Source organism: Bos indicus, chromosome 9, assembly GCF_029378745.1.
Source record: "Bos indicus isolate NIAB-ARS_2022 breed Sahiwal x Tharparkar chromosome 9, NIAB-ARS_B.indTharparkar_mat_pri_1.0, whole genome shotgun sequence".
In the NCBI taxonomy this organism is placed as follows: domain Eukaryota; kingdom Metazoa; phylum Chordata; class Mammalia; order Artiodactyla; family Bovidae; genus Bos; species Bos indicus.
Window position 1 is genome coordinate 8,733,496 of NC_091768.1, and position 1,111,058 is coordinate 9,844,553.

The 1,111,058-nt window shown below is 39.9% G+C and overlaps 5 protein-coding genes across 9 annotated transcripts; 3 read left to right on the forward strand and 2 right to left on the reverse strand.

Annotated features, from left to right (window-relative positions):
* Window positions 1–32,727: 32,727 nt before the first annotated feature.
* LMBRD1 (LMBR1 domain containing 1) lies at window positions 32,728–165,384 on the reverse strand. The gene is made up of 16 exons (XM_019967016.2): window positions 165,134–165,384; window positions 155,597–155,773; window positions 139,057–139,117; window positions 117,979–118,076; window positions 115,676–115,743; window positions 101,089–101,177; window positions 97,167–97,240; window positions 86,227–86,352; window positions 77,728–77,880; window positions 64,379–64,443; window positions 63,928–64,030; window positions 63,277–63,381; window positions 61,051–61,200; window positions 59,686–59,764; window positions 33,324–33,415; window positions 32,728–33,192 (listed from the first exon to the last, which is right to left on the reverse strand). Exons 1-16 carry the CDS (start codon window positions 165,206–165,208, stop codon window positions 33,076–33,078), a joined length of 1,632 nt encoding a protein of 543 aa, XP_019822575.2. The 5' UTR covers window positions 165,209–165,384; the 3' UTR covers window positions 32,728–33,075.
* A 111,149-nt stretch (window positions 165,385–276,533) lies between these two features.
* On the forward strand, window positions 276,534–728,838 carry COL19A1 (collagen type XIX alpha 1 chain). 2 transcript variants are annotated; one of them, XM_070795673.1, is made up of 51 exons: window positions 276,535–276,652; window positions 291,972–292,098; window positions 305,304–305,378; window positions 306,353–306,452; window positions 355,718–355,841; window positions 357,832–358,107; window positions 363,604–363,684; window positions 369,695–369,820; window positions 371,046–371,081; window positions 404,423–404,467; window positions 407,193–407,237; window positions 478,195–478,248; window positions 490,399–490,452; window positions 492,648–492,683; window positions 541,482–541,535; window positions 590,752–590,805; window positions 616,115–616,168; window positions 635,308–635,352; window positions 641,563–641,625; window positions 646,619–646,654; window positions 647,649–647,684; window positions 647,774–647,827; window positions 648,664–648,717; window positions 654,545–654,598; window positions 655,248–655,337; window positions 656,073–656,117; window positions 656,223–656,300; window positions 657,851–657,886; window positions 657,994–658,047; window positions 658,148–658,201; window positions 659,545–659,586; window positions 662,582–662,686; window positions 662,775–662,828; window positions 663,061–663,114; window positions 668,057–668,110; window positions 669,476–669,529; window positions 671,666–671,710; window positions 673,994–674,044; window positions 674,130–674,174; window positions 674,594–674,620; window positions 679,899–679,952; window positions 683,778–683,822; window positions 690,781–690,825; window positions 690,928–690,990; window positions 695,925–695,960; window positions 696,096–696,140; window positions 698,948–699,118; window positions 700,866–700,932; window positions 709,899–710,027; window positions 722,277–722,354; window positions 722,531–728,838. In XM_070795673.1, the coding sequence occupies exons 2-51, from the start codon at window positions 292,008–292,010 to the stop codon at window positions 722,656–722,658; spliced, it is 3,396 nt and encodes a 1,131-aa protein (XP_070651774.1). In that variant the 5' UTR covers window positions 276,535–276,652; window positions 291,972–292,007; the 3' UTR covers window positions 722,659–728,838. The 2 variants fall into 2 exon arrangements, with proteins under 2 accessions (XP_070651775.1, XP_070651774.1); XM_070795674.1 differs by lacking the exon at window positions 478,195–478,248 and having other exon boundaries at window positions 276,534–276,652.
* Window positions 728,839–732,192: 3,354 nt separating this feature from the next.
* COL9A1 (collagen type IX alpha 1 chain) lies at window positions 732,193–822,277 on the reverse strand. The gene is given in 37 exon segments (XM_070795675.1): window positions 732,193–733,084; window positions 741,179–741,256; window positions 747,857–748,045; window positions 749,886–749,940; window positions 750,214–750,360; window positions 754,148–754,180; window positions 755,592–755,636; window positions 756,502–756,537; window positions 757,033–757,104; window positions 757,683–757,736; window positions 767,132–767,185; window positions 767,288–767,341; window positions 768,375–768,419; window positions 769,485–769,538; window positions 770,330–770,383; window positions 770,518–770,571; window positions 770,686–770,739; window positions 772,122–772,175; window positions 775,042–775,095; window positions 776,401–776,454; window positions 781,145–781,198; window positions 783,131–783,187; window positions 783,907–783,939; window positions 784,576–784,629; window positions 785,986–786,039; window positions 786,411–786,434; window positions 789,089–789,124; window positions 789,392–789,445; window positions 795,406–795,468; window positions 795,604–795,639; window positions 795,912–795,991; window positions 797,963–798,062; window positions 813,679–814,075; window positions 820,172–820,304; window positions 820,438–820,515; window positions 821,657–821,730; window positions 822,231–822,277. Coding segments are annotated over 37 exon segments (2,769 nt in total). The 5' UTR covers window positions 822,245–822,277; the 3' UTR covers window positions 732,193–732,896.
* Window positions 822,278–916,334: 94,057 nt separating this feature from the next.
* LOC109563452 (histone H2B type 1-L-like) lies at window positions 916,335–916,740 on the forward strand. Its single transcript, XM_019966870.2, has one exon. It carries the CDS (start codon window positions 916,360–916,362, stop codon window positions 916,738–916,740), a length of 381 nt encoding a protein of 126 aa, XP_019822429.2. The 5' UTR covers window positions 916,335–916,359.
* A 31,514-nt stretch (window positions 916,741–948,254) lies between these two features.
* On the forward strand, window positions 948,255–1,105,010 carry FAM135A (family with sequence similarity 135 member A). Of its 4 annotated transcripts, none has more exons than XM_070795676.1 (22): window positions 948,256–948,506; window positions 970,334–970,423; window positions 971,881–971,996; window positions 990,978–991,057; window positions 1,026,661–1,026,800; window positions 1,026,913–1,026,983; window positions 1,028,496–1,028,669; window positions 1,031,730–1,031,856; window positions 1,032,542–1,032,695; window positions 1,036,500–1,036,577; window positions 1,039,806–1,039,855; window positions 1,048,973–1,049,128; window positions 1,069,711–1,069,784; window positions 1,071,119–1,071,273; window positions 1,071,491–1,073,849; window positions 1,076,727–1,076,893; window positions 1,079,239–1,079,330; window positions 1,079,817–1,079,914; window positions 1,082,777–1,082,928; window positions 1,084,746–1,084,856; window positions 1,095,290–1,095,403; window positions 1,103,008–1,105,010. In XM_070795676.1, exons 3-22 carry the CDS (start codon window positions 971,920–971,922, stop codon window positions 1,103,211–1,103,213), a joined length of 4,635 nt encoding a protein of 1,544 aa, XP_070651777.1. In that variant the 5' UTR covers window positions 948,256–948,506; window positions 970,334–970,423; window positions 971,881–971,919; the 3' UTR covers window positions 1,103,214–1,105,010. The 4 variants fall into 4 exon arrangements, with proteins under 4 accessions (XP_070651778.1, XP_070651777.1, XP_070651780.1 ...); XM_070795679.1 differs by having other exon boundaries at window positions 948,257–948,506; window positions 1,072,079–1,073,849; XM_070795677.1 differs by lacking the exon at window positions 1,036,500–1,036,577 and having other exon boundaries at window positions 948,255–948,506.
* Window positions 1,105,011–1,111,058: the final 6,048 nt, after the last annotated feature.

The window sequence follows — 1,111,058 nt, forward strand, 5'->3', positions numbered from 1 at the left end:
TATTAATATAATATATGCATATATTTATACATATTTATTTCAATATATATATAAAATAGTTCACACAAAGGTCATTTTCTGCAGAAACACAAAGCCACATAGGTGAAGGTAGGGTGAGTAAACAGAACAAAAATAATCTGGATCACTGAAAAGCTTTTACAGCACTAAAGTAGAATAAAACTGTGAGAGCTCAGAGATAAACATAACCCCAAAATAGATTTGCTACAAGAAGCTTTTAGAAAAGGGATAAAATCTATTCTCAAAGAGATAAAAAGGGACAGGACATCTATTAAGGAAGAATAATCCAGAATAAAATAAAAAACAAAATGAAATCTGCAATAGACCAAATAAAATCACCGTTGGAAGCATCCAAGAGTTGGTTATTATGAGAGGCTGTTGGGTGATGGAGTGGATAGAATGTGAGAGTCCGAGGATCTGGGATTCAAACTTGTTTGGTTATTTATTCACCATGAGACCAGGAAAAAAATCCCTCACTGTCTCCGAACAGGTCTCTTCATATGTAAATTGAGGTTAATGGTACATCCTAGGCTAGTCAGAAACATCCCATTGTACAACCCAGGGGAATATAACATAAATGGTGCCCCTGGAGCTATATAACATCATGCTAAAGGTCTACTATAAAATAATGTTATTGCATCTATTTCTAGTCCATGGTAAGCAGTTCAAACATGTTAATTTTACTGAAAAGCATAACAAAGCAGGCCTCATGACAAAATGCTGAATCAACAAAGTAGACGATGAAAGTGATAACCATATCCTGGTCACCAAAGGAATAAATGTAGATATTAAAAAATCAGCAAAAAATATGACAACCAGGGATAATAAATCTACAAATGACAGCATTTTCCAAAGAATAACACAGGATGAATGCATGTTGGCATTGGTAATTTGAAAATGTAAATTAAAAAATTGCAAATATAAATAAAATAGTAATTAAGCTTAGAAATAGGCATCACCCATGTCTCAGGTTTTAAAAAACAATTGGCTGCAAGTAAAAATAATTTTGCAAACATACAATTTGAAAACATTGTTATATTAAGGAATAGAAAAAATAAAAAGTCAGAGAAACATTTTCCCCTATGGATGAACTGAGGCCAGAAAGTGAAGAAATCTCACTTATAAACAGGTGAATGAATCAAGGTGTTGCTTATGTGGAAAATCACCAAAATGACATTCCCAGGTATGCAAATATATTAACTTTTTTAGAGTCAGGTGAAGACCTATTCCAGAACCCTAGATACAAAGACAAAATTTTGAATGGAGGTGACCAGTTAAAAAAATGTAAAATTAGTGCTGATATACATTACATTTAATGGGAAAATGGGACATATGAAGAATATTCAAAAGGATTAAAAAATATCCAGGACCCTGGGGATTCCAGGAAGATGATGACCTCCTTTCCTAGCACCAGTTTCAATCATTCTGGCCCACTTGAGTCAAATGGCTACTGGTGGCAACAGGCAACCAGAGCCAAGGAAAGCTGTGGGCTCCTGAAAGACGTGAGGTGAGGCTCTGCCCAGGGCTGGGTCAGCACCCGGACACCAGCACTGGGAAACCCAGGTGGACAACCACAGCCACAGTGCTATCAGCCTCAGGTGGAAAGGCGTGACCATGTGCCTGCCCCTGAGGAAATCAAGAAGGATCTGGAATAATGGGCGAGTGCTCCTTGGCCTGGGAGCGTGGGAGAGATGAAAGAGACCAGAACGCATGGAAGCTTCTTCCAGGTGTCCTGGTCAGGAGACTGACAGCCTGCCTGTTTCTGCATTTGGACCAGTGGAGGAGACACACATATGCCCCACTGCAGGAGTAATTCCCAATAAGCTGGCAAAGAAAAATAACCTCACATCAGGCCCAGCACCTAGATAGAGAAAGCATCAGTCAAGGCAGAATGCGCAAAAGTAAAGGAGGCACATGACAAAACGAATAACACAATAATTGGACTGCAAGCAGATCCAAGCAGTCCATTCTGAAGGAGATCAGCCCTGGGATTTCCTTGGAAGGAATGAAGCTAAAGCTGAAACTCCAGTACTTTGGCCACCTCATGCGAAGAGTTGACTCATTGGAAAAGACTCTGATGCTGGGAGGGATTGGGGGCAGGAGGAGAAGGGGACGACAGAGGATGAGATGGCTGGAGGGCATCACTGACTCAATGGACGTGCGTCTGAGTGAACTCCGGGAGTTGGTGATGGACAGGGAGGCCTGGCGTGCTGTGATTCATGGGGTCGCAAAGAGTCGGACACGACTGAGTGACTGAACTGAACTGAATTGAACTGAAGGTGCCCTTGAAGAGACTCAAGAGTGCACAGAAAAGTTGCTGAAGCTACCAAAACACACTTTTTTTTTTAACTAAATATTTTAGTAGAAGAACTGAAAGAGAGGCTAATACTTGTGATACTTGAATTAGAGGCATGGACAGTCAATACAAGAAATATCTCAAACCACAATTTAAAGTATAAGAAGATGGTGAATTGATTTCCTACCACTGCTGTTACAAAGTACCACATACCCAATCACTCAGAACAACACAGATTCATCATCTTGCAGTTCTAGAGGTCACAAGCCTAAAGTAGGTCACTGGGGTTGCTTTTCTTCAGGAGGCTCTGGGGGGATGTGTTTCCTCACCTTTCCAGCTTCTAGACTCACATGCACTCTTTGGCTCATGGTCCCTTCCTCTGCCTTCAAGGTCAGCAGCACAGCACCCTCTTTCCTCTCTGACATGCCTTCATGTAAAAAGGAAATCCCTATAAAAACACCTTTATGATTACCTTGGCCCACCAGGATCATCTAGGATAATTTCTGCATGTCAAGATCCTTAACTGTATCTGCAAGCTAACATATTTATGGGTCCAGGGATTAGAACATGGACATCTCTGAAGGGAGGATTGTTTGGCCTACACCAGGCAGAATGATGAAAAAAGAGGAGTTGGGTGATACAGGATAGGTAACATAAAGGTACTACATATGCAATGTTACTACATACTACATATAATGTTACTACGTACATTAACATTGTAGTCATTTCCGGTAAGAGATAAAGGGACACGTGGAACAAAGGCAATTGTTTAAACCAGGAAATGAATTACCTAAACAGAAGAAATCTTGAACCTGCAGATGTAAATGACTTGATGAGTTCAGGCAGGGTTAATGCGAAAAGAGAAATCTAGGCATTTTCTAATCTAATTCTCAAGTTCTTAGGACAAAAGGATAAACTTTTAAACAGAAGAGCGGGTTATTTAGATAAAAGAAGACATGTTAATGTTGGGCTTCTCGTATATAAACTGGTAGTGGAATAACACAGTGGAATAAGTCAAGGCTCTGAGGGTCCACATCTTTTCTGCCACCAGTGTTGCTTATGAAAATCTGATAATAAACTCAGACTTATTTTTCCCAAATAAAGTATGGAAGACAAGTGGGAGAAAAGTATTGCAATCCAAGAATTCTATACCCAGCCCAAAATTATTCACCAGCAAGTCAAAAACATGCAAGATTTAGAGAAATACTCTAGAAAGGACTTTATTTAAACTAAAAAAAAAAGCAGAAAAAATTTTTAAATGGAGCAAAACAGAGCCCTCAAAATGGGTGTCTATGAGGAAGAGAGAAATAATGGAGAACATGGATGAGTCTGAATGGATTTATCTTAGATTTTCTGAGAAAATGCTTTTACTATATGATGTTAGTATAATAGATAATATATATTGCATATATGACATTATATCATAGGATATTATTTTAATGCTAATATTATTTAATTGTAAAATAAGCACCCTAAAGCAAAATCATTTCTAAAAAGGAAATGCAACGAACATTCTGATCTAGAACTAAAATATTAAATTAACTTAACAAAACCAAAGAATTGATATGGAGGAAAGGATACAGGAAAGTAAAAATTTTCCATATGTCTCATGTAGTTGAGAGTGAAGTAGACAAACAAGAGAGGAGGAAAGTTAAGATGCTGTAAAGGTCCCATCTAATAAGAGGTGGGAGCAGGGAGAGGTCAAAAAATGGGTGGAAAACAGAGCATTTAAAAAAAAATTTTTTATTAAAGTGTTTTTGATTTATAATGTTTCAATTGTTCAGCGAAGTGATTCATATATACATATAATGTATATTTATATATTCTTTTTCAGATTCTTTTACATTATAGATTATTACAAGATATTGATACAGTTCCGTGCTATACAGTAGATCTGTTCAGTTCAGTTCTGTTCAGTCACTCAGTCGTGTTCGACTCTTTGCGATCCCATGGACTGCAGCATGCCAGGCTGCCCTGTCCATCACCAACTCCCAGAGTCCACCCAAACCCATGCCCATTGAGTCGGTGATGCCATCCAGCCATCTCATCCTCTGTCGTCCCCTTCTCCTCTTGCCTTCAATCTTTCCAAGCATCTGGGTCTTTTCAAATGAGTCAGTTCTTCACATCAGGTTGCCAAAATATTGGAGTTTCAGTTTCAACATCAGTCCTTCCAATGAACACCAAAGACTGATCTCCTTTAGGATGGACTGGTTGGATCTCCTTGCAGTCCAAGGGACTCTCAAGAGTCTTCTCCAACACCACAGTTCAAAAGTGCTCAGCTTTCTTTAAAGTCCAACTCTCACATCCATACATGACTACTGGAAATACCATAGCCTTAACTAGATGGACCTTCGTTGGCAAAGTAATGTCTTTGCTTTTTAATATGCTGTCTAGTTTGGTCATAACTTTCCTTCCAAAGAATAAGTGTCTTTTAATTTCATGGCTGCAATCACCATCTGCAGTGATTTTGGAGTCCCAGAAAATAATCTGCAACTGTTTTCACTGATCCCCCATCTATGTGTCATGAAGTGATGGGACCAGATACCATGATCTTAGTTTTCTGATTACTGAGCTTTAAGCCAACTTTTTCAGTCTCCTTTTTCACTTTCATCAAGAGGCTCTTTAGTTCTTCATTTTCTGCCATAAGGGTGGTGTCATCTGCATATCTGTGGTTATTGATATTTCTCCTGACAATCTTGATTGCAGCTTGTGCTTCATCCAGTCCAGCATTTTTCATGATGTACTCTGCATATAAGTTAAATAAGCAGGGTGACAATATACAGCCTTGATGTACTCCTTTTCCTATTTGGAACCAGTCTGTTGTTCCATGTCCAGTTCTAACTGTTGCTTCCTGACCTGCATACAGATTTCTCAGGAGGGAGGTCAGGTGGTCTGGTATTGCCGTCTCTTGAAGAATTTTCCACAGTTTAATTCTGAGCCACACAGTCAAAGGCTTTGGCATAGTCAATAAAGCAGAAATAGCTGTTTTTCTGGAACTCTCTTGCTTTTTCCATGATCTAGCAGATGTTGGCAATTTGATCTATGGTTCCTCTGCTTTTTCTAAAACCAGCTTGAACATCTGGAAGTTCACAGCTCACATATTGTTGAAGCCTGGCTTGGAGAATTTTGAGCATTACTTTACTAGCGTGTGAGATGAGTGCAATTGTGCGGTAGTTTGAGCATTCTTTGGCATTGCCTTTCTTTGGGATTGGAATGAAAACTGACCTTTTCCAGTCCTGTGGCCACTGCTGGGTTTTCCAAATTTGCTGGCATACTGAGTGCAGCACTTTCACAGCATCATCTTTCAGGATTTGAAATAGCTCAACTGGAATTCCATCACCTCCACTAGCTTTGTTCGTAGTGATGCTTTGTAAGGCCCACTTGACCTCACATTCCAGGATGTCTGGCTCTAGGTGAGTGATGACACCATCGTGAATATCTGGGTCATGAAAATCTTTCTTGTACAGTAGATGTATGCTGTTTATCTATTTTATATACAGTAATGTGTATCTGCTAATCCCAAAGTCCTAATTTAATCCCCCATCCTTCCCTCTTTGGTAACCATAAAGTTGCTTTCAATGTCTATGAGGCTCTTTTTTGCTTTGTAAATGTGTTCATTTGTATCTTTTTTTTTTTTTTTTTTTAGATTCCACATTTAAGGAATATCATATGATTTATTTATTCTTCTCTGTCTAAATTACTTCACTTAGTCTGATAACCCCTAGTTCCTACTTAGTCTGATAACCTCTAGTTCCAAACATGTTGCTGCAAATGGCATGATTTCATTCTTTTTATTTCATTCTTTTGTGTTTACTTCTTTAGTTGGCTGCAAAGGGTCTTAGTTGCAGTATGTGGCATCTAGCTCCCTGGCCAGAGACTAAATCAGGCCCCCTGCACTGGAAGCACACAGACTTAGCTCCTGGACCACCAGGGGAGTTCCTCCTTTCTCTTTTCAAAGAACCAGCTTTTAGTTTCATTTGTCTTTTATTTGTCTCTATTTCATTTTTTTCTGTTCTGATCTACATGATTTCTTTCCTTCCACTAGCTTTGGGTTTTTTTTTCCTTCTTCTTTGTCTAGTTAGTTGCTTTACGTATAAGGTTCAGCTGTTTGAGACTTTTCTTGTTTCCTGAGGTAAGGTTGCGTCACTGTAAATTCCCCTTTTACTGCATCCCATAGGTTTTCGGCTGTCGTGTTTGCATTCTCGATAGTCTCTAGGTAGCTTTTGATCTTCTCTTGATCCATTGGTTGTTTAATAGCATATTGTTTAGCTTCCACGTGTTTATTTTTGCAGTTTTTTTTCTTTATTGTCAATTCTTAATCTTATAGCATTGTGGTCTGTCTTTTGCTTGGAGTATTTAGTCCAACTACATTGAAGGTAATTATCAACATATGTGTTCTTTCTGCCATAATGTTAATTGGCCTGGTCACAAGGCAGCTGGTTGCAGAATCCTGCTGCTGCTGCTAAGTCACTTCAGTTGTGTCCGACTCTGTGTGACCCCATAGACGGCAACCCACCAGGCACCCCCATCCCTGGGATTCTCCAGGCAAGAACAATGGAGTGGGTTGCCATTTTCTTCTCCAATGCATGAAAGTGAAAAGTGAAAGTGAAAGTTGCTCAGTCGTATCTGACTCTTAGCAACTCCATGGACTGTAGCCCACCAGGCTCCTCCATCCATGACATTTTCCAGGCAAGAGTACTAGAGTGGGGTGCCATTGCCTTCTCCGTGCAGAATCCTATTGGGTCCCTTTTGTTCCTGCTGGTTCACTAGTGGGCAGAGTCAGGGCCCCAAAGACTCTGGGACAGTTGCCCACCTCTGACACGTGCAGCTAGATCTTGGGGTTCGTGCTGACTGCAGTCAGACAGAGCTGGTTCCTGAGTGTACACACAAAACCAAAGCACTTTGCCATACACTTGAAACTAACACAACATTGTAAATCATCTATGCTGCTAAGTCGCTTCAGTCGTGTCCGACTCTGTGCGACCCCACAGACGGCAGCCCACCAGGCTCCCCCGTCCCTGGGATTCTCCAGGCAAGAACACTGGAGTGGGTTGCCATTTTCTTCTCCAATGCATGAAAGTGAAAAGTGAAAGTGAAGTCGCTCAGTCGTGTCCAACTCTTAGCAACCCCATGGACTGCAGCCTACCAGGCTCCTCCGTCCATGGGATTTTCCAGGCAAGAGTACTGGAGTGGGGTGCCATTACTGTACTTCAATTTAAAAAGGCTAAAATAAAGAATATCAAAGAAAAAAGTGGGTAAAGAAAAATTATAAACATGGATAAATCTAAATACAAACTAGTACAAAACAATAAATAATTAATACATAATAATATAATGTTCACTTTGTATAATTTTTTTAAAAGGATACAGATATATGGTCTGGAAGCATTTGAATGTAAGCTACAAACCCATGGGGTGGCCAGAGATGAAGCATTCTACTTAGTACTTGAAGTATATGAAAGGTTTATGAGCTACATCCTTTGGCTGAACCTCATTTGCCTCATATATATATTTTAAGAGAAATTTATTCTCCCAATTTTGGAGGCTAGAAATCCAAAGTCAAGGAGTTTACAGGACCCCATTTATAGGGGAGAATTCTTTCTTGTTTCTTTTCAGATTCTGATAATTGCTGGCAGCTCTTGGGGCTCCTTGCTGTGCAGATGCATCACTCCAATTTTCGCCTCGCTCTTCATGTGGTCATCTTCTGTCTATGTACCAACTTGTGCCCTCTTGGCCTTCTCAGAAGGGCACTAACCATCAGATTTTAGGATCCATTCTAGTCCAGTATGACTTCATCTTGATTATGTTTGCAAAGCCTTTATTGCCAAATAAAGTCATATTCACAGATACTGGGATTAGGACTTCATCATATCCTCTTGTGGGACAAAGTTCAACTCACAACAGTCTGTGGCTTGATATTCTACTCTCTCAGCCTGTGGAATTAGAGAAGGCCCCACACTCTGGACCTTTGGAGACAACTCAGCATCAATTTTTATAAATGCAGTTTTCTTGGAGGACTACTACATCTGTTTCTCTATGTAGTCACTATGGTTGCTTTCATGTTACAATGGCAGAGTTGCAGTTGCAAAAAAACCCAAAGGTTAAAATATTTACTCTCTGGTTTTTACTTTTTTTAAAGTTTACATATCCTTGGTTTAAGGGAAGCATAAGGATACTGACTATATTTAGAATTTAAATTTCCAGAATATGAACTAAAATAATAGAAGCAGAGATTTTTATTCCCAATGCAATACAGACTGCTTGTCAAAGCAAGGAGAGAAAGAATGAAGGCATAGAGGAAGAAAAAAGAAATAACAACAACAAATCAGGATAAATAAAAAGCTCAATAAATATGCAGGAAAAATCCACATTATGAATAATAACATATATTTAAGTGAGCCAAAATTTTAATTAAAAGAGACATATTGTCAGAAATGTTAAGAAATTAACTAAAAATACAGCTATATGCAGATTGTATAGGATAGAGAAAGTATGAAATAAATGAATAAAAAATACTAAAACATTTTTTAAAATATAGCTTATAAATTCAAATTAATGTTAGATGAAATAAAAAGCAAAACATAAAGGTCTGTTTTAACAATGCTAATATATGCTATTTTCATGCTAATTAAACTTTATATGTCATAAGCTCATCAGCTAAAGCTGGATACCATTATAGATAAATATTAAAAAATCAGTAACTTTATAAAATTTCTAGACATAAGTATCTATAAATAGAAACAGTAAAAATTTAAATATATCAAACTATAAATCTACTGTAATATTGCAATATAAAATGAGAAGAGGTAGTCTAAAACTGGGTTCCAGAAATATATCTGAGTGTATAAGATAATTTTATATTATAACCTAGTGGGATAAGGATGAATTAGTTAATAAATGGCTATGATATTAATTGAGAATTCATTTGGGATAAAATTAAAATTTGATTTAAATTAAAATTTGGTTTCTCTTATACAATAATCCAAAACTAAATTTCAAATATATTAAAAATTTCAATGTCCAGAGAATTAAGTATTATCAGAAAATATAAAATATGTACAAACTAGTATTTAGGGAATACTTAAAAACCAAGGTCTAGAAGTTTTTAATGACATTGTACATTAGTCAGAATCCTGTTACAAAATAAAGGAGTACACTAATTATTTCAGGAGAGGGAATTTAGTATAAAATTTTAGTATAAAAACTGGGTTGTTGGAGGGCTTAGCGGGCAAGAAGACACTGAGAAAACCCAGAGATATTAACTGCAGAAGCAGTTGTGAACACACACACACTCATACACACACACTCAAACACACTCACACACACACTCACACTCTTACACACACACACTCACACACACACACCCCTACTCCAGGGTGGGAAGAGCAGAGAGAAGAGGTTGGTGTTATCAAAGCCCAGGAGCTCAGGTTCAAAATTGGGAAAGAAGAGCATCAAGGCTGTATATACTCACCCTGCTTATTAAATTATATGCAGAGTAAATCGTGCAAATTCTGGGTTGAATGGATCACAAGCTGGAATCAAGATTGCTGGGAGAAATCTCAACAATCTCAGATAAGCAGATGGTAGAAAGAGAAGAGGAACTAAAGCGGCTCTTGATGAGGGTAAAAGAGGAGAGTGAGAAAACTGGCTTAAAACTCAGCATTCAAAAAAGGAAGAGCGTGGCATCCAGTCCCATCACTTCACGGCAAATAGATGGGGAAAAATGAAAACAGTGCCAGAATTTATTTTCTTGGGCTCCATAATCACTGTGGATAGTGACTGCAGCCATAAAATTAAAAGACACTTACGCCTTGGAAGAAAAGCTAGGACAAACCTGGACAGTGTAATAAAAAGCAGACACATCACTTCGCCGAAAAAGATCCGTCTAGTCAAAGCTATGGTTTTTCCAGTAGTCATGTATGAATGTGAGAGTTGGACCATAAAGAAGGCTGACTGCCAAAGAATTGATGCTTTCAAACTGTGGTGTTGGATTTGAGAGTCCTTTGGACTGCAAGGAGATCAAACCAATCCATCCTAAGGAAATCAACCCTGAATATTCACTGGAAGGACTGATGCTAAAGCTGGAGCTCCAGTACTTTGGTCATCTGATGCAAAGTGCCAACCCATTGGAAAAGACCCTGATGCTGGGAAAATTGAAGGCAGCAGGAGAAAGGGGCAACAGAGGATGAGATGATTGTATGGCATCACCGACTCTGTGGACATGAGTTTAAGCAAACTCCAAGAGACAGCAAAGGACAGGGAAGCCTGGCATACTGCAGTCCAAGGGGTCGCAAAGAGTCAGACACAACTGAGCCATTGAACAACAACAGGAGCTCAGGACCCTGCAAGCTTGGGCCACAGACCCTACATGAGGCTGGCTTCAAGGAGAAAAGCGATCTAAAGATGTCTCAGCTCTGACATTTGGAATGATTTTGGACTTTGGGACTTAAAAACAAAATGTTTAATAACTGGCCCAGATAGATTTAATTGACTACATTAAGTGTTTTGTATGGCAAAGAGATTTTAAACATAGTCAATAGGCAAACAACAGAATCGGAATCGGACAAAGCCATAATATTCTTGGTGATCTATCCAACTTAAAAAAAAATCATAACAAAATGGATTTTTTTACAAGAGTGTATTTATTATTATATTCATTATTTGTACTGCCAGAGGGAAAGAGAGAGAGAAAAAAAAACATTCCCATCAGTTTGAGAATAATTGAATAAATATATTTACACACCATGGACTGTCATGCAGGTTTTGTTTTGAAGATTCAGGTTTTGTTAATAGTGGATTAACAGGTACAGAGTCTGCCCTGGTGGCTCAGTGGTAAAGAATCCACCTGCTAATGTAGGAGACACAGGTTCAATCCTTGGGTTGGGATGATCCCCTGGAGAAGGAAATGGCAACCCACTCCAGTATTCTTGCCTGTGAAATCTCATGGATAGAGGAGTCTGGTGGGCTAGACAGTCCATGGGGTCCCAAAGAGTCAGACACAACTTCGCAACTAAACAACAAACAGGTATATGAGTAGCCCTCTGTCAAGGGCTGAGGGCAGTCAGATTTTAACTCTCTTGAAGCGAGCAAGTTAAGTCTGTCACAGTTTTCGTAGATGCTGGCACAATAAACCAGACTGGCAGGTCAAAAATGAAGGACTTTTCTTCTCATGGCATAACAGCTCCTGTTTCTATATTCCAAAGTTTTTTTCTGTTCAAAAATCAGTATAAAGATTACCTGGGAGAAAAGCTGCCATGAAATGTGTAGAAACATGCCCTTCAACACCCTCCTGCATACAAAATTATAAGTTCTGAACAAAATATAAATATTTTAAAAAACTATTTAAAAACCATGGAGAGTGACCAAAAGCAGGCAAACATTGGAAGGAAATCGATCCTTGGAAGAGTGGACGTGCACAGAGATCCATTTTCAGGCCGTTTTTCCCTGAGGCCCTCTTCAGCCCACATGAGCAGAGATACCAGACCTAAGGCAGAAAATGTCTTACTGACTTGAGGCGTCAAAGGATAGAATTTGGGGCCATCAGAATGGCCGGAAGTTGAGAGGGAAAACCCTGAAAAGGAGGGAGTCATTCATTGGAAGAAGCTCCAAAATCTATGAAAACAGCAAAAAGCAAAACTTCTTTTAAATCATTGCCTGACCTCTAAATTGTATTTGCACACTGGAGATGCCAAAGGCAATAAAAAGACATTAAAGGCTTTCATATTGGAAGGGAAGAAATAAAACTGTCTTTGCAGATGGAAGCTACAAAAAATATCTTGGAACAATTAAGTCATTTAAATAAGGTTGAAGAATTGAAGGTCAATATAAAACATCAGTTGTTATAGCAATGAAATGGCTAGAAACTGAAATTAAACAATACCATTTACAATTGCATTACACTATGAAATACTTAGGGATAAGTGAGTCTGGAGATGTATAAGACTTGTACTCTGAAATCTACAAAACATTACTGAGAAAAATTAAAGACTTATATAAATGGAAAGACAGTACTGTGTCTATGGATTAGAAGACCCAATATTGTTAAGATAGCAATTGACTTCAAATTAATCTGTAGATTATAGTAAAAGCTCATCAAAATCCCAGTAGATATTTTTGTGAAAATTGACAAGCCAGTTGTAAAATATTTATAAAACACAAAGGGCCAAAAAAATTTTTAAAGAGGATCAAAGTGGAGAGCTTACAATACCTTACTTCAAGACTATTATAAAGTAATTGAGATAGGGTAGTATTGGCATAAAGATGAACAAATAACTCAGTAGAAATGAATAGAGATTATAGAAATACATCCAAGCATTGAAAGACAACTGATCCTTTGCAAAGGTGCAAAGTGTGCAGATCCTATATCTGGGTTGGGAAGATTCCCTGGAGAAGGAAACAGCACCCCACTCCAGTATTCTTGCCTGGGAAATTCCACAGTCAGAGAAGCTTGGCAGGCTACAGTCCATGGGGTCTCAAAAGAGCTGGACACATCTTAACAACGAAACAACAACCACAGTAAAATATTTTAAATTTTATTTATGGCTTCAGAATTGGATCTAAATCTGCTAAATTATATCTTAAGCTTTTCTGACTCTTAACCTAAATATGATGCTTACCTAGAAATACAATGAAATGTCTCCATTTTCTTTCTAGTGTAACAACCAGGTTAAATTGGATCACAGCTTGAGTTTGAGATAGGTTGTATAGAACCAATAGCCACACTTGTTTTTTTTTAATTGAAATATGGTTGATTTACAATGTTGTGTTAATTACTGCTGTACAGCAAAGTGAATGTGTGTTTGTGTGTGTTTTTAAATATTCTTGTCCATTATAGTTTGTCACAGTATCTTGAATATAGTTCTCTGTGCTATACAATAAGACCTTGTTGATACATCCTATATATAAAAGGTTACATCTGCTAAATCCAAACTCCCACTCCGTCCCTCCCCAACCCCTTCTGCCTCAGCAGCCACCAGTCTGTTCTCTACGCCCATGATTCTGTTTCTGTCTCATTAATTTCTGTCATATTTTAGACTCCACATATAAACCCATAGTTGTTTTGGAAAAATAATAAAAGTAAAATCTCAGCCTTCGTTCATAAAAAAGGAATAAAGATATCACACGTATATTACTTCTGCATATATAGGAAATATAAAATAATCTATTAGAACTACTAGCATTAGTAAATATATACATAATGGGTTTTAGATTCTTTTCCATTACAGTTGAAAGATATTGAGTATAGTTCCATGTGTGGTACTATAGGACCTTGATGTGTATCTATTTTATATACAGTTATTTGTACCTGCTAATTCCAGACTTCTAATTTATCTTTCTCTCCCTCTCCATTTGTTTTCTACGTCGGCGAGTCTGTTTCTGTTTTGTACTTAAATCCATTTTTGTCATTCATATTCCGCATGTAAATGATATCATACGGTATTTGTCTTTCTCTGACTTACTTCACATAGTATAATTTTTAGGTCCATCCATGTTTCTGCAAGTGACATTATTTCACCTTTTATGGCTGCATAATATTTCATTGTGTATATATACCATATCCTTTTATCCATTCATCTATCGATGGACATTTAGACTGCTTCCAAGTCTTGACTATTGTAAATAGTGCTGTACTGCAATAGTCCTGCACCCATAGGGATGAATGTATCTTTTTCAACTAAAGGTTGTCTCTTTTTCAGATATATGCCCAGGAACAGTATTACTGGATCATATAATAACTCTATTTGTAGTTTTTTAAGAAACCTCCTAGTGTTCTCCATAGCGACTACATCGATTAACATTCCCACCAACAGTGCAGCAGCGTTTCCTTTTCTCCACACCCTCTCCAGCATTTGCTGTTTGTAGACTTTTTGATGATGGCCAGGCAGACAGTGACTGCAGCCATGAAATTAAAATATTCTTTCTCCTTGGCAGAAAAATCATGACAAAACTAGACAGTATATTAAAAAGCAGACACATTACTTTGCCAACAAAGGTCCATATAGTCAAAGCTATGTTTTTTTCCAGTAGTCAAGTATGGATGTGAGAATTAGACAGTAAAGAAGGCTGAGAGCAGAAAAACTGGTGCTTTCGAACTGTGGTGCTGGAGAAGATTCATAAGAGTCTCTTGGAGCAAGGGTATAAAACTTCTCAATCCTAAAGGAAATCACCCCTGCATATTCATTGGAAGGATTGATGCTGAAGCTGACGCTCTAATACTTAGGCCACCTGATGTGAAGAGCTGACTCATTGGAAAAGACCCTGATGCTGGGAAAGATTGAAGACAGGGGGATAATAGGGCGACAGAGGATGAGATGGTTGGATGGCATCACCAACTCAATGGATATGAGTTTGGGTAAACTCCGGGAGTTGGTGAAGGACAGGGAAGCCTGGTGTGCTGAAGTCCATGGGGTCACAAAGTGTTGGACACAATTTAGCGACTGAACAACAACAAATTCTGATGGGAATGAGGTGATAACTCGTAGTTTTGATTCATGTTCTAATTCTAATAAGGAATTGTCATCTTGATGTCTAAGACATCTGATGTATCAGAGTTGGTTTCAGGCCTTGTCTCCCTGTTACAAAGTCAAAACTTGGGCTCCACTAGCTTGTATGCAGTAAAACCAGTCTACTGACACTGGGTGGTGGTGAAGGAAAGTGCAGCATTTCCTGCAGGATTGTGGGAACCAGACGAGGAGTCCAGGCAGCTTAATCCTCAAAAAGCCTGAACTCTGATGGGTTTCAGGGAAGCAGTTTTAAAGGCCAGGTGAGGGAGGGGCATCCCAGGGTGTGTGATCAGCTTGTGCACAATTCTCTGGCTGGTTGAGGTGAGGTCACAGGGTTGTGTCATAGGGGTTAAAATCATCAACCCTCAGATTCTAGGAGGTCTGGGGGCTAGATGCTCATGGTCACCAAGTAGTTAATTTCTATTGTTTAAAACTAACTGTGAAACAGCTGAGAAATGTGCATCAGACACTATTATTTAGGTACTTCGTGCGGGGCGGGGAGGGGAAGCAGTGGATGTGGGACAGGGGTCAGTCCAGAAGGCCCTGTAGGGTCCTGCTGGGTTCATTCCCCCAGGACTCAGGCGGTCGGAGTGCCTGTGGTTCTCAGGGCGAGTGTGGGGCTGAATCTGCTGGCTTGCCACCTCTGTCTTTATGAGGACTCGCTGTCTCCTAATCGCCCAGACACTCCCTGCCGACAAGGATGGAGCATCCAAAACAGGGAACGTACCATGAGCAAGCAAGCAAAGCAAAGTCGGAATACACTTAAGAGGATGTGAAACTCGAAAAAAAGTGGAACAAAACATTCCCTTTGAAGAAGTGAAGACACACAAAATTAAATATAAATCTTAAAGAGATGACATTATAGTGAAAAAATAGAGCTTATGGAGAAAAGGGTGTACATTGTCCAATTAAATGATTGTATTTAATAATTTGCCATGTGACATTTAATTAAAATCATGTAATTATATAAACACACAATAATGTATATCATAGAGTTGTATATACTACTAATTCCATTAATTAATGTAATTATATAATATAATCATGGAATTATATAATAAGTAGTTAAAATGTTAATGGAGAAACTAAAAGAGAAGATGGTCACAGCTGAGAACAGGGTTACTAGTCTGGAAAATAAAAAATAATCCACAATATGAAGGAGAAGCACAGAGTGCTGGAGGGAACAAAGGGGAAGACGGCTCTGGGTGCCAGTGGATATGCCACTGCACCCGAGCTCCCTTCTCTGCCTCTTCTCCTGAGATGTTGCTTCTGTTCTGGGAGCTGAACCTGGAGGAGCACGAAGTTGGAGGGGTCATGTCCCAAACAGCTGCCACAAAGCTGCTCTTCTGCCTTGCAAACGTTAAATCCGTTTTTAATAACAGAAACTCCACAAAAGGACCCATATGTAAACCTTTAAATATATTTAAATATATATTAAATTTAATATATATATATTTTATATATTATATTATATATATAATATATATATTTAAATATAAATTAAATATAAAAAAGTAAACCTTTAAATATATTTAAATCGAGTAAAATTATAGGAATAACTTATTTCTCCACGCCAACCAAACTTCACATTTTTCCAAAAGGAAGAGCAGGGTACAGGAAATTTGACCTAAAAGATTGTTATTTAAGCTGGCGAGATTCTTTCTGTCACTTGTTCAGTCAAACACACAATCTAATGCTGATGTGTCTACCAGGCATATCTCCCTAAACAGTTTAAATCCATCAGCAGATGAATGGATAAGAAAGCTATGGCACATATACACAATGGAGTATTACTCAGCCATTAAAAAGAATACATTTGAATCAGTTCTAATGAAGTGGATGAAACTGGAGCCTATTATACAGAGTGAAGTAAGCCAGAAGGAAAAACACCAATACAGTATACTAACACATATATATGGAATTTAGAAAGATGGTAACAATAACCCAGTGTATGAGACAGCAAAAGAGACACTGATGTATAGAACAGTCTTATGGACTCTGTGGGAGAGGGAGAGGGTGGGAAGATTTGGGAGAATGGCATTGAAACACGTAAAATATCATATAAGAAACGAGTTGCCAGTCCAGGTTCGATGCACGATACTGGATGCTTGGGGCTAGTGCACTGGGATGACCCAGAGGGATGGTATGGGGAGGGAGGAGGGAGGAGGGTTCAGGATGGGGAACACATGTATACTTGTGGAGGATTCATTTTGATATTTGGCAAAACTAATACAATTATGTAAAGTTTAAAAATAAAATAAATTAAAATAAACATGCAGAGTAGTGTGTTTCTGAAAACTAAGGTATATTTTCCCCACTGACCTTTTTCACTTTTAAATGGAGATGCTTTCCTTTCAAAAATGTTTCCAAGTCTTAATAAGAATGAAAATATAATATTGAACACTTAGGCAAAAAGTATATTTTTGGAAAGTGGATCTGAGTAACACTTTGAGCATTGTTTACAATAAAGTACAAATCACCCTGAACCCAATTCACAAAGCCTTGGGGCTGGAGGAGCAAGAGAGAAAGAGAAACGGAGGTCCCAGCACTGTTTGCATTTTCTACAGGTAAAGGATGGGGCAGCTGCTCCTCTCTGGTATGAAACAATTCATTTGCTGTCTGTAAATATTTATTTTCAAAATCCTAACATCATAAGTCAAAGCCCAGTGTTAATATTTCTTAATCCTTCACTTTTGACATGGTGTTTACCTAGAGTTTTTGAACTTCAAGGGAGCCTCACATCTTCAATTTATTTGTAAAACTCCTGCCTTCTTCCCTGATTCATTATCAATAAAGTGCAATAAACAGCTACAGTGGATATTTTGGCCAGAAAATAAACATGGTGAGGAGTGCTGACTGCCAGCTTGCTGGGCACAGTTAGGAGTGTAAACAGAGGTGTGCACGCGTGCTTCCCAAGGTGGGTTCTAGAGTGCCTGTTGATTGACAGAAAATGCCATCGAGTGATTCACAATCACATACAGAAATTTTGGCGAGCAAAACTCATAAATTATTTACGGAGCAGATGCTGAGGAATGTTGGAGACGATGTACACAGCCACCAACCCGAGGCGGGCAGGAGCCTGGGCGATGAGGGCCATGATGTTATTGGCCTCACATGCTCTGTCAGTGAGAATCGTGCAATCTGCTTTCCTGAAAGTTCTGGAGCAAGCCTGCTTATAACATGAGACTTCCTCAAGGTGTGAAAGGATTCTGTGTTGAAGGCTGTATTTGTCTTTGTAATCTCAGCATCTCCTGGAATCTAGCACACGGTAAACATTCACAATATGTTTCTGATTGAAAGTGCATTGCATTTGTTAAGTCACCATGACTCCTTATAGTAATGTGTGCACTTAGGCAAATAATGTCAAAGAATGCTGCTGTAAATGTGAAGAGAGATGTATCTTGAAATGCTTAAATAGCCACAACTAGATTACTTCCTTGGTACATGTTAATTGCAGGTTGAACAAGACACTGCCTAAGTGAAGGCCTTATACTCTTAAAAACATAACTCTGAAGACAGTTGCAAACGTTTCTTTTCACAGAAGATACTGCTGTGCCATAATGCTTGGACCTTCCCAACAGTGATGATTTTTATCCAGGAAGGTGGGGGGACATGGATGGATGAAATCAAGTAGCCATTTCCAGCTACTAAGACAGAGAGATGGTTGGATAGACGGAGTTCTGTTGGCGGGAACGTCAGCGTATGAAGTAGTGGCAACTACCTTTCACGGAATGTCTACAAAAGCCAGGTGTCACCTTAGGAATGTTAGGGTTGTTGTGTAAATGGCCATGCAGACTGGAAAGCCCTTGTGTTAGGGAGATGTTCTGAGGCTACATCCAGGGCAAGCCCTTGACCCCAGCTCTTTCTTTTATGGGGTCTTCTGGAAATTTCTACAGACTCTAACTTATTTTTCTTTTCTTTAGTGTTAGTGTTAGTCGCTCAGTCGTGCCCGACTCTTTGCGACCCCATGAACTGCAGTCCACCAGGCTCCTCTGTCCATGAGATTTTCCAGGCAAGGATACTGGAGTGGGTTGCCATTTCCTTCTCCAGTTGCCATTTCTTTAATGATTCTAAAAGTGCTTAATCTTATAAGTATATGATATGTATATCTATTTCAAAAGGACACTCAGGACAAGACTGTAACCTTGAAGTTCCCATGATTTTTATGTAGTGAGAGTGAAACCTGGTTTTGTTTGGCTTTTGTTTACTTCATTTTAAAATGTATGATAGTAGGACACATTCACGTCTAGGTCCAAAATGCATTAAATTGTTGAAATGTGTGTTTCAACATTGTTTTAATATAGTTGGAGAGAAAGTCTGGTTCTTTTATATATGAACAACTTGGATCAGGGAAAAAAGCTGCAGTAGTTACAAAAAAAATTCAAGAGGAGAGGATTGACTGTAACTTGGAAAAAGTGAGAAATTGCTTTTACTGAGTAGAAAAGTGGAGTCATGCTGGGAAATGTGGAGCCTCCGTGGTTGAAATTTCTTCTTTTTCTGTCAAACCAAAGGGAAGAGAAAGACAGTTTTGAAAGAGCAAAGCACACAATTCTGTGAGGAAATTACTTCCACCGCTAAACAGGGCGACACTGAGATAACACACCCCTGCCAGGTCCAGGAGTGGTCCTGGGGGTCGTTGCCTTTGAGAGTGTGAAACTGCATTCTGACACTGAAAACTGGCGCCTGAAGTAGCACAGATGAAGAATTAGAGCTTTCATTTTTGAAACTTTAGGAGAAAGAGATTAGAATTAAGGCTGAGAAGAGTTAAAGCTAAAACAGAAAATTAATTCTTTATATTCTGGTATTTGTGTGCATTTAAATCTTGCCACACATATTTGATCATAATATATTATGCAATTTTAATCCCAGCTGTTACACAGTCATTGAATGGAAAAGTTCCTTGGATAGGAGTGTCAGAAGGGGGGAATTTCCCCTCTACCTCTCTTGAGCTTTTGTGGCTAGAATAAGAATAAAATTGACACAAGACAGATTAAAAGGAGAAAAATCAATTTAATATTGTGTGCACAGGAGATTATAAAATGATGCTCAGAGACTGACCAAAAGCAGGTAGCTTTTTATACTCTTTAGAAAAAGGAACAATAAATTTATGATGAATTGATAGGACAAAGAAACTCAGGCTTTGTGGGCTTAATTGGTGAAGAACTGACACAGAGTGTGGGTTTGGTGAACAAAATTGAAGCAGCGCAGTTTGGTTGCTTTGCACAGGCTTCTCAGTCCAGATTCCCTGACTACGGGTGAGGGTCCCTCTCCCTCCAGATGCAGGTAGATTCCCTTTCACAGGCGAGATTTATTTCCTGCTTTCATGGAGACAAATTGGAGAGTCAGCGTCTGCTTTGCTTTGGCCGTTTCTTAGGTAACTTTAATTCAGAATTATCAACTGCCATTGAGGCACATGTTAGAGCAGGCTGCCCGAGAGGTGCATGCCTTATACGTCTTTGTCAGTCTCCACTTCTGCTCGTCAGCCCACAAGAGTGGTTGTAAAACGGATGGGGAGAGAAACCTGCGCTGTTGGTTTGCTCCTTTGGGAAGCCTGTCCATCTGAACTTGGGACAGAATCCACAGCGAAACTCAGAAGGCTTCTTGAAGCCTGCTTTTGCAAATGTGTGATGCTGTTGGGTTAGTAGTATGGCCGCGTGGAGAATAAACACCCCACCCAAAGCACTCACATCCGTTTCGGTTTGAAACCCTGTGCCTTCCTATGTCTTCCTAAGGCTTATAGATTGGTCTTTGGTGATCATTGGCTGAGTGCCTACTATGTTCAGTGCTTTGATAACAGCATAGGCAGTGCAAGCCCATTTTACAGATGAAGAAATAGGCTTATACAAGTAAAATAACTTGCCTAAATTCACCCAGATACTAAGCATCTCAGGTCAGATTTTGACCCAGGTCAGTCTTTCTACTCTTCTCACACTGTTGACAGAAGCAAGTCTGCCGGAGATGTGAGTATGAAGAAACAGAAGCTTAGGTAATAAACTGCAAGTCCTAGCCATTAAAGTGACGGATGTTTCATTTAATTTCACTTTGTTTTTGAACTCCACAGGGATGTGTACAATGTTTATTCACTCTGAAAGAGAAAAAGGCTCTACAAGTGTAATTTTTTGAATTCACAATGTTCCCAAGAGAAACTGAAGAGAAATTCTCCACTCCGTACACTTAGGCAAACAGAAACACAAAAATCTAGAAGACAAAGACTGTACTGTGGTCTTTTCATGGAGACCCAGCGAGGGAGCTGGGCGGGGAAGGGAGCATACAATGCTGGGCTTGGTAATCAGTGCCCTGAGAGGGACTCACTGCTCCTGTGTCTGAAGGAACTGGGATGCTTTATTCTTGCGTTTCATTGTTTGGCATTTTGAAATACAATTTGAGAAAATAAGATTTCTAAACAGAAAGAAACAGGCCTCAATAGCGATCATTCATATGACAAAAGTTTAAGTCTCTAGGCTATTTCCTCTCTAGGGTTTCTCCCACTCTGGGCTTTCATAACACAATTAAATGTTTTTGAATCTACTAGGTACTTAAACTAGAGGTGAGGGTACAGGAATATTTCTTGAATATAAAATGGAGTCCTGATTATTAAAAAGCATTATTAAAAACAGGAAAGCATCTTAGAAATAACAGTAAAAGCTAATACATATTGAGAATTCATCACCTAACAGGCATTATACTAAGCATCTTATACTAACTGTGTGCCTGCAATAATCCCATGAAGAGAATAACATCCTTATCCCAATTTTACAAATGAGGAAACTGTGACACAGAGAGAAAAGTCACTAGTGGGGCTACCCTTTCCCATCACAGGGTCTTACACCCACAGATTCAACCAACCAGGGGTCAAAAATGTTCAGAAAGAAAACATGCCAGAAAGTTCCAAAAAACCAAAACTTGAATTTCCTGTATGCTAGCAACTTTTTACATAGCATTTACATTGTGTTAGGTATTATAAGTAATCCAAAGATGACTTAAAGGATACGGGTGCATATGCAGTAGGTTATATGCAAACACTCTGCCATTTTACATGTGGGACTTGCAAATCCACCAACTTTGGTATCCACTGGAGGTGTCTGGGAAGCAATTCCTGCAGATACCGGAGGGCAACTGTACTCACAACTTTCAATCCTGGTGTCACGTTTATAATTCTCTTTGATCAAAAGAGAGACATAGGACACAAATATTGGAAGCAGAACATAGATCGGACATAATTCTGTCCATTATTTCTCCCATTGGGCTCCATATGAGAAGATTCAGGACAAACAAATACTTGATCAAGTAAGTTCAGAGATCACTGTGTATTCTATTTATTATTATTTCTCTAGGTCAGTTATAACCTGTGAGTTGTCTGAATTCTTTTACAAGTTCATATCACCTTTAAACTCAAAGTTATGTTTAATCATGAAAAAAATATGAAACAGCATGCTACTAAGCATTTGAAGAAAATTATCTTTCACATAAGTTACCAGTGCCCCTTCTGTATTTTTATTATTATGTCATTAGCCAACTTTTTTGGTTTACTAAAACTACCTTTAGCAAAATGATTTTTTTTTATTGAAGTATAGTTGATTTAAAAAGCTGTGTTAGTTTCAGGTGTACTGCAAAGTAATTAAACATATATACAGTTTTTTCAGATTCTTTTCCATTATAGGTTATTGTAAGATATTGATACAGTAGGTCTTTGTTGTTTATCCATTTTATACATACGACTGTGTGTCTGTTAATCCCAAACTTCTAATTTATCCCTCCCTACCTCTCTCCCCTTTGATGACCCTAAGTTTGTTTTCTATTTCTGTTGGTTTATTTCCATTTTGTAAATAAATTCATTTGTATCATTGCTTTAGATTCCACATAGAAGTGATAGCATATGATATTTGTCTTTGTATGAGTTACCTTACTTAATATGATAATCTCTAAATTCATCCGTATTGCTGGAATGGCGTGGCTTCCTTCTTTTTCTGTGGCTGATTAACGTTCTATTGCATATAGGTACCACATCTTCTTTGTTCACTCATCTGTCGACGGACACTTAGGTAGCTTCCATGTCCTGGCTATTGCAAATAGTGCTGCTATGAACAGTGAGGTGCACGTATCTTTTCAAATTAGACTTTTCACCAGAATATGCCCAAGTGTGGGAGTGCTGGATCATACGGTAGCTGTATTTTTAGTTTTCTAAGGAACTTCCATACTGTTCTCCATAGTGGCTGCGCCAGTTTACATTCCCACCAACAGTTCCTTTTTCTTCACATCCTCTCTGGCATTTGTTATTTCTATATTTTTTAATGATGGCCATTCTGACTAGGGTGAGGTGATACTGCATTGTAGTTTTGATTTGTACTTCTCTAGTAATAAGTGATATTGAGCATCTTTTCACATGCCTGTTGGCCATCAATAATCTTTCTTTGGATAAGTGTCTGTTTAGAACTTCTGCCCACTTTTTAATTGGCTTGTTTGCTTTTTGATATTAAGTTATATGAGCTATTTTTATATTTTGAAAATTAATCCCTTTTGGTAGTATCATTTGCAAACATTTTCTCCCATTGTATGAGTTCTCTTTTCATTTTGTTTATGGTTTCCTTTGCTGTGCAAAAAGCTTTTAAGTTAAGGTCCTGTTTCTTTATTTTTGCTTTTATTTTCATTACTCTAGAAGACAGATCCAAAACAAATATTGTTGTGATTTATGTCAAACAATGTTCTACAGTATTGTCTTACAAATGTAATGTCTTTAATCCATGTTGTGTTTATTTTTGTACACAGTGTTAGAGAACACTGTTAATTTCATGTTTTTACATGTAGCTGGCAGGCTTTCCCAGCACGACTTATTGAAGAGACAGTCTTTTCTCCAGTTCTTGCCCCCTTTGTCATAGATTAATTGACCGTACATGTGTTGCTTTGTTTCTGGGGTTTCTATCCTATTCCATTATCTATGTGTCTGTTGGGCGCTAATACCACACTGAATTTTGATGACTGCAGGTTTATACTGTAGTTTGAAGCCAGCAAGCTTCATTTATCCAGCTCTGTTCTTCTTTTTCAAGATTGTTTTGGTGACTTGGGTTCTTTTGTGCTTCCAAATGATAATTTGTTTTGTTCTAGTTCTGTGAAAAATGCCATTAGTAATTTGATAGGGATTGCATTAAATCTGTAGATTGTCTTAGGTATTATAGTCATTTTAACAATATTGATTCTTGCAGTTCAAGAACACAGTATATCATTCCATCTGCTTGTGTCATCTTCAGTTAGTTTCATCAGCACCTTATAGTTTTCAGAAACAGGTCTTTTGCCTCATTAAGTAGGTTTATTCCTATTTATTTTCTTCTTTTTCATGCAATGGTAAATGGGATTTTTCCCTTATTTTCTCTGACATTTCATTGGCAGTTTATACGGATGCCACAGATTTCTGTAATTTTCTATCCAATATCTTTAACAGGTTCATTGATGTGCTCTAGTATTTATCTGAGCTATTTAAAATCCTAAAAGATGATGCTATTAATGTGCTGCACCCAGCAAATTTGGAAGACTCAGCAGTGGTCACAGGAATGGAAAAGGTCAGTTTTCATTCCAATTCCAAATAAGGGCAATGCCAAAAAATGTTCAAACCACCGTACAATTGTGCTCATTTTGCATACTAGTAAGGCTATGCTCAAAATCTGTCAAGATAGGCTTCCGTAGTACATGAAACAAGAACTTCCAGATATACAAGCTGGATTTAGAAAAGATCAAATAATATTCATTGGATCATAGAGAAAGAAAAGGAATTCTAGGAATACTTCTGCTTCATTGACTACACTAAAGCCTTTAACTGTGTGGATCACAACAAACTGGAAAATTCTTAAGGAGAAGGAAATACCAGAATGCCTTACCTTTTTCTTGAGAAATCTGTATGTGGATAAGTAAGGAAGCAACAGTTAGAAACTTAAAGGGAAAAACTGACTGGTTCAGAATTGGAAAAGGAATAAGACAAAGCTATATATTGTGACTCTGTTTATTTAACTTATATGCAAAATGACTGAAAGTCAAAGTGTTAGTCACTCAACCATGTCCAACTCTTTGCAACCCCGTGGACTGTAGCCTGCTAGGCTCCTCTATCCATGGAATTCTCCTGGTAAGAATACTGGAGTGGGTTGCCTTCTCCAGGGGATCTACCTGACCCAGGGATCGAACCCAGGTCTCCTGAATCATGTGAAATGCTGGGCTGGATGAATCGCAAGCTGCATTCAAGATTGCCAGGAGGAATAGCAACAACCTCAGATATGCAGATGATACCACTCCAATGGTAGAAAGTGAAGATGAACAAAAGAGCCTCTTGAGGGAGACAAAAAAGAGTGAAAAAGCTGGCTTAAAACTCAACATTTAAAAAACTAAGATCATGGCATTCAGTCACATCACTTCATGAGAAATAAAAGGGGAAAAAATAGAAAAAGTGTTAGTCGTTCCAACTCTTTTGCAACCCCGTAACAGCAGCCTGTGAGGCTCCTCTGTCCATGGAATTCTCCAAGCAAGAATGTTGGAATGGGTAGCCATTTCTGGTTCCAGGGGAATCTTCCCAACCCTGGGATAAAACCCAGGTCTCCTGAACTGTAGGCAGATTCTTCATCGTCTGAGCCATGTGACAGATTTTATTTTCTTTGGATCTGAAAATCACTGCTGACTGTGACTGCAGTCATGAAATTAAAAGATACTTGCTCCTTGGAAGGCAGACTATGACAAACCAAGAGCATGTATTAAAAAGCAGAGACATCACTTTGCCAACATAGGTGTGTCTAGTCAAAGCTAAGGTTTTTCCTGTATTCATGTACGGACGTGAGAGTTGGACCATAAACAAGACTGAGCGCCGAAGAATTGATGCCTTTGAACTGTGGTGTTGGAAACTCTTGAGAGTCCCTTGGTCAGCAAGGAGATGAAACCAGTTAATCCTAAAGGAAACCAATCCTGAATATTTATTGGAAGGACTGTTGCTGAAACTGAAGCTGTAATACTTTGGCTACCTGATGTGAAGAGCCAACTCATTGGAAAAGACCGTGATGCTGGGAAAGACTGAAGAAGGAGGAAAAGGAGGCAACAGAGGATGAGATGGTTGGATGGCATCATCAATACAACGGATGTGAGTCTGAGCAAACTCTGAGACAGTGAAGGACAGGGAAGCCTGGCGAACTGCAGTCCATGGGGTCGCAAACAGTCGGAAATTACTGAGCCACTGAACTGAACTGATGTGGTCAATTAGAGAATGTTCCATGAACACTTGAAAAGAATGTGTGTACTGTTTCTGGGGGATGTAATGTGTGAAATTATCAGGCCCAGATTTTTATTAGATCATTTAGGATCTATGTTTCTTCACTGATTTTCTGTATAGAAGATCTGTCCATTGATGTGAGTGGAATGTTAAAGTCTCCTATTATTACTGTATTCATGTCAATTTCTCCCTTTATGTCTCTTAGTATTTGTTTTATGTATTTGGGTCCTTCTATAAGTCAGTTCAGTTCAGTCGCTCAGTCATGTCCGACTCTTTGCGACCCCATGAATCGCAGCACGCCAGGCCTCCCTGTCCATTACCAACTCCCGGAGCTTACTCAAACTCATATCCATTGAGTCAGTGATGCCATCCAACCATCTCATCCTGTCGTCTCCTTCTCCTCCTGTCTTCAACCTTTCCCAGCATCAGGATCTTTTCTGAGTCAGCTCTTTGCATCAGGTGGCCAAAGTATTGGAGTTTCAGCTTCAACATCAGTCTCCAATGAACACCCAGGACTGATCTCCTTTAGGATGGACTGGTTGGATCTCCTTGCAGTCCAAGGGACTCTCAAGAGTCTTCTCCAACACCACAGTTCAAAAGCATCAATTCTTCGGCACTAAGCTTTCCTTATGGTCCAAATCTCACATATCTCACATCCATACATGACTACTGGAAAAACCATATCCTTGACTAGACAGACCTTTGTTGGCAAAGTAATGTCTTTGCTTTTGAATATGCTATCTAGGTTGGTCATAACTTTTTTTCCAAGGAGTAAGCATCTTTTAATTTCATGGCTGCAATCATCATCTGCAGTGATTTTGGAGCCCCCCAAAAATAAAGTCTGACACTGTTTCCACTGTTCCCCCATCTATTTGCCATGAAGTGATGGGACCCGATACCATGATCTTTGTTTTCTGAATGTTGAGTTTTAAGCCGACTTTTTCACTCTCCTCTTTCACTTTCATCAAGAGGCTCTTTAGTTCCTCTTCACTTTCTGCCATAAGGGTGGTGTCATCTGCATATCTGAGGTGATTGATATTTCTCCCGGCAATCTTGATTCCAGCTTGTGCTTCCTCCAGCCCAGCGTTTCTCATGATGTACTCTGCATAGAAGTCATATAAGCAGGGGGACAATATACAGCCTTGACGTACTCCTTTTCCTATTTGGAACCAATCTGTTGTCCCATGTCCAGTTCTAACTGTTGCTTCCTGACCTGCATACAGATTTCTTTTTTTTTTTTTTTTTTTTTTTCTTTTTATTTTATTTTTAAACTTTACATAATTGTATTAGTTTTGCCAAATAAGAGGCAGGTCATGTGGTCTGGTATTCCCATCTCTTTCAGAATTTTCCAGTTTATTGTGATCCACATAGTCAAAGGCTTTGGCATAGACAATAAAGCAGAAATAGATGTTTTTCTGGAACCCTCCTGCTTTTTCGATGATCCAGTGGATGTTGGCAATTTGATCTCTGGTTCCTCTGCCTTTTCTAAAACCAGCTTGAACATCTTGAAGTTCATGGTTCACATATTGCTGAAGCCTGGTGTGGAGAATTTTGAGCACTGCTTTACTAGAATGTGAGATGAGTGCAATTGTGGGGTAGTTGAGCATTATTTGGCATTGCCTTTTTTTGGGACTGGAATGAAAACTGACCTTTTCCAGTCCTGTGGCTACTGCTGAGTTTTCAAAATTTGCTGGCATATTGAGTGCAGCACTTTCACAGCATAATCTTTTAGGATTTGAAAGAGCTCAACTGGAATTCCATCACCTCCACTAGCTTTGTTCATTGTGACGGCTAAGCGGTGCTGGAGAATTGAGTGGCCAGGAGGAGATACCCCACGTCCAAGGTCAGAGAAACCCTAGTTAGACAGTGGTGCTGAGAGAGGGCATCAGAGGGCAGACAGACTGAAACCACAATCACAGAAAACTAACCATTCTAATCACATGGACCACAGCCTTGTCTAACTCAATGGGTCCCCCTATATGGGTGCATATATATTAGCAAGTATAATATCCTCTTCTTCTATTGATCCTGTTATCATTATATAGTATCCTTTTTTAATCTTTATGGCCTTTGTTTCAAAGTCTGTTTTATCTGATGTGAGTATTGCAACTCTGCTTCCTTGATATTTCCATTGGCATGAAGTATCTTTTTCTATTCTGATACTTTCCATCTATTTGGGCCCTTTGCCCTAAAGTGGGTCACATGTAGGCAGCACATTGTAAGCTCTTGTTTTTTATATCCAATCTGCCACTCTCTGACTTTTTATTGTAACATTTAGGCCATTGACATTAAGGTAATTATTGATACATAACCTCTTTTATTTTTTGCCATTTTACATTGTTTGCCATTTGATTTGTATTTCTTCTTGGTTTTTGTTGTTTTTATTGTGATCTGATAATTTTCTTTTGTATTATGCTTCTGTTTTCTTCGTTTTGATTTTTGTGACTGTACTGTTTGATTTTGTAGTTACCCTGTTCTTCAAATGTGTTAACCCCTTCCTATAGTTACTTGCTTTAGACTGTTAGTCATATAGGCTCAAACATATTTAAAAAAAAAAAATCAACATTTGCTTACTTTCCTCCCTGACGTGTTTTGATTTAGATATCCTCTTACATCTTCGTGTTTATTCTTTTGCAATTTATTGTGGTTATCATCACTTTCACAAATACTTTGTTTAAAAAATCTGTTTACTGGCTTAAGTGATTTACTTTGCAATTGTGATTTTCTCTTTCCTATAGATTCCTCTTTATTTAGAGAAGGCCTTTCAAAAAAATTTTAAGGTTGGTTTAGAATTGCTATATTCTCTTAAGTTTTTGCTTGTCTGAGAAACTCTTTGTCTCTTCTTCTAAATGACAGTCTTGCTGGGTAGAGTATCCTAGATTGCATATTTTTCCCGTTTAGGTCTCTGAATATATCATGCCACTCCTTTTTGGCCTGCAAAATTTCTGTAGAGAAATCAGCTCATAGCTTTATGAGGGTTCCTTTGTAATTAACTTTTTGCTTTTCTTTTGCTGCCTTTAGAATCCTTTCAGTTCAATTCAGTCGCTCAGTTGTGTCCGACTCTTTGCAACCCCATGAATCGCAGCACACCAGGCCTCCCTGTCCATCACCAACTCTGGGAGTTCACTCAGACTCTCATCCATCGGGTCAGTGATGCCATGCAGCCATCTCATCCTCTGTCGTCCCCTTCTCCTTCTGCCCCAATCCCTCCCAGCATCAGAGTCTTTTCCAATTAATCAGCTCTTCGCATGAGGTGGCCAAAGTACTGGAGTTTCAGCTTCAGCATCATTCCCTCCAAAAAACACCCAGGGCTGATCTCCTTCAGAATGGACTGGTTGGATCTCCTTGCAGTCCAAGGGACTCTCAAGAGTCTTCTCCAACACCACAGTTCAAAAGCATTGTCTTAGTGTTTGGGTTCATCTTGTTTGGGACCCTTTGTGTGTCTTGTACGTGGATATGTTTCCTTCTTTAGGTCTGTGAAAATTTCAGCCATAATTTCTTCAAATACACTTTCAAACCCTTTTGTCTTTCTTCTAGGATTACTATTATGTGCATATGGTTCACTTTATATTATCAGATAGGTCTCCTATATTGCTTTCATTTTTTTTTCCATTTGTCTTTCTGCTGTTCTAATTGAGTGATTTCCATTATTCTATATTTCAGATCACTTATTTGTTCTTCTGCATTATTCAATCTACTTCTAAGGGCTTCCCTGTTAGTTCAGCTGGTAAAGAATCTGCCTGCCATGCAGGGGACCCTGGTTCAATTCCCAGGTTGGGAAGATCCCCTGGAGAAGGGAACAGCAACCCATTCCAGTACTCTGGCCTGGAGAATTCCATGAACTGTACAGTCCATGGGGTCACAAAGAGTTGGACACTACTAAGTGACTTTCACTTTCATTCACTGTCTTTTGCTCAGCTTTTGTCTCAGCAAATGAGTTTTATAATTTTTCTCAGCTTCTCTTTACAGTTTCTGGTTCCTGTTTACAGTAATCAGCATTTTCTTAAAGCTTTTTATTTGGTATCAGGGTATAGCTGATTAATGTTGTAATAATTTCAGGTGAACAGTGAAGGGACTCAGCCACACACGTATCCATTCTCCCTCAAGCTCCCCTCCCATCCACACTGGCATAAAAAGTTGCATTTCTATTGATAGCCTTTCTTCCTCTCCTCCCTTCCCCTGAAGTTCAGCATGTCCTGAATGGCTTGATGCCCAGCTGATCAGACAGCCTCTGCTTCCTCCCTCCCTCCCTCCCTTTTCTTTTCTGGCTTGCAGGATCTTATGGTCCATGGAGTCACAAAGAGTTGGACATGACTGAGCAACTTCACTTCACTCATGAGTTCAGAAGGAACAGTTATCTCCTGTGTTCTTGAAGGGCTGATTAATGTGGGAGCGTCCCTGTGGAGATGGCACGGTGTTAGGATTTGGGGTTTGAGGGCTGACTGTGTGTGGATGCCATGTCTTTCCTCAGCGTGCTGGCTGTTTCTGCCTTGACAGAGGGTACGACGAGTGTGGTGGTGACGAGAGCCTGCACTAGACAGGGAGCAAGCAGGGCCTCCCCTCTGCTCGGTGGCTGTCGGCACCCTGTTGTGGAGCGGCGTCTGCTTGCTAGTTGTTGAAGTACAATACCCCAAACCACTTCTGAGCTGTGGGGTGAATAAGTGAGTTTGGGGCTCTCCCACTGAGGCAGGAGCCCTGAGCATTTCTTTGCTGGAATATCCACTGGGGAGTGCTCTCTGTGGCTCACAAAGGACACTGTTTTGGGCACTGCCATCAGCCCTGCTCCAATTGTGGGAATGCCAGCAACCATCTTTGTCCTTCAGGGGCTTTGTTCACAAGGCCACCAGTGCAAAACCACTGAAGTCAGGTACCAGGACCACAGCAGTCGTATACGTGGGCCCACCAAGGGAATCACAGAGGCAGATCAGACCCCAGCCTGCTTTCATGAGCACGTGCCCAAGCTTCCAGGGCCAGACCTGTCCCAGCTGCGGTGCACCTACAGTCCACTTGGATGTCTCGTAGGTGCCAAGTTTACAAAACTGGTGACAGATTGCCCAGCTGTGTGTGTGGGGGGCTCAGATTCACCCCTACTTCCTAAGCCGCATGACCCCTGGGGGTCAGCTCTGATCTCAGCCCCACCTTGCATGTGGGCAACCTGTAGTGCTTGTGCACTGGCAGAGCCTGTGGAGGTGGCACTAGGTCAGATGTAGACAATGGGGACTCAGGGGCAGACCACAACCGCTGTGAGCCCACAGGGTGAGGCCACCCTGGCCCCACCCGTCCCACTGAGCTCACGTCACATCTGTGCTCACCTCTATGGCAGACCTGGGCTTCTTCTGCATACACCCCTGGTTGCAGCCACAGTACACTCCATCCCCTTCAAGCTGTCTCTGTGCAGCCAACAACAGCCCTTTCCTGTCTGTCCCCTGAAATCTTAGTTTTAGCACCCAACCGCTCCAGTGCAACATGGCTGTAGATGGAAAGCGAGGGTATATGAAATCGTCCAGAAAGAAAATGTAAAATAAGGACAGAAGGAAATAGAATCTTGGTGAAGAACATTAAGGGTCACCAAAGGAAGGGTGTGAAGGTTTATCCAGAAAGACAAAGAATCAGAGCAAGGTGGCACAAAAATTAATAGAGAGAAGAACTGAGTGAGAGATGGTTGCTAACTCCTACATCTTTTTCAGAAGCTTAATGGTATTTTGGACTGTGAAGAAAGCTGAGCGCCGAAAAATTAATGCTTTTGAACTGTGGTGTTGGAGAAGACTCTTGAGAGTCCCTTGGACTGCAAGGAGATCCAACCAGTCCATTCTGAAGGAGATCAGCCCTGGGTGTTCTTTGGAAGGAATGATGCTAAAGCTGAAACTCCAGTACTTTGGCCACCTCATGCAAAGAGTTGACTCATTGGAAAAGACTGATGCTGGGAGGGATTGGGGGCAGAAGGAGAAGGGGATGAGAGGATGAGATGGCTGGATGGCATCACTGACTCGATGGACGTGAGTCTGAGTGAACTCTGGAAGTTGGTGATGGACAGGGAGGCCTGGTGTGCTGGGATTCACGGGGTCACAAAGAGTTGGACACGACTGAGCAACTGAACTGAACTGAGTGGTATTTTATTTCAAGAATCAAACTATGTGCCTTTTATGAGTTCTAATTTGCCTATGTTCGTAAACTAGAATATAACTTGTGATGAATTCTCACTATCCAGAATGTGTTCAAAATGCCCTATCAATACTATACAGCTTTCCCTGTATCTTTTGCAAATTCTAAATCTTTAGAATGAAAAACTATCTTTAATGCCAAAATATTGTCATATGTTTTAAACTGATCAGTTCACTCATTTTTCAGGATTACTTATTCTTGACAATACTCCCATTTACGCTGGAATACAAATTTTGAGGTTACTTATTTACAACAATGTATGTGCCTTAAATATTGAGAGGTGACAATATACCTAATGGATTACTATATGAACAATATATCTGAGACACCAAGTAGCCTGAAATGTGCTCATGAAATCTATTTCAGTGGCACTAGTAATTTAATCTAGAGACTAGAAGACAAGCTGCATAAAGGAGTAATATTTAGTATTCAGCTATACTGTGAATATTATTTTTTGACAATCAGATATAGACACTTGAAAATTCCACAGTACTCTAGAGACCAAAAGGCACAGGTACAAGTGATTTATTATGTTTTTAAAAAATGATCAAGGGAATATTAACTCTGGAGGGTTTTTAATCAATTCAACACTATTATACACTAGAGGCAAAAAAATCTCCACAAACATTCCCTCACAAAGCCGGTAGTTTTGTGTTTACATAGTTATTATTATAGCAATTTTAAATGTTAATCTATGATACAATAATGTCACTTCAGAAAACATAAAAAATATAGTTTTTTAATAGCCATGCTCCCATTTTTGATGAAAGCTAGTCAGTTCATCCTAATGTTAGTTTGACACTTTGAAATGCACATGAGATGCAGTCCGCTCTGTAAACGCTGCAGGCCAGAGGCCCTCAAACGGAGTAGAGAGAGGGCTCGTCATCACTCAGGTCTGAGTCATCCTCATCTACCCTTTCAAGGACCGACTTCTTCCCTTTACAGCAGGACACGATGAACCCAACGATGAACACCTGCAGAGGTAAACAGGCCGTATGTTATTTCTCAAACTTGAAATCTCCCAGAAAGCACTGACTTTAAAATCCAAACCCATCCATAAATGGGCCACTAATGGTCATGGCATTCCTGGGATGCCTGTACTTACCCCAAGAAAGGCCCAGTTCCCAAAGTAGTAGGCAGCACTGAAGAACCAGAACTTGTGAAGGAACAGGTAGGTCCGGGTGACAGTACACTGATCTATAAAAGCAATAAAGGACCAAGGTGGAGTAGTTTCTCTCTTGAAATAGACTATTAATACTTTACCTAAAAGGTTGTATTAAACAAAACTAAATCAGCTTTAGAGACAGGATGGAAATCTAGATCTATCTCCAAAGCGCACTCTTTCAATCACCTTAATGTAACATGACATTTTTAAAAGCGAGCACAACCAATATTAATTCCTGCTGTTAGGTATAAAAAAGTTGTATTGGCTAGTTCAATGTATTTAAACTAGAAAAAGCATTTTGACCTGGAATGCCAGACATGTCCTAAAACAAAACAGTTTTCCTGATGAAGAATGAAAAAAAGAAATGAACAAAGTAAGCAGATGTGGTTAGCATTAGGCTGCGCTTTTCTAAGAATCCAATTAAGAGATTTTGGGGGGAACTTCCCCGGTGGTCCAGTGGTTAAGGATTTGCATGACAATGCAGGAGACACGGGTTTGATCTCTGGTCTCTGGTTGGGGAATTAAGATCCCACACACCGCAGAGCAACTAAACCCACAAGCCACACGACCGAAGCCCATGGGCTCCAGAGCCCAGGCTCCACCAGACAAGCCCATGCACTGCAGTGAAGGTCCAGCACAGCCACAATATATAGGTAAGCTTTACCTGAATAATTAAAACAATAAAGTGATGACACCTTTAAAAGGAGATCTTTTTGAGCTTAAGAATGCTATTGAAAAGATGGCTGACTTGCGTACTCCCTGAACTTTCAGTTCAGTTCAGTTGCTCAGTCGTGTCCGACTCTTTGTGACCCCATGAATTGCAGCACAGCAGGCCTCCCTGTCCATCACCATCTGCCGGAGTTCACTCAGACTCATGTCCATCGAGTCAGTGATGCCATCCAGCCATCTCATCCTCTGTCGTCCCCTTCTCCTCCTGCCCCTAATCCCTCCCAGCATCAGAGTCTTTTCCAATGAGTCAACTCTTCGCATGAGGTGGCCAAAGTACTGGAGTTTCAGCTTTAGCATCATTCCTTCCAAAGAACACCCAGGGCTGATCTCCTTCAGAATGGACTGGTTGGATCTCCTTGCAGTCCAAGGGACTCTCAAGAGTCTTCCCCAACACCGCAGTTCAAAAGCATCAATTCTTCGGCACTCAGCTTTCTTCACAATTCAACTCTCACATCCATACATGACCACTGGAAAAACTATAGCCTTGACTAGATGGACCTTTGTTGGCAAAATAATGTCTCTGCTTTAGATAATATTTATTATAACTTGAATCTAAAAACAATCATTTATTTTTTTCCTTCAAAAAAAACCAGAACGTAATTCTTAAGGAGAAAGCAGCAGACTGGTTATTTGATATCTTTTTGAGACTCCATATTATCTAAATTATCTGTTTCCATTAGCTTACAAAGTCCTTTAGGTATCTAATACATGACATCTAAGCAAATACTTGTTTATTAAAACCGTCTGTGGCATGGATCTCTGAAAAGCAGCATTTGGTCCTACTTTATCCCAGTCTCCTCCTCCCTTCCCATGAAGCTCAGCATGTCCTTCTGAATGGCTCAAGGCCCAGCTGGACAGACAGCCTCTGCTTCCTACAGGAAAACACGCAGTGTGGCAGGGACGTGCCTTCTCTTCACGGGCAGGGCAGCCAGTCTAATGCCAATCACTGAACCCCGAGGGCCCCCTGCACATTCCTCATTGTCTTTCTCAACAGAAAAGTCTAGAAGGAATAGCCGAAGCTTCCTAAGGAACACCAAGAAGGACTCAAGCAGCAGTGTGGAACCAATGTTTCTCTCCCCTCAGTTCTGCAGTCCCTGGCCCCCAAGGTGACATCTTCACACCAGGCCGTGCAGCTCAGGCAGCAGCAGAGCCTCCTGGGCGGGAAAGCCGCTGGTCAGTCACTCTGCCCACCCCCTGCCCCTGCCCCAGGACGACAGAACGGGCTTCACAGGAAGGTAACTTAGGAAATTTGTCACTTTTCCCACTAGGTTGGCCTCAGTATTCCAGAGTATCCCTCGGAGTACCTGGCACTCATATTTAATATGACTGATGAAGTAAACTAAATTGTTCAAAAGGGAGGTATTTTACTTAAAAATCATACTGATAACTAATGCATTTTCTAATTTCTTTTGACTAAAATCTGAGAAGATTCCAAGGATGTCAAAACAAGATACTTGAATCCATGTTGAAAATGAAAGCATAACTGAAATGTCCAACACGGGAAAAGAGGTGCAGACCCTGGTTTCACAGATTTGGTGTCGGCTCTCGTTCGGCCACTTCTCTGCCACGTGAACAGGCACATCTGACTACTGACACTCGTGCGTGTCACCACCTTTCCTTACGGGCTCATCCTGAAGACCAGATGAAGTCTGCAGAGTGGCAGTTCATATTAATTTTCTTCTTTTTTCTTCTTTAAGATATAACCAAGCCCATGATAAAGAATATAGCTTTCAAGAGCTGTTCAAATGGTGCCAATAAAAACTGATCTTAAGATTTTAGAAGGTGACTAGTGTTCCTTAGCACTAAGGAAAATACTTGTTTAGCTATTAGCATCATGACAACTCTGGACATGTGCATTATTGTTCTGTCTCTACAGTCAAAACAGATACAGATGGATTTGGTTTAATTTCAGTTTAGTTCAGTTCAGTCGCTTAGTCATGTCTGACTCTTTGCAACTCCACGAACTGCAGGATGTCAGGCCTCCCTGTCCATCACCAACTCCCAGAGTCCACCCAAACCCATGCCCATTGAGTCGGTGATGCCATCCAACCATCTCATCCTCTGTCATCCCCTTCTCCTCCTGCCTTCAGTCTTTCCCAGAATCAGGGTCTTTTCAAATGAGTCAGCTCTTTGCATCAGGTGGCCAAAGTACTGGAGTTTCAGCTTCAAAATCAGTCCTACCAATGAGCACCCAGGACTGATCTCCTTTAGGATGGACTGGTTGGATCTCCTTGATGTCCAAGGGCTCCCAAGAGTCTTCTCCAACACCACAGTTCAAAAGCATCCATTCTGCGGTGCTCAGCTTTCTGAGCTCAGCGCTCAGTCCAACTCTCACATCCATACATGACCACTGGAAAAACCATAGCCTTGACTAGACAGACCTTTGTTGACAAAGTAATGTCTCTGCTTTTTAATATGCTATCTAGGTTTAATTTAAATGTGTATAATTCAGTAAAAGGATACTTGCTAAACAGTAACATACCTTTAAATAAAAACCAACTTGTAATGAAGAGACGAGCAGACTGTTTAAAAAAAAAAATGCCTGTTCACAATTAATTTGAAAACATCAACGGTATCTTTCATGGGTTAAGTACTACGTAAGCTCTGCTGTTCAAGCACAAACCTGTTTTTAAAAAAGTTATTCAACCCTCTCAACACTGCTAATGCTCTAAATTTAAAAAATAAGAGTTCTGTTACTTATTCCCACAGCTAAGGGTATCTGGGGGGCTCAGAACTAAAGTGAACTGGAAGCTTCAGGGCCAGAACAGGAACAAGACAGTGGCTGAACTGGCAGAAGCAGGTGAAATCAAATGACTTTTCCCAGGACTCTATAACCCACTCAATGACACTTTAAATTGGCTACACCCGCTGATACTTTCTCCTCCACAAAGAGTGTATCTTACTTTTCCTATCACATTATTTCACATGTTTACCACTTCCATTGTTTAAAGATTTGACACAAGCCTTCTAAAATAAGAGAGAGAGAAAAAAAAGTATGACCATTGTATTCTGCTTTGTTGTTGAAAAGTATCTAACAGCTTTTATCTTTATATGTATTTATCAGTATATTTATATGCACATAAAGGGGCAGATGTCCACAGAGGAATTCTGGTTAATAATCCTCATGCAAATATTTTATGTTCAAGTTACAACTCCACACTGAGTAAATACATGGAGGGGCTTCTCTCCACTCCCCTATCTGCCCTCTCCTAGCTGATCGTCTGCGTCACAGGTATCTAGGAAATCTAGAGAAGTCTTTCTACTGTTATCTGAAACACTAGAATAAGTATTTTGAACTTGGTTTAACCTTCAAAATAAATGTGAATTGCTCAATTTAAGAACTGCATTCTAAAATCACAGGTGTTCAAGAGACTCTGGCTGTTATTCCTCAAAGGGACACATAAACTTCCAGCTAAACCAAAGAGTGGATGTTAACAATTAAAAACTAAAAATAAGGGTTCAGACAATAGCTTTTTTTTTTTTTTCAGACAAGGTGGCCATATGAAAAAGACCAAAATTAAAAGAGCCAAGAAAGGGCATGGAAGTTATCTGAAAAAAACAATCAAGACTTGACTCCTGCTTCTTTCACTTTCCTCCATCTATTCTCACTTATCAAACTAGATGAATAACCAACAGAAAGTACAATTAAGCCTCTGTCTGTCATATAACAACAGCTTTTACAAATGTACCCCTAAGTTTTATATACTTATTTCCTTTTAGACTGCTGGTTATGTCACTGTTAGTGTGTGCTGACTGCCACTAAGATAACTTTGGTTATTAACTGTAATAAACAGCACCTTCTACTTTAAATATATTTTGAAAAACAACATTTAATGCTGACTTAAGCCAATATTAGGTCATCATCATGTTACACCTTCACTTGAAATCAGCTTAGAATTAAGTCTATATTTGTGCTTTATTTATAAAATGAATCCTTATCTACGTATGTTGTAGAGGGAGGGTATCTGGGGAAATTTATGTGCCACAGAGAATTTTAAAGCAATTTCTTTAACTAGTGACAAAAGAACTGGGAGAAGACTGGATTCCTTAGAATAACGCTTCCTTTCTCATGGTTGCGTGTGACTATGCTAACTTTAGGTCTTGCTACTGTTGGATATTTATAATAGACATACAAATCTTAAATGTAAACAGGCTAAGCACCTCGGGCTTTACCGTGATATGATTAGGAATCATTTATCAAATGGTTCTGAGAAAGGGGAAAGCATGCTATTGGGATAGAAGGAGGGAATCTGAGGAGTTAAAGCCCCAGTTATTCATCACTGTCAAATGGATTTATAGCATATGAAATACACACACAGAGAAAGATTTGAGAAACCAGCAACATATATCCAGTAAGAAGAGGGAGGGCAGAATAAATTTTTTTAAATTTAAATATTTGCATAAAAACCAAAATTGTAGGTTTATCTTGAAATTCAACAAATGGCATATAGTTAAATCATGTTTTGTTAAATCTCACTGCAGGAACTGGGTAAAAGGGAAAGAAAGAGATGGTGAACATCAAAAGTCATAGAAATTCTAAAGGGAATAGATTATATTTTATGAATATATTAACTGTACCAGGTTAACAAAGCTAGTACTTGGCCACATGCTTTGCACTGAAAAATAAAGTCTCATAGTGACTGTGTTAAGAACCAGTATAATTTGTGTTGAGCTTTGATTACATTTAAGTTCAATGTACTTCAAAAGTGCTAAAATATGTATTGCTCCTTTAAGAAAGAACGTACCTAATTTCATTTGTCCTGACCATATAAAATATAATTGGCCATACATAGCTTATAAAAGATAGTGCCAAAGGTAAGCATTAGCATATAAATGTAGGAACAATCTCAAACTGTATTAGTGAACTCTAAATTAATGAGATTTTCTATTACTCTTAATTGTCCAAGATGGTAAAATATAAAGCAACTGCTTTCTATTACCTTAACTTTTTCATAAAATGACAACAATTTAAGAGGTATGTTAGAAAATATTAGAGACAGAAAATTGAGATTTGGTTCTTGAGTTCGCTGATTACATTTACTGTGAGATTCTGGATGGAGTCATTTAACGTCTAAGTCAGTTTCTTTCTAAGTGTCATCGATATAATATCTGCTCATGATGGATTGTGATAAGATAAACTGACCTTCTGAGAATTAAATTTAGAGAGTACTCTAAATATGATTTTTAAAAAAGGTTGATGTTTTATGAGTTAGAATCCTTAAACAAGGATCTGTAGAAAGTAGCTGAGAAGTTTCACAAGATCACCTGGGCTGCTTTAGCGTGGACTCCAGAAAACTGAGAAACCTTATACCTAGTTAACTTCACTGTACTGTCCCTGCTGAACTTCATCAACACAATCAAAATGTCACCTGGAAAAAGAACTTCAACAATAAAGAGACTTTCTGTATCTCAAGCAAAATCCAAGAGAAATATGCTTTGATCAATACTTAATTTTTTGGTCTACATGGCTTCCCCAGTGGCTCAGTGGTAAGACTCGTCTGCCAATGCAGGAGACACGAGAGACACGGGTTCAATCCCTGGGTCAGGAAGATCCCCTGGAGGAGGAAATGGCAATCCACTCCAGTACTCTTGCCTGGGAAATTCCCTGGACAGAGGAGCCTGGTGGGCTACAGTCCACAGGGTCGCAAAGAGTTGGACACGACTGAGTGCGCACACACACAGCAACCTCACCTGACTGCAGGCACACTACATCTGGCCCTCTCAGCTGGATGATACCAGCCAACATCAGTGAGACCCTCTCCTGACTCCAGGCCCACCCAGAAACTACGTGACTGTAAAATCAGCTTTCCATACAGATTCCTTCTCTCTGGTGAGAATTCACTAACCGTGAGCCTCTAGCTTCTTTAATGTAATACTTCCTATGGTAAATTAATAAATTGCCATCTGGCTAATACTTTAGTTTACTCTCTCTTTACTTATCTGGAGTCAAATACAGATGCTGGATATCAGGGTACGACAGGATTCTTAAATAATAATTCTGTCTCATCACTCTAACTTCAATACTGCTCTGCCCCTTTGATGGGGAGAATTAAATCAAATGAGACTATTGACACAAAGTTATTATTCAGTTCAGTTCAGTTGCTCAGTCGTGTCCGACTCTTTGCGACCCCATGAATCGCAGCACACCAGGCCTCCCTGTCCATCACCATCTCCTGGAGTTCACTCAAACTCATGTCCATTGAGTCGGTGATGCCATCCAGCCATCTGATCCTCCGTTGTCACCTTCTCCTCCTGCCCCCAATCCCTCCCAGCATCAGAGTCTTTTCCAACAAGTCAACTTTTAAGCTTATAGCACTTAACCATGAAGAACTATTTTAATTTGTTGAACACAAGAGGTTTACGAGAACAGTCATTTGCTTCCTGTCCAGTTTCCCAGGACCTCATTAAAGTTACAGAACATGAATAAAGCCAGGAGCAACTGTTAACAGCAAACAGAAAGGGAGGAAGGCCACTCGGTGACAGGAGACCTCAGCAATATTCTGTAAGATGGAAAGCCACATTTAGAAGATCTCCAGTAAAACAGCTGGTTTCCCTTTCATTTATTTAAAAATACAACTTAAGGATCAAGAAACCCCAATCAGAGGCCCCCGTGATGAGGCTTCCTAGTTCCTGATACTTAAACACAAGTTAACATAAATATGAATAAATCATCAGCTATATACAGGAGACTATCAGCATGAAGGGAAAGAACGAGATAAACAGAACTCCAAGATGAACAGCACTGTAATTCTACTTAAATGCAATCATTAAGAAAAATGTTTAGTATCTTCATATACTGACAAGGATATTACATCATAAAACAAAGATACTTGGAAAAAAATCAGAAACATAAAGCACCCCAAGGAAAATACAAATGTGTTATATGAAATAAAAAATTCAGGGTATAGTTTGAAGATAAAACTGAGTACATACCCAAGAATCTAGAGCAAAATGGTAGGCAGAAAATATGAAATATGAGAGGAGACAGATGATCAATCGAAGGCATCCAGGAACTAATGAACAAGAGCTCCCCAAAGGGAAAATGGAGAAAAGAGAAACGATCAAGTTAACTTCAAAAGAAGAAATAGATGCACTGGATTTCTCACCCATCAGAAATGAAACATAGATGGTACTGTACTTTTAAAGTTCTAAAAAAAATGGTTTTTTGCATAGCACAAACTGCCCATCATATCATCAACTGTGAGGATGTTGATATCCAAGGACTTTTCAGATATATATTTTGTACAAAGCATTTCTTTTCTTTCTCTTTTTAAACCCTTGGAAAACTAGCTTTGGGAAGGAAATCCAGAAAGAAGATACGGTTTCTAATGCATCAGAAGTCCAATAAGCAGAAATTGTAACATTAGAGCTAAACAGCACAATTAGAAAGCAATTGATCCAAGTAAGAAAAGGGGTCAGTAGGTACCGAGCAGGAAGTGAATACAATGGATTTCATTCAATAGATAAAGTGGGCAAGAAGAGACAAGATATTAGGTGATGTTAATCTTATGTTACTACAAGAACATTTTTTAACAAGATAAAAAAGGAACAAATTTTAAAAACTGATTCAATTCTACAAACGCTGGTTGAACAAGACAGAAAAATATACTTCATATATATATATTAATATGTTTTCTTAATTCAAGGAGCTGACATTCCTACAAAAGAGTAGGGTAGACATAAGATACATAAATGACTATAGATTAAGACAGAGTAAAGGTCACACCATAAGAAGTAAAACTGCTATGGGAATTCAAGTGGAAAAAAAAAAAGAAAAACTGTACACATGTTTGGAGATTCAAAAAAGAGGGTCAGGTTGGAAAGAAACCTTGTAAGATGACCAGGAATCTGACTGATGAAGATGGGAGGAGTTGGGCAGAATCTGGCTGTGACATTTCCAGAACAAACAGTTGCAGAGCAATGATGGAAAAGGAGACCAAGTTCAGGAAAAAGACTAGAAACATGCAGGATGGGTTACAAAGTGGAATCCTTCAATCCCTGGTGGTACAGTGGTATAGGTGGTACAGGGGACGGTTAAGGTTCCCACTGGAGGAATGGCACTGGCAAATCACACTGGCTCTATCTCCAAAATCTACCCAGAATCTAACCACTTCCTGCAATTCTACCACCACAAGCTCTGCCTTGGATTCCTGCAAAAGTCCTATCAATTCGCCTTTGCCCTTGGTTTATTAGAGTCTATCTCAGGGGCTAGTACACTATACCCCAGGAGGATTCACTCGGTCCATCACTCATTTTTTAAGTTATGCTGAAACATGACATGCTGTCCACAGCAACCTCTGTGTTTCAGTGGCACAGCTGAGCAGTGTGGACACTACTCCAGGCCCCACAGAGCCTAAAATATTTATTAACTGGTCTCTTACAGAAAAACAGTTCCCATACCCTGGTCTACATGCAATACAGTAGTCAGAGTAACCCCCTGAGGATGTAAGGCCCATCAGGTCATCTGCTCACAGCCTTCTAGACTTCCCGTCTGAGCTTAAAAGCTGAATGAAGTCCTTCTCTTTGATGACTGGCCCGCCCTTCCTCCTCCGTTCCTGGGCCCCCCTGCCCCAAAACCTCTGCACCTGCTGTCACCATGGCCTGCATGGCTTCTCTGCAGGTATCTGCCTTCCTTCCAGGTATCTGATCTCACTTCCCTCAGACCATTTTGCCCAGATGTCAGCTTCTCGGTAAGGATTTCCTTTCTGCCCTACTCAGCATTTCAAACCATCCCTCCTTCCAGGCACCATTACTGTCCTCTGGTACTTTTTCTCCATAATGATTACTGCCTGATATACTTATTTGTCTCCTTCTAAATAAGCCCTGTGGGGACAGCACATCTGAGCTTTGTTCACTACCTGTGTATCAGTAGTATTTAGAATAGTGCCTACCACATAATAGATACCAATTTAAAAAGTTAACTGAAAAAGCAAGGAAATGAGATGAAAATAATAGATGAGAAAAACAGATGAGAAAATAGATGAGAACAATTAGTCATTTACTTTTCCTTCAACGACTACACCAAAGCCTTTGACTGGATCACAACAAACTGGAAAATTCTTAAAGAGATGGGAATATCAGACCACATTACCTGCCTCCTGAGAAACCTGTATGCAGGTCAAGAATCAACAGTTAGAATACGGAACAATGCGCTGGTTCAAGATAGGAAAAGGAGTAGATCAAGGCTGTATATTATCACCCTGCTTATTTAACTTCTATGCAGAGTACACCACGCAAAATGCTGGGCTGGATGAAGCTCAACTGGAATCAAGATTACAGGGAGAAATATCAATAACTTGAAGATATGCAGATGACACCACCCTAATGGCAGAAAGTGAAGAGGAAATAAAGAGCCTCTTAATGAAGATGAAGGAGGAAAGTGAAAAAGTTGACTTAAAACTGAACATTCAAAACCACTAAGATTATGGCATCCAGCTACATCCCTTCACAGCAGATAGATGGGGAAAAAATGGCAACAGTTGACAGACTATTTTCTTGGGCTCCAACATCACTGCAGATGGTGACTGCAACCATGAAATTAAAGGACACTTGCTCCTTGGAAAAAAAGCTATGGCAAACTTAGACATCATATTAAAAAGCAGAGACATCACTTTGCTGACAAAGGCCTGTATAGTCAAAGCCATGGTTTTTCCAGTAGTCATGTATGGATGTGAAAGCGGGACCACAAAGAAGGCTGAGCACTGAAGAAATGATGCTTTTAAACTGTGGTGCTGGAGAAGACTCTCTAGAGTCCCTTGGACAGCATGGAAATCAAACCAGTCAATTCTAAAGGAAATCAACCCTGAATATTCACTGGAAGCACTGATGCTGAAGCTCCAATACTTTGGCTGCTTGATGCAAAGAGGTTATTCATTGGAAAAGACCCTGATGCTGGGAAAGATGGAGGGCAGGAGGAGAAGGAGTCAAAAGAGGATGAGATGGTTGGATGGCATCACTGATTCAATGGACTTGAGTTTGAACAAACTCCGGGAGATAGTGAAGGACAGGGAAGCCTGGTATGCTGCAGTCCATGGGGTCGCAAAGAACTGGACACAACTGACCAACTGTACAACAACAGCAAATAGAATCTTGGAAACTTAGACATTTATAAATCTTACATGAATTTCAAGACACACAGGACTGTGATTCTCACTATTATGAAAACTGATATATCAATATCTTCCAAATGTGTTTAAATTGCAAAGGCTGTTATCAATTTTGTATTCCTTAAATAAATAGGATAGCATTCTAAATAAGCCTATCAAAACTATTATAATTCTAGGTGACCTCATTTATCCTCATCTTTAGACTAAATCTAACTGTTCTAAACTATCTTGTCCCCTCCCTCCAAATGTGCAGAGTATAAGACAGAAAGACCATGTAGTATTTTTAAAGGCCACTGCTCCATGTACTTGAGTCAGAGGGAAAGAATGACTTAGATTCTCTCAAATTGGATCTTCTTGTTACAAATCTCCAGAGAGCTAAAATTAATTAGCTTCACTTAATATGAAGTAGGTAGGAGGTATTAAATCTGAAGTCCATATTCAAACCTGTCTTTTAAATCCACAAAGGAAGAGTTTGGTACCATTTTCATTTCAAACTATGTTTATAGATCACCCACTTGGGCACTCAGCACCACAAGAGACATTAACAAATACTGTCATCACAGAGCATCAGTGTCCATTCTTAACCTCAGGCCATATGGCTAAGGTTCTAATGAAACTCCTTGACCAGCTTCATTTCAGCCTGTCAAAACTAGCTTTCCTTAAAATGAACTTTTTATTTAAAACTATACATCAAACATCAAGTGTAAACTAGTATAGTAACTCCTCTAATGAAATTGGTTTTAAACAGAAATAAGTCTTTCCTGCAAAACACATTTTTCTCTTTTTTTGCTTAGAGGTAAAGTATAGATGGAAAAACAAAAAATCACCTGAATCCATTGTTAGTGATAATGTATATTGCTTAGTCACCTGGACTTCTAAACAAAATTTCCTGGAACCAAGTATAAGTAGAAAGAAACATTTCATATTCCAGGAAAAAAATGATACTAAGATTTTGAGAATTACATTTTTTCCAAGTCTCAGAAACTACCCTCTCCACTGCCACTTTTCAACAAACTGGAAGGAAAAAGGTCTTCTCTACAACCAATAGTTACTGGGCAGATAGATGCATGCCACTATCTGGACTGTCATTGTTTTCATTCTTAAAAAGGCTTATTGTTTTTTTTCTTTAATTATATAATAAAAGCCACTTATTAACAACAACAAAAAACAATGAATACTTATTTCTTGTCCTTATTCCACATTTTGTTCTCTGAGGTACAGCCTGACTTTTATATGCTGTTTGTGTGTACATATGTATATATGTATATATTTATGATGTAGAGCTGATTTACATTGCTAATTTCTGCTGTACAGTGAAGTGACTCAGTTATACATATATATATATATACACATTCTTTTTATATTCTTTTCCATTTTATCATAAGATATTGAATAGAGTTCCCTGTGCTATACAGAAGCTGAAGTTACACTACTTTGGCCACCTGACATGAAATGCCAACTCAGTGGAAAAGACCCTGATGCTGGGAAAGACTGAGGGCAGGAAGAGGGCAACCAAGGATGAGATGTTTGGATGGCATCACCGACTCAATGAACATGAATCTGAGCAAACTCTAGGAGACAGTGAAGGACAGGGAAGCCTAGTATGCTACAGTCCATGGAGTTGCAAAGAGTAAGACAAAATTTAGCAACTGAACAATAACAAAATACAGCAGAACCTTGTTGTTTATTATTCTGTATATAATAGCTTACATCTGCTAATCCCAACCTCTCAATTCATCCCTCCCCAAACTTCCCCAGCCCATGGTAACCATGTCTCTGAGTCTGTTTCCGTTTTGTAGACAAGTTCACCTGTGTTATATTTTATACACCAAATCTAAATGATATCATATAGTATTTGCCGTCTTCTTTCTTATTTCACTTAGTATGATAATCTCTAGTTTGCATCAGTGTTGCTGCAAATGGCAGTATTTCATTATTTTTATGGCTAGCAGTATTCCACTGTACACGGGCACCACATCTTCTTTATCCATTCCTCTGCTGACGGACATTTAGGTTGTTCCCATGTCCTGGCTGTTGTGAATAGTGCTGCTATGAACATAGAAGTCCATGTATCTTTTTGAATTATAGTTTCATCTGGATATATCCCCATGACTAGGATTGCTGGATCATATGCTAACTCTAATTTTAGTTTTCTGAGGAACTTACTTACTCTCCTCCATAGCATCTTTACCAACAGTGCAAGAGGGTTCTCTTTTATCCACACTCTCTCCAGCATTTGCTATTTGTAAAATTTTCAATGATGGACATTCTGATAGTTGTGAGGTGATACCTTATTTGTAGTTCTGATTTGCATTTCTCTAATAATTAGCGATGCTGAACATCTTTTCATGTGCATTGGCCATCTGCATGTCTTCTTTGGAGAGATGTGTATTCAGGTCTTCTGCTCACTTTTTAATTGGTTTGTTTTGTTGTTGTTGAACTGTATGAGCTGTTTGTGTATACTGGAAATTAATGCCTTATTGGTCACATTATTTGCAAATATTTTCTCCTATTCTATAGGTTGTCTTTTCATTTTGTTTATAGTTTCCTTTGCTGTGCAAAAGCTTGGAAGTCTGACGAGGTCCCATTTGTCTATTTTTGTTCTTATTTTGATTGCTTGGGAGACTGACCTAAGAAGACACTGGTATGATTTATGTCAGAGAATGTTTTGCTGATGTTTTCTTTTAGGAGTTTTTTGTTGTTATGTCTTATGCTTAAGTCTTTAACTCATTTTGAGTTTATTTTTGTGTATGGTGTGAGGCTGTGTCTAACTTTATTGATTTATATGCAGCTAAACTTAGTGACTGAGCACACATGCACGCCCAACTTTCCCAGCACCGCTTGCTAAAGAGACCATCGTTTCTCCATTGTAGATCCTTGTCTGTTCTGTCAAAGACTGACTGACTGTAGGTGTGTGGGCTTATTTCTGGGCTCTCTGCTCTGATTCATTGATCCACATGCCTGCTTTTGTGCCAGTACCAAGCTATTTGGATTACTGTAGCTTTGTAGTATTTGAAGTCTGGACAGGTTATGCCTCCTGCTTTCTTCTTTTTCTTCTGGATTGCTCTGGAAATTCTGGGTCTTCTATGTTTCCATATAAATTTTAGGATTATTTGTTCTAGCTCTGTGAAAAAAATCCAGGGTAATTTGATAGGGATTGCATTAAATCTGTAGATTGCTCTGGGTAGTATGGTCATTTTAACAATATTAATTCTTCCAAGCCAAAAGCATGGGATATCTTTCCAAACTCTGAATCATCTTCAATTTCCTTTATTAACATTTTTATAGTTCTTGGCATATGTCTTTCACCTTCTTGGTCAGGTTTAACTCTAAGTATTTTATTTCTGAGGATGTGATATTAAAAGGTAATATTTTTCTACATTCCTTTTCTGTTATTTCATTATTAGTGTAAAGAAATGCAACCAACTTCTTTATATTAATCTTGTATCCTGCTACCTTGCTGAATTCATTTATCAGTTCAAGTAGTTTCTGTGTGGAGACTTGAGGGTTTTTTATACATAGTATCATGCCATATGCATATAATGACAATCTTGCCTCTTCCTTTCCATTCTGGATCCCTTTTTTCTTTCTTTCTCTTGTCTGACTGCTGTTAGGATTTCCTAGGATACTATGGATACTATTCAACATAGGATACTATGTTGAATAGAAGAAGTGAGAGTGACTATCCTTGTCTTGCACCAGATTTTAGCACAAAGGCTTTCAGCTTTACCACTGAGTATTGTGTTGGTTGTAAACAGCTTTCATTATGCTGAGATATGTTCCCTCTATATCCATTATGCTAAGAATTTTCATCATAAATGGATGCTGAATTTTGTCAAAGGCTTTTTCTGTGCCTACTGAGATGCTCGTGTGATTTCGGTCTTTCCTTCATGTGCTGTGTATCGTATTCATTGATCTGCATATACTGGACCATCCCTGTCAAGTTGCAGCTTGACTTTTACACTACTTATGCACAAAACATAAAACATGAGATAATATATACACTCTTGCACTATCATCATGTGGTGAACATTTTTCTGTGGAAACATACAAAGCTGTTTTATTACACTGTATGTAATGTATTTCAAGTTTCCTCACTGATGGGTATAGTTTGCTATTTCTCATCTAATCTTGGTGGAATGTAGAAAATGGTTAGTACTGGAAAAGTAACAAAATGCAAAAAAGATTTCAAGATTTCTGAGTAAATAAATAGTTGAGGGCACACAAAAGGCACAAGACAACTTTTCCTACCCTATGACATGAGGGTAACATGTGGAAAAGCTAAATGGAAGAAAGAAGGAGAGGAGCTCAGCCTTGGAACTGAGGTTTGAGAGGTTGGCAGGACACGCATTTCGTTATATGTAAACCAGATGGTAGTTAGAAAGGAGAAACAGAAACCTAAGATTCTTAATTTACTGATTAAATTATTAAATCCCCCTTAAATTATCCAGCATCACTAGGCTTATTTATTGTCAACTGTCAACACCCCAAAACACAACTTAGAAAACCTCACATTTAGTAAAACTATATTTATTAGACTAAATACTGTGAGGGAGAATAAGAAGGGGAAAGGCAAAGAGTATCTACAAGGTTTAAGGGCCTGGGCTGGGCCACTTTAATCGAGGTCGTAAAAGGTGGAGAACTACATTTGGGCTACGCTTATGACACAAGTTTTACGTTGGTGGATGCAGTGAAATGACAAGTCTCAAAGCAAGCCTTCTGAGGCTACCTGTCTTGGTAAGGAGGCTACTGGAGCTGTTTCAGTCAGGACCGTCTGCCACTTGGTCTGTCCTCAGTGGTGTTTAACCCGAGGGCAGAGGCACGTGTCTGTGTGTCTGCTGAGCATTAGCAACGTGATATTGGTGTCAGTTCCTCACATTTTATGGGATTCAAAAGCTTTTAAAACTTATTGAGCAACATTTGGGAACCATTAAGACTTTAGATGGTCTACTACGAATTGTTACAATAGAATGCTCTGGAATAGATAAAATGTTGGAGTTAGAGTACATATGGAAAATATCCAGAAAGAAAGTGCTAGGTTTCTGACACTATCATAAGAAACAATTTTGATTAAAATATCCTGTTTTAGCTCATAGTTTTCAAGCAAATGCTTCGCATAAGAAAGTGTGGAAGTTGCTCTATCTTTAAAAATAAGTGAGAACTTTATAAGAATATCTTGAATTGTTTAAGTTGAACTGTATCACCAAATACAGAATATCATCTTTATATTTAAATTGGTGGGTTATTTAAAATATGAAAAAATTCAACAAGCTTTAAAGTACTATGCACTTTTAGAGGTTTAATTTCTGAAGAGTTTTTAATATGTTCTTTGTGGATTTAAACTATCCTTTTACAGAACCTCAAACGGAATACATTCTATAAACCAAGTCAAAGAATGACTCATTTTCTACAACTGAATATGTCTATAATTAAATCAAGGTTTATTTGATGCTAACAATTTATATCAGAAATGACAGGAAAATGTGAGAGATGAATGATTTTTAGCAGATTCAAAATTGAAATTACACACAAAAGATCAACTCACTTTCACAAGAAGATATACCTTTTAGTCTAAATTGCTAGGAAGTTACCACATAGCATACATTATATTCACTAATTCTTATGTTCAAAATATGTTCCTGTCATTTTGTGGGACAAAATACATCATGCTGAAACACTCACTGTGCATATAAATTTAAATTTTTGGAATTTAAGAAAAATAACATATATTAATAGAAGTGTAAATTTTTAAAAGGATGTATGCATGAAGTCACTTCAGTCCTGTCTGACTCTATATGACCCTATGGACTGTAGCCAGACAGGCTCACCTGTTCAATGGATTTTCCAAACAAGAATACTGCAGAGGGTTGCCATTTCCTTTTCCATAAAAGGATGTAATTAACGTATAATTATATAAATAATATAATTATAATTCTACTAAAAAGGTAATTAGAAGTGGTTATCTTCAGTAATTCCATATCCTGGCCTGCATTTGGTACTGTCAGCTTTTAGAATACTGAAAGGCAAAGGAGAAAACGAAAGCTATACCCCTCTGAAGGCAGAGTTCCAAAGAATATCAAGGAGAGATAAGAAAGCCTTCCTAAGTGAACAATGCAAAGACATAGAGGAAAACAAAAGAACGGGAAAGACTAGAGATCTCTTCAAGAAAATTAGATACCAAGGGAACATTTTATGTGAATATGAGCATAATTAAAGACAGAAACCATATGGACTTAACAGAAGAAGATATTAAGAAGAGGTGGCAAGAATACATAGAAAAACTATACAAAAAAGATCTTAATGACCCAGATAACCACAATGGTGTGATCACTCACCTAGAGCCAGACATCTTAGAGTGCAAACTCAAGTGGGCTTTAGGAAGCATCCTTATGAACAAAGCTAGTGGAGGTGATGGAATTCCAGTTGAGCTACTTCAAGTCCTAAAAGATGATGCTGTGAAAGTGCCACACTCAATATGCCAGCAAATTTGGAAAACTCAGCAATGGCCACAGAATGGAAAAGGTCAGTTTTCATTCCAATCCCAAAGGCAATGCCAAAGAATGCTCAAACTACTGCACAATTGCACTCTTCTCACACGTTAGCAGAGCAATTCTCAATATTCTCTAAGCTAGGCTTCATTACATGAACCGTGAAGTTCCAGATGTTGAAGTTGGATTTAGAAAAGGCAGAGGAACTAGAGATCAAACCGCCAACATATGCTGGATCACAGAAAAAGCAACAGAGTTCCAGAAAAACATGTATTTCTACTTAATTGATTAACTACACCAAAGCCTTTGACTGTGTGGGTCACAAAAACTGTGGAAAATTCTTAAACAGATGGGAATACCAGACCACCTGACCTGCCTCCTGAGAAATCTGTATGCAGGTCAAGAAGCAACCATTAGAACCAGACATGGAAAAACAGACTGGTTCCAAATTGGGAAAGGAGTATGTCAAGGCTGTATATTATTACCTTGCTTATTAAACTTACATGCAGAGTACATTATGCAAAATGCTGGGCTGGATGAAGCACAAGCTGGAATCAAGATTGCCGGGAGAAATATCAATAACCTCGGACACGCAGATGATACCACCCTTACAGCACAAAGCAAAGAGGAACTAAAGAGCCTCTTGATGAAAGTGAAAGAGGAGAGTGAAAAAGCTGGCTTAAAATTCAACATTCAGAAAACAAAGATCATGGCATCTGGTCCCATCACTTCATGGCAAATAGACAGGGAAACAACGGAAACAGTGAGAGACTTTATCTTCTTGGGCTCCAAAAATCACTGCAGATGGTGACTGCAGCCATGAAATTAAAAGCATTAAATTCTGCTCGGGAAGAAAAGCTATTAAACCTAGACAGCATATTAAAAAGTAGAGACACTACTTTGGTGACACAGGTCTGTCTAGTCAAAGCTGTGCTTTTTCCAGTACTCATGTATGGATGTGAGAGTTGGACTATAAAGAGCGCCAAAGAATTAATGCTTTTGAACTGTGGCATTGGAGAAGACTCTTCAGAGTCCCTTGGACTGCAAGGAGATCAAACTAGTTAATTCCAAAGGAAATCAACCCTGAATATTCATTAGAAGGACTGATGCTGAAGCTGATGCTCCATTACTTTGGCCACCTAAGGGGCCATTAGAAAAGACCCTGGTGCTGGGAAAGATTGAAGGCAGGAGGAGAAGGGGACAAAAGAGGATGAGATGGTTAGATGGCACCACCAACCCAATGGACATGAGTCTGAACAACCCCCCAGAGATGGTGAAGGACAGGGAAGCCTGGCATGATGCAGTCCTTGGGGCTGCAAGTAGCACATGACATATCGACTGAGCAGTAACAACAGCCATCTGATGGTATACAGTGGGCCTCATTTTTTTTCCCTCTCTTTTATCTTTTTCTCAACATATTTACTTCTGTTTTCTGAACCATACATTATTCAATTTAGCCACTTAACACAGCATTTTTTACAAGATGGACCTTCTCTTACCTAACCAGAGAAGAGCTATTAAATTCAAGACTTTTAATACTGATATTATATTTTTAAAAATTGGCCCTACGGTCCATACTGCAACATGTCATTTATCTGAGTGTATTCTTCCTAGAACATTCATCCCTTAAGGGCAGGACCAAATCCAGGACCACATATCACATTCACTTGAGATGTCTCTTTACTTCCCTGAACCTGTGAGCCCCTCAGCCTCTGGTCTCTGATGACACTGATGGATCTAAAGCACCGCTTTTACATCATGGCTGTCAGCCATCAGGCTGGGTCTGGGTTCTGTTTCCTCATGATCTGAGCCCCGTTCTCTGATCGTCCCAGGTGGTCATGCCCGGAGGTACAGGCCGTGCTGGATGGTGTCCATCTATTTACCTGGCGGGGCTTGTGCCCATTTTCCTCTGAGATGAGCTACCTCAGCTACCCCTCCTCCTCCCATAGTTAATGAACGGTAAGTGGAGATGCCTCGTTGTGGTTTTACTCTTGTAGTTTGCTACACTGAGTTTAATTTCAATTACTGTATGTTCATTTTCAAACACTGCATTTCGTCATTTATAAATTTGCTAGGGTTTCATTCATTCTTTCTTTAATACTTTGCTGTCGTCTGCGGTATGTTGATCTGGTCTTATTTCTTTCATCATAGTTAACTGTTCCATAATCTGTGTTGATAGTTCCAGGATCAGAGCTTGGCAGGTCTTTCTCTGCTGTCTGCTACTTCTGTTCGCTCTCTTATACGCGGTGCTTTGTCTTCTTGTGTGCTTGAATATTTGACTCTGACATCTTCACTTGCGCTCCTTTGTGGGAATTCTGTGAAGCCAAGAATTAAGGTATGTCCTCTCGTGACGACTGTACTTACTTGCACCATTTACTGCACTGCCAGTCTGAAACTGCAGTGAAACAAATTCACTCTGCTGACGTGCATTTGGCCTGCATAGCTGCAAAGTGCTAGTCTGCAACTACAATTTCTTAGGAATCTGGTTCTTTCTCCTTGTTCTTGACACTAAGGTCAACTTTGCTTTTCACTTTTTGCAAGTAATGTATTTAACTTTACTTCACGTGATGATGCCATCTTCAGGAGAGGGAGGGGCTCCACGTTGCAAGAAGCTCTGTTTCCTATGAGATGCCAACCAACCATCCAGGCTCTAGACTGTGCTGTCCAACATAACACCCACTGGAAACATGCGACTTTTCAGCACTTGACATATGACTACTGAGACTAGGGAATGAATTTCTAATATTACATACTTTTAATTAGTTTAAACTAAAAACTGAAGCAGTACTTTAGTAGAACTGTATTTCACCTTTAACTTACTTAAATGGTCACATTAACCTACTTAATGAAAATTTAGTGGTTGAATTAAAATGTTCCTTAAGTATAAAATACACACCAGGTATCGAAGGCTTAGTATGAAGAAGGATACAACCTATGATATAGAGAAGGCTCTAGGACACCCCCTTGTTTACCTACAACACAGCCAGACACAAGCCCCTAACATTCTCAGCCTTCGCTTCACAGAAGATTAGCTGAGCTATTTGTCCACACTGATCAATCAGAACAGGTGGCTTGCTGATCTGACTTAAGTAACCCTTAGCTAGATTACCCTCTTTCGCCAGGTCCCCAAGGTCTGCCCTCTTCTCAGCCGGCCAGCAGACAGCCCTTCCTGATCCCTGGCTGACCTCAGGGAAAACATGCCATGATCATCCCGCTCTCACAGCTGGTTCTTTACAGCCACAAACTGACATGGTATCTTAGATGATGTAGTATCTCAGAGAAAAGTCTGCAGAAGGATAGGTACCTGAAATTCTGAGAAAACAGGTCTACTTGCTTTTATTAATGACAAAAGCAAAACAGCATAGTAAATACATTTTATTTATATAGAATGTATTTTTTTTTTTTTATAGAATGTATTTTGAGGCTCTCCCTGATAATGGGCTTGTTTACTCCAAAACTTAGCATTCAACTCCTCTCTAAAGTAAGTATTTAGAGTAAAAGTATGCATGTTTTACTTTATTATTTTTCCTCTAACATTATCTTTAGTTATTCAATATCATCTTACTTTTCCCTTTGTAGTTAGTATATGTAATTATAACTCTGTTTTAGCTCTTTCATTTTAAATCTGTTCAACTTTTTGTAATTCATGTAGTTTAGTTTAACACATCAGTTTTTATTTTAGCATCGTCAGTTAACTTAAGTCATCTTAACCATTTGTCCTAGTGAAATTATATCCTAATGCTAAAATCTAAAACCACAGATTAATGATTTTTAAGGCTGGCTATATACATTAACAAATATACTTAACCAGAACATCCCACAAAAATCAAGCTTGATTTATACAGATCATCACATTTCTAGGTGTTTTACTGTCCAAATAAGACAAGTTCACGTCAAGGAAAGGTAAAATAATTAAACAGGATGGCAGAAATTAAACTTGTGGTTCACAGATTTTTTAAAAATGGTCATTTGGAAAGATACAATCTTGCTTCATCCCTCTCTGTATTTCCCAAACATTCAATGCTCCTGCCACAACATACTTTTTCCATATCAGGCCAAATAAATTTGTCTTTATGCTTTATTAACACAGGTTCCTTCTCCGCTTGGTACAGCCTCCACTGTTTTGTTTGTTCATTTAGATTCACTTGCGCTTTGAGGCCCAGTTAAAATGTTACACTGTAGGGAAAACCATTACCTCCTTTGCCTTCCCACAGCATTCTGCCTGTAGTTTCATTACAGCATGCCATTTACTTTTCTATTACTAGTATTTATTTTCATATCCAAATCCATTAGGCTGTTTGCTTTCCAAAGGCATGGGCTGTGTATATGTCTCTGATGCTGTCTCTCTCTCTGAGAACCTACCCAGTACTCTCTTCTGCCAGACCACAAAGACACACTGATCACTCATCCTCCTATCCAGACTCAAATATTTCTGCATGTTTGTATTATTTTTCATAATTCTGTGTTTATTTTACTCACACTAGCATGTAAATTGGGCATGTATTAATATCTATTAGATTAAGTAGCAATTAACAAACATAAAACTAAGAATGTAAAAGTCCTTTTGTCATAATTGCATATAAAATCTAAAAATGGATTTCTAATTTGCTCAGGTGGCTCACTTAGAATTTATAAACAATGTATTATGTGAAAGGATAAATTTAAAAAATTGTTGCTTTAAGAGAACTTTGTAAACATGGTATGATAGGCATTGTTTATAACTCTGCTAAATTATTCTTTCAGAGATCATTTTAAACACAAAAAACCTTAACTATTTTTAGATGACTCTTTTAATTCTCAAACATTATAACATTTGAAAAATGCCAGACAACCTCATATATGAATGCAATATTACTTAAGAAAAAAAGTCTCTAAAATGTACTCAGTATTAGTAAGAGATCAATATATGTGTGTTTTAGAAAAATCACTGCTTTAACATCTTGCTAGGAAGATTATCTTTCAGTTCAGTTTAGCAGCTCATTCGTGTCTGACTCTTTGCGACGCCATGAATCGCAGCACGCCAGGCCTTCCTGTCCATCACCAACTCCCGGAGTTCACTCAGACGCAAGTCCATCGAGTCAGTGACGCCATCCAGCCATCTCATCCTCTGTCGTCCCCTTCTCCTCCTGCCCCCAATCCCTCCCAGCATCAGAGTCTTTTCCAATGAGTCAACTCTTTGCATGAGGTGGCCAAAGTACTGGAGTTTCAGCTTTAGCATCATTCCTTCCAAAGAACACCCAGGACTGATCTCCTTTAGGATGGACTGGTTGGATCTCCTTGCAGTCCAAGAGAAATAATTTTAAGTACAACACAATAAATTATAACTTTTTTGTTTCTAAATTGAAAAACTGTTCTCCAAAACTATTACTTGCAACAGGTGCGTAACAAAGGTGCCACCAAGTGCCTTGTGGGGTATTTTTATTACAGTATCATCTACCTTAGTCAAAGTGCCCACCAAAATGTCACAAGTGACACAGTGCTGATTTTCTTCTTGCAAGCTGAGATTTCCTAGTCCACGGTGAATGGACACCGCGCGATCAGTCTTTCACCACACACTTTACCCTAGCCCTACCCCACGTGTCAAATCTCATGTGAACTGCTCATTCTTCTCCATTATTACAATTTTTAATGTATAAAACAATGATTTTCATTTGCTTATATGTGAATTAGTAGGGTTAATATCTCCTTTATGAGTGGCAGTACCCAGAGCATGCTTAATTTTGAATCTGGCAGGGAGAGCTCTCCTAACAGTCCATCATTGTTTTTTCTTACTCTCTTAAGAAAACTACCCTGCATCCCAAATATAACAATTGTATTTCTGCCATCCTCTTCCCAGCATGCACAGGCAATTTGACATTTAGAGATTTGGTAGAGAACAAAGACAAAATATTGGGAGAGATAAATCCATAAATCTAAAGGGTATGTTTTATACTGCAAAGTAACATTTCAAAGCATAAATCAACTAAAATGTTTTAGAAAAATATTTAACAATTCAAAGGAGGTCACTTAAACCACTATAAACTAGACTGAAAAAGAAAAATACCAAATGGGATGCATATAAAAGTTATGGCCAAGTGTATCATTTAACTAAAGCTTACTGATCTATAACACACAAATTCATTCAGTTCAGCAATACAGGGGCATTTTAAAGCCCCTTTTACCAGTGCAACTTGATTTTGAAAGTTTGACCTGTTTTTCTGCTAAGGTTTCAATAACGTAAGAATCTAAGAAACAGAACTTATTTAGATCTTCAAGGTCAGAGCCCTCTCAAAAAATTACAAATCAACCCAACAGTAACTTTTCATTCTGTTCTCACTTAGCAAAAAATGACAACCCAAAGCATTTCACGTATCAACCCTACTTGTGATGTGTGTGTGGGGTGGGGGTGGGGCTGTGTGCATTTCAAAGTTAAAAATCTGGGACTAAAGTGTCTTTGTTGTTAGCTACCAAAGCAGACCTGGAAAATTAAGTCAATTAATTTATAACAGAAACATTTCACTATTACTTCTTCACGTTTGCTTTCCCTTGATTTTGGTTTTGACTCATCTCTTGACCTTGTTCTTTCCTCCCAGTTTTGGTCTCTTCCCGTCTTTGCCCTGCACCCTGGACTCTGCGCTTGGTCTCTTCCATTTCTGACTCTCAGCCTGTTCTGTCTCTAACTCTCATCCTCCTCCAGTCCTTCAAATCATCTCCCCAGATAGCCTAGGCTCTGATGGAGAAGGGCACCAGCTGTGCAGACATATCCAGCAAAAATACAGAGAGAGAATTTCATCTCCACCCCTTGGCATATATTCATTTACCACTAACTTATCTCCAGTCAGACGTTCTGTTCACCTAGCAAAACTTGTGCCCCTTTCTTTAGTTTTGTGCCCAGTGGCCCACGTGATTCTCAGCAAATAACTGAAATTACACCTCAAAGCAAGATGAGACAATCACAGAGAACTTCCTGCTCACCCTCACTAAGAAATTACTATCTGAGTTCACACTGTTGACTCCTTCCTTGCAATCTAGAGCAAGAAGGATCCTTCCTTCCACCTAAAGCATTCTTCAATGTTCTAACTACTGTCTCCTCCAGAACAGGGTGACATTGGCTCATCATTCATTCTTTCTCATATTTTTCTTCAATTTTTCCCGCTCCATGAATTCATCCCATCATCCCTAAAGTCTCTCCTCATTCAAAAAGAAAAGAAAAAAAAAGATTCTCTGCTGATGCTGCATACCTTCTCTAGTTTCCATCCAATCCCTCTCAAGCTCCATGAAGAATTTCAGTGCTTTACATTCCCTTTTATTCACTGCACGTAGTTTTTGCCTCCAGCATCCACATCTCTCCTTCTTCTTTCTGCTCACTCCCCCATAGTTCTGTCATCCGCCTGCCTGGGTCTCCAGGCTCCTCACACTCTGCCTTCTGAGTTCATTCTGTAAATATCCAACTGCCCGTGAGATCTCCATCTCAAGTCAGCTAAGCAGTATCTATACTTTTTTCTTTAATCTTAGTATCTATTTTTACCTCACCTTGGTGATACCAACATTTACCATATTACTCAGAAACTGGAGGCCATTCCAAAATATTCTGCCTCCCCTGCCACTCTTCAGATCCAAGCAAGGAGGTCTTCTCTCAATTCTGTGTTCATTTCACTCTTAAGACCACTGTTTGCTTCAGGCTTTCACCATCTCTCCTGGATTACTGTAAACTGTTCCTCCTGGCACCCTCTCCCAAATGGTTTCTATGCTCTGGTCTCAGTTTCTCAAATCCATTCTCTCTCTTCTGTAATTTAAGTTACTGAAAACAAGCCAGACCACAGTTCCCACTTTCTTGTGTAAAACCATCCATTGGCTCTTTTCCAGACCTTTCTGATTTGACTTCTAACTTGGCAACCCCATTTCCTCTTTCCTCCAACCCCTTACACCTCCACAATTAAAAACAAAACAACAATAATGGTTTTAAACTGTCTGAACACAAAACTGTACGGTCGAAGGGAACTTGATGTGTACGCTGTGTTCCTCCGCCTGGAGCAGCCTTCCCTGGATTCCCCTCTCACCTGGAGAGGCGGCCCTGCCATCCCCTGTCTGAAGCCCTTCTTTCTGACGAGCCCACAGTGACCTCCAGGTAGAGCTCACTGCTGCCTCACCGGGCCATCCAGCATTCTGTACCTATTCCCGTTACTCCACAACAGTCTAGAGCTGACTCTGCTAAAGCACTCCAAATTTATCTTTTTCATAATGGAACCCCTCAATGACTTATCAAGAAATATATCTAACACATTACTTTACTTTGGAATAAAAGCATTTTGAAGGCAAAAGTAGAAAAAAGTTTTTGCATATCTTGAAAGAATAAATCTGGAATCCTTAATCAGGAAAGAATGCTATAATAGTAACAGGAAAAAAAATCATCTTAGCAAACAGAAGACAGAAAAAAAAAAAAAAAAAAAAGACCCTCTCAAAATTCACAGAGATGAAGAGCACAGGATCTCAGAGCTTTTGTCAGAATACACAGGAAAAACTTATAATGTCTGGCTCACAATTACACATTCTTAAACATTAACTGCTGTCATCATTAACTTTATCATTATTTTATTAACTAAAGTGACCAGAGCTGGATGGGTTAAAAGCTGTTCTAGGTCATAGGCACTTTTGTTCTCAGTCCTAAAAGTGACAGATTCTACCAAAAGTCTCTTGAATTTTTTAAAACAACAACAAAAAAGGCATTTAAGAATGATTTCTTATTATACCATTAAGTATGGTAAATAATAACCACATTTTGTTCTTCAAGGGTAACTAATTTATAATGATCCTCTCCCTAATGGAAATCATTATATCACCAAGAAGTTCTATTGAAGAGACCAATTTCTTCTTAACAAAGTTCCTTTTGTCACCACATATGAAAACAAAGGTATCAGATGCTTAAGACACCATAATTCAAAACAAATCTTTTCTTACACAGTTATAAATTCTAAGAAAGGTTGAAACAAGCTGCTTTACCTTCAGGGGCATCTGCATCACATCTCTTTGGCACAGAAAGGGATGAATTGCCTCTATGGTCACTGTAAGTCATATTGCTCTAAAAAATGAAGATACAGTTAAAATATAAATAGTATATTAACATATATATTTTGATTAAAAAGTGACACATTATGAACTTTATACCCTGTTTTCTATTAAACCACATTTGGCTAATATTCTAAAATGTAAATTTTATGTAAAATTTCAATTAGAATAAAAAGATTCATGGTAAACTTGACATTAAGGCTTTCCTGCAACAATGTTTAGGCCCTGTGTTAATCAATGGAGCTTCTGCCCAGAGAAAACAGCCCTTGGTTTTCCACTGTGGAACAAGAAGAGAATACCATTTATCCATGCAAAAGCATGATCTTATTTCATCCATTCATAGAAGAATGTTTCATAACATGAGCCCAAGAACTAGGTGCAGGGGATAAGGCAAGAAGATAATAAAAGGTATAAGAAACGAGAAGAATGACTAAGGTGATCTTTTAGCAGTGTGTTTCCCAAACTTGGGTCACCTGTGTATCTGCTGTGATGTGTGTCCCATCTCTGGTCCACTGACACTACTGATATTTCTCAATGAACTAACTACTAATTACATGTTAAAGAAAGAATGAAGGATGAAAAAGGGATGATCTGGGCAGAATGGGTTAATAATGAAAGATTCCATTAAAGTAAGGCTTGAACTGGGCCCTAAAACACCGATTTGATTCGAACTATTAGAAAGCAGAGCAAGAGATATTTTAGGAAAAGGAAACTAAATAAAGGCCAAATTAGATATCATCAAAATATTTTAAACTTTCAAAATATTCAAACTATCTCTCCAGATACAACTAAGAATCACAGGTGGCTTTTGAAAGATAACACCAAGGAATCAGTGTAACAGGTAAGAGGATCCCCATCAGGATATGAGAAAGCGTAATTACCCACAAATAAAACATTTAAGTCTCTTCTATGGGATTCATGGTACCAACGAGCAGACGTTTTTTGCTCTATGCTCACCAAAACGTTTTGGGGCGCCATCTTAATAAACTTACTTAAAATATTACTTTAAAGTAAATATTATGAGTTCTAGTAAAGTGCTAAGATAAAGCTCAGCAGTTTGGCAGCATGGGATCCATTTAAGGAACAACTATTATGAAATTCAGTGTTATTTTTAAAAAGAATTTGTATGAAACAAATGTAAATATGCCCAACAATGGAATGTAAAACTAGTTTTAGCAGTATTAAATTTAATTTGATGAGCTAATATTTTATGCTAGCTTTCACAAATTAGAATTTGGTTCTAGATATTACTATGTTTAAAATGTCAAAATAATGACTTTTTTTAATGTTTGTACTTACCTCTATTAAGTAGTTTTGGCTTCCATACATAACATACTGGGGAGCAAGACTATAAATCATGTAGCTAGTGTGAAGGACAATAAGCAGAAGTATCATGCAGAGAAATAAGAGCGCCTGGGGCCTGGTCCTACCTCTTCTGATTTTGTACAACTGGAAGGAGAAACACAGTGACGCTATTTCAGCAATACGTTTTACGTGAAGGCACTGGGTCTTGCTCATTTGTTAGGGGCAATGCATGCAGTTCAACCCACCAATTCTTTTTCCAAAATAAATACTAAGATTTCTTAATCTTTCCAGATAACTATAAGAATAACAAAGACAATTCTTTCCCTGTAAAGCTTTTAGATTCAGATTCATGTTTATTTTAAAAACTCAAGACCTAGAGAAATAAATTAGTATTTTCATGGTTTGTTTCAAAGAATCTTCTAAACTTATTATGTAACAGCATCTGTTAGAAATTCATAGAGCTAAGAATGGTGAACTATGTCTAATTCTATCTACAGGTTAAAAGAGTGAGTTTAAACTCTAAGTATTTTCTATATATTATTGCACAAGGACAGACATATCATGTTTTAAATACTCATTTCTACGAAATACTCATGATAGCCTCATATTGTGTGTGTGTGCATGCGTGTGCATGCGCACATGCACCCACACGCCTGCTGAGTTGTGTCTGCCAGGCTCCTCTGTCCATGGGATGTCCCAGGCAAGAATACTGCAGTGGACTGCCATTTCCTCCTCCAGGGTACCTTCTTGACCCAGGGATCGAACCTGTGTCTCTTGTGTCTCCTGCATTGGTAGGTGGATTCTTTATCAACTGCACCATCTGGGAAACCCATCCTCATGCTATACTCAACTGTAACACTGTCATCTAGTTTATGGTAATTTATGACCATCTGACTATAGCTATTTCCATGTGCATCCTGTATGCATGGACGGAAACTGAAACGTGGGAGCAGATACAAGAAGCTTGGTGACAGGCCTCTCATTTCAATGACAGAGCACACTTTAGCGACCGAGACAGCACCTCCCTGCTTTATTACTCGACTGAATATAATAGTACAATATAGAATAACAGGACTCTAATCCTGGATGGGACACGATCACCTAAAAATGCACACTTCCTGCTTCCCTATGCCCAGTAGTGGCTGGTAGTGATAAAACATTACGCATCAGAAAGAAAGCAGTCTGTGGGAGACTTCTGGGAAAGCCACATCTTCTGTCACCCCTTCTCCTAGCTGCCTCTTCCTCACAGAACACAGACGGGGTAAAGAGGGCTGAAGAAGCCATATCTCAACCATGAGGGAGAAGCCAAGAGGAATATTAGACTTGATGTTTTTGAGTTACTGAAGCAATGTTAGATTTAAAAAATTTTCCACAGCAGGAAGTCTTTCATTAGTTCAAGCCTCTAGTTAATTGCATTTTACACACAGCTGGAAGTATGAAGTGATATATCTCATTTTAATATCAAAATGAGAATAAGAAGAAAATAACCCTTTCTCCAATAGCACAGGAATCTTTCACTGCCAGTCACAGGGCCATATTTCGAACTATAGTGTATCCAGTTGTGCTGCAATGCGGTTGGGCTACAGCCAAACACTAAGGAAACTAACAGAACTTCTAAACCACGGCTTTCAGCCTCAGCACTGCTGACATTTTGGGCTGGATAAGCAAGTCTTTGTTGCGGGGCTGCCTGTGCAACACAGGACGCTGCCCCGATTCCCTGCTCTGCACCCACCAGATGCCAGTAGTGCTTCCTAGTTATAACAACTGAAAACATCTCCAGACTTTGCCAAGTATACCAGGAGGGCAAAACTGCCCCCGTTTAAGAACTGCAGCTTTAGACAAAGGGGCTTCCCAGGTGACCCAGCAGTAAAGAATTCATCTGCCAACGCAGGAGACGCAGGTTCGATCCTTGGGTCAGGAAGATCCCCTGAAAGAGGAAATGGCAACCCACTCCAGTATTCATGGTGGGATAATCCCATGGACCGAGAAGACTTGCGGGCTACAGTACATGAAGTTACAAAGAGCTGAACACAACTGAGCATGCACTCTCTGGACAAAGAGCACTTTTATGTTAACATAAAGTGAAAAGGCCAGCACTTCCATCATTTTGGTATTAAGATATTTATAACTCCTGTATTATAAATCTAAGATAATTTGCAATAATGGAGGATATATACAAAATGATGGAAAAAATAAAAAAATATTATAACATATACTCACTCTAATCCAAAAGAACCATATGCCAATATTTCGAATCCCCGCCATTGAAGTAAAAATAAAGTACATAATAATAATTGTTATAAGAATATAATCCAGAGGGAACACCTGAAAAAGAGAAAATTAAACTTAATACACAAACAATAAGGGCTCCAGGAGTCATGCATTGAATACAATTAAGTCAAACTTCATTATTCATATTTGGCAATGTTTAAAATATCACCCTAACCAGGCTACTATGATAATACAAAAAAAAAAAAAAAACCAACTCCAAGAAGCAAACTACCAAACTATTACCTAATTGTTCAATATTATCATCCTAACAAAAATCCTACAATAAATTAAACTAAAAATTATATTTATATATGGAATAAAAGACGTCATTAAAAGGCAAAATCAGGAAATGCTTGGAAAAGTTCACCCTAAGTTTAAATATATATCCAATTCAAATAATACATAACTTAAAGAGTTCAGTAATATGTCAATACAATAATTTTTAGGATAACATATCAATGCAGAAATTATACGTAAATAAGAAGCCAAATTAACAGAGAGCACAAGCATACATTGCCAAGCATTAACAGGTTTGTCAACATAATAATTTGACAATGTTTGCTAAAGTATAAAATGACTGATTTTTTTTTTTTTACTTACAGTTTGTAGTAAAGGCAAAAGCATATTCAGTGGGTTACTCAGGTTAGCTCCAAAAATTATGAAACCAGAATCTATTCCAGCTGAATGAAGAGCTTTATCCAAGCTATAACAAAGTATATAGTGAATTTACACATTATACCATCACATTTTCAGTTAGTTTAGAAAGAATAACATCATAACTTGAGCACGTACATTCAACTGAGTCCAAGAAAACCACGAATAACAAATCAAACATCATTTAAATATCTTACAGATATTGTTCAATTGATACAGACCAAAGAAATACTATTATTGGATCTTTTTAGTCATTCTTTGAGTTAATGCTGTAGAACACTTTAAGTAAAATAGCTACTTAAGATGAATAGGCTACATTAATGGAATTCAGCACAGAAAATGTATAATATCACAGGAGATTTGTCAGTGCTTTAGAAAATGTGTCTACTGTACTTACTTTGACAGGAAGAGAGAAATTACAAACAGCAATGCAACAAAGATGAAAAATATTCCCCAAATGATCTAAAAGCAAAAAAAAAAAAAAAACAAAAAAATCATTAAAAATATACTTCTAAAAGTTGATATTAAAAGTACAAAACCATTATGCTCAATAAGAGTCGGTACCATGTGAAAATGATCTAAAAAACGACCTAAAAATACATTTTAACTTAATCTATAATCCTAGGCATATGTCACTAAATTTTCATTATGAGACTATCTGAGAAAAAAAACACAGAAGAGAAAAAATATTTAAAGTCTTCATTGGTAAGTAAACAAATGAGACTCTTTGCTAGGTCAAATAAAAGTTCATATTGACTTATATTCAAATACAAGAAGTTAACTGAAAACTATATTAAGACTAATACACATACACAGAAAATCAAAACCAAGAAACTCATCAGGTTATATTAACCTGTTGTTAAAATAGAGAACTTGTAACATTTTCTCACAGAAGTAATGAGATACACAGTTGACTCTTGGACAACCCTCTGGATAGTCAAAAATCTGTCTAGAGCTCACTGTCAGCCCTCTGCACACGCAGTTCCTCCATATCCACATAGTCCTCCAACTGTGGGTGCAGAGTGATGTATCACGGGCTACAGAAAAGTATCCCTGTGTATGTGGACCTGAGCAATTCAAATCACATTGTTCATGGGTCAACAGCTTATATCTTATAAATAAATTATATCACATCTTTAGAAAAGTCTATATTGCTGGTATTATTTTTGAAATAGAGTACCAACAGCACTGAAGAAAATGTCACATAAAACTAACTCTGTGGAAAAATGTGCTAAGTACTGTAATCGATGGGATATACTTACTTATACTCTAAGTATGAACTTGACAGTGTGAAAGGATATGTATGAGACATGAAGGATATGTATGAGCTGTATTCAGGAAAACAATGATTGGAACTGTGTCCCTAAGGAATAAAATTTCAGAGTAAAAATGATGAAATCTATGTTTGGGACTCTCAAGAGTCCCTTGGACTGAAAGGAGATCCAACCAGTCCATCCTAAAGGAAATCAGTCCTGAATATTCATTGGAAAGACTGATACTGAAGCTGAAACTCCAATACTTTTGCCACGTGATGGGAAGAACTGACTCAACGGAAAAGACCCTGATGCTGGGAAAGATTGAGGGCAGGAGGAGAAGGGGATGACAGAGGATGAGATGGCTGGATGGCATCACCGACTCAATGGACATGAGTTTGAGTAATTCCGGGAGTTGGTGATGGACAGGGAGGCCTGGCATGCTGCAATCCATGGGGTCACAAAGAGGCGGACACGACTGAGCTACTGAACTTAACTATTTTGGTTTCTCCTTTGCCTGGAGTTAACAGAAATAGATGGAAAACATTATGAATGCGAGGGAGATTTTTCATCTTATTTCACATGATCATTGAATATTTTAGAATTCTGATATGATAAAAGAAAAGTAGACTAACAACACATTATCTGACCCAGCACGAAAGATAGATCTGGAAATAAATCTTAAAGTTGTGTTCTAGGGAATTCTTTGGTTCTGAAGGAGTACCTTTATTATATCACTCAAAATATACTGCATATATCCATTTTACACACTGGGATTTCACATGAGCATTTACTCTAAAATGTTTCATTGCTAAGTAAGTTGAAGTGACTACTTTATAGTAACAGAAGATTATTAGTAGCAGGTATAAAGGAGCATACACAGTCTTCTTCTACCAGGTTTGAGCACGGTATTTGATACCCAGGAGAACTGAAGCCAATATCCATACACTGAGGAAACATATTATTTCTCAGCAGCATGCTGACAGCAAATAGCTTGTAGCAGGAGATAGTGCCAGCACCAACTGCCAGCGAGCAGTAAAGGAGCACGGCACAGAGAGCGGGAGAAATCAGCACTGCCCTGCCTGGATGCCCGCTGGAGAAGGAAAGAAGAGAAAATCCTTAACTATACCCCAATCTGCTGAGATGAACGAACCAGAGTTATGACGGTTTAACCACAGCTACTTAACAAAACAAAGAAAAAGATTAAAAAGATAAATGTTTTATAAAGACCAAGAAAACTATATATATTTAAATATGAGAACTTAAGTTAGTAGTACTTACAGAATCAAGTCAGGGGTGACCACCTTGGATTGACCTAAATGTTACATATTCCACACCAGCTATTATATCCATTTGGAAAAAATAATTAAGCCAAAGAGATGACACCAGTAAAAGTAACAAAGTAGAAATCTCTGAAAATCCTTTCCCCTTAAAAGCAATTTAACAACCAGCATAAATTGTCAGAACAAATTTTTTCAACATTGAAAATGAACCAGAAGCATGCCAATCCAGGAGCATTTAAGGAAAAGGGCTGGCTCTCAGTAACAGCACAGAACACTGTGGCATTCTGATTTGCTCTAGTACCAGCCCTTCCTCTCTGTAAGCTGGGCAGCCACCTGAGAAACAGAAGGGGCTGGGGCTCTTTCAGTCTTCTTCCCAGAGGACTGCCATTATCTGACCTGCCTGGACGGTACATGGAAGATCCCACTTGCAAGACTGTGTCTGGCTTGAAATGGAGCTCATACAGTGCAAAAATTCCTTTTTCCCAGGAACCAGTGAATTTCATGGCCATGAGAGCTAGTCAATATCAGGCAAAAAATAAACTAACCAAAAAGATTAAAATGGAAACGCGAGGAATGCGATGCCCACAGGGGCTCTGAAAAATTTCTATATATTCCCGGGAATGAAGAAGGCCCTGTGCATGCTCATGAATATAGGAGAGGCCTAACTGTGCATTCTGGTCGACCCTGAGGTTCTGTCTTGCACGAGCAGGATGTGTGGGCTAAGAGTGGTATAAATGCATCCTGAGTGCTGAAGTCACGTCTCCACTCACAGATGGCCCCTCAGCAAGACTGGGAGACTTACAGATTCTAGGTGTTTAAGAAAATCTGTGTCCAATAATTAACTAAACCAACCAAGCAGAAACTTCAGTGACTGCAACAACAAAGAAAACAGACTTCATAGCATGCACACAAGTCACTAAACAAACAACGAAAAGTAATAACAGAAAATCCAGGGGAGAATCTCATCTCCCGAGTTACTGCATTATGCTATTTAAAATTTCTCATGTTTTAACTTAGAAAAAAAAAAAAAGAGAGAGAGACATGCAAAGCAGCAAGAAAGTACAGCTAATACAGAGAAAAAAAACAAAATCAATAGGCACTGTACTTGAGGAAGTCCTTGAGGACATTGAACTTATAAGACAAAAACGTTAAAGCTACTACTTTAAATATGTAGCTCAGAACATGAACGCCTTATTGCCAAATTCAGACTTAAATTGAAGAAAGTAGGGAAAACCACTAGACCATTCAGGTATGACCTAAATCAAATCCCTAATGATTATACAGTAAAAGTGACAAATAGATTTAAGGGACTAGATCTGATAGAGTGCCTGATGAACTATGGGCAGAGGTTCATGACATTGTACAGGAGACAGGGAGCAAGACCATCCCTAAGAAAAAGAAATGCAAAAAAGCAAAATGGCTGTCTGAAGAGGCCTTACAAATAGCTGTGAAAAGAAGAGAAGCATAAAGCAAAGGAGAAAAGGAAAGATATACCCATTTGAATGCAGAGTTCCAAAGAATAATAAGGAGAGATAAGAAAGCCTTCCTCAGCGATCAGTACAAAGAAATAGAGAAAAACAACAGAATGGGAAAGACTAGAGATTTCTTCAAGAAAATCAGAGATACCAAGGGAACATTTCATGCAAAAGTGGGCTCAACAAAGGACAGAAATGGTAGGGACCTAACAGAAGCAGAAGATATTAAGAAGGGGTGGCAAGAATACACAGAAGAACTGTACAAAAAAGATCTTCACAACCGAGATAATCGTGATGGTTTGATCACTCACCTAGAGCCAGATATCCTGCAATGTGAAGTCAAGTGAGACTTAGAAAACATCACTACGAACAAAGCTAGTGGAGGTGATGGAATTCCAGTGGAGCTATTTCAAATCCTAAAAGATGATGCTGTGAAAGTGCTGCACTCAATATGCCAGCAAATTTGGAAAACTCAGCAGTGGCCACAGGACTGGAAAAGGTCAGTTTTCATTCCAATCCCAAAGAAATGCAATGTCAAAGAATGCTCAAACTATCGCACAATTGCACTCATCTCACACGCTAGTAAAGCAATGCTCAAAATTCTCCAAGCCAGGCTTCAACAATACATGAACCGTGAACTTCCAGATGTTCCAGCTGGATTTAGAAAAGGCAGAGGAACCAGAGATCAAATTGCCAACATCCACTGGATTACTGAAAAAGCAAGAGAATTCCAGAAAAACCTCTATTTCTGCTTTATTGACTACGCCAAAGCCTTAGACTGTGTAAGTAACAATAAACTGTGGAAAATTCTGAAAAAGACGGGAATACTAGACCTGCCTCTTAAGAAGTCTCTTTGCAGGTCAGGAAGCAACAGTTAAAACTGGACATGGAACAACAGACAGGTTCCAAATAGGAAAAGGAGTATGTCAAGGCTGTATATTGTCACCCTGCTTATTTAACTTATATGCAGAGTACATCATGAGAAATGCTGGGCTAGATGAAGCACAAGATGGAATCAAGATTCCCGGGAGAAATATCAATAACGTCAGATATGCAGATGACATCACCCTTATGGCAGAAAGTGAAGAAGAACTGAAGAGCCTCGTGATGAAAGTGAAAGAAGAGAGTGAAAAAGTTGGCTTAAAACTCAACATTCAGAAAACGAAGATCATGGCATCCAGTCCCATCACTTCATGGCAAACAGATGGGGAAACAATGGAAACAGTGGCAGATTTTATTTTGGGGGGCTCCAAAATCACTGCAGATGGTGACTGCAGCCATGAAATTAAAAGATACTTACTCCTTGGAGAAAAGTTATGACCAACCTAAACAGCATATTAAAAAGCAGAGACATTACTTTGCCAACAAAGGTCCATCTAGTCAAGGCTATGGTTTTTCCAGTAGTCATGTATGGATGTGAGAGTTGGACTATAAAGAAAGCTGAGCACCGGAGAATTGATGCTTTTGAACTGTAGTATTGGAGAATACTCTTTGAGAATCCCTTGGACTGCAAGGAGATCCAACCAGTCCATCCTAAAGGAAATCAGTCCTGAATATTCATTGGAAGGACTGATGTTGCAGATGAAACTGAAAAACTTTGGCCACCTGATAAGAAGATTGGACTTATTTGAAAAGACCCCGATGATGGGAAAGATCGAAGGTAGGAGAAGAGGATGACAGAGGATGAGATGGTTGAATGGCATCACCAACTTAATGGACATGAGTTTGAGTAAACTCTGGGAATTGGTGATAGACAAGGAGGCCTGGTGTGCTGCAGTCCATGGGGTCACAAAAAGTCAGACACAACTGAGTGACTGAACTGAACTGAAAGAACTAAAGAAAAACGTTTCTTAAGAACCAAAACAAATTGAAAACAATGTCTCCCTGAATACAGAATATCAACAAAGAGACAGAATTTCTCAAGATGGAAAATGCAGTAATTGAAACAAATAGCTCACTAGAAAACAAAATGAAAAGTTCAGCAGATTTAACCGGTCGGGAGATAAGAATCATTAAACTTGAAGATGAATCAACTGAGATGATCAAGTCTGAGGAACAGAATCAAGCTCCTTGAGGGTAAGGGCTGAGACCTTCACCTCTTTGCTGGCTATCGGCTGGGAGCCTCTCAGTCCCCGAGGCTGTGTGCATCCCTCTTCACATTCCCTCCATCGTCAAATTAGTAAGAGCAGCTCAGTTCTGAGTGCTTCTCTCACACTTGACCACGTCTTTCTGACTCTTGCCATGGAGGCTCTCTGTCTTTATTCATCTAGCTGTGCTGGGTCTTCGTTGCAGCACTCGGATCTTTGATCCTGGGTGCGGCATGTGAAGTCTTCAGCTGTGGTATGTGGGAGCTAGTTCCCTGACTAGTTATCAGACCTGTGCCGCCCGCACTGGGAACACAATCTTAACCACTGGACCAGAGGGAAGTCCCATTCACATTTATTGATATGACTAACACGAAATTAGAAGACGTTACTCCTTGGAAGGAAAGTTATGACCAACCTAGATAGCATATTCAAAAGCAGAGACATTACTTTGCCAACAAAGGTCCAGCTAGTCAAGGCTATGGTTTTTCCTGTGGTCATGTATGGATGTGAGAGCTGGACTGTGAAGAAGGCTGAGCACAGAAGAATTGATGCTTTTGAACTGTGGTGTTGGAGAAGACTCTTGAGAGTCCCTTGGACTGCAAGGAGATCCAACCAGTCCATTCTGAAGGAGATCAGCCCTGGAATTTCTTTGGAAGGAATGATACTAAAGCTGAAACTCCAGTACTTTGGCCACCTCATGCAAAGAGTTGACTCATTGGAAAAGACTCTGATGCTGGGAGGGACTGGGGGCAGGAGGAGAAGGGGACAACAGAGGATGAAATGGCTGGATGGCATCACCGACTCGATGGACATGAGTTTGAGTAAACTCCGGGAGTTGGTGATGGACAGGGAGGCCTGGCATGCGGTGATTCATGGGGTCGCAAAGAGTCGGACACGACTGAGCGACTGAACTGAACTGAACTGAACACATTTAGTTTAGAAAATATCTCGTTTGATAACTATGTATGTATTTCCTGTGTTTCTTTCTCCAGCTAATATGAATTCCTTGCTCCTGGATTTTTAGTCCTTTTGTGTTAAGAAAGTTTGTATTTTTGTTTGTGTACTTGAATTTTCCAGTGCTCCTAGCCCCCATGTTCTTATTCACTCCTTTACTAAACACTGTATTGGTTCTTATGTGTTCAACTCCTACCTACTGCCTACACAGTAATCTATGAGAAATTCTATTTTCTTTCTCTCTCTTCTTAATTATCTATTCCTCAGCACATATATTTGTGCTTCACTCTCTGCCCCAGCCCACACTTTTTCTTCATACGATACTAAATGCTCACCATAGTCCTTTTGCTGATGTTCACCTTCACACCTATTAATAGGCCAGAACTTGGCAACCGGGGATTTCTCAACAAGAGCTCATCAGTACAGAATCCCCTGAGTTCTTAAATGTTTAAAAACTGTTTTTCTAAAGGATATTTTGGCTAAATACAAATTCCTTGGTTCTGCCAACTAAAACTGGGCACTTGCCATCAGTCTCTGCAAGGACTAAGTCACAAACCGCTGCTGCTGCCTACCTTCGACACCCCCTGAGAAGGCTTCAGGGTGGAGACCAGGAGTGAGGCACTCTGTGATCCAGGAAAATGGGCAGAATAGGCCCTCAGGGAGTTAGGCATTTTCAGAAGACAACTGTATGAGCCTGATTCTTGCATCTCTTCAGATCTAGCACTAAAATCATTAATGCCGACTTCTGCTCCTCATGACTGGCCAATAACCTTCTGCCAACATGTGTGCCTGACTGCATGCACCCCTTCACTAAAATCATATACAATACTGACTTTCCCTCACCTCTTCCGAGCAGCTCCTCAGAGCTACCTGAGGAGCTGTCTCCCGGGCTAGTCTTCATTTTGCCCCCAGTAAAACAACTCACAACTCTCACATTGTGCATTGGTTTTTTTTTTCAGTAGTTCATACCTTTTCATTGAGATTTTATTTTTTTAATGTTCTTCCATTCCTTCCTAGCTTTGTATGTTTCTTGAGAAGTCTAAGTCTAATAATGTTGCCCTTGTGAGCTGATCCTTTTGCTTGGAAATCTTGAGGATTTTCTTTAAATCTGAAGTCGGTTTTACCAGGAAACTGCACATAAATTTTCCCAGGTACAAAGTGGCTATTTCCTGTCTATTCATGATATAGAATATTCATGACATGTGGATTCATGTCTATTTACTTTAGGATTTTTTTTGGGGGGGTATTATACCTTTAAATATTCTGCTAATTTGTTTTGTTTTGCCACTGCATGGAAACCTACACATATGTAGTTTTTCTTTCTTTTCCATTTCAACACTCGTTTTTGGATTTTTTTTTTACTTCATCTTATTTTCCTTCTCTTGGTTATCCTTCTGCCTTTCTTCAAACGCCCCCTCTTACTAAATTTTATTTGATCCTTTTCTCTTTTGGACACACTGTAAATTTGTTTTCATTTCCAAAATTAAGTGTATTTTCCTCCCATTTTCCCCTGAGTTCAACTCTATTTCTATCTGATTTTTTGTCATTTTCTGTTTTCTTGCTTCTTAAATAGTGGTAAAATACAAATAACATAAAATTTACCATCTCAAACATTTTTAAATGTACAGTTTAGTTGTGTTAAATTAACTCACACTGTTCTGCAAACTAATCTCTTTTCATTTTGCAAAACTGGAACTCTGTACCCATTAAAGAACTCCCTAGACTTCCTGCCCCCCGACCCTTGGAGAATCACCAGGGTTCTCCAGGTACCTCTTAAAAGTTGAATTATACAGTATTTGTCTTTTGGTGATTGGCTTATTTCACCTAAGATTGGGGGTTTAAGATCAATCACAGGCTTATCTCCAAATTTCGTCTTCTCTCTACCAAAATTTTCCCAGATTGTCTTTGTTTAATACAAAGTTTTGTAGTAAGAGCTGGCAAGAAAACTTGCTGGATTTGTGAGGTCTTTTGTTGTTGTTTTTCTTATAAGTAGTTGATTCTCATTTGCAGATTCTGCATTTACAAACCTACTGCTCGCTAAAATTTATTTATGGCCTTAAAATCAACACACATGGCTCTTAGTGGTCTTTTGAAGATACACTGTGCATATGTGTTCAGTCTCTCAGTTATGTCTGACTCTTTGTGACCCCACAGATTGTAGCCCAACAGACTACTTCTATCCATTGAATTTTTCAGGCGAGAATGCTGGAGTGACTTGCCATTTCTTATTCCAGGGGATCTTCCTGACAGAGGGCTCGAACCTGCATCTTCTGCATTAGCAGGCAGATTCTTTACTACTCCACCGCCTGGGAAGTCCTCGCAGATACATGCAAAGAGGTAAAAATTCTAAGTTCCTGATGCTCACATTCCGAGCTAAGCATGAACTAGGCAATACTCTGCTTTCTTGTTTCAGCTCTCTTACCATAGACAAGTATCCTGTAAGTGCACTATTTACTGCTATATTCTTTGCATTTTGTACTTTCTGTCAGCAATTTTCTTGTTTAAAATAGCCCCCAAGCATACTGCTGAAGTGCTGTCTAGTTCCTAAGACTAAGAAGTCATTCAGTTCTCCTGGGTCTCTCCAGTGTATACATGTTATCAAATATTTGTTTGAAATTCCCCTGTTGACCTGTCTCATGTCAATTTAATTCTTAGACTAGAGAGAAGAATTGAGAAAGGTAGAAAAACATTTCTTTCTTCCCCACAACAAAACATTGCTGAGAGAAATGTAATGAGACATAAACAAATGTAAAGTCGGCCCATATTTATGGTGTAATATGACTTAATACATTAAAAATGACAATACTACTGAAAGTGTTCTACAGATACAATGCAATCCCTACCAAAATCATAATGACCTTTTTTTTTTTTTGGCAGGAACAGAAAAAGCCATTCTAAAATTCATATGAATTTCAAGGAAGCCCAAACAGTAAAAACAATCTTGAAAAAGAACAACAAAGTTACAGGACTCACGCTTCTCTATTTCAAAATTTACTACAAAGCCACAGCAACCAAAACAGTATGGTACTGGCATAAAGACAGACACATAGCCAATGGAAAAGACTCCAGAAATGAATGCTCACACATACGCTCAAATGATCTTTGACAAGGGGGCCAAGGTCACTGAAAGGGGAAAGAACAGTCTTTTCAAAGCATGATGCTGGGAAGAAGAAATCTTCATGCAAAAAAATGAAATTAGACTGTTATCCTTCACCATATACAAATACCTCAAAATAGATCAAAGATCTAAACGTAAGAGCTAAAACTATTAAACTCTAAGGGAAAAAAACCTTCATGGCACTGGATCTGGTAATTATTTTTTGGATATGACACAAAACACAGGTAACAAAAGAAAAAAAAATGCATCAGACATCATTAAAATTAAAAATCTGTGTATCAAAAGACACTATCAACAGAGTGAAAACACAAGCCAAGAATAGGAGAATATTTACAAATCATGCATCTGATAAGGAGTAACATTCAGAATATTAAAAATGAAACTTGAATAAGCATTTCTCCAAAGTAAACATATAAAGCCAACAGTCTAATGAAAAGATGCTCAGTGTCACTAATCAAATGAAATGCAAGTGAAAACCATAATGAGATATCACTTCACAAGCATAACGTTGGTTATTATCAAAACAAAGGAAAATAAGTGTTGACAATGATATGGATAAATTAGAACCCTTGTGCATTGCTCGTGGGCATGTAAAATGGTGCAGTCACTGTGGAAAACAGTAGGTTCTTCAAAAGTTATACCAGAACTGATCAAGATCTAACAACTGCATTTCAAGATATATACTCAAAAGAACTGAAAGCAGGGACTCAAACAGGTACTTGTACACCAATTACCTTGAAAGCACTATTCACAATAACCAGAAGTTGGAAAAAACTCAATGTCCACCAACTGATGGATGGATAAACAAAATGATGGATGGAAAAACAAAATTAATATTATTCAACCTTAAAAAGAAATGAAATTTCTATACATCAAAAACATGAATGAACTTTGAAGAAATTATGTGTCAAATAAACCAGACATAAAAGGATATATAATTCACTTACATAAGGTACCTACAATAGGAAATTCAGAGAGACAGAAAGCAGGATAGAGGTCATTAGGGGATGTGAGCTGGGCAGGTGAATCAGGAAGGAAGGAGTACAACCTTTAAAGGGTACCATCTTTAAAGGAAGTCAGTGTTGGATACGACATAACCTGGGCAGACCCAACTAGGTCTGAGAAGGCAGAAGATTCGACTTCCAGTGGACCTTAAGCCTCATTATATGCTCATTGTAATACATCAGCTAAACGACACCCCACAAGTGCCATGACAATTCCATAAAAGGTCAACAAGTGAACTCCTGGAAATCCCCGCACCTTCCAAGATGGTTAGAATAATCCTCCCACTCATTAACCTATGAAATTACTCAGCCCATAAAAACCACCCACTCCATATTTCAGGGCCTCTCACCTTCTGAGACACCCCACACTGTCTGAGGAGTATATTTCTCCCAGAACCGTTCTCAGCTTTTAAGACAGACCGAATTCTGTCTATGGAATGTTTATCTCTCTAAATAAATTCACTTCTTATCTATCACTTTGTCTCTCACTCAATTTTTTCTGCTATGAGACATCAAGAACCTGAATTTCATTAAGTCCTCAGACCAGGTGTGTGATCTCAGTTAAAAGACAGTGGGTTCAAGCCCCAATCTGAGCTGTATGGTTTCAGGGGGATGGGGGTGGGGTGGAGGTGAGGAATGGAGAATTAGTTACTGTTGAGTGTTCTGTTAGAGATGATGAAGGTTCTGGAAACGGGCAGTGGTGAGCATTGCACAACACTGTGAATGTATGTCATGCCACATCGACAAATAGTTTAAATGGTGTATTATATGCTATATATGTTTTACCATAAAAAAGTCTGAAAAGATAAGTGATATAACTATGGATATGAATTTATTACTTTCTATATGAATATAAGAGGTCTAAGTATAACAAGAGGTGCATCAGGAGCTTCAGGTTATCTAGGCCAATTAGTTGTATACACTAGAAAAATGTGCATCTGTCAGAGAGCAAGTTTAATCAAGTGAGTAATGTAGACTGCATGCTTAGAAATGTGCTCAGTATTGTATATAAACACTATTTTAAGGACCCATTAACTTATTCTAATTAAACGCTTATTTCTGTAAGACTCTTCAACTCAAAACTAATTTTCTTCCTTGAGTTCCATGGCTAATTTGTGTCTTTGTAGGCAGGAACAAACACAACATCGTAAAGCAATTTCCCCCAGGTAAAAATCGATTTTTAAAAAAACTGGAAAAAATGAGGTACAAACAAAAAGAAAAATAAGTCCCTTCGCTGTTGACCTGAAACCATCACAACACTGTTAATCTGCTAACCCCCAATATAAAATAAAAGATTCAAAAGAACAAAATGAAAAATGAAGGAATGTATAAATGTCTACATAAAGATTTGTACACAAATGTTCATATCAGCATATAATCATAACAGCCTCAAACTGGAAACAACTTGAATCCCCATTAGCAGGTGAATGGATAAACAAGCTGTGATACAGACACAGAAGAATGATACTCAGCAAGAAAACAGAATGAACTGCTGAAAAGAAATGCGGTGACACGGGTGAACCTCAAAAGCACTGAGCTGAGCCAAGGCCAGACAAAAGTCTGTACCTTCCACGATTCCATAGAACGTGTGAAAGTTAACCTCAGTGACAGAAGGACGTCAGCGACTGTTTGGGGCCCGATGCAATGGGCCTGGGAGGACGCCCAGCTTTATGCAGCGATGTGGATCTTCTCTAACCACAGCCTACATTTGGTGAAATCATTCTACACACTTTATAAAGCTGTGAAAGTCCCTCTAAACACAGGTACAGTGAAATGGCACAAAGCATTTAAAACAAGGCAGCTGTTAGTGACCAGATTATAAATATCTATAAAGAAGCTAATATATAAACAATTTAAAATTAAGTTAAGGGTGGGCACAGTTTCTTTATACCTTTGGTGGTATGAAAACAATCACCTTGGGAAAACAGACTAGGGTAAGTCTTTAAAAAGAAACTGATTCTAACCGACAGTTTTAAAATGATATACAGTAGATCTAACTGATTATGTTTTTGAAGAACTCTTTTAGAAAAGAAGCTTTTTAGGGTAAGCAGTCAGGTAATTTCCCCATTTCCTTTTGAATTATGAGAGGAAGACCCGAGTCTGAAGAATTTAAGGCTAGCAAATGATGGTTTAAAAAAAAGGGAAATTAATGGTTTTTCATCTTAATACCTTGTACGTATTTTCAGAAACATGCCACCACACAATGAAGCAAATTCTGTTGAAATTTTTAATTTGAATACTGAAATCTATCTGATTGAAAAAGTTCTAATACGGGTCCCAGATCTCCTATAGAAAAGTACAAAGTTGTAAAACTAGAAGCATACTACATTACTTACCTATATTTTAAGTTTCTTCAACCCTCTAGCACTTACATTACACATGAGTAAATAAAGCTCAGAGAGGTTATGCACCTTACCCAAACTGCCAGGCATCGGAGCTGCAATTTAAAACCAGATGATTTTAACTCTAAAACCCATGCTCCAGGCGCCACACTGCAATGCTTCCACAAGAATCAATCTCTCTGAGGGGTGCTACATAGAGAGAGAGCATAATTCTGTAAAACTCCATTTACCTTCAGGGGACGTAGAGCACCACAGAATTTTGTCCACCAGCTATTTTCAATGAATTCTAAGCGCCTCTCTCTTTTCCGAAGTGTTCGTAACCTTTCTTCAAATTGTTTTAAGGCGCGTCTATCCCTTGCCGGCAAAGGTCGACCATCTTTGCTCTGCAAATAACAGATCAAAATAAAACAGTTTTTTACCATTAAGGTCTTAATAGAGTACACATCAGATTTAGCAGATTCAGACAACAAAAACTTTTTAGGTTGGACTTGACTCCTGAGGCAAATTTACAATCTGAAGGAAAAAAGCAAAACCCAATAACTTCTATGTGAGAATACACATCTCTGAACCAAGGTCAGTGTCAAAATGTGATGAGAACACGTGCACATTTAATGCTAAACTTTTCTTGATCCCTATTTTCCAAATACTCAATATGGTGAAGTTATGTAGAGACATAATATCTTTTTAAACACCCCTTTTATGAGGCACTTTATGTTCTCTGTTTGATCACTCTCCTTCACCTCCAAATTCCTCACCCCATCCCTTCACATACCCAGCCCTATGTTCCTCCTCCCCTTGGTCAGGAGATTGTGTTCCAGCGTTTACCTGGGCTGATGTTCCTCAGTCCCTGACTCAAACACCAGCAGGGTGATGTAGGATTAGGATGTGCTGAGCATAAGATTTTTTTTTCTTTTTAAAAGGCTAATTACTTTACAATATTGTATTGGTTTTGCCATACATCAACATGAATCCGCCACGGGTGTACACGTGTTCCCAATCCTGAACCCCCCTCCCACCTCCCTCCTCATACCATCCCTCTGGGTCATCCCAGTGCACCAGCCCCAAGCTTCCTGTATCCTGCATCGAACCTGGACTGGCAATTCGTTTCTCATGTGATTTTATAACAATTGCTAAGAACTGGCATTTTCTTACCCTCCAAGTACATTTGCAAAGGAGTCAGGTTTCCTTGGGCTGACCTCTCCGGAAGATAATTCTCCTGTACTTTCATATGATATTGACTGTAACCGTGAGCAGTACCCTTCTGTGGTGTCTCAGGGACACGTTCCCTCGTGAACTCCCCCTGCCCCAAAGTGCCTTCAACCAGGTACAGTAATAAACCACAATAATCAGACAACTGCTAAATACTAAGAAGGTGAAATATACATTTGCTTTTACTGGAAGGACCAAGAAAATGTTTACAAGGGACATTTTTATTACTTTTAAATTTGGGGTGGCACCATATGGCGTGTGGGGTCTTAGTTTCCTGACCAGGGATGGAACCCTTGTCCTCAGCAGTGAAAGTGCAGAGTCCTAACCACTGGACTGCCAGGAAATTCTCAGCACCATTTTAAAATGTAAAAACATTAGATAATTAGAATGTTAAAGTCCTTTCAAGGTTCAAACAGGATGCTGGGAGAGACAGCACACGGTGGTCTATAACACAGCATGGAGCGCTGTCATGTGAAATAACAGACACATGCAGACAGTGCCCGGATAGCCCTTCATCAAGGGGTGCGCATGGTCACAGTGATCTCCACAGATGCACTGCCACGCTCTTCTGGAACCAGCCGTCTCTTCCTTACTATGCTGTTCCCCAAACTTCAACACACCTAACAATCAACAGGACATTTCATTAAGCACAGGTTTCTAGACCCCACACCAAGAGAATATGACTCAGTCAGGCCTTGGGTGAGGCCTATACTTTGCTTTTCTACCAAATTCCCAGGAGGTCCTGATGCTACTGGTCCAGAAACCATACTCTGCATGGAAAGTGGAAAGTATTAGTCGCTCAGTCCTGTCTGGCTCTTTGCAACCCATGGACTGTAGCCCATCAGGCTCCTCTGTCCATGGGATTCTCCAGGCAAGAAGAGTGGAATGGGTTGTCATTCCCTCCTCCAGGGGAGCTTCCTGACCCAGGGATCACATCCAGGTTTCTTGCATTACAGGCAGATTCTTTACTGGCTAAGCCACCAGGGAATTACATGGAATTACAGGGAATTCCATGGGACTATATTTAACTATCTTTACTGCTTTAAGTCAAGTACACTGCTTACTATCAGAGTGCATCCTTAAAGGAACCTTACACAAGACTGTTTTATGAAGACTAGAGGAATGAAACACTTCCCTCCACAGACAGATCCAGACCACGCTTCAGTCATGTGGTACTTCACAATTTTTCTCACAACTGTCATTCTAATATCAAAAGGACACCAACAAGGTAGATTTACTTCACTGCTGGCTTTTGCTGCTGCTGCTGCTAAATCGCTTCAGTCGTGTCCGACTCTGTGCGACCCCGTAGACGGCAGCCCACCAGGCTCCTGCGTCCATGGGATTCTCTAGGCAAGAGTACTGGAGTGGGTTGCCATTGGCTTTCGCTAGTTCAGGGAAAACATATTTTTTAGTAAACTAATGTAGCGATCCACTGAAAAACAAGCTCAACTTATCTGCCTATTTGAGTGAGGGATGGAGCCCGCTCTGTTGTGCCAACAGCAAAAATCACTGTGGGAAGAAATGTGCTCAAACACACACCAGGAAAGGCACCCAGCAGTCAACCAATTATTTCCTTTGGGGAAAAAATGTAGTTACATTGTATATAGGCAAAAAAGCTTCCCTTTCATGGTCCACCAGTGACCACTCCCTCTTTTGAGGTTACCACTGTCACAGAAACTAACAGAGATCAACATCGGACACAAAATTCTGTGTATATACACGTCCCCCTATGCAAACATACTGATGTTTTACATAATAGCTAACATTTCCTATGCCTAAAGTGATCTGTTCTTTTATGGTTATTCTCCTCAAATCTTCAGAAAACTTTGGGCTGGTAATAGTAATTCTATTCATTTATTCAGTCAGTTCAGTCACTCAGTTATATCTGACCGACTCTTTACGACCCTGTGGACTGCAGCACTCCAGGCTTCCCTGTCCATCACCAACTCTCAGAGCTTGCTCAAACTCATGTCCATCAAGTCGGTGATGCCACCCAACCATCTCATCCTCTGTCGTCCCCTTCTACCCCTGCCTTTAATCTTTCCCAGCATCAAGGTCTTTTCTAAGGAGTCAGTTCTTCGCATTAGGTGTCCAAAGTATTGGAGTTTCAGCTTTAGCATCAGTGCTTCCAATGAATATTCAGGACTGATTGTTCCTTTGTGCTCCACCATCTCCCAGGGTTTGCTCAAATTCATGTCCATTGAGTCAGTGATGCTCTCTAACCATCTATTCTCTGCTGCCCCCTTCTCCTGTTGCCTTCAATCTTTCCCAGCATCAGACTTTTTCCCCAATGAGTCAGATCTTTGCATCAGGTGGCCAAAGTATTGGAGCTTCAGCTTTAGCATCAGTCCTTCCAGTGAATATTCAGGACTGATCTTTAGGATTGACTGGTTCATCTCCTTGCAGTCCAAGGGACTCTCAAAAGTCTTCTCCAGTACCACAGATTGAAAGCATCAGTTCTTCAGCGTTCAGCCTTCTTATGGTCCAACTCTCAAATGCATACATAACTACTGGTAAATCATAGTTTTGACTATATGGACCTCTGTTGGCAAAGTGATGTCTCTGCTTCTTAAGTATGCTTTCTAGGTTTGTCATAGCTTTCCTTCCAAGGAGCAAGCCTCTTAATTTCATGGCTGTAGTCACCATCTGCAGTGATTTCAGAGCCTGAGAAAATAAAATCTATCACTGCTTCCACATTTTCCCTTCTATTTCCCATGAAGTGATGGGACCAGGTACCAGGATCTTAATTTTTTTAGTTTCAAGCCAACTTTTTCACTCTCCTCTTTCATCTTCATCAACAGGCTCTTTAGTTCCTCTTCACTTTCTGCCATGAGTGGTATTATCTATATATCTGAGGTTGTTCATATTTCTTCCAGCAATCTTGATTCTGGCTTGTGATTCATCCAGCCTGGTATCTTGCATAATGTACTCTGCATATAAGTTAAATAAGCAGGGTGACAATATACAGCCTTGATGGATTCCTTTTCCAATGTTGAACCAGTCAGTTCCATGTCCAGTTCTGTTTTTTTTGTTTGTTTGTTTTTGTTTTTGAGCTACATACTAGCTTCTCAGAGAGCAGTTTGTAACATGGTCTGGTATTTCCATCTCTTTAAGAATTTTCCAGGTTTGTTGTGATCCACACAGTCAAAGGCTTTAGTGTAGACAATGAAGCAGAAGTAGATGTGTTTCTGGAATTCCTTTGCTTTCTCTGTGATCCAATTAATGTTGGCAATTAGATCTCTGGTTCCTCTGCCTTTTCTAAAACCAATAGTATATCTGGAAGTTATGGACTTCATGTACTGTGGAAACCTAGCTTAAAGGATTTTGAGCATTACTTTGCTAGCATGTGAAATGAGACCAACTGTGTGATAGTCTGAACATACTTTGGCTTTGGCCTTCTTTGGGACTGGAATGAAAATTGACCTTTTCCAGCTCTTTGGCCACTGCTGAGTCTTCCAAATTTGCTGGCATATTGAGTGCAGCAATTTCACAGCATCATCTTTTAGGATTTGAAATAGCTCAGTTGGGATTCCATCACCACCACTAGCTTTGTTCACAGTTATGCTCCCTAAGACCCACTTGACTTCACACTCCAGGATGTCTGATGTTAGGTGAGTGACCACACCACTGTGGTTATCTGGGTCATTAAGACCATTTTAGTACAATTCTGTGTATTCTTGCCACCGCTTCTTAATCTCTTCTGCCTCTGTTAGGCCCTTACTGTTTATGTCCTTTATCGTGCCCATCCTTGCATGAAGTGTTCCCTGACATCGTCAATTTTCCTGAAAGCATCTGCAGTCTTTCCCATTTTGTTGTTTTCCTCTCTCATTTTTCACTGTTCGTTTAAGAAGACCTCTTTACCTCTCCTTGCTGCTCTCTGGAACTCTGCATTCAGCTGGGTTTACCTTTCCCTTTCTCCTTTTGCTTCTCTTCTTTTCTCAGCTATTTGTAGGGCTTCCTCAGACAACCACTTTGTCTCCTTGAATTTCTTTTTCTTTGGGATAGTTTTGCTCCCTTCCTCCTGTGCAATGTTATGAATCTCTGTCCATAGTTCTTCAGGTACTCTGTCTACCAGATCTAATCCCTTGAATCCAATCATTTCCTCCACTGTTTAATCATAAGGGATTTGACTGAGGTCATATTTGAATGGCCTAGTGGTCTTCCCTAATTTCTTCAACTTAAGCCTGAATTTTGCATAAGGAGCTCATGATCTGAGCCACAGTTAGCTCCATGTCTTGTTTCTGCTGACTGTATAGAGCTTCTAGCCATCTTTGGCTTCAAAGAATATAATCAGTCTAATTTCAGTGTTGACCTTCTGGTGAGGTTCATGTGTAGAGTCATCTCTTCAGTTGTTGGAAAACCATGTTTGCTATGACTGGCATGTTCTCTTGACAAAACTCTGTTGGCCTTTGCCCTGCTTCATTTTGTACTCCAAGGCCAGATTTGCCTGTTATTCCAGGTATCTCTTAATTTTCTACTTTTGCATTCCAGTTCCCAAAGATGAAAATTATATCTTCCTTAGGTGTTAGTTCTAGAAGGTGTTGTAGGTCTTCATAAAAATCAGTCAACTTCAGCTTCTTTAGCTTCAAGGGGGTGGGGCATTGACTTGGATAACTGTGGTATCGAATGGTTTGCCTTGGAAAAGAACTGAGATCATTCTGTTGCTTCTGAGATTTCACCCAAGTACTGCATTTTGGACTGTTTTGTTGACTATGAAGGCTACTCCATTTCTTCTAAGGGATTCTTGCCCACAGTAGTAGATACACAATGGTCATCTGAATTAAATTCACCCATTCTAGTCCATTTTAGTTCGCTGATTCCTAAGATGTCCATGTTCAATCTTGCCATCTTTTGCTTCACCACATCCAATTTACCTTGATTCACGGACCTAACATTCCAGGTTTCTATGCAATATTGTTCTTTATAGCATCAGACTTTACTTTCAACACCAGACACATCCACAACTAAGCATCATTTCCGCTTTGGCCCATCCACTTTATTCTTTCTGGAGCTATTCATAGTTGCTCTCCACTCTTCCCCAATAACATACTGGACATCTTCCAATCTGAGGGGCTCATCTTCCAGTATCTTTCCACCTTTTTATACTGTCCATGGGATTCTCCAGGCAAGAATACAGGAATGGTTTGCCACTTCTTCCTTCAGTGGACCACACTTTGTCAGAACTCTACACTGTGACATGTCCATCTTGGGTGGCCCTACACATGCAAGTCCCTTCACTACAACAATGCTGTGATCCACAAACTGGTGCAAACTGTTATGTGAAACTTTAATTATTAAAAGGTACATGTTATGTGTTTGGGCACATGTGACAACATTCAATTTTCTTTAGAAATCTGTGTATTTTATATTCCCACAAACAGTATGCCTATCCCCATATTCTCACATGACAAAGGTAAACTTTTTAAGATTTTCAAAGGATTAAAAAAAAAAATACTGAGTTACTTTAATTTCCAGCCATCCTGGACTTTCATTTTAGCACTGGAAGTTCCATGTTCTAGAAAACTCCTCACAACCCATGCAAAGGGGGATCTTAGTGAACTTCATTACTAATGAGCTGAAAGATCATTTCATATTTTCACTGAGCAGGTTAATTTCTCCTTCAGTATACTGTCTATTGATTTAGGTCTTTTATACATTATTTCTATGTATTGCTTGTCCCTTCTTCTTCTTGACTTACAGATGCTCAGTATATATCACCTATATTGCAGATTATTTCCTCTCAAAATACTGTTAGTTCTTTAAATTCCTTTTGGTGCCACTTTTTTGGGTACATAAATTTAAAAACATAAAAATTTTAAATTCAACAATTTCTTAATTTGCACTTGAGTTCTCAGTCTTGTTTAGAAAATTCCTCTGCACAACAAATTACAATTTTACTTTTATTTTCTCCTAATATTTTCTAAATGAATTCGATTTAAATTCTGAATCTGTTTTATTACATAGTAGGAGGTTTGTGACAGAGAAAGCAATGGCACCCCACTCCAGTACTCTTGCCTGGAAAATCCCATGGATGGAGGAGCCGGTAGGCTGAAGTCCATGAGGTCGCTAAGAGTCAGACATGACTGAGCGACTTCACTTTCACTTTTCACTTTCGTGCATTGGAGAAGGAAATGGCAACCCAGTCCAGTGTTCTTGCCTGAAGAATCCCAGGGACGGGGGAGCCTGGTGGGCTGCCGTCTATGGGGTCACACAGAGTCGGACATGATTGAAGTGACTTAGCAGTAACAGGAGGTTTATGAAAATTTCATTTTTTTATCTTTTATACATGATACTGAATTTCCACCTAAACTTATGAGAAACTCTCATCTCTACATTACTGAATCTTCCCAATTAGGAACTGATGAAGTTCTTCATTTATTTCAGTCTTCTATTACATTATTTCAATAAATTTTATAATTTTCACTAAGAAGACTCTGACATTTCTTATTATTTTATAGTTCACAGTTACTGTGAATGAGATCATTTTCTATTACATCCTCCACCTGGTTAATGATTTGTACACATGAACGGGCACCTTGATGAACTTTTATTAGTTCTATTAGTTTGTCAGTTCATTCTTTTAGATTTTTTTGGTAGATAAGATCTTCAAATAACCCAAGTTACTTCCCTTTTCTTCCCTCTTCCTCCCACATTTCTTATCTGACCAAGACCTCCAGGAAGAGGACAGACACTACTGCCTATATGTGCCTTTAACAAAAATATTCCTTTCCTCATTAGGCACCAAGCTCACAGAGGCTTCCGTTGCCAAATAGTTTCTTCTCTTCCAATTTGGTAAGACTCTTCTCTAAACGTAGTAACTACAAATTGACTCTAAATAAGGATTCATTGGCATCTATTAAGACGTTTATATTTCTCACTTATTCTCAATATATTAAACTACTTTTATTTTCTAACATATCATCTTTGCATTCCTGGGATAAACCTAGTCTGACAATTATGAAATATTTCCTTACTACAGCATCATTTTTGAATTGCTAATATTTTTACTTATATTGAATTATTTGCCTCTACTTTCATAAGAGAGACCAGTCATATAAACAGTTTTCTTTTTTTGTGTGTCATATTACCATCTGGTTTCTGTATCAGGATTATCATAGTTTAACACAATTATTTAGAAAACTTTCCATTTTTTCCTATGTTCTATAAATAAGATTTACATATTAGTTGAAGGTGATAGAGGAAGAAAAACTAGTACATAAAACCTGAACGTAAGTGATACAGTGCACTCCGATATTGCATATGGCATCAGCACACCTGGGAACTAGCAAAGTAATGGCCATATGTAAGTAGAACTTCTGTGTTTCAGTTGTTACACACAGATAAAAATTCTCAAACTGTCAGCGTCCTACATTTTATAGAAGGTAGTTTTTTAAAGACATGCTGCACAAAAATTCAAACAGTATCAAAATATAGGCTCACCAATGTCTAAGTCACAACAGAAAGCAGCTCAAAGACAAAGTACTTTTATGACCCTCAACGGCAATAAAATACCAACTCACCTTTGATTTAATTGTTTGGATGTGCTGCTCTACTTCTTCAATGTCTTCAGTGTTTTCCAGACGCTCATAAGCAGCGTTTCGCGTGCCTTTAATCAGATTTAAAGGTAACGCCGACATGCCATAGGCCTGAAAGAAACAAAAGCAAGACTAGTGTTAGCAATACTATTTTAAATATATTAATACATAATTTTCAGGTACAATAAATGTCCTTTGAAGTAATAACAAAGAGTAAGCAGTTGTGAGGGGCACAGTCACTGAAGAACAGAGTAAATGGGAGTGAACCGTGACTATGCGGTCTCATGATTCTCCTGTTTATTACATATTTAGTTACACAGAGTTATACTATGTACATTATACTGTATTACTAACTACTCCTAGAATAGATAATATCTACTTCTCAAAGGACAAGTTACCAAATTAATGTAAATATAATACTTTGTTAAAGTAATAAATCATGACTGCAAGCTAATCAGGGGTTAAGATAAGTCTAAATCAGTAAAAACAATTTACAAAATTATTTTCTGTGGAAAAAAACAATTTTATCCAAGTACATGTAGTAAACTCTTAGTAAAATATATTTTAACATACATTTTATTTGATTAGCATACAAATGATCTGTATGTAGTTTATTTGTAAGTTCTAAATACTTATAATCTTTTTGCTAAGTATTTTAATTCCTATAAGAAATTTCAAAATTTTAATCAGCATTAAGAATAAACATTATTTTATACTATCCAATTCTCTACTAGCCAGTCCCAAATATGAAGTTTTATTGTAACTATTAGAAACACTTAATAGCAAATGCCATGTGACCATTATTCAAAATCATTATTGACCTTAAATCCTTAGAAAAAAAACTGACAACCATCATCTCTTTGCTGCGATGATGATCATTCACTCATTGCAGCAACAGGCTCTAAAGTCGATATAAAATTATGCATTTAAATCTTTTACATTTTCTACCTGAGATACTACCAAACTACTTTAGCCAGCAGGGTCATGTTAGGCAGGGTCATGAGACTGAGTTTAAATAATGAATGTGGACAGAAGTGATCAATGCTCTACTTCTTAGGCTTAACCCCAAACTCTAAAATGTTCTGAGTGATCCTGCAGATTTTCTCTCATGCTCTGCTACCTGGTTTTCAACTCCCAGGATGATCTCAAATATGTTTAGTGTCATTCTGAATCATTTTGATATTCTCACTGGGTCTCCTTTAGACATTGATTAAATATTGATTAAATCACAATTCATATATGAAATCATAAATTCTGACATTTCAGGGTTCTTTTTTAATTAAGAGAGAATGCAAACAAAGAATATGATTAAAAGGAATTCAGAAATCACCAGTTCTATCAAGTAAGAGTAACTCTATAGCTTATTGTATTTAGATAAGTAACCAGCTGAAATTATTACCCAATACGCAAATCCTTGCATTTTCTAAAGGAGAAATACTTAAAACCTTGCATTTTAAATATTGTTAAAATATAAGTTAATGTTCTCACGATTTCCAAATCAGCCAAAAACAAGAAAAACAAAAAGGAGAGGTTGGGGAAAGGTTCTGTTTGTATTTGAAAAAATACATAATTTGGACAGAGTAGAATAATTTTCTTCTAATTAAATTCTTGTCAAGTTTATACTCCTAACGACCTTGGTAAAATATAAAAAGGAAATACATAATAAGGTTTAAATTATTTTTAACAGTAAATTTTATATCCTCAAAACACTGAAAGTGTAAAGAAAAAAGTCTATGGAAAACAAGGTGCCCAGAGATTGCTGTTGTTGTTGTATAGTCACCCAGTCATGTCCGATTTTCTGCAACCCCACGGACTGCAGCATGCCAGGCCTCCCTGTCCTTCACCGTCTCCCAGAGCTTGCTCAAACTCATGTCCATTGAGTCAGAGATGCCATCCAACCATCTCATCCTCTGTCATTCCCGTCTCCTCCTGCCTTCAAATCTTTCCCAGCACCAGGGTCTTTTCCAATGAGTCATCAGGTGGCCAAAGTATTGGAGCTTCAGCATCAGTCCTTCCACTGAACATTCAGAATTGATTTCCTTTAGGATTGACTGGTTTGATCTCCTTGAGTGTAGTCCACAGAGATTGTTACCATTCCCCTACAGGACTGTCCTATTCCTGTTCTTCTAGTAGCTCCACATTTTTTACACATTATTGAAAAAAGTAAATACTTTAAGACTTCGATGAGTATTACATGATAACCATTCAGTCATTCTCCAGTCTCACATACCATTTTATCACAAGTCCATATTGCTATTTATAACCAACTGCCAAGGCAAAAAAAACCCAGTTTATGCCCAGGTATATTTCTGTCTTGCCCAACCAGTTTCAAACGAAGCTTATTTTATCCCAATGCTTGCTATTCTGTTTGATGGATCTGGATCTCTAAATATACTAACCTCAGAACTCAAGGAATCTGTACCCTACTCAGTATTAAAATGTGACACCTACTTAGAGTTTACTGTCAAACACAAAGTAATCTAAATTTTCCTAACCAGTTTGCTGGGTCTCCCTCACTACAAATCCATCTTCCAGACTGTTTCTGAAGCAATCTCTCACACTCAAGTTAGATCATGGCATTCCCCTAGCTAACATCCACTGAGACTCTCCAGGACCCATAAAGGTATTTGCACCGGTGGGAGTCCCTGGGATTCTGGGTTGGGGCCATCAGAATCAACAGAGCAGGTCAGAGGGCAGGGAGACGAGGGGTAGGCTGCCACTCCAGCCAGAGTGATGCTACTCCGTTCACCTATTTTTATATGTATCAGAATTTCACGAGTGACTGTTTGACAAAGCAGTGTGCACTTTTTTCCAGTGCGAGGATGATCAGCGTCTAATCCTGGCCTGCAAAAGCTCTTCATGACCCAGCCCTCCCACCCCATCCTCATGCCTCTTGCTCACAGCTCCTCCTCGCTGCAGCTTCGGCCTTCAGCTCTGCCCCGGGCCACATGCAGAATCTGCAGTGCCTTAGCAAAACGCCTCCCTGCTCACCTCACTTCACTAGCCAAGTCCAATGCCCTTCAGGTCTCAGCTTAATCACACCACATCTGAGAAACGTTCCTTGATTTGTAAATGTGCCTTGCTTATAATTCAATTATAGTGCAGAACACTGGACATGAACATTATTGCTCTGCACATCTGTTTTATCACTAAGTCTGCCAAACTTGTAACTTATCAGAATCACGCAGCAAGTTCGTGACAAGACGGATTTCTCAGCCAAATGAGTAACAACTGCAGTAAACTGTTTGATATGTAAGGACTAGGTCTGTTTTTCTTTTTCCTACCTTTATTCCAAGAGTGAACATAAAATAACTTCTCTAAGAAAACAATACTTAACCAAAAAAATGTTTTAAAGAGTTCTTTATTCACACGAACTCTCTTCCTTACATGGAACTTACACATTTTTTAGAAGAATTATTGAATTACTATAGCTTACATGGGAGAAGGCAATGGCAACCCACTCCAGTACTCTTGCCTGGAAAATCCCATGGATGGAGGAGCCTGGTGGGCTGCAGTCCATGGGGTCGCTAAGAGTCAGACACGACTGAGTGACTTCACTTTCACTTTCCACTTTCATGCACTGGAGTAATGCAAAAATTTGGGGGGAAAAATGTATGTCCTTCACAACACCCTGTGGTAACATGAGGCCAGAATACAACATCTTTTTGGGAATTACTGTCTGAAGAGAACAAGTAAAAGAGAGCAATTACTATTTTGGTTACCTAGCTTGTTTCTGGATTACATGCTTAAGTTTCAGTGACTAACAGGAAATTTAACTATAATATTTAGATTATGATAAATGACATAACACATTATACAAAGTATTTATTCATTACAACTTTAAGATCCTTAAACAATAATCTTTTGATTTTAACCTCAGATTTCTTTGAAAAACTTGTATGAAGACTATCATTTTTCAGAAGCACAAAACTTTCATTGCTTACTACTGCCCTCTAGTGAAATGCCAGAAAATCAACAAGGCTAAAGAGATTCTATCACTTAAAATGCTTCCAGGTCAGCCATACTTGCCTCTAATATCATTTGTTTCAATTTCCAAAAATAAACCACCATCTGCATTTTAAAACTCAAATGTTTTGAAAGAACATATACAAAATAAAACATTTCTAATATGCTCTTGCCCCATGAAAACACATTTTCCCTGCCATCTCTCTCTACCTTTTGTAGACAATGCTAAGCACTGCCTATAAACTGAACACATGTCCTGAATATACTTATAAAACCTATTATTCAAGGACACGGATGCCGAAACTAGTGAAACAACTCAACATTTATTCAGTAAATATTTCCAGTCTAAGTGTTCACTGATTCTAAAATACATGTATGTGTGTGTGTGTGTGTGTATATGTAGTTGGTAGTTCAGTTGCTAAGTCGTGTCCAACTCCTGCGACCCCACGGACTGTAGTGCACCAGGCTCCTCTCCATGGGACTTCCCAGGTAAGCATACTGGAGTGGGTTGCCCCTGCCTTCTCCAGGGGACATTTCCAACCCAGGGACCAAAACAGGGGCTCCTGCACTGGCGGTGGTCTCTTGCATTACAGGCAGATTCTTTACCAGCTGAGCCACCAGGGAAGCTGTGTGTGTATTTTTTTTCTCATATTTAACACCAGCAAAATTTGAATGCATCTTATGAACATAGGCAAGGCAGAAGTCATGGCACAGCGGTCATCATCCAGATATTCACAAATTTGGTCATAGCTGGTTAGATTACACTTACTTCTCTGGTAGAGTTACATGCATTTGTGGTACAACTAGTGAGTTAAACTGCCACTTACAACGTCTTATAAGATAGTACTCTGATTTGACATTAAAGGCAAAAGTTAATGTGTAAGGAAACACAGAGCAAAAGAGCAAGCAGTGAAGCAAAACTTTACTGGAACAATTATGATTCCACATTTCCTAGCAATGCAATAGTCAGAGGCTTTATAAGCTTAAGAAAGAAAGGTACCCAAAGCAGAAGACATTTTTGTATTTTGCTACTCAGGTTACAAGGGAAGAAACAATAACACAACAAAAACAAAAACAGCTTAAATTTACACAGTGGGTGTGTCGGCAGCTTCAAAGACATTCCAAGAGACAAGTTGAGCACTCAAGAAAAGCTGTCTCATCAATTCTTTTGACAGCATAAAAGACACTCTATAGTGAAACATGGACATGAACAGTCAATCCAAAAAAGTGACTGACAAGAGATGTTCCAAATGTGAAGTTTTAGGAATACCTTTACAACTTATTTCACGTATATTTGCCTTATTTTGCATGAAGAAGATTGATCTGATTTTTTAAGCATGTAACACTTGTCACTGATATAAAACAAAGATTATAAATGATAAGACAGCATGGCAGGGACCCTTCCCTTACAGTGGTACCAACTGAGCCATCAGGGAGGCACACAAGGAGAGGCGCATCTTACAATCAGGTCAGAGACTCAGGCAAGCACGCTGCCACAGGCAAGGCTGAATGACTGAGCATGTAAAGCAGAGTTCTGTCTTCAAAGGTTATTCAGAACCACCGCTTTAGTTCTATGTTAAAATCCTTAATTTATCACTCTAATTTTCTCCAGTATTCTGGCCTGGAAAATCACATGGACAGAGGAGCCTGGAGGGCTAATAGTCCATGGTGTCAGAAAAATAGTCAGACATGACTTAGCGACTAAACAACACAATTTTCTTTAATCCATTAGTTTCATTTATAGTAAATTTATACAGGTGGCGCTAGTGGTAAAGAACCCACCTGCCAACGCATGAGACATAAGAGACACAAGTTCGATCCCTGAATCAGGAAGATCCCCTGGAGGAGGAAATGGCAACTCACTCCAGTATTCTTGCCTAGAGAATCCCATGGACAGAGGAGCCTGGTAGATGACAGTCCACAGGGTCACAAAAGAGTCGGACACGACTGAGCAACTAAGCATAGCACATTTAGCATAAATATATATATATATATATATATACACACATACACACACATATGTATATACATAATTCATAAACTCCTGGAAGACATGTTCATTTTTTTTTTTTACTGGTAAGTGTACATAATTAAAAGCGTTTTCTAGGTGGCACAAGATTTCCCTGTAGCTCAAATGGTAAAGAGTCCGTCTGTGAGGCAGGAGACCAGGGTTCAATCCCCGGGTTGGGAAGTTTCTCTGGAGGAGGGAATGGCAGTCCACTCCAGTGTTCTTGCCTGGAGAATTCCATGGACAGAGAAGCCTCGCAGGCTACAGTCTGTGGGGTCACAAAGAGTCGGACACGACTGAGTGACTAACACACACACAGTCTAGGTGGCACAGTGGTAAAGAGCCTGCCTACCAATGCAGGAGATGGAAGAGACGCAGGTTCGATCCCTGGGTCAGGAAGATCCCCTGGGGGTGGGGGGCATGGCAACTCACTCCAGTATTCTTTCCTGAAGAATCCCATGGACACAGGAGCCTATGGTGGGCTACATATTATAGGGTCACAAAGAGTCAGACACAACTTAAAGGACTTAGCATGCATGTACATCATAAAAAGTTCAGTAGTCTCTGTACTTATAGCCATTTCAGTGGTCCATATGATTCATTTTATATGAAAACAGCATTATTCAACATTTCCCCACTTGGTGGCACCAAAAAATTAAAATGTCTGCATAAGTAATTGTGCCTAGAAGTTCGGTTTTTTATTTTTTTTTAATTTAAAAAGTAGCGGATTCTCTTTCAATTTAAGTTGAAAACACTATGTAAGATAACGTGTCATTTGACATTCTTCTAAAATTCGGTTCCCAATTATTTGGCTATTCCTTTAGATGCGGTACAGTGGATATTATCGATAAAATTTAAATAATCAACTAGTTTCTGAACTAAACAACAGTGTGTACCTAAGAAATTCACACTCAACTGACATATAAACTACAAAAGCTTCTGTAGTTTCAATACTAATAACTACAAATTCTAGAACAGACATGATTTTACCTTTAATAATTAATTTCTTGTACTCAGAGTCAAGGGCTTCCCTAGAGGCTCAGCAGTCAAGAACTGCCCTGCAATGCAGGAGACACGAATCAATCTATGGGTCAAGAAGATCCCCTGGAGAAGGAAATGGTAACCCACTTCCAGTGTTCGAAAACCCCATGGACAGAGGAGCCTGGCACGCTCTAGTCCACGGGGTTGCAAGGAGTCGGATATGAATGAAATGACTCAGTACACACGCACAAGGGTATCTTAACCAAGCCAGTGTGATCATTATACTTGATTTGATGGCATACATAATTTTCAGTATCCATTTCAATATAAAATATATGAGTCTGAAATATTTACCTTAACAATAATATTGTTCCTGTAGGGAAGCTCTCTTTCAAAGAGTTCTAATCATTTCCCATATTTTCCCCATTCCCATTCATCAGCTCCACAGCTTAATTCAGACCCATGGAAGCAATACTGTTACAATGTTCAGTTCAGTTCAGTCACTCAGCACTCAGTCCTGTTAACTCTTTGCGACCCCATGAATCACAGCACACCAGGCCTCCCTGTCCATCACCAACTCCCGGAGTTTACTCAAACTCACGCCCATCGAGTCAGTGACATCATCCAGCCATCTCATTCTCTGTTGTCTCCTTCTCCTCCTGACCCCAATCCCTCCCAGCATCAGGTCTTTTCCAATGAGTCAACTCTTCGCATGAGGTGGCCAAAGTATTGGAGTTTCAGCTTTAGTGTCAGTCCTTCCAATGACCATCCAGGACTGATCTCTTTAGAATGGAATGGTTGGATCTCCTTGCAGTCCAAGGGACTCTCAAGAGTCTCCTCCAACACCACAGTTCAAAAGCATCAATTCTTTGGTGCTCAGCTTTCTTCACAGTCCAACTCTCACATCCATACATGACCACTGGAAAAACCATACCCGAGTAGATGGATCTTTGTTGGCAAAGTAATGTCTCTGCTTTTGAATATGCTATCTAGGTTGGTCATAACTTTCCTTCTAAGGAGTAAGCCTCTTTTATTTCATGGCTGCAATCACCATCTGCAGTGATTTTGGAGCCCCAAAAAATAAAGTCTGCCACTGTTTCCACTGTTTCCCCATCTATTTCCCATAAAGTGATGGGACCAGATACCATGATCTTAGTTTTCCAAATGTTGAGCTTTAGGCCAACTTTTTCACTCTCCTCTTTCACTTTCATAAAGAGGTTCTTTTGTTCCTCTTCACTTTCTGCCATAAGGTGGTGTCATCTGCATATCTGAGGTTATTGATATTTCTCCTGGCAATCTTGATTCCAGCTTGTGCTTTATCCAGCCCAGCGTTTCTCATGATGTACTCTGCATAGAAGTTAAATAAGCAGGGGGACAATATACAGCCTTGACGTACTCCTTTTCCTATTTGGAACCAGTCTGTTGTTCCATGTCCAGTTCTAAGTGTTGCTTCCTTACCTGCATATAGGTTTCTCAAGAGGCAGGTCAGGTGGTCTGGTATTCCCATCTCTTTCAGAATTTTCCACAATGTTAGTCAGAATGTATTACTTGTCATAACATTTAGAAACTTCCAGTGGCTTCTCATCTCAGTCGGAATAAAATCCAAAATCCTAGGCACAGCCCACAGGGCATGCAGAGCTGCCCTCTGGCCATCTCTCTGGGCATTCACTGCCTCCCCCCGACTGCACTTGCTCGGCTGGCCGCACCGCACCCCACCCCCCCACCCACCCCCGTCTGAGCACAGTGTGGTGCCCTCCCCAGGAGCCTGCATTGCCCTCCCTGCACGGCTCTGTGCGTCCACCTCAATCCAATCTCTGCTCAGATCAGAGAAGCTACTTCCGGCCCTCACTGCCGTCTGCGTGCTGTATCTTCACAGCATCCGCCTCTTGACTGTCGGAAGACAATTCTCCATGGGTCTCTCACTTCTGTACATCTTGCAAGCCAGGCACTCGCTGCCCTTTTTTTTCCTGCACAATCTTTTCAAGAATGTTTTTGCAGCAAAGAGCCTGGGAGACAAAGACAGTATCTTCCTCTGAAGCAAAGACAGGCATGTCTCCAGGACATTGGAAAGATTCAGCCGCCCTGTACCCTGAGGCCCCAGCTCTCTGACAGTCCCACTGGGTGCTCTTCATGTGTCCCTGTGAGGGTCAGGACTCAGGAAACTGGCGCAGGACAATGTGGTCCCATGGCTGCGGCTCCTGATCGGAAACAAAAAGTTCTTCATCCCCGACAAGCAGTCCTGCCTCTCTGACCAGCACTCATGGAACTGGAGCAGTCAGGGAAAGTCGCAGAGCCTTCTTGGTTTCTGACCAAGATCCTGCTTGTTGGTTTCCTCTTTTTCTGATCATTTCTCTTGACTCATCTTTCACTGACTGCTGCATCCTCATTTCCCTACAGTTTTCAAAGCATTTTACAAAAAAGTATCATTTGACGTAGACCTTCAAAAATCCTTAAGAGGTTATTTTTTATTCTCATCTAATAGCGAAGACATTGACCCACAAAGGGTAAAAGGCAAACCCATGATCAGCGTAACAGATCAGTCACAGATCAGCAAATAGAGTCCAAGTCTAACCCTATTATGTTATTAACTTGTGAATGTTTTCTAAAAGACAATTCTCCTGCTGTACATATATTGTGTCAGATAGGAGGTTAATTACCCACTGATATCTTCCTTGTATAGTAAACATGAAAAAAGCAAAAATGGCAATGAATAAGAAAACTGAGTACTCAAATAAGCACCTGAAAGATACTAAAATGCACGTATTTCAGACTTCTTTTATTACACATTATGACACTTGAATGATTATCTAACAAAACTAGATTCTGCTATCTAATAGCCCATTTATGTTTCAAGGAAGACATTGGAACAAGCCCCAAAATATTTTCTTTATAACCAGTATTTTCCATCTTTGCAACTTCATTAATCTGAAAAAGGTTCTATACAGTTTAAAGCTTCCTGAACAGCTTTCTTTTGGGAGGCAGGCAAGAAGCATTTTTACCAGATTTTCCTCTATAATTTGAGCAAAAAACCGAAAAAGCCGTCTGTACACAAGTTAGTCAGGCTATTATAATTCATGTCATACCATTCCCAGAGAGACTGGAAAAAAAAAAAGTTTTTGACAGTATAAGTTTAGATTCTTTATACTAAAGAAATACCAAGTTATGAAAAATACCTGACTTTAAAAGCTCTATATCCCCAAATGGGCTTTCCCAGTGGCTCAGCAGTGAAAGAAACCTGCCTGCAATGCAGGAGACGTGGGTTAGATCCCAAAGTTGGGAAGATCCCCCGGAGGAGGAAACGACAACCCACTCCAGTATTCTTTCCACGAAAAACCAATGGACAAAGGAGCCTGGTGGTCTACAGTCCGTCCATAGGTCTGCAAAGAGTCGGACACACTGAGCAAGTGAGCACACACACAAGTGACATGCATGCTAAGTCACTTCAGTTGAGTCCGACTCTGCGACCCCATGGACTGCAGCCTGCCACACTCCTCTGTCCATGGGCTTCTCCAGGAAAAAATACTGCCATGTGGGTTGTGCCAGAGTGGGTTGCCATGCCCTCTTCCAGGGGTTCTTCCCTACCCAGGGATTGAACCCCCATCTCTTACGTCTCCTGCATTGGCAGGTGGGTTCTTTACTGCTAGCACCATCCCCAAATAAGATAAATCTACTCGATTCATAGCAGATACTGATCTATGGTTCACAGTTCTATTATGCTTATAAATCACTGAATCTATTATTACATCGTATATAACCACTTAAAGGTTCACAACTTATAAAATTTATTTCTGAACACTAAATTTCACAAATACAGGTAAGTAATTAAAAATGTATCCTCTTCTCAAGAAAAATGAAGAAAGTACTAAATATTAAAGAGGAAAACAGAGCTAAACTGAATATATTAATAAGGCAAAAATTGCTTCATAAAGTGATTCTTTAATTTTAACTCAATTATCACCATTACACTTACTGTGTAGATTATAGCTGCCAACATTCCAACCAAGGTCAGAGAACTAATGGAAAATGACAAGGCAGCTAAACCATCTGCAAAGGAAGAAAAACAATGTTAAAAATATATAGCTATTCAAATGTTTATATTCAACAAATCAATATAAATATAAAAATTGGGTTTCTCACACATTCCAAAGGAATAAACCCCATATGCATTATCCCATTCTTGAAGTGCTAACTTCAAATGGAAAAGTTTTAAAATAGCTCTTCATAAATGGAATTCTTAAAGATCTTTCAGAGTAAGACTTTTTTCCCCTCACACCTCTTAAAATTAAAGGAAATCACTGCCTAATTATTGAGACTAAAAAGAAATCAGCAGAATATCAGATGCTCAAAAGTTGGCCAAAAAATTCCCTGGCCTTTCTCAATGGCAGACGTTGAGAAATAACATGATAGGAATGTCACTGTCCTTGACCCTTTCTTCCCCTTCTGCTCGATCTCAAACTCCTAGTTTCTTTGTTCTTAACTTTCAAGTAAGTTTGAAAAATACAGCTTATACCTAAAATCGTAAAGAGTTTATTTCCCTCTTTAACTTGAAAGGAGCTAGCATTCTCCCTTAGGGAAAAAAAACGCAAATAAATAGAAAATTGTTTCAAAGATAATACAAAAGCAGAAATACTGTGCTGCTGCCGCTGCTGCTAAGTCATTTCAGTCGTGTCCAACTCTGTGCAACCCCATGGACTGCAGCCTATCAGGCTCCCCCATCCCTGGGATTCTCCAGGCAAGAACACTGGAGTGGGTTGCCATTTCCTTCTCCAATGCATGAAAGTGAAGTGTGAAAGTGAAGTCACTCAGTCGTGTCCAACTCTTACCGACCCCATGGACTGCAGCCTACCAAGCTCCTCCATCCATGGGATTTTCCAGGCAAGAGTACTGGAGTGGGGTGCCATTGCCTTCTCTGGAAATACTATGCTACCAAGTTATATTTAAGAAACCTCTTAAAGGAAGAGGCTTCCCTGGTGGCTCAGACTGTGAAGAGTCTGCCCACAATGTAGGAGACCCTGGTTCAATCCCTGGGTCAGGAAGATCACCTGGAAAAGGAAATGGCAACCCACTCCAGTCTTCTTGCCTGGAAAATCCCATGGGTGGATAAGCCTGGTGGGCTACAGTCTATGGAGTCACACAGAATCAGAGACAATTGAGAACTAACACTTTCACTTTCACTTTAACGGAAGACCAAAGAGTGGGTTGTGAGAGTGACACTTTCAAATAAACATGCCAGATAAGGCAATGAAGTACTATGCAAATTTGAATATTCTTAAATATTAAGAATATTAATATGTATATATCCTTAAATATTCTAATATTAAATATTAGTCTAATATTCAAATTAGAATAATACTAATTGTTCTACTTTTAATACAGGTTTTACTAGACCAGTATTGACCTAGGTTAAATGCAGGTCCTGTGGAACCAAATATAATTATTAAATTAATTCATTTTATCAATATCAAATGATAATAAAAATTAGAATGATCTACCTTATTAAAACTAATATCTTAGTTTTAAAATATAATACTTAGGGAGAACATATTACTGACAAGCTCAGAAACTGTGCGAGGCAGATTTTTAAGCCTCAGTTTTTGAAACTGTAATACTACATTTTACCAAATCAAAGACACTGATGCCATTACTTTTTTGATCTTACTAGAAGTATCAACAGGAGAAGGCAGTGGCACCCCACTCCAGTCCTCTTGCCTGGAAAATCCCATGGATGGAGGAGCCTGGTGGGCTGCAGTCCATGGGGTTGCTAAGAGTCGGACACGACTGAGAGACATCACTTTCACTTTTCACTTTCATGCATTGGAGAAGGAAATGGCACCCCACTCCAGTATTCTTGCCTGGAGAATCCCAGGGACGGAGGAGCCTGGTGGGCTGCCGCCTATGGGGTTGCTAAGAGTCGGACACGACTGCATGACTAAGTGACTTCACTTTCACTTTTCACTTTCATGCATTGGAGAAGGAAATGGCAACCCACTCCAGTATTCTTGCCTGGAGAATCCCAGGGACGGAGGAGCCTGGTGGGCTGCCGTCTCTGGTGTTGCACAGAGTCGGACACGACTGAAGCGACTTAGCAGCAGCAGCAGCAGCAGAAGTATCAACAAAAAGTATTCATACAACTAGGAGAGGCCAGGCATTTGGCTAATAGCAACTTTAAGGTATTTTCACTTATAAAATGCATCACAAAATCAGAGATATGAAAACATGTAAAAATATGCACCTTAGAATTGATAAAGAGGAGTGTTCTGCTAAGATACCTGGCCAATCAAAAAAATTAATATTACTAACAGTGATAAACAAAATGTACTCTAAAATACAGTGTTTAAGATTTGAGGTTTTTTAAATGTTAATTAAGACTAAAGAGATTACAGCAAGTAATTATATAGGTAGCATTACAACAGTAATGCTGCCTGTAGAACAATAATGCTACCTATACAACTGCCGATTCAAGTTATGTGTGTGTTATGCATTGGTCACTCACTCGGGTCCGACTCTTTGCGACCCCATTGACTGTACCCTGCTGGGCTTCTCTGTCCATGGAATTCTCTAGGCAAGAATATTGGGAAGGCCATTCCCTTCTCCAGGGGATCTTCCCAACCAGGGATCGAACCTGGGTCTCCTGCATCGCAGGCAGATTCTTTACTGTCTGAGCCACCAGGGATTCAAGTTATACTAGCGCTCAAAGACCAGCAAAACTTAGAGAGAAAAGTGTTCAGGGCAAAAGGGTAGTTACTCAAGAGACCTGAAGGAGTTAACTGCAGGAAAAGAAGCGATTTCTTTCTCAGCAACAGGCTCAGATGCATAAACCCTGACATGCAGTATCATTAGATGCCAGGCCTGCTACCGTCTTCTTGCTGGTATCAGCAAGATGTTAATGGACCACAATTTACAAGACGAAATCTTAAGTGGAAAGCAAGAAAATTAAGAAGTTGTACAGCAAAGATTTTAAGACTTAGTTTAATCATCACTTAATACTGTATCTAGGTAAAGAGAAAGAAGTACTGATCAAAGAATGTGCAGTACCGTAAAAAGAATAAATATAAAAAGCAGTAAGAATTTTCCACGTTTATAAATTTTCTAGGTTTCTTTGAAAATAGTTGCTATGTTCAAATGTACATGAAATTTTGAATAACAAAATGCCCATTCTTATTTGATAGCAGTTTCTAAAATACTAATTTTTTAATGATAAAAAACTTTCTTAAACTGACTTCCTAAACCTGCTTTCTTTCCCCCTCTAAAAATGTAGGCTATGCTGATTAAGGCAAGAAAAACTTTTGGAAAAGGAACTTCAAAATGTTTTGGTGAGGTAAATTTATAATAAAGTATCATTTCATCCACATAAAACCTCTGTAATTGGGGAATTCTCTGGTGGTCCAGCAGCTAGGACTGGGTGCTTCCATTGCAGGGGACACAGGTTTGATCCCTAGTTGGGAAACTAAGATCCTCAAGTGGCAAATGGCAAAAAGGGCACTAAAAAAACCCAAAAAACTCTCCAATTTATATTCCACAAAAAATTACCTAATCAGGATCAAAGAGCAATATAAAGTTCTTTCAGTTTAAAGATAAAAACCAGTATCTAGCATATTTAACATATTACTCTATATATCCTAAGTGAATTAAAGACCACACAGAAATTATAAAACCTTTACTGCTAAAATACTTTGAAGATCACCTTTTCTTTTCAACATGGTACTTTCATAAAGAAGTCAAGAGAGTACAACAGCTAGATGGATTCCTCATCTACCTAGCATCCTTTAAACCATGAGTTAAAAGAATTATGAAGGTAAATTCTTAGCAGTGTAAAACAGACACCTTTCAAAGAAAGTGACAAGTATCGTGAAATATGAATTACTATGGACTTTTTTTTAAAGAATACTTACGACTACTTCCAAGTTCTTCAAACAGGAACTTCACCTTTTCCCACTCTGTAGAATTTTTGTTATCAGGAAGATTCAATGGAACGAAAGCACTACAAAGGAGAAAGTAACTCTGCTTAATGGTTTTAAAGACAAAAGGTTGAATGAAAGGAAATGACCTGAAACTCCATTTCTAGTAGTTTTTTTAAGGCAAGGTCAACTTTCCCCCTCAAAGAATTAGCAAATCCAATCTGCACCATGTACAGAGGGGTGTGAGAAGTTTCTCATTCATGCGTTTAATATATCACACATTTGTTTTCATGATTTAGTTTCTATATTCAGTATAACTAGTTTCCTTTGTAATCCTATGTATTTTATTTTTTGCATTTAAAGCTATTTTGTCCACAGCACAAAAAGGTTAAGAATCTCTTGTTAAATCAGAATAGAAGTCATGCTTTCAGTATATTTAAATGCATAGAAAAGAATGGAAAATACACTAGAATTAACAGTAAATATCTCATTGTAGAACTAGAGGTGATTTTTATTTTTCTGGGTATTTCAAGATTCTATCTAGTATATATAATGAAGTAGTTCCATTTATTTTTCAATCTACAACTGAAAAAAAGAGACAAAGAAAGAAAAGCACTTCATTATCTAGCTCAGAAACAAAACGAGACTGAAAGGCTGAGCACCCCCTTTAGACTGTGCCTGTGAACCCCACCTCCTAATACTACCTCCTATCCAACATAATCTTAATTGTGAGCAAAGTGGTAAGATCTATCTTTTTGTAAAGGGGTAATACTGAATGAGTTCAACAATATATTAAGATGGTCATTCTGATAATGTATGCAAGTAAAACAAAGAAATCACTCTAATTAAAAAAAATTTTTAGACCGCTGCTTGCAGGCGGATTCTTTACCAGCTGAGCCACAAGGGAAGCCCAAGAATACTGGAGTGGGTAGCCTATCCCTTCTCCGGTGGATCTTCCCGACCCAGGAATCGAACTGGGGTCTCCTGCAGTGCAGGTGGATTCCTTACCAACTGAACTATCAGGGAAGCCCTTACTTGGTAAAACCGATACTTTTTATCCTTATAAAAAGATGAATCAGCAGACACAGCAGGAGGTTATCTAAATTTCTATTTGCACTAACATCAATTTACTATACTCATCTCAATCTTTGAGACTTATTTCTCACTACTTTTACAGAGAAAAGTGATTATCCACACGGAAAGAGAAATACATGTAAAAAATTCATTGTTTGTTTCCCTGGTTATAAAACCAAAAACAATTAAATACAACCATTAAGATGGAATCAAAAAATAAAGAACAGCTCATGCATAATATACTTCTATAATGACATTAACTTATGTATTAGCACTTGAATAAAAATATAAATCAAACCAGAAAATCTATGTAACATTCTTTTATTTTATTTGAATGCAGTTTTTTCAGATATATATATATGGAAAAAATTGTACATGTATATTTTTGAAAAGTATACTTTGAACTTGTTAGTTGGAATACAGGGAAAAATTCTATATTGCACAAAATATCATGTCCAGTACTATTAAGACAGAAATATGTATTACAATATCTAAAAACAGCATTCCTACTTAGAATATTCAGTATCTATATCAGTTTGATGTAACCAAAGGTTCTGTCCAGTGGGAGAAGAAAGTAATTAACTCTTGCTCTTGACACTTTCATGTTAAAGCTGCTGAATAGGGCTCTTGGAGAAGGCAATGGCATCCCACTCCAGTACTCTTGCCTGGAAAATCCCATGGGCGGAGGAGCCTGGTAGGCTGCAGTCCATGGGGTCGCTAGGAGTCCGACACAACTGAGCGACTTCACTTTCACTTTTCACTTTCATGCACTGGAGAAGGAAATGGCAACCCACTCCAGCGTTCTTGCCTGGAAAATCCCAGGGACAGGGGAGCCTGGTGAGCTGCCGTCTCTGGGGTCGCACAGAGTCGGACATGACTGAAGCAACTTAGCAGCAGGGCTCTTAAACAATTCAAATATTTAGAGAAACTTGAAGTGCTCAAAAACAAAAATCTTAAATGGCCCAAACTATTGTCAGAATGACTTCAGGAAGACACTTACTCTGAGGCAACCAGCAGAGCACTAACATTCCAGCACTATTATCTTAGGTAGAACTAGAGCGAGCAGCTAAAGCATAAACCCTAAACAGGTTCATCAGCCGCCTTGCCACCAGGACCATGTAATCCAAAAAGATGTAAAATATCTTCTCATAAACTAAGAGCAACATCCATAAGCAGAATCCAAGAGTTATAACTAAATATGTCTATATGTCATGGGCGATAATATTCAAAACATTTAACAATGATTCTCAAGCTTCCCTGGTGGCTCAGAAGGTAAAGAATCTGCCTGCAATGCAGGAGACCCAGGTTTGATCCCTGGGTTGGAAGGTCCCCTGGAAAAGGCTTTGGCTACCCACTCCAGAATTCCATAGACAGAGAAGCCTGGAGGGCTACAGTCTGTGGGATGGCAAAGAGTACGATATGACTAAGAGACTTTCACTCACTTCCCATGGCAAAGGTATTCACATGGCAACATATGCTGTCCTTGGTTCTGAAGACCTTGCTGAACTGGGATTTACCCTCTGACTGGGCCAAGGGTGGGGTAACTCAGGAGTAGCTGATGACCTACATGGAAGCATTTCAACCTTTTAACAACCAGAAGGGGTCAAGCAATGTTCACCAGTCAAATACCAGCCCCGCAGACAAAGACCTAGACAGAGACCTGCCGTGCAAGCGCCTCCTGACAGATGCAGAGGCCACTTCAGTAAGAAGAGCCCAAAACATAGACACGTTCACTCTGATGGGGAGGCACTTACTGACATAGTCATATGACTATCAGGCATTTACTGAATGGTGATGATACTAAAGAAACCAAAAGTGTAGTAAGATTTGTGTGGTTGAAAGCTACAGATATTTTCTTAACCTCAGTCTATCTCTCTCACAAAAAAAAAAAAAAAAAAATGGATGCAGCAAAATGTTTATAGCTATTCTTTAATCAAGCTCTTTTCCCATTTAGGTTATTATGGAATGTTGAGCCAAGTTCGCTGTGCTTTACAGTAGGTCCTTGTTGGTTATCTATTTTAAATATAGTAGTGTATACACTAGTTGAATCACTTTGCTGCAAACCTATAACTAACACATCATTGTTAATCAACTATACCCCAACGTAAAGAAATGAATACAGAGAACCTCAACTTTCAAAGACACACAATACAACATCAAGCTAAGAACTGAAATCCTCATAAGATTATAAATTTCCTTTCTGCTCTTAACAACAGAAAAACTGCTTAGAAAAAACCTTCAACACCCAATCTGAGTGAATTAGCTTAATACAGATTATCTCTTCAGGAAGGGACAAAGGAAAGGCTAATGAATTTCAGTAGATATGAAATTGAAATCAGGAATTTAGCAAAATTGAAAATAAGATTTTTACCTCCTACACTCAATCACCAAGTCACATTTATCTTCCACATTGCCTACCTGTTTGTTCCTCTCCGCTCTCCGTAACTACTCCAGTTCAGACTCTCACCTCCCACCTGAACGACGACAGTGGTAGCTAACTGACTGACTTTCCTACCCACCGTTTGTGTCTCACTGACCAACTCCCAAATGCCCCTTTCCATGCATCCTTCAGTGTTGCAAAAAATTCATATATATTTGCTTTCATGGGTGCAAACACCAGTATATCCACACCTGCACTGCCTTTCAATCGCTCAGCAGGATAAAACTCAATGTCTTAAACACTGTATGTAAGATCCGGAGCCCACCTACGTGGCTAAGCTCATGGTCTGTCACTTGCCAACACAAACACTTGAAATGCCATCTTACAATTTTTTTTTTCTTTTGTACTGAAGGATCAAGAAGAGATGGAAGGAATACATGGAAGAACTGTACAAAAAAGATCTTAATGAACTGGATAACTATGATGGTGTGGTCAGTCAGCCAGAGCCAGACATTCTGGAAGCATGAAGTCAAGCGGGCCTTAGGAAACTCTGCTGTTAATAAACCTAGTGGATGCAATGTAATTCCAATAGAACTATTCAAAACCCTAAAGGATGAAATTGCTTTTGAAAAGTGCTGCACTCAGTAAGTCAGCAAATCTGGAAGACCCAGTGGTGGTCACAGGACTGAAAATGGTCAATCCTCATCCCAATTCCCAAGAAGGGTAGTACCAAAGAATGTTCTAACCATCGGACAATTGTACTCATCTCCCATGCTAGTAAGGTCATGCTTAAAATCTTGCATACCAGGCTTCAGCATTACATGAACCAAGAACTCCCAGACATCCAAGCTGGGTTTAGAAAAGGCAGAGGAACCAGAGATTAAAATTGCCAACATTTGCTGGATCATAAAGAAAGCAGGAGAATTCCAGAACAACGTCTACCTCTGTTTCATTGACTACGCTAAAGTCTTTAACTGTGTGGATCATAACAAAATGTGGATAGCTCTTACAGATGGGAATACCAAACCATCTTACCTGTCTCCTGAGAAATCTGTATGCAGGTCAAGAAGCATCAGTTTGAACCCTGAATGGAAAAACTGATTGGTTCAGGACTGAGAAAGGAGTACCACACGGCTGTCACCCTGTTTATTTAACCTAGATGCTGAGCACATCACAAGAGATGCCAGGCTGGATGAGTCATAAGTGGGAATCAAGATAGGCAGGAGAACATCAACAACCTCAGATATGTGGATGATACCACTCTAATGGCAGAAAGCAAAGAGGAACTAAAGAACATCTTGATGAGGGTGAAGGAGGAGAGTGAAAGAGCCAGCTTAAAAACTAAATATTAAAAAAAACTAAGATCATGGCATCTGGCCCCATTACTTCATGACAAATAGAAGGGGAAAAGGTTGAAGTAGTGACAGATTTCCTCTTCTTGGGCTTGAAAATCAGTGGATGGTGACTGCAGCCATGAAATCAGAAAATGATTGCTTCTTGGCAGGAAAGCTATGATAAACGTAGACAGTGTGTTGAAAAGCAGAGACATTATTTTGCCAATAAAGGTCCGTATAGTCAAGGCTATGGTCTTCCCAGTGGTCATGTATAGATGTGAGAGTTGGACCATAAAGAAGGCAGAACACCAAAGAATTGATGCCTTTTAACTGTGGAGCTGGAGAAGACTCCTGAGAGTACCTTGGACAGCAAGGAGATCAAACCAGTCAACCTCAAGGGAAACTAACCCTGAATACTCATTGGAAGGACTGATGCTGAAGCTGAAGCTCCAGTATTTTGGTCACCTTATGGAACAGCCAATTCATTGGAAAAGGCCCTGATGCTGAGAAAAATTTGAGGGCAGAAGGAGAAGAGGGCATCAGAGGATGAGATGGCTGGATGGCATCATGCAATGGACATGAACTTGGGCAAACTTCAGGAAATGGTGAGGGACGGGGAGGCCTGGCGTGCTACGGGGTCGGAGTCAGACACGACTGGAGACTGGACAACAACAACAACTGGGGGAGGGAGGATTTAAATTCACATTCCACTTTTTATATCATTCTTTAACTATTCCATGCTAACTTCAGTTTCTCAGTCATCATATGGAATAGACTCAAGTGTGTCCCCTCCGCCTCAAATTACTATGTTGAGGTGCTAAGTCCCCATGTGAATGGTACCTGGATACAGGGTCCCAAGGGTGACTCTCTGACCTGATGGGACTGACTTTTAGGGAGAGGAACAGACACCAGAGCTCACTGGTGGCCAGCAGAGAGGAAAAGCCGTAGGAAGACACAGTGAGAAGGCGGCCATCTGCAAGCCAAGGAGAGAGCTCCCACCAGACACCAAACCTGCTGACACTTTAATTTTAGACTCTCAGCCTCCAGAACTGTAAGAAGTAAGTGTCCACTGTGGAAGCTAGCAAGCCTGTGGTATTCTGTTAAGACAGCTCAAGTAGGTGGCTAAGTGGTAAACAATCCACCTGCTAAAGCAGGAGATGTAGAAGACATGGGTTCAGACTCTGGGTCAGGAAAATCCCCTGGAGAAGGACATGGCAGCCCACTTCAGTATTCTTGGCTGGAAAATTCCATGGACAGAGGAGCCTGGTGGGCTATATAGTCCATGGGATTGAAAAGAGTTGGACACAACTGAGCACGTATTTACATTATTCCTAGCCCAAGTAGACTAATACAGATTTTGGCACTGTGAAGCAGGTTTCTACTTTGTAACAAATACCTGAACATGTACATGTGACTTTGGAGCTCAGTGACAGGGAAAGACCTAAAGACATGGGAGGTTGCATGCCAGAGAAAGTCCAAACTGCCTTGAACAGACTACTGATAAAAATGTGGATGTTAAAGGCAATTCTGGTGAGAACTCAGGAAGAAAAGAGTGTTTTAGAGAAAGCCTCTATCATCTTAGAGAAGACATACAAGCTGTGAGAATGCTGTTAGAAATATGGACACAAAAGGTCATTCTGAGGAAATCTCAGCTAGAAATGAAGAATATGTTAATGGAAACTGAAAGAAAGGAGATCACTATTAGAAAGTGACGAAGAGCTTGACTGAATAGTTTTATAGTGCTTTATGGAAGGCAGAACTACTCGTAAGAGATAAGACTGGATATTTAGCTGAGGAAAATTCTAAGCAAAGTGCTGGAAGGAGCAAGTTGGTTTCTCCATACCATTTATAGTAAAATGCAAGAGAGAGAGATAAGCAAAAAGGAACCAGCCTTTTGAAAACAGTGAGCACGCACGTTCTAAGAGCTTGGCTGAACAATCACTTGTCAAGGAGATTAGTATGGGTGGAAACCATCGATTTAATCAGCTGTGTCACAGAAGACAGGAAGAGACAGGGTGACACCAGCAGAGACACAGTCAACCTGAACTAAGGTAAGGGAGCACAGATGAGACACAATAAGGGAAGGCACTGAGACTCGAGATTTGTCAGGATGGGGTCACAGAGTTATTTAGCAGAGAATGTGCTTTCATCCTTCAAGAAAGACCCCAAAGGCACTTCAGTTATCATCAGGGCTGCCGCTCCTACTAGACAAGAGGGCAAAGCTGCTTCCTCCTCAATTTCAGAAGACAGGGTCCTCTGCTCAGTTTAGCTGCCAGGGAGCTGATGCAGAGTCAAGGGGGCAGGACCAACACCCAGAATCAGGGGGTGGCGCAGGGCAGGGCTGCGGAGGGCCAGGGCAGTGACCCACCCCTCGGTGGGCCTGGAGGGCAAAGCCCCCATCAAAGAAGATGATTATTCCTGAGCCTTAAGATCTAAGGGACTCTGCCTTGCTCTGAACTGGTTTGGCACATTCACATTTCCTGTCTGATGTCTCTCTTTAGGATGGAAGTACCTGTCCTGTGCCTGTCCCACCACTGTGTCTGGAAGCACATGACCTGTCCTGTTGCACAGGTTCACTGCTGGGCAAGGGTTCCGACCAGGAGGAGTCTTCAGATCTCACCCACACCTGATCTAGATGACATTCAGAAAGACCCAAGACTCAGATTCCATGCTGGGTTAAGACTTTTGGGCCTTGCTGGGATGAGGTAAGTGCATTTTGCATATGAGAAGAACATGGATTTTGGGGGAGGCAAAGAACAGAGTGCTATAGACTGAATTTGTCCCCACAAAATCGATGTTGAAGCCTCAGTCGCCAACAGGATGGTATGTGGATACAGGGCCTGTGGGGACGTTCGGTCAGTTCAGTTGAGAGGTTGTCCTGTCTGACTCTTTGCGACCCCAAGGACTGCAGCACACCATGCTTCGCTGTCTAGCTCCAACACCCAGAGCTTGCTCAAACTCAAGTCCATCGAGTCGGTGATGCCATCCTACCACCTCATCCACTGTCTCCACTGTCGTTCCCTCCTCCTCCTGCCCTCAATCTTTCCTAGCATCAGGGTCTTTTTCAATGAAGACAGTTCTTTGCAGCAGGTGGCCCAAGTACCGGAGATTCAGCTTCAGCATCAGTCCTTCCAATGAATATTCAGGGTTGACTTCCCTTAGGACTGACTGGTTTGATCTCCTTGCAGTCCAAGGGACTCTCAAGAGTCTTCTCCAACACCACAGTTCAAAAGCATCAGTTCTTTGGCTATCAGTTTTCTTTACGGTCCAACTCTTACATTCATACGTGACTACTGGAAAAACCACAGCTTTGACTAGATGGACCTTTGTTGGGAAAGCAATGTCTCTGGTTTTTAATATGCTGTCTAGGTTGGTCATAGCTTTTCTTTTAAGAAGCAAGAGTCTTTTAATGTCATGACTGTAGTCACCATCTTCAGTGATAGTGGAAAAACAAAGTCAGCCACTGTTTCCACTGTTTCCCCATCTATTTGCCATGAAGTGATGGGACCAGATGCCATGATCTTAGTTTTCTGAATGTTGAGTTTTAAGCCAGCTTTTTCACTCTCCTCTTTGACTTTCATCAAGAGGCTCTTCAGTTCCTCTTCACTTTCTGCCATAAGGATGGTGTCATCTGCACATGTGAGGTTATTGATACTTCTCTGTGCAATCTTAATTTCAGCTTGTGCTTCATCCAGTCTGGCATTTCACATGACATACTCTGCATATAAGTTAAATAACCATGATGACAATATACAGCCTTGATGTGCTCCTTTTCCTAACTGGAATCAGTTCCATGTCCGGTTCCAACTGTTGCTTCTTGACCTGAATACAGATTTCTCAAGAGTCAGGTAAGGTGGTCTGGTAGTCCCATCTCTTTCAGAATTTTCCATAGTTTGTTGTGATTCGCACAGTCAAAGGCTTTAGCGTAGTCAATAAAGCAGTAGATGTTTTTCTGGAATTCTCTTGTGTTTTCAATGATCCAACAGATGTTGGCAATTTGATCTCGGTTCCTCTGCCTTTTCTAAATCTAAGCTTGAACATCTGGAAGTTCTTGGTTCACATACTGTTGAAGCCTTGCTTGGAGAATTTTGAGCATTACTTTACTAGCATGTGAGATGAGTGCAACTGTGTGGTAGTTTGAACATTCTTTGGCATTGCCTTTCTTTGGGATAGGAATGAAAACTGACCTTTTCCAGGCCTGTGGCCACTGCTGAGTTTTCCAAATTTGTTGGCATGTTGAGTGCAGCATTTTCACAGCATCATCATTCAGGATTTGAAATAGCTCAACTGGAATTCCATCACCTCCACTAGCTTTGTTCCTAGTGATGCTTTCTAAGGCCCACTTGACTTCACATTCCAGGATGTCAGGCTCTAGGTGAGTGATCACACCATTATGATTATCTTGGTCATGAAGATCTTTTTTGTATAGTACTCTGTATTCCCGCCACCTCTTCTTAATATCTTCTGCTTCTGTTAGGTCCATACTGTTTCTGTCCTTTATTGAGCTCATCTTTGCATGAAATGTTCCCTTGGTATCTCTAACTTTCTTGAAGAAATCTCTGGTCTTTCCCATTCTGTTGTTTTCCTCTATTTCTTTGCACTGATCGCTGAGGAAGGCTTTCTTATCTCTCTTTACTATTCTTTGGAACTCTGCATTGAGATGTGTATATCTTTCCTTTTCTCCTTTGCTTTTTGCTTCTCCTCTTTTCACAGCTATTTGTAAGGCCTCCCCAGACCACCATTTTGCCTTTTTGCATTTCTTTTTCTTGGGGATGGTCTTGATCACCGTCTCCTGTACAGTGTCACGAACCTCCATCCATAGTTCTTCAGGAACTCTGTTTATCAGATCTAATCCCTTGAATCTATTTGTCACTTCCACTATATAATCATAAGGGATTTGATTCAGGTCATGCTTAAATGGTCTAGTAGATCTGCCTGTGGAGGACAGAGTCGCCCTTCCCGTGGAGTAAAGAACCTGGCCTTACCCAAGCGAAGTCTGAATTTTGCCCATGATTCTGGCATGTCATCCAGGTCATATCTGATTGGGCATCTGTTTTCAGGACAGGGGCTGGCCATACCCAGCCTCACGTGATAGGCCAGAAAGACCATCCTGCAATTCAGCATGGAGGTGAGATGGCCATGCAGGCAATTACAGGCCATCAGTCCCGCAGACGTGCTGCAACAGAAACGCCACGTGAGCTTCCCTTGTGGGAAATACAAGTAGCCCCCCAGCATTTTGAAAGTTCACTTTATGCCATTTCATTTTTCTGAAAGAATTATATTAGTACCTATTTTCACTAGGTGAAAGAAATCTGAAAAGAAAACGGTCACTTTTATGAAGAAAGGCAAAAGGCAAAGACAATATCAGAGTTGGTTTTGGAGTCAGTTTACAGAGGCAGTGCGCACCCTGAGCAGAGCGTGACACCATCCAGTTCTTCCCTGGGAACCACACTCAGCGTCTCAGCATCCAGCCACCACCACCCTGACCTGGGTCTGTGCGCATCTGTGCTCTATCTGGTTTATTTTGTGCCTCTGTGAGCAAGGTGGGTCCTCAGGAAATTGTTCCTTCCCTTTAGGCCATTTCAGTTTAGGAAAGGTTTCCAGGCAACCCTCTAGTTTGGGATGGCAGGGAATCTGTACTCCACACGTGTTGTCACACATGGAAGCCAGAGGGTAATGTATCCAGAGGACAACAGTCACCTCACATCTGGAATCTTCCCAGACTCTGTCCTATGCATCTCTCAAGAGGCTGATTTTAATCTGTCTTCTTTACCTGTAATAAATGGTAAGTGAAGTGAAGTCACTCAGTCGTGTCTGACTCTTTGTGACCCCATGGACTGTAGCCTACCAGGCTCCTCCATACATGGGATTTCCCAGGTAAGATTACTGGAGTGGGGTGTCATTTCCTTCTCCAGGGGATCTTCCCAACCCACGGAGCGAATCTGGGTCTCCTGCATTGCAGGGAGTCACTTCACATTCTGAGCCACCAGGGGAGCCCTTGGTAGCCATGGATTATAATTGCTTTCAGTGAGTTCTGTGAATCCTTCTAGAGAATTACCAAAGCTGAGGGTGGTTTTAGGAACCCTGAAACAGCTTGCGATTGATTTCAGAGGTGAGAGGAGTGCTCCTTGAAGTCTGCAGTTGGGCTAAGTCCAGGCGCATCTATCTTCCTTTCCTTCTCGTCTCATACCCTCTGCGCCTGCCTTGTGAGAAACCCCTGCCAGCTCTTTCTCCAAACCACAGGCAGGATCTCCTCACTGCTGTGACCATACTGTCTGGTCTGGGTGACTGCAAGAGCTCCTAACAGACCTCAAGTTTCTAGCCTGACCACCACAAAGTCAACTCTCAATACACCATCCAGGAATCTCTGTGAAATGTCAGATCACGTCACTCCATGAGCAAATGCCCTCAACAACTCCCCGCTCCCTGAGGATCAATGTCAGAATGCTGCCAATGCCCCCAGGCCCTACTCAGGCAGCTCCAAGCACCCCCTCTTCCTGCACCGTGGCTGGGTCCAGCCCCTCCACTCCAGCCCCCCCCCCCCCCCCCCCCCCGGTGCCCTCGCTTGGTCCTGAAGGCACCAGAGGCACTCCCACCCCAGGCTCACCAACCTTTCCTCTGGGTGGAGAACACTGCACTGCCCTCCCCTCACACACGCACACAGCTGGGCTCCCTACCTCCTCCAAGGGTCTCCTCATCCTGCCTTCTCACAGGGTCACACCCCCAACACGGCCTAGTCTTTCCTTTCTTTCTCTGCTCTGCTCTCCTAACCCCCTGCAAAGAACCAATAAATTGCAGAAGAAACTTCAGAATCTGTTTTGTGCAGGAAAGATATCCTGGCTACCATGAAGATTTGATTTCACTGACGGTTCTCAGTCATGTTCGAAATAAGGAGCTAGCCAACTACTGAGGGCTCATGTGTGTAAATACAGTTTCACTGGCACTCAGTCATGCCCTTTGGTTTATGCACTGTCTGTGACTTACTGTAGAGCTACAGGAGGAGAACTGAGTACTGCTACATGGACTACTTGGTCCACTAACCTGAAATACTATCTACTCTTTAAGAAAAGTTTGCTGATCTCTATTCTAGGTAATTTAGATTTACAGATAAGGGACCCCCCACACTGACAAAGCAAATTCACTTAACTAGATCTGGCTTGATTTAAAAAGCCAAAAACAACTTTAAAAATATATTTAAGAGCTAAAATAAATAACAATACCACCAGAACACATCCTCTCAACAACTGGAAAATACAGGGCCTCCCCCAGCTGACATGGAAAAGGTCACATCTCTTCCAACAGTGACAATAACTCAGGAACAAGTTGGTAAGGGCTCAGTGTCCAGTATGCAGAGAGGATTACACAGGTGACCAGGAAATCCAACAGTTGCCCGGAAACCACTACTTTGACAGCAGTTATATTGTGTTGTGGTTAGAACTGCATGATGCACGACCTGTATGTAGGAAGAGCTTAAATGGTGAGGACTCTACTCAGCAAATAGAGTTCTGGGGCTTCTGCAAACAACAGATTTAGCAGTGACAGACAGCTACATGACTTTCTGTAGACGGACTCTGTGAAACTAAAGACCACCTCTGAGCCAGAGCTATGGTAGACTTCTTATCACAGCTGTTAATTGTATCACAGCTGGATTTAAGAATCACTTAAGAAAGCCCAACCCATAATATTAATTCATTAAGTGTTTTTCTTCTCTAAATTTAAAGTTAGTATCTACAGATGGAATTGTATCTACAACCCAGTGCCTCTTATTCCTGAATTCAGAGTGATAATTTTGCAAGTGTGAAACTTGTTTTTGTGGGTTTCCCCTGCCAGAATGGAACTGGTTCCTTCAAGTCTACCTAGGGTCCTGCTACCTGTCATGTGACCCTGTGACGGACGTTTTCACCTCTTTCTCTGACCTCCACCCTGTCATCCGTGTAGCTTATAGTAAACACAGTGGAGCCAGAGCCCTAAAGTCCTACTGATATAAAGTCCTTCTGTTCTAATTGTACAAAAGCATCTACCTTGGCCACATCAGCCATGGAGTGAGGTCACATTAATTCAGGAATCTGAGACCAATGATTTTGATTTTTGTTAAATCTTTAGAGAGCAAACCAAAGCAAAATTACAGTGGGAAGGAGAATGTGGCTTCTCATGGTACTCTTTGGTTTTCTTTCATTTTTTTAAAGACTACTTCACAAGATACAGCTTCTGCAGAAACCAACATGACAAATGACACGTCTTAGGAGTCTTAAGTTGGTAGGAATCTGATTCTTGTTCCTTTTTGGGTATGAGTTGGGCAGCACACAGGCACAAAAAGACAGAAGTTTGAAATCTTCGGTTCTAAGGATTTTTAAATTGACTCCTAACTCACTGTTTATCCTGGGGATCTTAAAATAATTTCCCTCACAGAAATTATTTCATTACTGCTTCTACAGCAAATGCATGCTTTTTATAATTCATTGGTCTTCAGGAACTGAGGTCCTATGCTGTCTCACTTTAATTTTTAAAGCCCATTTATCATCTCTGAAACCTTTCTGTTTGCTTGGTTCTGGCTGTACTTGGAATCATGCTGATCATTGTGATCACGCCCACAACTTGACCTGGAGAGGTAGGCCTTCTTTTTTAGCCTAATAGTGTTCCATGTACATGCACATGTTCTTTGGCACACCTAGGTGTTTGTGTGTATGTGTTAGTCGCTCAGTCATGTCCAACTCTTTGCAACCCCATATACTGTAGCCCACCAGTCTCCTCTGTTCATGGGATTCTCCAGGCAAGGATACTGGAGTGGGTTGCCATTCCCTTCTCCACAGGATCTTCCCAACCCAGGATTCGAACCAGGGTCTCCCACATTGCAGGGAGATTCTTCACCGTCTGAGCCACCAGGAAAGACTGTTAAGTGTTTAAAGTTGAATAAATGAAGAAGCTTAAGAATGCTGCTGGGAAAAAAAAAAATCAGGATCTATTTTAACAATGATAAATGTCTTCTATTAACAGGGACAAATGTTTTCCAAAATGAAATTTTTTAATGTATTAATAAATACACAAAAACTTACTGTTATAAGTTTATAAAAACGTATGGAAAAAGAATTAAGAACAAATTCATTAGAAATTCCCCAGTGGTCCAATGACTAGTATTCCATGCTCTCACTGCTGAGGGCCTGGGTTCGATCCCTGATCAAGGTACTAAAATGCCACAAGCTGCCCAGCACAGCCAAAAAAGGGAGGGAAAGAGAGACTGAAGGAGGGAAGCAGGAAGAATAAAAGAAGAGAGACAGAGAAAGAAAAAACTTGTTGACAAAGATTAATTCAAAGTTTTAAAGACTGATGCATCAAATCTGAAAAGAGGTACAGACAAGGATTTTTCATCAGTGTTGTTTACAAAAACAGAAAAACCACAAACATCATAAATGTCCAAGTAGCCATCACAAGACCAGCCAAATAAATTGTTACAACCTAAGAAGGGAATGCAATACACACAATGATGCATCTATCCTGAAGAGATGCCTGCAATGTATCAACCAGTGATTATCAAAAATCACATAAAAAGTAATCACATCTGTGTAAAATTACAACACGGAGGGTATATGGGAGAAGGGGCTTTCTGCATATATTTGAACACATTAAAAATATCTAGATAGAACAATGTAGTGGTTATTGATTGTTGGTAGTCTGTTCTTTTAAAATTTTCTTGATTTTCTCTCTTGGGTTTTTATTAATGAGCCCTTATTACTATTATCATTATCATTAAAATAATGCTGTTTCCATTTTCAGGAAAAGAAAAATCGAAACTTACCCAACTAAAAGAAGAAGTGCACAAATCACAACAAATCCCAAAGTATACTTGAGTGCCATTTTAACTTGCTAGATGTCAAAGGAGAAAAAACATTCCATTTAGTAAAACTTTTAAAATATAAAGTATTCTTGCTACAGTGTAACAGTACTTTCATGTTCGATATACCAACTGTGCAAAGTTCCTCTTTATTGAAAAACAATGTATATAACATATCTTAAGTATCTTTCATACTATACTAGATTTTTAAAATCTTTTCAATGATTAGATCTCATGAAAAGGCAGTACACCTAAAATACAATGAATTCTTTGTGGGAGACGTAACAGTAATTAGTTTACTTTAATAAATACCAGAATATTTTTATAATATTCCTCAAAATAGGGAGCAATCTAAATCTACAATGCCCATACCTCAATTTATCAAAATGGGTTAAGTAATAATTAAACAACAATTATAATATTTAAATTATATATGTTTGGATATATATAATATATAAAACATATACTTATAAAAATTTATTTTATAAATATGCATACACACATATAAAGCACATACCATGCCAGGACTGTTTCTAAGAACTTTACATATATTAAACTCATTTCAAACTTACAACACCCCTGAGATAGGCATTCCATCCCTGCTTCAGAGATAAGGAAACTGTGGCCCAGAGGTTAATTAATTTACCATATGTCATATAGGTGCCAGGGGATTAAACAAGGACCTGAAACCAAGAACTCAGTTCTTTAAAGCCTGTGCTTTCCTTGGTACGCATAATGTAAGACAAAGTTTAACAAAAACACAAACTAGACACTCTAAATACATGGAAAGAAAAGTTAATCTCAAAGGAAAAGCTACATCAGTGAGAAAACAAAACATGACTTGTCTCTCGCCCTAATGAAATCTTTAAAATAATCACCTTTTAAAATATAACTTTATGTTTCATATGATAAATTCTTGTTCACAAAGGAGTTGAGACAGTCTTTAGGAAAACACCTAAGGTAAAGTTAAGGAGGGTCAACCATAGGGGATGGGGAAGATGCACTTGAGAAGCAGTGAAGATAGGAAGCACCTGCTCATCCCATTTTCAACAGCAACTCTGTGACTAGCCATTCTACCTTACACACCCTGGGTTTTCAAATACAGAATCACACAGTATCCGCAGATAATAGTTCAACTTTCTTTATGTATATTTAAACACTTTTCCCTCTAACAAACTGCACTGACTACCACTCTGGAATCATTTAAAATATTGCTGATGTACTTTGCTAATGATCTTAATGCAGATGCTGTAAAGTTTTAATAAGCACAGCTATGCCTAATGCTGGCTTTTGAGTGAATATATGTATATATATATATATGTGCATATGTATTTAAATGTTACAAACCAAAAACATGTTATAAAACAAATTCCTGTAACTCAATAAAAAAACAAAATAAATTTATTCTTTTTATGCTGTTTTTCTCTTAAATTAGAAATAAAGTATTCAATTTTGGCAAATACCTTTCAACATACAATTTCTTCTAGGACCTATTAAATTACCATATATTAATAGAAGTGCTGGTTCTAAACCACCAATGCATTCCAGAGACTGGCCCAACTCAGTTATATACTATATTAACGTGCTTCTAAGATACTCCTGAATTCTACCTGCTAATGTTTCAGTGAAGAGTTTTATACCAAGACTTCAGTGACCTTGGTCTGCAGGTCTGGACACGCATATGTGCTCTACTGACCAGGTTTCCGTATCCGTATTACTACGGGAATTAGTAAGGACAACCTGAGAGTCCCCCTTTCCGTCCCAGAACAGGGGTCAGCAAACTGCATCCTGTGGGCCACAAACAGCCCCTCCTACCTCACATCATGCTCACTGTATACTGGCCTTACACAGAAATAAGTTTGCTGACCCAGCTGCCGAACTCGAGAACAACAGTCACAAGTACCCTGTGACTCCTGGGTGCTGGAATATAGTTAGTTTGAGCTGGGGTATGCTGCAGGTGTAAAATGCACTCTAACTTGCACAGAATGTGAAAAAAAGTAATGTCTCATTAATAACGTTTTTGACTATCTGAAATAATATTTCGAACATATAATATTAAATACAATGTGTCATGAAAAATAATTTTAATTGTTCTTTCTACTTATTTTATTATGACTACTAGAAAATTTTAAATTCACATGTGGATTACATTATATTTCTATTAAACAACACTGCTCAAGAATAAAATCAAAAGTCACATTATTTGAAAACAGGAAGAAATAATCCCTTCTCCCCTAAATTGAGACCTCTAAAATAAAGCTACTTACAGTGCATTTACCAGTATCATCATCATCCTTTTCTTCATAGTAGAAGTAGACAAAAGGGATCCAGAAGAACACACAGAATAATATAACAGAATATAAGGCTGCAGAAAGAATGAGATGAGAGATAATAAAAACACACCAACTTAACAAACGTTTAAAACATATAGGTACACACACCCCAAATTCACTCCCCTATCTGATTCCTAGACCTGCAACTTGATATGTATGTGTAATATCCAAATCAACCTTTTCTGAACCCTGTTTCAAGAAGTCAACACCATTATTATCACATAGCAAATCATAATTCAAGTTAACTTTGAGGCAATTTTTAGCAACAATTATGATACTAAATGTTTCAATAAACTGTGCCCTCTAACATCTTAGGTCTTACTATAGTACTAAAAACTTTCTGTGAACGATCTTATGTAAATAAACTTTAACTTTTATATTCTTTACAACTTAATACTGAGTACAGCTGACACATTTGCCAGTCACTCAAGTTAAAGAAACAGCTGTAACTGATACGATCCTTGTTACAAATAATTTCCCCAATCTATGTCTAAAAGGAGAATAGAGGGGCACAGGAGGAGATGGTTATATGGTACCATCCATTCAATGAGCACGAATCTGAGCAAACTCCAGATGACAAAGAACAGGGAAGCCTGGCATGCTGCAGTCCATGGTGTCACGACGAGTCAGACATGACCCAGAGACTGAGCAACAGAGTTTAAAACATACAATGCTATGAAACTGATCTTATAAAAAAAAGTCAGGATACAGAAAATGTAAGAAACAGTAAAATCAGATTCAAAGTTAACTGATATGAATTTCTATTTATCTGCTTTAAAATAACATTAGATTTGAGATACTTTCAACCAGTAGTCAAAGTATTGTTTTTAATTCAACATAGAACTTGACATTTCAACAGCTATTTTTATTTAAAATAAAAATAACATAAACAATTTTTCAGACTCAAGAAACCTAAGAAATCTGTGTATTTACATTTATTTTCATACACTATATCAAGGGAAATAGTGACTATGCAATTATATAAAGGAACCACAAGATGAGAATCATTATACTCCTTTATCCAAAAAAGTATTATTAAAGGTTATTAATATATAATACTTAAATTACTAACAAATTAAAATAGCTACTTTTAATTACTAACAAATTAAAAGTATTGTTAATAATGTATAATAAAGCTAAATTACTCATTCTCTTGGGAAGAATGCATAAATTACAGAATTTTTAAACATGATCTAAATACTAGCTAGCACTGTTTCATTTTTCTGGAAGTCACTTATGAAACAGCCCCCACTAAATGCAACATAGTTAAGAAAAAAAAACTCAGAACAAACCAGACTCTAAATAACTGATAAAAAGGTCAGAGTTAATTTATACTGCCCAATCACAACATGACTGTCAGCATACTGAATTTTGGCACTACAGATACTTTGTAAAATCTATGCAGCCTATCAATATTGTAAGAAATTAAAAATAACAATAAATATTTAAGGGTAATGAATACTGATGTTTCTACTATAAACCAGAGAGTAGCCAGAATTTACATTTTTATTCCAAATCTAAGAGCCAGTGGAAATAAACAAGTATTCAAAAGAGTACCAAAATACTGGTTGGACCATAAAGAAGGCTGAGCTCTGAAGAACTGATACTTTTGAACTGTGGTGTTGGAGAAGACTCTTGAGAGTCCGGCGGACTGCAAGGAGATCAAACCAGTCAATCCTAAAGGAAATCAGTTCTGAATATTCACTGGAAGGACTGATGTTGAAGCTCCAATATTTGATCACCTGATGCAAAGAGCCAACTCACTGGAAAAGATCCTGATGCTAGGAAAAGACTGCAGGAGGAGAAGGGGACAACAGAGGATGAGACGGTTAGATGGCATCACCAACTCAATGGACATGAGTTTGAGTAAGCTCCTGGAGATGGTGAAGGACAGGGAAGCCTGGCGTGCTGCTGTCCACAGGGTGGCAAAGAGTCAGACAGAACTGACCAACTGAACAACAAAAAGCTTCAAAAAATTAAACATAAAAGGGAAAGTACTATAAATCACCCTAAGCACTATACCAGTATTAGGACTGAAATAATCAAATAATTTGTTAAGACTAGAAAAAAGCCTAAATTATAACAGCATTTATTGGGCTGAGAGCCATATGCCACGCTTGATAAACTGACAGATGCAGTAAGGTCTGGCTTCAGCCTCAGCATATCCATGTGTCTACTGCTTGGTGGCCTTGGCCTTAACAGCCACAGAGCCCAGTGACTATTTCATGAGCATTCCCAATAAGCATGATTATCAAGGTGCTCATCATTATTCCCTGGTGGCTCAGATGGTAAAGCTTCTGTCTACAATGCGGGAGACCTGGGTTCAATCCCTGGGTCAGGAAGATCTCCTGGAGAAGGCAATGGCAACCCACTCCAGTATTCTTGCCTGGAAAATCCCATCGATGGAGGAGCCTAGTGGGCTACAGTCCATGGGGTCACAAAGAGTCAGACACGACTGAGCAACTTCACTTTCTTTACTTTCATAATTACTAGTCATTAGGAAGATGCAAACTAAGCCCATGAGAGGCTACAGACCCCAGAATGGCTAAAATTAAGCCATCAGTACCAAGTATTGACAGGAATGCAGAATAACATACTTTCCCATGCTTTTCAAGAGGGACTATAACCAGCACAACCCTGTGGAGAACTGTCTAGCAGTCTCTCACCAAGTTCACACCTACCTACCATATAACCAGACGGTCCCACTCCACCAGCAATGAAGTGCAGTGACACATGCAAAGTCTTTCCGTCCAGACAAGCCTACCTGAGGGGCAGAGTCCAGGGTTCTTATCGGTGATTTATAATGCAGGCACAACTGCCTGAGTGACCAGTTAAGATTACCAAAAGTACAGACTCCAAAAAGGACAGCAGCTGTACCACAAGTCACATGCACAAACAATCTAAACAAGCTGGACTGCACGATTCTGTATTCAGTGGTACATATCCACTAATCAATTAGTACTATCAGGTGACAGCCAAAGGCCAGGTTTCCAGGTATTGGTCAAGGGTCAGCCACATAAGCAGGTCCCCCTGAAGATATGTGAGAGGGAAACTATCGAGTCTGATTCACAACGAGAAAGTTGACAGCAATATTATTAACAGTGATCAAAACCTGGAAATGACCTAAATGTCCATCCGCAGGTGAACAGATAAGCTGAGTGGTACAGTCATACAAATGGCAATAAAAAAGAAAAAACTATGAATACCTGTGAGAAGGATGGACCTCACAGACCTTAGGCTGAATAAAAGCACAGACACTGGAAGATGTACACCTTCTGAAAGCCACGCAGTTGCGTCCAACTCTGTGACCCCATGGATATAGTCCATGGAATTCTCCAGGCCAGAATACTGGAGTAGGTAGCCTTTCCCTTCTCCAGGGGATCTTCCCAACCCAGGGATTAAACCCAGGTCTCCCACATTGCAGGCGGATTCTTTACCAGCTGAGCCACAGGGAAGCCTACACCTTCTAGTACCTTCTAGTATATCTTAAGGAGAAGGCAATGGCACCCCACTCCAGTACTTTTGCCTGGAGAATCCCATGGACGGAGGAGCCTGGAAGGCTGCAGTCCATGGGGTCGCTAAGAGTCGGGCACAACTGAGCGACTTCACTTTCACTTTTCACTTTCATGCATTGGAGAAGGAAATGGCAACCCACTCCAGTGTTCTTGCCCCGGGGAATCCCAGGGACGGAGGTGCCTGGTGGGCTGCCGTCTATGGGGTCGCACAGAGTCGGACACGACTGAAGCGACTTAGCAGCAGCAGCAGCAGTACATCTTAAAGAAGTTCCAGAACTAGCAAAACTGGCTTATTATGACCCAAGTCAAAAAAGTATTTGGGGGCAATTACTGACTATAAAGAGACATGAGGATGTACAGCAACCAAAAATCTCATATGTTGCTGGTAAGAATATCCAGAAAAAGTTTCTAGGAACTGACACCTGAGGAAGAAAGTAGGGAAGAAACACAGTTCTGAAGAGACTCTGGGATACTGGTCTGTGCAAGGCTGCCCTGACACCACATCCTCAGCCATTTGCTTGTAATCAGACTGCTCTTTTTCAGTGTCCTTCAAAAAGATTTCTTCCTTCAGCATGTAAATGTTAAACTGTAAAGAAGGAAACTAAAAATACATTAACATTTTCATGTGTTTCAGATCAGTTCTAATGCCAAGTTGGTACTATATATCTGTAAATGAAAAAAATGCTATCATGAAACAGAGTAACTGATTCTTTTAATTAAGTTATACTTCAAACTGATAGCTATTTTCAAAGGAAAATTATTCTTAACTCCAACAGGAATGACACTCTCAAATCCTGATATCTTTATAAAATACATTTTACTTGTAACAGTTTTTGTTAAAAGATTGCTACTAACAAGTAAAAGATAAACAGACTTTTTGGTTTAATAGTCCCACTAAAATTAAAAAAAAAAAAACACACTAAAAAAGAAATTTTAAACCTCACATCTACAGAAATTGGCAGAAATTAAACTCATAAAACAAGTTATTTTTTTTAAAACAAAACTAGCAAGAACAAGTGAACAGAAAGCCATCAACTCTTAAAAAGCCAGACAAAAATTGTGGCAAAAAATACATGATAATTCTTATGATTTTTTAAATACACACAAAGCCAACAATGTATCTTTTGAAAACTGCATTTCTAAACTATAACTCACATAAGAATTAACTTGGACAAATCAGGCTTCGGAACTTCTAGACATTCTTTATTCCTCCTAACTACCAATGAGAAATCTGAAACACAGAATAGCTCAGTCAATATTGTAATAGTATAATTGATCATTACAAAGCTTTTTATTTTAGAGGGTCAAAGTATTAAGATATTCTGGGAACTCTAAAAGCCTTCTAAAATTATCCCACTGGCCCAGCTGAAGCAATCTGGGGTCAAGACTGCCAGCTGCACACACAACACCCATTTTCCTTTCAGCTCACTCTCCTTTTTGTCTCTCTCTCTTCCTTCGACATTCTGCCTGAATTGTACACATGACAGCTTAGACTCCAGCCACGTCTCTGGACTCTGTGGTAGCCTTAAGGTGGAAAACAGGTACTAAGGACGGAGAGCAGAGGGAAGTGAGCGGAGGCCTTGCATAATGCTGCTACACCAGCCCGGGTACCTGCCTCCAGTCTTATTTTAAGTGAGACTGAAAAACCATTCCAGCCATTTATTTCCAACCTGTTCACAGCAGCATAGAATGTTGCAGGAGAAATGGGGTAACCCAAACATTCACCCCTGAGCCATCACGTCCGTGGTGGTCCTGAGAGTGGTCAGTAGATGAAGCTCAATTAGTCTGTGCCCCTGAACACGGGAGCATCGTGATGGGCAGCCTAGTCCAGGTTCTAAACATATTTCCCCTGATAGTCAGCAGTCCTCTAATAAACACCAGGCCCTCCAGCTAAAATGGGAGGTATTGTTGCCTGATCACTCAATGGAATAAAGAGACCAAAATCTGTTATTGTTGTTCAGTAACAGTGGTGTGCAAATCTTTGCAACCCCAAGGACTGCCGCACGCCAGGGCGCCCTGTCCTTCACCATTTCTTGGAGTTCCTCAAACTCATGTCCATTGAGTCAGTGATGCCATCCAATCTCATCCTCTATCGTCCCCTTTTCCTCCTGCTTTCTGTCTTTCCCAGCATCAGGGTCTTTTCCAATGAATCAGTTCTTCACATCAGGTGACCAAAGTATTGGAGCTCCAGCTTCAGCATCAGTCCCTCCAATGAATTTTCAGGACTAATCTCCTTTAGGATTGACTGATTTGATCCCCTTGCAGTCCAAGCGACTCTGAACACCACAATTGTTGGGAGTTTTTTCCAATACTACAGTTCAAAAGTGTCAATTCTTCAGCGCTCAGCCTTCTTTATGGTCCAGTTCTCACACTCATACATGACTACTGGAAAAACCATAGCTTTGACTAAATAGACCTTTGCTGGCAAAGTAATGTCTCTGCTTTTTAATATGCGATCTAGGTTGGTCATAGCTGTTCTTCCAAGGAGCAAGAGTTTTTTAATTTCATGGTTGCAGTCACCATCCACAGTGATTTGGAAGCCCAAGAAAATAAAGTCTCTCGCTGTTTCCATTGTTTCCCCATCTATTTGCCATGAAGTGATGGGACTGGATGCCATGATCTTAGTTTTCTGAACACTGAGTTTTAAGCCAGCTTTTTCACCCTCCTCTTTCACCTTCATCAAGAGGCTCTTTAATTCCTCTTTGCTTTCTGCCATAAGGGTGGTGTCATCTGCTTATCTAAGGCTATTGATATTTCTCCCAGCAATCTTAACTCCAGCTTGAGCTTCATTAAGCCTGGCATTTTGCATGATGTACTCTGCATAGAAGTTAAATATGCAGGGTGACAATACACAGCCTTAACGTACTCCTTTCCCAATTTTGAACCAATCTGTTGTTCCATGTCCAGTTCTAACTGTTCCTTCTTGGTCTGCATGTAGATTTCTCATGAGGCAGGTTAGGTGGTCTGGTATTCCCATCTCTTGAAGAATTTTCCACACTTTATTGCGATCCACACAGTCAAAGGCTTTGGTATAGTCAATGTAGCAGAATTAGTTTTTCTGGAATTCTGTTGTTTTTTCTATGATCCAACAGATGTTGGCAATTTAACTCTGGTTTCTCTGCCTTTTCTAAATCCAGCTTGAACATCTGGAAGTTCTCAGTTCACATAGTGCTGAAGCCTCGCTTGGAGAAGTTTGAGCATAACTTTGTTAGCATATAACATGAGTGCAATTGTGCGGTAGTTTGAACATTCTTTAGCACTGCCTTTCTTTGGTATTGGAATGAAAACTGACCTTTTCCAGTCCTAAGGTCACTGCTGAGTTTCTAAATTTGCTGACATATTGAGTGCAACACTTTAACAACATCATCTTCTAGGATCTGAAATAGCTCACCTGGAATTCCATCACTTTCACTAGCTTTGTTTGTAGTGATGCTTCCTAAGGCCGTCTTGACTTTGCATTTGTAGGATGTTTGGCCCTAGGTGAGTGATCACACCATAATGGTTATCTGGATCACTGAGATCTCTTCTGTAAAGTTCTTCTGTGTATTCTTGCCACCTCTTCTTAATATCTTCTGCTTCTGTTAGGTCCATACCATTTGTGTCCTTTATTGTGCCCATCTGTGCATGAAATGTTCCCTTGGTATCTCTAATTTTCTTGAGGAGATCTCTAGCCTTGCCCATTCTACTGTTTTCGTGTATTTCTTTGCACTGTCTACTGAGGAAGGCTTTCTGATCTCTCCTTATTATTCTTTGGAACTCTGCATTCAGATGGATACATCTTTCCTTTTCTCCTTTGCCTTTCACTTCTCTTTTCTCAGCTATTTGTAAGGCCTCCTCAGACAACCATTTTGCCTTTTTTGCATCTCTTTTTCTTGGGGATGGTCTTGATCCCTGCCTCCTGCACAATGTCACGAACCTCTGTCCATGGTCCTTCAGGCACTCTGTCTATCAGTTCTAATCCCTTGCATCTGTCATTTCCAATGTATAACCGTTAGAGATTTGATTTAGGTCATACCTGAATGGCCTAGTGGTTTTCCCCAATTTCAGTCTGAATTTGGCAATAAGGAGTTCATGATCTGAGCCACAGTCAGCTCCTGGTCTTGTTTTTGCTGCCTATATAGAGCTTCTCCGTCTTCAGCTGCAGAGAATATAATCAATCTGATTTTGGTGTTGACCATCTAGTGATGTCCACGTGTAGAGTCATGCCTTGTGTTATTGGAAGAGGGTGTTTGCTATGAGGGTGTGTGCCACTGCATTCTCACGGCAAACTGTTGGCCTTAGCCCTGCTTCATTTTGTACTCCAAGGCCAAACTTGCCTGTTATTGTCAGATATAAATCACGCCTCCTAATTTGATGAAAGGGCTTCTATGGTAGCTCAGTGATAAACAACCTGTGTGCCAACGCAGAAGCAGCAGCTTCAATCCAAAGGTCAGGAAGATCCTCTGGAGAAAAATGGCAAGCCGCTGGAGTATTCTTGCCTGGGAAATCCCATGGGCAGAAAGAGTTTGGCAGGCTACGGTCCATGAGGTCTAGAAAGAGTTGGACACAACTTACCGGCTTAGTGATTAACAACATCAATTAACAACAATTCGATGAAACCACTGTTTTCATCCTTGCTGGAAGTATTCCCATATGGCTATAAAGAATTCTAAAAACAGCTGCGTTCAGCTGCAGGGTTTGAAGAGTAACAGTTTTGTGAAAGGGTCACAAGGAATACTAGTACAAACCGCCATGCTCACATCCATTCCCTGGTGACCAGTAACACGTAAACAGATCACGGCAGGAAAGAACCACATGGTAGTGCTAGGGGGTTCACGGCACTCTCTAAACACGGAGGGGCACCTCTCGATTCATTTTAGGAAACTAGCAGAGGCTTCATGTTTAAACCTGATGAGAAAACGATAAAGGAAAATCACAGGCCACTTTCACCTCTAAATCAAGCTTTAAAAGAATCCTAAACAAGATGGCAGCAAATGAAATCTAGCAAAAAAATTAAAAACAAACCCAAAAAGCCACCACCATGACCAATCTAGATTATCCAAGGAATGCAAAGATGGTTTAAGAACAATCTATATTCATGTGACACATCACTTAGAAGAATGGAAATATGAAACAAACTTCACATGATTATCTCCCCCTAACAAATGCATTCAATTCAACAAACATCTACGGAGTATGTTCCAGGCATCATTCTGGGGTCATGGACCAGAGCTCACTTCTTCCCTCCTCTCACATGGCTTACTTCTAGTGGGGAAAAGAAAATATTTAGAATCATTGAATTAAACTACTCAGAGTACATTAACAAAAATCTTAAATCAGTAACAAAAACACATCCCAACTGCCAAAAGGCAGTTGAATCAGAAAGCTAAAAAAGCCAATAAACGTTAAAAGATATGCAACTTCATTTCCAAATACGAGAAATGCAGATTAGTGAATGATCACCTCACATTTGCCAAACTGGAAAAACTACAAATACATGGAGATATCAAAGTTCTGGGTCCAGAACAACTAAAAAGAGTACAGCCTCCTAAAAGGACTTAAACTGGTACATTTAGAAAAATGATGGCGCACTATTTAGGGTGTTGAAGCTGCACATGACTTATGAAGCACTGATTCCACTGTATGTATGTATTTTTACACACACACAACAGGAAACATGTACAAACACGTTCACTGTTTGTCCAAATGTCCAGAATGATCACCATGTAGCACACAGTCACACACAATGATAATAAAGTGCACCTTATGCAGTAACATGTGTGAATCCTAGGGACACATGACTTGAATGAAAACAAGCAAATAATTCCATATACAGTTCAAAAAATGTATAACTAAGGATATAGCATGGTAATACTGTAAGGCAAGTAAGGAATTAACATAGACAGATCACAATAAACTGTAGAAAATTCTGAAAGAGATGGGAATACCAGACCACCTGACCTGCCTCTTGAGAAATCTGTATGCAGGTCAGGAAGCAACAGTTAGAACTGGACATGGAACAAAAGACTGGTTCCAAATAGGAAAAGGAGTACGTCAAGGCTGTATATTGTCACCCTGCTTATTTAACTTATATGCAGAGTACATCATGAGAAACGCTGGGCTGGAAGAAACACAAGCTGGAATCAAGATTGCCAGGAGAAATATCAATAACCTCAGATATGCAGATGACACTACCCTTATGGCAGAAAGTGAAGAAGAACTAAAAAGCCTCTTGATGACAGTGAAAGAGGAGAGTGAAAAAGTTGGCTTAAAGCTCAACATTCAGAAAACTAAGATCCTGGCATCCGGTCCCATCACTTCATGGGAACTAGATGGGGAAACAGTGGAAACAGTGTCAGACTTTATTTTTTGGGGCTCCAAAATCACTGCAGATGGTGACTGCAGCCATGAAATTAAAAGATGCATACTCCTTGGAAGGATAGTTATGACCAACCTAGATAGCATATTCAAAAGCAGAGACATTCCTTTGCCAACAAAGGTCCATCTAGTCAAGGCTACAGTTTTTCCTGTGGTCATGTATGGATGTGAGAGTTGGACTGTGAAGAAGGCTGAGCACTGAAGAATTGAAGCTTTTGAACTGTGGCGTTGGAGAAGACTCTTGAGAGTCCCTTGGACTAAAAGGAGATCCAACCATTCCATCCTGAAGGAGACCAGCCCTGGGATTTCTTTGGAAAGAATGATGCTAAAGCTGAAATTCCAGTACTTTGGCCACCTCATGCAAAGAGTTGACTCATTGGAAAAGACTCTGATGCTGGGAGGGATTGGGGGCAGGAGGAGAAGGGAACGACAGAGGATGAGATGGCTGGATGGCATCACTGAGTCGATGGACGTGAGTCTGAGTGAACTCTGGGAGTTGGTGATGGACAGGAAGGCCTGGAGTGCTGCGATTCATGGGGTCGCAAAGAGTTGGACATGACTGAGCGACTGAACTGAACTGAACTGAATTTAAACAGTGTTTATTTCTAAGGGGTTGGGGAGGAGATGGCATTGGGTAAAGGCACATAGGGGACTGCAAAACGCTGGCTTCAAACCTCATACCTTATCTGCTTAGTAAATACTCTGCAAGTATAAAAGTATTACATGTTGAGTAAATACCACAGCTGTCAATATTTGCAAAACAGCTGTGGTGGGCAGCCTCTAAAGTGGCTAACATCTCTGATACTCATGCCCTGCTTCTGGGTGTGGGCTGGACTAGACTCACTGCTGATAACAGAGTATGACCAAAGAGGGGGACGAGTGACTAAAAATCTCTGGCTTCTTGCTCCCATGTTATGAGCTGCCCTATGGGAAGTGCATGCGGCAAAAGCTGACTTTGCTGAACACAGACAGCCCAGGCCTGAGGCCGCCTCTGCCCACACCCCGGGATACCACTGTCCCTGCTGACGGCTGCATCTGGACCCCTGACCCACAGGGACGTGAGATAACGTCTGTCTGCAGTGTTAAACTGAGAAGTTTGGGGGCAATTTGTTACACGACAAGAAATCATTTGCACCATTGCTGGTAACACAGCAAAGTGATTAAAACATTCCGATGCATGATCTGACAGTATAGAACTTTCCAAATAAAATCGTTTATAGATTCTGACTTAGAATACATCATCTAACGTAGCCTGAAGAACAATCGTTTCTCTTAAGGACTATTTTGGTTGGTTCTTTCCTCTCTCTTTCAAATTAATTCCAAGGTTTATGCTGCAATGCTATTTTTATAACAAGAAACTGTTAAAACGTTAAATTACAGAGTCAGGGAAAAGGCTAAGCAATTTACAATGTAATGCACAATCGTGTAGAAACTAATGATAACTAGACTGTTGACGCCAAAGCTACTTAGAAACATTAGCTGAAATACCAGCACATAAAATACACATAAACGGTACATAAATGGACATAATGCAGATTAGCGTTACTAACTGACAATTCTTGGAAGCCATGTTGTGTGATACACAAAGAACCACATTCCAGTTTATAAACCTTGGTAATTCATAACTTTTCAGCCTCATTTTTCACATAAGATTCTAACTTTAGAAAATAGAAATCATAAAAATGCAAGTCCCCTCAAGTTTTAGGTCATAATAATAGCAGCTATCCTGGACTGACAGCCTGTCATATACCCAGCACTGTCCTATACTCTTCACTTATATCTGCTTATTAAATATTTCCCCAACAACTTTGAAATAAAACTGACATATCACAAAATGCACAAATTTTAAGTTCACAATCCAATGATTTTTAGTAAATGTATACACTTGAGTAACTAGCACCGTGATCCATTTTTAGAGCATTTCCATTATCTCAAACAAACTGCTTTGTGCCATTCGCAATTAACCCCACTCCAACTCCTAGTTTGAGGCAAGGACTGATCTGCTTTCTGTCTCCAGAGACTTGCCTTTTCTGGACATTTCATACCGAAGTAATTAAACAAGATGTAGTCTTTTGCATCTGGCTTCTTTTACTAAGCATGGGGCTAAGAGAGTTTTTTTCTGTGAAGAGCCAGATATTATCTCAGAAAGTGGCCACAGAAAACAGGAATGCCAGTTTGCTGACCCCTGACTTAGACTGCACAAACAGAACACATTTCACTTAAACACTCACTGGTTGCTGGACATGTGGATTCTTTCCAGTTCTGTGCTACTATGAAAAAAACTGCTGTGGAATTTGCATATATATCTTCGTGTGGACATTATATCCATTTCTCTTGAGCACAGTCCTTGAAGTGTAACTGCTGGATCACATAGTTTATAAACTAAAAAATTTAACATTTTCAGTTCAGTTCAATTCAGTTCTGTCTGACTATTTGTGACCTCATGGTCACAAAGCCTGCAGGACGCCAGGCCTCCCTGTCCATCACCAACTCCCGGAGCTTGCTCAAACTCATGTCCATCGAGTTGGGGATGCCATCCAACCATCTCATCCTCTGTCATCTGCTTCTCCTGCCTTCAATCTTTCCCAGCATCAGGGTCTTTTTCAATGAGTCAGCTCTTCTCATCTGGTGGCCAAAGTATTGGAGTTTCAGCTTCAACATCAGTCCTTCCAATGAATATTCAGGATTGGTTTCCTTTAGGATGGACTTGTTTGATCTCCCTGCAGTCCAAGGAACTCTCAAGAGTCTTCTCCAACACTGCAGTTCAAAAGCATCAATTCTTTAGCACTCAGCTTTCTTATGATCCAGCTCTCACATCCAAACGTGACCACTAGAAAAATCACAGTTTTCACTATATGGACCGTTGTCAGCAAAGTAATGTCTGCCTTTTAATATGCTGTCTAGGTTGGTCATAGCTTTTCTTCCAAGGAGCGTCTTTTAATTTCATGGCTGCAGTCACCATCTGCAATGATTTTGGAACCCAAGAAAATAAAGTCTGTGACTGTTTCCCCATCTATTTGCCTTGAAGTGATGGGACCTGATGCCATGATCTTACTTCTCTGAATGTTGAGTTTTAAGCCAGCTTTTTCACTCTCCTCTTTCACTTTCATCAAGAGGCTCCTTAGTTCCTCTTCATTTTCTGCCGTAAGGGTGGTGCCATCTGCATATCTGAGGTTATTGATATTTCTCCCTGCAATCTTGATTCCAGCTCAACTTTTTAGGAAAGTTGAAAACTGCTTTTCAACCCAACACACCATCTGACATTTCCAACAGCAGTGTTTGAACTTTCTAGTTTCTCTGGATCTGTCAATACTTGGATAGTATCTGGTTTTTATTACAGCCATTATGAACTGAATGTAGGTCTGCCCCAAAATGCACAGGTTGAAGCCCTAACCTCCAATGTGATGGTATCTGGAGGTGGGACCTTTGGCAAGCAATCAGAATTAGATCAAGTCCTGAGTAGGACTCCATGGCATGATCTGAGTGTTTAGGGTAAAAGGAAGAGAGGGCCGGTCTGTCTTACTCTTGTTCCCCTGGTCCCCACGTGAGGACACAGCAAGAAGGTAGCCCTCTGCAAGTCAAGAGAGGAACCAAATCTGTTGGCACCATGATCTTACGCTTCCTAGCCTCTACAACAGTGAGAAATACATGTTTAAGTCACCCAGTCTGCAGTATTTTGTTACAGAGCCTGAGTTGAGATAATCATTCTAGTGGGTGTGCAGCAGTATCTCACTGGAGATTTAATCTGCATTTCCATAATCATTAACAATGTTGAACATCCTTTTATGTGCTTACAAGCAATTTAGAAATCGTTATTAATGAAAGTATGCTCAAATACTTTGCTCATTTTTAACTGTTTGTCTAATTAGTGATTGGTAAAAATTGTTATTATATTCTGTATACAAGCCTTATACGACATACAGTTTGCAAATATTGTGTCTGTGACTTCATTTTTTTAAACGGTCTTTTGAAAAGTCACATTTTTAATTTTGATAAAGTAGAATTTATCAAGTTTTCTCTTACTTGCACCTCGTAAATTTTGATATGCAGTATTTTTATTCTCATTCAGTTCAAGCTGAGGAGGGAAGAAGTGGTTAGAAGGAAGGCAACAGACCTAGTCTAAAATATTATACACTAACCACTGTCCTTAGCAGTCTGCAAGCATAAACCAGTCCATCCTAAAGTAGATCAGTCCTGGGTGTTCACTGGAAGGACTGATGCTGAAGCTGAAACGCCAATACTCTGGCCACCTGATGCAAAGAGCTGACTCATTTGAAAAGACCCTGAGGCTGGAAAAGATTGAAGGCAGGAAGAAAAGGGGACAACAGAAGATGAGATGGCTGGATGGCATCACCAACTCAATGGACATGAGTCTGAGTAAACTCTGGGAGTTGGTGATGGACAGGGAGGCCTGGCGTGCTACAGTCCATGGGGTCTCAGAGTCAGACATGACTGAGCAACTGAATTGATTGAACTCAGTTGCTATTCACTGACCACCAGGAAATTTATCATATATTAACAGCTTGAGGATCAGGTGCTCTAGAAATGTTAATTTTGAGATGTGAACTTTTTGGTAGAAACTGTGAAGTGGACCACTGGACACAGATATGAAGTTCAAGAGAGGTCTGCAGGGCAGTGACACCTGCTCAGCACTCACACGTCTCATACTCCTAGCATGGTGCAAAGGCACCGCTCCAGCCCCATCACACATGCAGAGAAGTCAGAAAGAAGTGAAGGGACCTCAAGGTACCATGGCATGATTCACAGATTAGATAGCATGTTCAGAGTAACTGTATAAACTCCAGCTACAAGTGTTCAGCAACTAACCAACCGGGAGAGAGGTGAAATGTCCTAAAAACTCTCTTGTGTGGTGTGCTAAGTCACTTGAGTCATATCCAACTCTTTGCAATCCTGTGGACTGTAGCCTGCCAGGCTCCTCTGACCATGGGACTCTCCAGGCAAGAATACTGGAGTGGGTTGCCATGCCCTCCTGCAGGGGATCTTCCTGACCCAGGGATCGAACCCATGTCTCTTACGTCTGCTGCACTGGCAGGCAGGGTCTTTACCACTAGTGCCACGTGGGAAACTCTCTTAGGTGCTCCAGAATGCCTGCCACAAGAACAGTTTTGAAACAGGATGGAAGGGGGTAGGGTACAACCTTTAAAAGAATGGCATGGCCTGAGAATACAACATAAAATGATTAGAACTAAACAGGTCAAGATGACAGATGAGTCCACTTCCACTACACCTTGAGTCTCAGTGTATGCTCACTGTAAGCCATCAGCAGACTAAGCGACACACCCACAGGCACCGTGACGGTTCTAAGGCTGACCATAGCACTAAAAAATTGGGTGGTGCCTCAGTCCTGGAAATCTCTGGCCCTTCCCCAAATAGTTAGACTACCCGTCCCACTACTCATTATCCTAGGAAGTTACCCACCCCTATAAAACACCATCCCATGCCCTGGGGCTGCCCTCACCGGCTGAGAGGGCACACACACTGTCTGTGGAGTGTGTTTCTCTCGAAATAAATCCACTTCTTACCTGTCACTGTGGCTCTCACTGAGTTCTTTCCATGACGAGACACCAAGACCTTGAGTTTCGTTAAGCCCTGAGACCAGGAATATCATGATCTCAACTAGAAGATCATGGGTACAAGCCCCAGGCTGGGTCTTGGTTGGGTTCGAGCCTGGATGTGTGGGTTCAAGGTCAAATCTGAGGTGCACAGTTTCAGTTTGAAACCTTCTTGGTCAATCTTATTCGTCCCAGTTCTATAATTTAACTCACCTAAATACACATACACTTGGCAAACTCTATTTCCACTACAGAATTCCTTAACAGCAAAAAGTGAAAATTTATTATATAATCTATGTGGGGTTGTTTGAAAAAGAACATCCATAAAATGGAAAACAATGCAGTATACATACACCCACGCCCCACACATATATACACAAGAGCCTCCCAGCAGCACTGGGAATGGCCAAATGCTAAACAAGCCAGCTGATCACCAGTAGGAGCGTGGATAAAACTCGATACACGGTTACAGTGAAGCATTATACAGCAGTGGGAATCAACAAGGCACTGTTACCTGCAACAATATGGATGATTTTCAAATGTAATGCTGAGCACTAAAGAGGCCAAATAAGAAACGACACACAGGATATGATTCAGTTTTTATGTACACAAAAGAGAGAGCCCAAAAATCAGCGTCAAGAGGAGACAGCGTCACCAGAAGTGACAGGACAACCACAGACAAGCCAGCACAACAGCCCTGAACACCCCGGCTCTTGGTTTGGGCTTTCCCTGTGTCTAAACCACCCTGCACTCACAGCAAAATCAAAACACACATAAAGACAAATGATTAAGTAAAAGGAAAATTCGCTTAAAAGAAGCTAAAGGGAAGTAGATGGTCAAAGAATTAAAACTAAAAATTTCAACAACAGTCAGAGAAGAGAGAAAAACATTTACAATAAATTATAATAAATAAAAAGAAAGAATTTAAAGATAAAAATTAATCTGATGCCAAACAGAACTCAGATAAAAGGCTAAACATATACAGAGGAGTTAATAAGAGGCTCAAATGTGAAACTAAAACAGAACCGAGAGCCAAAGACTCAGGCAAGAGAAGCTTTAAAAGAAAATATCAAAGAAATTTGAAGGCAAAGATGAATAAACAAAAATACTCAAAAGGAAAAGAAAAATGAGTCAATGTTTCTGGGGTGGGCACAACATCCTCTGACGAGACAGTCTTCTTCTGAGTACAGGGTCACCACGAGTACAGGTTAAAGGGGCAGAAGTAGGCAATTCACCAGCTTCCCGGGTGGCACTAGTGATAAATAACCTGCCTGACAATCAGGAGACATAAGAAACGCAGGATCTTCCCTGGGTCAGGAAGATCCCCTGGAGGAGGGCATGGAAACCCACTCCAGTATCCTTGCCTGGAGAATTCCATGGACAGGGGAGCCTGGCGGGCTACAGTCTACAGGGTTGCAAAGCGTCGGACATGACTCAAGTGACTAAGCATGCATGCATGCACACACACGCGTGCGTGCACACACACACATGCACACAAGCTATTCTACCCTCTCAGCCTTCTGTGAGCTCCAGGAAGCTATGTCTTTGTAGGCAGCTTCAGTTAACACAGCCTGGTAATAACCAATCAGCAGCTGAAGTATCTGCAGCAGGATTCACTTCCACAAAGTTTCCAGAAAAAAAACACCCAAAGTTCTATTAATACAACAGAAGTTTCTTTAAAAATGTGGTTTCAGGACCTCAAGATCAGCACAGATCAGCAGGGTATCTGCACATGAAATCATCTTCATGACAGTGTAAGATGCTATTTCCCTTTCCCCTAGCAGTTACTACATTCTTCACCCACTAGCACTCACCAGCGTGGGGCACTTGTAATCAGGAAAGTACCCTTAAGCAGAAATACTTCTGAGATGTCCACCCATGAGTGCTCATCTGTTCCAAGTTCTGTTTAAGCAAGTACACTTTCAGCATTCTTGTGAGAACCACTAGTGCTATTTCAGCTGTGAGCTACACAAATAGCTCACAAATAGTATAATTTTCGCTTGAAAGAACAAAGGACAGAAAAGCAATAGTAATCCAGATTGGAGTACTAGGCGACTCTCTCAGAAATGAACAAAGTGAACCTGTACTTCAAAGAAAGTAAGTGACAGTATTTGTTACTAGTGATAAAACTTGAGATCTCAAGAGAGAATCAGAAATTTTGGGGAAACTTGAATCCAGCACCTCCAGTCTTCCATCCTTCCCATACATAAGTGCTTCTCTGATAAGAAGAGTGGTGATGTTAACAGAATGCCAACGTAAATCAGAGTCTCTCTGGATGTAATCTAGTATTCCGTATTATTTAAAAGGCCTCTAGGTGATGTTTGAAGCTGCCCCAGAGGTTCCATGCTAAGCATTCCCATAGGTAACAAACATCCCCAGAAGAATTTATTAAAAGACAGCTCACTTAACAGTAAGCAGCTCCAGCTTAGGAAACATTATAATAATACTATAATAATGCCCATTCTGGACTAATCATTCACTAACAAGGTGATCTGTAACATCCTGAGGTATCAATTTCTTCACCAGTAAAATGTAGAAAATACCTCCACAAAATGACATTCCTGAAGATCAACAAAAACGTTGAATGTGAAAGCCTTGCACAATACCTGGCAAGGTCAGGCAATGAGAATGTGTTGGTATGTTAGGAGAGATTAGATGAAATACAGAATCTCACAGCAGGGAACGGATAAAATAGAGCTTTGGATTCTCTGGAGTCTGTGTGGCACTCAGGGTGCAGGAGGAGAGAAGTAATGGGCAGTTAGGTACTATCGAGCATTTATAGGAAACAGCTGGGCTTGAGGACAGTTACCATCTCAGAAGCTATGATTCTTAGTTATAGGTCATCATCCGAGTCAAAGACCTACCAATCATAGCTAAAATGAATTAAGTAACATAATGACAACAACCATTAATATTATTAAATTAAATCCTCTTGCTTCGATTCCACAGTCATCAGGAAATCTTTTTTCTTTCATAATTTGGCTTCTCATGCAAAATTCTTTCCTAGATCAATGACTCTCCTATCCCAAAGTAGTCTCTCACTACAATCCAAATTATACAGAGAATCAAACCCTAAATCCCTAAGTCATCTTGTTTATAAAGATTAATTTTTCCCCATGCATTTAAAACAGCACTAGAGACACATTATCCTTAGGAGGATTAAGAAAAATTATCACAAATCATTTTCTGCAGACTTAATTCTCTCTATAAAACAAACTGGAAAGATTGCCGAATTAACACTCCAGTGTAGAAGTCTTTGTACCCTTGACTATGATGGATCAACACAGTAGCCTCTAGGTTCAATGATAAGATAGGGTTCATAAACCTGGACTACACTTAGATAAAATCAGGCTGATCTTGTCACATTTTGCAGCACAAATGCACTTCAGTGTTACAAAGAGACAGGCCCCACCCACAGAACTGTTTTGATGAGGGGATTTATATCCTGTCAAACTAGAATCAAGATTGCCAGGAGAAATCTCAACAACCTCTGATATTCAGATGACTGGCAACCCACTCCAGTATTCTTGCCTAGAGAATCCCAGGGATAGAGGAGTCCGGTGGGCTGCCGTCTATGAGGTCGCACAGAGTTGGACACGACTGAAGCGACTTACCAGCAGCAGCACCCTTATGACAGAAAGCAAAGAGGAACTAAAAAGCCTCTTGATGAAGGTGAAAGAGGAGAGTGAAAAAAGCTGGCTTAAAACTCAATATTCAGAAAACTAGGATCATGTCATCCAGTCCCATTACTTCCTGGCAAACAGATGGGGAAACAATGGAAACAGTGGCTGACTTTATTTTCTTGGGCTCCAAAATCACTGCAGATGGTGACTGCAGCCATGAAATTAAAAGATGCTTGCTCCTTGAAAGAAAAGCCATGACAAATCTAGACTATGTATTAAAAAACAGAGATATTACTTTGCTGACAAAGGTCCATATAGTCAAAGTTTTTCCAGTAGTCATGTACGGACATGAGAGTTGGACCATAAAGAAGACTGAAAGCCGAAAAATCGATGCTTTAGAATTGCGGTGCTATAGAAGACTCTTGAGAGTCCCTTGGACTTAGAGGAGATCAAACCAGTCCATCCTAAAGGAAATCAACCCTGAATATTCACTAGAAGGACTGATGCTGGAGCTGAAACTCCAATAATACTTTGGGGACCTGATGAGAAGAACTGACTCACTGAAAAAGACCCTGATGCTGGGAAAGATTGAAGGCAGGAGGAGAAGGGGACGACAGAGGATGACATGGTTAGATGGCATCACCAACTCAATGGACATGAGTTTGAATAACTCTGGGAGATGGTGAAGGACAGGGAAACCTGGCATGCTGCAGTCCATGGGGTTGCAAAGAGTCAGACACAACTGAATGACTGAACATGCACGCAGTAAATTTGTAAGGAAAAGCAATAGTCTGCTTAATATACCAGCATTTCAAAAGTGTTCACTTACTAGGTCAAATATGAATTTTATGATACACATTTAATGTATTCATAAGAAATAATGAATTCTTTATTAAAACACCACAAAAATATTTCTAAAATCTATACCAAAGAAATAGAATTTCATAGGTCCTGCAGATTTTAGATAGGTAAAGGACAAAGTTAGAGCCAAGGCAGCTAAATTAAGATCCAATGACATCCTTGAAAAACTCATCCTATCAACAGAAACTTCCACAGATGTTTTTTCAGTATTCTATAAAAATTTTTTTCAACCTCTTGACTCACTGCTGACCGAAAAAAAAAGATATCCCTTTTCTAATTCAGCACTTAAACATTTTTAAAAAGCACATTTATATGCTTTCAGCACATTTATATGTTTTCAAAGAAAAAACTTGGGAAACATTTAAGTGGTTATTACAAATAGGTTCCCTAATCCAACACTACGGAAGGAAGAGAGGAAGCAAAGGAGGAAGGGCCCAGGTCACCATGCTGTGCTGTGCTTAGTCACTCAGTCGCATGGGACTCTTTGAGACCCCATGGACTGCAGCCCGCCAGGCTCCTCTGTCCATGGGGATCCTCCAGTCAAGAATACTGGAGTGGGTAGCCGAAATCCCTTCTCCAGGGGATCTTCCTGACCAAGAAATCGGACTGGGGTCCCCTTCATCGAAGGTGGATTCTTAACCAGCTGAGCTACTAGGGAAGCCCCCAAGCCCCCATGACTCCCAGATTAATAGGCTCTGTAGAGTATAGAAAAGGTGATGTTGCAAACTCCCAGACAGTATATTCTACTACTGCAATACGTAGAAGAAATTTCTGGAACACAGATACTCAAAATCCACACTTCAAGTGGGAAAGTGGTAAGGAAGGTGAGCAAACAATGGTATCAGAGGCAGAGAGCTGAGACTTAACATGACTAAACGTCTACAGAGAAGGGCAGCAGGTGAATCTTAATGAAGCAAAGTATCTTACAGAAGCTTCAAGATGACAAGGTGAATTCTATACTACTTATTTCTGGTGCTGAAACACTCATCTCAAGTGCAATCTCAAAATTTAAAGTTTATATGTAGCTTTATTCTACACTTTAGTGACCAGCCCAGACAGGAAATGAAATGGAAATTTACTCACTATAGTAACCATACAGTACAGTGTCCTCGATCTGTCTGCTGACATTCGCGTTGGCCCAGTCCTAGGACAAAAAGGAAACAACAGAAACATTAATGAAACATCTAATTGCTTAACAGTTATACTTAAGTCTTAATATGATCGAGTATCACTTTAAAATGTATTATTGACACCGACAGGTATGGTCTGTGCCTTCAAGAAGTCAGCGACAGATGAGTAAAAAGACAACTGCATTAGCAGGTAAATGTGAGCAAGCGTGAGCAGGTGGTTCTGAGGAAGTTCATGGGATGGAAGTCGACTGACTGTCAGAGGTGGCTTCCCAGGGCAACTAAACAGGGTCTGAAAAACACAACGGGAAGGAGGGAAGACGGTGAAGGCACATACATGGAGAGTCTGAAAAGCCTGCAAAGAAGCAAAATACAGACTCACTAGAGCTTCTGGAAAGGGAAGGGAAAACAGGTGAGCGAGGGAGAGGAGGGGCAGGTGTGAGGGCTTCTGAGTCACTTTAAGTATGCTAGCCTCTGTCGGAGGGCAAGGGGAAGCAGAGGCACACTGCTATACAAGAGTGACAGGTGGGAAGTGTAACTTAGAAACAAGATATTCAGCATAACATACATTTTTAAAAATACCTAAAAGAAGAGTAAACTAAACTCCTTTGCATTCAACCCAATTATTTTTTAATTAGTAATTTTAGAAAATTAATTCAAATTAATCTCAAATTTTTTAAAAACTACATTAATTAATTAGAACTGAGATAAATAGCAAGTCTTTTTGAATATCCTAATTTTATGCATATAAAAAATTAAACCTGGAGAGTCTATGTGACTTGCTATTAAGTAACAAGGTTCATTTTAGTATTCAGGTCAATTCTGTTCCATCAATACTTTAAGAATCCCACTTACAAGTCTTTTAAGGCAGAGTGGTAACATTCAATTATCCTAAAATAATTTAGGTTTTTCTTTTTTTTCCCTTTTTCACTTATAAACACCTACAACAAGGATCTATGAATTTCTAATTGAAAAATGGCTAAAAGAACGAAAGTGTGGAAAACTCAAATTTAGCACTACAGACACAAACCTTGGCATACAGTGCACAATAAAAATACTATTTCTCCAATAGCAATGAAGACTGTGAAAAACTTAAGAATAGGCTAAACTTTAAAATTATGTTACCTGAATAAAGAAACAAGTAACTACAGAATATGAAAAAAATCCAAATGAAAAGTCAGTGTTTCCACATGAAAAGGCTGTAAATACCAAACCCATGAAACCATACACTGCCAATCAAAACCCCAACAGCAGGGACAGTGCTCTGACGTGGTGGTTCTGAAAGTCATCTGAAAACATACAGTCAAAGAGCTAAGAAAGTTTTTGTAAAAGACCAACAAGGAGGAATTTAGCCAATTACTAAACCTTATTAATAAGCCATGAAAATCTATTATTAATATCATAGTGACCTTCCATTTACCTAAATGGCAAGATTTAAAACATTAAAAATATCCAGGAATGGCAAACGTGGAGGAAAAGCCATCTACACACAGTAATTAGTAAGAAACAGTCCATGATATAGATCATTTTTGCTGGAATCTGTCCTAAAAAGATTCACACAAATCAGGACAGATATGATGCACAGGGATGTTTTGAAACAAGTAGTCCTGCCCACTTAACAACCTCAAGACCTCCGGAGGGATGCCTGGCAGCTTGCAAGCCCAGGCCCCACACTGCCCACCACCCCACCCCCCTACCCACAGCAGGTGGGCTGTCCTCCCCTCAGTCACTCAGGGGACCAAGGGGCCCAGGGGCACGGGGTGCCCAGCCCCTGCGGTGTCCCGGGCCCGCAGACAGCGGGTATTCCAGCTCGTGTTGGGGGGACCCACATCCACGGTGTTGATCTACCTGAGGCTAATCTTCCGCCTGCCCCGCAGGCAGAGGTGCCTCTGCTGAAGCACCCACACTATGGGAAAGCTCACCACTTCACAGAATGGGAAGCACATAAGAGCGTGTGGACCTGTTGACCCTTAGTCCCATAAATTACAGCCTCCACCAATCAATGGTGATTGATCTTTCTTCACCCAACAATATTCAGGGTGGTCCAATGGTTAAGAATCTGCTTTGCCATGCAGGGGACAAGGGTTCAATCCCTGATCAGGGAACTAAGATCCGACATGCCTCCACGCAAGTTAGGCCATGCGCCACAACTAGAAAGTCTGTGCACCCCAACAAAAAGATCAATAAACAATAGGATAATGTTGTTTAAAATGCTAAAACACAATAAGAAACCACAAAAAATGAGAGAATCTAATCACCTGGGGAGAAACAATAAAATGTATTATTGTACCTTTATAATGTGGAATACCATATGGACATTAAAATCTCTAAAATGTATATAAACTGGTATATATGGATATCCATGAACTATTTCTGAATGGGGCTAAACAGAACAAGTTGCAATCAATAAGACTCACAATCTTCGACTAAAAAATGTAATCAAAGAAACACCAAATATATACTACAGAAAAATAAAAATAAACTTAAGCAGTGCTCACTGCACAAGACTGGAAAAAGCACTGTGGTAAATTCTAACCAATGACGAGAAATTTTTTCTTCAGGTATCCAAATGAATGAACACAACCAAAACTTCAGCTCCCAAAAGCTGTGTTTCTTAAGTGATTATTTATATATCAAAACAAATTTTTAAAGATTTTTGAAGCTTGACGATTTTTTGAAACAGAGGATAATTACAGCTATTCCTCTGCAAGATTCCAACCAAGTTAAACTTAAAAACTGAAGAAGACAATAACCTCAGAAGAAGACATAAGTAGAAAGACTGGAGGTAATTTAAAATCAATGGGCTTCCCTGGTAAAGAATCTGCCTGCTAATGCAGGAGATGCAGGCTGGATCCTTGGGTTGGGAAGATCCCCTGAAGAAGGAAATGGCAACCACTCCAGTATTCTTACCTGGAAATCCCATGGATGGAGGGGCCTGGTGGGCTACAGTCCATGGGGTGGTAAGAGTCAGACACAACCTAGCACTAAACAACGATTTAAACTCAAAGGTTCACTGACATTTAGTGTCTTTTACCCTCAAGGGTTCTTTCCTTTAACCAAATCTTGCAGCAGTTAGAGAATATTACTGTTACTATTTTAAAGCAAAAATATGTGTAAAATATACAACATCACTCAAGTATTATTTGTATATTTGGCTTTTATATACAATCTTGCCTCCAAGGTATCCGATTCACTGTCAAAAGAGCTCCATTTATGAAACTTCTACATTTTGAAAATTGCTTAGTTATGCCCTTGATACATTTTACAAACTTCTGCCTCCCAAAGTAGAGACCACAAAAAAAAAACTTCAGAAGACCCAAAGGAATGTGAGAGAAAACAAGAACTAATACTAAGTAGAGAATATACAAGAACATTTTAGAGAAAAAAGGAAAAAGCGATACAGTCCATGAAACGGAAAGGTATTGATTTGTATACATAAAGCTCCTTTTCCATCCTTCCAGGAGACCTTTTAAAATGCTCAGTCCAACCCAAAGCTACACTTAAGTACCCTTAACTTTACCAGATAACCTCCCTTTAGACCTGTGGCTCTCACTCATGGATGACTCCCCAAGAGGACATCTGGCAGTGTCTTGGAGACAGTGGGGCTGGGGAGGGGGCTGGGGAAGGGACAGCATGCTACTGGCATCTGAAGGTGGAGGTTAGGCTCTGCTAAATGGCTGCAACACACAGGACCGCCCCTTACAGGAACGAAGCACTCGGCACAGAAGCCGATGCTTAAGAAACCCAGACTTGAAGTTCTCTAAAATAATCTGAGGACCAAAAACAAGAGCTACTCAGTTCAGTCCCAAATGGAGACCCCGTTCCACCTGTACTCAGATGCTAGTGCTTCCTTCTGCTGAGTGCCCATGCTATTTACAGCCAAGCCTTTCACGCAGAGGCCCGCAACCCTCTGCTTCTGCAAGGACACAACACCGGGCCTGCAACGATACTCTCCCCTGACAAACATCTCTCCCACTCTACTGAATCCTACAGTGTATGCACTCCAGTAGTTTCCATCAAATACCACAGTCACCACAAATAAAAACACCCCTCCCTCAACCCACCTCCTACTCCCCTGGAGGACGGAGCTTCCTGAAAAGCTGCCAGCATCCCGTCACTACTCCCCCACCTTCCTGCCCACACTTAGCTCACTCCCACCTGACCACCCACTGCTCTGCAGAGATTACTCTTCACCAAAAGCGAGGGGTCACTCCCCTGCCACTCTCCCTCCACTTCTCAGCATTGCTCTTGAAGCACATCTGCTGAGAAGCGCCCCTCTTCCATTTTCCTTCCCCCTACCAGGCTGCAGCCCCGCCCCGTGAGTGGCCTCCACATAATAATACAGCTCTGCCATCCCTGGCCCGGCCCTGGTGTCAAGCCTTCTCTGACCACTCGCTCTCCCCAGCTACGGGTCTGTCCACAGCTCTAAATACCATCCACAGGCTGATGACTTCCAGACACCACGAAGGTTTCCCTGGAGCTTAACTCGCCACTTGACTGCACCACCTAAATATATATGACAGGCACTTGGAAGGTAACCTGTCCAGAATGCAGCTCTTTTTCTAACATCCCCTCAGCAGAGACATTACTTTGCCAACGAAGGTCTGTCTAGGCAAGGCTATGGTTTTTCCAGTAGTCGTGTATGGATGTGAGAGTTGGACCATAAAGAAAGCTGGGCACCAAAGAATTGATGCTTTTGAACTGTGGTGTTGGAGAAGACTCTTGAGAATCGCTTGGACAGCAAGGAGATCCAACCAGTCCATCCCAAAGGAAATCAGTCCTGACTATTCATTGGAAGGACTGATGCTGAAGCTGAAAAACTCCAATACTTTGGCCACCTGATGCAAAGAACTGACTCATTAGAAAAGACCCTGATGCTGGGAAAGATTGAAGGCAGGAGGAGTAGGGGACGGCAGAGGATGAGATGGTTGGATGGCATCACTGACTCGATGGACAAGAGTTTGAGCAAGCTCCAGGATTTGTTGATGGACAGGAAGGCCTGGTATATTGCTGTCCTTGGTACTGCAAGGAGTTGGACACGACCGAGCAACTGAACTGAACTCACTTGCCCACGTGCACACACAGGACTTATTATTCCCCAGGCATCCCTATTGCTCTAAAGTGTCCTAGGCATCACTGCTTCAGTTTTCTTTTTCCTTCAACCCCATATCTAATCCATCAGCAAGGCCACGCAGTCTACCTCCAAAATACATGCCAACTTTAATCACTTTTCTTCACCAACACCACTCTAATCCCAAGTCAACTTTATTTTTTAAAACCTTAACTTCCCACTGCACTGAGAAGAAAATCTAAACCCATAGACATGACCTAAAGGGAAAAACACTGGGTCCCCACCTTCCTCTTGACCTCAGCTGGTACCACAGCACAACCCGACGCCACCCTGCAGTCCAGCAGACCAGATGCACGTCTCCCCGAGGGCCGCTGTCCTGCTGCGGCGTCTCTGTGAAGGCTGCTTCACTCGGGTCTCACCTTAAGGACCCTCTGCAGCAGTCTGGCCTTCCCCCTCCCACCTCAACACCCACTGCTGAGCGGACGCTCACATTGGTCTGCTCTGCGTCCTCACAGAACTGAGCACTAGGAAGCGAGCTGGTCTGGCCTCAGAGAACGTAGGCAGCCTGAGAGCGGTGGACTCACTGGTTTTCAGCATCTGTCTCTAGCACCTACAACTGTCAGGTCTGTATTACATACTTAGCAAATACTAAGTGCATGAATACATTTAAGGTGTAGTAAGAACACAAAGTTCTAAGGTCCAATTATCTGCATCTGAGAGGAGGAATGAGGCAATAGGAGAGCGTTCAACCCAAACACCTGATAATCTCAGGCCATAAAGAGATTAATCACTGATGGACGGAAGGAAGAAATGAATATTTTAGGTACCAAAACAAATATTTTTATATTAACTAATTTTAATTAGTTAATATAATTAGTTAACACATCTTAACTAATTTTATACACTGTATAAAATAAAGAATATTTGTTCATGTTAATGGCTATTTCTGATTTTTTTTTTTTATTAGTACACTTTAGCTCAGTGGTAAAGAATCTGCCTGCAATGCAGGAAACACAGGAGATGTGGGTTTGATCCCTGGGTCAGGAAGGAAGAGGAGGAAATGGCAACCCACTCCAGTATTCTTGCCTGGAGAAGTCCATGCACAGAGGAACCTGGAGGGCCAAGTCCATGAGGTCACAGAGAGTCGGACGTGACTGAGCATGCACAATTTGTATGTTTCATGAGCCAAAGTTATTGGCCAACTACACAAGGCACTGTAATAGAACACTTTCAGCCATTCTTTACAGTTTTTGTTTTTTTTTTTTTAATCTGTGAAGTTAATTATTACACATAAAAACTAGAAACAATGAAATTATCTGGCGAAAAACACTCATAGTGCCAGGAGCTGAAAAAGAGGTCAATGGAAATATTTCAGACCTTATCACAATATACCCTTGACCAAAGGAAGGCAGAAATAAGTAGGAAGGTAAAGTAGACAAAACAGAGAACGTATAGTTGACTGCCTGCCTGGTGTCCTCAGCTCCTAAGCCCAATGTCAGCAGGCCTTGAAATCTCGAGTTTCCAAACAACTGTACCTAATAAGCAGGTTCCTAATCAGTTTAGAGGCGTCAACATCCGAGGTGGAAACTGAGAAACTCAGATGACAGACATATTCATTTAGGAATAAGCAATGCACTTTGTAAAACTTAGGCCACAACATAATTCATCATGGAAAACAACAACCTGCACATTTTAATAAGGACGAAGAGATTAAAAATGCCATGGCACACTTCTACCCTGAGACACCTAAATTCACAGCTCCGGCATGAAGTCTGAAACTAGTTCTTAAATACTAATGTTTAAATACTCTTGTCTTTTACTAAGCATCTCAAGAGAATTCATTAATAATTTTCTGGAGAAAATACTCTTTACAGTTTACCAGACATAGTTCTTTGAAAGTCTCTTCAGTTCTCGTTTAACTATTAGCACAGGCCAGCTTCAAATGACAACTCTTAGGAAATTCACTAGTCCCCCAGCCAGTGCTCCAAAACAAAGAAAAGACAAAAAGGGAAACAAAGAATATTTTAAAACATCAATAGATATACATCAAAGTATTGGGGAAAAACTGGTATTTTATCTAAGCTTTTGCCTGGCTAAAAATAAACATAACTAGACAGAGACAACTGCTGCTGCTGCTGCTGCTGCTAAGTCGCTTCAGTCGTGTCCGACTCTGTGCGACCCCATAGACCCCATAGACGGCAGCCCACCAGGCTCCCCCCGTCCCTGGGATTCTCCAGGCAAGAACACTGGAGTGAGTTGCCATTTCCTTCTCCAATGCATGAAAGTGAAAAGTGAAAGTGAAGTCGCTCAGTCCTGTCCGACCCTCAGCGACTTCGGGGAGCTGCCCGTGAGAACGGGGTCCTTTGTCTGAAGGACACAGCTCTGGGAGCTGCCTCAGTCCTTGAGGGTTTGCTTGCAAACATAGCTCTCTGTCCCGCCACCCCAGAGATTAGGCGCTTATTTACTGCAGGCACCTGGAGTTCTGTGCAAACTTCTCACGCACAGAGAAATGTTATCTGGTGTAAGAAATAATAACAGGGAGCCATTCCCATGCTCTCAAGATTTCTTGTGACTGTTTGTAAGATGTATAGGCCAACCAAGAAAAAATGTCAACTGTCTTGTCTTTCTCACGCTTTTCTGTATAAATATGAGATGTTGAATAAAGTCGGTGTCAGACAGCGTCCCTTCGTGGTGACGTGTCTGAACCTCTCGACCCCATCTTTGTAGTCTCTTGCTTTAGTTTCTTTCTTAGCCCCGCCGTGCACGTTCTCGGGACCTGATTGACTTTGCCGGCTGGCTCCGGCAAGCGACCCCATGGACTGCAGCCCACCAGGCTCCTCCATCCATGGGATTTTCCAGGCAAGAGTACTGGAGTGGGGTGCCATTGCCTTCTCCGGACAGAGACAACTATTAATAAGTAAATGAAAAGTAGAAACAAATGAGTCAATTCCTAGGCAGGTTGATAAGAAGTCTGGGGTCCCTGAGGAGGAAAAAGGGGTCTAGGGCTCTCAAAGTGGAAATAGGGGTCTGGAATTCTCAAGGAGGAAGAAAGGACAAACATCTTTTTTTCCCTCTACGTTTCTTAGTCTTAGTCACATAAAACATTTTTTTTCTTTAAGCCCAGAACTGATGATTACACAACAAACAACTCAGTTTAAACTCTGTACTAAGGATTATAGAACAACAATGTATCCTGCTTAAGGACAGTTTCTCCTTCCTAAAAACCTTCTGACTAATCCTGTTATCTTAAAATGTAAATTGTGGGAGTGGGTCTAGTAAGATCTTTACAACCTTGGACATTCTTTTGATTTACTGTAATAACCAATTAAAAACATATAGCTCCCTTGCTAACACTAGCGAGGGGGGCACTCTCATCCCCCTTCTGAGGTCTGTGTCAGAACCTTTCTCTGTCCCTTTTCATACCTTAATAAAACTCTGCTACACAAAAGCTCTTGAGTCATCAAGCCTGGTCCCTGGTCCCGAAGCTAATTCTTCTTCTTCATAGATCATGAATCCTACACTGTTCACCATAAGCCATCACCTTGGGGGCTGGTCCAGGATCTTCAGGCCAAAGTAAGAACACTGAGAGCTGTCTCTGCTTTCTCAGTAAACAGGTTTTCTGCTTTACTAACTCTACGGTGTGCTTGTATGAATGGATGATACGCCCTGCATGAAGCAAGCATTGAGCCCTGCTCTGCAGTTTCACGGTTTCTCGTAATGACTGAAGGCAGCCCCCCAAAGGGGAATCTTATCAGGGGTTTATATTTATACTGACCTGCCAATGCCAAGAGACACCCAACGTCCTTGCAAGGGGAGCAGCCAGAAATGGGCAAAGCATGTGGACAAAACTTTCCCTTCAGAGTCACCTTTTCCTGGTCTCTTTGACCATTTCCTAAGTGTGTAGGGAATCAGAGCTACTAACAATCTGTCTGATCATAGACTTTCAAGGGACTTGTGATCCATGCTGTTACTATGTACTTTTACTTAGACCCCAAGTATGGAAGCGCCTAGCCTTGCTAGGAGCCAAAAGTTCCAAGAACACGTTTGGGAGCAAGGTGGAGCTGCAGCTCCAGAAACGTCTCGGTCTAGAGGGCACTCTCTTGGCTGCCGGCCTCAGGAGCCAGCGACCTGAAAGTGAGTCTCTGTCATGGCTGTGTCTCCTATCTACATGGAGAGAAGCCCTGCTGGTGGCCATGAGGCTTTCGAGGACACAGATCGGGAATTGCAAAATGTGGTTAGATTAGAATTACAATGGGCTTCTTTTGGTAGTGTCAGCTCTTAGCAGACCAGTGAAGGCTCTCTGATGACTTTTGTCTCAACTCCCTAGATACTCCTTTTGTGGAATCTGTGGACATGAACTGGAAGGATTAGCCCTAGTGGCTTGAGGACAAAAACCACTTTTTTCTCCCTGGCTGACCCTTTTGCTATCACATATGCTGGCGTGGTGACACTCAGGAGGGACATCTTGGTTGCTGTTTGTCCCTTTATGACTCACCGCTTCTACTGCGGTCAGCACTGTACTCAGGAATGTGCCCGGGCACACACAAGACGGAGGCTTCCCCTGGTAGTACTAGCTTGGGAAACATTCCGGGAACTACTCTGGCGAGTCAAACAAATGTCTTGGTGGTAAGAAACTGGAAATCAGTCTGGGATGCTATCAGGCCTACCTCTGGGGCACCTCCACCCCTCCTCGGTGGTACAACCAGGAGGGATAAGTAAGATGCCCGCGTTGGTAAGAGATGGACTTAAGTCCAACCAGGGAAGGAAAATTTTGGTGGAGAGTCTGTCTACACCCTCATCTAGAGCAGGAAGAGACACTTCTGATGGGAAGAAGCCACAGCTGTGGATGCCATTTTTTTCTCTCTCACAGATGGGAGCTAAAGGTTCCAGAACCACGCCTTTAACAATGTATTTTAAAAAACTGGGACAAGTTTGATACCCAGAGTTTAAAGAGACATGCCTGATCTGTGATACTGAATGGCAACAGTATCCTTTAGAAGATGGGGAAACGCTGGCCTGTTAAAAGGTCTCTCAATTACAATACTGTTTTACAACTAGACCAGTTCCGTAGAAAACAAGAGTAACAGGCAGCAGTGCCCTATGTGTTGCTCTTTGACTCTCTCGAGACATGCCAGACTTATGTCCTAACAGTGCAGACTTGGGTGTGAAACCTTCAGCTCCCTCCTGTCCTCTTATTTTGCCCCTGTATCTGGGGCTCCCGACTGAACTACACTCAAGTCTCAAGGCTGAGAATCAGGGCACCCTTCCAGGAGGGGCTGCCTCAGTCTAGGCAGAATTTCAAACAGCCCCAGTGCGGTCGAGACTATTTAGAGGGTATGTCTTAGGACTGACGCTGACTCCTGACTTGAGAGCTCAAGTTCTGGGGGAAGCTACTGCTTTTGGAGATAAATGGCTTGAACATGAGACAAGGGGGAAAAGCGAACATGAAATAGCCGTCCTCCCTACTGGCAGTCAAGCAGTTCCCATAACTCTGCCAGACTGAGGCTATAACATGGATAAAGGAAGGTAGGATCAGAGTCCTTGCAAGAAGTAACCTTCAAGGACTCAAGCGAGCACACACTAAGGCTTTAAACTATGCAAAGTTGGCTGATATAGAACAGGGAAAGAAGGAAACTCCTAGTAATTCCTAGATAGAGTATGGGAGGCTCTCCACAAGTTTACTGACATTGATCCTGAAAGTGCAGAGGGAGGAATGATCTTAAAAGATTTATCACTCATTCAGCTCCAGATATCCACCATAAGTTACAAAAACAGGCATTTGGACCAAATCAGTCTTTAAAAATTTTAAACTGTTGCAGCTGGCTCAGATGGTATATTATGGTAGAGAATATGAGGAAAATACGAGCAAAAAAAAGACCAGGGAAAGACCAAAGCCCCAGCACGACTGTTAGACCTGCTCTCAAACAGCCTGAGAAGAATGCCCAGAGGGATCCAGGTGAAAAGGGATGGGCTTGCTATTACTAGGGAAAGGAGGGGCACCTCAAGCAGGACTGCCCTCAGGCCTCTAAGCCACCCCAGCTCCATGTCCGGTCTGTCTGCAAGGGACCACACTGGAGGCGAGACTGCCCCAGAGGCATAGGTTTCAGGGGTCGGACTCTCAAGATAATCAGGACTGAAGGTGCCCGGGGGTCCCCACACAAGCTCCCGTCCTAATTACACCTGAGGAACCCCAGGTATTAATAACTGTGGGGGCCAACCCATCGATCTCTTTTGGACACTGGGGCAACTTTCTGCTCACTAAAGCCCCTGGTCCACTTTCCTCCTGATCCACTACCATAATGGGGCTGTCTGGACAAGCCAAACGCTATTATTTCAGTCATCCTTTAAGCTGCAGCTGGGGCTCTGCTATTTTCTCACACGTTTCTGACCGTGCCAGAGCTCCTCCCACCCCTTCTGGGGAGGGATATACTAAACAAGGTCCAGGCCTCTGTTTTCATGAATATGGAGCCTGCTCTTATAACTGAAGAAAATGTAAATGCTAAAGTGTGGGCTGATGTAAAAACTGTAGGTCAAGCACAAAATGCTATTCCTGTTGCTATCAAACTCAAAGACCCTCACCTACTTCCACATCATAAGCAGTATCCATTAAAACCTGAGGTTAAGGAAGGGTTAAAACCCATCACTGAAAATTTAGAGGAACAAGGACTATTAATCCCCTGTAACAGTCCATGCAGCACTCCTATTTTGGGTGTAAAAGGAAGTCAAACGATAACTGGAGACTTGTTCAAGATATACAAATAGTAAGTGCCTAATTCTGATACTTCATTGTCTGAAATTTCTGACTGAACCAAATATTTTTCAGTCATTGATTTGAAGTTTGCTTTCTAGAATTGAATCTATACTAAATCATCCTCTACCATGACTTTAAGATGATTGAGAGGATTCTTGGGCATTATAGGCTATTGCCTCATCTGGATTCTGGGTTATGGGGAACTTGCCCAGCCTTTATATACACTTACAACTGAGACTCAGCAGACCCAAACCAACAAGCTGGTTTGGTCCCCAGAGACTCAAAGGGCTTTTAAGGCTCTTCAAACTGCTCTCTCGCAGGCTCCCGCTTTGAGTTTGCCCACAGAATCTGAGTTTAGTTTGTTTGTTACTGAAAAAAGGCTATGGCCACATTGCTTAAGGGTAATTGCTACTACTGTTTTGCTAATGCCTAAAGCTCCTAAGTTTATTAATGGGCGAAATCTTAATGTACTGACTTCTCATGATGTAAGTGGGATCTTAGACTCTAAAGTTCAGAGCAACAATGGCTCCATCTTTAAAGCTGCTGTAACTCAAGGAGTGTCGAAAGCTCTAGGAATAGAGCATCACTTACACTGTTCCTGGAGACCCCAATCTTAAGGAAAGGTTGAAAAGACTAATGACGTTATTAAGAGGCATCTTGGTAAGCTAACTCAGGAAACACAAGATAGTTGGTTTAGTTTTACCCATACCTTTAATAATGAGGGTATGAACTGCCCCCCAAAAATGGGATTACCTCAATGACAGACTGGTTTTGCACACAGATATTGTCATAGATACTAAAGCCTTAGAACTAACTATGTGACTCAGCTTTCAGCCTTTTCAACAGACATTACTGGGAGGTTAACTCCTGACCCAGCCTTTGAGTCAAACAAGCCGGTGTTTGAGCCAAGAACGGACATGAGTCTGAGAATCGACGTGGGCTTGCTTTTGCTGACTCCAGAAGTCCTGAGTCTGCCATTTGACCCTTAAGACAACGCCTTCCTGTCCTGGGCTCGTTCCTACACTGCATTCCATAATACTGGAATCAAAACTGCTGGGTCTGTGGAGCGTTCCCCCTTCTCATCAATTAAAGACTTCCCAGAGTAGGTTTCTCCACTTCAAGGAAAAGACTTTCTTCAACTCTGTGATGACATCCAGCAATCCTAAGATGGACTGGTATAACATATTGTACCTTAACTATGGACATAATGTAACTTTTAATTTTGATTATGTTTTAACTTGGTTTAATGACTATTTTGCCTTACATCTGTAACTGTAAAATGTGGTTTGTTTCTAACCGCCTGAAAACTTTTAAGTTACAAATGGTTGACCAGGCTCCTATGAGTGCCACAGCTTCCTCCAACTATTACTTGAGGCCCGGTCATATGAGGGTTTAGCAGATCAGAGACCCTTCATATGAGGGTTTAGCAGAATACGTTGCTTCAACAATTTAGGGACTATGCCCCTCAACAGCAGGAAGTAGTTATGCAATGAAAACAACGCCCCTTTCCCTTGGCACCATAATTCTCCTAAAAGAAAAGGAGGGAATGAAAGGACAGAATTCCTAGGCAGGCTGATAAGAAGTCTGGGATCCCCAAGGAGGAGAAAGGAGTCTAGAGATCTCAAAGTGGAAACAGGGGTCTGGAATTCTCAAGAAGGAGGAAAGGACAAACATCTTTTTTTGTCTACACTCCTCAGTCACATAAAACATTTTTTTCTTTAAGCCCAGAACTGATAATTACATAACAAACAACTCACTTTAAACTCTGTACCAAGGATTATGAAACAACAACGTATCCTGCTTGAAGACAGTTTCTCTTCCTGAAAACCTGGCTAACCTGTTATCTTAAAATGTAAGTTATAGGAGTGGGTCTAGTAAGATCTTTACCACCTTGAAACATTCTTTTTATTGTAATAACCAATTAAAAAAGTATATAACTCCCTTGCTAACACTAGCGAGGGGAGCACTCTCATCCCCCTTCTGAGGTCTGTGTCAGAAGCTTTCTCTGTCCCTTTTTATACTTTAATAAAACTCTGCTACACAAAAGCTCTTGAGTGATCAAGCCTGGTTCCTGGTCCCCAAGCTAAATCTTTGGAGATCACGAATCTAACACCGTTCACCGTAAGCTATCACAAAGGCCATACAATTGCTGAATGAATCCCTCGATAATGAAAAAGTTTTTAAAGAAGAGAGGAAAAACCTTAACATGGAATTTTTCCCTTCTAAATATTGGTGCCACATTTAGATTTTTGTTGTCGTTTAGTCACTAAGTCCTGTCTGACTCTTTATGACTCCATGAACTGCAGCACTGGCTTCCCTGTTCTTCACTCTCTCCCAGAGTTTGCTCAAACTCATGCCCACTGAGGTCAGTGATGCTGTCTAACCATCTCATCCTCTGTCACCCCCTTCTTTTGCCTTCAATCTTTTCCAGTATCAGGGTCTTTTCCAATGAGTCGACTCTTCACATCAAGTGGCCCAAGTACTGGAGCTTCAATATCAGCATCATCAGTCCTACTGAATGAAGATTCAGGGTTGATTTTCTTTAGGATTGACTAGTTTGATCTTGCTGTCCAAAGGACTCTCAAGAGTCTTCTCCAGCACCACAATTTGAAACTATCACTTATTTAGTGCTCAGATTTCTTCATGGTCCAACTCTCACATCTGCACATAACTACTGGAAAAACCATAGCTTTGACTACAGACCTTTGTCAATAGTGATATCTCTGCGTTTTAATATGCTGTCTAGCTTTGTCCTTCCAAGGAGCAAGTGTCTTTTAATTTTATGGCTGCATTCACTGTCCAAATTGATTTTGGAGCCCAAGAAAATAAAATCTGTCACTATTTTCACTTTTTCCCCATCTATTTGCCAAGAAGTGATGGGACTGGATGCCATGATCTTAGTTTTTTGAATGTTGGGTTTTAAGCCATTTTGTTCACTTTCTTCTTTCACCCTCATAAGAGGCTCTTTAGTTCCTCTTCACTTTCTGCCATTAGAGTGTTATCATCTGCATTATCTGAGGTTGTTGATATTTCTCCTGGCCATCTTTATTCCACCTTGTGGTTCATCCAGCCCAGCATTTCACATAATGTATTCTGCATAGACATTAAATAAGCAGGGTGACAATATACGTACAGCCTTGTCATACTGCTTTCCCAATTCTGAACCAGTCCATTGTTCCATGTCTGTTCTTAACTGTTGTTTCTTGACCTGCATGCAGGTTTCTCAGGAGACAAGTCGATTTAACAAACATAAAATAAGCACACTAACTACAGCCATACATTTTCTTCTCTAATGAAGCATTTAATAGAATAAATGTCATAAGTCTTAATGGGAAATACTTTCGTTTCTTTAGGCAGGTGAATTCCTAAAGTCTTATTTAAACAAGTATAATGTAATCTCACAAATTAAAAATAAATAAATAAAACAAAAAACTAGTATCCAAAAACTGATTACTAAACTTAGTATGGTCCCAGAACAACTACATGATCTAAGGGAAAGCTCATAATTTCATTAAAATACTTTAGAAATTTCCAGATGAAAATGTAATTCCACAAAATCTAAACAAACCAAATATTCTAAATTTAAAAATTAAAAAAACTCTCTGCTCAAACAGTAATTATACACTGCATATAGGAAATCCCAGTAACAGCATATTCAAACCCCAGACCTGAGATGGGTTATGTCACCTCTCTGAACCTTGGCTTCCTGCCCATCTCTATGAAAACAGAGATAACACTATCTACCTCATTGAGTTGTTGGGACATTAAGATATGTAAACCATTTAGGAGAGTGTCTGACACACACTAAGTACTCTATGGACACTAGTTTCTATCTCTCTACAGCATTCAGCACATACTAAGACCTCAGTTAATACTTGCTAAATGAATGACTAACCTATAGAAAAGAAATGCAGTTTTCACAGCAACTGGAATCTAGCCAAACCTAACTCAAAAAAATTACGAAATTATTTAAGTCCAGTTGGCCCAATTCAGGAAGTTATTTTGGAACCATGCATTACTGAGATAACTAAAATAACATTTCATTCAAATATTTAAGTACCTACCAAGTGTCAGACACTGACCACCTAGAAACAAACAAGATACACTTTCTATCTCAGAGTTTACACTAAATAAGAAATGTAAAAGTAATCTGAATAATTGAAAAGGAACTCAGAAGCCTTCCAATCTAACACCATGCATTTTAAATATAAGGACCATGAAGTCCAAAAAGTTCAGTTTGGCCAAAGACACAAACTAGGTAGTGAGGAGCCAAGACTAGAACTCAGGTCTGATTGTCTGCAGCCTGCATCGCAGTGACTCAGGGTCTTCAACACGACATAAGAGATGAAGACCATAATCTGCCACTAACAAAGGTCCTTCTAAATTATCTTAATTAGATAATAGAAATCTAGTCAGACTTCAAGAGAGCTACTACAGGCACAAAAATAAAACCTATTGTGATCAATTGGCAAATTTTTTGATTAACAAAAGGACTTAGATGGTTGTAAAACAGTGAAAAGTCTCTTCCACATTAGTTGTCACATCTTCAGCCTCTGTGTGCATTTCCATTCTCACTTACTCCCAGAGACAACAATAAAACACAGCACACACTGCACTGCTACACATTTAATTAAATACTTAATTGCCAAGAATATGAAAGAACAAAATAATTACCTTAAATGTACCATTTTGATTTTTCATGTAAGAAACCAAAAATATATCCACTGGAAGAAGTGCTGATGTGATCAGTGCAATGGCCAGAGAAAAAATGGCGGTTATGGTGGAGACAACTTCACTTTCCCGCTGACTCTGATATTTGCGAACATATATCCAGCAGAACGCCAAAATAGCCTGAAACAGACAGAAAGAAATGTTTTGTTACTGCCCTATCTATGCTCTAATACTGATTTTAGAATGTGTTTTAAAGTTCCTGGTGGGAAACTTTATGCCAAGTAAAGATGCTTTCGGATGTGCATGGAGAAGTCCCCTACCCCTTATAAACTTAGTCAGGATTTATCATTTTCAAAGCCAAGTTCATTAAAGCAGTACATCATCACTGGGGTGCCAAGACACCAAAAAAACAAGCAAAGGTTGTTGATAACAGTGCTCAGTTACATATTTGCTCGCAAACACAGTATGACCATTAACGGTTGACACATTACAGTTATAACTAGCTCTGAATACTTTTCCCTATACATTTTCCCAAGCTAAAGGAGATGTAACTGAAAGTTGTTTCCCATTGTTCATTGCAGCACTATTTACAATAGCCGGAACATGGAAGCAACCTAGATGTCCATCAACTGATGAATGGAGAAAGAAGTTGTTGTCCATATACACAATGGAATATTACTCAGCCATAAAAAGGAATGCCTTTGAGTCAGTTCTAATGAAGTGGATGAACTTAGAACCTATTATACAGAGTGAAGTAAGTCAGAAAGAGAAAGATAAATATCATATTCTAACACATATACAAGGAATCTAGAAAAATGGTACTGAAGAATTTACTTACAGGGCCGCAATGGAGAAACAGACATACAGAATAGATTTGTGGACATAAGGAGAGGGGAGGAGAGGGTGAGATGTATGGAAAGAGTAACATGGAAACTTATATTACAATACAGATTGCCAATGGGAATTTTCTATATGGCTAAGAAACTCAAACAGGGGTTCTGTATCAACCTAGCAGGGTGGGATGGGGAGGGAGATGGGAGAGAGGTTCAAAAGGGAGAAGATATATGTATACCTATGGCTGATTCATGTTGAGGTTTGACAGAAAACAACAAAATCTGTAAAGCAAGTATCCTTCAATTAAAAAAAAAAAATTGATTAAAAAAAAAGTTGTTCTATCCTGTTCTTACTACAGAAGCATCATAAAACACCACCCAAACTGAAATTAACTTCTGTCCCTTTGTGACAGTTCAAGAATATCATTCAGCTAAAGGTTAACTGTCAACAATCACCATGCAATCAACATATTATACTGTAATTCACATTTTAAAGGGTATTAAACAAAGAAGACAGAGAAGGCAATGGCATCTCACTCCAGTACTCTTGCCTGGAAAATCCCATGGACGGAGAAGCCTGGTGGGCTGCAGTCCATGGGGCTGCAAAGAGTTGGACACAACTGAGCGACTTCACTTTCTTTCTTTCTATAGTTCCTGCTGGAGAAGGAAATGGCAAGCCACTCCAGTGTTCTTGCCTGGAGAATCCCATGGACGCAGGGGCCTGGTGGGCTGCAGTCTATGGGGTTGCCAAGAGTCAGACACAACTAAGCAACTAACACACACAAACAAAGAAGATTGAACACTGAAAATGGATGCATGTGCATTTCAAGGAACTTTCCAGGGGAAAAAGTACACTCAGAGGTACTGAGGTTGACATCCGTAATCCATCAGGTCTTCTTAATGGACCAACATCTTTCTAGAAATTAACACAGAGTAAAGGACTTTAGCATCAGAATTCAAATTCTGGCATCAGAATTCTCTGAAGGGCCACTATAGCAGTTTCAAATTCAATAGGTCTGAAGAGGGTCCAGAAAACCTGTATTTGTAACAAGTTCCCAGAAAGGCTGATGCTGGTCCAGAGACTACACTTCGAGAATCTCTGCTTTACTCAATCATATGGGATGGCAGCCAGATCCTAAATGGGTGATTCTCAACCTTGGCTGTGTTAGAATCCCCCTGGTAAAAACTTAAAATTTCTTTATGCACCCCCCCTCCCCCAAATCACTTTCATCAGAGACTGAGGCTTCTCTAGGCATCGGCACTGAGGATCCCAATCTGAGGCAAACTTGAGAACCAAGGTTTTACGTAAGCTCTATAAAAGCTCTGGGACACAAGCTTTGTTCTGTCCTTTCATGCTTTTCAAGATTTAACTTTTGGTGCAGACAAGGTACGGGTTCCCTAGAGAAAGAGATCCAGGCATGGCTTTCTTGACATATGAGAAGCCATTTTTGGCGTAAGCTACTTGGTGATCTAAGCCTGGCCACAATGCTTGCCCTTGTACAGATCTCAGTAATTAAAGATCTAGAGGGAACAAAATGATGCAGAAACAAACGACTCTATCAAGCAAGAGAAGTAACTACAGCAAAGATAGTACATCAGTTGTAAAAACTTCCAGGTCTGTTTTAAAGATTGTGCTGAAGTGTTCAACTACGAGATCAACTGGAACCTGAGGGATGATGCTGATCTTTTCTGACCCTCCTTGGATTCTGTCTACCACCCAAGCCCCATCATGAATATGTATGACCCTTAGCTTTAAACTCCCCCAATCCTGCTGATGAGGACTGGCTTAGGAAAGACCCCCAGTGATCTCCCTTCTCCTGATCTTTGGTTTGGTTGTGTCTGCTGACTCAACACTCATCAATAGGCAAACCTAATTTTTCATGTAACATTATTTCCCTTTCGGGTATCATACTTCAGGAGCCAGAAATGAACTAAGAACACCACCTAACTAGTTATAGTTTCTAAATTCTCCTGACACAATCAACAGAAAAGAACAGTTCCATCACTGCAGAAAAACCTCCTTTGCCCCTCCATAATTAACCCCTCTCTCCACTTCCCTGGTGGCTCAGTTGGTAACGAATCTGCCTGCAAAACAGAAGACCTGGGTTCGATCCCTGGGTTGGGAAGATCCCCTGAAGGAGGTCATGGCAACCCACTCCAGTATTCTTGCTTGGAGAACCTCCTTGGACAGAGGAGCCTGGTAGGCTATAGTCCATGGGGTCACAAAGAGTCAGCCATGATGGAGTGACTAAGCACACCACTCCTTAGCCCTTGAGAACCACTATCTATTATCTGTGCCCACAGCTTCTGCTTCTTCTAGAATGTCAGTGTACTTACATAGTATGTCTTTTGAGTCTGGCTTCTTTTACTTAACTTAATGAATTTGAAATCCATCCAAGTTGTTGCATGTAATTTCTTTACATTATTAACATTTCAGTTGGTGTCAGAACAGCAGAAAAAAATAAAGTGAAAAGAAAAATGTGCACTTCAGAACATGGATGTTGGAAAGAAAGAAATAAAAGAAAACGTAGGGAGGCAAGGAGGAAAAAAGGTCGGAAAAAGACCTTTATTCAAATTCTTAACAATTTACTAATTTCATTTTGTTTTGGAAAATATTCTTTTATAAAATGTTACTTATAATAATATTTCATGTGTTTGTTTCTAAATTGACAAATACACCTTTCCCCAAATTATTTTGGAAGTCATTGGAAGATGAGCCTTTCTATCCTTAGCAACAGCTGAAACAAAACGCAGAATAAACTTTTTGCTGGACTTGAAGAAGATCTGCACTTATACAAAGTTTGAAGCAGCGGGTATTATTGCAGAGGAAGAAGCTTGCCAATAACAGGCAGTCGAGCAGGAAAAGGGCAACCTGGGCAAACAGTTCAGCCAGAGGATCCCAAACTTTTAGGGGTTTGGGGAAACTTTATTAAAACAGACCCCAAAGAGCTTTTTGTTTTCAGGTTAAATCTATCAATAGTTATTACATTATAAAATAAACCAACTGTCCTCATCTGTAAGATAAGAATTTTTGTTTCATAGCAGGTTATAGGAACTGAATGTAAAGAGTTTAGCACCATGCCTGGGCTAGTAATTGCTCAACAAAGAGCAGCAATTATTATTAAATGTCATATGAAATAACATTTTAGAGAATTTCATGAAAGAAACTAATATATAATTCTGCTAACAGTCATAAGGAAAGATTCAGAGCAGTCCCCAACCCCTCCCAAGTGATTCTGACTTAACTGGTTTGGGCATTAGGGCTTTTAATACTCCCCAGGTGTCTGTAATAAGCAGTCAAGGTGGAGAAGTACCTGGGCAGAGGCAGGAGTGAGAATCAAGGAACACATGCCACTTGAGATCTTGTCAAACTGCAGATTCTGATTCTGCAAGGCTGGGGCCCCATATTTGTATTTCTAACAAGTTCCCAGATGATCCCCTCACTTGGAGTAACAAAAGTAAACTTGCTTTAAAGAAACGGAGACTCAACCTTATACAGTTACAGGAAATGCAATTTGAGAGATGGTGTAAGCCAAATTATTGACAATCCTGTGGAGGTGGGGACTAGAGTAAAGGGCTCAGATTTGATATAGTAAATGTGGACAGTTAAATTATAGGCTTGGAGCAGCCAAGTCCAACCTTTCCTTATGTGACAGAAGAAAATGAAGCCCATCCTGTTTGCCCAAGATTATAAAAGCTGTCAATTTCAGTGTTCTGAATCTTTAACAGGTGATTAGCAGCAGTTCTCAAAGTGTTAAGTCCCCAGACCCCGGGCAGTCCCACAACTCTTTCTGGGGAACTGCAAATTGAAAACTGTTCTCACAATACTACTACACTGATATTTCCACATTGATATTTGCACTCGTGGTACATAAGTTATGGTGGTAAAAGTCACTCCGTCCTGTCAGACTCTTTGCCACCCCATGGACTATATATAGTCCATGGAATTCTCCAGGCCAGAATACTGGAGTGGGCAGCCGTTCTCTTCTCCAGGGGATTTTCCCAACAGGGATGGAACCGAGGTCTCCCACATTGCAGGTGGATTCTTTACCAGCAGAGCCACCAGGGAAACCCAATGGTGGGGAAAACTGCTGGCCAATTAAGCACAAATCAAAACAATGGAATCAAACATGCCAGTAGTGACTATTTTTTTAACCACCACACACTCACAGAAGGAAAAAAAGACTATTTAACTTAAAACTACAATCGACAAAGCAGTAAATGTCAACTTCATTAAACTTTAACCCATGCCTTTTTTAATAATCCATGGAGGAAAATGTGAATGTGCTCAAGTAGAGATGGCTGTCTCCAGGAAAAGTATCCTATGTTAAGAGCTGAAAGCCAAAGGAGGCACTATTTCCAAGAAACAGCATTTTCCCTTGAAAGCGCAAATGACTATGTATCCAAGACTGTGAGCTTGGCAATTTCTCAATACTTATTTCTGAGACATTTCTTCTGACAAGTACAGTGGTGGTACTAATGGATGTGATATTTGATTTATGTAATGAAATATATCCGTATTTCGAAGATCTGCTTAGCTCGGTGAACCAGTTATTTTCTAAATGACCAAATGCATCATGATATAAAACCACCTATAGGGGAAAGAACAAAAGTTCACTGATAGGGTTTCAAAGCCCATATTTCATACTAAGAAGCTGCTACTTACTGAGTTTTGATGTAATATTATAAAAAACAATGTCACAATGACCTAAAAGATACTCTGCTTCCAACTACGTATCACTAAAATCTCATGGTAACCTCTCTAAAGGTTGGATGCAGAAGCACACATGAGAATCCAGTTCTCATCTAATAATCCACAAATTAAAAGAGATTTGCAGAAAATTAAACAATGGCCCTCACTGCTAATTTAGTCCTATTCTAACATCTAATTTCAAACCGTTAATTCTATTTTCATTTTATTTTGTTCCTGCTGTAATATCCGGAGAAGGCAATGGCACCCCACTCCAGTACTCCTGCCTGGAAAATCCCATGGACGGAGGATCCTGGTAGGCTGCAGTCCATGGGGTCGTGAAGAGTCAGACACGACTGAGGGACTTCACTTTCACTTTTCACTTTCATGCATTGGAGAAGGAAATGGCAACCCACTCCAGTGTTCTTGCCTGGAGAATCCCAGGGACGGGGGAGCCTGGTGGGCTGCCGTCTATGGGGTCGCACAGAGTCGGACATGACTGAATCGACTTAGCAGCAGCAGCAGCTGTAATTTCACCAACTTAAAAGCTTTCCCTTCCTTTTCTATCCAAACTTTGCCTCTATTCCACTTTCTCCCAAAATTGTTCTTTATTCTCTCAAGTCCTATTTAATTTATAAAATCATGCTTTGGTTTTCAGTACTTAATAGACCTGTTTCAAGAATTCTTATTTTCCCACCTATCTTCAGGCCCTCTTAAAGGTCACATTTTATTTGCATCCTCCAACAAGTTATAGCATAACTGCTGTATCTGAAATGTTTATTTGTTGATAATTGCCAAGTTATTCTCCCTGAACTCTGATACAGGTTATGTGCTCCTTTGTTTTCCTCTAAACTGTCAGGAAGAAAGAAATTTCCTTTTCCTTTTTCTTTTGCCTGGTCTAACAATTAAATTGACATGAGCTAGATCAACAGGAGAAAATCAAATATTTAATAACATGTATCCCATACTCTTGCCTGGAAAATCCCATGGACGGAGGAACCTGGTAGGCTGCAGTCCATGGGGTCGCTAGGAGTCGGACACGACTGAGGGACTTCACTTTTACTTTTCACTTTCATGCATTGGAGAAGGAAATGCCAACCCACTCCAGTGTTCTTGCCTGGAGAATCCCAGGGACGGGGAGCCTGGTGGGCTGCTGTCTATGGGGTCCAACAGAGTCGGACACGACTGAAGCGACGTAGCACCAGCAGCAGCATACTGTACAGGCCAGGCTTCAGCAATACGTGAACCGTGCACTTCCAGATGTTCAAGCTGGTTTTAGGAAAGGCAGAGGAACCAGATATCAAATTGCCAACATCCGCTGGATCATGGAAAAAGCAAGACAGTTCCAGAAAAACACTGACTTCTGCTTTATTAACTATGCCAAAGCCTTTGAAAGTGTGGATCATAATAAACTGTGGAAATTCTTCAAGAGATGGGAATACCAGACCACCTGACCTGCCTCTTGAGAAACCGATATGCAGGTCAGGAAGCAACAGTTAGAACTGGACACGGAACAACAGACTGGTTCCAAGTAAGAAAAGGAGTACGTCAAGGCTGTATATGGTCACCCTGCTTATTTAACTTATATGCAGAGTACATCATGAGAAACTCTGGGCTGTTAAGAAGCACAAGCTGGAATCAAGATTGCCAGGAGAAATAATAACCACAGATATGCAGATGACACCACCCTTACGGCAGAAAGTGAAGAGGAACTAAAAAGCCTCTTGATGAAAGTGAAAGAGCAGAGTGAAAAAGTTGGCTTAAAGCTCAACCTTCTTAAAACTAAGATCATGGCATCTGGTCCCATCACTTCATGGGAAATAGATGGGGAAACAGTGGAAACAGTGGCTGACTATTTTGGGGGGCTCGAAAATCACTGCAGATCATGATTGCAGCCATGAAATTAAAAGACGCTTACTCCTTGGAAGGAAAGTTATGACCAACCTAGATAGCATATTCAAAAGCAGAGACATTACTTTGCCAACAAAGGTCAGTCTAGTCAAGGCTACGGTTTTTCCCGTGGTCATATATGGATGTGAGAGTTGGACTGTGAAGAAAGCTGAGCGCAGAAGAATTGATGCTTTTGAACTGTGGTGTTGGAGAAGACTCTTTAGAGTCCCTTGGACTGCAAGGAGATCCAACCAGTCCATCCTAAAGGACACCAGTCCTGGGTGTTCATTGGAAGGACTGATTCTGAGGCTGAAACTCCAATACTTTGGCCACCTCATGCAAAGAGTTGACTCATTGGAAAAGACCCTGATGCTGGGAGGGATTGGGGGCAGGAGGAGAAGGGGACAACAGAGTCTGACATGGCTGGATGGCATCACCGACTCAATGCACATGAGTTTGGTTGAACTCCGGGAGTTGGTGATGGACAGGGAGGCCTGGCGTGCTGCGATTCATAGGGTTGCAAAGAGTCGGACACGACTGACCGACTAGACTGAACTGAACTGAACTGAACTGAACTGATACTGTAAAGGGGAGATACCCAAGAAAACTTAACAAAATGGCCAAAGCCCTCACTCTAAATACCACCTTCAGCTATAGACAGAGGATGCTGGAAGTGATGGCTTGGGACCTGAACTGGGAAGACGGCACTTCACATGCAAGTAGAAAGCTAAAGTTTAGTAAACAAACTTTTTACTTTTGCTGGGCCAGGCAGGGACAAAAGGACACAGAGGTACTCTCTGAGCTCTAGGCCCACCAAACCCAGCCCACATTCTTTGCAGGTATCTCTGGTGATAAATCTTATTTTGGAGACAGGGCCCTGATCCAAATTCTTCCAGTGGCTAAGGCAGATGTAAAAAGAAATATTTCTTGAGTCTTCCATTTCTTACAAATAACCAGTCTAAACTAATCCCCATGCCAGAGAGACATTTTGGGGTGCCAAATTTTGTTCCCCTACAAAGTCAAGTGAATACAATAGTCAAAGCCCAAGTACAGGCTGTGGAAACCAAAGCCAACCTTCAGGTCTTTCCCTTTCTCCAAACAGAAAAAACCATGTTCCAAGGTAAGGGCATTATTACTTTCTGGGCATGTGGTAAAGGCTACAAAAGAAGCCTTTTCAAGATTTCACACACTGCAGGAAAGAGGCAGTTTCTGTTGCAACACCTACAAGAAAAAAACATACTATACAGATTGCAGACACGGTAACAGAATCTAGAAAGTAAAGTAAAATGAGGCAAAATTTGATTTCAACAAGTAAACTGGATTTTTTTGTTTGTTTGATTGATTTTGTTGTTTTCCTACTGCCAAGTGGCATTAATACTTCGGGACACTGAAGAAACAACAGGTTGGGCTGAAGACTACCAGGAAGAGTGAGACTGGGGATGGGAACGAAGAGAAATAAACTGAACTCCCAATTAAAAGGGTTTTAACATGGGTTACGGAAATAAAAGCTAGGCCACCTGGCCCATGTTTTGCTGCCTGGATAAGCAGGAGTCAGGCGGCTGGGATGGAGGCACCCCGAGGTCAGACAGGTGGGCACACAGACCCTGACCCTGCAAGTAACCAGGGCCCCAACTCCGCAGCACAGGTGTCTCAGCCATCAAAAACCAGGAAGGAAGGCGAAAGCCACCGTCAGAACGCACGTCACCAAGGCAGTACCGTACAATGGGGGAGAGAAGGCTGCGGACCCCACGGCCCTAAAAGCGGGGACACTGTGGAGCCGCTCCGAGCGCAGAGCCGGCTCGTGGGCAGACGACGCGGCGCCCGCGGGACGCGCGCAGGCGGGAGCTGCCTGCCTCCGGGGCCTGTCCTCTAGGCGCCCCGCTCCCCCGTGCGCAGGGGGCCTCTGTTCGGGCCCAGGTCTGGGGCACTGGCTGCGCCACGGGGACCACCCCGCGCCCGCAGTCCGCAGCCGGCGCGCCCCTCCCGCGGCCCGCCCCCACCCGGCGCCTCCGCGGCGGGCGCCGGAGCCGGAGGGGCGGGACGAGGAAGTCGGGGCCCCGGCGGCCAGCGGCGGGGCCGCCCCCGTCCCCCGGCCAGACCCCGGGTCATGCCAAGCGCCTCCCCTACCAGGAGGAGGAGGCCGAAGATGCACCAGCCGATCACCAGCTCGGCGGACGCCGCGCCCGCCGCCGCCGCCGCCATCTTCGCTTCCGGCCGGGACAGCCCCGGTGAAAGGGGGACAAGAGAGGGGAGGGAGGGAGGAACCGGCGCAGGACGCGGCGCGCGCGCACCCTAAAGGTTAAAGGGGCGGAGGGGCGGAGCGCTGGTTGCCTAGGAGACCCGCTGGGAGCAGCCCCTGGCGACAGCGGCCGGGGGCGGGGCGCGTCCGGGCGCCGTGACGTCACGTACGGCCGGCAGCAGGGCGGTGCTGGGTTCTGAAGGGCGTGGTCTCCCGGCGACGTCACGTAACTGGCTGCTGACCGGAAACGCCCAGGCGCCCATGGGCTTAGCAGCAGATGTGTCAACGGAGGCAAGTCGCCTCAGGGGCTTCCACTGCCATCGTAAGGGAAGCTCTCTAGTCTCCTTTGAGCCACCAGGGAAGTCCCTTCCTTGGCCAAAGAGCCGCTCAATTAGCAGAAGGCCTCCCCAGGTTGTAGGAATGGCGGACTTTCCCAGCTGCCCAAATGACTTTCTGATTTGCTGGCACCTGGGCCCAGCCTGAGTAGCTGCTGAGGTGGACGCTGCCTTATCATGGGATGTTATGGTCTTTGTATGGTGGCTCAGACGGTAAAGAATCTGTCTGCAATTTGGGAGACCTGGGTTCCATCCCTGGGTTGGGAAGATCCCCTGGAGGAGGGCATAGCAACACACTCCAGTGTTCTTACCTGGAGAATCCAATTCACAGAGAAACCTGGCAGGCTATACAGTCCATGGGGTCGCAAAGAGTCGGATGACTTAGTGACTAAGCACACTTAAATCTCTACATGCCTGTGAATTTCCGTGATAACTTCATACCCTAATGGAACTTGACTTTCTGAACGTATTATATGAAATCACAGCTTCTAGTGATGCTTGTCAGAGAAAGCAATGGCACCCCACTCCAGTACTTTTGCCTGGAAAATCCCATGGACGGAGGAGCCTGGTAGGCTGCAGTCCATGGGGTCGCTAAGAGTCCAACACGACTGAGGGACTTCACTTTCACGCTTTGGAGAAGGAAATAGCAACCCACTCCAGTGTTCTTGCCTTGAGAATCCCAGGAATGGGGGAGCCTGGTGGGCTGGCGTCTATGGGGTTGGACAGAGTCGGACACGACTCAATCGATTTAGCACAGTGATGATTGTAAGTGAATGAGATAATCCACACAGACCCAAAGTGAAGCACGGGGAATGGTCCTGAGATGGCCTGCCTGGGTCCACTGGAGTGTAGGTACATTGTTAACCAGTGAAATGAGCAAAACATACTTGTAATTTAACCACAACTCTATGTATGAATCTCACATCTCTTTACAATGTATTATGTGGTGATGTTATCCCCTACTCAAGATCTGTTTTGGGCTGGAATCCTGCTGAATGGAAGGAATGCAGTGTCTCCCTTCCTGGATGATACGAGGGAAGAAGAAAACACAGAAGATAGTTTTACTGTGACATGTAACATCAAAGGTGGCTTCCTGCTCTCTGAACTTGCCCATGTTTGAATGCGACTCTCCTGCGGGCCATTCACTTTTCCAGAGATCGCCCTCGTGGTTTCCTAAAAGTGAATTGTAGAGACATCTCTACTCTAGGAGGCCACTTGGAAATCCCCCCACCAGCTGCAGGAAACACTATGGTCACTTAAAATCTGCCTCTCCCTGCTAAGCTCGCCTATTATTCTACTAAAGGCCCACTAGCTTGGAGGAGAGACTTAAGACAATGCGAGGCCAGATCTCGTCAAGAAATTAGAGATACCAAGGGAATATTTCATGCAAAGATGGGCACAAAAAAGGACAGGAATAGTATGGACCTAACAGAAGCAGGAGCCTAGTAGGCTGCAGTCCATGGGGTCGCTAAGAGTCAGACACGACTGAGCGACTTCACTTTCACTTTTCATTTTCATGCATTGAAGAAGGAAATGGCAACCCACTCCAGTGTTCTTGCCTGGAGAATCCCAGGGACGGGGGAGCCTGGTGGGCTGCCGTCTATGGGGTCTCGCAGAGTCGGACATGACTGAAGTGACTTAGCAGCAGCAGCAACAGAAGCAGAAGATATTAAGAAGAGGTGGCAACAATACACAGAAGAACTATGCAGAAAAAGATCTTCATGACCCAGATAACCACGATGGTGTGATCACTCACCTAGAACCAGACATCCTGGAGTGTGAAGTCAAGTGGACCTTAGGAAATATCATTACAAACAAAGCTATTGGAAGTGATGGAATTCCAGTTGAGCTCTTTCAAATTATAAAAGATGATGCTATAAAGTGCTGCATTCAATATGCTAGCAAATATGGAAAACTTAGCAGTGGCCACAGAACTGAAAAAGGTCAGTTTTCATTCCAATCCCAAAGAAAGACCAAAGAATGTTCAAACTACCACACAATTGCACTCATTTCACACACTAGCAAAATAATGCTCAAAATTTTCCAAGCCAGGTATCAACAGTATGTGAACTGTGAACTTCCAGATGTTCAAGCTGGATTTAGAAAAGGCAGAGATATCAGAGATCAAATTGCCAACATCCGTTGGGTCATCAAAAAAGAAGAGTGTTTCAGAAAAACATCTACTTCTGCTTTAATTGACTATGCCAAAGCCTTTGTTTGGCTGTGTGCATCGTAATAAACTGTGGAAAATTCTTCAAGAGGTGAGAATACCAGACCACCTTACGTGCCTCCTGAGAAATCTGTATGCCGGTCAAGAAGCTATGGTTAGAACTGGACATGGAACAACAGACTGGTTCCAAACTGGGAAAGGAGTACATCAAGGCTGTATATTTTCACCCTGCTATTTAACTTATATGCGGAGTACATCATGAGAAATGCATTTAAAAATGAGTTTTTTAGGGAAGTTCCACACTGTTCTCCACAGTGGCTGTGCAATTTACGTTCCCACCAACAGTTTAGGAAGGTTCCCTTCTCTCCATACCCTCTCCAACATTTAAAGTTTGTAAATTTTTTGATGATGGCTATTCTGACTGGTGTGAAGTGATAGCTCATTATAGTTTTGATTTGCTACAATTATTTTTCTAATAATTAGTGATGTTGATCATCTTTTCATGTGTCCATTTCAGCATTATTTAAAATAGCCAAGGCATACCTAAATGTCCATTGACAGAGAAATGGATAAAGAAGATGTAGTACATATATACAATGGAATATTACTCAGCCATTAAAAACAATGAAACAATGCCCATTGCAGCAACATGGATGGACTTTGTCATACTGAATGAAGTAAGGCAGAGAAAGACAAATATCATTCTGGCATCGCTTACATGTGGAATCTTACATGTGACAAATGGAGAGAGTAGCATCGATGTATATACACTGTGTGTTCAGTCGTGTCCAACTCTTTTACCATGCATAAAATAGACAGCTGGTGGGAAGCTGCTGCATAGCACAGGGAGTTCAGCTCAATGCTCTATGATGACCTAGAGAGCTGGGATGGAAGGATGGGACATGGGATGGAGTTTCAAGAGGGAGATGTATGATATGTATAGCTGATTCCTAGGCGGTGCTAGTGGTAAAGAACCTGCCTTGCCAATGCAGGAAGCATAAGAGATGAGAGTTCTGTCACTGGGTGAGGAAGATCCCCTGGAGGAGGGCATGGCAACCCACTCCAGTTTTCTTGCCTGGAGAATCCCATGGATAGAGGAGCCTGGTGGACTCTAGTCCATGGGGTCACAAAGAGTTGGACACGACTGAAGCATCTGAGCTCTGAACACTGTAAGTTATGGTTGCTCAAGAAAGTAGGTTTGCTTAGCAACAAAATCATGCAACAAAAGCCTGAGATAAGCCCCCAAACAAACAAACAAACAAACAAAAAAATCAGTGGTAACATGAAACCTATATCTTGCTCAGTGAGTTAATGATCAGTAACTTAATGATCCTTAGGACATGCTAAAAAAAAAAAAAAAAAAAAAAGGACATGCTGTCTGCACACATTAAAAAAATGTAGTTTGTGGACCTACCTTGACCATGTAGGGGCAAGAAAATTCCCCTGCCCAACTTGGAGGAGGAGCTGATGATGGAAGCATGACATCTACTGAAGAGAGACCAAAATATTCTTCTCCTCTCCCTACTTTTCCTTTGATTGTAACACTGTAGGCCAGTAAGTTTTGGGGGCATGGCATTTCTCACCCACCTGTGTGTAAGCCTCACAAGCATCCTGTTGAATCATTTCTTATCTATCAGTTTGCCTCTTACTGAATTCTTTTCTGCACTGAGACATAAAGCATTGTGGTACCAGAGCTCTTTTGGAGCCCTTGAGACTACACCAAATGGTTTCACCACAGAGCCCACATCCCCTCTACACATGACTTGCACCAATAGCCTTTGAGAACTCAAGCCATTCCCAGTGTAGCTGCATTGTCCTAGTTCTACTACTAAAACAATCAGCCCTTCTTGGATATCCTGGAGGGAGTCAGAGTACACTTGAGAGTCCACTGAAGTTTCCCCGTGCCTGAGTTAGGTACCAGTTCGCTTTTAGATGCAAGGACCATACTTCAGATTTTCCAAGTAGGTTTGCTGAGGCCTCCCCTACAAGGCTAGGGACTAGATGGCAACATCTCACTCTTAAATTTTCATGCACACACACACATCATTTCTTGGTGTTAGAGGTGGGAACTCATAGCACCAATTCTCACAGAAGAATTCTCTTCAATTTCTCTTCTCCTACTCCAGTCTATTTGTCAATATTTTATTTGGCTGAAAGGCCCAAGAATTTAGAATAAATTCTTATTATATCCCTTTTTAATTCTACATGTAAAGCAGAATTTATGGTTGGGAGGGAATCAAAGAATTGAAGATCATAATCTCCCCAACACTTTATGTGAAATTGTTGATTTTTTTCAATTCTGGAATGAATCTTTTTTAATAGCTGATGTACCTTAAGATTGAATGAAGCTTATTTAATGAACTGGGTTCACTCTTTTGCTGACTCTGAACGTCTAGGTATTGGAGTTGTATTGGGAAGTTGTTTGATTTTCAAATTAGAAAAGCCTTATGGACTTGTGATGCTGATGAGAGAGTGATTCGGTACAAGGATAGTAGTGGTTTGAATCAGGAAGATTGGGAGAGAGGAAAAAGAGAAGGTGACACACGAGCAGGTAGAAATATGCACATCAACCCATCTCTACATTCATCCACCTGGTGGGGATGTACTATTAATTCATACGACTAGACCATTAAGGACTGAAAACAGTCTCCTGAATGATGTTCTTAAATCTAGGAAGCCTTTCATTACAAATCAGAGTTCTTTAAAAATAATAATCATCTTTATTGATTACTGAAAATTATAGAAGGAATAGGGCTTCCCAGGTAGCACTAGTGATAAAGAACCCACCTGCAGATGCAGGAGATGTAAGAGACTTAGGTTGGATCCCTGGATCGGGAAGACCCCCTGGAGAAGGGCACAACAACCCACTCCGGTATTCTTGCCTGGAGAATCCCTTGGACAGAGGAGCCTGGCAGGCTACAGTCCACAGGGTCACAAAGAGCTGGACACGACTGAAGCGACTTAGCATGCAGGCACATAGAAGGAATACATGCTCATTAATAAATTTCCACACATGAATAACTTAGAAACTGAAAATCTCCTCATAAATGAACGCAATCTTCATCACCCCAAGATTCTTGTCTTTAAGAGTTTAAAGGCTTTTTGTGTGCTCATTCTAACATATTCCATGAGGATGTAAAAACCCAATAGACAATCCTTTACTGAGGCTATAGAATGAGTATTTGATGTGTGTTCCCAATTCCATATATTAAATTCTAAAGCCCAAGGTGATGGCATTTGGAAGTAGGGCTTGTGAGAGGTGCTCCGGTGATAAGGGCTGAGACCTCAAGATGGTTAATGCCTGATGCCAGAGAGCTCTTAATCCCCGTCTGCTGCATGCAGTTCAATGAGAACATATCCATGAGTGTCTACTCAGACGTTGGGTCTGTCAGCTCTTTGATCTTGGACTTTCCAGCCTCCGGTACTGTGAGAAAAAAATTCTGCTGTCTCTAAACCACCTGTTGTATGGTATTTTTGTTAAAGCAGGCCAAACAGACTAAGACACCTGGAGTTACCATAGAAGTCCTTGACTTACCTGCAAGTCATGAGAAGGAACCAGGATTTCAGTGGACTCTGTTCCATTTTGAGGTCAACAAAATGGCCATGTACAGACCACGCCCAGGGGGTCTAATAAGAGGAGTTGTTGCAGAAAGCTGTAGGCCTATCCAAACCTGGATCTTCTTGACTAAATGAAGAGAGGCAGAGGCCGTTGGAGGAAGGCAGTTTGTATAAGGGAGCAACTCTCTTCCCCCCATTCCTCTGTCTCTCAGCTTTTGAGTATTCTTACCCTAAAGCCAATGGGAGGAGGTTACACAAGAGAGTCACCCATCAGGTTGGACGGTGTGACCTAAACTTGGGGAAAGGCCCAGCACGGCTGCAGGTGTGGAGGGTGGCTGATTCACAGAGGACCTGGTGCTGAGCTGGCATAAAGGCTTGCTAAGGACTATCTCAGTGCAGAAAGGGCATGGTTTAGTGCCTCCCCGCCGCCCCCCACCCCACACTAGTTCATTAAACTCACCCTGCAGGTTTTATTGGATGCCCTTGAGATCTACCCCTTCCATGTGCTTATTCCTGTGAAAGGGTGAAGAGAGATGCAATAACCTCCCTTGGAGGAAGCCTTCCAGAGGATTCTCTTGGCTGGACCAGGAACATGTGGACAGTGGGAATTTGGGGTGTGATCCAAGTGAGAAACCAGACTGGCAGTGATGACCTATAGAAAGGTTATCTTGACAGCAAAACCAAACAAAGACAGAAGGAAAGAAGAAAAGTACAGGGAATATAGATACCAAAACTCTCAGCAAAAGAGTTCAAGAAGCAAAGACTATCACTCCTCTCTGCCAATCCCAAGGGCACTCAAGAGGCTCCCCTCCAGGAGCTGGCAGTGGTGGGGGAGGGGAGGTTTCTGAAAAGGGGGACATGAGAATGGTTTCTCATTCATTCCCCTTGTGAAGTCCTTTCAGAAAACCAAAGGTAGGATTAGGGTCAGGTGACAAGTACTGTGAAGGTCCTACTGTACAGCACAGGAAATGATAGTCAATGTTGTATAGTAAACCATAACAAAAGAATCTGAATATAAATATATATATATGTACATACAAATGAGTCACTTTGCTGTACACCAGAAACTAAGCATTGTAAATCAACTATATTAAAATTAGAGAAAATTTTAATGGTAAAAACAAAACAAAAACAAGCCCTTCCAAATAAGGCACTTTATGCATGCTCAGTTGCTCAGTCGCGTCCTACTCTTTGTGACCCTTTGGACTGTAGTCCACCAGGCTGCTCTGTCCATGGAATTTTCCAGACAAGACTGGAGTGGGTTGCCATTTTCTTCCCCAGGGATCCCCTCAGGGATCAAACCTACATCTCTGTGTCTTCTGCATTAGCAGGTGGATTCTTTACCAGTAGAATCACCTGGGAAACCCATATTTCAATTAAAAAAAAAAATTAATGGTAAAAAAACCAAAAACAAGTACTGTGATGTAAAATTTACAAAAATAGTCTTACATAGGAACTGGTGGAAAGGAAAAAGAAAATTGAAAGTTTTGTTTAAAAGGAAAGAACAAGCTAGAAGAAAATTTTATGTCAATGATACATAACAAAAGAAGTAGGATATAGAGGTTTAAGTGGACCTAGAACTGGAGAGCAGAAGGTGGATGAGTCAGAAACACGTGAGGGTCAGGGCCATGGAGGGGTCAGACATCTAAAAGAGCCCCATAGCAATAACTTCTGAAATGAGGCCCAGAAAACAGTCAATCGACCTGTAAAATGGTAACTGCACAGGTTGCTATGGCTTACACCCTGAAATTACATTTAGATAATAGCAAAATCAATTATTGATCCAGATTAACTATGTATTATACCACTGGATTTTAGCATGTAATGTTTCAGAAATAGCTGACTTTTATACATCACTTAATTTTTTTTTTTAACCTTGACAGAAATTTAAAATATCAGATTGCCCTTCCAAATAAGGCCCTTTCTATGTATTCAGTTGTGTCTGACTCTTTGCGACCTTTTGGAATGTAGCCCTCCAGGCTGCTTTGTCCATGGAATTTTCCAGGCAAGAAAACCAGAGTGGATTAACCATTTCCTATTACAGGGGCTCTTCCCAACCCAGGGATCAAACCTGTGTCTCTTGCATCTCCTGTATTGGCAGGCAGATTCATTACCACTGGGCCACCTGGGAAGCCCCAAAATAAGACACTTGAAAAGCCTCAAAATTTGTCTTTCTGTCATTTTGTTTGTGCTTCCCTCACTAACAGATAACCTGCCTTCAGATTTACAAATGCTTCTTTAGCAATTTTTATACCTTCAGTCAGGTTGCAGTTAAGCCTTGTTGGCCTCTGATCCTAGGGTCTGTCCTGCTCCATTATGTGTTAATTTAGAATTTCTCTGTCTGTTGTGCTCTGTGTTCTGCTTACACTTAATCTTCTGTCCAAAGGATTTAACAGTGATCCATGGTGAACATTACCCTGTGCCTGAGGAAGTTTGAGCAAGCCTTTTCTTCTGAAATCTACATCATCACCCCTGCCCCCACCCCCGACTTCCGCCCCCCACACAGGCACCAATCCTTCCACTGTCAACCAACTTAATGGGTCTTCACAACCCTAAGAAGTTCTTCTTCTCTTTGTGGAAGAGCTTACAATGTATTTATAAGGTAATTGGCACATGTGGTTGAGAGCCCATTTGGTTCTGCTAGCACGTTTGCTCATTTGTATTTAACTCAGTGGAGAGGCCAGAAGTTTTTACACAAGAGCCAATCCATGAAAAACTAAATGTCTGAGCACTCCGTTTTTTCATTTAAAATCAAAATAGCTTTTATCTGAGTCCCAAAATAGAAGTTATATTAAAAAATGTAGTTCACCTATTTTGTTGTGTAGAAAACTGACAATAAAATGACACTGAAATGTTAATATCTGAGTGTTTTTGACTTGCAGACACAGAAGCAACTTTCCAATTTCTCATCCTAAAATTAAACTGTACACAGTATCATCATGTGAATTGTAAAATTTGCATTTCCATATTCTTGCAATTATCAACTCTTAATGGATACTGTTTATATAATTCTCCTAATGGAACAAATTTCCCACATGAGCTAGTGACATAAGTTAGTTTTCTTCTTAAGCTTTTTCTTCTGGCTATGCCAGAAATGATTTATTCATAGTCTAGACATGTTAAATTATCATTTAAAACCTTCAAGTGTTTTTCATTGTATCAGTTCCTAAATCTGGTGTTTATGTACTTCAATGTATAAAAAATAAATGTGATTATACAACTTAAACATAAAGTAATGTTGAAATCACTTTATGAGTAGAAATTACAATAAAAACTGATTTTTAAATGTATGATATTTAAAAATGATCCAGAACACTCTCAAGAAAGGAAGCTTTTTTTTTTTTTTTTTCATTTGTAACATATGTATTTCTCTTTTTGCTAACAATAGGGCTCCTTTCCTGACTCCAATAGCTATTCTTTTTCATCATTGGAGTCCGTTTGCTTCATTTCTGGGCAGAGGTTCTCAGATTATATTTGAAACCAAAGTATAACTGTTAGTGTTTAATTCCCACATATTAATGATTTATTGGTTATAAGATTTTGCAAGGCCAATTGGTCCTCGTAGTGTTTATGGGGCTAAAGTAGCCTGGATCTACCGTAGACCTAGATCATAAAGTAGATCTAGATCTAACCACACCTGAAGTCTGCATGTGTGTTCAGTTCCTTCCGCTGTGTCCAACTCTTTGTGACTTTATAGATGTAACCCACTAGACTCCTCTATTCATGGAATTCTCCAGGCAAGAATACTGGAGTGGGTTGTAGTGCCCTCCTCCAGGGGATCTTTCTGGCAGGGATTGAACCCACATCTCCTGCATTTCAGGCAAATTATGAAATTTTTGAGCCCACATCTCCTGCATTTCAGGCTCAGCTTATGGCTGAGCCATCTGGAAAGGTCAGTTGAAATATAATGTGAAACAATTTAAAATTGATCTTTAAGTTTTTAAATAATTAATAGACTAAAGAGATTTATCTTTATATTTTCATTTGTTTCCAGATATATATTATATTTTTTCTATTGTCTTTTTAATGATATAGAGAATTTCAACCCTTATAATAAAATTCTCCTTTTAAAAATATTGTGATTAAAATTAAGAAAGGGGAACAAGATGGTGGAGGAATAGGTGGAAGTGGAGTACATCTCTCTCCACAGATACATGAGGTATAAACTTTCAGACACAGAAGTAGGAGTACCTGGAGACACAGAGTGGACAGGAGTACCTGACCACCAGAAAAAGAATATACAGAACCAGACAAAACTCTGTAGGACAAAGGAACTAGGGGGGAAAACAAGAGTGTTAGTAGGAGTGGACCTGAGCTCGCTGGGTGGGGGAACTGAAGCACAGGGGTCCGATTGCCACATTGGGACAATTGTCTGGGTCAGAGGAGAAACATTTGAGGCTGAAAGTGAAGCAGCTGACCTTTGACAGACTAAATGGAATGAAAATCAGACAGTTCTTGCTGCAGCCATACATACCCTAGACAGGGATGCAGGTCCCCTAAAAGACACAGCAGCTGGGAGCTGGAGTGTAGGGTTTGCGGAGCAATCCCAGGATGAGGGCTGCTGTTGACCGAGTCTGAGGGCAGAGAGATGGACCGAGGGGACAGGAGGAGGAGATTGTGGTGGGAAATGCCTGTGGAAAATGCCAGGCAGCCACGGAAGCAAGACGATACTGCTGAGTCATGTGTAGGGGGTGGAGCCATCACCATAGCCTCTCTTTCCCCACAAGCCAGCATTGGCAGCTGAACAATAGAAAGGCTGGCCCATCGAAGCACCTGATGCTTAGAACAGCAGAGTAGGACCCTACCTAGGGTGCCCCTATAAGTACCTGACGCACTGAAAAACAGAGTAGGACCCCAGCCAGAGGAGCACCTTTATGTGCCTGATATGCCCAAAAAACAGAGAAGGCCCCTGGCCAAGGGAGCCCTCTGAATGCCTGACCAGGTAGAATAACAGAGAAAGACAAGCCAAAGAGGCCTTCTGATCACCAGCTGCCAGAGGCTCAAAAAAAGACTCTGATAGGGCCATAACTCCTGTGGCAGAGGCAGTCCATGTCCCTGTGACCCAAGCAGCTGCACCACCTTCACTCTCAACCCTCAGTGGGGCAGAGCTGCCACAGGCAATAAAAAGGTCTTGTATCTATGCATGCGGGATTGCTTATTTGCGACCCTGCAGACTGTGGCCTGTCAGGCTTCTCTGTCAGTGGTGTTTTCCAGGCAAGAATACTGGTAGTGGACTGCTATACCCTTCTAGAGCACCATATTTCCTGCTGCCCTAGCTGCCGACTCCCCTGAGTACCTGGTGCTGCCAGGGCCCCTGCAACCCAAGCAGCTGTACCACCTCTACACCTTCACTGGGGCAGACTCAAGTCCTCCAGGGCAGCCTCAGGAGCAAACCCCAGTGGATGATCCACATGCAGAGGTGGAGCTAAAACCACAATTGAAATCCAGGGGCAGTGTGGCTAAGGAAAAAGACCCCAAACCTTCCCACCAGTCATACAAGCTGCAGCTTAAATCCACATGATCAACTAGTCAGACTGTGTCTATGGAATATCTAAAAGGTCATTGAGAGCTTCCACAAAAGAAAACGCACTGGTTCTGACATCTGTGGACAATGGAGGCAAAAACACACAGGAACAGGACCGGATTAGAGTCTGAGCTGCCCCCACAGCAGGTCCAGAGACCCATACAGGGTTGGAGGGCATTCTACGGAGGCGAAGTGGACTGTGATTCCCAGTGAGGGAAAGGACACTGACAGCAGAGTCTCAAGAAAAAACATTTATTACTCTTATGTTTTGACTTGTTCTGCAGTTTCTTTTGGATATTTTTAGTTTTTCTTTTTCTCTTTTTTTCTCCCCTCTGTTGCAGTAATCTATTTTATTAGCACTACGAAATCAATTTAAACTTTTGAGTTTTTTTTCTCAAACACACATTATTATGGCTATTATAAACCTCTGCCTCTATATTGGCCTTTTGCAGGTCTGTAGAGTTTTCCTTTGTTTCTCCTTTCTTTTTTAATTTTAGTTTTTAAATTTTTTAAACTTACTATTACTTTTACTACATTTATTCCTTTGTTTCCTTTCCTACTTTTCTTTCCCCCTTGCAGTTAAATCTCTATTATATATAAATCTTTGTCTACCTCTATTTAAGTTTGCAAGTCCATTCTTTCTTTTCTTTCTTTCCTTCCTTTTTCTCACAATATTTGTTAGTTTTGTTTTCCTTGCTTTATTCCCCAGTTGGCACCTTGCTTTACTTTTTTTTTTCCACTTTGTGCTTTTGTTATTTTTGTTCTTAACTGGTGGATATCGTTTTTTGTTTCCTTTGTTTGCCAGGTCAATCTATTGTACTTTATTTTTGTTGGACTATTTTGATTATGCTTATGGGTGTACATGTGTATATTCCATTATTTTAATTATTATTTGCCTGATTTTGTCTGCCATTTGTCTTAGCTTTGTCTTTGGTTTCTCATTTGTGGGTATTTGTTTTAACCCCATTTAATGCCATAACAAACCATCTATGGAATCTCTTTCCTGGCCAGAGATCAAGCCCTGGGCCTTTGAAGTATGAGTGCTGACTCCAAGACCCTAGACTATCAGAGGACTCCTAACCCCTGTGAGTATCCAAATAGTGAGAACTCCCACAAAGGCAAACACTAGAACTCAAGACACAATATCACCCAACCACCAGTACAACCTGTGCAGGATGCCTCATCCAAACAACAAAAAGACAAAAGTACAAATTCAGTCATTACAAATTCAGTAAGCAAACAGGCTTACTACCTCACTCAGCCTTGCCCATCAGAGGGGAAAAAAAACTTCAACTCCTCCCACTAGAGCACAACCACAAATCTCACCCTACATGAAGATTACACAAAGCCCTAGACCAACATTACAAGGGCAGGAACCAAAAGGAACAGGGGTCCCAGAAGAAGAAGAGAAAAAGAAAGAGTATGAGAAAATTTTTGAAGAGATTATAGTTGAAAGTTTCCCCAATATGGAAAAGGAAATGATCAATCAAGTCCAAGAGGCACAAAGAGTTCCATACAGGATAAACCCAAGGAGAAACACACCAAGACACAGACTAATCAAACTAACAAAGATTAAACACAAAGACTATTAAAAGCAGCAAGGGAAAAGAAATAAGTAACATACAAGGGAAACCCCACACGTTTAATAGCTATCTTTTAGCAGAAACTCTGTAGGCCAGAAGGGAATGGCAAGATATATTTAAAGTACTGAAAAGGAAAAATCTACAACCAAGATTACATTACACAGCAAGGATCTTATTCAAAATTGATGTAAAGATCGAAAGCTTTACAGACAAGCAAAAGCTAAGAGAATTCAGTACCACCAAACCAGCTTTACAACAAATGTTAAAGTGAATTATACAGTCAGGAAATACAACAGAAGAAAAAGATCTATAAAAATAAACCCAAACAATTAAGAAAATGGAAATAGGAATATATATATATATATATATATATATATATATATGGATATATATGGATATATATGGATATATATATATATCAATAATTACTTTAAATGTAAATGGATTAATTGCTCCAACCAAAAGACACAGACTGGCTGAATGGATACAAAAACAAGACCCATATGTATGCTGTCTACAAGAAACCCACTTCGTATGTAAAGATACACATAGACTGAAAGTCAGAGGGTGGAAAAATATATTACATGCAAATGGAAAGCACAAGAAAGCTGGAGTATCAATCCTCATATCAGACAAAATAGACCTTAAAATAAAGAACATTGCAAGAGTTAAGGAAAGACACTACATAATGATTAAGGGATCAATCCAAGAGGAAGACAGAACAATTGTAAATATCTATGTACCCAACATGGGAGCACCTCAATACATAAGACAGACACTAACAGACATAAAAGGAGAGATTGACAGTAACACAATAATAGTAGGAGATATAATAATAGTAGGAGTTAAACACCCTACTCACACCAATGGACAGATCATCAAAACAGAAATTTCATAAGGAAGCATGAGTCTTAAATGATACATTAGATGAGATGGACCTCATTGATGTCCAAGACATTCCATGAAATGCAGAAGAATACAGCTTCTTCTCAAGTGCACATGCAACATTCTCCAGGATAGGCCGCAGGTTCGGTCACAAATCAAACCTAAGTAAATTTAAGAAAATCAAAATCATATCAAGCATCTTTTCTGACCACAATGCTATGAGACTACATATCAATTACAAGGAAAAAAAACTGTGAAGAACATAAACACATGGAGATTAAACACTACATTTCTAAATTACTAACAGGTTACTGAAGAAATAAAAAAATTCCTAGAAACAAATGACAATGAAAACACAACAACTCAAAACCTATGGAATGCAGCAAAAGCAGTTCTAAGAGAAACGGAAATACAAGAGGGTAGTTTATAGCAATACAATCCTACCTTGAGAGACAAGAAGAACATCAAATAGACAATGTAAATTTACACCTAAAACAAATGGAAAAAGAATAACAACAACAACAAAAAACAAACCCTAAAATTAGCAGAAGGAAATAAATCATATACATTAGAGCAGAAATAAATGAAAAAGAAATGAAAGAAATAATAGTTAAGATAAATAAAACTAAACGCTGGTTCTTTGAGAAGATAAACAAAATTGACAAGCCTTTAGCCAGACTCATCAAATTAAAAAAGGGGAGGAGGGATCAAGTAAACAAAATTAGAAATGAAAAAAATCCTCAACAAAATTCTAATAACAGAATTCAACAACACATTAAAAAGTTCATACACCGTGATCAACTTGGTTTATTCCAGGGATGCAAGGATTCTTCAATATATGCAAATCAATCAATGTGATACACCAGATTAACAAATTGAATGACAAAGCCATATGATAATCCCAATAGATGAAGAAAAAGTCTTTGACAAAATTCAGCACTCACTGATGATCAAAACTCTTCAAAAAACGGGCATAGAAAGAACCTAATTCAACATTTAAAAGGCCATATATAATAAGAACAAAACAAGCATTATTCTCAATGGTAAAAACTGAAAGCATTCCCCCCCCAAGATCAGGAACAAGTATATAATAAGAACAAAACAAACATTATTCTCAATGGTGAAAAACTGAAAGCATTCCCCCTAAGATCAGGAACAAGACAAGGGTGTCCACTCTTACTTCTATTATTCAACATAGTTTTGGAAGTACTAGCTATGGCAGTTGGAGAAGGCAATGGCAACCCACTCCAGTACTCTTGCCTGGAAGGTCCCATGGGTGGAGGAGCATGGTGGGCTGCAGTCCACGGGGTCACAGAGTCAGACACAACTGAGCAACTTCACTTTCACTTTTCACTTTCATGCATTGGAGAAGGAAATGGCAACCCACTCCAGTGTTCTTGCCTGGAGAATCCTAGGGACGGGGGAGCCTGGTGGGCTGCCATCTATGTCGCACCGAGTCGGACACAACTTAAGCAACTTAGCAGCAGCAGCAGCAGCTATGGCAATTAGAGAATAAAAAGATATAAAAGGAATTCAGATGGGAAAATAAGATGTAAAGCTCTCAATTTCTGCAGATGACGTGTTACTATACACAGAATATCCTAAAGATACTCTGAGAAGTCTACTAGTGTTAATAAGTGAATTTAGCAAAGTCGCAGGATATAAAATCAACACACAGAAACCACTTGCATTCCTATATAATAACAATGAAAAATCAGAAGGAGAAATTAAGGAATCAATCCAATTCACCATTGCAATAAAAAGAATAAAATATCTAGGAATAAACCTACCTAAGGAGACAAAAAAGAACTATATACAGAAAATTATAGGACACTGATGAAAGAAATCAAAGGTGATTTAAACAGATGGAGAAATATTCCATGTTCCTGGGTAGGAAGAATCAATATTGTGAAAATGACTATACTACCAAATGAAATCTACAGATTCAATCCAATACCTTTCAAATTACCAACGGCATTTTTCACAGAATTAGAACAACAAATTTCACAATTTATATGGAAACAAAAAGACCCCGAATAGCCAAAGCAGTCTTGAGAAAGAAGAATGGAGCTGGAGGAATCAACCTTCTTGACTTCAGATTATACTACAAAGCTACAGTCCTCAAGACAGTATGGAGCTGGCACATAAACAGAAATATAGACTAATGGAACAAAACAGACAACCTAGAGATAAATCCACACACCTATGAGTACCTTATTTTTGACAAAGGAGGCAAGAACATACAATGGGGCAAAGAAATCCTCTTTGATAAGTGGTGCTGGGAAAACTGGACAGTTACATGTAAAAAAATGAAATTAGAACACTTCCTAACAAAATACATGAAGATAAACTCCAAATGGATTAACGACCTAAATAAAAGTCCAGAAACTATAAAGCTCATAGAGGAAAACATAGGCAGAACACTTAGTGACATCAATCAAAGCAAGATCCTTTATGGCCCATCTCCTGGAGTAATGAAAATAAAAGCAAAAGTAAACAAGTGGGACCTTAAAAGCTTTTGCACAGCAATGGAAACTATAAGCAAGGTGAAAAGACAACCCTCAGAATGAGAGGAAATAATAGCAAAGGAAACAACTGACAAAAGATTAACTTCCAAAATATACAAGCAGTTCATACAACTCAACCACAAAAACAATAAACCAAATCAAAAAGTAGGAAAAAGACCTAAACAGACACATGAAAAGATGATCAACATTACTCATTATTCAGTTCAGTTCAGTTCAGTTCAGTCACTCAGTCGTGTCCGACTCTTTGCGACCCCATGAATTGCAGCACGCCAGCCCTCCCTGTCCATCACCAGCTCCCGGAGTTCACTCAAACTCATGTCCATCGAGTCAGTGATGCCATCCAGCCATCTCATCCTCTCTTGTCCCCTTCTCCTCCTGCCCCTGAAAATAAAAACTACAATGAGATATCACCTCACACCAGTCAGAATGTGTTACATGTGTGTTAGTCTCTCAGTTATGTCCGGCTCTTTGCGACCCCACAGACTGTAGCCCACCAGACTTCTCTGTCCATGAAATTCTCCAGGCAAGAATACTGAAGTGGATTGCCATTCCCTTCTCCAGAGGAACTTCCAAACCCAGGGATTGAGCCCTGGTCTCCTACATTGCAGGCAGATTCTTTATCTTTTGAGCTACAGGGAAGTCTGTACTAGTCAGAATGGCCATCATCAAAGTGTCTACAAAGAATAAATGCTGCAGAGGGTGTGGAGAAAAGGGAATGCTCTTGCACTGTTGTGGGAATGCAAATTGATACAGCCACTATGGAAGATGGTACAGAGCTCCATATAAAACTAGGAATAAAACCACTGTTTTATTTATTTATTTTATTTATGACCTAGCAATCCCACTCCTAGGCATATGCCCTGAGCAAACAAAATTGAAAAAGACACATGTACTCCATTGTTCATTGCAGAAATATTTACAATAGCTAGAACATGGAAGCAACTCCATGTCCACTGACAGATGAATGGATAAAGAAGCTGTGGTACATGTATACAGTGGAGTACTACTCAGCCATAAAAAGGAATGCATTTGAGTCTGTTCTAATGAGGTGGATGAACCTAGAGCCTATTATATAGAGTGAAGTAAGTCAGAAGGAGAAAGATAAATATCATATACTAATGCATAAATAAGGAATCTAGAAAAATGGTACTGAAGAATTTATTTGCAGGTCAGCAATGGAGAAACAGACATAGAGAAATGAATTATGGACATGAGGAGAGGGGAGGAGAGGGTGAACTGTATGGAGTGAGTAACACGGAAACTTACAGTACCATATGTAAAATAGATAGCCAATGGGAATTTGCTATGTCTCATGGAACTCAAAGAGGTGCTCTGTATCAACCTAGAGGGGTGGGATTGGGAGAGAGATGGGAGGGAGTTTCAAGATGCAGGGGACATATGTATGTCTATGGCTGATTCACATTTAGGTTTCACTGAAAACAACAGAATTCTATAAAGCAATTGCCCTTCAATTAAAAAATAAATAATTTTTTTAAAAAAGAAAAGTATTCATTTGAGGTTTGGTAAGGATTCCAGAAGGTGGTGATGTTGGGCTAGTATTTTTTTAATTAATTAATTTTTTAATTGAAGGATAATTTTGCCCCATTGTATATTCTTGCCTCCTTTGTCAAAAATAAGGTGCCTATAGGTGCGTGGATTTATTTCTGGGCTTTCTATCTTGTTCCATTAATCTACATTTCTGTTTTTGTGCCAGTACCATACTGTCCTGAGGACTGTAGCTTTGTAATATAATCTGAAGTCAAGAAGGTTGATTCCTCCAGTTCCATTCTTCTTTCTCAAGACTGCTTTGGCTATTCAGGGTCTTTTGTGTTTCCATATGAACTGTGAAATTTGTTGTTCTAGTTCCGTGAAAATTACCATTGGTAATTTAATAGGGATCACATTGAATCTGTAGATTTCATTTGGTAGTATAGTCATTTTCACAATATTGATTCTTTCTACTTTTATAAGTCCCTTCGCATTTGTTGTAAAGCTGGTTTGATGGTACTGAATTCTCTTAACTTTTGCTTGTCTGTAAAGCTTTTGATCTCTCCATCAGTTTTGAATGAGATCCTTGCTGGGTAGAGTATCTCGGTTGTAGATTTTTCCCTTTTAGTACTTTAAATATATCCTGCCATTCCATTCTGGCCTGCAGAGTTTCTGCTGAAAGATCAGCTATTAAATATATGGGGTTTCCCTTGTATGTTACTTGTTTCTTTTCCCTTGCTGCTTTTAATATTTTTTTCTCTGTGTTTAATCTTTGTTAGTTTGATTAGTCTGTGTCTTGGTATGTTTTTCCTTGGGTTTATACTGTATGGAACTCTTTGTGCCTCTTGGACTTGATTGACCATTTCCTTTTCCATATTGGGGAAATTTTCAACTATAATCTCTTCAAAAATTTTCTCATATCCTTTCTTTTTCTCTTCTTCTGGGACCCCTATAATTCGAATGTTGTTGCATTCAGTATTGTCCCAGAGGCCTCTGAGATTATCCTCAGTTCTTTTCATTCTTTTTAATTTATTCTGCTCTTCAGCAGTTATTTCCACCATTTTATCTTCCAGCTCACTGATTCATTCTTCTGCTTCAGATATTCTGCTATTGATTCCTTCTAGAGTATTTTTAATTTCAGTAATTGTGTTGTTTATCTCTGTATGTTTATTCTTTAATTTTTCTAGGTCTTTGTTAACTGATTCTTGCATTTTCCATTCTGTTTTCAAGATTTTTGGTCATCTTTACTATTATTTTTCTCAATTCTTTTTCAGGTAGTTTGTCTATTTTCTCTTCATTTATTCTGACTTCTGTGTTTCCAGTTTGTTCCTTCATTTGTGCAGTATTTCTCTGCTTTTCATTATTACTTTTTAACTTATTATGTTTTAAGATCTCCTTTTCCCAGGCTTCAAGGTTGTATTCTTTCTTCTTTTTGGTTTCTGCCCTCCTAAGTTTGGTGCAGTGGTTTGTGTAAGCTTTGTATAGGGTGAGATTTATGCTGAGCTTTTTGTTTGTTTTTCCTCTGATGGGCAAGGCTGAGTTGTTAATCCTGTCTGCTGATGATTGGGTTTGTATTTTTGTTTTGTTTGATGTTTGGATGAGGCTTCCTGTACAGGGTGCTACTGGAGGTTGGGTAATGTCAGGTCTTGTATTCAAGTGGTTTCTTATGTGGGAGTTCTCACTATCAGATACTCCCTAGGGTTAGTTCTCTGGTAGTCTAAGGTCATGGAGTCAGTGCTCCCACTCCAAAGACTCGGAGTTTGACCTCGAGTTTTGTGTGATTCTATATATTCTTTTCTGTTGTTCAGGTACTCCTGTCTGCTCTCAGCTGGTGTTCTTGAATGAGGAAACAGACAGAACAGGCTCCATCTTGAAAGCAGGACTCCATCTTGTGCCAGACTGTGAACTTTGAGCTATATGCCCAGTATCTATGGAAATGATATACCAACTGGAAAACCAGGCCCCCTGAATGGAAGAGCCCCAGGGCTCATACCTAGACTCTCTGTTGCCTAAAAGAATACCCTAATTATCTGTGCAACTGAATAGAATCATAAATTCTATTATGCTTATTGGGGTATGACCACAGGCCTATTGATAATTGTCCAGTGTTAACTACCTAGGCTTAAGGCATATGAATCATGGGTTAACTTTGATTGTATCTTTCTTTTCCTTTGTTCAGACTAGTTTCAGGGAATTTGGGGAGGTGGGTTTGGGCACGTACACTTAGGGTATATAAGGTTTTCAGAAAAACTGGTCAGGGTCCTTGGCTAAGAGGAGACTCTGCCTTGGGCCCGCCGGTGTAATAAACTGCACTCCACTATCTGCATTGTCCTTTTGAGTGAGTTTTTCTCCCCAGAATGTGTGGCAACAACATTTGGTGCATTGGCCGGGAAACTCCTCACTTTGAGGAGACAAGTCCCATTTGGGACTACTCCGAGGCCTTGTGGCTCAAATCTTCTAGAGGGGTGAAGGCGCCTTGCTTTTCTGGAAGGATTCTGCTTCTCAATGCCCAGACCTTTCATGTTAGCAGTTAGTGGACGGCAGCTGGGGAATTGAGAGCTCAGGTGAGGAGGAACCCACCCGGTAGGGTGGAAGAGGGGGCCTGATCACTCCCCTGGGAGGGATTAGAAGGAGCACAGACCCACAGGAGCCTGGAATAGGCAGGTGGCAACGATTGCTTGGTACACAGGTTGACAAGCGTGTTAGGGCTTAGGAAGGAAATTTGTGAAGGTCATTTAGGAGGTGGTGTCCATGCTGTCTTGGGGAAAATTATTACCAAGCAATTGCCAGGGGATTTTTAGGAGAAGAAACTTGGTTTCCCATCTGCTATGAAATTCTTGACCCCCTCGGAATTGTCAGGCTAGAAGGAGGGGGATACATAAGTGAGTATGAATTGGCTTTTCTGGAGATGGTCTGGGATGTGGGATTTTAACCCCTCTGTATTTTCATCTGCAGCTGATCAAGCCCACCAAGGCAGAATGGACTTTGAAAGTTAAGGGAGAAATAGTCTTGGATCGCGTGGTGTTCTGGTTCAGCTGTGCTGACCAGCAAGTGAAGACATACTGATCCCCATTCTCCCTCTGGGATCTGGCAGGTAAGGCTCTTCTCACCCCATTTAGGAAGGAGACAAAATGGCAATTTAAGTGTCATTGAGTGGAAATATCAGAAGTACATAGGGTACTGAGAACTTCGTAGACAGAACAAAAAGGAAAAGTAGAAGGTCCAATAAGGTAAGCAGATGGGGGGAAGTGAATCTAAGGCAACTGTATTGGAGGGCATGATTAAAAATTTAAAGAAGAGATTTGGAGACAATGGCCTCTTGAGAAATCTGTATGCAGGTCAGGAAGCAACAGTTAGAACTGGACATGGAACAATAGACTGGTTCCAAATAGGAAAAGGAGTACATCAAGGCTGTATATTGTCACCCTGCTTATTTAACTTATATGCAGAGTACGTCATGAGAAACGCTGGACTGGGAAGAAACACAAGCTGGAATCAAGATTTCCGGGAGAAATATCAATAACCTCAGATATGCAGATGACACCACCCTTATGGCAGAAAGTGAAGAGGAACTAAAAAGCCTCTTAATGAAAGTGAAAGTGGAGAGTGAAAAAGTTGGCTTAAAGCTCAACATTCAGAAAACAAAGATCCTGGCATCTGGTCCCATCACTTCATGAGAAATAGATGGGGAAACAGTGGAAACAGTGTCAGACTTTATTTTTTTGGGCTTCAAAATCACTACAGATGGTGACTGCAGCCATGAAATTAAAAGACGCTTTCTCCTTGGAAGGAAAGTTATGACCAAACTAGATAGCATATTGAAAAGCAGAGACTTTACTTTGCCAACAAAGGTCCGTCTAGTCAAGGCTATGGTTTTTCCAGTGGTCATGTATGGATGTGAGCGTTGGACTGTGAAGAAGGCTGAGTGCTGAAGAACTGATGCTTTTGAACTGTGGTGTTGGAGAAGACTCTTGAGAGTCCCTTGGACCGCAAGGAGATCCAACCAGCCCTGGGATTTCTTTGGAAGGAATGATGCTAAAGCTGAAACTCCAGTACTTTGGCCACCTCATGCAAAGAGTTGACTCATTGGAAAAGACCCTGATGCTGGGAGGGATTGGGGGCAGGAGGAAAAGGGGACAACAGAGGATGAGATGGCTGGATGGCAGCACTGACTCGATGGACGTGAGTCTGAGTGAACTCTGGGAGCTGGTGATGGACAGGGAGGCCTGGCATGCTGCGATTCATGGGGTCGCAAAGAGTCGGACACGACTGAGCAACTGAACTGAACTGAACTGAACTGATGGGGTGAAGATGAATCCAAATCGCCTCCACATACTCTGTGAGGTCCAATGGCCCCCTGTGGGAGTAGGATGGCCACCAGAGAACACCATGAACTTAAAAATAGTGGAAACAACCTATACAGTAGTCACAGGAGAGCCAGGACACCTGGATCAATATCCATATATTGACTCATGGCCAGGAGAAGGCGATGGCACCCCACTCCAGTACTCTTACCTGGAAAATCCCACAGACAGAGGAGCCTGGTGGGCAGCAGTCCATGGGGTCATGAAGAGTCGGACACGACTGAGCAACTTCACTTTAGCTTTTCACTTTCATGCATTGGAGAAGGAAATGGCAACCCACTCCAGTGTTCTTGCCTGGAGAATCCCAGGGACGGGGGAGCCTGGTGGGCTGCAGTCTATGGGGTCGCACAGAGTCGGACACGACTGAAGCGACTTAGCAGCAGCAGCAGCAGCAGCAGGGTTAACTCAAGACCCTCCTACTTGGACAAAGTTCTGTATCCAGAAGGGAAAGGGGAAAATATTAAGAGCACAAAAATTGACAGATGATAAAAAAGGAAATACTACAGGATTTGGACGGGGATGACCTGACCCTTCCCCCATATTGGATAATGACGTGCCTGCCTCCTGGTGCTCCACCAGGACCAGAGGCCGCCTTAATGCCCAATACAAGGCCAGGTGAAGTTCCTGCAGCAGCTATTGCTCTTCCACCAACTCTCCCAGAATTCATAAAGCCGTGGTTTTGGCAGGCTCCAATCCCAGCAATGGAGACCTCTGGTCAATGTCCCCAGAATCCCACCTCAGCTGGACCTCCTAGATTGTATCCACGAGTACTGATGGGAAGGGGGAAGAAAACACAGCAATTAGACAGAGGCTGCGTTCCGCCAAGGAACAAGTAGAAAGAACCCCACTACAGATGCCCCTCAGAGAGCTACAATAGCCTCCAGTTCAGGATGAATGGGACAATACCATCAGCCCCTTGTAGCCTGTTATTACCAGCCATTTTCCTCTACGGATATATTAAACTGGCAGAGACATGTTCCACCGTACTTGGCGGAGCCACAAGCCATGATTAGGCTAATGGAGACTATTTTTCAAACCCACCGCCCTACATAGGATGACATAATCCAACTTCTAGTCTCCCTCTTCAGCACTGAGGACAGACACAGGATCCTAACTGAGGCCAGAAAATGGTTAAGAGTAATGGCAACTGAGGGTACTGCAAACCCACAGCGGTGGGCAGAACTAGCCACCTCAGATGAGAGGCCCAATTGGGACTGTAACACAGAGGAAGGGAGGGGCCACCTGGAGAGATATTGGGCAGCTATTTTACAAGGTCTCAAAAGTGGGGCTGGAAAAAGCTATGAGTATCACAAAACCCTCAGAAGTGATTCAAAGGGAAAGTGAATCACCCTCTGAGTTCTGCAAAAGATTGTGTGAGGCCTATAGACTTTATACACCAATAGACCGAGCGAGAGGCTGCTGGGTCTTAGATGGCGATAAATGCAGCCTTTGTGTCTCTAGCCTACCCTGAAAATGTCAGATGGGGGGACACCAAGTGACTCATGAATTTTTATACATCCCTGAATGCCCAGTACCTTTGTTAGGAAGAGACTTGCTGTCTAAATTTGGGGCACAAGTGACCTTTCCCCCCACGAAAGACCCACTGTTCTAGTGGGCTCAACCACCTATTTACCCTTCCTCTCAGTAACCCCTCAAGATGAATGGAGGTTGCACAATCTCCCCGAAAGGAAACCAGACAGGCTAAACAGTCAAGAGAGAGAGTTAACTCAATTCCCATGAGGTCTGGGTGGAAGACACCCCCCCCACCCCCCCCCACCCTCAGGCTTGCAAAACAAGTCCCACTGGTAATAGAACTCAAACCGGGTACAATTACGTCAGCACCCGCCTTGGGCCTGCCAGACCTTGCTAAGCCGTTTACTCTTTACGTGACTGAAAAGGACAAGGTAGCTATGGGAGTGTTGTCCCAGATTATGGGGACATGGGACAGACCAGTGACTTATGTCTAATCAGCTGGACAATGTTGCCACTGGGTGGCTGGGATGCTTATGGGCAGTTGCTGCAGTTGCCTTACTGGTCTGGGAGGCAACCAAGCTGACTTTGGGCCAAGATTTGTTCGTAAAAGTCCCGCATGAGGTCAACACTCTCCTGCGAGGGGACCCCCATAAATGGCTGTCAACATCCCGGATTACTCAGTACCAGGGACTGTTATGTGAGAACCCCCATGTTACTACTGAGCCTTGTCAGGCCCTGAATCTGGCCACTCTCTTTCTTGTGGGAGAAGGTGGGCCCTCACATGATTGCAATATGCCAGCAGACCTGACTTGAAAGACCAGCCAATCCCGCACCCAGATTTGGTCCTGTATGCCAAAGGCACCAGACTGGTGAAACAAGGACAATGACTGTCGGGATATGCAGTCGTCATGGGAGAAAACATCGCTGAGGCTAGCTCTCTGCCATCACACTGGTCTGCTCAACAGGCTGAACTATATGCTCTAATCTAGGCCCTCCAGCTGTCAAAAGGTAAGAAGACAAACATTTGCACAGACTCCAGGTATGCTTTTGCTACACTACAGGGCTCTGTATAAGGAGAGAGGCCTTTGACAGCTAGTGAAAAAGATATTAAAAATAAGGAAGAAATTAAGACCCTATTAGATGCTGCCTGGGAACCAGAAAGAGTTGCAGTCATACACAGCTGAGGACGTCAAAAAGAGGATACCCCCCGGGCTCAGGGAACAGACTGGCAGATAAGATCGCTAAACAAGCAGCCGAGGGCTTGGGGGTGACAAGTGAAGCCCCTATTAAAGCTCTCATATTGGCGGAGCTACCTGAGCTAATGCTGCTACTGCTAAGTCGCTTCAGTCATGTCCGACTCTGTGCGACCCCATAGACGGCAGCCCAACAGGCTCCCCCGTCCCTGGGATTCTCCAGGCAAGAACACTGGAATGGGTTGCCATTTCCTTCTCCAGTGCATGAAAGTGAAAAGTGAAAGTGAAGTCCCTCAGTCGTGTCCGACTCTTCGCGACCCCGTGGACTACAGCCTACCAGCTTCTCCGTCCATGGGATTTTCCAGGCAAGAGTACTGGAGTGGGTTGCCATTGCCTTCTCCGGAGCTAATGCTAGACTCTCCAAAATACACTGAAGCCTAAAATCAACTAGCCAAAGCAGAAGGGGCCATCAAGCCTGAAAAGGGATGGTGGAAATTGCCAAGTGGCAAATTATTGGTACCAGAGGAGCTGGCACCCACTCTGGTAAGCCAAACGCACCAAGCAACCCATCTAGGCCATGATAAACTGGAAAAGCTAATTTGAAAATATTTCTTGGTTCCCCGCTTCTCTTCCCTATGCGGGACAAAATCTCAGAACTGCACTGCCTGTTCACAGGTCAATGCTGCCTCTTGGCACAGACAGAAACCTTCAGGGATTCAGGTAAAAGGCACGCTGCCCTTTGAACACCTGGAAGTGGACTTCACTGAAATGAAACCTCACTGACACTACTGTTACCTGCTGGACATGGTATGTACATTCTCGGAATGGGTAGAAGCTTTTCCTACCCAGACTGAAAGAGCATCAAAAGTAGCCCAGTGCCTGCTTAGGGAGATAGTTCCCAGATTTGGATTTCCTACCAGCATTGGATTGGACAATGGCCCGGCTTTTATAGCTGATTTAGTATAACAAGTAAGCAAAACTTTAACCATCGAGTGGAAATTACATACAGCATATTGGCCCCAGAGTTCTGGGATGGTGGAAGGAACCAACCGGACACTTAAAGAGACACTCTCCAAGTGGATCTTAGAGACTGACTGTTCCTGGGTGGACTTGTTTCTGACGGCTTTGCTCAGACTCAGGATGACCCCACAGTCCCATGGCTCTTCTTCGTAAAAATTGTGTACGGGAGGCCCCCTCCCATAATACAACAGGTGTCAACAAATTTTCCTCAGGTAAGGGGGGTAGGATTTCACAGCAGATGGAACAACTGGGTAAGGTAATAAATCAGGTAACAAAGTTTGTACAAGAAAGGGTGCCATTCCCCCTTGGGGAACAGATTCACAAATTTGTGCCCAGGGATCAAGTGTGGTCAAGGACTGGAAACATGACTCCTTGGACCCACATTGGAAGGGTCCATATACTGTTGTTCTAACCAGCCCTAGTGCAGTTAAAGCTGCAGGTATCACTCCGTGGATCCATCACATGAGGGTAAAGAGAGCATACCACGCAGACCTGGAGGACGCCAAGGGCACCACACAAAAGGACCCCACTGATCCCTGTGAAACCAAGATCATCTTAAAGAATAAAAAGAGGTGAAGCTCTACAATCCACTGCTGCTACAAGGACTTGCTGGTATCATCTTGAGACTAACCATAGTTTCACTACAAAGAGGGACCTGTGCTATAATTAAAGTTGAACCTTGTGTATATATTCCTGATTTATCTGGCTATATATCAGCCACCCTAGATGACATGAAAGGTCAGGTAAACGTTATATCTGGTGATAATCTTCCTTTTTGGACTTTGGTCCTATCTTGGGTGAAGGGTGATTGGTGGAAAACTATATTTACCATTGTTATAGTTGCCTTGTGTTGTTGGAAGAGGGTATTTGCTATGACCAGTGCGTTCTCTTGGCAAAACTCTATTAGTCTTTGCCCTGCTTCATTCCGTATTCCAAGGCCAAATTTGCCTGTTACTCCAGGTGTTTCTTGACTTCCTACTTTTGCATTCCAGTCCCCTATAATGAATAGGACATCTTTTTTGGGTGTTAGTTCTAAAAGGTCTTGTAGGTCTTCACAGAACCATTCAACTTCAGCTTCTTCAGTGTTACTGGTTGGGGCATAGGCTTGGATCACCGTAATACTGAATGGTTTGCCTTGGAAACGAACAGAGATCATTCTGTCATTTTTGAGATTGCATCCAAGTACTGCATTTCGGACTCTTGTAGACCATGATGGCTACTCCATTTCTTCTAAGGGATTCCTGCCCACAGTAGTAGATATAATGGTCATCTGAGTTAAATTCACCCATTCCAGTCCATTTTAGTTCACTGATTCCTAGAATGTCAATGTTTGCTCTTGCCATCTCCCATTTGACCACTTCCAATTTGCCTTGATTCATGGACATAACGTTCCAGGCTCCTATGCAATATTGCTCTTTACAGCAACAACACAAGAGAAGACTCTACACATGGACATCAGCAGATGGTCAACACCGAAATCAGATTGATTATATTATTTGCAGAATATAAAAAAAGGAGAAGCTCTATACAGTTAGCAAAAACAAGACCGGGAACTGACTGTGGTTCAGATCATGAACTCCTTATTGTCAAATTCAGACTTAAATTGAAGAAAGTAGGGAAAACCATTAGACCATTCAGGTATGACCTAAATCAAATCCCTTATGATTATACAGTGGAAGTGAGAAATATATTTAAGGGACTAGATCTGATAGAGTGCCTGATTAACTATGGACTGAGGTTAGTGACATTGTACAGGAGACAGGGATCAAGACCATCCCCATGGAAAAGAAATGCAAAAAAGCAAAATGGCTGTCTGGGGAGGCCTTACAAATAGCTGTGAAAAGAAGAGAAGTGAAAAGCAAAGGAGAAAATGAAAGATATACACACCTGAATGTAGAGTTCCAAAGAATAGCAAAGAGAGATAAGAAAGTCTTCCTCAGCAATCAATGCAAAGAAATAGAGGAAAACAAGAGAATGGGAAAGACTAGAGATCTCTTCAAGAAAATTAGAGATACCAAGGGAACATTTCATGCAAAGATGGGCTCGATAAAGGCCAGAAATGATATGGAAAATGATATGGACCTAACAGAAGCAGAAGATATTAAGAAGAGGTGGCAAGAATACACAGAAGAAATGTACAGAAAAGATCTTCACAACCCAGATAATCATGATGATGTGATCATTCACCTAAGCCAGACATCCTGGAATGTGAAGTCAAGTACACCTTAGAAAGCATCACTATGAACAAAGCTAGTGGAGGTGATGGAATATCAGTTGAGCTATATCAAATCCTAAAAGATGATGCTGTGAAAGTGATGCACTCAATATGCCAGCACATTTGGAAAACTCGGCAGTGGCCACAGGACTGGAAAAGGTCAGTTTTCATTCCAATCCCAAACAAAGGTAATGCCAAAGAATGCTCATACTACTGTACAATTGCACTCATCTTACACACTAGTAAAGTAATGCTCAAAATTCTCCAAGCCAGGCTTCAGCAATACATGAACCATGAACTTCCAGATGTTCAAGCTGGTTTTAGAAAAGGCAGAGGAACCAGAGATCAAATGGCCAACATCCACTGGATCATCGAAAAAGCAAGAGAGTTCCAGAAAAACATCTGCTGCTGCTGCTGCTAAGACACGTCAGTCGTGTCCAACTCTGTGCGACCCCATAGACGGAAGCCCAACAGGCTCCTCTGTCCCTGGGATTCTCCAGGCAAGAATACTGGAGTGGGTTGCCATTTCCTTCTCCAGTGCATGAAAGTAAAAAGTGAAAGTGAAGTCGCTCAGTCGCGTCCGACTCTTAGCGACCCCATGGACTATAGCCTACCAGGCTTCTCCGTCCATGGGATTCTCCAGGCAAGAGTACTGGAGTGGGGTGCCATTGCCTTCTCCTGGAAAAACATCTACTTCTGCTTTATTGACTATGCCAAAGTCTTTGACTGTGTGGATCACAATAAACTGTGGAAAATTCTTCAAGAGATGGGAATACCAGAGCACCTGACCTGCCTCTTGAGAAATCTGTATGCAGGTCAGGAAGCAACAGTTAGAACTCGACACGGAACAACAGACTGGTTCCAAGTAGAAAAAGGAGTACATCAAGGCTGTATATTGTCACCCTGCTTATTTAACTTATATGCAGAGTACATCATGAGAAATGCTGGGCTGGAAGAAGCACAAGCTGGAATCAAGATTGCGGGGAGAAATATCTATAACCTCAGATATGCAGATGACACCACCCTTATGGCAGAAAGTAAAAAGGAACTAAAAAGCCTCTTGTTGAAAGTGAAGGAGGAGAGTGAAAAAGTTGGCTTAAAGCTCAACATTCAGAAAACTAAGATCATGGCATCTGGTCCCATCACTTCATGGGAAATAGATGGGGAAACAGTGGAAACAGTGTCAGACTTTATTCTTTTGGGCTCCAAAATCACTGCAGATGGTGATTGCATCCATAAAATTAAAAGACACTTACTCCTTGGAAGGAAAGTTATGACCAACCTAGATAGCATACTGAAAAGCAGAGTCATTCCTTTGCCAACAAAGGTCCATCTAGTCAAGGCTATGGTTTTTCCAGTGATCATGTATGGATGTGAGAGTTGGACTATGAAGAAAGCTGAGCACAGAAGAATTGATGCTTTTGAACTGTGGTGTTGGAGAAGACTCTTGAGAGTCCCTTGGACTGCAAGGAGATCCAACCAGTCCATTCTAAAGGAGATCAGTCCTGGATGTTCATTGGAATGACTGATGCTAAAGCTGAAACTCCAATACTTTGGCCACCTCATGCGAAGAGTTGACTCATTGGAAAAGACTCTGATGCTGGGAGGGATTGGGGGTAGAAGGAGAAGGAGATGACAGGGGATAAGATGGCTGGATGGCATCATCGACTTGATGGACATGAGTTTTAGTGAACTCCGGGAGTTGGTGATGAACAGGGAGGCCTGGTGTCCTGCGATTCATGGGGTCGCAAAGAGTCAGACACGACTGAGCAACTGAACTGAACTGATAGTTGCCTTGATAGTTCTGCTTTGAGGACCCATTATTTTACTATTATGAACTTTGTAACCCAAAGGTTGATGTCATTCTCCCAAATTGGAGGTCGGAGAGTCAAGGTGCAATATATCCCTATGAATGATGCTCATACTATGAGTTAAGAGCCCAAGGGGTTGGGTGGGGGGATGAAGGAGGAAACAGACAGAACAGGCTCCATTTTGAAAGCAAGACTCCATCTTGAGCCGGACTGTGGACTTTGAGCTATATGCCCAGTATCTATGGAAATGACATAACAACTGGAAAACCAGGCCCCCTGAATGGAAGAGCCCCAGGGCTCGTACCTAGACTCTCTGTTGCCTAAAAGAATACCCTAATTATCTGTGCAACCGAATAGAATCATAAATTCTATTATGCTTATTGGGGTATGACCACAGGCCTATTGATAATTGTCCAGTGTTAACTACCTAGGCTTAAGACATATGAATCACGGGTTAACTTTGATTGTATCTTTCTTTTCCTTTGTTCAGACTAGTTTCAGGGAATTTGGGGAGGTGGGTTTGGGCACATACACTTAGGGTATATAAGGTTTTCAGAAAAACTGGTCAGGGTCCTTGGCTAGGAGGAGACTCTGCCTTGGGCCCGCCGGTGTAATAAACTGCACTCCACTATCTGCATTGTCCTTCTGAGTGAGTTTGTTTCCCAGAACACGTGGCTACAACATTCTGGCTGGATTTCTGTGTCAGAAGGTGTATTCCTGATGTATCCGTGGAGAGAGGTGCACTTCACATCCACCTACTCCTCTGCCATCTTGTTTTCCAGGCTAGGATTTAAAGAATGAAAAAGAATTTTTTAAACAGCCTACAAGAAGAGTGAGCAAACATTCCATCAAGGGGACAAAATGCATAAAGGTGAGAGCATGAGATACCCTGTTCAGGTTGCTTAAGCAATGGGGAGGGGAGTGAGGAGAATTAGCTTATTTAGAGACTAGGTCTTGAATGGATATATGTTTCCTACTGGGAAGCTTGGGCTTCATCCTGTTCCTGGTGAGAACAGTGAAGTATTATAAGCAGAAAAGAAATAGAATAAATCTTGCATTTTAAAAAGTTCCCTTTAGGACAATCTGAATGCTTGGGTTGGAGGGGGAAACCTTGAAGCAGAGATTTATTTCAGTTAAGATGCTATTGCTACACCTCAAAGCAAGAGATGATGAAAGCTAACTAAGGCTGTCAACTTGAAAGGAGGAATTAAATTTATGAGTAAAGATTCATTTTCAAATGTGGTGTCAAAGTGTAGAGTGAGCAGGAAAGGGGAAGATTTATTGCAAGACAGTGGTTTATGCAATTGTGAGAGCTGGCCAGGCAAGTCTGAAATGCCATAAAGCAGGCTTCAGAAGGCAGATTGGAAACTCTCAGACAGGAACTGACATTGACAATCTACAGAGAGAATTTCTTCTTTCTCAGGGAAACCTCAATTCTGCTCTTAGTGTTACCCAAAAACTGGCTTCACCTGTTGTTGGGTTCTGAGCTAATAGACGCAATCAAGCCAATGATCAGGAGAAGGAAAGATTTATTACTTGGACCAAGTAAGGAGAACACTGAGGATCTTTCCCAAAGCAATGTCTCCCTGAACTGCAAAATTGGGGGTGTTTTAAGTGAAGGGTACATACATATTCATAAAGGGGCTTAGGCAAAAAGAGAATTCAGCATAGGATTGTGGCAAAGATTGACAGAGTCCAAGCTTGACTTGACTGAAGTCAGGAGGGTCAATATCATCCTCCCATCCTCCACCTGGATAGGAGTCTTAGTTCCTGCAGAAGTCAAAGATATATTATTATGTACTAAATTCCTTGAGGAGGAACTAGGACTCTGCTTTATGACTGTACTCTTGTTTGGCTTCCTTTTCTCTGTTCCTGTATTCCTCTGTCATTCCTATATTCCCGAAGGTCATTAAACGAATGAGACCTGTTCAAAGGGGAACATTGTCCCTGGCTTAGATCACAAAATGGTTTAGGCCAAAATGATTTCTCTTTGTCAAGAAAATCATTCCTGATTCTCCTTCTCCAGGGATCCCCCAGTTTATATGCTTACATTAGGGCCTTTCAGCTGACTAGATCAGACCTACCCAGATTATAGAAAATAATATCCTCTACTTAGTCAACTGATTTTAGATATTAGTCACAAATACAAAATGCCTCCTCAGCAACATCTAGTTAGTATTTGATTGAATAATTAAGGACTCTAGCCTAGATAAGTTGACTCATAAAACTGACCATTATATATCTTTTTTTTTTTTTTTTTAATTCTGAGTTATAAGATGTGGAGGGTGGCTGTGACACTAATTGAGATACAGAACACATAAGGAAGAGCCCATTAGAAATAACAATGATAGGAAAATTGACAGTGTTTCATAGATTCTAAGATGCACTTTTTCTTCTTTTCATTTTAATGTTTCTGAAATTAGGATACGTTTCATAATGATGAAGTTTTACCACTATAATTGACTTTTTTCTTATAATTTATAATATGATGGTGTGTTCTATAGTTGATAGCTTACAGTTGATAGCTAGTTTTAGCAAGTGAGCTATATACTTTTTTAATTGGTTGTTACAATAAATCAAAAGAATGTTGAGGTGTGACAGAAAAAAAAAAGCAATTATTCTTCAATAAAAATAGATTAATTTAAAAAAAAGAATGTCTCAAAGTTGTAAAGATATTACTAGACTCACTCCCACAATTTACATTTTAAGATAACAGGATTAGAACTAACAATAGAAAAATCTTACCAGGCCCACTCCCATAATATACATTTTAAGATAGCTGGATTAGTCAGAAGGTTTTCCAGAAGGAGAAACTGTTCTCAAGCAGGATACATTATTGTTCTATAATCCTTAGTACAGAGTTTAAAGTCACCTATATTCAACTGAATGTTGAAGCAATGGAAATGGATAAAATCCTTAGGGAAAGCAGGTGGAGCGAGAATAGTCGGTGGAACAGTCAATCCTAAAGAACACCCAACCTTAAGGGAGGAACAAAGGGAAGGAAATTAGAGAAAAAGGAAAGGAAAGTCACAGAAGCAGAGGGAGCAGACAACTTTAACTACAGGGCAAAGATGACCAATGTCAAATGTAATGAGAGGACCAGGAAGTACCCACTGAGTAACTAATGACTTCCAGTATGACTTCAGTGGGGTGGGAAGAAGGAAGTCAGGTGCACTGGATTGAGGAATCAGAGAGAAGTAGGATGGCAGGGGTCACAGACGCTGCTGCTGATCAAGATGCTATAGCAACAGTTGCTAATCAGGAAATGGAGAGGATTCAGAGACAAGGAAGGAGCAGCCGAGAAACAGTAAAGCAGCACTGGGGATACAATAGTGCCTCAAGGGATGCACACAGCAATATCTTTGAGCTGTTTTATAGAAATAAAATCCCAAACAAATGGAAGGTGTTAGCATTCTTCATTTCAAAGAAGGTCACTTTGATAATGCCAAGAAACTCATCATTCTTTAAGGAAACTTAGCTAAGGAGGAATGGACTGATAAAAGAAGCTAAATGGAGGGGACAAGGTCAAAGGTGGTTTCCTTGGAAGTGACTCAGACTTTAACCTGTTTCTAGGATCAATAGTAAGGATGTGGCCCTTGGCTAACACATCAAGGTAAGTTTGGTTATCAGATCATTTGATTGACAGCTTGAACTCTAACAAAGTGTGCTCAGAGGTGAGAGGGAGGAAGCCAGTCAATTAGGCAGAGCTCACCCAAGAGAGGTGATTCAACACTTTAATGACTAGACTATTTACAAAGATGTGAGCAGAATACAGGGAAACTAAATATAAGGTTGGCAGAAGCAGTGACTCCTCAAAGAACAAGGACAAGAAGTTACTGGAATCTGGAAAGACTGGTAAACTTTGGAGAGAGATGCCACAGTTCCCTAGGGAGAGAGCTGTGGGTGTGAACTCTCTGACCTCCCCTCCTTCTGCCCTCTTACCTCTCACAGGGCCTCCTTTTGAATGAATTTAGCAGGAAGACAAGGGATGGTCTATTTGATGAAAAGCTTAGTAATCAGCCTCCTGGAGCACAGAGCAGAGTGAAGAAGGGTGATGAGTGGATTTCATGGAGCAAATGGAAGGTACTCAGCAGAAGAGAGCTGTTTCTCTTCTCTGTTTGAGAAGAGCTCTTCTCTGAGCTGTTTCTCAATGTTACTCCCCATGAAGACAAAGAGATTCTGTGATGTATTCTAGCAGTAGTGACGAAAAAGTGCTATTCTAATTTTTGCCTAGTTAATGAGAAACTGATATTTGTATCAGCCCCAATATTCTGGTCTTAATTCAATTCTGTTGCTCATGTGGTATTGTACATAATGAAAATAACCAATAGCATATGGTTTTGAAAAGATTCTAATTCTCTGCTGCAGAAATAAATTACTGACATAATGTTTTATTTTTATATTAAAATACAGCTTTCGATTGAGAGGATGCTTTTCCTTTCAAAAATCTGAACAAATTTTTGTTTTAAAAAAATTACTGAAACTGGTTAGATTTAGCCCTGAAAAAACAATTCAGTGTTAAAACTTCCTGTAGGTCTTGCAGACCAAGTGACTTCAATAATGTTTATTTCATACCTATTTCATTTTTATTATCATTATAGACAACTTTAGCTAGCAGACAATTTAAGGATTTTATCAGATCAGTTCAGTTCAGCTGCTCAGTTGTGTCCGACTCTTTGCAACCCCATGAACCACAGCATGCCAGGCCTCCCTGTCCATCACCAACTCCCGGAGTTTACCCAAACTGCTGTCCACTGAGTCGGTGACGCAATCCAACCATCTCATCCTCTGTCGTCCCCTTCTCCTCCTGCCTTCAATCTTTCTCAACATCAGGGTCTTTTCAAATGAGTCAGCTCTTTGCATCAGGTGGCCAAAATATTGGAGTTTCAGCTTCAACATCAGTCCTTCCAGTGAATACCCAGGACTGATTTCATTAAGGACGGACTGGTTGGATCTCCTTGCAGTCCAAGGGACTCTCAAGAGTCTTCTCCAACACCACAGTTCAAAAGCATCAATACTTCTGTGCTCAGCTTTCTTTATAGTCCAACTCTCACATCCATACATAACTACTGGAAAAACAATAGCCATGACTAGACAGACCTTTGTTGACAAAGTAATGTCTCTGCTTTTTAATATGATGTCTAGGTTGGTCATAACTTTCCTTCCAAGGAGTAAGCGTCTTTTAATTTCATGGCTGCAATCACCAGTCTTTCTAATGAGGCCTCATGGGTGAGGCCTTTCTAATGAGGCCTCAAACACAACTTTTAGAAATGGAAAGATGATGACCTGCACAATACTTTGTAAACAGTGACAGAGATGGAGAGAGGAGCTGAAGGATGGGAGGAAAAAGCAGTGGGAAGTGTGTGTCAAGGAACCCCTTTCATAACTTGCCAGAAAATCTGCTAAATACCTGACCTGTGCCCATAATTTCCATTGGCCTGATCCTTGGCACAAAGGAGGTTAAGGACAGAACCCTCACCCACTTGGTCAACAGCTACTAAGGCCCAGCACCCATGAGCATTTGGAAAACTCAGCAGTGGCCACAGGACTGGAAAAGGTCAGTTTTCATTCCAGTCCCTAAGAAAGGCAATGCCAAAAAATATTTAAACTACTGCATAATTGCACTCATCTCACACGCTAGCAAAGTAATGTTCAAAATTCTCCAAGCCAGGCTTCAACAGTACATGAACTGTGAACTTCCAGATGTTCAAGCTGGACTGAGGAAAGGCAGAGGAACCAGGGATCAAATTGCCAATATCCGTTGGATCATCGAAAAAGCAAGAGAGTTCCAGAAAAACATCAATTCTGCTTTATTGACTATGCCAAAGCTTTTGACTGTGTTGATGATAACAAACTGTGGAAAATTCTTCAAGAGATGGGAATACCAGACCAACTTACCTGCCTCCTCAGAAATCTGTATGCAGTTCAAGAAGCAGCAGTTAGAACTGAACATGGAACAAAAGACTAGTTCCAAATCGGGAAAGGAGTATGTCAAGGCTGAATATTGTCACCCTGCTTATTTAACTCATATGCAGAGTACATCATGAGAAATGCTGGGCTGGATAAAGCACAAGCTGGAATCAAGATTGCTGGGAGAAATATCAATAACCTCAGATATGCAGATGATACCACCCTTATGGCAGAAAGTGAAGAAGAACTAAAGAGCCTCTTGATGAAAGTGAAAGAAGAGAGTGAAAAAGTTGGCTCAAACAACATTCAGAAAACTAAGATTATGGCATCTGGTCTCATCACTTCATGGCAAATAGATGGGGAAACAATGGAAACAGTGAGAGACTTTATTTTGGGGGGGCTCCAAAATCACTGCAGATGTAACTGCAGCCATGAAATTAAAAGACGCTTACTCCTTGGAAGAAAAGCTATGACCAACATAGACAGCACATTAAAAAGCAGAGACATTACTTTACCAACAGAGGTCCATCTAATCAAAGCTATGGTTTTTCCAGTAGCCATGTATGGATATGACTTGGACTAAAAATAAAGCTGAGTATTGAAGTATTGATGCTTTTGGACTGTGGTGTTGGAGAAGACTCTTGAGCGTCCCTTGGACAGCAAGGTGATCCAACCAGTCCATCCTAAAGGAAATCAGTCCTGACTATTCATTGGAAGGACTGATGCTGAAGCTGAAACTACAATACTTTGGCCAGCTGATGGGAAGAACTGACTCATTAGAAAAGACCCTGATGCTGAGGAAGATTGAAGATGAGAGGTGAAGGGGACAACAGAGGATGAGATGGTTGGATGGTTGGATGGCATCACCGACTCAATGCACATGAGTTTGAGTAAGCGCCAGGAGTTGGTGATGGACAGGGAGGCCTGGCGTGCTGCAATTCATGGGGTCGCAAAGAGTCAGACACGACTGAGTGACTGAACTGAACTGAACTGAATCTCCATGCATTGTGTTTTTTTCAGTTCTTTTCCTGTAGGTGATATCTGGTCTTATAGCATTGTGGTCAGAGAAGATCCTTGATATGATTTCAGTTTTCTTAAACGTATTCAGTCTTGATTTGTGACGCAAGATGTGGTCTATCCTGAAGAGTGTTCCACATGCACTCGAGAAGAGAGTGCATTCTTCTGTATTTGGATGGAAGGTCCTGAAGATATCAATTGGGTCCGTTTGGTCTAACGTTTCATTTAATGTTTGTGTTTCCTTATTGATTCTCTGAGTTGATGATCTGTCTATTGGTGTAAGTGGAGTTAAAGTCCCCTACAGTTATTATGTTACTATATATTTCCACTCTTATTCCTGTTAGTGTCTGTCTTATGTATCCTATGCTGGGTGCATAAATATTTACGATTGTTATATTTCCTTCTTAAATTGATCCCTTGATCATTATATAGTGTCCTTCTTTGTCTCTTTTAATATTCTTTATTTTCAAGTCTATGGTGTCTGAAATAAGGCTTGCCACTCTGGCTTTCTTTTGGTTTCCATTTGCATGGAATATCTTTTTCCATCCTTTTACCTTCAGTCTGTATGGGTCTCTAGGTCTGAAGTGGGTATCTTTTAGGCAGCATATATATGGGCCTTGTTTTTGTATCCATTCAGTCAGTCTGTGTCAGTCTGTATCTTTTGGTTGGTGCATTTAATTCTTTTACATTTAAGGTAATTATTAAGATATTTGTTTTTATTGGAATTTTCTTAATTGTTTTGGGTTTGTTTTTGCAGGTCTTTCATTTCTCTTGAGTTTATTGGTTATGTAAGTCCATTTACTGTTTGTTGTAAGGCTGGTTCAGTGGTTCTAAATTCCCTTAACTTTTTCTTGTCTGTAAAGTTTTTGATTTCTCCATCAATTTTGAATATAATCTTTTCAGAGTATACTAATCTTAGTTGTAGATTTTTCTCTTTCAGTACTTTAAATATATCCTGCCATTCCCTTCTGACCTACAGAGTTTCAGCTGAAAGATCTGCTGTTAATTGTATGGGTTTTTCCCTTATATGTTACTTGTTGCTTTTCCTTGCTGCTTTTAATATTCTTTCTTTGTGCTTAATCTCTGTTAACTTGCTTAATATACATCTTGATGTGATTCTCCTTGGGTTTATCCTGTAAGGGACTCTCTGTGCTTCTTGGACTTGATTGACTGTTTCCTTTCACATGTTGGGGAAGCTTCCAACTGTATTTTCTTCAAAAATTTTGTCTGTGCCTTTCTTTTTTCCTTCTTCCTCTCAGACCCCTATAATGCAAATGTTGGTGCATTTAATATTGTCCCAAAGGTCTCTGAGGCTACCCTCAATTCTTTTCATTCATTTCCCTTTATTCTGCTCTTCAGCAGTTATTTCCACCATTCTTTCTTCCAGCTCACCTATCCATTCTTCTGCCTCCATTATTCTGCTATTGGTTCCTTCTAGATTATTTTTAATTTTTAATTTAAGTAATTGTGTTATTCATGTCTGTTTAGTGTAGCAGTGTTAGTCACTCAGTTGTGTCCAACTCTTTGTGACCCCATGGACTGTAGCCTGCCAGGCTCCTCTGTCCATGAAATTCTCCAGGCAAGAATACTGGAGTGGGTTGCCATTTCCTGCTCCATCATCTCTGTTTACTTATTCTTTACTATGTCCTATGTCCTTGGTGATTGTATTAACTGTGTTAGATGTTTCTTGCATTTTCTCCATTCTATTTTCAAGTCTTTGGAGCATCTTTACTATCATTATTCTGAATTCTCTTTCAGGTAGATTACTTATTTCCTCTTGGTTTATTTAGTCTTGTGAGTTTCAACCTTCTTCTTTCATTTGTGCTGTAGTTCTCTGTCTTTTCATTTGCTCCACTTGAAGTCTCCTTTTCCCAGATTTTAGGGTTGTATTCTTTCTTCATTTTGATTTTTGCCCTTGGAGGGAAAGGTTAGTTGAGTGGTCTGTGTTGACGTCCTGTTAAGGGTGACTTGTGCGTGTGTTCTAGTGGGAGGAGATCAAGCAGATAATTACAGAAATAATGGGAGATATTCACACACTTCCACACCCACCGTTATAACCAAAGTATTGTAAAGAAAAGAATACAAAAATTTATTTGGGAACAAGGGATATCATAAGTGATAATGACCACTTAAAAGCAGATCTAGCTAATGCTCAGTCTGGAAAACTGAAAAAAAGGGAGAAGAAAAAAGACTAAAAAATAAAGAGGAGAAGGGAGGGAAAAGAGAAAAGGAAGGAGTGGAAAAGAGGATAAAAAAGTGAGAGAGAGAAAAGAAAAAATAGAAAAGCAAAGATAAATAGATTACATGAAAAAACATATCTATTCAGGAATAGATATAACTAGTCAAGAATTACAAGAAAAGCAGTTGAATATGCCAAAAAAAAAATTAGAAAAATCATCCCCAAAAAGGGTGAAACAAATGAAGAAAAATCTTAAAATGAATTTTTTTTTTATAAGAAAAACAAAGAGGAAAACTGTATAGCACCACACAAGGCTAATGTGAAAGTAGAAATATATAGGGGGAGTAAACAGTGTGATTTATAAGAAGGAGAAGAAGAAAAGGTTCTCAAGGTCATAGTTCTTGGTTGTAGAGTCTGCCCCTATGGATGGGGTTGGCTTGGCGTCCTGTGATGTTTTCCTGGTTGAGGGAGCTTGTGCCTGTGTTCTGGTTGATGGAGCTGGATCTCATCTGTCTGAAGGGCAGTGGCGTGTCCAGTAGTAGGTCTTGGGGTGTCTGTGGGTTTCGTGTGTTTTTGGGCAGTCCTTCTGGCTTTGGCAATGTTAGACACGTCTATTTCTTCAGTCACTTCAAAGTGGACCTCTCGGCATATTTTCACTGCCACCAGCCCCCTACCTGTCCCTGGAATCATTGCTGGTGCTTCTGTTCCCCAGTTCCACCCTACATTGAAGGCCAAAGCCTTCATTGAAGGCTAGGTAGGGGCTTTCGTGGATCTTTTCTTGGCTCCCCAACCCTGCCTTCTGTGTCACGGAGACTTGTGTGGACTTCCCTTAGCCCGCTGAGTTCACTCTCTGCCTCACAGGGCTTGTGTGCACTTGCCTCGGCTCCCTGAACCCTCCCTCTGCGTCAAGGGGCTCATGTGTTCTTTTTCTGGCTCCCCAGCTCCTCTGTACCCAGTGTTTTGTGTGCTCTGGAAAGGCTTCTATGCCCCCCTTCTCTTGGCTCCCCAGGCCTGATCTCTGTGCCACAGGGCTATGTGCTCTGGAGAAGTTTGTATGCCACCCCTCTCTTGACACTTCAGGCCCACCCTCTGAGCTGCAGGGCTTCTTTGGGCTTCTTTCTGTTTCCCGAGCCCACTGTCTGGTCAGAGTCACAGACCATGGCTGAGAAGTGCAGCTTTGTCTGTTTTCTGCCCTCTGAGTCCCTGCTTTGCCCTGCTTTCTGAGATTCTGCAGCTCCTCTTTGGGCCCCACTGTGAGGGAACTTCTCTGTGCATGGGGAACTCCTGTTTCAGGACTCCCTCCCTCCCTTGGGGCATAAGCTCCTGTCCAGAAGTTCTACATCTTTTCCCTTTTTATGTTTCCATCCTCTCTCCCACCTCATTTCAAGGAGCTTAGCCTGTCCCCCTGGAGGCCTGGGGTCTTCTGTTGTTGCCTAGAGGTTTGCTTTGTAGCAGTTGTTCCATATCTTGATGAGTTTTTGATGTATTTGTGGGCAGGCTGGTGATCTTTCCATCTTACTCCTCCACCGTCTTCTTCTACTCCTCCTATCATCAAATTCTTATTCCAACCAATGAACCACGTTAATACATTCAGTTTCATGTGTCATTGGAGCTTCACTGGGTACAAACGGGGCAGTAAACATAAACTGCAAAGCAGCACTTAGTTATCAGGGGCTTCAAGTGGTTTGGATTGTTAGGTACCTAGTCTGAAATGAGTGGGTACCACCCCATCCTGAATGGTTTGTCTTTCCCTCTCCTACTTCAGTGCAGGAGACCTGGGATCGATCCCTGGGAAGATCCCAGGGAAGATCCCCTGGAACAAAGAATGGCCACCCACTCCAATATTCTTGCCTGGAGAATTCCATGGACAGAGGAGCCTGGTGGGCTGCAGTCGATGGGGTCACAAAGAGTCCCGCACGACTGAGTGACTAACACTTTCAACAACGACACCTACCTGGATACTGGTGACCAAAACATGCCCGGAGAGCCTCCTTCTTGTGGTCAAGAACCACTACTAGGTTTCCAGCCACATTAGGACCAAACAAGATAAAACCGCCAAAACAGGTGGGCGTAGGTCCACCAAGACCTAAAAGGTGACTCAAAGCAAAGTCCACTCTGCTGCATTTGCAATAAATCAGCATTTGGATTTTTGGCCCCTAATGGTTTCGCTTGGGTGCTTGTGAGTAAGCACCTGCACACAAAGAGAAAAGTTTTGTAACCTAAAGCTGTCAGTCAACTTGTTAAATGATTCAGGCTGCAGGGGGGCACTTTCCACCAGTGTAAAAACCGAATCCTACCCCACTGTGGGGCTGTTTCTGGTTTCCATCCTTTTTCAGGAGTGTGCTTTTATTTTGCTAAATAAAACTCTGGCTACTTTAAGCTGCTCTATGCCTCTTGTCTGAATTCTTTCCCTTGAGAAGAGCAAGAACTGAGGAAATCGCCAATCTGCTGGTGACAGGATGGTCCAGCAGATACTCAAATTGCTTTTGTAAGATTTCATGAAAATATAAGCACAGAATGAAAATAATGGACCTACAGAGGTCTCAGCCTGTAGTTGTTATTTTGTTTTACTAATAAAATAATTATTAAAATATTTTAAAGGTTTATTACTAAAATTATGACTCAGTTTAGTCTGTTATGACAGTTACACTTAACTATCTTATAAGCTCCCAGACAATTATTTATATATTTATGAGCGTGTGATCTGTACATAAAACCATAAGGCAGATGAGAGTGCTGGATCAACCAAAAAGTATAAGTCTGGAATCACACAGAAATCTGTGGCTTCAAGTCAAGATCTTGGAATCTGCAACATAGAAGTCTCAAAGCTTTTTTAGGCATTACTTTCTAAGGGTATCTTGACACCCTTGTAAAAATTATATTTCCACAGGATTTTGTGATTGGCAATTTGAATGTTGTATAAGTAGTTCATAAATTCTTATAAATATTGAAATTGATCTGTTAGCATCTGTGCCATGTGCCGTGTGATTCTGGTTCTGTGGTCAGTTGATGATACTGGGGAAGAGGGAGGCAGCCTGTAAACTGTCTGTAAACTGGAGAGAAGAAAATGAGAGAGGTGGGCTAGGTAAATGCCCAAGAAAGACAGTGGGATACAGTGAATGTAAACTTAGAAAGTTTTGAAATCAGAGAGCTGGCCAGTTAGCAGAGAGCAGGAGGAGAAAGGCACGTGGAAAGAAGGCAGGAGCCTTTACCTGACAATATAAGTTACAAGACAGAAGAAACGAATTACCAAAACTCAGGAGAAGGTAGAAACACAGCCTTTATCTCAGAAACGAGATAAGAGAAAATTTATTATCAGCAGTGACAAGTAAGGTAAAGGATCAAAAACTTCCATAGCAGGGGAACTAATGCTAGGAACTGGCTAGATACTGAATAATTATCTATACTCCTGAAGGCCATGAAATCCAGCCCCACCAAGGAAGATTTCAGTTCTTCCTGTGAGGCCTGGTTTGGAGCACTTCCTGGATTCCCAGGAGATCAGGACACGTGGTGGAGATTTCTCTATTTCTTTTCTCCACATGGAGCCTTTTAATAAATTCCACATGACATAAGACATTCTGAGGAAACTTCTGTCTTTGCAACAACAAAGACGCCTAATGAATGCAACCTTTTTATAATTGCACAACACTGTACTCTTCAGTCACATATGCACTTACTTACTTAAAACGATCTATTTATTTATCAGTTTCCCCTACTTGAGTCTCTAGGCCTGGGGCCTTTTTATCAACATGCTCAGTGTTGGCACATAGGAAGTCATCCACAAATTCTTACCAAATGAGTGAATGAAACAGCCATTCTCAATAATGACAAACACATAAATTAGTCTTTAATCACCTCTATGTATTGTCTATTTTATTTGTGCAAAATACGGTGGCTGGTATGGCAGCTACATGACACATGCATATAAACAGACACACATTTTAGTAAGAGGAGTAATGCAGCTTCCGGCAACTTCAGAAAGTCAGGACAGAAAGCAGATGTTTGTCCCACGAGAGTCACTGAGGACAGAGTCACTGAGCCTCTCCCTCACGTATACAACGGGGATGACACACTCACTAAGTGAAGGGCCATGGGAAAGGTGCCCTGGAAATGTATATCATTTCTTCAGTATTGCCCGTCTCTGAAGTCTTGGTTACTGGGGAAAAGAACCCAAAGCCTTCTAGAAGGCAAGCAAATCAGCCGCACACTTACCTGCTGAGACATGATGCTGGGAAACTCAACTGTGGTTCCCATTAGATCTGGGGGTTCCAGGAACAGCAAGAAACTTTTGAAGTAAAATCATTTTGGGAAAATTTGGCCCCTGAAATAACATAACCTAAGTAGGTCCCCAAACTATATGTGAGGATTTACGTTGACTAGATGGGAAAGGTATCTCCTGACTGCCACAGTGGGTGGCCTTTGGAGAATAAGGGCTGATCAAGGGAAAGTTAATGAAAAGAAGCAGCCACCGTGGTTCCCCATATGAGCATCATTGTGGCCCTATGCACAAACTTGGACCAGAAAAGCATCCTTGAGGCATCTGGCAGGACTCAGGAGCCAGTTCCCACTGCAGGACCCTACTTCAGTCACACGCCCATCTGCTCCGTTTTGCCTTTTCTGGGAATACTCCAGCTGCCAATTTTTTTTTTTTTTTTAATTCTCTGAGACATATGCTTGGAGTCATAACTTTCAGGCACATTTTCCTGACTTCCATGTTTTTATCCAGTGGCCCTAAGGAACAGGTTGGGAGCATCCAGATGCCAAACTCCAAGGCATTCCAATCATTGCCTTTTATTTGGATATTTTATCAAATCATTCTACTTTTGAGCACGGCACAAGTGATGTGTGCTTCCAAACATGTCCACAAGCAACTGCTTCACATCAAATATTCAGGTTTTCCTTAATAATATGCAATAACAGTCTCCAGTGCTGTGTGATTTTTGCCACAGGAGAGATTTACTATTACCAAGTAACCTTAACATTGGATTTAACACTACATTTCAGAGATCAGTTAGATAGTAATTAAAAATATTATTTTGTAGTTCAATAGCATTTTTTATGAATTAAAGACACTTCCTGCTTCATGACAGCATGATCTCTTCAACAACTGTTTCCATCGAAATACCATTGACATACAGTATTACATGAGTTTCATGTGTATTACACGGTAATTTGATTTTTAAAACCTTTTTATTTTGTACTGGAGTAAAGTTGATGAACAATGTTGTGTTAGTTTCAAGTGTACAACAAAGTGATTCAGTTATACATATACATGTACCTACTTTTTTTTCAAATTCTTTCCCCATTTAGGTTGTTACATAATATTGAGCAGAGTTCCTATGGTATATCGTGAGTCTCTGTTGGTTATCCATCTTAAATACAGCAGTGTGAACAAGTCAATCCAAAACTCCCTAACTATTCCTCCTCCTAATCCTTCCCCCCTAGAAACAATAAGTTAGTCCTCTAAGTCTATGAGTCTATAAGTCTATGAGTAAATAAGCTCATTTGTGTCATTAAAAATTTTTATTGGAATATAATTGTTTCTTACAGCTTTGTGTTAGTTTCCGCTGTGCCTGCCTGCATAGAGTGGCTCAGTTGTGTCGGACTCTGTGCAACCCTATGGACTGTAGCACCCCCACCCCCGCCAGGCTCCTCTGTCCATGGGATCTTCCAGGCAAGAATACTGGAGTGGGTTGCCATGCCCTCCAGGGGATCGACCCGACCCAGGGATCAAACCTCGTCTCTTACATCTCCTGCACTGGCAGGTGGATTCCTTACCACTGGCACCACTTGGGAAGTCCAAAAAAGTGTCAGTTGCTCGGTCGTGTTAGTTGCTTTGTCATGTCCGATTCTTTGAGACCCCATGGAGTGTAGCCCACCAGGCCCCTCTGTCCATGGAATTCTCCAGCCAAGAATACTGGAGTGGGTAACCATTCCCTTTTCCAAAACAAGCACATGCATGCATGCTAAGTCACTTCAGTCAAGTTGGACTCTTTGCAACCAGATGGACCATAGCCCACCAGGCCTCGCTCCATGGGATTCTCCAGGCAAGAAAACTGGAGTGGGTTGCCATGCCTTCTTCCAGGGGATCTTCCTGACCCAGTGATAGAACTCTCATCTCTTATGTTTCCTGCATTGTCAGGCAAGTTCTTTACCACTAGCGCTGCCTAGGAATCAGCTGTACATATCATACATCTCCCCTTGAAACTCCATCCCGTGTCCCACCCTTCCATTCCAGCTCTCTAGGTCATCGTAGAGCACCAAGCTGAACTCCCTGTGCTAAGCAGCAGCTTCCCCCCAGCTGTCTATTTTATGCATGGTAAAAGAGTTGGACACGACTGAACACACACTGTATATACGTCGATGCTACTCTCTCAATTTATCGCACGTAAGATTCCACATGTAAGCGATGCCAGAATGATATTTGTCTTTCTCTAACTTACCTCACTCAGTATGACAAGGTCCATCCATGTTGCTGAAACATTGGCATTGTTTTATTGTTTTTAATGACTGAGTAATATTCCATTGAATATATATGCTACGTCTTGTTTATCCATTTCTCTGTCAATGGGGATTTAGGTATGCCTTGGCTATTTTAAATAGTGCTGAAATGAACATTGGGGTGCATGAAAAGATGATCAACATCGCTAATTATTAGAAAAACACAAATCAAAACTACAATGAGCTATCACCTCACACCAGTCACAATGGCTATCATCAACAAATTCACAAACTGTAGCTGTTGGAGAGGGTATGGAGAGAAGGGAACCCTCCTAGACTGTTGGTGGGAACGTAAATTGGACAGCCACTGTGGAGAATGGTATGTAGCTTCCTTAAAAAACTAAAAAGGGAATTCCCAGGTGGCTCAGTGGTTAAGACTCCTCACTTCCAATGCAGGGACGCAGATTTGATCCCTGGTCAGGGAGCTAAAATCCTGACCAAAAAGTCATGGGGCCAAAAAGTTTAAAAAATTATTTATTTTAAAATTGGAAGTTCGTACCTCTTAATCTGCCCTCACACAATGCTCACTGCCTTACCCTCTGGAAAGCACCCACTTGTTTTGTGTGTTTATGAGTCTGTTTTTATTTTGTTTTGTTCATTTTGGTTTTTAGATTCCACATATAAGTGAGATATATGGTACTTGTCTTACTCTGTCAAACTAATGTCACTTAGAAAAATACCCTCTGGATTCATTCATGTTGTTGCAAATTACAAGATTTCATTTTTTATGACTGAGTAATGTTCTACGTATCTATATCTATCTATCAATCTATAGACCACATTTCTGTATCCATTCATCTTATAGTGGACACTTAGGATGTTACACATTTTGGCTATTCTAAATGATGCTGCTATGATTATATCTTCTCAAATTAGTATTTTTCTTTTCTTCAGGTAAATATCCAGAAGTGGAATCATTGAATCATATAGCAGTTTTATTTTTCATTTCTTGAGGAACCTCCATATTGTATTACCTACTGGCTGCACCAAGTTACAGCACCAGGACTCACAGTGCACGTGGGCTCCCTTTTCTCCACATAATTGCCAACACCTGATTTTTCTTGTCTTTTTTACAATAGTCATTCTGATGGATGTGAGGTAGTTTATCATTGTGGCTTTGTTTTGCATTTCCCTGATGATTAGTGATGTTGAGCATCTTTTGATGTGTCTACTGACCATCTGTATGTCTACTTTGGGAAAATGTCTGTTTGGGTTCTTTGACCATTTTTTATTTTTTATTTTTTTAATATATATTTTTTTAATTTTATTTTTAAACTTTACAATATTGTATTGGTTTTGCCAAATATTGAAATGAATCTGCCACAGGTATACATGTGTTAATTGGGTTGTTTGGGGGTTTTGGGTCATATTTTAGAGATTAACTCCTTTTGGATATATTATTTGCAGATATCTTCTTCCATTCACTAGGTTGCCTTTTCATTTTGTTGTTAGTTTATTTCACTGTGCAAAAGATTTTTTACTTTAAAGTAGTTTGTTTCCCTTGCCTGAGGAGACATATCCAAAAAAAATTTTGCTAGGACACACGTCGAATCATATTGCTGATGTTTTTTTTCTAAGAGTTTCAGGTTTCTAAACTTTTTACAAGTTTATTTTTGTAAATAGTGTATGAACGTAGTCCAGTTTGATTTTTTTCATAATAACTGTGCAGTTTTCCCAGCGCCATTGTTTGAAGAGGCTCTCTTTTCTGCATTGTACATTCTTGCTTCTTTTGTCATAGATTTATTAACCATGTGAAGGTGGGTTTAGTTCTGGGCTCTCTATTTTGTTTCACTGATTTATTTGTCTGTTTTTTTTGCCAATATAATAATACTGTTTTGTTTACTATAATTTTGTAATACAGTTCGAAATCAGGGAGTATGATTCCTTCAGCTGTCTTCTTCTCTATCAAGATTGCTTTGGTTATTTAGGATCTTTTGTGTTTCCATATGAATTGCAGAATTATTTTTGCTAGCTCTTTGGAAAATGTCATAGGTATTTTGATAGGAATTGCATTGAATGGACATTGCCTTGGGTAGTATGATCAATTTAATGGTATTAATTCTTCCAATCCATGAGCACAGTATATCTTTCCATTTATTTGAAGTGAAAGTGGCTCAGTCATGACCGACACTTTGTGACACTATGGACTGTAGCCCACCAGGCTCTCTGTCCATGGAATTCTTCAGGCAAGAATACTGAAGTGGTAGCCATTTCCTTCTCCAGCAGATCTTCCTGACCCATGGATCAAACCCAGGTCTCCTGCATTGCAGGCATATTCTTTACTTTCTGAGCCACCAGGGAAACCCCCATTTATTTGGGTCGTATTCAGTTTCTTTCATCAATGTCTTATAGTTTTCAGAGTACAAGTCTTTTACCTCCTTGGATAGATTTATTCTGAGGTATTTTAGTCTTTTTGATGAAATTATAAATGGGATTATTTCCTTAATTTCTCTTTCAGAGAGTTATTAGTGTATAGAAATGCAACAGATTTCAGTATACTAATTTACCATCCTACAACTTTACTGAATTCATTTACTAGTTCTAATAGTTTTTTGGTGGCATATTTAAGATTTTCTATGTATAGAGTCCTGTCATCTGTAAACACTAACAATTTTAGTTCTTTCTTTATGATTTGGATTCCTTTTATTTCTTTTTCTTCTCTGATCACTGTAGCTAGAACTTCCAAAATTATGTTGAATGAAAGTGATGAGAGTGGGCCTCCTTGTCTTGTTCCTGATCTTAGAGGAAATGTTCTCAGCTTTCACCATTGAATATGATGTGACTATGGGTTTATCATATATGGCTTTTATTATGTTGAGGTTTTTTTTATCACAGGCACTTTGATGAGAGTTTTTAAAATGTGAATGTTGAGTTTTTAATCACTTTTTCCTGTATCTGTTGAGATAATCATATGCTCTTCATTCTTTAATTTATTAATGTGGTATATTATACTGATTTGCAGATATTTAACAATCCCTGCATCCTTGGATAAATGCTACTTGATTATGGAGTATGGTTCTTTTAATGTATTGTAGAATTTGATTTGCTAATATTTTGCAGAAGATATTTGTATCTAAGGTCACCAGTGATATTGATCTATATATATTTTTTGTTTCTTTCTTCTTTTGCTTTCTTTGCTTGTAATTGAGTGACTATTTTTAATGATAGGTTTGGGTTCTTCTTTTTGTGTGTGTATCTATTATAGGTTTTTGGTTTGAAACTATCATGATATTCTTATATGACAACCTATCAACAGTTGACCCTTGAACAACATTGGTTTGAACTGCACAGGTCCACATATACATAGATTTTTTTTTTTTTAAACAATAAACATACAGTCTACATTCTGTATTTGCAGATGCAGAACCTGTGGATACTGAGGACCAATTGTAAATAACTTGATTATCTGTGAATCTTGGTAATACAGTGGGTCCTGGAACCTATACCCTCATGGTACCTAGGGACAGATATATGCATGTGATTATTTTAAGTTGATGATCTCTTAAGTTTGAAAGCATTCTAGCAATTCTTCACTTTAATCCTTCTTCAAAGTTTAATGTTTTGGCTATCACATTTTACACATTTTTGTTTTGTGTAGCCTTAATTCTTTATTGTGGTTATAGATGATTTAAGTATTTCTGTCTTTCAACCTTTTTATTAGCTTTATACATATTTCGTTAACCTTTACTGGATGTTTTCCCTTACCAGTGAGATTTTTTTTTTTTGTCTCATGATTTTTATGGCCTTTTCTTTTTTGCTTAGAGAAGTCCCTTTAACATTTTGTGTAAAACTTGTTTAGTGGTATTGAATTCTTTTAGCTTTTGCTTTTTTGTAAAACTCTCTTTGCTTAAAATATTTTAATAAATAAATATTCTTAGTTGTAGCTGTTTTCCTTTTATCACTTGGAATATATCACTCCCTTCTGTACTGAAAAATTTCTGCTGAAAATCATCCACTAGTTTTGTGGGAATTCCCTTATACATAACTAGATCCTTTTCTCTTCCTACTTTTAAGAGTTTCTTTAATTTTTTCCATTAGTTATGATGTGTCTTACTGTGGGCCTCTTTGAGTTCATCTTTTTTGAAACTCTCTGTGCTTCCTAGATGTAATCTTTTTCTCCTTTCCCAGGTTCAGTCAGTTCAGTTCAGTCACTCAGTCATGTCCGACTCTTTGTGATCCCATGGACTGCAGCACGCCAGGCTTCCCTGTCCATCACCAACTCCCAGAGCTTGCTCAAATTCATGTCCATCAAGTCAGTGATGCCATCCAGCTATCTCATCCTCTATCATCCCCTTCTCCTCCCATCTTCAATCTTTCCCAGCATCAGGGTCTTTTCCAGTGAGTCGGTTCTTCACATCAGGTAGCCAAAGTATTGGAGCTTCAGCTTCAGCATCAATTTTTCCAATGAATATTCAGGACTGATTTCCTTTAGGATGGACTGGCTGGATCTCCTTGCTGTCCAAGGGACTCTAAGAGTGTTCTCCAACACTACACTTCAAAAGCATCAATTCCTCGGTGCTCAGCTTTCTTTATAGCCCAAATCTCACATCCATACATGACTACTGGAAAAACCACAGCTTTGACTAGATTGACCTTTGTTGTTAATGTCTCTGCTTTTTAATATGCTGTCTAGGTTGGTCATAGCTTTTCTTCCAAGGAGTAAGCATCTTTTAATTTCATGGCTGCAGTCACCATCTGCAGTGATTTTGGACCCACCCCCCAAAAAAGAAAGTGATTTGTAAGTTATACTAATTTCCTTTTTTTTTTTTCTTTTTTTCTGCTCAGGTTGGGTGCTTTCCACTACTCTGTCTTCTGGTTCATTGATCAGTTCCTCTGTTATTATCTAATCTACTCTCAGTTCCTCATTGTGCACTTTTTATTTTAGTTATCATGTTTTTCAGCTCTGTTTGGCTCTTAATATTTTCTCTTTGTTGAAATTCTCACTATGTTCATTCATTCTTCTCACATGTTTGCTGATCATTTTTAAGATCATGACTTTTTTTTGCCTATGCCACAAAGCTTGTGGGACTTAGTTTCCTGACCAGGGTTTGAACCCAGAACCCTGGCAATTAACGTGCCAAGTCTTAACCACTGGACTGTGAGGGGACTCCCAGTGGTCATTACCTTGAACTCTGTATCAGGTAGATTGCTTATCTCTACTTTGTTTGTTTTCTGAGGTTTTTTTCTTGCTCCTTCATTTGGAACATATTCATCTGTCTTCTCATTTTGTCTAATTCTCTGTGTTTATTTTTATGTACTAGGTAAGATCTGCTACTTTTCCCATCTTGGAGAAATGGGCCTTATGTAGGAGAGGTCCCATGGGGCCCAGTCAGCACACTCCCTTCTGGTCACCATCTGTATAAGTTCTAGGGGTTCCCCACATGGGCTGTGTCTCCTCTTATGTTGTGGCAGTGCTGACTACTGTAGATGGCAGGTGGCAGGTGGGGCTGGCCTCTGGCTTGGTTACCTACAAGGATATGCCACATTCCATGACCTTGGGCTTGCTAGAGTGTGGGACTCAATCCCAGCATGGCTGTTTGCATGGGCTGTGGGTCCATAGGGCTCTTGCCTGCCTTTAAGTGGTTGGGACCGGGTCTCCATGTGGCTTCCTCAATGGACTGGTGCTGTCCCAGTAGTGGGGAGGGTAAGCCCTGGTGCTTTTAGTTTAGAGTGAGAATTCCAAAATAATGCTTGCCAGAGCTGCTATTATTGTGGTAGAATGAGCTCCCAACAGTGGTCGCTGCCAGTGTCTCTGTCCCCAGAGGGAGTTCCAGCTGTCTCATGACTCTTCAGGAGGCTCTCTGAGCAAGTGGATCTGACCTAGGCTCGTTTCAAACTACTGGGTCTGCACTGGGATTGAAGCTTGTGAGATTTTGCATGAGCCCTGTAAGAGTGGAATCTCTGTTTCCCACAGTCCTCTGACTCTCCTGAACACAAGCTCTGGTTTTCAAAGCCAGATGTTCAAGCGGTTCGTCTCACAGTCAGGACCTTGGACTGAGGAGAGTGATATGGGGCTCGGACCTCTCCCTCCTTGAGGAGAACCTCTGCATTTGTGATATTCCTCCTATTTATGGTTCCCCAACCCAGGGGTGAGGCCTTACCAGGTGGCTCAGTGGTAAACAATCCACCTGCCAATGCAGGACATGCAAGAGACATGGGTTTGATCCCTGGGTTGGGAAGATTCCCTGTAGGAAATGGCAACCCACTTCAGTATTCTTGCCTGGAAAATTCTGTGGGTAGAGGAGCCTGGCAGCTACAGTCCATGGGGTAGCAGAATCGGTCAAGACTGAACACAGATGCACACGCAACTCGGAGTGTGGGTCCTGACTAGATCAAGTCATTGCTCCATTTCATCTTTTACATTTTTAGTTGTGAAAAGTGTTTTCTGCTCATCTTCAAATCATTCTCATAAAGAATTATTCTGTAGTAGCTGTAATTTCCATGTGCCTGTGGAGGGAGGTGAGCTCAGAATCTTCCTGCTCTACCATATTGACCACATCCCTTCAACTCCTAATTAATGATATCAGTTTTAACACATATATTAAGTGTATATTTCAATCATTTCGGAGGGAGTAAGTTCCTTATTACCATTATACTTTGGACTGGTTGCATAATTTTCAGGACCCAGGGAAAAATGAAAAGAAAGGATTCCTTGTTCTAAAAGCAGGATAAAAAGTATAGTTAAAGATACCGAAATATGAAGATTTTTATATTTCTTCCACTTCTCTCCTCTCCTAATTCATATGCTTTCATTTCCCCATTGGATGTTACTTTAAAAATTCAAAAATACAATTTTTGAGTTGAACTTCAAACAAATTGAAAGTATTGTGAATAATTTCAAAATAATGACAATAGATCTTGAAACCAAGCATGAGTTCATCCATATGATTACATTCCCATGAAGCTGACCCTGATTATATACTTTAGTAGGAGAAGGCAATGGCAACCCACTCCAGTACTCTCGCCTGGTAAATCCCATGGACAGAGGAGCCTGGTAGGCTGCAGTCCATGGGGTTGCTAGGAGTCGGACACGACTGAGTGACACTTTCACTTTTCACTTTCATGCATTGGAGAAGGAAATTGCAACCCACTCCAGTGTTCTTGCCCGGAGAATCCCAGGGACGGCGAAGCCTGATGGGCTGCCGTCTATGGGGTCACACAGAGTCGGACACGACTGAAGCAACTTAGCAGTAGCAGCAGCAGCAGCATTTTGCTTGCCCATTTATCTGCCTGGCAGAAATTACAAGTCTGTCTATATCAAAGATGATTAACAGATAAAATATATTGTAGTTCTCTGGGATCCTGTCCATCCAAACAGAAGTTCAAGGGCAAGTACTTGTCCATGATGGTTTCCCTGTGCCAGCAGTACTTGGGAATCATCCCACTTTCTGCCAGTTATGGTCTGAAGAGCTGTGTCTCTGCACTGTGCACATATTGAAATCTTAATGCCCGCTGTGATAGTGTTAGGAGGAGGCTGCCTTTGGGAGGTGATTAAGTCCTGATGATGGAGCCCTCAAGAATGGAATACGTGATCTTATGAGAGTGATCCCACAGAAAGAAGCCCTGTGCACTATTGGTGGGATTATAAATTGGTGCAGCCACTAAGGGATATAGTGCAGAGGGTCCTCAGAAAATGATCCTCAGTACCATATAACCCAGCAGTTCCACTTTTGGGAATATATTAAAAGGAAAGAATACCAGCTCAAAGAGTCATCTGCACCCTCATGTTCATAGCAGCCTTATTCACAGTAGCTAAGACATGGAAGGGAATTCCTGGTGGCTAAGATGGGAAAGAATCCACCTGCCAGTGCAGGAGACCTGTGTCCAGTCCTTCAGTCAGGAAGATTCCCTGGACAAGGGAATGGCAACCCACTCTAGTATTCTTGCCTGGAGAATTCCATAGACAGGTGGGCTACAGTCCATGAGGTTTCCAAAAGTCAAACACGACTGAGCAACTAACACACACAAGACATGGAGACAATCTAAGTGTCCATTGATAGATGAATGGATAAAGAAGTTGTGAGATTATACACACACTGACACACATGGAAAAATGGAATAGTATTCAGCCATAAAATGAGGAAATTCTATAATTTGTGACAACATGGATGGCCCTTGAAGGCATCATACAAAGTGAAATAAGACAGAAAAAGACAAATATGGTTTTATTTCACTTATATGTGGAATCTTGAAGAAATAAACTAATAGAAGAAGAAATCAGACGCATTACCAGAAGCAGAGGGTGAGAGAGGAAGAGCTGAAGGGAGGTTGTAAAAAGGCACAAATTTCCAGTTATAAGACAATTAAGAGCTAAGATTGTAATGTATAGTATGATGACTGTAGTTAATGGTGCTATATAATCTATAGGTAATTTAAGAGACTAAATCCTAGGAGTTCTCACCATAGGGAAAACATTTTTATTCTTTTTTCTTTTCTCCTTTCTTTTCTTCTTCTTGTATCTATATGAGATGATGGATATCAGCTGAACCTATTGCAATTATCATTTTGCAATATATATATAAGTCAAACCATCATGTTGTATGCCTTAAACTTATAGTGATGTATGTCAACTATTTCTCTATAAAAGTAGAAAAATCAAAAGATTTAACTGAGCAACTAATGCTTTCCAGAAACAAAAAGCAGAGATGGCACAGGTGTCTTTCCTGTGTGAGCAACAAGCCGCTGGCTCTCCAGCAGCTTCACTGGTAACATTTCCAACCATATCTCATCTATTTTGCTGCGTAGCGACACAGAGAAGCAATGTGTGCATTCCTCCATGTGTGTGCATGAATGTACACAAAGAAACTGTCTCCATTTTCAGGGCTTCCCCCCCTACTGACGTATAGCAGTCCTGGGTAAAAATTTGAATATAACACAGCATAAACTACACCAGTTTTAGAATCAAATAGCATATAGCCCACTTACAGTGGGCCCTTGCCTATAAAACTAACATCTTCAGAGGCTCAGTTTATTATTTGTGGTCTTGTGTAGTGTTGCCTTTGTTAGGCAGGAATTACATCTTCTAGTATCAGCAACCCACTCCAGTATTCTTGCCTGGAGAATCCCAGGGACAGAGGAGCTTGGTGGGCTGCCATTTATGGGGTCACACAGAGTCGGACACGACTGAAGTGACTTAGCAGCAGCAGCAGTATCCCATAACTTTCAGAGTTATGCATCAGGCACATAAGACAGTTTGCATGAGATTTGGAGGGCAGAAGTGCAATAGCAACTATTCTTGTCATACTCTAAAATTCAGTGCAGGGCACCAAGCTCTGTGGCAACTGGCACCAATCTTAGGAGATTACATGATGTTCCAGAAATATACTGTGGGTATTCTGTCTGGAGTATCTCCATCTCAAGATTGCATATTTGAATATGAATTCATAATTTTCTCTCAGAATCTGCTGCTTAATCTATTGAGTTACTATTCATTCATTCACAAAAAAATTCTATGGTGAATAACCTTGTGCATACTCTGGTATAATTTTGTAGGAGTTAATTTTGCAGTAAATTCTCCAAATAGGAATTTTGGGGTAAAAAAACCCATATTCTGTTTTCCTTAAATAATACAAGTTTCCCTCCAGAGGGAATGTATCACCCATTAGCAATGAATGAGTGCTTTCTGAACAGAATGTGTTCAAGCTTTTTTGAATACAGATTTTTTTTTTTTTGAATACAGATTGAGAAAAGAAAAGGTAAGAACTAATTCAACTACATAAAATTTTGTAAAATTTACTTGGCCTCAAGTTAAAACAATACAGAAAGAACGCATCCTGCTGACACCCTGAGTTTGGACTTCCAGCCTCCAGAACTGAGACAGTGCATTTCTATTTTGTGAGCCACCCGTTTTGTGCTACTTTTTTACAGCAGTTTTAGCAAACGAATTCAGCCCCCACTGCCCTCCTTCTGCAGGATTATTCTAGATATTCTTGAATATTTAACTTTCTGTATAAACTTAAAAATCGAGAACCTAAAATTGACTTCAGAAAATAAAACTTGTTGGTAATTATAGAGAAATATGATGCTTCTGTGTGTTTAAGTTTCAAATCTACTCGATATTCCAGGAATGTTTAAATTTTCTTATACAGAGTTTTGTCTATTTCTTGTTGAGTTTACTTCTAAGTATTTTTTATCCTTTTTGTCTTGATTGAAATTTGGGTTTTCTCTTACCTTGTATATTCTAACTGACTACTGTGTATGCATTTTAAGGCTACTTGTTAATATTATACCTGTTTCATATAAATAATTTGAAAGTTTTCTCTATATTTTCTAAGTTCTAAAATAAGTATCCATCAATTATTAATTTCAAAGATTTTATAAAATTTTCTTTTTAAAAAAAAAACTATATTTTTTGTGGTAGACTTTTTTTTTTTTTTTTTTTTACAAAAACTTGATTTCAAGGTACATGCATGTCTAGCTAGTAGAGACTCCTAAAACAACCTTTCTAAGCCATGGAAAATAGCATGTTAAAGTTTTCTGTATAAACTACTTTCAATGCTGGTCATTTTCATTTCCTAGAAAATTAAATAAATTTAAGTAATTCATACTTCAAAAATTGTTTGGCTTCTGGTTCAAGATGGTGGAATAGAAGGACATGTGCTCATCTCCTGTGAGAGCACGAAAATTGCAACTAGCTGGTGAACAACTATCGACAGGAGGATGCTGGAACACAGCAAAAAGTGATACCCCACTTCAAAAGGCAAAGTGAGACAGTAGGAAGGGTGCAATCATGATAAAATCAAATCCCACACCCACTGAGTGGATGACCCACAAACTGGAAAACAATAACACCAAAGAAGTTCTCCCACTGTTGTGAAGGTTCTGGACCCCCATCAGGCCTCCCAGCCCAGGGACCTGACAAAGGGACTGGGGATCCTCAGGGAATCTGGCCTTGAAGGCCAGCAGGATTTGATTATAGGACTTCCACAGGACTGGAGAAAACAAAGACTCCAATCCTAGAGGGCACAAACAAAATCTTGCATGCACCAAGACCCAGGGGAAAGCAGTGGTGACCCCACAGGAGACTGAACCAAAACAACTAAATGAAGTGGACACAGGCAGCCTTTCAGAAAAAGAATTCAGAATAATGATAATGAAGACACTCCATGATCTCGGGAAAACAACAAAGAAGATGCAAGAAATGTTTGCCAAAGACCTAGAAAAACTGAAGAACAAACAGAGATGACTAATACACTGGAAGGAATCAATAGCAAAAAAACTGAAGCAGAAGAAAGGGTAAATGACCCAGAGGACAGAATAGTGGAAATCACTGCCGCAGAACAGAATGTAGAAAAAAGAATGAAAGAAATGAATACGGCCTAAGAGACCTCTGCGACAACATTAAATGCACCAATATTTGCATTATTGGGGTCCCAGGAGAAGAGAGAGAGAAAGGACCTGAAAAATTATTTATATATATGGCAAAGCCAATACAATATTGTAAAGTTAAAAAATAAAATAAAATAAAGAGATAATATCTGAAAACTTCCTGAACATGGGAAAGGAAATAGTCAACCAAGTGCAGGAAGCACAGAGCGTTCCAGGCAGGATAAACCCAAGGAGGAACGCACAGAGACACAAAATCAAGCTGACACATAATCAAACTGACTAAAAGTAAAGACAAAGGTAAAATATTAAAAACAACAAGGGGGGAATGACAAATAACATACAAGGAAACTCCCATCAGACTATCTCAGCTATTTCTCAACAGAAACTCTACAAGCCAAAAGGGAATGGCACTATATATTCAAAGTGATGAAAAGAAAGAACCTGCAACCAAGAATACTTTACCCAGCAAGACTGTCCTTCAGATTTGATGGAGAAATCAAAAGCTTTCCAGACAAGCAAAAATTGAGAGAATTCAGCAGCAACAAAGCAGCTTTACAACAAATGCTAAAGGAATTTCTCTAGGCAGGAAACGCAAGCGAAGGAAAAAATCTACAAAAAATAAACCCCAAACAATCAAGAAAATGGTAATAGGATCATACATACTACCTTAAATGTAAGTGGATTAAATGAACCAACCAAAAGACATAGTCTGTCTTTGACACATCATTCTACCACATCAAATTGTGTTTAATTACTTATATTGTTAAATTAATCATGCTCCCATTATGGCTTGCAATTGTAATTACCTTTTGCTTTTTGTCTGGCTATTGATTATGAGAACTGACATACATCTTTTACTTCTGTGAGAAAAAGTTGTTTGCCAAAATTTAGTGTAAATTAGTCTAATTTTAAAAAATAGCCTTTCTTTCAGTGGTTAATGTCTCCTGGTTATTTTTATTTTGTGTTCTTGATATTTGTGTATTTTGTTCAGTTTTGAACCAATATTTTGATTTATTTGTTTTTCCATTTCATGAATTTCAGCTTTTGTATTTTGATTTTTCTACAATATGTATGAAGATTATAATTTTTGCCTCAAATTGCTGTTTCGATTATACCTTAAAATTATTTTATATAGTATTTTTTATTGTTGTTTTAGGAATTCTGTAATTATATGTACATTTCACCTTTCATTGGAGAGTTTTTTATTTTTATTGTTATCATCCATAATCAGATCAGATCAGTCACTCAGTCGTGTCTGACTCTTTGCGACCCCATGAATCGCAGCACGCCAGGCCTCCCTGTCCAACACCACCTCCCGGAGTTCACTGAGACTCACGTCCATCGAGTCAGTGATGCCATCCAGCCATCTCATCCTCTGTCGTCCCCTTCTCCTCCTGCCCTCAATCCCTCCCAGCATCAGAGTCTTTTCCAATGAGTCAACTCTTCCCATGAGGTGGCCAAAGTACTGAAGTTTCAGCTGTAGCATCATTCCTTCCAAAGAAATCCCAGGGCTGATCTCCTTCAGAATGGACTGGTTGGATCTCCTTGCAGTCCAAGAGACTCTCAAGAGTCTTCTCCAACACCACAGTTCAAAAGCATCAGTTCTTCAGTGCTCAGCCTTCTTTACAGTCCAACTCTCACATCCATACGTGACCACAGGAAAAACCATAGCCTTGACTAGATGGACCTTTGTTGGCAAAGTAATGTCTCTGCTTTTGAATATGCTATCTGGGTTGGTCATAACTTTCTTTCCAAGGAGTAAACGTCTTTTAATTTCATGGCTGCAGTCACCATCTGCAGTGATTTGGGAGCCCAGAAAAATAAAGTCTGACACTGTTTCCACTGTTTCCCCATCTATTTCCCATGAAGTGATGGGACCGGATGCCATGATCTTCGTTTTCTGAATGTTGAGCTTTAAGCCAACTTTTTCACTCTCCACTTTCACTTTCATCAAGAGGCTTTATAGTTCCTCTTCACTTTCTGCCATAAGGGTGGTGTCATCTGCATGTCTGAGGTTATTGATATTTCTCCCAGCAATCTTGATTCCAGCTTGTGTTTCCTCCAGTCCAGCGTTTCTCATGATGTACTCTGCATATAAGTTAAATAAGCAGGGTGACAATATACAGCCTTGACGTACTCCTTTTCCTATTTGGAACCAGTCTGTTGTTCCATGTCCAGTTCTAACTGTTGCTTCCTGACCTGCATACAAAGTTCTCAAGAGGCAGATCAGGTGGTCTGGTATTCCCATCTCTTGAAGAATTTTCCACAGTTTATTATGATCCACATAGTCAAAGGCTTTGGCATAGTCAGTAAAGCAGAAATAGATATTTTTCTGGGACTCTCTTGCTTTTTCCATGATCCAGTGGATGTTGGCAATTTGATCTCTGGTTCCTCTGCCTTTTCTAAAACCAGCTTGAACATCAGGAAGTTCACAGTTCACATATTGCTGAAGATTATAATTTTTGCCTCAAATTGCTGTTTTGATTAAACCTTAATAATTATTTTATATAGTATTTTTTATTGTTGTTTTAGGAATTCTGTAATTATATGTACATTTCACCTTTCATTGGAGAGTTTTTTATTTTTATTGCTATCATCTATAATACAGTGCCCAAACTTTAAGTTCTTATGTTGATAATTTTTCACTTGACTACTCCTTGTAACCATCACCCAAATTAGGCTGTAGAACATATATGTTACCTCAAAAAGCTTCCTACAGCCTCTGCCAATCAACAACCATTCATTTCCACATCACTATGGTAATTATTAATCTGGCTTCTGTCACCACAGATTAATCTTGATATTTTTGACCTTAATATATAAAGACCCACATAGTATATATGGCCAATAACATATGAAAGGATGCTCTCAATCTTTAGTAATGATGCAAATACAAATTAACCAATAATTGAGAAACAACTCACACCACCCAATGGGAAGACATTTTAAAGGTTGAAAAATTCAGTGCAACAAGAATGTGAGGCAACTGTTCTAGAGGTATCTTGGGAAACATGACCATTTTGGAAAATAATGCTATTATTATGTAAAGTTGCATGCTTACAAAGTCACTTCAGTCATGGCCCACTCTTTGGGACCCTATGGACTAGACTGCCAGGCTCCTCTGTCCATGGGATTTTCCAGGCAAGAATGCTGGAGTGAGTCGCCATGCCCTCCTCCAGGGGATCTTCCCAACCCAGGGCTTGACCCTGTGTCTCTTATGTTTCCTGCATTGGCAGGCAAGTTCTTTACCACTAGCACCCCCTGGGAAGCTCCATGTAAAGTTAAACCCACACATATCATACAACTGATATTTTAACTTTTAGTTTATACCTAAAAGAAATCCCTGCATGTGTTCACCAGAAGGCACATATCAGAATGTTGTAGCAGCACTATTTAATAATAAAAAAAATGATGGAAACAACCCATATGTTTCTTCCCTCTAATAGATAAATAGTAGAGCATTTGAAATGATGAAATAATACAGTTGGTGATTAAAATAAACTACTATTACACATTACTTTGATAAGATCTCAGAAATTAATGTTGAGCAAAAAAGCAATCAGAAAATACAGGTTAATTCTCTTAATATAATAATTTAAAATGAATAAAATTATGCAATATATATATTTCAAGGTTACAAACATAGTAAAGCTACCAAGAAAGCTGAAGATTGGTAAATACAGCTTTATTTACCAATTATTTATTTATTTACCAATTTATTTATTTATTTATTAGGTAAATGGTTTCCTCTGTTGTGGAAAAACAAAAGTGTTGTGGGTGGATAGCACAAGATTTTAAAGCTCTGTTTCATGGTCTCAGTGATGTATGAGTGCTCATTTTGTTATCACTCTTTAAAATGTACTCAGGCATTACACATACTCACCTATGTCTGATGTATTTCATAAATATAAGATAGTTAAAAAAATACACAGTGTCTATTGAAGTAATGCAAACAACAACCTGAACTGTAAGTGACATTACCAGTTATGTTAGAGGAAATGTCATTTGTCAGATAAATGTAATTAAAGTGTCATAAATCTTGGTACTATTTGTGAAGAGAATTAGAAATATTCTTGTAACACTTAGAGAAGTAATATATAATTGTAATATCTAGTAGAATCGTGAAAAGGCAAAAACAGTATACAATTTTCAAACTAGCAGTAAGGAAAAAAAGAAATGCTAAAAATAATTGAAAATAACAAGAGAAAAGAAACACAGAACAGAAAGCAAAAAAAAAAAAGCAGAAAATAAGACGGAAGACTAAAGCCCAACTATTCTTTTTGGTGCATAGGCCAAATGCTTCAGTGAAAGATAAATATTGTAGGGTTGGATTTTTTTTTTTTTTTGTATGCTCTGTGTGATTTGAAGGTTTTTAGTTCCCTGACCATGGATTGATCCTAGGACCACACCAATGAAGGTGCTGCATCCTAACCACCAGGGAATTCCCAGATTGAATTTTAAAAATTCTAGTTAAATTCTCCTTACAACAGATATACATAAAAACTAAAATTACAGAAAGGTTTAAAGTGAAAAATGAAGGAAAAAATCCATCAACAGACACATTTTTAAAGGAAAGATAGGTTATATCTTTAATATGCAAAATATATATTTATATATAATATATTTAGTATAATTGATATTGTATATTAATATAAAATACTAATTCTAAATTATTTACTAAGGAAAGGAGACTAACTTCATAGTGATAAATGTTTACTTTATAAACATGACATCAAATATTAAATGTGTGAGTGTATGTGTGTGCTTAGTTGCTCATTTATGTCCAGTTCTTTGCAACCCTACGGACTGTAGTTTGTCAGGCTCCTCTGTTCATGGGATTCTCCAGGCAAGAATACTAGAGTGGGTTGCCATTCCCTTCTCTAGGGGATCTTCCTGACAGGGATTGAACCTGCGTCTCCTGCACTGCAGACAAATTCTTTACCATCTGATCCAATTAAATGGGTATCTACTTAGTAGAATTTAAAATTTATAAGAATTTGTAGATTCACAAGAAGCTATAAACTGTAAAATCATCAGATCTCTCTAAGCAATTGTTATAAAATGCAAACAAAAAAATTAACCAGGATACAGAATTTTCAAGAATATAGCAAACACAGTTGACCAAATGGACACAAACAGAACATGATGAACAACAAACACAAAATATGTGTTTTTCTAAACACATAGGAAACACATTCACAAAATTGTGTCTTCTGGAACTTCTAGGTTTCCATTCATCTCAAGATATATTCAGTTTTACCTCACTGAAGGGGGTTATAAATGCTACCGTAAAGTTTTGCATGATAATTCCAACATTTAGAGCATCTTGGAGTTTCCATCTGTCAACTGTCTTTTCCCTTGTGGCTCAGAGGGTAAAGAATCTGCCTGCAACGTGAAAGACCTGGGTTTGATCCCCAGGTCACGAAGATTCCCTGGAGAATGAAATGGCAACTCACTCCAGTATTTCTTAGCCGGAGAATTCCATGGACAGAGGAGCCTGACGGGCTACAGTCCATGGGTCACAAAGAGTCAGGTATGACTGAGTGAATACCACTTGGGGCATCAGGACTTTCCCTTGAAAAGGCATCATATTTTTGGTATGTCAAGTAATTTTGCACTTTATCCTGAACATTTTGAACATTATGTATGAAACTCTGGATCCTGTTACAAATCTCTGAAGAATGTTGATTTTGTTTGTTGTTTTCACAGGTGATCGGTTTTGGCTCATCTTCTGTGTTATTTCTGGAGGACACTGAAGGGTGCGTTCTGTGGTTGACTCTTGAGTTGGGCCCAGGTGATCAGAGGCTCCTCACCTTTCCCGGGTCCTTAGACTGTGTGTTCCACTCACCATTCCATATTAGACGTCAGTTTAAGGATGCAGGCTTGGGATAGAAATGCGGTATTGAGACTCCCTGTGTGGTATAAATTAAGGACTCTATATAAACTTCTATAATGCTGGCAGGCAGGTGCAGAAATCTACTGGTCTTGCAGTGTCCAGGAGAAGCCTTGGAAGTAAGTTTCTTTGCTCAGTAAACCTACTACCTACCCATCTGGGTTGCTCTACCTGTTTCCTTTGGTCTCTCTTTGCCCTCTGTGTACAGGGGTCAGTTTCAGATGTCACCAGGAAGCTCCCAAGTTTGTGAACCAACACGAATGCGATGTTGGTCCAGTTGCAAAGTTCTGGCCCCATGTCTGAGTCACTCAGAGGCTACTCTGGGACGTGAGTGGTGGCTTAGCTTCTAATTGAGCTCTCCAAGCTCTTGCTGCTCTGGCTGTGTTCTGTCATGCTCAGTTTGGGAGGGAGCCTGCAAATGACATCAGCTCCCTACTTTTTGGAATTTGTCCCTTGTTCTCTGGCTCACAGGGATACCTGTTTTTTCTGGCCAAAAAATTTGGATTCTCTCAGAGTTTTAGTCCCCCATGCTGTTGTGCAATCTGTGTGTAGCCTTGGTGCGAGGTTTCAAGAGAACAGAGACAAAAAAATAACCAAGATGTCCACCCTCTATTCTTTGTACAACAGGCACCCTTCCTGCCCTTCTCCCAGACCCTTTATCCAGATTCTCAGGATGTGGGTGCCCGCTGTCACCACAGGTGTGAACTGCACAGTGACAGGAAGTTCTTCATGGTCACAGATTCCTAGTAACGGCAATTCAGTTCTGCAACAAGGGTGGTCTCAGAAGGGCGGGAGGTAAAGAAGAGAGGGGGAAATAAATAGACTTTTCCCCCATCCTCTGGGCTCACCAGTTTGCTGGCCCTGTGGGTGGAAGGACAGTTTCTCTTAAAGTTTTTGGTTTGGCTTCCACTTGATTCTGCCCATTCCTAGATCAAAAACCAGGAGATAAAAGAGGAAAGAAAGAAAGGGCAAAAGAAAGAAGGAAGGAAGGAAAAGAAGAAGGAAAGAAAGGAAGGAAGAGAGGAAAAAGAAAACAGAAAACTTGTCCACTGCTCCAACGACTCTTCTCTTTTACCTGTCTTCTCCAAGCTGCTTGCTGTTCAGTAATCAGGTAGCTTCTTTAATTAATTTTGTCCAGCGTCTGGCTCTCATCCACGAGAGTGAGCGTGGTGGCTCCATCTGGGAGGCAGTCACCTGCCGCAGACTCTGCAATGACACCTGTCCTACAGACTGTGCTGAAGAACCCACACTCCCAAGGCCATTGTGCAACCACACCCAGCACCTTTGGGAGCAGAGGCGGGGGGTGCAGGTATAATGACACCCAAGAGCCAGGGCAGTGGCTGAGGAGGAGCCACCCTGACTGGCCCTGGGGGCTGATCACCTCCCCCTTAAATGACTTATCAGCCAGCAAGGAGAGTTAGTGCAGCTGATGCCAAGGCCTGGATTCCAAGGTGACCTTGTTCTGCCAAGGCCACTTGCTCAGACAGGAGCCTCCGCTCTTACATTCTCATGGAAAGGTCCCCTGCCCCTCTGCCCTACAGCTCTGTACAACAGCAGAGAGGAGAGTCTCCTCTGGACTGGTAGGCCTGGTGCCTGCAGGCTGCACTGCCACAATCCTGGGATAAGGAGCTCAGTGGTCTGGGCCCTCCACTATTTCTTGATCACATTTCCCCCTAACAAGCCCAGTTTTATGTCTGGGCACATGGTTTGGGCGGTGTATGTTTGTGATCCCTTTTCATAAACCATATTGAAAAGACAGCAATTTTTCCATCTTCTGTGAGGAACCTATACACTTTCTTTCTCCAATTTTGGTGCTCAGACTTTGTAAATTAGACTTCAGAATGCTCCAAGTTCCTCCTCACATCTGCCCATTGTTCTTTCTGCTGCAGTTTATTTAATTGTTTCCTGAATTACTCCAGTGGAAATCTTCACTCATTATCAGAGAATACATCTGCATCTTTCCAGAAATAGTCAAATCCCTTGATAGCTTTCTATCTGCAGGCTAAATTTCAGACACATTTCCCAAAATACTTTAATATAAAATATGAATTTCTTTTGGCATCTTTGCACTTCAGAACTCAATGTAATTAACTTATATGTGTAAATTTCTTTCAAATAAAGCTTTTTCTTTTCTAACATTGCATTGCTGTTGATCATTATGTATATTAAGGAACCACTAGGATCATAAACACATTGAACTATCAAAACACTTCTGAAGAGAACTTAAAAATGTCGTTTCTTCTAATGGAATATTGATTTCCATGTCTCACACTTCACAGTCTTTTATGTTAGTACCACAATGAAGGCCATTAACACTGCAATGTTCAATAAATACTAAATAATTTCAGATTTATTTTTAATATAAATCAAGTATATATGCCCAAATTATTATAGTCAAGGCAGGAAAGCCCAGGATACAAAAGCAAAGCAAAAGTTTAAATATCTATTTACCTCCTTGAAATGCAATGCAATGAATTTGTGACTTTTTGAATGTCACCTATGTGGAAGGATATTGCAAAGCAGCGCAGGGCATAGATAGGAACAGATGTAGGTTTTATTCTTCAGACCCTTAGAGTATAAAGGTGAAAAGACAAGTATATAAATAATGTTAGACACATTGCAACAAGCATCAATAGAAGTATAAAAATAAGAATCATCATTTAGATGGTTAGCATTACTTTCAGGGTCATTTTCTTCTTGCCTTTGAAGAATTGTGACTTGAGAAGTTGAGGAACTTGCCAAGAAAGAAAGTCATGTATTTGTTGACCTCTAGTAAGTGTATCCATCGATCTACTCCCCTATCCTGAACCTGGCATGCGGTATGTGTGCTTCTCAAAGAATGGGTAGGATTAGCAGGAAGAGTTTGGAAGGAAGAGGGCATTCAGAGAGGGCGAGGAGCACAGATAGAGGGGAAGAGGCACAGATGCTCTGTCAGTGCGAACAGTCCATTTAGTCTGAATTTTGGACAACAGTACTAAAACTTTAGAATATATAATAAGATTTTTAAACCTGAAGGCTCCAAGCCTGTAATCCTTGAGATTTACGTTCAGTAAATAGACTGGGCCCCAGAAATACAAATTTTGACAAAACATCCAGAGATTTGGTTGGGCACAAATACTGCAGGGACACCCTCATTAATCTTTGGACTGAATGGTGGAGGATGAGGTCAAGAGGCAAGAAGAGGGGGGTCCCCAAAAAACAAAGCATTAATTTGAAAAGATATGTGCACCCCAGTGTTCACTGTAGCACTGTTTACAATAGCCAAGACATGGAAGCAACCTAAGTGTCCACTGAAAGGAACGGATAAAGAAAGCATGGTGTATACACAATGGTATATTCCGCAGCCATAAAAAAATCATGAAATTTTGCTATTTGCAGCAACATGGATAGACTTGGAGGATATTATGTTAAGTGAAATAAGTCAGACAGAGAAATACAAATATTGTATGATCTCACTTATATGTGGAATCGAAGAAAACTACAAAAACAAGTGATTGTAATAAAAAGAAACAGACTTACAGATATAGAGAACAAGCTAGTGTTTGTTCTTCCACCAGTGGGGATGGGTTAGGGGTAAAATAGGTACAGGGGATAAGAGGCACAAACTAGTCAGTGCTACAAGGATATATTGTACATGGGGAATGTAGCAAATATTTTATAAACACTGTAAATGGAAAGAACTTTTAAAACTTGTATAAAAAAATTAAAAAAAATTTAAATGGTAGGCCAAACAGGGCTGTCAAGATGTCAGACAAGATTTTATACTGAATTTGTAAACTGAGAAGACATTCAGAGTTATCGGTAGGAAAGCGACTTGATTAACCCTATGATTTAAGAATCTGTGTTGTAACAATATGTACCATGCCTTCTAGGTGGGAACCTGGTGGAAAACTATTGTAACAGTCTAAGCAAAATGGGTCTGAACTACAGAGTAGCTTTAGAATGAGGAATACGTGTGTGTGTGTGTGTGTGTGTGTGTGTATATATATATATATATATATATATATATGCTATGCTATGCTATGCTAAGTCACTTCAGTCGTGTCCGACTCTGTGTGACCCCATAGACGGCAGCCCACCAGGCTCCCCCATCCCTGGGATTCTCCAGGCAAGAACACTGGAGTGGGCTGCCATTTCCTTCTCCAATGCACGGAAGTGAAAAGTGAAAGTGAAGTTGCTCAGTCGTGTCCGACCCTCAGCGACCCCATGGACTGCAGCCTACCAGGCTTCTCCATCCATGGGATTTTCCAGGCAAGAGTACTGGAGTGGGGTGCCATTGCCTTCTCTGATATACATATATATATAGATAGATATAGATATAGATAGATATAGATATATACATACACATAATTTTTAAAGTAAAATGTATTATTGTAGGCAACATAGGAATAAGGAAGTAAAGAAAAAGAGCTGAGCTTTCATGATTAATGAATTGGAATATAGTATTAGTGATGGTACTTCTAACATTTCTTTTTTTAACTGTGAAAGCAAAATTTCTTTCCTTTTTATTTCTGAGAAGTGAGAGCATGGGAGTAAAGAATGATTTTTGGAAGTGTTAAGTTGGATGTTCTGTAAAGCTGACCAGGCAATTCAAACTGTAAATTTGGAGATTAGAAGAGGTCAGGGCTAGAAAAGGGAGATGAGATTCACTCTCACAGAGGAGATGGTGGGAGACATGAGATTAGACAAACTTATCAAAGCAAAGGATTGGCCAGTAGGAAAAATGAGAGTAAAGTGCAGTTTCCTGGGGCAGGCCCACCTTTCAGGAGATTGGAAAGCAAGAGTAACAAAAATTTAGGAAAGCCCCACGCACCAAAAGTTTTGCATCCCAGATGTACCTCTCAAGATGAATGCCCAGACATCAAAGCAAGAGGAGAAGCTGGGTCACAAACCATCTGCAGACACAGAGAAGGTGCCATCAAAGTTCATTCTTATCAGAACCTGTAAAAAGAGAAAGCAGATATCCCCAGGTGGTCCTGTTTTCGGAAGAGGAATTTCAGGGTCTTGGAAAAAGTGTTATCCATTATGTCACATCTAAGAAGAAGAACACGGGGTGCCATGAAATGCAGGCCAAGGCAAGATAAAAATCTCAACTGTATTTGATTCTCCCCCATCAAAGCCTATTGACAGAACTAACTGTGATGAAGAAGTAAAAATGATGAAATGGAAAAATATGAAGCTATTTGATGATCATATATACTTTAAAATTCAGAGCATTAACTCCATCTTAGGCCACCTGATCTAAGTTATATTTCCATTACAATTTTTAAAAATTAGTATCCTTAATATTTAAGGACACTTTATAAACAGAAAAAAGTTTCGTATTCAATGTGTAACCTCTTTCCAAACAAGTCATGCTGTTAATATCTACACTTTTATGTCAATTATCATTTCATTATTTTTTCTGAAGGGCCTATCAAGAAAGGCTTGAATCAAACACTTTGGCTCAATTCCACATTCACTATACATTTGGTTTTAAATCTATCTGCCACCAGCCTAGATACTATTTTTTTCCTGAAGAAAATGTATTATCTTGGCATGTCTTGTCTAACTGACTCACTAACTCATTTAGTATTTACTACACAACTTACCCAAAGTTCATAATTCCTCTATCTAATGAACATTTTTTCCCCTGGCAGCAAGGTCTACCTCTATTTTCTTCCAAGATTTACTTTAAATATCTTTCTTATTACAACTTGTTTTTTTGAGCAGTTCAACAGCAAAATTGAGGAGAAAGTGTAGAGATTTCTCATAAACTGTCCTTCCCATCATGGATAGCCTCTCCCATTATCAACATCTACCATCAGGTGATTCATTTTTACAATTTTAGAGTGAAGAATATATATTGATACATTATTATCACTCAAAGTCCACAGTTCACATTTGAGTTCACGCTTGATGTTTTATATCCTATAGATTTGGACAAAGCTGCATTGGCATGTACCCATTACTATGGTATCATGCAGAGAATTTCCACTGCCCTAAAAGTCCTCTGTGTTTTCCTATTCTTCTCTCCCCCAACTCCCCAATTCATGATCTTTTTACTATCTCTATAGTTTTGTCTTTTCCAAAATACCAGATAATTGGAATCGTACAGCTTTTAGCTTTCTGAGATTGGTTTCTGTCACTTAGTCATATGTATTTAAGGTTCCTCCATGTCTGCTCATGACTTGATGCTCATTTCCTTTGAGCTGATACTATTCCATTATCTTGATGTACCACAGTTTACCCATTCACCTTCTGAGGGACATCTTGTTTGATAAAGCAGGTTTTTGTGTGGATAAAATTTTCAACTGCTTTGGGCAAATACAAGGAGGCATAATTTCTGGGTAGTGTATGGTAAGAGTATATTTGTAAGGTTTGTAAGACATTGCCAAAATGTCTTCCTAAGTGATTGTAACATTTGCATTCCTACCAGCAATGAGTAAGAGTTTCTGTTGCCCAACGTCCTTGTCAGCATTTGGTGTTGTTAATATTCTGAGATTTAGTATATTCTAAAGATTGGATGCAGGAGGAGAAGGGGACGACAGAGGATGAGATGGTTGGATGGCATCACTGACTCAATGGACATGAGTTTGAATAAACTCTGAGAGTTGGTGATGGATAAGGAGGCCTGGTGTGCTGCAGTCCATGGGGTTGCAGAGAGTCGGACACGACTGAGCGACTGAACTGAACTTATTCTGATCTATGTATAGTGGTATGCATGGTTGTTAGAATTTTTATTTCTTTGATGACATATGATGTGAAGCATATTTCCATATGCTTATTTGCCTTCTGTATATCTTCTTTGGTGAGATATCTGTTGAGGACTTTGGCCATTTTAAATTGAGTTTGTTTGTTTTTTTTTCCTGTTGTGTGAGCTTTAAGAGCTCTTTCTGTATTTTGAATAACGATTCTTTATGAGATATGTCTTTTACAAATATTTTTCTCCCAGTATGTGGCCTGTCTTTCCATTCTCCTGATACCTCTGTTTTAAAATCTACTTTAAAAAATTTAAGTGACTTATCTATTTTTTTTTTTTGGAAATTGAGACTGTATTTACTCATCTCAGTTTCTTCTCTTCTCTAAAATATGATGATGAACTCTCCAAGCTTTATCTCTGAGGTAGTTTTTTCAAAGCATGTTCTGTTTTCTTTTCTGCAGTCATCTTAATACTACCCAGTTTTAAAAATCAGTATTGATCTATATCCTGAAGAATTAGTTTTTACCTCTGAGGCAGTGACTTTTGTCATTTGGGAGTGTGAAGAGAGCCTTGTTTTCTTTATTAAGTATCTGATTGCACTGCCGTAACTCCTGTGCTATTCCGTGACTGTGCCATCAGTTACCTGTGGTAATATTAAATCTTTATATTCCCTGCTCAGCTTCTGTACAGGTCTAGATTACCAGGCTGGGTCCCAGTCTTCTTTTCTTGTATATTAACCCTTAATTATTTTAGTTCTCTTGTTTTTTTTAAATAATACAGTCTCTTGAGACATCAGCTTGAACACAGCTAATTACTGTTAAGTCCTCCTACCCTAAGTAACACCACGGGGTGGGATTCTGCTCACTTCTGAATTGGACAAATATGAATATTCAGACTCCTGGCTACTTAACCCTGCGTCTGAAGTTAAATTGTCTGGTGTCTTGCTGGCTGGAGTCTTGCTGGTGCCAATTCTGAACACTTATTCCTCTCACTGGCCTTATCTTGGTTGTTAGATTGGCTTCCTCCAGTGTTCAAATTCTGAATACTCAAATTCAGCTTTCTACTCACTGCTTGCTCCTAACTGCTCTGTCCCTCCCTGCATTTTCAGGGACTGAAACCTGCCTAACAAATGACTTAATTCACCTGTCTGGGCCTGGATATATAAACACCATAAAGTTTACATGAACTCTTACTTCTTCACCTATGCTTAATTGAATTATCATTTAAAGGTATCATTTAACTTTTCAATGTAAGGAGAAAATAATGCAAAATTCAAGTTAAAGGTTTTGTGAAAGGAGTTGACTTAGATGAATATTAACTTTGTCCATTAACCTTTATCCCACATCCCACTGTGAATTTCCTTGAGAGAAATACATGTCCAGGGGACTAAGTCAGACAAACGCATAAACTTGCTCCATAAATGTGGAGCAGAGTTATCCTTGGCTATCTGCTTTGACCTTGTCATTCTCTTTATGTAAAAACTTTATGGTGCCGTTAGAAATAACTGTCCCTTCCCAGAGTCCTTTAATTCTTTAAGCCCTTCATTCCGCTCCAGGAGATTGACCACTTAATTTCCCAAAGCCTTGTCTTTGGTGGGTATTTTATCACAATAACCTAGTAAATAATTTGATGCTCTGAGTTCCTGAAATTCCATCAATTAATCTAAGCTAGATTTTCACTGCTCTCAACTCCCCCCTCCTAGATTGTGTTCTGCAAACATGCCTCCTCATTCACTCAGTCAATCATTCAGCAAAGGAAACTAACTCAGCTTGATGGAAGCAGAAAATTCCCTTATTAAATAGGTACTGGGTAACTCACCCAGCTTCCTCAAGGCTTTACAACAAGAAATAATGACTATATCACACCACAAAAATAGTCTGGTAAAAATACCCTTATTGTGCACTTAACTGGGAGAGACTAGCTCATATTTTCAGCTTTCACAGTGGGAAGAGGCTTTAGCCTCCTATCGTGGGAATTCCCCAAACATGGAAAAGGAATTCATGTGTTAGATGGCCAAAGAGAATAAAAATGTCCAGTACACTATCTTCAGCTTGTACTGTGGCAGATAAAAGAAACTGTAACTGGGCTAAATTCTTCAAAAGTATACATTCATGCACATATTAATTTTGAATGACATATCCGATTCAGTAATTAATGGGAAGCTCTATCTGTTGTATACATTTATAACAGAACAAAATGAGAAACTGTGGTCTCTAGTTTTTAAATGATAGAGGAATGGATCAAAAATACCATAGAGACAATGTGGCAATTAGCTTGATCTCTTTGCCATTGTTGTTGCTAAGTCGCTTCAGTCCTGTCCGACTCTGTGCAACCCCATAGACAGCAGCTCACCAGGCTCCCCTATCCCTGGGATTCTCCAGGCAAGAACACTGGAGTTGGTTGCCATTTCCTTCTCCAATGCATGAAAGTGAAAAGTGAAAGTGAAGTCGCTCAGTCATGTCCGACTCTTCTCGACCCAATAGACTGCAGCCTACCAGGGTTTTTCCATGGGATTTTCCAGGCAAGAGTACTGGAGTGGGGTGCCACTGCCTTTGTTAGGTCAGCCTAAATTCTGGAACCACTGAGCATTCTAATAGTTGCAAGAGGAATATAAACCAACGAAGGATTATATTTCACTTGATAGATTTGACTTTGTCCATTAACCTCAGTGTTTTGGGATTATTTTTTATGCTTGATTGAACTGATTTTCATGACAAATATCATAGGGAAAATGTTTGATCAAATACTACAGCTCTATTCTTTCCCAGTGTCTCAGCAGTAAAGAATCCACCTGCAGTGCAGGAAATGCAGGTTCAATCCCTGGGTTGGGAAAATCCCCTGAGAAGAAAATGGCAACCTGCTGCAATATTTTTGCCTGGAAAATCCCACGAACAGAGGAGCCTGGCAGGCTACAGTCCATAGTGTTGCAAAAGAGTCGCACACAACTGAGTGACTAAACAACAATTCTAGGTAAAGAGAAAAAAATAAAGCCAGTAGGAAACTAATACTACAACTACCGGGTTGTTGTACTTCTCAGGAGAGGTGAGCCACATCCTGCAGAGCCAGCCCTTTACCCATTCTGTCAGCTCTGTCCTGTTGCTCAGGTTGGCCACTGCATCACATACAATTCTATGTTAGCTATTTCTTTCTTCCCAATTTTACCTCTTCCTCTTCTCACTATCTGGTCACCTTCTGATATCAAATCAACACTAAATGACAAGATTCCATATAATTAAAGACTTGATTGGTGATATCATCATAAAATTCACACACTTATTATGGAACACCCTTAGTTTCATGGTATCATTAGCAATTAATTGAGGTTAAAGCATCTACCTACAATGCGGGAGACCTGGGTTTGATCTCTGGGTCGGGAAGATCCCCTGGAGAAGGAAATGGCAACCCACTCCAGTATTCTTGCCTGGAGAATCCCATGGAAGGAGGAGCCTTGTGGACTACAGTCTACAGGGTCGCAAAGAGTCGGACATGACTGAGCGACTTCACTTTCACTTTTCACTTTCACTAACAGATTATTGCTATCCCAGGAGAAATTTTGAATTAGAGAAAGACTCCTTACAGCAATAACCAGGGACATGATCCAACTTACAAAATACAAAGCAAAAGGAAGTTCCCAAAACATAAACCTTGGTTCAGGATTCTTTTTGGTCAGATGATATAAGCTTATGCATCATGGTCTAAGAGAAACAGTCTTAGGAAACTAACCAAAATCTGTGCCTTTGTGCATTTGGTTCGATTGATGGATCATTACTGTCTTATTACCAACTGCTGTAGTCCTTCCATAAAGGTGAGAATTTTTTTCCAAATTTCTTATATAAGACTTTTTTAAAAAATCATATTTCTGCAGATTCTGAGAAACATACCCCTTTGGAGCACTCATTACGCAGATATACTATAGTGTAGTCCATGTATTATTTTTGAAATTTCTATCTATATGAATAAAATTTTTAATTAATAATTTTTAGGCAGCTAGATGTTCAATGACAGTTCCTGAACTGCAGAAAAACATAAGATGAGAGCAATTCTATTTTGGAGAAAAAATATTTGCAAATTAAATGTTATTTTCAAAAATTGGTTAATTCTTTGCAAAGTAAGCTATATGTCTGTGGTAGCATTAATAAGTGGTTAAAAATACTTTTCAGTTCAGTTCAGTCACTCAGTCGTGTCCGACTCTTTGCGATCCCATGAATCGCAGCATACCAGGCCTCCCTGTCCATCACCAACTCCCGGAGTTCACCCAGACTCACGTCCATTGAGTCAGTGATGCCATCCAGCCATCTCATCCTCTGTCATCCCCTTCTCCTCCTGCCCCCAATCCCTCCCAGCATCAGAGTCTTTTCCAATGAGTCAACTCTTTGCATGAGGTGGCCAAAGTACTGGAGTTTCAGCTTTAGCATCATTCCTTCCAAAGACATCCCAGGGCTGATCTCCTTCAGAATGGACTGGTTGGATCTCCTTGCAGTCCAAGGGACTCTCAAGAGGCTTCTCCAACACCACAGTTCAAAAGCATCAATTCTTTGGCGCTCAGCCTTCTTCACAGTCCAACTCCTTTAGTCCTTGACATTTCAAATATTTGTGCTGAGTATCAAAAGCAAATTTGAAAATAAAAATGTAACTATCTGCAAACTTCATTCAGAGGTCCGAAACATTCTGGTTTTATTTTGACAAACTTGATGACTCCACATTTTGTCCCTTAATAAACGAGTTTTTGTCTTATTAAGAAAGCCAGTGATTTGGCCATTTTCTTCTTACTTCCCCCCATGAATTTACTGCCTGCTCATCTGATAAGTATAATTTTTTTTTACCCCAAACTGTCTCAGTAATATTTGCTTTGGAAGCCCAGCAATATTTGGGAGAAAATTGGAAATATTTTTTTCCATGGAAACTAAAAATATGATATGATCTTGAAGGGTTGACACTTAATTAAAGGTGATTATTTAAGAAAAACTGACCGAGTGTTGTATCCTCTTTAGAGCAAAGCACAGTTGGCTCAGGAGGCATGAATCCAATTCATTGATGCTGGAGAAGCTACTTACCTCTCATCAGAACCAGTTTCAGCTTCTGAGAAGCTTCAAAATTGCATAGCTTGAATACTGGGGCTCCATTTCTCCCAATATCCACTGAATACTAGTGTCAGATAGCTATATACTTTCCTGGTGAAACAAACATGCTTTTAACTACAATAACAAAAACTGATGTCTAGAGTTTTATTAATTATAGATAGAATAACTGAAGAATAGAAAAGATAAAGTTTAAAGTGGTCTCTCATGTAAAATAAATTGTTTTGTCAGAAAATCATCCTTTTTCTTTGATGAGTGATTTATTAAACATTGCTTTAAGATACCACAATGCTATATGAATTCAAAATATTATGATTTCGAAGCACTGATTGCTACATTTTTCTTATTTCAATCTTTGTTTTTGAAAGATTTTTGTCAGATTGCAAATGATTATCCTCATTGTAGCTAATGAATAGTTTTAAAGCTTATGTAGAAGTATAGCATGGATATTATGGTGAGTTGTCAACACGAAGGGCATATTTTTATAAATGGAATTCATCTTCACCAATCAATCTGTGTTCTCCTTTAAAAAAAGAGTCTTTCTTTATAAAAATGTCATTGCATTTCTTTAAATTATTTCCAACTATTTACATTTGCACAATAAACCTAACTGGAGGAGTATTTAAGTTGACCTTAAAGGGTAGTATATATTATTAGCTGAAATGAATAATGTAATTTCTAAGCCACAGAAAAATGAAGACACAGCATTCTCTGGTTTAAAATGTTTTCAGAGGGACTCAACTTAATTTTCCATTCAAGATTAAAACAAACTTTTGAAATCAAAACTGTTCAGTGAAATCTTTTTCTTTTAATAAAATGTTGATTTTATTAAAAACTTGATTTTTTTATAAAATATGCTTGAGTTCATTATAAATTACACTCACTGTAAATTAAAGCAACTGACCCATTAGCTCTGGAAAAAAAGCAGTTCATACTGGAAGCACTGGCGTTGTCTAAAACATATGTCAATCTTTAATATTATGATCTGTTTTGTATCATATTTACCTATGGATCATTTAGTTTTTTGTTAGAAATCATTTATTTTTTAATACATCAATGAAGAGCTACTGCAAGACATGTTTATTCTTCTGAGGCAATAGGGAATTGAAGGCTGTAATTTAGAATTTTAATAATTAAAAGTCAAAACACCAATATGTAAGTTTCTTTGTCCCCACCCCCCAGAGAGAAGACTGTTGAGAGTCCCTTGGACAGCAAGGAGACCAAATTAGTCAATCCTAAATAAAATCAACCCTGAATATTCATTGGAAGGACTGATGCTGAAGCTGAAACTCTAATACTTTGGCCACCTGATGCGAAGAGCCTACTCACTGGAAAAAACCCTGATGTTGGGAAAGATTGAGGACAGGAGGAGAAGCGGCTCAATGGACATGAAGTTGAGCAAACCCAGGTGTAGTGAAAAACAGGGAAGCCTGCCATTCTGCAGTTCATGGGGTCGCAGTCAGGCATGACTGAGCCACTGCACAACAACCCACCAGAGAATTTATTTCACACAGCCTTAGGGAATTTGAAAATTCCGTTGCAGTTCTAGTAGCCAATACTAGATGGCGCTCTACAATTATCAGTGCTTCAGATCAATCTCCAGCTGTTTACTGTCATTGGAATCAAGAGTTTCAGGATGAGTTTCAGATTTGACTCTCTCCTTTCCTTCTTCTGGGATTTTTTAAACTTTAATTTTTTTAATCGAAGTGTTGCTGATTTATGATGTGTTATTTTCGGGTGTTCAGCAAAGTGATTCAGTTATGCATATATATCTTTGTTTTCAGATTCTTTCCTCTTATTGGTTGTACAAAATATTGAGTATAGTTCCCTCTGTACTCAGTCTTACTTAGGGAATAAGAGGCATACTTTACTCCCAGTTATTGACTTAGTTATTCTTTGCCCCACTTCTGAGTCTTAACACCTGTAAAATTATCAGATGTATTAGTATTGATAAAGAAATTAAGCCCTGCAGTAATATTTCAGGGAAAAATTCACATTGCACAGCTAGCCAAACTCTTGGCTAGAATTAACGTTCTTGTCTTTGTCCTCTCAAGACTAGCCACTTCCCTGACAAGCACTGAATTCGTTTATGGGAAGAAGTTAGGCAAGCCCAGATGAGATCCATGGTTGCTGTTCCTGCGTCATCATGGTGGTTTTGGCTCCTTTCTCTGAATAACGTCAGGGTCTCCTGTCCTCCTGAGGATCTGTTGGAGAAGGAGCGGAGGAAGAGCAGGAGGAAACGACTAGAAATAACTCCCGTTTTCTGTGTGCCAGGCAAAAGCTGAGCACTTGACGTGTGTTTCCTTACTTATTTTTTGAAGTAATCAAAGGAGATATGGATGAGTGATCTCTCAGAAATCTGGCACTCGGGTGAACAACTCCCCAAGGTCAACAAATGGCTTGCCAAGGATTATCAATGGGATTTTCTACCACTGTAAATAAGGCATCGAGAAGACTGACCATTGTCTCTTTCCTAGAGTCTGTCTAAAGTCAGTATGCCATAATTCCAGGTCAATACTGTATACTGTACAATCCTATTAGATAATTCAATATAATAGTCAAGTCTATTGGGCTATGAATAGAAAGTGAAATGTCAAAGCTCAGATTGTCAGTCAGTGGTAATGCCAGGTAAGAATACAAGTCCCTTAAAAATTAATTTCTGTATTAAGATCAAATTAAAGCACATGAAAATGATCAACTCATATGTCTTTGCTGTTTGCCTTATTTATTACAATTGCTTCAAAAACTATCTTGTTTCACAGTTTTACCAATGAGCAATTGGTAATCTTTTATGACCATAAAATAATTTCTTAGGCACACAAATAGGACTCTTCATTAATCTTTTTCTTTTTTTATTGAAGTATAGTTGATTTCACTTCAGTTCAGTTCAGTCACTCAGTCGTGTCTGACTCTTTGGGACCCCGTGGACTGCAGCACACCAAGCCTCCTTGTCCATCACCAACTCCCAGAGTTTACTGAAACTCATGTCCATTGCGTCAGTGATGCCATCCAAGCATCTCATCCTCTGTCATCCCCTTCTCCTGCCTTCAATCTTTCCCAGCATCAGGGTATTTTCAAATGAGTCAGCTCTTCACATCAGGTGGCCAAAGTATTGGAGTTTATTTACAATTTTGTATTAATTTCAAGTGTATAGCACAGTGAGTCACTTACACACATACACACATACATATATTCTTATTCAGATTCCTTTTCCTTATAAGTTATTACAAAAGTATTATATATTACTGATACCATACTATCAGTAATATATTATATATGTCATCAGTAATGAGTATAGTTCCCTGTGCTATACAGTAGGTCCTTGTTGATCTTCAAACTTTAACAGTTTTTTACAATTATGTTTATTATGCCATATACACTATTGTTGTTCAGTCACTCAGTTTTGTTCCACTCTTTGTGACCCCATGGACTGTAGCACACCAGGCATCCCTGTCCTTCACTATCTCCCAGAGTTTGCTCAAACTCACGTCCATTGAGTTGATGATGCCATCCAACCACCTCATCTCTTGTCGTCCCCTTCTCCTCCCACCTTCAATCTTTCCCAGCATCAGGGTCTTTTCAAATGAGTCAGTTCTTCGCATCAGGTGCCAAAGATTAGAGCTTCAGTTTTAGCATCAGTCCTTCCAATGAATAATCAGGGTTGATTTCCTTCAGGACTGACTGGTTATGCACTATAAAAGGTATAAAGAAATAGAAGACATGAATTCTTCCTGTATGTTCTTTAAATTACTGGGTAAAGCATATATAAAGATTTATTCATTACACATTTATTTACTGATGGCTACATCCAAGATGGTCAGAGTCCTTGACAATGAAGACTGTAGGACAGGACCCTTGGACAGGTACCACCACATCCAACCATGGAGGCATTTCTCTGAACACAGTCCTGGGGAAGTCACTTTCCAGGGGGGACAAATGCCACTGGCCTTGGGTAAGACTTTCACTTCCTACCTGGCTTAGAAGAAACCCATATTTGGAAAGGGGCAATTTTAAGGGTCCCTTTAAATTGCCCCTTTCCAGATGTCAAGCTGTGTTTTCCTTCTTTCCTCAATCTATCAGCCATGTCTGCATGGCATGTCATGATTGCGATGTATTTGGAGACTTGAAGAAAGTGTTTATCATCTAAGTGTAGACTTTCGTTGTTTATGTTACATAATTGAAAGTATTTACTTTCTCCAGTGATTTATGAATACTCTTCACTTTCTGATTACTCAGAAGTTTAGCAGCTAACCTCCATGTCACCTCAGCTATGCCCAGTGAGACCTTTCTCATGGTTAATTATTGGACGAACTTACTTCCAAACAACTTTCCTTTCTTACTTGTCAAATTTGAGTCACTAAAATTAATTTTACAGTTGACCTTTTGCAGTATTCCACTAGCTTTTCTCAACATTTGATTATCGTCTTATCACACAAGTGGGAATGATGCTCATACTGAAATGAAAAGCTATGGTTATTGTGTAAGACATGAAATGTTTACTATTTTGATTGTGGGTTAACAAAGGTGCAGCTTTGTTAACCTGATGGATTTGGATCGGTTTTACATTCGTGTGTTACTGGGCTCATCTGGACTCTACTCCCAGAGCCACAGTGGGTGAGCAAGCTGTCTAGGTCGGTCAGCATCGCGTGTGGACATTTGATTTCTGACACCAAAACTCCTCAACTATCCTGGTCAGTTTTTACTCTTACAGATGATGCATTTTATCCCCCCAAAAACTTCAGGACGCCTCTGTGAGACTTTTTTTTTCAATCAAAATTCTGTAAAGCAATTATCCTTCTGTGAGATTTTATTTTATTTTTTTAACCTCCAAATAACACATGAGGAAACCAAAAATCAAATGGATGAATGGACTTTTCCCAGGGCACATGGCCAGTAGGTCCCATGGATCTGGTATTCAGAATTATCCCTGACTCTAAATTGAGTACAAAGAGCTCATATTTCTTATCACATACTATGCCAGGCAGGACTCTAAGTACTTTACATGTATTAACTAACTTGAACCTTGCAACAACCCTTTGAGGTAGGTACTATCTTTTTCCCCATTTCACAGATCAGTAAACTGAGGCACAGAGAGGGTAAGTGACTTCTCAAATTCCCACAGTCACTAAGTGGTGGGACCTGGCTGCAAATGTGTGCTGAGCTCTTCTCTGCTGACTGTCTGCGTAGAACACCGTAGGTTTGATGACCACTTTGACATCTCACAGAGGTGTTAGGATTTAATAGAATAAACTATCTCACGGCTGTTGGTAAGAAATCGGGGTCAGGAAGGAAGTGTGCTTCTGTTACATGGGTGAAGCACATTCCAGCCAGGTAAAGCTGCGTGTAATGTGGTTGTGTGTTCAAAAGAGTCAGAATATGTGTGTCAGTAGCTTTCCCTTGTTTTACCACCTTCATATTTGGAATTTCCTCTGAGTGGTTAAGAAATCAAGATCAAAAAGTTAAGGTCAAGAAACATAACCTGGTTGTAGATCATAAGTCTACTTCATATTATTATCAGTTTATTCTGCCCCTGGCTTTGTTTTTGAATTATCACCTTCTTATCAAGACTGGCTTTATAAATGGCCTACTTGGAAATTTGAGAGGCTTATAGTGAAACTTAAAAAAATTTTTCCACTCAGATTCCACAAAATTTTACCAAGAGATTCATTTTTCTCTTCGTGTTAAATGTTTTTGGCATCATCTCCACTTGGGTGTCACAACGACTTTGGACAGTACTTTTACATCAAGTTTTTTAAGATATTTAATTATGATTAACTCCATTCTCAGTTCCCAGGTGGGTCCCCCAATGGAAAACTCACTTTTCTTTGCCCTGGGTGAACAGCTTCTGTGCATTTATAACTCAAAGCTGCCTGGGTAACTGGGTGATTACCCAGTGAATCTGGTCAATATAAACAACCAAAGGAGATAAGAAAGGCTGAAGTAACTTTTAAAAATTAAAATTTTATTGCTCAGTCTTTCCAGATCCTTGTCTGGAGTTCTCTATTGATGGAGCTTCATGGCTTTTAATAAATGACCTCAGAGAAAGTGGGCTTCCCTGGTGGCTCAGCTGGTAAAGAATCGGCCTGCAATGTGGGAGACCTGGGTTCCATCCCTGGGTTGGGAAGGTCCCCTGGAGAAGGGAAAGGCTACCCACTCCAGTATTCTGGACTGGAGAATCCCATGGACTGTATAGTCCATGGGGTTGCAAAGAGTCAGACATGACTGAGCGACTTTCACTTTCTTCAGAGAAAGTGTCCCGCTTTCTCACTGTATTCTTGAAATACTGCTGTGCTGCCTACATATATAACCTGCCGACACAGATATTGCTTGGCTATCGTGTTTAGGAACACTTCACGAACCCACCAAGTCTCACCAGGCTGGTGAAACCCTCCAGCCCCAAATCATAGCTGACCACATTTTCTTGCACCTCCTGATGCTATTTGCCCTGAAATACTTAGGGCTGTATCTTGACAATAGGCTTTTAATAGGCTTTAGTTGTTACCGAGACACTGACCATGTATCATGCTTATATGGTGTATTTCCACCATAGAATTTATCCTCCAAATGCTGTAGGAAGGTTGGGCAAACTAGATACAAGGAGTAAAAAGAAAAGACCCTTGGAAATCTAGGACTATTAAAAAGTATAAATCCTAAGTAGATTTTCTTCCTCATTCGAGGAGTGTACCCTAAAGGATACAGATTTACAGTCTTTGTAACTTTATCTACAGTCCTTGTAACTGTAACTGCTATTTCTATTCTTAGCTATACAACTGTATTACCATTTTTTCAGTCTCACAAGACGATTTGCTCCAGTATCTTCTAGCTAATAAATTCCACATGTGTCTTGAGATGTAAAAGGCAGGAGAGTTTTTTAAAGTTGGTTTATTTTGCTGACTTTTAGAGTTTTTTCTCTATCAAGGTCCTTTAATATTTCTTTTTGTTTATCTTCATTATGGATTTATTTTGAACATTTTCTTATCCCCAGCACAAATCTCAAGCTCCCTTTGGCACGCTAAGTAACTTAGCTGAGAACTTAAAAAGAACTTAGCTGAGAGCTGAAAAGAACTTAACTGAGAGCTTAAAAAGAACATACATGATCAAAAGTATATTCACATTTGAAAAAAATTGCCCTATCTCCCAGGGAAGGTGATATGTAAATATACTTGACACAACCCCCAGGTTGCAGGGTGTCTGTCTCCTCACTGGACAAAAGGTGGATTCTCAAATGGTTCTCAAATCATTAAGTTCTGCCTACTCCAATTATCGGAGAAGGCAATGGCACCTCACTCCAGTACTCTTGCCTGGAAAATCCCATGGACAGAGGAGCCTGGAAGGCTGCAGTCCATGGGGTCACCAAGAGTCAGACACGACTGAGCGACTTCACTTTCGCTTTTCACTTTCATGCATTGGAGAAGGAAATGGCAACCCACTCCAGTGTTCTTGCCTGGAGAATCCCAGGGACGGGGAAGCCTGGTGGGCTGCTGTCTATGGGGTCGCACAGAGTCGGACACGACTGAAGCGACTTAGCATTAGCAGCAGCAACTCCAATTATGCTGGGTTACATAAACTTTTGCAGTGAAGGGGCAGGGATTGTCTCTCTGAGTACCTCTAGAGACTGCTTACAAGTTAGAGCAAAACCTTAGCTCTCAGTGGTTTTCAAATGCTAGTGTGTATCAGAGTCACCCAAAGAGTTTGTTAAACCACCTAGTGTTGAACCCACACCCCAGAGCATTTGACTCAGTAAGTCTGAGGTGGGACAAGAGAATTTGCATCTCTAACGAGGCCCAGATGGTATTATCACTGCTGCCTTGGGGAACACACTTCAAGAACCACTGCTTTCATACATGCAAAGAAGGCTATTTATTTACCTGTTTGCCCTTGATCAAAATATATATATACATATATATATCTAAATTACATATATATATGAATTATAAATATATGTTATATATGTTCTTGATTTTTTTGCTTTTCTTGATGAGAAATCATGTTAAAAATGATAAAAAAACAATTAATAGTGATATCTCATTGTGGTTTTTATTTGCATTTTCCCAATGATTAGTGATACTGACCATCTTTTCATGTATTAGTTGGCCATTTAGACCTGCGGTCCTTTTTCTTTGGAAAGATGTGTGTACAGTTCCCCTCTCCATTTTTTAAAATGTTTGTTTGCTTGTTTGTCTTTGTTATTGAGTTGCATGAGTTCTTTGCCGACAGAGGTCTGTCTAGTCAAAGCTATGGTTTTTCCAGTAGTCATGTATGGATGTGAGAGTTGGGCTATAAAGAAAGCTGAGTGCCAAAGAATTGATGCTTTTGAACTATGGTGTTAGAGAAGACTCTTGAGAATCCCTTGGACTACAAGGAGATCAAACAAGTCAATCTTAAAGGAAATCAGTCCTGAATACTCACTGGGAGGACTGATGCTGAAGCTGAAACTGCAGTACTTTAGCCACCTGATGCGAAGAACTGACTCCTTGGAAAAGACCTTGATGCTGGGAAAAATTGAAGGCAGGAGGAGAAGGGGATGACAGAGGATGAGATGGCTGGATGGCATCAGCAAATTGATGGACATGAGTTTGAACAAGCTTTAGGAGTTGGTGATGGACATGGAAGCCTGGCGTGCTGCAGTCCATGGCGTAGCAAAGAATCGGACACCACTGAGCGACTAAACTCATTGGGTATATGGTTTGCAAATATTTCCTCCCATTCTACTGGTTACCTTTTAATTTTGTTATTTCTTTTGCTATAGCTTTTCAGTTTGATGTAGCCTAACTTATTGATTTCTGCTTTTGTTGCTTGTATGTTTGGTTCCATATCTAAAAAATTATTGCCAGGACCAATATCAAGGAACTTCTTTAGATTTTCTTCTAGAAGTTTTGCAGTAACACATCTTAAGTTTTTAGTTGATTTCAAGTTAATTTTTGTGAATGATACAAGACAGAGGTCCAATTTCATTTTTATGCATGTGGTTAATCAGTGTTCCCAATACCACTTGTTGGAGAGAACTTTTCCCCACTGAGTATCCTTGGCTTACTTGTCAAATGTTTGTTGACCATATATGTATGGGCCTTTATTTATTATTTATTAATAAAGTAAATTTATTTATAATAAATAAAATTATATATTATTTAATTATTATTTTTTCTTTATTATTTATTATTTCTGGGCCTTTTATTCTGCTCCATGATCTAAATGTCTATTTTTATGCCAGTATTTTACTGCTTTAATTGCTATAATGCTGTACTTTGAAATCAGGAAATGTGACGCCTCTGACTTTATTCTTCTTCTCAGAATTACTTTGGCTAATCAAAGTCTTCTGTGATTCCATATACATTTTAGGATTTTTCCTATTTCTGTGAAAAACACCATTTGGATTTTGACAGGAATTGCACTGAATCTAGAAATGGCTTTGGGCAGATGAACGTTTTAACAATATTATTTCTTCCAATTCATAAACGGGATATCTTTCCATTTGTATATGTCTTCTTTTATTTCTTTCACTAATGTCTTCTGGTTTTCATTGTACAAATCTTTCAGTTCCTTAGTTAAACTTGTCCCTAAGTATTTTATTATTTTTGAAGCTTTTGTGAATGAGATTTTTTTAAAAATTCATTTTATATTTCATTGTTGGTGTGTAGAAACACAACTTCTACGTTGATTTTAAATCATTCAACTTTACTGGATTTATTGATTAGTCCCAGTGAGTTTTTTCACTTGCACATGATCCTCATTATTCCTTTTCTCTTTCATAATCATTGTGATGGTCACTGTCTTTTCTTTCATGCAGCCTATGGGTGTGGAATGATTGCCATGCACATGTATTTCATAGGTGAAGAAACTGAGGCACAGAAGGATTCAGTAACGCACCCAATTCCTACAGCTAGTAAGTGACAGATATGAGATGTGAACCCAAGTGTCTAACCCTGGTGTTTGTCCTTAAACAATGTACTCTATTACCATCCAATTTTCAAATGGCCTAACAATTAACAAATGGCCTTTGAAATAGCTAGAGATACACATTTAACTGTTGAAATCGCCAATTTTGAAAAATATTTCTGAGATTAATGGTTAGATAAGATTACAGATTATTTGCAAAAAATTTGTAGTTGCAATCAGTTGCCAAAAGAATAAAACATGACAGTTCTTGCAAGGCCCAACCTCTGACAACTTTCCAGACTCATCTGCACTACAATCCACACTCCAGTTGAAGTCAGTCTGCTCATGAGCCCATGGAAAAATTATGTACTTTGTTCCTTCTCAGCGTTTGCTTATGCTGTATTTTAAGGCAGTTTAATACATTTTTCCTAATGCTCTCCAATGGGATAATTAAGCATTTCTTTTTCTTTTCTTTTTTTTTTTTTTTTTTTTGAGCATTTCTTTTTTGAAGACTCACAGTGTGTTAGTCAACATATCTTTCTGTTCTGAACCAGAAAACCCTTGTCACATTTGTCTATTCCTCTAGAACCTGGCAACCCATTCCAGTATTTTTGCCTGGGAAATTCCATAGATAGAGGAGCCTGGCGGGCTACAGTCCACAGGGACGTAAGAGTCAGACATGACTTAGCAGCTAAACCACCACCGCTAGAAGCTGAGGGCAAAGTCGGAACTCACTCATACCATGCTCCTCCCCGTCTTGGTTGTGCCTGGCTCAGAACTGAATCAATGCAAGCTGAAGTGTATATCACTGAATGATCCTCAACAATAAATAACTTGCCCATTGACTTAGCACTCATGCATGCACATGGTCACTCAGCTATTTCAGTTTGGGGCTGAGACTTCAAAACCAGGCCCTCTGAATTCACATGAGACCTAGGATCTTTCCAACAAGGTCATTTTGGTGACACCGTGCTCTAAAACTCTCTACTGAGTTTCCACCTATTTTTACTAGGATGAATTCTTTCCTGTTTCTTCTGTTTGTTTGTTCTATTTCCGTAATATAAGCAGGCTGCCACATTCAATCCGTCGTCTTCTCTCTCTCCCTTTTGCACCAGCCAAGCTCTGAATTACTTACATTCAACCTGCTATTCACAGAACTACCTCATCTCCAACCTCAGTTTTTAAATATGTTGAAAACATTCTTATCCTTGCGCATCCCTGACTTTGAGGTCATGTACTTTGAACTTCTCCACATACCCTGAAAGTTCCTATTTCTCAGTCTTCTCACCACTCTTTTCTCAATTAGTCAGTAGCTCCATTAACAGGACATCCTCATAAGTTTTTTTTCCCTCATTTTAATTAAGAACCAGTGTTTAGAGATATTTCAAAATCACTGGCTACTAGTTAACCCAAAATATTTTAACATCTTCTGATTTCTTTGATACATAAAAAATATATTAAAAAATGAGATAAGGCAATTATTTCCAATAGAAATATTTGCTTAGATTTCTAAGGTTGGGCCTTAGAAATATTTTTTATATTCTTTCTCAGAGAGTCAATTTTTTTCTGTAGTATGTTTCTCTCTTTACTATATGTGTCTTTTTATGTCTTTCAATCTTAAAAGAAAATGGACAATGTTGTATTAATTCTCTCACTTGAATTTCTTCTCACTTTTTTTTCTTGATTTCCTCACTCATTTATAATCATTTTCTATATTGTCATCTGTGAGTAGCAGATGTGTGTAGGCTTAGCTATGCTAAAGCAAGAATTAGGTACCAAAATAGATTATTCATCCTATGTTGTTATATTTGATTTAGGCAAGTAGATAATGATTATTTTCAAGGCTCACAAGTCAGTATTTATCTGCATTTAAATTTAAAAATTTTGTATTACTGATAGATATATGGATTCAGTGTGTAGGATCTGTGAATAGTTGGAATTAGCAATATCAAAGGAAAAAGGAAAAATTAAAAAGGCTAAAAAATTATAAAATAAGCAAGAGAAAAGGTTAAAGTTGATCATTCTTTAATAACTTAGGCGTTGAATCCATATCTCCCACAATCACTGTGCATGCATGCTAAGTCACTTCATTTTAGCTCTTAGGGACCTCATGGACTGTAGCCTGCCAGGCTCCTCTGTCCATGGGATTCTTCAGGCAAGAATCACTGGAGTGTCCTCCAGGGGATCTTCCCTACCCAGGAATTGAACCCAAGTCTCTTACATCTCCTGCATTGGCAGGTGAGTTCTTTACCACTAGTGCAACCAGGGAAGCCCATCTGCAATCAGTAGGGAAGATATAAAAACCTGAATGAGATCTGCCTTCCCAGAGCTCATTTTTGTTGTTTAATCATAAGTTAAGTCTGACTCTTTGTGACTCCATGGACTGTAGTCTGCCAGGCCCCTCTGCCCATGGAATTTTCCAGGCAAGAATACTGGAGATGCATACCATTTCCTTATCAAGGGGACCTTCCTGACCCAAGGATTGAACTCACATGTTTTGCCTTGCAGGCAGATTCTTTACCACTGAGACACCTGGGAAGCCCATTCCCAGAGCTCACATCATATTAAATTTATTTATTATTGGCATCAGATAGATTTGGAAAACAGATACAGATAAACAGGATAGAAAAGATATTACGTTCAGAAGGTTTTATCCTCATACAGCTATGAGACATTAGAATAGGGTATGCATTTAGGGTTGTTTGCCCCCAAAAATGTTTAGAATGTAGCTCTCTTGGGGAGTCATAGACCTTTAGGTCAGGAAAAGTTCAGATATTATCTAGTTCAACTCCCTATCACTTTACCATTTAGGAAACTGAGACCCAGGGAGCTGAGATGCCCTATCCAATGTTGGTGACGTGTAAGTAACAGAGGCAAGAATGGAAACTGGGACTCTACATTTTTTGTTTACCTTTCTATGTACCTATTCATTCCTTTGACAAATATTAAAATAAACTTGAGAATATAAAATATTGGGAACACAAAGTAAATAAATTATTTTTGTTCTCAAATTAGTTTGTGTGCAATAAACTAAAAAGGATGGGATAGAGCTGAAGGTAGAACTAGCCAACTGAGAAATAAGTGGTGGAAGGCCGCTCAGAGGCAGTTGGTAAGGCCAAACTTGGTGCCTCTGAGGCTCACAGATCTGGACATTAACAGGCAAGTTCTGTCTCTAGTCTGTATCATGCGTCTGCACAGTCAGTTCAACTTGAAAGCATATACTGAATTATGAAATCAAGACAATCTGGAGAGGAGATAAGATGGCAGAGAAGAAGAACTTGAGCTCCCCTTCTTTCATGAAAACACCAAAATCACAACTGTGAATGCTGTTGTTCAGTCACTAAATCATGTCTGATTTCTTTGTGACTCATAGACTACAGAAAGCTAGGCTTCCCTGTCCTTCATTATCTCTTGGAGTTTTCTCAAAATAATGTCCATTGAGTCAGTGATGCCATGCCACCATCTCATCCTCTGTCGTCCCCTTCTCCTTCTGCCTTCGATCTTTCCCAACATCAGGGTCTTTTCCAATGAGTCAACTCTTCACATCAGGTGGCCGAAGTATTGGAACTTCAGCTTCAGCCTCAGTCCTTCCAAAGAATATTGAGGGTTGATCTTCTTTAGGATTGACTGGTTTGATCTCCTTGCTGTCCAAGGGACTCTCAAGAGTCTTCTCCAGCACCACAATTTGAAAGCATAAATTATTCAGTGCTCAGCCTTTTTTATGGTCCAACTCTCACATCTGTACTTTGTCTATACTGAATAGAAAAACCATAGTTTTATCTATATTGAATAACCATCGACAAAAAGAAAAAAAAAAAATACGAACCTACCAAAAGGATATTCTACATACATACTAAGAAGTCACAGTGAGCGGGTAGGGGGGAATGCATTTGTAATATAATCATATTTCATATCCCCTGGGTGGGAAATCCACTAATTATATTGCAAACATTCTCCCAGAGGAGTGAGAGTTCTGTGTTTCACATCAGGCTCCCCAATCTGGGGGTGCTGGCATGGGGAGAGGAGCTCCCAGAGAATTTGGCTTTGAAGACTAGTGGGTTTCATCACAGGAGCTCCACAATAGTTGGGAAACAAATACTCCACTCTTGGATGGCACACACAGGGTTTCACATGCATTGGGCCACAGGGCAAAGCAGTGGTTCCATAGGAGTCTGGGCCATAGACACCTGCAGGTCTTGGAAAGTCTCCTGAGAAGATGGGGGTGAGTTTTGGCTTACTGTGGGAGCAAGGACACTGGTGGTGAAAATATCTGCATGAGCTCTCCTGAGTGTCCTCATTTTCACACCTAATTTTCACACATTGCCCCACCTAATAGCCGGCAGGCTCTAGTGCTGGAACACCTCAGGCTAAACCACCATGAACAGGGTGGGAACACAGCCCCACTTATTAGCACATATGCTGCATAAAGTCATGTTGAGTGTGCAGCTGCCTCTAAACACACCCTTGACATGGCCCTGCCTATCAGAGGGATGAGAACCATTCCCACACACAAGTGGGCAGGCATCAGTCCCCCCAAGCAGGAAGCCTGCACAAGCTCCTGGAACAACTTCATCTACCAGAGGGCAGACACCAGAAGCAAGAGAAACTACAAATCTGCAGCCTGAGAAACAGTGACCACACAGAAAGTTAGACAAAGTGAGATGACAGAGAAACATGTTCTAAATGAAGAAATAAGATAAAACTCCAGAACAACTAAGTGAGGTGGAGATAGGCAATCTGCCTGAAAAAATTCGGAGTAATGATCATAAAGATGATCCAAGAACTTGGAAAAAGAATGGAGACACAAACCGAGATGAAGCAAACATTGCTTATTGAAGAACTAGAAGATTTAAAGAACAAAGAGATGAACAATTAGCAGAAGAATGAATAAGTGAGCTGGAAGAGAGATTGCTGGAAATAACTGCTGCAGAACAGAATAAAGAATAATGATCTACCCAGAATGGCTCTCATTCAGCTTTGGTGGAAAAGTCAAAAGCTTTAGAGACAAGCAAATGCTAAAAGAACTCATCATCACCAAACTTTTTTTTAATAATAAATGCTAAAGGAACTTCTCTAGACAGAAAAGAGAAGGTCACAACTAGAAACAAGAAAATTAAAAATAGGAAAGCTCAGTAGTCAATGCACACATACAGGAAAGGTGAGAAAAGGAGGGTACAAATGAAGAACACTGGAAATGCATTTGAAATTAAAAGACTAGCAATTTAAAACAATCTTATATATAAATATAGACTGCTAAGCCAAAGCTTCATGGTAACTGCAAGTCAAAAATCTATTAATGAAATAGATATATACACACACACAATGAAAAAGCAATCCAAACACTACTCTAAAGATAGTTATCAAATCACAAGAGAGCAAGAGGAAGGGAAGAAAAAAGACCTACAAAAACATATCATAAACAATTAAAAAATGTCAATAAGAACATACATATTTATAATTACTTCAAATGTAAATGGATTAAATGCTACAACCAAAAGACACAGACTGACTGAATGGATACAAATACAAGACCTATATATATGCTGTCTGCATGAGTCTCACGTCAGACCTAGGGACATATACAGACTGAAAGAGAGGTGATGGGAAAAGGTACTCAATGAAAATGAAAATCAAAAGAAAGTTGAAGGAGCAATACTTATATCAGACGAAATAGACTTTAAATAAAGACTGTTATAAGAGACAAAAAAGGATATTACATAATAATCAAGGAGATCGATCCAAGGAAAGGTATAACAATGATAATTACAAATATGTATATACCCAAAATAGGGGCAACCTCAATATATAAGACAAATGATAAGAGCAATAAAAAAGAAATAGACAGTAAAACAATAGTGGGAGACTTTAACACCACACTTACATTAATGGACAGACTATCCAGATAGAAAATCAATAATGGAAGACAGGCCCTAGATGACACACTAAAGCAGATGTACTTAATTGACACTTGTAGCTCATATGGTAAAGAATCTGCCCACAATGCAGGAGGCCAAGGTTCGATCCTTGGGTCAGGAAGGTCCTCTGGAGACGAGAATGGCAACATACTTCAGTATTCTTGCCTGGAAAATCCCATGGTCAGAGGAGTCTGGTGGGCTACAGTTCATGGGATGACAAAGAGTCAGACGTGACTGAGCAACTAACACTACTATAGAACATTCCATCTGAAAGCAGCAGAATACACATTCTTCTCAAGTGCATATGCAACATTCTTCAGGCTAGATTACAAGCTTTGCTCCAAAGCAAATCTCAATAAATTTAAGAAAATTAAAATCATATCAAGCATCTTTTGACAACACTATGAAATTAGAAATCAAGTGAAATTAGAAATATAGGGGGAAAATCTATAAAAAAACACAAACATGTGGAGGCTAAAAAATATGCTACAACCCAACCAATGGATCACTGAGGAAAGAAAAAAGAAAAAATATATATCTATAGACAAATGAAAATGAAAACACAATAATCCAAAAACCTTTGGGATGCAGCAAGCTATTCTCAGAAGGAAGTTTATAACAATACAATATTACCTCAAAAAATAAGAGAAATATCAAATAAACAATCTAACCTTATACAAAAAGCAACTAAGAAATAACAGACAAAATCCGTAGTTGGTAAAGGGGAAAGAGCTCATACCAATGAAATTAGAAATGAAAAAGAAGAAATTATATGCCAATATGATTGACAACCTAGAAGAAATGGACAAATTCTTAGAAAGCTACTATCTTCTAAGAACCAGGAAGAAATAGAAACTATGAACTGACAAATCACACATACTGAAATTGAAACTTTAATTAACAAAATTCCAACAAACAAAAGCCCAGGACCAGATGGTTTCACAGGTGAATTTTATTGAACATTTAGAAAAGAGTTAACACCTATCCTCCTGCTGCTGCTGCTGCTAAGTTGCTTCAGTCGTGTCCGACCCGTGTGACTCCATAGACGGCAGCCCACCTGGCTCCTCTGTCCCTGAGATTCTCCAGGCAAGAACACTGAAGTGGGTTGCCATTTCCTTCTCCAATGCATGAGAATGAAAAGTGAAAGTGAAGTCTCTCAGTCATGTCCGACTCTTCGAGACCCCATGGACTGTAGCCTACCAGGCTCCTCTGTTCATGGGATTTTCCAGGTAAGAGTACTGCAGTGCATTGCCATTTCCTTCTCCAACTATCCTTCTGAACCTATACCAAAAAACTGCAGAGGAAGGAACACTCTCAAAACTCATCCTATGAAGCCACCATCACCTTGATACCTCACCCAGACAAAGATACATCAAAAAGACAACATTACAGGCCAATATCACTGATGAACATAGATGTAAAAATCCTCAAGAAAATATTAGAAAACCAAATCCAACAATACACTAAATTGATCATATACCATGATCAAATGGGATTTATCTCCGGGATGCAAGAATTTTTCAGTATCTGCAAATCAGTCAATGTGATATACCACATTAACAGATTGAAGTTAAAAACCATATGATCATCTCAATAGATGCATAAAAACCTTTTGACAAAATTCAACACTAATTTATGATAAAAACTCTCCAGGAAGTGGACACAGAGAGAATATACCTCAACATAAGGCCATATGTGACAAACTCACAACTAATACCATAGTCAACTGTGAAAAACTGAAAGCATTTCCTCTAAGATTGGGAACAGGACAAGGATGACCACATAAATCAGAGAAGAAAAAGAAGTAGGGATGTAAATTGGATAAGGATGAGTAAAAATGTTATTGTTTGTGGATGATATAATACAAGTCATAGAAAACCCTGAAGATGCTACCTGAAAACTACTAGAGCTCACTGATGAATTTGATAAGGCTGCAGAATACAAAATAAATACACAGAAATCCATTGCATTTCTATATACTAACTGTGAAAGATCAGAAGAAAAAAATCTGGAAAACAATCCCATTTACCATTGCAACAAAAACAATAAAACACCTAGGATTAAACCTACTTACCTAAAGATGTAAAAGACCTGTACTCTGAAACCTGTAAGATGGTGATGAAAGAAAAATAATATTACAAAAAGATGGACAGATATACCATGTTCTTAGACTGGAAGAATCAATACTGTCAAAATGATTACACTGTCCAAGGCAATCAACAGATTAAATGAAACCCTTATCAAATTGCTAGTGGCATTCTTCACAGAACTAGAACAAAAAAAATTTTTTTTTTATTTTGAGACACAAAAGACCCTGAATTGCCAAAGCAATCTTGAGAAAGAAAAGTGGATCTTGAGGAAACAGGCTCCCTGTCTTCAAATTAAACTACAAAGCTACAATAAATAGAAAAACATGGTACTGGCACAAAAATGGAAATACAGATCAATAGAACAGTATAGAAACCTAAAGATAAACCCATCAACCTATGGTCAAATAATCTATGACAAAGGAGCCAAGAATACACAATGTAGAAAAGACACTCTCTTCAATACATGGCACTGAGAAAATTGGACAGCTACAGGAAAAGAAGGAGATTAGAACATTCTCTAACATGATACACAAAAATAAATTTAAAATGGATTAAAGATCTAAATTTAAGACTAGATACTCTAACACTCTAGAGAAAACATAGGCAGAACACTCTCAGACATAAATTGCAGCAATATCTTTTTGGATCCATCTCCTAGAGTAATGGAAATAAAAACAAAAACAAACCAATGGGACCTAATTAAACTTAGAATCTTTTGCACAGCAAAGTAAACCATAAATAAAATGAAAAGACAACACACAGAATGGGAGAAAATATTTGCAAACAAAGCAACTGACAAAGGATTAGTCTCCAAAATATACAAACTGCTCATGCAGCTTAATATTAAAAACAGAAACAACCCATTTTAAAAGTGGGCAGAAGATCTAAATTGACATATCTCCAAAGAAGATATATAGATGGCCAAGAAACACATGAAAATATGTTTAACATTGTTAATTATTAGTGAAATGCAAATCAAAACTATAAGATATTACCTCACACTGGTCAGGATGACCATAAAAAAAAAATCTACAAATAATAAATGCTGGAGAGGATGTGTATAAAATGGAACCTTCCTATACTGTTGATGGGAATATAAATTGCTACATCCATCATGGAGAACAGTATGGAGGTTCCTTTAAAAACTAAAAATAGGGCTAGCATCTGATCCAGCAATCGCAGTCTTGAGCCTATATCTGGAGAAAAACATGGTACAATAGGACACATGTGCCCCAATATTCATTGTAACACTGTGTACAATAGCTAAGACATGGAAGCAACCTAAATGTCCATCAACAGATGACTGGATAAAGATCTGGTATGTATATACAATCGAATATTACTCAACCATAAAAAAGAATGAAATAGTGTCATTTTCAGCAATATTGATGAACCTGGAGATTATCATACCAATTGAAGTAAGTCAGACAGAGAAAGTTAAATATCTGATGATATAACCTGTAAGTAGAATCTAAAAAGATGATACAAATGGACTTGTTTATAAAGCAGAGAAGACTCACAGACTTTGAAAACAAACTGATGGTTCAGATCAGATCAGATCAGTCGCTCAGTTGTGTCAGACTCTTTGCGATCCCATGAATCGCAGCACGCCACCCTGTCCATCACCAGCTCCCGGAGTTCACTGAGACTCACATCCATCGAGTCAGTGATGCCATCCAGCCATCTCATCCTCCGTCGTCCCCTTCTCCTCTTGCCCCCAATCCCTCCCAGCATCAGAGTCTTTTCCAATGAGTCAACTCTTCACATGAGGTGGCCAAAGTACTGGAGTTTCAGCTTTAGCATCATTCCTTCTAAAGAAATCCCAGGGCTGATCTCCTTCAGAATGGACTGGTTGGATCTCCTTGCAGTCCAAGGGACTCTCAAGAGTCTTCTCCAACACCACAGTTCAAAAGCATCAATTCTTCAGCACTCAGCCTTCTTCACAGTCCAACTCTCACATTCATATATGACCACTGGAAAAACCATAGCCTTGACTAGATGGACCTTTGTTGGCAAAGTAATGTCTCTGCTTTTGAATATGCTGTCTAAGTTGGTCATAACTTTCCTTCCAAGGAGTAAGTATCTTTTAATTTCGTGGCTGCAATCACCATATTCAGTGAACTTGGAGCCCAGAAAAATAAAGTCTGACACTGTTTCCACTGTTTTCCCATCTATTTGCCATGATGGGATGGGACCGGATGCCATGATCTTAGTTTTCTGAATGTTGAGCTTCAAGACAACTTTTTCACTCTCCTCTTTCACTTTCATCAAGAGGCTCTTTAGTTCTTCTTCACTTTCTGCCATAAGGATGGTGTCGTCTGCATATCTGAGGTTATTGATATTTCTCCTGGCAATCTTGATTCCAGCTTGTGCTTCCTCCAGCCCAGCGTTTCTCATGATTATTTATGAAAAGAAAATTCCACGTTTGACAGTTAATTTTTATTAAAGAAAGATATGAAGCTATTTATTGTTGATCACACTTTGCCGATTGAATTGCATGGAGTAAAAAGAAAGCAGTATCTTTCTTTCTTAATGAATTCTGACATTCAATGTTTAGTCCAGATTTTTTTTTCTCCTAATTTATTTATTTATTATTTTAATTGGAGGCTAATTACTTTACAATATTGTGGTGGTTTTTGCCATACATTCACATGAATCAGCCATGCGTGTACAGGTGTCCCCCATCCTGACCCTCCCTCCCACCTCCCTCCCCATCCCATCCCTCAGGGTCGTCCCAGTGCACCAACCCTGAGCACCCTGCCTCATGCCTCAAATATTTCTTGAAATAATAAAAGGCTGAGTTTCAAACTTGGTTTATTTTTATAATTTTACTAGGTTTCTCATATTTAAATTTTGATGATAGCATACTAGTCTCTATTTTATTAACATTTTAACTTATTTTGTTATCTTTTGAGAATATAAATAGCAATAAAGAGCTATGAAAATTTTTCTCTTTGTTCCTAATGAGACTACTCAGAACTGTTTTGCACAAAGCAGACTTTGTAAGGTCAAGCATATCTAATTTTCAAAACAGAGTGGACATGGTTTAATATATTATGTACCTTTTACAATTACATGGTGAATGTGAAAAAAATTCGTAATGATATACTATATCCCTACCCTACTCTCCACCCCCAAAAGCAATCCCCAAAGGTAGGGAACATGGTCTGTTTTTAAAATAGGTATAATTATTTCTGAACCCTAACATTTTGCTGGTAGTTACATCTATGATCTTGATGTCCCACATGTCTTTATGATGGCTTATTGAAATGAAAATCTTGACTTTTACAGAATTTATGGAAACTCTAATCTAGACAAAGGTCATTTTTAAAATAATGGTTAAATGTTGTTGCTTCTGTTAAAAGTTAATAAGCTGGCCCATAATATTCTAGGAATATATAAAAATTCTCTAGAATAATATTTAAAATAATTTGCAAGCAAATATTACTTGAAATAAGACTTTCAAGTCATCTGTCATATTTTAAACGTAACTTACATTTTACCATCATATTTGAAATATTGTAGTAAACTATTCCTGTTAATGTTGTAATTTCTATCCCTAGACTTTCATTTACATTTGAGGTAGCAAAAATATTGACTTTTGGCACTTGAAATGACATGACTGGCAGAGGTTAATTTGTAATTTCTGGTGAAATTGTTGTTGCTTGCTTTTTGTTTGTAATAGTTATACATGCACAATTTGCAAGGCACTATTTTCCACAAAATTACGAGAGTATTTCTTGAGAGATAGTAAACAGGGACTCTATTTTTCTTACATGGATCAATGCATATAAGGTATTTCCTCATAAGTATAAACCCCAAAGCTTTTAACCATTGGACATAAAAAGCATGAGGAAAGAAAAATGTATTTTTATAGGTAATTAAAAATCTACAAACCTAATTATATACATAAAGATAGACAGATAGATGAAGATATACATTAACATATATAAATCAGAATTATTCCTTGCTTCTGGAGGTTTTACTTTTTTCCTCTTTGGTACTTTTACTAACACTGTGAGAAAGTATTCAGTATCTTCCCCACCAGTCCATAACCCACCTGCCAATGAGTAATGAGTGTTTAAAGATTTTATGCAATTTGAAATGGGGCTAGGTTCTTCATGTACTATGAACAGATTTTAAAATACAATTGTACATATTACACATACACAGTTACACATACAGAAGACAGGCCAGAACATCTTTTATTTGTCTAGTAACTTAACATATGGTTTCCAGAATTGGAATAAATGTTCTTGCTTTATTTTTCATAAATTATTTTTTGAATGACAGTTCAGGGAGTGGATGTTGTATTTGCCTTAAAAAAAAAACCCCGCAGGAAAGCAAAGTTATTTCAGAAATCTCATTTTACAGCCATAGCCTGAAGCTGACATATTTTTATCGCAAGGATGAGAAAGGAAAAGCCCAGAAAGAATTTAATAGGATAAACAAACTAAAAGAGAGTCGAGCAGTCTCTTCTAAATTATCCGCTCTTCTTCAGATGAGTGACTTTTTATTGCCAGTGTATCTTTCCCACATGACCATATCCAGCAATTAAAGGCGGTCCAACTCTCAGCACTGTTCTCTCACCCCACTTCCCATCATCTGGACCATCATCAGCACTTGTGGTTTCCTTGAATACATTAAATATGTTCCAAACTCAAGACTTTTGCTCAAACTTTCCCTTCTGCCTCAATATCTCCAGTTTACCGCTGCATCTCCACGATTCACTCCAGCCTTCTTTCAGGTTTCTGTTCAAATGTTACCTTTCCAGTGAGCCCTCTGACCCCTCTTTTTAAAATGTAACTCCTTCCTTGCCTTATTTTCCTCCATCACATATATCACCATTTGACTTTCCATTCATTAGTCATAAATTTCTGAAGTAACTATCCATCACTTCCTTAGGCATAGAAGTTGTATGAAAGAAGAAAAATCATTTTGTTCATTTTTGTGTCTCGATAGTGCCTAGGACATGGTAGCACTCTGTAAATATTTGTTGAATCGATGAATGTTGAATACACAATAAGGAAGCATATTCAAAGGCTTTCAGTTTTTTTAAACCATTAGGAGATAATAATTCTCAGACATTAAATTCAGTTTTCCAGTTGGAACATAGCATTGGCACATGAAAAACTGTTATGTGTTCATCTCACCTAGAAGAATCGTTAAACACATCTGCAGCTGTTAAACCAGGAGTACTGATGGAAATATTTGGAGCTGTCTCCATCTCAATTAACTTTCCCATCACAATTCATCTTACCTGCCCTGTTAGTGGTTGTTTCCCAAGAGGTAAAAACAGTGGGAGGAACTTAATAAATATTTACTGTATTAAAACATATATTTATTAGAATATATATGTGTGCATGAATCCATACACATACATATTATGTATTACCCTACTGTATACAAAGCTTTTGGTCTTTAGAACCTCTTGATTCTTCATGAAGAAATACTCTCTCTTTCATCTTCAACTAGAACACAAAGCCAAATGCTCCAACCTTGTAAATTACCAAAGTATTAACCAAAGCCAGCTGCAATTTACAAACACCCCTTTTTGCACAGAGTCGGACAGGACTGAAGCAACTTAGCAGCAGCAGCAGCTTTTTATAAGAAGTCAGTTTGAGTATGTGTTCTCCATAAGTGTTGCATTGCACTTGATCTCTCTAGGTCATGCATCCATTTTTTATAGTTCACAATCTAACTTAATGAGGACTCCTATGGTTCAGTAATGCTTTCAACATTCTCTGAAGCTTGCACACACACACACACACACACACACACGTATATTCATTTTAAAAATCCATTATGCTTACACAGCATGAGGTGACATAAAATAGGATTGAAGTTTTTTATTTTATTTATAAAAAAATTACCTGTGATACTAATTAATTCCTTTAAATGGGTGTCAGTATAAAACCATGAAGAAATGGGACAACACAAACATGGTACGATAGGAGACTCTGGTTTTTATTTTTTTTAATTGGGGTATGGTTGCTTTATAATGCTGTGTTAGCCTCTGCTATACAATGAAGGGCATCAGCTATATGTGTAACTATATCCCTCCCTCTTGGACCTTCCTCCCACCTACCCCCATCCCACCCATCTAAGTCATCAGAGAGCTGAGCTCCCTGTGCTCTATGGTAGGTTCCCACTAGCTATCTATTCTAAAGACTCAACTTTGCTTAGAACACAACACAAGTCACTCTCTGGTGAAAGGCACTTAGAGAAGCACATTAACTTCTGCAAGCATCCCAAGAGTTATTTTAGAACGGGAATATACACAGCTCAGGCCCTGGATATAAGCTGGCCAATTAACGTGGCTCTTAGGAAAGCTTACAGTGCTGGAGCAGCAATCAGGGGCCTTCACTGGGCCATAGTTACTTAGGTCCTGGTCTGATTCTTAGAAATCAACCCTAAATATAAATATCTATATATAAAGGCCTGTCCCTCTGTTGATATTTTGTTTTGTGTATTGAGCACATACCAAATCTGCGGCTGTCTCACAGGCATTTATACCCACTGTCCTGTTGTAATAGTCACAGAACCTCCTTTCACTCTTGAAAGTGTGCCTGCTTGGAAAGAAATGATCTGGTCCTCTTATTCAAACCCATCTGCGTCAAGTGAAAAGATTCCTTGTCTCTGGCAGTATCTATTCAGAGCCCCTTTGTAGACCACACCCTCAAGGAGATTCACTAAGAGGAAAGGCAGAGAAAGGCCTACAAACTGATTTATTTTTGATCACCTAAAGAGTACATCTTGCTGTTTGTAAACAATTTCAAAATTATGGTTTCATGTGTGTATATAAATGATTTTAAAATGTGAATAATTTTACCTTAAATTAGACCCTGCTTATATGAACCGAATGTGACTTCAATACTAAAAAAAAAAAAAAAAAATTACATGAATACCAGTTTTTTAAACCAGGGTTATTTTTTCCTTCTCTTTTCCCAAAATAAATCCACAGCCTCCAAAATACTGAAGGATTATTAAACAAAGGAGGAAATATCAGGAAATCGAGACCTGCTGTTTTTTTTCCCACTGACCTCAGCGTGCCACGGGAGGGACCACGTCCTTCTAAGATCACTGAGGCTGCTGCTCTGAGCCGTGGCCCAGGCTCGTCCAGTCACACACACAACTTCTCTGCTTTATCAGGTTGCTGTCTGAGTGCATGTGGGTGTTTACACAGCTTAAAAAGAGAGGCCCAAGGCTTAAATCACTGGATTATTAAAATAATGTGTTGCCAAGTCTTGCGTTAGGAAACCTAAACGCTAGCTCAACACAGAATTTTAAAGTTTGATTTATTTCACCACGCCCATAAAATGCATAAAATAGTGTTTAATTTTCCCTTGCACTCTTTATATCTACAAGCATCTCTGCTGTGTGATGATAATTAGGGTCCATGAAATGAAAGCAGTCTGTTTCTGGGGCTATCTCTCTCTCCAGCACACCCTCCTCCTTCTCCCCTTATTCCCTCAGTTTCTCCAAAGAAATTGGACAGGAATCATCCAGGTCGATAGCAACTCCCATCCAGGTTCAAGGAACAAAATGGCTACGAACGTTGCACCTTCTGTGGGAGAAATCTGGTTTCAAGGGCAGAATCTGCTGCTCCCATCTGTTGAATCTTAGAGATGACCACGTGATTCTGGGTCATCCCTTCCCTCTCCTGACCCCCTCTCCCCTGTGACGTGAAGGGGGCTCACTTTGGAGGACTCGTATCTCTGGCACTCAAACACAAACTGCCACGCACGGGGCTCATCTGTCATTTACCAGGAAGTTCTCCCTTCCCTCCTTTTCCTTAAAGAAAACAAGCCAACTTTGTATTTAGTTTGTATGGACTAAAATGAATATCAAGACATGGTTGGCCCAAGCTATGTTTAAAGTCTCTTGTGTTCACCTCTAAAATGTGCCTTGAATTCCTTTAATTCTTTCCTTCTAAAACTAGCCCCACCATCACAGCCACCATCCTCCTTTGCCTGGATACAACAGCTTGAGAACTGGTCTCCTCATTTTTACTCTCACCTTGCCGCACTCCCATTCTCCATGGGTAAGCCAGATACCAACAATCAGGTGACGCTAGTGGTAAAGAATCTGCCTGCCAATGCAGGAGATGCAAGAGACTCAAGTTCAATTCCTGGGTCAGGAAGACCCCTGGAGAAGGAAATGGCAATCTGCTCCAGTATTCTGGCATGGAAAAATTCCACGGACAGAGGAGCCTGGCCAGTTACAGTTCCTGAGGTCTCAGAGAGTCAGACATGACTGAGCGCTTGTCATTGGTCACCAGGGCCTAAAAGGTCCTGAAGGACTTGACCCTAGACCCCGACATTTCTAACCACTCCCTCCTTAGCTCACCCCTTCCAGGCAAGATGCACTGCAGAAGGGATAGGCTACCCACTCCAGTATTCTTGGGCTTCCCTTGTGGCTCAGCTGGTAAAGAATCTGCCTGCAATGCAGGAGACCTGGGTTCGATCCCTGGGTTGGAAGATCCCCTGAAGAAGGGAAAGGCTATCCACTCCAGTATTCTGGCCCGGAGAATTCCATGGACTGTATAGTCCGTTGGGTTGCAAAGAGGACTGAGCGAGTTTCACTTTCACTGTATAGTCCATGGGGTCACAAAGAGTCCAACACAACTGAGTGACTTTTCACTTTCTAGGCAAGGAGGCCTTTTTAAGCTCATGAACCAACCCCAGCTCAGCCTGCCCAGAGTCTCTGCAGCAGCTGCTCCTGCCGCTGATCTTTGCAGAGTTGACATTCAGGTCTCAGCTCTAATATCACCCTTTAGGGATGCTTCCAAAGATCATTGTACCTAGAGTTGTCCTTTGTACTCTCCCACAGTAACTTCTTTTTTTTTTTTAATCACATTACCTCCATATTATTATCGAGAGAGTGGAAGTTTTAAAAATATGCCAAATTCCCAAGGCCAGGTGCAAAAGGAGAAAGGCCATGGTCCTTAGCTTCCTGAGTCCTTCTCAGTTTGAAGAAGGCTCAGTTGACTTGACAGCTTGTCACCAGCAAAGTCGTGGGAGCTACAGAAGAAAGAGGGTTTCTTCTGGAAGAGGGGGAACAAAGGGCTGACAGACTGTCCTCCTCACTCTGTTGGGGGGCTTGGTCTGTCTCCCTGGAGGAGTAATCAGACTTTTTGGAGATGATCCCAAGGGAGAGAGGCTGGCCCTTGGGTTGGACAGGGCCTCCTGCAGAGCTGCACGGGCAGCTGGTTAGGGGCACTTCTAGGGGAACAGGGACCCACGGGAGGATGAGGGATGTCTCACTGTGTGCTGAGTGAAGACGCCCTTTGTGCGTCCTCCTAACTATGAAAGATCACCAGTGGCCCCAGGGCTTTACCCTCTTATATTGGTGCTCCTGGAAATGTGACTTGGAAGCTTCTCCCATCAAGGGATGGAAGCTTGACCCTAACTCATTTTGGCCAATAGAATGTGGTTGAAGTGATGAAGGCCAATTCTGGGCTTAAGCTCAAGAGACCCTGTAGTTTCCACTTGGTCCTGAATTCCTGTGACCTCCTGGATCAGCTAGCTCATTGGGGGATGAGAAGGCATGTAGAGAAGAGATGACTTGTGCCAGCTGAATCACCAACTACCAGCAAATCTTCTTCAGATCTGCCTGATAATACCATTTGTGTCAGCTACCATGTGACTGTCATTTTAACAGAAACCACTTGTCATGGTCTTCGTAGACCAGAACCTGGGGACTGGAGTCGATGAGAAGAGGGACACAGGGGACCCAAGTCTTGAGTGAAACAAGGGTACTTTATTTGCATAAATGCATGCTTATATATCTTCAATAAAATGATGACTCAGCCATTAAAAAGAATGAAATTTCACCAGTTGCAACAAAATGGATAGTCCTTTAAGTACAAGGTACCTGAAGAGAGTCACTGAAGGGACTCACTGAAGGGAATCCAAACAGGTGCCCTTTCCCATGATCTCAGTCCTGAGAACTCGTGCAGCTCTGCTCGTTCCTGTTTTCCAGGACCTGATAAGGAACAGAGAGTCCTTGAGAAACAGCACACAAAGGAAGAAAACATATTGGATCCCTTAAAGTTGAACGTCCCCGGACAACCATTGACATGAAACTGACATTGATGGAGAAAACAGACCCTTCCTCTACTTCAGATGGCACCTGCCTCCTGGTGAACCAACATCTCCAGGGTTGGGGTCAAAATGCAGAACCATCTGAGCCGTGACCTCAGCTAGGGACAAGATTAGAACAAGCACATCTATCTGGCAGCCCATGCAAGCAAGTCTTTAGATAAAAGAGAGTAGGTTTTAATGGCTATCAAAACACTAAAATTTATTGTGAGGACTTTATAAAAATGAAGAATGGTTCTGCACAGGAGAAGAAAAAAATATTCTGTAGAGTTTAACACCTGAAGTTCTTAAAAATAAGTATGGATTTATGAACTATCATTATTTCCTTCACTAGCTATGTTTTATGACTTCTCATAATTACTTGAAAGGGACTTTATAAACATAGAAGTTTATATTTAAGATGGATAAAAGTGGGTTTATGGTAAAATAATTTGACAGCAAGAATGTTCTTGAGTATCAGAAAAGTAGGTAAATCTGTCACCTTTGATAGAGAACAGAGTCTAGTCAAATTTATCTTACCTTGCCTTAGTTCACTAGTACTTTGCCTAGTTCAGTATCTTGGAATTTCTTTTTCAAGTCAACAGAGATGAAAGTGTGTTGCAACACAGCATCTGAATGCATAAAATAATTTTAGGACCGACTGTTTCGTTCATGGTTTTATCTTAATTGCAATTGATTCCAGTCTTAAAACAGAGACATGTAGGTTTACTTCAAGTCATCTTGTAAGGGGATTATGTTGTCGCCATGTACCTTTGTGGCCCCTGCCTGGTCTTGCATTCCCTGTTAGCCATCTGTTAGGTAGCTCTTTAAGTTTTATAAACAGTTTGGAAAACTAAAATCATGGCATCCGGTCCCATCACTTCATGGCAGGTAGACAGGGAAACAATGGAAACAGTGAGACACTTAGTTTTTTTAGGCTCCAAAATCACTGCAGATGGTGACTGCAGCCATGAAATTAAAAGACACTTGCTCCTTGGAAGAAAAGTTATGACCAACCTAGACAGTATATTAAAAAGAAAAGACATTACTTTGCTGACAAAGGTCTGTCTGGTCAAGGCTATGGTTTTTCCAGTGGTCATGTAGGGATGTGAAAGTTGGACTGTGAAGAAAGCTGAGCACCGAATAATTGATGCTTTTGAACTGTGGTGTTGGAGAAGACTCCTGAGAGTCCCTTGGACTGCAAGGAGATCCAACCAATCCATCCTAAAGGAAATCAGTCCTAAATATTCATTGGAAGGACTGATGCTGAAGCTGAAACTCCAGTACTTTGGCCACCTGATGTGAAGAACTGACTCATTGGAAAGGACCCTGATGCTGGGAAAAATTGAAGGCAGGAGGAGAAGGGGATGACAGTGGATGAGATGGTTGGATGACATTACTGACTCAATGGACATGAGTTTGAGCAGGCTCTGGGAGTTGGTGATGGACAGGGAAACCTGGTGTGCTGCAGTCGATGAGGTCACAAAGAGTCAGGCATGACTGAGCAACCGAACTGGCTGAACTAAACAGGCATTTTCAGAAAAAAAGTTGCCAGAGCACAGAGGCTGAGAGCTTGGGCTGTGGATTGAGACAGACTTAGGTACAAATCCTGGCTCTGTCGGGGCTTGGTTCAGAGTCAGTCCTAAGCTGTAAAAACTGGGCAACAGGATTTTCAAAGGATTTAAAAAAAATAAAATATGTGAATCACTTCCTAGTACATGGTGATATTTTAAGTGATTCCATGCGAATCATAAAATGAGCTAAATAAATTGAGTTGAAAATAAATGTTCTAGAAAGAGGTTACAGTGAAAATAATCACAATTTTATAGATATTAACTTGACATAATGTTCTAGCTAACTAATAATTTTATGATGTACCAAGTTTGATTTTTTTTCAGATGTTGTATATAGGATTGGCTATTTTAAAGCATTCAGGAGTTAGAACAAAGTTTAATTAGAGGTCATTTGCATGTTTTAAGAATAATAATGAGTGTTCTCATTTTCAATAATGAAAATTTCCCTGAGGTGTCGAAAAGGAGTGAAGAGGACATAGGATGAAGACATTTTCAACTAATAAGAACCTGTTGGGTTGATATGTTGCTGTACTCAGAGTCTCTGTGCTTGGAGTCTTTACACATGAAAACAAGTTATTCTGTAATTATTGCTATTTTTTAAGACATCCATTTTTTAAAAAAATTATTCATTTTTTTAGTTGTTCTGGGTCTTTGTTGCTGCACACGGGCTTTCACTCATTGCGGGAAGTGGAGGATACTCTTTACTGAAGTTCGTGGGCTTCTTATTGTAGTGGCTTCTCTCGTGCGAAGCATGGGCTCCAGGTGCACAGGCTCAGCAGTTGCTTCAGTGCACATGAAATCTTCCCAGACCAGGGACTGAACCCATGTCCCCTGCATTGGCAGGCAGCCTCCCAACCACTGTACCACCTGGGAAGTCCCTCCTACAATTATTTGTCAATGTGGTAATTTAATTCTCTTAGACATAAGTACCAAATGAATCACCATTTTCCCATACCAACTTGGAGAGTCAGCCTATATCAATTTTCATTAAAAAATTGTATGCAGATGACACCACCCTTATGGCAGAAAGTGAAGAGGAACTAATAAGCCTCTTGATGAAAGTGAAAGACAAGAGTGAAAAAGTTGCCTTAAAGCTCAACATTCAGAAAACTAAGATCATGGCATCTGGTCCCATCACTTCATGGGAAATAGATGGGAAAACAGTGGAAACAGTGTCAGAATTTATTTTGGGGGGCTCCAAAATCACTGCAGATGGTTATTGCAGCCATGAAATTAAAAGACACTTACTCCTTGGAAGGAAAGTTATGACCAACCTAGATAGCATATTCAAAAGCAGAGACACTACTTTGCCAACAAAGGTCCATCTAGTCAAGGCTATGGTTTTTCCAGTGGTCATGTATGGATGTGAGAGTTGGACTGTGAAGAAAGCTGAGCACCGAAGAATTGATGCTTTTGAACTGTGGTGTTGGAGAAGACTCTTGAGAGTCCCTTGGACTGCAAGGAGATCCAACCAGTCCATCCTAAAGGAGATCAGTCCTGGGTGTTCATTGGAAGGACTGATGCTAAAGCTGAAACTCCAATACTTTGGCCACCTCACGTGAAGAGTTGACTCAATGGAAAAGACCCTGATGCTGGGAGGGATCAGGGGAAGGAGGAGAAGGGAATGACAGAGGATGAGATGGCTGGATGGCATCACCGACTCGATGGACATGAGTCTGAGTGAACTCCGGGAGTTGGTGATGGACAGGGAGGCCTGGCGTGCTGTGATTCATGGGGTCGCAAAGAGTCGGATATGACTGAGCAACTGAACTGAACTGAACTGACGCTTTCAGTTACTTAACCTCCACAGGCCCCATTTCGACAAATAATTGAAGATTATATGAAGGAAAAATAATTTATTGTATTAAATGCTGTGGGTATTAGTAAAAAGAAGACACAGTCCCAGCCCTCAAGGAATTTACAATTAAGTCGGGACCAAATACAGAAAAGTGTGTGAAACGAGGTGTCAAGTAGAGTGTAATTGTGTGTGTGTGTGTGTGTGTTCAGTTTTTCAGTTGTGTCTGACTCTTTGTGAACCTGTAGCCCACCAGGTTCCTCTGTTGATGGGATTTCTCAGGCAAGAATACCAGAGCAGGTTGCTGTTTCCTCCTCCAGGAGATCTTTCTGACCCAGGGATTGATCCCACAGCTCTTCAGTCTCCTGTGCTGGCAGGCAGATTCTTTACCACTGTGCCACCTAGGAAGCCAGGGTGTCTTAAAAAGTGCAAATTGTACTCTGCTGTATAGGGGTAGGGGAGGGTCTGTTTGGTGGGGAGAGGTTAGGGAAGGAACTATATTATAGAACAACCTCAAATAAGCAGGATTCCAACAGCCCCCTGGCGTTTTGGTAGGCTGCCGAAACTAGAGACAGTGAGAAAGCATTGGCTATTCATTCTGTGGTCACATGTGATCAGGTTGGGCATCATGTGCATTTAAGGGAACTGAGGTAAGAAGGTGGAGGTTACACTGTCGATGGCCTTGAATTTCAGGGAAAGTTCAGTAGGAAACAAGACAATTCACGTCCTTCATCTGAAAAGGAGAGAAATGAGCTTGTTCTCTGTTGGTTCTTTCTACAAATCTTTATTACAGAAATAGTTACATCCTTTCACATATAATTATTTATTACATCCTTTCACATATAATTATTTACTGACAATGCCTCTTCCAGCACTGGGATGCTGGGATGACTCGCCAGTATATTTACTGCGAAGGACAAAAAATGGATGTACAGTTGACCCTTGAACCACGTGTGTGGGGGTGGAGTGTGGGAGGGTTACGGGTGCTGAACCTCCTTTCTGCAGAAAATCTGCATATAACTCTACAGTCAGTCTGCCAAATCTCTGGTTCTGTGACCACAAATTCAACCAACTATGGGATTCTGTAGTACTGTAGTATGTATTTGGTGAAAAAAATCCATGTGTAAGTAGACCCATGCAGTTAAAAAACCCCATTGTTCAAGGGTCAACTGTATTTTGTTCACTGAAATCTTTTGACTCTGATGCTTCCACATGTGGCCACAGTTTCCCCTTCCTTTAAACTCCCCCACATTTTAGATCTACTTTGCTCATTACATGCTATATTTTTATTTCATATTGTCACTATGTACATATACATCTTCCCTTTCTTACCCAATGTTCAACCCCAGGAAGTGGGGCTCATATCCAACCTATCTTTGTATATTCTACAGTGCTTAGCTTAAGAGGGGTTCAAACATACATGTTGAATGGAGACATGGTTTAATTAATATTTGCTTCCTAGTCAAATCACTAGGCTAAGTGTAAGAAAATTTCTCAGTTCTCTTAACCCCATCACTTTGTTAATTTGTCGGCGATATATAAAACACCACTTTGTTTGTGTTTGTTGTATTTTTTATTACAACAGTAATACAGGTTCACTGTAGAAAATTACAGATAAGCAAAAGGAAGAAATCAGAATCTCCCATAATCCTAACCTAGAAGTAACCACAGCTACTATTTCAGAGGAGTTTGTGAGGCAGAGTTGATGCACAATTTTTAAAGCATTTAATACAAGTGGCTAATTTGCCCTTTTGAAAGGGCAACTATATTGTGTCCCCACTTTTGGTGTTGAGAATACTAATCCTGTCAAAATGCTGCTGCTAAGTCACTTCAGTTGTGTCCGACTCTGTGTGACCCCATAGACGGCAGCCCACCAGGCTCCCCTGTCCCTGGGATTCTCCAGGCAAGAACACTGGAGTGGGTTGCCATTTCCTTCTCCAATGCATGAAAGTGAAAAGTGAAAGTGAAGTCGCTCAGTTGTGTCTGACTCTTAGCGACCCCATGGACTGCAGCCTACCAGGCTCCTCCGTCCATGGGATTTTCCAAGCAAGAGTACTGGAGTGGGGTGCCATTGCCTTCTCCGTGTCAAAATGAGGGGAGCAAAAATCACTCCTGTATTGATGTACATTTCTTTTGCATAGTAATTCAGTTGAATAATTTTTCATGTGTTCACTGACCATTTGTATTTCCTTTGTGAATTGTCTCTTCATAATTTTTTTTTTTTTTTTTTGCCTATTTTTTTATTGGGATTCCCTCTCTCTCTCTCTTTAAAAAAATTTTATTTTGAGAGCCGGGTGTGTATTAATAAACATTTTCTCCAGTCAGGCGTTTGTCTTTTAACATATTTCCTTTCAGCGTCACCGATCCCTAGGAAGAGGGTCTAATAAACCAAGTGAAAGTCAGACCCGTGATCACCTCTTCCTCTCATTTCTAAGTTGAGTCAATGTCAGGAGCTAAACATCTTCCAGGAACGGAAGCAAACATAGCAACCACCAGTGGAATATTATTTTCTCTATGAGGACATTTTCTGAAACAATGATAAAAATAGCATTGAAAAAATTTTAAATGCCCTATATTTTGCTGTTTACTAAAAATTTTGAACTAATCCGACTACTTTCTTTTCACCCTTATTTGTATGATATTAATATCATATATAGTACTGGCTTTAGAAGGAATAGAAAGGGAAGTACAGACTCTCGGTGACAAGTTAGAGTTGGTAATTACAGCTGACAGTGACGTCTGTCCCTCCTCTACGGACGCATTGAAGAATTCCATGGGGTCGGTAGAGGAGTCATGTATGGCTGGGGCACTCCATTCAATAGAAAATGAACACCCTTATGGTGTGGTAACTAAGAAGTTAGCTGGGGCAATACTGAAATTCTTCTTAGAAAATGGAAACCATAAAAGGGGAGAAAAGCGAAAGAAATTACAAAAGGGAAAAAGCAAAGCAACATGGCTGGGAGTATAGAAGTACACAGAAACGAAGAAAAGGAAAAAGAAATAGCCATGAGAAAACAGAAGTGATTGATAAGCAAGGCTTAGAAAACACATAATCTTTACATTTATTATGGGGCAATCATCAAAATGTAGTTCAGTGTTAAATTGTTTAATTTACGTAGGTGGGGAATTAAAAATATGGAGCTTTAAAAAATGCATTTCAAATGAATTTAGCTCTCTTAAGGCATAAAAATACTGGTTTAAACGTGTCTCCCATGGGCCATAAATGTTGAAAACAGTTTGTTTTTGAAATCTTTAAAAAAGTTTTTGTCACACATGCATACAGCTAAACTGGGGGTTAGAAATCCTGCAAGCTGTTTGCAGGAATTCAAAGTGCTGTCAGATTCTCCTATTATTTTCAGATGTTCCTTCGCCAGCGGTAGCTTCAGAACCAAATGGGAAAACTGATAGTTTATAACTGTATTGGGGTTAGATAAATAAAAGATGCCTGGTTAAGGGATCTTTTGACTTGAAGTCACTTTAAAATTCAGTGAAAAGAATTGGATAAAAGACCTAAACCTAGGGATATAATAGTGTGTGATCACAAAATACAGCCCAGAGTCAAACACTTGCCTGAAAAAAAAAAAAAAAAAAAAAACCTAGGAGGATTTATTGACCTGGGGATGCTGGCATATCTAGGGACAAAGGAAGCAACAGATAATCATTTTTAATTGTATTTATTTTTCACTTTTTTCAAAACTCTTACTTAGTTCAATACTTTGAGTAGGAAAATGAGAAATTCGAGATAGAAGCAAAAATGTAAGTTTGGCTAGTTTTAAAACCTCTTAAAGGTTATTAAATTATTAAAATATTTATGAAAATAATGCTAACATGAAGCTGATTTACTTGTATTAAAGAACAACTTAGAGGCAAATTTTCAAGCTTCCTGTTAAGTAGACTTAAAGCCTTATTTAAAAAATAGTACTAATTAAATGTAAATGTAAAGTTAATAGTCTATGGGAGAAGTAAAACCTGGATGCTTTTATTTCAATTAAAAAGTAAAGTACAATTGCTTTGGGAGAAAAAAATAGTCAAAGAGGGGTAATACTATTTAAAAACTTAAGAGACAGGTCACCACAAGTCTAAGGCAGGTCTGGGACTCCTGCGTTTTCGGGTGGCCATCTGAGTAGTGACTCATGCAGCAGCCTCCCTCCTTGGCCTCTTTCCACAGTGAACCAGAAGCCAGTGATGAAAATCACAGGAAAGCAAAACATCAGGAGCTTTCAAGTTCTGACATAGGAACATGGTTTGCATCATTAGGGATGCCAGACTAAAACTTGCAGCAGGGGTTTTGGTCAGGATGAGAGACAGGTTTAAAAACTACTAGCTGACTCTTCATAGTTGCACTTCAATGAAATGGAAAGGAGCTATCTTCTAAAATTTTTTTTAACATTTAATTTTTTTTCCCCAGCCTGATTTAATTTCCTGACCTGTGAACCCAGACATTTACAAAACCTATTGCTATGGTTTTAAAATAACTTTTAACTTTAATGATTTTCACCATTATGGATCAATACTACAATTTATTCTATTTTGTCAACTGCGGCAATACTGAACATTAAACCAATTTATCTGTTTTCTAATGCCTGACTTTTCTGAATTCGATAGTGGTTTAACTTTTCTTTCAAATACACATATATGTACATACAATACATATGTATACCTACTATATATATATATATATTCTCTCTCTCTATATATATATATACACACACTCTACATACATGCCCCTACACTGAATATGCTAAAAAGTGTAACCTTCACATGTTATAAGGGGCCCCAAAGAGTTCAGGATTTGTAGCGCCGATCTATAGAAAGATACAATATTTAAAATCACAAAATACTTCTGTGGAGTCTGAGACAAAAGCACACAACTCTGTACATCCAAGCATGATCGGAACAGCCTCTCTTGATTAACTTTATCTAAACTGATATAACAGCACAAAATGAAACAGAAATGATGTCCCTTCACAGTCCATCTGTTAAAAAGCCAGTTATCTACCTTCGAATGTCCGCCGCATACCATACTTGGATGACACTTCAGCAAGTGAGAAACTCGAAGCCTTTGCAACCAGCCTTCTCTATGTGATGGGAAACAGCGGATAAAGCGGAAACCTGCAAGGCTCTGGGGCGACGTAGCTGTAATTAAGGAAAACCCGGGCCCGAGTTGGCGGAGTCCCGTCTTGCGGAGTCCTCGTCCTCGACGAGTGGGAGGGTCACCCGGGGAGAGACTAATAAGGGCAGCGACGCGCGCCCCGGCCCCACTCGCAGGGCGCTCTGTGCCGCGGTGCTCAGCCTCGCGCTCGCTCGCCCGCCGGCCGGCGAGCCCCGCACGCGGCCAAGGTAAGTGCGCGGCGCCGCGACCCCGCGCCCGCCCGCTCCCCCGCGCGCACGCTCCCTCGCGGTTCTGCGTCTCCGCCGCACCCGTTTCCCCAGAAAATCTGAAAGCCGGGCTCCGCTCGTCGGTGGGTCAGGGTGCTTACGGAACGCACACCTGCCATTTCGCATTCCCGTAGGTAGCTGTAGCCCGGGAGGCCGCCCTGTGGGCACGACTGGGCCGCCTGAGCGCGCTGCGTAGATGCTGGTGGGTCGTGTTCGTGTGTGCCCACCCTGCAGGCTGCGGGCTTTATACTTTAGTTCTAGGTGCTTCTGCCGGATCTGTTTGTCTGTGGAGCAGAACTGAGAGCCCTGCTGATGCGGTCAAGACACCGAATACAGAAGGGGAAAAAAAAAAAAAAATCTCCAGGGAGAAACGCAGAAAACAAATCCACTCAAAAGAAACCCGTGCCGTTAGAGCTTTTTTTGTTTGTTTGTTTGATCTCTGTCTAGAGACGTCCCCCGCCTAGAAAGCGAGGAGACAGTGAAGGGGCGTACACTGTGGGGCGCGGGGCTGCGGCGCCGGCTCCCCGCGCGGTTACCGGTTCTGCCCTGCGGCTGCTTCTCCGAGCGCGGCTCTCAAGGCTGCGGCGCGGCCGGGGGGAGTGGAGGGGGGGCGGTCCCGGGGCTGGGCTCCCCGGGCCCGCTCGTCCCGGAGCGCTGGCCCGGCGCCCCGATGGTCGCGCAGCCCGCGGCTCCGGCCGGCCGCCCGCGCGCTGCGGAGTCGGAGAGAAGTTTGTTGGCTCGGAACCCAGCCGGCCGCGGCCGCGAGCAGCCCAGCTCATCCGGAGCGCTCGGCTTGGAAGCGAAAGCTGCCCCGAGAGGGTTACGGCGAAGGCGACTCGGTGGGCCGACCGGCGCGGGGACGGGCCGGGATGCGGCAGCCCAGGAGGCACCGAGACGCGGGAGGATGCGAGGAGCCGGGTTCCGGAACCCAGCCGCAGGGGACGCGGGCTGCGGGAGACCCCGTATCCTGCAGATGCCTGGAGTGTTAAGGGCGCCATCCCGGGATTGCACCGGCGAGTCCTCTGGGACTGCGAACTGGGAGCTTAAAGGAATACATTGCGGTGCCTCCATTCCCGCTCACACCCCCCCGCCTTCCCCCGCCACCCCCATCCCAAGACTACCTGATTCCCTCTTTGGCCTGAAGGAGAAGGCTGCGGAGCAACCAGATGTGAGGATGGTTCGTACGCGGAAAAGGATTTTAAATCTGCCCAATAATAGAGATAGACCCTCTTCATCAGCCCCCTTCCCACCCATCCTTACAAACGCACACACACACACACACACACACACACACACACACACACACACACACACAGGGACCGACCAAAGTTGCTTCTTCTGCCCAAAACGAGCGCCGCTGTTGTTCTTTAAGGGATTTAAATAACCTCTTAACTAAGTGAGTCTTTCAGCATCTCCTTCTGGTCCATAGAGAGACAACGGGACCCTCCCGAAGTAGAGATCTTTGATACGAGCATCCAGAGCTGGAAGGGAGATGTTTAGGTCCTCAGATGCTGTGAAACACCCCTAAAAGTCCCTTCCTCAGGAATATCTCTCTTCTGAGTGGGAAAGAAGACAGTGATCCTCAGGGGTGGAAAGTTCATTCTCTCCCTGGGGAGATAGAAAATGGAGAAAGTTAACAGGTAGGTGCTTCTGTGAGAAGTGGCCAGGAATGTAAGTGGGGTTTCCTGAGAAAGGAGGGAGAAGGTGGACCATGGAGCAGGGGAGAGAGCCTGAACCTGGTAAGAAAAGGTCAGAGAAAGAGCAAAAAGGTAACAGAAAACCCAATGTGATTACTCTCACAGTTGGGACATTATCTCTGTGCCTGAATCATCATCATGGAAGGAAACCACCTAAGACAGATGGAAGCCCCTGCTAGTCTCTAGAAATGAAAAATTCCCATCTACTTTCAGGTCCTTCAGTTTAATTTTTTCCTGCTGCAATTTTAGTTCATTTATTTCCCCAGCAGACAGAAAGGCCTGAGGGGTACACAGAATGGACGTCTTAAAGGCAGGAGAAGATAAAGAGATAGAAACCATGGTTGTATGGCCAGTTGGGATCATAAGTACAAATTCAAGTGAAGAATGAAAAATTAGCAGGAGTAGAAACTAAATAGAGCTAGCAAGATGCTCATATAGAACCTGAAGAGGATGCTGGAAAAAAATATTTGGGGTGGGCCACCTTGAGGAGTATATGTTAAAGCAGCAGAGAATACGGAGGCTTAGCAGAATAGAGCAGAGGACATTCCAGTCAGAAGGAAAGGCATGCATGGAGGCTTAGAGGTGGGGGCCAGCCGTCATCTGCCTGGTAAGATGGAGAGTCCAAGCTGGAGCGAAACCTGAGATGAGGACAGCAGAGAGCCCCTGCCCAGGAGAGACTAAAGGGAGGCCGGAGAGGCCAGAGGCACACAAGGTGTGGCTCTGCAGGCCGTGAGTGAGACAACCAGGTGAGGAAGCCGCACACTGCATTTGGAAATGGTACAAAGACGGCAGATGCAACGGTGATACTGAAAAAAAGAACAGAGCGGAACCCCAGGCCTGTCTTATCCTCGCAGGCCTCGGGGCCCAGGCTCCTCTGATCTCTCTCTGGGAGAAATCAAAGATGATCTTGAGAGGCGAGAGTAGTTGATCAGAATGTTGGTAGAGGCTCCCAAATGGAAACATCAAGAAAAGTTGATGGATTAGGCAAAGTTGTGCTCAGCTGCTAGTCACGTCTGACTCTTTGCGACCTATGGATTGTAGTCCCCCAGGCTCTCGTTTCTGTGGAACTCTCCAGACAAGAATACTGGAGTGGGTTCCAGTTTCCTACTCCAGGGGATCTTCCTCAATCAGGGATCCAACCTGCATTTCTGGCATCTCCTGCATTGACAGGTGGATTCTTCACCACTGTACCACCTGGAAAGTCCCCCCCAAACATTAATATATTTATTTAAAATTTGAAGTGGCATTGAGTCACTGATATATAAATACCTGTTTCAGGCAGAGCTAGAGAATTAAAATCTGACAAAATCTAGATTGGTCATGACAGTCAAATTGAGAATAGTATCTAGAAAGTTGATGGCAACAACTGTCGTTCAGAGAAGTGAATTAATAAAAGAAACAGTTATTGAGGGTGGAGAGAGTTGCTTAAACCTGCTGAAGGGTAACCTAGGCCTGGAGATCCCCTGGAAAGTTGGCACTAGTTTTGAAGTGACAGGAGAAATCACAGAACTTTGAAAAAATGTGATAGAGTTGATCAGCTTTAAGAAATATAAACATTAGGAACCAGGGGCTATGTTTTCAGTAAAGGAAGACAAGTTTAAAGTATTTTTTTGTTTGTTTCACTGAAATTGTAAAATATCACTGGTTAATAACTGAAATTATGTTCACTGAGCCTTCTTTTTAGTAGTTTTTTCTTTACTTCTCTGTAACTCTTCACTTTATCCATATATTGCTGTAATTGTTAAATCTCTATATGGATATATTTATTACTTGGTTTCAACCTTTCATTTGTTTAGTTTTAGCCCACATGTATTGCCTTAGACTATATTCATCCTACAAACTGATCAAATAAGGATCCATAAAATGCCAAGTTGAAACAAAATGCAGATATCAGATGCAGTCTACTTTCTTCAAGGTATTCAGTACAGAGAGGAGATAGAATGTCCACAAGTTACCACAAAGGAGTGTAGCCCAAGCTGAATCAGGGCTGGGTCCTAAGTTCTGGTTGATTGCAAGGTGATGAGCTCCAGGATGGGACTTGCAGACTTCAGAGAGGACGTAGAGTGTGAAATACATGTGGAAGGCAGAGTAGATGGAGAAAAACTTGGAAGAACATTCCAGCATGTTCAGAAGCCTGGAACGTTTTGGGAACTGGGAATAGTTTGATGGAATAGAGTGCGTTGGAAGGAAGCAGCAGGACATGAGCCTGGTCGGATGACCTGAGGCCCAGCTGTAACACAGCCCTGGGTGCCTGCCTCCCTGAGAAGTAGGCGTGGAAAGGACTAGGAGACTTTCAGATGGCAGAGCACAAAAGCCAGGTCTTTGCTTTAGAAATAGAAGTCTTGAGCAGTAGGGTGATGGGGCTCCAGGGAAAAGGCCTGGAAGAGAGGAGATTACTGAAGCCTATCATACTTTTCCAGGATCAAAATGGTGAGGATGTGAACTAAAGCAGCTGTTGGGAGGATGGGGAAGTTTGGTATGCATTCAAAAAATGTCTTGAAAGTAGACTTTATAGACTTTGATAGAGATCTGATACAAGGGATGAAGAATTAATTCAAGATGATTTTGAAATTTCTTACTTGAATTCCTAGGTTAAAGATGATGCTTGTAATTAAAAATGTCAAGAGGTTTCCCTCAAATGTAAGAAGGGCAGAAATTTTACCAGGGCTGCAAAAGACCTCTGCAAACTCATTTCAACTTCATGACTACACTCTGCAAACTCACTTCAATTTCATGAGTACATTCTGCAAACTCACTTCAATTTCATGACTACAGTTGACGGCAAAATTATGAAATAAGCTAGAATGAGTCCTAAGCTCTTAAGGATTTTTTGTGTGTATGTATGTGTGCTATTGTGAAATTGGAACTTTAACTGTATTGGCATGACTTGCCAGCCAATTTTGTACAGTAGGTTATAGACTCTACTATAGCTTCACTAAAGATAGAGTCTAAAGATTGGTAAAAGAACAAATGTGTAACACCTGTTGCTTTTGCTTATTTACAAGATGTGTCTCTTCATAACAGTATGGCCAGATTTCCTTGGTGGAGTTATGTATAGGCACACTGGAGGATAGTCAGGAAGGTTTGATTTAAAAATCAACCCACTCCCCACTCACATGGCATTTCTTTTTGTAATGAATGCTTTGAAAACAGGGGTTCTCACAGTCATTTCACAAATCCAGCCATGGTTTCTTTTTCTTTTTTTGGCTGCTCTACAAGTATGGGCAGAAGGCAGAAATTGAACTCAAGCCTCCTGCAGGAAGTTCCCTTAACCAGTGGACTGCCAGGCAAGTCCAAAGCCTGCTTTTTTATGTCAGAATATTGTGTTGCTCATTTAGCAGCCTATGTAAAATGAATCAGTGTTCCCTTTCTATTTTCTCCTCTGTTTTTTTTTTTTGTTTGTTTCTTTTCTTTCACTTGTCTTTGCTGTATTATTTTCTATTTTGGTGTTAGATCTAATGCTTTAAACCTTTAGCAAAAGCCAAATTTCAGAGATGTAAAACAAGTATCGTTAACTGTTAGATGTAAAAGCATCTAAAATTGGAATTGTGGTGCTGTGGAAGACTCTTGAGAGTCCCTTGAGCTGCAAGGAGAACAAATCAATCAATCCTGAAGGAAATCAACCCTGAATATTCACTGGAAGGACTAATGCTGAAGCTCCAATACTTTGGCTGCCATGTGTGAAGGGCTGACTCATTGGAAAAGGCCCTGATGCTGGGAAAGACTAAAGGCAAAAGGAGAAGGGGGCAGCAGAGGATGAGATGGTTAAGATAGCATCACCAACTCAGTGGACATGAGTTTGAGCAAACTCTGGGAGATGGTGAAGGACAGGAGAGCCTGCTGTGCTGCAGTCCATGGGGTCACAAAGAGTCAGACACATCTCAGTGACTGAACAATGACAACAACAGTAAAATTTTCATGTTCCATTGTAGGAAGTTTGGCTTTGGTTTCCTGTGAAGCGGTCCTTCACCATCTTATCCAGCAAGGTTCCTTCCGTCACTTTGTCTACTTATTCTGTGTTCCTTTGCTTCCTACTGTCTGTTTCTCAAAGAGGACTTAAGAGTTTGTTTACTTGCAATCTCCCTGATCAGAGTGACCCAGGGACTGTTTGGCTCACTGCTGTATCCCCACAGGCACATAGTATAGGGCCTCATCCTGTTGATGGGATGAAGGATTCAGATATCCCAGTGTTCCTCCTATCTTCTTTGTGCTCTCTGTACACAAATATGGATTAATAAGGAAGTTAAAAAAATCTATGTCCTAGTTCAAATGTTCTTGGTTTCAATAGTTGCTTTCTAGGATTTCAAGACCTGGATTAAGGAAGTTTAAAGGATAGTGGCTTTTTAAAGTTCCCTAAACCCAACCAGTCTCTGCAAATGTTTCTGGTTGGCAAAGGAGAGTGAGAACAAGGGATGTGGGTGGAGGTCACAGTCCAGCCTTCAGGCAGCCACCATCTCTCTGCTGTTAAGGCAGTGAGAAATCCACTGCAGGCAGGGCTGTCTGGATGATGTGCGAGGGCTCCTGGTCTCCAAGAGTGTTGTCTGCCCAAGACGCCCTGTGCTAAGCACATGTACAGTGGTGACGTTGGTACTCTGCAGTGCTGGGAAGAAACTGAAGGGTCTGGCTAGAATCTTGATGGAGATGAGCTAAAATCTGAGAAGGAAGCATATAGGGATGTGATAGGTCTGCCTCATATCCTGATAGTAATCATCATGGTATATCAGCAGAGGGTTTTCAGTTAAGCAAACCTAGGCTTGGACTCAGGGAGCCTCACTATGACATTTAAAGTTTCATGTCTGTGCCAGGCAAGAAAATTCCTTCTCTGGACCCTACATTTTAGAAGGCTCTGACATGGCCTTGCTCTGTCTGTGCACCTGCTCTCAGGGGAAAGAGTCCACAGAGATCAGGGACCCCGCCCTTACCCAAAGCCAGAGCTTTTAGACCAGGCTCTAGGTGCCTAAGATCCTGGCATCCCCTGACCAACTGGCCTTCAGTCCTCTTGCAGAATCTTGCAACCTCCTCCTCGGGTTCCCCTTCCCAGAGACAGACTAAGCACTGGTATGAACACTCGTAGGCCAGAGGGGCAGTCAAGGAGAGGCGTCTGCAGGCGCCGTAGACAAAGCTCAGCTTTCTGGTGAGTTCTCACACGTGTGAGTGAAGCCCCTCGTGGTGCAGATGGAGCCAGGTTGTCATTAGTCGCTAACTCTTTGTGACCCCATGGACTGCAGCACGCCTGGCTTTCCTCCTTCACTCTCTCCCAGAGCTTGCTCAAACTCATGTCCATTGAGTCAGTGATGCCATTGAACCATCTCATCCTCTGTCATCCCCTTCTCCTCCTGCCCTTAATCTTTCCCAGCATTAGGGTCTCTTCCAGTGAGTCAGCTCTTCTCATCAGGTGGCCAAAGTATTGGAGCTTTAACTTCAGCACCAGTCCTTGCAATGAATATTCAGTATTGATTTCCTGTAGGATGGACTGGTTTCATCTCCTTGCAGTTCAAGGGGCTCTCAAGAGTCTTCTCCAGTACCAGAGCCCAGCTTTTCTTATAGACCAACCCTCAACATCCGTACACGACTACTGGAAAAACCATAGCTTTGACCATACAGACCTTTGTCGGCAAAGTGATGTCTCTCTTTTTTAATACACTGTGTAGTTTCGTCGTAGCTTTACTTCCAAGGAGCAAGCGTCTTTTACTTTCGTGGCTGCAGTCACCGTCTGCAGTGATTTTGGAGCCCAAGACAAGGAAATCTGACCCTGTTTCCTCATTTTCCCCATCTATTTGCCATGAAGTGAATGGCGTGGAGGCAGGAACAGGGAACAAAGCAGCGGGAGCTTTGGTCCAGGCCAGAGGCCAGTGCATCCTTGCAGCATGCTTTGTTCAGTTCTAAACGTGGCCTTGACTTTTAGTCTTCATGAAATATGTGCTAAGAGGAAAGGAGGAAACACACATTTCTTATCAGTTTTATTAGCTTTAGTTTTGACTTTTAAACATTTAGACATATGGAATATAGATTTCTTGCCTTATACCCGCTAATGTTAAGAGCCAGCATGCATGGCTCTCAACTAATTATGAGTATTAAATAAAATAACATATATAAAAGAAATTCTAAAAAAAAAAAAAAATTCTGCTTCAGAAAACAAGACCATGTATCTGACCAGTAATCTCCATATCTTTCTTAAAATGCATCAAAAGCCATCTTTGTACAAGTTTGAAAAAAAGTGATTTGGGGAAATCACTCGATCACTAAAACATTATATTGAAAATTAAAGTTTAAATCTTACCTGGGAAGAGTAACACATTCAACTATGATAACATTGGCCTAAATGCATTTGTGAAACTATCTTGATAGTCAGCAGGCTGGGGTCTGGGGGGACAGCAGAGAAAATAGGCAAGTTTCAATGAGGAAGGCGACCTTTGGATGGCGGCACAGCCCAGAATTGAGAGATCCAGGAAAGGCCCCACAGGTGGGTGGAGGACAGCAAAGAACAGTCTGAGGAGTGGGGAGGAACTGGGGGAGAGGGCCAGGAAAACCTCAGAGGGGGCTGTGCCCTTGAGAACTGTATTGGAGTCGACCTTGGAATTGCCTGCAGCAAAGGGTTAGGATCTAGGAAAGGTGTGTGTGTGTGTCTAAGTGTACAAGGATTCATTTTGAGACCTTGATAAAAAGTTTCTTCAAATCTTCCTGGCTGAGTGGAGTACATCTCTAATCAAGACTGGAATAACAGAAACCCCCAACAGCAAACACATTAAAAGCATACAAAAAGGAATGATGCACAGTATAATAACCCTTGAAATAGCGTAAGATTCTGAAATGCCTTAATAATTATAAAATATTCAGTTATTGTTAATAGAGATTAAAATGTTAAGTGTAATTCACTGTGTCTCAAGATTTGCAAGTTGGCAGTTTCCAGTACTTTTGAACTCAAAGAATATCTATTGAGGCTCCGCTTTTCCAGGTACTATGCTCGGCACCAAGATATAGTGATGGACAAGACACTTAGTCCCTGCCCTGAAGGAGTTTAGAGTAGAGTGAGGGCAATAAACTTGGGTACAGACAGAAGAGTCTGAGCTCGAGAATAGCAGGGCCAGAGCATCTATTGGTCAGGAAAGGGCTCTTCCGCATAGTAATATTTAAACTGAAAGATGCAGGATGAACAGGACCCAACACATTCCTGCATGAGGAAATAGCACGTGCAAAGGCCCTGAAGTTAGAAAAAGTCAAGGAATTTGAGGTACAGGACATCAGCTGGAGAGGTGGTTAATCGGGGCTTCCTTCTAGGCCATAGGAAGGCTTCTGGATTACATTCCAAGTTTGACCACTATTATTTACTTGCTAAGCCATGTCTGACTCTTTTGAGACCCCGTGAGCTGTCCATGGAATTCTCCAGGCAAGAATACTAGAGTGGGTTGCCATTTCCTTCTCCAGGGGATCTTCCCCATCCATGGATCAAGCCCACAGCTCCTGCTACATCTCCTGCATGGATTCTTCACTCCCGAGCCACCAGGGAAGCCCTCCAAATTTGATGGGAAACCGTGAAAGGGCTTGAGATGGGCAGTGACGTGATCTGACTTTGATGTTAAGGAACGCTCTCCAGCGCTGTGTAGAGAGCAAACCTGCTCAGGAGCCTGTAGTGGAGGGGAATAGTGAGGAGGCTGGGGAGGAGTCTTCATCAGGGCAGTCTGAGCCAGGCAAGCGGCAGAGGCGCAGACAGCAGTGTGTGGCTCTCAGAGGTGTTTGGAGTAGCACTGATGCCCCTTGTTGGATGGGGGTGCGTGAGACGGCAGTAGGGAAGGCAGAAGAATGCTTAGGATTCTCACTGGAGCGTCTTGATGAGGGTGAATTATGGAGGCGAGGAAGAGCATAGTCAAGAAGCAAGCATTTAGTTTGGTGTTAGATATATATAGATGCTTGTGTGATGTCTGAGAGAGACTACTGAGTGGGTGGCTGGATGCACAATCCAAAGTTCAGAGAAGAAGGCTAGACTGGAGCCGTGAATTTTAGATTCATTATCTGACAGATACTGCTTAAAGCAGAGAGAATCGGTAAGATGACCTAAGGAGACATTATAAAGAGAGAGGAGAACAAGATACCACCATTCAGATACCCTCAGACTCCCACAGATACCATCATTAAGAAATCAGGTAGAAAAAAAAATCTGAGAAGGGGATTTAGATGGAATACCAGCAAAGGCGAGGGAGGGAGGCTGATGAGAAGGGAGGGTTTCAAGGAGGGAGGGGTCAGCTGGTGGAGTTAAGACACCGGGAGAAAAGGATTCTTCTTTCAAGTTTTTGGTGAACTTGGCCAGAAACATTTCAATAGAGTGGTGGAACGGCAATTCTTTAGTAACTAGAACATTTAGCCAACTAAATATAACGTCTATTCTTCAAACATTTTGAATAAGTGAGATTGAAATTAAGTACTGTTATCCTCCAAGTGACTCGAATATTTTGGGAAACCCCAAGATTGAACTCATATGCTTACGCCTATAGCTCTCTGCTTCTTTGTTCCTGAAACAGGGACCAAAGCTTCAATGAACATAGATTTTTAGGATGCTTTGGCACTTCTCCATTCTTCAGTTATTGCTATCAATCTCAGGCTGAATAGATAAATATAATCATAAAATTTCACTTGTTATTTATGCATATGTGGAGTAAAACAATTATAATAGCAGAAACTTTGTTGAACACTTACTGTGTTCAGTGCCCTGTGATATGCTTTCTCCATGTGTTAAGTGATATAGTTGTAGAATTATTCTCAGTTTTCAGATGAATAAATGAAGTCTTGATGAAATTACATAGTGTCCATAACCAGGCAGAGCCTAGGCATGAAGTTTTAAACACTGTACTACACTGCTAATTTATCAACTCATAAAAATCACTTTGGTTAAAAATGCAAACAATCAAGCATATCTCTGAAGTTGAGATCAATATTTGTGAGCTCATTTACTTGAAATAAAACTGTTTTAACAGCTACCAACTGACTTGAAATAATAGCTGGGATAAGTTTGTAAAGTCATATGAGGATTATGACTGTAGATGGATGAAAGAGTTCAAAAGAAATAAGCATAAAACCAGCTGTTTGATTTTTAGAACCACACATGTGGTTTTCATATTGAAATTACTGCTTCTAGCTATTCATGCAGAAATATCTAAATCTTGAATTAATTTTAAAATGCTAATCTAGGTATTTGGCACAGGCAGAATATCAAAGATGGTGGCTTTAGTTTTTTTTTTTTTTCCTAGAGAGTGTCTATTGACAACATCTAGCCTTTAGTGTCATGCATTCTTTTCTATTTGACTTGAATAAACTTTGAATTTGGAGAAGGCAATGGCACCCTACTCCAGTACTCTTGCCTGGAAAACCCACGGATGGAGGAGCCTGGTAGGCTGCAGTCCACGGGGTCAAAAAGAGTCGGACACGCCTGAGCGACTTCACTTTCACTTTTCACTTTCCTGCATTGGAGAAAGAAATGGCAACCCACTCCAGTGTTCTTGCCTGGAGAATCCCAGGGACGGCGGAGCCTGGTGGGCTGCCGTCTATGGGGTCACACAGAGTCGGACACGACTAAAGTGACTTAGCAGCAGCAGCAGCAGCAGCAAACTTTGAATTATGGCAAAAATGGTATAATATGATTTGTATACTTAAAACTCTTACGATAGCTATTCTAATAATACTGCAATTAAATATACTGAGAGGACCATTATATTTTTACTTGCAGTCTGTTTCCATGTTTTTGTTGTTGTTCAGTCACTCTGTCGAGTCTGACTCTTTGAGACCCCTTGGACTAAAGCATGCCAGGATTCCCTGTCCTTCACTATCTCCCAGAGTTTGCTTAAACCCAAGTCCATTGAGTCGGTGATGCCATCCAACCATCTCATCCTCTGTCGTCCCCTTCTCCTGCCTTCAATCTTTCCCAGCATCAGGATCTTTTCCAATGAGTTGGCTCTTCCATCAAGTGGCCAAAGCAGGAGCTTCAGCTTCAGCATCAGTCCTTCCAATGATATTCAGGGTTGATTTCCTTTAGGACTGACTGGTTTGATCTCCTTGCTGTCAAGAGTCTTCTCTAGCACCACAGTTCGAAGGCATCAGTTCTTCGGCGCTCAGCCTTTTTTATTGTCCAGCTCTCACATACCTACATGACTACTAGAAAAACCATAGCTTTGCTTATATGGACCTTTGTAAGCAAAGTAAGAAGAAGGCAATGGCAACCCACTCCAGTGTTCTTGCCTGGAGAATCCAATGGACAGAGGAGCCTGGTGGGCTACAGTCTATGGGGTTTCGAGAGTCAGACACAACTGGGTGACTAGACAATGATGACAAAGCAAAGTGATGTCTCTGCTTTTTAATACGCTGTCTAGGTTTGTCATTGCTTTTCTTCCAGGGAGCAAGTGTATTTTAATTTCATGGCTGCAGTCACCGTCTGCAGTGATTTTGGAGCACAAGAAAATAACGTCTGTCACTGTTTCCATTGTTTCCCCTATGCATGAAGGGATGGGATGGGATGCTATGATCTTCATTTTTTGAATGATGAGTTTTAAGTCAGCTTTTTCACTCTCCTCTTTCACTTTCATCAAGAGGCTCTTTATTTCCTCTTCGCTTTCTGCCATGAGAGTGGTGTCATCTGCACATCTGAGGTTATTGATATTTCTCTCTGCAATCTTGATTGCAGCCCGGCATTTCACATGGTGTGCTCTGCATAGAAGTTAAAGAAGAGTGATAATAAGAGGCCCTGATGTACCCCTTTCCCAATTTTGAGCCAGTCTGTTGTTCCATGTCCGGTTCATGTTTCCATGTTAGTTACTTCAATATAAAAAAATAGCTTAAGTAACGTTTATGTTTTTCATTACAGGGATTTGTTTTATTAAAATTTTTATTGTGGTATGTACAAAGTAGTAACCTACATCAGAAAGACAAACAATTTTGAGAGGTAACAACTAAAGTTAAAAATGATGCCAAGTCAGGCTCAGATGAGATAGGCATTACATATATCCTTTGTTTTTCTTTAAATAGAAGGAAAGATTACTATTCAGAAGAGAAAAAAAATTGTGAAAAATATAATTCTACTTTTAAAATATAAATCATATGACCAAAAGGACAGGCCGAGTGAAAATCACTCAGTTATGTCCAACTCTTTGCAACCCCATCGACTGTAGAGTCTGTGGAATTCTCCAGGCCGGAATACTGGAGTGAGTGGCCTTTCCCTTCTCCGGGGGATCTTCCCATCCCAGGGATTGAACCCAGGTCTCCTGCATTGCAGGCAGATTCTTTTCCAGTTGAGCCACAAAGGAAGCCCTAAAGGACAGGCAAGAAAAGAAAAAGAAAAAAAAAAAAAAAAACAGATAAATTAAACTACATGAAAAAAAAACCAAAACAACCTTCTCTGTAGCAAAGGACGCAATTAACAGAGTGAAAAGATAATCTACAACATGGAAGAAAATGTTTGAAAATCATTATGACTGATAAGGGGGCTTCTCTGGTGGCAATGCAGGAAATGTGAGTTCAATCCCTCTGTCAGGAAGATCCCCTAGAAAAGGGCATAGCAACCCACTCCAGTATTCTTGCTGGAAAAATCCCATGAGCTGAGGAGCCTGGCTGGCTACAGTCTATGGGGTCACAAAGAGTCGAACATGACTGAAGTGACTGAGCAAACACGCATGTCTGATAAGGGATTAATTTCCAAAATATACAAAGAATTTCTACAATGCAACAAAAACAAAAAACAAGAAATACAGATTAAAAAATGGGCAAAGGATTTAGGTAGACATTTATCTAAAGAAGATATACAAATATCAGATAAAAGATGTTCAAATCACTAATCCTTAGGAAAATGAAAATGAAAACCACAATGAGATACCATTTTACACCCATTAGGATGACTGCTATTTAAAAAAATAAAAAAAAAGAAAAGAAACAAAGCAAAAAACCAGAAACTAATACTGTTAGCAAGGACTGGAGAAATTAGACCATGGTTCCCTGTTGGTGGAAATGTAAAATGTTGCAGCTGCTAAGGAAGACAGTATGGGAGTTCCTCAGAAAATTAGAATGATCATATGACCCTTTCTGAGTATGTACCCAAATCGAAAGCAGGGACTTGAACAGATTTTTGCACATTCATGTTCATTGCGGGATTATTCACAATAGCTAAAAGATGGGAGCACCCAGTGTCTCTCAGTGGAGGAATGGATAAACAAACTGTGGTATGTACATAGAGTGGAATGTTATTCAGCCTTAAAAAGGAAGAAAATACTGACACATGCTATGACATGATTGAAATTTGAGGACATTACTCCAGGTGAAATAAAGTCACAAAAAGATAAGTACAGCATGATTCCCCATATATGTGATTTAGGGCAGTCAGATTAGTAGAGACAGAAAACAGAATGGCGGTTGCCAGGGGCTGGGGGTGGGAGAAATGATGAGCTATTGTTTCATAGATACAGAGTTTCAGTTTTGCAAGATGAAAAGTTATAGATGGTGGCGGTGAATATACAATGTGAAGTACTTAATGGCATTGAACTATACTTTTAAAAATGGTTACAATGGTAAATTTCAATATTTGTGTTTTACTAGGATTAAAGGCTCCGCTGTCCTGGAATTCTCCAGGCAAGAATATTGGCATGGGTAGCCGTTTCCTTCTCCAGGAGATCTTCCTGACAGAGGGATCAAACCCAGGTCTCCTGCAATGCAGTCAGATTCTTTATCATCTGAGCTGCCAGGGAAGCTCCCCTGCCACCACCCCCAATAAAGATATATATATACAAATCATTGTATACGTGGTGTGGTTTTAAAAAGATTTCAAAGAAGAGAAATAAGAGGGTGTATGGACATTAATAAATAGGAACTAATCTGAAAATATTTTCAGAGCTTTCTCATGCATAATAAAGTCTACATTAATATATAGTGTCTAATTATAAGAAAAACTATGACAAATGTAGACAGCATATTAAAAAGCAGAGACATTACTTTTCCAACAAAGTTCTATCTAGTCAAAGCTAAGGCCTTTTCAGTATCATGTATGGATGTGAGAGCTGGACCTTAAAGAAGGCTGAGCACCGAAGAATTGATGCTTTTGAACTGTGGTGTTGGAGAAGCCTATTGAGAGTCCCTTGGACTGTAGGGAGATCAAACCAGTCAATCTTAAAGGAAATTAACCCTGAATATTCATTGGAAGGACTGATACTGAAGCTGAAGCTTCAATACTTTGGCCACCTGATGCGAAGGGCTGATTCATTAGAAAAGACCCTGATTCTGGGAAAGATTGAAGGCAGGAGGAGAAGGGGACCACAGAGGATGAGATGGTTGGATGGCATCACTGACTCAATGGACATGAGTTTGAACAAGTTCCAGGAGATGGTGGTGAACAGGGAAGCCTGGCATGCTGCAGTCCATGAGGTCTCAAAGAGTCTGACGTGCCTGAGTGACTGAACAGCAACAGCAAATTATATATAATCAGATATCCAATTACATAATTATATATAATGTGAAAATCTCTTGTGTTCTCCTTGGTGCTGAGGATTTTCTGGGGATGATAATGAAAGGAACTGCGTACACTAGCTCAATTCAGACATTCTGTTCTGTTGCAGATCTGTGGCCACTGGTTCCCATGGTTCAGAGGCGCCATGAGGCTCGCTGGCTCTTGGAGGCTTTGGCTCTGGGCAGCAGCGTTCCTGCTTCCTGCTTCCGCTTCCGTGATGAGCAGAGACAAGCCAGGTATCCAGGTCATCTTTGTGTCCAGTCTTCAAATGTTATTTGTAGTCTTTATTTTTAAAAAATTATGAAAATAAATCTTACAGTTAAAGAGGACATAGATTAAATCTACAAGTAAAAAATAGATAAGAATTTATTGTTTTCCCCATTGACCTTCAAGTCACACATTGAGAATGCCTAAATTTACATTTTTCAATGTATGTATTAGTCTAAATAGCTTTTGTTTATCTCATTGATATTTATAAATATAAGTATGCATTTTGCATCCATGTGTCTATTTCTCCCTTTCACCTTTAAATGATGTTACTTAAATTATTCATATTATAATATGGAAACTCATTCCCAGTTAGTATTAAGGGATGTATCTAATGTTCATTAGGGAAAAGTGAAAACAGACTAAAATAGAAAAAGAAATGTAGCTTAATTATATGTCAGTTTTGTAGTGTCTGAGATGAAGTGAACAGGAAAATAACAGTCTTGAAAGCACTTTTTGACCTAAATAGATAATTGTTGTTATTTAGTGGCTGCATTGTGTCCGATTCTTTTGCAACCACATGGACTGTAGTCCGCCAGGCTCCGCTTCCATGGGATTTCCCAGGCAAGAATACTGGAATGGGTTGCCATTTCCTTCTCCAGGGGATCTTCCTAACCGAGGAATCGAACCCACGACTCCTGCCTTGACAGGTTAATTCTTTACCACTGAGCCATCAGGGAAGCCCTAATATTTACATGCAATTGTTAAATTATCAACCTCATAAATATTTCCAAAGGACTTGAAGGCAATTTGAAACATTTATTTCCATCTCTGATTTTTAAACATGATCAAGTGGCTAATTTGGAAAACTTTTCTTGAACATTGAGTATGTGTAAGTTACTGAACTACATGCATTCTATATTATAAAGTTTAACTAGACCCACTGAAAGGCCATTTGTTAAACAAAAAGAAGCTTTGACTTGCCTTCTGTGCAAATGACCACACATGATGAATTCTGACAATAGTCACATATGATGATATGTCCTGAGAGTGTGAGTTGCCTTGTGCTTATTCTTTTGAATATTTCTTTCAGAATTTTGGCTAACAAGGTATATACAGGTTTATAACACACCCCAGTAGAGACTTTTGAGACTTTATAACAATCTCTTATAAAGATATAACACATCTGAGTCTCTTGAACATTTTGTAAGTCTTTATGATTTTTCACTAATTTGGCAGGAGGTACATTTCATAAAATAATCTACATGGGAGTTTGAATATCCTGTGGCTAACACCATACCAAAGATATCCTGTGGCTCTCATACGTTTTTGGGGTGGGGGAAACACTTTCTTTTATCAGAAAAATCAGGAATGACTCATGGCAAAAAATAGTACATAGGGCAGGGAGTTTATTCTGATAATGTTGCGACTTTCCTGAATTTTTTTAATGTCTCTTCATTTTAAGAGACATAGCAGGTAATGCAAGTAATTACTTAATCAGAGGGGATAGGACTTTTTTGGCTAGAAAGGAGAGTGCATCAGTTTCCAGGCACATGCTAGTGTGTAATAAGTGTTCCTGATGATGATCTGAAGGCTCTACCCAAATGGTTTTCCAGTTTTAGTGTGAATAAGGATCATCTGGAGTATCGATTCCCCGGTCCCACTCCAGAGACACCTATGATGCAAGGCAGCCTGGGGCGGAATTCAGTAATTGACATTTTTAACCAGCTTCCCAGGTGAATCTAATGCCCCGTGTTTTAGGGAAATAAAGAAACACTCGCCTTTTTGATAATTGTCTCTTTTTTCCTCAGCTGGTTATCTTGTACCAGGTTCCTTTTATTTTTTATTTGTTTACTTGTTAATTTACACTTCAATAACTCTTTTTGGAGGGGTAAGAACATTTAACATGAGCTCTACCCTGATAAGACATTTCTTTATTTTTATAGCTGATCTGACCTTCCATTTATTTATTTTTAAAATGTATTATTACTTATTGATTTTTGACTCTGCTGGGTTTTCGTTGCTACAAAGGGTTTTTCCTAGTTGTGGCTAGTGGGAACCGTGCCGCAGTTGCAGTGCACGAGCCCCTCATTGCAGAGGTTTCTCTTGCTGCGGAGCTCAGGCTCCAGGGTGCACGGGCTTCAGTACTTGTGGCACGTGGGCTCAGTAGCTGCAGCTCATGGGCTCCAGAGCACAAACTCAGTAGTTGTAGTGCACGGAGCTCTTGCTCCGAGGCATGTGGGATCTTCCTGGATCAGGGGTCGAACCCGTGTCTCCTGCATTGGCAGGCAGATTCTTTACCACTGAACCACCAGGGAGCCCCACACTTCTATGTGTATAATAGAGTACTGTTCGCTGTGGATCTCCGGAAGGTAATCATCTTGCAGAACTGAAGCTCCGCCACCTTGGGATTTCCCTGAATGTGATGCTCCTGTACTTTGCTATCCCAATTCTTTAATCAGGTTTACTGTATATGGGGAAATTGGAATGCATATGTTCTGGCTCAATTTACTCTACCACATTAATCTTTCTGAAAGAGTTTCCTGGATGTGAATTCCAAGTTAATCAAAAGTCTAGTAAGCTTTATGTAACTTGAAGCATGGAGGGAAATGACTAAAGATGAAGAGTTGATTTTATTAGATTGTCTGGTAGGAGGTGCTCGTGAAACAACTCACCCTAAACCTGCCGTCGAAGTTACTTGATTGAAAGTATCATTTGCATTAATTGAAAACATCAGCACAGCCTGTCATGAGGATTACTGGAGAGGATGACATTCCGAGCCTGGCCTGACAGGGGCTCTTCTCGTGTCTTGTGTGTCTGATTCACATGCAAGATTCCCTTTTTAGTTTCCTCATGTGCAGACCTGTGTGTGTGGTCACTAACCATTTACCGGAGGGAAGTGATTACAGCTAAAAATAAAATATAACAAATCTGAGGGAGAGGCTAGGATTTCAACTCTGGAGTCTGTGAAGTTGTCAACAGTCTGCTGTTAAACTTAAATATACGAAGGATAATTCGAGTCTTTTAATTGCTTTACTGAACTCAGTGGAGTACTTAAAGGTTACTTGCAATATTGGCCCAGTTGAGATAGAATCAAGAATAATACAGAGAGATTCAATAACACCTTGAAAATTAAAATCCTGAAGCTATTCAGAATTAGTGGTTTCATATACTTTGGTCAGTGTTACCATTATGTTGAGATTATAAGGCATACTTGAGTGTTTTCACACAGCAGATAAACAATTTGAATGTGGCCGTTTCAGCTCAGTTGTCAAAAAACGGTGGGGAAGAAACTTGTATTAACAAATATATATTGCATGCATTAGCTCCAGACTGCCTTTAATCACTTTCTTAAAAATTTCCTCTATGATAGAAGCTTATGTATCATATGGTTCCTCTTTATCTTCCACTCTCCTTAATCTAGGAGCTTCTCAGTTGGCTCTGTGATGTGCTGTGCTAAGTGGCCTCATCCGTGTCCAACTCCTTGCAACCTTATGGACTGTAGCCTGCCAGGCTCCTCTGCCCATGGAATTCTCCAGGCAAGGATACTGGAATGGGTAGCTTTTCCCTTCTCCAGGGGATCTTCCCAACCCCAGGATCAAACTTGGGTCTCCCACACTGCAGGCGGATTCTTTACCCTCTGAGCCACCAGGCGCTAGTAGTAAAGAACCCACCCGCCAGTGCAGGAGAAGTAGCAGACACTGGTTCTGTCCCGGGTCAGGAAGATCCCCTGGAGGAGGAAATAGCAACCCACTCCAGTCTTCTTGCCTGGAGAGTCCCAGGGACAGAGGAGCCTAGTGGGCTGCTGTCTATGGGGTGACACAGTTGGACACGACTGAAGCAACTTAGCAGCAGTAGCAGCAAAGTATAGTGTACAGGGGTCCTAAGGACAACTAGTAACAATCAAAAGAAAGGCCTCTGTCAATAGGGAGTCTGTCAGCCTTAAAAAAAAAAGAAAAGCACCTGAAAGTTCTTATTTTGATACATTTTACCCACTTCAGTGTTCTTGCCTGAAGAATCCCAGGGATGGGGGAGCCTGGTGGGCTGCCGTCTATGGGGTCACACAGAGTCGGACACAACTGAAGCGACTTAGCAGCAGCAGGAGCAGGATGAAAAGAATACAAGCTAGTTCTAAGTCTGTGGTAAACTGCTGTTCACCTTCTCAACTGTAATCCTGAGACAAATGTTGTGTTGTGAGTTTTGTCAGTAAAGGTAAAGAGAACAATTTTCCTCAACACATGTTAGAAAACAAGAGTAAGGCCTGTCAGAATGGCTGCCCCCAAAGAGACCACAGTTGACGAACACTGGCGAGGGTGTGGGGAAAAGGCACCCTTTGTACACTGTTGGTGGGAATGTAACTTGTTGCAGTTGTTGTGCAAAACTGTGTGGAGGTTCCTCAAAAACCTAAAAACAGAGCTACCGCATGACCCAACAATTCCACACCTGGGTATATATGTGAAAGAAACCTCACTAATTTGAAAAGATACATGCACCTCAATATTCATAGCAGCATTGTTTACAGTAGCCAAGATTTGGAAGTAGCCTAAGTGTCCATCAATGGATAAAGAATAAAGGATAAAGCAGGTACACACACACAAGCACACACACAGTGGAACACTCAGCCATAAAAAGGAATGAAATTTTGCCATTTGCAGCAACATGGGTGGACTTGGAGGGTATTATGCTAAATGATATGCCCCATGGACTGTAGCCTGCCAGGCCCCTCTGTCCATGGGATTCTCCAGGCAGTAATACTGGAGCCGGTTTCCATTTCCTTCTCTGGGGAATCTTCCTGACTCAGGGATCAAACCTGCATCTTCTGCATTGGCAGGCAGATTCTTTACCACTGCGCCACCTGGGAAGCCAGACAGAGAAAGACGGAATCTAGAAAGCAAAATGAACTACTGAATGTAACAAAAAAGAAACGGACCCACAGATGTAGAGAACCAGCTAGCAGTTACCAGTGGAAGAGAGAGGGGGTAATATAGGGGTAGGAGATTAAAAGGTACAAGCTATTATGTATAAAATATGCTACAAGTATAAGCATTGGCACTTGGAATATAGCCAATATTTTATAATAACTATAAATGGAGTATAAGCTTTTAAAATTATACAACTGTGTTGTACACTTGAAACATATAACGTACATCAACTATACCTCAATAAAAAAGAAGAGTGGTAAACAGAACGCCTGTGAAACTAGACAGACTTAACTGTGATTATAGAGGTAGTAATTCCATAATACTGGAGAAGGAAATGGCAACCCACTCCAGTTCTCTTGCCTGGAAAATTCCACGGATGGAGGAGCCTGACAGGCTACAATCCATGGGGTCACAAAGAGTCGGACACGCCTGAGCAACTTCACTTTCTTTCTTTCTATAGTTCCTTTTGGAGAAGGAGGTGGCAACCCACTCCAGTGTTCTTGCCTGGAGAATCCCATGGACAGAGGGGCCTGGTTGGGCTGCGGTCTATGGGGTTGCAAAGAGTCAGGCACGACTAAGCAACTAACACACACAATTCCATAACACAGTATGTGTACTCCTGAGGATATGAAGAAATAGAAAAAATAAAGCAGTCAAAACAGACAAGAGAGAGACCTGTTGCAGTTTCTCAGGAGGCAGCTGATGCCCTCCTTCCCTTCTCTCGTCGCACACGTTGCTCCCATGTAATCCCTTCCTTCCCTGTGCTATTTGAGAGGAGAAAGAAGGAATACAAACTGCCTTTCATGAATACCAAACCGACGACTTTTACATATAAGTGGGCGTGGAAAGACCAGAGCAGTGATAGGAAAAATATGTTTCGAAAGGCATGTGATCTAGTTTCTGGACTAGAACGCTTACCAGTTGAATAGGAGGCCAAGTCAGCAGGTGAGAACAAGGAGAAGGATTTAGAGATTAAGGCAACAAGTGATTTTTTTCAAGCACATGTTTCAAACTGAGAGCAAGGACAAAATACATTTCTACTAAATAAAGAGAATATAATAGGTACTGTTTGTTTGGAATGTGATTTTGAGAAGCATGTACAATACAGGGGGAAAAGCAGGACTATGGGAAATGAGTTTTATTTCATCACTGCCATCAAGTCACTGTGTAATCTGGGGGGAAGTCACATAACTTCTCTTAAATGACTTGTTCTCGGGCCCTCAGGTTTCTAATTTTTAGAGGAAGAGAAGGATAAAAATCTTTTTAAAATATATGTAATTTTTGTAGATAGTCTCGATGAAATCAGATAATCTTTCCCAAATCTGACCTAGCCTTCCTGTCTGGTGCTTTATCCCCTTGCGGTATCCTTCCAACCCTATGAACTGCCCGGGTCCTTCAAGCTAAGTCAGGCGGAAAGGGGGTCTGACAGTCACCGACAGCATCTTAAATCTGACAAGACTTCTGCGTTAATATTTGGAAAGGTCTGTTGATTAAGGGCCCCCAAGTAGTGCATCTTTGTGGTGAATTTTTAGTAATTACTTTTGAAAGGTTACCACGAGCCTTGGAAATGCTGCTGCTGCTGCTGCTGCTGCTAAGTCGCTTCAGTTGTGTCTGACTCTGTGCGACCCCATAGACTGTAGCCCACCAGGCTCCCCCGTCCCTGGGATTCTCCAGGCAAGAACACTGGAGTGGGTTGCCATTTCTTTCTCCAATGCATAAAAGTGAAAAGTGAAAGTGAAGTCGCTCAGTCGTGTCAGACTCCTAGCGACCCCATGGACTGCAGCCTACCAGGTTCCTCCATCCATGGGATTTTCCAGGCAAGAGTACTGGAGTGGGTTGCCATTGCCTTCATTTGAAATGCTACCCCTGCCTAAATTCTCCTATCTGACAGGATGCTTGGATATGTGGGTCTTATAAGTAGTTCTTCAAGATACATGCACATTTACCCCAAAAGTATGATTTACTTTGTATTAAAATGTATCATTGCTTAAAGAAATTAACATATCCAATTTTTTATATCTACTTATATTGTATTGCCTTTTTTATGCAATGAACAATGAGACCCATGCATTCAGCTTATTGTACCTTGAGTCTTACACCCAAGGAATTAACATTTAGTTGTTTTATTTTCAACAGAAATATAGTTGACTTACAATATTGTGTTAGTTTCAGGTGTACAGAAAATACATATATATATATATATATATATAAACATATATATATATATATATTCTTTTTCAGATTCTTTTCCATTATAGGTTATTATAAGGTACCGAGTATAGTTCTCTGTGCTATATAGTAGGTCTTTGTTGTTTTTCCATTTTATATATAGTAGTGTGTGTATCCCCACTCCAGTACTCTTGCCTGGAAAATCCCATGGACGGAGGAGCCTGGTGGGCTGCAGTACATGGGGTCGCTAAGAGTCGGACACGACTGAGCGACTTCACTTTCACTTTTCCCTTTCATGCATTGGAGAAGGAAATGGCAACCCACTCCAGTGTTCTTGCCTGGAGAATCCCAGGGACGGGGGAGCCTGGTGGGCTGCAGTCTATGGGGCTGCACAGAGTCGCACACGACTGAAGCAACTTAGCAGCAGCAGCAGTGTGTATATATGAATCCGAAACTTCTAATTTATCTTTCCCCAACTTTCCCTGTTGGTAACTGTAGAAGTTTGTTTTCTATGTTTGTGGGTCAATTCTGTTTTGTAAATATGCTCCTTTGTATCATATTTTTAGATTCCACATATGAAGTGATATCATGATATATGTCTTTGTCTGACTTACTTCACTTAAATTAACATTTAGTTTTCATTTTTTTTGTTTAGCTTTTCATAACAGAGCACATATACTAGAGATATAAAGCTGTATTTGAATTTTATAAACTGAAGACTTTAGTGAAAAGCATTTTCATAAATATTATTGGAAATGTTCAATTTTATTTACTTCAAAGTGACAGGGGTATTATCTTGGCATCATCATATATTCATTAAGTCCGCAGAAGAATTTAAATAAGATATATACTGTTTCCAACTTGGCAATAAGCTGACATACCTTCCAGTCATTACCAATGCATCATAGTAGGAAGTTCCTTCCATACTCTGGATGTGTGCTTGCCAATCATCTGTTGGAGTCTCCCTATATACATTGTGAAGAATTTAAAGTTAACCTCATTTACAACAGTCATACAGTCATTCAAAGTCATTGTAAAAAATTTGATCACAATTTTGGTGTTTTGTTTTATAAAAATTATTTTAGCTTACAGTGCCTTCTCAAAGACAAGCTGTTTTCCTCACTCTGTTGAGGTATTACTCACACAAAGGCCCACAAATCTTAGGTGCACAGTGCAGTGAATTTTTGCATAATGTATTTACACACCTGTGAAACTGCCTCTCAGATCCTATTATAGAACTTTCCAGAACCCCAGAAGACTTTCCTGGATCCCATCCCAGCTGACACCCTACCAAGGTAACCAGTACTCTGATATGGATAAGTCATACAATCTCTTTAACTTCATATAAATGGAATTCTAAAGTTTATATGACCAACCTAGATAGCATACTCAAAAGCAGAGACATTACTTTGCCAACAAAGGTCCGTCTAGTCAAGGCTATGGTTTTTCCAGTGGTCATGTATGGATGTGAAAGTTGGACTGTGAAGAAAGCTGAGCACTGAAGAATTGATGCTTTTAAACTGTGGTGTTGGAGAAGACTCTTGAGAGTCCCTTGGACTGCAAGGAGATCCAACCAGTCCATTGGGAAGGAGATCAGTCATGGGTGTTCTTTGGAAGGAATGATGCTAAAGCTGAAACTCCAGTACTTTGGCCACCTCATGAGAAGAGTTGACTCATTGGAAAAGACTCAGATACTGGGAGGGATTGGGGGCAGGAGGAGAAGGGGATGACAGAGAATGAGATGGCTGGATGGCATCACGGACTCAATGGATATGAGTTTGGGTGAACTCTGGGAGTTGGTGATGGACAGGGAGGCCTGGCATGCTGCAATTCATGGGGTCACAAAGAGTTGGACACGACTGAGCAACTGAACTGAACTGAAAGTTTGTATTCTTTGGAGGACGGCATTTTTTTCCACTTATTATATCTATGAAATTCATCCAGGTCATTGCATAGAGCAGTGGTTCATTCCTTTTTATTGCTACACTTTTTCATTGTATATACCACAATTTGTTTATTTATTCTTGTCAATGAACATTTGGTGGTTTCCAGTTTTAGATGCTTATGAGTAATGCTGCGAGGAATATTCCCTTCTAAAAGAGCCTTTTACACCATTTCTGTACTCCTTTTTCTTGGGTTATTGATGTTCCAGGTTTTGAGTTCATGATTATTTAGCTTTAAGAAATGCTATGAATTTTCTTAAGTGGTTGTACTGACTTCCACTCCCATGAGCAGCAACATAGGGAATCTCTCCTGCTCCACATCCTCATTAGCACCTGTGCCGTTCTTTAATTTTTAGGCGTTTAGTGGTCTCACTGTGATTTTGCTTTGCATTTCCCTGATTACTAATGGCGTTGAGCACCTTTTCATGGGCAGGTTGGCAATATGAATATTCTCTTTTGTGAACTGCTTAGTTTTTTTTTTTTCACATTATCATGATAGGGTTTTCAAACTTTTCCCAGTCAAGTTGTGAAAATTCTTTTTATGTTCTGGATATGATCCTTTGTTGGATATACATATTGTAATAGTCCCTGGATAGCCTTTTCACTCTTTTAACATTGTCTTTTGATTATTAAGATTTCAATGAAGGCCAATTTGTCAACCTTTTGTGCTTTCTGTGTCCCTATCAGTGAATATTTTCTACCCTCAGTTCATTAAGATTTTACATGTTTCTGTAGTCCTTTATTGCTTTACCTTTCACATTTATGTCTAAGAGAATCTCTAGTTAATTTCTGTGCATGGTGTGAGGTAAGGGTTCAGTTTTGTTCTACACTGATGTTCCATTGGTCCAGAATCACTGATTGAAAAGACCATCCCTTTCCCATTGGAACTGCACTGGTCCTTTTGTGGTAAATCAGGAGATCACGTGTGCACAGGTCTGTGTCTGGACTCTCTGTTCTACTGATTTGTTATGTGCAGCAGCACTACATTATAAAAGTCGCTGGTGTACAATGTTGTAGATCCTCTGGCTTCTTCTTCAGTTTTGTCTTAGCTGTTCTAGTTTTTCTGCAGTTCCACTTAAATTTGAGAATCAGCTTGTCAGTTTTCACATACACACTCACATAGGAATACACACACAACCTGCTGGGATTTTAATTGGTACTGAACTACACCTAGAGATAAAATTGAGAATTGACATCTTAACAATATTTAGTCTTCCAGTCTAAATACTTGGTTAGTCCATTAGGTTATTTAGGATTTTAATTTCTCTCTGCAACACCGTCTAGTTTTCAGTCCAGAGATCTTGATGCGATATTTAGTTTTTATAAAAATGATGATGAACTCAGATAAAAATGGATATGACTTCAATTTTCTTTAAAAAAAAATGGGCAGCATTTACAAAATACCCAGTTTTGTTATCATGTTAAGATGTCTGAGATAAGAGTTTCCAAAGTAGCTAAATATTCTTTAAAATTATTCAGTACTACATGTTTTAATTGTGTGTGTCACATCTTATATGTCTGATTAAGTGGTAGTACTATTTATAACTTGATTTACCCTTCTTGGTAGGTATATTAAGCTGAGGCCGTGTCACCACCCTTGAAGTCTACGATGCATTTGTTAAGTGAAGGATTGAGAGGCTGAGCAGTTGACCAGGAGAATCAGTAGTTTCCACTTTCCATGGAGCAGGACACAGTTTGATTTTCAGCAGTTCATCTCTGTGTCATAAAATCTTTGAGGTCATTAAACCCAAACCTGAATTTCAGAAAACATGAATTTTTGGAAAAATAAGGTTGTGATTGTAAGATGGCAAAATATTTCATCAATTTAGGTTAAGAATTGTCTAGTTGTACAGTTGGCATATTATAAAAACTGGCTGAAATTATGCCTGAAATGGCTATTAATTTCCTAGAATCTTGTTGTTCAGTTACTAAGTCATGTCTGATTAGAACTGCAGCACACCAAGCATTCCTGTCCTTCACTGTCTCCCAGAGTTTGCTCAGACTCATGTTCATTGTCTTGATGTTGCCATCCAACCGTCTCATCCTCCGTCATCCCCTTCTCCTCCTGCCTTCAATCTTTCCCAGCATCAGGGTCTTTTCCTATGAGTCTGCTCTTCACATCATATGGACAAAGTACTGGAGCTTCAGCTTCAGCATCAGTCCTAATGAGTATTCAGGGTTGATTTCCTTTAGAACTGACTGGTTTGATCTCCTTGCTGCCCAAGGGACTCTCAAGAGTCTTCTCTAGCACCACAGTTCGAAAGCATCAGTTCTTCGGTGCTTACCCTTCTTTACAGTCCAACTCTCACATCCATACGTGACTACTGGAAAAACCATAGCTTTGACTATATAGACCTCTGTGGACAAAGTGATGTCTCTGCCTATTACTAAACTGTCTATGTTTCTCATAACTTTTCTTCCAAGGAGCAAGCGTCTTTTAATATTGTGACTGCAGTTGCTGTCAGTCAGTTCAGTCACTCAGTTGTGTCTGACTCTTTGCGATCTCATGGACCATAGACTGCAGCAGGCCAGGCCTCCCTCCCCATCACCAACTCCCGGAGCTTACTCAAGCTCATGTCCATTGAGTCAGTGATGCCATCCAACCATCTCATCCTCTGTCGTCCCCGTCTCCTCCTGCCCTCAATCTTTCTCAGCATCAGGGTCTTTTCCAGTGAGTCAGTTCTTCACATCAGGTGGCCAAAATACTGGGTTTTCAGCTTCGGCATCAGTCCTTCCAGTGAATATTCAGGAATGATTTCCTTTGGGATTGACTAGTTTGATCAACTTGCAGTCCAAGAGTTTTCTCCAACACCATAGTTCAAAAGCATCAATTCTTCGGCAATCAGCTTTCTTTACAGTCACTTTTGCAGTCATCGTAGTCTGAATTAAATTTAAATATACCCCAGATAATAAGAAATTAGTGTATACATGTATAGTATTATATTAGTATATTGGGATGCAATGAATATGTAAATCCACTGTGAGTGTAAGCAAACTTGATCATTTCTTTGAACATCATTAACTGCCTCAACACATAATTAGTATTTTCTCAATGATTTTTTGGAGAAGGCAGTGGCAACCCACTCCAGTTCTCTTGCCTGGAAAATCCCATGGACAGAGGAGCTTGGTAGGCTGCAATCCATGGGGTGACGAAGAGCCGGACACGACTGAGTGACTTCACTTTCACTTTTCACTTTCATGCATTGGAGAAGGAAATGGCAACCCACTCCAGTGTTCTTGCCTGGAGAATCCCAGGGACAGAGGAGGCTGGTGAGCTGCCGTCTATGGGGTCGCACAGAGTCGGACACGACTGAAGCGACTTAGTGGCAGCAGCAGCAGCAATGATTTTTATCTCGTTTATTTTTCACTATAGACCACTTTAGTATAGCAGAAGTCTGCTTTTGCTATTTAGTTTTATTTTAATAACTTATTTCAGGCTGCTCTAACAAAAATACCATAGTGTTTGGAACTTAACCTACAGACATTTATTTATCACAGTTCTGGAGACTAAGTCTGAGATCAGTGTGACAACCTGGCTAAGTTCTTGTGAGAACCCTCTTCCTGAATTCCTCACAAGGTGGAAAGAACTCCTATTTCTCCAGTTTTTGTAAAGGATATGAATCCCATCATGAGCACTGCACCCCTATGACCTCATCCAAACTTAATCAAGTCCTAAAGGCCCCACTTCCAAATACCGTCACACTGGGGATTAAGACCTCAGCAAAGGAATTTGGGGAGGGACGCATTTAGTCCATTGCAGTCTCCTTCTGCTCTAAAGTTTAATATCACTAATACCAAAACCTGAATACAAGTTATGTTAAAATAGTAGTAGTTCGCTTGTTCTAATATTAGAATATACTTTGAATATGAAAATTTAACAATATTAAAGCTAGCTAATTTCCTACTGTCAAGTATATTGTAGCAATTAGAATATTAGAGCAATAAAATTGTAACAATAGCTAAGACTAACAAGCATTGTCTGTATTCCAGACACTTCATGTATATAACCACATGTAATTCTCATGAACACACAATTAAGTGGGTAATACTCTTATCCTCGTTTAAAAGAAATTTAATAAAAGAATTTAATTTCTTTCCATTTTATCTTACATTTCTGATTGTGTTACATGATTCACATTTATTCAAAGAAAAATAATAGACCCTATACTGAAAATTCTCAATATTTTTTTTTTTTAATAGAAAACCAGTGTCCTATACTGAGAACAGAGGGACGCTGGTTTAGACAAGACAACAGAGATAAACTTGAAGTTTCAGGTAAGCATGATAATCTTTCACAAGGAAGCATTTTTGTGTAAAATTATAACCAAACATGTTGTGTATTGTAGGTGACTCCTTGACATTGTAATTTAAGATGATAAGACCAATATCAATAAAATTAAGAGCAAAGCAGGCAGATGATATACAAAAATTTCTGAGAGCAGAGTTCTACATTGTTTAACCTGACGACCAACAATTCAACCTCTTGGAGAACAAAAGTTATTTGAAATTATAAAAGTCATATCTATTGTAGAAAATGTGAAATAAAGAAAGTGTATGAGAAGGAAGATCTCAATACCCCAGTATGGTGACGGCGCTCATTTTGGAACATACCTACCCTTCTTTCTCTTTTTCCCTTTAATCCTCCATTTTCTCTCTCCACCCTCCCTCCACTCTGACTCATGCACGCATAATCATAATCCATACACTGCATTTGAAATCCACGCATTTCTCCACACCAACATATATTTTTCTAAAGCATGATATTTTTAAAAAGGCTGCTTAGATTTCAGTTGGATGGGTATGCTGCTGCTGCTGCTGCTAAGTCGCTTCAGTCGTGTCCGACTCTGTGCGACCGCATAGACGGCAGCCCACCAGGCCCCGCCGTAATAGTGCTTTTTATTTAACTAGTTTTCTGTCTTTAGCTATCAGAGCTGGTACAATAAGCGACTCTGATTATTTATTTAGAATCATTCCTATATCAAAGAAAATTAATATTTGAATCTCTTGAAATATATTTTGTCCTCTTACAGATTCATGTTGATGTATGGCAAAACCAATACAATATTGTAAAGTAATTAACCTCCAATTAAAATAAATAAATTTATATTAAAAAATAATTTTACAATTTAACCTGAAATAATGAATCTGCAGATAATGACTACAAAAAATCCTATTTAAAAATCAGTATCTCTGTGAGTTTACTATATTTAATAAAACTGCTGGATTAAATCATTTGTTACACTTCACAGGTTTTGACCTAGCAGAGCGATTTTCTCTGAAACATGTGTTTTGTGAAGGTGATAAAACCTGTTTCAAATTGGGAAGTTCACTTCTTATTAGAGACACCATGTAAGTAAAATAATAATTTTTCTTTATGTTTTTGAATACTATATAAACTACTTTCTAAAGAGATTCCAAATAACTTGTTTAAAAATAAAAAGTTATCTTGACAGTATCACAATCATTTGAATGCTGCAGTAAATGTGATGTTTTTATACTGTGGTTTTTAATAATCTGCAAACTGATCTTGTTCTGTGGTGTTAATTTACATGTATAGATAGAGGCATGATTATTATAAAATAGTAATTAAATCTATTTTTGAAGAAATATTATTTATGTTTAAACAAACTAATCAAAATTAGATTTTAAAATGTGAATTTGAAACATAAGACCAGTGTAGACTTAGAGACAAAAGACTGATATTTATTATATTTATTTCCACATGCTTCATGCATAGGGATAAGCTCTATGATAAATTAAAAGAATTTACCCCTTATTTATTGTATATATTGTATAGAGTAAACAGTAGGATAAAAAAACTTTTTCTTTTTTTTTTGATCTTGATATTTATTTCAAAATGGATTTACCTAAGGCTTTTTTATTGTTTGTTATCTTTATTATACTTCTGATAAATGAGACTAAAAAGAATCACTTTCCACTTGAATATTTCCAGTTGATCAGCAATTATACAAAGCAAGCATTCACTGTATGGCTGACTATAGGTAACTGGAGGATGGATCAACAGTAAATCAGAAAGCCTGAGTCATCAAGAAGGCAGATAGAACATATATGGTTCTGATATTCAGCCTTTGAGTCCAAGGTGAACATTCCAGTGTATGACTACACTGCAATGAATAAAGCATAAAATTCTGCTTGGTTTAATATGCAACACAGATGTTTTTGTGTGAAAACACGCATGGATGTTTCCACTTCCTGATGGGTATTCTAATATTTGAGTTACCAGGTAGAGTTGTTGAGAATCTCAGCTTTGAAATTCTCAAAGAGAAATAGCATTAATTATCTCGTTGCCCATCCTCAGAGGTATCATGTAAACCAGGTTCCTAACTCCTTGAGAAAATTTTCTTTTAAATTTTCTATTTTGTGATCCTTTAGATACTTTTAGTTTAATGATATGGTTCCTTAAAAGTAAACTGCTCGTTAATTGGTAAGAAATCAGAGGGCTAAGGAAGAGGGTAATTTGATATCAGGGGATGTAACTGTGATTGTCTGCTGGAGAACTTCAGCAGATGTCACTGTACAGACCTGTGCTATCGTGGGTGTCTTAAGCCTGAAAGTGGCTTCACACGCACACATTAAACCCTCAGGGCTTGACAGCTCCCTGTTTGGGTATTCATATGCAGTAAAGAAGAGTCCATTTGTGTCTCATATATTTCATATATATTGCTTTAGATGTTTCTTAAACATAAATTTAATTAATGAATTTAAGAAAGGCAATAAATCCTTTTCCAAAAATTAAAATGCATGTTCTCTCTCACCTTCTCCTGATGATTTAAACCCCTCTAATTCTGGCCAGGTGGCCAAAGTATAGGACTGACAATTTTAAGTAGCTACATTGGAAAACTTGTTGCTACATTTAGACAGTGCCATTCTTTTTTGAGTATGCATGGTAATAAATACTGTGTATGACTTGAAATTTATTTTTTGATTTTGGGCTCTAAATCACTGTGCTACTGCTGGGCAATCAATATAAGTTAATTCTCCAGCTCTGCACAGGAGAACTCTGGTCCCTCCACTTCAGGAAACTGGAGGGGATCTGGTTAAGCTGACTAGTGAGTGTCAAGTAGCTTGGCTCATCTCCACTTACATTTTGCTCTGTGAGCCAAAGATGCTAGGATGCTTCTCTCACATGATGCCATCTTGATTTTTCAATGAGACTGGAGTAAAGTTGCAGCTATTTATATATTTGTAAATGAGCTGCCTTGCAGAATCAGCATGTGAAAAGGCAGATGCTAATTCACATGGAAATTGGGACTTTTTCTATGCCTGAGCTTGTTTTGTTTTTTTTTTTTTGTTTGTTTTTTTTACTGTTCTGGCATCTTCCAGGTTTAGGAGGGGAGATATCTTATGAACTGTTGGTCTCTACCCAATGGACACTTTGTGCCTTTAGCCTGGCTTAACCTGGGGACCCAAAAGCAGCTCTTGCAAGGGTCCTTCAGGAAAACATTGTTGTCCCCAGAAAGGTCGCACGGGTACAGGAACATGTGACGAACTATGTTTGGTTTTCTTTTCAATTCATGTCCATCTTCAGTATTCCTTCGGATAGGAAATAATAAGTATTTGGGGCTTGCTACTTAGTTTTCTAGAATCATCTTTCTGGAGGAAATTCCCTTAGCATTTTTTTATCTACAAGTTACATATCTGGTTATGTAGAAGAAATAGTGATTTCTATACACATTGAGAGCAATATTCCAGATGATCATGCTCTGATTATCTTTAAATTGTGTTTCAGCAATTATCAGGGAAAGTGGTGAAGTTCTGAGAGAAAATTTCATAAAACATGCATATGGTATGAAGCACCTTATTTATTTGGTTTAATATAATTCTTTCATTAGTTGCTTGTATATAAGCATGTTTTTAAATAAAAATGTCTTAGTAGTTGAATAAATAAATTTAAAATGTAACAGAAAAAGTGAATTTCCTGATTTATTATTGAATTCAAGGATGGTTAAGAGCCTTATCTCTCGGGTTTTGTGTCCACAGAATAATGTGTTGAGAAGGATTCTGAGGTCCTATTGAGTTCAGTATGTTGGAGTGTTATGGCCCATTAGCAAAAAGAGGGGGGAAGGGAGGGTTCACATATGTCTCAAGTCTGTAGCTTCCCTAATTTAGGATGATACATGTGAGACGGTGGCTTTTGCTACTGAAACAGTTCCCAAAAGTGGGGGAAAATGAGGCTATGTGTGAAAAAATAATCAGCACGGATTAGTAAGATTTTATGAACTTGGATAGTGTAGCTAGAAACAGTTGGAATAATTGACTGATACAGTCCTCTTTGCTTTTATTATAAACAAATACATCTCCAGTGAAGAGGAGTTGTCTCTCTGTCTCTTTCATTAAACTGGTGGTTACATTCTGGAAGCAAAGGTCTATTTAATTTCACAGCTTTACATGGAAAATATGAGCTGGAGGAAGGTCTTCAAATTTGTGTTTTGTAATACATAATAATCCTCAGCAACTAGGAAACCCCACACTATATACATAGAAAATGTACTGAGTTTTTAAGAAGATTTTCAGTTTTTTTTTTTTTTTTTTTTTATTGTTCTGGCATCTTAAGCCTTAACAGTTCCCTTGGAAATATTCCTAAATATGGGAAAACTGTTATGTGTATTGCAGAGCATCATCAGCCCCCAGTCTTTGCTACTATTGAATGGTTTACACTATGGGCATATCTTTTCTACACAAACCTTCACATTATGCTCAGACTTTTATTACTGTATTATATTAAATAACACTACAATGTACCAGAAGGTTGCTTCCTCTGTTTTTCTAACTATAAGAGGCCAGTTAAGACACACCACTTACTCATCCATTGCCTCTTTGTTTATTCTTCACATATCCATTCATTCAGTAGATGTTTATTGAGCCAAAAAAATCCATAAGATTGATGTTTCGAGTAGAAATCCAAGCTTGTTTTTAGAGATCTTGCTCTATACTTATAATTATGTTCCATCATTTTTTACCCATCTGTTTGCATTTGATATGCAGATATCACCCAATTTCTTCAGTGGCATTAGATTTTTTTGTTATTAAGTTCTGTGTTTTAACTCAAAACTTGTAACAATTATAAATAAAAGTTGTAGCTTACTGTAAAAAGTATTTTAGGGGTTCCTGAAATTTTCTTTTTTGCTAAGGGTTGAATAAGAGGGAGCATTCAATAAGTCACTGAAATGAATCCAGTCTAGTCCAGAGCTCATCCTTTCATTTAACATTTACTAGGCACACCACTCCAGTACTCTTGCCTGGAAAATCCCATGGACGGAGGAGCCTGGAAGGCTGCAGTCCATGAGGTCAATGACGGTCAGACACGATTGAGCGACTTCACTTTCACCTTTCACTTTCATGCATTGGAGAAGGAAATGGCAACCCACTCCAGTGTTCTTGCCTGGAGAATCCCAGGGACGGGGGAGTCTGGTGGGCTGCTGTCTATGGGGTCGCACAGAGTCGGACACGACTGAAGCGACTTAGCAGCAGCAGCTTCCAGTGGCCTGAGCACTTCCTTAGGCTCTGGGACTGCACTGGGGTAGGATGCAGGAGTACTCTTGCCCAGAGCCTGCTGGAAAGACACACAATGCAAAGAAAAGCTGCACTCTGTTCTTGCCTCGACCTGAGAAGAAACTGGGCTGTGTTCTCTCATTTGAGCATAGGCTGCCGGACTCAAAGCCCACAACTCCTCTCGTAAAAGCTACACTTCCTTAAGCATCACACACAGGGTGATTTTCAGTATCTTCATTCCTTCCCTCATAAGAGCCAGTTTTCCAACCATGTTTAATTTTTATTACTCTTTGGGACCTCTCCAAGTTCTCAAAACCAGTTAAATTCTAAATCTCAAAATTACGTTCAAAACTCTGATACTGAAGCTTCTCATTGCTGAAAATTTTGGGAGGATTACTTCATCATTTCATTAAACTATAGAAAATGAATATTTATGCATTCCTTGGATTTCATTTGGGGCATTCTATATAGGAAGTTTCCCATGTAATGAAATGTGACTTAGTAAAAAGCTGTCCAGCTGTTTACGAGATTGACTGACACCTGCACATAAGTCTGTTAACTAGTCCAAGCTCGTACTGCTCGCTGCACCGCAAACCAATGAGGCGAGAGAAGATGGTGGACTAGTGTCCCAAAGAACCATCTTACCTGAGGTGGAATTCAAGCTTCTTTTCTACTGAAAGGGGAGGGAGTGTTGCTGGTTGTTGCAAACATCTTGGTGTTGGAATCCTTTGTTCTTGCAGCATCCATAGGTCTGGTTTCATAGTGTTCCTATAAACCCTCAACAAGACAAATGCTATTCTCTGTTCTGCAACTTTTTATCTCTGTATGAATGGAAAGACACTGTTCCTTTAGAGTCAAGAAAATGGGCTATCGTGTATATTTCAGGCTATAGGTAACATTTTTTTTAATAGATTCAGTTCAGTTCAGTTCAGTTCAGTCGCTCAGTCGTGTCCGACTCTTTGCGACCCCATGAATTGCAGCACGCCAGGCCTCCCTGTCCATAACCAACTCCCAGAGTCCACCCAAACCCATGTCCATTTAGTCGGTGATGCCATCCAGCCACCTCATCCTCTGTCATCCCCTTCTCCTCCTGCCCCCAATCCCTCCCAGCATCAGAGTCTTTTCCAATGAGTCAACTCTTCGCATGAGGTAGCCAAAGCACTGGAGTTTCAGCTTTAGCATCATTCCTTCCAAAGAACACCCAGGACTTATCTCCTTTAGGATGGACTGGTCAGATCTCCTTGTAGTCCAAGGGACTCTCAAGAGTCTTCTCCAACACCACAGTTCAAAAGCATCAATTCTTCGGTGCTCAGCTTTCTTCACAGTCCAACTCTCACATCCATACATGACCACCGGAAAGACCATAGCCTTGACTAGACGGACCTTTTTGTTGGCAAAGTTATATCTCTGCTTTTGAATATGCTATCTAGGTTGGTCTTAACTTTCCTTCCAAGGAGTAGGCGTTTTTTAATTTCATGGCTGCAGTCACCATCTGCAGTGATTTTGAAGCCCAAAAAAATAAAGTCTGACACTGTTTCCACTGTTTCCCCATCTATTTCCCATGAAGTGATGGGACCAGATGCCATGATCTTCGTTTTCTGAATGTTGAGCTTTAAGCCAACTTTTTCACTCTCCACTTTCACTTTCATCAAGAGGCTTTTGAGTTCCTCTTCACTTTCTGCCATAAGGGTGATGTCATCTGCATATCTGAGGTTATTGATATTTCTCCCAGCAATCTTGATTCCAGCTTGTGCTTCTTCCAGTCCAGCATTTCTCATGATGTACTCTGCATAGAAGTTAAATAAGCAGAGTGACAATATACAGCCTTGACATACTCCTTTTCCTATTTGGAACCAGTCTGTTGTTCCATGTCCAGTTCTAACTGTTGCTTCCTGACCTGCATACAAATTTCTCAAGAGGCAGATTAGGTGGTCTAATATTTCCATCTCTTTCAGAATTTTCCACAGTTTATTGTGATCCACACAGTCAAAGGCTTTGGCATAGTCAATAAAGCAGAAATAGATGTTTTTTCTGGAATTCTCTTGCTTTTTCCATGATCCAGCGGATGTTGGCAATTTGATCTCTGGTTCCTCTGCCTTTTCTAAAACCAGCTTGAACATCAGGAAGTTCACGGTTCACATATTGCTGAAGCCTGGCTTGGAGAATTTTGAGCATTACTTTACTAGGGTGTGAGATGAGTGCAATTGTGCAGTAGTTTGAGCATTCTTTGGCATTGTCTTTCTTTGGGACTGGAATGAAAACTGACCTTTTCCAGTCCTGTGGCCACTGCTGAGTTTTCCAAATTTGCTGGCATATTGAGTGCAGCACTTTCACAACATCATCTTTCAGGATTTGAAATAGCTCAACTGGAATTCCATCACCTCCACTAGCTTTGTTTGTAGTGATACTTTCTAAGGCCCACTTGACTTCACATTCCAGGATGTCTGGCTCTAGGTCAGTGATCACACCATCGTGATTATCTGGGTCATGAAGATCTTTTTTGTTCAGTTCTTCTGTGTATTCTTGCCACCTCTTCTTAATATCTTCTGCTTCTGTCAGGTCCATACCATTTCTGTCCTTTATCGAGCCCATCTTTGCATGAAATGTTCCCTTGGTATCTCTAATTTTCTTGAAGAGATCTCTCGTCTTTTCCATTCTGTTGTTTTCCTCTATTTCTTTGCATTGATCGCTGAAGAAGGCTTTCTTATCTCTTCTTGCTATTCTTTGGAACTCTGCATTCAGATGCTTATATCTTTCCTTTTCTCCTTTGCTTTTTGCTTCTCTTCTTTTCACAGCTATTTGTAAGGCCTCCCCAGACAACCATTTTGCTTTTTTGCATTTCTTTTCCATGGCGATGGTCTTGATCCCTGTCTCCTGTACAATGTCACGAACCTCATTCCATAATTCATTAGGCACTCTATCTATCAGATCTAGTCCCTTAAATCTATTTTTCATTTCCACTGTATAATCATAAGGGATTTGATTTAGGTCATACCTGAATGGTCTAGTGGTTTTCCCTACTTTCTTCTATTTAAGTCTGAATAGATTAACTTATAGAAAAAGCATTAGAACCTTTAACAAAGGTTAAAATAAAAGAAACAGATCCAATATAGAGTCAGATTTGTTCTCTGTTATAATTTTTCTGTCACTGTATTTCCTAAACTATAGTTTGGCATACCAGAAATGTGCAGTGAGTCCTTAAATCATACATTCTTAAGACAAAGGAAAAAGCTGATCGGTTCACAATTAATAAATTTTTAAAAATCATACAACTTACCCAAATTTTATTTTATTTTTTATAATTTCTTTTATTGAAGTATAGTTGATTTACAATATTGGGTTAGTTTGTGCTATAAAACAAAATGATTCAGTAATACATATATATTAATAAATTATTTTTCACATTGTTTTCCTTTATGAGTTGTCACAGGATATTAAATGTAGTTTCCTGTGCTATCTAGCAGGACTTTACTGCTTATCCATTCAATATACTATAGTTTATATCTGTTAATCCCAAACGCCCAGTACATCCCTCCCCCTACTTCTTCTCCCCCTCTGCAACCACAAGTCTGTTCTCTGTGTCTGTGAGCCTGTTTTTCTGTTCATAGATAAGTTCATTTGTGTCATCTTTTAGATTCTACATATAAGTGATATTGTATGGTATTTGTCTTTCTCTGACTTGCTTCATTGTAGTGTGATAATCGCTAGGTCCATTCACGTTACTGTAAATGGCATTATTTCATTCTTTTTAATGCAATTTAGGCAAATTTTATATATTAGATAGAAAATAATTTTAAGAGTATTATACATATTTTAAGAATGCATGGAAATATTTACTTCTCTATCACAAAAGCTCTTATCTTTTTCTAGAAAATTAAGGGGTATTCAGTTCAGTTCAGTTCAGTCGCTCAGTTGTGTCTGACTCTTTGCGACCCCATGAATTGCAGCATGCCAGGCCTCGCTGTCCATTACCAACTCCCAGAGTCCACCCAAACCCATGTCCATTTAGTCAGTGATGCCATCCAGCCACCTCATCCTCTGTCATCCTCTTCTCCTCCTGCCCCTAATCCCTCCCAGCATCAAAGTCTTTTCCAATGAGTCAACTCTTCGCATGAGGCCAAAGTATTGGAGTTTCAGCTTTAGCATCAGTCCTTCCAAAGAACACCCAGGGCTGATCTCCTTTAGAATGGACTGGTCGGATCTCCTTGCAATCCAAGGGACTCTCAAGAGTCTTCTCCAACACCACAGTTCAAAAGCATCAATTCTTCGGTGCTCAGCTTTCTTCACAGTCCAACTCTCACATCCATACATGACCACTGGAAAGACCATAGCCTTGACTAGACGGACCTTTGTTGGCAAAGTAATATCTTTGCTTTTCAATATGCTATCTAGGTTGGTCATAACTTTCCTTCCAAGGAGTAAGTGTCTTTTAATTTCATGGCTGCAGTCACCATCTGCAGTGATTTTGGAGCCCCGAAAAATAAAGTCTGACACTGTTCCCACTGTTTCCCCATCTATTTCCCATGAAGTGATGGGACCAGATGCCATGATCTTAGTTTTCTGAATGTTGAGCTTTAAGCCAACTTTTTCACTCTCCACTTTCACTTTCATCAAGAGGCTTTTTAGTTCCTCTTCACTTTCTGCCATAAGGGTGGTGTCATCTGTAAGGGGTATTAGTACATTCCATTAACAGCTTATGTTGAGATGGTTCCTTATTGGTTCACAACCACAGAAATTCCCCAGATGGGTAGTTGGCAGGTTTACAGAGCAAGGCAACTTACATGTGAGGCTTTTCTTGCAGGCCAGAAGAGCAGTAGATCTCTACAGCTACGGGCCAGAATCACAGTTTATATAGAGCCTTCATGGGGCTCAGTCATGTACACTGTCAAGATGGTCTCAGCTATAGATTACTCTCTCAAGGCTGCACCCTTGAAAGAACTTCTACCACGGAAACGGCAGGCAGAAAAGTACATTCCAAGGACAGGGGAGAGGGTTGCCTCTGGCGGTCCCTCTGGTTGCCCAGGACCAGCTCACAGGTCATCTGGTGGGCAAATCCTGTCAATGACCTCTTCCAACACTTCTAAAATATAACATAATATGAAATATCAGCTTTGTATGTCCATTTAACAGAAACATTTAATATTATCATCAATTTAAGTAAGGATTTTCCTCCTTCAGATTTTATGTAATTATATAATTGAATTTTATATAATTTTATATAATTAAATATTTGAGGGTAAAATGAAAAAGTGTCAGTAATTGATCATATCTATATAGTTTCTACCTGGGTTGGGAAGGGTAACCTTTCCATGAAGGAGAGCATGGAAACCCACTCCAGTATTCTTGCCTGGAGACTCCCAAGGACAGAGGAGTCTGGCAAGCACATATAGATTCTACAGCATTCATATCTAATTTATTTTGTTTTATTTTATTTTGGAAACATCATTTACCATATCTACCATCTTGAAAGAAGTGAAAGAAAGTGTTGTTAGTGACTCAGTCATGTCTAGCTCTTTACAACCCCATGGACTGTAGCCCACCAGGCTCCTCTGTGGAATTCTCCAGGCAAGAACGCTGGAGTGGGTAGCCATTCCCTTCTCCAGGGGGTCTTCTCTACCCAGGGACTGAACCCAGGTCTCCTGCATTGCAGATGGATTCTTTACCATCTGGGCCACCAGGGACCCATCTACTGTATTAATGAATGTTTAAGTGGGACGACGGAGCCTGGTGGGCTGCCGTCTATGGGGTCCCACAGAGTCGGACACGACTGAAGCGACTTAGCATAGCATAGCATAGCATGTCATTGCTGACTAGAGGTGTAATGTTGTACAGCAGATCTCTAGAGTTTATGTTTTCAATTATAGTTAATTACATGTAAATTATCTTAAATATCCTTATGCCACTTATCTTGAGAATAGTGAAGTACCAGTTAAATCTACTACTTAGGAGTCATAATAATGCAGAAATTAGCATACAGTAATAAAATTAAGATGTCCTATTTTGGTAATTACTTGGGCCACTTTGACAGTCATTAATTAAATGTACTTGTATGGTTGGATTATATATTCCATTTTTTACTTCACCTGTCTTTTTATCTTACGAATCAAATCTTATAAGGGAGAACAGCAAAGAGACTTTGCTTGGGTGCAGGTTGTATATATGTATCTGTGGAATGTGCACTGCAGGTTTCCAGAATACACAAAGGAAAGAAAGCATGGAGGCACATCCTTGAGTCATCTTCAATCTTATTTGCCCCATAAAAATGCTATGACGATTAATCCGCTATTAATCTTTAGTGGTGGCAAATATACTGCTTTTACAATGGCAATAAACCCAAAATTAAGCATGACCTTAAATTTATGAGTTACCCAGAACACTGATTGTAGTAATATATGATGTTTTGTTATACTAGTGCTTGAGAATAGCTTTCGATTTTTTTTATTGACAGGACTTCCTATTTCATGAAATAGCACTGGATAGTCTAATCCTCATTCTCAGACACAGAATCAGATAGGAAGATACAATTATGATTTCAGTGAGAAATTTTGAAATCTATGTCAATTCAAGAAAAATAATTTTGTCAACTAATAAGTCATTAATTTATTATCACTTCAGTTCTTTCAACTTAACCATAAAAGCTAATCAGAAAATAAGCATGGAAGTCATAAAGCTTCTCGTGTAATTTTATGTGACTCACACCAGTACGGTAATACCTTGTCTATGCCTTGGTTTAATTAGCACTTACATTTCCTAAAATACATTTTCCAGATTAGGTTAAAGTCTTTATCATTTTAAATGGAAAAGAAATATATTCAAATAATTGACTTTAATAATTTCTCTCACACTGGCTGTGTAATTTAGAAGCAATCACAGGTTCAGTGAAATCTTAAACTTATGTGGACACACGTGATCATGCCATGCAGAATTAACATCTGGTTGGTTGACTATGAGACTGAATTGACCAGATGTTGGGTCAACAATTATTTCTCTTAATTGAACCATCTCAATTTGGGCTTTCCACCTTGGAATTTCTATGCTTCAGCTGTCCTCTTCCAAGGGGAACCTCCGGTTTCCAAGGTTAACCCCCTTCAATTGTGCTCCTAATCTTCTCTTTGTCAACCTCCTTTGAGACCTTGATCCACACATGATCCCCTTTGCTCTTGTTTTTGATACCCTCTTCACAGGATCCTGTCCCCTTAATCTACAAATACATATTTAATTCTTCCTTGTTCTAGAAACATGTTCCCTTGACAGCCCCTTTTCCTCCCAAACTGCCCAAAGGAAGAATGTAACTGACCACTTTCACTTCCTCACACACCCTGTAACCCATTCAGATATGACTAGGACTCCTGAATACTGTGGAAATGTCTCTTTCCGAGTCAGTGGTGACCACTGTCCTGCACCCAATGCCAGTGACCTCAGTGTGGCTCAGACCTGCCTTTGTGGACTCATTTCTCTCTGTCACAGTTGTACACCATTTCTACACAGTGGAATCCTGCACATTCTAGACAGTTGAGCTTCTACACTGCCCTCACTGATGTTCTCAAGCAAGTCTCCTTAATGCTGAGCTCTCACTCTGGCTCAGATAATCTAAATATTCCCAGGACTCATTACTGTGTGGGTTCAAATCATGTCAGAGTAAGATCAGTGCCTACATTGTTAGGAGTCCTACTTTTTACCCACACAACTGCAGAACCTCAGCTCCCTCTTAAAGGCTGTGCTTATTATTTCTGAGAGCCTCTTGAGTGTTGCACATACGCTCATGTTCAGAAGGAAGTGTGTCTCTGTTCTTTGTATATGTGTGTGATTTATTGCTTTCTTATAACATCACAGTTAAAATTTTAACCATTTTTCAGTGTACGGTTCAGTGGCATTAAGTAACTTCATGTTATGCAGGCATCACCACCGCCACTCCCAGAATTTTTTCACCTTCCCAAACTGAAACCGTACCCATAAAACAATAACTCCTCATCATTCTTCCCCTAGCCCCTGACAACCATCATTCTACTTTCTGTCTCTTGACTCCTCTAGGGTTGTGGAATCCTACAGCACTGGTCCTTCGGGGTCTGGCTTATATCACTTAGTGTGCTTCTGTTCCTGTGTCCTAATCTCCTTCTAAGTGCTTGTCACCTCTGCCTTTGCTCTGGTCCCCTCCATGAGAAGGCTTCTCCCTAGGACCCAGTCAACCTCCACTCATGACTGCTTATTATCAGCCTTCAAAGCCAAAGCTGCTCTGCAGTCTGTGGCTAAATGGGGCTTGTGTGTGCTTTGGAGGACGGTGGAATGGGCTCTGTGACCCTTAGCTGTCCTGTGGATCCTAAGGCAGTGATGCTTGCATACAGAGCCTCACAGTGAAATTTTGTTCGGCTGGGTGGTGAGGCTTGTGGGATCTTAGTTCCTGGACTAGGGACTGAACTCAGGCCACAGCAGTGAAAGCGCTGATTTATAACCACTGGACCCCAGGGAATTCCCTCTCACAGTGTATTTAACAAATATAATTCACCAACTCTTGGCAACCAACTCTGTGGAGCTCAGAAGCCCATTGATACGGATACTAGGCAATCCTCTCTAATATTTTCATAGACAATAGCTCTCTTCCCATTTATCCATTATAAGAATATGAAATTCCCTTTGCTTAAGAGAGCTGTGTAGGCAAAAGTATTCCATGATATGGTCCCCATTATTTCCAAGTTCATATTTGATGCCAATGAAAGAAGAAATTCTAATGAAGTATTTCACTCAATTCCCAAATAATACTGAATACTCAGTATATGCCAAGCACCAAGGATTTAAGAATAAAAGTCCTGGTTATTTCTGTCTGGGAATTACAGAATTGCAACAGTCTTTAGATATTAAGTATAGAGGATGCTGGAAGAACCAGAGAAGCCTTCTGGAAAGCTTCACAGGGGATATGAAAAGTAGAAGCTTGAGGATAAGCACAAATTTACCAAGTGGTAGTTGGAGGAGGTGTTGTAGTGGTTTTAAAGGTCAACATAATTTGCATACTGGTGAGAAATCCCACATGGTTAGTAAACACAGCGGGGGTGAAGGAGGCTGAAGGGTGCCTGAGATGCTGTTCTGAAAGGCCTTCTGGGTCAGGCTAAGGGATTTGAACTTTACTCATATGAAAAAAGGTAAGGAAAGGTGAAAGATGTCTGGACTCTGAAGAGAAATCAATTATACCTCAACAAAGACATTTTTTCAAAACAACGAAAGGGAAATAATAGTGTTCTATTCTAGAAAAAGCTAAGTATACACCACTGGGAAAATCACAGCTTCGATAATGTCCTGGGGCTCCCAGGCTGATTTGAAAGCAGAACCCAAACCTCCAGACTCAGAAGCACACTTCACAATTCAGAGGATCTTTTGAGGGGGTTGTTGGATTTGACACGGGATTTGTTCTCTATTTTGAGGAGTGGGAGACCCTTAAAAAACACTTTCTGAAAGGTAGGTTCTCTGGTCCATCCTCAGTTTTTGTTATCTGCTGCTGCTACTGCTAAGTCACTTCAGTCGTGTCTGACTCTGTGCGACCCCATAGACGGCAGCCCAGCAGGCTCCCCCGTCCCTGGGATTCTCCAGGCAAGAACACTGGAGTGAATTGCCATTTCCTTCTCCAATGCATGAAAGTGAAAGGTGAAAGTGAAGTCGCTCAGTTGTGTCCGACCCTCAGCGACCCCATGGACTTGCGGCCCACCAGGCTCCTCCATCCATGGGATTTTCCAGGCAGGAGTACTGAAGTGGGGTGCCATTGCCTTCTCCGTTATCTTTGTTATCTGAATGTCATCTAAAAGGAGGGCTTGTTTTCAAGGGGAAGTCATTTACAATGTCACAGTGAACAAGTGCTAACTGTAACAGCCGTAATATTAGAGAGCCATCCAAGCTTTGTTTTCCCATTAACAACCTATCTGCCTGAATCCCCTCGGCAAACACAAAAAGGCTAAGATTTCAGAGTCTCTGTGGCTCTGGAACTCAAGCATCATCCCCCAGCTTGGAGAGAAGGCATTTCAGACAAACCCTCAGCCTCATGAGCCAAATTGCTTGTGACGTGACAGGTGATGGTGGATGTCAGCTGGACAAGAAATGACTTACTATAAACTCCAAGCATCTCTCACTTCACTCTCAGGAAATGTAACTTGTATCAGATTTCTCTTCCTGGAAGATATTCAGCAAGTCAAAGGCTCCACTGATACTTGTAAATACGGAAGTTCTTCATAAACCCTGCCTCACGCCTATTTAGAATGGAAGAATTAATTTGGAAGCCAGTTCTTGATATTTAAAAATAGACTTTTTTCCATTTAGCCATTTCATTTTTAAAGCAAAAAAAAAAAAAAAAAAAAAGTTGGTCCTACTAAATATGATCTGGAAAACTAACTTCAGCTCTACCAAAATAGACTTTTTAAAAAAGGGCTTTGCTTCGAGGCTTGTGCTATGAGCTAGTGGAATTGCCCCTGGAATCATTGCCTAACACTCCTTGTTATTTAGTTAGGTGAAAGAGCAAAAAAGAAACCGGTAGTCATGGGTTTTTCTTTCTCATCTTCTCTTATTCTGTAGTTTGCTTTTGTCCTTTATTTTCCTGTACATGAAATAGAGATATTACTTGCCACATGACAAACTGAGATTCATTTAGGAATACTGAACAAATATATCAAATTGAACTTGTACAATGAAATTGCCAGTTACTTAATATTCTAATACATAAAGAAATTTGTAAGTTTCATTATGGTCTTTATTCTTCTTGACAGAAACCACCAGGGTATACTGAGAAAAAATAAGATCTACTCCCTAGTTCCATCTGTCTGTAAAACAACTTTATCAATAAATACTTACATGTACTTTACAATGGTGCATTATTTAGTATTTTTAAAGATTTTTTTTGATGTGGACCATTTTTACAATCTTTATTGAATCTGTTACAATATTTCTTCCTCTTTTTTTTTTTTTGTTTTTTTTTTTTGGCCATGAGGCATGTGGATCTTAGCTCCCTAACCAGGGATCAAACCCACACCCCCTGCACTGGAAGGTGACCTCTTACCCACTGGACCACCAGGGAACTCCCTAGAATGCATTATTTTTTTAATTTAATGATTTTACTTGGCTTTTGCATGCTTGCAGTGCTCTCCATCTGGAAGGGAGTATGGAAAAGCACTTTATCCTCATAAAACAGTGCTTATTGGTATCTCATGAACTGGACTTCCAGGACCACCCATTACTTGTTCAGTTGACATCCTCCTGTCCCTGGGAGACCAGATGCCTTTCCTTCCCTACAGTAACTTTATGTACAGCTCTGTTAGTCATGGATTCCACAGCTCAAGGGATGAATAGAACGGAAGCTTCCCCTGACTCTTGGGCCAGGGAAGCATTAATGGAGGGTCAGTGCTCAGGGTTCTCTTTCTTTCCATAATCTCTTGAAATAGTCACATTAAGGATCATTAATTTTACATCTCAGGGAATTCCATGTCTTTTTAGTTTGGTAACCATTCCAGTGATCTTCTCCCTAAGGTATTAAAATCCCAACATACTGCTTCTCACCAGTAGGATAAACAATGGAGGCAGCTTTTATCAAAATACTTCATGCTTTTCTTCACATTACATGGTTTTTAATATATACACTGTTCTCACATTTTTCAGTCTTTCCTCCAAATTGTACTCATTTTAAAGAAAATGCTTGGTGAAAAATCTTATATTTTTCTAATAAACGATCTCTAAGGAATACATTCTTGCCTGGAGAATCCCAGGGACGTGGGAGCCTGGTGGGCTGCCGTCTATGGGGTCGCACAGAGTTGGACACGACTGAAGTGACTTAGCAGCAGTAGCAGCAGCAGCAAGGAATACAGAGAGAATATTCCTGATTGGTTATCGTCTTCTGTAACATGCATGTCTTGCTAAAACCCAACAGACACTATCCCTATTTTAAAGATATTACTGTGTGGTTTATGATACTTCCTGATATGTGCTCAAAATATCATTAGAAGAAGGAGCTGTAATAATCTACCCCTCAGGACTACTGGTCACCTAGGATCTGCAACTGTCATGATGAATCCTTGCTCAGAGCCCAAAATATGATTTATTGTTGTTATTAATATTATAGTATGATGGTAAACATTTTAATTACTTACTCATTTCTTGACATTAATATTTTACATTTACACTGACCCTGCCCCCACCCGATACTCAGAAAAATAATTTTTTCTCCCTTATAGTCCTCAAACATTACTTTTAAGTCAGGTCAGTAACGATGAGGGAAACTTTATCTTTAGCCTAGAGGATGCAAGCAACTTGATATACTGGAAAAATCTGACCTTGGAATTAGGAGTCCCGAGTTCAAGTCCCATCCTGACCTCTGTTATTTAACAGAGGTCGTTATTTCCCTTCTGTGGCTTTAATTTCTCATTTGTTGAGTGAGATGGTTGCTCTAAGTCACTGTTCAGGTCCCTTTCAGCTTTACAAGTGGAGGACTACAGGAAACTGTCATTGTGATTTCTTTTTTAAAAAAACAATTTAAAATAATCGTGTTTACTTATTTTGGGCAGTGCTGGGTCTTGGTTGCTGCATGGGCTTTTCCCTCATTGCAGCGAGGGAGTGGGGGCTACTCTCTAGTTGGTGCACAGGCTTCTCATCGTGGAGGCTTCGCTTGTGGGGCTTGGGCTCTGGGTGCGCAGGCTTCAGTAATTGCAGCATGGCAAATGGGCTCAGTAATTGCGGTTTCCAAGCTCTGAAGTGCAGGCACAATAGTTGTGGTGCGTGGGCTTAGTTTCTCTGTGGCCTGTGGGATCTTGCTGGATTAGGGATTGAACCCGTGTCTCCTGGATTAGGGACTGAGCCACCAGGGAAGCCCTCATGTGTGGTTTCTTATTGTGTTTTTTCCGGGAATTGTTTTGTGTCAAATGTTTTTATTAACCTGCTTTAGGATTGCTTAAGGTTTGTTTCTTCTTGCAGTCTTTTTCATGCTGAATGTGACACAGCCCAGTCTTATAAGGCCTTGACTTTTAAGGCATGGTGCAGAGTAACACAGACTTCATACTGAATAAAATGTTTGACACCTGCCAAGACTGGTCATAGGCATCACCATGGATTTTCCATGAATGGAAATGGACACATTTTTATGAATGCTTCCTATATGCTAGGGGCTGGTCTAGATTCTTGATTTAGAGCAACAAGTCTGGCAGAGCCCCAGTTGTCATGAAAATCACATTCTAGTGGGTGGAGACAGGCAATACATATGTAAACTAATACTTAAAAAAAAAAGTTGGATTGTTATAAGCCTATGAAGAAAATAGAACAAAAGTAAGTCTTATATTATATAGACCTTTCAGAGAAGGGACATTAGAGCTGAGACCTGAATAGTGAGGAGAAGCATCTTTGGGATGACTCCTGGGAACAACCATCCTAGGAAGGAATCAGGAAGTACAAAGGCCCAAGACCTCGATGAAAATGATGCGTTCAGGAACAAAATTCAGATCGCTGTCACTGGAGTGCAGGTGCCACCCAGACACTGGACTAGGAGGCAATGTGTCAGAGGAAGGCTAGGGTCAGAGCATTAGGCTTTGTGAGCTATGATCAGTGATGTGCATTTTATTCTAGGAACCATGGGGCCCTGCAGGGAGGTGATAAGGAAGGAAGGGACCTGGTCTGATTTCACTTTAAAAGCTCATTCTAGCTACTGTGTGCTGGCTGTACATCACAGGAGGAAAAAGAGGGAGAGCAATCAAGACATGTAGCAGGAGTCCAGGGGGAGAGGTGGCAGCTTGCAGTGGGGAGTGAAGGTGGAGCTGGAGAGAAGTGGACAGAGTCAGGATCCACTACATGGTGGAAGCACTTGCTAGTGACGTGCATGGGGTGGGGGGCATAAGGGAAAGGCAAAAATCAGGTATTTTTAGGTGTTTGCCTAGAGCCCCTGGGTGCATGGTCATGTGTTTTACTGAGATGGGCAACCCTCATAAAGGGATGTGTTTGGTAGAAAGCAAAGAGTTCATTTCAGTTATTTAATTAGAGATTCTTTTAATATCCAAGTAGAGATGATGTGTAGGAGTTTGGGTGTGTGAGTTCACAGTACAGGTAAGGGGAATAGTCAGGGTTTATCTTGGTCGCATCTACTCTTAGGCTTCACTCCTCTCTTTGGAACTTTCCTCCTAAACTCCTTTCACAGGACACTTTTGCTGCCCAGGGCATCTCATCTGGGTCTGGCTAACTTAGGGCATTTCCTGTTCTGGGATTTATTCCTCCTGCCTTGTGCCTGCCTTATTTAAACTTCTGTGCTTTATAACAATTCCTGTGGATCCTGGATCCATGCTTTCCAAGGAGAGAATTAATTATTAGATGGTTTGTTATTAATAGTAAAGTGTCTGGTTTCTGGGGACTGTTTTAATGATAACAGAGCTTCTGTTTATAAAATGCATTTTCCAGAGAGAAAGAAAGCTCCCTCATAGTAGAGTATTAAGTGTTTTGGCTTCTCAGTGAAAGAACTTCACAGTTAGGGAGAATGTCAGTGTCTCTGAGTTCATACCATGTATACAAAAGATAGGGTTTCCCAGGTGGTGCTAGTGGTAAAGAACCTGCCTTCCAATGCAAGAGACAAAAGAAATGAGTGTTTGATCCCTGTGTTGGGAAGATCCCCTGGAGGAGGGCATGGCAATCCACTCCAGTATTCTTACCTGGAGAATCCCCATGGACAGAGGAGCCTAGAAGGCAAGAGTCCATAGGATTGCAAAGAATCTGACATGACTAAAGCTACTTATCACAGCACATACAAAAGACAGTGAGTGAAGAATTCCATTGCATATATAATAACAAATACACACACACAGGGACTTCCCAGATGACTCAGTGGTAAAGAATTTGCCTGCCAGTACAGGAGATGTGGGTTGGATCCTTGTCCAGGGAGATCCCGTGAAGAAGGAAATGGCAACCCACTCCACCTTTCTTGCTTGGAGAACTTCATGGACAGAGGAGCTTGGTGAGCTGCAGTCCAGGGGTCACAAATAGTTGGACACAACTTAGTTACTAAACAACAATATACACACAGAGTAATTAAATGCTTCATCCTGTGCCAGTATTGTTCCTGTAATACAAATGCCTTATATATCATCATTTGATTTGTATTTTCTAATGATTTTAAACAACAAACATAGACAGCGTATTAAAAAGCAGAGACATTACTTTGCCGACAAAGGTCTGTCTAGTCAAAGCTGTGGTTCTTCCAGTAGTCATGTATGGATGTGAGAGTTGGACCTTATATAAAAAAAACTGAGCACTGAAGAATTGATGCTTTTGAACTGTGGTGTTGGAGAAGACTCTTGAGAGTCTCTTGGACTGCAAGGAAATCAAACTAGTCAATCCTAAAGGAAATCATTCCTGAATATTCATTGGAAGGGGACTGATGCTGAAGCTGAAGCTCCAATTCTTTGACCACCTGATGCAAAGAGCTGACTCACTGGAAAAGACCCTGATGCTGGGAAAGATTGAAGGCAGGAGGAGAAGGGGCCAACAGAGGATGAGAAGGCTGGATGGCATCACTGACTTGATGGACATGAGTTTGAGTAAGCTCTGGGAGTTGGTGATGGACAAGGAAGCCTGGCGCACTGTAGTCCGTGGGGTCATAAAGAGTCGGACATGACTGAGTGACTAAACTGAATGATTTTAAATAAATTCTGAGCAAGAGAGGATTTTTCATTAGTCAAGTGGGAAGGAAGATCTAGAGAATGTAGTGTATGTGTGCTCAGCTGCTCAGTCATGTCCAGTTCTTTGTGACCCTATGGACTGTAGCCTTCCAGGCTCCTCTGTCCATGGGATGTTCCAGGCAAGAAAACTGGAGTGGGAAGAAAACATTTCTTCCTCCAAGGGATCTTCCTGACCCAGGGACTGAAGCCCCATCTCCTCTGTCTCCTGCTTTGCAGGCAGATTCTTTACCACTAAACTTCCTGGGAAGCTCCCTAGAGAATGTAGCTATCATGCTATTTATTTATTTTTTTTTAATTTTTAAAATTTTATTTTATTTTTAAACTTTACATAATTGTATTAGTTTTGCCAAATATCAAAATGAATCTGCCACAGGTATATATGTGTTCCCCATCCTGAACCCTCCTCCCTCCTCCCTCCCCATACCATCCCTCTGGGTCGTCCCAGTGCTCTAGCCCCAAGCATCCAGTATCGTGCATCGAACCTGGACTGGCATCTCATTTCATACATGATATTTTACATGTTTCAATGCCATTCTCCCAAATCTTTCCACCCTCTCCCTCTCCCACAGAGTCCATAAGACTGTTTTATACATCAGTGTCTCTTTTGCTGTCTCATACACAGGGTTATTGTTACCATCTTTCTAAATTCCATATATATGCGTTAGTATACTGTATTGGTGTTTTTCCTTCTGGCTTACTTCACTCTGTATAATGGGCTCCAGTTTCATCCACCTCATTAGAACTGATTCAAATGTATTCTTTTTAATGGCTGAGTAATACTCCATTGTGTACATGTACCATAGCTTTCTTATCCATTCATATGCCTAATTAACCTTAAAAGCTTCTGCACATCAAAGGAAACTATTAGCAAAGTGAAAAGACAGCCTTCAGAATGGGAGAAAATAATAGCAAATGAAGCAACTGACAAACAACTAATTGCAAAAATATACAAGCAACACCTACAGCTCAATTCCAGAAAAATAAATGACCCAATCAAAAAATGGGCCAAAGAACTAAATAAACATTTCTCCAAAGAAGACATACAGATGGCTAACAAACACATGAAAAGATGCTCAACATCACTTATTATCAGAGAAATGCAAATCAAAACCACTATGAGGTACCATTTCACACCAGTCAGAATGGCTGCGATCCAAAAGTCTACAAATAATAAATGCTGGAGAGGGTGTGGAGAAAAGGGAACCTTCTTACACTGTTGGTGGGAATGCAAACTAGTACAGCCACTATGGAGAACAGTGTGGAGATTCCTTAAAAAACTGGAAATAGAACTGCCTTATGATCCAGCAATCCCACTGCTGGGCATACACACTGAGGAAACCAGAAGGGAAAGAGACACGTGTACCCCAATGTTTATCATGCTATTTAGACAAATATTATCCATTTTTAAAGTCCTATAAGTCCCTTATGATTAATAAGATGATAATTTTTTAATCTAACACCACAAATATGTTACTAGTTCTTTGTAATTAAATATAAAACATATGGAGAAAGTCTTGGAAAAGGTGTATTTTTATTTGCAGTTTCTCACCTTTTATTAATACCTCAGTGACTTACTTATCATGAAAGCTATGAATTAGGATTTGTAGATTTTATGACTCATATTTTACCTCCCATAGTAGCAAAAATAAGGTTTATTAGTGTTAATTCTTCCTCATCTCTATCTTTGAAGAATATAAGGTGAATTTATAGGTCATTTAAGGTTAGGATTATTTTTTCCTAAACTGAAAATAGTAGTATTTTGAAAAACAATGGTCACTCATATAATTCATGCTCATTGCAAAAATTGAGAAAGTAGAGAAGATACAAAGAAGAATAAAAATCTCTTAATTTTAATACCAAGGGAAGCATTTTAGTGTAAATATCTTCATGAAATCAATTTTGAGGTCAAAGTCTCAGATCTGGACATTGCCTTCTGCCATAGCTGGTCATTATAAGGAGTCCCACTTCTGACCTTCCACCACTTCCCCTACAGTTTTATAGCATTTCCTCCAACATTATGATTGAACTGAAGGCTGCTATGCATAGAGAATATCAGAAAGCAGATGAAAACTAAATTTTAGAGTTTTTTTTAACAATCTAATAAATTGTAAGTTCAAAAGAGTCTAAAATATGCAAAATACAAAGGGTTTCAGAGGCACTCCAGATTATATCTAGAACTCTCAGGAGCCGGTGTAAAAAGGACTTCAGAGGCAGTAAGTTTCTTGGGCATCTTTGGGTAATTTGAAATGCCTTTATTTTGGGTCTCTATGACTTTTACTTACTCATATTTTTAAAAAATTGATTTCAGATTGAACATTTTGTTAATTTGGTATACTTCTGCACCTGTCTATGAATATTTAAGTGACTTTCATTTATGTGAATAAAAGTAGAAAAAAAAAGTAGAAAAGTAAAAATAAAAGATTAACTATATTTAAATTTCACTAAATTTTGGCTCTTTAAAAATAGACCAATATTAATTTCTGTGGATGAATTATTCATTTACAACTTTAAACTAGATCCAATGTGTATAAAATGGAGGGAAGGTAGAAAATATTCCATTGAGAATTTCTAGCCTAATATACTTATGAATGACTTTGGCAAGCAAGGCTCAACAATATTTTTCTTAATGGGCGTATCACTGAATAAGCAATGGATAGGATTTCTTATAGGAAATTACACTCCATTCAAAAATATTCAAGCATGGATATCTTAGACATTGCAAACTGTCATTATATCTCTTTGGTAACAGCCCAGTAATCCAATATGGCCTCATTTATAACAGAAACTTTGGCAAGATGCAGCAGAATTATTCTGTGTCACATTAAGTGTTTGTGCATGTGTGATATAAACAAAAAGCATTGCTTGTAGTCTTTAAGAGTTGCTACATTTTGTAACTTATTATTTTTTAAATGCAAAAATTTTTCTTCAAAAATTACAGTCTTGGCAAGCAAAATCATACTTGGCCTTGAAAGCCAGAAAGGTAAATATAGTAATTATAAAGATTTTCATCCATTATAAACTTAGGCTAAGAAAAAATAAATTTTTCTCTAAACATAACTAAATTTATTTCAATGTATTATTTTAAAACTATATTTACTATAAACATTATTGATACTATTAATATTATTTTGTTTTATTATTTTTGTCAGAGAAGAAATCTTTCATAAAATATAAAACATTTCTAATTTTTGAGTTATATTTTAATTTTTTGAAATAATTATATTTAGTTTTATTTATGAAGTATTAAAGAATCATATCAAAATAGCTGCTTCATTTGCTGGATTGCTCACACCACTTATTTAACAAATGGTTATAGAGTGCCCTGTTGGTATTGTACTTAAGCTTTGTGGGTGATATAAAGATAGATTAAATGCTGTGTTTGCCTTCAAAGAATTGTAATCTCATGATGAAATGTGACAGGTACCTCTGTGACTATAATCCTGAGTAGAAAATGAGGGAAAGGTGTTTTCATTATTTTTCCTTTGTCACAAGCCACTGCAAAACTAAGTGGCTTAAAAGAACAATTTATTATTTCTCGTGGTTTTGTGAGTTAGAAAAGGCCCGGGATTTATCTACGTGGTTCTGCCTCCTGAGCTGTTCACTCAGGTCACTGAGCACCATTAAGCTTGCTGTTGGTCTGCACTGGAAGTGCAAGAAGATTACTGATGATGTCAGCAGGAATGGTAAAGTAAGAAAAGCTTAGAAAATGTACTTATTCATAAAAACAATGAGGACATAGTATAAATGGTCAAAATCAATATTTCAGAACTCTGGAAATTAACCAAGGGCTTGCAACAATTAATGGGTTTTATTTAAGAAAGACACTGACTGTTAATAGAATAGCTTTGTGGCATTTTAAACGTGTCCTGTTCACATGGCTCTCCAACACAATAGTAGGCTTGAAAACCAACAGCTCTATAATCACGAGTGCAACCTAGCAGTTATTGAAGGGAGGAGAATGAGTTTAGAGGTCAATAAAACCCTATTTCTAGAGAGTTGTTATTATTTTACCTGACTAGTTGTTTCTTGGAAACCCCTACTCACAGTGTTTGTCTTTATTTGACCTTACTCAGCTTACACAGCAAGAATAGCCCTTTCCTCCTGACATTTGTTGAAAATAATCAATAGCAACTGTTTAACATTGCAGCTTCCCAAGACAGCAATTACAATTGGGGCAAATGAGAAGATGATCAAAACATTTAAAAGGAAAAGTTGGGGGAAGAGATATCCATAGAAAGCGTTTGAAAGCTTCAGTGTATTTTTTCAAATCTATACCTATGTGTGTGCAGAGGGATTTGTGGAAACCCAGGAAACATCTGAAAAGGCCCTATGTTCATTGCCCTGACCAAGTCTGAAACTCTGCACATGCAAATAAAGAAGGCTGAAGAGGCTTCCATATTAAGGTATGGAAGCAACCTAGGTGTCCATCAGTAGATGAATGGGTAAGCTGCCTGCCTGAGCATTGAAGGCATTCTTCAACATGCACACACAGCACCTCAACAGAGGCTTGAATGCTTATAGATCAAAGTCACTTAATTGTTTGATCATTAGCTCCACTAAACTAACTGAGCAGACTCCAGTGGTCACACATCACGAAGAACGCACAATTTACAAAATTAGTTCAGGAAAGTGACTAAGCAAACAAACAACCACAACCACCACTATGATAAAAATAACAAGTAGCAACAATAGCATAATATGGATGGATGGAGAATAATTTGATTCCCAGAGTTGCCACACTATATTATTTAATATTTCTACTATTCAATAAAAGATATGCAAAGAAAAAAATATGGTCTACACACAGAGAAAAGAGCAGTTAATAGAAACTGTTCCTAAGGAAACCTAGTAATTAGACTTATTAAGTAAAGACTTTAAATCAGCTATTTAAATATATTCAAATAACAAAAGGAAACTGTCTAATGAACTAAAGGAAATTATAAAAATGGAGTCTCATCAAAAGGAGCAAAAGACATACAATGGAGAAAGAATAATCTCTTCAATAATTAATACTGGGAAAACTGGACAGCCACACGCAAAAGACACACAAAAATCAATTCAAAGTGATTTAAAGACTTGAATATAAGACCTGAAACCATAAAATTCCTGGAAGAAAACATAGGCAGTATGCTCTTTGGCATCAGTATTAGCAATAAGTTTCTGGATGCGTTTCCTCAGGCAAGGGGAACAAAAACAAAAATAAGCAAGTGGGATGACATCAAACAAAACAAACAAAAAAAGACAAGCTACCAAATTGAAGAAAGTATTTGCAAATCATATATCCAATGAGGGGTTGATATTCAAAAAATATAAAGAATTCATATAATTCAAGAACAAAAAACACAATTTGATTTAAAAATTTGTCAGAGAAGATGAATAGACACATTTCCAATAGCATACAGATGGCCCACAGGCACATGAAAAGATGTTCAACATCACTAATTATTTGGAAAATGCAAATCAAAACCACAGTGAGATGTCACCTTATGCCTGTTAGAATGGCTATTATCAAAAAAGATAAAAAATAATAAGTATTGGTGAGGATGTGGAGAAAAGGGAACCCTTACACACTGTTGGTAGGGATGTAACTTAGCACAGCCACTGTGGAAAACAGTAAGGAGATAGCTAAAAGAGTTGATTTATCGTATGATCCAGCTAGTCCACTTTTGAGTATTTATCTAAAGAAAAAAGAACACTAATTTGAAAAGCTATATGCACTCCTATGCTTATTTTGGAGCATTATTTATGGTAGCCAAGATATGGAAGTAACCTAAGTGCTCATCAATGGATAAAGATGTGGCACATACTTATATATACAATGGAATATTACTCAACCACAAAAAGATGAAATCTGCCATCTGCAACAACATGGATGGATCTAGAGGATATTATGTGAAGAAGTGAAATAAGTAAGATAAAGACAAATACTGTATGATTTCATTCATATGTGTACTATAAAAAACAAACAAAAATAAAATGAACATGCCAAACAAACAAAAAAAAACATGTAAATACAGAAAACAGAATAGTGGTTACTAAAGGGGAAGGGGCAGGGGGTGAGTGAAGCAAGTGAGTGAAGAAGGGCAACTGTATGGTAATGGATGAAAACTAAATCTTCATAAATGAAGATGAAGCTAAGATTTTCTAGACGAAAACCTGAGAGAATTCATCATCTGAAAATCTGCCGTACGAGAAATAGTAAAGGAATTACTTCAGACTGAATGAAGGGAAACTAGACAGGAACTCAAATTCACACAAAAAAATAAAGTTAACTGCATCAGATCAGATCAGTCGCTCAGTCATGTCCGACTCTTTGCAACCCCATGAATCGCAGCACGCCAGGCCTCCCTGTCCAGCACCAACTCCCAGAGTTCACTCAGTCTCACGTCCATCGAGTCAGTGATGCCATCCAGCCATCTCATCCTCTGTCGTCCCTTCTCCTCCTGCCCCCAGTCCCTCCCAGCATCAGAGTCTTTTCCAATGAGTCAACTCTTCACATGAGGTGGCCATGGAGTTTCAGCCTTAGCATCATTCCTTCCAAAGAAATCCCAGGGCTGATCTCCTTCAGAATGGACTGATCTCCTTGCAGTCCAAGGGACTCTCAAGAGTCTTCTCCAACACCACAGTTCAAAACCATCAATTCTTCGGCGCTCAGCCTTCTTCACAGTCCAACTCTCACATCCATACATAACCACAGGAAAAACCATAGCTTTGACTAGACGAACCTTTGTTGGCAAAGTAATGTCTCTGCTTTTGAATATGCTATCTAGGTTGGTCATAACTTTCCTTCCAAGGAGTAAGCGTCTTTTAATTTCATGGCTAGATAGACTTAAAAAACAGTATGCATTTTGTATACAAAACAAAATGTATTTTATTTGTTAACTTTTTCATTCCCAGCAGATTTAAAGTATAGTTGTATAAAAAACAAAAAATAAATAAAACAGTAATTATAAATCTAAGTTGATGGGCATATAAAGTCTAAAGATACAGTTTGTATGACAATAATAGCACAAAAGAAGGAAGAGGAAACCAAATATTAGGGGCAATATTTCTGTATACTATTGAAATTAAGTTAGTTTTCATCTGAACAAGATGGTTGTAAATTTTAAATGTCAGTTGTAATTCTCAGGGCAACCACTGGAGAAATAACTGAAAAAATATATATAGTAAACAATACAAAGGAATAAAAATGGCACAGTGGAAAGTAATCTACACAAAAGAATGCAGTAGTAGAAAAACAAACTAAAAAAAGGCATTAAAGATGTAGAAAACAAATAGGAAAATAACAAACACAAATCCAAGAGTAGGGTACTAGATGGTTGGGTTCTGGTAAAGACTCACTTGATAGCTGCCTTCTCTCTGTGTCTTCATGTGTCACAGAAAGAGAGAGAGAGAGAGGCTGAGGGAGAGCTCTCTAGGTTCTTCTTATGAGGGCAGTAATCCCATCATTAGGACTCCACCTTCATGATCTCTATGAACCTAATTACTTTCCCAAGGCCCCATCTCCAAATATAATTTCATCGAGGGTTAGGGCTTCAACATTGTAATTTAGGGGAGACATAATACACTCCATAGCACTAATATCAGACAAAATGAATTTAAGGAGAAAATATTAAAGAGACAAGGAAAGGTGTTTTAATAATGATGAGATGTCACCTCACACCTGTCAGAATGGCCAACCTCAAAAAAAACAACAACCCACAAATAAAAAATATTGGCAAGGACATGGAAAAAGTGAACTCCTGTACACTGTTGGTGGAAATGTAAATTGGTACAGCCCTTGTGGAAAACAGTCTGGAGGCTTCTCAAAAAACTATGATCCAGCAATTCTACTCCTGGGTATATAGCCAAAGAAACCAAACCACTAATTCAAAAAGATATATGCACCCCAGTGTTCACAGTAACATTATTTACAGTTATTAAGGTATGGAAGCAACCTAGGCATCCATCAATAGATGAATGGGTAAAGAATATGTGATGTATATATAAAAAGGAATACTACTTAGACATAAAAAGAATGAAATAATGCTATTTGCAACAAAATGGATGGATTTGGAGGGTATTCTGCTAAATTAAATAAGTCAGAGAAAGACAAGTACTGTGTGATATCACTCATGCATTGAATTTAAGTAATACAACAAACTAGTGAATAAAACAAAAAAAGAAGCAGACTCACTGATATAGAGAACAAACTAGCAGTTACCTGTGGAAGAGGGAAGGGGGAAGAGCAACTTTGGGGTGGGGGGTTAAGAGGTACAAACTACTATATATAAAATAAGTTAGCCCACAAAAAGGTTGAAAGCTGACACAACAGAGCACACTCACCGCTCTAGCAGAGGTATACTCAGTGGCTCCTCTCATTGTGGGAGCACTCCAGTCATGCATACTCAGTACTGCAGATCAGAAATGCAGCTCAGAAACGCATCTGGGAGCTTCTAGTCCTACAACCAAGGAGCAGACCCTGCCCCTGACAGGGCAGTGATAACCACAGAGCAAAAAGGAGGTCCTGCTCAATATCCAGGGCAGGCTCTGCTCACCGTAATGTAAGTCACCCTTCCTATCAAGGATATAATGGTCAGCATACACTGAGGAAAGAGGTGTCAGGCATCCATACTGAAAACAGCTCTCACATCAAAAAATATTAAACTCAGGCAGGCTACACAGGGGTGTTCCCATGTAAAAAAAGATTACAAGATGAATCCCTCCAAGATTACAGTAGATAATTGTTTCTCCTAAGTTAATAGATAAGAGAAATATAAGTTAAATGAACCACTCTCAATTAAAGATCAAGAACAATGAAACAGACCTTCTCAGTTAATAATCACTGAGTTCAAAACGGAGATAATGAAAATGCTGAAAGAATTAAGAAAGGTTATCAATACAAGTGCAGATGACTGTAAAAAGGCAATAGAAAGTATAAGGAGAAGCCCAGAAAAATTAAAGAATTCATTTGAAGAGACAAAAACTGAACTAAAGACTACAAATAATATAACAAATAATACAGAAGGATGAATAAGTGATCTAGAATAATCTTCTAGATCAAGAAGACATAACAATGGAAATCAGCCAATTAGAACAGCAGACAGAAAACCAAACCCCAAAAATTGAAAGCAATATCAGAGACTTATGAGATAATACAGAGCATGCCAATCTATACATAATAAGGATCCAAGAAAGAGAATAAAGAAAAAAGGAACTTGAAAATGTATTTGAAAAAATTGTGGTTGAAAACTTCCCAGACCTAAAGAAGGAAACAGATATCCAGAAACAAGAAGTACAGCGGGTCTTGAACACCATAAATCCAAACAGACCTACATCAAGACATATTACAATAAAAATGGCAAAAGTTAAAGAGAGGATTGTAAAGTCAGCAAGAGGAAAAACCAAGAGTCAATTATAAGGGACCCCCCCAAATAAGGCTGTCAGCTGATTTCTCTACAGAAATGCTGCAGACCAGAAGGAAGTGACAAGATATAGTCAAAGTCCTGAAAGGGAAAAATGTGCAATCTAAGATACTCTACTGAGCAAGATTAACATTTAGAATAGAAGGAGAAAAAAAGAATTTCTCAGACAAGCAAAAACTAAAAGAATACAGCAATACTAAATCTACCCTAAAGGAAATATTGAAAAAAGTCTTCTATAAGTAGAAATGAAGTAAGAATACATAGGGAAGAGAAAATCACAACTATGAACTAAATCACTTAAGGCAGTATACAGATTTAAAAAACAACAAACAGAAACCAAAATAATTCTGGGAAAGTGATGATAACAAGAGTAAACAGTAAAAAGATGAACATGAGGATGCAAAAGAGGACTTCAAAATTATAAAATGTGTGGGAGGAGAGTAAGAAAACATAGATATTTTTTCTAGAACATGTTTGGGCTTATATGACTACCAATCTAAAAGCAAGCAGATGTAAGAAGGGGTTAACATACTTGAAAAACAGGATAGCCGCAAAAAAAAAAAAAAAAATGCAATAGATTCACAAAAGACAAAAAGAAGAGAACAAAGCATAATACCAAAGGAAAATCATCAAATCACAAAAGGAAAAAGAGAATAGAAATATAAAGTCAATGGGAAAACAAGGTTTAAAATGGAAATAAATACACCGTTGTTGTTTAGTCACTAAGTCATGTCTGACTCTTTTGTGACCCCATGGATTGTAGTCCCCCAAGCACCTCTGTCCGCAGGATCCTCTCAGGCAAGAATACTAGAGTGGGTTGCCATTTCCTTCTCCAGAAGATTTTCCTGACCCAGGGAGCAGACTTGCATTTCTTGCCTTGCAGGCAGTTGTTTACTGCTGAGGCACATCTATCAATAATTACCTTAAACATCAATGGACTAAATGCTCCATTCAAAAGACATGGAGTGGCAAATCAAATTTAAAAAAAAAAAAAAAGGAAGAAAAAGAGCTTACAACATACTGCCTTACAAGAGACACACGTTATGGAAAAGGACACACATAGATTAAAAGTGAGGGGATGGAAAAAGATATTTCATGCAAACAGGAATAACAAGAAATAGGGGTCACCATACTCATATAGATAAAATATATTACATCTAAAAAATGCAGAACACACATGCTCTTTTCAAGTGCTCATGAAAGATTCTCTAGGATTGACCACATACTAGGGCACAAACAAGCCTGAACAGATTTAAGAGTATAGAAATTATTTCAAGTATCTTTTCTGACCACAATTATATGAAACTGGAAATCAATCATGGAAAAAGAAACAAACAAAAAAACCCAATTACATGTAGATTAAACCACATGCTCTTAAAAAACCAATGAGTCAATGATAAAGATCAGAGAAGAAATTTAAAAATACCTTGAGGCAAATGACATTGCAAACACAACTATACAAATTCTATGGGATGCAGTAAAAGCAGTTCTAGAGGGAAGCTCATAAGGATACAGCTCTTCTTTAGGAAACAAGAAAAATCTCAAACAACCTAATCTACCACTTAAAAGAATGAGAAAAAGAAGAACAAGGAAAACATAACATTTGCAGAAAGAAGGAGATAATAAAGATCAGAGAGGAATTAAAGTAGAGATTTAAAAAATAGAAAGTCAATAAAACCAAGAACTGGTTCTTTGAAAGGGCAAAAAACATTGACAAACCTCTGGCCATTATCACCAAGAAGAAAAGAGAGAAGACCCAAATAAGAAATGGAAGAGGATAAATCACAACTGATACCTCAGAAATACTAAAAATACCTTAAGAGAATACTATGAACAATTCTATGCCAAAAGATGACAACCCAGAAGAAATGGGCAACTTTCTAAAAACACAGAGGCCACCAAAGCTGAATCAAAAAGAAATGGATAATTTGAACAAACAAACCAATCAATAGAAATGAAATAGTAACTGTAATAAGCATGGAAATATATACATTACCATATGTCAAATAGAAAGCCAGTAGGAATTTGCTGTATGACTCAGGGAACTCAAACTGGTGCTGTGTGACAACCTAGAGAGATGGGGTGGGTTGGGAGATGAGAAGAAGGTTCAAGAGGGAGGGGACATATGTATACTTATAGCTGAGTCATGCTGATGTATGGAAGAAACCAACCCAATGTTGTAAAGCAATTATTCTTCAATTAAAAATAAATTTTAAAAAAGCTCCTGACAAACAAAATTCCAGGACCAGAGGACTTCACTGTGGAATTCTACTAAATATACAAACAATAGCTTATACTGATTATTCTCAAAATGTTCCAAAAAACTGAAGAGGAAGAACACTCCCAAAGACATTCTATGAAGTCACCATCACCCTGATACCAAAACCAGATAAAGACACTACCAAAAAAAAAAAGAAAATTATAGACTAATATCTTTGATGAATATAGATGCAAAAATTATTAAGAAAATATTAGCAAACTGAATCCAACAAAAAAGGTCATATACCAAGGCCAAGTTGGATTCATCTGAGTCACAAGGATGGTTCAATATATGCAAATCAATCAATGTGATACACCAATCAATGAGAGAAAGGACAAAAACCGCATGATCAAGATGCAGAAGAAGCATTCAATAAAATCCAACACCTATTCATGATAAAACACTTATTAAAGTGGTTATAGAAGTAATGTATTTCAACATAATAAAAGTTATTTATGACAAACCCATAGTCAATATATTACCCAATGGTGAGAATCTGAATGCCTCCCTGCTAAAATCTGAAAGAAGACCAGGATGCCTACTCTCATGACATCTCTTCAACATAGTATTGGAATTCTTAGCCACAGCAATTAGACAAGAAAAAGAAAAGGTATTGGAATTGGTAGGGAAGAGGTAAAATTGTCATTATATACAGTTGACATGATAATATATATAGAAAACCCTAAAGATTCCAAATAAAAGCTGTTAGAACTGATAAATGAATTTAGCAAGGTAGCAAGATACAAGATTAACAGGATTAACAGGATTTGGTTGCATTTCTTTACACTAACAATGAAATATCAGAAAGTGAATGTAAAAAAATAATGCCTTTTAAATCATACCCCTCCCCCAAAATAAAATACTTAGGAATAAACCTCACCAAGGAGGTGAAGAACTTATATGCTGAGAACTACAAAACATTAGTAAAGGAAATTAAAGATGATTTAAAGAAATGAAGACTTCCCTGGTGGCTCAAACGGTAAAGCATCTGTCTACAATGTGGGAGACCCAGGTTTGATCCCTGGGTTGGGAAGATCCGCTGGAGAAGGAAAAGGCAATCCACTCCAGTACTATTGCCTGGAAAGTCCCATGGACAGAGGAGCCTGGTAGGCTACAGTCTATGGGGTCGCAAAGAGTCGGACATGACTGAGCAACTTCACTTAAAGAAATGAAAAGATATCCCATGCTTTTAGATTGGAAGAATTGATATTGTTTAAATGACTATATTACACAAAGCAATCTACAGATTTAATGTGATCTCTATTAAATTACACATGATATTTTCACAGAAATAGATCAAGTAATTCCAAAATTTACATAGAATCATAAAAGACCAGAATTACCAAAGGAATCCTGAGGAAAAAGAACAAAGCAAGATGCATAACTCTCACAGACTTCAGACTATACTATAAGGTGATGGTAATCAAATAGTATGGTACTGACACAGAAACCAATGTACCTATCAGTGGAACAGAATAGACAGCAAAGAAATAAACCCATACACTTAGAGTCAGTTGATCTTCAACAAAAGAGGCAAGAATATACAATGGTGAAAAGACAGTCTCTCCAGCAAGTGGTTTTGGGAAAGCTGGACAGCCACATGCAAATCAATAATGTTAGAACACCCCCTCACACCATTCACAAAAACTCAAAATGGATTAAAGACCTACATATAAGACAAGACACCATAAAACTCATAAATTGTACCAGTGTTTTTTTTTAGTTCAATCTCCCAAGGCAAAGGAAATAAAAGCAAAAATAAACAAATGAGATCTAATAAAATGTATAAGCTTTTACACAGCAAAGGAAAGCCCAAAAGGAAACCATAAGCAAAGTCAAAAAGACAACTTACAGACTGGCAGAAAATATTTGCTAATGATGTGACCAACCAGTGATTAATTTACAGTATATATAAACAACTCATACAACTCAACAACAAAAAAACAGACCCAATCAAAAAATGAGCAGAAGACCTAAATAGATATTTCTCCAAAGACATACAGATGGCCAACAGACACAAGAAAAATGCTCAACATGCTAATTATTAGAGAAATGCAAATCAAACCTACAATGAAGTGTCACCCAACACTGGTCAGAATGGACATCATGAAAAGTCTACAAACAACAAATTCTGGAGGGGATGTGGTGAGAATGTAAATTGGTGCAGTCACTATGGAAAACAGTATGGAGGTTCCTTAAAAAACTAAAATAGAGTTGCCATAGGATCCCACAATCCCACACCTGGACATACATCCATACAAATCTATAATTCAAAAGTACAGGCACTCCTATGTTCAAAGCATCGTTAATTACATTAGCCATGTAATTAGAAAGACAAGACATGGAAACATGGACAAGACAACCATGGAAAGACAAGACATGGAAACAACCTAAGTGTCCAAATACAGGTGAATGGATTTCGAAGATGTATCTTCTTTATCCATTCACACACACACACACACACACACACACACACTGGAATACTTCTCAGCCATCAGTCCAATTCAGTCGCTCCATCGTGTCCAACTCTTTGCAACCCCATGAACCACAGCACACCAGGCCTCCCTATCCATCACCAACTCCCAGAGTCCACCCAAATCCATGTCGAGTCAGTGATGCCATCCAATCATCTCATCCTCTGTCATCTCCTTCTCCTCCTGCCCTCAATATTTACCAGCATCAGGGTCTTTTCCAATGAGTCATTTCTTTGCATCAGGTGGCCAAAGTACTGGAGCTTCAGCTTCAACAGCAGTCCTTCCAATGAACACCCAGGATTGATCTCCTTTAGGATGAACTGGTTAGATCTCCTTGCAGTCCAAGGGACTCTCAAGAGTCTTCTCCAACACCACAGTTCAAAAGCATCAATTCTTCGGCACTTAGCTTTCTTCACAGTCCAACTCTCACATCCATACATGACCACTGGAAAAACCATAGCCTTGACTAGACGGACCTTTGTTGGCAAAGTAATGTCTCTGCTTTTTAATATGCTGTCTAAGTTGGTCATAACTTTCCTTCCAAGGAGTAAGCACCTTTTAATTTCATGACTGCAATCACCATCTGCAGTGGTTTTGGAGCCCAGAAAAATAAAGTCTGACACTGTTTCCACTGTTTCTCCATCTATTTGCCATGAAATGATGGGACCGGATGCCATGATCTTAGTTTTCTGAATGTTGTGCTTTAAGCCAACTTTTTCACTCTCCTCTTTCACTTTCATCAAGAGGCTCTTTAGTTCTTCTTCACTTTCTGCCATAAGGGTGATGTCATCTGGATATCTGAGGTTATTGATATTTCTCCCGGCAATCTTGATTCCAGCTTGTGCTTCCTCCAGCTCAGTGTTTCTCATAATGTACTCTGCATATAAGTTAAATAAACAGGGTGACAGTATACAGCCTTGACATATTCCTTTTCCTATTTGGAACCAGTCTCTTGTTCCATGTCCAGTTCTAACTGTTGTTTCCTGACCTGCATACAGGTTTCTCAAGAGGCAGGTCAGGTGGTCTGGTATTCCCATCTCTTTCAGAACTTTCCACAGTTTATTGTGATCCACACAGTCAAAGCCTTTGGTATAGTCAATAAAGCAGAAATAGATGTTTTTCTGGAACTCTCTTTCTTTTTTGATGATCCAACAGATGTTGGCAATTTGATCTCTGGTTCCTCGGCCTTTTCTAAAACCAGCTTGAACCAGCTTGAAGTTCATGGTTCATGTATTGCTGAAGCCTGGCTTGGATAATTTTGAGCATTACTTTACTAGCGTGTGAGATAAGTGCAATTGTGCAGTAGTTTGAGCATTCTTTGGCATTGTCTTTCTTTGGGATTGAATTGAAAACTGACCTTTTCCAGTCCTGTGGCCACTGCTAAGTTTTCCAAATTTGCTTACATATTGAGTGCAGCACTTTCACAGCATTATCTTTCAGGATTTGAAATATTTCAACTGGAATTCCATCACCTCCACTAACTTTGTTTGTAGTGATGCTTCCTAAGGCCCACTTGACTTCACATTCCAGGATGTCTGGCTCTAGGTGAGTGTGAGTGATCACACCATCGTGATTATCTGGGTCATGAAGATCTTTTTTGTACAGTTCTTCTGTGTATTCTTGCCACCTCTTCTTAATATCTTCTGCTTCTATTAGGTCCATACCATTTCTGTCCTTTATCGAGCCCATCTTTGCATGAAATGTTCCCTTGGTATCTCGAATTTACTTGAAGAGATCTCTAGTCTTTCCCATTCTCTTGTTTTCCTCTATTTCTTTGCATTGATCGCTGAGGAAGGCTTTCTTATGTCTCCTTGCTATTCTTTGGAACTCTGCATTCAAATGGGTATATCTTCCCTTTCCTCCTTTGCTTTTTGCTTCCCTTCTTTTCACAGCTATTTGTAAGGCCTCCTCAGACAGTCATTTTGCTTTTTTGCATTTCTTTTTCTTGGGGATGGTCTTGGTTCCTGTCTCCTGTACAATGTCATGAACCTCCGTCCATAGTTCATCAGGCACTCTGTCTATCAGATCTAATTCCTTAAATCTATTTCTCACTTCCACTGTATAGTCATAAGGGATTTGATTTAGACCTGACTGGTCTAGTGGTTTTCTCCATTTTCTTCAATTTAAGTCTGAATTTGGCAATAAAGAGTTCATGATCTGAGCCACAGTCTGCTCCCGGTCTTGTTTTTGCTGACTGTATAGAGCTTCTCCATCTTTGGCTGCAGAGAATATAATCAATCTGATTTTGGTGTTGACCATCTGGTGATGTCCATGTGTAGAGTTGTCTCTTGTGTTGTTGGAAGAGGGTGTTTGCTATCACCAGTGCGTTCTCTTGGCAGAACTCTATTAGCCTTTGCCCTGCTTCTTTCTGTACTCCAAGGCCAAATTTGCCTGTTACTCCAGGTGTTTCTTGACTTCCTACTTTTGCATTCCTGTCCCCTATAATGAAAAGAACATCTTTTTGGGATATTAGTTCTAGAAGGTCTTGTAGGTCTTCATAGAACTGTTCAACTTCAGCTTCTTCGGCATTACTGGTTGGGGCATAGACTTGGATTACCGTGATATTGAATGGTTTGCCTTGGAAACGAACTGAGATCATTCTGTCGTTTTTGAGGTTGCATCCAAGTACTGCATCTTGGACTCTTTTGTTGACTATGATGGCTACTCCATTTCTTCTAAGAGATTCCTGCCCACAGTAGTAGATATAATGGTCATCTGAGTTAAATTCACCCATTCCAGTCCATCTTAGTTCACTGATTCCTAGAATGTCTACATTCACTCTTGTCATCTCCTGTTTGACCGCTTGCAATCTGCCTTGATTCATGGACCTAACATTCCAGGTTCCTATGCAATATTGCTCTTTACAGCATCGAACTCTGCTTCCATCACCAGTCCCATTTACAACTGGGTGTTGTTTTTGCTTTGGCAGCAACATGGATGGACCTATATAGATTATCACACTAAGTGAAGTAAATCATACTAATTGAGCAAACTCATAAGGTGGGAAAGTAGAAGGACGTGTGCTAATTCTTCATGAAAACTCCAAAATGCAACCAACCACTGAACAACCATCAGCAGGAGAATGTTGGATTCCACCCAAAAAAGATACTCCACATCCCAGGGCAAAGGATAAACCCCTAACAAGATGTTAGAGGCGGCAAAATCACATTTAGAATCAAACCTCGTACCCGCCAGAGACTCTTGGAGGGTTCAAGCAAAACCTTGTGTGCACCAGGACCCAGGGACACCACAGAAGACTGACCCTGACCTGCCTTTGAGTGTTTGAGTGTCTCCTGCGGAGGAACAGGTCAGTAGTGGTCTGCTGCGGGAACAGGAGCTCTGGCTGAGGCAGACTTGAGAGGGGCGGTATGTGAGCCCCACCATAGAGCCACTGAGCAGACAACCCACAAACTAGAAAACAATTATATCAAAGAAGTTCTCGCACTGTTGCAAAAGTTCTAGGGCCCACAACAGAATTCACAACCTGGTGATCCTGCAAAGGGACAGAGAACCCCCAAGGAATTTGACTTTGAAGGCCAGTGCGATTTGATTACAGAACTTCTACAGGACTAAGGAAACAGACTCTTGGAGGGCACAAACAAAACCTTGTGCACACCAGGACCCAGAAGAAAGGAGCAGTGACCCCTCATGAGACTGAGCCAGACTTGCTTGTGAGTGGCCAGGAGTCTCTGGCAGAGATGTGGGTCAACAGTGGTCTGCTGTGGGATCAGGGCACTTAATACAATAGTCCTGGCATAAATCCTTTGGAAGGAGTTATGACTCCATAGTCCTTTTGACTCCATTACCCCCACCATAGTTTGGCCTCAGGCCAAACTACAGGGAGGAAACACAGCCCCACCCATCAATAGAAAATTGGATTAAAGATTTACTGAGCATGGACCCACCCATCAGAGCAAGACCCATATTCCCCCACAGCCAGTCCCTCCCATCAGGAAGCTTCCACAAGCCTCTTACTTTATCCATCAGAGGGCGGACAGAATGGAAACCACAGTTACAGAAAACTAACCAAGCTGATCACATGGACACAGTCTTGTCTAACTCAATGAAACTATGAGCCATGCCATATAGGGCCACCCAGGACGAATGAGTCATGGTGGAGAGTTCTGGCAAAACGTGGTCCACTGGAAAAGGGAATGGCAAACCACTTCGGTACTCTTGCTTGAGAACCCATGAACAGTATGAAAAGGCAAAAAGATAGGACACAGAAAGATGAAATCCTCAGGTTGGTAGGTACTCAATAAGCTACAGTGGAGAAATACTTCCAGAAAGAATGAAAAGGCTGAGCCAAAATGAAAACAGCACCCAGTTGTGGATGTGACTGGTGAATGAAGTAAAGTCCAACGCTGTAAGAACAATACTGCATAGGACCCTGGAATGTTAGATTCATGAGTTAAGGTAAATTGGAAGTGGTCAACAGGAGATAGCAAGAGTGAACATCAACATTTTAGGAATCGGCAAACTAAAATGGACGAGAATGGGCAAATTTAATTCAGATGACCATTGTATCTACTACTGGGGGCAAGAACCCCTAACGAGAAATGGAGTAACCCTCAAAGTCAACAAAAGAGTCCAAAATGCAGTACCTGGGTGCAGTCTCAAAAACAACAGAATGATCTCTGTTCGTTTTCAAGGCAAACCACTCAGTATCATGGTAATGCAAGTCTATGCCCCAACTACTAATGCTGAAGAAGCTGAAGTTGAACAGTTCTATGAAGACCTACAAGACCTTCTAGAACTAACACCAAAAAAGATGTCAGTCTCATCATCAGGGACTGGAATGCAAAAGTAGGAGGTCAAGAGGTACATGGATTAACAGGCAAGTTTGGTCTTGGAGCACAAAATGAAGCAGGGCAAAGGCTAACAAAGTTTTGCCAAGAGAATGCACTGGTTATAGCAAACACCCTCTTCCAACAACACAAGAGACAACTCTACACATGGACATCACCAGATGGTCAATACTGAAATCAGATTGATTATATTCTTTGCAGCCAAAGATGGAGAAGCTCTATACAGTCAGCAAAAACAAGACCAGGAGCTGACTGTGGCTCAGATCATGAACTCCTTATTGCCAAATTCAGACTCAAATTGAAGAAAGTGGGGAAAACCACTAGATCATTCAGCTATGACCTAAATCAAATTCCTTATGATTATGTAGTGGAAGTGGAAAATAGATTCAAGGGATTAGAACTGATACACTGGTAGACATAGTGCCTGAAGAACTATGGATGGAGGTTCATAACATTGTACAGAAGGCAGTGATCAAAATCATCCCCATGAAAAAGAAATGCGAAAAGGGAAATGGTTGTCTGAGGAGGGTTACAAAGTGTTGAGAAAAGAAGAGAAGCAAAAGGCAAAGGAGAAATTGAAAGATATGAATGCAGAGTTCTGAAGACTATTCAGGAGAGATTAAAAAAAATTTTTTTAAAGGCCTTCCTAAGTGATCAGTACAAGGAAATAGGGGAAAATGATAGAAAGAGAAAGACTAGGGATCTCTTCAAGAAAATTAGAGATACCAAGGGAATAGTTCATGCAAAGATGGGCACAATAATGGACAGAAATGGTATGGACCTAAAAGAAGCATAAGATATTAAGAAGAGTTGGCAAGAATACATAGAAGAACTATACAAAAAGATCTTTATGACCCAGATAATGACAATGGTGTGATTACTCACCTAGAGCCAGACATCCTGGAGTGTGAAGTCAAGTGGGCCTTAGGAAGCATTACTACAAACAAAACTAATGGAGGTGATGGAATTCCAGTTGAGCTCTTTCAAATCCTAAAAGATGATGCTGTGAAAGTGCTGCAGTCAATATGGCCGCAAATTTGGAAAACTCACCTGTGGCCACGAGATTGGAAAAGCTCAGTTTTCATTTCAATCCCAAAGAAAGGCAATGCCAAAGAATATTCTAACTACCACATAATTGCACTCATCTCACACGCTAGCAAAGTAGTGCTCAAAATTGTCCAAACTAGGCTTCAGCGGTACATGAACTGAGAAGTTATAGATGGTCCAGCTAGATTTAGAAAAGGTAGAAGAACCAGAGATCAAATTGCCAACATCTGCTGGATCACAGAAAAAGCAAGAGCATTCCGGAAAAGCATCTACTTCTGCTTCATTGACTACGTTAAAATCCTTTGACTTTGTGGATCACAACAAACTGTGGAACATTCTTAAAGAGAATTCTGTATGTAGGTAAAGAAGCTACAGTTTGAACCAAACATGGAACAAGACTGGTTCAAAATTGGGGAAGAAATACATCAAGGCTGTATATTGTTACCCTGCTTATTTAACTTATATGCAGAGTACATCATGAGAAATGCTGAGCTGGAGGAAGCACAAGCTGGAATCAAGATTGTCGGGAGAAATCAATAACCTCAGATATGCAGATGACACCACCCTTATGGCAGAAAGCTAAGAGGAACTAAAGAGCCTATTGATGAAAATGAAAGAGGAGACTGAAAAAGCTGGCTTAAAACTCATTCAAAAACGAGGATCATGGCATCTGGTCCCATTACCTATGGCAGATAGATGGGGAACAATAGAAGCAGTGACAGACTTAATTTTTTGGGGCTTCAAAATTCACTGCAGATGGTGACTGCTGCCATGAAATTAAAATACACTTGCTCCTTGGAAGAAAAGCTATGACCAACCTAGACAGTATATTAAAAAGCAGAGTCATTACTTTACCAGCAAAGGTCCGTCTAGTCAAAGCTATGGTTTTTCCAGTAGTCATGAATGGATGTGAGAGTTGGACTGTAAAGAAGGTTGACCATCGAAAATCTGATGCTTTTAAACTGTGGTGTTGGAGAAGACTCTTGAGAGTCCCTTTTCTGCAAGAAGATCAAACCAGTCAATCCTAAAGGAAGTCAGTCCTGGGTGTTTATTGAAAGGACTGATGCTGAAGCTGAAGCTTCAACTCTTTGGCCACCTGATGTGAAGAACTGACTCATTGGAAAAGACCCTTATGCTGGAAAACATTGAAGGCAGGAGGAAAAGAGGATGATAGAGGATGAGGTGGTTGGATGGCATCATTGACTCGAGGGACATGAGTCTGAGCAAGCTCTGGAAGTTGGTGATGCACAGGGCAGTATGGCGTGCTGCAGTCCATGGTGTTGCAAAGAGTCAGACACGACTGAGTGACTGAACTAAACTGAACTGAAGGGTAGTAATTTAGAAAGAGAACCACAAATACCTTATGATGTCACTTACATGTAGAATCTAAAATATGACACAAATCAGTATATCTATGAAATAAAAACATAGGCACAGATACAGAGAACAGACTTGTAGTGCCAAGGCAGATGAGCGGTAGGGGAGAGAAAGGTTGGGAGTTTTGGACTAGCAGATGCAACCTATTATATATAGGATGGATAAACAACAAGGTCCTAATGCATACCACAGGAAACTCTATTCAGTATCTCATGACAAACCATAACAGAAAAGAATGTGAAAAAGAATAAATATATGTATAATACACACACATATTGTATCACACACACACACATATATATGTAAGTGTGTCACTTTGCCGTACAGAAGATATTAACACCATATGGTAAATCAAGAATACTTCAATAAAATAAAAAATAAAGATGGCAATGGAAAAAGTAAGCTATTATATAAGAATAAGTATAACACAGAGAATATAACTAATGTTTTATAATAGTAACCATAATAAGATTATAACTTATAAAAATTGGAAATCCCCATATTGCACACCTGTAAGATATACTGTACATCAACTATATAACTTATACTGTACACCAAGTCAACTCACAGAACTGAAGGGAGAAATAAACAATTCAACAGTAGTAGTTGGAGACTTTAATACCCCATTTTAAAAATCAATAGAACATTAGACAGGAGATTAGTAAGGAAATAGAAGCCTTGAGCAAATATACAAGCCAATTACACCTAACAGACTGTAGAACATTCCACCCAACAACAGAACAATACACATTTTTCTCAACTGCACATGGAACTTTCTCCAGAGTAGGCCATATATTATGTATAAAAAGCAAGGCTCAGTGATTTAAAAGGACTGAATCCTTCCCACTGTTATAGGATTTTAAAAGCAATCCCATTCCTAATAATACTTTTTCCATTCATAACCTTGAGTTCTAATTTTGTCCAGGCACTGTATTTACCTACTGTCTTCCAATTTATATCATTTCCTTTTATTTTCTGTGAATGTTTTTCCTCTACTGATTTTAAAAACCAATTTGGGCAGGAAATTCCCTTTTACCATCTTTATAAGCCTCCGTGGGTATTCAAGAAACATTTGTGCATATCCAAACTTTGCTAACTAGCAGTCGTTGATTTGGTTTTGCACGATGTTGGTCTGGACAGTGTTTATGAAAAATCCGAAATAAGTGCCCAAATTAAAACTCTAAGCTTTTCAGAAAAAAATCTGGGTTTTTGGCTTAAAAAATTGGGCTGAACTGGTAACACTGGACCTGCTTCCCTATATGGTAAGAGGTGGGGAAGCTAATTAGCAGCTGTTCCTGTGACTGGGCTGGGCTCTACATTTCCCTTAGTCTACATGCATGTCCTCTACATGAGGACAGCTACCAATGCTGTTAGCAACTCACTTGCTCTATTAGCTTTTCCTATAGAATTCTTATGAAAAAAGTGAAAATTTCTTATATGGACACTTTTATTCATGATAGAAAATCTAAAGCTAGACTTAGAAGGGGCCATGTGTTATTTTTCATTTTGTTTTTGTTTTCAGATATTTAAACCTGAATTACATTCATAAACTGATTCCTTTAATAATATTTATTGAGTGCCACCTTGCTTACTATTCTAGATGCTGGTGGATAGGATAAACAAAGAACCTCGGGAAGCTTACATTCTAGTTTCCTGGCTGGGCTCTAAAGCCATGTGGTTGTGACTCTTGGTTTATATTATTGAGGGAAGGATGTCTTCAGTGTTAAAACCTTCAGAAGGATGGAGGGTAGTGAGGATTGAGAAGAGACCAGTGGGTTAGGTGATTGGGAATGATTTAGTTCATAGGTGGGGGGTGAAGAGGTGTGGTTGACTGATTTTATTAGTTTTACTCAAAGGACATTAAAGACAGATCAGCACAGAGACATCTGCCATCGTGCTGATCAGAAGCTAGTAATAGAAACAAACACTTTCGAAGTCAACATTTTGGGTTCTCAAACATGGTGCCAGGTCTCTCCTTCTGTCCTCCTCACTCTGGTGAGATCTTTCGGTTGGGCAGCCATGCTGACCAGAGCTGACCCTATAGAGTGCCCCCTTTTATTCTTCCCACTGTCTTGCAGTCTCTTCAGCAATCTTACTGGCTTACTAGCGACAGCCCTGCAGTCTGTGTTGGCATAGGTGATGTGCAGGGAGCTAAAGGTCCCAGCCGCCCTCGGACACCCGTCAGTCACTATGTGGCGAAGGTGACTGGCACCATTAGTTAGATGTGAACAAGGCTACCTGGGAGCAGCAGCGCACCAGTGACCCGCAGAACCACCAGCACATGGCCATGTACACAGAGATTGCATGCTCCTAATGACTTTCCATATCGGAAAGAACTCTGCATGAGAAGTCGCAGGAAATGGCCTGCGGCCCCACTCCCTCGCCACTAGCCATCTGGGTGACAGTGTCCCTGGGTGAAGAGTGAGGAGCAGAACTCCAGGTCGTCTGGACTCCAGCAGCGGGGGAGTACTCACCGTGGGTCTGCATGGAGGTGGGAGTGGCGGGGGCTGCAGTCCTGCCATGTGGGAGCTTGGGTAGGGAAGGAGGAGCTCAAGGACCACGCCCTGGGACACACTTCTCTGGGGCTGGACTCGGGACAGTGGCTCAGGACACTGTCCTCTGGGGCCAGACCCCACGTCCCAAGCATGCCGGGTCTAGAGTGTGGAGGAAGGAGACAAGCCCCAGGATTGGGTTGCAGGGGCATCCCGCAGAACCACCCTGTGCCCTGTCCCTCAGAACCACTGTGGGCCCTGTCTCTCGGACAGTATGTAGCTCCATTCTGGCCAGTCCTCCCCGAGTGTGGTCTCAGCCCCAGGCAGCTTGGGAAAGACACTGCTCTTCCACTCCCTTGATCAGTGCTCCCTCCTCGGTCTGCATCGAGCGTAAAAGGGACTTCTCAGGATATGTCAGCCAGGCCTTCCACCTGGCCTTCAGCTGCCATGGCACCTCCAGCCTCTTCTGTGACGCCAGTGACATCTTCCTGCAGAATTCAGTTCACTGCAGCCACTGTGCTGGCTGGTGGGTCACTTGACCTCTCCTCCATCCAGGTAATGGTGACCATGGCCTCGCCCACAGCATTTTCAACTCGCCTTCTTTAAGTTACCCAAAGAACCCTTCCCAAGGCCAAGATTTGGCCTAAAATCTTTGTCAGATCCCACCTGAAAGCTGTTCCTCAAGTGGCTCAAAGGTGCTCGGGACTTGGGTGTGCAAACAGAGTGCCCAGGGTTGTCAGTTTTCTCATTGGAGGAGATTTAGGCACAGGAATGGTGGAAACTGAAAGAGAAGGAGGTCATCTTTTTAGTGCGATATGGAGTGACAGATGGTGCTTCAATATTCCACACGCTCCAAAATGACCAGCTTGCCAATGTCTGGGTGAGGAGGAGTTAATAAAGTTTAAAAGGGGGTTATCGTCTCATTATTTCATTATTTTCCAACATCCCAATTAAAAGCAGAGACAGAAAATAAAAACAAAACAAAACAACACAAAAAAATCTGGCAAGCTTTCACAGCAGGGATATTCTAGAACTTCAAAGGAGACATTTCTGATGGGTTCTGTGAACAGTACAAATCCCAAAGTTACTCATTATGGATGGAAAATCCATTTGGAGATAAGTGCATCTGGTTCTTATATTAACTTCTTTTTAAAATTAGTTAATTTATTTTAATTGGAGGCTAATTACTTTACAAAATTGCGGTGGTTTCTGCCATACATTGACATGAATCAGCCATGGGTATACACGTGTCCCCCATCCTGAACCCCCCTCCCACCTCCCTCCCCATCCCGTCCCTCAGGGTCATCCCAGAGCACCGGCCCTGAGCACTCTGTCTCATGCATTGAACCTGGACTGGCGATCTACTTCACATTTCAATGCTATTCTCCCAAATCATCCTACCCTTGCACTCTCCCACAGAGTCCGAAAGTCCGTTCTTTACATCTGTGTCTCTCTTGCTCTCTCGCATATAGGGTCATCATTACCATCTTTATGAATTCCATATATATGTGTTAATGTATTGGTGTTTTTCTTTCTGACTTTCACTCTGTATAATCGGCTCCAGTTTCATCCACCTCATTAGAACTGATTCAAATGCATTCTTTTTAATAGCTGAGTAATACTCCATTGTGTATATGTATCACAGCTTTCTTATCCATTTGTCTGCTGATGGACATCTAGGTTGCTTCCATGTCCTGGCTATTGTAAACAGTGCTATGATGAACACTGGAGTACATGTGTGTCTTTCAGTTCTGGTTTCCTCGGTGTGTATGCCCGGCAGTGGGATCGCTGGGTCGTATGGCAGTTGAATGAACAGGCTGCTCTATCTTTGCCATTGGTGGCTGCAGCAGCTCCCAGCTCGTCTGGAGCTCGCCTCAGGAGGTCGCTGCCACTCACTGGTCCACTGAGGAGAGTTCTTTGATTTGGCTGGAAAAACAGCAACCTGCTGATTGGGTGAGGCTGTATCACGTGATGGTTGTCACGGAAGGAGTGTGCCGAGCATCCTCGTGAGAGCAGAAAGCGATGCTTCCAGATTGCAGGACAGCTGACCACTGAGGCCTATGACAGTGTAGGTGTTCCCAGTACTCGTTTAAGAGGTTTGATGGATATATACAGGTAATATTAATATACTGTTATAGTGAGGATGGAGAGAGCTTTGTCTATTTTACAGCAGGAAGAGGATGAAGATATGCGTATATTTATAAACCAAGGTAAGAGGGGTATTGGTGAGGGAGAGGTGGGAGACATAAATGGAGTTTGAACATATGAAGTACAAAAATGGTTGTAGAATGGGAGATGAAGCAACAGAGAAAGAGATGATACATTCTTGGAAGACAGGAAGCAGTGGAGTCACAAGCACAGAGGAAACTGCTAGGTGGGCGCCGTTGGCACATGGGCCAGGATACTTCCCCAGGCACCAGGAGAGGCTCAACCCAGGAGGAATCAGAGAGCGTCTGTGGAGGCTGGAAAGGATGTGTGTGTGTGTGTGTGTGTGTGTGTGTGTGTGTGTGTGTGTGTGTGTGTGCATGTGTGCATGCATGTGATGAAAATGAGATCCTGGGTTACTTCCTCATTCATCATCCAGCCAGACAAGAGAGCCAGATAGTCTCCGGGCTGGGCGTGAGCAGATTAGTGAAGAAGGTAAAACCAGAGTTTATATCTGTATCTGTGTATATACAGACCAACCTCCTTTTATTGTGTTTCACTTTCCTGCGCTTCACAGATATTGGTGATTTTTCTTTTTTTCCATATTGAAGGTTTGTGACATATGTGTGTTGTCAAATGATGGCTAGCATTTTTTCTTAGCAATAACATTTTATGTACATTTATAGATATAATAGAGTACAGTATTGTGTAAATACAACTTTTACATACACTAGGCAACCAGAAAACTTGTGTGACTCACTTTACTGCGATATTCACTTCATTCCAGTAATCTGGAACTAAGCCTGCAGTATTCCTGAGGTATGTTGTGTACATGTATGAACATATACATAGATGCATAATATGTGTGTGCATGTATTTAACCAAGTAAGAACTTTAGGCCAGCATAGCTTTTTCATATTTTTTCCTGATTTCCTTACTACACGTGACTTTGTCTCTAACACAAAGTGTAAAGCCAAAGCTCCAGAATTCCCCATGAGTTTGGTTGTCAGTTTCAGTGGAGCTTGGTGTGATATTCCCAGTGTCTGACTCTTTGCAACCCCATGGACCGTAGCCCGCCAGGATCGTCTGTCCATGGAATTCTTCAGGCAAGAATACTGGAGTGGGTTGACATTACCTTCTCCAGGGGATTTTCCTGACTCAGGGATCGAACCCAGGTCTCCTGCACTGAAGGCACATTCTTTACCGTCTGAGCCACCAGGGAAGTCCCAGTTAGTAGTTACTATCTCAATATATGATATTTTATGTATATAAACAACCTCTGGCTGTGTAAGCCTCAAGAGAATTTGTGTCTGCTACACATGATTGTTTAAAAGAAAAGCAAGATTCCTGCCTTGCCGAGTGTTTATATACAATGTGGTTAAGTTTATATTTTTGAGATTAGCTGTTTGTCAGTTGCTTCATTTACTATTATTTTCTCCCATTCTGAAGGCTGTCTTTTCACCTTGCTTATAGTTTCTTTTGTTGTGCAGAAGCTTTTAATTTTAATTAGATCCCATTTGTTTATTTTTGCTTTTATTTCCAATATTCTGGGAGGTGGGTCATAGAGGATCCTGCTGTGATTTGCAGCTCAATTCCAGAAAAATAAACGACCCAATCAAAAAATGGGCCAAAGAACTAAATAGACATTTCTCCAAAGAAAGACATACAGATGGCTCACAAACACATGAAAAGATGCTCAACATCACTCATTATCAGAGAAATGCGAATCAAAACCACTATGAGGTACCATTTCATGCCAGTCAGAATGGCTGTGATCCAAATGTCTACAAGCAATAAATGCTAGAGAAGATGTGGAGAAAAGGGAACCCTCTTACACTGTTGGTGGGAATGCAAACTAGTACAGCCACTATGGAGAACAGTGTGGAGATTCCTTAAAAAACTGGAAATAGAACTGCCATACAACCCAGCAATCCCACTGCTGGGCATACACACCGAGGAAATCAGAACTGAAAGAGACACATGTACCCCAATGTTCATTGCAGCGCTGTTTATAATAGCCAGGACATGGAAGCAACCTAGATGTCCATCAGCAGATGAATGGATAAGAAAGCTGTGGAACATATACACAATGGAGTATTACTCAGCTGTTAAAAAGAATACATTTGAATCAGTTCTAATGAAGTGGATGAAACTAGAGCTGATTATACAGAGTGAAGTAAGCCCGAAAGAAAAACACCAATACAGTATACTAATGCATATATATGGAATTTAGAAAGATGATAACGATAACCCTGTATGCGAGACAGCAGGAGACACAGATGTAAAGAACAGTCTTTTGGACTCTGTGGGAGAGCGAGGAGGGGGATGATTTGGGAGAATGGCATTGAAACATGTATAATATCATATAAGAAATGAATCGCCAGTCTAGGTTCGATACAGGATACAGGATACTTGGGGCTGGTGCACTGAGATGACCCAGAGGGATGGTATGGGGAGGGAGGTGGGAGGGGGGTTCAGGATTTGGAACACGTGTACACCCATGGCGGATTCATGTTGATGTATGGCAAAACCAATACAATATTGTAAAGTAATTAGCCTCCAATTAAAAAAATAAAAATAAATAAAAAAATAAAATCCTGACTTTGTAGAGGAAAAAAAACAACAATGTGGTTAAGTTTAAAAGTCAACATGAAGGAATGTGTTTCTCCATGCTTTCCAAGGAAAATCTAAATATAATGTGTGTTCACTGTGAATTTTTTCCCCAAAGTTTCTTCATGGATCCAGTGAGACCAGTATTTTGAAACAAGATTTAGGCAAAAGTATACTTGGACTGTCTTTAGGCTTCTCTCTGCTACCTAGGAAGAATTTGAGTATTTTTATTTCCTGTAAGAATGAAAAAATCAGCTAAAATGCCTTTATGATATTTAGTTTCAGTCTTAAATTGATACCTAGGAAATCAGAATTAGGAATTTATTTTGCAAGAGTTTAATGTGGTAAAACTTCTTTGGAATAATATACATGTAATTGTTAATAGTTCTCTTTAAAATCCCCTGTACTTCTCTCTACTAATAAAACCAGGAGATAGTATCTATTTTCTTTATAATTGTCTGCTGTTTGCAAGACTGCAGTGAATTCTGAGATTCTATGGGAATATCTTGTTGAGTAAAGGAATATCACCCCACAGTACAATAGTCTGAAAGTTGCTCACTTTTACATACCTCAAGCTTTAGCAACACTTTATCAGGAAATTTATAAAAAGGGAAAGAACAGGATAAAAATTCCATAGGTAACTGTAGGTGTGACTGCTTCTGTATTCATTAGGTAGATAACTAATGAGTTATAAATTCATTGAGAAAATACAGCTGAGATACTGAGTTGTAGAAACCTTCATACTGAGATACTCTGTCCTTGCCTCCTTCAGTTTCCACACAATGGTTCTTTGTTTTCCTCCCACAGTAAGATATTTCCCAAAGGCCTTCCTGAGGAGTTCGCCATAGCTGCCATGTTTCGGGTGCGAAGGAGCGCAAAGAAGGAACGGTGGTTCCTGTGGCAGGTTTTAAACCAGCGCAACATGCCACAGGTAAGGACGGAACCAGAGAGGTATGCTGATGAGTGTTCTCTCTTGAAACTGTGGGCATAAATTTGGGAGCAGACCTCATATAGGAGTATTCTTTTAGAGGAATCATCCACAGGAAATGCAAGTATTCTTAGCGTTCGGGGTGCGGGGTGGTGTCTCACTGAGATACATAATTGGAGAGCCTGGTGGGTGAGACAAGATTAGAGTTTTGTTTTGTCTTGTTTTTTTTCTGGATTCCTGTTTTGTCTGAAGGCACTCAAACTGACTGCCCTTTCTGTACAACTGCTTCATTGACGCCAAGTGCATCTCACTAACAACTTCTTCATCTCCTATCATTTCTGATATCTCCTATTATATATTTAAAAGCTGTTAATTGTTTCATCTGACATCCCTAATGAATTAGGGAATGAGATATAAATATTGATTCCATCAATAGAAAATAATTGGACACATGCTAGATGCTAGTTAGTGACAAAATAAGACATTGGCAAAGCATGATTCCTGTTCTCAGGGAGCCTAAGGTCTGGGGATGCCACACCGGAGCACGATCGCAGGGTAGCGGTGGCCGAAGACAGTTTGGAGTTGGGTGAGAACTGTGGGAGTGTGGAAGAGACAACTCCCCAAGATGGCCCATGAAGGGAGCGGGGATCTAGGAACACTTGTGAGAGAGGTTGGTCAGAAAGGAAGGGAGCAGGTACTCCAGGGAGTGAAGGTAAACATCACGGTTACTGATGGGCATCATCTATCTGTGTTTATTTCTGTACATATCCATCAAAATGTTTTTATTACCATACGTGAAATAGATTGCCACTCCAGGTTCGATGCATGATACAGGATGCTCACAGCTGGTGCACTGGGATGACCCAGAGGGATGGGATGGGGAGGGAGGAGGGAGGGGGGTTCAGGATGGGGAACACATGTACACCCATGGCTGACTCGTGTCAATGTATGGCAAAACCCACTACAATATTGTAAAGTAATTAGTGTCCAATTAAAATTAATTAATTTTTAAAAAATTTTAAAAAGTGTTTTTCATTTTACTGATCTTTTATATCTGTTATCATAGTCAGAATTTTATGATGGAAATATGACTTGAACAGGAAGAATATGCACTCTGTGAAAATGTATTTTCTCTGCACCATGCAAATCATCAAAGGTTAAAGAGGTTGATCTCAGTTTCCATGCTAAGGGAAGTGATCATCTCTTATTTTTATTATTATTATTATTATTTTTTACTTTACAATATTGTATTGGTTTTGCCGTACATCAACATGCATCCGCTATGGGCGTACACGTGTTCCCATCCTGAACCCCCTCCCACCTCCCTCCCCATACCATCCCTCTGGGTCATCCCAGTGCACCAACCCCAAGCTTCCTGTATCCTGCATCGAACCTGGACTGGCGATTCATATCTTATATGATATTATACATGTTTCAATGCCATTCTCCCAAATCATCCCCCCCTCCTTCTCCCACAGAGTCCAAAAGACTGTTCTATACATCTGAGTCTCTTTTGCTGTCTCGCATACTGGGTTGTCATTACCATCTCTCTAAATTCTATATATATGTGTTAGTATACTGTATTGGTGTTTTTCTTTCTGGCTTACTTCACTCTGTATAATAGGCTCCAGTTTCATCTACCTCATTAGAACTGATTCAAATGTATTCATCTCTTATTCTTTTTACATTAGTAACATTTAATTCTTGAATTACTTATACAGAGTTTTTTTATACACACACACACATATACTCCTAGATGTCCTCTCACAAAAGGAGCATACTGCACTCACCAAATACCACATATTTAAATCATTTTTGTAGCTGGATGTTTACTGTTCTTTTATGTTAAGAAATCTGATGGACACAAATGTCATTTAGAACATTTTACTGAGTGCCCCAGTTTTACTAACATGAAACTTGAGTTTTTATTTGTATCTTTAATAATTTTTAAAACTGAATTTCAAACATTTAAAGATAATTTGCATTTTTGCAGGTTTCTGTAATAGTTGATGGTGGAAGGAAGGTGGTGGAATTGATGTTCCAAGCTGCCGAGGGAGATGTGTTGAACTACATTTTTAAAAATCAAGAACTCCGTTCTTTGTTTGATCGTCAGTGGCATAAACTGGGCTTTGGTATACAATCCCAGGCCATTGCACTCTATGTGGACTGTAACTTAGTTGCAAGCCGACACACTGACAGAAACGGCACAGTGGACTTCCGTGGGAGGACTGTTATTGCTGCCCGAGCTTCAGATGGCAAACCTGTGGATGTGAGTTGTGGACTAGTAACTTTTATAACTTTAAAGAAAATGTCTTATTAAAACCTTTTTGCCTTTAATAGCTATATATTTCTTTCTCAACACTGCTTAATTTGCTATCGGATGTGTGAAGCATAGCTATATATTTCCAGTCATATTTTCACATATATTATTTTCTATCTGTTTTCACTTATTTTTCTCTAGCCTGTGAATTTGAAAGAACTAGGTAATGCCTTAAAAATAAAGTTATTAAAATTAAATTTTAGTAAAAATTGAAAATATTATACAAAACTAAGCTTGATCTAGGCTTCCCAGGTACTTCAGATGGTAAAGAATCTGCCTGCCATGCAGGAGACCTGGGCTCGATCCCTGGGTTGGGAAGATCCCCTGAAGAAGGGAATGGCAATACTCTCCAGTATTCTTGCCTGGAGAATTCCATGGACAGAGGAGCCTGGTAGGCTACAGTCCATGGGGTCGCAAAGAGTCAAACATGACTGAGCGCCTAACACATACGTACACGTAAGTTTGATCTAAGTTCATATGCTTTGAATAGAAAGTCTGGAAAAAGATGAAGTTAAATGGTTCCAGATTATCTGAAGTTTACATTCAAGAACAATAGGCTCTTTATTCATCCTCAGATTCACAAGTGTTTGTATTGCAAACTATTTTTCATTAATCCATAACGGTTTTTCAGAGTTTTGTTGGATAAAAGGGGAGGGGAAGTATATCTAAATTTGATGACTTCATGTGTTCTTATGGGTGGAATGATGGAAAAACCCATACAAATAATCTGAGTGCAGACCACCAACAGGAATTGTTAACACAAAGCACTTCACAGTTAGGTTTTATTTCAAAAGTATGATTCTGTGCAAGTACATGTTTGGCTAGCATATTATTTTTAAAAGTTTCTGTGGAAGACATCAGAGATAGATGACAGATAGATATATAGACAGATATTACACAATAGAATGGGACAGACTAGAGATCTCTTCAAGAAAATTAGACATACCAAGGGAACATTTCATGCAAAGATAGGCTCAATAAAGGACAGAAATGGTATGGACCTAATAGAAGCAGAAGATATTAAGAAGAGGTGGCAAGAATACACAGAAGAACTGTACAAAAAAGACCTTCATGACCCAGATAATCACAATGGTGTGATCACTGACCTAGAGCCAGACATCCTGGAATGTGAAGTCAAGTGGGCCTTAGGAAGCATCACTACAAACAAAGCTAGTGGAGGTGATGGAATTCCAGTTGAAATATTTCAAATCCTAAAAGATAATGCTGTGAAAGTGCTGCACTCAATATGTCAGCAAATTTGGAAAACTCAGCAGTGGCCACAGGACTGGAAAAGGTCAGTTTTCATTCCAATCCCAAAGAAAGGCAATGCCAAAGAATGCTTAAACTACCCCACAATTGCACTCATCTCACACACTAGTAAAGTAATGCTCAAAATTCTCCAAGCCAGGCTTCAGCAATACGTGAACCATGAACTTCCAGATATTCAAGCTGGTTTTAGAAAAGGCATAGGAACCAGAGATCAAATTGCCAACATCTGCTGGATCATGGAAAAAGCAAGAGAGTCCTAGAAAAACATCTATTTCTGCTGTATTGACTATGCCAAAGCCTTTGACTTGTGTATCACAATAAACTGTGCAAAATTTTAAAAGTGATGGGAATACCAGACCACCTGACCTGCCTCCTGAGAAATCTGTATGCACGTCAGGAAGCAACAGTTAGACCTGGACATGGAACAACAGACTGGTTCCAAATAGGAAAAGGAGTATGTCAAGGCTGTATATTGTCACCCTGCTTATTTAACTTATATGTAGAGTACATCATGAGAAATGCTGGGCTGGAGGAAGCACAAGCTGGAATCAAGATTGCCGGGAGAAATATCAATAACCTCAGATATGCAGAGGACACCACCTTTATGGCAGAAAGTGAAGAAGAACTAAAGAGCTTCTTGATGAAAGTGAAAGAGGAGAGTGAAAAAGTTGGCTTAAAACTCAACATTCAGAAAACTAAGATCATGGTATTTAGTCCCATCACTTCATGGCAAATAGATGGGGAAACTGGCTGTTTATATTTTTATTTTATATTTTATATAGTGGCTGACTATATTTTTCTGGGCTCTAAAATCACTGCAGATGGTGATTGAAGCCATGAAATTAAAAGACACTTACTCCTTGGAAGGAAAGTTATGACTAACCTAGACAGCATATTAAAAAGCAGAGACATTACTTTGCCAACAAAGGTCCGTCTAGTCAAGGCTATGATTTTTCCAGTGGTCATGTATGGATGTGAGAGTTGGACCATAAAGAAACCTGAGCGCTGAAGAATTGATGCTTTTGAACTGTGGTGTTGGAGAAGACTCTTGAGAGTCCCTTGGACTACAAGGAGATCCAACCAGTCCATCCTAAAGGAGATCAGTCCTGGGTGTTCATTGGAAGGACTGATGTTGAAGCTGAAACTCCAACACTTTGGCCACCTGATGCGAAGAGCTGACTCATTTGAAAAGACCCTGATGCTGGGAAAGATTGAAGGCAGGAGGAGAAGGGGACAATAGAGGATGAGATGGTTGGATGGCATCACCGACTCAATAGACATGGGTTTGGGTAAACTCTGGGAGTTGGTGATGCACAGGGAGGCCTGGCATGCTGTGGGACTTGGGGTTTCAAAGAGTCTGACACGACTGAGCAACTGAACTGAACTGAACTGAACTGAATGACAACAGTCCTAGGCAAACCTTTCAGAAACGTCTCTCCAAAGTCAGAGGAGGAATTGGGTCTTAGCAGCTAAACCTGAGATGTGACTTCCAGCAGTGGGAGCAAATAGGAAATGATCCTCAGGGAATTCCGAGGACAATAGTAGGGAGTGATGGTTGCTCTTGCTGGAAACACTGCTGTTGAGTGGAATCTGCATGGCTGCTGCTGCTGCTGCTAAGTCGCTTCAGTCGTGTCCAACTCTGTGCGACCTCATAGACGGCAGCCCACCAGGCTCCCCCGTCCCTGGGATTCTCCAGGCAAGAACACTGGAGTGGGTTGCCATTTCCTTCCCCAATGCATGAAAGTGAAAAGCGAAAGTGAAGTCGCTCAGTCGTTTCCGACTCTGAGCGACCCCATAGACTGAAGCCTACCAGGATCCTCCATCCATGGGATTTTCCAGGCAAGAGTACTGGAGTGGGGTGCCATTGCCTTCTCCGCCTGCATGGCTAGTGAGGGCAAAGTGGGGAACTGCGGGAACCAAAGAGCTTTAGGATTAGGAGGCTGCAATGAGAGAAGAACAAGTTATTGCAAGAGTGGGTTCTGGCTGAGACCTCTGCTCTGGAGATTGAGTATTGTGTCCTGTGTTTCATTAACTTATTACTCAAGGAAACAATCTGAGACTAAAGAATATCTGTGTGTCCTGATAAAAACACACAGTGTGAACATTGTCGCTTTACAATGGTTTTATGGTTTAATGTGGAATCTTAGTTCACTTAAGAATAATATTAAACCATTATCACAATGATGGAGCTTTTAAAAGAGATATTCACTATTTAAGTTGGACAAGTAAAATACATTTTATTTTTCAAAGATTGTTAATCCTACTAAAACTCTAAGTAGACTAATTATTTTTATCATCTCCATAAAAACTCTGTGATTTATAAGATCTGTTGTAATGTGAAAGTGTTTTGTTTATTCAGAATGTAATTTATTGATAAAAAACTTCTAGTGATTGCATTTTATTGCACGTGTACTACCCATGTGCTTTTGTGTAGAGAAATAGGTGACATAACTGATAAAAGTGTGTTTTAAAATTCCTTGTGACAGAGTCAGTGTATTTGTATTCTAAAGCACTGCACTGTGTCAATGAAAGATTCTAATGTAACTAATGAATTAAAAAAGCATAATTAAACTAGTCTGATTGTAGTTTCAGTGTCATAGGTACTTTATTAGGTTCTAATCCATGAAAAATTGGTCATCTATCTTCAGTTAAGTAAAATAATTCATATGAAGGTCCTAAAACAGTGGATGATACATAATAGAATTTCAGTATTTATTGACTATTCAGGTAACAGTGTTGATGATAAATTAGTTTTAGTTAAGGAAAATATTAATGGGAGTCTCCTCATTCTTCATCCTATATAATGGGTATGTTGCTGCCTGATGTTTCATTAGACTGTGTAAGACAGTGTATTTAAACTTTATAAATAAAAGCTTACTTCAGTAACCTTGGGAAAAGTTATAGAGAAGAAATCATTACGTTTCATTTTTCATTTCATCTCAGAATTTTGCATTGACTGCAAATCTTAAGCTGCTCATGAATCCAAAAGGCGTCTGGCATTCTTAATGCTTTCTATGAGCTGAAATGATTCTGTTCATTTCAGTGTAGAGAATAATTACGGCTTTTTTCCTCCTTTCTTGCTTTTTTGGTGTTGGGGTAGAGATTCAGAGCTAACCACAGATATTTGCTTTCTGTTATCATAGAATTAACTGTTATGTTATTACAGTTGGGTCTCACTGTAGAAAATAATGATCTCAAAGAAATACATAATCTACCTCTGTTACATTAGGATACAGAGAAAGAGGGGGAAGAGGAGAGAGAGAAAGAGAAAGATGGGGAGGAGGAAGAGAAGGCAAGGGGGAAGATGTTGTTTATGGGCTATATTGTATGTCAAATCATCATATGATTAATTATTAATAAATTATTAAATTTGAAACCACAGACTAATTTAAAACAGTGCCTCTGCCCATCTATTATGTTGAAATTTTGTCAATAGTCTGTACCATTTGCTTTCTCTGATGTGGTTATTTGGCCTTGCCTTTACAGGAATGACTGTACTTCCTGAAACTACTTTTAATTTCATATCCAAATGCCAACAAATGTGAATTTGCTGAGCAAAGAGAAGAATCAATTATTTATTTATTTATTTTTTAGAATCAATTTTTTTTGTAAAAAGATTATGCGTCTTGGTCAGGTGTATGCCATATAACATAAAATCCATAGGTATTAAACAGAATCCATGAAAAATAGATAAAACTAAATACCATTTTTTTCCCCACTTTGGGAAGTGAGCATCTGTTTTAGTCTCTCAAGTTGGAGGCCTGGAACTACAGATAAAAGCTTTTCCATCATAAGCTCATACCTTTTACTTTACTTTTTCTCCAGAATTTTTTTACTTTGAAATATTCCTCATTTTGTGAGCATACTTTATTGTAGTGCATTATCTCTAATTAAATACTTCTTTTTTCATGGTTTGAAACAAGGAGCAAAGATTTGCAATTGCTCTTATTATGTGATTTTCTTTACATAGAGATCTGTCTCAAAAACTGGCTCCATTACTGTTTCTCAAATGGTCCATAAAATCATGAATCCTAAATGAAATAAAACCCCAAATATCTGCCAGTGCTTTATTTGTATTAACTTATTTTTTTCTTTCCAGTTAACATCATTCTCAAATGCCCGAATGTGACTTTCAAACAACATTAATGATATGTCTTATTACTAATTTTTTAATAGATTGAACTTCACCAACTTCAGATCTACTGTAACTGGAACTTCATAGCCCAAGAAACATGTTGTGAGATATCAGACATTAAGGTAAGTTCATTTTCTCGTGTGTGAAGACCACAGAAGGCCAGTTGCCTGGGCTGTAGAGTCATATGTAGAGCAGCCCAGAATGTGTGCTGTTGAAACCAGTTGAGCAAATAGTTCTGAGCCAGAGACCCCTCTCAAGGCCTTCCCACCATTTCTTGCCACCATTTTAATCCCAGTGTTTTATCCTGAACTTCAGGAATGATATGGCCTTACTGTGGACTCAACATGAGTAAAAGAGAATCCATCCATGCCTTTATTCCTAAACTATGTTCTGACATGTTCTGATGGAAGGATCATTATTCTCCAGTTATAGGGATTTTACATCTGTGATCATGTTATTCTTATTCACTTCTCTCTTCTAGCCTGCCACCCATTCTGGGCAGTTTTCCTTTGTGAGAGACTTTTTCCCACTGCATCTTCCCCTGCTCCTGTTTCTGCCTTTACTTCGTGCCTAGACTGTTGCATTGTCATGCCATCAGCCTTTCCCATCCTCAGCACAACCAGAATAAGTCTCCAAATCACTGCTTTGTAGATTCATTTACATTCTTCCACTGAACATCTGTTATTCGAAAGCATTGATCTTTTGGGCATTGTGCTAAGGAACAAGGCTAGCTAACATGAATAAGGCGCATTCCCTGCCCTCTACTCATCCCTCTGTTCAAGCCTTTGGTCACTCTCTGTTCACAACAAGTAATACATTCAGTTTCTTAGCCTCTAATTCTTAATATCCTCCACCCAATTCTACAACTATTGCTTTCTTGTGGTAACTTTTCATTCAAATAGTACTCAATTCAGTGCTTTAGGTATCTCTCATTGCAATGGCCATGTGGGCACCTTATATCATTAGATATAGTTGTATTTGTTTTTAATTTATTCAGCTACCTTTTAAATTCATTGACGGGATTATACTTTTGTAAGCTTCTTTTATGATTCCTAGTGCTTTGTTTGTAAAAGGGGTCAAAACATTGTTTCTTGACTCTAGTTTGAAAGGGATTAATTCTAAGAAGTCTTTAACAGAAAGAACATATAAAAAGTAAAAGCAAAATGTGAAAATATTATTCTTTGTGTCAGATTTCCCAGAAGTTCCACACTTAAACCATTGAAAATAAAATTTTATTAATAATTTCATAATTAAAAACATTTTAAACTTTTATCACTCACTTTGGGTAGTAGAATAATAATGTGACCAACTGACTCAAAGCATAGCTAAATCTCTAAAAATTGTATATTTTGCTTATGTAACTTGGTTTAATAAACCGTATCTCCAACGTAGTTCATGGATCTCATTTCAGTGAAAGCCAGCCAAATATCTTTCTATAAATATCTGAAAAGATAATTGAGAATGCCAATATACAGACTTGAAATACCTAGACTTCCTGGAGCCACACATTTAAATCTTAAAGATGTGAATTCTCCAAAAGTTTTTCTTTCATTAATTACGCTTCTTTTATGTGAGAGCTCTTTAAACTAATAATTTTCCTTGATTGAAAAGTAATATAATGATTTTTTAAATTATTGCTTCATTTTCTTTTTAAAAAAATTTTTAATTGAAGGATAATTGCTTTACAGAATTTTGTGGTTTTATGTCATACATCAACAAGAATCAGCCATAGGTATAGCCATGTCCCCTCCCTCCTGGACTGCCCTCCTATCTCCCTCACCATCCCACCCTTCAGCCTGTTGCAGAGCCCCACTTGAGTTCTCTGAGTCACACAGCCAATTCCCATTGGCTATTCATTTTACATATGGTATTGTAAATTTCTATGTTACTGTCTCTATACATCTCCCCTTCCCACCATGTCCATAGATCTGTTCTGTGCCTGTTTCTCCATTGCTGCCCTGAAAATAAATTCATCAGTGCCATCTCTTCAGATTCCATTTATACATGTCAGTATCAGCTCAGTTCAGTCATTCAGTCCTGTCCGACTCTTTGCGACCCCATGAGCCGCAGCACACCAGGCCTCCCTGTCCATCACCAACTCGCAGAGTCCACCCAAACCCATGTCCATTGAGTCAGTGATGCCATCCAGCCATCTCATCCTCTGTCATCCCCTTCTCTTCCTGCCCCCAATCTTTCCCCGCTTCAGGGTCTTTTCAAATGAGTCAGCTCTTTGCATCAGGTGGCCAGAGTATTGGAGTTTCAGCTTTAGCATCACTCCTTCCAATGAACACCCAGGACAGATCTCCTTTAGGATGGACTGGCTGGATCTCCTTGCAGTCCAAGGGACTCTCAAGAGTCTTCTCCAACACACAGTTCAAAAGCATCAGTATACAATATTTATATTTCTCTTTCTGACTTACTTCACTCTGTTTCGTCCACCTCATTAGAACAGGCTCTAGTTTCGTCCACCTCATTAGAACAGATTCAAATGTGTTCCGTTTTATGACTGAGTAGTATTCCATTGAATATATGTACCACAGTTTCTTTATCCATTCATCTGTCAATGGACATCTGGGTTGCTTCCATGTTCTAGCTATTGTAAGTAGCACTGCAGTGAACACTGGGGTACATGTGTCTTTTTCAGTTTTTATTTCCTCAGGGTATATGCCTAGGAGTGGGATTGCTGGGTCATATGGTGGTTTTATTCCTAGTTTTGTAAGGAGTCTCCGTACCATCTTTCATAGTGGCTGTATCAATTTACATTCCCACCAGCAATGCAAGAGTGTTCCCTTTTCTCCACACCCTCTCCAGCATTTATTGTTTGTAGACTTTTTGATGATGGACATTCTGACTGGTGTGAAGTCTCATTGTACTTTTGATTTGCATTTCTCTGATAATGAGTGATGTTGAACATATTTTCATATGTTAGCCATCTGTATGTCTTCTTTGGAGAAATGTCTCTTGAGGTCCCTTTCCCACTCTTTGATTGGGTTGTTTGCTTTTCTGGTATTGAGTTGTATGAGCTGCATGTATATTTTGGAAATTAATTCTTTATCAGTTGTTTCATTTGCTATTATTTTCTACCATTCTGTGGATTGTCTTTTCACTTTGCATGTAGTTTCCTTTGCTGTGCAAAAGATTTTAAGTTTAATTAGGTCCCACTTGTTTTTATTTTCATTACTCTAGGAGGTAGGTCATAGAAGATCTTGCTTTGATTTTATGTCATCGAGTGTTCTGCCTATGTTATCCTCTATGAGTTTAATAGTTTATTTTCTTATATTTAGGTCTTCTAATCCATTTTGAGTTTATCTTTGTATATGGTGTTAAGTGGTGTTCTAATTTCATTCTTTTGTATGTAGCTGTCCAGTTTTCCCAGCACCGCTTATTAAAGAGGCTGTCTTTGCCCCATTGTATATTCCTGCCTCCTTTGTCAAAAATAAGGTACCCATAGGTGCATGGGTTTATCTCTGGGTTGTCTATCTTGTTTCATTGGTCTATATTTCTGTTTTCGTGCCAGTACCATACTGTCTTGATGACTGTAGCTTTGTAGTATAACCTGAAGTCAGGAAGGTTGATTCCTCCAGCTCCATTCTTCTTTCTCAAGACTGCTTTGGCTATTTGGGGTCTTTTGTGTTTCCACATGAATTGTGAATTGTTTTGTTCTAGTTCTATGAAAAATACCAGTGGTAATTTGATAGGTATTGCATTGAATCTGTATATTGCATTTGGTAGTATAATCGTTTTCACAATATTGAGTCTTCCTACCCAGGAACATGGAACATCTCTCTATCTGTTTATGTCGTATTTGATTTCTTTCATCAGAGTCTTATAGTTTTCTGTATACAAGTCTTTTGTTTCCTTCAGTAGGTTTATTCCTAGATATTTTATTCTTTTAGTTGCAATGGTGAATGGTATTGATTCCTTAATTTCTCTTTCTGATTTTTCATGTAATGATGTTTTGATGTACCTAAATATTATATTCTTGACCAATAGTCACTCCAACTTGAATTATAAGAAAATTGTTTAAGGAAATAGGCAATACATTCAATGGTATGATTTGATAATTAAAAGCAGTGACATGACCCCACACATGAAAAAAATCATGTTTTAAAAAGATTTAGTTTTAAAGAGTAGAAAATAAGGTAGGAATTCATCTCCAAGCTTGGAAAAAATAATACAAGACCTCTTCTTTTCCTGCTCACAAGTATTTATGGGCAACATTACCATTATGTTCATGTTAAACAGGAAATAGAACATTCTACATTTACATTTAATGGAAATGTATGTTTTAGAAAGCTAATTCAGTACATCTGCTATAATTCTGGCATCAACTGTATGTTTTTTTTTATATTTGAACTTAGGAAATTTTAATGTACTTGCTTAAAAATCTAATTTTGTCCTGTAATTTCAACTCAGACATCCTTTCTGTTATTAATATTTTAAAGCATATTTCAAAAGTGAGATTTATTCAGGATAATCTATAAATATATTTCCTTGCTGCTATTAATTAGATTTTCTAAAGCAGTCAGGTTTCATGACTACAGACCTAGACAGAGAGAATGAAGAATAAATAAGGAGAGAAAGAGAAAATCAGCAACATTTGTTGAAAATAAATGAGAGAGATTAGTAAAATGTTGAGGGCTAATTAACTGAAATCAAAACCAGAGGTTTTATGAAGAAAGGGGACCTTACTTGTATGTCTTATGTTCTATGTTGGCACTTTTTGAAATGTGTGGGCAGCTTTATAATGAAGCCTGAGACATGTTTTTAAAGTCATTTAAATCCCCAATGTAAAATAGTGAATCAGTTATCCACAGCAAAATTGTGAGCTTTGACTGCATCGCGATTACCTTAACTGAACCCATGGGACACAGGGCAGGACCTGGCTGGAAAACTGTATCAAATCATATAAGATAAATGGACTGTTTTAGTGATAATCCTGTGTATTTAATTCTAATGTAATTTTTAGACTATAGACTTGGAAATTTAATGTCAATAACTAAATAGATAATCATTAAATCTGCAGATAGTAAATTTGATAGAACTAGTGATAAAGACAGGAAACTATTTGTAGTTTTTCTGGGAGCTATTTTTCTTATAGTGTTTACTGTGTTCAAAAGCATTAGAATGCTACCCATTTTTCAAATTTTTTTTTGTTTGAAAAGCAATGTATGTTTACTATATAAAATTTGGAAAATATAGCCACATTCAAGGAAGAAAGTAAATATCAACTGTGATCTCACAGCGATAAATAACCACGGACAATATTTTAACTTTGTATCCTGACAATACTTTCCCAGGCATATATAACTTGTAGTATATAAAGTAATGTGTGAAGCCTTCCCCCTAAACTGCGAATTCAGAGATATGAAATTGTAAATTCATGAAATTGCAGATTCAGAGTTACAAACCATGGTAAGGACTCTTGTAAATGATGTTGAGGGGAAAGGAAACATTTATCTTCTTCAGATGCTCCATCTGGGTTTATTTTTTGATAGAAAAAAAGTTCATTGCTTTGAAACCAAATTTTACTTCCTGTGGCCCCACATGTTATAAACCCAGTGGGGAAGTGATGAAAATCATCACTTTGTTACAGGGAAGATTTTAATAACTTTATAGAACAATGGAATGGAATAAGATATATGTATTTTGAGTAAATATATACCACCTTAGAGCGTAAAAGAGTTTATATTTTACTTTTACATGTCTTTATCATCATCCTGTTGAAGTAAATGTTTTAAAAGTTCGAATTACATTCTTTTTTCCTAAATTTGTTTCCAGAACACACATATCAATGTTATTTGTGTAAAGCATTTTACTGTAACAATTCAGTTCTTATAAATGTTTGATGTTGCTGTACTTGTCATAAATTCACATATAATAGCTTTAGAATTTCTCACCAAACCTGGCATTTTAATGCACTTCTAGTGTGTTGTCATTGTAATAGATACTAGGAGGCTAGTGAAAGGGTAAAGTTGTTATGGACTTTCACATGCTGGGTGAGCCTTTGGTTGTTAGAAGGAAGTTCTTGCAGGTAAACCCAACCATGCCTAGTTTGGTGGGAGTCAGTGCTGGGAATGTCACGGTGTTTGGAATTGACTCTGTATCCTAAAGCCTCTTTTTGGATTTCAGTGCCCAGAGCAGCCTGGCTTTGGAGGTACTGCAGCATCACCAGCACCTGCTCATGCCAGCAGAATGTCTGCATTTTTGCCAGCAAAGCAGGAACTCACAGACCAGTGCCAGTGCATGCCACACAAGGTATGCTCGTCTTCACCTGTGCCCAGGGGAAAGGCACTCCACACTGTGAGCCAGGCCTATGTGTGGTCCTGGTGCACAGAACGCAGCTTGCTCTCTAGTGCAAGTTAAATCAGGCGCCTGGGCCCCTCAGTCCCTGGGTGAGTTAAAGAGAAACGCTTGGGTTAGGATTCCCTGGATTTCAATCTAGATAGTTTCGAGGCCATCTGACCTTCTTTCCTGAGTGGGAAGTAGAATGAAAGGAAAATAAAGGGTACAACAAGTACCCTGTACGACAAGTTATGTGTGAGGATGAAACACATGCGAGGAATAGGCTTAAGTCATGGAAATTCTGGAGAAGAAAATGGCAACCACTCCAGTACTCTTGCCTGGAAAATCCTATGGACGGAGGAGCCTGGTAGGCTACAGTCTATGGGGTCGCAAACAGTCAGATACAACTGAGCAGTTCACTTTCACTTATGGGAATTCACAAGTTATGGGAAACACAGAGCCTGTCCTTCAACACATACCCAAAGGTATTCCACATACTGTGTTTCTGTCGTGTGGAGACTGTATCTGTCCACTACTTCAAATACCCACTCAGATTTCCCCTCTGCTGTGAGTTGTATAGGGAATGCAGAAGGGCTGTTATTGCCCAAAGAATTTGTTTCGCTTGCCCTTCCCTGGCCAGGAAGCCTGAGTCCATTGAGGGACATGAATGTCTTTTGTGGATGTTAATGGCATTGTGGGACCTGTCCTTGAAGTAGGCTGAGTGACCTCTGGACAGCTTCCCTCTATACCAGTACCCAAGGGTAGGAAAACTTGTCCTAACTCCTAGAGGTCCAAAGTGCTGTGACTTCTTGCATGCTCAGGCTCAGGGCTTCCTGTCCTGGCTGGAGGAGTGGGGAGGAGTGTAAGTTAGAAATTTAGAGGAACCTTGCATTTCCTCTACCAACCAGTACTACAGTGTGAGCTCTGTGAGAAAGGCTATACGAGGTACAGGGGGCATGGAGGAGAGTGCGTATCCCAGCCCATGACAGGTCTCCAGGAGGAGATGATGCTGGCAGGTGTTTGGAAGAGGTGGGTAGTGAGCCTTTGATGAGGGCAGAAGAGACTCCCTGCAGAGGGGTCTGCATCAACTCCCAGGAGAGCACAGCTTTGTCTTACTATTGTCAGCTGATTTATAAACTGTATGTATTTAGTTCAGTGTGACCGAATATGTGTTAACACACAATTCATTTCTGCTCAGGGAGAAGCAGGCTCACCTGGACAGAAAGGAGAGCAGGTAAGACCCCACCGAATGCTGTCAGGATGAAAGAGGATATGCTCAAAGTTGACTTCAAACTTGTTTCCATCTGATTTTTTCTGTGTCCCACACAAATGTGCATTTCTGTAAAAAGCTATTGAATATATTTAAGTGCTGATTATTGAAATACGGAAGACTGTATCAGCATGTAAATCTGTTTTTGCGTTCCTAATTAGGCTGGTCTATTCTCCTGCTATGCAGGAGATCTGGGTTCGATCTCTGGGTTGGGAAGATCCCCTGGAGAAGGAAATGGCAACCCACACCAGTACTCTTGCCTGGAAAATCCCATAGATGGAGGAGCCTGGTAGGCTACAGTCCATGTGGTTGCCAAGAGTCGGGGTGATTTCACTTTCAAAATGTACCTGTAAACCACAAGCAAAATTGTGAAGCAAGAAAGTCTGTTTCTTAGCTGGTGTTTACCCTTGTTTAGCATTTTCTTCTTCAAATACTTGACAAACTCCTGTTTGCTGACAGGTCTCCACTGGAGATTTTTCATCACTTAATTCAAACAGCTTACCTTTGTTGAACACCTTCTCTGCATGAGGCCTAGTACTAGATGTTATAGGGAATAGAAAGAATAGGATATGTTCCCTGTTGGCGAGGATTTTTACATCTGCAAGGAGATAGAAGACCTTACAAGGCCACACATAATAGGTCCTGTAGAGGATTACAGGGACCCTAAGGGAACAGGCATTGGGAAGATCCCCTGGAGAAGTAAATGGCAGCCCACTCCAGCATTCTTGCCTGGAAAATCCCATGGATGGCGGAGCCTGGTCGCAAAGAGTCAGACACGACTGAGCAAAGGGAAGAAGAAGGGAACAGTCTGGGGACTGGAGAGAGAGTGTGCTGGAGGAGATGGTGACAGCCAGATGGGTGTGGATCTGATTCTAGCCAGGATTCATGCTTAGAGACTTACCTTCCCTTCTCCCCATCCTTCTCAGAATGCAACTGTCCTCTTCCCCACTCTCTGAGTCATGTCTTTTTTTAGCTAACTACTAGATATATTAATTCCTGCTAAGGTTAGATATTGATTATGTTCTTACTGTTTTCCAAGGTAAAACAGGTTTAAGTTCTTTTCATGTCTTAACTGGAAAGTCCATGGTTTTAAATTATTTACATAATCTACATGGACTTCTTATTTTAAAAGATAAGAGACTGAAGTCTGCTAAATGACTGATCCATCAAAGTTGCACAGGAAACTTCAACCAAACTATCCTCACCAGCACCTGTTATATATTGTCTTTTTGATAATAGCCTTTCTAGCAGTTGTGAGATGTTATCTCATTGTGGTTTTGATTTGCATTTTCCTGATGATTAGTGATGTTGGCCTTCTGTATATCTTCTTTGGAAAAATGTCTATACAGATTTTCTGCCCACTTTGAATAGGATTGTGCGCTTTTTTTCCTGTTAAGTTGTATGTCCTCTTTATGCATTTTGGGTATAAAATTATATATGCCTTACCAGATGTCTGATTTGCAAATAGTATTTCCATTCAGATTTCATGTATAAGCAATATCGTATCATATTTGTCTTTCACTGTCTGGCTTACTTCACTTAGCATGGACCTAATCTCTTGGTCCATCCCTGTTGCTGCAAATGTCATAATTGCATTCTTTTTTATGACTGAGTAATATTCCACATCTTTTTTTTTAACTTATTTTATATTGGAGTATAACTGATTAGCAATATTGTTGTAGTTTCAAGTGGACAGCAACGGGATTCAGCCATACATATACATTTATCCATTCTCCCCGAAACTTTCCATCCACCCAGAGTGCTACATAACATTGAGCAGATTTCCCTGTGCTATACAGTAAGACTTTCTTCTTTATCCATTCTTCTGTCAATGGACAAATTAGGTTGTTTCCATGTCTTAGCTGTTGTAAGTAGCCAACACTATATATTGAAGAGACTGTCCTTTCCTCAGTGTATATTCTTGACTTCTTTGTCATAAATTAATTAACCATACATGTGTGGGTTTGTTTTTGGGTTCGCTGTTCTGTTCCATGGGCTTCCCTGGTGGCTCAGTGGTGAAGAATCTGCCTGCTAATGCAGGACATACAGGTGTGATCCCCGGGTTTGAAAGATCCCTTGGAGAAGGAAATGGCAGTCACTCCAGTATTCTTGCTTGGGAAATCCCATGGACAGAGGAATCTGGCAGGCTGTAGTCCATGTGTTCACAAAAGAGGTAGACATGACTTAGCAACTAAACAATAACAACATTCTGTTCCATTGATCTATATGTCTATTTTGTGGGAATACCGTACTGTTTTAATTACTATAGCTTTATAATATGGTTTGAGAACAAGATCCACCTAAATACTACCTACAGTTCACTCACTTTAGATATAAATACACACACAAACGGAAAGTGAAGGGATGGAAAAAGGTATTCCATGCAAATAGAAATCAAAAGGTAGCTGAGGTAGCTATGCTAATCTGACAAAATAGTCCTTAAAGAATGTCAAAAGAGACAAAGATGACTTTTATATAATGATAAAGTGATCATTCCAACAAGAGGATGTAACATATGTAAATATTTATGCACCTAATATATATAAAGCTAAATATATTAAGAAAATATTAACATATATAAAGGGAGAAATAATAAGTAATACAATAATAGTAGGGAATTTTAATGCCCCACTACATCAATGGATAGCTCATCCAGACAGAAAATCAATAAGGAAACATTAGCCTTAAATGATAGATGAGCCAGATGAATTTAAGAGATATATATAGAATATTCCCTCTTAAAGCAATAGAGTATATTTTTCTCAAGTGTAAATGGAACATTTTCTAGAATAGATTGTATTTTAGGCCATGAAACAAGTCTTAATGAATTAAAAGGATTGAAATTATATCAAGCATATTTTTCTCACCACAGTGGTATGAAACTTGAAATTAATTACACAAAGAAAACTGGAAAATTCATAGATGTTGAGATTAAACAGTATGCTACTGAGTAATCAATGAATGAAAGAAAAAATAAAAAAGAAATTAAAAAGTACCTTGAGACAAATAAAACTGGAACTATAACATACCAAAACTTGTGGGATGCAGCAAAAGCAGTTCCAGGAAGGGAGTTCATAGTCATAGATGCTTGCCTCAAGAAACAAAAAGAGGCTTAAATAAATAACCTGACTTTCTACCTTAACAAGCCAGAAAAAGAAAAACGAATGAAGTTGAAGTTAGTATAAGGGAGCAAATAAAAATTAGAACAGAAATAAATAGAGAATAAAAATACAATTGAGAAAATCAATGAAGCTAAGAGCTGATTTTCTGAAGAGATAAAAAATTGACCTGCCTATTAGCTAGATTCACAAAAGAAAAAGAGAGGACTCAAATAAAATAAAAAACGAAAGAGATCATGTCACAACTGATATCACAGAAATACAAATGATAATTATTAGCAGGTTTATTAAATGCCAAGCCTATAAAATATACAAAACTGTATGAGTTATAATGTATTAAATAATTTTCCACTTATGATACATTTAAAAAATACTAACATTTGTTTTAACTTCCAGACTGCCCAAAAGTCATAATGACAAGAGATTTTTGTGGCAAGGCAAAAACAACTGGGATAAAATATATTGATAATCTAGAGAACAAGGCAAATAATTAAATGATATACTTACTTTATTGTTTCAGTACATGCACCAGCATTTAATTAAGCCAGCGTAACCCTTGCTGTGCAAATATGAACTCAGATGACCATAGCATGAATGTTATCAGCTTTCTTTGCACTTGTAATAAACATAGGTGTATTGTTTTCTTTTGAGGATTTGATTATGAGTAAATTTCTGTTCTTGTTGTACTTTCTGATTCTGCAGCTTTAATATACAGTAAATAAAGATGGCTTTCCATCTGTGTTTGAGTCTTGTGTATAATTTTCATTATTAAAGTAGATGCTCAAATTAGTGCCTGCACAGTTTGAAGATCAGAAGTCATTTTTGCTCTTAGGCATTTTGAATAGTCAATTTTGTGAAATGATCAGAAGTAGAGTGTTACTGAGGCAACCAGATAGTATTCTCAAAGTTTTCCTTTTGGTCTGCTAAGACCAAGAAAGGATATTGAGGTTGGCGGGGCAGTGTATTAGCAGGAATACCACTTTGGAGCCTGAATCATTTGGGATTCAATCCTGTCTATCTCTTACTTGCTTTGAAACTGATGTTTTATAATGCTGAGTCAGCAGCTTATTATGAAGAGTAAATACTTAGTGCTAGGAGAAGGCAATGGCAACCCACTCCAGTACCTGGAAAATCCCATGGACGGAGAAGCCTGGTGGGCTGAAGTGCGTGGGGTCACGAAGAGTCTGACACGACTGAGCAACTTCACTTTCACTTTTCACTTTCATGCATTGGAGAAGGAAATGGCAACCCACTCCAGCGTTCTTGCCTGGAGAATCCCAGGGATGGTGGAGCCTGGTGGGCTGCCGTCTATGGGGTCGTGCGACGGACACGACTGAAGCGACTTAGCAGCAGTAGCAGCAGCAGGAACTGGCACAGAGTAGATACTTAATAAATGTATGTTTTCTCTGCTTTCCTATCTACAGTGTAATTGCTTACATGTTGAAAGAGAGGTGGAGATAATCCTTTTACATTGAGTTTAGTTTCTTTTACGGCTTGATCCAGAGCAAACAAATCTTTGTGAAAGAGTCCCTTAGAATTTTCAGTTGATTAAATGTTTTAGGTTATAAAAATTTTGAGCTGTTATTATATGGCTACTTATAATAAATACTAATAATTTAATGATAGTTATTTCTTCAAAAGATCAATGATTTAAGTCATTCATTCAAATCTGTGTTTATTTTGTTCCCAATATTATTTGACAAGACTTTTCTTAAATATAGCGTGCTAGTTTTTCAAGAGATTCCTTACATTGTTATGCTTAGATGATGCTGGTTAGGAACCATCCAGAGGTAGCTGTAATTTAACTTTTTTCATTAACTATAAGGTATATATTACTAGTCTTTTGGTGCACTGTACTTTTGGCCCAAGGAGATAAAATGGAACAGGTTTTGAGAACACGGTTTCCAAATCTCTTTTCAAATTATGTACTACTCATTACAATGTTCCTAAAGGTGTTAAGTTTTGAGAATCCTTACTGTAATCTGTGTCTGCTTCATAAAGAGCAAATTTTACTTTTATTTATGCCAGTTCACTATGAGTTAGACTGTTCTGAATAGTCCTGTAATTAAATCCTGTTTCACGTGGATCAAAACCCACCAGTGGCTTCCTGTTTCCCTCAAGGTAGTACTGAAGCTCTTTCCAGGGGCCACAGTGTTCCCCACAATGAGTCAAGCCCATCCTAACTGGACTAACCGTCTCTCCTGCACTCCCCCGGTTCATGTCTGTTTCAGGGTCAATGTACCAGGCTACCTATACCTGGAATTTTCTTCTGGATTTTCACTTGGCTCTTTCCATCACATCATTTAGGCTCTGTCTCATAAATCACTTTGAAATAGAAAGGTCTTTATGACATTGCTATGTAAAAAGCATCCTTTCATTCTACCTCTATGTTCTTTATCTTCATAGCACTTTTATTGTTACTTGCCATGTTATTATTATGCCTCTGTTTATTTCCCCACTAGAATATGAGTTCCGCAAGCACCATACACAGAACAGCACATAATAGGAGCTAAAAATATGCTGAATGAATGAATGAACGTTATACCACAAAGAAAGTCTAAGTCATCAACTCAGCTGTTTCTAGAACCTGTGAATTCTGTGCCCCGTTGCCCAGGGGCCCTTGCCAGGCAAGGCGAAGAGTCAGGTTGTAGAGAAAGAACTAGGCAAGCTAAATCATAAAGAACTGTTATATTATTCACTAATGTTCTATTATACTTTTTCCTTTAAAAACCAAAAGCTTTAGAAAAAACTTTTACATAGCCTTAGCTTGATATTGCCAACTAGATAGTGAAGAATCAGAAATATTTGGAAAAAATGCCCCAAGTTTTGGCTTGACTTAATGTTTATCTGTACTGCCTATTTTCTCCTCCACACTGTGAAGCTTCATTAGTCTGATTTACGGCTGCTTTTTTCTTCATAAAGCTGATGACCCGCTCTCATGGAGAAAGGTGATTTGAGATTCAACCACTGCTCATAAGACACGCAGCTGTGGTGAGCATTCTGTGTCAGGTCACCTAATCAAACCATTCTAACCATGCCCTCTCTCCAAGACTAAACTCTGGATGACATTACATGAAATAATAATTAATGGTTTTCTTTCATTTAGACTCAATTATTGTAATTTTATGAAATCTTTTAATTCCCTTTTCTTAGCAAGTATAGTTAGCAACCTAATTACTTAGCAACCGCTTTACTTTCTCAGTTTTTTAAGACCCTTGTTAATACCTTCACCCACTTCAGAGTTGATATGCCCTCCGTTTTATCAAAGAGCAGCTCACTTTCAATGTTCCTGAACCTAAGGGGAAGTATGATCTGAGGTCTATTTGGGGAATAATTTTCCAGTTTATTTTTGTATTATTATCTTCCCTATAAAGTTCATTTCACCCAAAGTATAGGCTTTTTGAAATAATTGCTTTGCTGGTATAGTTTCAGAGAAAATCAAAATAATTTAAGCTGAAATAAGTTAACTTACTTGACTCTATAATGAAAAACTTTAGTACTGATTTTTTTCTACTACCCCTACCCTCTAATCTCAGTCTATGGAAGTTTCCACTCTGACTTCTCTAGTCTGTTGACCCAGAGATTACTAGTGAATTTCCCTTTATTTCCGATCCAGCATTACTTATATGCCCCTTCCAAAGGACACACCACACCAATAATAAATAATTGAATCAAAATATGTTCATAACATTTAAACAAGGAATATTTCCCCTTGTTTAACCTCAGAGAAGTAGAATTTAACATTTATGGTTTTGACTTTTGGTCTATGTCATTATGGAAGTAAAGAATATTTTTTCATCCTTTCTAATCCAATATTGAATGTATTAGATTAATTGACAAGTTCTTTTTTTTTTTTTGGCAACTTTACTGCATCTGATATAATCTCATCTAATCTGTAGGAACTCGAAGGTGACATTTTTTTGTGTACCTTAAATAAACATGTAATATCAGTGTAATAATGGTATTATATACTCATAAAATTCTGATGTATTTATTAATCTCTACTAAGCATTAGTGATAGAGAAATTCAAAGAGTTTACATTAGTTTCCACTGTCTCAAGAATAAGTTTATTAGACTGAATTTGTGAAAGAGCCATCAAAGCAATTAAAGGTAGCTCATCAGCTTCACTGAGCAAATTTTTCCAGGCAGGTGGAAGGCCAGGAAGCAGATAAATGGAGTAACCCAGCTTCAGGGATTTTCCTGGAGGATGCAATGGAAGGTCAGGCACACTAAATATAAAAATATAGGTGTCTTGGAGTCTGAAATTTCATAACTTACTTGATTTGAAAGCACCAGGTACTAGTTGAAGGAACAGGAAAGAGTCATTCCCTATCTTTGATAAATGTAAAAGAAATAACAAGCTAAATTGTTTATGTCTGTGTGGAGAATGTTTGAGTTTTGATTAGCACTTTGATAATTATTGCTAACTCTCTATTGGTTTATTGTCAGCAGTGTAATTTAATAATTTGTGAATAATATGAAGAAAGAACTTAAGGTATATTCTTTGGTGCAAGCAAAAGCAACTCATACTCTTTGGTGCACGCAGAAGCAGCTCATCTATGACAACCTGAGCAGTTAGTACACATTTGAAAAACTCCGAATGACTATTCCTATATTTCAGTGTGCAGTTGGTCTTAAAGGTGAATTGGGTACTCCTGGAATTCCTGGGGAAAAGCTATGCTGATTTGCTACTTGATTAAACTTTGTGGCTATTTTACTCAGTTGTATCACATAGGAAGGGAAAGTGCCCAGAAAAGTCTGGTATTTGGGAGGAGGTGGAAGTGAGTCAGCAAACTGTGGCCCTGCGGGAGGGCTGCCAAAAAATGCCTGCTGTGCAGTTTTGTAAATCAGGTTCTACTGGAACATAGTCATGCTCATGTGTCTTCATAGAGGCTAAGGCTGCTTTTGTGGTACACAACAGCATTTGGTGATTGTAGCAGAGATTCTAAAATGTTTGCTGTCTGGTCCTTTGCAAATAAACAGTTGCTCCAGAACATTGGCCATTATTCTAAGAGACCCAAGGCTTCTTAACTTCACTATTTTATGTTTGGTATAATATCTTTTCTATGATTGTGGTTTTCATTCTGTCTGCCCTCTGATGGATGAGGATAAGAGGTTGATGGAAACTTCCTGATGGGAGAGACTGACTGAGAGGGAAACTGGGTCTTGTTCTGATGGGCGGGGCCAGGCTCAGTTGATTTTCTGTTGGTGGGCGGGACTGTGTTCCCTCCCTGTTTTTTGACCCATGGTGAAGGTATTGAAGATAATGGCCACCTCCTTCAAAAGGTCCCATGCACACACTGCTGCATGCACTGGCCCAGGCCCTGCAACAGGCCACCACTGACCTACACCTCTGCCAGAGACTCCTGGATACTCCTGGGCAAGTCTGAGTCAGTCTCCTGTGGGGTCACTGCTCCTTTTTCCTGGGTCCTGGTGTGCACAAGGTTCTGTTTGTGCCCTCCAAGACTCTGTTTCCCCAGTCCTGTGTAAGTTCTGGTGGCTCTATGGCTGGGTTAATGGCGACCTCCTCCAAGAGGGCTTATGCCATACCTGGATCTGCTGCACCCAGAGCCCCTGCCCCTGCAGCAGGCCATTGCTGACCCGGACCTCCACAGGAGACACTCAGACACTCAAAGGCAGGTCTGGCTCAGTGTCTGTGGAGTCTCCTGGTGCACAAAAGATTCTGTTGAGCACTCCGAGTGTCTCTGGCGGGTATGGGGTTTGATTCTAAATTCAATTTTGTCCCTCTTACCGTCTTGCTGTGGCTTTTCCTTTGCCCCTGTTTATGGGGTATATTTTTTTGGTGGGATCCAACATTCTCCTGTAGATGGTTGTTCAGCAGCGAGGTGTAATTTTGGAGTTCTCGCAGGAGAAGAGCACATGTCCTTTTACTCCACAATGTGCATGGGGAGAGCTCTCTGATGAGATGTAAAACCCTCAGGCCAACTGTGAACTCAAGTGTGTTTCCCAGGTTTCCTGGTCCTGGTTTGGCATCAGCGGCTCCAAGCCCTCAGCCATCCCCGAGCCATGGCCTCTGGTTACACCCTGTCACAGCCACCTGTCAGTCTCTCTGGCCCCTCTGGGTACACGGGGAAGGAGAAGGAGAAGTAGGGAGGGAAGGGGGGAGAAGGAGAGAGGAAGAAAGTGGGGAAAACCTTTAGACCATTCAGCTATGACCTAAATCAAATCCCTTATGATTACACAGTGGAAGTGAGAATTAGATCCAAAGGACTAGATCTCATAGACAGAGTGCCTGATGAACTATGGACAGAGGTTCGTGACACTGTACAGGAGGCAGTGATCAAGACCATCCCAAAGAAAAAGAAATGCAAAAAGGCAAAATGGCTGCCTTGAGGAGGCCTTACAAATAGCTGAGAGAAGAGAAGCTAAAGGCAAAGGAGAAAAGGAAAGACATACCCGTTTGAATGCAGAGTTCCAAAGAATAACAAGGAGAGATAAGAAACCTTCTCCAGTGATCAATGCAAAGAAATAGAGGAAAACGGTATTATGAGAAAGATCTCTTCAAAAACATCAGAGATACCAAGGGAACACTTCATGCAAAGATGGGCACAATAAAGGACAGAAATGGTATGGACCTAAAAGAAGCAAAAGATATTAAGAAGATGTGGCAAGAACACACAAAAGAACTGTACAAAAAAGATCTTCATGACCCAGATAACCATGATGTTGGGATCAGTCACCTAGAGCCAGACATCCTGGAAGACGAAGTCAAGTGGGCCTTAGGAAGCATCACTACAAACAAAGCTAGTGGAGGTGATGGAATTCCAGTTGAGCTATTTCAAATCCTAAAAGATGATGCTGTGAAAGTGAGGCACTCAATATGCCAGCAAATTTGAAAAACTCAGCAGTGGTCACAGAACTGGAAAAGGTCAGTTTTCATTCCAATCCCAAAGAAAGGCAATGCCAAAGAATGCTCAAACTACAGCACAATTGCACTCATCTAACACTAGCAATGGCACCCCACTCTAGTACACTTGCCTGGAAAATCCCATGGACGGAGGAGCTTGGTAGGCTGCAGTCCATGGGGTCTCGAAGAGTCGGACACAACTGAGCGACTTTGCTTTCACTTTTTACTTTCATGCGTGGAGAAGGAAATGGCAACCCACTCCAGTGTTCTTGCCTGGAGAATCCCAGGGACGGTGGAGCCTGGTGGGCTGCTGTCTATGGGGTCGCACAGAGTCGGACACGACTGAAGTGACTTAGCAGCAACACTAGCAAAGTTGCCGCAGTTCTGCTTATGGGGCAAGAAATTACAAATTTAAAGATTAAGTTGTCTTCAAGGTGCCATGCTGAATTTAAATGGATGTGCGTTACCCCTCTACAAGTGAATGAGTCCATGCACTCTTGGGAACGCATTAGGAATCATATTTTAGGCGTCTGGAATCATTCAGATTTTAGTATTGATATTTCTAAGTTACATCAGGATATTCAGAATATGAAGCAGGTGGAGTCTGACTTTTTCTCTCAATGGCTTTCTAATTCCCTCTTTGAAAATCTGGAGGGGTATCTTTCCCATGGATCCTTTTCTACAATAATGATTAATATGGCCATGTGCTTATGCCTTTAGTTCTAATTTGTGTAATGGCCCCGTGCCTTTTCAGAATACTCAGCTGAAGTGTTTCTGCTCTGTCTACTGAGTTTCATACCTATGTTCTAAAAAATAAAAAAGGGGGAGATGTCAGGAGCCACGTTAGGCATTACTGACAAAATGGAGGCACGGCCCCAGCCCCCTCCCTTCATTCCGCAGGCACGGACATGGGATGAAGGAGTCAGGCCTTGTAATTTTGACTTGTTTTTTCCTCTCCTCAGCTGAGTTGACTGAAAAGGAATATTAAGGTGCTTATTGTTCTTGAGAGGAGCATGAGAAGGCACAAAGCCTTCTGCAACTGTGCTCAGAATAATTCATAAAGTTAATCATTGACATTTGTTTAAGGACTTTTACAAAAGAGTGTTCCAGGATGAGCACAGAGGCCGCAGCTTGAGGCCATGGGAGGGATTGCTATCTGAAGCCTATTTGTGAGGAAAATGTTTATGGCAAAGGAGTTTACTGAATTTAGGGCTTAGAAATAATTAAAATAGTTAGAAGTTAAGGATTTAAGGAATGTTGTAAAGTTAGCGTATTTTACTACAGCTTATAGAGGTTAGGAATTTTAGAGATACTACAGCTGCTGCTGCTGCTGCTAAGTCCTAGGGGCAAACAGGATTTAGAAAGATACGAAATAAACTGAGGAATGTAGCATGAGTTACAATGTAATCACAAGTTAACTATAGGACACATAAGAGAAAGTAGATAGTAAAGCTGATTCAGAGAGAATCGCTGAAGCAAGAACTCTGTTTGGAGAGCAACAATGATTTATGGAGATAATAAATCTGGGTGAGGGGGAACTGAAAATGTCAAACCTCTGACCTAATGTTTTTGTAAAAGTATAAAAGAGAATCTTAAACTTGAAATAAACAGGCCGTCCAAAAAACTGAGAGGCTGTCTCGTTCACCGACACCGTTCATCTCTTCAGGTTAAATCCCTGGCTGCTGAACTGGACTCTGGCACAAAGTAATGCTCAAAATCTTCCAAGTCAGGCTTCAACAATATGTGAACTGTGAACTTCTAGATGTTCAAGCTGGATTTAAAAAAAGGCATAGGAACCAGAGATCAAATTGCCAACATCTGATGGATCATCAAAAAAAGCAAGAGAATTCCAGAAAAAAAACCCATCTACTTCTGTTTTACTGACTATGCCAAAGCCTTTGACTGTGTGGATCACAACAAACTGGAAAATTCTTAAAGAGATGGGAATACCAGACCATCTGACCTGCCTCCTAAGACATCTGTATGCAGGTCAAGAAGCAACAGTTAGAACTGGACATGGAACAACAGACTGGTTCCAAATTGGGAAAGGAATACGTCAAGGCTGTATATTGTCACCCTGCTTACTTAACTTATATGTAGAGTACATCATGAGAAATGCTGGGCTGGAGGAAGCACAAGCTGGAATCAAGATTGCTGGGAGAAATATCAATAACCTCAGATATGCAGATGACACCACCCTATGGCAGAAAGCAAAGAACTAAAGAGCCTCTTGATGAAAGTGAAAGCGGAGAGTGAAAAAGCTGGCTTAAAACTCAACATTCAGAAAACTAAGATCATCGCATCTGGTCCCATCACTTCATGGCAAATGGATGGAGTAACCATGAAAACAGTGAGAGACTTTACTTTCTTGGGCTCCAAAATCACTGCTGATGGTGACTGCAGCCATGAAGTTAAAAGACGCTTGCTCCTTGGAAGAAAAGCTATGACCAACCTAGACAGCATATTAAAAAGGAGAGACAACTTTTGCCAACAGAGATCCGTCTAGTCAAAGCTATGGTTTTTCAAGTGGTCATGTATGGATGTGAGAGTTGGACTATAAAGAAAGCTGAACACCAAAGAATTGATGTTTTTGAACTGTTGTGTTGGAGAAGACTCTTGAGAGTCCCTTGGACAGCAAGGATATCCAGCCAGTCAATCTTAAAGGAAATCAGTCCTGAATATTAATCGGAAGGACTGATGCTAAAGCTGAAACTCCAATACTTTGGCCACCTGATGCGAAGAATTGACTTATTGGAAAAGACCCTGATGCTGGGAAAGATTGAAGAAGGAGAAGGGGGCGACATGGAATGAAATGGTCGTATGGCATCACCGACTCAATGGACATGAATTTGAGTAGGCTCCGGCGGTTAGTGATGGACAGGGGAGCCTGGCGTGCTGCAGCGCATGGGGTCACAAAGAGTCAGACATGACTAAGGGACTTCACTTTCTTTCTTTTTCTTTGATTTACAAGGTTATGTTAGTTTCAGGTGTGTAGCAAAATGATTCTGTTACACTGATATGTATCTATATCTATATAGATATATCTGTTTATATAGATAGATATTAATAAAATAAATCTACACTTTTCCAGCTTCTTTTCTCCTACAGGTTATTACAAGATATTGAATATAGCTCCCTCTGCTATATGTGGGCCCTTGTTTATCTGTTTTATGTCTAGTAGTATGTATATGTTAATCCCCAACTTCTTATTTATCCCTCCCCTGCTTTCCTCTTTGGAAACCATAAGTCTGTTTTCTATATCTGTGACTCTATTTCTGTTTTGGAAATAAGTTAATTTATATCCATTTTTTTTTAGAATCCTCAAATAAGCAACCATATGATATAGTATCTTTTAATATGCATTTCACCACAGACATAAACTAAACATTTAAAAATATAGTACCATATGAGACATGATAAACAACAGTACAAGAAATCTATTTCAATCCATGAGTAAAATGGCTTTTACATTGTCTTCCCTGATACTGTAAAGATGATTCTAAATGATGAATCTACTCACAAGAAGTTAGCATGCTTATTCAGCAAACTTGAAAAAAAAATGCTATATTTGTAAATTAAACTGCAATTACCTTGTCTTGTTTTTCACTTAAGTTGTTAAATTATTAGAGTTCGCATGTCTGATGCTAAGAAAATTCTCTTCTTCAGTAAAATAAGTTTAACATAGATCTCCATAGCTGTTCTAGCTGCACTAATTACTGCCTCATTATCTAGATGGTTGTGACCCTGTGGTTATTAACCTAACATTGTCACTAGAGTGAAGCTGAAGTACTAGGAGGTTCTGAAGGTACCTTCTGAGTCCTTCTTAAGCATGTTTCAGATGTCTGAATGCTTCTTTGTTGCTGCGTTGTTTTTCTTAGGAATCATTCAGTCTAATATCCAAATTATTTACTCTTGTAAATGTCAAAATCTGTAAAACCGAACAAACTTTGTCAAACAGTGATATCTTGCTGCAAGGTATTTGGGCTTATTTGTGCTGCTGTCATTAAACAAAGGCTCTTCAATGAGTAAAAGTTCCTTCAGACACCTGTTTAAAGGTCTAATTCCTGCAAAATGCAGTATCCTCCAGAGAACACTATGAAATTTCCTAACTCTTAAAAGAGATTGCTCCATCCACATTTGCTTTGTACATTCATTTCACCAGTCTCTTCCTAAAATAACAATCAGATTGTTAAGATTTCAGATCATTGGGGTTTGAAAAATTACTTGAATATGCAAACTTTTTTTTTTAAGCCAAGTAAAGAATCACTGGAGGACTTGGACTATGAAATAGACTATTAGACTTCTTCATTTTGGGGTGTAAAGTAAGATTTATATGTGTTTACATGATGAATGATGGGAAAGCAGATAAAATTCGCCTGTTGTACTCTAAAACATAATTTACTAAGATTGGTATTGAACACTGTTAATTGAATTCTGTGCACCAAGATGACATTTCTTGGATCCTATTTGCAGAAACTCCAAAACATATAAAACTAGGTATAAGGTTGTCTGTGAAGGAAGCTCTCAACTCCCGAGAAGTTGCTCTCAGCAGACGGGGCTCAGTACAAGAGCTTCAGAGGCTCAACCCTGGCAGAAGTTGATCAGATCCATCTTCATCAAGGGCCATGAGAGCAAGAAAGCAGCAGGCAAGGAAGTGAATAACGCAAGTCAAGAAACTCTCCAGAAAAATACAGGGTTTCTTAAAAAAGAGAGGGCATTTTAGGCTGAGTGAAGGAACTGGAGCAAAATGTGGTGTTACAGAGACAAACACGACTCAGAATTCAATATGCTGCTGCTTTTTTTAGAAGCCCAAATTTGTAGAGAACATTTCATGTGGTGATTCATCCTACACTCTACCTATAGTAAGAGTTCAATAGATACAAGAGAACATTCCAGCTGGAGATGATTCATTTGGACTTGGTATTTCTGGGAACAGGAATATTCAGCCCCAGGGGCCCATTTGGTCAAAAAGATGACAGAAGTGAGTCTCACAAGATCTGAGTGAAGACACCATCTCCGGGAAACTTAAAAGCTAGCGTGGTAGAGGAGTCGTGGCCGTGCTGCAGTTGTCCTGGCAAACCCGGTTTCATGTTTCCCACAGCAGTTTGCTTGGCTCGAACTTACTTGAGTTGCTCTCAAAGAGCCTCACAGATAAGCAGAGAACCTGTGAAGCCTCCTGTGGGGCTAAACATGGTATCGGGCTGTGCTCAGCTCTTGGGTCCCGGTTTCCCGCATCTTCTGGGACCTGCAATTTGCAGTGTCTGTAGAATCATCAAGTTGTTGACCATAGCCTTTCTTCAAGGTCCCACTGATGGGGCTAGGTCTGCTTCTAACATGTCATTCATTTAGCTGTTAGAGGGCTATAACATTCATCAGTGAAGAAATGTCACCTCAAGAGTGTTTTTCTCATTTCTGTAATCCACAGGTTACCATTTATTTAAAATATCTCTAATAAATATATGCAAAATGAAAAGAGCAATAAAGCTGCTATGTTATCTGATAGCATTCGTAAGTTTTCAATATTTGACTCCAATGAAGATATATCAATTTTTTTATTTTAGACTTTCAGAAATTTTAAATTATATTGTAAAGATGGGTACTTATGTCTGGGGTAAAATATTTCCATTGTTTTATAACGAAAATAACTTGATTCTAAGTTTCCATAGAAAAATCCTTCCTAAAGTATCATGTAGCCTCAAAGGTGTGCTCCCACAGTCTTAACCCATCACCTGAAGTGACCACACAGCATCTCCAAGCTCATCTTGGACTCTGCTTCTCCGCGTTTGTGACTCTCTGGGGTTCTTGTTTTAGAAGTGCTTAAGAGTTCTGTTACAAGGCAAAATAAAACAAGGTGAATTGGTTCACTCGGAACAAGAACATATGCAAAGTGTCATAGAACATATATCTCAGGTATCATATTCTCAAAGTGAAGTTTATTTTAAGGTTTAATATTTAAACTAGACTTCCCTGGTGGCTCAGATGGTAAAGCGTCTGTCTACAATGCGGGAGACCTGGGTTCCATCCCTGGGTTGGGAAGATCCCCTGGAGAAGGAAATGGCAATCCACTCCAGCTACTGTTGCCTGGAAAATCCCATGGACAGAGGAGCTTGGTAGGCTACAGTCCATGGGGTCGCAAAGAGTCAGACACGATTGAGCGACTTCACTTTCCTTTCACTTTAGTCATATTAATGAAGGGAAGCCTACCCTCAGCAGCACAGAGTAGAATTTGTATAATAACTGCACTTTACACTTATGTACAATGTGATACATGTATTAAATTCAATGATTTGCATGTAAATCCCATTATCCTAAAATAAACCTATACTTTGAAGTTTGATAGCAGTAAATATTTTTAAATCAAGGCCCTGAACAAAGTATTAGTTTCTTAAGGCGGCATTTTTCTTCTGGGGCCCAGGAGAAAAATAGTATAGTGAACACTATATTATGAAATCAGTAGATGGATTATGGAATCATGAGGACTTTAAAGATAAGAACTATAATATTGTAAAGTAAATAATAATAATTAAAATTTAAATTAAAAAAAAGAACTATAATATTTAATTATGCTTTTTTGTAATTATAATATGTATCACCTTGCACAGATTTGCATAGATTTTCTAACCTGATAATATATGTGACCTTACTGCCAACACATGGCAAGAAAATAACTGTTCCCTTTACAATTATTCAGCTTAGCTAGGGTTTTTATAAGAGATTTGGTTAGCTTCCCATTCTGGGTTCATATAAGAAAATATACTCTATGTAGCAAATGTTCTTAGATGTTAGTCACTAAGGACTTCTGGTAAGCTTACTTGGACAGAAACCGCTGTGAGTCAAAACGAGGACTTTGGATGGTCCAGTTTCCAGGAACAGTGAGTGGTTTAATAAGATCACACAAGTGCGTACATACATATATACAGCATGCACACACACATACGTGTACTCACGACTCACATCCTCATGATGTGCAGTGGGAAAATGAGATGTGGACACTGGGAGCAAATCCTGCCCTCTGTGTTACCTCCAGACTTCTCACTCAGAGCGTGCTTGCCTTCATTACTTGCCTTCATTACTTCATTACTGCAGATAAAAAACTGCTTCACTCCCTATTTCATGTATCAGATATGCTTTTTAAGGATAGTTTTTTAAAATATGAATAATTATAATCTTCATCCTAATAATGTGATAGTAAAAAATTGAATAAATATAGAGCCTAATTTATGCTAAAACCAATTTTTTAATCTTCTGAATTATTTGGAATTTGTCTTAAAATGTTTATTTTCGAGGGAAAACTTTTAGAATGTTAATTTTACTTTTCATGGAGCAAGTGTGCAGTAAGTGATAGCCATCATTGTTCTACCATTCAGTTATTAAATACCCAGAGTTAGAAACATCTGGGATTTGAATCCCAGCTCAAAGCCTTGCTCTGTGTAATTTAGGGCACATCACTTATGTTTCTAAGTTCTCTTTTTATGAAATAAAAATTATATTGTATCAATTTCCAGTTTTGCCTTAAAGATGAGCTGAAATAATTCATGAGAGTCCCAGCTCAGAACCTGATATATAAATATTTGGTAAACAATAGAAATAATTTTTAAAAAAAGCAGTTTGATTATTTTGTTATTCTAAACTCTAGCTTACTAAAAGACTAAATAAACTAGAACTCATTTGAGTGAATATGTATTATTTATTCAAAATATATCAAGTGGAAAATTTAAAATAAAAGTTGCATATCTTAGATAACTTTGACTTCTTAAAACAAACTGGATATTAGGACTCTAATGAATTTTCAACCTAACTGAAAATTTCATGAGTACAAACTTTTACAATAATAATAGCAGCCATTTACTAAATGATTATTATGTGTTAAATGTTTATTATGTGTCAAGAGACTTCTTTACATAATTTCATTAATTCCCCACTATATCTCTATGAGGTATGATTTATTGTTATTGTTTCATAGATGGAGAAACTTCCCCCAATTTTCACCACTAACTCCGGGACTTGGTGATGGACAGGGAGGCCTGGCATGCTGTAGTCCATGGGGTCGCAAAGAGTCAGACACGACTGAGTGACTGAACTGAACTGAATAAATAGTGGAATCAGAATCTGAATCTCTACCCACATGAATCCATGGTTTTTGCACCTTTACCATGTTTTCTTCTCTGAAGTGCCCCTGAGCTGCTCACATTTTTTTTTTTTTTTTTGCAGACAGTTCCAAATTAGGTCTTAAATTTGTTTGCCTGCAGCCTAGAGAGGGAACTGCACGGGGGCTTTCCTCCTTCCTGTTCCAGGGAGAGCAGTGTCCCTTGTCTTGAAGTCTACGGGTTCCTTTTTTTTTAATTCTTTCTTTTTTAAATTATGAAAGTATGATAGCACATTTACAGGAGACTTGGAAAATACAGAACAAAGTTATGTATAGTTCAACTGTATATTGCAATTACTTTTTAAGTAGATAAATTAAGATTTTAATTGGACAATATCAAACTCTCAAAAATTTATAGAATGGACAGAAAAGTAGGAGGATATAGTAGACCTGAAATGCACTATGAGCCAATTCAACATAATTAAGATTTATACAATTTTCATACAACAGTAAGATACAAATTCTAAGTTCCCATAGACTAAGAGACACTGGAATATATTCAGGGAGACAAAGCAAGGTGCAAAAACTTCATGGTCTAAAGGTATTGAAATCACATAGAGTCTGTTCTCTTATTACCGTGGAATTGTTATTATAGAAATTCAATATCAAAAGATATTTGAAAATAGCCCACATAATTTAAGGTGCAATGTGACATTTACCAAGAGAGATCTTTGACTTAGCCATTGAAAGCCTCAGTAAAGTTAAAAGACTGACGAAACACAGAGGGTGATTGCAAAGAAAAAAACATTTAAATGAAAAATTAACATCAAAATGAAAAATTAATATCAAGTATACTTTAGAAACCCCATGTATTTGGAAATTAAATGTGAAATCTATAGACCCTTATTTTAGGCTCAATATTTTGATTTAGTAGGAAAAAATGAAATTTAGTTTGCTTATTTAAAATACATTTGAACCAATAGTACATAAGTGTTCCTTTCTCTGCATCTTTGGCAACAGTTGTTATCTTTTGTCTTTTTTTATAAAAGTCATTCTAACATGTTAAATGGTATTTCCTTGTGGTTTTGATTTGCATTTCTTTAAGTTAATGATCCTGAACACCTTTTCATGTACATGTTGGTCATTTGTACGACTTCTTTTGAGAAATGTCAATAATCTGCCTGTCCTTAGAGATAACCCTCCCAACCTCAGAAAATTATGTCCACCTCTTGAAAATCATCAGCATGTTTTTCACCAAATGAAAGGATTTTGTGTAGCTTTACCTTCTGAAATAAGTACTATGAAAACAATACAGTTTATTTTGTTTGGTTTCCAAATTCAAAATTATATTTGAAATATTCTTTCGAGTTTGCCACACCTGACTCTCTGGAGATCTTGTCTGTCCTGCACATCCACCTCCAGGCAGGCCAGTCACGGGAACACTCTCCAGATTAACCTAACCTCAACATCTAACCAAAAAATTCTCTTTATGCTCTCCACCAAATATGCGTTTGATATCTAAATATGTATATTTTTTATTCACTTAACCAAAAAGATTTAGATAATCATTTGATCAAAAATACAAGTGCTTCACTTAGTGTTGTGACTTTATTAAAAAAAAAAAAAAAATCAAACTTCTAGAGGTAAAAAGTCACATGCACTAAGGCGCCAGAGTAGTGTATCTGATAACGTGGAGAGAGTTGCCAAGTTGCACTTAAAAATAGCCAGACTAACTATCCTCATTGTGATCTGTTTTGTGTGACAGGTCTTTTCACCATAAACTCTGAAGCCCCCAGTATTTGTAGCAGGATGAGACTAAACCAGGCAAATCCATTGTTCCCTAACTGTCTTTGTATTTCTTTTCTGTTGGAAAACGAAATGACTCTGATCTTTGCATCTCAATTTTCCCTTAAAAAGACATTTTATGAGAAGACTGCAGCTTCAGGAAAAAAAGGCAGATGCTGTTACAATTTATAAAAGCACAGACAAGGGTGGTAGCTGTTGTGAATTATAATGAACTCTGCAGCAGCCCTGGTCCAGATGTAGCATTAATGTCTGAGAAACTCTGAAACTTACAGGAGTGTTTTGAGAAAACTACAGAATTTTTGTCATTTGGCTTTCTCCCTGTATTATCTGGTTTCACCCAGCTTGCCAGTGAAATTAAGAATTAAGACTAATTTCAGAGTTCTTCCCAAGTTAAAAAAGTTAAAATATCTATTTATATGTGACAACTTATTGTCTGAATTGCAAACTAAATAAGGAGAAAAAAAAGTGCAACACAGCTTTATTCTAAAAATGGGATATTTCCGTTCTGTGAATTGTCAAGATTTATAAAACTGGTACGGGCTCTATGTTAGAGAAAATACCTCTTAACAGAGAATCACATGTATACTCTTGTATTTCAGAGAATTCTGCAGTAAATGAAGGGATAGTTAAATCTGGACATAGGATTGAACTTCTTACCATAAGCAATGTCTATTTATGGAAAAAAAATGATCACAAAAGAGTTTTGTCACACTACTTGTTGGCTTCACTTACTAAAGTTACAAGAATGATACTTGAATTATCAGTGAAAAACGACTGCCTTTACCTAGGGTGAGTCTCATTTAATTGTCTTATCTGCGGGCAGTCTATTGATACAGCTAGCACCAAAATAAACAGAAACCTGAGAAGGACAGAGGTAATAGAAGAACAGGAAAAAGAAAAAGAAACTTGCTCACTCTGCAGTTGATTTTATTTCTTAATGGTTTCTTATTCCCTCCTAATGCCTTCCACTCACACCCCAAGTGGAGCAGTTGGCAGAGAACACAACAGATGGATGACAGGCTCGACACATGCAGTCTCTCTGGCACCCAGGCACTCGACTTTTATTTGCTAAACAGTTAGCCAGATTTTAAGACGCTAGTCTGCTCATGTTCCTGTTTGGTTTAATGCACCGTGAGAATCTAGCACACAAATATTAAAACATTGCCATAAAAAAAGATCACATAGTCTCTGTTTCTCTGCGTAGTTTAGTGGCTAATTGTTTTATTTCTTTTTTAGAATTTATTTTATTGAAGTATAGTTGATTTGCAATGTTGGGCTAATTGCTGCAAATTGATTCAGTTATACATGTAATATACATATATATACACATACATACATATATACATACATATACATCGTCTTTCATATTCTTCCACATTATGCTTTATCACAGGTACTGAATTCGGTTCCCTGTGCTGTACAGCAGGACCTGGTTGTGTGGCCCTCCTATATAAGAGCTTGCATCTGCTGTCCCAGCCTTCCACCCCACCCCACCCCCTGCCCTCCTGCACCCACGTCTGTTCTCTACGTCTGTGAGTCTGTTTCTGTTTTGTAGAGATATTCCCGTGTGTCATTCTTTTAGATCGCACATAAAAGTGACATCACATGATACTTGTCTTCCTCTGTCTGACTTATTTCAATAGTATGATCATCTCTATATTCACCTATGTTGCTGCAAATGACATTATTTCATATTTCAATTTATTTTATAACTGAGGCTTCCCTGGTGCCTCAGTGGTAAAGAATCTGCTTGCCAATTCTTTGAGACTACAAGAGATGTGGGTTCGATTCCTGGGTCAGACAGATCCCCTGGAGAAGGAAGTGGCAACCCACTTCAATATTCTTGCCTGGGAAATCTCATGGACAGAGGAGCTTTGTGGGCTACAGTCCAAGGGGTTGCAGAAGAGTCGGATAAATCTTAGAGACTAAACAACAACAAACACCAAAATACTCGATTCTATATGGGCGCCACATCTTTATCCATTCACCTGTCAGTGGCCATTTAGCTTGTCTCCATGTCTTGGCTATTGTGGCTAGTGCTGCTTGAACACAGGGATGCATGTGTCTTTTCTAATTGCAGTTTATCCTCATTATTTATTCCTGGTGTAGATTACTGAGATATGCAGTAGTGGGTTTAGAGATGCACTTGGTATTTTCTATAGATGTCTACAAGCCCAGATATTAGGATTTTCTTAATGTGGATGGGTCTACATGAGATTTTAGCAGCTTGGTCAGGGATGTCATAGCGCATGGAAGGTCCTTCCTGAGCCTGCTGGGTAAGAGAAGAAAGTTCTAGAGGATAACCACAGACAGTCAGTATGTTTCTTTCCTCCCACCATCACTGCATTTTCACAGATTACTGAATTCAAAACACAAGAAAAATTGCATCTTTTCCATGACGGCTTCTTGGCCACGAGGCAGAATTAGCAGCCCTGGACTCTGCTCACTAGCACTTTATTTATATTACCCACATAGTCTGTGTTCCAGTCCCCCGTGTGAGCTCCTGGAGAACAAGGGCTAGGGGTGCCCCTCATGCCTGTCACCCTATCACCCAGCCAGCACGTGGCATCTGCTTGGTTCTGCCTAATGCTTGTTGAGTTGTTCAGAACTCAGGGGGACTTAGCTCCAGGACAATAGATAAGAGAAACACAGGGTGATTGTCAGACAATCATTCTGAGGAGGATTGGAAAGGCCCTCAGATGCTGAAAGGCTTCAGTGAAAGTCTCTTTCACTGTCTGTGGAAGTGGGGTTTGGGGAAGCAGAAACAGAGGGGAGAGTGTGCAGCCCCAGAACTGGCTTCCCATCTCCCCAGGAGCAAGCAGGCTGTCCTTTTTCTCTCAAGCAGAAGTCTCCAGGTGATCTTGCTGTCTTGTCCTCTGTGTTAGGTTTGGAAATCTCCTGACTTTCTTACAACATTGCAAAGGTGTGTTCTTCCTCCAGACTTTCACAACCATTTCCCTCAGGACTAAAGATAAGTAGCTGGTGCCTTCAGCACCTTCAGTGTGTTGAAGTAACTGATATGGAGTAGAACTATAAATTACCCAACCCGAGCACTATGGACTGCAAGTAGTTTGCAGTTCCGGGTGTCTCACTGTCCCCAAAAGGAGCTTACTGATGACACTGTCCCCCTTGTTATGTCTTCAGTTGTCCTCCATGTGTTAGAGTACTTGATTCAGATGTCCGCTCCTCCTCTCCAGATACTTCAGTGGATGATTCGCTTTGGTTGTCTTCTGTTTCCTGGTACTTTTGTGATGCTTCAACATCACCTCAAGACTGCCTTCCAGCTGCTCTCACAAGAAAATGAACTATCCGCACACTCATTGTTAACAGATCCACTGTAAGAAAGCCATTCCGATGACATAAATCTGGAGCCCAGATTTTGTAATGAGGTCAGCAACATTGGCCAAAACTCAAATCCCTAACTTGGCTATAAATGGAAAGAGATGTTTACTTCCCCAAACTATTTCAAAATTTTTTGTTTTTTATTTGAATAATGTGGCTTAGATGGTACAGAGTCCGGCTGCAGTGCAGGAGACTTGGGATCCCTTGGTCAGGAAGATTCCCTGGAGAAGGGAATAGCTGGCTACCCACTCCAGTATTCTTGCCAGGAGAGTGCCATGGACAGAGAAACCTGGCAGCCTACAGTTCATGGGGTCACAAACAGTTGAATATGACGGAGTGACTTTCACTTTCTTTCTTTCTTTTTTTCCAGTGTAATTTGCACTCCAGTAATTTGAAAAAGGATTGTAAAAATATCCTCTTTGAAAGGAGAACTTAGCAGTTTTAGTTGACCACACATTTACTGTATATACAAGCAATTTAACCTTGAAAAAGCAAGTTATAGTAATGCAAGTATTGTCTAATATCCAGAACAAGATTGTGTGTGTGTGTGTGTGTGAGTGAGTCCTAATCTCTACTCTGTGCACTTGAGATTATGTGTGGAATAAATAATGTGCTGAGTTCTCAGTGTCACATTTTAAAGGAGTGTGTGTGCCCAGGGGACAGTTACTATGACATTAAAGGACTCCAAACACTCATTTGAAAAATGATTGGCTTGCTGAATAAGCTTCATGCTGACAGAAAGGGATGTCGTGTGTAAGACCCATATGATATTTGTCCTGTGTGAAATAAGACCAGTGGGCAGAAATTTGGGGCTCAGAAGACACTGTTTCAGTATCCACACATCAAACTGTGTTGTTTTGTGCTCCACAATACGAATTAAAAGCAAACATGCCTGACTTTAAAGAGCTTTCAGTAGGGTCAGTACGTTAATATTCTTTGGTGAAACTGGTGGACACAAATGTATCAATTTACCCCTGACCCTGTGTTTAAGAATACTTCCCCTGCTTGTTTTCTCCTGTGTTCCTCTGCATATACTGTGCACACACATAGACTCAGGTTAAAAGTTTCTACTAACAGTAGATGTTGAGTTCACCTGTTACTAACTCCCCACGGTTATATTACTGTGATTAAGACATGTATTGACCATGTATTACCTTTGGTGGGCTGGCTTTCTCTTCTTTGAAAGATTCACAAAAATAAGTAATAATAGGATCTCATTCATTTTTTTATTAAGAATATTTTAAATTTGCCTTATTCTGAACATTCATGTGAATATATCCCCATGTGTTAGCTGCATAAAGGATCCAACAAATACAAGAATTAAAAAAGTTTGAAGTTTTCAATCCTATGCAGTATATAGCTTTTTTAATTTAACAATTTAGCTTTTGAAATGAAGTCTTCACACATAGGAGGAAAAAATACTCCTCCCTGAAATAAAAGGACTCTGATTGGATGAAATATCTGAAAAAAACATAGGAGGTGTATGTTTTATTTCCTAAAATATTTAGTTGAGTGGCAGGAATGTAAGAACCATATAAAAATTCAATCATGAAAGATTATGGTCTAAGTACAGCAGGACTGTTGTCAGAAAGGCAGAGGTCAGGCTGCTCCTGCTGCTGCTGCTAAGTCGCTTTAGTCGTGTCCGATTCTGTGAGACCCCATAATCGCCAACCCACCAGGCTCCCCCGTCCATGGGATTCTCCAGGCAAGAACACTGGAGTGGGTTGCCATTTCCTTCTCCAACGCATGAAAGTGAAAAATGAAAATGAAGAAGCTCAGTCGTGTCTGACCCTCAGCGACCCCATGGACTGCAGCCTACCAGGCTCCTCCATCCATGGGATTCTCCAGGCAAGAGTACTGGAGTGGGTTGCCATTGCCTTCTCCAGAGGTCAGGTTAGTGATACATAAAATCAAAATCAGATTTACTTCTGGCTTCCTCCTTTATTGGTTTTCATGTTAGGATTCTGGCATTTCACTTCAGATATTTATTTCAGCTATTTCACTCAGCACTCAATTTAAGTAAATTTTCTATTAATGAATATGAATTAATTAGTGGGAAAAGGTGATGGGATTCCAGTTGAGCTATTTCAAATCCTAAAAGATGATGCTGTGAAAGTGCTGCACTCGATATGTCTAGTGCTGAAATTTGGAAAACTCAGCAGTGGCCACAGGACTGGAAAAGGTCAGTTTTCATTCCAGTCACAAATAAAGGTAATGCCAAAGAATGCTCAAGCTACCACACAATTGCACTCATCTCACACACTAGTAAAGTAATGCTCAAAATCATCCAAGACAGGCTTCAGCAATATGTGAACTGTGAACTTCCAGATATTCAAGCTGGTTTTAGAAAAGGCAGAGGAACAAGAGATCAAATTGCCAACATCCTCTAGATCATCAAAAAAGAAAGAGAGTTTCATAAAAACATCTATTTCTGCTTTATTGACTATGCCAAAGCCTTTGACTGTGTGGATCATAATAAACTGTGGAAAATTCTTCAAGAGATGGGAATACCACACCATCTGACCTGCCTCTTGAGAAACCTGTATGCAGGTCAGGAAACAACAGTTAGAACTGGACATGGAACAACAGACTGGTTCCAAATAGGAAAAGGAGTACATCAAGGCTGTATATTGTCACCAAGCTTATTTAACTTATAGGCAGAGTACATCATGAGAAATGCTGGGCTGGAAAAAGCACAAGCTGGAATCAAGATTGCTGGGAGAAATATCAATAACCTCAGATATGCAGATGACACCACCCTTATGGCAGAAAGCAAAGAAGAACTAAAGAGCCTCTTGATGAAAGTGAAAGAGGAGAGTGAAAAAGTTGGCTTAAAGCTCAACATTCAGAAAACGAAGATCACGGCATCCAGTCCCATCACTTCATGGCAAATAGATGGGGAAACAGTGGAAACAGTGGCTGACTTTATTTTTCTGGGCTCCAAAATACTGCAGATGGTGATTCAGATCAGATCAGATCAGTCGCTCAGTCGTGTCCGACTCTTTGCAACCCCATGAATCCCAGCACGCCAGGCCTCCTTGTCCAACACCAACTCCCGGAGTTCACCCAGACTCACGTCCATCGAGTCAGTGATGCCATCCAGCCATCTCATCCTCTGTCATCCCCTTCTCCTCCTGCCCCCAATCCCTCCCAGCATCAGAGTCTTTTCCAATGAGTCAAATCTTCGCATGAGGTGGCCAAAGTACTGAAGTTTCAGCTTTAGCATCATTCCTTCCAAAGAAATCCCAGGGCTGATCTCCTTCAGAATGGACTGGTTGGATCTCCTTGCAGCCCAAGGGAGTCCCAAGAGTCTTCTCCAACACCACAGTTCAAAAGCATCAATTCTTTGGTGCTCAGTCTTCTTCACAGTCTAACTCTCACATCCATACATGACCACAGGAAAAACCATAGCCTTGACTAGACGGACCTTTGTTGGCAAAGTAATGTCTCTGCTTTTTAATATGCTACCTAGGTTGGTCATAACTTTCCTTCCAAGGAGTAAGCGTCTTTTAATTTCATGGCTGCAGTCACCATCTGCAGTGATTTTGGAGCCCAGAAAAATAAAGTCTGACACTGTTTCCACTGTTTCCCCATCTATTTCCCATGAAGTGATGGGACCAGATGCCATGATCTTAGTTTTCTGAATGTGAGCTTTAAGCCAACTTTTTCACTCTCCACTTTCACTTTCATCAAGAGGCTTTTCAGTTCCTCTTCACTTTCTGCTGTAAGAGTGGTGTCATCTGCATATCTGAGGTTATTGATATTTCTCCCGGCAATCTTGATTCCAGCTTGTGTTTCTTCCAGTCCAGCATTTTTCATGATGTACTCTGCATATAAGTTAAATAAACAGGGTGACAATATACAGCCTTGATGTACTCCTTTTCCTATTTGGAACCAGTCTGTTGTTCCATGTCCAGTTCTAACTGTTTCTTCCTGACCTACATACAAATTTCTCAAAGGCAGGTCAGATGGTCTGGTATTCCCATCTCTTGCAGAATTTTCCACAGTTTATTATGATCCACACAGTCAAAGGCTTTGGCATAGTCAGTAAAGCAGAAATAGATGTTTTTCTGGAACTCTCTTGCTTTTTCCATGATCCAGCAGATGTTTGCAATTTGATATCTGGTTCCTCTGCCTTTTCTAAAACCAACTTGACGTCAGGAGGTTCATGGTTCACATATTGCTGAAGCCTGGCTTGCAGAATTTTGAGCATTACTTTACTAGCATGTGAGATGAGTGCAATTGTGCGGTAGTTTGAGCATTCTTTGGCATTGCTTTTCTTTGGGATTGGAATGAAAACTGACCTTTTCCAGTCCTGTGGCCACTGCTGAGTTTTCCAAATTTGCTGACATATTGAGTGCAGCACTTTCACAGCATCCTCTTTCAGAATTTGGAATAGCTCAACTGGAATTCTGTCACCTCCACTAGCTTTGTTCATAGTGATACTTTCTAAGGCCCACTTGACTTCGCATTCCAGGATGTCTGGCTCTAGATCAGTGATGATTGCAGATAGTGATTGCAGCCATGAAATTAAAAGGTGCTTACTCCTTGGAAGGAAAGTTATGACCAACCTAGACAGCATATTAAAAAGCAAAGACATTACTTTACCAACAAAGGTTCGTCTAGTCAAGGCTATGGTTTTTCCAATATTCATGTATGGATGTGAGAGTTGGACTATAAAGAAAGCTGAGCACCGAAGAATTGATACTTTTGAACTGTGGTGTTGGAGAAGACTGTTGAGAGTCCCTTGGACTGCAAGGAGATCCAACCAATCCATCCTAAAGGAGATCAGTCCTGAATATTCACTGAAAGGACTGATGCTGAAGCTGAAACTCCAATACTTTGGCCACCTGATGCAAAGAACTAACTCATTGGAAAAGACCCTGATGCTGGGAGGGATTCAAGGCGGGAGGAGAAGGGGACGACAGAGGATGAGATGGCTGGATGGCATCACCGCCTCAATGGACATGAGTCTGGGTGAACTCTGAGAGTTGGTGATGGACAGGGAGGCCTGGCGTGCTGCAGTCCATGAGGTTGCAAAGAGTCGGACATGACCGAGCGACTGAGCTGACCTGAGCTGTGAAGTTGAAGACTTGCTATGTATTGCAGCAATAACATAGTGACAAGGCTCTCAGCAGCAATGTTAGATTTTTTTCCCCTGCTTTTTATTACTCATATTCATCTGTGGCCCATTTGGACCTTGAATTCCTAATAAGAAAGGAGCACAGGCCCTTTGATGGATAAACCTGAGAGAAGCTACATGCCACAGAAACAAGCTTTGAACATTATAGTAGAGACAAGAAGCATTGATTGTAATTTTCTTTCAATAATGGGCTAAAATACTGATGGGAAGCCAAAGAAACTTCTTAATTCTTCCTGTACTGAGACTAGGAACACCGAGGGACAGCAAGAGTTTAGAAAAAACAGCTAATGTCAGCTCCACCAGTAATTTCAGGCAGGCATTTATTGAATAGAATTCAATTTGATCCCAAGCTGCATGGGCACAAGAGTTTTGAAACTGTGATTCAGAGTTGGGAAGGCTCATTCTCTTGACACAACTTAGGTTTTAGATAAAACCTTGACAGGAGAAACATAGTCTGTTAATCTCTTAAACAAAATTTTGCTCTTTAAGACTATTATTTCCTTCAGCTGTTATGCTATGCTGTGCTTAGTTGCTCAGTTGTGGCTGACTCTTTGCGACCCCATGGACTGTAGCCCGCCAGGCACCTCTGTCCGTGGGGACTCTCCAGGCAGGAATACTGGAGTGGGTTCCCATGTGCCATGCAATCCTCCAGGAGATCTTCTCAACCCAGGGATCAAACCAAGGTCTCCCACATTACAGGCGGATTCTTTACTTTCTGAGCCATCAGGGAAGCCCAAGAACAGTGGAGCGGGCAGCTTATCCCTCCTCCAGGGAAATCTTCCTGACCCAGGAATCACATGAGGTCTCCTGCACTGCAGGTGGATTCTTTACCAGCTGGGCCACCAGGGAAGGCCAGTTGTTATGCTACTTAATAATATTTTGGGATAGAGTTGAAAACAGATATGCTAACTTGTCCCTCAGGGACTGGAAAAATGCCAAATGGTTTTAAATGATTATAAGTTTCTATGACAGACCTCTGTGGTAACTTTAAGAAAATCTGTGAGAAGAAAATAAATATGTTTCTGAATACCAGAGTTGCACAGTTTAAGCATCAAAAGTTTCCTGATATCTCAAAATCTTCCACATGTTATTGTGTCCTGTGAAGCCAACTCATTTCCTGGGAGAATGATCAGTGCTGTCGATTGGGGTATCATGGAGTTTATTTTATTTTTTTTTAATTTTTAAAGTAGTTTTATTTATATTACCACTTTAATTATTCTGTAATTTGTTTTGTGTATAGTGTTCTAATTAACCTAAATTTAAAGGGCTAATCATACTTAAAAAAAATTTTTTTTATTATTTTTATTTTTTAACTTTACAATATTGTATTGGTTTTGCCATATATCAACATGTATCTGCCACAGGTATACACGTGTTCCCCATCCTGAATCCACCTCCCTCCTCCCTCCCTGTACCATCCCTCTGGGTCATCACAGTGCACCAGCCCCAAGCATCCAGTATTGTGCATTGAACCTGGACTGGCGACTCATTTCATATATGATATTAAACATGTTTCAATGCCATTCTCCCAAATCATCCCACCCTCTCCCTCTCCCACAGAGTCCAAAAGACTGTTCTATACATCAGTGTCTCTTTTGCTGTATCGTATACAGGGTTATTGTTACCGTTTTTCTAAATTCCATATATCATGGAGTTTAGAATTATGTTTACAAAACAAATTTTTGGTCAGGAAAGATCAGAGATCAGTTAACACTGGCCATAGGAAAACATTTTCATTATAACAGTCATAAGACCAACGTCCATCAAAAAGAGAAGCTTTCTTCCTCTTAAGGACTTTTGGTACCCAGTTGCCAGATCATCCAGGTGTGACCCTAACCTGACATAACCCCAGAGGCGGGTCTTTAGGTGCCAGTTCTCACAGCACATGGTATAGAAGAGTGAGCCGTGAGCAAAGACAGCAGGGAGCTACTGGTACTCCTCTCCTTTTTCCAAAAAGTATTTTTGGCAATGTGCACTGTGTCAGCGTGCTTTACTGGATTACATACCATATCTTGTTATCATGTGTAACTTGTAAAATGATATAAAACGTTATATTGAACCAACCCATGAAAATAATTGTGTTCCTCATGGACAAATGGACATAGTTCTGTGATGAGTAACAGAAGCTGTTTCCACAGAATGCACCCTGGGGTCAAATCTGAATGTGCTTTGACTATCACTTTATTAAACAAAATGGGAAGTTTCTAATGTAATTGTGGGATGCCTGAGGTCTAAAACTATATACCTTTTTAAGTAATCTGAATATATTTATTACATAGATAAGAACATAGTATTTTATTGCTGCTTCAACACTTCTTAAACTTAGCCACAAAGTTTTGCCTTTGGTGTCCAGTATATTCTGTGATAAAAGCAGTTTTACTGTGCAACACAGATAATTTAACTGAAGAAAAGCCTTCATCTTTAAAATTATGTGCACGTATATCGCAGTATGGGGCATCCCAAGTGGTTCAGTGAGGAAAGAATCTGCCTGCCAATGCAGGAGACGCAGGACATGTGAGTTTGGCCCCGAGTCAGGAAGAGCCCCTGGAGGAGGAAATGGCGACCCACTCCATTATTCTTGCCTGGAAAATCCCGTGGACAGAGGAGCCTGTCTGGCTACAGTCCATGGGGTCACAAGGTATTGGACACGAATTAGCAACTGAGCACACACATAGAGCAGTCCGCTGCGGCTAAAAATGATGGAACCTTTCCAGAAATGTACTAACTGATGAAATGATAAAGATCTTTCTAGGCTTAAACAGAATATATTATTGCTATTTTAAAATTTGAAGACATGATTTTTTTCTTCATATATTTGAATTTTATTTTAAAAATTCTAAGAAGTGATATCTAACTTCATTCTAGGTAATACTTTAAAAAAACTATTGTCTTAAAAATGTTTGCCGGAAATAAAGTGGTCAATAGAATTGCTAGTTTGTTTTGAGCTTTCTAAACCTGGAAACTCGGGAGCCCAAGTCACTTCCTTGGAGCAGCTGAATTCCTGAGGCTCCACTGGGAATGTGCACATCCTCCCTGGGTATCTCATTCTAGCTCATGTGCTGTTTGCAAAGCAGGCTTGTCAAAGAGATGGCCCGTGAATTCCAGTAATGGAAACTGATAGGCCTCTGCTGAAAACCTTCAGACCCAGCAAAGGAACCAGATGGACTGGGAAGAACTGAAAATTCTCCCAAGTAACTGTTTCAAGTAAAACAGCATCAGCATGTCTTTAAAACTGATTTAAAGACAATTGACAGGAATGAGCAAGAAAGTATATGCTCTTTATATGTGTGTGTGTGCGCACGTGTGTGTATACACATATGCATATATATGTATATATATGTATACGTATATCAGTTCAGTTCAGTTCAGTCGCTTAGTCATGTCCGACTCTTTGCGACCCCATGAACTGCAGCACGCCAGGCCTCCCTGTCCATCACCAACTCCCGGAGTCCACCCAAACCCATGTCCATTGAGTCGGTGATGCCATCCAACCATCTCATACTATGTCGTCCCCTTCTCCTCCAACCTTCAATCTTTCCCAGCATCAGGGTCTTTTCAAATGAGTCACCTGTCTGCATCAGGTGGCCAAGTATTGGAGTTTCAGCTTCCACATCAGTCCTTCCAATGAACACCCAGGACTGATCTCCTTTAGGATGGACTGGTTGGATTTCCTTGCAGTCCAAAGGTCTCTCAAGAGTCTTCTCCAACACCACAGTTCAAAAGCATCAATTCTTTGGTGCTCAGCTTTCTTTATAGTCCAACTCTCACATCCATACATGACCACTGGAAAAACTATAGCCTTGACTAGATGGACCTTTGTTGGCAAAGTAATGTCTCTGCTTTTGAATATGCTATCTAGGTTGGTCATAACTTTCCTTCCAAGGAGCAAGCATCTTTTAATTTCATGGCTGCAATCACCATCTGCAGTGATTTTGGAGCCCAGAAAAATAAAGTCAGCCACTGTTTCCACTGTTTCCCCATCTATTTCCCATGAAGTGATGGGACCAGGTGTCATGATCTTAGTTTTCTGAATGTTGCACTTTAAGCCAACTTTTTCACTCTCCTCTTTCACTTTCATCAAGAGGCTCTTTAGTTCTTCTTCACTTTCTGCCATAAGGGTGGTGTCATCTGCATATCTGAGGTTATACACATACGTATATGTGTGTGTGTGTATATATATATAGTTGTTGCTGTTGTTAAGTCACTAAGTTGTATCTGACTCTTTGTGACCCCATGGACTGTAGCACACCAGGCTCCTCTGTCCTCTGCTATCTCTCTGAGTTTGCTCAAATTCATGTCCTTGAGTCGGTGGTGCTATATATATATATATATATATATATACACAAACATATATATATATATATACACACACACACACACACACACATAGATACACACACATAAGTTTTTAGATAAGAGGTCACCAGAACAAAATCTTTTCCATGAGACAATGAAGAGGGGCGGTTAGATGCACAGAAGTGAATTATGTGAACTCTAATTCCAGTTCTATCTCCTGATTGTATAATCATCTGTAAGAAGATGGTCATAACTGTGTTGTCAGAACAGTACTTGGCCCATAGAGAACCTGTGTCAGACTAGAACAGTATGCCCAGAGATTTGAAAGAGAAAATAAAACGGAAGACACTAAGTAGCAAATGGGAATGCATGGGCTGTGGAATCAGAGAGACCTACCTTCAAATCTTAGGTGATGCTCCTAGTTAGGTGAAACCTGTCAGAGCCTCCGCGTTCTTATTTTCTGAATGAAAGCGCTAGTCCTGGCGCTGGCAGCTGAGGGGTGGATGCAAAGCCCCTGTACTCACTGAACATTCAGCATTAGGCTGCCTTGCCCCACAACTCTAGAACTGATGGTTAGCAATGCAGAATTTCTTCATTCGTTTGTGTTTTGTGACAATGAAATTTATTCTGTGTATTTCTTTTAGGGTGAAAATGGTTTACGTGGCACTCCAGGCTTACCTGGTCAAAAGGTAAACTTTTTTTTTTAATGTTTCATGTTAGTTAAGAACTTTTAACATCTCAAAAGTTGAAGTTGCACATGATATAGTGAAGATTCAGGAAATTTGGTGAGACTGAATTAGTCCCCTGACTTGACCACCACTTGATCTTTCTTCTCAAAGAGAACCCATGGTAGCAATCCCTTCTCAGAGGAGCTGCTCTAGGGCAGAGCTTTATGAGAGGGGCTTGGCCACATGCTTCTCTGGAGAATGGGTAGTGGTGCTTTCTGGGGCCTGGGAGTGTGACAGCTGCTCTGGGAATGTTTTCACCAAGAGTCTAAATTTTGGTGGTGTTTAGTCACTCAGTCGTGTCTGACTCTTTGGTGACCCCATGGACTGTAGCCTGCCAAGCTCCTTTGTTCATGGGATTTCCCAGGCAAGAATACTGGAGTGGGTTGCCATTTCCTTCTCCAGGGGATCTTCCTGACCCAGGGGTCAAACCCAGGTCTCCTGCATTGGCAGGTAGATTCTTAACTGCTGAGCCCCCAGGGAAGCTAAATGAAGTCTAGAACAGGACTGACTGCTTTTGACTATTTGTGGTTACTTTTTTTCCTTTTTTGTTATTTCCCAGATTGAGCTAAATGTAATAGTTACAATGGCATAAAATAGTAAATATTGCAAAGATGTTGCAAGTGATCTCCTCAAAAAATGTTTCAGAATGATAAACTTGTACATAATAAGGATTTTTGCATTGGCCAGATTCTTTGAGCCTAGAATCTTTCTTTTCACCAAGCTGAACTTCATTTCATCCTTTACTGTCCAAAGGCTGATTTCTTCCCCTGAGGAGAAATATGATTGGATGTGACCAGCATTATTGGAAACACAGAGACTGGCTTATTCCAGTTTTCTGAAGAGATGAGGGGCCACTTTGGGTGGGGCCAGCTGTCATGATACCACCCAGATAACCCACCACAGGGGAGAGCATTATTGATGCAATATTAAATGCCCACCAGTCATGTCATTTCTATGCTCTGAAGATGTTTCACAGACTTTAGCAACCAGAAGTCAGAAGTTACTATAGCATCTAGGTTTTGCTCTGTAGCTAAAAAACTACCTTAAAAAGATAGGCAGTTATCTATAGTTATAGCTTTTGAAGAAATCTTCCTTTACTTGCTTGATGAAAACACCAAGATTGATTTGGCAGAGAAGAAATAGCAAGCCTCTGCATTTCTTCCCAGCAGTTCTAGACAAAACCCAGTAATACAGCATGTGCCACATCTGTGAGTCGAGTTGCCAGCCAAGGGATGTGTAGATTTATCTGCTGGGAAATAGTTTTGGACTTTCCAAAAGTTGTTTGTGGTGGCTGCTTCATGCTGGCGTTGTGGCTGGGGTACTGGGCCATTTAGCAGCTTCATGTCAGCTTGAATCAACAGATCAAGTTAAAGTCTGTATTTTAGGAAAAATGGAAGAAAAAGATAGACCACACATTCAGTGGCAAATGTACACAAATCTAACTTGCTTTCTTTCCTGGTACATTTTTTGAGGATAGATGAAGCAGAAAGTGAAAGTGTTAATGGCTAAGTCATGTCTGACACTTTGTGATCCCATGGACTGTAGCCCACCAGGCTCCTTTGTCCATGGAATTCTCCAGGCAGGAATACTGGAGTAGGTAGCCATTCCTTCTCCAGGGGACCTTCCCTACCCAGGGCTCGAACCTAGGTCTCCTGCATTGCAGGCAGATTCTTTACCATCTGGGACACCAGATGTAATTATTTAATCATGTATATATGTGTCCATATACACACATACATATGATTTTATATATATAGTATACACAGACTATATATACACATAGGAAAGAGCTGCATTTTGTTTCAACGTATAATGTAAATTGTATTGTGTCACTTTGAAGAATTGCAGGAAAAAAAACTGGAGATAAAAAACCCTTCATCCCCTTGTCTTGGTGCACTCAGGAAATGTTTACTGAGCACTTCTTGTAAGTGAAGGGGTGTGTATGACCCTCCCCAACATTTCCTTGCTGGCTATATTGTCATGAGGGCCTGACATACATTTGGCATTCAATGAATAGTTACTGATTTTATGAATGAAACATCAGTGCTCTAAATATCTGTACAGAGTTAAGTGGGAAAATAAGCTTGTCAGATGAGAGAGGTTTAGTTGAAGAATAGGGGGCTTCTACCTCTCAGAGTCAATATGGTGCATGAGAGCCCACCGTGTTCTGTGCTGGAGAGGCAGGCCATCTGGGTGGGAAGGAGCCTGGCGCTGGCCTCAGAGCTGGAGCCAGAACTCTCGGCTCGTTCATCACACACCTCTCCCTGGAACAGTCTTCATGGAAGTCAGCTTGAGAAGGACGTTCCTACTGCGTCTAGTGGAATCAACAGTGAGAGTAGTAATAGCAATAGTGACTGACAGTCTTTGCCAGGCACAGTATTTGATGCATTCAATTGTCAAAAAACCTATGAGAAAGGTCTTATGGATGGAGAAATTCAGGCTTGTGAGTATCAAATTGCATTGGAAGTAGTGAAACTAGAGCTTGTACCCTGGAAAATCATTCCTTCAGTGAGTAATTAAAATTTTGTGTAACTTTAATATTGGTTTTCAGCTTATATTTTAGAAACACTTTAATATATACAGTTATTGATTTTTCAAATTTAGAAACTATTACTTTTATTGTAATAATTACATGTGTTAAAAGTAGCATACCTATTATTATACATGTCGTATTCCTCTTCTACAGGGAGAGCAAGGTTTTGAAGGCAGCAAAGGAGAAACTGGCGAAAAGGTAAAGATCACTTTTCATACTTAACTGTGAGAACAAGCTGTGTTCTTGAAAATATTCTGGACTAGAATATCTAATTTGATTTTGTGCTTTCCATAAAATCAGTTCAGTGATTTTATAGAAATTCTATAAAATGTTTGTCTCACTCAGAGTAGACTTAGCAAATCAGTGACTGTCAGACATCTTTCTAAACTTGTTTAAGTGGTAGTTATTTCTACACATTTCTAGTGAAATCATTCCACTGATATAGAAATGATTCAAATATTTACGGTGTTTTTGTGCCACAACAGCACTGATGGATGATGACGTGTCCAAGTCTAAATAAATGCTTTATTTATATGCCATCAGCAGAATTTTCCCTGAGGAAATAAATAGGTAGAACTAAATAAATTGCAATAGACAGGATCCAACAGAAAATGGGTGGCACATTCAAAATAAAACAGTGTGAAAGAGTTGAATAAAGGGAATATTTAAAAGGCAGAGGCAATGTTTTGGAACATCAAGACTGTGTGATACCACAGATCGGACATAGGGAACTCCTGAAATCCCCTCAGACTGCTGGTTATCAGACTCAGAGGTAAAGAGAACTCACATGGAAAGGGCTGCAGATTAGAGCCGAGGCAAGTTGTTAACCCCTCTGTTCAAGCAATCATTCTGAATCAATTCAAGCTGAAATCATTTGAATTTCAGTTCAAAGCAATTGGCTTTGAATTGAAAGCATGGAAGATAGAAGTGTCTTATTGTTGTTTAGTTGCCAAGTAGTGTCTGACTCTTTTGTAACTCTATGGACTGTAGCCCACCAGGCTCCTCTGTCCATGGAATTTTCTTTTTTTTTTTAATATAAATTTATTTTAATTGGAGGCTAATTACTTTACAATATGGTATTGGTTTTGCCATACATTGACATGAATCTGCCACGGGTGTACATGTGTTCCCCATCCTGAACCCCCCTCCCACCTCCCTCCCCATCCCATCCCTCTGGGTCATCCCAGTGCACCAGCCCCAAGCACCCTGTATCATGCATCAAACCTGGACTGGTGATCTGTTTCACATATGATAATATACATGTTTCAATGCCATTCTCCCAAATCATCCCACCCTCACCCTCTCCCACAGAGTCCAAAAGACTGTTCTATACATCTGTGTCTCTTTTGCTATCTCTCATACAGGGTTATCCTTACCATCTTTCTAAATTCCATATATATGCGTTAGTATACTGTATTGGTGTTTTTCTTTCTGGCTTATATAATAGGCTCCAGTTTCACCCACCTCATTAGAACTGATTCAAATGGATTCTTTTTAATGGCTGAGTAATACTCCATTGTGTATATGTACCACAGCTTTCTTATCCATTCATCTGCTGATGGACATCTAGGTTGCTTCCATGTCCTGGCTATTATAAACAGTGCTGCGATGAACATTGGGGTACACGTGTCTCTTTCAATTCTGGTTTCCTTGGTGTGTATGCCCAGCAGTGGAATTGCTAGGTCATACGGCAGTTCTATTTCCAGTTTTTTAAGGAATCTCCACACTGTTCTGCACAGTGGCTGTACTAGTTAGCATTCCCACCAACAGTGTAAGAGGGGAATTTTCTAGGCAAGAACACTGGAGTGGGTTGTCATTTCCTACTCCAGGGGATCTTCCTGACGCAGGGATTGAAGCTGCATCTCTTGCATTGGCAGGTGGCTTCTTTACCACTGAGCCACTGTATAGGATAGAAGTGTCTTAGTTATCCAGAATTTCCCTTCACACAATCATTTGCATTCTTCTGCATTTCATATGTCTAGCTTTATCTTCAAATAGAACAAAAACAGCACCATTCTTTTGTTTCATAAAATGCCATGTAATTGGACAGCCAGAACGGAGGCTAGAAGGGGAAAAAGATCATCTCAAATTAGACTGGATGGCCTGTGTTGAGTTTTCTGGGCAGTGGTCAGTAACTTGCTTCTTCATTAGGTATTTATAGAGAGAATGAGCATCTATTATAAGATAAATTATGCATGTTATAAGCTATTTGGTAATTACGTTTCCTCACAGAACAGTGAGAGGGAGTCAGGACAGCCATACAATAAACCTGTAACTGAGTCCACTGAGTGATGATTATTTTTTAAAAGAATCTTCCTTCTTAGAAGTCTCTTGAATATTTTTGCTTTAGAATAATGGTCATTGCAAGACCATGGCATTAAATGAATGCTTTATTTACATACATTCCTATTTTATTAATGGGACCTTACCTGTAGGAATAAATGAGAATGAGCAAGAAAAACAGATATATTCTCTGTAATTTAAAGTCACCATCTCACTAAAATCTTGGTGGCTATTTTAATATTTTACATATAGAGTTGGTATTGCTCAGTAATAAATAGTTTCTCACAGGTTATGAGTTACAGAAAAACATTCAATACATTTGTCTTCAAAGATTTTCCTTCTAAATTCTTTATGTCTGTTAACTGTTGCCTTCAGATAGTCCATCTCACCAAGAGTGAAAATACTTATGGAGAATATGGTTGAGATATCAGAAAGAAAGCAAGCACCAAAGAGAAAAGACAATATCTTGAATGATAAGCACAATTCAAGTGGTTAATGGTCAAATGTAAGATTTACATAACAATCTTTACGTTAGAAAATGTGTTCTGTTTTGATTATTATTTACCATTTGTGGGACGTTTTAGTTTTTTCAGTGTTAATGCTGTTTGATTATGATACATGACCACACATATTTTTCCATAAGATAAATGATTGATATCAAGCCTTCATTTCTAGATTAGTAACTTTTTGTTTCTGGATTAAACAGGAAAATTATGTGAGGCACTCATTTCAGTGTGAAGCCAGAATGAGATTTTTGGACTGCTTATGTCCCAATTTGTTTTCTGAACAAAGACAATCTCATTTGAATTTCAGTTCTTTGTGGAAAACTGAGTATGCAGGGAAAATAAGACTCACCTTTATTCCTTAGTTACGTTAATGTGGCCTTTACTGTGTTTATTTTTTTTTCTATTTTATTTTATTTTTTTATTTTTTAACTTTACAATATTGTATTGGTTTTGCCATATATCAACATGAATCCGCCACAGGTATACACGTGTTCCCCATCCTGAACCCTTCTCCCTCCTCCCTCCTCCCTCCCTGTACCATCCCTCTGGGTCATCCCAGTGCACCAGCCCCAAGCATCCAGTATTGTGCATCGAATCTAGACTGGTGAATCGTTTCATATATGATATTTAAAATTAGACTGTTATAAATGACATAATTCATTAGTTGCAAAGTGAAATAATTCAGGAAGTTATTGTTAGAGATATCGTATCTATCACAGCCACGTGGCTACTGACCAAAAAAGAAAAGTTTATCAACTAAAAGAAAATGCCACATAAAGGTTTTCAGGTGATATTTCTATAACCCAATATAATAAACCAAGTAGAGAAATCTGCTGCTTTTCTTTATGGCTAGAAAAGGAGCTTTCAGGGTGGCTTAATCCAAACCTGTCACATGGTTCCTCAACGTATTGAAGATGCTGCACTCAGTTCAGACACACACACACACGCACACACACACACACACACACACACACACACAGTGAAACTTGAACAAGTATAGAGGACCTCATTTGAAAGCATATTCCTGAGTCTATTGCAGTTTATAACATGAGAGAAACATAAATAATTCATTACCTGGACATGGACCAGACAAGTCAGTCCTGAAGTGAAAATTACTTGAGAGAATCATTCTTCCCCTCAAAGGTTAGTTTATGGTACTGGTAGGACTCTCCCAGAAGACAGCCCTCTTCAGATTCACCATGTTTTGGTTTATCTTAGGAGTGACCTTGACTCACCACCCTGTTCCTGGTTAGAGCATCATCCAGGGATCCCTGGATCTCTGACAGCATGGCCCAGGAGTCAGGAAGGGAGAGGTCTATATTCTGGCTGAGGAACTGACCCCCAGCTGAGGTCCATGTTGGAATTTCTCTGTTTCTGTCAGAGTGGTCATAACCATACCTTCTTTGAGAGATTTTCCTTAGGTTCCTTCAGTATTACCATAGATGTTATGTGGCTACTGCTAGCAATAAACAAAGAGAAGAGTTCACTCTTATTTTTTAAATTCATATTATTAAAGGATAGTTGATTCCCAATGTTGTGTTAATTTCTGCTGTACGGAAAAATGACTCAGATATATATATATATATATATATATATATATATATATATATATATATTCTGTTTCATATGCTTTTCCATCATGGAAAATTCCACAGGACACTGTCGTTCCCTGTGCTATGTGGTAGGGTCTTACTCTTTATTCATCTGTATGTAAAAGCTTGCATCTGCTGATCCCAACTGTTAATCCACCCCTCCCGCAGCCCCTGCCCTTGGTAGCAACAAGTCTGTTCTCTGTCGGTGACTGTGTCTGTTTTGTAGACGGGTTCATTTCTGTCACATTTTACACTCCACGTGCCTTTGTCTTACTCTTACTTAGTTTCCTCTTAGATTTGCTTCACTCCGTATGATAATCTCCGGGTGCATCCATGCTGCTGCAAATGTCATTACTTCATTCTTTTTTATGGCTGAATAATATTCCATTGTATATATGAACCATATCTTCCTTATCCATTCCTCTGTTGATGGAAATTTAGGTGACTTTCAGGCTTCTTGGCTTTTGTAAATAGTGCTGTGGTGAACATAGGGGTGCATATATCTTTTTTGAATTATATGAATAGTCTTCTCTGGATACATGCCCAGGAGCAAGATTGCTTTGGACTTCCCTCATAGCTCAGTCAGTAAAGCATCTGCCTGCAATGCAGGAAACCTGGGTTCGATTCCTGGGTTGGGAAGATCCCCTGGAGAAGGAAATGGCAACCCACTCCAGTATTCTTGTCTGGAGAATCCCATGGACAGAGGAGCCTGGTGGGCTACAGTCCACGGGGTTGCAAAGAGTCGGACATGACTGAGGGACTAAACTACCACCATGGTGGTTCTAGTTGTAATTTTTCGAGGAACCTCTATTCTGTGGTCCCTAGTGGCTGACCAATGTACATTGCCACCAACAGTGCAGGAGGATTCACTTTTCTCCATACCCTCCCTAGCATTTTTTGTTTGTAGGTTTTTTTAATGATGAGCTTTCTAACTGGTATGAGGTAGTGAAGAGTCTGCCAACTCTTTTGATGTAGCCAAATCATTTCTTGTTATATGGCCAGAAATAAAGGCAATAATTAGACTATGAATATTACTTTAGAAAAAGACCATTTGGCAGAGGTTCAGTGAGGTGATATTTATTCCTAAACTTGATCCCAGTGTTTACTTTAGATCTTTGTGAAAATAGGAATATTACTTGGCTGCATTTATGAAAGGAAAGAGTAAATAGAAAAGCAAATGTAAACATCTGCTTTAAAACAGAATTCAATATTTGTAAACAGTTGTTTCAGATCATGTAATTTAGTTTGCTTTTAAAATTATCATTTTTATATTGTCAATCAAGCCTTACTGCTGCTGCTGCTGCTAAGTCACTTCAGTCGTGTCCGACTCTGTGCAACCCCATAGATGGCAGCCCACCAGGCTCCTCTGTCCATGGGATTCTCCAGGCAAGAACACTGGAGTGGGTTGCCATTTCCTCCTCCAATGCATGAAAGTGAAAAGTCAAAGTGAAGTCTCTCAGTCGTGTCCGACTCTTAGCGACCCCATGGACTGCAGCCTACCAGGCTCCTCTGTCCATGGGATTTTCCAGGCAAGAGTACTGGAATGGGGAGCCATTGCCTTAAGTTTAAAAACTAATTTCTTCAGCATTAAACTTGATTCTGCTCTACGTTATTGTTAAATATCATTTAATCGTGAAAAACATGCTGTAGCAACTGTTACTCATGTCACAGTGTTTCTGATATTTTCTAGCTAAAATATTGCCCATTTTTGGTTTATTCAACAGTGACATTTAAGATAACATGGGTACATGTGTGCGTGCTAAATCACTTCAGTCATGTCCAACTCTTTGCAACCCTGTGGACTATATAGCCTTCTGGGCTCCTCGGTTCATGGGATTCTTTAGGCAAGATTACTGAAGTGGTTAGCCATGCTCTCCTCCAGAAAATCTTCCCGACCCAGGAGTCAAACCCACATCTTTTATGTCCCCTGCATTGGCAGGCGTGTTGCTGGGGTCCAGCCCCGGCTGATCCAGGGTATTCGAAGCGGGGACGGCGTCGGCGAGGGTCAGGATACAATAGCTTCAATTAGATATTAATTAAAGATATAAAGAGTAATAGAATAAGGATAGCTCAGTAGGAAAATTCAGTGGAGAAAACAGGCTGAGTGGCTTGGTTTACGCGGGAGACCAATAAAACTTCAAGACAAGAAGTTTGCACCACTTACGTAGGCCACAGGCGTCCTTCCGTTCTCCCCAAGGAGAGGAGACACTGAGGCCTCCCCGTTCGGATCTTAGAAGCCCAGGCATAATTAGTAAGCATGGTGGGTTCCGCGCTCCAGATGGAGACTCAGCCAGAGTGAAAGAGAGAGAGACATGGGGAGACCAGTATTTCGAGAAACTGATCCCAATTCTTTATTTTCCAGAGTCTGTTTTTATACACTGAGATGTTATGCAAAAATCACGCGGGGTCAGCAGTCCTGACTTTTATCAAAGTCAGGTGCTTCACACAAATGTATACAGAGGTCTTAGGGGTGTTACATCATCTTCTGGCCAGGGGGGCCTGCTGACAATTTACGACACTCTCCTTGTGACAGTGGTCAGTCAACCAGAACACTTTTTTCTCCAAGGGTGATTATTCTTAAAACAGATGCCACCCAAATAAAGTTACATTCCTATAGGGTGAGGGTGTAGTGGGTTTTAGTTAAGGAAAGAATTTACTTAGCCTAAGGTCTAATGTGATTAATATCAAAGGTTAATACTTATTCCTTCTATATAATCATTAATGTGTATAAGGGCAGGGGATGTGGAGACTTAGCAACAAACATTGGCTCAACAAATGAAAAACCCTTCACCAATACAATTTCTAATCAGCCCATTATACTTATACTAATAGTTTTCTAACTTTTCTAAGGAACCTGTTTTTAGAAGGTTTAAAGCATCTCGTGCCTCTCACAGTTGGGAGGCTGTGAGTGATCACATGTGGCCAGACAAGCCTGTCAGGCAGGCCAGAGAACCTTCAGAGGAGTTTGTAGGTTAAAACACTCTTGTCACGCCCAGGAGTTTTTATTAACTGGAGCTCTAAGTTAACTCCTTCTCCGAAAGAGGTGGTGGGGGACAGCCCCCCGTAAAGTCAGAGGTGTAGGTGGGGGCACAAAGTAATAAAGTAGGCAGGCTCTGGTTATGGGGGTAGATGCTCGAGGATTTCCAGGGGGAGTCCTGAGGCTCAATCCCGCCTTTGCGTATGTCAAGCCTCCTTCCTTATGACCTTTGTCACGGGCGGAGTACCTCAGTCTGGCCCCCAACAGCGTGTTCTTTAGCACTAGCAGCCCTGGGAAGCCCATCATGCGCACACATGGCAGCAGATTCTTACAAGGATCTCAGATGCTTCCGCAAGTGTGAGACTTTCCATTAGATATTAAACTTATTTGATCTCCTCAAGATCTTGTAAGTTTAGTGAAAAGGAAAAGAACCACCAAATTACTTTTGTCCACAGCTCCAGGAGATGTGACAGTGTACAACAGTTGACATATTCTGAAGCCCACATTGTTTGTGATGCAGCAGGTTCTAACTCATTTTAAAAATTACAGGCAGCATCTTGATCAATGATCTTTTCTCTTACTCTGAGTTAAACTAATAACAATAACTGCAAAACTAACAAAAGCATATGATTCCTGCTTTAATTCATCTCTTAAAACTTTGGAAAACAGGTTGCTGTAAATTTCCAGTGACTTACTTGTGATTTGCCTTTTCTTTTTTTTTTATTTGACATGCAATTTATTTATGATAAATAAAACAAACACAATTTTAGGTTTGTAAAAGTGATACAGAAAATAGAATGTGACCTCTTTTCAGATTAAGACTTCATTGAAAACGTGGTGCTTCAGAACACAGTCTGATGTTTATCCTTAAAGTGAATATACATCAATTCCCTACAGAAAGCAATTTCATCCTTCTTATCCTGAGAAAGCATTGCTTTTCCTTTAGCAGTATTTTTAGTTCCATCATCACATCTCATTAAATATTAAAGGAGATTACTTCATAGAAGGCTACCTAAGTATCACAGAAAAATGGCCACAAAGCCAAACGTATTTCAAGTTCAAAGAAAGGTAAACAGTTTATACATCAGCACTTCAGTGTCACTCAGTCGTGGCCAACTCTTTGCAACCCCATGGACTACAGCATGCCAGGCTTTCTTGTCCATCACCAATTCCAGGAGCTTACTCAAACTCATGTCCATTGAGTCGGAGATTACAAGAATGTTGTCTAGGTCCTAAAGTACCTTAAAATATATTTGTTTAAACTAGAAAATCACATTTAAATATTTATTACTCTGGTTTTATAGCTGTTGCAAATATTTTATCTGACAGAAATTCACTGGAAAAAGTCTCACTGTTGCCTGTTTTTAGTGAATTTATTTAACACATATTGTTGTATTATATTACCGTCATATAAGTAATATAATCTGTAATATTCTTTTGTAGAAAATGTGATATTCAAATAAATAAAATTATTAAAATACCTATTGTAATGTACAGTTAAGTATGCTTTATTAATCCAGAATTTTCTGCATCCAATCATTTGTATTTCTTAATTTTCAGATGACATAGCTCAAATTTTCGTAGGCCAGCCTAGAATAAAATATGCATTTAGACATAGTGTTGATTCTATGTATGATGTTCAGCCTTTTGCCTTTGATGGGTGCTTCTAAAGATGTGCTAGGAGAAATGGAAAATGCTTACTAGAAAATATCCTTCCTATCTATTTTATAACTCATGAACTCTTGGTTTCCACTCAAGTGAATATTGAAGAGCAACAGCACTGAGTCCATTTCCTGTTATTCTGATGCTTTTTATTTTTAATATCAAAAATATATCCATGATACATCATATATTGTCTCGATATATAAATGCTAGGCTAATGAGAAAGATCCAACCAGTCAATCCTAAAGGAAATCAGTTGTGAATATACATTGGAAGGACTGATGCTGAAGTTGAATCTCCAATACTTTGGGCACCTGATGCGAAGAACTGACTCATTGGAAAAGACCCTGATTCTGGGAAAGATTGAAGGCAGGAGAAGGGGACAACAGAGGATGAGATGGTTGGATGGCATCACGGATGCAATTGACATTAATGTGAGCAATCTCTGGGAGTTGGTGATGGACAGGTGGGCCTGGCGTGCTGCAGTCCATGGGGTCGCAGAGTCGAACATGACTGAGCGACTGAACTGAACTGAATGAGAATGACTGAGGGAAGGAGGAGAAGGGAGAGACAGAGGATGAGATGGTTGGATGGCATCATTGATTCAATGGACATGAGTTTGAGCAAACTTCGGGAGATAGTGAAGGACAGGGAAGCCTAGCATGCTGCAGTGCATGGGGTCGCAAAGTGTCAGACGCAACTGAGTGATTGAACACCAACAATGAGAATGATGGGCATTTCTTTAGTAGTATTTCATTGATTTATTTCTCATAGATTGATTTAAATTTTTTATTTAATGGATAACAAAAGTTAGAAGTTAACTATTTTTATATTCAGTTCAGTTCAGTCACTCAGTCGTGTCCAATTCTTTGTGACCCCATGAATTGCAGCACACCAGGCCTCCCTGTCCATCACCAACTCAAGGAGTCCACTCAAACTCATGTGCATTGAGTCAGTGATGCCATCCAGCCATCTCATCCTCTGTCGTCCCCTTCTCCCTCTGTGCCCAATCTCTCCCAGCATCAGGGTCTTTTCCAATGAGTCAACTCTTTGCATGAGGTGGCCAAAGTATTGGAGTTTCAACCTCAGCATCAGTCCTTCCAATGAACACCCAGGATTGATCTCCTTTAAGATGGACTGGTTGGATCTCCTTGCAGTCCAATGGACTATCAAGAGTCTTCTCCAACACCACAGTTCAAAAGCATCAATTCTTCGGCACTCAGCTTTCTTCACAGTCCAACTCTCATATCCATACATGACCACTGGAAAAACCATGGCCTTGACTAGACGGACCTTTGTTGGCAAAGTAATGTCTCTGCTTTTGAATATGCTATCTAGGTTGGTCATAACTCTCCTTCCAAGGAGTAAGTGTCTTTTAATTTCGCGGCTGCAATCACCATCTGCAGTGATTTTGGAGCCCAAAAAAATAAAGTCTGAAACTGTTTCCCCATCTATTTCCCATGAAGTGATGGGACCAAATGCCATGATCTTAGTTTTTTGAATGTTGCATTTTAAGCCAACTTTTTCACTCTCCTCTTTCACTTTCATCAAGAGGCTTTTTAGTTCCTCTTCACTTTCTGCCATAAGGTTGGTGTCATCTGCATATCTGAGGTTATTGATATTTCTCCCTGTAATCTTGATTCCAGCTTGTGCTTCTTCTAGCCCAGTGTTTCTCATGGTGTACTCTGCATATAAGTTAAATAAGTAGGGTGACAATATACAGCCTTGAGGTACTACTTTTCCTATTTGGAACCAGTCTGTTGTTCCATGTCTTCTAACTGTGGCTTCCTGACCTGCATATAGGTTTCTCAGGAGGCAGGTCAGGTGGTCTGGTATTCCCATCTCTTTTAGAATTTTCCACAGTTTATTGTGATCCACACAGTCAAAGGCTTTGGCATACTCAATAAGGCAGAAATAGATGTTTTTCTGGAACTCTCTTGCTTTTTCCATGATCCAGCAGATGTTGGCAAGTTGATCTCTGGTTCCAATGCCTTTTCTAAAACCATCTTAAACATTTTTATATTAGTACCACAAATAATTGATTTTGCCTGCCTATCAGTTCAGTTCAGTTCAGTCTCTCAGTCATGTCCAACTCTCTGTGACCCCATGGACTGTAGCACGCCAGGCCTTCCTGTCCAACACCAACTCCCGGAGTTTACTCTAACTCATGACCATTGAGTTGGTGATGCCATCCAACCATCTCATCCTCTGTTGTCCCCTTCTTATCCTGCCTTCAATCTTTCCCAGCATCAGGGTCTTTTCCAATGAGTCAGTTCTTCACATCACGTGGACAAAGTATTGGAGTTTCAGCTTCAGCATCAGTCCTTCCAATGAATATTCAGCACTGATTTCCTTTAGGATGGACTGATTGGATCTTCTTGCAGTCCAAGGGACTCTCAAGAGTCTTCTCCAACACCACAGTTCAAAAGCATCATTTTTTCAGTGTTCAGCTTTCTTTATAGTCCAACTCTTACATCCATACATGACTGCCTATAAATAACTAAAATATTGACTTCTGGCATTGAATATCATCTGGTTATAGTCAGTAAGTCAATCAATAGTAATCATTTACTACTAGAAACAATAATTATGTCTTCAACTAAGTCAAGATCTTTTATACTGGAAGATATTTTCACTTACATTAGTCAATTTTCCATCCAGTTTTTGTTATCATAATTTCACATAGAACTTGAGAATATGAAGGCATAGCTGTAATATTTTTCCCATTTAAAAACTGAGTATGAAAAAGAGTGGAGTATGGAGTATGAAAAAAAAGCCTGAATGAGTAAGCCTATACAATATGCATAAATTAGTCTCCAGAACCTTCCAGGATAGCATCTAGGTCATTTGACAGGGAACAAGCATTTCTAGTGTTCATTGTGGAACTGAAAGTGATCTGTGGTGGCATAAATGGATTCACATTCCTGTGTCCCATGTTCTAGCCCAGCTTTGCCCTGCCAGCTGTGTGAATATGGACATGTCCCTTGCTGTCTTTACCTTAGTCTCCCTTTCTAGAAAATACAGTTCCTATCTTACAAGATTATTGTGGGAGTAAAGTAAGTAAATAAAAGGTGTTCAAGAAATACTTATATCCCCAATAGCCAAAAATGTGGGGAAAATGTCAATATTGATATTTGAGAAAAATAGATTTGATATAATTATGGTCTAATTTTTTATTTGCCTAGTACTATTTCCTATTCTAAGTAAGTAAACAAAAGACAAGAGGATATATTAGCTACCTAATATCCGTGTGTAACAAATCACTGCAAACTTTAGTAGCTTAACATGACATTCATTTGTTTAGCTCATGCTCCTTTGGTTTAGCAGTTTAGACTGGCTTAGTTCAGTGAGTTTGTTCCCAGCTGGTCTTGTAGAGGTTTGCTCGTGAGCTCTGCTTGGCTGGCAGGTTGGCTGAGGATGGCTGGTGTAGGTTGGGCTTTGATGGACAACATGAAACTCCAGATGGTCTCTCATCCTCCAGCAGTTATCCTGGTCTTGTTCTCAAGGTTAAGGTGGACCAAAGAGAGCAGGCAGGAGCAGATAAGGCCTCCTGAGGCACCTGGCTCAGAGACAGCATGCCGTCACCTTTGCCACACTGTGTGGGCCAAAGCAAGTCCCAAAGCCATCCCTGATTCAAGGGGTGGGAAACAGACGCCACCCCTTGACAGCTGAAAAATCTCATGCAAAGGGTATGGATACTTAGAGTGATGAAAAATGGGGTCATTTTTGTAAGAAATTGAACACAAATAAAACAAAGGTTCCTTGTCTGAGGATAACAGTTGAACTCTACCTCAGTGCAAAATGGGTGAATAGATATTTCCTGACTTCATTCACCCTCTCATTCTCCCCTGACTTGCAGTAGAATTCTTAAGTTATGTTTAGACAGTGGGACTTGGAGACTGTGTCAAAAGATATTTCCATATTTGAAATTGTACAGATGCTTTATGTATAATAGGAAAATATTATAGAAAATGAATTCATAATTAGAATGGAAATAGAGAGTTACAATGTATCAGATAACTAAGTCAAGGGATAACTTAGTTCAGATCAGTTCAGTTCAGTCGCTCACTTATGTCTGACTCTTGGCGACACCGTGGACTGTGGCACACCAGGCTTCCCTGTCCATTACCAACTCCCAGAGTTTACTCAAACTCATGTCCATTGAGTCGGTGATGCCATCCAGCCATCTCATCCTCTGTCGTCCCATTGTCCTCCCACCTTCAATCTTTCCCAGCATCAGGGTCTTTTCCAATGAGTCTGTTGTTCCCATCAGGTGGCCAGAGTATTGGAGTTTCAGCTTCAGCATCAGTCCTTCCAATGAATATTCAGGAATGATTCCTTTAGGATGGACTGGTTGGATCTCCTTGCAGTCCAAGGGACTCTCAAGAGTCTTCTCCAACACCACAGTTCAAAAGCATCAATTCTTCGGTGCTCAGCTTTCTATATAGTCCAACTCTCACATCCATACATGACTGTTGGAAAAGCCGTAGCCTTGACTAGATGGACCTTTGTCGGCAAAGTAATGTCTCTGCTTTTTAATATGCTGTCTAGGTTGGTCATCACTTTTCTTTCAAGGAGAAAGCATCTTTCAATGCAGTCACCATCTGCAGTGATTTTGGAGCCCCCCAAAATAAAGTTTGTCACTGTTTCCATTGTTTTGCCATCTATTTGCCATGAAGTGATGGGACCAGATGCCATGATCTTAATTTTCTGGATGTTGAGTTTTAAGCCAACTTTTTCACTCTCCTCTTTCATGTTCATCAGAGGCTCTTTAGTTCTTCTTCGCTTTCTGCCATATCTGAGGTTATTGATATTTCTCCCGACAATCTTGATTCCAGCTTGTGCTTCATCCAATCCAGCATTTCTCATGATATGCTCTGCATATAAGTTAAATAAGCAGGGTGACAATATACAGCCTTGACGTACTCCTTTCCCAATTTGGAACCAGTCCATTGTTCCATAGCCAGTTCTGTTGCTTCCTGACCTGCATGCAGGTTTCTCAGGAGGCAGGTCAGGTGGTCTGGTATTCCCATCTCTTTAAGAATTTTCATTCTCTCTAAAAATGACTTAGTACTTTTTTACATAGTCTCATGTGGTTATCAATTTTAGCTAAATACTGAAACCAGAACAACTGGAAAAAGCAGATCAGAGTTGAAATGTATTTGTAACATTTCACCATTAAAGCTTTCTTGGCAATTATGCCTAGTATTCAAACTAGTGCAAGAATGTAAAATACTGTTATTAATAAGTATAGTACTTGCTTATCATCACTTTAAACAACTGTCAACGTGTCTTCTCATTTCCTATGAATTTTTTCTTGGTTCCCATTGTAGAATCTAATGAACATGTTGGATGTTGGACAATGGTTTCATTTACCTTGGTAACATGTAACATTTCTGCAACTTTTAGGAAGGGCTTACTTGTTTAATTTGACAGCTGACTTGAAAAATGAGCAGAACAGATGGAGCAGAGTAAAACTATGATTTCAAAATACACAGCAATTTATCTGTGGCCAATGCCAATTGGTATGAGAGCAACCATGCCAATTTTCAATTAGCCGTGGCAGCAGGCAGTGGGGAAGTGTAATGATAATCCCACAGCCAAGCTGGAGGCTTAACATTAGTCTCCACCGATTGTGTATCATTTTCTTCATTCTTTACAGGGCCAGTGAATAACTCTAGATTATGTCAAATATGTTGCTGTATATTTTAATAGCAGTTATAGAAAAAGTATAATATCAAAAAAGCAAGATATGAAAAAGAGAAGAATAACCATCTGGGGCTTTCTATTTCATGGCTATTAGTCTTTCAAAACTTTATTTTTATTAAGTGCTTAATATTTCACTGTTTGGATATATAATATTTTATTTGACCAATGCCTTGTTGGAAATATATTCTTCCTGTTTGTATTTTTTTAGATTGCTTCAGCTAGTACATGTAATGCAGAATCAGCATACTTTGACAGGCATCTTTAAGTATATCTCTTGTTCTTTCTTTAAATTGGATTTCTGGAATGGGAATTACTGAGTTGATGAATATGCAGAATTTTAAGATTCTTGGTACATGTACTCAAATAACTTTCGCCAGAGTTTTATTCAATCCGTTTACAAACTAGCTTTAAGTATTACATTTTTCAATTTTTAATCAACAAACATTATTTCCCTTTAAATTTTTATTTCTTTAATGACATCAAATTAAGCATTTACACATACAACAATTCTACATCATATATATTATGAATATTGTTTTCATCGTAAGGTTTGCCTTTAGTATTTACTGTTAATTGATATACAGAAATTCTAATTTTTTTGGTTGATGGTGTTTCTTTTCTAATTCTTTAATTCCTTATATGTTTTGATATCCCATGCTTTCAAGAAATCGATTAAATACTCACATTTCCTTCTAGTTTTCCTTTTACACACTGTAACTCTTTCTTCTACCTAAAATGCATTTTGGTGACTTTACTGAGATGAAGATGAAACAAATTTTCCTTCAAAACCCGTCTGATAGTAATTTCCTTACACATTTGTTCATGATGCCTTCTTTTCCATATACTAATTCTCATATACTAAGATCATGTTAGGGATATCTATCTGTTAACTGCTATATTTCTGCCACATTATTTTAACTTTTATGGTGCATTTTAACACTGCAAACAAAGGAGCTTCCCATGTAGCCCAAGTGGTAAAGAATCTGCCTGCAGTGCAGGAGACGTGGGTTTGATCCCTGGGTCAGGAAGATCCCCTGGAATAGCGCATAGCAACCCAGTCCAGTATTCTTGCCTGGAGAATCCCCATGGACAGAGGAGCCTGGGCGGCTACAGTCCATGGAGTCATAGAGAGTCAGACACGACTGTGCAACGAACACACACACTGCAAACAGAGTTTCATTACTCTTCTTTTAAAATATTTTCTTGTATATTTTCCCCCATTTATAGTGCTACTTGCTACATGTCTAAATTTGGGTGGTTACCCACTCTTTGATTTCCTCATCCTTGAACACAGAATGATAATGATACTTATTTTATTGGTGTCAAACTTAAATGATGTTATCATCAAAGGGTCCTAATCAGTGCCTGGCATAGAGTAAGATGTTGAAAAACTGTTTACTTTTATTTTTGTCTTCTTTATGAATTTAATTTTGTTCTCCTAGTTCCAAAATATATCTATTGGTAACTTTATTGGTTTTATTGTAACTATACACATTGCTTTGGGATAGAGCAGAGTGTGCTGAGCCTCAGGGGATTTGGTTGGAGTCAGGAACTAAAGAGCCATTAAGAACCAGGACACTTCTGCTTCCTCCACTTTTTTCTCTGGCTCCACAATCTCTCCTTTTGTGTGAAATTGCTCTGTTCTCCTGCTTGTCTTACAGCCTGACTCTGCTTGCTCGTTGGTACACCTACTATTAGATGGGAGAGTGGCAGCCTTGTTCCCCAGCTTGCACGCCTACATTAGCCCATGCTAATCACGCACTGCCGTCACTGGGTCTCATGCCCATATTCTGAGTATGGAGACTCTAGGTGATGCACCTCTGGTTCCGTCATTTGAGTCTGGAAAGCCCTGCAGCCAACTTAGCCAACTTACAGAGAGCGCACAGAATTTTCAAGAATGAGTGTGAGGTGAGAAGAGGGTAATACGCAGTCATAGGACTGAGTATTGCTGGCCTTGGGGAAAGCTCTTCATTTTTGTATCTTTATTTACTCTCTAGTCACTTTACTCAATTCTCTTATTGATTCTAGTTGATAATTTTATCAACTGTATTAATTTTTCCACTGAAAGCAATGGGCTGTATGTGACAGTGTCATAGAGAATATGTATTTTGGCCTCTTTATTCCAATTGTTTTAATTCCCTTCAAGTTTCATGTCTTTGCCTAGATTGGTGAAAAGGGCAGGATGCAAAGAGTACATGTAGGGTGAATACTTAGGAGATTCTGCAGTAGCCAAGCAAGAGTTAATTGCAGCTTGTAATTTTTCCAGAGGTGGAGAGAAGTAGACTGATTTCAAGTATAACTTGGAGAGAGCTCCAGCTGATTTTGGTGACATGGGAATGAGAGAGAAGGTGGTGGTGGTAAGAGATTATTGTCACGTTCTGGCCATTGTATGTTGGAAAATGAACAGATTTGGGTGGTGGTTTGTACCATGAGTTTGAGGTGTGTGATGCATCTAATCAAATCTTAGCCTGGCGTTCAGAAAAAAAAAAAAATCTGTACTCCCGTTGAAAATGGGGGGTGATAGGCTGTAGAAATGGGATTGCATAAGGAAAGGAGTTAGAAGTAGAAATCCTATGCTTGTGAACCGAGAAGCTTAAACATCCAGAAGTTGAGTGGAGGGAGAAAAGCATAGGGAAGATTCATCTGGGGAAGTACACGGAAAATCAGTAAACTGTGTTACCACATAGAAAAAAAGTGTTTAGATGTTCAAAATGTTGCCTAGCAGTTATATCGGATCACAATACAGCAAGTTCCCGACATACGAACCTTCAAGTTGTACACATTCAAAGATGTGAACATGCATCCCGTCAGATGTGCGTGAAATTGCAGCTTACCCTCGGTCTCCCATTGCTGAGGGCCCCTCAGCTCTACCCTCATCACATTCTCTCCACCCTCCAGTCAGTATCTCTTCTTACCTGTCACTCAGTGCCAGCCCTGTATGCCAGCCACTGGGCTGTACTACCATACTTTTCAAGGCACTGTACTGTAAGATTAAAGATGTTTTTTGTGTCTTTTGTTTTTTACATATTATTTGTGTAAAGAGTCTTATAAATCAACTACAGTACAGTACTATATAGCCACTTGTGTTAGTTGGATACCTAGAATAACTTTGTTGGACTTACAAATGTATTGGACTTATGATCGTGCCCTCAGAATGGAACTCATTCATACATAGGGGACTGTACTGTATCTATAGCTAATATTTATTAAACACTTACTGTACATGGGCATTTTTCTTCCATGAGCTTCATAAGACTTATTGCCTCATTTAATCCTCCCAGCAGCTCTCTACTGTTATTATCCCCATTCTGCAGATGAGAAAACAGAGGCAGAAAGTAGAGGAAACACCAGAGCTCTAACTCACTGCTTCCCTAGATGAGTGTGTGAAATCGTCCCTATAGGGCCCTGGTGACTTTGGGGGAAAAATAAGGACGGACTTCAAGCACAGTTTGTTGAAGAATAAGTCACAGGTGGAAAAGTGAAGAGAACATGCAGATAACCCTCTTGAGAATGGTCTGTGAAGGGGGCACAGCAGTAGCTGAGGGGTGTGGATTATGGAAGAAGAAACTTTAATGCACCAGGATCCAAAGAAAGCATGAGAACTTGAGAGGAAAATATGCTTGATGAAGATGGAACGCAAAAGAATAGTACGGACCAAGCTCACTCATACTGACAGCTGTAAATGTCTTACATTTCATGAGGAATCGCAGACTTATGCCAATAATAATAAAATATCTAAGAAATTCCCGTAAAAATCAAGAAGAAAAAGGTAACACCACTATTATGTAACAGTGTTCTGAAATCTTCAGCAAATGTCAGTTTCCCTTCCAAATTATAGTTCTTCTCTGTCCATTTCTCTCCATAGCCCCCGATCCCAACAAGCTGTGATCATTTTTTATCAGCCCCTGACTAATCTTCTCTTTTCACTCTGGCTCTCCTCTCATCCATCCTCTGATTACAGAGTCAGATCTTACAAGGCTACTCAAGGGCCCTTTGTGCTTGAAATATTTAGTTGCTTCTCATTAAGTTAAAAATCCCAAATTCCTGTGGTTGCCTCTCATCGCCCATTCACTCCTCTTTTCTCCTTCTGCTCCAGCCACTGACCTGGTTTCAGTTCTTTGAACTCGCCAACCTTCCTTCTGCCTCAGAACTGTCCAACACTCTTTTACTTACCACATGTTAAAGTCGTTTTTCTCAGGGGAGGCTGTCTTGATGTTCCAGTGAAAACCAACTCCTCTTGTTTAATTTTTCATTATACCTTGGATATTACACTTCACCCTTTACACTTATACCACATAAATTTACTCACGTTGGTTTGGTTTTTTTTTCCTTTCTATTTTCCCCAGTAGAACAGTAGCTTCATAAGAGAAAGACCATGTCTGGTTACATCTTTATCTCAGATAACCAACATAATGCTGAGTATATAGAAGAATTCAGCTGGTTAAGTCAGTGCTGGAGGAGATTAGCGTAGATAAGGCTTAGTGTTTCCTTTCAACCTTCTGAAGTATTTAATAATGGTTATTTTGATTTATTCAGCTCAGTATCAAACCTTACCTCTTCAGATTTCTATTGAATTTGTGAGGTGGATATAAAAATTAGTTTCATATGTATGAAACTTAAAATTCTTTTTTTATGGTATTTGTCTTTCAAAGATGTCACATACGTGGAGTCTGAAGTATGACACAGATGAACATATTGATGACATTGAAACAGGCTCACAGATGTAGAGAACAGGCTTGTGCTGGCCAAAGCGGTGGGTAGGGGAAGGCTTAGCTAGGAGATGAGGATTAGGCAGCTGCAAACTGTTGTGTGTCGAATGGATAAACAACAAGGTCCTACTGTATAGGACAAATAACTATTTTCTGTGATGAACCATAATGGAAAAGAATATGAAAAAGGGTATGTGACATATATATATGACTGAATCAGTTTGCTATACCCCAGAAACTAACAAAACATTGTAAATCAACTATACTTCAATAAAATAAATTAGAAAAAGAAATTGTGTTTCAAAAAAGACAGTATATAAAACATGGCTATATTTCAGTTCAGTTCAGTTCAGTCGGTCAGTCATGTCCGACTCTTTGGGACCCCATGAATTGCAGCACGCCAGGCCTCCCTGTCCATCACCAACTCCCGGAGTTCACTCAGACTCACGTCCATCGAGTCAGTGATGCCATCCAGCCATCTCATCCTCTGTCGTCCCCTTCTCCTCCTGCCCCCAATCCCTCCCAGCATCAGAGTCTTTTCCAATGAGTCAGCTCTTCGCATGAGGTGGCCAAAGTACTGGAGTTTCAGCTTCAGCATCATTCCTTCCAAAGAAATCCCAGGGCTGATCTTCAGAATGGACTGGTTGGATCTCCTTGCAGTCCAAGGGACTCTCAAGAGTCTTCTCCAACACCACAGTTCAAAAGCATCAATTCTTCAGTGCTCAGCCTTCTTCACAGTCCAACTCTCACATCCATACATAACCACAGGAAAAACCATAGCCTTGACTAGACGGACCTTTGTTGGCAAAGTAATGTCTCTGCTTTTGAATATGCTATCTAGGTTGGTCATAACTTTGCTTCCAAGGAGTAGGCGTCTTTTAATTTCATGGCTGCAATCACCATCTGCAGTGATTTTGGAGCCCCAAAAAATAAAGTCTGACACTGTTTCCCCATCTATTTCCCATGAAGTGATGGGACCGGATGCCATGATCTTCGTTTTCTGAATGTTGAGCTTTAAGCCAACTTTTTCACTCTCCACTTTCACTTTCCTCAAGAGGCTCTTTAGTTCTTCTTCACTTTCTGCCATAAGGGTGGTGTCATCTGCATATCTGAGGTTATTGATATTTCTCCCAGCAATCTTGATTCCAGCTTGTGCTTCTTCCAGCCCAGCATTTCTCATGGTGTACTCTGCATAGAAGTTAAATAAGCAGGGTGACAATATACAACCTTGACAAACTCCTTTTCCTATTTGGAACCAGTCTGTTGTTCCATGTCCACTTCTAACTGTTGCTTCCTGACCTGCATACAGATTTCTCAAGAGGCATATCAGGTGGTCTGGTATTCCCATCTATATTTAGTAGTATACTAAAATGTGCAGAGAAGGAATCAGTTAACATAGGTCCATTTTTCACTCCTTGCCTTTGGCAGCCACTGTTTAGCTCCTTATTCTAAAATGACAAAATAATACAGTTCTTTTAATACCAGTGTCTTTTTAACTTCATTGTGGTGTTAATGGTGGTCTGTTGAGTCTGGTGTCATAATTTTTATTTGCAATTACAGTGGAATTCTGGAACTGTTAATAACAGTGACCTTAGGTTGGTTTTGCAAGGGAATTTATTCAATAACTATTTTGTGTAATTTAAGGACAAAGATATATGGAAATTTGGGGCACATAATGAAAGATAAGTAGACAAGGCACAATCCTCATTTATATGATGATTAAGACAACTTGACTTTGGGTAGTTTTTCGCATTAGGAGGAGCTGAGTATTCTGAAGGGGTGGTTTACTGTTTGAAGTTTGCTTTTGTTTTGACCTTTATTCCAGTTATCCTGTTTCTTCACTCCCAGCTCCGGTGCTGGCTCAGGCGTCCATTCCTCTGCTGTAGCCTTCCCCCTCCCTTGCTCAGGGTCACCCTCTGCATAGCTTAAGTCTCCTCCACTCTCCCGGGCTCCTTTTCCCACAACATCTCCGTAATCTTGCCGACTCTCGGGCTTTCTTTCCCACCTCTTCTGCTTTCATTTCATCCAAGCCTGAGTCTCTTTTCCAATTCCTTTCTTTCCATTTTTATTTCAGGTAGCTCTGAGAAGGGAAGATAAATTTTAATATAAACATATAAATTCATGAACTGGTGACTTGAGTATTTTGTGGATTCAGTAACAAGGAAAAGATCTGCCATGTAGCTCTCCTCTCATATGAGAGCATTCCTTAATCAAACTAGGTGTTAAATTAAGAGGAAGGTAAAGGTAACAGAGATTTTAGTATATAAGAAAGATGTGGTTTTTACAAATTAGAAAAATAAATGGACTTAAAAATTAATCTGGCAATTGCTTCTGCTTAATACAATCATCAAATATTCAAAATGTCTCACTGTTTGCACTGAATCTCAGTTAATAAATATACCTCATTAATTACATCTCTTTGTTGGAGGTGATTCCAGATGGTAGGGAAATAATTAATTCAATGTCACCAAATATTAGATGACAGGTGCATCATTTTTATTTAGAACCCAGTGGCATCTGAGCTTCTCTCACAGTCAATGTAAAAGCAATTTGCTGTATAGTCTTCACTGAACAAGTGTCCTGCCAGCCTGACGTAGCAGAATTCCACTGCGCAGAAAGCAGAGGTTTCAAGCAGCTGCTGTCTTAGTGGACATTGTACAAACAACTGCCTATGTGACAAATTATTGCCTGGGCTTATGATCATCTATTGCTTCTGAGTTTAATATCTTGAAGAATTTAGTTTTGGTTTTTATTTTGCTTGCCAATCCTCACAGTCTTTTTGTAAGACATAAAAGTAACTCCCATCACCTGTTCTAATAACAATAGAGGATGAATGAAAGAAGCTACAGAAAGCAATCAACACTGGCTTTGTCTTTTCTGCCTTCTTCCTTGATGTTCTTCATGTTCTGCTGAAAATCATACCGTGAGATAAAAAATAATGACAAAACGGTATAAAGCATGAATGCTTTGGGCAAGCATTTTGTGGAATGCTGTTTTAAGTCCCGCACTTGCCCCATCCTGGGGTGGACTCTGGCAATGCAGATGGCGTCACCCGCTGGCTGGGTTCCAGGGCTCACGGGCAGTGGTCCTTCCTCCTATTTAAGGTTTCCTTGTGTGTATTCATGGAGCTGGGTCCTGGTGAAAACTGAGGGCCAAGTCCCCAAATAGCACTTAGTGGACAGAGGTCAAACCAAGGTCTCTTCCTTCTAGGGGAAACTCAGTAGGTCATCTCCTCTGACCCTCATTCTTTGTTTGGATTTTGACAGCTTCCAGGCTCTGCTCACTAATGGTAATAACAGACAATTCTAAGTTCTTTAAGTCAAAGGTATTCCCTGGTATTTTAATCAGTTTATCCCAGTTTGACCAATTTATGCCCTTAGCATTCTCAGATTGTTCTTCAAGAGACTGACAGGCGTTCGAAGAGTTGACAATGGTGTATGCCTCCTCCTGAACGCTCTATGTCAGGATTTCAAGTTTTTCTTTCGTACCTCATGGTTCCATAAGCCCTCACAGCCTTCCCCTTGTGTTGCTGTGGCTTATCAGGGTACTGTTGCTGTTATGCTTACAAGTTGACAAGATCTTCCAATGTGTGTGTGGAGTGGGTAATACAGGCTGTAAAACAGAGTGAAGGAACCTGGGTTTAGTGTGGGTGAGTCCTAACCCTGGCTCCAGCTCTAGGTGATTGCATGGCTGTTCCAGAATCTCAACTGCTAAAGAAGAGGAGGAGGCAAGATTACCTCTAAGAACCACAAATGTATAGAGCTAGAATGAACCTCAAAATATAAAAGATCTGTACTATTGTCAGGCAATAGGAATTGTGATACTGTACTATTGCTTGTACCAAAGTGTAAGCATTTATATGTGCTTTTATTTGGGGGTTCCCCCCTGATTTTCCTACTTTTAAATTTTAACTCTTGATTCTGACATCTATTTCAATAGTCACTTTTCAACTTTGTAATTTTGTAATTTCAGCCATTAATTTTGCATATATAAATTCTGAGTTTTTGAGTAACTGATATAAATATCGAATAAGACGAGGCCTCGTGCACAGCTTGGTACAACTCTCTTGGAGTGCTCTTTCTATGACAACTAAACGTAAATGGATATAAAATTAGTTTATTTAAACACTTACCTCACTGCAGTTTAACCCACATTTATCTGACATCCCAAGAAATTTTGTTAAATGTCTTACTGAATGAAATAAACTAATCTTTTTTTTTTTAATTTAAATTTATTTATTTTAATTTGAGACTAATTACTTTACAATATGGTATTGGTTTTGCCATACATCAACATGAATCTGCCATGGGTGTACACATGTTCCTCATCCTGAACCCCCCTCCCACCTCCCTCCACATCCCATCCCTCTGGGTCTTCCCAGTGCACCAGCCCCAAGCTTCCTGTATCCTGCATCGAACCTGGACTGGCGATTCATTTCACATATGATATTATACATGTTTCAATGCCATTCTCCCAAATCATCCCACGCGTGCCGTGAGTGGGGGCCGGCCCAGGGTGGCTTAAGTCCAAATCCTGAAATAAACCAATCTTTTAACATTGAATAATTTTTGTTTCTCAGTTCAGTTCAATTGCTCAGTCATGTCTAACTCTTTGTGACTCCATGAACTGCTGCATGCCAGTCTTCCCTATGCTAAGTCACTTCAGTCGTGTCCGACTCTGTGCGACCCCATAGACGGCAGCCCACCAGGCTCCCCCATCCCTGGGATTCTCCAGGCAAGAACACTGGAGTGGGTTGCCATTTCCTTCTCCAATGCATGAAAGTGAAAAGTGAAAGTGAAGTCACTCAGTTGTGTCTGACTCTTAGCGACCCCATGGACTGCAGCCTACCAGGCTCCTCCGTCCATGGGATTTTCCAAGCAAGAGTACTGGAGTGGGGTGCCATTGCCTTCTCTGCCAGTCTTCCCTGTCCATCACCAACTCCTGGAGTTTATCCAAACTCACGCCCGTTGAGTTGGTGGTGCCATCCAGCCATCTCATCCTCTGTCATCCCCTTCTCCTCCTGCCCCCAATCCTTCCCAGCATCAGGGTCTTTTCCAATGAGTCAGCTCTTCCTATCAGGTGGCCAAAGTATTAGAATTTCAGCTTCAGCATCAGTTCTTCCAGTGAATGTTCAGAACTTTAGGATGGACTGGTTGGATCTCCTTGCAGTCCAAGGGACTCTCAACAGTCTTCTCCAGCACCATAGTTCAAAAGCATCAATTTTTTGGTGCTCAGCTTTCTTTAAAGTCCAACTCTCACATCCATACATGACTACCGGAAAGACCATAGCTTTGACTAGACGGACCTTTGTTGGCAAAGTAATGTCTCTGCTTTTTAATATGCTATCTAGGTTGGTCATAGCTTTTCTTCCAGGAAGCAAGCATCTTTTAATTTCATGGCTGCAGTAACCATCTGTAGTGATTTTGGAGCACCCCCCACCCCCCAAAAAAAAAGTCTGTCACTGTTTCCATTGTTTCGCCATCTATTTGCCATGAAGTGATGGGACCAGATGCCATGATCTTAGTTTTCTGAATATTGAGTTTTAAGCCAACTTTTTCACTCTCCTCTTTCACTCTCATCAAGAGTCTCTTTAGTTCTTATTCACTTTCTGCCATAAGGGTGCATCATCTGCATATATGAGGTTGTTGATATTTCTCCCAGCAGTCTTGATTCCAGCTTGTGCTTCATCCACCGGCATTTCACATGATGTGCTCTGCATAGAAGTTAAATGAGCAGGGTGCCAATATACAACCTTGACATACTCCTTTCCCAATTTGGAACCGGTCTGTTGTTCCATGTCCAGTTCTAACTGTTGCTTCTTGACCCGCATACAGATTTCTCAGGAGGCAGATCAGGTGGTCTGTTATTCCCATCTCTTGAAGAATTTTCCACAGTTTGTTGTGATCCACACAGTGAAAGGCTTTGGTGTAGTCAATAAAGCAGAAATAGATGTTTTTCTGGAACTCTCTTGCTTTTTTAGTGATTCAGCAGATGTTGGCAATTGATCTTTGGTTCCTCTGCCTTTTCTAAATCCAGCTTGAACATCTGGAAGTTCATGGTTCATGGTTTTTGTTTCTAGATACAATGTATCTTTGGATAATCATCTTATTCTTTACTAAGAGCATAAAACCAATTTTGTTAATAACTAATTCTAGAATTTTTCCAAGAATCAATATTCATCTTACTCATTATTCATGGATATTTTTAAAATGAGGAAATACTGTTAGATCTAGATTTATTCTTTCTTTTTCCCAGATTCTCAGAAATTCATGTCAGTGGCTAATTTCCATGAGCTGTTAGTTCTCTGTCCTTAATCTGTCTTTTTGTTCCTTAATGTCTGTCTTGATCTCAAGGGTAGTTGTCTAGAATCAATGAATTAAAAAGCCTTCAATTTATTTTCAAAGTAATTTGATGGCAACTGGAATCCAATTTGATACTGGTTTCCTTCAAAACACGTGCTAGATTTTAGAACATATTTGTTTGTTCAGTTGTCCATTTACTTGATTGTATATTATCTACTGTATTCTGGACACTGTGTTCAGCACTAGTACAGCAGATAAAAGAGAACACATATTCAGAGAGCATATGTGAAGTGTTGGATGGTCTGTATAGGACGCTGTGGAAGGAAGAGAAAGGAGAGAAAACTCTACCTGGCAGACGGATGTGAGCTGGGGAAGGCTCATTAATGAGTCTTGATGCATAGGTAGGAGTTCTCCAGAACAAGGGAGAGGAAAATGGACTAGTCCACTTATAAAGAATAAGAGTACATCATGAGAAATGCTGGGCTGGAGGAAGCACAAGCTGGAATCAAGATTGCCGGGAGAAATATCAATAACCTCAGATATGCAGATGACACCACCCTTATGGCAGAAAGTGAAGAGGAACTCAAAAGCCTCTTGATGAAAGTGAAAGAGGAGAGTAAAAAAGTTGGCTTAAAGCTCATAAAATGAAGATCATGGCATCTGGTTCCATCACTTCATGGGAAATAGATGGGGAAACAGTGGAAACAGTGTCAGACTTTATTTTTGAGGCTCCAAAATCACTGCAGATGGTGACTGCAGCCATGAAATTAAAAGACGCTTACTCCTTGGAAGGAAAGTTATGACCAACCTAGACAGCATATTCAAAAGCAGAGACATTACTTTGCCAACAAAGGTCTGTCTAGTCAAGGCTATGGTTTTTCCAGTGGTCATGTATGGATGTGAGAATTGGACTATAAAGAAAGCTGAGTACTGAAGAATTGATGCTTTTGAACTGTGGTGTTGGAGAAGACTCTTGCGAGTCCCTTGGACTGCAAGGAGATCCAACCAGTCCATCCTAAAGGAGATCAGTTCTGGGTATTCATTGGAAGGACTGATGTTGAAGCTGAAACTCCAATACTTCGCCCACCTGATGTGAAGAGCTGACTCATTGGAAAAGACCTTGATACTGGGAAAGATTGAGGGCAGGAGGAGAATGGTACAACAGAGGATAAGATGACTGGATGGCATCACAGACTCGATGGACATGGGTTTGGGTAGACTCCGGGAGTTGGTAATGGACAGGGAGGCCTGGAGTGCTGCGGTTCATGGGGTTGCAAAGAGTTGGACACAACTGAGCAACTGAACTGAACTGAACTGAACTGAAGTGAACTGAAAGGGTAAGAGTGGGGCAAATAATATCAGTTGAATGGGGAACCAGACAAAGTGTATTGTTCCAAAAAAAAAAAAAAGAGAGAGAGAGAGAGAAGAAAAGCAAGAACCTCCAGTAGGAAAAATAAATAAATAAAAGAGAAGAACTTAAGAAAAAAGAAAAACTGACCAAAGCACAGCTTTAGGCAGAGCACTCAAGCAGGAGAATTATCAGCAGAAACTAGCAAGAGACTCCCTCTGAGCGGCCAGTTCAGCTCGCTGTCACCTGGTGGGAGCACTGTCTGATCCCAACGCAGGCAGTCAGTACAGTGGGGAGCCTTGCTGTTATGAGAGAACCCTTGCTCCAGAACACCCGTCTGAAGGCCAGCGTCCCTATGAAAGACTCAGGCTGGATTTATTAAGACTAGTTCAGCCTTTTGCTTGGCATGTCCCAAGGATTTCTGAAGCTCTCTAATGTCTTTATTCTTGCCATTTATAGAAACTGGCAGTTTTAGCCTAAGAGGAACAATGGATTTGACCTGTAGTCTAGGTTTATTCTGCTGTTTGTGGTTTTGAAGCTATTTAATCTAATTTAAGTTAGCTTATCCTTTATTCAATTAAAGAAAGAAAAGGTCATGAAATATAGCCACTTCTTTCATGAATCAAATGAGTTTTTAGCCTTAGAACATAAAGTCTAAGGGGTGAATTCCCATGCTAACAAATAGCCATGGTCATACTTATAGACAAACCCAATTACTGATCTAAATTTCAGTAATTACTAAGCAGATGTCGAGACTTTTCTTATAATCTCCCTCCTAAAATTGTCACTAGACCCCTCAGGAATTCTCTGTGTGTCACCTCTGATCACTGTGTGAGTCAGCAGTAGGTCTTGCTGCTGCCTTTACCTCTTTTGGTTCTTGAGAAGAAGAGGAAGAAATTTCAGGTCTAATGTGAGCTGGCTCCTGCAGGTTTCTCTGTGTTTCTGTTCCCTTAGACTGATTGCTGGGAGTGAAAGAGCCAGAGAGACAAAGGGGGAGAGTCAGTTATCCAATAGATGATCATTTTGTATGTTCATAGAAAGTTTAGTAAAAATTATGATTCCTTGGGAGAAAAATAAGTTTAAAAGGCAGACATTTTGAAAGATACATTCCTGGATATAAACAATAATGAATTAGGAGATGAAGAAAAACACTCCTAAATATAACCCTTGAGCCAAAGAGTTAGTAAAAAAGATAATTCATAGAAATTAATGAACAAGAAAATACTTTATATCAAAATTATGGAGCATGAAAAAGCTATACTATGGGTGAAAATATACAGTGCAAAACATGTTTAAGTATAAAGGAGAAAATAAAGAGAATAAACTTTTATACAATAATGAGAGCAACAAATCAAAATAAAAGAGCAGAAGAGATTAATAAGTATAATTATTAAAATTGATAAAAAAATTTTCATTGACATATAGCTGATTTAAAATGTTATATTAGTTTCAGGTGTACAGTATAGTGGTTCAGTATTTTTATACATTATATACCAGTAAAAAGTTATTAAAAGATAATAATTCCTTGTGCTATACAGTATATCGCTGTTGCTTGTCTAATTTATACATAGTAATTTGTGTCTGTTGATCCCATACCCCTAACTTGTCCCTCTCCCTGCCCCCTCCCTGCTGGTAACAGCCAGCTTGTTTTCTATATCTGTGTCTTGTGTTTTGCCATATATATTCATTTATATTATTATTTTTTTAGATTCCATGTGTAAGTGATATAAAGTATAAGATGCAAATACTTATATCTCTGGCAACTTATTTCACTAAGTATAATGTCTTCTAGGACTGTCCACACTGCTGCAAATGGCAGGATTTAATCCCAACAGGATTTTTTTAAAAATTGCTAAAAGGAAAAATAAATCCAAAATCTGGTTTAATAAAATGACCGATAAAGTAAATAAATAAAATTAAGTTAGGAAATAGAAAACTTAAAAAAAGAAATGAGACAAATTGGAAATAAAAAAGAAAATTCATAAATATAAATTTGACAGTAGATACCATGTGGACTAAAAAAATTCTGAGAGACTACTATATGTAATTCTAAAGAGGATTTTTATGACCTGGAAAAATGGATGATTTTCTCCCCAAAATACAAAAAATATATCAAAATAGTTGGAAATTATGACTTCACTAATTATGTAGAAGAAATTGAAGAGATGATTTAAGATCTACCATTGAAATAAGGACAAGGACTAATTTACTTCTTTAGCAGGGTTTATTTAGCTCATGTTATTTAAACTATTTTAAACCAAAGAAAAAGTGGACAGAACTTAAGACGTCAGCACAATTTTAATAACCAGCCTAATAAAAAATATATAACTGGATATTATTTATGAATATACTATAGATACATATTTTAAAAATAAAATGCTAGAAAATAGAATTCAACAATTCAGTAAAAGAAAGCTCAATACTAGAAAGTCAAGGGTGATTCAATTTAAGGGATTTTATCAACATACTACATGATATCAACCACAAAAAGTGTAAAAATTATGTGATCATATAGATAGATAAAGAATCTTTGGATAATACATAATAATGCAATAATCATTTATAATCAAATCTCCAAGTTAAATAGGAATTGATGGAATATTTTTACTAAACTCCAACAGCAAATATTATTCTTTAAAATGGGGGAAACTATATTAGAAATTAAACAAGCAAAGTTAAGATCAAAGGAGTTAAATTGTCATCACCATTGTATCACAAGAAAATAAAATAACTTGTATGCTTTGGAAGGACTCTCCTGGTGGCTCAGATAATAAAAAATCCGCCTGCAATGCAGGAGGCCTTGGTTTGATCCCTAGGTTGGAAAGATTCCCACTCCAGTATTCTTGCCTGGAGAATCCCCATGGACAGAGGAGCTTGGTGGGCTAGAGTCCATGGTGTCGAAAGAGTTGGACATAACTACTAAGCACAGCACAGCACACACGCTTTGGAAAAAAGAGATGAACCTCTACCTTTTTTGCTAAAGTCTGGATTGCATATGTAGAAAGCCCAAGAGACTTTCGTGGGAAAAAAATTTTCGATTTCTTAGAGATTTGGGTAATTGGTTAGATATCAGAGATATATTGAAAAAGCAATAGATTTTCTTTATCTTAGCCACAAACATTCACAAGGGTAAATAGGAAATATTCTATTAATAAAAGTTGTAAAAGCAGTAAGACTTGGGGAATTTTGATTAAGAAAGGAATATGGTGTATACAAAGAAAATCAAAGCATATGAAAAAGATCTAATTTCCTTAAAAGGTTAAATATTAAAAGTCCAGTAATTCAAAGTCAATATGTAAACTTGATGCAATACAAATAAAAATGCTGAGATGTTTTAAAGTTGGATTTGTTTTGAAATTGGATAAGATTGCTTAAAATTTATAGGGCCAAATAAATACCTAGAAATAGTAAAAAAGAAAAAAATATTAAGAACAATAGTAAGGGTAGAGTCGCTCTGCCAGACATAGTAACATTCTATAAAGTTACCATAATAAAATAAATGTGGTAGGTAACAGGTAGTAAAATATAGGTGGAACAAAACTGAGCATTTGGAAATTAACCTCTGATTTTATGAGAATTTAATAAATACTGTATTTCAGTTCAGTAGAAATGGATGGGTTGTTCCACAGATGTGCTGGTACCACTAACTCTACACGTGAAAAATATCTTATACCCCATACAAAAATAAATTCCAAATGGACCAAACTCCAGATGGAACATTTTTATGGAAAAATCAAAACAAAAGAGTAAATATTTTGCATTTGTACAATCTAAGGACAAGGATATATTTACCATGATTTTGAAGCCAAAAACTGTAAAGTAAATGACAAATATATTAGATAAAAATTAATTCAATGGTGAAGGACTGTAGTCAAAATTAATTAGAAAATAATTGTTCTGGTAATATTACAATGTAATTAAAAGGCAACCTGTTAACACATGTAATTTTTCAGAAAGTTTTTAAAAATGGATGAGAATGGATGAACAATTTCATTTTCAAAAGTGAAGAAAATATATTAACAGGTTGTTGAGTAAAGAGAAAACTCAAAATATTAACAAACATATAAAAGGCTCAGATTCACTAGTAGTCAGTATGTAATTTAAAGCAATTTTTAGTTATGACTTTACACGACAGCCTGGCACCTGTTGCTGGATGTGATTCAAAGACAAAGGCATTCCCATACATTGCTAGTGGTATGTTTAGAGCTGCAGACTCTTTTGGAAAGCAATTTGGCAACATCTATTTTAAAAGACATTTAATGCTTAATCTTAAGACTCTGATCTAGGTAAAGTATACTGTATGTATTATGTTTATTGCAGTGTAATTCGTTGTGATAGAAAGGTGGAAACAGAGAATAATCATTAACAAGAAAACACTTGAACAAATTATGGTACATCTGTATCAGAGAATATCATGGAACTATTGAAGAGAATATATTAGGACTATACTGGGTAATCTAAATTGATTTATAGAAAGCAATGTTGGGGGAAAAAATAAGATGCAGAAAATGTGTATATTATAACCAATTTTAAGGCAAAAAGAGATATGACATTCATAGTGGGTGTGTAATCCCGTGTGTGTGTGTGTGTGTGTGTGTGTGTGTGTGTGTGTACCCAGCAATGATTATATAAGTTTGGATGGAAAGTTTGGAAGGTTACCTACAAAGTTGATAGTAAAGATCTAGCATTCAGAGAAGGAATAAAAACAAAAAAGTGTGGGAAAAGGAATGTTATTTAGTGTTATACTTCATTATTTACATTATATATGTATACTTTATATTTTAAAATATTTTATATCTGAAACATTTTGTATTTATAAATTTAATATATCATACTTATAAATTTTATACTCATAAAACATATGTATAAATATTTACTTATTATATAAATATACAGATACATATATTTTTGAGAATATGTCAAATATTTTATACAACAACATTTTTAAATCTAAAATATATTTTATGAGATCATGTTTAGGAATTTATGTAAAATTTCCATATGTTTTAGGTTATTTTTAAATTTCTTAAATTTTATTTATTTTTTAATTGAAGATAATTGCTTTAGAGAATTTTGTTGTTTTCTGTCAAGCCTCAACATGAATCAACCATAGGTATACATATGACCCCTCCCTCTTGAACCTCCCTCCCATCTCCCTTCCCATCCCATACCCCTATGTTGATACACAGCCCTTTTGAATTCCCTGAAACATACAGCAAATTCCCATTGGCTATCTATTTTACATATGGTAATGTAAGTTTTCATGTTACTCTCTCCATACATGTCACCCTCTCCTCCCCTCTCCCTGTGTCCATAAGTCTGTTTTCTATGTCTGTTTCTCTATTGCTGCCCTGAAAATAAATTATTCAGTACCATCTTTCTAGATTCCATATATATGCATTAGCATATGATGTTTTTCTTTCTCTTTCTGACTTATTTCACTCTGTATGATAGGCTCTAGGTTCATTACCTCATTAGAACTGACTTGAATGTGTTTCTTTTTATGGCTGAGTAATACTCCATTGTGTATATGTACCACAACTTCTTTATCCATTCATCTGTCAATGGACATCTAAGTGGCTTCCATGTTCTAGCTATTGTAAATAGTGCTGCATGAACATTAGGGTACATGTATGTTTTTCCATTTTTATTTCCTCAGGGTATATGACTAGGAGTGAGTTTGCTGGGTCATATGGTGATTTTATTCCTAGTTTTTTAAGGAATCTCCATAAGTTCAGTTCAGTTCAGTCACTCAGTCGTGTCCGACTGTTTGCAACCCCATGAATCGCAGCATGCCAGGCCTCCCTGTCCATCACCAACTCCCGGAGTTCACTCAGACTCACGTCCATCGAGTCAGTGATCCCATCCAGCCATCTCATCCTCTGTCATCCCCTTCTTCTCCTGCCCCCAATCCCTCCCAGCATCAAAGTCTTTTCCAATGAGTCAACTCTTCTCATGAGGTGGCCAAAGTACTGGAGTTTCAGCTTTAGCATCATTCCTTCCAAAGAAATCCCAGGGCTGATCTCCTTCAGAATGGACTGGTTGGATCTCCTTGCAGTCCAAGGGACTCTCAAGAGTCTTCTCCAACACCACAGTTCAAAAGTATCAATTCTTCGGCACTCAGCCTTCTTCACAGTCCACCTCTCACATCCATACATGACCACAGGAAAAACCATAGCCTTGACTAGACGGATCTTTGTTGGCAAAGTGATGTCTCTGCTTTTGAATATGCTATCTAGGTTGGCCATAACTTTCCTTCCAAGGAGTAGGCGTCTTTTAATTTCATGGCTGCAGTCACCATCTACAGTGATTTTGGAGCCCAAAAAAATAAAGTCTGACACCATCTTCCATAGTGGCTGTATCAATTTACATTCCTACCAACAGTGTAAGAGCATTCCCTTTTCTCCAAACCCTCTTCAGCATTTATTGTTTGTAGACTGTTTGATGATGGCCATTCTGACTAGGGTCTTCCCTGATAGCTCAGTTGGTAAAGAACCTGCCTGCAATGCAGGAGACCCCAGTTCAATTCCTATGTTGGGAAGATGCCCTGGAAAAGGGAAAGGCTACCCACTCCAGTATTCTGGCCTGGAGAGTTCCAGGAACTATACAGTCCATGGGGTTGCAAAGAGTCAGACATGATTGAGCCACTTTCACTTTGACTTTGACTTGATTCTGACTAGTGTGAAGTGATAATCTTATTGTAGTTTTGATTTGCATTTTTCTAATAATGAGTGATGTTGAGCATCTTTTCATGTGTCTGCTCACCATCTGTATGTCTTCCTCAGAGAAATGTCTGTTTAGGTGTTTTTCCCACTCTTTGATTGGGTTGTTTGTTCTTCTGGTATTGAGTTGTATGAGCTGCTTGTGTAGATTGGAAATTAATCCTTTGTCAATTGTTTCATTTGCTATTATTTTCTCCCATTCTGAGGGTTGTCTTTTCACCTTGCTTATAGTTTCCTGTGCTGTGCAAAAGCTTTTAAGTTTAATTAGGTCCCACTTGTTTACTTTTGTTTTTATTTCCATTACTCTAGGAGGTGGGTCATAGAGGATCTTGCTTTGGTTTATGTCATTGAGTGTTCTGCCTATGTTTTCCTCTAAGAGTTTTATAGTTTCTGGTCCTACATTTAGGTCTTAATCCATTTTGTGTTTACCCTTGTGTATGGTGTTAGGAAGTGTTCTAATTTCATTCTTTTACATGTAGCTGTCCAGTTTTTCCAGCACCACTTATTGAAATGGATGTCTTTGCCCCACTGTATAGTCTTGCTTTCTTTGTCAAAATTAAAGTACCCATAGGTGTGTGGATTTATTTCTGGACTTCCTATCTTGTTCCACTGGTCTGTATTTCTGTTTTTGTGCCAGTACCATACTGTCTTGATGACCTTAGCTTTGTAGTATAATCTGAAGTCAGGAAGGTTGATTCCTCCAGCTCCATTCTTCTTTCTCAAGACTGCTTTGGCTATTTGGGGTCTTTTATGTTTCCATATGGAAAAGGCAATGGCACTCCACTCCAGTACTCTTGCCTGGAAAATCCCATGGACGGAGGAGCCTGGTAGGCTGCAGTCCATGGGGTCACTAAGAGTCGGACACGACTGAGCGACATCACTTTCACTTTTCACTTTCATGCATTGGAGGAGGAAATGGCAACCCACTCCAGTGTTCTTGCCTGGAGAATCCCAGGGATGGCGGGGCTTGGTGGGCTGCTGTCTATGGGGTTGCACAGAGTCAGACACGACTGAAGCGACTTAGCAGCAGCAGCAGCAGCAGCATGTTTCCATATGAACTGTGAATTTTTTGTTTCACTTCTATGAAAAATGCCATTGGTAATTTGATAGGGATCGCATTGAATCTGTTGATTGCATTTGGTAGTATAATCATTTTCACAATATTGATTCTTCCTGCCCAGGAACATGGAACATCTCTCCATCTGTTTATGTCATCTTTGATGTCTTTCATCGGTGTCTTATACTTTTCTGTATACAGTTCTTTTGTGTCCTTAGGTAGGTTTATTCCTAGATATTTTATTCTTTTTGTTGCAACGGTGAATGGGATTGATTCCTTTGTTTCTTTCTCTGATTTTTCATTGTTAGTATATAGGAATGCAAGTGATTTCTGTGTATTGATTTTATATTCTGAGACTTTGCTAAATTCACTGATTATCTCTAGTAATTTTCTGATACTATCTTTATGGTTTTCTGTGCATAGTGTCATGCCATCTGCAAACAGTGCAAAAATGCTGCTGCGATATTATGAGACCACCCTAAAACCTTTTCATAAGACATTGATAATTTTCTTCACTTTAAAGAAGGAGTTATTGCAAATACAATAACCAAATTAAGAGCTTCATTTAAGAGCTGGTTGCACTTGAGGGCAATTGATTGTTTTTTAGACTTAATTTGGACAAGTATCAGTACAAAAAGTCTCTCTACCTGAGGAGCTGGGTCAAAATATAAAATATACATCAAACATGCCTTTTAGGGAAGAGATTTTTTTCCCCTGGGCATTTTAATACTTGAAAAAGAGTTTATCACTATTGAAATTCTGACAGTACAAGGTTAAAACTTACATTTAACCTGAGTTTTATTGTATAGGATGGTCTTGGATTCTTTAGCTTACCGATTCCATTTGTAACAGGTTCTAACTTTCAGCAGAAGAGACTCCAGGTGAATCAGTGGAGAAGGACTAATGCCAAACATGGAGGCATTACAATCACTTCTTTACTGTTTCCACTGAGAAGAAACACCCATCTGGACATCCAGTTCCATGGTCCAGTGTGAGTTCAGCGCTGTTAGAAAAGATGAGGATGAGAGGAGACACAGAGACTTTGAAGTTAGGTCTGTTGGAGAGAGAGCTTAATCCAAAAAAGCCAGGACCACTGGAAAGTGAGTGAAGACGATGGGAAGTGGAAAGCCACAGGGACCCTGGGACCTGTGTTCCTTTACCATCACTGAGCGTATTCAAAAGTTCCTGAAACATTTCTTTGTCCTCAGAATTATAATAATTTACCTTATTTCAAAAATTTCACTTAAAAAATATCTTCTGGGAGTCTTTGAAAGTTCAGGTCATTTAAAATGCATATTATTAATTTTACTGAGTTAATAGCCATTATGGTCTAGCAGTATGTATAGTATATATCAGAGGACATCTTAAACGCATATTATCATAAAATGTATATTTAAGGGCTTTCCACCTACATAAATTGAATTTAATAAATTGTAACAACTACAGTGGGACTATTAGGATCTTTGTAAAAACACAGTTCAGGGTCTTGTTAAAACATATTTTCTCTTGGTGTCATATTCTACTTAGGGAATTTGTTCTAGTAACCAAGAGCTTGAATGTGTTTGTCTTGCTGAGTTAAAAAAAAAATTGAAAAGTAAGATTTTTTTTTTCAGTGATACAGTCTAAGTCAAGAAGAAAGCAAATTTTGCAAGCAACTGTATTGTTTTTAGTTTCAAATCGTGTACAGAGAAAAGGGTCAATTGAAAATAATAGCTGTCAGTAAAAGTTTTATTATTATGTATTAAAAAAGTCTTCCTTCTGTGTGTCAGAAGTGTGAAGGTATCTGTTTCAGTTAATCTGAGATTATTAATTGTTACTTATCATTGGGTATATTTAATGAAATCACTGAGTGTTTTTCAGAATGTGATCCTCAGACCACCTATATCAGGGCCTCCTGGGTACTTAAATGCCTGCTTCTGAGTCCCAAGCTAGTCTACTGGATCAAAAGTCTAGGCATATGCCTTGCAATTTACATTTTAATCAGTTCCCTCACAGATTCCTGCACATTAAGAAAAATTTAAGAGCAGCAGTTATTTTAATCTACAAACCTATAATGTAGTCCAATCCTGGAGTCTTATCTGGACTGAACCCTGCTACCTGCACATGCACTCGGACCTCAGAGTATATTCTATCATGCCTTAAACATTCTTCACAGCATACATATCATGTTGATTCTTAAAAATCAAAAGACACCACTCCAGAGGTACCCACTCAAGCCCTAAGGATGTTCAGCGACGGCACTGACTCTCACCTACAGCATACCACTGTAGGTGTCTGACCCACCAGCATCAGACACAACGAGCAAAACCTCTGCTGTGTTGTCTCACTCTGTCATCTGCCTCAGAAATCAAATTATATTAATAACAAATAACCCTATCTCTATATTTTTTCACTATTTTCTCTTATTTTAGAAGTACAAGCAATAGCCTCTCACCAGTGAAAACTGCATTTATCTGTGGCCCAGCTACAGGGCTACATTGAAGGAAAATTCCTCATTTGCTACTGAGACGCATCAACTCTGATGGCTGAAATAAATTCAAAACAAATTTCACACTAATGGTTAAAGTCCTTAAAAGGATGCCCTGGTTACTGGTTTCACTCACAGTAAAGTGGTTGTAACACAGAAAATCATCTAGAGGTACTTATGTGCTTGAGAAGCTTTCTAAAAGCTAGAGTCATAAGCACCACCATCGGTATCAAAGCTCTTCAGTTCATAGGCTTCTAGGACCAGGACCAAACAAAATGCCTCCCGACTGTGCTTAACTGCCTTGGAGGGGAGGTGATGGTTCTTGATTGTGGAGAAGGATTCCCACCTGTGCTTACTTAGGAGCCCTCTGAATAATACTCTTCCTTCCCCTGTGGAGAACCCCTGTCAGAGTTGTTAACACCATAAAATTGCCCCATAAAATCTCGTGAAGTCATGGGCTTTCATAACCCACGGTTGCAATAAATGGAAATGTGAAAAGTTTGAAGTTAAGTATGAACATCAAGTTCTGACATGGGAGGAATAAACCAACTTCAAAAAATATATTATTTGGATCCCTTAAAGCTTTAAACTAAGTATCTGACATATAAATTCTGGGAAACATTCAAAAGTGATTTGCTGTTGGCCTTGCTGTTAGAAACAGGCCTTTAATTTAGTTTTTAAAGATTTTAAACTTAAATTAGCCATTATTTAAATGTGCAAAAGCATGGAGTTCTTACAGTTTTCTCTCCTCATTCCTGTAGTTTCATTCTTGGCTAACTGCAGCCTTATTTGTCAGTGGTTTGTTGTGTTAGAGACAGGTGAAAACTTGTATCATTTCCTCTACTTTTCCTACTGGCTAGACTTGACCAGTGGAGAAGGCGATGGCACCCCACTCCAGTATTCTTGCCTGGAAAATCCCATGGACGGAGGAGCCTGGTGGGCTGCAGTCCATGGGGTCGCCAAGAGTCGGACATGACTGGGTGACTTCACTTTCACTTTTCACTTTCATGCATTGGAGAAGGAAATGGCAACCCACTCCAGTGTTCTTGCCTGGAGAATCCCAGGGACGGGGGAGGCTGGTGGGCTGCCGTCTATGGGGTCGCACAGAGTCGGACATGACTGAAGCGACTTAGCAGCAGCAGCAGCAGCAGTCTTGATGAGTATTCTTGCCTGGAGAATCCCATAGACAGAGGAACCTGGCAGACCATGGGTCGCAAAGAATTGGACACGACTGAGCAACTACTTGATGATGTGTGAGACTTCACCAACAATTCAGTAGTGAATCCTGACATGATCACTTTTTGAGGAGTAAAGGCCAGAAGATAAAGATGACTCCGTATAGAGTTGTATATCTGAATGATCTGGAAAGGGTTCTTTGTCCTGCACTACAGGTTTGGTTTGGGGATTGGCCTTTTCCTATTAGTTGGTTCCCAGATGAAACAGTAAGGGAAAACAAACAAACAAACAAACACCCTCGCTATTGATAAATAAATGCTGTACTGGCATCATTTGGGAGATTAGAACTCTGCTTAGGAAAAGACTCCTAGCACCTCTCATATCTCCTTATGAATCAAACAAGAGAGTTTGCTGAGTCCTATGCTAGATGATTCGGGAGAGTTTTAAAAAATATATGTTATGGAAACCATCTACGTGTCCATCAACAGATGAATGGATAAAGATGTAGTATATATATTACACATATATACCATACACACACACACACAACAGAATACTCTTCAGCCATAAAAAACAATGAAGTTTTGCCATTTGCAGCAAGATGGATGGACTTGGAGAGTATTGTGCTTAGTGAAAAAGTCAGACAGAGGAAAGCACTATGTGATTTCACTTATATGTGGATTCTAAAAAAATCAACAAATTAGTGAATAAAAAGGAAGCAGGCACTGATATAGAGAGCAAACTAAGGGTTACCAGTAGGGAGAGGGGAAAGAACCAAAATTCAGGGGTAGGAAAAAATTGTTATGAAATTATATGAAATCATGTGTGTAAAACTTTTGAAAATTGTAAAACGGTGTCGAATTTAAACAGTCTTTCTTTCCATAAAAATTATTGAAGGAAAAACTCTGTGTGTTAGGAAACTCATAACAGTGTTGGAAATTCAAACCAAACTACTTCCCTGCTTCCCTTTGGTAGACTCAGTTTGTCATATCAGTTTAGCCGTCACCTCTCAGGAGGATGGTTCCTAAATCTATGCCCTGCACCTGAGTTCTCTCCTGGAGTTTGGTCCACTTTCCAAACAGACCTGTCCTCCTGGGTATCAGTGCCCCAGACAAAACCCTTCCACATCCCTCTCTGTCTGCTTCTTTTCCTGCACGTGCTCTTCTGTGCTTGCGGTAATGACCTCACCGTTCTCCTAAGCTTTGTGCAGGCCCAAACCTCTAGTTTTTGTTAACACTTTTCTCTTTATTCAGTGGCATCTCATTTCTCACAGCTGCCCGGCTTTCCCATTCCTGCACCGTTGCAGGAATGTGTCCTACAGGCCTCTCTCATTTCATCTCCATAAAATACAGTGTCCATCTTCTGCTCAGAAAGTCATTGCCTCCACCATGGCTACCCAAGGACATCCTCACTCCCTAACTTACCTTTGCAACTTAATCCTCCCTGTCTTCTGACTTCATTTCATAGCACTGATCTTGTGCAGAATCCTGTGCTTCACCCAAACCTAGGAACCTACTAGTCTTCAGATCTCTGCCTTACTCTTACTTTGGCCTTGTTTTGAAAGAGCCTTCCCTCTTTTATTGTGATCTGGACCATGCCTAAAACATGCAAACTTTCCCAGAGATTAAGTACAGAGTTGAATATAGACTAAAATTGAAGAGCCTTAGCCCTAGAATGGAATTGCTAGAGTTCAAACCCTAGTTCTCCAAGATATTTTATCTTACTCTACTTCAGTTTCCTTACCTAGAATATGGGGAAAACAATAGTACTTACTGCTCTGGTGAAGATTAGTTACTCGAAGTAAAATCTCTGAGAATAGTGTCTCATGCATATAAGATCTATAAATTCTAGACACCATTTGTGAATGGGTAGCTGTTATCTTCATTTGTAGAACTTTACCTTCTAAGAAAATTCTCATACAGGTATCAGAAAGTTTAATTATGAATATGTATGAGTATATAACTTATCTCTATAGTTGTCCAGTCAGCAATTCGTGTCAAAGTCCCCATTACCCCATGGACTACCACACGCCAGGCCTCCCTGTCCATCACCATCTCCCAGAGTTCGCCCAAACTCATGTCCACTGAGTCAGTGATGCCATCCAACCATCTCATCCTCTGTCATCGCCTTCTCCTCCCACCTTCAATCTTTCCCAGCATCAGGGTCTTTTCCAGTGCGTCAGTTCTTCATATCAGGTGACCAAGTTTGGAGTTTCAGCTTCAGCATCAGTCCTTCCAATGAATATTCAGGGTTGATTTTCTTAGAATTGACTAGTTTGATCTCCTTGCTTCTCCAGCACCACAATTCAAAAGCATCAATTCTTTGGCACTCAGCCTTCATTAGGTCCCAACTCTCACATGTGTACATGACTGCTGGAGAAACCATAGCTTTGACTGTACAGATCTTTGTCGGCAAAGTGTTATCTCTTCTTTTTAATACACTGTCTAGGTTTGTCATAGCTTTTCTTCTAAGGGGCAAGCATCTTTTAATTTTGTGGCGGCAGTCACTGTTTGTAAGTGTGAAAAAATACACTTTACATATCTTTATGTAAAATATAGAACCAGTACTCAGGCATGTTAAAGACATTATTAAGGACCATTTCAAACAATCACAAAAGTCAATAGCAGAGGATTATGAATCCCTCTATGTACGTAGATGGCTTTGACTCCTGGCTGATCTTGTCTCAGCTCTTTGTTATTGTGGGACGATCCCTATATTTCATCTATTAACAGTTCAGTAAGTGTCTTCAAATGAGAGCTTTTAAAAAACATAACCACTATACTACTTTCACACTTAAAATTTTTTTTTCAAATTTTATTTTATTTTTAAACTTTACAATATTGTATTAGTTTTGCCAAATATCGAAATGAATCCGCCACAGGTATACCTGTGTTCCCCATCCTGAACCCTCCTCCCTCCTCCCTCCCCATACCCTCCCTCAATTTCTCAGCATCATTAGGTCATCATTTGTTGTTCAGATCTCCAAGGATGGAATAAAAGTCATAAGGTTTTTAAAAACAGTTTTCTTGCATCGAACCTGGACTGGCGATTCGTTTCTTATATGATATTATACATGGTTCAAAACCAATACAATATTGTAAAATAATTAGCCTCCAATTAAAATAAATAAACTTAAAGTTAAAAAAAATTAAAAATTAAAAAAAAATAAAAACAGTTTTCTTTAGTCAGGATCTAGATGAAGACTCACACATTCCAGTTGGTTACCATGCTTTAAGGTGTCTATTAATCTGTCATTTCCTCTCTCTGTGTCATTTTGTTTTCATTATATTATTTGTTACAGAAGCAGAGCTGTTTATACTGAAAAGTTTTCCAATGGGGATTTGGTTACATCTCCGTGGTGTAATTTAATATGTTCCTCTCTCCTGTGTGTCTCCTTTAAATGGAGACTTAGGTCAGCCTTAGGCATGCTGTTTGGGGCAAGACGAATTCAGAAGTGGTGTGGCATTCTCCTATCAGAAGGGACCTAATCTCTGGAAATCCCTCTTTTTGTGGGGATAGCAGCCACTGATCATCAATACCTATGCCATTAATTCATTTAGGGTTGCACGATGGTAATAGTTTAATTTCCTCATCCCCTCCACATTTATTGGCTGGAATATTTCTATAGGGAGGAACTTCCCCTCATCTGCTCTCTGACTTCTCAGGGGTGTGGCTCACACAGGAAAGTCCTGCTAAATGCTTGATTCTTTCCATTCCTATACCATTTTTCAAAATAATGAACTGATTCTCTAGTATCTTCCCATGTTTACCACTTATTTTTTGTTTTGCTTTTCAGTTTTGTGAGCCTGTTTTTCTCTATTGTAGTCATCATGGAATCAGTTTGATTGCTTCATTTTCTCTAGTTACATAGACTTAAAATACATAAGCCTTCAAGAATTTAATGGAAATAATCTTGCTTATTATAGAGTTTGAGAATCTTAAGGATTGGTAGTTTAAGACATCCTGATCTTGTGTGTACAATCTTTCTTCAGTCAAGATTCAATGAGTAAAATTAAATGACAGACTTTCTAAAAATAATATCAGCAAAAGTTATAAACAAAATGTATTACAGAAAACACTGATATATTCTTTACCTCATATGGTAGATCATTTGTATTCTTCTCTCTTAATGTCTCTCTCCCTCCCTCTTCATATCTATCAAATACACATATAATATATACATCTATAAAATGCATGTAACATATTTAATATAATATATTACATAATAATATACATAATATATTACATGTGAAATAGATATAAGATTATGTTTTATAATGTAAATATAATTCTAATATAAAATATTAATATATAAAACATGTTTGTGTATTATACATATTTATGTTATATAATCATGTTTACATATAGTTTTTTCCAAATGATTTGAAAATAAGTTATTTAAATCATGGCCTCTTAGCCCTGAATACTTGATTGTGTATTTTCTAAGAATAGACCTATTCTCTTGTATAACCACAGTACAATTATCAGCTTCATAAGTTTACATTAATTTATTACACGTTTTGATATTTAATGAAAAAGTAACATTTGTGGGCAGGTTGTAAGCACCTTTCACAGGCAGCAGCTCAAGATCAAGCCAAGAGATAGAAGGTATTAGACTAAGTCTGTTCTGATCCCTGATTCTCTTCATTCAATCTACTGCCATAACTATCTAACTTTCCTAATGTCAGGCACCCTCTTCCACTAGTCTCACTCAGTCTTTCATCTCCTTAGGTGTCCTAACACATCTTAGGCCTTCCCAGGTGGCGCTACTGGTAAAGAACCCGCCTGCCAGTGCAGGAGACACAAGAGATGAGGGTTCGATCCCTGAGTCGGGAAGATCCCCTGGAGGAGGGCATGGCAACCCGCTCCAATATTCTTGTCTGGCGCATCCCCATGGACAGAGGAGCCTGGTGGGCTACAGTCCATGGGGTTGCACAGAGTCAAACATGACTTAAGTGGCTTAGCACATATGCGCATTTATAAGGAAACAAGCCTACAAAGGCTGTGATTTTACTGAGGTTAAGTTCTTGGCTCTTTACATCTTGCTAACTCTAATTAAAGTGAGACTTCATAGAAAAGTTTATAGAAGGTTTATTTTCAAAACAAGCAAGGAAGAGTTTCATCCTAGTCAGGCCAAGAGCTGGCAGCCGTGGGAAGAGTGAGTCATCGGGCTGGTTGAGATTTGCCCTTGATGACTGTGGAGAGTTTCCTTGTAGATCTGTCATCCTCCCTGGGTTCTCAGGAAGCAGCTGCGGTGGACTGAGCTGTCTCTCCCATTTGAATATAAGGTTTCAGCTCTTTTCCTCATCAGCAAAATGAAATGAAATGGAGAATTTGCACAGGCCTGAAATATTATTACAGACATTGCTGTGATGTGAACATTTTCACACGAATCCACAGATGATTTGGTAGTTTTGAGAATTCGTTCTACATGTACTCCAAATCAGCCTTCGAGACTGTCATTTAAAACGCCTTTATTTTACTCAGAATTCTTGCTGATGATACTTCATACAGGGGACATTTGGGAAGGCCTACTGTGTGCCTCTGCCTGCAGGCACCTGAGATGAGGCAGACAAACCCAAGCTGCTGAGAGATGAGCACATCTCACATCCTGCCCAACCTCATGCCCTGCCCAGGCTCGGTCAACCTGCGCACACATCACCTTAGGCCTGGTTTCCACAAAGACTCAGGATTATTACTGCTGTTGTGGCTCCCTCCTTTTTAAAGTCTGGTTCATTCATATTCTTTCTCCCTTTCTCTCCCCTCGGTCAGTATAAAAATAACCTGTGTCTTTTTATTTGTCATTCCTAATGTAGTCACCACAATTTTAGGCAAAGGAAGAGGGTGGGCTGTGACATGCCAGCTTGTCAGCCTGGTACACTGGGACCATCTCTGCAGATGCATCAGTTTACTGTCATATATTAGTTTCTGTAGAAGTTGCAGCATCAGTTCTTTGAATGTTTCCTTTGTCCCTGTACTGTAGAATCACTTTCTAAAAAGCCTGGAAATTCAGAGGCTACATTAGCAAACATAAAACACCACTGCCTAATAGTAGATTTTCCAAAGGCTTAGCTTTCTAGAAGAGAATCTTGACCTCATGCAAATATCAGTTGGGTGTCTTTCTTTTCATAGCAATTAGCCAGCTAACTGGTCAGCCACAGCTAAGGAAGCTTGATAATGGTTGACTTAAGCTTATGTAAAACTATATGTTATGTTTGTTTAACCAGAATTATGCCACTGTTTAGTGAGTAAATCAAAGCATAGACCACTTCTTCCTAATTTGAACTCCAAGGACTATCTAAGTTCTTTAAGTATCCTTACATTTTATGTTTAAAGTTATTTGACAATCCAGTAATGGACTGCCAACTAGACCAGGGGAAATCATTAGTGATACATCAGTAAAAGTGTTTCTTGAAAGGATTTGCTCTTCTTATATGATATATGCAACAAATTAAGTTTACAATCTATAATTATCAATAGATCTGCATTTTTAGTTGTTAAAGAAATTTGATATAAAGTGATTTTTTAAAAGTTATTGTGTTACATTAAGTTCTTTATCCTTCTTGGAGAGATAACATAATTAAGTTTATGTGACAAATGCAATTAGGTGAGCAATCTTGGCTCCTATCCATTTAGATAAAAGAATTTCAAACAATTTGTGACATAACAAATAAGTTTATCAAGACAAACTCTCTTTGAGACTTCAAAGAGCAGGGGTATTTGTCTCTGAATACAAAGTTGTCTCAGGATTTATCTCTATTCATTCTTTGAGTCTTAGGAAGTCATTATTTTAAAAGAACCTTGGGAATGTAACTCATAATGTAGCACTTTACATATAAATTCTTTTGTAAGATCATTGCAAGAACACTGTTCAGGAAGATTGAGAAGTTATTTGCTTCTCTTAGTTAAAGTTGATGCTTTTGAACTGTGGTGTTGGAGAAGACTCTAGAGAGTCCCTTGAACTGCAAAGAGGACTGTCCAAAGAAGGGCAGTGCCAAAGGATGCTCAAACTACCATACAACTGAGTTCATTTCACATGCTAGAAAAGTTATGCTCAAAATCTTTGAAGCTAGGCTTCAGCAGTATGTGAACTGAGAACTTTCAGATGTATAAGCTAGATTTAGAAAAGGCCAAAGAACCAGAGGTCAAATTGCCAACATTCACTATATTGGAAAGCAAGGGGATTCCAGAAAAACATCTATTTTTACTTCATTGACTATGCTAAAGTCTTTGACTGTATGTATCACAACAAGCTGTGGAAAATTCTTAAAGAGATGAGAATACCAGACCACCTTACCTGTCTCTGAGAAACTTTTATGCAGGTCAAGAAACAACATTTAGAACTGAACATGGAACAACAGATTGGTTAAAAATTGGGAAAGGAGTATGTCAAGGCTGTATATTGTCACCCTGCTTATATAACTTGTATAAATATTACACCATACAAAATGCCAGGCTCGATGAATCACTAGCTGGAATCAAGATTGAGGGGAGAAATATGGAGGGAGAAAACAACCTCAGATATGCAGATGATACCACTCTCATGGCAGAAAGCAAAGAAGAACTAAAGAGCCTCTTGGTGAAGGTGAAAGAGGAGAATTCTGGCTTGAGGTCCCATCACTCCATGGCAAATAAAAGGGGAAAAAGTGAAAGCAGTGATAGATTTTATTTTCTTGGGCTCCAAAATCACTGCTGATGGTGACTGTAGCCATGAAATTAAAAGACGCTTGCTCCTTGGAAGGAAAGCTATGGCAAATCTAGAAAGAATATTAAAAAGCAGACGTCACTTTATTGACAAAGGTCTGTATAGTCAAAGCTATGGTTTTTCCAGCAGTATGTACATATGTGAGAGTTAGACCATAAAGAAGCCTCAGTGCTTAGGAATTGATGCTTTTGAATTGTGATGCCGGATAAGACTCTTGAGAGTCCCTTGGACAGCAAAGATATCAAACCAGTCAATCCTAAAGGAAATTCACCCAAATATTCATTGGAGGGGCTGATGTTGATGCTGAATCTCCAATACTTTGGCCACCTGATGCAAACAGCCAACTCGTTAGAAAAGACCCTGATGTTGGGAAAGGTTGAAGGCAAAAAGAGAAGTGGGGGGCAGAGGATGAGATGGTTAGATCACATCACTGACACACTGGACATGAATCTGAGCTGACTCCAGGAGATAGTGAAGGACAGGGAAGCCTAGAATGCTGCAGTTCATGGGGAGGCAAAGAGGAAGACACAACTCAGCAACTAACGACAACAAGGAGACCCTCGTGATTCGATTCAGGCCTTTGACTTCCTAGCACCAAACTCACTTCACTAGATAACACCTGAAACTTTAAACTCTGGCTCAGCTGTTTTTGTGAATCTATCATGTTTCTAGCTGGAGACATAATTCAGTTCAGTCAGTTCAGTCACTTAGTCATGTCCGACTCTTTGTGACCCCATGGACTGCAGCACGCCAGGCCTCCCTGTCCATCACCAACTCCCAGAGTTTACCCAAATGCAAGTCCACTGAGAGAGTGATGCCATCCAACCATCTCATCCTCTGTCATCCCCTTCTCCTGCCCTCAATCTTTCCCAGCATCAGGGTCTTTTCAAAGGAGTCAGCTCTTCAGGTGGCCAAAGTACTGGAGTTTCAACCTTAACATCAGTCCTTCCAGTGAACACCCAGGACTGATTTCCTTTAGGATGGACTGGTTGGCTCTCCTTGCATTCCAAGGGACTCTCAAGAGTCTTCTCCAACACCACAGTTCAAAAGCACCAATTCTTCAGCACTCAGCTTTCTTTACAGTCCAACTGTCACATCCATACATGACCACTGGAAAAACCATAGCCTTGACTAGACGGACCTTTGTTGGCAAAGTAATGTCTCTGCTTTTTAATATGCTGTTGAGACATAATTAGTCACATCTTTATCATCATCATTATCCCTAATAACAAATGACAAAACTGGTACCAATTACAAGCTATATTAAGATGCTAAGTCACAGATATTTTAAGTTAGAAACAAAGTTCTTATTTGGAAAATTAAAGTTCTATTTTGTAACTGATTTTCATTAACTAATCTATGCATATGTGGGTTAGTAACGCAGTTACCTTTAAATTGTGCAGGTTCACTTACATGAGTTTTTTCAACAGTAAATACTACAGTATTCCACCATCTTTGGTTGGTTGAATCCATGGAGGTGGAAACTTGAATGTGGAGGATCAGCAGATATGGAGAGCCAACTATAAGTTATATGTGTATTTTCCATTGCTGAGAGGATCAGTGCCCCTGATTCCCTTACTGTTCAATAGTCAACTGTATACTACAGATGTATTCTTTTAGCTTTCAAATTTGAAACATTTAGGCAAAAGAGTTTTGCTTAAAATGGTATTTCTTAACTTACTGATTCTTAATGGTGAATGGAAAACAATATATTTTAATGGTTTAAATTACTTATGGAAAATTTAATTATGTTTCAAACTTATTTGAAAGCTTTAAACCTTAACAAGAAAGGTTGTTAAGGTTTCTTCACAAAAGAAATGTGTTTTAATTGTTTCTGATCTCCTATATTGAGTAGATTTATCTTCATTCCAATAGGCCAGATAATAATGAATCAGATAGCTCCCATATTAAGTTTATTTTGTTAAAGGTTTAGACTGATGCACACACAGAGTGACCTTTGAATGACTCTAGGTATTAGGGGTGCTGTCTGTGCAGCTGAAAATTCTGGTATAACTTTATAGTCAGTCTTCTGTATATGCAGTTCCTTGGTTACAGATTCAGCCAATCACAGATTTGTAGTACTATATATATTTACCATTGAAAAAAAATTGTCTTTAAGTGGACCCCTGCAGTTCAAACCTTTGCTGTTCAAGGTTATGTTATATGAAACATAAAATTCATATATAGGGTGGAAGGATGGTTGGTAAACTCTATGCATATGTAGGAGAAATCCAAATAAGCCCAATAAAATCCAAAGATGACTTGAAAAAGGACTGCAGCTTTGAACGCATTCTCCAAACCATCTATCAGAAAAGGATGAGAGCCTCATGGGCTTGAGGTGCTAGAATACAATTCTTTTCAGACCACTCAATGATGACTGAGCTATTTGGACAGTGGAGTGATCTCAGTGAGACAAGCCAGTTATGTAAGGAGAATCCCAGAAGGAAGAGAGATGGATAAACAAGCCAGAAGCAAGAGTCAAAAACTTCCCAAGTTTGATGGAAAATATGAAGGTACAGACCCAAGAAGCTCAGTAAATCCAAAGTAGGATAAATACAAAAAGAACCACATCTGGACACATCATAGTCAAACTTTTGAAAAACAAAGATAAGCAGTAAGTCTTGAAAGCACCAAGAAAGAACTCATGTATATGGAACCACAATAAAAACAATGGCTAATACCTCTTCAGAAAAAGTGTAGACCAGAAGGCAATAAAATGACATATTCAAAAATAAAATATCAACCAAGAATTCTATATCCAGTGAAACTATATTTTAAATATGAAAGCAAAAGTAAAGATAACAAATAACAAAAATTACTTATTTGCTAGCAAACATGACTAGAAGAGTTGCTGAAAAAGTCTTTCAAGTTTAAAATAAATGGTATCAGGACTTCCCTGGTGGCACAGTGGATGAGAATCCACCTGCCAGTACAGGGGACGTGGGTTTGATCCCTGGTCCAGGAAGATTTCACATGCTTCAGAGCAACTAGGCCCACAAGCTGCGATGGCTGAGCCTGTGTGCCCCAGCTACTGCAGCCTGCATGCCCAGAGCCTGTGCTCTGCAACAAGAGAAGCCTCTGCGGCGAGAATCCCGCACACGACAACAAAGCCCACTTGCTGCAACTAGAGAAGCCTGTGCAAAGCAACAAAGACCCAGCACAGCCGAAAATAAATGAATAAACATTTCTTGAAAAATAAAATAAGTGATACCAGATACCTGTGGACGTAAGTCCATAGAAGGAATGAAAAGGGTTAGAGTTTTAAAATAATTTTAGCAACTGTCTGAGATGCTTTACATCTAAGAAGGTGCATACTGAATCATACTATTCATTTGCTTTAAAGTTTCAGAAGATTTCAAACTTTCAGGAAAAATTGGAATGTCCCTTACCTTTTCTTTCTCAGAATGTTGGGTAAATTCTGCTTTTACAGTTCAGCAGTCTACTGCAGGGCTTGCTTTCAGGTTCTTTAATAAGAAAGCTGGATTTTCATTCAGCTGCCATGTTGCTTCAACTGAAAATTATAAATATATGGGTAAATATAAAAGATTTTGTGTATAGCTATTTCTACCTATCTGTTTATATACTTTTCTATTAATTTTTAAAAGCATATTTTAAAGCAAAACTATAATACTGCACTGTTAGGTTTATAACATATGGATATAACATATATGACAATAATGGTACACAGAAAGGGGGAGGAAAACGAGCAAATGTGCTATAGTTCACTGAAATTAAGTCAAGATTAGCTAGAATAAATTGTGATAATTTAAATTTGCATATTGGAGAAGGCAATGGCAACCCACTCCAGTACTCTTGCCTGGAAAATCCCACAGACAGAGGAGTCTGGTGGGCTGCAGTCCATGGGGTCGCAAAGAGTCAGACACGGCTGAGCAACTTCACTTTCACTTTTCACTTTCATGCATTGGAGAAGGAAATGGCAACCCACTCCAGTGTTCTTGCCTGGAGAATCCCAGGGACGGAGGAGCCTGGTAGGCTGCCACCTATGGGGCCGCACAGAGTCGGACACGACTGAAGCGACTTAGCAGCAGCAGCAGCAGCAGCAAATTTGCATATTATGTGTTAGAACTTAATTGCTTTACAGAATTTTGCTGTTTTCTGTCAAACCTCAACATGAATCAGCCATAGGTATACATATATCCCCTCCCTTTTGGAACTCCCTCCCATCTCCCTCCCTGTGGTATGTATATAGAATGGAATATTACTCAGCCATAAAAAGGAACACATTTGAGTCAGTTCTAATGAGGTGGATGAACATAGAACCTATCATACAGAGTGAAGTGAGTCAGAAAGAGAAAGATAAACACAATATTCTAACACATATATATGGAATCTAGATAAATGGTGCTGAAGACTTTATTTACAAGGCAGCAATGGAGAAACAGACATAGAGAATAGACTTATGGACATGGGGAGAGGGGAGGAGAGGGTGAGATGTATGGAAAGAATAACATGGAGACTCACATTACCATATGTAAAATAGAACAATGACTTTTTTAAAAAATCTCAAAAAAACTAAGTACTCATAAAACTAAAATATTATGTTAAAAATGCTTTTTGAGCGAGTTGAGGCAGTAAAGAAAGAACAAAGGAGTGAATAAATGAAATATTGAAGTCAAACACAAAACAGAGTCATTTTCCTAGCCCAGTATCACAAAAGATTTCTTCTATATTTTATTCTAGAAATTTTATAGTTTTAGATTTTACATTTGAGTCTAAAATCCATTTGAGTTAATTCTCAGTAGGGCATAATATTATGGATCGAAGTTCATTTCTTGCACATGGGTATTCACCGTACTAATAATTACATTAAACATGATGTAAAAGTCATACAGAAATACAAGTGACCTGGTATACAAACAACTTGGGGGGGGGTAGGTGATACAAAACTAAGTGCCTACAACTCTCTGGTTTCAGCATTTATGATAAAGTAATCAAGAAAGGGTAACGTGAGTGTAATAGCAGGCAAACAGACAAATGCAAAAGTATAGAATCCAGAAACGACCGCAATGTATACATACAACTTATTTTCAACAGAATTACAAAAGCAACTCAGTCAATGGATAGTTTTTTCAACAAGACTATTGGAACAATTAGACATTCATGTCAAAAAGGAAGAATTTTAATCCACATCTTCCACATTATGTATTACACTTATCCATTTATTTATAAATAAGTTTGTTTATAAATTCTTAGACAGGACACTAAAAGGACAATCCATTAGAGATAAAGTTGCTTGACCTTATCAAAATTAAAACTGTCTTTGGTTAGACTTTGCCAAGAAAATGAAAAAACAAACCACACACTGGATAAAATCTTTGCAAAGCACAGATAAGGTGAAGAGCATTTATCCAAAATATGTGAATTATGCTAAACAATCCAGTTTTAAAATGAATAAATAATTTGAGTAGACCACTCAAAAAATGGAGATCACAAATAAACATGTGGAAAAATGCTCAACATAGTCACTATGGAAAATGCAAAAATAACAGATTTTAAAAGACCATACAAATGGGTGTTATTTTAATTGTTTTGATGGTTTCATTGTTCTGTACATATGTCAAAACATCAAATTGCATATATTTATTATGTGCAGTTTGTCAGTTTTATCTCAGTGAATATGTTAAATTTTTTTAAAGTTTAAAAAATGCCGTTACAAAAATAAAAAACCAAACCACATTCTGGGAGCAAATATTGACTAATCATATCTGGTAAATGACATGCATATGTAATAGTATGTTATTCGCTCAGTTGTGTCCAACACTTTGAGACTCCATGTACTATAGCCCACCAAACTTTTCTGTCCATGGAATTCTCCAGGCAAGAATACTGGAGTGGGTAACCATTCCCTTCTCTAGGGGATCTTCCCAATCCAGAGATTGAACCTGGGTCTCCTGCAATGCAGGCAGATTCTTTACTATCTGAGCCAACAAAATGACCTGGATAACCAAGATGGTGTGGTCACTTTCCTAGAGTCAGACATCTTGGAGTATGAAGCCAAGTAAAGCTAGTGGAGGTGATGGAATTCCAGTTGGGCTATTTAAAATTATAAAACTTGATGCTGTTAAGGTGGTGCACTCAAAATGTTAGCAAATTTGGAAAACTCAGCAGTGGCCACAGGACTAGAAAAGGCCAGTTTTCATTCCAATCCCAAAGAAAGGAAATGCCAAAGAATGTTCAAACTACCATACAATTGCATTCATTTCACATGCTGGCAAAGTTATGTTCAAAATTTTTGAAGCTAGGCTTCAGCAGTATGCAAACTGAGAACTTTCAGATGTACAAGCTAGATTTCTTAGAAAAGGCCGAAGAACCCGAAGTCAAATTGTCAGCATTCATTATATCATAGAGAAAGCAAGGAAATTCCAGACAAACATCTATTTCGGCTTCATTGACTACACTAAAGCCTTTGACTGTGTGGATTACAACAAACTGTGGAAAACTCTTATAGAGATGGGAATACCAGACCAAGTAGCCTGTCTCCTGAGAAACCTTTATGCAGGTCAAGAAGCAGCAGCTAGAACCAGACATGAAACAATGGACTGGTTCAGAACTGGGAAAGGAGTAAGTCAAGGCTGTGTATTATCACCCTGCATATTTAACTTATATGAAGATTACAACATGCAAAATGCCAGGATAGATGAATCACAAGCTGGAATCAAGATTGAGGGGAAAAATATCAACAACCTCAGATATGCAGGTGATACAGCTCTCATGGCAGAAAGCCAAGAGGAATTAAAGAGGGTGAAATGGATAAGGGTGAAAAAGGAGATTGCAAAAAGCTGACTTAAAACTCAACATTAGATCATTGCATCTGATCCCATCACTTCATGACAAACGGATGGGGGAAAATGTGGAAGCAATGACAGATTTTATTTTCTTGGGCTCCAAAATCACTGCGGATGGTGACTGCAGCCACAAAAGTAAAAGATGCCTGCTCCTTGGAAGAAAAGCTATGACAAACCTAGACAGCATATTAAAAAGCAGAGACATCACTTTGCCAACAAAGGTGCATACAGTCAAAGTTGTGGTTTCCAATAGTCATGTACAGATGTGAGAGTTGGGCAATAAAGAAACCTGAGCATTGAAGAATTGATGCCTTTGAATTGTGATGCTGGAGTAGACCCTTGAGAGTCCCTTGGACTGCAAGGAGATAAAGCCAGTCAATCCTAAAGGAAATTCACCCTGAATATTCATTGGAAAGACTGATGCTAAAGCTGAAGGTCCAATACTTCTGCCTCTTGATGCAAAGAGACAACTCATTGGAAAACACCCTGATGCTGGGAAAGATTGACAGCTGGAAGAAAAGGGGACAACAGAGGGTGAGATGGTTGGATGGCATCACCAATTCAATGGGCATGAGTCTGAGTAAACTCCAGGAGGTGGTGAAGGACAGGAAAGCCTGCATGCTGCAGTCCATGGGGTTGCAAAGAGTCGACAAAACTTAGCAACTGAACAACAGATGTAATATTCAAAAAAGTTTTAAAGCTCAATAATAAGAGAAACATTAAAAGCAGGCAAAATATTTGAATGGACACTTCACTGAAAAAGATAATGTGAATGGGTAATAAGCACATGAAAAATCATTAATTATTGAGAAAATGCAATTGAAAACCAGTGAGATACCTCCATGCACTCACTAGAATGACTATAATTAAAAAGACTGAAAATACCAACTACTGGTGAGAAGCAGTAGTAATTTGACACCTTTACATTGATGAATGATACAGGCACTTTGGAAATTGGTTTGGAAATTTCCCAAAAGTTATATGTACACTTATAATGTGACCTGGCTATTACACACCTAGGCATTTTCCCAAGAGAAGTAAATCCATGTCCATACAAAGATTTTTATGCCATTGTACATAGGAGAATTTTTTTTTTAGAATTACTGAAAAATGGGAAACTAGTGAGTGGATAAACTAATGTGATATATGCATACAAAGAACACTACTCAGAAGTAAGAAATGAACTACTTACCCATGTAGCAACAGAATTATACTGCATCAAAGAAGCCAGACTGAAAAAAAAAGACTCCTTGGTGTGTTGTCTATTATATGAAATTTCTAGGAAGCAGGCAAAACTGTAGACTAAAATCAAATCGGTGGTTGCCTCAGCTGCAGCTGTTAGGGGCAACTGACTACAAATGGGGACAAGAGAATTTTTTTACATGAGGGCATTTTAATTCTGAATTGTGGTGAACTATATAAATTGCAGAAATATATAAATTTACAAAAACTCAACCAACTGTACCTATAAAGCATGTCAATATTGTGGTATATAAATTATACCTTAGTAAAACTATTAAAAAGATGTTTAGCCTGTAAGTAGAAATTTGAGGCTCATCAGCATCTAGATGACTCTAGCTATAAAAGTAGAGATGACACAGGAAAGTCTGCTGAAAAGGGAAGCCGAAGAAACTGTTTTCTACAGATCCCTGTAGAATAGCAGTATTTAGACGATGCAGCAAAAAAAGAAAATGTGGCTACAGACATAGAATAACAATGAAAGGAATGTAGTGTCTCACAAGCAAATAAGCTGGTTAAAAATATATCAAATGCTACTGATGGATCAAAGGAGGAAAAAGACTGAGAAGTATTCAGTGGTCAGACAAAACCTTAGCATGAGTGGTTTGTGAGCGGCAGGGAGGTTCCAAATCAGCTTGAGTGGCCTGCAAAGTGAGCGAGAGGTAACAGAATGAAGACAGGAAGTATGGGAGCCTGTTTCCAAGAGTTTATCTGGAAACGGAAGGAGCAGATGAAGCAGAAACTGACAGGAGAGAGGGAATTGAGAGATTTTTGTTTTAACAGAAGATTCAATAGCGTATTTCAATGGAACCAAGAGGATGGAACAGAGGGTGAAAGAATTCTTCCATGCTTTAGAATAGAGGAAAGGACAGTATAGATGTAAGTGAATTCATAGATTTCAAGGCATTAAGGGGACGCTTGGGTGGCAGCCTCTGTAGGAAGCATGGTCATGGAAGAGAAAAAGCAGGAGTCTTCATACCAAGAGTTTGAAGGAAGCAATAGTTTAAGGACCTAAAATGAGGTTAGTGATCATGGCTTTATGGTGATACTTAACCTGCCCAGTTGTGTGACTCTCTCTAGGATTAGTCAGCAGCCAAAGAACAAGAGCGAAAGTGGATAGTTGGACTCACTGAGGATGGCTCTGGCAGAGGGACAAGAACAAGTGTGTTCAGAGTGGTGGTAACAGCAATTGAAGTGAGAGATCACGGATGTGGGCAAAAATGAAGACATTGTGGGCTAATAGATATTTTTCTCACTTGACTTCTTAGAAGCAGGTAGTTTATTTAAGAGGGATCTCAAGAAACAGGAGTAAGGAGATGGGGAGAATAAGTCAGGAAACAAGAAATAGATAATAAAAAAGGCACAACTGGGGCTGAGTCTTGCTGGGGACCCCTGAGAAGTTGACACATTAATATACTGACTCCTATTATGCTTTGGTAGAGGATTACTTCAAAGGGGTCTTAAATTCTCCCACCCCCTAAATGTTGACAGCATCTAGAAGTCCTTAGGAACTGAAGTCAGCTTCAGCTGAGAGCTGAGCCTAGGGCATGTGGTACAAGGTAAATTATAGCGAGTGAATGAAATCCCCATGAAGTTAAAGTAACTAAGCAAATAACTTGGAATGATAGGAGGAGCTCTTCGGCTGTGTGAAAGTTACATTTGTCCTGTTAGCTGTTGATTTGTCATTAGTAAAAGGTGATGAGAACGTGCAACTTGCAGAGTTACTTCTAGAATTAACATGAGCCCTTTCTATGTAAAGTGCTTGGCACAGAGCCTGGCAAATAGTAAAGCACATAGAATGGAAGCTAGTGTAATATTGCTACTATCTATTAAAATATCAGTAACATTAATAACTATCTGCATTGTGGATAATAATAGATTAATTCAAACTCTAAAAGAGCTTCACTACTTACCTGAATGCAATATTTTGGCATTGCACTGCAATTTTGTTTCAAAGTACATTAAGTTTTGGTATAGTTTTTTTAAATTTTTTAATTGAGTTATAATTAATTTACAATATTGTGTTAGTTTCAGATATATAGCAAAGTGATTCAGTTATGGGTGAGTGTGTGTGTGTGTGTGTGTGTGTGTGTGTATTGAAGTAAAAGTTGCTCAGTTGTGTCCGACTCTTTGCTACCCCCTGATCTATACAGTCCATGGAATTCTCCAGGCCAGAAGCCTTTCCCTTCTCCAGGGGATCTTGCCAACCCAGGGATCGAAACCAGGTCTCCCGCATTGCAGGAGGATTCTTTATCAGCTGAGCCACCAGGAAAGCCCAGTGTGTGTGTTTGTGTGTGTGTGTGTGTGTATGTGTGTGTGTGTGTATACACGTGTGTGTGTGTGTGTGTGGGCGGCGGGGGGGCGGGGGTGTATCTGGAAGCCCTTTGTGTGTGCGTGTATTTGGGTGCCGAAAATGTTCCTTCAGATTTTAAATGAAAATAAAAGACCCATTTTTCATTTTCACCAAGAACTTTATTGATCAGTGTAGTCACTGCTTTGCTCCACTGCCTTCTTCCATTTTTCAGGCAACTTCATAATTCCATCTTCCCAAAACGTTTTATCTTTTTGAGCAGAAATCTGTTATAGATGTTTTACAGAAGCCTTTCCAGGGAATTGAATATTTTCCATAAGAGAATTTTGTAAAGACTGAAATAAATGAACATTCAAAGGTGCAGTGTCTGTTGAATACAGTGGATGAGTCAGAACTTCCGCCAAGCTGTAACCATTTTTACTGCGCATCAAAGAGACATGAGGTCTTGCATAATCCAGATGGAAGATTATGCATTTTCTGTTGACTAATTCTGGACGCTTTTTGTCAAGTGCTGCTTTTGGTTGGTTTAATTGGGAGCAGTAATTCTTGGAATTAAGCTTTTAGTTTTCTGGAGGGAACCCATAATAGAGAACTCCCTTCTAATCCCATCTTATACACAACATCACCTTTTTTGGATAAAGACCAGCCTTTAGTGTGGTTGGTAGTGATTTATTTCACTTGCCCCGTAATCTCTTCTGTTCCACGTTATTGTACAGTATCCAGTTTTCATTGCCCATCACAGTTTGTTTTAAAAGTGGAATATTTTCTTTATGTTTCAGCAGAGAACCAAATGGAGAAATATGATCAAGAATGTTTCTTTTCCCCCTTTACTTATGTGGAACCCAAAATGAACAACATAACCAAGCTGGTGTAAATTACTTTCAGCATTTTATTTGGATATCTTGAGTATGCCAACTGTCTCCCACATATGTGTGCATTGATTGTTCTCAAGTCTTAATATGTTCACTATCAGCTGCAATTGGTCTGCCTGACCATGGAGCATCGTCCAGTGGGAAATTGCCAACATGAAACTTCACAAACCACTTTTGACACATTTGTTCAGTCACAGCACCACCTCCATACTGCACAATTTTTTTTTTTTTGCATTTCAGTTGCATTCTTACCTTTCTTGAAATAATAAAACACAGTATGCCAGAATGTTGCTTTTTTCCTTCCATCATCAGTATTAAAATGACTACACAAATATTCACCAATTTTGGTAAGTTATTAAGGCACACTTATATGACAACCGTCACAATACAATCTAACAAAATTGTTTTGAATTAAGTTAAAGACAATTAAGTGCTACTTAGTTCAGTTCCTCAAACGTGTCTGACTCTTTGCCACCCCATGGACTGCAGCATGCCAGGCTTCCCTGTCTTATCACCAACTCACAGAGCTTGCTCAAACTCATGTCCATTGAGTCGGTGATGCCATCCAACCATCTCATCCTCTGTTGTCCACTTCTCATGCCTTCAATCTTTCCCAGCACCAGAGTCTTTTCCAATGAATCAGTTCTTCCCATCAGGTGGCCAAAGTATTGGAGTTTCAGCTTCAGCATCAGTCCTTCCAATGAATATTCAGGACTGATTTCCTTTAGGATGTTGAATCTCCTTGCAGTCCAAGGGACTCTCAAGAGTCTTCTCCAGCACCACAGTTCAAAAGCATCAATTCTTCAACATTCAGCCTTCTTTATAGTCCAGCTCTCACATCCATACATGACTACTGGAAAAACCACAGCTTTGACTAGACAGACCTTTGCTGGGAAAGTAATATCTCTGCTTTTTAATATGCTGTCTAGGCTCAGTTGATAAAGAATCCACCTGCAATTCAGGAGACCCTGATTCGATTCCTGGGTTGGGAACATCTGCTGGAGAAGGGATAGGCTACCCACTCCAGTATTCTTGGGCTTCCCTTGTGGCTCAGCTGGTAAAGAATCCATCTGCAACACGGGAGACCTGGGTTTGATCCCTGGGTTGGGAAGATCCCCTGGAGAAGGGAAAGGCTACCCACTCCAGTATTCTGGCCTGGACAATTCCATGGACTATACAGTCCATGGAGTCACAAAGAGTCAGACATGACTGAGCAACTTTCACTTCACTTCACTTTGCTTTCTTCCAAGGAGCAAGTATCTTTTAATTTCATGGCTGCAGTCACCATCTGCAGTGATTTTGGAGCCTAAGAAAATAAAATCTGTCACTGTTTCCATTGTTTCCCCATCTATTTGCAATGAAGTGATGAGACTAGATGCCATGATCTTAGTTTTCTGAATGTTGAGTTTTAAGCCAGCTTTTTCACTCTCCTCTTTCACTTTCATCAAGAGGCTCTTTACTTCCTCTTCACTTTCTGCCATAAGGGTTGTGTTATCTGCATATCTGAGGTTATTGATATTTCTCCTGGAAATCTTGATTCCAGCTTGTGCTTCATCCAGCCCAGCATTTCTTATGATGTACTCTGCATGTAAGTTAAATAAGCAGGGTGACAATATAAAGTCTTATCGTACTCCTTTCCCAATTTGGAGCCAGTCCGTTGTTCCATGTCTGATTCTAACTGTTGCTTCTTGACCTGCATACAGATTTCTCAGGAGGCATGTCAGATGGTCTGATATTTCCACCTTTTGAAGAATTTTCCACAGTTTGTTTTCATATACACAGTCAAAGGCTTTGGTGTAATCAATAAAGCAGAAGTAGATTTTTTTTTTCTGGAATTCTGTTGCTTTTTTGATGATCCAACGGATGTTGGAAATTTGATCTCTGGTTCCTCTGCCTTTTCTAAATCCAGTTTGTACCTCTGCAAGTTCACGGTTCACATATTGTTGAAGCCTGGCTTGGAGAATTTTGAGTATTACTTTGCTAGCATGTGAGATGAGTGCAGTTGTGCAGTAGTTTGAACATTATTTGGCATTGCATCTTATGGAAAAACCAAATGAAATCTTTGGCCAACCCAATTTCATTTGGTTATATATATATATATTACATATTATATATATATTGTATTAGGTGGGCAAAAAGATATATACATATATATGTATGTGTGTGTGTATATATATATATATATCCTTTTGCAGTCTTTTCCAAGTTTTTACAAGGTATTGAATATCGTTTTCTCTTCTATACAGTAGGTCCTTGCTGTTTGTCTTTTTATATGTAGTGAGTTTGTACATGTTAATCCCAAAGTCCTAATTCATCCCTCCCTGTCCTTTTCATACGTTTATTTTCTATAATAGTGAGTCTATTTCTGTTTTGTACATAAGTTCATTTGCATCATTTTTAAAGATTCCACATGTAGGTGATATATGATATTTGTCTTTGACTTAATTCACTTAATATGATAATCTCTAGGTCCATCCATGTTGTTGCAAAAGGTATTAGTTCATAAATTTTGGTATAGTTTTGAAAATAGTTTCATCAAAGAGTGGGTATTGGAAAAATTTTCATGAAATCTAATTTTCACTTACCTTGTTTCCTTTGGTTAGGATCACATTTATGATTTGTCAGACTAGAATGATTTATTGTATTTTCAAAGAAATCTCCTGAAATGTTCTGTTGGTTTTGTTCTTTAATCTTTTCTGCTTTTGAACGTATCTAAGCACTGAGAAAAAACATAAATGGAACTACTGTCTAACAACCTCTGGTGTCAAATAAATTTTCTTTAATTCTAGCTTATTAAAGCCATAATTTTGTTTTCACTCATTTTCTTCTCAATGGAGGAAAAAAGGAACGGCTGGTTACTATTGTCAACTTTCTTTTGTTTGGGATTTATTAAGTATGCAATTCTTGAGTATCTTTTTTTTTTTTTCTGTCTGGATATAGAACTCCCACTGCTTTCAAAGAATGATAAAATTTACAATAAAGAGCTCTAAATTTACAATAGTGAGCTCTACAGCTCACTTAGTACCTGTTAAAATAGTCACAATTGTCATTTAGCATTTCTTTTGTATTCCTTGTGGGTAGTTGCCTGATGTGTCCTTTGCACAACTTCCGGGTGGTATATCATTGTTTTTCTTATGAATGATAAAGCCTCTGTGTACTAATGATGTTAAACTTTAAACCATCATATGATGCTTTTCCCATTTTATCATTTACCCTTTAGTTTATAATATTTTTGCCTTACAAGGTTATAATGAATATTTTGTAAAATATATTATTTTTTATTATGAATGTCTTCTTTTGTCTCTACATTTAGACACCTTACTCACCATGAGCTCTGAGCTATGTTTCACTTATATTTCCTTCTGATCATTTAATATTTTTATTTTTAAGTGGGTTCTCTAACCCATGCAGAATTAACTTTAAAGCAAAATTGCACAGTTACTCCTAATCAAGTCCATGGTGCTTATGATAGCATATTGTTTCAGTCTGCTGTAACATTTCATATCATGAATCTGTATTATATATACATATATATTCATAATACATATCAATAGCTCTGAGGTGGAAACAGTTTCACCATCCATGCGAAATTTGGCAATATCTGGAGACATTTTGTTTGTCAAGACTGAGAACAGAGAGCGTGTAGAAGAGACTGGCTACTGGCTAATAGCGAATAGATGCCAGAATGATGCTAAACATCCTGTCACGTACAGGACAGCCGTCACAAGGAAGAATTGTCAACAATGCCAAGATTAAGAGCTTGATACGAGAGAGGAGAGGAGAGAGACCTTTGCCAGTTACAAGCTCAGTAGTGATGTTACCTGGCTGATGCCTGTGGGAGGCATTATCAGAGACTTTGCCTCCTGCTTTGCCGAAATCCCGATTTCTACACTGCATTTTCAGTTTTCCCTGGTCTGTTTTAAAACTAATGGGCTTAATAGTTTTAAGAGCGCAGGCTGTGGAGCCTGGGCTAAATTGGCATCCTACCCCTTTTAAGTTATATGACCTTGGGCAAGTTACTTAACCTCTCTGTTTTCAGTTCCTTTATCTGTAAAACGAGGGTAATAATTGTATCTTTACTCTAGATCCTCATAGAATTGCAGGATGCTTAAAGCAGTGCTTGGCACATAGTAAACATTATAGAAACATTGGTAGCAATGATAATAGTCAAGTAAATGACTTTTTTATGAACCTTATTTGATCACAGTGGCCCCCTATGTATAACTATATATTTAGTTTTTACATTAAAAATAATACTTTAAAAATTCATTGCCAATTTTTGCCACTGATTAATCTGAAGCAGCACATTTCTTCTTTAACTGTCTGCCGTATCTCTTGTCCTCTTCCCATGCAATGTAAACCCCATCAGAATATCAACTCTGTTCTCTATGTTATTGTTCATATTATTATTATTATTTAACTTTTATTACTGTCAAGTTGAAGGTTTTCTCGTAGACACTTACCTCTTTAGTATATAGAGTTGCTTATGTTTTCTATCAGAGCCTTTAATTTTGAATAAAGACTATATTTATTTTTAGTTGCATCTGTAAGTTGATGATTATATCTATGGAATTATATTTGTCTTCTAGTATTAAAAATTTCACTTTATTAACTTGTACTGAACACATTTTATATCAATATGTAAACATGTGTTGTTTTGGATCCTCTTACTAAATATTTTCTTCTGGGTATTTCTGAAGTTCTTAATTCCTATTTTGTTTTCTGTCATACATGCCACTCTCTGGATTAGCATAGTCCAGTGAAATTTTCAATGGTGATGTAAATATTTTAACCTGCACAGTCCAATATACCCGGCACTACTGAGCACTTGAAATGTGGCTAGGGTAACGGAAAATCTGAATTTTAAATTTTATTAAATAGCCATGTGTGGCCAGTGGCTACCATCCTGGAGAAACCACTCTACAGGCATCTCTTTACCCTCCATTTGCAGTTCAACATCTTCAGTTTCATTCTAACTTAACCCTATTTCACTGAATGACTAAATGTGTTCATGTGGCCTTTTGTTTGCCCTGTATATAATATGGATTTCTTATATTCCAAGTATAACCGAATTATTTTTTGCTTCATTTCCTGCATTTTTCAATAGGGTAATAATGCATAGTCTTAGATGATTGTTCAGTGGTCGAACATTTTTCCCTTCTTCCCTTCTTGGTCTTTGGCCTAATAATTAAATCAACAAAAGACAGATGAACAGGAGAAAAAGTTTTCATTCAAGAGCCCTATAAAAACATGACACCTAAAGGTAAGCTGAGGTTTATCTGCCCTGGGAGCTGAGTACGATGGGCCAGGCTTCAGAGAGAAGACAATTCACAGGCAGATGAGAAGGGCACGTGTGTGTTAATCAGATGTTTGCCTGCCATGCAGTTAAGTCTTTGGATAAAAGGTGAGCTCTGGTAGTAGCTCCGTTTCTGGGCCAAGCCCCCTAGTAAATTCTTTGAGGCAATGAAGGGAGAGAACAAAGCTGTTCCTGAGAGTTATGGTGGCTTAATTGCCTCTAGAGCGAAACAGTCCACTTACCGCATACGAGCGGCACATTTTGGGGTGGCGTGTGCTGTTGCTGCTTGTTTGGAACTGCACCTGTGTATTTCTACTTGTAGACTATTTAAAATATTCTCTCTTAAAATCAAGTGCTTGCTCTTTTAATTGAAGTATAATTGATGTTTAGTATTACATTAGCTTCAGGTGTACAACATAGTGATTCAGGATTTTTGTAGAGTATACGCCATTTAAGGTTACTACCAAATAACGGCTATGTATTTCTTGCTGTATAATATACAGTTGTAATGTATTTATTCTGTGTATAGTAGTTTGTACCTCTTCATCTCATATCTCTATCGTGCCCTTTTCCCGCTCCACTGATAACCATCAGTTTGCTGTCTGTCTTTATGAGCCTGTTTCTACTGGGTTATGTTCATTTGATTCATGTTTTAGAATCCACAGGTGAGTGACAACATAGAGTGTTTGTCTTGTGTCTGACATACTTCACTAAGCATAGTGCCCTCCACATCTCCACATACTGTTGCAAATGGCAAAATGTCATTCTTTTTATGGCTGAGTAGTATTCCATTGTGTGTGTGGTCTCTGTGTGTGTGTACATCACATCCTCTTTATCTATTCGTCTGTTCATGGACACAGATTGCTTCCATATCTTGGCTACTGTAAATAATAATGTGAACATTTGGGTGCATGATATATTCTCAAATTAGTATTCTTGTTTTCTTTGGATATATGCCCAGTAGTGGAATTTCTGGGTCATATGGTAGTTTTATTTTTAGTTTTTTTAAGAACCTCTATACTGTTTTTCACAGTGACTACACAAATTTGCATTCTCCCCAACAATGTAAAAGGGCTCCTTTTTCTACAAATCCTCGCCAACATTTATCATTCAGGGTCTGTTAGATGATAACAATTCTCACAGGTATGAGGTGATGTCTTATTGTATTTTTGACTGGCATTTTTCTGAAGATTACAGTATTAAGCATTTTTTTCCTTGACTGATGTATATCTGTTTGTCTTCTTTGGAAAAACGTTCAGTCTTCTTTCCATTTTCAATTGAATTTTTTTTTTTTTTTGCTATTGAGTTATATGAACTGTTTATGTATTTTGGATATTAACCCATTATCAGTCATATCATTTGCTAAAATATTTTCCCCATTCATTATGGTGTCTTTTTGTTTTTGTTGCTGTGCAAAACTTTATGTTTAATGAGTACCAATTAGTTCTTTCTCTGCTTTTGTTTCCTTTGCCTTAGGAGACAGATCTGTGCAAACTTTGCTATTATTTATGTCAGTGTTCTATGTTTTCTTCTAGGTATTTCATGGTTTCCAGACTTACATTTAGGCTTTTAACCCATTTTTCTTTTCTTTTTTTTCCTTTTTATTTTATTTTTATTTTCTTTACTTTACAATATTGTATTGGTTTTGCCATACATCAACATGAATCTGCCACAGGTGTACACGTGTTCCCCATCCTGAACCCCCCTCCCACCTCCCTCCCCATACCATCCCTCTGGGTCATCCCAGTGCACCAGCCCCAAACATCCTGTATCATGCATCAAACTTGGACTGGCGATTTGTTTCTTATATGATATTATACATGTTTCGATGCCATTCTCCCAAATCATCCCACCCTCTCCCTCTCCCACAGAGTCCAAAAGACTGTTCTATACATCTGTGTCTCTTTTGCGTCTCACATACAGGGTTATCATTACAATCTTTCTAAATTCCATATATATGCATTAGTATACTGTATTGGTGTTTTTCTTTCTGGCTTACTTCACTCTGTATAATAGGCTCCAGTTTCATCCACCTCATTAGAACTAATTCAAATGTATTCTTTTTAATGGCTGAGTAAATACTCCACTGTGTATATGTACCACAGCTTTCTTATCCATTCATCTGCTGATGGACATCTAGGTTGCTTCCATGTCCTGGCTATTATAAACAGTGCTGCGATGAACATTGGGGTACATGTGTCTCTTTCAGTTCTGGTTTCCTCGGTATGTATTAACCCATTTTTCTGATAGTTCATTAGTGTATAGAAATGAAGCAGATTTCTGTATATTAATTTTGTATCCTGCAATTTTACTGAATTTATTGTGAGCTCTAGTAGATTTTTAGTGGTGTTTTTAGGATTTTCTTTCTAGAGTATTTTTTTTTAATTTAAATTTATTTATTTTAATTAGAGGCTAATTACTTTACAATATTGTATTGATTTTGCCATACATCAGCATGAATCTGCCACGGGTGTACACGTGTTCCCCATCCTGAACCCCCCTCCCACCTCCCTCCCCATACCATCCCCCTGGGTCATCCCAGTGCACCAGCCCCAAACATCCTATATCCTGCATTGAACCTGGACTGGCAATTCGTTTCTTATATGATATTATACATGTTTCGATGCCATTTTCCCAAATCATCCCACCCTCTCCCTCTCCCACAGAGTCCAAAAGATTCTTCTATACATCTGTCTCTTTTGCTGTCTCGCATACAGGGTTATCATTACCATCTTTCTAAATTCCATATATATGCGTTAGTATACTGTATTGGTGTTTTTCTTTCTGGCTTACTTCACTGTGTATAATAAGCTCCAGTTTCATCCACCTCATTAGAACTGATTCAAATGTGTTCTTTTTAATGGCTGAGTAAATACTCCATTGTGTATATGTACCACCGCTTTCTTATCCATTCATCTGCTGATGGACATCTAGGTTGCTTCCATGTCCTGGCTATTATAAACAGTGCTGCGATGAACATTGGGGTATTTTACTTTGTATAGTGTAGTATTGTACTATACTATACAAAATACTTTGTATAGTATTTTGAGTTTATATAATATGAGAAAATGTCCTAACTTTATCCTTTTACATATCCAGTTTACTGAGCACCACTTATTGAAGAGACTGTCTTTTCTCCATTATATATTCCTGCCTCCGTTATCAGAGATTAATTGAGCATAGGTTTATGGATTTATTTCTGGGCTTTCTTTCCTGTTTCATTTCTCTATATGTCTGTTTTTTGTGCCAGTGCCATGCTGTTTTGATTATTGTAGATTTGTAGAATAGTCTGAAGTCAGGGAATGTGATACCTATAGCTTTGTTTTGTTTTCAAGATTTCTTTGGCAGTTTGGGGTCATTTCAGATTCTATATAGATTTGAGGGTTAGGTCTTCTAGTCTGGAAAATTTGGTCTTCTATTCATAGGTATTAGTATATAGAAATGTAGCAGATTTCTGTATATTAATTGTGTATCCTTCGATTTTACTGAATTCATTGATGAGATCTAGTAGATTTTTGGTGGTGTCTTTAGGGTTTTCTATGTATAGTGTCATATCATGTGCAAAAGGGACAGTTTTACTTCTTACTAATTTGGATGATTTTATTTATTTTTCTGTCTGATTGCTATGGGTAGGACTTCTAATACTATTTGACCTTAAGTGCTGATAAAAGACATCCTTGGCATGTTTCTGATCTTGGAGGAAATGTTTCTGGCTTTTCCCTACTGATTATGATGTGAGCTATGGGCCTATTATATATGGCTTTCATTATGTTGAAGTATGTTCCCTCACTACCCACTTTGTGGAGAGTTTTTGTCATAAATGCATGTTGAATTTTGAAAAATCTTTTCTGTATCTATTGTGATGATTATACGACTTCTATTTTTCACTTTGTTAATGTGGTGTATCATACTGACTTACAAATATTGAACTATTCTTGTGTCCCTGGAGTAAATTCCACTTGATCATGATATATGATCCTTTTGATCTATTTTTGGATGCAGTTTGCTATTTTATTAATGATTTTAGCATCAGGGATATTAGTATATAGTTTTTTCTTTTTTGTGATATTTTTGTCTAGTGATGTTAGATTTGTAGAATGAGTTTGGAAGCTTTCATTCCTCTAATTTTTTTGGAATAGTTTGAGAAGGATAGATATTAACTCTCCTCAAAATGGTTGGTAGAATTCACCTGTGAAGCTACTTGGTCCTAGAGTTGAGTTTTGTTACTGATTCAGTTTTATTGCTGGCAGTTAGTCTGTTCATATTTAGTATTTCTTCCTGGTTGAGAGAGTATACATTTCTCAGAATTTGTCCATTTCTTCTAGCTTTTCCATCTTACTGGCATGTAGTTGTTCAGAGAAATCTTTTATTGTCCTTCGTATTTCAGTGGTGTTGATTGTAACCTCTCCTTTTCCATTTCTGATTTTATTGATTCAGACTCCCCTTCCCCGTTTTGTGATGAGTATGGCCAAAGGTTTATCAATTTTGTTTATCTTTTCAAAGAACCAGCTGTGATTTCATTGATATTTTCCATTATTTTGTATTGTTTGTCTTTATTTCATTTATTTGTCCTCTGATCTTTATGTTTTGTTTTGTTTTTTTTCTACTGATTTTGGATTCTGGTCGTTTTTCTTTCTCTAGTTCCTTTAGATATAAGGTTAGATTGGTTATTTGAGATTTTTCTGGTTTCCTGAGGTAGTCTTGCATATCACTATAAACTTCCCTCTTAGAACTGCTTTTGCTTCATCCCATAGGTTTTTGAATTATTGTGTTTTCATTTTTTTTATTTATTTTTTCATTTATTCTCAGATTTATTCAGGGATTCATTGGTTGTTTAGTAGCATATTGTTTAGCCTCCATGTGTTTGTGGGGATTTTTTGAATTTTTTTCTTGTAGTTGATTTCTAATCTTAGACTACTCTGATCAGAAAAGATGACTGATATAATTTCAATCTTCTTAAAAATGAGACTTGTTTTGTGGCCTAGAATGTGATTTATCCTGGAGAATGTTCCATGTGCACTTGAAAATAATGTACATTCCTTTGTTTTTTACTGAAATGTTTATATATTTAACTCAACTGATCTAATATGTCACTTAAAGCCTCATTGATTTTCTGTGTGAATGACCTGCCCATTGATGTATGTAGGATGGTAATATCCCCCTACTATTATTGTGTTGGTTACAATTCTTCATTGTCTGTTAACATTTGTTTTATGTATAGAAGTGTTACTGTGTTGAGTTCATATATATTTACAATTGTTATATCTTTTTAGATTGAGCCCTTGGTCATTCTTTGTCTCTTGTTTACAGTTTTAAAATCTATTGTGTCTGAAAAATTATTGCTACTCCATTCCTTTTTGTTAATTTAAGTGTAGTTGACTTACAATATTTCATTAGTTTCAGGTATATAATATAGGGATTCATTATTTTTACAGGTGATATTCTCTTTAAAGCTGTCACAAAATAATGGCTGTATTTCCCCATACTGTACACTACATTCATGTTGCTTTTCCATTTTACCCATAGTGATTTGTATCTCTTGCAACTGGCTGGCAGGGCCAGGTCCTGGGGTCTCTAGTGAAGAGCCCAGGGGTTCCAGAGCTGCTTTGGGACCACTAGTAGAAGAGCCTGATTCCTGACATAGCTAGCTGCAAAGTCTGTGGTGTTCTGAAGCTTGTTTCAGCCTGGTGATGAGTGGTGTCAGGTCCCAGGGCAGCTGGCTGAGTGGCCCAAGGTGTCTCAAAGCTGATGTTGGCCATCTGGTGAGTGGAGCTGAATCCCAGGGTGTCCTGTAACTGGCACCTGCCTACTGGTAGGTGAGGCTGGCACTGAGTCTAGAGTAGGCTGGATGGTAGGCCCAGGCCATAGGTCTCTGGCTACAGGGCCCTGGACATCCCAGGTCGAGTGTGTGCACACTAGTGTGTGAACTGGATCCTCAGTCCACTGGTAGGCAGTGATGTATCCAGGGGCATCTGTGGGCTCCAGTTAAGACTGGGGAGTCTTATTTTCCTTCTTCATAACCTGTCCCTCTCTACTCTGCCTTTTGACTTTAGTTCCTCACTGCTTCTCTCTTTGGTTCTATAAAAGAACCTGGCATTCAGACCCCAACAGATGGTTATTGTGTGACATTAGTCTGCTGTCTTCTCAGACATTTTTCTGAATCAGGTCTTATTCCTTGCCTTGACAACAACAACAAAATCTAGGGATTCTTAAGGCATCCTGCTTTCTGATGAGCTCTGTCCTCACCCAGTTAGTTCGTTGTTCTAAGACATCCAGCGCTGGCACCTACACATCGTTGAGTTAGTGCAGGTCTGGGCTCTAGGGCTAATAAGCTAGAGAAGATTCCAAAGTTGTACTCGCCAGCACCAGCGTCCACGTGGTAGAATGAGCTCCCCATAATTGCTGCTGCTGGTGTCTGTGTCGCCAGGATGAGGTCTGCCTGCCTCCTTATTCTCTGAGAGACTCCCCAAGATCAGCATGTGGGTCTGCTCCAGGCTTCTTTCAAATTACTGCTTCTGTCCTGGGTACTAAATCATGTGAGTCTTTGTGTGTGCCCTTTAAGTGCAGAGCCTCTATTTTCCACAGCTCTCTGGCTCTCCTGAAGGTGATCCCCACTAGCCTTCAAAGCCAAATATTTTAGGGGCTCATATTTCCAGGGCAGGATCCCAGAGCTGGGGATCTCAGTGTGGGGCTTGGATCCCTTGCCTCTTGGGAGAACTTCTGCAGTTGTAACTATTCTCCCCTTTGTGGGTTGCCCACCTTGGAGTATAAGATTTGACTGTACCTCGTCTCCATTCTCCATTCCACCTACCTGTCATTGTGGTTCCTTCTTTATATCTTTAGTTATAGAAGAGCCCTTCTGTTAGTTTTCATTGGTAGATGTTGTATAAATAGTTGTGATTCTGGTGTATCTAGGAAAGCAGGTAAGTTCAGGGTCTTCCTACTTCACCATCTTGGCCCAGGAAGTGCTTGCTTTTCTTTTCTTGCAGATAAAAATAATAATGCTTATTGTCTTAAAAAGCAAAGAGCAAAAGAATATATAAAGAAGAGAATAAAAATCACCCTGGTGGCACAAAGCAGAGATAACTATTAATACTACTGCTGCTACTACTATTACTACTTTACACACAGAGAGTAATGTGCAATGCACTTAGGGCGGAATGAGTTCTTTATACACACAGCATATTCTCTTATTTTTAAACACTTTACAAATTATACACATAATACATGTTTATTTAAAAATTGAAAAACATTGAAGAATATACTGAAGAAAATAAAATTTCCCATAGTCATAGAATGCATAGATTATTTACTTTTATTTTTCTGATTTGTTTGCTTTCATTAGTTCTTCTGAGACTCATAGGTAGATTTAGACACAGGTAGATAGGTGGATGGTTAGGTAGACAGACTTTAAAAAAATTTTTTTTAATTATACCACAGATATGCAGCATGCATACTCAAGCACTCAGTTGCATCTGACTCTTTGTGGCCCTCTGGACTGTACCCTGCCAGGCTCCTCTGTCCATGGAATTTTCCAGGCAAAAACACTGGAGTGGGTTGCTATTTCCTCCAACAGGCAATTTCCCAACCCAGAGATTGAACCCACATTTCTTGCATCTGCTGCATTGGCAGGCGATTCCTTAACCACTGTGCCACCTGGAAAGCCCACCATAGATATGCAGGGCATACCAATAAAAGCATATACCTTTCAGATAGTAATCAAACAAAAATACCGGCAACTATGAGATGTGTCATCAACAATGTTATTAGTGGCCATTATGAACACTTGTAGCTTTACAGTAATAAAAACAGGTATTCATTAACATTTATTCACTAAATTTGTTAAATAATTGTATCTTTTTATATCATAAGAGCTTTCCTATAGTATAAACTAAAATTCATAAACATGATTGTAATGGTTGGAGCATATACCATTGTATCTCTATGCTGTAATGTACCCAGTTCCCTAGTACTGGACATTTAGAATGTTTCTCTTCTTACTACTATGAATAGCACTGCGCTCTACATCTTAGTGCGTAAAACTTTTCATCTCTGTTTATTTTCTTGGGATTCATTCTTAGCAGTAAAATCACTGGTCCCAATGAAATGAACATATTTAAGACCCTTGTTATATATTAACAAATTGCCCTCCTGAAAGTTCTTTGTTGCTTATAGAAAAAAAAATAATCTTTGTTCTATTTATACACTTTAATCATTTTTATGCAGCTTTTCTTTGAACCTTTAAACTTCTTTTTGGTTTTAGGACTCAGAATTGTTTTTTAATAAATGTTTCTTTCAAGGGATTAGCAAAGTAATCATGTTGTTATAAATACCCAAACAATGTAACTCTTTTATTTTCTCTTAGTAAAGATCTTCAGATTTAACATTTTTCACTGTATAAATTGTTTCTTTCTAGGGTGAACCAGGAGAGAAAGGAGATCCAGGTTTGTCAGGCGTTAATGGACAAGATGTAAGCCTAACTTTCTTTTTTCTTACACAGTGTTTACATTTGGCCACTGAAATATGCTTATTGTCTAATGCTACTAAGACTTGACTATCCTTAGAAGAACTAGCTACAATTATTCAATTATTGCAAAGTAAGAATCAAGGTAGTTTGTGTGTGTGTGTATGTGTGTGTGTGTGGCTCAGTAGAGGCCCAGTTTTTCTTTTTTTTTTTTTTTTTTGTTTTGAAGGCCACAGACTTTATTGATTTAAAAAGCTTTACAAGGACAGTGACTGTTCTGCCAAAAAGAGGGAAAATAGCATAAAACAGACCAGGGAATGGGGGTGAGGGCTGCATGATCGTTGGTCAATTTCTGGTGCTAAAGAAAATTGAAAACCTTTTCCAGGAATGACTGAAGGACACATGCGGTGCCAATGCCAAGCAGGCCCAATATGTTTACTGTCGAAACTACCAGGTAGTTCCCTGGTTTTATATACCTCTTATTATACTCATTCTTCACGGTCCTTTCTTCCTTGATAGTCTGGCTTCCATTTCTTCTCTCTTCCTTTCTCTGTCTTTTTTCTTTTTACATATATGCTGCTGTGACCTGTGTTATGACCCAGGCTACACTTTGCATCTTACCCCCAGTCTTTGTCTGCTGAGGGGTCTATTGAGGTCATATCTCAGGGATGAAAAGAAAAAAAGGAGGGGACCCTGTGTATCCATGTCACTCCCCCTCCATTGCACCTGTTCCCCAATCTCAGGGCTCCTGTCCTAGGTGTCAAGTCCTCCCACCTGCCCCCTCACCCCAAGGCAGTTGTCCCCCCAGAACTTCACTTGTATTCTCATGATGGATTTAGAGGGTAGATAAAATCTTGATTTTCCTCTAAATGTAGACTACTCTCCTTTCAGACCATAAGATTCACCATTTACTGTAGATATACTCCTTATTAAGGCAAGTATCCACAATGAGAATTATTTCTTTTCCCATGGTTTCCCTTCTTCACTTCATAAAAATGTTTTAAGAAAGTTCTGAAGGGCCATACTACTTACTTTTTGGACAGAGGAATAGAGAATAAGCTAGATCGGGTTCCCTAATGCCCAGATGTTGTAAAATCCATCTGGTCTGCAGCACAGAGGGAGGGAGGCTGAACACTGTAATCCTGGGGCCTATGAACAAAATAAGACCTGGAGGGTTTGTTGTTGTTGTTCAGTTCCCACTTCGTGTCTGTTCTTTGTGACCCGATGGCCTGCAGCAGGCCAGGCTTCCCTGTCCTTCACTGTCTCCCAGAGTTCGCTCAAGTTCGTGTCTATTGAGTCAGTGATGCCATCCAACCATCTCATCCTCTGTTATCTCCTTCTCCTTTTGCCTTCAGTCTTTCCCAGCATCAGGGTCTTTTCCAATGAGTTGACTCTTCATATAAGATGACCCCAATTGGAACTTCAGCTTCAGCATCAGTCCTTCCAATGAATATTCAAGGTTGATTTCCTTTAAGATTGATTGGTTTAATCTCCCACTGTCCAAGGGACTCTCAAAGAGTCTTCTCCAGCACCACAATTCAAAAGCATCATTTCTTCAGTGTTCAATCTTCTTTATGGTCCAACTCTCACATCCATACATGACTCCTGGAAAAACCATACCTTTGACTAGACAGACCTTTGTCAGCAAAGTGAAGTCTCTGCTTTTTAATCTTCTGTCTAGACTTGTCATAGTTTTCCTTCCCCTGGATGGGGAGGGGTCCAAAGAGAACTATCCCAGAAGCTAACCCGACTAATTGACCCAAGCTTGAGGCTCTGGCCCCCACAGTTTTCTTCTCTTACTTCCTAAGAAGCCCTATTTGCACCTTTAATATGACATGATTCTTGTTCCTATCTTCTTAAAAGGATTTTTCTCCACCAGAGAGAGGGAGTTAGCACCAGTGTCTTGGAGCTAGGGGAGTCTGCCTCTCTCTGCCTCGTTACAGCACACTAGGGTGCTGGATGGCCATTGGCCATTGGCCCCTGCAGGTAATAGAGCTACTAATTCCCCACTGCCCTGTCACTGGAGATACCTGGTGTAGTGGTCAGAGTTCTACGGTGGGAAGCAGAGCTGAATGTGTGTCCCAGTTCTGTCACCTGTGGAGAAAATCACTTCTCAGAGCCTGTTGGGTTCTGAAGCCCCCATCACTGCAATGTCCTCTCATCTAATACAAAGAGATCATTAAGACTGGTTAGGATTAGAGTCTTGAGAAGTACAATGGAATTTGAAGCCTTCATTCGGGCTTTTGGGACTCCAGTTGCATGTAGGGAAAACACAGTGAGAGTCCATCCAGCTGGAGCCGGGCATGGACAGTGCTCTGTGTGTGGAGGTTTGCCCTCCCTCCTCTGAAGGGGGGCATGTGGATCATGCTGTGTTCACATGAAGATTCCTTTTGCAGTGTGTTCTACAAAATGGACAGAACTGAAGCTTTTGCCTGTGGCTCTGTTCTTTCTATCATGTTCTTTATGAGAACAAAGACCATTTCTTGGAATTGCTCAGTTCAGTTCAGTCACTCAGTCTTATCCGACTCTTTGTGACCCCATGAATCGCAGCACACCAGGCCTCCCTGTCCATCACCAGCTCCCGGAGTTCACTCAGACTCACGTCCATCGAGTCAGTGATGCCATCCAGACATCTCATCCTCTGTCATCCCCTTCTCCTGCTGTTAGTACTTAGTAAATGTTTGGAGTGAAAAAGGAGTAGTTGTTTGCTAAATTTTCATACTAAAAATTAAGATATTATTATAATAGCCTAAAATACAAGTGATTAGAACCTAAACCAGGGAAACAGATGGAAGAGAGGGCACAGTGATATTGCAGAGGTTGAATATATGCAATTTGGTGCTTGGCTGCAGCAAAAAATAGCCCAAGGTTTTGACCATTCATTACGGAAGGATGTTATCTTCTCATAAACATAGGAGTGTTGAGAGAGATTAACTCCACTTGCAAAAGGTAACCAAGCTACATGTATGGCGGCTCCCTGGAATACAGGAGCAAAACAAAGATTTCTAGACGTTTGTTAAGATAGCATTAGAGTAGAAACAGAGAAAGAATTTATCCAAACACTCAAAACTGAGAGGAGGTTTGAGCGAATGGAGCCTGAAATATATTCATGTTAACTTAAGAGATTTGGAAATTTTTTCTATGGGATCTGAAAGTAAAGTGATTTGACTTTTCAGAATTAATCAGTTGTACACACATATTTGCATGCTTTCTACTTGCTCAGATCTAAAACTGTCTTGCTGAGAGAGCTCCCAGCCTCATGGGCAGTGTGACCTTTCCTCTTTGACAATGATCTGGGAAGAGTCCTTCACATACCCTGACCCACAAGTGCGTTATTCCTTCAGCACTATCACTGCCTCTTATAGGTCATTAGGTACATTATAAAGCACAACAAAGCATATTTGCTCACTTGGTTACTTAATTAACACATAGTTGATATCATTTCTTTTCCTTAATTTTGCAAAAGGTATTCAGGAGTCATGACTAAGGATGAATAAGAAAAAGTAATGACAGTTCTCTTTTTCCCTTCTATTACAAAAGCACTCTGCTGTTGTTCAATTACTCAGACATGTCCAGCTCTTTGCGATCCCATGGCAAAGAGATCCCATGGCAAAGCACCAGGCTTCCTGTCCTTCACTATCTCCCAGAGTTTGCTTAAACTCATGTCCACGGAGTTGGTGATGCCATCCAACCATCTCATTCTCTGTAACCCCCTTCTCTTCCTGCCCTCAATCTTTCCCAGCATCAGGGTCTTTTCCAATGTATTGGCCCTTTGCATTAAGTGGCCAAAATATTGAAGCTTCAGCTTCAATACCAGTCTTTCCAATGAATACTCAGGGTTGATTTCCTTTAGGATTGACTGGTTTAATCTCTTTGATATCCAAGAGACACTCAAGAGCCTTTTCCAACTCCACAGTTCAAAAGAACCAATTATTCAGTGCTCAGCTTTATAGTCCAACTCTCACATCCATACATGACTACTGGAAAAAGCATAGCTTTGACTATACAGACCTTTGTCAGCAAAGTGGTATCTCTGATATTTAATGTACTATCTAGCTGTGCCATAGCTTTTCTTCCAAGGAGCAAGTGTCCTTTAATTCCATAGCTGCAGTCACCATCCACAGTGATTTTGGAGCCAAAGAAAATAAATTCTGTCACTGTTTCCACTATTTGCCCATCTATTTGCCATGAAGTGGTAGAACTGGTTGCCATGTTTTTAGTTTTTTGAATGTTGAGTAGGGGTAAAGAATCATATGCTGTTATTTATTCCATTGGTGGTGGTGGTGGTGGTTTTAAATATTGTGCCATACTTCAAAAACTGGTTTCATGAGGAATTTGAAATTCAATCCCTACCTCAATTTTATGGCTACAAAGTGCAGGAGGTAAGAGTATCCCTATTTTTAGAGTAAAGAAATAGAGCTTAGGAAAGTAAGAAATTTTCTTTTAGAAAATGGTAAAGTGAGTCTTTACCCCTGTTTGACTGAAAAGTCTATTTCCCCACTAAGTCACACCACATTTCTCATTGTCTATTTTTCAATGCTAAAATAAACTGACTCCACAAACCAAAATCACTCAGCATTTATGACAGTTCACTCTGCCTTTCAATAAGTGTAGGTACACATTCTTAGGGAATGAAAGGCAGTATAAGAGCTATCTCAGTCTGTACTGAAGTCAAGCCATGATGGATATCATAATTTCAGGAATATCCTGTTGGAACACAGACTGAATAACCTCAATACGTCAGCTCACTGCAGCTACTTAATACCTCAGAGAAAATTAAAAGAATTTAACATTCCCGTGAAATGAATTCAGAGCCTTTTTATGGTCTTTATTCTTATATATTAAGCATATATTGATGTAAATGTACCTTTTGGTAATAATTTCTTCTGTGCCAGCTTTCCCACATAGTGGACAAGCTCACTTTGGAAAATGTAAACCTCCTTTAAAGGGAAGCATGCAGCAGTTCAGCTTTCTTAATGGGACACTCTTGCATGTTGGTCAAGATGGTACTCTGCCTCATGGGACTGTCTTGCAAAAGCAGAATGTATAGAATCCTTCATGCTCAGCAGTAACAACTCTTAGGCATTAGGGCAAAAAAATTGCTTTGATATCTTTCTCAGTGCATTCTTGACTGTGTGTGTGTGAGAGAGAGAGAGAAAAATTTGATTGATCCTCATGGTACTGGGATATTGGGCTCATATTTACCTTATAGTTTAAATAATGCATATCAAACATATTGAAATTGTCAAAATTTTGAGTTGCTAGAATTTAGCCTTCAAAATATAAGACCTTGACTTTTCACACATTCTAGTTTATAATTAAATGATTTGACTGTGACCTACCATGAGATATGTTCAACATTGGCATCTGAGAACGCACTTGAGGGAGCATCTCATAAAGTTAATGTGATCCTTGAAACCAACAATCTGGGCTCGAATTCCAGCTCTGCCACTGCCCACCTGGTGTACTAATTAGCACATTCTTCATTCTCTATGTGCCTATTCCTTCATTTGCACAATGGAATAATAATATTAAGAGCACTTAACTCAGTCTTTTTTTTTAGGATTAAAGGGGTCATCAAACATAAAGCATTTAAGTCAGAGTCTTGCATACAGAAGAGCTATATAAACATTTGCTATTATTAGAAACTGGGTTAGAAAACACATTTTATCTAATAGATATAGAGATAGATAGATCTTTTCATTTATTTTTTGTGGAGTTATATAATCTTGGAAAAGTGAATTTCATTCATTCAGTTTAGTCTCTTCCTCTGCAACTTTATTATTGTCTTTCAAACAACTCTTATCAGAATTATAGCATCTGATGTTTCTAAAATTGTCACGTTAATCTCCTTACACCAATGCAATCTGTGTACTGAATACAAAAATGTTGGAATCACAAAGCTGCAATATTGGCTGCTGACAGCTGGTGCCATTGCTAGGGAAAAAGCAGCAGTCAATAGAGGATGAGGAAAATGATGAATAGATGGGTAAATGTTTTTAACAAACACCATTACTTTGTATCAAATGATCTTTAAAGATGCTACATACTGTTAGTAAGCAGCTCTTGCAATGAAAATTAATTCATAGTCTACCTGCTTTTATAACTCTAGCTGTGATACTGTCCTTCAGCTTTCATTGTGCATTTAAAATTTTTATTGAAATATGGTTGATTTACAATGCTGTCTCAGTTTTAGGTATCCAGTAAAGTGATTCAGATATATATTATTTTTTAGATTCATTTCCACTATAGGTTATCACAAGATACTGAGTGGAGTTCCCCGTGCTATACAGTAGGCCCTTGTTGGTTATCTATTTCATATATTTTAATCCCAAACTTTTAATTCATCCCTCTACCCCTTCTCCTTTAGTAACCATGTTTGTTTTCTATGTCTGTGAGTCTCTGAATCTGTCTCTGTTTTGTAAGTAAGTTCATCTTGCATTTGGATAAGAGTACCTGCCTCTCATAACATATGGAGTCCACTACTGTGCTTTTGAGTATCTTTATTTACAAACATTTTATAGGTAACAGTGGTAATAGATGCCTGTCTTATTCATTATTAAATGTGGACTCTGTTTCATTTGATTCTGTATGCTTTATGGTGAGTGCTATGTCTTTTTTTCTCCAATATTGAATAGCCATTGATAGCAACTCTAGTGTCACATGAGGAGAAAAATTACACTTGAGGAAAGCATGACTGATCTGTTCTTAGAGCCTGTCATGATGCCATGACCTTAACAACATGCTGCGTGAGCTCCATGGACACACTTCAGTGGCCAACGACAAAAGTAGAGGCTTGATGAGGGCTGCTGCTGCTGCTGCTGAGTCACTGCAGTCATGTCCGACTCTGCGACCCCATAGACGGCAGCCCACCAGGCTCCCCCATCCCTGGGATTCTCCAGGCAAGAACACTGGAGTGGGTTGCCACTTCCTTCTATGTGAGTTAAAGGACAGTTGTTACATGTCCATCAAACTGACTACAAAACTGGACAGAACAATTAAGTATCCCTTGGGATTCAGCTTGAAAAGCACAAGCAACATTTATCAAGTACCTTAGATGTGCCAAGTAGTTTTAAACAAATGAGTGTCAGAACAAATTTTCAAGACAGATATTATCTTTTATTGAAGAATAGTTGATTCACAATGTTCTGTTAATTACTGCTGTACAAAGTGATTCAGTTATATGCATACATACATTCTTTTATATATATATTCTTTTCCCTTATGGTTTATCATAGAAATATAGTTCTCTGTATATATAGTAAAACCTTGTTTTTTATCCATTCTCTATATAAAAAGCTTATATCTGCTAACCCCCCCTCTTCCAGCCGCCTCTCCATTGGCCACCACCAGTCTGTCCTCTATGTCTGTGATTCTGTTTCATGGGTAGGTTTATTTGTGTCATGTTTTAGGTTTCACATATCAGTGACATCATACGGTAGTGGGCTTTCTGTTTTGGACTTAACTACACTCAGTGTGACAATCTCTATGTCCATCCATATTGCTGCACATGGCCTTATTTCATTCTTTTTTATGACTGAGAACTCTTCTACTATATATATGTACCACATCTTATCCATTCATCTGTCGATGGACATTTAGATTGTTTCCATAAAGACAACTATTACTTATACCTATTTTATGGGGCTTCCGTGGTGGCTCAGACGGTAAACCGTCTCCCTGCAGTGCAGAAGACCCAGGTTTTATAGGGAAACTTAAATAACTTACTTGAGAAAAATGCATGAATCCTTTATTGACTCTTCTGAACTCCACATGTCTGAAGTCATGAGCATCTCCAGGAGAGTTAGGCATCTCCAGGACCTGCCCCCTTCACGCGGGCTGGCACATGTATCGTAGCCCTCAGTGTTTATGTCTCCTGTGGCTGGTTGCTTTATTACCACACCTTGTCCCTGACCATAGACAGCATATTCAAAAGCAAAGACATTACTTTGCCAACAAAGGTCCGTCTAGTCAAGGCTATGGTTTTTCCAGTGGTCATGTATGGATGTGAGAGTTGGACTATAAAGAAAGCTGAGCACCGAAGAATTGATGCTTTTGAACTGTGGTGTTGGAGAAGACTCTTGAGAGTCCCTTGGACTGCAAGGAGATCCAACCAGTCCATTCTGAAGGAGATCAGTCCTGAATATTGATTGGAAGGACTGATGTTGAAGCTGAAGCTCCAATACTTTGGCCACCTGATGCAAAGAACTGACTCATTTGAAAAGACCCTGATGCTGGGAGGGATTGAGGGCAGGAGGAGAAGGGGACAACAGAGGATGAGATGGTTGGGCGGCATCACCGACTCAATGGACATGGGTTTGGGTGGACTCCGGGAGTTGGTGATGGACGGGGAGGCCTGACGTACTGTGGTTCATGGGGTCGTAACTGAACTGTCCCTGACCATAGACGATTGAACCAGAGATAGTTCAAGTACTTGCTTGATGCATCGGCAAGTAAGTCCCTTCTCCAGAAGGTACAATTACAGTTGGTCTGTCAGGTAGGAATGTTGAAAATTTTTAATGTATTAGTTTATACTTCAAATAGTATTTTTGTAACGTGTAACATATATGATGATTATGAATTGTAGAATGTACTCAGAAATCAACATAATGCCATGCCCACTCCAGAGTTAATCATTTTCCTGAATATTGTGTTTCATATTCCTTCCCATTATTAAAAATAATTTCTTCCTACTCATCTGTTCATGGTAATACAGGGTTCTGTCTTGCATGTGTATAGATGTTCCATAATATTTGTTGCAGAAATGAATATTCACTGTCTTTCTCAGCTATTTCTTTCTTCATGTTCCCCCCCTCCACCCCGATGATGTTCTACCAGCAGGAAAAGACCCCTCTTTAGTACACTTCTCAGCTTAGTAAACAGCCCAGACTCCTAGCCAGTCCTGAAGCCAAGTACAAACCAGCCTTAGTCCCTCCTTTCCCAGGGCCCACCTCCAGCATTTCTGCAACTCCATTCCCACTTCTGGCCATCTTGTTCTCTTGCCTGCAAAGCTGTGAGAGCCCCTTTCTGCTTTTGCTCTTGCTGCCTGCAGTCTATTTTCATGTTGTAGCCAAAACTCTCTTTTTTGGGAAACACCATCAAACCCTAAATGGCTTCCCCTTGCTCCTAGATCAAAACCCTGCCTTCTCTGCACAGCCTACAGTTCTCTATGTGCCATGACCCCTGACTACCCTTGAGTTCACGTCCCACTCCTCGCCTCCTCACTTGCTCATGACACTCCTTCCATCCGGGGGCTGTTGTGCTTGCTGGTCCCTTACCCCTCCCCCAACACTGTTTCCCAGGATCGGTGCAAGGCTGGATCCTATACAACAACAAACACTCCCTCCACACAAAGCCCATTTCCAGCTGCTACCCTCACTGCCCTGCACTCAGCACATTCAGCCTGTGGACCTGGTCACTGCCAGTCACCCTCCTCGACACCACGAATTCCGCTGCAGCAGGAAATCTGACTTTGCTAAGGGAAAAATTATTCTGACACTTGCTAAAATGGTGAAAAAATAGTGAAAGTGTTAGTCGCTCACTTGTATCTGACTCTTTACAACCCCATGGACTGTAGCCCGCCAGGCTCCTCTGTCCATGGAATTCCCTAAGCAAGAATATTGGAGTAGGTTGCCATTTCCTTTTGCAGGGGATCTTCCCAACCCAAGGATCGAACCTGGGTCTCCTGCATTGCAGGTAGATTGTTTACTCTCGGAGCCACCAGAGAAGCCCTAAAATGGTAAAGAAGAGTTTTTAGTCAAGGTTATCACAGTACGAGTATTACAATAGGGAAGAGAGATTGGCCTCAATTCTGAATACAGCAAGGATGAGTGGGGATTTATAGCCAAGGAATAGAGAGAGGTGGTCATTGAATGGAATATTGCCAAGAACAGACATCAAGGCTGGGGGATTTTCTTTAAACTAAGTTAACGAGATTCTTGCTAAAACTGGGCCAGACAGGCCATTGATGGACAGAGGCCAGGGTTGAGGCCTAGTCAAGGAGAGGACTCAGAGGAACCCGACTCAGATTTGCTTAATGAGAGTCTTTTTGAACTTCTTGTTCTTTTTTTATGTCTCTAAATAACACTATCTAATTTAAATAAAATATATAGAATATAATATTATGTGTATACAATAGATTTTAAATATAATTTCAAGACAAATATAAATATGCTATACTTTCTCATAGCCACATTTTAGAAAGTAAAAAGAAGCACGTGAAAAGAATTTTAATAATAGATCTTATTTAATCTCATATGCACATTATCTTTTCAATACACAAAAGTGAAAGTGAAATCACTCAGTCGTGTCTGACTCTTTGCGACCGCATGGGCTGTAGCCTACCAGGCTACTCCGTCCACGGGATTCTCCGGGCAAGAGTACTGGAGTGGGTTGCCATTTCCTTCTCTAGGGGATCTTCCTGACCCAGGGATTGAACCGAGGTCTCCTTCCTTGCAGGCAGACGCTTTACCCTCTGAGCCACCAGGGAAGCCTTTTCAATACATAACCAACATCAAAATTACTAATGAGCTACTGTACATTCATTTCTTGGTACCAAATGCTGAAAACCCAATGGTATTTTACACTCATGGCATATCTCCCTTCAGACCAGTCACATTTCAAGGATGAAAAGCTACATGTGGCCCTGGGCTACATATTGGGCGGTGGAGAGCTGATGATTGTAGTGGTGACTGTACAAAGAGTATCCAATAAATGTCCGCTGAATAAATGGATGACTGAACTTAGAATAAACTTGATTCACAGAAATGGCCATTTTCTTTCTGCAAGTGTTCAGAATATGTTGGTGCCAAGTTTTACTCAAGGCATGTATAAACAGAGTATGTGTTGCTTGATATGGGGAGGAATGGATATTTCAAATAATAAGAGAATATCACATTTCAATTATAATTTAATTCTTCACTCATCTTTGTTTTATAAATACCCAGAGGTAATAAAGGAAGAAAGCATAGCTATGAATTTTATCCATGAAGGAGTTTATGCAACCACAAAGGTGTTTTGATTTTTTCTTTTTTAACCAATTAGGTATTTTCATCTATTAAATTTTTTTCTTAACGTATAAGATTGCAGTTTTCACAAGATAACAAATTTTAATAAGATTATTTTAAATATCTGGTTTTCTTTTGTTCCTTTAAATTCATCATCAGCTTCTATATTGGGTAGCTACAAGTGATAGCATTTGGCATTGTTTATTCACTGTAAAATGTCAGAGCAGTAAGAGCTGGATTCCTCAACTGGGAACAGTAAGATGCCTGGATTTACTGTGCATTGTGTGGCTTCAGAATATTTTTCTGTTACTGTTCTTCCCTCATCCAGTGTGTTAAGAAAAAGAATTTTCCTATTTACCACATAGGACATGTCTGTCTTTTCTTCCTGTTTACACTGAAAACATTCAGCTGTAGCACTGATCTCCAGTGAAATCTATTGTGGTGTTCCTGACAGCTGTCAAATTCTGAATCAGATCAACCATATACCCACTAAAACACCCAACAGTCCAGAAGACTCATGAATATGTTTATCAGATATGCTATGTCTTATATAGTTTTACTGCTGTCTTTATAAATCCAGGTTAAAAAATGAAATAAGAATTAGAGAAACAAACCAGGCTTTAAGACAGGAGAGAGACTGCATTTTAGCTCCAACTTTATGAGGGATGGGAAAACAATATATTCTTCATCCCTTTTCCCCTCCAATTAGATTTCTCCATAGAGACAAAAAAAAAAAAAAGTTTTTTTATTTAAACCTTGAATTTTAGGGGCAAGCTTTAAAAAAGCCAAATCAATGCTAAATCAGAGGTATTTACAAGATCGACAAATTTAAGCCAAAGTGGATACTTAAAAGCTCATATAGATCTTTAGATGATGCTCTCCCAGATGGTGAATTAATGTAATTTTAGCAGGAAGCAAAGTTGCGCTAATACGCAGTACTGCGGCCTCGCACTGACTTAATGTATCTGTACCCACCACAGCACAGATGTTGTATATCATTTTACTGCCAGTTTTTCTATACCACACACTGAAGAATGGGATATGGGAGTACAGCAAATTATGATTTTAAATTTTGACTAGTGACTTGTTAGAAATTGAAGCTTTCTGTGAACTATGTATAGAAATCACATCGGGTGTGTTCTTTGTACAGGGTGTGAAAGGCGACTCGGGTCCTCGTGGTCCACCTGGCCCAAAAGGAGACAAGGTACAGTATTTACCCAGTCTTTTCTCAAGAAAACCCTGAGAACCTATGCAGTGACTTTTCACTGATCTGTTTAACAGACAAAATGTAATTTTGTTAAAATTAACCAAAGGCTATTATGTTTAAAAAAAAAAACTGAACAAGAAAAGCCTTTTGGTTCATTCAATTAGTTTGAAGAGACTAAATGCACAATTGCTAGTCAACAGAAATTTGTGATTATAAGGTTTCCCTTTTCTCTCCCTCGCTCAGCACCATTAGGTGTTCATTCCATCACACATTCGCAGCTATGTGCTGCGCTGGGGACTTTGCCAGTAGCGCTGAGATGCTACTGTGGTGAAGCAGGTGGTCTTTGTGGGGAAAGAGGGTAATTGTGCGTCTCAGTCTTAATCTGAATGCCCCTCTTCCTGCCACAAGTTCTCATGTCATTTTATAGTGGCCTATCAGCAGGGACCTTGAAAAGAAAAGTACGAGGTAGTAAAAGCAAGAGTTGTTTTGAGAAGGTCATTGGGTGATCCTAGTTTGATGACAGTATATATAATACATATGGGCATTTTGCACTGTATTTTGTTCTTCATTCTCAACATATTTAGAAATCTATATCTGTCTCCAGTATTTACCTTTGCAATAAAGTTGGCTGTAAATTGCTCCCTAATGACTGACTTAAACTTCATCAATGTTCTTTAACAACTATTGGTTATTTTTATTCAGTTGTTCCCAATATAATGATTACACAAGGCTAAGTCTTCACTTTTCAGGTGATTTTGTTAAATGAGAAAAGAGAATGTTGTAGAGATCCTCCCACATGAGAATACAGTATCCAGTGCCCCCTGCCATACAGTGTTGGTTCCATAATGTCCACTTGAAGAGGGGTTATGGCAGCGATACTTGATTTTTTTTTTCTTTATGCAATAACTTTATTTAATTCACCATCAGCACTCTGGGGTTCAATATATTTATCTACAAAATGAGGGGATTTGATGAGATGGAGGGTCTCTAATTGTCAATTTTAACATTTTAAGACTTACCTTTTAAAAATGTATTCACTTTTTATTGAAAAAGTGAAAATGTTAGTTGCTACCCCATGGACTGTAGCCCATGAGACTCCTCTGTCCATGGGATTCTCCAGGCAAGAATACTTAAGTGGGTTGCCATTGCCTTCTTCAGGGGATCTTCCCAACCCAGAGATTGAACCAGGGTTTCCTGCATTGCAGGCGGATCCTTTACCTTCTGAGCCACCGGGAAAGCCCCTCCTTTTTTTTATTGAAGTATAGTTTAATTTGCAATATTTTATTAGTTTCATATATACTAATCAGCATGGTGATTCAAAAATTTTATAGCTTATATTCCATTTAAATCTATTATAAGATATTGGCTATCTTCCCTGTGTTGTACAATATATCCCTGTAGCTTATTTACTTTGTGCATAGTGGTTTGCACCTCTTAATTCCCTACCCCTGTCTTGCCTTTCTCTGTGATGCTTGATCTTAATGACCAAGAGTTCCCATGAAATAAACACATACGGTGACACAATAAAGCATATAGGTGACATATTTATAAATTGAAAAATAATAAACATTTAGATTAACCATATTCTTTAGATTTTGAATAGTTTTTCAATATATCTACCTGGTAATTTGTATTCATGTAATGGTCAGCAAAGCAACGTTAGTATTTAAAATTTCATGACTATAGGCAAAGCCTCTTACAAGTGTTTGCAAGTGCAAGGCCAGTTCCGCAAAGCTTTAAAAGAGGCAATGGGGCTGCTGGAGGTGTGAAATGGGGAGACCCACTTATTATTTTTGCTGACCCACTTATTATTACTGTGCTAACTTTGTCAGAAATATAATCTGTCATTGTGACATTTCCCAGCTGCTCCATTGGCAAGTAACCATATTTGAAGAGATACTCTTTCTAATTTTGGATTAGTAGACAGAACAATAGAAATTAGATTATTTTAGCTTTTCAAAACAAGTTCTGCTGCTGCAGAAAGCATGGGGATGCACAAGGTGATTTTTATATCATGATAGCTAAAAGCATGTAATAAATTTTTCATTGTGAAGACACTTTCATCAAGATAAAATTCTAGTTTTCTTTCCATCCAGATTTATCTAGATATTGCTTTGATCCATTCTTAAAATTTGTAAATATGTGGGCAAGAAGGGACTATTGGTAATTGCAGCTTTTCTTTCATCCTTTAGGGAGATATGGGACCGCCGGGACCACCAACCCTAACTGTAAGTATTTTTGAAGTCAAAATTCATAACTGAAATATGTTACCCTGTTTACTGCTCACAGTACATCATGACTATACCAGAATTTAAGCCATTGGATATTTTGAGAACTGAAAGTGACTTTAAAGTAGATCTAAGCAAACCTCCAGATTTTAAAGATGGAGCTTCTACCCACAGCAGTGAAGGGCTTAACCTGAGGTCATGCAGGTAGTCACTGGAAAAGTCTGGAAGCAGTACTTAACCTAAGCAATTTATCCACCCTCCATATGGTTCATAATTTTTCCCCTTCAGGGTTTGATTATACATTCTTAACATGACATTTAAAGTTAATGGAAGCAGAGACAGTTCTTCTTATTCTAAAAACTATAAAAGAATAAACTATAATCACCCAATGTGTAAAAATAGCTACCTGTTTAAACTGATTGTTACATTCTCCAAAACCCATTCAAGCCCATTGCTTTTTCCTATGTGAGTTGCTTCTAAGATTTGAAAATGATAAAATAGAGATATTTCAGCGACAGATTTATGAGAAAAGTTTATAATGTCCACATAATGGCATTGCTCTCAATTAAATGGTTCATCATTTATTAAACATTTAGTCATAAATACGTAATGCTTTCATATTTGGATACGATTTGCTGTTATAGATTTTCCTCATAGGCCATTAAAGTTTCTCATTTAAGTTAAAGATTTGGTCTGAGAATGACACTAAGCTTAATGGAAAAGAAGAAAGATGTTTAACTAAGATCATGTGTAGCCTGAGGCCTCTCAAATTTTATGTTGATATTAGTTAATGACATAAATTAAGAATTTAAATCATCAGTTTCCTGAGACCTATGCTGATCATAGGAGACCAAGTTTAAAGAAATCTTCTAGCATCTGGATGAGGATCCTCCCATTTGGGCAGCACAGGACTTGCAAAGGCTATGTGGCTTTGATAACATTTATATTTATCTTTGTACTTGAAAATATCATTCTGAACACTATATTAATACTGTCTTATACAAATAATCTTTGCAGTGCTCACTTAGAATGCAAATATTTCTTCATAAATGGAAAATCTAAGGAAACAAACAAATGACTTTCTTAGGAATAGCCAAATTCAATTTAGTGTGGAATCCTGTGCTTGAAGCTTTGATTTTCAAGATAGGAATAAAAACTATTTGAAAGGAAGTTTTAACTGCATACTATTCAATTTTTTATAATTTGTGGAGTTTATTTCTTAAATTATTTGGCAGTGATTTACTTCCCTTTCACTTTTTACTTTCATGCATGGGAGAAGGAAATGGCATCCCACTCCAGTGTTCTTGCCTGGAGAATCCCAGGGACAGGGGAGCCTGGTGGGCTTCCATCTATGGGGTCGCACAGAGTCGGACATGACTGAAGCGACTTAGCAGCAGCAGCAGCAGCAGCATTTTATTTAAATCACGTTTATTTTTCTTCAACTAAGTTATGTGCTCAATCATTCCATGTAGTTATCTGATTACACAGTCATTTGCAACTTGTGTTTGAAGACTAAAATGCAATCTGTCTGTATCATTTCGCCTGATAAGCAAAATTGGCCCCTCAGCCAGAATATTATATTGGACTATGTCAATGTCAAGTGACAACTGACATCTTTCTGCCAAGTAACACCCTTTAGATGTCTCTCTGCACTATTCAGTGGCCAGACACTAAAGGAGTACAAGCTGATTTTCATACTTATCTAAAGATATGAGAGAGACTCCAAAGTGGGAGGTTAAGAGAGTGAATTAGAAGGATGTGGAGCTTACCATCTTCCAAAACACATCAAAAAGACATCTACATGTGGTCAAATTGTCATTGAAAACTAGCAGAAGACCTCTTACACAGCCAAAGCTGCAAGAAAGATCCCCACATAACTGGTAGGATAACAAAAAGACATTGGAACAGGACCAGTGCCCCTGGGAAGGAGCTGTGAAAGAAGAAAAGTCCATACAGATGACCCCTCCCCCTGGGAAAAACCCTTCATTGGCTGGGAGGTCCATTTGGCCAGATAGAGGATCTGGAGGGGCGTGGACTCTGCCCATGAGGAGTCTGCATGTGCTGGCTGGTTAGCTGTCGGGACAGAGAGAGACTGGCTCTGATGGCTGCCACCTCAATGCACTTTCCAACCTTATATGTCCTTCAGGTGGAGCTGCTAGTACATTGAGTGGACAGCTGCTGAAACTTGGGCTTCTGTGGATGGACCCTGGGAATGGACTCAGTCTAGATGTGCAGAAGCAGCCCAGAGGGCAGGAGTGTAGTCCAGGCCTCACCTCCAGGCCAGGCTTACATTAGGTCAGGGACAAGCACAACAGAGAAAGGGATGTGACTTGAACTGCTCCTGAGCAGAACCGTGGATGCCTGCATAAATGGTGCATAGGTTCACAGCGACCACGTGGGTCTCTATTGCTTCGGCACTCACCTCCTTGGGACGGAGCACAAACTTAAGGGCCTTCTCAAATGCAACCTTCAGGGCTTCTACTGCAACAACTTGGGAGCAGAGCCTGTTGTTGGCACACACACGGCAGGGTGTGGATTTACCATTAGAAAGCCCACTGTTAGTCTGCTCGTGGCAGGGCACAGCTCCACTGGCAGGCTTTGTGAGTACACACACCATGGGGAAGAGGCTGATATCTGAGCCCATAATCAGTGCTGTCAAAGCAGTGACATGTGGGATCAGGGGGTCCTGCAGCAGCAGACTTTGTTGGCATGCACATCAGGTGAGAGACATAATCCACAGAATCACATGTCTCCAGTGGACGGGCCCTAGGGAGAAGCTTGCAATGGTTCCTTTCTCAGCAGAAGTGCTCCAGTTCCACCCAGCTCATACAAAGCCTGAAGCTAGAATCTAGGGGGACAGGCCCTGGGAAAGCCCTACCACAGAGGCAGCTCAGGTCTCAGGTGGCAGCTCAACCACTTCAATTTCTGCAGCCACAATGCCCTGACCCACAGGGCCAGCCTTACACTAGGTCAGGGACAAACACAACAGAGAAAGGAATGCAGCATGGGCTGCTTCTAAGCAGAACCTTGGATGCCTGCGAGGTGGTGCATACATTGCTGTGACCACATGAGCTTCTCTCGCTTCAGCACTCATCTCCTTGCTACAGAGCACAAACTCAAGAGCAGCAGAGCCTTCTCACACACAAACTTCAGGGCTTCTGCTACACCAACTGGGAAGTAGACCCAATCCCCAACAAGGCTGTGACAGTCACAGAGAGAAGAGGAGGCGCTGCCCAACATCCAGAGCAGGATCTCAACACAAAAGCAGTCATAACCTCTATCAAGGGGATAATGGCCAGCACACTCTGGGTGAAGATGTGACAGGCATCCCTAACAGAGACAGCTCTCAAGACAAAGATATTAGACTCACATACTCTATATAGGGATGCTCCCACATAAAAACAGCCCTCAAGACCACAGTAGTAACTATTTCTCCTAAATTTGTAGAGTCACAGAAGTGTAAGTAAAATGAAGAAGCAAAGGAACTACTCTCAACAAACAGAACAAGCAAAATCCCCTAAAAATAATCAATGAAACAGACCTCTTCAGTATACTAGATCCTGAGTTGAAAAAAGTAATAAAAATGTTAAAGGAATCAAGAAAGATTTTCAATAAAAATGCAGGTCACTGTAACGAGGAACTGGAAACTATAAAGAGGAAACAATCAAAATTAGACAACTCAATTGCTGAGAGAAAAACAGAACTGAAAGCAGACTAAATAATGCAGAAGAACAAATAAGTGATCTGGAAGATAGAATAATAGAAATAACACCATCAGAACAACAGATAGAAAGGGGGCTAGTGCACTGGGACGACCCAGAGGGATGGTATGGGGAGGGAGGAGGGAGGAGGGTTCAGGATGGGGAACACATGTATACCTGTGGTGGATTCATTTTGATATTTGGCAAAACTAATACAATTTTGTAAAGTTTAAAAAAAAAATCTATATGTGATAAATGTATTTTCATGTGAAAAAAAAAAAGACAAAAGGAAGCAAAAAATGAAAGCAGCATATGAGATTCTGTGGAATCATTTCAAGCATGCCAACCTACACACAATAGGGATCCCAGAAGGGAAAAAAAGAAGAAGATCAAAAATGTATTTGAAGACATTATGGCTGAACACTTTCCAAACCTAAAGAAAGAAACAGATATCCAGGTATAGGAAGTAGAGAGAGTCTTGAACAAGATGAACCCGGTAGACCCACACCAAAATATACCATAATTAAAATGACAAAAGTTAAAGAGGATTCAAAAGTAAGGAAAAGAAAAGCAAAGAGTCAGTTACAAGGGAACCCCCGCAGGTTGATTTCTCTACAGAAAATTTGCAAACCAGAATATACTTTTTGCAATATATATTCAGAGTTCTGAAAGGCGAAAACTTGCAACCTAGGATACTCCCCCCATTAAGATTATCACTTAGAATAGAATGAGAAAGAAAGAATTTCTCAGACAAGCAAAAACTACAAGAATACAGCATGAAGTCTATCCTAAAAAATAATGAAAGATCTTCTCTAAACAGAAAAGAAGCAAGAATACGTAAGAAAGGCTAAAACCACAATAGGATAGGCCAATTAAAAAAAAAAAGGATTAAACATCTTTTGAAGAAACTAGTACATAGATTTAAAACAATAAATATTTTATTAAAGCAACTAAGACTACAGTTAACAGCAAAAAAGAAAAACATCATGTTGTAAAATAGGATATAAAAATCACAAAATGCAGAAGAAGTAAAGACTGTAGATTTTTTTTTTTTTTTTTTTTTTAGAATATGCCTGAACTTATACAACTATCAGTCTAATGCAAGCAGATATAATTCTGGGTTAACGTACTTGAAAGCCAGACTGACCACAAATCAAAAACATTCAACAGATTCACAAAACTCCAAAAGGAAAGAAACTCAAGTTAATTCAAGAGAAAACCATCAAACCACAAAAGGAAAGAAACAAAGAGAGCTGCAAAATCAACTAGAAAATAAGGTTTAAAATGACAATAAATACAGCTTATAAGTAATCGCTTTAACTGTGAATGGACTAAATGCTCCAGTCAAAAGACATTGACTCAAAGGTTATATTAAAAAAAAACGAGTATCTACAATATGTTGCTACAGGAGACTCACTTGAGGGTTAAAGATGCTATACTGATAAATGAGGGGGTGGGAAAAGATATCTCATGAAAATGAAAGCAACAAAAAGCCAAAGATAGCAATACTCATATCAGACAAAATAGACTTGAAATCAAAGTGAATAACAAGGACAAAGAATGACATTAGATACTGATAAAGGGATCCATACAAGAAGATATTAGACTCATTAACATATTTGCCAACAAAGGTCTGTCTAGTCAAAGCTATGGTTTTTCCAGTAGTCATGTATGGATGTGAGAGTTGGACTATAAAGAAAGCTGAGCACCAAAGAATTGGTGCTTTTGAATTGTAGTTTTGGAGAAGACTCTTGAGAGTCCCTTGGACTGCAAGGAGATCCAACCAGTCCAGCCTAAAGGAGATCAGCCTTGAATATTCATTGGAAGGACAAATGCTGAAGCTGAAACTCCAATACTTTGGCCACCTGATGCAAAGAACTGAGTCTTTGGAAAAGGCACTGATGCTGGGAAAGACTGAAGGCAGGAGGAGAAGGGAACAAAAGAGGATGAGATGGTTGGATGGCACCACCAACTCAATGGACTTGAGTTTGAGTAAGCCTGGGAGTTGGTGATGGACAGAGAGGCCTGGCGTGCTGCAGTCCATGGGGTCACAAAGAGTCAGACACAACTGAGTGACTGAACTGAACATATATGCCAATGTAGGAGCACCTAAATGTAAATAATGTAATATAAAGCAAATAATGTAATGTAAAGCAAATAATAACAGACATAAAAGGAAAAGGTAACAGGAATGCAATGATAGTGGGATACTTAAACACTGCACTGACCTCAGAGACCTGTCTTCTAGACAGAAAATCAGCTAGGCAACAGAGCTCCTAAATGACACATAGAACAGCTGGACTTAATTGATATCTACAGGAAACGACATCCAAAAAACCCAGAATACACATTCTTTCCAAGTGTAGGTGGGACATTCTCTAGAACAGACCACATACTAAGACATAAAGCAAGGTTCAACAAATTTAAAAGGGTAGAAGTTATTTCAAACATCTTTTCTGACCACAGTGGTAGGAAACTAGAAATGAACCACAGAAAGAAAAGAAGAAGAAAAAAAAAAAACAGTATGGAGATTAAAAAACACACAATGAAAAAACCAATGGATCAACGATAAAATGAAACAGGAAATCAGTCAAGACAAACAACAGTGAAACCATAGTCTTACAAAATCTAGCGGATGTAGCAAAGCCTGTACTAAAGGGGAAATTCGTAGTGATACAGGCTGTCTTCAAGAAACAAGAAAACCTCAAATAAACAACCTAAACTGTCACCTGAAAGAATTATAAACAGAAGAACAAAAAAAGTCAATAGTAGCAAGGAAATAATAAATATCAGAAGAATAAATAAATAAAATTGAGATAAAAATAATAGAAAACATCAATAAAACTAAGAGCTGGGTGTTTGTTTTAAACAAAATCAACAAATCTCTAGCCACGTTCACCATCAAGAAGAGAGATGGGACCCAAATAATCAAAAAAAGAAATGAAAGAGGAAAAATAACTACAAATACCACAGAAAAACAAACAAAAATAACATTATGCTGTGAACAGTTATATGCCAACAAATTGGACAACCTATAAGAAATAAACAAGTATCTAGAAACATACAACCTTCCAAAACTGTGTTGCTGCTGCTGCTAAGTCACTTCAGTCGTGTCCGACTCTGTGTGACCCCATAGAAGGCAGCCCACCAGGCTCCCCTGTCCCTGGGATTCTCCAGGCAAGAACACTGGAGTGGGTTGCCATTTCCTTCTCCAATGCATGAAAGTGAAAAGTGAAAGTGAAGTCGCTCATTCGTGTCTGACTGTTCGCGACCCCATGGACTACAGCCTACCAGGCTTCTCCGTCCATGGGATTTTCCAGGCAAGAGTACTGGAGTGGGGTGCCATTGCCTTCTCCAAAACTGTGTTAAGAAGAAACAAATCTTTGAAAAAGATTGACCACTAGAAATGAAATAGAATTTGTAATGGAAAAAAAAAAAGAACTTCCTACAAACAAAAGTCCAGGACCAGATGGGTCTCTGGGGAATTCCACCAAATATACAAATAATAATTTATACACATCCTTCTTAAACTATTGCAAAAAATTAAAGACGAGGGAACACTCTTGTAGTCATTCTATGAAGCCACCATCACTCTGATACCAAAATCAGAGAAAGACACTACAAAAAAAGAAAATTATAGGGGAATACCTTTGATGAAGATAGATGCAAAAATCCTCAACAAAATATTAACAAATTGAATCCAACAACACTTGAAAAGAATTATACACCATGATCAAGTTGGACAAATACCAGAGTCGTAAGAGTGTTTCAGCATGCTCAAATCAACCAATGTGATACATCACATTAGAAAAGGAAGAGATGAAAACCACGTGATCATCTCAATAGACACAGAAAATCATCTGATAAAATTCAGCATTGACTTTTGATAAAATCCTCTCACCATAGTGGGTATAAAGGGAACATATCTCAACATAATAAGAGCCGTTTATGACAAACCCACAGCCAACACTGTACTTACCAGTGAAAAGAGGAAGCTCTTCCTGTTACATTCTAAAACAAGCAAGAGAGCCCCCTCTCACTACTTACAGTCACCATTGTTTTGGATGACTCGGTCACAGCAATCAGACGAGAAAAAGAATAAAGCGTATGCAAATTGGAAGGGAAGAGGTTAAATAGTCATTATGCAGATGACATGATACTCTATATGCTGCTGCTGCTTCTGCTACTAAGTCGCTTCAGTCGTGTCCGACTCTGCGACCCCATAGACGGCAGCCCACCAAAGAGTAGCAAGGACAGATAAGAAAGCCTTCCTCAGTGATCAGTGCAGAGAAATAGAGGAAAACAATAAAATGGGAAAGACTAGAGATCTCTTCAAGAAAATTAGAGATACCAAGGGAACATTTCATGCAAAGATGGGCACAATAAAGGATAGAAATGGTATGAAACTAACCGAAGCAGAAGACTTTAAGAAGAGGTGGCAATAATACACAGAACTATGTAAAAAATATCATAATGACCTAGATTATTATGATGGTGTAATCACTAACCTAGAGCCAGATATGTTCGAGTGCAAAGTCAAGTGGGTCTTAGGAAGCATCACTACGAACAAGCTAGTGGATGTGATGGAATTCCAGCTGAACTATTTCAAATCCTAAAAGATGATGCTGTGAAAGTGCTGCACTCAATATGCCAGCAAATTTGGTAAACTCAGCAGTGGCCACAGGACTGGAAAAGGTCAATTTTCTTTCCATTCCTAAAGAAACGCAATGCCAAATAATGTTCACACTACCACACAATTGCACTCATTTCAGCTGCTGGCAAAGTAATGCTGAAAATCCTCCAAGCCAGGCTTCAACAATACATGAATGAGAAATTCCAGATGTTCAAGCTGGATTTAGAAAAGGCAGAGGAAGTAGAGATCAAATTGCCAACATCTGTTGGATTATAGAAAAACCAAGAGAATTCCAGAAGAACGTCTATTTCTGCTTCATTGACTAGACTACAGCCTTTGACTGTGTGGATCACAACAAGCTGTGGAAAATTCTTCAAGAGATGGGAATATCAGAGCACCCTACCTGCCTCTGAGAAACTTGTATGAAGGTCAAGAAGCAATAGTTAGAACTGGATATGGAACAAACTTCCAAATTGGGCAAGGAGTATGTCAAGGCTGTGTATTGTCACCCTGCTTATTTAACTTCTATGCGGAGTACATCATGAGAAATGCTGGATTGGATTAAGCACAAGCTGGAATCAAGATTTTCAGGAGAAATATCAATAAACTCAGATATGCAGATGACTCCACCCTTATGGCAGAAAGTGAAGAGGAACTAAAGAGCCTCTTGATCAAAACTAATGAGGAGAGTGAAAAAGCTGGCTTAAAACTCCAGATTCAAAAAACTAAGATCATGGCCTCCAGTCCCATCGCTTCATGGCAAATAGATGGGGAAACTGTGGAACAGTAGACAGACTTTATTTTCCTGCAGATGGTGACTTCAGTCATGAAATTAAAAGATGCTTACTCCTTGGAAGAAAAGCCATGACCAACCTAGATAGCATATTAAAAAGCAGAGAAATTTCTTTATTGACAAAGGTCCATCTAGTCAAAGCTTTGGTTTTCCCAGTAGTCATGTATGGATGTGAGAGTTGGACCATAAAGATGGCTGAGTGCCAAAGAATTGATGCTTTTAAGCTATGGTGTTGGGAAAGACTCTTGCGATTCCCTTGGACTGCAAGCAGATCAATTCAGTCAATCCTAGAAGAAATCAATCCTGAATATTCATTAGACAGATTAATGCTGAAGCTGAAGCTGCAATACTTTGGCCACCTGATGTAAAGACCCAACTCATTAGAAAAGACCCTGATGCTAGGAAAGATTGAAGGCAGAAGGAGAAGTGGAGGACAGAGGATGAGATGGTTGAATGGCATCACTGACTTGAATGATATGAGTTTGAGCAAACTCCAGTAGTTGGTGAAGGACAGGTAAGTCTGGGGTTCTGCAGTCCATGCGTTCAGAAAGAGTCAGACTTGACTGAGTGACTGAACAACAGCAATAGGAATAAGAGCAATGTGCCTGCTCTTCCCATTTCTATTCAACATAGTACTGGAAGTCTTAGCATGAGAAATTAAGGAAGAAGAATAAATAAAATACATCTAAATTAGAAAGGAAAAATGTAAAACTTTATTTGCAGATTTTATGATCTTTTATATAGAAAATAAAAAAAAAAAAACAGTTAGAACTGGACATGGAACAACAGACTGGTTCCAAATAGGAAAAGGAATATGTCAAGGCTGTATATTGTCACCCTGTTTATTTAACTTCTATGCGGAGTACATCATGAGAAATGCTGGACTGGAAGAAACACAAGCTGGAATCAAGATTGCCGGGAGAAATATCAATAACCTCAGATATGCAGATGACACCACCCTTATGGCAGAAAGTAAAGAGGAACTCAAAAGCCTCTTGATGAAGGTGAAAGAGGAGAGTGAAAAAGTTGGCTTAAAGCTCAACATTCAGAAAACGAAGATCATGGCATCCAGTCCCATCACTTCATGCCAAATAGATGGGGGAACAGTGGAAACAGTGTCAGACTTTATTTTGGGGGGCTCCAAAATCACTGCAGATGGTGACTGCAGCCATGAAATTAAAAGACGCTTACTCCTTGGAAAGAAAGTTATGACCAACCTAGATAGCATATTGAAAAACAGAGACATTACTTTGCCAACAAAGGTTCGTCTAGTCAAGGCTATGGTTTTTCCTGTGGTTGTGTATGGATGTGAGAGTTGGACTGTGAAGAAGGCTGAGCACCGAAGAATTGATGCTTTTGAACTGTGGTTTTGGAGAAGACTCTTGAGAATCCCTTGGACTGCAAGGAGATCCAACCAGTCCATTCTGAAGGAGATCAGCCCTGGGATTTCTTTGGAAGGAATGATGCTAAAGCTGAAACTCCAGTACTTTGGCCACCTCATGTGAAGAATTCACTCACTGGAAAAGACTCTGATGCTGGGAGGGATTGGGGGCAAGAGGAGAAGGGGACAACAGAGGATGAGATGGCTGGATGGCATCACTGACTCAATGGATGTGAGTCTGAGTGAACTCCAGGAGTTGGTGACGGACAGGGAGGCCTGGCGTGCTGCGATTCATGGGGTCGCAAAGAGTCGGACACGACTGAGCGACTGATCTGATCTGATCTGATATAGAAAATTTCAAAGCCTCTAACAACAAACTCTTAGAACTAATAAACACATTCCGGAAAGCTGAAGGATATAACAGTTTCATTTTTGTACACTAACAAAATACTGAAAAAGAAATAAAGCAATCTTGTTAACAATAGCATCAATAACATTCTAGGAATAAATATAAACAAGGAAATAGTAAGATCTGTGTGTTGAAAACTACAGGACTTTGGTAAAAGACATTGAAGAAAACACAAATAAATAAATATATATGCTCTCTTCATGAATTGGAAGAAATAATATTGTTAAAATATTCATACTCCCCAAAGCTATCTATGGATCCAGTGCAATCCCTTTCTGAATTTTAATGGCATTTTTCACAGAAATAGAAAAAAAAAACTCCTAGAACTCTTATGGAATCCTGAAATACCCTGAAGAGCCAAAGCAATCCTTATAAAGAAAAACAAGGCTGGAGGCATCACACTTCTTGACTTCTAACTGTATTACAAAGTTGTATTAATCAGAACAGTATGTTAACTGTTGTAAAAAGAGGCACATACACCACTGGAACTTAACTGGGAGCCCAGAAACAAATCCATGCATATACAGTCAACTCATACTCGATAAGGGAGCCAACAATACTCACTGGAGAAAACACAGTCTCTTCAACAGATGGTTTGGGGAAAAACTGGATAATCACATGCCGAAGATTGAATTGGTCCCTATCTTACACCACTCACAAAAATTAGCTTGAAATGATTTAAAGACTTACATATAAGAGCTGAAACTATGAAACTCCTAAAAGAAAACATAAGGAAAATCTACTTGACATTGGTCTTAGCAATAAATTTTGGCTATGATTCCATAAGTACCAGTAGCAAAAGCAAAAGTAAAAATGTGGGACTACATCAAACTGAAAAGTTTCTGTACTGCAAAAGAAACAATCAACAAAATAAAAAGCCAACTATGGACTGGCAGAAATATTTCAAACCGTATATCTGACAAAGGCTTAATATACAAAATACATAAGAAACTCAAATAGCAAAATCCCAGATAGTCACATTTTAAAATGAGCAAAGGACCTGAATAGATATTTTTTGCAAAGAAGACATTCAACTGACCAACAAGTACGTGAAAGACGTTTTAGCATCACCAGTCATCAGGGAAATGCAGATCTAAACCGCAATGAAGTATCCCCTCACACTTGTCAGAAGCACTGTTATCACAAAGGCTAGAGATAACAAGTGTTGGCAAGGACATGGAGAAAAGGAAACCCTCGTGCACTGCTGGTGGGAATGCACATCAGTGCAGACAGCATGAAAAACAGTATGGAGGTTCTTTTAAAAAATTAAAAATAAGACTATCATATGATTTAGCAGTCTGATTTCTGAGGATGCATGCAAAAGAAAAGCAGTCAGTACAGTTGACCCTTGAACAACACAGATTTGAGTTGCACAGCCCCAGTTATATGCAGATTTACTACATGATCCATGGTTGGTGAAATCCAAGGATGTGGAACCGTGGATACTGAGGATTGGCTGTAAAGTTGTACGCAGGTTTTTTACTGTACTCCTAACCCATGTGTTGTTAAAGGGTCAACTGTACTTCAGGGGAATATCTACATATCCATACTTATTGCAGTGTTCTTGATAATAGCCAGGGCATGCAAACAACCTAACAGTGACTAGTGGACAAAGAACAGGGAGATACACACACATACCTACACACACACACACACACACACACACCCCAATTTTTAGCCCTAAAAAGAAGGAAATCCTGCCACTTGTGACAGTATGGATGAGCCATTGGGCTGTTGTACTAAATGAAATAGGTCAGAAACACAAATGCTATACATTCCTACTGGTATGCAGAAGGTGAAAAAGCTGAATTCATAGAAACAGATAGTAGAAGAGTGGTTGGGAGGAATGGAGAGTGGGGGAAATAGGGAAATGGTCAAAATGCACAAACTTCTAATTTCATGATGAATAAGTTCTGGAAATCCACTTTACAACATGGTGGCTCTAGTTAATAGTGCTGTGTTATATACCCAAAAGTCACTAAAAGACTGGGTCTAAACGTTATCACCACACATATAAAAGAAAGGTATCTACGTGAGGTGATGGAGGTGTTAAGTTGTTGTAATCATTTCACTATACATATATGTATCTCGAATCATCAAGTTGTTCACATTAAACTTACATAGTCTTATGTATCAATTATATCCCAATAAATCCAGGAAAAACATGAGTTACTGATAAATTTGCAATGTCTCTTCTGTTGATATTTTAACTTACAAAGAAGATATTTATTTCTGTAAGCTAAAACTAAAATTCAATAAGGAAAACATTGATAATAACATCCAAATTTGTTTGATCAAAGTACAGTTTATTCTGAGATCATAATTTGAATTTATATTTTAAAAGATTCTTAATAATTTTTTCTGGAATCATGAAGATTTTGACCTAATAATCTTTTATTAAAGGTAGATATTTTATGGTTTATTTACATTAGTTGAATTATGGTATTTTACACTAGATTTTTATGTTTAAATATTAAATAGAAATGCTTTACATTTAAATATTCAGATATGATAAGTAAATTTTCTTTATTCTTTGTCATTTGTTGTTAAAGTCTTAACTTTGTGTAAATGTAGTGTATCTTCATATATATGACTTTTTAAAACTGTTGTGTATGTTTTATTTATTTATTTTTTTTGTGGTAAATCATCTCAGGTTTCTTTTCTTTTTTTTTTTTATCTTTACTATGAGATTCTCCTCAGCCAGATAATATACTACTCTTTTTCCTTAAAGCCTGGCTAAAATCCCCAACAGGAGCTTTAGAAGCAGGGCAGCGACTGTTCTGCAATGAGGCAGTCAGCTGACACCCCTCACCCTCCTGCTTTCTTCCTCTGGCCTTTACACCTGTGTCAGGAGTGACAGGCGAAGGAAGGTGGGACAATGCCCTCTCATATACTATATCCACAAATTTCAGTTCCCAGGAAAGTGCCTGTGTGGCTCCGGCCTTGTCCCTTTGGGGAGTTACTAAATTCTCACCCAGATGGCAACAAATGTTGACACAGAAGCCAGAGGTTACGTTAATCAACAGCAGAAATGTCTCAGGCATGCACACTAAATGGCACTTTAAATGCAGTCCTGGAGTCAGATAAATCCAGCTTGTGTGAGTTTTGGTCACAGAGGGGACACAGACTTCACCCTATAACCACCTTAAATACCAAAAGTGACTGAGAGAGGATCTCAGCTGGTCTTTTGTAAATCAAATGACACAAATTAACAGATGGCCCTAGTGCACTAGAGATCATATCGTGTTCACCTAATGAGAGCCTTGAAATAACGCTTTTTTCTACACTAGTGTGCTGCGTTATTTTGCGTGTGTGCTCAGTCATGTCTGATTCTTTGCAACCCCATAGACTGTAGTCCACCAGACTCCTCTGTCCCTGGAGTGGGTTGCCATTTCCTCCTCCATGGGATCTTCCCGACCCAGAGATCAAGCTTGCATCTCCTGTGTCTCCTGCATTGCAGGCAGATTTTTAACCACTGAGCCACCAGGGACCCCCAAAGTAGTGTGTACGAGATACAAATCAGTTTAGGAGGTGATATGGTCCCTTTTCCTCTCCTCCCTCCCTTTTACCTACTTCTACTTATTCGAAGGCTTATCGAATGCTAACTATGTATCAGTTACTATGCTAAATCTTGGGGACACAGAGATAAACATTCACTGTCACTGCCTTCACAGGACCTGTATAGTTTAAGAAAAAGCTACCAGTTAGTTAAAGCTGATCATTTTATAAACTGGTCATTTGCAATTAGAATACAAATAGTGTACAAATATCAGTACAACTATTTTTTCAAAAGAAATTTTTACTAGAATTTTTATGCTCTAATTTAAAAGTATTTACTTTGAATACATTTAAATCACAGCCTCAACAACTAAATGATGCTTTCTTATTAACATTCCTAAAGAATTATAGCTATCTCTTTTTAGGTAAATGAAGTAAAAGTTCTTGTTAAATGTCCATAAAGCGTATTTTCTCTTTCTGCTTTTATGAGAATAAATATATGCTCTATAGCATTTTACATATTTATGTATACCTAAGAAATATGTCCTATAGCATAGTAATTGACAGGCAATTAAATTTCAGATTACTTTGAATTCTTTACATATCAAAATCCTTTATACAGTCTTTCTATGAATTGCCTGAATTTGAATTAATACTATTAGTCTAATAAAGTTATATAACTCGTATTTAATTCTTATTAACTAGCTGATATTGAGATTATTGAGATTTTTAGGGTACTGGTATGTCAGTAGAAAGAAAGCAGTTGAAATATATTTTAAAAATTAATCCTTTTTAAAATTTGTGGGCAAAAGACTTATGTAAATGAATTAGTTAATTAAAATAGAGGATGTTTCCATATTATATAACTATTTTTATTGACACTATACAGAAATATAGGGGAGTTGCTGCTTAAGGCCCTAGAAAGATTTATGCTTAGCCTCAGAGAAGATTTATGTTTTACAAAAACTTACCATCAGCTCATTTGATAAGGAGGTGATTTATATATTTTTCATTAGGTGAATGATTTGAGAATAGCTCCTCTGCCCTTTGTTTATAATTTGCTTCTACTTCAAGCAACATTTCAAATTGTTTCCATCAACATTCTAAATTATGCCTCTTAAGATTCAGTAGTAAAACTTTCTTTCCTAAAAGTGCTATTCATTGGCAACTTAAGACTTTTATGAAAAAAAGCAATTTTATTTCAGGTTGAGATACTCAGCAACCTAGAAAAATGCATTAAAATGTATCACAAATATCATTAGAAAATTATAAAATGGAGATATCTTTTGAAAAATTATGTGCAGAAAACATGTACTTAAGTCACAAACCTGAACAGAAATAGTTAAATTCCATTCTGTTTAAGCATTAGAAAAATTTTCAGTAGAAACTTTATATTGATCTATAAAGTAGAACCTTAAAATGGTCATTCTCTAAAAGGATTCTAATTATATTCATTCCAGTTACCCATTCCGTTGGTTTTAGCAAACCAAAAATTCAGGTGTTATAGCTTAGGAGTTACACAGACCCTTGATCCAGACTGATAGGTAGTGGCTTTGAACCTGGCCATGTTGCCTGACTTTTCTATGCCCACATTTGATCATATAAAAATGGGATTATATTTCTTAATGCATAGTGTTGTAGTGATGATTAAATTAATTAGTACATGTAAAATCTTTTGAATAATGACTGGCTCCTAGTGAGCGTAAGTATTGTTCAACTTTTAGCAAGTGTTCTTACCATCATTACATTGCTATTCGGAGGCAAAAATATCAATAAGAATGAGGCCTTTATGAAGGAACCACCAGGAAACGTTTAAAGAGAACTTTTGTATAATCATCCTTGTGGTTAGCATTCTTTTATCTGAGAAAACTAATAAAGTGAATTGAACTATTTTAATTTTTACCTCTAGTATAATCTCCATGAGGGCAGAACCTTGTCTATTTTATATGCAACTATAGCCCCAGAGACCAAAAATACTTGGTGCAGTGTATAGATCCAATAAATATTTCTTATTCATAGGAAAAGGAAACAAATATTTTTCACTGATGAACATACTATGAAAACAGTTCAGTTCAGTTTAGACACTCAATTGTGTCCGACCCATTGTGACCCCATGGACTGCAGCATGCCAGGCCTCCCTGTCCATCACCAACTCCCAGAGTCCACCCAAACCCATGTCCATTGAGTCCGTGATGCCATCCAACCATCTCATCCTCCATTGCCCCCTTCTCGTCTCACCTTCAATCTTCCCCAAAATCAGGGTCTTTCAAATGAGTCAGCTCTTCACATTAGGTAGCCAAAGTATTGGAGTTTTAGCTTCAACATCAGTCCTTCTAACGAACACTCAGGAATGATCTCCTTTAGGATGGACTGGTTGGATCTCCTTACAATCCAAGGAACTCTCAAAAGTCTTATTCAACCCCACAGTTCAAAAGCATCAATTCTTCGGCACTCAGGTTTCTTCACAATCCAACTCTCACATCCATACATGACCACTGGAAAAACGATAGCCTTGACTAGACAGACGTTTGTTGGCAAAGTAATGTCTCTGCTTTTGAATATGCTATCTAGGTTGGTCATAACTTTTCTTCCAAGGAGTAAGCGTCTTTTAATTTCATGGCTGCAGTCACCATCTGCAGTGATTTTGGAGCCCCCAAAAATAAAGTCTGACACTGTTTCCACTGTTTCCCCATCTATTTCCCATGAAGTGATGGGACCAGATGCCATGATCTTCGTTTTCTGAATGTTGAGCTTTAAGCCAACTTTTTCACTCTCCTCTTTCACCTTCATCAAGAGGCTTTTTAGTTCTTCTTCACTTTCTGCCGTAAGGGTGGTGTCATCTGCATATCTGAGGTTATTGATATTTCTCCTGGCAATCTTGATTCCAGCTTGTGCTTCATCCAGCCCAGCATTTCTCATGATGTACTCTGCATATAAGTTAACTAAGCAGGGTGACAATATACAGCCTTGATGTACTCCTTTTCCTGATTTGGAACTAGTCTGTTGTTCCATGTCCAGTTCTAACTGTTGCTTCCTGATGTGCATACAGGTTTCTCAAGAGGCAGGTCAGATGGTCTGGTATTCCCATCTCTTTCAGAATTTTCCACAGTTTATTGTGATCCACACAGTCAAAGGCTTTGGCATAGTCAATAAAGCAGAAATAGAAGTTCTTCTGGAACGCTTGCTTTTTTGATGATCCAATGGATGTTGGCAATTTGATCTCTGGTTCCTCTGCTTTTTCTAAATCCAGCTTGAACATCTGGAATTTCATGGTTCATGTACTGTTGAAGCCTGGATTGGAGAATTTTGAGCATTATTTTGCTAGCGTGTGAGGTGAGTGCAATTGTGCAGTGGTTTGAGCATTCTTTGGCATTGCCTTTCTTAGGAACTGGAATGAAAACTGACCTTTTCCGGTCCTGTGGCCACTGCTGAATTATCTAAATTTTCTGGCATATTGAGTGCATCATGTTCACAGCATCATCTTTCAGGATTTGAAATAGCTTAACTGGAATTCCATCACCTCTAATAACTTTGTTCGTAGTGATGCTTCCTAAGGCCCACTTGACTTCACACTCCAGGATGTCTGGCTCTAGGTGAGTGATCACCTCATCGTGATTATCTGGGTCACGAAGACCTTTTTTGTACAGTGCTTCCATGTTCTTGCCACCTCTTCTTAATATCTTCTGCTTCTGTTAGGTCCATACCATTTCTGTCCTTTATTGAACCCATCTTTACAAGAAATGTTCCCTTGGTATCTCTCATTTTCTTGATGAGATCTCTAGTCTTTCCCATTCTGTTGTTTTCCTCTATTTCTTTGCACTGGTCACTGAGGAAAGCTTTCTTTATCTCTCCTTGCTATTCTTTGGAACTCTGTATTCAAATGGATATATATTTCCTTTTCTCCTTTGTTTTTTTGCTTCTCTTCATTTCATAGCTATTTGTAGGGCCTCCTCAGACAGCCATTTTGCTTTTTGGCATTTCTTTTTCTTGGGGATGGTCTTGCTCCCTGTCTCCTGTATAATGTCAGGAACCCCCGTCCATTGTTCATCTGACACTCTATCAGATCTAGTCCCTTAAATCTATTTCCCACTTCCACTGTATAATAATAAGGGATTTGATTTAATTTTCTACCTGAATGGTCTAGTAGTTTTCCCTACTTTCTTCAATTTAAGTCTGAATTTGGCAATAAGGAGTTCATGATCTGAGCCACAGTTAGCTCCTGGTCTTGGTTTTGCTAACTGTAGAGAGTTTCTCCATCTTTGGCTGCAAAGAATATAATCAATCTGATTTCAGCATTGACCATCTGTTGATGTCCATGTGTAGAGTCTTCTCTTGTGTTGTTGGAAGAGTGTGTTTGCTCTGACCAGTGCATTCTCTTGGCAAAACTCTACTAGCCTTTGCCCTGCTTCATTTTGTATTCCAAGGCCAAATTTACCTGTTACTGCAGGTGTATCTTGGCTTCCTACTTTTGCATTCCGATCCCCTATAATGAAAAGGACATCTTTTTTGGGTGTTAGTTCCAAAAGGTCTTGTAGGTCTTCATAGAACCGTTCAGCTTCTTCAGCATTACTGGTTGGGATATAGACTTGGATTACTATGATATTGAATGGTTTACCTTGGAAACGAACAGAGATCATTCTGTCATTTTTGAGATTGCACCCAAGTACTGCATTTCGGCCTCTTTTGTTGACTATAATGGCTACTCCATTTCTTCTAAGGGATTCTTGCCTACAGTAATAGATATAATGGTCATCTGAGTTAAATTCACCCATTCCAGTCCATTTTAGTTCACTGATTCCTAGAATGTAGATGTTCACTCTTGCCATCTCCTATTTGACCACTTGCAATTTGCCTTGATTCATGGACCTAACATTCCAGTGAAGTCATTCAGTCATGTCCAACTCTTTGAGACCCCATGGACTGTAGCCTACCAGGCTCCTCCCTCTATGGGATTCTCCAGGCAAGAGTACTGGAGTGGGTTGCCATTTTCTTCTCCAGGGGATCTTCCCAACCCAGGGATCAAATCCAGGTCTCCCACATTCCAGGCAGATGCTTTAACCTCTGAGCCACCAGGGAAGCTCAACATTCCAGGTTCCTTTGCAATATTGTTCTGTACAGCATCAGACCTTGCCTCCATCACCAGTCCCATCCACAGCTGGGTGTTGTTTTTGCTTTGGCTCCATCTCTTCACTATTTCTGGAGTTATTTCTCCACTGATCTCCAGTAGCATATTGGGCACCTACTGATCTGGGAAGTTCCTCTTTCAGTGTCCTATCTTTTTACCTTTTCACACTGTTCATGGGGTTCTCAAGGCAAGAAAACTGAAGTGGTTTGCCATTCCCTCTCCAGTGGACCACATTTTGCCACAACTCTCCACCATGATCCATGTGTCTTGGGTGGTCCCACAGGGCATGGCTCATAGTTTCTTTCTTTTAGGCGAGGCTGTGGTTTCTGTCTGTCTGCCCTCTGATGCCCTCTCTCAGTGCCTACTGTCTTACTGGGGTTTCTCTGACCTTGGCTGTGGGTATCTCCTCATGGCTGGCCCAGCAAAGCACAGCTGGCACCCCTGATCTTGGATGTGGGGTATCTCCTCACAGCCCCCACTTCTGACCTTGGACGTGGGGTATCTCTTTTCAGCTGCTCGCCACTCCAGTGCTGTACAGCTGAAATGTTATGAAAACAAAATATCACCAAATCCTACAGTTAAAATGTCAATGACGTGCTGTGCTTAGTCGCATCTGACACTTTGCAACCCCATGGGCTGTAGCCCACCAGGCTCCTTTGTCCATGGGAATTCTCCAGGCAAGAATACTGGAGTGGGTTGCCATGCCGTCCTCCAGGGGATCTTCCCAACCCAGGGTTTGAACCCAGGTTTCACACATTGAAGGCAGATTCTTTACCATCTGAGCCACTAGAGAAGCCCAAGAATACAGGAGTGTGTAGCCTATTGAACTGGGATCTCCTGCATTGCAGGCAGATTCTTTACCAGCTGAGCTACCAGAGAAGTCCTAAAATGTCAATAGGAGAAATTAAAATCACTGAACTTGAGCATCATAATGAAAAGTAGATGCTCTCCAGCTGAAGCTAATTAACTTGGGGCAGGGATTCTCTTTCTCCCACTTTGAAATTTTTCAACAATGGCAGTCCTGATGTCACTTATTGTCCCTGATTTGTTAAAAATCAGTTTGAGAATCATGTTGTTTGTGGGAAACTGGGATTATCTTCTCAGTTGAAGAATCCTACCTTTTGTTTACTATATTGTAGTCATAAACAGAAGCTTTATATTTTCTAATCCGTTATTAAAGGCAGCTTTTGAGAAATAAAGAAACACTGGATATGGAGACTAGAAACCTAATCTATCCTGAAAGGTGGAACTATTTTTATTTATTTGTTTGTTTGTTTATTTTACGTTGGACATGTCACCTACAATATTAGGGGTTTTAAATTTTCCCCACTCTAAAATTCTGTTATTTCCTCTTTTGCATTTCCTAAGGGATGCTAATTTGTCTAGCTACACATGATCTAACATCTATCCCTATGATAATGTTTTTTCTTTGAACTCTATTTTGTCACATTATGTTAAAAGTATAAAGACTAAATATAAATAATACAGTGAGGTATATCACAAGTGTGGAGAAAGGATTTGACTTACCAGTCTCAAGAACTGTGAAGGGTACGAAATTTTACAATTTATCCTGCCATATTTTCATGGGTCCTGGAAGAGGACATGAGACTCCTGGGTCAGAAACAAAGTTATTGTTCATAGACTCAGGCAGCACAAGCGTCACGTTTCTGTGGGTTTCCCCTGCAGCCAAGCCTCAGGAGTAGATGCTAAACATCCTTAAAGAGATAGTTTAGAACTAAAAGGCAATTTGTACTTCCCTCACGAGATACACAGGATATATACAAGAGCCATGGAAAGACCCACTATCTCCCAACAACACCCCCCTCTCCTATCTCTGCTGTCTGAACTTTAAAAGGGAAATTTACCCACGAGTGTACCACTCATTCAACCTCTCGAATTAGCCTCACCAAAAGAGGCTGGAACCAAACTTTCAACTTTTCTCATCTAGCATTTAACAAGGGCCACTGTTAACGGGATGCCAAGCAACCTGAGGCGAACCATTAATATTGACCTCACCATTTCCCAGAATCCCACACCCAACCTGCTGAGCAAACCACCTGAAACATCCAACTCTGTTTTAGAAAACCAGATGATTTTATCAAGTTTCTGAATTGACCTTTCCCCTTGACTTGAAACATTAAACCAGGAACATCAGTAAGGACATACAAATTTTTAAGACAACTTACAGAGACCCATCCTGTCTCTCACTTTAGCCAGGTGGGCTGCTATAAGGGTGCTGAGTGAGCCATGTTATAAACCAAATGGCCATTGTCTTTTTGATCTAGGACCACATTCAGCCAACGAGAGCATCCAGGTGACTGAGCTAGAATTAAATCCGAATTCTCTAGGTCGCCTTCTGGTTAGGCTGCCACCTGCAGGGTAAAAAGATAGTTCAGAACATAGAGCAGTTAGTGCTTACTCACAACACAGGCAGAAATGCAAAAGGTTTGTGGAGAATTGTCTCTAAAACAAATCCTAGCAAACAGTTGCTTTTTTGTTTACCACACTACTGCTAACTGCACTGCTGCCTCATTCAGCTTCTAACCAGTTCTAATACTCAAATGTCAGCTTTGCTGTTCTTAACTTCCCTTGAGTCTATGCTATTGGCTTTTAGTTCCATTTTTTAAAATAGAATGTCATCCTGTTTCACAACCACTGTTAGTTTCCCAGTATAATATATTCTGGAAATTTTAATATCTTAATATATCAATAATGGGAGAAGGCAATGGCACCCCACTCCAGTACTGTTGCCTGGAAAATCCCATGGATGGAGGAGCCTGGTAGGCTGCAGTCCATGGGGTCGCTAAGAGTCAGACACCACTGAGCGACTTCACTTTCACTTTTCACTTTCATGCATTGGAGAAGGAAATGGCAACCCACTCCAGTGTTCTTGCCTGGAGAATCCCAGGGACGGAGAAGCCTGGTAGGCTGCAGTCTATGGGGTCGCACAGAGTTGGACACGACTGAAGCGACTTAGCAGCAGCAGCAGCATATCAATAATGTTGAGGATCTTAAATACAAGATTGACCTGAAATGCAATCCATGGTTTAAGACTATGCATATTGAAATAAATCATATGTTCCAAATAATTCTTTGGAAGTGGAAGTAGAATATTATCAAGGTAGAATAGGGCTTGGGGGTCAGACACACTTGAGTTTAGACCTTAGGTCCCTCACTTATTTTCGGTATTATCTTCAGGAAGTTTGTTTTCTCATCTATTAAAAGGGAAAATTATATTTCTTAAAGTTATTAGAATTAAATAAAATCATGTAAGGTGGTTAGGAGGATTCCTGACATGATAGCAGGTACTCAATAGTGTCAGTTCCTATCTTGCTCCTGTTTTGGATTGTGAGTGTGTGAACATCATCAAAGGGTTTGTTGAAATGATGATGAACCGTTGGATTAGAGCAGCAGTCCCCAAGTTTTTTGGCACCAGGGACATTCCCTGGAAGACATTATTTTTCCCATGGACCAGGGTGAAGAGGATGGTTTCAGAATGATTCAAACCCATTACATATATTGTGTACTTTATTATTATTACATCCGCTCCACCTCAGGTCTTCGGGTATTAGATCCCAGAGGTTGAGGACTTTTGCACTAGATCATCTGCCTTTTGGTTCTGTGCTGATAGGAGAGTCTTTTTCTTCCCTGTTCACATTGGTTTTTACTCACTGTTGTTTGGTTGCTTGTCACAGCTTCTGTTAGTACACTGACTCAAATTATCCTGATTTGTTCACTTGATCCACTAGTTATTGTTTTTCAGAAGCTTGAAAAGAACTTTCTGAATGCTCCATTTCATTGAAATATTAAGAAAACATCAATTATATTTTACTTTCATGCCAACTTTCTAGTGTTTTATTGGTAGCTTGAAAAGGTTTGTTCCTGGCTATCATAGATAACATTTACATAAATAACATTCTGGTTATTTGGAAGATACATCATTTTACCAACCCAGCAGATTGAAAAGTGACACAGGAACAGCATCCTGGAGGGTGTATGTGACACACTGAAACTAATCTTATGGATTTTATGTGCACTGAAGTGGAGGTACACAGACATGGCATTAATTCATTCACTCTATAAAATAAATGTGAGTATGTAGGGTAAGGTTTGACCCCATTTATAAAAGATTGTGTTTAAAACAATACTTACATATAGACTAATTTGTCCATTGAACTTCAATATAATTTCCACAGAAATTGAGTTAAGCTCTCAAATGTATTTAATGAAGTCTCAGGATTCTAATATTTATCCAAGGATTAGTCTTTTTGGTCAATATAAAAAACCATTAGCATGCGTTTTCTCATTTAACATTCACAAAAAATCAATAAACAGATAAGGCAACTACTTTACCCATTAGTGCATAAAACACCAAAATGCACCATATAGTTCATTCTTAATTCACAGAGAGTTCTCACTGATTTTGTGAATTAAGAATTATCTGTTCAATATTTAAGCAGCCACCTTGGCATTCTTCAAGTGTTCTACAGAGTTAACTAGGCTTGTGTAATCTATAAAGGCCATTTCTTTTATTCTGCCATCAGTAAGTACAAGGTAATGGCAAACCACTTCAGTATTCTTGCCTTGAGAACCCCATGAACAGTATGAAAAAACAAAAAGATATGACCCTGAAAGATGAACTCCTGAGATTGGTAGGTGCCCAATATGCCACCAGAGAAAAGTGGAGAAATTATTCCAGAGAGAATGAAGAGACAGAGCCAAAGCAAAAACACCCCCCAGTTGTGGAAGTGACTGGTGATGGAAGTAAAGTCTGATGGTGTAGAGAGCAATATTGCATAGGAACCTGGAATGTTAGGTCCACGAGTCAAGGTAAATTGGAAGTGATCAAACAGAAGATGGCAAGAGTGAACATTAACATTTTAGGGATCAGTGGACTAAAGTGGGCTGGAATGGGTGAATTTAATTCAGATGACCATTATATCTACTACTGTGGGCAAGAATCCCTTAGAAGAAATGGAGTAGCCATCATAGTCAACAAAAGAATCTGAAATGCAGTACTTGGGCGCAGTCTCAAAAATGACAGAATGATCTCTCTTCCTTTCCAAGGCAAACCATTCAGTATCACAGTAATCCAAGTCTATGCCCCAATCACTAATGCCAAAGAAGCTGACATTGAGTGGTTCTATGAGGACCTACAAGACCTTCTAGAACTAACCAAAAAAAGATGTCCTTTTCATCATAAGGGACTGGAATACAAAACTAGCCAGTCAAGAGATACCTGGAGTAACGAGCAAGTTTGACCTTGAAATACAGAATGAAACAGGGCAAAAGCTAACAGTTTTGCCAAGAGAACACACTGGTCATAGCAAACACCCTCTTCCAGCAGCACAAAGGATGACTCTACACATGGAGACCACCAGATGGTCAACACCAAAATCCGATTGATTATATTCTTTGCAGTCAAAGATGGAGAAGCTCTCTATAGTCAGCAAAAACAAGACCGGGAGCTGACTGTGGCTCAGATCATGAACTCCCTGTTGCAAAATTCAGACTTAAATTTAAAAAAGTAGGGAAAACCACTAGACCATTCAGCTATTACCTAAATCAAATTGCTTAAATATATAGTGCAAGTGACAAATAGATTCAAGGGTTTAGACCTGATAGAGTGCCTGAAGAACTGTGAACAGAAGTTTGTGACACTGTAAAAGGAGGCAGTGATCAAGACCATTCCAAGAAAAAGAAATGCAAAAAGGCAAAATGGGTGTTTGAGGAGGCCTTACTGAGAAAAGAAGAGAAGCTAAAGGCAAAGGAGAAAATGGAAGATATACCCATCAGAATGCACAGTTCCAAAGAATAGGAAGGAGAGATAAGAAAGTCTTCCTCCGTGATCAATACAAAGAAATAGAGGAAAACAATAGAATGGGAAAGACTAGAGATTTATTCAAGAAAATAGAGATACCAAGGGAACATTTCATGCAAAAATGGGCACAATAAAGGACAGAAATTGTATGGCCCTAGAAGGAGCAGAAGATATCAAGAAAAGGTGGCAAAAATACACCAAGGAATTATACAAAAAAAGATCTTAATGACCCAGATAACAACGACGGTGTGATCACTCACCTACAGACAGACATCTTGGAATGCGAAGTTAAGTGGACTTTAGGAAGCATCACTTCGAACAAAGCTGGTAGAGATGATGGAATTCCAGTTGAGCTCTTTCAAATCCTAAAAGATGATGCTATGAAAGTGCTGCACTCAGTATGCCAGCAAATGTGGAAAACTCAGAAGTGGCCACAGGACTGGAAAAGGTCCGTTTTCATTCCAGTCCCAAAGAATGCTCAAAATACCGCACAATTGCACTCATCTCACATGCTAGCAAAGTAATGCTCAAAATTCTACAAGCCAGGCTTCATCAGTACATAAACCGAGAATGTCCAGATGTTCAAGCTGGATTTAGAAATGGCAGAGAAATCAGAGATCAAATCGCCAACATCTGTTGGATCATCAAAAAAGCAAGAGAGTTCCAGAAAAATTTCTACTTCTGCTTTATTGACTATGCCAAAGCCTTTGACTGTGTGGATCACAACAAATTGTGAAAAATTCTGAAAGAGATGGGAATACCAGACCACCTGACTTGCCTCCTGAGAAATCTGTATGCAAGTCAGGAAGCAGCAGTTAGAACTGGACATGGAACAGCAAACTGGTTCCAATTTGGGAAAAGGAGTACATCAAGGCTATTTATCATCACCCTACTTATTTAACTTTTGTACAGAGTACATCATGTGAAACGCTGGGCTGGATGAAGCACAAGCTGAATAAAGATCGCCGAGAGAAATATCAATAAGCTCAGATATGTCAATGACACCACCCTTATGTCAGTGTGTGAAGAGGAACTGAAGAGCCTCTTGATGAAAGTGAAAGAGGAGAGTGGAAAAAGCAGGTTTAAAACTCAGTATTCAAAAAGCGAAGATTATAGCATCCTGTCTCATCACTTCATGGCAAATAGATGGGGAAACAACGGAAACAGTGACACACTTTATTTTCTTCGGCTCCAAAATCACTGCAGATGGTGACTTCAGTCATGAAATTAAAAGACACTTGCTCCTTGGAAGAAAAGCTAACAGCATATTAAAAAACAGAGACATTACTTTGCCAACAAAGGTCCATCTAGTCAAAGCTATGGTTTTTCCAGTAGTCATGTATGGATGTGAGAGTTGCACCATAAAGACAGCTGAGTGGTGAAGAATTAATGCTTTTGAAGTGCGGTGTTGGAGAATGACTGTTGATAGTTGGACTGCAAGGAGATCTAACCAGTCCATCCTAAAGAAAATCAGTCCTGAATATTCATTGGAAGGACTGATGTTGATGCTGAAACTCTAATACTTTGGCCACCTGATGCGAAAAACTGACTCATTGGAAAAGACCCTGATGATGGGAAAGATTGAAGGCAGGATGAGAAAGGGAAGACAGTGGATGAGATGGTGGGATGGCATCACTGTCTTGAAGGACATGCTGCTGCTGCTAAGTCTCTTCAGTCATGTCCGACTCTGTGTGACCCCATAGACAGCAGCTAACCAGGCTCCTCTGTCCCTGGGATTCTCCAGGCAACAATACTGGAGTGGGTTGCCATTTCCTTCTCCAATGTATGCCTGCATGCTAAGTCTCTTCAGTCATGTCTGACTCTGTGTGACCCCATAGACAGCAGCCCACCAGGCTCCTCTGTCCACGGGATTCTCTAGGCAAGAATACTGGAGTGGGTTGCCATTTCCTTCTCCGAACAAAGGACATGAGTTTGAGCAATCTCCAGGAGCTGTGATGGACAGGGAAGCCTGGCATGCTGCAGTCCATGGGATCAAAAAGAGTCAGACATGAGTGAGTGACTGAATTGAAGTGAATTGAAGTACAAACCTGAATCCTAAGACAAAGTGATGATTTTAAAAAGTGTGTTAACAGATTTCCTAGAAAAGGAAGAATAAGGTCACTCTTCAACATATTAAAAACATCTTAATTCACTTATAGTAGATCAATGTAAACTAAAATGACTCTGAAATACTAGTTTTCACCTGCAAATTTGGCACTTCTCTCAATTCCTTTGGATATATACTCAGAAGTAGGGTTTCTGATTATATAGTAATTCTATTTTTAGTTTTTCTAGTAACCTTTATACTGTTTTTCATAGCAGCTGTACCATTTTACCTTCCCACCAACAGTGTACAAGTGTTGCAATTTTCCACATTTTGTTAACATTTTTTTTCAGCAGTAGTCATTCCAGCAGGTGTGAGATGGTATCTCACTGTGGTTTTGGCTTGCATTTCCCTAATGATTAGTAGTGTTGAAGATCTTTTTCTATGTCTGTGCCAAGATATGGAAATAACCTAAATGTCCATGGATGGATAAATGGATAAAAATGTGATGCATATGTGGTGCTGGTGGTTTTAGTCACTAACTCATGTCCAAGTATTTGTGACCATATGAACTGTAGCCTGCCAGGTTCCTCTGTCCATGGGATTTCCCAGGCAAGAATACTGGAGTGGGTTACCATTTCCTTCTCCAGGGGATCCTCCTTATCCGGGGATCAATCCCATGTCTCCTGCTTGGCAGGTGGCACTGAGCCACCTGGGAAGCCCGGTGTATATGTACAGTGGAATATTATTCAGCCTTAAAAAAAGAAGGAAACCCTGCCCTATTCTAAAACATGAATGAACCTGAAAGACATTAACTGAGATAAGCCACTCAACAGAAGGACAAAGACTGTCTGATTCCACTTGTATCTGAAATAGTCAAATTCATAGAAACAGAGAGTAAAATGATGCTTGCCAGGAGATGGGAGGAGAGGAGATTAGGGAGCTGCTGTAAAAAACAGAAAGTAAATGTTCAGTTCAGTTCAGTTCAGTCACTCAGTCGTGTCCGACTCTTGCGACCCCATGAATCGCAGCACGCCAGGCCTCCCTGTCCATCACCAACTCCCAGAGTTCACTCAGACTCACGTCCATCGAGTCAGTGATGCCATCCAGCCATCTCATCCTCTGTCATCCCCTTCTCCTCCTGCCCCCAATCCCTCCCAGCATCAGAGTCTTTTCCAATGAGTTAGCTCTTCACATGAGGTGGCCAAAGTACTGGAGTTTCAGCTTTAGCATCATTCCTTCCAAAGAACACCCAGGGCTGATCTCCTTCAGAATGGACTGGTTGGATCTCCTTGTAGTCCAAGGGAGTTTCAAGAGTCTTCTCCAACACCACAGTTCAAAAACATCAATTCCTCGGCGCTCAGCTTTCTTCACAGTCCAACTCTCACATCCATACATGACCACAGGGAAAACCATAGCCTTGACTAGACAGACCTTTGTTGGCAAAGACCATCCCCATGGAAAAGAAATGCAAAAAAAGCAAAATGGGTGTCTGAGGAGGCCTTACAAATACCTGTGAAAAGAAGAGAAGTGAAAAGCAAAAGAGAAAAGGAAAGATATAAGCATCTGAACGCAGAGTTCCAAAGAATAGCAAGAAGAGATAAGAAAGCCTTCCTCAGTGATCAATGCAAAGAAATAGAGAAAAACAACAGAATGGGAAAGACTAGAGATCACTTCAAGAAAATTAGATACCAAGGGAACATTTCATGCAAAGATGGGCTCGATAAAGGACAGAAATGGTATGGACCTAACAGAAGCAAAGATATTAAGAAGAGGTGGCAGGAATACACAGAAGAACTGTACAGAAAAGATCTTCACAACCAAGATAATCATGATGGTGTGATCACTGACCTAGAGCCAGAAATCCTGGAATGTGAAGTCAAGTGGGCCTTAGAAAGCATCACTACAAACAAAGCTAGTGGAGGTGATGGAATTCCAGTTGAGCTCTTTCAAATCCTGAAAGATGATGCTGTGAAAGTGCTGCACTCAATATGCCAGCAAATTTGGAAGACTCAGCAGTGGCCACAGGCCTGGAGAAGGTCAGTTTTCATTCCAATCCCAAAGAAAGGCAATGCCAAAGTGCATGTAATATAGGATTAATAAGCTCTAGAGATCTGCTGTATGCCTTTGTGCTCAAAGTTAGCAATACTCTGTTGTGCACTTAGAATTTTATTAAGAGGGTAGATCTCATAATAAAAATTCTTACCATAATAAAAAAATTGATCAGTAAAAGTCTAAGAGTTTAATAGTACAGTATATGTACACAAATATAAAGAAACACACTCATATATTCTGAGATAAGAATGCCAGCATGCAGTCTCTGTGGATGAAGATTTGATTCTGCCTACCATCATTTCAAATTTTCTCTGAACCAGAAAATATAGCTACAGATAGTCTCCCTCATTTATGAAATTAAGCACATACAAGGGTAAAATTTCAGCAGTGTTTGAAATAGTAAAAGAATGGAAACAATCTAGATGCCCACCACAGGAGAAGGGTTAAAGGAGTCATAGTATTATTCTTATTGTAAAAATATAAAATGTTCACATTTTTATGATTGCATGAGTATTTGCAGAGCCAAGTATGTACTTTCCTTTCTTGAATTGTTTTATTGTTGTTTTCTGGTGTTTCTAGTTATCTGTTTCCCCTGCATTTATCTTCCATACTTTGCAAATGCTCTCACCTGAGGGAGTCCCTTTCAGACCTCTTACTTATCCTTAGCTACAAGCTTTCTAGGCCAACTATGAAATTCTCATTCTGTGATTCCCTTTATTTTTTTTCCTGGGTTGATTCCAATGTTTCTTTGCCTTGTCATCTCCTATCTTCATTTTATTCTTTCATTTATGTGAACACATCCTTGAGAAAATTATTAAGAAAATGTAAAAAGGAGGTAATTTTTCTGAGTTTTTACACGTCTAAAAATGTTTCTATTCTACTCACATTCTTGGTTGATAATTTGTCTTGGTATATAATTCAAGATTGAGAATTATTTCCATCAAAATTACAAAAGTTTTGCTCCATTGTCTTTTAGCATCAGTGATGTTGCTGATAAATCTGATGTTTTATGAATTCTTTTTTCTTCCTAGTTTTCTAAGAAGAGAAAAAGCAAGAATTCTATTTTCTGATTACCTCACCATTCTTCTCCTGAAACTCTTCACTCAGGGAAACAGAGGGGAAACACACTCTTTTCCATTCCCTTTCCAAATGGATAGAAGTACCCTTGTATCTGCTCCTTCCTCTGTGCCATGTGACTTATGGTTAAACTTTATGATCTATGGGAACATCTCCCAGTAGATGGTGATGACATTTAGAAACACTCTTCTGCTGATAGAGTCTAATTTTCAGCCCCCATCTATATCTATGTTGACTCTTCCATTGTTTTTACATTTATACTATTATTATCTTAGTCTTCCTGAGTAAAATTAATGCCTTTAGCAGAAAGGAGGGAGGTCAAAAGAAGTTAAAAAGTGGAAAGTCTTCAATGTATATTTTAATATTTAGAATTTTTTCTTTGTTATAGTATAGAACATGTTCCCCATTGGAAGTTTCATTTCACCCTCTTACTCAATTGCAGCTTACTTAACCTCATGTTGTATAAACCATCTTCAGTTATCTGATTAAACTCCTAGATCTTTTATATAGTGTATGGATATCTCTGTATACTTATTTCTGTTTTAATCCTAAATTTACTATCTTATTTCCTTCAGGCTAGTCATTTATGTATGCAATGCAGCCCAAATGCAATGCAATGTATGCAATGCAGCCCAAATGCAATGCAATGTATGCAATGCAGCCCAAATGCAAACATTATTGATACTATTACATTTAGAATTGTATTTCTATTATGATATCTATTCTTCAGAAGACATTGGAAGATATATGAAAATAGCCTATGTACAGACTCTCCCTCTTTCTGCAGTAGAACTATGTCTTCCTGTGGTCACTGAGCTATGCAACGCCAGCCCAAGGTACAGATTGTTATGAGAATCAAACTAATCATTAAAACTAATCAATCACATTCTCCCTCACACAAATCATTAAAGCAGATAATACAAGTGGATTTTGTACTTGTAATTTTTTACTTGTAAACAGAGCCTTGAGTTTAACTGAAATCAAGCTGTTTCATGTAAGATTTTCACAGCCAAGAATAATTACAAATATGAAATTACTAAAATATGAAATTGCTTATGACTAATCAATAAAAGTGAGTCAAGAATAATTGCCAAATAGGAAACTACATTATTTTAGATGATAATAAGCATTTAAAGTAACTCAATTGGATCTACTGCTTTGTAATCAATGGTTTATATGGATACTTTAATCTCTGCAGTTCCTGTTGTATTTTCAAAAAGTAAATACTTAATCCTCATCAGTGTGAGATAAATTAAAGAAAGAAGCTTATATTTCTTCTTCCGATGAAGGGCAAACTCCTCCAAATAGAAGTGTAGCATCTACTTTGCAGTACTACCACATAAGAATTTTAAATAACTTGGATTATTTTGGTACCAAGTGGGATTTGAGGATGAATAATATAGGTTTCTAAATTGGAATTTCTGTAGCTATGACAATTAATGTCCTCAGTAGAGCAGAAGTACCAGGAGAAGTGCAAAGAATCAGAATCTTAGCAGTCATTCATCCATTCAACACCTTCTAAATACAGTCCATATTGCTAGATAATATGCAGAGGGAAATGGAACTGAGGATATCTATATCTATATCTATCTCTCTCTATATATATAAAACACTTTTGAAATGTAGTGCTTCATCATAGAGGGAAAAGTCACTGTTAGAGAAAAATCTGTGGGACATACAGATTCCCCACAGCATTCCAGAGTCAGAGACTAGGTTCTATTATTTAATTTAGAATATTTCTAGTTTTTATTGATTGAAACAATAGTGACTGAAGAAATGCTATTTCAGAATCTATATAATAATAAGAAATGTGATTTCTGAGTTCAGAAAACATAGAAAAAGATTAGTGTTAAAATTTACCCTGCAATCACAAGGAACAATAATTCATTATGGTTCATGTCTAAACTGCTGCCAAAGCTTTCGAATGAAATAGTTAAGTTTTGAAAGCACAGCGAATGACCTCCATTTTTTAAATTGTTGAAGGTAAGATAAAATTGTCCATCCAATTATGGAACCTGTTTACTGTGACTGAGAATGATTGAAACATTCCTGTTCACACAAATCTGTCATAAAGTTTTCTTTCTGGTGACAGCTCTTATCCTTCTGTTGTCAGTGTTACTGAAAAGGTTTGCAAGGGCTTTTTCAGTATATAGAAAAGGTTCTACTGTTTTTCTTTCAAAAGCATCTGTTTCTTAGTGTGTGACAACTGCTTATGATAAAATGATAGGCTCTTTATGTGTAATATAGAATTCCCTTGCTGAATACTTACACACCCTAAGGGAAATTCTTTCTTGTGTTAGTCCTGATAATTCTGTAAAATAGTGTAAAACTGGCTACTCCTTTCTCATCATAAACATTCTTAAATGCCGCTTCTCAGAACTTGTATGAAAATCACTTCCCATGACTGTGGACTTTATTATACTTTTACTTACTTGTTTTTGTGTTTTGTTCTGATACCTCCAATTTATGAAATTTTTTCCGATTATTCTCATATTAAAGGCATGAAATTTTCTATAACGACAGATAACTTTGTTTTCCATCTTAATTTTGTACACACTCTTAGAAAGACAGAAAATGCCCTGGTGGTAGCCAAAGAATTTATATAGATTCTGCTTAATTTTGTGTCTCAAGCCTATGAAGCATATTCTAAAGTAATAATCATAACACTTAAAATACACCTACTGGCATAACATTTTTGTTGAAGTGGGTTTTAGGGATCCTATGTTCTGCAACATTTCTGGCAAGAGAGTACAAAGAATATTTTTAAATGAAACTTCCATTTTTTACTTTAGCTCCTTTTTTTTGATTGAGAAGTTATGAATATATTTTGCCCTCATTTCACAAATGAAAATGTGTTAAAATGCAATTAATCTACCACATTAACTCTAGGAAACATTGTCTGTATTTGTTAAACACTTCAAAATTCTGCTGTGAACCAGTTAATTCTAAGTAATTTCTCAGTTAAATATTTACATGGGCTTTCATGTTGATAAGCTCTCGCCTGTCTTAAATAATCAGCAGATTGTCCAGTGTAGCACACCGTAAAAGCAACTCACTAGGACTTAAAATGGTTTAGCTGGTTGGGACTATTTTTTGCATAGTTTTATCCTAGCTAAAAGAGGTAACAGCTTTAGGAATTCCTTTCCTTGTCTACATTTCTAATGTTCAGAATTCTGTTTTATTTTATTTTATTTTATTTATTTTATGTCATGTTTTATTTATTTTTTTTTAACTTTTTTTTTTTTTCCTCTAATTTTATTTTTAAACTTTACATAATTGTATTAGTTTTGCCAAATATCAAAATGAATCCGCCACAGGTATACATGTGTTCCCCATCCCAAACCCTCCTCCCTCCTCCCTCCCCATACCATCCCTCTGGGCCGTCCCAGTGCACCAGCCCCAAGCATCCAGCATCATGCATCGAACCTGGACTGGCAACTCGTTTCCTACATGATATTTTACATGTTTCAATGCCATTCTCCCAAATCTTCCCACCCTCTCCCTCTCCCACAGAGTCCATAAGACTGTTCTATACATCAGTGTCTCTTTTGCTGTCTCGTACACCAGGTTATTGTTACCATCTTTCTAAATTCCATATATATGCGCTAGTATACTGTATTTATGTTTTTCCTTCTGGCTTACTTCACTCTGTATAATAGGCTCCAGTTTCATCCACCTCATTAGAACTGATTCAAATGTATTCTTTTTAATGGCTGAGTAATACTCCATTGTGTATATGTACCATAGCTTTCTTATCCATTCATCTGCTGATGGACATCTAGGTTGCTTCCATGTCTTGGCTATTATAAACAGTGCTGCGATGAACATTGGGGTACACGTGTCTCTTTCCCTTCTGGTTTCCTCGGTGTGTATGCCCAGCAGTGGGATTGCTGGATCATAAGGCAGTTCTATTTCCAGTTTTTTAAGGAATCTCCACACTGTTCTCCATAGTGGCTGTACTAGTTTGCATTCCCACCAACAGTGTAAGAGGGTTCCCTTTTCTCCACACCCTCTCCAGCATTTATTATTTGTAGACTTTTGGATCGCAGCCATTCTGACTGGTGTGAAATGGTACCTCATAGTGGTTTTGATTTGCATTTCTCTGATAATGAGTGATGTTGAGCATCTTTTCATGTGCTTGTTAGCCATCTGTATGTCTTTTTTGGAGAAATGTCTATTTAGTTCTTTGGCCCATTTTTTGATTGGGTCGTTTATTTTTCTGGAGTTGAGCTGTAGGAGTTGCTTGTATATTTTTGAGATTAGTTGTTTGTCGGTTGCTTCATTTGCTATTATTTTCTCCCATTCTGAAGGCTGTCTTTTCACCTTGCTAATAGTTTCCTTTGATGTGCAGAAGCTTTTAAGGTTAATTAGGTCCCATTTGTTTATTTTTGCTTTTATTTCCAATATTCTGGGAGGTGGGTCATAGAGGATCCTGCTGTGATGTATGTCGGAGAGTGTTTTGCCTATGTTCTCCTCTAGGATTTTTATAGTTTCTGGTCTTACGTTTAGATCTTTAATCCATTTTGAGTTTATTTTTGTGTATGGTGTTAGAAAGTGGTCCAGTTTCATTCTTTTACAAGTGGTTGACCAGATTTCCCAGCACCACTTGTTAAAGAGATTGTCTTTAATCCATTGTATATTCTTGCCTCCTTTGTCGAAGATAAGGTGTCCATATGTGCGTGGATTTATCTCTGGGCTTTCTATTTTATTCCATTGATCAATATTTCTGTCTTTGTGCCAGTACCATACTGTCTTGATGACTGTGGCTTTGTAGTAGAGCCTGAAGTCAGGTAGGTTGATTCCTCCAGTTCCATTCTTCTTTCTCAAGATCGCTTTGGCTATTCGAGGTTTTTTGTATTTCCATACAAATTGTGAAATTATTTGTTCTAGCTCTGTGAAGAATACTGTTGGTAGCTTGATAGGGATTGCGTTGAATCTATAAATTGCTTTGGGTAGTATACTCATTTTCACTATATTGATTCTTCCAATCCATGAACATGGTATATTTCTCCATCTATTAGTGTCCTCTTTGATTTCTTTCACCAGTGTTTTATAGTTTTCTATATATAGGTCTTTAGTTTCTTTAGGTAGATATATTCCTAAGTATTTTATTCTTTCCGTTGCAATGGTGAATGGAATTGTTTCCTTAATTTCTCTTTCTGTTTTCTCATTATTAGTGTATAGGAATGCAAGGGATTTCTGTGTGTTGATTTTATATCCTGCAACTTTACTGTAGTCATTGATTATTTCTAGTAATTTTCTGGTGGACTCTTTAGGGTTTTCTATGTAGAGGATCATGTCATCTGCAAATAGTGAGAGTTTTACTTCTTCTTTTCCAATTTGGATTCCTTTTATTTCTTTTTCTGCTCTGATTGCTGTGGCCAAAACTTCCAAAACTATGTTGAATAGTAATGGTGAAAGTGGGCACCCTTGTCTTGTTCCTGACTTTAGAGGAAATGCTTTCAATTTTTCACCATTGAGGATAATGTTTGCTGTGGGTTTGTCATATATAGCTTTTATTATGTTGAGGTATGTTCCTTCTATTCCTGCTTTCTGGAGAGTTTTTATCATAAATGGATGTTGGATTTTGTCAAAGGCTTTCTCTGCATCTATTGAGATAATCATATGGTTTTTATTTTTCAATTTGTTAATGTGGTGTATTACATTGATTGATTTGCGGATATTGAAGAATCCTTGCATCCCTGGGATAAAGCCCACTTGATCATGGTGTATGATCTTTTTAATGTGTTGTTGGATTCTGATTGCTAGAATTTTGTTAAGGATTTTTGCATCTATGTTCATCAGTGATATTGGCCTGTAGTTTTCTTTTTTTGTGGGATCTTTGTCAGGTTTTGGTATTAGGGTGATGGTGGCCTCATAGAATGAGTTTGGAAGTTTACCTTCCTCTGCAATTTTATGGAAGAGTTTGAGCAGGATAGGTGTTAGCTCTTCTCTAAATTTTTGGTAGAATTCAGCTGTGAAGCCGTCTGGGCCGGGGCTTTTGTTTGCTGGAAGATTTTTGATTACAGTTTCAATTTCCATGCTTGTGATGGGTCTGTTAAGATTTTCTATTTCTTCCTGGTCCAGTTTTGGAAAGTTGTACTTTTCTAAGAATTTGTCCATTTCTTCCACGTTGTCCATTTTCTTGGCATATAATTGTTGATAGTAGTCTCTTATGATCCTTTGTATTTCTGTGTTGTCTGTTGTGATCTCTCCATTTTCGTTTCTAATTTTGTTGATTTGATTTTTCTCCCTTTGTTTCTTGATGAGTCTGGCTAATGGTTTGTCAATTTTATTTATCCTTTCAAAGAACCAGCTTTTGGTTTTGTTGATTTTTGCTATGGTCTCTTTTGTTTCTTTTGCATTTATTTCTGCTCTAATTTTTAAGATTTCTTTCCTTCTACTAACCCTGGGGTTCTTCATTTCTTCCTTTTCTAGTTGCTTTAGGTGTAGAGTTAGGTTATTTATTTGACTTTTTTCTTGTTTCTTGAGGTGTGCCTGTATTGCTATGAACTTTCCCCTTAGGACTGCTTTTACCGTGTCCCACAGGTTTTGGGTTGTTGTGTTTTCATTTTCATTCGTTTCTATGAAAATTTTGATTTCTTTTTTGATTTCTTCTGTGATTTGTTGGTTATTCAGCAGCGTGTTGTTCAGCCTCCACATGTTGGAATTTTTAATAGTTTTTCTCCTGTAATTGAGATCTAATCTTACTGCATTGTGGTCAGAAAAAATGCTTGGAATGATTTCTATTTTTTTGAATTTACCAAGGCTAGCTTTATGGCCCAGGATGTGATCTATCCTGGAGAAGGTTCCATGTGCGCTTGAGAAATAGGTGAAATTCATTGTTTTGGGATGAAATGACCTATAGATATCAATTAGGTCTAACTGGTCTATTGTATCGTTTAAAGTTTGTGTTTCCTTGTTAATTTTCTGTTTAGTTGATCTATCCATAGGTGTAAGTGGGGTATTAAAGTCTCCCACTATTATTGTGTTATTGTTAATTTCTCCTTTCATACTTGTTAGCATTTGTCTTACGTACTGTGGTGCTCCCGTGTTGGGTGCATATATATTTATAATTGTTATATCTTCTTCTTGGATTGATCCTTTGATCATTATGTAGTGACCTTCTTTGTCTCTTTTCACAGCCTTTGTTTTAAAGTCTATTTTATCTGATATGAGTATTGCTACTCCTGCTTTCTTTTGGTCCCTATTTGCATGGAAAATCTTTTTCCAGCCCTTCACTTTCAGTCTGTATGTGTCCCCTGTTTTGAGGTGGGTCTCTTGTAGACAACATATGTAGGGGTCTTGTTTTTGTATCCATTCAGCCAGTCTTTGTCTTTTGGTTGGGGCATTCAACCCATTTACATTTAAGGTAATTACTGATAAGTATGTTCCCGTTGCCATTTACTTTATTGTTTTGGGTTCGAGTTTATACACCGTTTTTGTGTTTCCTGTCTAGAGAATATCCTTTAGTATTTGTTGGAGAGCTGGTTTGGTGGTGCAGAATTCTCTCAGCTTTTGCTTGTCTGAAAAGCTTTTGATTTCTCCTTCATACTTGAATGAGATCCTTGCTGGGTACAATAATCTGGGCTGTAGGTTATTTTCTTTCATCATTTTAAGTATGTCTTGCCATTCCCTCCTGGCTTGAAGAGTTTCTATTGAAAGATCAGCTGTTATCCTTATGGGAATTCCCTTGTGTGTTATTTGTTGTTTTTCCCTTGCTGCTTTTAATATTTGTTCTTTGTGTTTGATCTTTGTTAATTTGATTAATATGTGTCTTGGTGTGTTTCGCCTTGGGTTTATCCTGTTTGGTACTCTCTGGGTTTCTTGGACTTGGGTGATTATTTCCTTCCCCATTTTAGGGAAGTTTTCCACTATTATCTCCTCAAGTATTTTCTCATGGTCTTTCTTTTTGTCTTCTTCTTCTGGAACCCCTATGATTCGAATGTTGTAGCGTTTAATATTGTCCTGGAGGTCTCTGAGATTGTCCTCATTTCTTTTAATTCGTTTTTCTTTTATCCTCTCTGATTCATTTATTTCTACCATTCTATCTTCTAATTCACTAATCCTGTCTTCTGCCTCTGTTATTCTACTATTTGTTGCCTCCAGAGTGTTTTTAATTTCACTTATTGCATTATTCATTATATATTGACTCTTTTTTATTTCTTCTAGGTCCTTGTTAAACCTTTCTTGCATCTTCTCAATCCTTGTCTCCAGGCTATTTATCTGTGATTCCATTTTAGTTTCAAGATTTTGGATCAATTTCACTATCATTATTCGGAATTCTTTATCAGGTAGATTCCCTATCTCTTCCTCTTTTGTTTGGTTTGGTGGGCATTTATCCTGTTCCTTTATCTGCTGAGTATTCCTCTGTCTCTTCATCTTGTTTAAATTGCTGAGTTTGGGGTGTCCTTTCTGTATTCTGGCAGTTTGTGGAGTTCTCTTTATTGTGGCGTTTCCTCACTGTGTGTGGGTTTGTACAGGTGGCTTGTCAAGGTTTCCTGGTTAGGGAAGCTTGTGTCGGTGTTCTGGTGGGTGGAGCTGTATTTCTTCTCTCTCCTTTCGAAGAGTTGGGTTGCTTTTCTGGGTGCCTGATGTCCTCTGCCGGCATTCAGAAGTTGTTTTGTGGAATTTACTCGACGTTTAAATGCTCTTTTGATGAATTTGTGGGGGAGAAAGTGTTCTCCCCGTCCTACTCCTCCGCCATCTTGGCTCCTCCTCAGAATTCTGTTTTAAAATGAATGCTTGTATGGGGATGTTTACATCATGAATATCCTAAATACAGTCTTAAGTTTCTCTTTCAGAAAGGCAATAAATCTTTATGATTTTAAAATTTTAGGAATAACTAAGTTTAAAGTTATTTTCATAAAGCCTAAGTAGATGGAAAAAGTAAAACAAAAAAAAAGGATAGAAATTATTCTTCACCAAGTTAAACTGAAGAAGAAAATAATGCATAGATTATGCAAAGATTCTATATGCACAAAGATACTTAAGACATGATTCTCCAAATAGGAAAATGGTATAAACATGTAAAACATCAATAGTAGTCAAAGATTTAATAATCATAATAGAGATGATGTCACAAATAGTAGATGATTAATTCTTTTTTTTAATTTGAGCTTTCACAGACTTCAGAGTTTTTTTTTTTGTTTGTTTCTTGAAGTATAACATATATACAGAAGAGTATATATAACAAGTTGTAGTTCAAAATATTTTTTAATATATCCACAATTGAATATATCCACATTACCAACATACAGATCAAGAATAAGAGCAGTTGGACATACCCATGATACCAAAATCCAGATCAAGAATCAGAGCTAACGCTAATGGTTTTTTGATTCTATTACAATAAGAGTGGATGATTAATTCTTAGATGAACTGTAAGGCAGTTTTACTGTTAGACATCAGAGAGTGGAATGATCACTTCAGGTGAGAAATAGAGACAAGACTGAAAGTCCTCCAATGTCGTATTTAAGTCCAAGGCAAAGTTTCGAAAATAAATATAATTATATGCAGACCAGGAATCTGTATCCTACCACTGATGCTCAGTATTATTCTATCTCTGTTTAGTTCCTTATGATCTAGTTTTGTAAGTACTTACTAATTCTCTTCTGTAAGTATGATAAAAGATAGAAAAAAGTGATTTTTTGCCCTCCAAAACTCATAGTCAACTAAGATGATGAGTAAAACATACGTATAATGGCATTTACAATGTTAGAGTAAGAAGGAATTATTGAAGGGTTCTGAGGCAAATGCTGAGCTCGGCCCAAGTTTAATTTGAGGAGCTTCAGCCTTGGTATAAGTTTTTCTAAGTGATAGGTTAATCCATTGTTTGACTTTACTAAATACAAAGAATAGTTAGATGGAGAATTGCAAATAATGTTCAGTTCAGTTCAGTTCAGTTGCTCAGTCCTGTCTGACTCTTTGCGACCCCGTGAACCGCAGCATGCCAGGCCTCCCTGTCCATCAGCAAGTTCCGGAGTTCATCCAAACTCATGTCCATTGAGTCAGTGCTGGCATCCAACCATCTCGTCCTCTGTCGTCCCCTTCTCCTCCTGCCCTTAATCTTTCCCAGCATCAGGGTCTTTTCCAATGAGTCAGCTCTTGGCATCAGGTGGCCAAAGTATTGGAGTTTCAGCTTCAGCATCAGTCCTTCCAATAAACACCCAGGACTTATCTCCTTTAAGATGGACTGGTTGGATCATCCTCAAATTTGAATTTCCTAATTCTGGAAAAAATATGATTTTTCCATACTTCGTTGACCTATGTTTTACTAATGATAATATTGATTTTCTTTGTAAATCAACTAATAATATTTAATAAAGTCAGATCAAAAATATTCTGAATATTAATGTAATAGAGCTAGGATTAAAATTTGGTCATGGATAATCCAAATAGAGAATTGGATTAAAAATAGCATTGGAGATGAAAAATAATTCCCCTTTTTCATCAAATTCCTTGCTGAGTCCTAGAGTTAGCAAAGGTCAGGAGTGGGGGAATACTTAGAATCATGACTGTCTGGGAGGCATGTTAGTGGGTTTATCTGTGAGTATACCATAAATTTTTTTAATCCGTTGAATACATTCCAAGTCAAGTTTAATGTTTTCATCTTATTTAGGCTTTTGCTTTGTAATTTTTCTTAACTAGTAAAGGGAATGGAAATTTTATTACATGTGGCTCAGAATTAACTGTACTATCTTGATGAATGTTCAGTATGTGTATGTTTTAGTAGCTCACATTTAAAAACACTGAAAGACCTGTCAACATTTGGATGTATATCAAAAATGTTATGTGTAAGTTTGACTATTCATGAAATTATAATAGTTTCCAAGGGTAAAGGGGAAGAGTTTTATCTGAAGCCAAGATTGTGTCAATCTCAAAAAAATGACACAAGCCCTTGTGATTATCTTGTAATTAATCTTTGGTATATTTTGATTTGAAAATTTGGTTTTCTTATCATGTCAGAAATTTACCATCCTAAAGTTGACCTAATTAGGCAGTTTTCTTTCGTTATCTATCATTTGGCAGGTGTTTGTGGTTAAACAAACAAACAAAAAAAGAACTGATCACATTTTTCACTCCCTGATTTTTCAGTTCAGTTCAGTTCAGTCATTCAGTCGTGTCCGACTCTTTGCAACCCCATGAATTTCAGCACACCTCCCTGTCCATCAACAACTCCCAGAGTTCACCCAAACTCATGTCCATCGAGGCGGTGATGCCATCTAGCTATCTCATCCTCTGTCATCCCCTTTTCCTCCTGCCCTCAACCCCTCCCAGCATCAGAGTCTTTTCCAGTGAGTCAACTCTTCGCATGAGGTGGCCAAAGTATTGAAGTTTCAGCTTTAGCATCAGTTCTTCCAAAGAACACCCAGGACTGATCTCCTTTAGAATGGACTGGTTTTATCTCCTTGCAGTCCAAAGACACACTGGTTTTTATTCCTGCCTAAATCAATAAATACCGACCCCAGGTTGGTAGGTGCTCAGTATACTACTGGTGATCAGTGCAGAAATAACTCCAGAAAAAATGAAGGGATTCAGCCAAAGCTAAAACAACACCCAGTTGTGGATGCGACTGGTGATAGAAGCAAGGTTCAATGCTGTAAAGAGCAATATTACATAGGAACATGGAATGTTAGGTCCATGAATCAGGCAAATTGCAAGTGGTCAAACAGGAGATGGCAAGAATGAACATCGACATTCTAGGAATTTGTGAACTAAGATGGATTGGAATAGGTGAATTTAACTCAGATGATCATTATATCTACTACTGTGGGCAGAAATCCCTTAGAAGAAATGGAGTACCATCATAGTCACAAAAGAGTCCGAAATGCAGGACAAGGATGCAATCTCAAAAATGACAGAATGATCTCTGTTCATTTCCAAGGCAAACCATTCAATATCATAGTAATCCAAGTCTATGCCCCAACCAATAACACTGAAGAAGCTGAAATTGAACACTTCTATGAAGATCTACAAGACCTTCTAGAACTAACACCCCAAAAAGTGTCCTTTTCATCATAGGGGACTGGAATGCAAAAGTAGGAAGTCAAAAAACACCTGGGGTAACAAGCAAATTTGGCCTTGGAGTACAGAATGAAGCAGGGCAAAGGCTAATAGAGTTCTGCCAAGAGAACGCACTGGTCATAGCAAACACTCTCTTCCAATAACACAAGAGAAGACTCTACGCATGGATATCACCAGATGGTTGACACTGAAATCAGATTGATTATATTGTTTGTAGTCAAAGATAGAGAAGCTCTATACAGTCAGCATAAACAAGACTGGGAGCTGACTGTGGCTCAGATCATGAACTCCTTATTGCCAAATTCAGACTGAAATTGAAGAAAATGGAGAAAACCACTAGACCATTCAGGTCTGACCTAAATCAAATCCCTTATGACTATACAGTGGAAGTGAGAAATAGATTTAAGGGACTAGATCTGACAGACAGAGTGCCTAATGAACTATGGATGGAGGTTCGTGACATTGAACAGGAGACAGGAATCAAAACAATCCTCCCAAAAAAAATAAATGCAAAAAAGAAAAATGGCTGTCTGAGGAGGCCTTACAAATAGCTGTGAAAACAAGGGAAGTGACAAGCAAAGGAGAAAAGGAAAGATAGACCCATTTGAATACAGAGTTCCAAAGAATAGCAAGGAGAGATAAGAAAGCCTTCCTCAGTGATCAGTGCAAAGAAATAGAGGAAAACAACAGAACGGGAAAGACTAGAGATCTCTTCAAGAAAATTAGAGATGCCAAGGGAACATTTCATGCAAGGATGGGCTCAATAAAGACAGAAATGGTATGGACCTGACAAAAGCAGAAGATATTAAGAAGAGGTGGCAAGAATACACAGAAGAACTGTATAAAAAAGAGCTTCATGACCCAGATAATCATGATGGTGTGATCACTCACCTAGAGCCAGACACCCTGGAATGTGAAGTCAAGTGGACCTTAGGAAGCATCACTATGAACAAAGCTAGTGGAGGTGATGGAATTCCAGTTGAGCTATTCCAAAGCCTGAAAGATGATGCTGTGAAAGTGCTGCACTCAATATGCCAGCAAATTTGGAAAACTCAGCAGTGGCCACAGGACTGGAAAAGGTCAGTTTTCATTCCAATCCCAAAGAAAGGCAATGCCAAAGAATGCTCAAATAACCGCACAATTGCACTCATCTCACACGCTAGTAAAGTCATGCTCAAAATTCTCCAAGCCAGGCTTCAGCAATACATGAACCGTGAACTTCCAGATGTTCAAGCTGGTTTTAGAAAAGGCAGAGGAACCAGAGATCAAATTGCCAACATCTGCTGGATCATAGAAAAAGCAAGAGAGTTCCAGAAAAACATCTATTTCTGCTTTATTGACTATGCCAAAGCCTTTGACCGTGTGGATCACAATAAACTATGGAAAATTCTGAAAGAGATGGAAATACCAGACCACCTGACCTGCTTCTTGAGAAACCTATATGCAGGTCAGGAAGCAACAGTTAGAACTGGACATGGAACAACAGACTGGTTCCAAATAGGAAAAGGAGTACGTCAAGTCTGTATATTGTCACCCTGCTCATTTAACTTCTATGCAGAGTACATCATGAGAAATGCTGGGCTGGAAGAAGCACAAGCTGGAATCAAGATTGCTGGGAGAAATATCAATAACCTCAGATATGCAGATGATACCACCCTTATGGCAGAAAGTGAAGAAGAACTAAAAAGCCTCTTGATGAAAGTGAAAGAGGAGAGTGAAAAAGTTGGCCTAAAGCTCAAAATTTAGAAAACTAAAATCATGGCATCCGGTCACTTCATGCCAAATAGATGGGGAAAGAGTGGAAACAGTGGCTGACTTTATTTTTCTGGGCTCCAAAATCACTGTAGATGGTGATTGCAGCCATGAAATTAAAAGACACTTACTCCTTGGATGGAAGGTTATGACCAACCTAGACAGCATATTAAAAAGGAGAGACATTACTTTGTCAACAAAGGTCCGTCTAACCAGTGGTCATGTATGGATGTGAGAGTTGGACTATAAAAAAAGCTGAGCACCGAAGAATTGATTCTTTTGAACTGTAGTGTTGGAGAAGACTCTTGAGAGTCCCTTGGACTGCAAGGACATCCAACCAGTCCATCCTAAAGGAGATCAGCCCTGGGTGTTCATTGGAAGGACTGATGCTGAGGCTGAAACTCCAGTACTTTGGCCACGTCATGCAAAGAGCTGACACATTGGAAAAGACCTTGATGCTGGGAAAGATTGAAGACAGGAGAAGAAGGGGACGACAGAGGATGAAATGGTTGGATGGCGTCATCGACTCAATAGACATGGGTTTGGGTGGACTCCGGGAGTTGATGATGGACAGGGATGCCTGGCATGCTGTGGTTCATGGGGTCGCAAAGAGTTGGACACAACTGAGAGACTGAACTGAACTGAAATCAATAAAACATAGGCTCTACGTACCCCTGTAACATTAATTTTTCCAAAAATAGGTAAAAGAATAAATACGTACATTTTATGAATGCTTGCTCAGTTGTTCGGTCGCATCCAGCTCTTTGAGACCCCATGGATGGTAGCCTACCAGATTCCTTTGTTCATGGGAATTTTCCAGGCAAGAATACTGGAGTAGATTGCCATTTCCTTCTCCACATTTTATGAATACTGTGTGGAGGAAGACTCAGGAAGATTTGGGGAACACTGAGCATTGTTGATGGCTTGCCACGTGGATCAACAGTAAAGAATTCACCTGCAGTGCAGGAGGCACAGGAGACATGGATTTGAGCACTGAGTCAGGAAGATCCCATGGAGGAAGATAGCAACCCATTCCAGTATTCTTGCCAGGCAAATCCCATGGACAGAGGAGCCTGGCGGGCTACAATCCATAGGGTCACAAAGAATAGAACTTGACTCAGTGATTGATCACACATGCACAAGCATTGGTGATACATGTAGAATTTTTTGTATAAATGCTTTTTCAAAATTAGTTACAGGAATTTATACTAAATTCTGACAGTTTTAATCAAAGAAAAGCTATGAGTGAAAAATTAAAATATATTTGTGATATTTTTATTCTAAATAAAATTGGATGGTATGAAGATTTAAATTCTATGAAAAACCAAAAAATGTATATATAATAATACATAATAAACACATCCTCACAAGCACACCTGATGTTTTATTTTAAATGTAGTTATGACTTTTAAAGAAAATGGTTACATTATAAAAATGAATCTTAATTTTTAAAAATTAGATAATAATGCTTCTCCTAAAGGGATGAAGATGAATTCTTATGTTCAAGTGTGTCTTTACTGGAGTTCTCATATTCCAAAGAGTTTAAGGCATTTAATATATAATAGATTAACCATTCAGTTCAGTTCAGTTCAGTCACTCAGTCATGTCTGACTCTTGCGACCCCATGAATCACAGCATGCCAGGCCTCCCTGTCCATCACCAAATCCCTGAGTTCACTCACACTCACGTCCATCGAGTTGGTGATGCCATCCAGCCATCTCATCCTCTGTCATCCCCTTCTCCTCCTGCCCCCAATCCCTCCCAGCATCAAAGTCTTTTCCAATGAGTCAACTCTTCACATGAGGTGGCCAAAGTACTGGACTTTCAGCTTTAGCATCATTCCTTCCAAAGAAATCCCAGGGCTGATCTCCTTCAGAGTGGACTGGTTGGATCTCCTTGCAGTCCAAGGGACTCTCAAGAGTCTTCTCCAACACCACAGTTCAAAAGCATCAATTCTTTGGCACCCAGCCTTCTTCACAATTCAACTCGCACATCCATACATGACCACTGGAAAAACCATAGCCTTGACTAGACAGACCTTTGTTGGCAAAGTAATGTCTCTGCTTTTGAATATGCTATCTAGGTTGGTCATAACTTTCCTTCCAAGGAGTAAGCGTCTTTTAATTTCATGGCTGCAGTCACCATCTGCAGTGATTTTGGAGCCCAGAAAAATAAAGTCTGACACTGTTTCCACTGTTTCCCCATTATTTCCCATGAAGTGATGGGACCAGATGCCATGATCTTTTTTTCTGAATGTTGAGCTTTAAGCCAATTTTTTCACTCTCCTCTTTCACTTTCATCAAGAGGCTTTTGAGTTCCTCTTCACTTTCTGCCATAAGGGTGGTGTCATCTGCATATCTGAGGTTATTGATATTTCTTCTGGCAATCCTGATTCCAGCTTGTGCTTCTTCCAGCCCAGTGTTTCTCATGATGTACTCTGCATAGAAGTTAAATAAGCAGGGTGACAATATACAGACTTGACGTACTCCTTTTCCTATTTGGAACCAGTCTGTTGTTCCATGTCCAGTTCTAACTGTTGCTTCCTGACCTGCATACAGGTTTCTCAAGAGGCAGGTCAGGTGATCTGGTATTCCCATCTCTTTCAGAATTTTCCACAGTTTATTGTGATCCACACAGTCAAAGGCTTTGGCATAGTCAATAAAGCAGAAATAGATGTTTTTCTGGGACTCTCTTGCTTTTTCAATGATCCAGTGGATGTTGGCAATTTGATCTCTGGTTCCTCTGCCTTTTCTAAAACTAGCTTGAACATCTGGAAGTTCATGATTCACTTACTGCTGAAAAGCCTGGCTTGGAGAATTTTGAGCATGACTTTACTAGCGTGTGAGATGAGTGCAATTGTGTGGTAGTTTGAGCATTCTTTGGCATTGCCTTTCTTTGGGATTGGAATGATGATTAATCATACATATTCTAAAAACCCTTTGAAAATGCTGGCTCTACCCAAAAGCTTTTTTTTTTTTAAACAGTGGATTGATTTCTCATTATGATTTTTTTTTTCAATCATTAACAGGTGCCTGGTATTGAATAAGACAGTGATTCTACCATTGTCCTTACAGCCTGGTGAATCATTTCCTAAATAATTACTTAAATGGAATTATGATAAATAATTTAAAGAACAAGTACAGGCACCTTAAGACTGGTGCAATAAGGCATTCATCTCTTTATGTGGACAATCCAGGGAGGTCAGGCTGGCTTTTCTTGAGGTCAGTTTGTGCTCTGGAGGATGGAGGGGTCTGTGTCTAGTATCACCTGGAAAGCTCTTACAGGTGAGCAAGCAAGCAGGTGGTGGAGCAGAAGGATGGAGGAGAGTAATGGATGGATCAAATCCACCTATTTGGAGCTACATCAGTTGGACTTGGGGACTGGATGTGAAAGAGAAGTGAGAGAGGCAAGTATGGAAGGCGAGTTCTAGGTTCTCAACAAGAGCTCTAGCAGGATGGTGCGTGGGTCTACAGAGTTGGGGTGCTGGAAAAGGCCCCAGTTTTGGTGGGAGGGCCCTAAATGTGCTGTTGCTGTGCTAAATTCACATGCTGGGGAGAGCAGAGTGGGTGTACCAGGCAGGCATTTGGATGTGTGGACCTACAAGCTCAAATATAAATTGAATAAAACTTTTGGCATCATTGGCCTGGAGAATCTAAAGTCCATGGTATAATATGAGATCATGGCAGGAGAACGGGGAGAAAATGGGCCTAAACCCTCGCATTGAAAGGCGTTATAGGGAAGGAGGAAGCAGCCAGAGAGACTGAGAAGCCTCCAGAGGGGTAACAACTAACCATCAATCCCAAAGACTTTAAACAGCAACGGTATCAACATTCTGGTTTTTGTGTTGAGAATTTCTGTGTAATAGTAATTATCTGTGAGAATCGGGAGATTCAGATTAGTGCATCTGGGACTTCCTGCACATTTTGTAGAAGTGAAGAAAAAAAAGGTTATTTTTTCTACCACTTGAAAGAATACTTTTCATGAGAAAGAAATAATGTCTATGAGGCTAAAAATTAAGTGGTATGAATAGATAAATGTTGAAGCTGATGTCATAACCGGGTGTTTTTTCAGAGGAAAACTACAGAGCCACTCTCAACCAAAAATGCTGTTGCATTTATAGAGTTTAAATACATGAAGAGGCATTTTTTTCTGCCTGTAAATATTGTTACCATTTATTGATGGCAGGTTGATTTAAAAAAAAAAAAAAAGACATGGTTCCAACCAAATGAGAGTCATCCCTGGGAGTGATCACTGTTTAAGAGTCTTTCTTTTCTTTTGTCTTGTTAACTCTGAAGATAAACCAGTCAAAGAAGGACAGTTCACCATTATTAATGTATTATATAGTCTAAGCTTGGAAGAGCTCAGATCACTTTAAAAGTTTTTGTATAATCAATAAAATTAGTATTAATTTTCACAACATTCTTTGTAAGGCAGGCATGCTTGAAGCAATCTACTAATATGTGTCCCCCCTTTTTTTTGTAGGGTTCCCTGGGGATACAAGGCCCCCAAGGTCCACCTGGAAAAGAGGGTCAGAGGGTAAGTAAACTCAGAACAGCTAGCAGGCATTCTAACTCAGAGGTTACTTATTTCTGAACACTTATAAAAATAAATTGGAATACATCAGGCAAATGGGCAGTGGGAGAATATCAACTATCTGAAAGCTGAAATTTGAGATTTTGACAGAGCTTTTACAATCCAGAAAATTCTATATATTTTCCAGATTGGCAGCACAAGTGCGGAGATACTGTTTGGGTGAAATGAATTAACTGTTATTCGATCTGGAACACGTGATCCTATTTTGGGGGTTTTGAGTTAAGCTCATCTTTGCTGATTTAAGTTTAATGAGTTATCTTTGCAGAGTTTTAGCCTGTTCATGAATTCTGGAAAGACTGTGGATATTAAGTGCATTCTTTAGCCAAATTAAATTATTGACATTAGTGACTCTTTGTAGTTAACTTTTCCTACCTTTGAGATATGTATGTCTCACATGAACACATCGTACTTGCAGAGGGAGTATAGCAGTCACCTTCCAGTTCAGTTAGGCTTACTGGCTCCAGTAAAAGGAATTCCGCCCTGCGGTGAGACTTGGTCAGCCCTCCATGAACACTCTCTGCAGTGGGGTAGCCCATTCCTGTGGCTAACTGTTATTAACTATTTTCAAATCATGCTAAAGATTCCAAACATTTTGTATGTGCTTTCTTATATGAGTAGTATTTTTAACTTTTGTTACCTTATAGATGAGAATTGTGTGACTCATGGAGTGTAGATGCCTTGCCTAAAGTTATAGAAGTAATGAAAAATCAAGCCAGGACTTGAATTTGGGCTTTCTGACTTTGGATTTCATGTTCTCTTTTACTGTCTCAGCATGTTAACCCCAGAACTCTTTCTTAGTCATTTAAATTTATTATTCCCTGTTCTGCCCCCTGGCAAATAAGTCTGTTGCCTCAGATATATGAGTCCTTCAAATATTTGAAGACCTATGGTATTTTTACCAAGGTTTGCCTTTTGCCAGATTGATAATAAAATCCACATTCTCTAAGCTCTTCCTCTTGTCTTGATTACTGACTACCTAACATGCCAGTGGTCTTTCCCAGAAAACACTCATGAACCTTCTGAAGGTGTCAGTAATGGAACTGGATGTATATATGGTATTTAGGGCAGAGTTAAGTGTGGCAAATATGCCCTGTGCCTATGACCACAGGCTTCTATTGCAACCTAAGATGAGCCAATGCTCCTGTGAATGGCATCACACTTTGTTTTTCCTAACTCCTTCTACTACAGCAGCTCTCTTTTTCACAATTTGTTTTCCAGAGTTACAATTAAAAGTTTATTAGGAAAAAAAATGAACTAGATGACATTGAAGTTTGTTCAGTTAAAAAATTCTGTGTTCAGTTCTTTTTCCCAGTGGCTATTTCAGTGAACATAATAGGGCTTAATAAGTTTGGATGATGAAAAAAACAGAAGGAAAATTTTGTGAATAATAGCTAACATTTATGGGCTACCTATTTCTTTTTTTCTTTTTTCTTTTTTTTTTAAATCTTCCAATTTTATTTTATTTTTAAACTTTACATAATTGTATTAGTTTTGCCAAATATCAAAATGAATCCGCCACAGGTATACATGTGTTCCCCATCCCGAACCCTCCTCCCTCCTCCCTCCCCATACCATCCCTCTGGGCCGTCCCAGTGCACCAGCCCCAAGCATCCAGCATCATGCATCGAACCTGGACTGGCAACTCGTTTCCTACATGATATTTTACATGTTTCATTGCCATTCTCCCAAATCTTCCCACCCTCTCCCTCTCCCACAGAGTCCATAAGACTGTTCTATACATCAGTGTCTCTTTTGTTGTCTCGTACACTGGGTTATTGTTACTATCTTTCTAAATTCCATATATATGCGTTAGAATACTGTATTTATGTTTTTCCTTCTGGCTTACTTCACTCTGTATAATAGGCTCCAGTTTCATCCACCTCATTAGAACTGATTCAAAAGTATTCTTTTTAATGGCTGAGTAATACTCCATTGTGTATATGTACCACAGCTTTCTTATCCATTCATCTGCTGATGGACATCTAGGTTGCTTCCATGTCTTGGCTATTATAAACAGTGCTGCGATGAACATTGGGGTACACGTGTCTCTTTCCCTTCTGGTTACCTATTTCTAATTTCATTTGTTTCTCACAATAGCTCTGTGAGATAGATTCTACTACAGTGCTCACAGGGAATCGGAGTTTGTTCAGGAGCCTGAATAGAACACATTGCTATTAAGTGGATTATATGGATATTTTAAAACTATTTACAAAGTAGTCACATTTGGGTTCTACTCTCAACACCTATGTGTATAATTATAGTTTCCTCTTTTTAGCTCTCCAGCTCATTATCCAAGAGTTCATTACTCTACCTGATCAAAGTTTTAAGTAGTCTAGAGAAAAAATTGAAGATTACTTCCCTAGATCTGTGCTTTTGAGGCTGTTTTAAGCATTTTACCCACTGGAGGCAGAGGACTAGATGAAATGACCTTGTGTAGTTAATGCCTAAGCTTCTTATTTTCTCACAGTCGTGGCCAAGATGATTGTTCCATCTAGGAACATATTTCTTAATTAACTTCTGTCTTCAGCATCCAGGGTACATTTTGCTCATAGTAACTACCCCTTCATGGAAACTGAGTGATCAGTTATACCCCCTAGTTAATATATAAGGAACAAAATAATTAAGGAACACATATCAAAATATAAGGAACACATGCAACTCAGTAGCAAAACATGCAATAACCCAGTTTTCAACCGGACAAAGGACCTGAATAGACATTTCTCAGAAGACGACATACAAATGACCAATGACTGTATGAAAAAGTGCTCAATGTAGCTAATCATTAAGGAAAACTAATCAAAACCACAGTGAATATCACCCCACATTTGCTAGAATGGCCAGTATCAGAAAGACAAGAGATAAGCATTGACAAAGTTATGAAGAAGAGGGAACCCAGGCTCCCTGCTGGTGGAATGTAAATTGGTGTAGCCACCATGGAGAACAGTATGAAGGTTCCTCCAGAAAGTAGAACTACTTTATGAGCCACCAGTCTCACTAGTGGGTACATGTCTAAAGGAATGAAACCAGTATTTTGAAGAAATATACATACTCCCATGATTTGGAAGCAACCTAAATATCTATTGACAGGTGAATGAATAAAGAAAATACAGTTAAACACACACATACAGTGGAATATTATTTCAGCCTCAATAAAGAAGGAAATCTTGCCATTTGTAACAAAATGGATGAACCTGGAGGACATTATGCTAAATGAAATAAGCCAGTCATGGAAAGACAGATGCTCACTTATATGTGAAATCTGAAAATGTAAAAATCCATAGAAACAGAGAGTAGAGTGGTGATTACTATAGGATGGGGGAGAGGGGAGATGTGGATCACAGGGTACAAAGTTTTAGATATACAAAATGAATAAGTTCTGGGGACCTAATGCACAGCAATGAGAGTGTAATTAATACTGTGTTGTATACTTGAAATTTGATGAAAGAGTAGGTCTTAGGGGTTTCCACCACAAAGAGGTAACTATTTGTGAGCAGGTGGATCCGTTAATAAGCTTGATTATTGTAACTATTTCACGATGTGTTAAGTATATCAGATCAAATTGTATACCTTCAATATGCGCAGTTTTAATTTTCAACAATGACTCAATAAAGTAGAATGATAATAAAACTAAGAAACACAGTTTTAATTTCAACTCCAGAAAGTAGCTTATAGTCCCTGGGTGGTTTGAGATGGAAATTATGGAGCTAAGTGGGTGAAGGTAGGCAGAGTGTCTGACTTCCTCCCTCGGTAGCGGCAGTTGTTTTTTTTTAAATTTGTGTGGTAAGAACATTTAACCATGAGGTCTACTGTCTTAACAAATTTCAATATACAATGAAATTGTACTTCTTTTTAAAAATAAAGTATAGTTGATTTGCAATGTCAGGTTAATTATTGCTGTACAGCAAAGTGACTCAGTTATATAGGCATTCCTTTTTAATATTCTTTTCCATTATGGCTTATCATAGAATATTAAATACAGTTCCCTGTGCTATAGCGTAGGAGCTTGTGGTTTATCCATTCTATATATAAGAGCTTGCATCTGCTAATCCCAACCTACCTCTCTATAGCTCCCCCAACCCCCTCCCCCTTGCAACCACAAGCCTGTTCTCTATATCCCTGAGTGTGCTTCTGTCTGCAGTGAAACTGCACTTCCAACTTGGGCTGACATGTGGTCATTTCAGGGCACCGCCTCCTTTATTTTAATGAAAACTTCTTCCCAGTCAGATCTTTGCCTGTCCTACAACTGTGCAGTGGCCTTTCTGAATCGCAGAGTAAGAACTGATCCTTGTCGTCATTAAATTTCACCTTCTGGGTTTTAGTTTCTAACACCATTCTGTTAGGTGTTTCTCAGTGAAATAGCTCTGCTGCTGCTGCTGCTAAGTCGCTTCAGTCGTGTCCGACTCTGTGTGACCCCGTAGACGGCAGCCCACCAGGCTCCCCCGTCCCTGGGATTCTCCAGGCAAGAACACTGGAGTGGGTTGCCATTTCCTTCTCCAGTGCATGAAAGTGAAAAGTGAGAGTGAAGTCGCTCAGTCGTGTCTGACTCTTAGCGACCCCATGGACTGCAGCCCACCAGGCTCCTCCGTCCATGGGATTTTCCAGGCAAGAGTACTGGAGTGGGGTGCCATCGCCTTCTCCAATAGCTCTACACCACCTTAAATTTTGATAAGCCTACCCTCTGAGTCTTCATTCACATCACTAATGAATCCTGAGCAGGACAGGCCTGACTCTGTGTAACACCCTGTCTACCATTGATGTTCGTGTGGCGTGATACAAATCATGTACAAATACATTTGACCTCTCCTTCCTTCCCACTCACATTTCTTAATCTGTCTTGTAAGATAATTATGAGAGTCTTTGTCAGACTAGCTGAAATGAAAAATATTCAAATGAGGTTCTTTAAAAATAATGATGCTTCAAATTGAAATTGTACCCTAGCAAAGCTTACATTTCAGAAGAAGGTGAGTTAACCAGTAATTCAAACTTATGTATTCTTCATGATAATTATGAAGGAACATATTCAAATTATAAAGTTCAACCACTATATTATGCAAATTTACTCCATTTATAAATATGTATAGTCCAGGTAATTTTATATTACTTTTTATTCTATCTTATCAAGAGTAACAGTGTCAGAAACTAAAGAATGTAGTAGAATTTTACAGATAATGTTAGACAAGCTTTATTATTATTACTATTGCTTTTTTACAAATGCCGTATAGTTAAAGGAAGACATTTAGGTCAGGTATTACTGATGTTATTCACATTTACAAATGATTATTTCCTAATGTGCTCAATGATTCATTCTGCTTTTCAGTTACTTGAAGGGGACCCACATTAAAGAAATAAGTATTCTTAAATATTTTCATTTAGGCCCAACTTACTGCCACTATTTCTTCTCTGCTCAAGAGTTAAGCAGCACACAGCTCTTTTGGACACACAAATGTACATGTCTGTGTATGAGTATGTGTGTGTACATACGCACAAACAGATGCACACACTGAAAGCTAAGACCAATAATATTTCATTTCTCTGAAATTTGCAATAGAAAACAACAGAAAAATCTAGGAATTTAACATTCTTTTCTATTAACCTATTCTCAAGCAAATCCATATTTTTTACAGGTGTTTGAGCAGGAAGGAGTTGACTATCACTAAGTTTATTGAAATGAAATATATAATATGTGCAAGTTTATATACCTTACTCCTAGGTATAATGTCTTTAAGGAAAGTAGAAGAAATCATTGATTTGTTAGTTTTTCTCAATGATTAAAAAGAGAGTATCTTCTATTCTACAATATCAAACATGAGTGTCAAATGTAAACATACCTTAAAAAAATTATGTTTCTATAAAGCATCATAGAAAAATGTTAGTAATACTACTGTTATTTCTATTAAGGCATAAGGACTCTGATTGATAAATTCCTTTTATTTTTCTGTTTAACCCTTTATGTAGTTTTCTATATGCACAGTAAGAACATTATTTTTTCACAAGTACCAGACCAAAAATTCTGTTTAAATTTTCATTCATTGACTTTATCTTCTTCACTGTCTTAGAAGCTACTAAATTTCAGATTATGTGTTCATTTAATAAAACATAGTAGCAGTGTACTTCTTGTACTTAAAAGCTGCTGTTAACCTTAACAATGTTTGGTGGTGATGTATATCTGAGATTTGTGGTTTTATGTTTTTGTTTAACCTCCTTATTTCTTCTTTGAATCTTTTATAGGCCATTATTTTTTCCCTCTGTTATCTTTTTGAAGTCCTATAAGTAAAACATTTGACTGACACCTGTTTCGGTCTAACATCTTTTATAGATTAACACGGTTTTTAAAATTCAACTAATGTTGAATATTAACCCTAAGCCTCAGATGAGGGTTTATCAGGGAGTAGTAGAGAAGGGCATGCTGGGGACACTTGTCTGGAGACCAAGGAGATGTCCAGCCATGATGACAGAGAAAGCCTAGGAGGGCGACCAGGACACTGAAGGGCCAAGAAGTAAGCAGAAGAGAGTTTACGGTGCCTAGAGGGTTCAGCAGCATTAAAATGTGGAGCAAAGTTGGGGGAGAGATACTGGTTAAAAGAAGAGGTGACTGGAAGTGGTGCCAACTGAGAGAGAAGGTTTGGTTGAAAACATGGGAGAGCATTGGAAACAAAACTTGCGAGAAAAGATATGAGGGAATTAGGAGGTACACTGTAAGGAAGGAGAGGCAGCGATGGGGAATCTGGGGTGGCGGGGGGAGAAAAGGATGGGAACTGCATGGGAGCCCAAGGAGATGTCTTAGTGAAAAGGGGAATATTTCAGACGGCTGAGCACATCTGTGAAAGTTTACAGGAAACACCTCAAAAGAACTGGCATTTGTACAAATTCCCTCTATAGATTCCTTATGCTTCCCTGGTGGCTTAGCTGGTAAAGAATCCGCCTGCAATGCGGGAGCCCTGGGTTCGATCCCTGGTTGGGAAGATCCCCTGGAGAAGGGAATGGCTACCCACTCCAGTATTCTGGCCTGGAGAATTCCATGGACTGGATAGTCCAAGGGGTCACAAAGAGTGAGACGTGACTGAGAAACTTTTATTTTTCTTAATAACATTTCCAAAAACATAAAAAATAATTATCATTTTATGTGTCCTTGGATTTCTCCTTACAGTCACATTAAGTGCATATCTGAACAACCTCTTGGTTTGAAACAGCCAGGGCCTGTTGTTAGTTAGTTGCTCTAGGTCTCTGAAAGAACATTTATTGGTGAATCAGTTAGGGACTGCCCCAAACACGAGATTGTTTGGAATCTGGATTGCGGGACCTAGGTGACACCACACCCTTACTTTCTCTGCTGCTGGATCCTAATTTCAATCCTGAATAGAGAATTTACATTTTAAATGCCATATAAGTCACCTTCTTGGAGAAGGAAATGCCAACCCACTCCAATATTCTTGCCTGGAGAATCCCATGGACAGAGGAGCCTGGTGGGCTACAGTCCATGGGGTCACAAAGAGTTGGACACCACTAAGGAGTACGTCAAGGCTGTATCTTGTTACCCTATTATTTAACTTACACACAGAGTACATCATGAAAAACCCTGGGCTGGATGAAGCACAAGCTGGAATCAAGATTGCCGGGAGAAATATCAATAACCTCAGATATGCAGATGACACCACCCTTATGGCAGAAAGTGAAGAACTAAAGAGCCTCTTGATCAAAGTAAAAGAGGAGAGTGAAAAAGTTTGCTATGCTTCTTTCCCCTAAAAGCTTCTGTGAATGCGCAAACTAACATGAGGCACAGAGGGTGGAATCCATCAAATCTCCACACGTCCCAGCACTCCTGTTTGCAGGGCTCCATAGACGACTTTGGGGAACTGTTACTGTTGTTCCAGTACCTAATATTGCCAACTTTGCCTTTATTTGACTTTCTCTCCAGAAACTCACCTTCCTGGAGAAGGAAATGGCAACCCACTCCAGTGTTCTTGCCTACAGAATCCCAGGGACAGAGGAGTCTGGTCGGCTGCTGTCTATGGGGTTGCACAGAGTTGGACACAACTGAAGCACATTAGCAGCAGCAGCAGTTATCCACAGTTTACCTACAAGACTATCAAAATTAACGCTTATAAAAGGTCAACAAATTGAGAAAACATTTATTGAGTTAAATTAATATTGGTGAGAAAATATACTGTGATATGAATTCCACAATATAATAAATCATATGTTGGTTTATTTTGTCTTTTAATTGAAATGTAGTTGGTATTATATCAGTTCCAATTATACAGTGTGGTGATTTGACATTTTAGTAGCTCATACTCCATATAAGTTACTACAGAATAAAGGCTGTATTCCCCTATACTGTACAATATATCCTTATTGCTTATTATTTTATTTATTATAGCTTGTATCCCTTAATCCTATATCCCAGTCTTGTGATTCCTCCCATCCTTCTCCTCACTGGTAACCACTAGTTTTTTTCTCTGTACCTGTGAGTCTGTTTCTGTTTTGTTATATTCATTTGTTTCTTTTATATTTTAGATTCTGCATATAAGTGATAACACACAATATTTGGCTTTCTCTGTACTATTTATTTCACTAGGCATGATACTCTTCATCCACATTGCTGCAAATGGCAGAATTAAATTCATTTTATGGTTATAAATTCCAATTTATGTGTGTAATATATATCACATCTTCTTTATCTATTCATCTGTTGAGGGACACTTAGGTTGCTTCCATATCTTAGCCACTGTAAATAATCCCGCTATGAACATTGCAGTGCCTGTATCTTTTCAAATTAGCGTTTTCATCTTCTTTAACTATATATCCAGGAGTGAAATTGTGAGATCATATGGTAGTTCTGTTTTTAGTATTTTGAGGAGCCTCAATACTGTTTTCCACAGTGACTGAACCAGTTTACCTACCCGCCATCAGTAGATAAGGCTTCCATTTTCTCTGCATTTTGCCAGCATTTGTTATTTTTTGTCTTTTTGATGATAGCTCTTCCAACAGGTGTGAGGTGATATCTCTTTGATTTTGTCTTTCTGTGATGATTACATCTTTGCATGTGCCTATTTGCCAACTCTATGTCTTCTTTAGAAAAATATCTATTCAGGTCTTCTGCCCATTTTTAAATTGGATTTTGGTGGGTTTTTTTTACATTTAGTTGCATGAGCTGTGTACTTATTTTGGATAGTAACCCGTTATCAGTCATATTATTTGCAAATATTTTCTCCATTCAGTAGGTTGCACTTTTGTTTTGTCAATGGTTTTCTCTGATGTGCAAAAGCTTCTAAGTTTAATTAGGTCACATTTATTTTAGTATTTGTTTCCTTTCCTTAGGAGACAGATCAAAAAATGTATATTGCTATATTATGTCAAAGAGTATTCTACTGTTCTCTTCTAGAAGTTTTATGGTCTTCAGGCCTGAAGACTTACAGTTAGATCTTTAATACATTTTGATTTTATTTTTGTGTACTGTATAAGAATATGTTCTGTGTCATTTTTTACATGTAGATGTTCAGTTTTCCCATCAACACTTACTGAAAAGACAGTCTTTTCTCCATTGCATACTCTTGCCTCCTTTGTCATTGATTAATTGACCACGAGGGTGTGGGTTTATTTCTGGGCTGTCTATTCTGTTCTATTGATCTGTGTGTTTGTTTTTGTACCAATACCATGCTGTTTTGATGACTGAAGCTTTGCAGTATAGTGTGAAGTCAGGGAGCTTAGTAATTTGGGTTTGTACTTTTTTCTCAAAAGTGCTATAACAATTAAGGGTCTTTTGTGGGTCCATGTAAATTTTAGGGTTATCTATTCTACTTCTGTGAAAAATATAATGGATATTTTGATAGGTATTATATTAAATCTGTAGATTTTGTAATTTTAACAATATTAACTCTTTCAATTAAAGAACATGAAATATCTTTCCATTTCTTAGTATCATTTTATGCATCTATTGAGAGGATCATGTGATTTTATTCTTCAGTTTGTTAATATAGTGTGTCACATTGACTGATTTGTGAGTATTGAGCTATCATTGACTCATTGAAATAAATCACACTTGAGCATGGTGTATGATTCTTTTTTATATTTTGTGGAATTGATTTGCCAATGTTTTATTGAGAATTTTTTACATTTATAGTCATCACAGATATTGGCATGTGATTTTTTTTGTAGTGTCTTTGTCTGGTTTTGATATCAGAGTAATGCTGGGCTCATAGAATGAATCTGGGAGTGTTCCCTCCTCTTCAGTTTTCACAATGGTGGAAGGAGATGGCTGTTGCCTCCTCTTTATATGTTTGGTAGAATGCCCCTGTGAAGCCATCCAGTCCTGGACTTTTGTTTGCTGGGAGTTTCTTTTTTATTACAAATTCAGCTTTACTACTAATAATCAGTCTGTGCAGGAGACCCGGGTTTGATCATTGAGTCGGGAAGATCCCCTGGAGGAGGGCATGGCAACTCACTCCAGTATTCTTGCCTAGAGAATCCCATGGACAGAGGAGCCTGGGGTCCATAGGGTCTCAAAGAGTCGGACATGACTGAAGTGACTTAGCACTCAGTGATCAGTCTATTCATGTTGTCTATTTCTTTCTTATTCAGTCTTTGAAGATTGTATTTTTCTAGAAATTTGTCCATTTCCTCTAAGTTGTCCAATTTGCTGGTACATAACTGTTTACAGTATTCTCAAGACTTTTTGTATCTCTATGATATCAGCTGTTTTTCTCTTCTTTTATTTCATTTGAATCTTTTCTTTTTAATGAACCTGGTTAAAGTTTTATCAATTTTGCTTATCTTTAAAAAAAAAAAAAAACAGTTCTTGGCTTCATAGATCTTTTCTATTGACTGTTGGTCTCTATTTTATTTATTTCCTCTTTGATCTTTGTTCTTTCCAGCTTTCTTCTGACTATGGGTTTTGATTGTTCTTCTTCTAATTCCTTTAGATAGTGGATTAGATTATTTGAGACTTTTCCTATTTATTGAAGTAGGCTTGTATTGCATCCCATAGATTTTGGAGTCTTGTGTTTCCGTTTTCATTTCCCTTGAGGTATTTTCCTATTTTCTCTTTTATTTCTTCATTGACACATCGGTTTTTAACTAGCATGTTGTTTGTTCTGTACTTGTTTGTATTCCTCCCTTTTTTCTTCCTGTAATTGATTTCTAGGTTCATACCACTGTGGTTGCAAAATTATGCTCGTTGTAATTTCTATGCTTTCAGTTTATTTAGATTTGTTTTGTAGCCTTGCATGTGATCCATCCTAGAGAAGTCTCATGTGCTCTTGAGAAGAATGTTTGCTCATCTGCTTTTGGATAAAATGTCCTCTAGATATCTATAAATCCATTTGGGCTATTGTGGACCAGGGCTGCCATGTTGATTTTCTGTCTGGATGAGCTGCCTATTGATGTAAGCAGGCTATTAAAGTCCTCCACTATTATTGTGTTTTTGTCAGTTTCTTCCTTTATGTCTGTTAACATTTGCTTTATATATTTAGTGCCCCTATTTTGGTTGCTTATATATTGACAAGTGATATCCTCTTCTTGTATTGATCCCTTTATCATTATACAGTGTCCTTGTTGTCTTTCATTATAGACTTTGCTCTAAAGTCTATTTTATCTGACATGAATATTGATATCCTTGCTTTCTTGTCATTTCTAATTGCATGAAATATCTTCTCCCATCTCCTCATTTTCAGTCTATATATTTTTAGCTCTGAAGTAAGTCTCTTGTAAGCACCATATAGATGGGTCTTGTTTCCAATCTAACCAGCCACCCTGTGTCTTTATTGGAGTATTTAGTGCATTGACATTTAAAGTGTCTATAATAGGTATGTACTTATTGCCATTCTGTTATTTGTTTTCTCATTTTTTTTGTCATTTTCTCTGTTCTTCCTCTAGTTTCTTCTCTTCCGGTTTGATAATTGCCTTTAGTGGTATGCCTGTGTTCCAAGTTTTTGTATGTCTATTGTATGTTCCTTTTGTTTGTCTGTTTCATGGAGTTTCTAACCCTTGGTCTCACCCTAGAGGGAAAGGACAGGTAGAGACGATCCTTCCCAAGCTTCACTTACTGTGGGCAGTGTCCTTCAGTGTTTTCCCCGGAGATTCCTCACCTTATGCCTTCCCTGGGGCACTGGAGGGCAAGGAGGCCAGAGATGATGCTCCCTAAACTTAGCTAGCTGTGGACAGCTCCTTCCAGCTGGTTTCACAAAATGTCTCACCCAGGTTAGAGATGATGAACAGCCCCTTAGTCCACACCTCTTGGGCTTCCCTTGCACCTTCCTTCCCATCCCAGTTCTCAGTAGGACCTGAGAGTGAGATGGCAGGCATGCCAGGGCACTGCAATTTGCCTCCCTGGAACTACAGCAGGTACAGACAGAGACAGTGGTGGAGGACTCAGGCCTGACATGGATTTTGGGGTGCAGGCCATGGGGTTCAGGGTGCAGGTATATTATAGGTTCTTGATTTGTGGTCACTGAGGTTTACATATGTTGACCTATAACTGTATCTATGCATTTTTAAATGATAATCATTTAAGTTTAAACATATTCTAAAAGACATTTTTTAATTCTCCTTTCTCATTTTTTACTTCCCTTTCCCATGTTTGTGTTAGTTACAGTTGACTTTAAGTTTTTGTCTTTTAATGCTCATCAGATCAGATCAGATCAGTCGCTCAGTCGTGTCCAACTCTTTGCGACCCCATGAATCGTAGCACGCCAGGCCTCCCTGTCCATCACCAACTCCTGGAGTTCACTCAGATTCACATCCATTGAGTCAGTGATGCCATCCAGCCATCTCATCCTCTGTCGTTCCCTTTTCCTCCTGCCACCAATCCCTCCCAACATCAGAGTCTTTTCCAATGAGTCAACTCTTCGCATGAGGTGGCCAAAGTACTGGAGTTTCAGCTTTAGCATCATTCCTTCCAAAGAAATCCCAGGGCTGATCTTCAGAATGGACTGGTTGGATCTCCTTGCAGTCCAAGGGACTCTCAAGAGTCTTTTCCAACACCACAGTTCAAAAGCATCAATTCTTCAGCGCTTAGCCTTCTTCACAGTCCAACTCTCACATCCATACATGACCACAGGAAAAACCATAGCCTTGACTAGACGAACCTTTGTTGGCAAAGTAATGTCTCTGCTTTTGAATATGCTATCTAGGTTGGACATAACTTTCATTCCAAGGAGTAAGCATCTTTTAATTTCATGGCTGCAGTCACCATCTGTAGTGATTTTGGAGCCCAGAAAAATAAAGTTAGCCACTGTTTCCACTGTTTTCCATTCTATTTCCCATGAAGTGGTGGGACCGGATGCCATGATCTTCGTTTTCTGAATGTTGAGCTTTAAGCCAACTTTTTCACTCTCCTCTTTCACTTTCATCAAGAGGCTTTTGAGTTCCTCTTCATTTTCTGCCATAAGGGTGGTGTCATCTGCATATCTGAGGTTATTGATATTTCTCCCCGCAATCTTGATTCCAGCTTGTGTTTCATCCAGTCCAGCGTTTTTCATGATGTACTCTGCATATAAGTTAAATAAACAGAGTGACAATATACAGCCTTGATGAACTCCTTTTCCTATTTGGAACCAGTCTGTTGTTCCATGTCCAGTTCTAACTGTTGCTTCCTGACCTGCATACAAATTTCTCAAGAGGCAGATCAGGTGGTCTGGTATTCCCATCTCTTTCAGAATTTTCCACAGTTTCTTGTGATCCACACAGTCAAAGGCTTTGGCATAGTCAATAAAGCAGAAGTCAATGTTTTTCTGGAACTCTCTTGCTTTTTCCATAATCCAGCAGATGTTGGCAATTTGATCTCTGGTTCCTCTGCCTTTTCTAAAACCAGCTTGAACATCTGGAAGTTCACGGTTCATGTATTGCTGAAGCCTGGCTTGGAGAATTTTGAGCATGACTTTACTAGCGTGTGAGATGAGTGCAATTGTGTGGTAGTTTGAGCATTCTTTGGCATTGCCTTTCTTTGGGATTGGAATGAAAACTGACCTTTTCCAGTCCTGTGGCCACTGCTGAGTTTTCCAAATTTGCTGGCATATTGAGTGCAGCACTTTCACAGCATCATCTTTCAGGATTTGGAATAGCTCAACTGGAATTCCATCACGTCCACTAGCTTTGTTCGTAGTGATGCTTTCTAAGGCCCACTTGACTTCACATTCCAGGATGTCTGGCTCTAGGTCAGTGATCACACCATCGTGATTATCTGGGTTGTGAAGATCTTTTTTGTACAGTTCTTCTGTGTATTCTTGCCATCTCTTCTTAATATCTTCTGCTTCTGTTAGGTCCATACCATTTCTGTCCTTTATCAAGCTCATCTTTGCATGAAATGTTCCTTTGGTATCTCTAATTTTCTTGAAGAGATCCCTAGTCTTTCCCATTCTCTTGTTTTCCTCTATTTCTTTGCAGTGATCACTGAAGAAGGCTTTCTTATCTCTTCTTGCTATTCTTTGGAACTCTGCATTCAGGTGTTTATATCTTTCCTTTTCTCCTTTGCTTTTCACTTCTCTTCTTTTCACAGCTATTTGTAAGGCCTCCTCGGACAGCCGTTTTCCTTTTTTGCATTTCTTTTCTATGGGAATGGTCTTGATCCCTGTCTCCTGTACAATGTCACGAACCTCATTCCACAGTTCATCAGGCACTCTATCTATCATATCTAGGCCCTTATATCTATTTCTCACTTCCAGTGGTCATACTTGCCTACTTAAGTGCTGATCCATGTGTGCTCTGCTCCTTCAGTCATATCTGACCCTTTGTAACCCCATGGACTGTAGCCCACCAGGTTCCTTTGTCCATGGAATTCTCCAGGCAAGAGTGCTGGTATGGGTTGCCCTTTCCTTCTCTAGGGGACCTTCCTGACCCAGGGATCGAACCTGGGTCTCCCACATTGCAGGCAGATTGTTTACCATCTGAGCCACCAGGGAAGCCGTAGCATTTACCATATATTTACTAGTGGGATTTTCCTCTCTTCTAAATTCTTACTTCTTGTTGTAGTCTTTTCCACTTAGAGAAGACCTTTTAATGTTTCTTGTAGAGTCGGTTTAGTTTTGACGAATTTTTTTTAGTGTTTTGCTCATCTTAGAAGTTTATCTCTCCTTTAATTCTGAATTTTCCTTTAATTCAGTCCATGGGGTTTCAAAGAGTCAGAAACGACTGAGCGATTGATCAAAAACAACAAAATTCTGAATGATAACCTTGCTGGGTAGGGTGTTTTAGATTGTAGATTTTTCCCTTTCAAATCTTCAAATATATCATGCCACTCCCTTCTGGTTGGAAAGTTTCTGAAGAAAAATCAGCTGATAGTCTTAAGATTGCTCCCCATGACTCTTTGTCTCTTTCTTGTTGCCTTTAAAATTCTATTTCTCTGTAACTTTTACCATTTTAATTGCATAGATTGTTGTGAGTCTCTGGCTTCATCTTGTTTGTGCCTCTCTGTGCTTCCCATGTCTAAAAACTCTCTTTCCTTCTTCATCTTTGGAAAGTTTTTAGTCATCATGTCAGCAAATATATTTTTGACCCTTTTTTCTCTCCCTCCTTTCCTTCTGGGACCCCTATAATGTGAATGTTAGTGTGCTTGATGTTGTTACATAGATCTCTTAAACTGTGCTTTTTAAAACGTATGTCTCTTTTTGCTCTTCTATTTGAGTGATCTTCATTATTCTGTCTTCCAGATGAGTTCTGTGATCTTCCTTATCACCTAATCTGTTATTCATTCCTTCTAGTGTGTTTTTCATTCAGTTATTGAATTATTTACTTCTGTCTGATTATTTATTATATTTTCTAGTTCCTTGTTAGAATTCTTACTGTGTTCAATTATTATTTCCTTTAATTTAGTTAGCATTTTTATTGCTAATGCTTTGATTTCTTTATCTGGTAAGTTTTTATTTCTGTTTCATTACATATATGTACATATATGTGTGTGTATATATATATATATAATATATATATACATATATATATTAGGGGTTTTATCTTCCTCTCTCAATTGAGACAAATCCCTGTAGCTTCTCATTTTGTCTCTCTCTATGAAATTAGGTGAAACAACTACCTATGATGGTCTTGGGGAGATGTCCTTATGTGGGAGTGTCCCTGTGTAGTCTGCAAGTACCCTGTGACTTTGGTGGGATTGCTGGATTGATGTGAACAAAAGCTGTGTCTTGCCTCAGGGTATGATGACAGTCATTAGCTTGATAGGCGGAGGGGCTTTGGATGGTGGGGCTGGAGTCAGAACCAGGTTTGAACCTGTGTGTCCCCTCTGCTCAGTGATCTTCATTACCCTATCAGGGGTGGAGTCAGGTCTCAAGCTGCTAGAGCAGGAGCCTTGAGGTTTAGGTCCCTTCCAGGGTGTGCTGTCTCCACTCCCAAGAACCAACAGCCTCACCCTAGAGGGAGCTGTGCTGGAAAAAGAGGAGGGGTGGGTACTCAGCATGGGTCAGGGTGGCCCCCCATGGTCAGAGACGCACTTGATTTCACCATCAACTGGTTCACATAATAAGATATGATTAAATATTTGTGAGATTTCTTAATAGTATTTTGGAGTTCTTGTCAGTTAGATGTCCTTCAAGATATAGAATAAGGATTTTAGAGAACTTTGAAAAAGACTGTAAGGAATGACATTGGTAAAATTTGTACTTCACAATTTTCTCCTAGTATCCTGTCACCCAGATGTTCCTGCTCACTATAGCTTGATTTCCCCCAAAACTGCCTCAAATATAGTTGCTGCAGCAATGGAGTAAGGCAGGAAGAAGAATAAGAGGCTAATATATGTTAATGTCAAACAAATGTCTCCAAGGGAATAGTTGTGTGACCAGGAAAAGAATCCTCCACTTTTGCTCATACTTGGACTAGAATGAAAGAGAAATTGAAGGAACAAAATGTTGCGAGACAATGTCTAGCTCAGTCTAATTAGAATCAGGTGGAAAAGAGAGACACAGTAGAGATGTAACCCTGACTTTGTGAGACCAGGCAACCCCTTAGATAAAGTTAAAGATCACATTTGTTAATGACGGTGAGCCTGTGGTCCACTGTGGTGAACTTCACTCTAATTAGGGAGTCTCTGCAGTGCCCTTGAAGCACAAGACCCAAAGTGCCCTAGAAAGGCTGCAACAAGAATGAGATTGTAATCAGTGGTTTTGTTCCAATGATTCTTGTGTAGATCATTAAACAACCAGCTTAAGTTCTTATTTATTTAACTTAAGGGTCAGATGACACTATTGATTGTAGCAGCATGGCTTTATAAGATGTCTCTGTTATTTGGATTGGTAAAGAGGAAAGGTTTCATGTATTCCCAATAGGATCTTGACTCAGAATGGCTTATTTATTTATGTGAGTGTGCCCAAGAGCTGGTCTCTACTGTGGAAGAAGAGCACTATCTCAAGGGGACTCCTCCAAACTGGAGGCACTCAGACACTGAGGCATAGAAAAGCTAGGAGCCATTTCAGATAAACAGGTTGGGGGATGTATTTCAGGGACATTAAATTGTCACATTTTAGAGCTACAAGGCAAGTGGTTGTATCATTCCAATCCACCAATAAAGGAAACTGAGGGTGGGAAATATTTGACAGTTTTCCAAGGCTACAGGACTATTAATCTCATTATTCTGTATGATAAGAAAGTACCCACTGCTGTTTTGTGGCCTCATTCCAGAATCCAGATTTGCATGTTGAGAATTTAACGAAAGCCACATTATTTCTCTTGATGAAAGTGAAAGAAGAGAGTGAAAAAGTTGGCTTAAAGCTCAACATTCAGAAAACTAAGATCATGGCATCCAGTCCCATCACTTCATGGCAAATAGATGGGGAAACAGTGGAAACAGTGGCTAACTTTATTTTTCTGGGCTCCAAAATCACTGTGGATGGTGATGGCAGCCATAAAATTAAAAGATGCTTACTCCTTGGAAGAAAAGTTATGGCCAACCTAGACAGCATATTAAAAAGCAGAGACATTCCTTTGCCAACAAAGGTCCAGCTAGTCAAGGCTATGGTTTTTCCAGTAGTCATGCATGGATGTGAGAGTTGGACTATAAAGAAAGATGATCGCGGAAGAATGGATGCTTCTGAACTGTGGTGTTGGAGAAGACTCTTGAGAGTCCCTTGGACTGCAAGGAGATCCAACCAGTCCATCCTAAAGGAGATCAGTCCTGGGTGTTCATTGAAAGGACTGATGTTGAAGCTGAAACTCCAATACTTTGGCCACCTGATGCAGAGAGCTGACTCATTGGAAAAGACCCTGATGCTGGGAAAGATTGAGAACAGAAGAAGGGGATGACAGAGGATGAGATGGTTGGATGGCATCACCAACACAATGGACATGGGTTTGAGTGGACTCCGGGAGTTGGTGATGGACAGGGAGGCCTGGCGTGCTGCGGTTCATGGGGTCGCAAAGAGTCGGAGACGACTAAACAACTGAACTGAGCTGAACTGAACATTATTTCTCTAATTAAGGCCACACATTAAAAGGGACAAATGTGAATAGGTACAATTGGTCCTTTTGTAGTCTCCATGCAAACGATGTAAAGCCTGCACTTTCAGATCCAAACCCTGCTTATCCTGCACCAAGAATTGGGACAGCACTGCTTGGCCAGCAAGGGGGTAGGGGTGGGGTGGGAAGATTAGGGTGGAATCAAAGCAGCTCTTTTTCCAGGTGTAGGATTGGATTAATTTGTGACTTCAGGCAAATCACTCAAGATTCTAATCTAATTCATCATGGTCTAGCCCTCAGGTAGATTATAGGATTAAGCTGGAAGCACTGAGTGAATTCTGGTGACCTGTATTCTATGACAGTGACTCTTTGTGACTCCATGGACTGTAGCCTACCAGGCTCTGCCATCCATGGAATTTTCCATGCACAAGTACTGGAGTGGGTTGCCATTTCCTTCACCAGGGGATCTTCCCGACCCAGGGATCAAACCCAGGTCTCCCACATTGCAGGCAGATGTTTTACCGTCTGAGCTACTAGGGAAGCCCTGTGTTCTATGAAAGAGTCTTATAAATATTGCCTACTCAGCTATAGAAACACTCAAAGAGAATGGAAAAGGAGGACCAGGGGTAGTGGTGACATGCTACCTTTCTGACAGGGTGGTGACATGCTAGTGCTCGTGTGTACATCAGTATCTTTATTCAGAGCATCACGCTGAACCCCTTAGCAGCTCTTTATCACTCTTTGTTGGCACAGTGGTAAAGAATCTGCCTGCCAGTGCAGGAAATGCAAGAAGCATGGTTTCAGTCCTTGGGTTGAGAAGATCCTCTTGATAGGAATTGGGAAATGGCAACCAGCTCCAGTATTCTTGCCTGGAAAATTCTATGGGCTACAGTACATAGGGTTGCAAAGAGTTGGGCATGACTGAGCAACTAAGCTCACACACATTAAAGTAATTTGGGAAATATAAACATGCATGTTTTCAAATATACAAAACATTGGAACATGAAACATTTTTATGGCCTAATGACTTAAAACCCAGCAAATTATGTTTATTTCTAATAAGTGTTACGAGGCTTTGACTTTGTAAAATTCCATAGTATCTTGAGATACTTTAAGTGTTAGTACAGAATTCTCACTGAAAATTTAACTTTCTAGCACTTTAGTCTTTTGAGTATGTTATATTTCAATTCTCAGGGGAGAATAGAGCCGTAGCAAAATAAATATAACAATTCTAAGAAAAGTTAGAAATTTCTCTTTTATGGATTGTAAATTTGAAATTACATTCAGAATAGCTCTTGAATTGCACAAAAATAGCTTAGAACCACTTTTCCTAATTTTCCTTTAAAAGTGGTAAACTTTTAATTGGATTTTTTCATGAATCATTGGTGAAGGCAATGGCAACCCACTCCAGTACTCTTGCCTGGAAAATCCCATGGACGGAGGAGCCTGGTAGGCTGCAGTCCATGAGGTTGCAAAGAGTCGGACACGACTGAGCAACTTCACTTTCACCCATTGGAGAAGGAAATGGCAACCCACTCCAGTGTTCTTGCCTGGAGAATCCCAGGGACGGGGGAGCCTGGTGGGCTGCCGTCTATGGGGTCGCACAGAGTTGGATATGACTGAAGCAACTTAGCAGCAGCAGCAGCAGCATGAATCATTATAGATACATTTGACACACATTTGACACTTTTTAATATGTTCAGCAGAAGCACATGCTTACATGTATGTGTGTGTGAGTGTTATCTCTGTGCTTTTCAGATTCATAAGTGTATACATGTGCTCAGACCATTACACTATGTTCCTTGTCACTTGTGGTACTAAAGTCACTAAATAGTGGCATACACTGAATGCTAGCAAGAATTGTTACTTGTATTTGTATTGTCAGAGATGTTAGCAGTGTGTCCATGGGATAATGAAAGAGTATCTGAAAGTATATTTCATGTCTTGAATGCACATATAATTTATACACATTCAAGAGTAATAATAATACATTTTAAGTCAATAATAATAATGTCTTATTAAAATTAACCCTAAAAATACAATGAAAAGACCTAAATACAAACATTCACACTCCTCTGCAGTACTGAAGTTTCTGCCATTTCAGCTCCCCACTGGCCTCCCTGATGGCTCAGGCAGTAAAGAATCCACCCACAATGCAGGAGGCCTGTGTTTGATCCCTGGGTTCGGAAGATACCCTGGAGGAAGGCATGGCAACCCACTCCAGTATTCTTGCCTGGAGAATTCCCATGGACAGAGGAGCCTGGTAGGCTACAGTTCATAGGGTTGCAAAGAGTCAGACATGACTGAAGCAACTTAGCACAGCACATATTTAAGAGTGAGTGTGCAGGTGAACAAGAGAGTTAAAAGTATAGATAAATAGAAGTAGAGGAAAGTTTTGAAGCGGGAGGAAGGTGGTCACCTGATGGGAAGTGCTTTTGAGGCATGAAGGCAGATGAGAGCTAAGGAAATGCCATTGGTGACCTTGAATGAGGCTGGTCTCTAAGAGTAACTGTGCTGTGCATGCGTAGGCATGACTTTTCATGCCTTGGGAAAAGGTCTTGGGAGTGTAGTGCGTATTGAAAAAGGGAGTATGGACTGAAAAAAAACACATACAACCTAAAAGTTGTGAGTTATGTTTTTTGGGGGTGGCCTTAAAACATAAGAACTCTATATGAGGACTATACCCTGGGAGACAGCTTCTCGGACAACTCCGAGGAACTGTTCCAAGAGATAAGGGAGGAACCAGGATATATAGGAGTCTGGGCTGAAAAAAATTAAAATGTAGTCAAATGTCAAAATATTACTGCTAATTACAAAGAACAGACATCTAAAGTTAATTGGTTTTACTGCTTTTCTATGTATGGGATGATGCAAGAATCTGGGCTCATTAAAATTACTAAGATATGCATCTTAACTGTCTAGGACCAGTATCCAGCACAGAATGTTTCCTATTTCTCTCCATCCTGAAATCCCCTCAGGACACACTGTTGGAAGGGGAAGGGAGTGGCTACAGTGGCTGATGGCTTGATGTCATGCAATGTTGATTGTTTATTGGAATAGAGGCAGCATTCTTTATCCACAGGATTGCTGTGCTTAGTTGCTCAGTCATGTCCAACTCTTTGCTGCTGCTGCTGCTAAGTCACTTCAGTTGTGTCCGACTCTGTGCGACCCCAGAGATGGCAGCCCACCAGGCTCCCCCAACCCTGGGATTCTCCGGGCAAGAACACTGGAGTGGGTTGCCATTTCCTTCTCCAATGCATGAACATGAAAAATGAAAGGGAAGTCGCTCAGTCATGTCTGACTCTTCACAACCCCATAGACTGCAGCCTACTAGGCTCCTCCATCCATGGGACTTTCCAGGCAAGAGCACTGGAGTGGGGTGCCATCGCCTTCTCCGACTCTTTGTGACTCCATGAACTGTATGTAGCCCAACAGGCTCTTCTGGCCATGGGGATTCTTCAGGGAAGAGTACTGGAGTGGTGCTGGTGGATTCTTTACCGACTGAGCTACCAGGGAAGCCCATCCACAGGATTATGGACTATTCTTTTCAGAAGCTGGGCTATAAAGTAAGGTGGTGTAAGATCACATTTGGAGAGGTCAAAGAAAAGATTATTTTTTATTTGAGTCCATTTGCAAACTGAGGCAAGGAAGTCAATAAATAGGGGAAAACTGAAGTTCCAAGCAACGTAGGTTATTATTCATAATAATAAGCAATCTAGAAGTACCAGAGGAGGTTGAAAGATAAGACACAAGGTGAGAACATATGGGAAGAGAGGAGAGGCATGGACACTTTGGGGACAAAGCAGAAATCAAGGTAGTGTGTGTCTCTTACAGAAAGGATTTTCCAGTGTAGATATAATTTCATGAGACTTCTGCTGTAAATAACAGGCAAGGGTCTCAAGACTGTGCACTGTTTTCAGACCACTAAAATTTACACCTACTACTTTCTTCTTTCATGAAAAGCAAGCCCAATTCAGTCAAGTAAAAGCAGAGAGAAATATAAAAGTTAGAGGAAGCTGAACTGAAAAATAGGATAGGAGGCATAGGGCATTGGGAGAAGGAAACGTCTATTGTAATTTCAGAGTTTTGCTGGATTCCTCAAGTGACTGGTAAAATGCAGGCACCTCGTTTTACTCCTATCCCCACCTTTTTTCCTTTGTAAATTACCAGTGGTATCTTAGAAGAGCATTTCTGTTATCAGCCATTGATCTGAATTTATGCATTTTGTTTTATAACTAGAGTACATTTGGCTAGAATGCAGTCCTAACTCCTTGGAAAATTTTGCTTTATTGATATAATATAAATGATGACAGTGTAAAACATTACCAAAATTAAATTGTTCTTATCTTTATTGCTTTTGAAAATTTTAGCTTTTTATATCTCTGTACACATTCTGGAGCCTGCCATTCATTTTTTTTTTTTTCTAAATGATATAAATTTCTGAAACATGCTAATTAAGTATAATTCCCAAGCTAGAATATTTCAAGGGAATGGTTTACCATCTAAGTATTTCTGCCTGTGTCTTTTTGTCAATAAATTCTTGTGGTTATAGTTATAAATTTTTGTATACTATACTGCTAAATTTCTATAGGCTTAAAATCTTTTTTCAGTGGGAGCTGATGGAAATAAACATGGTATATTTCTCTGCAGTCGTTTCCATAGTGATAAAACTTTTCCAAAGTAAACCAAGGATGTCATAAAAATTACTAATTCAAAAGAAGTTATGCTTATAATTTAATATTGAAAATGGTGCCCTGCTCACTTTCTTTTCTATTTCATCAAAATTGCAAGGCTAAAATGTGTCCTGTATACTTCTATTAGATAACAGTCCATGGGGTCCCTACGAGTCGGACACGACTAAGTGACTTCACTTTCACTTTTCACTTTCATACATTGGAGAAGGAAATGGCAACCCACTCCAGTGTTCTTGCCTGGAGAATCCCAGTGACGGGGGAGCCTGGTGGGCTGCCGTCTCTGGGGTCGCACAGAGTCGGACACGACTGAAGCAACTTAGCAGCAGCAGCAGTATTAGACAAGCCAGGGCTTCCCAGGTGGCTCCGTGGTAAAGAATCCGTCTCCCAATACAGGAGCCACAGGAGATTCAGGTTTGATCCGTGGGTTGGGAAGATCCCCTGGAGGAGGAAATGACAACTCACTCCAGTATTCTTGTCTGGAAAATACCATGGTCAGAGGAGCCTGGCAGTCCATGGCATCACAAAAGAGTTAAACATGACTGAGCACACACACATATGAAGAACTAAAAACAAACAAACAAAAAAGAAATAGATGAATTCCCCACAGCATTCAGATAGTTGAAACTTTCATTTTAAACATTTTCTTCTTAAAACTTACACATTCCTAATTATCTGCCTTATGCTGCACCTCCATATTCCTTCTTTATATCTTGCTATTCAATTTTAAATCTAATTACCTTTAATGAGTTTTCTCAAAAACAATTGATTTGCTTTCTTTTTCTGCCACATCATTTCCAACAATTAAACATTTTCTAGCAATACCATAATTACAAAGTTGGACAAATCTATGAAACTTTCTCAGATCTTATTGCTATTCATGTTCAGATTTTGAAAGTCTTCCCTTGAAAAACCAAATTAGAACACTCTTGGAAAACATTCTGACTTAGAATTGTTTCACTCAATCATTTGATTCGTTACAAAAATGTCAACATCATCACTTTCTAGAGACATTGGGATGAGCTAAACCAACACTGAGATAGATGGTTAATTTGATGGGGAAGAGTCAGTCAATGAAACAACACTGTCGTGGACCCTGTGCCCACAGCATCCCTAGGAGGACTGTGTGATGGAAGAAGAGGAGAGGAGACAAAGTCAGAGAAAATTGACCCTACTTTATCTGCGTGTTCTTCTAACCTGGCCCTGTGTTTGCTTTCTTTTAAAGCATAGACTACTGTCCACCTAGTTAAAAGGATCTAAAAGAAAGCAGAAGAATGGAAACAGTTGCTCTTACACAAGAGATAGGTGTTAATAAACCAGAGGTGCTGTGGAGCACAGCGTTGCTTAAGTGTGGTAGCTGAGTGTGACTGGACCATGATGAACAGAGAAGTTGATAATGTGTGTTAGAAAGTTTTACAGCAAGTTAACGATCATGTGGCTATTAGGTTTATCCAGTAGAGCAGGCTGTGGATGAGTGCTGTTGAACAAACACTGGGAGTTGTAAGAGTGCTGGCTGGCTGCAAGTCACAAACAGCAGGGCCACACTACCAACACGTGACTTTTTTTTTTTAATATATTTATTTTAATTGGAGGTTAATTACTTTAAATATTGTAACACGTGACATTTTAAAGTTAGCTTGTCAATTGTAATCAAATAAAAATTTGAGAAATTGTAATCATTTACTTTCTGAATTATATTTTTTATTATTTTAAATTTTAACTAAGTTATAGAAGTAGAATTTACATCATTTATTTTTAATCATTAATGAAGATTAATAGTAAAACAAGCTTCATAGGATTTTTTGAACATATGTTTTCAGTATGGAAACGAACTGCCTGATGTCCATGGAAGTGATTGCAAATAAATGAAGAGCAAAAGAATTGATACTGCTTTTGCTAGGAAGTATGATCACTCATATACTGAATTCAGTTAATTGAAGGTGAAGTATTAAATCATAGCAAGTTATGTGCAGGAGTCAACTGGCTAATGAAACAGTAAGATCATTGAAAGGAAGCAACTTCTTACACAGGAAACATAAGTAAATTCAAAACTAAAACAATTTTGAAAGCATGAACACAGACTTAAAAGGCAATTGAAGCAAGGTTCAGTATTTCCTATTTAAACATTAGTGTTTTGGAGATGTCTTTTAAAGTCATACTTCAGATTTCTGAGGCTAGAAAATAGCATGCCGTTGTGGAGCCAGTAGTGAAAGATGACATCAGAGATATTTTCTTGGAAATATTGAACACACGCACGACACAATTGAGTGAATATGTGGCAAAGATTCCATTGCTTGACCTATTTCAAAAAACGAGCTAATACCAACTCAAAGAACAAACAGAACTAGCAAGGCATTTTTGCTGCATCTTGACAAATGCACTGGCAATGCCCGTGTTGCACTTCTTTTGGTAAATGTGCAATTGTAGATGATAGTAATATTAGGAAGAATTTTTTCTTCTGCTTTGCCAACAAATATAACTAACTCTGAGCTGGGGAAAAAAAAAAAAACAAAACCCTATGAACATAGTCATTGAACTATGTAAAAACCTTGTCAGCAAACATGGTTTGGAGTTCAGTTTTTGTACAGGAACATGTTCTGATGGTGCAGCTGCAATGGTAGGAAACAGTCTAGAGCAGTTTCCCAATTAGGGAGTTTGTGCCAGAATGTGAACTAATACCCTGCTTCCTTCACTGAGAAGTCTTGCTCACAAAGGAATGTCAGCTGAACTAAACAAGAGGCTTAATGACATGGTAAAAATTGTGAATTTGTAAAGGTTAATATGCTAAACATAAGATTTGAAATTTTTGAGATAATATGGAAAATGGTCAAAATGATGATTATTGCATACTGAGGTACTTTGATGGTTATCAAGGAGAAAAACTTAGGAATGTTAACATTAGAGAATCAAATAATTGTTTCTGGCAGTTAAAAAATCAGTCACGAATTACCAAGGAAATGCCAATCATAACCACAACCAAAATGAGATGTCACATCACAGCTGTTAGGATGGCTGTCATCAACAGTTAAAAGCAAACAAGTGTTGGAGAAGATGTAGAGAAAAGGAAACCCTGATTCACTTACGGTGGGACTGTCAATTTGTACAGTCACAATGGAAAACAGAATGGAAGTACTTCAGAAAACTAAAAACAGAAGTACCTTTTGATCCAGAAATTCCACTTTTGGGTGTATATCCAAAGGAAATGAAAGCAGGATCTCAAAGAGATATATGCATGCATGTTCACTGCAGCATATTCACAATAGCCAAGACGTGGAAATAATCTGTGTGTCAATGAATTAAATGGATAAAGATACAGTGGAATATTATTCAGCCATGAGAAAGAAGAAACTTATGCTGTTGAGACCACACAGATGGACTTGAAGGTATTGTGCTAAGTCAAATAGGTCAGACAGAGAAAAACAAATACTGTGTATCAGTTATATGAGAAATCTAAAACAGTCAAACTCATAGAAACAGACTAGAATGGTGATTACTGAGGACTGTGAGATGAGGAAAATTGAAAAAAAAAAAAAAAGCAGAAACCAGTTGCTTTTCACCTTTAAAAAAAAATGTAATTAGGACAGTCTGATGGGTAGATGTGCTTGTCTCACATCTTTAGTATTTTTTAATAGTATCAGTGTTGTTTGGTCACTAAGTCATATCCGAATCTTCTGTGACCCCATGGACCATAACCTTCTAGTTTCCTTTCCTTCCAGTTTTCCTGGGACTTCCCAGGCAAGAATACTGGAGTGGGTTGCCATTTCCTTCTCCAGGGGATCTTCTTGATCCAGGGTTGAACCTCCGTCTCCTGCATTGGCAGGCAGATTCCTTACCACTGAGCCACTAGGAAAGCCCAGTAGTATCAGTACTTCCATGCAAAGTAAGAATGCAATGTGTTTTTCAATAACTGAAAAAATTGAAGAGCAAAAACTGAAGTTTCTACAGATTGTCACAATGTTTCCTTAGTTTCACAATAGGTATCAAAGAAATTATGATTTTTATATTCTTCTGGGTTTGTTGAAGCCAGTTTGAAAGGTCTTAGTCCGTTCCTTTCAACATACCTCTGTTAAAGTGATTTCTATACTGAATGTCATTCAAACAAAACAAACTGAACTATAGATAAAAGGTGTGCCCTACAAGTGTTACTGAACCCAAACCCATACTGCTCACCTCACAACAGGTCAATAAAGTGAGAGATGAGTTGGGGTAAGGAATAACAGCTTTACTCAGAAAGCCAGCAGACCAATATCTTAAACTTAGTGTCCCAAAGAACCATTGTCCCCTACTAAGAATTCAGGCTTCTTTTATACTCAAATGGGAGGGGTATGGTGGGTTGCTGTAAATGTCTTAGTGCAGAAATCCTTTGTTCCTGTAGCTGTCCATGTAGGTCTGGTCACCGTGTTCCTGTACACCTCCAAGGAGACAGATGTTATCCTCTGTTCTGCAGTTTTATATCTCTGTATGAATAGGAAAGTGTTATGCCCTTAAAGGTCAGGCCCTTGAGAATGCGCTGTCCTGCACATTTCAGGCAGTAGGCAACATTCTTCACTTGTAACAAAAACAATAGAATACAGAGGTTAAAGTAAAAGAAACAGACCTAATATGGAGTCAGATCTGTTCTTCCCTACTACAGTTCCTCACTATCAGTGATCCATATGACAATCCTGTAAGAAAAGGGGTGATGTATACAAATAGTCTTGACATGTCAACAAACAAGAAGCAAGCTCATTTTCTTGTGTTAAAAAGTTTAAATCCAATATAATAGTGTTTGTTTGTTCAAACAGTATATATAGACATTTAATATGGGGAATCACTATTTTGCTCATAAATTTTCTTTCTATTGTAATTACAAAACAACAGAAAGTTCCAAATATAACAGTGAATCTTTTTTATTAGCAAATACACACATTTTCAACAATGTGGACAATTTTGTACTTTGCTCCTTCCTCCATCTGTTGTTGGTTTGATTATATTTACTAAAGTATAATCTAATGTCTATTGAATCCAGTGATAAATGTTGGGACTTACACTCTGTATGTCCTTATTTCTTTTCTCCTAGTAATTTAGATTAACTGTAGTTTATAAAAGTACCGGTCTACAACAAAATGGAAATTTAAAATCCAGTTCTCCACCACAGAGTAGTGAGTTACATTGATTATAGGCTAAAACCATAATAACAAACACTTTATTACCAGCAGAGAGAATTTATTTTATTTAAGTAATGCTAATTAAGCTTTTTAAAATAGTTTAACCTTGTGATAATTAAGAGAAATGTGCACATAGCCTGGTAAACTCTAGGAATTAACTATTAAAATATCCAATGAGTTCTCAGCTATGCAGTATATGCTAGCAGCCGTATTCTATATAAAGTACGGAGGGGTGACATGTTTAACTGTCTGCTCTGCTTTATTCCTGCTGCCTAAGTTAATTCTCCTGGAATCTCTGTGCAGGTCAAGACAACTAGTAGGGCTAAAAGTGATTTAAACGAAGTCTTTTTGTAAATGGAGTTACTGAAAAAGTATTCTAAGAGAAGAGTGCTTTCCTCTCTTACTCTTTCTTTTCTGCCTGGGAAGAAGAAAAGGAAGTTATGGATAAAATATAAACACTTATCTTCCTTAATATATATATATATATATAAACATTTATATATTTTTATTTATTTGGCTGTGCCATGTCAGTTGTGGCATGTGAGATATAGTTCCCTAATCAGGAATCAAATCCAGGCCTCCAACATTAGGAGACAGGAGTCTTAGCCAGTGGACCACCAGGGAAGGCCCTGACTTACCTTTTTAATATCTGAGGATCATTTATACAATGTGATGGATATAGGTGTATAGATAGGCAAACAAGAAGATATAGTTGAAGGTATCCAAGTAAGAGTCTGTGAAGAGAACCACTTTTCATGCCCATCTTAGGCTCAGGCTGACCACCACCTTTGGGTAAGACAGTGCCTAAGTTTGACAAGGCTAAAGATGGCTTGGTCCCCAAACTGCCAGATTTTGGACCATCTTATCAGCTGTGGGTACTATATTACAGTGATAACAATAATATATGCAGTATTGTAGCAGTAAAAATAATATGTATGGTAATTCTATACTACCCTGATTACTCACAACATCCTTCTGTGTTAAGGATTAATCTCTCCACTTCTCAGATGAAGACACTGAGGCTTCGCGAAGTTAAAGTGATTTGTTCAGGGCCACAGAGCAAAACGTTTTTAGAGTCGTTTCAACCAGAGTCTGATGCCAAACTCTGGTCCCACAATAGCTGTTTTTTCAGATTGTATTTTCAAATTGTATCCGGAAATCAGCTTCATGGATCACATTCGGTCTTTTTGTTTGTTTTCCAGAATTAGACAGATGCTATAGAACATACAAAACAGTTTACTCACTCTCAGGGAAAATGGGTGATGTCTGAAGCTTGTCTGCCTGTTTCCTCTGCCCAGCACCAGCCCCTTCCATCTGGGCTGGCCTGATTCCCTCTCTCCCTACCCTGTCGCCGCTCCTGCTCTCCCCGACTCCCGCTTGTGCACATGAATACTAATTGGTGAGTGGAGACGCTTTTCCTGCTGTAGAGTGGCCTGGGTGATGGCAGCTAGCCAACGGAAGGACCATTCAACATTTGATTGGTTCATACTCCATATGGGGAAATAGTTCTCTGAACTTTTTATTAGTAAAATGTCAACCTCTGCATCAGTGAAAGCCCTCAGAGGTCACAGGTCCTGGAGTGATGCACATTTCTGGGTAAGCCCTGGCTCTGTGACCCAGGGAATGGTACCCAGCCTCTCTGAGCCCCTGTCTCTTCAGTTATTCAACCAAAATGATACTAATGACACCTATTCCAAAGTGATGATTAGAAAAATATATGATGATTAGAAAAATACTGCTGTCACACAGCAGGGGCTCGATGACTGTTATTTATGATGTCATACTTTCAACATTAATTTCCAAGTATTACAGCACAGCAAAATCCACTAGCGCTGGAACCATGGGAACCATTTAGTGCTTCTTTGAGAATCCCAGAGATGTTTGTGGATTTTTCACCTAGCACAGTCGCCCTGAAGCAGGGCAGCAAGTCAGTGGGTATTTAGGGGCTGAAATCCACTAACCAGCTGTGTGCCCAGTGTGAGACTGCGTCCAGCAGGAGGAAGGTGCCTTTTCCTCCTTTTCACAAGAGCATGAATCAGCTCACTGATGGCCCATCTTCTGGGTCATCAAAGTCAGCACTCATGTGTGGGAGCTGGAAGTGCCCTTCGGCGGCCTCTTCCAATAATAAAGTGCTAAATGAATAGTTTCACTGTAATTGGTGCCCCCCCCCAATATTTGTACTTCTCATGGTGTTCAGAACAGTTGTAAGAGGTTCTTTGTCATCACACAGACGCCACACCATCAAGCAGCACATCAGGGATAACTATTTATAGCATAGGTTGATAGAATATTTTTTGAAGTGTTTTATGGACTGCAGATGTTTCATAAGGATTCTTCATTCTTTCCCCTCCCATTCCTTGATGTTATGAAATATGACAGAGGCTTTTTAAAGGTCACCATTTATCTAGCTTATTGAAAACGGATACTCTGATTCAAAGCTCTAAAGAAACTGATCCTTGGGATCAGTAGAGCCAGATTTGATTTCAGCTTGCTCAGTTTACACTTTAAACCCCATTTAAAATATTTGCCATTATTGTGCTGTTACAGAGACCACTGTTTTGTGTAACTGGAAGTTTTTTTTATCCCCAACTAGGTGTTTTAAAATTTAGCTGCATAAATTGAAATATTAGAAGTGAGTTATGCTCTTGCCACACTGACTGTATGTTAGTATTGAATTGAGTTTCTTGGGCCTATTTCTATAGTTTTCTATGGCTAAACATCATTTGATAAAAAAGAAAAAAAAGAAAAATGAATTGAGGCTTTATAGGATAAAATTTTTCCAGCAGAGATAAGTAAAGTGGTGCTGAATTCCCAGATTCCTTGGGCCATTGATTCTTTTCTTAGGTGAAAGACTCAAGCAACACTAAACCTCAACACAGAAAACCTGAAAAAAAAAAGTGGAGATTGCCTTATAATAAACAGTATTGTACTTTTTGTACTTCTGTATTTTGCTTCTTTGAAAATATTTTTATTTGCAAATGTTATCTATATACACACACTCAAACATTTCCAGCAAGGATAAATCTTAGAAATATAATATTGAGTACAAAAAATTTTGTTAAAGGATACATACAAAAAATAATTTTTACAAATTTCAAAATATTGGACACTACTCATTCATATACATAAGCATATGTGTGTATATATGTGTGTGTGTGTACCTATATGTGTGTGTGCTTATCAAGTACATGAACCAGAAGGGTAACAGCCAATTCCTGAGAGTTATTCCCATTAAATCTGTAACATTTTATTTACTTTTAGAAAGACTTGAAGAAAATATTGCAAAATACTACCAGTTGTTAATTCGGTGCTGTGCAGAAATAATTATTTGTTACATTGCTCTTTTTATATATGTGCATTTTCAAAATTTCTCAGCAAAATAATTTCAAACTAATGGAGTTTTTGTCCTGTGTTCTCTACAACAACAATAATAAAAACACCACCAGATCCTAAAGAACTTTTGAGACATAATCCCACAGTTATGGTGTTGATCCTTGTCTAAATAATTAATGAATGAAATCATGCTGTTTTCCTCATTAGTGCAGAATCTTCATTTGTCTGGTATCTTTTCAAAGCATTATGTTTAATTCCATTTTAATTGTTAGCTCAGACCAAAATCAGAACAAACATTTTTTGAGCACCTACTATTTGCCAGGCATTAGTAGCCATAGAAGATAGCCAATGAAAAGAGTAGACTGAGATGCAATAAACTATGGCCCTCAGGCCAAATCTGATCCACATGTTTCTGTAAATAAAGTTTTATTGGGACACATCCATGCTCATTTGCTTACATATTGTGTATGGCTGCTCTACAACAGAGTACTATGCTAGAGTGAAGTATTTACCATCTTACCTTTCACAGGAAAACCTTGCCACCCCGTGCGGTAGACAAAAACCTCTCCCTCCATGGAGCTCACAGTCTATTGCAGGCAGACAATAAGAAAATAAATATCTTGGAATGATTGGTGATGAAACGTGTAGCTGAGAATAAGGAAGCAAAAGAAGGGGTTAGGGAGTGTTGCGGGGAGGTTGGAGAAAGCCAAGTCACAAAGATGATCTAGGAGCAAAGATCTAAGAGGAGGAGAGGGACAGACTGCGGCAATCTGGGGGAAGCAGCTGCTGCCGCGGCTTGAGGTAGAAATTTCAGGGAGCTGCAGGAAGCTGTGTCTGGCTGCGTGTGAGAGGAGAGGATGTGGAGCCAAGCCCTGCAGGCTGCTATGAGGAGCTGGGCTCTTACTTTGAGTAAGGGCCTTGGTTCGTCCTTTGTAAAATCAAGAATATTAATTTCATTCAAAGACTGAGGACAAAACTATGGATCCCACATTTTTAGGCAACACGCTATTTACAATTGAAAATTTCAACTCTAAGTCTCTGAGCCGTCCTGTCAATTCTGACCAGTGTTTGGAGACGAGAACAGGCAAGCTGATTTGGCTGGATATTATTACATTTGAAATACATTCCTGTACACGTGGCTTATCCAATGAGTCAGCCACACTGACAAACTAGTGTCAGTGTGTTCTCTGTAAGGCTTTGATTTGAGCCAGGAGATGAACCTCAAAAGTACTAAATTTCAAAATGAGTATTTGGGATATATTTTTTCTTGTTATTTGCCAAGAATATAGTTGATCCACCAGCTGTATACCTGAATGTGCTTGACCACCTTCTCCTTGTTCCATGGAGTGCAGCCCCTCCCTCCGGACGAGCTCGGATCGTCCTGTTCAGGAGGACGGATGGGCACCAGGGGAGAACTTGCTTGATGCCAGATACTGTCCCTGTGTTCAAGGTTACAGGCTGATTATGGGGAAAGATTACAGAACACTATTTTAAAACTCTGATATTTCTCTTAAAGTAAACATTTCTCAAGTATTCATATATTCCAGCCCATTGTTTTTAGGCAGGTATATTTTTAGTCCTTTTGAAAAAATGGTATAGATAATCTTATGGGAAAACAGAAGTAGAGACACAGATGAAAGAACATATGTGTGGACAACAAAGAGAAAGGGAGGGGTGGGATGAACTAGGAGACTGGGATTGACATATATGAACTATTGGTGCTGTGTATAAAATAGATAGCTAATGAGAACATAACTCAGGGAACTCTGCTCAGGGCTCTGTGATGACCTAAATGAAAGGAAACCCAAAAGAGAAGGGATATATGTGTACATAGGGCTGATTCACTTTGCTGTATAGAAGAGAAATCCAGAGACTAGCACAGCATTGTAAAGCAACTAAACTCCAGCAAAAACTATATATATGTGTGTGTGTGTGTGTGTATATATATATATACATACACATAGGCTACCCAGATGGCTCAGTGGTAAAGAATCTGCCTGCCAATGCATGAGGCACGAGTTCGATCCCTGGGTTGGGAAGATACCCTGGAAAAGAAAATGGCAACTCACTCCAGTATTCTTGCCTGGGAAATCCCATGGATAGAGGAGGCTGGTGGACTAAGTCCAGGGGGTTGCAAAAGAGTCAGACATGACTTAGTGACTAAACAACAATTATATACATATATATATTTCCCATATATATATGGGAAATGATGTGCTTGGCCCAGGTTTGCTTAGCTGATAAATACAAGAAAAGGTACTAATGGTGAAGTCTCGACCTTCTCAGTACATTGTACACTTTTCCATGCTGTTTTTGTTGTTTGTCAGTGATCAATTATTTTGTCATAAATATATGTTAAAATTTATATTCACTTCCACCTATGCATAGAGAAACATGACCACACCACAAAATTAAAGCATGCCAAAGGTAAGATCTGTATCAATTTTCTCTTCAATCTCCAATATTCAGCATATAGTAAGCAGTTACTGTGTGGATCACAATAAACTGTGGAAAATTCTTAAAGAGATGGGAATACCAGACCACCTGACCTGCCTCTTGAGAAACCTGTATGCAAGTCAGGAAGCAACAGTTAGAACTGGACATGGAACAACAGACTGGTTCCAAATAGGAAAAGGAGTATGTCAAGGCTGTATATTGTCACCCTGCTTATTTAACTTCTATGCAGAGTACATCATGAGAAACGCTGGGCTGGAAGAAGCACAAACTGGAATCAAGATTGCCGGGAGAAATATCAATAACCTCAGATATGCAGATGACACCACCCTTATGGCAGAAAGTAAAGAGGAACTCAAAAGCCTCTTGATGAAAGTGAAAGAGGAGAGTGAAAAAATTGGCTTAAAGCTCAGCATTCAGAAAACTAAGGTCATGGCATCTGGTCCCATCACTTCATGGGAAATAAATGGGGAAACAATGGAAACAATGTCAGACTTTATTTTTTTGGGCTCCAAAATCACTGCAAATGGTGATTGCAGCCATGAAATTAAAAGACACTTACTCTTTGGAAGTAAAGTTATAACCAACCTAGACAGCATATTAAAAAAGCACAGATATTACTTTGCCAACAAAGGTTTGTCTAGTCAAGGCTATGGTTTTTCCAGTGATCATGTGTGGATGTGAGAGTTGGACTGCGAAGAAAGCTGAGCGCTGAAGAATTGAAGCTTTTGAACTGTGGTGTTGGAGAAGACTCTTGAGAGTCCCTTGGACTGCAGGGAGATCAAACCAGTCCATCCTAAAGGAGATCAGTGCTGGGTGTTCATTGGAAGGACTGATGCTGAGGCTGAAACTCCAGTACTTTGGCCACCTGATGTGCAAAGTTGACTCATTGGAAAAGACCCTGATGCTGGGAGGGATTGGGGGCAGGAAGAAAAGGGGACAACAGAGGATGAGATGGCTGGATGGCATCACCGACTCGATGCACATGAGTTTGGGTGAACTCTGGGAGTTGGTGATGGACAGAGAGACCTGGCGTGCTGTGATTCATGGGGTCGCAAAGAGTCGGACATGACTGAGCGACTGAACTGAACTGAACTGAACTGAAGCAGTTAAATGCAGCTGTGCTCATCGTTGATGAAGATTATCTGTTTACTGCATTTCTCCACTCATTGTGTTCTTCTGGCAGTTGATTTCTCATTATAGTTCCAAATAGATCTGTTATTTTGATCGCTTTCAACACTAGCTCTTGTAGTTTTAGCTATCGGTGTTTCTGAAGGACTTAAATTAAGGTTCTGTCTTTAGAAACCCAGACATCCCAATGAACGTGCAAATATTACCAAATAGTTTATGTTTAGAATCACATAAACACATGTTCAGATTTTTCTCTTTGCCTTTGACTATCTTGACATCAAATAGACCCCACCTCACATGCTCTCTCCTTTAAATGGACTTAACTCTTGTATCTTAAATCTGATTTTCTCCAAATAATTATCTGGTGAAAGTACTGTATTATACGTAAGAAAAAGATAATGACATAACTGCATGCATGCTCAGTCGCTTCAGTCATGTCTGACTCTTTGTGACCACATGGACTGTGGCCCGCCAGGCTCCTCTGTCTATGGGATTTCTCCAGGCAGGAATACGGGAGTGGGTTGCTGTTTCCTTCTCCAAATGATATAAGTACTTCAGTGTAAACTTTTTCCCCTAGCTGTTGATTTTTCAGCTGTGATCTAACATTGAGACCTTTTTTTTTTTTTTTTGCACATATATAAAAAGAGTAATGTAACAAATAAATATTGCTGCACAGCCTCCCTGAGTTCCCATTCATGAAGGCATTGGGACCTTTGGTCATCTGTTACTTTCAGACATCTTTGTAGCTTTGATTCTATATTTTAAAAGATGTACAAGCTATGGCATCCTTTCTCAATAGAGACTCTAAGTCATTAGTTAATCATAATATAAAAAAAGATTGTAAATTGCTTTTGCATATCTCCATGTATATTAATTTAAACATCCTTTTTTTTTTCCCCCTGCAAGGTCTTTCACTTGAGTGAGGCCAACCAACTGATATATTGCTCATTAATCATACATATTAACGGGAGTAGTTAAAGCTTTAAAGTCTAACTCACCATTCTGTCCACGGGGACTAGTTCTTGTTTTCTAAATCTGATGACATAGTCTTCAGACACTGCTAATTAGGTCTTTCCCTTGAAAATTCATCCTGACGTGTTTCAAGAACATTTTTTCCCTCGAGTACAAGTTCATTAAATTATTAATATCTTTATGTAAGTCTTGCAACACTACTTAAATAATACAGCGTTCTCTATTTCAAACCATGGTTCCCAGTGAAGGATAAAGTATATCTCACTTCCTCATATCTTTTTTCAGTCAAACACAATGGCCTTGGGAAATATCAGAGAACAATAGATATTATGGTCAGTAATGTTAAAGGAAGGTAAAAAATCCTTTGTACCCGTAAATGGAAATGGGTGTTAGTCAGAGTTCTCTAGAAAAAAGAAACATAATCAGCAGGATGTGTATACACAGAAACAGAGACAGAGACTGATTTGAAGGAATTGGCTCACACAATTGTCGAGTTCTGGTAAATCCAAAATGTGCGAGGTGGAGACCCAGTGAAGAGGTGCAGTTCAAGTCCAAGGCTGTCTGTGGGCAGAGTCCCTTCCTGTCTGGGGGAGGCCAGTCTTTGATGCATTCAGGCTTTGCACTGATGAGTGATGCTCACCCACCTTACTGAGTGCAGTCTGCTTTACTCAAAGACCACCACCTAAATATTAATCTCATATGAAAACCACCTTTACAAAAACATCTAGAAAAATGTTCAGCCAAATACCTAGGCACCCTGGCTTAACCAATTTGAGGCATAAACTTAACCATCACAAAGTGCTATATAGATAATCAACTCCTGATTATCTACACAAATGGAAGGAAATGTTGCCCTAAGCAATCTAAATCAGATAACCTATAAGCGGTTCTATTGAGCCTCTGAATTAAGTGATGAGTTTGCAGCAGTTGTTCCTGTGTTATCTGCACAGCAAGTACTTAGGTCAGGCTCATTATGTGGCCCCGATTACAACAACTCCCAGTGGTTTCCCGCCACAATCATAGTGCTAATCTGCTCTGCCAACCACCCATCGAGTGGTTTGTTGTTCTCCAGCCACCCCTGTTTCTTGCTGACTCTTCAATCACTTGTGCTCAGGGCTGCGTTCTCAATGATGCCTCTGCTCCATGTCCCTTCTCAGCCCTTGCACGGCCCACAGACTGGTTCAGGTGTCTGCTGACCTGCCCTGATTTTTCTATCTGAAGCTGCACACATTCTAACTCTGTATCCCTTTGCCCTTGCTTTACTTTTTGTGATTCATATTGCTATTCAGGATTTATATCTCTACTCATGTAGTTACCAGATTTGCACAGTACAGCACAGTTACCAGTACAGCACAGTGGTGATGACCAGATATGACACAGCCAAGTTTCCTGAATGCAATCCCAACTCTGCTGCTTACTGGACATATGACCTCAGGCAACTTGCTCTGTCACTCAGTTATCTCATCTGTATAACAGATACCTCAAAGATATTTCGAAGACTTTGAAGATTTAATGGATCAGTTTGGTTCAGTCACTCAGTCCTGTCCGACACTTTGCAACCCCATGGACTGTGGCACACCAGGCTTCCCTGTCTATCACCAACTCCCAGAGTTTGCTCATACTCATGTCCATTGAGTCCGTGATGCCATCTAGCCATCTCATCCTCTGTCGTCCCCTTCTCCTCCTGCCCTTAATCTTTCCCAGCATCAGGGTCTTTTCCAATGAGTCAGCTCTTCGCATCAGGTGGCCAAAGTATTGGAGTTTCAGCTTCAACATCAGTCCTTCCAGTGAACATCCCGGACTGATCTCCTTTAGGATGGACTGGCTGGATCTCCTTGCAGTCCAAGGGACTCCCAAGAGTCTTCTCCAACACCACAGTTCAAAAGCATCAGTTCTTCAGTGCTCAGCTTTCTTCACCGTCCAGCTCTCACATACATACATGACTACTGGAAAAACTATAGTCTTGACTAGACAGACCTTTGTTGGCAAAGTAATGTCTCTGGTTTTTAATATGCCATCGAGTTTGGTCATAGCTTTTCTTCCAAGGAGAAAATCTTCTAATTTCATGGCTGCAGTCACCATCTGCAGTGATTTTGGAGCCCAAAAAAGCGAAGTCTGTCACTGTTTCCAATGCTTCCCGTCTATTTGCCGTGAAGTGATGGGACTGGATGCCATGATCTTAGTTTTTTGAATGTTAAGTATTAAGCCAGCTTTTCACTCTCCTCTTTCACTTTCAAGAGACTCTTTAGTTCCTCTTCACTTTCTGCCATAAGGGTGGTGTCATCTGCATATCTGAGGTTACTGATATTTCTCCTGGCAATCTTGATTCCAGCTTGTGCTTCATCCAGCCCAACATTTCTCATGATGTACTCTGAATATAAGTTAAATAAGCAGGGTGACAATATACAGCCTTAACGTACTCCTTGCCCAATTTGAAAGCAATCTGTTGTTCCGTGTCCAGTTCTAACTGTTGCTTCTTGACCTGCATACAGATTTCTAAAGAGTCAAGTAAGGTGGTCTGGTATTCCCATCTCTTAAAGAATTTCCCACAGTTTGTTGTGATCTACAGAGTCAAAGTCTTTGGTGTAATCACTAAAGCAGAAGTAGATATTTTTCTAGAATTCTTTTGCTTTATCTATGATCGAATGGATGTTGGAAATTTGATCTCTGGTTCCTCTGCCTTTTCGAAATCCAGCTTGGACATATGGAAGTTAACAGTTCATGTACTGTTAAAGCCTGACTTGGAGAATTTTGAGCATTAGTTTGCTAGTGTGTGAGATGAGTGCAGTTGTGCGGTAGTTTGAGCATTCTTTGGCATTGCCCTTCTTTGGGATTGGAATGAAAACTGACCTTTTCCAGTCCTGTGGCTGGATTTAATGGGTATATGGATGTAAACTGTTTTGAACGATGTCTGGCAGAGAGAAAAAACCTTGTATTATGTATTACTATCAGTGTTCCCACTAGAATAAAAGCTCCATGAGGACAGAATGGATTCGAGGTAATTCCAGAGCGCAGAGAAGGATCTGGCCCACAGTAAGAACTCATTAAATGTTTGTTGAATGAATTAATGATTGAATCTGGGCACATGCCAGCTGAGAATGGGAAATATACTCTATTACAAAAATGCAGTGAAGAGGTGGCAGGGTGGTGGACTGCACTCCACAGGCCTATAAGGCCTGCACTTGCCCAGCTTAAAGACCAAAGAAAGAGCCAGAGTCAGCAACAGAGGCATTGGTGGTTTAATGGATGGGGAGCTTACATGTCTGAAGCAAGGTCTTGGGGCCATTACCAGTTATGGGGGAATTGATGTCTGAGAGTCGGACACAACTGAGCGATTGAACTGAACTGAACTGCTGACAGGTGGCCTCGTTAGTTACCAGGGAAACAAACAAAGGGCTGTGAGACCCTTAACTGCCCTTTGATAAGAAAAATCACAGCTGGGACCTGGAGCAAGTCTGTAGGAAGGTCAGTCATGTCAGTTGATGTAGGTGAAGCAGGCACTGGTTGGGCAGGGGATGTACAGAGAGCAAGAGAACAGCCATCTTAAATGACCTGACTGCACACAGGTGAGCAAATGATGAGTTAAAAGTTATCGAGTGGTTGAAACAAAAGAGTTGATTAGGTTTTATGTGTGTATGTATTTATATGTATGTATGTATGTACACACTATGGAGCAGGATGCTTGGGATAAGATGTATCTGGGGTTTCTCCCTGAAGAATACTTCTCTAAAGGGGATGCAGTAGTCAAAGGAGAACATAAAAATAATCCAGCAAGTGACCCACCGCTCTCTCTTGCAGGGCTAACTGAGGTACCAGCTTTGTCAGGGCACCCTAACATTATTCTGGGGAAAGGTTGGGTCTGAAGGAGAAACTGTGGGAAGGCTGATGGATGAGGTCAGATTCAGAGTTCCCTTTACCCAGTCACACTGGCAAGTGACCTTGGATGCTAGGTTTAAGGAAATGAAAAGAGTGTTCAAGAAAAAGCATACCTAGTATTTGCATAATGGCATTCAATGTTTGAAGGTCATCAGTGTGTAGTCCCAATACTTAAGTCGATTATGAAAGAGCAAGTAGTGGTGGACTGGGAAATGCCTCCTGAGCATAGTCGCTTGAAAATTTGGCAGTAAGTATCAGAGGACACGCGTCTGAGTCAGGGCACAAGTGTCCGGGGAAGCCATCTCTGTCGGAGGGACTCTAGCCCCTTCTCGTTGCCAATGGTGTGCAGGTAGGTTTCTCCCCCAACATTTCTGTCCCATCCCGGTGACCCCCACCACACACCCTTCCCCTGCCAAACTAAAAGCTGGAGAGAGTTACTGAAGGGTTTGGAAAGGAACTAAAGTCTCACCGTCCCTCCCAGGAACTCTTGAGTTTACCTGCAACAAATGAACAACACTCTCCAAACAGCTGTTGTGAATAACTGTCTCTCCTCTCCTACCTTGAAGGCAAGATCCAGGCCTTAATCATTAATATATTTCCCCTAGTGTTAGTCACCGGAGAAGGCAATGGCACCCCACTCCAGTGTTCTTGCCTGGAGAATCCCAGAGATGGGGGAGCCTGGTGGGCTTCCGTCTATGGGGTCGCACAGAGTCAGACATGACTGAAGCGACTTAGCAGCAGCAGCAGTGTTAGTCACTCAGTTGTATCTGACTCTTTTCGACCATACGGACTATAGCCCACCAGCCTCCTCTGTCCATGGGATTCTCCAAGCAAAAATACTGGAGTGGGTTGCCATGCCCTCCTCCAGGGAATCTTCCTGACCCAAAGAACAAACCCGGGTCTGCATTGCAGGCAGATTCTTTACTATCTGAACCACGAGGGAACCCCTATTTCCCCCTAGAACAGTATGTAAAACACAGTACATTTCTACTGAATAAATTTATTCATCTTTTTGATAGGGTTTGAAGTCAATTTAAATTTCTAAATGCAGTTTAAGCCATTAAATTCAAATTGGCATATTGAGAATTCTGCAGTGAAAATTCTTGTGTCTCAAAATGGGATGACCCTCATAGTTTCATCTTCTGGATCCTCAGAAGTTCTCTTTGCTTACAGCCAGTTGTTGAATAGCTACAAAATGTATTCCACGAATTTATTTGGTGCTGGTCAATGCAGTCCTTCTCATTGAAGTCCACCCCTTGAGGGTACATTTCATATGTTAAAGTGTGTCATCGTGTCATAAATGATTTCTTTGTTCCAGTGCTGACTGACAAAGCTGAGTTCCTTCTTATTTAAGGGCTGCAGCTCTGGCCTGACTGAAGTGTGCTGAAGAACCGCATCTTGTTGCTTTCCTGTTAACATTTCTTTTAAATAAGATGCTATTGGTCTATATGCAATTGTTTGTCCCTCTACATGTTTATTTTACCTACAGTAAAATGGGACAGTTCCCTTAATAAAAGTGGAAGATGCTTGAGGCTCTGAGAGTCCTTAGAGATGAGTCTCTCAGAGCATAGCTCTGGGACAAGGAAGGCAGTGTCCAAGCCTGGTTCTTCCCCTCCAGTCTGTGAGCAGCCTGTGTGAACTTCCAGATTTGGGGGGAGGAATGCCTCCAGCACCCACCCTCTCACTGCCACTCAAAGATGATAAAATGTGTCACAGATGGTCAGGAAGCAGTTAAGTCACACCCTACCACCACCCCACCTGTGAACTGAGATGAACCAAATGCCTTGGCAGAGATTGGCAATGGCGGGCACAGAAAACAGAGCTCACGATTGGGACTGAAAGAGCTGGTGGTTTGGCAAAATGCTCAGGAGTCCAGACAAGTCTACGTGGAAGCTTGCGGTCGGCCTGCTGGCAGCAGGCGGGGGTGCACAGCCATCATGGGAGTGGGGGAAGACCAGGAAGACCTAAATTCCAAAAGGCAAAGTAACAAGATATGGGGACATCTGAAAGTCTGGCTTGGTGGTGAGAAAACAAGAGAACCTCAACAGTTAGAGCAGCAAAGTAACTGAAATTGTGAATGACCAGGATACCACGCGCCCCTAAGGAAACCTTAATCCTGAGGATTATGGGTGTTAAGATCAGATGCACTAGGGTTTAAATTTTAGCCCCACCAATTAAAAGGAGAGTGATTTGGAGCTCAGTGTTTAACATGTCTCTCTGTGTAAAACGGGAACATTATCACCCACCCCTAGTCGTTTTGGATGGATTAAAGGAAATAATGTAAGGGGTTTCCCAGGTGACGCTAGTGGAAGAACCCGCCTGCCAATGCAGGAGACACAAGAGATGCGGGTTCAATCCCTGAGTTGGGAAGATCACCAGAGAAGGGCATGGCAGTCCACTCCAGTATATTTGCCTGGAGAATCCCATGCACAGAGGAGCTTGGTGGGTTATGGTCCATAGGGTCGCAAAGAGTTGGACATGACTGAAGCGACTTAGCATGGACGCATGTGTAAGCACTCAGTGACTGGACCATGGCAAGCATTTGATCAGTGGTAACCATTTGAAGACTCATTTGTCATAGACTTCTGTTTCTTCGTACATGGACAGCTTGGAGCACACAGGAAAAGTTGATTTGGGTTTCATCCAGTCAGAGGGTACTTAAGAGATCAGACTTTGACTAACTTATTTTCATGATCAAATTAGTAACACCATAAATACTAAACAGCAACTGTAGACAGCATTGACCACAGACCAGACCATTTGGCCCAGGCCAATGCTTCAGTGAAGTGTTGTTTACTCAGATTATCATTTATTCAATTGTAGCTGAGGGGGTTAGCTAATACTGTCACATTTCTATCTTGTATTTGAAAAGCCACATTAGTTACAGGTAGAGTCCATCCAAGGGGAAGAAAGGAAGGGAACAGAGAGATGGGGAAAATGTGATATGATTTAGACATTTTAAGATCCTAACTTAAACGAGAAAAGCAACGCTGGGAATAGCACCACGATATGGATTCATCTTTCCTTAGCTCTGAGCCTATATCAGATTCTTTGTTCATGCTGAATTACATCCTCTTTCCATGTCCTTACAAGAGCTACTTGTCTGATCCCTCAAATAATGAGACCTTTATGACTGGCCACGTTGCTGTCTTAGATGTATTTTTAAAGATGTTAAGACATAAAATTCACTTAGGCTATTATGCATTGCTCATACAAGTATTCTCCCATTTTTTCACATATCGTTGATTTCAAAACGTGCTAACTTTTTACATCAGTCATAAATCTTATTTCCGTTCACAATGTAGAAAAGGAAAACTAAACTGCCAAGATAGCCCGTGATGTTTTCCTGTGTAATTAACACCTCCTTCACAGTTGTGGGTGCCGCTCAAGGGCCTGTCTCCTCTTCCTTGACATTTCCTTGGTACCTTGTTCAGGCTGAGCTGATGCCTAAGAGTGTGCTACATACACACGTGGGAATAGGGGAATTCTGGAGAGTAGCCAGCTGCATTAGCAAGACCTGGCAATTTAGAGAGATTACTTATACACGTCTCCTCTGTGGGCTTGAGGTCTGCATGTCGCCCTTTATTTCAGTCTGATTACTTCTGTAACTTATCCTTCTCATCATCATCCTTATCAACAACAAAAACCATCTGTCAGATAAGTACCAGTCATCTGTTATTTGCATTCTTGCCTTCTTAATGCTCTTGGATGTCCAAGTGTTTATAAATCAAGTAGCTAATTTAAGATCCATGTGCTCTCATACTGCAAGTCATCCTGGAAGCATCAGGTTATTTTTACTGTTGAAAATTTGTAGATGTCATTTATTTAAATAGACTTGGATTCTTTTCCCCCCTCTTCTGCCAATATTGACCCATGCAGCAAATGCAGATGGGTGAAGTCACTTGATAATTCAAGTAAAATCATTCCTTTGTAGAAATCTCCTGTTTAAAAATATATATATATTAAAATAGAGTATACATTCAGAAAGATGCATGTATCCTGATGATACAAGTTTGCTGAGTTTTCACAAAGCATGAATACCCTTGTGACCAGCACATGGTCCAAGAGACAGAACATCAGCATCACCAACCCTGTAAGCCCTCTAATGCTCCTAGTTCCTCCCGACTCCCGCATCAGTGACCTGTTGCAGCTTCTAACAATTTAGATTAGTATTGCCTGCTTTTATTCCTTATATAAATTGATGAACATTATGTTTACACAATTCAACCATATCGACGCATGCAATTGTATTCCATTAATTTCCATCACTATATTGTATTACATAGTATGAATAATCTACAATTTACTTTGTCTATTTTTAAATTAAAAAATGGATAATTGGCTAAAGGATGGTAGAAGGACAGGGCAAAAAAGAACTAACATTTATTATTACTATTTTATCAGACATTATAGTAGGACTTTTTGTTGTTAATTGTGGAAAAAAGCAGGTAGCATAAAATTTACCATTTTAACCATTTTCAAGTGTACGGTCCAGTAGTGTTAAGTATATTTGCATCGCTGTGAAAAGATTTCCAGAACTTTTCATCTTGTAAAACTACAACTCGGTTCCCATTAAATAAGTTCCTATATCCGCCAACCCCCCAGGTCCTGGACAACACCATTCTACCTTCTGTTTCTATAAATCTGACAACATATGAGTGAATCATACCGTATTTGTCTTTTAGTGACTTATTTCACTATGTCTGTTTCAGTTAGCATGATGTCATCCAGGTTTGGGCTTCCCTGGTGGCTCAGATGGTAAAGAATCTGCCTGCAGTGCAGGAGACCCAAGTTGAGTCCCTGGATTGGGAAGATCTCCTGAAGAAGGGACTAGCAAGCCACACAGTATTCTTGCCTAGAGAATTCCATGGACAGAGGAGCCTGGTGGGCTACAGTCCTTGGGGTCACAAAGAGTCGAATATGACTGAGTGACTGAACACACACACACATATCAAGGTTTACCCCTGTTGTAGCATGTAACTGAATTCTCTTCCTTACTGAATAGTATCCCATTGTCTGCACCTCATTATGTTTTATCTACTCAACCGTCCATGGACGTTTGGATTGGTTCCACCTCTTGGCTATTCTGAATAGTGCTGCTTATGAACATGGGTGTGCAAATATCTCTTCAAGACCCTGATTTTCAGTCTGTTTGGATACAGACCCAGAAGTGGGATTTCTGGATCACATGGTAGTCTTAAGACTCTGCATAGTGTTTTCCATTGCAGTTGCTCCACTGTACAATTTCACCTGTAGTGATAAGCATTCTGGTGTCTCCAGATCCTTGCCAACACTTATTTTCTGTTTACCATTCCAATACGTGTTGTGTGGTAGGAGTTTTCCATATGATCTCTTTTTTAATTAACAAATGGGCTACAAAGTATAAGCACCAATTTTACAGCGTGACATCTTGACACAATAAGCTTCCATAAGAGAAAAGACTGAGATTCCAATCCAAGTGGTCCTGAAATTGACAGTGAGGTTTTTATTCTTAAAGAGACATGTGATCATAGAACCAACCCAGCACTTCTGTTCTAAGCTATTAGAATGAAGGGCTATATAAGATCACCTGAGTTTGAAATAGTAGATTGAGGCTTAGGACAGGAGTTCTCCAAGTGTAGTCTCCAGGCCATTAGCAGCAGCATTGCTGGGAACTTGTTATAAATGTGAAGTCCCATCTACTAGGCCTCCTGAGGATTCAAGTAGGCCCCTGAGGATGCTGATATGTGATTAGAGCACCACTGGGTTTAAATCATTGGACGAACACGGAAACCACTGTCTAATAGCCTTCACACTGTTGCCAAACAGGAAACTTACATGTTGAGCACTTTGAGGTGTCCTGGGCACCTGATATGGCAAATCTGCATTTTATGCATCATACTCCGAATGGCAACCCACTCCAGTATTCTTGCCTGGAAAATTGCATGGACAGAGGAACCTGGTAGGCTACAGTCCACAGAGCTGCAAAGAGTCGGATATGACTGAGTGACTTCACTTTCACTCCAATCTTAAGAAAAGTATTGGATTAGTCCAATTGTAATTATGCTGAAACAGTATGTCTCTAACCATTTGGAGATTAAGCCAGACTCCAACTGGTCAGAGCTGCTCCTGAGCAAAAGGCCACCTGTTACCAGTTCTCCTGGTCAGGATGGCCATGCCCAGCTCAGCATTTATCTGTTTTTTGCTGGGATTTTCATCCCAATCCAATCCGAGTCTCCATTCTTGTCTCACTTTACAAGGGGTCTAGAGTGAGCCCTGTAATGAAGGGCCTGACATAAGACGGAAGTTGAAACAAATACATAAAAATGGTTCCTCCACCCTCATCAGGGCGGTAATCCTAGCCCCAGCCCCAGAATATGGAATCTAAAAAAGCCGAACTCACAGAAGCAGAGACAGGATTTTGGCCACTAGAAACTGAGGGCGGGCAAAGTGCACAAACTTCCAGCTAGATGAGCATATTTGGGGAAATTATAATGTACAGCATGGTGACCGTAGTTAACAATACTGTGTTTATATGTGAAAGTTGCTGAGAGAGTAGATTTTAAATATTCTCAACACACACACACACAAATGATAATTATGTAGTGTGATGGAAGTATTCACTGACTTTATTCATAATATAGAAGTGGATGAAGTAATCAGTTTGTACACATGAAACTTATACAATAGTACATGTTAGATGCTGCTGCTAAGTCGCTTCAGTCGTGTCCGACTCTGTGCGGTCAGGTATGTCGCAGTAAAGCTGGAAAAGAAAATTTCAAGTCTGCTTCGGAATGTTACTAGAAATTCAAACATTTAAACTGCATATACGTGCTGGCTGAAGTTGCTGTGTATAATATGTTCTGATAATTTGACAGTCCTCAAAAACGGGGGTCCTTGACCCCTGTTTGGGGAGCTGGGCGTCATAGCAGGCGATGAGTGGTGGGTAAGCCAGCGGAGCTTCATCAGCCACTTGCCATGGCTTCCCATTTCTCGCATCACTGCCTCAACTATCCTGCCCACCATCCCCATCTGGGAAAAAATTGACTTCCATGACACTGGTCTTTGGTGCCAGAAAGATTGGGGACTCCTGCTCAAAAACATTTTGCCTGCTTGTCCATTCTTTGCAAGGAGATGTGAAGAGAATCAGCATTCCCCCGTGCTCCTCCAGAGACACACTGCACACTCCGATAATTGCAAGGCTGACTCGAATGATGGTGTAAATCAGCAGTGATGAATTAGAATTCAAAAGCTTGCCCATACCATATGGAATCGTGAATGCTTTTTCCTCCTCTCCCTAAGCCATGCTGATGCTGTGTTACAGTATCTGAAAATTGGTTTATCTTCAACATGAACGCTGGGGTAAAAGGTCATCAGTAGCTTCATTTTCCCCACTTCCTGCCCCAAGCAACATATATACCTCCTTAAGGAAAAGAGACTGTACCAGAAGTTGGTCCTGTGGATTTAACTTATGTCAACTAAAAGAAAGAACTGATCACCTCCTTCCATGTCACTGATTTTGTTTCTTTGCACTCTCGTGAATTAATCAACTACAGCGCTTCCACTTTCTAAGTAAACTTTTTATCATTGATTAATCCTCAGGGGCTGATTGACTTGCATATACTAAAAGATGCAATATATTGATTTTCAGAATGTGTAAACTGCAAGACTAGTAAAGTATGAACATATGTATAACTTTCATTCAGTATACAGAATATTATATATTTATTCCAATCTTGCAAACCCTAAAAAGAACTCCAGGGTTCAGAACTCTAAAACAGAAGGTACATGAAAATACTACTAATTATATTTCTGGTTTTAATAAAATTATTAAAAAATCTGTTCTGTAGATGTTAACCAGGATTTTTTTTTTTTTTTCTGAAAACAACTGCTATCGTTAGAGTCTTTGATAGTAGGAACTTAACTTGCCTTCAGCATTCCCCATGCAATCGCAGTGTCTTATGTGCTAACCTACCTTCTAAAGTTTGCTCTGTTGCTTCAGCTTATCTTGGATTTCTTACCCCACTCCAAGCCTAGTTGAAGACCAAAGAAATCAGGAAACTTTGCCTGACGCTTTCAGAGTAAGAAAGTTAATCAGTGAAATTGGGCCTTTCTCACAATTCTGTGAGAGCTTGTGCTCACAATTCTCCTCAAAAAGAGTTGAAAGATCACTAATACTTTTACCTTTGAAATGGCAAGCCTTTATATGTATTAACATACTACCAATGTGGTAATAAAATGAAGTTATTAATAACAATGAAAGAGAATGGTCATATTTAGAAACCATACATAGAAATGCTTCTCATTCAAAATGTATGCTTTCCATACCTAAGCTTGCTTCCTTCTATTAGAAAGGAAAAAAAAAAATAAGAAAATAAGTGTATAATAAATAAATGCTCTTCAAATGATATCAAAAATACAGATACTTAGAACTGTCATTCTGACTCTCGCTATTGTGATTTAGCTAGTCATAAACTTGGCGAGTTAATGAAGATTAATAAGCAAGGAGTGAACATTTTAGTTCACTTATAAAACAGCTTAGCCATCCAAAGGGAAGAAAAGAGCTAGGTAATTTGCTTTGCATAATGCATATAATTATAATATACCTTTGTGAAGTGCTTTTCAAACTTTAGTGAACATGAGAATTACCTGAAGTGTCTTTTGTTTTTTTTTTTTTATTAATGCAGATTCATGGATCCCTTCCCCAGAGATTCTAAACTGGTAATTCCAGGCTGGGGCTCAGAAAAAATATATTTTGAATACTTAATCTCACCCTTAGGAAATTCCTTTAAAATTGAAATTCAGATCACTCTCTGAAAATACCAATTTAAGGTGACAAATGCATTGATTATTGCACCTGAACCCATTGAATTATCAAATAAAATGCTAATCTTAGCCAACCTTTCAGATATTTTATATTACTTTGCTAGAGAGTCAAGGTAGACAGCCTTTAAAGGGCTGCTAATAAGAGTCACGATTTATTCATTCCCAGCACTACTGTTCTTATCTTCGTTGTTAAGAATTGTCCCATAGCTTTTAGACTTCACTGACCTTTAAAGGTCATGTGGACTTGGGATTGTTTTTTAACTTTGAGTTAATTTTTACAGTCTTTGAACTTTCATCTAATACTGTCTCATCTTAAAATGGAATCACAGTATTTATTATCTGTTTCTCTTTGGTTTCCAGGGAAGACGAGGAAAACCAGGGCCTCCAGGAAAACCAGGGCCTCCAGGACCACCTGTGAGTAGACAGCAGCATGTTTCATCAAAGCCTCTCTGTATGTCTGTGTGTTCATCTACAGGTCACTGTAATCCCCTGTAGATAATAATTTCCATCTCTCCACTGTTTAACATGGTCGTGTTCCCTATGCCTTTCACCATCACAAACAAGAGGTCAGGGAGGCTGGACGCTGGCTGTCCTGGCTCCCACCCACCTCATTCCTGGACGTGAGTAAGTACACCGCCTGTACGGGTGACCCAAGCCAAGACCCAGGTTAGCGAATCCCGTGCTAGACCCACCTGAGCCCCATCTCCTCAGTGTCTTAACATCCAGCCTGGTGGTCAGTTAGGTGTCTGTGGAAGTTTGCCCACCTTTCTTGATACAGCTGCGTTGCCAGTAAAATTTTATAGAACGTTCTTGCTAAAGATAGCCATAAAGATCTCATAGCCAGTTATCTGATCTTGTTCTTTATCCCAAGCTTCTACAAGAAATACTCCATCTCTTGTGCTCCTGCTCACTCTCCAACTCCCTAGAGTCTGGTTTGTGTCCAAGCTACTGCATTGCCCTGCATCCTCTATGGTCACCAGTGTGTCTGAGTCACAAGATTCCCTGGGCACTTTTAAGGCTTCACTTTATTTCACTGCTGAATGGGCTTCCCTGATGCCTCCGCAGATTAAGAATCCACCTACAATGCAGGAGACACAAGGGATGCAGGTTTGATCCCTGAGTTGGGAAGATCCCCTGGAGGATGAAATGGAAATCCATTCCAGTATACTTGCCTGAAAATTCCCAAGGACAGAGGAGCCTGGCAGGCGACAGTCCCAAGAGTCGCAAAGAGTTGGACATAACTGAGCAACTAAACACACAACACAAAGCACACATAGGAATTGACACTGTTGACTGGTCATCCTTGAAACTCTCTATTCTCTTGGTTCATTGATGCGGATATTTTTCTATCTTTGGATCCATCCTTTTGGTCTCCTTTCTTAAAGCCCTCATCCCTTATTTCTGTGTTGTATGGTTTAAAGAATCCCAGTCTTCTCTTTCCACCCAGACATCCTCCTGAGTTCCAGACTCCTACACCCGAGCACCTGCTCAGTATCTGTACTTGGAAGTCTCCTGCGTGCTACAAACGTGGTCTGTCCAAAGCTAAACTCTAAAATGATCCTAGATATTTGCTGTCTCTCTCTATGTCCACATCCAAATAGTTCCTAAATCATGTGAATTCTATGTCCTAGTAGCTCTCATTCTTCATGCCACTGCCTTATTTAGGCCTCTGTCAACCTGTATCTGTTTCTGTAGCCTTCTCCCGGCTGGTCTCTTGGCCTCTACTTTCTACAAGTGGAGTCATATTTTAAATCATAACTCTGATTGTGTAGGTCTTTGGTTGAAAACTCTTTAATAATATCCCTTTCCTTCTAGATGGATTCCACACTTTCTACAGGCCGTTCTAACCCTTTCAGAGTTTGCCCTTTGCCTTTCTTTGTCTATCCTTCTCTGTGCCCTTCCTACGTTTGCAACTTATAGTGTCATCTTTCTTTACGATCTCAAAAATGCCATGGGTTGTGAATGCTCTCCCTGAGGTCCAGGTGAGCTCCCCCACCTGTCAGGCTCTGCTCAGTCCCCAGATCTCCCATGTAGCCCCTTCAGGTGTTTTCAGCACATGAGGGTCATCTTCCATGATCCTATGAGCTTAAACCTCCTGTAGAGAGAGCACGTTGTTTTGTAACTCAACTCTTATTTTTCTTACCTTTCTTGCCACTGCCTGTGAATTTATTTTGAACCTCTCAGTTCAGTTCAGTTGCTCAGTCGTGTCCTACGCTTTGCAACCCCATGAATCACAGCATGCCAGGCCTCCCTGTCCATCACCAACTCCCGGAGTTCACCCAAACTCATGTCCATCGAGTCAGTGATGCCATCCAGCCATCTCTTCCTCTGTCGTCCCCTTCTCCTCCTGCACCAAATCCTTCCCAGCATCAGAGTCTTTTCCAATAAGTCAACTCTTCGCATGAGGTAGCCAAAATATTGGAGTTTCAGCTTTAGCATCAGTTCTTCCAATGAACACCCAGGACTGATCTCCTTTAGATTGGACTGCTTGGATCTCCTTGCAGTCCAAGGGACTCGCAAGAGTCTTCTCCAACACCACAGTTCAAAAGCATCAATTCTTCAGCACTCAGCTTTCTTGACAGTCGAACTCTCACATCCATACATGACCAATAGAAAAACCATAGCCTTGATTAGACCGACCTTTGTTGGCAAAGTAATGTCTCTGCTTTTGAATATGCCGTCTAGGTTGGTCATAACTTTCCTTCCAAGGAGCAAACACCTTTTAATTTCATGGCTGCAGTCACCATCTGCAGTGATTTTGAAGCCCAAAAAAATAAAGTCTGACACTGTTTCCACTGTTTCCCCATCCATTTCCCATGAAGTGATGGGACCAGATGCCATCATCTTCATTTTCTGAATGTTGAGCTTTAAGGCAACTTTTTCACTCTCCTCTTTCACTTTCATCAAGAGGCTTTTGAGTTCCTCTTCACTTTCTGCCATAAGGGTGTCATCTGCATATCTGAGGTTATTGATATTTCTCCCAGCAATCTTGATTCCAGCTTGTGCTTCTTCCAGCCCAGCGTTTCTCATGATGTCCTCTGCATAGAAGTTAAATAAGCAGGGTGACAATATACAGCCTTGACGTACTCCTTTTCCTATTTGGAACCAGTCTGTTGTTCTATGTCCAGTTCTAACTGTTGCTTCCTGACCTGCATATAGGTTTCTCAAGAGGCAGGTCAGATGGTCTGGTATTCCCATCTCTTGAACAGTTTTCCACAGTGTATTGTGACCCATGCAGTCAAAGGCTTTGGCATAGTCAACAGAGTAGAAATAGATGTTTTTCTGGAACTCTCTTCCTTTTTCAATGATCCAACGGATGTTGGCAATTTGATCTCTGGTTCCTCTGCCTTTTCTAAAACCAGCTTGAACATCTGTAAGTTCATGGTTCATGTATTGCTGAAGCCTGGCTTGGAGAATTTTGAGCATTACTTTACTAGCGTGTGAGATGAGTGCAACTGTGCGGTAGTTTGAGCATTCTTTGGCATTGCCTTTCTTTGGGATTGGAATGAAAACTGACTTTTTCCAGTCCTGTGGCCCACTGCTGAGTTTTCCAAATTTGCTGGCATATTGAAGCATAATTGTGTAACACGGTTTCTGGCATGTAGCATGTGACTATTAATTATTCAATGAACGAGTCAACAAATGAATGTACTTTGTAGATGAGAAAATGAAGATGGTGAATTGAATGTCTTTTTAAAGACCAGAAGCACCTGTACCACCACTAGAGGGCTCTAGACTAGACCTCCCAGGAGTCACTTAGGGTGTGGTCACGTGCCCAAAATGAACAAGACTGCCGCTCTATCCTGGTTTCGTTTCATCCATTTAGCCATTCAAGTAAATGTTCTCTTAGCAATGTACTGGTGTCAGTTGATATTGTGATGAAACAAGTGTGGTGGGGAAAGGGGGGAGACATTAAATTGGGCATCCTGGAACCCAGTCTTTAAAGGAATCAGCTTTGTTATTCCAAATTTTCTAGCAAAAGAGGACACATTGTAGGATTTTCCGTAATTGTCTCCTGCTATAAACAAGAAAAGCTGGTACAAGCTAACAGACAAGATTAGACCGTCACATAGTTTTCTAAATGTATGACACTGCTTTCAAGACAAGATAATTGTTGTCTCAAAGGAGGAATTTGAATGATGAAGGTCTTTATGACAAGCTTGCCAAATGTCTAGGAGAGAAGAGGATTATACCAAATCCTGGAATGAGTTCTCAGCTATAGATCAAATGACTTTACTGGAGAATTTAGAAGATTAAGGAACATGCAGCCATATGAAAGTTTATAATATTCAATTCCACAGGTTTTATTTTATTGTCAGAGTGTTTGGGAGAGAGAGGTAGTTATGTTATTTCAAGTGTTAGATTTAGAATATAAACTCAGCTATGGGTCTGATACAAAGTGTTCATTAAATCCTGAGTACATGGTATTTGAAAGAAAAATGGTTTACTATAGTTTATAATATAAGAAAATATCAATTTGTTAAACTTCAAAATAAAGGAGAAGAATCTATGCCCCCCAAAAGGTTTTTATTCACAGTTAGCTTTTGTTTTAAAAGTATTAGACTTATACCATCAGCTCATTTTTGTTTAAGAATTGTGGTTCATGGAAATTCTTTGTCTTGTGTCTTGTTTTGTTTTAATTGGAGGATAATCGGTTTATAATGTTATGTTGGTTTCTGCCATACAATTCACAACATGAATTTAATTCTAGGATAACTCCTCTAGTTGATTAAAATATCTTTTCTCTAATACAAGTATTATCAAAACTCTATCTTGGGGTGCATTTTTTATCAGCTTTTGAATTTTTAAATAATTTAAATTATTTACATGGTTGGTTGAATTAATGTCATGCATGCCACCATACTATAAAAATTCCCATGAAGCACCTGGTCATTCTTGCAGGAATTAGTTAAGAGCAGCATTGAAAATAGAGGTGAAATATCTGGCTCCCCATATTTTTCTATGCCATCTTCATGTTTAATTTTTCTATGCCATCTTCATGTTTAATTTTTCTAAACATAATGTACTTTAGCAAGAGGACTTTTATTTCCCAACTGGTTAGAAATGATCAGAGTTTTCCCAAATCAGTCCTTTCATGATCATATTAACTAATATTTTCAGGAAATGAGCTTATAAAAAATTAACCTGTCCCTAATTCACATTGTTTAATAGTTTCACAAACTATTAAACATTTATTTAAGGCCTACTCTGTGCCTAACACCCTGTTAAGAGCTGGATTTGTAAAAATGGATATGATACGGTCCTTGCCCTTCACGTATTTAGGTTTAGCTCACAGAAAATTGGACTAGAGGAAGAAAACTTAGAAACGATAATTCAAGGTGGTTTCTTTCTGGAACTGACAACTGAGGCATAAAGGTTGAGCCTTACAAACATGGAGAAACTTCTGCTCATCACGGCAACATGGGTAAACTTGGAGGATGTTATGCTGGGTGAAATAAGCCAGTCACCAAAACAAGGACTACCTTATTCCACTTTATGAGATTTCTGAAATGGTCAGACTTGTAGAAGCAGAGAATACAGTAGTGGCTACCAGGGCTGAGGGGAGGGGGTACTGGGGAGTTGTTATTCACTGAGTATAAAGTTTCAGTTTTGTGAGATGATTACTTACTTTCCAGAGATCCATTATACAGCATGGTGCCTATAGCTAGTGATATAGTAGTGTGCGTTTCAAAACTTGTTAAGAAGGCAGATTTCACATTAAGTGTTTTTACTACGTACACACGCATGCCCACACACAAGGGCCACAAGGAAACCCTGCGAGGTGCTGAATATATCAGTTACCTTGGTTGTGGGGATTGGATCACAGGTGTTTGCATCTGTCCAAATTCAACACATTGTACACATTAAATGCGTGCAAGTCTTTGTATATCAATTATGCTCCCCAGATGGTGTCAGTGGTAAAGAATCCGCCTGCCAGTGCAGGAGATGCAAAAGATGCAGGTTCAATCCTTGGATTGGAGAGTTCCCCTGGAGTGGGAGGTGGCAACCACTCCAGTATCCTTGTCTGGAAAATTCCATAGACAGAGGAGCCTGGCAGGCTACAGTCCATTGGGGCACTAAGAGTCGGACACAACTGAACACCTGAGCACACACACAGCAGATATCTCTACAAAGCTGTTTCTATTAATATTAAAATTGTGGAGATTCGTCCAGTAAGGCAAGTAGAAGGGAAGAGGAGAGTGAGCTGGGTACAGCTGACAGAGGGAAGTAGCCTTAACAGAAGCACAGGTGCTGAGCCCCAGGGAGCCAGGCAGCTGTGGCCCCAACACTGACAGGTCGGGTCCAGCCTGGGAAGTGTCTTGGCAGATCTGCTGTGAGTGCCACAAGTCCCCGGAAGCCAGGAGGAGTCTGTGGGAGCTCTGAGTGGAGAGTCACAGGCACAGGTTTCTTGATAGGTGACTCCAGTGGGAAAGTGGTTGGATTGTTGAGAGAGTGAGATCCTTTGCAGCTCTCAAAGGACTTACTGTTTAAAAGGCCAGCAGAGTATTTTTTATCTCTGTCAGTATGTCCCATACAGTCATTTGTATTTTATTACCACTTACATATAACTTCTTCAGGGGATGTTCCCAACCCAGGGATTGAACCCAGGTCTCCCGCATTGCAGGCAGATTCCTTACCAGCTGAGCCACAAGGGAAGCCCAAGAATACTGCAGTGGGTAGCCTATCTCTTCTCCGGGGGATCTTCCTGACCCAGGAATTGAACTGAGGTCTCCCGCGTTGCAGGTGGATTCTTTACCAACTGAGCTATCAGGGAAGCCCTTGTGGCTCAGCTGCTAAAGAATCTGCCTGCAATGCGGGAGACCTGGGTTTGATCTCTGTGTTGGGAAGATCCCCTGGAGAAGGGAAGGGCTACCCACTCCAGTATTCTGGCCTGGAGAATTCCACGGACTGTATTCCATGGAGTTGCAAAGAGTCGGACACAACTGAGCGACTTTCACTTTCACATATAGCTTAAGAGATGTCCCCCTTTACCTGTGGGCACTTTTAGATCAAAATGTTTTTCATTTATTCGTCCTTTTTCCACGTTATACTGTATGTGGTTTGAGCCCCACTTCACAGCAGGAAGGAAGGTAACATGAGAAAGAAGGGAAGGTTCACAGAGCCAAGACCCTTCTGACTGAGACTGGGAGATGGCATCTGATTCACCCTGCTGGCTGCCATGAGATTCCTAAAGTGTGTGTTACAGGGTCTTACGACAGTGTGAAACAGAAAAACTAGTAACTCTCTCTCTTATTGAACAATAATCAAATAATATGCAGTGTCCCTCAAATGAGTGAATAGTGTAGTATACAATTTTAGCGCATGTGTTTGAGCAATTAGCCTTCAGAAAAGTTAGGGGAAATTCTTTTATTGATTTATTCTGATCAATGTGAATGTCTGAAAAGAACCAAGGAATAGGAGTTTTCAGGAGCCATGGACCCTTGGATAACAGCATACTTTGCTCAGTTTCTTCAAGAAAATGTCTTTCCCTCCAAGGATTTAAGAGATGTTCCCTAAGTCTTCCCTAAATCAGAGATAGTGTTGTTATTCAGGGGAGTGTCAAAGAAGATTTTAGAAAATTAAAGAAAGAAATCTTGAATGGCCTGAAGCATCTCATATAATTAAAACGTTTTAACCAACCATTCTATTTTTGATTCTTTGTTCTGAGGCCAAATTTGTGTTTTTTCACTTTCTTAAGAAACTTATCTTTTTATAAAAAATAATTTCCCACCACTTTGTGTGTGTGGAAGGACAACCTTTTACAGCATAAGAAAGTACATTTCCTAGGGGAAAAAAATCTAATAAAGGAATATTTACTAAAAGTAGATTTTTTGAACTAATGTTATTAGATTTTCTTTCATCAAAAAAAGATTGTTTCATCAAAGTCATGTGTATTACTCCAAGTTAGCTTTCCATACTTAATAGCAATTTTTTTTTCTCTTTGAGGAAGCTTTAGTTGAAGTTTACATGCATGTAATCTGCATATAATAAAATTATTCTCAATTGGAATGCTGGTAATTGAGGAGCAAGTGACTCAATCTTAGAGTTGGCAACAACCCTTTATGATGAACATACCTTTTATAAAATGCTGGTCCAGTTTCCTGATAGTAAGCAGAGCTGATCTTTCCTATACAAAGGAAAGCTCCCAAATTCCCCCAAGTGACTTCTCTCGTCTTAGTTTGAATGAATATTCTTCATTGGAGGGAAACCAGTATGCCGCGATGTCTTCAGTTGGGGTGTGTGTGTGTGTGTGTGTGTGTGTGTGTGTTAGTTGCTTAGTTGTGTCTGACTCTTTCCAACCCCATAGACTGTAGCCCACCAGGCCCCTCCGTCCATGGGATTCTCCAGGAAAGAACACTGGAGTGGGTTGCCATTTCCTTCTCCACTGATTCAAAGCAGGTTTTCAGAGAGGACGCACGAGACCCTTAAGCATCTGCCTGGGGAAGGAAGAGCAGAAACCGGAGGAAACAGTACTAAAGACAGAGCAAGAAGAGTCGGGACAGACAGTCAGAGCACTAGCTCTGTGTTCGGTACTCCATTGCCAGTGCCTTATCCTCGGAACTCTTGTGAGAGCGTAAGCGATGCTCATTTTACAGTGGGGTAAAGGAGGCTCAGAGGCATCCAGTAACTTGACTGGGACGGCTCAAGTGTAAGTGCTGGTTTAGTCACTAAGTCATATCCAACTCTTTTGCGACCCCAGCCTGTAACCCACCTAGCATGTCTGTCCGTGGGATCTCCCAGGCAAAAATACTGGGGTGGGCTGCCATTTCCTTCTCCAGGAGATCTTCCCCAAGTATAAGTAGGTGTTGAAACCCAGGAATGGATCCCTAAACCTCCCTTTATTCTGCTAGATCCCAAGTGTGAAAGACAAGATTCTGCACTGCAGCTGGACTAGGGTCAGCCTTACTTAAGCAAACCCAGAACAGGACTTGATGTTCCCACGTGAAAGCCCAGCACTGCGGTGCCTTGGGATCGAGTAGATGTTCCGGGACATTTCATCGGACGTTTCCAGGTCTCCGCTTCCTTTTCCCTAAACTTGAAATGATAGCACTTTCTTCATCTGCCTCCATGTATGTGAAAGAACTTTTTGGAAATGTAAATCTCTAAGTATACCCTAAATACACTCATATTATTTTGAACTTTTCTGTTCAAAATCCAGTTAACCCAAACTGAAATGTCTGTCAGTGAATTGCTCAAGTGCAAGACTGCACGCTCTGTAAATGAGTATGTAATAGCCTGTCTGGGTGTATAAACCTGCTCCTGAAGACACACACAAGTTACTCCCATCAGGCGATGCTATCAGCACATCGACAGGGATGTCTTCTTCTCCCCTGGTTTATTTTGTGGGACTGACGTCCTCATGGACTTGCTCATCTCTGGTGAGCTGCTGAATTTTATTAGATGTCATGTTCTCTAAGTCCTGGCCATCTTCACTTACTCTCCCAAAAAAAAAAAAAAAAAATTCTTTGTCTTTCAAGCCTTCCAGTCGTCTGAGCGGCATAAAGAATGGAAAATAGTGGCTTTGTGTTAGGATGATGCTTGGAGAGTCTCAGGATGTAAAATGCCTTAGTTTATTTCCAAGTACCCTGGGTTTTTGTTCCTTCAGAAGCAAGATCAGAGGAGCTGGCAGTGAGGCGGAGCAGAGCATTTAACTAATGAGCCATTAAAAGCCGTACATTTGAGCCCACCCTTCTGACATTTGCCTCACTTCTCATTCATCATCACTGTAAACATGTTTGTTAAAAACTGCAATAATTTGAAAATGTGTTATTATTCCTTTCGGTTGCAGGCAGAGCTCTTGATTTCTTTTTTTTTTTTTTTTCTGGTATTGTCTTTGTGCATTGTTTCATTGTTGTGGTAAGAGAATTGAGCAGTGGGCTCACATGTGTCACATTTCAGCACAGCGATTTATTTGAAAAGAGAAATTCACGTAATTTGTAACATGGGGCAGCAGCTCCCTCTACTGTTTGCACTGGAAGAGTTCTAGGAAAAGAATGTTGAGCCAATGTCTGCAAACTGTTCAGTGTATGAGGCTTAATTATAAAGCTGCATGATTTTCAAACTTTATTTTCAGGGTTTTGTTACATCTTATGCTTATCCTATATTTTAAATACAAATACCAGTTCATCAGGGCTTCCCAGGTAGTGCTACTGGTAAAGAACCTGCCTGCCAATGCTGGAGACATAAGAGACCTAGGTTCAATCCCTGGGTTAGGAAGATCCCCTGGAGGAGGGCATGGCAACCCACTCCAGTATTCTTGCCTGGAGAATCCCCATGGACAGAGGAGCCTGGCGCACCACAGTTCATAGGGTCGAAAAGAGTTGGATATGGCTGAAGTCACTGATCACGCATGCACCAGTTCATCAACAGTCATTTTCAATGTCAACTTGATGCCCTCTTGAAGTGAAAGCCCCTAGCTCATGGATCTCTAAAATGCTGACCTATTTTAGCATGCTTATAAAACTCCAGCATGAGTTTTGTGGGAGCTGACTCCAGTGGAATTTATGCTTTTTTACTAAAGCAACTGTATGATTTAAAACATACACAACCATGTTGTTTTTATTTTCATTTTAACTTCAGTGTAGAATTTCTTTCACCTTTAGGATATGAGTCCTAGCTCAGTCCTGAAGGTTAATGGTCACACAGCACTTGTTCAGTCGCTCAGTCGTGTCTGACTCTTTGCTACCATGGACTGCAGCATTCCAGGCCTCCCTGTCCTTCACTATCTCCCGCAGTTCACCCAAACTCATGTCCATTTAGTTGGTGCTGCCAGCCAACCACCTCATCCTCTGTCGTCCCCTTCTGCTCCTGCCTTCAGTCTTTCCCAGCATCAGGGTCTTTTCCAGTGAGTCAGCTCTTCGCATCATGTGGCCACAGGATTGGAGCTTCAGATTCAGCATCAGTGCTTGTAATGAATATTCAGGATTGATTTCCTTTAGGATTGACTGGTTTGATATCCTTGCAGTCCAAGGAACTCTCAAGAGTATTGCCTAACACCACAGTTTGAAAACATCTATTCTTCGGCACTCAGCCTTCTTTATGGTCCAACTCTCACATCCATATATGACTACTGGAAAAACCATAGCTTTAACCTTTGTTGACAATGTAATGTCTCTGTTTAATATGCTGTCTAGGTTTGTCATAGCTTTTCTTCCAAGGAGCAAGTGTTTAATTTCATGACTGCAGTCACCACCTCTATACAATTTTCAAACCTCTGTCCAAGGTTATTCAGGCACTCTATCAGATCTAATCTTTTGAACGTGGTTAAAGAAGTAAATTTAGGGTGTGAAATTGAATTCATTTATCCAACAAATATTTATTGATCATCTACCAATGTGTTAATCACTGTTACAAACCTTGAGGACACACTGTTTTGGAAACAAAAATGTAGCAACAAACAAACCCAAGGCCTCTACCTTTTTAGTAACTTACCCTCTAGCACGTGGGTGGGATGGGGGATGATTAAGAGACAATTCCATGGGTAGACAAAACAATGTCAGCTTAATATGCGGTGCTGCGGGAAATAAAAAGGATAATGTGCAAGTGGTTTGGAAGGAAGAGGCGTTGCTCTAGTTAAGGTGGTCCAGGTGGCATCTCTGAGCATCTAGGTGACCTTACTTGAGAAGGAACCAGCCACCTGAGGCCCAGATCAAGAACCTTCCCACTGGGAAGACCTGGATGTGCAGAAGGCCTGAGGTGGCAAAGAGGCTGCCGGCTGCCATAAGCAGAAAGGAGCCGGGAGAAGAACAGCGTCAGAGGGTGCTTTGGAGTTGCATGGCTTGGCCTTATGAGGAGGGCATTGAGGGGTGGGCAATCAGTTGATAAGGAAGATAATCAACCAGTCACATCTCCCTCTTCTAGGTCTTTGTATGTGGTTTTATCTTAGGGGATTAGATTTTTATTTTGATGTGATGAAATTGTCCCTACTGATAACACAAAAGGCATCATCATTGTAGCACATCATTCCCAGTCTTTGCACAGACAAGAAATAGATTTGTTTGCTGAGAAAACAAGGAAACAGACAAAGCTTTGAGAGTAGCCCACTTCATTTCTGCCCAGCCTAAATCCAGGGGACACCATGTTTTTCCTTCAAGATGGAGACTCTCGCCACAGATAAGTCATTCTTCCCTCTTCCCCACACCTAGACCTAAGGCTTCCTACCTGTCCGGCTGCAGGTTCAGTGCGATGAGCACTATAACTATGAAAGTACGTGCTCTGTAAACACCATGAAACCAGTACCTTCCTGCATCTGTGCCCTGTTATTTATCAATCTCCCCACCTTATCTGTCTTCATGTCCAACCTTATTTCCTTACACCGGGGACTCAAGGTGCAAAGTTAATGTTTCAGCCAATAGCAAGGTCCCCTCTGTAAGAAGTCAGTGCCCCAAACATACTCTGGACCGCTGAATGAAGTAGATGACAAAAGTGTCCAATTAAAACATTTCACTTCTTATTAAAACACTCTGTGTGTGACTATGGGCATTTTGAGATCCACCATGTCTCAACAGGAATCCAGTTCATGATCTTAACATTCATCTCCAAACCTTGAACTAACCAGGGTTTTCCATTTTTCAGTTTTCCTTTCAGCAAAGACCCTTAGTCTCTCTGGCCTATTAAACAACTAAAGGCCATGTACTGTAATGATAGTATCTTCAGAGGAAATGAACCTAACCGTTTATCTATGTCATTGGGAATAGTAATTTTATTCTTAATAAAAAATAAGATGACTTCCTCGGATTTAAAAATAAAGACCTATAAAATGAAGACATGGTCATTTAATCATTTTTATTGCCACTTGTCCCCAGCAGGGTCATGGTCCCAGACAAGACAGCTGTTGCCAACATTGCTAAAATTCCGCTGTCACCTTGTACAGCCACAGAATCCATAGACATGCATGTGAGGCAGCTGGGGTCTCAGGTTGAGAATGCGAAAATTAGCATGTGGGTTCTGTACCCTAATTACTTCTCTCTTTTTCTCCCCATGAACAGCAGTAGTGAGACATTATTAGCCACTTCTGACTGCCTGAGTTTTTTGGTTTTTTTTTTTTTTACTAATTATAAATACACTCAGGAAGAAAAGGATTTTATGTTCTTATAGCCACTGACTCCTTTTTTTCATTCCAGGTCATGTTGTTGAAACCAACTCTTAAGACTTCTGAGTGACATGCATTGTGTATAGCAATGATGGGACAGAATGATTAAAATCCTTGCTATATGGTTACCAAACTTGTTATTAGTTGGCTCAGTGCATGGATTAAATACTGTTTCTTTGCAGTAGGTAAACAGTACTGCTACTGCTAAGTCACTTCAGTTGTGTCTGACTCTGTGTGACCCCAGAGACGGCAGCCCACCAGGCTCCCCCATCCCTTGGACTCTCCAGGCAAGAACACTGGAGTGGGTTGCCATTTCCTTCTCAAATGCCTGAAAGTGAAAAGTGAAAGGGAAGTCACTCAGTCGTGTCCGACTCTTAGCGACCCCGTGGACTGCAGCCTACCAGGCTCCTCCGCCCATGGGATTTTCCAGGCAAGAGTACTGGAGTGGGGTGCCATTGCCTTCTCCGAGGTAAAAAGTAAGGATTTAATAAATCTGATTGGCCTTTGAGAAATATTCAGAAAGGGAGGCTTGTTTCCTAAATATCTTATAATTTGTGTTTGATGATATGGTTTCCAAAAGTATCTCCATATAGTATTTAATTTCACTGCTGTATAATTCTATACAGGCAAGAAAAGATTACCTCCATTTTAACAATAAGGAAAGTCTGTACTTTGGGAAGTAAGGGGCTTAGCTAAATCCATTTAGTTGGTTTTCTCTGCACAGCAACTACAACCTGCTAGGAAATTATTTCCATCAAAAGAGAGAAAAAAAGAAGTTACATGAGTAGAGAAGCAGCAAGTTTTCAGCATTCCCCGGGGAACCTGAAACATGGGAAGAAGTTCTGCAGAAAAGAAGACTCGAAGGGCCTTCGTTTATATCTGTAGTTGCATTAAAAAGTAAAAAGGTCTAAAGCAAATATGGCAGATGGTGTGAGTCAACAACATTGGATTGTGGATTCACGGGATTTATCATATTATACTCTGTACATGTTAGCATGCTTGAAATATTCCAGATTTCTTTGACAAAACAGGAAATGTATCCAGTGGGACAGAGTGAGGTTAGTACCACTAATTTCCTCTTCAGTGGCCTAGAGTGTCAGCATCTTCTCTTTTGCCCGAAATCCCTTGTAGAATGGGGCCAAGTGTTTCAAAAATGAAATCTTTAAGTATTTTTTTCTAGATTCATGTATTGTATGTAACCATGCAGATCAATTGAGCCAAGAAATGTCATTTGCAGATTTAGCATTGGTACAACCTACAGATCAGAAAGAAACCGTGATGTCACACATTTGAGCTGAAAGTGGAAGCTACAATCACCCCCAAAATAAAACCTCACTTTGCTTTGTCCAGGATGTCCACAACCATTTGAGTTTGGCACATACCCTTGGTCTCCAGCAGCTCGGTAGTACCCAAGCCAGTGTCATCTGCCTGGTTATGGTTAGGTCTCAGCAGTCTGCCTTGGAAATCACAGTTTGCTATGCATAGGAAGCATTGTCATCCCAGCAACACTTTTTTTTTTTAAAGTTTTATTTTGTTTCGGAATACAGCTGATTAACAGTGTTGTGTTAGTTTCAAGTGGACAGCAAAATGATCCAGTTATGCGTATACATGTATCTGTTCTTTTTTTCCTATTCTTTTTCAAATTCTTTTCCCATTTAGGTTTTTGCATAACATTGAGCACAGACTTAGGGAACGAATTTAGGGTTGTGGGGAGAAGAGTTGGGGGAGGGATAGTTAGGGAGTTTGGGATTGATGTGCACTAGCTCCAGTACTCTTGCCTAGAAAATCGCATGGACAGAGGAGCCTGGTGAGCTGCAGTCCATGGGGTCACTGAGGGTCGGACACGACTGAGCGACTTCCCTTTCACTTTTCACTTTCAGGCACTGAAGAAGGAAATGGCAACCCACTCCAGTGTTCTTGCCTGGAGAATCCCAGGGATGGGGAAGCCTGGTGGGCTGCCGTCTATGGGGTTGCACAGAGTCGGACACGACTGAAGTGACTTAGCGGCAGCAGCAGCAGCCTTTTTAAAGAGAGTGAATATTACCAGTTATAGCAAATGGAAACCCAAAGCTTTGATAGGTGCAGGCTGTGGAAGCCAAGCCCTCCTTGGAGTTGAGAGGCACACTGAGAGGCTCCTGAGGTCAGAGCAGGGAGTGGTAGAGGTGTCGCTGTCCCCCACGTATGGCTTCTGCTGATGGTGAACGCTGGGGGACGCATCACTGGATACAGATCATTTGTCCCACGATGTCCGTCCTTCCTAGTTCTCCTGCCCCTGTGGCTTTCATCACCTTGTGCGGGGTCAGTGATGTTGCTTCTGTGAGGAGGCAAGCCACTCTCCAGACCCCTGCTGCTCCTTAGATTACAGGAAGCTGACAAATAATATTTTTGCTTTTGCAGAACACACTGAAGAGAGATGAGTAAGACACATTTTATGGATGGATAAGCAAAATCACAGCATTAGGGAAGGAATCATTTTTTCTTTTCTAACTATCACGGCATAGAAATCAGCCAACAATTTCCCAACAATGCACTCTATCAGGAATGCAGTGGGCTTTCTACCAGTTAGATGAATTTGTTTCATGGTATCAGGGAAAATAAACTCCTTTAAAAATGATCTTTTTTTTCTCCCTTGGAAAGTAAAGTGTTAAAACCTCCCGCGCTTCCCAGCATAATTTAGAAAATCTGCTTTTATGAAATGGGTTAATTACACCCATTGAATGCATTCACTGTCACAGCCTCATCCTCCCACTCCTGTTCCAGAATGACAAGTAAAACCAGGGACTGTGCAATTTTGGAAAACAATCAGGTCACATATTGAGTATTTTGCTTATTCATACAACCATAAACTGCCTCTGCTTGAGTTCCCTCAATTACACAGCTCAGTGTGCAGGCCAGAAGAGACGAGCCCAGCCCAAGTGAGCACTCCTGGAATACACAGAGGGATGAGTTTGAAAAATGTCCAAAGCGGCAGATGTGAAAAATTCTCATTCAAGATCCAGAAGCTGCCTTTACTGCAATCCCTCACCTGTTAATCCTGCTGCTTCTGAACTTCTGAACCAGGGCTGCTGGCAATAACTTAGATAGACACTTAGGAGCTGTTGATCTTTCTAAGTATAATGCAGGTATATGCTATTTGAGCAGGGGGTGGTGGGGTGGGGTGGGACGGCAGGGATACGGCTGAGACAAGAGAAGATCACTGCTTCTCAACATTCCACAGGTTCACCCAGAATAAGCATTGGCTGCTGGCTTCTAACAAAGCTGCTCTCACCTTCTTGTAGGGGGAGCCCCCAGAAGACGCCCTTGACAAATGCTTGAACCAGTGTGTTGCCGCATCACTTGAATCCTTTCCATTCCCACATGCTGATACACAAATCTCTCTTCCACAGAAACACAATAGCACAATTGTAGTCTTACTTGAAGGGTATTTCATCTTCTTACTAAATGTGACTTCTTTCCCATGACTGTTCTCTACTGCAATTTCATGCTCATAGGAATGGTCAGCCAATCAAAATGGTCCCTAAGCAGTCTTCTCTCTTGATTAGGTAGTCTTTTCCCACCAACTCTGAGCGTTTTTGGGTTTTTCTTCCACCATCTCATACATGCCAAGATTCCACTCTGCGTTTGGTGTCGTTCGATGTTTAAGAGTTACTTAAGATGCTGACCAAGATTGCCAGCGTCTTTCCTTTTTCTTCTCAGAAATCTGCCTCTCCTTATCTAAGCTCTCCTCGATTTTAACGTTCCTTGTATCTGCCTGTGGTTTCTCTCTCTTATCCCTCCCTGCCTCCCATTCTGCTCACTTTCCTCTCCATCTCTTCTTGTCATTCACATCTTTGAAAATGTGCATCTGCACCACGCCCCACAGCTCCCTGTGCTTGGTGCTTGTAGAGTCTGTCTCTCATGAACAGATCTGTGATCTCTTAGGCTTGAATGCCCTACTTGATATTTTTAACCAGCTTTAAGGAGATTGTTTTTTTTTTTTTTTTTCCCTGTCATCCCTCCTCTCACTGTGAGGCCAATAGAGGAGTTAAAATATCAAAACCGACCCCCATAGGGTCAGGCCAACTTCGGTCGAAATCTAGCTCTTGTTTATTAGTTGTATGACCTTGGGTAAGCTAGTTAACTTTTTTATTATAAGAAAAATAAGGTTAATCTCTACGTCATTGGATTGTTGTGAGAGTAAAATGCCATAGCATATATACCTGCCGCACGGTTATTACTTTCTGAGGATATCTATTGTTATTTATGACTATTATTGTCATTATCCCATTGTCATTCTCTGCCATCTGCTCATTATTATTTACTTTCTTTCCCAGATTTAATCCAGGACCTCCCAGTTCTAAAGCAAAAGTGTTGATGCTTTGCCAGGTTCTTTGATTATAGTTCTTATGTAGATTTTCTTCTGAGTCCCACCTCTGACAGTCCAAGTTTGTATTAAGACTTAACTCCATTTCTCAGAACCTCATGCCAGAAGGTGAGCCCCAAGGCTGGGGGCTGAGAAGCCGCAGTCTTCAGGATCTGCACCCCTTTCTGTGCCCTCTCCTCCCGTGCACCATACCCACCGTCCCACTGCCCCACCATCTCCACCGTCCCACGTCCCCACCGCCCCACCACCCCACCATCCCCACTGTCCCCACCGTCCCACCGCCCCCACCTTCCCACCACCCCACCATCCCCACCGCCCCACCGTCCCCACCGTCCCCACCGCCCCACCGTCCCCACCGTCCCACCGTCCCCACTGTCCCACTGCCCCACCGCCCACTGTCTCCACCGTCCCCACTGCCCCACCGTCCCACCGTCTCCACCGTCCCACTGTCCACCTTCCCACCGTCCCACCGTCCCCACTGTCCCACCGTCGCCACCGCCCCACCGCCCCACCATCTCCACCATCCCACCATCCCCACCGTCGCCACCGCCCCACCGTCTCCACCGTCTCCACCGTCCCCAAGTCCCAGCATACCCACTGTCCCCACCATCTCCATGTCTCCACCGTCCCCACCGTCCCACCTCTGCATACCAGCCCTTTACTCCTCCTTTTCTGTCCCAGCCAGCTTGCTCTCAGGAAGTACTCCCTGAGTGTCCATAAGAACATACTCAACAACAATAGGAGAACAACTCTTAGACTTGGTTCTACCACTTGTTTGTTGTGTGATTTGGGGGTAAAACTTTGGTTTTTCATGTCAGATGGAAAATATCCATCTCACTTAGTTTTTATGAGAATCAAATAAGGTGACATGTTTTGCAGTCACATGACCCTACCATCTAAGAAAATGTAAGTGAAAACTTATTTAGACTCATCATGAGCTGTGTGAATATGAAATATCTCCTAAGAACATTCGTATTTGAGTCCATGAAGAAACTCAACACTGAATAAACCAATCTTTCCTTATGGAGTTTTAGGCATAAACCAGAAGTTGGGTGAGACATTTTCAGAATTAAGAGCCCCTTCCCAGGAACCTTAAATATCACCAAATATGTACTATCTCACCCACATTCCCATTTTAATCCTATGAAGGAGAACTTGAGGTCTCTGTGTTAAAATAGAACTATAGTATAAACACTTAATGAATCCCCTCCTTGCTTCAGAAATCATACTTTGCAGTTTGGTGGAGAAAGCGGCATGGGGGTTGGAGTGTTGTTATCTTTTTAGCCACTACAAATCTGTTGCAGAAACATTCTCAGAAAAATAATCTACTCTAAAATTACCACTGTTTAACTTAATTAAATTCCAAGAGAATGAAAAAACTCATTTAGAGCAAATACTTAGGTAAATAAAAGGATCTGTGTTTAAAAGAAAAAGAAATTGATTTCCCAAAGATTTTCTAAAGAGTATTATTGATTTTTCTCTCAGAGTTAGGAGACAACTTTCCATGTTGTAATTCTGGTCAAAAGTCCATCCATGGGCTTTTTTCTGCTTAAGTGGAGCTTGCTGAAACTTTGTTTTCAATAATTTAGCCGTATTCTTACATTAATCTGATTCTGTTGGCCTTGTCTTCTGCGAGTTTGAAAGCAGCAAGACCACCGCTCAGTTTGCTACCATTTCTAATTGAAATGAAAACCAACAAGTGGCTATACCTTCAAAACTTTTCTTTCAAAAGATTCTGTTAAATTCAGCAAACGTGGGTGGGTGGGGGGTACTATGTGTATGATAAGATTAAAAAAATGGAAACTCCTCATCTTCAAGGACTTTTCATTCCAGCTGAAAAGATCGACATGTACTCAAAACACCATAATCAGTGTAAAGGTGCTTCACCAAGTTATATATAAAGTTATAAATGGAAATATATTGATGTATATGAGAAAAACTCACTCTTAACATTAATTTTCCCAAAATTATTGTATTATTGAAATATTGCCCCATCTTACCATTCCTGTGGATGAGGTTCGGCTTCCTAATCATTTTTTAATATCAGAAAAATAATTACCCATCTCTGCCTTTTCTACTAGCCATTGGAAAATTTAAAATATTTCTTGAAAATTAACCCAAATGAGTTTTCAGTAACAAACTTTCTATTATATCTCTCCTTATAGCAAAGTTGCCTTTTGAGCATGTTTTGAAGAAAGTTGATTAGTACAACTTTTTTCATAGTTAGGGTTTTGATATTTCAAAGGTTGTTAGTGAAGTTAGTTGGAAACCCACAAGGCCAGAAAACAGTTGAGCACAACCTGAAAATATGTGTTTGTGAATCCTGAAAGGAGCTCCTGATGAGAGATCCTGAAGAGCTCTGGTGTGCAGAGATGAGTAGTACCCAGATGGTGCGCGGAGGCCTCGTCAGCAGTTATGGGGAACTGAAGGATGCTTTCAGAGAAGAGGGAGGAAGGAAACAGTTCAGGAGAGGACCGGGGCGGGGGCAGAGTGACTGAAGAGCCACAGAGGCCTCAGTTCAGAGCACTGAGGGTGCGCTGAAGCTAACCCAAAGGCCCAGCCCTGGTGGGCACAGAGGGCTCACAGCAAAGGCCAGGGAGGGGAAAAAAGGCAAAAGTGGATTCTTCAAGTTCCGCGTGCTGCATGAACTGCTGAAAAGCGAAAGTGCAGCCAAGACCAGGACTGAAGAAGCCTTAACAGAGAACCCTTCCATGCTTCAAACACAGGGAATCTATAGCCCAGACTGAATTCTGAGGAAGTGAGAAGGCCAACAGTTCACCATATTCCACACTAGCATCCGGTGATGCTGGTGGCCGACATCATGTTATTTCTGTCTTCCACCTCTAGCAAGGTGTTACCAAAAACAAAATGCTTTAAACTACCACTAACAGTTTATGTTCCCAAGTTGAACGCAGCTTTCATTCACTTCTTCACGCCAGGTCCAATTCTTCGCAGCACGAAACAGCATCTGGGTCTCTCCCCACATGAGGCTGATAAACAGCTCAGATAAGTAACACGTGAGCACAGTTGGGTTCTGAACAGGTGTGTCTCGCTGGAGTTCATGAGTGTTTTAAAACTGCTGTGTGGTTGTGTACTTATCACATTAGCCCACATATCCTGTGTATCCCAATCCAACACAAATAGAGTGAAGCAGAGTGGCACAGGAAACAGATATTATGTAGCCATGATGTCCATACAGCTGTGCTGTGGGTCATTGTCAGGGACAGGATATCGGGACACGTTTCTTCTGCATAAACCTTCAGCTGGTCTTCCTAGTAGAACCCCTGAGAATGTTAACCAAGGCTGACATGCCCTCCGTGGCTGGCCCCTCTTCTCCTGGGCCTGAGTCATCTAAGCATGTCTCCTTGCCATGCGTGTGTGCTGTTGCTTCAGTCGTGTCTGACTCTTTGAGACTCTGTGGACTGTAGCCCGCCAGGCTCCTCTGTCCATGGGATTGTCCGGGCAAGAATACTGGAGTGGGTTGCCATGCCCTCCTGCAGGAGATCTTCCTCAGAGAAAGCCACCTCTTGAGCACCCAGGAGCATCTACTGACGCCATGTGATGCCTGAGGATTAGTCAGTTACACACATCTTTCATGTCTTCCTCCTCATGCTTTGTTGATGATCTACAGGGCTGACAGCTCTTAATAAACTTGGAAACAAAAGAGTCTGGATCTCCTCTAGCCATGCTTTGTATCAGCACGGAAAACAGAAAAATAGCACATCTCTAGGGGATGTGGCTATAGGGCAACCACTGATTCCAAGACCCCGGGGTCTGTATTGTTTTTCTGACACTAATCAGAGAACTGCCTTTGGCGTTTACATGCACCCTGTTTCTCTGTGGTCACTATCCCCGACCTGATGGAGGTTGATCAGCGCCTGGAGGCACCACAGCCCTGGCTGTAGTCCGGCAGGATGGAGGCCCCAGTCCCGGCTCTTCTGCCAGTCACCAGAGGGTTTTTCTGCCCCCTGGGAGAGTTTGTGAGAAGTGCTGCCTGCAGGCTAGACTGTTCGCTGTAAATCTCTGTTACATTATGTTTGGAATTTGTGGTACCCAATGTATCCCAGGGACTGAAAAGAACAAGAAAGAAAAAAATCATCATAAGTGCTCATCAGCAAATGAAGCCCCAGAGACTAAAATTTCTGGTTGGCCTCATTTGGAAGGCGACTCTATGAGTCTGACATTTTATGGCAAGAACAGGACATGAGAGAGTGTTCAGTTCAGTTCAGTCGCTCAGTCGTGTCCGGTTCTTTGCAACCCCATGTGTGGAAGTTACTTTTATAGGTTTATCAATCTTGTGGGTATCTGAATAATGTTGTTCAGACTTTTCTGTTGACCAGTGACCCTGTTCAGCCGGCTCTGCTCTTGCTATTGTTTTTAGAGGGAAGAGTGGCCCTGGGCTCCCCTGCCTCGCCCTGGGAGGTGTGCTCACCCACAGGCTTCTGGGTGAAGAATGTGTTCTGTATTCATGGAAAACAGGTGCATGCCACAGACAGATAACCAGTCTGTGAAAGACCAGACCCAGTTCTCACCCAACTTTTTAAAAGATTAGCCCCATCCCATTATTTTTTCTGTCCTCATCCACCATGCCACCTGTCTGTGGTGGGCAGGCCCTACCATGCTGCTCCCTGTAAGACCCTTCCAGAGGCCCTCTGCGTGTGCCCTCTGACCACCTTCTCGGTCAAGCTCTGCAAAGGAAGATAAGATGCATTTTGAGTATAGTTGTGATAGGGAGGTATCTGGGGGCTAGCCAAGCAAAATCTCCCTATCACGACTGGAGAGAATATATGAAGATAGATTCGGGCCGTAGAGAGAGGCCTTGCTCAGCCCTCCAGCAGCACTGCCTCCAGAGAAAGTGTGTCAGGCACACTGCTGGCTCATATGAAGTGCTAAGTCCAGTTTTGCTTATTTTATTTTCAATTTCAGTATTGTAAGTAAAACAGGAAAGAGCAATCAGACACTCTGTATCCTTCAGGTCATGGTCAGCATGACAAAAAAATTACCCCCAAAGTTATTTTAGGCTGAGAATCTGCTTTACGTTAAAAGAGTAGAGTAAATAAGAAGTGAGTTTGGACCCAGGCTGCCTCCGTTTAGTATCAGCCCTACCGATTACCAGTTGTGTGACCTTGGGCCAGCTAACCATTCCAAATGCTCATTTTCTGTACCTTTGAATTGAAAATAATGAGAGTAGGTACCTTGTGGTGTCATTGTAGAGATTAAATGAGTTAGTCTATTTAAAACCCTTGGTGTAATGCCTGGCACACAACACATACTATATAAATGTCTGCTATTATTATTTGATTGATTCTTATGCTCTAGTTGAGAGATGTTATTAATTGCTCTGCTATATTCGGCACCTTAATTGTTCAGCCTTTCACTTTTAGTTAAGATGAATGTGTCTGAAGCTAAATTTACCCATCACATCACTATTCTTTGATCTAATTGGGCTTATGATCAACACCCATTCACCATTCACCAAATGCCTACCATACACATACTCCTAAGCTACCTGTTGTGGCTACTACTAGATATATATATCTAAGATTCCTGCTTGCCCCATTAAAAATGGTTGCAGAAGGATCAGTGGACTCTCCTGTCTGCTGAGTTTCAAGAATGAGTTCCTAACCCACACCTTCTTGGCCTGGACACTTTGTGAAATAACTCCAACTCAGTGATTGCTTTCCTCCTCACTTCAACTACCTGGCCTAGAATACATCACGCAAAGCTGGCTGATGGGAAGAGAATCTGAAAAATATATAATGCCTTGAGAATTCTTTTCTGACATTAGCTCTGTTTTGATTCCAGCAAGGTAACAGCATCATTTGTCTTTCCAACCACAGTAAGCTCCATTCCTCACAAGGCCTATTATTTTCTCACGAGTTACACCACCCTGATTCCATCATCCATCATTACATCTTCCTGTCCTCAACGTTTAATGACACAAAGCAAAGGCTTCGTGTTAGAAGAGATGTCACAGGCCGTTCATAAGAAATACCTGTCATAAATGTTGACCAATGTTAATCTTTTTCAATATACTTCAGGTGTTACCCATATCAGTGAGTGCCGACAGCAAATGTTTCTTAAAGTATTTCTTTTTTTTTAAGTTGTAGTTGATATACAATGTTGGGTTAGTTTCTGGTGTACAGCAAAGTGACTCATTTTTATAATTTTCATATTATTTTCCATTATGGTTTATCACAGGATATATTGAATATAGTTCCCTGTGCTGTACAGTAAGACCTGTTATTTATCTATTCTGTATGTAATAGTTGACATCTTCTAATCCCAAACTCAGACTCTGATGCTGGGAGGGATTGAGGGCAGGAGGAGAAGGGGACGGCAGAGGATGAGATGGCTGGATGGCATCACTGACTCGATGGACGTGAGTCTGAGTGAACTCAGGGAGGCCTGGCGTGCTGCGATTCATGGGGTCTCAGAGAGTCGGACACAACTGAGTGACTGAACTGAACTGAATCCCAAACTCCCAATCCATCCCTCTCCCCATTTGCCAACCACAAGTCTGTTCTCTGTGAGTCTGTTTCTATTTTGTGGATAAGTCTATTTGTGTCATTGTTGAGAGTCCACATTTAAGGGATAGCATATGATATTTGTCCTTCTCTGACTTTACTCAGTATGACACTCTCTAGGTCCATCCATGTAGCTGCAAATGGCATTATTCCACTCCTTTCGATGGCTGAGTGATATTCTACTGTACATGTACCACACACATCCTTTTTATCCATTCACCCGTCAGTGGACACTTGGGTTGCCATTCCCTTCTCCAGAAGATCTTCCTGACCCAGGGATCAAACCTGGGTCTCCCACATTGCAGGCAGATTCTTTACCATTTGAGCCACCAGGGAAGCCCAGTGGACACTTAGGTTGCTTCCGTGCCTTGGCTATTGTAAAAAATGCTGCTGTGAACATTGGGGGCCCCGGATCTTTTTGAATTATATTTTTCTCCAGAAGTATGCCCAGGAGTGGGATTGCTGGATCACAAGGCAACTCTATTTTTAGTTCTTTAAGGAACCTCCATCGGAGAAGGCAGTGGCACCCCACTCCAGTACTCTTGCCTGGAAAATCCCATGGATGGAGGAGCCTGGTAGGCTACAGTCCATGGGGTCGCTAAGAGTCGGGGACGACTGAGTGACTTCACTTTCACTTTTCACTTTCCTGCATTGGAGAAGGAAATGGCAACCCACTCCAGTGTTCTTGCCTGGAGAATCCCAGGGATGGGGGAGCCTGGTGGCTGTCGTCTATGGGGTCACACAGAGTCAGACACGACTGAAGTGACTTAGCAGCAGCAGCAAGGAACCTCCATATTGTTCTCAATAATGCTTGCCTCTTAAAATGTTTCTTCGCTTTTCAAAGCTTGTTCCCTTTTTAAAATAATAATCTTTGTATAATAGTGACTTTGGTTTGCTCAGTCACAGTTTTTTGGCGTGTTACCTTGTGAGAACTTTGCTTCTCTAACATTTTCTCTCCTCCTAGAAGCTTTTGAAGTGTAGATGAAATTGCAGTCTCTTTTCTTAGATAGCTGAATATATCTTAGCCTGAACTACTTGAATTAAAATCATGCTAATCTTTGCATTTTCGTCTACCCCTCTCCCCAAAATGCAATCCTTGAAAAACTCAGAAAGTTTTAGGGAGAGACAGGTTTCTTTACTTCCTTTTTATCTTTCTGCATCTCACTATAATGCTTTGTGAATATCCCCATATCAACTGAAAACCACTTAAATGTCTCAAACCTGACATTACACAGCAAATATCTTTTTGTGGCCTGAAGGCTTATGGGCAGCCCATTTTTATCCAAGAAGAGTAAAGCAAAAGGAAAAAGGAAAACTGCTTTTCCTTTATCTTTTAAGTTAATAACACATGGACGGCACACATTTATTTCTGTAACATGTTGATCAAAGGCTTCTAAGAAGTGTCAGCAATAAACTGGAGCCCTTGAGCTCTTCCCTTGAGGAGTTTCATGGGTACAATTCCTTTCAATAAAGAATATGCTGATGGCTGACTGTCTAGTAATATGTTACATGTTCCCAGTTAGGACCTTTCTTTGGATTCATGTTGGATTCAACTTGGAAATATATTTGGGAACCTGATAAGTTAATGTCCATGTAATTCTCTATTAATTAGAATACTTAACTTAAACAGACTCTTCCTTTTTCTTACCTGTAAGATTTCAAGAATTCTTAGGCATGTTATTTAAATACACATTGTTTTGATAAATGTTTACATATGCCTTTGATTTATTTCTAATACAGGGACCCCCTGGAGTACAAGGAATGCAACAGACTCTCGATGGATATTATCACAAGGTATGGTTTCTTTCACTCACATCTTGTATACAGAGATTTTATGTGATGTTATATTTGAAAAATAATTGCTAACTGCTCAGACCTTGAAGCATAATCACACATGCTTAACATCTTTCTATAATGAAAATATATTTCCGAAAAACTATTTTGCTCAGCATCTTTTTACAAAACCAGGATTTTTAAATAATTCATTTCAAAGTTTGCAAAACTTCATGTAAAAAACTTAATGCAAAACCATGTTCACCAGTGATAGTATCCTATGTTTAGCTTCCCTGAGGGCAGAAAGAGATTATTTACTTTCTTAGAACTCTGAGTAGTGCAACAGATTTCTTACCAAACTACCAGGTGCTACACTGAAATCTCAAACAAAGGTTGATATACTCTAGGTCAAGACTGAAATCGCCCACCTTTTAGGAAGGAGCCAACTTCCCCAAGGTTTTAAATTACAGTTAGTCTGGATGGAATGTGACCTGGAAGGACCCAAGAGTTTTGCCCCCAATTCTACAAGGAAGCACAGCAGATGGAGAAAAATGGGTGTCAGCAACTGAGTGGGACTCAGAGACCCGAGTGAGACCATTGAGTGATTCATCATCCATCACATGTTTGGGATCCGATTGCTTTGTGTGGGGCATTCCAGCCACTGACTCAGATCCCTTGTAACATCACACTTTATCATTGATAAGCTGCAGATTTGGAGACACTCCCTTTATGTCTCTCCTGTGTTCCTGGCCTCCCTTCCTGCTGACTACTGTTGCTCCTTTGTTTAAAATCCCAAAGAAACACGATGCCCATGACAGCAGGGCCTTCAAAAGTAGCAGGTGATCAGAAAAGTGCTTATTAAATGGCAAGCTAATTAATTCAAAGCCCCAATTCTTATTTCATCAGATTAAGTTCACCATGAAGACATGGATTGTTTGTGGCTGATAAATTCAAAATCAAAAGCATGTAAAGTCTCTTCTGCTTCCTGAATAATCCTGTCTTAAATTTTCTCATCTACATGGATTTCCCAGGGAAAATGGAAAGGAATGTTTATTACATTCTAATGTATATTAGGAAGAATGTTTGAGGTATATTTTATGATTCTTTGGTAAACGTTTTCTGGATAGATCTATCTATACTAGCTTTTCAAAACTATAAGCCTTGGCCTCCATGAAAAAAAGGAAAAGAAGCATATCTAAAATTAATCAATTAGGATATGGTGTGCTTCTGTAATGACATCTATTGGTACAAAGCAGGGTTTAGTATTGGAGAAGGCAATGGCAACCCACTCCAGTACTCTTGCCTGGAAAATCCCTTGGACGGAGGGGCCTGGTGGGCTGCAGTCCATGGGGTCGCTAGGAGTCGGACATGACTGAATGACTTCACTTTATTTTTCACTTTCATGCATTGGAGAAGGAAATGGCAACACACTCCAATGTTCTTGCCTGGAGAATCCCAGGGACGGGGGAGCCTGGTGGGCTGCCGTCTATGTGGTCGCACAGAGTCAGACACGACTGAAGCGACTTAGCAGCAGCAGCAGCAGCAGCAGCAGCAGGGTTTAGTATAAATGCTTCAAAATAATGAGAATGAGTTAGCTCTGATGTCACAGTGTTGGCTAAAAAACTAGAAGACTACGAAATATCACTACCACCCTTAGTATAAAATTTACCAAGTTGCTACTTAGCTACTTGAATATTTGCTGTTTCTTGCACAACTTTTAATGCTCATATCTGTACACAAGTCTCAAACGCCACTTCTATATATAGTTTGTCTTGCCAATGAGTCAGTTTTCCCTTAAATGAAGATATATAGTACATTTATATTTTAGAGTTTAAAGTTGAGAACATAAATCTTTTAAGATTTTATTTCCCCCAAAATAGGGCTGACCAGGGCAAGTGAGTGGAGAGTCTTTCTGACAGCAAACTGGTTCTTTGAATTTAGCTGTTGCCTCACCTTAAAAAGGGCTTTCCTGGTGGCCCTGCAGTAAAAAATCTGCCTGCAACACAGGAGACAACAGTTTGATCCCTGGGTCAGGAAGATCCCTTGGAGAAGGAAATAGCAGCCCACTCCAGCATTCTTGCCTGGAGAATCCATGGATAAAGGACCCTAGAGAGCTACAGTGGGGTCGCAAAATGTTGGACATGACTTAGCAACTAAACAGGAGCAACACCTAAAAGAACTCTGGCTGTTGTTACTAACATTACAAGACTGAGGCTCAAGGTATTTAGTCTACCTCTGCTCAGAAGATGACTTCAGAATCAGAGCATGACTGTGTAAACAGGGAGACCTTAGCTTCTCTTCCTCAGATGAAACGTTGTTAGCATTTAACATCAGAAGGCTTTAGACCCACCTGGAAATTAATGGGCCGTAACTTCCAAATGCTTGACTGTTTCCTTCTGAGAATAGTTAAGGGTCTTCCACTGAGATCAGGCTGTTCTACTGAGGTCAGCCTATAGGATGGATGGAGGAGGTGTAGCCCACCTTCCCAACACCTACACTGACTACCTTTCTGGGTTGTAACCACCGCCTCCTCACCCTCAGCTCCACAAAGTAAAGGGGCAAACATGCCACGGTGAGTGATCTGTGGTTTTTACCTGGTGTGTCCACACCCACCCCATGCCACCCCTATCTGTTGGGGATGCTGAGGTTGTTTCAATTTGCAATTCATCGCATGCCTGATGGTCTGGCTGTCCGAATAAGCACAGAGTCAAAGGGGGCCCTGAGGGAAACTTTCCTGGAGATTAACTAATGAACCATGTGTTGAAACACATAAAGGGACATCCCAAGGTTAAAATAATCTTCCTGGTTAAATTGGCATTGATTGATGTAACATCTGCATTTGAGTCCTGGGCCTCGGCACTTCAGCTTGCGGTATCTCCAAGCATCCTGCAGCCAGGATTCTGCTGAAATAGCTCCCCCGAGGGATGAGTGGCAGACCACTCAGACACCTCCCCTCTGTGTTCTCACCTAAAGAGTTCCTGGCTCATTCCCTTGTACCAGGAATCCTCAAAGGCAAAGGAATTGCCTTTGGCCCCTGTACGAGAGTTGATATTTTCCTCTACATTTTCCTTGTCATCAGAGGAAGAAATTCAGGCATAAGAAGCCATCTCCTCTCACAGCACAAATCAAAAATGGAATTAGGGAAGAAAAAAGGAAGTGAGGAACAGAGAGCCCAAAGAGGGAGATGGGGACAATTCTAAGTGTGTTTCTATGCATTTTTGCATGCTCTCTTGAGGATGCAATGAGTAAAAGGTAGACTTCCCTCTCCATCAGAAAAATAATTTGCAGAACAGCTAGCTGCTCCCATCCTGCAAGACTGTTTGCAAAGAAGCAGCAATGCTGAGCATGTTCTTCCCCGCAAGGAAAATCTGCTCACAGTCCAGCAAACTGCTCTGCATTGTCTCCAGCTCTGGGGATTGTAATAAAAATTTGATAGGCTCTGTTAACTGCTAAAGCCGTCGGAACCAGAGCTCCTTACAACAATCTAGATTGTAAAGGAAAAAAAGCGTGTTCTCTCTGGAGGCCACGTACAGCAGATTTTACGTTTGATATTGTTTTTTAAAGATCCACATGGAAAATGTGTTCTTGGTTATCTTAACATCATCACACTCAGTGCAGTTTGCAGAGAATCAGTCTCATCTGTTGGAGATGGATGCTCTGCCTCCTGGCAACCGATTCCAGCCTTCACTCCTCCACATCATTGATCCAAAAAAACCAATTTGCCAGCAAAATAATCTATTTTTCCTTGTGAGTATCAAATCACAACTTCATTTTCACATGCACAGACTAGCAAGGACAGAAAACACTTCTCCAAAATAAAATATTCAAGATCTTTCCGAGCAGTGAGTTTAACCCAAAGATGGCACAGAGCATGAACGCTTCCTAGGAGGCACTGCAGGGAACCCTTCTGGGCCTAGAAGATTTACAGATATAATTTCAGTCCTAATTTTTTGCCTTCCCTTTCCCAGTGCCATAGGATCCACTAGCTTTGGAAAACATGGATTTGGGCACAGACATGGATTTTTGGATTTTTAGCATTATCATGGAGAATCCTGACACTCACCTGGGTCCGCTCCTCCCCTCCAAAGACAACCACACTCAGACCTGGTGAAGTGTGTTTCTGTGAGGCCCTGAGTTGCTGGATGTAGAGCCAGCCTTGGGCTTTCTTTCCAAAGGAACACAACCCTCTTAGGCCACATGTTAATTTGCTAGAATTGTTCTAACAAAGCGTCACAATCTGAGTGGCTTCACCATCAGAAACATGTAACCTCAGAGCTCCGGAGGTACTGGCAGGGCCTCACCATCTCTGAAGCTGCCAGGAGATGTGCATCCCAAGCCTTGCTTTCAGCTCCTGCTGGCTCACTGGGCTTGGGACCCCATAACTCTCATCTTGACATGGTGTTCCCCCATGCGCATGTCTCTGTGTCCGAAGTTTATTTTTATAAGGACACCGTCACATTGAGTTAGGGGTCCACCCTCCTCCATGACCTCACCTGAAGTAACTACTTCTGAAAAAAAATAAAAATTACTTGTAAGTGAGGTCACATGCTGAAGTACTAAGGTTTAGGACTTTAACATGTGAATTGAGGCGACGGGGGTGAACACAATTCAGTGCATAATAGATAACCAGGTTTTTTTGAACCTTATGTCCCCTCGTGCTTAGAATTAAATTCCTAAGGACTAATCTGTGGAATTTTTAATTACCTCATGTCCTGTGAGGGGTTTCGAGTCCTTGGTCTCTTTTATTAGATTGAGCCATAGGAATTGCTGACATTTGACTCTTAGAAGCCTATAGGGATGGCTGTCTCCTATTGTGCAGCCTGCAGATTTCTGGAAACTTCCATCTTTCCAGAGAATACCCTCCAGAGGGCAGTTGAAATACTTTGAGTCTTTCACCTGCCTGACTATAGATTACATTAGCCATTTCCCACAAGGAAACAAAGGACATGTCCTTACATCCAAGAATGCTTTTACAAAATTAAAAAAAAAATTATTGACATATAGGTGATTAATGGGCTTCCCTGATAGCTCAGTTGGTAAAGAATCCACCTGCAATGCGGGAGACCCCAGTTCGATTCCTGGGTTGGGAAGATCCGCTGGAGAAGGAATAGACTACCCACTCCAGCATTCTTGGGCTTCCTTGGTGGCTCAGCTGATAAAGAATCTGCCTGCAATGCGAGAGACCTGGGTGTGATCCCTGGGTTGAGAAGATCCCCTGGAGAAGGGAAAGGCTACCCACTCCAGTGTTCTGGCCTGGAGAATTCCATGGACTTTATGGTCAGTGGGGTCACAAAGAGTCAGACACGACTGAGTGATTTTCACTTCCATAGGTGATTAATAATATTATACTGATTTTAGGTATACTATATAGCATAGTGATTCTATATTTTTATAGATTATATTCATTTAAACTTATTATAAAGCATTAGCTATCTTCCCTGTGCTATACTTATACCTTTGTTGCTTATTTATTTTATACATAATAGCTTGTACTTCTTAATTCCATACCCCTATCTTGCCCCTCTTCTTCCCTCTTCCCACTGGTAACCACTAGTTTCTTCCCTATATCTGCGAGTCTGTTTCTCTTTTTTATATATACATCTACTTGTCTCATTTTTTAGAGTCCACATATAAGTGATAACATACAGTATTTGTTTTTCTCTGTCCAACTTATTTTACTAAGCCTAATACCTTATGAGTTCATCCATTTTGCTGCAAATGTCAGAATTTCATAATTTTTTATGATGAAGGAGTATTCCATTATATATACTTCACACCTTCTTTATCCATTCATCTGTTGATGGACACTTAAGTTGCCTCCACATCCTGGCTATTGTAAATAGTGCTGGTATGAACACTGGGGTGCATGTACCTTTTCCAAATCAGTGTGTTTTGTTTGGATATATACCCAGAAGTAGAATTTCTGGATCAATGATAGTTCCATTTTTAGCTTTTTGAAGAAACTCTGTACTGTTTTCCAGTGACTGCACCAATTTACATCCCACCGGCAGTGTACAAGTATTTCATTTTCTCTACATCTTTGCCAGTATTAGTTATTTGTAGAGTTTTGGAATTAGCCATCCTGATGAGTATAAGGTGATATCTTATTATGATTTTGATTTCCGTTTCTCTCATGATTACAATCTTGAGAATCTTTTCATGTGACTGTTGGTTCTCTGAACGTCTTCTTTGGAAAAATGTCTATTCATTTCTTCTGCCCATTTTTAATTAGGTGTTTGGTTTTTTTTTTTTAATGTTGAGTTACATGAGCTGTTTATGTATGTTGGATATTAACACCTTATCATTCATATTACTTGCAAATATCTTCTCCAGTTCAGTAGTTTGCTTTTTGTTTTCTTGATGGTTTCCTTTGCTGTGCAAAAAAAGTTTAGTTTAATTAGGTCCCATTTGTTTATTTTTGCTTTTGTTTCCTTTACTTTGGGAGACAGATCCAAAAAATTATTCTTATGATTTATGTTGAAGAGTATTCTGCCTATGTTTTTCTCTAGAAGTTTTAAAGTATTCAGTCTTATATTTAGTTTTTAATCCATTTTGAGTTTATTTTTGTAAATGGCGTTAGAGAATATTCTCCGTTCAGTTCAGTCACTCAGTCATGTCCAACTCTTTGTGACCCCATGGATTGCAGCACGCCAGGCTTCCCTGTCCATCCATCACCAACACCCAGAGTTGAGTTTAAGAGCTTGCTTAAACTTGTATCCATTGAGTCAGTGATGCCATCCAACCGTCTCATCCTCGGTTGTCCCCATCTCTTCCTCCCTTCAGTCTTTCCCAGCACCAGGATCTTTTCCAGTGACTCAGTTCTTCATATCAGGTGGCCAATGTATTGGAGCTTCAGCTTTAGCATCAGTCCTTGCATTGAATATTCAGAACTGATTTCCTTTAGGATTGACTGGTTTGATCTCCTTGCTGTCTAAGGGACTCTCAAGAGTCTTCTCCAACACCACAGTTCAAAAGCATCAATTCTTCAGCGCTCAGCTTTCTTTATGGTCCAACTCTCACATGGCTTTGACTAGATGGACCTTTGTAGGCAAAGTAATGTCTCTGCTTTTTAATATGCTGCCTAGGTTGGTCATAGCTTTTCTTCCAAGGAGCAAGGGTCTTTTAATTTCATGGCTGCAGTCACCATCTGCAGTGATTTGGGAGCCCCCCAAAATAAAGTCTATCACTGTTTCCATTGTTTCCCCATTTATTTGCCATGAGGGGATGGGACCAGATGCCATGGTCTTAGTTTTTTGAATGTTGAGTTTAAAACCAGCTTTATCATTCTCCTCTTTCATCAAGAGGCTCTTCAGTTCCTCTTCACTTTCTGCCATAAGGGTGGTGTCACGTGTACCCCAATGTTCATCACAGCACTGTTTACAATAGCCAGGACATGGAAGCAGCCTAGATGTCCATCGGCAGACGAATGGATAAAAAAGCTGTGGTACATATACACAATGGAATATTACTCAGCTATTAAAAAGAATGCATTTGAATCAGTTCTAATGAGGTGGATGAAACTGGAGCCTATTATAGAAAGCGAAGTAAGTCAGAAAGAAAAACACCAATACAGTTTATTAATGCATATATATGGAATTTAAAAAGATGGTAATGATGAGCCTATATGCAAGACAGCAAAAGAGACATAGATGTTAAGAACAGACTTTTGGACTTTGTGGGAGAAGGTGAAGGTGGGATGATTTGAGAGAATAGCATTGAAACATGTATATTATCATATGTGGATCACCAGTCCAGGTTTGATGCATGAGACACGGTGCTTGGGGCTGGTGCACTGGGATGACCCAGAGGGATGGGATGGGGAGGGAGGTGGGAGGGGGATTCAGGATGGGGGACACATGTACACCCATGGCTGATTCATGTCAATGTATGGCAAAACCCACCACAATATTGTAAGGCAATTAGCCTCCAATTAAAATAAATTTAAAAAAAAAGAGTGGTGTCATCTGCTTATCTGAGGCTATTGATATTTCTCCCGGCAATCTTGATTCCAGCTTGCGCTTCATCCAGCCCGGCATTTCGCATGATGTACTCTGCATATAAGTTAAATAAGCAGGGTGACAATATGCAGCCTTGATGTTCTCCTTTCTGAATTTGGAACCAGTCCATTGTTCGATATCTGGTTCTTTTACATGCGGCTGTTCAGTTTTCCCAGCACTTCTTACTGAAGAGACTGTCTTTTCTCCTTTGTATATTTTGCCTCCTTTGTCATAGATTAATTGACCATAGGTGTGTGGGTTCATTTCTGGGCTCTCTATTCTGTCCTGTTGAGCTGTGTGTCTGTTTTTATGCCAGAACCATATTGTCTTGACTTTTTAATATAATCTGAAGCCAGAGAGTGTAATAACTCCAGCTTTATTCTTCTTTCTCAGAATGACTTTGGCTATTCAGAGTCTTTTACAGCTCCATATAAATTTTAGGATTATCTGCTCTGGTTCTGTGGGAAAAAATGTAATGGATATTTTGATAGAGATTACATTAAATATGTAGATTGCTTTGGGTAGTATAACATTTTAACAATATTAAGTCTTCTGATCCATGAATATGGATCTTTACATTTCTTTGAATCATCTTCAATTTCCTTAATTATTGTTTTAGAGTTTTCAGAGCATAAATCTTTCATTTTCTGAGTTAAGTTTCCTCCTAGGTGTTTTATTCTTCTTGATTTGATTTGAAACAGAGTTGCTTTCTTGCTTTCTCTTTCAGACAGTTCATTATTAGTGTATAGAAAAGCAACATTTCTGTATGCTAGTCTCATAGCCTGAAACTTTACTGAATTCATTTATTAGTTCTAATAGTTTTTTGGTGGAGACTTTGGGGTTTTCTGTATAGAGTATCAAGTCATCTGCAAAAAGTGACAGTTTTTCTGCTTTCCTTCCTATTTGGATGCCTTTTATTTCTTTTCCATGTCTGATTACTGTGGCTAGGAGACTTCTAGTACTACATTAAGTAGAGGTGGCAAGAGTGAGCATGTATGTTTTCTTCCTGATTTTAGAGGAAAGATTTTCAGCTTTTTACTGCTGAGTAAGATGTTAGCTAAAGGTTTGTCATAAACGTCATTTATTATGTTGAGATATGTTTCCTCTACACCAGCTTTGATGAGCATTTTTAATCATGAATGGATGTTGAATTTTGTCAGATGCTTTTTCTGTGTCTATTGAGATTATCTGATTATTTTTATCTTGCCTTTGTTAATGTTTTGTATCATATTGATTGATTTATGTTTATTGAACCACCCTTACATCCCTGGAATAAATCCCACTTGATCATGATTTATGATCCCTTTTATATATTGTCAAAATCAGTTTGCTAATATTTTTTAAGGGTTTTTGCATCTATATCCATTAGATATATTTTCTTTTTTTTTCTGTAGTTTCTTGGTTTCAGCATCAAAGTAATGGTAGCCTCATAGAATGAATTTTGTAGTGTTCCTTTCTTTTCAATTTTTTTGGGATAGTTGGAGAAAGGTAGATTTTAACTCTATTTATTTGGTAGAATTCCCCTGTGAAGCTGTCTGGCCTTGATTTTTTTTTTTCCCCGCAAATTCAATTTCACTGCTAGTGATTGATCTGTTCAGATAGTCTATTTCCTCTTTATTCAGTCTTGGAAGATTGTATGTTTCTAGAAATTTGCCCATTTCTTCCAGGTTGTTCAATTTGTTGGCCTAAAACTGTTTGTAGTATTATCTTATGATTTTTGTATCTCCAAGACATCAGTTCTTACTACTCCTCTTCCATTTATTATTTTATTTGGATCCTCTCTATTTCTTGATAAGCCTCATTAAAGGCTTATCGACTTTATCTTTTCAAACAACCAGCTCTTAGTTTCACTGATTTTTTCTATTTTTTTTTTTTTTTTGCTTTTATTTTATGTATTTCCTCTCTGGTATTTATTATTTCCTTCTGCTGTTCTTCCTTTTATCATCCCTTTATATGATAAGTTAGATTTTTCACTTGAGGTTTTTTGCTTGTTTCTTGAGATAGGTCTGTCTCACTATGAACTTCCCTCTTAGGACTGCTTTTACTAAATCCTACAGATTTTGGAAAGTTGTGTTTTTATTTTCATTTGTCTCAAGTAATTTTCTGATTTCCTCTGTGATTTCTACATTGACCCATTGTTTTTTTTTCGTAGCATGTTGTTTAGCCTCCACGTTTGTATTTTTCCCATTTTTCTTCTATAATTGATATTTAGTTTCATATTATTGTGCTTAGAAAAAAATGCTTGATATATTTTCTGTCCTGTTAAATTGTTCAGACTTGTTTTGCAGCCTAACATGTGATTCATCCCAAAGAACATTCCATGGGCACTTGAAAAGAATTTCTTTTGCTGTTTTTGGATGGAATGTCCTGTTAAGACCAACAGGACTTACCTATTAAGTCCAACTAGTCTAGCGTGTCTTTTAAAACTACAGTTTCCTTATTGCTTTCTTTTCTGAATGATCTATGCACTGATGTCAGTGGAATATTAAAGTCCACTACCACTAAAGTATTGTCAGTTTCTTCCTTTATACCTGTTAATATTTATACATATCAGTGCTTCTGTATGGGGTACATAGATATTAACAAGTATAATATCTCTTCTTGCATTGATCTTTGTATCGTTATATAATGCTTTGTCTTTTGTTACAGACTTTGTTTTAAAGTCTATTTTGTCTGATATGAGTAATGCTGCCTTTGCTTTCTTGTTATTTCCAACTTTTTCCATCCCTCACCTTCAGTTTGTTTCTCTTTACCTCTGAAGTGAATCTCTTATAAGCATCATACAGATGGGTCTTGTATTTATACAGTCAGCCACTCTGTTTCTTCTGCTTGGAGCATTTAGTCTGTCGACATTTAAAGTGAATTAACAGGAATGTACTCGCTGCCATTTTCTTACTTGTTTTCTGGTTCTTTTTGTAATTCTTCTGTTATTTTCTTATTGTTGTAGTTTCTTCTCTTGTGGTTTGATCATTTTCTTTAGTGGTGTGCTTGTACTACTTTCTCTCTAGTTTTTTGTGTATTTATTTTAGGTTTTTGGTTTGTGGTTACATATATGTTGACCTGTAACTATTTCTTTTTGTTTTAAACTGGTAGTCATTTAAGTGCAATCACAGTCTAAAATATTTATATTTTTTATTTTCAGTTATATTTTGTGTTTTTAATGTCATATTTTACACCTTCTAGTTTATCCCTTCACTGTTTATTATAGTATATTTTATAATTTTATTTCCTTTTAATCTTTGTAACTAGCTTAAATAGTTGATTCACAGCCATTGCTATATTTTTCCCTTTTCTAGTGGGATTTTTTTTCCTTCCATAGATTCTTCCTTCTGACTGTAACCTTTTCTTTTCCATTTAGAGATGACTCTTTAACTTTTCTTATAGGGTAATTTTAGTATTGATAAACTTTTTGAGTTTCTTCTTGTCTGAGAAGTTATCTCTCCTTCAAGACTAAATGATAACTTTTCTGGGTAGATTAGTCTAGGTTGTAGGTTTTTCCTTTTCAACACTTTCCCTTCTGGTCTACAGAGTTTCTATAAAATCAGTCGATAGCCTTATGGAGGTTCCCTTGTATATGATTCTTTGTTTCTCTCTTGCTACCTTTAGAATTCACTTTAATATTTGCCATTTTAATTACATGTCTTGGTGTGGGTCTGTTTGGGTTCATCCTATCCAGGACACTCTATGTTTCCTGAACTTGGACAATATTTCCTTCTTCAGGTTTGGGAAGTTTTCAGACATAATTTCACCAAATGCACTTTTTTACTACTTTCTGTATCTCTTCTCCTTCCAAGTTCCCAATAACACAAAGATTGATATGCTTGATGTTGTCTCAGAGCCCCCTTAAAGTGTTCTCATTTTTTAAAATTTGTTCTTCTTTTTTATGCTCTGATTGGGTGATTTTCATTATTATATCTTCCAGATCATTTATGTGTTCTGTGTCACCTAGTCTGCTGTTCATTCTTTTGTGTGTGTATGTTGCTTATTTATTGTATTCTTCAGTTCTTCCTGGTTCTTTGTTATATTTTCTAGTTCCTTATTAAATTCTCAGTGTGTTCATCTATTCTTTTCTCTAAATCACTTAACATTGTTATTCCTAATGCCTTGAACTCTTTAACTGATGAATTATTTATTTCTGTTTTATTGCTTGTTTTCTTAAGAGTTTTCTTTTGTCTCATTTGAATCAAATTTGTCTTCTCATTTTGCTAACTTTCTCTGTCTCTGACATTAGGTGAAACAGTTACCTGTATGGTCTTGAAGGAGTGTCCTTTAGTGGGAGCATCCCTATATAGTCTGTATGTGCCCAGTGGGAGAGCTGAAGCTGACCTGAGCCTGAGTCACGTCTTCCCCTAGGATGTGCTGACTACTACCACCTTGGTAGAAAATGGAGCATGAGATGGCATTAGAGCTGGATCCAGGTGTGATTCAGGGCTTCTCCTCTGCTTCATGACCATCACCACCCCCTTGGGGTGGGGGCAGATTCCCAGTTGCTGGAGCAGAAGTCACGAAGGTCAGGCCTGAGATGCTTCCATTCCCTCTGTGTGTGTGCTCTTGCCTCTCCCACGACCAGCACCCTTGCCTTAAAGGGAAGCAGTGCTGGAGCAAGAGGTCCTGGAATGAGTGCTTGGTGTGGGTCAGGATTCAGACTGTGGTGGTCCTGAGACCATTGGAGTTCTGGACAGCTCCCAATCTGCTGCCTCCTGGAGTGACAGCAATGGCTGCTGCCCCCCATTCAGATGCTGTGCCAGGTCTTCATCCCCCTACTACTGTATACCTCCCTTGGCCTTGGCAGTCCTTACCCTAGTGTGGCGCTGTGCCACAGAGCAAGCGAGCTGGACCGGGCACTCAACTTGGGCCGGGCATACACTGAGGTAGCCACAGGAAACCATGCAGAGTTCAGATAGTTTTTATCTACTTCCTTCCTTCTTGGGCATAAGCCAGTGTGTATGCTGTCTTCACAAGCAGACCTTAGGTTTCTTACACGCTCACTGTCAGTGACACTGCTTTTCAAGCCAGCTAAGGAGACGTACGGAGAAGGCAATGGCACCCCACTCCAGTGCTCTTGCCTGGAAAATCCCATGGATGGCAGAGCCTGGTAGGCTGTAGTCCATGGGGTTGCTAAGAGTCGGACACGACTGAGCGACTTCCTTTTCACTTTTCACTTTCATGCACTGGAGAAGGAAATGGCAACCCACTCCAGTGTTCTTGCCTGGAGAATCCCAGGGGCGGGGGAGCCTAGTGGGCTGCCATCTATAGGGTCACACAGAGTCGGACACGACTGAAGGGACTTAGCAGCAGCAAGGAGACGTATCCTCCTGACATCAGTCCCTAAGACTGGGGTGCCCAAAGGGTGGTTCAAACTGCTCACTCCCCAGGGAGAATCTCTGAGCCTGTGTAATCCCCGTTCTCATCTGTGTCCTTCACTACAGGCACAATCCCAACCTGACTGCTTCTCTTCCCTTCCTACCTGATTTGTGTGCACCTCTCTTACAGTCTTGATTGTGTAAGTGTCTCTCTGTCAGTCTCTGGTTTGTTTGTAGTGAGAGCTGCTCCACACATGGATGTGTTATTGTTGTGTTCGAAGGGCGAGGTGAACTCAGTGCTGCCTACTGTGCCATCCTGATTTCCCCAGAATTCCTGAAATGTACAGGCATCACCCCACACAAAACAACCCTCATCACTGCACCACAGGGACTTTTCAACAATATATTCAAAATTGTACATCTATTAAAGCTACTCAAAAGGTTTTTGAGAACCATTCAAATAACATGGCAGAAAGGCACAAAGTGACCTGGTAAAATTAGAATAACATCTGAGGCAGAACTGTGGACTCCAGAAACATAAGGACTAAGTCACCAAGAGTCAGACGTGACTGAGCAACTGAGCAACAACAAGTCTCTTATTATTTCTATGTGGTATGAAAGTCGCTTGGTCATGCCCAATGCTTTGCAACCCCAAGGACTGTACAGTCCATGGAATTCTCCAGGCCAGAATACTGGAGTGGGTTGCCATGCCTCCATCCAGGGGATCTTCCCAACCCAGGGATCAATCCCAGGTCTCCCATATTGCCAGCGGATTCTTTACCAGCTGAGCCACAAGGGAAGCCCAAAAATACTGGAGTGGGTAGCCTATCCCTTCTCCAGGGAATCTTCCTGACCCAGGGATCAAACCCAGGTCTCCCACATTGCAGGCAGATTCTTTACCCACTGAGCCACAAGGGAAGCCATATTATTTCTATAGAGTCAAGAAATTGTCTGGTACAATTAGCTTGGAGAAAGCAGAGAGGAGAATCTCACATGTCAACAAATCAATGCAAATGAAGTTCAAGTTTGCGTCTGCCTTGAGTGTTGTTAGCCAAAGAGTGGATAACACCTACAGAGGCCACTGAGGGTCCTTATTTAGATAGGTTTCCTGAAATAGCTATTGCATGAAGCAACCATATGATACTCTGCTTGGCAGTAAATACCATGTTGTTTTTCTGGATGTGAAAACCTCCAGAAAAGTCAAGATTTTAGAACAATCGAGTATATGGATAGAATAATATGACTTGGTGCTGCAGAGGCATCTCTTCATCTCACAGCATCTGTGATGCCCTTCAGGTTGTTGGGGGATCAGCTAGGGAGGAGGACCTAAACCAAGGTGCTGTGAGATGCTCTCAGCAGATGTACTTTGAGTACTCTTCTGCTCTGAAAGTCAAAAGCATGGGGCACCCCAGTCCAAAACCATCCCTGGACAACCTATGTCTTAGACCTGGGGTCCCCAACCCCTGGACCACACAGCAGGAGGTGAGCAATGGGCAGGCAAATGAGCAAAGCTTCATCTATATTTATAGCCACTCCTCATCATTTGCATTACTACCTGAGCTCCCCTCCAGTGGTGAGATCAGTGGTGGCATTAGATTCTCACAGGAGTGCAAACCCTACAGTTCACTGTGCCTGCAAGGGATCTAGGTTGCACACTCCTTAGGAGAATCATCCTGAAACCATCCCCCCACCCTGTCTGTGGAAAAATTATCTTCTACACTATTGGTCCCTGGTGCCAAAAAGATTGGGGGGCCACTGTCTTAGACCAAGTATGTTCCACCTTCCCCACATATCTTAGCACAAGCACAGCCAGGCAGAGACTCTGATGGGCTGTGCATCAGAGCCCATTGGAGCCCATTGGCTCCAGGCCCAGATAGCAGTATTTTCAGGAAACTCCTAAAGTTTTATGTTTCTGTGGAGATTGCATTCAAACAGCTTACCATTTCATAACTGCTCGTTCTTTATATATCTGACTCAGAGTGTCATACCTCACTTTCATATATGTCCTTGCACAGAAGAAACTATACAAAAAAATCTTATGATCCAGAAACCACGATTGTGTGATCACTCACCTAGAGTCAGACATCCTGGAGTGCGAAGTTAAGTGGGTCTTAGGAAACATCACTAGGAGCCAAGCTAGTGGAAGTGATGGAATTCCAGCTGAACTATTTCAGATCCTAAAGATTGATGCTGTTAAAGTGTTGCACTCAATATGCCAGCAAATTTGGAAAATTCGGCAGTGGCCACAGGACTGGAAAAGGTCAGTTTCACTCCAATCCCAAAGAAAGGCAATGGCAAAGAATATTCAAACTACCGCACAATTGCATTCATCTCACACACTAGCAAAGTAATGCTCAAAATTCTCCATGCTAGACTTCAACAGTACATGAACTGAGAACTTCCAGATGTTCAAGCTGGATTTAGAAAAGGCAGAGGAACCAGATCAAATCGCCTATATCCGTTGTATTATAGAAAAAGCAAGAGAATTCCAGGAAAAAAAACATCTGTTTCTGCTTCATTGACTATGCCAAAGCCTTTGACTGTGTGAATCACAATGGGAAATTCTTCAAGAGACGGAACTACCAGACCACTTTACCTGCCTCCTGAGAAACTTGTATGCAGGTCAAGAAGCAACAGTTAGAACCGGAAAGGAGTACATCAAGGCTGTATATTGTCACCCTGCTTATTTAACTTATATGTTTCACATAATGCAAAATGCCAGGCTGGATGAAGCATAAGCTGGAATCAGTATTTCCAGGAGAAATATCAATAAACTCAGATATGCAGAGGACACCACCCTTATGGCAGAAAGAGAAGAGGAACTAGAGAGCTTCTTGATGAAAGTGAAAGAGGAGAGTGAAAAAGCTGTTTAAAGCTCAACATTCAAAAAACTAAGATCATGGCATCCAGTCCCATCACTTCATGGCAAATAGATGGGGAAGCAATGCAAACAGTGAGAGACTTTATTTTGTGGGGCTCCAAAATCACTGCAGACAGTGACTACAGCCACAAAATTAAAAGATGCTTTCTCCTTGGAAGAAAAGCTATGGCAAACCTAGACAGCATATTTAAAATCAGAGACATTACTTTGCCAACAAAGGTTTATATAGTCAAAGCTGTGGTTTTCCCAGTAGTCATGTATGGATCTGAGAGTTGGACCATTAAGGCTGAGTACTGAAGAATTGATGCTTCTGAACTGTGGTGTTGGAGAAGACTCATGACAATCCCTTGGACAGCAAGGAGATCAAACCAGTCAATCCTAAAGGAAATCAGTCCTGAATATTCATTGGAAGGACTGATACTGAAGCTAGCTCCAACACTTTGCCCACCTGATGTGAAGACCCGACTCATTAAAAAAGACCCTGATGCTGGGAAAGGTTGAAGGCAGGAGAAGGGGACAACAGAGGATGAGATGGTTGGATGGCATCACCGACTCAATGTACATGAGTTTGAGCAAACTCTGGGAGATGGTGAAGGACAGGGATGTCTGGCCTGCTGCAGTCCATGGGGTCGCAAAGAGTCAGACATGACTGAGAGACTGAACAACAACAGCAAATGATTTATAACTTAAGATTTGGGGACTACAATTTTTATTTTCAATTTAAATATCTGAGATCAAAGGTAAGTAGGAAAAATGAGAGACTGTCACAGGACCAGTAATATGTATAACAGCAGTTATTAACTACTTATTTTTTACAGAATTTTTAGTCTCTTTCTCCTCAAATTTTATTTTAATTTTTCCATTTTAAAAAATAATTTGATTTATTTATGTATTTTTGTCTGTGCTGGGTCTTCATTGCTATGTAGGCTCTTCTCTAGTTGCCATGGGCAGGCTTCTCATTGCAGTGACTTCTCATTGCAGAACAAGGGCTCCAGGCAGGCAAGCTTTAGCAATTGTGGTTTGTGGGCTGCAGAGCACAGGCTCAGTAGTTGTGCCTCATGAGCTTAGTGGCTCTGAAGCATGTGGGATCTTCCCAGATTGGCAGGCAGATTCTTTACCACTGAGCCACCAGGGAATCCCCTAAACTACTTCTTTTTGACTAGAGTAGCATGAGTAATATGAAGGCACATTTAAAATGTTAAACTGTAACAACAGTGACTGGCTTATTTATTCAACAAATATTTATTGAGTGCTTCCTATATGTTAGATACTGCTATAGGCATGGGGTGGGCATTCAGTTCCAGGCCTCACAGGTCTTACATGCTAACATAAGAATTTTTGAAGAAATACAAAATTTTGAATGTTAGTTAGTATTAAGGAGAAACACAATGTCCAATGAGAAGGTGTGAGGGGAACCTGTCTGGAGACCCTCAGAATGCATTTTGTAATAGCTGAGATCTGAGTCACTGCTAACCAGATGAAGAGGTGAGGACAGAGTGGGGGACTACAGGGAGAGACAAGAAGGATCCTGGTCCATCTGAGAGGCTGAGAGAAGACCCTTTACATGACTTTGCTGAGGTTTTGAAGAAAGGAAGTCAGAACATCATTTAAAGATTGCATTCTGACCTTCTATAGAGAACATGTGTGTCAGAGGAGCAAGAGTAGGTTATAGAGGCCAGTGAGGGAGCCTTTGCAATGATCCTGCAAGAGTGCTGGTGGCCTTCCAGTGGAGGTAGCTGGAGTGAAGAGACTTGGGGCAGAGGCAACCGGACTGGATGATGTTGTCCTTAAGGAGTAGAGTGTGTGTGAAGTCGCTCAGTCATATCCTGCTCTTTGTGACCCCATGGATTGTAGCCTACCAGGTTCTTCTGTCCATGGGATTCTCCAGGCAAGAATACTGGAGTGGGTTGCCATTTCCTTCTCCAGGAGATCTTCCCGACCCAGGGATTGAACCCAGGTCTCCCACATTGTAGGCAGACGCTTTACCATCTGAGCCACCAGGGAAGTAGAGGAGGCCAGTGTTAACGATGACACCTAGATGGAAGAAGAAAGAGTCTATGGACAGGAGAGGTTGGATGCAGATTTTCTTTCTTTATGTAATTTGTTTCAATTATAAAATGAAATTACCACTCATTTTCACAAGTCAAACTGCACAGATAGGTTAGGAAGAAGTTAATTATCATCCTCCCACTTCTGGACTGACACCTGTTAACAATGAGTTATTCTCTTGTCTTTCTTACTCATATATGGCTGCATTTTTATATTTTTAAATTCCGTTTTGAACTTGTTGAATATAACTCTCTTCTAGAATTTACAAGTGAACACATTAAGTAGAAAAGTAGATATAGGGGTCAAAACCCAGAAGGGAAACATGTGCTGGGTTTGGAGATTTGTCTGTCCTCGTGTGGATAATGCCTCAGCCATGGAATGGGTAAGCGTACCTGGGACAAAAGGTTGAATCACAAGAAGAGAGCTGGAGGTAGTCCCGAGGAAGTCCAGGCTTGACCAGTGAGGAGCTGGTTGAAGAGGAGAGGTCAGAGAGACAGGAAGAGGAAGTAGAGTACATGTAATACAAGTCAAGAGCGTGCCAAGTGCAGCCGAAAGGTCGGTAATGGAACATCCATTACACTGAGCAACAAAGATACCACTACTAGTCTTGAAAGTTGTATCAAAACCAAACCAGGCTGCCGGGCTTAGTTTAGAGTTTTGCTATTTCACCCCTGGAGAGGTGCTGTTTCTCTAGCATCACCTCCTGACCAGATAGGGTGGAGGTCACAGCAAGGACAAATAGGGTCTCAAAAGTGAGAGTTTTTCAGGAATGTTTGACAGAGGCAAATATTTCAGGAATATTTGACAGAGTGTGAGAGAGGCAAATGAGATAAAAGCTGTTACAGTGGTATTGTCTATTTTTATGTTAAAGTAGGGACTGTTTTAAAAATAAATGGATTTTTTTTAAATTTTTGTTTCATGTTTACTTAGGGAAATGTTGGTGAACATGGAGCTGGTGGTCTAAAAGGAGAGAAGGTAATCCAATTTGCAGAGTGAGTAGAGACATCTAGGTTTTTACACCAATTCACACATTCACACGTCAGGGCAGCCTCACTGCCCCGCAGGTTCCACGTCAGCCTGCAGGGGGCGCTACTCTCCCCGCCTCCTGACCAAGCAGAACTGAGCTCCGCCTCCCCTCGAAGCCCTGAGTAAGCTGACCACAGGAAGGGAACACTTCCACAGTGAAGGGAAATAGCTGTCACGTAACTGTCACGGGTAAATGAAATTAGGACACATGTTTCAGTGTATAGTTAGATGTTTCTTGGATCCGCATCGGTGGCAAAAACAATCTGAAAGGCCCTGTGACAGGATGCCCGAGGCTTGCCATTTTTCTGTCCTCTTAAGTGTCCACGCATAAGCTGTCATGGGAGCATTTTTGGGTGGGTTTTTATCATGTACAGTCACAGTTTAACCAAATAAGTATTTCAAAACAGCTTTAAAATTAAAACGCTGGTGAATTTCCGTTGCCTTCTCATTGTCATCATTCATGAGTTTAATTAATTAGCTGTGAAGATGACAAATACACTTGCCTTCTCAAAAAGATGTCTCACTCCTGTTTGATCCTGCAATTGTGATGACCTTAGACTCAGTGAGAAATTGCCATTGTCAAGGAAAAAAAAATTAGGAAACTATATTCAATATTTTGTAATAACCTATAGGGAAAAGAATTTAAAAATATATATATATGTATGTAAAACTGAATAACTTTGCTGTATACCTTAAACTCACATGACATTGTAAATCAGCTATACTTCAATTTTAAAAAGAAAAAAAGACGAAAGAAACAATGCACATCAAATCCACAGACAGAGATGAGTAGGACTGAAAATACTCTGCAGGAACATGGCCTGTGAGTGCTCCCTTCCGTCATTCACCCAGTAAAAATTCTCATGATTGAGGGCAGGGTATTTCAACATGAATCCAAGAAAATATGACTTCCATGCCTTATAAATCCGTGCAGCCCATCTATTCACAAGATCAAACCTCCGTCACCAGAAAGAAAAGAAAAAAAAAAACTGCTAAGAGATAGTCTCCGCAAAATGGGGAGCTTCTTATAGATTGACCGTTGCAAATGAAATTTCCTGCAAAAAATAAAAATAAAAACCTTGACATTCTTAAAAAGACATCCCTAAAAATTGATTATACAGCAGTAATGTCATTTATGTGTCTTGGATTGCACTGCTAGTACATTAACATTATTTCCTGTAACCAAATAGCTTATGGAATTCCTACACCACCATAACGAACACATTATATTTTAAGCAATTACTGCAGGACACATGCAGACTAAGGGAAAAAAAAAAAAAGAGCTTGTCACTTGGGACAGCTGAGCAAAGAGAGCTGTGGCACTTTTAAAGTATTTAAATTATGATTCATTCCTTGAAACAAAGCAGCTGGCTCTCGTATTGCTCTGTTCATTAGGAAACACATGTTACTTAGGAATTCTGAAGACCTCAATGTTGAGAAATTTGATTCTGTGAAACAGGTGTATTTCTAACTCTAAGGACACTTTCTATGGCTCAAAATCTTTTCTAATTGCTTTAGAATCTTAAGTGGAATTAGAAAAAGCCAGGGGCATGACTGTTCCCTCTTCCCACCCAAAGAAATAACCCAGAGGAGTCTACAGAGAACTGGATACAGTACCTGATATAAATGCCCGTGTGAAGTGATTTGTAGGAATTTTAATTAACAGGAGAAAGGCTCTCTCAGTAAAAAATGCATAGGATGAATTCTAAAATGTAAGCACCACCCTTGCTGGAGGAGCAGAATCACCTCTAACTGTGCACACTCAGTACCTGGGCTGAGTCTATACTTCATTCTTGGTGATGCTGTTCAGAGGTCACTATAGTGAGAATTTAAGGCCCCTTCAACCTTCTCCCTCGGACCTTTGCTCACACCCCTGGTGGACTCCGGTGATTCGGCTGCACACTGGAGTCCCCTGAGGGCTTTTGGAAATTACCAGTCTCGGGCCCCATCTCCAGGACTCTGATGTGGGGCAGAACTCATGTCTCTGGTTGATCTGGAGTGGGCTCCATGTTGCTTTATTTTAAAAGAGTTTCAGATGATTCCACCTGGCAGCCAGCATTGAGAACCATTGAATGATGGAAGGAACCTGGGCTCTGGGGTCAAAACCTGACTGTGCCATTAACAGCTCAGAAAAGACACTCCAACCCTCTGGTCATCAATTTACGCATTTGTGAAATGGGCAAAATTATATCTACACAGAGTTGATGGCAGGATTAAAATCAAATGAGATGAGATGACCTTACCCAAAGCACAATGCATGATATATATTAAGCCCTCACCAACACTTTGCTCCTCACTTCATGCATTCTAAACTTTCTTTCTTCTCGTGGAGTATCATGTATGTCTTTTTGGTATTCATAGTTATCATACTTAACATCCAGTCTTGATCATCTTTGCTTCTCCCACCATAATTTTGGTGGAGAAGAGATTCAATTTATGTTGTAGAATGTAAGATTGAGCCAGAAGTACAATTTCAACATATACATGACTTTTGCTGTATCGTACTCCACTTCTCAATGCACCAGCTGGCAGAATAGAATCACAAAGCCAGCCTACCATTTGGAACCCAAAGTGGTAAAGAACCCGCCTGCCAATGCAGGAGACATAAAAGACGGGGGTTCCATCCCTGGGTCAGGGAGATCGTCTGGACGAGGGCATGGCAAACCATGCCAGTATTCTTCCCTGGAGAATCCTGTGGACAGAGGATCCTGGAAGGCTACAGTCCATAGTGTTACACAGAGTCAGACACAACTGAAGCGACTTAGCATGCACACACATTTCTAGTACAACACCAGAGTCAATACAAACAGCAATAGAATTGACACACAAGTCACTCCGAGGTTAGCAGCCTCGTTCTGATTCAAGATACAGGAAGAAAGAACAATGAATACTACCAGCTTTTAATAGTAAATAGTGACAGAGACCCAGGCATCATGCAAGCCACCTGCCAGGACTGAAATGATGACCCCTGCTCTGTAGCTTCCTGAGAAAGACAGGCTGCAGTGATGGGATGGTGATGTATCTGCAAGTCGGTCGGGGATAGCTGCTTCTTTATAGAGACAGAAGAATCAGGAAGTGGAATATCTAAGGACTCCTGAGAAATTAGCAGTGTCTTTCAGAGCAGTTGTCAGAGGAAAAAGATGGAGGCTCAACACCACCAGACCTTTCAAATAACATCCAGAGTGTCAAATTAAATGACTGCCTTTCCCGAAGCTAAGTAAATCCATCACTGATCTTTCAACTCATAATTACAGTGATAAATTACTAAACATCCATTTTAAATATGAAGAACAACTCCATATGTGATTAAGATTCAGGAGGGAAATGCTTTTGTTTGTAGACTTTTGTATAAGGATCTGGTCTCTAAGACTTCCTCCAAGCCCAGCCACACTTCCATCCCAGAGAGAGGTGGACCAAAGCCTCTGCCCGGTCCTTCCTCTGTATTTCAGTGGAGACTTGTATATGTAGGTTTAAATACTTAGCAGCTGTGAATATGGTTACTCTTCCTTCAGGCATATTCCTCTCCCCTTACCGTTTGATATCAAGCACATGTGACTCTAATAGTAACTCCTAGACCCTTTCCTTGATTTCTACCTTTACTTTATGCAGCTGGCTTGAATTACTGGGCATATTTTTTCCCCAGTGCACTGAGGCTTTTAACATCTATCAGATGGGTGATAGGAAGGCCACACTCTATACAGTCTAACACTTGTACAAGGCCAATTGTTTAGTCTGTCAAACCAACAGCAATCAGTCCCTTAATGTCTCCACCAATTTCTTCCTCTTTTCATTATGGATAGAACTTACTATCTGTAGGAAAATGGATTCTCCTACAATATGATAAGTGTAAAACTGATGTTACATTGTATGTTTAGATGGTACACTATAAGGGAAAATACTTGTATTAATAAATGAAGATTAAATTTACAAAATATATCCCACAAATCTAGAGGCCTTCTTAAAAAAAAAAAAACAAAAAACATGACATTGTCTATCCATTATGAATGACTGACTCCCTCTTCCTCTAAGCTAAATCACAAGATACTGATTAGGATAGAAATATAAAAGTAAACCAGCGTCTTTAGGGCTATTTGAGGCTTCAAAAGCAACAGATAAACATATCCACACCAGGGGACATGTGTAGAGATGTTCATTGCAACCCTGTTTATAAGACAACAAAATGCACATTTGTGCTCAGTCTCTCAGTTGTGCCCGACTCTTTTGCAACCCCGTGAACTGTAGCCCACCAGGCTCCTCTGTCAATGGGATTTTCCAGGCAAAAACAATGGAGTGGGTTGCCATTCTCCAGGGGATCTTCCCAACCCAGGAACCAAACCCATGCCTCTTGCATCTCCTGCATTGGCAGGCGTATTCTTTACCACTAAGCCCCATGGGAAGCCCCAAATACCCATGAGTGGGGCTTAGATGATCCCCGATCCATTAACACACTATAATACTATCCAAAGGTTCACTGAATAAACTAGATCTCTATGTATCAATAGAGGATGGATATTAAAAACAACATTGAGTTGGGGGAAAAGTCACAGAATGTCATATACAAGATTAACCAGTGGCTTTTATAAAATTTGTTTTAAATATCCAAAATAGCATACTATTTATGGTTCCACATATGCAGTAAAAGTACAAAAATACAGACTGAAAATGTAAGTACTAAATTCATAACAGTGACTCTCTCTGGCACAGAAATAGAGAGGGAATATGAAATTTCCTCTTTGACATAAGGTTTTTTTCCTTCTATCTTGGGTGCCTTGTCCATGGAGGTTTGACATATTCAACCATATCTTTTTTGTATTTTTTTCTGAAATAAAAAAGACACAAGGGGCAGAAAAGCTATATGCTTGGAAATGCAATGATGAACATTGTTTTGCAAAAATGCCCTTAGGGTTGGAAAACAACCCAGCATTATATAAGTTCTGGTTGTTGTTCAGTCACTCAGTTGTGTCCAACTCTGCAACCCCATGGTTGCAGCCTGCCAGGCTCCTCTGTCTGTGGGACTTCCCATTCAAGAATGCTGGCGTGGGTTGCCATTTCCTTCTCCAAGAAATCTTCCCCACCAATGGATCAAACCCATGTCTCCTGCATTGGCAAGAGCTCCCGGGAAAGCCCTACATTCATTCTAGCGGCTGCACTTAACAATTGTGGTATTCAGGGTTGTTGTGGAGAAGGTGATGGCACCCCACTCCAGTACTCTTGCCTGGAGAATCCCATGGACAGAGGAGCCTGATGGCCTGCAGTCCATAGGGTCACGAGGAGTTGGACATGACTGAGTGACTTCCCTTTCACTTTTCACTTTCATTCATTGGAGATGGAAATGGCAACCCACTCCAGTGTTCTTGCCTGGAGGATCCCAGGGATGGGGGAGCCTGGTGGGCTGCCGTCTATGGGGTCACACACAGTTGGACACGACTGAAGTGACTTAGCAGCAGCAGCAGCAGCAGGGTTATTGGCTAACAGTAAACAAAAGCACTGAGATATCTCTATCGTTTAATTAATGGTACACTTCCTTGCCACCAATATTATTTCTATAATTTTATTTTCTCAAAATACTCTTTATATGTCCTATACAAATCCCTCTTCTGGATTTTTCATCAGAAACTCTTAGACTTTTCTAAGCCACTGCTATCCCCACGTCATCAAGAAGGCCTTCTTTGCAACTGAACAGTGGTGAATGAATGCTGGAAACAGTGGAGAGACATCTTTTTCTTCCTGTATCTCCCCCTACTTGAAAAAAGAAAGAAATCCTTGAAATAACATGAATTTGGATTACTGTGTCAGTTAAATAATGTGATGTCTTTAAGGCCACAAAAATTCCTTTTTGTTCTTTTGGTGCAGCAGAGCATAATTATAATTATTTTCTGTAAATGTTCTTTGCTTGAAAAATAATTGACTTTGTCTCACATTAATTTTAAAGATCTTAATGAATACTGTGGATTTCTAAAAGACCTAAAGGCATTGTGGAGTGCTTATAAACACACTATTATGTGAATAACCTACTGGATTCAGAGCTTCCCACTGCCCCTTGGGGGTTAATAGATAAATTCCACTCTTAGAAGGGGGACAGGTTGTGCTATCACCCTGAGGGTCACAACAGGACTTACCTAGCCTCATGCAAAAACTGTCTTCTGCTTTTCTTGAAAGGGTGAGACCGGATCACCAGGATTTCCAGGATCTATTGGCCCTAAAGGTGAAAAGGGAGAATCTGTAAGTATTTTAGCTTTGAGAGCAGAGGGAGAATATCCAAAAAATAGAATTAAGATATTTTTCTTAATCAGCCCCAATTCCATGTACGTTGGTTGTCCCTGGCATAAGGAACAATAGATCAGATATTTGGTCATGTTCTTTAAATGAGGTACTAAGTTTTTACATGTATTACCTCACTTAGTTCATTAAAAAAAAAAAAAAAAACCATTCTTCAGATGAGGAAACCGAGGCACAGAAAGGTTAAGTAACTTCCCTAAGGTCCCTAGCTTAAGTTACTTAAGCTAGGAAGTACTGAAACCATGAATCACTCCTAGGTAGGCTGATTACAGAACCCAGGGTTTAAAAATCACTAAGCTGCCCTGCTATAACTAAAGATAATAGCTAAAATGAATAATAAAATCAGTACATCAAAAGGGCTAATTTATCCAAAAAAAAAAAAAACAGAGAAGTTTATCTTTGCACAAACAACTACTCTCAGCGTAGTCTCTGAAGTTATTCTAGGTTTTTATAAGATCAAAATGACTTCTTAAATATTACTGAGGCCAGATTCTTCCAAAATTTAGTTCTTTTGTTGGAAAAATTACCTTCAGTATCATTTATATTCAAATGGGACTACCTAAAGAGATGACATGAATCCTAATTACAAAAATAATTTTTGGAAATGGCAATCCACTCCAGTACTATTGCCTGGAAAAATCCTATGGACAGAGGAGCCTGGTAGGCTACAGCCCATGGGGTCACAAAGAGTCGGACAGGACTGAGCGACTTTACTTTCACTTTAAAACAAAACAAAACCAAACCCCACAGCAGCCCTCAAGAATCACCAAGAATGACTTAACAAATGTTTCATCTTTGTTTAAAAAAAAAATATAACACTTTAAAAAAATTTTACTTTTACCTCTTCCCTTGCTGGGATAAACAGAGAATATTGGTTGGCCAGAGATAAAAATGAAGAGCTCACTAAAATGCCTGCATGCCTGCCAAACGGGAACAATATAAAGAGTATTTAATATCACAAAGTCAAATTCTCCTTGTGCTTCAGCTTTAAAAACGAAGCGTCTTTGGCGATGACGGTCACTCTCTGACAGCTTTCGAGTTCAGGCTGTCCCCCTTGTGCTCCGGAGTTCTCCTCCTTCAGGGGTCACGTTTGCCGTTAGTTTTCTGTCCAAACCAGTAACAGTCCTTACTGGGGTTCCACACCTGAGAATTTCCAAGGCTTTCTAGGAAATCTCTCTCTCACAAATCAGCCCAGGGTCTGCTGACTGACTGACTGACTCCATCTGCCAGCTGACTCCTACAACTCCACACTTATGGGCATCTCTTCTCAGCTCTTATCTGCCCCTTGCCCCCCACCCCGTCTCCCCTCCACACTGGAGCACTGACACCTTTTCTTAATTTCCACATGCTGCGTGGCAAACCAGGACCCAAGATTTACTAAAATTCTACTGGAATAGCCGGGACTTGTAGAGCAGAGAGAGAAATTTGAGTGGATTAGAGTAGTACCTCTCATACTAAATGTAAACTTGAATCGCTGAAGATCCTTTTGAAATCTAATCCTAGTTCAGCAGGTCTGGGTAGTGGTTTATTACCAAATCCAAGTTCAGTTCAGCTGCTCACTGCTCATAAGTCAACAGTTGCAGAAGCAAGGGTCAGCAGAAAGGTGCTTTAATCAGAAAAAGTCACAACCTGAGAAGAAGGACTCATGTCCTGAGACCAACTCTCAAGTTTCTTTTCAGCCAGGACAGTTTTTAAAGAGAAAAATGATGGGGGTGGAGGATGGGGGAATGGCAAGAATCTCAGTGAGTCATTGAGGCAAGAGGTTGGAATCTGAATCTTTTTTCTTTCCTTTGAGTGCAGACTGGCTGACTCTCTCTTCAAATGTAATCTTGATGCATGATCTCTGGTAGGATTACTAAGGAGGCCATTGAGGGAGAGAGCTAGTCATTTTTTAATGGCTTAATTCTTCATTCTTTTTATCTAGGAAAAAATCAATAGCTTAGGCAAGGCATGGCATGCATTCAGGACAGCATAAGTCAGGAGTTAGTTTCAATTGCTTGGTGATCTCATTTTTATATTTAGGTTCTTTTGAGTTCAGAGGGGAATAGGAAAGGGGCAAAAGAGCCGCTTTCAGACTGAGCAGGTGTATTTCTCAACGTGCTCAGGCCATGCTCCTGCTGTGGATCCTGGGCCGTGCTATGAGTAGCAAGAACTGGAGGATTTCACAGTTCCTGAAGGTTTTCCTCTAGCTTTCTGTACTGTTACCAAGGCCCACCCCCTGAAACCATCTTTCTCCCCATCTACCTTACCCTCCCAGCTCTTCTCCTTGTCAGTTCCCTCTTAATCTGTGAATTATCACACCTTCCTTATATTAATACATCTTTGCCTACCTTTCTCCCAGCTTCCCACAGGAAAAAACACAAATTTCACATCATTAGTAAAGCAGTCTAGCTCTCTATGGTCTCAGCCTTTCTATTCTGGAACAGGATCTGAACTTAACATAATAACCAGAATGTCCAAACAGAAAAATAATCTTCATCCAAATCTGAACTCTGAGCCTGAGTAGTACTTTAAATGGCAGTTTGTCCCCTGTTACAGAACATTTACTACATGACTAGGTTAGATATTGGAGTGAAAATGTCATCTAGTTGAACCCCAGGATTTTATAGATAAGGAAAAAAAGGTTCCAAAATGTGAATGACCTGCCCCAGATAGTAGCTACCAGAATTAAAACAAAATATCAGCTCTCTAGACAACCAGGCTCCTGGTTTTGCTTTTTCTGCCCCAGCTAGAAGTTACTTTAGTCACTGTAGCTTGGCAGAGGTTCTAAATAACCAGTGACATAAGTAATGTAATATAATCAGAAACAAGCAGTTGCAAAAGCAATGCAGCCCGTTGCTCACATCTCATTAACTTCATCTCCTATCTTAAAAATCAAATTGATTTTTAGAATTAAGACTGAAATGCAAGAATATAAATAAAGATCTCTATATATCTAATATATAGAAATTATCCAGTAAGAGATTTAATTATGTTGGATAGATATGGGCCATATTAGTCAGAGTAGGTAGGTTATACTAAGCAACAAATTAACCCTGAAATTTCTGTGGTTTTACCCCCAAGAAAAGCTTTCTCTTGCTCATACTGCCCAGCCAGTGTGGTTGGGAGGAGTGAGTGTCCTGCTCCACACAACCCTCAGTAACCAGTCAGCAGGCTGGTAAGCACCAGGGAGCTATGCCCTCTGACTTAGCCACCCCTGCCAGGACCGCAGGACTGGAGCGTGGTGAGTGGTCTCCACACGCCTCAGCCTTCACGTGCCCCACAGCCCTGCCAAATACATTTCACAGTCAGAATCAGCAGCTTGCCCCCACGTAACTGCAGGGAGGTTGGAGACATGGGGGAGAAGACGGGGCCCCCAGAAGTCCCCGGGTCATGAGGTATGACATTTTTCAGTAACCACTCACTGCCTTATGGTGATCTGAAGATCAAATCCTTACCAGGACCTTTGAGAGCAGCATTGCCTAGCATAGCAGTCCTCAGCCTTTCCCTTGACTTTCAGATGCAAAATAAAATGTTTTAAAATGTATGGTTTCCGTCTTATTATCCATTCACTCAATTCACATAATAAGGCAATTAAATTGTAAATAATATCAAACAGACTGAGTAAGTAAAGTCTAATTTTGAAGCCAGGCTGCCTCAGTTTAGATCCTCAATGACTTCTTATTGGTTTTGTGACCTTGGGGAAATGAATTAACTTCCCTGTGCCTCAGTTCCCCCTCTGTAAATGAATGTACTAACAGTAACTACCCTGTTGACCCAAGAGGTTAATTGTATTAATGTATATAATGTGATTAGAACAGGGTTTAATACATTGTAAGAATTCAATAAAGGTCAGCAATTATTGTTTTATCTGTAAAACTTTAAATTCCCTAATTTAATAAATTTTGCTGGGAGAGCAGAAGTGTACCCCAGAGATGCTATGATAATCAAGGTGAATTGTATCTCTTCATTCACAGATTTTGTAGGCAAGATAAATAAGGGAACAGGGAACATACAGTAGGTGAATGCTGCTTTAGGAGAAACATTAATAACTTAGGGTTACTCAGAACCTTTCTGAATCTCTTCTCATTCTGGTAGTGGGACAATATCTCCCTCACAGCAGTGAAGTGAAGGTTAAATGATATCACGATATGGACCTTCAAGAACAGAAGCTAATACAGGGAAGCCTCCCCATCTGTGTGTGTGTGTGTGTGTGTGTGTGTGTGTGTGTGTGTATGTGTGGAGGAAGGGTTGTGTTGTTAGTTAACACAGTGACCATGGGGAAAGTGTTGCGTCGTAAGAGGCATTCCTTCAAAGCTTTGACTCCCACCAGAACCTTCAAGCCTAAACCCAACAGCAAGACCCAGTATCAGTTCCACAGACTTGTACAGTTATTCACCCAGTAATTAACTCCTTCATGTCATTTTCGTTAAAAGGAAAGTGAAAATCAGTAAGTATTTTTACAGTAATGACTTATTTTAAACACTAATTTAGAACTCTGGCTGTATTTTTTAAGGACCAACTTAAGTAACTGGAAGAATTCAAATGAATGTCCTTCCACTGATCACTCCAGCATCTTCTCATTCATTCTGCCTCTGTTTGGATGCTTGTATGTGTGTGTGTGTGTGTGTGTGTGTGTGTGTGACCATCTTCTCTTTGAACCACACCAGAGGAGGCTTTGGCCTTGGACCATATTCTAATTTGTCAACCACTCAGGATTCTCAAAATAACATTAAGATGATTAAGTTACTGTTCATTTGGGAATATTAAAGGGTTTTCTAATTCAGTTGCATACTGGTCTTCTAAGCTGCACAGGCAGACAATGTGACATTCTGGATCATTACATGTTTGCAGTGGAGGTCTGAGTTTGACCTGCAGGATTTGTTCACATCCAGGTTTGGAGAGATTATTTTTAAAAGGGTTTATAGTTGATTCTTTTTTCTATGCATTTTCCTAGGGGGAACGCTTTACAAAAGGCGAAAAGGGAGATAGAGTAAGTAGATGTTTTATCACTATCTTGGGTTTTCTATTTCATTGATTTCCTCCTCTCCGATTTCTATCATGTTTACTTTAGAGCCTAATAGATTTGATAAGATAAGCTCCCTGAGGATTCTGCTTTTTCCTCTGTGAATTTTGACTCTTTTATTTTGATAAGTATGAAATTTTAAACCTTGTTACAAGTAGTGTTTATTTTCTGTAACACATTGCTATTTGTGATTGGACATGAATGTAATGAAAGACATACACCAAGGATATTTCAGGTACAAAATTATTATGTAAGATAGTTTTTCCAAAATTTGTGTTAATGATATAAATTGGATTTACCAAACAGGATGGTTTTATCAAAAGGATCAATGATAGGTCCTCTCTGGTGGTCCAATGGTTAAGACTCCAAGCTTCCAGTGCAGGGGGTACAAGTTTGAGCTCGACTCTGGGAACTAAGATCCTGCAGAACAGCCAAAAAAACATAAAAGGATCAGTGATTAAGTCATGGAAAATAATTTAATTAAAGTGAACTCTTTGTGGCCAACTTTGTACTCTTCTGTGTAACTTTAATTTTTGTGTGATTTTTGTTTCATTAAAAACATGCATCTGATAGTAGAACCTCCATGACATATCAACTTAAATTCTATTCTTTCTTTTTTGCCCTTATCTGAAGTTTTATTTCTCTGAGCTGTAGGATTAGCTGATGACAAACCAGCTAATAACAATGTCAGTTGAGTAGAGGACACAGCGATTGCTAATGGACCATGATGACTACAGTGTCAAAAGTGACATTGGGGAAAAGCTGTTACAGAGAAGAAAGGAAAATAAGAAATGGTTTATTAGCAATTATTATTTTGAGTCATATGTTAGGATGAACCCTTCTTGACTTCATCATGACTTTATTGCATGTCAGCTACTGAAAGTGTAAATGAATTGTAGCATTAGAGACTCTGTCCTCCATCTGAATATAAACACATGTATGGTGATGATTTCATTTACAGGGAGAACCTGGAATAACAGGATCACAAGGAATAAAGGTAATCCCCTGACAGCCTTCTCTTGCATCTCCAACATAATGAGATTGTGAAAATTAAAGTAACCATTTCTTTCCCACCCGTGTGTTTAGGGCGAGCCTGGAGATCCTGGTCCACCTGGTGTAATTGGAAGCCCAGGACTAAAGGTACATAAGAAATTACTCAGGGAAATGTGGAAGTTGTTTTGAAGGTATAGCCATTTCTGTGTAAAACAAGGAGCTCTGATGTACCACTCATTTTCATCACAAATGTTGTCAGGGATTTTATCATGTTTTCATAGCGACTCCCCCCACAGACACACTCCCGTATCGGCTGCATTTATTACACACATGGTGCCTCTGTCTTTTGGATCACAGTAGGATATTTAAGTACTTTTCAGACCATATTTACGGTACCATCCCTGAAAGCTTTAAGAGTAAAAAATATGAGCCACATCTATGACCCTGTTTCCTTAAAGAGAACAGGATTTATTTCCCAAGCCCACATTCTGCAGCCCACAGGCACTTGAGTTTCCCACACAGAATTCTATAGGACTGTCCCAAAGGAGACCCACTGCTAGGAGGCACTAGAAGGATCCGTGTAATGTGCCCGACCCATGTGTATGGCAGGTTATCCAGACTCACCTGCTGGTAAGAACATGCATGTGTGCTCAGCCGCTAAGCCATGTCCGACTCTTTGAGACCCCATGGGCTGTAGCCCACCAGGCTCCTCTGTCCATGGGATTTTCCAGGCAAGAATACTGGAAAGGATTGCCATTTCCTCCTCCAGGGGAATCTTCCCAACCCAGGCATCAAACCTGCGTGAGAGCAGACTCATTTGAATGAAAATATCTTGAAACTGTAAGCCCAAAGCACATTTCAGTGTTACACAGAGGAGCCTGGATACTTTTTCTATAGATAAAGGTCACAGCATGTTTTACATATATTCAGGTACAGACTATATTTTTAGCACAAGTAAAGTATTATATTGCCTTCTATTTTAGGGTCAGCAAGGACCTGCAGGCTCTGTGGGACCCAGAGGACCACCAGGAGATATTGTATGTATAGTAGATGCATGTGTCATTTTAAAGACTGTCCGCATCTGTTCATGCAAATGAGTTATACTGCATTTTCCAAGGGCAGGGGTCATCTCTACAACTGAAACCGATCACACTAATGTCAGAGGCTGTTGAGAAGGCTCATATCTCCATTAGTTACGTGAGATCCTTTTGAATATTATTAACCTAACAAATCAGTCTTTGAAACCCAAGTTATTAACATTTCCATTATACATCATTATACATGGCTTTTGATTAAATTCTCCATTCAAGAAAGACATTTCCAAAGCTTCTGTTGTATTCTTGCAGAAGTCTCCAAAAAGGGGGCAAATCTTTTGGCTGAAAATACTTCTATAATGCAGTTGGTGAAAGGTCCTCAGGTTGCATTATAGCCTAGCTTTACTGGACTCACAATTCCCTCTCTCTCTCACACACACACGTACATACGTATCCTTATACCCCTTAAATGCACTGTTTTTCTTTTTTTGGATTATACTTGATTTACAGTATTAGTTTCAGGTGTACATAATAATTCAATATGTTTATAGATTATACACCATTTAAAGTGACTACAAAATAATGGCTAAATTCCATGTATTGTACAATATACCCTTCTTGCTTATTTATTCTACACACAATAGTCTGTATTTCTTAATCCCTTTCATCTATCTCCCCCCTCTCCTTTCCCCCACTGATAATTAGTTTGTTCTCTATTTGTATGAGTCTGTTACATTTGGTTATATTCATTCATTTTATTTTTTATATTCCACATATAAGTGATAACATGCAATATTTGTCTTTGTCTGACATTCCATAAAGAACAATACTCTCTAAGTCCATCAACACTATCGCAAATGGCAAAATTTCTTTCATTATTATGGTCAAATGGCATTCCATTAAATATATATGATATCTTCTTATCCACTTATCTGTTGATGGGCACTTAGGTTTCTCCCATATCTTGGCAGTTGTAAATAATGCTGCTAAGGACACTGAGGTGCGTGTATCTTTTTGAATTACTGTTTTCATTTCCTTTGAATATATAACCAGGAGTGGGGTTGCTAAATCATTAGGTGATTCTCTTTTAGATTTTGAAGAACCTCCATAATGATTTCTCTAGTGGCTATACCAATTTTCATTCCTACTAACAGTGTATTCAGGTTGCCTTTTTGCAACATCCTTTCAAACATTTGTTACTTGTGGAATTTTTGACGATAACAATTCTGATGGGTGTGAAGTGATACCTTACTATGGTTTTGATATGCATTTCTCTAGATGATTAGCAATATTGAGCATCTTTTTATGTGCTTGTTGGCCATTTGTATGTCTTTTTGGAAAAATGTCTATTCGGGTCTTCTGCTCATTTTTTAAGCAGGTTGTTTGTTTTTCTTAATATTGAGTTGTATGATATATATATATATATATATATATATATATGTATATGTGTGTGTGTGTGTGTGTGTGTATATATATATATATATTGACCTCTTTTCAGCCATATCATTGGCAGATATTCTCTCCCATTCAGTAGGCTGGCTTTTCATTTTGTCCATAGTTTCCTTTGCCATGCGAAAACTTTTAAGTTTAATTAGGCCCTGTTTGTTTATTTTTGCTTTTTTTTTTCCCTTGTCTTAGGAGACAGATTCAAATATATTGCTAAAATTTATGTCAAAGAGTGTTCTGCCTATGTTTTCTTTTAGGAGTTCTGTGGTTTCAGGTCTTATCTTTGAGGCTTTAATTAAGTTTGAGTTTATTTTTGTATATAGTGTGAGAAAATGTTCTAACTTATTCTTTTATATGTAACTGTTCAGTTTTCCCACTTATTGAAAATATTGTCTTTACTGTATATTCTTGCCTCCTTTGTCATAAATTAAGTGACCATTAATCGGTTTATTTCTGAGCTATCCATTCTGTCGCATTAAGCTATGTGTCTGTTTCTGTGCCAGTACCATACTGTTTTGATTACTGTAGCTTTGTAGTATAGTCTGAAGTCAGAGAGTATGATATTCCCAGCTTTGTTTTTCTTTCTCAAGATTGCTTTGGCAATTAGGGGTCTTTTGTGCTTTCATATAAATTTTAGGATTATTTATCCTAGTTCAGTGTAGGGATTGCATTAAATCTGTAGATTACTTTGGGTTGTATGGACATTTTAACTGTATTAATTCTCCCAATCCATGAACACAGGGTATTTTTCCGTTTCTTTATATCTTGTTTGGTTTTCTTCATCAGTGTTTTATAGTTTTTAGAATATAGTTTTTTCACTTCATTGGTAAAGTTTATTCTTAGGTATTTTATTCTTTTTCATTCAGTTTTAAATGGAATTGTTTTGCTTTCTCTTTTGGATGGTTTATTATTAATATATAGAAAAGCAACAGATTTCTGTATATTAACCTCATATCCTGCAACTTTACTGGATTCATTTATTAGTTCTAATAGTTTTTTTGGTGGAGACTTTAGGGTTTTCTATATATAATATGTCATCTGCAAATAGTGACACTTTTACTTATTTCTTTCCAATTTGGAGGCCCTTACAATGGAGAAAATGTTGTCGTTGTTCAGTTGCCCAGTCATGTCCAACTCTGCAAACCCATGGCCTGCAGCACAGCAGGCCTCTCTGTCCCTCACCATTTCCCAAAGTTTGCCCAAGTTCATGTCCATTGCATCAATGATGCCATTCAGCCATCTCATCCTCTGATGCCCTCTTCTCCTCCTGCCCTCAATCTTTCCTAGCATCAGGGACTTTTCCAATGAGTCAGCTGTTTGCATTAGATGACCAAAATACTGGAGTTTCTGCTTCAGCATCAGTCCTTCTAATGAGTATTCAGGGTTGATCTCCCCTTATGATTGACTGGTTTGGTCTCCTTGCTGTCCAGCAGACTCTCAGGAGTACTCCAGCACCACAGCTCAAAGGTATCAATTCTTCAGCACTCCACCTTCTTGTAAGACCAGGAACTACAAAACTCTTAGAGGAGTCAGGCAGAACACTGATGTAAATCACAGCAATTTGGATGTCTTTTATTTCTTTTTCTTTGCTGAGTGCTATGTCTAGGACTTCCAATGCTGTGTTAAAAAGAAGTGATGAGAGTGGGCGTACATGTTTTCTTCCTGATTTTAGAGGAAAAGTTTTCAGCTTTTCACCACTGAGTATGATGTTAGCTTTGAATTTGTCATAAATGGTGTTTATGATATTGAGATATGTTCCCTCTATACCAGCTTGAATGAGCATTTGTCATGAGTGAATGTGTAATTTTGTGAAGTGCTTCTTCTGCACCTTTTGAGATTGTCATGATTTTTATCCTTTCTTTTATAAATGTGGTATATCACACTGATTGCTTCATGGATATTGAAACATCCTTGCATTCCTGGAATAAATCCCATTTGATCATGCTATGTGATTACTTTTATATATTGTTGAATTCAGTTTGGTACTAATATTTTGAGAAGGATTCTCACATCTGTATTCATCAGAGGTGTTGTTGTGTTATTTAGTCACTAAGTCACATCCAACTCTTTTGAGACCCTATAGACTATAGACTGACAGGCTCTTCTGTCCATGGGATTTCCCAGGCGGGAATACTGGTGTGCATTGTCATTTCCTTCTCCAGGGGATCTTCTCAACCCAAGGATCAAACTTGTGTCTTATGCTTGACAAGCAGATTCTCTACCACTGAGCCAGCAGAGAAGTCCTTCATCAGTGGCATTGGCCTGTAATTTTCTGTTTTGCTCTGGTTTTGGTATCAGAGTAATGGTGGCCTCTTAGAATGAATTTGGGAGTGTTTCTTCCTCTTCAGTTTTTAGTAATCTTGAAGGGTAGGCATTAGCTCTTCATTATATGTTTGGTAGAAATCACCTGTGAAGCTGTCCAGTTCCAGTTATTTACTTTCTGTAATTTTATTATTATTATTATAAATTCAATTTCACTACTAGTGACTAGCCTGTTCAGATTGTCTATTACTTCCTGATTCAGTGTTGGAAAATTTTATGTTTCCACAAATTTGTCTACTTCTTCTGCTAAGTTGCTTCAGTCGTGTTCGACTCTGTGTGACCCCATGGACTGCAGCCCACCAGGCTCCCCCATCCCTGGGATTCTCCAGGCAAGAACACTGGAGTGGGTTGCCATTTCCTTCTCCAGTGCATGAAAGTGGAAAGTGAAAGTGAAATCGCTCAGTCGTGCCCGACTCTTAGCGACCCCATGGACTGCAGCCTACCAGGCTCCTCCGTCCATGGGATTTTCCAGGCAAGAGTACCAGAGTGGGGTGCCATTGCCTTCTCCCCTACTTCTTCTAGGTTGTCCAATTTGTTGGCATGTAACAGTAGTGTTCTTTTGTTATCTCCTTGTATCTTCATGGTAATGGTTGTTATTTCTCCTCTTTCGTTTCTTATTTTGTTTATGTGTTGTCCTCTCACATTTTTTCTTGATGGACTCTCATGAAAAGTTTACCGCTTTTGTTTATCTTTTAAAAAAACACAGATGTTTGTTTTGTTGATCTTTTATATTGTTTGTTTGTTTGTTTGTTTGTTTTTGGTCTTTATTTCATTTATTTCCTCTCTGATCTTTGTTATTTCCTTCTGCAGACTTTTGGTTTCACTTGTTCTTCTTTTTCTAATTCCTTCAGTTGGTAGGTTCAGTTTTTTATCTGAGACATTTTTCTTGTTTCTCAAGTTAGGCTTGTATCACTACAAACTTTCCTCTTAGAACTGCTTTTGCTGTACCCCATAGATTTGGGAAAGTAGTGTTTCCATTTTTATTTGTCTTGATGTGTTTTCTGATTTCCTTTTGATTTCTTCATTTTCATCCTGGTTTTGTATAGCATGTTGTTTAGTCTCCATGTTTTTGTGTTTATCCCATTTTTATTCCTGTAATTGATTTCTAATTTCATACCATTTGGGTTAGAAACAATGCTTGATACAATTTCTACTCTCATGTTTATTTGGACTTGTTTTGTGGCCTAGCATGTGATTGAGCTGGAGAACGTTCCTTCTGCACCTGAAAAGAATAAGAATGGGTACTCTGCTATTTTTTTGATTGAGTAAATTCACTTTTATATCCCATCTCTGATGTTTGTGTCCCTTGAACAAATTCCCTGGCCTTCTGACATCTTGGGAGTCAAAACCTCTCCATCAGTCCTCACTTGAGCAAAACAAGGAAAATGCTTCTTGGGCACTGACCTCTATCTGGCAATTTGATTATGCTCTGTGAAACTGTTAGAATCTCTCCTTTTCCCATCATTTTAGGAGCAGCCCCTTGACATCTTGCTTTATTATCAATGCTCCCAGGCTGAGCCTCCAAGGTTTCATCTTTCAGCACATTTGGTCATTTGGTACATTGAACATTCAGTTCATGGAGCAAAACTTTTTGGTGCGCCCCCGAGCCATTTAGTGAACCATTGCAGGTGAGCCTAATGGAGAGATCTTACAAGAAAAGAACAAAATGCTGGTGGCACAGGTGGAACCACAGGGTATATAAGAAATGAGGTTATGTGATAGGGCCTAGGCTAAAAAAGAGAACAAAATAAAAAGAGAAAATGCCTCTGTTGCCAAGTCAAAGTAAAAGTATATTTTCTGTTTATCCTGTTTGGGGCAGTAATACGGATGGGCATTTGGTTCAGTTCTCCCTTATTTATTTTTTTTTCCATTACATCCAGGTTTCCTCACTTGAAACAATAAGCCACATACTTTCATTAATGTTTTTCTCTCTCCAGGAGACCAAAATCAGCACATTCCCATATGTTAAAATTTAGTTCTCCTGACAAAGACTCACAGACAGAATGTTTTTACAATAAGAAATGTTCTAATTGCTCTTGCCCTTTAATTCTGAATTTTCTAGGGATTACCAGGAGAACACGGGATCCCAGGCAAACAAGGCAATAAAGGAGAAAAGGTATCGCTTCTGTTTCATTCACTCTGCATGTTAAGTAGCTGAGGATGAGGATGAGACGGGATCATAAGGACTTTGGAGGAGTGAAAGGACAGGACACACCAGCTGATGTTGCACAGGGGATAGGAGTTCACGTGGACTCTGCAGGAATGGCTTCTCTGGGGTGGTTCACTGTGGCAGCTGGGTGCTGGCTCTGAAACACAATGTGACAAAAGGAACCGCTTTGGAGATGAAGATCTCAGAACTTGGAAAGTCTGCTTCATGCTCAGCTATAGTTATAGACAGCACAGGTATAGACCTAAGAAGTCTCAATCTCATGACATGTTGGAAATAGTATATTAATATGGAACCATTCCTTGAGAATAACTTAAAGAAAATGTAAAAATTACATGACGAATAGATTTTCCCTTCTGTGCATCTATCTATTCACTTACATACATTTCAGGAGACCATAAACATAGCTCTCCACAAGATCCAAGTGCACTTAAGACAACAGTGTCTGTGTGGATTGGGCACTCAGTACACATTGTGAAATGAGTGAATGAGAGAATGCAGTGTGACTGACTGTGATGACAATTTAAAGTATGGTTGCTGCCACACCGCCCACCGTGAACCTGAGCTGTGAAGTGAGCATCTTACCTTGTTTCCTCAGGGAGACCCAGGTGGGATTACAGGCCCTCCTGGACTTCCAGGTCCAAAAGGTGAGGCTGGTCCTCCAGGAAAAAGCCTGCCAGGGGAACCAGTAAGTAGTAACCTTTTTGCTGATATTTCCTTTGAAAGTTGATGAATCACTGTTTGTGTACTCCCTGTTTCTGATCACAGGTATAGCAATAAGTTTAGGTCTGCAGAAAAAAGAAGCATTCATCTTATTCTTTAGATCAGAGGTCTAATCTTTTTGGAAATTTGATACAAAGGCCTCTCTTCTGAAGACAATGCACATACACATACCATTTTACATACAATTTTGGAAGATTTATAGCCCCACCCCACCCCCTGAATCTTCTTTAGGGATCGAAGAAGCCTAGTAAAGTATGCTAGTTTTAAAACATGAACCTTCCTTGGACAGTCTTAAACAAACTGCTTGAAATTTCCCTTCTAGAGGCTCTGCATATGTGGCACGTCATCTATTAAAAAAAAAAAGTCCTTGTGGCTTGGGCTAATCCCAGGACATTTTATGGAAAATCTAAACCATATGCTTATTTCATGTGCCTTTTTTTCCTCATCCCCTTTGACCTTTTATATAATAATAATAAAGTTCTCAATATCAGATGCCTCATTTTAAAGATGAAAACATCTTATATTTTAAAGTAACTATACAAAATTTATAACCTAGTAAAATGTGTATTCTTTTACAAAAAAAGGTTTATGCAAAAAAGATGAGGAGCAATGAAATATTTTTGAGTTATAACTTCTTAAGTGTAAGTAAACTTTTTAGAAAAAGAAAATATATTAACCTCATTTTCTTTTCTTTCTTTAGGGATTAGATGGAAGTCCTGGGGCACCTGGTCCACGAGGGCCAAAGGTAAAATATCAAAGATAATTTTTAAAGAATTAATAATTTGCAAAATGTGCCTAGAAAATTCCTGTCCCTTGAACCTCTCACTAATAGAAGCATCTCATTGCACAGGGCGAAAGAGGACTTCCAGGTGTCCAAGGCTCGCCAGGGGACATAGGCCCCCCAGGGATAGGGATTCCTGGCCGAACTGTAAGTGAAATTCAATCAAGTTCGTGAAACCCGGTTGACCCGCTATTGTGAAATAAGATCTTGTGACATATATGCATAATAGAAAAGAATGAAATGGTCAGAGGAAGAAATACAAAAAAATGCTAGTCAGAGGGCAAGAATTAATGGGCCTTGTAGTTACATCCTAACACAGAAGGTAGCCACTGTTTATTGACTTACAGATGCTAATCACACATACACTGATTTTCTGAATTATAAAACGTGGACTTAACCCTTTAATCCTCCATTCTATATATTAAAAAGAACAAACTCATGTTTACAAGATTATGAGAATGCCCCAGTATTAGGTTATTCTATATTACTGTCTGTTTTCAATTAGAATAAAATGAAAACTTAATTTTAATGGAGTGCATATAAATGAGATATCAAAAATCTCTATGTATTATTTTAGAGAAGAGGTAATAAAAATTGTTTGTGATAGTTAAGACAAATAATAGCCATAAGGGTAATAATGACCATTGTATGTATGCTTGTGGACTAAATAGCAGTAAGAGATAAAACTTTATATTTACTATGAAAAAACATAAAAGATTTTTACGCAAGAAAAGTGAGATAAATGGTTATTCTAATGACATTAATTTGGGGATTGGCCTTGAAATGAAATTATCCTGAGAGGTAAAAGAAGATGTACATAGTGAATGGTTGTACTGTGTTTGACTGCTGTTTGATTTTCCAAGGCGAGAAGGTAAAGACCACTGGAGATGGGAAGTTAAACAAAGTAAAAAAGTAGTTTAGGAAATTATTAGGGGAGTGAAGGAGGTTGAAGCAAGAAAAAAATAATAAACCAACAAACCAAAAATAACTTAAACACACAGAATAAATAGCAAGGAAGCAAAAAAGTAGCTTTGACAATATGAATATTTATTTCAAAGTAAGAAGGGAGAAGGCAGCAAGCAGGTAGTGAAGTCAGGTACTAGGACCCCAGCTCGTTGCTTACCCAGGTAGTCAGTCACTTCCTCAGCCAGAGGCCCACAGTCATGCAGTAGGGAAGGATCTGTCATCGTTAGGTTCACCGATAATCTTCTATCCCATTTTAGTTTCCCCCAAATTCCAGTTTTCTAACACAGAAAAGAATAATTGATTGAAGTTTTATTTCCTACTCCTATCACTGAAAACCGGTTCTGGCAATTTCTTCAGAGAAAGGACTCACAGTAAAAAGCAGGAAGGAAGGAACCCTGAGCTGGTTACCCTGTGGGCGGTCAGTGTCTGACAGACAGAACTCAGGTGTGGTGTTTATACACTCATGAGTGTGCAGGAACCATGGCAGGGCCAAGACGAACGTCCCGGGCATCCAAGCGCAGTCATGGTGGTACCTCCAGCACTGCATTTGGTCAGGGGTCTACCTGCCACCCAGAACTCTTAGCCAACTTTGCAGAGAGTTTTCAGGGTGTGTGTGGTGGCGAGCCCCGCTGCTCCACTAAGTACATGACAGTATCTGTTCCTTTTTCCCTTGTGGATAATTTATGGACATTCCCAGCAGAATTATGATCATTGAATCTCCTTCTACTCAGGGCTCCCAAGGACCAGCTGGAGAGCCAGGGATTCAGGTAAGCTACTTAACCAAGCTATTTGGCACCGCAAATCCACTTTGCTGACCTGGGGGGTAATTACTAAAGGACTGTCCTTATAAGTATCTATTTTTGCCCTTTTGCAGGGTCCTCGAGGTCTCCCTGGGTTGCCAGGAACTCCAGGGACCCCAGGGAATGATGTAAGAACAATGTTTACCCACTTCCCCTCTCCCCCAAACCTGTTTTAATCTGCTCTTATGCCAAGGTGCAAAGATTTGAACATGATGTTTCTGTTTTCAGGGAGCTCCAGGGAGGGATGGAAAGCCAGGTCTGCCAGGCCCCCCAGGTGACCCGGTATGTTGACAGACTGTGCCTGATTTATGTATCTTTAATGCACCCAGAAGCCAAACAGCCTACCAAGCAAGTTTTGCTGTCCAAACCAATTAGAATGCTCAGTGACTGCTTGGTGATTTTGTTTATCCCCATTATTTTCTAAAGGGGAAAAAAATTCAAGCTACATCAGCATTTTTGTGTGTGTGGTGAATACTTATTTCATGAGGGCATAATTCAGTTGTACAATTTTGCCCCAAATTGAACCTTGGCATATGTCTCAATCCCATGGAAAACTGAGTTAAAATACATAGCCACAGATTCTGTTCTTTCTAGTGCTAGTGACTAAATGAATTTCATTTTTCTAAATGAATGTTTGCGGATAAGTTTCCCACAATACGGTACATATCTATTGATTCTGTGGCTTTAAAAATGCTGAAATGATTAAATTACAAAACTGCCTTGAGTAGGCTCTTTCAAAATGGGTTTAGGCACTAAATGTGTGTCCAAAGTTTTATTTTAGGTTAAACTTTGCTTTGAGTGACAGTGAAATCCCTTTAAATAGCCTCAGAATCGGCAGTTATAATTTAAGAAGCCATATGGTACATGACATCGTATTAAGAATTTTGTATAATAAAATCCAAATCTAGCCTCTCAGTTCTAAGTCTCACAAATCCTTCTGCTTCTCACACTGTGCAGGGCTTACATGCCTTTATAAGCTATGTGCAGCGAGGTATTTTGGCCTTTAACTCCCCAATGTAGTGAATCATGTATGTATTGTCTGGGAGTCTAAAGCGTTATTGGGATTTATGGTGTCTCTCTGAAAGGACATTTTAAGACACGAGGGAGATTCTGCCTGAGTCTCCCAGTGTCTTATTTTGCCTATCACCTAAGCCACCTATTGGCTCTTTTGAATTCAATGAGGAACAGCTTTAAGAGAAACATCCTGTACTTTCCATATTTCTCAACAGACTGATGATTTGCTTGGCAGAGGAATGGTTTCCTTTTAACAAATGATTTGTCTTTATGTATAATTTAAAACCAATAATATGTTAAGGTTGGCATGACGGTTGCCCGGCATGACTCAGAATTGAAACGATATGTGTTTCCATGTTCATGGTAAAGAAATGGTATTTCTCTATTTCTCAAAAATGGTTATGAACTCTGTTAGTGTCCTGTATTTGTTTCTGAAGAGGAAGCCTCATGTTAGCCAACCATCGTGATGGCAATGGGAGGCTCTTAGAAGCTTTATGATGAGAAATCTCAGCAGCTCAGCATTTTGAGGGGATACATTTGTTGTATGTTTGTATTATAAGTGCCTGTATATGTCTAAATACCTGTATTTGGTTTTTTCTTCTTATCCACAGATTGCACTTCCTCTCTTGGGAGATATCGGGGCCTTATTCAAGGTATTCTGTTGCCGTGTAAGAAATTGTGTGCTAATTTCCAGAAAAAAAATCAGAAAGGAAATCTTTGCCAGAGGTTGAGTTAGCCTGAACTAAAATTCCATTTTTTTTTTTTTTTTTAATGGTAGAGCATCTTTCAGACAGAAAAAGGAACATGGATCCATCTGTATCTTGTGCCATTGGTACTAATCCCCTGACTCTCTTCTTTACTGGCCTCTCATATTGGGACTGGAGGGGTGGGGAGCCAGGGCGCAGGGAGGAGTGGGTAGTTCTGAGGTGAGCTGTGAGTTCTGAGGTGAGTGGGTAGTTCTGAGGTGAGCTGTGAGTTCTGAGGTGAGTGGATAGTTCTGAGGTGAGCTGTGAGTTCTGAGGTGAGTAGGTAGTTCTGAGGTGAGCTGTGAGTTCTGAGGTGAGTGGGTAGTTCTGAGGTGAGTGGGTAGTTCTGAGGTGAGCTGTGAGTTCTCAGGTGAGTGGGTAGTTCTGAGGTGAGCTGTGAATTCTGAGGTGAGTGGATAGTTCTGAGGTGAGCTGTGAGTTCTGAGGTGAGTGGGTAGTTCTGAGGTGAGCTGTGAGTTCTGAGGTGAGTGGGTAGTTCTGAAGTGACCTATGAGAGGAAGAGTGCCATTAACACCCTGAGCGGACTGTTTTCTCCCTGGAGTGAGCTCTCTCTTAATGGTGGTCACCACCCCCTGGGCTCTCCACTGTGAAACCCAGTCCTCCTCACAGTATCTGCCCTGGCCAGTCTAGAAGGAAAAGCTGCTCAAGAAACAGCCAGTTTGAAGGCTGAGTTTTATGTCATGGGATTTTACAAAGTGCCTTACAAAATTCCAAAGCTGACAATTACCCTAACACCTGTGACTCTACTAAATAAAAATAATCTCTACCTATTATCCACCTGCTAGGGAATTAATCTCACTGCCATTTTTTTCTGTAATACTTCCCTTTATTTTATTTGTAAAACAGATGGGGGAGGATGATAATGGAACATATGTAGGATATGTATTTGCCTGTTTCTTTGTGGAATGTTAAGATTGAACCCTTTACATTCCACTTAACTTCATGCGCAGTATCTGTCAATGTATGAATGGACAGTATATTTATACACACACATGGGCTACAGGGCTTCCCTGGTGGCTCAGCTGGTAAAGAATCCACCTGCAATGCAGGAGACCTGGGTTCAATCCCTGGGTTGGGAAGATCCCCTGGAGAAGGGAAAGGCTACCCACTCCACTGGAGAATTCCATGGACTGTATAGTCCATGGAGTTGCAAAGAGTTGGATACAACTGAGTGACGTTCACTTTCACATGGGCAACATGTATATATGTGTGATTTATTTTATATTCCTAGTATTTAGCCCTGGAGAAGGAAAAGGCAACCCACTCCAATATTCTTGCCTGGAGAATCCTGTGGACAGAGGAGTCTGGTGGGCTGCTGTCCACCAGGTCACACAGAGTCGGACATGACTGAAGCGACTTAGCAGCAGCAATACAGTGGGAAAGAATCTGAAAAGATATATATCTATATATAACTGAATCACTTTGCTATGTACCTGAAATTAACACAGCATTGTAAATCAACTATACTTCAGTTTTTAAAAAATCAATTGAATAATCCATTCTAAAATGTTACTATTTATTTCCAAAGTCTACAGATACAGTAATTCACCTTCTTTATACTTTTTGAAACAGGGAAAGCTTTTTGGTTCTCCTAAGTCCTTAAGCATCTTGCTACCTTCATAGTTTTTCAGATTTAATAGTTGTTGTCCTACAATTAAGTATGTGTTTCTTAACTCCTTACCAGCACATTAACTAAATGAAATGATCCTGGTGGTCAAATTGGTTTGGGAAACTTTGCACACTCCAACTCCTTCTAATGTTTTCCAGCACTAAGAAGGACCACCATAAAGAGAATTGTTCTAATCCAGCATTTTTTAGGCAAATTGCCTCAGAACCTTTTCAATACCATACAAAATTAGTCTTCCATGGAGCATATGTTTGGAAATCAAACTTGTCCTCATATGCACTGGGTCAAAATATTGGACTTGAATAATATGGACTTTCTTGTCAATTTCTCATCAATGGCAAATTTTAGTTCCCACTTCATGTTTAAAGATTTTCCCACTTGGTTAAAAGGATGAAAGAATAGAGGCTTCTATTGTCCTACCTTTGGTCAATTGTTAAATTTAAACTATCTCCCCCACTCAGTGATCCCTATTTTATGCCTTTCCTGATCATATAACAATGTATTTAAAAATAAGCCTCTGTAGAGCTTTACATGATAAGAACTTTATCTTGTGAGCTCAGACATCTAAATTCAAGCCTTTCCAGATCAGCTAAAGATTACAGAGAAGGGGACGGAAAGGTAATTCCACTTAGATTTCCTATCTGCACTTGGATTTGACTTAGAAGTCAAGTCCAAGTCACTCAAGTAATTATTTCCCACATGAGTGCTTCAACTAACAAAATGTTAGAAAGCTGTGTATAGGTTTCCAACTGATTGGGCTCTCAGAAGGAAAAATCCTGTCTTCACAGCTTTCTCTTTTTTTCTTTCTTTTTTAAGGATTTATGCTCTTGGTTGTATGAGCTCTGTGATCTTGCTGATTATTCCAAACTTTATTGCCACCTCTTTTTTAACATGCTGCTAAACATTTGGAACTCTACATCCTTGAATTATGAGTTTATCTTTTTTTTTTTTGGCCACACCATGAGACATGTGGGATCTTAGTTCCCCGATCAGGTATCAGACCTGTGACCCCTGCATTGGCAGCATGGAGTCTTAACCACTGGACAATGAGGAGAGTGCACTGAGTTTATCTTTTAAGATAGTTTTTGCCCCCCCAAAAGTAGTCATTCTAACCGATTAAATTATAGAATGACATAGCAGTGGCCGTCATTCAGCTCTCACAAAGGTTCAGATAGAAGTTCAAATCCAATCAGAGCTCACTTTTATACATTACTGTGATGAATCTCTAAGTGATCTTATCTCTATCCTCATTAGAATTTCTGTGGCAACTGCCAAGCCAGTGTCCCTGGGCTGAAAAGCAACAAAGGAGAAGAATCAGGTGCTGGTGAGCCCGGAAAGTTTGATTCTGCAGCCCGGAAGGTAAGAAGGCGAGGCTTGAGTGTGGACCAGGGGACCCTGGAAGTCCCGCATGGTGCCTTCACTTACCTGCGACTGCTCTGTCCTCTAGGGCGATCTAGGGCCACGGGGTCCTCCAGGAATCCCAGGCAGAGAAGGACCAAAGGTAGGGAAATCTCTCTTCTGTGCAGCCTTCAGTTTGGGGTTAAAAAAAAAATCCATTTTAAAATACAGTACCTTTTCTAAAAATATCTTGGAAAAGCCGTTTGCATATGTCATGTATTTGTTTCCCAATTCTGTCCAAATGACAGGCCCCAAGTGTCCTTAGAAGGATATTTTCATTTTTCCAAAGATGACAAAATGACTGAGCATACTAACTAAATGTATTGTCTTTCTAGGGGAGCAAAGGCGAGCGGGGCTACCCTGGCGTGCCTGGGGAGAAAGGTGATGAGGTAACAGACTCCTCTGACCATGGAATCCTCCCACTGAGCCTTCATACACAGGACACAACAAAAGGACATCAGTTTCCCTATAGTTCATGTCTGATGCTAAACAAATAAAAACAAAAACAGTGTTTTTTCCCAAATGTTAGCACATTTTAAATAATATGTTGATGTTTGTTGTCAGTGGTCCAGTTTTTGGGACAAGGAAATTTAAGCACTAAGTTAACATATCAGTTAATTGATATGTTTTCATGCAGGAGGTAAAAATTCTAGGTCTCTCAAGACAAAAGCAAGAGGAAAGAGGAAACTTACTGAAAAGAATCCTAAAGGAGCTCATAGAATTGAAGGGCTAGTTAGCAACCAGCCTAGGGCTAAGGGCAGCTCCAGAACTCAGTAGAACTTCCTGGTCCTCTGCCTTAACGTGACTCAATTTCAATGACCTTGGTCTGTCTGTATCTCTGCTCAACTTTCAAACTCATGGGAGGAAAACACACACACACACACACACACACACACACACACACACATCAAAAGGGTCTGCCTGGACTGCTTTTAATCATCTGCTCACCCTCCCACTAAGGTTCAAAGTCAAATGTGCTTTTGAGATGGTGATATAATTTTCTGACTCTCAGCCATGCCGATCTCAGGATAGCATTCTTTCCTGCATAATTCACATTAACTCTTAGAAAAACCAATTAGGATGATGAATTGTTGTTAGTTTAAACAGTTTTGATACTAATAATTCTTAATGAAAGTGGGTAAGCCATCTGGCATATATTAACCTTGATGTTAGTGTAGAAAATCATGACAATATAAAGTAGATGTATTTTTGAGCTGGAGTTATATATTTCACATTATAAATTACCATGTTATTGTTTTTAATTAATGTTGATTCTATTCAAGAAGACAGTAAGGATTGGCTTGTTTTTTTCCAAGTTAAAAATTGAGGAGCAAAGAAATACATTTATTTTCATCCATAAATAAAAGAGTAAAGGCATTTTATTTTCGAAATAAGGAAGAGTTATTGAGCTTTTGCATCTTCATGCTCCACAGAAAGTTGCACTAAAGTACAAGCATAGTATCTGATTTTAATAGTCTAACAGCTTTTAACTGCCTAGGTTCAAGAAGTAGACTTTAAAGGCAATTGAGAAAGTAATAGCAAAAAGATCAGGAAATAATTGGAATTCGGGTTTTTTTTATAAGTGACTCTAAATTAAATTTATTAGAAGTTAACTTTTATTGATTCTGCAGTGAACTGAACCCCTCCTTAATTCCTCCACTATTTTAGTGTGCTTTTCCTTAAGTACAACTTGTGGATTTCTTTAACACAGGGTACACAGATCTTGCACAAGACTCTTAGACATTCAATTCCAGCTAGTTCATAAGGAGATTGTTTTTCATTGTTTCTTCACATCACATGAAAAGTATGAATACACCTGAGGTAATATACAACTCAGTTGGGCCTTTCGGAAGGTATGGGTCAATGCAGTTTGTTTCTCTCTGACAGATGGGAAATACTGAATATTATCTTGTCTTCTTGGACTCAGATACTCCCTGAAATTTTAATTTGTTGATTTGTTTAAGTAAATGAAACTTTGCCCAAGAACATATATATTGCCAACTGGCCAAGAAATTATCCTATTTTAATACACACATAACAGTCCATGGGGGTCGCAAGAGTTGGACATGACTTAGCAACTAAACCACCACCACCAATATCTAATTACAAGACCTAAGATGTCTGTCCTACCCTTACTGGAAAAGATATAGAATGACATCACACTGTCTCTTTGAGGAATTCCCAATTACTATTTAATAATGATCATAGTCCATTTGGAAACTTAAAGAGAAGAGTTCCCTGTTGTTCTTGCTTTTACAAAGGGGACATTGCCCTCTGTCCAGTTGTTACAGATGCTCTGTCACAGCTCAAGGTAACAAACTGGCAGACACTGATAGGGCACAGACTCACCTCTTACAGTCAGAGGGGATTCTTGCTTGGAATGCAGGTCTTTTTTACAGTATTTTAGAATAATAATCAATAAGTGGGACTTGCAGAATATCTTCAGCCATAAATTGCAGCAGTGGAAAAATAAATATTCTTGATAGCAACTGAGCTATGAATGGTAAAATCAAAATATTAGAACAGGGAAAGAACTTAGTTCTAATGATCCTTGACTATCTATGCAATAAATTTTAATTTGTATTTTAGTTTGGTACAATATGCTAAATTGACTGTCTTACTCTTTAATATGTATTTGTCTTCTTTAATGACGTTCTTGTCTTCTAAAATTATCTTCTTGCCCTTTATACATCCACAGTAACTTTTACCCTTAGTACAGAATTTCAGCTTGTTCAGAGAAAGACTGCTGAGAACGATTTTTTTATTTATGGACTGAGGTTTATTTTAAAGTTTAATGTGGTCATCAAAGGTTAATGAGTCCCAAGCTTATAAATTAGACTACCTAAAGACTCAGCATCTCTAGACTGATTCAGTCTTGAGACTAAAAGTAGCAAAAAGAAGAATACATAAGAACATACATATCTTATACATGTACATATAGAGAGAATTTTATGAAAATGTGGCTATTTTGAGATAAAGCAGTTTGTGGTACACCATTTATAATCTCTAGATACTTAGAGGTCCATTCCCAAAGGAATTTTTTTTTCCTTTTCACTTATAACCCCATAAACAAGTTAATAGTGGGGGAATAAAAAGAGTCGAAACAGCATGCTAATGTGTACCACCCGCAGATGCATACACGTGTGCATGCACACACACACACACAGAGCATTGCCACTGAGGACGAACCCATCTTGAAGAAAGTTTAGATCCACATTCTTTAACACAAGTGTGCCTAAGGTTCTACCCAAGACTCTTATTACAGGAGGCATTTCAGCACTCCCAAGAAGTGCTGCTGCTTTTCTTCCAGCATTTCTTCCCCTCCTATCACATGAAAAACCTGAAGGAATATATGATCCCATTAGGCATTAGATGGACATATTCCGTAGAGCTTGATCCTTGATCCCAGTAATGCAGTGAACCCTGACCCTGTGCAACCCTGCTCTTCTAGGGCTCCCATAAACAGCTATGTAGCAATTAACTATGTAGCAATTCTACCATGGTCACTGTGTCTGATATTTACAATGTGTACCACATGTGTTGGAGAAGGCAATGGCACCCCACTCCAGTACTCTTGCCTGGAAAATCCCATGGACAGCGGAGCCTGGTAGGCTGCAGTCCATGGGGTCGCTAAGAGTCGGACACAACTGAGTGACTTCACTTTCACTTTTCCCTTTCACGCATTGGAGAAGAAAATGGCGGCCCACTCCAGTGTTCTTGCCTAGAGAATCCCAGGGACGGGGGAGCCTGGTGGGCTTCCATCTATGGGGTCACAGAGTCGGACACGACTGAAGCGACAGCAGCAGCAGCAGCAACCACATGTGTATTTCATCACAGTAAAAAGAAAGGGAACGTACGATAACAATGAATGATTTGGCACTATAAAAGGATTACTTAGTAAAGAAAATTGAATCCTGAAGAAGTGGAACCATTCAAAATAGAACTTGATACATCATATGGTTATCTGAGATAATAAATGGGTATTTTAAAGTATATTTTTCTCATCAAAGAAGTCATCTGAGTTTCTTATGGAAAATCTGAGAAATATACAAAAAGAGTAAAAGTTACTCCAATTTGTGCTTCTCAGACTGTTGGTAACATGTATACCTGTGGTGGATTCATTTTGATATTTGGCAAAACTAATACAATTATGTAAAGTTTAAAAAAAAAAAAAAAAAGTCCTATTGTGGTCCACAATCTCGGATCCACAATTCCAAAGCTCAAATGCCTCTGAAAACCTGAGAAATTTTTCCCAAGTTTGGATTAAATTTCTTCGGCAGAAAAATGTGACCTGACGTCAAATGGAGCCAATCTATGTAGCCCATTTGGTGAGAATATCATGTGTTTTGCAATAGAAATTATTGCGTGTTCGTTAGTGGGTGCTGCCTTAAGTGCCACTGGGAGTATTATGTAATACCAGTATAAGCACATGTGTTTCCTATAAAACAAATCTGAAAATTCAGTACTCTGAAACACATCTGATATAAAGTTTCCAGATAAGACATTATGAGCCTCCATCAGTCTCATCTCTCAGGAACTGCATTTCTAATTTTTTTAATAATTTGGACCTTACCCTATGTAACATTTTGTAACTTTCCCTTTTTCTATACTATTCAATAGCTTTTGAAATATTATTTTAATAGTGAAATAGTTCATATTTTGAGCTTATTTAAATATAATATTCTGTTGCTGACGTATCTGATAAAGGAGCAAATCAATTACATAAATTATCAGTTAATCTTTGCAATTCTTCCTTGAATATATAAATGTATCCAGTGTAACTAGCATGATGCTACAAATCTAAGACAGAGCAAGAGAGGCTTTGTGTTCACTTTTATGCTTAAGCCACTAAAGGATTCCAAATTTAAATTCACTGATGAGCCAAATTTCTCAAAATGAACTGGCCAGCTAAACTAAATATGATATCATAACACAGATTCCATTGTTCCACTAGTTGAATGAAGTGTTCATGTAATCATGTATTTCTTTGATGGCATTCTGCTCCTCTGAAATTTGTATTTTCATGCTTTAGCAGTGCCGGCTTCTCAAAGATGTTATTGATGATTCTGAGGATATGTGAAATGTGAGATCAAAAATATTCAATGAATCATCAAACACATTAAATTATGTTCATTACAGATGCCATGCATGCCACAGCATTTTAGCTCAACATCCTTATTCTTAGAAAGTGGGTCTTTGCACATGACAAACACCTTGTTTCTTGATTAGCCAACATAGATGTTTTGTTTTCAATAGTCAAAATATTTGCTGAGCTAAATGCTTTGTTTCCAATGAGATAACAGATTTTATGGCAGGAACTCTCTCTTCTAGGGTCTTCAAGGAATTCCAGGCCTTCCAGGTGCTCCTGGCCCTACAGGACCGCCTGTAAGTATTTGCTACAACTGTTTCACTCACAACTCGTGTCTGCTGAGATGATGCCATGAACTAATACTCCTCCTTGCTTTTTTGTTCTCCATTCCTCCATGTAAATTTTTCAAGCATTGCCTGGAAAAGTAGCATCTGATGTCTCGGATTTTTGTTAGTGTTACCTGAGGCTGCTAGGGGTTGTGGAGACTTGTCTGTGATTAAGCAAGCCAATTTGAATAGAAGTTGGATATAGAAGAGAACATTATCTCTTTTAGTTATAATTTTTTGGCATTGACCTTTGGGATACTCAGATGGTTACACCTTACATGTTAAGCACCATAAACTAAGAATTCATTCTCTGGATGGAAAAGAAAAAAATGGGTCAGGGACTATCAGATTCAATTTCATTTTATTCAACTTTATGAATTAAAATATGCTCTGCTTTAGTTGGCACCTTTTTTCACTGTCCCTCAAACACAGTATCACATTCTTTGTGTCTTTAGGTATTCTGTTTTCTTAAAACAGAAATCTCTTTTCTTTTCCCACCTGTTAAACCCAATCTCTCCATAAAGCAGAGTGCAAAACTAGGGTTGCTGGTTAAAATATTGGATCTAAGGTTAAATTTTAATTTCATATAAATAAATGGTTTCATAGCATGTTTATCCCAAATATTGTATTTTTATTTGTTAAATCTAGCAATCCTATTCAAGCCTCAATTTTTGCAATCCTCCTCTCCTTAGAGTTCCTATGCAAATGTTATGTAGGAATGTAATCATGATCCTTAATGTTTTGAATCATGGATTTGCCATAATGAAAATTTTACCATTCATGCTTCCACCGCAGTTATATTGAACAAAGCTGAGTTTAAATTGTAGGCTAAAATTAAAAGTTAAGAGCAAAAATTGTGAAAGGAATCATGGAAATTATAGCTAACTGTTCTCAAAAAAGATTTTAAATTAAATTTTGTTTTCCATTGGTAAAATGCAGATCGCATAACTCAATATGCACCTTGTTAATTCTGCTCTATGAAGTATTAAAATGTTGATCACTACCAAAATTATAGCTCATTTTGGAAGGCATAATGTTATGTAAATTGCCATTTAAACAGCAAGGCTAAATTTTTAAATGTATTAAAAGGTTCCAATTAAGGTCATTAAATGTGGTTGGCCAAGGTGAAAAAGCGACCACAAATACAAATTTTTTCCTTCCAAGGGCTTATCAGCAGGATACAGCTGCAGTATCAGCCTGAAGAAATATATGCTTATAGGACTGATTTAATTATGATCAAATGACCTTCAAAATGTATCAGTTTGAGCAACCAACTTTCAACATGCTTGGCTTTTCTTGTTGTTTCGGTAACAAACTTAGTTTTGTGTTTTACAGGGCTTATTAGGAAGAACGGGACACCCTGGCCCCATGGGAACAAAGGGTGACAAGGTACAGAGGGAAAATCTCACTTACTGTCCAAACTAGGGTTTGGGGTGGATGCAAGGTAAGACCACTTTTAGAGAAAGTCTGGAAAATCAAGCAAAGCTTCAAAGTAGGACAGGTGTCAGGGAAGGGGGCTTGGAAGGACAGAGGTCCCGAAATTGGTCTGAATACAAGAGATATGCTCCCAGGGAAAAGGATGAATAGAATGTGGGTACCACATGCCAGCTCCAGGCTGTATACTAGGTCCTGGGCATCCACTGTGTGAAGGACAGGGCGAGAGCCACCTCCTGATGATAGTAGGAAGGTGGGTAGTATCGGGGCATCCAGCCACAGGTGCCAAGGCTCCCAACAGCTCACAGCTCTCAGCATCAGGATTCCAGTAACTGATGGGCTTGCTGAGGAAATCTGCAAGTTTCATCCTTTGAGAGTCATAGGGGAAGTCCTCTAAAGAACCATCACAGCTTGCTTCATGGGGAGTCCAGTCAATGAGTCAGCAGGGAAGGGCAGCAAAAGAGGGGTCTCAGCAGGAAGTTCACACGGTACCCGATTTAATATCTGAAGCCCCCCACCACCGCCCACCACAGTGTGATAGAGCCAGCACCTGAGTCACGTGGACTAACTATTCAGATTCGAGAAATTTAAGAATCAGGAATCCATGAGCCGCTTCAGTGGCTCGTACCCCGAAATGCCCACAATGGGCATAATGGCATCAAAGAGCAGAGGAATCCCCCTCCCCCAAATTGAAAAGCGACCGTGTGCATATTCTAGACAGTCTCACACATTTTTCTCTGATAGCATCCTAGGGAGTTTGCCCAGCCCCACCAGCCTTTTCTCCATGTTCTTGATGGAAATTATTCTGTTGGAGATTTGCCTTTTGAGGTTAATGGGAATTCCACACAGAGATGAGCTTTGGGCCACAGTCGAGAATGAAAATTGTGCCAGAAAAAAAAAAGTCCTTTCAGTAGGCACATGTTTTCCTTGTTTGTTGTCCTCTTGCAGTTCAGGAGAACCATGACATAATTCTCTGAAGGGCTCTGCCGGCAGCCTGCAGGACCTGATTTGTCTTAGAGAGAAACATGCAGTACACTCATTGTTACTCAGCCTCAGGGAGATACATGGCAAGAAAATCTTTACAGTTGGTCTTTATTGATAAAGACACAATCAGGAGGTTTATATGACTATTTGGTTTATAATGAAAAAAATGGGGAGATTGAAATGAAACCCATCAAATTTATGAAAATGGACTAAAATCCCTCAAAATTCTTGAGCATGATAAGTAAGAATTTACTCTCTGATTCTTCTTTAATTAACCATTTCTTGCCATTGCCCCTGATAATCAAGAGACTAGGAGATTGTTAGAGGCTATTCTTTAAAAAAAAAAAAAAAAAGCAGTTACAGGAAGAACTGGTTAAAGACACCAAAGGGAGTATCGTGCCTCTGCTTATCATGGACTAGTAACCAGCCTATGTTTTATAAAAATATAAGTCAATCCCAAGTTTCAAGTTTCAGCTTGAATTCATTTTTCAAAGATGTCGTTTTCAGTCTGCCTTGCTTGGAAGCAGAATGTCTGAGGCTGTTTATGTTGTATAGAATGTTTCCTTTAAATAGCACTGTCCCTCGGTCACCTCTGCTCAAGGGGACACGCCTGACATTAACTTGGGTAGTGAGAGAGGTTTCTCCCCCTGCAGACACAACTCAGATTGTTATTTTCCACTTTAGTTAAAGTATGTGGATGCCCCCTCTGGTTCCCCAAAGATGAAGGTGGTGGGGTGAGGATCTGCCCCAGAGAGCCGAGTCCCTGAGCCATCCCCACTTGCAGGAAGTCTGCTTTGCACCCCGAGGTGGGGAGAGTTCCCCCAGTTGCGCTCAAAGCCCAGGACCTCATCGCCTGGTTGCCTGGCTCCATCTGAAAATAAGCTTTGTCCATGGGGGTCAAACGTTGAAGATCTATCTGAATGCCTGTGGGAAAAGACGTTTAACTTTCCTGTGGGCTAGTAATTCCCCAGGTGAAGAAAAAAGCCGAGCTGAATAAGACTTTGCAAGGCTGACAAAATGGCAAGTCATATCAGTTTCAGAATGTCTGGTTCATAAACCTGGGGTAGAAACGTCTGTCACTGATGTTGGTCTGTCTACCCTTCGCAGGGCAGTGAGGGGCCCCCTGGGAGACCTGGACCGCCTGGACCACCTGTGAGTCGTTTCATGTTTAAAACATAAATGCATGCTTCTCCTTGAGGCTTTTTATAAGCAGTAAAGTCCTATTGTCTAGCACAAGGAACTATATTCAGTATCCTGCAATAAACATATCATAATGGAAAAAGTGGGGGGGAAGCCTTTTGTAAAGGTGTTGGACTTCAAGGATAAAAGTCGTCTGAGTTTTATGTATGAATTTGAATGGCAGCCAGTATGGCTTGGGGAGCTCTGACTCCCTGTGAGCTCAGCCCTGAGGCACAGCACTCAGGTTTGCATACTGTGGGCCTCCCTGCTGTGGGCTCAGTTCACCTGGGGGTGCCTGACTCACCACTTCCTGCCGAGGGGATGCTGGAAAAGTCATTTAACCTCAATGAGCCTCATTCATGGAAAATAGAGGGGCCATAAAGAGATCCCTTCCAGCATTGTGAGATGATAGAAAAATTGTGTTGTGCTGTGTGTGTTTATTACTATCCATGATGCCTGAGATGCTAGGAAACTCTATTTATACAGCGCTTAGTGAATGAAATGTACAAGGGCCATCAGTGTTCTCCTCAGGGCTGAGACAGATGTTGTCAGGAGGCTGGGGAGAAGACAGGTGCCTCTCCCTGGAGCAAGTCTGCCCTCAAGTGGGGTCTCGCTTGAACAGCATCTCAGCTTCCATCTCGCCGAATGTTCCTTCCCATTGGCCTCAGAGGGAGAGTTTAAGAAGCCAAACTCACCCAAAGCGGGCAGAAGTCATCTGTGACTTTTTTTGGAGAAAAATAATCGAAAGTTTAATAACATGTGCACCTCTTATATACAAGGGAAACATCCAGGAAAACTGGGTAACTCCCTGAAATGGCCCAAGTCATCACCTGAAATACCGTCTTCACCAAAAAGCAAAAGAAAGGAAGTGTATGTTGTTGTGCCGATTTATGTCTTAGCTTTCTCCATTGGTAAGTTTCTTGAGATTCCGAAGACAACAAAGATAGGTTGCTTGTCTGTGTGCTTTGCACACTTCAGTGAAGACATCAGCATCTGTTTTCCTAAACCTGCTCTTCATTTTACTTACCTTCTCCCTTGACACGGAAGCAGGGCAGACAGCACCTGAGGCTCAAACACTAAAATGCACTCCCTCCCTAGTGGACAGCACAGCAAACTGCAACAGGAGCCCACAAAGGGGACCTGTATTTTACAATGGACTTAAGAAATCGCCCTTCCTCCTCCCACCTGGATTCTCCATAGCTATTTATTCTTCAAAACAAATTAAATGCTGTCTCTCCTGGGAACCCTCCCACCCTGGCCCTAGAAATCTCAGACAAAAGTATCCTTTGCCCTCCAGGACTATATACAGTAGACATTCAGCATTTGTCAAACTGCTGAATTGAATTGTCAAATGGATGAGTGAAGAACTAAAGGAATAAATGAACAAAGCTTTTTTCCTTCCTTCACAAGTGTTTGCAGGATGCACGCAGGTCACGTGCCCTGAGCACTGCTGGCTACCATGGTCCAAAAGCAGGGCAATGAAGGACCTTCAGTTTTGCAGCTAAAATGTGGAAATCACAGTAAAGGAAAATGCAAGTTATTGATTCTATGGGGATTTTTTTTTAAAAAAAAAGGCTAAAAGATCTGAACTAAAATTTTCATGTGCAAATTTTTCCTGAATGCTAAAATATATGACTATGAAAGCCTCTCAAATGAGTTCTCTTTAAAGTGTTAGCCTGGGACTTGATTCACAGATCAATTTTATTAGGAAGTTTCTATTCCCTATTGTTGTAAAGTATATAATTTTGTAGTACATCCACACAGGGTTGTGTATAAAATCGTATCCCCTGTTTCTCTTAATTTTCTATTCAGTATGAAAAGACTGTGGGAAAAAATTACCTTTCAGTAGCCAAATTGTTCCCTATTCACATCTTCATCAGCACTCCTGTATTATGGCCTGCAGGTCAGCAGGCTGTAAACAGTTAGCATAAATAGGCAATTCAGAAACTGAATTTTAATGAGCAAATAATATTTTCCTCTGAATACATTAGTGTGTCATCTGTCAAATCAGTACATTCATCACAGTCCTGCAGAAAGTGTGTGTGTGTGCTCCAGGTGGAGCTCGCATGCCTTTGGGATTTTTTCCTCTACATTTGCTTTAGAAAAACCAAAAATGGAAACACTGTTATTTTTACTGATAGCATTAAGCTCAGTTTCTAAAATAGAATAGGAAAAATATCATTTGGTAAAACAACAAAGTTAGAGACTCTCACTGTTAACGTAAAAGAATAATTCCGTATCTCATTTCTCCTCAAGGGTGTACCATTCAATGAAGGGAATGGAATGAGCAGTTTATATAAAATCCAGGTATTTACTTTTCTAATTATGTAAAGTCACTTTCTGGTTCCAGGTTACTACAAATTCGTCTCACCTTTTTCTTTCTCTTTTGAAGGGAGGTGTGAACGCTCCCAGTTACCCAGGGCCCCCCGGCCCCCCTGTGAGTATAGTTGTTTATCATGAAGCCTATTTTCACTGAACAGTCACATATACACAACAAAAAGACATCCTAAGGTCACTGAAAATTATGCATTAGAAATATAACCAAAATGTTCTGCAGGAGGAAATAAATAAAACCAATAATAATAAGATTGTACACAAAATAAAGAAAAATTGCATTATGCGTAGAGATGTCACATTTTGGAAATCTGAGAACTAAATCAACGTCCAGGCGATCGCCATCATGGGAGTTCTATCAAGTTAGATTTCATCATCTTATGCTTCAAATCCAAACGGTAGCAAAGCAAGGCTTGCACATATTTTTACATGTATTAAAGCAAATTGGACAAAAATTCTTCATAGTTTGTGATTTTGCTTCAGTCGTTATTTTCAAGGTGACTTCTCACATTTTTCTTACAGGGCCCCAAAGGCGATCCTGGCCCAGTGGTATGTATATTCCCGTGTTTTGTGTCATTTAGAAAATACATCTTTATTAGTGTTTAGAAGAGCTTCAGGAGCAATGCCTTCCTTCTGAGATGTGTGTCAGTGAGCATGAAGGCAGCAGGCCCGCTCCTCATCTCAGAAAGCCTCAGTCCTGATGTCACTGCCCTTGACATTCCCCCATCAGTGCATTTGGAGAAATCACCCTGGGCTGGAAAGAGATACATATAAAGCTCCTGAGAAATAGAGCACTTTCTTCCAATAGAACTATTCTGATGATCATGAAAGTGGATCATGAAAGAAAAATATTAGTGGATCATGAAAGAAAAATATTTATTGAAAAGAAATTCTTTAAGATGTCTGCCATAGCTCCCAACAACGACAACAGAGATAGGGGCTGTTTATTTACTTTCAGTCTGAGGCAGTTTTTCTGGAGGAGATTTGGTGAGCTGTGATAAACCCGTTTACTGCGAGTGATGTGTCGGGAGGTTAACCTTCCGCCTGGGGAGAGATCCTGTCCTCCAGCCCCCCAAGGATGATGACTGCGGTCAGGCATCCTCCTCAACCATGAGGTGTCCCTGGAAAAGTTCTGCCAAATGCAGTTAGATTACTTTTATTCCCTGGCTGACTTATCTGTCATGTCCTTTACAAGCAGATGCTCTGTCCTTCATATTTCATTTCTCTGTACTTTGACCTTTGGATATATGCTTGAAACTCAGATGTACCTGAAACCGATATAAATTTTCAAAGCACTTTCCATTGCCGTGAGAAGAGATTGAAGGCCCTTTCGTTACAGTGGAGTTTGGTAAAACTAGATGGATACATTTTAAACAAGCAGGACAGCCATAAAAAGCAATCTTTTCGCATCTAAATACATTTTCAAAGGAGATGTATGAAAGAGCTTTTTGTTGTGGTAATTGTTAGGCAGTTAAAAACTGATTTGTTTTCCCCTAAAATCATGAATTAACCCAGTTAGAAGCATTTTCCAAGTATGTTATGTGGAAGTTTCCTTTGTTTTGTTACTCATGCTGTGCTTTCTTTATCTGTAACATTTTTTAATGCTTTAATCCACTATATCCTTCATTCCAATATCGGTCTTCTTTCATCTTATTGATAAAAATTTCTTCTTGGTATTTCCTTCTCTCTCTCACACACACACACACATCCCTTCTGGATCATTTAGGAGCACACAGGCTTCTCACTGCCTTCCCCAAAACACCAAAGTTTTTTCATTAGGTGAGAAAAACATATAATAATAAAGGATAAGTTATATTTATTTGGATTGGAAAGTGGTGGTAACAAAAATGTAGATAGATGTGAGTAGAATCTGAAGAGATGAGGCTTTGATTTTTCTTAGCTGCAACAAAGGATAAAGAATAAACACTAAGTGAAGGCTGTTCCTTGCTTTTAGAGGCGTGAATTAAGTGGGTGAAGCACAAAATTGGAATCATAAAATGTGAAATCATGAAATTAACCACTGTGTACTCCTTCAGGTTTATCTTAGATGAAACTTTAGATTATTCCTTTGGAATTCATGTTACCAGTTGCCCCTAGGTAGAGAAATACTACCTCATACCACAGAGATAAGCCAAGAATGGTGGAATCACAGGTCGCTGAATAGGGTGAAGTGAAGTTCAGTTGTGTCCGACTCTTTGCGACCCCATGGACTATACAGTCCATGGAATTCTCCAGACCAGAATACTGGAGTGGGAAGCTGTTCCCTTCTCCAGAGGATCTTCCCAACCAACGGATCAAACCCAGGGCTCCCCCCTTGCAGGTGGATTCTTTACTAGATGAGCCACAAGGGAAACCCAAGAATACTGGAGTGGGTAGCCTATTGCTTCTCCAGCGGATCTTCCCAACCCAGAAATCAAACCAGGGTCTCCCGCATTGCAGGTGGATTCTTTACCAGCTGAGCTACCAGGTCACTGAATAGACAACGGAAACTCCCCTTGGGGCTTTGGGGGAAGATTTACTCTTCCAGCCTCCTTCAAACCCCAGGCTACCAGATCTGCATCACTGTCTCTAATCTTCTCAGTGAAACATTGCAGATAAAAATCACCCCGATTGAATTTATTCTTTCCTGAAGTGATCCATTTCATTCCCTTGGTATTCAATTTATAATTGGTTTTCAATTAAATATTTATTATTAGCTACTTTCAAACAAATGTCAGTTGATTGGCTGAGCACTGTTCAACCAATTCCTCTGTCTTAAGGATAACTGAGAATATAAACAAGGAGAATCAAAGAGCTTATTTCCTTTGTCAATGACCCAAGGCCTCTATTACAGAGCTTCATGCAGAATAGAATCTAAACATCTTTTTTTCTGATTGGCAGGTTACATATTGGTAGATGTCTAAAAAGATTTTTGGAGCAAAGAAAGTATCCAGATCATATGCTTCTCATTAAGCATCTCATAATAAGGACAATATCATAACTCATAATAGAAGTTAGTGTTGGTAGTATTTTTGAAGTAGATTAGCATTAGGCATGCAAAAATTTATAGAGAATGGACATTTATAGAGAATGGACTTGGAAAGCTACATTTTCTATATGATTATGTTGAAAGTATCCAGTGTCCTGAGAATATATTTGTAGTTAACATTAATTTATGGTTCACAGCAAACTGTGGAAAATTCTTAAAGAGATGGGCATACCAGACCACTTAATCTGTCTCCCAAGAAACCTGTATGCAGATCAAGAAGCAATAGTTAGAACTGGACATGGAACAATGGACTGGTTCAAAATTGGGAAAGGAGTACATCAAGGCTGCTTATTCAACTTACATGCAGAGTACATCATGCGAAAAGCCAGCCTGGATGCATCACAAGCTGGAATCAAGATTTCCAGGAGAAATATCAACAACCTCAGATAAGCAGATGATACCACTCTAATGGCCAAAAGTGAAGAGGAACTAAAGAGCCTCTTGATGAGGGTGAAAGAATAGAGTGAAAAAGCTGGCCTGAAGTTCAGCATTCAAAAAACTAAGATCATGGCATCCGGTCCCATCACTTCATGGCAAATAGGAGAGAAAAACAGATTTTATTGTGGCAGATTTATTTTCTTGGTCTCCAAAATTTCTGCGGACAGTGGCTGCAGCCTTGACACTAAAAGAATCTTGCTCCTGGGAAGGAAAGCTATGACAAACATAAGCAATATTAAAAAATGGAGACATCACCTTGCTGACAAAGATCCGTCTAGTCAAAGCTATGCTTTTTCCAGTAGTCATGTACAGATATGAGAGTTGGACCGTAAAGAAGGCTAGGCTTGAAAAACTGATTCTTTCAAATTGTGTTGCTGAAGAAAGACTCTTGAGAGTCCCTTGGACTGCAAAGAGATCAAACCAGTCAATCCTAAAGGAAATCAACCCTGAATATTCATTGGAAGGACTAATGCTGAAGCTCCAATACTTTGGCCACCTTATATGAAGAGTTGACTCACTGGAAAAGACCCTGATGCTGGGAAAGATTGAAAGCAAAAGGAGAAGAGGGCGACAGAGGATGAGATGGTTAGATAGCATCACTGACTCAATGGACATCAATTTGAGCCAACTGTGAAAGATAGTGAAGGACAGGGAAGCCTGGTATGCCACAGTCCACGAGGTTGCAAAATTGGACACGACTTAGTAACAGAACAACAACAATCAAACCACTTCAGTTCAGTTCAGTCATTCAGTCGTGTCCTACTCCTTGCGACCCCATGAATTACAGCACACCAGGCCTCCCTGTCCATCACCAAATCCCCGAGTTCACTCAGACTCATGTCCATCGAGTCAGTGATGCCATCCAACCATCTCATCCTCTGTCGTCCCCTTCTCCTCCTGCCCCCAATCCCTCCCAGCATCAGAGTCTTTCCCAATGAGTCAACTCTTCGCATGAGGTGGCCAAAGTACTGCAATTTAAGCTTTAGCATCATTCCTTCCAAAGAAATCCCAGGGCTGATCTCCTTCAGAATGGACTGGTTGGATCTCCTTGCAGTCCAAGGCACTCTCAAGAGTCTTCTCCAACACCACAGTTCAAAAGCATCAATTCTTCAGCACTCAGCTTTCTTCACAGTCCAACTTCCCATCCATACATGACTGCTGGAAAAACCATAGCCTTGACTAGACAGACTTTCATTCACAAAGTGATGTCTCTGCTTTTGAATATGCTATCTAGGTTGGTCATAACTTTCCTTCCAAGGAGTAAGCGCCTTTTAATTTCATGGCTGCAATCACCATCTACAGTGATTTTGGAGCCCAGAAAAATAAAGTCTGACACTGTTCCCACTGTTTCCCCATCTATTTCCCATGAAGTGATGGGACCAGATGCCATGATCTTTGTTTTCTGAATGTTGAGCTTTAAGCCAACTTTTTCACTCTCCACTTTCACTTTCATCAAGAGGCTTTTAAGTTCCTCTTCACTTTCTGCCATAAGGGTGGTGTCATGGGCATATCTGAGGTTATTGATATTTCTCCCAGAAATCTTGATTCCAGCTTGTGCTTCTTCCAGCCCAGCATTTCTCATGATGTATTCTGCATATAAGTTAAATAAGTGGGGTGACAATATACAGCCTTGACGTACTCCTTTTCCTATTTGGAACCAGTCTGTTGTTCCATGTCAACCCACTTAGTCTCTCTTAATTTAAAACCCATAATGTTTATTGTTATAAGTTAGCAGCTTCCTTCACCCTAACCTTTCTAAATGGGTTCCTTGAGGACCTAAAGTTTACAGTAAGCTGTGACCATACAGCAGCATATGTAACAGATTTTTTTAATAGAAAGGCTTACTCATCTCCTCTCAGTGACCCATCAGCAGTAACTGCCCCTGGGGCTCTCCTCTGAAGTGCCAAAGTTCATGTCCAGCTCCAGGGAATATTGAGGGATGATAAACTTTGGTTTGAGAGCTCCATCTTTAGTCTTGTTTTCTGACAATCTGGAAGCCTTAGGTACCTCACAAATGCAAAGTTTATTAAAGCCCAGCCTTTTCTTCTATCTCTTATTGAAATTGGAGTTATCACTGACTAGAGGAATTCATTCAGAGCAGATTCTTAATCACAATAAAAACAGTTAATTAGAAAAAATACTCATACTTCAGGGAATAGCTTTATTTTCTAACTATTTTCAAATACCAAATGCAAGAATACAGATGCTTGAAAAGAGAGCATACTGTTTGCTTGCTAAATTACCAATCAGTATTTGAGAGAGTACTTTCTAGGCAAAAAAATAAAAAATCCTTGCTTTTGAAATGAATGATTTAAAAACCTTTGATTGTTGCTTTTGTGTTCTTATGTTCATATTTAACAGGGAGAACCTGGTGCAATGGGGTTGCCAGGACTAGAAGGATTTCCTGGTATAAAGGTAAGTGCAGGGTTCAGCGTGTGCTCACCAGGTCAACATTCAAAAATGTTTACTGAGCACCTACCATTGGGCCAGGAGCTGTTTTAGGTTTGAGGATACCTAAGAGAACAAAATAGACAGAAATCTCTGTCCTTGTGAAAATTATGTTCTAAGCGGGAAATACAGAAACTTAAGAGAATAAATACAAATAATTAATAATCTTGTTAGTAAGTGCTGTGGAAAGAAAGAAAAAGTAGAGGCAATTAAAGGGCATCAGGAGTGCAGAAGGGGAGGGTGTGATTTTAAATCAGGTGGTCTGAGAAATCAGGAACTAAGCAGACTTGGAAGGGGTGGGGGGATGGTGAGTTAGCTAAACCCCTGAAGCCAGAAGGAAGAAAGTTCCAGGCAAGATGAGTAAGTTCTTGAGATTTAATGTATAGCAGGGTGATGCTAGGTAACAATACTAAATGTATGCTTGAAATTTGCTAAGTGTTCTCCACACACACACAGACACACACACAGTGACCTGTGAGAGGTGATGGAGATGTGAATTAGCTTGATTATGGTGATCGTTTACCAATATATATGTATATCACATCATCAAACTGTATACCTTAAATATATACAACTAGAAAAAGAAGGTCTTAAATGCCCTGAGATGGGAACAATCCTGTACATTCAAGGAGACCCGCGAGTGAGCGAGGGAAGCATGCTAGGAGATCAGGTCAGAGAGGTGGGGTGGAGGTGAGGGGCAGCCCTGCCCAGCAGTGCTGCTTGCTGGCCCATGGAGGACCAGGGCCAGTCTGCAAGTTTTGTCATGGGTTTGGAGGCAGGGTAAGCACACAGATGGAGAGCAAGCATGTAAACAACTTGACTTTTGACATGGCCATAATATGCAAACATGTGACCCACGTTGGTTCATGATGCATTAGAAAATAAATAAGCAAGTAAATTGCTCCTTCACCACAGGTAATTTGAGAAGCACTAATTAATAAAGGGGCTTATCAGCCATCGTAAAGACTTTCTCTCTCACTCTGAGTGAAATATGGAGCCAGTGGTGGCTTCTGAGTAGAAAAGTGACAGACCTGCAGCTGGAGTGTAAGGAAAGCTCCTCTGTCCATGGGATTCTCCAGGCGAGAATACTGGAGTGGATTGCCATGCTCTCCTCCAGGGGATCTTCCTGACCCAGGGATCGAACCCATGTCTCTTATATCTGCTGCATTGGCAAGCGGGTTCTTTACCAGTAGCACCGCCTGGGAAGCCCAATGGGACAGGGAAGACACAGACTACACCCATATATGGGGCAGTGGTGTTGGCTCAGACAAGAGCAGAATCAGTGGAGCTCCTGAGGAGGCTGAGGCTCTGGACATGTTGTGAAGGAAGGGCAATAGGGCTGACGGGATCTGGGTCTAAGAGAAGAGTCAGGGATGGCTCCAAGGTGCTTGACCTGAGCACCTGAGATGATGGCATGTTATCAACAGAAATGAGGAAAGCTCTACACAGAGTCTGTTCAGAGAGGGTAGGATGAGAATGATCCATAGTATAATTTTGGACATGGGACCAATTATGGGAATTATCTACTAGACAGCATAGTGGGGGTACTGGAGTAGGTGGTACAATAGAAAGGTGTAGAGTTTAAAAAGAGGTCTAAGTGCAGATATAAATTGATTGTGTAAGCCTATAGGTGCTATCTGAAAGTCAAGAGCCTGGAAAAGATCGCCAAGAGAATGACAGTAGATTTTTTTTTAAAGAGAAGAGGATCACAGACTGAGCCTTGAAGCCCTCCAATATTAAGATCAGGAAGAAAGCAGGGGGTGAGCAAGGGAGACTGAGATGCAGGGACCAGAGGTCTCATCTGAGAGTGAGGTAGGGAGAAGAGTTTGGAAGTTTGAGGAAAAGGTCTTCTACGAGAGGGCAAGTCCAGGAACCACAGAGTGTGGTGGCTGAGCAGAAGCCCCTCGAGACTCATGGTCATGAACTGAAATGAAACCAGTCAGTGAGATTGTGTCCATGCGCACAGAGCAGGAGGGGAGCTGGGTTTAAACAAGTTCCCGTTTTGACAAATAAGTGAGAGACGTGCGGATGGAACTGTGAGCCAGCAGTATATATAGGGAGTGATTATAACCAGTGACCATGGGATCTAAACTAGATACACAAGTAAGAGGGGCCATCTAGGGAGTGAAGGAGCATGAAAACTTTTCTACCAGGGATGGTAGAGAGGTCTTTGTGACATCAAAATTTTGGGGGGTTCAAGGTACTCAAGGGAGTGATTTACAATGATGGAAGATGGTGGTCCAAGCTTGGAATGCAGGCAGTGGAGGTTACAGAGAGATACTGTTTTTGATTAGGTTTCAGGTATAATTATGGAAATAAGAGTTCTGCCAGATAATTAAATTAGACTGATTCAAAGTACTGTGAGACCCAATCGTTGGAAGGACCATATGATCAGACAGGAGCCCTCTTAACTTCATCTTTATCAGATATGCAAATATTTCCATTGAATGAAAAGCCCCAGTACATTCATTTCCAGGGTAAAAATCCTGCAGTTTAAAAGAGCAAAGTGAACTGAGGACTATCTGTTTAGGTCCTTCACCCATTTTTATACTAGTTCTTTTTTTTTTTAACTGTAGCTACGGTTTATATAATGAAGACACTACTTCTATATTATATGATGGAGTCTTTATCCTAATTGGTCCTTGCCTTTCAGTTTTATGTTTAATCTTACAGAATTTATATGGAGTATAATGCAAAGAGAGGAATTAGACTTTTTCAAAGAAATTATTCAATTATTAGCACTATTTGTTGAATAATACAGCCCTTTCTTTACTAAAACCCTATTGTAAATGTTGGTCTGTTCCTGAACTTGCTGTTATATTGCATTGATATACTGCTTAATCTTGGGCCAATATTCCATATTTCAATTATTATAGCTTTATTGCATGCTGAAATATGGTATTGCTAATGTCTTTATTATTCTTCTTTTACTTTTTCTCTTATCCTCAAGTATATTTATTATCCCAAGTGAACTTTAATATCATTTGATCAAGCTGCAATTTGTAAAAATTGCATTAAATTTATAAATTAGTTTGGGCGCAATGACACCTTTACAGCGCTGTCTTGCCCTCCAAGAACAAAACATCTCTCTCCGTTTAATCAAATCTTCTTTTATGTCCCTCAGTGAACTTACGAAGTTTTTTAATGTCGATTCTGCCCAACAAAAATTGCCATTTTATTGCCCCATATATAACCATAAGTATTTTTAGCCTTGTCAGCTTTATCTAAAATACCACACTGCCTTTGGAAAAAAGGTTGAGTCATTCCACTGTTCAGAGAAATTCCAGAGGTCTTCTTATTGGCCTCATGAGGAGAAACTACAAAATCCTTAGTTCTAAACACATTCATTTTAACCCTACATCCAATGAGATGAATCTATTGAAAGTTTTTCAGAAGACATTCAAGGTCTTAGTCTTTTAATTATTGGTAATAAGTTACTTTTGAATATATGGAAGAAATGTATTGGCTAATTTTACCTGTAAGTATTATGGGGTTCTGTCTTAAAGAATAGGTTAACAGAAATGATACCATGAATGCTTATTTTCATTAGTATTATTATTTGCTTTGGTATTATGGGGAAAAAAGAGAGAGAGGAGTCTTTAGTAGGTTCCACTGACTGCAGTTCTTATTTTGTCCTTTCCCCATCTGGCCTCTAGCTTCACACCAGCTAATATCGACAACATTTAAAAGTTCCGAAAAGAAGCTTTACCAAATCCAAATCATTATCTGAGCATCAGTTTTGGCAGTGGAGGTTGAGTGGGTTTGATTCTAAGCAGTACATGTTTTTTTCAGGGAGATCGAGGGCCGGCAGGCCCCCCGGGAGCGGCAGGAATCTCGGTGAGTTCAGTTTATCTCACGTTGTTCTCACGGGTACCAACCGCCAAAAGGGCTGGGAGCACAGGGTGACTCCTGAAACTCGCAGTTTAAGAAGCAAAATCCCCCCAAAAAGTTTTTTTTAACCCATCTGTTCCTCTCCCACCTCAAGAATGCTCCTGTCTTTATTTTCATCTTTTAAACTTTTTCCTTTGTTTTTTTCTTCCCAACTCACTTTCACGTGGGGAGGGAAAGCCATTACCTGTGCTAATGTGTCAGTACCACATAGCTCTGAGAAGCTTGTTGGGTTTCTCTATTCTTGTAATAGTTCAAGGTTTCTTAATCTTCAGAAGGCAGAGCTCTCATCCTCAGGCAATGTGCTTCAGTATCTTCGTATTAAGCTGCCATCTGCCTGAGTTTTCCCTCAGCCTGGTGTTATTAGCGGAGCTTTATTGCTGCTAATGTTTCCTCATAAACTAGCCCTTTAAGCCTCTCAATCATTTTTGTTGCTCTCTGGTGTCAAATGTTTTAAATCTCATCAAGGTCTTTTCAAATGAATAGGAAGTGCTCCAGGAAAGGTTAAAATCATTTCTCGGAGCCCTAGGGATCATTTTGATCTTCATTCATGATGCTCTAATTAAAATTTTGTGGTCAGGCTTTATGAATAAGAGCCCATTTATCCTCACCAGGTGCCCTGCAGGGTGAGCCAGGGTAGGAAAGTCAGTGGAAGCCCTGTACTTCAATCGCAGGAACATGAGGAAGACAAGAAAGGGCCCTAACATCTCTGCACCACCCACTGACCTCTGCCAACACCCACTAGCACCCAGAGCCTCCCAACAATCCCCTCACTCCATCCCTCAAAAGGCCAGAAGCCACTCTGCTTCCCTCTGTTTCATTGTTGAACCTAACAACAAAAAATAAAGACCCGTCCACATGGCAAACCACTCAAGTATCCTTGCCTATAAAATCCCATGGGCAGAGGAGCCTGGTGGGCTGCAGGCCATAGGGTTGCAAAGAGTCGGGCACGACTGAGTGGCTAACCCACTCCATAGAGAGGCATCCTGTATGGAGGATGACATCCCCTTCTTTAGCTGTTTTAGGTCAAGTCTAGTCTTAGTATGATTGTAAAAGTCACATGAAAATATTTTATTTAGCAAGCACTGCAGGGTTTTTATTGTTCAGTCAATAAGTCCTGTCTAACTCTGTGACCACATGAACTGCAGCACACCAGGCTTCCCTGTCCTTCACTGTCTCCTGGAGTTTGCTCAAGTTCATGTTCATTGAGTCAGTGATGCCATGCAAGAGTTTCTATCCCAGAAAGCATTCTTCTTGAAAACTGGCTCACACTTAATCCCATTCCTCCCCACTCTCCCCAGCTCCCTACTGTTCCTAGCAACATATTTGCACCTGCCTTTGGGATCACCTTGGGTCCCCTTACAACCTGCGTCTCTCATATTCACACCCTGTTTTTGTTTCCACATGGTATGGTGAAGTGTAATGCCCTACTGTATTCATCCAGGTGGGACTATAAATTACGTTCAACTAAGTCACTGTATTCATCCAGGTGGGACTATAAATTATGTTCAACTAAGTCTGCCATAAAAGGAAAAATACTAGCAACCACTGAAGTATTTAAAAGATCAGTGACAGACTCAAAAGACAATCCAAATGAATAATTCCAAGAATATTTTTGAAGGATGCAGCATGATTGAAACTAGAGGCTGCCCTGCCACTTGTTTGGGTAGATCCAATATATTTACCTAAAATGCAGTTTTCATATCTTGTCTTTAAGAAGATTAACTGACAATTACAAAAATGGGGGAGGGTTAAAAAAAATTGCATGCTATATATATAAAACTGGCTATAAAAAAAGTTTTAAAACTGTTACTTTATTTTTTTATAACTGGACTTTACCGTGGCTCAGAAAATGAAATAGTTCAAAGATTCTGGAAATAGCTACACACCAGTGTGAGTATACTTAGCCACTGAATTGTACACATAAAATGGTTAAAATGGTGGAGTTCAAGTTATGTATTCTGCTGCTGCTAAGTCGATTCAGTCGTGTCCGACTCTGTGCGACCCCATGGACGGCAGCCCACCAGGCTCCCCCATTCCTGGGATTCTCCAGGCAAGAACACTGGAGTGGGTTGCCATTTCCTTCTCCAATGCATGAAAGTGAAAAGTGAAAGTGAAGTCGCTCAGTCATGTCTGACTCCTAGTGACCCCATGGACTGCAGCCTACCAGGCTCCTCCATCCATTGGATTTTCCAGGCAAGAGGACTGGAGTGGGGTGCCAGTGCCTTCTCCGCACGTTATATATATTTCACAACAATTAAAAAAAACTTAAGGTGATGGTTCTGGTTGAAGCAAGGATGTTCACTTGCTTTGCACATACAGAACTCTGCTGAGAATCAAGGGCCCAGTCCCACTCTGCCTAGAAGTCTATCCCTTCCTAGTGTGTAAACAGGCCATCCAGGGCCTTCCCTTGGCTCTTCCTCTGCTCCCTCCCAGGATAGCAGGTGGGTCCCTGGGGCACCGTGCCCTCCCCAGGTCCTCTGAGATCCCTGTTGGCACTGCCTGGCCTTTGGGATCTTCATCTGGAGCTCCAGGTGCGAGTTCCCTGTGCCCCTGAGCCCATGCCAAGGCCCTTTGGAACATTGGCTTTCTCAGCTCTAACACATGCCCCAACTCAGGTCCAGGAGATTCCAGGAGCTCCTGCTGCACTTGGGAAGTGGGGGGGCCAGGATGCCATCTCAGGCCTGTGTCTGCCTTGCCTCACCACTCAGCCATCGCTGACCTGCCAAGGGGCCTTCTTGACCTCCAAAGGACCTGCCAAGAGTTCTATACAGCAAGTAGAGACAAAGCCCAGGTTTCCCTCCCTGGAAACCTGCTGGGATTTCTGTGGTCTCAGCCCCACACCAACATCCCCATCCACATGAGGTTCAAGGGGCAGGAGATGGCTCCTCAAGGACAGGATCCTCAGGCCTGGTCTGGATACTAGCCCACTGCTACCTGTGCTGGTCCATCTTCTACTCTGCTCTGTCTCAGAGGTCTCTCTGGTCCACAGTGTCTCTGCCCTCAGTCCTCCAGGCCTTCTGTGCTGGCTCAGACCAGTTTTGTCCTCTCCTTTCCAACAAAAACATTTTGCAAATCAAACATGCTTCTTTTCAGGCTATCTTACTATGAATGCAAAAACCTTCTTGTGAAATTCAAAGTCTAGGACTTCTATCAGAGAAGGCAATGGCACCCCACTCCAGTACTCTTGCCTGGAAAATCCCATGGGCAGAGGAGCCTGGTAGCCTGCAGTCCATGGGGTCGCGAAGAGTCAGACGCGACTGAGCGACTTCACTTTCACTTTTCACTTTCATGCATTGGAGGAAATGGCAGCCCACTCCAGTGTTCTTGCCTGGAGAATCCCAGGGACAGGGGAGCCTGGTGGGCTGCTGTCTATGGGGTCGCACAGAGTCGGACACGAGTGACACGACTTTGCAGCAGCAGCAGCAGGACTTCTATGACCCTTTGTGCCCTCCTTTCCCTAAGGTAAAGAAGAGCTGCCTGTCAAAAAAGAGGGGTTCCCAGAAATGAAGATACATTTGTTTAGTATTTTCAAATTTTTTTAAATTAATTTATTTTAATTGGAAGATAATTACTTTACAATATTGTGGTGGTTTTTGCCATACGTCGACATGAATCAGCCATGGGTGCACATGTATCCCCCCATCCTGAACCCCTCATCCACCTCCCTTCCCACCTTATCCCTCTGGGTTGTCCTAGAGGCACCAGCTTTGAGTGTCCTGCCTATGCATTGAACTTGCACTGGCCATCTACATACCAAACATGTATGGTAACATACATGTTTCAATGCTATTCTCCCACATCATCCCACCCTGGCCTCCTCCCACAGAGTCCAAAAGTCTGTTCTTTATGTCTGTGTCTCTTTTGCTGCCGTGCATATAGGATTGTCATTACCATCTTTCTAAATTCCATATATATGTGTTAATATATAGTATTGATGTTTCCCTTTCTGATTTACTTCACTGTGTATAATAGGCTCCAGTTTCACTCACCTCATTAGAACTGACTCAAATGCATTCCTTTGTATAGCTGAGTAATATTCCATTGTGTACCACATGTACCACAGCTTCCTTATCCATTTGTCTGCCAATGGACATCTAGGTTGCTTCCATGTCCTAGCTATTTTAAACAGTGCTGCAATGAACATTGGGGTACATGTATCTCTTTCAATTCTGGTTTCCTCGGTGTGTATGCCCAGCAGTGGATTGCTGAGTTGTATGGCAGTTCTATTTCCAGTTTTTTAAGGAATCTCCACACTGTTCTCCATAGTGGCTGTACCAGTTTGCATTCCCACCAACAGTGTAAGAGAGTTCCCTTTTCTCCACACCCTCTCCAGCATTTATTGTTTGTAGACTTTTTGATGGTGGCCATTCTGACCCACGTGAGATGATACCTCATTGTGGTTTTGATTTGCATTTCTCTAATAATGAGTGATGTTGAGCATCTTTTTGTGTGTTTATTATCAATCTGTATGTCTTCCTTGGAGAAATGTCTGTTTAGTTCTTTGGCCCACTTTTTGTTTGGGTTTGTTTTTCTGGTATTGGGCTGCATGAACTGCTTGTATATTTTGGAGATTAATTATTTGTCAGTTGCTTCATTTGCTATTATTTTCTCCTATTCTGAAGGCTGTCTTTTTACCTTGCTTATAGTTTCCTTCATTGTGCAAAAACTTTTAATTCAGTCCCATTTGTTTATTTTTGTTTTTATACTCTGGGAGGTGGGTCATAGAGGATCTTGCTGTGATTTATGTCAGAGAGTGTTCTGCCTATGTTTTCCTCTAAGAGTTTTATAGTTTCTGGCCTTACATTTAGATTTTCAATCCATTTTGAGTTTATTTTTGTGTATGGTGTTAGAAAGTGTTCTAGTTTCATTCTTTTATATGTGGTTGACTGGTTGACCAGTTTTCCTAGCACAACACTTGTCTTTTCTCCATTGTATATTTTTGCCTCCTTTGTCAAAGATAAGGTGTCCATGGGTGCTTGGATTTATCTCTGGACTTTCTATTTTGTTCCATTGATCTATATTTCTGTCTTTGTGCCAGTACCATACCGTCTTGATGACTGTAGCTTTGTAGTATTGCCTGAAGTCAAGAAGATTGATTCCTCTTGTTCCATTCTTCTTTCTCAATATTGTTTTGGCTATTCAAGGTTTTTTTGTGTTTGCATACAAATTGTGAAATTATTTGTTTTAGTTCTGTGAAAAATACCATTGGTAGCTTGATATAGGGATTGTGCTGAATCTACAGATTGCTTTGGGTAGTATACTCATTTTCACTATATTGATTCTTCCAGTCCACGAACATGGTATATTTCTACATTTATGGTAATGGGATCATACTTATCAATAATTACCTTAAATGTAAATGGGTTTAATATTCCAACCAAAAGACAAAGACTGCCCGAATGGATACAAAAATGAAACAGGGGTTTTGTTTTGTATCCATTACAAGAGACAATATGCTGTCTACAAGAGACCCATCTCAAACCTGGGGACACATGCAGACTGAAAATGAGGGGCTGAAAACAGATATTTCATGAAAATGGAGACCAAAAGAAAGCTGGTGTAACAATACTCATATCATATAAAATAGACTTTGAAATAAAGACCATGATAAGAGGCAAAGAAGGAAACTACATAATGATCAAGGGATCAATCCGAGAAGAAGATATAACAGTTATAAATATATTTGCACCCAACATAGAAGTACCTCAATACATAAGGCAAATGCTAAGAAGTATGAAAGGGAAAATTAACGGGAACACAAAAATAGTGGGGGACTTTAATACACCTCTCACACTTATGGATAGTTCAACCAAACAGAAAATTAGCAAGGAAACACAAACTTTAAATGATACAATGGACAAGTTAGACCTAATTAATATCTGCACTGCATTTCACCCAAAAACAATGGATTTCACAAGTGTACAAGAACATTCTCTAGGAAAGATTACACAGAAATCCCTTACATTCCCATACACTAACAATGAAAAAACAGAAGGAGAAATTAAGGGAACAATCCCATTCACCATTGCAATGAAAAGAATAAAATACTTCAGTTCTGTTCAGTTGCTCAGTCATGTCCGACTCTTTGTGACCCCATGGACTACAGCACACCAGGCTTCCTTGTCCATCACCAACTCCTGGAGCTTACTCAAACTGGTGTCCATCGAGTTGGTGATGCCATCCAACCATGTCATCCTCTGTTGTTCCCTTTCTCCTGCTGCCTTCAATCTTTCCCAGCAGCAGGTCTTTTCCAGTGAGTCAGCTCTTCGCATCAGGTGGCCAAAGTATTGGAGTTTCAGCTTCAGCATCAGTCCTTCTAATGAATATTCAGGTCTGATTTCATTTAGGATGAACTGGTTGGATCTCCTTGCAGTCCAAGGGACTCGCAAGAGTCTTCTCCAACACCATTGTTCAAATGCATCAATTCTTCGGCGCTCAGCTTTCTTTATAGTCTAACTCTCACATCCATACATGACTACTGGAAAAACCATAGCTTTGACTAGACGGAATTTTGTTGGCAAAGCAATGTCTCTGCTTTTTAATATGCTGTCTAGGTTGGTCATAGCTTTTCTTCCAAGGAAAATTCATAAAATACTTAGGAATAAATTTACCTAAAGAAACAAAAGACCTATATATAGAAAACTATAAAACACTGATGAAAGCATTTTCATAATTCTTATCCTCCCTCCCCCCATCCCCCACCACACACCCACACATGCATTGAGGGACTGCCTTCCTATCTGCACAGTGGAGTGTGGTCCACAGACTCTGACCAGCGGGGATGGCGCATCAATGTAGAGCCACACCTGCAGCACAGGTGCTACACACACGGGTGTGGAAGGAAAACACGTGGCCTTATTCAGAAATTTAGCTCCTAACATTTCCTGGTAATCTGATTCCTCAGGGGAAACCCGGAGCCCCAGGCCCCCCAGGAATTCCAGGAGAACCGGTGAGTTGCCTGTTTCTGACTTAGTGGTTGTCCTTGTGTTTACCACAAGCAGTTCTAAAGTTTTTATTGGCAACTAATGTTTGTCTGTGGACATGTCTACAGGGGGAGAGAGGCCCTGTTGGAGACATAGGTTTCCCTGGACCAGAAGGACCCTCAGGAAAGCCTGTAAGTCTTTTTCATTATTTAAAATTTGCCTCTTTAAGAAAAGTTCTCAGCACAGCCTCTTTACTTGTCACCTCAGAAAGTGAGATTTGAATACAGAGTTTCTGAGGAAGTGACAGCAGGTCTGCCAATGGCTTCTTGGGATGTGGTTCTCCCTGAGGGCCCAGCTCCCTGTGAGTATGTCTTAAATCACCATGGGAACAGTGAGGCCTTTTATTTTAAGTGTCAGGAAATTAGACTCATTATTTCTTAGGTCTAATGTTCTCAGCGGAGTGAAAAATGAAATGGCCTGTCATATCCTGAAATAAGCAGACTCGCAGATTTAACACCTGTGTGTGGAGCTACAGTAGAAAGAGGCTCTGTCTCCACGTTCCCTCCTTTATCTGTGGACTTGTTCTTACACCTTCGTTAATCACTGCCAAAAACATTACCCACTCATGTCCTAAAAGAGCTCTTGGCTACTGAGACATAATATTGATGTGACATTGTAACAGTCATTCTGATTGATTCAGTTCAAGTCAACATATACTCAGCTCATCCCTGCTATGTGCTAAGGGTGTGCTGGGCCCTGAGGGAGGGGAGGCATAGAGGAATAAATAGGGTGCTCTTTATAGAAGTCCCTGCTCCCTCTGCTTGTTTCTGTGTCATGGACTGGGTGGGAGTGGGCTACTGTTAGGAGAGGGGGGCTGAAGGTGACCAAACAGCACAGAATTCAGGGGGCTGATCAGTCTCTGTGAAACCTCAGGGTTGGGGCATCCCCTGGCCACCATCTCCCCAGAGAAGCAACGTGAAAAAAACAGGAAGTATATGCAGTTTAAAGTCAGGGAGATCTGGGTTTGCGATATGACGCCAAGGGTTTGTGAGTCTATGAGGTCACATGACATGGTGCGATGTCCAGTGCCTGCCATGGAAGACGGTCCATTAACATTAGTCTCAATCTCTACCTCCTCTCCCCTGCCTTTTACCAACTCCCCATCCCAGCCCCTGTAAGGCACTCTCATATGCCATCACATTCCCAGGGAGTTATGCAAAAAACAATTTATTCAGTCAGTGAATGCTTCTTGAGCACCTAGGACATGCCAGGCACTGTTGTGGGTGCCTGCAGCTCCTTGGATTTGTACTCTAGTGTAGGGATACGAACCAGAAACAAACACACATGATTCAGGTAGAAGACAGCCTAAGCAGGGTAAAGCCCTGGAGTAGCATTTCAATAGGGCAGTCAAACAGCATTCAGCATTGGAGCAAACCCTGTATGGTAGGAGAGCTCAAGCCATGGGGAAGTCAAGTAGACAGCAGAGGTGGGGACAGGGGACATTGTTTCAAGCAAAAGGAAAGGCTAGCAGAACCTTCTGTGTTGAAGGAAGGGCAGAAGGCACAAAGTCAAGAGTTGAGGTGAGCTGAAGGAGAGCAGGAAAGACACAGAGGGAGAGGCAGGCAGTGGCCAGACTGTGAGGAACTTCTGAGTCAGGGATGGAGTTTGGGTTTCATTTGAAGTCTGACGGAGACCCATTGGAGCATTTGTAGTGGGTAGGGAAATGACTAGACTGCATTTTCAAGTACCACTCTAACTCCTGCCTAGAGAGCTGACCATAGGGAGCAGGGTGGAAGCAGACAGAACCTTGAAGAAGCATTGCCATGATGTGTCTTGAAGGCAGAGCCATCACTACTTGCTGATGGACCAGATGCAGTGTGTGAGAAAGAGACACAGCAAAGCTGTGGTTTGCAGTCTGAGCAACCTGGTCAGTGTGGTACATTTGGTGAGACAGGAAATACGGGAGATGGATGAATTTGGAAGGAAAAACCAGGAGTTCTCTGCTCTAAAATGTTCATCTTGAAGCACTAGTAGACTGCCAAGTGGAAATGTCAAGTAAGCGATGGATATATTCTTCTGGAATCAATGGAGAGGCCAGGACTGCAGAGACTGATTTGGGTCTTTCAGCCTGAGCCTGGATGAAATGAGGTCACTGTGAACTGGGAAGAGAACAGAGCCATTAGGAGAGGCTCTGGCCGAAGGACCAAGAAGGGGCAGCCAGTGAGAAGAGAAGAAGGCCAGGCAAAGGAGAGTTCCTGTATGTCGAGGGAGCCAAGTGTTTAAGAGAATGGAGAGGAAACCATATGGAAGAGTATCGAGGGAGCTTAAAATTCTCCCCTGGGTTTGGAAATGTAGGCGTCACTGGGAGAGAGAGTACAGCATGGTGGTATCGTGATAAGAATGACCTGCTTGAGAACTTTCCTGGTGGTCTAGTGGTGAAGAATCTGCCTGCCAATGCAGGAGACATGGCTTCCATCCTTGATCTGGGAAGATTCCACATGCCACAGAGCAACTAAGCCCACGCACCACATCTACTGAGCCCACGCTGTGAGCCACAACTACCTCACCCGCATGCCTCGGTCCCGTGCTCCGCAGCAGTAGAAGCCACTGCAATGAGAAGCCTGTGCACTGCTACCAGTGAACATCCACACACAGCAGCAGAGATCCATTCATAAAAGAATGAAAAGTGAAAGTCTCCCAGTCGTGTCTGACCCTTTGCAACCCCGTGGACTATACAGTCCATGGACTTCTCCAGGCCAGAATACTGGAGTGGGTAGCCTTTCCCTTCTCCAGGGGATCTTCCCAACCCAGAGATCAAACCCAAGTCTCTTGCCTTGCAGGTGGACTCTTTACCAGCTAAGCCACCAGGGAAACCCAAGAATACTGGAGTGGGTAGCCTTTCCCTTCTCCAGGGGATCTTCCCAACCCAGCAATCGAACCCAGGTCTCCCGCATTGCAGGCAGCTTCTTTACCAGCTAAGCCACAAATATAAAAAAAAGAATGACTCTGTTGAAAGGGGACATTGGAAGATACAAGAGAGTGGGCTCTGAGTCAGGAGAGAAGACTCACAAGTAGAAACTGGTCTTCACAAGGAACAGGGCAGAACCTCCTTCTTAAGAGGAGCGAGGAGCAGAAGTCAGAGTTCTCATGAGCACAGGTAGGTGGGGCTGGAGGCAGAACAGTGAGTGGGTCCCTTACTTCTGTTTTCTCCATGAAGGATGCAAGTCATCACTGACCATGAGGAACGGGCTGGCAATGCTGGTAACGCTGGAGGTCTCATGAGACAGGAAAATATGTGCAGGCACTTTTGAGAAGGAGGAGCCAAGTCGAGAAATACCGAGGGGTTGCTTGGGGGCTGCTGCCACAGGTACAGGTCAGAACACCTGAGCAAGGGCCCCCTTCCTCTGCAGCCTCAGGCCAGTGCTCAGAGGCAGGCGTGTGGCAGATGGACACCTGAGTTAGAAAGAAGAGTAGGGGTCTTTTGGATAAGTGAAATGAAAGGGAGAAAGGTAAATCCATTGAGGTTTTTGTAAAAATTTCTGAAACTGGGACCTTCCCCGCCCCCGACTGGTGATAAAGAACAAGTTAATAACATCTTCACAGAGAAAAGAGATGGGCTTCCCTGATGGCTCAGTGGTAAAGAATCTGCCTGCAATGCAGAAGACTCGGGTTTGATCCCTGGGTTGGGAAGATCCCCTGGAGGAGGGCATGACAACCCACTCCAATGTTCTTGCCTGGAGAATCCCATGGACAGAGGAGCCTGGCGGGCTACAGTCCATAGGGTCACACACAGTTGGCCACGACTGAAGCAACGAAGCAGCAGTAGCAGAGAAAAGAGAACACATATGACAGTCACTAATGAATTATAAAAGACAAAAAATTATCTATAAGTTTGTTCATTTTCTTGTATTGTTACCAAAACATGAATTACACTTTTACAGCAGGTTTATCTTCTCTTATTCAAATGACATGGTTGTTTCTTTCATATCCTCTCCTTAACCAGCTTTATCTTTTGCTTGTGTTTCTGGATGGCATAATTCCTTAGAACCCGATGCTTCTGGCAACATGGTCCTAGTTAAAGTGCTCTTAAAGTGCTCTAGGTAATTCCCAGGATGTTCAGGGAGGTTGGGGGACTGGGCTGGGTTCCCAACCCAGTGTGATTACAGCAGTGAAAACACCTCTTGTCGGAAGAGCCATCCTTGTAGACTCCGTCCCAGCCCAGCGAAAGTCTCCCAGGCTTTGCAGAGGAGGGAGTCCATGCGCCTGCCTGCTGCCGAGAAATCACTTCCTCACCTTGGTCTCCCTCTTCAAATCAAATCTCAGAGACAAACCTGCTGTGGGGCTCTCAGCATCTGATGTGACCCTGAGTGCTTTCCCTCCTTATACCTACCAGCTGGGGCGTCTCCTGGGCTCACGAATCTTCAAGCAGGACGAGGCTTTATTATCAACTATGGAACTGCCTTGTAGAGTTTGAGAAGCTTCCAGTTTAATAAGAAGAAACCAGTATTTAATACTCTCAGAAAGCACAATTACATGTTTCTCACTGTCCTTTCCTATTTTCCAACTGAAAAATAGCAGTTGTCTCTGGCTGACAGTTTATTTCATAGCAGGATCAGGCTCTAGCCATGTTATGAAATTTCTCAAGCAGCAACAGAGGCCATTTACTGAGAATGACTGTCTTTGGTAGGAAAATTGTTGAAAGTGAACAATGAATATCATATACTGGCCACCCAGCACCATGGGAAGCCTTCTTATTTCTCAGAATGGACCTAATGGAATAAGTGAGGAGAACAACCCTGGTGACTGTTTATAGTGAGCTAGGCCTTTTCTGTTATTTCCCTAAATCCCTAGTTTTAAGGCCATTATTTATCCCTGCTTTGTGAGTGGATAAGCTGATGCTATTACGGTTAAGTAAATTGCCTGAAGTAAATGGAACTTGTAAGTTATAGAGTCAGAATTTAAACTTGGGGCTAATTCTGTTGATTTTGTTTTCTATTTCACCACACTGCCTCACCAAAATCTCAGTGGAGATATGATACAGTCCTTGAAACTTTACCCTTTTGTTGCATTTAATTATTCCTGTTAATGCAGAATCAGAAATACTGACCATTATTTGTCTTTACAGGGAATAAATGGGAAAGATGGATTACCAGGTGTTCAGGTATGGAACATGTCATTGGAAATAAATGTTCTAATACAAAACTACATCCAGATCACCTGCCAGAATTCCTGGTGGAGTAGATTGATGAGGAATCTTGGCATGCAGTGATTTTTAGTGCTGACATTTGTTTTTCAGGGCATCATGGGTAAGCCTGGAGAGAGAGGCCCCAAAGGAGAACGGGTATGTACGCTCCTACTATGACTGTTAAGTCTGTCTCCACAATTGCCCCATCATTCAAATTATATTTTTAGACCCACTAGAAATCTCTTGATATGAAAAGCCTTAGGGTGTACAGGAACCAAGATCTCTGCCAGGCATAAAATAGGGCCATTCAAGGACCCAGCAGTAGGCAATATGGCAGATACGCCTACCTGCTTGGCCTTTATTCCCAACTATGTCTGGTTTGTGATCCCAGTTTGGAAAGCTCCTATGAGCCTCCTGTGTCAGACACATGACCCACTGTAACCATCACCCAGGTGCTTTTCGCCTAGAATAGGGTTTCTCCACCTCAGCATTGTTGATGTTTGGGAGCAATAATTCTTTGTCGTAGGTGCCCGTCCCGCGCTTTGTTAAGATGTTTAGCAGCATGCCTGGCCTCCACCCACTAGACGCTGTACCATCAGCCTCACCGTGCATTTTCACATGCCTCCCAGGGAACAGAGGTGTCGTTGAGACCACCCCCTCCCCCAGTCTGGGGGAGTAATACTTGGTTGAGCAAGGGGCTGGGGTCGGAGGTAGAGAAAGACATATAGAGCTACTAGTAATGCCAGTTCTGGTGTGTGCGTTTAGTGTCGTTGTTTTGGTTGTTGATATCAGTATTGCAACTTCCCATTATTTTCTCTAAGAAACCTTAATGTTTTCTACTAGAATTGGATTTATTACTCAGCCACAGGTTCCTTGAGCATTGTTATTTAGGGGTTCTAGTGAGGGCTTGTGTGCATGTGTGTTGGGGGTGGGGCATGTTCTTACGTACTGGTGTCTGTTTTACTTATCATTACACAAATAATCTGGCTTCCCTGGTGACTCAGTGGTAAATAATCTGCCTGCAATGTAGGAGACCTGGGTTTGATCCCTGGGTTGGGAAGACCCCTTGCAGAAGGAAATGGCAACTCACTCCAGTATTCTTGCCTGGGAAATCCCATGGACAGAGGAGCCTGGCAGGTCACATGGGGTCACAAGGGTTCCATGGGGTCGCAAAGAGTCAGACATGACTTGATTGTTGAACCACCACCAGCACCACACAAATAATCCATGATAACTGAAGGAAATACTAAAATAGAGAAACCATAAAGAAAAAAGAAGAAAGTCTACCTTATGTCACTATACAGAGATAAGCACTGTTGATATTTTGGACCTATTTCCATCTCACTGTTATACATAAGGTAGTATACACATTTGCTTAATGCATCGATGCAGGTGAGCATATACTTTAAAAAAAAATGGGTTCATACTGTTTGGTAAATGACTTTTTTCACCTAACATATGATGACCATCTTTCCATGTCAGTAAACCTAGATCCACATGGACCTTTTAGTGGCTCTATGTTATTCCAGTATTTGGATATACCTTTTCCAAGGTATTTAGACAATACCTGGCCCCTTTTCCTGGGATATTTAGGTTCTTTCTAGTTTTCATAATAAACTTACTATAATGTACCTAAAGTATAAATAATTTTAATTGTGTTTATTTTGCACATACTCAAGGTGTGCTAGTAGTTCTTCTGTTTCTTTTTTTTTTTTTTGTCTTAATCATCTCAGATATTTTTCCAAATGTGACCCAGGTTGACATACATGTAGGAGACATATTTTTATAACTAAGGCAGTAGAATTTAAATTAGGTCCAAATGATTTTCTTCTTTGTACATGGCTTCTTTCTATATCTCTTCATTTAGGATCAGATAGATCTCAGTAACTATTCATTCACTTCATTATTTTTTTAAATCAGGAAAAATAGAGTTTGGACTTTTGCAGAAGAATCACAAATAGAAGAATAACACAGTCAAATACGGGGCAGGTCAATGCACCGATCTCTCATATTCAGTGTGATCATCACCTCCTGGAGCTGTGGAACCAATATTTGAAATATGGAAACTGAAATATCTGCCAACATACATACATAGTCATTCATTTATATTCCATCTCTCTCTCTCTCTCCCTCTCCCTCTTTCATACTCTCATGCACAAACTTATATGGTAGTAAACGCCTTGCAAGAAAAAGTCAGCATTAAAGAAGCTTCTCAGATTCAAGCACATCTAATTTGTTATGGCATCTCATTCAATGAATTTTTTTATAGTTCATCTACATTATTGAATAAATGATCTCAGTAATGACCTTCCACCCCAGTCACCTGCTTTGAACATTCCCAAAGGCTGTTTTTTCTCACCTTCCTCAGTCATGTCCTTTTAGGACATAGAATGCACTCGCACATGTACACACACACACACACAATCACACACACACACACACGGGTAAAACATGAGTGCAGAAACCAACCCACAGAAACTAACAAAGACCAAACATACAGGAGAAAGCATAAAAAGAATAAAGTACCCGATTTAGGAGAGATTTTGAGCATCCTGAAGCTTTTCCAAATGGACGCTTTCAGTGATGAAATCTTCTTAGCCATCTTCCTCTGTTATCGCAAAGGAGACCCAGGCCTGAAGTGGCAGCGCCACTCTGGACTTTCAGAAATGTCATCACTCTGGACTGACGACCGGGTGCGAGTAAGCTCATCACTGACTTTGAACTAGTGCTTTCTGAGTGCCAGTGCCGCTCTAGGCACTCCAGGGAGTTAACTCACTTCTCAGCATCATCTATTCAGTGGACACTGCTAATAGCCCCCCTTTAGGGAGAGGAAGCAAGCAGGGTGCAAGGAGTTTAATCCACTTACCGAAGGCTCCACAGCTAACACATGCCAGTATGAATCCAGAGCCTTTGCTAACATGGTTCTAGAAGAGATCATTCTAATTCATTTTTTCCCTTAACAGGGTGATCAGGGAATCCCAGGAGACCGAGGCCCACAAGGTGAACAAGGAAAACCAGGCCTTCAAGGGATCAAGGGAGCCATTGGCCCTGTGGGGCCCCCAGGAAACAAGGGCTCCCCAGGATCCCCTGGGCACCAGGGCCCTCCAGGCCTCCCCGGCCTCCCTGGCTCCCCGGTAAGTGGGCAGAGAGCTCCTGGAGCTCCTGGCTGGGACTGCAAGTCATAAACCTTTCCAGATAAAGTGAACCTAAGCTGGCCTCTACAAGCGCAGCAATCATGTTATTTATTTCAAGTGATGTGCCAGGTCCCATGCTGAGTACTCACTGAACATTCCCTCCTTAGATCCTCACAACTAACCTGAGAGGACAGGTGACCTCTCCTTCCACGTTCACAAATGCAGAAGCCGAACTTTGACCTGTCCAGGGTCACAGTGATCTAGAGGTCAGACAGACCCAGCTCTGATGGACTCCAGGGCCTTGCCTTCAAATACAATCGATGATGTCCCCTACACTACACAGAAAACACACATCTATTTATGTTAAAACTCCATTTTGTTGACTGTCAGAATCTGCCCTGAGTGGTGCTTTGAAGTGGAAACCCATTGGCCTAAGAGAGTATCTGGCTAAGGAGGCCCGTGTCTTTATAAGCATCCTCAGGAGGTGGTGGGCAGCCATCCTGCAGAGGAACTGAATCAGAATATGTCCTTGTCAGGAAGAAAGGGGGGCGGTCCTAGTGTGAGGCCAGAGAATGAAGGACATGCTGTCCCCTGATAAACAGCTAAGTCCAGAGTTTGGGCTGAACTGGGCATTCCCACCATACTCTGGTTCACCCACTCTTGCTACGCTCTGCTTGAATCAAGCCTGTGCAATGAACTCTCAGTGCTGTGCCAATATGTGGTATTAGATGCATTCATTCCAACAGTGAAAATAAAATATTCTGAAATTAGAACTGTTCTGTTCCACAGAAGCTATCACTCTGTGTGAACCCATCATATTGTCTTTAAAGCCACACATGTATCCCTGGATAGTAACCACCAAATACAAAGAAGAGGAACAACATACTTTGAACCCTTAACCACTGTGCAAAATGATAGCTCCCTTTTAAAACTATCAAGGTACTGAAATAAAACATTACTATTATAAATGTTAAATGCTATTATAAATGTGAGGTTCTTGGTCAGTCATGTAGATTTATTTGTAAAGAGGTTAAAAATCAAGTGGCATCATCTACCTACTTCCCTTTACCAGACTCCACAGCATTTTCTATCAAGAAAATTTCAGACTTCCAGATATCCATCAATTAAGGGTCCACCTGCCAAAGCAGGAAACACTGGTTTAATCCCTGATCCGGGAAGATCCCACATGCCACGAAGCAACAGAACCCATGCCCCACAACTTGTGACCGTGTGCCACAGCTGCCGAAGCCTGTCTACCCTAGGGCTCGTGCTCTGCACCAAAAGAAGCTACCAGTGAGAAGCCCGAGCACCACAACTCGAGAGCAGTCCCCAGCTGACACAAATAGAGAAAGGCCACGCAAAGCCGTAAAGACCCAGTGTGGCCAAAAATAAATAAGTAAAAATGTTAAAAGAAAAGAAAATTGCTTAATACAGGTTTGCCTGCAGTGTGTAAATTGCAAAATAAACTTGACCATGAAGTGGGTAAAACTTAGTAAGCTTTAGCTCATGAATGAAACATGTTAAAGAATCAGCCCAGTTAGAGTGCTCATCCTTTGAAGACACATAATAGAATTGGTTAGATATTGACTTTAGCAGTATCCAGGGATTATTACAAAGGACAAAACTATTTTGCTAGATCAATGGATCTCTATAGATGTTTCCAGCATGCATGCCAACCTACTACTTCTGTTCTTTATTCATTTGTGCTAGGTTCTGTATTAACAGACTTTTTCTTCCTCTTCTTTAGGCTGATGTGGTTTCATTTGAAGAAATAAAGAAGTATATTAATCAAGAAGTTCTGAGGATTTTTGAAGGTGAGATTTGCGGAGTACCCATTTCTGCATTGTCCCCGCTTCCTCCTCCCCCTCTGCTGTTGACAGTCTCTCCAGCAACGTTTGTCCAAAGATGCTGTGCACCATCCGCCTTAAGAGGTGGCCTGTCCTAGGATGGGGCAGCTCAGATAGGAGCTTCTTACTCACATGGGGCTAAGTTTGCCTCCCTGTAGGTTCTCTCCTTATTCCTGGTCTGTAGCCACCACAAGGACAGAACCTTCTCTTCACACGACAGCCCCCTGAGTGAGCACCCACAGCACCCCTCCTTAATCTTCTCCTCCATGGAGCAAACATGTCCAGTTCCCCCATGCCATCACCCTGGAGGAACGGCCCTCATTCCCCAGGAGTATTGTGACCAGGCAGAGGACAGTGTCTATGGATCTAGACCAGGCTCAGTGAACCATAGCCACCAGCCCTGTTTACCTGCCTCTCGCTGCTGTTACAGCCACAAGCTAAGAAGCGCTTTTACCTTTTTGGCAGGTGGAAGGATGTGTTTGCTTTCATGCTAAGTCGCTTCAGTCATGTCCGAGTCTTTGCGACCCTATAGACTGTAGCCTGCCAGGCTCCTCTCTCCATGGGATTTCCCAGGAGTGGGTTGCCATTATCTCCTGCAGCGATCTTCCCAACCCAGGGATCAAACCTTTGTCTCTTTTGTCTCCTGCGTTGGCAGGCGGGTTCTTTACCATTAGTGCCACCTGGGAAGCCCGTGGAAGGAGGATACATTTCTAAATGTTTTTTTAAATCAAAATAATATTTCATGACATGCGAAGTGATCAGAAATTCAAATCTGTGTCCATAAATAGTGTCATAGGAGTGCAGTCACACTCCTTTCTTTATGTATTTTCTCTGCTCGCTTTCATGCTGGACAGCAGGGTTAAGTATATGACAAGGACTGTGTAGCCTGCCAAGCCTCAAATATTTACTTTGTGACCCTTCTCCAAGAAAGCTTTCTGACCCCTGGTTTAGACACTTCAATAATGCAGCCTAAGATAGTGTTCCTTAAAAAAAAAAAAGTATCTGTATCACACTGTTGGTTCATTTTGACTTTTAAGTGAGCTAACAAGCCTCCATCCACCTTATAGAAACTTTAAAAAAATTGAATGTTTCTCATGCTTTGTGTTCATTTTTTAAATGTGTGTGATTTTTGCCTATTTTTACTCAACTTCAAGTGATTCTCGTGTATACGTTGTTCCAACCTGAAAATATCTTTTGGAATCTTGTCTTGTTGTAGGGCATTTGCCTGACTCTCATAACTTTGTGTCATCTCTAAATTTCATAGGCATGTCACAATTTTTGTTAGAAATGTTGAGTTAAAAGGATTAGGTCTGAACACCATTGAGTTCCTCCTGTCCATTCATAAAGCATCAATTTAATCTATTTTAGCAAGCTCTGAATCCAAATAGTTGTCTTAAAATCTAATCCATATTTCTTTATTTACAAAGCTATTACATAATTTTGTCAAATGATTTGCAAAAATCAAGATCATTCCCCTCAACTATGAGCTTAATAAGGTGGGAATTGTCTTTAGAAAATAAATCCTCATCAGTTCATGATTCCTGCTTCTTTTGCACAGCATCCTTTCTTTGCTAAGCTAAACATGCATTGTTGACTTTTCCAGCGAGTAAGATTACAAGATACCCCAAGTTCATCTTAAGGCTTTCACTGCCAGCATGGAGTTACTCTCTCCAGGAAGCCTGATTATTTTAAGCAGAAATTAGTAAGACAGAACAAAATGTCAGCACTTCAGTAAACATCATCGTATTTCACATGAGCACTAGAGAGAGAGCAGAGTAGCCCAGGGACTTAGGTCGCTTCAGTGACAAAATAGAAAAAAAAAAAAAAAAAAACAGTTTTTTCAATGGTCATGAATTCATGCTGCTGATTACAACTTAGAGGGTTTCCTCAGTGCCAGTCATCCTTGGCCATCTGCTCATACAAAAGCATGGGTTCTAGAAAAAACTGATGGACTATTAGGAGTGGATGATGGGATTGCCAACCATGAGCTTTATTGAAGGTAGTCTAGTTGGTGTTTTTTTTTTTTAATTGAAGGACCCTCAACTTCAGTGTCATGCAGTCTCGTTCTGATCACATTCCCCAGAAGAAACACTTGCATTACCTGCCTGGCTGCTACCATCTGGGGAGCAGGGTAGGAGGCTCCTGCTGGGGCCTCAGCTCCAAGCATTGCAGCTTCCATCTCTTCTCCTTGTTCTCAGTCTGGAAGCCTGGGTCTCAACACAGTCTGCGGTCTTCCGTGCAGAGATGGTCTGTTTATGCTCTTCAGATAATAAACCTTCAGGCTGGAATTGGGAAGGGGCAGTGAGCCAGCTGCACAAGCAGAGAAAGGGATTTTAAGACCATTTCCTAAACAGGCTTCCAACCAGTCTCCCTCATTTCAGTTCCCCTCCTTCACTCTCACTTCCACATGTAACTCATGCAGTCAATTCTGAATATTTTAAAGATTTTATGGTTTGACACAGGCTGTCCCTCAGCTTCCAGTGTAAAGATTTGGTTTTTGTGAGTCTGCGAAGTTATCCACACTCCACCATCTGAGAGCTTCCAGAGTTTAACGTCATCTCCTTTCATAATATTTTTCTCCTATTCTCATGCTTTTATGCCTTTAAAAATAATTTACTATTGTTTTTGTAGGGATATAAGAAAGAGTTAAAGCAGACACATGTGTTCAATCTACCGTCTTTACTCATAATAACATTTCAAAGCAACAAAGGGAACAAAGGATTAGATGGAGCCAGAGTTAGATGTAGCAGTAGCAACCCTCGAGTCATGATGAGCCCCTGAGCGAACACGAAGCCACCAAATGACGCTGCTGAAGTAACAGTTAATATGAAACTGGAACATCATTCTTAGGATATGAAAGGAAATTGCTCTTCTGATATTTTTGTTCATTAGGAGATAACTGTATATAATTTTGGTTTCCACATTTAAGAGATATATGGAAAGCCCCAGAATAGTAGAACCAAAAAGTGATTTACGGAACAGATTGCCAAGCCCATGAGTAAAAGTTACTTAACCTGAAGGCCAAGACATAACAATGTTATCAAATTGATGACTGATTTCCCAAGGGAAATCACTCAGTAACTAGTCTCTGTTTCCATAATGGAGTAACAAAAGAAAATAAGTTGAAGTTCTATCAAGAAAATGGGCAATTAAACATTTGAATGGGCTTTAGGAGAAAAAGATGAATCTCTCTTTGAAAATGTTTACAAATTCTATCTGTGAAATAGAAGGTAGACCATGGGTTAGATGATGTCTGAATGTCCCTTCCACCTCTGTCTGATGTACTTTATCACCACATTAATATTCATGTCTGCTTGATTTTAACGAGTCCTTTCTCCAAGGAAGGCCCGCCCCAGTCTCATCTGTTAGAATGACTGCTGTGACTGCTGTGGGTTTGCCTTGGCAGATGGGCTCTGTGTGTCTGCATTATGCAAGCTCCTATCCAGACTCTTTAGTTTCCTGCCTCATTAGAAAGTGTAGCCAAAAACAGTTTATTGACCAAAGATCCGTGAAAACAGAGGAAAAACAATTAAGATTACAGGTCTTTTTAATTTATTTACTGGCTCAGAAATGTATTATTTAAAATTATAGAGCATTAGAGTATGGTTCAGAGGAAGTAATTACTCTTATGTTAAATGACTGTTACTGAGTGTATCTTAAAGCTAGATAATTTACAGCTAGAAGTAATTATTTTAAAAAATATTGTTGCCCTGTAAATAAATTATTCAGTACCATTTTTCTAGATTCCGTATATATGTGTTAGAACACAACAGTGGAGAAGCAGACATAGAGAATATACTTATGGACATGGGGAGAGGGGAGGAGAGAGTGAGATGTATGGAAAGAGTCAACATGGAAACTTATATTATCATATGTAAAATAGATAGCCAACAGGAATTTGCTATATGGCTCAGGAAACTCAAACAGGGGCTCTATATCAACCTAGCGGGGTGGGATGGAGCGGGAGAGGGGAGGGAGGTTCAAAAGGGAGGGAATATATGTATACCTATGGCTGATTCATGTTGAGGTTTGACAGAAAACAGCAAAATTCTGTAAAGCAATTATCCTTCAATAAAAAAAAATTATAAATTAAAAAAAAATACATCAGGATGGGGTGGGGATGGAGTTGGGAGGGGTGTTCAGGATGGGGGGGGACATATCACTCGTGGCTGATTCATGTCGATGTATGGCAAAAGCCACCACAATCTTGTAAAGTAATTAGCCTCCAATTAAAATCAATTAATTAAAAAAAATTTTTAAAAACTGTATTGCTGAAAATATTTAAAAGCACCAAAAACAAAGTACTTGAAAATTCAATTCATACGTTAAAGAGGAAAAAGTAGTGATAGGAATATTTTGTTTAGACACTGAAGGCATTCAAAAAGGTATGTCTCAAATTAAGAAAAATTGTACTGAAGTATATATCTATCTTTTAAGTGCAAAACAATAACTAATAAGCAAAGTTTCAAGCTGTAAACATTGAATTTCATATTTTTATAAAGTACTCAGTTTACAATTAATGTAAATATATTCTATCTATATTCAATGGGATGATTTGCAAAACTATATATATATTAATTGCATTTGTTTTATATACTGTTACTCAAACAGATGTATGCACACCAACCAAACATGCCCCAGATAGAAAGGTAATGAAAAGCGTTACTGGAAAGTCAGGGACTTAGTGTCACTTTTGGAGACGAGCTATCAGTCCTCATTGGTCCCCATCGTCACAGTCGGTAACTCTTCACTGGAGATTCTGGTCCCGTGGACACTGTCCTGTTTCCATTCTGGCTTCTTCTTGATTTCAGAATGGGAGTGTAGGGTAATTACTCTTTTGATAAGTATAGCTAATACTCCACGTTTCTTGGGGCTTTTTCTTTAATAATTCTATTTGAAAATAATTTTGCTTTATTTCCTAAACCGTGTATGGACCTACATTTTTCAAACAAAAGTTTTTATTGAAAGCCCATTGAAAAATAGGTTACTCTCAAGAGTAGCTTGCTCTTTATCAAAAATTTATAAAACAGACATATCTGTTTAAGTGAAAAGTATCTTTCAAGTTCAAATGAATCTACACTGAGTGAAAAGTCTGGAGAAAAGTCTGGAAAAGTCTAGAGAAAAGTCTGGAGGTACCTCTTTACAGGTCTCTATCATTTGGCCCTAGTTTTTCCCAGCTGGCAGCTATGGATTCTAATGTGTTACAGTCATTTTGTCCTTACTTGCAAAATTAACACTAATGTAATCAGTAAAACACTTTTCTGGAGTTTTTCACATGAAAGATTCATTTCTTAATACTTATTAGCTGTATCTTCAAAAAACTGTGGTTAGTTTCACAAATGAAATCATTTGAATTTGCTTTTTAAAGAAAATACATGAAGAGAATACTGTTTCTTTTTGCCATAGCAAGGACATGCCCTCCTCCAGTCTTCTGTTTTAAATCTAGTTGTGTACATATTAGATTTGTTAAATATGAGCTTTGTAAGTGAGTTAGTCGTTCAGTCACGTCTGACTCTGAGACGCTATGGACTATAGCCTGGCAGGCTCCTCTGTCCATGGATTTCTCCTCGCAAGAATACTGGAGTGGGTAGCTGTTCCCTTCTCCAGGGGATCTTCCCAATGACATAGTGGTAAAATATTGAATATGCTTCTGAGGTGAAATTTAAACAATGGTCTATGTGATATTAATAACCAAGAATTCTCTAATAATAAGTATAACTGTGACTTGATTATTAGAAAAATAATTCGGAGAATAATTATATGACAGATTTCTAGTCATAAAATAAAGCTTATCAGCAGATAATCATTATAGTGCATGGGACTTATAAAAACATGGATAATAGTTGTTACTGAAATGATCATCTCTCTCAAGCTGTCTCCATGATCCCACAACAAGAGCACTGAATACAGAAAATGTTAGGCCCTGTTTATGGAGAATGTTTAATTTAGTTAATAATATGACTTGTTTAGGAATTTTAGAGTGAAAATTCTTATTTATATTTTCTTTTTTTTTTTCTAATTTTATTTTATTTTTAAACTTTACATAATTGTATTAGTTTTGCCAAATATCAAAATGAATCCGCCACAGGTATACATGTGTTCCCCATCCCGAACCCTCCTCCCTCCTCCCTCCCCATACCATCCCTCTGGGCCGTCCCAGTGCACCAGCCCCAAGCATCCAGCATAGTGCATCGAACCTGGACTGGCAACTCGTTTCCTACATGATATTTTACATGTTTCATTGCCATTCTCCCAAATCTTCCCACCCTCTCCCTCTCCCACAGAGTCCATAAGACTGTTCTATATTTTCAAATTTACCTTTTTTGAAGTTCCTCATTTTTCAAATTGTTTAAATGTTAAGAGTTATTAATATCCCAATAGTCTACATTGTATAACCACTTTTTTCTTGACATTTAGCTTTTTATTTTATATTGGAGTATATAGTTGATCAGGAGAAGGCAATGGCACCCCACTCCAGTACTCTTGCCTGGAAAATCCTTTGGACAAAGGAGCCTGGTGGGCTGCAATCCTTGGGGTCGCTAAGAGTCAGACACGACTTCACTTTCACTTTTCACTTTCATGCATTGGAAAAGGAAATGGCAACTCCAGTGTTCTTGCTTGGAGAATCCTAGGGATGGGGGAGCCTGGTGGGCTGCCGTCTATGGGGTCGAACAGAGTCGGACACGACTGAAGCAACTTAGCAGCAGCAGCAGTGTTTTGATGTTTGACTCCACCTGTGAGGATACTCTCGTGACCCACCAGCCAAGCTCTCTGGAGGCAGCACTCGGGCACAGTCCTCACTGCCCTCCCTTGCCTCTCTGTTTAGGCCCCCGATGACAGGCAGCCTGGTAGATGAACGTAGGCAGGTGACAGTGCTATGTCCTTGAGAAGATTTAGGATGTATTCAGTGCATAAAGGTCACATCACTCAACACTGGAAAAAGATGTTTAAATGTTCTGAATAACTTGTCAGCTTCCTGCAACTCGTGTGTTCTCCTTTTCAGCATCTTCTTGAGGCTCACAGAAATGTACAGAGGCTTTTTGCTGTTTTCACTGTCTGCAGTTGACATTCCCTGGGCACGTGCTTCTCGACACCAATGCTGTATTTGTTCCTTTGGCCAAATGAGATATCCTTCCTATTGAGACTTAGGCTGGATAATGGAACTAACTGGAAATCAAATCAGAAAAAAAAAAAAAAAAAGAAGAAGAAGAATGAGGGTGTATCATAAGACATTTTATTTTAAAAGTATACATTAGTTTTTGACAAAGTAAAATATTAATTAGCCCAGCTTAGAAATTAAACCAGAGAAGGCAATGGCACCCCACTCCAGTACTCTTGCCTGGAAAATCCCATGGGCGGAGGAGCCTGGTAGGCTGCAGTCCATGGGGTCGCTGAGGTCGGACACGATGAGCAACTTCACTTTCACTTTTCACTTTCATGCACTGGGGAAGGAAATGGCAACCCACTCCAGTGTTCTTGCCTGGAGAATCCCAGGGATTGGGGAGCCTGGCGGGCTGCCGTCTATGGGGTGGCACAGAGTCAGACACGACTGAAGCAACTTAGCAGCAGCAGCAGAAATTAAACAGTGCTATGAAATCACTATGATGGACATCCTTTCAATAAATAAACCTCTTTGTCAGTGATGCGGCTTTCTGACCTGTGCACACTGCTGTATTTGTTGATTTGTGGCTGCTCTGGGTCTTGGTTGCTGCCCGTGGGCTCTCCCTAGTTGCGGAGAGCAGGGGCTACTCTTCCTGCAGTGCTCGGGCTTCTCATTGCCAGGCTCTAGGTTCGTGGGTTTCAGTAGCTGTGACACAGGGGCTCGTTCGCTGTGGCTTGCGGGCCCAGTAGCTGCGGCTCGAGAGGCCTAGAGCCCGGGTTCAGCAGTTGTGGCGCACAGGCTTAGTTGCTCCACAGCTTGTGAAATCTTCTCAGACCAGGGACTGAACCCCTGTCCCCTACATTGGCAGGTGGGCTCTTATCCACTGTGCCACCAGGGAAGTCCAATAATGCAGTTTTATTCAATGCTATAAAGTGCCACCTACCACGTGAGTTATCTATTGCTGCGTAAGAAAGTTTCTCAAAACATCAGTGGCTTAAAACAACAGTGGTTATCATCACATATTTTTTCTGGGTCGGGGACTTCCAGAGTTGCTTAGTTGTGTGGTTCTGACTCAGTCTGTCATGAATTATGTTCAGAGTGCCAGCTGACGTCCCCTGAGGGCTTGGCTGGGGCTGGGAGAGCCACGTCCAGCCTCACTCACGTAGCTGTTGGCAGATGGCTTCAGTTCACCCCTATGTAGGTCTGTTTGTGTCCTCAGGATATGGCAGCTGGCTTCCCTCAGAATGAGAAGCTAAGAGAGAACGCAGCCAGGAAGTCACAAGCCTTTATGAATTAGTCTCCCAACTTGCATTTTTCCTATTCATTAAAAGTAAAAGGAAGTCCAGTCTACACTCCATAATAGAAGGATTAGGCTCCATCTAATTCCACTTGGAAGGGAGTGTCAAAGACCTTATCAGGATATTTTAAATTACCACAGGCACATTCATAGCATTGCTGGAAAGAGGCTTAAATTTATTATAACAATCATTTTTTTAATACGAACCTGAGTTCTCTCCACAAGTCATCACAGAGGTTAATCAGACTCTAGGATGTTGCCCACTAGGTTAGCGACATCTGTGAATCACTGAAGGTCTTCAGAGCCTTTCATTGTCACAACTTATCTGTCTTCATGTTGAAGCAACCTTGTACAATTGTTTTACTTGAACAATCAAAAAATCTCTTAGCAATCAGACCAGTTGGTAAACTAGATGTACGTGAATTGAAAACCAAGTTAGTTTTTGTTGAATTTCATGAGAAAGAAATTTGAAAACTTTTGACATAAAAAGTGTTTCTCTAACATGATGTATTATTTTTCCTTTCATCAATGAAGAGAGGATGGCCGTGTTCCTATCCCAGCTCAAGCTCCCAGCAGCAATGCTGGCTGCTCAAGCTCATGGGAGGCCTGGGCCTCCAGGCAAGGATGGGTTACCTGGACCTCCAGGAGACCCTGGACCCCAAGGTAAGTCTTCAAGGACAATATCTGTTTACCACCTATTTCACTCTCTGTATTTATAACATGCTAATCACTGTTAAGTCGTAAGTTATGTATATTAATATACAATTTTTGTTGTTTATTCACTAAGTCATATCCAACTCCTTTGCAACCCCATTTCCTTCTCCAGAATACATATTAAAAACAAGTGTTCATACATATAAAATATGTATATAGATTATATATAATATATTTGGTATATATTATATAAATTTTACTATACATTTAGTATAGGATATCTTGTTAATATTTGACATGCCAGAAATAGATTTTTAACTATTATTCATTCAAATTTAAAGCTGATCATCTGCTAATCTAAATGTATTTAATAATCTTCCAATGATAATAACAGCAATAATATGTGCTTATTTATCATTATTAACTCAGGTGTCTACTCAAAATTTGCACAGTATCTAAGTTTCAGTTCAGTTCAATTCAGTTGCTCAGTCATGTCTGACTCTGCAACCCCATGGACTGCAGCACACCAGGCTTCCTTGTCCATCACCAACTCCCAGAGCTTACTCAAACTCATGTCCATCGAGTCAGTGATGCCATCCAACCATCTCATCCTCCATTGTCCCCTTCTCCTCCTGCCGCCAATCTTTCCCAGAATCAGAGTCTTTTCAAATGAGTCATTTCTTCGCATCAGGTGGCCAAAGAATTGGAGTTTCAACTTCAGCATCAGTCCTTCCAATGAACACCAGGACTGATCTCCTTTAGGATGGACTGGTTGGATCGCCTTGCTGTTCACGGGACTCTCAAGAGTCTTCTCCAACACCACAGTTCAAAAGCATCAATTCTTCTGTGCTCAGCTTTCTTTATATTCCAACTTTTACGTCCATACATGACTACTGGAAAAACCATAGCCTTGACTAGATGGACCTTTGTTGACAAAGTAATGTCTCTGCTGTCTAGGTTGGTCATAACTTTCCTTCCAAGGAGTAACCAACTTTTAATTTCATGGCTGCAGTCACCATCTTCAGTGATTTTGGAGCCCCAAAAAATAAAGTCAGCCACTGTTTCCATTGTTTCCCCATCTATTTCCCATGAAGTGATGGGACCAGACGCTATGATCTTAGTTTTCTGAATATTGAGCTTTAAGCCAACTTTTTCACTCTCCTCTTTCACTTTGATCAAGAGGCTCTTTAGTTCTTCTTCACTTTCTGCCATAAGGGTGGTGTCCTCTGTATATCTGAGGTTATTGATATTTCTCCCAGCAATCTTGATTCCAGATTGTGCTTCATCCAGTCTGTCTTTTCATATGATGTACTCTGCATATAAGTTAAATAAGCAGGGTGACAATATACAGCCTTGATGTACTCCTTTCCCAATTTGGAATGAGTCTGTTGTTCCATGTCTGGTTCTAACTGTTCCTTCTTGGCCTGCATAGATATTTCTCAGGAGGCAGGTAAGGTAGTCTCGTATTCCCATCTCTTTCAGAATTTTCCACAGTTTCTTGTTATCCACACAGTCAAAGGCTTTGGCCTAGTCAATAAAACAGAAGTAGATGTTTTTCTGGAACTCTCTTGTGAAGTAGATGTTTTTCTGGAACTCTCTTGCTTTTTTCATGATCCAACAGATGTTGGCAATTTGATCTCTGGTTCCTCTGCCTTTTCTAAATTCAGCTTGAACATCTGGAATTTCACAGTTCATGAACTGTTGAAGCCTGGCTTGGAGAATTTTTGGCATTACTTTGCTAGATGAGTGCAATTGTGTGGTAGTTTGAGCATTCTTTGGCATTGCCTTTCTTTGGGATTGGAATGAAACTGATCTTTTCCAGTCCTGTGGCCACTGCTGAGTTTTCCAAATTTGCTGGCATATTGAGTGCAGCACTTTCACAGCATCATCTTTTAGGATTTGAAATAGCTCACCTGGAATTCCATCACCTCCACTAGCTTTGTTTGTAGTGGTGCTTCCTAAGGCCCACTTGACTTTGCATTGCAGGATGTCTGATTCTAGGTGAGTGATCACACCATCGTGGTTATCTGAGTCATGAAGATCTTTTTTATACAGTTCCTCTGTGTATTTTTGCCACTTTTTCTTAATATCTTCTGCTTCTGGTAGGTCCATACCATTTCTGTCCTTTATTTTGCTCATCTTTGCATGAAATATTCCCTTGGTATCTCTGATTTTCTTGAAGAGATCTCTAGTCTTTCCCATTCTATTTTTTTCCTTTATTTCTTTGCATTGATCACTGAGGAAGGCTTTCTTATCTCTCCCTGTTATTCTTTGGAACTCTGCATTCAAATGGGTATATCTTTCCTTTTCTCCTTGACTTTCACTTCTCTTCTTTTCACAACTATTTGTAAGGCCTCCTCAGACAACCATTTTGCCTTTTTGCATTTCTTATTTTTGGGGATGATCTTGATCACTGCCTACTGTACAATGTCATGAATCTCTGTCCATAGTTCTTCAGGCACTCTATCAGATCTAGTCCCTTGAATCTATTTGTCATTTCCACTATATAATCGTAAGGGATTTGATTTAGGTCATACCTGTGTGGTCTAGTGGTTTTCCCTACTTTCTTCAATTTAAGTCTGAATTTCACAATAAGGAGTTCATGATCTGAGCTACAGTCAGCTCCTGGTCTTGTTTATGCTGACTGTATAGAGCTTCTCCATCTTTGGCTGCAAAGAATATAATCAATCTGATTTCAGTATTGACCATCTGGTCTTCTCTTGTGTTGTTGGAAGAGGGTGTTTGCTATGACCAGTGCGTTCTCTTGGCAAAACTCTTTTAACCTTTGACCTGCTTCGTTTTATACTCCAAGGCCAAATTTGCCTGTTCCTCGAGGTATTTCTTGACTTCCTACTTTTGCATTCCAGAAATGCAGTCCAAAAAAACCTTTGCACTATAGGATTTGTTTTTAAGAAATATTTGCCTATAGTCATGCTGTATTGATAATCCTGTCAAAAGACACCAGGAAACCTTATTATAGTAAAGAGAAGGATTACTGGTCAATTCTTGGTGCCTCACCACAGCTGACTGGAACTGAAGGGTTTTTCTCTGGTAGATAAATAGATATGAAGTACTCAGAATATGCAGTTAGGAGTGTAACTTCAAAGTTTTCTCTGCTCAATTTAAAAGTTTTCTCAAAAAGGAAAAAAATATGCATATAAAACTGTTACCCTCTGCATGATGGATGATTATAAAAACTACTGTTACCTTAGAGACCATGAAAGCTCAGAGACTGTCAGCTGATTAGTCCTCTTCTTGACACAGTGTGACTGAGTCTGAGGAAAAGCTGAAGTGAGAAACCCACACAGAAGAAATAGAAGGTGGGCCTGAGCGAGACACCAGGTGTTCTGCCCACACGCAAATTCTGTCTGATGATGGCTCTTCAGAAATTTCTAAAAGGGACATTTTTTTTTCAGTGTTTTTCAGGAAAAAAAAATTTTTTTTTTCATTTGAAATGACATAGTTTGGTTTGAGACATGCACTATAGAATGAGACTTTTATTGTCTCATTATCTTTCAGTTCAGTTCAGTTCAGTTGCTCAGTCGTGTCCGACTCTTTGCGACCCCATGAATCGCAGCACGCCAGGCCTCCCTGTCCATCACCAACTCCCGGAGTTCACCCAGACTCACGTCCATTGAGTCCGTGATGCCCTCTAGCCGTCTCATCCTCTGTCATCCCCTTCTCCTCCTGCCCCCAGTCCCTCCCAGCATCAGAGTCTTTTCCAATGAGTCAACTCTTCGCATGAGGTGGCCAAAGTACTGGAGTTTCAGCTTTAGCATCATTCCTTCCAAAGAAATCCCAGGGCTGATCTCCTTCAGAATGGACTGGTTGGATCTCCTTGCAGTCCAAGGGACTCTCAAGAGTCTTCTCCAACACCACAGTTCAAAAGCATCAATTCTTCGGCACTCAGCCTTCTTCACAGTCCAACTCTCACATCCATACATGACCACAGGAAAAACCATAGCCTTGACTAGACGGAACTTTGTTGGCAAAGTAATGTCTCTTGCTTTTGAATATGCTATCTTTAGGGAAGGACAGAAATTTAAAGGGGTTTTATAGAATTTTCTTGGCTTACCAGAGAAGCTGGAGCATGTGGAGAGCAATGAGAAATTGACATGAGACTTCAAGCATGCCCTGCAGATATCATGGGGTGGTTCCAGGCCATTACCAAGAAGTAGACATGTCGGTGAATCAAGCCATGTGAATTTTCTGGTTTCTCAGTGCATATGAAAGTTCTGCTTGTACTATTCTGTAGCCTGTTGGGGATGCAATAGTATTATATCTAAAAAAAACAACATGTATACTTTAATTAGAAGTTACTTCATTACTGAAATCTGCTAACCATCCTCTGAGCCTTTAGTTCTTCGTAATCTTCCTCCTGGTGGACAGTCTTGTGCCCATGTTGGTGGCTGCCAAGTGATCAGGGTCCTACCTCCTGTAGGACCCACTGTAGGTTGTTGAAGGTTGGGGTGGCTGTGGCAATTTCTTAAAATAAGCCAGTGATGAACTTTGCTGCATCAACTGACTCTTCTTTTCGCAAACAATTTTTCTGTAACAGCAGTGCTGTTTGATAGCATTTTATCCACACTTGAAGTTGGAATCAGTTCTCTCAAAATTCTGTTGCTGTTTTATCAACTAGGTTTATGCACTATTCTAAATCCTTTGTTGTCATTTCAGCAAGCTTCACTGCATCTTTACCAGGAGTAAATCCTATCTCAAGAAATCACTTTCTTTGCTCATCCATAAGAAGCAACCCTTCTTCCATTCAAGTTTCATCATGAAATTGCAGCAATTCAATCCCATCTTCAGGCTCCACTTCTAATTCTAGTTCTCTTACTGTTTCCACTACACCTGTAGTTACTTCCTCCACTGAAGGCTTGACCACCTCCACATCATCCATGAGGGTTGAAATCAACTTCTTCCAAATTCCTGTTAATGTTGATACTTTGACCTCTTCCTGTGAATTGTGAATGTTCTTCTTTACATCTAGGATTGTGAATCTTTTCTGGAAGTTTTTCTATTTTCCCCCAGATCCATCAGATAAATCACTGTCTATGGCAGCTATAGCCTTACAGAATGTATTTTCTAAAGAATGAGACTTGAAAGTCAAAATGACTCCTTGGTCTGTGGGCTGCATGAAAATAACAGGAATCTTGTTGTATGTTTCTGACAGGTCTCCTGGGTGACCAGGTACATTGTCAATGAGCAGTAATATTTTGGAATGAATCTTTTTTCTGAGCGATAGGTCTCAGCAGTGGGCTTAAAATGCTCAGTAAACCATGTTGTAAACAGATGTGCTGTCATTGAGACTTTGTTGTCCCATTTATAGAGCCATAACAAATATAATAATCATGAAAAATTAAAAATACAACACCAATACTTTTTGACACAGAGTTGCTACAGACCTTCAATTTGTAAAAGATTCAGTATCTGCAAAGTGCAGTAAAACTAAATATGACTATTTTAGAAGTTCACAATCCAGTTTGAATGGGGAAGTACTGCTCCTACCGAGATTCTGATGATGAAACTAGTGCACCCTCTTTAACACCCTGATCCTCCTACAGAAAGTGTGATTCTGAGTTGGGTCACCTCACTTGCATTTTTCCTAAATTCCTGAAAGAGGTAATTGTTGACACCTTTTTAAATTCAACAGCATTTCCAGAGAGTTTAGATTTTTACCTCCTGTGGGTTTCTGATCATTGCCTTCCCGTTGTGCACTGAGCAGAGCACTCCCTGGTGTGCTTCATTCCCACCTGGGTCCTCACTGTAGGACCTAATTTGTTCCTGCTGCCAGGAGTGAATAAGAAGGTACCACATTAGGATCAAAGAAGTCCTGGGAAGCATGATCCAGCTGACATCCCATATACCTCAGGTCTCCTGAGGTCCTCTTTTATTTAAGAGAGGCAAATTTTTCCAGATCTTTCCTCTTGGAAGAGTTTTATAAGAAAGCACTTACTTATTTTTGTTTTTTTTTTTGGTTTTAATTTTTTAATTTTATTAAAGAGTAGTTGACATACAATATTATATTTGTTTCAGGTGTACAGTATACTGATTCAATCTTTATACACATTATATATTAATCACCACAAGTCTAGTAACCACCTGTCACCATAAAAAGTTATCACAATGTTATTGACCATATTTCCTATGCTATATATTATACTCCCATGAGTTATTTATTATATTCCTGGAAATTTGACTCTCTTAATCCCTTTCATCTATTTCCCCCGAACTCCCACTCACCACTGGCAAACACCAATTTGACCCCGGTATCTGTGAATCTTTTTCTGCATAGTTTTGTTTATTCATTTGTACTACATTGATTCTCCAAGCTAAAACCAAAATTCTCCAAGCTAGGCTTCAACAGTATGTGAACCGTGAAATTCCAGATGTTCAAGCTGGATTTAGAAAAGGCAGAGGGACCAGAGATCAAATTGCCAACATCCACTGGATCATAGAAAAAGCAAGAGAGTTCCAGAGAAACATCTACTTCTGCTTTATTGACTACACTAAAGCCTTTGACTATGTGGATCACAACAAACTGGAAAATTCTGAAAGAGATTGGAAGATCAGACCACCTGACCTGCCTCCTGAGAAATCTGTATGCAGGTTAAGAAGCAACAGTTAGAACTGGACATGAAACAATGGATTGGTTCCAAATTGGGAAAGGAATACATTAAGGATATATATTGATACCCTGCTTATTTAACTTATATGCAGAGTACATCATGTGAAATGCCAGGCTGGATGAAGCACAAGCTGGAATCAAGATTGCCGGGAGAAATATCAATAACCTCAGATATGCAGAGGACACCACCCTTATGGCAGAAAGTGAAGAGGAACTAAAGAGCATCTTGATGAAAGTGAAAGAGGAGAGTAAAAAGTTGGCTTAAAACTTAACATTCAGAAAACTAAGATCATAGCATTTTGTCCCATCACTTCATGGCAAATAGATGGGGAAGCAATAGAAACAGTGAGAGACTTTATTTTGGGGGGCTCCAGAATCTCTGCAGATGGTGACTGCAGCCATAAAATTAAAACACACTTGCTCCTTGAATGAAAAGCTGTGACCAGCCTAGACAGCATATTACAAAGCAGAGACATTACTTTGCCTACAAAGGTCCATCTAGTCAAAGCTATGGTTTTTCCAGTGGTCATGTATGGATGTGAGTTGGACCATAAAGAAAACTGAGTGCCGAAGAATTGATGCTTTTGAACTGTGGTGTTGGAGAAGACTCTTGAGAGTCCCTTGGACTGCAAGGAGATTCAATCAGTCCATCCTAAAGGAAATCAGTCCTGAATATTCATTGAAAGGACTGATGCTGAAGCTGAAGCTCCAATACTTTGGCCACCTGATACAAAGAGCTGACTCATTGGAAAAGACCCTGATGCTGGGAAAGATTGAAGGCAGGAAGAGAAAGGGATGACAGAGGGTGAGATTGTTGGATAGCATCACTGACTCAATGGACATCAGTTTCAGCAAGCTCCAGGAGTTGGTGATGGACAGGGAAGCCTGGCGTGCTGCAGTCCATGGGGTCACAAAGAGTCAGACACAACTGAGCAACTAAACAGAACAGTAAAGATCACATTGATTGATTTGTGGATATTGAACCATCCTTGTATCCCTGGAATAAATCCCACTCAATCATGATGTACGAGCCTTTTAATATTTTGTTATATTCAGTTCACTAATATTTTGTTGCAGTTTTCACATCTATGCTTTTTGGGGGATATTGATCTGTAATTTTCTTTCCTTGTGGCTTCCTTGTCTCATTCTGGTACCAGAGTAATGCCTCATAGAATGAGTTTAGAAGTGTTTCTTCCTCTTCAGTTTTTTGGAATAGTTTGAGAAGGAAAATTGTTAACTCTTCATAAAATGTTTTGTAGAATTCACCTGTGTCGTCCTGAACTTTGTGGCAGTTTTTTTTTTTAATTACTGATTCAATTTCATTAATAGTGATTGGTCTATTCAAGTAACATTTCTTCTTGGTTCAGTCTTGAAAGAGTGTGTTTCTAGGAATTTATCCATTTCTTCTATCAACTGATATTTTTATGGGTGTTTCCTTGTACTTAAGTAGTTTTTTCCTTCCTTACTACTTTTGAGATTCTTTAACTCTAGATCTTTAATCATAACATGTCTTGGTATGGATCGCTTTGGGTTCATCTTCTTTAGGACTCTCTGTGGTTACTAGGGGCTTCCCAGGTGGCACTGGTGGTAAAGAAACTGCCTGCCAATGCATGAGACGTAAGAGACGTGGGTTCAGTCCCTGGGTCGGGAAGATCCCCTGGAGGAGGGCACGGCAACTGACTCCAGTATTCTTGCCTGGAGAATCCCATGGACAGAGGAGCCTAGTGGGCTACAGTGCATAGGGTCACAAAGAGCCAAGCACAATTGAAGTGATTTAGCTCACATGCACATGCTTCCTAGACTTTGAGGCCTGTCACCTTCACCAGCTTAGAGGAGTTTTCAGCTTTTATTTCTTTAAGTAGGCTTTCTGGCCCTTTCTCTCTCTTCTCCTTCTGGGGCCCTTAAATTGTAAGTATTAGTAAGCTTTGTGTTGTCCTCAGATTTTGACTCCTTTTTTTCCTGCTCTGACTGGGTGATTTTCACTACCCTGTCTTCTGAATCACTGATTCACTCTTCTGCATCCTCTAATCTGCTATGGATTCCCTCTACAGTATTTTTTATTTCAGTTATTGTATTCTTGAGTTGTAACTGGTTCTTCTTTATACTTTCTATCTCTTTATTGAAGTTCTCCTTGGGTTCATCCATTCTTCTCCCAAGTTTGGTGAGCATCTTTATGACTATTACATTGACCTTTTTATCTGGTTAATTGCTTATCTCCATTTTTCTCAAGAAAAACTTCTTTTTCTGAAGTTTATCTTGTTCTTTCATGAGGAAGGTATTCCTTTATCTCCTCAGCTGGCCTAACTTCCTGTGTTTGTTTCTCTGTATTAGGTTTCTCAGCTACATCTCCTGGTCTGAGAGAGTGGCCTTACGTGGAAAGTGTCCTGTGGGGTCCAAGAGCACGATGCCCCCTGTTTTCTAGAGCAGTGCTCCCGGGGTATCCCCTGTGGGACTTATGCGTCCTCCTGCTGTAGTTGGGTCATGATTGCTGTTGGGGGCACTTATGGGCAGGATTTGCCCCTAGCTGGCTGGCTGCAAGACCCAGCCATGACTGTGACAGACACACTGACATACGGGGCCAGACTCTAAGAGTGGGAATTACTTTGGGGGGCACCCATGCCACCCGGGGCTGCCCACTGGGTGGAACAGGAGCTGCTTTGGAGTGACTGGCCGGGGCACACATGTTGGGCAGGGCAATTCCTCAAGGAATGCTGGGGGGAGGCACACAGTGTTGTAGCTAGGTGGATGGGGAGTGGCAGAACGCTGCCCACCAGCACTGGGCCAAGCAGATGGAAAGAGAGAGAACACAGTACTTACCAGCACATCTGTCTGCAGAACGGCAGCCACTGCATCCTGCCCCTCTGTCACAGGCTCTAAAATCAGTCAGTGAACCACTTTCTCATATGACCCAGATACTCTTATTTTTCTACTATTTCAAGATCAAGGTTTATTATAGGAAGGCAAAATTGGTTTAACATTTAAAAATCAATTAATGTAATTTACCTCATAAGCAGATAAAAAAAAAAGAAATTATGATCATATTAATAGATTCAGAAAAAAACTTAATTGATTATATTCAACACTGTTCATGATTTTAAAAAAGAAAAAGCAAAGTCTTGGCAATTTCAGATTAGAAAGTGTTTTTTTTTCTCTTTTTTATTTTTTAAATTATGAAAATATGATAAAAAAACACTTATAGGAGACTTGGAAAATGTAGAACAAAGTTACATATAGTTCCACTATATATTACAATTATTTTTTAAATAGATAAAGATTTTTAGTTGGAGTTTCAATATCAAACTCTCAAAAATGAATGGAATGAATATACAGAAAAGTAGAAGGATGCAGTGCCCCTGCAAAGCAGACCCAGGTGCTTTTCAAGCTGCTGCTTGTGTGCTGGGACTCAGAGCAAGTGGGCTTGTGCAGGAGCCCTTAAGGATGGAGGCTTGGTTTCCCACAGCCCTCGGGCCCTCCTGGAGATAGGCCCTGCTGGCTTTCATAGACAGGTGTTACAGGAACTTGTCTTCCCAGGGCAGGTCTCCAAGGCCGGCGAGCCCCACAAGGGACGTGGACCCCTCACTCCTCGGGGTAACCTTCTCGTCAGTGGCGTCCCTCCCCTTGTGGTCAGCACGCCAGGGGAGTGGCCTCTGATTGGACCACTTCTCTGCGCCTCCTGCCCGTCTTGATCTGGCCTCGCCTTTGTATCCTCGGTTGTGGAACATCTGTTCTCCTATCTTCAGGCCATCCATCCTCAGATATAGTGTTTCACATGCAGTTGTAGATTTGGTGTGTCTATGGGAGGAGGTGAGCTCAGGGCTTTCCAGTTCACCATCTTGGTCAGGAATCCTGAAAGAACTTTACTTAAACTTTTCTCAAACACATGCTGAGTTCCCACCTCTGTGAAAATCCTCAAGAATGGATGCCACACTTCAAAGCCTTATCCGTTTTAGAAAGAGCCTTGCACGCTCAGCGGATGTGGAGTTAGCAGGAGAAAACAGATCCTGCCTTCTAGCTTCCATCAACCTTGGAGGGACAGTATTGGGAATGATTGTTCTTACTTTTGAACTTATAAAGTTCAGCTGTTATTGGTTCATAATGAGGGAAACCCTCTGTTATTTGTAATCCAGTGGCCCATAGAGTAGTTCATGTGACTGATACAGATTTGACTTTTCAGATTTGTTAACAGTCGGGGCCTTAGGAAGTACAAAGCGTATGTGTGTCAAAATGATGAAGGACACAGTGGTCAATTGGGGTCAGGACAAACAACGCATAAGGCCTTCAAACAGCTTGTAAGGCCCTGCATGAAGAATTACCCTTCCCAAATGCCAGTAACACTCTTTTTCTGACCTCATTTTTCTAGCATGCATATAAATGCACTGACTTACAACTTTAGAAATAAACCCCGAGAGTCGAAATGGAAATCTCCAAGGCTATTACCTGAAAAACTACAACAAACACAGTTCTTCAATGACAAGACCCTCTAGATACATTGGGTTAGAACACTGCTGCTGTTTTATTTCTGTTTTCCTACAGAGGCTACACTGATACCAAACTGTCCTCCTGCACCTACAAGCCATGCAGACACATGTCTCTTTGCAGACAGACCAGCCTTCAAGTCCTTTCCAAATTTCAGGAGAGGCCTGCCCTAAAGGGGTGAAAAACTTATTCTAGAAAAATGGGGAAGCTGTTACTGACCTTATTAGCATTCCTATATGAAATTTTGTTGTGAAACAATTATAAAATAAGACCCTATGGCTTTGGGGAAGGCTTCATAAGGAATGAGCTTGGGACCTTAATAGGAAATTGGAGTAAAAATGTTTCATGTGCTTTGTGCAGTTCAACACCTCTATCTATTAATAGCAGGTCGGTATTAACCTAATGATATGAGAGCTTTGTACAAATGCATTTTCACATTTGACAGGAGACATATAAATGTTACTGTGTTTTACAAACACATAAATTATTTTTCTTGTTTTATGACACCTCATATGCACTGAGATTCATGTGGAATAATGTATTTTGCATTATATTAAAATCTGAGAACTAAATTTAAATACATAGCTTTTAGCAGATATGTTCTTCTTTTGGAATTATGTTCCAGTGTTATTAATCCTTGTTAATCAAAGGTTCATATTTCTTCAGTTATTTTTCTTTCTTCCTAATTTTTTAGCCTGTGATATTAAGCACTCACTGAGATGACTGAGTGAGAGTAAGCTTAACAAGGTCTCTGTAATAGTGGGAACTGGGTGGAACTATTAAATACATCCCAGGTAGTAAATATTATTTTACTGCAGAAATGTTTAGAGATTTGGAAGGGTACTTTCAAATGACTTAACTACAAACACTTTTCCTTCTTGTTCACATATGTTAAATGAAAGTCAGCTATAGAAAAGAAATCCTGGTGACTTTTCACGTTTGAATACGTATCAATTTAGGATACTGTTCAGGCCACTGTTGTCTTGGATCCAGTATTGTACTGAGTGTCTGTAGCATAGTCTTCAGATATAAATGTGTGGAGATATTCCACTGGGTGTATTTTCCACGTGCACCTCAAAGTATCTCCTGAATGTGTATCAGTCAGAGAACACGCTTACTTTTTTTTTCTCTCTTTTTGTTTATCTCCTCCTTAGGCTACCGAGGACAGAAGGGAGAAAGGGGGGAACCGGGAATTGGGCTTCCAGGGAGCCCGGGTCTTCCTGGGACTTCAGGTAATAGTGATATTATCTTCGCAGCATGAGCCAGCCTCCAAAAATTGGAGCCATGCCTGCTCCCTGTGGCCCTTTAGTGTCGCTCCAGTTGACACTGAATGACTCGTGTTGGTTGGAGAGAGGGAGGATGATCTGTATGTTGACCTGCATTCTGATGGGGTCTTTTATTTCATTAGCTCCGGGCTTGCCAGGCTCACCAGGTGCCCCAGGGCCCCAGGGCCCCCCAGGACCTAGTGGAAGATGTAACCCAGAGGATTGCCTGTATCCCGTCTCACACACCCGACAGCGAACAGGTGGGAAGTAACCACACCTGAGGAAGACTTGATGCCAGTCACCTCTCCTTGCTGTTGGAGCTTTCTTAATACTGTCAGACCCTCGTGATCGTGGGTGACTTTTTTTTTTTTTTTTTGGTGTAGGCAAGACATTAAAAACAAAAATTGGAATCCTATTCCTATAGTAACTGCGATATCAACCTTTTCAGAATTTTTTCCAAATTCATTCCATGTCTTGCTTCACCATTATTATGCTTTTTATTCAGGGTTTTCTATGAAATATGCAAGCACATCTTATCATTTGTTCTTCTTTAAGAGAAAGTGATATCTCATGATTTAGTAGACTGATGGTGATGTACGTTTTGTAGTCTTATCAACTTGTATTTGGCCTTTCGTTTCTGAATTTTAAAGTTTCGGACTTATCTGGACGTTTCCTTGGTATTTAAATTTAATATCATTGCTGACAATTTCGTTAACTTTTTTGAAATAGTGCATTGCTCCTGCTGAATGTTTTTGACTACTTTTATAGCTTAAGAATTCTCATACCATCCTTTATCCATTCTACTTATGTAGAGAAATAGATAGGCAATAAGACCTTCATAATTTAGATTCTGGAAGAAAACTCAGGAGGCTGTCTTATCAGGGAGCCCAAAATCCTACCAGAGCCAACTACTGAAATGATTTTGTTGCTCCTGTGTAATGAGCTCCAGTCAAAGCAGTCCCACCAGCATGAGTGTGTCCTGCGTAAGAAGGAAGGAGCGAAGTCAAGGCCCAGCACTGTGGTCCCTTTGCCGAGTTTCTCATTTGGGAAACAGAAAGCTGATCTTTCTGGGAGGTGTCTGGTGGTGAAGGCACCCAGCTGTCTTTGGTACTTTCAAAGTTTAAAGGGCCTTGCAGAGTCTTTGGGCCCAAGTACATTAGCCTTCTGACCTCGTGACTCTCAGATGTTAAGAACCAGCCACCAGAACAAAGGATGGGACTTCTAGCAACTGGAAAAGAAACCTCCTTGTGCTAGAAGATGAGCGTGTGGTATCCACAGATGCATATCAACAAGCTGAAGCCTGGAAGCTTGTAGGAAGAATGATGCTTCTCAGAAGCTGCAGCGAGAGGTTCAGGGCCGTGAAGGAAATCCATGAGACCGAGCAAGAGTCCACACACTTCAGGGGCACAGACACTGCCTGGACCACATCCTCTGACCAGGAACAAAAACGTGTGATTGCCAACCAAACAGCTGAATGGTAGTTTCATGGCCTGGCCATACATTATTTTGAGAAACTGTTGGTTGAAAACGATTTCCTGGAACCTTGGGCAGGAGGATGTTGTTGAAATCTGAGTGGCGGGTCCTAGGGATGCCGAGGGCGTGCACCACCCCCGCCCCAGCCCCGGCCCCGCCACAGGCATCTGCCATGGGGCAGATTGTGAAAAGCTGTGAGCACGGTCTTGTGGGCAGCGTGCCTCCATGGAGGCAGCTTTGTTCAAATGCACCCAGGGTTTGAACTGGTTTTCATTGTAGTTGGATGAACTGATGGTCAGGTACTATCTACATGGCTGTGCATATGTACAACCTTTTTATTATTTCATGTTGAAAGATGCTGTATATTTCACTTCCAAGTTTATTTATTTTCATTTCCAAGGTCATTTTATTTATTTCAAGTGTTGTTAATTTTAAATTTATTTTCTCCTTCATTTTCTTTCCTGTGCAATACCTACAATGGTGCTGTGTTTTAGACTGACACAATCAGAATATACATATACATTTTCTTAGTAAAATGATCATTTATCCCCACAAAATGTACAGAGGTCTAAAATCTGGTGCTATGTGTATATCTTGAGCTTTTAATTTGTGGAGCTTTAGTTTGTTGAATTTTCTGAAAGCTTACAACTCCTCTGCCATTCATTAATTTACTTGAATTTGTCATAAAGCTAAAAACATTTTATATGTTTTCAAAGATTATTTTTTCATATTAATTGTTTGCTTATTCTTTTGCTTCTTTGTTAATCCAGAAGTATTTATTTTAGCATTTTACTGCTTTCATGAATTTTTTTGTCACTGGTGATCAGTGCATTGTTTTCCTGGAGTCGATCCCTTCACAGACGCAAGAAGACTCAGTTCATTTTCTTGTTTTACAGATTCTCTCATTTTAATTCCAGAGAATATTTCATGTGTCCTTTCTACAAGTTAAGTATTTCAGAACCTTTCTTTTTCTAAATTCCATTAATGCTGGACTGGTTTATTCCTGTTGCAAGGGTCTGGATTTAGTCAGGTGGTTTGAGGAGTTGATGCCAATTATAAACTTGAGTTGTCACAGTGACTCAGGTCCTTTCTAAACAACTGACATGTGTGATTCAATCCTACTTGGGGATAACCAGAGGAAAGGGCTGCATCACACAGAATGAACTCTGCTTGGCTGCCTGTGCAGGAGAAGCAGCAAAGAGCAGCAAGAAGGGCTGCACCCGGCAAACACAGCACCAGTAAAGTGAAGACCTGGCAGTTGCCTGATTCTTTTAACGAAAAGAACGTGGATAATTTAAGGCCCCAGACAGGGTGTGAAGACTTCCCCTAACTGCCTTGGTGGTGGCCAGTTCTCTTGTCTCATTTTGTTTCATTCCAGAACCTTTGTTCACTTGCACACAGAAGTCAGCAGTGTCCACAGCAGAGAAAAAGAATGACCACATTTCATGAGTTATCTCTTGTCTGGACTCCACACAACAAAGTATGTTTAAATACAAAGTAATTGCAGGCCACGATGGCAACAGACTTCCCATGTAGCACGAGTGATAAAGAACCTGCCTGCCAATGCAGGAGACACAAGAGTTGCAGGTTCAATCTCTGGGTCGGGAAGGTCCCCTGGAGGAGGGCATGGAAACCCACTCCAGTATTCTTGTCTGGAGAATCGCGTGGACAGAGGAGCCTGGCAGGCTACAGTCCATGGGGTCGCAAAGAGTCAGACGTGACTGAAGCCGCTTAGCAGGCACACACATGATGGCAATTGAAAGTTGTGTGTTTGCCCCATAAAAGTATGTTTGAATTCCAGTCTAATATTTTGTGTCAAGATCAGGTAACACTGTCAGATAGAAATCCTTCTGTGCAAAGAACAAGATTTGACTTCAATTAATATTTATGGCCTTTAGAAAAAGGAAGAATAATTCATGACTTTGTTATTCTTCTTTTCTGCTGAAGACATTAACCATTTTTTCGTAACTGTAACAGAAACACAGCCAGTCTTAACCTTTGAAATTTTTCACCTTGTTATCAAAGTAGTGTAATTAATGACTTTAAAGTATTGATAATCCCATATGCTTGTTTCTATGGTTCATAACATTGTTGAAACTTTAAAATTTTAGACACTTTTGTGATAGAGCATCAGTAATTATCTTAAGATATATTATCTGTAAAAGATGTCATTTGATGTTTGGATTATAAAATGATTTCTTATGAGTATGTTTTAAGAGTTAAATAAGATTGAGCTTTTCTGCAGTCTTTCTCCACTGTAGAGAACCTGTGATATATCACCTTTTGTCCACAAGATGGTGTCTTAAGCAATTTGTATCAGAAGAATTGAACAGACTTGCTGGAAAATCCCATGGACGGAGGAGCCTGAAAGGCTGCAGTCCATGGGGTCGCTGAGGGTCGGACACGACTGACCGACTTCACTTTCACTTTTCACTTTCGTGCACTGGAGAAGGAAATGGCAACCCACTCCAGTGTTCTTGCCTGGAGAATCCCAGGGACTGGGGAGCCTGGTGGGCTGCTGTCTATACGACTGAAGTGACAGCAGCAGCAACAGCCACAGCAGAAACACAAAAGGCTAGAAACAGCTGAGTAGACAATTCCATCAAAACCTTTGCTTTTGTACTTACTCTTTTTTACTTTTGTAAATAATTTCTTGTTAATTTATGTTTTGTAATTTTTTTTGTTAATTTATGTTTTCCTCACTTTAAGTATCTTTATGAAGCAGGCACAATAACGTCTGATTTGTTGACTGTTTCAGTTTTATTTCATAAGTATATTTATATGGCTAGCTAACTTGAAAATTTACTATTTGTAACTTTAGTTTGTATGCTACCCTCATATTTTAGTGATTAACATGAAAACACTTGAGTAATCATGTTACCTATTAAACAGGATAGAAAATCTCTTTTGGCAAATAAAAAGAATTTAGCTTATCACAAGAAGTAGACCATTGATAGAATTAGACAATGTCCGAATCTTCATACTGTTCAAAGTACTTAAAAGTTTATAATTAGATTTGTATAATTATATTTTTTTAGAAATGTATCACTATTTACAAAATTTACGATGAAAAACACTATTTTTCAAAATACCATTTAAACTTTCCTAACACTGGCAATAATATCCTGATATTGAGAATTTTCAGGTTAAGTTATATGCTTAAGGTTTTTCCAGTGAAGTCTCAGAATAGTTTTGCAGATGTGTTCATTGCTCTTGTTGTTCAATTATTTTTCACACTTTTCTGTGTCCACCTTCTTCAGACACACAGTTTAATGTCATTGTTTCCGTGTCCATTCTTAAACGCTAGTGTGGAGGCTTGGACCCCCTGTTATAGCCCTCTCTCTTACAGCTTACACAGCCTTCCAAGAGGGAGAGGTATAGACTGAACTGAATTTTTGTCTTTTATGCCTATTATTTCAAACTGACTTAGCCCACTGAATTGTATTCACTCATTAGTTGACTGGTAAAGCGTTCATGACATGAAACGTGTTTAACTACTGGGAGTCTCAGGAAATAAGACAGATTAATGACTTCAGTCTTGTGTGCTGTGGCTGGAGCGGTACCCCAAACACTTCACTCAGCAAAATTGTGCTAGAGTAACTGCTCGAGTTAGTTAAATTGAATGGAAAACCAGGTGAACACAGAGAAAACTCTTCCAGAGGAGCAGACCCAGAATAGCAAAACTTTACCTCAAATTTCAGTTCAGTTCAGTTCAGTCGCTCAGTCGTGTCTGACTCTTTGCGACCCCATGAACCGCAGTACGCCAGGCCTCCCTGTCCATCACCAACTCCCGGAGTTCACCCAAACTCATGTCCATTGAGTCGGTGATGCCATCCAACCATCTTATCCTCTGTCTTCCCCTTCTCCTCCTGCCTTCAATCTTTCCCAGCTTCAGGATCTTTTCAAATGAGTCAGTTCTTTGCATCAGGTGGCCAAAGTACTGGAGTTTCAGCTTCAGCATCATTCCTTCCAATGAATATTCAGGACTGATTTCCTTTCGGATGGATTGATTGGATCTCCTTGCGGTCCAAAGGACTCTCAAATTTAGGGCAGGCTTATAAAACCAAGCTATCTAAGAAAAATCTAAATGGAAAAAAATGCCATGTTCAGAACCTATAGTCTTCCCTGATAGCTCAGTTGGTAAAGAATCTGCCTGTAATGCAGGAGACCCCGGTTTGATTGCTGGGTCAGGAAGATCCCCTGGAGAAGGGGTAGGCTGCCCACTCCAGTATTCTTGGGCTTCCCTGGTGGCTCAGCTGGTAAAGAATGTGCCTGCAATGCGGGAGACTTGGGTTTAATCCCTGGGTTAGGAAGATCCCCTGGAGAAGGGAAAGGCTACCCACTCCAGTATTCTGGCCTGGAGAATTCCATGGACTGTATAGTCCATGGGGTTGCAAAGAGCTGGACATGACTGAGCAACTTTCATTTTCAGAGCCAATAGTGAGTGATATAGGTTACAGCTCCAGGAGTTAGCTACTTGCTTCATGAATGTGTCAAAAGAGAGTACTAATAAAGTAAAAGATTTCGCTAAATTTAGGGGGTAGTTAGTAAGATTTGAGTTTAACAGAAGGATGTGTGTCGCCTGACAAGGATAAGCATATGGGTGTAAAGATGCTAACTGCATCACAAATTTTTATTTTGCTCTTTTATTTAAAGTACATTTTAGGGATAAATATTTTTCAGTGTATTAATGTATTTAAATTCAGATTGTTTTATGACATATTTTTAAACTATTTATTTTTAAAATAAGACTTTGGGTGCATTTTTTGTCCATTCTCTGTGTTCTCTATCTTACCTCATCAAGCTATGTAAGGTTTAATTCAACATACTGCTGTTAAGTGGAATGGCGCGAGGTTTGTTCTAAATCCCACGTGGTTATACTGCTTTGACGAGTTGATTCCTGTGTGTTTGTGTTGCATAATGAGTTTGTCACTTATCTCAGCAATAAAGGATTTGATCCCGGATCAGGGAGTTCTGAGGTGCGGTTATTAGCAGCATCTCTTCTTTAGCTGAGGCTCCACATTTCAGCCCCGCTGACAGGGGTCAGCCACAGGGAGGCTGCAGGCACACTCACCTCCCAAGCTCTCACCTCCATGAGCCCACGGATGCCGAGGGGCGTGCAGACTGGCCTGTTGCAGGGCTCATGTCAATACCACGCTCATAATCATACTTTCGTTTGTCACATGAATCCACACTTAGCTTCTAAGAATTACATTCACAGCCCAGCTCAGTGGCAGCTCATAAAAAGCTTGGTCTGATGAATTTGGATGAGAATTAAAAGCAGAAACAAGAGAGTATCCAGGCCTTTGTGACTTTGGTCGCACATGGTGATCTCCTCACTAAATCATGTGGGCTTGAGCAAGATGAAAGATGTCAGAGTTAACTTTTCTCAGAAACATAAGCTCTTCCATCCTGAGTGATGGGCCATTAGGTTAAATACACAGCATGTCTCTTTAACAGAAATGAATCCCATCAAAACCTGCAGATGGATTTAGATTCCTGCTTAGACTGGGAAATGATTTACAGAGTTCTTAACGATCCTCACCCTCAGGTCCGTCATGAAGAGTAAGGTAATCGTGTGCTCTCTGAGGGATAGTCTGAAGTCTCTTCACACGAAAATCTCCAACGTGGAGGCCAGAGACAAATTCGGACAAATCTTAAAAGAAAGTTCCCTGGAGCCAGTTCCCATCATTCACTTTCTCTGTAGGTATTCTTAGAAAATTTGGCCTCAAGAGCAAGATGTGAAGGGATTGTTAAGGGGAAAGTTAGCATGGATTCCCGTTTATTAAGATCAAAAATAGGATCCGTCAGCATCCTCTTCCTGATAACCAGATACATTAAACTGTATGTATAATGTACCAACCAATGCATTATACTTCCTCTAGTTAGTTCTTTAAAGAGCCTTTGGGCATGTGTATCTATAGTCATATGTTCTTATGGTAAACCAATTCTGATTTAATATTTACTGAGCCATATGAATTAATGCTGCCATGTCCTGGATCAAAGCTCACTAACAAAGACTCAGTACATAGCTGAAAAGTATCAATTTTACTCTAGAAAAAAAAAGAGAGACTTGACCTATATTTATTGAAAACAAATGCTCTTTTTCTAAAAAAGGTATTTTAAATAATTTACATCCATTCCCTGTTTGTAAACAGCAGGATTACTTGTTGGCTAGTGCTTTTCTTAATATTGCTTTTTCACACCTTTTGCCAGGGCTCCCAGAAAATGTTTAAAAACCATTTTCTTGATATTTAGTGTGACTGTATGTATTTCTAGTGATCTTCCCCCTCTATTAGTTTCTTTTTAAACTCAGACATGTTAATTATCAGAGAAGCTTTAAGAGTCAAAAAAATAAAGAATACAGAGATTTCTCTTCTAAAGCAGGGATTTACATTAAGCTTATTTCAGGTTGCAAGTAAATCAGATTTTATTTATAATGTTTAAGGATAGCAATATTCATGTAGTTAGCTTGAAATAGTGTGTCCATAAATAATAAAATCAATCATGAAACTGATATGACTACTCATTCATCCCCTTCTGCTAGACAAAGCCAATGATCCCAAACTGTGCTGGGGAATTTATGTGCTCAGTCACTGGGAAGTGATTTCCGCAGTTCTTACCCAACCTCTCAGATCTGTGGGATGGAAATCAGGTCACAGTGTCACAGACACACTGGCTTAGAATTAGATCATCAGCCCTTGAGTAAATAACGTGCATGTTTCTAACCACCTGTAATTACCCTACACTTCTTCTCAGCAACTCGGACACCTTCCAACTTCCCCGAGGTCTGGAGGATTTCTGTTTTGCTAAAGAGAGAGATTTGGTCTAATTTAGGATTTATCAACATTCTTTCATGGAGAGGATCAGTGAGCTGTTTTCTTTGCAATTTCTCTGTCAAGTCTACACTGCTTCTGTAAGCTGTTTCTGAACTGGATTTACGATGGATTACTCCCACCATTGGGGATGTGCTCATTTCACACAATCGCTTTGTAAGTGGTGGTTTCCAGTTTGCTGTGTCTATGGAGCTTGCTGTACAGCCTTTTGTATATCAAGTTTGTAGAACAGTTCATTCAACTTTTCCTTGAAATTTTATTTTTTTTAATTTTCTTATGAATCTGATAAACCTATTTATCAGAACTGAGAAACGTATTTATTTATCTAATTTTTCTTTTGTTGTATCTGACTGTGTCACTCCAGTTAAAATAAAACCACCTTGGTGAAAATAAAGGCGATTTCTTTGCATTTACTGGATTATATGTCACAGCACCTGAAAAGGTTTGCCATCCATGTGGAGACCATGTAAGCAGTTATGACCGCTGTCTCGTCTGCAAAGATTACCTCTTCCACGAGGAGGAGGACCGTCCTCCCTGGCATGCAGATGGCACTGACCTACGCAGCCAAGCCGGAATTGTTCCCCTTACACACCAGGAGCACGGGACTCGAGGCTGTGAGCGGCTTTAAAGAAACCCAGATACACATTACATGTTGATTGATTTAACCAAATGAGTGGGGCTAAGATTTTAAAATGCTGAGAGTCCAACTGAGGGCAGAAAAGCTTCACCAGTGAGGTGAGGCATCACACCTATCAGGGCTCACTCCCCGTGACTTGAGAGAAGGGAGTTCCATAAACGGAGAAGATCCTGACTGGCGCACTGTGCTTTGCCTGGGACAGGTGATCATATGCCCTGTGACACAAACTGACTATGTTACGGCTGGTCCGTAGTTAATACAGTTGCTGACAAAACAGCAGGCCAGTGTGATTATGTAAATAGTAATGGAGTGCTTGAGGGGCCAGGCAATACCTATCTTATTGATAAGAATACAGTGCTTTAGCTGAGCTGCCTTTATACAGTTTATAAGAAAAAATTGAGTACAACATAAATCATTTGTGCAGTGAAGTTCTTAACAGGACAGCACTGAAATGAAGGCAGCAGCTTCTCCCCCAGAACCCGAGCCAGGCTAGACTTGGGGGGCCCATGCAATCTGCCATAGCATGCAAGCAGATTTGTGCAAGTGTATTTGTACATTTTTCGGGAGGATGGGTTCATAACTCTCATTTTATTTCTCAAAGGTCCATGAAACCTCCCCTACCACCTCCCCCAACCCGCCACGCTCTACCCCCACCATACACAAACACACAAAGAACTCTGTCACAAGGCCACACCCTCTGGGGAGCAGAAAGGGCTTTTTAATTTCTCTGTAGAACAAAGCACTAACATCATAAACACAGGCCTACAGAAATGCCAGTATTTAAAAAGCTTTACGTATCTGAACAACTGTAAGTGACTTCTTTTCATTGAACCCAGCTATAAAAAAAACATGCAAGAGAGTAAGAAACCATGTTTATTGCTTCTTTGGTACAACAAGAGACGTGACCTCAAACCTTGAAAATAAATAATCTCATCAATAAAACTACTGAACGGTAGGGTATTAAGACTCTTTCTTTGCTTTCACATGGACGAGCCCAAAATACGAATGGGTTTGGATACAGTACAGTTCAGCAGAAAGGCAAGCTGACGCTGAGAACCCCACGGGTGTAAGGAAAACACCCCAAGTGGCACAGCAACTGCAGAGTCCCCAGGAGCACAGTGATGGGGATCTTAAGCACCAATTCTCTTGACAGTAATGGGGCTGCTTCTTAACTAATCTGGTAAATCCTTGCAGAGCTGGAACGAGCGTCTGAGAACACGTGCTCACTACAAAATGGAAGTAACTACTGCAACTGAGGTAAACCAAACAGCGTCTCTGTTTATTGGCACAGCGGCCCGTGACGTACCACACACGGATAGCACACGTGAGTTCAAGAGCCTGGGGATGGGACTGCCGATTCACTCAAAAGGAGGGGTGTTGTCTGTCTGATCCATTGCTCTGTGGCTCCCCTCAAAGAGAAAGGAGAAAGGATTTGCTGAATAGCACCATTGTCCTAAACCTGATGGTCAGATCGACTCCTAGGGTACCACTGAAGGGGCCGTTCTCCCCCAGGCGCCTTCTTCAGGTGTGGTTTCCACCGACAGCCGCGTGGCACCAAGCCCCTCACTGATTGGGACCTTTGCTGTTGAATGCCCGCTGACCGGCCTGCAGGGTGCAGGACGCTGGCTCGCAGAAACCAGGGGGACCCGGGGGGCCTGGGGGGCCGGGCACACCGGGGATGCCCGCCACCCCAGGGGGGCCTCGCTCGCCGTCCCGGCCGTTCCTCCCGTAGCTGGCAGGACCCGGGTCACCTGAAACACACAGAAGGCACGCTCGTGAGCAGGAGACCCGCAGACGCAGACGCAGAAGGCACTGGCTCCTCCCCGGCCCAGCAGCGTGTGCAGAGGGCCTGGAGAGACGCTTTTAGAAATGACGGGATGGCCAAACTAGATCTGGATGGTGGCACAGGATCGCTTCATGGCAGTTGAGTCACTGCAAAATGAAAAGTGTTAGGAGACCCGGGAATCTCTCATCCCCTCTCCCATCTGCCGGATACAGCAGCCTCTCCACACAGACGTCTGCTGAGCCCGGGAACAGGCTGACTCAGATGCCAAACACACCTGGACCTCAATCTGTTAATAATTCATCGATACAGTTTGTACTTATTACATAATGAAATTATGTTGGACCCAGTGGGTTAAACAATTATTCCATCATCATATGTATATTAATCATTAAAATGAATTTCACCTGATTCTGACTTTTTTAACTTGGCTACTAGCAGATTTAAAATCATACACGCCAACTCGTGTTTGCGCCTCACGCTGTATCTCTTCAGACCACGCTCCTGTAGCAGCCGCCCTTATTTCTAGCGGGTGATCAAGTTCCAGGCAGGGAGACGTGCCCCTGGGTGGTTGGAAGATGCAGACAGGTGGCTGGAAGGCCTAGCTCTGCCGTACGAGTCACTCATCTCCCTGTCTCCTCATCCACAAGATGGATGATGCCTGCCTGAGAACTATATTCTCTGCCTGAATGCACCTGATGAATGACTATTAGAAAATTAGTGCTTTGTGTTTCTTAGAAGACTGTGCAATGCACCCCACAAAGCTCCTTGAAATCCTTCTCATCAGAGCTTTACCCCAACAGGAACGACACACTGCCCTAAGCTCTTGGGAGGCGGGGGGGTGGGGGGGTTCTTTCTTTCGTTAAGTCCAAAGATTGTTTGGTTCCTCCCTGAACCAGTGAGGCATGGAGTCACAGACCCCATAACAAAGAGACACGTTTCTGCGAACATTCTCTCCATTGCACCAGCATGCCGTCACATGATGCTTGCAACGGTGGTGATACCAGAGGCGTGTAAAAGGAATCCTGTGTGCCAGGATAACACAGTGTTTACAGAGATCCTCCTTTGGGTCCGGGCTTCGCTGGTGGTTCAAATAGTAAAGAATTTGCCTGCAACGCAGGAGACACAGGTTCGATCCCTGCATCAGGAAGATCTCCTGGTGAAGGGCATGGCAACATGCTCCAGTATTCTTGGCTGGAGAATCCCAGGGACAGAGGAGCCTGGCGGGTCGCATCGGGTCACAAAGTCTGACACGACTGAGCGACTAACACTTTGATTTCTCCTCGTGTCCACGGTCTTAACTTGGCTATTAAGCCAAAAGGTGAAAACAAAATCTATACATTCAATTATATTCACTTAGATTTAGTTCCTTTCCCTGTTTCTTGGCAGTTTTTAGTTTTCTGTCCCTATTTTTAGTTCAGTTCAGTTGCTCAGTCATGTCCAACTCTTTGCAACTCCACAAACTGCAGCACGCCAGGCCTCCCTGTCCATCACCAACTCCCAGAGTCCACCCAAACCCATGTCTATCAAGTTTGTGATGCAATCCAACCATCTCATCCTCTGTCGTCCCCTTCTCTTCCTGCCCTCAATCTTTCCCAGCATCGGGGTCTTTTCCAATGAGTCAGTTCTTCACATCAAGTGGCCAAAGTATTGGAGTTTCAGCTTCAACATCAGTCCCTCCAGTGAACACCCAGGACTGATCTCCTTTAGGATGGACTGGTTAGATTTCCTTGCAGTCCAAGGGACTCTCAAGAGTCTTCTCCAACACCACACTTCAAAAGCATCGATTCTTCTACGCTCAGCTTTCTTTACAGTCCAACTCTCATATCCATACATGACCACTGGAAAAACCATAGCCTTGACTAGATGGACCTTTGTTGGCAAAGTAATGTCTCTGCTTTTGAATATGCTGTCTAGGTTGGTTATGACTTTCCTTCCAAGGAGTAAGCGTCTTTTAATTTCATGGCTGCAGTCACCATCTGCAGTGATTTTGGAGCCCAGAAAAAGCTTATTTATCCCATTTGCCTTCTGTTGGTCTTGTTGTAGTGATCTGGTCTTTTTCAGCTGCCTTATTACACAGCCCACATACTTTTAGAAGGAAAACTACATTATAGACACTGCTTTACACATAACATTCTTCCCATTATACTTACTATTAGGTCCACAAAAAGCCACATTACAGGACAAAATGTAGCGAAGCTGTAAGGGAATAATTATCTCTGACTCTATACATCTCAAGGCTGTAGACAAGCAGATATAAGTAATTTCCCTTCATTTATCTCATAAGCCTTCATTTGACTACAACAAGTGATGAAGCAGGTAATTCTGTGTTTCCCTCTCAAGACAAGGTCTACCCCTAACCCACGGCGCCTGTTGACAAGGCTTTAGCAGAACCCTGCCTTTAAGCAGAGCCTATTCAGATTTACTGCCACGGAGACAGTTAAAGGTTCAGTTGGTCTTTTAAGGCTTAAAAAGAGAGACCAGATATAAACGCTTTTAAATGGTCAGGCTGGACAAACGGCAGCCCATGAGCCAACGCTGGGGTTGTGAACAGTGTTATCAGGACACAGCGTGTCTGCTGTTTGCACACTGCCCTGGCAGCTCGGCACTACACAAGCAGAGGTCCGGGCTGCAGCAGAAGCCGTCTGGCCCTTGGGGCTCAAAAAGCACGGTCTTGCAGCAGGGGAAGGAGAGGACAGGAAAGGAAGAGAGTGGCACTGACACATAAACATGACCGAGCTAAACAGACAGCCAGCAGGAGCTGCTGTATAGCACAGGGAGCTCAGCTGGCTGCCCCGTGATGACCTGGAGGAGAACAGGAGGGGTGGGAGGGAGGTTCACGAGGGAGCGGGTATATGTATACTTATGCACATATGCATATATATGCATACATATGCATACATATGCAACATATGTGTGTTTGTGTATATATATATATATATAGTTGTAGAAATATAGAAACCTCTTTTCAACTGCTGAAGAGAAAGCATGAATCGAAATTGCTCTTACTCTGCTTTGCCTGCTTCATGGGTGTCTGAGCTACACTGCTAAGTCACTTCAGTCGTGTCCGACTCTGTGCAACCCCATAGACAGCAGCCCACCAGGCTCCCCCGTCCCTGGGATTCTCCAGGCAAGAACAGTGGAGTGGGTTGCCGTTTCCTTCTCCACTGAGCTACACTAACAGCCTAATAGTTAGAGTTTTCTGAAATTTCAAGGACCTATAAAATGTTACTGCCAAACCTTTCATGATTTTTTAAAAAATGAACGTCTGTATAATTCTCTGTACTAACACTAGAGGGCAGTCATGTTACACACACAGAAGCCCAGCCTCTCAGCCCTAATAACACCTGCAATGCAATAAAAGGGACTAAGACACAGGCTTTAAAACAAAACAAAACATGGAAATCATTTCCAGCATTCAATAGGGAATTTCTCACCTTGTTCTTAGTGCTTGACAGAGCACATATGTTTCAGGCATTAGTGTATAAAGTGGGTTGTTTACATAAGATCCCCACACCCCAATAAAAGAGTGGAGACAGGACAGCCGCAGAAAAGGGGTAAGTGACTATGCTAGAGTCGAGCCCGGGCTTCCCAGGTGCCACTGGTGGTAAAGAACCCACCTGCCGACGCAGGAGACATAAAGGGCTTGGGTTCAATCACTGGGTCAGGAAGATCCCCTGGAGGAAGGCGTGGCAACCCACTCCAGTATTCTTGCCTGGAGAATCCCATGGACAGAGGAGCCTGGAGGGCTACAGTCCATGGGGTCGCATAGAGTCGGATATGACCCAAGCAACTTAGAAAGCACACACACAGACTTAAGCTTAAAGCGAGTGTGCCCTTTCTGTCTGGGGACTTCTTCACTCAGGATCCACAGGTAAAGCTCATCTATCTGCAAACCTTGAACAAGAAACCTGGTACAATAAGTGCGAGTCAGTCTAACGTCCGGGTCACGTTCACACACAACGATTATTTAAGGTCCTCGTTCTCCCAGCACGCTTAGATACACAAAGAAGTCAGGGCCCACTCTTAAATATCTTTTCTTCATATCCCCAGATTGGGAGCAACTGGTCCCCAGTGAACAAGTCCAGTGGCAACAGACAAAGAGTTACTGGTGAAGAGACACTCACCAAAGGTCTCTGTTAAGAGACAGACACGGGAGAGGTGAAGGCAGGGGGCAGGGTCTAAGGTCCCAGAGGGCTTGCTCAGTGCGGTCCCCACAGCTCTGGGACAGGAGCAGAAAAGGAAATGTGCCAAAGTCAGGGGCCAGAATGGCAAGACAGACCCAGCACACACCTGGACCGCCCGCACGACACTGTCCACAGCAAGAACCTGGACACAGGAATGTCGGCCTTGTCACTTACTACCCGAGAGATCTCTGTCGAGGCCCGTGACCTTTGTGAGTCTGTGTTTCCTCAAACATAAAAGGAGGAATAATAATAACTAAATTTGCTGAGTAGTTGCCAGAAGCCAGGTGCTATGCTAAGTGCTTTCCAGGTATTAACACATCCACAGATCCTCCTAAATGAGGAGGGTCTTCCCATGCCCGGGAAGCCCAGCTCCACCTCCCTCCCCTCTTACACACCTGCCCTGCCCACCTCTGGCTGTGAGACGCAAACTGGACGATCTGTGTCCATGTTTAGACGACAGGGTGCTACAGCCAATTTGACAGTCCCTGCAATTGTCATGATAAGAACCCAAGGTCTGTATTAGACGATGGACCATCACACCCTCAAGGGGCACACGATACTTCACAGTGAACACGCTGAGAGAAGGAGGGCAGACAGAGGCCGAAAACAGTCCAGAAGGAGCACAGCCATTCTGACAACTGGCAGATAATGAAGGTATTGCATTTCTTCCAATACATCAGCTATGTTAGCACAAAGAAGAATGACCAAACGATCTTCTTTCCATTTAGAAGGACCCGAGTCCCAAATTCAACAACAGGTCGCAGAATATCCTATTCTGCCAGTTCCCTCCTTTACTTAAGATGTGTGTTATCTACAAGGCTCCAGACAAATCCCTGAACACAGCCCTGAAGGCTCCCCTGGGTCCCAAAGTCCTCCTTCTGTCAGGATTGTGAGAGACCAGAAATCACTTTCTTACCCACACTCCAAGGTCTCCCAAGGATATTTAAAGCGGCCCAGCTACTTGGTGACGTGATTTCCTGGGACCAATGCTTTGCACTTGCGGTCTGGAGTCACAGCAATTCAGCGGACGGAGGGTCTGAGGTGTTAGGGGCAGTGCTGACTGACAGAAGGTCGAGAAAAAGCCACAAAGGCTGAGCCAGGGTCCAGCTCTGCACTTCAGCCACCTTGCAATGCAGCAGTGCGTTTGTCACATTAATAATAGTTCGAATAACTGGCATTTCTGGAGCATCCACTATAGCCAGAAACTGTCCTAGGCTCCTTTCATGGATTGATTGTTCTTTAATTCTCAGAATTAGACTCTCCGGGAGATGGGATTGATTACTATCACTGTTTTGTAAGTGGGGACACCAAGGCACGGAGCCAGTCAGGAACTAGCTCAACGCCATAAAGCTCGGAAGTGACGGTCAAGGTGTAAAGCCAGATATCTGAATCACAGAGCCCACACTCCCAAGGGCCCACTCTCAGAGGACTCGATTTAGAGGCAGAATGGCCCCAAAACCTCTCGCTCAGGGACTGAATGGATTTGAGAAACTGTCCCCTGAGTACGTTTAGGCAGACACACGGGGATATGAGCCAACCCGAAACCAACGATCCAGCTGGTGCCTCAAAGCAGATGTAGACACAGACCCGACTGCGTGCTTCGACAAGTGAGCCTCGATTCTTAAAAGACTAATCTGTAACTCTGAGTTCACCCTAAGTAATGTCAAATATCCCCTCAACGAAAATGTACCTAAAGCACAGAAAAACACAGATGGGTAGAACCAGGAAGGGAGGGGAGAGGGCTGGAAAAATGCAGCAAGGAAACAGGACAGGCTTCCAAGTCCTGGACAAACCTGACTTTAACAAACCAGATTTAAGCCGTAATTCCAAGACTAACATATAGTCATTTTCACAAGGAAGACCAGCTGAGGGTCACGGAGAGCTGCCGGGGATGACTTGCCCTACCTGACCACTCACCCACACATGGATGACTGGTGTCCTAGAAAGCAAATCCACGGAGCCCCTTCCAGGCCGAGCAAGGGTCCCGGGACACCATGCAAACTGCACAAATACAAGCTGGTCTCCACCTTCCTATTTTTAAACGCAAAATGGGATTTATCAACAGATTTTTTTGAAAGCAGAAGTCACCAGATACAATAATGTATTTTTGGTAAATTGTGCCAGTACTACAAGCTGCTGATCCAGGAACTGTAATTTGCCAACAAAATGGGAGAAGGAGAAATTGTCAGGATCTCTTTCAAATACACGGATAATTAGGTAAATCGTAATGATGTTGTTTTATTAGCCTTCAAACATTCTATTCCTACCATGGATAAGGGAGACGAGTCCTCAGAAAAGTCTGTTTTCCTTTTCTTTCTGCTAGACATCCATCAATGAATCCAGACTTTCAGATCAGATCAGTCGCTCAGTCGTGTCCGACTCTTTGCGACCCCATGAATCGCAGGACGCCAGGCCTCCCTGTCCATCACCAACTCCCGGAGTTCACTCAGACTCACATCCATCGAGTCAGTGATGCCATCCAGCCATCTCATCCTCTGTCGTCCCCTTCTCCTCCTGCCTCCAATCCCTCCCAGCATCAGAGTCTTTTCCAATGAGTCAACTCTTTGCATGAGGTGGCCAAAGTACTGGAGTTTCAGCTTTAGCATCATTCCTTCCAAAGAAATGATGCTAAAGCTGAAACTCCAATACTTTGGCCACCTCAACTTTACTGTTTATTAAAATCTTCCCTGGGTCCCATTCAACTCCAGCCAGATTTTCTTTCCTTTTCTGATCACAAAGGCTTCCTTTTCCAATCACAAAAATTCATCAACTTGTGAAAACATCTTGACAGGCCCACCAATTACCATTTTAGAAAGGCAGCGTTTGAGCTATCTCCAAATGCATTCATATTTTTAAAAATTATTTTAAATGAGAAAGTGATCACCAGGAGTAATGAAATGGATAATTAGAAAGCAATGATGTTTGGGGGCTGCAATTATAGCCATGATTGACTACGTAAGCCTCCAGCAGAATTAGAAAACGATCATTTCTTTGCTGGATTTCCCTCAACCAAGTTTTGCAGATCCACGGCAGGAGTGTGGGCCACCCTCCTTCTGCATAAGCCCCCTCCCCTGACCAGTCTCCCCAGGGACTTCAGGGGGCCTTCCTGAGCCTTGGCCCTGAAGCGCTCACAACGTTTACTGGAGGCTCAGGCTATTCACGCTCTTCACCTGAACTGGATTTCAGGCCCCAGGAGGCCGCTTCTGCACTTGGACTTGGCGGTTGCATCCCGCGGATTCACATGGGACAGCCTGGACCTCGGCCACAGAGTAGCCGGTGTATAAGGAGAGCAGACACCCAGTGAGAGTGCCCGCTGTCACACAGACATGACTGTGTCACCTCAGTCTACCCAGCTGGGCTACATTCTTGGAGTGACTCCTGAGAGTAGGAATGCGCAGGTTTATTTATTTTGGGATATGGGTTTCTGGAGGGTCTGGGTGTTTGAAGGAAAAGCTTTCAGAATAAAATTTCAGTTATTCCCTGTGCAACATGAGTAGCTGAAAACTTGGATTCGTCTTCCTGTTGCTCTGACGTTTTAGTTAAAAAAAAAAGAAGAGGAAACTACCACTGGGCTAGAAACGGACAGGGCCCCATTCATCCAGAATTTTAGTGCATTGTGGCTGGACCTCCACAGCAATTTTTAACGTATTTACTTAAGAAAGTAACATTTCAAGGCATGTATTCTTCTCTCAAAGAATACAGACATGATTTACAGACTATTTAACTCTTCATTAAAGGTGGTCTTCAAAAATCGATGCCGGTCATTATTATCACATGATAAGCAGAGGTAATCAAAGAGCCATACTTTACAGTGTGATCCAGTTCAGACCACCTGCTCCATACCACTTCCCACCTCACCCTGCCTTCATCCTTACCTGGGAGACCTGGAGCTCCTGGCAAACCTTTGGGACCTCTTCCTGGGGGGCCACGATCCCCTCTTTCTCCTGCATCACCTGTGTGTCATAAGAAATGTTACTTCTCTGTATGTCTATAAAAATGAACATAAAGCATAAACATAAATTCAACTTAAAGCAAAGCCTACGTTCAGAAACCAAAAAGTTATGAGGTTGCCACTAACTAGGTCTTACTAAGTACATAGCGAGGCATAAATCGAGTTAATTATATTAAGATATCTAAGGGGGAAAAAAATCAAATGATCGTATCGGTAGATGCTGACAAGCCACTGATACAACATTCAATAAAGTAAGTACCAAGCTACTTCCCTAACATGATAAAGTCCATCCATCTCAATCTTGAAGCTGGCACAAAGCTTAACAAGAAACACAATAGCAGTTTCACTGAAGTCAGAACATTATTAATACAAACACGCCCACTTTATCACTATTATTATTTGGTTTGAGCCATCCCTGCTTTCAGGTGATATGACTGTTTTCTTAAACCCTAGAAAATCAACTCAAAACCTACTATAGACAATAAGAGAATTCAGCGAGGTACAAAATACATGGAAATCAATATTTGTTATATATATAAACAACAGCCAGTTATAAGATGCAGTGAACAAAAGTCTCATTTGTAATGATGACTAAATCATCAATAACTAGGAAAAGAAGTTTAATCAGAAATATGCAAATCCAATATGAGAGAAAATTGAGGGAACTTCCCTGGGGGTGCGGTCGCTAAGAACCCACCTTCCAGTGCAGGAGACACGGGTTCCATCCCTAGTCCAGGAAGAGTCCACACGCGACAGAGCAACTGAGCCTGTGCGCCGCGGTTACCGAGCCCTCGCTCCAGAGCCCATGAACCGCAATGACTGAAGCCTGCCTGCCAAGCCCGTGTTCCACAACACGAGAAGCCCGTCCACCACAAGGAAGAGCGGCCCCCGCTCACCACTAGAGAAAAGCCTGTGCAAAGCGGCGAACACCCGCCGCAGACAAAGAAAGAAATACGTAACTCTTTAAAAAGAAAGAAAGAAAACTGAACAGAAGCTTAAAACAATCTAAATATCCATTAAAGAGATATATACACTATGGAACTTCCACGGAGTGGAATATTATGCGTGGGTAAAGAAGAATCAGGAAGAAGGTTTGTGAAATGATGCCCAAGACATTGTTAAGTGTAAAAAGCAAGGCCCAGATGACTTACTAAAGGACAATGTGATTTGTTGCTAAAAGGACATAGGGAAAATATATATATATTCATAGATCCTTTATAGAATCGCTGGTAAGGGTATATCGAAAACTAAGAACAGCGATTCCCTAATGGAAGGATAAAGGAAACCAGGCAGATAGGAGACAGGGATGGGACAGACACTCTTCACTGAGTGTTTTTTAATACATTTAAAAACTCTTGAACCATGTAAATTTAGCATCACCAAAAATAAATTAATGAAGTTTCAAAATGTAAACTGCGCTGTCACAGTGCCTAGGTTTCGTTTCTGTCTTGTTATTTATAGGGAAGGTATTTTGGATTGCAGCCAACCATGTGCATTTGCAAGACTGCTGATTGAATTCAGGAATTCAGCAGCCACACAACAAAACCTGCATTCATTATCCTGGCCCCTGCAGAGGCCAATCTTAGAAACCTGGCCTCATTAACAAAACACCCTAATACCTTAGTTAACAGGTGTTAAATGACATTGACTATGCCTAGTAGAAGACAACTTCTACTACCCATTAGCCAAGTAGTATGCTATTATTATACTATATCCTTAGAAGATGCAATGGCGTTTCACAATAAGTTCTGTATGTAATCTTTTTATCCAAATATTCGTATCAATCCATCCTCATTAAATATCGACAGGTTTGTTACAATTTAAAAAACAAAATCACGCACAGAAAGAAAACAGGAAGAATATCTGTACAACCATCTGTGCATTTGTCAAATAGTCAAAAATCTCTAATTAAGAAATGAATGTTTAGTAATCATACTTTGACTTTAGCTGTGAATGTCCTTGTGTGAACATTTATATGATGAATCAACATTTTAAAGATAATTTAAATTTTATAAATATTATGTAAGGATATACATAATATTCAAGCTCAGCTTGAACTCATATATAAACTAGCTATTTTTTACACTCATCATCAATATGATATTACTATAGTAGGAAGATATGACAATTAGCATTTTAAAAACTAACAGCTTATGCTCTCTTGTTAACTTGGCAATTTAAATGTCATTTCACTGTAATTCTCAAGGCTGGCAGTGAGAAAGTGCCACATTTTCTGAAAACACAAGATGAAGATTATAAATTAAAATGCAACTTTCACGGAGATAGTGACAGTTAAGCACATTCTAGCATGAAGCCACACCAACTTCAAAATGTTTGCAAGGAATAAGACCACTGCCTCTTTAAAACAACATATATATATATGTGTGTGTGTGTAAACCAAGTCATAGGAAAAAATGGATATAAGGGGTGAAATGATGTGAAATTTCTGGAGAGATATGAAAACCTTAACAAAAAATCATAATCCTAGAACTGAAAAATACAAGATCTGAAAGTAAAAACTCATTGGATGGAATTGCCAGCATATTTGGACACTGCAGAATGAAGGGAACACAGCGTGGTAACATTAATTAACAGCACTGTATGATATGTAGAATAACATCTTTTACAAATCAAAGAAAAGACCCTTGTCTTAGCTTCGATGCTCTTTCTGGAGGTCAGTCATGGAAAAACACGTTCTCGACAGGCCCAGGACACAGCCACACTGCAGCCTGCGGCAGCTACGCTGTGCAGGCTCTGCTCCCCGCAGGGTTACTCTGCTTCAGCAAACACTGGCCACATCTTCCTCCAAGATGTAGAGAGCTGGCCTGGGAGCTAAAGCCCACCTCTGTTAGCCTGTTGTGTCAGAAAGGACATATAAAAAGCTTATAAAAGATGCTTTGGATACAGTAGGAAGGGGATAGACACTTTGAGTAGAAAAATAGCTTTTTATGTTCAGAGTGGGGGAATCTAGAGAAATTCATATTGCTCCAAAACTGCTACTGAATCCATCTATTTGGAAGCTATACTCTGCTCCATCCTCAATCGAGGATGAACACCGGAAAAGGTGAGGCTCAGGTGTGCCGGTGTACTTTCCCTAGCTGTCACTGACACAGAGACATGTCTGCTTGAGGTCCACTAAAAGATTTTAAAATACAAACAGCCTGTCTCAAAGGGGCTTAAAATTAACAAACCACAAACATTTATAAAGAGTATTTAGGACAAGAAAGACTTATTTAATTCTAAGAAAAGTGAACCCAGGGCCAGTCAGGGGTCACCTTTCATGAAATGAGCACACAGCCCTAACACGTTTGCGTAGAAGTGTGTAAGACATGTCGGCAAAAACAAACAAAATACTCAAACACAATGGAAGCTTTGAGTGTGGTCTGAGGCTTATTTCTACTAGCTCCTGTTAAAAATGTTCCGCTGTGTTTTTCCAAGTAACTTTTAAGGAAAAAAACAGTAATTTGATTAAGATACAGCCTGAACTGTTAAAAGCTTAGTAAAACTGGTTTATTAATAGTTAAACTTGTCTGCTTAGGAATTTCCCTGGAAAACACCCTCAAAGTGACTATGGCAAACCCAGACTCCCATCATCCCTTCTCTTATTAAGGATGAAAAAAAAGGCAAAGAAACACATCTCTTCTCTGATCAGTAAAATGGTAAAGTTTCAAGTGGTGGAGTGTTTATTCTCAGGGAAAATTTGAGCTCTAAGCTTTGGGCGTTAGAACACCACGTGTTTTCTACTAAGTAGGACTATTAATGTCTGTGGAGGACAAGAAAGGTCAAGGCCAGCTACCTAGAACTGTACATCTTCAAACGTGTGTCAGCACTGAATCATATAGAAAATCTGATTATTCCTTTCTGCCCACATCCCAATCTTAACAAGTAAAACTGAGAGAAGATGCTGCTTTAATGGCACCCAATGGTAAGAAAGGCATGAAGGAGGGCAGGGAGAGAACGTCTTTAGAAAAAAGAAAAGAACAGCCTCACTTCTAGTTTATAAGTTATGTCATGAATCCTGCAGGAAACAGGAGGAAGTCCCAAATACGATCAAACTCTGCTTGATGGATGGACTCAGTGCCAGAGACACTTCTCGGGTTTCAAATATAGAAATATAGTTTTCTTTCCTCCAAAATAAGGTTCGCTTGCTGGGGCCCATCCAGCCCCACCCAGACACAACTCTGCACTGTGACTCCCAGCTTCCCAGGAAGTTTTCAGGTCATGTACGCGTGTTAGGAGTGCTCCTCAGTCCTGCGTGCACATTCAGATCACCTGCAGAATGTTTCTAAAGTCTGACACCAAGTAACCAGGTGGATAGTGGTAAAGAACCCGCCTGCCAATGCAGGGGACGGAGGAAACGTGAGTTCAGTCTCTGGGTAAAGAAGATCCCCTGAAGGAGAGCATAACAACCCACTCCAGGATTCTTGCCTGGAGCATCCCATGGATGGAGGAGCCTGGTGGGCTTACAGTCTGTAGTGTCACACAGAGTCAGACAAGACTGAAGTGACTTAGCACCAAGTAACCAAGCCAAGTAGATCGCAGTATCTGGGAAGGGGCTGCAGACACAGGCAGGGTTGAAGGCTCCTCGGGTAAGTTCCATGGGCAGCCCGGGCTGTCTCCCCTGGGCAGGCCGTCCTGACTCAGCAAGCACACAGATCTCTTCCTTCCTCAGACGGAAGATGGGACTTCAGGAGCTGGCTCCTACGAACTCAAGGTTAAGCTCAGCCCCCAAAATGGAGGCTTCCTTAGAGCCGAAGAAAACAGGGCTGTGATCCCCATCACCTTACAAGGCGGTCCTTCCCAGGGAAGACAGGCAACCGCCCTGCACGAGCACATCTCCGCTGGGGGCCCCTCTACAAAGTCTCTGCCTCAGGGAGCCTGGGTGGGCGGGAGGATCTGCCTTCCGAACAAGGTCTCTGGTGATGCTGAGGCCGCGGGGACCACTCTTGTGAATCACCGCTCCTTGGTGCCCTTTAGTGACCACATGCAGGCAGAGGAGTCACCGTGGGCTGGAGCACAACAGAGACAGCTAAGCCAACAGTCCGACCACGGTATGGGCTTCCCTAGAACAGTTTACGTTTGCGGGTGAGTGCGGCGTGATCACAGGGAGTACCTCCGGTATGAATTCCTGAACAGAAGCTCAGAGTGTGACCGAGATGAATGGCTAAGGGATCCTTTCAGAGAAGAGGTCCAGCTCTCTGTAAGCTGAACTCAGAGCTCTCTGCATAGATGACTCTGTCCAGCCTCCAAAAACATGGCAACTGTGCCAAATTCACAAGAGGCCCCAATTAGAGCTCTCTCTTTTTTTTTTTTAACATGCAGCTCTTTACATGCCAAAAAAAAAAAAAAATAGTGAACAACACTGTTCCAACTGAGGGTGTTGTGAGCTAAATGCATCTCCCATTCAATTATAGATCCAGAAAGACAGCTTGCTTGACCTCTGACCATTTGCACCATATTTATCCCTAATTGGAGCATCTCTGTCTAAAAAACAGAAATCCCTCTCTTGGTTTTTTTTTGTTTTTTTTTGTTTTTTTATTGAAGGATAATTGCTTTACAGAATTTTGTTGTTTTCTGTCAAATGGAAACTTACATTACCATATGTAAAATAGATAGCTAATGACAATTTGCTGTATGGCTCAGAAACCTCTCTTGTTTTTGACACCACGTCTTTCTGAAGTTCCCAGAAAGCTGTCAGTCACTCATCGTGATACAGAAACTCCAAACTTTTCATCCTTTTGGTCAATTATCCGGGGTACACTGGCCCCAAGCTGACCTACTCACCTGAACTAGCAAGCACCATCTGAGGCAGCCCATTCTTCTGCAAATTCTGCAGAATACCTAACACACTCACAATCCTATTTTCCTACAAGACACCGGTTTCAAGAGCTTAACTTGCTTTAAATAAAAGGAGAAACAAACTCTCTCACACCCTCTCAACATGTTAAATAAGGAATACGGTTGTACTTTAGAGCTGAAAAAAATAATCCATCAAAACAGATATACAATGTCACTCTTTAAAAGGAGAAGGGGGTTTCCCTGGTAGTCCAGTGGTTAAGACTCTGCGCTCCCAATGCAGCGGGCATGGGTGTGATCCCTGGTTAGGGAACTAAGACCCCATATGCATATTTTTGGCATGGCCAAAAACAAATAAATAAAAGAAGAGGGAGGCAGCTTTAACTTGCGATGAGATTTTTCTGACATCCTGCTAACAAGCCTCATTAGTTGAAGTAATAGATACACTCCAGAGCCAGTCGCCATCTCAGAAGACCTCTACAATGATTTCAGGGTCTCAAAAAACAAACAAAAAGTCTGAACGATCCTGAAGTTTATCTTGAACTACGACCAAAGCAGCATGACTGGAAAAGATCGAGACCAAAAGTCAAGGAACCTGAATTCTGGTATTGGGTCTATTGCCATCACACACCAAGGTCAAGAAAATACCAAATGACAGCTTTTTAATCTTCACCAGCCCCACAGAACAGAACGATAATTTCACGTCACAGACACCTGGCACTTGCCAGGACAAGTGAATTCACCTAAAAAAAGAAAAAAAATGGCCAGTGTGTGTTCCTGGTTCCACATGAGTAAAAGGCCTTACCTTTAGGGCCCCTCACACCGAGAGCACCAGGGGGACCCTTCATGCCCGGGAGGCCGCGGAGTCCCATCTGGCCCGGAAAGCCATTCTCTCCAGGGGGGCCCGGGGGGCCAGGGGGTCCAGGCAGTCCAGGGAGGCCCGAGGCTCCGGAGTCCGGACGCTTCAGACTCGCAGCCATCTGAGCAAAGTGCTCTACAAGGCAGTAAACAAAACCACCCACGGAAGTCAGAAACATGAAGGCGATTCAAGGGAAACGCGAACTATTTCAGGTGCCTTTTTTCTAAATGCTTCACCAGAGCTTCAGAACTGGGGGTGAGGGATGAATAAAGCTTGGTTGGTTTTCCCCCAGGGTTTCTGCCCCGAGGCATCGCTGATGCCACTGTGTTCAGCCCTCTGCGGGGAGAGCTGGTCCTGCTGCCTTGAGGCAGGGGAGAGGATAGAGGGATAGAGAACCTTAACCTTCAGGACCCAGCGTGTCCAAAAGGATAAGTGTGTCACCTGAACCTGGCTGGTTATCTGAAAACCCAGGATGGGAAGGAAGTGAGCTGCTCAACACAGCTGGAAGCAGACATCTTAAAGCTGTGTCAAAGCCAAGGACATTGTCCAGAATTAGTACTAAGACACCGTTTGAGACCTGGGCTCATGTGCTTAGCTTGAACATATTACTTTATGTGAAATATCCTGAGGATCCATGACTTGCTAATAATTCTCCTTCTCAAGTTTTTTTCATGCCTGGAAGATACACCAGACGTTAATGAGAGCCTGCTTCTTGGGAATGGTCACAATCTGTCTTTAAAAATTTATAACTGTGTAGGTGTTTTCAGGAACCATTAAATAGATCAAGAATCATCTACTAAAACCAGAGAATAAGAACATTTTCCCATTAAAATACTCTAAGGGAAATATTCTAGTGTAATGTTTTTTAAAGCTTTGGGTGTGAAGGAGAAAATGAATTCGAAACATATTTCTCACCAAAATTTCTAAATTGGTCATATATGAATACCCTAGGTGGGCCTTATTTAAGTGAGGGTTAGCATAAAGTCATACTTTTCTCAACATGAAATGCTTAAAATGGAAATATCCTTTCAAAATAATATGTCTTCAATATTGGTTTCCAAATATAGAGGTGACAATTTCATCCTGCAAAATTCTATGCATCTACTTGACAAGCTAGACTATCTCATGAACACATAAAAGGTAAGTGTTTCTTCATGACAGAATTAGTTCCAACTAGAATCAGACATCGAGAAGGCAATGGCACCCCACTCCAGTACTCTTGCCTGGAAAATCCCATGGATGGAGGAGCCTGGTAGGCTGCAGTCCATGGGGTCGCTAAGAGTCAGGCAGGACTGAGCAACTTCACTTTTACTTTTCACTTTCATGCATTGGAGAAGGAAATGGCAACCCACTCCAGTGTTCTTGCCTGGAGAATCCCAGGGACGGCGAAGCCTGGTGGGTTGCCGTCTATGGGGTCGCACAGAGTCGGACACGACTGAAGCATCTTAGCAGCAGCAGCAGCAGAATCAGACAATAAATAGGAACTGCCATAACTACAGATGAATTTAGATAAAGGTTAAGAAATGTGAAAATATATATCACCATTTTGGCAAAATTCCAGTTATAGATTTTCTACCTATGTGGTGCATGAATGGAAATAATGGCCTTAAGCTTCTTAAGGGCAGAAGTCTACTGATCATTTCTCATATAATCTGCAGAGAGAGCCTAGGTCAATGCCAGGGACACACCAAGGGGTAGGACATTTAGAAGGGAAAGAGCCTGAGAATTTGTTTTCCAAAGGAGGGGAAAAAGTATGTGTGTGTGTGTGTGTGTGTGTGTGTGTGCGCGCGCCTGTGTGTGTGTGTGTGTGTGTGCGTGCATGCCTGTGTGTAGGCTGACCCAGAAATGTACTACTTTTCCTTGAGGCTATAAGCAAATGGCAACAAACTGTACAGAACAGAAGTGAAATTAATACTATTGAAAATCCCCCACCTTTTAAAGCCTAGAAAAAGTCAAGCCATGACGATTTATTTACCTTGTATGACTCTCATGCAAACCTGCTTGATGTGCTGATCAGTCGGTGCTCTGCCCTGGGACGGAAAAGACAAAAGCCAGTTTGTCCACTAGCGAAGCCTACAAAGGGGGCATTGTTGAATGGAAAACCAACAGGCTGGGCAAGGGACCAGTGGCTGGATTTACAGGAGAACTGGCCCCACGCTCGCTGCGGAGCTGAGGTCGGGTGCCTCCCACCCCCACCTCAGCCCTCCCCCAGCCCCCCTCCAGCCCCCCTCAAGCCCCCGGCTCCCAGCCCCGCCAAGGGGCGGCACCTCAAGGGGAAAACCGCGGAGCCGGCCCGCACTCACCGGGGGGCCCTGGATCCCGGGCAGGCCGGTGGCGCCCTGCTCCCCCTGCACGCCGCGCGGGCCGGGCGGGCCTCGGGGTCCTTCCTCTCCAGGAAGCCCCCGGCTGCCTTCGGGTCCCCTCACGCCAGGCTCCCCAGGGTTCCCCGCCTGGAACACAGGGACGCATGTTAAGTCCAGCTTGAACACAAGGAGGGCGCCTGCTTCAGATTGAAATAAGCACTGACATGAAACTGTAGGTTCACCGACACTGCCTCCCAAGTTAAAAATCTAAGCACCAGTAGGTGTTGCCTCAGAGGTTACAAAGCCTCAAGGTGAAAATCCGTCATGCCACACAATTAACTCTCCAGTCTCTCAGAATTCCAATTCAAGTAAACATTTTAAAGATCTTTCTTTGGGGCCTAGATATTATTTCTAAAGTTTAAAATCACGTTCTTCATACTTTAAGCCATTTCTGAGAGCAAGTTTGTTTTTAATTAAACGTGTTAACTCTTTGGGGCCACAGAAAGACTACTGAGTTCATAAGACATGTTACACTGTGTATCACCAATACGAAAGCATAAAATAAAGATATTTCCAAGAACATAAATTATTTAGCCTTTATAACATTCTTTGGAGAATCTGAGGAAGCCAGATGTATCCAGGAATTATAAAACACTAACGTGAATTAAATCAACACATTTAAAATGCTGCATTTAAAATACCAGAACAAAAAGAGTGAGTCCATAATTTATCTAAGGATACAGGAAGTTAAAAATCTAAATATTAAAAGATGTTTAAACCACTACAATATTGTAAAATAATTAGCCTCCAATTAAAATGAATAAATTTATAAAAAAAATAAAACTTATCAAAAAATAAAGATGCTTAAAAAAACAAATCAATTATTTCCTTAAAATGAAACCATATACCAGTTAAATTTTTCATCTGAAAGCAGACCACTAAAAGCATATTTACAGTCCTCATCTACAAAAACTGTTTTAAAGAGAAACTAATTTTTTGTTAAGCTACCTCCAGTGGAATTTGTGGCATAGCAGTTACAGTGACTGCTATTTACAGAATAAAAATGAGAAGATAAAAGTGAAAGAGCGTGGGGGAATGCCACTGCTCTAGATCTGATATTCATAAAGCTGCTCCGTCCAGCTTCCTTTTCATACCAACGTTTCTCTAAGAAAAGTCAACTCATTCAAACGTTCAGATGTTTTAAACTGAAGGAAAAATGGTAATGAAGCGATGCTTCCACCAGACACATCTTAAGAAAGCTCAGGGAGTATGCTTTTTCCAATCTCTTTGTACAAAAAAAAAATGGTATTCATCTAAGCCAACTTGTCAAAACTGCTTCTTGAAGAAATTATGGCTTAAAAAGATTTCCTGAGAGTCAGGTTCAAGGGAGACAGCTAAGGATGTGCTGTGGAACTAAAGCTGGGTATTGTCAGGTCACTAGAATGCAAGGTATAGCAACTTCTAAAAAAGTCCAGTGTGTGTGTGCTCAGTCGTGTCCAACTTTTTGTGACTCTTTGGACTATAGCTTGCCAGATCCCTGTCTATGGAATTTTCCAGGCAAGAATACTGGAGTGGGTTGCCATCCCCACTCCAGGGGCTCTTCCCAACCCAGGGATTGGACCCGCTTCTCTTACATTCCTGCATTGCAGGCGGGTTCTGTACTAGTGCCACCTGGGAAGCCCAGACTGCTGCTGCTGCTAAGTCGCTTCAGTTGTGTCCGACTCTGTGCAACCCCATAGACGGCAGCCCGCCAGGTTCCCCTGACCCTGGGATTCTCCAGGCAAGAACACTGGAGTGGGCTGCCATTTCCTTCTCCAGTGCATGAAAGTGAAAAGTGAAAGTGAAGCCACTCAGTCATGTCTGACTCTAAGTGACCCCACGGACTGCAGCCTACCAGGCTCCTCCCATGGGATTTTCCAGGCAAGAGTACTGGAGTGGGTTGCCATTGCCTTCTCCCGGGAATCCCAGACGCTACATTTTAATTTCATCAGTATTCCTTGGGTAGTGACAGAAAAGATGGGGTGGGAAGGGAGGTGATCAATCAAGAGCTAATTCCTAGTACTGCATCCAAATTTATGATTCGGAAGAATGGCACTGAAACATGTATAATATCATATATGAAACAAATCGCCAGTCCAGGTTCAGTGCATGATACTGGATGCTTGGGGCTGGTGCACTGAGACGACCCAGAGGGATGGTACAGGGAGGGAGGCGGGAGGGGGGTTCAGGATAGGGAATATGTGTATACCCGTGGCAGATTCATGTTGATGTATGGCAAAACCAATACAATAGTGTAAAGCAATTAGCCTCCAATTAAAATAAATAAATTTATATTAAAAAATAAAAATAAAAGAAAAATAAATAAATGAAATTAACTCACTTTGACACCTGCATTGTTCATCCATCTTTCTCTTTTATAACTTGACTTCTTGCCTTTGAACATTACTGATTATTTCTAGACAGTGAGGTAGGATTTCCATTATCAGATTCCATCCAGGCTTACCCTTTACAGTGTTTCTCAATCCTAAACCATTTCTGTCGAAGATTCTAAGGCATAGAGGTCGTATGTACACAGGTGTGTGCATTTGTGTGTGTGTTAGTCATTCAGTCATGTCCAACTCTTTGAAACCCCATGAACTGTAGCCCACCAGGCTCCTCTGTCCATGGAATTCTCCAGGCAAGAATACTGGAGTGGGTAGCCATTCCCTTCTCCAGGGATCAAACCTGGGTCTCTTGTATTGCAGGAGGATTCTTTACCATCTGAACCACCAGGAAGTCCAGTATGCACACAGGAAAGATAATATAAAACTTTCCATATCAAGGCTGTGTGAAGAGCTCTGGGCGGGACACTGTAACCAAGGCTGGGTGTGTCCTCCCAGAGAAGGCTGGGTAGAGGATTGGGCTAAATGCTTAGGTAGGAGGTGCTGATCTACGGAAAGAGAAAGAGTGCCCCAAAATAGGAGAATAGCACATGTCATTAAACAGCATATGCCAAGTAAAAAGAACCACAAACAGATGACATCCAGAGAGGTCAGAGATGAGGCTGGTGAGGCTGCAACTGCTTCATTGAAGGCTTTGTATTCTTTTCCAAGAGTCTGATTTTATTCTACAAATGCTATTCTTGAAGGGTTTTAAGCACAAGAGGGATAGATATGTAAGCTTTATCTTTTAATCTAGATGTCACTTGACATCTGTTGGACAGAGAGGAGTGGCAGGGAGTCCAGACAAAGGAAGGTCTTGGGGATTAATGGAAGTTCCTGATAGATGCCCTTGACACTGAAGTCTGAGCTTCATCCTTTCTCCTTGTAATATCTTAAATTTGTTATTGTATTAGGGTGTATATTCCTTTCAAAGTAGCAAGAGATTCTAGGTTTGCTACTAATTGATTATATAATTCTGAATACATCTAATCTCTTTGCACATCAGATTAGTTTCTGAAAAGTGATAAACTGAAGGAGATGATCATTTTCTAGCCCTAATAATTATCCATATTTTCTTGTGTACCATGCCTATATCTTACTTCTCCAACTAGAACACACAGGATATTATGAAAATTACTGAAATATTTGCAATGATACGACTGACAATGAAATTCAGTTATGTTCTTGTCACTGCAAAGCACAGGTCAGTTCTTGTAAAACAATTCATTTGTGGAAGAAATTACAATATATACTCAGTGAGCCATTTATAATATGAAAAAAAAAAAAACTTCCTTTAGAGTGGTTAGGTCGAAAGGCAGATCGATTTACACTGTTATGAGTTTTTTCTCCTTTGAACTAATTCACTACTTAAAGCATAAATTCAGACATTAACTTCCTTAAAGGTGAGTCCTTTTAGAATTGAATTTTACAGAATGATTTCATAAAGCAAAGCATTCTGTTTTATGGCTTTATTGATATTTTATTTTTATACCATTACTATTCATTATACTTACAGATCCCTTTGGGCCAGGTAATCCTATATCTCCCTAAATCAATAAAATGAAATCATATTAGAACAATGTATTCACATTTGATAGTTTACTAAAAAACACTGAAAAGTTTATCATGCTGCCAAAGTCAATAGAAAGCCATGAACAGAAGAACCCTGACACTGCAGGAAAAAAATATGAGTCAAAATTTGGATTCTGGTCCCAGTTCTGCCATTTAACTTTATGACCCTGTGTAAACTCTGTAAACCCCCAACCTTTGGCTAACTCGTCTGTTAAATAGTAGGGTTGAATCAGGGCTCTCTAAGGTTCCATCCAGATCTAAAATGCTAAATGTTGAGAATTAAAACATGTAAGTCAAAAGATATTAAACTAGCATGCTGTTATAAAACATAATAGACATCTAAATCAAATGACTTCATTTTTGAAATTCTAGCAGTGTTCTTAAAAATCCCTCAAATCAAATATGCATGCTTTAAAAAAAAAAAAAAAACTTGCATATCTCCTACCACTAGCTCTAGGTATGAATTCAGCTCACGTTAGCACATTGGTGCATGTTCATTACAAAACAGGATGATTTTTAAACATTCTCTCAGCTTATAAAATGAACAGTTTCAACAGAATATAAAATTGAAATCATCCTTTTCTAGTTTATCTAATTAGGAAGCTAATTAGATAATTAGATAAACTAGTTATCTAAAGCTTCCAGTTAGGAAGCTTTGTCTAATTCAGATGTTACATTTATATTAACTCTAAATCCTAAAAAACCTGAATAAAATATTATTCAGCATTTTCCCCTGAACTAAAAACCCTCTGAAACTATTTTCTGAGAACGCTGTCAGTCCCACAGCAAAGGACCAAGTGTAAGTTTCCACACTAGGTAGGTCCTGTTTGATTACTTTGTAACCGGAAGGAAGAGCAGGCAGGTAGAAGTGCTGCAGGCAGTGATGACTTGTTCTCCTTCTCCCCGCCTTCCTAGAGGTTCAGCAGAAGCCTCCTCTGGAGTTGGTTTTAGACTCCAAAAGACCGTGCAAAACACCCACAGTCAAGCTTGTGACCACAGCTTTCTATCTACAATAAACTATTAATATAAACCACGATAAAGCTTTAGCTTTGTTTCCATGATAGGCACTATTCATAGACTTTCTGCAGTCATATAAGAATCACCTGGAGTTTCTAGATGGAAAAAAATGAGCAAATGTGCCCTCTAAAGGGAACTCTTGGTCCTCCCAGTGCTTTAGGCCAGGTCTACCCACGCCAGGGTATTTCCCCTGCATTTTACTTGACCTTGGCTCAGTTCCGGGGGGTGGTTTGCAAGTTTATGTAAGAAACATCTTAGCCCTGAAAGAAGTCAGCAAGTATAGCAGGGCCGGAGAAAAGAAGAAGGAAATATATCTGATTCAGTTCAAAATCAATGAGGCTCCACCAATATCCAGGAAAAATGTCTTACGAGTTCACCCCTTTCTCCAGCTTCACCCTCTTCACCAGAGGCACCCTAAAAATTAAAAGTCACATTTTAAAAGTTCTTAGTCCCTTGGTTCAAATTTACCCAGTCAACACTGATAAAAATTCAGAAGTTCCCACAGTGCTCCCAAGGTCACACAGAAATACGACATGTCCTTAATGGTTTTCCAATCTAGCTGTCAGGGGCTAGTCCAACCCAGGACACAGATCAGAGAAAAGCCAGAAGGTGAAGTTGAGTTTCAGCTAAAGGTAAGGATGAATGACTGTGTCAGCAATTGGATAATTAGGAAAGACTTAAAAAGGGCTCTTATAAGTGGGGGGGAAAAAAAAACCTCAGGACAAAAACTAACTCTAATTCATATGCATTGTATTTGCTAAGTTCTTAGTGAAGAAAAACCAAAACACTGTGATGAGGCTATGGAGGCTCCATCAGACTGGAGTAAACCCATCTGGTGAACTAGAGAGAGGGCCACTCTTTTCAAAGGAAGGACAGGGTGTATTCTGGAAGGCAGAGCCACCGTTAGCTTGGATTTTTAAAACAGTAGATAAGGTTACAAACCTAATTAGACCCTGGGTCTCACCCACTATACAGGGTGCTCAAGGCTGGTACACTGGGACCACCCTGAGGGATGGGATGAGGAGGGAGGTAGGGGGGGGTTTCAGGATGGGGGACACATGTACACCCATGGCTGATTCATGTCAGTGTATGGCAAAGACCACTACAGTATTGTAATCAGCCTCCAATTAAATAAATAATTTTAAATAAATAAATAAATAAAGCCCTTGGAGCCTCCACATTCTACCCACACCAGCCGATCAGCCCGTGCCCCCTGCTGGTGAAACACATTAGCACACGTTAAACACACATTTCACAGGATTCCAATGCCCGGACCTACCTGTTCACCCTTTGGACCAGGTTCACCAACTACACCCTGCAATGAATAAAACATGTTTTTTCAGTATTTTGAGGTTTTTAACTATACAATCTCAAGTGAACCAACTCCCCTACTGGGCTGGTGAACAGGAACAAGGATGAATAATCTCCATCTCCTCACTCTCTAGCCGAGTCGCATCAGACCTGGAGAAACTGACAACTGTGCAAAATCACTGGTGACCTGAAGTGCCCTCTGACCACATCCATGTTAATGTGACGAGTAAGAGCAGAAATAGAGAACTGAATAGGAAGTGTGATTACAGCTGAAATTTTTCCTTTACTCGGCTTTTATTTTTCTTCCATCTGATAAATGATTAATAGGTTGTTTTGCTTCTTAATCTCAGCTCTCTGTAATTTTAGAAATCTTTCTTGATAGTTCTCTATGGCAATGTCTAGAAAAATTCTCCATTGGGCCAAAAGCAAGCTTGGTTTCTCAACATAGTAGAAATTACCCTTCCAAATAAGGAACTTTCCAGAGGGCTGGGTATCTTACCCTGTCACCTTTCATCCCAGGAAGTCCAGGGGGGCCAGGTAAGCCAGGGAGGCCGGGGCTGCCAAGAGAACCCTGAAATAAAACACATCCCCCAGACCCGCTGTTACTGCGACGCTGAAAGTACACACACCAGACGTAACTCATGCCTAGAAGTGCTGAGGTTGGTTTAACATTGCTGCTCAGACTTCCCACTCTCCCAGATCTCAGGAGAAGACAGTCAGGCCCTCCTCCATCCCACTTCTGAGCTCCCCGATTCCTGGGTTTGTACCCCTTCCCAACAGTGGGCTCTTTGAGCTGAGTCCCTGCCTCCCCAGCTGTGTAAACATCACCGCTGGAGAAGTGAAAGGCAGCTTTCACACATGGTTCTCTCCCAGTCCAAGAACAACCATGGCCAAATGGAGCACTTCGTATCTCCCCCAGTTTTAAAATAAATGCTACAAACCATACTGATTAAAATACCCTCTGAGGGTCTCCTAGATTTAATTTGAAATTCCCCATTTACATTTCACATATTCACATAGGAACAGAAACCAAACAAGGATGATTCGATTACCCGTTGCAAATTGCTTTTCTCTCTTTGCTCCCTTGTAAAATTTTATTATGTTTTGCATAAAGCAAATCCACTGCTGAGGACTAGAAATGCTACTTACCAGTTTACCCGGTGGCCCTGGGGGTCCCACTGGTCCTACTTCACCTCTGCTGCCCTAGAAACACACAAGCAGGACAGTCAACCAGGCGGTCTGCCGAAATGCAAATGTATGTTTACTACATCAACAAAGCAATCAAGCTACCTAGGTTTCTGTCTACACATATATAAAGGTCACCAAAGTATTCTCCCCGTCTTCGACTGAAGGCAGAGACCTTTGTATAAACTGTCTGCAGCCTCCTCAGCGTTCATCCTGAGCTCTGAAAGGCCTTACGCTGCTCATTGTGAATAGAGACTGTTCGATAGACATCACTCCTGAAACATCTACAGGAAGTAGCAATTAGGAATTTTCAGCACGTACATCACCATCCAACTTAGATTATGGTTATTTGTGTACACGCTTTATCCTCTCATTTAGACTATGTGTTCTAGAGGTATACGCATAGTAAAATTTTGAATTCCACATAATTGTCTAAAACCCAGAGTAAATCTCAGGTCTACAGTACATTTTAAAGCAGTCGCTGGCAAATGACCTTGAACCTCAGAAGAGTGAAAAGACTCAGGACAGAGATGTTTGCCTTTAAATTACCTCTGCGACTTCAAAAGGACACATGTAGAAGAAATTCATAAAGTTTCCGAAATAATTCGTTGTGCCACTCATTCTACATATGTCTTAAAAGATTAAAGACTTTGGAAAGTACAGTTTATAATGTAGTTGCACCAGAAGAACACTCTAATTTCATTCTGTGAACTAATTTCATTTTTTTATTGGAAACACTAAGCCCTTTGAGAAAAGGAATCATATGAACTCTTCCATTTCTTTCCCTGAGAATTTCATACACTTTTATGAAATCTGCTAAAAGCTTGTTTCATTTCTAATGAAAGTTCAACTAAGTTGAACGCTGAGTTTGCTGGATAAATAATTACATTTCCTGGATGATGTACATGAAAATGAAAGTAGTCTTTTGAGTTTGTTTGTGTTTCAAATGATATGACAACTTCATATTAATGCTTGATATTTATAAGTGCTTCTGATAAGATTATCCTGATCTGACCCATACACTATTCATTCATCTATAAAAAGAACAAAATGTCAAGAGCCATAAACTTTCTGCATTTTCAATTGCTCTAAAGGATCAAGAAATGTCAGCCAAATTACAAGCCTCTATGAGCTATAATTTCATGACAGCCGTTTCTTATGACTTATAGGTGATTTAAACAAAATGTTCTTAAGTGCTTTAAGCTAAAGCTGAAGCTCCAATACTTAGGCCACCTGATGCGAAGAGCAGCCAACTCACTGGAAAAGACCCTGAGTCTGGGAAGGATTGAGAAGGGGAGAAGGGAGTGACAGAGGATGGTTGGATGGCTTCACCGGCTCAACAGACATGAGTTTGAGCAAACTCCAAGAGATAGTGAAGGACAGTTAAGTGTTTTACAAAAACTTTCATGTGAATGTTCTGTCTAATGTATGAGTCTGAATGACACATTGGTCCTTAACCCTTATGAGCAGCCTGGAAGCCCAAAGCAGTGCCTCATGAGGACAGATGCTGGAAAGAGGCAAGTCAGGTGAAAGCCAGCCACTATGATAGATTGTTCTTTGTGTCTCTACACAGAAAGGTTGGGTTTTACCCCATTACTTTGCTCCAGAACTTTGAAGTTCAAGGTAGATTTTCTTCAGTATATCTGCTCTGCTGGCATTTTCTAATTATTTCTGAATTGCATCCTGATTGAGATCCTAAATATAATTGGGATAAAATTACCTTAATTCACAGAACAACTAATAGTCACTGGTGGAAAAGATAATTAATCGTGTCAGAAAGGGAAAGCAAGGTTCTTGACACAACCTCAAGTATTCATTTCTAAGTAAATGAACCATTATGTCATCCTATCCCAGACAAAGATGATTGATATACCTTTTTTTGTCTTCCACAAACCAAAGGGCTAAACGAAAATAAAGGATTATGTAAACTTTCACTTACTTTTTGGAGAGATTAATCATCTTTTCAGGCAAATACAAAGATTCTCTGCTGGAATCTTATTTTCTCTGTCTTTCACGAGCTGGTATTATCCAGTTCCTAGTCTTTTCCAAGCCCCAGCAGCCCTTGGTAAAACCAATAAAGAGCTCAGAACCCAACCTAGGTAGCCCAGGCTGCTGACCTACAGCCACAACAGGGCCACACACAGGTCCGAGGGAGGGGTGGGTGACATGGTGAGCAGTCACTCTCCCGCCCCTGCACAAATACACGGCATGTGGGGCTTTGTTTTTATTTTACTTCTGTCCTATAAATCCTTTGCCATTCTGAACTTAGGCATTTCTATAGAAATTATTTCACTGTGAAAAAAAATTTAATGTTTATTTTCACAATGACCAAACAGCTATAAATGTTAGAGCAAGATATTCTCATGGCCATTCTGAAGATTTCTATGTGTTCTAAAAACATGCATATTCTTCCCCTTAGTTCTTTAATTTCACGTGTAACTAAGATGAGCATGAGCAATCAAGACAGAAACAGTAATCTTTAAAAACACAGGTTAAACTAAATACATCCTGCAGGGAGCCATTCACCCTAACCTGGTAACCACACGTGTGCTAAATAAATGATAAATCTCTAATGTTTCAACAGCTGTAGTGAAGCCATATTTTCAGATGTGGCCAGGGAGGTTGGTAGGGAAATAGTTATTCTGCCACATGGCTGATACTGCAAACCTCATGACAAAAGTCACGGCTTTTAACAAGAGAATTGGAAGGAACCAGAACAAAAGGCAAAATCCTACCACTGAAAATGTGAAGACCATTAAGAAAATGCTCTATTTTTTCTCTTGAGTGCTCTGAGCCACCATATGTATCTCCAACATATAAAGATACATCTGCCAATTCATCTCTATTTAAGAAGTCAATCAAAGCTTTAAAAAAGATGCAGATTTCTACCAGTAATTGCCAACTCTGCCCAAGCATCAGAATCCCCTAAGCAGTTGTTAGAAATATATTTCACTGGTGTCTTCACCACCCCACCTTTCCATTCCCCTCCACCGCCCACCCCTCAGCCCCAAGTCCTGATTCTGAAGGTCTGGGTAAGACCCAGGAATCTGTTGGGGGTCGTGTTCTGTTTCAATGTCTTCACCAGCTTTGCTTAGACTTTTGTTGAATGCTCACTGCAGAAGTTCCATAAACACTAAACTCTTAAATTTGCTAAATATGTTTTGTATTATTAGAATTTGCCAAGCTAACTTCAAACAAACGATATCCAGCAGAGCCTTGACTTTGGAGGCACTGGAGCGTGGAGGTGAGGATCTGGACACTCAGCCCCAGGACCGGGTCTGAAGTCCAGCTCTGCTGTGCACCAGCTCAGTCCAGGCAGGCACCTCAACCCTTCTGTGCTAGTAACAATAGTGTTAGCCGCTCAGTCGTGTCCAACTCTTAGCGACCCCATGGACTGTAGCCGCCAGGCTCCTCTGTCCATGGGGTTTTCCAGGCAAGAACACTGGAGTAGGTTGCCAATCCCTTTCTCCGGGAGATCTTTTTGACCCAGGGATCGAACCTGGGACTCCTGCATTGTGGGCAGATTCTTTACCATCTAAGCTACAGGGAAGCTCTTCATCTGTTTCCTCATCTGTTAAGAGGGTTTTGAGAGGATTAAATAGATACATGAAGCACTTAGTACAATATCCAGTTCATAGTAAACACCACAGATATGCTAGTTACTATGCTTATCCAAGGTTTTATCCAAGGAATAAAGACATCAGTCAAAACTATGGTTTTCAATCAAATGATTCATTACATGTTCTTTGTCTTTCAAACCTCCCAGATTTCTTTAAAAGCACAAGTCGTGCTTGGGGAAAAATGTCTCTAGTCCTCATTTTTTGAGTTTCTGTCAAGACCATTGATCACCAAGAAGGCACTCGTTTTATAAGCAAACACTAGCAGCTACTTTGCAAAGCTCATTTCAATAAATACAAATGGATACTTCAATACGGAAGTCTCCCTTTCAAAATGGAACTATCAGACTTCTAAAATATCACAGAAAAGAATCAATTTTATTACACTTGGGCTGTCATAATTATCTTACCAAAAGAGTGGGCTTTACTCTGCTGTGCTCTAGAGTGTGTTGGCTGATACATCTGCTCGATTACCCTAAATGCTAACTAGCTGAAGAATGAACATTATTCTCAGTACCTTTGCAGTTTCAGAAGAGGGAAACTATCACTATACGTAGTCTGCATTATACCCTAAGTGCTGATTTCTGGCAAAAATATGTTTAACCTAGAAGATCAGTTATGATTCCTAAAGACTGTTGCTTTTACAAATCATTTTCATAGTAACACTTGCAGATCATATTAATCCTACTACAAGGATAATTTTGCCATAAAAATATTTTTTTAATCTATGCAGTTTTACCACATTGGATAGTTTATACTTCTCTCTAATGTAGGTTTAAATATCTCCTCACACAGAGAGGCAGACCACAATCTGCTCACACTGTAACCATCACAGCTGGTCCATAAAGCACTGACAGGAGTGTTCTGGAGTGTTCCAGAGCCTGGGGGGGCAGGAAGGTGGCGCAGATCACTCAACAGCATACCAAGTGGGACCTCTGTGTTGAAGCTACTGTTGATGGGGTTGGGGTAGGGGACTTCAAGAGAAAGGAGACAGGCTTCTACACACACTCCAGGAGTGCATCAACTTCAGAAAACCTGGGCTAGATCAGCATGGCACTCATCCCAGTCAAAATCACAAGAGCAGAGCAAACCTAACCCACTAGACAAATGCTCTGGCAAGTTCTGAGGAGCCTGGAAGAGAAAAATGGACCAGGAGCCACCACTCAGTAACACCAAAGCAGAGGTCCCAGCCACCTGCTGGCTCTAAACTAGGAGTCCCCCAGATGCAGGTGTAGACCCTGCAGAGCAGTGTAACGGAAAAAGCCAGAAACACAAGCCAAGTGGGAAAGACATGTGCTCATGTGTACTCACTAGAGAGGCCAAAACGCCAATATTTTTTGCTGTGGCATTGGAAGTATTTGGTGGAACAATGGTAAGGAAAGCGGGGAACACAACTTCAAAGACATATTTCAGTTAGCCTTGATTCTTTCATAGGACACATCAGAAGTGGGTTTCATTTCTTCTACTCAGCTTCCCACCTTGAGATTTGCAGGAAAAACTGATCAAATTTTTGAAAAACAGTTGACATGGCATGAACTTACCTATGAAAATGAATTTAATGATGTAAAATGAAAGAACAAATGCCTCTTTCAGTAAGTAGATTTGGTGCTAAAATTCTGCTCCAGAACTATAATATTTATAACCTCCCATAATACTCTTCTGAAAAATTTATAGTAGGTGAGAAGTCAGTTATCATGAACAGAAGCAGCATGGCAAGAGTTATCATCCCTCCCACCCAATGCATCTCAAGGAATCTTTATCGAGCACAACCTTAGAGTGGGCCCTGAATAAAAAGACATGGGGACACAAACATGGATCAGACACGTCCCTGCCTCTCTGCGGTGTCCACACCATGGGGGCAACAAGAGACCAAGGGTTACAGGGTCAGAATAAGGAGAGATCATGTCTCTCAGAGGAGTAGGGCATCATAAGAGATGACTGCATTGCAGAACTAACACTTCAGTCATATCTAGGAGGACAAACGGGATGCTGAGTTAGAGAAATAGGGGAAAACCCCGTCCCAGTTGCAGGGTATCACAAAGTATAAACAGGCCGACTAAGAAGCGTAGAGAGTGTTTGGGAATTAGCAAAGTCAAGCTTAGCTGGAACACGGGCTCTGAGCAAGGGAGAAAGGGGAAATAAAACTAGGGGACAAACAGATGCTGTAGGATTTCAGACTCTTTCATTGTCCGTGGAAACCCACTGAAGGTTTTTAAACAAAGGAGAGAAGTGATGACGGAAACTGTGCTTTGCAAAGATCATCCTGGAGGTGTGTGCTGATGTGGAGTCCTACACTTCTCCAGGCTTTTGTGTTTGCTCTCAGGACTGTGGGGACACAGTGGAGTTCTGGTGGTGCAGGACACTCCCCCCTGTGCCAGAGTCCTGGAGCAGGAACAACTGTCCTGGCCTAAAGACCAACAGCATCCTGCTGGGAGACGCGGGCAGAGAAGGAAAGATGTGAGCAGGGAAGGCAAGTCAGCAAATGATGCAGTAAGCAAGCAGCAGGCAACCACCTCAGCTGGCGCAGGAGGGCCAGGAGTGGGGAGAGGTGGGAAACAGGCTTCAGAAGAAGAGGCAGATGGGAGGCCATAAAGACGCGGTGGTCAGATGAGTAGGTCCCCCTGCAGGTAGGAACGTGAAAGAGGAGGAATACTGTGGCTTCAAGCCTCAGTGAGGAGACAGGGCTTCCCAGGTGACACAAACAGTAAAGAACCTGCCTGCCAGTGAAGGAGACGTTAAGAGACGCAGGTTCAATCCCTGGACTGGGAAGATCCCCTGGAGGAGGGCATGGAAACCCACTCCAGTAGTCTTGCCTGGAGAATCCCACGCACAGAGGGGCCTGGCGGGCTACAGCCCAGATGGCAAAGAGTCCGACATGACTGAAGTGTCTAAGTATGCACACACAAGGGCAATGGTGGGAAGAATATAGATGCTTACAGAAACTGAACAATCAAAATTGCAGTGAAGCTTGAAAACTTACACAGCCATCACTCCCTCTGAGTTTCCTCCCCACCATGAGAGGATGAAACACCGTCCCCAACCCATCTCCTTCTGCAGCCCAGCTTAAGTCCATCCCGGAGCTGGGGATGGGCCAAGCCCGCTCCACCCACGAGGCTTGTGTTTAGTGTGTGATCCCACCACCAGCAGGGGCCCCGCCATCTGCAGGGGATCCTGCCATCAGCAGTACGGTACTCAATTTTCTGCTCTATAACACGAATATGACACATGCAGTCCACTTTTCTAAAGCTCCAGAGCCCCTCCCCAACAGTGCTCAATCTTCTTGTGATTTTAGAAATGTGATCGAGGCCTGACCTCATTCCTTTGACAGTCAACTTAGGGAAAGTATTTTAATTAGAAATTCATAGACTTCCAGCAACAGAGGAGAAAAGGGTAAGTGAGGCGTGAGGGGCAGGAGCTAGCTTCTTTGGCTGCAGAGAAACGTCTGGAAACCGCCTGATAGAAGCCAGTGGACAGATATATGATAGAAGCTCCACTCTCAACTGGGATATTTCACTTTTCTGAAGCATGAAAAGCCTCACTCACATGCTCAAGAAATGCTCTTTAAAATGTAATGGTGGTGTACCTATGGCTGATTCTTGTTGGTGTATGACAGAAAACCACAAAATTCTGCAAAGCAATTATCCTTCAATCAAAATAAATAAATAAAGTGGGAAAAAAAGCAACGATGATGCCTGGAAACGTTTCTGTGTCCTCACTTGGAGTTGTTTTTGTTACCCAGCAGGCTTTGAGAACAAGAACTTAAAATGAAGACAAGGAAGAATCTTTTAAAGTTAAAATTGAGTGCATCAGTTCCTCTCTAAGGATTAAGGTCACTCTCTAAGATCACTAGGAATGTATCTAGTGAGAAAATGTACATAGCTATATTTGCTGCAAAATAAATGCACAAACTCACACTGAAAGAAGCATGGTAGGTTCTCAAAAGATTAACATAGAGTTACTATATGACCCAGAAACTCCTCTCCTACACAGGTACTCAGAAGAAGTAAAACAAGTCTGCACAAAAAAGTCTATATTTTCTACCTGTAGAAAAATGTTCACAGCAGCATTATTCATAAGGACCAAAAGTGGAAATAATCCAAATGCCCATCGATGGCTGAATGGATGAATAAAATAAGATATGTCTATAGAAGTGAACGGACATGAGTTTGAGTAAGCTCCGGGAATTGGTGATGGACAGGGAGGCCTGGTGTGCTGCAGTCCATGGGGTTGCAGAGAGTCAGACACAACTGAGTGACTGAACTGACCTGAACTGATAGAATTGAATGTTATTTGACAATCAGTATATCATGAGAAACGCTGGGCTGGAAGAAGCACAAGCTGGAATCAAGATTGCCGGGAGAAATATCAATAACCTCAGAAATGCAGATGACATCACCCTTATGGCAGAAAGTGAAAAGGAACTCAAAAGCCTCTTGATGAAAGTGAAAGTGGAGAGTGAAAAAGTTGGCTTAAAGCTCAACATTCAGAAAACGAAGATCATGGCATCTGGTCCCATCACTTCATGGCAAATAGATGGGGAAACAGTGGAAACAGTGTCAGACTTTATTTTTCTGGGCTCCAAAATCACTGCAGATCGTGACTGCAGCCATGAAATTAAAAGACGCTTACTCCTTGGAAGGAAAGTTATGACCAACCTAGATAGCATATTCAAAAGCAGGACATTACTTTGCCAACAAAGGTTCGTCTAGTCAAGGCTATGGGTTTTCCTGTGGTCATGTATGGATGTGAGAGTTGGACTGTGAAGAAGGCTGAACGCTGAAGAATTGATGCTTTTGAACTGTGGTGTTGGAGAAGACTCTTGAGAGTCCCATGGACTGCAAGGAGATCCAACCAGTCCATTCTGAAGGAGATCAGCCCTGGGATTTCTTTGGAAGGAATGATGCTAAAGCTGAAACTCCAGTACTTTGGCCACCTCATGCAAAGAGTTGACTCATTGGAAAAGACTCTGATGCTGGGAGGGATTAGGGGCAGGAGGAGAAGGGGACGACAGAGGATGAGATGGCTGGATGGCATCACTGACTCAATGGATGTGAGTCTGAGTGAACTCCGGGAGTTGGTGATGGACAGGGAGGCCTGGAGTGCTGCGATTCATGGGGTCACAAAGAGTCGGACACGACTGAGCTGATCTGATCTGATCTGACAATAAAAAGGCATGAAGTACTGATACATGGTGCAGCATAGAAGAACCGTGAAGCATTATGCTGAGAGAAGCCAGTCATTAAAAAATCCACATATTGCATGATTTTATTTATATGAAATTTCCAGAACAGGCAAATCCATAGAAAGTGGATGAGTGGTTTTCTAGTGTTAAAAGGAAGGAGGGGAAATGTTGAATCTGCAAGTGGATCTGAAGTTTCTTTCTGAGGTGATGAAAACATTTTAAAACAGACTGTGGTGATGGCTGCACAGTCCTGCAAATGTACTAACCTCAATGGATCATACACTTTAAATGGGTGACTTGTATATGAATAATATCTCAGTAGAGCTGTTTTATATTATGGTAAAATACTTCCTTCAACACAGGAAGAATAGTAAGGGGCATAATGTTTCTTTTTTTAAATATTTCATCTTTATTTCCACTTTCTGGAGAAAAAAGCATATTGTATATCTAAATAGCATTCCTGTTTCATTGGTTAATCGGGATTAGCAAATGTCAGAAGGCATTTGTGGATGAGTGACTGGAGGAATGAATAAAGGAAGAAAGGAGGGAGGGAGGAAGGGAGTGGGGAGCAGAGGAGGCAGTCTGGGAGGGGTCTGCAGAGAAGGAATACTCACAGAAAGGCCCCGGGGTCCTCTGGGTCCCACTTCTCCGGGCGGCCCCTGGCGGCCCTGTTATGAAGAAGGCAGGCAGAGAAAGAGTTAAACTCCCCAACCCTTTGTTTCGCCAAGACAACAGGTTACAAGGCCTGAAAAGGGAACTTAGGATCTTACCGGTTTGCCAGAATTCCCCAATTGACCAGGCTTCCCTGGAGCACCTGTGTTACCCTGAAGGTAGAACACAGTAATTCAGACTAATTCAGAAAGTAAATAAGCAGAACGATCAACCTGACTTGCGCAGACCGGGTCTTTCCTACACTTACACAGTATTAACTTCCTGATTTTACCCTGAGAACGTGGGAGGATTTGGACTCTCTTTCTTGGTGTATACATCAAAGTTCTTTAGATTTAGGATACTGTTTTGTCATTCCTGGAAGTATGATAAGGTGTCAAAAATGTTAAAAAGTGAAGGTCAAATGTCAAAAAAGGAAGGCCTTTAGCCAGACAAGAATAAGAGAAGCCTTTTCTTTTTTTACAGTATTAGTTATATATGCCTTTCTTTATCATTTCCACCTCCAATACACTTCTTTGAGCCATTTTAACCTAACAGTGACACCACTAAAATTGTAAAGGATCGTGCCAGCATGAGGAAACAAGGGATGTGCCAGCGAGCTCCAGGGAAAGCAGGTATCTGGGATGCCATCTCCACCGTCAATTGCTCATGGTCTGCTACTGGGGGGCACCTCAGCTCAAGACTGTCTGGGCCACTATGACCGAAAGGCTGAAGCCACGTAATCCAATCATGACCAATTTCTATATTAGTCATAGTGTATCTGTTTTATTTAAAGTAAAGCTATATTTTGCAAACTTTTCTTTCAACTATTGTTTTTAAGTGCTTGCATATAAGCACCTAACATTGATCATTATGTGAACAATATACTTAATATCTTTAAGTTTCAGCTAAATCATCTTAATATTCATTGACAAAACCTCTGTGGTTTAATAATACCTTCCCTATTTTAAGTGGTAAAGAGCAATGAAACCTCTGTTTTAGAGTGGCAAAGGATGACTCTTTCAAGAAGGAAGTCTGATCAGTAACACTTTGTCAAAGTACTCTTTCTGCAGCTGCAGTTCTCTTTGATTTCTCCTTAAGGTCAAATATAAATTCAAAGGCAGGTTGGAACTATTTTAAATGATAAAATAGATCAGTAAAAGAATAAAAATAGAGAAAAATATTAATTGCAAAGTTTTCATCTTTTACCTTTTCACCAGCAACACCTTTTGCACCAGGAAGTCCAGGTATACCCTGAAAGAATGCACATGGAACCTGTGTTCAATCACCTCATCTGACAGCCCGTGAGATGCCAAGCCCACTGCACACTGCCAAGGGCTGAGGGCATCAGGACAACCTCAGAGCTGCAGTGCCGGGGAGGGCCTCCCGAGTTTCCCAATTCTGAACTTACAGACCTATCCACAGTATCCACAAGCCACAGACTACAGACCTATCCACAAAACACAGACCTATCCACGAGCCACGAGACTTTGGCTTGTTGTGTCTGAACACCCTGGAAGCAAATTCTAGCTCTAAACTAAAGTTACTTTTTAAGGATGAACTTCCAAATTAGAATCTGGTACTATTTTCAGGTCAACAGGAACTCTTCCTGGCATGATTTCATGTACAGAATACAAAACAGGAACCTGTCAGTAAAGCTCAGCTGCAAGTAGAAAAACAGAATGGCAGGAACATCCTGGGTCTAACTGAGATTTGGTGCTATCTGGAGGCCTGATATTCTCTGATTATTTTTAAAGTGTCAGATATCATAATAAACCAGAGGGCAGTCCTCAGTACTACCAAGTAGCCCCTTTAACTTGAAATATGTGCCTCCAAAGAGCCAAGAAAACACATAGGATAATCCACATGAACTTCCTGCCATAGTAATGCAGGAAAACACCAATTTGAATAATTCAAAATAGCACACAATCTAAAGAAAAATTTTATGGCTCACATGGTTCCCCGAACATACTCTCAACCTTATGGCTCAACCCCGGTCCTAGGGCTTCAGAACCAGTTAAAGTAGGAGGAAGTATGAAGCCCAGACCACAGTTCATGGTTGGTGAAATGATATAAAGAAAACTGAGTGAACTAAACAGAGGAATGGATGCAAAATATAAAGTTAAATCTTAGTGTGGTTATTGGAGAAATAACTAGTTATTCGGAGAAAAAGCACAAAAATGTACAACTGTAAAAACACAAAATTAAAGCATCTTTTCTTCCTCAGAACTTATCAAAACATACATGTTTTCTCCCCCAAATGTGCATGTTCAAAATATGTATATAAAACAATCAATATTTAAATACTCAAATACTTACAGGTAACCCCTGCAAACCTGCTTCACCAGGAGGCCCGGGTTTCCCTGGTTCCCCCTGCAAAAAAAAAAGCTTTTGTTGAACCTGTATGAACTATTGTCTTTCTTTTAAGAAAAGGAAAGACAAAAACCTTCTAAGCAAAAGGGTTATCTGCATAGCTGACCTTACGTGCACTTTTATAATGTGACCTTGTTCAGGATGGGAAGGTGGGATAGGACTTAGGATGGAAATGCCATCAAAATATGTGATTTCCTCCTGCCTACGTTCATCAACAAGGCAGTTTTACTGAGCTTCTGAAAATAAGCAAACATTCTTTTTGTTGTGTTTTTTTTTTAATTGAAGTATAGTTGATTTACAATGCTGTATTAATTTCTGCTGTACAACAAAGTGACTAATATACACATATGTAGATTCTTTTTAATATTCTTTTCCATTATGGCTTATCCCAGGAGACTGGATATAGTTCCCTGTGCTACACAGTCGGATCTTATTGTTTATCCATTCTATATATAATAGTTTGCATCCACCAACCCCAAACTGCTAGTCCTTCCCTCCCCCACGGCAACCACAAGTCTGCTCTCCACGTCTGTGGGTCTGTTTCCGGCTGGTAGATAAGTTCATTTGTGCCATATTTTAGATCCCACATGTAACTGGTATTATATGGTGTTTGCCTTTCTCTTTCTGACTTCTAAGAAGTATTTTGAATTGACCCTTGATGTAAAAAACTAGAAGGAGGGAAAAAAGCCAAAGCCAGCTCAATACATGTCCCAGTGACATAGTGATGGAAGCTCCTTGGCGGGCCAGGGCGGAGACCACCCCATCGCCCTGAGACTAAATTGCACGGCTACCTTTGTTCCCGGCATTCCAGGTATCCCGTCACGGCCATCCACACCTGGCAGACCCTAAAGATGCACAAAGAAACACAGTGTCCCTTAGAAACACATCCCTCTTCCTTTCATTCTTTTCTAGATATTCTTTTCCTTATTACAATAACCACTTTGAAGAATGCGCTTGATGACTACAGCTCAGGACTTACCGTGTCCCCTTTGGGCCCAGGGAGACCAGGAATTCCTGGAGAACCTTGCGGCCCCTGCAGGGCAGAGGGAGGAGACAGAACAGAGACAGTTACCGCGTGTACTCAGGTCACGTCAAGGAGATCCGCACGACCTCCATGCTGGTGGTGATTAACGCGGATTCGACTCACTCTGTCTCCCTTGGGACCTATTTCTCCTGGAGGTCCTCGCTGTCCTTGGTCACCCTACACGAAAATAAAATTGTGTTCATGTGAGCAGAAGTAACTTATTGATAGGCTTTTGAAATGATAAAATTCTATCCAAATTATCTTACATTGCTCTTTCATCTCAATGGCTTTGATTTATCATGGATGCCTCAAGAAACCTTTTTATAAAAACTATATTGTCCTAAAAATTGATGTTACCATAAAGATCACCAAGACAATCGATTTCACTGTGAATGCATAATGCTTCTGCACTCTTTGGATAAATAGGTATAATAAAATCAAGGTCTACAATGCAGGTAGCCTTGACATCAGGAACTTTGTCCACACATCCTCTAGCCTCACTGACTATCGTGGTGGGTTGAGGTTTGGATGAGTTGCCAACCTTTTATTTGTATTTTACCTACTTACTTCCCAAGTCAATAATAATGATTGACTATCCAGCTGATGCTGATACATGGTCAGGCGGTAACAGATGAGAGGACGTGTCTTCCTAAAATATGGCTTTGGTTGAATTGCTGAGCTGCTCTGAAACCTCAAACAGCTTCTGATTGCCACCAGATCACTTATGATTGCCCAGATTGGCATAAAACATTCTATAACGAGCTTCTGCCTTGTCTATTCCAGCTCATCTTCTAACAGGAGCTCCACACTCAGGCAGTGGCAGCCCTACAGCAGCACACCCCCATCACCCCAACAGGGCTGCTCCCTGCCTGTCCTTGCTGCTCTATCCCACCTCACATATGTTTGCAGGTCCACCTTCCTCTAAGGTCTGCTTGGCGCACCATGTCTGCAGCTTGATCTTATGATGTTATCCCCCAATTACATTCCTTCTTTCCCACTGGACCTTGACAGTTGGAAATTCCATTTCACTTACACCTTTTCTACTTTTTAATGTAGTATGAGTGAGTATCAATGAACCATTTTTGGTTTATTTACTTCCAGAAAAGGTGTGAGGCAGTCCACAATAAGGACACATCTACACATGGCCATCAAAATATCAAATAATGAGATCAGAAATCATATGAGAGGAAAAGCATAGAACTACCCAAGAAATTAAAATGATAGAGTTACTGTGACTCCTGGCATCCTGGCAACCAGAGTGAAAGGGAAAAACACAGCAAGCAAAAAAAAAAAAAAAAAAAACAATTTGACTAAACTTATGAGAAAAAACAAGACCATGTCAAGTCAGAAGAACATTTCTCTTTACAAAAGAAAAAAAGAAAGATGCTTGACTTAATTTTTAAAAGTTTAGTAAATACAAAAACTATGGCCCATTTTTCCACTTGATTCATATATAATGATACCTGCACACATACATACATACATATATTAATAGCAAAAAAATCTACCACTGATGATTGCTAAAAAATCTATCAGTGGATCCCATGAAAAGTACTTACAGGTGCACCAGGGAGCCCTTGAGGCCCAGGTTCTCCATCTAAGCCCCGAGCACCCTGCAAATAAACAAGACAACAAAAATGAACTCGAGATCAGTGATGCATGCTAAGGGTATTTCAGTCTTTCTAAATAATTTCAACAGCCAGATAAGAAAGAGGCTTTGTGTCTTGTGTTGCAGTATATACTGATACTCATCAGTGAACCCAAGGAGTATTTAATCAGAAACCTCAGTGGTGAAACCACTAGTTTACATCATCTCATTCCATCAAAAGTACTACACCCAATCTTTGATACCACCTTGGATATCTTAAATGAACAAACACAATACCCACTCCTGATTGCTGATGTGAGCTACTTACTGAGAGAACCTGGAAACCCTATTGGCAAGGTTTGATCATCATGCTCTGGGGTTCCCAGGACCCCAGTGGGAATTCACTGATGATGAAGACCAAGGCACCACCTAAATAGCAGTTGCCCTGGACCTGCAGCTGCCACACCCAGGAGAGAGATTTCCGTGACTCTGGATTCCCACCCAGATTTAGAATCAGGACTCCAGGCTTGTGATTTGGAGGAATAAAGTGCAAAAAAAGATGTGAGCATCCCCTCTTCCACCCTGAATAGACAGTAGGTTCAGTTTGCATAAAGTGAATTGATCTGTTTTCTCCACAATAGCTTCACCCTACCAAGTGATACTGGCTAAAAACTACAGAGCTTTATAAATCTAATTATCCTTAAATTATCTCTGACTTCCTTATCTGTGGTACACATCCCCTCCTTATTTTCATTATAAGGATCAAAACATGATTTCAAAACAAAAATATGGGGATTTTAGTGCTCTCCATCTATGCTACATGGCAAAATACAGCCCCCTCCCCTTGTTGAAATCTTTTTCTCATTTACCACTTGTATGAGAAGGCAGATGGGCACTTGAAGAGAACAATCCCTCTCCTAATGAACAGGCTTGGGAGAAGGAGATGATGAAAGAAATTAAAAAAAAAAAAAAAAAGTCAGAAAGGTATTGGGTAGATGTTAAGCCAAGAAAACCAGGTGGATGGTGTCTGCAATAAGAATTAAAAATTAGCAAACCTTTGATAGAAGGTTCAGGCATGGGTAGAATCAAAGAAGCAGCAGAGATACCTACAGAGCCTTGAAAGTCTTTCATCCCTAAAACCTGGAATAGAGAAGAAGGTATTCTCCATCCACCAGGAAGGAAGAGGTTTGGGAGACCTGTAAAAGCCTTTGAATTCATAGCTCGTGTTGCTGGGAGGTAGCAGAGCCAACCCTCATATTACAGAAAGGCTTTGATGCCTCTCTCTATCTTTCTCTCTCTCTCTCTCATTGCTGTTCAGCACCAGCTCAGACCCAAACTGCTGTTACTAGGTAACCACTGCATGGGTCTGAGTTCACCAGAAGAGCTTTTTTCTTTTTACTGAAAGCAATCTGACCACAGTCAGAGGCAATGAGAAAATTTTGAAAACTACCAAGTAGCAAAATACCTCAAATAAAGAGCATATCAACAACGGTAACTGGTTCCAAAATAAGGGTCACATATTTTAGGAGATGATTTAAACCCAGAAAACAAGCAAAAGCTTGGGTATCTGCAACTTCAAAATAAATGGGATTTGTTACTTAGTAACAGAAGAGCACTGACAAAATGTGACCTAAGGTAACATGAATACAGAAATATAGAAGTATGTTTTTAAAAACACAATGCTTTTAGAAAAGAAATGTTCCACAGAAGATGGAAGAGGGAGCCAAGTACAATGAGAAAACCCAAAGAGACAGAGAAAAAGTTGAAAAAAAATGACACTGAAGGAATTATTCACTGCTTATTCACAAAGCAATTCCTTCAATCCACAAAACTGTGCATCTATTTTCTTAGAAGGTTGGAGTTCTTTTACTGAGTGCCTGCAGTGTGCACGTTATCCTTTTCTGGTTGTGAATGACAGGCTGTGTGTTTCTGTCTAGAGCAAGAAGGATTAGTTTCAGCGGTTCTGTGAATAAGGTGAGGGTCAGACGGGGTGATGGGCAAAGTGCCTTCTTCTTAATTTTCTGCTGCTGCTGCTACGCTAAATCGCTTCAGTCGTGTCCGACTCTGTGCGACCCCATAGACGGCAGCCCACCAGGCTCCTCCGTCCCTGGGATTCTCCAGGCAAGAATACTGGAGTGAGTTGCCATTTCCTTCTCCAATGCATGAAAGTGAAGTCGCTCAGTCGTGTCTGACTCCTAGGGACCCCATGGACTGCAGCCTACCAGGCTCCTCCGTCCATGGGATTTTCCAAGCAATAGTACTAAAGTGGGTTGCCAGTGCCTTCTCTCTTAATTTTCTGGAGCCCTACAAATGGATTTTCTTAGTAGACTTTCTAAAAAAGTGCAGACCGTTTTTTTTAAATCCGAGAGGTGAGACACACCCCCTCACTCATGTAAACACACACACACACACAGAGCAAGAAACATTTCTGAGCTCATCATGAATGTTCAAGTTTGAGCTGTTTTCACGTTTGTTATCCACTCAGCCAAGCAATCCCTGCCCTGCCCTCTCCACCAATGACCACGCCTCCTCCGTCTGGCCAGGCATTCTGCCTTCCCCCTTTCTCCACCCTCCTCCGCCTCTGCCCTGCACCCCAGGTACTGTGTCAGTGTCAACTACTGACAATGACAAGATATGACATACAACAGCCTGCTTACTCCTGCCTGCCCTCAATAACTTAAGATACACAGTACATAACAAGTATCCCGTGGATGACTCATTTCTATCATCTATGTTTATAACAGAAATGTAAGAACCTAACCAAACTTCTACAAAGCACCCAATAAGAGATAAAAAAAGTGATGCTGTTGAAGATAAGAAGATATTCTGAAATGGCTCAAAATGTAAACATTTATGTGTATTTATTTTGCTGATCAGCATCATCATCTTACCTTTTCCCCTTTCTCGCCAGCTACGCCGGTGATGCCTCTCAAACCTTGAGCTCCCTTGAAAAGTAAACAAAAAGAGAGAGAAGTACATTCTTTGAGCTGAAGCACATATGCTTTGATGTCATCACAAAAGCTGATCCAAAAGAAGGACGCTATCATAACCAAAAGTAACAATGAGAAGAGAGACACTCTTTCCTAAGTTAGAAGAAAAATCCAAAAGGAATTCTGCTGGTGGTAAAACTCTTTTTTTTAAAATTCTGGAGATTTATACAAATCTGGAATTGGAATAATGACTGAACACAAAAAGAAAATACCATTAGCATAAAAGAATTATGATAAAGTATTTTTGACTTTGAACTCACACACAGAATTTACTGCCACCTTTGCCTCCTCTGTGGTTTGTAACTTGGTTACATGTCACAGGGTAGTGATTTTAAACCTTGGAGTAACTTTTCCCCACCAATGTATGCCATCCAAGGCAATTAGGCTCCCAAGGTAGCCCAGGAAAGCTTCTTCCTATAGATATAGCTGGGGTCTCCATCAACCATTTGCCATCACTCTTTGTTACACTGTTTCTACAATAAAAGATACTCTGAATTTCGGTTTGGGGCAGTAGGAACCCATCTTATCCCTTCTCCGGCACAGCAGTGGGTAATCCTCAAACTGAGGATGCAGGGTGTTATTTCTAGAATCCGCTTCAATCCTGAATGTTATCATTCTAGACTTCTGGCCCCACAGCTGCAGGGATCCAGAAACAGATGCTGTAGACATGCTGCCTGGGGAACAACAGGGACAGACACAGCATCAGGAAAGCAGGCTGGCCACTTCCAGACAACTTGCTAACTGTCCACACTGGCTTAAGACAAATGGGCTCTAGGCCAGGCATTTCCCTGTGTTCTCACTGCCCCTACACCAGCTCTGTTTTACATCCAGGTCAGTCCCAGTCTACAGTCTCTGTAAAGCAGTTAGGAACGGCCTGAAATATACATTTCAAGATGATCCAGCTCAGGACACAAAATGAGATGTGGCCAAATCAGATTAAAGAGGCTCCCTTACTGACTGTGGCTCACTTACTGACTCTAAACATAAATCAAAAAGAATTCCAGAAATATTTGGGTCAATAGCAGAGACATGGGAATGACATGTATTATCTCTCAAGGAGAGCTTTTGCATAAATATTCCAAAAAGCATATTTTTTACAAATCTGTGTGTTCCTTGACAGATGCTGTATTTTATATAAAAAGTGAAAAAACTGTGAATTTTACAGAAATATTTTTGCGTGTCCTCTCCCAAACTGCAGAAGTAATGATATCCTCCAGTGACCACTGGGATCATGCAGCGTAAGACTGAAAAATACTTAACCGGAGGTCCTTGAGCTCCAACTTCTCCCAGTCCACCCTGGTCCCCTTCTTCACCCTGAAAAGCAACACAGAGTAGGGCATCAATTGCTATTCCAGGAACTGACCTGAAGTGGGCTCAGTCTAACTCTGCACCCCCTGAATTAGTCTATTATACTTTCTTAAACTATTTTATAAGAGTAATCCATATTAACTGAAGACTATTCAGAAAATACAAACAAGTATAGCAATAAAGTCACCCAATCCCACTTTTCAACTATAAACACCAGTAACATTTTAGATGCTATCCTTTCCAAAATTTTCCTAAAGAGGGAGAGAGGAGGAGAGGGAGGGAGGAAGAGACAGACACGGAGACACAGAGGAAGGGTGTGTATGCATTCAGGTACTTTGTGTGTGTGTGTGTGTGGGTGTGGGTGTGGGTGTGTGTGTTGTGGGTGTATTATTAGGGAAGTGTGACCACACTACACAAACTTTTCCATAAACTATATTTCTATTATGATTTTCATTTTAATTCTTTTATTACAGTTTTCATACCATGCACAATTTTTTAATTTATTTAAATCAGGCTTTTCTTCCATGACTTCTACTTTTGGTGTCATCCTTAGAAAAGCCTTATCTGCCTCCCAAAAATAAATAAATATTCATCTATATTTTTCTTCTAGTAATTTTATACATATCATTTAATTTCTTATGTAGAAGTCTTCAATTATCAGTAATTTATTTTTATGTAAACACAAAGTAGAAATCTCTTTTTTCCTTCTTCTTGTTGTTGTTCAGTCGCTAAGTCGTGTCTGACTCTTTGTGACGCCACGGACTGTAGCACGCCAGGCTTCCCTGTCCCTTGCTGCCTCCCGGAGTTTGCTCAAGTTCATGTCCTTTCAATCAGTGATGTCATCCAACCGTCTCATCCTCCGCTGCCCTCTTCTTTTGCCTTCAATCTCTCCCAGCATCAGAGTCTTTTCTAATGAGTCGGCTCTTCGCATCAGGTAGCCACAGTGTTGGAGCTTCAACTTCAGCAGCAATCCTTCCAATGAATATTCAGGGTTGATTTCCTGTAGGATGGACTGGTTTGATCTCCTTACTGTCCAAGAGACTCTCAAAGTCTTTTCCAGCATCACAGTCTGAAAGCATCAGTTCTTTGGTGCTCAGTCTTCTTGATCGTCCAACACTCACATCCGTGCATGACTACTGAAAAGACCGCAGCTTTCACTAGATGGACCTCTGTCGGCAAAGTGATGACTTTGTTTTTTAATACACTGTCTAGGTTTGTCATAGCTTTCCTTCCAAGAAGCAAGCATCTTCTATTTTCAGGGCTGCAGTTACCATCTGCAGTGATTTTAGAGCCCAAGAAGAGAAAATCTGTCTTTGCTTCCCCTTTTTCCCCTTCTATTTTCCCTCTTACTGGCACTCTATTCAATAGCATTTACTGAATAATAAATTCTCCCCACATAGGTTGGAAAATTCATCTTTAACATGTATTAAATTGATAAATATACTTGTTTCTGGACTTCCTATTAAGCTCTACTGGTTTACTATATGATGTTGTCAACACCACAACATTTTAATTATTGAGATTCTATAATACATTTTAATCTTTGATTGGGAGAATTCATTTACTCTTATTTTTCATTTACAGTTATACTTTTTCAGGTTTTCCTAAATGTATACCCTTAGACATGAACTTTAGAATTGTCGGGCGGATCTTCACCAAAAAAGGCTGCTTGCTTTGTATTAGAACTTCATTAAATTAATAGAACATATAGAGAAATAATCTTTACGATATTGAATCTTTCCATTGTGGAACTCAGTATATCTTCTGATTTGGTCAAAATGTTTCCTGTTTCTTTCCATCAATAAAGTTTCGTTCTTTTTTTCAGACTGAATACTTAAGTGTGTTCTAAGGTATTTTGACTATCTGGTGGCTACTACCGATGGACTCCTCTTTCATCGTGTTTTCTAGTTATTCCTTTGACTTTTTATATCAGTTATATGATCTCTGATACATGTGTTTTTACTTTATTTATTTATTTGGCTGTACCAGATTTTAGCTGCAGCATGTGAGATCTAGCTCCTTGACGAGGGATCAAACTCAGGCTCCCTGAATTGCACTGGGTCCCAGGGACTGGACCACCAGGGAATTCCCTCTGATATATTTTTAAATGTTAGGATATTCTAAACAGAAATCCAAGTACTACTATTTCTTACAGAAAGATTACTTTATGGACTCTGAAAAAGCCATTTTCTCTCTGACTAGGATTTTGCTTTTTATAATAGATACACTACCCTAAATTTCCTATGGTAACAAAAAACTTAAATTGTGAAGTTAGTTATTAGAAAAATATCTTAATGTTTAATATATGTACATAATAGTAGATTAAAATCCAATTCTATTGTTTATTACATGGTTCAGTTCACTTATTTTCTTGTTCCACAGGCTGCAACTTTGTATTTGGAGATTTTTTTTTTTCACACATACACAAAGAAATACCAAAAAAAAATTAGTAGCAGTATTAATACAGAACATTTGGCCACACAAAGCAAAGAACTAGGCTATACCTAAATCATTTACACTTGATTTCTGAATAAACTCTGAGAGTCTTTTATAGTGGATTTTTGTTAGTTCATGGAGTAGATAATCAAGACATGTATAATTAAATACTACTTGTATTTCCCCACCTAAGTATAAAAACAACAGTGATAATAATTTTTCATTAGTAGAGCTTGGGGTATTTTCCTAATGATTCTTGTTAAAACTTAGAGTAACATAGTCGATTTAAATATTTTACCAACAGGCGAATAGCACACAGTAACTAATCAATAACCATAAAGCTAAATGACAAATTTAGGAATAGCAATTTATTATCATTCTACTGAAAGTTTTTTTGATGGTTCATTCTTAGATTCATAACCAATTTTTTAAAATATTCATTAACTAATTTGTGGAGTAAATTCAATGCAAAATTGTGAATCTGAAAGCAAACTTCAAGACCCTAGTCTTAATTCTTCATCTTTCTGCTTTCAGTTCGCAACTAAATGCATCCATTAGCCCTTTCAGGTTTCATTTTTCAAGGAGTTATATTATCTTTATAGATCAATTGTCAAAGACAGCCACTGAAACTTTTAGGGACATAGGCATGTGAAATAAATTAAAGGAACAGTCAACAATTTTTAACTATGAAAAGTTTTTTCATGAAAATTTTGGCCAGTTACCTACCACACCAAGAATTTTGCAGGTTCCCCACTTAAGAAGTTCAGATAACTGGCTTGCATAGGTCTCAAAAATACTAGTTTCATGGGTGAGTAGAGAGACCTCTGATTGACTATTTCATTCCCAAACCCCATGGGATGGGGAAGTGGAAGTTTCCCAAAGAGAAGGGGTCACCAAAAAGAGAGGAAAGGATACAGGGCATCAAAACAGCAGAAGTCCACTAAATCTGCTTTATTATACATATTATCTCGAGGTGTCTTTCAGTGTGGGTTAATATTCTGTTTCTGTGGTTAGATGATATTCTATTATATGGATATGTCATACTTAAATTAGCGACATCAGACATATTTATTCATTTCTGTGCCCTTAGCCCGTAGAATAAACCCTGGCACATAACAGGGATTAATAAATATTTGTTGATTTTTTTGTTACAAATTTAAAAATTCAATGGAGGAACGGGCACACAGAAAAACATCCAAAGTACTTGATGTTTTTATAATTTTCTCCAGTTTGTCATCAAGAATCCACCTGTGATATGCCAGATGAATAAAATGGCTCAACTATTCAGAGCCTAAGTAATAAAAGTAAGTTACTTAAAATGTAAGTTCACACTGTAATAAGGTACAGGAAATTGGTTTATTTATCTTCATTATCTGAGATTGTTCAATAGTTTTTCTGAAGGAATTCAAGAATATTAGTGCCTGAAGATATTAATAAATTTCTTCTCAAGGTCTTAACCTCGAAAGACAGACTTCTGCCACCCTGTAAAGGGTGTAAATGGACATATTCAACAAAGTCTAGATGACCCACATTAATAAGAACAGTTTGACTTTGTAAAAATATTATGGAATTTACAGGGACAAGTATTCTACCATATAAGAAGTCAAATTCTTAGTTACTCTAAGGCGATTTCATCCTAGTGGACAAAAAAAGACAAATAGGTCACCTTACTTTAAATTTCAGCCTTGCAGGACATGCTAGCTCCACTATAAGTTGTGCTGTGGATTCCAAGTTTCTACCCAAAATCAATATAAGTGCTATTGCTAACTTCCAGATGACTCAAAGCCTAAGTTATATTGAAATGAAGTCAGAAACAAACAAAAATTATTTCAGAACTTGAGAAGCTATAAGCCAATTATCAAATTCCCTGTTTGCTTGTCTCAGCAACACTTGTCATAAAATTTTACACTTGTCATAAAATTTTGTCTAGTGGAGTGGAACAACCAGCTTGAATAACATTTGACTATCAAAAGCATCAAGGAAAAGAGCTGAGTGTTATTGATTAGAAAAGGAAAGTGAGGGGTAGCAACACAGGAAGGAATGAAAGTGTATGGTGCTTTCTTTGTTCTTTTTTTGTAACTGAACAACCTTAGGATATGATGCTTAGTCAGAATATTGATGCATCTACTGAGAACTTGTCAATCATCACTGGAAAAGGAAGGGGCAAAAATCATGCTTTGTTATTCCTTATAAGCCCTTACAATGAAGGTCATTACAACTTCTTAATCACAATGTACCCACTAAATATTCCTGTCCTTACCTTGTGACCTTGTCTTCCAGGTTCACCAATCTCTCCTTTAGCTCCTTTATGACCCTAACAAATGCAAAAATACATAAGTATTTATTTCTCATAAAATACATGAGAAATAAATAAATGTGTTGGATTTGACACAGAAAGTGGTCAGATGGCTCATAAAGTGACCTTGCTCCCCTAAATGTAAGTCAACATGCCGCTAAGAGAAAGGTTATGTCACAAAGAAATGACAGCCTTAGAAGAATTTTAAAACACCATGTGTACTACACAACTGTATATAATAGGTATCAGTTTCAGTTAACTCTGTCCTGGAATAACAAATTCTCCATTACCTAGGTCAGTAACTAGATAATGACACTGCCCGCTGGTGTCTAGATCCCTTCTTCCCCAACTTCCTCTCACAGCTGGGTCTCCTCCAACATCAGTAACTCATTCTCCAGAGGTGGACCGCTGACCCACAAGACCAGCTGCCCCCTGCTCTCCAGAGCCTCCTCTGAAAACCCTTTTCCTCCTCTGCACCCACGGCCTTACTTGAGGCAGAAGAAGGGCTTCCCCCGATGTACAACTTTCTGCCCCTTCTTGTGCACAGTTTAAGTACAAATTCAGTTCAGTTCAGTTACTCAGTCATGTCCGACTCTTTATGGCCCCATGGACTGCAGCACACCAGGCCTCCCTGTCCATCACCAACACCTGGAGTTCACTCAAACTCATGTCCATTGAGTCAGTGATCCCATCCAACCATCTCATCCTCTGTCATCCCCTTCTCCTCCCACCCCCAATCCCTCCCAGTATCAGGGTCTTTTCCAATGAGTCAACTCTGAGCATGAGGTGGCCAAAGTATTGGAGTTTCAGCTTCAACATCAGTCCTACCAATGAAAACCCAGGACTGATTTCCTTTAGAATGGACTGGTTTCATCTCCTTGCAGTCCAAGGGACTCTCAAGAGTCTTCTCCAACACCACAGTTCAAAAGCATCAAGTCTTCAGCACTCAGCTTTCTTTATGGTCCGACTCTCACATTCATACACGACTACTGGAAAAACCATAGCCTTGACTAGATGGACCTTTGTTGGCAAAGTAATGTCTCTGCTTTTTAAGTGCAAATAGACAGCTATAAACAGCAGTCAGCAAAGGCTGCAAAGCACAAGAAACTCCCATCTTTCACTGTCAGGACACCTGTCCTAACCCTTTGGATCAGTAACATGAAATAAATGTGAAATAAACATTCCAAATATTGTCTATTAGAGTTTTGTCCTGAAAACCTTTCTTGTTCCAAGATTCAAGTTTCCATGAAAAATAAGACACCCATCCAGGCCCCCGTCTTCTGCATTATGGGTGCACACCCAAGCTAACCTTAGAGAAAACTGCAATGGGAAACCCATTGCCTCGGAGTCTTTTGGATCTTGGCACAACTCCCCTGATTTGGAATTTTTCAAAATAATTTCAGACTCATAGACTAGAGAGAGAAAGCCGATTAACCCCAGCATTTGGTATTTATTTCTTTATTCCAATGGGTAATTTTGAAGCAATTATGATGGCAGTGTGAGAGAAAAACACATTTGGAAAGTGTCTTTTTTTCCCCTCTATTTTGCACAGTTTTTCCAATTTATTTTGACTAAAACAGTTTGAAATACATTAAATGTACAGTCCCTGGCCCCCGTCTCTCACTATTGGAGTAAACTTCTGAACCTTCATCTGGCGTTCTAGAGTCTCTCAATCCAGTGCATTTCATTGATATATCTTCCCTGAGAAACAGAAGCACTGAATAGCCAAGTATCTGTGTCTTGTTAGGGATAGCTGTCAGCATACCAGTGGGAACTTCCAGGACTGAAAAAGGACCACAGACAAAGCCGCCGAATAAGCGACACAGACTTGCCTAACCCATCAGGGTGGGGTCTGTGCGCGAGCAAGGCCAATGCTTCAGGGACAGCCTCTGTTTTTCGTATGGATCATACTCTTGAAGACAGAATACAGCACGGACATTATTGTCTTACCCTCATGCCTGGCAGACCTGGGTATCCCGAACGACCCGGTGGGCAGGAATTGGGACACTGCCAGAGAAACAGAAAGAGAGTAACTGAGAGCCTCTGCTTCGTGATAAAATGATACATCTTTTAGGGTTTCCAGCTGCAGAATCCCAATGCAAGTCTATTCATTAAATAACTCTGGCTACTCTTTCCTTTTTTATTTACTTATAAACTCAGAAATATTCCTAGCTTACAGAAACATACAAAGAACATAACAAACCCTTTCCCCACGTATCCACCATCCAGATTTAATGAATACTACTATTTTTACATATTATTTCAGATTCAATTTGTTCAAGAAATAAAACATTTGCAGACCAACCTCTCCCCCTCCAATCCAACAGCTCTGTCCTGAAGGTCACGTCCCCCCCAACAAATTGACCAAAACTGCATTTAGTGCACTTTTCCTACTGTTTGAGTATCAGTCTATTAATAAAACAAGTCTTAGAGAGTATTATTGGACTTAGATCTTCTAAAATTGGAGTGCTCTGGTGAAAAGCAGGTCTCCTCCATAAAGTAAAAAAGATTATGGAAAAAGAAAGATAATTCTATAATGAAAAAGTTAGTGTGAGTATGTATAAATGACCAGTCCACCAGTCCAACAAATTGCTCTGCCATCTGAGTAAAATAAAACATGAAAATACAACATATTCTAGCAAGATCATCTTAAAGAGAATTCATCTTCTAAAGAGAATTCCTGGTCTTTGACAAAAGTGTATTTTATTCAAAGGAAAATGTCTTACCAATGGATCTCCATCATGAAAGCCAATTGTTCCCTAAAGAAAATGTTAAAGTTAAGAATATAGTGAAATATTTAATTCACTACTAATAATAAAATGTTCATTTGACAAATACAGTAAATGTATTTTTTTCAATAAGCTATAAGGAATAAATAGTCTAAGATATGCTAATATTCTAGAAACTTCACTCATGGGTCTATTCTGTTTGGAGAAATCTAAATTTTAATACATTATTTATTTCACAGGATTGAAGAGAAGTAAAATGACAGAATAGAAAATATGGAGAATTCTGAATCATAAGTTAAAAGTATGGATTATCTCCCAATTAACCTCATTTTTTAAATTGTTCATTGTATAAATCCTTCATAAAAACTAGTTCATTTGAAAATGTTCCTTTTATATGTCCAAGTTTTGAGCATTTGAGAACTCAAAAGCCTCAAAGCACTTCAAATATAATGCATAAACCATTCCCTTGAAAATCACCTTTCAAATTATTGTGATTTCTCAACTATACTGGCCTTAAAAGATCATGCTCTGAATGAGTGAAAATATCATAGCCATTTTGAAATTTTAGGACAATGATTCAATTTAAAAGCCCTTTCATTTTTGGCTCTTAGGGTTCTATAATCCCAACTTTCAGACACAGAGAAATTCAAACTGCAAATAACTTACACTGGGTCCCGGAGGGCCAGGGGGGCCCGGTGGTCCTCTTTTCCCAGGGTCGCCCTAAGTTATTTGAAAATTGTGACACAGCGGTTATACACACGTCAAGACACAGTGCACAAAACAGGTGAGGTATGAGAAACTGACATTCCTACACACCCTGCAGAGCTCAGCCTGCATAGGCCTGCCACCAAAATCAATGGGTGACCCGCAATCCAATTAGTCCCACAAAGCTAGAAGAATAAAGGAGTTCCAGCCTCATCAAAGTAAGAGAAGGCGGAGGGAGACTTGGGGAAAAGAGCCAGTTCTTCTCTATACACTGATCACTGATCACTATGGAAACACTATGCATTTTTCTAGTTGATATTCAGGGGAACCAGAATAGTCGCTACTGCCAGCGCCGCCCAGCTAAGGGCAGCTCACCCCTGCCTGAGACTGTGAACAGGAAGGCAACCTCTCAGGGCCAGTCAGCGCTGGACTCTTCACCCGGAAGCTGACCCTCAGTCTGTCACCGCAGGCAACTGCAAATGCTACAGAAGAGCAAAGATGGCTAAATATGCCATTCAGATGAAAGTGGATTCCAGCTAGACTTAATCACCAGCGCTTCCTCCCCGCACACCTTGTCCTTCTAATATTCTATCATAAACCAAAGCATCTTACACTCCACTTTATAATCATTTTATATGCATTCTTGCATTCAGTAAATAAATTTATTAAACAGCAGCACCTACAGAGAAGCTAGATAGGTATACATGTGGCTCCTGCTTTCAATGGATTTACTATTGTCGATTCTTCAGATAACATCACTACTTCAAGATTTTTGGAATATTTATTGAATATTAACATCAATTTCTCCCATGCAGTTCAGCTCTCTATTGACTAAAGTTCTGTCGGTTCGATTATGATTTTACGATGCTAACATAAACATACCTGGGAATGATTTTAGACTATTCACTCATTTCATACAGAGAAACTCATACAAAAGACACCGGACCCCAATCCCAACTGAGTCTGTAAAATGAAGGTGACACTTCTTGGCTTAATCACTAATTCTAGAAGTTGGGAAGAAAAGTTCAGCTGAGAACTTTGGGAAAAAATATTATGTAAAGTTTAAAAATTAAATTAAATTAAAAAAAATTAAACCATTACAGAAGAAAATGTGAAATGGAAATATGTAGTTGAATAAATAAGGATTGTAGAGGACTAACAGGAGAAAAAAATAAATAAAATCACTCTACAAAAATGAGATAGCATTATTACCCTGGTCCTCATCCGCATTATAAACTGGAATTAAACTTATTGCCGTGTCTTGGATTTGCAGGGGAAACACACATAGGGCAGTTTGCCATCCCCGGTAACACCTCCTATTAAGTCAGCAAACATCTGTCAACTCGCTGTGTTTGTGTGTCTGGTACTCACAATCGGTCCCACACGGCCAAGCTCTCCAGGGAGTCCTGCTCCCCCAGGAGGACCCTGAAATCAACAAATTAGAGGGACATGGTGATTTATGACGTTTTCACAATTTATGACAAGTGATATCAAATACGATAAACAACTGACTCAGAATGATGGATCTGTGCTAGCTTTGGCTTCCAATGAGACAACAACTCATCTGACCGAAGAGTAATTACTTAAAATGGAAATTTCTTAAATTAACAGAAATTTCTTAAGTTAATAAAATATTTTTAGTAGAATAGGCGTGCTGTCACAGTAGCCACCTAAGATCCCTAAGGGAGGACACTGTCAGCACCACGGGTAGAGTGCTGACTGGGGACCAAGGTTGGGATCTGAGAAACAGGCCATTCTTATAGACTACGTAAAACAAACCAAGGGATGATACTTACAGGGGGTCCTGGAATACCACGGCCCTAAAAGGTTAAAATAAAAGTTGTTACGATACAGGAGCCCTACTTCATGTAAATACAGTAGTTACAGAAATAGCTACAGAAGTTACTTCTGTAAATACAGAACTAACTCAGTTCAGAAATAAACTACAAAGTCTATCCCTAAATCAACATAAAATGCTCATTCGAAAAGAAAGGACTGGGTAAAGAAAGCAAACTCGGCCCCACTTCTAAATGAAGAAGCTTGCTTCAGCTCCTCAAATGTTCTTTTGATGTCTATCCTGTAGCTAGCCTGTAGTATTTTTTTCAAACTTTTTTTTTTTTTTTTTTTTTTTTAAGAAAAGCAAAGTAAAGAAAACCTACTCCAGTATTCTTGCCTGAAGAATCCCATGGACAGAGGAGCCTAATAGATTATAATAGTCCATAGCATTGCACAGAGTCAGACACGACTGAAGCGACTTAGCACAGCAAGTAAAGAGGTCATCCATGCTTGCTGTCAGGAGAATTTACCAGTCCTCACAAAGAGGCATATCACAACTGGACTTTTTCACATTCCTTCCCACTTTAGTTTATTACAAAATAGTGAACATGTGCTATACCGTAGGTCCTTGCTGCTTATCTATTTTATATGCAATAGTTTCTATTTGTTGGAGAAGGCAATGGCACCCCACTCCAGTACTTTTACTTGGAAAATCCCATGGACGGAGGAGCCTGGTGGGCTCCTATCTATGGGGTCACACAGAGTCGGACACGACTGAAGCGACTTCACTTTCGCTTTTCACTTTCCTGCATTGGAGAAGGAAATGGCAACCCACTCCAGTGTTCTTGCCTGGAGAATCCCAGGGACAGGGGAGCCTGGTGGGCTGCCGTCTACGGGGTCGCACAGAGTCGGACATGACTGAAGCGACTTAGCAGCAGCAGCAGCAGCAGTTTCTATTTGTTAATCCCAAATTCCTAATGTATCCCTCCCTTCCTTTCCTCTTTTGTAACCACAAGCTTGTTTTCTATGCCTGTGAGTCTATTTCTGTTTTGTAAAGAAGTTCACTTGTAGCATATTTTAGCTTCCACATATAAATGATATCATTTGTCATGTTTTATAAGAAACCGACATTAAAAGTAAGACAACATTGCTTTAAAATTTATAATATGATATTTGGAAATTGCCCAAACATTTAGCACAGAGAGGAAGGGGAGAACCAAAGTGTTTAGGAATACACCCCTTGACAGGTAAGGCTATGTGTCCAGACACCAAATCCAGTAGAAATGGAAAACAAAATGGTGTCACTCTTGAAATGACCTCCAGTGGGATCCTCATTTATGCTGAATTTTATTTTAAAACCAGTCATTCTGTCTCCCACTCCCTTACATTTACTATCTCTTGAGCAACATCAAACTGAGTGTAACCAGGGATTGAAACCACGCCTTATGCAGCCTCCAAGCCTCAATTCCAAGCACAGGGCCCAGCACACAAAGAGCTCTGACTCTGTGCTGGTTGAATTTAATAAAACTGAGCACTGCTGCCTTCAGGGCTCAGTCTCCCAGCCTTGGACCGCCTCGCCATTCTCTCCCCTCTGCGGTCTTGAATCCCTCATATGCACAGCTGTCTCTGACACCATATTCCTGACAGCTTGTACTTCCAGACTTCGTATTTTCTAGACAGAAATATCTAAGATAGACTTAGATATTTTCTAAAATATCCATCCATATATGAAGCATCCAGGGGAATCACATCCTCTGATAATGATGCTATTATTTCTAATTATTTAGGCAGCCACAACAAGCATGAATTTCACATGAGTAATATGTTTCAATGGTAAATGGGGAGTTTTCAAGGCACTCTTTGAAAAATTACTTCTATTTGAACATTATAATATGTGGATCAATGTGGGAAATAAATGTTATGCTTGAAGATACCAAAGTAATCAAAAAGTTATTTCATTATCAAGAGACCTAGAGATTTGATGAATTTTTTTAAAGGCATCTCTATAAGATGTTGAGCTCTGAGCTAAAAATGTGGGGGGAAAGCCAGCAAACTCTTCACCTCTGAAAATAGACTTATAATGGAAAAGATGAAATATGGCAAAGGAAGCAGTGCAAATAGAAAACAAAGAGGAAAAACACAGATTAATAGCAAGAACAAAAAAGGAATGAAGAACAAATAGGAAAAAAAAAAAAAAACAGCAGCCTGAGAATCCAGCTCTCCTCTGGCTAGAAATAACACAAGTCTGGTGGACTGTGCAACGTGGAAAAAGCCTCGCCAGGGAAGCAGGTGGGTGATAATATGGCTCGTATTTCATTAGACATAAAACCAGTTGTGAAGAAAGTGGCGTGATGCCGAGGTCTAAACACCAAATACTTAGATTTGCTGCTGTTACGTGAGATACAGTTTCCATCAATGGGAACAGAGAGGGGGTTATTTCCATTGGTAAATGCCACCTGCAAACAGATGTATATATTTTACACCATACGTTCAAATTGCTCTGAAATTTTCTACTCATAGTCAGAATGCTTATCATAGCAGATAAGCCATAATCTCTTTGTGATGTATATTATGTGGGCCCCTTTGTGTGTTTCTATTTGTTAATTGAAATATTAACAAATAGAAACTAAATTGAAAAATTTCACAATGGCAGAATTTTACCTAAAGACAGACTATAAATCACTTCACATTTACTTACTGGAAATCCACGAGGTCCTGGCACACCAGGTTCTCCCTAAAAATAAAAATAGCTCCATTGTACTTAGCTTTTTTAGCATGAGTATGTAAGTATGCAAACTGCATAAATATTAAAATCATTAAAACACTCCACCTTACTGTTTGAACGCAATTTAATTCAACTGTTATAAAACATGATTTTGGTTGAACAAGTGTATTTCAGCCACTTTACAACTAATCTGTTAACTGATTTGGAAACACTACAATAAAATTATGCTTCAGCATTTAATTGATACGAGCAATTAATACCAGGAGGCTAACTTACTTTTTGTCCTCTTGGTCCAACAGAGCCAGGGGATCCATCAGGACCTGTTAATCCCTAACAAAGCAAGATGATATTAGAACTAATACAACATCCTTAGGCAAGCCACTAAGTGGATAATTCCATTTTATTTATTAATCACACGCAGGATAGTTTACCTACATATGGTGCAAGTCTTTATAAAGAAAAACCTTTCTATATTCCTATTCAAAGGTAATGTCTGACATGACATCTGACTGTTACAGTTACTTTCTGTTAATAAACTGTATCCTGTTCATAACTTCCCACTAAATGCACTGTTTATCACAGGATTCAATAATTTAGTATTTTTGTCTCTGCTTTGAAAAAATGGGAAATAATAATTACAATGTTCTAATAGGTAAGGCTAATGGGACAACTCCAATACTTTGGCCCCCAATGCGAAAAGCTGACTCATTTGAAAAAACCCTGATGCTGGGAAAGATTGAAGGCAGGAGGAGAAGGGGATGGCAGAGGATGAGGTGGTTGGATGGCATCACTGACACAATGGACGTGAGTTTGAGTAAACTCTGGGAGTTGGTGATGGACAGGGAGGCCTGACGTGCTGCGCAGTTCATGGGGTCGCAGAGAGTCAGCCACGACTGAGCAACAGAACTGAACTGAACTGAATGGGACAACAGGACTTGGCTCTGCCATTAGCCATGTTATGCATCTCTTCATTTATAAAGCAAAATGCTTTATATTTGTATGTCTCTGTAGCTCTCAATAACATCTTGAGAGTTAAAATGTTCCTTCGATAGTGATTAAAACTAATCAATCTCATTGTTGCCTTTTAGCCACCTAAAGCCCCTCAGTTATCTCCTAGCAATGACAACTGCTTATGGAAAACATTAACTTTTAAAGTTGAATCATTTGAGAGCATGTTTCTAGTTTATCTCTTTTAGTGAAATAGCTACAATTAAATATACATTTTCATGTGTGCCACTCAGTACGTAGACTCTAAGTCCATTACTGTAAAACACATTTATAACATCACATGTAATGCTAAAGTAGTTATTCAAGCATCACTTCCAACCATCGTTGCTTTCCCTACCAGTACTTATTTTATCATCATCCTAATATAAAATACATATCAAACCATGATAATACTACATGTATATCTTAATTTCCACATTGGATGAAGACACATTTTTATCTTTTTAGTTTTTCCTTTATTTTAGATGTTGTCATTTATAATACAATATTGAACTTATACCCTACAAAATACAATTATATGTACCTATATATGTAAATATATACATACATTATGCACATACACATATACACATGTATATAGAAATAACTTGTAAAATCTATTAGCAAGATTTTGAAAAAAATTAAAATGATATTGAGGAATTCCTTGAAAATATGAAAGTCTGACTTAAAAATGAATCACGAAAGTGCATATTTAATCTGTCAGTCTGCATAAATATCAATAAAATGCATTCATGTAACTTATATAGAAAACTATTTCACCAGCCACCATTTTTACATTTCTCTGCATCAATTAATTTCCTTCATAACTCCAGAGACTGAATCAAAGGAAATAGAAAAGAGTGAGTTGACAAAACTAATTATTGGAAATTTACCAAAGAAGAAAGCTATTAAACACACGTGGAAGGATTTTTGACAGACTTTGATTTTCAGTCTCTCTAGTACAATTACAATGCTCTAACTTGGGAACAGGCCTTAACATCTTAGTTGCTGAGCACTTGTGGTACTGGAACACTGGCTTCTGTATGTGAGCAAATAAACCATACCCCAGGAGCTCTCTGTAAACACATGTGGCACAAGGGCTTTATAAACCTCAGGGTAGGTCTGACTAAAGGGACTTCCAATGCCCACTTCACGCATATACCCTCCAAGACCCGTCCTGGTCAGTTCCCACACACACTGCCAACTAACCACATTTAATCAGGGGCTAAAACCACTGGCAAAGTTGGAGGGCAGTAGCTACTACATACCCACTCCAGTATTCTTGCCTGGAGAACCCCAGGGACAGAGGAGCCTACTGGGCTGCCCTCTCTGGGGTCGCACAGAGTCGGACACGACTGAGGCAACTTAGCAGCAGCAGCAGCAGCTACTACATAAGGCAGAACTTCAGCTACATAATAAAGAAGCAGAGTGGCTGGATAACCTGGAGGCTGCTTCTAGATACTCCTTGTCTCAACTGTCTTCCGTAAGACATGGTAGATCAGATCAGATCAGTCGCTCAGTCGTGTCCGACTCTTTGCGACCCCATGAATCGCAGCACGCCAGACATGGTAAACCACATCTAATCACAAGGAGGCTGTGAGTTAATGAAAATGTATTCTGGCGTCCAATCTAGTGAACTCTGTTGTGGCACAGCCATGCATTAAGGCATAGGCTCTGTGAGGACAGGACTCCATCTCCATTACAATCTGAGCACACTGCCCGAGCATTTAACACATGCAGCACAGAAGATTACAGAAGGCTACTGAACAGGAGATGTGGGCTAGCCTACTGGGTGGAGGGATTTCACACCTGTCACTCCACATCATCTTTATTTTTAGTTCAAATCCCAGCTCTGCCACTTAGTACAAGGCCACTGTAGGCAAGTTACTCAAATGCATAGAGCCTCAGTTTCCTAATCTGTAAAACGGGTATAATGTTAATATCTACCTCACATGGCAACTTTGAAGATTCACTGGGATAGTGTACACAGAGTGTTTACAACCATGCCTGGAACAGCAGATGCTAAGTAAATGTTAGCTTTTCTTATTATTATCATTATTATGTAGTCAGATTATCCTAGAAGCTGATGAAGTAACATTTCCTGCTCTCTGGGAGCTTAAAATCTCATTCAGAAGAGATTCTGCAAAAAAAAAAAAAAAAAAAAACAAGCAAAAAATCTGGGTATTAACCACAGGCACTGTGCTTCACAGCCCCCTCACATTTCTCTGATGCCTAACTATTTCCCCTTACACTGCCTTTCAGAATAACTTCTTTATTACTCACTATCCTAATCATATAACATCACAGATAATAGTTGTATACATTCAGAGGATGTTCTAATCTCTCTCCTATAAAACAGCGTAACAACTATAATTCATGTACTTAATTCTAATTCCTCTTTTCTGTATCTTAGACAGATGCTATAAGAATGGAAAAGAAATACTCTTTTAGAGCTCTTAGAGCTCACTATGCATGCCACATCATAAGTGCCTGTAAGAGTATAAGTTATTAATGATAACAGCACAGTTGTCCTTTGAGTACAGAGCTTGCAACCAAGCTTGGATTTCTTTAATGTTATGTGTCTATAAGGGAAAAGAATCAACTTAAACTAAAGAAAAGAAGAGTTTTATATATATATATGTATGTAAGTCTCTCACAACTTCCATTTACAAACATATGCATAAAACTCCAATTTGCAGTCATTCTTATCTGTCAAAGAAATGACAGAGGAATATATTGCCAGTGGCAGAAAAAATTGCTTTCATATGAATGTTTGTGAAGATAAGGTTTTATACAGGATAAAATTAAAGCCCAGTGTATTCTGAAATTTCCCACTGCTGCTTGGCAAAGCAAGCAACCCTCACTATTAATTTCCTTCCAGCATTCCACCACTCAGTTCAGGAGACCCAAGCCATAATCCTACAAGACTAGCTGCCATGACTCATTTACCTTTTCTGTCAAAAATCCACTTAATTCAGGATAATAACCTTTAAGCTGTATCCTTTTCAGATTCTTCCAAACAAACCATCTGATTAACCATTTGTTAACATTACCAAAAAATACAGCATGTTTGTGACTGCACTTTAAAAAAAGTTCTACACAAATGCAAATTAGTATAGTTAATTTTTTGCTTAGTTCTAAGAAATGTCTAAAATCCTGGCACATGCATGAACTTCTTACTTTTTTTCTCTCCTTCCTTTTCTTTTTCTTTTTCTGTTGCTTTTCTCTACCATCCCAGAAAATTGATTAAATGCCCTTATCAGTTTCTTCCTGAGGATCTTACAGAGCCAAAGTTCTATGATGTAAGAAACCTTACTATTTTATACCTTTTAACTTTGGAAATCTTATTTGGAAATGGAAATCTATGCTGTGATACTGCAGTTATAAACAAAAAAAAAAGTACTTGCAATTATTAGTTACATTGTACTTCTAAAGATTTTGAAGAATTTTCTTTTTTATCCTATTTCTGTTTAAGGGTGGAAACTATAAAGTAAAACCAGACATTGTCTTTATGATTTTATGGTACTAGAGGAAGAAGAATTTGTTGAGCCTGCTACAAAAGCACCATGAAACCCAGACACAGACAAGTCTAGTCCTTTGTCTGAAATTATTCAACTCAATCATAAGACAAGACTTCAGGTCATTCATTTATGTTTCAACCATGCCAAAAATTAATAATAATAGTAATAAAGTCATTTAATCATCCATTTTCTTTTCACATAAAACAAGGTCCAAGGTTGAAAGGAATGCAGAAATAAACCTAACCTACTGGTTTATTTGTATTCATCAGACTTTTTTATTTGGATGCGACAGTTCCAACTAATTCACGGTGTTTCAAAGAGATGTGTGATAGCAAACAAGTTATATAATTTCCGTTCATATTTTGCAAATATTAGGCTGATATTCAGTTTGCATTATCCAAACATTAGTCCCTAGCGACCTCATGCACTGTCACTTTGCCTACATAGGAAGTTCAAACTAGGATCTTTTAAGTATACAACAAAGTCAGTCTCCTAAAGCAATGAATTGTTGCTGCTGTTGCTGTTTAGTCCCTAGCATAGACAAATATCCCCATTATACTAATCTTGATAAAGAAAGCACATCTTAATAACCACTAACATCTAGCTATTTTTCTTTTTCTCAAAATGAAGACTCTGTCTTAAACTCTAGCCAAAAGTTCTCAGAATCTATAATCATAGGTTTTCAAGGGCTTTGATTTAGAAAAGTCTTCAGTTTGGGGAAATCATATAAGTTGGTAACTTGAAGAACCCAGCACTGTCTGTTTTATGAGAGCAGAGGTCTGGGTATCACTTTACTTTGTATCCCAGCTGGAAAGTCAAGGAGTGGCCCTCAGTAAACTCTCAACAGTCCAGTGTAGGGAGAGAGGAGATGAGAGCCCTGAAGTCCTTTTCCCTGAAGAAATGTTAACTAGTATCGGGTTTACCACACAGCTCAGCATCTGAGCTTGTCTCCCATGGCGGGAGGCAGGTGTGTGACTGCGTATGTTGGGTGGGGGGCGGCTGCTGGTTCCCAGGCTTCAAGCAACCCTAGTCAGCTTGTTTCTGTCAGTGACTGTGAACCAAGGAAAGGCAGGAGGAAAGACAGAGAGCTAGGTTTGGTTTTTTGTTTTTTTACTTACATTCTAGAAACCATCAAGTCCGAGTCTTCTGAGTTGAATTTGTCTAGATTTTTTTTTTTTTAATTGGAGGCTAATTACAATACTGCAGCTTTTTTTGCCATCCAGTGACATGAATCAACCGTGGGTGCACATGTGTCCGCGTGCCCCGTGTCCAGTGTAGGACCAGCCCCGCCCCACACTCCCGCCCCGGGCAGGCTCTCCCCCAGTCTGCCTTTCTCTGGTCTCTTCCTCGGGGTTTAGGGGGACTCTGTCCCTCCCCTGCCTGCAGGCCCTTTCCCTAAACTCACTTAGTGGGTGCCGGGGAAAGGACAAGAGCGAAGACCCAGCACCCCGCAATGGGGTGAGTGGGGAGTGGCCTCTGAGAGGCAGAAACCGGTACCCACCGCTGCTCCCAGAGCAGAGAGGAGGACAGGCCAGTGCCGCCGGTCCTCGGGGCCCCTCCACGCTCCGCAGACCCTCGCGCAGAAACCGCGTCTCAGCGCCGAGCCCGTGGGCACCGCCAGGATCAGAGCCAGTCTCGCCTTAGCTTGGACCACACCCGCCTGCACGCTGCACTCTCTCTCTCTCTCTCACTCTCTCTCACACACACACACACGCGCGCGCGCGTGTACACACACACACACACACTGGGCCTGGCTTCATGCCCCCAGCACCCACTACTCACGTCGGCACCCGGTGTGCCAGGCTTGCCTGGAGCTCCTGGTTTCCCCGGCTCTCCAGGGGGACCCTGGCAGGGAGGGGGAGAGGAGGGGGGAGAAAAGGAAGAGAAAATGGGGCAAAGTTGAGCCTCATCGGGTGCAGTGTGGTCTGCAGACCACATTGGAAGGAAAGAAGTGGAGAGCCAAAGCGCTGATGTACTTACTGGGGGGCCCGGGGGACCCTTCGGACCGCGATCACCCTGGAAGGCAAGAGGGAAAGCAGGGCAGTGTGTGAGTGGAGGGTGCTGGGGCCCCTCCGGGACAGGGACAGGACAGGTAGTACGGAGCTGTGATCAACCGCCCGGGGCCACGGGACGCAGGACCTCCTCCCTCCGCAGTCCTCAGGCATCTAGGCCCCACTCCCAGCCCTCATCCACGTCCCATCCCGCCTCTGGGTACGGGGCTTCGGGCCCTCTCGAAAAACCCACCCGGGCCGCTGGGAGAGGAGCAGGGGCTGGAGGTGGACACTTACGTCGATGCCGTCGATGCCTGGGACTCCAGGGGGACCCGGCGGCCCCGGAGGACCCTGCTCACCTGGGGGGCCCCTCTGACAAAAGAGCACACGCGGGTTAGGGGGTCACCGGGAGCAAGCACAAGAAGGTGGGCCCGAGCCCGCCGCCTCCCCGCAAAGACAGCGCTTCGTGGAGGCCGGGTTCAAGCCCAGCGTAACACACGGAGACCAGATTTCCAAGGAACCGCGGTTGCTTCCCCTCCTCGAGGTTCTGAACGAGGCTGACAGTGAGGTGAGAGCAGAATCTGGGCCCCCAGAGTGGGATCCTCCCGTCTACGGAGCTTTAACCCAACGGGTTTTGTGGGGAAGAGGGGGCCTCTTACTCATGGGGTTGGATCATGAAGATGGTGATCACTGAATTACTGAGTTTAATCAGGAAATGCAGGTCAGCCTTTTGGATAAAGTGAGGCAGCTCAGAACCGAGGCGCGCCACCCCAGATCAACTCCAGGATGGTTTTGTAGATCTGTCTGCGTTCAGAAGAAAACTGGGGGGCCCTCTTAGGGAGAGACAGGCGAGGCCGAGAAACCCGGCGAGGGCCCGGCCTCTCTTCAGATCCTCCTCTTGAAAGAGGTCTATGCACCTCGCTTCAGAAAGACGCCAAATTTCAGGCCGACCCCCGGTTGTGACCCCTTTTATCGGTTGCAAATAGCTCCGCTTTGATGGCGCTCGACGGAAGGCTGGCCTCTAAAAGTTTGGGCGCGTTTTAGGAAACGTGGGAATTTTAGTTTTTTTCTCTTCTGAATTGGGGGGAAAAAAAAAAAAAAAGGCTTCTTTCATCTGGAAATCTTGGTTTTTCTAAACTCCCGGTGACCAGACAGGTTACAATGGGGTCTTTGTAAGTGAAACCTCAAACGGCTCCGCCCCGCTCAGCCCCCTGCCCGGTGCAGCCGAAATTCCGAGGTGAGCCCGGGCCGCCGAGTCCACGCAGGCGGGATGCGGGGTTGCCTGGGATTGCGCCTTCCCCGGGCCGGGCCGCCCGGGACCAGGGGCGGGGAGGGGAGGGAGGGAGGAGGGAAGCACGGCTGAAAATTAAAGCCCCGGCCTCCATCCTCCTCGGGCCTCTAGGGCCCGAGCCTGCAGTGTGGGGCCCGGTCGGTGAGGGGGCGCCCGTTCTCGGACCTTCGGGGTGTCCCCTCGGGCCCCTGCCTCCCACCTTGCTCGCTGCAGGTGCGTGGCCCGAGGATGCACGGAGCCGCGCGGCCCGCGGGATGCTCCGCATCTCCGCGCGTTTCCCCCGACGGAGGCACCCCCGCCTCGCCCTGCGAGCACTTGGAAAACGCCAGGGCTTCTTGCCCCGGGCTTACCTGGTCGATGGTCTGAAGGAAAGAAGAGAAGAGGGGGGAGACAGTGAGAAGGCGGCCCCTCTAAACCCGCGCACAACTTACTTGAGCCGCGCACAAGCAGAGCCCCGACAGCAGCAGTCGCAGCCCGAGGGCCCCATGGCGCGACGCCGCCCAAGCCATGCCCGCCGAGCGCGCAGTGGCGCTTGTCCCCGCCAAGAGCGCCCCCGGGAGCCGGGGATGCGAGGGGGCGCCGGCCCAGGAGGCGTGAGTTCCTCCTGTTTATGAACGGCCCCGGAGAGGGTCCCGGGGATTGGAGGAGAGCTGGCAGGCCAAAGGACGGATAGAATGACAACAGTCCCCCTTAACCCTTTCCCCGCCTCCGCCCCACCCGTCCCTGGGGACCTCTCGAGGTTCCCAGAGTCTTCTCAGGTGGCCTGTGTGCCACCGAGGGCTTGAGTAGTCGACCGGCATTTTCCTGGAGAGAGGCTGGGGGGTGAGGGGTCCGGGGGCTGGGGAGGGTCGTAAGCCACCCAAGCTGGATCCATACCCCTTCCGCCGCCCTCCTCCCCCGCGCAAGTGGTTTCTACCCGCCAGACTGTGGGTGGGACCCGCGCTTCTTCAATATCTGGCCTGTGCAGCAAAAGCCTGAACTCTTAGACAAACAGTGAGGACGGGGAGAGTTTGCGGCGGTGTAGAGAGGTAAGCTGGCTCCAAGTGGCCTTTGCAGGTAGTCTAGGGACTCACCGTGATCCTGGCTGGCAGCTCATTGCAAGTTTCTCTCCTGGGTCGCAGGGGGTCACAATGGATCAGCATCCATTGAAGTTCAAACTGAAGAAAGACAGCAGCCAGTCAGTTAGGTCTCTTTGGAGAACAGAAGTGGGTCATTTAAAAGGGAGATGCGATGGTAAATGTGGTCCAACTGTTGAGTCAGGTCATCAATTCATCTCAGCGGACTAGGACTCTTGTTCCTTTTCTTTTTTTTTTTTTTTTTTTCTTTTTCTTGTTCCTTGAATACAGTTTTTCCAGGAGGAATGGGCTGGAAATCCTTCCCACGTTTCTCCCATCATTGGATGTAGATGACTTAGCTCTGCATTGCTCCAGCAGAGCCCTAGGCAGGAAACCCACCAGGGATATTTACTTCCTATTCCTGTTCCCACCACAACCATCAAGAGGTAGATTCTATTAAAATGAGTCTCAGAGAGAAGCGGTAACTGTTCTAGGCACAAGCCAATAAATGTCAGAGTCTGGATGGGAACCGAGGCCTACTGAACTTCACAGAGGACATGTTCAATAAGATTTCTCTCAGGAAAAGATTAGAAACAGACAGCAAAGAGGTGGCACCAGGAATGAAATAGAAAAAGGGAACTTGGTCCCTGGGAGAATATACATGATAGATATTGGCCATGGGGTGTCTCTGCCTAAAATGCAAATAAGATCTAGAAGTGGGAGGAATGAGAGAAATCTAAGACTCAGAGAAAAAACAAGAAAATAAAAAATACTTGAACTTTGCATAATACTTACATTTTCATTGGTTGAAGAGAGATAAATTTCCTAGACAACTAAAAGTCAGGTGTCCTGACAGCTTCTTACATTTTAGCAGGTGCTAAGGGAGAGAGAAAAGTAGGATAGGAAAGAAATAGAAAAAAGGAAGAATGGCCAGGTCTGAATCTGAAAGCCTCAAGCAAGAAGGTATAAAAAGATTGGTGTACCCAAGGGAAGTTTGAAAAGAATGAAAGATGAACTCCCTTCCCTTCTACCCACAGAGGAAGGGAGAGTTAAACAAAAGGAGGCTTTTCATTTTATAAAGGGGTGAAAATAAGACATGAAGCTTTGACGTTCCCACGCTTATGCCCCTTCTCACATGATTCTAATTGCCCTGGAGTTCTCCTCTTCCTGTTTTTCTTGTTTCCCTCAACCCTCCCATGCCTTTTCTCCAGAAAATGTGGACAACTAGGAAAATGAATTAATTGGGATGAAAAGAAAGCTAAATCAAGACATATTTTGAGATGGAAAGGTATCTAAAAATTGTATGAAAACGATGACAGATTAGCATACACAGTTGTGTATTCTTGATGTGAATTATTTTACAATAGCATATTGACATCCTACAAAGGAACTGTGTTCTAAACCACACAGTATCCTGCAGCTAAGGAATCACTTTAATTAAACACTTTATTTTTAATCAGAATAGTCTTGTTTGCTTGGGAGGGATTTTATTTTGGTTCTGTTCTAAACTGCAGTGGAAACTTTAAAAGGAAGATAAAAGAAAGAATGGACCAGCCTTTCCCTTAATGATTGCTAAACATGAGGCACCACCTCCAACAGCTCTTGGAGGCCAGTCATATATGGGTAAAGGGGCTCAGAGAGGTTAAATCATTTGCCACAGGTCACATAGCTAGTAAATGTCAGAACTGGAATTCCAAATGTGCCTGACTTGAAAATAAGGTCAGCCTCCCGGGAGAACACATCCTATCTCCAGAATGAAGTATGATTTTTCAAGCAGGTAACCCCAGCACTTAGTGATTGAACATTTGCATTAAAGATGAATAGAAAAGACAGATCTAGAAATAAAAACTGCATGAATTTGTTTCCAACAGGTACTAGAAAACTTCAGAACTAGACTAAGAAATTTCCATAAGACAAAAAAATTCCCTATTTGCATGCTTCTTATAGAAATATATCCAGAAACAAAATTTCTGCTGTTGCTCCTCAAATTAGCGGCTGCTTCTATATGCAGTTACATATTCACGTATATGACAAAATATGACATATAAGAAACATGATTTTTCTTCCTTAATGACCAGATAAGTATTTTACCAAAATAAGAAAAGGTGTCTCCCCATCCCTAACTCTCAAAATAGAAGAGACCACTCATACTATGTTATTCACTAAGTCCTTCGGAAATTGATACCAAACCGGCATTCACTGTATGCATGTGATATTTTGATTCTCAAAAATAATTCATACCTTAAACACCTTGAGAAAGTTTAATTATATGACTAACCAAGAAATCTATATCCTTTATACAGATAGTTCATTTAAGTTACTTCTTGCAAATGCAAAATAATTCATTAAGCTATTTTCTCAGAAGTGTAATCTTCTCTGGATAAATGGGTACAGCTGTGTAAGTATGCCCGGGGCAGTTGTGATGCAGGATAAAAGGGAATGAAATGGAATTCATCTGTGAATACAGGCAGGTTGTGACAGAGTGCCAGCCAGGTCAGAGGTTTCTGAACACATCTCTGCTTCCACATAACCACCACCTACGCACTATACAATAACTGTTTGGGGGCATGCAATATTAATTCCAATTTCCATGTTAATTATTTTGAAGGCGGATTGGCAGAGTGTCCTGGTAAAAGTCACTTTCATTATACATCTAAAATGTTGATTTCCACACATCTCATTTTCAAACCTGCAATCATTCTTCTCTTTGAATACCCATGGATGAAATATGTGTGATAAATATTTTAATTTAGTCTTTTACTTTTGAAGTCCCAGTAGAAGCCAAGCACTAAAGAAATATTCTAGAGAAACCACAGATATTTTCCTTTCCACAATGGAATTACAGTATGTGACACTTGAGAAAAAATTCTAGAAGAGAAATAAAAAGTAAAATGTTTTTTATAAATCTGTTAAGCAGAACATAAAGTGCCCTAGGCCAACCTATCTTTCTCAACATAAAATTTTTCTGCATTGTTTCAAGAAAAATAATTGTGTGAGTGTAAGCTACCTTACACCAGCCCAAATTCATCATTACCCAATTCTTTTCCATAAAAGGTGTAATTCGATCCCCTAAGCTAGAGTAGGGTCCAGAGGACAACACATTAAAACATGGAATTTTGGCCCCAACTCTTAACTCTTATTAGGGCTAGAGATTTTTACTTATTTTTCTAGGCTATCAATAAATATTAATAAAGTACTTAGGCCTTTCATAAAAATTAAATAAAAACTAATAGCAGACAACTATCTTTTCCTCCTGAAAGAGAATTCTAATGACAAGCTATGGGACTTAGCTCAATATTAAGGAGAATGGAACAAGGCTTAATTTTTTTTGCAAACTGAATTATTGAATTTTATATACAATGCCTAAAACCTAGCTCTTCAAAGATAAATTCTTAAATATGAGATATGTTTCATTTGTCTGCTGCTGCTGCTGCTAAGTCGCTTCAGTCGTGTCTGACTCTGTGCGACCCCATAGACGGCAGCCCACCAGGCTCCCCTGTCCCTGGGATTCTCCAGGCAAGAACACTGGAGTGGGTTGCCATTTCCTTCTCCAATGCATGAAAGTGAAACGTGAAAGTGAAGTCGCTCAGTCGTGTCCGACTCTTCGCGACCCCATGGACTGCAGCCTACCAGGCTCCTCTGTCTACAGGATTTTCCAGGCAAGAGTACTGGAATGGGTTGCCATTTCCTTCTAGACAGTACAAAAAAGGTTTGGAAAAATTACTTGAATTCACAGATTTCATGCTTCTTTTTAGTTAATGAAGAAATGTTGGTTTCTGCCATCATAAGGGAACTCCTCTAGGTGAAGCTTCCTGGCAACTGAGCAGGAGGCTCTGAGTTGCCATGAAATTGAAAATCCCCCTAAGTCTATGTAGACTAGGCCGTGCAGTTCCAGACATAGTGCTGGAATGTGGTTAAATATGTTTTACATTTGTTCATTTTTAACTCAACATATCTTCATATAACACATTCATATGCTTCACATTCTTCACCATGGAAGACACCAAAACGTTTATTCTATAGGACACTAAGCTGAAAAATGCTTTGACAATAAATACAAAGATGAGAAAGATATATTTCTGGCTAAAGCCATCAACAAGGGGGGTCATATAATCTGGAATACTTGAGTAGGGACCTAAAGAGCATGTAAGGTTTTCCTAAGCAGAGATCAGGAAGGTGAAGGAGGTGACCATAAGTAGGCACAAGGAAAGTTACTCAGAGAGAAGGGACAGACTCGCTGTAGCAAAGAATTTTCCTCCTTGAATTCTAAGGAAAATAATTTGAATATTATTGAGTAGATAATTACAGGATTGTCATCAAAGATTTTTTGCTACAGGGATGAGATGAGGGAAGTGAAGTCGCTCAGTCATGTCCGACTCTTTGTGACCCCATGGACTGTAGCCTGCAAGGCTCCTCTGTCCTTGGGATTTTTCAGGCAATAGTACTGGAGTGGATTGCCATAGAAGGGCATTTGAGGGAGATGATGTGGTAATAAATGCTGGTCCTTTGAGGCATAAGGCAGTTACCGTAGCAGAATAACAAGAAGAGTTACACTCTGAGTTCTGGCGAGGATCCTGAGTATCCTCCTCTCGTGCCACATGCCCCTTCAGCTACCATCTTGTTTCCTTCTCCCCTTCATACAGAGCTTGAAAGAGTGGTCTATGTTCATTGCTTCCAATTCCTCTCCCTTCCATTCTCTCTTTAACCCTTTCTGACTGGGCTTTCACTCCCAATACTCCAGTGGATCTTTTCTCAAGATCAGCTCCATTGGTTTCTAAATCCAGTGGCTAACTCTAAGTCCTCATCTTATTTGACCCATCTACAGCATTTGAGTGAATTGACCTTTCCATTCTCCCTGGAATACTATTTTCCACCAACTTTCCAAGTAGCACAATATCCTGGCTCTCTCCTCCACCATGGGCTGCTCGTATTGGTCTCTTTGACAGAATCATCCTCACCTCAGTAAATTCTAAATGTTGGTCGTTTGGGGCCTCAACTTTAGAGTCTCTCTATTACACTCAACTCTCATTTGGTCCATGGCTTTAAATACATATAAACTTACAGCCCCCATAATTCTATTCCCAGCTGGACCTATCTCTTGAACTCCAGAACATATCTAACTACCTGCTCAGCATCTTCACTAAGGTATCAATCTCCTTATCAAACTTAGATATTCCAAATCAACACCTGATATTCTCACTAATACCTGCTCTTTCCCCACGGTTTTTTATGTCTCTATAAATGGAGACTCTATGCTTCCAATTACACCAAAAATATTGGAATTGTGCATGATTCTTTCTCTCTTACACATAAAATTTCATTTGCTTTACTCCAAAAATATTATATCAGGATCTGATCACTTTGCACCACCTCCATCACTACAGGCTTGTTCTAACCCCAGACCATCCCTGCCAGAACTACTGTAGTAGTCTCTTAACAGCTCCTCTTAATAAACAAAATTGACAAATCTCTAACCAGGCTCACAAAGAAGAAAAGAGAGAAGACATAATTAAGCAAAAAAGAAATGAAAAAGGAGACATAACAACCAATAACGCAGAAATTCTAAAAGTTGTAAGAGTATTCTATGAACAGTTATTACCAACAAATTGAATCTAGAAGAAATGGACAAGTTCTAAAAACATAAGGCCTGACAAGACTAGGTCAAGAAGAAACAGATCATTTGAACAGATCTATCACTAGAAGTGAAATAGACTCTATAATAATAAAATACTCCAAGCAAACAAAAATCCAAGACCAGATGGCTTCACTGGGGAACGCTACCAAACATACAAAGAAGAACTTATACCTTCTCAAACTGTTCCACGAAGTTGAAGAGGAGAGAACACTCCCAACCTCATTCTATGAGGCCACCATCACCCTGATACAAAACCAGACAAAGATGCTACCAAAAAAGGAAATTACAGGCCATTTTTTGATGAATATATATACAAAAACAAAATATTTTGTTTTCCTTAACAAAATATTAAAAAATCAAGTCCAACAATACATAAAAAGCGTCATAGGCCATGATCAAGTTGGATTCATTCTAGGGTCACAAGGATGGGTCAACATACACAAATCAATCAATGCAATGCACCACATTAACAAAACAAAGGATAAAAATAACACAATCATCTCAATAGAAGCAGAAAAAGCATTTGACAGAATTAAGCATCCATTCATGAAAAAAAATGTGTTTCAAATTTGGTACAGAGGGAACATATCTCAACATAATAAAGGCCATTTATGACAAGCTCACAGCCAAAATAATACTCAAAAGTGCAAAGTTGAAAGCCTTCCTATTGAATTCAGGAGCAAGTCAAGGATGACCACTCTCATGACTTCTATTCCACATATATTACTGGAAGCCCTAGCCACAGCAATCAGACTAGAAAAAGAAATAAAAGGTATCTGAGTAGGAAAGGAAGAAGCAAAACTGTCACTAGCTGCAGAGGACATGATACTCTGTATGCTGCTGCTGCTGCTAAGTCACTTCAGTCGTGTCCGACTCTGTGTGACCCCATAGATGGCAGCCCACCAGGCTCCCCCGTCCCTGGGATTCTCCAGGCAAGAACACTGGAGTGGGTTGCCATTTCCTTCTCCAATGCATGAAGTGAAAAGTCAAAGTGAAGTCGTTCAGTCATGTCCGACTCTTAGCGACCTCATGGACTGCAGCCTACCAGGCTCCTCCGTCCATGGGATTTTCCAGGCAAGAGTACTGGAGTGGGGTGCCATTGCCTTCTCTGGATACTCTGTATAGAGAACCCTAAAGTCTCTACACAAAATCTTTTAGAGTTAAGAAATGAATTCAGCAAGGTAACAGGATATAAATTAATATACAGAAATCTTTTGTTTTTTACATTAATAATAAAATGTCTGAAAGAGGAAGTAAAAAAAAATCCTGTTTAAAATTGCATCAAAAGAAAAAATACCCAAGAATAAACTTAAACCAAGAAGGCGAAAGAGCTATACTCTTAAAATTATAAAACACTGATAAGGAAATTGAAGGTGATACAAAGAAATGGAAAGATATCCCAAGCTCTTGGATTGGAAGAATTAATATTGTTAAAATAGCCATACTACCCAAAGCAATCCACAGGTTTAATGCAATCCCTATCAAAATACCCATGACATTGTTCATGGAACTAAAACAAATAATCCTAAAATTTATACAGAACCATAAAAGACACAGAATTGCTAAGTCTATCTTGAGAAAATAGAACGAAGTTGGAGATATAACCCATCCAGACTTCAGACTATATTACAAAGCTACAGTAATCAAAATGGTGTTGTATTGGCACAAAGACAAACCCAAAGCTCAGTGTAACAGAATAGTCAGCCTGGAAATAAACCAGTCAATAAGCTGTTAATCTACAACAAAGAATGTAAGAATGCAGTGGAGAAAGCACAGTATTTTCAACAAGCAGTGCTGGGAAAGTTGGACAGCCACATAAGCATCAATGAAATTATAATATTCCCTCATACCATATACCAAAAAACTTAAGATAGTTTAAAGACCTAAATATAATACCTGAAACCATAACATGGTTTCTCTAGAAGAGAAAATAAGCAAAATATTCTTTGACAAAAAATCATAACAATATTTGCTTAGATCAGCCTCCCAAGGCAAAAGAAAACAAGTGGGACCTAATCAAACTTACAAGCTTTTGCACAGAAAGGAAACCACCAACATAAAATGAAAAGACAAACTAGAAATTGGGAAAGAACATTGGCAAAGACTGCAACTTACAAGAGATTAATATCCAAAATATACAAACAGTTCATGTAACTCAATATGGAAAAAACAAGCAATCCAATCAAAAAATGAGTTGGTCTACTCAGGTCTTCTAACATTTTTCCAAAGAAAACACACAGATGGCCAACAGGCACAGGAAAAGATGCTCAATGCCACTAATTATTCCAATCAGATTAGATCAGATCACGCCAGGCCTCCCTGTCCATCACCAACTCCCAGAGTTCACCCAGACTCATGTCCATCGAGCCAATGATGCCATCCAGCCATCTCATCCTCTGTCGTCCCCTTCTCCACTTGCCCCCAATCCCTCCCAGCATCAGAGTCTTTTCCAATGAGTCAACTCTTCACATGAGGTGGCCAAAGTACTGGAGTTTCAGCTTCAGCATCATTCCTTCCAAAGAAATCCCAGGGCTGATCTTCTTCAGAATGGACTGGTTGGATCTCCTTGCAGTCCAAGGGACTCTCAAGAGTCTTCTCCAACACCACAGTTCAAAAGCATCAATTCTTTGGCACTCAGCCTTCTTCACAGTCCAACTCTCACATCCATACATGACCACAGGAAAAACCATAGCCTTGACTAGATGAACCTTTGTTGGCAAAGTAATGTCTCTGCTTTTGAATATGCTATCTAGGTTGGTCATAACTTTCCTTCCAAGGAGTAAGCATCTTTTAATTTCATGGCTGCAGTCACGATCTGCAGTGATTTTGGAGCCCAGAAAAATAAAGTCTGATACTAATTATTAGGGAAATGCAAATCAAAACTGCAATTAGATATCACTTCACACTGGTCAGAATGACCATCACCAACCAAAAAGTCTACAAGTAATATATGCTGGGTAAGGTGTGCAGAAAAGAGAATTCTTCTACATTGTTAGTAGGAATGTAAAGTGGCTCAGTCACTAAGGAAAACAGTATGGAGTTTCCTTTGAAAAAGCAAAAATAGACCTACCATATGATACAGCAATCCCACTCCTGGGTATATACCCAGAAAAAAAATGTAAAGCCAATGTTCCTAGCAGCACTATTTACAATAGCCAAGATGTGGAAACAATTCAAGCGCCCATCAACAGACAATTGGCTTAAGAAGATGTGGTACACACACACACACACAATAGAATTTTAGCCACAAAAAAAGAATAAAATTTTGCATTTGCATCAACATGAATGGGCCTACAGAATGTTATGCTTTAGAAGTAAGTCAGACAGAGAAAGATAAACATAGCTTTTATGTGGAATCTAAAAAATAATACAAGTGAAAGTGAAAGTTGCTCAGTTGTGTCCAACTCTTTGCAACCCCATGGACTATACAGTCCATGGAATTCTCCAGGCCAGAATACTGGAGCAGGTAGCCTGTCCCTTCTCCAGTGAATCTCCCCAACCCAGGAATCAAACCGGGGTCTCTTGCATTGCAGGTGGATTCTTTACCAACTGAGCTATCAGGGAAGCCCACAAACTACTATACATAAAGTAGATAAGCAACAAGGATTTACTATACAGCACAGGGAATTACATTCAACATCTCATAATAACCTATAGAGGAAAAAAAACTATCTCAAAAAAGACTGACTCATTATACTGCACCCTTGAAACTAATGCAAATCAACTATACTTCAAAAAAAGGGTCTCCTCCTAAGAAGCCCCTAAATGCCCTGTCCTTTTCTCCCCCTACAATACGTTGTCAAAATTCAGCCAAAGAGATGTTTTAAACAGAAGAAAACACGTCATTTATCTGTTTGAAATCATCTGCCAGCTCTCCATCTCACACGTGGCCAGAAAGCCGGCGTGTTAACCTGCTCCCCACTCTCGTGTCTGGTCCCTCTCCAGCCTCAGGGCCGGCTTCTCTCCATCTCATCCCAGACACGCTGGTGTCCAGGCTTGCTTCAGACACAGAGGACAAAGCCAACACCAGCCAACACATTCCCTCTTCTTGAAATCCTCCTCCCCTAGACCACATATATATGCTCACTCCCCCAGCTCCTTCAGGTTTCTACTAAATGGTTTTTTTTTTTTTCCCTCAAGGAGGTCCTCTCTCCAAGCACTCCAATTTTCTTCTTTTTTTCTCCATAGCATTTATGACCACCTGGTGATAATATAAATCTACTCATTTACTCACCTATCTCTGTCTCCTCTCCCTAGGATGAGTGCAAGCACCACTGTAGCTTCAATTTCTGCCTATTACTTAGCAGATGTTTAATAAGTAGTTGTTGAATATTAAATGTACACATAGATATTGATAAAAAATGAAGAAAGAATTGATAGTATTTGCCTTCTGGCTTGATTACAGCTTAGGGAAAGCCTCTTCCCCTGCCTGGGTTTCAAGTCTTTCAAGTATAAACTGAGAGGTTTGAACTACATAGACTTAGTTTTGTATATCTTTGAAAGACCAGGATTCTTTGGAAACCAGGTTGTAACCTAAGAAACTAACCACACAGAGACTGACATGAAGGGAAGTAAAAATGCCATTGAATTAATCTCTTGCCTTCTAGCCACCCGGAAGACATGACAAAGATTTCTGTATGTTCTTAGCCTGTATACATTTTAAGAAAAATAGAAATACTAATAACACTGATTGTTCTCCGTTGCAACAGTCTGGGCATAGCTGAGGCCAATAAAAATTTTCATATTTTCAGTTTTCCATTGAAAGCAAGTTTGGCCATCATTTAGGTTTTACTCTAGTTATCCTTAGCACCTGCGCCCATCATGGCTTCTCCTCTGCAAGCAGCTCTTTTTTCTGTGTGTTCCTCTTGTTTCATTGCCACCTAGTGGAAAATCTAGCTGATGTTGTTAATGTGGTCTCCAGTGTAGCAGGCTTTATCTCGAAAAACTTAACAGCATTCAAAAATATTCTCATCAAATCACAACACCAAAGAGTTATAAAAAGTATTTTGATGTTGAAGCTGAAACTCCAATACTTTGGCCACCTGACGTGAAGAGCTGACTCGTTTGAAAAGACCCTGATGTTTGAAAAGATTGAAGGCGGGAGGAGAAGGGAACGACAGAGAATGAGGTGGCTGGATGGCATCACTGACTCAATGGACATGAGTTTGGGTGGACTCTGGGAGTTGCTGATGGACAGGGAGGCCTGGCGTGCTGCAGTCCATGGGGTCGCAAAGAGTCGGACACGACCGAGTGACTCGACTGAACTGAACTGATGGACATGTACAGGTAACAGTATCATTTCTCTTGTATTTAATACTTTCAATTGAAAGAGGATTTTTAAAAAGTACCTGTCAAAAGCAACATAATAAGAAAACTTAATAGCTTAGATATTTTGTACAGTAGATATCATGCATTTCTTAAATCACTAAAAACATAACTTTCCGATAATATTTTCAAACACCAGAAATGATATTAATCACAACCTCATAGTTTATCTTTCCCATGTTATCATTCATGAAGCTCTGTTTGTTTTTACAGTTGGGAAGTTACTATGATTTAATTCTGTGGGGTAGAGAGAAGGATGTGGCTTCTGCATCACGAGTTTTGCTAATCATATTTTCTCTGAATTTAACAAAAGTAACGTAGTGCAACCCATTTGAAATATACTTTTAAAAGCATTGTATCTGTCTGATTAATCATGTTTTCTGCACTGGTTTATTCAAAATATGCATAAGATAAAGGATTTGAATCATGTATTTATAAAGCCATATATACTTTCATCCTTTGGGCTTTCATCATTTGGGCTTTCAAATAAGCCCAAACCCCTAGTGCACATCCTGAAAAGGTAGAAAGGCTAACTTTGTTTTCTAATAGAGCTGTGCCAAATAACTCTCCTGGGCAATTTTGCTGACAAGAAACAATAAAGAACCTGCCATAAAATCACATGCTTTTATGGTATGATGCCAGGAAACTGAGCTTTGCAGCGAAATAAATGGCACCAACCTAAAATATGGGCACAAAGGCAAATAGAAAATATGGAATTTATTGCTATGAAATCAAACTAACCATGTATTATAGCAGTACATTGGGAAAAATATAAACGCTCTGAGCCTACTAAATAACCATGAATGATGTGAAGGCGTTTGAGTTGTTGTGCATGTGAACAGCTGTCTTGAAACCTCCTGAAATTAGTTCCCTTTTCCAATTTAGAAAAGAGAAAGAGACAAAAGTTGGGCTAGATTGGGAGAAATCACAAACAAGAGCAATATAAATGAGTCTCTTAGCTTCAGCGCTCCATCAAATGTCATTTTCCACTGCATTTTCATTATGCAGTTCCAAGGGCTACCTTTTGACATCAATTAATACCTTTAGAAGGAATGTTTGCTTTTCTAAAGAAAATCAAGTGCTGATCCTGAAAAAAGTATTCAATTCATGTAGAGTGTCAAAGATTAGAAGGAATCCAATTTCATGAAGAAAAATGCAAAAATACTCTGCAACTTGTCGCTTTCATGCTATTGGCACATTTCATTTTAATTTAAAATTTCTCACAAGTAATACTGAATATTTGCTGTCTCCAATCAAGAGGGAAGTGCCCCAGCAGTTCATGTCTCCTACCCCTCCGAATACTCAGATAGCACCATTCACCACTGCAAGTCTTCCAAGGGACCAGTAATTGCCAGCAACTTCAGATTACAGCCTAAGGGGGCAGAACACAGACCACAAACTAAAATAAAAACAAGAGTATAGGGACAACTCATTTGGGTTTGTCTGGAGACTCGCATGAGTATTTGACTATTAGTCTAGAAAAGTGAGGAGGAGTGAGGGGAAATCAATGAAGCTAGAAAAGAGGAGAGTTCATAAACACAGAAATTCCCATATGAGAGTCCCTTTCCCTAGAACACTGGATTTATCTCATCCTGGATAAGTCTGTTCACCCCCGAATTCCTCTCACAGGCCCCTCCCCTAGGAAACAGCCGTGGACTTGACTCCTGTGCCTGCCTGCCCTGATGTGAGTGAGGAGACTGTCCCTTCGTCCACTTTCCTGGTCCTAGTCAGGTTCCATTATCATTGCTCACCCGTCTCAGCCACTCACCCCTCAGGACCTGGGAGAAGGAGACCTGTGGCTTGCAGCCCGTGCGCCAGGACAGAGGCACACAGAGAGAGCTCACTAAGTGAGCAGGAGTGCCACCGATGTCTGAGGACATGTTTCCACTGTGTGAACTTCCTTCTTTTAGAAAAGAATCTTATCTGTCCTGCAAAGAAGATTCTAAAAAACTTCCGCAAATCACAAATACCTTCCAAAATGAAAATGATGATATCCTTTATAAAGAACGATATGTGGTTACACATATTTCTATTTTTCTCAAAAGGGAAGTTAGTTGGCACAGAGAAAATAGGGAATACTAGGAATTTTACGCCCAACACTGTTTCTCACAGGCCAAGAAATCTACGTGAGATTGTGTCTTCAACTGAAAAAATGGAGCTAATCCTATCTGTGCTTGCTGTCTTATGAAATTGTTGAAAGGATAAAGTAAGGTAATGAGAGAAAAAAAAGCACTTCTAAAACTTTAAATTGGTATATTAGGGGTATGAAGATGCTAAAAAGACATAAATAGGGTTTACTTATGTAGAATCTTCTACTTCTTTGTCTTATACAGGGTCAAATTAAGGAATACATTTTGGGGACAACTTTGGGCTTCCCAAATGGCTCAGGTAGCAAACTGTCTGCCTGCAACACAGGAGACCTAGGTTTGATCCCTGGGTCGGGAAGATCCCCTGGAGAAGGAAATGGCAACCCACTCCAGTATTCTGGCCTGGAAAATTCCATGGACGGAGGAGCTGGTAGGCTACAGTCCATGGGGTCACAAAGAGTCGGACAGGACTGAGTGACTTCACTTTCAGTTTCACTTTTGAAGTTGAGATTGTCACTGCCTATCCTTGGGTGTAAGTAGGGTTTGGAGGGCCTATAACCTTGATTTATTTTAGTCACAACACCACATCATCAAATACGGGACTTAAATGCGACTTTAGGCTCAAGTCTCTTTTGTGGTTCCTTGTGATGGAGTCAGAATTCAGTATGAAAGGAAAAAATTGTTCATGCCTGTTGCAAACACTTTTAACATGGACAGAGTGCTGAGTCTGAAAAGCTCCTTGGTGGACCAAAAGCAAACGTAACTCCAGCTGCCAGGTATTTTGTTGCATTCCTGCACATGGCAGAATGAAATCACAGACAGCTGGTCCTAACTGTTCTCCACCATGATGTGAGACTATACTTGGCGGATAACCCACAGTTAGCTGTGACTGGCTAGACTATAACATAATTAATAAATCCTACGACTTTACTGCTGTGGCCATTAGACAGCTTAATAGCTTCCTAGCATGTAGAGTTCAGAATTATAATGATGACATATTTTTTCAAGAACGGTGAGTTAAACCAATTATACAAGTGCTTGATTGACATTCATCACAGTGAGGATGCACTCTAAAGTCTCCTTCCCCTCACTCATGGTCCAGAGTGACACAAACATGGCAGAGGCTGTGTTGTCTGAAGGCCACCCCAGTGCCATTGCAAAGATCTTGCTGCCACAAAATTTCAAGAGGGCACACCAGTGGTCCCATTGGCTTTCTAACCCAGCCACTTGAGGTGTGATAACTCATTAGCTGGAGAAATACTTGCTCGAGTGTCTACAAGCCAGAGCGGTAATGTGGCAGTTATAAATTGCTTCCTGTCCATCACAGAATATAGAAATTTCACACTACCCTTCACACTAATCACAATTCTTCCCTTGAAAATAGGTTATTTGAACAATTCCATTACTGAGATGCCCGCTAACCTTTCCTTCTTTGGAGAAGCGTGCAGGAACCATTCAGAATCATTGTGTCACCCCCTGCTACACTCCACGATATGAGTTCTGTGACTAGAATTTAACAACTCTGTACCAGAGAGAGAGCAGAGAGTGTAGAGGATCAAGCACTTATTTATTGAGCTCTAAATTCTTTAGTTTTTTCCAGAAGATCACTTGCCCTGTAAGATTTAGTTTTTAAATTTCTGTAATATTATATAATATCCTTTTAAAGGATAACTCAGTGCAAGTTTAACAATTCAAAATGATAGAACTATATGGTACTAGTTGGCACAAGTTTACATGTCTTTATGTAATCCCTTATCTTTATGTCCATAGGTCTCTACGGCAAAATCACAAACAGAGCTCTAAAATCCTTTGCTTTCATAATATGTCAAGCAAGACTTGACCACGAAATATTGTGCCATCTACTGGAGAAGGAAATGGCAACCCACTCCAGTGTTCTTGCCTGGAGAATCCCAGTGATGGGGGAGCCTGGTGGGCTGCCGTCTATGTGGTCGCAGAGTCGGACACGACTGAAGCAACTTAGCAGTGCCATCTACATCATTTCTACATCTTCTGGGTCAGATACCATATGACTTCCTAACCTCACCTCTCACATGCTGCAATTACTATCTCTGCCCCCTCTATGCCCCCTCACACACATACTCACATTTTTACATGTACACTTCATCCCAACTATCCAGGCTCCTGATCTGTGAACATGGTTTATTTCCTATCTCTTTTTCCTCTCATTCTTTTGCTCTCAGCTAGAATGCACTTTCTCCTCTTCTTTTACCAATTCAAATCCTTCCATGTCAAGCTCCATTGCTTCTGAGAAGAATGGGATTCTTGATTAACTAAATTTACCATTCATATTAACCTTACTTTGAATATGGCCATTGGTTATTTATACATAATATGTATCACACCAGTGTGGGTTTTTGCAGGTTGCCTCAGAGGATTCTGGGTGCTCCAGGTGGTCATGTAGCATCTTCCAAGTAGGCTTTCAACTACTTGGGACCAGGAGCTGTCTACTCAACTGGCTCTGCTTCCGCATTCCATGCTACGCTCAAAAGAGGCATTAAAGACGTTTTAAAAAACTGATTGAAAAACCTTTTAAAAGTGAATAACTGCCCATTGTTTAAGATATCTGGGTGATTTTTAAAGATGCTGAGGTCTTAATTTTTACCATTCTGGATTCATCTTAATGTCCCTTAGTGTATGACTGTATACTTACCGGAACAGAAACTTGAGGATTATCCACAAGTTTTCCCAGCACAGCAAAGCCATCGACATCGATTTGACCTCTTGGCTTTATAGGTAAGGACTCAATCCTGTTGCAGTCAACGAAAAGAGTCGCACTGCTCCTTTCCACGCCAATCATGATCTTATGCCACTGGGAATCGAACAAGGAGGGCAAATTCGAAAAGGCTGCAGTTTGGAGACTTCCATCCAGCCCCTTGTATGAAAATGAAACAGATTTTGTTTGGCCATTAATCTTCACGCCAACTTGCTCCTTCCCTGAGGAATCCTGAATCTGCCAAATGCTCCAGTGCTTTTCAAGTGTGCTTCCAGTCATCCGAAAAGTGGTTAGAAAGGAGTATTCTTCAGGCAGCCCATTGGGATATAAATGCCTGAGTAAAATTGTAAGACAGTAAATATAACTCTTGTTTTTTGTATTCAGGTGTATTACCATATTTCCTAATTATGCTATTTTAGATTCCAGACCTACGGAAACACCACAGTGTGAAATCCATGTGCTAGCTGTTCTTTCATGACTGTTCATAAAGACCTTTACTGAAGTCCATTCATGTGCATTAAAGTTCCATCTTAAAATACACATTAAATACAAAACTCCCTCATAGCTAAGAAAGGTCCCCAAATGCCACATAATTTCAACAGTGTTACTATTTATGCTACCTAAAGAGCTACTGTTCAGCAATCCCACCTCAAAAACACATTCTGCCAAAAAACACATTCTTGCAAAGTTCTTGGCCACATTCTTCCACAAATGACAGAAGAGAACATTTGAAATCCAAATCAGCTCTACCAATTTACATGTTTAATTAAAGCAGGTTCTTAAAATTGTATTTTGATGTAACATGTTAAGATTATTTGTTATTTTCATAATTGGATCTTCTCCTCCCCAAATATAACCTAGACTCACATAAGCATTTTGAGTATCAGTCACTTGCAGATGTGAGATCAGTCCCTTCACACTGAGCATGTTTGTCTTTTCCAGGATCTTCAAAGTATGAAGTTAAAGTGACAGCTGGTTGCTTGTCAGTGGACATGGGACAAGGGAAATGTGACCAGTTCTTACTTCTCTATTGCAACCCAGTTGTTCCCCAATCTGCCAGTTAAAACTGTGGCCCCTTCCTAATTTACTGCTTTAAGTGGCAGCAATAAGACGTCAGTGTCCCTCCTGCACCCTCCTCATCTTTGGAGGCAGCTGTCTGGAGCAGCATCAGCTACTTGGGTGGTCTTCTCTTGAAACCAAGTGGCTCAAGGCAGAAGACCACACTTTTAAAAATCAGGACCTAGTAAATGTAAATATCACCTTCACATCTCTATCTTCAAGGTTGTATCATTCTACTTTCGTCCTCATAAGCATAGAGAAATTATTAAGCAAAGGATAAATCTTAGGAAAAGTGAAGTCGCTCAGTCATGTCCGACTCTTTGCAACCCCATGGACTATAGCCTACCACGCTCCTCCGTCCATGGGATTTTCCAGGCAAGAGTACTGGAGTGGGTTGTCATTTCCTTCTCCAGAGGATCTTCCCAACCCAGGGATTGAATCCAGGTCTCCTGCATTGTAGGCAGACGCCTTATCATCTGAGCCACCAGGGAAGTTTAGGTAAACTAGATGCCAATTAATTTTGTTTGACATTGCTTAAAACAGTTATGGACCAGGACCCAAAGCCTCAGATAACCTTCCTTCAGATCATACTCCAGTTTATAGTCCTCTTCTGTGTAAAGAAGCCTTCCAAGTGGCTCAGACGGTAAAGCGTCTGTCTACAATGTGGGAGACTGGGGTTCTATCCCTGTGTTGGGAAGATCCCCTGGAGAAGGAAATGGCAATCCACTCCAGTACTATTTTCCAGTACTGGAAAATCCCACGGACAGAGGAGCCTGGTAGGCTACAGTCCATGGGGTCGCAAAGAGTTGGACATCACTAAGCAACTTCATTTTCACTTTTCACTTTCTGTGTAAAGAAGAAAAGATAAGAAGAAATATCTAAGTGGATAGTGGTTTATTTATTACAAACTAATATGGTGGTGGTCATGGTCATTTAGTCGCTAAATCATGTCTGACTCCTGCGACCCCATGGACGGTAGCCTGCCAGGCTCTTTTGTCCATGGGATTTTCCAGGCAAGAATACTGGAGTGGGTTGCCAATTCCTTCTCTGGGGGAATCTTTCCAACTCAGGGATCGAACTCAGGTCTCCTGCATTGCAGGCAGATTGTTTTCCCATTGAGCCACCTGGAAAGCCCCAACACATATAAATGTATTGTGTTGCCATATGTGCAATGCCAGTTACATTAAGATATATTGTTGGGGTCAGAAATTCCTAAACCAAAACATACCTCAGTTCCAAGAATATTTAGCTATAAGTGAAAATATTCAACTTGCTATGATTTTCTGTCTTTAGCTATAAAATTTTATCATCTTTATTATAGCGTAAGCAAACATATAACTTCTTTCACTTCAAATATTTTTGCAAATCTTCAATAAAATGGGTCAACTAAGTCAACAAATGTCATTGTTTTGTTAGTTTTACAAAACTAACAAAAATTGGAAAATTTTCTTTTGAGTACTCTTATCATCCAAGTACTTCTTTTAGCCATTGTTTTCTAACATTACTGGCTTTTATTCATAAGACTGGGTGGATTTCCTTTGCAGCTTTTATTTTTAACTGGTCACTGGAGATGCTTATTATTCTCTTTGAAAATCTTTCAATTCTCTACATATATTTTATATCTGTCATGTGCACGGGAGGTTTAAACATGTACATTTAAAAAGATTCACTTTGGAGCTAAAGAGGAAAAAACATATACAGCAACTATTTACTATCCTATGTTCCCCAGATGGGGATGTTTAACATACATATTTCAATATTTTTTAATATAAGTTATTTCCCTTAAGATTTTTCAGACTGTACCTATTCCAGAGAGCCCTCTAAACTAAGAGGTTCACTAATGACAGTTTAAGATACTGCTTACTGTGTAATTATAAAATCTTAAAGAACATTATACATCTCATTTAACCAACTAAATTAGTTTAGAACTAGGAGATACATTTTTAAAGTTTTATTCAATGATGAAATTTGGCATTTTTGCAATTTAAATTACAGATATAGTCTTTTGAGTATTCTTTTCAATAATTGATGTGAATTTAACTGGATACTTAAAGAATTGGTGCAGGTAGTTAAAAATAGTTATTGTTGAGGTGTGAGGTTTTCCAAGAAAAAGGATAAACCCTAGTGTTTTGTCTCCTCTTACTTAAACCATTAATTTCCTAGGCTTTTAAAAAACTATATGTGTCACCTATTATTTGTTTAAAGATGTACTGGGGAAGGCTGTAGAGTTTCATCAGAGAAAACAACTCTATTTGTTTTGATTCTAGAAGTCACAGTAACTTCTTCACATGACTCCTTTGCAAAGACATTAGGAGGTTAACTGAGGGATGTCTCCCAATTTGTGCTTCATCAAATTTTTCCTGCTAAATAAGCAAAGAGATTATGTTGAAGGTAGGATATGATAAAATGTCTTCATTTACTTCTGACTTGGTCAAGTTGTTTTCTTTTTTTTTTTAATGGGAGGTTGTTGGGGTCACTAGAAAACCATTTATGGACATTAAATCAAGAGTATCCAACTCTCTCTCTCTCCATATATGTGAATATAATATGTGTGTATACAATATAATCAAGATTGTCATGTTATTAATCTTTCAAACTAAGTTAATGCATTAAAAGGAAAGAGGAGAAACATGATGAGAAGAGAAAACTCCTTTTAGTGTTCAGATTGGTTATATACGTACATTTACTTGTATGTACCTAAGACCATTTAAAAGTTCTCACAAGTCTAATTCATAGAACAGTTAGTCCCATTGTCTTTTTTGGATACTTAAGATTCTGTTCTTGAAAATATGCTATGCATGTCGATAAGCAAACTTGACAGCATACATAATTTAAAAGAGGCTGAATCTATAAATGATTAATTTCATTATGTTACAATCTGCACAGAATATCTTAAGAGGAGAATCATACAGTTTGAATAAAAGATAAGAAGTCCTTGGACCATGGAACATTTGTTTATGACTTTAACCCATGAAAAGCTAAAAACTGTATTTGTTGCTGCAAACAAACACAACATATCTGAAGCACGAGATGAGAATGTAAAACTCTTATGCCTAAAATAAAGAATTAAAAGCATCAAAATTATGTGGTTATGAATATTTTTAAAAATTGAAAAGATAAATAACCACAAATTATGATTCTATCATGTTAGCTCCATGCGCTATAACCTTCCTCCCACGAAGATCAGCCTATATTCTCCAGCACAGAAATCCCCTTAAAAGTCAAGATGGTCTACTGCATGCGTGGTTTGAGAACAATTCCAGTTTCTGCCTTTTTAAAGCAGGACTGCTTGGACTTTCCTGGTGGCTCAGATGGTAAAGCATCTGCCTACAATTCAGGAGACCTGGGTTTGATCCCTGGGTTGGAAAGATCCCCTGGAGAAGGAAATGGCACCCCACTCCAGTACGATTGCCTGGAAAATCCCATGGACAGAGGAGCCTGGTAGGCTAAGTCCATGGGGTCGCAAAGAGTCGGACACAACTGAGCGACTTCATTTGGTTGGTGCAGGGCAACTTAAGAAGAAAGAGTCCACTAAGGAAAAGGCCGCATCAGCACCTCTGCCCTCTAGTGCTCTCCACTATTACAGCAACACTTCACCAATGCCCCTGTGCACCTGGCTCTCCTGGAGCCCTCTCAGTTGAGCAATATTTACTCTTCATGGCAACCAGTGGCATTGCTAGTGTTATTCCTAATTCTAACCTATGGGAACTGGGTCAAAGACAGTTTAAGAAACTTGCCCAAGGGGCTCCATCCATCTCAGCCCTGGTTCTCCTCCTTCCCTTTTTTTTCCCTCCTACTCTCTTCTTCTACTTCCTTCCTCCTTCTTCCTTAATACGTAAAACAAGAGCCTTTAGTCTTTGTGCGGACAGGGAGTCAGAATGATAGAGACTATGGGACATTAGTTGTAGCCTATGAAAAATATTTCGTGACCACTTTAGGTGCTTAAATAAAAACAAGAAAGACAAGCGGGAGGAAGGAAGGCTGCGTGGCCTCCACCTCTGAACTTAGAGTTAATGACAGTCCAGACAGTACCTTAAATTTAGAGAAGAAAGGTCAGCATTAGGGTCTGGTGTCATGTTCAATTATTTTATTAAAGAAATAAAAATCAGAGTATTCTAAACTTATTTAAGAATACATCCAGCTCTTCTGTACATGAAAAGAAAATATATGAAAAATCCAAATGTTAATCTTTCCAAAGGCAACTGGTTTCCAGGGTCACTATGGGGAGTAGTGGTTAAAGGCACAGCCCCTGAATCAACTCTGCCTGGATTTCAATCCTCTCAGCACCGCCTCACCCTGCGACGTTATGCAAGCAACTTCAACTCTCTGGCCTCAGTTTGCTCTTCCATGAAATATGGATAAAAATGTCCCCACCACAAAATTGTAATAAGGATGCTATTTAGTGTTGATTAGTAAATCTAGAAAAAGAGCTTATACAGTGTACTATTATTGTTTTATAAAATATAATATGTTCAAAACACGAATTTCTATATGCAATCTGGAACTATATCAGACTATTCTAATTTTACCAAAATTTTCATTATTATTAACACTTAGCATTTCTATGATATTCTTTTGCTGTTCTAATTAGTCATTATTTACCTTTACATCTTAGTTTCTATCGATGTCTTAATTTTCTTGTTCATATACTAAAGAAATCTTAACCACATTTTTTACCTAAAACATTCATTCAGCATCAACATCACATTTAAGGTATTTAGGTAATATAAAGCTGAAAACCCTGAAGCTCATTCATAACAATGTCATGACTCAATACCTACACATGCATTAAAACATCTTGGTTATAAATGATTTAAAGAAGAAAAAGCTTAGCTCCAGAGAAGGAGATACAGGATTTTTTAAAGTATTATCACTGCCATTGTTTCTCTTATCATTATTCTAGTTTTAGTTTTGTCTGGGTCCTGCCAGGAGCCAAGCATTGGATGTGTGGATCTATTTCAGCACCGGGATACTTGAACAGCTCCATTGTGAGCCTTCTAACCACTGGGTGGTTTCTAGTTAAATTTATGCTTAACCCCTGGCACTTTTCACAGAGGGTCCTTTCAGGCAAAAACCAGACAAATTATAGAAAAACAGAGAGCAAAGTAATAAGAACATGTCCTGAATCAATGTATAATAGTCTCAGTGATTTTTTTTCCTGGAATGGAAAGTAAATTACACACTGAAAACATGAAAAGCATTCACATATTTGGGCACTAAAGATAGGTAGGTAAATAAATTCCTTCATCTTTAAATAAAATCATGATCCAAGAAACATTGAGCTGGGAAAGACTCTCTAACATTGGATAGATTTTCATTTTTTAAACTGTGTTTGAAGCTAGTAACTAAATCAAGTATTTTTTTATATTACCTGGTTGGAATCCTGAAGTCTACATTATTTCCCAACTTGTAAGCCACCTGTAAGGCAGTTGATCCAACTACCCTCTGGATAGCCCTTCTGGATGCTGCTTTATCTATCTGGAACTGAGAAATCAAGTCAAATCCTACAGAAAGGGGACATAAGATAAAAGTAAAATGAGACTAGTTTCATTCCTCTCCAGAGCCTTTCCCAGTAAAAGATGTATCAGGTAGATTTGTAGAAAGCCTGCATTGTCAATATGATACACTGCTACTCACCTGGTAAATCATCTTGTCCAATCCTGACCTTTGGACAGAGTTCATTTTCACCATTGGAATTTGAATTAACAGGGAACCCTGCAAAGGAGATAGCATGTCATCTTCCCTCAACCCCTACAGAGATCACAGGAATATACCAATAATAATAAGAGCTGAGCAATGACTTAAAGTGCAATATTATACTAAACAGCTTCATGTCCAGTAGTATATTTGGCTTTAACTCTACAACTCTGTGATTATAATTTATTCATATTCAACCCATCCTGGGTTGAAGACACAAAGTTGCTTTAATAACGTGTGTTGGGAAAATGTTCCCTTTGGGGAAGTTTGGAATTTGTTCTTTTTGGAACCACATCTGCATGATGTTCTGAATGGCACAGTGTCAGAACCCTATTTGGTTTGGGCTAGAATATATTGCTTTAAGCACCACAAATTTTAGAGATCCCGAGAGAATCCAGAGCCAATTCAATGGTACTTCTGAAGAGTGGAGTTCTTAAGAATCTTTGTCAAGTAGAGGAAGGAGCTGAGGATTTCTCAGGATTCCCTAAGCCTACATAAATAGAGAGAATGTACTTGATTTCACTTGAGATCAAATAAGTGTTCCAACTAAAATAATACCAGCATCTTAGAATGGGGAAGAGTAGTGAGGAGAAGAAAAGAAATCATGTGAATTAAACCCTCAATCACAAGGAGGATGAAAAATCCTAGAATGAAATTTGGTGCTTCTTAGCAAGTAAAAGATTGTAGGGAGGGCCACTTTTTTCAACAACACAAAAGCCTTCTTGTAACTGTCCAAACCCAGTGTCCTTCTGAGACTCACCTGGTGACAGACACTTCCTAGATTTCAGAAAAAGCATTTTCCGGTTACATAGCTTTGGCCTGCAATTTCAGTCCATCAAACATACTCTTTACACCTCATCTGACCTCAGATTATTGGCTTCTATCTATTCATCCATCCACCCATCCATCTAACATTACCAACCACCATCTGAACCAGGTAGATGCTGGGCTAGACACAGGTTAGGCTTCCTGCCCAACTGTGGTCACAGCCAAGACTTCTCCATATGCAGCACTGAACACGGCCATAAAATACACCGACAGCCAAAGCAGGATTGAAGGAGGGTGTGAAGGACCCTGGCTGTCTCACTCAGCCACAGACCTGCCCAGTCCTTTCAGGGAACAAGTAGTATTTTGAAATCGAGAAACTGGGACCTCTTACTTGGGCGACGCTTGACAGTCACTGATGCCCAGGTCCCCAGGAAACTGCATACAAAGAAGAGAACTGGAATTTTCCTAAAGAGGAGAGAAGAAAAATGTCTCAAACAGGAGTCCTTCCAGGTGGGGACTATGTCACGATTTTAAAAGTGGCACACCTGATGAATGCAGGTGACTGGTCCTCAGCCTAGTTTATTTTTTTTCCATTTTCTTTACTAAATTCAATTGAGAGAGTTCATGAATTCTCAGTTTCCCAACTCCTATTCTAAAATGATCACAAGACGACTGGTTTTCCCTGTCTCGCTTTCTCCATACCTACCTATCTTGCTGTTTCTACCCCTCTGTCTCTGTCTCTGCTTTCTTTTATCTTCTTTCTCTGCCTCTCCATTTTGGCGGCTGTCTCTCTTCTCTCTCGTTTTCACTCTTTTCTCACTCTCTCTCGTCTCTCTCCATCTCCCTCCTCTCCCCTCCCTTCCCTCTCTCCTCGCCTGCTACCACTACTGTAAAAACACAGACCCCTGACTCTGAGCGCCCCCAGTCCAGTCTCCCCACCACTGCTTTCCATCTCAAAGTCTTACCATAAGCTCTTCATTTTCCCAACTGGCTTTCCTTCGTTGCCAACAGTCCCAATGAAGACGGGACTGTAGGGGAGTCAATACTCCCCAAGGCCCCTTCAGTGCCACCCCAGGGCTGAGTTCTGGGCCAGCCTTGGTCCCTCCTGCCCTTGTGAGGGCTAAAAGCAAAGGGAGTGGACCAGAGGCATCTGGTGCTACTTTAAGCCAAAGCAGAGGGAAGGGGTGGGGAGATGCCGCCCAGTAAGGCCAGGCCTAGTCAGGGGTGTGTCCCCAAAGCTAACGAGGTTATACTGAAAGAGGGACTAGCAAGGGAACATTTGCTGAAAAGAAAAAAAAAAAAAAAAAATCAGGATGTGGAGAAGTTCACAGGCAAGCTGCTATAAGGACACAGTGGAAACTTTGAGAACTGCTATAGGAATACAGTGGAAGCTTTTAGAGCAAAGTAGGGATGTGGGGGTTCACGGGGGCCCCGGTGCCCAGTCAACCTTGTTCTGAATCTCCGTTTGTTCTGACATGCTTCAGTTGTATGTCCTCCAGCAAATTAGTTAATACGTCTGTCACTCTGCTGCCTTAACTGCAAAACAAGTTGAAAATAGTTACCCCCAAATAGTTGTTTAGAGAATTAAACTGGATAGCAAGCAGAGTCTTGCACCTGGTTCAGGAGAACCATCATTATTCCCATCATCGTTATCATTGATGTTAATATTGAGTCATTGTTATTGAGTTAATATTTCACCACGTGTTCCCCTCTACTGAAAGTACTTGAAGCCTGATAACATTCAGTGTTCGTGACATTATAAGGTAAGACTAACATTATTCCCACTTTAGAGGTGAGACAACTGAGGCACAGAAAATGAAGTAACTTATAACTTCAAAGTTGCACGGCTAATTTACTCAACACTTGTGAGCTCTCTGCACTTGTTGGCTAGAGAGCCTGATAAAATCTCAAGCCTCAGGTCTTATTTCTTCCTAAACTCTATGGTAACAATACGAGTTGAGCAGAATATTCTTGGAAATCAGTGACATCTTATGCTCTAAAAACAAGTTGAGTGCAAGTTACCAGGAACACAGATCTGGAGAGAGAGATTTCTATCAGTCCCGTGTCAGACATACCCACCTTCTCCCAGAACCTGAGCAAGTCAAGAGTGAGTCCCCACCCCATCCACTCAGGACGGTCCAGGCCAAACTCAAGGACTGTTAGGGACAGGGGATCTAAAAGTCCTAATGAGCCATGGTATCTAGCATGAAGTAGTTTTGCTTCCTCGACATTTCTTTAAGTTTCAAATAAACTAACTTTTTGTTCCACTGCAAAATAAGCAGTGTTTCTTCTTATGTTTTGTTTGTTCCCCTTGCCCCACCTCAAAAAAAAAAAAAATTCTTTCCTCTTCTGCCTCCCTCAGCTCACTGAAGGGTTTGGCTGAGGAAATGGGAGCTAGGCAAACTCCACCACCCATTTGCTTTCATTGCTTTTCTACTCGTGACCTACCTGTTGGAGTCCTGTCTCCCCACAGTGCTGGGACATCCATTTCCTCATGTTGTTTGGAGTTTTCCATGCATCCCTGTCATTCTCCTTCCATCTATCCAAGACGATTTCCCTGGGCAGCCATTTTGGTTGAGTCACAGAATTACAGGTGGTCCTGCCTTAGCCTACTCTTAAAAGTCAACCAGGGCGTATCTTATCTAAATGGAGCAGTTTACTAGCCCAGAGAACTGACTCTCTAGATAAACCTCACTTAGTCTTTAGAGACATCAACAATGACTCACTCTTAAGTAAGAGTGTGTTCAGACTGAGGACAGAAAAAGTCTGCTGCGTAAGCTGGAGCCCTTGGCCTAGAAGAGCCCACATTTCCGTGAGTAAATAAGGAGTGACATCAAGATGCAACCCAGTAAGTGCTGTTCCACAAATATGACAAACTGGGTCAAAGTGATCAAAGTAGGGGTTGCATTGTCACAGCCGTTCTTAGAACAATGTAAAAAGCTTTTGAATGAGCCAAATGACATGATGAAATTCTGCACTGGTTTCTAGTTATAAAAAGAACCTTCTATTGCACAGCATCTCAGTTAGAAAGCACAGAAATCCTCATCTCCGTTACCTTCTGACTTCTGCTTCTAAAGGGCCATATGGGTCCCAATTCTCCTGTTAGTAACCTAATTATGCTCTGTGTAATTCAGGGGGCATATGCTTCCTATACAAAATCAGTCTTAGGTCTCCTTTATATGGCAGAAACCAACACAGACCAGGTTGTAATATCATCTTTTATCTGCTGCCAATAAACTTTAAAATTGCTTTAATAAAATTCAGAGAAAATTATGATTAAAAAAGAATTGACCCTCTACTGGTAGGACATCAAAGGAGACATCTTGACATCCCAAAATCACACAAGGTAAGCCAACCCTAGATCCATAGGGAAACGGGCTTTCTCCAAAAGCACCCTCTCCACTGAAGTTATCTATTTGCTAAACAAGTCCTCTAATATATTACTCCAGGAAAGAACTGGCAGGTTTCCCCATGGAATTATGGTTTTTGAGATATTCTTTTGTTAAGTGTTTTAAAAATCTCACCTCTGCTTTTGCTCCTGCCCCATCTCACTTTGAAGAATCTTCTATAGCTGGGATCTGAAGGCAAACTTTTAATAAAAAGATAAAAGAATAGAGAAGAAAATGGGTTTGCTTATAAGTGGTTTGGTGTATTTCCAGCTTGGCAGTTTTATTTAAGATGGTGAAGAGCAAGCAACTACTCTATTAAGAAAAAAATGTAAATCCAGAGAAAAAATATATTTTAAAATATATATATAAATGTAAAATATTTTTTAAAGATAAAAAGATATTTTTATCTAACATGCATATTTAAGGACACTTTTCCCTTCCTCCTCCCATCCCCATTTTCTATTAGTCATATTTCCTAATATGACATTAACCACTATCATTGTGGCTCAGACTGTAAAGAGTCTGCTTACAATGCTGGAGACCCAGGGTCCATACCTGGGTCGGGAAAATCCCCTGGAGAAGGAAATGGAAACCCACTCCAGTATTCTTGCCTGGAGAATCCCATGGACAGAAAGGAGCCTGGCAGACTACAGTCCATGAGATCACAAACAGTTGGACATGACTGAACGACTCATATGCCATTAGGGTCTCAAAGGGAGCAGTACAAACCCTGCAGTATTCCCCTCTGGTCATGCTACAGCCTAAAGTCACAGGTACACAAGTTTTTTCATCATTAACTCTATTGCCTCACTATACCTAATAGTTCTAATCCTGAAAAACCATATGGAAATGAAATCTGGTTATTTATGTCAGGCTGTAAATGCACCAAGACAGCTTGATATTTTAAATGATCCATTTTATAAACAAAAGTATTTGATACAGAATAATTGTGCTTTAACCTCTCTTAACCCCCCTCAAAACACTGTGCTCTACATAACATATATACACACTGATATTTTCCTTTCTATCCCCCCAGAATTTCATTTACTTACAGTTTAAATTAGGGAACATCATTACAAATAATCATCTTCCTTGATCATCTACTTTCTTCATGTTCACTCAGTCATTCGACAAACACTTCTTGAATCAAGAAGTGTACCCCAAGTATATGTCACTGCTACCAAGTGTCAGGAGTTGAAGAAAGAAAAAGTCGAGTAAATACAACCTTGCCCTGAGGAAGATCATGGCTCAGTGTGGAATCAAATGTAAGAATGACTGTGAAATAACAAGTGGAAGAGGCTGCACCATCACTGAAAACAAGTATGAACTCAGTCCAGGAGCACTGAGAAATTTTTCAGTTAAAAAAAAAAACATAATTCACCCTTCACCCGTTTTGCTGACCCTCCAACCCTCTGCCTCTTTGGTAACCACCAATTTGTTCTCTGCATTTATGATTTTTTTTCATTTGTTTGTTTGAGGTTTTTTTCAGATTCCATATATGAGTGAAATCATATAGTATTTGTCTTTCTTCTTCTTTGTTTCACTTAGAATAGTACTTCCCATGTCCATCCATGTTATCACAAATGCCAAGATTTCATTCTTTTTATAGCTGAGTATACAATATTCCATTGTATATATGTAACACACCTTCTTTATCCATTCATCCATTGATAGATATGGATTATTCTCATATCTTGACTATTGTAAATAGTACTGCAACAAACATGGGGGTAAGTATGTGTTTTTAATTAGTGGCTGCAACCAATTTATAGTCCAATCATCAATTTAAGAGGGGTGCTTTTTTTCCCACATCCTTGCCAACATTTGTTATTCCTTCTTTTTGAGAATAGCCTTTCTAATAGGTGTGAGGTGATATTTCATTGTGGTTTTGATATGCATCTCTCTAATAATTAGGGATATTGAATATATTTTCATGTGTCTGTTTCCCATCTGTATGACTTCTTTGGAAAATGTCTATTCAGATCCTCTGCCTATTTTTTAATCAGGTTGTCTGTTTTTGTTGTTGTTGAGTTGTATGAGTTCTTTACATATTTTGGACATTAAGCCCTTACCAGATATTGTATTTATAAATACCCTCTTCCATTCAGTAGGTTACCTTTTCACGTGATGAAGGATTCCTTCACTGTGCAGAAGCGTTTTTGTTTGATTCAGCCCGTATGTTTACTTTTGTTTTGTATCTCTTGTCTTTGGAGTCAGATCCACAAAAGCATTGCTAAGAACGATGTCAAGGAGTTTTACTCTATATGTCTTCTCCTAGGAGTGTTGTGATTTCAGGTCTTATATTCAACTCTTTAACCCATTTTGAGGTAATTTTTGTGTGTGGTGTAAGACAGGTGTCTAGCCTCATTCTTTGCATGTGGTTGTCCAGTTTTCTTAACACCCTTTATTGAAGAGACTCTCATTTCTCCTTGGATTCCCTGTCATAAATTAATTGTCCATATATGTGTCTATATCAGTCCAGTTCTGTCGCTCAGTCATATCCGACTCTTTGTGACCCCATGGACTGCAGCATGCCAGGCTTCCCTGTCCATTACCAACTCCTGGAGCTTGCTCAAACTCATGTCCATTGAGTCAGTGATGCCATCCAACCATCTCATCCTCTGTCGTCCCCTTCTCCTCCTGCCTTCAATCTTTCCCAGCATCAGAGTCTTTTCCAATGAGCCAACTCTTCGCATGAGGTGGCCAAAGTATTGGAGTTTCAGTTTCAGCATCAGTCCTTCCAATGAACACCCAGGACTGATTTCCTTTAGGATGGACTGATTGGATCTCCTTGCAGTTCAAGGGACTCTCAAGAGTCTTCTCCAGCACCACAGTTTAAAAGCATCAATTCTTCAGCATCTAGAATATTGGCCTGTAATTTTCTTTTCTGTGTTGTCCTTTTCTGGTTTTGGTATCAAGGTTATGCTGGCCTCATAAAATGAGTTTGGAAGCATTTTCTACTCTTCAATTCTTTGGAAGAATTTTAGATATATAGGTATTAAGTCTTCTTTGAATGCTTGGTAGAATTCATCAGTGAAGAGATCTGGTCCTACTTTTGTTTACTGGAAGATTTTTGATCATTGATTTCTATGTCACTACTAGTAACCAGTTTATTCCAATTTCTTTTCATCATGATGCAGTTTTGGCAGATTGTACATTTCTAGAAATTTATCCTTTTCTTCCAAGTTGTTCAATTTGTTGGCTTATAAAATCTCTTGTGGTCTTTGTATATCTGTGGTATCAGTTATAACTGCTCTTTCATTTCTAATTTTATTTGAATAGTCACTCTTTTTTATTGGTTTGTCTAGCTAAAGGCTTGCCAATTTTGTTTATCATCTCAAAGAATCAACTTTTATTAATAGTTTTATTGATCTTTTCTGCTGTCTTTTTAGTCTCTATTTCATTTACTTCTGCTGTGATCTTTATTATTTCCTTCTTTCTACTAACTTAAGGCTTCATCTGTTCTTTTTCTAGATATTTTATTAATAGATAAAAAGTTAGATTGTTTATTTGAGATCTTTTCTTGTCTTCTGAGATAGGCCTATATTACTATGAACTTCTCTCTTAGAACCTCTTTTGCTGTATCCCATAGATTTTGGTACGTCATATTTCTCTTTTCACTATTCTCTAGGTATTTTTTAATTTCTCTTTTGATTTCTTGAATGAGCCTTTGGTAATTCAGTAGCACATTGTTTAATCACCACATTTTTTTTTCAGTTTTATTCTTGTAATTAATTTTTAATTTTATACCATAGTGATCAGAAGAGATGTTTGATATGATTTCAATTTTCTTAAATTTACTGAGACGTTTTTTGTGACCTAATGTGATCTATCTTGGAGAACAGTCCATATGCAATTGAGAATATGTATTCTGCTAGAGCATGCCATCTAACAGCATCAGAATATACATTAATCAGTTCTTGTACTTCTTCCTCTGTTCCTCATTTACATATATTTAGTCTATCTGATTAATGTGCTGCTGCTGCTGCTGCTGCTGCTGCTGCTAAGTCACTTCAGTCGTGTCCAACTCTGTGTGACCCCGTAGACGGCAGCCCATTGGGCTCCGCCATCCCTGGGATTCTCCAGGCAAGAACACTGGAGTGGGTTGCCATTTCCTTCTCCAGATTAATGTGCTACTTAAAGCAAAAGCTTCCTTACTGATTTTTTGTCATGATGATTACTATTCATTGATATAAATGGGGTGTTAAAGTCCTCTACTATTTTTGTAGTGCTGTCAATTTCTTCCTATAAGTTCACTAACTTTTATCTATTTTGGTGTTCCTATATTAGGTTCATATATATGTATAAGTGTTATACCTTCTTTCTGGATTGACTCATCATCATTATGCAATGCCCTCCTTTGACTTTTATTACAGTCTTTGTTGTAAAGGTCTATTTTGTCTGATATGAATATATCTCTGCCAGTTTTTTTCCCCTTCCCATCGTCATGGAATCTCTTTGTCCATTTCTTCACTTTCAGTTGAGTGTGTCTTTCCTTCTGAAGTGAGTCTCCCATGGGCAACATATAGATGGGTTTTATTTTCTTATTCATTTAGCTACTTTATGTCTTAATTGGAGAATTTATTGCATTTACATTTAAAGTAATTATTGACAGACATGTGCTTACTGCCATTTTGTTAATCTTTTCTGGCCATTTTTATATTTCTTCTCTGTTCCTTTCTTCTTCTCTTTCTTTCTTCCTTTGGGGTTTGAGTGCTTTCTTTAATATAATGTTTAGTTTGTGTTCTCATTTTTTGTGTGTTTTTACTATATATTTTTGATTTGTGGTCACTGTGGGGTTCACCTATAATATTTTATGTATATCATGATCTGTTGTAAGTTTATAACTTAAATTTGAACATGTACCATAACTTTACATTTTTACTTCCCCCACCAGGTTTTATATTTTTGACATCACCTTTTATATGTTTTCATTTAATGCATCACTTAATTATTGTAGTTTCAGTTCGCTTTAGAACTTTTGTCTCTTAACCTTCATATTTCCCTTATAAGTTATTAATCCATTAAATTTACTATATAATTACCTTTTTTGGTAAGATTTTTTACTTTACTATGTATTTTGTTATTTATTAGTACTGTTTCTTTTTAGTTTGGGAAAGGAGTATGTCAAAGCTGTATATTGTCACCCTGCTTATTTAACTTATATGCAGAGTACATCATGTGAAATGCCAGGCTGGATAAAGCACAAGCTGGAATCAAGATTGCCAGGAGAAATATCAATAAACTCAGATATGCAGATGACACCACCCTTATGGCAGAAAGCAAAGAGGAACTAAAGAGCCTCTTGATGAAAGTGAAAGAGGAGAGTGAAAAACCTGGCTTAAAATTCAACATTCAAAAAACTAAGATCATGCATCTTGTCCCATCACTTCATGGCAAATAGATGGGGAAACAATGGAAATAGTGACAGACTTTATTTTCTTGGGCTACAAAATCGCTGAGGACCATGACTGTAGCCATGAAATTAAAAGACGCTTGCTCCTTGGAAGAAAAACTATGGCAAATCTAGACAGCATATTAAAAAGCAGAGACATTACTTTGCCAACAAAGGTCCATCTAGTCAAAGCTTTGGTTTTTTCAGTAAGCATGTATGGTTGTGAGAGTTGTATTATAAAGAAAGCTGAACGCCAGAAAATTGATGCTTTTGAACTGTGATATTGGAGAAGACTCTTGAGAAATGCTTGGACTGCAAGGAGATCCAACCAGTCAATCCTAAAGGAAATCAATCCTGAATATTCACTGTAAGGACTGATGCTGAAGCTGAAAGTTCAATACATTGGCCACATGATGCAAGGAGCCAACTCATTAGGAAAGTCCCTGATACTAGGAAAGATCGAAGACAGGAGGAGAAAGGGACAGCAGAGCACAAGATGGTTGGATGGCATCACAACTCAATGGACATGAGTTTGAGCAAGCTCCAGGAGATGGTGAAGGACAGGGAGGCCTGGTGTGCTGTAGTCCGTGGGCTCGCAAATAGTCAGATATGACTTTTTAGTTAAAAGAAGTCCCTTTAACATTTCTTGTTTAGTGGTGATGAACTTCTTTAGGTTTTCCTTATCTGGAAAATTCTTAATCTCTCCTTTAATTCTTAAAGATAACTTGCCAGATAGAGAATTCTTGGTTAAGGCCCTCCACCTTTGACCACTTTAAATATTTCATGCCACTCCCTTTTGGCCTATGAAGTTTCTGCTAAAAAATATGCTGATAGTCTTATGGAGTTTCCCTTGTTCATAACAAAGTATTTTTCTTTTGCTGCTTTTAAGATTCTCTCATTATCTTTAATTCTTTTCATTTTCATTATAATATGTCTTTGTCTCTGTAGGTTCAAGTTATTTGGAACTCTCTGGGGTCCCTAGACCTGGATGTCTATTTCCTTCCCATTATGGTGGGGGTACTCGACTGCCGGAAGCCAGCGTGAGGAACTCCACCCGTGGCAAAGGTCATGAGGAAGGAGGCTCAGCATACGCAAAGGCGGGATCGAGCCTCAGGAGTCCCCCTGGATATTCTTGAGCATCTACCCCCAAAACGAGAGTCTGCCTACTTTACTGCTTTGTGCTCTCACCTCTGACTTTATGGGGGGGGCTGTCCCCCACCACCATCTTGCTCTCTCTGAAAAGGAGTTAACTTACAGCTCCAGTTAATAAAGTTCCTGGGCATAATAGGAGTGTTTAAATCCAAACCCCTCAGATGGCTCTCTAACTTGCCTGACAATTTACCCGGACTCTTACAGCTATGCATACGATTGTTTACAGTCTCCCAACCGTGAGAGGCACAGGAAGCTTAAGATATTCAAATAGCTTAGAGCCTCTCTGAGAGTTAGAAACTGTCAGAATAAAACTAGTAGAAGATTTCGTTGATGAGCCAATGCTTGCTGCCAAGTTTCCACATCCCCTGTATTGCATCCTCGGAAGTGTATTAATTAATATAGTTGGTATGTAGAAAAAATAAGTAGTGGCCTTTGTGTTAGCAACTTTAGACCCTTAAAGTAATAAATTCTTTCCTTTGGTGTAAACCCACTGCACCTCTGCCCTATAGGAATGCAACTTTATCTAACACCTTCGGAGGATGGCGCCAAACTTTAAAATAATTACTCTTAGAGAAAATAAGTCTTATGGTTGACAACCCTTTGTCAGAGTTATAAAATGTTAATAGGCCTTCTGGCCAGAAGATGATGTAAATCACCTAAACCATTTGTATACGATAAATTTGCAGAAAAGAAACCCTGGTTTCAATAAGGATCAAAGACTGCTGACTTTGCATGATTTCACACCCCCTATTATCCTCTATGTGCAACTTATGGTATAAAAGCCCTTGTTGAAAATAAAGCTACGGGCCTTGCTCACCAAAGCTTGGTCTCCCCATGTCATTCTTTCTCTCAACCTCTGGCTGAGTTTCCATCTGGAGCGCAGAGGCCCGCCAAGCTTACTAATTTTGCCAGGGCTTCTAAGATCCGACTGGGGAGGCCTCAGTGTCTCCTCTCCCACGGGAGAACAGAAGGACGTCTGTGGCCTACGTAAATGGTGCAAACTTCTTGGCTTGAAATTTTATTGGTTTTCCGCGTAAACCAAGCTACTCAGCCTCTTTTCTCCACTGAATTTTCCTGCTGAGCTATCCTCGTTCTATTACTCTTTATACCTCTAATTAATATTTAAATAAAGCTATTGTATCCAGTTCGCCGAAGCTGTCTCCCCTTCGAACTCCCTGGATCAGCCGGGGCTGGTCCCCGGCACTCGACCATTTTTTTATTCAAATAAGTTTTATGGCCCTCTCTCTTCTTTGCTATTTTGGACCACTATAAGGTAAATGCTAGTCTGCTTGATGTTGTCCCAAAGGTCCCTTAGAGTACCTTTACTTTTTAAAATTCTTTTTTTCTTTTCTGCTCTAAGTTCCATTACTTTGTCTTCCAGTTCAGTGATCTATTCTTCTGCTTTGTCCAGTGTGCTGTTGAATCCTTCTGCTGTATTTTTCAGTTCAGTAATTGTATTCTTCCACTCTGTAACTTCTATTTGGTATTTTCTTATATTTTCTATCTCTATTGAAATTCTCACTGTGATCCATCCATTCTTCCATTCCAAGTTCAGTGAACATCCCTATGACCAATATTTTGAATCCTTTATCAGCAAAATTGCTGATCTCCATGTTATAAAGATTTTCTTTCTGAAGTTTTGCTTCGTTCTTTTATTCAAGATTTATTGCTGTATTTCTTCATTTTGCCTGACTCTCTGTACTTGTTTCTATGTATTAGGCAAATCAGCTACTTCTGCCAATCTCGAAGGAGTGGCCTTGGGTTAAAGTCCCATGGGGCCCAGAAGTACAACCTACCCTAGCCACCAGAGCTGGGTGCTCAAGGGTCATCCCCAGTGTGGTCTGGGCATGCCTACTTTCTGTGGCATGGGTGTGGGCATGGAGGGTGCTCTCAGCTAGCTCAGCTATGACACAACTGTGGCACTGGCATGCTTGGGGGTACTCAGCAGGTACACTTCCCAGCACTAGCACATTAAAAGGAGAGTTACAAAGTGGCTCCTATCAGCACTTGCATTAGTAGGTAGAACAATTCACAAATGGTACCCACATGCATCTCTGTCCTGGACAGAGTCACGACAGGTCCCTGTCTGTACAGCTGATGCTTTAGGATTAGTAAGTGGGGCTCCTTCATGTACGGTTCAGACACTTTTCAAACTGGTTTTCTTACTCTGGATCCCAGGGTGACTGAATCTGTGCATGAGTCCTTTAAGAATGGATTCTTCTTTCCCTACAGAACTATGGTCTTCTTGACATAATTCCCATTGTTTTTCAATCCCAGGCATTTGAAGACTTCTTCTCTCCTATTGCAGGACATAAGATTTGGGGGTTCCTAATGTGGAACATGAACCCCTCACTCCTTAGGGGGAAATTCTGTTGTTTTTGTTTTTTAGATACCTCTCCATTTTGGATCACTGCTCCTAGAGCGAGGGGTGGGTGGGTGTGTGTGTGTGTGTGTGTGACTGTGTCTCTGCTTCTCCTATCCATCTCAATGCTTCCCTTTTATCCCTTCTTGTAGAGGCTCTGTTCAACCAACTTGCAGGTCCATTTCAGAGAAAACTACTCCAAGTGTAGTTGCAGATTCAGTGTGTCTGACAGAGCAGGTGAGCTCAAGATCTTCCTACACTGCTATCTTGAGCCAGGAACTCTCAAGGAGATGAAATCTTAAAGGATGAATAGATGCCTACTAAGAGAACAAACAGGTACAGTACATTTAGGGCAGAAGAAACAATAGAAATCATGACAGAAAGGTCAAATAGAATACTTCAGGAACAGCAAGTTTAGTTCTGGAACTCTTTTACTTGGTAAATATATATACATTCCTATTTATTTATTTGGCTGCCCTAGGTCTTCATCGCAGCATGCGGGATCTTTAGTTGCAGCATGCAAGCTCTTAGTTGTGGCATATGGGATGTAGTTACCTGGTCAGGGATTGAACCTATGCCCCTGCATTTCAAGCACAAGAGTCTTAGCCACTGAAACACCAGAGAAGTTCCTCACTTGGTAAATATTTGTTTCCAACTTTTCTACCATGAGCCCTGAACTGACCTCAGCACATAAATAGGACAGAGCAAGACCAGATCCCTGCCCTGGGTAGCTTACATGCTGGTGGGGATGTGTGTATGTGAAACTCGCTCAGTCGTGTCTGACTCTTTGCGACCGCAGGGACTATATAGTCCACGGAATTCTCCAGGCGAGAATACTGGAGTGGGTAGCCTATCCCTTCTCCAGGGGATCTTCCTAACCGAGGGATCAAACCCAGGTCTCCTGCATTGCAGGTGGATTCTTTACCAACTGAGCTTGTGGGGAGACAGATACTAAAGATGTTTACAAGAATAAACAAGATAATTCCAGCTGGAACTGTCATTTTCAAAATTAAAAAAGATGGCAAAGTGTGCTAGAGGAAGGGAGGGGTTGGTTTGGAGGCTGGTCCAGACTGAGGAGTGAGAAAAGTCTTATCTGAGAGAGTAAATTTTGACTCAGCCAAGGTGAGAGTGAAGAGGTAAGACTGACGAGTGGTACATTAGAAAAGGACTGGATGGGGGAGTGGAAGTTTGAGTAGCTGAGTAGATGGTGATATTTTCTAAAATGCAATTAGGAGGACCATAGGGGAGGAGATGAGTAGGGGATCTTGAAAATCTTGGAGTCTGGACTTTAATTCTGGCTGTTAAGCAAACGAGTCACATGGAGAAGGAAATAGCAACCCACTCCAGTACTCTTGCCTGGAAAATTCCATGGATGGAGGAGCCTCGTAGGCTACAGTCCATGGGGTTGCAAAGAGTCAGACATGACTGAGTGACTTCACTTTCTTTCTTTCTATAGTTTCTTTTGGAGAAGAAAATGGCAACCCACTGCAGTATTCTTGTCTGGAGAATCCCATGGACAGAGGGGCCTGGTGGGCTGCGGTCTATGGGGTTGCAAAGAGTCGGACACGACTAAGCAACTAACACACACACACAAGCAAAGGAGTGACGAGGTTATGGACAAAAACAACTTTTTTAAGTGTGTCTTCAGAAAGATGGTTCTGGCATTTCTTGAAAGATAGATTAAATGGATTTGATAAATATACATAAATATGCACAGCTGAAACAGAAGTTTCAGAAGACAGTACTTACATACGTAATTGTGGTATGTTCTATTTTCTGCTTTATCCTATTACATTTTTTAGTGATGAAGATCAACTCAATAAACTGATTTCAGGACCATCTAATGGGTTGCACCCCATGGTTTGAAAAACACTGGATTAAGATATAGTAGGCAGTAGAAATGCCAAGAGGTATCTTTCCTCTTATTTCCTGGTAAGGGGCACAATAGTTGAGATGCCCAGTTAGACTCTTGAATAGCAGGACAAGTTCCTTGTTTTTTACATGAATGTCTTTTTTAAAAGTATCCATTTGAAGTGACATTGCCATTAACGTATAACTTTAAAGATGCCATGAGTCCCACATTTAATTACATTATAGTTTAAAACAAAGAAGAGGCACTTTAAAAACTGGCTTCCAAATAGTATCTAGGTTTAAGTTTTCTTCCATCTCTCTTATCTTTAAAAATAAAAGACCCCAAATGCCTAAGGGCACATACCAGTTGTGTGAGGTCGCCACAGATTAGCCACAGTGAGAGCCTGAAATTTATCACAGAAATCTGTCTGAGAGGTGATTAATAATCAGAGAGTTGCTAAAACTAGGACCTCCGCAGTTTTGTGTTGGGTTATTTTTACTATAAAGAAATCTGTCCACAATCAAAGCGCTATTTTTAATCCACTTATTTTGATTCTATACTTGTAATCATAGCCTAATAATATGTAGCAAGCAAATAGAGCCCCATGATGAAAGCCATTTCTCTCTGAAACCCCTCACAAGTAAATGTGTTCTTGTCATGGACCATTAATACAGGAATATGTTATTTAACACAAACCCTATCCCCACCCCAAGTCTTTAAGCATGCTACTTTTGCTTCCTCTGAAATACTAATATGGGCATTTCCATGTCCCCAAGAAAGAGAAAAATCAACTCCCCTCCACCGTGTATGTGCCTCCGATACATATTGCTACATCTGCTACCCTGTGGGTCTTCAGTTTGTGGAAGCTAATACACCTCCTGAGCCTCTTCTTCTACTTTCAAATAACTTCACATTCTGGTCCCTCAGCATATTTTTCTACATACTATAATTTCCTTTTCTAACAGTTGTTCCCAAAGGCATACCAGAACCACCTGAATGGCTTGTTAAAACCGCATCCTGGGGTTTTAACCCCCAGAGTTTCTGATTCAGGAGATTTTAGATGGGCATGAGAATCTACATTTCTAACAAGCTCCTGGGTGCCACTGGTGCTCCTGGCCAAGAAAGGCTGCTCATAAAAGAAACGTTTTCCGCTCCATTAAGCTACTTTTCCTTTTCACAGCTAACATGGGCTGTAGCATTTAATAAGTATTTGCAGAATAAATTTTTAAAATAATTATCAGTTGAACTCATAAGACTTACAGGTACTTTCAAGCTCATGGAAGAAAAAAAAAACAACTGCACTAATTTCTTTATTGGGTATATGTTAAAGAAATTTACTTGAAATTAAATGAAATAAAGGAACTCAAGCCTTCCCTTCTATACTATCATCACCTATTAAATAGAAAGTGTGTTCCTGAATTCCATGGTATCCTTTATCAGTATACACAGAAAGATCCTTGATTATGAAATCATTCTTTCTCTTTTGTGAAAGAACCCTTAAATAAACATCGTTTAATGTTGCATCCCATGAAATTTTATGTCTATTCACTAGCTTCCACACTCTGGGAAAATGTTTTGTCCGCACTAGATGGCAGTGTGATCCTGAAATTCGAAACCTGAACTAAGGCATCAGACTAGGATCTAATTTCCAGGCTTAAAGGAAACAACTTTTGATTTTAAGCAAGCATCCCATTCTTGGTTATTTTCTAAATGTATGCAGTGGAGTATTATAATTGATTCCATTTTGGAGTTGCTTTCAGAGTAAATGTACAAATACAATGCACGCTGATTGTTCGGAAAGTCTATTGAAGGACAAAGACGCCAAGTAAACACTAAGTAAACTAAATTTAATTCTGCCCCGGGAGGCGAGTCATCCGCCCTCTCCACCTCTCACCACCACCAAACTGAGCCTTATCACTAAGCAGGTCATCCCCAAGGTTAACAGGGTGGGTTATAGAGCACACTGCTGCTGCTAAGTCGCTTCAGTCGTGTCTGACTCTGTGCGACCCCATAGACGGCAGCCCACCAGGCTCCCCCGTCCCTGGGATTCTCCAGGCAAGAACACTGGAGTGGGTTGCCATTTCCTTCTCCAATGCATGAAAGTGAAAAGCGAAAGTGAAGTCGCCGTCATGTCTGACTCAGTGACCCCATGGACTGCAGTCCACCAAGGCTCCTCCATCCATGGGATTTTCCAGGCAAGAGTACTGGAGTGGGGTGCCATTGCCTTCTCCGATAGAGCAAACTAGTTAGGTTCAAATCTCAGCACTAACCTCTTTAAGCTGGGAAACCCTGAAGATGTCATTAATCTCCCTGTAACTCAGCTTTCCCATGTGTAAACATGAATAATAAAAGCATCTACCTAATAGGTATGTTATAAGAGTTAAACTAGAGTTTAACACGGTGACTGGAACACAATAAATTTCAGCCATAAATGTTTTTGTTGCTGTAATTCACTCTCCTCGACTTAATTCTCTCACTCAGTCCCACTCTGCTGGGACAAGTGATGGCTCGTTGAGATCACCGTAGAAAAGCTTTCCTTGTGTGGGTTCTGTGGTTGTGCTAGAAGCTAAAGACTTCTAGATGATATTCCACTGGTGGAAAATCCACCCACAATGATCAAAGTAAACCAATCGAAAGCCCCCTCTTCCCTTCCATATGCACATCTTTGACTGCTTGCTACACTTTTATGATTCTTCCTCCTACAAAACTGCTCTTAATGAGCTCCATAAGGTCACTTGAGCATCAATAAAACCATCTCTTTCATAAAGCATTGTGGTTTTTCAAGAACATTTATCATCCTAATATCCTTTGCATCTCAAAGCAATCCAACAAGACAGATGTGACTGTCCTGTTTTCCTGCTGAATAAATTGGTGAAGGTGGAAGGGAGCTGCCCAAGTTCATGGTGACAACAGAGGTACCCCAGGCTATTGATTGAATCTTTAGCAGATACAAATAAAAGGCAAGGCCATCCATCACCATAAAACAGTGAAACTGCTGCTTACTCTCTCTCTCCTTACTCTCTCTGTGTATATTTGGTTTCTTTATTTTAGAAGTAATATGTGATCACTATAGAAAAGGGCTTCCCTGATGGCTCAGGTGGTAAAGAATCTGCCTGCAATGCGGGAGACTTGGGTTCAATCCCTGGGTTGGGAAGATCCCCTGGAGGAGGGCATGGCGACCACTCCAGTATTCTTGCCTGGAGAATCCCCATGAACAGAGGAGCCTGGCAGGCAACAGTCCATGGGATTGCAAAGAGTTGGACATGACTGTGCGACTAAGCATAACACACACAGAAAAGTAGAAAATAGAGATAGAGAACGAAAAAAGGCGGGGGGTGGGGGTGCGGAATCACTCACTGAGACAACTCACTGTTACCATTTAGAATGTTTTTTCCAGTTCCTCTCCTACGTGCAAGTTGTGATCATATTCTACACAGCTTCATGATTTCCATAAATGCACATCGCAAAGAACTTACACACTTTCTTTCCCAAAATTTAAATGCAAAGATGTGTCGTGTACAGAATAGAAAGCAAAGTCCAGTGTAAGAACTCAGCCCTGAAGTCAAGATTACAGCTTTTAATTCTAACTGCAGTAACCTCGAAAGAGAAAATAACTGCAGAGAATGGAACCTTTGAGTAACTGGGGCAGATTCTTCCAGCAGTCCACGGTTTTTTGAAAGACATTCCTTTTCTCACTCAAAGCCACATGGGACCTTAAACTCACAACCAACTGACTAACCGCAAAGCAGCAGAGGCGTGGCAGACATTCCGGAGGCAGCAAGGGCCACCACGGGGGAGCCCTGCCTCTTGCCTTCCGGGCAATTCAAATACCCTTGGAGCCACCACTGATGCCAGGAATAGCAATGGCGACTGACGACTGGGCAGGTGATAAAGGGTCTTTGTCCTCGAGCGCTGACCTTAGAGCCCCCACAAGCTGAAGGGGCTCTAGTAATAGAGCACTCAGGGATTCCAGGCAGAGGTCCATCCAGGATGGACCAGCAGGACTTCTGGGCAGGGAGCACAGGATGCTGACAGAGGCTAAGAGGGGGGCCGCTGGTGTCACCCCAGTCTGTCTCCACGAAGGGCTCCTCCCAGGCTTCCAGGGCTTTTTCTAAAAGTGCAATATAAGGAGGGAGTAGGAGAAGAAATCCCTCTGCTATGCCAGGAACTGCCTCATGCTTGAAAATGTGTTATCCTCTCAGTCTATGCAGCTCACCATTATCGCCATTTTATAAGTGAGGTGAGGCTGAAAGACGTTAGAAAACTTGCTAAAGGACACTCCAGATGAGATGCCAAAACTAAGCTTGGGTTTATCTGACACCAGAGCCAATGTCCATCCTATAATTTGTTGTTTCTGAGTCCACACACATACAGACACACACACACACACACACACACTCACACACATGAGCAATGATCTTAAGCACATTTTTTACCTTACTGTGCATCTAATCCTACGCAATTATTTTCCTTTCTTCACAAACCCCAAGCTTCCACGGTAGTGTAATTACTTCCCAGGTTCGCTCATTTGTCCACATTTTAAAAGTATAAAAATATGGTCTATATTGGAAATATTAAAAAATGAATAAATAAATCCCCAAGCTAAAAACCCCAAGAGCTGATAAAATTCGTCCTTATATAGACCACAAACTTGGCGCCCTCACTGTGTCCAAAGATTTGTTTCATGGGTGATTTTGCTGAAACTACAAAAAGTGGTAGTAAAGATCTTTTCTATATTTTCAAGTGGTTCTATTCATATCAAAATTTGTCTCGAATTTTAAACTCTCACAGATTAGGGACCTTGATTATTTATAATCTCTCTTTCTTTATGACCTCCTGCAGCCAACCTTGTGTATTCATCAGCAGTCAACACTTCAGCCAACAGCGTGTTTAAATCACAGTGCTGAGTACTAAAGAAACTTTCAGAGCCAAATAATGCCTTATCTGTCCTCAAAGAAGAAGGACACACACACCCTAAAACTGAAGCACACTTTAGCCGTAAAGGACCCCTCAATGAAAATAAGCAGAACCAAAAGTGCTCTAGAGACAGAAAGGCAAAAGTACTGATACTTTACAGAAAGATTCTAGAACATTTCACAGACAAAGTGACACTTTAACTTGACCTTGAGGAATGAATCAGATTTTACAGGCAGACAAGGCTATAAGGAGTGACAAGGCAATTGGAATAAGGAGGACAGAGCCTCAGAGGCATCGTGATGAGAAGCACATATTGAATTATGTCAAAGGTGTGCCTTCACCTTTTTTAACTTTTACATTATAGTATAGTCAATTAGCTCCAGTACTCTTGCCTGGAAAATCTCATGGACAGAGGAGCCTGATGGGCTGCAGTCCATGGGGTCGCAAAGAGTAGGACATGACTGGGCGACTTCACTTTCACTTTTCACTTTTCACTTTTATGCATTGGAGAAGGAAATGGCAACCCACTCCAGTGTTCTTGCCTGGAGAATCCCATGGACGGAGGAGCCTGGTGGGCTGCTGTCTATGGGGTCGCACAGAGTCAGACACGACTAAAGCGACTTAGTAGCAGCAGCAGCAGCATAGTCAATTAGGGCGTCCCTGGTAGCCCAACTGGTAAAGAATCCGCCTGCAATGCAGGAGACCCCAGTCTCCTGGGTCAATTCCTGGGTCAGGAAGTTCCGCTAGAGAAGAGATAAGCTACTCACTTCAGTATTCTTGGGTTTCCCTGGTGCTTCATATGGTAAAGAATCCTCCTGCAACGCTGGAGACCTGGGTTCGATCCCTGGGTTGGGAAGATCCCCTGGAGGAGGGCATGGAAATCCACTCCAGAATTCTTGCCTGGAGAATCCCCAGGGGCAGAGGAGCCTGGCAAGCTACTATCTGTAGGGTTGCAAAGAGTCGGATACAACTGAGCAACTAAGCACAGCACACAGTTGATTAACAATGTAGTGACAGTTTCAGGTATACAGATATATATATATATATATATATAATGACTTCACTTTTTGAAATATGATTTGCATGTCATTATGGACTTAGGGGTTAAGAAAACTAATTTACACATTTAGTAAATAAAAAAATGAGGGCTCTAACAGTGTTTATGACTCTCTTTTATTAGGCTGCTGACCACATTCATATTTTGTCACTGGAAAACAAATCAGCAATCCATTTGCTGCCAGGGAGAAGGTAGAAGTAAGAACTTTGATCCTAGGCTGGCACAGGTCCAGGAGAAACTTAACTGTTGTCTGCAAAGCCTTCTCAGTTTGAGAATTCCATCAAGAAATGGGGACCACCAGGTGCCTGATGCCAGGAGCCAGGGCAAAGGAAGCATGATGCCTTCCCTAGGACACACAAGGTATTTGCTGCCACTTCAATCGCAAGTTATTTTTTCCCTTTAGTATCAGTATTAGACTACAAAGCCTGCCTGTAGTCAGGCAGTCTGCCTGAAGTCAGAGGCTAGGAAGGGTCAATGGCATAACCAGTTAGCAATGCTTTCATCTCCTTGGGGGAAAGCTGATCAGTAAATAAAGATCTACATGACTTTAAAAGGGCTTCCCTGATACTCAGTTGGGAAAGAATCCACCTGCAATGCAGGACACCCCAGTTCAATTTCTGGGTCAGGAAGATCCCCTGGAGAACAGATAGGCTACCCACTCCAGTATTCTTGGGCTTCCCTGGTGGCTCAGCTGGGAAAGAATCCCCCTGCAATGCGGGAGACCTGGGTTCAATCCCTAGGTCAGAAAGATCCACTGGAGAAGGGAAAGGCTACCCACTCCAGTATTCTAGCCTGGAGAATTCCATGGACTGTATAGTCCATGGGGTCACAAAGAGTCGGACACAAAGAGACGTTCGCTTTCACTTACTTTTGAAAAAATAACAGCCTAAAAGAATCCTGGTACATGCTAAGCGATGGCTTCAGGCTGCAAGAGTGAAGGCACACGGCCAAGAACAGCACACGTGTTGTGTGCAGGAAGGAGATTTGAAACTGGAGTTTCTGTGAACAGTGAAATGGGCTCTGGAGTGTAGCTCAAAAGAGAGGCCGGGAAAATGCAGCGTAGCCGGAGCAACCCAAGTGGAAATCAGCATGCCCATGGCGGATTTCCTAAAACCTATTCTGTCAAGTAGAACAAAATAGCGAAGAAGCAATAAAAGAATAAATGACCTAGAAATATTGGCCTCTTCAAGCGGAACTTGCTACAGAGGGCTGGTTTCGGAAGCACAAGTGGAGAAATTGCAGCCCCACAAGGCTTTCATCACCATAGATATTCTTATAAGCTTTGTTATCTGACAGGACGCTCTTGAAAGTCAGGATGTGTAAAACATTATTACAAGAATCACAGGAGTAACCACTAGAAATCTGTCTCGTGGTACAGTACTGGGAAATGTCATTTGGCTACAGATTTGTACCATAATAAAGTTGTCCATAAATACACACTATAAACACAGAAAGCAAGAAATAAATAACTCTAATGTCATATCCAGAGGCTCAGTGACAGCTCCTTGGTGTGTTACTGAGAGCAGTTATTTTACAAGGAAAATAAAATCCACCAAGTAAGGTGACCCTCACTGGGCTATAAATAATCATAAAATTTAAAAAAAAAGAAATTGAAAGATTATAAAAAGCCTCAGGGTTTTGTTGTGTTGCCTACAAAGCCCTATCACTCTGAAACTCCTGTGTCCAGAGTCATTGGCAACAAATTCAACCATAATTTGTATACTAGCCATTCATGTATCACCTTTAAAAATGAATTTTATTTAAAAATAAATAAAATAAGTACCACTGTTTTATCAAGTGAAAAATAGTGAAAGCAATTGTAATTCCAGACTTTCCCCTGCATGGATATATCTTCCCTCTGAGCACCCTTCAGAGTCCCTATCAAGCAAGCCCACCCGCCTGCATGAAGCTCCTTCCACCCTAACTTCTAGCCATGTGTTCTTCTCTCTCTCTCTCTTTTTTTTTTTTTTTGAGCATTTTTTAAATTGAAGTACAGTTGATTTACAATGTTGTGTTAATTTCTGATGTACAACAAAGTGATTCCATTATATATGTGTGTACACATATATATACAAATATATATACTTTTTAAAATATTCTTTTCCATTATAGTTTATCACAGGATATTGAATATAGTTCCCTGTGCTGTACAGTAGGATCTTGGTGCTTATCCATTCTATATGTAAGAGTCTGCATCTGCTAATCCCCAACCCCCAATTCATCCCTCTCCCACATCCCTCCTCGGTAAGCAAAGTCTGTTCTCTACCTCTGTGAGCCCGGTTCTGTTTCATAGGTAGGTTAATTTGTGTCGTATTTTAGATTCCACACATGAGTAACATCATATGGCATTTGTCTTTCTCTTTCTGGATTACTTCACTTAGCATGATGATCTCTAGTTGCATCCATGGCATTACTGCAGTCTTCACCGTGGCGAGTAATAGTCCATTGTGTTTATGCACCGCATCTTCTTTATCCATTCATCTGTCACTGGACATTTAGGTTGTCTCTGTGTTCTGCATTCTGACTGCTCATGGGAAAAGCTATTTGCAATGAATAATGTCACATTCCATTCCCCAGCAGGAGCGTGTAGTGGAAAAGGCGGAGGCACCTAAAATCAGGAGACTTGGACTTGCTACCCCCTTGTTCCACCAGTAATGCCCTTCACTGGTCTGGAAACCACAGAGGTGGCTTCGTTTTCTGCCCAGTAAGGACCCCCTCAGGGGTTCACTGTGAGACCCAAGCTCATCCAGGCAGGAGAGTGTCAAGTACCCTACAAAGGTAAACCTTTTATCATTTCAGAAGTATTTAGGAAGCACCTATGATGCGGAGGACCACAGTTTTAAACACTGCATAGTAATCACAACTGAAGAAGGCAAACTCCCAACTCTCAAATTAAGAACCTTAAAATGGCGCAGAGAAGTGAAGACAATATACCTGACCCAGTAGCAAATATTAATAATAAGTTCCCTAAGCAATACCCCATGGCTTTAACTCAGTTTGACCAACATCCATGATATAAGCTCTTGAGATACAAAAGTAAGCACTGTGGGTCTCTGCCATCTGTTTGGCAGGACAGGCAGCCACACAGTGATGCTGACAGTACAAGCAGATGTTGATAAAGTTCATAAAGAAAGAGCTTACTGGGCATGGATTAGGTCTGGGCAGACAGGCAGACTGAAAGGCTTAAGCCTAGATGCCCATGGGTCAAGTCTGACAGGAGATGGCAGAGCATTGTTGCTAAAGATTGGTGGTTTTTTTGTTTTTTTTGTTTTAATTTCCAGAAAAGGTGAAAAGGCTCAGATGTGAACTTGGACTGACCAGGGTAGCAAGGCAGGTGGATGCTGGCAGAGAGTGGAGGTGACTATGGAGGCTCAGCTGCCCTAAGAAAGCGTGAGAGAGGGTTTGCATTGCCTGACCACTAAGGGGAGGGAAGGGAATCAGGGATAGAGAAGCTAAGATGGTGGTTCCAGGACGATAGGACCTACTCAACAGATTTCTTTTTTCTTCTTTTATAAATAATAACTTTAGGACTTCCCGGTGGTCCAGTGGTTAAGAATCCTCCTGCCAAAGCAGGCGACATGGGTTCGATCCCTGGTCTTGGAAGATCCCACATGCTGTGGGGCAACGAAGCCCTTGCACCACAACTACTGAAGCCCCCCTTGCTCTGCAACAAGAGAAGCCCCCACTAACCGCAATTAGAGAAAGCTGGTACCCAGCAACCAAAACCCAGGGCAGCCAAAAATAAATAAACTTTTAAAAATGATGATAACCTTAAAATAGCAAGTGTATGGTGTCTGGTACATGCTAAGCACTCCTCTTTTTATCTATATTAACGTATTTAATCACACAGTAACTGAGAGAGGAGGACACAGTTGTCCCCTCTGTAGAGACAAGGAAAGTCTGACCACATTTGTGGGCTGAGAATAAGTCAGAATCCAGAGGGAGAGCAGAGATGCTATCTGAACTCAAAAGAGGGGTTGCTCAGGGATTAGGGGTGATCAGTATTTTCCTCTCCACAGTTTTCAACTCCTGGCTTCTCTACCATAGGCATTATGATCTTTGAAATTAGAAAACTAAACAGTACAAAAATAGGCAATCATGTTACTGATTTGTATTATCTTTAAATTAGTCTTTATGTCTTCTATGTATAAATAACCTTTCCAATAAGAAAGTTAAAATCCTGAGAGTAGGAACGCTGTCTTATTTCTCCTTTTCCCCCACCGTCTACACCTGGTGTGTGTGTGTGTGTGTGTGTGTGTGTTTTAAAGGGAACAAAATTATACCCAACCAAACTCGGACCATTGTTAACATTGCCTCAGATTTAGCTCTCTGAAGGCTAACTACCCTATGTCTTTTTGGATGAGCGCCTTAGGACATGCTTTAATCCTTTTTCCTTCCCTTTTTCATTACCCCATCTCCCACCGCCACCACTTAAGGACTTAGGACACAGGCATATCCCTCTGGGACCACCAGGTAGCATGTGTCTCCTGCAGTTGGCTCTCACGGCAGGGAAGCTCTCCTGAGTTAGGCATTCACAGCTTTGCCCTGTAATATCACCTGGATATCTAAGGAATAATCTGATTATGCCATCATATTGGTTTACTTGTCATTTTCATAAACTAAGTTATAAATTAAAGTCTTTTACATTCACTCTTAATGTAACTTTCCTTCAAATTATTGATTTTTAAAATTTTGTTGTTATTGATGATCTTGTTTATTTAGGGAAGAGAAAGCAAAAATGCCTTTTTTCCTGTATTTTGGTATTCTTTCCTTTATTCTCCTTCCCTCTTAGCAAGCCCATCCCTGAAGTTCATATTTCTCTCTCTTCCTATGAAAACTGTTCCTCTTGGTTTCCTCAGGGGTATACATTAAATCTTCAAGGAAGAAAGCCTGAACTCCTAGGTCCATTCATAAGAAGCACTTACTCCCAAGTTCCATACAGGTCCAGCAGGGCTTTGTCAGGAAGACCAGTCGCGGAAGAAAGCAGTCGTGGGCGAGGAAGAAAGGTAAGTATCGGCCTCTGTGGACCCGTGTTGAGTCCGTTCACGAAAGATGGAGACGTTGTGTGAACAGATTCCCACTTCTTCCAGGAGTGCAGGTGGGAGGGGTCCCAGGAGGGGGGTGAATGCCTACAGAATAGGGTAGATCGATCCACCAGTCGCCTCCCCAACACCCCCCCCCACCCCCACCGTGGAAGCTGCCACCATGCTCTGTATGTATCATCTGGAATCCTTCCAGTGGTTTGCACAATAACTGTCCTCGTTTCAATATTATAAAGAAATCAAGGCTCTGATAAATCAAATGACCTAAGACCACACTGGTGTTTCCTGTGGGCTGAAGCCCATCATGCATAATGTATCTGAAGAATTACATATAGACGATTTTATAAGAGTTAAGCGAAACTTAAGTAATAAAAGTAAAAAAACATGGAGGAAGAGTGGAAATAACAAAGTGTCAGACTCTACATGAATTCAATCGAATGTGAGGCATAAACAAAACAACCTGCAGTGACTGATGTATTACAAATCGCCCCAAGTCAAATTAATAAACTGTATAATATCCTTGGAAGTATTCAGATAAATACTGTGACCTTAGGCAAAAAGGATGTTCTATTCATATGTATAAAATATTTTGTTCCTAATTATTTCTCCTTAGAGCGAATAATAATGTCTGATATAAATATGATTTGTTGCTTAAGTTTTGGTATTTCAATTTGTCCTATATATTTCCAAAGAAAACTAAAATCATAAAGTTGCTATGAAGAACTTAAGGGTAAAAACTGTTGATTTATAATTTACATTTTAGCTGTGTGTATTTGTTCTCAGCATGACTCTCTAGGCAAGAACACTGGAGTGGGTTGCCATTTCCTTCTCCAATGCATGAAAGTGAAAAGAGAAAGTGAAGTCGCTCAATCGTGTCCAACTCGTAGTGACCCCATGGACTGCAGCCTACCAGGCTCCTCCAACCGTAGAATTTTCCAGGCAAGAGTACTGGAGTGGATTGCCATTGCCTTCTCCGAAATCTGAGTTTTATCACCACATATTTTGGGGCCAGCATAATTGCAAGGATGTTCCTGAAGCAATCCATGTCTGCTACCTTTTTCTTAACATTGTTTTATACTCCTAATTTCTCCCTATATGTCAGTCTTATCATCTGCTTCCTAACAGTTGACCATTGGTAAAGCATAAACCAAAGGAGATTTCCTCTACTAGCCACACATGGAGAAAAGGAACTGGCATCAGTCAGCGGTAATGAAAGTGAGTCTTGACCACTGACAACCAATGGTAGAGTCCCTGTGTGACTCTCTCAGTAGACTGGCAGAGAGGCAGAGTTTTTGGTGCTAACCCTTAATGCATTTTTTAATGTGTACTCCTAAGCTACATCATTTCAAGGTAAAGAATCCAACTGACAAGCAGGACATATGGATTTGATCCCTGAGTCAGAAAGATCTCCTGGAGAAGGACATGGCAACTCCCTCCAGTATTCTTACTTGGGAAAATCCCTGGACAGAGGAGCTTGGAGGGCTACAGTCTACAGGGTCACAAAAAATCGGACATGACTTAGCGACTAAACAACAAGGCTGTTCAGCAACTTTAAAAAATTAAAATACTCTTAAAAGTAGTTAGACAACCAGAGTTACACGTGGTAGAATCAACAACCAGACCTAAAATTGTCAGGGTCTCAATTATTTCCAAATTCTCCAATACTGTGTGTTACGAAACACTGCCGACATCTGGAAAAGTTTAACAAAATGTCTTTACAATACTGTCCCCATCCATCTTTAGGATATCTTTTTCTCAGAGAAATCCTGGACATAGCACATTTCCATGCTTTCCATAAAGATCTTTTTTTTTTTTTTGAGGTTAATTTAATTTTAATTTAATTTAATTAACTTTAATTTAATTAATTTTAGTTAATTTACAATGTTGTGTTAGTTTCAAGTGTATTGCAAAGTGATTCAGTTATTTTTATATATGTGTTTCTTTTTCATATTCTTTTCCATTACAGTTTATACAAGCTATTGAATATAGTTCCCTGTGCTCAATCGTAAATCCTTGTTGTTTATCAATTTTATATATATATATATGTTAATTCCAGATTCTTGATTTATATCTCGCATCACCTCTATCTCATTTTGTAACCATGAATTGGTTTTCTATGTCTGTGAGTCTATTTCTCTTTTGCAAATAAGTTCATTTGTATCATTTTTTTTTTACAGATCTTTTACTGAGGAAAGCCTGTAGAGGCTTTATGTTGGAGGGCGCATTGAAATGTTATACTCTATCAAAAATGAGACGTCCTTGGTAGCTCAATAGTAAAGAATCCACCTGCAATGCAGGGATACAAGAGATGGAGTTTGATCCCTGGGTCGGGAATATCCCCTGGAATAGGAAATGGAAACCTACTCCAGTATTCTTGCCTGGAAAATCCCATGGACAGTGGAGCCTGGTGGGCTACAGTCCATGGGATCACAAAGAGTTGGACACGACTGAGTGACTAACACTTTTGCTTTCAGAGATATTAGCTTGTCAAGCAAAGTGTCACCTCCAGGCAAGCCTTAAACATGCATGACATGTTTCACGGCAACCAAATCTAAGCACAGAAAAACTCAAACCCAGTTCAAAGCAGGTGTCAGTATCCACGTGAGATGGTAGTAGCCACTGGTGACAAAAATTGCACAATCTAAACCAAATGATCATACAATGATCCCGCACAGATGTGACAAAAAAGGTTAAAACTAGGCATCATTATCAAATCCAAAATCTGATTACATACGTACAACTAGAAATTAAACCTCTCTATCTCTTAGGCTAGAGATGCTGGGAAACAGGGCAGCAAGGGATGCCAGAGACCTACTCACAAAGGCCAAGGCTCTTCCCACCGAACACTCGCTACAGTGAGGAGAGCGCGCAGAGGCTGAGGCCATGTTTGCTGGTGCCTTGAGTGACTGCAGTCTCTTTTAAACTATTTTGGGTCTAAACTACTGCAGTCTCTTTTAAACTATTTTAAACTATTTCAAGCTAAGGAAGGTGAAGGGCACTTCCAAACCCTACTGACCATTGAGACCTGTCAAGGGTCTAAAACTCTCACTCCTGGCAAGCTAACAGGACAAGCGACCATATGTTCACAGATGCTGGCAGAGACGGGAGACTGCGGGCTCAGAGACACGGGACAGCTTTACTGTCCGTGGCTGGAGCCAGAGAACCAGCACTTGTGTCGGGCCCTGAGCTCCAGTTCCCACAGGGGGCGTGAGGATGGCCAGGCAAGGCCTGCATGTGGGATGGAGCGTGCTGCAGGAGAGCTTAGGAAACCCCAGTTAAAATGTGCAGTCAGCCTGGCAGACCTGACCCTGGAGGGAGACACACCTATTACACAGCAGGGTAAACAGACTTCCCTCATAGTTCAGTCAGTAAAGAATCTGCCTGCAATGCAGGAGACCCCTGTTTGATTCCTGGGTTGGGAAGATCCGCTGAAGAAGGGATAGGCTACCCACTCCAGTATTCCTGGGCTTCCCTGGTGGCTCAGCTGGTAAAGAATCTGCCTGCAATGTGGGAGACCTGGGTTTGATCCCTGGGTCGGGACGATCCCCTGGAGAAGGGAAAGGCTACCCACTCCAGTATTTTAGCCTGGAGAATTCCATGGACATGGGGTCACAAGTAGCAACTGAGCAACTTTCACTTTCACTTCACTTTTACAAACAGACTTGACTTCCCTTCAGAGACAGTATCTCTACCTTCCAAGGCCACTCAGCACAGCACCATCCTCCTCACCACCCCAGTCCCAGATGGCCGCGTGTTTTTCCTCTTGTTTCCCAGCGGTTTCTCTGCCCTGAATCCAGTCCTTAATTTTGTTCTGGTGCCTGGACTCCTCCTTCTCAGCCCCAGCTCTGCCTCTGAGTCACCTGCCTGAGGCATGAAGACAGGGTGGGGACCAAGGACAGCCTCCTCACCTACAGGCACTAAGGGAAGGAAGAGCACTTAATGAGGCCAAGACGCACAGAATGGAATCTAAAACAGAAACTTTGTGGCATCTGAGCAAGAAACTCTGACCTTGGAAACAGTGGACCATGCACAAATGAAAAGGTACAGGTTGCTGGTAACAGGGTTAAAAGACAAAGCAGCTTACCACGGCCCCCCCATTTCTGGGCTAAAGCAGACTGCCCAGCCTGACACATGCACTGAGGGGGTCTCAAGCCATCCTCTAGTAACCTTGGTCACATTGCAATGTCATTATAATATCATTTGAATTGTAGTTTTGCCCCACCCACACCCCACACCTCCCCAACAGAGGTTTTCTTTAGGTGCTCACAGGAAAGATTCAAAATGATGGCTGGTGGAAGCCCAAATGAGGAACCACTGATGATGCAATCCTAGGGAAAGGAAAGGAGAGTCACCCTCACCCAAACCCTAGAAGATTAACCCCATATTAACAACCTAAGGTACCACTATTCACGAGGATGCTCACACTCTTATTTGAGTGTATGATTTTCTGTTAGTTCAGTTCAGTCGCTCAGTCTTGTCCGACTCTTTGCGACCCCATGAACCATAGCACGCCAGGCCTCCCTGTCCATCACCAATTCCCAGAGTTCACCCAAACTCTTGTCCATTGAGTCAGTGATGCCATCCAACCATCTCATCCTCTGTCTTCCCCTTCTCCTCCTGCCCTCAATCTTTCCCAGCATCAAGGTCTTTTCCAATGAGTCAGTTCTTTGCATCAGGTGGCAAAGTTTTGGAGTTTCACCTTCAGCATCAGTCCTTCCAATGAACACTCAGGACTGATCTCCTTTAGGATGGACTGGTTGGCTTTTCACTCCTTCCTTAAATAAACTGCTTCTCTGTGCACTCTCCCACATGTACTGTGCTTCTAACAAACTCTGTGCTTATTTTACAATCATGGTCTCTTTCTTTCTTCAAAGACAAGGACCACCCATCCCACCCTTCAAGGTTGTCACAGAGCATTGGATTTGAGCTTCACACATCATACAGCAAATTCTTGCCGGCTGGCTCTTTTACATATGGTAATGTATATGTTTCACTGCTAGTCTCTCAATTGCAAGGTGGAAGGGAGGTTCAAGAAGAAGGGGACACATGTATACCTGGGGCTGATTCATGCTGCTGTATGGCAGAAACCAACACAAGATTATAACGTAATTATCCTCCAGTTAAAAATAAATAACTTTTTTTGAAAAAATAAGACAAGGCCCTAGGCTCCGTCACCTGCTGAAATGATGCCTAGCTCATGCCCCCAGCAAGATGCTCCCACAAGTAATCAGTGGCAGCTTCCTTAACCTCACTAGTGATGGCACCCAAGCTGCCCTAGTAAGAAACTCCCTCCCCTCAGCACATACGTGCCACAAAATTGCTTGTTTCTAGGCTGGGTAGGATGGACAACCTATAGGCAACTAGATAATTGGGTTCAGCCTGCTCTAGCTTTTTATTCCTTTTAATGAGCTTTCTAGGGAAGGAGGGGACTTGTGTCGTGCACATGCAATTTTCATTAACGCTATTTGGAATAGTCTTTCAGTCTGTAAATCCAGTATGTTGCCATAGAAACAGATTTCCATCTGAAATGCATCCAGTCAATTCTTAAATTATCATTCAGAGCACCGTTATAAACTGGAACAAATCCAGCAGGTACCCAGAACATCAGCACTTAGGCAGCAAGCTGCGTTTTCTCATTTTCAAGTCAAAAAATGAAGAGAGAAGAACCCAACTTAGATATCCATAAAAATGCCAAAAATAGTCAAAGTAAGAACATTTCTTCTTGATTATTTTATTCTTGAAATAACATTAAAATAAAGCTATACACACCATCCAGAGAAGACAAGGTGTATTTTAAGTAACTAAGCAGAATGCAGTGTGGGGGAGATGGTTCATTTAAACAGCATTATCCTCAGCAAAGAATTCTGTATATTTATTTATTGGGAGAACTCCAATCTTTGGAGTGAATTTTTCAAGATTGATTGATTTATCTTGGTTGTGGTGGGTCTTCACTGGCCCACAGGGGCTTTTCTCCAGTTGCTGCAAGCAGGAGCTACTCTAGCTAGAGGGCGCACGCTTCTCATCGTGGTGGTTTCTTCTGTTGAGGAGCACCAGCTTTAGGGCACACGGGCTTCAGGAGTTGCTGCACGTGGGCTCAGTAGCTGCACTTGTGGCTCTAGAGCTCTGGCTCAATGCTGTGGTGCATGGGCTTAGCTGTTCCCCAACATGTGTGATCTTCCCAAACCAGAGGTCAAACCCATGTGCCCTGCATTGCAAGGCGAATTCTTAACCCCTGAACCACCATGGAAGCCCAGAGTGAATTCTTAATACTCCCTTGCACCTCTCTTCCCCTTGAAAATAGTTTAACCACTTAATGTTCTGAAATGGAAAGTTATTAGGAGTTACATAGCCTGGAAGGAGAAGGCAATGGCACCCCACTCCAGTACTCTTGCCTGGAAAATCACATGGATGGAGGAGCCTGGTAGGCCGCAGTCCATGGGGTCGCGAAGAGTCAGACACGACTGAGCGACTTCACTTTCACGTTTCACTTTCCTGCATTGGAGAAGGAAATGGCAACCCACTCCAGTGTTCTTGCCTGGAGAATCCCAGGGACAGTGGAGCCTGGTGGGCTGCCGTCCATGGGGTCAGACAGAGTCAGACATGACTGAAGTGACTTAGCAGCAGCAGCAGCAGCCCCTGGAACGGGAGTCACAGACTTGAAATAAGGACACAAAATTTCCAGTATTTAGGGACACAACCAGAAATTTCTCCCACATGGAATTTATGATAAAAATAATAAAAATAAAGTTAATTAAACAATCCATCAGTTAAATCAATCCACCTCAAGTGATGATAAGCTCATGTGTTGGCAATAAAACTTAGAAAGAAAGAGAAGTCGCTGAGTCGTATCCGACTCTTTGCGGCCCCACAGACTGTAGCCTATCAGGCTCTGCTATGCATGGGATTTTCCAGGCAAGAGTACTAGAGTGGGTTGCCATTTCCTTCTCCAGGAGATCTTCCCGACCCAGGGATCGAACCTGGATCTCCCGCATTGCAGGCAGACGCTTTACCATCCGAGTCTCTTTCTAGAGTTCACACTATTTTACTAAAATTTCCTCGGGAAAACATTGTGTAGAGTATAGATCAGCACTCTTCTAGGGAACTTTGTGTGATGATGGAAATAAACTAAGCAGGGCTGTCCAGGATGAGGCCACATATGGCTGTTGGGCACTTGTTTGATGCTGTTGCTCTTGTTTAATTCCGGATTTTATATGCATCTCAAATCAGTTAGGAGGGCAAGCACAAGCAGTGACAGTGAAACTCACAAACAGTGGTTTAAACAAGTATGGAGCATGTTTCTCACTCAATAAGAATTCCCAAAGCAGACCACTCAGAGCTGAAGAGGTTGTCACGAGATTCGCCAGTAGTCTACTATTTTCCCGCTGTATTGTCAGTTGCTTGTGGACACTGTCCTCAAAATGGCTGTTGCACTCTAAGCATCATATCCACATTCCCAGAAGAAAAAAGAAAGGGTAGTGTAAATAACAAGACTCTTCTCTTCTTATTTTCTTTTTGGGAAATAAGAAGACAGGCCCTTCTCCTGAAGATCAACCTTCAACCTGTTGATCCGAATAAATAACATGACCATACACAGCAGCAAGAGAAATTGCTTTTCACTTTCCAGGCTCCACAGTAGAGAAAAGTAGAGAAGAAGGTGATTTGAATAGGTTTCACTGGGCGGGTAGCGTCTGCCATGGGCACTTGAATGGAGCCAGTGCCACTACACAGTGGAACTTTTTAAAATTATTAATTTAAATCTGAATTGTGGTGTGAATCTAGTGGCAACCATGTGGACACCTTTATATCTTAATAGTAACAAACAGTAAACACTCAGAGTTGAAGTCAAACCAACAAGGCTTAAACAGCTGCCTTCAGGATTTATTCTTGTTACTTTTTTCTCCCCCACTGTTGGGTTGATGTGAAGATTCTATGTGTTGCCTAAATTCCATATAAATCTTAGCAATTGTGGTTTTTTAGTTTATTTTTATTGAAGTACAGTTGATTTACAATGTTGTATTAGTGTCAGGTGTACAGCAAAGTGATTGTTACACACACTTTTTTTTTAGATTGTTTTCCCTTATAAGTTATTGTAAGATATTGTGAATAGCTCCCTGTGCTATACAATAGGTCCTTGTTGATTATCTATTTTATATATGGGTGTGTGCTGAGCCTTTTCAGTCATATCCGACTCTTTCCAACCCTATGGACTATAGCCCACCAGCCTCCTCTGTCCATGGGATTCTCCAGGCAAGAATACTCGAGGGTTTTGCCACGCCCTTCTCCAGGGGATCTTCCTGACCCAGGGATCAAACCCACGTCTCTTTAGGTCTCCTGCATTGGCATGAGGTTTCTTTACTACCAACACCACATGGGAAGCCCTTTTATTTATAGTAGAGTGTATTTATTAATCCCAAAATCATTCTAAAAAATGATACAAAAGACCTTATTTACAAACAAAAATAGACTCACAGACATAGAAAACAAACTATGGTTACCAAAGGGGAAGGTGTGGGGGATAAATTTGGAGTTTGAGATCAACATTTGTTACTACTGTATCCTAGTTCAACAATTTGCTAGCCTTATGGGAAAGACTAGGGATCTATTCAAGAAAATCAGAGATACCAAAGGAACATTTCATGCAAAGATGAGCTCGATAAAGGACAGAAATGGTATGGACCTAACAGAAGCAGAAGATATTAAGAAGAGATGGCAAGAATACACAGAAGAACTGTACAAAAAAGATCTTCACGACCCAGATAATCACGATGGTGTGATCACTGACCTAGAGCCAGATATCCTGGAATGTGAAGTCAAGTGGGCCTTAGAAAGCATCACTACAAACAAAGCTAGTGGACGTGATGGAATTCCAGTTGAGCTATTTCAAATCCTGAAAGATGATGCTGTAAAATTGCTGCACTCAATATGCCAGCAAATTTGGAAAACTCAGCAGTGGCCACAGGACTGGAAAAGGTCAGTTTTCATTCCAATCCCAAAGAAAGGCAATGCCAAAGAATGCTCAAACTACTGCACAATTGTACTCATCTCACACGCTAGTAAAGTAATGCTCAAAATTCTCCAAGCCAGGCTTCAGAAATATGTGAACCGTGAACTTCCTGATGTTCAAGCTGGTTTTAGAAAAGGCAGAGGAACCAGAGATCAAATTGCCAACATCTGCTGCATCATAGAAAAAGCAAGAGAGTTCCAGAAAAGCATCTATTTCTGCTTTATTGACTATGCCAAGGCCTTTGACTGTGTGGATCACAATAAACTGTGGAAAATTCTGAAAGAGATGGGAATACCAGACCACCTGATCTGCCTCTTAAGAAATTTGTATGCAGGTCAGGAAGCAACAGTTAGAATGGGACATGGAACAACAGACTGGTTCCAAATAGGAAAAGGAGTTCGTCAAGGCTGTATATTGTCACCCTGCTTATTTAACTTCTATGCGGAGTACATCATGAGAAACACTGGACTGGAAGAAGCACAAGCTGGAATCAAGATTGCATGGAGAAATATCAATAACCTCAGATATGCCCATGACACCACCCTTATGGCAGAAAGTGAAGAGGAACTAAAAAGCCTCTTGATGAAAGTGAAAGTGGAGAGTGAAAAAGTTGGCTTAAAGCTCACCATTCAGAAAATGAAGATCATGGCATCCGGTCCCACCACTTCATGGGAAATAGATGGGGAAACAGTGGAAACAGTGTCAGACTTTATTTTTCTGGGCTCCAAAATCACTACAGATGGTGACTGCAGCCATGAAATTAAAAGACGCTTACTTCTTGGAAGGAAGGTTATGACCAACCTAGATAGTATATTCAAAAGCAGAGACATTACTTTGCCAACAAAGGTTCGTCTAGTCAAGGCTATGGTTTTTCCTGTAGTCATGTATGGATGTGAGAGTTGGACTGTGAAGAAGGCTGAATGCCGAAGAATTGATGCTTTTGAACTGTGGTGTTGGAGAAGACTCTTGAGAGTCCCTTGGACTGCAAGGAGATCCAACCAGTCCATTCTGAAGGAGATCAGCCCTGGGTGTTCTTTGGAAGGAATGATGCTAAAGCTGAAACTCCAGTACTTTGGCCACCTCATGTGAAGAGTTGACTCATTGGAAAAGACTCTGATGCTGTGAGGGATTGGGGGCAGGAGGAGAAAGAGAAGTCAGTGATGCCATCCAGCCGTCTCATTCTCTGTCATCCCCTTCTCTTCCTACCCCCAATCCCTTCCAGCATCAGAGTCTTTTCCAATGAGTCAGCTCTTCATATGAAGTGGCCAAAGTACTGGAGTTTCAGCTTTAGCATCATTCCTTCCAAAGAACACCCAGGGTTGATCTCCTTTAGAATGGACTGGTTGGATCTCCTTGCAGTCCAAGGGACTCTCAAGAGTCATCTCCAACACCACAGTTCAAAAGCATCAATTCTTCGGCGCTCAGCTTTCTTCACAGTCCAACTCTCACATCCATACATGACCACTGCAAAAACCATAGCCTTGACTAGACGGACCTTTGTTGGCAAAGTAAGGTCTCTGCTTTTCAATATGCTATCTAGGTTAGTCATAACTTTCCTTCCAAGGACTCTTTCCTTATTTTCAGTACCTGACAGTACAGGAAAGTTAGGTAGAACAAATATACCTGACAGTACAGGAAAGTTAGGTAGAACAAATATATCTCTGCAAAAATCTCATTTCAAGTAACTTCAAGATGTGTAGCACCCATCAATGACATCCCCAGCTCTAAAAACAACATATTTATAGCCATGACTTTACACATCTCAAAAGGATTTCTTAATATGGTGTTCAAATAAACCAGTAACTCCCACACATATGTTAACTCTCTATTTATATCTTAGCTACAGAACCAAATGATAAAACAGCTAAAATTTAGAGAAATTTTTAACATAGTTTAAAAAATGTTTCTTCAAATGTTGCAGAAGTATGTGAAGTCTGGAAAAGCCAAATAGGAATTCTACGAGTTGCGGCTTAAGACAGTTTTATTTTATGAAAGGACCTGGTGTGCCCTTCTCATCATTTTTCTGGCATCTCTACAGCAGACAAGGACAGTTCTTGTTTGTCCTGCAGTCTCCTTGGTAAAGCCTAAGTAGGTCAGAGCAAGAAGCAAAAAGCTGTTCTTTCACTGAGAAATCAACAACTCAGAGCCCGCTTTATATTTAAAACGACTTTGACCATACAGTTGCCTGAAAGCAAACACGTGGCCACCCCTTCCTCCCAGATGTGTGCTCACAGATCCTGAAGACACAACACACCTTCAGTGTTGAGGCTGCAGATTTCCTGGCATATTTAGGACTCTGCTGATCACAGTTTGTGAAATCGCCAGCTCAATGCCAAAGGCATAGCAGCGTGTGGTTATGCTTGGCCGTGGCTGCTCCCCTGGATGAGCAGTTAGTTGTAAATCAGACTCCACCTCTGGCAGACAAGGTCATCTTATTCTGTGTAATATTCAAGTACACATCGGAGTGAGAGGACGAACGTATGAGGGTTGGAATTCGATTTGGACGCAGCAGGAAGATGCTGTGAGTTAGATTTTCCAAGTCTCGCCAGATTGTTCTCCAGTGTCTGGAGCTGACTGTCAGGAAGGCGAGGATCACCTCTGTGCTGAGTCCTTTCTCAGGGGTGAAAGTGAAGGCAAAAGTGTTGGTCTCTCAGTCATGTTTGACTCTTTGTCCAACTCTTTGCGACCCCATGGACTGTAGCCCAAGTTTCTCTGTCCGTGGGATATCCCAGACAAGAATACTGGAGTGGGTTACCATTTCCTCCTCCAGGGGATCTTCCCAACTCAGGGACTGAACCTGGGTCTCTTACATTGCAGGTAGATTCTTTACCATCTGAGCTACCAGGGAAGCCTTCTCAGGGATGGTTCTGTTGAGCTGAACTTTTAACTGACACCAGTGTCTGATGACAATGGTTCTGACAGTGACCTTTAAGTGCTTTATTGAGCTAACATGTGTCATGCAGATGGTAATTGGGGTCTCTCCACTCCCTGAGTTCTTGATGAAAGTGCTCTGTTCTGCTCAGGCCTTCCCCAGGATGTTGCTGATTTTCAGGTGACTATTTAACTTATATGTAGAGTACATCATGAGAAATGCCAGGCTGGATGAAACACAAGCTGGAATCAAGATTGCTGGCAGAAATATCAATAACCTCAGATATACAGATGACACCACCCTTATGGCAGAAAGCAAAGAGGAACTAAAGAGCCTCTTGATGAAAGTGAAAGAGGAGAGTGAAAAAGTTGACTTAAAACTCAACGTTCAAAAAACCAGAGATCATGGCATCCAGTCCCATCACTTCATGGCAAATAGATAGGGAAACAGTGGAAACAGGGACAGGCTTTATTTTCTTGGGCTCCAAAATCAGTGCACATGGTGACCGCAATCACGAAATTAAAAGACGCTTGCTCCTTGGAAGAAAAGCTATGACCAACCTAGACAGCATAAAAAACAGAGACATAACTTTGCCAACAAAGGTCCATCTAGTCAAAGCTATGGTTTTTCCAGTAGTCATGTATGGATGTGAGAGTTGCATCATAAAGAAAGCTGAGCACCAAAAAACTGATGCCTTTGAACTGTGGTGTTGGAGAAGACTCTTGAGAGTCTCTTGGACTGCAAGGAGATCAAACCAGTCAGTCCTAAAGGAAATTAGTTCTGAATATTCATTGGAAGGACTGATGCTAAAGCTGAAGCTCCAATACTTAGGCCACCTGATGTGAAGATTCAACTCATTGGAAAAGACCCTGATGCTAGGAAAGATTGAGGGCAGGAGGAGAAGGGGACAGCAGAGGATGAGATGGTTGGATGGCACCAGTGACTCAATGGACATGAGTTTGAGTAAGCTCCAAAGGAGTTGGTGATGGACAGGCATGCTGCAGTCCATGGGGTCACAAAGAGTGACTCAATCACACACGACTGAGTGACTGAACTGAACTGAATATTCCCAAGACCTCTTCTGCCTTGGCTTCTTGCATCCACAGATGTGTCTCTATTTCACTAGGCATCAATTTGTACAGAAAATACAAACCTTTCATCAGTTTCCATCCCCCGCCCCCCAAAAAAGTACATTCACATGATCAGTAGAAATACTGAAGGTTTCCATGGCAGGGGTGGGGGCAGGGTGGGCACATTTGAGGAAAGGTCACCTGAAAATTAAACAGCTGATCACCTAAAATTAAATTTAGGTAAGCAAAAAGACAGACTCTCTCCCACTGTCCAGCCCCACTCCACAGTGTCCTAGGGGATCACGGCACAATGAAGAAAAGTTACTTCCACATAAGACTAAATGATGTTCTAGAATGGGGTTCAAATACAATAAGTGTATACCAGTATTATGAAAGACATAAATGAAAAAAATACACACATGCATGACTCTATTACCAGACCACAGTCTTTATTTCACCACCAAAAACCAAAAAATAAAAGAAACCTTTCAGTTATTACTGTGGCCCAAGTGTGCATTCATGATAACTGGAAATTCTTTACATTTAAGATTTAGCTTCCTGATTAAATATGTTGTGTGAACTACTAGATATTGGCGTGTTTCAATTTATAGGTTGCTTTGAGTTCCCCCTATGTAAGGGATTTGGAAAGAATCTCACTTAGAAAGCAAGCTGTCGGGGCAAGGAAAGGCATATTAACTCACTAAAATCACTATCTATACGTAAGAGAGCCTGTAGCCTTGATTTAAGTGCTGGGCTAACAGTGGAATCTCATCATACTTCTGTGTTTGCCAGCCAATGCCACTGAGAAGCAAACTGACACAAATGAGGTTCTTGGATTAATTTTCTAGTACAAGACAGTTTGACTGTCACACTGGTGATGTAATTTAAATTAAGCAGAAGGAAATGGCAGAGTCCTTAAATAGATTCCTGCACACTCTTCCAGGATTCAGAAGTGTCTTGTTTGAGTACCAGTGCCTATCTTAATGTAGGTTACTTGTGGATATCAGCTACAGCTATTGAACTGCCAGGTCAGAGGGTGAGTAATTCGTGCGACCCAGATGAATGAGCGTACTGCAGAAAAAAATATCCAGCTACCATATTGCTACTCTGATAAGGGATGGTAGCTGTTAGGGCTCTGTGTTCTAACCAGGTAAAATTCTGACACCCTAACAGAAATTCTGTGCGTGTGCCCAGTTACTTCAGTCATGTCCAATTCTTTGCAATCCTATGGATTGTAGCCCTCCAGGCTCCTCTGTCCATAGGATTCTCCAAGAAAGAACACTGGAATGGGTTGCCATTTCCTCCTCCAGGGGATCTTCCCAACCCAGGGATCAAACCCACATCTCCTGTGACTCCTGCATTGCAAGCAGATTCTTTACCGCTGAGCCACTGCTATATAGAGTTCTCCTAGCAAATGGTTTCAGAGAATTTGATGCTATTGGTTTATGACTCATCCATACTCTTACATTCACAAGAATGTCTGCAAGATGAAACAAGCTTATTTTTACTAAGAACTAAATTAAAACACTTAGTTACCATAACATAACAGAGTTTGGTGTTGGTCTGTGAAGCCAACCTATCTCTCTCCTTTCACAGTCAGACTCCTGATCAGACTTGGTCATGATGACTAAAGATATAATCTTTTTTTTCTACTTGAGCTCCCTTGCTGCCTAAGTTTGCCTTCCTGGTTCAAACCAGAAGGGTTTGTCTGGGTTTGTCAGGGTGTTGAGCAGGTGCTTAGGACACTCAGCTTCCAGCCTTCCACAGTTGCTCTGACACCTGTGGTCCAAATGATGCTGGACACTTTCCCACACCCTTTGGTTTCCAGGAGTTGTTTCCTCTTCAGTTGCCATCTCCCCTCTTTTATTCCTACCTGTGACACGATAGATAGTGTGGGGAGGAGGCAAAATAACGGTCCTCCAAAGATTTCCACCTGTCAGCTCCCAGAACCTATGACTGTTACGCTGCATAGCAAAAGATGTTGAAAATGTAAATAATGGTATGGATCCTGAATTAAGGAGATTCTCTTGGATTAGGAAAGTGTGCCCATTCTAATCACTTGAGCACTTCAATGTAGACAGATTTCTCTGGCTGGAGTCAGACAGAGAGATGAGGCAGAACAGGCCTGAGACAGAAGGGGAGGTAAGAGGTAATCAAAACCTGAGGAGGGCTTGACCCATCACTGCTGGCTTTGAAGAAATCCTCTTTTCAAGAAGACATATACAGAGGAAAAGCCCAGCTGTGTCTGTAAAGCCTTTTTGCTAATATGTTAGAAATCTCCAAAGTTCAGAATGTTGCACAAAGGGCTGTTTGAAGAGACTAAAAGTCTCTATATTCATTGATCCTTTCAGCCAGACCAGCAGAAACCATATAGAGATGAGATTATCCAGGAAAGATCTGTGTATAAGCAAATCCCCATGACATACATGGAAGACACACAAAGTCCTTAAGGGTGTTACGGCAGCAGAAACACCCCCGCCTAGGACTGCCAGGGGCTGGCAAACCCCCACAACTTTACCTGTGGAAACAGACTGATAAAACCACTCAGGTGCAAACAAGGGCTGCCTTTCGTGAAAAAGAAAGCACGAAGCAAGAGCCCAGAGGGTGTAACCCAGAGCCAAGGTTCCCTCAATGAAATCTAATGGAGTTTGCACGAAAGGATTTCAAAATTATGGGTCACCGGTGACTATCCTCTCCCTGTCAGCCAGAATGTCTGAAACTGTCGCCTGATGCCCATGACATCACTGCACGTTTGGAGGAAACAGCTTGTTTGTTTAGTTCCACAGGGATATAGATGGAGAGGAATTGTGCTCCAAGAAAGTTTCACTCATAGCTGATTTAGATGAATCAGGTGATTAGATTTAAGACTCTAGAGGAGATGAGATTTTAAATTTGCTGCAATGAGAAGAGATCGTTGGGGATCTTGGTGTGCAATGAGTGTATTTTGTTATGTGGGGTGGACATGAATCTTTGAGTGCCAGAAGGTAGGCTGAGTAAGCAGAAGAGTAAGTGAAGTGAAGTGAAGTCGCTCAGTCCTGTCCGACTCTTTGCCAGCCCGTGGACCGTAACCTACCAGGCTCCTCCGTCCATGGGATTCACCAGGCAAGAATACTGGCGTGGGTTGCCATTTCCTTCTCCAGGGGATCTTCCCAACCCAGGGATCGAACCCAGGTCTCCCACATTGCAGGCAGATGCTTTAATCTCTGAGCCACCAGGGAAGCAGAAGAGTAAGCTCCCCAAATTTCCATAATTCCCAGAACAATGTTATTCTGTGTGGCAAAATGGACGCATAATCACTTTGTAATGTGATTATGGTTATGGACGTTAAAATAGCCATATTATACTGGACCTAATATATCCTTAAGCAAGATGCTTAAACATAGAAGAGGAAAATGGAAGAGTTAATAAGAGAGATGCAACAGAAAAGAAGGCAGGAAAGATAAGCCAAAAGGAGAAGTCACAAGAGATAAGTATGAGGAAAAACTAAACTACCATTGCTGCTTTAAGGCTGGGGAAAGAGGCCACAGGTCACAAATGCATACTGGGCCACCAAGGCTGCTTTAAGGATGGAGAAAGAGGCCACAAGCCAGAGATGCAGGCAGCCTCCAGAAGCAGGGAACAACCTTAGCCAACAACTGGTTCAGAAATGAGGGACTCAGTGCTGTACCACGTGGAACTGAAATCTGCCAAATGATCAAGGAAGTGGATTCTCCCTCAGGTAAGACTTTAGGCCAACTGGCACCTTGATTTCAGCCTGTGGTACCCTTTGTAGGGAAACCAGCTGAGCCTGGCAGGCTTCTGACCTACATAACTGCAAAATAATAAATCTGTGCTATTTTAAGCTGCTGAGTTTGTGATAATATGCTGATAACAACAGGCAACTAATATACCTTCACTTACACTGTCAGATTTAACTTGTTACAAAAATATGATCCACTCTGCTTTTCTAATGGCTTCCCTAGTGGCTCAGACAGTAAAGCATCTGCCTGCAATGCAGGAGACCTGGGTTCAACCCCTGGGTTGGAAAGATCCCCTGGAGAAGGAAATGCCAGCCCACGCCAGTATTGTCGCCTGGAAAATCCCATGGACAGAGGAGCCTGGTAGGTTACGGTCCACGGGCTGGCAAAGAGTCAGACACAATAATAGTATGGTCCCTCTGTACCTTCATAGAACCTAAAATCAAAAAATCATTTTAAACGACCCCATCTTTCACATAAAGTAATTTCAAACATTTGTTTTGTGTCTTGTGCCCCAAACTAAAATGGTCTCTATTATTTTGCTGCTGTGTTTAGGAAGAGTTTAAAGGCTCAAGATCTAAAATATACTTCTCCAAAATTAGCCAAATCACAAGACAAATCCTATGAATTTCTCCCCTGAATCTTAGGTGGGGAGTTTGAGTTCCAGAAAATCAAAGTGATGTTGGAAGAGAGTTCTCGGTGAGATTCAGAGGCGTGAATTCCAGACCCGGCTCTGATACCAAACAGCTAGACAGCCTCCTGGAAATCCATTTGCCTCTCTACATCTCATTTTTTTCCCTCTAGAAAAAAAGGGGTGGGGGCTCTGGGGCTTCCTTGACGAAGAGCTGCTTGGGTGCAACCTACAGGCCCGGTAAGCCTCAGTGAGGTATGAGGGGGGCAGACGCCGGGAGGAGAGCAGTCCAGCAGGCTCAGCGGTCGTGCTCCATATGCCCCATGCCACAGCATCACTCTCCTGACGAACCCGGTCACCAAACACAGAGCCCAGGACGGTCCACAAGTGGGCTTAGAAGAATTCACACCACTCGCTGGTCACGTTACCTCTGACGAGGCTTATCTGGAAAGGGTGAGGGCTGAGAGAGGACTAAAGTAGAGTGTTTGGGGCTTCCCAGGAAGCACAGCAGTAAAAAAAATTTGCCTGCCAATGCAGGAAACTCAAGAGACGCAGGTTCAATCCCAGGGTTGGGAAGATCCCCTGAAGTAGGAAATGGCAACCCACTCTGGTATTCTTGCCTGGGAAATCCCATGGACAGAGGAGCCTGGAGAGCTACAGCTCATGGGGTCACAGAGACGGACACGACTGAGCAACTGAGTGTACGTGCACACACACGAATGTTCACCAGCTTTACTGCTATGGACTGAGTGTGTCTCCCCTCCCAAGTTCACACACTGAGGCCCGAACCCCTGTTGTGACGTAATTTGGAAAGGAAGCCTTGGAAGGTAGTCGGCTTCAGATGAGGTCATAACGGCAGGCCCTCTCGATGGGATGAGTGTCCTTTAAGAAGAGACACCAGAGAGCTTCCTCCCATGTCCACCCTGTGAGCACAAAGCAAGAAAGCGGCCATCTGCAAACCCGGAAGAAAGCCCTCACTAGAACCCACTGTGCTGGCACCCAGGCCTCAGACCTCCAGCTTCCAGAGCTGTGAGAAAATAAACACCTGTTGTCAAGTCTGCAGCATTTTGTAATGGCAACCTGAGCAGACTAAGACAGTTGTAAGGAAGAACTTCAGTTTTTGCTCTGCAACTGCTATTTTATTTAACTTTCCTATGAGAATATATTAACGTATTTTTTATTATTTAAAATAACTAAAAATAAATCCAGGGAAAGAGCCCTATAGCTCACTTACAGTGATAGTTTCAGTTTTCTATTAGACTCAGGAGCAGACCAGCTGCAGGTCAAACCAGCCATCAATGAAAGACATCAATTGTCAGTTCCATCAACGCATGAGTGCATGCTCAGTCATCTCTGTCATGTCTCACTCTTTGCACCCTATGGATTGTAGCTGACCAGGCTCCTCAGTCCATGGGATTCTCCAGGCAAGAGTACCGGAGTGGGTTGCCATGCCCTCCTCCAGGGGATCTTCCCAGCCCAGGGATCAAACCCCGGGTCTCCTGCATTGCAGGCAGGTTCGTTACTGCTGAGCCCCCAGGGAAGCCCAGTTTCATCAGTATTCACTCTCAATTTGGAAGACGTCTCATTGATTCACTTCTCTACGTTAAAGTGACATAATTAACAAGTATCGCAGTGAAAAGATCCTTTAGAACAATGTCAAAAATTCAAGAAAGTACTGAAATGTAGCTTTTCTGATGACATTTAGAAACATATATAAAGTTCAGCAATTAATTTAAAGGATGACTTTATGAAAAAGAAACATACATAAAATTCACAAAATTCAGACCTTGAAAATTATCTGTAGAACAGTTCATATAATATTAGAGAAAATGTTTAAAGAGGAATTATAAGTTGTCAAATTAAATATCTCTTTTTAAAAGGACAATTATATGCCTGTTATCAAAATTTTAAATTAAAATATAATTTAAGAATATAGTATACTAACGCATATATATGGAATTTAGAAAGGTGGCAATGATAACCCTGTATGCAAGACAGCAAAAGAGACACAGATGTATAGAACAGTCTGTTGGACTCTGTGGGAGAGGGAGAGGGTGGGATGATTTGGGAGAATGGCATTGAAACATGTATAATATCATATATGAAATGAATCGCCAGTCCAGGTTCGATGCAGGATACAGGGTGCTCAGGGCTGGTTCACTGGGATGACCCAGAGGGATGGTACAGGGAGGGAGGAGGGAGAGGGGTTCAGGATTGGGAACACGTGTACACCTGTGGTGGATTCATGTTGATGTATGGCAAAACCAATACAATATTGTAAAGTAATTAGCCTCCAATTAAAATAAATAAATTTATATTAAAAAAATAAAATGTAATTGTTGCTCTCTTGGCACTTATAATTTAGTGGATCAAACAGATATTCAGTTTAGTTCAGTTCAGTTCAGTTCAGTCGCTCAGTCGTGTCTGACACCTTGCAACCCCATGGACTGCAGCACGCCAGGCCTCCCTATCACCAACTCCCAGAGCTTACTCAAACTCATGTCCATTGAGTCAGTGATGCCATCCAACAATCTCATCCTCTGTTGTCCCCTTCTCCTCCTGCCTTCAATCTTTCCCAACATCAGGGTCTTTTCCAATGAGACAGTTCCTTGCATCAGGTGGCCAAAGTATTGGAGCATCAGCTTCAGCAAGAGTCCCTCCAATGAATAACAAAATAAATTAGTATGCAACTATCAACAGTAATTTGGATTTTATTTTGTCTATATTCTCTAAGCAATTTGTCCATAGTACTCTTTAGCTATTGCTATTACTCTTGCTTGCTTAAACCCTAAATCAGCTTTACCATCCCCTCTATGTATGTAAAGAGCTATACACAATGGAAAAATTATTTTATCAGGCACAAAGCACCAGCCCAAAAATTAGTTGAGTTCTAGTTCTGCCACTAAGTGAACTTGCAGACTCTGTAAAATTTAGATTCTGTAAAATTAGGTGGCACCATAGATGTTCCCTGATAGCTCAGTTGGCAAAGAATCCGCCTGCAATTCAGGATACCTGAGTTCGATTCCCGGGTCAGAAAGATCCCCTGGAGAACAGATAGGCTACCCACTCTAGTATTCTTGGGTTTCCCTTGTGGCTCAGCTAGTAAAGAATCCACCTGCAATGCAGGAGACCTGGATTTGATCCCTGGGTTGGGAAGATCACCTGGAGCAGGGAAAGGCTACCCAGTCCAGTATTCTGGCCTGGAGAATCCCATGGATTGTATAGTCCATGGGGTTGCAAAGAGTCGGACACGACTGACTTTCACTTTCATAGATGTTCCTGTAGGGTCTTTCCAATTTTAAAATCATGCGATAAATGTCTTTCCAATCTGAACATTATTTTATATTCCAGCCATGTGTTGTTTCATAATAAATAAAGACTGTGTCTTTTAAAAGAGGAAGGCACTTGAAAATATTCAAATAAAGGATTCACACAAATAAGTAATAAGAAAATTTGTAAGAACATAATAGGCTTGGCTTTAAGAAATATATAATAAAGAATGTTCAGTGTGATCCACAATGTACCGGTTTGGTGGTGGCCAGAAGAATGCTTGACCTGTGTGACATTAGCATCTTTCTCTGGAGGTCTTTAAAGACAGAGCAGTTGCAGGGGGGCAGCTTAGAAAGCAAGAGGACAGGATGACATGGCAGGCACATCCCAGCTCTCTGAACATCATCTGAGACATTTTCTTCAAAACTCAAGCATCTTTTTTTCTATAAAGGAAGAGCTCTTTTAATTATCCATGGACATGCATTATTAATCAAACTCTATCTTTGAATCATAATTCATGCCAAAGTCCCTAGAAGCTAAGATCGTGTATGAGAATTTATGAGAACTGGAAAACTCCACCCAGAGGTCATTGCAAGGACATTAAAGGGCATTTACTTTGTTTGAATGGGATGTACTTTATGAATAGGGCTGATTGCACCTGCGGCAATACTCCAGGGGAATTAAACATGCTAATTTAGTTATGAGAGTTTCAGAGCATTCTTGGCAGAAAGACATGCGCCAAACTTAAATTATTTTTAGATCTATCTTTGAATTTAATTTAAAATGTGATTAAATTCATTTTCCTTTTATCTGAGCTGATGTAAAGTCATTGTTTAAGCTCATTCAAAAATAAAAGAATATTAATCTTTGGTTTCTTCATGTAGCTTACATTGAACAGTAAATCATTGCATAGTCTTATTTATATTTGATGATATTATTCTCCAAACTAAACACAGGTTTTGTATTAGACAGTCTCGGACACAGTGTGGAACAAATATTAACTGGTTCATTTTCTCCCAGTCAGTGTTTTCAAATATACTTTGTCAATTCTTTCCTGACGCTTAATAACATCTCAGGCAGACCCCATAGCTTTGTCCCCTTTGGCTAGTTAAATATCTGGTCCAAATTAGCTCAGTTTAAAAATCTGATCAACAAATCTTATAGCATAGGGAGCTATATTCAATACCCCGTGATAAACCATGATGGAAAATCATACAAAAAAGAATGTGTGTGTGTGTGTATATAACTGAATCACTTTGCTGTACAGAAGAAATTAACACAAAGTTATAAATCAACTATCAGTTCAGTTCAGTTCAGTTGCTCATTCGTGTCCGACTCTTTGCGACCCCATGAATTGCAGCACGCCAGGCCTCCCTGTCCATCACCAGCTTCCGGAGTTCCCTCAGACTCATGTCCATCGAGTCGGTAATGCCATCCAGCCATCTCATCCTCTGTCATCCCCTTCTCCTCCTGCCCTCAATCCCTCCCAACATCAGAGTCTTTTCCAACGAGTCAACTCTTCGCATGAGGTGGCCAAAGTACTGGAGTTTCAGCTTCAGCATCATTCCTTCCAAAGAACACCCAGGACTGATCTCCTTTAGAATGGACTGGTTGGATCTCCTTGCAGTCCAGTGGATTCTCAAGAGTCCTCTCCAACACCACAGTTCAAAAGCATCAACTTTTCAGCACTCAACTTTCCTCACAGTCCAACTCTCACATCCATACATGACTACTGGAAAAACCATAGCCTTGACTAGACGAACCTTTGTTGGCAAAGTAATGTCTCTGCTTTTGAATATGCCATCTAGGTTGGTCATAACTTTCCTTCCAAGGAGCAAGCATCTCTTAATTTCATGGCTGCAATCACCATCTGCAGTGATTTTGGAGCCCAGAAAAGTAAAGTCTGACACTGTTTCCACTGTTTCCCCATCTATTTCCCATGAAGTGATGGGACCAGATGTCATGATCTTCGTTTTCCGAATGCTGAGCTTTAAGCCAACTTTTTCAGTCTCCTCTTTCACTTTCATCAAGAGGCTTTGAGTTCCTCTTCACTTTCTGCCATAAGGGTGGTGTCATCTGCATATCTGGGGTTATTGATATTTCTCCCGGCAATCTTGATTCCAGCTTGTGCTTCATCCAGCCCAGTGTTTCTCATGATGTACTCTGCATATAAGTTAAATAAGCAGGGTGACAATATACAGCCTTGATGTACTCCATTTTCTTTTTGGAACCAGTCTGTTGTTCCATGTCCAGTTCTAACTGTTGCTTCCTGACCTGCATATAGGTTTCTCAAGAGGCAGGTCAGGTGGTCTGGTATTCCCATTCTTTCAGAATTTTCCACAGTTTATTGTGATCCACACAGTCAAAGGCTTTGGCATAGTCAATAAAGCAGAAATAGATGTTTTTCTGGAACTCTCTTGCTTTTTCGATGATCCAGCGGATGTTGGCAATTTGATCTCTGGTTCCTCTGCCTTTTCTGAAACCAGCTTGAACATCAGGAAGTTCACAGTTCACATATTGCTGAAGCCTGGCTTGGAGAAATCAACTATACTTCAACTTAAAGCGCTTTTCCAATCTTATTAATATATTCAGTTTAGTATCCGTGACCTCATCTTTCCAAGCACTGACAGGTGCAGCCTGAAGGCCATGATGTGTACCCAGATCACAATCTGCTTTTCTCTCCTTCAAAGACGTGGAACAGAAACACTGCCTTGAGAAACTGGGGCTACGCCACGTCCATCAGTACTCGCGCTCAAGGTTTCCCAGACCCATGCATCCGAGTTGGGGTGGGACTAGCGCTTTCTTAAGGCAGAGCCTAAGGGGAACTGAGGCCAGACTCTGGCAGGGCAGCGAGGGGCTGGATGTAGCCGTGGTCTCTGGGTCAGGCTCAGGAGAGACGTGCGCAGCACAGCCCGGGTCAGACCATGCGGTGGGCAGACGCCTGTCTCTCTTTGCTAAGCCCTGCAGAGATCATGCGCAGCTGCTATCACAGCATCACCTGTCCCGCATCCTGATGAATGCAAAGACAGACTGCAAGATGGAGCAAAACGCATAGGTTACACTGGGTCTGGAGCTCCCCCAGGGGACTCAGACAGTAAAGAATCCACCTGCAATGCCGGAGACCTGGGTCCAATCCCTGGGTTAGGAAGATCTCCTGGAGGACGGCATGGCAATTTTCCAGCATTCTTGCCTGGAAAATCCTGTGGACAGAGGCACCTGGAGGGCTACAGTAAATGGGGTCGCAAAGAGTCAGACACGACTGAGCGCCTAAGCACAGCACACTGAATTTGGCACCCCCCCCCCCGAAAAAGAGAGAGAAAGACAGGGCGATTGCATGAGAAGACAGTAAGCCCATTGGTCCACTGGAGTTTGTATCCAGGTGAGAAGGAGACAAGAAAGAGAGACACTGGCAATGCAATAAAGGACAGGAGGAAACGAGAGGTCCATCTTCATGAAAAGAAAAGAAAGACTGAGAGTGAAGACACCAGTAAAGAGAGAAGTCTTGGAAGCGATGTTTGCTCAAAGACAAGAGCAAAGGAAAGTAAATTAGGAGAAGAAACAAAGAAATTAGAAAAGGAAGGATGAGAAGTGGAAGAAAACCTAACAATAGCAAAACGGACCACTTTCACCCATCTTCTGATGGAGACATAATCAAGGGAATTTCCAGATGGCTGAGCTTGTCTTCATCTTGTCTCGCATATTTAGATGCATTCAGCTTCATCCCCATGAACTACTCTTAATACCTTGTCTTAATTTACTCTAAGCCTGATGTCTTCTAAATCTTCCATGTTTTATTTTAATTTTTTAATTTAAATTTAAATTTATTTTAATTGGAGGCTAATTACTTTACAATATTGTATTGGTTTTGCCATACATCAACATGAATCCTCCACGGGTGTACACGTGTTCCCCATCCTGAACCCCCCCTCCCTCCTCCCTCCCCGTACTATCCCTCTGGGTCATCCCAGTGCACCAGCCCCAAGCATCCTGTATCATGCATCGAACCTGGACTGGTGATTCGTTTCTTATATGATATTATACATGTTTCAATGCCATTCTCCCAGATCTGAGTGGTAAGTCCTATGCTTACTCCATGCACACTAACAACTTCATACATTTAGATTGGGAACTGTGGGGTAGGAGAGCGTTTACCAGCCTGACAATGGAAGCGTTTACCAGCCACTTTCCACAGCTATTGCAGGCAGGGGTCGTAGAACACCAAACATGAGGGAAAGACATGCTTAATTTGAAAAAAAAAAAAAGGTTGTAAAAATGTAAGCTACAGAAAAGTGTGTTCTGCTTTATATTAAAGAGACAGGAAGAAAGGAAGGGAGGGAAGGAGGGGGTAGGAGGAGAGAGGGAGGGCAGGAGAGTTTCCAGTTCTAAAATCTCTGGAATGCTGTCTACGACACCCCTCTCTCCGATTTTCCTCTCTCCCACTAAGTTCCTAAGCCAGTAATGCCCAAGGCAGTGGATAACGGAGTGTGCAAACCCACTGTTCCCGACACATGAGTCAACAGATTTAGAAATAATAATGCATGTGTGCCTGTATCACTCTTTAAAAGCAAGGTATGGTTGAGGGATGTATTGAGAGTTTGGGATCAGCAGACACAAACTGTTATACATAGGATGGATAAGCAGCAAGATCCTACTGGGTAGTACAGAGAACTGCATTCAATATATCCTGTGATAAACCATGATGGAAAAGAGTAGGAAAAAGAATATGTATGTGTATAACTGAATCACTTGGCTGTACAACGGAAATTAACACAACATTTTAAATTAACTATCTGCCAATAAAATAAATTTTTTTAAACACAATGATTATTGTGTCATCTTGTCAGTAAATGAGACTTCAGGGATCTTTCTTCAGGAGCACAGAGTCACTGGTAGGTGGTCCCTCCACATGAGTCACACTCAAGCCCCGCTGTCCTTCCCTTCCTGCGTCTCTTTCCTCACCCACTGTACCACACTTTGTCCCAGGCCTTCCCCACCTTATATTCAGATACTGTCTTCAGCTCCCTGCCTCCAGTCTACCCTGAATACCTGCTTGAATCATCATCTTTACCATGTCTTTCCCAGACCTAAAATCTTTCCACGTTTCCCCATTGTGTGTTACAGGGGCTATTTCATGGCATTAACGGATAGGCTTTGACAGGAGCTTTGAAGACATTGAAATTCTTGGCCAACTTTTTTATGCTGTGTATTGTTTTGCTGATAAGAATATCCAGTTTTTTTCACATCCTCCTTGAGGCCCTAAAAAAGGCTGAGAACCACCAATCTGGGGGCAAAATCCAAACTCAACCTGCAAGAAGTGAGATTAAATCTGCATCCTAAGTGCATCTTCCGCTGGGTCAGCTCTCCTCCTGGTCATTCATGTGTTCACTCAATAAATACTCACTGCGTACTTCTCTGTTCCAGACATGACGATAGACACCAAGGGCCAAGTGACAGTACAATTTCTCCCCGAGTGAATTTCCAAACTCAGCACAACACCCTGCTCAGGTGGCTAGGGAATTAGGTCTGTGGCCACACTTGGCATTTCAGGAATTGTCAAGGTATGGATGTGGAATAACAGAAATGGCCCTTGGGGTCAGGAACAAAAGGGGAAGGAAAGCCATATCCAAAGGGATCCCGTCAAATCAAAGGGCAGTGCTGGGCAGAGAGGTGAAAATGAAGCAGTAGCTGAATCCAAAGCTCAGCCAAGCTAAACGGAGCAAATGCATTCAAGGAGGCAACACGGGATGGAGCTGATTGAGAATCTGGGGGACCCACACCTGCAGCCAGGTTTCTTCCCCACCCTCCCTCTGTGCCAGGGTGAATGGTGTCAGGACTCTGGGAAACAGCAAAATGGGGCACTGAAGTCCTGGACGGCCTTACAGCAGTGGTCACACAATCGCTGACCCTTCAAAGAAGAGCAGGATTGTGTCAAATGGACAGACAGGAAGGCAGGACATTCCTTAAAAGGGAACATTAAGTGCAAAGCCCAGAGACTTGATGCAGAATGTTTAGGGGAGCTAAAAGAGCTTCAGTACAAGTTTTGGGGCAGCTGATAACCCTAAGTATACTGATGCTTTGTATTCCAAAAGAAAATGAGATTTGTAATTCAGAGCACAAGAGCAGGGATAATTAGAGCCTGCTAGACCAAGTTCCTTTATTTTACTGAGCAACAAACTCAAGTTTAGGCAGGGCGGGGGCTGGTATCTGTTTCACCCAGGTTCAGTTCAGTCTCTCAGTCGTGTCCAACTCTTTGCAACCCCATGGACTGCAGCACGCCAGGCCTCCCTGTCCATCATCAACTCCTGGAGTTTAGTCAAACTCATGTCCATTGAGTTGGTGATGCAATCCAACCATCTCATCCTCTGTCATCCCCTTCTCCTCCCACCTTCAATTTTTCCCAGCATCTGGGTCTTTTCCAATGAGTCAGTTCTTTGCATCAGGTGGCCAAAGTATTGGAGCTTCAGCTTCAGCATCAGTCCTTCCAATGAATATTCAGGACTGATTTCCTTTAGGGTGGACTGCTTGGATCTCCTTGCTGTTCAAGGGACTCTCAAGAGTCTTCTCTAACACCACAGTTCAAAAGCATCAATTCTTTGGCGCTCAGCTTTCTTTCACCCAAGTTAACTAATGACAAAGTAAAAAATGCATCTTTGTCTGTTGGTCCCAGCTTTGATGATGCTTCTACACCACACAGCCAGCCCTGGAGCTGATCCAAATGATTTCTCCTCACACCCAAACTATTCAGAAAAAAAAAAGACAAAAATCCATGTCTACAAGGTCAGAGGGTAGGTAGGAAAATGATGATCTTTCAGTTTTGTGGGTTATAATACTGAGCAGCTTTGAAGATTAGGGTAGACCTGTCAAGGTCACCCCTGTCCGGACAGCATGAAGACCAGCCTTGAGTCTGGCACCTGGGCAGTGGTGTTCTGGCAAATGCTGAACCACCAGCATTCATTCGGGGCGAGAATAGAGGAGGAGGCGCATTCAGGAGGCTCACCTGCAAAGTGTTCCAACTTCTGTGCAGCAAGTATTTCACGGCCAGTTGCCGCCGTGATGTATCTGAGATGCTGACAGTTACATCACTCCGGTGATGGACAGTCAGGTCTCAGAAGCCAGGACATGCTGGTTCACACACAGCACCAAAGGCAGGCCTCAGTAAGCCCCTTGTGAATCCACCTACAATCAGCCCACCAGCGAGGTCTTCAGCCTCCCCACCTTCAGTCTTAGTTGAGCCAGGGCTCCCCATCCATGGCAAACACAGTAAGATAGTTCATCTATTTTGCTAGCCAGTGCTGGCTTCCTAGAAGAATAGAAAGAGACTAAATCCCACCTTCCAGGGTCAAGAGCACTAGCCAGCTCCTTCTGACCTTGGCTCACGACCTTGAACTTGACCTTGGTCCCCACAGCGGGGTGCTCATCACACTCCAGGGAGGAGAGTGACCAAAACACCGGCCCAAATAGAGCTGGGACATCATCCCCTTACAAACTGTCTTAACAGCCTCAATGGAAGTCCCGGGTTTCCACTGCTTCAGGAGTTCTTCCACTGTCCTGAAATTAATAGCACTGAGATCAAGTGCCCAGACGGAGTTCAGTGGCCATTAGGCAGAAATTGAGGTCAAGGGTGGCTCCTGGGGACAGTCTCGAGCCAGGAGGGGCCATAGGGAGGGTCACCGGCCACAGCCGATTTCACGCGCTGGTGAAATCACAGCTGGCTTCACACAGCTGAGTGTGACCGACAGGCTCCAGGCAAAGCACCCCCATACAGCCGGGAGCCTCTTAGGACCTGGGCCACGCCTTTGCAGCCACGCTAAGGTGGGTGTTTGAAGGTCCTTTAAGGGAAAGCCTTCCAGGGCTGGGGGTCGTGCAGGAGCGTCCCCTGCAGGCCTTCACCCCTTAACCAGCCCCGCTGGAGCTCCTGTAACCATCATGGGAAAGTGTTCTAGCCCCGCTTCTGTTTTCTGCATCCTTGTCCCCTCGAAGTTGACGTTGAGTCACCTAGCCACTCTGCGGCTCTCTGCTGCCCCCTCCTGTTACCAAGTGGTAATGACTCCACAGGCCCCATCCTTTGGACCAGTTCCCAAGGTCCCGGAAATCTGGCTTCTGCATATTCCTCTGCAATGTGGGCAGGTCTTCCTTCTTTGTACTCTGGCTCCACGGACAACTCTCTCTCCTGGATCCCTTCCTAACATGTATTTGGACATTTGTGAGTCCTTTCCTGACTTTCCTCTTCTTCCTTAATAAAGAGCGTCTTCAAAGAGACAGTTCAAGGACTCTTCTCTGTTCATATATTCACTCGTGGGGAAACCATCCCCTTACAGATTTTCAAGCAACAGCCTCAGCAGAAGTGGTAGGTTTCCATTCCAAGACCTGTGTTGCATTTTTCTCTCCACCCCTGCATTGTTCCTTCTCTCTCTTTTCACAATTCTTATTTATAGATTTTTGGGCTGCAGTTAAACATGCAGTGGGCTGTCTGGCCCCGCCCTAAAATGACAAAAATATAAGATCCAGGCTTTAAGAGACAAACTGTGTAGATCTTTCTGAGAAGATTAGATTATTTCTCCCCATGTGTACATCAGCAAACTTCTGCTGGAAATTCATCAGCACTGGAAAAATTATGGTTGATCAGACTCAAAGAATAGGCAAACGTATACACAAACCAAAACAATAGGGTTTTGGTCCATGTACCTATTACAAACCACTCAACAGCTTTCAGGCAGAAAAAAGCACTAGCCATGTGGTTTTCACTAGCCTCTGCACCCCTCCCCGTACAACCCCATCAAAAGATGAACAGCTTTATAATTACAAATACACACACGTATGCTAATTCTATTTTCTAAAGAGATGGATAGATTCACGGCATGCCAGTGTCAGCTCTAAACCCGATAATCTGTGGAGGATTAAGTTCTAAGCTTATCCTCTCTGAATTCATCCATAATAATGAGATTTTGGTTCATTTGAATATAAATGCTATAACTGAGTATCTGGAAGCAGAATTTATTAAAATCCTCACCCAAGTTATTACTGAATGTGTTGCTTACGTGTCTGACCAGATTTTCTTTAAAAAACATTAACATTTACTCAGAAGTGAGGTAAAATGAGTCCATAATGTAAACAAATCACCTCTTTTCTATTTTATATAATCATACTTTATTTTACTTTTAAAATTAACCTTGGGCATTTTCCACTTTTAATAAAGAAGTATTTTTCTGTCATTGAATAAAATTAGCTGATCTAAATCAAACTTTATGCCGCCAGTTTTATAAAAGCAGTCCACTCTCAAGTAAGCAAAACTTATCATTAGCAATGTAATATACTTATTATAAAATGGCTTTTTAAAAGCTTTGTTAAATATTGCCAATAAACACATTAGCAGCAATGGATTTTACATATCCTAAGGAATGAGGCATCATTTTTGAGCTTTAACATGACAAACGTAAGATTATTCAAACTAATAGATAACCATATTATAGACATCCATCACTATTACTTGGAGAGAAGTATATTAAATTAAGGCAGTTTAAAATGGTGAACATAACCGATGTTTAATATGGAAAATTTCAGAACTTAAGAACTAAATGTGAATGTAGGTATTACAAAAACTGACAAGAAATAACAAATTCTTCAATTGTGTGCAAACAGAAATGACTATGTAAAATCCAATCTGCCTCAATTATAAGTGAATAGAAACTAGTAATAAACTAGCATGCCCAACCAGTCCATTCTGAAGGAGATCAGCCCTGGGATTTCTTTGGAAGGAATGATGCTAAAGCTGAAACTCCAGTACTTTGGCCACCTCATTGGAAGAGTTGACTCATTGGAAAAGACTCTGATGCTGGGAGGGATTGGGGGCAGGAGGAGAAGGGGATGACAGAGGATGAGATGGCTGGATGGCATCACTGACTTGATGGATGTGAGTCTGGGTGAACTCCGGGAGTTGGTGATGGACAGGGAGGCCTGGCGTGCTGCGATTCATGGGGTCGCCAAGAGTCGGACACGACTGAGTGACTGAACTGAACTGAACTGAAGTCCCAGGTTTTTGTATTTCAGGCAGCTAACATCAAAAAAATAAATGACTGATAAAGTCATAAAAACTTTGTGTAAACCTATAGCTCAGTACTTTGAACTAAAGAGTAAACACAAAGATCAGTCATTAATTTACTGATGGTTCATAACGGTCTCTTGGACATCTACCAACTTTTGTGCACTCAGAGCTCTGTAGGAAATCATGAGTAGCTCCTCAATACTGCCACTAGATGGCAGAGACCAGGAGACTCAGGCTTAGTCTAAACGTAGTGAAGACTCGGACTGGTTCAGTTCAGTTCAGTTGCTCAGTCATGTCCGACCCCTTGTGACGCCATGGGCTGCAGCACGCAAGGCCTCCCTGTCCGTCACTAACTTCTGGAGTTTATTCAAACTCATGTCCATCGAGTCAGTGATGCCATCCAACCATCTCATCCTCTGTCATCCCCTTCTCCTCCTGCCTTCAATCTTTCCCAGCATCTAGGTCTTTCCCAATGAGTAGGTTCTTCACATCAGGTGGCCAAAGTATTGGAGTTCAGTTTCAAATTCAGTCCTTCAAATTAATATTCAGGACTAGTCTCCTTTAGGATGGACTGGTTGGATCTCCTTGCAGTCCAAGGGACTCTCAAGAGTCTTCTCCAACACCACAGTTCAAAAGTATCAATTCTTCAGTGCTCAGCTTTCTTTACAGTCCAACTCTCACATCCATACATGACTACTGGAAAAAACCATAGCTTGGACTAGATGGAACTTGGTTGGCCAAGTAATGTCTGCTTTTTAATATGCTGTCTAGGTTGATCGTAGCTTTTCTTCCAAGGAGCAAGTGTCTTTTAATTTCATGGCTGCAGTCACCATCTGCAGTGATTTTGGAGCCCCCAAAAATAAAGTCTCACTGATCCCACTATTCCCCCATCTATTTGCCATGAAGTGATGGGACTGGATGCGATGATCTTAGTTTTCTGAATGTTGAGTTTTAAGCCAACTTTTTCACTCTCCTCTTTCACTTTCTTCAGGAAGCTCTTTAGTTCTTTGCTTTCTGCCATAGGGTGGTGTCATCTACATATCTGAGGTTACTGATATTTCTCCCAGAAATCTTGATTCCAGCCTGTGCTTCATCCAGCCCAGCATTTTGCATGATGTACTCTACATATAAGTTAATAAGCAGGGTGACAATATATAGCCTTGATGTACTCCTTTCCCGATTTGGAACCAACCTGTTGTTCCATGTCCAGTTCTAACTGCTGCTTCTTGACCTACATACAAATTTCTCACGAGGCAGGTCAGGTGGTTTGGTATTCCCATCTCTTTCAGAATTTTCCACATTTAGTTGTGATCCACACAGTCAAAGGCTTTGGCTTAGTCAATAAAGCAAAAGTATATGTTTTTCTGTAACTCTCTTGCTTTTTCGATGATCCAGTGGATGCTGGCAATGTGATCTCTGGTTCCTCTGCCTTTTCTAAACCCAGCTTGAACATCTGCAAGTTCTCTGTTCATGTACTGTTGAAGCCTGGCTTGGAGAATTTTGAGCATTACTTTGTCAGTGTGTGAGATGAGTGCAATTGTGCGGTAGTTTAAACATTCTTTGGCATTGCCTTTCTTTGGGCTTCTCTTGTGGCTCAGTAGGTGAAGAATCCACCTGCAATGCAGGAGACCTGGGTTCGATCCCTGGGTTGGGAAGATCCCCTGGAGAAGGGAAAGGCTACCCACTCCTGTATTCTGGCCTGGAGAATTCCACGAGATCACAAAGAGTTGGACACGACTGGGAATAGTAGGCACACAAAAAAGTTTTTATAATCAGATCAGATGAGATCAGCCGCTCAGTCGTGTCCAACTCTTTGCAACCCCATGAATCGTAGCACGCCAGGCCTCCCTGTCCATCACCAACTCCCGGAGCTCACCCAGACTCACGTCCATCGAGTCAGTGATGCCATCCAGCCATCTCATCCTCTGTTGTCCCCTTCTCCTCCTGCCCCCAATCCCTCTCAGCATCAGAGTCTTTTCCAATGAGTCAACTCTTCGCATGAGGTGGCCAAAGTACTGGAGTTTCAGCTTTAGCATCATTCCTTCCAAAGAAATCCCGGGGCTGATCTCCTTCAGAATGGACTGGTTGGATCTCCTTGCAGTCCAAGGGACTCTCAAGAGTCTTCTCCAACACCACAGTTCAAAAGCATCAATTCTTTGGCACTCAGCCTTCTTCACAGTCCAACTCTCACATCCATACATGACCACTGAAAAAACCATAGCCTTGACTAGACGAAATTTTGTTGGCAAAGTAATGTCTCTGCTTTTGAATATGCCATCTAGGTTGGTCATAACTTTCCTTCCAAGGAGTAAGAGTCTTTTAATTTCGTGGCTACAGTCACCATCTGTAGTGATTTTGGAGCCCAGAAAAATAAAGTCTGACACTGTTTCCACTATTTCCCCATCTATTTCCCATGAAGTGGTGGGACCGGATGCCGTGATCTTCGTTTCCTGAATGTTGAGCTTTAAGCCATTTTTTTCACTCTCCACTTTCACTTTCATCAAGAGGCTTTTGAGTTCTTCTTCACTTTCTGCCATAAGGGTGGTGTCATCTGCATATCTGGGGTTATTGATATTTCTCCTGGCAATCTTGATTCCAGCCTGTGTTTCTTCCAGTCCAGCGTTTCTCATGATGTACTCTGCATGTAAGTTAAAAAAACAGGGTGACAATATACAGCCTTGACAAACTCCTTTTCCTATTTGGAACCAGTCTGTTGTTCCATGTCCAGTTCTAACTGTTGCTTCCTGACCTGCATACAAATTTCTCAAGGGGCAGATCAGGTGGTCTGGTATTCCCATCTCTTTCAGAATTTTCCACAGAAAAGTTTTTATAATACTTTGGGTCAAATAACTAATGTCTTTCTTTATGCCAGATTCATATTTCCCGTATGAAAATTTAGGATATTAGAATTTAACAAGTTGGCACACACTGGAAAAGGAAAGAAAATAGTGGAGGAAAAGAAAGATATTTTCCCTAAAAATTGCTTATTTTTAGCTATGATAAATATTATAACAGAATAGCATAAGGGAGAAATACAGAGGTTAAAACCATGATTCTCCCCTCCACCCACTTTGGAATGAACACAGAATATATATCTGCAATTATTAGAAACATACACTTAGAGATTAACAACTTGGTTGAATTTAAATTGAAACCATCTGGTGGTATATTGAACGACTTAAATGTCTTTAAATATAATGGTAGTTTTCACTCCAAACAACATTTTTTAACAACTTACTGGAAAAAAAATTCACATAGCATATAATTCAACCATTTATTGCATACAATTCAATATTTTCCAATAAAACCACAAAATTATACAACCATCACCACAATCTAACTTTAGAATATTTTGTTTCCTTTACAGGAAACCATTTACCCACTGACTGTCAATACACATTCCCTCTACAACCCCCCACTCAGCAAACCCTAATCTACTCTGTGTTTCTATAGATTTTCCTATTCTGAATATTTCATATAAATGGAATCAAACAATATGTGGTCTTTTGAGATTGGCTTCATAAACTTAGAATAATGTTTTCAAGATTCATCTATGATGTAGCATGCATCAGAATTTTACTCCTTTCTATTTATTACTGAAAATATAAAATATTTTATATTTCACATAGATAATATTATATAATGATAAGATAGAGCACATTTTCTTTATCCATTCATCAGTTGATGAACATCTGGGTCATTTCTACCTTTTGTCTATTCTGGATAATGCTCCTGTGAACACTGGCATACAAGTATGTGTGTTTTCAAATTCTGGGGGCTATACCTAGGAGTGGAATTCCTGGATCATCTAATTCCATGTTTAACCTTTTGTGGAAATGCCAAACTGCTTTCCATAGGGGCTGCACCGTTTTATACTCCCACTCGTGCTCATGCCTGGTAGCTTCAGTAGTGTCCGACTCTTTGTGACCCCACGGACTGTAGCCCGCCAGGCTCCTCTGTCCACGGGATTCTCCAGGCAGGAATACTGGAGTGGGTTGCCATGCCTTCCTCCAGGGGATCTTCCTGACCAAGGGATTGAACCCAGGTCTCTTATGTTTCCTGCATGGGCAGATGCATTCTTTACAACTAGCCCATTTATATACTTTCTTTAGAGATGTATCTATTGAAATTTATTGCCTGTTTGTAATTGGGTTGTCATTTTAATTATTGAGTTCTGTGTGTTGTTTGTATATTCTGGACATAAGTCCCTTATCTGATATATGATTTGCAAATATTTTTTCCAATGCTGAGAGTTGCCTTTTCACTTTCTAATGGCACCCTTTGCAGCACAAAAGTTTTTTCCCATGGTTTAATCTTCCATTTTTTTCTCTTGTGACTTCTGCTTTTGGTATCATATCTAAGTAGCCATTGTCTGACTTAGGGTCACAGATTTACTCCTGCTTTTCTGTACGACTTTGCTTGTGTAGCTCTTCCATTAGGTTGATGCTTGAACGAATTTGTGTGTGTGTGAAGTTTGAGTCCAGCTTCATGCTTTTGCGTGTGAATATCCAGCACCATTGTCTCAGCACCATTTGTTGAAGAGACTGTAATTGCCCAATTGTTGAATTGTCTTGGTCCAAGCAACGAATTATAATGTAAATAACTTGTATGTATTTGGAAGCAAAATCAAGGATATTGCTCCAGATGCTTTCCTGAAGCTCAAACAAAAACTACTACTCATTTATACATTTCAACTGAGTTTGTGATTTCAACATATCACCATGCCTAGCCTCAATAGACACTCAAATTAATGAATAAACATACAAATCTCTTTGCCATTTCCTATTTTCAAAAGCCAATTTATGTATCTCTTCATTTTGATTTTGTACATTTTACTTGCAAATTATAAAATCCTCAAATTGTCTAAGACGTGACACTGTTAAATTCACTAAATTCTTATTTGCATCTGTTCATTTTGCCTCTTGATAAAGGTGTTAGTATAAACTTTTTTCGAAGACTACCTGTGTTGAAATAACATCTGACTTTGAGTTTGCTTGAAATTTTATTTCTCAAGAGTGCTGTTTCTCAAACTTGACCTCAATCTGCTAGTAGCACCTGCAGATGACTCACAAAAAGCCTTATGAACTTAGTCAATAAAAACTGATGTACAATGTGATGAGGACAGTTACCATCCGTTACTGAACATTGGACCAGGCATTTTACATATGTTGAGCCACGGTGGCCAAGTCAGTAAGCTACTAAACTTGGATTCAAATCCAGATCTGTCTGACTCCAAGGACAACATGCTTGGCCTCTCCATGGTGTCCTTTGGAGATAGCAATGAACATTTAATAAATGTGTCTCTAGACTCTCTTGCAACCCCATGGACTATAGGGTACCTTTATATTTGTGCATAAAACCAAAATTACAATGGGAAAGTTTCTTTAATTTGTATATGAAAATACATCAAAATCACTGAAACAATATTACTTCCAAATAGCATGGAGCACCTCATGAATAATCTTATTGGCAATTGTTATGTAGTTTCTAAGTGGAATTAAGCAAAGGGCAATGTTTTTGGTTTTTTAATATGCTGTGCTTAGTTGCTCAGTTGTGTCCGACTCTTTGTGACCTCATGGACTGTAGCCCGCCAGGTTCCTCTGTCCATGGGGATTCTCCAGTCAAGAAAACTGAAGTGGGTTGCCATGCCCCCATCCAGGGGATCTTCCCAACCCAGGGATCGAACCCAGGTCTTTTGCTTTGCAGGCGGATTCTTCACTGTCTGAGCCACCAGGAAAGCCCCTTTTAATATTCTACTTTTGGGTTAAACAAACATCTCTCCCAGATAGTGCTAGTGGTAAAGAACCTGCCTTCCAGTGCAGTAATCATAAGAGATGCTGGTTTGATCCCTGGGTCAGAATGAGTCCCTGGAGGACAGCATGGCAACCCACTCCAGTATTCTTGGCTGGAGAATCTCATGAACAGAAAAGCCTGGTAGGCTACCGTCCATGGGGTCGCAAAGAATCAGACACGACTGAATCAACCTAGCATGCAGACATATAGATGAGATTCAGATTTATAATCTGAATGGTAACACCGAGGAGACCCAGGGACACATAACACTTTTTAGTTCAAAACATGTGCCCGCCCAATATCATCAGATGAATGTAACTGTAAGAAACAGAACACCATGTGAAACATGACAAAACTTATTCATTTATTTTTCTCTTTATTCCTTCGTTCAGCAAATATTTAGAGTGTGGTGATTAAACTCTAGACATTATCCTAGGCATCGAAGACACATCTATTACCAACACAAGATTCCTGCACCTGGGGCCTTTACTTGCAACGAATAGACACAGATAAGAGCACCTAAAAAAAAAAAAAAAAGCTCATTTTTGATGGTGAAAAGGGCTATAAAGAAAATTTGAAAGGATGATGAAGAGTTATGAGACGGAAGGGTAATTTGGTTCAGAGAGTCAGAAAAGGTCTCTATGTGAAGGTGACGTTTGTACTTATGCCAAAAAAAGTTGATAAGGTGCCAACTATGCCAAGATCTGCAAAGAGGGAGTTTCAGGTCAAAGGAACAAACAGAGCAAGTGAAGACGCACAGAGATGAGAATAAGCGGCTGGAGGAAGAGGCCGATGCTCAGGGGATGGGACACAAGACGGGAAGGAAGGAGGTGTACGAGGGGAAGTCTGGAGAACAGGCTGCCGTGGGGTCGTGCAGTCTCTTGTCAGCTGTGGCAAGTTGCATCTAACAGCAGGGAGGGGACGTTAGAGGATTATAAGCAAAGAAACAACACGGCCAGTGGATACGGCCAAAGTGGTCAGATTCAGGGCGTATTTTAGAGATAGAACCAAAAGATCTTGCAGAAGTTTCACCTGTACAGATAGCAGAAAGAAAAGAGTTAAATGCATGAGATAAGGTCTTACATTGCACAGTATAATTCAGACTTGTATTTTTGTACAACAGAAGAGAAAATGTAAATCTCCTAACAGAATTGAAATTAAAATAAAAGAAAAACTCCCTCTTTCATTTCCCTCTTGCATCCTCTGGAGAATGTTGCCATCATCACATTAGACTGTGCGTTCCAACAATTGTAATCACACCAGGTGATTCTAGGTACAGAAAATTGTTCCACGAAAAAGAAAAAAATGGCCTATTTTGCCAGATTCACCAAAGGACCTTTCCTTTAAATAGTTGTGTATGCTCCTAGTGGCCACCATGTCTAGGGGTACCGACTCCATCCTCAGCCTTTGTCTCTGCAAACTACTCTTACCTTAATCCCACCCAAGGAACCAGCCCAGCTATCCATGTTTGAACTACATCTTTTCATACTCTACCCCCAAAACAGGCTTCCCAGCTAGCTCAGCTGGTAAAGAATCTGCCTGCTATGCAGGAGAGCCCAGTTCAATTCCTGGCTCAGAAGTTCCCTTGGAGAAAGGATAGGCTACCCACTCAATACTCCTGGGCTTCCCTGGTGGCTCAGATGGTAAAGAAACCACCAGCAATGCGGGAGACCTGGGTTCAATCCCTGGGTTGGGAAGACCCTCTGGAGGAGGACATGGCAACCCACTCCAGTACTCTTGCCTGGAGAGTCCCATGGACGGAGGACCCTGGCGGGCTACAGTTCATGGGGTCGCAAAGAGTCGGATGTGTCTGAGCGACTAAGCACAGCACAGTACCCCCAAGACACAGGTGATTGGGCCAAGACTGCACAGGGCTGGCTAATTTATTGACAGGTCAAAGAGTTGACAGAACGAAGACAGAGCCCACTTCTTCTTGGTTCTGGGACTGAGAGGCTGTGGAGAGAGAGCTCGAATCCATACAAAGCAAGACAAAGCCTAGTGTTTCTCGTTCTAGGGGAGTGGAAACTGGGGGTTTCAGGCTGGTGTGGGGAAGAGGGGAAGCAAGGCCAGCATGAAGGCAGGAGAAAGCATAGACCAAAAAGAAGGAGCAAGAGACCATGGAGACTCAGAATTAGAGGAATCCAATCCTTTGGGTGTCTTGCAACCACAATTCCTGGTGAGACACTACTCCATTTAAAGATGAGGGCATTTACAAATACTGGGCTTTATCTAACTTTTATTAAGAACAAATATGGGGCTTCCCCAGTGGCCCAGAGGTAAAGAATCCGCTGCAATGCAGGAGACTCAGGACGTATAGGTTTGATCCCTGGGTTGGGAAGATCCCCTGAAGGAGGGCATGGCAACCTGCTCCAGAACTCTTGCCTGGAGCATCCCATACAGAGGAGGCTGGCAGCCACAGTCCATACTGTTGCAGAGTCAGACATGATTGAAGCATCTGAGCACGTACGCACACACACAAGAACAAATCTACTACAAGGCCTGGCTGGAGGGTATTGTTGACAACTGACGTGTCTTTTCCATTTGAATGAAACAATGATTCTGCCTCAGGAAGAGGTTTTCAAGACATTTGCTGACTGCCAGCATCCTCAAATCCTCTATGACTCTAGGAAAGAAAAGAAGGGTAGAAACTAAAACTCTTTTTTTCCAAAAACCCTAACAGACATTCCAGGCCACTTAAAACTTCTGTGATGGCCACCAAACTAACAGTGGAAACTGCAAGAGAAGGCGTTTTTCCTGGCCAATTTGATTTGACCCAGCCCTCATCTGCTAGCTGAGATTAGACTACGTTTGGTGATAAGATATGGTATATGAGAATTACAAGTGTGTTATCACATTGTGCTATATCATGGGGCCAAAAATAAAAAGAAAACGTGAAAGGTTATCACTAGAAATGTGTGGGAAGCTGATAAGTAAGGAAAAGGAAGTCTGCAGTATGACAAAGTCCACAGATAAATCTCACCACATGCAGCAAAACTCAATATGTTGGGCACCAAAAAATCTAAAATAGAAACAAGGGCAATACAATATATTTTCAGCTGTAGATGCCCACACAGACTATATTCCCAAATATGTTTATTCTACACGCATAGGAAAATATGAAGAAAGGCTTGAAAGGGAAAACATACATCATAAGAAACTGTGGTACTGTGAAAACTATTGGGAAGACAAGGGAAGATACTGCCCAGTTACCAACTTGTGAATCTATGGAAATCGTGGCTAAAGGATAATTTATGCATGCTACAAAATTCTGATGCAAAACATCTGCAGTCCCAGTCGTCCATTGTTTCACTGAAGTGGGAAGGGACAGTTCAGTTCAGTTCAGTCACTCAGTCGTGTCTGACTCTTTTCGACCCCATGAATTGCAGTACGCCAGGCCTCCCCGTCCATCACCAACTCCTGGAGTTCACTCAGACTCATGTCCATCGAGTCAGCCAACTCATCCTCTGTTGTCCCCTTCTTCTCCTGCCCCCAATCCCTCCCAGCATCAGAGTCTTTTCCAATGAGTCAACTCTTCTCATGAGGTGGCCAAAGTACTGGAGTTTCAGCTTTAGCATCATTCCTCCCAAAGAAATCCCAGGGCTGATCTCCTTCAGAATGGACTGGTTGGATCTCCTTGCAGTCCAAGGGACTCTCAAGAGTCTTCTTCAACACCACACTTCAAAAGCATCGATTCTTCAGCACTCAGCCTTCTTCACAGTCCAACTCTCACATCCATACATGACCACAGGAAAAACCATAGCCTTGACTAGACAGACCTTTGTTGGCAAAGTAATGTCTCTGCTTTCGAATACGCTATCTAGGTTGGTCACAACTTTTCTTCCAAGGAGTAAGCGTCTTTTAATCTCATAAGATGTATCTAAACCCACTACATGGGCAAGCTGCATCAACGGAGAATGCTAGGTTCCAGCAGAGTTTCCGTTCTCAACAAAAGATGGACTGTTCTCAGCTCTTTCTCAGCAACCTTGATAAAATCTGAAAAGATGTGCCTGTCAGAAAATTGACAAGAGCTTAGCTTCAGTGGAAGTACTGATAGGGAACCCTCACTTCAAGCCGGTAAAGTCTAATAAGAACAATAAGTCAGCAGTGGTTATCACTGTGCAGTTACTAAGTCGTGTCCTACTCTTTGAGATCCCATGGACTACTGCATGACAGTAGTCTTCCACTATCTCCTGGAGTTTGCTCAAACACATGTCCATTGAGTCTATGCTGTTACCCAGCTATCTCATCCTCTGCCACCCCCTTCTCCTTTTGTCTTCAATCTTTCCCAGCATCGGGGTCTTCTCCAATGAGAACTCCATGAAAAGGCGAAAAGTTAGCAGTGGACAAACAGGAAAATCGCTGGTATCAAATATCAAATCATCCTCTACCTTGCCATTTCTTCATCATGTTTCAAACGACCTGAAGCTACTCAATACATAACTGAAATTTCTAACCTCACACCAAAATTTCTGCAATCACTTATCAGAATACAGATCACAATTTCAAAACATTCTTTTTTAAAAAAGAAAAGATAAGAAAAAAGAATAGTGAGAAATGTACTTATTTGTATGTCAGATATCTCAAAGTTTTCCAAAAGCATAACCTAATCTAAAAATGTTCTGGAAGCATAAGATGAAGTCATATTTTTCCCATGTACCTTATAGACTTCTTGCCAACCTTATGGGAGGTATTCAGAAGGAAAATCTGAGAGATTATGATATTCATTTGAAAATCACAGGTCTCTCTCAAAAAGGACAGTGGGTTGGCCCAAAAGTTCATTTGGGTTTTTCCATAACATGTTATCAAAAACCCGAATGAATTTTTGGGCCAACCCCCTATATGATGTGTTAGAGAAATCTTTAGAATGTCTAGAAGGAGGAACATAAAAGGAAATTTCCTTTAATTCTTTTCTTCTGTTTTGAGGGGAAAAAACACAAATAAATAATTTGAAAATATCAATTTTTTTAAAAGCACTCTTTTTGCAATGTGCATTTGTATACCCCACTGCACCACTGTAAACAGGGTGATGGATTTCCACCTGATTTTCCATTATTAACTACAATGTTGCACCCTGTACTCTTTTAGGTAGTGCCCAGTGGGCTCCAAACCAAGCATTTGCATGACAGTAGAGACGCCTGGAAAATGCTGCAGCTCCCAGAGCAAGTGGGGCTAGATGGAGCATGTCTGCACTGAACTCATGACTCTGAAGTCCTTGAGGCTATAGTCAGCAGATTATAACGGCTAAGATGAAAGCCATTTTCAAGAATAATGATGAGATGAACAGTATTTCGGGAAAATAAAAGTATATTATTGAAGACTCAGATAGCAAATAGCAGAGTATAAAATCAAGTTTTGCTTACATATCATGTCCAAAATGCTTTTTAAGTTGCTGTTTTTAAACCTATAGTTTTACTTATGTGGATTTAAAAGTTTAAGCTTTCAAAAAGTAATCTATATCAAAATAGGTTTTTCCTACTCTTTGAGTTAAGAATTCATTGCTGTGAGATCTTAAATAAGCTATTGATCAAAAAAGATTGGGAAGATAAGGTAGGAACAAGTTGTGTGCATGCATGCTCAGTCACTTTCAATCGTGTCTGACTCTTTGTGACCCTACAGACTCAGTTCACCAGGGTCTTCTGTCCATGGGATTCTCCAGGCAAGAATACTGGAGTGGATTGCCATGCCATAATCCTCCAGGGGATCTTCCAGACCCAGGAATCTAACCCATGTCTCCTGCATCTCTGACATTCCAAGTGGACTCTTCACCGCTGAGCCACTAGGGAAGCCCAGGAACTAGTAAGCTGGTAAATGAATAACTTTTCTACTGATACAGAAAAATAAGGCAACCACAAAGTTCAACACAAACTACCAGCAACATCTGGTTGTATACATAATGGTTCTCTCCCTCAGCAGATCCCTGTCAACACAGGAGCCTGAAAACCCAGGACTGAGGAACTGTGATGGTTAATTTTATGTGCTATTTTGATGAGGCCAAAGCACCCAAATATTTGACCCAGTGCCAGTCTTGATATTGCCGAGAAGGTATTTTTATTTTAATGATGTGCTTATGTGTGTGTTCAGTTGCTCAGTTGTATCTGACTCTGCAATCCTATAAACTATAGTCAGCCAGGCTCCTCTGTCCATGGAATTTTCCAGGCAAGAATACTGCAGTGGGTTGCCATTTCCTCCTCCAGGGTGATGATATTCACATTTAAATCGGTAGACTTAGAGTAAAGCCATTTATCCTCTGGTTGTAGGTGGGCCTCGTCTGATCGGTTGAAAGCCTCCAGAGACCAGACTGAAGTTCCCCAGAACAGGTAATTCTGTCTGCAGTCTGCCTTTAGAGTCAAGCTGCAGCTTGAAACCTACCTGGTTCCCTAAGTAGGAAACCCTACCTGGGTTTCCAGCCCATCCTGCAGCTTTGAACTTGCCAGCACCTACAATCACAGGAGTCAATTCCTCCAAATCTCTCTCTTTTTATTTAGGTCAGTCCAAAAAGAATCTGCCTGCAGTAGCAGGAGACAAGGGTTTGATCCCTGGGTCAGGAAGATCCCCTGGAAAAGGAAATGGCAAACCACTCCAGTTTCCTTGCCTGGAAAATCCCATGGACAGAGGAGTGTGGTGGGTTGTGGTCCATGGGGTCTCAAAGAGTCGGGCACAACTGAGCGACTAACATTTTCCCTTTCATGCTTTATATATTATACAACCACCAAAGAGAAACACTATCTCTCCTGCCTTAGCAGGGTTTTTTCCTCGTTAAAAAAAAAAAGAGAGAGAGAGAGACATGAAGACTAATACCTGCCTTACAATTGAAGGCAAAGCTTTTGGATTTATTTACTCAAGCGCTTACGGAGCACCTTTGACATAGCAGAACCCGCACTGTTCCAGCCCCATGGGGGTCCAGCAGAGAACCAAAGAGACTCAGTCTCAGCCCTCATGGAGTTTATCATCTGGTGGCAAGATACACATGATAGACAAGTAAACTACTGTATCATGGATTCAATGGTGCAAGTGTGATGAAGAACAACAGAGCAGGGAAGGGAGATAGAGAGGGTTGGTGCTTTAAATACAGGGATGGGGAGGGCCAGGAGGGTAGCAGGGGAGGAGAAATACCAGGAGAGGGAACAGCAGCTATAAATGTCTGAGGTGAGGGTGTGCCTGTTGTGTCCAGAGAGCAAGGAGGCCAGGGGTTAGAGCAGAGTCATCCAGGCAGAGAAGGACAGAGGTCTTTCTCTGAGCAAGGTAAGAAGCCAGTGGAAGGTTTTGAGGGAAGGAGTGACAGGTTTGGACGTGACTTTGAACAGTTACTCTGGCAGCTCCATGGAGAGTCGAGTCTGGGAGGACACGCCTGGACTAAGGGAGAACTTGAAGACGTTATACTTCAGGCGGGAAGGATGGTGGTTAGAGTTGCCAGGTAGGAGAGGTACGATCCATCAGTGCAGGAGCGGCAGGATTCCAAAGCAGACCTGCTCCCCTTTGGAAGCATCAAGGTCTGAAGGCCACAGATGACTCTGGCACACAGGGATGTCCAAGGCTTGTGTATGAACCCAAGGAAGCGCTCCTGGAAGTTCCTGGGGCTGGAGGGTGGGGCGGGGAGTAAGGCAGGAAGATCTATGACAATGCGACCATGACTCTATCATGCTGCTGTTGCTGCTAAGTCGCTTCAGTTGTGTCTGACTCTGTGCGACCCCATAGACCGCAGCCCACCAGGCTTCCCCGTCCCTGGGATTCTCCAGGCAAGAACACTGGAGTGGATTGCCATTTCCTTCTCCAATGCATGAAAGTGAAAAGTGAAAGTGAAGTCGTTCAGTCGTGTCCGACTCCTAGCGACCCCATGGACTGCAGCCTACCAGGCTCCTCCGTCCATGGGATTTTCCAGGCAAGAGTACTGGAGTGGGGTGCCATTGCCCTCTCTGGACTCTATCATAATCACACCTAAAATGTCCAGTGTTCCTGGACGTGGAGAAAGGATGAGGGGAAAAGGGGACATAGTGTCTGTGCAGTCTAGAAAAGGGGGCAAGGTTCTTCTGGTCTGTCTCCAGAATTAGCCCAGATAGGCAGCATGTTGGCAGTTTTCACGTTCAGTCTGTCGCAGGGCACAAATATCCTTATAACACAGAAGGATGCATCAAGTCCTCTTGGTTTGGTGGCAGCTGCCACTGGGATCATCATGTTAATCTTCTTATCCTGGTTCTGTGTCCAACTAACAAAATGATAGCCACGTAGCCTCCTGGGAGTAGTGAGTTCCCACGCTAGTTACATGAACATTACGTGTTAGTTCCCATGCTACATCATGAACGTTACCATTCACTTGATAGCTATGCTTTTCATAGTAAATTAATAAATTGGTTCAAAGCAAGGGGCATATTATACCTATGTCTGATTCATGTTGATGCATGGCAGAAACAAAACACAATATTTTAAAGCGAGTATCCTTCAATTAAATATAAATTTTTAAAAAGTCATATTTGCATGAATGCCATGAGTCTAACTGATGTGAATCAATCCTCTTGAATCTGAATGATTAGAAAATGTCAATATGTCTTGCTAAACTGAGGAGGAGACTCTAAATCCCTGGCAATGCCACCCTGAAATGTTGGCAAAGGTGGTGGGGTGATTTGAGCTGGACTTTGATGAGAGAATAGGAGTTTGTTAGCTGAAGAATTCAGGAGGAATGCTGTAGGAATGAAATATGCAAAACCACACGGGCAGGAAAGGAAGGTTTTTGTTCACATGTTGTCCAGCATCCATGAAGCAGAGACTGAGCGTTGGAGCATTGTTGAGATACGTTTGAAAAGTTGTTTGTGGTCAGATTATTCCCTGAATGCCATAACGAGAAGCTTGGATTCTCTGCTAAGACAAGGAGGGTGGCCACTATATGTAAGCAGACTTGGAATACAATGGAATATAGATTTGTTTTAGACAATGTCTCCAACGTAATGATGTGAAGGATGGACTGGACTGGAGAGAAACTGGATGTACTGGGATGTTCGAGGAAGAGTCTCCCCGGGAAACAACATGGACCTGAACAAAGGCAGAGGGAAGGTCCAGAGGGAAGTAGGATCAACAAGATGACTCAAAATGCACCGTGCGTGAATATTAATGGAGAAGCTCGGATAGATTTAGCTTAGCCAAATAGTTAGACAGCAAGATCATTAACTCAGACACGGAAGGGAAATGGGCAAGCAGGAGTTGGAGGAGGATATATTGAGTTCAGGTTTGAACATGTTGATTTTGAAATGTTTATGAGTCATCCCAGTGGAGACATCTAGAAAATGGAAACATAGCTCTGTGGTTCAGGAGAGCCATGTGGGCAAAGCTGCAGCTTTGGGACTTGCTGTGGAAGACAAACAAAATCATAAAAGTTGATAAATTAGAATAGATTAGAATTTGGTAGTGTGAGGAGACAGTTCAATGAATAGAATGCCAGATTAATCTTCTAGAATGCCAGTTACCTCATGGGATTGTTGATTTGAAAGCTCCAGTGGGAGAGGAGACCTTAAAAGCTCTCATCTCTGTCTCCCTCTCACCCACCCACCCCCCACCACACACACACATAAATTCGTAACTATGTGAGTTGATGATGTTAACGTGACTTATTGCATGATCATTTCACCATATAGACCAGTATGAAATCATGATGTCATACAGCTGAAACTAATATAATGTTACATGTCACTTGTATCTCAGTAAAAATACATCTCTGCACACACACACAAGCTCAGTGAGTTCTCACTCATTCTTATCCCCTCTTCAGCCTGCCATCTGACACTTGACAGGCTAGATCATCCTCATCCTTTCATCCTACAACCACCTCCCACCTGCTTCAGCCGAGAGGGAGCTCTCACTGTGCTCACAATCCATTAAGCTGACTGGGATACCACCTGCCCATCTGCCTCCTCTCAGGTAATCAACCCCACCTGTCCTTCTAAGCCAAGTTAATTTTCAGGTCTTCTATGAGAAAGGAGGAAGAAGAGAAAGTGAGAATAATTACTAAAAAATTTTGTCTATTTTATCTTACAGGTGGGCTAGAAAGAAGAGAAGGGTAGGGACTTTGCTGGTGGTCTAGCGGTTAAGACTCCATGCTTCCACTGCAGGGGTCATGGGTTCAATCCCTGGTTGGGGAACTTAGATCCCACAAGCTACGTGGGCAAAAAGTAAAAAATAAATAAATAAAAATTTTAAAAGAGGAGAAGGGTAAAATGATTAAGTAAATAACTAACAATGTCTCTAGGAATATAGTGATCAGTAACTATACACTTTTGAAAGCAATCATTCACTACTGATATTGAAGTTTCCCATTTACTTCAAATAGTAATGTCTTGTTTTTTAGTAAAATAGCAACTCCTGGATTCAAGGTTTCCAGCTTTCTGCTGAATATGTGAACACTTGCTAGTTGGCAAGTTTTGATCTGAGTGCTGCAATTCAAGCACTAGAGGAAAATACCTGGGGAGCTTTTTGAAATTACCCAAGCTCCTGAAGATTCTGTTATCACTTCCCTTGGGGGCTAGCCTGCTGCTTGAGAAGCCCTAGCTTGTGAGTCTTCTCATGGATGGATGCACCACTTGCCTCCTGTATGGGTTTGAGAATCACTGCAGAGCATGCTGTGCTGTGCTTAATCCCTCAGTCATGTCTGACTCTTTGCCACCCCATGGACTATAACCTGCTGGGCCTCCCTGTCCATGGGGATTCTCCAGGCAAGAATACTGGAGTGGGTTGCCATGCCCTCCTCCAGCGGATCTTCCCAACCCAGAGATCGAACCCAGGTCTCCTGCACTGCAGGCAGATTCTTTACCATCTGAGCCACCAGGGAAGCCCACTACAGAGCACAGGGGGTGGGAAATGGCAGACCTCTCACAAAACCTCAGGTTGGTTATTCCCAGTGATAAAGAGAATCCCTCACCCCGAAAATTGAAAGCAATTAATTGGGTGACTCCAGTTCCACAGAATATAAGGAACAACCCCCAGAAAATACTTAAAAGTATAAGGAAATTTTCCCCTTAAACGGTCATGCAAAATTTTAAAAATATGTAAGAAATGCAATATCCAAGTGAAAAATAAGTCAACAGCCTGTCTCCAATCTGCCGGGTGATATACTTAGCGTATTTATAATTAAATAAGCTGACTTTAAAGTTGTTTTGAGCGTCCAAACTATTTGTTTCCTCCTATGACTTCATGGCACTCTGTCTCCCTCCTTGTCAATCATACTGGGGCCACCGTGTCCTCCAGAGAGGCCGGCTGCATTTCCTGCTATGCTGTGTTAATAGTTCTTAATTATATGGGCACAGTTTCACTGGAGCAGTCATTTTTTGTTCAGTTTATGAATACCAAACAGTCCCAAGCTGTTTTGATGACTAATACCTGCATGTATTATTGTCATTCACTCAGAGCCAGGATTTATTTAGCATCTTAAATTTTAATGGCCCTGTGTTTATTTTTATTAACAAAAGCAAACAGAGCTCTTTGAAATAAGTAGGCACTTGGCTCTAATGAAAGATAATAAGGCACCAAAACTTATTCTAGAAAGTTCTATCCCAGAACTTTAAAATCAGAGAAGAATCAGGTGATCCCTTACTTTGTTGGCTCTGGCTCAAGGTGAGCTGCAGAATCACATGGAGATTCCCAAGCTGGAAGGTTCTCATGAGATCCCCAGATCTGCATTTAACACAAGAACTCAGGGTGATCCTTGAGCTCAGGGTGAAATTTCCTGGCTCACCTCTTCACATACTCACGATGAACCTGAGCCCCAGGGAGGTTAAAGGACTTTCCCAAGGTTGTACAGCTGGATCACGACTAATGACGGTCAAGCAGAAGTGACGGAGCCTCACTCAGCTCTGGGCTCCTCATCCCGACACCTTGCTGGTCTGGACTGCTCCCCTGCCAGGTCCCTAAGGCAGGAGTGGTTGCCTCTCTAGTGCTTCCTCGAAGGGACACTCCCAGTTCTCTGCAGGTGCCACAGACAAGAAGGAAGCTACCTCTGTGCCAAAAGCAGCAGAAAAGCTGTCACCTTCAGGGGAGGACAAAGAAGGCCAGCACTGAACAACATTAAAGCCAAGTGCCAGGAGCTTGGAGAGACAGACAGAGATCACTCTGAAATGGCAAGTTTACTCATGATTCACTTAACATGAGCACAATTGTAAAAAATAAAAATCAAAACTCCATTTTTAGTTAACTTTTGTGTATGATGTTACAGAATGCTCTCATTTCATTCTTTGACATGGATCAGTATTACCCAGCCGTTAAAAAAAGAATGAAATAATGTCATTTGCAGGCACATGGATGGATCCATAGATAATTATACTGTCAGACAGAGAAAGACAGATACCATACGATATCACTCTTATGTGGAATCTAAACAAGGACACTAATGCACTTATTTACAAATCAGAAACAAAATAACAGATATAGAAAACAAAACTATGGTGACCAGACAGGAAGGGAGAGAGGGATATATCAGGAGTTGGGGATTAACATATACACACCACTATATAAAACAGATAAACAAGGACCTACTGTATACCACAGGGAACTCTACTCAGTATCTTTAATAACCTATATAGTAAAGAACCTTTAGTCTTGATTTTTTTAAAAAAACCTTTATTTTATAAAAAATAAAAACAAAATTTGTGTTCCTGATGACTAAATCTTGGAAAGACCTGAACTTACTTATCTTTCTGAGTTTCACTTTCTTATCTGTAAAAACAATATGCTAAACCTACACCCTGTGAAGAATTATCAAGAATATACTAATACTATTTGAACTCTGTTTCATGAAGTCCTGGCACACTGTAGATACTCAAAAAATGTTATAATTTTAAAAAATATTATTATGTGGTAGGTCAGGGAGATTCTAATTACAAACACATCAAAGTAAAATTATTGATCCCTCCCATCACTAGAGTGCTGTACAGATTAAAAACCAGGGCAGATAGAGGATGTTAGAAAGATTTAGAAGTTTTTTTTTCTTTTTTTTTTTAGGATCTGAAGAGATATTATTTCAAACAAAATATACAAATGACAAATAAGCACATAAAAAGATGCTGAACATCATTAGCCATCAGGGAAATACAAATCAAAACCCCAGTGAAATACCATCTCATACCCACAAAGAAGCTGTAATTGGAAAGATGGACACAGTAACTGTTGGAAAGGATGTATAGACACTGGAAACACTCATACTCTACAATGCTGATAGAAACGCAAAATGGTGCAGCTGCTTTGGAAAACTTTGAAATGTACACTTTAAATAGGTGAATTATATGTATGTGAATTAAATCTCAATAAAGCTGTTATATAAAAACAAAGGCAAGATATGAGCACTGAGTATGCTTGCTGCTATTGGAGTGTCCGTTTGTGGCCCTCCCAGCTGAGACCAAAGAAACATATATGTTTATATTAACCCATGCATATAAGCATACCTATACATCTCTCTATATGCACTCATCTGAGTCTGCATTAAGCTAAACATCATTTCATACTGACATCTCCAGATCTAATCCAATATCATGTAGGTCATTCTAGCCTTCCCCACTAGCTTAACAGTAATTTCTCACTCCTGGCTTTCACCATCTGCCCTTCATTTATTTAATTATTCTGTTCCAAAATACATGTGTAGCAGCTTCAGGACGACTAACCTGAATGCCTGTGGAAAGCAAGTTCAGCAACCAGAGTACAGGGCTTGTATGTAGTTTACTTGACTCTAGTCTCACTTCACTCATTTCCCAAGATAACTGGGTCAATCCCTTTTCCTCTGTCCGTGGGATTTTCCAGGCAAGAACACTGGAGTGGGTTGCCATTGCCTTCTCCCATATACTGTATGATTCCAACTATATAACATTCTGGAAAAGGTGAAACTATGGAAGCGGTAATAAAGATCAGTGGTTGCAAGGGGTTAGAGGGAGGGAGAGAAGCAATGGCAGAGAATAAACAATTTTATAGGTGGGTAAATATATTCTGTATGATGTCATAATGGTAGATACATGTCATTATACATTTGTAGAAACCTGTAGAATATACGGCAGCAAGAGTCAACCATTATAGAAACTATGGACTTTTGAGTGATTATAATGTGCTCATGTGGCTTTATCAATTGTAATAAAGATTTAGAAGTTTTAAGAGAGCACCTAAAGAACCATGTGGAGAAGGCAATGGCACCCCACTCCAGTACTCTTGTCTGGAAAATCCCATGGATGGAGGAGCCTGGTAGGCTGTAGTCCATGGGATTGCTAAGAGTCCGACATGACTGAGTGACTTCCATTTCACTTTTCACTTTTATGCATTGGAGAAGGAAATGGCAACCCACTCCAGTGTTCTTGCCTGGAGAATCCCAGGGACAGGGGAGCCTGGTGGGCTTCCGTCTATGGGGTCGCACAGAGTTGGACACGACTGAAGCGACTTAGCAGCAGTAGCAGCAGCAGCAAAGAAGCCTAAGCGCCGAAGAATTGATGCTTTTGAACTGTGGTGTTGGAGAAGACTCTTGAGAGTCCCTTGGACTGCACAGAGATCCAACCAGTCCATCTTAAAGGAAATCAACTGAATTTCATTGGAAGGACTGATGCTCAAGCTAAAGCTCCAATACTTTGGCCACTTGATGAGAAGAGCCGACGACTCATTGGAAAGACCCTAAGGCTGGGAAAGATTGAAGGCAGGAGGAGGGGATGACCTAGGCTGAGATGGTTGGATGGCATCACCGACTCCAAAGACAAGAGTTTGAGCAAACTCTTGGAGATGGTGATGGGCAGGGAAGCCTGGCCTACTGCAGTCCATGGGGTCACAAAGAGTTGGACATGATTGATCTACAAAACAGTATAAAATAACACAAATGCAGCTCATGTAATATAATGTCAAGTAAAAAAGTAATGCTAAACAAAGACAGCCACAATTAAACTATATTATTTGGTGATGCATAGTCAGGGAGGCAGAGCTAGAAAGCAAAGCAAGGAATTAGCAAAAAAAAAAAAAAAAAAATTAGCGGGATATTGGTTCCGGCTATGGGGTGGGGGGCTGCCATAAGGAAAGACACGTGGGGGACTTCTGGGATTCCGGCTGTGTTCTACTTCTTGACCTGGGAGGTGGTTACATCTGTGTCCCCTTTAAAACACTTGTCTCTTCTTGTGTTGCATGCTTTTCTATGAATATATGTTATACTAATATTTTGCAATAAAAATTCGTAAAGGATTTCAAAAGCCTGAGGGAGTTAACACAGGTTCCCAGCATAGATGTTGGGTTGCATCTCTGCATGAATTGCTAAAATAAGAGTCCAGCTGTGCCTCTGGTTAGTGTAAATATTTGTCTGTGTACCAGCCCAGAGGACTCACACGGCACAGGTCTTATGATGTTTAATTGGAAGGCATTTGATTGGAGGTTGCCAGGATTCATTCAACACTAAATATAGTGCCCATCTAATTCCATATGACTTACACGTTTAGTGCTGACTATATTAAAAATCATCTTAAAAATAGTCATGTTTGCTTGATCCACCAATGTTTTCAGCTGTAGTTTCTATGATTCCCAAACAAACATGGAGAAATAATATATGTCCTAAAGGGGAAGGTGAGCAATTTTCTGAGCTTTACAAGGGAAAAGGCTGTCATTTTGCAACTTAAAAAAATCTTGAATTTATTTTGATTTAGGTGTGATTCAGATCAGATCAGATCAGTTGCTCAGCCGTGTCCGACTCTTTGCGACCCCATGAATCGCAGCACGCCAGGCCTCCTTGTCCATCACCAACTCCCGGAGTTCACTGAGACTCACATCCATCGAGTCAGTGATGCCATCCAGCCATCTCATTTAGCCAGGAACTAAACTAAAACTTGAAGATGTCAGAAGATGAAGTTATAGTCAATGGCTTGTAATTTCATTGTTTGAACTGACTCACACTATTTATACATTTAGATAAGACAGCTTTGGATGGTGTGCCCATGTGTGCTGTTTTAAGTTATAGAATATTTAAAAACTTAGAAACAATTTGGTATCAGAGTTGATGAAAACTGCTTCCACAAAACTGAATTCTTTTTTTTTTCTTTTTTTTTAATTTTTAATTTAATAATTTTAAAACATGTGTTCCCCATCCTGAACCCTCCTCCCTCCTCCCTCCCCATACCATCCCTCTAGGTCGTCCCAGTGCACCAGCCCCAAGCATCCAGCATAGTGCATTAAACCTGGACTGGCATCTCGTTTCATACATGACATTTCACATGTTTCAATGCCATTCTCCCAAATCTTCCCACCCTCTCCCTCTCCCACAGAGTCCATAAGCCTGTTCTATACATCAGTGTCTCTTTTGCTATCTCGTATACAGGGTTATCGTTACCATCTTTCTAAATTCCATATATATGCGTTAGTATACTGTATTGGTGTTTTTCCTTCTGGCTTACTTCACTCTGTATAATAGGCTCCAGTTTCATCCACCTCATTAGAACTGATTCAAATGTATTCTTTTTAATGGCTGAGTAATACTCCATTGTGTATATGTACCATAGCTTTCTTATCCATTCATCTGCTGATGGACATCTAGGTTGCTTCCATGTCCTGGCTATTATAAACAGTGCTGCGATGAACATTGGGGTACATGTGTCTCTTTCCCTTCTGGTTTCCTCAGTGTGTATGCCCAGCAGTGGGATTGCTGGATCATAAGGCAGCAATGTACAATTGTACAATTCCATTCACCATTGCAACGGAAAGAATAAAATACTTAGGAATATATCTACCTAAAGAAACTAAAGACCTATATATAGAAAACTATAAAACACTGGTGAAAGAAATCAAAGAGGACACTAATAGATGGAGAAATATACCATGTTCATGGATTGGAAGAATCGATATAGTGAAAATGAGTATACTACCCAAAGCAATTTATAGATTCAATGCAATCCCTATCAAGCTACCAACAGTATTCTTCACAGAGCTAGAACAAATAATTTCACAATTTGTATGGAAATACAAAAAACCTCGAATAGCCAAAGCGATCTTGAGAAAGAAAAATGGAACTGGAGGAATCAACCTACCTGACTTCAGGTTGTACTACAAAGCCACAGTTATCAAGACAGTATGGTACTGGCACAAAGACAGAAATATAGACCAATGGAACAAAATAGAAAGCCCAGAGATAAATCCACGCACATATGGACACCTTATCTTTGACAAAGGAGGCAAGAATATACAATGGATTAAAGACAATCTCTTTAACCAGTGGTGCTGGGAAATCTGGTCAACCACTTGTAAAAGAATGAAACTAGAACACTTTCTAACACCATATACAAAAATAAACTCAAAATGGGTTAAAGATCTCAATGTAAGACCAGAAACTATAAAACTCCTAGAGGAGAACATAGGCAAAACACTCTCTGACATACATCACAGCAGGATCCTCTATGACCCACCTCCCAGAATATTGGAAATAAAAGCGAAAATAAACAAATGGGACCTAATTAAACTTAAAAGCTTCTGCACATCAAAGGAAACTATTAGCAAAGTGAAAAGACAGCCTTCAGAATGGGAGAAAATAATAGCAAATGAAGCAACCGACAAACAACTAATCTCAAAAATATACAAGCAACTCCTTCAGCTCAACTCCAGAAAAATAAATGACCCAATCAAAAAATGGGCCAAAGATCTAAATAGACATTTCTCCAAAGAAGACATACAGATGGCTAACAAACACATGAAAAGATGCTCAACATCACTCATTATCAGAGAAATGCAAATCAAAACTATTATGAGATATCATTTCACACCAGTCAGAATGGCTGCGACCCAAAAGTCTACAAATAATAAATGCTGGAGAGGGTGTGGAGAAAAGGGAACCCTCTTACACTGTTGGTGGGAATGCAAACTAGTACAGCCACTATGGAGAACAGTGTGGAGATTCCTTAAAAAACTGGAAATAGAACTGCCTTATGATCCAAAACTGAATTCTTAACATGTTTTCTAATTTCCTGTGATTTACTATCTGAAAATGGACCTAACTTATTAACATCAGTTCAGTTCAGTCACTCAGTCATGTCCAACTCTTTGAGATCGCATGAATTGCAGCACACCAGGCCTCCCTGTCCATCACCAACTCCCGGAGTTTACTCAAACTCATGTCCATTGAGTCAGTGATGCCATCCAGCCATCTCATCCTCTGTCATCCCCTTCTCCTCCTGCCCCAAATCCCTCCCAGCATCAGAGTCTTTTCCAATGAGTCAACTCTTCACACGAGGTGGCCAAAGTATTGGAGTTTCAGCTTTAGCATCAGTCCTTCCAATGAACACGCAGGACTGATTTCCTTTAGGATGGACTGGTTGGGCCTCCTTGCAGTCCAAGGGACTCTCAAGAGTCTTCTCCAACACCACAGATCAAAAGCATCAATTCTTTGGCACTCAGCTTTCTTCACAGTCCAACTCTCACATCCATACATGACCACAGGAAAAACCATAGCCTTGACTAGAGGGACCTTTGTAGACAAAGTAATGTCTCTGCTTTTGAATATGCTATCTAGGTTGGTCATAACTTTCCTTACAAGGAGTAAGCGTCTTTTAATTTTATGGCTGCAGTCACCATCTGCAGTGGTTTTGGAGCCCCCAAAAATAAAGTCTGACACTGTTTCCACTGTTTCCCCATCTATTTGCCATGAAGTGATGGGACCAGATGCCATGATCTTTGTTTTCTGAATGTTGAGCTTTAAGCCAATTTTTCACTCTCCTCTTTCACTTTCATCAAGAGGCTTTTTAGTTCCTCTTCGCTTTCTGCCATAAAGATGGTGTCATCTGCATATCTGAGGTTATTGATATTTCTCCCGGCAATCTTGATTCCAGGTTGTGCTTCCTCCAGCCCGTGCTTCCTCCAGCCCAGCATTTCTCATGATGTACTCTGCTGCTGCTGCTAAGTCACTTCAGTCATGTCCGACTCTGTGTGACCCCATAGACATCAGCCCACCAGGCTCCCCCATCCCTGGGATTCTCCAGGTAAGATGTACTCTGCATATAAGTTAAATAAGCAGGGTGACAATATACAGCCTTGACATACTCCTTTTCCTGTTTGGAACCAGTCTGTTGTTCCATGTCCAGTTCTAACTGTTGCTTCCTGACCTGCATATAGGTTTCTCAAGAGGCAGGTCAGGTGGTCTGGTATTCCCATCTCTTTCAGGATTTTCCAGAGTTTATTGTGATCCACACAGTCAAAGGCTTTGGCATAGTCAATAAAGCAGAAATAGATGTTTTTCTGGAACTCGCTTGCTTTTTCCATGATCCAGCGGATGTTGGCAATTTGATCTCTGATTCCTCTTCCTTTCTAAAACCAGCTTGAACATCTGGAAGTTCACAGTTCACATATTGCTAAAGCCTGGCTTGGAGAATTTTGAGCATTACTTTACTAGCGTGTGAGATGAGTGCAATTGTGTGGTATTTTGAGCATTCTTTGGCATTGCCTTTCTTTAGGATTGGAATGAAAACTGACCTTTTCTAGTTCTGTGGCCACTGCTGAGTTTTCCAAATTTGCTGGCATATTGAGTGCAGCACTTTCACATATTAACAATTTATTAACATAGTACTTCATGGAGAAGGCAATGGCATCCCACTCCAGTACTCTTGCCTGGAAAATCCTATGGGCAGAGGAGCCTGGTAGGCTGCAGTCCATGGGGTTGCTAAGAGTCAGACATGACTGATCGACTTCACTTTCACTTTTCACTTTCATGCATTGGAGAAGGAAATGGCAACCCACTCCTGTGTTCTTACCTGGAGAATCCCAGGGACGGGGGAGCCTGGTGGGCTGCTGTCTATGGGGTTGCACAGTCAGACACGACTGAATCGACTTAGCAGCAGCAGCAGCAGCAACATAGTACTTCAAAATTAATTATTTGGATTTACTTTAATGAAGTGTATCATTATGAACAAGAGAGTACAATTTATATGTGCACTTTAAAAACTAATAACAAAACACACACCCATGTACCTACCACCCAATTTAAGAAATAGATCAAAATCTCTGTTCCTTTTCTCCTCCATAAGAGGCAAACACTATTTTAAATTTCCTGACTATCACTCCATGCTTTTCTCTGCAATTTTACCAAGTGTGTGTGGTACATATAATTACACATATTGCTTAGCTTGACGTTCCATTGTGTGTGTTAGTCACTCAGTCGTGTCTGACTCTTTGCGACCCCATGGACTGTAGCTTGCCAGGCTCCTCTGTCCATGAAATTCTCCAGGCAAGAATACTGGAGTGGGTTGCCAGTTCCTGCTCCAGAGGTTTTAAGCATTAAATAAATGAAATCATGTAGCAGCATGTTCAATAAATTTTATTTATTCAGCATTCCTTTTTTTAAATATATTTACCATGTCAACAAGTGCATCTGTACTTCATTCATTTTCAGTGTTCTATATTCAATTTTCTGAATATATATCATAAAGCACTGATTCTTACTTTCATGTAAAAGGTATTTGGGTTATTTCCAGTTTGAGGATTTATTATGTTATCAGAAATGATGCTATTAACATTCTTAGACATGCCTTTTGCCCATGTGCAAGTTTCTCATGATCGAATCTTTAGCAGTGGAATTCCTAGATCATTGGCACACATATCTTTGACTTGAGCAGATAATGTCAAATTGTTTTTCCCAAGTGGTTGTAATACAGTTACGTTATTAAATGTCTAAATTTGCTTTTCACTCCCACTTACTCAATTATGAGTTACACAGCGGTAGTTAAGTTTCCCTTGCAGATTCTCTTGCTTATAAGTATTAGAAGCAAACTCTGAAGTGACTTGTCAGGCTCACATAATCAAGTTACAGAAAGGCCAAAGGTTGGCTTTAGGTGTGACCAGAAATGGGAATTTTAATTCCATCAAGACTGTCCCTCTCGCTCTCATTTCTGCCTCCCAGTGATGCCTGCCTCATTCTCTCCAAGCAGCTTGTCCACCAAGGAAGGGACACCGTCGTCTGTAATTCCAGATTCACTTCCTTCCAACGTATCAGCTCCAGGTTGAACAATCCTAATGAGAGCTGGACTGGGCCAGCCTGGGGTCCAAGCTCATTCCTTAGATTGATAATCCCTGTGACCAGTGGGTGAGGCCCTCTGATGGGGTCACAGGACCACTTATGTGGTGGACAGTTAGGAGCTTGGTTATCAAGGAAGCGGGGTAACACGGTGAGCTGATGAGTAGTGTAAAATGTAAACAATGACTCTAAAACTGGGATGACGGCTAAGTAAAATAAACCTTAGCCAAACCTTACATGACGTGTAAAGTATGACGCAGAGGATGTCACACCTGAGGACACTCCTGTCACGCCCTGACTCCTCCACCACGAGAAGCCAAGGAAGGCCCACCCCTCTCTCCAGGTGCCTGGTGTCACTTGTGAAGGTGTCGCAAGTGGCAGACATGGGAAGAGAAGGGACCTGGCAGCTTGAGCGTATCTTAGTGGATTGAACTTCACCTGAACACACTGTTTAGCTTCTAGGGCCAGAGTAGGTTTTTTAATGTAATAGGCTTAACATGGGACTGTTTTTCCTACCAATCAGAACCTAGAGGCTTCAGATAAGACTTGTTACAGACAGAAATAAAGAGGCCATGTCTGTCTCCACATAACTGCACTGCAGTGTGAGCCCACACGGCCTTGAAGTTCCTGCCTCTGTTTTCTGGTTCAGGCGGCCTCCCTCTGGCCCTCCTGGCTGAGGGTCCCCCAGTCTCTGCCTGGACCCTGTCTGCCTCAGCCTAGGTGTCACAGAGCCTTACCATCGGGACGCCACATGGAGTCAGCGTCCTTACATGTGGGAGTGAGAGACCAGTTGTATGCGATACAGTCAGTGTCCAGACAATGCTTGCCATTCCCATGGATGCCAGCCTGACTTCATTGGCCAACTTGGTTTTGGGGCTGAAGACTTTCTCTGGACACCAGTGGCTACTCACGGGCACATGACAGGCTGGAAACACTGGACAATTAAGGTCCTTTGGGAGCAACACCAATGACTGGGAGATAAAGACCCCAGCCCCTTTGCCGAGGTGTGGGTCATCTGAGATACGTGTTCTAATGTACTCCCCCGCCTCCCCAGCAAGGTTAGATGCCAGTTGCCCACGTGGTCACTTGTTTGACAGCACATCTGTGAGATAATAGAAAATCTGTATATTGGTCTCTGCCTCTGGTTCCTGGCACAGAGATCCTGAGAACCTTGTAATTTCCTAAAAGTGATAAGAGCACAGGGAACATCCCTTGCTCGAATATTTGGTCCTTGACTCTGGTTCCTGATGTAGGGCTCCTGAGAACCCTTGTAATTTCTTGGTGATGGGAGGGTCTTTTGTTCCAATGAGGCAAATCTGAGTGAGCCCCTAGGTGGTTTGTGGGTGGAGCTCGTCACAAGAAAGCTAGGAATTAGAAAGTTAGAAGCTTGGAATTTTAGCTCTACCCCCACATTATCTTGAGAAGGGAGAAGGACTGAAAATGGAGTTAATGATGGGGCAGGCCTACATGATGAAGCCTCCATAAAAATCCCAATATTGGTGGGTTTAGAGGCTTGCAGGTTGGTGAACTCATCCACCCTGGGTGGGGGGGGGGGGGGGTGGTGGTCAGTGTAAGGCAGCCCACCTCCACCAGGACAGGAGCTTCTGTGCTCAGGACCCTCCCAGGTATCTCTTCATCTGGCTGCTCACCTGTATCCTTTAAAACATCCTTCAAATTGGTAAATGTACGTGGTTCCCTCCACTCAGTGAGCTGCTCTAGAATTAATGGAATCTGAGGAGGGCATCATGGGAACCCTGATTGGCAGCCAAGTTAGACAGAAGTGCTGGGTGCCCTGAAGATCCGCTCCTTGTAGTTGGCACTTGAACAGGGCTGGGGCGTCTTGGGGACCGAGACCTTAACCTAGGGGATCTGACACCACCTCCAGTAGACGGGGTCAGAGTTCAGTTAAATTGTGAGACACTCAACTGGTGTCATGGAGAATTGCTTGGCACACGGAAAGGACCTCACATGTGTGGTGATCAGAAGTGTCACAGTGAAGTGTTCAGTGTGCTAAGTGAAGGAGACACACAGGAGAAGGACCACGGAGTATTCCAGCACTGCACCTTTATTGGCTTTCTTCTATTAAACTTAACTTCTCCACTAACCTATTGGTGTTTCCTGGGGAAATGCCCCAAGTAAATCCTCCTGTGTCTAAATCCTTTCCTTGGGTTTGCCTCTGAAGGGGCACATAAGACAACAGGGAAACAAAACATAAGAGCCTCCAAAAACGTGACTGTGAAGTAGCCAGATTTCCACAGGAGAGTCTGAGGTAAGCTCCTCTCAGAATCCTAAGCAGGAAACTGAGGTGAAAGCCCTTCACCCTTTCTTGTACATGCTTCCAGAATCTCTTCCCTCCTTCACTTCTCTCTCCTCCTTCTATGCTGGAACACAAGCAACCTTTTGTTGAACGTTTCCTATATCATATCTTCCTTCTACTGTTGGCAAGCAGGCCTCTACTTATCTGATATAAAGGTATTCACCATCATTGGCTGAAGGTGTATCTTTTTTAAACTCCATGAGAAATCTATGTGCTGAGTCATCCAGATTCAGCCCTTGGTCGATTTGGGTAAAGAGGAGAGTGACAAAGCCAGCTTGAAACTCAATAATCAAAAAACTAAGATTGTGGCATCTGGTCCCATCATTTCATGGCAAATAGAAGGGGAAAAAGTAGAAATAGTGACAGATTTTATTTTCTTGGGCTCCAATATCACTGCAGATGATGACTGAGGCCATGAAATTAAAAGACATTTGTTCCTTGGAGAGAAAGCTATGACAAACCTAGACAGCATGTTAAAAAGCTGAGACATCACTTTGCCAATAGTGATCCATATAGTCAAAACCATGGTCTTTCCAGTGGTCATGTATAGATGTGAGAGTTAGATCATAAAGAAGGCTGAGTGACAAAGAATTGATGCTTTTGAACTGTGGTGTTGGGGAAGACTCTTCAGAGTCCCTTAGACAGCAAGGAGATCAAAACAGTCAATCCTAAAGGAGATCAACCCTGAATATTCATTGGAAAGACTGATGCTGAAGCTGAAGCTCTAATACTCTAGCCACCTGATGTGAAGAGCTGACTCACTGGAAAAGACCCTGATGCTAAGAAAGATTGAAGATAAAAGGAAAAGGGGGCAGAAGAGGATGAGATAATTAGATAGCGTCATGGACTCAATGGACATGAATTTGAGCCAACTCTGGAAGAGAGGACAAAGCAGCCTGGTGTGCTGCAGTCCATGAGGTCACAGAGTTGGACACAACTGAGTGACTGAGCACACAAAATTCTCTCTCAAAACTTACTGAACAACTTTCACTATTTTTTTTTAATTTCAGAAGCTATCGCCTGTTTTTATTCTTCATTCTTTCTGAAATATCCATCTCCCTGATGGAAGCAGAGATACTGAAGAAAAAGAGAGGAAAGAAACAAACAAAAGTGAAATGAAGAACACAGAATTTCAGGGCCTTTCCTACAAAATAGGTCAATTTCAAACAAATAGTGCACCTAATAGTCAAAGAAATTTAAACCAAGTTGCCCTTCCTGACAAAATAAGCCTGAAAAACAGGTGATCAAGCAAGAGATAAAGAGAGAACAGGAGATGAAAAGTGAGCTTATGGGTCTCAGGAATGAACTCTTCTGAATATGAAATTATTCAGGGTGGGAAGGGTGAGCCCAATTTTCTCCACTCCTGCCCCCACTCTAGCAATTTTCTTTACCCCTTCAGATTCTTTTGATTAAACAAAGACTCCACCTTCCCAGAGGGACAATCCAAAAACTTTACCAGCCCATCTGCCCCTGTTACCACAGTCAATTTGAGCACTATTTGGTCTATATTTTAGCTGTAAAATATAGTTAAAATATATTGAGGCATCCCTGGTGGTTCAGATGGTAAGGAATCTGCCTGCAATGCAGGAGAACTCGGTTCAATCCCTAGGTTGGAAAGATTCCTTGGAGAAGGAAATGGCTACCCACTCCATTATTCTTGCCTGGAGAATTCCAAGGACAGAGGAACCTGGCAGGCTACAGTCCATGGGGTCACAAAGTCAGACACGACTAAGTGACTAACACTCTTTACAGAAATGAATTTCTCTTTAGACCCCCAGAAAGGAAAACAGACATGGATAAAAGCATATCCAGAAACAAAGACAATAGGCTTGAGGAAATAACAAAATGAAATGAAAAAGAACAAACAGTTAAAATAAGGAAGAATATGGCAAATAGGGATGGGACACATAAACATTATCACTATTCTCAAAAGAGCTCACAAAATAGGGGGAGAATCAAGTGTATATTTGAATAAATGTTCCTGAAATAAAGATTCAAATCCATAAATTACAAAGACATAGCTAAGCTAACATTTCAGAAAATTTGACTAGGACTACTTAATCAGACATATCCCATAAAGTGGATTTGGGGAGGGAAGTTATAGTAAGTTACACAGGCAAGAAATAAGGAAGCACATGAAAATCAGCTGAAATAAGAAAGAACAGGAGAGTGTGGGAGAACGAGATGATGGAGGAGTAGGTAGATGTGGAGAACATCTCTCTCCATGGATGCATCAGGAATATACCTTCAGACACAGAAGTGCATGCAGAACACCAGCTGAGAGTGGACAGGAGTATCTGACCAGTGGGAAAGAATATATAGGACCACGCAAAACTCGGTAGGATGAAGGAACTAGGGGGAAAAACAGGTGTGCTAGCAGGGCTGGACCTGCCCTCAGCGGGTGGGGGAACTGAAGCAGCGGTCCTATGCGCACAGCGGGGCAATTGTCTGAGTCAGAGCAGAAACATTTAAGGCTGAGAGTGAAACAGCTGATCAGTGGCAGCCTAAATGGAATGAGAATCAGACAATCCTTGCCGCAGCCATACATACCCTGGACAGGGACACTGGTCCCCTGGAAGGTGAAGTGGCTGGGAGCTGGGGTTTAGGGATTGTGGAGCAATCCCAGGGAGAGGGCTGCTGTGGACTGCAGAGAGACAGAGTGAGGGGTTGTGAGGGAGAAGACCATGGTGGGAAATGCCTGTGGAGGAAAGTCAGGCAGCCATGGAAGCAAGGAGATACTGCTGAGTCAGTGTAGTGGGTGAAGTCATCTCCATAGCCTCTCTCTCCCCACATGCCAGCAACGGCAGCCAAACAATAGAGAGGCTAGCCCATCAAGCACATGACACACTGAACTACAGAGTAGGACTCCACCCAGGGTACTTCTATAAGTGACTGATGCATGGAACTACATGGTAGGACCCCACCCAGGGTGCCCCTTTAAGTGCCTGATGTGCCAATATACAGAGTTGGACCCCAGCCAGGGGGGCCCTCTATGTGCCTGACACGCCAAACAACAGAGAAGGACCCCAGGCAAGGGAGTCCTCTAAGTGCCTGAACAGGCAGAGCTATGGAGAAAGACCGGCCAAACAGGCCTTCTGATCAACAACAAGAGGCTAAAAAAAAAAGACTCTGATCGGGCCATAACCCCTGCAGTGAAGGCAGTCCGTGTCCCTGTACAGTTGGTGCCACCAGGGTCCCCGAAATCCAAGCAGCTGCACCACCATCACATTCAACTGTCACTGGGGCAGAGCTGACACAGGGGAAAAAAGTCTTGTATTTATGCACGCAGCATCGCTTTGGTCATGTTCAACTCTTTGCAACCCTGTGGACTGTGGCCTGCCAGGCTTCTCTGTCAGAGAGGGTTTCTCCAGCCAAGAATACAGGAGTGTACTGGCCAATACTGGTTGCCATGCCCTTCTAAAGCACTATATTTCCTGCTGCCCTAGCCACCAACCCCCCTGAGTATCTGGTGCTGCACCACCTCCACACCTGGGCCTCACTGGGGTAGACCCAAGTCCTCCAGGGCAGCCTCAGGAGCAAACCCCAGTGGATGACCCACATGCAGAGGTGGAAACAAAACCACAATTAAAACCCAGGGGCAGTGTGGCCAAGGAAGAAGACCCAAACCCTTCCCACCAGCTGTACAAGCTGCAAATTAAATCCATATGATCAACTAGGCAGACTCTGTGTCTATGGGATATATAAAAGGACATTGAGAGCTCCTACAAAAGAAAATGCACTAGTTCTGATAGCCATGGACAATGGAGGCAAGAACACACAGGAGTAGGAGCAGATTAGAATCTGAGCTGCCCCCTCAGCAGGTCCAGAGATCAGCACAGTGTTGGAGGGCATCCTAGGGAGATGAGGTGGATTGTGACTCCCAGTGAGGGAAAGGACTCTGACAGCAGTGACTCAAGAAAAACATTTATTATTCTTATTTTTTGTCTTGCTCTGTAAATTCTTTTGGATTTATTTTTCTTCTTTTTTTTTCCTTTTTTTCTTCCTCTATTGTAGTTGTCATTTTATTGGCACTAAGAAATCCAATTAAGCTTTTGAGCTATTTTTTTTCCTCAGTCACAATTTTTATTGTTGTCATAAACATCTGCCTCTATGTTGGGCTTTTGCAATTCTGTAGAGTTTTCCTTTTTTTTTTTTTTTTGCTTTTCTCTTTTCTTAATTTTAATTTTTAAACTTACTATTATTTTTTCTACATTTATTCCTTTGCTTGTTTTCCCTATTGTTCTTCTCCCCTTGCAGTTAAATTTTAATGTATATAAATATTCTTTATCTGCCTCTAACTTTGAATATCTATTCTTTCTTTCTTTCTTTTCTCTGCTTTCCTCTCAAAACATTTGTTAGTTTTATTTTCATTACTTTATTCCCCAATTAGCACCTTGCTTTAGTTTTGTTTTTCAGTTTGTGCTTTAATTAATTTTGTTCTGGTGAATATAATTTTTGGTTTCCTTTGTTCACTGGGTCAATCTATTTTACTTTATTTTTGTTGTACTGTTTTGATTTTGTTTATGGATGTATATGTATATGTGTATATTCAGTCACACTTTCTACTGTTATAAACCTCTGCCTCTACATTGGGCTTTTGCGTTCTGTGGAGTTTCTCTCTTTTTTTTTCTTTCTTCCTCCATTTTCTTCTTTTTTTACAGTTTTAATTTTTTTAACCTATTATATTTTTTCCTACATTTATTCCTTTGTTTGCCTTTCCTACTGTCCTTTTCCCCTTGCAGTTAACCTTTAATGTATATAAATCTTCTTTATCTACCTCTATCTAACTTTGCATATCTATTCTTTCTTTCCTTTCCTCTCAAGATATTTGTTCATTTTGTTTTCATTGCTTTATTCCCCACTTGGCAACTTGCATTAGCTTTGTTTTCCAGTTAGTGCTTAAGTTAGTTTTGTTCTTAACTGGTAAATATAATTTTTGATTTCCTTTGTTTTCTGGGTCAATCTACTGTAGTTTATTTTTGCTGGACTATTTTCACTTTGCTCATGGGGGTATATGTGTATGTGTATATTCCATTATTTTAATTATTATTTGCCTGATTTTGTAACTGCCATTTGTCTGGGGATCATCTTTGGTTTCTCCTTTTTGGATATTTGTTTTAATCTCACTTAATGCCATAACAAACCACTTGTGGAATCTTCATTCCTGGCCAGAGATCAAGCCCTGAGCCTTTGGAGTGGGAGCACTGACTCCAACACCCTAGACTATCAGAGAACTAAACCGAGGGAATATCAAATAGTGAGAACTCACACAAAGGAAGCCACTTGAATATACGACCCAGCATTACCCAACCACCAAGAGCACCCTGTGCAGGATGCCTCATCTAAACAACAAAAATACAAACCCAATAATCAGCAGACAGGGTTACCACCCCACTCAGCCTTGCCCATCAGAGGAAAAACAAACAAACAAAAACTCAGCACAAATCTCACCCTATAAGAAGATTACACAAACCACTGGACCAACTTTAAAGGACAGACCAAAAGGAAGAAAGAATTCAACGTTGAAGCCTGGGGAAAGGAAACCTCAAGCACAATAACTTAAAAAAACAATAATAATGAAAAGGCAGAGAAATACTGCACAAATGAAGGAACAAACTAGAAACACAGAAGTCCAAATAAATAAAGAGGAAATATGCAAACTACCTGAAAAAGAATTCAGAATAATGATAGTAAAGATGATCAGAAATCTTGAAAACAAAATGGAGAAAATGCAAGAATCAATTAACAAAGACATAGAAGAATTAAAGAATAAACATACAGAAACAACACAATTACTGAAATTAAAAATATTCTAGAAGGAATCAATATCAGAATATCTGAAGCATAAGAACGAATCAGTGAGCTGGAAGATAAAATGGTGGAAATAACTTCTGAAGAGCAGAATAAAGCAAATAGAATGAAAAGAACTGAGGACAGTCTCAGAGACCTCTGGGATGATATCAAATGCACAAACATTTGCATTATAGGGGGTCCCAGAAGAAGAAGACAAAAAGAAAGTGTATGAGAAAATTCTTGAAGAGATTATAGATGAAAGTTTCCCTAACATGGAAAAGGAAATAGTCAATCAAGTCCAAGAGGCACAAAGAGTCCCATACAGGATAAACCCGAGGAGAAACTTCCAAAACACATACTAATCAAAGGAACAAAGGCTAAACACAAAGGGTATTAAAAGCAGCAAGGGAAAAGCAACAAATAACATATAAGGGAAACCCCATACATTTAAAAGCTGATCTTTCAGCTGAAACTCTGAAGGCCACAAGGGAATGGCAGGATATATTTAAAGTATTGAAAGGGGAAAATCTACAAACAAGATTACTGTACCCGGTAAGGATCTCACTCAGAATTGATGGAGAAATAAAAAGCTTTTCAGACAAGCAAAAGTTAAGGGAATTCAGCATCACCAAACCAGCTTTACAACAAATGTTAAAGGGACTTAGATAGTCAAGAAATAAATGGGAAGAAAAAAGATCTACAAAATTGACCCCAAAGAATTAAGAAAATGGCAATAGGAACATATATATCAATAATTACTTTAAATGTAAATGCGTTAAATGCTCCAACAAAAGACACAGACTGGCTGAATGTATACAAAAACAAGACCCATATATATGCTGTCTACAAGAAACCCAGTTCAGACCTCAAGATACATATAGACCAAAGTGAGAGGATGGAAAAATATATTCCATGCAAATGGGAAGCAAAACAAAGCTGGAGTAGCAATCTTCATATCAGACCTTAAAATAAAGAAGATTACCAGAGATAAGGAAGGACATTACATAATTATCAAGGAATCAATCCAAGAGGAAGACATAACAATTGTAAATATCTACAACAAAGGTCCATCTAGTCAAGGCTATGGTTTTTCCAATGGTCATGTATGAATGTGAGAGTTGGACTGTGAAGAAAGCTGAGCGCTGAAGAATTGATGCTTTTGAACTGTGGTGTTGGAGTAGACTCTTGAGAGTCCCTTGGACTGCAAGGAGATCCAACCAGTCCATTTTAAAGGAGATCCAACCTGTCCATTTTAAAGGAGATCAACCCTGGGTGTTCTTTGGAAGGAATGATGCTAAAGCCGAAACTCCAGTACTTTGGCCACCTCATGCAAAGAGTTGACTCATTGGAAAAGACTCTGATGCTGGGAGGGATTGGGGGCAGGAGGAGAAGGGGACGACAGAAGAGATGGCTGGATGGCATACCGACTCAATGGATGTGAGTTTGAGTGAACTCCAGGAGTTGGTGATGGACAGGGAGGCCTGGCGTGCTGCAATTCATGGGGTCGCAAAGAGTCGGACACAACTGAGTGATTGAACTGAACTGAACTGAACCGAACTGATGACCCCAACATAGGAGCACCTCAATACATAAGACAAACATTAACAGATATAAAATGAGAAATTGACAGTAACACAATAATAGTTGGAAATTTTAACACCACACACACACCAATGGACAGATCATCAAAACAGAAAATTCATAAGGAAACATAAGTCTTAAATGATACATTATATGAGATGGATCTCATAGATATCTTCAGGACATTCCATCCAAATGCAGAAGAATACACCTTCTTCTTAAATGGACATGGACCATTCTCCAGGAGAGACCACATCTTGGGTCATAAATCAAACCTCAGTAAATTTAAGAAAACTGAAATGGTATCAAGCATCTTCTTGGACCACAGTACTATGAGACTAGATATCAATTGCAAGGAAAAAAATGTAAGAAACACAGACACATGGAGACTAAACAACACATTTCTAAGTAACCAAAAGGTTACTGAAGAAATCAAAAGGGAAATCAAAAAATTTCTAGAAACAAATGACAATGAAAACATGACAACTCAAAACCTATGGGAGGCAGCAAAAGCAGTCCTAAGAGGGAAGTTTATAGCAATACAATCCTACCTCAAGAAACAAGAAAAACATCAAATACACAACCTAACATTACACCTAAAACAACTGGAAAAATAAGAACAAAAAAATCCCCAAAATTGGTAGAAGGAAAGAAATCATAAAGATCTGAGCAGAAATAAATGAAAAATGAATGAAAGAAACAATAGTAAAGGTTAATAAAACTAAAAGCTGGTTCTTGGAGAAGATGAACAAAATTGACAAACCGTTAGCCAGACTCATCAAGAAAAAAAGAGAGAAGAATCAAATCAACAATATTAGAAATGAAAACGGAGAGGTTACAATAGACAATGCAGAAATGCAAAGGATTATAAGAGAATATTATGAAAAATTAAATGGCAATAAAATAGATAACCTAGAAGAAATGGATTCTTTGATTCTTAGAAAAGTTCAGTCTTCCCAGACTGAGCCAGGAAGAAATAGAAATTATAAACAACCCAATTACAAGCACTGAAATTGAAGCTTTGATAAAAAATCTCCCAAAAAACAAAAGCCCAGGACCAGATGGCTTCACAGGAGAATCCTACCAAACATCTAGAGAAGAGCTAACGCCTATCCTTCTAAAATGCTTTCAAAAATTGCAGAGGAAAGAACACTTTCAAATTCATTCTATGAGGCCACCATCACCCTGATACCAAAACCAGACAAAGACAACACAAAAAAAGAAAACTACAGGCCAATATCACTGATGAACATAGATGCAAAAATCCTCAGCAAAATTCTACCAAACAGAATTCAGCAACACATCAAAAAGCTCATATGCCATGATCAAGCTGGGTTTATTCCAGGAATGCAAGGATTCTTCAATATATGCAAATCAATCAATGTGGTACACCATATTAACAAACTGAAATATAAAAACCATATGATCATCTCAATAGATGCAGAAAAGGCTTTGACAAAATTCACCACCAGTTTATGATTCAGTTCAGTTCAGTTCAGTTCAGTCACTCAGTCATGTCCAACTCTTTGTGACCCCATGAATCGCAGCACGCCCAGCCTCCCTGTCCATCACCAACTCCTGGAGTTCACTCAGACTCACATCCATCGAGTCAGTGATGCCATTAAGCCATCTCATCCTCTGTTGTCCCCTTCTCCTCCTGCCCCCAAACCCTCCAAGCATCAGAGTCTTTTCCAATGAGTCAACTCTTCACATGAGGTGGCCAAAGTATTGGAGTTTCAGCTTTAGCATCATTCCTTCCAAAGAAATCCCAGGGCTCATCTCCTTCAGAATGGACTGGTTGGATCTCCTTGCAGTCCAAGGGACTCTCAAGAGTCTTTTCCAACACCACAGTTCAAAAGCATCAATTCTTTGGTGCTCAGCCTTCTTCACAGTCCAACTCTCACATCCATACATGACCATTGGAAAAACCATAGCCTTGATTAGACGGATCTTTGTTGGCAAAGTAATGTCTCTGCTTTTGAATATGCTATCTAGGTTGGTCATAACTTTCCTTCTAAGGAGTAAGCGTCTTTTAATTTCATGGCTGCAGTCACCATCTGCAGTGATTTTGGAGCCCCAAAAAATAAAGTCTGACACTGTTTCCACTGTTTCCCCATCTATTTCCCATGAAGTGATGGGACCAGATGCCATGATCTTCGTTTTCTGAATGTTGAGCTTTAAGCCAACTTTTTCACTCTCCTCTTTCACTTTCATCAAGAGGCTTTTGAGTTCCTCTTCACTTTCTGCCATAAGGGTGGTGTCATCTGCATATCTGGGGTTATTGATATTTCTCCATGCAATCTTGATTCCAGCTTGTGCTTCCTCCAGCCCAGCATTTCTCATGATGTCCTCTGCATATAAGTTAAATAAGCAGGGTGACAATATACAGCCTTAAAGTACTTCTTTTCCTATTTGGAACCAGTCTGTTGTTCCATGTCCAGTTCTAACTGTTGCTTCCTGACCTGCATACAGATTTCTCAAGAGGCAGGTCAGGTGGGCTGGTATTCCCATCTCTTTCAGAATTTTCCACAGTTTATTGTGATCCACACAGTCAAAGGCTTTGGCATAGTCAATAAAGCAGAAATAGATGTTTTTCTGGAACTCTCTTGCTTTTTCCATGATCCAGCGGATGTTGGCAATGTGATCTCTGGTTCCTCTGCCTTTTCTGAAACCAGCTTGAACATCAGGAAGTTCACAGTTCGCATATTGCTGAAGCCTGGCTTGGAGAATTTTGAGCATTACTTTACTAGCATGTGAGATGAGTGCAATTGTGTGGTATTTTGAGCATTCTTTGGCATTGCCTTTCTTTGGGATTCTGTGTTGTTGGGTGTTGTCATTATATACATGCCTGAACTGGCTAAGTCTGCTCCTGCCCCTAAAAAGGGCTCTAAAAAAGCTGTGACCAAGGCCCAGAAGAAGGACGGCAAGAAGCACAAGCGCAGCCGCAAGGAGAACCACTCCGTGTACGTGTACAAGGTGCTGAAACAAGTCCATCCGGACACCGGCATCTCGTCCAAGGCCATGGGAATCATGAACTCCTTCGTCAACGACATTTTTGAGCCCATCGCTGGTGAGGCATCGCACCTGGTGCATTACTACAAGCGCTCAACTATCGCATCCAGGGAAATCCAGACCGCCGTGCGCTTGCTGCTACCTGGGGAGCTGGGCAAGCACGCCATGTCTGAGGGCACTAAGGCTGTCACCAAGTATACCAGCTCCAAGTAAATATAATATGCCTAGCCGCTGTTAACAGAGAAGGCAATGGCACCCCACTCCAGTACTCTTGCCTGGATAATCCTATGTACAGAGGGCCTGGTGGGCTGTAGTCCATGGGGTTGCTAAGAGTCAGACACGACTGAGTGACTTCACTTTCACTTTCTTTGGGATTGGAATGAAAACTGACCTTTCCAGTCCTGTGGCCACTGCTGAGTTTTCCAAATTTGCTGGCATATTGAGTGCAGCACTTTCATGGCATCATCTTTCAGGATTTGAAATAGCTCAACTGGAATTCCATCACCTCCACTAGCTTTGTTTTTAAAACTCTTCAAAAAATGGGCATAGAAGGAACCTACCTCAACATAGTAAAGGCCATATATGATAAGTCTACAGCAAACATTATTCTCAATGGTGAAAAACTGAAAGCATTCCCCCAAAGATCAGGAACAAGACAAGGCTATCCTCTTTCCCCACTATTATTCAACATAGTTCTGGACGTCCTAGCTACTGCAATCAAAGGAAAAGAAATAAAAGGAATCCATATTGGAAAAGAAGAAGTAAAGCTTTCACTGTTTGCAGATGACATGATACTGTACATAGGAAACCCTAAAGATAGTATCAGAAAATTACTCAACCTAATCAGTGAATTTAGCAAAGTTGCAGGATACAAAATCAATACACAGAAGTCACTTGCATTACTATATGCTAACAATGAAAAATCAGAAAGAGAAATTAAGGAATCAATCCCAATCACCATTACAACAAAAAGAATTAAATATCTATAAATAAACTTACACAAGGAGACAAAAGAATTGTACACAGAAAAGTATTAAGACACTGATGAAAGAAATCAAAGATGACATAAACAGATGGAGAAATATTCCATGTTCCTGGGTAGGAAGAATCAATATTGTGAAAATGACTATACTACCAAACACAATCTACAGATTTAACGTGATCATTATCAAATTACCATGGCATTTTTTCACAGAACTAGAATAAAAAATTTCACAATTCATATAGAAACACAAAAAAACCCCAAATAGCCAAAGCAGTCTTGAGAAAGAATGGAGCTGGAGGAATTAACTTTCCTGACTTCAGATAATATTACAAAGCTACAGTCATCAAAACAGTATGGTACTGGCACAAAAACAGAAATATAGACCAATAGAACAAGATAGAAAGCCCAGAGATAAACCCATGCACCTATGGATACCTCATTTTTGACAAAGGAGGCAAGATCATACAATGGGGCAAAGGCAGCCTCTTCAATAAATGGTACTGGGAAAACTGGACAGCTATATGTAAAAGAATGAAATTAAAATTAAAATAATTCCTAACACCATACACAAAGATAAACTCAAAATGGATTAAAGACCTAAATGTAAGACCAGAAACTATAAAACTCTTAGAGGAAAACATAGGCAGAACACTCAACAAAATAAATCAAATAAGATCCTCTATGACCCACCTCCTAGACTAATGGAAATAAAAATGAAAGTAAACAAGCGGGACCTGATTAAACTTAAAAGCTTTTGCACAGCAAAGGAAACTATAAACAAGGTGAAGACACAATGCTCGGAATGGGAGAAAATAATAGCAAATGAAACAACTGACAAAGGATTAATTTCCAAAATATGGAATCAGCTCATACAACTCAATACCAGAAAAACAAACAACCCAATCAAAAAGTGGGAAAGAAACCTAAGCAGACATTTCTCCAAAGAAGACATACAGATGGCTAACAAACACATGAAAAGATGCTCAACATCCCTCATTATTAGAGAAATGCAGATCAAAAGTACAATGAGATATCACCTCACACTGGTCAAAATGGCCCCCATCAAAAATGCTACAAACAACAGATGCTGGAGAGGGTGTAGAGAAAAGGGAATGTTTTTGCACTGTTGGTGGGAATGTAAATTGATACAGTCATTATGGAAGATGGCATAGAGATTCCTTAAAAAACTAGGAATAAAATCACCATATGACTAAGGAATCCCACTCCTAGGCAAAACCCTGAGGAAACCAAAATTTTTCAAAATAGACTCATATATCCCAATGTTCATTGCAGCACTATTTACAATAGCTAGAACACAGAAGGAATCTAGATGTCCATTGACAGATGAATGAATAAAGAAATTGTGGTACATATACACAATGGAATATTACTCAGCCATAAAACGGAACACATCCAAGTCAGTTCTAATGAGCTGGATGAACCTAGAACCTATTATACAGAGTAAAGGGAGTCAGAAAGAGAAAGATAAATACTGTATTCTAACGCATATATCGGAGAAGGCAATGGCACCCCGCTTCAGTACTCTTGCCTGGAAAATCCCATGGACGGAGGAGCCTGGTAGGCTGCAGCCCATGGGGTCTCTAAGAGTCGAACATGACTGAGCAACTTCACTTTCACTTTTCACTTTCATGCATTGGAGAAGGAAATGGCAATCGGCTCCAGTGTTCTTGCCTGAAGAATCCCAGGGACGGGGGAGCCTGGTGGGCTGCCGTCTATGGGGTCGCACAGAGTTGGACATGACTGAAGCAACTTAGCAGCAGCAATGCATATATATGGAATCTAAAAAAATGGTACTGAAGAATTTATTTACAGGGCAGCAATGGAGAAAGAGACATAGAGAATAGACTTATGGACATGGGGAGAGGAGAGAAGAGGGTGAGATGTATGGAAAGAGTAACATGGAAACTTATTTTACCATATGTAAAATAGATGGCCAATGAGAATTTGCTGTATGTCTCAGGAAACTCAAACAGGGGCCTCTGTATCAACCTAGAGGGGTGAGATGGGGTGGGAGATGGGAGAGAATTTCAAAAGGGAGGGGATGTATGTATTCCTATGGATGATACATGTTGAGGTTTGACAGAAAACAGCAAAACTCTGTAAAGCAATTATCCTTCAATAAAAAATAAAGTAATTAATAAAGAAAAAAATAGAATAGGAGGAAATGAATTCAGGATATTTAGGGTCCTGACATGCTGAAAGGTGGACTTCCCTGGTGGCTCTGCCTGCAATGCAGGAGACCTGGGTTTGATCACCCACTTTAGCCATGCTTGGAGAATCTTATGGTCAGAGGATCCTGGCAGGCTGCAGTCTATAGGGTCGCAAAGTGTCAGACACGACTGAAATGACTAAGCAGCAGCAGCAGCATGTTGGAAGGCAGCAGAGTGTGGTTGTTGAAAGCCTGAAAGCTGGCTGTGTAATTAGACCCCAGCCCTACCCTTTATTACCCTGTCTCCTGACATTGTTTTGCCTCTCTGTGCCTCAGCTTTCTTACCTTTAAGATGTTGATGGCAGAGGTCCCTGGTGGTCCAGTGATTAAGAATCCACTTTCCAATGCAGGGGACACAGGTTTGATCCTTAGTGGAGGAACTAAGATCCCACGTGCTGCAGGATAACTGAGCCCACAGGCCGCAACTAGAAAGAAGCCCTCGCGCCGCAACACAAGATCCTGTATGCCACAACTGAGACCCTATGGAGCCAAATAAATACGTACTTTTAAAATAAGTAAATAAAGTGATACTTTAAAAATAAATAAATAAAAATAATAGCCAGTAATAGCCACCCACAGAATACAGGGATGATGAAGATTGAGATGATACATTTAATCCTCTTAGAAAAATGCCCAGCCCATATTAAGCACAATTAATTATTATTATATCACAGAACTTGGTAATTTTCTGAAAGTAGAGAGTCAGAGCAAGGGAAGAGATAAAGATGACTTCTAGGCTTCAAGCCTGGACATTCATAGCCCCATTCATTATCAAGGAGAATACAGAAGATAAGATTATAAAAGTGTCCCCAATTATGGATTCATTTTGAACATTTTATGATGGAGGCATCTTTGGACAGATGAGTAGAGCTGTCCCCTGGGTGTCAAGCACTCTTGGGAGAGCTGTCAGGGCTAGAGTCAGATGCAGACATCTTTAGTGAGTGCTTGAAGCCAGGGATGTGGGTGAGATCTCGTTTGTGAGGCACCCAGGAGAGAAGGAAAGGGTAAGCACTGAACTGCCGAACGTCCTTACCTGGGAGCTGGGCAGAGGGCTAAGGGCTGTGATGAGGGACCAGTGGAGAACAAAGGGAGAAGGAAATGGCAACCCACTCTGGTATTCTTGCCTGGAGAATCCTGTGAACAGAGGTGCCTGGTAGGCTGCTGTCCATAGGGTCGCACAGAGTCGGACACGACTGAAGCCGCTTAGCACGCATGCATGCATTGGAGAAGGAAATGGCAACCCACTCCAGTATTCTTGCCTGGAGAATCCCAGGGATGGAGAAGCCTGGTGGACTGCCGTCTATGGGGTCTCACAGAGTCGGACACGAATGAAGGGACTTAGCAGCAGCAGCAGCAGAACAAAGGCAAGGGGGACAGTGATGCAGCACAGCACCGGGTCTTTGGAGAGCCTGTAATCGGGAACACAGATAATGACTAACCTCCATCCAAAGAACGACACTCCTCCCATGAGAAAGAAAACCCTGAGGATATGTGTGGGAGCTGGTAAGTGAAGTGTGTAGACTGTTGCTGGTAAAACTGAAGAGAGTTTCCAGCTGGTGCTTTAGTTTTGTCTATAAAGTAAGAGCAAGGCCTCCTGTGGCCACATACAGGAAGTCGGTGCAGAAAACTCAACAGTGGCCACAGGACTGGAAAAGGTCAGTTTTCATTCCAATCCCAAAGAAAGGCAATGCCAAAGAATGCTCAAATTACTGCACAATTGCACTCATCTCACATGCTAGTAAAGTAATGCTCAAAATTCTCCAAGCCAGGCTTCAGCAATATGTGAACCATGAAATTCCTGATGTTCAAACTAGTTTTAGAAAAGACAGAGGAACCAGAGATCAAATTGCCAACATCCGCTGGATCATGGAAAAAGCAAGAGAGTTCCAGAAAAACATCTATTTCTGCTTTATTGACTAGGCCAAATCCTTTGACTGTGTGGATCACAATAAACTGTGGAAAATTCTGAAAGAGATGGGAATACCAGATCACCTGACCTGCCTCTTGAGAAATCTGTATGCAGGTCAGGAAGCAACAGTTAGAACTGGACATGGAACAACAGACTGGTTCCAAATAGGAAAAGGAGTACTTTAAGGCTGTATATTGTCACCCTGCTTATTTAATTTCTATGCAGAGTACCTCATGAGAAACGCTGGACTGGAAGAAGCACAAGCTGGAATCAAGATTGCATGGAGAAATATCAATAACCTCAGATATCCAGATGACACCACCCTTATGGCAGAAAGTGAAGAGGAACTCAAAAGCCTCCTGATGAAAGTGAAAGGGGAGAGTGAAAAAGTTGGCTTAAAGCTCAACATTCAGAAAACGAAGATCATGGCATCTGGTCCCACCACTTCATGGGAAATAGATGGGGAAACAGTGGAAACAGTGTCAGACTTTATTTTTGGGGGCTCCAAAATCACTGCAGATGGCGACTGCAGCCATGAAATTAAAAGACGCTTACTCCTTGGAAGGAAAGTTATGACCAACCTAGATAGCATATTCAAAAGCAGAGACATTACTTTGCCAACAAAGGTTCGTCTAGTCAAGGCTATGGTTTTTCCTGTGGTCGTGTATGGATGTGAAGAAGGCTGAGCCGAAGAATTGATGCTTTTGAACTGTGGTGCTGGAGAAGACTCTTGAGAGTCCCTTGGACTGCAAGGAGATCCAACCAGTCCATTCTGAAGGAGATCAGCCCTGGGATTTCTTTGGAAGGAATGATGCTAAAGCTGAAACTCCAGTACTTTGGCCACCTCATGTGAAGAGTTGACTCATTGTAAAAGACTCTGATGCTGGGAGGGTTTGGGGGCAGGAGGAGAAGGGGACGACAGAGGATGAGATGGCTGGATGGCATCACTGACTCGATGGACGTGAGTCTGGGTGAACTCTGGGAGTTGGTGATGGACAGGGAGGCCTGGCGTGCTGCAATTCATGGGGTCACAAAGAGTCGGACACGACTGAGCGACTGAACTGAACTGAATCGAATAATGGGAGGGTGATCGGAGGTGTCCCTTCTCCAAGGGGGAAAAAAAAGTCTCATCAAGGACTCAGCAGACATTCAATGAAAAGTATGAACTCTAGTATTGCAAGAAAAAAATTTTTTTGGCCAGAGATTTTTCTCAGCAATTTTTTCCAGTGTTCTGAATGTAGAAACAAGAGCCAGGATGGAGAATTTGAGGTAAGATGTGGCATGCAAAATTTATTACATGGCTACTTTTGCCATAAAACAAAGTATAAAATAACTAAATTGAGTCCTTTTCAAGATTTACCTGGGACTGGAGCATTGGCTTGGGATACAAAATACCTGTATCCAACTTCACGTCCCTATTGTCTATTGAAAGGATTTTAATCCTTTAATAAAGTCACTCATAACATACAATGGAAAGTATTTCCTAGAATTTTGTAAAACTAATGAGAAGGAAGCTTGAATATGCTGATTAACGTGTAAGCGAGTTATTGGAAAAGGAATGATTATTGTTTTAATATCCTCTCAGTTACTCTAAAAGATTCCAAAACTGATTGTATAACACGCTATATAAAGTACAAGGCTTAGTTATAGAATCATCAGTCTCATACCTGGGTTTTCATACTTAGTATAAACGTCTGGAGGATTTTTTATCCTCCAGCTGAATGGCTTAAAATTCCCATAAAGGTCACTACACAGCACAAAAAAGACATATTAGATATAGTTATTTCAAGTCATTTATACAGATAAATGCATTTCTGTTCACTTTCAGCATTCAGTAGTTTGTTGTAAATTGGAGTATAACTAGGAAATCATTTCCATGATCATATTAAAGACACAATTTATTAAATACTTTAAACATCATTCACAAAACAACATTAGGGCATAAGAGTGACAGTAGAGCTCGCTAATCAAAGAATCATTACTTCACCTCTTTTCAAGGATTTGGTTGTCTATACAAAAAAAAAATTTTTTTTAAATGGTATACAAAAAAATATGTTAAAGAAATGGGTCACTTAAACAATTTGTTGAAGTACAATGAATCAAACTGAGGCCAAAAACAAAAAAATGAGACTAAAGATTAGTCATAGCAAGTGGATAAATACAAGAAAGAGGTGCATTTTATAAGCAAACTTTTAAGGCGACTTCTGCAAAATAAACGAACTGTCAGCAATGAGTATATGAAGAGCCGCCTCTGGGCACCAGTTTCAGACCCACATCTATCAGCTCTGGAAGCTGCAGAAGGCTTTCCACCAGGGAGAACCCCAAAACTGGAGCACCTCTTTAGGTCCCTTCACTTCATTTCCTCCCTTCTTCGACTCTTTATCTGAAAACAAGTCAGGTCAAACGAAAAACAGTGAAGGTTCACGTGGGTGAGTTCATGATAAGAGAGCAGAAGTGTTCTGTGTCTAGAAGAAGAAACACAGGTCCTGAGAGCTGCTGCTGCTGCTGCTAAGTCGCTTCAGTCGTGTCCGACTCTGTGGGACCCCTGAGACGGCAGCCTATCAGGCTCCCCCGTCCCTAGGATTCTCCAGGCAAGAACACTGGAGTGGGTTGCCATTTCCTTCTCCAATGCGTGAAAGTGAAAAGTGAAAGTGAAGTCGCTCAGTCGTGTCTGACTCTTAGTGACCCCGTGGACTGCAGCCCACCAGGCTCCTCGGTCCATGGGATTTTCCAGGCAAGAGTACTGGAGTGAATTGCCATTGCCTTCTCCAGAGAGCTAGACTGAGAAGATAATAAATTAGCAAGGAGTGGCAGGGGAAGACCCTTTCTCCTCAGCATCATGATGTTTGCCTGTGTGGTGTGTGATGACTTCTGAATGCTTCTGGCTGGCACCATCTGCATTAGATGTGGGTATAAACAATTTTCAGAATCATGTTCTAAGTGGATATCATATCACAAAAACCAGTGGCTCTCTAATAACTCATCACATATGCATCACCTGTACTCATTATATAGAGAGAAACTGCCTCTGATTTGACTACAGTGGAATATGAAACATGTCTTTTTTATTCTACAAGAACTCATTTTTCTTTACTAGATTTTCTTACTAAAGGGAAGCCAAAACTTGTTTTTCTGAAACCTATACAACTGATCCTTTGTCAGTTCCTTACTGCTATTATTTGAATTTACGAAAGTTGCAATGCGAAGACAATTTAGGTTACAATGATATTTGGAGATGAGAGCGCTGACAATCCTTGGATATATTTGAAAACCGGCAAATGTGTGGCTCTCAGCTATTTTCACTACCTTATTTGATGCCTCGTGAACTAAACTGGGTGCTCTTGTTCTATTATTCCCAACTTTTATTATCCAAACCCTTTTAATAAATTATTTAGCCTCTATTGTTCTAAGTTCTTGGATTTATTTTTACATCACAATTCTCTAGTTTCCAGTATGTTATTTCCTGTTATGAAAGGATTCAAAGTAGTTTGTTTTTTATTGTTGTTTTCAAAGCCAGGGAGGCTGGCCAGTGGTACGTGGGGATGTTTCGCAATGCTACTTCCTTCCTATATACACACACACACACTCACAAGCCCTAGGTAAAAAGTTGCCAAATTATCTGAAGTCTTCAAATCACCCTTTCTGGCTCCTCTTTCCTCCTTTGGAAGCACGTCCTGCCCTTGAATTGTACTGCCTCCTGAATTCTCCCCTTTTCCTTACAGAGAGCCTGGCCAGGGTCACAGCTCCCCACGCTCCTGGGTGGCAGTGGGCCACTTCTCCCAGAACACACTCACTGTCTAGCAAAGCAAAGGGAAGAGGCAGGCTGCCCTCCGCCGTCAGCCTCAGTCTTTCTGGGACACCAGGGTTTCTCCTTCCTACAAGTTACATCCTGTCTATAGCCAGATTGGCCCAACAACAAGGCTGTATCTGTGAAAGGGAAACTTGCCCCAAAGGGTACGTGTTGGAGCAGAGGGGTGTGGGGGAGGGGAGAGGTGCAATAGGAAAGCTAATCTTCAAAGAGTTAAAATCCAGCCTATCAAAATTTCATAATACTCAATCAAGTAAATCCTTTTTTCTTTTTTTACTGATATTTTGTTCTAGAAGACAGCAATATTAGCATATTCTAGAAAAGAAAAACCTGACTTTAATAAAATATCATTAAATGAGAGATGCATGATTAACTGTTATTGACAAAAACATTATTTTGAAGTTACCTCATATACTTAGGTTTAATGAAGTCTTAAATATATAGAATTATTTCATACACACATTAAGAAAACATGAAATAGGTGACTAGGTAGAGTTGAAAAAGATGTTCTCAAATACTTTATATTGTCCATGCCTTATATGCTGCTGCTGCTGCTGCTGCTAAGTCGCTTCAGTCGTGTCTGACTCTGTGTGACCCCATGGACTGCAGCCTACCAGGCTTCTCCGTCCCTGGGATTCTCCAGGCAAGAACACTGGAGTGGGTTGCCATTTCCTTCTCCAATGCATGAAAGTGGAAAGTGAAAGTAAAGTTGCTCAATCGTGTCGGACTTTTAGCGACCCCATGGACTGCAGCCTACCAGGCTCCTCCATCCATGGGATTTTCCGGGCAACAGTACTGGAGTGGGGTGCCATTGCCTTCTCCCATGCCTTAATACATTGGGTTTTATATGTTAGAGTGTTTGTTACCCTATTCAGGATACAGTGGCTTTTTTTTTTTTAATAGAAATATAGTTGATTTACATTGTTGTGTTACATTGTTGTGTTAGTTTCAGGTATACAGCAAAGTGATTCAGTTATGAATATACATATATATTCTTTTTCAGATTTTTTTCCCTTATAGTTTATTATAAAATATTGAGTATAGGTCCCTGTGCTATATAACAGGACCTTGTATAATACAGTGACTTTTACTAGGACGTGTGAAATGATTTTTTTTTCTACCTTGTGGAATAATTTATTGTGGAACAGCTGAAAAGTTTCTCTAATTTACTAATACTCCAAAGCATAATTTATTTTCTCAGGAAAAGAACTGGAAAGATTGGCCCCACATTTAAAATGTCACTCTGGTAGTTTAGTATTCAAAAATGAGTAACTACATGGAGTTACCAGTGATGTTTTAAAATTAATATTCTGGCTATATGTACAGGGTTTGTTTGTTTGTTTTGGCAAAACCATGGTAAGATACTAAAATGATCTAAGACTCTTCATTCCAAAATGTTTCCCCAAATAATTTCTGAACCATATGGCAGAAATTTGATACAGATGACTAAATTTGCTGTCATGTTTCATTATTGTTCACAGTGAAACCAATGAGAGAGCTTTAGATACTAATTAATACCTTAGAAATATGAACTTACATAAGACTTTTAGAGATACCATCTTTAAGTACTCTTATTCTTACAAAAATTAAATAAAAAGCAAAGATCATAGATGAAGGGAAGAAACAGATTGAGTGACAGTATATGCCGGCCAGATACTGGGCTAGACACCTCATATACCGTAGGTCATTCAACAGTACGATTAGATAGGAAATTTTTTAAGCTGTGGAAATTTTCTTTTTCTAAACTTGTACAGCTCTTTTTTATTTTATTGAACTAATAGTCTATTTACAATGTTGTGTTAATTTCTGCTGTACAGCAAAGTGATTCCATTATACATACATATATATATATATATACATTCTTTTTCATATTCTTTTTTATGGTTTTTCACAGGATGTTGAATATAGTTCTCTGTGCTATAGAGTGCTATAAGTAGGACCTTGTTGTTTATCCATCCTATGTATAATAGTTTGCATCTGCTAATCCCAAATGATCAATCCACCTCTCCCCCATCCCTCTTGCTCTGGGCAACCACAAGTCTCTTCTCTATGCCCATGAGCCTGTTTCTGTTTGTAGCTAAGTTCACCTGTGTCATAGTTTAGATTCCCCATATAGGCAATATTATATGATATTTGTTTTTCTTTGTCTGACTTACTTTACTTAGTATGACAATCTCTAGGCCCCCAAGGCGCTGCAAATGGCATTATTTCATTCTTTTCTATGGCTGAATAATATTCCATTGTATATAAATACAAGGGAACAGTATATATTCCATATATTGGTATGTGTGTGTATGTATATACACCACATCCTCTTTATCCATTCCTCTGTCAGTGAATATTTGGGTTGCCTCCACGTCTTGGCTATTGCAAATAGTGCTGCAATGAACAATGAGGAGCATGCTTCCTTTTGAATTACAGTTTTGTCCGGCTATATGCCCTGGAGTGGGATTGTGGATCCTGTGTGAGCCAGCATAACTCTTGACCCACATGTCATAATGCAGAGATTATTTACTCTGCCCTATGCTCCCCTTGCACAAGTTCTTCTCTTGTTCAAGTCCTATTCTTGAATCTTCAGCCTCAGGCTTGATGCGGGGCAGTCTCTGAAGGACTAGGCTAGTACTTCAACTCACCTTTCAAAATACTCCCAGTATAGGCCACACCTTCAGTTCCCAGGTACCTAATGACTCATGCCCCTCCCCCAGCCTACTGAGTAGGATATCAAAGCCTCCTTTATCTCTCTGGGTGGATACAGAGTCATTAAGCTTAAACATGCCCTTTGCCAATAGATTTGAGGGTTGGGTTTAGTTATTAACTCGGGGAGCCTCCACCCAGCTAACTATTCTAGGAAATAATTGGGTGAGTCAGGTGTTTTTATATTCATATTTCATATTTCAGCAAACCAGTAATCCCAGAGCACTGTGACTGAAGGCTGAATGTCCTGGAAAGCTTGCCATCATATCTTCATCATGACATAAACTCTGAGGATAACAGGAAAAAAGTGCATTGTCAACAGAACTATGTTTTATTGTTTTTAAACAGCATTGCCTTATTTGTTATAAAGGGTCAATAAGTGTTTGTCCATCTCACCATTGATGAGGCTGTAAGATGTTACCATAAGGCACAGCGCAGCACCTTCACTGAGGGAGTAGGGGACGGGAAGTGAGCGTCTGTGTTTAAGTGGGACCACAACCCGAGAAGGGCCTCCTCTGCCTGGAAGACAAACAGCACCGGTGGCATCTGCCCTCTTTCCACTCAGAGAAAAGCCTAGCCGCCCTGGTGTGTTTTCCTTACGGCAGCCCGTGGCGTGACTGTGCAGGCAAGACGGCTCTGGGACACTCCTCCCACCATCCAGGCACACACCCGACTCAGAGCAGGAGCTGGAGGCCAGGAGGAGGAAGACAACAGCAAGACAGCACCTCTCCTTGGTCATCAGGGCAAACAGAATCACTGCTCACCTGCTCAGGACCCGAGGATGCTTGTAATTCATAGAACACCACGAACGGGACCTCACTTCGGAAATGTAAGGACATGAGTGAAGTTTAATCCTCTGTAGGAAAAACATTCTCCTGAAGTAAAATAAGTTAATTTTGTGTTCAGTACTTTATTGTGCATTAAGTGCTGAGCTAAACACTTTATATGCTCCTGCAATGAACAAAGCTCACAATTCCAAAAAGTTGCTGTTCTTTCACCATTTTACAGAGGAAAAAGTTGGGACAGTCACTTGCCCAGAGTTCCACAGCTGAGCCAAAATTTAAAGCAAAGTTTTGTTTGTTTTTAAGAGCCAAAACTATTGACAAGTATATTATATTGCCTATTAGTAACTGTTTAAATAAAACTAATGTGACTAGCATGCAGCCTGCATATCTAAGCTTAAAATTACTCAGTATTTTATATATATATATATATGCCGTATATTGCCTATTAGTAACTGTTTAAATAAAACTAATGTGACTAGCATGCAGCCTGCATATCTAAGCTTAAAATTACTCAGTATTTTTTATATATATATATATATATATATATGCCGTATATTGCCTATTAGTAACTGTTTAAATAAAACTAATGTGACCAGCATGCAGCCTGCATATCTAAGCTTAAAATTACTCAGTATTATATATATATATATATATATATATATATATATATATGATATTATAGGGGCTTCCCTGATGGCTCAGATGGTAAAGAATCCACCTGCAATGCAGGAGACTAAGTTTGATCCCTGCATCGGGAAGATACCCTGGAAAAGGAAGTGGCAACCTGGAGGATTCCATGGACAGAGAAGCCTGGCAGACTATAGTCCATGGGGTCGAAAAGAGTTGGACACGAGTGAATGACTAACACTTTCACTTTCACATATATATAATAGCATATTTTGATATAAAAATTTTATAATTAAAAAAAACATAAAATGAAACTTTCAAAGTAGATATTCTACCACAATAAGAAATAACTCTCAAAACATGGGTAAAATTCATAATATAAGCAACATCAAGATTCAGTTCAAACAAAAACTTTACAGACAAGCAAAAGCTAAAAAAATTCGGCACCAGCAAAACAGCTTTGCAACATATTCTAAAGGAACTTCTCTAGATCAAAAAGAAAAGGCCACACCTAGAAAGAAGAAAATTACAAAATTAAAAACTCAGTGGTAAAGGAAACACACAATAAAGGTAGGAAATCTTTCACACACAAAGATAGGAGGGAAGTTAAAAGACATAAGTAGTAAAATCATCTGTACAAATGCATGGTTTTAGAAATGGATTTGAAATTGAGATCAATAATTTAAAACAATCCCAGGTGACTCAGTGGTAAAGAACCTGCCTATGAATGCAGGAGACATTGGTTCAATCCCTAGGTCAGGAAAATCCCTTGGAGGAGGAAATGGCAACCCACATCAGTATTCTTGCCTGGGAAATCCCATGGACAGAGGAGCCTGGTGGGCTACAGTCCATGGGTTGCAAAGAGTCGGACACAACTGAGTATACACGCATGCACATGTAGGCCACTATATGAAAACCTCATAGTAGCCAAAATGCAAACCACTGAGAATCACAAAGGGAAAAAAAACAGATAAAGATTTGACAAAAATGGATGTGAAGGCTCAGGCATTTTTATACTTCTCTCCGTATTCTTATGTAAGTGTGAAATATATTACATGGAAATATATTTTTAAAAAAGCAAGTCCCTCACTACCTGTCTGGCGGAAATTCTGGCCATTATTTTTACCTTGATGATGCCCTGAGTGACCACGGGGGTAACGTGGGATGTACTGTCCACCTCATCACTACGGGCCTTTGCCGTCTTCATACGTGACCTCTGAGGCTACCAGAGAACTGACATCTGACCAGCAGACAGGGAGAGAGAGAAAATCACACATGGGAAACTTCTGTTATGGGCTAGGTCAGGAAATGGTACCCATCACTTTCACCAGCGTCCTGCTGATAGAACTTAGTCACATGGTTGCTTCTACTATGGGAGGCTGGAAATGTAAAGTAACATGTACCAGAAAGAGAGAGAAATAGGATTAAACAGTGAAGCAACCTTCCCTGGTCTAGCCTCCTGGGCATGACACAGACTTTCACTCTTCTTCCCTACTTACCCCTTCACAAGAAAACAGTTCAAAATCCCATTCAGTCACTGTATCCAACTCCAGATCAAGGATCTCCAAGCAAGGGTCTTTTTCCATCAGGTAAGCATGCTGCCTAAGAATCTGAACACCTATAAATTATGACAAATTATCTTCCTATCTCCCTCTCTGAAATATACAAGAATCTGAACACCTATAAATGACAAATTATCTTCCTTCCTATCTCCCTCCCTGAAATATACAAGAATCTGAACACCCATAAATGATAAATTATCTTCCTATCTCCCTCCCTTAAATATACACGCATACACCACTGCATTAACCAGGCGCTTCATATACACAACTAATTTTTGTTTTTCATCCTCATCCTATTATTTTGGTTCTTTTGCCATTATAAAGGGTTGTTTCTGCTGAAAAGAACAAGAAACAAACAAGCTAAAAGCTCATATCTAAACAACAACTTTGATCTCTACTGGGTGACAAGTAGTAATTCTCATCTCTGTAAAAGCCAACTAAAGTCACCTTCCTTAAACACCTTTCCTGACCCCATGAGCCCCAGGCACTTTTTGTTCCTTCTGCCTATATCATTCCCATCTGTGATTCAGACTTTACAAGTCTGTGGAGGGCTTGCTAAGAAATCTACACTTGACCCTAGATAGCTACCAAAGAATTTTCGCACAAGCTTGACAACAATGAAATTTTCAGTTAGAAAATTCACTGGGAGATGCCTTGAAGGGACATCAACTGAAATTTGCAGATACTCAGAGTAAACTAAAAATAACAAAAAGAAATAGAAGAAGAAAAAGCAGAAGGGCTAACTGGTGGCCTTGTTATTATCAGTGAAATAGAGACAGTTTTAGACAAATGACTCAAGGGACCTTGAACATATCAGCTGCAGAATGTCAAAGCTCTTTTATTTGCTTGTGGACAGAAAGAAGGAGATAGGCTAAATAAAAGTATCTTCATCAAATTTGAAAATCCTCAATTTAAAATCTTATGCTCTCTCTCTACCTGTAAGAAAGGCAGATTATTCATTTGTTTACAAAGGATTCATTAGCTGATTTCAAGCAGGACTAGTTTTATTGCCCTGATATTGCGCTGTGTCTGTGCGGTGTGCTAAGTTGCTCAGTCGTGTCCGACTCTTTGAGACCCAATGGACTGTAGCCCACCAGGCCCCTTTGTCCATGGGATTTTCCAAACAAGAATACTAGAGTGGATTGCCATGCCCTCCTCCAGGGGATCTTCCTGACCTAGGGACTGAACCATATGACTTATATCTCTTACATTGGCAGGTGGGTTCTTTACCACTAAGTATTAATTCCTTAAGGATTAAAAAATGGGTACATGAGTTCTATTTCAATTTTTTTCAGAGGCCCAGAATTTTAAAGTAAATATCATCTTAACATGCATTCTTAGTGAGTTATTTCATGAAATGAAACAAAGTATCTGACAGCATAAATACAAAAGAGAACATTCACTGAAGCCCACTCTGTGCAAGGCACTTTGTCATAGAAGGAAGAACAAAACATGGTTTCTACCTTAAAGGAATCTTTAAGTCATGTAAAACTCAAAGGAAGATTAACATCTTCCTGTTTCAGGACACTACATATGAAGTATTACCTAGGAAACTGGAAGTTCCCTTATTTTAGTAAGAGACTGCTGCTGCTGCTGCTAAGTCGCTTCAGTCGTGTCCAACTCTGTGCTACCCCATGGACTGCAGCCCACCAGGCTTCTCCATCCATGGGATTCTCCAGGCAAGAACACTGGAGTGGGTTGCCATTTCCTTCTCCAATGCATGAAGGTGGAAAGTGAAAGTGAAGTCACTCAGTCGTGTCCGACTCTTAGTGACCCCATGGACTGCAGCCTACCAGACTCCTCCATCCATGGGATTTTCCAGGCAACAGTACTGGATCGGGGTGCCATTTCTTTCTCCAATGCATGAAAGTGAAAAGTGAAAGTGAAGTCGCTCAGTCGTGTCCGACTCTTAGAAAACCCTAAGTCCTTGTCTTACTCTGTTTGGACTATTATAACAAAATACCATAAACTAGGTAACTTGTAAACAACATAAATTATTTCTCATAGTTATTGAAGCTAGAAATCCAAGATTAAGACACTATCAGTTTCAGTGTCTGGCGAGGGCCCTCTTCCTGGTTCACAGATGGCATCCTTTCACTCTGTCCTTGCATAGTGGGAAGGAAAAGGGTGCCTTCTTGGGCTGCTTTTATAAAGGTCTTGAGAGAGCATTATGAAAAACTGTATGCCAATAAACTTGACAACTTAATGAAATTAACAAATTTTTCTTGAAAAAAACAGATTATCAAAGCTTACTGAAGATAATACCCATAATTGCCTTAAATCTATAAAAAAAAAATTAAGAAGATAAATTTGTCATTAAAACTTTTTTCTCACCAAGAAAACCTCAGGCCCAGATGGCTTCACTGGGGAATTCTACCTAACATTTAAGGAAGAAATTAAAATATCAATTCTACACAAACTCTTCCAGAAAACTGATGAGGAAGGAGTATTCCACAACTCATTTTATGAAGTTAGTATTACCCTTATACTAAAACAAGACAAGAACTTCCCTGGTTGCTCAGATGGTAAAGAATCTGCCTGCAATGCTGGAGACTGCGGTTCAGTCGCTGGGTTGAGAAGATCCCCTGGAGAAGGGAATGGCAACCTACCCCAGTATTTTTGACTGGAGAATCCCATGGACAGAGGAGCTCAGCAGACTACAGTCCAAAGTGCTGCAAAGAATTGGATATGATTGAAGTGACTTAGCACGCATGCAAAATAAGATAAATATATTATAAGAAAAAAAATCTATAGTCCAATATCCCTCATTGACATAGATGCAAAAAATATAAACAAAATTTCAGCAAATTGAGTCTGACACTATATTTTAAAAAGACAATACATCACGACCAACTGGGGTTTATCCAGGAATGGAAGATTTGTTCAGTATTTGAAATTGCTCAATGTAATTTACCATATTAACAAGCTAATAAAGAAAAACTATATATTCATCTCAATAGATTCAGAAAAAGCAGTTGACAAAATTCAATGTTCAATCCTGATAAAAATTCTCAGCAAACCAAAAATAGAACTTCCTCAACCTGAGAAATGACATCTACCAAAAAAAGTAAACAAACAAAAGCCAAAACCAAACAAATAACTTCAGTTAACATTGAAATTAAAAGACACTTGCTCCCTGGAAGAAAAGCTATGACCAATGGAGACAGCATATTAAAAAGCAGAGACATTACTTTGTCAACAAAGGTCTGTCTAGTCAAAGCTATGGCTTCTCCAGTAGTCATGTATGGATGTAATAGTTGGACTCCAAAGAAAGTTGAGTGCCAAAGAATTGATGCTTTTGTGGTGTTGGAGAAGACCCTTGAGAGTTCCTTGGACTTCAAGAAGATTCAACCAGTCCATCCTAAAGGAAATCAGTCCTGAATATTCATCGAAAGGACTGATGCTGAAGCTAAAACTCCAATACTTTGGCCACCTGATGCAAAGAACTGACTCACTGGAAAAGACCTGGATGCTGGAAAAGATTGAAGACAGGAGGAGAAGGGGATGACAAAGGATGAGATGGTTGTATGGCATCACTGATGAGATGAACATGAGTTTGAACAAGCTCTGGGAGTTGGTGATGGACAGGGAGGCCTGGCATGCTACAGTCCATGGAGTCGCAGAATCAGACATGACTGAGCGACTGAACTGAACTGAACATTAAACCTCATATGAAAGATGGAATATTTTTTTCTAAGATTAAGACAAGGATGGTGATCTCACTATTTTACTTCAACAATGTATAGGAGGTTCTAGCTAGTGCAATAATGCAAGAAAAATAAATGAGAGGCCTTCTGATTAAAAAGTAGTAAAACTATCTTCATTCACAGATGATGTTATCATCTACATAGAAGGCCCAATGAAATCTACACAAATAGCTATTATAACCTTTAAGTAAGTGTGGCAAAGTTGCAGGATATAACAGTTTACAAAAATCAATTGTTTCTCTATATACAAATACCAATTGGAAATTTAAAAACAATAAAATTTACAATAGTATCAAAATATGAAATTCTTAGGGATAAATTTGACAAATATATGTATGACCTGGACTCTGTAACTTGAAAATATTGCTGAGAGAGTTCAAAGAAGACCAAAAGAAATGAGAAGATATGATAATCATTAATATTATTAAGATGTCAATTTTTTGCAAATTGATCTAATGATTCAATATACCACCAAATCAAAACTCTAGCAAGTATTAATGCAGAAACTGACAAACTAATTAAATGCATATGAAAATGCAAAGGATGTATAATAGCAGAAATAATTTTGAGAGAGAATAAAGTTGAAAAACTTTTTACCTAGCTTTAAGACTTATGAAAGTAAAAAATAAAGCTAATCAAAACATAGCCATATTAGCATAAATATATGCCAATAGGTCAATGGAATAGGATAGAAGTTCAGAAATAAACACTCATATATCATCACCTGATTTTTTCAACAAAGATGCAAAGTAATTCAATGGACAAAGAATTGTCTTTTCAACAAATGGTGCTGAAAAAAATGGGTTTCAATATGCAAAAAGTAAAAAATTCCAATCCATATCTCACATATAAAAATAAACTCAAAGTAGATTTTAGATTTAAATGTTAAAACTTTCATAACAAAACAGGAGAAAATCTTGTGACCTTAGATCAGTGTGTCCAGAATATATAAAGAACTCTCAAAACTCAATAACAAGAAAACAACCCATAACAAAATGTGAAAAAAAGCTAAAAAGTTAAACAAACACTTCATCAAAGTTACATGATGACAAAGAACTCCTGACAAAAGTCTCTCTCCACACATTAGTTATTAGATAAATATAAATTAAAACCACAATAAAATATCATTATATACTTATTAAGATACTAACATTAAAAAAGATTGACCATACCAAGTTCAAAAGGATTTGAAGCAGCTGAAACTTTCAAATACTGCTTGTGGAAATGAAAGTTAATAAAATCACTAGGAAAACAATTTGATAGTTTTTTTAAAAATTAAACATACACCTGCCATATGATCATTCATTCCACTCCTAGGTATTACCAAAGAGAAAGTATATATTCATATGAATACATGTAAAAATGTTCGCTGCTGTTTAATTTGTAATAATCCAAAACTGGAAACATCACTCCACCACTACTGCTATCACCAGATCATACATTGATTCCTTAACCCCCAATGAGACTGTATTTGAAGATAAGACTTACGAGGCATTTAGGGTTAAACGAAAAATTTATATGCAGGTCAGGAAGCAACAGTTAGAACTGGACATGGAACAACAGACTGGTTCCAAATAGGAAAAGGAGTACATCAAGGCTGTATATTGAACCCTGCTTATTTAACTTATATGCAGAGTACATCATGAGAAACGCTGGGCTGGAAGAAGCACAAGTTGGAATCAAGATTGCATGGAGAAATATCAATAACCTCAGAAATGCAGATGACACCACCCTTATGGCAGAAAGTGAAGAAGAACTCAAAAGCCTCTTGATGAAAGTGAAAGAGGAGAGTCAAAAAGTTGGCTTAAAACTCAACATTCAGAAAACGAAGATCATGACATCTGGTCCCATCACTTCATGGGAAATAGATGGGGAAACAGTGGAAACAGTGTCAGACTTAATTTTGGGGGGCTCCAAAATCACTGCAGATGGTGACTGCAGCCATGAAATTAAAAGACGCTTACTCCTTGGAAGGAAAGTTATGACCAACCTAGATAGCATATTCAAAAGCAGAGACATTACTTTGCCAACAAAGGTCCGTCTAGTCAAGGCTATGGTTTTTCCAGTGGTCATGTATGGATGTGAGAGTTGGACTGTGAAGAAAGCTGAGCACCGAAGAATTGATGCTTTTGAACTGTGGTGTTGGAGAAGACTCTTGAGAGTCCCTTGGACTGCAAGGAGATCCAACCAGTCCATTCTGAAGGAGATCAGCCCTGGGATTTCTTTGGAGGGAATGATGCTAAAGCTGAAACTCCAATACTTTAGCCACCTCATGTGAAGAGTTGACTCATCGGAAAAGACACTAATGCTGGGCTCTGATGCTGGGAGGGATTGGGGGCAGGAGGAGAAGGGGATGACAGAGGATGAGATGGCTGGATGGCATCACTGACTCGATGGACATGAGTCTGAATGAACTCCAGGAGTTGGTGATGGACAGGGAGGCCTGGTGTGCTGCGATTCATGGGGTCGCAAAGAGTCAGACACGACTGAGTGACTGAACTGAACTGAAATGAGTTTAGAGGGTGGTACTCTAATTCAATAGGACTGGTGATTTTGTAAGAAGATATTGCTCTTTCTTTTTCTGCCATGTGAGGACACAACAGGAAGGCAGCCTTCAGCTGCCAGGAAGATAGCTCTCATCAGGAACCAAACATGCCAGGACCTTGATCTTGGACTTTTCAGAACTATGGGAATTAAAGTTCTGTTGTCTAAGCCCCCCAGTCTATGGTGTTCTGTTGTAGCCAGAGGTGACTAATCCAACGGAGTAGTTCAGTTCAGTTCAGTCACTCAGTCGTGTCCAACTCTTTGTGACCCCATGAATCACATCACACCAGGCCTCCCTGTCCATCACCAACTCCCAGAGTTCACTTAGACTCACGTCCATCGAGTCGGTGATGCCATCCAGCCATCTCATCCTCTGTCGTCCCCTTCTCCTCCTGCCCCCAATCCCTCCCAGCATCAGAGTCTTTTACAATGAGTCAACTCTTCGCATGAGGTGGCCAAAGTACTGGAGTTTCAGCTTTAGCATCATTCCTTCCAAAGAAATCCCAGGGCTGATCTCCTTCAGAATGGACTGGTTGGATCTTCTTGCAGTCCAAGGGACTCTCAAGAGTCTTCTCCAGCACCACAGTTCAAAAGCATCAATTCTTTGGTGCTCAGCCTTCTTCACAGTCCAACTTTCACATCCATATATGACAACAGGAAAAACCATAGCCTTGACTAGATGGACCTTTGTTGGAAAAGTAATGTCTCGGCTTTTCAATATGCTGTCTAGGTTGGTCATAACTTTCCTTCCAAGGAGTAAGCATCTTTTAATTTCATGGCTGCAATCACCATGTGCAGTGATTTTGGAGCCCAGAAAAATAAAGTCTGACACTGTTTCCACTGTTTCCCCATCTATTTCCCATGAAGTGATGGGACCAGATGCCATGATCTTCGTTTTCTGAATGTTGAGCTTTAAGCCAACTTTTCACTCTCTTCTTTCACTTTCATCAAGAGGCTTTTGAGTTCTTCTTCACTTTCTGCCATAAGGGTAGTGTCATCTGCATATCTGAGGTTATTGATATTTCTCCCGGCAATCTTGATTCCAGCTTGTGTTTCTTCCAGTCCAGCGTTTCTCATGATGTACTCTGCATATAAGTTAAATAAGCACGGTTCAATATACAGCCTTGATGTACTCCTTTTCCTATTTGGAACCAGTCTGTTGTTCCATGCCCAGTTCTAACTGTTGCTTCCTGACCTGCATACAGATTTCTCAGGAGGCAGGTCAGGTGGTCTGGTATTCCCATCTCTTTCAGAATTTTCCACAGTTTCTTGTGATCCACACAGTCAAAGGCTTTGGCATAGTCAATAAAGCAGAAATAGATGCTTTTCTGGAACTCTCTTGCTTTTTCCATGATCCAGCGGATGTTGGCAATTTGATCTCTGATTCCTCTGCCTTTTCTAAAACCAGCTTGAACATCAGGAAGTTCACAGATCATGTATTGCTGAAGCCTGGCTTGGAGAATTTTGAGCATTACTTTACTAGCATGTGAGATGAGTACAATTGTGCAGTAGTTTGAGCATTCTTTGGCATTGTCTTTCTTTGGGATTGGAATGAAAACTGACCTTTTCCAGTCCTGTGGCCACTGCTGAGTTTTCCAAATTTGCTGGCATATTGAGTGCAGCACTTTCACAGCATCATCTTTCAGGATTTGAAAGAGCTCAACTGGAATTCCATCACTTCCACTAGCTTTGTTCGTAGTGATGCTTTCTAAGGCCCACTTGACTTCACATTCCAGGATGTCTGGCTCTAGGTCAGTGATCACAACATCGTGATTATCCGGGTCGTGAAGATCTTTTTTGTACAGTTCTTCTGTGTATTCTTGCCACCTCTTTTTAATATCTTCTGCTTCTGTTAGGTCCATACCATTTCTGTCCTTTATTGAGCCCATCTTTACATGAAATGTCCCCTTGGAATCTCTAATTTTCTTGAAGAGATCTCTAGTCTTTACCATTCTGTTGTTTTCCTCTATTTCTTTGCATTGATCGCTGAAGAAGGCTTTCTTATCTCTTCTTGCTATTCTTTGGAACTCTGCATTCGGATGCTTATATCTTTCCTTTTCTCCTTTGCTTTTCGCTTCTCTTCTTTTCACAGCTATTTGTAAGGCCTTCCCAGATAGTCATTTTGCTTTTTTGCATTTCTTTTCCATGAGGATGGTCTTGATCCCTGTCTCCTGTACAATGTCACAAACCTCATTCCGTAGTTCATCAGGCACTCTATCAGATCTAGTCCCTTAAATCTATTTCTCACTTCCACTGTATAATCATAAGGGATTTGATTTAGGTCATACCTGAATGGTCTAGTGCTTTTCCCTACTTTCTTCAATTTCAGTCTGAATTTGGCAATAAGGAGTTCATGTTATGAGCCACAGTCAGCTCCCAGTCTTGTTTTTGCTGACGTATAGAGCTTCTCCATCTTTGGCTGCAAAGAATATAATCAATCTGATTTCAGTGTTGACCATCTGGTGATGTCCATGTGTAGAGTCTTCTCTTGTGTTGTTGGAAGAGGGTGTTTGCTATGACCAGTGCGTTTTCTTGGCAAAACCATGTACTAAACAATAAAAAAGAATAAATTATTGGGATGTACAACAACATAGATGAATCTCAAAATAATTGCACTGAGTGCAAGAAGTCAGACAAAAAATGTAGGCATTATATGATTGATTTCATTCATATAAAATTCCAGAAAATGAAATCTAACCTATAGCGAAATAAATTGGCTTGGGTTTGCATAGGGTTTAGCATGGATAGGGAAAGGGACAGGATATAGAGTTACAAAGAGGCTCAAGAAAACTTTTCATGGTCATTAAATATGCTCCTTATCTTGATTACTGTGATGATGTTACAAACATCAACATACATTGTACATGTTAAATAAGTGCAATTTTTGTCAATTCTATCTCAATAAACTTTTTAAATCTAATAAAATTTCGCTTTAAAACTTGTAAAATTTTCATCTACAGATTTCAATCTTGACAATGTAGTATTTATATGATCAATTTAAACCACCTAAAAATTGTTGTTGTTCAGTCTCCAAGTTGTGTCCAACTCTTTTGCAACCCCATGAACTACAGGATGCCAGGCTTCCTTATCCTTCACTATCTCCCAGAGTTTGCTCAAACTCATGTCCATTGAGTCAGTGATACCATCTCATCCTCTGATGCCCCTTTCTCCTCCTGCCCTCAGTCTTTCCCAGCATCAGGGTTTTTTTCTCCAATGAGCCAGTTCTTTGCATCAGGTGGCCAAAGTATTGGAGCTTTCGCATCAGTCCCTCCAGTGAATATTCAGGGTTTATTTCCTTTTAGGATTGACTAGTTTTGGCCTCCTTGCTGTCCAAGGGACATCTCAAGTGTCTTCTCCAGCACCACAATTAGATAGCATCATCTTTTCAGCACTCAGCCTTCTTTATGGTCCAACCTTTACCTCTGTACATGACTACTGGAAAAACCATAGCTTTGACTGTATGGACCTTTGTCAGCAAAGTGGGTGTCTCTGCTTTTTAATATGCTGTCTAGGTTTGCCATAGCTTTTCTTTCAAAGATCAAGCATCTTTTAATTTTGTGACTGCAGTCACCATCTGCAGTGATTTAGGAGCCCAAGAAAATAAAGCTTGTCACTGTTTCCATTGTTTCCCCATCTATTTGCCATTAAATGATAGAACTGGATGTCATGATCTTAGTTTTTTGAATGTTGAGTTTTAAGCCAACTTTTTCACTCTCCTCTTTCACCCTCAAGAGGCTCTTTAGTTTCTCTTCACTTTCTGTATATCTGAGATTGTTGATATTTCTCCCCCCAATCTTGATTCCAGCTTGGGATTCATGCAGTCAGGCATTTTGTAGGATGTACTCTGCATTTAAGTAAAATAAGCAGGGTGACAATATACAGTCTTGATGTACTCCTTTCCCAATTTGGAACCAGTCTGTTGTTCTATGTCCAGTTCCAACTGTTGCTTCCTGTCCTGTATACAAGTTTCTCTGGAGACAAGTAAGGTGGTCTGGTGTTCCCATCTTTTGAAGAATTTCCCACAGTTTGTTGTGATCAACACAAAGGATGCTAAAGCTGAAACTCCAGTACTTTGGCCACCTCATGCAAGGAGCTGACTCATTGGAAAAGACTCTGATGCTGGGAGGGATTGGGGGCAGGAGGAGAAGGGGACGACAGAGGATGAGATGGCTGGATGGCATCACCGACTCGATGGATGTGAGTTTGAGTGAATTCTGGGAGTTGGTGATGGACAGGGAGGCCTGGCGTGCTGCGATTCCTGGGGTCGCAAAGCGTCGGACACAACTGAGCAAATGAACTGAACTGAATTGAACTGAATTAAAGACTTTAGCATAGTCAATGAAGCAGAAGTAGATTTTTTTGGAATTCCGTTGCTTTTTCTATGATCCAGCGAATGTTGGCTATGTGATCTCTGGTTCCTCTGCCTTTTCTAAATCTGGCTTGTACATCTGGAAGTTCTTGGTTCATGGACTGTTGAAGCTTAGCTTGAAGGATTTTGAGCACTTCTTTGCTTGCAAAAAATGAGTAGAAGATATTTTCTTAAAGGAGTTACAGTAAAATCTTCTGTTAGCTTTCAGTTCTTAAACTCTGCATGGTGATAAAGCAAGAAAAAAGAAAAACAACTGCCAAGAAAATTTTTTCTTAACTTGTAAAAGCAAGTACAAGGGCATATGTTCTTGTCAAGGAATTTCTACAAATAGAATCATCCAAAAGCTAACTATTTCTTCACCTCCCAGATCACTTTAAACTGCTTTTTCCCCTGAATACTTAAAAAATAGTGGTTTAGGTAGCTTTTAAAAACACAATGAAAATAATAAATAAATTTGTATTTTTTAAAGAAAGAAGCTTTTATTTTTTCAATACCTGAGAGAAATTTGGCAACTGCTGAACACTTTAAATAAATCTAAGGATAGATAAATTTGGTAGTTACCCAAGGGAAAAGGGGTTCCCTGATAGCTCAGTTGGTAAAGAATCAAACTGTAATGCAGGAGATCACAGTTCTATGCCTTGGTCGGGAAGACCCACTGGAGAAGGGATCCACTCCAGTATTCTGGCCTGGAGAAATCCAAGGACTCTATAGTCAATGAGGTCACAAAAAGTTGGACACGACTGAGAGACTTTCACTTCTCGGGGGGCGGGGCGGGGTGGGACATAATGAGAACTGTAATATAGAAAAATGATTTTTTTCCTTCTACTGTGTTTCCATCAATCTTTCCAATGTAAAAACTAAGAAGTGGAAAGAAGAGTTTTCTGGTGAAGAGATTTTAAACATAAGAGGTTAATTTTGCATTCTCTATAGTCCACAAATTGTAACGGGAGTTTAGAATTGTGGGTTTTTTAAGAGGAAATTAAATACTAATTATGGATGGATGCTTAATATAAGTTAAACTGACCTGCGAATGTCCCATTACTTATCATATTTCCTTCCAGTGCCAGGAATAATCAGAAATACGTACCTTTTTTTTTTTTTTTTTTTTGGTAAAAGATCTTTGTAATAATTTCATAGGGCTTCCCAGGTGGCTCAGTAGTAAAGAATCAGCCTGTCAGTGTAGGAGATGCAGGAGACAGGGATTCGATTCCTGGGTTGGGAAGATCTCTGGAGGATGCAATCGCAGCACACTGCGGTATTTTTGCCTAGAAAATCCCATGGACAGAGGAGCCTGGTGGGATAGAGTCCAAGGGGTTGAAAAGAGTCAGACATAAATTAATGATTGAGGACACACACAATTTCACATTCTCATAAAGTAGCTTTTTATTATGATGCCCATCTTACAGATCAAGAAGCTAGAAAAGAAAGTTATGCAAATATATGTTGTAGATGTTAGAATACTATTTTGAATGTTCGATTATGTGTTCAATCCATAAATGGCAGGGGCGGAGGATCATTAAAAGATGCTGGGAGGTGGGGAGGGAGATGGAGCTGTGTGTGAGGGGAGGGGAGAGCAAGATGGGTCTGGGGTGCATTGAGTAAGAGGAATTGGCAGGAGAGCTCTGTGACAAGGTCTGATAGGAGGCAGAAAGAATGTGGCTAGAGTTAAGGATCGGGATTTGAGATAAGACTGTGTGAGTCACTAGAGGAGTGAGACACTTGCCCTGATATGTTTGCTATCACAGATCAAATTGTAACTAGTATAAACATTATTTTTTTAAAAACATCATAGTACACTTTAAGCACATGAGGAAGAGAATAATTCAGAAATCAGTACTGTCACATGGTACGAGATAATTATTCTTCACAGGAATGATTCAGTGGGGGTGGTGGTAGGAGGAACATCTTCTTAACAGAGTCTCTCTGAATAACCCAAGCAGACACTCTGGCTTTAGGAAATCCAGATTACCAGAGCTGCAGCCAAGGACTCACTGTTTGCCCCTTTCACACTGTATCGCAAAAACTCGTTTGCATTTTTATCCATTATGTAGTTATTGGGTTTTCTTTTTTCTGTAGTATCATTATTAAAGACTACATACATTTAAAAAACCGTGTTGTTTAATATAGATTTGAATATGTTTTCCTTTAATATACTCACTAGGTTGAAACTCAGATGAATATACAATAGAAATACTTCTTTCCATTCCCTCACCAAAAGCCCAGCCCTCCAAGTTTCCCTCTCAGAAGCAACCAATATTATCTGGTAAAAAAGAGAAAGAAAAAGAAAGAAGGAAAGAAAGAAAACTGCCTTTTTTTTTTTTTTTTTTTTTTTGAGGGATTGCTATCGTATTACAGGGAAGACTGAGTTTTATTGTGATTGTTCCTTCATAGTTATTAAGTCATGAAAAAAATGTTATGACATTAAGTTATGAAGTAATACATTTGCCCTTCTGGTTTGTAGTTGTTACTAACCCATGAAGGAAGTCTTATAATGAAACTTTGTTTTGCCCCATCTCATATTTGGTAATATTATATAACCTTTAAAGAACTTGTCTTGAGTACAGTGAGCATGCTCTCAAGTATTTGCAAATGATTAAATCTGTATTTTAAACAGACTCAAGAATGGTTGCTGCAGAAGGGGGTTTAGTACTTTATTAACACTGGGCTGGAAGAAGCACAAGCTGGAATCAAGATTGCATGGAGAAATAGCAGTCACCTCAGATATGCAGATGACACCACCCTTATGGCAGAAAGTGAAGAGGAACTAAAGAGCCTCTTGATGAAAGTGAAAGTGGAGAGTGAAAAAGTTGGCTTAAAGCTCAACATTCAGAAAACTAAAATCATGGCATCTGGTCCCATCACTTCATGGGAAATAGATGGGGAAACAGTGGAAAACAGTGTCAGACTTTGTTTTTGGGGGGCTCCTAAATCACTGCAGATGGTGACTGCAGCCATGAAATTAAAAGATGCTTACTCCTTGGAAGAAAAGTTATGACCAACGTAGATAGCATATTGAAAAGCAGAGACATTACTTTGTGAACAAAGGTCCATCTCGTCAAGGCTATGGTTTTTCCAGTGGTCATGTATGGATGTGAGAGTTGGACTGTGAAGAAAGCTGAGCGCTGAAGAATTGATGCTTTTGAACTGTGGTGTTGGAGAAGACTCTTGAGAGTCCCTTGGACTGCAAGGAGATCCAACCAGTCCATTCTAAAGATCAGCCCTGGGATTTCTTTTGAAGGAATGATGCTAAAGCTGAAACTCCAGTACTTTGGCCACCTCATGTGAAGAGTTGACTCATTGGAAAAGACTCTGATGTTGGGAGGGATTGGGGGCAGGAGGAGAAGGGGACGACAGAGGATGAGATGGCTGGATGGCATCACCGACTCGATGGACGTGAGTTTGAGTGAACTCCGGGAGATGGTGATGGACAGGGAGGCCTGGCGTGCTGCGATTCATGGGGTCACAAAGAGTCGGACACGACTGAGTGACTGAACTGAACTGAATATTATAATACTTTACTTATTAGAAAATAATCCAATTCTTAAAAATTGTTTAAAGGAAGTCAGAATTCCATGTATAAAATGCCATAAAGAATCATATTCGTGGAAAATGTTGTGGAATTATTTTGACTACATCTTAACGTTAATTTAAAATTTTACAGTTGATAGTGACCGCCTTAAAGCAACAGGAGTATTTTAACCATCATAAATCCCAAGAAGGAAAAAGTAAGTTTACTTGCTGAGTGAGTTGATGTCTAGCAACAAATAGATATCTTTCCACTAGGCTATTTCCAGATGTACAATATTCATTTCTTCTAACCTCTCAGTCTTCAGCTGAGCCAATATTGTGCGACTGTGTAGAAGTTTAAGAGAACACTCTAGTTAGAAGGACTTAGGAAATATTTGAATACATTCTATGCCAAAGCTAAATCACGTAGACCATAGCTAGTAAACCACGGGATAAAAAGTATCCCAACTTTGCATCCCTTGAGCATGCATGGCTTGGATAGAAAATGACATATAACATGACATAGTTTAAACGGTAAGCATGTTAAGTGTGACACAAAACCGTTAATCATCAGCATAAAGACTGACTCAAAATTGGGGAGATAAACGGGAAGTAAATTGAAAGTCATAAAATTTCTAAAAGATCTTAGACACAATTTGATTCTCTTGTTACAAGAGAAACTGAGATCTAGAGAAGTTAGGATTACATAGATTATACAGACTCTTCAGATCAGTGTACTGCAGAGCTAGAACCTGAACCAGGTAATCTGACACCTAGATCAAGGCATTCTGCACTCTAATAATATGTCAGGAGATAAATATTTTCTAATTTTTAAGAGAGTATTTTATATTTTTCTCTTGACGAATCATTTCCAGAAGTCTTGTCTAACCTTCTAGGTTAGTTAGAAGGGAGCTCTTCTTGTGGGCTCCCAGATGACCTCTGCCTACCCCAATTTTAACTCTGGTACAATGTTTTGACTTGTGAAGTACCTGTGTCCCCTTATTAGATTGTAAACTCCCTGAGAGTTGGGAGTGACTCACTCCTCATTGCATCCTAGTAACTAGCACAGTGCTTGGCACACATTGAATAAGTAATGAGAAAATACTAGTTAAATTGATCTTTCCTTGAAATCCTTTAAAGGGGCACCATGATCTGAACTTTGCCTGCTTCTCTAGCTTCATACCCCCAAATTGTGGCACAAAATTGCTAATCTCATTCTGTGCAAACATCAGTTTCTGGTTGTATGGTTTTGTTCAAACAATCCTTTTCCCCACACCTCTCCCTACCACACTCTGCCCTCAAACACACATATATTCCACTGCATTAACTGTCTGGAATCATTTCCTCCTGGAAGTCTTTCTTGATTCATAACTTCTCCCAACCTAAATTGGATTAATCCTATTCTGAGCTCCAGTAATTCCTTGTGCATGCATCTCTACACTACACACATCACATTATGAGGCAGTTTCATAAACACTGCATCCACGTTCTGTTTTATTCATGTTGGAATCTCCAAGATTAGTGCACTCAGGCACACAGATGATTTTAAAATGCGATTTAAACAAAAAGAATACATTAATAGAGAAGGAATCTTGGCACAGGGTGAAGTTTAAGGAAAGTATAGATATGGAACTGCAAATAATTGGATATTCAGTATATTTTCCTAAGAAAGAACTAAAAAAAAAAAAATAGAAAAAGGCTTTCAATTGTGAGGTTACATTCAAATCACAAAACAAACTTTTATGTAAAAGGACAGTAAAACACTATTTGGCAATTTTTTTTTACGAAGACAGTGATTAGGAACTACAATGGCAAGCCTTTCATGTAAATACTAATGTACTGGTTATCATAGGACAAAAAGGCACTTTTAAGCATGTTTACAACATATACTAAGATGAAGAAAAACCAGAGGTTAAACTATATTCAAAACCTGTCCCCCAAATGTCCGACACTACAAGGCATCGGTTTTATTCCCAAATTGGTGCACAAACCTTTTTCTTTGCAATCCATCTTTATTGTTATATTACATAACATAAAATACAATCATTTTAACCAATTTTATTCTTTAAGTATAGTTGACTTACAATGGTGTTAGTTTCGGATTTACAGTGAAGTGGTTCAGATTCGTTCCCCTTACAGATTATTACAAAATACTGAGTATAATTCCGTGTACCATACAGCATGTCCTTAATGGTTATCTATTTTATATATAATGGTATGTACCTGTTACTCAAAAATGCCGAATTTATCCGTCCCTCTCCACCACTTAAACCACTTTAAAAAGTGCAGTTTAGTGTTATTAAGCGCCATCACCACTAAACACCCACAATTGTAAAACACTCGCTTCAGCCGCAACTTCCTTCTTTTCAACTTTGCTTTTGTAACACACTTAGCTTTCCGCACCACAAAAGGTTCAGAAACTAGGGAGAATGAAGCAAAGGATTATACTTCTCGGGATCCGTCAAGGGAATCGAAAAGCTACGTTCAGGCGTCCGTCGCCAAGCAGTAACCATAGCAACGCAGATACCTCCCCTCAAAGGCAGCAACTGAGCGCCGCCCCCCTCCCCCCTCCGAAGCGGCAGCTGTCCCTTCCCCTCCTACTGCTTAAGGACCAGGCTCTTCACCCCGGACTGGAGGCAGAAGGTGAGGAAGAGGGAAAAATAAATGACAAAGCGAGAACTACAGCCCAGCAATCGCTCTCCTCGCCCTCCCTCTTATCCCGAGAACGAGCTCTCAGCCTCCTCACGCCCGCAATCCGGCCCGTCCCGGGGGCCAGCGCCTTTTATTGACGCCAACTTCCCGTTCTCGCGGGAGTTTGGGAGCCTGAGCCCGATAGGGTGGACACAGCTCTCAAAATCTCAGTCTGCGCTGGGTCTGGAACCGAGGCCCTGGAGCGCACCGCGCGCGGGGGGCGGGGCGCAGGCCTGGGAGGGCGGGGCCTCGCCTGGCGAGGGGAGGGCGCGGCCGGCAGGGCGGCCAGGGGGCGGGGCCGTGGCCGGGACCTGTGGCTCGCAGGTAGCGCGGCCCACGGCGCTCCCTCGGGCACGGGCGCACTGCGCATGCTCGCTGGCCGCGCGGGGCAGCTCGCCGGGCGGCGGTTACGAGCCGGCTCCTCAGCGGCGGAGGTTGCGGTGCTGCGACGGCGATGTGAGGGGCCCGCGGCGGGATGGTGCTGACCCGGGCGGGGCCGCCTCCTTCCACAGAGACCGCGGGCTCCTCGGTTCGACGGGCGGCGGCCGAGCCGGGCGAGAGGTGAGCGCTCGACGTCCGGCCGTCCCGGGCCGCGACCCCCGCGACCCTCTTCGTGTCCCCTCCCCGCGGCCGGGCGGGGAGCGGCCTCCTCTGCGCCCGGTCCCCGCTCGCGGCTCCGGCCCTTCCCGGCCGCTCCGGGTTGGAGCCGGCGCCGGGCCGCTGAAGGTCGGCGGGGACGGCCGGCGGGCGCGCTCGGGCTGTGGAGCCGCGCTGCCTGCCGCTCCTCGGGCCCGACCCTCGCGCGGCCCCCGAGCCCCCGGCCGCTCTTCGCCCCCTGCCCGTCCTCGCGTCTTGCTCCCTGCCGCGCCGCGCCCCTCATCCCCGGCGGCCCCTCCGTGGGAGGCGGGGTGCCCCTGGGTCCCTTCCCTCCTCTGGGCGCCCCCAGGCCGGCTCTTCGCTCGCAGCCGGTTCCCTTCTCCGCTCCCTCTGTCATTCCTCCCTTGGCTCTGTCTGTCCGTTTCCCCTCTTCGGTTCTTCGCCTTTCCCGTCTTGCGTTAGCTTCTGACAGGGTTTTGCTTCAGCATCTCTCGGCGCAGGACTTCATCTTCGGAGGCCCCGGCGCCCCGAATCCTTCCTCTCTGCCCCGACTTCACCGCCTCTCCGTCTGACGGTCCCTCCCTGTCCTCCCGCCTCTCTCCATCCTGTCCCCAACCCTTAACTCTCGAACCTTGATCTTTTTTCCTCACTAAAACTTGTTGTTTTCTCGTTTGCATAGGTCGAGTCTCTTAACTCCTGTCCATTTTACTTTTTATGAAATCTCTGAAGAGTTCTAGTCTCTTTTACTTTCTACCTAAACTAGGTAACTCCTCAGTATCCTTAGTTCAGTTGACAGTTTCATGAAATCTTTCTTCACGGACTGGAAGTACCAACAGGAGTGACAGTAGCCGTAACCTGTTACACTTAACTGATCGAACCTTTAATTTTCAAGAATTGTGTTTACCTGACATGTCAAGAAGAAGCAACTTGAGGAGAGGCTTGGTGAAAATATAAAGGCTAACCTCCAGACCTAAGGTTAAATTTTGGAGATTTTATTGTCCTCCAGGAAATACAATTGTCCAAGAACGAATATTAAGTGAAATTTATCAAAAAATTAGTTACTAATTTGATGTTTTGTACATTTACCATTGCAGTTGACCGCATCATTTTTGTGATGGTCTCTGTTCTCTGCACTAAGTGCTAACAGTTTTTACTAGCTTAGGGAATTAGTGTTCTTACTAAAGGAGAAATTTAGTAAGGGGACAGAAGTATTAAATTTGTGAATTGGGTAAAAGAACTTTATAAACAGTTGGGGAGGGTTTTTTTTCTCCATTTCATTGTGATCAAAATTTGGCTTATAAAAAACTTCTCTATATAAATAACATTGTAGGATCTTATTTTGAAGGCATCTGCTGAAGCAGTCACTCTCAGTGAAGTTTGCCTTTATTCTAGGGCCGAGGAGCAACTGGATTATGTATTTCATTCTGTAATCTCAAAGCAGCCCACAAACAGTAAATTCTTCTTTATGTTTCTGTGTCAGGTAGGAATTGAAATTTTCTGTTTCTATAGTACAGAAGGGAAGCACCAAGGCAAAAATGTGTAGTTTCTTATTTGACATGATATTAGTATAAAAGTAGAACTTGATGTTGTGAAACCACACCTCTTTTGGAAGAAGCAGCAGTTGTTGTGTATGGTAGGAGGTGATGAACTCAGCTTTTAAGATTTTTTAAAATGATTTTTCCAGTGCAGGTAGAGATAACTGCTGCTTCTGAAGGAAATCTTCCCGTCTTTCAAAGGCGAGTCCTTCTATTTCTAGGTAACTATTTATTAAAAAAGTAAATGCTTACACATTCTTGTTAGTATTTATAGTAAGTTGATTCTGTGCTCTTAGAAATGACAATAAAGATTCGTGGCGGACAATGGGCACATGGCTGGATGTCAGAGGATCTACACTCTTAGGATGACTCATGACATTAATTTGTAGAAGTCACTTAACCTGTGTACCTCCAGTGTCTCTCCTTACAATATATGAGTAAACAAGTGGCTACCCACTAATCTTTGAAAACCAAAGTAAACCCTCATCATTTAAGCATGCTTAGGGCCACCACAGACAAAAATTGCTATATAAAACACTTAGTTTTTGTCTCTTTTAGACTATGTCGTAAGAGTAAAATTGAATGCTTAAATCCTCCTGCTGCTGCTGCTGCTAAGTTGCTCCAGTCGTGTCCGACTCTGTGCGACCCCACAGACAGCAGCCTACCAGGCTCCCCCGTCCCTGGGATTCTCCAGGCAAGAACACTGGAGTGGGTTGCCATTTCTTCCTCCAGTGTTTGAAAGTGAAATGTGAAAGTGAAGTCGCTCAGTCGTGTCTGACTCTTAGCCACCCCATAGACTGCAGCACACCAGGCTCCTCTGTCCATGGGATTTTTCAGGCAAGAGTATTGGAGTGGGGTACCATTACCTAGATCACTGCAATTTAGTTGTTTTTTTTTTTTTTTTAGTTTCAGACTTAAGTGAAAAGTTTAGTAGCATGTGTTATAAACGTGGACTAGTTTAGATGAATCTTCATATGCAGTGAAACAAACACTGCCACATTCAGTATGTTTGCCAGAATTTGACACTGAAAATTTAAAGTTAACAATGTTTTGGTAACTTCCATGAATTTCTGTTGTCTTACAGTTTATCTTTGTGTTCTGTAGATATAGACATTTGAGAGTGGAGATTCTTTAGGGGATAGAAAAGGCAAGGATTTCCTTTGATTCGAAGTATTAAGAATGATTAAAAGTGAGTTTTGTGATATGTTCTATTGTGTGTTTAAATAAATGAATGGAGATGGGAGCATATGTCTGAAGTGAGTAATGTTGTTTCCTTTTTTTCCTTGAGTTGTTTTTCAGGAAGGAGGTTTTGAAATGAATATGAGTAAGAAGCAAAGTGGTAGTACAGAAAAAGCATTCCTAATGGGCCCAGTGGATTTTCAGAGAAGTTGGGAAGCACAAGTTGTTAGGCAGGTCTGGATTTTTCAGAAGGAATATAGTGAAATATCTTCACAGTGGGTTTTACCATTTTATTTTTAAAGATTCCCATTTTTTTAATAGGTTCATACTTGGTTGTCAGTGATGTTCTAAATTTAATAACAATGAGCCTCTTTTATCTTAATGGAAATATGAAAAGTGTCAGGTCCTTTTAATGTAGAAATTATAAATCTTTTCCATTTGAGAAAACTGAGGCTTAGAGAGTCTGAATTAGAATCCAGGTCTATCTGCTACCAAGTTAATGATATACTGAAGAAAGCATTTCCTGTTAAGAAAACATTGTTTGTTTCTTGAAATATTTTTTAGACAGAGGATTGTACTTTTTGTTTTGAGTTCTGAGCTGTGTTCTCTGTTGATGAAATATTTTGAGAGGTGCTGGGCAGATCCCGGAACTGGGTAACAGATAATGACTGTGAAATAATGAATTTCTTTTCATGTTAAAAGGAGGGACTAGTTCTGGTTCTTTGGGCTCTTCCGGGATTTTTAAGGTATATAATAACATGACATACTCAAAGACATTCTGTGTTGTGTCACTGTCAGGTGTATTTGATGGCATATGAACAGCATGAGAAATTGACGTGAGCTGCTCTTAAATAGCCCTGCCCTCCCTGGGGCGCCTTTTATTAGGTGTCCCATAATGAGCAGGAGGGGTTCACCTCTGCTTTCTGTGCTTCCTGAAGTAAGTCATCCATCAAAGTGATGTCAGAGGCTACTGATGTTCTTTCTACATTAGGTTTACACTTTGTTTTTCTATGGATTTTCTCATATTAACACAGTTATCCAAAATTAATAGTGTTCTGAGGGTGCTCCTTAATCTTAAGTGTCAGTTCTAAGATAAGAAGTAATATATATTTCTCTATTATTAAACTCAACTGTTTAAACCCAGATTTTTAAGAAATTAGAAGATAGTAGGGCTTCCCAATGGCGCAGTGGTAAAGAATCTGGCTGCCAATGCAGGAGATGCAGATTCCATCTCTGGGTCGGGAAGATCCCTTGGAAGAGGAAATGGCAACCTTCTCCAGTATTCCTGCCTGGAAAATTCCATGGACAGAGGAGCCTGGTGGGCTGCAGTCCATGGGGTTGCAAAGAGTTGGACCCAACTGAGTACACACACACACACACACAGGAGATGTCAGTGCCTTTAAATTTCAGATTTTGTATCTGTGGGTGTGAGGAATTTGAAGATTTCATGATTAGATCAGATCAGATCAGATCAGTCGCTCAGTCGTGTCCAACTCTTTGCGACCCCATGAATCGCAGCATGCCAGGCCTCCCTGTCCATCACCAGCTCCCGGAGTTCACTCAGACTCACGTCCATCAAGTCAGTGATGCCATCCAGCCATCTCATCCTCTGTCGTCCCCTTCTTCTCCTGCCCCCAATCCCTCCCAGCATCAGTCTTTTCCAGTGAATCAACTCTTTGCATGAGGTGGCCAAAGTACTGGAGTTTCAGCTTTAGCATCATTCCTTCCAAAGAAATCCCAGGGCTGATCTCCTTCAGAATGGACTGGTTGGATCTCCTTGCAGTCCAAGGCACTCTCAAGAGTCTTCTCCAACACCACAGTTCAAAGGCATCAATTCTTCGGCGCTCAGCCTTCTTCACAGTCCAACTCTCACATCCATACATGACCACAGGAAAAACCATAGCCTTGACTAGACGAACCTTTGTTGGCAAAGTAATGTTTCTGCTTTTCAATATGCCATCTAGGTTGGTCATAACTTTCCTTCTAAGGAGTAAGCGTCTTCTAATTTCATGGCTGCAATCACCATCTGCAGTGATTTTGGAGCCCAGGAAAGTGAAGTCTGACACTGTTTCCACTGTTTTCCCATCTATTTCCCATAAAGTGGTGGGACCGGATGCCATGATCTTCCTTTTCTGAATGTTGAGCTTTAAGCCAACTTTTCACTCTCCACTTTCACTTTCATCAAGAGGCTTTGAGTTCCTCTTCACTTTCTGCCATAAGGGTGGTGTCATCTGCATTTCTGAGGTTATTGACATTTCTCCTGGCAATCTTGATTCCAGTTTGTGTTTCTTCCAGTCTAGCGTTTCTCATGATGTACTCTGCATATAAGTTAAATAAACAGGGTGACAATATACAGCCTTGACGAACTCCTTTTCCTATTTGGAACCAGTCTGTTGTTCCATGTCCCGTTCTAACTGTTGCTTCCTGACCTGCATACAAATTTCTCAAGAGGCAGATCAGGTGGTCTGGTATTCCCATCTCTTTCAGAATTTTCCACAGTTTCTTGTGATCCACACAGTCAAAGGCTTTGGCATAGTCAATAAAGCAGAAATAGATGCTTTTCTGGAACTCTCTTGCTTTTTCTATGATCCAGCGGATGTTGGCAATTTGATCTCTGGTTCCTCTGTCTTTTCTAAAACCAGCTTGCACATCAGGAAGTTCACGGTTCACATATTGCTGAAGCCTGGCTTGGAGAATTTTGAGCATTACTTTACTAGCATGTGAGATGAGTGCAATTGTGCGGTAGTTTGAGCATTCTTTGGCATTGCCTTTGAGATTGGAATGAAAACTGACCTTTTCCAGTCCTGTGGCCACTGCTGAGTTTTCCAAATTTGCTGGCATATTGAGTGCAGCACTTTCACAGCATCATCTTTCAGGATTTGGAATAGCTCAACTGGAATTCCATCACGTCCATTAGCTTTGTTCGTAGTGATGCTTTCTAAGGCCCACTTGACTTCACATTCCAGGATGTCTGGCTCTAGGTCAGTGATCACACCATCTTGAGTATCTGGGTCGTGAAGATCTTTTTTGTACAGTTCTTCTGTGTATTCTTGCCATCTCTTCTTAGTATCTTCTGCTTCTGTTAGGTCCATACCATTTCTGTCCTTTATCGAGCTCATCTTTGCATGAAATGTTCCTTTGGTATCTCTGATTTTCTTGAAGGGATCCCTAGCCTTTCTCATTCTGTTGTTTTCCTCTATTTCTTTGCATTGATCGCTGAAGAAGGCTTTCTTATCTCTTCTTGCTATTCTTTGGAGCTCTGCATTCGGATGCTTATGTCTTTCCTTTTCTCCTTTGCTTTTCGCTTCTCTTCTTTTCATAGCTATTTGTAAGGCCTCCCCAGACAGCCATTTTGCTTCTTTGCATTTCTTTTCCATGAGGATGGTGTTGATCCCTGTCTCCTGTACAATGTCACGAACCTCATTCCATAGTTCATCAGGCACTCTATCTATCAGATCTAGGCCCTTAAATCTATTTCTCACTTCCACTGTATAATCATAAGGGATTTGATTTAGGTCATACCTGAATGGTCTAGTGCTTTTCCCTACTTTCTTCAATTTCAGTCTGAATTTGGCAATAAGGAATTCATGGTCTGAGCCACAGTCAGCTCCTCGTCTTGTTTTTGCGGACTGTATAGAGCTTCTCCATCTTTGGCTGCAAAGAATATAATCAATCTGATTTCGGTGTTGACCATCTGGTGATGTCCATGTATAGAGTCTTCTCTTGTGTTGTTGGAAGAGGGTGTTTGTTATGACCAGTGCATTTTCTTGGCACAACTCTATCAGTCTTTTCCCTGCTTCATTCCATATTCCAAGGCCAAATTTGTCTGTTACTCCAGGTGTTTCTTGACTTCCTACTTTTGCATTCCAGTCCCCTATAATGAAAAGGACATCTTTTTTGGGTGTTAGGAAAACAGAATATAGTTAATTTATCAAGTGTATTTTTTTAAATCAGCATTGCATTCTGATTTCAGGTTTTCTTTTAGTAGGGGCATATTTATTTCATGGCTTGTTACTATTGAATCTGTTTCCTAAAACAATTAAGGTATAGACTTTAGAATTATATAAGTTTAAATATAGGCTGTGAAGTTTGACACTTTTGAAGGTTTTGTGCTTTTTCCATTGTTTTCTAACCGTGTGACCTTGGATGAGTTGTGTAAACTTTTTGCTCCTTAGTTTCTTCACCTGTAAAATGGAATAATAATAGGTCTTTCATTCATATGAGAATAAGATGAAGTGATGTTAATAAGAGCAACTTGTATAAAAGTAAGAGCTCCAAAAAGTTCTCAGTGTTTGTATTTGATACTGCTATTTGGTCTACATTTGGTATCAACAGGGAAACATATAGCTTTTTAAAATATAGTTTGTCAAGGTTTTCTGCTTATCTTTCCTCTGGAAGATCTCCCTCTTACCCTCACCCCAGAAGAGAAGAACTTAGTACTCTCTTCTTTTCTTAAATATTTCTAAATATAACTTGTGCAGTATGGTGTATGGCCCTCAGGAGTTTATTGTGTTGAGTGATTAAATGACAGCAAAAGATTCTAGACCAGTGATTTTCCTTACTTTCCATGTCCCCTTTATTCATAGCAATTCTTTTAAGCTCCTCTTTATTGTAAATCACCTTTTAAGATGAGAGATGTTACTGATGAAAGGGTGTTGCATATGTGAATAATTGTGAAGGCAAAAAGGTTAAAAGCCACCTGAGTGATGGTGATTCTGAGTCAGGAGAGTGCCAGGTGACTTGGCCATTTTAGAGTAGGATGTAATCCAGTGGCATAGTGTGTTTAGCTCCAGAAAGAGGGAGCTTTCAGAGCTGATCAGGGTATCAAGACCTCAGTCAGTCCAAAAGGAAACTGAATGTAAATCCAGAAACAGGACTATAGGCCAGATATTTAGACTGAACCAACCAATGCAGACTTAATCAATTTAGGTGGCCAGAGTTACACCAGATAGCAGGATTACAGGTGTACAACTCTTTAGACGTCACTGGCTGGTTATTCTCAGTTTATGGCTGTCTGGTTTGACTTGATCAAGGTTAGCTCAAAGGCTTGAGGGCCTTGAAGGGCCTGACTTTTGTGTATTGGAGTTCTGCTGTGGCCTCAGTGAGTGGTACTTAGGAAAGGTGGTGGCTGAGGATACTTTGTCCAAGAGATGGATCTTCCTACTCTCACACAGAACTTGGATGTTACAGAAATATTTTATTATGCACAAAGTTATGAGAACAGCATTCTGAAGGCTTATGGGGTGCCCTTCTTTGGGGCTTCCTGCTTATTCATTGGGAGAAAACCCCCCTCCCCCCCAGAATGGACCCAAAATTGACTATTATTAAATGGATTGAGTTAACCTTCTAAAAGGATCTAATGATCTTAGGATCTAAAAGATCTCTTTGTTTCCATTGTATTCCTATTTAACAAACTGTAATTGAAACGTGCATGTTAGGTTAGATGCCCTTCCCTTCACTGGTCCCAGATCCCAATGTCACTCTCAGTCCCTAGATGTCTGGCCTAGTGTTGAGCCCCTTATCTGGTTGGACTTTAACTTGATGTTCCCTCACTTGGTTTCAGTTCCTGTGTGTCTGTCTGAATGTGAGCATCTCATTACATTGAGTGTGAACATTTAAAGACATGTAGGTTTTTGTACACTTTGGCTCCTAAGTGCAAGTTTACTACATTATATAGTGTTCATCTGAAAAACTAGTGAATTTTTTCCCTAAAGCTGAAAGAAAAAAATGAATGTGCTTTACTCATTAAGAAATGATGTGTTGATTGCTAATGTGGAGGTTTTCTACAGATAAGTGGGTCCATAGGTGATTTTTGCCTTATATGGTGTCTTTAGTACCTAACTTCTGCATACAGCTGGACATTATTATTTGGACTGTCAGTATTACAGGCTCTGAACCCATTTGTCCCATGACTGCTAACCTGGGAATGGGATTTAGAAGCTGGAGCCATTGGCTTCATAATCGACAGAAGTGGCCCCTTTATTTCTTGGGTTGACAAAGGGAGTGTCTGGAATCTCCAATTTGTTTAGCTTGTTTACCCTCAGCTTTAGGAGAAGGAACATCCTCAAGATATCTATTTTGGGTTTGTAGTTCAAGAGTCAAGGCTGTTCACTCTTTGATTTCTGAGACAGGATCTCATCATTGCCTGTGGTCTCCAGTCTATTTTAAGAACCTCTGAGCTGTGCCTCTGAGTTTCAGACATGTCCGTGTCCTCTTTTTAGGTTTCTGAAACAATCAGGAGTTCAGGCTAAGTTCAGAATGGTTAGCTGTTGTTTCAGGATGGCGTGGGTGGTACAGGAGCATCTTCCATATTTTTCCAGATATCCATGCCTGGACTCCCCTTGCAGATACTGGAGGTCTCAACTGATCCGATGCAAGTGAACAGCCCTGGTCTTAGAAGCTAGGCCAAGTGTTTAAGCACCCAGCACTGTTTTGGGGACAGTTACTGTGCACTCTAGTGGTTGGGGGGATGGATTGGCATTCTTAGGCTCAGGTCCAGTAGAAATCTGAGAGAGATGTGTAATAAAACATGTCCAAGGAGCTGCATTTTTAAAAATAAAAACAAACTGATAAAATTAATTTGTATAATATATTTTATTTAATTCAATATATGCAAAATATTATTCAAGATGCACGCATGTTAAGTTGCTTCAGTCGTGTCTGACTCTCTGTGACCCTATGGACTGTAGCCTGTCAGGCTCCTCTGTCCATGGGATTCTCCAGGCAAGAATACTGGAGTGAGTTGCCGTTCTCTTCTCTGTATTTCAAGAGGTGGTCAGTATAAAAAACGTTAATGAGATATTTACATTCTTTTGTGTACTAAGTCTCTGAAACCCAGTGTGTACATCTACAGCATATCTCAATTAGTAACTACATCTGTAACAGTTTAAGTAAAATACAGTCCTGTCTGCAATAAAGTTATGTTTAATTAAAAAATATTTACACTGCTTCAGTGTTTGGATGTAAATGTAAAAGTAAAAATTTTAAATGCATTTCTTCAGTCATACTAGTTGAGTTTTGATTGTGCACTAAATCAAATTACTGACCACGTGTGGCTCGTGGCCGTGGTGTGGGATGGACCGGCTCTTGAGGGCCCAACTGTCTTTCAGACCAACAGATGATCTTGCTTCTTTGGGAGCAGTCTGCCTTTCCCTGAGGTATTATAAGGGGATTGTCAGGTTTGACTGTCAGAGAAGTATCTCCTCAGATCTCAGAGCCATTCAGCGAATGGTTCTCGTTTCGTATCAGGGCAGTTCCTGTTTGAGGTTCCCCTGTGGCTTCTTTGGGTTGAGCGTTATAGTCTATTTAGCTAAGTTCTTTCTTAGGGACCTTGGAAATGACCCAGGGGCCTACTTGAACAGACCTCTCAGATTGCTCTGTTTAGGCTACTTTGCCAGGGCCAAGATAATAGAGCAGATGATCAGTCTCAGATTAAGTCAGGGTTCCTACAGCTTCACAAGCTCAGGTGAAAGTGACAGATCTGAGCCTGCTAGCGGACTGTGAAAGGGGCCATGGTGAAGGGAGTTCCTGACGGTGGAAAGTCTCCCAGGCACGTCTGGGTAAAAGGAAAGAAGTCCTCTCTTTGAGCTTCTTTTACTCTTGAGAGAAAACAGGCCAGAACTTCCCTGTTTGATGAAAGATCTTTGCCTAATGAACCGAGTGGCATGAAAACCTATGCTAAGTCGAAGATTACAAACTTGAAATGAATTTGCCCTGTAGAAGAATTTGATTTTAACTGCACAGCTTTTGTTTGCTTGTTTTATTTGTGTTTGTTTTTTAACTAGTCGGCAACATCTAAAATTTAGGAGAAATTTAGGTGAAAACTCTTAGAAAAAACATTTTCAGTTTCTACTTGAAAATTTAGAAGCCTGTGATCATGCTGGGCTAGCCAGGACTGTGTCGAGCTGAGTGGCAGTCCTTCCCGTAAAACAGGGAATAGGAGAGAGTCCCATAGAGCCCCTAGACTCTGAGAGTCCTCTGAATTTCTCTTTCCTTTCTCTTTTGTTTACTCTCCATTTCCTTTAGTCTCTTCTTTGAATTTTTTTCTTCTATCAATGTGTAAAAATAATTCTTTTTGGGTTTTTTTTTGGCGGGGGGGGATGAAAAATAGATTTATTAGTATTACTCTGTATGTATCTGTACATGTACTGTATGTTTCCACTTAGGGAATAGTCAGTAAAAAGGGATAAATTGAGAAAAATTAGGCAGCAACTAAAGAACAAAAAGTGCAGCAAGATATGAGAGGAAAAGTGAAGGAAATTACTTTATACTGGTAATTAATTTTATCATAAAGATTTGTTCATTCATGTCTGTTTTCAGTTTATCAGTGTAATAATTCCTTTCTTCAAGTTGATTCGATTTAAATATAAAAATAATAGTAGTTAATATTTATGAAATTATTTTTGTTCAATTGCTCAGTCATGTCTGACTCTTTGTGACCCCATGGACTGCAGCACACTAGGCTTCCCTCTCCTTTACCATCTCAGAATCATGTCCATTGAGTCGGTGATGCCATCCAACATCTCATTCGTCCTCTGTCGTCCCCTTTTCCTCCTGCCTTCAGTCTTCCCCAGTATCAGGGTCTTTTCCAGTGAGTCAGTTCTTCACATCAGGTGACCAGAGTATTGGAGCTTCAGCTTCAGCATCAGTCCTTCCAGTGAGAATTCAAGATTGATTTCCTTTAGGATAGACTGGTTTGAACTCCCTGCAATTGAGGGGACTCTAAAGAGTCTTCTCCAGTACCACAGTTCAAAAGCATCAATTCTTCCCTGCTCAGACTTATTTATGGTCCAACTCTCACATCTGTACTGGAAAAACCATAGCTTTGACTATATGGACCTTTGTCGGCAAAGTAATGTGTCTGCTTTCTAGGATGTCTAGGTTTTTCATGGCTTTTCTTCCAAAGGAGCAAGCGTCTTTTAATTTCATGGCTGCAGTCACCATCTGCAGTGATTTTTGAGCCCAAGAAAATAAAGTCTGTCACTGTTTCCATTGTTTCCCCATCTATTTGCCATGAAGTCATTGCCTAGAGAATCCCAGGGACGGGGGAGCTTGGTGGGCTGCCGTCTATGGGGTTGCACAGAGTCGGACACGACTGAAGCAACTTAGCAGCAACAGCAGCAGCAGCATGGGACCTGATGCCATGATCTTTGTTTTCTGAATTGAGTTTTTTTTTTTCTTTTTTTTTTAAATATATTTTATTTTATTTTTTAACTTTACAATATTGTATTGGTTTTGCCATATGGATGAATGTTGAGTTTTAAGCCAGCTTTTTTTCTCTCCTCTTTCACTTTCATCAAGAGGCTCTTTAGTTCCTCTTCGCTTTCTGCCATAAGGGTGGTGTCATCTGCATATCTAAGGTTATTGATAATTCTCCTGGCAGTCTTGATTTCAGCTTATGCTTCATCCACCTGGCATTTTGCATGATGTACTCTGCATATAAGTTAAATAAGCAGGGTGACAGTATACAGCCTTGACGTATTGCTTTCCCCATTTGGAACCAGTCTGTTCCATGTCTGGTTCTAACTGTTGCTTCTTGACCTGCATACAGGTTTCTCAGGAGGCAGGTAAGGTGGGTCTGGTATTCCCTTCTCTTGAAGAGTTTTCCACATTTTGTTGTGATCCACACAGTCAAAGGCTTGGCATCGTCAATGAAACAGAAGTAGATGTTTTTCTGGAATTTTCTTGAAAAAAATTATCTTGAGTTTTCTGGAAATCTCTCTTTTGCTATGATCCAGTGGATGTTGGCAATGTGATCTCTGGTTCCTCTGCCTTTTCTAAATCCAGCTTGAACCTCTGAAAGTTCTTGGTTCACGTACTATTGAAGCCTAGCTTGATTTTGAGCATTACTTTGCTAACATGTGAAATGAGTGCAACTGTGTAGTAGTTTGAACATTCTTTGGCATAGCCCTTCTTTGGGATTAGAATGAAAACTGACCTTTCCCAGTCCTGTGGCCACTGCTGTGTTTTCCAAATTTGCTGACATATTGAGTACAGCATTTTCACAGCATCATCTTTTAGGATATGAATAACTCAGCTGGAATTCCATCATCTCCGCTAGCTTTGTTTGTAGTGATGCTTCCTAAGGCCCGTGTGACTTCACACTCCAAGATGTCTGGCTCTAGGTGAGTGATCACACCATTGTGGTTATCTGGGTCATGTAAGATCTTTTTTGTATAGTTTTTCTGTGTATTCTTGCCACCTCTTATTAATCTCTTCTGCTTCTGTTAGGTCCCAGCCTTTAGGTTTCTGTCCTTTATTGTGCCCATCTTTGCATGAAATGTTCCCTTGGTATCTCTTAATTTTCTTGAAGAGATCTCTAGTCTTTTCCATTCTATTGTTTTCCTCTATTTCTTTGCATTGTTCACTTTAGGAAGGCTTACCTATCTCTCCTTGCTATTCTTTGGAACTCTGCATTCAGATGGGAATATTCTCCTTTTCTCCTTTGCCTTTCTCTTCTCTTCTTTTCTCAGCTACTTGTAAGGCCTCCTCAGACAACCATTTTGCCTTTTTCCATTTCTTTTTCTTAGGGATGGTTTTGATCACAGCCTCCTGTACAATATTACAAACCTCTGTCCATAGTTCCTCAGACATTCTTGTCTATCAGATCTAATCCCTTGAATCTTTTTTGTCACTTCTGCTCTGTAATCATAAGGGACTCGATATATGTCATACCTGAATGGTCTAGTGGTTTTTCCTACTTTCTTCAGTTTAAGTCTAAATTTGGCAATAAGGAGTTCATGATCTGAGCCAGAGTCAGCTCCAAGTCTTGTTTTTGCTGACTGTATAGAGCTTCTCCATCTTTGGCTGCAAAGAATAAAATCAGTCTGATTTTGGTATTGACCATCTGGTGATGTCCATGTGTAGAGTCTTCTCTTGTGTTGTTGGAGGAGGGTGTTTGCTATGACCAGTGTGTTCTCTTGAAAAAACTCTGTCAGCCTTTGCCTTGCTTCATTCTGTACTCCAAGGCCAAACTTGCTTGTTACTCCAGGTAGCTCTTGACTTCCTACTTTTGCAGTCCAGTCCCCTATGATGAAAAGGACATCTTTTTTTTTTTTTTGGTATTAGTTTTAGAAGATCTTGTAGATCTTCACAGAACCGTTCAGCTTCTTCTGCATTAGTAGTTGGGGCAAGGCCTTATATTACTATGATATTGAATGGTTTGCGTTGGAAACGAACTGAGGTCATTCTGTCATTTTGAGATTGCACCCAAGACTATGATGGCTACTCCATTTCTTCTTAGGGATTCTTGTCCACAGTAGTAGATATAATGGTCATCTGAATTAAATTTGCCTATCCTGGTCCATTTGAGTTCACTGATTCCTAAAATTCACTCTTGCCATCTGCTGTTTGACCACTTCCAATTTACCTTGATTCATGGACCTAACATTCCAGGTTCCTGTGCAGTATTGTTCTTTACAGCATCAGATTTTACTTTAACCACCAGTCACATCCACAACTGGACATTGTTTCCACTTTGTCTCAGCCTCTTCATTCTTTCTGGAGCTATTTCTTTGCTCTTCTGCAGTAGCATCTTGAGCACCTACTGACCTTGGGAGTTCGTCTTTCAGTGTCATATCTTTTTGCCTTTTCATACTGTTCATGGAGTTCTCAGGGTAAGAATGCTGAAGTGGTTTGCTGTTCCCTTCTCCAGTGCACCACGTTTTGTCCGAACTCTCCAACATGTCCCATCCATCGTGGGTGGCCCTTCACAGCATGGCTCAGAGTTTCATTGAGTTAAACAAGGCTGTAATCCATGTGATCAGAACAATTATACCAAAGAAGTTCTCACACTGTTGCAAAAGTTCTAGGCTCCACAACAGATTTCCCAACCTAGGGATCCAACAGAGGAACTGCATATCCCCAGGGAATCTGACTTTGAAGGTCAGCAGGATTTGATTACAGAACTTCCACAGAACTGGGGAAACAGACTCTTGGAGTCTGCATAAAACAAAACCTTTTATGCACCAGGACCCAGGAGATAGGAGCAGTGACCCCACAAGAGACTGAGCCAGACTTGCCTAAAAGTGTCCAGGAGTCTCCAGTGGAGATGTGAGTTGACAGTGGCCTGCCACGGGGTCAGTATCATTGACTACAACAGTCCTATGAGCCATGGGTGCTGACCTAAGTCCTTTTGCAGAAATTCACCATTACCCCTACCATAGTTTGACCTCAGGCCAAATTACAGGGAAGGAACACAGCCCCACCCATCAACAGAAAATTGGATCAAAGAGTTACTGAGCATGGTCTTGCTCACCAAAGCAAGACCCAATTTTCACCACAGCCAATACTTCCAATCAGGAAGCTTCCGCAAGCTTCTCATCCTCATCCATCAGAGGGTAGACAGAATGAAAACCAGAATCACAGAAAACTAACTAAACTGATCCCATGGATCACAGCCTTGTGTCACTCAGTGAATCAAGAAAGTGAAGTGAAGTCGCTCAGTTGTGCCCGACTCTTTGTGACCCCATGGACTGTAGCCTACCAGGCCCCTCTGTTCATGGGATTTCCATTCCAAGCAAGAAAATTGGAGTGGATTGCCATTTCCTTCTCCAGGAGATCTTCCCAACCCAAGGATTAAACCCGGGTCTCCCATATTGTCGGCAGACGCTTTACCGTCTGAGCCACCAGGGAAGTCAGTGAATCAAGACTAAGAGGTAAAAGGTGAGTCATTTGGATATCCTGGAGGGACGAGTGTCCAAGGCAACAACTGCAAAACTGCAAAAGCCCCGAAGCATTAATCTCTTTGGTGTGTTTGAGAAATAGCAAGCAGTGTGACTGGAGTGGGCCAACTTAGGACATGAGGTCAGAGAGGTGGTTGGAAGAACCAGGTTGTGTAAGGTTGTCATATAGGCCATTGTAAGGTAGTGCTACTGAACATGGTGGGAAGCCATTGGGGGTTTGGAATGGAAGAAAGACGATTTGAATTATTTTCAAATCATGTATATTGTCATATAGCATTTTATTTTATTGTTATTGTATGTAATATATAATTATTAATTAACATACGTAATATAAAGGATCATTTGCCTGCTTCTTTGAAAATAGCCTGAAGGGAAGACATATTACTTAGGGTATAGGTTAGGTACAGTTGCTGTGATAAAGAGTTATAAAACGAAAATCTGAGCAGTCTAGATAAATTTGACGTCTGTACTCTATGAAACCATTCCAGAGTCCAGAATTTTTCCATCTTTCTGTTTTACCATTTTTCAGAGTTCTGTCTGAATCTGTGTGGTCGATACTAGATCACTATTAAGAAGGTATTCCAGCCTGTAGAAAAAGGAAGCAATGAAATCCAGAGCCAAGAATTTCCTTTTAAACAAGTGAGGTAGACATTACATATCTGTCTGCGGACTTCAGTTTGCAGTCCACAGAAAGGGTGGATTGGCCACACTTGCCTCAGGGCTGGTTGGGAAATGTTATCTCAGGATTGCTCATCATTCAGCAGGAAAAGAAGAAAACAGAAATGACAAGTTGTCAACCACAGTCTTGCAGTTCACCTACTGAAGTATCCATGTGTATCGTTCATCCTGCCTGTTGAAAATACTCCAGTTCCCATTGCCGAAGGAGACAGACAATCCAGGATCCATTGTACTGTTATATTAATCCAACTGAGAGAGCAGATCCACCTGTTAGATCTGCAAGTCCAGTGACCTGGAGACAAAACACAGTTACTGTTCCTCCCTTGCCCCTCCCACATACACCTGACATATAGTGGTGGATCAAAAACAGGAAAAGAATAATAAAATTTTCCATTTGGGTAAGCAAACAATGAGAGAAGTCACTGGTTGAGGGTAATGCTGGGCAGTAATGGTATAGCAGCTCTTCTGGTAAGAATGCCTATATTCATTGTACTCTGACCCCTGTCTTTGCTCTCCGGGTGTTTCTTCCTTATGTTAACCTCCATGATCACATCTGAAGTTTGTATTGAAAATTTTCCCAGTTGGGAAGGCATCTAGTTTTCATAGTTAGCTTTGTGCTATGGTAGGCTTGCCATCCTGCAAGTTACACAGTCATAGGTGTTTGCAGGTTAGCTTTTAATATCTTTGACAAATACAGTTCTCTCAAAAATATAGTAGGGTTCATTTGTGTTTGTCTCCATTCAGTTCTGGTGCCAGTGACTATAGCAAAATAGTTCTTTCCTGCTGACTTATTTATTGCTTTCCTGTGCACTCAGCACTTTATCTTTGTCTTGAAGGCATCTGAAACAGGAGGCATTGCTGAGTGGGATGGCAGCACCCTAATATAATCTTATCCACAGTGCTGTACTTCTTTGTTTCATCAGGAAGTCTTAAAAGTTCTGTGAAAAATGCCATTGGTAATTTGATAAGGATTGCATTAAATCTGTACATGGCCTTAGGTCATTTTAACAATATTGATTCTTCTAATTCAAGAACATGGTATATCTTTCCATCTGTTTTTGTTGATGTGCGTTTCTTTCATCTGTGTCTTAGAGTTTTTGGAGTACAGATCTTGCCTCTTTAGGTAGGTTTATTCCTTGGCATTTTATTCTTTTTGATGCAATGATAAATGGGATTGTTCCTTAATTTTCCTTTCTGATAGTTCACTTTTGTCTATAGAAATAGCAACAGATTTCTGTATATTAATTTAGTACCCTGCAACTTTACTGAATTCATTGATGAGTTCCATTAGTTTACTGGTAGCATTGTTAGGGTTTTCTAGAACAGAAATTTTAAGATGTGTATGAAAACACAAAAGACCTCAAATATACAAAAAAATCTTGAGAAAGAAGAGCAGAGCTGGAGGAATCATACTCCTTGACTTCAGACTATACTACAAAGCTACAGTAATCAAAACAGTATGGTACTGGCACCAAAACAGACATATAAATTGATGAAAAAGGATAGAGAACCTATATATAAACCCTTACTCTTATGTCAATTAATCAATGACAAAGGAAGAAAAATATACAGAGGAGAAAAAACAGTCTCTTCAATAAGTGTGCTGAGAAAACTGAACAGTTGCATGTAAAAAAATGAAATTGCAGCATTCTCTAACTCCATATACAAAAATAGACTCAAAATGGATTAAAGACCTAAATGTAAGTTTGGATACTATAAAACTCCTAGAGTAAAACAGACCAAACACTCTAATAAATCAAAAATAAACAAATGGAACCTAATCAAACTTAGAAACTTTTACACAGCAAAAGAAACCATAAAAAAATAAAGATTTAACTACAAAATGAGAGAAAATATTTGCAAGCGATGCAACTGACAAGGGCCTAATTTTAAAATATACAAACAACTCATATGATACAGCAAAAAAAAAAAAAAAAATCGGTCAGAAGACCTAAATAGACATTTCTCCAAAGGAGCCATGCAGGTGGCCAATAGGCAAATGAAAAGATCTTAACATTGTCAGCCATTAGAGAAATGAAAAGCAAAACCTCAATGAAATACCACTGCATACTGATGAGAGTGACCATCATTAAAAAGTTTACAAATAACAAATGCTAGAGAGGGTGTGGAGAAAGCATTCCCACTGATTGGCAACTTAGTGCAGCAATTATGAAAAACAGGCTGGAGGTTCCCCAGAAAACTAAATAGAATTAGTATATGATCCAGTAATCTCACTCCTGGGCTATATAGCCAGACAAAACTATAATTCAAAAAGATACATGCATCTTTATGTTCTGTAGTAGCACTGTTTACAATAGTCAAGACATGGAAACTACTTAAATGTCCATTGACAGATGAATGAATGATGAAGATATGGTATGTGTGTGTATATTAATATATATGTGTGTATACATATACATATATATATGATGACATACTATTCAGCATAAGGAATGAAGTAAGGCCATTTACAGCAACATGGATGCAACTAGAGATTACCATACTAAGTGAAGTATGTCAGAAAAAGACACGTACCATATATCACTTATATGTGGAATTTAAAATTAAACTTATCTATAGACATATAGAACAGATTTGTGTACCAAGTGGGAGGGCTTGGGGAAGGATGGACTGGGAGTTTGGGGTTAGTAGATGCAAGTGATTACATACAGGGTAGAGAAACAACAAGGTCCTGCTGTATGGCACAGGGAACAAATAATACTCATTATCTTGAGATAAATTATAACAAAAAACCGTGGATGTATGTGTGTTTAACTGAGTCACTTTGCTGTACCATAGAAGTTAACACAACGTAAATCAACTATGCTTCAGTGAAAAATAGAAAGAAACTACAATGAGGTATTGTCTCACACCAGTCAGAATGGCCATCATCAGTAAATGTTTGCAAGGGCATGGATTAGAGGGAACCCTTCTACAGTGTTGATGTGAATGTAAATTGGTACAGCCACTATAGAGAACAGTATGGAGTTTCCTTAAAAATAATAGAGTTACCATATAATCCAGCAGTCCCACTCTGCACATATATCTGGAAAAGATGAAAACTCTAATTTGAAAAGATGCATGCAACTCACTCTTCATAGCAGCGCTATTTACGGTAGTCAAGACATGGAAGCAACCTAAATGTTCATCAACAGATAAATGGATAAATATGTGTTACATATATACATTGGAATATTCAGTTCAGTACAGTCGCTCAGTCGTGTCCAACTCTGTGACCCCATGGACTGCAGCCCACCAGGCCTCCCTATTGATCACCGACTCCCGGAGTTTACCCAAACTCCAAACAAAGTCCATTGACTTGGTGATGCCATAAAAAAGAATGAAATAATGCCATTTGCAGACATGGATGAACCTAGAGATTATCATATTAAGTGAAGTAAGTCAGATAGAGGAAGACAGATAATCATATGATATATCTTATATGTGGAATCTAAAAAAAAAAAAAAAAAAAAGATACAAATGAACTTATTCACAAAACAAAAATAGACTCACATAGAAAACAAATTTATCTTAACCAAAGGGGAAATGTTGAGGAGAAAGGAATAAATTAGGAGATTGGGATAGGAGATATAAAAACCACTATATATGAAATAAATAACAAGGACCTATTGTATAGCACAAAGAACTATATTCAATATCTTGTAAGGGATTATAATGGAAAAGAGTCTGAAAAGGAATATATATGTAATTGAGTCACTTTGCTGTATATCTGAAGTGAAAACATTTTAAATCAACTATACTTCAATAAAAAGTTTGTTTTGAAAAAAATGTCTTAATAGAAGTCTTTGGGAAAAGTACTAATAATCTTATCTCCTAATAATGCAGATATTGAAGGAGTTGACTACAGGGACCCATTTCTACTCTATTTCCTTCCATCTTTCGTTGCCAACTGGCCAGTTCTTGCCTGAATAAAGGCAGCAAAGAACCACTGGCACACATGAATGTTGTGGTTCTTTTCATATTCTTACCTTGAAGTTCTGAGGTTTTTATGGGCACCACGTTCTGTAAGTTATTGTCGGCAGCAGTTTCTGGCATGTTTTGCTCCAATATAACCAGGGTCACCATTATTTTCTTAATGGTTTTGCCTGTTACTCTGTTGCCTGGTACCCAGTGACTTAGCCAGTGCCACATATTTTAGAATTTTGTTATGACAGTTCTCTAATTCTGGTATTAATTTCTGTATTGAAGAAAAAGCTGCTGTAAAGGGATACAAAAGTGAAATGGTATAAATGAGGAAAAAAGATATTTCTTGCTCAGATAACAGGCCTACTGATACAGGTGATAGAGATGCTATGTTCCCTGAAGGAAATGAAGACATGAGAGGTAAACTACCAAAATGTTGGATTTGAACTCAGATCCTAAGCCTTGTTTTAATCATTGTGCTGTACTTAGTCTATATTAATCTCTTCCTGGTGGTTAGTGAGCTTTTTGAGATGTCGGGAACTTACCTCAGGGGCCTTGACCTCTTGCATTTGCTAGCTTCTAGTAAGTGTTCAATAAATGTTTGAATGATTGAATACCTATTTTATTTCTGAGTAAGTTAAGGCATAGAGACCTAACCAAACTTGACACACAGGCAGGGCTAGAACACAAGAATATATGTACAGGAGAAGCTGTCTTAGAGAAGAGACTACTTCCATGAACAGGAAATATATAAAGGCAGTATCATTTTGATCTCCTTAGAAATAGTTACTATAAAAATCTTTTGATTATTAAGCTTTAACAATTAAGGAAGGTGGTAAAGTCTATATATACATGATGGAAAAAAGAAAAAAAATCTATGAAGAAGTGTGAATGTGGTCTTCATTCTAACATTTTTAGTACCTAAAATAATTATACCAAAGGCAAAAGACTTTTTTTAAATTTAAGCAATAAATATTTGGAGTGTGGAAAAAAAAAAACTATCCACAGTATATCCAGGCACCTTTTTTGTCAAAATATTTTAAATAGCTCATAGCATATGTGTGTATGTATATACACACACGTTTCATATCTCTCTATTTATCTGTGTGTGAAGTTTCAAAAATCATTTCTTCTACCAAGGGAATGGCATATTTTAAAATGGTGAGTTCTGCATCTTAAACATTGATAAGTTTAGGACTTCCTTGGTGGTTCCAGTGGTTGGGAATCCACCTGCCAGTGCAGGGGACACAGGCTCGGTTCCTGGTCCGGGAAGATTCCACATGCTGTGGGGCAGCTGAGCCATGTGTGAAAACTGCTGAGCCCACATGCCTAGAGCCTGTGCTCCACAGTGAGAGGAGCCACCACAGTGAGAAGCCCGTGCACTGCAACTAGAGAGTAGACCTTACTTGCTGCAACTAGAGAAAACCTACGCACGGCGGCAAAGACCCAGCACAGCCAAAAATAATAAATAAACAGAAAATTCTTAAAAAAGTGAAAAGCTTATACTGTTTTGGGTATTCATGAGGATTGTTTCTGAACCACTGAACTAAGAAAATACTCCTCTATTTATTATTGTACTTTGAAGTGTACACAGGTGAATCATAACAAAGATAATAGTTACTATTGATGTGTGAAACTGAATGACAACAAATTTCTAACCCTTATTCCTAAGCCTTATGGAGGATATGGATCTTCTGGATAAACTGAAAGTACTAAGTAACAAAGCATAGGTTTCCTTAAAATGGACATTTGTATGCCTCTTGTTTGAGATGTTATTTTTTCTTTCTCATAGGGGGAGCACTATTATTTTAGCAAGAATCACTAACTGGAAGTGCAGCATTGGTTATTTAATGATATTAAAATGAAGTTTTGATCAGCAGAGGTAAGACGATGGCATTTCTTTTGTGTTCAATTCATAATCAAAATATTTGCTAGATTTCTATGAAGAACTGTTTTAAGAAATGCGAAGGGTCAATATTATCCCACTTGCAAGTAACAAGTTCGCCTTCCCAAGCACCATGGATGTCAGCAGAAGACTCAAGACTCCTCCTGGGTCAGAGAAAAGGACAGTTTATATGCGGGGCAATAGCAGTGGCTGGAGTACGAGGCAGCCTGCGTAAGAGTAGTTTATGTTACATGAGAGGACGCCTGTTACATGAGAGGACGCCTGAGCTGAGGGACCTGAATCTTTCGTGAAGGACAGTGAGCTTGCTGATTTATGCTTCAGAGGAGACTTAATATTTATCACACTGGACAGTAAAAAGATTTGCCCTTTACTCCAGAATGAGACACTGTCCCTGATTCCTGACGCTTTGCTAAACATGTGTCCTTGAAAAATAGTCTGAAATAAAGGCAGTCAGTGTCTCTGCTTGCAAGACATGCAGAAACATAAGGACTCTCAGAATTGTCTTTCAACACTTTCTTACTACATCAAATTGCTTTTTAAAGTATGTATTATTGATAAGGATGATTGCAGTGATGCTTTTTGAAATGGTGTGAAGATGGAAACTATTAAACTATTAATACCTAACAATAGGAGATTGTTTAAATTATAACATCATGGTATAATAGTTATTAACATAGATATTGGTAAAAATAAATGAAATAAGCAGATTAAATTAAATGTATACATAATTTGATCCTACTTTTATAGAAATTGTACAAATATGTATATACAAATATAAAGAAATATGCCAAAGTATGTATTTCAGTGGATAGAATTATAAATGTTTTCTTTTTTGCTTGTCTCTCTCTTTTTGACCTCTTGAAAATGAACACTTTAGACTTTTGTAATGAGGGGGAAATTGTTTTTAATTAAAAAGTGAGTAGTCATTTAAGAACTTCACCTGACAGAGAAGAAGCTTCATAAATTTAAATGGAAATTAAAGAATGATAATTCTTTTTTTGACTCTGAGTTGCCTTTATGTGAAGTGCAGTGTAGAACTAGAAGAGAATAATTAGGTAACTTAATTTTTCTCTTAAAAAGTTACCTTTTACCTATGATAAAGTCAATAGTTACTTTGAACAATTTGCTGTATTATTTATTATCACATAGTTGTCACAAAGAGAAACAAATCTTAGAAAAGCATTCAAACAGGGCAGATCTTCTAGGGTAGTGCTGTTTAGTATTTCCTTAGTACATATGTATAGTGAGTACATATGTATAGATTCTGGTGCTGTACAGTCGGATCAAGCTAAGTTAGGAGCACTAAATGAATTGTCTTCATTTTTATTTCCTGCCTGCATATCATACTCTGAAATATGTTTAATGTTAGTGATTTTGTAAGTTGGCATTTTTTTTGTGCTTCTCATGATTTTTTTTCCCCTACTTTAACCAAGGTGCTGTTACCAGATTTGTCTTCTGAGTATAAACTAAAAATGACTGAAGTTCAAGCAATGGTAGAATTCTCCGTGGAGCTAAACAAGTTCTACAATGTGGATTTATTTCAGAGAGGGTTTGTATTTTAATGTGAAAATTATGTATTTTGCATAAGATAAATTGTACAGTTTTCATTTAAATTTAAGTACATACTTTTGTTTGAGCATATATAAAGAAAACAATGAGCTATGTTCAAGGATTTTCTTAGTGAAATTTTATTTCTAAATAAATGAGTATTATTCCTATGGATTTAATGAAGATTCTGGATATATTTAACTTATGCTTATGAATTTGTGCTGAGCATTGAGAGGACTTCACTGAAAATTGATAAGAAAGATTTCATTTCTGCTTTTTTAAAAGATGACAGTGTGTGGACTTTCAAAAAAGCAGAATATACACACACAATATACATACACAAAATAGCTTAGTAGGAATACAATATGATGACTCTTTAAAAAGTATATATAGAAAGTGCTGTAGAAATCAGAAGCGAAAGACCTCTTTCTGGTAGCACGTCAGGAAAGGCCCATGACAGGGGGATAGGGTCAAAGCATGGGTAAGAGTGATAGGGAGAGGATAAGGTGGAAGAGCCTCTTGGTGGGAGGAAACATTGTGAATCCAGTCTTGGAAATAGGAATGAGCATGTTATTTTAGAGTCCTAAGAGGCTGGATATTTTCTGGTAGAATTGCAGAAGAAAAGACAGCAGAGGAGAGGTTATGTTTGTGAAGGGCTTTTGTTGTCTGGAGGAGAGTTGATACTAGGGATTGGGGTAGCCACTGGTGGTTTCCAAGAATGGATGACATGGTCACCATTATTACAGTTAGTACTTACTGGCATATGGAGAGCATGATGATACTGAATGGATGGTCTGGCAGAAGAAATAGAGGCCCAGGGGCAGGGTAGAGGGGCTTACAATATCTCAGGACATAAACCTGAATCTCTACGCTGGGGATGGTAGTGGTAGGGCCATGACTGGGGAGATGATGAAAGAAATAATCCTATTGTTGATTGTTTATCTCGGCTTTGCCATCTTGTTGAAAAAACAAAGACAGCTGTGCTCTGCACCACATGGTCTCTCACCCATCAGCAGGACAGCCTGGGCTTGTCCCCCTGGCAGAGGGGGAGTCCAGGAAAGTGAGCAGAAGGTGTAGGGTCCCCTCACTGACACAGAGCCTTCCCAGTGCTGGGCTGGTGGCTCTTGGGCCAGTGAAACCTCTGTAAAACTTGATGGGAATTCTGCATGTCTGGCATGGTTGATTCCATGCTCTGAAACCCACACCCACACTTGTTTAGTGAGACGTGACTGCTCTCTAGATGAATCACTACTGTGTAGAGATCAGAATTCTGTGGGATCCTGCCCTTGAACTTCCTAAAAGCCCTTTTGTCAAGCTGAAAATGTCTACTTAGACACTGCCCTTAGCTCTTTTGGAGATCTTAAGAAAGGGATTAACAGCCATACCCTTGATTAGATCTTTGTATGAAGTTTTATTTTCCAAACCAGGAAGTCTTGGTTCCTCTCTGTTTTCTCTAGATTCTGCTTATAAAATGACCAGGTGTTTCTTTAGCTCATCTCTTTCTTGCAGAACCTTACTGTATGGCTTGGAGCAACCAGGTGACATTTTCAGCATTCTGCCAGAAAATTAGCTTGCTCAAGCCAAAAAGTTTCTTTTAAATACAGTCTAACTTCTTTTAAGTTATTGTTTGAAAGCATAGTCATCAAAAATTTATCACTACAAAACATGGGTCACTGTTTTTTAAGTCTCATATAGTTTCCTCATTATTTTTCTTGCCTTTGTAACTGTAACTACTACTTTGGTCCCAAAGTCAATGACACATATTTTGTTTTTATTAGTACCAATTTCTGTATTAGTTATTTATTGCAACAGTAATGCAGCTAACAAAAAACCCAAAGCCTCAGTGGCATCACAATGGTAAACATTTATTTCAGCTCACAGATCTGTGGACCAGCTGGATGGTTGTGCTAATCTGGGTTGGCTGGGCTCGCTCGCAGTCGGCTGGCAGGGAGCTGCATGGTATAGAACGGACTCACCTGGGTGCACTCATCTCTGCTCTATCACCTCTCATCCTGCAGTGTTATTCTCACTGAGGAGGCAGGAGTCCAGAGAGACAGAGAAACCTTACAAAAAGACCTAGGCTTTGCACTAGCTCACTGTCTTCTCTGCCACAGCATACTGCCTAAAACAAGGGGTCAGGACAGCCCAAAGGGATGGGGACCTGCACCCTACTTGTTGATGGGAATCTTACTGTGAGAGGCATGGATACGAGGATGGGTGAAAAAAAACTGAGGACCTTTAAAAGTCTCCCATGCACTTTACTGTTTTTTGGGGATTGTTATTGATTTCTGTGAGACCTTTTGAGGTTATTAAGTGAAAGCAAAAGTTGCTCAGTTGTATCTGACTCTGCGACCCCATGGACTACACAGTCCCTGGAATTCTTCAGGCCAGAATACTGGAATGGGTAGCTTTTCCCTTCTCCAGGGGATCTTCCCAACCCAGGGATCAAACCCAAGTCTCTCGCCTTGCAGCTGGATTCTTTACCAGCTGAGCCACCAGGGAAACCTAAGAATACTGGAGTGGGTAGCCTATCCCTTCTCCAGCGGATCTTCCTGACCCAGGAATCGAACTGGGGTCTTCTGCATTGCAGGCAGATTCTTTACCAACTGAGCTATGAGGTTATTAGGAGTACGATTTAATAACTGATTCCATGTGGAGGATATTGCAGAGACAGAAAAAACATTAAAAAATATGTATGTGGAGGTTTGTCTTTACATGATGTCGAGGATTACTTTGAAATAGCTCAGCAAGAAAAAATTACATATGAATCAAATGTGGCAAAATCTTTTTTCATTGGTGGAAAATGGGCAGTGGGCTTTGAGTTCACTGCTCTACTTTTTACAAATTTGGAATTTTTAATAAAAAATTTAAATGATAATGCTGAAGTTTTGCATCACATTTACTTGGACAGTATTAGTGATACTGATGTACATAATGAAGTTACAAGGGATCGTAGTGTGGAATTTAAGGTTGGATCATTTTGTTAGGTTGAGTGTGAGGTAAGATCCAAGTAGAGATAGTTCATAATTGAAGATATGGAACTGGAAATACGGTCTAAGTGAACTTCTCTTCCATCTTACTGTCAGCCATCATCAGCATAGCACGTATGATTGCTGCTTTCATTTATTTTCTGTATTCTGCAATCTAGTTTCCACATCCATTGAGGACTCTTGAAGAATGTAGTTACTGGTCTTTGAAAAATCTAGTAATTAGAGGCTTATTGTTTTTAGATATATTACTTGACTTGTTTATTTGTAAGAATGTTTTTGAGGATATAATTTAGTCTTTTTTCTATTCTGATTTAATTAGTTCGTACCTTTTAAATCTTTGCTTTATGCTTCTTATTGTGCCTCTACTGCCTTTGCCATATAAGGCAGTTAACTTGGAGCTTGTGTTTGCTATAATGTTAAGTAATTGTCAGTTTTGGTATATAAACAGATACATTTATTTAAATTTATATTTAAATGCTAGGAAATAAAATACGTCTTTTCCAGTTTATTTTCTGTATGTGAAATGACTTTTTAGGAGACTGAGATGAGAAACTTAAAAATTCAAGTAATGAAATGGAGGCAGACCTCAGAAATACTGCAGGTTCAGCTTCTGAACACCTCAGGAAAGTGGGTATCACAGTGAAGTCACGTGAAGTTTGTGGTTGCTCAATGCATATAAACGTGATGTTTATACTAAACTGTAGTCTGTTATGTCTAAAAATACAATGTACATACTGTAAGTAAAAAGTACCTTAATGCTAGAAAATGCTAACCATCATCTGACCTTTCGGTGAAGCGTAATCTTTTTGTAGTAGTCACGTCAAAGATTAACTATCACAGATCACCATAGCAAATATAATAGCAATGAAAGTGAAATTTTGTGAAAATGACCACAGTTTCTGTGGCACAGAGACACAAAGTGAGCAAATGCTGTTGGGAAAATGGCACCAATAGGCTGCTCAGCACAGAGTTACCACAAAACTTCAATTCGTAAAAAACACATGATCCACAAGGTGTAGTAAACTGAAGTGTGATAAAATGAGATCTGCCTGCAGTCCTGTGGAGTATTTTACTTCGATGTTTTAAAAATAACATCAATAACTGAATAGCGCTGGAGTCATAGCCCAGCAGGAACTAAATGGAAGTGGAGTGTGAGTAAGCACCACTTGTGCATGTTTGGTAACAGTATTTGTCCTGCACGTCCCTAGGGCTGAGTGTTTTAACTTTGTCACTGTTGTTACACGATAAGAAAGCAGTTAGACACCTGCTTATTTAACTTATATGTAGAGCACATCATGAGAAACGCTGGGCTGGAAGAAGCACAAGCTGGAATCAAGATTGCCGGGAGAAATAGCAATCACCTCAAATATGCAGATGACACCACCCTTATGGCAGAAAGCAAAGAGGAACTAAAGAGCCTCTTGATGAAAGTGAAAGAGGAGAGTGAGAAAGTTGGCTTAAAGCTCAACATTCAGAAAACTAAGATCATGGCATCTGGTCCCATCACTTCATGGGAAATAGTTGGGGAAACAGTAGAAACAGTGTCAGACTTTATTTTTCTGGGCTCCAAAATCACTGCAGATGGTGACTGCAGCCATGAAATTAAAAGATGCTTACTCATTGAAAGTTATGACCAACCTAGATAGCATATTGAAAAGCAGAGACATTACTTTGCCAACAAAGGTCTGTCTAGTCAAGGCTATGGTTTTTCCAGTGGTCATGTATGGATGTGAGAGTTGGACTGTGAAGAAAGCTGAGTGCCGAAGAATTGATGCTTTTGAACTGTGGTGTTGGAGAAGACTCTTAAGAGTCCCTTGAACTGCAAGGAGATCCAACCAGTCCATTCTAAAGGACATCACTCCTGAGTGTTCATTGGAAGGACTGATGCTAAAGCTGAAACTCCAATACTTGGGGCACCTCATGCGAAGAGTTGACTCATTGGAAAAGACCCTGATGCTGGGAGGGATTGGGGGCAGGAGGAGAAGGGGACGACAGAGGATGAGATGGCTGGATGGCATCACCGACTTGATGGACATGAGTTTGAGTGAACTCTGGGAGTTGATGATGGAAAGGGAGGCCTGGTGCGCTTCCATTCATGGGGTTGCAAACAGTCAGACACGACTGAGCGACTGAACTGAACTGAACTGAAACTCCAGGCAGGCACAGAGAGAGAACATGTGACATCTGATTAGGTCCGTTTTTACCATAATTACATCATTGTTTCCTTAATGGTAAACAAATAGTCAAGATACTAACAATATAAAGAAAAACTACCTTTATTTTCATTTTAATCTGTTCTTTTTTAAAATATGGTAGATTGTAAACTCTGGAAAACAAAATTGAGACTCTAAAGCATTGATTATAAATTTGATGTTATTTAATGGATGTATGTCTTATAAATGAGTGCTATGAGAGCTCAGTATAATTACCTTGTTTTGAGTTTATTTACTAGCAATACATGATTTCAAAATGGTGGTCTTCCCAAATGACTCTTTCAAAATTCATTTAAGAGGGCTTAAAGCGGGGAGGAAATTTTGCTTTTTAAATATACGTGGAAGATTGTTGTTTGGACTTCTGCTCTCAGCCGCATAAAGGATATGAAAGTGGGATTAAATTGAAGATATAACAACTAAAGTTAGGTATTAAACTGGAGGGGAAATTTCCTCTCTTCGGAGACCACTGAAAAATTGTTAGAACTTTTTTTTCTGGAATTCGTTAGGATATTGCTATCTGTCGTACTCATCTGCACAGTTTGTTACTAATTCAAGAAAAGGTGAAATACTTTTGCCAAAATATAAATTAATGCGCTGCTTTCTTCAGTGAGAAAGTCTTGCTTAAAGAAAAACAAAGGACTAACTAAAATTGTGTGCTCTGAGATAGGGTTGATTTACTTTACTTCACTGCAGATTGATAACATGTCACAAAGATGCACCTGTGTACATACCACAGTTTAAAGAACACAGCTTTAGAATTAGTGAATGGCTTTAGAATGGAGTTGACTTTAATTCATTTCAGAAGGAGGCAAATGGACTAGCCTTGCATGCATGCATGATGCTAAGTTGCTATAGTCATGTCTGACTCTGAACCCCTTGAACTGCAGCCCCCCAGGCTCTCTGGCATTGGATTCTCCAGGCAAGAATACTGGAGTGGGGTGCCATACCCTCCTCCAGGGGATCTTCCCAACACAGGGATCGAACTCACATGTCTTATGTCTCCTACATTGGCAGGCTGATTCTTTACCACTAGCATCACTTGGCAAACTGGGACTAGCATTCAGTTCAGTTCAGTTGCTCAGTTGTATCTGACTCTTTGCGACCCCATGAATCGCAGCATGCCAGGCCTCCCTGTCCATCACCAACTCCCGGAGTTCACTCAGACTCACGTCCATCGAGTCAGTGATGCCGTCCAGCCATCTCATCCTCTGTCGTCCCCTTCTCCTCCTGCCTCCAATCCCTCCCAGCATCAGAGTCTTTTCCAATGAGTCAACTCTTCGCATGAAGTGGCCAAAGTACTGGAGTTTCAGCTTTAGCATCATTCCTTCCAAAGAAATCCCAGGGCTGATCTCCTTCAGAATGGACTGGTTGGATCTCCTTGCAGTCCAAGGCACTCTCAAGAGTCTTCTCCAACACCACAGTTCAAAAGTATCAATTCTTTGGCGCTCAGCCTTCTTCACAGTCCAACTCTCACATCCATACATGACCACAGGAAAAACCATAGCCTTGACTAGACGGACCTTTGTTGGCAAAGTAATGTCTCTGCTTTTGAATATGCTATCTAGGTTGGTCATAACTTTCCTTCCAAGGAGTAAGCGTCTTTAGTATATAGGTTCTCATAAACCAGTTTAATTACATACCTGTAGCTACAACTGCTTTTCCCATGCAGTCCTACACCATTTCCTTGTCATAAGCTATATTACTGCAAGGTGAGTAATATATTATGATTTGGAAATAAAGAAGAACAAGGATATGGACTTAGAAATTGTTTTCTTAAATTGTAGTAACATCGCAAGTTAGTGGAACTGAAATCCTCTTAGGAAAGGTTTGTGGAACCCTAGAAACTAGATTCCATACCACAGTCTTTAAATGCTCTGAACTAAATAAATCTTACATCCTTTCCATTAATGATTCTGAGGTTGTTAAACTCATGGGAAGTTTATAGTTTGATTTTAAAATGACTGACAGCCAAAAGAGAAAATTACATGCTGATTTTTTTGGATTATTGACATTGGTTACAACCTTGGAAAAGATAATCCCTTGCCTATAATGTCATGTATATGTTGTGTAAATTTCAAAAAATTGGGGACTTCTGATTAAGTGGTGCTGATTGGGACTCACAACAAACTACTTCAGGTTTTCTTCAAGGCCTTCAAAAGTGTCTAAAATTGTCTGTTTTTTCAGTAAGGTATAAGAACTGAGAATATTCTATAAGAAGTTAATCAGTTTTTCATATTAATGAATCAGCCACTCTGTAGTCAGAAAGTTTGTTTTCTCAAAAGCAGTTAGCATCAGTTATTAGACTATTTCTGAATCTTTAGATTTCTCTCATTGTTGTGTCCTATCTCATTTTTAAAAAGTGATACCATGGTATAAGTCTGCCATTTGTGGCCTGTGTGAAACAGGACGTCTGCATTCTTTGAAGAATCATAAGGACAGAATTGATAGTGATTAGGATCCCCAAAATTAGCCAGTACTGGCCTTGATTGACCTGTGTTTGAAGTATAAATACAGAAAAATTAAATTATGAACTGTGAAAAAAAATATGGAAAACAAAGAAAAATAGTGTAATGTTAATGTTGTCAATTAACTAGAAGGAAATCTTTCCATTAAAGGACAATTTTTATTATAAGAAACGTCTACACGAAAATCAAAGCGTAAATGACCTTAATGTAATGCAAACAAACACCTGTGGGAGGAGAAACATGAAACTTACGAGTTTGTGTACTCACAAATTCAAATTTAATGTTTCCATATTAATGCAAATGATTAAATTATGAAACAGTTTACACAAAGACGAATTTATTTATGGATCAAATATTACTTAACCCGGGGACTGTCTGTATGGATTTTATGAGAGCTCCACTTGTAAACAACAAGATATTCTCAAACAGGTAACCAGTGAATTCACCTCAGTAATAAACAAGAATAGATCTTTCCTGATCTTAATAAAAACTTTTTGAGACAGCAAGTGAGCCGTTTATTTTCTTGACAAAATTAAAGGATAGATTTTAAATGTTAACATATTGGGGTAAAAAGTTTACATTTCAAAAATTAAAGAGTTCTCTAGGTATCCGGTTTCAAAAGATTTTACCTAAAAAGAAATATGAATCTACTCAAACTTTTTTATTAAATTACTCATGATCCTACAACAACACAATATCCCCTTCAGGAAAAATACAGTGACCACAGTATTCTGTCTTTAGTAACAGTTGGAAGATGTTCTAAGAAAATACTGCATCTTAGAAAATATACTCTCTATTTACTCTTTTTGAGTATATTACTTATGATATGTTCTGAACAACAGGAGAGGGAGTAAAAATTTAGAACTCTAAGGAAGTTGTAATAGGGAATTGGCTTTGAAACATTAAAATGATAAAATAAGTCAAATAATACATTTATCAAGTTAAATCTTAGGGTTCTGTAAATTTTGCTCATTTTGAACAGATTAGTGAATTGGTTCTCTAGAGTTATTAATAAAATATGGAAAAGGAGAATGATGGTAAGAGGAGTAATTGTTAAATTTGGCATCTTGCCTAAATGTAAAGCAAAATTTTAAAAAATGTATTTCTATAAAATCTTATAGCTGTATACTAATGTTTCTGAAAAGTTTAATTGCTTTCTAATGAAATTAAAGGTTAAATGTGGTTATTGGGGAAAAAAAAAATAAGCAGGCTAACCAGCATTAACATAGCAAATTAAAGAACGGAAAACATCAGCAACATCAAAAACTATAGAATAAGATGACAAATACAAACATTTAAAATTATTGTGACCATAAATTTACCATAAATAGTTTTAAGTTTTCCTGTTTAAAAGCAGACTTTTGGATTTTAAATATCCGATATTTTGAGAACAGATACCTACAAATTAAAAATTCTTGATGAATTGAAGCTTTTATCATTATGAAGGGAAATGATTGGCAAAGGAAATGGCAGTCCACTCCAGTATTCTTGCCTAGAGAATTCCATGGACAGAGGAGCCTGGTTGGAGTCCATGGGATTGCAGAGTCAGACTTGACTGAAACGACTTACCACATCATTTATGAAAATACTTTTATGTCCTAATAATGCTTTTTGCTTTTAACTGTGTTCTAATATTAATATTGTAACATCAGTTTTCTTTTGGTTAGCATTTGCAAAGTGTACCTTTTACCATTCTTTTATTTTCAAACTTTCTGTATCCTTGTATTTTAGCTTTGTTGTAAACAACATACAGTGGTATTTCCTTTTTCATTCTTTAGAACATTCTTTGTTTAACTGGAACATTTAGTCCATTTATAGTTAATGTGATTGTTGATAATGTTTGTCTTTCTATCCATTATCTTATATTTTGTGCTTTTTATAGTCCCTCTTATATTTTTTTCCCCATCTCTCTCTCTCTCTTTTTTTCATGTTCTGATTTCTGCAGAGATCTTCAGGTTTATTCTTTGAGAAAGATTTTCCTTTTCTTATGTCTGGCCCTTGGAAAATACCAATCTAGGACCACCTTTGTTTCTTGAAGGAAAATTTTGAAACACATCAAAGTATAGTAAACATATATATACCAAACATCTAGCCAATAATTATCAAAGTTTTTTCCTCTTTATTTTACCTCCTTATTTCTTTTTTCAATATCTCTAATGCAGGAAGGCTTTTGTTTTTGAAAATCTGCAAAGTCATTATCACACTTAAAGAAATTTAAAAAATAATTTCTTGGTATCAAATAAAACAGGGTTCTCATTTCTTCATTCATCTTATAAATGTTATTTTATAATTTATGTTTGATTCAGTATCCCACCAAAATTCATAGGTTGCATTTGAATGTTAATGTCTCTTAAATTTTTTTTTTTAATTTATAATAGCTCAGTTTAGGCTTAATTAAATTCTGATAGTTTTTGAGAAAAATCATTCATAGGTACGTAGAAGGCAGTGGCAACCCACTCCAGTACTCTTGCCCAGAAAATCCCATGGATGGAGGAGCCTGGTAGGCTGCAGTCCATGGGGTGGCTAAGAGTCAGACACGACTGAGCGACTTCACTTTCACTTTCACTTTCATGCATTGGAGAAGGTAATGGCAAACCCACTCCAGCGTTCTTGCCTGGAGAATCCCAGGGACAGTGGAGCCTGGTGGGCTGCTGTCTCTGGGGTCACACAGAGTCGGACACGACTGAAGCAACTTAGCAGCAGCAGTTCATAGGTGATGCTGTGTTTTTCCTGTACATTACACCTGAGGGCATAACATGTCTCTTTTCATAAATTTGAGTAAGGTGTTGTCAACCTGATACATCTATTATGAAGTTCCACATCACTTAATTGGTAGTACCTATTGATAACTTTTGTCCAGAGTCATTGTTTTATATTACTAAGGCTTACAAAGTGATGATATTCTATTATTTCTTCTGCACTTATTGGCTGTAATTCTGTGACGAATTTTACCTCATTAACTGTTTGGTTACTTTGAAATACAGTTTATCCTGTAGAAAGAAAGGCATGGCACATGTTTTATTCTTTTCCTTATTTATTAGTTTTCAGAATATTGTGTTGTTGCCCTAGCATCTTTCAAATATTTTAAGTTTTTATTTAGTACAGGCATACCTTGGAGATATTGTGAGTTCAGTTCCAGATCATCACAATAAATCAAATTTCACAATAAACACATTCCCAGGAATTTTTTTATTTCCTGGAGTATGTAAAAGTTGTTTATACTGTAGTCTGAAAAATTAAATGTGCAATAGGATTGTGTCTAGAAAAACAATGCACATACTTTATTTAAAAATACTTTACTGCTAAAAAATGCCAACCATCATGTGAGCCTTCAGTGAGTTGTAATCTTTTGGCTGCTGGTCTTTCCGTAGTGTTAATGGCTGCTGACTGATCAGGATGATGATAGCTCAAGGTTGGCATGGTAATATGACAAAATAAGACAGTGAAGTGTGCCCCATTGGTTGACTTCCTTTCACCAACCATTTCTCTGTAGCACTGAGCAATGTTTGATACCATTTTCTCTGCAATAGAACTTCTTTCAGAATTGAAGTTAATCCTTTCAAACCCTATCCCTACTTCATTAACTAAGCTTAATATTCTAAATCCTTTATTGTCATTTCAACAGCCTTCACAGCATCTTTGGTAGATTCCATCTCAAGAAACCACTGCCTCTGCTCATCCATAAAAAGCAACTCCGTTTCCATTAAAGTTTTATCATGAAATTGCAGTAATTTAGGCACATCTCAGGCTCCACTTCGAATTCTGGTTCTCTTGCTGTCTTAACCACATTTGCATCTTAGTCCCTCTACTGAAGTTTCAAACCCCACAAAGTCATCCATGAAAGTTGGAATCAGCTTCTTCCAAACTCCTTATTTTATATTTTCTAAACATTTATTTATTTCTTTGGCCTTACCAGATCTTAGTTGCTACACTCACGCTCTTTAGTTGCAGCATGTGGGATCTGATTCCCTGACCAGGTATCAAACTCTGGGCTTCCTACATTGGGAGCAAAGAGTCTTAGCCACTGGCTCACCAGGGAAGGCCCCAACTCCTATTTTAATATTGGTGTTTTGACCTCTTCCCATAAATCATGAATATTCTTAATGGCATCTAGAATGATTAATTCTTTCTGGAAGGTTTTCAATTCACCTTGCACAGATCCACCAGAGGAATTACTGTCTCTAGAAGCTATAGCCTTACTCCTTGATCCATAGGCTGCAGAATAGATGTTATGTTCTCAGTAATGAAAACAACTTTAATCTTGTTGTTCATCAGAGCTCTTAGGGAACCAGGTACATTTTCAGTGAGCAGTAACATTTTGAAAGTCATCTTTTTTTCTGGGCAGTAGGTTCCAACAGTGGGCTTAAAATATTCAGTAAATCATATTGTAAGCAGATGTTATGTCATCCAGTCTTTGTTGTTACATATATAAAGCACCAGCTGAGATTTAGCTCTAGAACTTTCAGAATGGTAAATGGGCATTGACTTCAAGTTAAGTCACCAGCTGCATTAGCTCCTAACAAGAGAATCAGCCAGTTCTTTGACGCTTTGAAGCCAGGCATTGACTTCTCTCCAGCTATGAAACTTCTAGATAGCATCTTTTTCCAATAGAAGACTGTTTTGTCTGCATTGAAAATCTGTTGTTTAGAGTAGCCATCCTCATGAATTGTCTTAGCTAGATCTCCTGGGTGACTTCAAGTGCAAGCTTCACCTTGCACTTCTATGTCATTGAGTTGGCCTTTTTGCTTAAATGTCATGAACCAGCCTCTGCTGGCTTCAAACTTCCCTTCTACAGCTTCCTTGCTTCACTCAGCCTTTGTAGAATTGAAGGTATTTAGGGCCTTGCTCTGGTTTTAGACTTTGGCAAAAGGGAATGGTATAGCTGGTTTCATCTTCTCTTCAGACCACTAAAACATTCTTCATATCAACAGTAAGGTTGTTTGCTTTCTTTTCATTCATGTGTTCACTGGAGTAGCACTTGTAAATTTCTGTCAGGGCTTTTCCTTTGAATGTACAGCTTGGCTATCTGTTTGGCACAAGAGGCTGAGTTTTATCCCTTGAACGTGCCTTCCTCACTAAGCTTTTGATTTAAAGTGAAAAACAACCAGCTCTTCCTTTCACTTAGAGGCCATTGTAGGATTATTAATTGGCCTAATTTCAATATTGTGTGTCTTAACTGGGAGGCTTGGGGAGAGGGAGAGGGGAGGGGTACAGCCAGTTGGTAGAGCTCTCAAAACACACACAGTATTTATTAGTTCAGTGTCTTTTTTTTTTTTTTAATTTCCTGTTAAAAAACATTTGGCCCAATTTTATTTATTTATACTTTTTGGCCACATGGCATGGGGGATCTTAGTTCCCCAACCAGAGATCAAACCTGTGCCTCCTGCAGTGGAAGCAGAGTCTTAGCCACTGGACTGCCAGAAAAGTTTCAGTTCACTGCCTAATATGAGTGGTTCCTGGTACCACAAAACAATGACAAGAGTAACATCAAAGTTCACTGATCACAGATCACCGTAACAAATACAATAACAATGAAAAAGTTTGAAATACAGCCTGAATTATCAGAATATGACACTGGGACACAAAGTGAGTGAATGCTATTGAGAAAATCATGCCAATAGACACTTGACGCGTGGTTGCTACAAACCTTCAACTTTTAAAACATAAAATATCTGTGAATGTTGTTGTCGTCTCTCAGTCCTGTCTGACCGTCTGTGATGCCATGGTCTGCCACACGCCAGGCTTCCCTGTCCATCACCAACTCCCGGAGCTTACTCAAACTCATGTGCATCGAGTCAGCAATGCCATCCAACTATCTCATCTTCTGTTGTCCCCTTCTCCTCCCACCTTCAATCTTTCCCAACATCATGGGCTTTTCCAGTGAGTCAGTTCTTCGCATCAGGTGGGCAAAGTATTTTTATCATACTTGATGGGTTATACTGCGTCATGACTCTTCCTGATGTTCAGAGGGAGCCCTGTAGGTTGATTTCTGCAAACTTCTCATGGGATAATCCAGGCAGTGTTCATCTCCTACTGTTGCTAGTTGTTCCAGACTCTAGTGATATTCTCTGTTCTAGATTTAGAATCAGCCTAGGGGCTCTAGTTCCTTTTAGTGGGAAATAGTGTTTAGAGATCATAACATATATGTTAAAAGTACATATTTTTATTGAATCATTGTTTCTAGGCCTTCTCAGTTGACACAAATTTTTTTAAAGAAAAATACTTCATAAATTTTTACTATTTTCCTGTTCTAACTTTTGATTTATTTTTTTAATTTTATATTTCTATCTCTTTTCACTTACGCTGAAAGTCTTGGTTCCTAATAACATAATTAGTCATTGCTTTATTCATATGTGTGTAGATATGTCTAAAATAATTTCGAAATAATGGTAGCAACATAACCAGCAAGACTGTTAATGTTGTTTGGAACCTCTTTGGGGTTTTCTTTTATTGTATATCCCATGAGGAACAGGCACTGAAAGTACTGTGTTTTAAAAATCACTTGAAAGTACTCTGTGAAATTGCAATTAAGTAGATACACATTAAGTTCAGTTATTTTAGGGTGGTTTAAGGGATTGCTTTTTAAAGTTAATGTATTTTGCTTTTTTATAAAAAGATTTTATGATTCCAAAATAAAAACTGAAGTACATTCATTGAAAAGGGCCTTATTTTCATCCCTGTTGCTTCTCTTCACCCTCATTTCCCCATCTCCCCACCTATAAAAGCCATTTTACTTTTTATTAGTTTTGTGTATGTCCTTCTTCCTTTTTATTACTTTTTTTAAAAGGCAAAAAATACATAATCATATCCTTTATTCTCAAAGAAAGGTAGCATAATATACATATTCTGCACTTGCTTTTGTCTTTAAAAAAAGTATCTTAGAGACCACTGCTTTGTAGTATATATAGATATGCTAAATATAGATATAGATATGCTAGTAGTAAAGAACCTGCCTGCCAGTACAGGAGACATATGAGGCATGGGTTTGATCCCTGGGTTGGGAAGATCCCCTGCATGCCAACCCACTCCAGTATTCTTGCCTGGAGAATCCCTAGGACACAGGAGCCTGGCAGTATGGTCCACAGGGTCGCAGAGTCAGACATGGCTGAAGTGACTTAGTATGCAAACACACATATATAGATATATGTATATATGTATATAAGATAATGTTTTATAACTGTATGGTACTGTACCATAGTTTATTCAGCCAGTCCTTTATTGATAGACATTTTTTTCTCGAGTTTTCTTGTTGCAGTTAATACTTCAGTGAATAGCCTTATGCTACCTCATTGAAAATTTTTGCTAAAGTATCTTTGGGAGATCGTCTAACAAGTGTGATGCTAGGTCAGAGAGTAAATATGTGTGTTTTTGCTCTTTGTGGCTAAATTCTGTTTCACATGGTTTGCACCCTTTTACGTCTCCAGCAGTGCAGAATTCCTTTTTGCCCAGACTGTCACCAACAGAGCATTTTGTCAAATTGAATTTCCCTCAATGTGATAGATGAGAAAAGATAGCTCATTATAGTTTTAATTCGTGGTTTTTAAAATTATAAATAAGATTGAACCTTTTTTCATGTATTTAAGAGACATTTGCATTTCTTTTTTGGTGAACTATTTATTAATATATTTTTCCCCCTTTTTTTAGGTTAATTGGTCTTTTTCTCTGTTTTTAGATGCTCTTTATATATTAGGAATATAATTCAGGTTTTTAAAAGTGAAAGTAAGATTTGTCTGAATGGATCAGCAAATTCCCTCAGGACAGAAACGGCTTCATTGCGTTGCCTGCCTGACTGAATTTTTTGATAATTCCACACTATTTTGTTGCTTCTTCAATAATCTTATAAAGATACACTTTAATACTTTATTTGGCAGTTTGGGTTGTTTTCTAAGCAAGAAGTTCTAAATAGCCTAGCTCACCATGGCCCTTGCTGCTGCTGCTGCTGCTGCTAAGTCGCTTCAGTCGTGTCTGACTCTGTATAACCCCATAGACAGCAGCCCACCAGGCTCCCCCGTCCCTGGGATTCTCCAGGCAAGAAAACTGGAGTGGGTTGCCATTTCCTTCTCCAATGCATGAAAGTGAAAAGTGAAAGGGAAGTCGCTCAGTCGTGTCCAACTCTTTGCGACCCCATGGACTATAGCCTACCAGGCTCTTGCGTCCATGGGATTTCTCAGGCAAGAGTACTGGAGTGGGGTGCCATTGCCTTCTCCATGGCCCTTAAAAAGGAACTATTTTATCCTGTATTTCAAAAATTTTACTGCTTGATATTTAATGTAAAAAATAGTTAACGTGCACAGTCACACACACACAATTGAAAGTTTTCCTCATTTTTGGAGATTTGTACCTTAAAGTACCATTAATTCTAATTTTAAAAATGTATTTAGAGTCATAATAGGCTGCTGTTACAAATGCTGTTACAAATGCAAAAGGAACATCGTTTAAAATAACGTATGTAATTACTACCAGTGGTTTGTTTTCCCTGTGTCTCTAGTACTTAGCCCAGTGGCTAACACATTGGTGGGTCCTCTATAAGTCATGAATTAATGGTACATGTGTGTGTTATATGTACACACTCACATTTAAGTTCAGGGAATTTTAAATAAGATACTCTAATTGCATACAGTTTCATGAAAGATAATGCTGTGAAAGTGCTACACTTTTGGAAAACTCAGCAGTGGCCACAGGACTGGAAAAGGTCAGTTTTCATTCCAATCCCAAAGAAAGGCATTGGCAAAGAATGCTCAAACTACCTCACAATTGCACTCATCTGACACGCTAGTAAAGTAATGCTCAAAATTCTCCAAGCCAGGCTTCAGCAATACGTGAACCGTGAACTTCCAGATGTTCAAGCGGTTTTAGAAAAGGCAGAGGAACCAGAGATCAAATTTCCAGCATCCACTGGATCATGGAAAAAGCAAGAGAGTTCTGGAAAAACATCTATTTCTGCTTTACTGACTATGCCAAAGCCTTTGACTGTGTGGATCACGGTACACTGTGGAAAATGAAAGAGATGGGAATACCAGACCACCTGACCTACCTCTTGAGAAATTTGTATGCAGGTCAGGAAGCAACAGTTAGAACTGGACATGGAACAACAGACTGGTTCCAAATAGGAAAAGGAGTATGTCAAGGCTGTATATTGTCACCCTGCTTATTTAACTTACATGCAGAGTACATCATGAGAAACGCTGGGCTGGAAGAAGTACAAGCTGGAATCAAGACTGCCGGGAGAAATATCAATAACTTCAGATATGCAGATGACACCACCCTTATGGCAGAAAGTGAAGAGGAACTAAAGAGCCTCTTGATGAAAGTGAAAGAGGAGAGTGAAAAAGTTGGCTTAAAGCTCAGCATTCAGAAAACGAAGATGATGGCATCTGGTCCCATCACTTCATGGGAAATAGATGGGGAAACAGTGGAAACAGTGTCAGACTTTATTTTTCTGGGCTCCAAAATCACTGCAGACGGTGACTGCAGCCATGAAATTAAAAGACACTTACTCCTTGGAAGAAAAGTTATGACCAACCTAGATAACATATTCAAAAGCAGAGACATTACTTTGCCAACAAAGGTCCGTCTAGTCAAGGCTATGGTTGTTCCAGTGGTCGTGTATGGATGTGAGAGTTGGACTGTGAAGAAAGCTGAGCGCCAAAGTATTGATGCTTTTGAACTGTGGTGTTGGAGAAGACTCTTGAGAGTCCCTTGGACTGCAAGGAGATCCAACCAGTCCATTCTAAAGGAGATCAGCCCTGGGTGTTCTTTGGAAGGAATGATGCTAAAGCTGAAACTCCAGTACTTTGGCTACCTCATGTGAAGAGTTGACTCATTGGAAAAGACTCTGATGCTGGGCTCTGATGCTGGGAGGTATTGGGGGCAGGAGGAGAAGGAGACAACAGGATGAGATGGCTGGATGGCATCACTGAATCGATGGACGTGAGTTTGAGTGAACTCCGGGAGTTGGTGATGGACAGGGAGGCCTGACGTGTTGCAATTCATGGGGTTGCAAAGAGTTGGACATGACTGAGCGCCTTAACTGAACTGAACTGAATGGTATACAGTAAATGCAGTGTTGTTTAAATGTCTTTGAACTAATGCGTACAATTATAATTGTGGGTGTACATTTATAAGTAGGTCATAGTTCCTGTGTTTAAGACGTTTAAAATGAAACATATCAGTTGTTTATTCTTAGCTCTTATATGGCGTATCTGAATATTTTAAAATATCAGTGTTTGATTTAATCTTTAATTAAAATTAAAACTTTGCTATCTAATGCCAAAGTTCCTGCTTTTTCCACTTTGATTTTTGTTCTCAGTCATCTCATGTTTTCAGAGTGACCTCATCTTAACCTTAACTCCACAGAGATAGATGTTATCTCTGTGGCATTTTTCCAGTTCTGTTTAAGTCCAAATTGTGATTTTAAAGGTTCTAAATTTAATTGACCACTCTTTCTTTCACTCTTTAAAAATCTGGTGTTGTCCATATATTCTATCCAGCGCCATGCTTTCCTAGAAATCATAGTAATAAATTTATGTATTTTAAATAATCTTTGTATTATTTACAGATTTATACTCTTGCCTAGGAAATCATTAAAGAAAAAAATGAAGATTAAATATTCAACTCTCTAGTGTCCATCTAAACTCATCCCTGATTTATAATCATCATTTAGCTTTTAGTAACCCTTTGTGTGTGTGTGTTTGTATACATAGATACATATATCCTCCATTACATGCACAAACTTGTAGTGTAATGATGTTAAAACAGAAGCATTTGTTTTTACCTCATAATTTTTTCTATTTAAACTGATTGTTAATGACTATTAGATTTATGCAAGTAAAAGTACATAAACTAAACGGAATAGCACTGACCTTGAATAAAACTGAATTCTTTCAGCATAATACATGTCTTATGGTATGAAACCAATTTTTAAAACTGTTTGTTATTAATCCTGTGTTTTCTCAAAATTGTGCTTAAGAATATTTTTATTGTCTTTTAAATGAAAAAATAAATAAACCAGATTAAGCAGCAAAATCCTTAGAATCCTTAGTAACTCCTATTATTGTTATGACATTCTCTTATTTAAAGTAAGAATGTTTCTGTCTTTACATTTGCCTGTTTCTCTTGGGGTTATATGCAATGCAATTGTAATGTTTGATCTGTATGTGGATCTGGTACACTGTTTTCCACCAATAGTAAATACTATGGGAGATTGATAAAGCAGATGAACTTTATTTTTTAATACATATTGATATATAGAAATAGAGGCATTGCGTATTTTTTGACTATTTCGAAGTGACTTTTTTTGTCTCTTTTGCTTCAGTTTTTACCAGATTCGTGCATCTATGAAAATTCCACCAAGAGTTCCTCACAGAGTAGAAGCTAGTTTGCTACATGCAGCAGGTAAGCCAAGGAATATTCTCAATTTAAAAAAAAAAAACTGAAGCAAGATTATAATGACCAATAATAACTTTTCATAATTATTTATATCTCTTAATTATGAACACAAGGTGCCAAAGAGCGTCATTCTCATACTTCATATAAGAAATATATTTGAGGCCTCAGTCAAACAGGCTTGATTATATATTCCTTGTCTCCATCTTAGGTTTCTTAGGATGAGCAAGTAAAAGAAAGTATGTGAAATTTCCTGAAAACAAACATAAGTAAGGGTGATATCAATTATATCATGTAATATGTACTTTTAACAAATGCATAGTGAATGTGAACACATAATTTGATATATGACCACAAAGCTGTTTTCTGATACTTTTATAGTATGCGTTTTGAGATTATTTTTTCACCTACTTTTTTTTTACTTGATTAATGAGAAAATAAAGGATCAGAAAGTATAAAATAGACATATTATAACTGGCACCCCACTCCAGTACTCCTGCCTGGAAAATCCCATGAACGGAGGAGCCTGGAAGGCTGCAGTCCATGGGGTCGCTGAGGGTCGGACACGACTGAGCGACTTCACTTTCACTTTTTACTTTCATGCATTGGAGAAGGAAATGGCAACCCACTCCAGTGTTCTTGCCTGGAGAATCCCAGGGATGGAGGAGCCTGGTGGGCTTCTGTCTATGGGGTCACACAGAGTCGGACACGACTGAAGTGACTTAGCAGCAGCAACAGCTCTCTTATTTACTCATATTCTAAGGAGACACTCTAGCATTAAAGGATTTGAGCCAAAACTAGTGGCCCTGATGTCATCATTGGGCATTTTTTTCAGCTTTCTTGATACAGTATACTCTATTAAGCAGTTAGAAAATACAATGATTAATGAAACATACTGGAGAGTTTTCATTTCTAATATGAATTAATACTTTTCAATGCATCACAAAACATTAAAAAATACCTAATATAAAGCTAGTTCAGTGAAGCTATGAGCCATTCTGTACAGGACCACCCAAGACAGATGGTTCATGGTGGAGAGTTTGAACAAAACATGGTCCACTGGAGAAGAGAATGGCACACCACTTTAGTATTCTTGCCTCGAGAACACTATGAACAGTATGAAAAGGAAAAAAGACATAACACTGAAAGATGAGCCCCCCAGATAGGTAGGTATCCAGTATGCTACTGGAGAAGAACAGAAGAATAGCTCCAGAAGGAATGAAGAGGCTGGGCCAAGCAGAAATGATGCTCAGTTCTGGGGGTGCAGAATTAGAAAGTCAAGAGTTACCTAGAGTAATAGGCAAGTATGGCCTTGGAGTACAAAATGAAGCAGGACAAAGGCTAACAGAATTTTGCCAAGAGAATATACTGGTCATAGCAGATACCCTCTTCCAGCAACTTAAGAGACTACTCTATACATGGACATCATCAGATGGTCAATAGAAAAATCAGATTGATTAATTCTTTTTTTTAAAATAATATCTGGCAGTTTATTAAAAAATGGAGTATACTGAACAACAAACTATCTCACATCTTTCAGGAAGAAAAAACATTAAATTTGAAAAGATGTTACCCACTGAATTTAGGCACAACACCTCTACTCAATTAAGAGAAACATTTGTATAGCCCAGGTCTTTATTTTTACACCCTCAGGCCATGAACTCATAGGGAAGGGGCTCCAACAGTTCGGGTTCCTTTCCATTGGTCCTCACAAAGTGTGCTTCTCTGGGTGGAGCAGACTGGCACTTCAGCTGAACCCAAGTCCCTTTCTCTTTGGCTTCCTTCTTTTTCTGATCATTTTCCTTCACATGTTTCAGGAAGTTATCTCGGCTCTTAGAGTGCTTAATACGCTCGATATGCACATTAATTCTCTTGGCAAGAATCTTGCCCTTGTTTGTTTACAGTGATGCCAACAGCATGCTGGGTAAAACTGTAGACTCCCAGTTTTGCCATGGTAACATTTGTGGGGCATTCCTTTTTGAACAGTACCCATTCCTTTGTATTGCTCATTTTAGCGAATTACTGGAAGATGACGGTTCTGGCCGAAAAGCCAGATAGATTAATTCTTTGCAGTCAAAGATGGACAAGCTTTATACAGTCAGAAAAAACAAGACCTGGAGCTGACTGTGGCTCAGATCATGAACTTGCTGCCAAATTCAGGCCTAAATTGAAGAAAGTAGAGAAAACCATTTGCCCATTCAAGTATGACCTAAATCAAATTCCTTATGAGTATACGGTGAAAATGACGAATAGATTCAGGGGATTGAATCTGGTAGACAGAGTGCTTGTAGAACTATGGACAGAGGTTCATAACATTGTACCAGAAGCAGTCACCAAAACTTTCCCCAAGAAAAAGAAATGCAAGAAGGCAAATGATTGTCTGAAGAGGCCTTACAAATAGCTGAGAAAAGAAGAGAAGTGAAAGGGAAAGATATATCCAACTGAGTGCAAGCTTCCAGAGAATAACAAGTGGAGATGAGAAAGCCTTCTTAAGTGAACAATGTGATGAAATAGAGGAAAACAATAGAATGGGAAAGACTAGAGATCTCTTGAAGAAGATCAGAGATACCAAGGGAACATTTCGTGCAAAGATGGGCACAATAAAGGTTGGAAACGACAGGGACCTAACAGAATCAGAAGAGACTGAAAAGAGGTGGCAAGAATACACAGAAGAGCTATACAGAAAAGATCTTAATGACCCGGATAACCACGATGGTGCAGTCAGTCACCTAGAACCAGACATCCTGGAATGTGAAGTCAAGGGGGCCTTAGGTAGCATGACTTTGAACAAAGCTAGTAATTAGTAAAGGTGAGATAATTCCAGCTGAGCTCTTTCAAACCCTAAAAGATGATGCAGTTAAAGTGCTGCACTTAATATTCCAGCAAATTTGGAAAACTCAGCAGTAGCCACAGCACTGGGAAAAGTCAGTTTTCATTCCAATCCCAAAGAAAGGCAAAGCCAAAGAATGTTCAAACTACTGTACAATTGTGCTCATTTCACATGCTAGCAAGGTAATGCTCAAAATCCTTCAAGCTAGGCTTCAGCAGTTAATGAACCAAAAACTTTCAGATGTACAAGCTGAATTTTAAAAAGGTAGAGGAACCTGAGATCAAATTGCCAGCATCTCTTGGCTCACACACAAAAAAAGAGAATTCCAGAAAAACATCTACTTCTGCTTTACTGACTATACTAAAGTCTTTGTGTAGATTACAACAAACTGTGGAAAATTCTCAAAGAGATGGGAACACCAGACTACCTTACCTGTCTTCCTGAGAAACCTGTATGAAGGTCAAGAAGGAACAGTTAAAACTGGACATGGAACAATGGACTGGTTCAGAATTGGGAAAGGAGTATGTCAGGCCTGTATATTGTCACCCTGCTTATTTAACTTCTGTGCAAAATACATCATGTGAAATGCTGGGCTGGATGAATCACAAGCTGGACTCAAGATTGCCGGGAGAAATATCAACAACTTCAGATATACAGATGATGCCACTCTAATGGCAGAAAGTGAAGAGGAACAAAAGAGCCTCTTGATGAGGGTGAAAGAGAGTGAAAAGGCTGGCTTAAAACTCAGCATTCAAAAAACTAAGAGCATGGCATCCAGTCCCATCACCTCATGGCAAATAAATGGGAGAAGAGTGTAAACAATGGCAGATTTTATTTTCTTGGGCTCCCAAATCACTGCAAATGGTGACTGTAGCCATGAAATTAACAGATAATTTCTCCTGGAAGAAAAGCTATGACAAACCTAGACAGCATATTAAAAAGCAGAGACATTACTTTGCCCACAAAGGTCCGTCTAGTTAAAGCCATGGTTTTTCCAGTAGTCTTACAGGGATGTGAGAGCTGGACAGTAAAGATGGCTGAGGGCTGAAGAATTGATGCTTTCCAGTTGTGGTGTTGGAGAAGACTTGAGAGTCCCTTGGAAAGTAAGGAGATCAAACCAGTCAATCCTAAAGAAAAACAACCCTGAATATTCATTGGAAGGACTGATGCTGAAGCTCCAATACTTTGGCCACCTGATGTGAAGAGCTGACTCATTTGAAAAGACCCTGATGCTGGGGAAGATTGTGGGCAGGAGGTGAAGAGGGTAACAGAGGATGAGATGACTGGATGGCTTCACTAACTCAGTGGATGTGACTTGGGCAGACTCCAGGAGATAATGAAGACAGGGAAGTCTGGTGTGCTGCAGTATGTGGGTTGCAAAGAGTCAGACACAATTACTGACTGAACAACAGCATAAAGCTATGTTGAGCACAATTTAGTTCATTTTTGAAATTTAAAAATATATTCTGACAACCTGATGTGCTGAAGATTAACTTTCTTAGCATACAGTGGATACTGAAATGCTGGTTAATGGTTAATGTTAAAAATGAAATAATGGTTAATGTTAAAAATTTAATGAATTTTACATGATGAAGAGTTTATGTTTTTGAAGACTGTCAAAATGCTCATATTGCTTATGACCAAAAGGATGTATATTTCTTTTAAAAAGGAAAAATAAATTTTCTTCTTGGCCTTTTGTATATGTTAACGTATATATTTGTTGTCAATAGGTCTTTTGTAAGTCTACTTTCTAGGAAACAGAGGTTAAAACAACTAGTGGTATTAGATGGATTGGTCCTCCCTTTTTGAACTTCCTTAATCTAGTAAACTAAATGTCTTGCTCTATTGTATTTCTTAAAGTTGCCTGTTGAAAAAAAAGCTAGAAAGACTTATTTTTTCTGGACTTTTTATTTGCTTAATTTTTCAGCTTTATCAAGGAATAATTAACAAACGTAATTTTACATATTAAAAGCGTACAGCATGATTTGTTTTATATATATACATATATACACTATATAATACATATAAATATGTGATTTGTTATACAGATAACAATGTGAAAAAATGGCTGTAATCAAGATAATTAGCACATCTATCACCTCACATAGTTCTTTTTGTGTGTTTGTGGTAAAGAAGGCTTAAGATTTATTCTTAACAAATTTTAAGTATACAGTACTGTATTACTAGCTATAGTCATAATGCTATGCATGAGATCCTCAGAACTTACTTTTCTTATAACTAAAAGAATTTCTGTCTATGAAATTCACTTTTTTTTTAAAGTTAGCTGTGCTGGGTCTTAGTTGTCATGTGCAGGGTCTAGTTCTCTTAATAGGGATTGAATTCAAGCTCTCTGCATTGGGAGTGAGGAGTCTAAACCACTGAATCATCAGGAAAGGTCCCCAAAATTGATTTTGTTTTGTTTCTACATGTAAGTGATAACATCCAGTATTTGTCTTTTCTCTGACTTATTTTGTATAGCATAATGCCCTCCAGGTTCATCCATATTGCTGCAGATGACAGAATTTCCATCTTGTTATGGCTGAATAATACTCCATTGTGAATATATACACTGCATTTTCTTTATCTGTTCATGCACTGACAAACACTTGGATTATTTCCACATCTTGACAATTGTGAATAATGCTGCAATGAAAATGCGCATACAAAACTTTCTTTGAGATACTGATTTCATTTCTTTCAAATATATATCTGGGAGTGGGATTGCTGGATCATGCAGAAATTCTGTTTTTAATTTTTTGCAGATCCTCCATACTGTTTTTTATAGTAACTGCACCAATTCGCATTTCCCACCAACAGTGCACACTAGTGTTCTCTTTTCACATCCTAACATCTCTTTTCACATCATAACATTTGTTATCTCTGGATTTTTTTTTTTTTGAATAACCAATCTAACAAGTATGAAGAGATAGCTCTTATGCTTTTGGTTTACATTTCCCTGTAAATGAATAATTTGTGATGATTAGTGATGTTGAGCATCATTTTATATACCTGTTGGTCATTTGTATGTCTTCCTCTTTAGTGTTTTTACTTACTTATCATTTATTTGGTTAGTAGCGTGCAGGATCTTCAATCTTCCTTGTGGAATGCGGGATCTTTTAGTTGCATTGTGTGAACTCTTAGTTGTGGAATGTGGGATCTAGTTCCCTGACCAGGGATCAAACTTGGCCCCCCTCCATTAGGAGCATGGAGTCTTAGCCACTGGACCACCAGGCCTTTATGGTTTCTTTGGAAAAAAAAAGTCTGTTCACTTCTTCTGCTTATTTTATTTATTTACTTTTTTATTGGAAATACTCTTTTATTCTTTCTCTTTTTTTAATATAAATTTATTAATTTTACTTGGAGGTTAATTACTTTACAATATTGTATTGGTTTTGCCATACATCAACATGAATCTGCCATGGGTGTACACACGTTCCCCATCCTGAACCCCCCATACCATCCCTCTGGGTCATCCCAGTGCACCAGCCCCAAGCATCCTGTATCCTGCATCGAACCTGGACTGGCGATTTGTTTCATATATGATATTATACATGTTTCAATGCCATTCTCCCAAATCGTCCTACCCTCTCCCTCTCCCAGAGTCCAAAAGACTGTTCTATACATCTGTGTCTCTTTTGCTGTCTCGCATACAGGGTTATTGTTACTATCTTTCTAAATTCCATATATATGTGTTAGTATACTGTATTGGTGTTTTTCTTTCTGGCTTACTTCACTCTGTATAATAGGCTCCAGTTTCATCCACCTCATTAAAACTGATTCAAACGTATTCTTTTTAATGGCTGAGTAATACTCCATTGTGTATATGTACCACAGCTTTCTTATCCATTCATCTGCTGATGGACATCTAGCTTGCTTCCATGTCCTGGCTATTATAAACAGTGCTGTGATGAACATTGGGGTACACATGTCTCTTTCAATTCTGGTTTCCTCGGTGTGTATTACCAGCAGTGGAATTGCTGGGTCATAAGGCAGTTCTATTTCCAGTTTTTTAAGGAATCTCCACACTGTTCTTCATAGTGGCTGTACTAGTTTGCATTCCCACCAACAGTGTAAGAGGATTCCCTTTTCTCCACACCCTCTCCAGCATTTATTGCTTGTAGACTTTTGGATCGCAGCCATTCTGACTGGCGTGAAATGGAACCTCATAGTGGTTTTGATTTGCATTTCTCTGATAATGAGTGATGTTGAGCATCTTTTCATGTGTTTGTTAGCCATCTGTATGTCTTCTTTGGAGAAATGTCTATTTAGTTCTTTGGCCCATTTTTTGATTGGGTCATTTATTTTTCTGGAATTGAGCTGCAGGAGTTGCTTGTATATTTTTGAGATTAGTCCTTTGTCAGTTGCTTCATTTGCTATTATATTCTCCCATTCTGAAGGCTGTCTTGCTTATAGTTTCCTTTGTTGTGCAGAAGCTTTTAATTTTAATTAGGTCCCGTTTGTTTATTTTTGCTTTTATTTCCAATATTCTGGGAGATGGGTCATAGAGGATCCTGCTGTGATTTATGTCAGAGAGTGTTTTGCCTATGTTCTCCTCTAGGAGTTTTATAGTTTCTGGTCTTAACGTTTAGATCTTTAATCCATTTTGAGTTTATTTTTGTGTATGGTGTTAGAAAGTGTTCTAGTTTCATTCTTTTACAAGTGGTAGACCAGTTTTCCCAGCACCACTTGTTAAAGAGATTGTCTTTTCTCCATTGTATATTCTTGCCTCCTTTGTCATTCAGTGCAATCCCTATCAAGCTACCAACGGTATTTTTCACAGAGCTAGAACAAATAATTTCACAATTTTATGGAAATACAAAAAAACCCCAAATAGCCAAAGCAATCTTGAGAAAGAAGAATGGAACTGGAGGAATCAACCTGCCTGACTTCAGGCTCTACTACAAAGCCACAGTCATCAAGACAGTATGGTACTGGCAGAAAGACAGAAATATAGACCAATGGAACAAAATAGAAAGCCCAGAGATAAATCCACGCACCTATGGAAATCTTCTGCTCATTTTAAAATCAGATTGTTTGGTTGGTTGTTTTTGCTAGTTAGTTCCTTGGTTCTTTATAGATTTTGGATGTTATCCCCTATCAGATGTATGATTGGCAGATATTTTATTCCATTCACTAGGTTGCTTTTTCTTTTGTTGGTGCTGTCTTCCACTGTGCAGAAGCCTTATAGTTTTATGTAATCCTACCTGTCTATTATTGCCTTTGCTTTGGTGTCAAACATAAATATTACCAAAGACCAAGGGCAAGGAGCTTTCTCCCTATGTTTTCTTCTAGAAGTTAGTGGTTTCAGGTCTTAAAATTTAAGTCTAATCCATTTTGAGTTAATTTTTCTGAGTAATATATAATAGGAGTCCAGTTTTATTCTTTTGCTTGTGTATATCCAGTTTTCCCAGCATGATTTATTGAAGAGACTTTCTTACTATGTGTTCTTGGCACCCTGTCAGTTATTAGTTGATCATATGTGTGTGGGCTGATTTCTGGGCTCTCTTTTTTCCTTCTATTGATCTATGTGCCTATTTTTATACTACTACCATACTATTTTGGTTACTATAGCCATGCAGTGTAGTTTGAAATTAAGAAGTGTGATGCCTCCAGCTTTGTTCTTTTGCTCTTAAGATTGCTCTGGCTATTCAGGGACTTTTGGGGTCTAATACAAATTTTAGGATAATTTTTTCTATTTCTATGAAAAATGCCATTGGAATTTTGATAGAGATTATATTGAATTTGTAGATCACTTCAGGTAGTATGGATATTTTAGCAATATTAATTCTTCCAATCTAAGAACATAGGTTATTTTTCCATTTATTTGTGTTTTCTTCAGTTTCTTTCCTCAATATCTTACAGTTTTTAATGTACAGGTGTTTCATTTCCTTTGGTTAAATTTATACCTAAGTGTTTTATTGCTTTTGATGCCAGTGTGAAATTTTTCAGGTAGTTCATTGTTAATGTATAGAAATGCAGCTGGTTTTTGTATGTTGATTTTGTGTCCTGCAACTTTACTAAATTCATGGATTAGTTCTAACAGCTTTTTTGTGGAATCTTTAGGGTTTTCTCTGTATAGGATCATGTCTTCTGCACAGAGAGACCCTTTTACTTCTTCCTTTCCTATTTGGATACATTTAATTTCTTTTTTGTGTATGTGTGTGGCTAGGACTTCCAGTACTGTGTCATAAAGGAGTGATGAAAGTGGGCATCCTTGTCTTGTTCCTGAGTTGAAAGGAGCACTTTCAACTTTTTACCATTCAGGATGATAGCTGTGGGCTTGTCATAAATGGCCTTTATTATATTGAGATACATTCCTTCTGTACCTAATTTATTGAGAGTTTTTGTCATGAAAGTATGTTGAATGTTTTCAAATTATTTTTCCGCATCTTTTGAGATGATTATATGATTGTTATCCTTCATTTATCATCATTTTCTTAATGTGGTATATGTTTATTGATTTGCATATGTCAAACCATCCATGCTTCCCAGGGACAAATCCCACTGATTATAGTGTATGATCCATTTAATATGCTCTTGAATTTGGTTTGTTAGATATTGGTTGGTCAAAATTGCCTTTCATTTTTAAAGTAAAAATAAAAGGCACATTTTTCATTTTCACTGAGAAAATTTTTTATTGAACAATGTATTCACCATTTTGTTCCACTACCTTCTGCCAATTTTCAGGCAACTTCATAATGCATCTTCACAAAACTTTTTATCTCTTTGAGCAAAGAACTGTTCCAAGTGCCTTTTACAGTATTCCAGGGAATTGAAATTTTTTTCCATTAAGAGAATATCGTAAAAACCACAATTAATGAGCATTCAAAGTGCAAGGTCTGGTGATTATGGCAGATGAATCAGAACTTCCCAGCCAAGCTGTAACAGTATTTGGTTATTAAAGAAATATGCAGCCTTGCATTATCTTGATGGAAGATTATGTTTTCTCTTAACTGATTCTGGATGCTTTTCATCAAGTTGGTCTAATTAGGAGCAGTATCTGTTGGAATCAATCATTTGGATAAAGACCAGCCTTTGGTATGATTGGTGATGGTTCATTTTTCTTGCCCCATAATCTCTTCCTCCCAGATTATTGTACAGTATCCACTTTTCATCACCATCATAATTTGTTTTAAAAATGGAACATTTTCATTACATTTAAGTAGAGAATGTCATGCAGAAATACCATCAAGGTTTTTTCTGTTTAACTTATGTAGAACCCAAACATCAAAGTGACTGACTAAGCTGGTGCAAATGACTTTCAGTGCTTGATTTGGATATTTTGAGTATGTTGGCTATGGTATAACATTAATTTGTTCTCAGTTAGTGTCTCAATTTGGTCACTATCAATTTCAACTGCTCTAACCTATGGTGGGGCATTGTCCAGCAAGAAATCTCCAGCTCGAGCTTTGCAAACCATTTTTGACACGTTTGATCAATCACAGCACCTTTTCCATAAACTGCACAAATCTTTTCAGCATTTCAGTTGTATTTATACCTTTCTTGAAATAAACATAATATGGCAAACATGTTGCATTTTTCTTCCATCTTCAGTATTAAAATGACTATACAAAAATTCACCAATTTTGTGGGGTTTTTCCTGCATTCTTTTTAATTTTTTTTTAATTGAAGGATGATTGCTTTACAGAATTTGCTGTTTTCTGTCAAACCTCAACATGAATCGGCCATAGGTATACATATAGCCCAACCCTTTTGAACCTCCCTCCCATCTCCCTCCCCATCCCACCCCTCTAGGTTGATACAGAGCCCCTGTTTGAGTTTCCTGAGCCACACAGCAAATTCCCGTTGGCTTTCTGTTTTACATATGTTAATGTAAGTTTCTGTGTTACTCTTTCCATACATCTCACCCTCTCCTCCCCTCTCCCCATGTCCATAAGTCTGTTCTCTATGTCTGTTTCTCCATTGCTATCCTGTAAGTAAATTCTTCAGAACCATTTTTCTAGATTCTGTATATGTGTGTTAGAATACAATATTTATCTTTCTCTTTCTGACTCACTTCACTCTGACTCACTTCACCTCATCAGAACTGACTCAAATGCATTCGTTTTTATGGCTGAGTAATATTCCATTGTGCATATATACCACAATTTCTTTATCCATTCATCTGTTGATAGGCATCTAGCTTGCTTCCACGTTCTAGCTATTGTAAATAGTGCTACAGTGAACAATGGGATACATGTGTCTTCTTCAACCCTGGTTTCCTCAGGATATATGCCTAGGAGTGGGATTGCTGGGTCATATGGTAGTTTTATTCCTAGTTTTTAAAGGATTCTACGTACTGTCTTCCATAGTGGCTGTATCAATTTACACTCCCATCAACAGTGTAAGAGGGTTCCCTTCTCTCCACACCCTCTCCAGCATTTAATATTTGTAGACTTTTTGATGATGGCCATTCTGACTGGTGTGAGGTGATATCTCATTGTAGTTCTGATTTGCATTTCTCTGATAATGAGTGATGTTGAGCATCTTTTCATGTGTTTATTAGCCATCTGTATGTCTTCTTTGGAGAAATGTCTGTTTAGGTCTTTATCCCACTTTTTGATTAGGTTGTTTCTTTTTCTGGTATTAAGTTGTATGAGCTCCTTGTATTGGAAACGAATCCTTTGTCAGTTGTTTCATTTGCTGTTATTTTCTCCCATTCCAAGGGTTGTCTTTTCACCTTGCTTATAGTTTGCTTTGCTGTGCAAAAGCTTTTAAGTTTAATCAGGTCCCACTTGTTTACTTTTGTTTTTATTTTCATTACTCTAGGAGGTGGGTCATAGAGGATCTGCTTTGATTTATGTCATCGAGTGTTCCGCCTGTTTTCCTCTAAGAGTTTTATAGTTTCTGGTCTTAAATTTAGTTTTTTAATCCATTTTGAGGTTATCATTGTGTATGGTGTTAGGAAGTGTTCTAATTTCAGTCTTTTTACATGTAGCTGTGCAGTTTTCCAGGCACCACTTATTGAAGAGGCTGTCTTTGCTCCTTTGTATATTCTTGCCTCCTTTGTCAAAAATAAGGTACCCATAGGTGCATGGGCTTATTTCTGGACTCCCTATCTTGTTCCATTGGTCTATGTTACTGTTTTTATGCCAGTACCATACTGTCTTGATGACTGTAGCTTTGTAGTATAATCTGAAATCAGAAAGGTTGATTCCTCCAGCTCCATTCTTCTTTCTCAGGACTGCTTTGGTTATTAGGGGTCTTTTGTGTTTCCATATGAATTGTGAAATTTTTGTTCTAGTTCTGTGAAAAATGCTATTGGTAATTTGATAGGGATCGCATTGAATCTGTATATTGCATTTGGTAGTATAGTCATTTTCACAATATTGATTCTTCCTACCCAGGAACATAGAATATCTCTCCATCTGTTTATGTTGTCTTTGAATTTCTTTCATAAGTGTCTTATAATTTTCTGTGTACAGTTCGTTTGTCTCCTTAGGTAAGCTTATTCCTAGATATTTAATTCTATTTGTTGCAATAGTGAATGGGATTGATTCCTTACTTTCTCTTTCTGATTTTTCATTGTTAGTATATAGAAATGCAAGTGATTTCTTTGTATTGATTTTGTATCCTGAGACTTTGCTAAATTCGCTGGTTAGCTCTAGTAATTTTCTGATACTGTCTTTAGGGTTTTCTGTGTACAGTATCATGTCATCTGCAAACAGTGAGAGCTTTACTTCTTTTCCGATTTGGATTGCTTTTATTTCCTTTTCATCTCTCATTGCTGTAGCTAGGAATTCCATAACTATGTTGAATAATAGTGATGAAAGAGGACACCCTTGTCTTGTTCCTGATCTTAGGAGGAATTCTTTCAGTTTTTCACCATTGAGAATAATGTTTGCTGTGGGCTTATCACATATGGCCTTTACTATGTTGAGGTAGGTTCCTTCTGTGCCCATTTTTTGAAGAGTTTTAATCATAAATGGGTGCTGAATTTTGTTAAAGGCTTTTTCTGCATCTATTGAGATTATCTATGGTTTTTATCTTTCAGTTTGTTAATATGGTGTATCACATTGATTGATTCATGTATATTGAAGAATGCTTGCCAACTTGGTCATGGTGTATGAGCTTTTTGATGTGTTGCTGACTTCTGTTTGCTAAAATTTTGTTGAGGATTTTTGCATGTAAGTTCATCAGTGATATTGGCCTGTAGTTTTCTTTTTTCTTGTCTTTGGTTTTGGTATCAGGGTGATGGTGGCCTTGTAGAATGAGTTTGAAAGTGTTCCTTCCTCTGCGATTTTTTGAAAGAGCTTTAGAAGGATAGGCATTAGCTGTTCTCTAAATGTTTGATAGAATTCTTCTGTGAAACCATCTGGTCCTGGGCTTTTACTTTTTGGGAGATTTTTGATCACAGCTTCTATTTCAGTGCTTGTATTTCGGTTGTTCATACTTCCTGGTTTAGTCTAGGAAGATTGAACTTTTCTAAGAATCTGTCCATTTCTTCCAGGTTATCCATTTTATTATCATATAGTTCATTATAGTCTCTTATAATCCTTTGTATTTCTGCATTGTCTGTTGTAACCTCTCCTTTTTCATTTCTAATTTTGTCGATTTGATTCTTCTCTCATTGTTTCCTGATGAGTGTGACTAAAGGTTTGTCAATTTTGTTCATCCTCTCAAAGAACCAGATTTTAGTTTTATTAATCTTTACGATTGTTTTTTTCATTTCTTTTTCATTATTTCTGTTCATATCTTTATGCTTTCTTTCCTTCTACTAATTTTGGATTTTTTTTTGTTCTTATTTTTCCAGTTGTTTTAGGTGTAAAGTTAGGCTATTTTAATGTTTTTCTTGTTTCTTGAGGTAAGATTTTATTGCCATAAATTTCTCTCTTAGGACTGCTTTTGCTGCATCCCATAGGTTTTGAGTTGTCGTGTTTCCATTGTCATTTGTTTCTAGAAATTTTTTGATTTCCCTTTTGATTTCTTCAGTAACCTTTTAGTTATTTAGAAATGCATTGTATAATCTCCATGTATTTGTGTTTCTTACAGTTTTTTTCATGTGATTGATACCTAGTCTCAGAATTGTGATCAGAAAAGATGCGTGATATGATTTTAATTTTGTTGAATTTACTAAGGTTTGATTTGTGACCCAAGACGTGGTCTCTCCTGGAGAATGTTCCATGTGCATTTGAAAAGAAGGTGTATTCTTCTGCATTTGGATAGAATGTCCTGAAGCTATCAATGAGATCCATCTCATCTAATGTATCATTTAAGACTTGTGTTTCCTTACTAATTTTTCTGTTTTGATAATCTGTCCATTGGTGTGAGTGGGCTGTTAAAGTCTTCTACTGTTATTCTGTTACTGTCATTTTCTCCTTTTATGTCTGTTAGTGTTTGTTTTATGTATTGAGGTGCTTCTATGTTGGGTGCATAGATATTTACAATTTTTATGTCTTCCTCTTGGATTGATCCCTTGATCATTATGTAGTGTCCTTCCTTATCTCTGGTAATCTTTATTTTAAGGTCTGTTTTGTCTGATACGGGGATTGCTACTCCAGCTTTCTTTTGCTTCCCATCTGCATGGAATATATTTTTCCATCCTCTCACTTTCAGTCTATATGTGTCTTAAGGTCTAAAGTGGATTTCTTGTAGACAGCATATATATGGGTCTTGTTTTTGTATCCATTCAGCCAGTTTGTGGCTTCCCTTATGGCTCAGGTGATAAAGATTCTGCCTGCAATGCAGGAGACCTCGGTTCGATCCCTGGGTTGGAAAGATCCCCTGAAGAAGGGGAAGGCTACCCACTCAGGTATTCTGGCCTGGAGAATTCCATGGACTGTATAGTCCATGGAGTCGCAAAGAGTTGGACACGACTGAGTGACTTTCAGTTTCAGCCAGTCTGTGTCTTTGGTTGGAGCATTTAATTCATTTACATTTAAAGTAATTATTGATATATATGTTCCTGTTGCTATTTTCTTAATTGTTTGGGATTGATTTTATAGGTCTTTTTTCTTCTTTTATATTTCTTGACTGTGTAAGTCCATTTAACATTTGTTGTAAAGCTGGTTTTGTGGTACTGAATTCTCTTAACTTCTGCTTGTCTGAAAAGCCTTTGATTTCTCCATCAATTTTGAATGAGATCCTTGCCAGGTACAGTCATCTTGGTTGTAGATTTTTCCCTTTCAGTACTTTAAATATATCCTGCCTTTCCCTTCTGGCTTTCAGAGTTTCTGCTGAAAGATCAGCTGTTAAATGTATGGTGTTTCCCTTGTATGGTATTTGTTGCTTCTCCCTTGCTGCTTTTAATATTCTTTCTTTGTGTTTAGTCTTTGTTCATTTGATTAGTATGTGTCTTGGAAGTTTCTCCTTGGGTTTATCCTGTATGGGACTCTTTGTGCCTCTTGGACTTGATTGACTATTACCTTTTCCATTTTGGGGAAATTTTCATCTATAATCTCTTCAAAAATTTTGTCATACCCTTTCTTTCTCTCTTCTTCTGGGACCCCTATAATTTGAATGTTGGTGCAGTTGATATGGTCCCAGAGGTCTCTGAGACTATCCTCAGCTCTTGTCATTCTTTTCACTTTATTCTGCTCTTCAGAGGTTATTTCCACCATGTTATCTTCCAGCTCACTGATTCGTTCTTCTGCTTCAGATATTCTGATATTGATTCCTTCTAGAGTATTTTTAATTTCAGTATTTGTGTTGTTTGTCCCTGCATGTTTATTCTTTAATTCTTCTAGGTCTTTGTTAATTGATTTTTGCATTTTCTCCATTTTGCCTTCAGGGTTTTTGATTACTATCATTATTCTGAGTTCTTTTTCAGGTAGTTTGCCTATTTCCTCTTTATTTATTTGGACTTCTGTGTTTCTAGTTTGTTCCTTCATTTGTGTAGTATTTCTCTGCCTTTCATTATTATTATTTTTTTAACTTACTGTGTTTGAAGTCTTCTTTTCCCAGGCTTCAAGGTTGAATTCTTTCTTCCTTTTGGTTTCTGCCCTCTAAGGTTGGTCCAGTGGTTTGTGTAAGCTTCTTATAGGGTGAGATTTGTGCTGAGTTTTTGTTTGTTTGTTTGTTTTCCTCTGATGGGCAAGGCTGAGTGAGTGGTAATCCTGTCTGCTGATGATTGGGATTGTATTTTTGTTTTGTTTGTTGTTTAGATGAGACATCCTGCAGGAGGTGCTATTGGTGGTTGGGTGATACCGGGTCTTGTATTCTAGTGGTTTCCTTTGAGTGAGTTCTCACTATATGATACTACCTACATTTAGTTCTCTGGTGGTCTAGGGTCTTGGAGTCAGTGTTCCCACTCCAGAGGCTCAGGGCTTGATCTTTGAAGCTTCAGGTGTAGTACTCTGGTCATTTCCTGTAGCACTGAATGACATATTCTCTTCAGTCTTTATGAAATTCATGATGAGTCCTAAGAGAATATAACTCTCTTCCACTTGGATTTCTGACCAAATAAAGTAACAGGGACCTGACTTACCTTTCAATTACCTTTCAGTTAAACATATATTTATGTGCTGTACTTAGTCACTCAGTCCTGTCCAACTCTTTGTGATCCCATGGACTACAGCCCTCTAGGCTCCTCTGTCCATGAGGATTCTCCAGGCAAGAATACTAGAATAGGTTGCCAAAACATGTATATATGTCTATTCTTTTTCAGATTCTTTTCCTGTAATTTTCTTTTCCAAAGTGTGTTTGTCTGGCTTCTCGATCAGGGTGGTACTAGCCTTGTAAATTAGTTTGAAATTATTTCTTGATAGTCAGTTTTTGAAAGAGCTTAGAAAGGATTGGTATTAATTCTTTATATGTTTGGTAGATTTCACCTATGAAGGCTTCTGATCCTGGACTGTTATTTTGTTGGGAGATTTATTAGTGATTCAGTTACCTTACTCATTAAGGACTTCCCTGGTAGCTCAGACGGTAAAGCGTCTACTTACAATGCAGAAGACCTGGGTTCAATCCCTGGGTTTGGAAGATCCTCTGGAGAAGGAAATGGCAACCCACTCCAGTACTCTTGCCTGGAAAATCCCATGGACAGAGGAGTGTGGTAGGCTACAGTCATTACTGGTCTGTGTAGATTTTCTGTTTTTTCATCACTCAGTCTTGGGAAGGTATGTCTCTAGGAATTTATCCATTTCTTCTAAGTTATCTAATTTGTTGGGGTCATTGTTCATCATAGTCTTTTATTCCTTGTATTTCTGTGGTATTTGTTGTAATGTCTCCTGTTTCACTTATAACTTTATTTGAGTCATCTCTTTTTTTAAAGATTTGTCAATTTTGTTTATTTTTCAAAAAACCTACCCAGTTTCATTCATCTTTTCTGTTGTCTTTATTACCTCTATTTCACTTACTTCTACTCTGATCTTGGTTATTCCCTTCCTTCTGCTAACTTTGGGTTTGTTGTTCTTTTTCTAGTTTCTTGAGGTTCTGTTGTTTGAGACCTTTCCAGATCATTGATATGACAGAAATATTACATGTAATTAATATTTTTTGCAGAGTAATGTTATTTTGACATTGTGAAAATTTGTGTTTCAGAAATACCTAAATGATGAGCCTTCTTTCTAAGTGCCTTTTGTTCTGCTAGGCACTGTTATTTTGGTTTTTCTTAGTTATAAGTCCAGATTTAGTCATTGTTGTTACCCATTCAGTTTCAAGTTTCTGATACAGTCAACTGTATATTATTGATTGTGAGATGTCAATGGCCTGATAGCTTGCTAGTTTTCAAAAGAAAGTATCTTAAAAATAAATTGTTTATAGCAGATACCAGTTTTTAAAAGAGATGCCAGGATTTGGAAAACAGTAGACATCCATGATATGTAATTTTAACCTATAGAGAAAACATTATTTATGTATGTATAAATAAAACATACCAGAAAATTTTTAAGAGGTGGCATGAAAGAGTGAAAGTGTTAGTCATTGAGTCATGTCTGACTCTTGCGACCCCATAGACTATAGCCTTCCAGGCTCCTCTGTTGTTTCCTTTTAATTAAATTATAGCAGCCAAAATGGCAAACACAAGAACTAGATTTTTGACAGTAGGAAAAAAATATGTAAACATTTTTCACACTTTTTTCTCACTTAAAAAAAAATTTGCCAACTTCCGTCTCTCATTCCTGAAATGTTGAACCTAATATGATTACACAAGACCTTTTTTATTCCAGATGTTTTATCAGTGTATTTTCTTTAACTCTAGTTTGGAATGTCATATTTTTGTTCTTTATGGTACAGAAAGATGTCAACATTTACCAATAAAGTAGCCCTGAATGCATTGTGAGATATGCTGCTTTTCCTGCCTAGGACCAGAAATGGTTACCTTTCACGTGTGTGTCATGTTCCATAGCTTCTGAACCATCCTCTGAAACCTGCGTGGTGATATAAATCTATCATTCCAATTGTCTTTCCTGACATGCTACCTCAGAATAGCCATTATGTGGAATGTTTAAGTTAATATGAAAATTATAGAGAATAATGGTTGATGCAGTGTGGTGACTTATTAGAGGCCTACAGGTATAGTAGATGCAGTATTATGTTCTCATGTTCAGGTGAGTTTCCTCACCAACAATATGACAAGCAAAGTGCATAGCAGGCTGCCAGTTTATTCCAGTCTAAGAGGTTCTTTTCTTTCCTTCTATCCTTCTTCCTCCAAGAATTTGTTCCATTTTAAAATGATTTTTAAGAGTCCTTGAAATGTATGTACCTTTTACGTTTGTACCTTTTTAATTTTAGTAAATTTGTTAGGAAAATGTATCCTTTAAAAAATTTTCTGCCTTCAGAAATTACTCCTATGTATTTGACTTTCTTTTAATAAATACATACCACTCACTTCTAGACTCAACCTTGCAAACAACATAAATATCTTTATGTTAAGTCTTTTTTCACTTCTGTTCCTTAACAGTTGACTTTTTCTCCCAAGGGCTTGAATTTTCTCTGTACTTTTTATTAACATGTCCTATTTTTCTTCTAATTTAGATTTGTGCTTTTTATCTCAAGACTGTTTCTTTCCAGGTTTATATTTTACCATATCCTACACCTTGTGTATATTTCTGGAAAACTTTTGGAAAGAAGAGAAAAAATGATTTTGTGTGTGAGTTGCAGTAGGGCAGGTTAGATGGGTTGGGAATTTTATTGCAACATATTTAAATTTTTTCCAGCATGAGATTGTGCTGACAGGGAGAGGTTTGGGTCAGCACATAGCTGTCATCTGTAGTAACATCAGTCATGAAAGACAATGCATATTTATGGGCTGTTGGAAATGGAATAATAACAGTGCATTCAGAGATTTCTACAGCAGAGAGGACATTGCCGGTTCATGGAAGCTGGCCCCAGCTTGAAAGGTTAGAGGACTGTGTATAATTTTGATAAAAAGTTGAGTAACAACTAGCCATTTCTAATAGTGATAGTATTTTTTATAAAGAAATATATACTGTTTTATTTGCTTTTTGATATTCGTCCCTTTTCTCTGAAAAACAAAATTTTTTGTAAATAATATATGCAAATAGTTAAAGATCCATTAATCCAGAAAGATTAGTAGTGAAAAGCATAACTCCTTCTCTAGATGCATCCACTTTTAACTGTTTCTCTAGTCCTGATGGTTTCCTCTCCATGGACATTCCACATCCAGTGATGATAAATGACAATTTAACTCACACAGCTTCCTCTCCTCCTGCTTTTTAAAAGAGATAACATTATCCCACATTTCTCATCGATCATCACTGAAACTTCATATGATACATTTAAAGCTAAATATGAAGACCCCTCATTTTGAAAAGTAAAGATATACATAATCTTACCTCTTTTTTCAAATTTTCTTTTTCTCTCAACTTCTCAACCTATTAGAAATATCCTTTGTTTTACACTGTCAAGATTGCTAACATTCATATTCAGATTTGGAGCTGTAGTCAAATCTTGTATATTTTGTCTATTTTACTTGTTAAAAACAAGTAAACAACATTTGCATTTTTATGGTAACACAAGAGGGAAAGGGTTTATAAAATTGAAATGAGTTTCCAACATAAGAAGAGTCTTAGTTTCTGGCAAGACAAGACAAATCTAGTTCCTGTTTTGGTATTGATCAGGTCACCTGTGACATTGAGATAGCTGTATAGGTCTGTTTTGGAGTCAGAGATGCAGCTTTGTTGTGGTTAAGAAAGTAGTTATGTGGAATCAGGATACCAGCTTCCTTTTATGTTACCTTGGAAAACTCACCCTCTATGAGTTTCGGTTTCTCATCTGCAAAATGTTAACCTGCTTTACAATAAGTGAAAGTTCATAGCAAACTGTGAAGGACCATATACATGTCGGGTGTTATTAATGGACTTATATTAATACAAGAAAGTAAGAAACTGTCTAGAATGCTGTTTGTGAAGTATATAATATTGCAAAGAGCTGAAACTTACATTAGAATTAATTTGATGTTTTCCTATGATTTTTATATTTTCTATTCATTATAGCATATCTCATGTTAATAAGTAAATCTAATTTTTTTTTTTAATCGATAAACCATTTCTTGCGTAAGAAGTATGAACCAGAATGACCAAAGTCAGGAAGGGAAAACTCAAGGGAGGAAGAGACCTCAGAAAAGACCCTAGACTGTGACTTGCAAAGGAAATCTGGGTCCTTGGGCTTCCATTTCTATTCATATAAAACCAGCTTAATGTGCAGAGAGTATTTGAATTTAGACATAACTAGTTTCAAGTCTTACTCTGCCATTTACTAGCTGTATAGTTTCAAGCAAATTACTCAGTTTCTCTGAGCCTTTCCTAATTGTTGTAATGGAAATAATCCCTGTCTTATAGTTTGTTTTTGAAAGTTAAATGAGAAAATTTGGTAGAGAGGCCCAGTGTGGTGCTCTGTGAATACTGGATGCTTTTGTCCTGCTTCTCTTTCTGTTTTAACTGCCCTGGATGTTAAAAAACTGAAAGAGGTAAACTCTAGGATCTCAGCACGTGTTGATGTTGGGAGAGACAGTCCCTGAATGAAGAGGAAGCTGACTGGGGCCGTTTTCCTGCCTTTCCCTATGCCATGTATAAGGGCCAGCCTTGCTTGTGCACCGGGAAGCTGATTGACATGGTTTTGCCCTCTTTAGAACCATCTTTGGGTCTTTCCTTCCCCAGTGAAACCGCTTTTCCCTTCTAGCATGGGTGTTCTGTGGTAAGCATAAGAGTTAACTGCACATACGTGTTTGAACTAGTTTTTCAGTGCGTCATAGAGACCAGGCATAGCCTGTGGAGCAAACAGCAGTGGCATTTACTTCCTGAACAAATTATTTATGTTCTCAGAGCCTTGGTATCTATAAAATGGAAATTAATCCCTGCCCTGTAAGATTGCCTGAAGGATTAACAACAATATATGTAAAACACAGTGCCTGGCACATAGTAAGTGCTCTATGCTGCTGCTGCTGCTAAGTTGCTCAGTCGTGTCCGACTCTTAGCGACCCCATGGACTGCAGCCCACCAGACTTCTCCATCCATGGGATTTTCCAGGCAAGAGTACTAGAGTGGGGTGCCATTGCCTTCTCCCATGGTAGCTAGTAGCTGTAGTGAGAAGGAATAAAAAATAAGAAGTAATTAAAAGTAAGTTATTTTTCTTTTTATTGAACAAATTTAACATATTTATTGAATAAATGTAACATGCAAGTTTAACATTGTGTACAAGTTATTTTGATATATTTATATATTGTGATTGCCATTGTAATAACATCTATAACATTACATAATTATAGTATAGTATTGTCTTTATTCATTATATTGTTTAGTATATCTGTATGGCTTATTTACTGCTCATTTTCCCCTCAACTTATTTCACTTAGCATAATGGGCTCAAGGTCAATCCATGTTGTTGCAAGTGACAGGATATCCTCCTTTCTTGTGGCTTAATAACATTGCATTGTGTATATGTCCACCACATCTTCTTTATTCTTTCATCCATTAATGGGCTCTGTGGTTGTTTTCACGTCTTGAGTATTGTGAATGATGCTGCAATAAATACAGGAGTACATAGATCTCTTCAAAATCCCACATATTGTAAAGTAATTAGCCTCCAATTAAAATAAATAAATTTATATTTTAAAAAAATCCCACAACCATTGCCTTTGGATATATGCCCAGAAGTGGATCATATGGCAGATCTATTTTTAAAATTTTTTTCCTGTATTTCTCTAAATCAGATTTTTTTTTTCATTTTTTAATTTTTTGGGGAACTTACATATTGTTTTCCACCATGGTCAGACCAGTTTACATTCCCACTAACATCTTGTGAGCGTTTCCTTTTCCCCACACCCTCTCTAGCATTTATTGCTTGTAGATTTTTTGATGATGATCATTCTAACAGGTATGAGGTTCACTGTGGGTTTGATTTGCATTTCTCTGATCATTAACCATGTTGAGCATCTTTTTATGTGACTGTTGGCCATTTTGGCATTCTTTTTGGGAAAAAATCAATTTAGTTCTTCTGTATGACTGCTATTTTTGAGGAGGAAGAAAGGGAAATTGTACGAAATTCAAGCAGTAACATGCAGGGAGTCTTATTACCAAAAAAACATATTCTCCAATTTGATAGCAGCTTCACAACTAGATAAACATTTGGACTAATAAGAAATCAACCTGGTTTAACAAAAGGAAATTTTCAGCTGTTTGTATTTGACCAGTGTTTTTCTAAAGCCATCTCTTCTGGATAAGATTCTTTGTGTATATGTATTGCATTCTTCTTCCTACCTACTACCACCCAGTGCTTTTATAGTGGTTAAAAAAATTAATGTCAAGAAAAAAAGGAAGTCTGAAAGTGAAGGCTAGTTATCAGAGTAAGGAAGGGTTGGCCCAGTGCTTTGCCTTGGGAGCAGCTAACTGACCACTTGTAATAAAGCATCAGCATTTTGAAATGCTGCTACAAGAACCATCTCTCTCCCTGCTGTTAGCTGTCTCCTTAAGTTCTGCCTACCCACCAACCTTTTAGGGCCTTCCTTTGAGAGTCACTGAAATGTTGTGACAGTTTTGCTGAATTGTGAAGGTTTTCATGACTTGACCCCATCCTACATGTCTGACTTTTATTTCCTACCATTGTCTCTGTGGATTCTCTGGAACAAATTTGCTGGGTTTTCACCTCCCTTGTATTCTGTGCACCTTCATCCTCCTCATTGTCTCCTTTATTAACCCGTAAATGACTTCCATAAGCAGTGACAATAGGCCCCATTGTCATAGCACTTTCTATAGATCTCTTTCAGCTCTTAGCATCTTGTAAATTTTTCCAGTTCATAAATGGAATTCTAATACAAACAAACAGTAAGAATCATTCAATAAAAATGCTTTTAAAAATGAAAGAAGTTTAAAGAAATATATAGCTGGAGGCAATTCATACTATGTCATTAATCCATTATGGTTGCTGCTGCTAAGTCGCTTCAGTCGTGTCCGACTCTGTGCGACCCCAGAGACGGCAACCCACCAGGCTCCACTGTCCCTGGGATTCTCCAGGCAAGAACACTGGAGTGGGTTGCCATTTCCTTCTCCAGTGCATGAAAGGGAAAAGTGAAAGTGAAGTCGCTCACTCGTGCCCGACTCTTAGCGCCTGACTCTTAGCGACCCCATGGACTTCAGCCTACCAGGCTCCTCCATCCATGGGATTTTCCAGGCAGGAGTACTGGAGTGGGGTGCCATTGCCTTCTCCATTACTGTTACCAGTAATCAAATAAGTGTGAAAAGAAACAACTGTGAAAGGAAAACACCATGAAGTTAAATCTTGCCATAGACTCTGCATAGATTGTGAGACTTGAGTCCATTTGGCACACAAGCCTCCACATTCTTTCCTTGGATTCAGCAGCTTCCTCTGTCACTGCCATTTGCTGTCTTTTTACCTGGTTGAAGAGACAGTGATAATTACAGCACCATTTGCTTTGGTCTCCGGAAATAATGAGTCAGGAGATTATCGCATTGTACTACAATTATTTGCTTGAATGTTTCTATCCAAATTAGATTGGGAACTCTGAAAACAAGAGCAGTATTCTTATTTATGTTCATATCTCTTAGTTCCTGATATTTTAGAGGCAAATTATGGTTGAATGAATGCTCGCTTGTTCATAGAATAAAGGATACAAATGCTCACTGTTTAACCAAAGGAAATGGAAATGCACAAAGATGGTGATAAGAATAAAATCTGAATTGTCATGATTTAATGGAAATAAAGTCTTTCAAAGTGTAGGATTGGTGTTTGGGGTTAGACGACTGATAGGCAAAGTGAAAATAGAATCATTTCAACAAGGAGATAGAGCACTAAATTAAGACGTTCGATGAAAGTTCATTTATTCAATAAATACTTGCCGAGTACCTATTATGTGTAAGACATGGTTCTCACTCACAAATTAGAGCAATGAAAAATGTTTATGTGGTTCCTAATCTCATGCAGAGAGGTTATTATCAAATAAGTGTTGAAAAGTAGGGAAAGGTTCTGATTCAAGACAGTGAACTTGAGTACAGTGTATATCTGGGTCTTCTTGTTTCCAAGAGTCCTTGGTAATAGCAATAGAGAAGTATAATAAGGAATAACAAAAATATTAAAGTGAGTTTTGAAGGACAGGAAGCAGAGTGGGAGCTGAATGACCTTTTCAGGACACTTTTCCCCCCAAGAGTGCAGACAGGAATAGCAGACGAGAGAAGTGAGATGGGGGCATGAAAACAGGGATAAATAAAGGTCTGTAATTGGGTCAGCCAGGCACCCCAGGCCCAGGGCACAATGTCAGGAATTAATGTTAACCTTGGGGAGCCTGACAGGCTACAGTCCATGGGGTCACCAAGAGTTGGACACGACTGAATGACTAACACTTTACGTTAGGACAAAAATCCCAAAGCTTTTGTCTATAAATAAATTGCCATAGATTACTTTATTTTCTTGGGCTCCAAAATTACTGCAGATGGTTACTACAGCCATGAAATTAAAAATGCTTGCTCCTTGGAAGAAAAGCCATGACAAACCTAGACAGCATATTTAAAAGCAGAGGCATTACTTTGCCAACAAAGGTCCATCTAGTCAAAGCTATGGTTTTCCAGTAGTCATGTTTGGATGTGAGAGTTGGACTATAAAGAATGCTGAGTGCTGAAAAATTGATACTTTTGAACTGTGGTGTTTGAAAAGACTCTTGAAAGTCCCTTGGACTTCATGGAAATCAAACTAGTCAATCCTAAAGGAAATCAGTCCTTAATATTCATTAGAAGGACTGATGCTGAAGCTGAAACTCCAATACTTTGGCCATCTGATGCGAAGAGCCTACTCATTAGAAAATGCCCTGATGCTGGGAAAGATTGAAGGCAGGAGGAGAAGGGGACGACAGAGGATGAGATGGTTGGATGGCATCACCAACTCAATGGACATGAGTTTGAGCAGGCTCTGGGAGATGGTGATGGACAGGAAGGCCTGGTGTGCTGCAGTGCATGGGGTCACAAAGAGTGGGACACGACTGAGTGACTGAACAACAATGTAGGTTACTAACACTCCAGAGTAAATCACACTTTTTTTTTTAAGTGCATAACATGAAATCTCCTCTAGTAACAAACTTTTCAGTGTTCAGTAAGTGTTTCTAATTGTATACACATTGTTGCATGACTGAAACTGTAAGTTGAGCATGGTGAAACGTAAACTCTTCATCTCCCCCAAATCCCAGCCCCTTTCAACCACTCTGCTTTCTGCTTCCATGAGTGACTGTTTGAGAGCCCTTGTGTAAGTAGAATCATGGCAGTATTTGTCTGACCTGTTGTATGCACTTAGCATAAGTCCTCATCATTCATCTGTGTGGTAGCATATGACAGGATTTCCTTTATTTTTTAAGGCTGAAAATATTCCATCTTATATCTCACTTTCTTTATACATTCAACTGTTGATGGTCATTTCAATTGTTTCCACCTCTTGAGTACTGTGAACAATGCTTCAGTGAACATAAGAATGCAGATATTTATGTCTTCAAATCTTTTGTATAAATACCCAGAAGTAGGATTGCTAGACCATATGGTGGTTCTATTTTTAACTTTTTGAGGAACCTCCATACTGCTTCCACAATAGCTATACATACCATTTTACATTCCCACCAGCAATGCATACAAGTTCCCATTTCTCCACAAGTGCTGACTGTGGACCTTGCCTTCATGAAATTTCTGCTCCTTCCTCTTGAAAATTTCTTCTTTTCCATCTTAATTTGACAAACTTTTAATTTTTTTTATTTTTTTGCTTTTTTAAATTATTTATTACATCAAAGACAAATATACATATTTTTAGGTTTATCATATTCATGCCTGGGATCTTCTTTTTTTTTTTTTTAATTTTATTTTATTTTTAAACTTTACATGCCACCAAAGCCTTTCCTGATTCCACTGACCAAGTTCATCCTCATCTTATGAGATGTCATGGCTCTCTGCTTCTCTGTAAAACTTAGTGGAAATGCAATTTACAGAATGAGGTGAGAGCAGAGAGAGTGGTTTTTTGGTTTGATCTACTTAGCTTAGAACAATGCATGACATAGAGTACCTTTACAATAAGCATTTAAAATTTTATTGTGAAATGTTCAGACATTTTTGAAGCTAATATAAAACATTATTTTATTAAGTGATAAAAAAACACCCAGGTGCCTAACCCTTCATTTAAGAAATGGAATATTACTAGTACCATAAAGGCATCCTGAACACCTCTCCTGACTTTTGTGTTAATCATTCTTTTTTTTGTTTGTTTATACTTTATTGACCTACGAGTGTCTGCCATGGACAGGTCTGGTTGAGTTTGGAAGAACTGAGTAATAGCACAAGCCTGGTGTAAGGGACACTGCTATTTGAAGAAGCATCCATGAGAAAGCCAAGTAGTCCCTGGTTGTGGTGTGCTTCTGCATACTGAGGGGCTTCAGGATACCTCTAGGGGAGTTAGTAGGCAAGGTCAGGAGTGAGTTGTATGAAACACAGAGCTCACACATCCAGGGCTTCCTCTAAGGTTATGGTGTGATGGAGCACTGGATGTACAATGTATGAGACAGGCTGGTGTGCATCTACCCTTACTACTCAGTTTTCCTTCCTGCAACTCTTAGACTTGAGTAAGGCAAAGCAGAAAGCCACTGTGAGATGTAAAGACTGCCTTTGTATGATCTAGGCTCCCATAGGGCGGAAATGTCCTGAGTATATCTTCAAACACAGCTAGTGCTGAAAGGAATCTGGCCAAGCTTTTAATTTGTCCTTAGGTTATTTAAAAAAAAAAAAAAAGGCACCATGGCAGCAGAAGTCTTTAGGATGGTAGACCTCAACATAGCTGTCTATTCTGAGCACACTGATCCTATCTTGATGCATCACCTCTATCTAAGACAAAGGACGTCTTTGGAAGCGTCCTCACCCTCTTCCTGCCATTCCCTCGGCCTCCCTTGTGCATTGGTCTTCTTCCCTTCCACCTGTTTTTTTCTCCTGGTTTTCTGTCTCATTTTGGTGGAGCCTGTTCTCCAACATCTTGTTGGGAAAAGTGGCATACTTTTCTTTCAGACATGAAGAAAAAATTTTAATCTCTGAAATGTCTTTATTCTACTCTTAACATGTGTTTAGCTGAGCATGGAATTCTAGGTTGGAAAGGAATTCTCTTTGCTTCAGAATTTTGGGAATGTTGGCCCCTTGTCTTTTGGGGTTGCAGCTTGGCTGTTGAGAGCCCCGAAGCTCTAGTTGCTGGTCAAGGAATGTGATCCTTACCCCTGTCAAGAATCCTGTGGGACTCTCTCTCTGTTTCTGTGGCCCTAGCGCACATGATGATGCCCCTGTGGTCTCTCAGGCTCACTGGGCCTTTTCTTCCAGAAGCACATGGACTTCAGTTCGGAGAAATGTTCTGTTTGTTATTTTTTCCCACCTGTTTTCTGTGTTCTTTCTTTATAAAACTTCTGTCCTTTAGATGGTTGATCACCTTCACTGGTTCTCATAGTTTTTAGTATTTTTCCTCTTACTTTTTTTCCATTTCTGTGTTTTTGTTGTACTTAATAGGTTTTTTAATTCAACTTTAACCCCTTTTTTGAGATTTTTGGCTTTCTCTTTCTCCCTTTTTCTTTCTCTGTCCCTCCTCACTTCCCTGTTTTTCCTTGCTCCCCCTTGCCCCATCTTTTCTTTTAAAATTCAAATCCTCTTTTGTTTTGTTACTGTTCCTTTGTGTAGCAACATTTTCCTTATTAAAAATTTATTGTATTGAAATATAGTTGATTTCAATCTTGTGTTAGTTTTTACTGTACAGCAAGTGATATATATATACAGGTACATATATGTGTACTTATATGCATTCTTTCTCATATTCTTTTCCATTATGGTTTGTCACAGGATAGTGAATATAGTTCCCTGTGCTGTGCAGTAGGACCTGGTTGTTTATGCATCCTATATACAGTAGTTTGCATCTGCTATCCCCAGCCTCCCAATACATCCCTCTCTCGCCCCCAGTTATAGCAGCATTTTCTTATTTCATGAATGCAATGTCTTTTCTCTGAGAACAACACTGATAGATTTTTAAAAATTTCTCTCTACAAGTTGCTTTTCTCTCTGCTTTGGTTTCTAACTTGTGTGTTAGAAGCCTTCTTCAGATGTCTGATTGTCCTCAGGTGTCTGCAGGAGGAGACAAGGAAGCTGATTAGACGTTTGGTAAAGCATACCTGGGACTTGTGTCTTTGAGCTTCATAGTGGGTGATGTTGGTGAGCCGATTGCTAAGGAATCTGTGGAGTCAGCATCTATAGATCTTATCTAATAAAATAAATTTACATAATACATCTATTATAGATATACCAACTTGTCAGATTCCCCATATCAAGAGTTGTGGAAAATCAGATTTTACCTTGTAAGTTGTTGAAAGTAATTCTCCATGGTTTCCCAGTTTTTGTACATCTTGTGAGCAGAGACACTGAAAGGCTTTTGTTCCAAATCATCTTTTTAAAGATGTTGCTGTAGTAAAGAGCTTTGGGAGGTGTAAGTAGTGGCTCAGACAGTAAAGAATTTGCCTGCAATTCAGGAGACCTGGGGTTTGATCCCTGGGTCAGGAAGATCCCCTGGAGAAGGGAATGGCTACCTACTCCACTATTCTTGCCTGGCATGAATAAAAGAGGCCAGCAGGCAACAGTCCATAGAGTCACAAAGAGTCAGACATGACTGAGCAACGGACACACACATACACACTGACAAAGATAAGGTCTGGCTCCAGTTCAAAGTTTACACAGGTTTTTCTTCATTTCAGTTCAGTTCAGCTGCTCAGTTGTGTCCGACTCTGTGACCCCATGAATCACAGCACACCAGGCCTCCCTGTCCATCACCAACTCCCGGAGTTCATTCAAACTCACGTCCATCGAGTCAGTGATGCCATCCAGCCATCTCATCCTCTGTCGTCCCCTTCTCCTCCTGCCCCCAATCCCTCCCAGCATCAGAGTCTTTTCCAATGAGTCAACTCTTCGCATGAGGTGGCCAAAGTATTGGAGTTTCAGCCTTAGCATCAGTCCTTCCGATGAACACCCAGGGCTGATCTCCTTTAGGATGGACTGGTTGGCTCTCCTTGCAGTCCAAGAGACTCTCAAGAGTCTTCTCCAACACCACAGTTCAAAAGCATCAATTCTTCGGCACTCAGCTTTGTTCACAGTCCAACTCTCACATCCATACATGACTACTGGAAAAACCATAACCTTGACTAAACAGACCTTTGTTGGCAAAGTAATGTCTCTGCTTTTGAATATGCTATCTAGGTTGGTCATAACTTTCCTTCCAAGGAGTAAGCGTCTTTTAATTTCATGGCTGCAGTCACCATCTGCAGTGATTTTAGGTTTTTCTTATAGCCCCTTAAAAAAGATAGAGGTTTCCTAAGCTTAGAGTTCCTCAACTGTGACCAGAACCTCACTGCATGAATAGTATTGACCTGTGTCACATCCATGTTCCTGGGGAGAGAACAAGGGGAACTGACGTGAACTTGAAACTCAGGCTATTGCTGTGTATCTCTGGCCCAGGAATCCCGTGTCTCCTGCCAGCACCGTGATACTGTGGCCAGCTAGCTTATTGGTTTGCAAGTAGGGTTAGATCTTAGACTCACCACAGTTCCTCAGATACCAGAGAAGGCTAGCCTGTTTCCTTCCTAGAAAGGAAGAATCTAACTGCCAGCCTTCTGGGAACCCGAGGAGGAAGAGCTCTGCGAACTTCTGCATCCAGGGTCAGGATCTCTCTGCTCATACCTTGGTGCTTTCTGCTTTGCCATTCAGAGGGCTCTGTTTCACCCTCTCCAGGGAACAAGCTTCCAGACTTCTCAGGTGAAGGGAGCCCATAGCAGAGAGAGAATGTGGGAGTGCGTTCCGTTCCTTCCTGAGAGGTCAGCTTCTCTGTTAAGTGTTGCCTGGCTGCTCTGTTTAAAACTGCTGCCTTTCTCACCTGCTTTCCTCTCTTTACCTTTCTGTGCAGCACTTTACTGCCTTCAAACACACTGTGTCATTTTTCTTATTTACTATTTTTATTCTCTGTCTCCCTTCCCATTAGGATGTGAGCTCCAAAAGGTCAGAGGTTCTTATCTCTTTAATTTTACTGTTTATCTCTAACACCTAGAAAGTATTATGTGATGACTAATGGATTATAATAATAGCTGTTGTAATAGGTATTCAGTAAATACTTGTTGACTGGATGAGTGAATAAATGAATGGGACTGTGCTGCCTTTTGCCCTTGGCTCCTGATTTGAGAATAAAATTTAAAAAGTTTATTATGTAAATCATTGGTACATCTTTTTGAAAGCTTTAAATATTGATGTTAATTGAGACAGAGGTGACCCTCACAGAAGGTTACTTACTATCATTCCAAAGCAGTTTAGGATAATTTATTCTCTGTACAGTTTCTTATCCTGTACTTTAGAATCCCATTCAGGGCATTCCTAACAGTGGGATGTTTCAGTTCAAGCACTTCTGTCACTCTCACTCAGTAGTGCTGGATGTGCATAGTTTGTTGGCAGAGCTAGTGGGATTTACTGAAGATCGGATGTAGGCGTAAGAGATTAGTAATGGTCGAATTAGGGCTAATAAGTGGCAGAGCCTGAATTTCAACCACAGTCTGTCCTTAACCATGAGGCTATGCTTCTTGGATAAGAAAAAAACAGCAAAAAAAAAAAGACTAAAAGGGCATGGCCCATGAGGTAGGAGCAAAACCAGGAAAGTGGGACATCCAGGATGCCTTCAGGAAGGAGAGAGTGTGTCACTGATCAGAGGCGGACTATAAGTCAACCAAGATGAGCTCTAAGAACGGAGCATTCCTTTTAGCAAAGTGGAGGTCATTCTTTGGTCTTGATAAGAGCAGTTACTTGGTCAAAGTCTAGTTAAGTGTGGATGAATTATCGCTGTGTAAGAATTTACCCCCAAACTTAGTTTAAAACAACAAGCATTATCTCACAGTTTCTTTGGATCTGGAATCCGGAAGTTGCTCAGCAGCTTACGTCTGGCTCAGGGTCTCAAGAGGTTGCAGTCTGTTACCTCTGCTGTGTCCACACAGATCCTCCTGGGACTTTGTGGGAAGTGGACACAAGGATGTGAAAGCCACACAGTGAAACTCAGGGTGGGGGCATCTTGAAGACCAGCTGTCATGAAATGGGTTAAAGAGAGAAAGGGGGGAGATGAAGCAGGGATGTTAAATGCAGAGAATTCTTTGAGGCGTTTGCCAGAAAGGGGATCAGAGAAATGGGGAGCTTGTCCAGGGGGTGTCCGTGGGTAGATGCCCTAGTGGAGCTTATATCTTCTTATGAAATAAGAACCAAACTTCTTGGTTGAGACTGAGGGAGAGGAGGAAATGTATGAAATAGTCATCTGGGAAAGTGGAGAGAGAATGATTCTGAAAATGTAGTGTGACTACTCAGCAGCACTAAGGAAGGGGTGCTGATGACACTGGATCATGGAGTTTAAGTAAAAGTTGGGGAGGGAAGTGAGGACTTGAGAAGAAGCAGAGGGCTGAGAAGAGTAGGATTCGCAGACTCTCCTCTTTAGAGGGGGGTCAAAGGATTGCTCAGAGAAGGCAATGGCACCCCATTCCAGTACTCTTGCCTGGAAAATCCCATGGATGGAGGAGCCTGGAAGGCTGCAGTTCATGGGGTCGCTGAGGGTCGGACACGACTGAGCAACTTCACTTTCACTTTTCACTTTCATGCATTGGAGAAGGAAATGGCAACCCTCTCCAGTGTTCTTGCCTGGAGAATCCCAGGGACAGGGGAGCCTGGTGGGCTGCTGTCTGTGGCGTTGCACAGAGTCGGACATGACTGAAGCAACTTAGCAGCAGCAGCAAAGGATTGCTGAAGTGCTGGTCTTAGATAGAATGAACTGGAAAGAAAGGCCGGGGCATGAGAGAAGGTGTTGATTGAAATGTAAGTTACCAAAGGATTGCAGTCATTGGTCATGTAAAGCTTTAGGGGACCAGACTAGGAGCAGGAGCTAGGAGGGCTACAAGGCAAGAAACCTGAGGGAGGGGAGGGGATGAATTGGGGTGATTTATCACCCACATTGATGCCTGGAGTTGTTTGGTATGAAGTAATGGCAACTCAGTCCAGAATTCTTGCCTGAAAAGCCCCATGGACAGAGGAGCTGGAGGGCTACAGTCCATGTGGTTGCAAGAGTCAGACACGACTGAGTGACTAAGCACGCATGCACACACAACCTTGCCTTGAGTGCTAGAGCCTTCAAGCATAAGGGCTTCCAGGAGTCTGCAGGTGGTGCTGCCTGACTCCATGCCATTCGGAGGTGGTGGAGGTGGCCATAGGAGGCACGGAGCCTGTCTCCAAGCACCCATGGGCACACAGGAGCTGTGGGCACATGGGAGGGGATCATGGAGGAGGAAGAAGCCCTGCTCCGGAGCTGAAGCCATTCTGGTGCTTTCTGCGGTGGCAGATTCTACCTCTGCATTATCTGAGTGCTTTAAGTTTTTCTTTCCATTGAGGAAAGTTTCTTCCTCTTTTCACCTCTGCCCCTTTATAGAAGTTGAGTTTGTGATCTACTCGATTTCCTTTATACATGTGTGAAGGGAAAAGTTGTAAGTACGAGACAAAGCACTTCTCTCCTGAACTGTGCTCCACCATCCCCAAGCACTTCAGTGTGTATGTCCTCCAGACAAGAGAATTGTCCTGTATAACCCAATGAAAGCATCAGATTATAAAACTGACATTGGTACTTCCTTGCCAGCGTATACTCAGACCCATTGAAGTTTGTGACCTCTCCCCATAAAGGCCTTTGCAGCAAATGATCCAGTTCAGAATCGTGCCCTGTAACAGGTGCTGTGCCTCGTGGGTCTCTTTCGTTCTGGAAGAGTTCCTCCGTCTGTCCTTGACTGTCAAGACCATAATGTTCTTGAAGACTGTAGTCCCGATAGTTTGTAGAAAGTCCTTCAGTTTTCATTGTTCTGTGATTCCCTTGTGGTCTTTGATAGGACTGTCTCAGGAGTGATGCTGTGCTCATCTCACTGTATCTAATTAGGTGGCACATGCCCTCAGTGTGTCCCATTCATGTGATGTTAACAGATCATTTGATTCTCTGTCACTTCTCCACTATAAAGTCACTCTTTTTCCCTTCAGACTTCTGGGCTTTTATTTATTTGTATCTGTGGATTTGTGAATTTCTCTTATTATCCAGTGCATGTTAATCCATTTCTCTCATAATTTATTTTGATGTTCAGTTGATCCCAGATCCAACCAGGATAGCCCCTTCAAGCTGGCTTCCTGTTCTTTTGATGTGTCCCCTCATTTTTCTAGCACTTACTTTCTGATGTGAAATGATGGGCCAGGCTTGTCTTGTCCTGTGTGTGCCCAACTCTGGAGTCAGCCATTTCTCCAAAGCCCTGGTTCCTCTTAATGAGACTAGTGTTAGGAGCCAGTACTGGGGTTGTGTTCTCAGCCCCTTTGAGTGGACAGAGCTGGTGAGGATCTGTATACACACACATGTATTTATCATACGTGGACACGTTTACACCTGTTTTTCTTTAGGCATATAGAAAACCTTGTATTTGCATCAGTGTTTCTAATTCTCGTCTAGTGCTGCAGGACTCACTCTGTAGTTGGGTCTCCTTTCCGTTTGTGTCCCTCCTTTGCCTGGAGGTTTCAGTGAGGAAGCTGGCTGTCACTGTCCTTGAGGCCCTTGGTTCCCTGTCAGTCTCTTCCATAAGCAGGCTGCTGTGCCGTGCCCGCTCCCTCGTGGACGCGTCTGCGCGCCTCTGGGGCTTCAGCCCCTCACGCAGCTCCTGTCCCGTGACCCTCCTCACCCCACCTGAGCCTTTCTGTCCTCCTGCAGGCAGTCTCCTCTCCTCTCTCTGGCCGTGTTGGAGTGCATCAGGCTGCCGCTGCCCACACCCACCTTCACACTCAGGTGGAAATTTCATCCTTTTGCAGCTGCTCTGCCAGGGTGCCCCTCTGCCAGGACCCCCTCCCCTGCAAGCCGTAGGTGCCCTCTCGTGCAGTTGCCCCCTCATCTTGCATGAGTGCCCAGCACCCTGCTCTGCCTGGACCGCCATCCCCTCCTACAGAGGTGCCGACATGACCCCATGGGGGCACCCTCCTTGCTCCAGGTGGACTCTGGTGTCACACTCTGAGTTCTCTGCCTGCAGAGGTGCCCACTGACCAACTCTAGCTTCTATAACTGCTTTTTCCATGTTACTTCTGAAGGATATTTCCCTGGAGAAGGAAATGGCAAGCCACTCCAGTGTTCTTGCTTGGAGAATCCCATGGACAGAGGGGCCTGGAGGGCTACAGTCTATGGGATTGCAAAAGTCGGACACGACTTAACAACTACACCACCACCACCACCACCATTTCTGGAGGATAGAGTAATAAGACAGCAAGTAGGCTGTTGGGATGAGCTGAAACCAGCAGCCTGGAGGCGGACTACCCTTTCCAGTGTGCAGTTTTCCTTAAGATGCTCTCATCTCAGACACCAGCTATGACAGGAGGATCCACAGGCTACCCTCACTTCTGATCATGTGGCTGCAAGTTGGGAGTCCTGATCTCCCCTCAGGTTCAGTGATTCACTAGTAACTCACACAACTCTACTTGTTATTAAAATTCTGTTACAGCAAAGAGATACAAAGCAGAGCCATCCAGGAGAACAGACGCATTCAGCCAGGTCTGGAGGGCCCCAGATCTGTGAAGCTCCCATTGTTCTCTCCCCAGGGAGTCAGGAATACATTTCCCACCCAGGAAGCCTGTGTGATAACACAGAGAAGGGGCCATGGCTCAGTGTCTCGCATTTGTTGGTGTTGCGTTACGTGGGCACGACTGATCGGCTCAGCAGCCACATGACTTGGTCTCCAGCCCTCTTTCCTCCTGGACGTTGGGCGTACAGCATGAGGCTGAAAACCCCAACTTTGCAGTCGCATAGTTGTCTTACGGGTGTGGCCAGTCCCCATTCTCAGTCACCTCCTCATCGTATACTCTCTGGGCTACCATGAATAACAGACACTTCTGTCACTGAGAAATTCTGGATTTAGAGGCTAGCTCTCAGGAATTAGGGAGAAAAGCCAACCAAATTCTTTATTCCCAGGGCTTAGAAGTTACTTCCTAGCAACCAGGACAAAAGCCAACCAGATTCCTCTGGCATATGAATGAATTGTTCACTCTTAAATTCCACCTTGAGGTTTCTCATTTACCTTCTCAGATTCAAATTAGTTGTACAAGAGTTCTGTAATGGTTATAATGTTCTTCTCTATTCATTTTTATCATAGTAATTAATAAACTTTCAGAAATGTTCCAATACTGCTATATAAAATAATGGTGTTGGAGTTGTATAATCTAACGTATAGTATTTTGAAATAACCACAAGTTTTAATTATACTGTATTTTGCCTTTTACCTGTCAATTGCATATCTTGTCTATTTTAGGTATGACTTTAGCCTTTCCAGCTTCAGTTCATGATTCTCTGATTTGCAGTAAAACATTTCAAATTCTATATAAAAATGAGGAGGTTGTTTTAAATGATGTCATGATCTTCAAAGTTAAAATGTTGTTGGATGAAAAAAAGGTAAACATTTCTTCATATATATTTAGATAAATATTTTCATAAAGCCTCAAGGCATATTTCTAACTTTCTATAAAATATTCAAAAGGCATCTCATAGTCTGATTTCTCTTCAGATTGAAGAAACCCTTGAGGAAATGAATTTTCTGTTATCCCTGGATCTACACTTCACAGATGGAGATTATTCGTGAGTAGGCTAATCGAACAGTTAAAAATCTGTAGTCATGTGTGACTGTTATCTATCCCTATTAAAGTCCCATTTTCTTCCTGGAACCCAGCCTACCCTCTTTTTATTTATTTTGAACTTCTCCCCCTTGGGAGAGTCTCATGGGAATGGTTAGTCCTGGTTTTTTGTGCTCATGCTGGTTCCAGGAGCTGCAGGTAGCAAAGCCAGATGAACTGAAGAAACATGAAACAGCTTCTGAGACTCTTGGACATTGCACTGTTGACACAGCACCACTGCCTTGTGGCCTTTAAACCTGCCTTAGCTCTGTTCCACTGTGTCACTGGCTACTCTTTCTTGGTGGCATGAGTGATGCCCTCTTCAGGCGGGGCCTTCTTGATCTTCAGAGAGTTACCGAGACTTGTGACTCTTAGACCTGACAGCTGTTTCCAGAGTCCATGAGGAAGATTTAGGACCGGCTACCCTGGTTCAGGAAGATCCCCTAAGAGGGAAACGGCAGCCCACTCCAGCATTCTTGCCTGGGCAATCCCATGGACATAAGAGCCTTGCGGGCTACAGTCCATGAGTCACACACGACTTAGTGACTAAAACAACCCTAAACTTGTCCACACATCTGGACAAGTAGTCACACATTTTAGGGACAAGCTGTGCTTGTATCCATTTAAAACAAGAAACAGAGATCCATTTTACTATTCTACTTTTGTAGAAATACTTCTTGAAAATTGTATACAAATTCAGGCTACTTGTGGCATAAATGTCTAGGCAGCCACAGTACTGAGAGGTCTGATGTGAGATGCCCTCTTTACCACTGCAGAGGAATAAGTCTTTACATGGTAGCTGCTGCTTCTCTGAAATACTTGTTTATTGCAGAGAAGTCCTTGAGGGAATTCTTTCATAAACCAAGTCAGGATTCTATAAGCTGAAATGAGTACATAGTTCATAGCTGTAGGTACATATTGGTTAAAAATACGTATATATTTGGAAGTAATTTTCATGGCATTGTTTCAGTTTTTGTATGTATAAATCTAATGACTAAATATCGATGATAAAGTATATACTAATTACTTGCTTATTTTTGAGCAACATTTAATAACAAAATTTTGTACCATAAAAACAGTCTTAAATACCTTTTGGGATTTATCATAATAGGATTTGACCTACATGATACTGCAGCTTTACTATAAACAGTATTCCCTACTGGAGTAAAATTTTAGGATGAGAGTATTTCCTTAAGTATCAAAAAAAGACTCATTTTGTAGGCACAGTAGTGAAAAACAGTCCATTAACATGGAAATTGTAAGTACAGATAGAAAACTGTAAGTAAGATCTGGTTATTTCTTTATTGTTAGATTTCATATTGCTGTCTAATGCAAATGTGATGCTTTAAAAATTGTTCTCATTTTGTTTTTAAAAAATAGTTAAGTAATTAAATATTTTGATAGTTTAAATTACTCTACAAAACGTTGGCCTTCACTAAATTTCTGTACTAACACGCAAACGGGTTGCTTTTCATAGGGCAGATGATCTGAATGCATTGCAGCTAATAAGCAGCCGCACACTGAAGCTGCACTTCAGCCTCCAGAGAGGCCTCCATCACCACGTTAACGTCATGTTTGATTATTTCCACCTTTCTGTTGTGTCTGTTACAGTCCATGCGTCACTGGTTGCGCTACACCAGCCACTGATAAGGTAAATGTAACCAGCTCCCTGATCCTTATTAATATAGTGTCTTTTATTTTTATAAATGAAAGCATATGCTTTGGTGAAGATAAATGAAATAGGAATTTCTAAAGTCACGCTTATTTAATACTTTCGTTTTTATACTAAAGTGTTAGTAAAATTTAAGAGCATAGGAATATTAAATTGATGACTTTTTTATTGAAAAAATATGGAGCAATCTTTGTCAAACTGACCAGGAAAAATAATACGATCTGGAAGCAACCATATAGCATTGTTTAGTATAGCATTTATGTAATGCTAGACTATAATTATTCATTCTCTGGGAAAGTATATTCATCTTTTCATAGCTTTTTTTGTCTTTTCTCTGAATGGACTTAGTTGTATCTTCTTAAATCTGTACTATACAATAGTTCTTGTTTTCTAAGTTATTAACCAATTTTATGGATCTTTACTAAATAAATCTTTTGAAACTATATCATATTAGCCTAAAGGTATATAATATTCTGGATTATAATGAATGCATTGGGATAATTGTTTTTTCTGCTCACTTCCATGGGGGAGATGAATTGTCTTTCATTAATGTGAGGATACAGTTCAAACTCTTTAGTTCTCAAAATAACATCATCCTTATTGCAGGGGCAACAGAAATGACACTTTTAAATCAGTAACTTATGTGAAAAGATTCCAAATTGACTTCATTTATGAACTACTTTATAATTGCTGGCATAAATCTTTTTGCAGCAACTGATATTAGGAATGATGCTCAAGGGTTAGGATGCTAAACTGACTTATCAGAAAACTAAGTAGGTGATTTTTGGAATTACCCTGAGAATTTATAGAAAACCAAGACACTAACAAATTTTCCCCCTAGTAACACCCTGTTGCGTATCTTTAAGTTGCTGTAAAAATTGTGAGCATGTCTTCCCCTGTGTTGTCCTGTGATGTCTTTAGAGCATGGGGCCAGGAAGAGTCTGTTTCTCCTGATGACCTACTTTTGCCTTCCTTATTCTGTAGTAAGATCTGTAACTAGTTATTGTGCGAGTTTTGTCTTTCCTATTAGACCTTTGAGAGCTTGTTCTCAGTTGCTATAACTTTGTAAACAGGAAAGTGTTCCTATTATTATACATAATTTTATTAGAAACATCTTCAAAACAATTTTAGATGTTGATTAAATAAATTAATATTTAATAGCATGATAACTCAGTGAAACTTCTTTGATAGGAAAGTATATTTTTTGATATATAGCTTTTGAATAAGTAGTATATCTGGTATGAATTACATATTAGGTTTTGAAATTAAGTTTTTATCTGTTTATACAATACATTCCTGTAGTCTTCTGAATTTCTTATTTTTGTAATTTCAGTAAAAATCCTGAACTATACTATTCCAACCATTACTTTTTCTTTATAACAAAGAAATACATTCATGGCTTAGTTTCTTTTCTGAAAAAATGTAGAACTGTTCGTTGAGATTCACTCGGGTTATTAGTGCTGCTTTTTAGTCCCTGGTTACATAGAACTCATCCTGGTAACATCAGTTTGTGCTTCCTCTTGCAACACAGCTGTTTTTGCCACAGGCTAGTAGGGGATAGAGACAGCTCGCGTCCTAGAGACCTTTTGCTGGAAGGAGAAGACACTTTTGGCTCAGAATCAGAAGCCAAGAGGATTAGCTGTTGGCTCTGGTTAGTGATGGGAGAGGAGACTGGGACGCCCGTAACAGCTGAGGTTGCTCCTCTCTCCGTTGTTGCCTGGGTTCTGAAGTCCCCTCTCTTGCTGCTGGAGCTGTACCCTAGAGGGAGCAGTGCCTTTCCTGGGCTTCTTGGCCTGTAAACTAGATGGTTGGGTCGGGAAGGAAAGCAAGGAAAGGGGAAGAAGGCTGTCTGCTGGTGGCATGCGGTAGAGGGTCCTGTTACCGGTAACATTCCTCACTGTGTTTCTCTGAAGACAAGTTTTTCCCTGAAGTTCTGTTATGGCTGGACTTTTTAATCCTCTAAAATAAATGAAAAAAAAATTTATAATATTACCTTTTAAACTTTATTTTTACATGAAACAATTTCTATGATCAACCCAACTATAGATATAAATCAATTATTTTAAGTAACTGGGATTAGGATTTCTTTCTTTGCTTGTTTTTTGCATAACTTTTTTCTTATACTTGATTTTTTTTTTAAGTACAGCTTCTTTGATTCAATCTTGAGAAACTCAGTTCTGTCATAGCAGGTGGAATTTACCATTGCCTTGCTACACCCTCTTGGCTAGGATTTAGAGATTTCATTGTTGCAAAGCAAATTGATTTTGCACATGAAGACTGCCCTCTGCTTTTGGTACATTTGATTCACTTTCCTGCCTTATCCCTTTTGCCAAACTGCCAGACAGTCAAATGCTTTGGCCTTCTTATAATTAGCTAGTACTTAATCTTCGAAAAAAAAAATTGTCCATGATTTTTAAACATTCAAGCAGAATATGCTTCTTATTCTATAGAATTTGTGATATATTAAATGTAATGTTAATACTAACAGCAGTGGTTCATAGCCTATGTGATTGAGGTAGTGCCTTGAAGCACTTACTTAGGTTATCTTAAAGTTTATAGACTTTTAGTGAAGAGAAAGGAAATACCTTGTTTTTGAAGGAGAGAGAGAACAAGTAGACTCGTGGTTTTCCTTTTTCTGCCTTTAAGTGGGACCTCTGTATTTCTGTAAGCAGCACCTATATTTGACTGTTAACTTTGTGAATTTGGTCACCAGTTCTGACAGGTCAGAATTTCCAAATTAAAGCTGGACCCTCATTTGTCCCTGAGCTACTCTTGATCCCACCCTGTTTTATCCCTCCCCAAAGCCCAGTAATACAGAAGTAGTCTCAAGCATCTAATCTTAGTTTTTTTTTTAATAATAATAATTCAAATTTTAAAGGAAAATTTGTAAAAGTACTTTAAGAATACTTTAGAAATCATAATCTTGCAAAGTCCTTGCTTTTTATTCTATTCCTCAAAGACTTTCTTTTGTAAACATTTAACTTAGCACTCTATAAATAGACTGTTATGACAACAATAATGTGATGCTTGTTCCTCCAGTTTTCCTCGTCCTGTGAAGACAACTTGGTTAAACAGAAATGCACCAGCACAAAACAAAGATTCTGTGATTCCTACTCTTGAAAGTGTGGTCTTTGGTATTAACTACACAAAGCAGTTATCACCAGACGTAAGAACTGATGTGTTTATAAAGCCTCGTTTCTCTCTTGTTTTGAATGAAATGTGTTTTAACTGTTACATATCTGTGGATGTAATAGTTCTTTTATTAATTATTTGAGCTCAACGACTTACAGATCTAATTAAACATGATCTTCACAAGTTGATTGGTTCCAGTTGTTTTTTATGAAAACGAACCTGATGCTTCAAGATTTTACAAGATTTCATGAATAGGGATCTTTGACAGGCAGTGCTTTTTTTAACTTGTTCCTGTCACCTCCTGCTCTGTTAACGGAGCTGGTAGGATCATTCCAGAGGAGCCTGTGAGGAACCCCTGCCAGAGTTGAGACCTAACTTGCAGCAGTATAAGTATATCTGTTATTCCCCTAAAAGAAGAGAGGGTTCATACTATAAAAACAGAGTGGCCCTCAGTTGAAATACAATCTGAATCTCAAATTTTTAAAAATCATCATTTGATCGGCTTGTTTTTAAAGTCCAATGAAACTAAGATTTCTCGAATCACATTTCTTGTGTTTAAATTACCTATATGAATGAGAACAACTTCCTAAGATGCTGCTAGACTTCTTACATGTTTTAGAATAACTGTGATTAGTAAATCCTTTATTTTTCTAAGTTTCGGTGTGCTATTTTTAGACTCTGGTTACCAACATTGTGTCCCAAATCTCCTCTTTGTTCAGGGCTGCAGCTTTGTCATCGCAGATTCCTTCCTGCGTCACGCCTACCGTTTCCACTACACCCTCTGCGCTGCCCTGCTGCTGGCCTTCAAGGGGCTGCACAGCTACTTCATTATGGTAACAGAAGAGCTCCCCTCTTGTCAGAAACTAGAACTGGGTATGTTGAAAGTAGCCAGGCCCTCTTCATTCTCATACTGCTGTTATCAGCTTGGCCATAGTTTCTGTACTTAGTTTAGTACAGCTAGTTTGCTTTATGTGCTTCACCTTTACTTCTCTCTCAACTCCATCTTTTTCAGGCTTTGATAATTACTTACTGAAATGTTAAAAAAATTTATGATACTGAGAAATAATTTCTTGGTGCTAAGTTTGAGATGAGTCTTTTGATAGATTTTTTTAACAGTATGTCTTCTTCTCTTAGAATATAACCAGAAAATGTACTAGAAAGCAAATTTAATTATCCATAGAATTATTAGATAGGAAGATAAATTAGGGAAAATAAATTCAATAGGTTAGGTAATGTAAATTAAATCCATACTTCCAAATAGTTAATAGTCTAAGCAGATTATATGTACTTGGAACCTTTTGTAAAATATATTGATTTTAGGTGATCTCATATCTTCTTTCTTCTACTTCACTTGAGAAAATAATAACATTACTCAGTTTTAACATTTTTAAAATAATTTAAATAATTTCTAAAAATCAGTCTTCAGTTTTAGTCCATTAATATATACCTGTATGTTGTAACACATAATAAAAAATCATTTGCCTTGATTTTGTATACCACTTATAGTTTGCAAAATACATATATTATTTCACACAAGATTATTGATTTATGAAAATGTTTTTATTCAAACATTTTATGAACGTTTTATAAGCTTTTATTTTCAAATATGAGCTAATAGCTCATCAAAAGCACATTTTAATTATTTCTTTGGAATAAATTATTTTCATCATACTTACTTGAATGAATGAGAAATTGCTTTTTAAATTTGACTGAGGTTGATCACTGTTCTTATTTCTTTGTTTCTCAAGGATCTTAGTCTTTTAACAATATTGATGCCCTATCAAAAATAGTCACTGTTACTGAAAATAATTCTTGTCTTTGAGACTAACTAGCCCACTTTTGGAGAAGGAAATGGCAACCCACTCCAGTGTTCTTGCCTGGAGAATCCCAGGGACGGCAGAGCCTGGTGGGCTGCCGTCTATAGGGTCGCACAGAGTCGGACATGACTGAAGCGACTTAGCAGCAGCCCACTTTTATAATTGCCTACCTTGAGCTACAAAAGAATTATAAGAAAGTGAAATGATTTGTACCTCACTTAAATTCAGCTGTGAGAACAGGCTGGCTCTTGTACCCCTACTTATCAGCAGTGGCTCCAGAGGGTTTGATAATTCCATTATTCAAATATTCCATTAAACAGGTGGGATCTCAGTGTAGCTCCTTTACAAGCAGTAGGAAAGCGTTTGTTCTTTTTTGCTCATGTGTTCTTCCTCAAGACAAAAACAGTAGCACAGAAACATTTTGGTTACTCTTCTCTGAAGTATTCTTTTTCCTTGCTGTTTTATATACTTAGCATCCATCTGCTTTCCTTAGGAAAGTTCTTTAAGAGACTACTGCCTCAAATGTGAACTTCTAAAAATGTTGTTTTTTGAAAATGAAAGAATTGTTTGTAGAACTAATTTAGGCTATTACTTATTCTCAATTAATGGGTAAATTATACTCCATTTATTTTTAAATTTTGTCCTTTGGAGCTCAAACACATTTTCTTAGGAGAATTGTGTGATGAATTTTGGTTAATTTAGGTTTAATGGTCAGACCACAAAACTGTCAAACCATAATATTAATAAAGGACAACACCATGTTCCTGAAAAGTGGTTAACACAGAAGCCACGTGTAATGGAATTTCTGAGGAGAATTGGTTAACAGTTTAGGTGTTGAATGTTGTAGAATTCACAGAGGCATCATCATGTAGTGCTTAGGACTGCATGTTTGCACCACTGCTATCCCTTACTACTTGTAAGTAACTGGGACTGAGTATACAAACTGACTTCTACTCTAAGGGCAGGAGGATTGATGGGATCCAGACGTGCAGAGTGTGTCGGGAAGGAAAGATGAGGGTGTGCAGAAAGCAGAGGGTGTTCATGGAGGAATTCCCTCGGGCTGAGCAGGGTGCTGAGGAAAGAGCAGGTCTCTGTCTCTGGAGAGCTTTGACCTCCCCATTCCCTTGAGGAGTCAGTCCAGCGTTGAGAGAGGCCAGAGAAGCAGCCCAGCCAGGGGGCGTTCCTTGTGGTTTCAGTACAGAGCACCCTAAGTGAAGTGGGCCTGTCCATGCCTGTGTAATTGTCAAATAGTTTTAACATGTAATATTTTCAAATGAAAAACACTTATACCACATTTTAACTAAGAAAAAAATATTTTTCTCCAAAAGGAAATAATGTTTAAACAGGCATCTCTTGTCAAAGTCAAAGATTTATTTCAAAGCATAGATAGTATTAGCACTTTATCACTAACTTTAGCTAACCTCAGTTTGATAATTCATTTATTTATATGCTTTTTAACTTTCTCTCAGATAGAAATGGCTTTTATGACACATATGTATTATTTTGAGCTTATGAATATAATATAGAAAATATCATAAATTTTAAAAGCCCTTATATTTAATTTCAGGAGTCAGTTACTAAATAAGTAAATAGCAATTTTATTCCAAATTATTTGCTTAAAATATTTCACCAGAAAATAAAATTCTAAAGCAAACCCCGACTTAAGTTTTAGATAAGTAGATAATAGTGATAGAAAAAAATTATTAGTACCTTACACATAGTATTTACTCAAAATATATTTGTTGAATAGATGAGTGAATGAAATAGCACAGGGAAGATTTTGTTGACAATTGAAAAGTACATAGGCATCAGCACATACTTTATAGTAGTTTCCTAGGGATTTTTAAAAATCAAGATTCATCTTCAATAAATATTTATTAGTAATACTTCGGGTTATCCTTAAACTTTTCATTATTATTTATATTTTCTTTTCTATTTGTTGTGAATTTTAGTTTATTCTTGAATGTGTCTTCTAGGAAAAAATCTAAAATTTTTGTTAACTATTCAGAATAAAACTGTTGCACTTTCTAAAGTGTTAACATTGTTTATTTTTATCCTAGCAAAACTACATTTGTTAGGTACCAGATATTTCTGTAAAACACTGTTCACTAAATATTATTATATCCACCAGTTTTAATAAGTTTATAAAAAGTAATTCTTGGTTAGAGGGTATATTCTACTTCCTTCTACTATTTAGCACTTTTCTTGAGTTTTCAAAGAAGTCTATATTTAAAGTCAATATTTTAAGTAAGTCTATATTTCAAATAAGTCTAATAAAGTCTTCAAATTCTGCCATGCTATGAAGAGTTTATCTAAACTCCATTTCCTTTTTAAAAATAATGCCTTGAATTCCATTTTGCTTGTGTCTTTTTCTTTTCTTGTAGATGAATGATGTACATTTTTTTAATGACATTCAGTTAAAATACTGGTTTGGTAAAGAACTGTTTTTAAAAATGAGCATCATGAATTCTGAAATCTAGGCTTTAGCAAGTTATGAAACCTTTTTGGCCCCAGTCTCTACACTTGTAAAAGCAGAGGATCGACCTTGCTGATCTCTGACACCTCTGCCAACTCTTAAAATTCTGAGTTTAGATATTAAAACATAAAAATAATATCGGATTATGAAATGTTGAGTGGCACATGCACTTAGAAAAAAGAACAAAGTAACATAAACGTGAATGTACATCATTTGTAATTCTAATAAGCTAATTAACTAACTGAAAGATTCTGCTTTGGTATTCTAATCCAATTGCACTAGCGAATCAATACTAAATCTATTAATCACAAAGTGGAAAATTCTAGTAAATTTTGTTGTAAAAGGAGTATAGTAACTAGTGCTGTGTGCAATCCTTATAACTAGCCAAAGCCAACATGCAGGTCCTTTATGAGCGCCTTCTCAGAAGAAAACAGCCAGCAACCCAGAAAGACACCTGTCTAGGTACGTTCACAAATAGATTAAGTAAATAATCCCTTTTAATCAATATAAAACTTTGCTTTAATTTAGTATCAAATTTCATAAATATGTATTTTTTTAATATTTTATATTCCTGCCACCCTTACTTAAGAACTTACTTTAAGAATCAACCTGATTTGTAGTTGAGCTTTGGTTAATTCTTAGTTTTTAATGTTCAGGTTTTTGGAACATTAAAATTGGAAACGTTAAATGCAAAGATGTCTTTGGTTTTTTTTCCATATTCATTTTAGAGTTCCTGTAAAGAGCACTTTTTAGAAACCATGTTCATTGCCAGAATTTGTTAGTTTAATGGTAATGACTTAAATTTGTTCAAAGTCATTTGTCTTTAGGTAGGGCTAAAGGTAATAAAATGTGGTTTGAAAACTGAAGCTTATTTCATGCATTACAAAAATAAAGTGAGAAACATCTTTAATATCTGGTTTTGTTTTTTGAGTCAGTTTGCATTTATTTTTTTATTCTAAATTTAAAAGCAAAATACAGGAATATCAAATCACTGCTACCCTGATATATCACATATTTGAAAAGAGATATTCTGATTTCATTATTTCATTGATTTACTTCTCTATATGTTTTAGACTTTTCTTCTTGAATAGCAATAGTACTTTATTTATTATCTTTCTCTAAGTATATTGAAAGTTTTTACTTTGAGTAGACCATCACAATTAAGATTTTTTAAAAGTTATGAAAAGCTATAGAAATAAAAAATAAAATTAAATCACAGCATTTGTATCTCAGTTTTCAAAAGTATGGACAAAAGGAAATTAAGGAGCCAAAATCTTTCTCCACATTTCTCAGATGAAAATTAACTCAGAAATATTTCCATTGGGTCAGTTTTCACTGAAATTGTTAAGCGAGAAACTTACCAGGAAGGAAAAAAGAAAAGTTGAAGATTTATTTATGATCATTATTTTGGAACATAATTTTATCCTCTCATTAAGTAACCTAAGTATAAAGTTAAAGAACTCATGGTATGAAATTATAATCATTTATGACATATTTTTTCTTTTTAACAAAAAATTGTACTTCTCATTTCCTGTTGTATTGCCAGCCTATCAGTTTATATGTGAGCATTCTAAATGATTTTTTAAAATGCTGCTCATTTAATAAGGTCTGTGTAAAGAAGGGCCCAGTTTTTGGTTGGCTAGGAAAAGACTTGATTCAAAACTAAAACATAGTTAAATAATACTTCTTAGTTAGTTAAATAATACTTCTAAAAATATGTGTATATCTTTTATCCTTCATTCCTGACATTGTATTAGCGTATCTGTTGAATGAATGAGTAGATGAGTGGGTAAATAGATTTAGAAAATAAATTTAAGATACATTTACCCTTTGACCTAGCAGTTGCACTGTTGTTCATAGAAAGGAGTACTATTTTTTTGTACCATAGAAAGGATTACTACTTTGTAATGGTATTTGTACATGCATGTTCATCACAGTATTCTTAGTGACAAAACACTGAAAACACAGATAAATGTCCATCATTCAGCAAAGAATAGATTATGAAGAAAATTATGAGGTCCCTATACCAAGGAATATTATATAGCCATTTTTTAAAAAAGTGCTTTAGAGCTGCATATCAGATTTGCATGAAATACTACTGAGAGATTTCATGCAGAAAGTTTGCAAAATACATCTCATTTTTATAAAACAGTAACTGCAGATCTCATATATGTGTATATTTGAAAATATGGAAGGATGTGTTCTAGGTTGCCACCTTGGATTAGCAAGAGGAGCCAACTTAAAAAAGTTTGTAGGGAGTTCCCTGGTGGCCTACTGGCTAAGATTCTGGGCTTTCACTGTCATGGCCTGAGTTCAAAACCTGGTTGAAAAACTGAGATCCCACAAGCTACATGACATGGCAAAAAAAAAAAGAAAATAATAACCTTTGTTATTCTAGAAATTTATGTAAATCTCTAGAAAATTATATAAATAGATATATAGGCATTAAAAAAATTAAACTCAGTTAAAATCCTAAGTTATTTTTAAGTCATTTCAACCCAGAGATTTTGAAGTTAAGTTTTACATTTAAGCATCCCTTAAGGTGTTTGCATTGAAGTAACTCTCAAGAATCATAATGCATAGACCAGTTTCTGCATTTAAGCTCTGGTATGTAAAGGTGACAAAAGTGTATCAAACTCTACAAAGTTTATGCTCATTTTTTAAAAATTAATAGGATATGTAACCTACTGAGATCAATTTTGCTGATTTTCTTCTATCTCAGGAAAACATCATGAGTGATATGAAAATAGATGTTGGCATATGAAAGTTACGATTTTAACACAGGGTCTGTCGCAGATTTTTTTTTTTAATATAACATTAGAAGCCACTGATTTATCTGATAGTGAAGTGATTTGTGAAATTGAAGCAAATTTCTTTAGTTATTGGTGGTTATTTATATATATTTTGTGAATTACAAAACATCTGTGTCCTACTAGTTTTAGTTATCAGCCGAGTATTTGTTGTTCAGATCATAGCTTGGTTTTGTTCTGGGCAGTGTAACTGCTTATTTTATCAAATTTAAATGTTTACCATTCATTTATCAAGAAGTAAATATTTAGTATACCTTATGAGATAGTGAGCTGAGGAATGAATTCAAAGATACCACAAAAATGTTTTCTTGTCTTTGTGTGACAGTGATCAATTAAAGTCACTCTAGCAGCAAGATTATGGAAATTTTGTGTGTTGATAACTATGCTGTTAGAGTTGTCCTAGGAAAACTCATTTTAGTTTGATTTCAGATAAACGTAAGTGTGTCTAAACGTGATATTTTAGGCGTTAGCAAAATCTTTCCCTGTAAAAAATAACTGATTCTATTCTGTTGGTTTCTGTATTCCTTTGTAAATATTACCATTTTAATTGTAAGTTAATCTGCATCCCCCCTCTGTAAATGGTTATAGTATACATTAAATATAAGTCAAGATTATATAGAAAAAAATGGCCTTCATTTTAGACTGCCTCATAGGAAACTAAATTTATTGAACTAAGATATAAACTTACATTTTTGTTGAAAAGGATTTTGTCATTCATTTTCATTCAATAGCTTATATTCCAGGTATGTTTTTATTATTTTGACTTGAACTTTTGTAATCTCCTAGGTTTTTAAAAGTAATTTACTTATAAAATTTCAAAAATAATTTTCACATATGTAACATTGAAATACTTACTTTAATTACTGTTTACTCCTTTCAGAGGAAATGGATGTAGAAGCTCGACTTACTGAATTATGTGAAGAAGTTAAGGTATTTGGATTTTTAAAATTCACATTACCAAATTATTTGAATGGATTCTGTTTCCTTTTTAAATACTTTATTGAAAATAAATTATTATTTTTCCTTTCTCAAATGCAAAGATAAAATTGTTGATTCTAGGTAGAAACACAGCTTAGTTGATCAAACAACATTTGACTTGAGTGTGAAGTTATCTTTTTTCTAATCATTATTGATTAAAATCTTTTTTTTAAATTTTATTTTATTTTTAATTGGAGGATAATTGCTTTGCAATATTGTGATGGTTTCTGCCATACATCAGCATAAATCAGCCATAGGTATACATGTGTCCCCTCCTCTTGAACCTCCTTCCCACCTTCCTCTCCACCCCACCTGTCTTGTTGTCACAGAGCACAGGCTTTGGGTTCCCTGCGTCATACAGCAAATTCCCACTGGCTGTCTTGTTTAACATATGGCAATGTATATGTTTCAGTGCTACTTTGGCAAATCATCCCACCCTCTCCTTCCCTCGCTGTGTCCAAAAGTCTGTCCTTTATGTCTGCTTCTCCCTTGTTGCCCTGCGAATAGAATCATCAGTACCATCTTTCTAGATTCCATGCTGCTGCTGCTGCTAAGTCGCTTCAGTCATGTCCGACTCTGTGCGACCCCATAGGCGGCAGCCCACCAGACTCCCCTGTCCCTGGGATTCTCCAGGCAAGAACACTGGAGTGGGTTGCCATTTCCTTCTGCAGTGCATGAAAGTGAAAAGTGAAAGTGAAGTCACTCAGTCATGTCTGACTCTTAGTGACCCCATGGACTGCAGCCTACCAGGCTCCCCTGTCCATGGGATTTGCCGTATATATGTATTAATATACAGTATTTGTCTTTCTCTTTTTGACTCTCTTCACTCTGTATAATAGGCTCTTGGTTCATGTACTTCATTAAAACCGACTCAAATGCATTCCTTTTTATAGCTGAGCAATATTCCATTGTGTACATGTACCACAACTTCTTTATCCATTCATCTGTCGATGGACATCCAGATTTAGCTATTGTAAATAGTGCTGCAATGAACACTGGGGTACATGTGTCTTTTTTAGTTATGGTTTCTTCAGGGTATATGTCCAGTAGTAGGATTACTAGATCATATGGTAGTTGTAGTCCTAGTTTTTAAAGGAATCTCCCATACTGTTCTCCATAGTGGCTGTATCAATTTGCATTCCCACCAACAGTGTAAGAGGGTTCCCTTTTCTCCACACCCTCTCCAGCATTTATTGTCTGTAGACTTTTTTGATGATGGCCATTCTGACCGGTGTGAGGTGATACTTCATTGTAGATTTGATTTGCATTTCTCTAATAATGTGTGATGTTGAGCATCTTGTCATGTGTTTATTACCCATATGTATGTCTTTAGAGAAATGTCTGGTTAGGTCTTCCGCTGACTTTTTGATTGGGTTTTGTGTGTGTGTGTGTGTGGTATTGAGCCACTTGAGCTGCTTGTATATTTTGGAGATTAACCCTTTGTCATTTGTTTCATTTGCTATTATTTTCTGCCATTCTGAGGGTTGTCTTTTTCACCTTGCTTATAGTTTCCTTAATTGTGCAAGAGCTAGGTCCCATTTGTATACTTTTATTTTTATTTCTATTACTCTAGGAGGTGGGTCTTATAGGGTCCTGCTGTGATTTATGTCAAAGAGAGTTCTGCCTATGTTTTCCTCAAAGAGGTTTATAGTTTCTGGTCTTACATTTAGGTCTTTAATCTATTTTGAGTTTATTTTTGTATATGGTGTTGAGAAGGGTTCTAATTTCATTCTTTTTCACATTGCTGACTGGTTTTCCCAGCACCACTTATTGAAAAGACTGTCTTTTCTCCTTTGTATATTTTTACCTTCTTTGTCAAAGATAAATTGCCCATAGATACGTGGATATTCTGGATATTTTGCATGTAAATGAAATAGCAGAGACAATTAACTGATCAAAAGTGTGCTTTTTCCTCCTGTTAATTAATTCAGACTTTCTGGACAAAATTTTTAAGCATTGCTTAAATTTACATACTTTTATAAAATGATATGGTTTAGAAATGGAAATTTATTTTATTTCAAGAAATGAATTTCTCTTGGAATATTTTTCTATCAGTTCATTCTTGCAATTAAATTGAATAGATTTTTGTTTTTCCTTTTCTTCCCCATGGAACTAAATGTTTTGACTATTTTAGGAGCCCTGTATATTTCACTGTTGTTTAGCTATGGTAATGGAAGATATCAGAGACATGAATCAAACAAAAATACATATTTGACTTTGGGATATATTTCTGTATGTAAATATAAATGAGAACTTGACCCTTTTGAAAAAGGTATTTACCTTCTCCTTTTAAAATTATAGGTAGAAGAGACAATTTCATATCCCGTTCTAAAAGCTTTCCCCACGGTTTAAGTAAGCTAAGTGTCTTCTTTAAAAAAAAAAAAAAATCACTAATGTTGTTATAATAGTTGTCCCAAAGGATTTTAGAAATAATAAGATATTTGTGATAAATATAAATCTACTGACTTATTCACTGACCTTAAAGGAAATTTGAGTGAAGAAACATATGATACTCCCAGATGAAAAGGTAAATGATCATTGACAGCTACCTGGTTTTTCACAAGTTAATAATATGAATGCATTATATCAAAATCCTGTTGGAAACTTTAAAATTAAACTTATTTTAAAGATCATTTGAAGAAAGGTAAGAATGACTAAGAAAAATTTTTGAAAAAAACAATAATATAGAGGAACTTGCCCAAGTGGATGTAGTTTTTATATATAAAAACTACAGTAATGGAAATAGAGTAGGATTTCTCTAAAAGAACGCAAAGACAAATCAGTGGAACTAAATAGCACTGGAACAATCGTTAAATATGTGTAAGATTTGAGTATATGATAAAATTTCATGAACATTCAGTTACATAGTAGTATGGTAAAATAACATGTTATAGAAGCAAATTCTAAATGGACTTGAAGAGTTAAATGTCAAAAAAATCTGTAAGACAAATATATGTATACATGTATATATAAGCAATCTATCCTTGGAATATGAAATAACTTCTTCAGAGTAACAGTAAACAATATGATATTAATGATTTAAAACTTCTTTAAAACAAAATAAAATATAAAATTGAAAGGAAGCAACAGACTGAAAGAAAATATTTGCAATACCTGAAAGTGGCAAATGATACTGAAACTAAATAAAGAACTCCTATGTATCAGTTTCAAAACACCCCTGGGAAAAAGGGGTACACATAGAGGCTGTACAAAATGCAATTCTTAGAGCAGGTTTGCTGCTTAGGTGACACCAAGGAGATGCAGATTTAAGCAATAAAGTGGGGTTTTTTTAACCATGAAATTTGCAGAAATGAAAGTGATTGCTAATCTCCATTGTTGGTAAGGTGGTAAGGAAACTAGTGTCTGCATAGGCTGTTGGTGAGGGTAGAAATGGTACATTTTTTAGGTCAGTTCATCATCTGTTCCAAAAACACTCACACGCTCTGCCACAAAATAGTTTTTATTTAGAAATGTATCCCACAAAAAGTGCCAGTTCATTTCAACAAACAAATATAAAGCATTATCAACTACCATGTAGCCATTTAAAAGAATTAGGTGAATCTCTGTGCATTGACATGGATTTTTTAACTCAAGAAATACATATTCCTCTATGATGCAGGGTACTGTTTTCATGCTGAAAACCTCTTTAGGATATATTAATTGAAAAAATAAATTGGAGAAAAATATGAATATGATTTGTATATGTTAGAAAAGCTATGTAAATATTTGATCATGTTTATGTGATTAGATTGCGTATAAAATATTTGAAAGGACACATACACAAACACATACACATTTGAACTATACATAATAATAAAAGAATACCACAAAGAATGAGGCTATAAAGGAAAATATTTGTTCTTTATTTCCATCTATATTGTTTTAAAAACTACATATGTACTCAGATATTACTAATGAATTTTATGTACTGATACTTAATTTCAGTATTTAAGTGTAATATAAACTAGGGTAAATAGAGTAGACAGAAGATGGAATATTTAAACAGGTCTTATAAATCAGCAAAAAAAATCCTGTAATATCCCATTTTTAATATTAATATAGCTTAGGCACCCAGTTATCCAGTTATAAAATGCTAATAAGTATGTGAAAAAATTTTAATTATAAAACAAAAATTTAAATACTCTGACATGATTTTTAACCTATCAGATTGGCTGTGATTTTTTTTTTTAATTTGAGGGTAATTGCTTTACAGAATTCTGTTGTTTTCTGTCAAACCTCAACATGAATTAGCCATAGGTATACATATATCTCTCCCTTTTGAACTTCCCCCCCATCTCCCTCCCCATTCCACCCCGCTAGGTTGATATAGAGCCCGTTTGAGTTTCCTGAGTCATATGGCAAATTCCCGTTGGCCATCTGTTTTACATATGGTAACGTAAGTTTCCATGTTACTCTTTCCATACTTCTCACCCTCTCCTCCCCTCTCCTGGTGTCCATAAGTCTATTCTATATGTCTGTTTCTCCACTGGTGCCCTGTAAATGAATTCTTCAGTACCATTTTTCTAGATTCTGTATATATGCGTTAGAATATGATATTTATCTTTCTCTTTCTGACTTACTTCACTCTGTACAATAGGTTCTAGGTTCATCCACCTCATTAGAACGGACTCAAATGCGTTCCTTTTTATGGCTGAGTAATATTCCATTGTGTATATGGACAACAATTTCTTTATCCGTTCATCTGTTGATGGACATCTAGGTTGCTTATATGTTCTAACTATTGTAAATAGTGCTGCAATGATCAATGGGATACATGTGTCTTTTTCAGTTTTGGTTTCCTCAGGGTATATGCCTATGAGTGGGATTGCTGGGTCATATGGTGGTTTTATTCCTATTTTTTTAAGGATTCTACATACCTTCTTCCATAGTAGCTGTATCAGTTTACATCCCCACCAACAGTGCAAGAGTGTTCCCTTTTCTCCATACCCTCTCCAGCATCTGTTGTTTGTAGACTTTTTGATGATAGCCACTGGATTGTCCACTGGGGTTTGCTCCTGAGGCTGCTCTGGAGGAATTGGGTCTGCCGCAGTGAGGGCCAGGTGCAGAAATCATGCAGCTGCTTGGGTCACAGGGGCCCTGGCAGCACCAGGTACTCAGGGAAGTTGGCAGCTAGGGAAGCAGGAAATATAGTGCTCTAGAAGGGCATGGCAACCTGTATTTGGCTGATACGCTTCAGTATCCATGCCTGGAGAGAACCCCCTGAGAGAGAAGCCTGGCAGGCTACAGTCCACAGGGTCACAAATAGTTGGACATGACCAAAGCAACCCTGCATGTGTAGATGCAAGACTTCTTTTATCTGTGGCAGCTCTGCCCCAATGAGGGTTGAGTGTGAAGGTGGTGCAGCTGCTTGGTTTGCGGGGACCCTGGCGGCGCCAAGTGTGCAGGAACACAGACTGCCTCCGCCGCAGGAGTTATGGCCTGATCAGAGTCTTTTATAGAGCCTCCTGTAGCTGGCGATCAGAGGACCTCTTTGGCCAGTCTTTCTCCGTAGCTCTGCCCATTCAGTCACATAGAGGGGCCCCTCTTGCTGTGGTCCTGCTCCATAGATTGGTGCATCAGGCACTTAAAGGAGCACCCTGGGTGGGATCCTAATCTGTAGTTCAGTGCATCAGGTGTTTGATGGGCCCACCTCTCTATTGTTCAGCTGCTGTTCCTGGCATGTGGGGAGAGAGAGGCTATGGTGATGGTTCCACCCCCTATGCTGACTCAGCAGTATCTCCTTGCTTCCATGGCTGCCTGGCTTTCCTCCACAGGCATTTCCCACCACAATCTCCTCCCTCACAACCCCTCAATCTGTTTCTCTGCAGTCCACAGCAGCTCTCTCCCTGGGATTGCTCCACAATCCCTAAACCCCAGCTCCCAGCTACTTCACCTTCCAGGGGACCAGTGTCCCTGTCCAGGGTATGTATGGCTGCGGCAAGGACTGTCTGATTCTCGTTTCATTTAGGATGCCACTGATCAGCTGTTTCACTCTCAGCCTTAAATGTTTCTTCTCTGACTCAGACTGGACCCCTGCTTCAGTTCCCTCACCTGCTGAGGGCAGGTCTAGTCGTACTAACACTCCTGTTTTTCCTGGTAGTCCCTTTGTCCTACCAAGTTTTGTGTGGTTCTATATATTCTTTTCCACTGGTCAGGTTCTCCTGTCCTCTGTCAGCTGGTATTCTGCATGACTGTGATTTTTTTTTTAATAACAGTATAATCTTTGTTGAGTTATGGTGAGATACAGATTCCCATACCTTGCAGATCTTTTTCAGAGATGAATTTGGCAGTATGTATCCAACACCATAAAAAATATTCCTTCTCAATTTATACCAAATAAACAATCAGAAATTCATGTATAATGTAATCTGTGATATTATAAAACATTAACCTAAATAAATACCCAACAATAAGACTTTGGTTAAACAAATCATGGGCCACTCATAAAAACATTGTGCAACCTTAAAAGTGATGCTTTCAACAAATATTTGGTGATATAGGAAAATGCTCATACTGTGTTATTCAGTGAAAATGGCATAAAAATATGATTCTGGTTTTTTCTTCTCTGTAACTGAAAATAATTGAAGACTGTATACTAAAGTGAACTTTATTTTTTTTTCAATCAAAAAAGGTCAATGAATGCTATGAAAAGGTATACATCTATATAAAACAAAATAATGAATTTATTTAAAAAAATAGTATACAAGTATAAATGTCTTATTATTCCTACATTTATATATATAAAAAATCTTGTCAAACTTCATTCCAATTTTCTTTTTAATATAAAAAAGAATTATTATTTATATTTTGACACTTATCATAAAGAGTTACATAAACCAAAGGAGTTATTTGTTTATAGGATGCTTTTCCCAATAATGAAAATACCAAAAGTCCTTTCTCAGAAACTTGATGCCATACTGCCTGAGAAATACAGGTAATAAATACAGGGTGTCTAGACAGCCTTGCTTTCTGGGGGGAATTATTTTTACTTGTGTGTAGATTATACCAGGTGTAGTATTGCTTGCCTTACACAGTACTATTTAATTACTGTCAAATACTTATTCTAGTCTTCTTTTCCTAACTTCATTAAATTCATTCTTGAAACCATACTACAGGTTTCAGCTTATTTATACTCCATTTTAATCTTCTCTGTGTTAAGAGACATAAAAAACTTGGCAGCTTTATTTCTAATAATATTTATACATCATCCCTGAGGTAAAACCCTTCTGTAGAATTTCTCTGTGTGTTGAGTCAGTGTTTATCATCTGTTGACTGATTAGCTTCCATTCTAGAATTCTGGAATTTGTCAATATTTTCAGAATTTCTCCTTGTTTTCTGGGGACTTTTTCCTTATCTGAAGCCTGTAATTCCTTATTCAGTCATTCATTCATTTATTCGTTTGGTACACATCTATTGAGTGACTACTGTGTACTGGTTACCAGTCACACAAGTGAATAAGACATGATCCCTCCCCTTCTTACTTATTTTGCTGAGTTTTTGTTTTATATGTTCTCTGAGTTAAGAAGATAAATGGAAGCTTGGTTCGGGTCAGGGAAGAAAAGCCTGCTGAATTTCAGACTTTAAAAAGGAGTCTGTATAAACAAAAGTGAAAGTGAAGTCTCTCAGTCGTGTCCGGCTCTTTGCGACCCCATGGACTATAGTCCACCAGGCTGCTCCATCCATGGGATTCTCCATGCAAGAATACTGGAGTGGGTTGCCATTTCCTTCTCTAGGGAATCTTCCTGACCCAGGGATCGAATCCAGGTCTCCTGCATTGCAGGCGGACTCTTTAACCTCTGAGCCACCAGGGAAACCCGAGAATATCATATATGATGAGCAACATTTAGGGGTTTCATTTGTTTTTTAGAAGGGGACTGGTGCAGATATAATGAGTATAATTGGGGACATGGTGAATTGTCCAAGCACAGTTGTCCAATAGTTGTTGGGTCTAAACATGAGGGATACTTGATCAAGAGACACAGATATAGTGGTGGTTGGTGTGCAGGTGGAGATGAGCTGTGGGAGTGGCTGTTAACTTCAATCTGAATACATGACTTCCCCCATCTTTATGGTAGGAAAGTGAAATCAGCACCCATGTATATATTTAAAGTAGATTTCTTAGCGTTACTAGTAATTAAAGACAGATTTTTGCATCAAGATTCTATCTGCGAAGAAACTGACTGCTGCCTTAGTGGACAAAACGTCCTTATGAGAAACATCATTCTGCTTTATAGTCTTTGTTATTCTTTGTTCAGAAGTTCTTTATCAATTCAAGAAAACTAAAAGCCTTCAAGAAAATTCTACATCTCATTCAGTACTCTTAATTTCTGTCATCAATTAAGATGAATATTTAAATAAACAACAACTTAATATCACTATTCAAACATTCATAATATATATATACATATAATAAATATATATTTGTTTACCCACTTTTCTCTCCTCATTAGACTGTGATCTTTTCATATTAATCTTGGTGTCTGTAGAATGTAGCCCCCTAGCATGTAAAATGTGCTCAATAAATAGTGGATGCATGAATTGTTAGAAAAGAAGAAAGAAGTGTTTGACAACTCTGGGAAAGGGTTTCTGTGAGCAAAATAAAATCTAAGAGCAGAGATGTGAAGGAAGAGCTGCTTTAGAGAGAATCTCAATCCTTTCTGAGGAGCATATGACCTTTAAATTACTTAACTGATTGAAAATAAATCATATTTTAAGATTTCACAGTCTTTCAAAAATTTTATAACTTTGATCATGATTTGTTTTGCTTAAAATTCCTAGTTTTAGTGTTTGAATTTGATCATGTTGTATAGAATCCTGATTTGTAACTTTAGACTATATCTGATATTATTTCAGAAATTGAAATATTGGTTAAATTGTCGAAAATGCTAGAGTGACTACCAAGATAGGAAAAAAGCCATGGGTTAGTTGGTCTCTCTCTACACACACGTGCAAGTGTGCACAGATGTACATATTTTAAAACTAAAAAATTTGCCTTTGTATTAATACTTTCAGTAATATACGTGTTATGGTAATTCTCAGAGAGCAGGGTTTTTTTTCTTGTCATTTCAGAAAATAGAAAATCCTGATGAACTGGCAGAACTTATAAATATGAATCTTGCACAACTTTGCTCACTTTTAATGGCTTTATGGGGACAATTTCTGGAAGTTATAACACTACATGAGGAACTAAGACTATTACTAGCACAAGAGCACCATACTCTGAGGGTAAGTTATAAAAATAAGTGATTGTAGAGCATTTTAATGAGTATTGTCATTTATATTTAGAAATTTCTTATGAATAAAAATTCTGATTTTTATCTATTATGTTCATAAATGAGAAAAGAGACATCTATCATTGTGTTATTGTTTGATTCCTAAAGTTAATAATAGAAGAATACAGTTGAGTATATGACCTATCTCAGTTACAACCCTTGCAACTAAGAGACACCACCTGTATGAAATAAAATACACAATAAAGGATAGTTCTTGGAATCCAGGAACAGGAATTATCACTAGATCTCTTAAGAAAAAGAAACCAGAACTAAAAAGCCATCTCAGAATAGACAGAATATCTCTCTCCAAACCTCATACTCCCTCCTTTCCTCTCTCCTTCCTTCACCTCATTTAGAGATATATATTATGAACTTTGCAGGCTCGGGGGAGTAAGCTAGACATGAAGGTTGTTATAGGTCTGGTACGGACACTGTGCAGAAAATTTTGTACAATTTTATTGTGTCAAGAGGCTTCGAGATGTTAAATCTCTGTCTTTTCAGCTTTATCTCCTTATGTACTCTGTATGCACACTAATTTTCCTGAATTAGTTACACAAAACATCATGTGTATTTTATTTTCTTTTCTAGTTTTTCTTTTCTTAACTATAAAGCACAAATGAAAGTGGTAGTCGCTCAGTTGTGTCCAACACTTTGTGAACCCATGGTCCCTCCATGGAATTCCCTGGGCAGGAACACTGGAGTGGGTTGCCATTCCTTTCTCCAAGGGATCTTCCCAACCCAGGGATCAAACTGGGCTCTCCTGCATTGGCAGGTGGGTTCTTTACCATCTGAGCTACTACATAAAGCACAATATATAATTAAAATCAGAAAAGTTCATAAAACGTGCACATTTTAACAAGTGGTTAAAAGTACATACCCTTTTAACGATCACCCAGATCAAGAAATAGAATATTGTCAATACCACAGACATGTTCTATGTATTTGTTCCAATTTCTACCCCTTTATGATATTTACAAGGAATCACCATCTTTCTCAGGAAGTTCCTTCTTTCTCTTTTAGTTATTCAGTCTATATTACTGAATTCTACATAAATGAATTCATACAGTATGTATTCTTTTGTATATTGCTTCTTTCAGTTGAGATTTTGTTTTGGAGATTAATTTATTTTTGTTGTTGTTGTTAGTAGCTGTAGCTTACTCATTTTCATTGCTATAATGTATTTCCATTTGAATATACCTACAATTTGTTTGTCCATTTTACTGTTGATAAGTGTTTGGATTATTTCAGATTTGTAGCTACTGTAAACCAAGCTGCTGTGAATATTTCCTGTCATAACAGTTTCTGTGATGTATTTACCTATGAAAGAGATTACTGTGTCATAGGGTACAAATAACGTCAATTCTATTATATAATGCTACCCTGGTTTCCAAAGTGGTGCTGATTTTCACTCCCACAAGCACCATAGGAAAGTTCTTAGCCCACCTCCTCCCCAGTTCTTGATATTGGCAGACTTTTAAACTTTTGCAAGATGGATGTAAAATGGTATATCATTTTAGTTTTATATGTATTTTTTGATGACTTGGTAATAGTTGAGCACCATTTTGTATGACTGTTGGCTGTGTAGATTTCCTGTTTATGAAGTACCTGTCCAAACTGGCTGCCCATTTTCTATCAGATTAGTTTTCTTTTTCTTCTTGATTTATAATAGTTTTCTGTGTATTCTAAGTACTGATCTTTGTTAAATGTTTTATAAATCTTTCCTCTTTTCATGGTTTTTTCCACTATGTTCATGCTGTCTTTTGATGAAGTAGAGGTCTTAATTTGTCGATGGAACGCAAGAGAAAAGCCAGACAGAGACACACCTGTATTTGGACATAATATGTACAGATCAGCAAGGAAGATGTGACAGTATCAGTAAATGATATTGGGACAATTGAGTATTATATAACTGAATTATATAAAATTCAGTTCCAGATGGACTAAAAACAGACATGAAAGGCAAAATCATAAAGTTTCTAAAATATAGAAGAGAACTATCAGAAGTATTACAGAAGTAGTACAGCTTACTCCCATATTGTCTTTGTCAGAATCACAAGTTACCATTTTGGCACATTTGCTTCATCATTCCTTCTTTTTGTCAATAGATACACATTCCCAGTTGCTCAACTGGTAAAGAATCCTCCCGCAATTCTGGAGACCCCAGTTGGATTCCTGGGTCGGGAAATTCCCCTGGAGAAGGGATAGACTACCCACTCCAGTATTCTGGAGCTTCCTTGGTGACCCAGGTGGTAAAGAATCCACCTGCAATGTGGAAGACCTGGGTTCAATCCCTGGGCTGGGAAGATCCCCCTGGAGGAGGGCATGGCAACCCACTCCAGTATTCTTCCATAGAGAATCCCCATGAACAAAGGAGCTGGCGGGGTATAGTCTATGGGGTCCCAAAGAGTCAGACACGACTGAGCAACTAAGCACAGCACAGCACCCATATAAATATACTCACACACACATTTTTTTTTCTGGGCCATTTGACAGTTACAGACATTATACTCGTTTTTCCTTAAATACTTCAGGGCATATTGACTAAGAACAAAGATATCCTCTTACTTAACCACAGTACAGTGATCAACTTTAAGACATCTAATACTGAAGCTAAAGGCAAAGGAGAAAAGGAAAAATAAACCCATTTGAATGCAGAGTTTCAAATAATAGCAAGGAGAGATAAAAAAAGCCTTCCTCAGTGATCAGTGCAAAGAAATAGAGGAAAACAATAGAAAGGGAAGGACTAGAGATCTCTTCAAGAAAATTAGAGATACCAAGGGAAATTTTCATGCAAAGATGGGCACAATAAAGGGCAGAAACCTAAAGGTAGGGGCCTAACAGAAGCAGAAGAGATTAAGAAGAGGTGGCAAGAGTACACAAAAGAACTGTACAAAAAAGATCTTAAATGACCCAAATAACCATGACAGTGTGATCACTCACCTAGAGCTAGACATCCTTGAACGCAAAGTCAAGTGGGCCTTAGGAAGCATCACTACGAACAAAGCTAGTGGAGGTAATGGAATTCCAGTTGAGCTGTTTCACATCCTACAAGATGATGCTGTTAAAGTGCTACACTCAATATGCCAGCAAATTTGGAAAAGTCAGCAGTGGCCACAGGACTGGAAAAGGTCAGTTTTCATTCCAATCCCAAAGAAAAGCAATGCCAAAGAATTTTCAAACTACCGCACAATTACACTCATCTCACACTCTAGCAAAGTAATGCTCAAAATTCTCCAAGCCAGGCTTCAACAGTAAGTGAACCATGAACTTCCAGATATTCAAGATGGATTTAGAAAAGGCAGAGAAACCAGAGATCAAATTGCCAACATCTGCTGGATCATTGAAAAAGCAAGAGAATACCAGAAAAACATCTACTTCTGCTTTATTGATTACACCAAAGCCTTTAATGTGTGTGGATCACAACAAACTATGGAAAATTCTTAAAGGGATGGAAATACCAGACCACCTTACCTGCCTCCTGAGATACCCATATGCAGGTCAAGAAGCAACAGTTAGAACCGGACATGGAACAACAGACTGGTTCCAAATTGGGAAAGGAGTATGTCAAGGCTGTATATTGTTACCCTGCTTATTTAACTTATATGCATAGTACATCATGTAAAATGCTGGGCAGGATGAAGCACAAGCTGGCATTAAGATTGCTGAGAGAAATATGAATAATCTCATATATGCAGATGACACCACCCTTATGGTAGAAATAGAAGAAGAACTAAAGAACCTCTTGAAAGTGAAAGAGGAGAGTGAAAAAGCTGGCTTAAAACTCAGCATTCAAAAAGCTAAGATCATGGTATCCAGTCCCATCACTTCATGGCAAATAGATGGGGAAACAGTGGAAACAGTGAGAGACTTTATTTGGGGGGGCTCCAAAATCACTGCAGATTCTGACTGCAGCCATGAAATTAAAAGACGCTTGCTCCTTAGAAGAAAGGCTAGACCAACCTGTTAAAGACAGCATATTAAAAAGCAGAGACATTACTTTGCCAACAAAGGTCCATCAAGTCAAAGCTATGGTTTTTCCAGGAGTCATGTATGGATGTGAGAGTTGGACTATAAAGAAAGCTGAGCACTGAAGAATTGATACTTTAGAACTGTATTGTTGGAGAAGACTCTTGAGAGTCCCTGGACTGCAAGGAGTCAATCCTAAAGGAAATCAGTCCTGAATATTCATTGGAAGGACTAATGCTGAAGCTGAAACTCCAATACTTTGACCACCTGGTGCGAAGAACTGAGTCACTGGAAAAGACCCTAATACTGGGAAAGATTGAAGATAGGAAGAGAAGGGGACAACAGAAGATAAGATGAGATGATTGGATGGCATCACCAGATCGATAGACATGAGTTTGAGCAATCTCTGGGAGTTAGTGATGGACAGGGAGGCCTAGCGTGCTGCAGTCCATGGGGTCGCAAAGAGTCAGACACGACTGAGTAACTGAACTGTACTGAAATACTGATACCTACTACATGATTCATTTTTAAATCTGGTCAGTTGTCTTAATAACACCCTGTGTAACAACCTTTTCCAGGATCAATCTCAGGGTCACACATTGCAATCAGTTATCACATCCCTTTAAACTCTTCAGACTCACTTAATCTTCCTTCTTCCTTTCGTTTTCTTCATCTTTCACAACTTTAGCCAGTAATTTTTAGACCAGTCTTCAATCTGGTCTTCAATTTGATTATGATTAGATTTAGAAGTTACAGTATTAGTGGGAATGCTACATTTTATTTCTTTTTCAGTCAATTTTGGTAAATTATATTTCTCAAGGATTTTTTTTATCTCAATATATTGATTTATTGGTCTTAAATGAATTCAGAATAATTCTGAAAATTCTTAAAAAGAATTCAGAATAATTATAATGACAATGATCCAGGATGTCGGAAAAAGAATGGTGGGCAAAGATTGAGAAGATGAAATAAATGTTTACCAAAGGCCTAGAAAAACAAAAGAACAAACAAACAGAGATGAACAATACACTAGAAGGAATTAATAGCAGAATAACTAAGGCAAAAGAACGGATTAATGACTTGGAAGATAGAATGGTGGAAATCACTGCCGCAAAACAGAATGTAGAAAAAAGAATGAAAAGAAATGAAGACAGCCTAAGAGACCTCTGGGATCATACATATTGCCTTAATAATTGCCTTAAATATAAATGGATTAAAGACACCAACCAAAAGACATAGACTGGCTGGGTAGATACAGAAACAAGACCCATAGATGTGTTGTCTACAAGAGACCCACCTCAGACTTACAGACTGAATGTAAGAGGATGGTAGAAGGTATTCCACACACAGGGAATTCATAAGAAAGCTGGAGTAACAATACATCACACAAAATAGACTTTAAAGCAAAGACTGTTATAAGAGACAAATAAGGACACTTGATAATGATCAAGTGTTCAATCTGAGAAGATACAACAATTATAAATATATATGCACCCAACATAGGAGTACCTCAATATGTAAGGCAAATACTAAAAAATATAAACAGAGAAATCGACAGTAACAGAATAATAGTGGGGGACTTTAATACCCCACTTTCTCTAGACAGAAAATTAATAAGGAGCATGGACCTTAAATGACAGTTTAGATCAGTTGGATTTAATTGATATTTATAGAGCGTTTCAACCAAAAGTGGCAGACTTTACATTCTTCTCAAGTGCACATGGAACATTCTCCAGGATTGACCACATGCTGGGCCACAAGGCAAGTCTTGGCAAATTCAAGAAAATCAAAATTATATCATTTTTTCTGTCACAAAGCTCTGCGATTAGAAATAAATCACAAGAAAATACTCTAAAAAACATAAATACGTGGCAGCTAAACAATATGCTACTCAAAAACCATTGGATCACTGAAAAACTCAAAGAGGAAATTAAAAAGAAAAAACTTAGAGACAAATGAAAAGGAAAGCACTATGGTCCAAAACTTATGGGATGCAGCAGAAGCAGTTTTAAGTGGAAAGTTTATGGCAATACACAGTTACCTCAAGAAACAAGAAAAACCTCAAACAACCTAACCTTATACCTAAAACAATTAAGAGAAAGAAGAAAAAACAAACCTATGATTAACAGAAGGAAATCATAAAAATCAGAGCAGAAATGAATGAAATAGAGACAAAGAAAAATCTCAAAGATCAATGAAACTAAAAGCTTATTCTTTGAAAAGATAAGCAAAATTGATAAACCTTTAGCCAGAAACCAAGAGAAAAAAAAAGGGAGGATTCAAATCAATTAAATTAGAAATGAAAAAGGAGAAGTTACAACTGACTCCATAGAAATACCAAGGATCATAAGAGACTACTATCAACAATTGTATGCCAGTGAAATGGACAACCTAGAAGAAATGCCCAAGTTCTCAGAAAGGTACAGTCTCCTTAAACTGAACCAAGATGAAATAGAAAACATGAACAGACCAGTCACAAGCACTGAAATTGAAACTGTTATTAAAAACCTCCCAACAAACAAAAGTCCGGGCCCTGACAGCTTCACAGGCAAATTTTATCAAATGTTTAGAGAAGAGCTAACACCTCTCCTTCTGAAACTGTTTTAAAAGATCGCAGAGGAAGGAAAACTCCCCAGCTCATTTTTTGAGGCCACCATCACTCTGATACCAAAACCAGACAAAGATGGCACACACACACACACACACACACACATTATAATCCAGTATCACTGATGAACATAGATGCAAAAATCCTCAACAAACTACTAGCAATCTGTATCCCACAATACATTGAAAAGATCTTACACTATGATCAAGTGGGATTCATCCCAGTGATGCAAGCATTTTCCAACATCCACAAATCAATCAAGGTAATATACCACATCAACAAATTGAAGAATAAAAACTATATGATCATCTCAGTAGATGCTGAAAAAGCTTTTGATAAAATTCAGCACCCATTTATGATTAAAAAAAACTCTCCAGAAAGTGGGCATAGAGGGTACATAAATCAACATAATAAAGACCATATTCTACAAACCTACAGCTAGCATCATACTCAATAGTGAAAAACTGACAGCATTCCCTCTAAGATCAGGAATAAGACCAGGATGTCCACTCTCACCTATTTTATTCAACATAGTTTTGGAAGTCCTAGCTATAGCAATCAGAGAAGAAAAAGTAAGGGGAATCTAAATTGGAAAAGAAGAAGTTAAACTATCACTATTTGCAGATGACATGATACTATATAGATCCTAAAGATGCTACCAGAAAACTAATAAAACTCATCAATGAATTTGGTAAATTTGCAGGTTATAAAATTAATACATAGAAATCTGTTGCATTTATCTACACTAACAATGAAAGATCAGAAAGAGAAATTCAGGAAGCAGTTCCATTTACCATTGCATCAAAAAGAATAAAATACCTGGGGATAAATCTACCTAAGGATACAAAAAACCTGTACTCTGAAAACTGTAAGATACTGATGGAAGAAATCAAATAAGACATAAACAGATGGGAAGATACACCATATTTTTGGACTGCAAGAATCAATATTGTCAAAATGACTATAGTACCCAAGGCAATCTACAGATTCAGCACAATCCCTATCAAATTACCTATAGCATTTTTCACAGAACTAGAACAAAAAAAATCTCAAAATTTGTATGGAGGCAAAAAATATCCCAAATAGCCAAAGCAAGCTTAAAAAATGGAGCTGGAGGAATCAGGCTCCCTGGATGTACTACAAAGCTACAGTTATCAAAACAGTATGGTACTGGCCCAAAACTAGAAATATAGATCAATGGAACAGGATAGAAAATGCAGAAATAACCCCATTCACCTATGGTCAATTAATTGATGATGAAGTATGTTGCAAAGACAGTCTTTTAAACAAGTGGTGCTGGGAAAATTGGACAATACATATTTAAAAAATGAAGGTAGATCATTTTGTATATGTATAGAACATATACAAAGATAATCTCAAAATGGATTAAAGACCTAAATATGAGATCAGACAGTGTAAAACTCCTAGAGGAAAGCATAGGCAGAACACTCTCTGGCATAAATCACAGCAGTATCTTTTTCAATCCATTCCCCAAAATAATGGGAATAAAATGGGACCTACTTAAACTCAAAAGCTTTTGCACAGCAAAGGAAACAATAAACAAAATGAAAAGACAACCCACAGATTGGGAGAAAATATTTGCAATTGATGTGACTGAGATAATCACGATGGTGTGATCGCTCACCTAGAGCCAGACATCCTGAAATGTGAAGTCAAGTGGGCCTTAGGAAGCATCACTACAAACAAAGCTAGTGGAGGTGATGGAATTCCAGTGGAGCTATTTCAAATCCTGAAAGATGATGCTGTGAAAGTGTTGCACTCAATATGCCAGCAAGTATGGAAAACTCAGCAGTGGCCACAGGACTGGAAAAGGTCAGTTTTCATTCCAATCCCAAAGAAAGGCAATGCCAAAGAATGTTCAAACTACCACACAATTGCACTCATCTCACACACTAGTAAAGTAATGCTCAAAATTCTCCAAGCCAGGCTTCAGCAATACATGAACCGTGAACTTCCAGATGTTCAACCTGGTTTTAGAAAAGGCAGAGGAACCAGAGATCAAATTGCCAACATCCGCTGGATCATCAAAAAAGCAAGAGAGTTCCAGGAAAACATCTATTTCTGCTTTATTGACTATGCCAAAGCCTTTGACTATGTGGATCACAATAAACTGTGGGAAATTCTGAAAGAGATGGGAATACCAGACCACCTGACCTGCCTTTTAAGAAACCTGTATGCAGGTCAGGAAGCAACAGTTAGAACTGGACATGGAACAACAGACTGGTTCCAAATAGGAAAAGGAGTACATCAAGACTGTATATTGTCACCCTGCTTATTTAACTTCTATGCAGAATACATCATGAGAAACCCTGGGCTGGAAGAAGCACAAGCTGGAATCAAGATTGCCAGGAGAAATATCAATAACCTCAGATATGCAGATGACACCACCCTTATGGCAGAAAGTGAAGAAGAACTAAAGAGCCTCTTGATGATAATTAAAGAGGAGAGTGAAAAAGTTGGCTTAAAGCTCAGCATTCAGAAAACGAAGATCGTGGCATCTGGTCCCATCACTTCATGGGAAATAGATGGGGAAACAGTGGAAACAGTGTCAGACTTTATTTTTCTGGGCTCCAAAATCACTGCAGATGGTGATTGCAGCCATGAAATTAAAAGATGCTTACTCCTTGGAAGGAAAGTTATGACCAACCTAGACAGCATATTAAAAAGCAAGAGACATTACTTTGCCAACAAAGGTCTGTCCAGTCAAGGCTGTGGTTTTTCCAGTGGTCATGTATGGATATGAGAGTTGGATTGTGAAGAAAGCTGAGCACCGAAGAATTGATGCTTTTGAACTGTGATGTTGGAGAAGACTCTTGAGAGTCCCTTGGACTGCAAGGAGATCCAACCAGTCCATTCTAAAGGAGATCAGTTCTGGGTGTTCATTGGAAGGACTGATGCTGAAGCTGAAACTCCAGTACTTTGGCCACCTCATGTGAAGAGTTGACTCATTGGAAAAGACTCTGATGCTGGGAGGGATTGGGGGCAGGAGGAGAACGGAATGACAGAGGGTGAGATGGCTGGATGGCCTCACCAACTCAATGGACGTGAGTTTGGGTGTACTCCGGGGGTTGGTAATGAACAGGGAGGCCTGCCATGCTGCAATTCATGGGGTCGCAAAGAGTTGGACACTACTGAGCAACTGAACTGAACTGAACTGATAAGGGATTAATCTCCAGATTTACAAACAGTTTGTGATGCTTAACAGCATCAAAACCAACAGAACACTCAAAAAGTGGACAGAAGACCTGAATAGATATTTCTCCAAAGAAGACATACAGATGGCCAGCAGACTCATGAAGAGATGTTCAATGCTGCTGGTTATTAAGGAAATGCAAATCAAAGCTGCAGTGAGATAACACCTCACACTGGTCAGAATGACTATCATCAAAAACTGACAAAAAAATAAACGCTGGGGAGGGCATGGAGAGTAGGGAACCCTCTTACACTGTTGGTGGGAATGTAAATTGGTATAGCCACTATGGAGAACAGTATGAAGTTTCCTTAAAAAACTAAATATAGAGCTACTATTGGAAAAGACTCTGATGCTGGGAGGGATTTGGGGGCAGGAGGAAAAGGGGACAACAGAGGATGAGGTGGCTGGATGGCATCACCGACTCAATGGACGTGAGTTTGAGTGAATTCCAGGAGATGGTGATGGACAGGGAGGCCTGGCATGCTGCAATTCATGGGGTCGCAAAGAGTCGGACACGACTGAGTGACTGAACTGAACTGAACTGAACTGAACTACAGAGCTACCATATGACCCTGCAGTCCCACTCCTGCTCAGCATGTATCAGGAGGAAAACATGATTTGAAATGATATATGCACCCCAGTGTTCATTGCAGCCCTGTTTACAATAGCCAAGACATGGAAGCAACCTAGATGTCCATCAGCAGATGAATGGATAAGAAAGCTGTGGTACCATCTACCCAGTGGACTATTACTCAGCTGTAAAAAGAACACATTTGAATCGGTTCTAATGAAGTGGACAAAACTGGAGCCTATTATGCAGAGTGAAGTAAGTCAGAAAGAAAAACATCAATACAGTATATTAATGCATATATGTTAATGCATATATATGGAATTTAGAAAGATGGTAACTATGACCCTATATGTGAGACAGTAAAAGAAACACAGATACAAAGAACATACTTTTGAACTCTGTGGGAGAATGCGAGCGTGGGATGATTTGAGAGAATAGCTTTGAAACCTGTATATTATCATATGTGAAATAGATCACCAGTCCAAGTTCAATGCATGAAATGGCACTTAGGGTCCGTGCTCTGGGATGACCCTGAGGGATGGGATGGGGAGGGAGGTGGGAGGGGGGTTCAGGATGGGGGACACATGTACACCCATGGCTGATTCATGTCAATGTATGGCAAAACCCAGCACAATATTGCAAAGTAATTAGCCTCCAATTAAAATAAATTAATTAATTTTTTAAAAAAGAAGATGTGGTATGTATATACAATGGAATATTATTCCATTAAAAAGAATGAAAAAAGGCCATTTGCAGCAACATAGGTGGACCTAGACAGTGTCATACTGAGTGAAGTAAGTCAGAGAGAGAAGGATAGATACCATATGGCATCCCTTATATGTGGAATCTAGAAATAAATGATACAAATGAACTTACATACAAAACAGAGACTCACAGATTCAGAAAACGAATTTATGGTTGCCTGGGGGAAGGGAGTTAGGGAGTTTAGAAGGTCATGAACACACTGCTATATTTAAAATGGGTAACCAACAAGGATCTATTGAATAGCACATGGAAATCTACTCAACATTATATGCCAGTCTGGTTGGGAGGGGGATTTGGGGGAGAATGGATACATGTGTATAGATGGCTGATTCCCTTCTCTGTTCACCTGAAACTGCTGCTGCTGCTAAGTCGCTTCAGTCGTGTCCAACTCTGTGCGACCCCATAGATGGCAGCCCACCAGGCTCCACCATCCCTGGGATTCTCCAGGCAAGAACACTGGAATGGGTTGCCATTTCCTTCTCCCAGTGCATGAAAGTAAAGTGTGAAAGTGAAGTTGCTCAGTCATGTCTGACTCTATGGACTGCAGTCTTCCAGGCTCCTCTGTCCATGGGATTTTCCAGGCAAGAGTACTGGAGTGGGATGCTATTGCCTTCTCCAACCTGAAACTGCTACAGCATTGTTAATTGGCTATACTATACCCAATACAAAATAAAAAGTATAGTCTGAAAAAAATAATGCTGGAATTTCAGTTTAAGTAAAATCTACAGATCAATTTAGACAGAATTTTCCCCTTAATTATATTGAGCCAATCTGTGAACATGACCTGGCTCCCCATTTACTTAGGTCTTTAATTTCTCTTAGAAGTGTTTTGTAGTTTTCAGTCTCTTTTATTTATTTATAACCTTTTTATGCAGTTATATTATGTGATGTTGTTATAAATGGTCTTTTAATTTCATTTTTTTAAAGGTTGTTACTAGAGTGTAAAAGTACAATTGATTTTTGCTTATTGATTTTATATCCTATGACCCTGCTAAACTTATAGGTATAGTATATTATAAATCTAACTTGGGTCATATTGATTCATAGGGTTGTTTAATCAACATTCTGGGTGGCCATTTTTTTTGTCTCTGCTTTGCTATTTTAAAGACATACCGTTATCATCTGTCCGCCATACTCTGTGATAATAAATCAGTCATTGATATCAGGGTTCCCAACCCCTGGGCTGCAGACAGGGCTGCACAGCAACAGGTGAGAGGCAAGTGAGTGAGCAGCGCTGCTTCTGTGTTTACATCTCCCCATCGCTCACATTACCACTTGAGTTCCACCTCCCGTCAGGTCAGCAGTGGCATTAGATTCTCATAGGAGCATGAACCCTACTGTAAAACTGTGCCTGCAAGGGATCTAGAGTGTGCTCCCCGTATGGGAATCACCTGAAAACTACCACCACCGCCCTTTTCCATGGAAAAATTGTCTTCCGCTAAACCTGTCCCTCCCTACCACCCAAAAGGTTGGGAACACTGATTTACAATGTTGTTTTCCTTCAGCTGCTGTTAGGATCTTCTCTTTATCTTTGTTTTTTTAGCTATTTAATTCTGATGTGCCTTGTATTTTCTTAATTTATCTTCCTTAGGATTTGCTTTAATTCCCAGATCTGCAGTGTGATATTTTAATCAAAATTTTAGCCATAACTATAGATTTTTTTATGCCCCAGTTTTTCCCTCTGGCACTCTCATATCACTTGTTACACTTTTGATATTTTGGGGTCTTTAGTTTTTTTTCTCTATGTTGTTTGGAGTGAATAATTTTTGTTATTCTATCTTTGAATTCACTAATTCATTTCTGTAGTGTCTGATCTGGTCTAAGTCTTATCTAGTAAAATTTTCACTTCTGATATTATATTCTTACTTCCAAAATTTCCCCTTGGTATTTTTTTTAATGGTTTCATTTTTCTGCTAAGGTTCCTCATCTCTTCCTTCATTAAGATCAGCTGCTCTCAGTCATTTGGTAGTGTATAATTATTGCCTAAAAGTACTTGCCTGGACTTGTGGTTTCTGATCTGGTTTGGAAGAGACTTGGACTTCATCACTTCCTTTCTACCAACAAGAAAAGAGCTGAACAAACCAAATGTCAACACATCTTTTTATATCCATTTGAGAATTGAGGCTGCATGATAAACTTCTGCCCACCTCACCTGAACTGGAAAGAGAGATAGCCAATTACAGAGAATCACATCTTGCTAAAGCAGAAATGTATCCATGAACAGAAATCACCAGGAGCCAGTACCAGGGGAGCAAAATGTACACTGTAATTGACAAATTTCTGGGGGCTCAGTTTGGACAAGTTTGAGTTGGTAACTCCAGAGGGCCCAGTCTTAGGGGATACCCACACTTCTATGAGTTTTAGCTTGAGGAATCCTACCAGATTCGCATAATGATGATCAGAGAAATCCCCTCATGCAGGGAGAGGTGGAAATAGTCATTTGTAGATACATTCAGAGCATTCTATCCTTCTTAACAAGACCTTCCTCCTCAGAAGCTCTTTCTGGAGCCCATCTGACCTGGAGGACCCAATTCCAGCCCTCTCTAGCCATTCACTTGGGGAAGGAAAATTCCCAACTTACATTATCAGAGAATTGCAAATGAAAACAATGAGATGCCATACACACCTGTAAGAATGACTAAAATCAAAAACACTGACAACACCAAATATTGATAAGGATGGGGACCCAACAGGAATTCTCATTCATTGCTGTTGGGAATGCAAAATGGTGCAGCCAGTTTGGAAGATGGCTTGGCAATTTCATACAAATCCAAACATACTCTTACACTACAATCCAGCTATCATGCTTTTTTATTTTTTTCCCAAATTAATTGAAAGTTAGGTCTACGCAAAAACCTGCACATATATTATAGCAGCTTTTTTCATAATTGCCAAAACTTGAACTAAACTGTCCTTCATCAGGTGAATGAATAAATCTTTGTTTATCCATATAATGGAACTTTTTTCAGTAATAAAAAGAAATGAGCTATCAAACCATAAAAAGACATAGAAAAACCTTAATAATTTATTTTTGCTAAATGAAGCCAATCTGAAGAGAGTTACCTACTATATGATTCCAACTGTATGATATTCTGGAAAAGGAAAAACTAAAGAGATGATCAGTAGTTGCCAGGGGCTCGGGGGAATTGGGAGAGAGTCAGGTGGGTGGAGCACGAGAGATCTTTAGGACAGTGGAACTGTTCTCTATGATGTTGTGATGGTAGGTGTTTGTCTTTATACATTTATCAAAGCCCATACCATGCACAATACCAAGGGTGAACCTTAATGAAGTGATGAACTTTAGTTGTTGATGATGTGTCAACATTGGTTCATCAGTTATAACAAATGCGTCAAATTATTGGAGAAGGAAATGGCAACCCACTCCAGTATTCTTGCCTGGGAGACACCATGGACAGAAGAGCCTGGCAGGCTACAACCCGTAGAGTCGCAAAAGAGTGGGACACAACTTAGCGACTGACCAACAACATCAAATTATAACAAATACAAGACGCAAATAATAGGAAAAACTTGGGGGCTTGGTGTATAATTGGAATTTTCTATAATTTCTGATCAATTTTTCTCTAAAACTGCTCTTAAAAAAAAAAACTTTAGTTTTAATTTTTTTTTTTAAATTCTTGCTTACTATTTCTAGCACCTGGGTTATTGTGGAGTCTATTTCAACAAACTGCTTGTATCGCTTGATTGTAAGGTACATTTTCCCACTTCTTTGCGTATCCAGTGGGTGTTCTTCAGGGCTGGAAGCAGTTGCTCCATGTATTTTGTCAGGTTTTGTAAGTTGTTTTCAGTAGAGTCAATCTAATACCAGTTTCTCTGTCCTGGTCTCAGTGAAGTTAAATAGTGCTTTTCAACTTTGGCTGTGTATTAGAGTCATCTTGGGAACTTTAAAAATTATCAGTGCTAAATGGGGCCCAGACATGGGTAGAATTTTTTAAGTTCTCCAGTTGATTAACAGGTTTGGGTGGCAGTGGTGGTTTAGTCACCAAGTCATGTCTAACTCTTTGCTACCCCATGGACTGTAGCCTGCCATACTCCTCTTTCGTGGGATTTCCCAGGCAAGAATACTAGAATAGGTTGCCATTTCCTTCTGCAGGGGATCTTCCTGACTCAGGGATCAAACGTGTGTCTCCTGCTTGGCAGGCAGATTCTTTACCACTGTATCACCTGAGAACAGTGTTAGGCCTTTCCCTAAATAAGAAGATTCTGCTAGGGGGAGTGGGAACTGAAATCTATCCTGTCTTGCCTTGAGGCAGGTTGTATCTGCCTATGAAAAGAGTACCTTTTTGTTTTGGTTCCTGTTTGTTTTCCTTTTCCATTATGGTTTATCACAGGATATTGAATATTGTTCCCTGTGCCATACAGTAGGCCCTTGTTGTTTATCTGGTCTGTGTCTAATAGTTTGCCACTGTGAATCCCAGACTCCCAGTTCTTCCCTCTTCCTGTCCTCCTCCTCCTTGACAGCCACTAGTCTGTTCTCTGTAAGTCTGTTTGACAGATAAGTTCATTTGTGTCATATTTTAGATTCCACATATGAGTGATATCATAGGGTATTTGTCTTTCTCTGTGACTTACTCCATTTAGTGTGATAATCTCTAGGTGCATCTGTGTTTCTGCAAGTGGCATTATTTCATTCTTTTCTATGGCTGAGTAATATTCCATTGTCAGTACACACAAACATACACATACGTAAATGTTCAGTCACGCAGTTGGTGTCCCACTCTTTGCGACCCAATGGACTGCAGCACGCTAGGCTTACCTGTCCTTCACCATCTCCCAGAGCTTGCTCAGACTCATGTCCATTGAGTCAGTGATGCCATCCAACCATTCCATCCTCTGTCACTCTCTTCTGCCTTCAGTCTTTCCCAGCATCAGCGTCTTTTTCAATGAGTCGGCTGTTCTAATCAGGTGGCCAGAGTAATGGAGCTTCAGCTTCAGCATCAGTCCTTCCAATGAAATTCAGGGTTGATTTTCTTTAGGATTGACTGGTTTTATCTCCTTGTTGTCCAGGGGACTCTCAAGAGTCTTCTCCAGCACTGCAATTTGAAAGCATCAATTCTTTGGACTCAGCCATTTTTATGGTCCATCTCTCACAACTGTATGTGACTACTGGAAAGACCACAGCCTTGACTATACAGACTTTCATCGGCAAAGTGATGTCTTTGCTTTTTAACACACCGTCTAGGTTTGTTGTAGCTTTCCTGCCAAGGAGCAGCTGTCTTCTGATTTCATGGCTGCAATCACCATCCACAATGATTTTAGAGCCCAAGAAGAGGAAATCTGTCACTGCTTCCACCTTTCCCCTTCTAATTTGTTGTGAAGTGATGGGACCGGATGCCATGATCTTAGTTTTTTTAATGTTTAGTTTTAAGCTGGCTTTTTCACTGTCCTCCTTCACCCTCATCAAGAGTTTCTTTAGTTCCTCTTCTCTTTCTGTCGTTAGAGTGGTATCATCCACATATCTGAGGTTGTTGGTATTTCTCCCAGCAATCTTGATTCCGGCTTGTACCTCATCCAGCCCAGCATGTCTCATGATGCACTCTGTGTATAAACTAAATAAACAGAGTGATAGTAAACAGCCTTGTCATACTCCTTTCTCAATCCTGAAGCAGTTGGTTGTTCCATACAAAGTTCTCACTGTTGCTTCTTGACCAGCATACAGGTTTTTCAGGAGACAGGTATAAGGTGGTCTGGTATTTCCATCTCTTTAACACAGTTCGTTATGATCCACACACTCAGAGGCTTTAGTGTAGTCAATGAAACAGAGGTAGATTTTTTCCTGGAATCCTCTTGTTTTCTCTGTGATCCAGCAAATGTTGACAATTTGATCTCCGGTTCCCCTGCCTTTTCTAAACCCAGTTTGGACATCTGGAAGTTCTTAGTTCATGTAATGCTGAAGCCTAGCATGCAGGATTTTGAGCATAACCTTACTAGCATGGGATATGAGTCCAATTGTCTGGTGGTTTGAGCATTCTTTAGTACTGCCCTTCTTGCTAATTGGGATGAGGATTGACCTTTTCCAGTTTTGCGGCCACTGCTGGGTTTTCCAAATTTGCTGACGTATTGAGTGCAGCACTCTGATAGCATCATCTTTTAGGATTTTAAATAGCTCTGCTGGAATTCCATCACCTCCACTAACTTTATTGATGGTTAGTGCTTCCTAAACAGTGCTTCCTAAGGTCCACTTGACTTTACACTCCAGAATGTCTAGCTCTAGGTGAATGACCACACCATCATGGTTATCCAGATCATTGAGATATTTTTTGTACAGTTCTTCTGGGTATTCTTTCCATCTGTTCTTGGTCTCTTTGCTTCTATTAGGTCTTAACTGTTTCTGTCCTTTATTGTGCCCATCTTTGGATGAAATGTTCCTTTGATATTTCCAATTTTCTTAAAGATATCTCTAGTCTTTCCCTTTCTGGTGTTTTCCTCCATTTGTTTGCATTGTTCATAGAAGGCTTTCTTGTCTCTCCTTGCTGTTCTCTGGAACTATGCCTTTAGTTGGGTGTACATTTTCCTTTCTCCCTTGCTTTTCACTTATCTTTCTTCAGCTATTTGTAAAGCCTCCTCAGACAACCACTTGGCCTTCTTGCTTTTCTTTTTTTTGGGGGTGGTTTTGTTTGCTGCCTCCTGTATAATATTACGGACCTCTATCCATAGTTCTTCAGGCACTCTGTTTACTAGATGTAGTCCCTTGAATCTATTCGTCACCTCCACTGTATATTCATAGGTGGTTTGATTTAAGTTGTTCCTTGCTGTCCCAGCAGTTTTCCCTGCTTTCTTTAGTTTAAGCCTGAATTTTTCTATGAGAAGCTTATGATCTGAGCCACAGTCAGCTCCAGGTCTTGTTTTTGCTAACTGTACAGAGCTTCTCCATCTTCTGCTACAAAGAATGTAGTCAATCTGATTTTCCCATTGACTGTTTGGTGATGTCCATATAATAAATCATCTCTTGTGTTGTTGAAAAAGAGTATTTGCTATGACCAGTGCATTCTCTTGGGGGAATTCTGTTAGCCTTTGCCTGCTTCATTTTGTACTCCAAGGGGAAACTTACTTGTTACTCCAGGTATCTCTTAACTTCCTACTTTTGATTTCCAATCCCCTATGATAAATGCTGTGCTGTGCTTAGCCACTCAGTCGTGTCCAACTCTTTGCAATCCCTATGATGAATAAGATATCTTTAAGCAACATATTAGGATGAACACAGATAAAAGAAACATTTAATTCTGTAAACACTATAAACACTCATTTTTAACCCTTGAAGGCTAATTTTTTTTAACTTCCTGGTTAAATTTTGAATACTTGATGTTTCCAAATGAGTGGATTCTTTAAAATTAGGGTATATACTCAAAACTGGTTTTACAGTTATGTATGCGTGCTAAGTCACTTTAGTCGTGTCCGACTCTTTGTGACCCCATGGACTGTAGCCCACCAGGCTCCTCTGCCCATGGGATTCTCCAGGCAAGAATACTGAAGTGGGTTGCCATGCCCTCCTCCAGAGGATCTTCCTGACCCAGTGATCAAACCTGCATCTCTAATGTCTCCCATGTTGGTAGGTGGGTTCTTGACCACTAGGGCCACCTGGGACGCCCCACAACTATGTATACCAGAGTATTAATATCTATTACTCATATCCTGAGTTTGAATTTGTAAATTGAACATTTTTCCTATGAATGCCTTTTTGCCCAGAACTAAGCTGTGTTGCCGTCAGGTGGCAGTGATGCCTTAGTCATGGCCTCAGTATGGTCACCAGCTTTATTCATCATGTGTTACCACTGCATGAAAATCAGGGCAGAAGAACTTCCATCTGGGCTCAGAGAGGAAAGGAAAGACTTGCTGATACTAGGGAGTCTTAATGCAGAAGGGAAGAGCTCAGTGGTTGGAACACAAGACAACACTTTTTCTCAAGCCCTTATTTGAATCCCAGGTGTATGATGGGCCAGCTCTGTTGTCTTGGCCAAGTAATTAACTTCTTTCTGCCTGTTTTCTCAGTTGTTAAATGAAAATATACTCACTTCATAGGGTTTTCATATGGTTTAAATCAAAGAATAAAAAAGTAAAGTGCTTAGCATGGAGCTTATGAGGGCAGCTGCTCTCCAGAAATGATTGCTCTTATCATAGGAATCTGAGAAGGCAGGCCCAGATGCAGCCACAGATCACTTCAGGTTGGATTTCTTCACACTTTATAGCCCTCAGGAAAACCTCTCTGACAGACAGGCAAATGGTTTTCCTTATCTCTCCGCTAGTGTTGGAGAGCAAGAAGAGGCAGTTGCAGCATTTGAAGGTAAAGACACAGTTACGTCCTTCCCTCACAGATGCCTCATGCCTCCCCTTGTCCCTCTGAAGATCCTGTCTCACCAACTCAGGGAGATAGGCTGAGGAAATCAGAAACTCAACTGGCTGTATCTTGATGACGAATAAAACATTTCTGCAATTCATTGTGTATTTAAAACCAAAGAACCTCTAGTCTTCTTTCCCTTTAGAAAAAATTTTCAATGTAATGTAATTCCTAGCTATAATCTGATTTCTCTCTCCTCCACGTACCCTTCAAACAAAATATATTTTCCGTGCCCTTACTGGTGCTTCAATTGCTGTCCGTAGCTGACAAAGCCTTTGAATAATTAGAAATGAAAAGGTCAAAATACGAATATGATGGAAGAAATATTCAACTAGATTTGACCAGTATTTACAAAGCACTTGCTTTTATAACATACCAAGATGTATTTTAGGCAGATAGCAAAGATCATCCCAAATACAGCTCCTACTCTAAAGAATATCACACATTAAGAGGGGAGACAATTCACATAAACAATTATTTTAAGGAAAAATGTGGTGAATGCTACAGTGGTAATTGTCATAGCTTATATTTGCATATACCTTCCAGTTTAAAAAAGAAATATCAAACACGTAATTATGCTTACTCTTCACAATAACTCCGTATGTAGACTAAGTATTAAGTGTAATTGAAAGCGAGTCATCGAGGCTCCCAAGGTGAAATGCCTGAGGTCGCAGTGTCAGTGAGTCCACCCATCAGCTCACCTGACGTGTCCTGGGCTGCCTGGCACACAGCATGAAGCAGGAGCTAGGCGGTCCTACCATTTTTTTTGTGTGCTGCGCACTCTTCTTGGTGTGGGGGACAGAATCCCCATCTTCAAGGAGGATGAATGGTGAATCCGTAATGTAAGCCGAAGTTTCTTACTCTGCATTCTGTTCTTTCTTTTAACTCATGCAGTAAGTACCAACATACAGAGGTTTGGCAACACTGAGGAGAGAGGTTAATCTTATGGGGGTGGTTATGGGGGCCCTTGCGGAGGGTGTTTTTCTTCCTACCACCTAAAACCTCATTGACTTGTTAGATGCACCATGTTATTCATACTCCCTTTTGGAATTTTTCAGGTGCGCAGGTTTTCTGAGGCCTTCTTTTGTTTTGAACATCCAAGAGAAGCTGCCATTGCATACCAGGAACTTCAGTGAGTAACACAAATCCAAAGTTTAAATGATTTTGTTTCCTTTTATATAAGATATCATCTCAGAATTTATCATGGCGGAATATACAATATTTACAGCAAAAGAAATGAGAATTTGAAATTCAGAAATCTCCTGTTAATCAAATGTGTTTAATCTTGTGAATTGCTTCATGAAAGACCCCTGCCTTCCGTAAAGAATCACATTGCACTATTATCCCATCCCACACATGAGATCTACCCACCCCTAGGAGTCCCACAAGGCCAGCCTTCCATTTGGTCATCTTGTTGTACCTTTATTTTCACAGGTCAGAATCTCTTACATTTACGATTATGTATTACAGGTTCTCAAAAGTAGTCTGGCACTTTTGAGACTGGCAAAAGACTGGCACTTCTTGCCATTATGTAAAAGATGTATAATTCAAATATCCAGAGTAGATGCCTTTTTTTTTTCCCTACTGAGTATTTTTAGATCTGGTTTTCTTTGGCTTTAAAGAATATTTTGAGGACATTATGCTGAGTGAAAAGAAGTGAGACATAAAAGAATAAATTATATATGATTCTGTTTATATGAAGTTCTGGAACACATAAAACTAAGGTGAAGTAAAAGTCAGGACAGTGGTTGTCTTGGTGTTGACTTGGGCGGAGAGTTTGCCTGGGATGACATTAGAATACTCTCTAGACAGGTGGAAATGTTCTGATTCTGTGTCCACTTACCAGAACCATACAGCTAAGGTGTATTTGTTTCAGTGCCTGTGAACTGTACCTTAAAATAGAACTGTAAATAATCATAGGGTGTGTGAGTGGAGGTTCAGACAAAGCGAGAGGGAAAATGCTCATTGTTGAAGCTGACGGGATTATTTTGCTATTCTGTGTACTTTGATTTGTTTAGGAAATTTTTCATAAGAAAAAGTTTTTTTAAAAAACTTTTATATTAGAAAAGTATATACCTTTTTAAAAATAGCTGTTGTGTTTATCAGTATGTGTTAAGTAAGCAGTAGGAATGGAACACTTTTTTTCAACATTATCATCAAATCATTAGTAGGCATTTGAGCTTCTGGTCTTTCTCTTCTATGCTATTCTCAACTTATTAGGAAGTGCATATATTAAGTACAGATAAATCGCTTTGAAATAACATTTGTCAGTAAACCATAATTTTTATAAGTCAATAATTTTCATTGTAGCAGTTTTTATCTCTGATCAAGGAACTCCTTTGTCAGGAGCTTGTGTCTTGAGTGGTGGGGAGCATATGACTGATGAGGGGATGGTGCCTGGGGGACTATGAGGTGGAACTGGTGTGATTATCTCGGTTGCAGTCTGACGTGAGACATGTTTTTCAGTGCTCAGAGTCATCTCCAGATGTGCACCGCTATCAAAAACACTTCCTTCTGCAGCTCTCTCCCACCCCTGCCTATTGAATGTAGTGAATTAGATGGAGATCTCAATTCGTTACCTATTATCTTTGAAGATAGGTATTTAGATTCAGTTACTGAAGGTAAGTGTAATCTAACTATAATATGTAAGCTATGTGTCATTGACAGTATATTATACCTACTATACATAAAGCCATTCCTTAATGTGGGACTTTTTTCCCCCTCCAGTTTTATTTATTTTTGAGGATATTAGAAAGTTATAGTCAGAAAAAGTAGTCTTAATCATATAAGTTCTTACACCTTGTCTTAAATCTGAATTTCTTTTTCTTTGGATAAAAGACTTAGATGCACCCTGGATGGGAATTCAGAGTCTTCAGAGATCAGAGTCCAGTAGAATGGATAAATGTGAGACTGAAGAAAGCACTCTAGCTGGACTTTCCAGCCCAGAGTTGAAAATCAGACCTGCTGGGACCTCCAGTTTTTGGTCTACAGAAGGTGAAAAGCAGCTAACAAAGTCTCTAAAAGGAAAGAATGAAGAATCAAATAAATCCAAGGTTAAGGTTACTAAGCTCATGAAAACAATGAAACCTGAAAACACAAAAAAATTAATAAAACAGAACTCTAAGGATTTGGTGGTTTTGGTAGGCTACAAATGCTTGAAAAGTACAGCATCAAATGATCTCTTTAAAAGCTTTGAAGGCAACCCTACACATAGTCAGAAGGAAGGTCTGGACCCCACAATATATGGATATAATTTTGATCCAAAGACCTACATGAGACAGACAAGTCAAAAGGAAGCTAGCTATTTGCCAGCTAATACAGAAAGAACTGAACAAAAGTCTCCAGATATTGAAAATGTGCAACCAGACCTGTTTGATCCTTTGAACTCTGGCAGCCTAAATCTTTGTGCAAATTTGTCCATTTCAGGTAAACTTGATATCTCCCAGGATGATAGTGAAATTGCACAAGTGGAACACAGTGTGGCATCCAGAAGCTCATCAGACGATTGCCATGATCGTCAGTCTGCCCCCACTTCAGGAGTTAGGACAATTGAAGTTAAGCCATGTAATAAAGACTGTTTCAGTGGAGAGAAAGTAACTGTTAAAATAGGACCTTGGACAGAGCTTCAACAAGATGAAATATTTGTGGATAATTTACAACTGCCCAATTTTGAGTCCTTAGACTCTAATGGTAAATCTAAACCTATGGAAATAACACTTGAAAAGGAAGCTTTGCAGGAAGCTAAGTGTCATTCTGTCGGGGAATCGTTAGCTAAGTTAAGAAATAATCAACCTGCTTCTACAAGAGAATACCACCTTGTAGTGAGTGGAGACACCATTAAGTTACCAGACATTAGTGCCACGTGTGCCTCATCTCGGTTCTCAGACTCAGGTGTGGAAAGTGAACCAAGCTCTGTTGCAGCACATCCAAACCCTGACATAGGCTTTGAAACTGTACCAGGGCAAGGTCTTTTCATCAGTGAAAGGTTATTTCCTCAGCTCTTGATGAAGCCTGACTGTAATGTAAAGTTTTCACTAGGCAGTCACTGTACTGAGAGTACAAGTGCTTTCAGTGAGATCCAGTCGTCCTTAACCTCCATAAATTCTCTGCCTTCTGATGACGAGCTGTCACCTGATGAAAATCCTAAGAAATCTGCTGTATCTGAATGCCACCTAAGTGATAGCAAAACTGTGTTAAATCTAGGAACAACTGATGTGCCAAAATGTGACGATAGGAAAAAGTCAAGTATTATTTTGCAGCAGCAGAGTGTCATATTTTCAGGGCATTTGGACAATGAAACTATAGAAATACATTCCTTAAATTCAAGCACTAAAGACCCTTTACAATTTGTTTTTTCAGATGAAGATACTTCCAGTGATGTGAAAAGTAGTTGTAGCTCCAAACCTAACTTGGACACTGTGTGTAAAGACTCCCAGAGTCCTGATAAATCCAGTGACTCTGTAGGAACCACAGTTCCATTAAGTTCAGAACTGGCTTGTTCAGGCACCCCTTGTGTCGTTTCAGGTTCCGTTTCCACCAGGGCAGATAGCAGTGAAGATAGAACTGTGAAAAGGAAAAACAGCGATGCATTAAATCCCAAACAAATGTGTTCAGAAGCCCCTGCAGTTAAAGATGAAACTTACCTGGGTACAGGTGATGCTTTTTCAGCCAGTCCTGATATGGTAAAGCAAGGGCTTGTGGAAAATTATTTTGGCTGTCAAAGCAGTACGGATGTTTCTGACACATGTGCTATTAGCTACAGCCATTCAGTTAGCCCTCAGAAAGAAACTTCTGGAAAAGAAATGAGTAGTCCTCAGCGGGATCAGGGTAAAGATGAGGAAGAGGAAGAGCAGGATCAACAAATGGTTCAAAACGGGTATTATGAGGAGGCAGATTACTCCTCTCTGGAGGCCGCGGGAGATGCTCACTGTGCAGATGGAGCTGACCTGGGAGGAGAAAGACTTGCCAAGTCTGAAAGACTGGCCGGCGACTATCTGAGCGATGGCATAACCATGCCTACTGTCTGTACTTCTGGCTGTCTGTCCTTCCCGTCTGCACCACGAGAGTCCCCTTGTGGCGTTAAGTACTCTTCTAAGAGTAAGTGTGACGCTGTTACCAAGCAGCCGAGCAGCGCCTCCCACAGCTGCACGTCATCTCTGTCCTGGTACGAAAACTCGCCAAAGCCTCAGATACAAGCGTAAGTAGTGGAGCGCAACGGCATGAGCTGTGAGGGAACGTGTATATCTTTCTCTGGAAACATGCATATTTCACATTCTCTGACTTCTGTAATATAGAAAGTATTTCTTTGATTAGCTGTCCAGAATGGAGAAGTGAACTCAGTATGCTGCCTGAGACAGACCTGTAGGTTCCTGTATGATTGTCCTCTTCTATTGGCTACACATCCCTGATATAACTTTTTCATCGGTAGTTGTGTGGTAAAAGTGTGGAATAGTTGAGCTTAAAACCCTTTTTTTCCCATCATTTCTCCCCATTTACTCCCAGACAGAAGTTAGGTTTTATAAGGACATCTAGCAATTAAGGACAGTATTAGATAATTACTAGAAACTTCCCTCAGCCTGCCAGACTCAGATTGCCTCAGCTAAGTCAGTGGTTCCAGAATTGATATTTAATGGTCCAGTTAAAAAAAAAAAAAATCCAGAAAAATTTGAAGATGGCATAGATTTACTAGTATGGCACAGTTGTCTACCACCTTAATCCAGATGGAATTATAATCCCTAGAGTAAAATGTCTGGGTTTGGCTACTATAGGTTTTTAAGTTCCCAGATTATTCTGATGTGTGCACATAAGTGAGATCCATGGTGCTACAGCTAGTGAACCCACTGAGATGAGAATTTATTGTTATTCAGTCACTCAGCCGTGTCCAACTCTTTGTGACCCCACAGACTACACCACACCAGGTTTCCCTGTCCTTCTTGATCTTCCAGAGTTTGCTCAAACTCACGTCCATTGAGTTGGCGATGCCATCCAACCATCTCGTCCTCTGTCATCCTATTCTCTTGCCTTCAATCTTTCCCAGCTTCAGGTTATTTTCCAGTGAGTTGGCTCTTTGCATCAGGTGGCCTCAGTATCGGAGCTTCAACTTCAACATTAGTCCTCCAAGGAATATTCAGGGTTGATTTCCTTTAGGATTGATTGATTTCACCTCTTGCAAGGGACTCTCAAGAATCTTCTCCAGCACGACAGTTGGAAAGATCAATTCTTCAGTGCTCAGCCTTCTTTATGGTCCAATTCTCACAGCCATATATGACTTTACAGACCTTAGTCAGCAAAGTGATGTCTTTGCTTCTTAATATTGCTGTCTATATTTGTCATAGTTTTTCTTCCAAGGAGCAAGCATCTTTTAATTTTATGGCTGCAGTCACCATCTGCAGTGATTTTGGAGCCCAATGAAATAAAGTCTGTCACTGTTTTCATTGTTTCCCCATCTGTTTGCCTTGAAGTGATAGGACTGGATGCCATGATCTTAGTTTTTTGAATGTTGAGTTTTAAGCCAGTTTTTTCACTCTCCTCTTTCACTTTCATCAAGAGGTTCTTTAGTTCTTCTTCACTTTCTGCTGTAAGGGTGATGTCATCTGCATATCTGAGGATATTGATATTTCTCCCGCCAATCTTGATTCCAGCTTGTGCTTCATCCAGCCCGGCATTTTGCATGTTGTACTCTGCATAGAAGCTAAATAAGCAGGGTGACAATATATAGCCTTGACATACTCCATTCCCAATTTTGAACCAGGTGAGAAGTGCCTACTAAAGAATTATAATGTGCTAGAAGGGGGCTTCCCTGGTAGCTCAGCAGTAAAGAAGCCTCCTACCAATGCAGGAGACACAGGTTCAATCCTTGGGTCTGGAACATCCCCTGGAGAAGGAAATGGCAAACCACTCCAGTATTCTTCCCTGAGAAATATCATGGACAGAGGAGCCTGGCAGGCTATAGTCCATGGGGTTGCAAAGAATTGGACACAAAGTGACTAAACAATGACAGATGTGCTAGGAAGTTGGAGGAAGTTGTTCCACCTCCTGGCAGCTCAGTCTCTTCCTGAATCAAACATGAAAGCAGTATTCTTCACCCAGTGTGTCCCCCTCAGTTTAGTGTTCAGCAGCTTACTTGAGTTTTACTTTCATCAGCCCAAATCATATAATATTAAAATAGTTCATAATTTTTCATGTTCTCAATCCCCAAGTTGAATAGATATGTTTGTGCCAATTTTATTTAATCACATCCCCCCTTAGTTCTATTCCTTCTTACTGATATTTTTAGAGAAAAATACAAATAACTTAATCTACTAAATATAATACCTGCCGTTCTCACCAGTACACTGTGTAGAATAGTGCCTTTTTTTCCATTTATGTAAGATTAAAAAGGAGCAAGGGACTTCCCAGGTAGCTCAGCTGGTAAAGAATCTGCCTGCAATACTGGAGACCCTGATTCAAAACTTGGGTCGGGAAGTTCCCCTGAAGGAGGGCATGGCAACCCACTCCACTATTCTTGCCTGGAGAGTCCTCATGGACAGAGGAGTCTGGCTGGCTACAGTCCATAGGGTCGCAAAGAGTCGGACATGACTGAGTAACTAAGCACATACAGCACAAAAACGAGCAAGGAGGGTAAGATTTGGTCACAGGATCAGCATCAGACTGTTAGTCTTTGCAGTACTTCTCCCAGCTTTTTCTGCATACAATATAAAGTTCTGTAAAAAGCATAACTCCATTCCTAATGTTTTCTAGTGGATTTCAAATTTAAAGGAATATTTTTAAGTGATGTCAGGGTGTAATTACTTATTGTATTTGATCAGAGTATGTACTAAAAAGCAGGGATTGAACCCAGGTCTCTTGCATTGCAGGCAGATTATCAGCTGAGCCACCAGGGAAGCCCTAGTAAAGAAAATCACTGTCTAATTTCTAAATCATTTAGGTGATCACACATATTTCAGTATTTTAAAATCAAATATTTCTGGGTTTCCTTTTCTGTAGTTCTCTAAATTCAGTAGATTATCTTTTTGGTTCTAAAAACTGAATGTAATGCTTAGTAAATAATATCTTTTATAACATTTTGCTTTAGCTTCCTTCAGGCAAAAGATGAATTGAAGCAACTTAAACTCCCCGGGTTCATGTACAGCGATGTTCCTCTGCTGGCATCCTCAGTCCCTTATTTTTGCGTGGAGGAGGAGGAGGAGGACCATTGTGGAAATGGAGTGCATCTCATTGTCTGTGTGCATGGCCTAGACGGTGTGTAACATCTGTGGATATAACCCGTACCAACTCGATATCTTCTTTTCCTAGTAGATCTCGTTTAGTTTTAATCATTGACCTGAAGAAAGATTTCTAAATTGCTGATACTAATTATTATCTTAAATACATTCTAAAACAGAGAGATGTTTAATTTTGCTAAGTATAATATTAGATTTTTTTTAAAGCAAATTTTCCTTGGAATTGATATCCACATGCTGACATTTTCTTATATTAACTTGGGGTTTTTCTGTCGGCTCTCTTACTGTTATTTTCATCAGCTGTCACTCGTGGCAATCATTTTGTATCCCTTTGGTTGTCTTTCTGCTTCTGTCTAGCTTGGTGCTTTAAACTTTATGGATAAGAAAAATCAATACCTAAGAATAAAAGATTCACTGATTAATTAGGGTATAATTTAAATTCTTAATACCTGTTCTTACTTGCTCTAATTTTATGACAGCTATTTTGGTTACTCAGCAGCCTATTTTTCTTGGTTAGGAACTGCGTTAGAAGATACCAGATATCTCTAGACTAGCAGAGTCAAGTCAAGTCAAGTGAAGTCGCTTAGTCGTGTCCAACTCTTTGCGACCTCATGGACTGTAGCCTGCCAGGCTCCTCTGTCCATGGGATTTTGCAGGCAAGAATACTGGAGTGGGCTGTGTTATAATGTGATTCTGTAATAACAAAGTAACAAAAGATTTTATGGATTATAAAAATGCTAAAGTGAAGTGTCCCAGTTGTGTCTGATTTTTTGTGACTCCACAGACTCTGTAGACTCCTGCCAGGCTCCCCTGTCCATAGGTTTCTCCAGGCCAGAATACTGGAGTGGGTTGCCATTTCCTTCTCCAGGGGATCTTCCCAACACAGGGATCCAACTCCGATCTCCCTCACTGCAGGCAGACTCTTTACCGTCTGAACCACCACAGGTCTAAACTAGTAAATTATCATTAAATTGGATATTTTTAATTAAAAAAAAAAAAAAACTGCAACCCAAGAAATAAAATACCTCAAATACTAACCTGTTTCCTTCCCCTAATAAAATTTTCAAAGAATTATCCTCCAAGAAAAGTTGCTTGGCTTAATAGAATCTCTGTTAAAGTCCTCTTTGAAATTTCCAAGAAACACTATTCCATGTTATAGAAATTGGTCCAGAATAATAGGAAAAAAGATGGAATGGAGCCTATTTTATTCCTTGAAGTTAACCTAACCTTGTTATTAAATCTGAAAAAGATGTAACACCGACACTCCAAAGAAAAGTGGAGCAATCTAACATAAATATACTTAATAAGACTCTAGTAACATTGTAGAAAAATGAATTCGTTAATTGATTAAATGTTTCCCAAAACCCTCCAGCAAATGAATCAATATATTAAAGTAGCTACAGCAAATAGAATTTAGTTCCCAGAATGCAAAGATAGGTAAATATAAAGAAATTTATATACTATATTAGTAAATCAAGTAATATAAAATTCAATATTCATTTCCAGTTATGACAAGTAAGCATCAAACTTTAAGCCTTAAATAGCACTAGTCTAATTCATTAATTAAGCATATATACTTACAGCTCATGGAAAACATATACCTAGTAGTGAGATGCTAGAGGCATTTCTTTTAAAAATCAGGAATAAAACAGTTAATTCTGTCTGTTCATGACATAGCTAAAAAGAGGGATAAAGTAAAAATTCAGCAGTTGATAATGATATGTATATATTCCTAAGTAAGCCAAAAGAATTAACTGAAAAGCCACTAAGCTAATTTTTAAAGATACTAATTTATATTTATATATTACATATGTATATACTGATTATTTATATTTATGTATGATAGCTGTTATAAATATTTTGTATTTATATATATCTTTTAAGTTAGTAATTAAACTACTTTAGATTATTTAAATGGATTTTTATTTCTATTTGTCTGACCTAGTACTGCCAAAGAAAAAGTCAACAGATTAAATCGAAAATGCACTCAAGTGTGGTTAAATGCTCATGCAGAGAGTGATGGTGACAAGTTAGTCAGTTGGTCACTCACAGCCGCCATTGCCAGTGGTCAGCACAGCATGTGCTGACCGTGGGACAGACGGGGAGCCGGAGTGGGCGTGAGGGGTTGATAGCATCGTGCATCCAGACCTCTGAAGACACAGGCTGTTGGGGAACGTTGTCTGCTGGTGGCGATCAGCCGTGACATGAACAGAGTGGGTTCTGGTGCACAGGTCCTTGTCTCTTCACAGCTGACTTAGGCCCTCCACATATCCTCAAGATGATTAACAACCTGTGAGGATGTGTGCTGCATCTTTTGCTTTATCTTGTCCTTTAGACAGAATTTTCATTTTCTTCATTTTCTAGGTAACAGTGCAGATCTCCGATTAGTAAAAACTTACATTGAACTTGGGCTTCCTGGGGAAAGAATTGATTTTCTTATGTCTGAAAGAAATCAGGTACAGTATGACTGTGTTTTCAGTGAAAGCATACATGTTTCTACCAGTTTCTACCTAAATATTGCTTACTACAAAATGTCTGTAGTAGTAGAAATAATTTTTCTGATTTCTATAAAATTTAACATTCATGCATATCCTAAGGAATTTGAAATGATTTATAACTCAGTTTTTGAGCTCTTTACATATGCAGAATTTCTAGTATTTCACATTTCTATGCAAATAGTTCATTAAATAATTAAACCATTTCAAATAACCTTATATTCAGTTCTGTTAGTGGGCTAAACAGTCTAAACAAAGTATTAATGAGAAAACAGCCTTTTTTCCTGGAAATTCACTGCTTGTTCATTTTAGTATAATGAATATTACATTCACTAACTTCTCTAAAAAAAACTGGTCTTTAACCATATTTTCAGTACCCAAATTAAAGGTAATGTTTATATTCAGTTTTTCCTGTGTATATAATGTGTATGTTTTGCTTTTGTTTAGAATGATACTTTTGCTGATTTTGATAGCATGACTGATCGCCTTTTGGATGAGATAATACAATATATTCAGATATATAGTCTAACAGTCTCAAAAATAAGGTAACTTTTCTTATTTACATAACTTATTTTTATGTCTCCATGAATTATAGAAAAATTACACAGACTGTCTGGAAATTTTTTGTCCTATTCTAAAATATAGTAGACAGCAATTCAAATTAATATAAAGAGAAAAAATTAAAAGATTTTAGGGAAATACTACATATTGTATAATTCTGTTTATGTGAATTGGCCAGAATTGGTGAGAGAGAAGTAGATCAGTGATTACTTAGGACTGAGGGAGAAGGAGATGGGAGCTGATGATAAGTAAAGAATGTAGGGTTTCTTTTAAAGGTGGTGGAATATTCTAAAATTTTTTACAGTGATGCTGCACTACTCTGTAAATACACTAAAAACCATTGAATTGTACACTTTTAGTGGGTGAATTGTATGGTATATGAATTATATCTCAATAAAACTGCTCCCAAAAAGAAAACTTGTAGGGAGATATATATAAAGAAATGAAACTGTAAGAATATTTTCAGTGTCATGACTATACTTTGAGAGTACCCAAGCAAGAGATGATGATGAAACCAGTATGTCTCATTCTTTAATCACATGTTGTGAGTAGAAATGAGAGAGAGAAAAGTGATTGTTTCTTCTGTTCCAGTAAGAAATAAAGAAAAAATTAAAAGTAATCTTCTTGAGTCAAAAAAGAGTAGAATAAGCTGATGGTTGTCATATCCCAGGTAGGAGGCCAGCTCTTTATACTGTAGGCCTTTGTTCAGTCCATTTCCAGTTAGTATAGAGTAGGGACAAAGAGCAGAGAAAAGCAGGTTTTTATCTGAAGTCATTTTTTAAAAATGTTTCTGTTAGAATATGGTGGGAGATGTGAGTATGTTGTCGGGGGTGGGGGAGAAGAGATTGTTTTCTAATTATTTTTGTCATTTATGGATCTTAATTTGTTTGCTAAATTTTCTGTAGTCATCTTGTATTCCTTTTATTAATTTGTTATTTTATAATGAGAAAGTATTGTTTCAGGTTTTTTTAATTCATCCACAAGAATATGCCTCTTTTAGTCAGTTACAGTGAGCCATAAAATCCAGAAGCTTGATCTAGCTGATTGAGAACAGTTTGATATCAGACTTGCCTTCCCAGCTTCAGGAAATTTGTCAGCTCCTCCCTAGTCGTTGTCTATGAACCGTTGCTGAGACAGCTCTCAGGCTTGCTTCTTTCACTGTTAATTGTCCCCAGGGATTCATGTACTGTCTATTGTAAAATAATGGGAAGCAGAAAAGGCTGTTTTGATTTAAGCTATTCCTAGGTAAAGATGAAATCCTCTGTATTAGCTATTATTTTGGTATAATCTTATACTTAAGTAGGAAAATGCATGTATATTTCATGTGTGTTGAAATGCATTCAAAGAACTCCCCCAACGTGGAGTGTGGACCAAAAATAAGAGAAATGGGGATGTAATGTCTCCTAAATCATCCTCACTGATACGATTTCATTATTTTGTTTTAAATCATGACTTCAGTTTAGTTCAGTTCAGTCACTCAATCGTGTCCGACTCTTTGCAACCCCATGAATCGCAGCACGCCAGGCCTCCCTGTCCATCACCAACTCCCGGAGTCCACCCAAACTCACGTCCATTGAGTCGGTGGTGCCATCCAGCCATCTCATCCTCTGTCGTCCCCTTCTCCTACCCTCAATCTTTCCCAGCATCAGGGTCTTTTCAAATGAGTCAGCTCTTCCCATGAGGTGGCCAAAGTATTGGAGTTTCAGCTTCAACATCAGTCCATCCAATCAACACCCAGGACTGATCTCCTTTAGGATGGACTGTTCAGATCTCCTTGCAGTCCAAGGGACTCTCAAGAGTCTTCTCCGACACCACAGTTCAAAAGCATCAATTCTTCTGCGCTCAGCTTTCTTTATAGTCCAACTCTCACATCCATACATGACCACTGGAAAAACCATAGCCTTGACCAGACGGACCTTTTTTGACAAAGTAATGTCTCTGCTTTTTAATATGCTGTCTAGGTTGGTCATAACTTTCCTTCCAAGGAGTAAGCGTCTTTTAATTTCATGGCTGCAATCACCATCTGCAGTGATTTTGGAGCCCCAAAAAATAAAGCCTGACACTTTCCACTGTTTCCCCATCTATTTGACATGAAGTGATGGGACCAGATGCCATGATCTTAATTTTCTGAATGTTGAGCTTTAAGCCAACTTTTTCTCTCTCCTCTTTCACTTTGATCAAGAGGCTCTTTAGTTCTTCACTTTCTGCCATAAGGGTGGTGTCATCTGCATATTTGAGGTTATTGATATTTCTCCTGGCAATCTTGATTCCAGCTTGTACTTCCTCCAGCCCAGAGTTTCTCATGATGTACTCTGCATATAAGTTAAATAAGCAGGGTGACAATTACAGCCTTGATGTACTCCTTTTCCTGTTTGGAACCATTCTGTTGTCCCATATCCAGTTCCAACTGTTGCTTCCTGACCTGCATACATATTTCTTAGGAGGCAGGTCAGGTGGTCTGGTATTCCCATCTCTTTCAGAATTTTCCACAGTTTATTGTAATTGCTGTGTATACCTAAAAAGGAAAATTTATCATGTAGTCAATATATTATTACTTTTTAAATGTATTTCTAAGCAGTTGCAAACTAGGAGTAAAAATTTTCTGGTAAGTAATATCTTTTTTCTATAGATTAAATATATAAATTATATAATCATAGGAATTTTCTGCTACATTCTCATATTTTTTTCCTTCAAAATGTAGTTACATCATTTCAGAGTATCAAATCATAGTTTTAAAACGTATTAGAAATTCTTAGTATTTCACATCTCTGTATAGTGATAGCAGCTTTTACTTTTGTTTTTAAAACTAATGCTATGGGAGAAATGTCATTTTTTTTCTTTTATAGCTTTATTGGACATTCTTTGGGCAATTTAATAATCCGTTCAGTGCTTACAAGACCACGGTTTAAATATTACCTCAGCAGGCTTCATACCTTTCTTTCACTTTCTGGACCTCACCTTGGTACACTCTACAATAGCAGTGCTCTTGTTAATACAGGTAAGAAGTTTTATTGTTCAGTATAAAAAATATGGCCTGGGGAGATTTAATCCAAATTTAGTATTTTCTGATGTTTATTTTAGAGCCAATTTGTCACATATAGAATTTCATGAAACAAAAGATGCAGCTATTTTTCTGTTTTATCATGCATAAGAAATAAGCTGATAAAACTCATTTCAGAAAATGATATCCTATTGAAATATTTGTCAAGCCACTGGAGCATTTTTCTCTCTTGTTTTTGTTACGTGTTTATTTTCAGTAAATGTTAGTATTATAAACAGATTATTCTGTTATTCTATTAGTGGAGCAGATAACAAATATCTATAATTAACATAAAGTTATAAAATATTTTATATAGAATGTTAACTCTGATTTTGATTTGATAACAGTAAAGGGATATTAGGAGAAAATAAATTCTAAACTTTTTAAAGAAATTAAAATAAAAATTAAGACCTCAATTTTTATTAGACTAAATATTCTCATTAAGAAAGATCTTCTACTTGATTTACGCTTATTTGGCTTTGTTTTTCCCTTAGAATTTTTAAATGGCTTTTCTAGTATAGTCAATTGATTCTCATTGAAAGAATAAATTAGGTTTCATCCTGACTTTTTTTCATCAAACCTTGAGACTCTTATTTCCGTTTTCTCCTCTACTTCTTTCATTGACAAATAAACCACAACATTTTCATTTGAATCTCATTTTGAAGGGTGGTTTTCAAAATCTGGCTTGATCTAGATTTTTACAGTTTCAAAAAGAAGGCAAGAGAAAAAAAAATGAAACATATAAATAATATAAAGTAGAACCCAGCATGAATAAGATGCAGTACTTTAAATTTATTTCCTTTAAATTTATTCCTTCACTAAACTTTTCCCCAGATAGCATTGCAGTTAGCAGCTTTAATCAATTAAAAGGTTTTTTCCTCTTTTCCTCGTTCACCTCAGTAACGTTAGAATCAACAAAAGTAGAAATGAATAGTCTGTAGTCTTAAAAACCAGCTCCAGGGTGATTGAGGTTTTACTTAAGGGGAAGATGCACTTAAATACAGGAAACTGGACTTCCATGATGATCTGGTGGTTAAGAGTCTGCCTGCCAATGCAGGTCACACCTGTTCGATCCCTGGTCCAGGAAGATCCCACATGCCACAGAGCAACTAAACCCACGTGCCACAGCTACTGAGCCCATGCTGTAGCGCCTGCCTGCCTCAATGAAAAGTACCCCTCACCAGCCACAACGATAGAGAGCCCGTGCACAGCAATGAGGACCTGGCACAGCCAAAAATAAATAAATAGATAAATATTTTAAAATAAATACAGGAAACTGATAATATGAAGAAATACAATTAAAAATTAAAATTTAATTATAATCAGTATTATTAGAAAACATCATCTAATTGCTCATCCCAGGGCTGAGCTGTGGTGGCTGTAAAGCCTCGGCGCTCAGGCATGTGGAGCTACGACTGTTTGAAGTTTTATCCCCCTTCACTTCATCTTAATTTGAACGAATATATCTAAAGGTATAATATCCCCAAATTTGATCTTGATAGACCATTACCTGTTTAATTACTGAATGAGATAGAAGTAGCAAGCCTTCTGTCAACCATTAACCCATTGTTAACCTCAGTGTGTTTGTGTTTATATTTATTATCAGAAAATGGAAATATTTTGCAAATACATTTTTTATTCACCAACAAAATGCTAATTTGAGGAATATGATTTTTAAGTGAAATATGTATATTAAAATTAATAACCTTGTTATATGGTACTATATTTTCCAGTTTATAACTCTCAAATATCTCGTACCATTAATAACTTTCTAGGTCTGTGGTTTATGCAGAAATGGAAAAAATCAGGTTCTCTTTTACAATTGACATGTCGTGATCATTCAGACCCTCGCCAAACTTTCTTATACAAGCTTAGTAATAAAGCAGGTAAGTATATAGTAACAGTTTTAAAAACATACACTTGAAAACCTCTTTTAAAATAAACCTTTAGCAAATAAGTTAACATGTGTTTCTGGTGATTAAAAAACTATCAATTGGTTGTAATTTCTTAATGAAATCGACTCACAAAACCAAACAACTGATAGCATGATTTAATTTTTTATATGATTGTATTTATTTCTTGTGAGTTGCACAGCTAGTCTGAGATTATCCTAAAAATTTTTAGCATTTATAATTCATACCATGAGTTAGTTTCTGAACTAGGTTCATGTCCTTCTAGGTGCCCCCAACCCCAGTCTTCAGCCCTTGTTTTAAACTGCCACATATTTTTTTATTTTATTATTATAAGTATTTCTGGAAAATGTGAGAAACTGATGGCTACCTGATGGCTACCCACTCTAGTATTCTCGGGGCTTCCCCAGTGGTTCAGATGGTAAAGAATCTGCCTGCAACGCATGAGACCTGGGTTTGATCCCTGGGTCAGGTAGATCCCCTGGAGAAGGGAATGGCAACCCATTCCAGTATTCTTGCCTGGAGAATTCCATGGATAGTGGCTACAGTCTATGGGGTCACAAAGAGTCAGACACGAGTACACAACTAACACTTTCACTTTGAAACTATTAGTAGTTATTCCTTCTACAAATTCTGGCCACTGGATGAATCTGGTTAGTCATCTCTCATTAAGTGAAAGAAAGTGAAAGTGAAAGTCACTTAGTTGTATCTGACTCTGTGATCCCATGGACTATACAGTCCATGGAATTCTCCAGGCCAGAATACTGGAGTGGGTAGCCTTTCCCTTCTCCAGGGAATCTTCCCAACCCAGGGATTGAACTCAGGTCTCCCACCTAGCAGGCAGATTCTTTACCAGCTGAGCCACAAGGGAAGCCCAAGAATACTGGAGTGGTCCCTTCTTCAGCAGATCTTCCTAACCCAGGAATCAAACCAGGGTCTCCTGCATTGCAGGTAGATTCTTTACCAACTGAGCTATCAGGGGGCATTAACCGGTTATTAAATGTATTCCCTATCTTGCATGAAGGGAAACTATCTAAACTTTTACTAAAAAGTTTTATATCTAAACTTATACTCCCAGAAGTCCCCAGCTGGTCTCTCCCCATCCAGTCTCACTCTCTCTAAGTGACCTCACCTCTGACCTTTCGTCTCTCCCTGGGTTATACTCATGTGTTCCCGGCACGCTCTAACCCTTTGAAATCTCCACTTGTGGAGAACAGACTGTGTTCATCTGTGTCTTCTGCACAGACCATGATCTCTGCTTCCTGCAGAAAAGTTCCCCAGCCTGCAGTCCCCAGCTCCCTGCTCCCCCTGGTGACAGAACAGAGGAGTGGCACACTTTTTTGCTGAAGGGCTGGATAGTACACATTTTGGCTTGTAGTCCGTGGGATCTCAGTTGTAACAACTCAACATAGCATTGTAGCACAAGAACAGCTATAGCCAACACGTGAGCTGATGAGTGTGGCTGCGTTTCAAACAAATTTTATTTATGCAAAAAGGAAAAAGGCAGCAGTCCAGATCACACAGGCCACACTGTACCACCTTTGTTGTAGAAGCAGCTGGACTTCTGATTTCTTGTTACTGAGGCCCACCTGGAGGGGGAGCGCGTCCTCTTGCTCTCCATCCCAGCACAGCAGTTATTCCTCCACCATCACATGAAACTGCTTCCTGTGAGGCTTATCCCACCCAGGCTCCGCTGCCTTCTTAAGTTATGATGACCTTCTTGCATGGTCAGTGAGAACTTTGATAGGAGTTCATTGACAAATATTTACTGCACAGTTATGCTTTAGGAAAAGATAGTTTCGGGATCTTAATATCCTGGCATCAATTTGGTAATTCCACAAGCAGCTCTTTAAATGGTTCATCAAGCATTAAAGAGCCTTTCTCAACTCTGGTAACGTTCCATTCCACTCCACTGTGAAACCACACATGCTACACTCTACTCTGAAATTTCAACCAGTTTTTCATCCTGTCACTGTAATATCCTGTCTTCTTTGAACACACTCATCCTTTGCTGTAGTCACGTCGTACATGTTTGTGCTTCCCACCTTCCTTGCTTTTTCTACCACCATTCCTCCCTGTGACTGCACATCTTTGCAGAACTAATCCTCTTCATTCTCTGAAATTATACTCCACACCATCACCTATCCAGAGCTTTCCTTGATGCCCTGTCTGATGTAATGTTCATTCCCTGGTGGCTCACATGGTAAAGAATCGGTCAGCAATGCAGGAGACCCAGGTTCAATCCCTGGGTTAGGAAAATCCCCTGGAGAAGGGAATGGCAACCCATTCCAGTATTCTTGCCTTGAGAAGTCCATGGACAGAGGAGCTTGGTGGCCTACTGCCTATGGAGTCGCAGAGAGTCATGCACGACTAGTACCCAGTATATACCTTCATATCTTGAGTCTTCTGTCTCTGGACAGCCCTCATTCCAGTCTTCATTTACCTGCTAGATGCCTGTGCTTACATTTCAAACTAAGTGTGTCTGAAATTGAATGTGTTTTCTTCTGCTGCTTCCTCTTCTTTCAACCTTTTCTAAATGGTACTTGTCCTCTGGATGACTTGGTGTGAAACATCTCAGTGTCATCTGTGGTGGATCCTACTTCTTTGTGTTTACCACTTCCCGAGTTGTGAGTGTCATCTGTGAGCTGCTTTAACATTACATATGAACCTCTTTTATTATACTCATTACAGCTTATCTCATGTCAATCATCTTTATGCCTCTTGGCCTTTTTTCCCTGACTAGGATCTGTCATGACAACCCTTTGCCACTCCCCCACTACATGTGCCCTCAGTACTACTTACAATACCCTGAAGAACCACTTAGCATAGTTCTTCCCAGTAGGTGTTCGCTACAAAGCCATTGAATCAATGATCTTTTCAACGTTATGTTCAGTATCCAAAAGCAGGTCAAATGTTGTATGTTAAGCTGAAAATCAAACCCATGTTTCTTAAGTAACTTAAACTAGTAAACTTAAGCCCTGGCCTTTTAAATCTGTTTTTCATCTTCATCCTTATCACCATGTTCTCCTCCTGCTCTTGAAACATTTGATATGAACACCAGGCAGATTTAGTCATTGAATACAGCCCACTTCATTTGAGTCTTGTTTTTTTTTTTTTGTTTGTTTTTAATTTTATTTTATTTTTAAACTTTACATAATTGTATTAGTTTTGCCAAATATCAAAATGAATCCGCCACAGGTATACATGTGTTCCCCATCCTGAACCCTCCTCCCTCCCCATACCATCCCTCTGGGTCATCCCAGTGCACTAGCCCCAAGCATCCAGTATCGTGTATCGAACCTGGACTGGCAACTCGTTTCTTACATGATATTTTACATGTTTCAATGTCATTCTCCCAAATCTTCCCACCCTCTCCCTCTCCCACAGAGTCCATAAGACTGTTCTATACATCATTGTCTCTTTTGCTGTCTCATATACCGGGTTATTGTTACCATCTTTCTAAATTCCATATCCTTTTCAGGATTCTGCCTTAAATACTGTTATGAATATGAGGAAGATAATTGGAAATGGTTATTTCATGTGTTATTGGTTATTAGAATCCATGAAAGAAAGGTTTTTTTTAGGTGAAGTTTTATGATTTTGTGTCTAAGGGTACAAAGTAATGAGTTATTCACAGTATACAGAAATATATGCTTGATTCACAAAATCACAAGATATTCCTACATCACATAGTTCTCATGTGAGAAAAACTTAGACTGACTAGATCCATTGTGTGTAGCTATGGAGTTTGTACTACTGCTGCTGACAGGGTTTGTTGTTCAGTCACTAATCTGTGTCTGACTCTTTGCGACCCCATGGACGTGCCAGGCTCCTCTGTCCTCCACTGTCTCCTGAGGAGTTTGCTCAAATTCATGTCCATTGAGATGGTTGTTCTCTCTACCTATCTCATCCTCTCCTGCCCACTTCTTTTTTGACCTTCAATCTTTCCTAGCATTGGAGTCTTTTCCAATGAGTTGGCTCAGGTGGCCAAAGTATTGGAACTTTGGCTTCAGCATCAGTCCTTCTAGTGAATATTCAGGGTTGATTGACTGGTTTGATCTCCTTGCTGTCCAAGGGACTCTCAAGAGTTTTCTCCAGCACCACAGTTCAAAAGTATCAATTTTTTGGCACTCAGCCTTTATGGTCCAGCTCTCACATCAGTACATGCCATGAAAAACCATAGCTTTAACTGTATGGACCTTTATTGGCAAAGGGATGTCTCTGCTTTTTAATACAGTGTCTAGGTTGGTCGTAGCTTTCCTTCCAAGGAGCAAGAGTCTTTTAATTTCATGGTTCCAGTCACATCCACAGTGATTTTCGTGCCCAAGAAAATAAAGTCTGTCACTGCTTCCGCTTTTTCCCCTTCTATTTGTCATGAAGTGATGGAACAGGAAAGGAAATATATGAAAGGCAAAAAATGTAAATGTTCCCTGGGGTCTGTGTATTTATACTGCATTTTAGAAAGTAACATTTAATTAGCAATAGTAATAATAGCAGGGCTTCCCCTGTAGCTCAGCAGTAAAGAATCTGGCTGCAGTGCAGGAGATGCGAGTACAATTCCTGTGTTGGGAAGATCCCCTCAAGAAGAAAATGGCAACCCACTCTAGTGTTTTTGCCTGAAAAATCCCATATATAGAAGAGCCTGGTGGCCTCAGTCCATGGGGTCGCATAAGAGTCAGCCACAACTTAGCGAAAACAAGAACAATAATAGCAACATAAGAAAAACACGAGAGAGAGTATAACTGTAAAATTTTACTATAAACATTCTGTAATCTATGGCATTCCCCTCTGAAAAGATATTTACATTACTTTATAATTATTTGTAGATCTGAATAGATCTTTTGCACTTGAATTCTTTTCTAAGAATTAGTTATAATTTTGCTTACAAGTTACTGATTTATTATTTGCCTTATAATGTGTGGCAGGACTTTCATCTCCCCTCTGGTTGTACCAGCACTGTTTAGGAGCCAAACTTTGAAAGCACACGTAGATACTAATTTTAGCAGAAACACTGACAAGTTTACTTAATCTAAATAACACTCAGTTTTTCCAGTGGTACAGTGGAATAATACTGTCTTTCTCACAAGACTGTTAAAGGTTAAACAAGATAATTCATGTAAAATAATCAGCATTCTGAATAATACAAAACTCAGTAAATATTAATTAGTAAAAACACCTCTAAATGAAGAGGTGCCTGAACTAAAATAGTATTATAGATTTATAAATCTGTGTGGGGAGTTTTTTTTAGTAGAACTGTCAATATTGCTAGCTAAAAAATTATTCAAATGACTTATTAAAGTGCTAGCATGTCATACCTGTGAATGTATTTAACTTTGTGACATAGGAGCCCCGTTGCCCCCTTTGCAGCTGAGACAGATACGTGGAGCGGCCGAGCGCCCGCCACTGCCCACCAGCCAGTACCAGCCCACATGGCCAGAGCAGGCATGCTAAGCCAGGAATGTGTGCTTTCAAGAGTTTGAGAAGGTTTTTCTAATTTTAGTTTTAAATATCAACAAATATTCATTAATTGATTTTAACTTATAATATTGTCATAGGAGTTGGAGCAATTCTCTCCGAGCTATGTTTTTTCCCTTTTTTTTTGGGGGTGGGGGGGTGGGAATCATCTCAATGAAATATGAGTAGTCAATTCCTAGGAAACCTCTACACCTGTATATGTACATATAATTCTTTATTCACAAGATAGAAGTAGATGGGTTCACGTCAGAAACTTTAAGTAAATATTAATAAAACAGGAACACATAGAGCAGCATTTACTTAACCAATTTACTTAGCCAGTATGCCATTTGCAGGTATTTTTAAACAGGAGCCCTGGTGATAACTGTTCTGTTATACTTTACTTTGCTAAAGCTAAATACAACGTCTTGGATGCCTTGGTCTGATTATTGCTTTTGTTTCTTCTGAACGGCCAGTTTCCTGTTCTTTTGAGAAAGCCTAAAATCACCTGTCTAAAGCAAAATCAGACTCCTACCCTCTTCCCTTTTTTATTTAAGCAAGGCCTCCCCCGTGGGTCTTCATTTTGAAACAGACTTTTTTATCTCTGCAACATATCATTGGATCCTTAATCAAAAGCTAGAACTAGAGCAATGTGGAAGGTAAGCTGTAGATTAGGTGACAGCGGTACTGAATGGTCAGGTTCACAGAGAAAGAAGGGTCGGGGTGCTCCCAGCATTCCATGATGAGGCCTCAAAAATAGCCAAAGAACAAACTATCCATTGTTAGAATTTCAAAAACAAAATATCCTTATTTTAAGATCTTCCTAAATATATCTGCTTGGAGAAGGAAATGGCAACCCACTCCAGTGTTCTTGCCTGGAGAATCCCAGGGATGGGGGAGCCTGGTGGGCTGCTGTCTCTGGGATCGCACAGAGTCAGACACGACTGAAGTGACTTAGCAGCAAATATATCTGCTTAGACTCTCTTTACCAGCTGTTGAATTCTGACAAATAAAATATAACAATTAAAGAAGTCTCTTGCAGTACCACTTTGGCACAAAATAATTTTTTCTTACAGCAGATTACAGAGACGTTTAATAATAGGTATGACTTGATTTGTAATTAACATTTGTATTTTGTTTCTGAAAGTATAGGAAAGCATCAGCATCAACTCACATTTTAAGAAGTGAATTCTTTCAAATGTGTTTTAAATAAATGAGTAAAAATAAGAACAGTTTAATACTGTGTAGAATATGTCCCTTTAGAAAGCACAGGATTTCTCAACCTCTCAGCACTTTGGATATTCTGGGCTGAATGTTCTTTGTTGTCAGGGTCTGTCCTGTGCATTGTAGGATGTTTAGCAGCGTCCCTGGTCTCTGCCCAATAAATAGTGCAAACACACCTTAGCCCTTCATGTCCTAGCCCCTGCTTGTGAGAAACAGCATTATCTCTGGACACTACTAAATGTTCCCTGAGGTGTAAAACCACCGGTTCAAAACAGCTATTTTTGTCAATTCCAGAAAATAAACAGAGATGAGTCAATATGAATTGCTTTGTGTGTGCGTGCTAAGTCGCTTCAATTGTGTCTTACTCTTTATGACCCTATGGACTATAGCCCACCAGGCTCCTCTATCCATGGGATTCTCCAGTGAATTGCTTTAAAGCTCATTAAATTTTTCAGGAAAAACAAATGAGCAGTCAGAAGTATCAGGAAGAGTAAAATAATGAAGATGAAATATATAATGTTCATTCATACATAAGTCATGTAATTATACAGTCCAGAAAAATTTTGAGCATTTACTTTTTATCTTTCATGGCAATCCTGAAAAGCAGCTAAAATATTTAGAAACTTTTCTAGTTAAACTATCTCATTCTACAGATGGGAAAAGAGTATTACTTTACCAAGTTAGAGGTAACTTTTCAACCAAGAATTAGTTACCTTGGGCTGAGTGAAGGTCAGTGGACAAGGCTGTCTTTGAGCAGGTAGAGTCAGTGCAGGTACACAGAGGATGAACCTACAGTACAAGGCTCCCCAGACACAGCCCTGAGATGTGTCCATCAGCTGGATTTTGCTCAGATGAAGTGCTGCCATGATTCCCAGCAGTACTGCACCTCGGGGACCACCATGTTTCTCTTTGAGCTGCTGCCCTCTCCAGCCAACGCTGCTACACAGGAATGGAAACAAAAGACTCAAAAAAGAGGCCAGAGTCTGTTTCACTTGGCTGATGCAAAAAGTAGGCTCCATACAGGATGCTCATTATCATTAATAAATACATTGTTGTTGAAAACATGTTATTAAAATAATTCAATTTAAAATGCATTTTTAAAGTACGGTGCCTTTTTAAAGTACAGTGCTATCTTGGAAATCACATTTTAAAATATGACAGTATCATGTATCTATATCGATGTTAGTGTCTTTGATTGTATTTATTTTATCATGGAATCAAAGAGCATAAGGGTTTCTTGGACACCCCCTCCTCTTTTCTTGGTTTGCGTACTTCCACTCCACCGAGCTGCCTGAACCTAGGAGACACCAGTGCTCCTCTCAAGGATCTAAATCATCTGAAGCAGTGATTCTGAGCCCGAATGCCATTATTTCTGTAGAAGCACAGCAGAATCTCTGCAAAGAGTGATTTTTTGGGAAAATATATTTAAATTTTAATTAAATGACTATAATTTTTATAATATAAACTATAGAAATAGAGTGCCAGTAAATGGGGTGGTAATTGGAGGGGAGCATAAAGTCCAAGGACAGATTTGTTGAGTGAGTGACTTTTTTTAACATGAGAGATATGTAATATTTTACATACTGGTAAAAATGTAAAAGATGCTGGTGTTTTGAGAAAAAGTACAGAAACGTTACTGAGCAAGGCTGCCACAGGCTGTGCAGCATCATTCCTGTCAATGTGATGGGAGTGATGCCCCCGGAGCTGTGCAGTGTGGTTGCCTTTACAGAGGACACACATGTTAGGTAATAGAAAAAGCCAACTGTGCTGTTAAATGGCTGATTTCATGCAGCTCAGGATAAAGTTTCAGTTAACTGTCAGATTTAGGAAGCACAGCACCTAAGGTAACTGGGTTAGAAGTGAAAATGATGTGCCATGGGATGGTGACTTGCACATTTTTTGGCTTGTTGACCCCTTAAAAGAATTTTGAAACAGTTTGTATCCCCTTGTATAATTTTATAGTGATACCTACAACTATTTTCTATAATTTTAAATAGTTGCAATGGATATATTTTCTGGCATGTGAGGTAGTATACATTTACTGTATTTTCATAAACATGTAAAGACTTAGAGCTATAAATTAATTTGTGGGAAATATGTGCCATGACATCTAATTGACACAGTCATTTCTTAACTGTCAAACAATCTATCAAATCAAACTTTTTGTAAGAGAAAGTAAGACTTCATTCATTTTTGGCTTGATTCTCCCTGGGTATGTACCATAAGAAGATCTGAAATAGATTGGAGAAATAGATTGGAGAAAAAAATATCTTTCTCTCATAAGGTAGGAGAAGGAAAAATCATTTTTAGAAAAGTGCTCATATGGAAGCTGGGATGTAGAAACCAGTTTTCTTAAAGATGTAAATGCTTATCTGCCCCATGGAGTCTTAAATTACCCCAAAGGGTAAGTGTATGCCAGCTCTAAGACCTCTGCTTAGTTCACACAGATGATTCCCAGAGTCGTGCCAGTGAAGACATTGGTTTCAAATAATGTCAGAGGGAAATGAATTTATCTCATGAAATGTGAGAATGAAGGGGAAAATCTTTTCTTAATCTTTCTAAAATATAATTTTTAAAATATTTATACAACTGAGTTAATTCCTATTATAGCCATTCTGTTATTTCACTTACATTCCTAGAATTTTGTATATTCAAGTGGCCACAAAGTAGTATCTTCTCATTGACAAAAGAAGGGATGACCTTACATTTGGCACAGAAGGTATATACCATTTCACCTGGCTGTGTGTCAGTCTAAACTCTTCATCATTAGGGTCCTTAAGTTCCAGGGAAGACAGGGAGCTTCTATGAAAGCTTTTTATATTCTGGATCCAAAGTAGTCCCCACAATTGACTGTCTCTAAGAATCTGAATTTCAGGGCACAAAAAGTATCAAAATTTTATTCTGGAACATTCCAGAACAAAATTTTATGTACTAAATAACCAATTATAATGTGTTACCAATATCTATTTGTACCTTATTTAATTAATCACATAAAATTTGATTTTGTATTTACTGGTCTGAGCCAGATAGTAAAATTAGAACATCACTAGTACTAAAGTGGTCAGGAATGTAGTTTCAGTATTTAAATGAGTTATTTAGCAAAGCATCCCAAGGACACAAGCCCTAAATTCACCTAGTTTACTGAAAAATTAAAAAATTTAAATAGACCTAACAGAAAGTCTATTGAATAGATCATAAAATTTTTTATTAAAAATTCAAAGTATTTATTATCCTGACATCATGCTTAAATAAGGAGAAAATATAAGTAATATTGGGCAATGGTCAAATGCAAACTTAAAGTAAAAAGTCAGCTTTAAATGATTTTGTACAGAGTGTTTTGTTTTTTATGGAAGAGTGTACTTTTGTTACCTTGGGAAATAATTCTGAAAATATTGATGAATATCCTTTGGAAATAAGACTATGAAATAAGAACATTATGGTAAAATTTCAGTTCACCTATCCAGTTTCTCCCTCACCCCCATACCACAACGCTTGCCCTCTCTCAGTGCAGACACACAGTTCTCATATCAGCACCTAAACTATGTAAATGAAACTGGCGGTTTTGGTAGAGAATACCTAGTAATTTGGAGAAGGAATTCATCGGGTACTTAAAAAGGCATAAACTTAATACTACTGAGGAAGTACATTTATGGTCACTTAATATGATACTAGTAAGTTACGTATAATCTGGTAAATTGTTGCACTGTAACTCAGTATTTTTTTCTTCACAGGGCTTCACTACTTCAGAAATGTTGTCCTAGTGGGATCTCTGCAAGATCGCTATGTTCCTTATCATTCTGCCCGCATTGAAATGTGCAAGACAGCTTTGAAGGACAAACAGTCAGGTAACGAAGTAAATTAGAAATATTTAAGAGAGTTCTGTCTACCTATGAGTCTCTCCCAAATTTTTCTTGCATTTGTGTTCTCTCTCCTTTCTCTTGTCCTTGCTTTCCTCTGACTTCCTTTTCCACCTGCTGATAGTAACAGCTATCCTTTCTCCATTTTCCTTCATCTGTTTTCTTCTACCATGTAAGATGTTTTGGCCAGTGAAACCGTAGTTGTTCTTTTGAAATCCCTTTTTCATATAATTACAAATAGTTCTCCATTTTACTGCTTCAGAAGTAATTTGTGCTTCAGTTTCCTCTGGTTTCTTGGGATTGGTGGTTGCAGTAAAGGTCATGCTGCATGTTTGGCAATACTTTACTTTTAGTCAAAGAGTAAAGTAACTATACTTGTTGGCAGCAAGCAGACTAGTCAAGAAAAAAAGAGAGGACCAAAATAAAATGAGAAATGAAAGTGGAATAGTTACAACATCTGACACCACAGAAATACAAAGATCCTAAGAGACTGTGAACAATCATACACCAATAAAATGAACAACCTAAAAGAAATTGATACATTTCTAGAAATGTAAAATCTCCACAGACTGAAACAGGAAGAAATAGAAAATATGAACATAATTACCAGCAGTGGAATTTAATCAGAAGAAAAAAAAAACCCTCCCAACAAATAAAAGTACAGGATCACACAGATTCATTGGTGAATTCTACCAAAAGTTTGAATAGAGGTAATAGCTATCCTCAAACTATTCTAAAAATTGAATGTGAAGAAAGATTTACATTATTCTACAAAGCCAGCATCACCCTGATACCAAAACTGGACAAAGGCACCACAAAAAAGGAAAATTACAAGCCAGTATCATTGATGAACATACAAGCAAAAATCCTCAACAAAATATTAGCAAACCAAATTCAACAATGTATTAAAGGGATCACACATCAAAAGTGGGACTTATTCTAGGTATGCAAGGATAGTTCATTATCTGCAAATTAATTGATGTGATACATCACATTAACAAATGATAAAAAACACATGATCATCTCAATTGATGCTGAAAAGTGTGACAAAATTCACCGTCCATTCATGATGAAAACTCGTCACAGTGAGTATAAAGAGAATATATCAACATAATTTATGGGAAACAAAACCCAAAGCTAACTTCATATTCAATGGTGAAAGCTAAAAGTATTTCCTCTAAGATCAGGAATAAATCCACTCTTACCACTTTTATTCAAATAGTATTGAAAGTCGAGAAAACTAAGATCATGGACTCTGGTCCCAGCACTTCATGGCAAATAGATGGGGAAACAATGGAAACACTGACAGACTTTATTTTCTTGGGCTTCCAAATCACTACAGCCATGAAATTAAAAGACGCTTGCTCCTTGGAAGAAAACCTATGACACACCTAGACAGCACATTTAAAAAGTAGAGATATTACTTTACTGACAAAGAGTCGGACATGACTGAGCAACTGAAAAACAACAACTCACAGCAATCAGAAAAAGAAATAAAAGTCATCCAAACTAGAAGAGAAGAAGTAAAACTGTTATTGTTTGCAGATGTCATGATACTATTTGCTTTTCTATACACTGATAATGAACTGTAAGAAAGAGAAAGCAAGAAAACAGTCCTGTTTGAAATTGCATCAAAAACAAAATCCCTAGGAATAAACTTAACCAATGAGATGAAAGACCTATATTCTGAAAACTATGAAATGCTGATGAAGGAAGTTGAAGATGATAGAAAGAAATGGAAAGATATCCATGGATTGGAAGAATTAACACTGTTAAAATGTCTATACTCCCCCAGGCAATTTATAGGTTCAAAATGATCCTCATCAACATACCAGTGGCATTTTTCACAGAACTAGAACAAATAATCCTAAAATTTATACACAACCAAAAAAGATCCCAGATAACCAAAGCAGTCTCGAGGAAAAAGCAAAGCTGGACAGTCACACTCCCTGACTTCAGACTATGCTATAAAACTACAGTAATCAAAACACCACGGTGCTGGCAAAAAACAGCCACAGAGATCAATGGAACAGAATAGAGTCCCCAGACATAAACCCATATACCTATGGTCAGTTAATCTGTGACAAAAGAGGCAAAGACATACAATGGGGAAAAGATCGTCTCTTCAATAAGTGGTACTGGAAAAACTGGGCAGCTACATGTAAAAAGATGAAAATAGAACATTTTCTCACAACATATAAAAAATTAAACTCAAAATGGATTAAAGATATAAGATCAGAAACCATAAAAGTCCTATAAGAAAACATAGGCAAAAAAAAAAAAAAAACACTCTTTGACACAAGTCATAGCAGTATTTGCATCTGTCACCTCTCAATGGGCTTCCCAACTGGTGTTAGTGGTAAAGAACCCACAAAAGCAAAAATAAATGAGACCTAAATAAAACTTTCAGTGTTAACGCTCATGCACAGCAAAGGAAACCATCAAAAAACAAAAAGACCACCTGCTGAATGGGAGAAAATACTCGCAAATGATATGACCAGTAAACCAAATTATATAAACAGCTCATACAACTCAACATCAAAAACAAAAACAAACTGATTATAAAATGGGCAGAATACCTGAACAGACATTTCTCCAAAGAAAACATACAGATGGCCAACAGGTACATGAAAAGCCGCTCAGCATTGCTAATCATCAGGGAAATGCAAATCAAGATCACCATGACAAATGTTGGTGAGAATGTGAGAAAAGGGAACCCCCAATGGTCATGTATGGATGTGAGAGTTGGACTGTGAAGAAAGCTAAGCGCCAAAGAATTGATGCTTTTGAACTGTGGTGTTGGAGAAGACTCTTGAGAGTCCCTTGGACTGCAAGGAGATCCAACCAATCCATTCTGAAGATCAGCCCTGGGATTTCTTTGGAGGGAATGATGCTGAAGCTGAAACTCCAGTACTTCGGCCACCTCATGTGAAGAGTCGACTCATTGGCAAAGACTGATGCTGGGAGGGATTGGGGGCAGGAGGAGAGGGGATGACAGAAGATGAGATGGCTGGATGGCATCACTGACTCGATGGATGTGAGTCTGAGTGGACTCCGGGAATTGTTGATGGACAGGGAGGCCTGGCGTGCTGCGATTCATGGGGTCACAGAGTTGGACATGACTGAGCGACTGAACTGAACTCAACTGTACATTTGTAGTGGGAATGTAAACTGGTTTAGCCATTGTGGCAAACAATATGGAGTTTCTTCAAAAAATTAAAAATAGAACTACCATATTATCCAGTAATTCCACTTCTGGGTATATTGCCAAAGAGAAAGAAAACACGAATTCCAAAAGATACATGCACCCGATACTCAGAGCAGCATTGTTTATAGTAGTCAAGATATGGAAGCAACATGTGTCCATTAACAGATGAATCAATAAAGAAGATGTGATACATATATATGATGGAATATTACTCAGCCACTTAAAAGAATGGAATATTACCATTTGTATGCTTAGTGAAATAAGTCAGAGAAAGATAAATGTACAACGTGTTATCACTTATATGTGGAATCTAAAAATAAAGCAAATGATTAAATATAACAAGAAACAAATTCACAGCTACAAAGAACAAACTAGTGATTACCACTGGGGAGAAGGATGGGCAAGACATGGGTAGACACAAACTACTATGTGTAAAACAAACTATAAGAATATACATGCATGCTAAGTTGCTTCAGTTGTGTCTAAGGATTCTTAGCGACCCTATGGACTCTACCCTACCAGGCTCCTCTGTCCATGGGGTTCTCCAGGCAAGACTACTGGGTTGCCATGCCCTTCTCCAGGGGATCTTCCCAACTCAGGGATCGAACCCATGTATCTTATGTCTCCTGCATTGGCAGGTGGCTTCTTGACCACTGATACTACCTGAGAAGACACAAGAATATACAGTACAGGGAATGTAGCCAATATTTTATAGTAACTTTAAAAGGAGTATAAGCTATGAAAATATAGAATCAATGTATACCTGAAACTCAGAAGAAATGGAGTAGCCATCATGGTCAACAAAAGAGTCCGAAATGCAGTACTTGGATGCAATCTCAAAAACAACAGGATGATCTCTGTTCGTTTCCAAGGCAAACCATTCAATATCACAGTAATCCAAGTCTATGCTCCAACCAGTAACGCTGAAGAAGCTGACGTTGAACAGTTCTATGAAGACCTACAAGACCTCTTAGAACTAACACCCAAAAAAGATGTCCTTTTCATTATAGGGGACTGGAATGCAAAAGTAGGAAGTCAAGAAACACATGGAGTAACAGGCAAATTTGGCCTTGGAATACACAGTGAAGCAGGGCAAAGACAATAGAGTTTTGCTAAGAAAATGCACTGGTCATAACAAACACCCTCTTCCAACAACACAAGAGAAGACTCTATACATGGACATCACCAGATGGTCAACACTGAAATCAGATTGATTATGTTCTTTGCAGCCAAAGATGGAGAAGCTCTATACAGTCAGCAAAAACAAGACAGGGAGCTGACTGTGGCTCAGACCATGAACTCCTTATTGCCAAATTCAGACTGAAATTGAAGAAAGTAGGGAAAACCACTAGACCATTCAGGTATGACCTAAATCCCTTATGATTATACAGTGGAAGTGAGAAATAGATTTAAGGGCCTATATCTGATAGATAGAGTGCGTAATGAACTATGGAATGAGGTTCATGACATTGTACAGGAGACAGGGATCAAGACCATCCCCATGGAAAAGAAATGCAAAAAAGCAAAATGGCTGTCTGGGGAGGCCTTACAAATAGCTGTGAAAAGAAGAGAAGTGAACAGCAAAGGAGAAAAGGAAAGATAGAAACATCTGAATGCAGAGTTCCAAAGAATAGAAAGAAGCGATAAGAAAGCCTTCTTTAGCGATCAATGCAAAGAAATAGAGGAAAACAACAGAATGGTAAAGACTAGAGATCTCTTCAAGAAAATTAGAGATACCAAGGGAACATTTCATGCAAAGATGGGCTCGATAAAGGACAGAAATGGTATGGACCTAACAGAAGCAGAAGATATTAAGAAGAGATGGCAAGAATACACAGAAGAACTGTACAAAAAAGATCTTCACGACCCAGATAATCACGATGGTGTGATCACTGACCTAGAGCCAGACATCCTGGAATGTGAAGTCAAGTGGGCCTTAGAAAGCATCACTACGAACAAAGTTAGTGGAGGTGATGGAATTCTAGTTGAGCTATTCCAAATCCTGAAAGATGATGCTGTGAAAGTGCTGCATTCAATATGCCAGCAAATTTGGAAAACTCAGCAGTGGCCACAGGACTGGAAAAGGTCAGTTTTCATTCCAATCCTAAAGAAAGGCAATGCCAAAGAATGCTCAAACTACCGCACAATTGCACTCATCTCACACGCTAGTAAAGTAATGCTCAAAATTCTCCAAGCCAGGCTTCAGCAATATGTGAACCGTGGACTTCCTGATGTTCAAGCTGGTTTTAGAAAAGGCAGAGGAACCAGAGATCAAATTGCCAACATCCACTGGATCATGGAAAAAGCAAGCGAGTTCTAGAAAAACATCTATTTCTGCTTTATTGACTATGCCAAAGCCTTTGACTGTGTGGATCACAATAAACTGTGGAAAATTCTGAAAGAGATGGGAATACCAGACCACCTGACCTGCCTCTTGAGAAATCTGTATGCAGGTCAGGACGCAACAGTTAGAAGTGGACATGGAACAACAGACTGGTTCCAAATAGGAAAAGGAGTACGTCAAGGCTGTATATTGTCACCCTGCTTATTTAACTTCTATGCAGAGTACATCATGAGAAACGCTGGACTGGAAGAAACACAAGCTGGAATCAAGATTTCCAGGAGAAATATCAATAACCTCAGATATGCAGATGATACCACCCTTATGGCAGAAAGTGAAGAGGAACTAAAAAGCCTCTTGATGAAAGTGAAAGAGAAGAGTGAAAAAGTTGGCTTAAAATCAACATTCAGAAAATGAAGATCATGACATCCGGTCCCATCACTTCATGGGAAATAGATGGGGAAAACAGTGGAAACAGTGTCAGATTTTAGTTTTGGGGGCTCCAAAATCACTGCAGATGGTGACTGCAGCCATGAAATTAAAAGACGCTTACTCCTTGGAAGGAAAGTTATGACCAACCTAGATAGTATATTCAAAAGCAGAGACATTACTTTGCCAACAAAGGTTTGTCTAGTCAAGGCTATGGTTTTCCTGTGGTCATGTATGGATGTGAAAGTTGGACTGTGAAGAAGGCTGAGCACTGAATTGATGCTTTTGAACTGTGGTGTTGGAGAAGACCCTTGAGAGTCCCATGGACTGCAAGGAGATCCAACCAGTCCATTCTGAAGGAGATAAGCCCTGGGATTTCTTTGGAAGGAATGAGGCTAAAGCTGAAACTCCAGTACTGTGGCCGCCTCATGGGAAGAGTTGACTCATTGGAAAAGACTCTGATGCTGGGAGGGATTGGGGGCAGGAGGAGAAGGGGACGACAGAGGATGAGATGGCTGGATGGCATCACTGACTCGATGGACGTGAGTCTGAGTGAACTCCGGGAGTTGGTAATGGACAGGGAGGCCTGGCGTGCTGCGATTCATGGGGTCGCAAATGTTGGACACGACTGAGCGACTGATTGATCTGATCTGATCTGATACCTGAAACTAATATAATACTGTAAATCAACTATACTTCAATTTAAAGAAAATTTTTAAAACCTTTTTTGTAAATCTGTATGATATTAATCCCTCTTTTAAACACTTCTCTCTCCTTTCTCTAATTATACTTCTGTATACTATTCCCTTCTCAGCATTCCTCCAGACTACATCCTTCCTCTTCTCTGAAATTTAATACCTTCGTCCCTAAAATTCATGTTTGATGGATATATGTTAGCACTCATCTGTTAATAATGAAGTAATATATGAGCATTAAAAGTGGTCTTGCCCCTTTTAAGGCAGTTTGTGCTTTTATGTGTATATGTATGTAAACTTTATCATTTATGCTTTGCATGCTCTCAATAAATCCATTGTAAGAATTATCCAGAAAGAGGGAGAGGAACACAACTTTGGAATTAAAAGCAAACCAAGCATTAAATAAACCTGCAGGCCAAAAAATAAAAAGAATTCTGTTTGATCTTTGAGCCAACTCACATTATTCTTCTGATTATGGAAAGTTACTATTCTTTCTCAAAATAATTTGGAAATGTGTGGAATAATGTTAACTGCCTTTAAAAGTGTTTGCTCTAGACTCAGGTTTTAAATTTAGCCTTGTCAGGATGTCTCATCATGGCTCCTCTACAGTCGTTAAGAGACTTCATGTTGAAGAAAACTATTTGCTGTATTATATTCATTATTTTTATTTAATACCAAGTTGACAAAAACAGTGTATAATAAATTTGTTATTTTAGTTGGCTAGATAATGCGATCATTTATATTTTCTCTACAGTAGTGTCAAAAATTATATTCAAGCAAAAAAATCCTTTTAAAAGACATTTTTCTGCTTTAAATGGAAATAATGTAACTAAATTTTTTAAATTATATAAAAGTTGGAGAAGAACTTTTTTCAGTTCTTTTTGTGAACTGATTTTCCTTTTTTATATTTGTCCCATAGGACAGATCTATTCAGAAATGATCCACAACTTACTTCGCCCGGTTCTGCAAAGCAAGGACTGTAACTTGGTTCGATATAATGTCATCAATGCGTTGCCCAATACAGCTGATTCACTCATTGGCAGAGCTGCACATATAGCTGTTCTGGATTCAGAAATATTTTTAGAGAAATTCTTTCTGGTTGCTGCCCTCAAATATTTCCAATAGAATTAAAAACATTGGTAGAGACTTGACAATTACCTCATTCAACAATGATTTAGATAATCTATTATAATAAACTATAGATGCTGATAAGTTCTAAGAAATATTTATACCTTTTTATATGGAAGATAATTTATATCATCCATGTTTAGAGCTTTTTAAACATCAACTTTACTTTCTAGGTAATGTGCCTGTGCAATATTTTTTAATTTCATCTTTTTACTTTTCTATTACTTTTTCATATATTTTGCTACATAAGTATTTCAGTGAAACTTTAAGCCCATATGTATGTATGATTGTTTTATTATTGGCTTTCCACATTCTTTACATCAGACACATCATATTAAAGGCCATTATTGCTAGAATCACTCCCAAATCACTGCAGATGGTGACTGCAGCCATGTAAAAGACGCTTGCACCTTGGAAGAAAAGCTATGACCAATCTAGATAGCGTATTAAAAAGCAGAGACATTATTTTGGTGACAAAGGTCCATCTAGGCAAAGCTACGATTTTTCCAGTAGTCAGGTATAGATGTGAGAGTTGGACAATAAAGAAAACTCAGCACCAAAGAATTGATGCTTTTGAACTGTGGTGTTGGAGAAGACTCTTGAGAGTCCCTTGGACTGCAAGGAGATCCAGTCAGTCCATCCTAAAGGAGATCATTCCTGGGTGTTCGTTGGAAGGACTGATGCTAAAGCTGAAACTCCAATATTTTTGCCACCTCATGCGAAGAGCTGACTCCTTGGAAAAGACCCTGATGCTAGGAAAAATTGAAGGGAGGCGGAGAAGGGGACGACAGAAGATGAGATGGTTGGATGGCATCACTGACTCGACGTGCTAGACAGGGAAGCTCTGGGAGTTCGTGATAGACAGGGAAGACTGGTGTGCCATAGTGCATCGGGTCACAGAGTCAGACACAACTGAGTGATTGAACTGAACTGAATTGCTAGAATAGCATGGGATTTTAAATTTTCTAGTATGGGGGTATTATTTAGTTAGTCATAAATTTTACTTTTAACATTTTAGTATGTTTAACTGGAAATAAAATTATGGCTGCTAAAATATATTTTTTGAAATCAACTATTTTGCCCTCTCAAACCGGGTAGTTCATATATGACAATGTTATAAAAGTTTTCTATAAAAAGTTATTATTACTGTTGCTAGTAAACATCTGCCATGCCTATTAAAATATATTTTCTACAGGTGATTTCAACATTATTTCTCATATTGACTTTTATTACTGGAACTTTTCATGTTCATGTTAGCAGCATCTAGAGATTTTTTGAATGTTTGAATGCCCTCTGCCTTGGTTTGGTTGGAATTTTGCTAAATTTGGTAATGTTGCTTGAACTTTCTGAGTACATTTCTTTAACTTTTTCATGGACTTCCTTGTATGTACATAATAATTAAGTGTTGAAATTTATGAAATACTTTTATGAATTTAGATAATTTTTAAATATTGCTAAAATTTGTTGAACTAAAGAGTAATGTAAATACAATAATTCATGGAACAAAATAATTAACTTTACATGTTTGGTGACACAGATGCAAATGTTTTGATATATGGAGATGTTAAGTCTCTTGACTTTACTCAAGGTGCTGAATAGCATTAAATTCACTATTTTCCTTTCCTGTTTTACTTGTGAAAATAACAATGCACTAAGGATAATAGAAGGTCTATTTGCATTTACCAGTTGTGATAGAAGGCTTTTGTAAATATGTATTGTAAAATTGATGCATGTTTATTTTTAGCATTGTGTTATTGCCTCTGCTGCTAATAAATGAACAAATGACTATCTGGAGGACAGCTAAAACACTCGCTTATTTTCAGAATACTAGAGGTGTATTTTTATTTATAATTGGATAGACTATATTAATTAACTTTATAGGACAGTGTGATTGTGTAACTTATACCTTTGTGAACTATTTTTATAATTTATATCATTTGCATATGTTAAAACATATTTCATTATGCTCCATAATTGTTTTTTTAAAAACAGATGAAAATTTTTGAATTGAGTAAGCAATAATATACCAAGTGCATTATAACTGGAAAATGTAAATGCATTATTCACCCTGTATTTTTGCTACACACATTTTTTCATCTTCACATTCCTTGGTCCTGAGTTTAAAATACCATACTTTTTTCTTGTATTTCTTTTCATTTCTTATTTTTAACTAAAAGAAGTTTCACTTATGAGTTTGAATAATCTTCTGGGTTTATCAAAGTATTCATGCTTATTCATAATCATACTATTGTTTTTAAGGGAAAATTGCTCTTTATGATCATGGTTGGTTGATTGGATGTTTGTTGTTTTAATACAGTTTTAAAAACATATCAGTGATCATGGTTTCCAGTCCAATAAATTTAACTTCTGATTTACTAGAGAAACTGTTATACACTATTCACCTTCAAATTCAGAGTGCAGGGGTGGGGCAATGATCATCCGAAACAGTGTAGTTGACTCTTAGAGAACGAATCTCATTAAACTGTATATCAGTTAGAATTCTGGGTTGTAAACAACAAAAACCATTGTGATTAACTTCAGCAGAAAAAGAATTTATTGAAAAATATAGGTAGTTCACAAAATTGACAGAAAGACTGGAAAACCACTCTTAGATAACAGGTAGAAACCAAGGAAGTGAGGTGACCAAAATTATATCCAAGTTCCCACTCCAGAGGAGCTAGAGGTTTGTGTATATTTCTGCTGGCAGGGATTCCTCTAAAAACTGGATTACATCTGCTGCTTTGCATCACTCATTCCAGATTCAGTCTCATGAACGTGTGATTGACATGCTGTCCTGTGCCAGCACTCAAGCTGCCAGGCACCCACCCAGGTGAGTATATCAGGCTTTCTCAGCCTCTGCAGCAGAAGAAGGTGGGACCATTTCTTCTGCCAGAATTCAGAAATGGGTGTGATGACTGAGCCCAAATAGAAAAACACAGCACGTCCACTACAGTCCACTTCTTTGCCTTTCCAGCATCACAAATATTGTACTCACACATTTTTACAAATGGTTCCTCCTAACCTAATACTGTTAACACCCCTGTCCAGTTTCAGGTCCAGGATCTTGGTGTTCTGTCCATTTCTCCACTTGTTCTGTAATGATCTTGCCTCAGTAATGTGCAGCCACAGAGAAAAATATGACTTCATCACCCACCCCACAACGCACAATGAGAGAAAAGAAGTTATTAACAGTATAAGCACATGCATGAGCCAGTGAGGAAAAAAATAACAACTAGAGCAGTGCTTTGCAAGTTTCCTTGGTGAATTCCATAGGGGCTCCACAACAGACCAGCTGAAGTGTAATCTTCTCCAGGGCAGGATTTGAGGAGCAGCGTGTTTTATGTCCCAAAGCTCTCCAATTTCAAAGCAAAACCATGGTAAATACAGCCCTCAGTTCTGCCACTGGTCATGAGGCTAGATGGTTATGAGCTGTCACCACTGCCTCTTATTCCCTGTTTGCTTTCTGTTCAGCCAGCACCTCAGCTGATAAGATTTCTTTACCCAAAGATCTGAGACTTAGGTGATCTTGCCTCTACATGCTTGCAATAGTCTACTTAATGTTTACAGTTCAACATGATATTGTGAACAGGTACTCCAGGAGATGAGGTCCTCCAAGTTCTAGACAGTCCCTACTCCCCTTTCTCCTGTGGTCATAGGGCCCATCCCTACAGCTAGCACCTTAACCACTTCTTCTAACCCCTTACCCAGTTGATCAGTCACTAAGTCATGTCAGACTTTGTGTCCCCATGGACTGCAGCATGCCAGGCTTCCCTGTCCACTATCTCCCAGGAGTTTGCTCAAACTCATTTCCGTTGAGTCAGTGATGCCATCCAACCATCTCATCCTCTGTCGTCCCCTTCTCTTCCTGCCTTCAATCTTCCCCCAACATCAGGGTCTTTTCCAGTGAGTCAGCTCTTTGCATCAGATGGCCGAAATACTGGAGCTTCAACTTCAGCATCAGTCCTTCCAATGAATATTCAGGGTTTCCTTTACGATTGACTGGTTTGATCTCCTTGCAGTCCAAGGAACTCTCAAGAATCTTCTCCAGCATCATCATTTGAAAGCATCAATTTTTCAGCACTCAGCATTCTTTATGATCCAATTCTCACATCTGTACATGACTACTGGAAAACCATAGCTTTGACTATATGGACCTTTGTGGGCAAAGGGATGTCTCTGCTTTTTAATATGCTGTCTAGGTTTGTCATGGAGAAGGCAATGGCACCCCACTCCAGTACTCTTGTCTGGAAAATCCCATGGATGGAGGAGCCTGGAAGGCTGCAGTCCATGGGGTCGCTGAAGTTGGACACGACTGAGCAACTTCACTTTCACTTTTCACTTTCATGCACTGGGGAAGGAAATGGCAACCCACTCCAGTGTTCTTGCCTGGAGAATCCCAGGGACGGGGGAGCCTGGTGGGCTGCCGTCTATGGGGTCCCATAGAGTCGGACACGACTGAAGCGACTTAGCAGCAGCAGCAGCAGGTTTGTTACGGCTTTCCTTCCAAGAAGCAAGTGTCTTTTAATTTCATGGCTGCAGTCACCATCTGCAGTGATTTTGGAGCCAAGAAAATAAAATCTGCCACTGTTTCCATTTTTACCCCATTTATTTGCCATGATGAGCTAAGAATGACCAGTTGGCAATCCCAACTTCCAACTCAGAGAAAACACTGTATCCCCTTATACTCCACACCGGGCACAAAAACTGGCATACCAGCAGAACCTAGAATCATGGAGATGGATGATGAGCAGTGAGGGTCTGAGACTGTCTTACTTGCTGTCTTGCTGGCTGCAGTTCCATGGATGTTTGAGGGCAGGAGACTCCTGGGTCAGAGACAAGAAGCTTGATTACAGCAAAGTCGTGGCCAAAGTGTCAGCACATTCACAGCAGTTCCTAGAACCTCAGTTCCCACAGCGATGTGGAGGGCCAGGTGGCACGTGTACACCCAGTGCAGGTCCAGGACCAAGCATGTTGGGTTGCATTAAGGGAGAAGAATCCAGGGCTGAGACCCAAGCCATTTAAAAAACAAAAAACTTTTTATTGGAGTTGACACACAATGTTGTATTAGTTTTATGTGTATAGCAAAGTGAATCAGTTATATACTCAATTTTATTTTTTTTAGATTCTATTCCCATATAGGCCATTATAGGGTATTGAGTAGACTTCACTGTGCCTTATATTTTTCTCATATTTGAGTAATATTCCATTGTATACACACCATTTCTCCTTTATCCATTCTTCTGTTGCTGGGCATTTAGGTTGCTTCCACATCCTATCTACTGTAAATAGTGCTGTAGTGAACACTGGGGGTGCACCTGTCATTTCCAATTATGGTTTTCTCTGGATATATGTCCAGGAGTGGGATTGCTGGGTCACATGGTAATTCTGTTGTTTTTTAAGGAACCTCCACACTGTTCTTCATAGTGGATGTACCAATTTATATTCCCACTATCAGTGTAGGATTGTTGCCTTTTCTCCACATCCTCGCCAGTATTTATTGTTTGTCAATTTTTTGATGATGGCCATTCTGATCAGTGTGAGGTGATATCTCATTGTAGTTTTGATTTTCACCTATGATTTTTCTGGAAACACAGAAGACCCTGAATAGCCAAACCAATCTTGAGAAAGAAAAATGGGAGCTGGAGGAATCAGACTCCCTGACTTCAGATAGTCTGAAGCTGTAGCTACAAAGCTACAGTAATCAACACAGTATGGTACTGACACAAAAACAAACCCATAGATCAGTGAAATAGATGTGGAAGTCCAAAGATAAACCCATGTACTCTGGTACCTTATCTATTACAAAGGAGGCAAGAATATGCAATGAAAAAAAGGCAGTCTCTTCAATTAGTGGTGCTAGGAAAACTGGACAGTTATATATAAAATAATGAAATTAGAACCACACCATGCACAAAAGCAAATTTAAATGGATTAAAAGCCTGGATGTAAAGCCAGACAATACAAAACTCTTAGAAAAAAACACAGGCAGAACACTCTGACATAAAGCGCAGGAGGAGCTTTTTTGACCCACCTCAAGTAATGAAAATAAAAATTTAAAAATGGGATCTACTTAAAAACTTTTGCACAGCAGAGGAAACCATAAAAATACAACCCTCAGATTGAAGAAAATATTTGCAAATCAACTGACAAGAGATTAATATCCAAAAATACAAACACCTCCCTCATGCAGCTCAATATCAAAAAACCAAACAAAAAAGCCCCACAAATAACCCAACCAAAACATAGGCACAAAATCTAGACACTTCTCCAAAGAAGACACATAGATGGACCAAAACAGCACATGAAAAGATGTTCAACATCACTAATTATTAGAGAAAAGCAACCCAAGGCTATTTTTTACCTAGCAGCACACAATCCAGTTCTTTGCCCCAGGAGAGCAGCAGTTAAATGGTAGTAATGCTGTGGTTGCCTTGATCTACTTAGATGCCCATGTGACCATCTACAGAAACTGCCCTGCCAGGCAATGAAGCTGCAGTTGGCACGCTCAGCAATAATACGCAGGAATGCTTGACCCATGGAAGTCTGTGTCTTCCCACAGTTGTCAGATGTCACAGCAAGGTAACAGTCCCTCTGCTACTCTTTGGACACTGTTACTCTGTCAACATGAGAGCTGTCACTGAACACTGTTAATTCATTTGAAGCATATGCCAGATCCTTTAGGACATGATCCGAAAGTATTTTTCTCACATGGGGCTGTCCTACAAGACCAGTTGCTTCTGGGTTGATGGGATATGTGATGAAGCCGATTTATCCCACAGGCCTCTGTACCCACAGTCATCAGTGAGTTCTTTGGTGAGAAGCAATGTTGTAAGGGAGGCTACATAAAGTGTATGGAATGTAAGGTATTCAGTAAGTCCACAGGTGAAGTGAAGTGCATAAAAGAAGCACAAGTCAAGCATAACAATCGAAACCCAGAATAATTGTTTATTCCTATACAGCAAATTGCTGCCTCCTCCATTATAGATGTAGGAGACCTGGGTTCAATCCCTGGGTTGGGAAGATTCCCTGGAGAAGGGAAAGGCTACCCACTCCAGTATTCTGGCCTGGAGAATTCCATGGACTATATAGTCCATGGGGTTGCAAAGAGTCTGACACGACTGAGCAAATTTCACTTCACTCATAGTAGAGTCACTTGTAATCAGAGCCATCACTTACGCTGTTCCAGACTGTATCAGGATTGGGTTGGTCTCTGCAAGTAGTGGTGCTAGCCCATCAGAGTTGGCAAGGGTGAAACTATGTTAACACTACAGGCATGTCTCCATGCCACTGTGGCTGCCTTGTCAGGGATGCACTAAACAAGCACAGCTGTGGTGAGGGGCAGAGACTGACCGATGCCTACAGAGTTGTGGTAACCAGCCTCTAAAAAGCCCTTCAGCGATCCCCACCTGCTGGCATTCTCCTCTGGTGTAATCCCCTTTCTCTGACATAGGCTGGGTTTGCTGGTTCACTGCTAATCAAGAATTCAGCAAAAGTGATAGGTTGTCACTTCTGAAGTGAGATTACAAAGGGACTGTGCCTTCCATCTCCAGCAGTCTCCACCGTTCTCCTGCTTGTTCATGGACACTCAGCTGCCATGTTGTAAGATGACTTCTGGAGAAGCCCATATAGTGCAGAACTGAGAAAGGTCTTCAGTCCAAAAGCCACAAAGAACTAATACCTGCCAATAATCAGGGAGCCGATCCTCCCCTAGTCAAGCCTCCATGTGAGACACGAACCGAGTTCACAGCTTGACTGCAATCTCATTTAATACCTAGAGCCAGAGGCACCCTGGATCCTGGATTTAGGAGGCACAAAAGGGGTGAGAGAATAGATGTTTATTGT

Coding starts and splice junctions, on each gene's coding strand:
- LMBRD1 (XM_019967016.2), bottom strand. CDS start 165,208: ATGGCGGCGGCGGCGGCGGGCGCGGCGTCCGCCGAGCTGGTGATCGGC. Junction 101,178..115,675: donor GCACTTCTTCTTTTAGTTGG/GTAAGTTTCGAT, acceptor TCTCCTTTGTAG/TGCTTTCGTTCCATTGAATC. Junction 77,881..86,226: donor TCCAAACAATTAAATCAAAG/GTGAGTTGGTAT, acceptor TGTTATTTGCAG/AGCAAAGATGGTCGACCTTT.
- COL19A1 (XM_070795673.1), top strand. CDS start 292,008: ATGAGGCTCGCTGGCTCTTGGAGGCTTTGGCTCTGGGCAGCAGCGTTC. Junction 541,536..590,751: donor CTGGAAAAGAGGGTCAGAGG/GTAAGTAAACTC, acceptor TTTGGTTTCCAG/GGAAGACGAGGAAAACCAGG. Junction 662,687..662,774: donor TTGATTCTGCAGCCCGGAAG/GTAAGAAGGCGA, acceptor TCTGTCCTCTAG/GGCGATCTAGGGCCACGGGG.
- LOC109563452 (XM_019966870.2), top strand. CDS start 916,360: ATGCCTGAACTGGCTAAGTCTGCTCCTGCCCCTAAAAAGGGCTCTAAA.
- FAM135A (XM_070795676.1), top strand. CDS start 971,920: ATGACTGAAGTTCAAGCAATGGTAGAATTCTCCGTGGAGCTAAACAAG. Junction 991,058..1,026,660: donor TAGTTTGCTACATGCAGCAG/GTAAGCCAAGGA, acceptor TGTCTATTTTAG/GTATGACTTTAGCCTTTCCA. Junction 1,076,894..1,079,238: donor CTGTGTGCATGGCCTAGACG/GTGTGTAACATC, acceptor TTCATTTTCTAG/GTAACAGTGCAGATCTCCGA.